Source organism: Balaenoptera acutorostrata, chromosome 10 (genome assembly GCF_949987535.1).
Source record: "Balaenoptera acutorostrata chromosome 10, mBalAcu1.1, whole genome shotgun sequence".
Classification (NCBI taxonomy): Eukaryota; Metazoa; Chordata; class Mammalia; order Artiodactyla; family Balaenopteridae; genus Balaenoptera; species Balaenoptera acutorostrata.
In genome coordinates, this window is record NC_080073.1 from 76,014,765 (window position 1) to 77,168,197 (window position 1,153,433).

The 1,153,433-nt window shown below is 41.5% G+C and overlaps 2 protein-coding genes and 2 long non-coding RNA genes across 22 annotated transcripts; 1 reads left to right on the forward strand and 3 right to left on the reverse strand.

Annotated features, from left to right (window-relative positions):
- Positions 1 to 191,089: 191,089 nt before the first annotated feature.
- LOC130709089 (uncharacterized) lies at positions 191,090 to 198,941 on the reverse strand. Its single transcript, XR_009009564.1, has 3 exons — positions 198,833 to 198,941; positions 198,519 to 198,742; positions 191,090 to 193,375 (listed from the first exon to the last, which is right to left on the reverse strand). It is a non-coding gene; the product is annotated as an uncharacterized LOC130709089 (long non-coding RNA).
- Positions 198,942 to 275,344: 76,403 nt separating this feature from the next.
- Positions 275,345 to 702,803, reverse strand: SUPT3H (SPT3 homolog, SAGA and STAGA complex component). Of its 13 annotated transcripts, XM_057554399.1 has the most exons (14): positions 702,596 to 702,800; positions 692,849 to 692,949; positions 486,970 to 487,054; positions 429,373 to 429,459; positions 426,273 to 426,363; positions 420,900 to 421,039; positions 387,618 to 387,693; positions 382,179 to 382,291; positions 380,570 to 380,677; positions 376,855 to 377,022; positions 367,303 to 367,413; positions 355,493 to 355,591; positions 283,206 to 283,291; positions 275,345 to 276,023 (listed from the first exon to the last, which is right to left on the reverse strand). In XM_057554399.1, the coding sequence occupies exons 2-13, from the start codon at positions 692,947 to 692,949 to the stop codon at positions 283,250 to 283,252; spliced, it is 1,221 nt and encodes a 406-aa protein (XP_057410382.1). In that variant the 5' UTR covers positions 702,596 to 702,800; the 3' UTR covers positions 275,345 to 276,023; positions 283,206 to 283,249. The 13 variants fall into 13 exon arrangements, with proteins under 13 accessions (XP_057410382.1, XP_057410384.1, XP_057410386.1 ...); XM_057554401.1 differs by lacking the exon at positions 355,493 to 355,591 and having other exon boundaries at positions 275,346 to 276,023; positions 283,206 to 283,310; XM_057554403.1 differs by lacking the exon at positions 355,493 to 355,591 and having other exon boundaries at positions 275,351 to 276,023; positions 702,596 to 702,798.
- RUNX2 (RUNX family transcription factor 2) lies at positions 653,372 to 967,834 on the forward strand. 7 transcript variants are annotated; one of them, XM_057554385.1, is made up of 9 exons: positions 653,378 to 653,509; positions 653,710 to 653,833; positions 741,376 to 741,737; positions 750,398 to 750,554; positions 756,323 to 756,427; positions 810,471 to 810,644; positions 830,131 to 830,292; positions 859,750 to 859,815; positions 861,428 to 865,744. In XM_057554385.1, exons 2-9 carry the CDS (start codon positions 653,776 to 653,778, stop codon positions 861,904 to 861,906), a joined length of 1,563 nt encoding a protein of 520 aa, XP_057410368.1. In that variant the 5' UTR covers positions 653,378 to 653,509; positions 653,710 to 653,775; the 3' UTR covers positions 861,907 to 865,744. The 7 variants fall into 7 exon arrangements, with proteins under 7 accessions (XP_057410370.1, XP_057410367.1, XP_057410368.1 ...); XM_057554384.1 differs by lacking the exons at positions 859,750 to 859,815; positions 861,428 to 865,744 and adding an exon at positions 966,564 to 967,834 and having other exon boundaries at positions 653,374 to 653,509; XM_057554386.1 differs by lacking the exon at positions 859,750 to 859,815 and having other exon boundaries at positions 653,379 to 653,509.
- LOC130709022 (uncharacterized) lies at positions 924,749 to 934,628 on the reverse strand. The gene is made up of 4 exons (XR_009009436.1): positions 934,425 to 934,628; positions 932,677 to 932,772; positions 929,046 to 929,134; positions 924,749 to 924,847 (listed from the first exon to the last, which is right to left on the reverse strand). It is a non-coding gene; the product is annotated as an uncharacterized LOC130709022 (long non-coding RNA).
- Positions 967,835 to 1,153,433: the final 185,599 nt, after the last annotated feature.

A 1,153,433-nucleotide genomic window follows, 5' to 3' on the forward strand; every position in this document is an offset into this window, starting at 1 on the left:
CTGCCACCTGCAAAAAGGCACAGCAGCTCCCGCCCAGCTAGTGGCCAGGGCATAAACTGCCCGGATGTCCTGATTACTTGTTCTTTTTCCTGGTGGGTGGCAGCATTTCAGGGGCCAGCTCCCGCCTCTTGCCCACGTGTGCATGTGTGCCAGAGTGTGGACCAAGTTTGATTTTACATAGCCAAGAAATTTAGCTATTTTCTTTTCCTCTTCAGTTCTGGTTTCACTTTTTGGAAGACTCGGGGAGGAGACTGGAAAGGACTCACTTGACTGATGCTGATCTGGAAAGGCTGAAATTGTGCGGACAATGGCTAGGGGGCCAGGCTGGCCGTGTCCCAGGGGCCGAGCCCCATGCTGGGCTGTTCTAACAAGAACTTGAACTGAACCGAACCATGACCCCCAAATTGGAAAAACACTGCCCTGATTCACCGAACCCAAAACCGAATCCAAATATTATTATTTTTCGACTGAACTCTGAATTGAGCTAATGTTTTTTTCTTAAATACCAACCAAGCCAGTTGGAACGAGACACAAACACATGTGTTTTCTGAAACTATTGAACCTGAACTTCAAAATAATCTCCTATCCGAGGGCGAAGTGAGACTTTATTTGCTTGAGATTGTCCTATTCACAGCAGGCCAATAGAGCTTCCTTTATGGTAGCTTTCGTGTGTTCAATTTTACTTCTCATCTTCAAAAATTGGGGTATAATTTACATGTAGTGGGATGCACAGATCTTAAATGTACACTTTGACCAATTTTAACAAATGCATGTACTCAAGGAATGCCCCCCCCACCCGTTAAGATACAGCACATTTGTCTCAGCCCCTCGAGTTCCCTCTGTCCCACCCCAGCCCATCCCCTCCTCCCCCGCCCCGCCCCCAGACAACCACTGTTCTCATTTCTATCCCCTTTTGCTTCTTGTTTGAGGCTGTAAACAACCCTCCTCCCCGACCCTGGAAGAAGGAGGACAAATATGATAATACCCATCTTATGGATGAGAAAACTGAGGATCAGAGAAACGCAAATGACTTCCTTGAACTCATAGAGCTAAGCAGTCGCAGGGTTAGAACGACCCAGCTTTCTGGTCTTCCAGATGAGTGCTCCCTCTTTCCATCTCCAGCCATCTGTTCAACAATGGATTTAATGCCTCCACGGGCTTTCATAGGGAATGTACCCACCTCTCGTTCCCAGGGCCCGATGGGATTTGCTCACCCCACAAGCAGGGTGGTTGCACCTATTTTTAAAGACCTCTTGGCAAAGAGGGTGTGTCTGGGTCTCGGGCTGGGCCGCCCCTGCAGGGGGGACCCTCCCCTGGGGCCTCTGTGCACCCCGTGGTGGCAGCCTGCACTGGGGCGCCTGTCCGCCGTCTCCAGCCCGCCTGTGTGTGGCTGTGTGTCGGTGTCTCTGGCCGCCTACGTGTAGACAAACTGCGTCTGACCCCCGAGGAGCAGTGTCTGTCTCCCCAAGCAGCCCAGCTAGAGAACATTGACCAGGTTCCCAAGCTGGTTTTCCTGGGGAAACATTTTCCAGAGCCTACAACAATGTTGCATTTGATTTGATTTTTCCCCCCTTTGCAGGCGATTGTGTGGTTTGGGGTGTTTTGCTCCTAGTTATAATCCAATAAAGAGCAGCTGCTGAGATTTTTCCAAGAGTGCCGCTTTCAACCGCCCTCGTTGAAAACGCTCTAATTTATTTCAGTCGCTTGTGGGAAAACCAGCCTCAGCTCAAAACAAAGGCGTCCTGTGCTGATGTAATTGCCCCATGAGTCTCTCCTCAGGGCTCCAGGTCTGCTGATGCTCACAGAGGCGGCCAGGGAAGAAGCATCCTTTCTAGATGGCGGAAGTTATCCTGAAGAACCTTGCTCTCTTCCCAACCTCTCGGGGGGACACAGGCGTCCCCGAGGGTCGGGAGCCAAGCCTCTCTCCGTGGCTCGTCCATTTCCTGTGGCTCACAGGGGTCAGTCCATGTCACCTTCAAGTGAATTGATCTGATCATTTTCTTTCTGTTCAGTAGGTAGTTGAGTCCTGCCTATTGAGGGGCTGGAAGTTTGGATGACAAGATTGATTAAGGAAGAGGGAATTTGGGGATCTAGTGGTTAGGACTCTGTGTTTTCACTGCCGAGGGCCTGGGTTCAGTCCCTTGTCAGGGAACTAAGATCCTGCAAGCCTCGCAGCATGGCCAAAAAGGGAAAAATAAAAAAAAAAAAAAGAGGGAATTTTGGCTAAACAGACCTTCAATGGGGCCCAGGTGTGGTGGAACTGGCAGGAGGGGGTTCTGGGCACTTTGGGGCGGGGGAGGGGGAAGAGATGCCAAGGTGGGAGGAGACCTCTGAGGTCAACCTGCTCTCAGCCATCCAAGCTGGCATGTTCCGCTTCCCCTTCTGTCCAGGTGCCGCTAGACCCCTGGCTCAAGTGATTCCAGACCATCTAATCATTGACTCAGTTTGAAGGTGTGCAAATGCCTTTCCTCTTTTGAAGCACAAGGGCCTCCTGGACTGAAAATCCAGAATGGCGGCCCCGTGGCAGAGCGATGTGTGAATCGTAGAGAAGACTCTGAGTTACACGGGGTGATGCCACCTGTTTGGCTCTAACTGTGTTTCCAAACGAGGGACTCTAGGGGTGTGCTGTGCGGCCGGCAGTCTCCAAGGCCCTGTTTTCCATTTCATTTGCAGAGTGATTTCCATAGGGTCAAAGAGCTCTGTTTTCTTTCAAGTCAGAGGAAGTCACCTGCTGGTGAGCATTTGCTTGGGAGGTGACCTTCCCCGCCCAAGGGCTCCCCTCTCCACCCAGCTATTCCTTCCTTAGAACCACCTGGAGGGGCAGAATGAGTCGGGTGGCCTGAATCTTGCACAGGCAGGAGCTGGACCTCTTCCGGCCTTTGATTGTTAGTGATGAGTTAAAGCACTGGCGTGGTGGAGGCATGGAGGACACCCAAATGCTTTAAAAGTCCAGATTTCTAGGATTCACAGCCTTCAGCGATTCTGGTTTAGTCTCTCTGAGGTGGGACTCAAGTATCTTTATTTTTATTTCAAAATATCTTGAAGGCTCTATGTTCATTCAGAACATTTAGAGAATTAAGAAAATATCACCGTAACAGTTCCTCCCTCCAAAAATCACATTGAACATTTCTGCAAACTTCCAGTCTTTAGCATTATACATACATTTCTATCTGGAGTACCACGCACTCACTTCGGTGTCCTTTTCCTTTTGAACATCATGAGTATTTTCCCGTGACATTCAATATTTTTTGAAAGCGTGGTTTGTACAGGCTGCGCATAAAGGAATCTTTGTCTGCATGTCTGATTGCTTCCTTGAGCTGAGTTCCCGGGTGTGTGAGAAAGCTCCAGAGGAGACTTTGAAATACTTAGCTCATTCCCTTGTGCTGGGTTCCATTCCCCCAACGCACCCACCTCCTGCCCCTGACCAATATGGAGCGCATTTGCCCGTTTTTTTCCTTCGTTTTAAGAATCACAAAAGCAGCGCATGCCCAAGGAGAACCAATCTCCTATGAAGGTGTGTGAGACAAAAGCACAGCCTTCCTGTTTCCCTTCAAGGACCCACCATCAGTTTGGGTGCATCCCTTTCTCTTCCGTCTCATTCTTACTTTTAGTAAGTTCTGTGCAGGGGCAGATGGGGAGCTATCGGCGTGGGGAAAGGACAGGCTGGAATCTGAAACCTGAGGTCCCATCCCAGCCCCACCACTCAGCAGCTGTGGGAGTGTGAGCACAGTGGCCAGTCCTGCACCTCTCTTTCCTCTCGGCGGTGTAGGGATAATGACATATTCACTACCTGCTCATCCAAAGATTGTTCTGGGATTAGATTAGCCTGATTTAGCAAGGAGACAAACAAAACAACAAAATAACATGAAACCAAGCAGGATGCCTAGTTAAATTTGTATTTCTTTGGTTTTTTTTGGACGTGCCACACGGCATGTGGGATGTCAGTTCCCTGACCAGGGACTGAACCCGCGTCCCCTTCAGTGGAAGCGCGGAGTCTTAACCGCTGGGCACCAGGGAAGCCCCTAAATTTGTATTTCAAATAAACGTCCTCGTGGCCACCTCCTCCCGGGCTCAGAGAGCCTTAGAGCCCCGCTTCTCTGTGTGCGTGCATGCCGCGGGGATTGTGTTAAAATGGGGAGTCCGATCCAGTTGGTCTGGGGTGGGGGCCTGAGAGTCTGCATTTCTAACGAGCTCCCAGGTGGTGCCCATGCTGTGGTCTGGACCACACCTGAGCAGCAAGGCTTTGTTTAGTTAGCATCACAAGTGTCCAGAGGCTTTTGAAGGGGGAAAGGGGGAGTCGAGGGGACACAGTTGTGCTGTGTGGGCCGTCATCGACCTCCAGGGTGGTGAGCACTTTGACCGTAATCACCGTAAGCGCCAAAGAGCAGACACACCCCACCCGTGGCACACCCAGCGTCAGAGCTAGGAGGGACCCAAGAGGCCAGCAAGCTCAGAACACTGAGGCTCAGAGTGGGGAACCAGGGCTGAGCCAGATGCCACAACTCTGCATCCCACTCGGGCCTCTCCACGTGGGTGGGCCCAGGGGGCCGGTGGCTGCTGGACCCCGGTCCCCATCCCCTGTCCGAGTTCCTTCTTCCTATGTCTTCCTGTGTCTCACCGTTGTGCCTGCAGAGCTTGATTTGAAGAGCTGAACCAGGGAAGATGGCCAGGGCCTCAGACAGCAAAGGTGCCCCTTACTGTACAAAGAGGCCTTGTAAAAAAAGATTGATATGGATTTAATGGCAAGTATTCCATATTGGTTTCTGAACAGAATGCTGTTCAAAGCTTTTAACTGGGCCCAACTGCCAGGTCTTGTCCTCAGGGGGGCTGACCACTCACTGGGTTTGGCAGCCAATGCTTCTTTGTCTTCTGCCTGCCAGCCTGCCTGCTGCAGCCTCCCAGCCATGGGACCACACATCCATCCATCCACCCACTTACCCACCCACCCATCCATCCATCCCTCCATCCACCCACCCATCCATCCATCCAGCCAGCCAGCCAGCAAATGTCTTTTGCTCTCCTATCATGTGCCAGGAATGGTCCTAGAAGCTGTAGGGGGATGCAAAGATGAAGGAATCAGGGTCCTTGACCTGAAGAAGGGGAGGTAACTCAGGATGCCAGTCACGCTCACATCGTCCACTTCATCTAGTCTTCAAAATCAGAGATTGGACCCTTGGGACAGATGGTGGTTGAACCAAGCCACCCACGTCCAGGTGACACCATCACTTCCTGGGAGCGGTGTGTGAGGGGAGATGCTGAAGGCACTGAGTGGATGGGGACCTCAGAGGGAGGAGGGACAAAGGGACCTTGGAAGCCACATCAGAGCTCCCGTGGGGGGTTCACCGTGGGGGGAAGCTCACAGCCCAGCTGATTCAGGATGCGAGGAGTGAGGGGCTGGTGGGGGAGTGGCCTCTCAGTGACCTGCTAGTCCCTCCCCGGGGCAAGGAAAGAAGCCCTAGGCTCACACTGGGGAGGGATTTGCTCACAGTCATGCCGCCAGTGGGGGCAGGGCTGGGGCTGGGGCCCACTCCTCCCTGAGGGCTGTTTCCCTGCCCTGTTCAGAGCCTGAGTAGCGACCTCCAGCTGCGGACTTGACGTCCCTGATGGACCCTGCCTGCTCCGCCCGCCTTTCCCGCTGGCCTCCCACTGCACCTGCTCTCGATTTAGGGCTGAACTGCTCTTTTAAGTTGTGACTTCGGGGTAATAAATGAGGCAGGTAAAAGGTCAGTCCCTCACTAAGCTGGGGGTTACTCTAGTCGCTGAGGATTTTTGAGGGCTACTGAGCACCCTGTGAAGTGCAGGTGGGCATCTGGGCAACTGGGGGGCCTGGAGGCTCTGGATGGGGATGTTGAGGGAAGGGCAGCTGCAGATAGAGTGTGAGGTGTTGGCAGTGGGTGGTATCTGCCCAGAAGATGTGGACGTGAAGGGAGTGGGAGCACCGGAGCCAACCTCACTCACCTCATGGGTGCTCCCCATGACCTTTGCACCTTGAACTTGGGGCTTGAACTTGGGGCCTTGTCCAGCGGCTTTGGTGGGAGCCAGTTGGCAGGAGCAGTTTCACTGGTGTTGATGCCCCACCTCCCACCCCAACCTGCAGGAGCTGGGGTGGCGCTGATAGTTCCCGTGTGCCCCTGACTCTTGCGAGGTGAGGCTCCAGGGTCCTGGCGTAACCCAGTTGGCTCCTGCTCCCTGCGGGGGGGCCTGGCGGACCTTTGAGGCCTCATGCATTATTTAACGAAAATCAACACTCAGCAGACCCCAGCGTTTACCCGCACCGCTGGGCCTGGTGCCTTGGGGTCCTGGAGCTGTAGAGGGGCTCTGAAGTATTTCCGCTTTGCCAACAACCCCTTGGGAGCACCTCCTGGGGTCCATGCACACACGCACGTGCTACGGCCTTCACCCACCCTTTGATGCTCCTGTTTCACAGATGAGGCTGGTGAGGCCAGGGGAGGCCAAGGAACACACGCGGTTCCATGTTCAAGAGGCCGACGGGGATCCAGCAGGTCTGCCTGACCCCAGAGCTCGGCTTCCTCCGCTTTGAATTTGCAGGATTTAGGTTAGACGTTGGGCCTGGCTCTGTGCTGGTCTTGGCAGCTGTTTGGTATAAATTGAGATTCCATCACCTGTCAATCATTTGGGCCAAGGAGGGGAGAAGGGGAAAAGCCAAGATGGGGTGGCTGGGCTCCGTCTCTGCTGCTGTCTCACCAGTGCTTCGGCAAACCTCCTACTCCTGGGAGGAAGAAAAGAGGACGCTATCGTGAGTGACTCCCTCCTGCTGTCTTTTTACACTGGGAAAACTGGGGCTGGAAGGAGGCAATTTGCCCCAAAGCAACTTCCAGATTTTGAGAAGTTCTAGCTTCATGGAAGTCTTGCGTGACTAACTGTGTATCTGCCCCAGGAATTCCATTCTGGCTCTATTTGATTTATTTGACGTGTGTGTGTGTGTGTAAATGGGCTTAATTATGCACACAAGTGTGTGTGACACCTGGGGAATCCCCCACCTGACTTGAGGCATTGGTGTACCTTGGGGCAGGTGATAGGCCTTGGGAATGAACATTTCTTCGGGGCAAGAACCAAGCTCTGAGTTTTTCTATGGGTCTCTGTCATGGCCTAAAAATGGGTGCATTTGCTGTACCCCATAGGTGCATCAAAACATGTGTGCATTATTTGGTTTTCTGAATGCCCAGAACTTAGTGCTTTTGGAGAACAGGGATGTTTGCAGAGTGTAAATATTTTAGAGACTCTCCCCAACTCCAGACCTCCGAGGTGCCCCTGCAAAGTGAGGGACCCTTTTGTATTAGGGGGTAAACCTTCTCTCTGAAGGAGACACTTGAAAACTGGTCATCTTAAAATGAGAGGCACCTCGACAATAACAGAGCTTCTTATTTTGTGGCGGTGGAGGCGTGGACTACAGTGAATCAGGCGTCCTGGGTTTGGGGCTGTGACAGTCTTTAACTCCAGTGAGCTGTGTCACTCTGGACCTCAGGCGTCTCCTGTGAAGTGAGGCAGTGAGGCTGGCACGCCTCAGATTTACTGTGTACACGAATTCCCCGGGGGGTCTTGACAAAATGCCCGTTCTGATTCACTAGATCCGAGGAGGGGTTCCAGCATCTGCTTTTCTGACCAGCAACAGGTGATACCAATGCTGCTGGTTCACAGACCACACCTGGGGGAGCAAAGCTCTAGAAAATCCCCAAGAGCTCTTTTAATGAGAATGTCCTGGGCTGCAGTTTTGAAGTGAGAGCACAGAAGCTGGGCTTCCTCAAACCAACAGCCCTGGGCCCAGAGGTCACACGTGCGTGTGCACGCACACACACACACACACACACACACTCCACCAGGGTAGGCAGAGACAGAAAGAAAGACTGGAAAACAGACAGTGGGCACCATGTGGCCAGGAGTAGACATTGCAAGGGGTGCTGTGGATAGGAAAAAGACAGGAGGAGAGGCCTGGGAACAGTGAGGGAGGCAGGGAGACGGCCGGGGAGAGCGTGGGCAGGGGAGAGGAAGAGCGGGGGCAAAGGGAGAAGGGGAGGGTCCCAGCTCTGCTTCCATCGGGGCGGAGTTTGCAGATGGCAGCCCTGCCCCGGCATCCTGGTCCCCCAGGGGTGACGCTGCTTCCAGCTTTAATCAGGTCTGCTTCAAGCCCTGAGAGGTCCCATTATTTTATTTCTCATGTTTATATTTGAAAAAAGATCTCCCCTTCCCTCCCCTCTCGACTCCCCATCACTGGACTCTAGCCACCATCCCAGCCCCGAAGAGGAAAGACAGACACCCCTCCCCCATTAATCAGAGCCGACCGCGTAATGGCAGTGAGCGAGGGGGCTGGAAGCTACTGTCTGATTGAACATTAGTCATGCTGCACGTTATATTCTCTAATGAGAAAATTATTCCAAATTGCCCCGAGGGATGGTCATGATTAAACTATTTGCCTTGACTTCCTCTGCTAAATTGAATGTGTGTGCATGGGCGCATGGACACACACACACACACACACACACACACACACATACACATGCACGTTCACAGTCACCCCCACCAAGTCTGCTCACCCAAGGCCTTGGAACATACTCTGTTCCAAGGGTTTGGTTCAGCCTCAGAATTCCAGACGGTTTATCCCCAACCTGTGCACAGCTTGCCTTTTCCTGCTACGTTTTGAAGCCATCTAGGCTCTGAGGAGGGAGAGGGGAACTGTCAGCCAGGCCATGGGAAGCCCTGTCAACCAACCCTCCCATCCCCCCATGGTCCTAATTGCCCACATTCTGAAGGGGGCTCAGCTTCTATAGATGAGTGTCTTGTGGGTGTCAGATGTCTGTTTTTTTAAAAGGAGAATAGTTTTTCAGGCAACAATCTGGAGCTCTTTTCAGATCCCTCTTTATGTTTTCTGCTCTGAAACTTCACTTTTACTTGGACCTCCTTTTCCTGAGTGGCTGGGCCAAGCCATTCTTACGCAGCCCCTGTTTGCTGTGACAGGTTTTTGAAGCGTATTTCAAGAGAGAACCAAAGCATGCTATAAAACAAGGAATCGTAGGAACTAGAAAATTTTTCTGCATGAGTTACAACATTAAAAAAACAACAACCAGGCATCCGTAGTCTTGATTATTAGGACATTATCACACCACATCCCCCGTGCCTCTTCTTTAAATTCTGGCCAGACCTCAAGGTTTGGAACAAATGTTCCCTTCTCTGGGGTCCCTCTCTGATCATCACCTCAGTTCTACTTAAGTACCCCCAGTTCTGGGCTCTCATCAATTTGTCTTGAGTTGACAGGATTCCATGAACATTTACTGAGTATCGTATCAGTCAGCTTTTGCTGGGTTATACTCTGTTAACAAACACTCCCGCCATCTTGGTGGTTTACAGTAATAACCTCTATGTCAGGCTGGTTGTGACACTGCCTGTTCCTTCTGGGATCCAGGCTGAAGGAGCAGCCTCCATCTGGGACCTGCTGTTCTCAAGGTGGGGGGAAAAAGAGCAATGGGGGCACCCCATGTGGTTCTTCACACTTCTGCATAGATGTGGCACACATGACTCTTTACATCCTATTGGCCAAAGCTGGTCACAAGCCTGATGTCAATGGGGTGAAGAAGAAGAATCCTATTACCAGAAGATTCTAGCTCAGCATCTCCACTTACGGGTGTGATGTGTCCTGGTTACTTATACAAAGAACAGTTCGGCGCCTTCAGACTCACCAGCCAGAGCAGTTTCGTGTCTGTTCTTCACACTCTGCCCAAAGTCTCTCAGCATGATCATTAGGGTCTTTGCAATCACCATGTCTAATAATTCTTTTTTCTTTTTTTAAAGGCAAACTGCATGCAACTTAATGTCTTGGTAGCATATGATTCTGTCAACAACTCTCTCCTCTCAGCTTCTAGGGCAGAGCTTTCCCATGGTTCTTTCTACTCCTCTGGCCATCTCGTCGCATCTCCTTGGGTCCATCTTTTCCATCTATCTTTTAAATTCCTTTAAGTGTTATGGTTCCCTTTGGGTTGGGAAATCTCTTCCTTTGAGTTAATTTTAACTTTCTCTTCTATCCCTATGACCATAAACTTATTTTCTTTGCTAAACTTGGTCCTCCTCTTATATGGCAGATTAAATATGGCCACACCTTCTTTGCAGCTTCTCTTATCCAAAAGTGGAACCTAGCTCCCTTCCGCCTGAATCTGAGCTGGCTTTGTGACTTGCTTTGATGGATAGAATGTGATAGAAGTGGCACGTGAGAATTCTGAAGCCTAGGCTTTAAGAGAATCCAGCTGCCATGCAAGGAAGCCAGTCTAGCCTGTTGGAGGATGAGAGGGGGATGAGAACTGAGGTGCCCTAACTGACAGCCAGTGCCAACTGCCAGGCTCACGAGTGAGGCCAGCTTGGACCTGCCGGTCTAGCTGACCCTCCAGCTGAATGCAGCCCAGTGAGTGAGCCCAGAACAAGCCAGCAAAGGAAGCATCCAGCTAACCCTCCAAATCCTGAGCAATAATAAATCCTTGTTGTTTTAAGTCACTGAGTTTTGGGGTGGTTTATGAGCAATAGGTAACTGAAGTATCCTGTATCCCCGGAAGTGGTTAATGGCACCACCACTTCACCAGTCTTCTGACCCCCATATCTGGGAGTCACCCCTCGCTCCTCCCTCCTCCTTATCCCCACATCCGGTAAGTCAACAAGTCCTATCAAAGTGCTCTGAGGGAGGAATGGGGAGTTGTTGTTCCATGGGTATAGAGTTTTGGTTTTGCAAGATGAAAAGGTTCTAAAGATGGGTTGTACAACAATGTGAATATACCTAATACTACTGAACTGCACACTTGATAGTAGATTTTATATGCCTATGTTATCACAATTTAAACAAAGTGATTTAAGCATCTCCTGATCCTGCCCCTTCCTCTCAATCTTCACCCACCACCCTGCTTTCTTTCTGAGGTGCAACTCCAACGCTGACACTTATTTTAAAACCCAGAGTCTCTCCCACTGCCTTCAGGGGAAATCCAATTCTGTACCAGGAAAGGTAGGGTTACCTGTCTACCCTCGTGCCCATCAACTGATGCTCTGACTAATGTTCTCCCTCTGTCTGTGTGTGTTCCAGGCCCTTCCTTGCCTCCTTATCTCCAAGCCTTTGTACAAGGAATTCTTTCCACTAGAATATCCTCACTGCTTCTTATTCAACATTAGCAACACCCACTGGGTTTTCAATGGTTCCTGTTTTTTTTAATACAATTTAAGTAGCCAATATATTCAAACCCTTAATTTTTCTTCATTCCTATTAATTGGCCTACTAATTTTAACTCTGAAAATCTAACCCTGAAAATAATACCAATGCTACAAATGCAAACAACCAACAGACACCTTGGGGTTAATGGTTGGGAGTGGATGAGAGGGTAGGGCAGTGGACGCCATGGTTTATTGTGACAATCCTGTCCTATCACGGGAGATCAACACCTGAACACCTTTTGTCACCTGTAGCTTCACCAGGCACTGAGTGTCTACTATGTGATGGTATTGTGCTGGACACTTTCCATCTCTAATCCTTGCCACACCCCCATGAGGCAAGAGGTGTTTATGACTATCTCTAGTTTACAGATGAGGAAATTGAGGAGCAGGTAGAAAAGGTAATTGAAAAAAATAAACTTTTAATGGAAGTATACACATAGAGAACACATTCTATGGAGAAAGCTCTGTCCCAGAAGCTGGGAGAAGAGATTGGTTGACAGACTCACCTGCTGTCAAGATGTCAAGTAGCATGCGACTTGCCTAAAAAAACGATTAAAAGAGTCACTAGGTTTGATTGAAAATCTTGATGGATTAGCACAAAGTGAACACATCTGATGACCACCACCCAGAACAAGACGTAGAACATCACCAGTGCCCCAGGAACGCCCCCTTGTGTCCCTCCTGGGCACTACCCTCCTTCCCCAAGGTAACCATCATCCTGGCTTCTAACAAATAGGTGAGGCAGTTTGCCTGAAGTTACGCCCTGGGTAAAGGGACTGGTGCCTTCTCTACCAGCTGGAATAGGAGCCCCCAGAGTGGGCAGTGTTCCTGTGAGGGCAGCGACAGGAAAGGTGGGGCTGACTTCATAATCTGGCTCTGTCCCAGCCCTGACTTTACGAGGGGTAGGCTGGACATCTGCGTGTCTGGGGCGAAGGTCATGCATTCTCAGCAAATGGAGAAAGGCCTTTCAGGGGACTAATTCTCTTTTTATCTACCTCAGCCAGGCCTTAGTCTTTAAGGTGTGTGGATACTTATACACACACTCACATGCCTCTCCCCATGATCCATCTACCGCTTCAAGTCTGGTTTTAACTGCAAACTTCCTAATAAATCTCCGATCTCTCCCAGAAAGGTGTTGTGAACTCGGTGGAAGGAAAGCTTTTAAAAGTGACCCTCCATTTAAGCCCTGTGTCAAAGCCTTGTGTGTTTTCTTTCCTTTTCTCAACTGGAAGGTTATGTGTTTCTTAGCTACTGGTCAGACTGGATGAGACTGCCAAAAAGCTTTCAGGGAATTTCCTCACCGTGTAACAAGTTTATGAGTCATATGAGAAACTGGGAAATGCTTCAGCCAGCTGCCTCTCATTGACTCAGAGCCTTTTTTTTTTTACAACACCTTGGTGCTGGGGCCTTGGATGGAGCCAGCAGAAGGGTCTATTATAACTATAATACAAAGCGCCTGACATTGCCTGGGAGGAAGCAGTCTTGGTCTCCCTCCTCATCTCTGTCTCCTGTCCTCCCCAACAGAAAGCTATGAAAGTTCTGTGAAACTGCTCAGCCACTTAAAGGCCAACTATGGAGTCCTGGTTGTTCCCTAAAGGACTTGCAGATGGATGGGCCAGTGGATGGATAAAGGCAGGTTTGGGGAGGGCAGCAGGGGCTCCATCCATCCGTGCTGCCCTCCCCGTCTTAGAAAATGCTAATGCCATCCGTGCCAGATCGTATTTTCCAAAGATGGTCATAATAATATCTACCATCCCATGCGCTCTTCTGCAACGTGACCTTCATCAAGAAGTAGAGTTAATTTTTCACCCCCTTGAAATGGACCAGGCCCTGTGACCACTTTGAGTAATAGAATAGTGTGGGAGTGACACTGTGTCAGTTTGGGGCATACCCCTTTACTAGCCTAGTCTAGTTCACAGCTCTTGGAAGGCAGCTGCCATGTAGGAAGTGTGCCTCCCCAGGGACTAGCATGCTCTCTGTGTGTGTGTGTGTGTGTGTGTGTGTGTGTGTGTGTGTGAAAGAGAGACAGACAGACAGACAAACAGACCAGACAGCGGTCAGCATGAGTGAGGAAGCCATCTGAGTGGTGGACCCGCTTCCCCAGCCTCCCAGTGGACCTCATGGAGCAGAGACAAACTACCCAGCCAGGTTTTTCCTAACTCCTGACTCACAAAATCATGAGCAACACAAATGGTTGTTTCATGCCACTAAGATTTGGGGTAGTTTGTTACATAGCAGTGGGTAGCTGAGGCATCACCCTCTTCCCAATTGCCATACCAAAACCGCCTGAGAGTCATTCTTGAGTTTTCTCTTTCTCTCACAGTTACATCCAGTCTGTATGCAAATCTTTTTTTTTCTTTTTAAAAAAAATTTATTTATTTATTTATTTATTTTTGGCTGTGTTGGGTCTTTGTTTCTGTGCGTGGGCTTTCTCTAGTTGCGGCGTATTTATTTATTTTTGGCTGTGTTGGGTCTTTGTTTCTGTGCGAGGGCTTTCTCTAGTTGCGGCAAGCTGGGGCCACTCTTCATCGCGGTGCGCGGGCCTCTCACTATCGCGGCCTCTCTTGTTGTGGAGCACAGGCTCCAGACACGCAGGCTCAGTAGTTGTGGCTCACGGGCCCAGTTGCTCCGCGGCATGTGGGATCTTCCCAGACCAGGGCTTGAACCCACGTCCCCTGCATTGGCAGGCAGATTCTCAACCACTGCGCCACCAGGGAAGCCCTGTATGCAAGTCTTGTTGCATCTGTCTTCAAACTGCATCCAGCATCTGACCGCTTTTCATTACTTCCGCTGCCGTCACTCTAGCCCAAGCCAGCACCTTCATTTCTCCCCTGGGTTATTGCAGCAGCCTCCTAACTGCCCCCTTCAGTCTACTGTCTACACAGCCACCCCAGGGATCCTGCAAAACCCAACCTAGACCTTGTTAGACCTTGTCGCTCCTCTGCTAGGGATCCTCCAATGGCACCCACTTCCCGCTGGCCCCTGTACCTCTGACATCGTTTCCTAGTTCCCTCCCTCGCTCGCTCTGGCCCAGATGCACTGGCCTCCCTGTTGCTCCTCCACTGGCCTCAGGCCCTGCATTTACAGCTCCTTTTTGCTGGGACACTCTTACCCAGAGGACTGTGTGTCTCACACGCTCACCTCCGTACAATCCGGATTCATTTGGCGCCGCTGAAGCCCTTCTCTTGCTGCGCCCGCCCCCCCATCACAGACACCCCACGCCCCTTCTCTGCCACTCCAAGTGCTTTCTCATGACACGTGTCAGCTGAGGGGCCACACGGTCCAGGTATTTAGCTCTTGTCCCTCTTTCACTGCAATGTGGGCTCCATGGGGGTGGGACTTGGTCAGCTTTGTTCACAGACACATGGACCTGTGCTGGGCACATAGTAGGAGCTCAAAAACCATTTGCCCAGGGCCTGAGCCTCAGTCTCTGAACTCCAGAATGAGGGAGATTATTGTCACTTTCAGGGGGGTTCTGAGGACTAAATAATAACATTTATGTACAGCACATGGCATTGAACCTGGTGCAGAACAGTGCTCGGTAAACCTGAGGGCCTGTTCCCACACTCCCATTCACTTCCAACAACCGGCTGCTTGAAGAATCTATTCTGGAAAGGCTGAGGAGAAATTATATAGATTATATATGTAGTTATATACATTAATAGAATTATATTAATATACAAAATAATATTAAAATATTATATGTATATTTTTATTGTGTATATAAAAGGACATGGGTGAAATCCAAATCTGTTTCTAGTAAATGGTCCTGGATATATCTAACGTTTTGTCTTGCATTATGTTTTTCGTCTTTTTTTTTTTAAAGTTGTTTATTTATTTATATTTTTAGTTTTAAAAATTTATTTTATTGAAGTATAGTTGATTTACAATGTTGTGTTAATTTTTGCTGTACAGCAAAGTGATTCAGTTATACATATATATACATTCTTTTTCATATCATTTTCCATTATGGTTTACCACAGGATATTGAATATAGTTCCCTGTGCTAAACAGTAGGACCTTGTTGTTTATCCATTCTCTATATAATAGTTTGCATCTGCTCATCCCAAACTCTAAATCCATCCCTTCCTCTATGGTTTTGGTCTTTATCACCTTCTAGAGTGATCACTTTTATAAGTTTACAAGCCAGGTGATAGAGTGTATCCTATCAGACCTGTCGGTTACTGCCTGGCTCAGTGGCTGCGTCTGTAATTCCTAGTTTGAGATGGAGTAAATATGATTGGCCCCCTTGTGCCAGTTGCCCGTGCCTGGTCCAGGGGTGGCCGTGAGGTTGGGAGGGCTGGGTTGTACGGCCAGACATGCCCCCTTAGACCATATGTAGCCGATGTTATGGGGAGGGGCAACTCTGAGGGAAGGGGGCTATCTGCATGATACCTTCTCATATTTGCCACAGGACTGTGTGCTGATGGGAGCCTTCCCCCTGATCTCATGGTCCAGGGTCTGGGGAGCAAGTCTGTGAGCCCCAGGATCAGCCCCTTCTAGCTCGGCAGACCCTCATGCTGTCTCCTCACCCCTTCCCCCTCCAGGCTGGCAGGCCCACTCTTTAGTACACCTGCATCATCAGTGACCTTTCCCTACATTCCCACAGGAAACCGGTGGCACGCTAAAAATAGGACATTGGAGGAGGGTTTCTGTGCAAAGGTGTGGGTGTAGAGGAGCCATAGGGATTGTGTTAGTACAGGCCAGCTGTTACCACTCTGAGGCCCAAGGGGGAGGGGGAGGAGCAGTTACTGGTACCGGGAAGGAGAGTTGTCCGGAGAAGCAGCGTGACATCACCAGCCCAGGGCAATGGCCCAGGGAGGGAAACTGAACAGGGACCAAGCCTCACTCTCTCTTGTCCTCTGAGCTCCTGCTGGGGCCTTGCACGGGCTGAACCCAACCAGAGGCCAGAGGACACGTGGGCATGGACGTAGCCCACGGGTGGCTCCCTGGGTCCTGGAGCAGGGGGAAGGGCAGAGAGTGCCCTTTGTTCAGCAGTAAATGAAGGCACGGTGCCCTCCCCTGCACTCTCTCCAGCTCTCTCCATGCACAGTAGGCATTCCAGACCCGACTGCCCTGGGGCCTTGGGCCAGGAGGGGCTCCAATTTCTGGCACCCCTTCAAATAACCTCCGCCTTTCGGGGCAAAGAATATATTGGCCATTATCATTAGGAATTCTTGAATCATAACTGATGATTAATACAGAATCCGCAATACACGGAGTTTGGGCCATTTCCCCCCAAGGCAGATCCTTGTACTTGCTCCTCTAAAAAACCCAACTGCACACTCACCTGGCAGGAGTCCGCCCCGCGGCTTCTTCCTGGTCATGGATGGCTGTGGACCTTCAGAGCGTTAGGGCTTGTTTTCTGATGGTCCGGCTGTGTCAGTCTACTGGTAAGAAAATGGAAGCCCCGGGAAGGGAAGTGACCTATTGTAAAGAAAAAGGCTTCTTCCTTTACTCTCTGCTGCGGCCGTACCCACACTTCTGCTCACCATATGTGTGGATGTTCCCACCCTCCAGTTCTCTGACACCAGCTGGGTGTCCCACCGGTCAGTTCAGCTCTGATACCGTCTACCTGAAGTTAGCATCCAATCCCACAAGCAAGGGCTCAGTCCCACAGGACTGCCCTCACTTCAGATGCCAGTCAGGAGTGCAGGTTGTCACCTGTGCTTCTGACCAATCCACTGTAAATCAGGGTTCCTACGGCCCCTCCTTGGGTTCAGTCATTTATTTGCTAGAACAGCTCCCAGAACTCAGGGAAACACTTAGTTATGTTTCTCAGTTTATCATATGATAGAGGATATGATAAAGGCTCCAGATGAAGAGATACGTAGGGCGAGGTAGGGGAGGGGGCTCGGAACTTCCGTGCCCTCTCCAGGCAGGTGTACCACCCTCCCGCACCTTCCTGCGTTCAGCAACCCGGAAGCTCTCTGAATCCTGTACTTTTGGGATTTTAATGGAGGCTTTATCACACTGGCATGATTGATTATTAACTCAATTTCCAGCCCCTCTCCCCACTCCAGACGATGAGGAGTGGGGCTGAAATTTCCAAGCTTCAAACAGCTTGGTCTTTCTGGTTCAGCCTGCATCCAGGAGAGCACTGAGAGTCACCTCATGAGAACAAAAGATGCTCCTATCACTCAGAAAATTACCAGGGTTTTAGGAGCTCTGTGCCAGGAACCAGGAGCAGAGACCAATATATATATATTTTTTATTATTTCCTACCTGTCCAAAGCCACACAGCCAGGCTGATGGCAGAGCTGGGACATCTCTGCAGCCCTCCTGACCCTGTGCCCAAAGCTCTCTCTACTCCTCCCTGCTGCCAAGGGTCTAAATGAGAGGCAGAGGAGAGTCAGGCCCATCCTTCCCTTGTCCTCTCAATCCCTTTCTTATTTTGTCTCATTTGTTCATTCATTCACACATTCCAGCAGTGAGTGAGTGATTTCTGGTTCAGTTAATAGGACTCAATAGGGTCTGGTTCTTCTCTCCTTCTGGGCTGATGAAACACCCACTTCCCACTGGGGAGGGATGGCGAAGGGAGGGACAAGCTTGTATGTATGAGTGAAGGCCCTGAGATTCTGGGGCTACTTGGTACCACAGAATAAGCCCATGCTGACTAATACATAGTTTATAGCTCATGTTTCAGAAGAAAAGATGTTGACAACAATGCAACACAAGTGAGATAAGAGAAAAAATAATAAAAAGACCCAGAAGAGGAGTGCTAAACCCCGTCTGGTCCATGGAGATAGCCACGGGCAGCAGTGCCAGGTCGGATGTGTCTCTCACTGCAGGACAGAGCTTGGTCCAGACTCCAGCCCGAGTTCAGTCACCAATCTGCTGTGTGACCCTGAGCTAGTCACTTTCCCTCTCTGTGTATAAAATGAGGGGGTTAGACAGGGTCGTCGCTAAGGTTCCTTCCAGCTCCGTGCTTCCCTCCCCCGGGGCCTCAGTGGAGTCCCCATGGCCTTGTGGAGATGAGGACTGATTGAGTAGGAAGCAAAGGGAAGGGAAACAGTTGTTGTGCAGGCGTTCGACGTCCGAAACAATAGTTGTAAAAGCCATAAGGTGAGATTATAACGTGGCAGGGTTTTGTGGAGAGAAGGAAAGGCTCTTGAAAACCATCAGGAGAAAGACCTGGAGTTTTTGCCTTAATGACAGCCTGGGAGGCTCCCTCTTTCCTTCCTGCACCTCCTCTCTGCCCGGCACAGGCACTCTCTCTCTGCTCCTTCCCCACAGCCGTCACCCGGGGGCAGTGGGCAGGGATGATGGAGAACTGGCAATGCCACTCACCTCTGGATGAGTTTAGGTGAATGACGGGCCTCTGAGGGCCTTGGGTTCCTCCTTGGCTAAGTGGGGCGATGGTTTGCTGTCCTCCCCACTGGGCATCCAGTGGGAGAACGGGCGAAGTGCCTGGCCTGGGTAGGCTACCCCGTGGATGCTCACAGGTGATGAGTCTTTGCCCTGCTGGGTCCCTGACCTTCTCCAGGTGGCCTCCCTGCTCCCGGCCTCACCAGCCGTCCCTATGTAGTAACCTTCCCACTCAGCCTCCCCACTTCTCCGGGCTGTGAGCAGTCTGGTTCCAGAGATCACCACCTCTCCCGGGCTCCAAATGCCCCCACTCAGCTCCGGCGACCATCCCTACAAGCTCTGGCCATCCATATACCGTCGCCACCCAGAGCTGGGATGATGACACGCTCGCTATCAGGGCCTTAAAAAGGAGCTCCTCCTGGCCTCATGCTGATTTCAGTTACACAGGAAAACCTCTGAAGCGCTGCTTCTCAAACTCGCTTGGGCGTCAGAGTCACCTGGAGGGCTGGTTAAGGGGGCTTGTTAAACATACATTGCCATTCTGAGCCCCAGAGTCACTGATGCAGGAGGCCTGGGAATGTGCATTTGTAGCTGCTGGTCCAGGGACCACACTTTGAGAATCACTCTCCTGGAGAATTTTGAAGTGGCACCAAATCCTCTTGAGGGAGGCTCGGAAATTCAGGGTGGGCAACTCTCCTACCCCGAGGCCAGGCTGACGTTGCTTTTATTCTTCCTGTTCCTTGGATTTGCTGCTCTGGCTGCTGGTAAGTCTCCTTCTGTGGCTCCTGAGCTCGGAGACGTTTGCCTAATTTATGGGACTTGGCGGACACTCAGAGGCTGAGGGCAGACAGAAAACTCCTAACACACAGCACATCTGACTCTTGTGTTTGGACGTTTTTTATTGCTCATCAGGGAGAGCTACACGTGGAAGGCCTGCTCCCTGGCCTGTTGTAAAACTCGGTAATGGAGTGCAATGGAGTGCTACGATCTCCCGGGGGGATGAACCCTTGCCCACCCTGGAGCAAGCGGGAGGTCTTTCTGAAAAGTGCTGGAGCTGGCACTCGATGGCCTTGGTGGGGATTTGTGTGCCCTGGGACTGCCCATCCTCTGTGCCATTCAGGCTGGCCTCTGCAGGAAATGGCCTTTGAGGCTGTCTCTGGTCAGGCCGACTCGTGGGTTGGGGGGCTGGTTCCCCGTGGACAGGTGACCAGGACCACCATCTCAGAAGAAGAAGATGTGTCCAGCTACAGCTCCCTTTTTCTGAGTAATGGGACAATCACCTTGCTGGGTGCTGAATGCGAAACAGCTTCCCTTCCCTGATTACCTGCTGGCTGCATCATCCCATTCTGTCCCTAACGAGAACCCATGAGGCCCTGAAGCACAGCGCCCGCTCATTGCATGGGCTCAGTCAATATTTGTGCATTAGGGAGGTGGGATTCAGAGCCGGCTCTTTTCTGCACCGGGAAGCGGGGAGGGCACTGCCCTCCGCCACGCCCACCTCAGAGCTGCCAGTTTGTCCGGTTTGTCTCTCTCCCTGCAAAGGTACCAAAAGCCAGGGCTCCCAGCCTTTCAGGTTTGGTCAAGTGTGAGCAGGAAAATCAAGCAGACAAGTGAAGAGACACCCACTGTTCGTCCTTGTGGAGTCTTCCTCACGTTGTACAAATAGCAGCAGAACCCTCCAGAATTCCTCTTGCTGGGTGTTGGGGCCACACTCTGTTTGGGCCGATATTCTTTCTTTCATAAAATAGGCACAAGCAGCTTGAGGTGGTGAGGAAAGCCCCCTCCAAGAAGTCACCCAGCTCTCCGGGGACAAAGGAGGAGACTCTCCCCACTCCCCTCCTTTTGGGTTTCTCCAAATGTCCTCTCTCTGAGTCATACTGTTGACCACCCTCTTTAATGCTCTGGACATAAGCATGAGGAAAAAGTCTCTTTTCTGTTTTCTTCCCAGTTCAGCCAAAAGCTCTGAGACTCGCCTAAAGGAATTTACTAAGAAACTGAGGATGAAGCAAATCGCTTTGTAGGGCGGTAATAAAAGCCCCCAGCAGCTGCAGACATTCTCCTAAGCTTTCCACCAGTATTAACTCATTGAATCTTCATGAAAGCCTAGGATGAAGGATTATTATTTATTTCCATTTTGTAGACGAGGAAACAGGCTCAGAGAGGTTATGTCAACACGGCCAAGATCACACAGCTAGTAAATGGGGAGCCGGGATTTGAACCCAGGCAGCCCGGCACCTGAATGTGGCCTCTGTCAAGTTTGGGCCCACCTACTTTTTCAGCCTCATCTCCTGTTCCCCTAAGCTCCCTAGAATCTAAACCCAGAATTTCTTTCTCTTTTCTGAAGACCCCAGGCTTTTCTAGACTTCTTGACATTTGCCTCTTTTGGCCTCTCCCCTGTGGGGTTCTTGCTTGCTTGGCTCCCTCCCCTACAAATTTCCACTCATCCGTTTGGGACCAGTAGAAACGTCTTTTTTGGGAACAGCCTTCCCAACCCCCAGTGTAAGTCAGTCTACTGTCCTCTGTGCTTCCAGAGGCCTTTCAGTTCATTTATGGTACACTCAGTAGTTTCACTGTTTGCTTGTCTGTCACCCCGATGGCCTCTGAGGCCCGAGGGCAGAGGCTTAAGGCTGGACGGGCAGTCTGACTCCTAGGCCTGTAATTGTGCACCTGCCTTCGCTTGGCTTCCCTCTAGCAGCCACATGGCTTCTGTGGCAGAGAAGGCTAATTGCTCCCTAATCTCCACTCCCGCCTTCTGCTGTTAGAGAAGTTTTGGCTGGGCTTGTGGTGCCCAGAACAGAGATGATATTTCCCTGCCAGGTGCATCCATATACCAGGTTTTGGCCAATGCAATAAGGGAAAAGCAATTTCTGGATCATGTCCTTAGATGAAAGGGGGGACATACCCCTCCGCCTTTCCGACGGACACGGTGGGCATGGTGGAGGGCTTTCTTGACCTTTGAGTGGTAGCCACACTCTATAGATGGCAGAACAACAAGATGGGAGGAGGCTGGTCCCTGATGAGTACGGCCGCCATCCTAGCTCAGCCTTCTCCTTCAGAGAGAAATGGTGTCATCATCGACCATGATGTTTAGCGCTGCTAGGCGAGACCTCTGTCCATCATAGCCAAGTCTGTATCCTAAATAACATGCCCTCTTGCCCATGAGGAGCACTTTTTCCTGGGAGCTGGTCATCTTCAATCTCCCCCAGCCGTTGGAGGTCCGATGGAGGCTGTCTCCTTTCCACTGTGTGGATGCTCTGAGTTCCTTTCTGATCGGCACGTCCAGATCCTGACCAGAGCCAGAGCAGCGACTCTCAGACCTGGTCACACATTAACACACAGAGGTTTGGTCCCTACCCCATGCCTGAAGCTGACAGGTTAGAGCCTTTGGGCATGGGACCCAGGAACTGTGCTTTTTTTTAAAAAATTTATTTTATTTATGGCTGTGTTGGGTCTTCGTTTCTGTGCAAGGGCTTTCTCTAGTTGTGGCAAGTGGGGACCACTCTTCATCGCAGTGCGCGGGCCTCTCACTATCGCGGCCTCTCTTGTTGTGGAGCACAGGTTCCAGACGCGCAGGCTCAGTAATTGTGGCTCACAGGCCCAGTTGCTCTGCGGCATGTGGGATCCTCCCAGACCAGGGCTCGAACCCCTGTCCCCTGCATTGGCAGGCAGACTCTCAAACACTGCGCCACCAGGGAAGCCCAGGAACTGTGCTTTTAATAAGTACAGTGTCCCAAGGTGACATGGCCCCAAGATTTGGAAACCAACTGGTTAAGTTTATTTATGCTTCAGGACCTCCCAGCTTAGGTTCCCAACGTGGCCCACTGTATTTATTCAACAGATATTTACTGAGCAAGCACCTGTTCTGTGCTGGGCCCTGTGGGGATACAGGCAGAGTCTCTGCCTTCAGGGAGCTTACCTTCTAGTAGAGCAGACAGACAATGAACAGCTAAACACATACATGTGTAATTTCAGGTAGGGGTACATGCTGTTTAGCAAAAGAAAACCGGGTAATGTGATAGAGGCTGGAGAGGGGCCAGTTTATTTTATTTTCTATTTTTTAAAATTTTAATTTTTTATTGGGGTGTAGTTCATTAGCAATGTTGTGTTAGTTTCACGTGTACAGCAAAGTGACTCAGTTGGACATATATATGTATCTATTCTCTTTCAAATTCTTTTCCATTTAGGTTATTACCGAATATTGAGCAGTGTTCCCTGTGCTATACAGTAGGTCCTTGTTAGTTATCTATTTTATATATAGTAGTGTGCATATGTCGATCCCAAACTCCCAGTTTATCCCTCCCCCCACCTTTCCCTTTTGGTAACCATAAGTTTGTTTTCCAAGTCTGTGAGTCTGTTTCTATTTTGTAAATAAGTTCATTTGTATCATTTTTTTTTAGATTCCACATATAGCGATAACATATGTTATTTGTCTTTCTCTGTCTGACTTACTTCACTTAGTATGATAATCTCTAGGTTCATCCATGTTGCTACAAATGACATTATTTCACTCTTTTAAATGGCTGAGTAATATTCCATTGTATCTATGTACCACATCTCCTTTATCTGTTCATCTGTCAATGGACATTTAGGTTGCTTCCATGTCTTGGCTATTTTAAACAGTGCTGCAATGAACATTGGGGTGCATGTGTCCTTTCAAACCATGGTTTTCCCTGGATATATGCCCAGGAGTGGGATTGCTGGATCATAGGGTAGCTCTATTTTTAGGTTTAGAGAGGGGCCAATTTAGATGGGTTGAGAGGGAAGGCTTCCTGAGCAAGTGCATTTGAGCAGGTCTGAATGATGTCAATGAATGAGCAATGTGGATAGTTATAATGTTAGTTACATAATATTGTAATAATAACTATATAATTATAATCGTATAATGTAATTTATAGGCTGAGCTGATATAACAAATAGACCCTCAAAGTCAAACAGTTTAAAGAATAAGTTTCTTTATTTCTCACATAACTCTGCAGGATGAGTGTTCAGGCTGGTGGGATGGCTTTCCTCTATAGAGTCATTCAGGGACCCAGACTGCTCTATCAGCTACAAATTTTGACTTATAAGGCATCACCATCCTGATTGGCTGGAAGGTCAAAGAGCTTGGAGGAGCATCTTGGGATATCTCTATGGGCCAGTCTGACCATGACAGACATCACATCTGCTCATGTTCCACCACAGCGAGTTTGGTCACATGATCACCCCAACCGCAAGGGATCCTAGGAAATGTAGTCATGTGCCCTGGAATGAGGGGATGGTGGATTTTGGTGGACAGCTAGTGGTCTCTGCCAGAGGCAGCGGGAACAGTCAGTGCAAAGATCGGGGAGTGAGTTTGGTGTGTTCAAGGAATAGTGAGGAAGCCAGTGCAGCTGGAGAAGAGTGAGACTGGAGCAGAGAGGGGAGAAGATGAAGATGGGGAGGCAGGCAAGGCCTACCGCCAGGGGCTTCTCCCTCTCCCACTCACTTTAGTAAAGGTTTAACAATCTTTCTGAGCGTAGCATTCTTTCATTGTATGCAAAAGTAAAGAGAGTAACATAATGAACCCTGAGGTACCCATCAGCTTATCGATGTTTGATCAAACCTACTACAATTTAAAAGCAATATACATATTTCTCAGGTAGCAAGAAGGAGGGTACCTACTGCCTCACACAATCTCTCAGGGAAAATTGTGACAGACATTTGTAAACATTTCAGACCTTTAGAAGAAAAAAAATACCATAACCATCCAATCATTATTGTTACCTTTATCAGAATTTCTTATTTTCACATAAAATGAATCAGATATAAATTTTTAGAGATGAAATTACTTTGGCTGGGCAACAAATTACCCCAAAGCTAAGTGGCTTAAACTGACAATAAACACTTATTATCTCCTATCATTTCTGTGGGTCAAGAAAGTGAGAGTGGTTGAGCTGGCTGGTTCTAACTTGGAGTCTCTCATGAGGTTGCCCTCAGGGTGTTGATCGGGCTGCAGCCACCTGAAGAATCTGTTTATAGGGTGGCTCACTCACACAGTTGACAGTTTGGTGCTGGCTGTTGGCAAGAGGTCTCAGTTCTCCACAGAAGCCTTTCCACAGGGCTGCTTGAACACCCTCACAAAATGGCGGCAGACTTTCTTCAGCATGAGCAATCCAAGAGGCCAACGATGAAACCACAATGCCTTGGATAACCTAGCTTCAGAAGTCACACCCCATCCCCTCCACAATATGCCATAGTCATACACATCACAGTGATTCAGTGAGGGAGGAAACCACACAGGGCATGAATAGTAGGAGGCAAAGATCACTGTGGGCCATCTTGGAGGCTGGTGACCACAAAGAACTAACCTAAGATCATTATATTTTGAGACATAACCCATTCAATGAGCTCTAGAAGGACCACTTTTGGAATCAGTGCCTAAATATGAATAAACAGATTTATGATGACTGGTTTAATACAACTGGGGGATTTTGTAGTTATGAGGGAACTTAGAAGTAATTGATTTCTACACTCCCATTTTACAGAGGAGGAACTTTTTCCCAGAGAGACAAAATGGCTTGTTTCTGGCTAGAGAGTGAGTTTGTGATGGAATAAAGATCAAAGATCCAGTCTCCTAACTCGGGGGTCTGCAGTGCTTGGGACAGGGACAGAACCCTGGATTTGGAGTCCAGACATTTGGCCTGAGGTCTCTGAATAGATGACCCATTCCCCAGTGTCTGCCTCCTAAGCTTAATCATTGTCTAGACAAAAATGTCATCCATTTGGGACCATGTTTATGTACAGTGTTAAATATTCTCAATAAAACCCAACATATTCTTTAAAACATTGGGTTGGTGATGCTTTGTAGCCTTATTCATTTAATTAATTAATTTTGCCCCAGTAAATAGCTCTGGGGGATTTAAAGCCATGTGACTCTATTTAGTTCAGCTTCATGGAACTCTCAAGACATGCTGTCCATGGAGCTGCAAACTGGGACACCTGTGGGACACCAGGCTTGTCGTTCTGTTAGTTAAGCTTTTTTTTCCTCTTGTTTTGTTTTCTGTTTTGGTTGCATGCCACAGAAATCCCCTCTGACTAGCTTAAGCAAAGAAAAACAATAATTTGTTAGAGGGACTATGGGATACCTCACAAATCAAAGGAAGATTTGAACAACTAAGATCTGGAACGAAATGCGGCTGCCCCCAGTGGCTCAGCAGCTGGAGTTCCTGGATCCTGTTGGTGGGCTCCCATTAACACCACTCAGTCCCAAAGATCGCCAGCCCATGTGTGCTGATACAGATGTCAAATTCTTGGGAAGCAGAATGTCTCTGATCCACTATGGGTCATGCATCCTCCCATGGGCAGTCAGCTGTGGTCAGATCATGTAACACAGCATGACCTTTGGGCACCACCTTGAAATGTCTGGCTGTGTCCACTACTGAAGGGGGCATTCCAGGGAGCCACCCAAGAGGTGTCTATGGTGCTCTGGGAAGTTCCACCACAACAGCCAGGCTTGACCTTGGGTAGTGTACAAAGTCATTCCTACCACTTTATTACACAGGAAACCAGCATCCTTAACACCACTATTAACTCACTTGTTTTCACTTATTTTAAGCATGGGGCTTTGGGATGCTGGCCAAGACTTTTTCCTTCTTGGGATTTAGCTTCTCAGCTGTATAGTGAGGGGTTCAGCTTCTCATCTGTATAGTGAAGGGTTGTTCCTTTAAGTTGTAATATAACCTGCTGGCAGCTCAACAGCCCCCTTCTCCTGCCTGGCTTTGAAGATTCCCACACTATGCATGTGAATACACACAAATATACGTGAGTGAATATGGTCTCTAAGAAGATATCCTCGACACCTTCTAAACTGCCATGGCGTATATTCTTTTTTTTTTTTAAAGTTTTTTTCTTTTTTAAAAATAATTAATTAATTAATTAATTAATGGCTGTGTTGGGTCTTTGTTTCTGTGCGAGGGCTTTCTCTAGTTGCGGCAAGTGGGGGCCACTCTTCATCGCGGTGCGCGGGCCTCTCACTATCGCGGCCTCTCTTGTTGCGGAGCACAGGCTCCAGACGCGCAGGCTCAGTAATTGTGGCTCACGGGCCTAGTTGCTCCGCGGCACGTGGGATCTTCCCAGACCAGGGCTCGAACCCGTGTCCCCTGCATTGGCAGGCAGAGTCTGAACCACTGCGCCACCAGGGAAGCCCCACATATATTCTTTTAATGTGAATGAACCAGCTCTGGGCTGAGCTGGTCATGTGATGAGGGGGAATCATCTGGATGGACTGTTAAATTTTCCAGGCAGGAAATTCAAGGGTTGGTGTATCTCTCTTCATGATGTGTAATTGTTGGTGTAATTTACGCTAGGAATGGAATTGGGGGTTCTTCCAGGGTTTGACGGACAGGAACTGCAGCAATAAGTAGGGGATAGGAAGGGGTAGTTGGGTTTCAGGGGGAGAGGGCATGAGTGAATGAGAGTCAGATTTCAGTAAATCTCAGAGGCTCCTTAAGGGTCAAAAGGTACGTGGGCTTAGATGAATAAAATCCGTGAGAGGCTTGTAGGAACCCTCTAATCATAAACAATTGGGAAAATGCAAATCTACCTTATGATTCTTCTAGGGTTGTGAGGGTGATGATGGAAATGGGGGTGAGGAATATGTCAGTGGAAAGGACCCATCCCAAGCTGGGAAACACCTATCACTAGACTCTCAAACATGACCTTGGTCCCCACCCACGATGTGAAGTCCAACCCAAAGATGAATCTTGAACCATTCTAACCTTTCCTTGGGATCCCAAGTCAAAATCTTGGATTTAGACAATGATAACCAGACAAATCCTCAAAGACAGCATGACTTGATCCCAACACTTTTCCCCCAAGTTCTCCAAACTCCCAAAGTCATGTCTTCGGGAGGTCCACACAAGTAGGAAACTTTCCTCTCTGTGGTCACTAGTTTTTCACTATATTGGCTGCTACAGAGACAAGCATCTCACCCTCATACACCCAACCACATTCAGGGTTCATCATTTTTCTCATGGAGGAGAATCTTTCCCAGAAACCTCCAAAAGACCTTTCCTTTTGTCAGAAGAAGTTGATCAAATGTCACCTTAAAACCAACCACTGTCAAAGAGCACTGGATTGCCACTCCCAGCTCAGAGTAACCCTGCTTCATCCCCTGGGGCTGGGGGCAGGCATTCCTCTCCTGAGCCCATGGCTGCCCACTAGGTGTGTATGCAGCAATATGGTGGTAGATGTGTGCAAGGTGGGGACATGAGTAGGGAGGGCCACTGGCTGACACGACTGTGATGGCACCCAGCTTGGCTATCTCATTCAGCCCTCAGCTCTGGAGTGGCCTGCTTGTGACTGAAATAAACAGGCCATATAGGGTTTTAAAAAACATTTATTTGTGTGTGTGTGTGTGTGTGTGTGTGTGTGTGTAGCAGACGTGTGCACGTGTGACAGAAAGAGAGTTATGACCCAAGGCCTTATAATGTTCCTTCCTTAATTAGACTTTCGGAAATGCACCATTTTTGCTTTAAAAGAAGTGTAATGAAGATGGATTATAGTTCAGGGTCTGATTGGAAAGAGCCAGGAACTAAGATTAATTAGCAGCAGCATGTGGTTTATTTTCAAGGTCGTTTTCACTTGGCTTCCAGAAATCCTGGCGTAATACCATCAAACTCTCACTGAACTTTTCATACGTAATGGGGTGGAGGACTTGGTGCTCTTGTTTGCTGGGGAGAGGCAGTCTCTTTCCTGTGCTACTCTCTGGGCACCCAGCCCCTGTCACTTGCCTTGTCCGGGTGTCTGTGAATGGCTATGCAAGCTCAACTGACCCCCCTCTTCTTACCTGGGTGTGGCTTCAGTATGAATTGCTTTGCAGCTGACATTTATCAGGAGGCGTGTGGGTGTTGGATTTGAGGGTGGTTTTTAATTGTGAAAGCTGTTTAAAGTCTCCTAAAATTCCTCAGTATCTTTTCTTTTTATTAGTGCTTAAAATTTCCAAGGATTTTGTGGAACAGACACACACACACACACACACACACACACACACACACACACACACACACACACACAGAGCTTTAAAATAGCCCACATGACAGTTCCTGTGTCCTTGGGAGAGTTTAAGCACGTTGTGAATAATTCCTTGGTTAACATTCAGACACCATCCCACGTAGACTTTCAGCCTTTGTTTTCTCCCTTGGCACCTTTGCCTTCTGAAAGGCAACCTCTTCTCCTTTCTACCCAAGGACTGGCTGTTACCACCCTCGTAAGCCCACTAGTAGATTCTTACTGCTCCTGTGAGAAAAGCTAAACTCCTCACCATGGCCCACAGGGCCTGCCTGCTCTGGCCCTCAGCTTTCTCCCTTCTTCCCTATGCTCCAGGCACACTGGCTTTCTCTGGATTCTTTAAATAATTGAATCTTTTTTCCTGCTTCAGAACCTTTACACAAACGGTCCCTTGTGCCTGCAATATTCTCCCCACTTGGTCATCGGCTAATTCCTTCTCACCTTCCAGGTCTCAGTTTAAATGTGACCTCCTCATGGTGATCTTCCTTGACTCTTCCAAACGGGATCCCTTCTTAAAGTATCTACCACACCATCCTGTGTGGGTCCTCCATAGCACTCAGTGTGATTTGCTATTATTTTGCCATTTTTCCCATGCTGTGCCAGTCCTCGTGGGATCTACCCACCATCCATCCCCATTTCCTCCAGAAGACAGAGCCCAATTTTATTCAGGTGACAGCATGTTTAGTCCTAAGAGACAAAAATGGTTGAGTTGAAACCAGCTATACACGGCTGCCCCATTTCCCTTTGCCAGGGTTGGTGTGGCACTGCCGTGAGACCCCGTTCTGGTTAATGAGATGTAAGAGGAACTCTCTGGGTGATTTGGGAAGAGATTTTTCTTCTTGGAAAAAGGTGAGGGTAGTGTGAGGAAAAGTCTTGTGTCCTCCACCCCAAGCTTTCTGCTCTTGAAGCTGTCGTGTAGTGGGGGGAGGCACGGAGCTATGGTAGCCTTGAGGGGAAGGCCAAGGGAATCACAGAGACACTGACTCAGCACCCTGACGTCACCGAGCTCCTGTCTAACCAAGAACCCATACCTCAAGCCCTGCCATGACAAAGCAGCAGGAGACAGTAGACCCCGAGGCCACACCACCTTGGAACCAGTCAAGTCCTGGCTCTACCACTCACTTGACCTTGGGCAAGGCGCTTAACTTTTCTGAGGCTCAATTTCCTCATCTGTAATATGGAGACCATACAGCACTTCCCTTGAAGAAAACATAGAACAAAGGCTGGCAGGCAGTAAGTACTGCATAAAGGTTTGCTATTATGATGTGAGATCATTAAAATTTTTATTATTTAAACCACCAACAGTTAGGACTTCTATTACTTGCAGCCAAATGCATCCTAATTGATACACATGCCTAACAGCTATTACATTTTATGTCATTTCGTAGTGGTCTGTCTTTAACACCATCGTCAGCATCAGCATCAACATCACTATCTTTGTCATCACCAACATCATCATTATCCAAATCATCATAATCACTGACATCATCTTACCATTTCCCCTCCTCCTCCTCCTTCATCATCATCATTATCGTCATCATCATCACCAACATTATCATCACTGACACCAGCTTCTTTGTCTCCTCCTCCTTCTTTTCTTCTTCCTCTTACTTCTCCTTTTCTTCCTTTCCCTTCTCCTCCTTCTCCATCATCATCATCATCATCATCATCATCATCATCATCATCATCATCATCATCATCATCTGAGGACCTTTTATTCAGGTGATTTTGAAAACCACAGTCCAGATGATCACTAAGGTTTACCCAACACTGAGATTTAAGGCATCTCTGATCATTCTCTCTTCTCCCTACCAAGGAGTCTGTAGGAAAGGCTCTCAAGGACACCTTAGCAGGAAGTGAGGGGATCTGAAAAGGTTCAATGTAAGCCAGCCCTGGGGCAAGCCAGGCTGTAAACCAGGAAGGCTGGAGCCAAGAAAGCCTACTGAGAGCATGGGACTTGGGTCTTGAGGACCATCACCATTTCCCTCAACTTTATGGCCATCTCTGCTGATTGTGGGGCATCTTAGAGATAAAAATAATATTCCTCATTGTCCCTTCCTTTAAAGCGAAGGCAGTTGTTGTCCTAGGAATGAATTTAGAAAGAATAGTATCATTCCATTCTGAAACACATACAACCTTAAAGCTCATTTTGTCCAAGATTCTTATTTTATAGTGAGGAAACTGAGACCCAGAGAGGGACAGTGGCACAGCCAAGGCCATGTGGCCAACTTACTCATCATCCATTGGAAGGGCTTACTTGCTGTCATGGAGAATAAAGCCCACCAGCCTTCTTGCTATGAAGGCTTTATAAAAAACCAAATCGGTATACTTACTATCATTTTTATTCATCTCTTTGAAAGACCCAATGTGCCAGCAAAGTCCACTGTCAATATTTTTATGAACTCTATGGAAAATATGATGTTAAAGGCTTTTGTTAACCACTTCATTAAGCTTGGCTTTTTCTAGGCCACCACAAAAGGTAAATAAACCCTAATGAGTAATATACCCAGACTGAGATCCTGTAAGTTATACAAAGAGTCAGTGCCTCAAAACACGTTTATCCCCCCACCCCAAGCCCCAGGGGAGTCTGAGAAAGGTGATCCTAGCCCTGCACTGTGCACCAAGACCTTCAGACAAAGACTTATTAACCCGCAAATTAGATACTAACTAAATAAAGCCAGAATTTCCATAGACTGAAAAGAATTACATAATTACATAATGCTATAAATTTACCACTCGGCCAATTGGCCTCCCATCAAAGCAGAATTCCCTGGTAACTAGTACACAGAGATTAATGTGGGCTGCTGGGCCTAACAATGACCCCAGCTTATTCTTCAGCTCCTCCCACAAATTCTATGCTAGATGTTGGGGATTCAACAGTGGTTAAGACAGAGTCCCAGCCCTCAAGGAACTCATCTTTCAGGGAGAAATTGCAATACAAGGAAACAGACTATAATCCTGGGGTACAGTGGGAACTGGTAGGAGGAGTAACTACTCTATATTGGGGGAGCAGAGCCAAGAATACATCCTTGGACGGACTACAGAGTTGAAGGAAAGAGCTCCTTTTTAAAATAGGAAGAAGTTGAGAGTGTTTACAAGATGGTGGGAAGGAGCCACTGGAAAAGAGAAAGGATTGAGAGCAGTTATTGGTCTGAGGTTCCTTAGAAGGTGGAAGGGGATGGAGCCAGGTGGAAGGAAGAGCCTTAGGAGGAAGGAGAATCTTGCCTGTGAAGCAGATGAGAAAGAGACAAGGGTGGACACAGATGCAGATGAGCTGGCAGACAAGAAACCAGAGGTGGAGGAATGGGAAGATGTGACTGCTTTGGGTGAACCAGGAGGTGTGAGCATCTTCTGAGAGTGTGGGGGGTGAGGAGAAGGTGAAGGGCTTTCTGAGAGGGGAAAGTTTAACAAAGCTGCTGGGCATGGTGGCCGATTGTGTCATAGAGGGTGTCTACTGGGTGGTGATGGGGGCCCAGCTGTTGTCAGGGACCAGGAGAGAAGAGTAGCACCAAAATGAGTGGTTGGGTGGGTTTCCCCAGAAGTATTCAGCAGCATGAGTATAAACGCAGAGAAGCTTGCCTCAATCTGGGATTAGTTTTTTCCAGGTAGATCTAAAGGAAGGAAAATGGGGCAAAGGGATTAACAGTTTTTGTAAGACAGAGGCTGAAGTGATGAATCATGGTATAAAGAAGGGAATGGAGACAGAGGGTCTGATATATTAGAAGAAATGAAGTAGCCAAAGGTGTAGAGGTCTCAATGAAGTTAAAAACAGATGCTACGAAATTAGTGGAGGAAAAGTACTAGAAGAAATAGGTGATTGTTGATAGAGAATGGCTATTAGAACTTTGGTTCCAGGTAACAGTGAGTTAGGTTTTTTGGACTATCCTGCCTGCTGAAAACAACCAAGAATGCTGGATAAAATATAAAAACATCTTCTTAAAAGTAACAAGGAAAGACAAGATTGTAAGGAATTACCAGGCCAACATTGAAGGAAAATAAGAAGCCAAAGAGGTGAGCACAGAATCTGCTCAAATTCCTGAGGGAATTTGACATTTTAGCAAATCTGAACCTTTGTTTTATCGGACAAAATTGAAGTCAAAAGCAGCACAAAGTGCAGAGTCTAGTAGGAATCATTCTCCATTATGAGCTGGGCCTCCTAAGAAGCCTTAAAGCAGGTGAACTGAATTAAACCAACTCTTACATGGTCTTGCAGCTCAGATTTGTACTACACGGGTGGTCCAGGGAAACTCAAACCTTGACTTTGGATTAAATGTTGGTTCTAGACTAAGGTTACCAGATATATATTCTCTATAAATAATTTTTCAAATATAATGACTAGCACACAGTCAAAGATAACTAAATAACATAAAAATAAGATACCATGAGCAACCCATAGCTGTAACAGACCCACAGATTTCAGATATTATCACTATCAGACACAGATGATTAAAAGTACGCTTATTTTGTTTAAAGAAATAAAAAAAATTAGCTGAAAAATATCTGCAGGGAACAGGAAACCATAAAAATGACACAGATTTGAAAATCAAATAGAATTCTTAGAATTAAAAAATACAGTAATCAAATTAGAGAATGATCTGTTTGATCAAAATAGAGAATAATCAAACTAGAGAATGATCTACCTTCTGAGGCAGAGCAGTTACTAGTGTTGACATTGTCCAGAGTGTGGCCAGTGGGAGCATGTGGCTCAGGTGGAGTGCAGGAGTCATTCAAAGGAGCTGAGGTGATGAAGGAACTGAGAGGCCTGGAGGTTGGGTAGGTTGTTCATGTGACCTGTGAACTCATCCAGAATTATGGCAGGACTTGGGGTGGGGAGACCACTGCATGAGAGGAAGGTTATTAGATGACAAGAGGTGAAGAGAGTTAGAGTAGTCTTGCCAAATGAGATTGATACATAATGGAGCAAGGAATTCTAACAGGAGCGGAGAAGAAGTGATCTGCAATTGACATTGGGGAGTGAGGAGATGGATTTCACCTCTGTGTCAAGAACTATGTAGGGTCTGGGATTTTACACCCCTACAAGCTAAGTTGGACTGACACAGCTTCATGGATGCTGGCAGAAGACTTGAAACTCCTGGGTCAGAGCCAAAGGACAGTTTATTACTCACAGCAATATCAGTAGCCAGAGGATTATCACTTGTATTGATTCTTTGAGCCCCAATTCCTACAGGGTGATGCAAAGAGGGTCAAGTGATACATGCACATGAAGTGGGTTATGGGAACCCTGAGCTTAAAGAATGACTCTTTTATAAAGAGCACTAAGTTGGCCTGCCCTCTGCTCTGGAGGGAGACACTATCTATATCTTCTAAGCTTGGTCGCTATACAAACATCATGAAAAGAAAGTCCAGAATAAAGGGAGTCAATGCCTCTGCTGGCAAGACATGCTATAAGATGAAGGACCCATGGAGAACTGTCAACACTTACAAGCCTCCGGTCCACCAGGTATGAGGATGAATGGTTTTTACTTGACAGGGCTCAAAGGAAGTGATGTTTTCAGAGGCCAGCAGGATTTCAGGTAAGGCCAGGAGGTGAAGAATGTTATGAACTTCTACGAGAAATTTAGGAATTTATGGGATTTGTTCCACCATTAAAAACGGAAGTGCTTATTGGATCATTAAAAATAAAATTTTGTACCAAAATTATGTTACAAAATTATAATACAATACAACATTGTGTTGTAGTGTGCTCCAAAAAAGACAGAGTGGGAGAGGGGCTGGGCACTGGACCAGGAACGAGGAGACCTGGGTGGCAGTCCAGCTCTCCACCAACTAGCTGTGGGAACATTGTTTTCCCTCACTGGTCATCATTCCTTCATCTGTAAAATGAGAAGGAAGGAGATATTCAATAGTTTTGAGATCTCTTCTTATCACTAGCAATCTATGATGTCCATACTTAGAAAACTGGGAACCTAAATATAATACCTAAAGAAATTCTCTATTAGCCAGAAACCCGCACTTTCCAGCCAGGCTGAGGACAGAGTTGAGTAAAAAAGATGATAAAAAAAAGTGATCAAAAAGGTGGTGATAACAATGACTATGAAATAGAAGATGGACGATATGGCTCCCAGTCTAGTGCCATCCTTCTTCTGACTTTGGATGCCAGAAGTATCCATGGCTATTATTGCCTAGTTGGTAAATTTGTTTTACCTTCCTTGAGAGGCTGACTGACCAACTCTGATTTCCTAATACAGGAGTAGACATTTAGAGTCTCAGAGAGGCAGCATGTGTCAGAGAATGAACGTAGGCTTTGGAGCCCAACAAACCTGGGCATAAATCCAGATTCTTCCACTTACTGGCAATGAAACTAGAATGCGCTACTATTTTGTGGCCCGCCCCACGCCCCTGTCCTTTGGGAGCTGCACACTCCCTTTCTGGAGGCTGACCAGGTGGTTCTGGGGAAGCGGCACATCTCACATGACCACACCCTGCCTGGCCACAGCTGATTGGTTAAGGGGCGGGAATCTAGCCCAAGCTGAGCCAATCAGAGTCTTTCCCTGGGATTTCTGAAACTGGAACTGAGGAATGGAGTCAGTCCTCTGCTGGCCAAGGCTGTGGTTGACAGCCATGAGGGAATGTAGGCAGACACACTTCCTGCCACGTGCAGTGAGAGCAAAGACCAGAGGTGGGGAGAGAAGCCTGGGGTATCTGAGCCACTGCTTCTGGTTGCTCTCAGGCTGCTGCCCCTTGCCACTCCATGTGTGGTTCGCTTCTTAAACACTTGATTGTATAGGTATCCCTTGCTTTTTGAAAGTTCACTTTACACGACTTTGCTTTTATGAAAGCAAAGCATTAGTACCTGTTTTTGCTAACCGAGAGAAATCTGAAGAGGATTTTTGCTATTATGAAAAAAGGGAAAAGCAGAAATAGCGTACAGTGTTTGTTTTGCCGCCAGCATTGTAGAGGCAGCGTGCACCCCAAGCAGTGGTAGTGGCACTACCAAGCTCCTGCCCCAGGAACTACACTCAGCACCTAAGCATCAAGCCGCCATAACTTTGAACTGTGTCTGTGAGCATCTGTGTTTTATCTTGATTTATTTTGTGCATCCCTTAGCAAGATGAGTCCTAAGGTAATTGCCTCTTTGCTTTAGCACTACTTTCAGACAGTGGGGGGAAGCTGTATTTTCGGAAACATTGAGTCCATTTGTGTGTAAGTTTGGCCAAGTTGGCTTTAATCATTTGCAACCCAAAGAAGTCTGACTCATTTAGAAATTCTGAGCAAGAAACCTCACAGTTCTTCAGTTTCCTGGTTTATGAAATGGTAAAAATTGGGATAAAAATGTTAGTAGGGGTAGCTGAGCAGATGAACTGACATAACTTATGAGAACACCTGCCACCATGCCTTGCCAGTAGGGAAGCTCAAGAAACATTAATATTCTTTCCTTTTTGGTCTTACAGGCATCCAGAGTGCTGTTTCTTTAAGCTAACATTTATTGAGCACTCGCCCTGAGCCAGGCATTGTGCTTGGTGCTTAGAATGCCTACTCTCATTTAGACCCACAATCATCCTAAGAGGTAGCTACTATTTATCTCCATTTTACAGATGTGGAAACAATCATGAAGGGAATGGATAAGGGGCTATGAACTTGTTCACTGGAGTTAAGGACCTTCAACTACACCCAGACCCTGCATTGCCTAAACCTCAGAGAAGGTGGGTTTGGACAATTAAAAAATTTTTTTTCTTTATTTTTAGATTTTTATTGGAGTATAGTTGATTTAAAATGTTGTGTTAGTTTCTGCTGTACAGCAAAGTGAATCAGTTATACATATACATATGTCCACTCTTTTTTAGATTCTTTTCCCATATAGGTCATTACAGAGAATTGAGAAGGGATCCCTGTGCTATACAGTAAGTCCTTATGAGTTATATATTTTATATATAGTAGTATGTAGATGTCAATCCCAATCTTCCAATTTATTCCTCCACCCCCTTTCCCCCCTGGTAACCATAAGTTTGTTTTCTACATCTGTGACTCTATTTCTGTTTTGTAAATAAGTTCATTTGTACCATTTTTTTTAGATTCCACATATAAGCGATATCATATGATATTTGTCTTAGTCTGACTTACTTCACTCAGTATGACAATGTCTAGGTCCATCCATGTTGCTGCAAATGACATTATTTCATTCTTTTTTTATGGCTGAGTAATATTCCATTGTATAAATATGCCACATCTTCTTTATCCATTCCTCTGTCAGTGGACATTTAGGTTGCTTCTGTGTCCTGGTTATTGTTAACAGTGCTGCAGTGAACATTGGGGTGCATGAATCTTTTCAAATTATTGTTTTCTTTGGATGTATGCCCAGGAGTGGGATTGCAGGATCATATGGTATCTCTATTTTTAGTTTTTTAAGGAACCTCCATACTGTTCTCCATAATGGTTGTACCAATTTACATTCCCACCAACAGTGCAAGAGGGTTCCCTTTTCTCCACACCCTCTCCAGCGTTTATTGTTTGTAGATTTTTTGATGATGGCCATTCTGACTGGTGTGAAGTGATACCTCATTGTAGTTTTGATTTGCATTTCTCTAATAATTAGTGATGTTGAGCATCTTTCCATGTGCTTTTTGGCCATTTGTATGTCTTCTTTGGAGATACGTCTATTTAGATCTTCTGCCCATTTTTTTGATTGGGTTGTTTTTTTTTTTTTTTGATATTGAGCTGCATGAGCTGTTTGTATATTTTGGAGATTAATCTCTTGTTGGTTGCTTTGTTCGCAAAACATTCTGTGGGTTTTCTTTTCTTTTTGTTTATGGTTTCTGGACAATTTTAACACAGATGTGAGAGTAAATGTTGAGAACTTACTACCTTGACAAGACATTTAGGCTGGAAGCAGGAGATAGTTCCAAGAAGGCTTGGTTGAGATAACCATGAATGGGCTATAAAGGGGTATCAAGGGGAGCTCTGGGCAGGAGGTGCCAACACCTTTTGGATTTAACATCCTGGAGGAGACCCTACCTCACCTAGTGGAGTCCCTCCCCAGCTCCCCCTGCAGAGCACAGCCTCGTCCTAGGAGTGCCGAGAGCCGCCCAGAGTTCGAGGGAGGGCGGGAGGCATAAGTTCCTGTTGGTACTTAGACACTGCTGTATGCCTCAAGGGACAGCCACCAATCTTGGGCACAGGACAGGCAGGGTGAGGAGCCACGGAGGAGGCTGGAGTGAGTTCCTAGGGGACATGAGGCGCTGAGCCGGGGCAGCAACCAGGATGGCGGTAGGGGATGGGGGGAAAGCTGTTTTTAAAGATCTGTCTGAATTTGGTGACCAGCTGGACACAGGAGGTGAAAGACAGTGAGAATCACTGAAGTGACATCAGTTTTGAGATAAGGTGGTTTCCTGGAAAGACTGAGGAAGGTTCATGAATTTTACTACTGTTAAAAATAATAATAATAGTAAAGAAAAAGCAAAACATCAAACCACAGTGATCAATCAGTGGTGTGGTTAAGAAATGATTGCCATTGCTGATTCTGGAGGCACGGTGTGTGTACATTTCTGTACCTGCCATTTGTCACATCCGTTGCGTTTACAGCTGGTTCTTTCTGGATGCTCTGTAGTCCCTCAGACCCCAAGGAAGAAAGCAGCGTGATGTGACTTTTCAGTGGCCCGGTTTGGAGGTTGGGTAGGGCTGGGTGGTAGAAACAAGAAAGTTTGGCACTAGGAGCACAGAGTCCTGGGTCTGAGTTCTCATGCTGCTGTTAACCGGCTATGCGATCACAACCAACTCACTCTTCTCTCTGAGCCATGCGGGGAATTGTGTCACAGAGTCTCCTTAGTGGTTGCCTCTGGGCCTGCTGAGTGGGCGTGGAGCCTACGTCTGCCCCTGCTGAAGCGGGCCTCCCCTTCTGTCTTATACCTGGGGTCTGGAAATAATATTAATTTTTTTTTTTTTTAAAACAAGACTCTTTAAACCAGTGGATGACACTATATACCTTAGAGGTAGTTTTTTCCAGAGGTCACATTTGTGGATCCTCTGGCCACATCAGGGCCTTGAAGGATTATAGCAACAGCTAAACATGACTTCATCATGTACTAAACTGGGTGCTCCTTAGGCCCCAGCTTTCCTCATGTGAATTAAGCGCCTCTAGGTATGTGCAGGTGGACATCAGTGCAGATGGGGTCTGGGGGCTGCTGACCTAGGTAGGTGGAGGGTTTGTTCCTGCATCTGGTAACCATTACCTTGCTCGCCGGCCTATGCGCTCCCTGGGAAGCATCCGCCTGCTGCTAGAAAGGACTGGATTTCGCTTTCAGCATAATAATGTAGACATCTTAAGGTTTAGGGTTACCTGAAGGAGTAAATGGGGAGGAATGTCATGTGAAATCCAGATTCTAATCATCTTTGGTGGGTTTTTGATGTGCTGGTCGGAGCCTGGCTGTTGGCCCAGCCAGAGCCCCTGGGGCAGGCCTTGCCCAGAGGTGCGTGATGGGGAGGGCTGGAGGGAGCTGGTATTCAGGCTGACAGCTGGATTTAGAGAAATAGTTCCCTCCAGGGAGCGGGAGGTGTCACTCACACATCTCTCCCGGGCTGGTTCAGTCCGTCCTTCCTGCCCGGTCTGGTGTCCTTGCTCCTGAAACCCTTCGCTAGGTCTTGCACACTTTGACTTCCTTACACTGTGGGCCTGATGAGCTCTCCCTGGAGGCCGCTCCTCGGACTCTCCCCAGCACGCCACGCCCCCCCACCCCACCCCCTGCCCTCATTCTCTGCTACCATGGTGTCTCTTCCCACCTGGACTTTCCAGGGGGGCAAAGACCTTCCCCTGTAGGTCAACCCTCCCTGGCGTGTGGCCCCAGAGCGTGGCCATCTCCATCTCTGCTCATGCCCTCCTCCCTGCCCTGGCCTGGCTTCCACTGGAGATAAATCCCTACTTACCCACATTGACCAGATGAGTGGGAGGTGAAGCCATTTGCGGTCTAGAACTCCCTAAGCAATTCCCTATGTCTCTAGCTGAGCCTGTCTCTTCTCTGTTTTAACAAAAGCCCCCAAAATTGCCCTTCAACTTCTTCCTGTTTTCTGATGAATTAAATGCACGATGCTCGGTCTGGAATTCCAGACTCTTTGCAAGCTGGTCCCACCTACTCCACCAACCTCTCTCTCCTCCACCCTTCCATGTGGCCTCTGCTCCTGCCACAGCTTCGAGACCCCTTGCTGATTCCTGAATGTGCCCTGAGCCCTGCTCCTACCACCACGCCCACTGCTCCCATGTCTGAGCTGCATGTGCTGGGTGTGGACCACCCTCCGAGCTCATCGGTGGGGTCAAGCTCCAGGAAGCTTCATGGTCCCTCACATGAGTCCTCTCTGGTTTGGTGGCAGCTTGTCTTCTCCCCCTTCCTGCTCTGCATCCTGGGACTGCACCTCTGTATTCATTATGGCGCCTGGTACATAGAAGGGGGAACCTCAGTTTATCCACTGAGTAGAAACGGGAGGGGTGAACCTCGGCTCTTTGAACCGAGCACAAATTGTCTTTTCCATGACAATCTTGCACATTCCACCATTGGTTCAGGCCTTTTAAAAAATGACTGTCACTCTTGTTTAGGAATTTCCTCTCTTCCTTCCCATATCTCTGGAGTCTGCCTTTCTCCATTCAGCTCAGATTCCCGGCCCCCACCCCCCAGACCTCTCACAGGACCGTGTGGGTATCATGGGCCGTAAGGAGAGCTGAATTTCCCTCTGGTTGCATCTGTAGGGACACAGTTGGTGCCCTGCCCACAGCACCTGGCACTTACCATTCCCACGTGCTGGTGGTGGCCGGCTGCAGCACTCACTCGTGACTTGCTGCTTGAGGGTTGGGCTGGAAACGCTGGGGTATTTGTACTCCAGGGAGCAGCCCTCCATTGATGCCAGTGGTGTATAAATACCCCAGCTCCCTTGCCCCTCAGGTGGGACAACTCTGAGACATGTCCTACTCAGCATCTCAGAGGTCCCAGTGGCACTGAGCCCCAGATACCCTCCGCGGCCACCTGCTCATTACTATACCTCTTCCCTTCCCTGTCTTACTTCCCTACTCCCTTACCGATGCTTCCTGGGATCACTTCCCAAGTAAACCACTTGCACCAAAATCCTCATCTCAAGCTCTGCTTCTAGAAGAGCCCAGCCCAAGACAATATCTTATTCTTGTTGCCCATAAGATCGAGACCCAAATGCTTTGCATAGCACAGCTCCATTTCCAGCCTGGTGGTTTGGCTCCTTTTGCAAGGGTGAACTGGCTAAAGATCTCTTTGCTCTGGCCTCCCCTCTGACCACCAGCCTGTAATTAGTGCCGGCTCCCACTTGCCCCCATCAACATGCAATCTTATTCCCTGGCCTCTTTACGAGAGCTGCTCAGTCCTCCTAGAACAACATTACCCCCGCCCTCTCCTCCATTGGCCAGCACATCCCACAGCACCTAGAACGGCCAGCAGCTCTTCCAGGATGGTGTCCATTGCTGCAGTCAGAGTTGAGGATGCCCTTTTGCCCCTCAGAATGCATTGAGCCCTCACCGCATGGCTGGTTACGGAGATGTATTCACTCTCCGTACCTGGTGTGCGTGTGAGAGACTGTCTCACCTTGACACCAGCTCTGGAGAGACAGGGCCCAGATCCGTAATTCTCTGTGCTCCCCGGAGGCACCTGCTCAATCAGAACAGATTGAGGTCCAGAAAATTCCCATTGATGACTCAGCATCCCCTTGACAAAGAGGAGACGGGGTAAAGCTGGTTTCCAGGGAAGGTAGACTCCGGAGAAGGAAGAACAGAGCAGGAAGGTGGGGGTGGGAGGAGAGAAGAAAGAGAAAAATGTGGGAGTCATAAAGTAGCAGGGAGCCCTGCAAACCATTAGGTAATTAACCAAAGTGAAAAATCAGAGTGCCCGGCTTTGGCTGCCGTTACAGGGTTGCAGCTGCTTTTGGAGTTTGATTGAATAAAGTATTTTTATTAACTTCACATTTTGCCTCTAATTTCTCCCCTTTTTCTTTCTCATTGTGGGGCCTTCCTGTCCCTTAACTCCCAGACTTGGTGATAGACAGTGGCAGGAGCTGCCCTCCCCTACTTCCCCCTCCACCCTCTGAATACCTGCGCCCATAAACCCTCCCATCTTTGCACCCTCTGGGGCTACAGACCAGACCAGAAGGCAAGTCCTGGGGTGTGACTGTTTCCTAACTGAACTGAGTGTGTTCTGGAGCCTGCTGGACCCTAACCTCTGGCCTGGGCAGTGAGGATGGGGGCCCAGTGGGCAGAGTGGGACATGGCAGGGGTGGGCAGGCCAGGAGCCTGGTTACTCGGTCTCTAGATTATAAACTCATCTCAGTTTCCTCATCAGTAGCCTGGGATGAAAAAAAATCCTGCTTGGAAAGTAAAGAAATAGAAAATGAAAGGCACTGAGGATTTCCTGCAAGCCGTGTATTATCGCATATATTATTATTGCATATATTATTGAGTTTGCTTCTTACTGCAGTGCTGCGAGGTGGGTATTCACTGAGGAGGGAAAGAACGTAGAAATCAATGTGGTCATAAGATGTCAAAGTTCACAGGACTAGTAAAAAGGGGCAGGGCTCCTACCCAGGCTTCCCGTTTCTAAACTCTGCCAATCAGCAGTCACTCCGAAACCCCACACCCCTCCCCCACTGCTGAGTTCGGCCACCTTGGTTCTCCCTCAAGTCCTCTGATGATTGGGTTCTCACCTTCCAGGTGTCTCTGCCACCTTCGTTATTCTCCCCGAGGACAAACCTGATGTTGATGTTCCGCTGCTTGAAACTTCTAAAAGCCTCCCTAGTGTCCAGAAGCTCAAGTCTGAATAAGACCCTCATGGTCAGGTCTCTGCCTGCCTTTCTGGAAGCATCTCCCTGATCATCTCACAATTTCCCGAACAGGCCTCCTTTCTCTATGTATCTGTGATGATGCAAATATTTGGGGTGGGAGACCCCACCCTGTGCCTCCCTCTCTGCTCTGCCTGTGGATTCTTCTCCTCCGTCAAGGTCGAGTTCGACGTCAGCTCCTATGGAAGCCACCCCTCACCCCTTTGGGCACCCCTTGGTGCTCCCCAGAACAGGCCTACTGTTGCCCTTTAAACACTGGCTGCCCACTAAACACAGCTTTGAGAAAGTGGGGACCACTTCTCGTTCAGCATGGGGATGCTAGCTGCTAATGGAAGCAGCCACCAAGGTGTATATTTCCTGCCTTGGTCGCTGCACGCCATGCAGATTGCTGCCACCTCTTTGGGGAAAGATGCTGCAGGCTGTGTTCCCTGGGAAGCAGACTCTGAGAAGAAGTTTGTGTGCAGGATGTTGAGTAAGGAGGACCCTGGGTGCCTGGGATCGGGCAGAAGGGGGAAGCAGGCATGGGCAGAGGGAGAAAGCAAGTGACCCCTCGGGGGGCTCTGCAGCCGGCATGTCCTGGTTGCAGTAGACCTGCTTTTGGCTGAAGTCGCTCTTCCCAGGACCCCAGATGGATCAGTCATGGATGTGGGCTGCCTGGAAAGGGCACAACCTTGAGGAGACAGCTCCCAGCAGCTGAGGATGCAAGTCTTTCCTCAAAGGCGGATCTGGATGGTACATGACAGTGTCCCAGCTCCCCCAGAAGCGTGAACTACTCTCTGCTCCTCCATCCTTTTCACGGGCTTGGATGAAAGCATGCGTGGCATGGGGTTAGGGGCCTGCAGCCATTGCTGGGACAGAGATGGTGATGACACAGTGATGTGAGTACCTCTAGCATGGAGCACAGAAGAGGGTCGGTAGATGCAGCATGGTCTATCCAGGTGCCCGCAGCCCTCGTGAACCCCCGGGGCTGCCCCATCACACCCACGGACTCCAGCTTCCTCCTCAGGTTCCTGCCCAGGGCCACTCTCCACTGGGCACTCACATTTTGTCTGCCTTCGTTTGGGCCTCTGACTCTGCAATTTCAAGATCATTTTCCTTTCTGGGCCGCTTTGCTGGGTCTTGGATCCCAGGGAACCCCTCCGGGCTCTGGAAGTGATCTGGAGAAGGGGGATGGGGCTGGGTGGCACCGGGCCACAGGGGGCTGGAGTCGTGGTGACAAGGTGGGGGGCTCAGCCTTCATCAGTGTTCCCCTCTGCAGGGAAGCGTGCTGTGGACAGAGATGCATTGTTCTGGGGGAGTCAGACGTGAGGCAAAGGGTCCCTTCGCAGCCCCGTGGCCTCTGCCAGGGGAAAGCGCAAACTGGCTGCCACGTGGGATGCACTTGGTCCTGAAGAGCGACAGTGAGAGCCGTGGCGGGTGCAGGCGGTTCAGGGCGGGCACCTGGAGAGGCACTGGGTCCTCGTGGGCAGCGGTGGAAGCACCGGGTGGTGACCTGAGTACCCTAAGTCAGGGGGAGCCCAGATTGACCTGCTCCCCACTTGCTGGCAGAGCCCTGGGATGGGGTCCCCCAGGCTCTGAGTTTCAAAGCCTCTCTGGCCTCCCGTTTCCTCTGCCTCCCCTGCCCACCGGCTGCCGTAGGATGTTGGCCATACACCTGAGGGGTTCCTGGGTTCTGTGGCCCTGGCGTCTAAGCCCAGGTCTGGGACCCAGGGCCTGACAAAGACAAATATGGGCCGTGCTGAAAAATCAGGGGATGAAGCTGACATACCCACGTGGTGTTAATTGAAATAAAATAAGAAAGTTCTCCATTCTTTCCTGAGCGCCTTACGGGCATTAGGGCAGCCCTCTCCCCCATACGTTAACCCTCTAGGTACCTTGATGGGCCGTTAGCTGAGGAATGGTGGAGTTGTGCAAAGAGCCCATTTTTTAGGTCAGGTTTCTCTTTGATTGTTTGGTGAAGCAAGGATCCTATGGATGCTTCTCTGAACACTATTTTCAAAAGCGTAAGATAAAGCAAAGGATTACAAAGGAAACCAATTGTATTGAAATAGCTATAAACATGGTGCGGAAACAGTCTGTGCTTCGTCATCATCAAATGGCCAGATGCAGTGGCAGGTCGTAAGGACTGAGTTTTGAAGACGTGAGGGGCATGAACACTGTCTGAGAGTCTGTGAGGACTGTTGTGTGGTGTGCAAACAGGAAGACGGCTACGGCGACGAAGTCCAGGTGCCGTTCAGTGTCTGTGGTCACATCTGTAGTGGAAGGAAATGCTAAACTTCGGGTGGAAATTAGAAGAAAGGCATACTTTTCCACATGCATGGATCCCAGGTTCAGAGCCCCTGTTCTAGGGCCTCGTGTATGTTACTGGCTGGTGAACCCAACAGGTAAATCCCCCCTTCTGAGTCTCATTTTCTCACCTGGGACGTGGGGAATCACAATACCGACCAACTCAGAGTCATGTGAAGGTTAGGTGAGGTGCTGTGTGAAGAGACCCTGGCTTCTGGATGCTCAGGTAGGAAACCTGGGTGTCACCCTGACGTGAAGCCTTGCCTCACCCGCCATCCAATTGCCCCTCAAGCCCTGGCGCTCTTACCTCGGCAATATCTCCGAGAGCTCCTTTCCCTTCCATGCCCATCTCAGCAGCTTAGTGCAGCCCTGGGCCCCCAGCCTTTCACTCCCCGGCCTCTCAGTGTGGCCAGCGTGTGATGTTCACACAGGCACGACTGGGCCACTCTTGCTTCAGACCTTCTAGGGCTCCCAGGAGGCTTCAGGGTTGGGCCCAGGTGCCACAGGAAGATCTCTGGCCTCTGGCCTCCACCCACCTCCCTGCCTCCCTGGGACCATGCCCCACCTGGCATGTTGGGCGCCATGGCTGCTCAGCTCTAGGCTGTCCACTTGCTGCTCCTTGGCCCGACACAGAGACTCCCTGTCTTCTCCTTGTTGACGTCTTCTCTGGCAGCTTGGTCTCAGGTGTTGCCTCCTCCAAGAAGCCCTCAGCCCTGGGTGGTCACCCTGCCAAGCACTCTCGTGGCAATTGTGAATGTTTCTATCAGGGTCATCACCACATTGTCTGTGCCTTCATCTGCTCAGCTCCACACCACAGGGGGTTGACCTCTGCAAACCACGTTTCCCAGGCTCCCTCCCTAGTTATGGCTTCTGTCAGGTCTCATCGATGGGAGGCAATGGCAGGAGGTTGGAGGACGAGGAGGGAGGAAGCCGGGGTATTTCTTACTCTCTTCTGGTGGAGACTTTGGCAGGGTCTGCCTTTCCTCCATGGCCTCGGCCCCCGCTGGCTGACTCTGGTTCCTGGATGTTGCTAATCCAGGTTACCTCTCTGTCCTCTGCGGGTCTCTGTTTCCCTGACTGGACCTTGATTCACCTAGGAGGTTCACTTCTCTTGCCCCTCCAGACTTGTATCACTTGCCTTTGAATCCTCAGAGCCAGTGAGAAGATGCTGCATCTGTGGTTCCCCAGGATCTTCTCTGTCTCACAAGATTCTCACACCCATTCCTGCCTTTATGGTTTCATCTGAATATTTTATGCCCCCTGCTTCCTCTCTGTTTCCCAGGTCCATCCAAAGCCTGCCCTTCAAGGTCCCACTCAAATGCCACCTCCTTCATGAAGTCCACCTAGACTGCTGCAGCCTGGCCTGTACTGGTTTTGGCAGAGCACACTATTTGCCCTTGTTTCCAGCCATGTTCATCCTTTTGCCCAGAGATTGTAACTCTTGATGCAAGAATACCATGATAATAAAGACAATAATAGCTAGCTGAGGCCCAGAGAGGTTAAATAACTTGCTTAAGGTCACACAGCTACAAAGTGGCAGAGCCGAGGCTGGATTGGGGCTGCCTGGCTCTGAAGACTGTGCTCATATCAGCTGTGCCTTCTGCCTGGGTCACTCATACTCCTTTGGGTCTCTGATAGAAACCACCCTACACATTGTTCAGGTTGGAGAGTTGATGTGAGGGCAGACAAAGGGAATCTTAAAAGTGGGGCAGAAGGGCTTGTTACCAATCAGATCTCAGCTTCTCATGCCAAGGAGACTCGGGCACCAGGCACATCAGGTCAGATCCACATGCCCCTCCTTTTTTTCCTCTCTTTCCTTTAGTTCTGCAGCCCCAAGAACTTGCTTCATACCTTGTTCTCAGCTCAGATGTTCCTCCAACTGTTTCTAACAACTTGCTGCTTCATGTGAAACCCCATCCAGTTAATTTTCCATTTCACACTGCAAAGAATAATAGCCAGGGGGCTCTTTTTATAGGAAAAACTCCTCAAAGTGGAACAGCCCTCCACTCCCGGGCAGACAGCAGAAGTCTTCAGGGCAGCAGTGTCTGCAGGAGCTGGAAAACATTAACTCCGCGTATAGATTTCCACTTCTCCCTGGCTACTCCTTGTGGTGGTGAGTTTCGATATTTCCTGGCCATCTGAATCCACTTCTGTCTCTTTAATCACAGGGCCCTGCATGTCTTTGGGCCCTGCCTGCCCAGCCTCCCCGGGAACTTGGCATGTGGTGTTCTTGAGGCTCTCCTATTCCGCTAGAGAGATTCAACTCAAACTGCCTCCGGAGAGCCTTCTGTTTCTTCTTCACTGGTGGGGGTGGGGACTGGGGGGATGGGGGGTGGGCAAGGAGGGGAGTGATGTTTCTGAGCACCAACTATGTGTCAGGCATGGTGATGGGTGCTTTTGGATTATAAATTGTAGTTCACAAACTCTGTAACAGGTTGGTTTCTCAGAAGCGGATGTAGAGATGGAGTTTGGGGAACAAGATGTTTGTGAGGGATTAGGATTAAGGGGCAGGGAAGCAGGATGTGCAGAAGAAGTAAGTGAATTATGACACAGGCCTGGTGGGAGCACAGAGCAAGATTTGCCCCCTAAGAGTGTCCAGCGCTGGACCGAAGTAGCTGGGCCTGTATCTCCCCATCTGACTTTGTAATCGGATGCCGGCTGTCCTGGGAAGGGTGTGACCTTGGGGAAGGGGGAGAGCTCTCTAGGGAGCCAGCTTCTGAGGTGCCAACAGCTCAGGGCTGTCTGCTAATTGCACTCCCAGAACCAGGGGCAGTAACGTGTCCTTGACGGGGGAGCTGAGAGTTGCATCTTTGTGTCTGCAATGTACAAGGCAGTCTTCATACCCTTATTTTACAAATAAGGCTCACAGAGGGCATGACATTCACCAAGATCACACAGCTAGTCAGAAGCAGAGGCTGGATTTGAGCTCAAGGCCGTTTGAAGCCACGCCTCCTGCTTTTTCCCATGATATTGTGCCCCAGGGCCTGGGGGAGGAGTAAGGAGAATATAGTGGTGTTTGACATTTGTTTCTTTTTTTAAATTTATTATTTTTTTTGAAGTATAGTTGATTTACAATGTTGTGTTAATTTCTGCTGTACAGCAAAGTGACTCAGTTATACAGATATACACATTCTTTTTTATATTCTTTTCCATTATGGTTTATCTCCAGATATTGAATATAGTTGTGCTATACAGTAAGACCTTGTTGTTTATCCATCCTATATGTAATAGTTTGCATCTGCTAACTCCAAACTCCCAGTGCATCCCTCCCCCACCTCCCCTCCCCCTTGGCAACCAAAAGTCTGATCTCTATGTCTGTGACTCTGTTTCTGTTTTGTAGATAAGTTCATTTGTGCCATATTTTAGATTCCACATATAAGTGATGTCATATGGTATTTGTCTTTCTCTTACTGACTTACTTCACTTAGTATGATAATCTCTAGCTGCATCCATGATGCTGCTAACATTTGTTTCTAGAGTTGTCCATCGGCGTGTTTCCTATGCGAAGGGGAGAGATCCTTTGTTCTGATAAGCAGATAGCTGCCAGCACAAGCCAAGGACTGGACCCAAAAGCCTGGGATGGAGCTTCTCGACTCTGGAGGCTGGCAGGGTTGTGGAGGAGGTATAGGCATTACACTGATCTTTTCAGCTGTGCCTGGAATTTGCCCAAACAGAGGAGGGGAAAAGGTTCTAAGCACCAGGTACAATGAGCGAAGTGATGGGAGTTGGAGCTGAGGAGGCCTCACAGGGAAAGTGGGCAGAGCGGCTCGGTGTGAGGGAGCAGGAGGCCCTCTCAAATAAATGAAATGCAAATGGGGAAAATGAAATTCAGCTCCATTCCGTTCAATTCCACAAGGTTTTCTTGAGCACCTACAATATGCCAGGCAGCTGTCAGCCCAGCGAGGCCCAGAGTGGACGAGAGGGCTCTCACCCTCACCTGGCCGAAAAGGCCTCAAGCATCAACCTACCCTCTATGCTTTGGAGCCAGGAGGCCCAGGCCAGTTGTGGCACGTGACCCTGCCTGCAGGGGGTCCCTGCAGGAAGCCTGGTGAGGTCAGCTTGCCTGAGTCCAAGTAGAGCCTCCTTCTCCTTCAGGAAAGGGGCCTTGGCAGGGATGCCGAGGACGGCCATTCCATACTCAGTGCCAACCCTCTTCATCTGCCAGGGGAGGGTGAGGGGCCGCTTGTGCCCTTTGGGTTCCCGGGGAGAACAGGCTGAGGCTGAAATCAGCCCTCGCTCCTATGAGGAGCCCTCAGAGTGAGGCCTGGGCGGGAGCCCAGCCAAGGTGGGGTGAGGAGGTGGGAGAGTGGATACTGAGGACAATGTCCCCTCCTATATCTTCCAGGTGGTGGGATTTCACTCACCTGTAAGACAAGGAAAATAAACAGAAAGCAAACAAACATCTTGATTCAGTTTAAGGACTGCCAACGTTTTCTTTTGCCCAGTAAGGACACTAGGAAAAAACCCCACTGTTATGGATTGAATTGTGACCCCCCCCCTCCACCCCGCCCCCAATATGTTGAAGTCTTAACTCTTGGTACCTGCAAATATGACCTTTTTTGGAGATAGGGTCATTGCAGATGTAAGTGGTTTAAGTGTAAGATGAGGTCATGCTGGAATGGGCCCCTAATCCAATATGACTGGTGTCCTTCTAAAAAGGGGAAATTTGGACTCAGAGGAAAGGAAAGGCTATGTGAAGACAGAGACACAGAGGAGAAGGACATGTGAGGACAGAGCAGAGACTGGCCTGATGCAGTTGCAAGTTAAGATCGCCAAGGATTGCCGGCCTCCAGCAGAGGCTGGGAAGAGGCAAGGAAGGGTTCTCCCCAGAGCCTCAGAGGGAGCCTGGCCCTACCGGCACCTTGATTTTGGACTCCTGGCCTCCAGAACGGTGAGACGATAAGTTTCTGTAGTTTAAGCCGCCCAGTTTGTGGTACTTTGTTATGGCAGCCCTGGGAAACTAGTATACCCATCATCTAATATCTCCCTTATTTACGGATGTTTTAACCCTCAAAGTAGGACGGACAATCTCAAGACACCCTTTGCGTTGAATGCATGTAACTTTATGCCAGATCTACTAAAGGGGCATTTTTCTCTCCTTTTCATCCTGGGCCAATGGAAAACCATCCCAGACTAGCCCCTACTCTGGACTGGGGCTGGGGGGCCACTGCTCTGCCAGAAGGACATGGGGGAGGGTGGCAGCCACTGTGACCCCTGGGGGTCCTCACCCCTCTTTGGGCCTCTAGGTGCTTGAGGGTTGGACTGTGAACTCTCCTCGGTCCCTCCTGACTTGGAGGCTGGGGGGATCTGCACTTGGGGATGGCTGTGTGGAGGTTCAGCTGTCAGTGAAATGTTCCTTAGTTACTTCTTGCCCCAGAAAATGCACATACAGAGGTATGGGATGTCCTAAATCTGGGAGGGGAAATTGGATGTATTGAGGACAGATGAATAACGCTTGTACCCATAAGAGACTCAGAGGACACAGTGAATATTGTGGAGGCCGAGATGACAACGACCCCCATCTCCCAGGGTCTAAGGGAAGGTTACCCTTTTGGAATAGGATGGAAGAGTAGGTTTTGTGATTGGGTGCTAGAATGTGCACCTGAGAAGGATTCACACCGGTGACCCATGAGTACATCCGTGTCCGTGTCACCACTGCCTGCACAGTTTTAAGCTTTTTTTAAAGTTATTTATTTATTTATTTATGCTGCATTGGGTCTTTGTTGCTGCGTGTGGGCTTTCTCTAGTTGCGGTGAGCGGGGGCTACTCTTTGTTGCGGTGCGTGGGCTTCTCATTGCGGTGGCTTCTCTTGCTGCAGAGCATGGGCTCTAGAGTGCAGGCTCCGTAGTTGTGGCACACGGGCTTAGTTGCTCCGCGGCATGTGGGATCTTCCCGGACCAGGGATTGAACCCATGTCCCCACTGCGCTACCAGGGAAGTCCCCAGTTTTAAGCTTTTAGAGCTGCACTTCTCAAAGTGTGTTTGGTGGAGCAAAGGTTCCTTGTGACGTTAATAGACATTAGGTGGAAAACATGATTTAGTGGTAAAATATACTTGAGAAATATTGGGTCAAACAGCCTTAAATAGATATCTGTCTTGAAGGACTTTTCAGAGCCTTTAATATGCAAAAGTCCATTGTCAATATGCAGTGTTTCCCAAATTCAATTGGTACTGGAATTTTTTTCTGTCTTAGATATGGCCTGTCTCCTGGGATTATTTTCTGAAGACTACTCTTTGGGGACCACTCTTCTAGAAACTAGGATTCTCAAGTTTTCCATGAAGTACCTACCTAGCAGAGTGCCTTGTGCAGCTTCAAACTTAACTTTCCTGCTGATGCTCTTGGTCCGGGTGATATCAGTGTTGATGGTGACGGTGGTGAAGATGAGGATACCAGTCATGGATATAGTGGGAAGGACATTGGTAATGAGGGTGGGTAGTTAGGTATAACTTTAGTAAATCCCTAGGGAGAAAGGGCTCCCAACTCAGAGAGGTCTTCTGTATATGAATGACACCATTAGACTTTGCAGAGTTAATGACCTGGGCTAGCAGAAGGAGATGGTACCGGAAAAGGTCAGGACTCCATCTCTACAACCCAGGGAGGTCGATGGGCCCAGAGCCAATAGAAGGCCTTAGCAACATGAGAGACCCACGGAGGGTGTATAGTCTTGTTTCCTGGAGCCTCTATCAACATGAATGTAATAAAAAGAGTATCATTTCCACAACCATACGATTCCTGCTATGGTGAGTTGTAGCATAGTAGGGAATGCTATGAAGGCTTGTGAACCCATTAAGAAATGAAGTGGAAACACATGTATTTGCTTCTGCTGGGCTGCGTTCTTTGGAATGGCCTGTTCTCAGCTCAGTCATACTGGAGAAAGTCAGATGATTTACGACCCTCCAAAGGGACTGAGGGAATTGTGAAGGTGGCGGTGAAGCTGTGGTGGAGGTTTTGAAAAGACAGTGGTCATGGGAGGTGGACAGTAAGGATGATGGCGGTGGCAGGGTCATGGTGAAGGTGAGGGCAATGCTGGTGGTCATCAGAGTGGTGACAGGAGTGCCAGAGGCAATGATGGCAGTGGGTGATGGTGACAGCGATGGGAATGTCCCCAGTGGGGATATTAGCACCGGTTCTGGGGGAATCATGGCGAGCGCTGTGCACCAGTAAGAGTCTAAAGAGATTCTGTGGTCACCTGCCTCCTTCCTTTACAGGTAGGACAGGCTCTGGGAGATGCAAGCTGGCCTGATAAGAGCAAGACCTTGCCTTGGAAGCACTTGGTTGTTTTCTGTGTAGAAAGGTGGTCCTTCACTTTCTCCATAAATCAGCCCCTGAACTTTCTGCTTTGCAATTTGCAGGTTGTCAGCCCCACAAGCCATTCCCGCCTGGAATAGGGAACTTGAACAAATAAATCACACTTATTATTCACGTCAGCAGCAATGTCATCATTGCACGGGAGTCCAGACCTGGGCTGACCTACCCAGGGGACTTGGGCGGCCCCCCTCAATACTGTTCAAGCCAAGCCCGCCATGATTCAACACTGAATTTCTAGACAGAGACCCTTATATCAAAGTGACATAATTTAATAGCACTCTCCCCCCTCATCAGAGTGGGGCCTCACTGGGGGTGGTAGACATACAGCTTCCCTGGGAGAGGGGGAACGACTCTCAGAGGTAGGTTCATGCCCTTCCCCTGTGAGAAGACCACTGTCAGGTCCCCAGCCTGTAATTCATCCGGCCCAGCCACTGACATGTTACTACGTGTAGCAGAACGGCTCTGCTCCCCTCTTTTTGCACATGTCAGCTCTGCCTGATTTTAAGGAGAAAATTCAAGCTCAGTCTGGGCCTGTGTCTGATGGCGAGACGGCTGCCTCTAGGTAGATTTTTAGCATCTTGTGTAACACATTCTGGCAAGGGCTGCCCATTTACTTACCGCAGGCTTGTTATTTGTGGGTCCTTGTTCTTCCTTGAGGGGAATGAATGCTTGGTCATGGCCTCACTGACCATTTATGGACAGAATATTCACAGTCATCCAATCCACAGCCTCCTTGGCATGAATCTGAAATCAGGGCAGCAGTGTAATTAAAGCCATTGCCCCATGTTTCTTCGTGTTTTTATGCAGGGGGGCAAAGTGATAGTGGGCTTGCCCTTTTTGCTCTTTTCTGGAAAGAATTATTAGTTTTATTTTATTTTTTGTTTGTTTCTTTCCTTTTTTGCTCTGTATAATGAGATAACATTCCAGCAACTTCTGGAAAACATCTGAGCTAGTTAGCAGAATGTTAAAGCAGGCTGAACATTTCATTCATAGATGTATCAGGTATATTCCTTTGACCTTAAATGGTTGTCAGGGTCCTTTGGAATCCCAGTTAGCTGCAGGGTTGGGGTGTGGAAAAGGCTCCTGTTTCAATGTTCTAGAAATGAAAGTCTTGGGGGGAAATCTCTGTGGCTTAGTAAATTAAAAGTTCTAGAATATATTGGCATTAGGTGTTTTTGGTTTGAAATATAAATGTGTAATATGTGGCGAGTATATGTTTTGGGGTCATCTTAGGTGAAATTCCAGAAGGCAGAGCCTGTGTGTGTCGGGGAATCCCAGGACTAAGTGAATGTTCACAACAGTTTTTTTTTTTTAAATTAATTAATTAATTAATTTTTGGCTGTGTTAGGTCTTCGTTTCTGTGCGAGGGCTTTCTCTAGTTGCTGCGAGCGGGGGCCACTCTTCATCGCGGTGCGCGCGCGGGCCTCTCACTATCGCGGCCTCTCTTGTTGCGGAGCACAAGCTCCAGACGCGCAGGCTCAGTAGTTGTGGCTCACGGGCCTAGTTGCTCCGCGGCATGTGGGATCTTCCCAGACTAGGGCTTGAACCCGTGTCCCCTGCATTGGCAGGCAGATTCTCAACCACTGCACCACCAGGGAAGCCCACACAACAGTTGTAATGATGCCATGAGGAACAGGTGACACACAAAATACACCACCATTTTAGTGATTAAATTCCAATCTGGCTTTGGTTTTGAAATATTTCAAAACATTGTATACTGGGACGTGAAGATGTGACAAGACGATTTTTGTCGTTTCAGTCGTAGGAACCCTGTGGTTGACTCCCCAACATCCACTGCACCCAGATGATTAGGCAGCCTAAGTCAGTCATGCTAATTCCACTCCACTTGGCAGGTGTGAGTGAATTTGGGTCAGTGAGACTCCAGGGGAGAAGCTCTGGGCTTCTGGGAAATAGCAGCCTGTCCCACCGGCCCTCTCCTTCCACCTTACTGGATGTGAACAGGGAAGCATGTTGCTCCAGGTGCTGTTGGCAACCATTTTGAGACCATGAGGGGAAATAGTATTGGGAGGCAGCCAGCACTGCTGCTGAAAGAGCAGAGAAATGAAAAGAACTTGGGTTGAGGGGCTGAATCTGTCACCACTGACCTCTTCCCTCCCTCTGACTTCTTGTTCTGTGAAACAATAAATACCATGATTATTATTATTTTTTTTAACATCTTTATTGGAGTATAATTGCTTTACTGTCATACAGAGTGAAGTAAGTCAGAAAGAGAAAAACAAATACTGTATGCTAACACATATATATGGAATCTAAAAAAAAAATGGTTCTGAAGTACCATGATTATTTAAGTGAGTCTGAGAGAGTGTTTCTATGACCTGAAGGGGAAAGCATTCTGACACAGCTATTTAATAATTGCGTATTTTTTATTACCATCCCTATGCCAAGCTCTTAGGATAGAGAAACAACGGAGCACATGGTATATGTCATCCCTGCTTTTCAGAGCTCTTAAGTGTTTATTGGAGACATGAGATAACTACACAGAAAACCACAAAGTATTCAGTGTTAAATTGTGATGGAAGATACTCCCAGGCAGGGCTTGGACAACTCTTCCCGTAAAGGTCAGACAGAAAATATTTTGATCTTTGTGGGCCATATAGGCTCTGCTGTGACTACTCAGCTCTGCCACTGTTGCACAAAAGCAGCCACAGGCAATGGCTATGAATGAGTGTAGCTGTGTTACAATAAAACTTTATTTAAAAGAACAGATGGCAGGCCATGTTTGGCCTGTGGGCTACGGTTTGCCTACCCCTGCTCTAGGGGTTCGTAGACAGGAGACATCTGTAGGGATTGGGGTCATGGGATGATTCGTGGAGGATGTGGGTGCTGGATAGACAGAGTGGACATGGGTCAGCAGTAGACCATGCTCTTCTACAGTCTGATGGGATTTCAGAAAGGAAAAACCAGAGTGTATAACATAACCACACCTGACCATCTCCCTGGAGATCAAGCCAATTCTGTAGTCCCTCTTCTCCCACTCCCCAGTGATCAGCCAAGAAAAGATGAAATATCCGGGGGCCACACACAGAAAGACTCCCTCCCAGGTCTGCCTCCTACCTGGAGGGCCAAAGGTGGGTCTAGCACAGAGCAGGCAGCCCCAGCAGTACAGACGTGAGACTCTTCAATTCAGAGTGTTGATGCCACAGTGTCGAGTTACACATGGATCTTGCATGAGGTGAGCTCTGGACTTTCCCAGAGTTAGAAGCTTCTGGAACTCACCTTCGGGGGATAGTGTCTTGGGGAGACTAAGCTTCGATGGCTGGCTCAGAGAGCTACCTCCTAAGGGGGACCTTGAGGATGGGTAGGATTTGAATAAGAGGAAGGTAAGCATGGGCAGGTGGGAATAATGCTATGAGTAGAGACTTGGAGGGGACCCCCCACGGTGTGTGAGGACATCCCCCTAGGATGACACCCTATAGGATGCTCATGGATGACACCCTCATATGCTACACTGGGTAGCTCTTCCCCCCGACACCTTGAGACAAGAGCCTGAAGTTTCCCATGAGGAAGTATCTAGACAATAACACCCATCAGTATTGACCTACAGGCAGAGACTGGGAGCAATTAAATCTGAAGAACATCAGTGGGGGGGACTTCCCTGGTGGCACAGTGGTTAAGAATCTGCCTGCCAATGCAGAGGACACGGGTTTGATCCCTGGTCTGGGAAGATCCCACATGCCGTGGAACAACTAAGCCCCTGCACCACAACTACTGAGCCCGCGAGCCACAAACACTGAAGCCCACGTGCCCTAGAGCCTGCACAGTGCAACTACTGAGCCCGCATGCTGCAAGTACTGAAGCCCACGCCTAGAGCCTGTGCTCCGCAACTAGAGAAGCCACTGCAATGAGAAGCTCATGCACCGCAACAAAGAGTAGCCCCCGCTCACCACAACTAGAGAAAGCCCCCGTGCAGCAAATGAAGACCCAATGCAGCCAAAAAAAAAAAAAAAAAGAAGAACATGAGTGGGGTTTACAGGACTTGCGGATGAGTTGGTAGGGGCAAAAATCTACCGTTTCTAAATGCGGACCAAGAAGGGTGATGAGAACATCACAGAAGGAGGACGGGGAATGGGAGGGAAGAGAATGGCCCAGGGTGAGAGGGAAGGCGGCTGGTTCTTTAGGACTGAGTGCAGGGCCATCCAGAGAGCCCGGGTCACACTTCACGGGGTCAGGGAGGGTGTGGGTCATGCAGTGGGAAGGGGCGCTTTGAGGAGGCTGGAGTCTGTGGGGGAAGCATAGCCTTTCTGTGATGGACAGCACTGTTCTGAACGGTGAGACCTGGCATGCTCCCCACCCTCAAAGGCTACAACTTAAGGATGTAAAAATATTCCACCCGTGTTTTCTTACTTCGATGTGTAAACACGGGGCAATCTAGTCAGAGAGAGGAGAAAAACAAACCACACTGCGGAGTAATATCCTTTTGCAAAGAAATATGTATTTTGGAAAAGGACTGAAACTCGTGGAAGCTTTAGAAGGGTGTTTTCTTTTCTTATTTTTAAAAACTCAAGGGTTATGGTGAAATCAGCATTGTTTTCTCAGGCCTCCAAACAGATGAACATATGTGGAGCTTTGGCTGGTGGCTCTGAGAGACAAAGAAAAACACAAAAATAACTTTCTAATAATTGTCCCCTGTCCCCAAACACAGCTGTTGAGGGTTGGGTGGTGTCAGCTCCCCTTTCCTAATCTGCAGCCCTTCCTCCTGCCCCCAGCTGATGTTCCCGGCTCTGCCACCGCTGCTGGGGTTTCAGGCAAACCTTTCATCTGGTTGCTTTTTTCTTCTTTCTCTTTTTGTCTTTGTTTACTTTCACGAGGAGACGGTTGCTTTTATTAACCCTCCTCTGCTTTCTTTAGGTCTGCATGGTTTTCATCTCCTGTTCAGCTGTCTCCGTCCGTTCACTTACCTTCATTCTGCGAGGCTATCAGTGACCTACCTGGTTCCAATAAGGCAGCTGGGTTTTGTCCAGCTGTTTCTTCAAGCTTGATGGAGGCCCTCAGAGTCGTGTGGCTTTTGTTTCTCTCTGTGACGGTTTTTTAATTTGTTTTGTTATTCCTCTCTTCTATTTGTGTTTCTCCATGCAGGGATATTGGGTGTTTATAAACTTTTCAGGAGTGCTTACTTTTGAGGTGAGAGAATTGCTTCTGAATTTCTCGGGCTGCATGCTGAGTTACATTATCTGTGAAATTCCCGCTCTAATGACCGGCAGATTTCTGAGCAGTAGCGCTGCATTTCCAAACCTGGCCGGCCCCACCAGCTGTTGTGTCACCCTCTGCTTGTGCCTCTTTCTAGACCAGAATGTTAATGAAACAAAAAACACTTCATCTGTGCAATACCTTGCACTGTCAAACCTCCATTTTTAAAATTAATCAAGAAATAACACAGGGGCTTCCCTGGTGGCACAGTGGGTGAGAATCTGCCTGCCAGTGCAGGGGACGCAGGTTCGAGCCCTGGTCTGGGAAGATCCCACATGCTGCGGAGCAGCTGGACCCGTGAGCCACAACTACTGAGTCTGCGCGTCTGGAGCCTGTGCCCTGCAACAAGAGAGGCCGCAACAGTGAGAGGCCCGCGCACCGCGATGAAGAGTGGCCCCCGCTTGCCACAACTGGAGAAAGCCCTCGCATAGAAACGAAGACCCAACACAGCCAATAAATAAATAATAAAAAAGAAAAAAAAAAGAAATAACACAAAAGATCAAAACCTGGAAGAAATAAAATTCTCGACCACACCACAAACAATTCTTCATTAAGTTATTAAAATATAGCAGTTGTGTGATACAGCTTTAAACGCGTACTCCTTGTCATCCTTATTACTAACCCTCTAAAAGTCTTCACTATTCAAAATGTGGTCCTTGGACCAACATCATCAGCATTCTCTGGAAGCTGGTCAGAAATGCATATTCTGCTCCACTTCAGACCTACTGAATCAGAATCTGCATCTTAAAAGGATCCCTGGGTGATTCCTGTGCATGTTAAAGTTTGAGAAGTCCTGCTTTCATAACCATTAAAAACATTAAATGGAGCAAGATGCCAAACAAAAATCAACCAAGTACTTAAATAATCACATGCATCAAGACTGTGGTCAAAATATTTAGTTTTAGCCTCTACTCACAGTAAGTCATTGAGTTCACCTGGCCTCGGTGTTGATGTACCAAACGGGAGGACCAGCACGCCCGCCCTCTGCACCTGTCAGGGTCGACGCAAGGATTTTGGGGGATAAAGATTAAGTGAACCAAATAGATGAATGCACTTTGTAAAGCACCATAAAATGTTAGCCATTACAGTTTACACACTGCCTCATTTTAATTTTGGGGCATCTTACTTCTTCCTTTGCCTGATGCAGATACAGATGTGAGGAATCACACAGTCATGATGCATCGACAGGAAATGTCAGGACACCTCATCTGTAAATGGGGATAACAATAACTCCTACTTTGGGGGACCCTTGCCAGTTTTTTGCCTTTGCCCAGCATCTGAACATCCTTCCTACAATTGGGGAATTTCTCCCCATGTGGGTCTGGGTGGGAAGCAGGGGGCTTCAAAGAAAGAAAGCTTAAAAGGCAGCCCCTTGCCTCTCCCTGCTGGCTGCCAGCCTCCGCCTCCACCTGCTGGCTCAGGACATCGGCACATACCCCAGGCTCAGCTAAGCCCACCCTTCCCCCCAGAACTCTGAATCTGGGACATGTGAGGCAGAGGCGGGGATGGTGGAGGATGATTTAGCAGCATCAGCTGCAGAGACAGTGGCAGCGGCCACATTTACTATTCCGGATGGGGGTAGGGCTGCAGCACCAGGCACACCCATCCAGCAATGGCATTAGCTGCTCATGATTTGAACTCAGCTCCTGGCTTCTGCTGGCTCCTTCCTGTTTTCTGAACATTCCCTGAAATTGTCTGAGATGCCCAATATCCTCTCGGTAAACTGCTTTTTCTGCTGAAACCACTGGAGCTGGTTTCTGTCACTTGCTACCTAGAAGCCTGAGTGATAACTCCACTTACCTTACTGGCTTGCCCTGAGAAATGAGGAAACAGTGCACAGTGGATGACACTTAGAAATGCCCCATTAGTAGCAGCAACAGTGAACAATATATCTACTTGTTTCATCTTGATAGAGTCCCATTTCTTGATCATTGCATTACAAGCTATGGCTCCTACTAATTCACAGGCAGCTGATCATCTTTCCTTTCCCATGGAAAGCTCTCTGGAAGCTCTTCCTCTGCCCTTGGTCAGAGGCCAACTCTGTGTCCTGGTCTTCTAAGGTTAGTGCTAAGACCCAGCCCATCTTCTTTCTTGTCAGCAAAACCAAGGGTGACAGATTCCCAGACTTCTGCTAACATTCATCCAATTTGCCCATCGGCCATCTACTCCAAAGCTGTTTAGGACTACTCTCAATTTCTTTCTTGACTTGTCAAGAGGTGGGTTGCCAGATTCTTCCTGCTACCCACCAAAATTGAACATAAAACAAATTTCATCAAGGGCATAGTCTCTCGCCAACATGAGGGATCCTACTAGGAACCTGGTAGGATAATTTATGTGATTAACGTTGTTCCTTAGCCCATGTCAAAATCAGTCACCAATAGCCTTATTTCCCCTGCTTCATTTATTTCTTTCCAGGGCCATATGCTGGTGATTACCAATCTTTGGGGAGCTGAAATACCTTGTCATTATTTCTTTGATTCCAAGACATGCCTCCCTCCAGTAAAAAAAAGGAAAAAAAAATCACAGTATGGCATTTATTTTCAAAATGGAAGCAAATGAAAATTAACTTCATGTTGAAATCTTCTGAGAACTCAGGTTGTCTCTTGAAATGGTGACATCCTGACATTGAGAAACACTGCCTTAAAAATTGCAAATTGTGTGAAAGAAAGCTGCGTGGGTTCATCATTTATTTCTTCTTTGTAAATTGCAGTTTTATGCAGACATGTATTTAATCTCTGACTTACTCTTCCTCAGTCCAACCTGTGTGCCTTGTTAAAGAGGAGCATAAAAAGCTGTGATCTTTCTGCACCCTGGCATTTGCCTGCCTTTCCTTTTTTTTTTCTTTTAAATAATGCTGTGTTGCAACCTCCCTTTGCAAAATGGAAAAATGCCAATGCAACATGTCCCACCTTTTGCTTCTTTGTTTTCTTTTCCTTCATGTTAAAAAATTTAGCTGTAAAAAACCCAAAAACCTGTGCCCCAGAGAAACTCCTGAGCATGATGAGCACCAGAAACCCTGTCCCTGACAGTACTGTTGTAATAGCAAAAGACTGGAAACTCCAGTGTTCCTATAGGAGGATGGACAAAACATTGAGATATAGTATTCACACCATGGAATATTATACACCAATGAAAATGAATGACAATATAGCTACCAGCAATAACATGGAGAAATCTTAGAGACATGGTAGTGAATGAGAAAAGCAGATTGCAGAGCACTGTATACCATATATATATAAATATATATAATTTATTATATATAAATATAAATGTAAATATATATATTTTTTTCTTTTTTTCTTTTTTTGAGGGGTAAAGCTCAAAACTAAGAGAACCCAAGCAAAAAGTAAACCATATGTTGCTTGGGGGTACTATGGAGATTTCTAGAGCTGACCCCTGTCCTGTTATCCTCTCCTCCCAGGCACATGGGAACATCCCCTTGCATTGGACTCAGCCCATGTGACTAGTTCTGTCAATAGGCTGTGAGTCAAAGAGGCACATGCCCTCCTGGGCTGAAGCATTTTACTTGCTGCTGAGGTGATCCTGGGGGAGCCTCCTATTTAGATGGTGGCACTGAAAATTAAAGCATCCTGGACTGTGAAGGATGCGGGACAGTTGTCCTGGAGAGCCAGCTGTACCTGCAGTGGATTCTGCTTGAGCCAGAAACAAACCTTGGCTGACGAGTTAAGCAGTTGAGATGTTAGCCTGCTTTGTTACTGCAGCGTGACCTGGCCTGCCCTGGCCAGCGCAGATGCACGCAACAGCTGTGAGAAAGGCAAGGATAATGATCAACCCACAGTTGAGGATATGTCTGCTCCTGGGGGAAGGCAAATGGATTGGGAACAGGAAAGAGCACACGGGGAGATGCAAAACAGAAGGTGATGTTTTGGTTCCTAAGCCGGGTGATGGGTTCATAGGTGTTAATTTTATAATTAGGCTTTATAATTTACACATGTTAATGTAAGTGCCAAATATCACACAATGGAAAACAATTTAAAACAATTTAAGTAGTTTAAAAACTAAGCAGCATTAAAGGCAGAATCTCTGTGGCAGGTAAATGGGGAGTCACTGTAAAATTCTCTCAACTTCGCTGTAAGCTTGAAATTTTTCATAAAGTGTTGGCTAAAACCCCTGAATGGCTAACAGTTACATTAAGAACTTAAAAAAAAATCTTACCTATTATTCAACTACTCCCAAACAGCAACTATTTTGACTTTTTTGAGAGCTTTTCTCTATAAATATAATGTTTCCATAGTTGTGATCATAGTATACATAGAATTTTATGACTTGCTTTCTTCATTTAACATTTTATTATCAACATTTCTCTAGCTCATGTTTTTTTGGAGAGTGCATTCATGTTTGGGGAATTCCTCTATCCCATGCAAATGTGGGTATCCCCATAAACCTGAGTCATACTCCAGAAGCTAAAGACAATTTTTAACTCGATGGTAAGAATAGTCAGAGGCCTTGGGACTTCCCTGGTGGAGCAGTGGATAAGACTCCATGCTCCCAATGCAGGGGGCCCGGGTTTGATCCCTGGTTAGGGAACTAGATCCCACACGCATGCCGTAACTGAGAGTTCGCATGCCGCTACTAAGAGTTCCCATGCCACAACTAAGGAGCCCACGTGCCACAACTAAGGAGCCTGCCTGCCACAACTAAGACCCCATGGAACTAAATAAATAAATAAATAAATAAAAAGAATAGTCAGAGGCCTTCTAACACACATCGCTCCTTCTAAAGCTTCCTCAGGAGATGCTGTGTCTGTCTGCCAACTACAATTTTCTTGAGATAAAGGGAAGCTTTTTGAGTTTAAGACATACTGGGCAAGTAATAGCTTCCTGCAAATCATTGTTGTGTGCCCACTATGTGCTTGCTGGGGAATTTGCTACCTTTCCTTCGGGACTTTTCTCCTTTAGCTTCTCTGCTACTTCTGTCTCACCACCACCTCAAAAACAGCCCTGAATTAAAATCTCAGCAGGTATAAACTAACGGCCTGCTCAAAAAACCCACATGTGTTTGGAAGAATACATCATTTCTCTTTTCCAGGTTGTAAAAATTATTCACGCTCAGTGGTAGATAATTTAGAAAATACGTAGAAATGAAATCCACCTACCTTTCCACCACCCCAAACTAGGCTGCTTCTAATATTTTAGTCTTTTCAAGAAATGCACATTTTTTTTCAACAGTCTCTCTGCCTGAAGACAAAGTGTTAAAAACCAAACGATTTTACTTGTTCAATTTCTGCCATGTGCCCGCATGTCCACAGCCCAGATGAAATTAACATCAGTGCTGGACGGCCCATCACGTTTTATCCATGCGGTAGCTGTAACAAGAAGTCTTCCCAGTCATCATTAAGATATGATTTAATATGTCGTCAAGTATATAAAAGGCTTCTCCACTCAGAATAGCAAACAGCTGTTCACCATCTCTAGTGAGCCTGGAGCCAGAGGAGGGAGACTAAGCAAAGGGTCCTCTGAGCAACTTGTGGCCCTTCATGGGGAGGGCAGGCAGCTCCGGGAGGGTCCTGGCTGAAACCCTGAGCTGTCCATTTACCTGAGGCTTGGATATTTTAGCTTGAAACTATAGACCAATTACTTTTTTTTTCCTCTCTCTGTCTCTGACTTTTCAGGACTGCATGGTTGGTAATTTACAGTGACAGGGTCAGGGGTTGTCTAGTTTTTGTAGGTCTTTAAAAGTAGCCTGTGTTCTCTGAAGGGCATAATGCGGTCTTAAGTGGGATGGATTTTGTGATCTCTGGGGGTTCTATCCACACAGATCTGGCTTTGCCATTTCTGCCCTCAGCTTCCTTCCCCCGAGTTCCGTTCTCTGCTGTTAAGCTTCTGCTGGCTGCCACCTTGCCCTCTAGTCCTCGGCTGCTCTCTGGGAGGACAGCTGGGTCTCTTGTTCCACCAGACAGAGGAGTGGATACAGCTTCTGGCTTGGGGCAGTGCATGTCTGTTTAGTCCATCAACCTCTGGGAATGCCTGCCAGGGGCTCGGGATGGTAGCAGACAGCATAAAAATCATGGAGCGGGAACTCTGAGGCCATCATTGCAACTCTCTTGATATTATAGTTGAAGAAACCAAAAGGTGCCCTTGTCGAGGGGCAAGAGTGGGTGGGTTAGGGAACGTTTACCGAGCACCCACTCTATGCGAGACTGAGTTAGGCAGCCACCTGCCCAAGCCTTGTGAAGCAGATACTCGTTGTTAACCCCATTTTACAGGTGGGAAAAGTGAGGCTAAGCAACTTGCTGGACACTGCCAGTAAGTGGTAAAGCTCACGTTTGAATCTAGTGCCGCCTGACTCTAAATCTGGTGCTTTTCTATGCTCTCGTGCTGCAGCCCAGGGCTTACAAATATGCCCATCCATCATGACCCTGGACCTGGGGTGCCCTGCTGTGGCAATGGCATTCTTAACCATATCATCAACCCATAAACACGGCTCCCCTCCCCCTTCCAAAACACGACCCCACAGCAGTGACCCTGCTCTCCCCCATCCACACGCGTGTGCCATTTTGGGGCTCATTTCCCTCTTTGCTTCACTTAAACCTCATGGATCATCTGTGCAAATATTCTAGAGCAGGAAATGAGGGTGGTGGTGGTGAAGGGGCCCAAGCTCTCCTCGTTGGGGGGGATCCTGGTCAGCCTTTGGTTGCCTCCACACCTGCCTGTGGTGTGACTGTGCATGAGCGATGGATAGAGTCAGTGGTGCTGGTCAGGGGGTGGGTCTGTGGCTGGACCTTGGCTGACCCAGCTCTCCACGTCTCCCCTGCACTCACATCTGCCTTGTTGCCTGAGTCTCATTTCCTGTCAGATTCCTGGAGGGCAGAGACTGCGTCTGCTTCACTTTTGCACCACCAAAGAATCAGGAACAGGACTTCCTGGCCGTGCAGTAGTTAAGACTCCATGCTTCCACTGCAAGGTGCGTGGGTTCAATCCCCGGTTGGGGAACTAAGATCCTGCAGGCCGTGCAGTGCAGCAAAAAAAAAAAAAAAAAAAAAGAAAAGAAAAAAGAAAGAAATAAAAAAAATCAGGAACATTCATCCCACTAACAACAATAGACATCTACTGAATGAATGAGGTAGCTATTTTCTAGAACCAGGCTTCATGGGCATGTGCTTTTTTAGGAATAAGCTTTAGATTGCTCTTAATTATTTTTGACTATTTTTAGGAAAATGTTCAAACTAACAGAAAAGTAAAATGAATCCTTTTGAATATAATGAATAGTGTAATGAACGCTCCTATACCCATTGCCTAGATTTAACAAATATCAATAGCATTTGCTCTGTTTGATGTAGCTCCCAGAACCCAGGTCTCCTATCTGCTCCAATGGCAGCAATGATCCGTCTTGCCCAGCACTTCGGAGAGACCGTGTACACACGTGAGATAAGCCTCAGCACCTTCGAGTGTGACTATTCACCCAATTCCGCAAGACTTACTGAGGGCCCATTGTATGCCAGGCCACGTGGAGGCCACCCATACTTTTTAGGTGAGGAAGTCTTGGTCTCCATCCTTGAAGCATTCATCTCCAGCCTAGAGAGGGAAGAGACATGTAAGGAGACAATTGCATTATGATGTGCTAAGTCTAACACTCCATTTTATAGATGGACAAACTGAGGATCTTGGGAGCCTGTAGTCTCATCTCTGGTGAACTTTACTAGCTCAAAGTTGGGAAACTATGGCTGGACCAGGGCCCCGAGTTCCAGCTTTACTGGTTACTTAAATGTGTGATCCTTAGCAAGTCCCTGCCCAACTCTGGACACAGTTTTCTCCTCTATAGGTTAAGGGGTCAGGCTGGAATATTTCAAAGGCTCCCTTCAGCTCCAAGTTTCTAGAACTTTTCACAGTAAAGTTTTGAACCAGCCTCCCTTCCGCTCTCTTATTTGCCTATAACTTCCTCTCCAAGCCAGGGCCTGTAGGAATTTCCAGCTCTGCCCGGATTCCATGATGGGTTCTAATTCCACCCGCTGGTAACCCATGCCAGGGACAATCCTCCCAGTCAGGAATTCCTCTTGTGGAGCAAACCCATGTCCCCACTCCTGCAGTTTCCATTAATTTCCTTTGACCTGTCCTTGGGGGAAGCTCATGATTACTGGTAATTCTAGTTAATCCTTTAACTAGAAAAAGGAAACTAACCATCTAATAGGCAGAATAAGGGAATGACTTGGCACACTATCTGCAAAATATAAACCTAACATATTCCAGAATGTTCTCTGGGAGGCCGCAGCCATTAACGCCCGGGAGCTGGCTACTGCAAAGCCTTGTCTCCTAGCGGTGGGCACGCTTTTGAGCCGAGCCAGGAGCGGGCACAGGCGTCAGCAGACCCCGCTGTGTTCCCCTCTCTGCATGTTTGTGGCATAATCGTTTTACTTGCTAAGGCAGAACAGCTCCAGGCCCGTAAAGGGCTTTTTGACATTCTCTGAGCAGCTGGCCTTCCCCCATTTCAGGAGATGTCATGGTTTATTAATTCCTTGCAGAAGCAATAAGAACTGGGTATTGGCTTAATTTGGGGCCAATTTACTGTTATGGTAGAAAAATTGGCTCTGTCTCCTTTTATTCAACACAGGGCCTCCCTTCACCTCTCCTGTGCAGGGCTCTCCTCCGACCCACTTCTTTTTTTTTTTTTTTTAATTTATTGATTGATTTTTGGATGTGTTGGGTCTTCGTTTCTGTGCGAGGGCTTTCTTTAGTTGCGGCGAGCGGGGGCCACTCTTCATCGCGGTGCACGGGCCTCTCACTATCGCGGCCTCTCTTGTTGCGGAGCACAGGCTCCAGAGGCGCAGGCTCAGTAGTTGTGGCTCACGGGCCCAGTTGCTCCGTGGCATGTGGAATCTTCCCGGACCAGGGCTTGAACCAGTGTCCCCTGCATTGGCAGGCAGACTCTCAACCGCTGCGCCACCAGGGAAGCCCCCCCCGACCCACTTCTAACTGTGTGACCTCGGGCCAGTGAGTTAACCTTTCTGTGCCTCAGTTTCCTCAATATAAAATTGGGATAATCACAGCACATATTTCATAGGATTGTTTCGAGTGACTATTAAGTTACTGAGTTATTTTAGGATCTCTCTCGACCAGAGGCTTTAAATTGACACGTTGTTTTTTTAAAAAAAATCTGGAAATTTCATATAAAAATGCAGATTTTCAGTTTCCTATGAATAAGAGGAAGCCATGACAACCTCTGTCCACGTTCCCATCTGGAACAACTATCTCGAGCTGATTAGAGGTGGTTCCCCTTAAAAAGGATGCCCTGGGGCTTCCCTGGTGGCGCAGTGGTTGAGAGTCTGCCTGCTGGTGCGGGGGACACGGGTTCGAGCCCTGGTCTGGGAGGATCCCACATGCCACGGAGCAGCTGGGCCCGTGAGCCACAGCTGCTGAGCCTGCGCGTCTGGAGCCTGTGCCCCGCAACGGGAGGGGCCGCGATAGTGAAGGGCCCGCGCACCGCGATGAAGAGCGGTCCCCGCACCGCGATGAAGAGTGGCCCCCGCTTGCCGCAACTGGAGAAAGCCCTCGCACGAACCGAAGACCCAACACAGCCAAAAATAAATAAATAAATAAATAAATAAATAAATAAATAAATAAATAAATAAAAAAAAAAAAGGATGCCCGGTGCCTGCCCAGGTCCCCAGGCCCTCCCATCCCATCCTTCCTTCATGTCCTGTCTGGCCCTGAGGCCTCGAGTCTATGGTCTGGGTTCTTCTGTTCCCTCAAGCTGGGCCGGGCATAGATCCACATAACTAAGTTCTCTTCATCCCCCAAAGCTGCTGAGAAGTGTCCTTCCAGCTTTATCTGTCAATGGTGGCAGGCAGCTACGATTGCTGTGGAAGAAAATCCAAACAAAACAAACAGAAGCTCTCCTGGGGCAAATCTACCTTTGTGGATTGAAGACAAAATTGTAATTTGGATGCAGAAAGAAAGACTGACTCCCATTTCTCGTCTATAATACCATCGTTGAGTCCAGGCAGACAGGTGCTCTGTGTACATCCCATTTAAGCCATATCATAGTACCAACTAGGTAGAGAGGATTGTTCCTATTTTGCAGATGAGAAAAGTGGGCCTCTGAGAGGCTGGGGAACTTGTACAAGGTTGCATTAGTAGGAAGTGGTGATGACAGGAGAATGCAGCCCTCTGCTGTGAATGGACCGGATGAACGTTCTTGCCTGGGTAGGGCTGGCGTGGAAGCAGCACTGGTAGGGCTCCCAAGGCATTTAGCATCCCTGCCGACACCTGTAAGCTGAGCCAGCACTGTGGGAGATTCCTGCGCTGGGAGAGGATGGGGGGAAATCTGGGGAGCAGAGTAGGAGCGCTCGCAGCCCAGAGAGCCTATGGGGCAGTGATTCTCATCCGAGAGTGACTGCCCCCGCACCACATCCCCCAACCGGGGCACATGCGGCAATGCCTGAAGACAGCTTCAGCTGTCACAGCTTGGGGGTGCTACTGGCATCTAGTGGGTGGAGGCCAGGGATGCTTCGAAATATCCTACTGTGCACAGGATGGTCCCTCAACAATTATCGGTGCAAAATTTCCAGTAGCGCCAAGGTTGAGGGTCTGCCCTTGAGCCTCTTTCAAGTTTCTGAAATCCATCTGATTCTAAGATGGATTTGAGGGTCACCAGAAGCCCCTCTGCCTTGAAATATTATCTGGAATCATCTCATCACAGCCTGAGCCCTGAGGCTCCCATGAAGTGTGGACATCATCTGGAGGAGGATGTATGAACAAAGAAAGAATGTCACACCTAGAAGGGACCTTAAAGATCATCTGAGCAAATCCCTCAGTTGTTTTGATGAGGAATCTGAGGCCCAGAGGAGAAAGGATCCTGCTAGGGTGACAGCCCCACTGACCAACCTGACACCTTATTCCTGCGGGACTGAAACACAGGTGGTCGGATGCAAGCCAGGTGAGGTGTAGGGAGCATTGTGTGGGAATTCAGGCTGCAGCGTTGCTTCCACTGCTCCCAGCATCTCCATCTGTAACGGGAAGCGGAGGGAGCACAGGCCTGGGGAATTTCGAGGTCAGTTCTCACGTTGTCTAGGGCAGCAGTTCTCATTCTCCTATAGGTGTCTGCATCCCCTGGAGGGTCTGTTGAAACAGATTGCTGGGCCCCACCCCCTGAGTTCCTCATCTGATAGATCTGGGGACCCTGAATTTCTAGCAAGTTCCCAGGTGATGCTGATGATGCTGGTCCGGGAACCCTACTTTGAGAACCGGTTCTAGGAGAATGCGTAAATCTGAGATACCGATGACTGGGAAGGGTATGAAACAATGCCTCAGACTGCAAATTAGGTGGGGGACACGAGAAGACCCTAACCCCTATAGTGCTCCTCACATTTTGGCCTAGGGTGGGTCTGTACCCCCATATGTGGTGAGGTGAGATCCAGACTCTTGTTTCTGGGAAGGCCGCTCTACCTCAAGGGCAGGGTCACCAGATATTTATCTTCCAAAGTGGATCACACTTCAGTGTGAGCTGAGGCAGTGCTAATAGTTGCGTGGAAACAGAAGGCATACCCTGGGCTCGTCTATGGCAAATGGAGCTGTGGGAGGTCAGCGGGGCCTCTGGGATACTGGCTGGGCCCGCGTGGAGCCTTAAATCTCTCTCAAAGGCCTTTCGATGTGGCCAAGTTGTTTCCACAGGGATCAGAGGAAGGTATGGGGCGATGCTGGCTACCCCAAAGATCTTCGGGGAGGCCTCCAAAATACGCAGAACAGAAGACAGCAGAGCCCTGAATCATGTCACCATGCCACCCAGCGGTGACTGGTCACTACCTCGGAGGCTAGCTGGGGCCATTGCTCCATGCCCTGGGGCTGTGGTGCCACCAGAGCCAGGCTCACCTGCAGCCCTGTACATCCCAGCAGTCAGGGCTGGAAGGGCCTTGGAGATCCACGTAAGGAGGATGTAGTGGGGCTCTTCCAGTGTGTAGAGGAGAATCTGAGGCCCTGAGAGTGGTGGTGATGGGCTCAAAGTCACCAGTTGGTCAGTAGAGGGACCTGAAGCAGGTTTTCTAGGTCAGAGAACTTTCCACTGGCGTCGATATGCAGATACAGTGAATTTGGGCAGGTGTGTACATTCAGAGGGACACACTGCTAAATGTGAGGGGGCAAATATCAGCTCGGAGCAGGCATCTCTTATTTCTCATGCAGGTATGGAAAACGGGGGCCTATGTCTAGTTGAAACTTTGGCCCGTAATTCAGCAAAGTGTGTTGTAGTTGGGCACCCGTCTTCCTCTGCCTCTGATGCATATTTCCTTCACATGTGTGTGTTTTGGGTCTTCTTTGTACTGCTTTTCACCTCCGTCGTTCTGCACGAAGGGCTGGAGACAGCAAGGAGGCCAGGGGAGGAGGCCAGGCCATCCCTCACCTTCTGGAAAGGCTGTGTGCTCTGGACGCAGAGCAGCAGGAAAGCCAGCCACACCTGGGTCCCCGGCGCGGACAAGCGGTGGGTGGCGGGTACATTGAGGCGAGCCCTAGGCCCAGACAGCACACGACAGGGGATGGGGGACTCCAGGACAGACCTGGGCCAGAAGGGGTTCAGATCCCAGGACCACACAGCTGGAGGGAAGCTTGGGAATCCTATAGGCCAACCTGTTGTGGTGCAGATGGGGAAACTGCAGCCCAGAGTGGGGAAGGGATTTGCCCAGAGTCACACAGAGAGTTACGCAGCCAGGACTGTAGTCCTCCTCTCTGACTCCTGGTCCAGGCCTATATCCAGCACATTTCACTGGCCAGGCAGAAGTCTGGGGTGGGTCTTTAGGTCTCCCACACGTTCTAGAGGTAGAAGGTGTAAAGAACATGCAGGGCTTTGTTTTAAGTGGTGTGGTGTTGATCAGGGAGGGTGAGTTATTCACCTCCGTGTCACCACGAGATGGTGCAGTGCTCAACGCAGGCGAGATGGTCAGTATACGTTCATCAATTAAACCGTGTAATGCTTCCAAAAGGTCTGTCTAAACAAAGTTTTCATAACTTTAACCTACTTTATAAGGCACCTGAGTGCAAGGAAAGGAAAAGAACTAGGGGTCTTATGTGCTCTATATGTGAGTTTTCTTTTAAAAACATTTTATTGTTTCATGCATTATACATATTTGTATGCATATAAATATGATGCATATTTATTGTAGAAAAAACCAAATAAGAAAAAAAAAATCAACAATAATGTGATGGGACTGTGGACCTAAGGAGAGCACGCTTCGGGCTGGAATGTTTTGGAAACCTCAACTCTCTTCCTGTGGCACCAGACCTCACTTCAGTGTTCGGACCCCCATTCTCTGTCTCCTTGGCATTATTTTCTTTGAAGGAAGGAGCCCCATGAACAAACCAAGTGCCAGCATTCTTACCTTGTTTCCTCAACAAGTAAGGCTTAGGGTAGGGCTGCAGCATGCCAGCTGTTTGGCTCAGATCTGTGTTCCCATTTTCTGGAAGAGTGAAACCAGTGTGTCTTGGGAGACCAACCCCACCTGGCATGCTCACAGACATGCCTAATTTGATCCTCACCAGTGCTCCCCATTAAATGGAATCTAGGGCTTAAAGGAACGAAGCAGGTCGGCTGGGAGTCCAGGGGGCACCCAAACCATCCCAGACACTGGGAATCACTGCCAGGGATCCGCCCTACGTCAAGGGCATCGGAGCCACGAAGTCAGCAGCTTCCATGCATTTGTCGCATCCTGTCTTACAGTGCCATTCATGAGCGGTCCGGAAACAAAGCATCACCCCAGCCCTTGCAAGCTGACACTGTGCTGACACTGGCTGATCCAACGTGTGACAAGGGCCTGGCGGAAGTGGGTCAGGGGACTGGATTTACCAACTTGTCAGCGTGATCTACAACAGGCTGCTACTTGCCGTTTCCTCAGCTCAGCTGTCCCTCTGCAACGTGGGACAATACTCTGGCCTTCCGTGTCCCGTCCTCTGCGACGCTGTGGGATCCAAGGTAATGAGAGTTGAAGTGCGCTATGGAGGGAACATGCCACATAAGAGGATTTTCTTTCCATGCCAGCACAAGCTTGACTCAGCTTGAGTTGTTCAAGGAGAGATGGCTTTTCTGCCCTTCCTTGGCCTCCTGTATCTCGCGTGCATTGCCCCTACCACGGGTGGCATCACTGGGTCCTCAGGATCCCACCTCGCAGCTCCCCAACTGTTAACCTTCACTTTGGAAAATGACAGGTGACAAGCTGCTCCCTGAGATTCCCACCATCAGATAAGCCAAGGGGGGAAGCAAGTTCTTCTGGAAAAGAAGCGGACTGTACTTGGGAAATTAACCTTAGAGGAGAGCAGGAAACCTAAGAATCCAGCCACGGGTTTCCGGGGAAGGCTCACCCGAGAGCCGGCGGCATCCCTGGGATCAGGGCTGGGGAGGAGGGAAGCCTTGCTCCCTGTCATCTGAAACTGTCATCTGGGGCCTGGGGCCAGGCTCGGGGTCCACCCCACCCAACACAGGCAGTGGGGTCAAACCCTCCTTCCCTTCTCTCCCTGTGGGCGCCCGGCCCCCTCCCGTCCATTCACTCCGCAATCAGAGCGCCAGGAGATTTCCAGCCTAGTACCTTGATGCTTACTGAGAGCTGGGGTGTGAGACGCAGCATGTGACTTTCGTTCCCCACGTGGGGAAACTGAGGCACCAAAGGGCGAGCAGTGGTGTGCCTGCCATTCCGAACAGAGCTCCAAACGTGCTCTTCTTTGCCTACCCTGCGTACACGCGAGCATACACACACACACACACACACACTCTGAGTTTTACAGCTGTCTAAAATTTACGAGGAAGTCGAGTACCCGGAGATCTCTTAATTAAGCAGCCTTCCCCTAGGAGAAAGGAAATGGGCTTCCATATTCTTAGCTCCAGCGTCGGATCGCATGATTTACTACCCAAGGCTTGCATTTCTCCCCAAATCAGCTTTTCTATAGTACAAACATCTATCACTTTGAAGGCGGTTCAAACACCACTTTCCCCTCCTCCTCTCTCTTTCCCGGTGCCCTCTGGGCCTCAGCACTTCCTCTGATCTGTCCCCTTATCCCAGAGGTTCAGGGTCAGGCTGGAGCCCTGAACAGACACCCTACTGTAGCCGCCCGGGAGAAAGGGGAAGCCCCGAGCCCAGGGCTGGCACCGAGGGGCTGCCCTCGCCCGTGGGGGAACGGGGGTGCTGGTGCCCGGTCCTTCCTCACAGCCCCCGACGGCTGCCGATGGCTGCCATGAAGATATATGGGTTTAATCAGCCCCTGACAGGTAAAGACCTTAACAACGAGGACAGTTTGTTCTCCCAAACTGTTGAGTATCTAAGCCCAATGTTTACTTTGGAATTGAATGAATAACATTGTTCTGGGAAAGGAAATTTAAAAAAGCAGGCTTGTAATTTACAGTAGAGAAGAGAACCGATCTGGAGGTCCTGTCACCCCCCGCCCCCCCCCCAGTCCAGACCCACCTCCCGCAAACCCGTGCTCTTTTTGCTTCTAAACTTCTAAACACACCACAACCAACCAGCTCATCTTCTTAGCGCTGCCAGGAAAGGTCTCAACATTGCCAGGCTCCGTGGAGCTGCCAAGAGAACGCATTGCTTCAAGGCAAACTGTTTTTTTTTTTTTTTCCCCCTCCTGTTAAAAATCAAAACCAAATGCCATTGAGATTCCAAATGCTGTGAGATCCATTCAAAATGTGGAGTGAAGGGAGATGACCGGGGTGGGCCAGAGGTTCACCTGCCCCACGCCCATCAGGTCAGGAGAGAGTGACTACTTATAAAGAATTAAGGTGGGGACGACCACCAAAAAGCCAGACCTAGCAAAACGCACCCCTCTCTTGGGGTCGAGGAATCTCTTCACTGAAGAAGGTCGATTTACTTTTAAATACTTGGGGTGGGGGTGAGGGAGAACTCCTTGGTACCCAGCATCTAGAAAACTCCCAGGGACTTTGAGGAGAGACCAGTGCTGGCACCTCTTGCCTGTGCTAAGGTGTGGGATGGTGGTTTGCCACAGTGGACATCCCGGGCAGCCAGGGGGCGCTCGAGACCAGCCTGTTTCCTTCAAACAGACGTTTCCTTTCCAAACGAAGCACTTCTCTGATAGAGACCAGCTCAGAGCCCTGAGAATTCCCTCCCTCTCTGGAGTTGCCCCCTAATGTAAGACAGGAGGAAGGGGTCTGTGCACGCAGGCTGCTGAGCTGGGGGAGGGGGCCTGGCCACAGGCTAGAGTGGGACCCTCAAACTCCTGGCCCGGCCTCTGGCAGGGACACCTACCAGAAACCGGGGTCTCACTGTGCTGCCCGCCTGCCCTGCCTGCCTGCCCACTTCGGGTGGCTTGGATTAGCTAATTGATGGGGGGAGACCACTTTGAACATGTCAAGGCCTGGTCAGGGGCCAAGTCTCATTACTTAGCTTCAAAGTCAGAAACTCCATAAAAAGTTCATTGGTGGAGCTGACCATCCCAGATTGTCGCAACGGAACTGAACCCACCACGGCACCCCGGGCCTCACGTTTTAATGTGGGGTGAGAACACGTGTGTGGTACTGAGCCATGGGGGGAGCGGGGAGCAGGGGCCCCAGACCCGAATTGCATTTTCTTTTCTCTTTTCAAACACTTACAAATTACAGAAGAAGTATAACCACATTACACAAAATTTGGAAAACAGAGAAGAGAAAAAGAAAACATTTCAGAAGCCCACAGCTTAATACAACAGTAATATTTTTTCTAGGCATTTTTCTTATGTACAATTTTTATATACTACTCATCAGCACATGCATACACAAATGGCCTGTGTTTTGCCTTTTTTTCCCCTCTAAGCATTAAATCATAAGCATTTCCTCACTTCTTCAAAACCAGTATTTTAAGTGGCTGTGTGATGTTCTGTCCTGGTAATGTGAAATAATAGTTACACATGTAGGTTGTTTATAATTTTACCTTATTTTTTGGTAAATAACATGAACATACTCATATTTCCCCATGATTTGTTCTTAAATTTACTTTTTAAAAAAGTAACATTTTTCTGATCATGAAAGTCGCACATATTTATTTTTTTTAAATGTGGAAAATCCGGGAAAGTATAAAGAAGTTAATAAAAATCACCCACAATTGTTCTGTCCAGAGAGAATCACTGTTAACCTTCGGGTGTATTTCCTTCATATATGTATATATTAGAAACAGGATCAAGCTGCACAGAAGTTTTGTAGGTCCCTAGGGCCGGGGGAATAAAATTGGCAGAGGAAATATTATTTCCAGGAGAGATTCAACGTGTGATATGTGTGGATTTGAAACTGGACGACGTTTTCATTCAGACCATGCAAGCTGGCACAGACCTGTGTCCGGCCCTGAGGCCGGGAGGATGCCCTTGAGGGCGGCCAGTGGCGGGGCTGTACCCAATGCCGCGGCCTTGCTCAGGGCCGGGGTCAACGACAAGGCCACGGTGAGCGTGAGCAAACGCACTTTCCTCATTTCTTCTGACAAACGCCGCGGAGCCCCTGATTTATGGGCACACTTCACGGGACACTAGTAAACGTCCCATAGTATATTTTGTAAGAGTAATGAAGTCTCAGTAACCCCAGCCCTCCCTGCAGCCTCGGCTAATAAATTTCCTTCTGCGAGAGGGCTGAGCCTGCCAGGTGCTTGGCGAGAGTGGTCCGGCGGTGGATCGGCAGAGGGGCACTCGGGCCCCCAGGGCTGCCGCTCTGGCGCCCCATCTTTGCAGGAGGAGGTGGATGGAGGGCCTTGCCGTGTCCCCACCTCCAGCCACCCCTAGAATGCAGCCCCTTCGAGCTCAATGCTGAGCTCTCCAGAGGCAGAAGAAAGATGAAAAGTTGAGTCAAGCAGCTGGAAAAGGAGGGGGAGAAATCCCAAACCATAATTGCCCCTTTCCTTCTGCAGCTCAGATTACTGGCCGGGGGCTGAGGGGCGGAGGGCTGTTTCTTTTTTGACTACTGTTTCCCTTGAGTTTGAAGATGAACTATGTATGGGATGAAAGGAGACGGAGGGGCAACTGAGGTGGGCTGAGTTGGGGGGGCGGGCTTGTGCGGTGGCCACCACAGACCGGGAGTGAGGGGCCAGGCTTTCCTGGGGCTCCAGAAGTGGGGAGGGGCTGGGGACATTACATTCCACCCCCAACCATGTGGACACAGACACTTCAAAGGGACAGGGGCAGGGAATCTGTTTGCTGCTCCACAGAACAGCTGCCCCCCGCCCCCCTTGAACCTCCCCTCCCCTTTCATATATTTGGTTTCTTCTCTCATTCAGTGCTCCTTTCACCAGGTGCTGAGGGCACAAAGATGAGTTAGACACAACCCTTGTCAAAGTCACCAAAGTACAAGCTAATCCTTAGTGCCTCTTGTGTGCCAAGCACTGTTCTAAGCACTTTGCATGGATTAATTCACTTACTCCTCTCAACCCCCAAAGAAGCAGGCATTTTATTATCACCATTTCAGTGTTACCCAGACACTGAGAGGTTAAGTGGCTCGCCCAAGATGTCCCTGGTTCCTGAGTCCTGGCTCTCGGGGACCCTGGAGTCTTACAAACTCGGAGCAGACAGGCCCCCCAGACTTCACCTCCAACAAGCAGGTTAGGCTATAAACTAGGGAACTGAAGCCCAGAGAGGAGAAGTAACTTGCCCAAGGCCACACAGCAAAGTGGCAAGGCTGGGATTAGAGCCCAACGGCCAGACCCCATGGCCAGTACCCTCCCGGCTGTACTGCCCAGCTGCGCTATGGCCATCTGGATCCCCCTCACCCATATTCTAAGAAGACAGTGAAGTGAGAACAATTTTTTGACGTCTGGAAACTTCCTGTTTGTGATGAACTGCACCAAGTTCCCACCCAGCAGATCTAGAAGGAAGCGTAAAGAGGGTGGTTTAAGGAAAGAATACGAACTCCAAACCAGCAAGCCGGGGAACATTCTTGTATCAGTGGGGTGGGGAATGAGGTGCACAAGTGAGAAATGGCCCCAGAGCTGGTATCAGAGCCTGAACTGCTGTGCCCGCAGGATGCTTGCTCCTGTTATTCTGGGGCCTCAGCAGAAATCCCAAACCCTAAAAGCAGTCGCAAGCGCCTGAGACAGACCTCGACGATGGAGAAAGAAGCAAACCTCACAAATCTGATGTTGAAAATAAAATGCCTGGCCTAATTGGACAGTGGTTGCTTTCCAAGTTGGCTTGTGTGGGGACGGTGGGGCTCTGTTTCTTGTTAGAATTCCCCTGTGCTCTCACACAGGGAAAACCCGGCTCACTGCAGTCTGGTCCCCCAGCAGCTCGGGGCGAGGGCCCTCCGCTGGGAGTCAGGGACCTTGATGTCACCACCAGCAGTGGCACGCCCCATCTCTGTAATTCGGATGCAAGATAAGGGCAAGGAGACATCTTGCAGCCCACAAGGGGAGGGTGGGTGTTTAAGACCTGAGGTCACTGATCCTCGCTACAACCCTGGGCAGCACGTGGGGTTATGGCCATTTACAGATGAAGAGCCAGGACATCCTGGGGTTCCGAGACTCACAGTGCTTAGGAGGTGGGGTGAAATGACTCACAGACAGGGAAGTTCCGAGTCAGTACAGAAGTGCAAAGAATGGGGTTAGACACCGTCTCCAGTAAATGGCAGATCCAGTGCTCAGTCCGTGTTAGTTTCCTCCTTTGTTCCTCCTCTCTCTTCCCCTCTAGGGCAGGGGACCCCCGGAGGGGCCGTGTGATGTGGTGACAGAACACTGGATTGTGAAGCTTTGGGGGACCTGGGTTCTGGTCTCAGCTTCAGCATCAACTGGGTGACAGAGGACAAACTGTTTCCCTGTCTGGGCCTCATTTCTTCATCTGGGAAGGGAGTGGCCTCAGTAACACCTTTCAGACTCAGAGTTAGGACTGTTAAACTCTTAGGGCCCAGTTTTCTTGTCTGTTGAGCGCCATGCCTCTCATGGTCACCCTCAAGGAGTATTTGTAGAATTAAGTTGGGCTCCTGCCTGGCTCACAGAGATCTTACAAGGATCAAATAAAATGAGGAAGATGAAAGTGATTTTCTCACACAGCTGGAGGACTATTTGTTACCCTCGCAAGGAGAACGGTGAGGAAAGGAAACCCCAGCTCACCCCTTCTGCATTCTTTTCGGGGACACGAGGGAGTGGGGAGCGTGCCCCCAGCAGAAGCAGACACATTTGTGGGATGTCTCAGCCTTTCCAACTTGGACCCCCTCCTGATGAGCGTTAAAAGAGTCTTGTGCCCTCTCTTGAAATTTCAGAATAAATGAAATAGGGACTTCAAAAAAAAAAAAATCAGTGGTAATTTTAGATCCTGCTTTTTCCAAGCTTCTCACGTCCCGTGGAGAGTCTGATGAACACGAAGCAGGCACTGAAAAATGCTATTTTTCATTCAAGGCAGGTGTGGAAATTGAGTTTGTTGGGCATTGCCTGCAACTTGCCCCGGCCGGCAGTCCTTGGTCGTGATGGAGAGGCTCTGTGACTAAACTGTGTGTGTACATTTCTTGATATTATTAATAATGTGACTATCATTCTTTATGATTCTGTGTTTTTCCACTAAACCATGCTGCTTTTTAAAACAATTTTTTAAAAATTGTTTTTAAAAAATTGTATTGAAGTATACTTGATGTACAATATCATATATGTTACACGTGTACAATATAGTGATTCACAATTTTTACAGGTTATATTCCATTTATAGTTATTGTAAAATATTGGCTATATTCCCCGTGTTGTACAATATGTCCTTGTAGCTTATTTTATACCTAAGAGTTTGTACCTCTTAATCCCCTACCCCTATATGACCCCCTCCCTGCTTCTCTCTCCCCACTGGTAACCACTAGTTTGTTCTATCTGTAAACCACACTGCTTTTTTATTTTGCTTTGACTTCTCAGCAGGAGTGAGCTGCAGGCACCTTAGGAGGTGTCTCTTTGCTCATCATTTATTCTGTTCATTGGTTGGGCTTCCTCTTCTGTTCTTTTTTCCCTCTGTTCACCTGTGTGAGCCAGTGCTTCCTGGGTGTCTGTGACACAAGAGGTTCTTGGAAACAGCCTGCCCTTAAGGCACTTAGACTTGCTTAGAGGAAACCAGACGGAGACCGATCATAGGTAAATGATTAGGTGTCATTATATGGTTGAGTGCCTTAAAACGCAGGCTTTCTGTCCAAGGTAACTATTTTTTCAACTTTCTCTTCCATTCTCTAAGGCCAGAACAAATCTGACTTAATTACCAACACGGACAATTTGTTTAACCTCTTTGAACATCAGTTGACTCAAAACCAAGGTTGGGTGAGGTGGTGTTTAAAGCCCCTTCTGGGTCTGGCCTGGGGGTTCTGGGGGGTTCCTGTCAGCACAGGTGGGGCTGAAGGTCCCTTGTCCCTGAAGCCTTCTGCTTCCACCCTGTCTGGTTCCTCCCGATGGTGCCTCCCTGCTTACTTCCTGACCCTTGGCTTTTCCAACTTCTTGTCTTTTTTCTTCTGTCTTAAGGGAAAAAGTGAAAATAGAAGAGCTGGCATTTCTAGGACATCGTGGGTGGCCTGTAAGGGAGATGATGAGGTGGAAGACTGGGGGGTGGGGAGGGGCACACTGGTGGCTCACAGGTTGCTCCGTGGAGCTCTTTTACATCACCACGGCCCTGCCCACTGCCAAGAGACTGTCGCCATACTTGCTGCGGCCTGGCTGCCAGCTGGCTGGGTCCAGCATCCTGCAGGAGGCCTCCCGAGAGCTCAGTGCGATGCTGGCTGTGAGTGGATGGAGACGGGCTGTGAAGACCCTTCATCTAGCAGATGATGAAGAGCTCCACAGGGGCTGTGGTTCTCACCAGCTCCAGGCAGCTAGCCCAGAAAACCCTCCTTTCTCCAGGCCCACTGCCCTACCACCTCAGCCCTGCAGACTGAGAAGCCCCACCCTGAGCCCCACGGGTCATGCCCGGGCACATCCTGAGCACGCACAGTGAGTAGCTGCTGCCTAGCACGGCACCTGACCGCATGGTTTGTAGGTGGCCAGTGAAGGTCCACTTAATGAATGACTGCTTCAAACCCACAACATAATAAGTTGAAGTAGTTATAAATGAATAGCAATCGACAAAGCACTGTGTACATGTCATTTCTTATTAAGATTTATTTACTTTTTCCTGTCCAGTGCTCATTGTTTTAAACACCCAAGGATGATGAGTGCACTTGAACTGGGAACAAGAAAGCCTTGGAGGAGTCACTTCACCTTCCTGTGCCTCTGTCGCCCGACCGCACAGCCACACCTGCAGCCTGGTCTGTGGATCAGGCCCATCGGCCAAGGGAAGGGTCTGAGGCAGTTAGAACAGAGGGGCTCCTGCTGAGACGTCCCACACGGGCAATGACCTCCCATTCTCTCTGGTCATCAGGCCCCCAGCCCCACAGTCCTGGTGTCATCCAGGAAAGCTTTTGCTCCATCTAACACTACTAATCCTGCCACAGGCGACATGATTCAAAAGCAATGAGGCTAACTTCCCGAAGCCATCCAAGATGGCAGGTTCCATGGTTTTTCTTTAGGATCTCAGTGTTAATCCCTTCTCATCAGGAAGCCTTTTCTGAAGAGACTGAAGGAGAGAGTGGAGCAAACAGAGCAACTGCAGGAAGAGAATTCCAGACAGAGAGGCTAGCGAGGGACTGTCTGGCTGGGGCTGAGTGAGTGGGAGAATGAGGAGATATCTTAGTGAGTGGCCGCAGGCTGGGCCGCATAGGGGCTCTGGACCGTGGGGAGGACTTTGGGTTTTATTCTAAGCGCAGTTAGGAGTCATCGGTGGCTTTTGAGTGGGAATGTGGCATGATCTGGCTGCCATGGGGAGCGCAGTCCTGGGAGAGGAAGGGAAAGGTGAAGATGGAATTTACTGGTGGTTGAGCATGGGCTGTGAGGAAAGGAGCAATCAATGACGGCTTTGGGTCTTTCAGTCTGAGTAACCAGATGAATGGGCAGTGTGGCCTCCTGGAACCAAACCCTACCTCACCAGATCTCTCCTTCGTCTCTCTCTGTTCCTTCTGCCATATCACTCCTCTCTGGGGCTCCTGTAGAGGCCCCTCACTGCCAGTCAACCCAATGGTTAAAGACCAGGTTTGATTAGTTCACCTTCTTGCTTGAAATGTCCGAGACCCACCTGTATGAGTTATCTCCTGCTGTGTAAAAAATGTCCCCCAAACCTAGCAGCTTAGAACAACAATTGGTTATTGTCTCCCTGTGTCCATGGAGCAGGAATCTGGGTGCAGCTCAGTTGGGTCTCCATCTTAGGGTAACATAAGTCTGCCATCAAGGTGGCAACCAGGCTGCGGTCTCATCTGAAGGCTCAAATGGAGGAGGACCAATCTCACTCATGTGGTCATTGGCAGGATTCAGCTCCTTGCTGACTGTTGGCCAGAGACATCCATTCTTTGCTACGTGGGTCTCTCCATAGGGCAGCCCTCAGAGCGAGCCAGCTAGAGAGCAAGATATAGCACCCACAAAGGAAGCCATAGTCTCTTTGCAGCCTGTCTTGGAATTGACATCTCATCATGTTTGCCATGTGCTACTTGTTAGATGTGAGTCACTAGATCCAGTCCACACTCCAGGGGAGGGGATTATACAAAGACATGAACACCAGGAGGCAGGGATCAGCAGGTGCTGTCTTTCAGGCTGTGTACCCCTCTCAGCCACTCCCCTGCATCTTCCACACACACTCCTTACTCTTGTCGTGTCACCTGACTTGCTGGTCCTAAAAGGGCTGTTTTCGCTGTTTCCTATCTCATTGCGTTTGTTTGGCCACTGTGCACTTTCTGCCTTGGACTCTGGGAGATTTCTTCTGCTCATTACTTCATGCCCAGAAGTAAAGATTTTGAACATAATCCTCCCTCCCACTTGCTTATATCAGCATTCTTTGCCCATGTGTTTGCTCTTTCCAGTTCAATTTTTTGCTCTGCAGCAGTCAGATTATGTCTTATTCATTTGTGAGTTATTGCCAAATACGGTGTGTGACACATAGTCGATTCTTATTTAACTCTTTGTTCAGTATGAATGAGTTTTAGATAAAGCAAAAGAAAAAGTTCAGGAAGGTCAACCTACTCATAGGATGGATTCCAAGGTCAAATAAGGCTTTAAGGTGATCTATTTTAAATCATCTGTGCCTAGCTTCCCCTCCATTGGGAAACTGTCCAGCTGTTCTTGCAAGTATTTCCGTTGCCTCTCAGAAATCCTGTGAGACAGGAAGGTCAGGAATCATTGTACCCATTTTATAGATGCAGACTGAGGCCCAGGGAGGTTAAGTGTCATGGCCACAGCCAGATGGCTAGTGGAACCGGGCTTAGTTCAGTTCAGAGCATTTGAACCATGATTTATCATGGTTCAGGGCCTGAGTTTTCACACAGAGAAGTAAGAAGTCTTTGCCCTCAGGGGCTCACAGTCTCATAGTGGAGACTGATGCTTGAACAGATCATTCCCTCTCAGTGGGGGAATCCCCTGATACCCTTTTCTTATCCCATGAGCTGCCTCTGACAGGATTCAGGCAGTGAAAACAGACAGTGTCAGGCCAGAGTAGTGGACCTCAAACCTGATGGATCTTTGGAATGATCTGGAGAGCTTTTAAAAAACTCAGATTCTGGACTTCCCTGGTGGCACAGTGGTTAAGAATCTGCCTGCCAATGCAGGGAACACGGGTTCGATCCCTGGCCCGGGAAGATCCCACATGCCGTGGAGCAACTAAGCCCATGCGCCACAACTACTGAGCCTGTGCTCTAGAGCCCATGAGCCACAACCACTGAGCCTGCGCGCCTCAACTACTGAAGCCCAAGCTCCCTAGAGCCCGTGCTCTGCAACAAGAAAAGCCACCACAATGAGAAGCCCGAACACCACAACGAAGAGTAGCCCCCGCTCGCTGCCACTAGAGAAAGCCTGTGTGCAGCAATGAAGACCCAAAGCAGCCAAAAAAATTAAAAAATTTAAAAACTCAGATTCTGATTTATGGGTCCAAAATGGAGCCCAGGAACCTGTATTATTAAAAACCAGGTAATACCGACAGGTAGGCAGGTTTGAGGCCCTCTGGTGTAGTGGGTTTGGTTTTAGGAGAACAATAATCAGATTGTTCTGAGTGGGAAAAAGGCACATGTCCCACGGGCTCAGCTTGCTAAACCTGCCTGGCTATTTCTCTTCCCTGGACTGCCTCAGCCTTGGGATGGGCCTCTGGCCCTGCCGTTTCCCTTGGACATCCTCTACTCTGCTCTCTTGTGCTCCACTCACATCCTTTCCTCATATTTCTGGTCACACCCGCCAGTCTTAGGCATCTCACCCAAGTTTCAAGCAATGAAGTGCTTTTAGGGAGCAGTTCCAAGGGTGGAGTCACTCTCCTCCTTGGGTGACAGTGGGTTATAATCATTTCCTCCTCTGAATGCCCACCACCCCTCTGTCTGGTGCTTCACGAGGCTTCTGCTGTATGGCGTTTATGAAATAGTCTGCTCTCCCGCAGAGCTGGTAAACTCCTGGAAGGCAGATCAGTTGGGGGTTTAATTTTTAACCCTTTACCTCCTTCAAGTCTTGGTTCAAATGTCACCTTCTCAGTGAGGCTTTCCCTAGCCACACATTTAACCTCACGCCTGCATCCTACACACCCAATCTCACTGACTCTGCTCAAATTCCCGCATAGCACTTACTACCTTCCGGGTTACTAAATCACACATTTATTCTGTGCCTCCTCTCTTTCCTGACAATCGTGTATAAGCTCCCAGGAGGGTGGGGCTTTCCACCTCCTCTGTGCTTGGATGTAACCCCAGGACCTGGCACCATACCTCACACAAAGTAGGTGCCGCAGGAAGACGTGTTGGATGAATGAACCTTGAGTGGTCCCTTGCACGCAGCGGTGCTCTCTAAATGCTGTGCATTTGGTTGGGTGGTGGGTTGATTGATAAAGCCAGCCAAGTCGGAGCAAATCCATCTCCTCTTCTAGAAGAGGCCCTGGACAGATAGCCGAGGCTGGCAGATGCTCATTTCTCAAGGCTGATACAGGGAGCCTTGTTGAGAGTGTCACAGCCTTCCCAGCTGGGCTGGAAAATGCCTTTGGAATCAGATGTCGGGGAGCAAGACTCCAGCTCCAAGACTTCCCAAGGAGCGAGTCGGGGTTGGCTCCCCATCCCGTTCATCAGCCCCAGCTACACAGAGGAGAGGGCTTCAACTGCCAAGGACTTTGTTTTATTGCCCCTGCAGTTGGCTCCCCTCTGGGTGGGAGCTGCCAGGGCAGCAGCCATCAAACCCTGGACACCGGGCTGGGGTAATAATAGCAATTCCATAATTCTCACTCAAGCCACAGCTGAAAGGAGGGACTGCTGGCGGTGACTGGGGAAAACAGGAGCCCGGCAACAGCAGGCGGAGGAGCTGGTACTGGTTGTTCCCTCTCCCTCGCAGACCTGGCCTTGGGACGTGGCTCACGGACCTCCTTGCAGCCCACTCTCAGTTCACTTTTTCCAAAGCTTGTCACAGAGAGAGGGCTACGATGTTATTCTTTTTTAAAATTAAATTAAATTTATTTTTTATTTATTTAATTTATTTATTTTTGGCTGCGCTGCGTCTTCATTGCTGCGCGCGGGCTTTCTCTAGTTGCAGCGAGCGGGGCTACTCTTCGTTGCAGTGTGCGAGCTTCTCACTGCGGTGGCTTCTCTTGTTGCGGAGCACGGGCTCTAGGCGCACGGGCTTCAGTACTTGTGGCGCTCGGGCTCAGTAGTTGTGGTGCACGGGCTTTGTTGCTCCGCGGCATGTGGGATCTTCCTGGACCAAGGCTCGAACCCATGTTCCCTGCATTGGCAGGCGGGTTCTCAATGACTGCACCACCAGGGAAGTCCCTGGGATGTTATTCTTAAGTCTTGGGGGACACAGCGGAGGAGTCTCAGGAAATTCTGATATCATCTTGCAGACACTGCCACAGACAGCCTGCCTCACAGGCAAGAGGGTTTGCTGGTGGGGATGCATCTGTAATGCTACTTCTCTTATATGTGCCTTTTGGCCTCTGGAAAGTGATGCCATTGGATTGAGAAATTACCCCAGAACAATTCTTGCCACTCCTGGGTTGTACAGCTCCCACATGTGTCTGAGATACCTCTGGGGTCTAACCTTGGAGTGGGCGGGCCTATTACACTGCCTGGCTGTCTGGGAATCACTGGGCCATTGCAGTACACTCGAGTTCCTCGTTTAGGAAGAGGAAATAACTGTTGTCCTAAAACCTGTCTTGTCAAAGAACCTCCCTGTGGCACCTGGAGGAAAGCCGGAATTGAGAGCCCAGAAGATGCTCCAACTAAAGTATCCATTCAAGGTGCTGGGCAAGAAGGTGAAGGTGAGTGGACACAAGTCCCCAGAGAACAAAGGAGGTGGCTCGTGTGAATGTCAGTTATGTCACTGCATGAGATCCAGCCCTGCAAGCCCATATTTAAGGTTGAATAACATTCCAGCCCCCAACTCTGGCATCTGTCTGGACCAGCCTTTCCTGAAAATCACTCTCTGGAACATAAAGCCTATAAGATACTTCATTAAAAAGGGCTCTTAGGTCCCCCCAAGTTGAGGAATGCTGCCTACTTTCTTGGAGACTGACAACACATTTAAAACTATTCAAGGCTCTGAGATGTTCTGCAATGAAGGAATATATTTCATTCTATTTAATCTAGTGTTTCTCAGACTTCAACCCTTTCCCTTTATCACTGTTAAATATCCTTTAGTATTAGGGTTCCCCATATAGCCTACTGGACATACAGGTCTTGAGGATGAGCTTCTAGAAAGGCTAATGGTTGGTTGGACCTACTTGGCACCATTTGGCCCAGGGCCCCATGTGATTTTGACTCATGCCAGTGAAGCCCACTAGCCCAGGGGGATAGCACCGAAGGTTCGAGCTCACTGTAAGGGCTGGTAGCACAGCCTTGTCCCCTGCATTTGCAGGTGGATTCTTAACCACTGCGCCACCAGGGAAGTCCCCCCTCCCCCTTTTTTTAATCAAAATGTCTCCTTTACCTGAAAGGCAACAGGTTGACAAAACACCCAGTCTTAATAATATGACATTTTCCCTCTAGTGTCCTAATCCTACAGTTTAGTGAAGGTAACAAATAACTATAATAATTTACATTTGTAACTACACTTAAATCATTACAGAGACTTTTCTTCATCTGATTCATTCACCAGACTTTATTGACTTTGTCTACAACAGACTTTATCTGCTGTGTCCAAGTTCCTTGCTGGGTGCTGACCACACTGCTGCTGTAATGGCAGAGTGATGAGCTGATGGCTGCAGGAAGGGAGGGTTTGCATCTCTTGGATCAGGTGGGGTTGAATGCAGACGTTGAAGGGTGATCGGCTCACTGGGGGACAAGGAGTAGGTGGGCGGCACAGGATCACTTTGTTCTCAGGACAGTCCTGGAAGTTTGGCAGAATTGGAATAGGTGACCTCATTTTTGTTATTGAAGAAAAGGAGCTTTAGAGAAAGACAGATAACCAGAAATAGGACAGGGAACTGAACCCGATTCTCTCGAGCTCAGGTCACTTCCTTAGCTACTATGGGACACAGAGACTGTCCTCCTACGTGAAGGTGGCAGGCTTTTGTGGTAAACACTTTTTTATAGTTTATCACACAAGCATGCATCCCTAAGCACTAAGGCTTAGTTTTACCTACATCTTTGATATATCTTTTTAAATCTCTTTTAATTTAAACATTCCTCCATGATCCCCTTTTTGTTCCTCATCATATATTTGTTGAGGAACCAGAGTCATTTGCTCTGTAGGGCTTCCCACAGCCTGGATCTTTTTTTTTTTTAATTAACTTTTATTGGAGTATAGTTGATTTATTATGTTGTGTTAGTTTCTGCTGTACAGCAAAGTGAATCAGTTATACGTATACATATATCCATTCTTTTTTCAGATTCTTTTCCCATATAGGTCATTACAGAGTACTGAGTAGAGTTCCCTGTGCTATACAGTAGGTTCTTATTAGTTATCTATTTTATATATAGTAGTGTGTATCTGCTAATCCCAATCTCCCAATTTATCCCTCCCTACCTTTCCCCCTTGGTAACCATACGTTTGTTTTCTACATCTGTGACTCTATTTCTGTTTTGAAAATAAGTTCATTTGTACCATTTTTTAAGATTCCACATATAAGTGATATCGTACGATATTTGTCTTTGACTTCACTCAGTATGACAATCTCTAGGTCCACCCATGTCACTGCAAATGGCATTATCTTGTTCTTTTTTATGCACAGCCTGGATCTTGTTGGTTGCATGCTCATGGTGTCATTTAGCATGTTCTTCCACCCTGTGTATTTCTGGCAAATTAGTAATTGGACTTAGAGGCTTGATCACATTCTGGTTTGATTTTCTCCCTAGATGACAGGTGGTCGTGTGCTCTTTCATCGGGAGCCTCAAAATGCCTGGTCGTCTCTCTTTTTGTGATGTTAGTAGCTGTGGATTCTCAATGCCTAGACTGATTCGTTCATTCATGCTTTGTTCTGATGTCCAGGCTCTGCTCCATGGCCTTGCATCTGGCTTTGCCTCTGTGCTCAGCCCTCTGGAGTGACATGGCTTTTCCTGATCTCCCTAAGCCATGCCCTTTCAGCCTACATGTCCAGCCTTAGTCTCCTGTCCAGGAGACACAGTCCAGGTCAGGAAAAGTCTGAGAAATGAAACTTCCCCAAGGAAGAAGGAAGGAAGACAACTCTATGAGGAGAAGATGCTGTCTAAACTGGCAGACATCCTCTGGTCATTCTTAGATGGAATCTAAGCTCAGGCTTTTAGAAGCTCTTTTTGACTTTTGACCATTTTTAGGTATTTGTAAAATTCTTGTTTGATAGCCTTGAACTATTAAGGAAAGGAAGGCTTCTGACCAGACTCATCTCACTGTCTGGCTTGCAGATTTGCCTGTGAGCCTTCTTCACATGGATCTGGTCACACTTAATGAAGGCAGGTGGCCAGGGAGACCTTTCTGAGCTCAGAGGAAGGAACACACTAGGACAGCCAGGATGCCTCATAAAGATTTTGTCATCGTGGCAGCTGATTTCTGCGTCTTCATAGTTGCCAACAGAGACTACCAGGTGTTCACCAAAAACATTTCCTTTGTCTCCTGGCCACAGGAGATCTTGTTCCTCCAGCCGCTTTTGAGTTAGGTGTGTCCCTGTGACTGAGTTCTGGCCAATGGAATGTGGCTAAAGCATGTCACTCAGGCCTAGCCCATAAACACCATTGAGTGATTCCATATCCTCTGTTTCCCATCTGCTGGCTGGATGGAAAGGGTCCAGCAGAGGACTTAGAGTGTGGCAGAGACATAAGATGAAAGGACCCTGGAGTACTGGGTAGCTGCATAGAAGGCTTCCCACCGGCTTGGAACATTTGCATTGGACTTTGTGGGAGAGAGAAATGATATTTTATTGAGTCAAACCACTTTACTTTGGGGGATTATTTGTTACAGTAACTAGTGTTATTTACCCTGACTTATATAACACTTCAGGGAGTGAGGAAGTGGCTCATGATGAAAGTGGAGGAAAGGAAAGCAAACCCTACAAAAGTTCTTCAAGGCAAAATGATTGGGCCTTGACCACTTCTAAGTCCCATGTAGTATGATGTCTTTCTCAATATAGTATCACCCCTACCCCAAAGGAATCACTTCTGAAAGTCATGGCTTTCTGAGTTATCTGAACGCCCCTTATGTATGAGGTGCTGTCTTTAGAGAAGAGGTAATGAATCACTAACTGGATAATGTCAGGGCTCCTTCTGAGGCTGAAGAGATGTTTGTAAAAGGGGCAGGGTAATAAAATCATAACCTCTCCACTCTAGGAGTGGCTAAGAGTTGGGGACCCTAAGTCACTGATGAGGCAGAATTTGGCCCGAATGATGGGCAGGAAGTTACTATACATATTTTTTCCATCTTTTTTTAATTGAAGTGTAGTTGATTTACAATGTTGTGCCAATCTCTGCTATACAGCAGAGTGACTCAGTTAGGAAGTTATTATATTAAGAATTGTGACAAAGAAGGGAATAATGCTAAGATCTCAGAAGAAGGACTGATAGAAATCATCACAGATCTGAAACTCCAGTCTCATCATCTGACTCTATATGCTCATTCAGCTGTGTTGGGCAGAGAACACTAGAGTCCACTTAAGAGGTGAGAGGATGTCTGCTAGTTTAGGCAGCATCTTCTCATGGAGTTGTCTTCCTTCTTCCTTCCTTGGGGGAGTTTCATTTTTCAGACTTTTACTAAGACCCTATCTCCTTTCCGATGATGTTTCAGCTTTTGGAGGACAGATGGATACTCTGGTCTTGGTCTTATTTCATCATCTTTACCCTTCAGACTTTCAGCCATTAGATGATTTATGTTCAGGATAGGCTAGCATTTTAGGTTACTGCTTTAGTTAGTTCCAGCTGCTTTTTGTTACACACATACACACGGGTGTTCATCCTCCAAAAGCTTTCAAGACAGTTGAGTGTAGTAGTCAAGAGAGCCCTCTGGGATGCTATAACCATTCAATGGGAGAAGAAATAGTCTTTTAAAGAAATGATGCTGGGACAACTGGATATCCACGTGCAAAGAATAAAGTTGGACCTCTACCTCACACCATATCAAGACCTAAATATAAAACCTAAAACTTTAAAACTCTTGAACAAAAAGGTAAAAGCAAATCTTTATGAACTTGGGTTGGGCAAAGCCTTCTTAGATACTCTGTAATGTACACAAGCAACAAAAGAAAACAATAGATAAATTGGACCTTGTGAAAACTAAAACTTCAAAGCACACCATCAAGAAAGTAAAAAGAAAACCCACAGAATGGGAGAAAATATTTTCAAATCATTTACCTGATAAGGGACTTGTATCCAGAATGTACAGGGAACTCTTACAACAATGAGACACATAACCATTTTTTAGTGGGCAAAGAATTTGAATAGACATTTCTCCAAAGGAAAAAAATATATATAAATGACCAATAAGCACAGGAAAAGATGCTCAACATCATTAGTCATTAGGGAAATTCAAATCAAAACCACAATGATACACCATTTCACATCCACTATGAGGGCTATAATCAAAACAATGGAAAACAATAAGTGTTGGTGAGGATATGGAGAAATTGTACTCTTGATACATTGCTAGTAAAAATGTAAAATGGTGTAGATACTTTGGAAAACAGTTTTGCAGTTCCTCAAAAAAAAACACCAAAAAACCTAACACAGAGTTAACATGTGACTCTGATTCCATTCCTAGGTATACCCAAGAGAAAAGAAAACATAGGTCCACACAAAAACCTGTACACAAATATTTATAGCAACATTATTCATAACAGCCCCCAAATGGAAACAATCCAAAAGTCCATCAACTGGTGAATTGATAAACAAAAATGGTATATCTATACAAGGGGATATTATTTGGTCATAAAAAAGGAACAAAGTACTGATACATGCTAAAACATGGATGAATCTTGAAAACATGCTAAGTGAAAAAAGCCAGTCATAAAAGGTCATATTTCATGCTTCCATTTAAATAAAATGTCCAGAATAGGCAAATCCATTGAGACACAAAGTAGATTAATGATTGCAAGGGGTGGAAGATGAAAGAAATTGGGAAATGTCTGCTAATGAGTCTAGGGTTTCTTTTGGGGTGATAAAAATGTTCTAGAAATAGATATTGATGATAATTAGACAACTCTGTGAATATACTAAAAAACACTGAATTATACACTGTAAGAGGGTTAATTTTATGGTATGTAAATTGTATTTCAGTAAAGCTGTTTAGGAAAGAGAGAGGGGAGAGGTGTCTGTAGCCAGACTGCTTGAGTTCAAACCCTAGCTCCTCTGATTACCATATGTATGACCATTTACCCATTCTGTGCCTCACTTTCCTCATGTGTAAAATGAAGATAATAGTAATACCTGCCTGATAGGGTTGTGAGGGTTACATGAATTAATGCAATGACTCCTGGCTCAGAGCAAGCACTCCGTAAGGGTTAGCTGTTATTTTTATTATTAATGACCTATGTCCTTATGTACAATGATGCTGGTCATCTGTACATAAATCAAGAGCCAAAGAAGACTTGTCAGCAGGAAGGGCTCAGTCCAGGGTGATGTCCACAAGCAGGACCAAGGCTTGGAGATCTGGGTATCTCCCATGTTGAAAGAGCCACTCATGAAACTTGTAGAGCACTCAGTACATCCAAACATACATAAATACAGAGTCTGGCTCCAGATTTTTGGCTGGAATCCATTGAGAGTTATGAATCCCTCTTTGAACAATGGCAGCTATTATTAAAATCTAGAGGCTTTGAGTTGGATGCTTTCTTCAGCCCAGACACTGATTCAGAGCTGCAAAATTCTAAATAGCAGGGCTAGAAATTGATGCCGTTTTTGAGCTGATTTATTGAGAGGTTTCTTGATCTGGGTCAGGTTCCTGCAACATTTGGAAAGTGACGACTATAGCATCATTATTTCCCCCAAATGACCAAAATTATAGCTGGTAACTTGAGGCCAGTAAATTTCCCTGCAGCAGATGTTAAACTCTTTTAAAAGATGATTAACAATGGGAGACTTGGGCTGTATGGCAGAGCAACCAATCGGGTGGTGTTGCTGAAGTCAACGTGTGAGGTCAGAGGCATATCCAGACCCCCATGGCATGGTGGGGAGTCCCAGCTAGAGACTGTAAGAGCTCACAGGTTGCGGTGTAAATCAAGCCTGTGGTCCTGGGTGGCTGGACATGTGGTGCTGTGACAAGAGACCTAGATTGGGTGTTGGGAGACCTGGGCTTGAGGCTTGCTTCTGCCAGCAGTGTGACTCAGGGCAGACCATTTCCCTTCTCTGGGATATAGTTTCCCCATGCTTTAAAATTAGGAGGGACCACATTCAGTGGTCTCCAAGGTATTTTGTGAGTTTTAGGCTGATTTGTTCTATTACTTAAGAAGAAAGCAAATAAATCATTTGTTAACTTCCAAAGAATCTGTGATTTTTTAGATGCAGTGGCCACAAAAGAACCAAGATGGGTTATATGATTATGATGATGCTTGTTTCACATCACCACTGCCAGGAAGTATGGGAGTGAAAAGGCATAAGGATGGATCCAGAGAGACCAGCCTGGGATACCCAAACCAGGTCTCTGGGACCAGACACAAATGTTTGCTGGTTGGGGACAAGGCTCCATCGAAGTTTCCTTGAGAAATGTTATGTAACTTTTACTCATCTTTCCAGTAGATAGTTCTCTACCTGTTCATCTCTTCTTTCCTTTCCTGACGGTGTGTCATCTACCCAGATTTGTGGATCAACTACGCAAGTTGTATATTCACATGCACACATGTGTATACATAGTTGTTGGGTAGAGTTGAATGTTCTTCTAATAAATTTCTCCAGTGAGGGTGTCTTGAGACCCCCTTCTCCAGCAATTCCAAGCTCCCCAACCATGCCCCCAGCTCGAGTCCACTGGAGAGTGGAAAGGAATGAACCCAATGGATAGGATCATTGAGATCCTTTAGAAAAATCCCAGAGGGTCTTTGTTTTTTTGCATTCCTCTGTCTCTTTCCCCAAAACTAAGGGGAAATGGCCCAGATCTTATACCTCATAGCACTTCAGTCATGGGGCTCTGGGGAGTAGAACTTGAGCTCTTCCAAACCCCTTCTGCCATATGGTAAGACTCAACATAGCAACCCCCTTACAGGAATCATCCATTCATTCAGTCAATAAATATTTATTGAACATTTACTTACTAAGTGCCAAGTTTGGTGCTATCCCTGGAGATACAATGTTGAACCAATGGCCAGGGAGGGTCTTAGAATATTCTAGGAGATGAAAGAAGGCCAGTGTGAGGATTATATTAGTCCATTTGTTTGGGCTTCTACAACAAAATACCACAGACTAGGTGGCTTGTAAACAACAAGCTTTTATTTCTCAGAGGTCTAGAGGCTCAAAGTATGATATCAGGGTGCCAGCATGGTCAAGGAAGGGCCCTCTTCGGGGTCACAGACTTCACATTGTGTCCTCACATGATGGAAGGACTAGGGAGCTCTGTGGGGTCTTTTTCATAAGAGCACTAATCCCGTTCATGAGAGTTTCACCTTCCAAAGGCCCCACCTCCTAATACTATCACATTGGGCATTAGGATTTCAACACATGAATTTTGGGAGACAGTGACATTCAGACCACGGTAAAAACAATGTGAGGAGGGAGATTGGCACAGGACAAGACTGGAAAGGTAGGCAGGGTTCAGGTCATGCATGGTCTAGGTAGCCCAAGAGGTCAATTTGCCAACCCACTGCCCTAAAAAAAAGTGGAACACAGAGAGACATGGCTGAGGGAGGCCATGTGAGGTTGGGGTATCCCATGGTTGTTTTTTGAATCTATCAGATGGAATTCTTAAGTCAGTTTTAAATATAATGAAAATTGGCTTTTTAATGAAGTGAATTATTGGACATATATGAGAAATATTTGGAGCAGAAGAAAGAGCACAGGCTTTAGATTCAGTCTTGAATTTCAATCTGGACTCTGCTAATTGCTGGGTAACTTTGGGCAGCCTACCTAACTTCTCTGATTGGAGTTTCTCTCACTCGTACAATGAAGGCAGCAGTACCTATCTCATGGGCTTCTTAGGAGATGATACACACGGTCATGTTTGTGCTATCTACAATTCCCAGCATATGGTTGGTACTCCCTTCCTCACCAGGCTCCATTCTACCATACAGATACCTGCATATTATGGTTCTCAGTTGCAAGCAACAGAATCTACTCTGGCTAGTTTAACCAGAAAAGGATTGGATTAAGAGATATTGACTGACTCTGAGACTCGTTGGGAGAACTGGAGAAACACACTCAAGAGTAAGCTTCCAGGAACACTCCCGAGAACTGTGCTGTAGAACTGGCCCTATCTGGAAGCTTCTTCCCTCACAGGTGACCTGGAATTACTTCACTTCTGCCATCACTCACACCAGTAACAGTGGAAATCCCTGAGCCACAGAAGTTTCTGCACTTGGCTGGGGACCCATTTATTCTAGGCAACATTTTGTTCACCAAGTTATAAAGACCTAAGAGCCCCCTGCTATTTCTGCCACACCAACTTGAGCTACCAATGTTGGCTCTTCTTAAGCTAGGTCGTTGGATTCTCCACAAGCTCTGTTTGGGGTGGTACATCCTCTAACGAAAAAAAATCAATTTTTCTATACAACTGATTGATGTAGCTTGTCTTGGAGCACCTAGTAATCCTCTCACTTCTCCACGCTCTAATAGGGATCAAGGATTGATTGCGCCTTTTTTTGTTTTTTTTTCCAAGCAGCTGCTTTCTTTCTCTCTTTCTCTCTCTCTCTCTCCAGACACACACACACACACACACAGGTCTACTATCTCTTACTCTTTTTCTTTCTCCTTCTTCAATGCTTTAAAACCAAAAAAAACCCACAAAATTTTATTTCTTGAGAAACCTTTGAGATCATGGAGTTGAACCCCGTATCCAGCCCAGAGTGGGGCTATGTTTTGTCTGAGGTCACTCAGCCAGCTGAAGCCCCTTGTGACCTGATGAGGTGGAATCAGGAGCTCTGGATTCTTATTTCAGCCCAGCCACCAACAAGCTGAGGACCCTCGACAGGGCACTTCCTGCACTAGTTAGGACTCCAGGCTATAAGTGACAGAAACCCAACTAACTAACCTTGGCAAAAAGGGACTTCAATCACTCATGCAATCTGGAAAGGAAGGGGTGGGGCTGGGGGAGGTGGCAACCAGGAACTTGGAGTTGCTAGAAGTCTCTCTGTGGCTTTCCTCTACTTTCACCTGCCTCACATGGAATTTCTCTACACAGTGGAGCCATAACTGCTGCCTGCTCTTGACTCACTTTCCCCAGATTTATCACTGAAAAGGGAAGGGCTTCGCTCTTTAGCTCTAGCTTTAAAAGCACCAGGAAAGGTCTTTGGTCATGTGATCCACCCTTTGGGCCAATCACTGAAGCCAGTCAACTGTGATTGTCTGAGGTTGATAAACTACCATGTCCGGGGGCTTTGGAGTCTTGAAGGTGTGAAGGGTGAGAAAGGAGGGGCAGGGCCTTTGAAGAAGCTGGTAAGGAGCATAGACATAACCACGGCCAGTCACTGTGGGCCAGGCAGCAAATGATTTGTGTGGCCTCCACTCTCTCTCTCCAGGTTTTATCTTCTTATCCCTCCTGTGTGCTAATATGGAAGGAAAATAGGTCCGAAGTGGAACAAACAGGATTTGCTTGAAGACAGACCCCCCTACATGTGTTTCCTAGGAGGAAGAACACTTTAATACCCACTGTCCCATGGAGAGAGGCCAATTCATACTTGTCACCTGGAAGAGAGCAGAAACCCAAGTCTACTTCCTGGTCCTTGAAACTCAAGCTCATTAAATCTAAAGTTCTAGCTTGATGACAGGCTCTTTTAGAAAATAACAGCATTGTTGTCTAAACTGTGAGCCTCAGACTTTGGCCCACGCTTGTTGTTGTTACTGTTGTTATTATTACTGTTAGTATTTAAAGCTTGCTAGTGAAAACATAGCTTCAGGACCTGAAAGTGATTTTTTTGCACTCATGTAGACCTAATTGTTGAGTCCCTTCCAGGCTTAAGGAAAGGACTTTTTTTTTTTTTTTAAATATATAGTTGAGCTTCTTTTTTTTTTTTTTTACAGTAGACTTTAAAAAAATATTTATTTATTTTTGGCTGGGTTGGGTCTTCATTGCTGTGCGCGGGCTTTCTCTAGTTGCAGCGAGTGGGGGCCAGTCTTCATTGCGGCACACGGGCTTCTCTTTGTAGTGGCTTCTCTTGTTGCGGAGCACAGACTCTATGCGTGTGGGCTTCAGTAGTTGCAGCATGCGGGCTCAGTAGTTGCGGCTCACGGGCCCAAGAGCACGCGGGCTTCAGTAGTTGTGGCATGTGGGCTCAGTAGTGTGGCACACGGGCTCTAGAGTGCAGGCTCAGTAGTTGTGGCTCACGGGCTTAGTTGCTCCGCAGCATGTGGGATCTTCCCGGAACAGGGATCGAACCCCTGTCCCCAATGGCAGGCGGATTCTTAACCCCTGTACCACCAGGGAAGTCCAGGAAATGGCTTTGTTTGACTGAATCTTCTGAATAGCTGATTGACTAACAAGCAATCTTTTTTTTTTTTTTAAATCTTAGGGCTGAAAATCCCAGCAGAATTTATCAGCCCCTTTCCCCATCTCGTAAGAGGACTTCGACAGAGAGACAGCTCTGGAAGCAGCAAGGTCTTAGGCAGAAATCAGGTATAAAGCTGTTGGCTCTTTCTGAAATTCATCTTTTGTCTATTTTCTACACAACCTGGTCCAACAAGGTCCACCTTTGTCATCTTCTCTACTACTTCTTGACATTTTTGTGAAAGGTAAAACTTTATTATCATCAGTTACTAGACGCAAGGAGTTCGCTTTTTCAGTGGATTCATGATGCTTCTAAAGGGCTACGTCTGCTCTTGCTCTAGCTTTGCTCTGGGTTTATTTTCATGGCTGACTAATGAGGAGTGGCTCTGTGGGGAGGAGTGAAGTGAAGAGCGAGAGGACCAGGCTCTGCTGAATTCTGATTGGCTGAAATCTGGCTGTGACCTGATGGGGCAAACGTCTGTCAGCCTCACACATTCAAGGCAGCGCATTGTTGGGCAACAGCTCCAGAAGGGAATTAAAGCTGCATTTAATTTATCTTTTACATAGTGTAGAGAAGCTTTTAAAATTGTTCTAAGCACATAGCCAAAAACGTCTGGTTCAATAGATTCTGCACTTGGACATTCCCCAAGACACAATGTCTCTCCTTGAAAGAAGACAAAAATATAAAGGATACCTAGATTGTGTAGTCCGTGCAAACTGCCCTTTGTGAATGACATGGAGGTTGATGCATGTGATGGCGGGGCAGTCCCCATCCCTGTGCTGGGAGAGCTGGGACCTGGTTTACCGAGGCCTGAGGTCCGCGGTTGCCTTGTCACCTTGCAGAGGGTGTAGCCTCTCATAGTGAATACAATCGAGTCTTTGTTTAATGACAGAGTTACTCAGAGATAGAATTATGAGCATAAATAATCACTTAAAGGAATTGTTGAATTTGGGCTGAATGTGAACTGATCCCAGGGTTTATTCTGGAAGCTGAGCTTTCAAAGAAAATGCAGACCATTTCTCTTAAGAGTGTAGTTGTCGTATCATCTTGATTTTTGGCTACTCGAGGTTTTATTATATTGAAGAGTTGGAATGGTGGAGGTGGAGAGAATTTAGAGTGGGTTGCCGGAGAACTAAGAAGGCAAAAGCCAGGTGTAGACATGACCAAGACCAGCTTTAAAGCTGTACTGATAAACTCAGCCTCCTCTGGCATGGCCTTCTCCCTGACACCCTATGCTTGGTTGCATTAGAGGATGTGGCATTCAGGAGAATTTACCAGCTGAATATACTGCAGTGGCCACCTGAACCCCAAATACCCACCGAAAAGACCTTCCTTTAGAGAAACTAAATAGAAAAGGGTCCTGACATCCCATTCAGGGCCATATATCTCTTTGACAATTTCCTCTTCTCCAGCTTCCTTTTTCTTTCCTTCTGGAACTCTGATTAGAAATGTTAGCCCTCTTCATTCTATCCTCCAGGTCTCTTAATGGCCTCTGGTCCCCATAGGTCTTCCTCTGCTCTAGATTCCTACTCAACTTCTAGTTTATGCTATGAAACTGAATGCCGACATCATTTCTTCTGCCACTGCATGTTTTAGTCTTGCCTGCCTAACTAGACCAGAAGTCCCTTGAGGACGGTGAACCTGTCTTATCTGCCATTTGTGTTCCCATGACACTTGGCTCAGTGCTTGATATAGTAAGTGCTCAATAAATACCCCATTGGTACAGGCCCATTAATTTATGCTCTTAAGTCGTACCCTAGCCTGAATCTTACATATGTGACCTCTTAGGAGCCAGATGAGAGCATCGGACCAGGGCACACTTATTTTTTCTCTGTCAGCCCTTGGAGGATACAGTACTCTGCTCCATTTGCCTCAGTTGGCTTCCTTTGGATTGCACCTTCACCTTCATGATCTTTCCAGCCCAGGGGGCTTACCTGTGTCATGGGAACTCAACCTCTTGGCTCCTCTATCTGGTCTTTTCAAGCCAGCCCTGTTTGGCTGCATTCCAGGTTCCAGAAATACAATCCAAGGGCACGCCTTGGAACTCTGAGGGACTGAGAGCTACCTCTGAACAGCAACTTAGAGTTTGACATGTGACTCTACTGGCTGTGAAGCCCTGGGCTCTGAGCCTTAGTTTCCTTATTTGTAAAATGGGAATGATGTGGTAGTGAAAAATAATTGAGTAAGGAAGGTGAAAGTCCTTACCAAATGTTGGGTACAATTATTGTTAGCAAAACAACATTAAATGATGGCTGTAACCATTAGACACAGGAAACACAGAAAATAATTTGTACATCAGTTTTGGAAAAATAAAGTTAAACTATATTATTCCGCCTGTCTTTTATAGCTTTATTTTTTAAATTAGTTAATTAATTAATTTTTGGCTGCGTTGGGTCTTTGTTGCTGCGTGCGGGCTTTCTCTAGTTGTGGCGAGCGGGGGCCGCTCTTGGTTATGGTGAGCGGGCTTCTCATTGCGGTGGCTTCTCTTGTTGCAGAGCACGGGCTCTAGGCGTGAGGGCTTCAGTAGTTGTGGCATGCGGGCTCAGTAGTCATGGCTTGCAGGCTCTAGAGCACAGGCTCAGTAGTTGTGGCTCACGGGCTTAGTTGCTCCACGGCATGTGGGATCTTCCTGGACCAGGGCTCGAACCCTTGTCCCCTGCATTGGCAGGCGGATTCTTAACCACTGTGCCACCAGGGAAGTCCATTCAGCCTGTCTTTTAAAAGATTACTTTAAAAAACTCTATCAATCTGACTTTGATCAAAAAGTGCTGAAAGGAAAAAAAAAACAGATTTTTTTCTGAGCTGCAAAATAAAAGTTTAAAAAAAGGAGAGAGAATTGAGTGGTTTATTTAAAACTCTGAGCACCTTGAAACTATTTGAAACCCCGTGTCGTCTTTAAATCACGTTGCTCCCAAGTTAATAGGTAAGATTACAGCCAGGAAGAAAAGAGTAACAGGAAATAAGGGAGAGGGTTTAAAACATAAAAAGTGTCAGGCTTCAGAACTTCAGGAATGCTGAATTCCATCTCGAGTCCCAGCATCCTGCCCCTTAAGCCTTTCGTAAGGCCACTGCCTTTGCAAGGATCATCTTCTCGGCTGCAAACTTCTTGAAATCAAAGCCACATGCAAACCTCGCTGCTCCACCCTGGTCCCTCCTCCAGCTCCTGGAGCCAGTTCCTGCTCTCCCTGGGGGCTGGGACACCTGAATCTTGAAGCCTTTGTAAGAAGCAAATTCATCCTTGGACACTCTTATGGCAGCAGAGGTAGAAAGAGTGATGTCATTACAATAGATGCCCTTTGTCTTTTTTTTTTTTTTTTTAAATCGTTGTTCAAACAACGAGCTTAATGAGTCATAGTAACAGACATGGGCTCATTCCTACCCAACCACACAATACTCTATGAAGTGAATAGGAAAGGTTAAATTCCCATTTTAGAGATGAGAAAACTGAGACTTGCTCAGAGTCCCAGTGCTCATTCCCTGTGGAATGAAAGCTCAGGTTTCTGTCTCTCTTATTCTCCTGGGACTATGCAGGGTTGAGGCAGTTACAGCACCACCACCCATGAAAAAACCGATCCCAGGAGCATTACAAATTGCCTGTAAGAGAACCAGCTGTAAATCCACACTTGTCATTGGATTTAGGGTCTACTCGGGTAATTCGGGATGATCTTGTTTCGAGATCCTTAACTTAATTTCATCTGCAAAGACCCATTTTCTAAATAAATCCGTGTTTACAGATTCTGGGGATTAGTATGTAGGCACATTTTTGGGGGGCCACCATTCAAACCATTGCAGTGGTTTACATGCATTACACCATTCAATCCTCAAACGGTGGTTACCCTGTCGGGTAAGTAATAGCATTGTCCTGGTTTTACAGATGAGGAGGCTGAGAGAGGTCTGTAACTGTCAGAGTTCTACGGCCAGCTGGTGGCGGAGCTGGCCTATGAAACCCAGAGGGTGGCCCAGGCTTTTCCTGCTCCTCACCACCCCATGATTCTGCCTCCTTGTGATGTTTGCAAGAGAAAACACTCCAGAAACTACGAATTTGCAACCTGTCCTTGGCAGGTGGGGGAGGTGTGTTAGGGGTCCTAGAAAGGAGAGAAGATTTGGCCACAGAGACAGGGCTCTGACAAGAGGGAGGACAGATGGGGCCAGGCCTGAGGAGGAAGACGGCTCCCAAGAGTCTGCTTTGAGTGTGCGTGAGTGTGTGAGTGTGAGTATGTGAGTGTGTCTGTGTCGGTGGCTGGCTGGGCACCGGGCCCTCCAGAGCAATGAGGTCTCACCCTGGCTGTTCTGTGGGTTCCTGGCCTGATCTTTTCCACAAGAGCAGGTGTGGATTTGTGGTACCCTGAGGAAGGGAGGACGAGCCGTGGGGGTCATGTCGGGGCACAGAAGGAGGACAGCAGCCACGGGAGGGGCGACCCTGGGGATGGACACCTCCCAGGAGTGTCTGGATCAGGGGGCAGAGCTGCTCTCCGACATTCACACGGGATGAGACTGGAGCCCTCTGTTTGGCTGTTAGGGGAGGGCCCGGGCGGTCCAGGCCCCAGGAAGTTGGGGAGGGCCACCTGGCATGTGGAGGGGGCTCCTCCCCGGCGTGGCTGACTGAAAGTACCACCCTCCCGGGAAGCATGGCGAGGACGTGCCCACAAGAGAGGAAGCAGCCCTCGCAGCTGGCTGGGCAGGGGGCGGCCGGCAGCTGCAGGGAGCCCCGGGGAGGACGCCCTTCTCTGCCCATGTGTTGCCTCCTCCGCAAGGCTCTTCTGGGAAGGAAGGGATGTGAGGACTGGAGCTGGGGGTGGGGACGGAATTTGCTTTGGTTTTCTCTGCTTCATCTCCCTGATGTGCTGTCTTCCTGCTTTTCACCCTCACTGCCATGTTGGCCTCAAAATGGAAAAGTGACCTTCCCAGAGAAAGGCAGGGACACTCCAAAGAAAGAAAGACTCCCTGACCCCCAGACCTCTCCTGGCTCCTCTGGCTGGGTTCTCACTAAAGGCTGCAGGAGGCCACCTACAATGGGAGTTTTGAGGCAAAGAGAATGAGATGTGTGACAGCCCCTCGTGGACCCCACGGTCCTACACAAATGCCAAGTGGCACGGTATCTCCAACAGCTGGACGCCTGGTGCAGTCACCCGGGGAGCTGGGCTTGATGGCAGCCGAGGAGTCAGGGGCAAAAGGCAAAGAGACCCAATGGCTCCATTTCACTCTGGTCCCTACAGCATTGTCCCTGCTGATCTGGTTCTTGGTGCCACGCACCTGTCCGCTTTGCTGTCCTCCCCGGCAGTGCCTTACCCCAGGTAGAGCCAATTAAGGGGCTCACCTAGCGCCACGCTAAGGTGGGAATCTCGGCTGCTGCCCCCTCCCTCCTCGCCCAGCAAGGCTGCCCGGCTCCTGTGTGGGAGGGGGTGGAGGGAAAACAGATGATGTGTTGACATCCTGCAGATTATCGAATAGGACAAAGATGAGATTTCTTTGGGCTTCTCCAAAGGCTACGGCAACCCTGGAGACCACGTGGTCCAGGTGGGCTAACCGCGAGATGGAGAAAGGCTGCCCAACTGGCACTGGAATTTTCCTGAGTGAGACATAAGCCTTTATTGTGCTAAGTCACCGAGATTTGGAGGCTTACTAGTTGGTTGCTAGCATTAATTGCTTTGTTGAATGTAACCCTTTACATCAAAATAGCCCCTTCAGTTATATACTATCACTTGCTTTTCATAACAACCCTAGGAAGTGGTTTGGTTTCCATTCTTCGCATTTTACAGATAAGCAAACTGTAGTAGTGAACTGCCCAAGGCCATGCCGCTAGAAAATAAGCAGCAGGACGTTTGAAAGTTAAGGGGAAGCACAGAGAGGGCGATAAGAGCTAAATGAAGAGACTGCCCACCTGGTTTAGAGACCCAGGTAGGGGGCCAGGCTGACAGTGGGGTAGAAAGAAGGAAAGAAGGGAGAGTCTCAAGGAGAATCTTGGCTCCTTCTTCCATATCCTTAGCCTCATGGCCAACTTTGGACCCTTGGAAGGCAAGGGGGGGCCCTGGGTAAGACACCCAGCACCAGGGAGGTAGGACCATGGAAATGTGTCTCTGGGGACTCATGCGCCTGATTCTAGGTGTGCTCTGGATAGGAAGGTGCGTGGCGATAAAACCACTGAGACTTTGCAAAAAATTAAACATGGCGGAATGAGGTGTCCAATGAACCCTCTGCCCCAAAGCTGCCCCTCGTTCTAACCAGACTGTCATTGCTCAACCTGCTTTGGGGGCCCTCTTTGGGGTGTGCCTGTTTGCTGGCCACATCCTTTATAGCTAAGCCACGTAAGTGCTGGTTCTGTTTTTCTCTTTCTGTACTGTTTTAAGTTTATTTTTTGAATAGATAACATATATAGGGTTCAAATATTAAAAAATATTTAAAAGTATAGCATAAAAAGGCACTCGCCCACCCATGTCCCCACCCTTCCATCTGACAGGTAACTGTTGTTGTTAGTTCATTATTCCCATGCAGATTTTATTTTGTAAATTTATGAGACAATTGAAATACGCATTATTTTTATCCTTGCTTTTCTTGTGAATAGTGTGACACTATACTGCATCCTGCTTTTTTCACTTACCACATCTTGGAAGTATTTCCATACAATAATAAAGAGCGTAAAGATCGCTCTCTCTCTTTTCAACAGATGTATAGGTTGTAAGAATGCCACGATTTGTTTAACTAGTTCCCCACTGATATACATTTAGGTTTTTTCTAACCTTTTGCTATTAAATATCATCATGCAGTGAATATCTTCCACATATGCCATTTTGTAGGTATTCAATATACCTGAAGGGTAAATCCCTAAAAGAGGAATTGCTGTGTCAAAGGATATATGTATTTTATATTTTGATAGATACGAAATTGCCCTCTATAGGGGTTTATTGTGACAATTTTTATTCCTATCAGCAGTATGTGAGAGTGCCATTTTCTGCACAGTTCCACCAACAGAATGTGTGTTCAAACTTTCAGACTTTTGTCATTCTGACAGGAAAAAAGTGAAATAGTGTTAATTTACATTTCTCTTATTATGGGTGAGGTTATAATGTATTTTCAAATGCTTAAGAGAGATTTGTAGTTCTTTTTTTAAAAAAAATTATGTTTCTCTACTTGTTTTTGTGCTGTGTTGTTGGTCTTTTTCTTTTGAATTTTATTTTATTTATTTATAGAGCAGGTTCTTATTAGTTATCCATGTTATACATATTAGTGTATGTATATCAATCCCAATCTCCCAATTAATCACACCACCACCCCCCCCCATTGGTCTTTTTCTTATTAATTTGCAGGAGCTCTTTATTTATTATGGACATTAGCTGTTTGTCAATGAGATAAGTTGTGAATGTTTCTTCCTGGTTTGACTTAAAAAAAAATTTTTTTTTTTTGCTTAGGATTAGTTTTTTTTTTTTTTTTGCCATGCAGAAGCTTTGATTTTCACATAATCAAATCAAACTTTCTCTTTATAATATGGATATTCTGATAGAGTTAGAAAGGCTTTCTCTACTCCAAGGTTTTTAAAGAATTCTCCCATGTCTTTTTCTTGCACTTTTATAGTTTTATTATCTTTTAAGTCCTCGATCAATGTTGAATTTTCTAATTGAGTGAGTCCAAGTTTATTTTTACCTAGCTTGCTAGCAAGATATTCCAATGCCATTTATTGAATAATCTAGTTTCTTTACCAATGATTTGAAATGCCACCTTTATCATAACAAATCTTACGTTATTTGGACCCATTTCTGGTCTTTCTATTCTGTTCCATCAGTGTATCTATTTATGCGCCAGTATCTCAGTTCTTTAAAACACTGAACATGTTTTAATATCTGGTAGAGTAAGACCTTCTCATTTCTCTTCCTTTTCAGTGTTGTCTGTTATTCTTACTTGTTTTTTTCTCCACATGAAATTTAGAACCATATAATTTGGTTCGAAAGATACATGCTAGCATTTTTTTTGGAATTCATTTAATTAAAACAGTAACTGAGGAGAGATTGACATTTTATTTTGACATTGAATCTTCCTCTCCAAGATTGTGCTGTGACTTTCATTTGTTTGAGTCTTCCTTTTGCCTCTCTATCAGTTCTAGGCTTGTTTACAGAGGTACAGCTTTTGGGAGATGGAAACATTTTCAAGTCCATGAGTAGGTTTGATCTGTTCATCATGACAGCAATAGGTAAGGGCCCGGCTTGGTCTCCACTCATCTCCCTCTGGACCAAAGCTTACTTGCTTCTCCCTTATGTGGTGTTGGTTTGGGGTTTGGGAGGAGAGGGGAGGGTGTGTCACCAACAGATAGAAAAAGAGATGAGAGAGGGGGCCATGGAGGTGGGGAGAGAGACACCATCTGGGTACCCAGAACTGAAAGTCAGCAATCTCAGACAAAGATAGAAGGAAAGGGCAGGCGTGGAGGACTGTGGGCTACCAGTGATGTCTGCAGGAAGGTGGGGAGGAAGAGAAACCAGAAGGGCAGGCAACAGCAAAGGATGGGTGAGGAGGAGGAGGAGGAGGAGAGGAGGAGAGGGCGTCTGGTCAGGAGCACATGCCAGTGAGGCCCTAAGGAGACCACAGCCCTTCAAGGACCAGGTGATGTCTTCATGTCAACATCTTTTTTATATGTAATAAATATAATTATATAAAAGTATAAAACATATATGCTCTGTTTACTGAATGGTTATGAAGTCAACTTCCTTTCAACCACCACAAGGTCAAGAAACAGAATGTCCACCGGCACCCCCGAACCTCCCTATTGTGTGTCTCCCAGAGGTGACCACTGTCCTGATGTTTTATGACCAGAAGACGACAGTTATTATAATAAAGGAAAAAAACGTTGAAAAATTCAAGACCAGGACTGAAATGTGCCAGAGAGGGGATTGGAACCTAGGCTAAGAAGGGACGCTGTTTCTGTTCCAGGACTTTTTCGAGCTCCTGATCCCTTAGGCACTCCATGCCTTGGCTCCCTTCCCCAAAGGGAGAAATCTGAGAGCTCCCCCTACATGGGTCCCACCCCGGGCTACTGAGAGGTGCCCCTGGGCCCAGAGAGCCCACCTGACTCATGAGGAGGGGACCACGAGTAGCGCTTTTGGCAAATTATCCGACACGAAGGGCATAACGCAAGAGGCTGGCCCCTGGTGTTTGTGGACAGAGCATCGGTAGTTCCGGAGTTTGATTGGTCCCAGGAGGTAACTGGGAAATTTACTGAGGCTCAGTTTGAATCGCTGCTGCCGTGGGGAGCATGTGGGAGGGGGTCACATGACAGCCAGCACCCCTGTTCTCCTCTCATGGGTGCACCTCGGGACTTTGTTTCTTGGTGGAGGAAGACCTTTCAAAGAGAAAGTATTACTGGTAATCTACAAGATGGTGACCTGGGAGTGGAAAATAGGTGCAGAAAACTCATGATTCTCAATGCCTGGGGCCTGTAAAGACATCTTTGCTTTTTGGAGTTGGAGTATTTGCATCTGCCCTTGACCAGTCAAGAGCAAAAAGGGGTGTGGCCCACATTAGACTTAGAGCAGTGGGAAGCTGGGAAGTGGTGCCAGGCTGGTCAAGGTCAAGGCAATGCAGACAGACTGAGGATGCTGAGAATGGAGTGGGGGATGGGCAGGTGGTTCTGGAACAAGAGTGTGCTGGGGTAGGTGGCCTGCCTGTGTGTGGCTGGCCCCATGGTGAGGGGTCTGGCCTCTTGGCCTAAAGGAACCACAAGGAATAAGGTTGGGGCCTATGCTCTCCTCCACAAGGGTATTTAGGAAGGAGCTCTGTTGTTTTCTTTCACGTAATGGAAAGACCAAAGTCATTCAGTCCCTTCATGTTCTGTGAGGCCAGGCACTGAGGACAGACTATGCCTATGTGGTGGTCTGTGAGGAATCTTTGTGGGGTTCTAAAAGCCCCCACTGGGCCCCTTAACATCTCCCTAGCACCCTTTTGATATCTGGAAATGCCTACCCAAAGTGAAGTCTTTGGCTTGACCTTGTTGCTGGAAAGCCCGTAATCAATCAGTCCCATACTCAAAGCCACATCTCAATGAGGTCCACCTGACTGCCACGTTCAAAACTGCAGTCCTGCCACCCTAAACTTCCAATTCCCCTTATCCTGCCCTATTTTGTTTTTATGCACTTTTACCTAACATACAATACCCTTTGCCTGTTTATTATTTTCTATCTCCTCCTACCAGAATGTATGCTCCACGAAGGCAGAGGTTTTTGTCTACCATGTTCATGGATACCACCCCAGCACCTAGAAAGGTATTTGGCATACAGTGGGCACCCAGCAAACCTCTGCTGAATGAACTGAAGGTCGATAAACTGAGGATGCTGAGGTTGGGATGAAGCTTGTGTAATATTTTAATCCACGACTCCTAACCTTTTTCAGTAGGTTTTTAAGCTCAAAACATTTCACAGATACATGTATAATAGTAGCTATACTTGGAAAGTACAAAGTGCTTTTAAATGAATTTGTGCTTTATTAATCTATGTACATTTGAGAAGTAGTATGTTATATTCTCTGTTTATATCCATTTATGTGACATACCAACACTGCTGGACATATATATGGATTCACAAACTGTTTGCAATAAGTCTGAGGGCACCAAGGGCCCGTAACCCACAGGTCAGACTGCTCTTTACAGAGGGAAGGCCTTTGGGAGATGGAAACATCCCTGAATCCACAGTATGTTTGATCTGTTCATCATGACAGCAATAGCTAAGGGCCCTGCTTGGTCTCCACTCATCTCACTCTGGACCGAAGTTCACTGGCTTCTCCCTCATGTGGTGTTGGGTTTGGGTTTTGGGGAAGAGGAGAGGGTCTGTCACCAACAGATAGAGAGACAAGGGAGGGGGCGATGGAGGTGGGGAGAGAGGCACCACCTCGGTATCCAGAACTGAAAGTCAGCAATCTTGGACAAAGCTAGGAAGAAAGGGGCAGGTGTTTAAACCATTTGAAACCATTAGCAGCTACGAACAATTGAGCACTTACTGCCTTTTATTTATCAGAAAGCTAGATGCCAAGGGTTTAGAGAGGCTGACAGTTAAGTTTTGAGTGGCGGGGGGAGTAGGACATAGGGATTTAAGATGAACATGGGCTTTGGAGCTATCAAGATTATTTCAGATTTTCACTCCCACAAGGACATCTGGGTGATCAGAAAGATACTTCTGTCTTTTTGCGTCTGGGTCATGGAGAGGAAATGTGATGGTGAGTGTTAGGTGCTGAGTGCAGTACCTGCTACTCAACAAATGTTCCTTCTCCCTAAAAGGTCTGAGGGAGGGACAGTGTCCAGGGAGGCCCTGGGGGAGGGCACTGAGGCAGGGATGAGGAGGCGCTGAAAGATGGGCTGAGGGTGTCTTGTGCCGGGGGCGACGGGGCGGTCTTCAACAGTTCAGGGAATCGGGGCTCTCGGGGGGTGCAGGGGACAGTTATTTCCTGGTCCCCGGAAGCATCAACTTGGGGCAGATAGGCGGAGTCCCTGGACGCATTTGCAACGGGTGAGGGGCGCTGCAGTTCCCACAAGTGGGGACCATGTGTTCCTTGCTGAGTAGCTGATGAGATGCAGTCCCCTAATTAGAGAGAGAGAGTCCTGTTTGAAGCCTCAAACTGAGACTCTAATTCTAATCAGCATTTTAATTTCAGTACATTTGGCAAAATAAAAACAGATGTGAGGAGAGCCAGGAAAAAAAGACAAGAGAGCTCTCTTCCTTGCCTTTCAACCCTCCGGCTTTTGGAGACACTTGGCCATTTGGGCTTCTTGCCCTCTCCTCACTTCTCTTCTAGACTTGCCAGGGAACATAATACCTGCCAACAGACCTGTGCTCTCATCCCCTGACCCCCAAGAAGCCCTCTGTGTTCCCAATTGGGGCTGATCCCCTGCATTGCTCTGTACGAGTGTCTGTCATTTCAGATGGGCTTTGTGGCCGGACCAGTCACACAGACGTGAGCCACAGAGATGGCAGCGGGTCTGTTTTCAAGAGATTGGGCTGTGAGCAAGTCACAAACAAAACCAGAGAACAGGGCCCATCGCCCCAGAGCACCACTTTCCAGCTACTGATGGGTTTGGCCTCGGTCCTCCGTGTTTTTGTGGGTCGGGCGAGAAGTGTCCACTTACATAGGATGTAATTTTAAAGAGCTCAAAGATGTCCAACTACCCTTTGGCCTGAAATAGAAATTCTCCTCCTGGGAGACATGCCTTCAGGTCAAGAAGGCTCCCATCAAAAAGAAACAGCTAACCAGAGAGGGGCAGCCTGCTTTACCGTAAGCAGGCATCAACATCCGAGCAGGCTTTTATATTTTGAAGGGGGAGGGTCCACAGTAAAGGGCATTAACGTACGTAGGACAGGCGCCTTTTGATACGGGGACGAGTGCAGGAAAAACCCTGCGGCCAGTGGAGGAAGTTTCTAGTGGGAGGAGCCGCTTGGGGACCTGGCAACTAGCAAAATTGTATTGAGAAGTACAGAGAGGTAATAAGTCCCGATTTCACGGGCTTCACTGTCTTGGTCGACGACTGTGGATTCAGGGCCACGCGTTGGTCCAAAAGTTCACGGAACTAGAAATTAATTGGCGACTCTGCCAATGCTCTCCTGTTATTCTACTATGTTCTGCAAGGGAAGTGGAACTCCCCCTCCCGTCTCCCCCAGTTCGACCTAAACATCAGGAACTAATCCCCTCTCAAGGCTCCATGTTGGAGGGCGGGGCTGTGACTTTGCCCCTTGACCACCCCTGGGGGGTGGGGCGAGTTGGATGTGTGCCCTTTCGTCGTGCTCTCTGGGTGTGGAAGCAACCTGCAACCTGGTTTTGCTCTGTCTACCAGGGAAGTTAATTCAACGCAGAGACCCTGAGCAGGCTACTGCTTCTTTGGTGCTATAAAGCAGGACAGTCTCAAAACGAAGATTGTACTTGGGTCAGCTACTAAGAGGGAAGTAAATCCATCAAGCAAGGAATATTCAATATTCTCAATATTTCCTATATGCAGAGTTCTCTGCCAGCCCCGAGGGGGATACAGGAGGAATAGAAGTTGTGAGTGGGAGGGGGGTTGGAGGGGCTCACTTTCCATTGCTTGGAGCGGTCCTAGCTTATGCCTGTTGTTCTGATGTAATTTTTTTTTTTCTGTTTTAAGCCTCTGTGTTTTGGGATAATCTGTCATATAGCAGTAGATAACTAATACAGGAAGTGAACAGGAAAAGGAGAAAAACATGTAATAGAATCTGATGTAATTCTTATATGCATATAATTCTTACATTATATGCACCATACATTACATGTTCATCTTCAGTATAAAAATGCTGCCAGGAGCTCACAGTGTAGTGAGCTCATGTTTCTGGAATGAGTGAAGTGAGATAAAGCTGGACTGCAGGTGGCGAGTGCCTTACTGGGATCCATGTGTGTCCAAAGAGGGAACCAGCATTCTGCCTTCATTAGCTACTCAGGTTCCTGCGGGAGCTCAAGGTAGCACAGCTGCCGGGCATCATAAACATCCATTCCATGTTGGGAGCACCCTCTGGAGACATCTCTAATGTCTATGGTGTGAAGGGTGCCCCCTAGAGTTGTGCATCACAGCGCCCTGGATCTTGGGTTTAGAAGATGCTTAGAGTTCGTTGTCTTGTTCCAGCTGTTCACTCTCAGCTGGGAGCCTGCCTTGTGCATCTTCATAGGTCCTGGCACAAGTTCATGCAACAGAGCAGTTCTCCAAGAAATGAGGGTTGAATGGAGCCATATTTAACCATCAACCCCTAACATGAGCCCTTCAAAGACCTTCACTGAAGGTGGTCTGACCCAATGGTTCTCAACCATGACTGGGGAGACATTAAGATGACTCATGTGCCTTTTATTTTTATATTGAGTTATATGAGCTGTTTATATATTTTGGATATTAACCCCTTATTGGTCATATCATTTGCAGATGTGATATCTATCTATCTATATCTATCTATCTATCTATCTATCTATCATCTACAATGGAATACTACTCAGCCATAAAAAAGAATGAAATCTTGCCATTTGCAACAACATGGATGGACCTAGAGAATATTATGCTTAGTGAAATAAGTCAAACAGAGAAAGACAAATACTGTATGTTGCCACTTATATGTGGAATCTAAAAAATACAACAAACAAATGAATATAACAAAACAGAAACAGACTTAGAGATAGAACAAACTAGTGATTACCAGTGGGAAGAGGGAAATGGGGAGGGGCAAGATAGGGGTAGGGGAGTAAGAGGCACAAACTACTGCGTGTAAAATAAATAAGCTATGAGGACATACTGTACAGCACAGGGAATATAGCCTATATTTTATAATAACCTTAAACAGAGTATAATCTATAAAAATATGAGAAAAACAAATACTGTATGCTAACACATATATATGGAAACTAAAAAAAAAAATGGTTCTGAAGAACCTAGGGGCAGGACAGGAATAAAGACACAGATGTAGAGAATGGACTTGAGGACACGGAGAGGGGGAAGGGTAAGCTGGGACGATGTGAGAGAGTAGCATTGACATATATACACTACCAAAGGTAAATAGATAGCTAGTGGGAAGCAGCCGCATAGCACAGGGAGATCAGCTCAGTGCTTTGTGACCACCTAGAGGGGTGAGATAGGGAGGGTGGGAGGGAGACGCAAGAGGGAGGGGATATGGGGATATATGTATACGTATAGCTGATTCACTTTGTCATACAGCAGAAACTAACACACCATTGTAAAGCCATTATACTCCAATAAAGATGTTAAAAAAAAAGAAAAAAAATATTGAATCACTATGTTGTACATCTGAAACTGATATAATATTATAAATTAGCTATACTTCAATTAAAAAAAGATGCGTGTGTCTGAGCCCCTCACAGGTGTATCGTATCAGCAACTGGGTGGTGAGGGCTGGCATGTGCGGGGTCCTGATGTAGGGTGGTCACGGGAGGTCAGAACCTCCTGAGGGCCAGCTCCCCACTGGTGGCTCTCACAGCCTATTTGCTGGTTCTCTTCTGAGGTGCTGACTCTGGTACAGAGAATAAATCCAGGCTGTAGGGCTTCTGTTGGGGCAGGTTGTGATGCCAGGAGTTGCTGATGAGGGGCGCAGGGCCTCTGCTCTGGAGAAGGGATGGGTGGGATGTGTGTGTATTGCTCTCTTCAAGTGGTAGTGTGGCAGAGCTGGGATTTGAATGCAGGCCGGCAGGCTCCATGGTCCACGCTTTGCCTCTGTCTGAAGATACAGTTTATATCAAGGCTAGAAAAGAACCTTGTCCCCCCTTGTCCTAGGACAACTTGTGACATTGACACAGTTTGCTGTGGAGTCCCCGTCCTCTCCCCCTGGGCTGTCCCTTTCCTTTTGTGATGGTCCAGATACCCAGAACCCTTCACTTCTCCATGTTTCTGCCCTTGGCTCCACTATGGCTGGTGTGGTTCAAGGTACTCTGATTACATCCTCTTATCAGATCTTCCTGGTTGGTAGCTCATGACGGTGACCCTCCTCTCTCAATTTACAGATGGGAGATAGTGCTTTTGGTTTTTCTTTTCTTTTACCTTTTTATTTTATATTGGAGTACAGCCGATGGACAATATTGTGATAGTTTCAGGTGCACAGCAGAGTGACTCAGCCATACATATACACGTATCCATTCTCCCCCAGACTCCCCTCCCATCCAGGCTGCCACATAACATTGAGCAGAGCTCCCCGCGCTCTACAGTAGTGTTTTTTGGATCACACAACGCGGCCTCCCTTCCTCAAGGGTCCTGTTTTCTGGCAGGGCGTTCGCGGGGGAGAATAGTCCAGGTCAGAGAGCAGTGTGGATAGAAGCTCTGAGGCATCCTGGCCCTTTGGGGAATCTGCAAGTGTCGTGTGGTTGGCGCATGTTCAGAGGAGGTCTAGGGGAGACACTCGGCCTGGCCGGGGCTCTTTGCTCAGCTCAAGCCCGGAGGGTTGTGGTGACCCCTGTCAGTCCTCACACCAGCTTCCCACGCACCTGCCCTGCTTACAAAGTCTTCCCATTCACCTCTGGGTCTGCATTCAGGGTGGGTTAGAGAGACCAGCAAGCCCATGAATCGGGATGGGGGTTTCTAGGCCTTATCTTCCAGCCCCTCTTCTGGACTACAGTGAGATGTCGCTCAATCTCTAGTGACACTGTGTCCTCAGCTATAACATAGGTGAGGGCGTGAAGGTAGATGTACCTGTTTGGTGAGCAGGCAGCTGAGATAGGGGAAGGGCTTCTTGGGAGGGGGTGTTATATCCAGGTACTTTCCAGGAGGAGGCTGGGCTGCCTGGGGGGCAGCATGGAGGTGCCTGGAGACATGCAGAGGCAGAAGAGGGCTTGTCTCTGAAGGGGAGGAGGATGCTGGTAGACAAATGCAGATGGTCACGGGTCCCTCTTCACTCCTGCTCTGAGAGTCCATAAGTTGAGTGAGTCCATCTGGCTAGCTCCTGTCTGAACCCACCTCTGTGGTTTCCTTCCTGGCTCTCCAGGGAGAACCCGCATGGTCATTATGATGCCCTTACCTTCCGATTCTCTGAGAATATTTGCCTCAGTGAAGCAGAATCTCATACTCCAGAGACCCAAAATTTCCAGCAGATTTCTGATCGCCTGATCTCTGCTCTGAGGCAAAAAAAACCTTTGGGTTCCATCATTTTCCAAATGTCCACAGCCACCCTCCATCTTTCCTAAATGAAAATGAAAGTCACAGGTGGTGGCCCTGGTCCTTGTGTCTTGGCTGGATGAAGCCTTCATCCCCGATTCAGAGGGACCCCGGGGCAGCCACTCTGTGTCCCAGAATTTCCAAGAAGTCTTGATTTCAAACAGTCTGCCGTGTTGGGAGGCCACGTGTCAGGCCGGGGCCAGATGAATGTGTCCTGATTTTTGTTTCAGAAAATATGGTCAGCATAACTGGGGAGAGAGAAATTGGAAAGAGCAGTAATTGGAGCCTGGTCCTGGGCATGAGGTGGAAACCACAGAGAGTCTCTGTTTCAGTTTGCTTAAGCAACGGTAGCTATCACAGCCTATCAGGGTGGAGGGGCTGTCAACATCAAGGTCGTCTGGTTCAGCCTCAGTCTTTCCATAAACATGTCCTGGTGGCTTTGAGCGCTGGCTCAAAGTCAGGCAGAGGCAGGGTTGCATCCTGGCTGTGCTACTTCCTAACTGTGACCTTGGGCAGGATGCTTAACTTCCAGCTCCGCAGTATGTAAACCTGAAAGAATAATGACACCTATGCTGCAGGGTTGGTTTTAGGGCTAAACAAACAAATGAGTGGAAATGGGTTAGCCCAGCACCTGATTCTATAGCGGTTACCATCCTCTTCCTCCTCGCCGCCGTGTGCCCGGCGCTGTGCGGAAGGTGGAGGCACCAGGGTGAACAGGACGTGCGGAAAACACTGCTCAGTGCCTACTCTTTATCCAATCTTTCTCCCTTTCTCTCTTCTCTCCTTCTCTGCCCTCTGCCTTCCTCCCTCCCTCCCCTCTCCCTTCCTCCCTCCCTTTCTTCCTTCCGTGATGGACCCTGGTTTATTCAGGGTGGAAAGTGTCCCTCTAAAAACCACTATGTTTCAATTTTTTATCGGCTGCTAGAGGTGGTCATGTGAGATGTAGGTGGGAGTCACTGGGTGGGATCTAGCAAGATTCTTTAAAAGGAGATGATGCTAGAGGTAGAGTAGCCACCTGTGACAATGATGGGACAAGCATGATGACAAAAGCCACATGCTAAAGCAGAGCAGGAAGAGAGAGAAGGAACTGGGTCCTTAAGAGCAGAGTTGGCCAAGTAGGACCCATAGGTCAAACCTGACCTGCCATCTGTTTTTGTCAATAAAGCTTTATTGAAACACTGCCATGCCCATTCCTTTGTGTATTATCTATGGCTGCTTTCACATTATGGTGGCAGAATGGAGTAGTGGTGACAGAGTCTGTGTGGCCAGCAAAGCCTAAACTATTTATGGTCTGACTTCTTCAGAAAAAGTTTGCCGACCCCTGTTTAATGGCCAACAGGGGATTAAACTTGTGCCAACTCTGGATTGCTTATCCCTGAGTGTCTTACTGATGGCAATATAAATCCCTGCATGAATCATTTAATTTAGTGGGTATTTTGCTTTCTGACTCTCTGATGCAATAGGAGAAAGTGCACTGCCCTCCCACAGGATTGCTTCCGGATCTGCCAAGATGTTGCAAGCTTCTGTTGGAAGACCCAGGAACGGGTGTTATCTGTGAGAAGTCGTAGGTGGCAAGCAACAGAAACCCCCTCTAACTGATCAAAGCTGGAAGGATATTTTTTGGACAGGCAAGGAAAGGTTTGAGATCTGGTCTGAGTTAGGGCAGGTACTAGGCAGTTCGGGGCAGGAGTACCAGGAATCAGTCTCTCCCTGAGGCTGGAGGTAGAGTGAGTGATGGAGTTCTTGGCTATGGCAGGGAAGCACCTCTGTTAATAGTCCCTTCACACAGTTCCATGGGAGAGAAGTTCATTTCCAAAAAGGGAATCAGGATGCTACTGGAGTGCCAAACCAGTGAGGGGCCATATCACAGGGAGGATAATAATAATAATAATCCAAAATAACCCTGTCATCATTGTGCAGAGCTAGCTGGTTCCCCTTCCCCCAATATCAGTTCTCCCCTCTTCTCCCATGGTCATAGAATCTCCAATTTTTCAGCAGGTTGCATGGCCACCCGGAATAAGGATGAGTTTCCTAGTTTCCTTTGCAGCCAGGGGAGGGCATATGAGTACGTTGTTGACATTGGAATGAGAGTAAAAGCGAGGTATGCAACTTCTGGGATGTGAACTTAAAGGCTGTGGTCTTCCACCTTCCTGCTGCTGGGAATGTGGATGGGCTTCTCCATCTTGGACCTTGTGGGTGAGAGCATCACCCTTGGGGAAGCAGTGCATCAGGGAGCCTGGATCCATGACGTCATGGAACCATCAAACCAGTCCTGGACCACTCACCTCCAGAAGGCATTTAGCATAACAGAAAGACACTTCTCTTTTGTTTAAGCCATTGTTAGTTCTGGTCTCTGTAACTACTGATCATTGACTTCCAGGAAGCAATTACTCAGACTGAGCTGAGTGCTGAGTTCTGGTAGCTTCCATCCGGTAGATCTCCCCTTGGGAATGTACATGACATTTCTAAGTTCTCTTCCAAAAGACAGTTCATCAGATCTTTCCCAGCAACCCCATCCAATCCCCACATCACTGCTGTCTTTTCAGCCCTAGTTTCTTCACTGTTATCTCTGGGACATATCAGTCTCCTTTGGAAGCGCTTTGCTGGTTTCATGCCCCATATGCTGCACAACACATACACTCAGGCTAAGCAAGGTGGACCCAGGGAGACTGTCACCTACCCCACTTTAGGTTCTCCATTTCACAGTTTCCCAACCAGCTTTTATAAATGGTCAGCGAATCAATATGCACTCTGAAAGCTATCATTTTAATCTTTTTCTTTAGCCCCAATAAAATATATAACATTGTATTAGTTTTCTATGGATGCTGTAACAAATTACTATAAATGTGGCTTAAAACAACACAAATTTATGCTCTTACAGGTCTGGAGGTTTGAAGTCTGACATGGGTCTCACTGGGCTAAGATCAAGGTGACAGCAGGACTGTGTTCTGGAGGTTCCAGGGGAAAATCTATTCCTTGCCCCTTCCAGCTTTGGCCACATCCCTTGCCGCCGACATTCCTTGGCTTGTGGTCTTCTTCCATCTTCAAAGCCGCAACGTTGGGCCAAGTCTTTTCATGCTGCCATCTCTCTGGTTCTGACTCTTCTGCCTCTCTCTCTGCCTGGAAGGACCCTTGTGATAACATAAGGAGCTAATCCAGGATAATCTTCCCATTTTAAGGTCAGCTGATTAGCAACCTTGATTCTGTCTGCAACCTTCATTCTTTTTACCATGTAGCATAATATATTCACAGTTTCCAAGGACATCTTTTGCGGTGGGGGGGGGGTCATTATTTTGCCTACTATACATATTGATGGTGGTGACTACAGCTACCACTTGGGGAAGCTTTCTGTGGGCCAGGTGCAGAGCTAAGCACTTTACATAAAGTGTCTTATTTAAACCCACAACACTTTGGTAGGTAGAATTCTAAGATGGCCCCAGAGATCTGCCTCCTGGTGTACGCATCCTGCTTAATTCCCTCTTCTTAGGTGTGGGCAGAACTGTGAACATGACAGAATGTCACTCCTGATGGGATTGTTGATGCTATGATTAGGTTATATAAGACTTTATTTTAACAGGCAGGGAGAGAGACTCTCTTGCTTGCCTTGAAGCAGTGAGCTGCCATGTTGTGAAGGGCCAGTGGGGGAGGCCACATGGCCAGGAGCTGAGGGCACCTTCCAGGAGCCAAGAGAGGTCAGGCCCAAGAGCCAGCAAGAACACGGGGACCTCAAGTACAGAGCTGCTAGGAGCTGGGTCTGCCAACTCCTGAATGAGCTTGGAAGAACATTCTCCCTCAGAGCCTCCAGAGGAGAGCGCAAACTGGCCAACACCTTGATTCCAGTCTTGAGACTCCCTAGCAGAGCACTTCCCCTGGATTCTGACCTGCAGAAACTGTGAGATAAGGAGTGTTTGTTTAAGGCCACTGTTTGTGGTAATTCGTTATGCACCGATATAGAACGAACACATCTCAATTTGCGAGAACCAAAGCTCAGAGACTCTAAGAAACTTGCCAAGGTCAGAGTGCTAATAAGAGGCAGGGGAGGTATTCCAACTAAGGTCTATCTCCAAATCTGAATGTTTAACTGCTCCTGCTTCCCAACTGACACACATGAATAATAGATTTGGTGTTTTTTTTTTTTAATTTTTATTGTTAGTACTTAATTTGTGCCTGATGGAAGCAATTTCTTTTCTAGCTTTTGGAAATGAAATGATGACTTTTCTCTTTTGTCTCTGCAATGAGATAGCCCACCTGTTCTGTACCATTTGGGCATTTCTGAGCTTCTGCTGGGCTTCCCATTGTAAAGCGACGCTCTTGTTTTAAACACATGGCACCAAACTTTAAATTCTAAAACACGCTGGATGTGTGGCCAGATTAGGGTAGAAACTTTCATTCTTTCAACCAAACTTCAAATTGACAAAAGCTATAAAGCTGTGCCAGTGAGTTCACCAAATAAGTCCATGCAGTAAGCAAGCCAATGTCTTGATCTAGTCTTAGAGAATCATTGACATTGCACATAAGTACATTACAGATGTGGGTCCTTTGAAAGGAGCCAGACGCAAATCAGTTGAAAAATGTTACTGAATTTTAGTAGTTTTTCATCGGTAGGAATTTTCTCTACCACAGATGGAAAAAACATAACTACTTTCAACTTCTACACTAGAAAGAGGCCCTCCTACTTGAAAGTTGGGAGCCCCTACTTCTTGGGGGGTCATGGAAGCCCACCGCTGCCTCAACAGCCAGTAGCTGATCAGAAAAATACAGATGTTCTCTTATCTTGGGTTCTTTGCTCTGTGGCCTGTGCCTTTCCTCTTTGCAGGATGCTCCCATCAGCCCTTCTCATACCAGTAGCATTTCACAGTTTTCTAGGACGAGGTTCGAATGAAGTCTTTGGTCCTCTCAAGTGATTTGTGGCTTACCTGTTGGGGTGATTGGGAAGCCTGTGGAAGAACAAAGCTCCTCAGCTGATGGCTGGTAAGCCCTGTTAGGCACACAGTAAGTGCTCAATAACCCCCAGCCCAGGGGAGTGATAGCAGGTCGAAAACCCATCTGAAACACAATAGGCCTGGTCTTTCCCCTACAATGGGTGAAGGACTTGTTCCTTTGGGGCTCGGGGACACTAATGATACTTAAGGGACCCACCCCAGCTGACTCCCTTTAACTTTTAGTTCCTCTGTTTAGAAATGCCACGTCTGTGGCTTCAAATATATCAAGAGAACCTGAAAGATAGGCAATCTGGCCAGGTTTCAAACCCACTGAAAACTCTGGCTCTAAATTTAGATGTGATCTGGAAACTTGAGTTTCAAGTTCCCCTTGCATTGGGCAAAGCCTGAATTTCAAGCTATTGCACATTTTAATTTATCTGTTCTCATTTTCTTGATGTCCCTAAACTTCTTGCTCCCTTTTCCAAACTCATCACCTTGGTTATTGCATCTTCCATTTGGCTGTTGCTGTGACTTCTCTCGAATTATTGCCTGTTGTCATGACTCAGACCTTGTGCTGTGTGTCACCCTTCAGTCTTGTCCCCTTGGCTGGGCTGCAGACCCCTGTGGGCAGGGGCTGTCCTCAGGCCTCTTTCCTTCCCCCTCGGTGAAACATGCCCAGGGTCCAGCACATTGGGGTCCCAATTAAGGCTGGAGGGTTTTCCCATCGTAAAGCTAGACACCAGGAGAAGGTATGCTCCAACCAGATTTCCAGAACCTTGGTTAGTTAATTCATTGAAGGCGTACAAGTACATAAGCAATGCCAACCTCTGGAGAACAGTGTTTTGAATGAAGAAGAAGTTTACACAATCTAACACAAGTTTGATGAAAACCAAGCTAAAATGCAATCCATTCAGAAAAGCTTTCCCTCAGTCCTGCCACGCTGGTGCTGGCTGACTTGTTTGTCTCCATTTTGTGGGGGGTAGAGGACTCAAAGGTTAGAATTTGGCATGTGGGGCAGAACTAGAGTTCAGCGCACATGGACCTTTTCACACCTTCACTCTGCTTTTGAAGAAGGAGAGGGTATGTGTTTCCTAGGGCTGCCATCACAAAGCAGCACAAAGTGGGGGTGGGGGAGGGGGCGGGGCTTCAGCAACAGAAACCTATTGTCTTACAGTCCTGGAGGCTTGGAGTCGGATCCAGGTGTCCGCAGGGCGGGGTACTTCTGAGGGCTGGGAGGGAACATCCGTCCCCTGCCTCTCCTCTCGCTTCTGGAGGTTTTTTGGTGATCTTTGGTGTTTCTTGGCTTGCAGGGCACATTCACCTTCATGTGATGTCCTCCTTGTTTGTGTCCACATTTTCCCTTTTTATAAGGACACCAGTCATATTGGATTAGAGGCCTACCTTAGCCTACTATGAGCTCATCTTAACTGATCATGTCCATGGCAAGCGTATTTCCAAATAAAGTCACATTCTGAGGTATGGGGGTTAGGACTTCACACATGAATTTTTTTGGTGGGGAGGGTACAGTTCAACCCATAACAGAGACTACTGTATTCTTGTTTGACTTTATTGTTCTCCAAATCAAGGTGTGTCAATTTGATTGAGTCTGTGCCACACCTATGAATTTGGATGATAAACATCTAGAAGAAGCTAAAGGTGGGTTCCTTTCTCTCTCCAGTCCATCCATCCAACCATCCATCCATCCATCCATCCTTCTATCCATCCATCCATCCATCCATCCTTCCATCCATCCAGTGATCTATCCATCCATCCATCCATCCATCCATCCTTCCATCCATCCAGTGATCTATCCATCCATCCATCCATCCAGTCATCCATCCATCCATCCATCCATCCATCCACACATCCATCCATCTATCCATCTCTTGTTACACAGAACACACACACACACACACTTTATATAGCTGGGACTTTGGGAGTTGCTAATTGGAGTCCCCTGCCATCCCAGGAGCACTATTTGGAGTCCTGTTTGCATGTGTCCTCTTAGCAACCTCACAGGAGTAAGGTTCGGGTTCAGAACACAGCCCTGCACTCACCAGCTGTGACCCTCAGTGACCTCTTCCTCTTTGAGCCTTGGTTTCTTCATTTGTGATGCAGCAAGCACTAGAGCAGAGCCTGGCACCCAATAGGCCCTTGAAAAATGGTGGTGGTTATTAACGTTATTACTGTTGAGTGAGGTGTGGAGAGAGGGAGAGAGCGGAGGCTTGGCCTGTCTGCCGACTTCCAGGAGCTCAACACAAGACATTCCCCAGGTGGAATTCCAAGCTCTCTCACAGGCACCATGTCATTTGGTCTGTCCTCACAGCAATCCCGGAGCTATGATTCTTACCTTTTTGGAAACTGGATACCCCTGAGAATCTGATGAAAGCTCTGGACTCTCTTCCCCAAACAGCACATATGCATGGACTGTCTGCATAAATTTGCATATGATTTCAGAGGGTTTATGACTCCTCTTTAGCCCATCTTTGGAGGCTAAGAATCCACACTCAAGAGGTAGCAACCTTAAAAATCCATTTGTTCATTCGGTAAACATTCCCTGTGTGGCTGTCACACGCTGGGTGCTGTGTGAGGGGAGAAAGGGCAGGCAGGGGACCTCTCCCCAAGCTGCTCACAGGCATCTAGAACCAGAGTGAGAAGTAGAAGCGATTCACCCTTGTAGGAGAAGTATAGCTATACTTATGTCAGTGTTCAGAGGAGAGGATTTGTTTCCACCATAGGGGTGTGTGGAATAATCAAGTGCATTCAGTGGAGGGAAGAACACTGATTTGGAAAGTGAAAGAAGAATGAGAGTTTGAGCCTCAAATGATACGTTGGCATTCCCGAGGTACATGCTCCAGCGGTTCACAGAAGTGCACATGCGTTGTTTGCTTTCACCTCAATGTAACGAGTTGGTAGATTCCTAAAAAGCTGCCCCTCTGATGGGAAGCCAGATACAATTCATGTTGGGTTCTTTGAATACGGTCTTCTAACTCAGTATCACCTCTATAAGCAAGAGCACAGGTCAACCACTTGCACAAAACACACACAACATTGATGTTCCTTCTGTCTTCAGGCTTCACCTCTGTCAGGAGGGAGTGTCTGGTGTCTGACCCCCCAGGATCAATGCCACAGAGCTCAGCTTTCTGTTCCTCCCCATAAACAGGAGTCTCAGATGCCCTAAGAGGGCTTGGACCTGGGAAGAGCATGTCGGTGGATAGCTGACCACTACCTTCCGTTTCTCTCTACCGGGAGAGAATTTTCTTCCTACCCCTGCCTCCTCTCTTCTTTATCCACATCCCACTAATGGCCCAGAGCTGGAACTTCTCAGTGTCAGAGAACATTTTGACATGCCAGGTTCTGTTCTGCTTTAGCTGCGTTGAAAGCATATCCATTTGGTTCTGGTTCATAACACTTCCCTAGGAGTTTCTCTGAAAGACTTTAGTTCCTTTTGTGGTTCAGCAAAAAGCTTGGTATTTGGGTTGGGTGCAGGTTAGGGTTAGGCCAGGGTGGAGGCCCCTTCTGGTTTGGGTTTTACAGGGTGGTCATTTGCAAGACCCTTATCTCAAGCCATCCCAGATGGAAAGAGCAGGAGGATGTGGCCAGGGAACCCACTTCACAGAGAATTTGAAAGAACAGAGTAGCAGCAAGCTGGCCTTGAAGAGAAACTACAGTTTCAGGTTCCCACCGTCAAAATGAGTTTGGTGTAGCAAGAAGTTAGGAAAGTGATTTCTGCTTCAGGCTTGGCCAGAGATTCGCAGTGTGCCCCTGGGTAGATCAAGTCCCCTCTCTGGGACTCAGTTTCCTTATGTGTAAAAGAAGGAAATTGGACTAGAAACCAGATGATGGCTAAGGTATCTTTCAGAGCTAAAATTTATGGTGCTATGAAAACAACTTTATTTTAAGTTAACTATGACTCTAAGGAAAAGACTCAAAATCTCCCTTCCCCAGGCACACCGAGTTCTTTTTTTTTTTTTAATTAATTAATTTATTTTTATTTATGGCTGTGTTGGGTCTTCGTTTCTGTGCGAGGGCTTTCTCTAGTTGCGGCGAGTGGGGGCCACTCTTCATCGCGGTGCGCGGGCCTCTCACTGTCGCGGCCTCTCTTGTTGCGGAGCACAGGCTCCAGACGCGCAGGCTCAGTAGTTGTGGCTCACGGGCCTAGTTGCTCTGCGGCATGTGGGATCTTCCCAGACCAGGGCTCGAACCCGTGTCCCCTGCATTGGCAGGCAGATTCTCAACCACTGCGCCACCAGGGAAGCCCCCACCAAGTTCTTCCTTCATCAAAATTGATCCCTCTCATGCTCTGCTCCCTAACACGATGCTCATTAGAGAGCTGACCTAATGGCTTAAGCAGCCTTCCTGGATCCCATTTCTATTTTAACGGATTACTTGGATGTCATTACCCGAGGCTCCCTGAGTAGCTGGGGCTGTGCAATAGAGTTGCAGGCAGGCCCCCGGGTCACAGAACCTTTCTCTCTCCTCTCTCCCCTCTTCCCTCCCTCCCTTGCCCCTTCTTTCCTTTCAGTGGCCCTTGTGTTGAGAGCTTCCTTTGCATGAAGCCCAGTGTTAGGGCAGTATTAGGTATAACCCTCACAGAAGGGAATGCACCCCTTCAAGGTGCTAGAAGGCAGGACCCATTTCCAGCAGGACGAGGAGGAGCCCTCCTCGTCCTGCTGTGATCCCGCAGGGTGTAGGGGCTGGAGGGTTTCTAGAGAACTTCACCTGGAATCCCCAGGTATCCACGACCTAGCACCACAAGGTGTGCTAGGTAAGTGGTTCTCACACTTGAAACTCACCCTTTAACGAATAAAAGGCTCTCATTCATTTTTGATATTTTAAATGAGAATCTGTCTACTTTTGGTTTCTTGCTTCTAGGCCTTCTTAGCTGGATCTCATGAACAGAATCAAACCTTCACTCTAATGGATATTAACTGTCATGCCTCAGGTTTTCAGGGATAAATTGAGGAAAGGCATAGCTCCCTCACAAGGCCTATTTGAGGCCCAGTGGTTTTGTAAGTAAAGCGCTTGCATGGAAAGAGGTAAGTGCTTAGCCAACAGTAATTATTATTCTAATTGCCAGTTGATTATATCGTGATATTTTCAAGGTGATCGATTTATGGAGAGCAATTTGCCCTTCCAGGAAGTGGCGCCTAGACCGTCAGGCATTCTGATTTCTTGGACGTGAATTCAGTAGTTTCTCTTCCTCTGGTTTATCACCCGTGGTAGGACCTGCACCTGACTGGGGTGGCCTTCTCCCCTCCATCCTCCCCCCCAACCTCCCTTGACTTTCTCTCTTCCTCTTTCCTTATTTCTCTTTCTTAAAGTTTATTGGGAGTTTCTGCATTCTTAAAAGACTACACACACACTACACAGAATTTGAAACAAAAACATCCAAAAAAGTAGAAATTAAAAAAAAAAATCACCCATGGGATCCAGAGAAAAATGCATTTTGGTATATTCCTACTTTCTCTTTTTTCATCGTTTTGAGTTTTGTTTGCTTGTTTTACATGTTGAAGTCATACTGTAGATGTAATTTTGCCTCCAGCTTATTTTTAGATATAATTATAGTATAAGCATTTCCCTGTATTAATTTAAAATTCATCACAAACGCCATCTATATTGGCTATAAATACAGCCAATTGACTGGGCACCATGCTATGGTTTAACATGCTTCCCTTTAAGGTTGATTTTACCTTCTTTCTCATTCGTTGTTTCTAACAGGCTGCGGCTGGGCAAACACCCTCCAGGCCTGTTAGGACTGTATGTAAGGTAAGAGTTGTCATCTGGAGATCCTGTGCGAAGGCCTGAGCGGCTCTCCTCAGGAAACTTTGGATTTGAATTTTGTGACACATTCTTTAGTTTCTCAAAGGTCTCCTTTACTTATGTTTGCAGTTCTTGATCGAGGCCTGTATGGTTGAGATTATCAAGTAATTGACCAATTTACAAATGGAATATCACTGTACTAGTAAGAAGGCTAAAATCAGCCTTTCTCCCTTTAGAGAAAATTTCTCCTTAGAGAGATAGAATAATGCAATTGTTAAGAGCTGCCTGTGTCCAAAGCCCGGCCCTCCCGCATCCTGGCTGGGCGACCTCAAGCAAGTTTTGGTTTCTCTGTTCCTCGGCCCCCCTCATATGGGATGATAACGGCATCTGGGTGATAAATGAACTAATCCATGTAAGGTGCTTAAGAGAATGCCTGGAGCTCGGTAAACTCTAGTGAGTGTTTGCTATTATTATGGTCTCTGCCTGTAGAGAGCATTTTAAAGTTTCTTGTAAACATTTCTGGTCTTACATTTAGGTCTTTAACCCCAATGTTCATTGCAGCACTGTTTACAATAGCCAAGGCATGGAAGCAACCTAAATGTCCATCAACAGATGAGTGGACGCAAAAGATGTGGTACATATGTACAATGGGATATTACTCAGCCATTAAAAAGAATGAAATAATGCCATTTGCAGCAACATGGATGGACCTGGAGATTATTGTGCTAAATGAAGTAAGTCAGACAGAGAAAGACAGATATATGATATGGCTTATATGCAGAATCTAAAAAAAAAAGAAAGATACAAATGAACTTATTTACAACACAGAAACAGACTCACAGACTTAGGCAACAAACTTAGGGTTACCAGTGGGGAAGGGTGGAGGGGCAGGATAAACTGGGAGTTTGGGATTGACATGTACACACTGCTATATTTAAAATAGATAACAAACAAAATTAAGAAAAACAAACCTAAAGTCATAAAACAAGAATCATTTCTTCCTAGCATATTGTGACATATGCCAGCATTTTCTGTACTTAAAAATTGGGATAGACTAATTTACAGAAAAGATATTTTGAAGGTAGTTGTTCTTTGTGTGTATTCATATATTAAAAGAATATATATTTAAAAAAATTTTTCCACTGGCTCTTTAGGCATCTTGTTTTTTTAAAGAGACCCAGGAGTGGAAGAAGGACCATTCAAGGGCAAGGGCTGCAAAGACGAGGAGCAAGGTGGGGAGAGCAGGGCAGCTGGGGGACAAGGCTGACATGGGGGCACCTCGACCCCCAAGGCCAGGGAGTGAGTGATGCTCTCAGGGCCCCCTGGACGCCATCCAAGCTGGGCCAGGAAGTGAGAGTTAAGGCCCAGCAAGGGAGGGGGGGCCAGAGCTGAAAATCAGAACCTGAAGGAGGAAGGGGCTGGGATCCGCCCAGCCCCCAGGGTTACAGCCTATGAGGATGAACAGCACGGAGTCTCAGGGGGTGGGTGGGGAAATCTAACTATAGAATTTGCAGTTTTCCTTACCAGAGGTCCAGCACAGTTGCATTCTGGTAATGGAAGCAAAATTTTAAATATGAGCAGGAAATAGAATTAATTTTAAAATATCTGAAAACATGTATTCTGTGCCTCGTCCAACTGGCCCAGCTTGGCTGGCTTGTTTTTCCTCAGACTGACTGATTAATAGGACAGAAATGAGGGGGTGTGAATTTATTTCGGACCCGGGTGGGGAGTCGGGGTAGGTGGCTGGCATCACCCCACTTAGGCTAAATCTGCATTTTCAAGTCCAGGAAGGGTGCCCTGGATATCCTGGGGGATGGAGGAGTTGGAAGGGAAGAATTTCGGACTGAGCTCCTTCTCAGCAAGCTTCTAGAAGCAGTTTGCTTTCTCCCCCTCTTTTGAAAGTAGAGTCGTGCAGGCCCAGAGGCAGCCGTGTGACCAGTGGACCCTGGGGACCTTTCCCCTGGCCAGGCCCAGGCCGAGGAGCTGCCCTAGGAGGGGAGGGGGTGTGTGCAGACTGTCGAGCCTAAAATGCTCCCTGGGATGAAGTGGGAGGACAGGCCGGCACTCAGGGAAATAAAATAAAATCCCGCTGGGCTGTTTTCTTCACTGAGCATGGAGAAACATTTAGCAGCATGAAAGGTGGTAGAGAAGCAATAAATAATCTTCAAATGGGGAAAGGCCGCCGTCTGGGAGGTGGAGAGTAAGACTGCAGCACAGAGCATTTGATCTGAGTTGAAACTCTGGAGAGAGGCTGATTGCGCCGTAGCCCAGGACACGGATAATTAAAAACAAAGACGTCTTTAAGACACATCTGAGTCGGCCTCCCTGTCCTCCTTCTTCACCCTACAAGTCCCCCATGTCCACCCCCCACCATCTTCTTTTCCTGGAAAAGGCTGGGAACACCCTCCAAAGTAAAATCATCCTAACGAGAGAAGACATGTTCTTGAAGAAATCTCGGCTTAGAGTTTACAGCGCTATAAGCATTTCCGCAGAAAGACGTCCCACACTCAGGCACTAAGTCAAGGACACATAGTTGCAGTGCTAGCTCGGTCTTCTGCATGATTATTTTTACAACATTTGCAATTAAATGCAGATTTTCTGCTGCCTGATTCTGACTGGACGAGGGGCTCTGGTGCTTCTGGATCTTTCGGCACACACGCTCAGGCGCGTGGAGTTGCACGAGGGGTCACGATCAAACAGGACAACACCCTACCCGCAGCACGTGCACCAACGGAAGGCACTTGGGACACACGCGTGCCTGCAGCAGAGCTGCCTCTCCCCAAACCTTCTTCATGAGAAACAGACCTGCTCTGCTTCTCTGTACTTCACTTTGATGATTGAATTTTTCCTCAACCAAAAGTGTAGGGATAATGGTCTTTTTTTTTTTTTGATACTCCAGAAATCTTGAAGAAAATATGATTATATAGCTCATTTATTTTGGTCTCAAGAGAAATTGATCGTTGTGTGTGTATGTCTGTGTGTGCATCTCTGTGTGTGTCTGTGTGTGCAGGCGTGTGTATGTGTGTGTATGTGTGTGCGTTGGGACGGTGGGGATCCTGAGAACTTCCAGGAAGTTCCATATTGCCCTTTCCCCTGGGTGGGGAGTCAGGGGAAAGGCCTGTGATGGCCAGGGGTGCCCAGCGTTGATCAGGAGCAACTTGCAGGAAGAGGAAAGGGTTGGTTTTTAGGTCTGTAACTACCAGCCCCTGCCCCATTCTGCATACTGTGGGCTCCAATGAAGGGAGTTGTTATTTGCTTCCCCAGGTCAGTTTAAGAGGCAGTTAGGAAAGTCAGAGCTCACCTCACCTAAGCAGGCAAGCAGGGTAGGTAGTACAACAAGCCAGGCCTCAAGGGGCAGGAAGACGTAGACTTGAATCTCACCGGCCACTTTACTTGCTAGTGTGATCCTGGGAAAGTTCCTTGACCTCTCTCAGCCTCAGTTTTCTCATCTGTAAATTGGCCCGGTGATCTCCATGATATGCAATTCTTGTCAGCACAGTGTCGGGTACGGAGTGGGTGCTCAGGGGATTAGAGGCCCCACATTCTCCTCTCCCACCAAGTCCTCCAGGCTGCTGCTGGAAATGGATTTGGCAGAAGGAAGGCTTAATTCCCTTCTGGGAAGCCACCCTCCTATATCCTGGCTGCCTCCCTGGCCTTTCGCTCAGCCCTGGGAGCTGGAGTCTGTCACTCAGGTCCAGGAAGGAACTGGAGTAGGTGTTCAGTAACAGGAAGAGGAATGTGAAAGCTCCACCTGGCGGGGCCCTGCGGCCCAGAGTGATGGGCCGGCTCGGAGACAGGCTCCCGCCCACTTCCCAGTGCTGCTCAGAGCCGGCCCTGGGTAAATGGAGTTCACCCACCTCCCAAAACAGGCGTCCTCAGCCCTCCACACCCCCGGGCAGACTCCCTCTTCCTCTGGAGAGCTTCCTTTGTTTCACTCTGATGCTGTGACTGCCCTGAGCGGCCCCTACGGGGACAGTCCTGACGCTGTCCCTTACCAGTGGGCATTTTTGGGTACCGTCACTATTTGCTGCTGGGGCTGCCTCTTTGCGTCTTGCCTGACTTCTCCTGGAGCCCCTGGGGCATCCGCACCCATGCAGGGCTGTGCTAGCCTGGGAGGAGGAAGCCAAAAGAAGGAGTCCCCACCTACTCCTACTTTTGTAGGAGGAAATGAGGGTGGAAAGTCGCCCACAGGCGCTCAGGCGAGGTCTGTGGGGTTGATGTTGATGATTAGGAAGTCAAAAGCTGGACTTGTGGACGTTGAAACTTAGTCCCTTGTCAAGTATTTTCAACCCATATTTCTTCACAGAAAAGTAATTGGATGTAAACCATCCCTCTCACCCCTCACCCAGACTTCTCTGAAGTTGGGCATTTGACATTGATTTTCCCAGTTCAGTATCAAGTATAGCATCACTGAAGATCACCAAACTGCTATTTAGACATTTTAAAGATGCAATTTGAGTTCCAGGGCAGGGGAAAGGGGTGGATAAAAGAGATTATATGATAATGATATGGCTGTGGAAGCCTGTCAAATAAAGTGCATTTTCTCTGGTGGGCAGGCTATTTCTGGAGCTGGGCATGGGTCGCTCTGCTGAGGGATGTGTTTATCCTAATGGGAAGCAGGACCGAGCTAGGCCGCAGCTCCCTGCACAGTTTTTAAAGTCTTAAGATACCACAAAGACATTTGTGGTGTCCAGGAGACGCATTTAGTCCGCCCTGGCCCTTTCAATGTGTGCTGACTTGGCTCTGACAGGAGCCAGAGGAAAGCAAGGAGAAGTCTGACAGCAGAAGTGGGAGAAAGTGTGTCCGTCCAGACCTGCCCATTAAGGTGGTTTTGGATACAAGGAAGAGAAAAGTCAATGCAAACTGACTTAAGCAATAAGGAGTTTACTATAGGATCTAACAAGTAGCCCAGAGCTAGGGCCTCAGGTAGGGTTTTATCAGGGTGCTAATTCTGTTTTCCTGTAATCCTGTTTACTCTGCCCTCTTCTAATTCTTTTCCTTAGGCTGACTCGCCTCATGGCTGCAAGATGGCTGCCAGCAGCAGCTCTGGCACTTGCTTCTTTGGTCACATCCAGAGAGAAGGAGAGGAAACCTTTTCCTTTCAGTTTGAACTGGTCAGTTTAAGCCACTACCTGGATAATAGCAGCCACTAGGCTGATATCCTGGGTTGACTGGCCTAACCCAGGCTTCTGAACTCAACACAAGCAAAGAGACTTGAGTCACCCTAACTGCTGGGATCAGATTCCCCTGGGACCCAGGCAGGACATGAGGGCGGGGGTGGGGGACAAGGGGAGGCTTTAACTGGACTCTGTAAGGAAAGCAGGGGGACGGTGAGTTGGAAATGAAAGCAGTTAAGCAATCAACTGTGTTCCCAACCAGAAATGCAGGGGACCTGTTCTAGCAGAGCTCTGTCATGGGCTGAGAGACTGTCAGTCTGACCTTTCTGTCTCACAGAGCTGTCGGGATCAAGAATGATGATGGGAAAGTAAAAATGTGAAATAGAGGTAAAAAGTGTGCGTGTGTGTGTGTATATATAGATAGATATAATATAGTAAAGTATAAAACATATGTATATAAATAGTATTACTACTGAAACCATGAACCTCATGGATGAATGGACTCACACCTCAGTTTTCTCTCCTGTAAAATGGACACAGTAATACTGACTTATCGTCTTTTGCAAAGGGTATAGAAGTTTCATGTATTAATTCCAGTGCTCCTAGGGACCTGTGAGACTCCCCAGACCCGGGCTTGTTTTCCCTCACAGTGGAATGGTGACCACTCCAGCCCCTTGGTACTCTCTCCCTGTCTCCCCATTCCACCCGACCCGGGCGGGGTTCAGCAACATTCCCTCTGGAACGTATGAAAACCAAACTTCCCAGAGTTTCCAGTCACCGCTCTTGGATTCACAGGGAGGACCCACCTCTTCCCAGGAATTCTGGCAGGGCTGCTCAGGGACCGTGACAGAGGTGGAGCCTGGCTGTGAGCCCGAGATGGCGTGGACGGGACGGGAGTGGAGCCCGCCGGCTGGGTCCCAGGACGGAGCAGCGCAGGTGACAGACAGAGGGACGGAGGAGGGGCGTTCTAGAGCGTGAGGCGCGGGATCTGCTGGGGGGACCGGGAAGACGCCGGTTGGGGTCCCTGCCCTGCAGTAGGACACTCTGCTACTGTTGTCACAAGCAGTACAAGTCTCACCCGCAGCTGAAACAATGGCCACAAAGGCTGCAGTTTCCAGTCCTGAGGGCCACCCCTGGGAACTGGAACTGTTTGCTTCCCCAGGCACAGCCTTGATTTTCATGGGAGAAAAGCCAGCAGGCTTTTTTCGATTCCCCAGATGCCAGCAGGCCAGCTCCTCTGTAACCTCCCTCTTCCTCCAGGTCTGGTCTCTTCTCATAGGGGAACAGGCACCGGAACACACACACACACAGAAACACACACACACAGAAACACACACACACACACACACACACCCCTGCACGCCCTGTCCCAGGTCTTAACTGCTCTGTCCCTCTGGCCACCACATGTGGAGAGAGTGCATTCCACTTTGGGCATGGAGTGCAGACACAAAAGAGACACGTTCACCTTCCCTACTTACAGAGAGACACTGACTGTGGAAATTCTCAAAGGAAGAGCAGTAAGGCCCTTACGCCTCAGGCTGGTTCAGGGCACAGTCTCTGGGCAACCCCAGCCCGAGGCTGAGTGCTTCGAGGGGCAGCTCCTAGAGCTTCCGGGTTCTCACTCTACAAACTAGAAGGGATCCTGGGGGCTCGTGATGCCAGGACAACTTGCAGCTTCACAGAGGAGGGGCCCAGAGAGGAGTCACCTCTGGCCACGTGGCTCATCCCCTGGAGCCTGGTCCAGGGCACAGTCTGGGGGGTGGGATGTAGGGTAGCCGAAGCCCTAGGGAGGGATGCGTTTCCAGGAATGTGTGTCAACCTCCGGAGTTTGTTACCTGAGAGGAACCTGCAGGAGAAGTCAGCAAGCTCCGAGGCCCACCTCTGCTCACCACAAGGTGGCAACAGCGCTTTGTAGGAGCCCCAGCTTCAGGGGTGGTGTCCAGCGCTAAGGACCTCCGGACCTCACCTCCCGAGCCCTGATGGTCTAGTATTCCTTCAATGTCTTCAGGTCAGGCCGAGACTTCGTTTCATGTGGGCCCGGGTGTGCCTCTCTTTCCTGTCTGACTGCCTTAACTCGGTCTGACTTGCACCTGCTGACCAGTTCTGATTTTCCCCCCCTCCCTTCAGCTCTTCCATAAGCTCTGTGGGAGTGTGGAGGACAGAAGGACACAGTTCTACTCACGGGACTCTAAAAAGGCCAGTGGGAAGGCAAGCCAGAGATCAAAACCCCATTAGACAATAGATGAATACATGTAAGTTAGTGCCCTGTGCAGTGCTGAAGTTACATTTTTCATTTTAGGAGAAGAGTTGAAAGTAGCTTTTCCACCTGAAAACAATATTACTTGACTCGTGCACCTTCTCTACAGCAGCACCCTTTTGCCCATGCGATCTTCTTTTTTTGTTTGTTTTTACTAGTTATTAGTTTATTTTTTTAATTTTTATGTTATATTGGAGTATAGTTGATTAACAATGTTGTGTTAGTTTCAGGTGTACAGCAAAGTGATTCAGTTATACATACACATATATCTATTCTTTTTCAAATTCTTTTCCCATTTAAGTTATTGCAGAGTATTGAGCAGAGTTCCCTGTGCTGTACAGTAGGTCCTTGTTGGTTATCTGTTTTAAATATAGCAGTGTGTACATGTCAATCCCAAACTCCCAATCTATCCCTCCCTCTCACTCTTCCTTCTGGTAACCATAAGTCTGTTTTCTAAGCCTGTGAGTCTGTTTCTGTTTTGTAAATAAGTTCATTTGTATCATTTTTGAAAGATTCTGCATATAAGGGATGTCATATGATACTTTGTCTTTCATGAATGTGTTGACTGCATGAATGAATGGTGTGAGTATATGAATGAATGAAGAAATGGAAGTTGGGTGAGGAGAGGCAAACCCCTCACTGCACGCCTCTGGCTGGCCCAACCGTGTGTGTCCAGGACACAGCTGTTCACAGATACCCAAGAAGTCAACACTGCAACTTGGGAAACAGCCATGCGGAAGCCTTAATACATCCTCTGCTTTGTGCTGTCTGTGCCCTGTTGGGGGTCCTGGTGAAAGGTGGGCTGTCTTAATGTAAAAATGAACGTCTCTACCCATCAGAGGCATGGCTCGGGACCCTCTGCTTGCTGCCCAAAAGAAAGACTTTGCAGACAACTCTGGTCAAGGGCAAATAGTAAACATATTTTTTGTTGATTAACTACAAAAGCAATGCATATGTATTTGTATATATATATATATATATATCCAGTCTTCCTTACTCACCAGTTCCATTATGTGGGTTTTTCTACTCACTAAAATTTGTATGTGACCCACAAATCAATAGACACGGTGCTTTCGCAACCATTTGTGGACATGGGCAGAGGGACAAAAGATTTGAGTCACCCATGAGCGTAGCCCCAGCTGAGGTCAAACAAAGTGATGCTGTTTCAGCTCTCATACTGTCAACAAAGATCCTTTCCCCCATCTCACGAGTGCCACGTTGTTTGCATTTTTGTGCTTTTTGTTGTTTAAAATGGCCCCCAAGCGTAGTGCTGAAAAATCTGTCTAGTGTTGCTAAATCACAGAAGGCTGTGGTGTGCCTTACAGAACAAATACGTGTGTTACGTAAGCTTCACTCAGGTCTGAGTTACAGAGCTGCTGGCTGTGAGTTCAGTGTTCATGGATCAACAAAATACATTAAATCAGGTGTCTTTATACAGAATCACACATAAAACAAAGTTATGGATTGATTGGCTGATGAAAGTATTGTGACCAGAGACTCCCAGGAACCTGACCCCATATTTCCCCTAGAAGCAACGGCTCAGTGTTCTGTATTTCAGTGCTTTCATTGACTTTATAGAACGTAACTACTGCAAATAACAAGAATTGACTGGAGAGATATATATACTTTTTCAGCATAAATTTGAAAGACTATAAATACATATATAAATATGAAGTACTAAAACACGTAATCTCCCTTTATCCATTTTCCTTCTCTAATCCTGCTCCTCTTTCATAAGGAACCATTGTTAACCATTTAGGGTGGGTCTTCCCATACCTTCTTCTATTAATTTACATACTTAAATACATATATGTATATATATAATTTTTATGAGCATATTTTATGAAGGGAATTTTATACATATACAATATGTGATTTGCCCTTTATCACTTAGATTAGGGTCAGCAATTTTTTTTTCTGTAAAAGGCCAGATAATAAATATTTTTGGCTTTGTGAACCATATGGTCCCTGTCACCTCTACTCAATTCTGCCGCCGCATCAAGAAATCAGCCATAGGGACTTCCCTGGTGGCGCAGTGGTTAAGAATCCGCCTGCCAATGCAGGGGTCACAGGTTCGATCCCTGGTCCGGGAAGATCCCATGTGCCGCGGAGCAACTAAGCCCGTGCACCACAACTACTGAGCCTGCACTCTAAAGCCCACGAGCCACAACTACCGAGCCCACGTGCCACAACTACTGGAGCCCACACGCCTAGAGCCCGTGCCCTGCATCAAGAGAAGCCACGGCAATGAGAAGCCCGCGCACCGCAACGAAGAGTAGCCCCCGCTTGCCACAACTAGAGAAAGCCAGCGTGCAGCAACAAAGACCCAACGCAGCCAAAAATAAATAAATATATAAATTTATTAAAAAAAAATCAGCCATAGACAATATGTAAATGAACGGTCGTGGCTATGTTCCAATAAAACTTTACTTATGGAAACTGAAGTTTGAATTTCATATAATTTTCAGTATTGCAAAATACTACTCTTCTTTTGATTGCATTTCAACCATTTAAAACTGTAAAAACGATTCTTAGCTCGTGGGCAGTACATTCACAGACAGGGGTTGGATTTGGCTTATGGCACTTAGTTTACTGACCCCTGACGTAGATTATATGTTGGAGATCTCTTCCTGTTAATACATGGAGATCTACCTCATTGTTTTAATGGCTACTCAGTATTCCATTGTATGAATTTACCTCAATTTATATAGCTATTTCCTTATCGATGGACATGCAGATTATTCCCAATATGTCACTATAGCAGAATATCCTTGTGCATACATCTTGAGGCATATGTATTTCTATGGAGTAGGATTCTAGAATTGGAACTCCCAGTCCATCCCTCCTCCACGCCCCTCCCCCTTGGCAACCACAAGTCTCTTCTCTATGTCTGTGAGTCTGTTTCTGTTTCGTAGATAAGCTTATTGGTCACCCTAATTTTAAGCAGGAGAGTGATATGGTCAGATTTGCTTTTTTGGTATAACTTTTTGTTGTAAGACTAATTTTAGATTCAGAGGAAAGTTGCAAAGATAGTACAGAGAGTTCAGTTTACCCATCCCCCCAGTTTCTCCCATTACTAATGTCTTAGATACATTTGTCAACACTAGGAGATTCACATCGATACATTACTATTAACTAAATTTCAGGCTCTGTTCAGATTTCCCCAGTTTTTCTACTGATGCTCTTCTTCTGTTCCAGGGTCCCATCCAGGATCCCACATTTAGCAGTTGTTTTTAGGAAGATAAACAGTAGCCGTGGTCTGCAGAGTGGACTGGAAAGGCTAGGGTCTGGAGGCCAGGGGACCCGGGACAAAGTGGGGCAGGAGCCTGGTGGGAGGGGTTGAGGTCAGGCATTCCAGCTGTTGCAGAAGGGGAGCGGCGAGGGGCGATACAGACCTAGAAGGTTAGGAGGTAGACCTGATGGGACTCAGTCGGTCTAATAAAGTGAAGCTGAAATGTCACCATGTGTTGCTTGCTGCTACACCTCATCCAGTCATCCAAGCGGCAGATGATTATTGAGCCCCTACCAGGTGGCGGGCACTGATGTTCTCCGGACCCAGGGCTCTGGGTTCCACCTGCCACCCTCACACATCTCCATCTTTAGCCTGGTTTTCCCATTTCACTGCCTGGGAGTATGCTAAAACCAAACTCTACTCCTTAAAAGAAGTCCAACAGTAAAAGAATTTTCACAGCCAGTCCTTACTGCTGCCAAGAATATATATTACCAATTTCCAGTGGAAGCTCAAATGTCCCTTTGTAATAACCTGGCCTCCAGGCACTAAGTTTGAGAGGTCACCACAAGTTGGGACTACGCCTGGGGGACCGAGGGTCATGGTGCCCAGCGACAGCTGGGGAGGGGAGGCAGGTACCAGGCGGTGATGGACCCTGAGACCCAGGGGGTCCTGGATGCTCACTCCCTTGGGTTGCAGCCTGGGATTAAGAAAAAAATCCAGAGAAATCCTGGTTGGCATGTTTCTAGCCCAGATGGAAGAGAAATAGGACAAACTGCTAAAAAGGTTCCAAAACCAACACATGAGAAGTGCCTGCTGCCAGCAAATTCGAGGTATGTTGGCATGTGCGGCAGAAGAGAAATGTATTCACCCCGATGGAAAGGGGAAGACAAGAAGGCGGACGGCTGCTGAGAGAAGGTGGGGTGCTTCTTGCCAACTGCCAAACGCCAGCTCTGGGAAGAACGGCTGCTTCCAAACGACCGGGCGGGACTGGGGCGAGCCAGGAGGAAGGGGCGCAGACAGCCAGGCGACAGGCATCTCGAGATGTGGGGCTCGTGGCTTGTCAGCCCCACTCCCTTCGGCTGTGCCCTCAGCCACTCGGCCTGCCTTTCCACACCAGCTCAGGAGGTGTCCTGTCCCCGCATTATTTCTGGCCCGGCCCCTCCCTCAAAAGGGCTCCCTCTCTTCCATCCTCTCCTGACTCACACTCTACCCATCTTTGCGGGCGTTTGTCGCCTGGGGCACATCTCTGCACACCCTCCCTACATTTGGGATATCTCCCACATTACAAATCCTGCGTTATCAAGCGAGAAGCTAGAAAACATCTCTAGACCTCTGTGCCTTGAATTGTACCTGACGCGTCCACATGAGAATTGGGTTTGAGGTGGTGCCCCCATCAGGGGAACCACAAGGGGGCAGCAGAGACCCTTGATTCTGGAGGGTGTAGGGTTGAGCTCCTGGTTTCCAGGGCAGAGGGTCCTAGGTCCAGAGTGGCTGTGGGGTCTTCTCTAAGAAACTCCTTTTTGTGGTTGGGTACTTTATGGCTGATGGCTTCAGAGTCAGGCCCTCCTGGACATTTTGCCAGCTCTCTAATCGTCTTGATTAAACTCCTTTTTTCCCTTAAATGAACAAGAATGGATTCTGTTGTTTGCAACTAAGGATTGTGGCTATTACTCCATCTGCCTTAGTCATTTGGGGCGGCTATAACATGATACCACAGACTGGGTGGTGTAAACAACAGACATTTATTTCTCACAGTTCTGGAGGCTGGGAAGTCCAAGATCAGGGTGCCAGCAGATCTGGTGTTGGGGAGGGCCCTCTTCCTGGCTTGCAGATGGACATCTTCTCCTTGTATCCTTTTCCATGGCTGGACCCCCAAATAATATTCCTTTACGTGCTAAGGGGTATCTAGAGAGTGTGATAGGTTTAATAACTACCCTCACCCTAACGTGTACCCTAACCCTAACCCCTACACTAACCCTAACGCGTACCCTAATCCTAACCCGTACCCCAAACCGAGCCCTAAACCTAACACTAGCCCTAACCCTAACCCTAACCCATACCCTACGCCCTACCCGAACCCCTCCCCGAACCCGTACCCTAAGCCATACCCTAACCCTCACCCTAACCCTAACCCTAACCCTAAGCTACCCTTGACTGCTTCTGCCTCCAATAGATTTCCTAAGCACTAGTGATTTAAGGAACAGGTTAAAAAGAGAATCCTAATGTGATTTCTTGATAATGGGTGTGTTCCTTATCTTCTCCTCGTGTCTAAACTCTTTTCCATGGCTGGACCCCCAAATAATATTCCTTTACGTGCTAAGGTAATGGAAACCTCACATGGTGGAGAGGGGTATCATCTCTCTTCTCGTAAGGGCACTAATGCCATTCATGAGGTCCCCACCCTCTAACCTAATCACTGGCCAAAGGCCCGCCGTCTAATGCCATCACATTGAGGAATAGACTGCAACCTATTAATTTTGGGGGGGGGGACACAAACATTCCATCCATAGCACCGTCCTTCAAGAGCAGCTGAAGAAACTTCTACAACCCTGTCCGGAGCCTTGGATTCTGCAGATGTGCCTGTCTTCAATGCCACCCCATCTCATATTAAATTGCCTATCGTTTCCTGGTGTTTGCAATAGTTGGGCTGCCTCTTCACTGGTTGGAAACATCTAGAAGCAGTGAGCCTATCTTTTCAAATGTCTCGTTTGCAGCATCTCATAGCCAGAAAGGGATTGAGAGGATGTTGGCCAATCCACCCATCTTACAGGCAAGATGGGGCTCAGAGCAGTGACCAGTGGAGTGACTTGCTAAGGGCTGGAAAGAGCAGGAACAGGAGAACTAGAGCCAGGCCTTTTCTCCTGTTGCCTCCTGGAAGGATGCTGAGCCCGCGTAGGGAATTTGTGGGGAAGATGCGTCATGACAGTACTTGAATTTAAACAGGACCTTCGGAGGAGTTCAAAATGCTTCGTGGACCTGTGAGTTCCAGATTGTATAATTTATACTCCTGGGAAGTACAAAGAAGAGAAAGCCTCTTCTGTTTACAGCAGGGAAAACTGAGGTCTGAAGGAACTGATTTGCCCAAGATCAGTATCAGAGTTAGGAGTCTCCAGCTCCTTGGATTCCCAGGTCTGTTTCAGGAAAACCATAGGATGTGGGTTCTGGTAATGGAAACCCAAGATGCGTTTGAGACTGCCACCTGAGACCCACCCCCTGAATAATGCTGAGTCCTTAGGCGTTCCTTGGAGAGGGGAGGATAGAAAGTCCCTGTAGTAGGTACCCATTGCTGCTAACACATCTCTCCAAAGCTTGTGTTTTAAAACAACCCTGGGCATTTATTATCTCACCGTTTCTGTGGGTCAGGAATTTGGGGGCAGTCACAGGATGCCAGTGGCTTGAAGCCTCCTTTATGAATATGCCTGGTTCTCAACTGGGAAACTGGAATGGCTGGGGGCACAGACATCTCTCTCTATCTCTGTCTCTTTGCAATTTTTCCAGCAAGGTGGCTTTAGGGCGGCTCAGGGGTCTAAAGGTGTGTGTTCTGTGAGAGCGCGCCAGTCCTAGCCTTAGAGTCACGTAACGTCACCTCCACCGCACTTTGTACTTTAGTGAGTTAGAAGTGAGTTACTGAGCTGGCTGTATTCAAACGGAGGTGAGTGAGGCATCATATCTTTATGGGAAGGGAGTAAAGAATTTGAGGATATGTTTTAGAACCACCGCAGACTCCAAGTTCCAGAAAGTGAAGTGATTTCCCCTAGTTACATGACTAATGGGTCAGTGAGTGGGACCTGGATAGGAACAGGACAACCAGTGGCCCATTGTCTTCTTAACAACCATCATTAAAGTACTGAGAGAGAGCCACATAAGGGGGTCTGATTTGGATTTTCTTTAGGGTGTTACCTCATTTTTAAGCTGCTTAAACAAACAAATAAAACAGCAGACAAACATACCCTTAATGAATCACTGCTAGTAATAATTGTGATCATGCCCCTTTATATTTGTGTAACACTTAATCTAGACCTACACTGACTGGCTTGTTTAAGATTGGATAGCAAGTCAGGTCAAAAACAGAATTAGACCTGGGGGTCCTTATTCTTTTTTTTTTTTTTTTTAATTTTATTGTTGATTTCTCTTTGCTTTGCTGTGTTGGCAACCCCCCAGGGTAACCTGTCTACTACTTTATGAGAATATTCTCATTGCGTCTTTCCTCGAAATAGCAGCTGTGGTACCCGTCGCTGACTCCTGGGCAGCTGCAGACTGGATAACGACCGGCAGCGTGGCTCTGGCTGTTGCCAGGCAGGGCAAAGCGTCGCAAGGTTAGGGGAACAGCAGAAAGCACGGGAACTAGCTCCCTGATCTCATAGATTCAGAAACCGAGACAGGGTGGGCTGGTGGGCTATTGCTTAAGTCCTTTGATGAATCATGAAAAGGCTGGCATTCAAATCCAGGTCTCAATGTAAAATCTAGATCCCACCCCCCATTTGGATTCCTGTGTATTTCTGAAATGAAAAGCAAACTGGTTTTGAAAAAGCTAGTTATCATTGATTTGCTTGCTACAGAGACCCTGGAGGAAATATTACTTTGGGCAACTTACCAAATCAATCAATCAATCAACATGTAATTATTGACCGCTGTCTGTTGACTCAGCTTGGTGCTAGGTATGGATGATATTGGATGTAAAATCTTGGTTTATACCATATTTACAGTGATGGTTCCTGGCTTCAAATAACTTTATGAACCCAACCCCACAGAACATGCTATTCTGTATTGATCACACGGATCACCCAAAATGGTCTAATTTCAGAGAAATCACACCTCCACCAGTACTTTCTAGGAAAAACAAATAGTTAATACGTAGTGTGCTTTTCTAAAAAACACACATACACATGACAGCAGTGAACTTAAGCACTATTGGAAAATCCGAAATGTATGGCAGCTTTCTAATTAAAAAGATTATTTCCTGCAAACTCAGATGGAATATCCTTCCCCTGCTTCTATTTTTTTTTTTTCTGTGAAACAAACTCTCTGCAAGAAATGTGAAATTTATTATGAGAGGGAACGTGCTAACTCTCCAAACATCCTAGTCAGCCTGAGGAAACGAGGCAATGATGACTTGGAACACACTTCCCTTTACACACACAGCCATTCACACGCGTCCAGGCTCAGCCCATCCTCCTGGCCCAGCTCAGCCTCTCAGCAGACTCTGTCGGCAGGGGGCATGTCTGCTGAATCAGAGCAATGCGGATGCAAATCACCTATTGGGTCTCTTGCTCTCACCACCAGACTAATCCAAACTCCAGCTTTGTCTATTGTACATCCTCCATGACTTTTCCCAGCCAAGGTTTCAATGACTCAAGTTCCACCATGTTCCCTGGAGGGGTTATACTGTAGCCAAATAGAACGAACTTACCATTTGGAATTTTTTTTTCCCCTTTGATTGAATCTAATTTTCCTTTCCTTCTTTTCCTACTGTCATGTGCTTGCTGGATCCCTTAGGACCACCCACTATGCCTGCTCTTCAAACGCGTAGACTGGAATTTCCCAACATTATTTGGTCTCTGACACATTTTTTGAATTGTCAGCAGTTATGTCTGTGGCACTGGGGTCCGTCCCATCCCTTAGACTCAGACATGCTCCAGGTACAGCCATCTGTCTGACCACACTGTTGATTCTCTAATATGTACACATACAAACATTACCTCTTTGTGCCAGGGTCCCACAGCCCTACTCTCAATCTCTGAGCCAAATTTAGCATGGTGGAGTAAGAAAATGCAGAATGTGGCAAAACAGGAAGAATGTCTTTGAGACCCAGAAAAAGGTTAGGCTGTCCCAGCTAAGAATCACTGTCAAATATGAACCTAAAGAAAGTGAAACTCTAGCTCACTTAATTTTCCCCCTTAGGCATTTTTATTCTTTCTTTTGACATTCTTGCTACTTCATTTTGAAATTCAATGACAATTTTCTAAGTCTTCCTTCTAAACTTTAACCCAAAACTAACCATGTCTAATTACAGGCGAATTGAATCCTTTGGCTGTTTAACTTAATCATAATATGGGAAATAAGCCTGATATTATTTATTGATAAATGTACCAAAATGTATGTAGTCTGGCTTAATTCCAAGACATAGTACAGAGCCCATCGTACAGGTGAGAAAACTGAGGCTTAAAGGTGTTAAGTAACTTGTGACAGTCATAGGCTTGGAATTAGAGTTCAGATGAACTGGAGAACGTAACCACTAGCAACACAAACAAAATCATCTTGGAATGACCAAGGAGAAAGTTAAGATAGAGGTGGAGGAGGAACCAGACACACCCACGCAATTCGGCACTGCTGAGTTTCTGTCTGCTGTTCCACCACGTTGCATGTAGAACCATATGTGTCAGACCCATTTTCAGATCCCAGTGACAGCTGTTAGGTCCAGATGTACTCATGTGCACGTCACTCACATAGATGTCAACACTACATCACAATCGGCCGGGTCCAAGTCATCAGGTGTAGGTAGTCATGGGTAATTAGGACTTTGTCTGTAGGGAAAGCATCCAGACCTGGGTCCTGGAGTGCTTTTTGCTTTACTTTTGCTTTTGAAAGTCTCATCAAGGCTGAAAAGGATGCCAGTAGCTCCATCCAACTCTGCAGCTGATCTACCAAACACATAGTGAATCAGAGTGTCTGGGTGAATTACCCAGAGGTGCCTGCCCCAGGGATGAACAGAAAGAGCTCTGATCCCGGGGCTGCCACTTACCTTATTTAGAACTCTGTTTTCAGAATCTCTGTTTTCTGTGCTTCAGTTCCCTAATCCATACAATGGATCAGGATCAATACTGTCTCTTCTCTCCCTTTCTCAGAAGGATATTGACCCCCAAGGACAAAACAGAGCTACCCCTGCTGTTTTTGCTATGTCATCTGGGAGCAGGGCATATTTCCCATTGATTCTCCATCGGGAGGAATGGGGAGGTTCCGTGCTTCAACACCTCGCCGAGGCTCCGAACCTTCTGTCGGTCCCAGGAGGCTAGTGACCAGGGTGCTGGCCCCATCGGCACACTCTGAGGTCCTGCTGCTTTTCACGTGCTTCATCTCCAAGCATCCAAATTCCACCCTTTCTATCTTTGTAGCTCAGCTCAAATCCTGAATCTGTGGCTTGGGGTCAGTCCTAAGTTCTGGGACACTCTCAGCTATTATGCCTCTGCCCTATTTCTTCCTTAACTTTTGAAACTCTGATTAGACATATCTTGGACCTTTTCTCTCTGTCTTCTATGGCCTTTAATTTCTTTTACATTTTCCACCTCTTTATCTCATAGGGCTGCCTTCTGTATAATTTCTCCAGTACTATCTTCCAGGTCACAAAGTCTCTCTTTGTGTGCTGGTTTGCTGTTTAATTGTCTCCATTGAGTTTTTAATTTCTATTTTATTTTATTTCCAGACTTTTATTTTACAGAAGTTCTTTTTTATTCATTTATAAATCTGAGGACCTTTCACTCATATTTAAAAGATTCCCTGCCATTTATTGAAATTAGGTTATATTCCATTTGATAATTCCCAAACCAGAAGTCTTTGCAGGCTGATTCGGCTGTCATTTATTGAAATTAGGTTATATTCCATTTGATAATTCCCAAACCAGAAGTCTTTGCAGGCTGATTCTGCTGTCATTTCTGCTGGCTCTTGATCTTGGTGCCTTGTTTCCTTATATTTGTAGTGATTTTTAGCTGCAAGCTTCTCATCTTCCTTAGAAATTGCTGGGAATTCTTGGAGGCCTAGGGAAAAGGTGAACACCTTCAAATAAAATTTCTGTTTGCTTTTTCCTTAGTTGTCTAGTCTGGGATCACTTTAAACATTCTGCCTGTTTTTTTTTGTTTTTTTGTTTGTTTGTTTGTTTTCAGATGACCCATGTATAGTGAATTCAGGCTACAAATACACAAGACTTCTGGCTTGTAGTTCTCAGGACAGATATTTCCCCCTTTGCTCCAGTGCCACGATTCAAGATAAGCAATTTTCCTTGCAGGTATTACCTGCTCCCCAAATCTGGGAAGGAGATTGGGTTTATTTCCAGTCCTTCCTTACACTAAATGTATGGCCCTTGGAAGTTCTAATTCTATGGGACATCTCCTATTAGACCATCTACCTTGGGCAGACCTGGGTTTGGTCTCCTGTCCACCAAACCTCATAAGGCTCCAAACATCAATTTTCAAGTTCACTAGATCCAGAAAATTCCTTCAAGGCAGATGCCGGCTTCAGTCCCCTTCTCAACTTCTGAGTTCTGCCTTCATTTATTTACTTATTTTTTTAGCCAGAGTATTCCATACTCTCTTGCTAACTCATGGAGGCGTTTGAAAATAGTGAAAAAACCCCAATATTTTCCCCTGCATCTTTAGTATTTTGAGCAGGAAGTCTAGCCTGGACACCTGGTCTACCTTATTGCTAGAAGCAGAGGTCTCAGTTTAAATCCTACCTTTTCTAGGAAGCATTCCACAACCTCTTCAGCCTATAGGGTTTCTTCCTCCTCAGAGCCTCAGCTGGATTTAACCAAGTTAGTCATTTGGCATTGGAGACAGCTAAGTCTTAATCAGTGGGTGATGGATGGTCCCAGGTGGGAGACCGTCTGAGCCTGGGTTTGTTTTTTTTTTTCATTTTCTAGCCTATCCAAGACCCAGAGCTGACCCATTTACATAGGATGGTAAGCTTCTTGCTCTCCCTTTTTCCTCATGTGCCATATTTTACATTCCCCCCATTACTTTGGTTCCTCCCTGTTTTCTCTCCTCCTAAGTAAGTGAACAACATTATGACTATCACTGGGCAAACGTCACTCCCTCTACTTTATTTGAATGTCAACAAAATACTTTCTCATGAGCCAGGGGAGAAGAAAAGCTCATTTTTCTTAACTGAATAAAAACACTTGGTCTGGGTAGTATATTTATTTATTTTTACTTTTTATTTTGAAATTCTTAATACAATTTTTAAAGGTTACACTCCATTTGCAGTTATTACAAAATAATAGCTATATTTCCCATGTTGTACAATACATTCTTGTCACCAAACATTGAAAGAAGAGTTAACACTTATCCTTCTGAAATTATTCCAAAATGTTGCAGAGGAAGGAACACTTCCAAACTCATTCTATGAGGCCAACATCACCCTGGTACCAAAACCAGACAGAGATATCACACACACAAAAATTACAGGCCAATATCACTGATGAACATAGATGCAAAAATTCTCAACAAAATACTAGCAAACTGAATCCAACAGTACATTAAAAGGATCATACAACATGATCAAGTGGAATTTATCCCAGGGATGCAAGGATGGTTCAATATCTGCAAGTCAATCAATGTGGGTAGTATATTTAGATACACACGTGATGAGAATTGTGATCAGTATGTAGACATCTGTGTTAAAGTACAAACTGATGTTTCAAATTCTAAATGTGGAGAAAGAAAAGTTAACGGAATGAATCTTAGCCCTCTATGTGACATGAACTACTGTGTTATGTAAAAAGTTGCCATTCAATTAGAAACATGGAAGACCCTTGCCTGAAATCTCTTCAAGATCTTCAACATTTATTCATTAAAAAAGAATCCATTGTGCACCTACTACATGCCAGACACTATGTTAGTCACGGGGCCCAGTGTTGAACAAAAGAGAAATGGTCTTCGCTCTTGTAGGGCACGCAGTGTATGTGCATGTGTACGTGAAGGGAGTTGGAACATGAGACTGGACAAGGGTAGGGGCTGGGTGGGGGAGTGTGGCTGAGTCATCAGCAAGAACAGCACAGAGCCAATGCCTTCTCAAAAATACCTAAACCAGGCCCCACTTCCAGAGAGTATGGGTGGCCCAGGCTTAGGCAATTTTTAAAGCTCCCCAGGTGATTCTAGTGACTAGCCAAAGATGGAAACTACTACTTGAATCAATAACTTAGGACAGAATTTCCAAGAACGGGTCTTGGGAATGGGTCACAGAGTGCACATTCCTCGTCCACTCACCCTCACTGCAGAGCCAGGTGTGCGACCGCCAGAGCCCCCAAGTGTGTCACCGCCTCAACAAGCAGCCTCACCTGTTTTCTGCCCTGTGCCATACAAATGTTGTGCTTCCTATGTGTGCCATCACGTGACAAAGATTGGGAGGTCCTGAGTTGGAGTATCTGTACCGTAGGATTTGGTCGAGATTGGCAGAATGATCTAGTGAAAAAAATAAGAATTCTGTGTCATATAGAGTTAGGTTCCGTCCCTGCTCAGCCACCGATGTACTGTGTGAGCTTGAGCAAGTTATTTAGCTTTTCTTGGCCTCAATTTCCACATCTGTAAAATGGGACTATCACCTATTTTGCATGTTTCTTATAAGGATTAGAAATAATACCTGTAGGGACTCCCCTGCTGATCCAGTGGTTAAGACTCCACGCTTCCACTGCATGGGGCATGGGTTCGATCCCTGGTCAGGGAACTAAGATCCCGCATGCTGCGTGGAGGGGCCAAAAAAAAAAAAAAAAGAAGAGAAATAATACTTATAAAACACTTAGCCCAGGAGTTGGTTCATACAGGCCAGTGTTTAGTGCAGTAGCCATCATCATTGATGTGGTTACTATTGCTGGAGAATTCTACCCAAACTTCCACCAGGGCCAGAGTCAAAAAAATTAAGCATGAAAGAGAAAAAGATGGAGTTGCGCAGAAACATGGGACACGGTTTCCCTGAATCTCTCAGTTACGGATTGTCCCAGGGCTTCCAAGATTGGTGTAGCAATGTCAGATCAAACCCCCTGGGAAGTATTTGTGGAGACATTTCTGCCCAAGCCTGCTGCTCCTGGGGCCTCCGGGGTTTCCAGCATGTTCCTGTTTCAGAGACACTAGAGGAACCCTGAAGGTCACTCTCCTCCCTGGGCTGAGTCTGGGGGCAGTGGGAGTCACCTAGGGTCTTCCAAGCCAGGCTTCCTGGTGTCAGGAGAGGTTGGATGAGAAGCTGGGCAGGAGCTGCAGGTCCTGAAGAGGGCCTGTTTCTCCTCCCTGGGACAGGAGAGAAGGAAGGCGATGTGGGCCTGGGGCTGAAGCTACAGGCACCATGACAGATCCAGCCTCAGGGCACTTTCCAGAGGAATGGTGGCAGTGAGACTGTAGGTTTCCTGGGTAATCAAGTCTCCCACCCAGACACTGACTGCAGGTGTCCTAGGGCAATGATGGCCTGAAAAGCAGAGGTGAGCGGGAATGCCAGGACACCTGCCCTCAGGCTGAAGGGACTACCAGGGCGTGTCACCAAGGAGGCGATAACTGCTTGCTTTGCAGAAGGAATCTGTGACCTCACAACCAGATTTGTGTCCATGGCGAGCTGGCCCTCTGCAGTCCATCTAGAAAGTTATTCATGGGCTTGTCTTTGTCCTCTTTCCATCCCTCATGTCCCGCCCACCTCCAAGACCCTCAGTTGATTCTCTTGACATGTAATGTGCATCGCTCTTGGTCTGTTTCTTAATCTGTAACATGAGGAAGATAATCATGACACCATCTATGCAGGTGCTAACCCCCAGGGCCTCACTGAGGCTCCAATTCACACTTGGACCCCCAGGCTGTGCTATTTCCCAGGCCAGACTTGTCTCTTCAAGAAGCCAGTCAGTTCCTCGAGGGCAGGGACTGTGTCTCCCATGTCCCGTGCAGCCCCGTTACCACCTCCTGTTGGAAACAGAATCAGCCACGTGTGTTTCCTGTGCTCCTGCCAGAGAGGATGGCCAGCAGCCTCTCCACCGTCACAGAAACCTGCTCCTTCTAGAAATAAGGCTGCTGGGCAGTGGGAGCCCCTCCAGCTGGGGGCGGCCAGGCTGGGTTCCTTCCTGGAGGGCAGTGGTCAGGAGAGGTGGCCACGCCTGGCTGAGCCACGCTAAGCCCCCTCCTGCACTCAGGGGCGTCCTCCCGTTTCCATGGCCCCTCCTTGGTGGTTTCTGGGAGCCCATCTGTGGACCGTGCAATTGCATCCCATCCTCTTCGAGAGCTTTCTCATCCCTCCTCCTCTTCCTCTTCGATGGTCCCAGGACCCACATATGGTTCACTTTGGTATTGAAAAAAAACATTTCCTGGCCAGAGGATTCCGGCTTCCAGGAAGGCTCTCCCATGATGTGTGGGAGTCGTAAAGCTGCCTGGGGGGCCTGTCTGTGGTCAGTCTGCTCTCCCCTCTCCTGGGAGCCGTCCTCTTTGACTCACCTCTCCTTCCAGCGTGACTTATATTTGCTTTGACCAGCCAGACCCCATGGGACGAAGTCTTGAAGAAGCCCACGGCTTCCAGTCAGCTGAAAAGACCCCTCAAGGGGACCCCTCAAGACTCCCTCCATCCCAGGCCTGTCCACTCACCTGCCCAAACCCGGGGCTGGGGCTAGGCCTGAGCTTCCACACTTGATCTGTGACCCATTTCTCCTTCTGATAAATGTTAAAACCCCACGACTTCTCCCCCTACCACCAAAGGATAGTGTGATGGCTCCAGTTAAGAATGGTGATTATTTTACATACAGTGCTTCCTTTGACCCTGCAGGTGGGCTCCCTCTAGGCACAGGCCAACCAGCCAAGAAGATGCTGTAGAGCTGCCCTTTCTGTCTCTTCCTTTGTGAAAACAATAGAGTCTCTGACTCTTCCCATAGGATGTCTGACAAGAATTTGAGAGAGAACGGGTGGTCCTCTCTCCCTCCTGGAGAAATGCACGGAGGAGTTGGGGGGGAGAGAGTCCTGGGAGAGGGGACTCCAGGCAGGGAGGAGCCCCAGAACCTTAGGCCCCCAGGGCTGCGCTGGGAGAGGCCAGCTTGGCTCTGAAAGGCCGAGCTCTGGCACGAGGTCAGCTCGCAGGATCCGAGCGCTGCTCCCTCCTCCCCCCTCCTTTGCCTTGCTCTCAGACCAGTGGGGCCAGAATGACCAGAGAGGGCCTGAGAGCCCACATGGGAGGCCAGGAGAAGGGAGAGGCGGGACCCTGGGGGAGGGAGCAAAAGGTCCAGACACTGGGAAGCCGCAGGGGGAGGAAAGAGGGCCTCCCACATCTCTGTGGACTCTTGATGGGGCAGGAGATAAGACTCAACCTTGGAGTCAAGACTGTTGGGTCCAATGGGGCTCCCTGTTCAAGCTTGACTAACGGCAGCAAGGCTGATACACCCCCTTGAACGTCAGAGCCCGTGATTCCGTGTTTGTCACACCACATTGTGTTCCCCACTCCCACCCTGGGGATTCCAGCAGGCCTGCGTCTCCTTCCTCCACAGAACACAGAGCCTACAGCTCTGACAGACTTTGTTCTTTGATCCTTGAGAAAGTCCTGCGTTTCCACAGTGTCTCTTTCTCAACCGCACCATGGCCTTGGCTCCCCCCCAGGATTTTACAGATGGGACATGCCTTGAAATGGCACATTTAGGTCCCCTGGTCTACACCGCTCACCCTTGAAGCTCCCCCCATCCCCCAACCACACTGGCAGCAGCTTTGCCACAGGCCATATGGACTTGGTCCTTTCTGCTTCCCCGCTGGCCGTGGCCTTCACGGAGACCAACCCAAACCAAAGACCCCGCTCTGTGTCTATAACTCGTGATCCATCTCCCTGTTGGAGACCCTGATCTACAAATCAGCTGCCCCCATCCCAAACCCCAACCCAATTCAGGGCTTCTCCACTGATGAAAATGAAGTGGGTATTTGAACAACAAAATAAATATCACTGTATTGGATTATAAACCCAAGTCTAAAATAAATATCCATGAGTCCATACTTGTATAAATAAATGACTGAGTAAGTAAATAAATGGGGGAGGAGAGACAAATCTTCCTACAGAAGAACTCCAAATAAAACCTAGACACTCCCTCCTCAGCTTAAGCTGTCCCCTCCTGGAGTGTAGACTGCACAGTGACTGGATTCCAGAGAGTAGAGTGTGGGAAGGGGGAGGGGGCAACTTTATGGTGGAGGAACCTGGCAGACACCACGGTGGTCAAGGTGAGGTCAAGGTCCACCTCACCAGTGACAGTCGTGGGGGCAGCCTGTGGCCGCAGCATCATGGGACGAGGAGGCCACCTCACCTCTGTGGTTTTCTCCCAAACCCATAGCCCCAGTCTAGCCGTGAGAAAACAACAGACAAACCTAAATTGGGGGGCGTTCTACAAAATGCTCGGCCAGCGCTCTTCAAAAGTGTGAAGGTCATGAAACACACAGAAAAGATAAAGCAACCGGCACAGCCCAGATGAGTCTAAGGAGACAGGATGACTAAATGCACTGTGGTGTCTTGGATGGGCGCCTGGAACAGAAGGAGGACATTCGTAAAATATCTGGTGAAATCCAAGTGAAGTCTGGAATTTGGTTAATAGTGATGTACCAGTATTTCTCAGTTTTGACAATTGTGCCATGGAAATGTAAGATGATAACATGAGGGGAAACCGACACCGGGTGAGAAGCGTGAGGGAACACTCTGTGCTATTTTGCAACTTTTTGGGTAAATCTAAAAAAATTCCAAAATAAAAAGTTTATTTAAAAAGACGAGGTGGGCTGAACAAGAACATTTCTTTCTTTTGTGTGTGTGCTTTATTACACAATTAGTATAGAGATCTCATTAGACAGGATTCAAACAGACAGAAGTTTACAGAGCAAAACTTGAAAGTCTCCCTGTGTCCTCTGTCCCTGTCTTTCCCTCGTGTCTTCAGAGATGATGCTGTCAGTCAGGGCTCAAACCTGGGAACTGCTTTACCGCGTACTTTATCTCCACGGACCGATTGAACTTAATCTTTATAACAAATCCATTGAGGCAGGCACTGCTAGTCCCATTTTAAAGATGGAGAAACTGAGGCACATGGAAATTAAGGACATTGATCAGGGTAGGTAATAGGTGATAGAGCTGGGATTGGAGCCCTGGTAATTGAGTGCCAGCATCCATGCTTTAACCACTTAGAGAGGAGATACCACTTCCACTGTTTGCACCCAACCCTTGGACATACACACAAGCGTGCACACACACACACAAACACACGCCTTGTTATTGGGACTAACATCCATATTGTGGGCAACTTACTTTTTATTCTTAACAACACATCCCAGCGCACCTTCCGAGTCAGTGTCTGGACCTACCACCATCTTCCCTGATTGCTCTACGGGAGTGCTTTTCAGCCAGGGACAATTTTGCCCCCAGGGCTCACCTGGCAAAGTCTGGAGAGATTTTGGGGCATGGACGCTCCTGGCATGTAGAGGCCAGGGATGCTGTTGAACATCCTGTAATGCACAGGACCATCCCCACATTGTTATTTTGGTCCAGAATTATCGGGCCCCAAATGTTGATGGTGCTGAGGTTGAAAGCCCCTGCTCTATGGTATTCTGTGGCAAAACCGGAAGATTCCTAAGGTCCTCCCAGCTCTCACGTGCCGTGTGAATGCATCTCCTCTGAGATCTAGCACTCCAGCTCTTTCTGCTCCGTCCTGTTCCATCCTCTCCTGCCATAAACTCACCCCCTCAACCCTCCTCACAGAACATTGGCGCTTCTCAAAACCACGAACCTCTTGCTATGCATCTCACTTTATCCTCAACTGAACTGCAAGCTCTTGGAGAGCAGTCACGGTATCCATTTCTGTATCATGCATGGGGTCCAGCGTGCTATGAATGTTGGGAGAATCAGAAAATTACATCACTCCCCTTCCTAAAGAAGTCTCACTATGCAAGGTGATATTTTATCCCAGGACCTCCCAGCCCTGACTCCACAGTAGAATCTCCTGGAGCTCTAAGTAAATACAGATGTCCAAGCCCCTTCCCAGCCACCAGTTGAATCACCATCTCTTGGGTTGGGTCTGCACATCCCCCATTTTAAATTTATTTATTTATTTATATTTATTTTTGGCTGTGTTGGGTCTTCGTCTCTGTGCGAGGGCTTTCCCTAGTTGTGGCAAGCGGGGGCCACTCTTCATCACGGTGCACGGGCCTCTCACTATCGCGGCCCCTCTTGTTGTGGAGCACAGGCTCCAGACGCGCAGGCTCGGCAGTCGTGGCGCATGGGTCCAGCTGCTCCACGGCATGTGGGATCCCCCCAGACCAGGGCTCGAACCCGCGTCCCCTGCATTGGCAGGCAGATTCTCAACCACTGCACCACCAGGGAAGCCCCCTGCACATCCCCATTTTTAAAGAGTTCCCTTGGTGATTCTAAGGTACAGCCACTGAAGAGAGCCACTGGGCTGGTGAGTCACCACTGCAGAGTTATCACAAACATCTGAACCGGATTCTTGCAGTGCTTAAGATAATGCCTGGTGATAAATTCGTGTCAAAGAAGGGGTCATGCCCAGTTTCTGTTCTCTAATCCAGGACTTCTCAAATTGTAATCTGCCCATGAATCACTTGGTATTGTGTTAAAATGCAGACTTGGATTTAGTAGGTCTGGGGTGGGGCCTGAGACCCTGCCTTTCTTCTTTTTCTTTTAATATTCATTTATTTATTTAGGCTGTACCGGGTCTTAGTTGCGGCACATGGGATCTTTAGCCGAGGCATGCGGGATCCTTTAGTTGCAGCATGCAGGCTTCTTATTTGCGGCATGTGGACTTCTTAGTTGTGGCATGCATGGGGGATCTAGTTCCCCGACCAGGGATCGAACCTGGCCCCCTGCATTGGGAGCCCGCAGTCTTACCCACTGGACCACCAGGGAAGTCCCGAGACCCTGCATTTCTAACAAGTCCCCAGGGGATGCTGATGTTGCTGGTCCGGGGCCCACACTTTGAGTAGCAAGACTTTACATGTAGTTTCAGTGGCTGGGGGCCTTCAGACTTCTCCCCAAACTTAGGCTCTGAAACGTTTGCTTGTTCCTTGGCCGAGCACCTGGCCACCCTCTTGGAAAACTGCACTCAAGCACAGCTGAACTGGAACAAAACCGAGGAGAAATGGCAAATGTTTACCGAGAGTTGGAAAATAAAACCGAGGAATAAAGCAGGAATGTGACAACTCCTAAAGATTAAAAAAAAACAAAAACAAAAACAAAAACCAAGCAACCCAACCAGGAACTTCAGGGCCCCTTCCAGTTTTAAGAGCCTCAGCTCCAAGTCCATGAGAATGTCAGCTAAGATCCATCCAGAGCGCAATTTCCTCCCACAGACCAGGGACCTCGCTTTTGCTGCGCCAGCCACACTCTGTTCTCCATCAGTGGGATTTACGCATATGGAACCGAGTGTGGAATTGGGCCCATTACATTTAACTTCCTATCTCTGACATATTTAATACCTACTTTTCAAATAAATGAAATCCCTGTTTAGCACTGGCCTGGAAAGGTACAGTTGGTTAAGGGATTTTTCATGGGCAGTTCTGGCCGTACGAGATGGTTCTCCCAGACCCAGTGGCCTCTTGAAAAGTGACCAGAGTCTCCTGGAAATTGGGGGACAAGGTTATAGAATAATGAAACAACTTTTATGGGCAAATGCATTTTTTAAAAGTCTCACTATAAGAAGAGCTGCTGGGCTTCCCTGGTGGCGCAGTGGTTGGGAATCTGCCTGCTAATGCAGGGGGCACGGGTTCGAGCCCTGGTCTGGGAAGATCCCACATGCTGCAGAGCAACTAGGCCCGTGAGCCACAATTACTGAGCCTGTGCGTCTGGAGCCTGTGCTCTGCAACAAGAGAGGCCGCGATAGTGAGAGGCCTGCGCACCGCGATGAAGAGTGGCCCCTGCTTGCCACAACTAGAGAAAGCCCTTGCACAGAAACGAAGACCCAACACAGCCAAAAATAAATTAAAAAAAAAAAAAAGAGTAACTTAAAAAAAAAAAAAGAAGAGCTGCTTTGTGTCAGAAATATCATCGCTAAATAGAAATGTATGTGTTTCAGAATTGCTGTGGGAGAAGTTTCTAGAAGGCACTGGATCTATGCACCTCCTTTCATTATCACTTACCTTCAAGATCCACAGAGACAAGATCTTGAGTTTGTGGAGTATAATAGTAAAGTCATATTGGCTCAGCTTGGATTGATCCTTTAGGTCTTCATGACTGTTCTGAGCTGATCATCAATGACTTAGCTCAGGGGACCAGGGCTTGGAAGTGGGCAGCCGAAGCTAGAGGTCAACACCCACACGCATTCCACCTTTACCAACCGGCTACCTGGCTAGCAGGTGTCAAGGTAGACGTACCACAGGGTGTTTGGGCTGGGCCAGTGCTGGAGCTCTAGAAACTGGAGCTTTTGGGGAGAAGAGGGAGGTAACCCCACTCTCTGTTCTCCACCCCCAGGACGCATTGGCAAGAGCTCATTTGCATAGGGTCTTGGTTTGGGGCTGATGGGGAAGTGGATTGTGGTCACGTCAAAGGAGGAGAGAAAAATAAAGATGGTGGAGGGAATATTGTGTGTTTCCTAGTCTTGATGGAGAGAAGCCAAGAAGCTCTTTTTAAGACCTGGTCCGTGAACTCCCAGGGCCCAAGCACTGCTGCTTCTCAGCACGGCGACAGAATGGGAGGAGGCGGGGGTCACCGTTCCCCCCTTTCATTTAAAAAACCAGGAATTTCTAGCCAGAACCTCTCCTGCGGTGGCAGAGGGTATGTCCCGGCCAAGCCTGTCTTTAAACCCAGTCTCTGGGTTTTGGGTCCTGGAATGAGCCGAGTGAAGGTGAGGTGGGATGCCACTAAGGTGCGCAGGGGGAACTCCGTGTGAAGAATCTGGTTCTCTGCTTTGGAGTGTTCCCTTTTGGCCATGCACCTCAGCTCAGGACACACCAGAGCTTCTAAGAGCAGAAGACTTAGAAAAATCAAAAGGAGAACCGGGAGAAAAATTCATCTTTGTGATGTTGTTGCTATAAATGTCCTCAAAACCTCAGTTCAAGTTCAGGGCTCAGCTCACGCATCATCCAGGCTGGTTCTCCCACCTTCCGGCAAGCTTCCGTCGTGCCGAGATCACCTGGCCGTGCTGGCCCGGTTCTTATTGCTTCTGCTGCTGGAGGTGCGGGAGCCACCCGAGCGGCTCCCGACTGGAAAACAGATGGATGGACGGCCCCGCCCCAGCCCAGCCCCGCCACAATAACAAACAGCCCTGTAAAAAGCACTTACATTTATGAACTGTTTATAAATTTACCGACATTGATTTATGACCCTTGGCTGGACCTGACATTAGACTCTTTAGGGGTATTTCTTTCTTTCTGCCTTTCTCTTTGGGATTTTTTTAAAGTGTTAATGTTACGGTTCACATTCTTAATATAGCCGCACGCCTGGAACTAGGCGGAAGACAGCTGGGAGCCCAACCAATGACCCATGGGCAGGAACCAAGACGTGATTTATGCCAGGGGCTGGGGCAGAAAGCTGCTGCTGGTTGGTTCAGAGACAGGCGGCTGCTCCAGAAGACCCCTGGACTCCGAGGGACATTGGGAGAAGCAGGAAGGGGACAAACTGGATCTAGAGCTGTGTGGACCTCCCTGCTTCCTAGATGTGTGAACTTTGGCAAGTGACTTGATCACCCCAAGCCCCAATTTCCTCATCTATGTAATGGGGACAGTAATACTGACCTGCGAATGGTTGTTACAAGAGTACAGCAGCAATGCTTGTCACAAGAGTACACGAGCAATGCTTGTCACATTCTTAACTGTGCCCCCCCTATATAGGGGCTCAGTAAATAGCGATGAGCATTATGGGGTGAAAGCTGATCTGAGCTGGGCACACTAGTCTCTGGAGAACTTTCCAAACAAAGTTTAGTCCTCAATGACTTGCCTTATTACTTATTAACCAGTCGGTGTAAAGTTTGGAGTGACGTGTGCCTTTAATCTCTCCAATGGAGGTGTGATCAGAGTCACCGCACACAGTCCAGACTCCTGTTCCCAGACCTGCAAAGACTGAGAAGCTTGGAGGAAGTGAGAATGAAGATATTCCCTCCATTACCCACCCCACCCCCCATTGCTCTGCCCATCCCCCTCACACACACCAAGAAAAACAAATCCTACTTTCACTGGGTCACTAAACTTTAATTATTACCTGGGTCATTATCTCCAGCTCCCTACGTCTGCTGAGGAAAGAAGGAATGAACAATTATTGAACACCCTCAGTGGTCAAGAACTTGGCAGGACTTCTCATTTTAAATCTCATGGACCCTCTGAAGTGGGTATGGTTCCTTTTTCTCAGAGAAAGAAACTGAGGTTCAGAGTGATGAAAGTAACTTGCCCACGATCACGTAGCTCATAAGTGGCTGAGATAAGACATAAACCCAGCCTGGCTCCTAACTGATCCTTTAGCCCCAAATTTCCTCTCTCTCTCTCTCTCTCTCTCTCTCTCTCTCTGTATATATATATATATATATATATATATATATATATATATATATATATATATATGTGTGTGTGTGTGTGTATATATATATATGTGTGTGTGTGTATATATATATATATATATATATATATATATGTCTGTTCAATAAAAACAAAACAAAATAAAACACTGACTGGGGGCCTCTGAAAGCTCCTTGTGCCGTGTGAGAACCAACCCAGAGCACAGCGTGTCCTTTGGGGCAGGGAATGTCCCAAGTTAGCTGTGCCTGCTTCCCGACTGTAATCCAGACCAGCCCCACCTTTCACCACAGAGCCTAAAAGAAGAGCAGGAAAAACAAAGACAAAAGCGAAAACCTCCTGTTCTTTCCACTTGGCCGGAACCCACCGGCAGTGACACTCTTGGACACCAGGTGGCGGCCAAGTAAGGCCAAATGGGGAGCTTCAGGAGAGGCTCCTTCTGATGGGAAAGAGCAACCTACACACTGTCAGATGGAGTGGATTAAGGTGACCGACAGCCAAAGAGAGGTGTCCCAGCTCCGGTCGGGTGACACTTCGGTGAGCAACTACATGAGGGTGCCCTATCTCAGGCTTAAGCCCCCGAGGCCACTCTGCGGCTGCCCCAGGCAGAGTGACCAGGCAGGGGTTGTGGCCGCAGGGTCCCGCCAGGCAGGTGAGGGGGACAGGACGCGCAAGGTGTGTGTGAGGGGGAGGGCTCCTTCGGTTTATCTGGGACGCCCCGTTGCCAGCCCTTCCTTGGCTCCGGGTGGCCCTCCACGGTGCCCTTGTTGGATACCAGCAGATGCATGCAATTACATCCGAGAGGTCCTCCTTAGACCCCAAGCTTCTAATCTCAGCCCAGGGAGGGCAGGAGAGGACTCTGACATGGGGGCTGCCCCTCAGAAGCGAGGCTTTTCCATCCATGGCCCCCTCCCCTCTCCCACTGTCCACGGAGCCTTGATTCTTGAGTTCAGTGTGGTACCACGTTTGGGTGCAAACATGGACATCTCGGGTCCAGGGAACATGACAGCCCCCATAACGTAGCAATGTAGCTCAAGTGGAGAAAGGATAACTTGATGTGTCAATATCCCCCCTCCCTCCCCTATCATCCCATTACTGGCACTACCTCAGCCCTTCCAGGACATGTTAATTTCAGACGTCCCAGCTTTTCTCATAAATCACTGAAAATAGTCTAGAAAGCCCAATATTCAACATGATAGTTCCCAAACAACTTCTCTCAGCCAGAAGTAGAATAGAACTCCTCCATCAGCCTAAATGTTCTGGGGTTTGGTTTAGATGATAAGGTCACCCAAGGTGCATCTTATCTTCCTAAGGGCTGGGAGCTGTGGGGCAGGGGAGGTGGCACTCTTTCACCCATGGCGTGCCCAGAAGGACAGGCCCCCTGCCACCTAAGCTTTCAGCCTGGAGACCCTTACGTTCCTCTCCATCTTCATGTTGTGGTTTCCAGAGCCAAAAATCTTCTAGTCTCATAGACAGAGACTGAGTTCATTCAGAGACTCATTAATTACATGGCCAAGGGAAGGAAGGGGAAGGAAAAAAACTCACGAAAATGTTCATTTAACGCTAATTGCTGCCCATACTCTTACTAATTGAAGTAGCTCTGTTGGTTCTCACTTACCTACCTGTGTGTATTTAAGATGGGATGTTGCACAGTATAAACTAAGCCACATCACAACCTAACGATCTGGAAAATCTCGGTTTAATAAACAAAGCTGGCTTTGAGTTAGGAGAAACACCCGCGCCTGCTCGCTCTCTCTCTCTCTCTCTCTCTCTCTCACATACACACACACACACACATACGCCCAAAGCACGAGAATCTCAGACCTTCTGTTCATGTCTTTTCCTCCATCGTTCAAATTAAACACGGTCTCCATCCCTTGCTTGCTCTCTTCCTCTCTCTTTCTCTTATTAAATTTATTTTTAACAGCACCTTAAAAAAAGAAACACACCCCTCTGTGCCACTCCTATGCCAGGTGTAGCCAGGGGCAAATTTTTACAGCTGAATTACATGACCTGAAATACGGAGCACATAATGAGGACATTGAGAGACACCCATCCATAGCACCGGGGCCAACGGCTGGTGTAATAACATTCCTGGATAGAGCAGTAGCCGGGGCAGCGGTGGAGTCAGGGCTGGAGCCCTTACTCAGCACGAGGAATTATATATATCTTGGAACTCTTTCCCGAACCTAAACATTATTGCTAAGAAAGGGATAATAGTGTGAGCGGCCATCGCTCTCGAGCCGGGGCTCGCTCACTGCTGCATTTGTGAGTTTCCATGAGAGGCTGAAGTGAACCCACCAGACCCAGCTCGGCTCAGGACGGGGGCGAGGACACCACTGACCACCTGGGAAGTCCTTGGCCTTGGAGTGGCGTTGACACGACAGTAGGATGACGCTTGGCCCTCTGCGAGCCCAGGCTCTGTCACCCAAGGGCCCCCTGAAGGTGTGATGGGCTTTTGAAGTCTTGTGAGCCTGTTCACTGTAACGCCCAGGCATCACCCTGGAACCCCCAGCTATTTGGAGCTCAGATCAGAGCCCCGTTGAGCTCAGCCATCTGTGATCACAGCAAGAGCTGGGAGAGATGGAGAAACTGTCAAGCTGCAGGAATTACAGCAACAAAGATGGCTTTTATCAGGTGGCCCATCCTAGATAGAGATTATTTTTTTGAGCTAAAATTCACATAGCATAAAATTAATCATTAACCATTTTAAAGTGAACAATTCAGTGGCATTTAGTACATTCAAAATGTTGTGCAGCCATCACCTCTGTCTAGTTCCAAGACATTTTCATCACGCCAAAAGGAAACCTCTTACCCATTAAGCAGTTACTCCCTCCCACCACCCTGCCCCAGCCCCTGACAACTTCTGGTCTGCTTTCTGTCTTTTTGGATTGACCTATTCTGGATGTTTCATACAAATGGAATCATACACTGTGTAACTTCTTATGTAAGATACAGATTTTAAAAACTTTTATTGATGTATAAGATGCATACAGTCACGGATCCTAACTGTATAGCTTGACAAATTTTCATATATAGACCACCCCCAACTAACCCGCACACAGATCAAGAAACAGAACATTACCACCCGCCAGAAGCCCTTCATTCTACCTCTCAGCCCTGCTCCTCATAAAGAACCACCCTCCTGACTTCTGTGTCCTGGATTACTCTTACCTGTTTTCGCACTGTTGTGTGTGGTTGTAGCTTGTCCATCTTCATGGCTGTGTAGTATTCCACTGTGTGCCTACACCAGGATTTATAGATCCATTCAACTGCTGATGAACATTTGGGTACTTTCCAGCTTCCAAGCTATGTATTTTTAATTGACATTCAAGTCCAAAAACGTGTTGAGTGGATTTCTCAGACAATAGCAGATGAAAAGCGTCGAAATAGAGGGGGTGGGGACATGTTGGTGGAGGAGGCTGGACTAAATGATCCCTGAAATTTCCATGGCTCAGACACACTATGATCTGACGCACAGTAAGAGAAGCAAGGCACCTTTGAGCATCCTCTTCCTAAATGAACTGGAGACCTTTACAGGTAAAGGGTCACGGAGTTAGAAAAGCCCAGACCAGCTCCCAAGTTTCAGTCACCTGTTCTCCCGGCCATTTTGGACCCCAAACAGACAGCTGCTTCCTCTGCCCACAAGGGCACACCTCCAGGCCCACGCGGCCGTCCTGTCCTCTGTAATCTAAGTCATGCTAAGGGACGGAGAGCTCAGCGCACAGTGGGGAGGAGGTCTGACCAAGTGGATAATTGGTGGTCTGGGGGCTGCTCAAGGCAGTGTGTTATGAATCCTGGTTTGCCCAGGGCTCACAGTCCTAGGATGTGGTAAGCTTCAGCTCTCACCCAAACCTGGACACCGTGCAGAGAAGACATGCTGTGAGTCTGTTGTCCATTTGGCCTTGGCCAGACCCAGGGAGACACAGAAGGCAACCTCCATACGTCCCTTTACAGTTTGGCTGAGGTGTGTTCTCAAATTATCCCACTTTAGAAATCAGTAGTATATCAAAATATATTTCTCTTTACACATATTAAATTGTGCCTTTTCCTGTTACACAATCTGTCCCGTTAGCTGCACAGCTAAAGCAGACTTTTCATCTGCAGATTCTGCCTTGGCCAGTCCTATTTCCGGAATGAAGGTTTGGGGCAGCTGCTTTGAAAACAAACAAAAGATCCAGGTGAAAGAATTCCAGCCTGCAGACACCCAGACTCCTCACCTCCTGTGTCTATGCAGTTAAGATCAGGGACTCCCCAGCCCTTTCACTTCCATCTTCTGTGCTAAACACAGTCTACATGGGGAAGTAGATTAAATGCCCACCGACCAGAAAACTTCTTCCAGGTATTATTCCCTTTGTGGGGAGCGAAGATGACTTTGAGTGTAGATTTCTCAACCTTAATTTCCTTTCCCATTATGGATGCTGTAGGATGACCTCACCACCTAACATCCCTGTGGACATTACATCTTATCACTCCTGAGAGAAGAGGGAGAGCCCAGAGCAGGGCCCGATTTCTTGGTGACCTTGGCTCTGCTCGCTGTTTTGTCTACTCTGCTCATCCTTCAAGGTTTAAATCGTCTCTGTTTCCTAGGAAACCTGCTCCAACTGGCCCCTCCCTCTGTGTCACCTCCACCTCCTGCAGCCTGGCTATCCACAGTCACTCACTGGGCCCTTGGAGTTGCACTGTGGTTTGTCTTTCCTCTGTATTTCCTTTCTCCCTACCCAAATCATAATCCCCTTAAGTAGGAGGAGGAGGGGGGTGAGTGGGCCACATCTTTTGCCAGTATCTCAGCTCCTATCACAGCCCTCAGCAAGCCACAGAATTGTTGATAACGACAGTGTGAAATAATGGTGTGCTTGGGTTTTCTCCAGTGATATATTTTTGATCAGGGCTTTTAAATTCAGCATTCCAGGAAATTGAAGGCCAGAGATAGTAAGGAGGTTTGAGTTCCCTCTGATGGATTGTGGGGGCCTGGAACCCTCTGTTGAGTACACCCAGTGTGGCTGGGCTTGGTGGGGGAGGATGCTGAGATCAATTAGCAATGTCTGCTGTGGGCGCAGAGCGGTAGGGAGTAGCAAGTATGCCACAAATTTGCCATGCTTGATCTCATCCAACTGCTTCATCTTACAGTGGAAGAGACGGAGGTGCAGAGGGGGGAAGTGACTTTATCCAAGGAAAATCAATTTCCTAAAAGGACTTTGCGTTCCGGGCGATGAGCTAACACATTGGCACCATTCACATGCGGCTGTCTTGAGCGCGGTCTCCATAAGACTGTCTTCCGCTCCCCTTTGAGGTGGTGGATTTTGACACGGGAAGACATATTAGGAAAAGGCATGACTCAGATCTTCTGAAGCCGCTAAAGAGCATATTAAGCCATCGACAGCTTTTTCTGATTTTTGGTTTTCTTACAGTAGTTGAACTGATATTTTTTTCTTTTTAGTGTAAACAGACTTTCCCCTCTGCAGCCAGCCAAGTGCCCTCAGTGAATCTCTATTCGAGTATGGCGGCTTTTATGACTTCACAACTCAAAGACGTGAAAAAAAAGCAACTAGATGTCATAAGAATTTGTGATGCTTTTACTGAGATCAGACCCCAAGGTTTTAGCTGGGACTTTGCTCTCTTCATTCCTCGAAATCAGCCATTGCCTAGAGTCTACTTAGCATTGACTTCATTCTGAACTATTTTCACAACAGTTGTCTAAACATCTCTGGCCACAAGTGGACGGTGAACTTCTCAAGGGCAGGGACCTTGACTTATTACCATGTCTCTCCCACAGCCCAGCAGACTACCTTGAACTCTGCCCATTCACGAGTTCATTCATTCACGGATACCTGCATGCAAAAACCATCTGTGGAGTGTCTACCTTACACTGCCAGGACTCATTATGGAAAGAACTGCTGGGATGAGATGGGCCATGCAGATACCGTTGACTGTTAAAATTCTCATGAGGCAAGGACTCAGCGGAATGTGATTTTTCTTTGCGCAGCTTGATGCCTTTCAGGGTGGTGAGCGCTTCAACACAGGAGCCCAGAGGGATCTGATTAAAGGGCAGATTTGGAAAAGCTGGGGAGAAGTGACAGCAGTTCTTTGAGGAGAAAAAGGTATCTCCAGCTTCAGAATCCCAGCTACTATTTCCCTTCTTTTATTCTTTTTCTTTCTTTGACATATTTTTGTGTGAAAAATTTTGCACACACACACAAGAGTAGAGAGAAGGGTGTAATGAACCCCATGATCCCACCAGACATGAATGATCTTTAACTCTTGACCAATCCTATTTCATCTTTGTCTCACTCTCCGTCCCCCGCTCTGGATTGTTTTGAAGCAAGGCCTAGACACCATAGCATTTCATTCATATGTTTCAATGTGTATTGATAAAAGAAAAGGACTATTAAAGATACCCATAATGCCATTACATGTAAAAATTAATGACAATTCCTTAATAAACTCAAATATATAGTTCTGTATAGTCTCATGAATGTTTCCTTTTTATTTTTAAACAGTTGAATTTTTACTTGCTTGACTCAGTATCCAAATCAGATCCATGCATTGTGACAAGTCAGTATGTTTTTTAAGTCTCTTTTAGTTTATAGCAGTAGTTCTTAACTAAGGACAATTTCGCTTCCAAGGGGCACTTGGCAATGTCTGGAGACATTTTTGGTTGTTGCCATTGGTTTGGTGGGGGGGATGCTAATGGCATCTCGTGGATGGGGGCCAGGGATGCAGCTTACATCCTACAATGCTCAGGACAGCCCTCACGACAAAGAATTATCCTACCCCCACGTCAAGAGTGCTGACATTGAGAAACCCTGACCTGGAGGTTCCACCTCTCTCTCTTTTTTTCTTGCAGTTTCTTGGTTGAGGAAACCAGTTTGTGGAGGGCCTCCAGGGTCCCCCCTGCTCTGGATGTGCTCCTTGTACCTCTGTGATGTAGTTCAACACATCCTTCTGAACTCTGAATGTTCTGCCACTTGGTGATTCAATCGCCCCACGTTTCCTCAAGGTGGATCCTGTGCCTGGGCCCCTCACACACACGGGCATGGTCCTCAGTGGTTGCACCCCCTGCTCGCCTTCAGCTGGGTCCCTGTGCTGTTGGCCGACCCGCCTCGCAGTCGGGGCCCACCTGCGGGAACCGCCGCGGGAGCCCTCCGGTCACAGGAGAGGCACTGGCGGGGGGCACGGACTCTCCCGGTGGCCCCATTTGGCCTCCCTGTGCATCCTTCTCCCAAGAGGGCGAGTCATCCTCCAACTTAAGCAAAACATCTGTCCTTCTGTGGTTTTGAATTTGACACTAAGAAACTTGACATTTACACAGATGCAGGCTTTCAAAGCGGGTTCCAGGAATTAAAGTTATTCTTAATCAAATTAGCCCTTAGAACAACCTGGAAGCTCTGGTTTCTGCAGTGGGCACGCTGTCTGTCCCCAGATCTACAGGAGGTATTTCACACACACCCCCACCCAGCGTCCCCCACCAGTTGTCCAAAAGCCAGATTCCTGCCACTCCAAAGATTGAGGACAAAGCCACAGAGACAAAGGTAGAGAACAAGGCTCCTGCATTGGGAGGAAAACAGCTCAGGGCTCTGCAATTTAGTTTTTAAGACAGGAGAGGCTCTCGTCCAATAATTGGGTGTGAAATAAGACACACGGTCAACAGCGAGAGGTGAGAATTGACAGCAGAAGAACAAACAGGACTATTTTAAAACCCCAGTGATCTGAGCCTATTTAGGGTGGTGATAAATAGCCTTACTCATGTAGCCCAGGGCTGTAATTACCACTGCAGTCATCAGAACTGAGGGCGCTGTCTAAGGCGTAAGAGGAAGAAAGGAAGGAAGATGGCGCTGAGAGGATAGAGGGCTGACTGGTTGGTCCTCACTGCTCTGAGCGCTGAGGAGCACAGGGAAAGGACAGCCCCGGCCCTTGAGAGGTTCAAGTGGGCACACAGGCAGGATTTTAGTGGGGTGAGATGAATTCCCTGAGGAAGCCCCCAAACCAGGTGGACAAAATGCAATCTTGGAAAGCTTCCTGGAGGAGGCTGAAGAGGAGTAGCCAAGTAGAAGGGGGACAAAAAGACCCAGCCACTCTGACCAGCAAGGAGTGTGGTCTGGAGTCCTGCACACAGGCTGGAGGGGTGGGGTGGAGGGAGGGGGGGGGGCGAGCTAGGATGCTCTGTGCAACACACCAAGCATTCAAAACTTGTTCTCAGAGCTAGCGGGAATTCTGAAGATTTTAAGCAGGGGAGGGACATAGCGTGATTTACATTTTGGAAAGGTTATTTTGGATGAAAGCATCAGGGAGAGGAGAGGGACGAAAGCAGAGGTTAACTTAGCTGTTGGCGGTAATCCAGGCAAGCAAGGGAGAGTGTGTGTGCAGGCAGAGGAGACACAGAGGAGGGAAAGGGGATGACAGGATTATGTCATTTAATCCTCCCCACACCCTTGCGGGTCAAAACCTTCTCTTTGTGAGGAGACAGACTCCTGGAACTGTCAAGGTCATAGATAGTAAGTGATGCCGTCTGGATCTGAACCCAGCTCTGACTCCCAGCCCTAAGCCTGCTCCAGACCACCAGGGCCATCCTTCATTTTACGTCTTCAGTTAAATTATGCTCAACACAATCAATATGCAGGCAATAAGGCAGAAAGGCACAATATGTTTTAGAAAGATTTCCATAAAGCAAAGTATCCAAGGGCATTGTCTGGGGAAAACCTGGTCACTCAGGAGCTGGTGTTCCCAGGCTCAGTGGGGACTGTAAAAGCTGTATTCCAGCCACTGGGAGTACGGGCTCCCGGAGAGGCCCTGTCATTCCTGGCAGGAGGAGGGGAGTTGCCAGGGCGGTGAGCTGATTCCCCTGGAAGGCCTGTGTCTGACCTAGAGACTCATGGAAAGAAGAAAAGTCTTTGGGAGAGAAGGCCTGTGTGGGTGGCCTTTGTGGAGAGCACAGACCCGGTGCTACTGCGGCAGCAAGGGGCTTCCCGGCCGAACCTGCCGCCATCAGACCCACCACCCAAGGGGCGCTTACTGGAAAGCACGGTGGTACCGTGGGCAGAGAAGAATGGTATATTTCAGCCTCACACACACACACACACACACACACACACACACACACAATCTTTGAAAATGTAAAGAGCAAAGGGAAAATGTCTCTTTGCACCATCTGGCTTGTTCTTTAAATAGCTCATTCCAAGAAAGAAATATGCTCTCCTTGCCTTAATTTATGTTTCTACCTTTTCCTTCCAATAGGCCTGCAGAAGGAAAGGGGGACGAGGGGGGCCGGTCTGATGCCTTGCAAGGATTCGGCAATGGCTTTGGTATGCTGCTGCCTACACAGCAGTATTTAACCCAATTACAGGATAATAAGGGCTCAGACAAATTATCTGCAAATAGATATGTCTACATGTAAACCCTCACATTTGGAACACGCGTCTGGGGCCAAAGAAAAGTTAAGCGCCTAGCCCGAGAGGGACTGAGCTGAGCTCACGGATTTTTTTTTTTTTTCCCCCAGCCCTGTACATGGAGATATTTGAGTTAGATAAATAAGAAATCCCAGGTACAGTCTAGATGCTCTGGCCTTGAAGCTGTCCACATGAACAGTTTGGCTCTGAGAATGTTGCCTGCGCCTGCCCAGTGGCCCAGGGGACTGAGGGGCTCTGGCGCTTGGCCCGGCGTGGTCCTCACACAGCGCCCCTGAGGCTGCCTAGCCACCCCTCTCCCGCTCGCTTCCAGAGCCACCAGGACAGACCTCCCCAGAGAAATGCTCACAGCCTGTCCCAAATGGAATGGCTTCAAGCCTAGTAAGCAAAGGCAGTGGGCTGGGCTGGAAGGGCATGGGGGCAAAAGTGTAAATTGCAAAGGAGCTGAAGCTTGCATTTTATGGTTTTAAACCACCACCCAATGCTGAAAGAGCTTTAACATTTCACTTTATAGCAGAGCAGGAAACTGAGGTCCAGAGACAATGGACTTTCTCAGGCCACCCAGCTGGCTGGTGGGGAAGCTGAGACAGAACCCGGGCGCCGGGGGCCCCAGTGCTGGTGCCTCTGCAGGACCACGGTTCTCGGCAACATGACTCTGTTCTGGGAACACACTTCAAATGAGAAACTGGAATTCATGCTCTTTTTCTCCCCTAATCATTTACACCCAGAAGAAAAAGGTTTTAAATATGAGGTATATAATGGGTACAATAAAAGTACAGATCGCACGATGCAAAATTCCTTTGTTGTCATGGCAGGGGAATGTTTGCATGTGCACGCGTGCATGTTGTGTGTGTGCGTGTGTGTTTGTGTGTCTGCAAGTGGGTCCCCCTTCTGCCCAGCACTACGACGTGTGAACCCTCCTGTTGGTTTGACAGTTCACACCTCTAGCACATGTCTCCACCTGCCCCTCCCTGGCTTGCCTGTCCAGAATTTTCTCCGTTATGGTGTGTTCTGCTGAACCTTAAAAACTGTTTTCTTCAGATGGGCTGTTTGCTATTTTATATAGGGCAGTCGACACCAGCCCACATCCAGGCCTTGGAAAATAGTTTTGGTTCCCAGGGAGAGGGAGGTGGAGGTGCTGTAACAGCCCTCCCAGCGGTCAGGGGGGAGCGGGGCTTCTCTGGTGAGGCCTGCTAAAGACACCTTGATAATTTCCCCTGTCATTTCCAGGAATGTCTTAAATCAGTCTGAACATCTGCCAGGCTTTGAGGATGGTTGTGGCAGGGTCTGGGGGGGGGGGGCTGGACCCCGGGGAGGGGGGGGGGTGGGGAGGAGGAGGAGGGGGAGGGGAGGGAACAAACCCAGTGGCCCAGCCTCAAACGTCCCCTGTCTGACCCCTTGCAAGATGCCCCCCACCCCTGCCAACCCCCAAATCTGCCCAGGCCTCCTCTGGCTGGCTTCTACCACCTGTTTTTGTTTTCAATTCATTTCAGTTTCCAGAGAGCAGGGCTTCAGCTGAGCATGGAGCGGGCCGGGACGGTGGAAAGACCAGGGTGCTGTGTTTGTAGACAGGAGGCCTGGTTTTCGCTGGGCGTGAGGAGGTACCCAGGTGTTTTCATGCAGCCCCCGGTGCAGGCCTGGCCGGCTGGAGTGGATTTCTATTCTCCTTTGCCAAACTGCACTTTCAAGAGGTGTCAGATATCGAAAACCTTTTCCCCAAGCCAAAGCAAGCATTTGGGGGAGGAGAGGTCCAGAAGGAGCTAGGGACGGTAAGAGAAGATGCTGGTTAAAAAAAAAAAAGAAAAAAAAAAAAAGGAAAAAGCAAAAGCAGAAAGAAAAGTCCCTTCACATAGTGTTCCAAGTTGGCTGTTTCTTTTTAAAATAATTGGTTAAGCCGTGCATAAAGCCAGGTAAGTCTGTTCTGCATTGCAAACGAGCCTGGGCAGACCGTTCTTCTTGGCATGGCTGGGGTTTTGGGAACCAGAGCTTTGTAGGACAAGGGAAGGGGCTGTATCCGGTGACCCAAGGTGACCCGTCCCTTAAGGGACATCCAGAGGGAGAGAAATGGCAAGAGAGAGTGTAAGGGAAGTACTGGGAGGGAGGGAAGGAGGGAGGGAGGGAAGAGAAGGAGAGGGGAAGGTAAAGGAGGAAGGGGCAAGGGTGAGAGTGGGCGCAGGTCTCAGGCCCCCTGCCTGAAGGATAGGCCCACAGGCTGAGCCTCTTTCATGCAAGCCTCCAAGCCTCAGTCCTTAAATATCACTAACTGCTGACTGCTGCCCCTTCTATAGGGTTCAAAATTCTTCTCTCTAATGACTCATGAAAGCATAAAATTAAGACATTCTGGGAAGCCAAAGGAATCTGGTTGAAAATGTGTGTTTGGGGAATGGAAGGCATTAAAAGAATGCTTGTGTCTGGACTATTCTGTTGTTTTCTTCTCTTGTTTTCTCTTCAAATTAATGAATGAGTCACGGTCATCTTTAGGCCTTTAAAATGCTCCAGAAAGGAGAGTTGGGGAGGGCTAGAGAGCTGACGATCTCATTTTCTCTGGCTTCTCTGACTCTTCAGACTCACTGCTGTTTCTCTCTTCCTCTTTGTCTCTGTCTCCTGAGAAGGGCTCTTTCCCATTAATAAGCAACACGGCTTGAGTACCTTTCTCCTCCCTCCTCCCGGCCCCAGGACAAGACCGCCCACCTTGGATAACATCCAGCCAAGTTACAGGGATGTGTAGCCAGATTCTCCCAGAACCTGGGAGGCCAGGCCAACCCCATACCTCACTGCGGAGGGTCTTGCTGGAGTGCGGCTTCTCACCACCACCTCTGATTTATCCCCTAGCGTCTGCCTTCTATCAGCTCCCCAAACCAAGGGCACCCCCTCCGGGGGAGGAGGACTGGTCCTACTCAATCAGAGGGTTAAAGAACAATCCCTTAGCTTCTAGAAAGTGCAGAAGACCTCCGTCTTGCTTCTGGAGCCTTCCCCCAGTCTCCCTCCTATACCTTAAAGACCACTCTCCCACCGCCCCATCCGAGCCCACTCTCCAGGCCCCTTCTCCCTGCTACCAGGCCTGCCCCCCTGCCCCCAGGCATCACTCAGCCATTGGGCACTTCAGAAGTACTCCACATTCCATAATTATTTCTTGAGGGAGCCTCTTCTTTCTTCTTCCCCCATAAAAACGCCTCTTCCCTTACTGCTGGTGTTAGGAATTACTCTGATAAATAACGGGAGGGGAAGAGGCAGGTCTCACATCTGAACACCCCCATAGAGGACTCCTCAGCAGAGCTTCCCCAAAGCCCTGTGTAGTTTCTGCTGATGACATCCTGGGCCTGCCTCCCGTCCGGTGCCCCTGACCTTGCTGATGGGCTTCTGTGGCCTCTTAGCTTCTCTGGGGAGAGAAGGGAGAGGGGACGACAGACTTGTTCTATGGAGCACCTACTGTGCGCCCAGATTTATATCTTTATGCCCCACAGATCCTGAGATTGCATCACGGGGGCCCCTGAGCCCTGTGGAGGTTGCTAGGGTGCTCGAGGTCACGTGCCTGGTCCACACCTGGCCTCGTCAGCCTACAGGGCAGGAACCGCCTGTCTCCTGAGGCCTCAGAACCATCTTCCCAAGCTCTGACTCATTTTTCTTCTTCAGAAGACAGAACTGGGCATCCAGGGCCCACTGTCCTTGGAGGCCCGGCCCACAGACTCGGTACCAGAAGCACATCTTGGAGCCGAAATTCGGCCTCCATACACCGGTACCGAATCCAATGTCAGAGACAGAGTTTTGGGTGAAGTAGAAGAGATCCCCGCAGGGTCCTGCTCAGTTTCAATCTTAGCTTAAGGCGAGGCAGCCTCCCGTGCCAGGATCAGACCCGCTGGGGAGGGATGTCAGGAGAGAGGGCTCTGGGAGGCCCCAAACCCTCCCCCCACCCCCGGCCCCCGCCCTATCCCAGCCGATGTCCAAAACGCTTCAAGTTGTTATGCCCAATATTTACGAAGAACATTTATGCCTTATTACCAAGCCGCCTAGCAACAACTATGTAAATGATTAAATATGTATCAGATTCACTGCACTGTAAGTTTGATTTCGTTACAACTCTGCAATTCTACATACATCTATTCTGTTTTTATAGGTTCTTGCTTGTTGAGTATGGTCATTTGCTCAAAATAAATTGAGGGAACACTGTTTATATATGCCAGTTTCAGAGCCAGGAGAGAAAAGCTGATGTTTATGCAAGCTGTGATTATAAAATAATGACTGTGTTTTTTCAGCAAACAGACTAGGACTCCAAAGACATTCCACTGGAAAGCTCCATCCTATTCCAGGGAGGTTGCCATTGCTCAAGTACCGTGTGGCATCTCTTTTGGAATTGCCTTCAGAGTCCATTTGTGTGGGCCACGTGGAAAAAAAATAAACCACTCTGCCTCACCTCGTTATTGACCGAAAAATTCTATTACCCAGTTTGATTACTCACCTAATTCCCCGGGATTGGACTCAAATGGCTTTCAATTGCTTCTAAATATCAGATCAACCCTCAAATAATGAGAACTAGCAATCTTTGGAGGACATTTCCAAGAATGCTGAGCAGGCTCTGGGAGCCATTCCAGAAGAATTGAGATCCCGGTGGGGTTGGAGGGCGAGGCCAGCACTGAGCTGAGCCTTGAAGGGCAGGAAAGCTCTGAATGATGATACAAGCCCTCTACAATTTACCAAGTGCTTTTCCCACCTATTCTTTCTTTGGAGTCTCACAACCAGGGCAGGTGTCATGATGATCACCCGATTATAGATGAGGAATTTAAATCCCAGAGGAAATCATGTGTCCTAGTTACACAGCTAGCAAATAAATAACAGAGTCGGGACTTGAATCAAGGCTTTGTGTGCCTGCATGCACAGCACCCACCGTTCCCCTATCTCCCACAGCATCTCAGGAGGCAGAAGCTAGTCGGCTCGGCTGCCTGGAGGAGAGGATTCCTACAGAGAAGAGGTAGAAGGCCAGGCCGAGGGAGCAGGTTGGGCTGGCTTCTGGGAGGCCTTTGGAGCAGATCAATGAGCATGGCGGACACTGACACTGTAGCTACTGGCTATAGACCAGCGCTGGGGACCACGCAGGTCCTGTAGCCTAACCTCTTTCATCTGGACCTGGATGCCAACCCCACAGGCTGGCTCACTAAACATCTGCCCCACCAGCCTTCCTGAATCCTAGAATCTGACCTGTTGTAGCCAGAGTTCTAATGATGGCCCAGGTATGCCAAATGGTGGTCCCACATAAGGCATGGAAGGCAGCAGTGAGCAAGATGAGGTGACTGCTGGGTGTGGGGACATCAGATTCCCTGGAGGAGGCATTTGCTTTTTCTGCAACCGTCCTGACTGGTCCCCAACATCACAGATGTGGAGTTTCTACTAAAACTGTCCTGCGGTGTGGTTGGGTGTTTCCTCAGTCTGAATTGTTCCTAGCTTGATTCCTTGGCCTTGCAAGACATTTTACAGACTCCCCAATACTCTCTAATAAATCCTTTCTCTGTGAACCAGTTAAAGTGGACTCTGTTGTCTGCAACTAAGACCAACTCAGGTCAATCCATCCATTGACTCAGGTCAATGTATCTGTTCATGGCCCAGATAGACTCTTTTCTTCAAACAATTTATTCAGCATCTACTGGTGTCAGAATTTGTGCTTTGATGCACATTTTTCTTATTTAATATGACAAGTGCCTTGTGACATAATTACTCCCACTTAGAGAGAAACAAACTGAAGCTCAGAGAGGTTAAGAAACATAACTCAGGTCACACAGCTAGATGTGGACAAGATTTTTAATTTGTCTACCACTCCATGACCTAAAACTTGCAGGGTAGTTTTGAAAGAAGGGTGGACTGGTGAAGGGATGGAGGTATATGTGTCTTTTAGAGAGAGGAGGTCCAGTATGCCAGTCTGGGGGCATACTGGTGGCATTTGAGGGACCCTGGCTGCACAACTTTTAGAAGGATTAGAGGCTGAGCTGCTGAGGGAGGGACTGGAGAGGAGGCTATTTGAGGCCATTCTCCTGGGGATGTCATTAGATGTGCTCTATCTTTGGGTGTGCCTTGCTTTCTAATCAGCGATCGATTTTGTCAAAAAGGGGACCAGATTCCTGTAAACTGAGACCTATTTTAAAGACCCTTGGATAGCTCATTATTCACAGGACAACTATACAACCTGTCTTTGTCACAGAAAGCCTTCTGTAATCATGCTGGTCCCTCAGTTCTCCTTTGTAATTCCAGACTTTCACAGCCAACGCCTATGTACATGGGGCCCCTTTCGTCCTCTGGAGTCTCACTCAAGCTCTTCCCTTCGCTCTCTGGACAAAAGGCTGAGGCAGGAGGTGTGGGAGCATTTTCATTCCAAAACTTGCCTTCTCCCTGAAGCAGGTGAATTCTTACGTTTCTGGAACAAGGGTCTTGAAAACCCAGGGCTTGCTTCCTCTGATTAAGCAAAGAGGAACTGAAAATATGGAAGGCAAAGATTTACGTCAAAGGCTCCGTGTTCTCACTCCCGGTCCACCCCCCACCCCCCCACAAGAGCTCCTGCCCAGCAGGTGTGGGGTTGGCCAGCAGCCAGAGGGGCACTTCCCGCAGCCGGCTGGCCTGGGGCAGCCCTTGGGAGGCCACCTCCCCCAATTCCTCACCTTCTTCAATTCCTCACCCCCTTCACTCCCTTGCCCCCTCACCTCCTTCGTGGGCTTTACCTCCCTCACCCCCTTATTCTCTCACCCCTCACTTTCTGCAACTCTTTATCTCCACCCTCTTGTCCTTCCCTCCCAAATGCTCTCACCCCATCACATCCCTTACTCTTCTCATGGCTCCTACCCCCTTACTTCTCACCCCTCACCCCCTCAGCCTCCTCAACCTTCACTGCCTTCTTTCTTTCCTCACCCATCGCCTCCCTCACCCCTCACCTGCTCACACCAGCTCCCTTTCTCTCCCTGTACCTTGGGTCCTCCATAGGACTCCTTCTCCGCTCCATCTGCAATCTTCTGTTAGAAGCGACAAACCCAGCCAACTTCTTGGAGATTCTGGGTGTGATAATTTCTACCGCAATTATTAGAAAACCCAGCTCAAAAATGACCTGAACAGTGAAGAAATAGTACATTAAGGAATGGAAGTCCAGGAGTGGTTCAACCTTCAGGCGTGGCTTTATCAGGGCTATGTCTCCTTTTCTCTGTGATCCTCTTGACTCTGCCCTTTTGGATGGCTTGGATTCATTGAAGCCTGATTTTCCAGATGGTGGCAAAACAGCTGCAACAGTTCCAGGCTTCACATCCTCATACCACACCACAGAGAGCAAGAGAGAGAGCTCTCCTGCCCCACCTCACCCCCAGATATTCAACAAGAGTCCCATACTTCACTCTGATCAGGCCAGCCTGAGCCAGTCACTGTGGCCTGGAGAACGTTGAGGTCTCATTGGCTTAGGCCTGGGTTCCTTCCCATCCCTGAACAAATCACTGTGGCGAGAAGGATGAGAGTGTGCTGATTGGTTTATGGATCTGGGAGAGGGATTAGTTTCCCCAAACAAACATGGCTGCCCCGTGTGAGAGAGGGCTGCAGTGGGGGCTGGAAGGCCACCACACTGTCCACCTCCCCAGGGAGCTGGTCTTTGGTCTTAGATATAATCTGAGCTGGAGGGCATGGGCTATAGGTCCTGACAGACCCGATTTGGAGCTCAAATCATTGGCGCTTGAAACAGTTGGTCAGTTACTCTCAGGTTAAGGAAGCTTTAAAAAGTCACTTAAACTCAATGAGCCTCAGTTTTTTCAGCTGTAAAATGGGCATAATTCTATCTGCCTTCCAGAGAAGTAATACTTGCAGATCTGTGTGATGCCTGGACACCAAGGGCACCTGATAGGTGGTAGCAGTAATTGTGATATGAGAAGTTTTAAACTCCTGAGCTCAGTGGCAGGCTCTGTCTGTCCCTTGCCCACCCCACCACTGCCCCCTTCCTTTACTGGAAGGAAAAAGCCCTTTGGGTTGCATCTGAGCCAGAGGCCAGTTCAAAAGCCTCAGGTGACCTGCTGAGCCTTTTCCAGCCCTTCTGGCATTTGGTGAGTCAGGGACCATGGAGATACAGCTGATCCCCACATCCGCTACCCCAGGGCATCCTGGGAGAGGTTGTTCCAGGTGACACACTCAGAACTGGCAGGCACGAGGCTTTGAAAACCTTGTTTCCTTCCAAAGTACCAAGCGAGATTCTGGGAAGAAATAAAGGAGCAGTGCTGATCCTGGACATGGATATCGTGCTTCAGGGGATGAGATGGGCTTTGGGGTCAGACAGCCCTGGTTCCAATTCCTGTGCTGCCATTTAAGAGCTGCGTGGTTTTGCCCAAGGAATAATTTCTTCATTCGCAATAAGGAAATAATAATGCGGCTCACTTCATGGGTTTGTTGTGAAGACTGAGTACAATAAAGCATGCAATCAACCTAGGACTGTGTCAAGGAGTAAAGGATTATAGATAAATATTATTTTTATTATGGTCAAATGCCAACAAAATATTTTGTATTTGAAGGACCTCTCTTCATTACAGCTATAATATTCTAAGATCTTTTTTTTTTTATTATATATGGGGTTCACTAAGATTTATAGGATGCTCATACCATCCCCTCAGGTTGTTGAAGTTGCATCAACATGTATTCATTCAACCAATATTTTCTGAGCACCTAGCAAGTGCCAGGTACTTTGGCAGGAGCTGAAAACACCATGAGCTGCCATGTATGGTTGTACAGGTTGTGCACTGCACCATTCCAGGTGTCCAGTCACATCCTAATCTAAGTAAATGACCCCCTAGCACAACTTGTACAGCCACACAAAGTGGTCTACACACCCTCTACTCAAAACACCCACCATTATATAATTGAAAACTCAGATTCATGCAATGAAGAAACAGTAAGGAGTACGATGAGATTTTTATCAAAGGAGGGCTTGGAGTGAGGGCCAAACCATGCAGGACCTTATCGGCAGGGTTAAAGATTTGAGTTTTTATTCCTGAAGCAATGAGAAACCACTGGAGGATTTTTAAAGGGAAGCAACGCGATCAGATTTGCATTTTAAAAATACCCACTGGCTGCCATGGAAAGAATGGATTATAGGGGAAAGTGCAGAAATAGAATCCTTCATGAGGTTTTTATGGGAGAGAAATGGTCATGGCTCAGACTAGGGTGGCAGGAAAAACAGAAAGGAGGGACAAATTCAAGAGTTAAGTGCTGGGGTGGAGAGAGAGAGGACTCGATGGAGGCTGGTGAGTTTTTCTGAGAGAAGGAACCTGGGAGGAAGCCCATGAATGCTCCAGGCTTCCTAATACGCATCTGTGAAGGCCTTTATGGTGATCCTTATATTTCCGTGCAGCTGTAAGAGCTGAGCTCTAACGGGGGAGCAGACTGGACAGGGTAGGGAAGGAGGCTCGGGGGCAGAACCCCAGCCCAACAGCCCTGCTTGGAAAGACGCTATGATCTCAATGAGGTCAAGGTCATGCCTCTGTCATGAGCTGTGCTGACAGCCTCAAACTGAGCAGTGATCCTCACCCACAGGTGATAGCAAACCCAGCATCTGAATTCCCCAAAGGAAGGCGCCTTTATAGAAACCTGCCCAGTGCACTGGAAAGATGAGTCAATCCCAGGCACCAGAGTCTGGGAGGATTGAACCAGCCTCAGGAGTTTACCTGTTGGAAAGCCTATTATTAGACTCCTAAATTGGCCTTAATCCAGCCCACAGAGGCGCACCCTACCTGTATGCAAGTCTCCACCCTTCACCTTGGGGCCATTAGTCACCCGTGTCTCCTGGCTTCCAAATGTAGCTCTGCTCCACACAAATGACCCAGGGTGGAGCTGGCACCTCCGAGGACAAAGGTCCCACACAGATCAACCGCTCTGCTTCTCCACCACAAGTTTTGATGGAGAACCACTGCCTGGGACCCAGGCAAGCAGGCCACCTTCTCCTGGACGATGGCTGGACCTCTGAGCACCTCTCTCTCCAAAGCTCGGCTGTGGAGATGCAGACTCAAGCCTAAAAGCTGGGCTCAGGGGTGAGGGGCCTTCTGGATACGAGATAACCCAATGGATGATATTTCCAAAATGGCCTGCACTCTGCCATATCTGGGGAAAAAAAGCTCCAATTGTCAGAGCCACGCTTTACCAACAAGTTCAATCTCTCGAAAAGAATGACAGTAAGATGTAGGCTTTCCATTGAAAGAGTCCAAAACACTTGCCTTTTATTGTGTGGTATTTCTCAGTTCATTTATTTGCTCATTCATTCACTCAGTCATTCAGAAGACATCAATCGAGCACCAAACATCTGCTGGGCAGCATGCTGGAGACAATGGGAAAATGAAGAGAGCAGGATTGCCACCCCCACGGATTTGCATCCTAGTACGTTGAAACCAAGCAGCCTCTCTGCCCAAGGTCTGAAAACTTCCGCGTGCTGGTCAGATGTGTCCCTGTCACTGTTCCCAGCCTTGAGGAAAGGTGCCTTTTTATGTTTAAAATGAGCAGTACTGTCCTTGAGTATAACGATAGCCACCCAGCAGGAATAAGGGACACTCTTGGAATATGCAGACAAAGAAGATATCAACCTTGAACTCAAGACCCTGTGGCCAGGTTTCTAGAATGCACTATTAAGGGAGAGCTTTGCCTATACCTAGAGAAGCAAGTAGTAAAAATAATCACTAATACTTGGGCTTTCTACGCTCCTTCAATCCTCACAGCCACTCTATGAAATGGGTACCATGATTACTTCGACTCTGCAGATGAGGGTAGTGAGGCAGAGGGTGGTTAAATAGCTTGCCCGGTGAACAGTTAGAACACACAGCCCGACTCACATCGAGGGGGCCCAGCGGCAGGGCCTGGGCCCTAACCACTGCACCACACCTTCTTCCCCGTGAGTGCCTCTTGGAGAGGAGCTTGACCCTCTAGGAGCAAGTATGTCAGTCCATCTACATTGCCTTCCTCGACTGGGTTTCAGGACGAGTACATCAGTAAGAATAGAAATCTCTATGTTTCTGGCCAAGACTGAGAACTCTGCCCATGTGCTGCAGTTGTGGGGGAGGGTAACGGGTTGAACAGCTGTATTCATGGGGATGCAGAGACTGGATGGGTGTCAACCTGGAGGGCCCTTTCTAGAGGAAAACCACGTTCTAGAACGTTGGAACCAAGCATTCCGGCAAAGCTGTCCTCGACTCTGTCCCAATGAGCATTTTCGTTAGTGGCTTGGATGAAGTGGCGTGGCTGTGCGGATGAGCCAGCAGAGGCCAGATGGAGAGCCAGTGGGCCGTGTAGATCTTTGTCTTTCAAGTTGGTTGTCTCCCTGGAGGAGGGGATGATTAGAAGCTTTGATGAGAAAACTTCCGGGAAACAAAGGCAGTCACCACTTAGCATAAGGAGGCATTTACTGGCAGGTCAGCCCTGGCTGGATCCGGTGGGGATGCTGTCTTTGTGGTCTCCTGTCCCAGTCCTAAACACCCCGGAGCCTGGGGTTCAAATCCCGTAAGACCCAGCTGAGTCAGCGGAAAGGGTGCCTCACTCAGCCTGCAGGCGATTTCCGGTGACTGGATCTCTCAGAAGTGATGCCGATGTGAGATCTATAAGCAGAGGCGGGGTTGGGACAAGGGTCAGCTCGGATGGCTTGGCTTGCACCACCGCCCTGATTCCTGCAAATGCCAGCAAGTCTCCTACTCAATCTGCTCTAAAGCCTCAGCCAGAAGACACCTGTGTCACTGCCATTTGCAGAATACTAGGCATTAGTTTACGACTCCCAGGCCATAGGAGCACAGAATGGAGAGCAGGTAGTGTATTTCTCCTATACGGTTATGGAACTAGCCAAGGCATTAGCTGCCATCAGGGCCCTGCACAGCCAGCTGGGAGGAGGTATCAGTCCCCACTGCTGCTGTGACAAATCACCACCAACTCTGTGGCTTGAAGCAACACCATTTGTTACCTCCAGTTCCCCAGGGCAGAGGTCTGGCATGGTGTGGCTCAGCCGAGGGTCTCACAAGGCTAAAGTCAAGGTGTCCATTGGTCTAGGCTCTTATCTGGATGCTCTGGGGCAGGTTCACCTCTGGGATCATTCAGGTTGTTGGCAGAATCCGGTTCCTCGTCGGATGCCAGCTGGGAGCCTCTCTCAGCTTCTTAAAGCCACCACATTCCCCATCATCGTGTTCCCTCCACCTGCAAGTGGCAAAAGTGGGTCAAGTTCTCTTTATGCTTTGAATCTCTGCCTTCCTCTTCTGCTTCATTTCTCTGACTCCAGCCAGAGAAAGTCCTCTGCTTTTGAGGACTCGTGACTAGAATAGGTCCACCCTGATAATCCAGACTCATCTCTCTGTTTTAAGATCCCTGACCGTTAATTCCATCTGCAAGGTTCCTTTTGCCACGTAACATAACATATTCACATGTGTTAACATCAAGAGTGACGGTCATAAGGGCCAAAGTCCTGTTCCCCTGCTCCCCAGACCCTTCCTACTTTTGTGATTAGTTCACACCTTCTCAGAACGCAGGCTTCTCGCTTCTTTAACAATTAGGTATATTGTATCTGCTAAAATGCCCTTTTAAAACCCACCTCCTCCAGGAAGCCTTCCCTATTGCCCCAGCTCTACCCTGATGCCCTATTATTTGGTGTCCATTAGCAGAGGGGCTTTTTGTTTTCCACTTGTGGTGTTGGTTGCTCTGTAAGCAGCCTCAGGCTAATTCAGAGGTGTGCAATCAGACTTGCCAGTACAGTATAAGCTCCTCAAGGTCAGAGAGTACATCTCAATATTACCATTATTATTATCATTATTATTTGTAGCTCCTAAAAAGGCTAAAATGAGGCTGGGCACTTGGTGACCAGACCCAAATCCTTAGTCAATTATTGTAAAGATGTGACAGTGAGTTCTAGAAAGGAGGTGAGAAGACAGAAGAGGGGTGGTGTGAAGCTGGTTTTTTTACTTCCCTATCCAAAGTGAGGACGCTGGGAATGGAGTTATTAAACTCAGGTCAAGCACTGGCTTCCCAGGTCTTCCACTGACCTGCTGCTGTGTGGCCTTGGGAATTTTATCCTAATCTGCCTCTCTCTTTCTCTGAGCCTCTCTTTTCTCATCCCCAGATGAGGACACTGAGCCCACCTCAATTAAATGAGAGCACACAGGGGTGACACACGAGAGGCACACGGCAGCTCTGTGGCTGTGCCTGTGGCCGTGTCTCCTCGCCTCCACACGATGTTGCATTGTTTGTTCTTGGACTTTGTTTTGCTCATGGTTGTTTCCCCAACATCGAGACCAAGCTCTGTATACAGTAGGTGCTTAATATTTGTTGAATGGAGAGACCCGCGGTATATCCAGCTGTCAGAGAGCAGTTACTTCCTTTCACACAAGCAGAGAGCTTTCTGGGGGCCTGTTCCACTCCCTCCCTGCACCTGCGGCCGCGCATCCTGCCGGGGCCCCTCATTCATTCTCCAGTGTGGGCTCTGACCCCCATGCCCCAGGAGCGCCTGGGCATCCCTGGCCACGATTTAAGCGCCCCCTGCCTGCCCCCACCCCGCTCCACCGGGCAGGCTGCTCTTTTAAGTCCATGCACATTCTCTGACCCAGCTTGCCCCTGTGCTCTGATCCCAGCCCTGTGGTCGCTGGGTCACCCTGTGGTTTGCTGAAGGTCAACCCTGGAGGAGTCTACATTTTCTTAAGCAGAATCCAAATGCTACCAGCTGAGAGTCCTGGCGAAGGACACCGGTGCTGGGTCCCGCCCAGAGCGCTGGTTCCTTCCTCCAACTGGGGCCCACCCCACCCCACCCACATACCCAAGAGGCACCCAGTGTGGAAGGGGTCCCTCTCCTCTTATTTCTTATGCTTCAGCTCAACTGTGTACCAGCCGATATCGTGACTCAGGAAAGGGTGTCTGGGCCAGCAGACCTGGATCCACTGGGGGTCCCACGTCTTTCCGGAAAGAGTCATAGGGAGCACCTTCTGGTTCCCCAGAAGGGAAAGGGGAGCCATCGGCGGAGGTAGGTCCTTTCCTCACAAACTCCACGGCAGCCTCCTTGGCGGCGACCGCCAGCTCTGTCCATCCTAGGGAGATGACCGCCAGAGCTCCTCGGCCAGAAGTCAGCAAGCTCCCCCGACCCACAGTCTTCGGACTCACTGAGGATCTGGGCTTTCCTCTCCATGGGACGGTCGTCACCCCTCTAAGCCCCCCAGTAGTGGCTCCAGGGATGGAAGCCCAGACGTCAGTCCCAAGCTCTATCCAGGCTCCTGTGTGTCACTTCCTTCCCCTCTGCTTTCTTGTCGCTCCTTCCCTCCCTCCCTCCCACCCTCTGGCTTGCAAAGCCGAGGCTGGATTCCAGCCATAACTCAGACTTGTGACTGGAGGGCCAAGCAACTGAGGTGAACTCCAGTCAGTTGTGACATCACCCTTGTTCTAGAAACCTCCGCTTTGGCTCCACTGACGAGTTCACATCCACTTTAGGGTTTGGCTCCAAAGCCGCTGGTCTTACTTATTCCATATTACCTAAAAAGAGCTACTTAAGTTCTGCAAACCTCCCCAGCCGCTGAGGTCAACTGCAGCTCATGTAACGACCATTCCAACGTTCTGAGGGAAAGGACAGAGGCCCGTGATGCTTTTGGCTCCTTGGAGCCCTTTTGCGGAAATCCCTGCAACCACCAACCAAGGATTTCTCAAATCCCCTTTAAATATGTTCGTATTTTCAAAACATAGAAAGCAACAGAGGAGCTTGGCTGCTCGCAGGCCACACCAGGAGGAGAGAGGCAGAACTCACGCCTCACCGCTTTCATCCCTCCTATTGCAGGATCTAGTTTTCTGCCCGGAGCCGCTCACTGCAGGTCGTGTAATAAACTTCATAAGACCGGGTACTTGGATGGTGAAGTTTGATCCTTATCTTTGGGGAGGGGGCCAGTAAGGCCACAGTAACAGTAATAAAACAGTATTTCTGTGGCTCAGAACTGTGACAACCCTGTCTCAGGTCCTCCCCCAGCTCCACAATCACAGTCATCCTGGCCATTCTGTGACATCTTCCTGTGTCTTAGCCCTGTGGGTCTCTGGCTCCAAGGCTGCTGCTCTACATAGAGACTTGGGTGACTCAGTGGCTCTTTCACTCAGGGTTCTTCTCCCCCTGACACTGGCCGGGAGCTCCCAGATTGCTACCTCTGTTCCAGCCCTGTCTCTGTTCTGAGTGCCGATGGACTACAGTGAACAAACGTGCTTCAACCCCTTGACAGCCCCAAGGTGATCAGCAGTGACCCTGTGATACAATCCTTTTTCTCTCCCAACCTCCTTTCTGTGGAACTCTGGCCCAGGTCCAGGTAACTCATGTTGGAAGGCTTTGGGTAAAGGAGCATGAAAAAGAGAGGATGATCTGAGTTACACACGTTCGAATTATTTTAAGAATTTCCCTGCTCCTCTGGACATAACCCATTGTCCTTGCACCAAGCATATGCATTTGTACCTCACTTCCGTTGGAGAAGTGATTCGCAAAAGTGATCCTGTAGTAGGAGCACCAGGGGGGATTTCCAACCCTTCCACGCTTGCACAGAGTCTGACGCCTGCACTCTGTATGGGTGTAGGAAACACTGCTATTGCCTCCGTGCCAAATGGACTCTTGGTACCCAGCATCATTTGGGCCCCCATCTCCTCTGGAAGGCAGGGGCTGGGAGCCTGGGAACTACATTTCCCAGAATCCATTACCAGCAGGCTTCCCGTTTAGATTCCCCAGTGAAGGACACTCATCTGAGAACTGGAAGGCAGAGGGGAGACACTGACCACATTTTTCTTCCAGAAGTGGTGGGCAGACAAATTGGTTTGGGCAGATGTGGGGTTTTGCAGCCACCTCTGGTTTTTCCCCTGTGAATCACCTGCCTCAGTGCTATGGGTAGTTCTAGTAGCTGGAGCTCTAGAATTAGTAGTGGTTTCCTGTGGTAGTAACTTCCTGATGTCCTGAGAGCTAGCAGTGGATGTAAGAGCCAGCACCAGCCTTCCTTTCCCTCCTTTAGTCCTTTCAACAGTCTTGTAAACACTCAATTCCCTGTATCAATTCTCTTTCTCCTTGAACTACATAAACTGGGTTCTGGTTTTCTGACAGATACACATATTCAATACCCTTCATACCTTCTTCCTTATGAATAGAATCCTGATTGTAACAGGGCAGCCATGGCCAAGTACTATTCTGACCGATAAACCACAGCAAAAGTCTACTGGAGATTTTGGGGAAACATTTTGCTTTTCTGATACCAGTATTGCCCCCTTTTCCTTGTTCTTTATTCCTATTTTCTACTTTCTGGTTAGAATTTGGACTTAGTGGCTGGAGGTTCAGCAGCCATGTTGTGACCAGGAGGGAAAGGCCAACGAAATTGCTGAGACCTCAACCTTGGAATCCTTAACCCCTGAACTAATACTAGGAACTTCCTCTTCCTGACTTCTTGCTTTGGGAGGGATAAAACCTCTATGAACAGAGGACGTAGTAGAAGCTTTGTGAAAAGAGAATTTTATTTGCCTTGAATTATAATACCTACAAATAATGTTTCAAAAAAGACAATGAAATGTAAAATGTACAATTTTACCAAAGCTGGCTAAGGTTTTATGGGTTTATTCATAAGATTTAAAAAAAACCCCAGAAACCTGTTATGCATATACTGCCAGATATTAATGCAAAAATCAGAATTTTGTTTTCTTTCTACTACGGTGACAAATTGGTCTTGGAGTACCCAGTCTGCTCTTAACAAGTGGTAGTAAAAGGTTTTTCTTTCCCTAGATGGCAGAGATTCCATATTTCAGAATGACTTTCTGTACTTAGTGCTATTGTTTTCATGCTTTTGATTGTTTTTAACATAGCAAACTACAAGACTTTCTTATTTTCAAAAAGAGCTAAGTTCTCAAGACTATCTTCAAGTTTGCTGGTTTGCTAGAACTCATAAAACTAATAGCAAGTTATAATCACAGCTAAGGTTTCTTACAGAAAAAAACTGCTATGAACAGAGGAAGTAGTAGAAGGTTTGTGAAAAGAGAATTTTATTTGCCTTGAATTATAATACCTACAAATAATGTCTCAAAAAAGGCAATGAAATGTAAAATTTTGCCAAAGCTGGCTAAGGTTTTATGGGAAATAGAGCAAGGCAATAGGAAAAAGACTGCTTACTTTAGATTTAGGATATTTTATAGATCCATAAAGATAAGTGTTAACCCTTAGAAAACTAAGAGTGACACAAATGACTTTTGTCCAATAACAATGTAAACGAATCTGGTTCAGAGGAGATACAACTACTTCTGTCTGGTAGAAAAGATAACTCCAAAGATTACAGTGTTTTTGCTCTGTGGGATATTAACCAGTTATGTTTCTAAATTAGTCGGTATAAATAGTTGGCTCACTCCCGTTTTCTTTGAATCAGTCTTACCATCTTGCTGGTTCCACTAATGATACGCGTTCACTTAAAAGCAAACAACACCCTGAACACTCAGAATGAAAACACATCAAATTTGCGATAAGTTTCTTAACGTTCCTTTGAAAATATCATACATGCGAATCTTCTGACTCTGCAGGAAATCAAAGATAGGATATTAATCATCAACTGTAGCCTGGAACATCTCCCAACACCATGCCACAAACCCAAACAGAATGTCTTGTGAATATTGTCAAAGTATTGGTACAAAATAAACCAGATCATTTATATTGCTGGAATGAAAAACAATTTACAACTTATTTCAACAAAAATGTGACTAGCTTATTTTGCTGGTAGTGGAAATGTGGGATGCAAACAGTACTCAAAAACTGCACCATTAAAAGTTGAAAGTGCTAAACGCTTTGTAATCAGAATGGTAATTCTCTTCCAGTGAAGCTCACGGTCCCAATAAAGAAAGTTTGCAATCATCAGGGAGGAAGGAAGTAAAAGATTACCAGGAGTCAATTTTATACAAAACAGCATTTGAAATCATCAAAATTTGTGAAAAAAAGTTTATCAGTGACTGTCAATAAAGAAATAAAAAATTTGGAAATTACGATTAATTAGGCTTTGTAACAATATCAAGTGGTTAGTTAAAAAAAAGTATTTTCGGATATAAAATATCTAATAGACTTTGAACAGTAATTTCAATATGGGCATATTATTATAGTCTAGATTTATGGTCCTGATTGTTATAAAACATTTACCTACTAAAACATGAAATTGCTTTTTGGAAAACATATATCAAAGCAATAAAATGTCAGTCATCGTTGACAAAGCTTCAGCTATTTCACATTGAAGTGTTGTTAAAAATTTACTGATATGTGAAATTTAAGACTTTGAAATTAGTTTAATAGATTTTGTTTATCTTATGGAACTGGAAGTAGTATCATTTGAAATAATATATCTAAACATCATCAGTGCTTAAGAAGAATAATTTTTCACTGAGCAATAATTATATGAAAATCTCATTGGATTTTGTACAGAGTACCAGTATAATGCTATGGAGAATATCTGAGATTTCAACCAAGATTTTAGAAAAATTTCCAGTCTGTTTTAACTTGGTAAGTCACTGTGTTCAGATATCTTTGAAAGATGCAATGGAAGATGTAAATAAAGTAAATCACCTTAAACGTTTCTTCCATAAACTTTTATTCTACAAGTAAAACATGATTAGGGGTTGAATAATACGAAGAGCTCAGAATTTAAACAATAAAAGCTGAAAGAATATTAAGACCTTGAGAGGCCTCTTACAGTGTAAGAGCTACAAAAGCAGGTTGAAAATTGTGTCAACATTTGGATATTTTTAAAGAGAAATCATGGATAGCAATAGTTGAACATTTTGAAAATAATTTTTTAGAGATTCAGCTTTAATAAATGGTATCCTAACAAAGATACCAATTCTTTCCTGAGCTTTATAAGAAAAAAAAAGTTTCTGTGATGGTTAATTTGGGGACAGTATATACAAGTAAATACGGGAAACTAGGAAAGAGAAGCAGAAGATGTCACAGAGACAAAGCAGGTGACCCTCTTATTTGTCCCCAAAGATCCTCTCTCCTTTCTTCTCTGCTCTGCTCTCTGTCCTGGCAAAGCTGACCTGATGGGGCTCATCGGGCTCCCAGGCACTCAGCCTGCCCATGGGATTTGGCAAATTGGAGGATCAGCAAAAGGTCTGAGAAAGGAAGAGGTCTGAAGTCAGAGTGATCATAGCCGGTTCCCTCCCTAGGGGAGTCTGACTAAGGGCCAGCGGCTGCCCTTCCCACCCAGCTCACTCTCCCTCAGGCCTGGGCTGAGTGAGGTCTCCCCGCTGCTACCAGCTGTTGGGTGCCACACGCTTCCTGGCCACCCTTCTGAGTCCCTTTGCTAAATGCTACTCCAATCACCCAGTTCGAGTGTGCGGTCTGTTTCCTGCTGAGACCCTGACTGATTTATATCCATTTGAAACAAACAAAAAAATAGTATCTATTCCAAGGGGGGAAGAAAAACTATTAGATTTTTAAAAATTATTTATTTATTAAAATTTTTATTTTTTATACCATTTGAAAGGTTACTTTCCTTTTATAGTTATTACCAAGTATTGGCTCTATTCTCCATATTGTACAATACATCCTTGAGCCTATCTTATACCCCATACTTTGTACCTCCTACTCCCCTACTCCTATATTGCTCCCCACCACCACTGATAACCACTAGTTTGTTCTCTGTGAGTCTGCTTCTTTTTAGTTATATTCTCTAGTTTGTTGTATTTTTTAGTTTGCTGTATTTTTTAGATTCCACATATAAATGACAGCATACTGTATTTGTCTTTCTCTGTCTGACTTATTTCACTTAGCAAAATGCCCTCTGAATCCATCCATGTTGCTGCAAATGGCAAGATTTCATTCTTTTTCATGTCCGAGTAGTATTCCATTGTGTGTGTGTGTGTGTGTGCGTGTGTGTGTGTGTGTGTGTGTGTATATATACACCACATCTTTATCCATTCATCTGTTGACGGACACTTAGGCTGTTTCCATATCTTGGCAGTTGTAAATAATGCTGCTATGAACAACAGGGTACATGTATCTTTTCGAATTAGTGTTTTTGTTTCTTTCAGATACATACCCAGGAGTGAAATTGCTGGGTCATTTGGTAGGTCTATTTTTAGTTTTTTGAGAAGCCTGCATACTGTTTTCCACAGTGGCTGTACCAATTTACATTCCCACTGGTAGAGTACAGGGGTTCCCTTTTCTCCACATCCTTGCCAACATTTGTTATTTGTGTTAGATTTTTTTTTTTAAGAAAAACTATTAGACTTTTTTTCTTAAGGAAGAAAAATATCTATTGTTTGACAACAAAAAAATGAAAAATATAACGAATGTTTATGTTCTTTGGATTTATTGAATTCTGAAGTATGACTAAATAAAATTTGGGTTAAAAGTGAACAAAGTTAATAAAGTGAGGCTGATTAATTAAATATGACATTCCAATAAATGATTTTGTATGACTCCTTCAATAATGGAGATGTAGAGTGTATAACAGTATTAAATGTATAATATATAATGAGTGGTTGTATATTTTTATTAGTGCCCATGCATCTACCATAACAGAGGGTACTCCTAATATAATAATAAATGATAGATGGTAGAAACCAATTTAAGTACAGGAGAACTTAAAATAACACAACCCACACTTTATTTTTTTTCAACAAAGCAATATTCTGATTTCTTTTGGTCATTGTCTGGGGTTGAATCATAACCACAGTTTTTCATAAAACTTAGGAAATAGTCGAGGGAACAGAATCCGTGATCGTTTCCAGGCATAGGTCTCAGGGGATAGAAAGGGACTCCCCATCTTCGCTGGGAACGGAGACCCCTGACTTCAAGCCCAGGATGCTGTGCACAGTTGTAGGGACAGCAGGCCTCCTGGGATGGCAGAGACAGGACCCCCAGAGAGAGCCTCTCCCTAGGTCTCCGCAAAAGAAAACTGCTCCAGATCGGCGATAATCTGCTTCACCACCTTGCTGCTCCTGGGAGACCTGAGCTCCAAGTCTGGAAGGTGCAGGCTCTTCTCCAGCGACGTGGGGTGTCACCCGTCGTGGGGATGCTGCCTGCTTCATTCAGACAGGAGTCTCCCTCCAGCTTCTTGTTGGCTCCGAGCCCCGTCAGCTCACGGGGGACATCCCACAATCCTGGAGCGAGACCAACACGGACACAGGCCTGTTCTGGCCTCGCCGGGGACGGCGCACACCAGAGTCTCGTCTGCAGCAACTGCATGAGGTTCAACCAGACCTGCTAGGTCTGATGAAGTTCCTGAGTGGGGGGGGGGGGGCTCCCATGGAAACTTCTGACACACATCCAGTGCAGGAGGTGTGGGCTGGGGAGGGGGCTCAAGGGCAGGGAGGGCGGCGTGCTGGGGTGCAGAGCAGGAGGGGAGGCCGGCGTGCTGCTGTGCTGTGCCTGTGAGGCTGGTCTCCAGATGTGCCTTTCCAGAGGGCCCCTCCCTGACCATGGATTCCCTTCATGCTGGAGGACTGGGGACAGGGGGTCTTGAGAGAGGAAAAGCTCATCACAGTCAGGACCAAGACCTGGACAGGACCCTAAGGACAGTTCATGTACTGCTTCAACCCTTTCTCTTACCCCGGGAGGCCAGAGGGATGTATTTCAAATATTCATGGCTTAGAGTGGTGCACGCACACACACACACACACACACACACACACACACACATCAGTCACGCTCCCGTTTTGAGAATGTCACTTACAAATGGTTTTAATGTGGCTGCGATGGTGACATCCTTACACACTGGAAAGGGATTCTTCAGGGGCCCAGGCAGCTGGAGGGGGTAATAGGATGGGGCAGACAGTCACAATCTTCCTGTGACTCTCAGAGCGCACAGAAGAATCTGTCAGCTCTTTAGGAACCACAGTGTCAGGCCACGATGCCCCACGAGGAGGCTCAGAGACAGTTCACGCAGGGCGGGCCACGCCCGCGGTTTGGAGATGTGTCTCTGCTGAGCCGGCTGTCGGCACCCAGCCCTGAGCATCAAACTATCTCGGAGGTGGGCCTGGGCCCTGGGGCTCCTCTTCTCAGGCTGCTAATTCTTACATCACCTCTGGAAAGAAAGGCGTGGGCAGAGAGGCAGTGAGCTCCTGGGCATGACTCGGCCGGGCACGCGTGACTCCTCTCTCTCAGGGGAGGGAAGGTAGCGGGGACAAGGCGGGCACCACCTCCACTCCTGGGGGACAACCGTGCACATGAACGTGGCCGCCTGGCCCAGTGGGCATGGAGGACGGGAGCAGAGAAAAGCAGCCGCCTTCCTCAGCTGTGTCCTCTGTTCGGGAAGGCTGGCCCCCCTAGCAGTGGCTGTGCTGTCACCACCCCCATCTTCCCTGGGACCACAGTATCCTTTTCCTGGTAGTGAGGACCACAGCCTCCATCCACTGCACCAGGAACCACCAATTCACGTCTCCCTCCTCGGCCTGGCCTGCTCTCACTCCACCCACTCATTTATTCGACACACTTATTGAGCACCTACTGCATACCAGACCCAGCGCTAAGCCTGGAAAGCTCATGAATTCAGGTGGATTTAGGTCCAGATTCCAGTTTGGCCACTTACTAGTTGTATGACCCTCAGGCGTTGCCTAACTTCCCTGAGCCTCTGATTTCGTAAAAGGGGGACAATCACACATGCCTTAGGATGCAGTTGGGAGAATTAAGTGAAGTGATACTCGTGGGGTTCTTAGCACAGTTGGCAACTACTCTAACTTTTCTTCCTCAGTTCTCTTTCCCTTCCTTGAAGGTAGAGGCCTTGCTGTGCGTCCCTAAGTACTGGCAGCACCTAGCACACAGAGAGCACCCCGCAGAGATTGGGTGAGATCCAGACGTTGCCTGGTAATGAGTTGGGACAGAGGAATCATCCGTGTGCCTTGTGCTGGGGGATCTCGCTGCACCTTGCAGCCCTGGTTATGAGCCTTAGGACGGTAGATGTCTTTAGACACTGTCACTGTTTCTTTGTTTTCTTCTTCTCCCTTTTGTTAGCAGACGAGCCAATCAGGACCCAAGGAGGTGGCAACTTGCCAAGCAGTGGAGCAGGGAGCATGCTGGACGGGGTGGGAGATCTGGTGCAAATCACAGATACTACATGGATCGCAAGTGTACTGGTGCTCAGGCTTTTACACTCTCAACATCCACCCCTGCCTCCTCTGAAGCTGTGCATAATCCCTGCCCCGTCTACTCTGTAAGGCTGCCGGCAGGGAACAGAGCATCGTATACGCACGATTAAAATGACACAGAGGGCTCACAGAGCTTTGTCAGTGGGGGCTGTCACTGTGATAGTTATTGTTCCTTATTAAACCACTTGCACGTTTGTGCTGACCAAGATGGCTGACATGTTGGAGAGAACAGGGGACGGGATGTTGACACAGCTACTAACTCGCCATGTGACCTTGGGCATCTCCTCTCCTGCTCTTGGAACCCAGAGGCTGTGCCAGGTCATCGTCATGTCCCTCTGGGATTTGGAGGTTGACGATGTTGAAACCCTCCAAATCGACTTCAGCTCTAGACGCTTTGGAGAGTGACAATCTGTTGGTATCACACTCGTTGGTTGCTTTAGGCCAGCCTTTCTTGGCGGTCGCCCTGGGGGTGTCTGGGGAGGGCTGCCTAGGCGCTTGCTGCAGCCCACATGCAAGGTACCAGTGGAGGTTGCAAGCACATATTTGAGAGGAACATAATTGTCCTTCAGCACAAAGTCTGGCAGCTGCAGGAGATGTAGGTCCCTGGCCCAGGGGTTTTCCAAGCCTGGTCAGACTTCTGACTCCTACCCAGTGTGTTTCTGCACCAGAGGTACAGTGAGGGCAACCTTCTGATTCACCCACTCGCAGTTCTCGACTGGGGCTCTTGACAAACCACCAAGTTACCCATCTTTCCGACCTCTCCCTGCTGTTTCATGCTGTTTTGCCTCTCAGTAGTCCCACATCGCATCCCAACCCCACTGGAAATCACAGAGAATCAGGGGGCCACAGAGCCTCTGCACAGGAAGAATCTAGAAGCTTGATTCCACTGGTCTTTAAATCTTTCCAGTAGTTTTGTCAAAAGAAAGTGAAATCACCAAAAGTGATACTTTTTAAAGTTCAATCTTATAACATTGGTGTATTATAGAGCCCGTAAATGAGCACAGGGGTGCCGTTCTGATAGACCGCAAAATGGAAAATTCGGGATTAGGGCTGACGGTTATAATCCCATGGACATCAGCATTCAATTTAATCTGCAACTGCTGTCGTTGCAGGTCATTAAGAAGGTAAGCAGCTGCAAATGGTAATTGTTTTTAATTAGCTTCAATCTTAGGTTACCCTTCAATTAAACAGAGATAGCTAAGAAGCATCATTTGAGGTCTGTTTAAAAACAAATTCGCCTGTCCCTTTGGGAGTTTGGGTGGACTGGCAAGTTTAGAAACCACAGACGAGGTTACTCAGAGTCATGAACATGCTTTCCACATCTGTATCTCTCAGTGCCCAGCACAGCACCTGGAACCTGATAAATGTTTGTTGAATGAATGAACAGATGGTCAGTTTACTTGATGTTTTAAACTTGAGTCTATCTTTCTGTCCAACTTTCCACCATATTCTCAGTGAAGATGATGATATAGATAGATGGTAGACAGATAGATAGATAGATAATTGATTGATAGATAAACAGATGATAGGTAGATTGATAGATGATAGGTAGATAGATAGATGAGAGATGATTGATTGATGATAGATAGATAGATGAATGATGATAGATAGATAGGGATCTAGGAGTGTCTCAGAGTCATCCGTGGAAGAATGAACTCTCATTGTCTAGTGCTGTCAGTGAAGAGCTCACATCCACATTTTTATACAAAACCTTAACTCCTGCAGGGACAGACCGTCACCTTACTAGAACCACATTGTTCAGCCTCCCTTGCAGCTAGGTGTGGCCACGTAACTAAGTTCTCTGGTGGAATATGAGCAGAACTGAGGTGTGTAAATTCTGCATCACTTGTACATGAAAATAAATTACTCTCCACTTCTACTATGAAAATAAATTGCCTTTGTTGTGGTCATCCATGTACAATGCTTGGTGTCAGTCTATTTATCTCTTGTAAAAATAAAATACAGTGTGTGTGTGTGTGTGTGTGTGTGTGTGTGTGTGTGTGTGAAATAAATAAATAAATAAATAAATAAAAATTGCCTTGTTTCCCATGAGCAAAAGCTCTGCCAGTATGGATGAAGACTACTTTCTGGAGGATGGCAGAACAACGAGACAGAAGGAGCCAGGGGGCCGAGTGACCATGTGGAGCAGAGCTTCCCAGCTGGCCTGGGCCCCTCACCTCCAGGCTGTCATGAGACAGAGAAATAGTCTTCAGTCTAATTGGGCTCTTGGTTTCAGCAGCTTACACAGCCTCCCTTGTAACTACTACCCCAGTCTGGGAGGTACTCCTCAATTACTTTTTGCAGAGGGTGTATTTTGCTAAAACTATAAAAGGTCAAGGTCAGGGTGTGGTATGTGGAATCCAAGAGGAAAAGTTAGATCCCTCTCTCCAGGATCCAACCTTTCAGGGACGTGTAGAAAGGACCAAGGTGATGAGACACCAGCAGAAGAAGGGGTGGTTCTCAGGGATTTGGAGGAACGATACTGCGGGGGTCTCACGGGCCTTCCATAACCCATAGCTCTGACCACTCCCCTCAGTCCCAACCAAGTTCTAACCTCAGAAGGGTGGGGGCAGCCTTTCAAAGAAGCAGTGTCTGTAAGACCTTGTTGTCCCAGGACTCCCCTCTGAAAGCATTTCCAAACATTCCCTCTTGATGCAGAGAGAGAGAGTGTGTGTGTGCGCGTGGGTGGTGCTGTGAGGGCTAGCGAGAGAGGGCTGAGGTGCAGGATCTAAGCAGGGCCCCCCATGGAAGCCATGCTCTAACTTTCATTCCCTGTGTCCATTGCCCAGCTGTGATGGATTGTGGCTCTCACACCAGACTTGGCTTTTTCCCCAGACCTCAGGAGACAGCATCACTGGGTTATGCCCCTCAGGGTGCAGGTCCCCTGTGCCTAGCAGGCAGCCCCTTCTTGGCTTGGACCTTCCACCTCCAACACCAACATACAAGGCCACGGAACTTGTAGCCCAGCTTGCTCACAGGTCCTCCCACCTGTTCCCTTCCAAGGGCCTATTCTTCCCTTTGTGATCTTTCTGAAGTTGACACAAAACCCCAGGACTGTGATGGGACTTCGATCTGAGTAATAGAATCAGGCAGAGGGAGACAGTAACATATGCTGAAAAGCCTTTTCGGTTGGCTTTGGGTCTGGATGTTTAATGAGAGCAAATTCTGGAAAAGCCGGGAAATAAAAACTGAAAGATGTAAATAGACAGAGATTATCGCTGAATTCTTGTAATTGTCTTACAAGTCCCTCTGGAGGGGCAGACAGTGACTAAGAAGGGACTCTGACATGGGATGACGATTAGGGCTTGGCAGGCAGAGGTGCGGTTAGAGTTGGTCCCGAACGAAGGAAGCTAAATGTTCCAATCCGGGTTTTTTCTATCACTGGTTTTGTCAGTTTTCCTCCTCCCGCCCCCGCCCCGCAGGCGTGTAAGGCGTGAGTCAGGAAGGGGATGCCGAGGATCTACGGAAATGGGCTGGGTCGCTCCCGCTTAGCTGATCCCCACACGGAAGGGCTGGGTTGGTCCTCGCTCTGCCCTAACCAGTCACAGGAAGGGACAAAGTTTTCCTTTCACTTCTGCAGGCCTCTGCCTCCTCATGGAAAGGGCGGTTCCATTCACCTCTTACCATCCCTGTTGGCTTGTTTTTCCTTTTACCTGTGTGCCTGCCCTGAGCTGGACCCCAGCTACGGGGCCCACAGAAGGGACGATCTCAAGAGGTCAGGGGTGCTGCTGAGGCTGTGAGACCAAAAGCTGCATGAGCAACACCTGGCTCTTATCTGGAGCTAACCTGACCTCATCTGGCTGGGTGAACTTGGACATGTTACTGAGCTTCTCTGAGCTTTAGTTGTTTAATCTGTAAAATGGGAGTTGTGAGTATTAACATTTAGAGCAACGTGGATGGACCTTGAGGGTATCATGCTAAGTGAAATAAGTCAGGCAGAGAAAGACAAATACTGCAAGGGGTCACTTAACATGTGGAATTAAAAAAAAAAAATCAAACTCATAGAAACAGAAAATAGAAAAGTGATTGCCAGGGGATGGGGGTGAGGGAAATAGGGAGAGGCTGGTAAAAGGGTACAAACTTTCAGCTATACGATGAATAAGGCCTGAGTATTTAGTGTGTAACATGGTGACTATAGTTGATAACACTGATTACATAATCGAAATTTGCTAAGAAAGTAGAACTTAAATGTTCTCATCCCACTAAATTAACACACAGAAAAAAGGTAGTGATGAATGTGTTAATTAACTAGATGGGAGGAATCCTTTCAAAATGTATACATATATCAAATCATCATGATGCACACTTTAAATATTTCACGATTTTATTAGTCAATTATACCTCAGTAAAGCTGAAAAAATGGGAGTTGTGAGAATTAAATAGCATGTTCCGCATAATATGCATAGCGTAGTGCTTGGTTGAGCACTACCGCTGCTATTTTTTCTGACTTCTTCATGGGCCAAGACTGCTTCCTGCCAACCAGACCTGGCCTCTGGATTCTTCAGCATCTCCTTGGCCTCTGACTCTGAAGCTCAGTGTTGACCTTGGTAAAGATGGTGTCACACATCTTTAAAAGATTTCCCTCCCATCAACAGCTACCCAGCACTGCAATAGCCACTTTGCATCCTTATTTCCAATTCTTTCAGCATTCTCACAGGTAAGGCATTAGTTTCTTCGTTTTACAGAAAAGGAGACTGAGACTCAGTGAGAATAATTGAACTGACCAAGGCCACACACAGAGAAAGTGTGGGAGCCAAGATTTGTACCAGTTGGGTCTGGTGCCAAAGCCCACAGAACACCATCCCCCACCCCCATGGGTACCAGATGGGCCCTTCCAACTTCACTCCATCCTCTGAGACCAAGTGTACAGTGGCCGACTTGGGCCAAGGGCACAGGATGGGGCCTATGGGTTTGAGCGGACACAGCAGGCCAAACACCTGATTCTGGCCACATGGGCCTCACGCTCCAGGCAACGGAGCCAGACTGCAGGCTGGAGTCTTCCCAGGAACACTTGGAGAAGAAATAAAGACCTGACTGGCGACATCCAGCCACAGACCCGCAGAAAGATGATGGCGCTTCACTGAGGTGGAATTTTAAATTTGGACAGAGGCTGGTAATGAATTGTGTCTTGCTGCTATCTAGAAAGAAAGAACTTGCCAAGCAAATTAATAATGTAAACAGGGTTTCCCAGAAGAACCTTTAATCCATGTAATCCTTCACAAGTCAATAAACATTTCATAAGTGCGTTGGAGACACAGAACGGAATGAATCTTTCCCTTTCAAAGGGAGCTCACAATCCAGCCCAGAGACAAGCATCTAAGTGTACACACACACACACACACACACACACACAACGTTTAAATTTTTTAATTAAAAAAATCAAGTTCTGCATGAGCACAGTGACCAGAGGAATGAATTGGGTTTGGCAAGGTCCAAAAAAGCTTAGGCCGCAATCACCAATTTTAGAAACACATTTCCTTCAGAAACACTTTTAATTTGAGAGATTAACTTAGTGATTAGAATTATTCCCATCAAGTTGGATATCAAAGCAAGAGATCAAAAGGCTGATACCATCTCAACTTTAGTAAGCCTAGTTGAAATTATTATGTGAGCTTTTAAATAGTAAGACTTGCCCCCTCCTCGGGATGTTCTAGAATTCAGATGCACATTCAGTTCAAATGCACATTCCCCTCAGTCCAAGTTAGTCCAGCTTCTCTGTGGGCCATGAGTAGAAAGCTTCTGTTTTCTATTTCTCAGGGGGTCCCAGAGCGGTGTTTTGCAATGAACATTTCCCAGAAAAACATGGAGAATATGGTACAGAGGGGTTCAGGGTTAAGACCAAATGCAGAGCACGTGTGATGGTACCAAAGGGATGGGAACAGGACCATGAACTTGGCATTTAACCAGATTTCCTGGGGCAACAGAAGAGGAAGAACCTGGGTGAGGATGTTAGTCAATAGATGTCAATGTCTGGAGGCAGAGTTGGCCAAGAGGCAAGAACAACGGAGCAGGAAGAGGCTTTGGGTCTGAGGCATCTACTTCGGAGGGTGGTTGGGAGGCCACGAACCCTCGGTGACAGACGCTGGAGGCACAGGAGGTCCACACGACCAGTGGGCGCCCTCAGCGCTTACCTCCCCAGGCTCAGCCCCGGTTGGCCACCCCGTTCGCCCCCTCTCTCAAAACCCAACATCCCTCCTTGAAAGTCCACCCGAGCTCGACTCCACTGACTCAGCAGGCCGTGGAGCACTGAGAAACCCTTTGGGGGAAATCCAAAGCCCAGATCTTATTCTGAGAACCTCCCACCACCGGAAGGAAGCAAAGATCATGACACTCAGCACTTTCCAGACACCATTCCTCTCTCCAGTGGTGGCACTGGCCGGGGGCTGGCGGCTCTGCAGTTATTTTTACCCTCCGATTTCCGGAATTGCCGACTAATCTTGGTTACAGGACACCACAGTCAACGCCACTCCGTCCACAGCAATCACAAGAAGCCTCAGCCACAATGCGCAGCTGTGCACGGCCGCACTCATCCTTACCCCGGCCGTACTGCCCCGGCCATGGAGCCAAGTGCCAAGGTCCCCGCTGGATGGAGAGCGGGCAAGGAGGAGGGGGGCAGCTCCCTTGTGCCCATCAAGCGTCAGATGTGACGTGACACGCGTCTAGCCAACAGCCTCTGCCGGTCGGAGGACGACACCAAAGTCCAGGGCTGGTGTTTTCATCCTTCAAAGCTGAGTGTTCCAATGGTTTGTGGCAGAGCCAGTCCAATAGCCACAAAGAGCTACTTTCTTGCTCCCATCCTGTGTTAATAATCACAGACTCCACAGTGGTTCCTTGCCCCCTGACCTCTCACCTATGAACCTCCAGGCACATTACCTTTTGTTTTCCATCTTCGTCTTTCTGTCTACAGACTCTCTGAGGTTCCAGAGGCTAGTGTATTTTAAGAAAGAACTACTTCCTCAGTGTAGATGGAAAAATAATGTTAAAGCTGGAGAAAAGTTTGAAACCAAGATAGGATTTTCCTTCTGCCTGGAATATAGGGGAAAGAATCCTATGAACCGTAAACTCCCACTCAAGGCAGTTTCAGGCTGGCAGCAAGGAGGTGTTGAAGGGTAATGAGAACCACCACCATGATCTCTCCTCCAATGGCAGCCGAGGGTTGATGGCTAGAAAACAGGCGAAGAATAATTGCTTATAATTGTTAATAACGGCAATTATTACCGTAATAAGGAGAATCCTGCCTGAGGCCAAAGGCTGGCCCTGCTGTGCTCTCAGCCTTCTCCCGGGAGGAGGGCCTCACACTGAAAATTCCCCTAACTCCTCGTGATCAAAATATTGTCAACCAAAAGCCATTGAATATCCAAACCACCATTTTCTCCTTCTGTTATTGACCAGTGTTGCTTAAGTCTCAAAACACCACTAAATTAGAAAGCCTTTTCCCGTTGGATTTCCCATAGAAAATTAACTTGGATCAAGAAGGATTAGGTGTGGGTCGGACTTGAAATCTGCCCGGCTCAGGGAGCTCAGATGTTGGCCCACGGCCTCCTCTTCATAGGTCCACTTCCGGTGACCGTTCATCACGGGATTTGCAGGGCAGATGTTCTCCATTTCAGTTACCCGAGCTGGGACTCACTGGCTGCAGAGTTACCAGTCCCCCGGCAAGGGCATCGCAGGGCTAAGAAGGCCGGGCTGAGGGTGGGAGGAAGAGAGAAAAGAAAGTCACAAAAATAACAGACTTGATAGGTCCACTGTTTCATCATGCAATATTCAACTATTAGACGCTGGCCCAAAATAGCTGCTCACTTACTGCCTTTTCCTTTTGCGTTGGCTCCAAGAAACACGAAACGAGAGGTAGCCGAACAAAATGCCTCATTCATGAGAGTCTGGCGGATGCAAGCGAGTTCATGACTTGATAATCCCCGACAGCCCTCATTAAATCAGGGAGCCGCAGGTGTGAAGGCCGCTGGAGGCGAGGGCTGTAATCTGGGCCAGAGCACTGGGGCGCTGTCAGTTGAGGGACCTTGTCAGGATGGGGCAGCTTTCCAAGTTGATAAGGGAACAGTGCCAATTCAGAATGAATGCTTAAGGCAGAAGTCTCTTTTCACGGCAAGAACTCAGAGGCTGTTCTCTTAATCTGATGTGTGTGCATAAATGCTTGGTTTCTTCAGCAAAATTGAACTCCCGATACCCCAAAACTGGCAGAAAGGGGGAAAAAACCCTCCTGGTGGGTAGGAGTTCATACTTCTCCCAGGCCTGACGTTCATCCTTCAAAACTTAACCTTCCTCGTAGGGATCAATCCCAACTGCCGTTTCCTGCACACCCACTTCAGGAGACAGCCTTCTTGTTCGGCCAAGGGAGAGAGCATCTCCACTTGGGAAGCAGGGCCTCCCTCTGGGGACCCTCCCTCCTCATCCATCTCAGACAGAATTTTATTAGGGAAGTGAGTGCACCTCAGGGCATGTTTGTCTAACAAAGAAACAGGTTTCTGGGATGGGTTGCGGGGGGCGGGGGGGGGGGCAGGATTAGCTGCCACCATTGTAGTGTGATTTTAGGAATGCCTTTAGGAAAGTTTAAGGTCAAAAAAATTTCTCCCATACTGCCTTTTTTCCCGGATCCCTGCAATCCCTCAGCCTAAGATTTTGTTAACTTTGGTAAATTGCAAGTACTAGTGAAAATCGTAACACGCAATGCTGTTTCTAATAGTACAAGGTACCAAGAGGGGACACCGAGGAGTGAAAGAAACCAGGTCCTGGCCCCCCACCAGCAAGCTTTTGATTGGCAAGGCACAGTCACAAAAGAGAACTGACATCTAAGGCAGCTTTGACAACCTCTTTGATCCTTAGTTTCTTTATCTATAGAATGGGGATGATGATTAAAAAAAACAGGACCTAACTCCAGAGGATTGTCAAGAAAATGTAATGAAGTCTGGAAATCTGCATGAGCACCTCAACGTTATATTAGTCAAGTGGAAACTTCCTGTGGCACTGTTTTCCAGAAAATGGGATCCAGGGAAGCACAACCTTCCAGGTGGTTTTGGTTACTGACCTATATTGATCTAGCAGAGGATGTACCCCCCAGGGATGGAGGCCACAGCCCCGGAGCCCCAAAGATTTGTCTTTGTGAGGTCTCAGAGTCAATGGGTCCGGAGAGGAAATACTGGCCTCTGTCTGGGCCTCTTGGTACACAAATTGTCTCATCTACGGGAACATCAGATTTTCAACTTACAAAATACACGTATAAACCTATACTTAGTGAAAATGCCTATTACTAATTAACTCATTCACCTGGTCACCTAGATAGCAACCAGTATTTGAGGAACTGGGAACAAAAACACAGAAGTCATTCAAAACAATCCAAACCATTGAAATTCAACCACCGTGGCAACGCACTTTGCAAGCAGACAAGAAAAATGTAAAACTGAAGCTATTTCTAATGGCTTTAGCTAAACAAAATAAACCTAGAGGGGAAAATAAAATGATTTCTTCCAACTGGAGTTTTTACAAGGGAAGAAAAATCAAATGCTTTCCTTAAACTCCACAAAGCAAACACGACCCTTCAAAAGTCCATGAGAAATGGCAGGTATTTCGGTGATTAAGTTTGAGTGGATATGTAAGAAATGTTTCTGGAAAACTGTGGGGAAGCGGGCCGGGACAGCCCTCGTCAGAATCATCAGGGTTTGACAGTATTAGAAATGCAAGCCTGGAGCTACAAACTTGAAACCCAGGACTTGGAAACTGAATCCATTCTTAACTACCCCCTATCCTCACCTCCCAACAGAATAAAATCCCAATGTCCTCAGAAAGCTATAATTGTTGAGAAATAACAGGCAAAATATTTGAAATCATTAACATTTACTGGGGCTTTCCCTCTCTGTTTTTCTAATTGGCCTTTCTCTGTGTCCTTTGCCAGGTTTGCCATCACAAAATACCACAGATTGGGGCGGCTTAAACAACAGAAATTTATTTATTTTCTCACAGTTCTGGAGGCCGGAAGTCCAAGATCAAGGCGTTGGCAGGTCTGGTTTCTCCTGAGGCCTCTCTCCTTGGCTTGCAGACAGCTGCCTTCTTCCTGTGTTCACACCTGGTCATCTTTCTGTGTACCCTCATCCCTGGAGTTTCTTTGTGTGTCCAAATTTCCTCTTCTTATAACGACACCAGTCAGATTGGACTAAGGCCCATCCTAACAGCCTCATTTTAACTTAATTACTTCTTTAAAGGTCCCATCTTCAAATATAGTCACAGTCTGAGGCACTGGGGGTTAGGACTTCAGCACGTGAACTCGGGGGGACACGATTCAGCCGGTAATACTCTGTTCTTTTTTTTCTAAGATTTTTTTTTTTGATGTGGACCATTTTTAAAGTCTTTATTGAATTTGTTAAAATATTGCTTCTGGGGCTTCCCTGGTGGCGCAGTGGTTGAGAATCTGCCTGCTAATGCAGGAGACACGGGTTCGAGCCCTGGTCTGGGAAGATCCCACATGCCACGGAGCAGCTGGGCCCGTGAGCCACAGCTGCTGAGCCTGCGCGTCTGGAGCCTGTGCCCCGCAACGGGAGGGGCCGCGATAGTGAAAGGCCCGCGCACCGCGATGAAGAGCGGTCCCCGCACCGCGATGAAGAGTGGCCCCCACTTGCCGCAACTAGAGAAAGCCCTCGCACGAACCGAAGACCCAGCACAGCCATAAATAAATAAATAAATAAATAAATAAATAAAATTAAAAACAAAAACAAAAAAAAACAAAAAAAAAACTGCATTGTCTCTAAGGTGTAATCAAAAAAACCTCAAGAATGCAATAATATAAAAAAAAAAAAAATATTGCTTCTGTTTTATGTTTTGGGGTTTTTTTGGCCATGAGGCATGTGGGATCTTAGCTCCCCGACCAGGGATCGAACCTGCATTGTAAGGTGAAGTCTTAACCACTGGACCACCAGGGAAGTCCCAATACTCTGTTCTTAATCTCTCTATACCTTTGCACTGGGAAGATTCTGCTGGGGGCTCTCTAGGCTGTTTTCAAAAATCTGATAAGTAATTTCTATGTGCTTATTATGAGTGATGGCAACAGAAAAATACTGTTCTCGCCCTCAAGGAATTTTTATTCTAGAAGTTGAGAGGAAATGTGACCTCAAATAAGCATAATATAAAGGCAGCCTGTGATGAACACCATAAAAGACTAGGGCAGAGATCAGCAAACTTCATCCTGAAGGCCAAATTTGGTCTGCCACCTGTGTTTATAAATTTTCACTGAAACACAGCCATGCCCATTTATGCATATATTCTTTTTTTTTTAAAGTATTTGTTTATTTATTTATTTATGGCTGTGTTGGGTCTTTGTTTCTGTGCGAGGGCTTTCTCTAGTTGCGGCAAGTGGGGGCCCCTCTTCATCGCGGTGTGTGGGCCTCTCACTGTCGCGGCCTCTCTTGTTGCGGAGCACAGGCTCCAGACGCGCAGGCTCAGCAATTGTGGATCACAGGCCCAGCTGCTCCGCAGCATGTGGGATCTTCCCAGATCAGGGTTCGAACCCATGTCCCCTGCATTGGCAGGCAGATTCTCAACCACTGCGCCACCAGGGAAGCCCCTATGCCTATATTCTTTATGGCTGCTATTGCAAACTGTAACACACACAGCCAAAGATATTTATTATCTGGCCCTTTACAGAAGCAATTTGCTGACCCTTGGACTAGCGTCAAATTTTATCTGAGATGAGAGGCAGAAGGAAGCCCATCTGACCTTTGTCCTGAGAGTGTGTGATTTAATCTGGGCTTTGAGGGATGAATAAGAGTTCAAGAAGTAGAGGTGGGAAGGGGGTTCTAAGCAACATGAACAGCATGAGCAAATGTGTGAGGGGGTAGGAATTCAAGGCATGGTTGGAGCTCTAAGTGAAGACCCTCAGACATCAAGATAGGAGCCTGGACCTCTCTCAGACAGCTCTGGAGCACCTTGGAGGGTTTTGGAGCCAGGGCTAACTTATAACTAGCCTGCTGTGTGAGAAGCCCGGCACAGAATGCACAGATGAATTAGACCCAATTCCTGCCAGCCAGGAGCTTATGACTCTAATGAAGTGAATAAGACAAGTACCCAAACAATGACCAGACAGGGCAGAATACTGCCCCCCTGGGGGCAACTTAAGTTAGGAAAGTAGTCAAAGGGGGGTTCAAGCAAAGTCAAAGTTGATGATTGGGTGGAGGATGGATTATTGATGACAATAATGATAGTTCAGGTTCACTCAGCCTATCGTGTGAGTCAGGTCCTCTGCCACCTGCTTTGCACACACAACAATCCTGTGAGCAGATACTCATATTATCTCCAATTAACTGATGAGGAAACGGAGGCTCAGACTGAGAGAGATTCAAACCCAAGGTAGAGGTAGATTCAAACTACTATGGTGAGAGGGAAGGCAGGGAGGTCCTATTGAAGGACTTTTGCAGAAGTCCATCATTTGGAGACAAGCAAACAGGAGGATTTAAGATTCATAGTTTACAGTTAGTATTCGAGCAGCCTCCAGTTTTTGAAAAAAACATTTCAAAGTGTAGAAGGATGACTGATATACCTCAGTGTGTATACTTGGCTCTGACATGTGGTTTGTGAAGGAGCGGATTCCCTGCTGCTCCTGTGGGTGTGATGTGCGTCTCCATTGTACACATGGGCCCCAGGGCTCCCTGGAGAGACGGGCAGAAGGAAAAGCTGGTCCTTCCAGGGGGAGCTCTAGAGAGGTATAGTCCTCTATACCAGGCCGATAGTGTGTGCTCAGACCATAATGTCTTGTGCTTGCATTTAAATGGACCGTAAAAATACTCAAAGAAGTCCCTCCAACCCCTCCCGCCATCCACAGGGCTACCTTGGATGCTGCAACAGCTCCCGGAGGTGCCTGCAGAGGCTTGTGCTTCTAAGAACCAGGACAGAGCAGGGGGCCGGCGCATCGACGTGGAGATATCCTCTGGGCAGCGATTCCAGTTGGCGGTAAAATAGATGCCGTGCCATCCTGACAACAGCAGGAAGACAGCAGGGCTGCTTGGCTCCACCAGGGTCCTGATGGGGAAGGTCAGGAGCTACCTCCAGGGTCTGAGGGGACACAGAGAGGATTAAACGTGGGAACTCAGTAGCTCTTGGCTCCCCCCACCGACCCCCTCGCCTCCTGGGTTCCTCACATACCACCAGGTCCTAAATGACAAGCTACAATTACAGGAAAGTGCTAAAGTTACAAGTTGATCTAAACACTATTCGACAAAGAATATTCAGGGAAAAGGAACCCCAGGCGGTTATAAACCCTTTTAGCTGTGTTGAAACCATAAGGTTTGCATCCAAGAATGTGTTGTCTGTTTGAGGCCGGCCTTTATTCTTTCCGTCGGGTGCCAGTGGCATGCATTTCAAATGAGCAGTTGTCTGTGGCCCCAGAGTCTGTGGCCGAGGCATATCTAATCGGGTTGAACAGCCGTTCATCGCAGCTGTCAGCTCGCTGGAAATCAGAACATTATCTGCAACCACACACGACTCCAATAGAAGGTTGGCTCTCGGAGCCCTGAGCCTCCAACTCCCCCTGACCTGACCGTGGTGGCCCCTGGTTTTTCCTTTTCTTATGTGACTATGTGCAACAGTAGCAAAGCTATTTTAGGCATTAAAACAGCTAATTGCAGATTTCCATCAGGGCCAGCCGCTCAGAACACAGGTTTGGAAAGCACGTTGGTGGTCTCTGCCTGTGGGATGGTTTTGGCTTGTTTGCTTGAGAGGTCGCTCGTCCACACCCCAGACCCACAAAGCTGTTAATTGGAGGCTCTTCCATGTGAGCCGCTTGGTTCTGGGCGTGAGGAATTTAGTGGAATTTAGTGTGAAATAGCGTGTGATGTTTTCTTGGCCCTAAAAGCGTGGCTGGAAGGGCCTTTAAAAGTCATCTCCTCAGGCTGCTTACTGGATAGATGAAGAAACAGCGGTTCAGAGAGGCCCACAGCTGGTAGGGGGCAGAGGTGGGAGGAGACTGGGTTTCTGGACTTCCTTTATCGTGCTCTCTCTTCTGAGATGTCTGCACAGTTCTGTCATGTCACTTAAAAGCTTCAGGGAGGCAGTAAAACAGGCTGGTTTACATCAGGCCCTTCCATGCACAGCAAGCAGTACGACCCTCAGTGAGTTATTTAACCTCGATGAACCGTGCTTGCACCATCTATAAAATGGGGATCATAGGCCGGCCTATCAGGTTGGTCAGTTAATTACATGAGCTCATGACACTTAGTGGCCCCCGACAGTGCTCAGTGGACCTATTACAAGTGTCACTATATGTGGCTGCTTTTGCTGAGGGAGACTCTGCAGATTCTCCACATGGGAGGGGATGCACTGCAAGTTGGTTTTCATGCCGTGACCCCCTCCAGCTTCCGAAGTGCTTCCCATCATTTCTGAGAAGTGGTCTCCACAGGGTCAAGGAACCCAGCCCTGGGAAAGCTGGGGACATGGGGGGATCAAAGAAATTCAGGAGAAAAAATATGTTATCTTCCACCAAGAGGTTATGAAGGTCTCATTTATTTTTTTTAATTTATTATTTTTTTGGCCATGCCATGTAGCTTGGGGGATCTTAGTTCCCTGCCCAGGGATTGAGCCTGGGCCCAAGGCAGTGAAAGCACCTGAGTCCTAACCACTGGACCACCAGGGAACTCCTGAAGGTCTCATTTATATTCCAATGAAAACAAGACCTTAGACTTAGGGGCCTCCCTTTTCTTTATAGTAGCGTAGATGTGCAGGATAATGTGCTCACCTCCTGTTCAAGGTCCTTGGCCTCTCAGAGGAAGCAGTTTGCGTCTCTCCCCCACCGGCTCGAGGATATACTGTGTAGAGCAGCAGGCAGTGGCCAGGGAGGTCTTCCCTCCTCCAGGGAAAAGCCTTGCTTTCACGAGAAAGGAAAGCTTCCTGCTGTGCTCTCTTCATCTTCTCCAACTGACCAGGGACCAGAGAGGGTTCAACAGGTCCGAGGGGCATGGAAGATCAGGGTGGGTACAGGACATGGTGGAGACCACCTGCCCCTTCCACCATTTGAGGACAAAGTCTGCAACCCAGAAGAAGGCCTTCACCGGAACCGATCACGTGTGCCTCCTGATGCTGAACTTCCAGCCTCCAGAACCGTGAGAAATACATTTCTGTTGTTTACAAGCCACCCAGTCTATGCTCTTTGGTTATAGCAGCCTGAAAGGATGAAGACAACCTCTTTATAAACTAGAAATAGATGGGTACTCCCTCAACCTGGTAAAGGTCATATACGTCAAAAAGCTATAGTAAACAACATATTTAATGGAGAAACTTTAGACATCCCCTTTTAATATTGGAACAAAACAGGGATTTCACTATTGTTGCTGTGACTTAGCAAAGTACTAGTCCTGGAAACAAAACTGTAAGTACCCTCCCTTCCCCTTCCCCCGCCAGTATCCACAATGGAACAAGTCAACAATAAGAAAAGGCATAAAGATTAGCAGAAGAGAAATAGCTATCCTTACTTGCAAAAAAGAAAAAAAAAAATCAGCAAACTCAAAACTGATAAGTATGATTAGCAAGGTTGCTAGATAAGTTTAACTTACAAAAAAAAAAAAAAAATCAACTAATAGGGTTTTCTTTTTCCTGCCAATAGACAAGTAAAATGTAAGAGAAGATTAAATATGATTGTTAATAACAGAAAAACTGATGTATCCAGTACTTAATTTAAAGAACACACTATGGAATAAAGTTAAAGTTCTTTTAAGGAATACCAAAGAAAATCTAAATAACTGGGAAAGATACTCCATACACTTAGTTGGGATGGCATAACCTTATAATGTTGAAATATCTCTCCCAAATGATCTACAAATTCAATATGACCTTAACGTATAAAAATCTGTTGTATTTTTTGAGAAACTCAATATATTTATTCTAAAATTTTTATGGAGACAGAGAAGTCCACAGATAATTATATCAACAAAAGATGAGCAAAAAGGAGAGACTTACCTTACCTGACATTAATATGTATTACAAAGGAAACCCAAATAGAAAAAACAATAGGCAAAGGATGTGAACAGGCAATTTACAGAAAAGGGAGACCCAAATGGCTAAAGAAGCATGGCAGGTGGGGAGTGCTCAAACACATTAGAAATCAGAGAAATTCAAATTGAATCAGCAATAGTGTAACACTTTACACATCCTGGGATGTCAAAATTGAAAAGCTGGATAATGCCAAAGTTGCATGGATCTGGGGAAATAGGAAATTTGTGGACTCCTGGTAGAAGTGCAGATAGGTGCACTCATGCTGGAAAACAACCGGAAACAGTCAGTGAGGTGTGTTTACGTGCTATGTCTCAGCAGCCCCACTCCTGCACAGGTCGCCCAGTGAATTCATCCTCCAGGTCCATAAGGGAATGTGTACGAGCAGGTTCACGTCAGATCGTTGTGGAAGCAGGAGGTGGAGGTAACCTTGATGTAAACGAGTAAAATTGGTGAACGCACGCTACGGAGTACGGCATAGCAGGGATGCGTGGCCTGACGTGAGTATGTCTTAACAACATGACGTTTAGTGGGGGTGAAAGCTGAGAAACAGAATGAGGTTCATGGGACCATATCATTTATACAAAGTAAATATTTGCATGTTTAAATACAACATTGCACATTTAAAAGTGTGTATACAAATTCAAGGATGCCTATGAAACACACTAGAGGGTTGCCTATGGGGACAGCGGGCTGGGAGCACGCCATGGGGACTCAGTGGACCAAGGGCTAGACCTTGCAGATTGGCCGGTGACAGGTGCTGTGAACTGGGCATGATGCTCTGCACTTGGGGTCTCTAATAAATTCCAGAAATATTTTTGTTCTTTTGATCTTTGAGTGAGGGTCTGTGAGTTATAAATTCTCTTAATCTCTGTATTACTGGAAAAAATCTCTATTTTACTTCCTTGAATGATAGTTTTTCTACACATAGAATTTTAGATGGAGTTATTGCCCATCAACACGTTTAGGATATTATTGCATGTTTACTGGCCTTTATTTATTTATTTGGCCACCACGCGGCTTGTGGGATCTTAGTTCCCTGACCAGGGATTGAACCCAGGCCCTCGGCAGTGAGAACATGCAGTTGTAACCACTGGACCGCCAGGGAACTCCCGCCTTTATTATTGCTTAAGGAAGTCTACCATCAGTCTGTTATTCTTTTAAAGATATTTCCTTTCTAGTTGCTTTTGTTATATTTTCATTGTCTTTGGTGTTCTGGGTGGTGAATTTATTTTTATCTAGCTTGCTTGGAACTCTGGTCAATTTTAGGGACATGATCGAGACACCCTAGTAAAACCTGGGACCTAAGCAAGATCTACCCCTGGGCTTGACAGCGGGGGGTCATGGTGTGCATGGTACCATGGTGTGGGTACCAAGAATGGAGTTTCCACGCAGGAGTTAAGAACTGGGGTCACGTAAGTACCTCGTTTAAACTGCCCTCTGCAGGAGAGCCTTTTACAGGGCCCTTTGGTGCCTGCAGAATTGGACCCTTGGGTGCTGCTCAGGCTTGACCATCCTTGTTTTTCAAATAACAATCCAAGTGACACATTTTCCATCCGTCCCTCCCTGTGCTGTGGTTGGTGTGTTCATCCTGGACTCACCGCTCACATTTGGGTCCAGGCCCCATCCCCTCCTGGTGGTCTATCTCAAAAGGCTTGGTGAGGGCTAACGGACTTAAGCCACAGAAGACACATAGAATGGGGTACATGCCCAAGAACTATTCACTTTTATTATCAGAAGGTAGGCAGAAGAAAACAGTGATGGTTATGAGCATTTGCTTTAGAATCAGGCCATCTGGGTTTGAGTCCCAGGTTTTAATCCTCAAAAAACAATCTAATCTCTCAGACCCTCCGTTTTTCCTCATCTGTAAAATGGGGATTAAAAACGCCTACCCCTTGGGGTTGTTATGAGGATGAAGGCAGTCAAGGTGAGTAAAGAGCTCAGCTCTGAGTTGGCACAGGACGGCCTGCATGCACAGAAGGTATAGTAATAACAACAATAACGATGACGATCCTTAAGGAAACTGAAGCTTTGGGAGGTAAAGTGACCCGTCCAAGGTCACTCAGTCAGGAAATGGTAGAACTGGGTCTGGAACCAGGTTTTCTGAATCTCCCTCGGGAGCTCTTGCCCCAATCCTGGCACTTGCCTTGGAGGCCACTGCGTCCTTTGATGCCCAGTGTCTGGGACTTTCATCTTTGTGATGGAGTAAGATGCAGGACCTGTTTTGAATCCTGAAGACCTTTTACCTTGGGCTTATAGCAGCCATCCCAGCTCAGGAGGCAGCATCTTGAGCTAAATTCAGAAGAGTGAATTTCCAGTCTGGGGACACCTTGCAGGAGAAGTGGGTCTTTAACAGGGTAAATTCTTTTGGAAAGAGAAGGGAGCCGTGAGAGCGGGAGAAACACAGCAGGCCTTTGGGTAAGAGGCTGGACCGGGAGGACCTGCGGGTTGAGCTGGGCAAAGGTCTCGGGGAGACCGTCTCCTCGCCCTGGGAAGCCAGCCGAAAGCTCTACCTGGTTTGTGCTCCTCGGATTTTTTCCAATTGCCATGGGGGACTGCCAACGTTTTCCACATTAAGAACAAATCAAAAGAGATTTTTCACTAAGCGTGAGTTAGGGGAAGGGAATGAGAGCAAATCAAATTCATGCAGAAATAGAGGAAATTAATTTTTAAAAAGTCCAACCAAACACCCTGTAATTTTCAGTGATTTCCTTTCAGGGAAACTGACCACTGTCACTATAAACAAAACAGAGAATAAATAAATAAAAAAGGAAAGAAGCTTGTGTTTGTTTTTTTTTTTCTCCTGGCCTCCCTGATGGATGGTTTATAGAGGCCTCGGGATAAAAGTCAGATTCTAATTGTTCCCAGATGGCGTCTGCCTCTGCCGGGGCTTCGGTGTTTCCCCGAGCCTCAGCCCCAGCGTGGCAGACATGCTGGTGGTGACAGGAGCCGGACCCTCGTCCCCTTGGCTGTGGCCGCAGCCAGATGCACAGGGGCAGCAGAAGGTCGAGGCCATTGGCAAGAGGGGCGGATGGCCGCAAAAACCCCACTACCATCATGGAAATGGCCAGCCACCGAGCCAGTGCCCTTAAGAGCGGCTGGGCTCCTGTGTCTGGCCCTCCGAGGGGCTATGTGCCTCCTCCCTCTGAGGGTCACCTTCCTCACTTGCTCATGGCCATGCTCTTGGGTCCCACCAAGTCCGGCCACCGAGGAGGGGCCTGGCCGTGCAGAGGTCCTCTCCTGACTCGGGAGGACTCTGCCCTTCCAGCGTACTGCCTGTATTGTGGCCTCTGGACCCGTTATTATAAGCAGCCTCCAACCCTTTCTGAAATAAGGCAGGGTGTTTGTCATAATTAGAGGAACCATCCCATATCATCTTTGGTCCTGTGGGGTCGGAGCTGGGGGTCCCCACGGATTGCCCTCAGCTGGCACCGCTGCCCCATCCACTAGGAGCCCCTCACCCCACGCTGCCACCCCCTGCACCACTGCTGGCTTTAGCATGTGACTCCAGGGTGATCACTTGGGACGTGTCTGCTCCCTCCTCCCTGAACCTGCGTCCCAGGAATGAAGCCTGGAACCCCACGTGAGCTGGTCCCCTTCTGATTCGTCCACAACTGGGACTTGGCAAAAATGGGGGTCAGGCATGCAGTCAGATTCTGGATGTCTGTTCTTACCATCTCAGCTCCTCTGCTGACTCTGCTTTAGGGATTCGGGTACTTTGACAAGATCAGACACCCTTCTTTGCCTATGAAGAATCTGAAAGTAACTTTTTAGTTGTTGAATATCTCTTGCAAAACAAATATCATGATGAGTTGGGGTAAACGAATCAGAAACAGATGGATAAAATTTATCTGAAATACACAGAATTTCAACCCAGAGGGAGGGGGTGGGGAGGGGGAGTGTTTGGGGTTTCCATGAGCCCAAATACAGGACAAGGGGCTTGAGCCACTTGACTGATGAGACCAGCTCATCTGGGAGTCTCCAGCCCAGCGTCCGCAGGGGACATGTGCGCGGCCCTCCAGAAGCGTGTTTATCAAGAACCAGAGCTGCTATCAAGTTTCTAAAACGTGGCTTCTGAAAATAAGCTGTTCTAATTTACAGTATACCTTCTCTTAATGACGCCCCTGCAGTACATGGCCCCATGGGAGATGGAAAGCATTTTGGAGATAGCCAGTTGCTGGGTTTGGCATCCGATCTGCAACCGTTACATGTGTGGAAAGAGGCCCTGATTGGTGGGGTTGGGAGTGCGCTGGGGGAGCGGGGGCGGGGGTGGACACATCAGTGGTTTCAACAAGAATGCGAAAATACTATATTTTGTGACAAAGTTGCTCCAGGGTAGGCAGATTGCTCACAAATCGGTTACAGATTTCCCTGAAATATGTAGGGACTTCTGTGCAGAAGAAAGGGCGTTTGGGGCCCAAATGCATATGGGGTTCTGTTGAGCTCAAAAGTGGGAGTGGAGTTGGACACCATGACTTGCCCCAGCAGTGGCCCCTGGGCTCGTCTTTGCTCTTCCTACACACGTGGCCGCACTTGTTCCATATCTGCAGGGTTCTCAAGAGAAGCTACTGCCCGCCTGGTTCTCCAGTCTGCTCTGCGGGGTGACTCTCTCTAAAACTGAACCAAGTCTGTGATTACCACCTCCACACAGCTTTCTTCATACATCAAAGGACAAGCCTGCCTTCCAGTTTGGGACATGATATTTTGCAAAGGACAGCAGAATGAAAAGTGCTTGGGGATCACTCAGAGTCTGTCCTGAATTTACCCTTCTACTGAAAATTTTAGACACTCCACTGCAGGCCTAACTGTGGTCCTTCCGTGAAAGTCAAAAACATTCATTAATTGATTAGTTCCCACTGAACACATCTAAACTGGGACTCTTTGTTTCTGTTACTGTCTTACATTCTATCGCAGATTCCTCCTTGATTGTTCTCTCTTGCTCATTCCTCAGATCCAGTCTATCAGGAAGTCCTGGAAGTGTAACTCCCAGGCCCCCAATATTCTTGAATCCTCCAGGCCACCAGAGTCTTCTGCCTGGACAACCTCAGTCCCCTCCAAGATGGCCTCCACCGTCTCCACCTGCTGTTCTGCCTGCCTTTCTGCCAATTCATTCTCCACAAAACTGCCCCAGGGGCCGTCTTTCTTCTCAAAACATAATTCAGATCATGATGCATTTTATGCATTTCTCTGAATAAAACTGCTTAGTGGCTTCCCACTGTAGTTAGAATTAAATCCAAACTTCTCACTGTGACGGTTAAACCTTGCACCACCCAACCCCTGCTTCCCTGTCTTCCTCTGCACTCCATCCCGGCTTCCCTGGGATCACCTACGCCCCGTCCTTCCATCTCAAGCCCTTCACAGACACACATCACTGGTTCCTCCTCCTGCTTCCTTCAAGTCTCAGCTTAAAAGCCTTCTCCTATTTGTTCATAGTTAATAATAATGACCCAAAGCCCCAAGACCTCTTATGGAAGTCAGCTATTGATAAGAGTTGAAAATAGGAAAGTTTTCTGGCACCAATCTTAATTTCTGTTTAGCCTTTGATACTTGTTAGCACACAGATGTACGTTTGCCTGCATGTACACATACACAAACACACAACATCAACACATGACACGTACATTAACTCCTGACCCCGGTGAGGACTGCACTGGTGAAGAGGGGCTGACGGGAACAATGTTGGGGTCCATGAACAAATACTCACAATGAAAACACCAACTGTAACCCTGGACCCTCCCAGCTCAGGAACCCCTGGCCATGGTGGTCCTGTGAGCAAGGGTCTCTCTCCTCTTTCCTGACAGTGGAAGATGGGACGCTGGGACACCGGCTGTCACTGGTAAATGAATTGGGAAGCATGAACATTCCATTGCACAGGGGGAAACAGGACAGTGTTGTCTAATCCAGATCAACACTCTGGAGCATGAAGGGGAGAAAGAGAGGGCGGGAGGAAGGCTGACCTGGGACAGACGAGGGGCGGGAGTGCCTCTCAGGGCATTTGACTTTTTCTTCTATACCCTCTCCCCGTTACAAAACAATGCATGCTCTCTTGGAAACTTGTAAACATTACAGAAAATTAAGATCTGTGGGGAATAAATCTCCTAGAGCCCTTATCCAAAGACAACAATTGCTATTATTTTGATGCATTTATTCCAGCCTTTTCTCTGTGCAGGTTTTTGAAAGTGTTACACAGCAGACATCATATTGTATATATAACTTTCTGTCCTGCTTTTTTCACTTAAACCTAAACATTTTTTAGGTTATTACTTTGTCACCAAGAATATCAGTATTGGGACTTCCCTGGTGGTCCAGTGGTTAAGACTCCGAGCTTCCAATGCAGGGGGTACAGGTTCCATCCCTGGTCGGGGAACTAAGATCCCACATGCCCAGCGCGCAGCCAAAAAAAAAAAAATATATATATATATATATATATATATATATATATATATATATATATATATCTCATTATTAAAGGGATGGATATACCCAAGATTCAGTTTATCTTTCCCCTGTGAATGGGAATTTACTTTATGTCTCATAGTCAATTATTACACATAAAACAGTAAAACAGAGATTAACATATTTTGCATAAAAGATTTAGAATGACATTCTCAGGATAGCTGGATTCTTTAGGTTGGGCTAGTTATTTTAACCTGTAACTTCGCATTTATTTAGTTCATTGTAGTCAGTAATCATTTTTATGTCTCTTTCTCTCTTGATTTCCTTTCTTTTCCCTTAAATTCTTTATAAAGTGACTTCCAAATGGTTTTAGGAGGTCTCAGGGATCTGTAGCTGCTCAGCAAAATCCTTTCTCTCCTTCTTCCTGGGACATGACCAGCCCCATTTCCCAGCTTCCCTCGCTGGGAAGACGTGTCACGTGGTTGAGTTTTAGCCAAGGGAATTCAGAGGAAGTGAGGCGCCCCACTTCCAGGCCTGATCATAAAGTCTCCCATGTATGATCCACCATGTATGATAGTTTTCTCCTTCCATGAGACAGAAGGAGGCTGGGTCCCTGAATGACATGGAAGAGAACCACCCTACCTTTCTGAACAGCTGTCCAGAACTGTCTATGTGAGCAAGAAATAAGCTTGTATTGTGCTGAGACAGGATGGTTTGGGTCTATTTGTCACAACACTTTAGCCCACACTCACAAATACAGGGTGCAAGTGAAGCTGCGCCAACATCAATATCCAACATTCGATGGCTCCACGTCCCTATTAGCACGAGTGGAGGACCTTATCCCCCTCACCCAGGTATTTCTGGAGGTCCTGGGCTCAGGCACAGGAACGGCTCTGCTCATCCTCATCCAAGAAATCCTCTCTCCTTCTGCAAGGTGGATAAAGCACGGCTGTTATCGACCACCCAGGGGTGTGTGTGGCCTTGGAGTCGAGAGAGTTAGGGACATGCTTTGAGTTCCTCAGGGATGAATACTGTTGGAGGCTCCACTTGGCCAAAGGTTTAGGCCCCCTCCCCTGAGCTGTCCCCTGGGAGGAGCTCCATGGGCCCAGGAAGGACCCATAGGCTGCTGGATGGAGCCAGGGAAGTTCTGAATGGCGTTGCCCAAAGCAAAGGCAAGGATGACCAAACGCTAGGCCGCCTTGAGCCTCCGTACTGAGAGGTGGGTGGGGGGAGGCAGCGAGCAGCCCGAGACCGCAGCAGAGGGAACAGGATGAACGGAGGAAGGAGGAAAGGCAGCATCCTCGAGATTCCCAGGAGCTCCAGAGCGGGGCCTGGGGCCTTGCCCATGGGAGCTGAGGGGTCTTCCAAGGTGTCAAATCCGTTTAAACATGTGCCACAAAATTATAAGCTGCTATTTCCTGAGCTGTCTCATTTAAAAACCCACATCAATGACTGGGTAATAAAAATATCACTTCATATTCCACATATGATGAAAGCTTCCTCAGCGCCAATGTTTCCCCTAAGGAGCCTCTTGCTCTGTCCCACTTGCATAGTTTCACGGGCCGCCTCTGTCACCCGGGAGGTACAGCAAAGCCGTCAAATGCAGCTCTGGTGGCTCAGCTAGTCAAGGGCGACTTCCTCACCTCCTTGTGTCTTAGTTTCCTCTTCTGAAAGATGGGGACAAAAATGGAAACTGTCTCATAGATATTAGGGAAATTGAATGAATAAAATCATGAGAAGTCACCTAACTCCCGGAAGACAACTCTTACTTATTATAAGAAACAGGCTTTATCTGACTGAATTCTACAGCTTAACACAGACTATGACCTTATACTTACCAGACACCTGAACCAAGTAAAATAACTGTCTGATTTGGAGAGCACTTTTAGGCTTTGTTTTTGTTCCAGTTCAGGTTTTTATTTTCATTTTTTAAAATGTAGACAGGTCCAATTGTGTTTTTCAAAGTAGGTCTGCTGGGCTGTTGGAAAATCTTTGGTTTGGTGAGTGGCAAACTTTGCAAAGTAGCCTTTGGGTTTGGTTTGGCTTTTAGCTGAAGGGAGAAGCTTGGGCTGATTTGGGGGGGCGCACAGCTTGGCTCGGCTTAAAGCCCGATGGGGATTTTGATGCTGCTCACCAGAGCATGCCCACGAGGAGAGCCAAGTGAGGCTCTAGCGAGAGGTCAGCGCACCTGCGAGCCTGCAGGTTCCAGGGTCCCAGGCTTTTCATCAGAAAGTTCCTTGAAGGGCTTCCCTGGTGGCGCAGTGGTTAAGAATCTGCCTGCCAATGCAGGGGACACGGGTTCGAGCCCTGGTCTGGGAAGATCCCACGTGCCGCGGAGCAACTGGGCCCGTGAGCCACAACTACTGAGCCTGCGCATCTGGAGCCTGTGCTCCGCAACAAGAGAGGCCGCGATAGTGAGAGGCCCGCGCACCGCGATGAAGAGTGGTCCCCACTTGCCGCAACTAGAGAAAGCCCTCGCACAGAAACGAAGACCCAACACAGCCATAAATAAATAAATAAATAAACAAATAAAAGAACGTGAATTTCTTTAAAAAAGTTCCTTGCAAAGCATGGCTCCTGTGCATCTCGAAACACGACAGCCTTAGAGGCCTCAGAACCATGTGTCTCCCACATGGAAGGACCGCAGCAGAGACAGTTTTGGTTTTGTCTTTTTTTTTTGTTTTTTGTAATAAGCAGCGTAAGAGCTTTACCTCCAAACCCACAGGCACCTGGAAGAGTCTGCGGCAGAACCAGGTCTTGACCTGAAAGTTCAGCAGATATTTGCTCTAAATTCATGCCCATTGATGTATTTTAATTTCCAGCCTCACCCTATGTGAAAACTGCTGAATTTATAGAAAATGTGGGCACCATCCACTAAAAAATTGCATTTAGACATATTTTCCCAACTACTTTGAACCAGAGAGGTTAAGTGAATTTCCAAGTCACCCCACGTCACGTGAGGGCACGAGAAATACCAACGGGACGCCTGCTGTCTGGTGTCCTGCTCCAACCTCCACCATTTCCTTGTCTTCAGGAGGGTGGATACAAGTCTTAATAGGATCCCTTAGTTCCCTGGTAAGTCCCTGGTGATCCATCACCCAGGAGTGTGTTTTCGAACTTTCCTTTAGCGTATCTCAAAAACTGAACAGAGATTTAGGTCCCTAACAGAACAACCATTAGTAATTGAACATCTTGTGATTTTATTTACATCACTCTTCCAGGGCTAATTCTTTCCCCCAGGGATCCCCGTGTCCCCAGGCTACAAGCACGGAGGGAGGGAGGCCCATAAATGGTAAGAACCCACATCTCTCTCACTGGCTGTCACCTCTGTTTGCTCAGGAAGGTCCCTCTGCCCTGCCCCCCGCCCCGAGTATTTCTGGGAGTTGTCCCCATAGACACAGCCTGTGGTCTGTGGGGCAGTGGCCCCCTCTTACTTGGGATTGTCGAAGCCTCCCCCCGCTGTTCTGCTTCCAGATTTTGTTAGTGAAACATCTTTTGTTTGCCCTCAGCCTTCTATCTTCTTAGGTCCCCAAAACGAATCGATGTGTGTTTCAGAGGTGACAAACAAGAGTCACAGATTTTAAGCACAAACTCTTCAGAACCCTGGCTTCCCTCTGACTCCGGTGGGTGTTTTCTTAACTGGGTCAAGTTGGTTCCATGTAGCTGCCTTGTTTCTTGGGCTGTGTTCTTTCAGGTGTTGCCTATTCCTCTGGTCACATCTGCTTCTCGTGACCCTGCCCATGAGCTTCCCAGATGACTCCAAGTTGCATCTGAGGCCTCTTCTGTGTGTCCTGATGAAGATAAACAGTAGTTGTGGGTAAATAAAAATATCATGAACTTAGAGCCTGAGCTGTCAGCTTCTGAGATGGATTTCAATTAGCCATATTAAATAAGTAATGGCCAAGCACATGGTAAACTTCAAGTGCTCTGCCAATAAAAGACTGATAGGCCAAAAATCAGTTGCCGCGTACTCTGCTTGCCGGTGTTTCCCATCTCCCTGCAGTCCTCATTTGGAAGGTGTGGGAGGATCTGTGGCCCCCTCCTGCCTTTGATCAGGCTGAATTCCCTACTAACCAAAATTGTGTTTCTATTAACTACTTATTATGTTGTCAGTAATGAACATTGCGTGAAATTGTTTCCGCAGGCTTTGAGGGTTTTTTCTTGCTTTCACTTCTAGTTTTGCTAAGGTTTTCTGAGCTGGCCTATGGGAGAGGGGTTGCAGAGATCCCGCCTTTCAGGACAGCAGGGGTGTCCTCCCCTGCCGCACCTTGCCCCACGACTGCGCCTGTGTCTCGCCCTCACACACACCTGGGTGCAGCCTTCAAAGTCTCCCACGCCGTCACGGATCCTGCCAGTTTGGAGTGCACTAGTCATTTCCGGAAAATTGTCCAGGGGTAAGGCTTTTTTTTTTTTTTTCTTTTTTCAGCTGTTTAATTGCATAAGAAAATACTAATACCGATATATTTTTTTAATTTTTATTTATTTATTTATTTTTATTTTTGACTGTGTTGGGTCTTCGTTTCTGTGCGAGGGTTTTCTCTAGTTGTGGCAAGCGGGGGCCACTCTTCATCGCGGTGCGCGGACCTCTCACTGTCGCGGCCTCTCTTGTTGCGGAGCACAGGCTCCAGACGCGCAGGCTCAGTAGTTGTGGCTCACGGGCCTAGTTGCTCCGCGGCATGTGGGATCTTCCCAGACCAGGGCTCGAACCCGTGTCCCCTGTATTGGCAGGCAGATTCTCAACCACTGCGCCACCAGGGAAGCCCCTAATACAGATATTTAAATACGTATTTGTTTTACAAGAACTTCGAAATTTTCAATTGAAAATGATTACAAAGCATGTCTATGTGTCAGTCTGAGTTACGAATGAATCTGGTCCTGGGGCACACGTGGTCTTGTAAGACTATAATCATCAGAAGTGGTCCTGAAGCAGATTAGTATGAGGATATGAAAGCTAATGCGTATGGGATCTGCAAGTATTTGAATATTAGATTTCTTTTCCCTCTGTATTTCTTTTTTTAAAAAAGACTTATTCTTATTGGGGTAGATTGTCTGCAAATACAATCAATAACAACTCTTCCCATCCCTATGGGCATTGAGAGGGAGGGTCTATTCCTTCTCCCTTGAATCTGGGCTGACCTTGTGGAAGTGACATTCTGGGACTTCTGAGCCGAGGCTTTAAGAAGCCTGGCGGCTTCTGCTGTCTGAAACTCTGAGCCACCCCATGTAAGTCAGACTGCCCTCCAGAGAGAAAGGTTCCATCAGCCCTGGGCTGTTCCAGCCGCAGCAACTGAAGGGCCAGGCATGCGAGTGAGGCTTTCTTGATTTATCCAGCCTCAGTGCAGCCTCCAGACTGTAGAATCATGAGCAAATAAGTGGTTCTTGTTTTAAGCCACTAAGTTATGGGGTGGCTTGTTACGTAGCAAAAGATAACTGATACACCGTCTATAGCAGGCTGATTGCCCTGGCAGCTTGCCTATGACTTAACTTGAAACTTACTGGGAAGATGTGACTAAATTTGCATAAGGAACTCAAGACCCTGCTGGGAGAAACCAGAATGTAACCTCAGTCCCACTTCCCAGAGAGGTCAAGTTGTGGACATTAGTCAGGATGGAGCTAAACCCCAGGCTATGATCCCGGGATGCGGGAGTGCATAACCTCCTGAAATAAAACCAGTGAGGAAGCTGTGATCAGGGCTCAGGACCCTCATTAATGGCCACAGTGCTTCCTACACTAAGGCAGTGGCCGTAAGCAGAGAGGGAGTCTCTCATTCACTACATAGCTAGGATCCACTGGGCACAGCCAGACTGACATTTTGGAGTTTCCTTGACATACAGGGAAAGAGGGTGAAGAGAGGGACGGGCTTGAGAGAGGGACTTAACACACCACAGTTTCAAGCACTGCCTTTGAGGCAATCCTGGGGGGTTATATTTTGACTCCCAAACTGTGAAATTAGACAACCCAAGTGTATTCCTATGACAATTTTCAGGTTAATTTTCCATCTTCAGATATTTCATCTTGAGGAGGAAAAAGCTGTTGGGAAAAAGAAAATAAACACCAGTAACAGAAGTTATAAAGAAATATCCTCCCGTTCACGAGCAATGTGACTCTTTCTTCCCAAATACATAGTGTGTGGAGCAGAACACAAAGAAATAATTTTTAGCATATGAGGAAAATTGTTCATAATAGTCCCATGACCTAATGTTTGAAAATAAGCTCTTGCCCTCAATGGATACATGAATGGTTAAAATATTCAATTTTTTAAAAACAAAGACTCCAATAAGATGAGTGATTTTTCTCTTCTTTCCCCACCCCCCAAAATCAACAAATCAGAGCACACCTCCACCTTGCTGAACTTGAACTCCAAATGTATGCTTAAGGGAGACAGGGCTGACAGCCCAGTGGCTTGAGGGTCCCATTAGCAGTCACCCACACCCATTACCCTGTCTCTCTGGATTTCCTTTCATGCCACGGTTCCCACACTCTTTGAGAAGGGAACCGGCAGACAGGTTCTGAAATTTGCATGCAGATCCTTCTTGATAGTAAAAATGCTTCAAGATGTGGCCGGGAGGACTGAGTCGTTGACTTCTGGGGCTTCGAAAGGCCCTTCCTGGTCTCAGCCTCATTTCTCACCGTGGCATGGTACCCACGGTTGGGCCTCCAGAAGAGCAATCCCTCGCCTCCTCTGCAGTGAGGGGTTCCCAGAAAGGACCATGTGACCTGGGGGGTGATGTTCTCCAGAGCACTTGGAGGTCAAAGCTCAGCGAGGTGGGATAGGCAGCAAGGGACTGCAGAGGGCAGAGTGCGTGAACGTTCTGCAAATCCTGGCCAGTGTCTTTCATCATGACTTGAGTTCATCCAATGACCAAGGATGGACTTGGGGTAACGGGGAGGACATTTACCTGCCGGGTCACTCTGCCTTGTCACCAGCATGGTTGGAAGGTGGACTCACACATCTGTCAGACCTTTTCCTTTAGCTTCAACCTGTCAAATTTCTAAGATTCTCCCCCAGGGATGTCTCTCCAGCACAGGTCTTCCTAATCAGGGGTTGAGATTTCAAGGGGCCCCCAATTTGGATAAGAAGAAAAGTACATTTTTATTTTTCTCTCCTCAAATTGAAATTTAGCACTCCTTTTTTAAAAAATTGAGATATAATTGACACTTAACGTTATATTAGTTTCAGGAGTACAACACGATAATTCCATATTTGTACATACAATGAAATGATCGCCACAATAAGACTAGTTAACAACCGTCACCACACACAGATGCAAAGTTGTTTTCCTTGTGAATGAGAACTTTTAAGATCTGCTCTCTTAGCAACTTTCAAATACGCAATATAGTATTATTAACTATAGTCACTAGGCTGTATATTACACCCCTGAGGACTGTCTGGTCTAAAAGTGAGGGTGTCCAGTTTCTTCTGAAAGCATCCCATATAAGAGAAGGCCACTCGTAGGATCAGCCTGGTTTATAAATGGGTCTAAAGCTACATGAGACCTGAGATGTTGCGGTGCTGGGGTAGAGGCGGAGGACCACCTGAGAGACAAAGCAGGGGGCAGGCGCGTGATTGGGTACCGCCATGTCTGCTTCAGCAAATCAGAGTGATGTCCTGGCACGTCCTGCAGGTCCTTAACCCTGTGCTGCCCCGCGTCCCCACCTCCTGCCTCTCAATTCAAGGGCACAGAGGAGACTCCACTTCGGCCGTTCTGAACAGGATGGTACCACCAGCCAGCGGGCCAGGACTGGAGCTGGTAGTTGTTGAATCCCAGGCTGATCCACCTGCATCGCTGTGCATCAGTGGTGTAGCTGGTTCAGTGGGGGGGTGGGGAGGGGAAATCAGTCCCAGGTGCCACCAAGCTTCATTGGGGCTTCCAGAAGAGTCATGCTCGGGCATTTGCATGTAGCAATGCATATTAATTTATCATAAATTGCTTTCTTTTTTTAAGAGTCAAGATGTTGTCCTTTTGAAATTTTGTATGTAGAGGCATATTACCTTTTCCTTTCCTTTCTGGGAAGTAAAGGAGCATTATGAACTATTCATAATAGAGGAGAGGCATTGCATTTCAGAAGGCTGAGAATCCCTCCTCTGAGTAAATGGCAGTTTCCTTGTTTTCCTAAGAATCATAGGATTTCAGGGTTGGAAGAGACCTTGAAGGGCACCCGGTCCTGCCCCTGCCTCCATCCAGGGCTCAAATCCGTGCTGTAGGAGTGAGGACTGGGGGTCTTCACACCCCCATCTGCTTCCTTTCTCCTGTGATGTGACCCCTGTGATGCAGCCAGGATGCGGCAGAGCCCGAGATGAGCCTGGAGGACCAAGGACTCAAACTCCACGAGTCTTACGGGTCTCGGCAGGAGGTGTTATAGATGTTGGGATCCAAGAGCCAATTAAGATGTCCACTGAAAGCTCCAGGCACCAGCTCAGTGGCAAAACCCAGGCCTGCCTGCCAAGTGGAAATACTCTACTTTCAAAGGCTCAGTCCATATCAGGGATCCCAGAAATCCAAGCTGGTGGATAAAAACACTGTGTCTCAGTGCAGGTCCTGGTGCCTGAGTTCCGAGTGACACCGGGCGTCTGATTCTCAGGAAGCACTGGGCTGGGTGGAGATGAGTAAACAGACGGGCTGAGGTCAGTGCCAACTGGAGAGCAACTGAGCGAAGGTGTCTACTCTTGGTGGTTTATTCCAGAGTCAAGCATCTCCGACTCCATATTCTAGGATAAAGGGACTATGTCAGAAGGTGAGCTTCCGCCAGGGCCAGCCCAGTGTTCTGCTGACTCAGTGTCCCCAAAGCTGCCTGGACAGGAGAAAGACACTGGGAGAAAGCACGCCTTCTGCATTCTGACTGCGTCAGCTCGCGGCACGCTGGTCCACACTCCATCCTCTCCCCTCCTCCCTCCCTACCGCCCCCTCCACCCCAAGAGTTTGCAACTCCCTTGTCCAGCCCCACGCCCTGTGCGTTTTCCACAGGGGGTGGACAGCCTTCCTCCAGCCCTTCCCACTGCCCCCGGGGCTGACACAGAGCCCTCTGTCTTCCTGTGGAATGCAGTAGCGATTCTGAGCCTGGTGTCAGACAAGGAGTCCAGCTCCCCCTATAAACGTTTTATAGCTTAGGAAAATAAACATGCGGTTTAAGGTCTTTGCATAGGCAGCGCTCACCGAGTTTGAGCTTGCTTTACAGAACTACAAAAGAAAATATCGGTAGAGCTAATAAATGTCTGAGCCAGCCAAGGGACAGTAGTCCAGAAATCTTGGGGAGGGTTGATGGTTTAGGAGATGAAAGGAGTTATCTCCGCAGCTGTCATCTTGTCCACTCCTGCTCAGAATCTGCCTGCCTGAGTGATGGGACCAGGTTCCCGAGTTCCCTGGGGCCGGAGACCTGGGGGATAACCTTACAAACGAGGAAGCAGTGTCCAGAGAGAGACGTGGAGCAAGTGATCTGCCGAGTCACACGGTTCATTAGAGCTGGGACCAGAGGACTTCCCTCAAGCAGCTTTCCAGGCATCTGCTGTGTACTGGCAGGGAGCCCTCTGAACGCACGTGCACGGAGCAGGGCAGCAGGGCTACTTCTTTTTTTAATAAATTTATTTATTTTATTGATTAATTTTGGTTGTGTTGGGTCTTCATTGCTGTGCACGGGCTTTCTCTGATTGCAGCGAGTGGGGCTACTCTTTGTTGCGGTGCGCTGGCTGCTCATTGCGGTGGCTTCTCTTGTTTCAGAGCACGGGCTCTAGGCGCACGGGTTCAGTAGTTGTGGCACGCGGGCTCAGTAGTTGTGGTGCACGGGCTTAGTTGTTCTGCAGCATGTGGGATCTTCCCGGACCCGGGCTCGAACCCATGTCCCCTGCATTGGCAGGTGGATTCTTAACCACTGCGCCACCAGGGAAGTCCCCAGCAGGACTATTTCTGAGTTTACTTCCGAGGTTTGTGGAGGAGCAGAGACCTTGGGAGGAGGGAGAGTGACCAGGAGGTTTCCAACTGGAGCAGTGGGTAGTAGTGACAAGAATAATAATAAGCCTTGCTCCTGTTACCACGTGTTAAGCATTGACTCTGCATTAGGATCTGAAGTCACCTCACTGAATCCTCACAGCCCTGAGGGGCCGGGATTACAATCCCTATTCTGTAGCTGGGAAAAACTGGAAGTCACCTTGCCACAGTCACCTAGCTGGAAAATGGCAGAGCCAGGAGTCACACCCAGGCGGCCTGACCCCCACGCCTGGGCCTCGGCTCACGCAGCCCGCAGGAGCAGGGCATGGGAAAGGTGAGGAGGTCAGGTTAGACCGGTGAGTGCGAGGCCCCTGTGGGACGGTCTGGCAGAGATACAGGTCCAGGCGGGAGGTGGGCATCAGAGCGAGGTGTGTGGGTTTGGGGTTACCTGCTGGAGAGTGGCTATCAAAGCCGGGGAAATCCGGTGTGTAGAGCGGGCTGCTGGAGGGTCAGGTGGGAACCTGGGGCACACGAGTGGTCACGGGCAGGCAGAAGGCTCCTGGGGCTTTGAAGGTGGCTTTGGCCTTGCTCGCTTCCGGGGGGAGAGGAGGAGGCCACACCCTGAGGATGGCCCTGCTCAGGGTGTCACGGCTCTCAAGGCTGACACGATTGCTCTGCAGTAAGGAAAAGGCGATTCCCATGGCCCACAAAGACATGGGAGGACGTGCACCTGCCCCTCTGCTGCTGTGCCTTCGAGGGCTGCTCATTCTTTCCAGGCCAGTCCAGCAATACCTGAACCAAACAACCCTAAAGCTGGGCCTGCCTGCTGAACCTGGCATTTCCACTTCTAGGAGTTCGTTCAGAGGACATAACCAGGGACACGTGGTGAGGATATTCAACACAACAGAATACGTGCATGAAAAATCCCAAATCTTATAAATGTCTCACAATAAGGGATCCGTCAAACACATACATGTAGCCAGTAAGATCAAATTGTAGAATATTTATGACCAACATTTTCGACATATCATTGAGTTTTATTTGACAGGCTGCGAACAGTATGAATAGCTTGAGACAATTTTTTGTAAAGAAGAGAATGGACACGTGTGGTATTTCAGCGCCCTTGCCAGGTTACTGGGCTTCTCTTTGGATGCTGGGATAGTGAGGGTGCCTTTTTTCTTTTTCTCTTTTTCAGATATTGCAAGGTTGGTTTGTTTCTTTTTTACATCTAGTCTATATTTTTTTTTGTATTTTTTTTATATTTGGTTTGTTTCTTTTTTACATCTAGTCTATATTATTTTGTAATTCAGACGGGGGACATGAGACTCAGGAAGGTCGGGCAGGTGGCCCAAGTTCACAGAGCTGGTGTGTGGCAGAGCTGGAGAGTGAAGCCAAGCCATCAGACAGCGGGGTTCATGCTCTTAACCTCTGCATGACACTCTTGTTCCCCATGGACCACAGGGCGTGGGAGGACCAGCGTGGGCTGCTAGTGGTAGCAGGCGTGGCCTTGTGACACCTTGATCCCCTGAGTGCCCTGTGACAGCAGTGCTCACGCACTGTATTCAGTGAATGAATGAAATAACTAAAGAATGGAGGCATGCACGCAAGTGACAGGCCCCGCTTATTCTCCAGGATCCGAAAAGAAATCCCGGCACGCTTTTTGCAGGATTCGAGCATGACCGTGATAAAGACCGGAAGAACCTTCCCCCACCTCGAGAGTGGGTGACTCTAGGGACTGTCTCTGTCTGCTGAGAAACCTGCCCTGTGCTCTGCCTCCTTGGGAAGAGGGGAGGATGGGGCAGGGTATCATGACTCTGTCCCCACCTGGGGGGACTCACCAGCTGTGGTGGATGATTGCATTGGTGGCCTCCAATGGACCACGTCTCCCAGAATTCACACTTTTGTGTGGTCTCTCCCAGGTAGACCCTGGGGTTGGCCATCTGGCTTGCTTTGGCCGAAGGGACATGAGCGAATGTGAAGCAAGCAGGGGCTTAATAAGGGCTTGTACGTGGGACTTGTCTTCTCAGGATGATCCCTCTGGGAACCGCGCCACCATGTTGTTAGGAAGTCCAGATGAGACCACAGAGACCCAATCCAGCTCCTAGGTGAATGCAGCTGCTGAGGGAGCCCAGCCAACCCACAGATTCATGAGAAAGAATAAATCCTAGTTGTTTCAAGCCACTAAGTTGTGGGTGGTTTGTTTAGCAGCCACAGGTAACTGAAATACTATCTTCCTTTCCGGGACAGCTCTTGGAAACAAATCCACACGCATTTATTAAGCACCCGCTATGTGCCCAGCACTAGGGGCTGATAATGAAAGGACCCCGATGAGGAAGGATGAATCCGGGGAGCCGAGACGGCTGCACGCAGTAAGACTGAAGAAGCATCACAGTAAACTCACCGCACGGGGAGGAAAGACAGCTGATTTCCCCCAACATGTCACCGCACAGCAAAGCTGTTCTAGCTGATATGTTTGGTAAACAAGGATGGAGCGGTTGGACACATTGACCTGTTACTTCATTTAGCCATACACCCGCTTTGCTAAATGATATTCAGGTGGCAGGACACTTGATTCCCCGTGAGCTTAAAAGGGAACCATTTACATGGGCCTTCAGAACAAAGAGAGCAGATGAGATGGGGGACTGAGCAGTCTGCTGAGCTCACCGCCCTCATTCTTTAGGGGGCGGGAGGGGGACTTGCTGGTGCTTCTTGGCTCTGGCTGGGACTGGCCTGCCCAGAGTTTCATGAATACTCAGCGGCTCCTTGAAGACCCACAGCCTAGAACGTGGAACAGAGATTCCTGGGGCTGATGTCCTCACTATAGAGGGAAGGACTCTGAGGCCCAGAGCCGAGAAGGGCTCACTGGAGGGCACGTGGGTTTCCAAACGCCTCCATCACTCAGCTCAGCTGTGGTCCGAGGGCCTCTCGGCCCCAGCTCCCACCTTGCTCTCTTCCTGTCCCCGGCTCCAGCTCGGGGTTGCTTTGGTGGCCAAGCCAAGCTGGATGGAACGGGAGAGCTCCGAGCAGGACTGGAAAAGTGCACCCAGTTGAAGCAATGCTTTATACACGAATCTCTGCTTCAGACGATGCACAGGATGCTGCGTGAGTGTGGACATACGATCCCACTTGCAGCAAACCATGGAAAGCGAGGGGAGTCCTTTCAGAAGGCAGGCAGCCCGTCCTTTACTCTCCTTCTTAGTTGATTTTTAATCTGGGTGTGGCTTCCAGGGAGCCATGCCTTCAGCAGACATTTGAGGAAACGTGCACTGTGCTTGGACTCCTACGTGTTCCCGGGCGGCCCCATTTCCCACCTGGCCCAGCCAAGCACAGCAGGGGTGGCGGACACCTGGCCTCGGGGACCTCACTGCAGACACTGGCCCCACACGTCCTCCCTGAACCGGTCACTTCTTTTCTCTGTTTCCCAATTTCCTCCCTGGGACCAAGTAAGGAGAGCCAGGATTGCGGGAAATCCTGTGAACCCAAGACACATCTGGAATATGCTGGAGGGCCTGGGAGGCTGTCAAGCCAAGCGTCACCATGTCACAAGCCGGGGAAGTACAGGCGTGGAAGGGCAGGGTTTTCTCGAGGCTTGGGGCTGGCGGCCTTCCTGCCGGGAGGAGCCTGGGGGGTGATGGTCCCGGCTGGGGGGTGGGATGAGTCAGGCCCCGAGGTGTTTTCCTCACATGGTTTCAGTTCTCAGGTCAGGATCTTGGCGGCCGAGGGGAGAGCCTGGTCCAGGCGGCTAGGAAACCCTCAGCGGCCGCAGCATCACCCTCGGATCGGGCGTAGCCGGGAGGAGAGCGGGCTGCCAATAAGTGATTTACAGCCTGTTCCCTCATGTTTTACATTTTCATCATTTCATGTTGCAGCCCGATCTCCAGTAATGGGATCTGCAGAGGCGTCCAGTTCCCCAGACCACTGCCTGCGGGAGGAGCCCAAGTGGGGAAGTCTGCCCGGTCTCGGGCACTTGGCCTTGACGTTCAGTGTGGCTCTGTCATGTCTCAAAACTCTGTGTCCCAGAACCTCTATCATGACTGCCTCCCTAGAGCCCCCCTCCCGCCTCCCCTTCCTTCTCATTTCGGACTCTGAGGGCCTCTGAGCCCACACTGTTCTGGGCACCGAAGGCAGGGAACTTGGGGGCCCCGGGAACACCAGGTAGGGGCCCCATCTCAATCTCCCCCGCATCACACAAAACCCCCAGAGGAACCCTCCACCACTTGCTACCTGTCTGAGGATTCTCAGAACATTTCCACAGTGGGAACATACATGACTCAGCCCCTGTGGAAAACGTTTCAGCACTTGCTCAAAAAGTTAAACATAGAATTATTATATCACCCAGCAATTCCTCTCCTAGGTATATAAGAATTGAAAGCAGAGACTCAGACAAATACTTGTATGCGCATACTCATCGCAGCATAATTCACAGCAGCCGAAGGTGGAAAAAAAATGTCCAACAGACGAATGGATAAACAAAAGGTGGTATCTACATACAATGGAATATGATTCAGCCATAAAAAGGAATGAAGTACTGACACGTGCTACCACATGGACGAACCTCAAAAACATTACGCTAAGTGAAAGAAGCCAGACACTAAAGGCCACATATTGTAGGATTACATTTATATGAAACGTCCAGAATATGTAAATCCATAGAGACAGAAAGCAGATCAGTGATTGCCAGGGGCTGGGGGGAGGGGGATACACGGTGACTGCTTAACGGGTGTGCGGGGTTTCCTTTCTGGTGACGAAAACGTTTTGGAACGAGATAGAAGTAGTAGATGCAGAACATTGTGAATGTACTAAGTGCCACTGAACTGTACATTTTAAAATGGTTAATTTTATGTTATGTGAATTTCACCTTAAGAAATTTTTAATCAAAAAACTTTTCCCACTGCCTACAAATCTCACGCACCTTGGCATACACATACATCCTTCATACCTCCAACTACTCACCCAGAACTCCAGATGCGTGACAGGAGGTGGTTGGGAGGTTGTCAAGGCAGGAGTTTGGGACCGGCCTGTAACAGGGCTAGCAGGAGGCAGGGGGAGGGCCCACAAGGGCTGCTCTTAGCCAATGAGGGCACAGAAGCCGGCCCAGGGCAGGCCCCGCCCCTCCCAGCTTCTCTTCTCTCCTTGTCCCCAGGCACATTGGCACTGCGTTTTGAGGGGGGAAGTTAGCATACGTAATAGTGTGGCTGAGAACTGGGGGAACAGAGAAGTCCAAGTCCTGAGGCACATACGCTGTGGCTCAATGGGAAATATTTGAGGCCAAATCTTCGGCTTGGGCTTCCAAGCTCAACTGCTGTGTCCCATAACTCCCTAATATCACCCACCTCCTTCAGGAGGGCACACTGTGCCTCCCCCAAACTTCCTAGGGTCGTTACTACTGCCACACCTAGGCTCCCACGGGCGCCCCCAGCAGGTCCGTTCCCTGTTTTACATAGCACCACCTCTTCCAGGAAGACCTCCCTCCAGCCTGTGAGGTAACTGTCTGGACCTCCTCCTTGGTATTTACTCTACCCAGGTGTGGATGGAGGTTGGTCATCTGGTTAAAAAAACTCCAGCATCGGGGCTTCCCTGGTGGCGCAGTGGTTGAGAATCTGCCTGCTAATGCAGGGGACACGGGTTCGAGCCCTGGTCTGGGAAGATCCCACATGCCGCGGAGTGGCTGGGCCCGTGAGCCACAACTACTGAGCCTGCGCGTCTGGAGCCTGTGCTCTGCAACGGGAGAGGCCACGACAGTGAGAGGCCCGCGCACCGCGATGAAGAGGGGCCCCCGCTCGCCGCAACTAGAGAAAGCCCTCGCACAGAAACGAAGACCCAACACAACTAAAAATAAATAAATAAATTAATTAAAAAACAAAAAAACCCAAAAAACTCCAGCATCAAACACGCTTTGCATTTGGTCTTTGAGAAAGTGAACTGCATGTTATGCATTTATTATTTCTTTGGCGCTTGGTCGGTATTCAGTACCAATAGTTGCTGTTTAAATGCAGACCTGCAGCTTGTGCCTCCCTCATCTGACACCAGGGTTTCAGGTTGGGCTTCTCAAATGGTGATGTGACCTGGGCCCGTCCCTGGACTGGTGGAGGCAACATCTTTAGGAGGAAAGCATTTCCCTGCAGGGCCATGATGGCAAGAGAGATGGAGCAGGGAGGCTCCGTGGGGCTGGGGATGTGGACAGTGGGGGATGCCAGAGGCACCCCAATCCCACCCAAGAGTGAGCCCCTCTTGGCAGGGCTCCCAGTCTCCCCAGAAGAAACCCCAAAAGAAAAGTACTGTTTCCCAGGAGGGCTGAGGGCAGAGGGTGGTGTCCTAGCTCCTCCTGAACTGCTGTGGAAGGTCCCCATATTTCCCTCATTAGATTCCTAGTTATCCTTTCTATGATATCAGACTTTGGATTTGGAAAAAGAAGGCCTCAGCGTGAAAATGAACAAGGAGGCAGATGGGGCCTGGCAGAAGGTGGCACACCCAGAGCTTTAGAAAGAGCCAGCCCCTTGGCTATCTTCTCTCTTGTAGTGGTTTTGAAATTGGTTTTCCATTTAGAAGGGAAAAGTCCTTTGACTCCATTTGAAAATAATGCAGAGGATTCATCTCGTGGGGAGTTTCATTAGGTCCCATTTATTTATTTTTGTTTTTATTTTCATTTCTCTAGGAGGTGGGTCAAAAAAGGATCTTGCTGTGATTTATGTCATAGAGTGTTCTGCCTATGTTTTCCTCTAAGAGTTTTATAGTGTCCGGTCTTACATTTAGGTCCTTAATCCATTTTGAGTTTATTTTTGTGTATGGTGTTAGGAAGTGTTCTGATTTCATTCTTTTACATGTAGCTGTCCAGTTTTCCCAACACCACTTATTGAAGAGGTTGTCTTTTCTCCATTGTATATTCTTGCCTCCTTTGTCAAAGATAAGGTGACCATATGTGCGTGGGTTTATCTCTGGGCTTTCTATCTTGTTCCATTGATCTATATTTCTGTATTTGTGCCAGTAGCATACTGTCTTGATTACTGTAGCTTTGTAGTATTGTCTGAAGTCAGGGAGCCTGATTCCTCCAGCTCTGTTTTTCTTTCTCCAGGTTGCTTTGGCTATTTGGGGTCTTTTGTGTTTCCACACAAATTGCAAAATTTTTTGTTCTAGTTCTGTGAAAAATGCCATTGGTAATTTAACAGGGATGGCATTGAATCTGTAGATTGCTTTGGGTAGTATAGTCATTTTCACAATGTTGATTCTCCCAATCCAAGAACATGGTATATCTCTCCATTTGTTTGTATCATCTTTGATTTCTTTCATCAGTGTCTTATAGTTTTCTGAGTACAGGTCTTTTGCCTCCTTAGGTAGGTTTATTCCTAGGTATTTTATTCTTTTTGTTGCAATGGTAAATGGGATTGTTTCCTTAATTTCTCTTTCCGATTTTTCGTTGTTAGTGTATAGGAATGCAACAGATTTCTGCACATTAATTTTGTATCCTGTGACTTTACTAAATTCGTTGATTAGCTCTGGTAGTTTTCTGGTGGCATCTTTAGGATTTTCTGTGTATAGTATCATGTCATCTGCAAACAGTGCCAGTTTAGGTTAAGACATCCAACTCTGTCCTTCTTTGGCTCTGATGTTGAGGGGAAGGGGTTTGGAGTCGGGGAGGAGAGAGCCGGCAGGCAGAGGGGACAGAGAAGGTGGACCCGGGGAATGGGGCTGTCACTGGGACAGGGGGTTATGGCCTGGGGGAGAAGACCATGGAGGGTGCAGGACACAGGGAGAGAAAAAGGAAGAGAATGGGGGGGAGGGGCGAGAACCCAGAAGGAGGCTTAACCCTCCCCCGCCCCTTCCTCTGCTCCTCCAGACACGGACGTTTGGGCTTCCCTCTCACATATGGGCCTAATTCAGGTAGAGCGAAGCCTTGCATTGCTCTGGTTAAAAATTATTGCTTCGGATAATGAAATCTTTGTCATTGGAAACTCCGAAAGAAAAAAAAAAAAAGCCTTTGGAGCTGTGACTTATGGGCAGCGTGGTGATGGAAATGAATTCATCATCCCATTTTCCCGCATCGGAACGGGAGGACAAGCTTGATTCATAACGGGGCGTTGTGCGTGGGTCCCAGCGGGCAGGGTGGCGACTGTGTGGGCGGGGCGCCGGCAGGGGCGGCTCCCGGGACCACGCTGGGACCACGCTGGGGCGGCGGAGAGCGCGTGATAAGCATCTGCTTGGCATGCTCTGGCCTCGGGTTTCCCTGAGGATTTGCCTGAGCTGTCAAAACATTTCAGGGCTGCGCAGAGACCGTCTGCTCCTACAGAGAAAATCCCATAATAGCTCTATGAAATGGGCTGCGTTTTCCCTTCAAACCCTAAACCTCACACCCACATAGAAATCGCCCAAAGCAATGTGACCTGCAGGGGACAGCAATGCGGCTGTGACTGTCTCTCTGACCGTGGCGCCTTTCATCTGAGATGCACAAGTGCTTCCAATTTTGTATTTTCATCGGTCCCCCGCCTCCCTGCAGGGCAGGTAAAGGAGCCCAGGGGATGGGTAGCTTGTGTAGAGCTAAGGGCTCCCCCCAACCCTCCCAGGCCTGCCTGCTTTCCTCCTCCCTGACTCCCTCCACCCTGAAACCTGTTGCCTGGGGGCCATGGCCTTGCCTTCTGCCAGCCTCTCCCCCCAGGGCCCTGGCCTGGTGGTCTTGGCCCAGCGCCTACAATGGGCTCTCTAGATCTGAGGATTGCCTGTTCCCTCGGGACTCCAGGCACCTCTGCTTCCTGCTTGGGCCGTGCAGACCCCCTCTCGGAACCACCGGCTCCTCCTGCTGCCACCCCCTCCTACAGGTCAAGGCCTCAGCCAGGCCCAGGGTCAGCCCAGGAGGAAACGCAACTTTGTGTGAAGACAGATCCCAGTGGGATCCCAGCTCTGCTCCTTACCTGCAGTGTGACCTTGACTAAGTTACTTAGCCTGTCTGAGCCCAGATGTGCTTATCCCTAAAGAATGGTACTCTGAGAGGAAGAAAATGACCATTTCACCACAACCTGCATCAATTTCACTTAGGAAAGGAACAATCTTAGTTTAGGAAGATGCACAGACAGGACATTTAGGGGTGGGAGGGGGCTCCCCAAGGGAGGCTGGAGGAAGAGGAAGACTAGAGAACATTCCAGTCTATATAAGAAAGGACCAGGAGGTGATCATGGGCGTAGGGGAGAGAGGGCTGGAGCAGTGTGGACCTGAAGCTGAGGGGAAGGAAAGAATTCCAGGGACTTCTTAAGAACTTCAAATTCCACTGTTTATTTTCTCTGCAGCTTGGAGTGAGGCGGATGCTTCTTGCTGTTGCCCCTGAATCTTCAGAAAAATCTCTACACCCAACTTCCATGCCTGATTGTATGCAGAGGCTTGGGGTTCGGGGAAAAGTGTCCTCCCATTTCTGGGTCAGTGCTGGGGAGGCCTCACAGGAAGAGCGACAAAACCCAGAGAGGGGGACATTGCAGCAGAAGCCTGGAATCAGAGCCAGAGGAGGCCAGAATAAATGTGAATCTCCAAGAACTCCCAAAGGCTTGGGGTGGGGGGTGGGGCGGCCCTGGACAAGCCTGTCAGGTCTGTATCATAAGGGGCAGGTGGCCCTAGGTGACAGCAGGGTTATGTCACCTTGCAAGTCTTGGGGGGGGGGGATTCGATGGCTTCTATGGGAATTTGTATTTAACTGCACAGCCATTGTCCCAGCTGGGATTCTGGGGCTGGAGGCCCATCGTGGTCTCCCTCACCTGGCCTCTGCCGGCTGGTGGGGTTCTGGCGATTTCTGTGAGCGAGAGCTGTGTCGGCAGCTTCCCCGGAGCGTGCTGATGCTGGCTGGCGCCTTAATGCCTCCTGACAGCTCAGGGCCCCCGCTGCAGCCTGGGAGCGTCAGGCCGAGCCTCGGAGAACAAATGACACACACTGAAGTGATTTCTGCTCATTTCTGCTGAGGGCTGGCACGCTCCGGGACCTGCCGGTTATCTGAGCAGCAACAGCTGCCAAGGAATTCCCTCCTGTCCGAGCGTTTGTGAGGCAGGGCCCCTCAGAGGGGGTGATGCAGCCAGCTTCTGAGAGCGAGCTGAGTCCTCCACCCCCAGCTGCTGTGTGGGGCTCCCCCTTGCCCTCGAGGATGGGCTGGGGAGGTTGGGGGGCAGCATCTCTTTGACACAAAACTCTTGGTTCTAGGCTTGGGGCTAAGAGGGAAGCCAGATGCTCAGGCCCATGCTTGGTCACCCTGGTGGTCCTGAACCAACGGGAGAGCTCATTTGGTCTAACGTGGGGACAGGAGAGAGGGGAGGAAGGCTTGACATAGAGACAGAGAGATAAGCAGACAGCTCTTGGCATAGAAGGAAGGTCAAACTTCATTATTTGCTGTAAATCAAATTAAGTCTGACCTTGAGTCCCCATTGCCACTTGGGGAGCTCCTCTATTGGGCTGACACAGGAATCAGGGAGTCTGTGGGGCAGAAAACTGAGGCAGGGTCACTTTTAGCTCCTCTTGGTTGTGGCTCAGAGTTGGAGGCCTTTACATTAGGGTAAGCGGGGACACTTGCCCCACCCAGGGTGACCAACTGGTCCTGGTTTGCCCAAGACTCTCCCAGTTTTAGAGATGAAAGTCCTTTGTCCGGGGAACCCCTTCAGTTCTGGGCAAACTGGAATGGTGGGTCACCCTCTGCCCCCCTCCGTCACCCAGGTGCCCTGGGTGGCCATTTCTCTGGGATGTCCTGTCACCTCCTTGGAGTGGGAGGTGGGAGGTGGGAGGCTGCAGGTCCTACTGACTAGGGGGAGTGCACAGGCCACCTCGCCTCCCTGCTTCTTGCCCTCCCTCCCACTGCCTGATCCCCTTAAGCTTCTCCGGTTTCTGGAAGGCAAAGGCCTGGAAGATGGATTGTCCCCAAGCAGCCTTTACCCCCCAGCCTGCACTGCCAGCCTCTCCAGAGGGGCAGGAGCACAGAGGTTGCCTATGTGCCACAGAGAGGGACAAACACAGCACACGTGAATGTCTCAGTGGCTTCTCCCCCAGTAAATCGCTTCAAATGGCTCAGACGTAGGAGGGCGGCTGCAAGTTTGTGTTGCCACAAGAAGGGTTTTCCTGGGACCTCTGGGAGCACAGCTCCTTGAACCCAGGGCTTAGAGAAGGCCCTTAGCTGCAAAAATGTAACCTCAGGGGACCCCAGCCTCCTCCCTGAGCACCTCCACCTGCAAATGGTGTTTGCTCACTCCCTGCACCCTTCCTGACCGGAAGGGTTTCCTCCACATGGACACGGTGCTAAAGTTACTCAAAATCAAGACCAGGAAACTCAGACACCTGTGTTTGCTACTGATTAGAGAAATAGTCTACGATTTAAAACAGTTCTGGGCAAGATGCAGAAGCCAGCCTAGAGAAAATGATGTTTGTTAGCAGGGTAACGTCACAGCTGGTGAGAACCCAGGGGTGGCAGGGAAGGGGCGAGATTGGGCCAGGGCTGCCTGTTTCACTGACTGCAGAAAGACGTAAGGGGGAAAAAAGAAGGATGGAGGAGAGCCGTTTAACGCCCTTAAGAGAACAAACAGCTTTTAAGTACTTGAGACACGTTGTCTATACGCGTGACCAATTGAGGTGCTAATTCCACTTCATTCTTCACTGTTGCACCAAAGGCGGCACCACGGCTCTCTCCTGGCCAACAGCCTGTGTCAGGCTACTTTCTGTCCTTAGAAGGAATAAGCTGTATTTCTTTAGACACTGTTTGATTGCCTTAAGAACAGTCTGTAATTGAGAGTTTTTATGAAGTCCATTTATTTCCAGCAAGTTCACAGGCAGTAGGCCTATAATGATTGCCATCCAGCTGTCCCCAGGTCCCCTCTGATTTCCAGTGCCAGAGGCAGGGTGAGGGGGATGTGGCTGGAAGATGTGGTGACACCACCTTCAAGAGGTGAGGGACATTTCCGAGCATATATAGCTTCCTGACTCTCGGGCCCCCATGCATCACCTAAGAGATGATGAGGGTCTTCCGTGAATCCCCAGCTGGGAGAACACGGTCCCCACTTCCCCATGGAGGACATGACCTTCCTTTGATTTTCTGGAACTCAACTCCACGGCCCCCACAGCAGAACCTTTCATATTAGACTGACGGGGTCGGGGTGGGGCAGATGCGGGTGCCTGTCCGCTCTCCTTGGACCGCACCCCTCTCAGCTTCAGGTCCTGAGGGAACAGGCCCCAGGCTCAGGCTTCCTTTCCTCTCCTCTCACTTCTTTATGGTCAAAGCTGCCCTTCTCTGCACCTTCTCTAAATTAACCACAGGCCAGTTCTTGGAGGGCTGGCCTGACCTCCGGAACCAGATGAAAGTTACTCAGCACAAAGGTTACTCACTCGCCGGGATTCCCAATTCTCCTTCCAGGCACCTGGGAGGATTACATTTGTCACCCCCTTGGAGCCAGGCTTGGCCAGGTGACATGCTCTGACCAGAAATATGTGAACCCAAGAAGCACATGTCACTTCGTGGTGGAAGCGTTAAGAGCCAGCATGTGACTTCCATGCCCAAGCGTCCCCTCTGCCATGAGAGTGGAGGCTCGGGAAAGCTCTCAGCCCCCCAGGGGGACATAGTCTCCAAAGCTCACTCCTGACTTGGTCAAAGAGGATAATGAGACAAAGAATCTTCCAGAGAGCTGATCCAGAGGTCTCAGAAAGCAACAGGAGCTTCTCCAGAGAGTGAAATCAGGGCCCAAAGAGGAAACAATTCATCGGAGGATGGGCGTCCTTAAGCTAGGACCTCAGCATCTGCACAGGTCTCCCTTTGCTCCCGGTCAGGGTTGCAGAGTCATTCTGCCCCAGGCCCCCTGGTACCTTGGGGGTGTGGGGCAGATAACTGACATCAAGTTACCAGGAAGAGCCACGCATAGACCTGGTAAGGAGCTACTGTGCATCACCCAGAGCCGCTGGACCTCCACCAGACATCTGAGGGGACTTTCCAACTGTCTCCCCAGGGAGGAGGGGACTTGATTTCTCATGAGATGAGGAGGGTGAGTCAAATATTCTGTGAACAGAAGGGCAGATGATCCCATGATGAGTATTTCCTGACCTCCCTCTGAGCACACAGGGGATTGTTCTCTCCTGGTAGTGCAGCCTGGTGACTTGCTTTCGTCAATGACGTGTGAACAGAGGTAAGGAGGGGCACTTCTGGGCAATGGACAGCTCACCATTCTCCAGCTCTCCCTCGGCCATGATGGCAGGCACTGGTCCAGATGATGGCTGCTCTATCCACCCGAGTCCAGGGTGATGGCAGTTTAGAGCTCCTGGTCCATTGAAGGACATGTTTCATGAGCAAGAAGTCAACCTTTTGTGTTTGTTCTAAGCCACTGGGATTTTGGTTTTATTGGTTACCACAGGATGACCTAATTCATTCTGACTAATACTAACACGTACATGCATTGTTTTATTGAACAAGTGTTGACTTACTATGTGCCATCCTGAACCCAGAGGAGACAGAAATTAATAAAGCTCAGTCTACTGCCTTTCAGGAGCTCACCATTTGGTAAAGAAGACAGACAGGGCAATAGACAAACAACATTTTCCATTATCCTTCTACCTCATACATATCTGCATTAGATATTAGCACTCTTCGGCACTTTTCTGACTGTATTCTAGTGATATCTGCACATCTCCCCTCCACCCAGACTCGAAGCTCCTGGAGGACCAGGATTGGTTAGAGGATGTATAGATAGATGATGGATGGATACATGGATGGATGGATGGCTATATGGGTGGATGCAATCAGCTGGAGCTGGTCTGATTGAAGAGGCATCTTCCCAGGGCCCATCCTGCATCCTTTCTCTACACTATTATCAAGCTCCACGGCAATAGGAACAATGGTGTGGTCCTTCTCGGGCTCTCAGATATTAGCAAGCCTGATATTATTGATTCTAGAAATTTACCCGAGTGATATAGCAATACTTACTTCTCTCACTTATTCATTCGACAGACCTTTATTAGGCACATTCTATAGCCACTGTGCCTTTGAAGGGCCCGGAATGATTCTTGAACAGATGGACCTCATTCTTGGCCTCTGAACATCTTCCTACAAGAATTCCCACCCCCCAAACCCCTATATCCCACATTTATCTTTTCCATTTCATGCCACCACTGACTTTTAGGAATTTGGGGCAATTCCAGGAAGCCTTGAATCTGTCTTCTCTCCATAGTTGCTTATGACAGGATGGGTGAGTCTTTTAGGTCGGACTAGCACATCAGCATGCAACTTTTAAATGTTTTGTTTGCTTCTGAACACAGTTCGAGGCCATTCACTATAAGAGCATGTTCTGCAGTAGATGTTACAGTAAGAACAAAATGTTGAGAGCTTTTTGAGAGGCTGGTAGGATAATTTCAGGTGGGACTGGTTCTGGGCTAAATTGTGAAGTCATAATCATGGTCTTCATCTCTATTTTCCACATCCTTATCTCACTTATATCTGATGGTCTCCCCGATCCAGCCTGGATGCTAGAAAGGACACTGGATGGGAGGTCAAGGAGTCTGGGTTCCTCCAGGATCTGCCAGCAACGAGCTGGGTGTCACGTCATGACCCTTGACCTTGCCCTCCTCCTCTGTGGGAGTCCAGGGTCGTAACTGATGCCCTCTCATGGGCAGGTCCAGAAGTCTAAAGTTTTGTGACTCATATAACAGTAGTGTTTTTAGTTCAAATTAAATGTTACTTACGATTGAGCAGGTAATACAATCATATGGTTCAAAACAGAATAATATGAAAAGATATACCTTAAGAAGTCTCATCCGACTCCATCCCCAAATATCACATTCCCCTCTTGCCCATCTAGAACTGTGGAGGGTCTTAGATTTTACCCTACTTGTGAGCTAACAAGTAACACTGCCACTTTTTCATGGCAGGAGACATGTGACAATTAGGGAGAGACAGGAATTTCATTACCCATGGTCCAGCAGGCAGCAAACCTCCTGCTCACATTGGTCCTCTACACCCCCCAGGTTCCATGGGGGCCACACGGAGAGGCCCAGGTAGATGCTGCAGACGCAGCGGTTTTGCCTCACAGCTGAGGAACCCCGAGCTTAGGAACCCCCAATCTCTGACGTTGGGCTGAGAACAACAAACCTGCCCAATCTTTGCCCTGCAGGGAGATATTAACTTAATTTTATCAGATAGCAAACAAACTTGTTTTCTGCTCGGGAGGGAGACACTATATCTTCTAAGGCTGTTTCTACACAAACGTCTTTGAAAAGATAATTCACAACAAAACAGTGTCGGGCCTCTGATCAGAAGATGTGCAGAGATTTGTCTCCCAACACCCCGACTCCAATCATCCGGGTAACGGCTTTTCCTAGTTTCTTGAGTATCTGCCCAGGGTTTCTATAGGCAACTGTAAGCAAATATAAATATGTTTTCGAATCTTAACCTGTTGTTGCATAAAAGCAGAACCTGCACTCATCATTATGCATTTTGCTTTTTTTAGTTAGTAATCTAAGTTTTTCTCATTCTTTTTTACTGCTGTAGAGTAGCCATTGTGTGAATATTATTTAGCCAGTCCCCTATAAATGGACATTTTTTTGCTATTTCAAAACATGCTGCAATTGATTATCTTGAACATGTACCATTTAGAATGAAGAAGGGTTGATTACTGGGCCAGACGGTCACTGGATTGTAATTTAGATATTGTTAAATTGCTCTACATAAGGGTTGTACCATTTTGTGCTTTCACCAGCTTTACCAATTTTATCAGTCAAGGGCCAGGGTGATCCTCTCAAGAACAGTAAACAAGCAGGAAGCAGGCAGGAAGCAAAGTAGGTAGGAAGGAGCAAGTTCCTCCTCCCTCCTCCGACCTTGCAGGCCCCTTCTAGCGCCCCCTAATGGCAGAGCTTGAGAGAGAGCTGCCGGCAAAGCCGAGGTGTGGTTTGCAGAGTCTCAGCCTCAGCGTCACAAAGCCGAAGAGAGAGGGGGCGTTTGGACCTGAGCGAATAACTTTATAACTGGCACACCTCAATGTATGTTGTCAAAAGTTTGCATTTTTGCCAACCTGATAGGTGAGAACTGGTACCTCAATGGACATTTCTCTTAACGCTGAGTGACACTGACTACTTCTTTATATATGTAGGGGTCCTTTATATTCTCTTTTCTGTGAATTCACTGTTCATACCCTTTGGCCATGTTTCAGCTGAGTTTTTGGTCCTTCTTGGCAACATCTCAGTGCAGGTAAGCATGGGTAGCTGAGTGATTCCTCACCCAGGCTATGTTCATGGCAAAGAGAGAGAGGAACCCAGGGGAATGAAGCTTTTCTGGGGGAATTTCAGACATGGTGAAACCCAGCTTGGGAGACCATTAGGCCTCCAAGTGGACCCCATTGCATACTCTCTTAGCTCAGCCTATGTTCCTTGTTTCACCAGGCCCCGACCTTGGAAGCCACCTGTGACTGCCCTCTCCTCCCGCTGGAGTGGTAGGTACCCTGCCACCCCTCGGACTGTGGCTTGGATGGTGGTTTGCATGCCTGTGGTCTCCTAGGTGAATCCTTCCAAGACACACGCCAGCTCCTTATTTATGTCTGAAATACAGGTGGTCTCAGCCAATGCTGCTTCCTCAACTGACTCACCAGGGTGGGAAATTCTGTCACAGAGCAGTTTTTTCAAAACCTGGAAAGTCCTGGAGAGTTTTACTCAAATTCAGGGCATGTGGCATTGGAGGTGAAACACACCTTCCAAAGGGGAACAGAAACCTTTACAAAATGGTTAAATCACGCAACAAGCTGGGAACCCCCTCAACTACTCTCAGCTGAGACCTGGGAAGGAGGCAGAAAACCCAAGCCGCCAAGAGGTCCGTGCGCCTCCCTCCCGCGGTTGAGCCCCTCAGGCCTCCAGCCACAGCCTGCTCACCCTTCTGTAGACGGGAGAGCAAATGCCACCAGGAGAGGAACCTTGGGCTTCGAGTCGCAATAGCTACCCTTCACCGAGTGACTGCACCCAGCGGTACTGCTTTGCAGGTTCTGATTCTCATGCCTGACGCACTGGTGAGGTGGCGGGATTATCCCCGTTTTACAGATGAGAAATGGAGCCCCGGCGGGATCAGGTGACCTGTTGCGGGCACACGTGTAGGACGCCGGCAGCCAGCTCCGTTTCTGGGGATGAAGGCTGAGGGGTGGAAGAGCGTGCTAAGGGAGCGGGTGGGGTTGTGTTCAGTGGAGGACACACTGGGGCCTAAGGCGGCCCCAGGAGACTTCCTGAAGGCGGTGAGGCTGGAGCGTGGCCTGGAAGGCTGGGGAGGGTCAGGGCGGGGGGTGGGGGAGAAGAGGAAGGGGAGTGATGCTCAGGGCAGAGGAGCCCAGCGGGTGAAGGTGGTGGTCCTGGCTCAGTGCGAAACTTCCGGTTCCGGTGGGCACTTACCACCTCTGCGGTGACAGCCCGGCACTGCCCGTGGGTGCTCTAGCACTGCCTGAATTAACGGTGTGCATGGAGGGGACCGGACCCGGCACTGTACAGTTAGAACGGGAACCGAGGGGACGTGATCTCCCGACCCACTGCTGACCGGAGCTATGGCCAGGGGTGGGCGGCCTGAAGCCCTCTGAGCTCGGGCATGAGGAAGGGCCTTTGATCCCCATTTCAAAGGTGGGGAAGCTGAGGCTTGGAGAGAGTCAGTTAGACTGCCCAGGTTACGTGACTATGGACTTTGAGTCCTTAGTCATTTTGATAGGCTGTTGTTGGTCAGATATGATGTAGATCTATGAGCAGTATATGACTGTATCTTATGTGTCCCCCTTTTTGTATCTTGCTTTCTCATTTGACAATACAAGATGTCTATTTTCCTGTATCAGTAAATATTCTTCGACCACACAAGTTTTAATGTCAGCATTTGGATGCATGATTTATTAACCAATTTCCTGTAATTGTTTCCAACTATTTTCTCATGTAAGTGAAGCTGCTGCAGACACTCCTTTAGCCAAAGCCTTGGGCACATCCAGGACAATTTGTTTACAGCACACCTGTAGCTTAGGAATTAAGGGTTCAAGGGGCAGGTGTGTTTTAAAGACTTTTGATACAAACTGCCAAACTGCCTACCGAGAGTTGTGACAATTAAGCCTCAGGAACAGCTGTCTTACAACATCCTCGCTGATTTGATGGGTGAAAAGTGGTTAATTGTTTTTAACTGTGCCTCTTCCACTCCCAGTCAGGCTGGACAGGGTCCCAGAGACCTGTGGTCCTCACTGCTGGTCTCCCTCTGAGTCTCTGTGTTTTCTACTGGAAATGAAAAAGTGGTGACATCAGACCCCTTCCCAGGTCAACAGGAGACTCCGAGGCCCCTGCACTCTAGATGCCCCCAGGAAACTCTCCTAATTAGGCCCCAGGTGGAACCACTGAAATGTTCTTTGCTTGGCCCCTTGAGGTTTTTTTTTTTTTTTCTTTAATACAGGATGAAACAAATCCACTGTTTGTTTTGGGGCTTATCCACAAATTTCATCAGGTATATAAAGCATCCATTACATACTCTCCTGTAGGGAAGGATGAGGAGAAGAAAGAAAAGGGAAAACATTTCACTCCTAAAACTGTAAGGGATTCTCAAGCACGAACAAAGTGAACGGGGAACCTTCAGAAACAAGATCCCTTACTCCCTAGGGAGCCCACTCGGAATTTTCCTCCTCCCCCTCCTCCTCAGGAACTGGACTGTGGCTAAGGAGGTGAGGGTGGAAACTGAGTTTGAGCAGGAAATGCTAGACTCCGCCTCCCCTGGCAGTGCCACTGTGGGCAGCTGCAGAAGTGACAGTCTCAGGGGCCCTGGCTGAATGGTTCAGGCTCCTGCCCTCCGTGTCTTCTAGGGCAGAGCTGGCCCTGGTGGTGGATTCCTAAAGTGGTGCTAACATCCTCCAGCTGGAAAGCAGGCAGCCTGGTGGCACGAGGGGGACAGGTCTCCCTTGACCTTGGCCTTCTCTCTGGGCCATGCGGTGCCTCTTTGGAAGCTTCCCCGTCAGTATGACTCACATGCAGCACCGGACCCTGCAGGGTCCCAGGATAGCAGGGGCACAGGCGTGTTAATGGAGCAATGACTCTCCCTCTCTGCCCCCGCCTGACGGCTCAGCCGGCCACCTGGAAGCCACACAGGCACCTGCCAGCTGCTTTTACTGAAGGATGTTGACAAGTGATTCCATCTAGTAATATTCCTGGCTCAGTGGACAATAGTGTACACTAGTTAAGAATCAGCTACATCACTTACTACCTGGGAGCCTTTCAGCAAGGGACTTAAACTTTCAAAATCTCACTTTGCTCACTCGTAAAATATGGATAATAAAGATTCTCAAATTATATGCAGGGTGGCCATATTGGTCAGTGGGTAATTTCATTCCTCCAGTTTGCTTAGATCAAAACCTTATTGATCTTCTTGACCCTTCTCTCAGATTCCTTGTCCAATTTATCGGCACGTCTGATCAGCTCTGCCTGCAAAATATCCAAATATAGCCAGGATCTGAGCATTCTCCAACGTGTCCACTGCTTCCTTTCCGGTCCAAGCCACTATCATCGCTTGCTTGCATCATTTTATTAGTTTCTTAATAAGTCTCCCATTTCTGCCCTTGGCTCCCCACACAACAGCGAGAATGATCCCTCTTAAAATGTAAAGTTAGACTCTCTCTTGTATCACTTGCTCTGGGGGAAGCCAGCTGCCATGTCGTGATGACACTAAGCAGCCTTAGGCAAGGGCCATGCAGTGAGGAATGGAGGCTGCCTGCCAACACCCATGTGGGTGAGTCATCTTGGAAACAGGTCCTCCAGTCCCAGGCAAACCTTCTAATGACTTTGACTTCTGCTAATATCCTGACAATAACTCTGTGAGAGGTCCTGAGCCAGAACCTCTCAGCTAAACTGCTCCTGAATTCCCGAACCCCAGAAAATGTGTGGTAATAAGTGTTGCACAGTAATCCATAACTAATACAGATTTTTGGTACCTGGAAGGGGTGGGGGGTCTGCCATAACAAATACCTACAAATCTGGGAGTGGCTCTGGAACCAGGAAGTGAGTAGAAGCTAGAAGGACATTGATGAGAGTGTAAATGAAAGCCTCAAGTGCCTTGAACAGTCTGGGTGTTGAGGAGGCTCCTGGTGGGCTTAACAGGAAATGAGGAGTATACTATTAGAAACGGGGTAAAGGAGGATCCCTGATATGTAGTGGCAGAAAGTTTAGCAACAGTGTCACCTGTAGTTATGCGGAAATAGAAGATGCACCCAATGAGCTGGGTGAGCTAGCTAAGGTATTTCTAGCCAAAGTGATAAAAGTTTCCCTGATTCTTGCTCCTTGTACTAAAATGCAACAGGAGGCAGATGCACTAAAGGAAAGATTAACTAAACAAAAGGGAACAAAGACTTGCTGATTTCGAAATTTCCAAGAAACTCCAGCAGCCAAATGGTTGTAAGATTAAGAAATATCTTTCAACCAAAGAGCAAATTATGCCAGAAAAACATGGTCGAAAAATAAAGCTGTGGATGTGGCTATTAAATCCTTTGTTAAGACCTCAGAAAGACTGAAGAGAGTGCCTTAGAGTACCATTCAGCTAGACAAAAGGTGCTCTGATGTTTGATTCAGATCCTCTCAATCAAACATAGGGCTTCTAAGAAGCTTACAGGTAAGCTTAGTCATTGAAGTAGAAGCCCAAGGTAGAGAAGAGCTTATCTCAAAGAGATTTGTGTGTGTGGCTTTTGTCTAATGGAGAAAACCCCAAGATCATTCATAGGAAAACCACACATTTTTAAAGATAATTATATTCACAAAAATATCTTCAGGTTGGACTGAAAGGGACAGAGACAATACAAAATAGAGGTTTGAACCTCTAAAGTTCTACCGGCAAGAAAGAAAAAAAAAAGGTAAAGGATGACTCAGAGGATGAAGCCGAGAGCTCCAGAGAGTAGAACTAAGAGCCCAGAAGGTAGAGTCAAGAGGCATGGAGAATTATTTCCTGGCAGAAATAGGACTGAGTCCTTATCAAGGAACTTTCAACATTTTCTCTAATGGATTTCAGAACTGCTATGGGCCAGTGACTCCTTTGTACCTCCCATTCCCCCCCCTTATTGAACTGGAACACCTATAGTTATCCTACCATGTTCCCACATGATCTGTTGGGGGAATAAGTTGTCTGTCTTGTTTGGAGGTCTTAAAATAGAAAGGTACTGTATTCAAGGCGCTTACCCAAGGAACTATGTTTATACCTAGACCTCACTTAGATGATGAGATTCTGGACTTTGAGCTGATGCTGTACTGGGATGAGACATTTGGGAATCTTGGGAGGGGGTGAGAGTGTTTTGCATGTGGAGGGGATATGGATCTAGGGGAGGGCAAAGGGAAGACTGTGGTAGCCGGTCTCATAGATGACCCCCATTAGGAGTCACCTTGTCTGGAAATACCTGGGATGTTACACCTGCCCCTGGTGTGACTCGCAGTACACCTGGCTGATACTGGGATACAGAAAGATGATCTCTTTGCCTGTAAGAGGCATAAATAAACTTTTGGTATCACCCATACTCCAGAGCACCCCCACGGGATCAGAGGAAGGCTAGACTTCAGCTGAACCTATCTTTTTTTTTTTTTTTTAATTAATTTATTTATTTATGGCTGTGTTGGGTCTTCGTTTCTTGTGCAACGGCTTTCTCTAGTTGCGGCGAGCGGGGGCCACTCTTCATCACGGTGCACGGGCCTCTCACTATCACGGCCTCTCTTGTTGCGGAGCACAGGCTCCAGACACGCAGGCTCAGTAATTGTGGCTCACGGGCCCAGTTGCTCCGCGGCATGTGGGATCTTCCCAGACCAGGGCTCGAACCCGTGTCCCCTGCATTGGCAGGCAGATTCTCAACCACTGCGCCACCAGGGAAGGCCTGAACCTATCTTTTGCCGAATTTCATCCCCTGTCCTATCCTGTATTCTTCACTCCCTCAAGAAAACACTTACACATAGAATCCTTGTCTCAGGTTTCGCTTCTAGGAAATCCAACCTAAAATACCTAATTATTATAAAATGGTGCTCATCCAAGATATGTTCACTCTATAATGGGATTTTGGGACATTTCGCAAAATCATCATGGATACCAAGAATAAGAAGAATGAAACAGCCTTGAATGTCAAGTTCAGGGATTTCTCATTGAGGTAACAGTGGCAGCTTTTGTTTGTTTGTTTTGTTTTCCCTGTTAGACTTCAGGAGCGGGATAGAGATAATCGTGTGCCCTACTTCACGGTGCACCATCTTCACCAGCCCCAGCAAGACCCTTCTCTCATTCTATTTTATTCCATGTCCACATTTTCTTTGACTCACATTCTCATTTATTTCCAATTGGTACTCACTCTAATGAGTTGGATGAATATCCTTAAATTTGTTTGTCCTTCTGACCTGAAAGGGAGGGCTTCTGGAATTTCAAAGGGCACCTGGGATTTCTGCAAATTCTTTGTAGATGTTCTTTGTCAGACTTAAGAGTTCTATTCTTAGTTCTATTCTTTTTTTTTTTTTAATGAAATAACACTTTATTTTTATTTATTTATTTTTTTTAAACATCTTTATTGAAGTATAATTGCCTTACAATGGTGTGTTAGCTTCTGCTTTATAACAAAGTGAATCAGTTATACATATACAATATGTTCCCATATCTCTTCCCTCTTGCATCTCCCTCCCTCCCACCCTCCCCATCCCACCCCTCTAGGTGGTCACAAAGCACCGAGCTGATCTCCCTGTGCTATGCGGCTGCTTCCCACTAGCTATCTATTTTACATTTGGTAGTGTATATATGTCCATGACACTCTCTCACCCTGTCACATCTCACCCCACCCCCTCCCCATATCCTCAAGTCCATTCTCTAGTAGGTCTGTGTCTTTATTCCCATCTTGCCACTAGGTTCTTCATGGCTTTTTTTTTTTTTTTCCTTAGATTCCGTATATATGTGTTAGCATACTGTATTTGTTTTTCTCTTTCTGACTTACTTCACTCTGTATGACAGACTCTAACTCCATCCACCTCATTACAAATACCTCCATTTCATTTCTTTTTATGGCTGAGTAATATTCCATTGTATATATGTGCCACATCTTCTTTATCCATTCATCTGTCGATGGACATTTAGGTTGCTTCCATGTCCTGGCTATTGTAAATAGAGCTGCAATGAACATTTTGGTACATGACTCTTTTTGACCTATGGTTTTCTCAGGGTATATGCCCAGTAGTGGGATTGCTGGGTCGTATGGTAGTTCTATTTGTAGTTTTTTAAGGAACCTCCATACCGTTCTCCATAGTGGCTGTATCAATTTACATTCCCACCAACAGTGCAAGAGTGTTCCCTTTCCTCCACACCCTCTCCAGCATTTATTGTTTCTAGATTTTTTGATGATGGCCATTCTGACCGGTGTGAGATGATATCTCATTGTAGTTTTGATTTGCATTTCTCTAATGATTAATGATGTTGAGCATTCTTTCATGTGTCTGTAGGCCATCTGTATATCTTCTTTGGAGAAATGTCTATTTAGGTCTTCTGCCCATTTTTGGATTGGGTTGTTCGTTTTTTGTTATTGAGCTGCATGAGCTGCTTGTAAATCTTGGAGATTAATCCTTTGTCCGTTGCTTCATTTGCAAATATTTTCTCCCATTCTGATGGTTGTCTTTTGGTCTTGTTTATGGTTTCCTTTGCTGTGCAAAATCTTTTAAGTTTCATTAGGTCCCATTTGTTTATTTGTGTTCTTATTTCCATTTCTCTGGGAGCTGGGTCAAAAAGAATCTTGCTGTGATGTATGTCATAGAGTGTTCTGCCTATGTTTTCCTCTAAGAGTTTGATAGTGTCTGGCCTTACACTTAGGTCTTTAATCCATTTTGAGTTTATTTTTGTGCATGGTGTCAGGGAGTGTTCTAATTTCATACTTTAACATGTATCTGTCCAATTTTCCCAGCACCACTTATTGAAGAGGCTGTCTTTTCTCCACTGTATATGCTTGCCTCCTTTATCAAAGATAAGGTGACCATATGTGCGTGGGTTTATCTCTGGGCTTTCTATCCTGTTCCATTGATCTATATTTCTGTTTTTGTGCCAGTACCAAACTGTCTTCATTACTGTAGCTTTGTAATATAGTCTGAAGTCAGGGAGCCTGATTCCCCCAGCTCCATTTTTCGTTCTCAAGATTGCTTTGGCTATTCGTAGAGAATCCTAAAGATGCTACCAGAAAACTCCTAGAGCTAATCAATGAATTTGGTAAAGTAGCAGGATACAAAATTAATGCACAGAAATCTCTTGCATTTCTATACACTAATGATGAAAAATCTGAAAGTGAAATTAAGAAAACACTCCCGTTTACCACTGCAACAAAAAGAATAAAATATCTAGGAATAAACCTACCTAAGTTCTATTCTTAAGAACCGTTGTTTTCGCATGAATTTTTGAATTTTACCTAATGCTTTGTAAGGAATTCATCCTCTTAGCCTCCTCAATAAATTGGAGAGGAGGGGATAATTTTCTCTTACTTTATTCCTTGGTTTGTATTGGAATGATTGATTCTTTAAATGACTTATTGAACTCACCATAAAGCCTTCTGGACTGATGTTTCCTTTTTGAAAATTAAACTAGCGATTCCATTTCTTTAATAGTTGTAGGTTTACCCAGATTCTTTATTTGTGCTTCAAAGTCACTTTTGGTAAGTTGCATTTTTCTAAAACTTATCTATTTCATCTGAATTTTTAAATTTACTGACATAAAGTTGTTCCTGATATCCTCTTATCTGTTTAATCTCTACAGTATCTGCAGGCATGTTCTATTTTTCCTTCTTACACAAGACCAGTGAGCCTTCAGGGGGCATCAGAATGCCTTCACACTCTTTCCACTACACAAGTGGTTGCCTCTCAGCGGAGACAGGCTGATCCTGGGACTTGCCCCACAGTTGACGGCTGGCCCACGTCCAAGGCTGTGATGGGGGAAGGGATGAGCAGCTTGAGCAGAGCCAGTTTCAAAATGGTGAATCCAGGTGTGTGGGCACATGTGAGTCTCTGCAGATGCCTGCAGCCTTGCTCGTGGGTGGGGAGGGCTTGTCAGGAGCGGAGAGGGAGCTCAGGGCCCACCTTCCTCTTGTCTGGCGCCACCCAGGGTTTTGTGAAGGGCCACATCCCCCCCAACCACCGACCCCCTTATGCATCACTGACCTAGACTGACCCATCTCACCCCCACCCCACTCAGGCCCCCTCCAACTTCCCAACATCGCTGATGACTCAGCACATGCCCAGATACCCACTGTAGGACCACTAGAGGCCTGGCATGAGCGGAGGGACAGGCAGGATGACAGGGCCGCCCCAGGGGCAGCTTCCTGGAAGATGTTTTAAAGACAGAGCCCAACTCCCAAGCCCAGTCTCTGTGATCTTAATTTGTGGCTTTGTCTGATGGGATTTGCTTCCCTCTGCATCTTCGTCTGGCTGTTTATTTGGGTAAAGGATATTCTCCGCCCTTTCATGTCTGAGTGGTTTCCTCCTGCTTGTGTTCCTTGTGAGGTCTTCTGTACTCCTGGCCCCGCAGGGAGGGCTGGATGGGTGCTTCTCCGGAGAAGGGAGCCCTCGAGGGCGAGGAGGTCAGACAGACCCTCCCTGGGGCTGCCTCCTGGGGGGCCACCCCTGCCCTGCGGACCAGCCCTGCACATCTGAGTGAAACTCTCGCAGATTTCCTTGGACTTGGGCTAATAAGATTTTTCCTTTGAAAGGAACTTTCCATTGTTTGTTTTAAAAGTGAAATGAGCATTTTTTCCAACCACAGAGGCAATGCTGAAAGAGCCTGTAATTTCTAGGATCCAAGACTGGAACTTAAAAACAAGAAGAAGAAAAGGAAAATGAGAAAGAGCTTTCCAATTAAAAGGGGTCTCTCCCTCCCTCCCCTCAGGCTCTCTCTCATCTTCGGTCTCGGGCAGGGCATCATCAGGGCTCATATTTCTTTCCTTCTACCCCAAACTCTAATGAACGCAGTCTTCCGTTCTCTTTCCACCAGTAAAGAGGTACCTGTGCCTAATTAGACACGGGGGAACGGGGTCGAATATGAAACTGACACGTCAACGCCGCCCAGTTCAATGCACACCTACTAAGTGCCATTTGGTCCCCACTTGACACTTACCCACAGCAAGGCCCCTGCTCTCCAGTGATGCACAGCCTAGTAGAGAAACTCGACTGGCCTTTTTTATTTGCTACAAAAAAGTGTAGCAGATAATCGCAACGTGGAGTGATTAGAGCGACAGTGCAGGATGGAAAGGAACAGAGGGAGCGGGAAGAGGGCCCGTTAACTGTTGTTTGGTGGTTTTGTTTGTCTTTCTTTTCCTTTTTCCCTCCCACAGCAAACCCGTGGGTGCTCACCAGGCAGGGTACCAGGGTGAGGAAGACGCAATCCCTGCCTTCAGGGCACCACAGACTTTGGGGACCACAGATCCACTCACAAGTCTGGATCAAGGCAGTCGACGAAGCTCTAACCACCGTGACAGAGATGAGCACGGGGGTGGCGGGGGGAGGGTGAGAAGGATTCGAAGGAGACCAAGAGCCCAGGGGTTTCCTTTAGGGGGAGAGGGTGCTGGCCTGGGGCAGACACACAGCTGGAGTCAGGGAGGTTGGCGGGGCATTAGGGTGGCATGGTTCGGGGGGAGAAGTGAGGACCCTTGCCCAGAGCTGCCCTGGGCTGAGCGCTCAAGTTCATTACCAGTCTCAGTTCTACCTTCCAGAGTCTGCCATTTGGCTGGAAAGTTTATGAGAACTGGCTTATTCTCTGGTGTCTTGGCACTTTCCCTTCATGTCCTGATTGGAACCAGGGAGGCTGTAAGTGCAAACGTTTTTGTACCTTAGAGTAAATTCTATCTGCGTTCCTGGAGGAGGCCACGGTGAAAGTATCTCTTGTTTCCAGTGGCCCCGCTCTCCCCCCTCAGGAGACCTGAATTCCAAGCCGGCGCTACTATAAAGTTGATGAATGCGTGCCAGGCCCTCATCCAACAAGCAATTCCCCATCTCTCCTCCTCTCCTTTCTGCAGGGAAAGGAAGCTGGATTTTTTAATAAGGTAATAGCACCTCTTTTATATTTTCCTTTCATAAATTAGAAAGAATTGAAAGCAGAATAAGGCAGCAGCTTAGCATAATGGAAAGACTGCTGAGCGGAGTGTAAAGTGGTACAACCACTTTTGGGGAGCAAACTGGCAATAGCTAGTAGAGCTGAAGCCACGCCTGTCCCAGAGCCCGGCGATTCCTCTCAGAAGTCCCGGGAGAATCTTGGGGTCACATGTCCAGGAGATACTACAGCACTGGTGGGGGTAGCAACACATTGGGAAAAAAGCATCCATGGACAGGAGAATGGAAAAATTTTGTCCCCCGAATGCTTATTGCAACATTATTTGTAACGGTGAAGAAATAGCGCTTAGATGTCCATCAACGGGAAGATAAATAAATCATGGTGTCTGAATAGTTAAAATGATTGAACCAGCCCTGCATTTCTCACCATGGTTCAACCTCAAGACCATACTAGCAAGTTGCAGAAGAACCTGTGCAGTGTAATGCTGTTTATATCAAGTTTAAAAGCATACAGAATGATTCTACATACTGTTTAGAGATCTATACATGTGTTGCAAAAGTATAAAAACATGTGGGAATGAGAACCACCAAATTCAGGATGGTGGTAACCTCTGGCAAGAGGAGAGAGGAATGGAATTGGGGAGGGCACCCAGGGACCTTCTACTGTGTCACAGTGTTTTATTTAAAAACAGAAACTGGAGCCAATTTTTGCAAAATGTAAGAATTCAACAGAGCTGGGACGCAGGTATATTATTCACTATACTTTTCTGTCTGCAGGTCACCTGGGTGTCCTCCAGCTCTGTGACTAATTCCCCATGTGATCTGGGGCAAGTCACGCCCCTCTTTGGGTCTTGGGTGCCTCATTTGTGGAATGAGAGGTTTGGACCAAATCATCTAATGTCCCTTTTGCAGCTCAAAGGCCTGATGGAAGCTTGGGGGTAATTATGTGATGAGATCCCGAGCAGGTGTCCAGTGGGACCGAGGAAGGGGGTCTGTGCAGAGGGCCATCTGCAGCAAAGAAGCATCTGGCGCCTTTCTGTCCTGCCCAGGTCATCAAACTGGGGAGCTTCCCAGGGGATGGAGGACAGAACTCACAGCACTCAGGTGGTTTATTGCTCAGCCTTCCCAGAGGCCCACGAGTAGGACACGTGTTGTATGTGGTCATGACGGAGCACTGAACTGGGAGTCTGAAGATCTGGGCTCCAGACCCCCATCCTATCAACTGGCTGTGTGACCTTAGGAATCACTTCACCCCTCCTGATCCCCTCATTAGTGAAAAAAAAAGAAGAAAATGAGGGATGACCCTTGTTCTCCCTTGGGAGGCGGTTTGTGACAGCCAAATAAGATGACACCTGGGAAAGTGCTACGAAATGGAAGGCACTGTTGCTTCTGTCATCTCTCCCAGATCCTCACAGCCAGTTTTCCTTCTGTGTATACCCAGCCTGGACTAGGTTCCCTCTGACCTTCACCCATTCTTGTCTTGTACTCGTAAACCAGACTTTCATTGAGAAAAGAAAGACTGACTCCAGCTACATGTGAGTTTGTGGATTCCTTCATTCCATAAATATTTGTTGAATGCCTGGTGTTGGGGACACAAGGTCCCTGCTTTCATAAAAGTTGTTTTTGGTGAGAGGAGACTATAAAATAGTCAATTAACAAGATAGTAGTTGAATGATATAAAGAAAGTAAAATAGTGTGACGTGGCAGAGGCTGAGTGGAGGGGAGCTTCGGGCAGTCAGGGAGGGACGCCGAGGAGGGGACACTGAACTGAGATATGAAGACGGGAGGGAGCAACCACGTGCTGTCTGTAGGCAGGTAGGCGTGGCAGCAGGAAGTTACTGAGAGGATTCCAGAAGCTCAGTTCAGAAGTAATGGGGTCTTGGATTAGGGATGTTGCTGTGGAGATGGAGAGAAGTAGATGAATAAGGGGACATTTTTTGGCTTGATGTATTGGCTATGAGGTTTGGGGATAGAGGATGATTGAGGATGACGCCTTACATTTTGAATTCAAGCACCTGGGTGGACGTTGGGGCCCATCGCTGAAACTGGGAAGAACAAGTTTCTGGCATAAATTTGGTAAAGAGTTATCACGGACCACGTGGAGTTTGAATCGGATATCCAAATGAAGATGTCATGTAGGCAGTGGATATATCAGTTTGATGCTCATAGGAGAAGCCAGGGCTGGGGATATCAATGTGGGAGTTGCTGGCAAAGAGGTGGTGTTCAAAGCCATAAGACCACAGATGGTCCTCGACTTACGATGGCCCAACTTATGATGGCTTGACTTTAGGATGGTGCGAAAGCAATACGCATCCAGTAGAAACTGTACTTTGAACCTTGATCTTTTCCCAGGCCAGGGGTATGCCATACGATCCTCTCTGGTGATGCTGGGCTGCGGCTTCGAGCCACAGCTCCCAGTCAGCCTCGCAGTCACACGGGTAAACAACCGATACAACCACTCTATACCCAGACAACCATTCTGTTTTTCACTTTCAGTACTGTATTCAACACATTACATGAGATATTCGACCCTTTATTTTTTATTTTTTTTAAATTAATTAATTAATTTATTTATGGCTGTGTTGTGTCTTCATTTCTGTGCGAGGGCTTTCTCTAGTTGTGGCAAGTGGGGGCCACTCTTCATCACGGTGCGCGGGCCTCTCACTATCGCGGGCTCTCTTGTTGCAGAGCACAGGCTCCAGACACGCAGGCTCAGTAATTGTGGCTCACAGGCCCAGTTGCCCCGCGGCATGTGGGATCCTCCCAGACCAGGGCTCGAACCCGTGCCCCCCGCATCGGCAGGCGGACTCCCAACCACTGCGCCACCAGGGAAGCCCTCGACCCTTTATTATAACACTGGCTTTGTGTTAGATGAGTCTGCTCAACTGTGGGCTAACATAAGCATTCTGAGCACGTTTAAGGTACGTTAGGCTAAGCTATGGTGTTTGGTAGGTTAGGTGTATTAAATGCATTTTCGACTTACGGTATTTTCAACTTAATAATGGGTTTATTGGGATGTAACCCCGTCGTAAGTCTAGCAAGATCTGTAGGTGTGATCTCTAGGGAGACACTGTGGATGGAAAAGATCAAGGACCAAGTTTTGGGCTTGCCAACAGTAAATGTGTGATCGGAGGAGGAGAAACCAGCCAGGAGACTGAGAAGGAATAGCTCCCGGGGGGTCGGGGGAAAGCCAGGCAAGGATGGCATCACTGACGTCAAGAGAAGAGAGTATGGAAAACGGGGGAGTGGTCAGCTGGGCCGCAAGCTGCTGAGAGGTTAAGGAGAGGAGTGGCACTGAACTTGGCAGTGTGGGGTCACTGATGACCACAACGGCAAGGGGTGAGACTTGGAGAACAGGTTTTGACATGGGGGGAACCAGAGCGCATGCCGTTGGGGAGGAAGCTGTAGGCCAACCACAGATGGGAGGTACAGGAGGCTCTTGACCCAAGTTGAGTCAGTTGGATTGTCCATCCAGAGCCTGAGGACTCAGTGCAGTGACTCCAGCTGATGGGTCGGTGCCTCCGGGTCTGGAGTGGCTGGTTTTCTCTAAGAGGGCAGTGTTTCACCATTCTCTTCGCTTAGGGAAGGATCCTGGGCCGTTCAGTCCCATGTAAAGGAAGGTGCTGGGAGCCTTCACTTCCATACTCTTACCCCCTTCTGTGTGTCACGTCCGTTTGGGGAGCTCATGTGTGTCCTGCACCATTACAGTAGATGCAATTAGGATGGGCTGAGCAGTGTCTTGGGGCATTACTCGGGCTGGAAGGCTGCTACCAATGGAGATACTTGACTTATAATGAGACTCCCCACTGGGATTCCAGGCAGGCGATAGGACCCAGGAGTCTTCAGGCGCTGGATTGGCCGCGTCTAGGTAATGAGCCCACTTCCATCCTCTCACCCTGGACCCTGCCGATTTCTCTTTGTCCCGTCTGTTTCCCAGCCTGTAGGTCAGTTAATCTCTGGGACCTGGTGGTCTCTTTCCTCTCCTAATCATCGAGGCCATCAGTCTAGCCCATGGCACAAGAGCTCTTCAGGATTTTGCCTTTTGTGTTTCCTAAATCTGGTTTTTAGAGTGCAACAGACTCTTTTGCTCCCACAATAGCTTGGCTCTTGCCAATCAAAAACCCTGGCTTTCAGCACTAATGTTTTTGCTATTAATGTCAGAAATCTGTTTTCCAAAAACGGGCATTGATGGTTTCTGTCTGTTTCCCTTCCTTTTAGCTTAACTTAACAGCCCCAATACTCCGAGACAATGGATGCCACTGACTGAATAGGATCTGGTCCAAGGAAAGCAAATTGTTCAGCATGTTATCCCACCGTACAAGGGAGAGAGCACTGGTGGGCAGAGCTGGCAGAGAGAAGTTGTTGTGTTTCTACAGCCAACTCGGTCCCAGTGGCCGTCCCCCGTAAGGTCTGCCCTAGCTACTGCCCTGACTCCTCATTACCAAACCCCCTTTTCCTTCAGCCAGTTTGAGAGAATGTTTACTTTTTTCCCACCTGAGGTAGTGTGAAGGGTCCAGGAGCTCATTTGGCTGGAAGGGGTGCCAGCCAGGCTGGTGAGCACACAAATACTTTTCATGGGGTGGGGTGTGGCCAGGGCTGGATGGACACAAATTATTCTCCCTCTCAGAGACAAATGAGACCTCACTCCTACCTCTTCCGCCAAAGGCATGTGTGATTTCAATGAGCAGGCCTTGAATTCCGCCATCTTTCTGGTTTACATTTCTGTTTCTTTCATGAGGTCAAGATCTTAGAGCACAAGGGCTACGTCTAGTGATCAATGCCACAGTAGATGCTCAAGAAACGTTCAGTAAATGAGTGATTTATTGTCCTTTCTGGAGAGAGTCCTTTACTCCGGGTTTGGTCCATACAGAGAGCATTCAGCATCACACTGGTGACCAGGAGCCAGCTCTCTAATCCACGTAACGTGTCACTCTTGGTGGTCTTTGGTCTGAGACCTCTAATCTCATGCTGTACCATGAAAGCATCCTGTCCTTCAAACCCTCTCCTTCTCTCCTCAACTACTCCCCACCCTCCAGTCAAACCCTTTTCAAAACCCTTTTATCGTGGAAATTTTCAAATGTAGAAGTAGACAGAATAGTATAATGAATCTCAAAGTACCCATCTTCCAATTTCAACAGTTATTGATATTTTTCTAATCTTTCATCTATTTTTCACTTTTTTTTTTCTAAAGCATTTTAAAACAGATCCCATATGCATTGTTTTCATTTACTGCTGTAACAAATTACCAAAACCTTAGTGGCTTAAAACAATACAAATTGATTATTTTATAGGTGTTGGCAGGGCTGTGTTTCTTTCTGGAGGCTCTCGGGGGAAATCTGTTTCCTTGCCTTTTCCAGCTCCTAGAAGCTTCCCATATTCTTGAGTTCTGGCCTCCTTCCTCCAACACTTATGTGATTAGACTGGACCCATTCAGGCTATCCTTCCGTCTAAAGATCCTTAACTCAGTCATATCTGCAAAATCCCCTTCGCCTTGTAAAGTAACATATTCACAGGCTCCAGGGATTAGAATGTGGACATTTTGGGGGGCTACTATTCTGCCTGTCACACAGGGACATCATTTAATTTCACCCTGAATAATTCAGTGTCCATCTCTAACGCTTAAGGTATATCTCTGTGACATCATATTTTAAAAGTTTAAAATTGTATCTTTAAAATCAGTAATAGCCAGTCCATGTTCAAAGCTTCCTGATTTGTTACAGTTGGTTTGTTGAAATCCAACCAAGATCGACACATAGCACTTGGTTTTTATATCTCCCAAGGTTTTTTTTTCCCATTCTTTAAAACCTCCCCTACCTACCATCCCCCCACCTTTTAATTTTATTTTTTATAATTATTAATACAATTATGGGTGGGACTTCACCCATAATCATGTGAGCCAATTCTCATAATAAATTTCCTCTTACATAGCTACATATACTGGGTTGGCCAAAAAGTTCGTTCAGATTTTTCCGTAAGATCCTATGGCACGAACATTTCGGCCAATCCAATGTATCCTATTGATTTTGTTTCTCTGGACGACCCTGACTAATAATACACACATGACATACTTGGTGTAGAATTTTTGGTATTTACCTTGAACTGTATTCTCTGGGCTTCCTGGAGCTGTGGTTTTGTGTTGTCATTGATTTTTCAAAAACTTTGGCTGTTATTACTTCAAACATATTTCTGTTCTGTTCTTGCTTTATTCTCCTTCTTGTATTCCAATTATGCATATGTTACACCTCTTGAAGTTGTCCCCCAGTCCATGGATATTCTATTCACCTCTTCATTTTCTTTCTTTCTATTTTGATTCAATTTATTTAAACTGAAAAACGAAAACAAAAACAGTTCCCCTCTTTCTCCCAGCCCCCCACCCCACCTCTGGCAACCACAAATTTGTCATCTGTATCTTTGATATCTGTAAACTTTTTTTTTTTTGGCCATGCCACACTGCACGTGGCATCTTAGTTCCCTAACCAGGGATTGAACTCGTGCTCCCTGCAGTGGAAGCACAGAGTCTTAACCACTGGACCACCAGGGAAGTCCCTCTATAAGCTTTTTTATTTTAAAGATTCCATATAGATAGAAGAGAGATCATACGGTATTTTTATTATTTGTCTTTCTCTGTCTGACTTATTTTTATGCTTATTTCACTTAGTATAAATGCCCTTGAGGTCCATCCATGTTGTTGCAAATGGCAAGATTTTGTATTTTTTATGGCTAATATTCCGTTCTTTCTCTACACACCACGGTTTCTTTATCCATTCGTTCATCGATGGACACTTAGGTTGTTTCCTTCCCTACCTTTTTTTTTTTTTTTTTTTTAATGAGTTTGTTTATTTTTTTTGGCTGTGTTGGGTCTTCATTTCTGTGCGAGGGCCTTCTCTAGTTGTGGCGAGCGGGGGCCACTCTTCATTGCGGTGCGCGGGCCTCTTACTATCGCGGCCTCTCTTGTTGCGGAGCACAGGCTCCAGACGCGCAGGCTCAGTAGTTGTGGCTCACGGGCCTAGTTGCTCCGCAGCATGTGGGATCTTCCCAGACCAGGGCTCGAACCCGTGTCCCCTGCATTGGCAGGCAGATTCTCAACCACTACGCCACCGGGGAAGCCCCCCTTCCCTACCTTTTTAACGTCATCTATTTGGTGGAGAAATCAGGTTATTTGACCTGAAGGAGGTCCCACATTTTCATTTTGGTTGATTGTTTTCCCTGATTTTTTCCTCTGTCTGTTGGACTTCCTGTACACCGGTAGTTAGATCTACAGACTCAGACTCAAGTTTGTTTGGTGATACTTCATAGGGGTACATCACATCATGAAACGCACCATGTTCAGCTGTCCCACCTTCAGTGATGCTAAGATTGACTGGGGGGTTGAGGTGGTGCCAGCCTGACTCTTCCATCATAAAGCTCCCCATCAACCTTTACCCAATGATTTTGGCAGCCTTCAATGATTGTTGCTAGATACCTGATTTCACTGAGTTTCAAAATGGTGATTTTTATACTTCAATAAGTCTTTCTTGCATTTATTACCTGGAATTCTTCTACAAAGAAAAACTTTCCCCTAACAACAATTTGGTTATACCAAAATGCAGCAAAGATGGGATAAATGGTTAATTCCTCCCAATTTTTTTTTTTTTTTGGTAGTGTATATATGTCCATACCACTCTCTCACCCTGTCACATCTTACCCCTCCCCCTCCCCATATCCTCAAGTCCATTCTCTAGTAGGTCTGTGTCTTTATTCCCGTCTTGCCACTAGGTTCTTCATGACCTTTTTTTTTTTTTCCCTTAGATTCCATATATATGTGTTAGCATACTGTATTTGTTTTTCTCTTTCTGACTTACTTCACTCTGTATGACAGACTCTAACTCCATCCACCTCACTACAAATACCTCTATTTTGTTTCTTTTTATGGCTGAGTAATATTCCATTGTATATATGTGCCACATCTTCTTTATCCATTCATCCGATGATGGACACTTAGGTTGCTTCCATGTCCTGGCTATTGTAAATAGAGCTGCAATGAACATTTTGGTACATGACTCTTTTTGAATTATGGTTTTCTCAGGGTATATGCCCAGTAGTGGGATTGCTGGGTCATATAGTTCTATTTTTAGTTTTTTAAGGAACCTCCATACTGTTCTCCATAGTGGCTGTATCAATTTACATTCCCACCAACAGTGCAAGAGTGTTCCCTTTTCTCCACACCCTCTCCAGCATTTATTGTTTCTAGATTTTTTGATGATGGCCATTCTGACCGGTATGAGATTGTAGTTTTGATTTGCATTTCTCTAATGATTAATGGTGTTGAGCATTCTTTCATGTGTCTGTTGGCAATCTGTATATCTTCTTTGGAGAAATGTCTATTTAGGTCTTCTGCCCATTTTTGGATTGGGTTGTTCGTTTTTTTGTTATTGAGCTGCATGAGCTGCTTGTAAATCTTGGAGATTAATCCTTTGTCCGTTGCTTCATTTGCAAATATTTTCTCCCATTCTGAGGGTTGTCTTTTGGTCTTGTTTATGGTTTCCTTTGCTGTGCAAAAGCTTTTAAGTTTCATTAGGTCCCAATTTTTAAAAGCAAATTTAAAAGCAAATTTCAGAGTTGGTGGCTCAGTAACCTGCAGAGAGGTAACATGTGACTTTTTGTTTTAGAACTGTTTTAAGCTTGTGGCTAAAATGTATATATATATTTGATGTGTTTTGATCTTTTCGATGTTCAAATTATCCTTAGGCCAAGAGAAGCCCCTTCAAGAAGACTCTTTTATGTCCTCTGTTCTATTGAATAGATGCATTAAAATTAGTCTTTGGTTGTTTCCTTGCTATCTTGTGCAAGATATCCAAGGCTCATCTTGTATATCTCTTGCCTTAGACCTGGAATCAACCATTTCACCATGAATCTTTGGCTTCTTTATTGTGCTCACTAAATCAGATTTAGAGACCACAAAACTAGGAACTTATTGCTACTGGGTTGTCAGCTTCTAGGCCTTTTCAATGGTTAGAGAGAGCTAGGAAATACGTTATTTTTTAAGAGAAAAAAGAATTATGAACTCATATTAATTTTCCAATGTAACTTTAAATTATAAGAAGGCTACTGAATAAACATTAAGATTTCTTTATGGTTCTTTTTGTTCTGGGACTATATCTTACTAGGGATGTATAATCAGAATACTGTATTTAAAAAATGACCTGAAATATTGTTTTCTGTGTGTGGCTCTTTCACCATACAATATTCAATTAAGATTATTTCTTTCAGTTTGAGTACTTTTAAATGTTCATTTGTATGTTCAATCATACATCTCCTCAGCAGTTATTACTCTTTGGGACTGATCTTGTTCATTGTTAGTCAGGTTATTATTGACCTTCCCCCTTTAGCAGGTAAGCTGCACAAGAGGAAGGTCCCTTTCTATCTTGTTCACTGTTTACCTGCAGTACCTAGAATAATTCCTGGCACATAACACACCCACATAAGATGCCTACAATATGGTAATTGTTGACATATGAGAATACGTCATCCCAACCATGAGAAGTAGGTATTATTATCCCCAATTAAAAGATGAGGAAATGAAGGCTCAAAGAGAATAATTACTCATGCAAGCCCTCACATGAAGTAACAAGTGGAGACTTGGGTGAGGTTGGGCTGGTGGATGAGATCCTGGACTTATAGTGATTCCAGATTTGGATTAATTCCACCACTTACAGAAACAGAGGCCCTAATTCTCTGTGTTCCTGGAAAAGGAAGCTATAGCAAGAGTCTTCCAGCAGATGCAGGAGGCAAGGCAGGCCTGGGTCACCTTGCCGCCCCACTCTCATAACCTAGGCCATAGTCAAAAACTTTCCCTCTTGGATTTGCAACCAGAAAAAGGACTTCTCCCCGAAGAGGTTCTTTGTGGTGGAAGGAGCACTGATGTGGAGTCGGAGACCTGCTTTAGAGATCTGGCTTCACGTGTCAGCTGTGTGCCCCAGACAAGCCACGCAATCTCTGCAAACCTCGGTTTCCTCATTTGTAAGATGGGCTGATGGTCTCAGCTCTGACCACTTCCCAGGGCTGCTGTGGGATGAGCTGAGGCTGCAGGTGAGGAAGTACCGCGTCTGTAAAAGGCTCTCTAGGTAGAAGGGGGGTATTGTCCCTCCCTCCATTCTCTTCCCCGGTGGCATTTAGTAGAAGCGTGTTCCCCTCTGTCAAAGGCTTTCAAAGAAGTTGGCAAGGGATACGTTCACCCAGGAGACAGGCAAAACACTTTTCTGAAGGAAATCATCAAACGAAAAACAAAAAACAAACAAAAAACAGGGAGTGGATGGAACACTGGGCTTTTGGTGATTACTTAAAAGAATCTTCAGAATAAACCAGAAAGTTAGAGAGATGCTGATGAAAGCTGGAGGTGGGGTCACGGTGGCACCACCTCAACTCCTGTGAGGTAGGAATTATCTCCTCCCTTTTATGGATGAGGAAACTGAAGCTCCAAGAGGTCAGGAGACATGCCCAAGGGTGGAGAGCTGACCAGGACCAGAGCCAGAACTCAAAGCCTGGAGGGAAGCTCTCACTACTTCACCTCGTCTCCATGTCCAGGAAAGTCCAGCAAACTCTGGTAGGCAGTAGGGCTGAGAGAATCACATAGTGAATAGTCTACACTGAGACGAGCTTCACTTTACTTGGCTGAGCAAACACTGCAGAAGCTGCGTCCTTCCTGTGCCACGTGGCACAGTGCTTGACACATTGAGGGCTCGTGGAATAAAAGAGAAAAGGCTGTTTCAGAGGGTCCTGGATGATCTGCAGGAAGACGGAGTGATAGCCATGCTTGCAGACACTGGTAACAGCCATAGGAGCTCGTCCGGGGCCAGCAGTCATATTTGGCTTCATGGCCTTGAGGTCAAAGAGGATTCATGGTTTCAGAGGAAAAGGAGAGAAGCCCAGAGGGAGTCAGTGAAAGGCCACGTGGATCCACTCTGGGAGGTGCGGTAACAAAGGCCACCCTTTTAGCTTCTCCATCCCAGGATCAGGTAAAAATGCTGATGATCCTCCTCCTGGTTCCATCACATCTGATCTCATGAGAGCTGGACCAACAGGAGAGGGGAGACCTGCTCCACCAGGTTTGGTTTCAGCACGGATTTATGACAATGCCCTCAGGCAAACCTACAATGCAACTCAACTATAACTGGACAAGAGGCAAGATCACCTCTGAGCACTTTCTAAGCTCCTCAGGAAAAGGTCGAGCACTGAGGCCAGGTTCTATTATTTATTGTTTATTTGCTTGTTAGTCTCCTGACAGTAGGGGGATTTGCTGTTGTTACTGTTTTTAACCTCTAGCTTTGCCTCCCTGACTCCTCAGAGCCCGCTTTTCTGTCTAGAACCACATGGAGATCTCCAGTTCATTCCATGGTTGAATCTGTGTGGTCTTAAACCCCTCTGCACCCCAGACTTCCATCTGTAAAATAAGAATAACAGTATCAATCTCAGAGCGTTGTTGTAAAGCTTAACTGAGAGGGCTTCCCTGGTGGGGCAGTGGTTACGAATCCACCTGCCAACGCAGGACACGGGTTCGAGCCCTGGTCTGGGAAGATCCCACGTGCCGTGGAGCAACTAAGCCCGTGCGCCACAACTACAGGGCCTGCGAGGCACTACTGAGCCCACACGTTGCAACTACTGACGCCTGTGCCTAGAGCCCATGCTCTGCAACAAGAGAAGCCACCGCAATGAGAAGCCCGTGCACCGCAACGAAGAGTAGCCCCCGCTCGCTGCAACTAGAGAAAGCCCACGAGGAGCAACAAAGACCCAATGCAGACAAAAATAAAATAAATAAAATAAATTTATTAAAAAAAAGATGAAATGAGTTACAAATACATACACTTGCGTGTGTGTATATTTTAGATAACTTTATGTGGAACAGATGAGTACTTTTAGACAGCCTTCCCTCTCTGTTCACTGGAGAAAATTCTGTCCCATTCTCTGATTCCCTTTCCCATACTGTCATCAGAACACAAGATGACAAGGAGTCAGGTGGTACCTGGAACTTCTGATTCAGAAGTCTACACCTGAAACCACAATAAGGAGAAATGTTTTCCTGTGGTTTGAGAGAAAGGGAAAAAGAATGATGACTGCAAGTGGCTGGAGTTTAATTATTATGTATAATTATATATTTATTATATACAAATACTTTTGTAACTTTAATTTTGCCCTAGAGGGGAATAAATGACTTAATTCTCTTTCCATTCTTTTCCTGATTGGAAGTTTTGCTCGTTGGCCTCCCTGCCTATTTATCTTATACAACATATCTCAGGTGATGAAACCTGGGAGAGGAGTGAGCAGCCTGGGGAAACTTGGGGCTTCTATGGAGAGCAGCGAGCCATTGCTAGGGAGGCTGGAGGGAGTGTATTTGTTTAACATCCTTCCTCCTGCCTTGTCAAGTCCAATGGCATGTTATTTCCACTGGGTGGGAGCCAACGCTGAGTTCCTCCCTGTTGCGTCCAACCTTGAACATTGCTCTGCGATTATGTTTCATCCAGGGATTAGCAAAACGCAGAGGGGAAAAAAACCTGAGAAGGTGTTTGGCCCGGGGCTCAGTGCTGCGTTAGCACAATCCACAAGCATCCTCGGCTAACTGCAGAACAGCAACAAACAGACAGGCTCAGAAGCTCGCAGGAGCGCTTCGTCTTAGGTTACTGTCAATGGTTTATTTACTGTGTCGAGCTTTTGTGTGTGTGTTTCTGTTGTTTGTTTTTTATAACCCCCCCAAGGAGACGCCAAATAAACAAGCAGTTCGCACCCCCTCACCCTGGCTGTACCATTTCTCAGTGATCCGAACATCTGGGAGCAGAGACTGGGCAGCGAAGTATTCTTCTTTTTGGACTTGCCAAGTGTCATCATTCTGTCTTCAGCAAATCTTGAAGCGGCATTTTTCCTTTTATAAGGGGATACTGCTTCACTTAGCTGTTAAAAGCAGAAGACCCAGCGATTCCCAAAGAGACTCCTGAAAGATCAAGTTCTGCTACTGAAGTTCTGCTACGGGCAAAAGAGGCACAAAGGGGACATTTCTGAGTCAGCCTCACTCTGCCCGTGGCCGCCCCTCCAGGGCTTCAGGGGAGCTGGGCTGCGGGCAGCGGATGACGTGTGAGGGGAAGGACAGCGTCCTTCTGAGGATGCCTCGGCATCTCTTTTCTTCACCCCAGGCCTGGCCCCTCTTGCAGTGGCTGCTGGTCTGGAGCACATGGCCCTTAGCGAAGGGGGCGTCAGAACGAACATGTGCCAGGGAGGAGGAGGAAGGAGGCCTTCCTCTGTGGGCCCAGGAGCGTGTGTGCCACAGCCTCTGCCCGCCTCTCAGAACCCTAACCTTTTACAGCCCTTTTGGGGGGCCGGGGGTGGGGGAAGCAATACCTTAGCAGGTACTGAGCTGCCCCCAAGTTGCTACAGACCCAGGAGCTCCAGGTCAAGTTATCAAAACTCCGAGGCAAGGGGTTGTGTTGAAATGGTCTGCAGCACAGTTGGGGAGTGTGTGAGGTCACCAGCTGGTCCCATAAACGACTGCATAAGGGTTACAGTCTTGAGAAAACGCCAACGACCCTGAGATGTTGAGACGACATCAGGAGAAGGGGGAAAACATTCGCGGTGCCAGCGACAGGTCTGGGATTGGAATGTGTAGCCGGAGACTGAAGTGTGACTGTGGAAAGGTTCTGTAGTTTTGCCTTTGCAAGAAGGATGACAGTCTGGCAGGTTAATTTGGTCAATCCATAAATCAAGTATGGGATTTTGACTTTGAACCATTATATTTACCGTATATTAGTTTAACAGATTCCACAGAAAGAATTCACGTGTTACAATAATGGTTTTATAAACGTCAAGGGAACGTTGGCTTTCCTTTCAGATACCGCCTCGCATTCACTAATATTATATTATTCTTTTAATATTACAAACCCACCTGAGACCTGACCAGGACACCACCTCATGTGCCGTTGTGTCCTCTGCCCAAGAGTGTGGCCCAGGATTCAAATTAGGTGACAGGGAGGCCGGAGCACATTCTCCTGTCCTGACAGACTTCTCTGAACTTCTTGCCACTTGCTAATTAAGCGACCGAGGGGACTCAGGTGAGCTGGAGGAAAGCCCTGTCTTTCTCCAACAGCTAGAACAAGGTGGCTGTTTTCTAAGACAAATGTGGGTAATGAACAGAAGAAAGGCCAGTGGGCCGATCAAGTTCTATAAGAAACACATGCAAGCAGCGCACCCTTCCATGACACAGGCTCATGGGGATGACAAACCGAGTGTGTGAGACATGTCCCAAGCAGGGGCCTGTGTGACCCCCGGAGCAGTGGTGGGAAGCACAGCTCAGCACAAACCACACGCGAGATGAGTTTCATTTCCCCTCTGGTGCATCTTGAGAGCGCGCTGGCAAACGAGCGAGACTACCGTTTCTTGCTTCTCACCACCTGTGACATCACCGCCGAATAAGTCAGGGAATCACAACCACATTTCAAAGAATCATTCAGTTTTCTCATTAAGAATTCTATAGGAATTTTTCTTTTTTTCCCACAGCAACAGCCTTGCCAAAACAATGTTAAAAATAGACCTGGTAATACCTTTCACGTTGGTAGGCAGCCAAGAATGTTTTACAGCGTATATGTCCGGCAGATGTACATAACTTTAGAATTAGGCACTGAATTTTACACAGTAACATAGAGGACATATATTTGCCAAAAGGACTTTTTAAAAAATGAAGCAAAAAGCAAACCTTGGGCTTGGTTTACCTAAGGGAAGCAAAACCTGTTAGCTGCTTCATTTTCTTGTAGGAAAGTGCTTGTTCAATGCAGAGAGTATTTAGGGGTAAATGTATGTGTAAAAAAATTCAAAAGTGGTTAAAACTGGATATTTTGACTCATCAGCTCATATGGTAAGTTCCCCAAATTCAAGGGTCTGAATCCTGGCTCTCAAAGTATAGAATTTATTTTTGAGACAAGAGGCATCATATGCTTGTCTGGGCCTGCACTGCTTGGGAAAGGGACACGGTTTGGGTTAAGTTGCAAAGTGGTTAGGGTCAAAGGGCCCCCTGCTGAGAAAATATACTGAGTCTGACAGCTTGGAATCTTTCAGCAAGATCAGGTCTAATGAGAAACTACCTAAAAAGAGGTAATGAAGTAAAATATAATGATTAGAAAATGTAACTTACATTAGTAAGTATTTGAGGAGTGTCCTTTGTGAGTTCCAAATAAACCACTGGCTTCCAGAGAAAGGGCTGAAAAATGGGCCAAGCTGGCCTCTAAAGAATCTTCCTGCTTGACATTTTGGAAGTATGGGAAATATGCCTCCACACATTTGGAGGATGGAGACATGGATGTTTCCTGAGTTCTCTACTTTTTGCCAGTAGTTGGAACTGATCAATAGATGATAAAGAATTGATGGCTTTATAAACAGAGCTCTTAAATGTAACTATCAGAACTTTCTGATCAGCCCTGGCTGGAACTTTTTAATCTCTAGAAGTATATCCACCAGTGAAAGTTTTCTTGCTTTTTGGGCAACACTATAGATGGAGATTAACGCTCTTCTTCCCCCCAGGCTCTAAAAATTATTTTGGCCAAAATGTTTAGGTCAGGGGTTTCCGGTAGCTTAAATGAGCTTAAATGAGTCATTAAGAATTTTGCTGCTTCAAGTAGGCATATTTTTTCCTAGTAGACATAATGACATAACAGTAATAAAAATGTAAGTATTCAAGTAATTGCTGTAATGTAATTATAGTTTGGTCATCAAGTAAGATTAGAGGTCTGGGATGGCTGTTTGGTGGGTGTGTTTTTCGGTGTCTGAATGTAGTCTTCGAGGTGCCTGTCCTGTCTCCCTGGAATGCTGGTGCAGTTCATCACATAACCAGGTAGCCAGGAGCCCAGCTGGGCCAGCAATATCTAGGGGTTCTGTTTACCCCACCTGCCCTCTCTGGACACCAGCATCCTGCCTGCCACAGATACCTAACCATCACAGTAACTGGAAACAGTGTTTCTGGTCTTATACAGACAACAAAAGGAGAAGTAAAGAAGGTCAGAACCCTCCCTAGGGGAGGGACCAGGTGTAGCTCAGTGGCCAGCCTGGAACAGCCACCTCTCTGCCCACCCAGTGCTGTAGCTCTCGGGCTCCCTCTAATGCAAGCGCGGGGGATGAGGGGGCGTGGGTTCTGCTCCTTTATGTCTCTGCTGTGCTGCAGGGTTAGCCTGATCTGGCTTTCGGAGGGGAGAACAATTTCAATAGGTCTGAACAAAGAGAGCGGGATTAGGCATTTACCCAAAGTGTATCTTATCAAAGGATCTGTCATCATTGGAGGTATTCTTTGAACTGCTATACATGAATTTCTGTCTGCATTTCTTATTTAATGGCGTGACCTCAAGAAAGACAAAATTCAAGCAAAAGAAATGCTTAACATTTGTGAACCAAAACAATAAAAAAAATTAATTAACAATATTTACAAGGAACAACGGAAAGAACACCAGATTTGTTGTTGTTGTAGTTACTAGTTTTCCTTTGTAACTAACAGGTAATTTGTGGGGAGATAATTGGAGACTATGTAAATTTCTACTCCTTATCAGTCTTTCTCCCCCACTGATGATCTTTTACTGCCATAACTCCAGCTATATTTATTAGTTGGCCTTCTATGGCAAAGAAGAGCTTTCACTTTCTCCCTTATGTATTTACTTGTTTATATTGTATGAACTCAAAATTATTTATCTTATTCTATGCATGATAACCCATTACTATAATCAAATTTTCCCAGATTTAGCCAGTGGGAGCCTCTTCAAGCTCCCATTTTTGATATTTCCCTGTGGTTCTTTGAGCAACTCTTTATTTTCTGGTGAATGAGGATGTTCCAGGCTAATTTTTCAAGGCCTCTTTCCCTGACCCAGTCCTGGAATCAGCTGTTTTTCCAAGGATCCTGAATATCAGTGGAGAATACTTAGAAACTAAGATCTGGGTACTAGATGCGAAAGAGTATCACTTTTTAAGTGCGTAAAATTTATTTCCAGTGTGATTGGTCAGTTTGGAAGAATTCAGGGTGTCTATAAAGAGCTGAGTATCCAGAGGTGAAGGCTGCCTTTGGATCCTGAAAGATCCTGGAAATCTAAAAGGAAATCAGCCCCCTCACCCCCAGTATTACAGATCTGTCACACAGGGTGCCAATTCCAGTCTCAGCAAACTGATAAGATCCTTAGGCTTTTCTCCCTCTGAGCAAGTACTGTTCTCTAAGCCTCTGATAGCTCTAGATGTCTCTTAACCCATGGTTCAGTCACAAATCAGCAATGTAGAATACTTCACAAACTCAACTTCTTGCCAATATCTGTCACTTTAAATATCTGTGGTCTCTAAATGCCCTCTTATGGACATGAATCTCACACCTACAAAGGCCGGCCATGAATACAGGTAGCTACCTGTGCACAAGTGCCTCATCATTCCTGCTTGCGTGTCACCTCAGTAAACAATGTGTAGAGTCTCATTCTGCACCTTGAGTCTGCAGTCCTGTTTTCCACAATGGTGACTGCTGAGCAGTGGCTTCAGGGAAGGTGGGAGGGCCAGAGGGTGGCAACAGTGGCCAGAGCAACGGTGGGCGTACAGGATTTCCTCTTTTCTTCAACTCCATTGAGCGAAGTTGAAGGAGGGCAAAGCGTGGGATTTGACTGATCCTGGAGAACTGCTGGCTTTTACTTGGCATCTACACTCTTAGGGCTTGAAAAATGTCATTTTTACCCTAAACTTCTATTTCATTAATCTTGTGTTAAGAGTGGTCTAACCCTGTTAGCTGGGTAGGCTGCTTCTGTTCCAATTAGCATATATTTCCATAAGTGTTGAGTGGAGAAGGGGATGGAAGAGGCAGAATTTCTAAACTATTGACCTTGGAGGGACTTGTACGAAGGTGTGTCTGACATGAGTGTAATACAACTGAAAAGCGTAATACAACCGAAAAATCTCCAGTAAATGGTAAGTTATGGTTGGCGCTGATGATTTATGCTAAGCAGAATAAACTATGATGGGAACATAAAATATTTCTAAGCTTACACTCTATTCACTCAATACACATAACATTCAATCTTCCTCCTTAAAAAACAGATATTTAGAGCACTGAGAACCTCCAGAGGAAATCAGGTTATCTACTATCTTTGTGTTTGCCCATGTCACACATTCCAAGTTTAAGAGTTGGAAATGCTTTGATATTCTCAAATGAAAGGTACTGTGTGATGCCCCCATTTAAATGTAAATCCTACTATTATATTATCCCTGCCATTACATTAAGTGACTTTCCTTTCCACTGACAATTTGAAGGGGGAATGTCAGAACAAGTCTTCAGTAGCCAAATTGTTTCATTGTTCAAGTATTGACAGGCCAGTTGCCTAACCAGAAAATGCAGAATTAAACCAAGGAAGCTTATTTTGAGAGCAGGTCTGTGGCAATCTACCATATGTAAGACCAGGAGGTAAACAGGAAGTACTGAGTTGGCCTGGTCTACTCCTACAGGCAACAGATAGAAATAAAATCAGTGTTTACCAAATGGGAAAGCACAAAGCTGGTACAGAGAGAAATGCTATTTTCATGCTTCTAAAAAGGTATTACAAATAACACAAAGTTTCAAACCTATAATTAAAAACTATTTTTAAAAAGCTTTGATTAGGTTACCTTCAAAAATAGACATTGTAGGCCGAAATAAATTTCTTAAAGGTCAACTTCCACCTATGCTGGTTTCCCCTAATCCATTCTCTCTAATGCCCTCTTAAACAACAGACTTCAAGAGTAAAAAGTATGTCTCAGAATCACTGAGTAGAAGTTCAGTGCTCCCACTTAACAGATGGGTAATCCAAGGCCCCAAAGTTAAAGCAATTTATAAAATGTCACACAGCCAAGTAGGGGCAGGGGGAATTTAGGACCTGAGTTATTCATGAGGCAAAAGTTATGGATAGACTGAACTTCTTAGTGCCAGACACAAGGACACAACCCTTTTGGTAAAGGGGCTAAATGCATTGTTGGTGTAGTTTTGACCAGAAGCCAAAAGAGAGGTTCCATGCATTCAAATTGAATAGACTCCCCACCTTTAGAAAGGACAAGACCCTTTCCTCTTTTGTTGTCAAAAGCCTCAACTGAAAAATGAGGTGATTCTGCAGTTCTAATATTGTGAATCTGAGAAAAGAAAGAACTGAAAAAGGTGATATGATCTAGGGAAGTAGAGAATAAACAAATGGAAATGGAGATAGATTTTTTTTGGGTAAGAGTAATTCATAATATTTAAAAACCTAGTTGGGTTGTCTGTGGTCAATTAAACTTTAGTAACCCAGTTTTCGGACCAACATCAGCACTCAACCCAGGAATAGCCCAAGAGAGGAATGGACAAAGTACAAGATTAGGCAATGCAAAAAAAGAATGGCAACACATGGCCATAAGCACATTCAAAATGTTCAACCTCAATGGTATGCAAAAATGCAAATAAATGCAGTGGTCAGACCTTCCCCTTCTTTAAACTGGAAAAGATTAAAAAAGGTAATGATATCTAGTGTTGGTGAAGGCACAGGGAAACTGACTTTCAAACACTGTTAATGAGAATGAAAACTGGAAAAACCCAATTGGAGGGCCATTTGGATAAGTCTCAAGCTTTTAAAATGAGGAATACCTTCCATGGAGCAATTCCAATTCTGAGAATTTGCCTTAAAGGAGATAAACAGAGATTTCCACAACCAGTTTAGTGGATTATAACCGGGCACAAATTCTTTGCTGCCCCTCTTACCAAGAGATAGAGCCTATTGCCCTTCCCCTCTAACCTGGACTGGGTTTGTGACCAGCTTTGACTGCAAAATATAGAAGTGTTGCTCTGGAACTTCAGAGCCACACCTGAAGAAGAATCACAGTTTTCATTTCATCCCTCTTGGAAGACGACTGCCTTTTTTTTTTTTTTTTTTTCTTTAATTGAAGTATAGTTGATTAACAATATTGTGTTAGTTTCAGGTGTTCAGCAAAGTGATTCAGTTATATATATATTTATTAATATATTTCAGATTATTTTCCATTATAGGTTATTATAAGATATTGAATATAGTTCCCTGTGCTATACAGAAAATCCTTGTTGCTTATCTATTTTATGTATAGTAGTTTGTATCTGTTAATCCCAAACTCCGAATTTATCCATCCCCTCCCTCTCTTTCATTTTGGTAACCATAAGTTTGTTTTCTATGTCTTTGAGTCTGTTTCTGTTTTGTAAGTAAGTTCATGTGTATTACTTTTTAGATTCCACATATAAGTGATATCATATGATATTTGTCTTTCTCTGTCTGACTTACTTCGCTTAGTGTGTTAATCTCTAGGTCCATCCATGTCGCTTGGAAGGACTCAGTTTTAAAAAATGTACATTTCTGGTCTCTCCCAACTACTGGATGTGAATCTCTGAGGGATGAGCCTAGAGACACACACACACACGCTTTCCCATGTGCTTTATAAATGATCGTGGTTATAAAAGTGTGAGAGCCGTGGTGCAGAGGGAACACCACCAGCATCACACCTGACCAGCTGGGCATTTGGACAAATGCCCAGAACATTCTTGCCCTGAAGTTACTGCTTCCTGGGCCACAGATGGAGTGCCTCTAGGGGCACTGAGGACCCCTCCTCACACGGGAGGACGCTGGGAGTAGGAGAAGCCATGCCTACACCCCCTTAGTATGATATTCTTTAGGTCCATTCATGTTGCTGCAAATGGCAATATTTCATTCTTTTTTATGGATGATTAATGTTCCATTGTATGTATATACCACATCTTCTTAAACCAATCATCTGTTGATAGGCTCTTGGGTTGCTTCCATGTCTTGGAATATTGTGAATAGTGCTGCTATGAATACTGGAGTGCACATTATCTTTTCAAATTAGTGCTTTCGTTTTTTCCAGATATATACCCAGGGGTGGAATTGCTGGATCAGATGGCAACTCTATTTTTAGTTTTTTAAGGAACCTCCATACTGTTCTCCATAGTGGCTGCACCAATTTACATCCCCACCAGCAGTGCAGGAGGGCTCCCTTTCCCCACATCCTCTCCAGCATTGATTATTTGTAGACTTTTTGATGATGGCCGTTCTGACCAGTATGAGGTAATACCTCATTGTGGTTTTGATTTGTATCTCTCTGATAATTAGCGATGTTGAACATCTTTTCACGTGCCTGTTGGCCATCTGTGTGAAGCCAGTTGTCTTTTAAATGCAACTACTCTGAAACTATCATGTGTGAGGAAGCCAAAGGTTGTCAGAAGCAAAAGGACAGATCATGTGGAGCTCTGAGGCTCCAAATCTCCAAATTGATGAGCAAAGCCTTTTTGGATCCTTCTGGTCCAGCTCAGCTGCCCGCTGAATGCAGCTGATAAGTACCAGATGATGCCACATGGAGCAGAACTACCTAGTCAAGACTTGCCTGAATCTCTGACTCCCCAGAATCGTGAGAAATGATAAATCATTGTTGTTTTAAGCCACTAAGTTTTGGGGGGATTTGTTATACAGCAAAATATAACTGAAACAGAAAGAGGCAGGCTCATGCCATCAAGCAAGGAACTATACCAGCTGAGGTGTTTATTGAGGGCTAAGGGAGTATGAACTGGCTAGTGGAAGAAGGAAGTTATAAGCACTAGCTATGACCACTGGACCTGTTACAGAAATGATGACAGGAGTGGTTACGAGTGTCTCTTCCTTACTTTAATGTGAATACAGTGTATTTGTTTAGGTATTAAACAATTCTTTATTATTTCCCCCTCTCCCTTTCCCCTATTATCAGGTATTAATAGTGGTTAGCCATATATCTCAGTATTTAAGTTGCAGGATATCAAAGGGGTATATCCTAACTCATAGAAAAGAACAAACATCACCCCAAATGGATGCGTCATATGGGACTATATTCTTTTTTAAAAAAATAAACTTTTAATTTTAGAATAGTTTTATATTTATTAAAAGAATTACACAGATAATACAAAGTTCCTATATACCCCACACCCAGTTTCTCCTGTTATTAATATTTTACATTAGTATGGTATATTTGTTACAATTAATGAACCAATTTTGATATGTTATCATTCACTAAAGCCCATACTTATATTCAGATTTCCATAGTTTTTACCTAATGTCCTTTTTCTGTTCCAGAATCACACCTAGGACACCACATTACATTTACTTATGACATGTCTCCTTAGGTTCCTCTTGGCTGTGATAGTTTCTCAGACTTTCCTTGTTTTTGATGACTTTGACGGTTTTGAGTACAGTCAGCTGTTTTGTAGAATAACCCTCAACTGAGATTTGTTTGATGATTTTCTCATGATTAGATTGAGGTTATAGATTTTCAGGAGGAAGACCACAAAGGTATTGATATCCTCTTTGGAAGAGAGGGTTAGCATGCGTCATGCTAGGGGGAAGCATTTTGCTATTGCCTTTATTTGGAGGATTTAATACTACAGTCAAAAGTGTATGGTGTATGGATACCAAGTTGACAAAGGGTAGACTATTTGGTACTGTGTCAACTTGGTGAAACTGAAACTACATTTCCAGATTTCCCTTCCCTATATGGTTCTGAGTAGAGTTGGCCAAAAGAGAAATTTATGCAAGATTTGGAAGATGGCAGTGAAGCAGTTATTAACCTTTGAAGTTCACTGTGGTTAGATGCAGTTACTGCCACAGAAGTGCTGGTGGTTCTAGCTTACCCTCCCTTTCCTCCACTCTCCATCCAGCTCTTCTTCCTGACTGAGGATCCTATTTCCCAACAGAGGCTCCAAGCTCACTACCAGACACTTGGTGGCAGACTCACAGAGGTAGCAGTTCTACAGAAGCATGGCTTCCTACAGACCTTCCTGTGAGCTGTCACTTTGCAGCTACTTTGTCAGGTGGTTGTGCTTTGCTTCCCAAATTGATGGGTTGCGGACTTTTTCTCTGATCCTCCAACTTCCTTCCTAGGGTTTCACTTTCCCAAATCCTCCCACAGCTCTGGAAGATCTGATTCCTATAATAAAACCTTTATCCCATAAGCACAGTGGTTCTGACTCTGACTGTACTCTGACTGATACATCGAGACTAATCGTTGACCTGAGAACAATTAGAAAAGCTGGACAAAATGCAAAACAATTGTGTAATAGTTTTCTATGCTGCTGTTACAAATTACCACACATTTAGCGGCTTAAGCACAAATGCATTACCTTACAGTTCTACAGGTCAGAAGTCTGCTATGGGTCTCGTGGACTAAAATCAAGGTGTTGGTAGGTATGTTACTTTCTGGAGGTTGTAGGAGAGAACCACTTCCTGCTCAGATTGTCGGGAGTTTTCAGTTCTTGGCTGTAGGACCAAAGTCCCGGTTTTCTTACTGGCTACAAGAGCCATTTTAGAGCCCACCACATTCATTGGCTCATGACACCCTTACTCCATCTTCAAAGCCAGCACTGTCAAGTCCTTCTGATGTCACACTATCTTCCCCACTTTTCTGCCTCCCTCTTCTGTTTTTAAGAGCTCATGTGATTAGATTGGGCCTACCTGGATCACCTAGGATAATCTCCCTTGAATATCAGTTGATCAGCAACCTTAATTCCAGTCCTGCAACTTTAATTCCCTTTTGTTATGTGACATCTTCACAGGTTCTAGGGATGTGAATGTGGACATCTTTGGGAAGCACACTTTATTTGAGGCATCAGTAAAAAGCCAAGGCAGTCAGGGTTTGAGGGACTAGAAATTGAAGAAGAGGAAAGTTCATTTTTTCCTTCAGGGAATTTGCCAATTAAATGTGAGAGTAAGAGAAGCTGCATGGGAAGCAGTGGTCTAGGGCTTGTGGTAGTCTCACTGGGCTGGAGAGGCAGAGGTTGGAGCTTGGGGCTGAGGTACAGAGGTAATGAGGGACCACAATCTCAGACAGGAGGTAACTGCAGAGAAGTGAGCCTATAATTCTACATGAAATTTCTCCTTGAAATATATGTCAACTCCAAAGCTGCACATGTGTGGGGTGAGAGTAGAAGCTGGGAGGTGAATGAGGTGAGCAGAAATTTCATCCATCTTGTGGGTCCAGGGAGTCAGGGGCTGGGTTTCAGTGCTCACCAAGGTTGAAGGGTCTGGTAAACACCACAGGCTCTCAGCTGAGACCCTAGGTATACCTTCTATGAATAAGGGCAAAGTAGAAAAAGATCAACCTTGATCTGACTACATCCCTGTCTGCTTGCCAGAAAATTAAATCCTCTCTGGAAGAAATCATCATCCAGAGCTTTTACATTTTTTCACATACAAGGTCTGGTATTCAGCAAAAAAATCCTAGGCATAGTGGGATACAGAACAAAGTGATTGAAAACTAAGAGGAAAAAGTCCCAGAGTACAGAAGCAGATCTATAAGCAACCCAGACACTGGGGTAATCAGAAAGGGACTTTAAAATAAAAATTTAAAAAAAGAATCAAATGGGGACTTCCCTGGTGGTGCAGTGGTTAAGAATCTGCCTGCCAATGCAGGGGACACAGGTTCAATCCCTGGTCTGGGGAGATCCTACATGCCACGGAGCAACTAAGCCCGTGCACCACAACTACTGAGCCTGCGCTCCAGAGCCTGGGAGCCACAACTACTGAAGCCCATGCTCCACAACTACTGAAGCCTGTGCGCCTAGAGCCTGTGCTCCACAGGAGAAGCCACCTCAATGAGAAGCCCATGCGCCGCAACGAGAAGAGTAGCCCCCGCTTCCCGCAACTAGAGAAAGCCCGCGCGCAGCAATGAAGACCCAACGTAGCCAAAATAAATAAATAAATTAAAAAAAAAAAAGAATCAAATGGTGATTGCATAACTGAAAAAAAAAAACCCTGAAATTAAGAGTTCACTAGATGGGCTTAATAGAATTTTGGATGCAGCAAAAGAGAAGATTAATAAAGATGGGTCAGTCAGTAGAAAATATCCAGATTAATAAAGAAGAGAGAAAAAGAGATGGGAAATTCCAAAAAGAGCATAGGAGACATCTTGCACATGATGAAAAGTCTGACATACATGTAATTAAAATCCTAGAGGAATATTTGAAGACTAGTGGCTGAGAATGTTAAAAAAAAAATGATGAAAGACATCGAGCCTCAGATTCAAGAAATTCTATAAACTCCAAGAAAGATAAATCAGATATTATCTGAAGGAAACAAAAATGCTAATTCAAAAAGATACATGCATCCCAATGATCATTTTGTAATGTAAATAAATATCAAATAACTATGTTGTACACCTGAAACTAATATAATGTTGTAAGTCATTTATACTTAAATAAAAAAATCAATCAATGCAATGTACCACCAAAAAAAGAGAAACTTATCATCTCTAAGGATGCAGAAAAACCATTTGATAAAATTCAACATCCATTCATTATAAAAACACTCAGCAAACTAAGAATAGAAAGGAACTTCCCTGGGACTTCCCTGGTGGCACAGTGGTTAAGAATCTGCCCGCCAATGCAGGGGACACGGGTTTGAGCCCTGGTCTGGGAAGATCCCACATGCCGCGGAGCAACTAAGCCTGTGCACCACAACTACTGAGCCTGCGCTCTACAGCCTGTGAGCCACCACTACTGAAGCTCACGTGCCACAACTACTGAAGCCTGCATGCCTAGAGCCCATGTCCCGCAACGAGAAGCCAGTGCAATAAGAAGCCCACGCACCACAACAAAGAGTAGCCCCCGCTTGCTGCAACTAGAAAAAGCCTGCATGCAGCAATGAAGACCCAACACAGCCAAAAATAAATAAATAAATAAACTTATTTAAAAAAAAAAGAAAGGAACTTCCCTCAATATGATAAAGAGCATCTAAGAAAATCTTGCAGCTAATTTAATGATGAAAGACTGAATGTTTTCCCCATAAATTCAGGAAAAAGGCAAAGATGTCTCTTTTCACCATGACTATTCAATAGTGTACTGGAGATGCTAGTCACTGCAATAAGGCAAGAAGAAGAAATAAGAAGTAAAGAGATTAGACAGAAAGAAAAAAAACTGTCTTTATTTGCAAATAACAATCATCTATGTAGAAAATTCAAAAGAATACACAAAAATAAAACAAAACAAAAAACCCTGAGAACTATTATAGCTAATAAGTGAGATCAGCAAGGTTACAGGAAAAAAGGTTCATATACAAATATTGATTTTATTTCTATATATTAGCAATGAACCAGAAATTGAAATGTCTATGGATAAATCTAATAAAATATGTACTGGATTTACATTCTGAAAACTATAAAACATTGATGAAGGAAATCAGAAAAGACCTAAGTAAATGAAAAGCTATTCCATATTCATTGATTAGAAGGCCTAATACAGTTAAGGCATCAATTCTCCCTAAATTGAGCTATAGATTCAAAGCAATTCCAGTCAAAATCCCAGCAAGTGTTTTGTAGAAATATGGAAAATCAAAGAACCTAGAATAAAAAGAGATTTTGAAAAGGAAAAGCTGAAGGATTCATAAGACCTGATTTCCTGACTTAGTAATCAAGACAGTGAGGCGCTGTCTAAGGATAAGCATATAGATCAATGGAACAAAACAGAATCCAAAGTGGACCCACACATATATGGTCAATTGGTTTTAGACAAAGGTGTCAAGGTAATTCAATGAGGAAAGAATAATCTTCAAACAAATGGTGTTGGAGCAGACATCCATGTGCAAGGGAAGAAAAAAAAAGGGATCTTAAATCTTACTTTGCACCATATGCAAAAGGAAACTCAAAATGAATCAAATACCTAAAAGTAAAAGTTGAAATTTAAAATATCAAGAAGAAAACATTGGAGAAGACCTTTGTGAGCTTGGGTTAGAGCAAGATTTCTCAGATAAGACACAAAAAAGTATGATCCATAAAAGGATAAAAATTGATAAATCAAACTTCTTCAAAATTAAAACCTTCAGCTCTTCCAAAGACTCTTTAAGAAAAGTCAAGCCCCAGACTCAGAGAAAATATGTGAAAAACACATTTCTGTATCTAGAATATATGAAGAACTCTTATATTGTAATAAGAAGACAAACAACTGATTTTTAAAAATAGACAAAAGATTTGAACCAACAAAGAAAATATATGGATGGTAAACCAATACATGCAAGTGCTTAGTATCATTAGTCACCAGAGAAAAGCAAAGTAAAACCCCAGTGAGATACCACAATTTGCCTATCAGGATGGCTAAAATTAAAACAAGACAAAACAAACAACAGAATAGATCATACCAAATGCTAGCAAAGATATGGAGCAACTAGAAATCTCATATTTCTGATGGTAGTGCCAAATGGTACAGCACTTTGGGAAAACACTGTCTGTTTCTTATAAAATTAAATATTCACTTACCATATGACTCAGTGATCCCAATCCTAAGTGTTTACCCATTACAAATGAACACATAAATCTACACAAAGCTCTGTCCATCCATGTTCATAGAAGCTTTATTCTTAATAGTCAGAAACAATCGAAAGGTACACTTAATAATGAATAGATAAACAAACTGTGGTGCATCCACACAAAGGAATATTACTCAACAGGAAAAGGAAATGAACTACAGATACACACAACCACATGGATGAATCTCAAAAGCATTACACTCAGTGAAAGAAGACACAAAAACTTTAAATCTAAATTTATATAGAATTATTCCATTTTATGTGATATTCTGGAAAAGATAAAATTACAGAGACAGAAATCAGATCAGTGGTTGCCAGGGGTTAGTGATGAGTGGCAGATCAATTACAAAGGAACATGAGAGAACTTCCTGGCATTCATGTATCTTGATTATGGTGGCAGTTACACAACTGTGCTTATTTGTCAGAAGTCACTGAATTGAACCATACATCTAAAAAGGGGTTATTACTATATGTAAACTATACCACATTAAGCTAATTTTTTAAAAAGAAATAAATATATGTGCTGTGTCTAAAAAAAACTACTGCAACATAAGAGGTAATAAATAAATGCACTTAAAAAACTGCTAACCCAGGAATTCCCTGGTGGTCCAGTGGTTAGGACTCGGCTCATTCACGGTTGGGGCCTAGGTTTGATCTCTGGTCGGGGAACTAAGATCCTGCAAGCCGCGCGGTGCGGCCAAAAAAAAATTGCTAACTTGGAGTTGTGAAAAAAATTCAATAAGTAGTGAAATATATCAAAAACTTTGAAATAATGTTAATGAAAAACTAAGTATATCATAATAACTCTTGCTTGTGGTGGCCAAATTTCTTATTCTGTTGAAGATGTATTGTGAATTTGGAAGCACTAAAATGTAAAAAAAGAGTTATGTTGAAGAACACAGTTGAAGAAATTCAGAGGACTTTGGAAAGTCAAGGGAAAGCAAATAGCTGAGGCATGGAGTCAGACAACAAGCCAGGACAGAAGTGAGAAGAAACAGTTAAAGGCTGGAGAAGAACCAGAGGACAATGACATGGGTATAGTGTTGCAAGAATTTGCAGAATTAAGGACTGATCAATCATTCATTTATGTTGGAAAATACTGACGGAACATGCACTAGTGTCAGGCCCTGCTCTAAGTGCTGGGGACACAACAGTGGACAAAACAGACCATAATCCTGAATCTCAGTCTACATTCTAGAGGGAGGAGATAATAAACAAAATAAATAAGTCTAAGAAATGGTACGGAAGTGTTAGTGAAAAAAAAGAAAACAAGGAAGTGGGATATCGTATGTAAGGCAGAGGCTGGGGCTTCAATATTTAAAAGGGGGGTTAGAGAAGGCCTTATTGAAGAACAGGTACTTGAGAAAAGAACTGATGCAGGTGAGGGAGCCATGAGGAGAGCTTTTAAAGGTGGGTGCTTTTAACACTGAGTTCTCATGGTGTATTCAGCTCACGTCCGTCCACTTTGTTGAGACCCATTTAGCTTCCATAATAACGATATAAAAAGATACCACTTAATGTGATACCTGGTTATGTCAATTTATAAAAATGATTTACAGAATAAATATAATCTTCATTTCAACCAAAAAAGAAATATTAGAAATCCAACGGAAAGAAAACCACACACTTCAATTTATTTTCAACTACTACTACCTCTCCTCTCTCAAACCCGCCCCTCTTTCAATTTTCATTATACATGATTCTGAAAAAGCTGAATGGCACAGTTTAATATTAATAAATTTTTGAGTATTAGCTAGGAAAGGGGGTTAGAAAAAACAGGAGGAAATAGCCTATCCATATGAAAATAATAATCACATAATATTTATTGTCTGGGATTGAAATGTTTCAAATATGCAAAGCAATAAAATGTCAGGAAAAGCAAAACTTCCTAATGTTAAAAAGACCATAAATTTTCCCCAAAATAAGACATATGAAAAAAGTTCGGGTGATACTTAACGTCAAAAGAAAAAAATACCTTTAAATTTAAGCTAAAGAAGCTTAAAACCTTCAGAGGGCACAACTTACTCACCACTGAAGGGCTGCGGAGACAATGGCAGTTACTGTAAAAGCACAGAAGGCAATAGGTACCTTTTTTTTTTTTGAGCTTGAGAATCACTTTTTAACCGTAACAAATTCCCCGACTCATGCATTCTATAACTTGTACTTTTGCTACCTCTTGAATGAAAAAAAAAATGTAATGTCAAAAAGCTACAAGGATTTCAGTGTCATTTTTAAATAAATTTATGTTTGTATTTCATAAATCACAATGGCACGTATGTAAATATTTAGAGCAGCACCCATATGGGCAAAACATGTAACATATTTAATCTATAGATAATTTAATGTACGTGGCTTCTTGAGCCCTTTTCTGGAACTCTACGGTTCCCCCTAGGTCCTTGCTTCACTGTTTGGGAATTGTCGATACCATGTTGTTTGGCTTTCATAGGTGCTATGAAAATTTTTTTTGAATGAATGAATGAATGAACAGAGATAAAGAAAGCAGACGTTTTAACTGCAAGCTGTTGGGTGAAAAACTGTTGCTTCCTGTTCACAAAATCTCATTATTTTCAGTCTAAATAGATCTTCATATTTGCTCTAAGTTCAGAGAACATGTTATTTCCATTACCTTTAGGGAAATCGCATCCTAAAATAGCTTGTTGTCTTTAAAGTAAACTAGTGGGAGGCCTAGCAGGTTTTCAAAGATGCTGCTATAAACAAAAATGGAGTACGTCTGTAAGTCTTTTTCAAGTGTGTATAGATTCAAGTAGGACACAAAGGTTCTTAGGTCTTTAGTAGTATACAAATGTGACTAAGGTTACCTCCCTCTCTGAGGTCATTAACCCCTTCAAATAAGACTGTAGTCAGAGTGACCTACTCATAAAGGCCACAAGAAACCTGACTCATGGCCTGCTCTGAATTGCTTTCTCTGAGACACTGTATTATTGTCTTTAAGAAAAAGGCTGTGATCATCTATAGTTCTTGAGATTTGCAGCCAAATAAGTCAAACAAGCATCAATAAGAGATTAAACAAAGACTTAGCCAAAAAAAAAAAGAAAGAAAAAGAAAGAATTTTGTGCTCATGTTTGTTAAACAACCAAAAAATATTTATTGAATACCTAATATGTGCATGTGGCGATTACAAAGAGGTATAGATTTAAGACTTGCCCTCAAGAAATTCTTAATTTCTTGAGGCAGACTACAAAGCACACGGAGAGATGATTAGGGACAGAAAATAGGAAGTATAGAGACCAACAGGGGCATAAAAATTCAGAGGATGCAGAAGGCACTGTGCCCTGAGGCAGGCAGGAAGCTTTATGGGAAAGAGCTAGAGAAGGAGAGCACCTTGAAAACCTAGGGAGGAGGAGGCAGATGGATTTTTCATATGGTTCCCAGAGACACATGACTCTATATTGCAGGGGAAAGGCACCCTGAGTGACCTTGAACGTCTCCATCTGGATCACGTAGGCAAGGTTCCACTTCACTCTGTGATCATCCCAGGGATGCAGCAAGACAGCCAGTCTTGGGAGGAGCTGCCACAAGGAATCATCTGCCTCCCTGGTTCTGGAGAGACATGGGATTTGCCACCTCGCCCTCCTTTTAGGTATGGATGAAAGCTGGAAAACTGCTTGGCTGTGGTTTAGAGTTGGTGTCTCCATGACACAGTGACCCATCACTCTGGTCTTCTGTCATCTGGACCCTAGATTTGGTATATTCCTGTGGGATTAGGACCATGGAAAGTTGACACCATGCTGATCTTGCTTAGGCTGCCCTGTAAGTCACAAACTTCCTGCACCATTTGGGCTCATTGTCTCCTCCCAGGCCAAACCTATGGAAGTGTGGCCGGCCAACCTGCAGGAGTCACTGCTGCTTAGAGACTGCTCGATGGATTGGCACATACAGGTCTGGAAGGAGTGATTAACTTTTCCCAAGTAAAGTGGTTGGAAGAAGTAAATCAACGCCATTCAGAGAAGAAAGCTGCAGGTACGTAGTACCACAGGCTGCTGTACTGCTAGTTGGCATCTTAACAAACAAAAATCAGAAAGCGACTTGTTCTGAGGAAGAACAGACCTAGGATTGAATGAAAGAAGCTGCTAATCACTGGTGAGGGAGGAAAACCATCATTTCTTTCTTTCTTTTTTTTTTATTGGGGTATAGTTGTTTTACAATGTTGTGTTAGTTTCTACTGTACAGCAAAGTGAAGTAGAGTTCCCTGTGCTATACAGCAGGTTCTCATTAGTTATCTATTTCATACATATTAGTGTATATATGTCAATCCCCATCTCCCAATTTATCCCACCTCCCCTCCCCCCTTGGTGTCCATACGTTTGTTCTCTACATCTGAGTCTCTATTTCTGCCTTGCAAACCGGTTCATCTGTACCATTTTTCTACATTCCACATATATGCGTTAATACACGATATCTGTTTTTCTCTTTCTTACTTCACTCTGTATGACAGTCTCTAGGTCCATCCACGTCTCTACAAATGACCCAGTTTCATTCCTTTTTATGGCTGAGTAACATTCCATCGTATATATGTACCACATCTTCTTTATCCATTTGTCTGTCGATGGGCATTTAGGTTGCTTTCATGACCTGGCTATTGTAAAGAGTGCTGCAATGAACACTGGGGTGCATGTGTCTTTTTGAATTATGAAAACCATCATTTCTAATTCAAATTGTTTTCAGCAACTTTCTTTCCACTTTCTTCCTTTCTCTGTCCACCACTCCCCCCAAGCACACACACATCCTGGGTTAGGAGAAACAATGACTATGTCACAACTAACAAGCAAACATCTAAAAGGGATATTTGTATAAAGTTGCAAGGGGTTGCCATACGTACTTCTGTATCTGCCACTGCAAACACATGTACACAAGATGGGGATTACTTTATAACATGAGATAAATACCTTGTTTGAAAGCATAAAATAGTAGCCTATGTAATAAGAGCCTTCTGGAGAAATCTGGTCTCCACAAAGGAGAGGCTTTGTACACATGGATTTTTGAGGAAGTTTTTCTCATAAGTCGTACAGGGATTCTCAGTATGTGCATTGATCATATGTATTTATCTTAAGGTTTAAGACATTACAGAGGACTTGGCATCATTCTATATAATTATAGTCTATTATACATTACATGATATTCTATTATATACATAATACTTGGCCTTAGGGAAGGAATGTTAAGTTAAAATGAAATTTTCTTGTAATCAAGTTTTTTTAGTAGAGAAGTGCTTCTCGGTTCAGGGCAGCAATTCTCTTTACTACGTTATCAGAACTCTTTCGTACAATCCGTGCTGTACAACAGTGGTGAAGAGCATGAACTCTGGGGTCAAAGTGCTGGGTACAAATGCTAGCGCCATCTTGGGCACTTCTGCATAAGGCAGTGAAGCTTCTGTTCTTAAATTTGCGTTCTATCACCTCTGGGCAACAGGGAGAATGACAATGATTGTCTCATAGTGGGGTTGTGAGGATTTAAAGAGCTAGCCACACAAAGTGCTTAGTATACAGGGTGGCACACGGTGTCCTACAATTATTATGTAAAACTTATTATTAAAATACTGATACGATAAATCATCATTTTTGATAGCAAGTAAATTGTTATTTAAACAGTTATATAAGTAATCCTCTTGCTTCTTTATTTTTCCTATATATTTTTCTATTTTTATCTTCCTTTGAATAAAAGGGAGTAGTGAATGAGTGGTGGTGATGAGCAGAAAAGGGAACATGAATATAATACTGTATACAGAGTTACAGCGGTTTCCAACAATGAAATACTGTATCTGGGTTTCTCATGACTTTGTAGGAATTGATTGTTTTAAAATATGCTTCAATTGCCAAAATCCCCATGACTTATGACAGGCTGAATATTTGATATTTTCCTCCAGAAGACAAATGTAAGTCTCTTTCTTTGTTTCTTCTTCTTCTTCTTTTTTTAAAGTGCTATAGTATCACTATCCTAGTCACGACACTAGAAACTTACTTTAGGAGATATGACTTTTTAATATTTGAGTTTTTAAAGGCATCTGGCCCTTATTTAACCATCACATTTACATCCAATTTCTGTAGGCATGGTTCTGTTGTTTAAGCTTGGCTTGATGCCCTCTGCAGAAAGCCTTTGCTTTAATGAACACAACCCCACTGAAACTGCTAGAGTCCCCTGGTCTGCCCTCCTTCCCCGCCCCCAACCAACTGTACAAGAAGAGCACAGAAAGTTTCACCTTGCATTTCAAATAAGAAGATCAAAATAAGAAAATAAATTGAGGCAGAATCAGCTTTATGTGGCTACCACTGCTATGACATATTCAACTTGATGCCCTTATATTATTTGCAGAAGTGTTTATGTACTACGAAATGTTCAGCCAGAGCATACAGGAAACTATAAAATATTTTATGAGATGTATACATGGTTGATGGTAGAATTTTAAATGCAACTTGGGAAGGTTCTATCTAAATTCCAGGAGGGCAGATGAGGAAATACTTTCTCTGTAGTGACTCAGTTTTACATAAGGGGTTATATGAACTGGAAAGAAATACCTGATTTGGGAACTATACAAAATTTTTTTTCATAAAATTAAATTATATAGTTTACAGACAAGTAAAATTGTTTTCTTTCAGACCAAGAATCACCAGTTATGTTTGTCTTCTACATGGTAAAAGCATTAAACGTGGATTGTTTATTATTTTACAGGAACAAAGAACATGCAGTAATAAATGAAGAATCCGCCCCAGATACAGGAAGTATATACACCATTAAAAAATATTTGTGCTTCTGATGGTTTTTAAATAACAACTCTTGGTTCTAAAACTGGAACATTATTTGTGAATCTCAACTATTGCAATACGTGAAGGCAGAAGGTTAATGACATAGCCTCAAAATGGCATGTTTAGAAAGTTGCATTTCCAAATTCAGGTGAAGGGAGAAATATATTTCTGTTTCCTTTATCCTCAAGTCTATAAGGCAGTGCCAATTTCCCATAAGAGAAGTTATTTATTTATTTACTTATTTATTTATTTTCAAATTCCATCTCCCAAACACAGGCCTACAGAAATAGAAACTATTTTGTGCATTCACATTTGATTTATAATTAAGCCTGACTTTTGGTTTATTTTTGTTTTGTTTATTTATTTAAAATTTTAATTTTCTATTGGAGTATAGTTGATTTACAATGTTGTGTTGGTTTCAGGTGTACGGCAAAGTGATTTAGTTATAACTACACATATACCTATTCTCTTTCAGATTCTTTTCCCATATAGGTTATCACAGAGTATTGGGTAGAGTTCCCTGTGCTATGCAGTAGGTCCTTGTTGATTTTATATACAGTAATGTGTGTATGTTAATCCCATCCTCCTAATTTACCACTCCTCCCCCACCTTTCCCCTTTGGTAACCATAAGTTTGTTTTCTAAGCCTGTGAGTCTGTTCTGCTTTGTAAATAAGTTCATTTGTATCATTTTTTAGATTCCACATATAAGTGATATCATATGATATTTGTCTTTGACTTCACTTTGTGATAATCTCTAGGTCCATCCATGTTGCTGCAAATGGCATTATTTCATTGTTTTTTATGGCTGAGTAATATTCCATATATTTTTATGTGGTATATAAGTACCACATCTTCTTTATCCATTCATGTATCGATGGATATTTAGGATGCTTCCATGTCTTGGCTATTGTAAATAGTGCTGCAATGAACACTGGGGTTGCATGTATCTTTTCGAAGTATGGTTTTCTCCAGATATATGCCCTGGAGTGGGATTGCTGGATCATATGATAGCTCTATTTTTAATTTTTAAAAATTTTTTGATTTTTTTTCAATTTTTGGCTGCGCTGTGCAGCTTGTGGGATCTTAGCTCCCCGATCAAGCATCAAAACTGTGCCCCCTGCATTGGCAGTGTGGGGTCTTAACCACTGGACCTCCAGGGAGGTCCCTACTTTTAGTTTTTTAAGGAACCTCCATACTGTTCTCCAGAGTGGTTGTACCAATTTACATTCCCACCAACAGTGTAGGAGGGTTCCCTTTTCTCCATACCCCCTCTAGCATTTATTGTTCATAGACTTTTTGATGATGGCCATTCTGACCGGTGTGAGGTGATTGTAGTTTTGATTTGCACTTCTCTAATAATTATTGATGTTGAGCATCTTTTCACGTGCTTTTTGGCCATCTGTATGTCTTCTTTGGAGAAATGTCTATTTAGATCTTCTGTCCATTTTTTGATTAGGTTATTTGGGGTTTTTTTTAATATTGAGCTGCATGAGCTGTTTGTATATTTTGGAGATTAATTCCTTGTCGGTTGCTTCGTTTGCAAACATTTTCTCCCATTCTGTGGGTTGCATTTCCGTTTTGTTTATGATTTCCTTTGCTGTGCAAAAGCTTTTAAGTTTAATTAGGTCCCATTTGTTTATTTTTGTTTTTATTTTCATTATTCTAGCATCAACATCATGAAGTCATTGGGAAGATCAGTGAACTACCAAAGGTAAGGTTCCTGACACAAAGTAGGTGCTCAAAGTATGTTAATTCCCCTCTCCCCTGCTTACAGACCTCTTGTTTAAAATTGATGTATAACTGGCATATAACACATTATTTAATTAATATCACAGTCCCTCTGAAGAAGATTTTAATATAACGCTTATGCTTTAGGATGTGTCCATAATTAGAATCATTTAAAAAATAAATCTAGGTTATTGTCTAAGATAAACATGCCATAAAACCCTGACGTGTCTTGGTAATATCTAATGCAAACCCAGTATGGTGGAGTATAAGACTAGATAGACTGATAATTAGGGACCATGTTCTGGTCTCTGGTCTGTCATGGCATTGCTGAGTGACGTTGGTAAAGTCAGTTTCCCTCTCCAGGCCATCATTTTCCATCTGTAAAATGAGTGGTTGTTTTCAATGATCTTTAAGACCATCTTCCACTCTGACAGTTTATGATTCTACCTAACAATTCAATCTTTAAAGAAATTTATTTAAGTCACATTTTCTGAAACTTTCCCTTTATAAGTTTTTTTTCCCCCCTATACTCACTGCTTAAGGAAATTTTATTTCACTTCAAATTTAGTGTTGTGGAAAGAGTCAGAAAAAGAATCTAAAAGTGTAGAAAAGAAAAAAATAGAATTACAAATATTAATATTGAGCCATTACGGGGACATCTAGGCTGGTTCGGGACAGACATAAATGACCTTGTTTTATTCTAAATTCAGCTCACTGGCTTATGATGAAAAGTGAAAGGTTATTATATGGACTTACTGGGCAAAACCAGATTTTATAAATAATTACCTGTCAGACTGTTCAAGATAGACAAACATACGCCAGACCAACAAAAACACAGACCTGTCATATTTCTGAGAGAAATGTACGTTGAGTCTTCCTTCTCTGGGACTATAAGGAGATCAGGTAGAATAAAATGAAGGGAAAAAAATCTAAACCCTATATTTTCTGCCTTGTGCATACTTTAAAATGTATAATGTGGGAGAGGAGGAATTTTGATGTGAAAAATCGGCTCCTGAAAATTTTATACATCTATAAGCCTGGCATAGAAACCAAATACAATAAATGCTGTCGTTTTAAAAGTTAGGATGTTTACTGCAAGCTTATAATTTTCCATGATTAGGGACGCCAAGAAAAATAAGAATGATGATAAAAAGAAAAGTTTAATCATACATTTCACCAAGCACAGATGGAACATCAAAACCCTTTGGCAATTTTTTGATATTATATATCTGCATTTTTTTGTTCTTGACATGAAGATTTTTTCCAGAAGGACTAACATAGAACAGGTAAGTGATAGTTAACAAATGTGAATAACATGGCACAATCACATTAACCGAGCCTCACTATGATTTGGTCACAGGAGGAAAATCTTTCATGCTTCTCATTTCTGTTTTTATTAATTCTTTACAAAGGCTATCTCAGTGTGTGTAGAAACCACGATAAAAGTAAAATTATACAAAACTCATAAAGAATTAAAGAAACAACTTCCTTCTTTGCAATTCGAGTTCAATCAAGAACTGTATATAACTGCTATATTTTGGTTTGCTTCATTACAGTTCCTCGTTTACTGGAGAAAGTATAGATGCCCGAAGGATAACTCAGCTGCTAGCAGCAAGAAACTGCCCAGCCCACATTGCAGTCTAGGTGTTAGTGCTTTGGAGGGAGAAAGCAGATCACCTGGCTCCCCATCCACTGATTCTAACCGCTTTGCATCTAAATGGGTGCAGCGTGTGTGTGAGGGCTGGGCCTGGGGATCGGAGGGACAGGGGAAGGAGAAAAATGAAGATGGGGAAGAGGGTCTACGAGGGGAAAAACACACGATAGGCAGATACTCAGAAAGTTGGGAAGAAGCCATGAAAATGACACATATACTACACGTGGGGTGAAGGGAAGAGAAGATGGGAACAGACAGTTCATCAGGCCAATTAGGTCTTTGATTAGTGTGAGTTTATAAGATGGACATTTGTCTGTAAAATACATGTAGATCCTGACATCAAATGTCAGAAGGTAGAGTTGGTGGGACAGTGCAAGGGGAAGACTGACTGTTCTTTTGTTTCCTTTGTCCAAAACCTGGATTACAAAATGCATCAAATAAAACACAGACTAAACACTGAGAAAAAAAAAAAGTCACTGCTTTTAAGTTATGTGAGCTGAGAGCAGTAAATCTATTCCAAATTAAAATTTCAAAATTGTGTGAAGTGCATCCTTGTCCACCTACACACCATCCCAAACATCCTGCCAGTAACTGGCTAAATGGCCCATCCAGTAAACAAGACTAAGTGTTGAGGGGGCTGGAAAAGGGCTGGAGTCAGCCAGTTGATAGTCCCAACAAACCAACCCACTCCCAAGGATGCGGAGAAGGTAACCTTGTATTTTATTTTGCCCAAGGAGGGGAACAGAAATCACCTTAATATAACATTGCCTTTCCTGTTGTCGCACTCACAGTCACATCAGCAGGCCAGAAAAGCCATCCCATTCCTGCGGTAGGCACTCTGTCAAAGCAAAAGAAATCTGCAGTGAATTATCACATCAAGTCAAACCAGGAAAGGAAGCAAAAGAGCAAACAGAACTTTCTTCCTGTTTTGTAGACTCTGCTGGCTACAATCTAATAGGGTGCTTAATCTGAACATTTCTGGTGGCAAAGCTTTAGCAGCCACTCTGTTAGAAAGTCAGTGTGGTTAACAAGTGGTTAGTGATTCTATTTTGGGGGAGTGGGAGATACCTAAAATAAGACATCCCGTTCTGTTAATTGATTGGGCTTGGTTAGGCCAAAGACATGTTGTGTTGAATCTGTTTGTCCTTTATAAACATGTGCTCTCTATTGGACATGCCCAAGAATCACTTCTAACTAAGTCTCTTAATAGTCTGTAAATTACTGACTCATTATATCCTTCCCAGGCCTAATTTACAGTCTCAGCGAAAAGCTATGGGAACAGATACTAACAGAGCGCCCCACCCCCACCACAAATATGGTGATCTCTAAGGAGTTCTGTACATTACAGAAAACTTGAATCCTACATAATTTTATATACATTCATGTACATATAGATGTATAAATGGATATTCATGATGGGATAAAAATACTCCTATAAAAGAAAAATGGGAAAAGCTACTAATTGCAATAATGCAATATATTCCAGTAAAGAAAGTAAAATGGTGTGATTTCTCACCCTAAGAGATATATTCTGCATTTCAGAGTTGGAAGAGTTGGGCCATACAGGGCCTCTGTGACTCGTCCTGATTCTCACAATGAGACCCAGAGTGAAGCAGAATTAAAATCCGGGATTTAGGAATAAAATACCCCTTTTCACCACCATAGTTTTCATTATTTAAACTAGGAACAGCAACGTTCAGAGAATTCATAACCCTCAATTAAATGGAGTTTTTCTATAGTCTGTTTTCAGAAAAATGGAAAAAATGACAAAATCTCATATCAGGGATTTTTTTTTTTTCCTTTAAGCTAGTAACTCTGGGCTGTTCTGGAGTCTGTAAACTTTCGGTCCAATAAATTTACCTTCAGTAGCCATATTATAGGAAATATAGAATAAGCTTTTATGGTTAAGATAATGTTATGAAGGTGCTGAGAGTTTAATTCTAAAAACATGATTATTTTTAATTACACACACACACAAAAAAAAGGAAAGTGGACCCAAGCTTTTTAGAAAGACTTCTACCAATATGAGGTGAAACAAAAATGGTTTTCCAGATAACTTTCTGTTAATCATAAAATTTAATTAACTTCAAAACCTTCCCTCCAAATCTCCTGCTTACACAGGATTTACTATGGTTGTCAGGCTTTGGCGCCCTGGCTGAAATTTCATCGGTGGGTTATGCTGTTACACAGTTCACTCCAGATCAGCATATCAAGGATGAGAAAACAGTGGCAGATTCTAAGTTTCCTTTGTCAGGGATCTCTGGGAGCTCCATCCTACCATTGGACTTTTTGTGCCACAGGGCACTTTCAGATTGAAGCAAACATTCTAACAAAGGCTAGAAAATTCCAGCTCTAGCTCCTAAGATTGTGCACCGGAGAACAGTGGTTAAGTGAGCTCCTTGGAGAGCCACAAATAAGCTGCAGGAACGGATAAGGTGTCTTCCCACAACTACAGGCAGGGGAGCCTCAGGCCTTGAAACAGCCCCTTCCGCCACAGCCGCCTTCGAGAGGCTCACGCCAAAGTAATACTTTCAGCTTCTTAACCTTGATATTTTACAGTTTACAACCACAGTGACAACCTTTAACATAACATAATATTGAAAGCACAGGGATGGTTTACATGGAGATAAATGGACCTGGGAATAAAGCTGGGTTCCTCTTAAAGGTAAACGGTTGAGGTGAGCCTTCCTTGAAAAAGCAGTCTTGGCTCGGGAGAAGACTAAGTCTTGGCTGAGCTCACCTGAGAAATTACCACATTAAATCTTTCCAGGGTGGGCGATATGAAATGGTTCGCTCCAGTACTGAAAAGGTCACTTTTCAAAAATCAAGTCACCTTCACAGATAATTGATTACTATTGTTTGCAAACAAGTAAAAGATGACAGGCTTATTTAATAACATAGACACTCAAGTAGCCAAGTTGAATGAGAAAACTAAAGTTTAGAGCTGACCCAGATTTCTGGAATAAGTTCTTCCTGTTCTAATTCTAAAATAAAGAAGAAACAAACGAGCATGTGTAATTAGTGAAGAGCAATTTCAGCAAACCAATCCCCTAGGGTCCTCCACCCTGAGTCACTGCTTTTTCCTTTTGATGTATAAAGGATGTATGTTGTCTGTCTGTGTAGGGTAATTATGGGAATGTCCCAAATTTGGCAACCCTTCCAGAGTGAGCAACTTGAAAGGAAGATGGATGAAGACAAGTCATCTTTGTGTCAACTGTGAATTTCTATTTGTGTTGGGAATGCTGAAACTAAATTTAAACATTGCTTGGTGTGAGGGCCTTCCAGAGGCCACATTCTCATGAAACACTCTGTATCCCACTCACTCTCTACTGTCAGATGCTATGAACGATTCACAGACATCCTTAGTTAGTAAAACCCAGACCTTGACCAGAAAAAGCCAGGACCTCCCCAACTACTGAAAAGTATAAATTAATCAATAACACAGACCTCGCCCCCCGCAAACCAGCTCTTACTGCTATATACCACTTAAGCTTTACTTCTTACTTAATAGAGCTCTGTTCTCAACTACTGTTGGCTCCTGTGTAAACGCACTGAACAGCTCAGATATTTTAGCATCTCCCAAAGTCACCAGCAAAGATGATATATATATATTTTAAAGGACCAATTGTAGTTCTTAGGCTTTTTTTTTTAAATTGAGTATCAAGCTAGCTCCCCATTTTTGACATTCTTTTATTCATTCAGCTCCAAATTATGACCTTTTACTGGAATCTCAATCTACTTGGATAAACAGACATAGATTCTACTTGCTGCACTGGGCACTGGTGGGGAAATGAACTAATTAAGGGTGTACTTAAAAAATATGGCTTAAAAAAAATCGTACGGACAATGAACAAGCTAGAGAAAACATTTAAATCCCAAACTGGTTTACTTCTGCTTTTTTATGGTTCATCATAAATTACACATTTTAAGGAATGCCAATTAATATTAAAAAGCAAAAGGTTAATATTTATCTTAAGCAAAAGAAGATAAATATGCTCTAAAACATATCCTGCAGTTTGAATCTGATTGTATGTGTGTGTTATTTATGCCATTAGCCTAATTAGTAAGGCTTTAATTATAGATAAAACCACGCCCCTCAGTTCAGACCTGTATTTTATTCTTACTACTACATTTCCTGATCAGTTTTGGCATCACTGAGGCGGAGCTGTTGCTGCTCCGCACCCTGTCCCATGGGGCCAGAGTTACGACTCTGACCCACCATCCTCAGGATGTGCTGTTGCTGCACCCTGAGCCCAAGCCACTACTGTACCCTGTCACCCCACAGCTGGTGCCACTGCTATATCTCCCCACCCTGGGGCCCAAATCACTGTGGTGAGCCCCAAGGACTCAGACCCTGGGTCCTTGGAAGACATACACATGCCTGCACCTCAGACACTGGCACTGCCATCACTGCAAGTGCACCTGTGCCCCAGGACCAAGGTAGATCCACGTGTGCCTGATCCTAGAACACCGGCTCCACTGCCACTGAGTGCCAGCTCACTAAACCTTGTACCAAAATGGATCCCCTTGGCTAGAACTTCCTTTCACAGGCAAAAAAGAAAGACCCCAGCAGCAGCCTCTGCCATCGAGGACCCCAACAGCCCTAGATATCACTGCCACTTGCAGGACCTCTGCAGTCTGGGCCCCTGCAGTCTTTGCCCAAGTTGACCTCAGCTGATGGAGCTGCACAGAGATTATGCCACTGTGCTTTCCCCAGAATCAGAGCTGCTGAACCCCATCCTGCCAGAGCCCTCACAGACACCTTCAGGTGAAAGTCTTTCCCCTCCAGAGTCAGTCTGAAAAGGCTGGAAGAGTTGACTGCTCCCTCAAATGTGCAAACATCGATGCAAAGCTACTAGAAACGTGGAAAAGCAAGGACACATATCACCACCAAAGGAACTCAATAATTTTCCAGCAACTGACCATAAAGAAATGGTATCTGTGAGTTACCTGAAAAAGAATTCAAAATAATTATTTTAAGAAAGCACAGTGAGATTAAGAGAACTGATAGACAACTCAATGAACTCAAGAAAACAATGCATGAACAAAATGAGAAATTCAACAAAGAGATAGAAATCATAAAAAAGAACTAAACAAAAATTTTGGAACTAAAATGCAAGAGAGAGCTTCAAAAACAGAATCAAGCAGAAGAAAGAATGTGCAAACTTGAAGACAGATTTCTTGATATTATCCATTAAGAGGAGAAAAGCAATAAGAATGAAAAAAGGGTGAAAAAAGTCTGTGTAAATTAGGGGACACCATTAAGTGAAATAATGCAGTCAGTCCTCTGTATCTATGGATTCCACATCTGCAGATTCAACCAACCAAAAATCTCTGGAAAAAAAATTCCAGAAAGTTCCAAAAAGCAAAACTTGAATTTGCTATGAGCCGGCAACTATTTACATAGCATTTACATTGTATTTACAACTATTTACATAGCATTTACATTGAATTAGTCATTATAAGTAAACTAGAGATGATTTAAAGTATATATGGGAGGATTTACAGAGGTCACATGCAAAAACTATGTCATTTTATATAAGAGACTTGAACATCTGCAAATTTTGGTATCCATGGCGGGTCCTGGAACTAATCCCCCACAGATACTGAGGGATGACTGTATTTGATTTATGGGAGTCCTAGAAGGAGAAGAGAGAGAAAGGGTCAGAAAACTCACGTAAAGAAATAAGTTCTGATATCTGGGGAGAGATATGACCATCCAGAAACATGAAGCTCAGGAATTCCCATATAGATTTAGCCCAAAGAGCTATTCACTGAGACATATTATAGTCAAACTCTTAAAAATCACTGACAAAAAGAGAATTTTGAAAGCAGCAAGAGTTTAAAAAGAGTCATCACATACAAGCAAACCCAGATAAGGTTATCAGCAGATTTCTCAGAAGAAACCTTGCAGGCCAGGAGAGAAAGGGATGATATATTCAAAGTGCTCAAAGAAAAAAACCTGCCAATCAAGAACACTTTACCCAGGAAAGTAGTACCCGGGTAGAGATAAAGACTTTTCCAGACAAACAGAAGCTGAGGGAATTTATCACCACTAGACCTGCCTTAGAAGAAATGCTAACGGGAGTTCTTCAAGATGAAACAAAAGGATGCAGCAAAAGCAGTTCTAAGAGGCAAGTTTATAGTGATAAATGCCTACGTTAAGAAAAAACGAAGATTTTACGCACCCATGGTCACCTAACCTATGACAAAGGAGGCAAGAATATACAATGGTGAAAAGACAGTCTCTTCAATAAGTGGTGCTGGGAAAACTGGACAGCTACCTGTAAAAGAATGAAATTAGAACACTCCCTAACACCATACACAAAAATAAATTAAAAACGGATTAAAGACCTAATTGTAAGGCTGGACACTATAAAACTCTTAGAGGAAAACATAGGCAGAACACTCTTTGACATAAATCGCAGCAAGATCTTTTTTGATCCACCACTTAGAGTAATGAAAATAAAAACAAAAATAAACAAATGGGACCTAATTAAACTTAAAAGCTTTTGCACAGCAAAGGAAACCATGAACAAAACAAAAAGACAACCCTCAGTATGGGAGAAAATATTTGCAAACGAAGCAACTGACAAGGGATTAATCTCCATAATATACAAAACAGCTCATGCAGCTCAATATAAAAAAAAACCCAAACAACCCAATCAAAAAATGGGCGGAAGATCTAAATAGACATTTCTCCAAAGAAGACATGCACATAGCCAAAAAGCACATGAAAAGATGCTCAATATCAATAATTATTAGAGAAATGCAAAATAAAACTACAATGTGGTATCATCTCACACTGGTCAGAATGACCATCACCAAAAAAATCTATAAACAATAAATGCTGGAGAGGGTGTGGAGAAAAGGGAACCCTCCTACACTGTTGGTGGGAATGTAAATTGATACAGCCACTATGGAGAACAGTATGGAGGCTCCTTAAAAAACTAAAAATAGAACTACAATATGACCCAGCAATCCTGCTCCTGGGCATACACCTGGAGAAAACCATAATTCAAAAAGATACATACACCCCAGTGTTCATTGCAGCACTATTTACAATAGCCAGGACATGGAAGCAGCCTAAATGTCCATCAACAGAGGAATGGATAAAGAAGATGTGGTACATACATGCAATGGAAGATTGCTCAGCCATAAAAAAGAAGAAAATAATGCCATTTGCAGCAACATGGATGGACCTAGTGATTGTATACTGAGTGAAGTAAGTCAGACACAGAAAGACAAATATCATATGATATCACTTATATGTGGAATCTAAAAAAAAAGGGTACAAATGAACTTATTTACAAAACAGTAATAGAGTCATGGATGTAGAAAACAAACTTATGGTTACCAGGGGATAAGTGGAGGGAGGGATAAATTGGGAGACTGGGACTGGCATATACACACATATATACACACTACTACTAAAATAGATAACTAATAAGAACGTGCTGTATAGCACAGGTAACTCTACTCAATACTACACTGTAATGGCCTATATGGGAAAAGAATCTTAAAAAAAAAAAGAGTGGATATATGTATATGTGTAACTGAACCACTTTGCTGTACACCTGAAACTAACACAAAATTGTAAATCAACTATACGCCAATAAAAATTTTTTTAAAAAGGGAAGATTTAAAATAAACCAAACCTTATATATTGTATAACCTTATATATTTCAATTATCCCTCAATAAAGCCGGAAAAAAAGGGGTAAAATTTCATTACAGCAGGCCTCAAATTCACTTACAAATACTTCATTCCTCAAAGGCCTAAGACAAAAGATTTTGGTTCTATTATCTGAATTCCTATAAATTTGCAGAATTGGATTTTAGCAACTCTTTATTTAGAGTTCCAGCTTGGTGCTTGGTGGTGCTTGCTCGCACCGCCACTTGTGCTTGGAGGTGCAAAGGACACAAGGATAAGTAACACAGTCCCTGCAGTCACTGAAGCTTCCAACTTAATGCTAATGGTTTAACCACCACCAGTAAAATGCATTGAGAGGTCATTTTCAAGGGTGGGAAAGAGAAAAGACAAGGCAGCCTTTTTGTTTTCTCTTTTACTTTTAATCATAATATTTAATTTCAAATAACACTTAAAAGGGCATGAGATTGTATATTTCTTAAAGCAGGGGGGCAAATATTAAAAAATACTACACTTTAAAAAAAATGGCTTATGAAGTACAATACTTTCATGTCCATATCTAATTTAGCCTTACCACAACTAGCAAAAAACAAAGGTCTTGTTATTCTCCTTTTTAAAGTGACATGTCTAGTGGGTGATGAGTAGATTTAGGATTCAAAACCCAGGGCCGGTATTCTTTTCATTACACCAAACCGTCTTACATTAAACAAAAGAAAACAAAAAAACCCCTGAAATCTGGCCTAATTTATTCCATCCAGATTACTATAGATATACATATTCTCCTAGTCCTAATAAACTCAATTCTTGCTAAAGATCACTTAAAGTAAATTAAAATTAACTAGATTAGTCTGGCACAATCCCTCAGAGTGCAAAGATGGGACCTGAATCTAAATCATCTTCAGTTTGGAGGCACTCTCAACTGGTGCTTATTTTCCAGACTAATTTAAAGAATAGTATATAATAAAAAACATTGTGCATCCAAATAACTTGGGGAGCTTTACACAAATAACAGATACTCTGGCTTCACTTCTTTAAAGTCAATTGGTCTGAATGGAGCTCGAGTTTGGAATGTTTGAGAAGCAATCCCAGTGACCTGGATGCAGGTGAGGGCTGAGAATGGTGGTGGAATAGGTGAGTACACCATTAACAGGACCCCAAAATGGTTTGGTCAATAAATGGAACCCTCTCAGAGTCTGTCATGATTCTACAGTAAACAATATTTCATAATGGAAATCCTAATCTTAGCATTTAATTTAATACAGAAGAAACAGAAATTAGGTTTTTGGACCATGCCTTTCACGCAGACAGCAGACGGGTTACCTGTTATCTCTCGCACTTCGTACTTGTGGGTCATCTGTACACTAGTCATTGTTTTTCTCCTTCCCAGATGCTGGGATGCCGCTGTCAGGCAGCACGGCCCTTCAGACCGCCACACCACGTTTAATTCCACAATGGCAAAGGGATTTGGAAATTAAGCCTACTAAACCAAGTTGAACAAATCTTTTGCTTACATCTAAAATCAAGGAACAATAAAATTTTGGAACTGGAAAGTATCTTTGTGAACTCCTCTAGCCCAATTCCTAATTTAACAGATGAAAAAACCATTGCCCAGAGAGAAAGAGAGACACATCCATGGGCATGTGGGGAGAACCCAGGATGGTTCTCATTCTGCCCAAAGCTGTGTGTTCAGCTTCTCTGACCTTAATGGGGAAAACAGATGTAGGGGAAAAATTCATTTTTCCAGATAAAGTACCCTTGGGAGCAGAACAAAAGTGAAGAGACTGGGCGAAGGGAGGGACTTCATGACGTCCAAAACAGGACAGCTGAGTAGTTAGAACAAGGCAGCCATCATGAGCTTTTAGTTCTACTTCTGCCTCTCCTGCTATATGATTAGCTCTCCGTTAGAGAATCACCTAATATCCCTGAGTGCCCCAAATTATAATTTTGATAAATGGATGAAATAGCAAAATAATTAAGATAAACTTGGCTGAAAGGTTCTGTGGCAAAAGTATGCACCTTTAGAACCTTCAAGGGAAAGACGTACCATTTGTTCATGCTGAAGTCTTACTAAGGCTGTGCTCAGTGTCTGATTTAGGGCCAAGCAAATAATGTGGCCTGCCTAGGTCTGTCTGGAGTTGGCGAATTTGGGTTAAATCCAGTAGAAGAAGGACAAGGAAAAGATTTGGAGCATACATTCACCCTGTCCCAAACTACCGTTAACTCCCAATTAACTAAGTGTAGGGTAGACTCTCTGCATTTTGGATGATTTGTGGGCCACAGGAGCCGCCCTGGTTATCAAGGGCCTGGTGGTTTCCCAAAAGCTCTTTTCCACTCCACAAGGATGAAGAGGGCACAGAGGGCAGAGGTTCTACAGCTACTGGCTTGGCTTTGCTGGAAGGAAAAGGTGAGGGAGGTTAGAGAGTAACCGAAAGCAACAGTCTTTCCCTAGTCCTAACTAATTAAGTTAGCCTACGTGTTCCATTTATTGGAACACTCGGTTGGCTGGGGTTGGGAAGGTATGTACATCTCTGCATTTCACGTATAAACGATGTTCCACAAGACAGCTGAATTAGCCCTCCTCTCTGCCCCAACTCACTCCCAAGTTACTGTGAAACCAGTTGTGCTTTTATCTGGCCTTTTTCTACCTCTCTTCCGGTAGCAACATCAGAGACTATGCCAAGTTGCCTCAAATTCCACTGCTCCCGTTAAGCACAAATTCAGCCCTGCCCTCCGTGGGTCACTGGATTCAGAGTCCAAGCCCTCTATTGGCTCCTCCATTTGCTGAAGGAGGTGACAGTGCCCTGAGAGACGTACTGTTTTGCTTTAATACTATAAATCTTTGGACCTCTGGAGCTTCATATCAAAGCCACGTAATAGCTTTTGAAAAGATAAAATATGCCCCCCTTTTCTTGCTGCCCTTGTGTCTGCGTGTGGGCAAGAGATTTAATTACAATGAATAAAACCGAATGGTGGTCTGAGACTCTTAAAATCAAAGTGGGGATCATGGCTGAAATTCATTAGCAAACATAAATACAAATAGGCACATCTTGTTTGTACCAATGCCATGTGACTTTCCCCTTTTTGATAATTTCATTCTAACTCTGATATTTCAGAGAATCTAAATTGAACCATATGATGTATAGCATTGTAACATGCAAAGCTCTTCATTAAACATTTTCCTTTTTTGTGTACTTCCCCATGTTATAAATATCCAGTGAAAATCATGGAGGGCAGTTTGTCAGACAGCAGAGCCTTGATTTAAGACAGTGGAAGGAGCCCTGCCCTCTAAATAAGAGGTCTTCTCTGGCTGGCAGAATAGGAAAAAGACATAGCATTAACTCCCATTCTATTCCAAGTAACTGGAGCCTATAAATCTTGAGGAACGTGTCATTTTATGCATGTTTTTTTCTAAGTCTATATCATATTCTTCTTATAAGTTATTTCAGGATTCTGAATATAAACATCTCTAAATTAAAATTTAATTATTAAAAATTACCATTTCTAGTTGCCCAAGTCATTGCAATCAAATTATATGAGAGATGTGTTAATTTCTTGTTGTTGCTGAGAAAAATAATTATGTGGTTGATACAAATAGCATTGTATTTTAGAGAAAAGTTTTTTGTGAATGTCATTTTTAGCAACTTTACATAAGTCTAACTAAAAGTGTGCCATTTCTATGTTTAAACTATTCTTTCCATGATATTGTAAGCACTTAAATACATCTATGGTAATAATAATTTAATGGCAATAATATTAAACTTTTCTTCAGCTACCTATACTGTAAACAAAACACAGATGTCCGAATTGTTCCAAGCTGCAAACACATATATGTATAAACAGTGCCAAACTGGCAGGAGTTAGTAATCAAAATCTCCATTTTTGGGGGGGGCAGTTTAGTATAACAACAGTTAATTCTCATTTTTCTTGTTTGACCCAAAGCTCTCCAGAAGGCAGGAAGTTGCTATTTTATTTATCTCTGTATGTCCAGGGTGCAACCCAATGCACGGCACATAAGTAGGTGCTCAATAAACAATCATCGAATGAATGAATGCATTTGACTTGCAAGTACCTTAGTTTCCTCCGGACAACGAGAAATGCTAACATGTGTTCACCATGACAGCAGGAGCTGGGGTATTCTCAGCTCTGAAAAATTAGGTTTAGACCACACACTTATCATTTCACCAGATAACCGTCAGCAGCAATCGTTAAGAAAAATAAATTAGTGACCTTAATAATTCAATCATAAGCAATGCAACAAAGCAAAGGGTTACTCTGATGTTAGTTCACAGCTCCCAATGGGAGCATTTCTGGGCTTCTCATTACCGTTTTCTGCCAGGAGTAAAAACTTCTGTATCTATGGAGCCAACTGCATTGTTTGCCAGAAAAAAAAAATCCAAGTCATCTAAAACAACACTGTTAAATTGTTTTGTGGCATCTAAACATTTTAAGTTCCAATATTCTGTTACTGAAAAGTTTAGAGTAGTATAAAATAATTTTTTAACAATCGTGGTTGGGTGGCAATGTTGCTCAATTGTATTTCCTGTTTTCAAAGTTGTCAACAATGATACAATAAAAATTAAAAGAAAATACTGCCTCAATGACCTTTGCCACGTCAAAAAATACAACATGAGGAATAAGAACACGAATAGCAACAGCTGTTTACCCATGGTCAAGACACCAATTTAGAAGAGTAAATAAATTATAATTAAGATATTCAAGAATTTTTGGAAGACAGTGAATAATAAAATTATGACACAGAACTATCAGGACACAGTAGTTAATATCAATCACTGAGGTAGCCATCTGAGAAGGTATATTTCTGTATGAAGCTACTGTCATTCATTCATTCATTCATTTATTTAATAATATAGGCTGTGAGGTGCAGTGGTGATCACAGCAGTGATCACAGAAGTGGTTCCTACCCTTCATATGTTGAACAGTCTAGTGGGGGGAGACATATTGAATGAGAAATGACAAAAGTAATGGGAATTACAAAGTGAGAATACAGTGTAATAGGACCATATAAGAGGATAGTAGAGGTGGGTGGTGGTGATCAAGGAGGCTTCTTGAAGGAAAAGACACTCAGCTGAGGCCTGAGTTGGGGATGGGAGGGGAATGCGTAGCAGGACAGAAAAATGTTCTAGGTAAGACCCAGAGGAGAGAGAGCCTGACTTATCTTATTCCCAAATGCCAGTCTACAGGCTATGCTTGTCACAATAAATATTAAATCCAAGACACCAACCCACACCACCTACCACTGAAGGGTTTATCAAAATTCAGGCAAGAAATGCTCATGTTATATAAACATTCAACCAATTCTTTTGAATCATTACTTTAGAGCCTGATATAAACTCCTTATATTAAATTAGAATAACTGGAGGACTTCTCGTTTCTGAGGTAGCATGTAAGAGGCTTGCAAGGTGCCACTCTGTCCTAACAACAAGTAAAAGTTGAACAAACAGAAAAATCAACAATTCTTCTTACATCCAAAGGAGAAGTGAAGTGACAGGGAAAGCCAATGCCCTTAAAATCAGAGAGACAGACAGGCAAATACAGAGAGTCACAACTTAATGGAGCACAAATCCATAAGCAAAAACCTTATAGATTTTTTTTTTGTGGGGACCAGTGCTGGGGTAGAGAAAATTGAACTGTAACTGACAAACTGCTAGGTGTGTAGTGTGGACAAACCCGGGAGATAAAACTCCAGGGGGACTCAATCATGGGGGATGGGGAAGGGGACCACACTCTTCTGAGTTTTACCTCCTGGAGCTCTACCAGGTTCTCAAAGTGAGTATCACAGAAAACTCTCCTCATGCTTCAGGCAGGGAGAGGGGTCAAAGGCATTTTGAAATACACAAAAGCATACTGTTCTTCTTAACAAGGTCTACCTACAGGAGGAACTATTTAACCAGAGCTTAACCTGCAGAGGTTTTATAAGAGCCTAACTGACCTGGGAAAAGGCAAATATCCAACTTCAGTCCACTGTAACCACCTTGACTAATAGGTTGGTGGGTGGGACACTAAGAAGCACTTGTGAAGGTCACAGTTCAGAGGCACAGGCTCACTAAAAGACTAAGACCTAATCATAGTTGTATAGAATGCGCCCCCTCCTCCCACATCTTACCACCATATTAATAAAGACCTATTTATAGTTGTTCCTTTTACTCAGTATATCATGTCTGGGTATTAAGACAAAATTACAAGGTATATTATAAGGCAAAAAACAGTTTGAAAAGACACAGCAAGCATCAGAACCAAACCCATTTATGACAGGTATGTTGGAATTAACAGACTGGGAATTTATAACAACTATGATTAGGATGCTAAAGGCTCTAATGGATACGGTAGACAGCATGCAAGAACAGACGGGCAATGTAAGCAAAGAGATGGAAATTTTAAGAAAAAATCAAAAAGAAATGCTAGAGATAAAAAACCACACTAACAGAAGTAAAGAATGCCTCTGATGGGTTTGTTAGTAGACTGGATATGACTGAGGAAATAAACTCTGAGCTTGAGGATACTGCACTAGAAACCTCCAAAACTGAAGAGCAAAGAGTAAAAAGACTGGAAAAAAAGAACAGAATATCCAAGAACTGTTCTCTAGGAACCTCCAAAACTGAAAAGCAAAGAGTGAAAAAACCAGAAAAGATGGAATAAAATATCCAAAAACTGTGAGAGAGCTACAAATGGTATAACATATGTATAATGGGAATATCAGAAGAAGAAAAAGAGAAAGGAACAGAAGAAATATTTTAAAAAACGATGACTGAGAATTTTCCCAAATTAATGTCAGACACCAAACCACAGATCCAGGGAGCTCCGAGAACACCAAGCAGAATAAAAACAAAAACCAAACTACACCTAGGCATATCAAACTACAGAAAAATGAAAAAAATTAAAAGATGCCAGAGAAAAATAACACCTTACCTATAAAGGAGCAAAGACAAGAATCACACCTAACTTCTCCGAAACCATGTAAGCAAGAAAAAAGTGGAGTGAAATATTTAAAGTGTTGAGAGAAAAAATCCACCAACCCAGAATTCTGTGCTCTGTGATGTAATCCTTTAAAGGTGAAGGAGAAACAAAGATTTTCTCAGACAAACGAAAATTGAGGGAAGTTTTTTTTTTGCTAGTACCCCTGCTTGCAGGAAAATGTTAAAGGAAGTTCTTTAGATATAGTTCAGAAACCTGGATATACATAAAAAAAGGAAGAACACTGGAGAAGGAATAAGTGAAGGTAAAATAAAAACTTTTATTCTTAATTGATCTAATAGATAATGGTTTGTTCAAAATAATAGCAATAATGTATTAAATTACATTGCATATATACCCATGTTTCTGTATATTTATGTATAAGTGAAATGAATTGCAGTAACAATACAAGGGACAGGAGGAAGGAATCAATATTATTTTGTTCTTATAAGGTACTAATAGTACCTGTTAAGTGGTAAAGTGTTATTGGAAAGTGGACTTTGATTAGATGTCAATGTGTTATTACAAACACTAGGGCAGCCATTAAAAAAAGTAAAATTAAAAAAAAAGGAGTATAACTGACATGCTAAGAAAGGAAAGAAGATGGAATCATATAAAATGCTCAGTTAATACCACAAAAGATGGAAAAAGAGTGGAAGACAAAAATGGGGACAAAGAACAAGGGCAGCACATAGAAAACAGTAACGAATATGGTAGATATTAATCCAACTGTATCAATAATCACTTTGAATGTCAGTGGTCTTAACACACCAATCAAAAGACAGGGATTATCAGAGTGGATCAAAAAATAAGACCCCACTATATGTTGTCTATAAGAAACCCACTTCAGAGGGCAGACAGCAGAAGCAAGAAGAACTACAATCCTGCAGCCTGTGGGAAAAAAACACATTCACAGAAAGATAGACAAGATGAAAAGGCAGACGGCTATGTACCAGATGAAGGAACAAGATAAAACCCCAGAAAAATTACTAAATGAACTGGAGGTAGGCAACCTTCCAGAAAAAGAATTCAGAATAATGATAGCGAAGATGATCCAGGACCTTGGAAAAAGAATGGCGGCAAGGATCGAGAAGATGCAAGAAATGTTTAACAAAGACCTAGAAGAATTAAGAACAAACAGAGATGAACAATACAATAACTGAAATAAAAAATACACTAGAAGGAATCAATAGCAGAATAACTGAGGCAGAAGAACGGATAAGTGGCCTGGAAGACAGAATGGTGGAATTCACTGCCACGGAACAGAATAAAGAAAAAAGAATGAAAAGAAATGAAGACAGCCTAAGAGACCTCTGGGACAACATTAAACATAACAACGTTCGCATTATAGGGGTCCCAGAAAGAGAAGAGAGAGAGAAAGGACCCGAGAAAATATTTGAAGAGATTATAGTCGAAAACTTCCCTAACATGGGAAATGAAATAGCCACCCAATTCCATGAAGCACAGAGAGTCCCATACAGGATAAACCCAAGGAGAAACACACCAAGACACATAGTAATCAAATTGGCAAAAATTAAGGACAAAGAAAAATTACTGAAAGCAGCAAGGGAAAAATGACAAATAACATACAAGGGAACTCCCATAAGGTTAACAGTTGATTTCTCAGCAGAAACTCTACAAGCCAGAAGAAGTGGCATGACATATTTAAAGTGATGAAAGGGAAGAACCTACAACCAAGATTACTCTACCCAGCAAGGATCTCATTCAGATTCGATGGAGAAATCAAAAGCTTTACACACAAGCAAAAGCTAAGAGAATTCAGCACCACCAACCAGCTCTGCAACAAATGCTAACGGAACTTCTCTAAGTGGGAAACACAAGAGAAGAAAAGGACCTACAAAAAGAAACCCAAAACAATTAAGAAAATGGTAATAGGAACATATATATTGATAATTACCTTAAATGTGAATGGATTAAATGCTCCAACCAAAAGACACAGGCTTGCTGAATGGATACAAAAACAAGACTCATATATATGCTGCCTACAAGAGACCCACTTCAGACCTAGGGACACATACAGACTGAAAGTGATGGGATGGAAAAAGATATTCCATGCAAACGGAAATTAGAAGAAAGCTGGAGTAGCAATACTCATATCAGATAAAATGACTTTAAAATAAAGAATGTTACAAGAGATAAGGAAGGACACTACATAATGATCAAGGGATCAATCCAAGAAGAAGATATAACAATTATAAATATATATGCTCCCAACATAGGAGCACCTCAATACATAAGGCAACTGCTAACAGCTATAAAAGAGGAAATTGACAGTAACACAATAATAGTGGGGGACTTTAACACCTCACTTACACCAATGGACAGATCATTCAAACAGACAATTACTAAGGAAACACAAGCTTTAAATGATACAATAGACCAGATAGATTTAATTGATATTTATAGGACATTCCATCCAAAAACAGCAGAGTACGCTTTCTTCTCAAGTGCACATGGAACATTCCTCAGGATAGATCACATCTTGGGTCAAAAATCAAGCCTCAGTAAATTTAAGAAAATTGAAATCATATCAAGCAACTTTTCTGACCACAACGCTATGAGATTAGAAATCAATTACAGGGAAAAAAATGTAAAAAACACAAACACATGGAGGCTAAACAATATGTTACTAAATAACCAAGAGATCACTAAAGAAATCAAAGAGGAAATCAAAAAATACCTAGAGACAAATGACAATGAAAACACGATGATCCAAAACCTATGGGATGCAGCAGAAGCAGTTTTAAGAGGGAAGTTTATAGCAACACAAGCCTACCTCAAGAAACAAGAAAAATCTCAAATAAACAATCTAATCTTACACCTAAAGGAACTAGAGAAAGAAGAACAAACAAAACCCAAAGTTAGTAGAAGGAAAGAAATCATAAAGATCAGAGCAGAAGTAAATGAAATAGAAACAAAGACAACAACAGCAAAGATCAATAAAACTAAAAGCTGGTTCTTTGAGAAGATAAACAAAACTGATTATCCATTAGTCAGACTCATCAAGAAAAAGAGGGAGAGAACTCAAATCAATAAAATTAGAAATGAAGAAGGAGAAGTTACAACAGACACTGCAGAAATACAAAGCATCCTAAGAGACTACTACAAGCAACTTTATGCCAATAAAATGGACAACCTGGAAGAAATGGACAAATTCTTAGAAAGGTATAACCTTCCAAGACTGAACCAGGAAGAAACAGAAAATATAAACAGACCAATCACAAGCACTGAAATTGAAACTGTGATTAAAAATCTTCCAACAAACAAAAGTCCAGGACCAGATGGCTTCACAGGTGAATTCTATCAAACATTTAGAGAAGAGCTAACATCCATCCTTCTCAAACTCATCCAAAAAAACTGCAGAGGAAGGAACACTCCCAAACTCATTCTATGAGACCACCATCATCCTGATACCAAAACCAGACTAAGATACTACAGAAAAAGAAAATTACAGACCAATATCACTGATGAATATAGATGCAAAAATCCTCAACAAAATACTAGCAAACAGAATCCAACAACACATTAAAAGGATCATACATCATGATCAAGTGGGATTTACCCCAGGGATGCAAGGATTCTTCAATAGACACAAATCAATCAATGTGATACACCATATTAACAAATTGAAGAATAAAAACCATCTGATCATCTCAATAGATGAAGAAAAAGCTTTTGACAGAATTCAACACCCATTTATGATAAAAACTCTCCAGAAAGTGGGCATAGAGGGAACCTACCTCAACATAATAAAGGCCATATATGACAAACCCACAGCCAACATCGTTCTCAAAGGTGAAAAACTGAAAGCATTTCCTCTAAGATCAGGAACAAGACAAGGATACCCACTCTCGCCACTATTATTCAACATAGTTTTGGAAGTCTTAGCCATGGCAATCAGAGAAGAATAAGAAATAAAAGGAATACAAACTGGAAAAGAAGAAGTAAAACTGTCACTGTTTGCAGGTGACATGACACTATACATAGAGAATCCTAAAGATGCCACCAGAAAACTACTAGAGCCAATCAATGAATTTGGTAAAGTTGCAGGATACAAAATTAATGCACAGAAATCTCTTGCATTCCTATACACTAATGATGAAAAATCTGAAAGAGAAATTAAGGAAACACTCCCATTTACCACTGCAACAAAAAGAATAAATTCCTAGGAATAAATCTACCTAGGGAGACGAAAGACCTGTATGCAGAAAACTATAAGACACTGATGAAAGAAATTAAAGATACCAACAGATGGAGAGATATACCATGTTCTTGGATTGGAAGAATCAATATTGTGAAAATGACTATGCTACCCAAAGCAATCTACAGATTCAATGCAATCCCTATCAAACTACCAATGGCATTTTTTTACAGAACTAGAACAAAAAATCTTAAAATTTGTATGGAGACACAAAAGACCCAGAATAGGCAAAGCAGTCTTGAGGGAAAAAAACGGAGCTGGAGGAATCAGAGTCCCTGACTTCAGACTATACTACAAAGCTACAGTAATCCAGACAATATGGTACTGGCACAAAAACAGAAATATAGATCAGTGGAACAGGATAGAAAGCCCAGAGATAAACCCACACACCTACGGTCAACTAATCTATGACAAAGGAGCCAAGGATATACAGTGGAGAAAAGACAGTCTCTTCAATAAGTGGCGCTGGGAAAACTAGACAGCTTCATGTAAAAGAATGAAATTAGAACACTCCCTAACACCATACACAAAAATAAACTCAAAATGGATTAGAGACCTAAATGTAAGACTGGACACTATAAAACTCTTAGAGGAAAACATAGGAAGAACACCTCTGACATAAATCACAGCAAGATCTTTCTTGATCCACCTCCTAGAGTACTGGAAATAAAAACAAAAATAAACAAATGGGACCTAATGAAACTTAAAAGCTTTTGCAAGCAAAGGAAACTACAAACAAGACGAAAAGACAACCCTCAGAATGGGAGAAAGTATTTGCAAATGAATCAATGGACAAAGGATTAATCTCCAAAATACAGTAACAGCTCATGCAGCTCAATATTAAAAAAACAAACAACCCAATCCAAAAATGGGCAGAAGACCTAAATAGACATTTCTCCAAAGAAGACATACAGATGGCCAAGAAGCACATGAAAAGCTGCTCAACATCACTAATTATTAGAGAAATGCAAATCAAAACTACAGTGAGGTATCACCTCACACCAGCTAGAATGGGCTAGAAAATCTACAAACAACAAATGCTGGAGAGGTTGTGGAGAAAAGGGAACCCTCTTGCACTGTTGGTGGGAATGTAAACTGATCCAGCCACTATGGAGAACAGTATGGAGGTTCCTTAAAAAACTAAAAATAGGGGCTTCCGTGGTGGCTCAGTGGTTAAGAATCCGCCTGCCAATGCAGGGGACACGGGTTCGAGCCCTGGTCTGGGAAGATCCCACATGCCGCGGAGCAACTAAGCCCGTGCACCACAACTACTGAGCCTGCACTCTAGAGCCTGCGAGCTACAACTGCTGAAGCCCATGCGCCTAGAGGCCATGCTCTGCAACAAGAGAAGCCACCTCAGGGAGAAGCCTGCGCACCAAAACGAAGAGTAGCCCCTGCTCGCTGCAACTAGAGAAAGCCTGCGCACAGCAACGAAGACCCAACGCAGCCAAAAATAAATAAATAAATGAATAAATTAAAAAAAAAAAAAAGACCAAACTCATTTAAAAAAATAAAACAAAACTAAAAATAGCATTACCGGATGACCCAGCAATCCCTCTACTGGGCATATACCCAGAGAAAACTATAATTCAAAAAGACAGATGCACCCCAATGTTCATTGCAGCACTATTTACAATAGACAGGTCATGGAAGCAACTTAAGTGTCCAATGACAGATGAATTGATAAAGAAGATGTGGTACATATATACAATGGAATATTACTCAGCCACAAAAAGGAACGAAATTGGGTCATTTGTAGAGACGTGGATGAATCCAGAGACTGTCATACAGAGTGAAGTAAGTCAGAAAGAGAAAAACAAATATCATATATTAACGCATGTATGTGGAACCTAAAAAATGGTACAGATGCACCAGTTTGAAGGACAGAAACTGAGACACAGATACAGAGAACAAATGTATGGACACCAAGGGGGGAAAGCGGGGGGTGGTGGTGGTGGTGGTGGTGCTGTGATGAATTGGGAGATTGGGATATATACACTAATATGTATAAAATGGATAACTAATAAGAACCTGCTGTATATAAAAAAAGAAACCCTCTTTAAATATAAAGACACATATAGATTAAAAGCAAATGAAGAAAGATGTGCCATGCTAACACTAATCAAAAGAAAGCAGGAGCAGCTATATTAATCTCAGACAGAGCCAACTTTACAGCAAGAAAGTTATCAGAGGCAGAAGGCCATCACATAATGATAAGAGGTCAACTTCCCAAGATGATGTAACAATTCTCAACAGATACACGGCTAACAATACAGCATCAAAATACATGAAGCAAGAACTGACAGAACTTCAAGGAGAAATAGATGAACCCATTATTGTAGCTGGAGACTTCAACACCCCTCTGAGAAACAAACAGATCCAGCAGGCGCAAAATCACTAAAGACATGGAACTCTACAAAATCACCAATTAAGTGGACATAATGGACATCTTTAGACTATTCATCCAACAATCATAGATTATAAGTTCTTCTCAAGCTCACATGGGACATTCATCAAAATAGACCACATTTGAGGGCATAAGACATATCCTAACAAATTTAAAAGAGTGAAAATCATACAATGTCAGACCATAATGGAATTAAACCAGAAATCAATAATGGAAAGATAGCTGGAAAATCCCAAGATATTTGTAAGTTAAACAACACACTTCTAAACAACATATGGGTCAAAGAAGCAATATTAAGAGAAATTTTAAAATATTTTGAACTAAATAAAACTGAAAACATAACATCTCATAACATTGTGGGAGGCAGCAAAAGCAATTTCTAAAAGGAAATTTAAAGCAGTGAATGCACATATTAGAAAATAAGAAAGATCTAAAGTCATTCATTTAAGCTTCCACATTAGGAAACAAGAAAAAAAGGAGCAAATTAAGAATAGAAATAGTAAGATGCAGAAAACCTCAATAAAATACTAGCAAACTGAATCCAACAATACATTAAAATACATCATTACACCATGATGAAGTGGGATTTATCCCAGGGATAGAAGGATTTTTCAGTATCTGCATATCAATCAGTGTGATTCATCACATTAACAAATTGAAGAATAAAAACCATATCATCATCTCAATAGATGCAGGAAAAGCTTTTGATAAAATTCCACATCCATTTATGATAAAAACTCTCCAGAAAATGGGCATACAGGGAACATACCTCAACATAATAAAGACCATATGTGACAAACCCACAGGTAACATCATACTCAACAGTGAAAAGCTGAAAGCATTCCCTCTAAGATCAGGAACAAGACAAGGATACCCACTCTCGCCACTTTTATTCAACATAGTTTTGGAAGTCTTAGCCACAGCAATCAGAGAAGAAAAAGAAATAAAAGGAATCCAAATTGGAAAGGAAGCAGTAAAACTGTCACTGTTTGCAGATGACATGATACTATACAGAGAAACTCCTAAAGACTCCAACAGAAAACTGGTAGAGCTCACCAATGAATTTGGTAAAGTTGCAGGATACAAAATTAATATACAGAAATCTGTTGCATTTCTATACACTAACAACAAAATATCAGAAAGAGAAATTAAGGAAACAATCCCATTTACTATCACATCAAAAAGGATAAAATACCTAGGAATAACCCTACCTAAGGAGTCAAAAGACTTGTACTCCGAAAACTACAAGACACTGATGAAAGAAACCGGAGACCACCAAAACAGATGGAAAGATATCCTGTGTTCTTGGATTGGAAGACTAAATATTGTTAAAATGACCATACCACCCAAGGCAATCTACAGATTCAATGCAATCCCTATCAAATTACCAATGGCATTTTTCACAGAACAGGAACTAAAAAATTTAAAATTTGTACGGAAACACAAAAGACCCTGAATAGCCAAAACAATCTTGAGAAAGAACGGAGCTGGAGGAATCATGCTCCCTGACTTCACACTATACTACAAAGCTACCATAATCAAAACAGTATGGTACTGGCACAAAAACAGACACAGATCAATGGAACAGGATAGAAAGCCCAGAAATAAATCCACGCATTTATGGTCAATTAAGCTATGCCAAAGGAGGCAAGAATATGCAATGGAGAAAAGACAGTCTCTTCAGTGAGTGGTGCTGGGAAAACTGGACAGCTACATGTAAAAGAATGAAATTAGAACATTCTCTAACACCATGTACAGAAACAAACTCAAAATGGATTAAAGACCTAAATGTAAGACTGGATACTCCTAGAAGAAAACAAAGGCAAAACACTCTGACATAAATTGCAGCAACATTTTTTTTTGGATTCATCTCCTAGAGTAATGGAAACAAAGGCAAAAATAAACAAATGGGACCTAATTAAACTTAAAAGCTTTTGCACAGCAAAGGAAACCATACACAAAATGAAAAGACAACCTATGGAATGAGAGAAAATATTTGCGAATGATGTGACCAACAAGGGATTAATTTCCAAAATATACAAACAGCTTATACAGCTCAATATCAAAAAAACAAACAACCCAGTCAAAAAATGGGCAGATGTAAATAGATATTTTTCCAAAGAAGATATACAGATGGCCAACAGTCACATGAAAAGATGCTCAACACTGCTAATTACTAGAGAAATGCAAATCAAAACTACAATCAAAACTTACACCAGTCAGAATGGCCATCATCAAAAAGTCTACAAATGATAAATGCTGGAAGGGGTGTGGAGAAAAGGAAATCCTCCTACACTGTTGGCGGGAATGTAAATTGGTGCAGCCACCATGGAGAACAGTATAGAGGTTCCTTAAAAAACTAAAAATAGAGTTGCCATATGATCCAGAAATCCCATTCCTGGGTATACATCTGGAAAAGGAGAAAACTCTAATTGGAAAAGATACATGCACCCCAATGTTCACAGCAGCACTATTTACAGTAGCCAAGACATGGAAGCAACCTAAAGGTCCACTGACAGATGAATGGATAAAGAAGATGTGGCACATATATACAGTGGAATACTACTCAGCCATAAAAAAAGAATGAAATAATGTCATTTGCAGCAACATGGATGGACCTAGAGATTATCATACTAAGTGAAGTCAGTCAGACAGAGAAAGACAACTGTCATATGATACCACTTATATGTGGAACCTAAAAAAAAAAGATACAAATGAACTTATTTACAAAACAGAACTAGACTCACAGACATAGAAAACAAACTTATGGTTACCAAAGGGGAAAGAGGGGAGAGTTAAATTAGGAATCTGAGATTAACAGATACACACCACTATATATAAAATAGATAAACAACAAGGATTTACTGTATAGTACAGGGAACTATATTCAATATCTTGCAATAACCTATAATGAAAAAGAATCTGAAAAAGAATATAACTGGATCACTTTGCTCTGTACCTGAAAAACACTGTAAATCAACTATACGTCAATTAAAAACATATAAAAAAACTAAACTGCTGTGTACTGACTGACAATGACAGGCACACCTCCTCCATGCCTTTGTGTCTCTTTCCCTAATTAAGTGTTCTTGAGGCACTATGAACATATTTTTGTACATATTATACACCTCTATTTCTATAACAGAGTTGTGTTAATGGAATTTGCCACAGACATTTACAATCTGCCTTAGCCATTTAAAATATTTACCTGCAAGTATCATAAATAACCAAAGTGTGTTCTCCAGTGTGAAAGATTAATTTGAACAGAGCTATCATATTAAATGACTAAATCTCCTGAAGTATGAAATCATTCCACGTCAGATATATTATTTCTACAGCAGTGACAGTGCTCATGTTATTGGGCATTATGCTAATTAACCCTAAAAGGTGGGCTATTCGGGTCATGGTAACTAGGATACTGCACTGGCTCAGATCACCCCTATTCCACTGTTGTTTGAGTCTACTGTTTACTGGTTATTCTGTCTCTCAAAAACATTGAGAAGGTTTAGACTTAGCACGTTAAAAAGCAATGTCCTTAATTTCACTTTTAACAGTTATTACTATTAAAAATACTTTCTTTTGAAATATTTTATTAGCCACCAGAAAAATTAAAAAATAGATCTTCAAAAGGCCTATGAAAAATTCAGCACCAATCATGGACCAGGGAACTAAGAAATCAGTTGAGATTCTTCTTGGTGAAAGTTGAGATCAGAGACATCCTTCCGAAAGAATGTGGCTGTTATATTTCAAGAACTCTTACCCTGATTTCTTTAGGAAGGGCTGCGTGAATTCTACCTTTATGTATTCTATTCATGGAGAACTCAAATGGAATGTAAGCAGGCATTCTATAAAGCATAGCCTCAGGGTGTGTAATCTTTACTTTGAAATTAATTCAATGAATCATTTCAACCAGGTTTTAGGAAAGGGAAGGGAAAGCTCTTTTGTACACGAGTCTCTCTCTGTCTGTCTAGTCCATGTGGTGGTAGGAGCGATTGAATGGGCAGGTCCCGTCATTTCCAGGGTCCACTGGCCCCCTGTGCATGCAGCCCGCCTCTTCTTGTACACCACAGCCGTGGGAGGTGAGGGGAGGTAAGCTAATGCATGAATAGCTGCCAGGAGAAAAGATGGAAGGGAAAAAAAAGCTAAAGAAATATAGTATTTCAATCAAAGTCTGAAATTTGTAGAAGTGGTTTTGGTCTCAATATAGTAAAAATATTTATCCAAGAAACTCCTACTCGGGTGTGAACATCCTACTTCTAGTGGGATTTTGTTTGGCAAAGGGCTGTGAAAGAGTGGAAGCTAATACAGAACATGTCTATAAACAAATTTATTTAGTTAGTACAGATTGACACATTCACTAGAGGATTTGAGCAATTACATGTGTAAAACTATTTCCTACAGTGGTTTCCTTTTGTGATTTTGCTAATTTATTCAATCTAGACCATTTTCATGCATTGACTGTTATAAGCCATTTAGCCACCCAGGCTGAAATGAACATATGGAGACTCTATGCCTTCTTTCCAATTCTTCATGTAAACATAATTATATGGTGATATTAAAGAGTCAAACTTATAATGAAAAAAAGTCAAGTAAGGTTGTAATGCCTTAAAATATGATGTTTCAATCTAACTTTGGAGAAGAGAGATTTGGAAGTTTTGGCTATGATAATGCACATGAAAGTATTCGGTAAAATGCGAAGCCCTGTATAAGGGTAGGGTGTTTGGATTTGTATACAGTATGTATTATTATCCCAGTTATAATGATATATAATCAAATCATATGCTTGGAGAATTTTTTAAACAAATGCATATTCACTGAAATGCATATTCTCAACTCTGGAAGCACTTTGATTATAATTCTCTAATAACACATATTTCTACTTGAAAATGTTAATATAATTCAATATATTAATTAATTAATAACTTCTACCTTTCAAGCTCTATTTTGGCCATTATTATAGATCCCATAATGCCTTACATTTGGATGCTCAATAAATATTTGGTAAATAAGAAAAAGCCTATTTAAACTTGGGTAGTCCTCATGTAAAGAAAACCAATATAGGTGGACACTTGTATTTGCAAAATGATTTATTTCATAAATTGAGAATTTTAACTTCTCAAACATATACTACTTTATATTTGTGATTAATAAAACAAAAGGCAGAGTAAATTCTCCTAAATAAAGGGTTGTACAACTGCTATTATGGGGAAGGAGGTAGGTATCCATAAAATATATTTATGTGAAGTCCTAATACTACGACTAGTTGGGAATCAGTGGCCTTGCCCCAGAGCATGGATGGGCCATCCAGGCAGGGTATGGCAAGAAATGGCAGGGTCCTGGCATTCAAGGGCAGAGGGAACTTGGGAGAGCTGGTTCCTTGAGTAGGCTGAGTGACCAGCTCCTAAAACCTCCAATCTGGACTCAGATCCTAAGGCCACCTGAGCGCGCTCTGTGCTGAGGCAGAAAGGTGTGATGAGAGGATATCAATATCAAAGACCATTCTCGACTATAAATGAGCAGGTAGAGGGAAGGTATTCCATGATTGCATTGTTCTAGAGTTAGGTTGTACTGATATTTTTTCAGTCATTTTGAAAATTCTTATTAACAATGGAGAGGTAATGATGGTAAATTTGTTTACCCCTCATTTTAATGTTCCATGTTAAATTTCTTCTCCTTCTCCTTCTCATTATTTGTTTCACCATAATAAAATCAGCAAAGCCATTTCTATGGCTTTTATGCTGAGACTAATTCTGTTTACAATTACCATCTTGATATAATGGTAAGGGGAAGGTGTTACTGGTTAGATTGCGTCCTCCAAAAAAAAAGTTGAAGTCCTAACTCCCAGCAGCAGTGACTGTGACCTTACTTGAAATAGGGTCTTTGCAGATGTAATCAGGTTAAGATGAGATCATTAAGGTGTTCCTTAATCCAACATGGTGACCTTTAAAGAAGAGATAGACACACAGAGAGGACACCATGTGAAGACAGAAGCAGAGATTGGAGAGGTGCATCTACAAACCAAAAAACACCAAGAATTACTGGTCATCACCAAAAGCTATGAGAGGCCCGGAACAGATTCTCCCTCAGAGTCCTCAGAAGGAACCAGCCCTGCTGACACCTTGATTTCGGACTTCTAGCCTCTAGAGCTCTGAGATGATAAATTTCTGCTGTTTCAAGCCACCCAGTTTGTAGTACTTTGTTATACAGCAGTCTTAAAAAACTAACGTAACTCACGTACATTCACTATTTTCTTTTATAGATCAGTATGGTTTTAAACAAATAGTCTGGAAACTAAGGCCATTGCTGAAATCCTTTCAGTCTAAGAAGTAGAAACAGCTGCTTTTGCAAGAAAAAAAACACAACAAAACCACTACTTTTCTGGGCTGAGAGGGTCAAATGAGATCAGCTCTGCTTCCACCTGGCCAGACTTTTACCTTTGGCTTTCACAGCAGGTAAAGGGGTGCCACGGCCACTTGAAACAAAATGTATTTTTAAGCAAGTCTTCCCTAAATGATAAATCTAGGGGGGAAAGAACTTAAAGTGGTATCTTCAAAACTGTGGCATTTTCATCTCAAACACTGTGTAAAAGTATAAGAAAAGAGAATATCAAGGTATTGGCCTTTAAAGGAAGAAGTCTGAGATATTTTTAAAGCTAAGTTCCTGATAATGGCCATAGCACCATAGTCCTCTGCTTTAAGGCTAACCTAATAACTAAGATCAAGTTACTTTATTTTTGACCTAGTGAAGCCTAGGATCAGTAATTCCCATCTTTATAACGTATAAGAGAATATTAAAAACATATATTATGGTGAAAAAATTTGTGTATGGGGAAATATTTTTAAAAATTTAAAACACACATGGGAGTTGTATTTCCGGTAGCCACTGACTGAGAAAATAGGTAAATGATCAAAATCCTGCAATGATGGGTTTAGATGAATGTTATTAATCACAACAGTACCTACACACGGTTGAAAACACATCAAGACATATCAGTTATCCTCTTTATAGACAGCACTTATGTGTCTTTGGGTCTGGGGATGTCCCATTCTAACTATAAGGCTCTTGCGGAACTCAGGTTACAGGTTTGAAAATGGCCCCCCGGCTTACATTTGTTTATTTATTCATTTACAAGTATTTACTGAGTGCCTATGACATGTCATGTAGTGTTCTAAGTGCTGGGGGGCACGTCATGAATACACTAAATCTGACTTTCTAGTAGGTAAGACAGTCAATAAATAAATACATACATACATACATACATACTATGACAGTGGTGATAAGTGCTATGAAAACAAATAAGGTAGGGGGAGGGGACAGACAGAGATGGGGTGGGAGTGTTGCCTCTTTGATAAGGTGACATTCAGAGGCCCGAATGAAGTCAGGGAGGGAAGCCGTGCAGACTCCAAAGTGCAGATGGCCTATGAATCATAGCAGCAGTGTGTGTGGGGCATAAGAGAAATCATATTTGAAAGGGAAACCTTGGTATGACAATGGTAATGCTGAAAATATCTTCCTTTCAGCATTTTCTTGTGTATATCCTGCGTGAAAGGCACCTGGTAGGCTCTGAGGATTTGAAGCAGTGATCCAATCATGGCTCTTCTTACTAGGCTCCTGCTCTGGGTCAGGGGGAAAGGAGAGGGGGGAAGTCACTTAGATGTATACGTGTATGCCTGTGTGTGTATGCACATGCACTCACGCGCAAATAAACTATGAAACACAACCTTTTCTAGAAGGTTGGTTACAGCCTGGCTCAGTCCCATGTGAGTGACAGAGTCATAGGTTCAAATAAAAAAAAACAAAAACAAAAAAAAAACCTGGCTGTTTTTCAGGAGTTTGTTCTAATGCTCATTGGCAAGGGCTGAGTGTGAGCTCTCTAGTAACATATTTGCAAATGAGAAAGAAACCACCTTCCAAATAATTTTTAATGAAAAAAATCTCTCGATACAATTCAAGCAGTTAACATATCTTTCCCCAGAGAAGGTTAGATTTTTAGTGATATCTTTCCCTCACAAAGTCCTTTAAACCAACCAGTGTCACACAGCATGGGAACATCAACATGCCAAGAAGGAAAATGTGCCCTGATCTCATCTCCTCTGTCAAGTCATCTGGGAGAAAGAGATGGTGTGTATCTGGGGCACTTATTTGCAACTCTGACTCAGATAGACCAGCCTACAAATATCACTTTTACGAGGAACTCAAAGTACATCATACATTATGCATGACCTGCCACTTCTTTAATTTTGAGGTCTCATGGAGAGCTCATTGATCCACAGCAACTAATATAAACTCTTTCAATAGGAGACACTGGGGGTTTTAGTAACTGTTGAGAATGCTAGGGCATGGATAGTTGAAGTCCTATCTAAAGTACCTTGGGTTTAGAAATAAATGTGAAAGTTCTGCTTCCTATAGAAAAATGGGTAACTGGAATCAGTTTAATAAGAAATCTGTGGGAAGCAGCCGCATAGCACAGGGAGATCAGCTCGTTGCTTTGTGACCACCTAGAGGGGTGGGATAGGGAGGGTGGGAGGGAGGGAGATGCAAGAGGGACGAGATATGGGTATATATGTATATGTATAGCTGATTCACTTTGTTATAAAGCAGAAACTAACACACCATTGTAAAGCAATTATACTCCAATAAAGATGTTAAAAAAAAAAAAAAAGGAAATCTGTGAGAACACGAGATCATGAGGCTGCTCAATGCTGCCCAATTGGGATTATTTCAATATTAGGAAATGACTAGAAAGAGAGAGAGATATTACCAGCCATAAATCATTCAAAGGCTTCCCATGCTTTCATATACCTATTTAAAAATCATACATATATATCTATATATTAAAAAAATATATAAGAAGATATACAAAGATAAGAAAAAATTTTTTTAAATGATAGTGATATAATAAGAGCAGTTTGATGGTCAGTGCTTTCACACAAGGAGATATGATTACTGTGTGGTAACAGACAGGCTTGCTTATCCAGTTTCCTGTAAGATACGAGGGGACCATGTATCATATTACCATATAGCAGCAAAGGTTATGGTAGTGGCTGTGAATAAATGCTGACATCAGAATGAATCATTTCAAATGTTCAATGATGTCACTTGCTTTTGGTGGGAACATGGAGACATTGCTCAATGAAAAAGACTCAAGTCCACTGACTTTTGAAAAGAAACATATTGCTATGTGGAAGGATATTGTTACCTGGGCACACTGTGGCCACCTAGATAACAAGATGGATTAGATAAGAAAGTATCCAATACTGACAGATGTTTTAGAAATATTAACAACTAAAAGTCTAGTTTCAGGACAGATACACTTTGGCATGATAACAAAAGACTCCTTGGTGGTAGAATTACAAGCTGTTTTGTATTAGTACCCTAATGACATACATAAAAAAGACTTAGAAATTCCAAATGAGGCATACGCACATACACAGAAAAAGACAGACTAAAAACAACAGTGTTTCTTAATCTGATAAAGAACATCTATGAAAAATCCACAGCTAACATCAATTTTAATTGTGAAAATTTGAACACATTACCCATAAGATCAGAAATAAAGCAAGATATCTACTCTCACCATTCCTATTCACCATCAATACCAGTGAAATAAGTCAAGAAAACAGAAATAAACAAATTAGAAACACTGCAATAAAACTGCCTCTATTTACAGACAACACAATTGTCTACACAGAAAACAACAAAGAACCTAAAAAATAGATAGTAGAACTAATGAGTTTAGCAAGGTTTCAGAATATGAGGTCAATGTAAAAATCAATTTTATTTACGTATTCTAGCTATGAACAAGTAGAAAATGAAATTAAGAAATTACAAAAGCATGAAAAAACATGATATACTTAGGGAAAATTTTAACAAAATACATCCAAGACCTGTACAATGAAAATTACCAAATGTTAATAAGAAAAATTTAAAAAGATCTAAATAAATGAAGAGCTATACCATGTTCGTGGATCACAAAGCAGTATTGCTAAGATATTCTCCACAAACTTATCTACAGATTCAGTGCAATTCCTTTCTAAATCCCACCAGGCTTTTCTGTAGAAAGTGACAAGCTGATTCTAAATGAAAAGGCAAAGGACTTTAAACAGTCAAAAAACCCTGAAAAAGAATGAAGTTGGAGGACATACACTACCTGATCTCAAAACTTAGTAGAAAGCTAAAGTAATTAAGTCAGTGTGGTAACAGCATACACATAAAGATGTAGATGGAACAGATGCAAGAGTGTCAGAGCCACATGTATATGGTGCACTTATTTTCAACAAAGGTGCCAAGATAATTCAGTGGAGGCAAGAATAATCTTTTCAAAAGATAAAACTCAAACAACTGAACATCCATATGCAGCCCCCCCCACAAACCCTTGATCCTTACCTCACACCCTATACAAATAGTCATTCCTTGGTATCTGTTGGGGATTGTACCAGGAGCCCCTGAGTATACCAAAATCCAAGGACACTCAAGTTCCATAGTTGACCCTTTGTATCCACGGGTTCCACATCAGTGGATTCAACCAACCTCAGATGGAAATTTTGATCTTTGGTGTGTTGAGTCCTCAGATGCGAAACTGGAAAATACAGAGGGCCAACTGTATATTTATTGAAAAAACTGCATATAAATGGACCCACACAGTTCAAAACCCTATTGTTCAAAGGTCAACTGTATTAACTAGAAATGAATCACAGACCCAAACATTAGAAACTATAAAACTTCTAGAAGAACAAAGGGGAAAATCTTAGTGACCTTACGATAAGCAAAGGTTTCTCAGCTAATACTTATACACAAAGAGAAAAATTGACAACTTGGACTTCTTCAAAACTTACAGATTCAAGAGAAATGAAAACATGCCCACATAAAGACTTATATGTGAATGTTTACATATTTTAATGTAAACTTTATTCATAATTGCCCCAAACTGGAAATAACTCAAAATGTCTATTAATATATAGGTAAAGAATGGATGGGTTTTGAATGCATTATGCTAAATGAAAGAAGTCAGACTCAAATGGGTACAAATGTATGATTCCATATTTATACGACATTCTAAAGGCAAAACTATAGGGTCAGAAAACAGATCAGTAGTTGACAAGGCTAGGGATGGGAGGGGAGAAGACTGATTTTAAAGGGGCATGAAGATTTTTTTTTTTTTCCAGCGTCAAAACACATCAAACTATATACTTTTAAAGAGTGACTTTTATTGTATGTAAATTACACTTCAGTAAAACAATAACAACAAAAAACAAATAAATATGCTTTTCTGGGGATGGTCAGGATATCTACATCACAGGCAGGAAGAATATTCAGACTTGAACAGTGTTAGGAAATGAAAGACAACACTTAGTAAATTTCCAAGGCAGCATTCTATGTTTTCATTAGAAAGGTCTAGTTGAATAGAAAAAATATGTGGCTACAATTACTTTGTTAAATGCCTACTACCTATCAGGCACTGGCTGAGGCACCACGTGGGAGGAAAACAGATGAGGCATAAAAAGCATCTCCAGGGACTCACATGTAGCAGATCTAAGCCATCCATTCACACCCTATCTGTGGAAATTATTAGCAATCAGTAAAAAGCCCTGAAATGGTACTGCTTGGTGGAGTGCCTGAAATCTAATTCTGGAGGACTGTCCTTTGATAGAAAGTGTATGAAGCAGCAGGCTTTGAAAAATTGTTTTGGACCATCTCTGACCCTTGGTGCTTTTCACCAATTTGCTCTCCAACTTTGCTCCTTTCTGCACTATAATTTTTGACTTGACAATCATGAGCTTTTCCTCAACTTAATGCAAAAGGCTAGTTAAAAATACAAGCAGTTGGGTTCTCTGATCTCTTCCAGAGCTAGACTTCCAAATATCCCAACAACTGAACCACAGATGACAGTGACAAGAGGCTCCAGAGTAGTACAGACACCAAAAAGCCTTGGGGAGGAACTTCAGAGCCCAACAATAAACCACGTGGAGCAGACAGCAAAAGAAACAAAGAGAGCTTTTAGAATTCGGGAAAACTGGGGAAAGGAGGTAAGATGGAGACAGGCGTGTATATACTACAGGGAAACTGAGAAGGGTCTTCGCAGAGAACATGGGAAGCCTGGCCCTTCCGAATATTTGTCTTTTCCCAATTGAAAATATTTTTTAAAGGAATGGAGTTTTAAGCATTACAATTTGACTTTATTGGCTTTTTCTGTGTTTAAAAACAGAACTTGAAAACACATAAATGTAACTTTTTCCCGGTAACTGACCTTAAGGATCAGATTGAACCCTTGGGCATAAATCAGGACAATGCTCTGGGAACTGGACTGCGTGCACCACAATGAAAGGCTAATGCTTTGTTTCTTGCATTTTATTTTGGGACTGTGCTAACTACTATATACTTTTCCAAATGCTGATACAGTTATTTTGCTAAGCATAAAATGCCACTGTCTTTCTTGCGGAAAGATTTTTTTTTTTTGGCATTTCTGTAAATGACCTGAGACTACAAGTCTGGTCACAATCAAAGTGTCTGCGCATTAAAGGGAACCGGCCATGATTAGTTATAACAACTCAGATTAGCCGTTACATAAATATTTACTAGAGGAAACAAGAATTGTGAAAAGAACACTTAATGCTCATGTTTACGTATACCTATTGCCACTTGACTTACTCTATAGCTATCATATTACTGGCTGGAAACTCATTTTTCAAATGGAAACTTGAACAATTCTGAGAAGATTTTTATAACCCCCTCTGTCTTTTCTTCTCCTGCCCTTATTTCCAGCTGGTGAGATGTCAGCTAAGCTCCTGTAAGACTACTGTTGGAGGCCTATGGGTCCCAGCAATTTTCTCTACAGTCATTAGACACATATATTCTTCTACTGCTGACAGTTATCTCTTAGTGTCCATAAATTTCATCTTTATAACTAGACTTTTAGAGATTTTTTTTTTTAATCTCTCCAGCACAGTGATTTTTCTCACTACCAGCTGACTCTACATTAGAACCACCTTGGAATCTTATAAAATCCTAAGGCCCAGACGGCACCCCCAGATCATGGATTTCTGGAAGTGGGGCCAGGGCATCAATTCCAACATTCAGTCAGGGTAGAGAACCACTGACAGAGGGGAAAAACAATTAAACCCTCTTTTGTCTTTCAGGCTCATTCTGAGTTTTAATTCCCTGCTGCCTGAATACCTTGTGATTAAACACAAATAATATTACAGTTGTATTCCGTGTACACTGTTGTGTGAATATCTGCAACTGGCCTCTTCTCATCAGGGTTTTCCTGTCGGTTAGCTTATAAGAGAACTTTTTCCATTAGGTATTAAAGAAGTCCAAACTGCTTGCTTTTGAGACATTTTCCTTGATTTATCTTCATCATTTAGTCTTAGCTGGCACCGAAGTTTTATGTGCATGTTTGCACAATGGTTTATGGTTGACAAGGTCCTTCTATAAGCATTAGCTCATGTGCACCTCACCATAATTCTGGAAAGCAGGCGGGATTATTCTGCCCATTTTACATCAGAAAACTGGCTCAGGGAAATTAAATGACTTGTCTAAATCTCAGAGTTCAGGAAGGACTAGGGCACACATACAGGCAGGACTTGAAGGCAGGACATTTAACTCCCAACCCAGCACAAATTCCGTGATTTCATTCCACCCGACCTTCCTCTGAAGGAGAATAGAGGTGAGTGAGAGGTGACTTTGTTATCTTGTGCCTCATTTCATTTCAAATGGGATATTAGAGGATAGGTGACAGCTGAAGCACTGGGTGCCGTATATGGAATCAGTTTAATGTAATTTAATGAGGTTCCTGGAATATAGTATGTGGTCAACAAATATTTGTTGAGTGAATAAATGTGCAAAATCCTACTTACTTCTGGCAATGGATATGACCTTTCTATAGAGAACAGCTGTAGAGATAAGCACTCCAAATGAATCCCAATTTTCATCTTGGTTTGATCTGCCTATAACCCTAATGATCTGGAGAAAGGGTCAGAAAAAGTAATTCAGCACTGAGGCTGGATTAGTCTTGCAGGAAGACAGAGGCAGACTAATGGACAATAAGACACACAGACATGGTTCTCTACAGGAAGTAACTAAATGTGTGCAGAAGAAAATATTAACTGACAACAGCTTATAAAAAGCTACATATTAAATGAAAATCACTGTGCAGGAAGAATAAAGGATAGCTATTCCAGCCGGTCAACCAGATCTATGACCTGAAGTACAACTATAGCGGCTGCGTATTCATACATTCATAAAAGCTAATTCATAGTGTTGGTGATGTATTTCGCTGGGGAGAGGATAGTTATTATGTATTTGTGATAAAGCTCCCAACATACCTGGCCAGAGGACCACAACTGGCTGAGATTTGGAGCCAGGCACAGATGCCACTTCCTCTTCAGGCATTTCAATCTGAGAAGTTGCAAAGTGGATATAAGGCCAAGAATTGGCCAGAGATGATCTGAGAATCAAAATGCTAGTTTATGATAGGACAACTTCTAAGAAAATGAATCAACTGTTTTTAAAAATTACTAAAATAAGATGTATGAATGTTTAGATTAGATTTTAACAGAACAAAAAAAGATTTAAAGAGGCCTAAGGGTCGATCTCATTCTTGAAAAATAAAATAAACAGAAAATTGTTTGACTCACAGTCTCCCCACTTCTCCCTGCTCATTTTTCTTGCTTCTTTTCAGCTTCTTTAGTCTCTCAGAGAGTTCCTGGTGGGGCTTTGGTGGGACACACACTTCTTGACATATATTAGGCAGGTCAAATCCAGATGTATGTTTTTTGAATTAAGATGGCTTATTTAAAGCAATAAGAAGCTACCACAGAGTAGCCAAAATTATAGATATTAGGGGTGGAAATGACCTATTAGATCATCAAATCTGTCCCGCCAGGGTCAGTGCTGGAGAAGCAATCGAAAGAAAATGACCCACTTGCTCCAACTGTTCTCTGTGGTTAGCAAGACAAAAACATTCTCAAATAGAACTGAGTCTTGGAAATTTATGACTGAAATACTGAACTCTCTTTTTTCAATTATCTTGTTCTTTGTCAGTCTGGGGAAGCTGGGCTTATTTTGTTATTGGTTTAATATACTATCCATCTATCTACCTAAATGCATCTGTATTTGTGTGTATATACAACACATGTACAGCTGCTGTGGAGTCACCACTTATCATGGTTTTCAGTTACCTCTTGAATAATCACATATTCATAATTAGCTACTGACTCATCTAGAGGTACAGATTCAGATTATGTTCAAGATTTGCTAATGAAGGGATCACACCCATAGAATAAGTCTTCCCCTTTTCGGGAGATCAATATTTAATGAGGAGTCTGTGACCACTGGCAGGTGATATAAAATGAACCCCGAATGTTGTTTATGGGATGGAATTCTAGATATGAGCATCAAGACGTGAAGACTTGTCCACGTGCAGAGACCATAGGAAGGGAATAGCTGTTAGCGCTCCTCATTGGAATGGTTCCAATCATTCTGAATGACCTCTTTCCATGAGGCTTTTTATCAATAGATATATTTTTTGAAGAATTTATATATAAAATTTACCTACATACAAGAGTAGGATAAAGCCACACTAATATCTAAGGAATAAAGAGAGTTTCCCAAACTGGCTGGGATGAGTGGAACGTGGGGATACAAGAGATTCTCTTTCATTGGTAAACAGGAAGTCTTGAAGGGACACAGATGTGACTCAGGGCAATGAGCAGGCCTGTGTTAGTATCCGCAGCAGTTACGGCTGGCAGTACAGATAGACTTATAAGGCAATTATGAGGAAATGAATCGGACCTCAAATTCCTCTACCGAAGCACTCGTTTTCTAAAACTTGTGCTGGTTATAATGGAATTAGCAATGAGAAGAGTGTGATTTCTTTATCAAAGAGCCATCATCGAGTGGCCCTACATCTCCTTGAAGAAACTTGTCAAAATATTGTCTAAACAGCCTTTTAAATTTCCATACTAAGGTAGACATATTATCGCCTTCTAGTTCCTTAAAATAAAAATGTGATAGAAATAATTTTTTAAAAGATTCCATATGGTCTACTATGACCTTATAGTAAAAATACATAAAAGTCTTAAGTTCTGAAATACCAGAGCCCCTTCTTTAATTGATTTAGTTGATGAAATCTTGGTGTCTGGAGCTATTTCTATAAAAAGCTGGGCATCAAGCCCTTGGTGAAGAGTATAAACTCCTACTGAACATTTTCTATGGGAAAATTTAAGATTGACTCATACCATTTTGACTTGTCAGGTCTTTTCCAGGAACTTAACCTGCCAAAGGGATGAAGATTGACTCCTTGTTTAAAGAAGAGGGGCCCACAGGCATTTCCTATAAATTTGGATGCCAAAGGAAATGGAAAATCCATCATCCTCTGACATCTGAAGACCAATTCATGGTAATGATACCATATCTCCTATTTTCCAGCCTAGGGAAACTCAAAAGACCTTTGCTTCTAATTTTTATTGTATTCTAGTGAGGAAGGAAGAGGCTCAGGATCAACTATTTAGAAGTCGTTAATCCAGAATAGGAAAATGGGCACTTGAGGAAAAGTAATTATTGGTGACACTAGACAAACTCCCCACTACAGTCACTTTTTCCATTTTGCTTTCTTTCACCTTTCAACTAATTCCACTCTTCTATTTTCCCCCTAATTATGCACTATGCTTGGCTGTGACATGCTTAGGCTTTGGTCAGCTTCATTAACTACCCTGAAAGCTACACCATGGAGCTGTGAGCCTATAATACGGCACCCACCTTAAAACAGCTTTAGAGGTCGAGTTTTAGCAAGGCTTCAATGTTGCATTTTTACTTAAACTTCTGATTGTAAGGCTATTGAAGGACTGAATCTTTTGAAAAACTGAGTGGAGAAGGAACCCTCTCTTCTCTTATGCCTCTTCCTCTCACTATGCCCCCTTCCAACCACTCCACAATAAACAGTATTCATGAACATCAGAACAGAATGAAAACATTTTAAAAGTTATGCTATGTTTACCTATTCTTCTAATTTGGAGATTATTTTCATAGAAGAACGGTTATGATAAATTCTCTATATTTTTTTACCTTTTAGTGTTTTATTAAACAAAAAGACTATCAGCACACAAATAGTCCTGTTCCCCCACAAAACTCGTAGTTAATTTGCGTAAAGTGAACGCTGTGTCGTAAGTATTTTTCTTTGCGAGCTGACCTTAGGAGAGGCAGAGGGAAGGTCTGCTGGAGCATCATCTCACTGCCCAACAATGGACTTTCACCCTTTGTCTTAGGGAGCTTCCATTCCACGACCCAGTTCAAAACTATTCTAAACAGAAAGGTTTAAATTGATATCTTCAACATTTCTAAACAATGTCCTAGTGGCTGTAGAAGTATTTCACCTAGTGGCTGCCTTGCTCTTCTGGAGATAAAAGAGAAATAAGCTTTTGTTTCCTTATGATAATTATAAAGGCTAACATACTGTGTCTCCTTTGTACCAGGCACTGTCCTAAGTACTTTAGTCATATTAACACACGTAATTCTGACAACAACTCTATGAGGTGGGTGCTATTAGGAAGGCTATATAACGTGCCCAAGGTCCCATAGCCACTAAGTGGTGGAGCCATGATGTGAACCTAGGCGGTTGCTCCAGAGCCCATGTTCTCAAGCTGTATTTCATACTGGCCTTGAATCACTGACACCCTCAGGAAGCTCTAAAATCATCACAGCAACACGCACTCACTGAATGCATGCATGTAATAAACGCATGCTGAGTGTTGAATCTATCCCTAACCTTGGGCTGTGCACTAGAGACAGAAGAATGAACGAGGCACAGACATCACTGGCATGGCATGTGGTCATTTCAACAAATGAATAGTTACACAATGCCTGGGGCTGGGAAATGCACGCAGGGCAAATTACAAAAGTAAAGACAGAGGTGGCCCCAAGTAGGGGAATAAAAGTGAATGCAGAAATGGCAGTAACAGGCAAAAAAAGAACTGGCTGAAATCAACTTTCCCAAAGCAAAATACACTGTACCAACAACTCTCTGTGGACTCTTACAATAACCTCTGAACTCGTCTCCCTGCTTTTCTTCTGGCCTATGGGACACTCTCTTCACAGCAGTCAGTGACCCTGTATCATCTACTTTGAAAAGAAGCAGTCAATCAGGAAAAACGAATACCAAACAGTAGATACTGTGAGCCATTCTGCTCCTTGGTTGAACCTAGTTCCTACGTGGTGGGACTGCGTAGTGGGGTCAACACCACTGAACAGCTTCCCTCTGCAGAGGTTCCTCCCCGTCCCCATATGCTACGCCCCCCCAGCCAGAGTCCCCCTTTCTTCTCTTTATGCCTCTGTAGACCCGGCTCCAACCTGCTTTTGCCAGCCTCTCTCTGCACCCCGTTCCTGTCTCTGCTCATGACCAAAAACACACTAAAGCAAAAGTGCAAGCATTTAAAATATATCTAAAGGGTGATTTAAAAATATTATTCATAGAAAAGATAAAAAGAAACTCATTTACCATTTAGATAATTCTTTTATCTTAAGATTTTCGAACAGAATCTGGGAACAGGATAGCTGTCTTCAAATACCTGAAGATCTAGCTTATGAAACAGGATTAGCTGTATTCCTTAAGTTTCAAGAAACCCCCCAGAGATAAAAACAGTATTTCCTTATCTGAAAGATAAAAATGAAAAGGAGGAAACACAAAATGTATTCCCGATGAGGTACATGTTAGAATGAAAACAACCATAGAGTTCGTTCTTTTCCACCCTGTTCTGCAACTTGCAGTTCTTGGGTTATCACAGAACAGTCAGGCCTGAAGGAGGAACTCATGTTTTCTGATTTCAAAGCTTAGGCTCTTTCCATCACATGGAATTGCATCTAAACATGTTGTGCTTTCTTGAGAGGGTCATAGGACACTGCACGCTGAACTCTGCCCGCCTCCACCTGGATCCCTCTACCGTGGAGGAGGGGGCTGCTGATGGGCTTGAGCCCCATCTCTTGGGTTGGCCAGTTTTGACTGGCGCATGCTTCTACTGAGACAGCAGTTTTTCATCTCCCGGGCTTGATGGCCCACACTGTAACAGATAAGGGGTAGCAGACATCCTGTCTCTAGGGCGCTCAGAAACAAATGCAAACTAATGCAAAACAGAATCAGGAGGCACAGTTTTTCTTATTTTGCTCTCCTAATGAAACTGTCACTTTTAGTCATAGAATGGTTTCTTCACATCTTGCCATTCCTCCTACTGTGCAGCCACAGGTATTGACCTGAAATGTGCTGTATTTGACCCTTGGACATTTCCAGTTTCTCAAATACTGCAGGGAATCAAAAATTAATATACAGCAATGGTCACTATGACAGAGATGGTGTGTGTATAATTTTGTGAGCATGTGTATATAAGGCAGATAGATGTCAAATATATTCATACATTATATACACCCCTTATATAAGTGTTCGCATTTTTTTTTCTATTTAGGTTCAAGAACAGCCTTTAGGTTTCCCCCTCCTTCCTCTGAGCAGGGACATTTCTGACTGTCTAAAAGGCAGTCAAACATTTATATGACCGTTACACTTATTTAATAACAAGACTGAAAAGCTTCCTACTGTCTGCCACTAGACCTACTCAAGCTGATTGCCTTTTAATAGTTTCAATGAAAGTTGTGCAAGGAAATAATATTCTACAATCGTGGGTCCCCAGGGAAGAATATGGTCATTCCCTTAAGACAGTGAGACTTCGCTGAATCTGCTACTTTAGGAGTAAAACAGGAAGTTCAGTCCTCTTTTATTGTACCTTTTTCATTTTTGAAAAGCTGCCCAAATAGTTCCAAGTAGAGTTGAAGCAAAGTTATTAATGTCAAGAAGCCAAGATCTTTCTCCATGGTTTGCTGAATGAGGAAGGAAGAAAACGGTTTGTACTCAGCTGTCCTTTGCTTCTTCGGCTTGAGCCAAAGAAGCAGGAAGGAGAAGGAATGAATAAGCGAAAAGAGACGGTGTTTATCTTTTAACAAAATCATGATGTTCTGCACTCAGCTCCGGCAGTCAGATGTGGCCATGGCATCTTTAAGACAGAGAGTCTCTCCTCGGAGAGACGACACCCTAATTATAGTGCTGCTGCCAGAGGGAACTCACACATGCAAACCATTATGTAAAATATAATTTCTTTTTCTTTAAGAACACTCAAGATCATTAGACATGGTTTCTTCAATGCTAGAAAATCAGGCCAAAAATGAAAACAAACAGTTTCAAGTATTTGCAACATAATTCCCGCATGCATTTATGGAAACAGAGTAAAAGTGCCCTAAAATGTGGTTTAACATTTCATGCTGCACTGTTTTTCTATTTTTCCAATTCTCTAACATGTGTCCTCTTATCCTATATCACTTGAGTTTTCACTATATTTCAAATATTCACGTAGCAATAGCCACAGTTATTACCGAATAGCTGCACTTGGAGGGAGCTAGCGAACAACAGGAAGCAGCCCAGAAGCTTGTTGTAAATTAAGCAAACTCCTTGTAAATTAAACACGGTAACCTATGAACACAAATGCAGGGCATGACAACATGATTTAACTTTTAAAAACAGCAATTAAATGTATAGCATTGCTTTCCCTAATGATGTGCTATGCTAATTTAAGGCTAAGGTGATGATTCCGTTAATTTAACAGTTTAACATGGAACTCATGAATGAGAACAAAATCTGTAATAAAGAAATCTTGGGGACTGTAGCATTTATGAGTATAGAGTTAGGTATGTTATTATATGGGAGAAAGATATACATTTCAATTCAATCAATTTTCTATATCATAAACTAACCTAAAACATTTAGGCTGAACAGTAAGCAGTCTTTTTAGATTGAAAGAAATACATCCCCTTCTTAAATATTCAGGTGCTCAATGGAATACTGATGGGTAAATTACCTTTTTCATTTTTATTGTCTATGTTTTGCTTCTTCCACACTACTTACTTTTTTAATCTTTCTAAAATAGATATTCTGAAAATACAATAGAAAAGTAAGACATCACTTATAATATCAGTATCAAACATAAAGTACCATAATGCACATGCAAGTTCTACCTCAGTAAGAGGACAAAAGCAGAAAGAAAAACATATCCTCTGAACACAGATGGGTTTGGTGAAGAAAAGGGATGTTCTGTTTGGGGGAACAGCCTCGCTGGAAGGGACCTGACTACAGCAATCTTTTGCATTCACTGGTTTACTCTGTTCAAGAGAAGAAAAAATCCAGATCAGCCAGGTTGATGTGCATGTTTTTAAAGGCCACTTTTAGCTCAATGTTAACTGGCTTTGTTTTTAAAAAAATGTGCCTGTTGATTATTCAGATAAATGGGTGATCCAGCGTCTACAATCATACTACTATTGTTATTATGATGTGGCATTCTGAACAGGTTTTCTTTCAAAGTCCTTTTTTTATTCCAGAGGTCAGTTTTTTTTAGTCTATTTTTCCTACCTAGGACCTTTGCTATATAAAAACACCTTTATATACGTAGCCCCTTCTGTACAGGACAAAACCATTATAGTTAGAATCCCTTGGTAAGAGCTCTCAAGCTATCCGAATTGGCAACTGGCAATAAGCTCTTGATCAGATGGGTAGAAATCATATACGTTTCTGTTGCGGTGGCAACAGATGAAACCTGCTGATGGATGGGGTAATGAGAGCAAAGCAGGAGGGAATTAGTGACTTCACCTTTTGTTCCCTGCTTGGGCCACATTTAACGACTTGCAGGTCTCGGAACACATGATGCTTCCTCTTCCTCAGGCCTCTATACTTTTCACTCATGCTGATGAGACTGATCTTTCTGGTTTTCCTTGACTAATTTCCACTAGTCCTTTGGGTTTCAGAATCTTCCCTGACCGTTACGACAGAGATAGGATTCACCTACGTGTGTCCCCAGCACCTGCTGACCCTACAGTAGGCATTTACCACACTCCATTATAATTGCCACAGACATGCTTGTAAGCTCCTTAGGGTAGGGAATACAGCCTCTTCAGAAATTCGGTCCCAGCTCCAGACACTCAGCCTCCCATGTAGTCAAATACCAATAAATATTTGTCGAACAGATAAATTAGTAAGATGCTGATAATGACGACAATGCTTTATAAAGGCTAAATTTATTGAGTGCTTATCATGTGCCAAGCACTATTCTCCTAAGCCCTTTACACTTAATGTTCACAGTAATCCTACAAGGCAGGCACCATGACCATCCCCATTTTATAGATGAAGAAACAGAGAACCTTCTGCATCTTTCTGAGTTGCTTTGTTTTCAAAATCCTTGTTAATTTAGGTGAATTTAGCTAATATGCTGGGAACAAAGTTGAATTGAAACAGATCAAAATAATTATTAGGTTGAACCATATAAAAATGTTGACATTCAATTGGTTTTGACTTACAAATATGGCAATTTCATATGCTCTGACCTCACGTATGGAGTTCAGCTATAGCTTAGTCTTCATCCGTGTGCGCCACCCCATGCACCCACAGCTGGGAAAAACACCACAGTCCTACATACTGTCGTGCTGGAGAGTGACAGGTACATGATAGGGACCACAGAGAGCATTTATGCATAGGATTCTTTTAAACTGTGTCAACAGAGCCTTGTTTCTGCGGTTGTCTGAGACTTAATGATCTCTTTGCCATATATAACCCTCTGCGAACAATGACATTGGTCGTAATACATTCTGCCTATGTAGACCAAGCTAAGGGCCCAAAAAGGTGTAAAATCAGTAACAACATGTTTTTCCGTAGTTTTAACTCATATACGATGACATAAAGCCAAAGGTAAAAGAACAAAAAGAATTTGGAGTTGAAAATGATTTAAATTTGTTAGTTTCCAGCACTTCTGGAATATTGCCAGGGTTAATTTGGATTGGGCCTTGTGGAGCCTGCATTGCTCCAACCTGGTATGGCCTAAAAAATAGACTTGATATAAAGAGGTTAAAAAAAAAAAAAAAAAAAGTCTACCTTTTTTTGAGTTCTGTGTAACTCAGCACAACTGACAGTCTGTTCTCAAGTTGCCCCGCCCTGAATCGGAATGTTTTATTTGTTTCACTCCAGAAGAGGGTGATACTGTGTCTCTTAGTGAAAGGTATTTGTGATGAAAATAATTTATAGGCTAATCCCAAACTCTGTAAGGCAAATGCCCACAGGAGGGAATAGAATTTGTTTTCAAGGTGGAAACATTTTTAAAGTTCGCTGGAGATTTTTATTTCGAAATCTCCAAATTCAACAATTCTTCAGCCTCTGTAAACTTTCAAATGGAAAGCTCCGATATTTAGAGTAAATAATGTCTAAGCTTCCCCTTCATAGCAAGTTTTCTTTTTCTCCCCTGTCATAAGAGTGTTATATCCTGGCAACTGAAATACAGAACCCCTTTGTAGTAAAGCTATCACACTATACCACTCAGAATGTGTTGCTAATGAGGTTATTGCTTAATAGAACCATAGAAGGACATTGAAAAAAAATACCCTGACAAATATGTTGACCAAAGGATGCCAACAACTCTCCCAGGGTCCTGTCCGAAATTCAGGGATTTAAAAAAAGAAAGTAAAAATGAACTTTAGTGTATGTGAAAAATCATAACATTGAAACATAAGTCCATTTATCTTTTAACTATTTTTCTAGTTCTCTTCCAAAATTTTACTGGTTATTAAAACACTGCTGTGTAAATAAAAATGTTCTGCTTTATAACTCACCCCCTATTTCTTGTCCTTACACTATAATAATGTCATTGTTTGTTACATCACACTTATTCTTAAAGTAGTAGGGCTTGATGTGAAAGGATTTTAAATAGCACACTGAGGAAGGGCTCGTGGAGAAAAATGAGATTGGGGAATCAAAAACAGAAGGGGGAGTTCAGAGAAGGACTCTGAAGGACTTCCACAATTCTGAGCCTTGAAAGAGTTTATATACCATGATTTTCACAGAGATAAGCAGAGCTTTTCATAAACATCCTCCTATCTGCTATGTGGGCTGTCCAAGGTTGAGTTGTCCATTGATAAGGTCATGGGGAATGTATTACTAGAATTTCAGTGAAGCCACTCAAATTCCCAGATTGGGAATATAGTTGCAAAAAAAATTAACTCATTTCATTAGCGTATATCCTTTGCCTGATGAGTAAATGAGTAGATGCCCACTTCTTTTTCAAGATATTCATAATCAGCTGCTTCATGTACCCAACTATCTTGAGCCTTTAGGACCACCAAAAATGACAGCTTATGGCAGTCTATAAAACGTCAGCACTCTCAAAGATAAAACACAACATGTGCTGTAATTAGAATCACAGACTGTAGGAGCTGCAATGGGCCTTTGAGGTAATTTAGTTCAATCTTCCCATTGTACAGTTGAGCTTGAGTGACTTTTCCAAATGTTATTCAGCCAGTTAATGGCTGGACTGGGAGTAGAACCAGGTCTCCTGACTCTTATTCCACTGCTTTTGCCATTAGAACAGGCTTCAGCCATGATATACTATTTAGACAATGTCGGTAAACCCAGGCACTATCAACACTTAATGGAAAGGGATTCCAATAACAAGAGGCCCTAACAGTAAACTCCCTGTATCTAATTCCTACAAATTCAAGTTGAGGCATAACTTGGTACTTTCTCAGCATGAAAAGGCAAAGGGAACTGTATAAACTGGATCCAGTTCTAAAACAATCTAAAATGTTTAAAAAAACCGGCATAAAATTAATAAGCATGTACTAAATGTAGAAAATTAACTCTAACTTGGACAATTATTTATATTTTTCTTTGTCTCATATATTGCATCTGCATAACAGGAGCGAGGAATTTCTGTTATATGAAATAGTAAATTTTTCTCCAATGATAGTATGTTATACTGAAAAATCCCCCACTAAATTTGGAATCAAGAGACATGGTTCTATTCTGGGCTCTTACATGAATTATCAATAGTTTAGATACTCTAACATCCTGAGTCCCAGTTTTCTAGTCTATAAACTGAAAGGTTTTTTTTTTTTTTTTTTTTTAAAGTGTGCTCAGAAAAGCCATGGAGGTTCTATGACTGTGCTCTAGGAGCTGACAAAGGGGCCAGGGGAAGAGTGAGGGGGGACCAAGCTAGGAAGTTCTGAGTTTTCCACCCCAACCTCAACTGGGCAGCTCTGCTTTGATCTGATTTTGATATTAAGTTAATACGTAAGATTTTGTTTGAAAAACAAGTTATGTGGTAAAGTTTCAAAACCACCAAAAAGTTAAAGCACTACAGTATTCCTTCTAACTTTGATATTCACTCCCCAGCTTAAAGGTCCTGCAACTACACCCCGTCAAGGATTTAGTCCAAGCTCCTAAATACAGCATTCTCCATGCCTCAGCCCCCATCTCCCCTCTTTTCCTCATCTCCAGCCATTCCCACCATGTGTTCCATGCGCTAATATTTTCAAACTGTTGGTCATTTCCTGACCATGCAATGCTGTTTCACACCTCCTTGGATCTCTACTTTTGCTCATGTTCCCTCTGCATCTCGTCCCTCTGCTTGGCTAAACTCCTCTTACCCTTCAAACTTCAGCTCAGGCAATCCTTCCTCTATGAAGCCTTCTCTGAACCCCCAAAGTTGCTCCCATTTGGTCCCGTGACGGATTATCACAGTAACTAAACATTATAATGAAATCATGTAATTCTACACTGTCTCTTTCAACTGGGCTATAAACATCTTCTGAGCAAAGCCTTTCTCTTCTACATTTGTTAAAATATTAGTGCCTAAAACTTCAATAAAGACATTGAAAGGGAATAAAAAAATAAGTCTTGAACTTGACCAAAACATTTTAATTTCAAAAATGCTGGGGCTTCCCTGGTGGCGCAGTGGTTGAGAATCCGCCTACCAATGCAGAGGACATGGGTTCGAACTCTGGTCTGGGAAGATCCCACATGCCACAGAGCAACTAAGCCCACGCACCAAAACTACTGAGCCTGTGCTCTAGAGCCCTCAAGCCACAACTACTGAAGCCCATGCACCACAACTACTGAAGCCCACGTGCCTAGAGCCCATGCTCCGCAACAAGAGAAGCCACCGCAATGAGGAGCCTGCGCACCGCAACAAAGAGTAGCCCCTGCTCGAGCAGAAGCAAGAAGAACTACAATCCTGCAGGCTGTGGAACAAAAACCACATTCACATAAAGATAGACAAGATGAAAAGGCAGAGGGCTATGTACCAGATGAAGGAACAAGATAAAACCCCAGAAAAATTACTAAATGAAACAGAGATATGCAATCTTCCAGAAAAAGAATTCAGAATGATAGTGAAGATGATCCAGGACCTCGGAAAAAGAATGGAGGCAAAGATTGAGAAGATGCAAGAAACGTTTAACAAAGATCTAGGAGAATTAAAGAACAAACAAACAGAGATGAACAACACAGTAACTAAAATGAAAAATACACTAGATGGAATCAATAGCAGAATAACTGAGGCAGAAGAACGGATAAGTGACCTGGAAGACAGAACGGTGGAATTCACTGCCACGGAACAGAATAAAGAAAAAAGAATGAAAAGAAATGAAGACAGCCTAAGAGACCTCTGGGACAACATTAACCATAACAACATTCGCGTAATAGAGGTCCCAGAAGGAGAAGAGAGAGAGAAAGGACCTGAGAAAATATTTGAAGAGATTATAGTCGAAAACTTCCCTAACATGGGAAAGGAAATAGCCACCCAAGTCCAGGAAGCACAGAGAGTCCCATACAGGACAAACCCAAGGAGAAACACGCCGAGACACATAGTAATCAAATTGGCAAAAATTAAAGACAAAGAAAAATTATTGAAAGCAGCAAGGGAAAAACGACAAATAACATACAAGGGAACTCCCATAAGGTTAACAGCTGATTTCTCAGCAGAAACTCTACAAGCCAGAAGGGAGTGGCATGATATACTTAAAGTGATGAAAGGGAAGAACCTACAACCAAGATTACTCTACCCAGCAAGGATCTCATTCAGATTCGATGGAGAAATCAAAAGCTTTACAGACAATTCTCAAGCAAAAGCTAAGAGAATTCAGCACCACCAAACCAGCTCTACAACCAATGCTAAAGGAACTTCTCTAAGTGGGAAACACAAGAGAAGAAAAGGACCTACAAAAACAAACCCAAAACAATTAAGAAAATGGTAATAGGAACATACATATCAATAATTACCTTAAATGTGAATGGATTAAATGCTCCAACCAAAAGACACAGGCTTACTGAATGGATACAAAAACAAGACTCATATATATGCTGCCTACAAGAGACCCACTTCAGACCTAGGGACACATACAGACTGAAAGTGATGGGATGGAAAAAGATATTCCATGCAAACGGAAATTAGAAGAAAGCTGGAGTAGCAATACTCATATCAGATAAAATAGACTTTAAAATAAAGAATGTTACAAGAGACAAGGAAGGACACTACATAATGATCAAGGGATCAATCCAAGGAGAAGATATAACAATTATAAATATATATGCACCCAACATAGGAGCACCTCAATACCTAAGGCAACTGCTAACAGCTTTAAAAGAGGAAATCGACAGTAACACAATAGTAGTGGGGGACTTTAACAACTCACTTACACCAATGGACAGATGGTCCAAACAGAAAATTAATAAGGAAACACAAGCTTTAAATGACACAATAGACCAGATAGATTTAATTGATATTTATAGGACATTCCATACAAAAACAGCAGATCACGTTTTCTTCTCATGTGCGCATGGAACATTCTGCAGGATAGATCATATCTTGGGTCACAAATCAAGCCTCAGTGAATTTAAGAAAATTGAAATCATGTCAAGCATCTTTTCTGACCACAACGCTATGAGATTAGAAATCAATTACAGGGAAAAAAACGTAAAAAACACAAACACATAGAAGCTAAACAATATGTTACTAAATAACCAAGAGATCCCTAAAGAAATAAAAGAGGAAATCAAAAAATACCTAGAGACAAATGACAATGAAAACACAATGATCCAAAACCTATGGGATGCAGCAAAAGCAGTTCTAAGAAAGAAGTTTATAGCTATACAAGCCTACCTCAAGAAACAAGAAAAATCTCAAACAAAAAATCTAACGTTACACCTAAAGGAACTACAGAAAGAAGAACAAACAAAACCCAAAATTAGCAGAAGGAAAGAAATCAAGATCAGAGCAGAAATAAATGAAATAGACACAAAGAAAACAATAGCAAAGATCAATAAAACTAAAAGCTGGTTCTTTGAGAAGATAAACAAAATTGATAAACCATTAGCCAGAGGGATCAAGAAAAAGAGGGTGAGAACTCAAATCAATAAAACCAGAAATGAAAAAGGAGAAGTTACAACAGACACCACAGAAATACAAAGCATCCTAAGAGACTACTACAAGCAACTCTATGCCAATAAAACGGACAACCTGGAAGAAATGGACAAATTCTTAGAAAGGTATAACCTTCCAAGACTGAACCAGGAAGAAATAGAAATTATAAACAGACCAATCACAAGTAATGAAATTGAAACTGTGATAAAAATCTTCCAACAAACAAAAATCCAGGACCAGATGGCTTCACAGGTGAATTCTACCAAACATTTAGAGAAGAGCTAACACCCATCCTTCTCAAACTCATCCAAAAAACTGCAGAGGAAGGAACACTCCCAAACTCATTCTATGAGGCCACCATCATCCTGATACCAAAATCAGACAAAGATACTAGAAAAAAAGAAAATTACAGACCAATATCACTGATGAATATAGAGGCAAAAATCCTCAACAAAATACTAGCAAACAGAATCCAACAACACATTAAAAGGATCATACACCATGATCAAGTGGGATTTATCCCAGGGATGCAAGGATTCTTCAATAGACACAAATCAATCAATGTGATACACCATATTAACAAATTGAAGAATAAAAACCACATGATCATCTCCATAGATGCAGAAAAAGCTTTGGACAAAATTCAACACCCATTTATGATAAAAACTCTCCAGAAAGTGGGCATAGAGGGAACCTACCTCAACATAATAAAGGCCATATATGACAAACCCACAGCCAACATTGTTCTCAATGGTGAAAAACTGAAAGCATTTCCTCTAAGATCAGGAACAAGACAAGGATGTCCACTCTCGCCACTATTATTCAACATAGTTTTGGAAGGCCTAGCCATGGCAATCAGAGAAGAAAAAGAAATAAAAGGAATACAAATTGGAAAAGAAGAAGTAAAACTGTCACTGTTTGCAGATGACACGATACTATACATAGAGAATCCTAAAGATGCCACCAGAAAACTACTAGAGCCAATCAATGAATTTGGTAAAGTTGCAGGATACAAAATTAATGCACAGAATTCTCCTGCATTCTTATACACTAATGATGAAAAATGTGAAAGAGGAATTAAGGAAACACTCCCATTTACCATTGCAACAAAAAGAATAAAATACCTAGGAATAAACCTACCTAGGGAGACAAAAGACCTGTATGCAGAAAACTATAAGACACTGATGAAAGAAATTAAAGATGATACCAACAGATGGAGAGATATACCATGTTCTTGGATTGGAAGAATCAATATTGTGAAAATGACTATGCTACCCAAAGCAATCTACAGATTCAATGCAATCCCTATCAAACTACCAATGGCATTTTTTACAGAACTAGAACAAAACATCTTAAAATTTGTATGGAGACACAAAAGACCCCGAATAGCCAAAGCAGTCTTGAGGGAAAAAAACGGAGCTGGAGGAATCAGAGTCCCTGACGTCAGATGATACTACAAAGCTACAGTAATCAAGACAATACAGTACTGGCACAAAAACAGAAATCTAGATCAATGGAACAGGATAGAAAGCCCAGAGATAAACCCATGCACCTATGGTCAACTAATCTATGACAAAGGAGACAAGGATATACAATGGAGAAAAGACAGTCTCTTCAATAAGTGGTGCTGGGAAAACTAGACAGCTTCATGTAAAAGAATGAAGTTAGAACACTCCCTAACACCATACACAAAAATAAACTCAAAATGGATTAGAGACCTAAATGTAAGACTGGACACTATAAAACTCTTAGAGGAAAACATAGGAAGAATACTCTTTGACATAAATCACAGCAAGATATTTTTTGATCCATCTCCTAGAGTAATGGAAATAAAAACAAAAATAAACAAATGGGACCTAATGAAACTTAAAAGCTTTTGCACAGCAAAGAAAAACATAAACAAGACGAAAAGACAACCCTCAGAATGGGAGAAAATATTTGCAAACGAATCAACGGACAAAGGATTAATCTCCATAATATATAAACAGCTCATGCAGCTCAATATTAAGAAAACAAACAACCCACTCCAAAAATGGGCAGAAGACCTAAATAGACATTTCTCCAAAGAAGACATACAGATGGCCAAGAGGCACATGAAAAGCTGCTCAACATCACTGTTAGAGAAATGGAAATCAAAACTACAATGAGGTATCACCTCACACTGGTTAGAATGGGTATCATCAGAAAATGTACAAACAACAAATGCGGGAGAGGGTGTGGAGAAAAGGGAACCCTCGTGCACTGTTGGTGGGAATGTAAATCGATACAACCACTATGGAGAACAGTATGGAGGTTCCTTAAAAAACTAAAAATAGAATTATCATATGACTCAGCAATCCCACTACTGGGCATATACCCCGAGAAAACCAGGATTCAAAAAGATACATGCACCCCAATGTTCACTGCAGCACTATTTACAATAGCCAGGTCATGGAAGCAACCTAAGTGCCCATCGACAGACAAATGGATAAAGAAGTTGTGGTACATATATACAATGGAATATTACTCAGCCATAAAAAGGAACGAAATTGGGTCATTTGTAGAGACGTGGATGCATCTAGAGACTGTCATACAGAGTGAAGTAATTCAGAAAGAGAAAAACAAATAACATATATTAACGCATATATGTGGAACCTAGAAAAATGGTACAGATGAACCAGTTTGCAGGGCAGAAATTGAGACACAGATGTAGAGAACAAATGTATGGACACCAAGGGGAGGAAAGCCGCGGTGGGTGGGAGATGGTGGTGTGATGAATTGGGCGATTGGGATTAACATGTATACACTGATGTGTATAAAATGGATGACTAATAAGAACCTGCTGTATAAAAAAATAAATAAAATTAAAATAAAAAAAGAGTAGCCCCTGCTCCCCGCAACTAAAAAAAGAAAGCTCCCGTGCAGCAAAGAAGACCCAACGCAGCCAAAAAAAAAAAAAAATTCTGAAAAAGCCCTTGAAAATGTACAGCTTATTCTCTTGTTGTGAAAATCCTATTTCCAAGCTAATGAAGAAATGAGTCTCGGCAAGGATTTGACTGATATTTTATCTGTTTGTTATGAAGCAGTAGGAAGGTTCAGTCAGAGAGAACAGCACTCTACTTAAAAACTGTTTTAAAAATCTTTCCTCAAAGAAAAAAACTGGAAAAAAAATCATTAATTCAAAACCAAAACCAAAATAACAAAGTTAACCAGAGAAAGGGTCAGTATGTATTTGTAGACTATTTATAATGTATCTGTATTATATCTTTTAGCCAATATGTATTTGTAGAGTATTTATAATGTATCTATATTATATCTTTTAGCCAACCATTCGTTAATTATTTATCAAGTACCCACTTGTCATCAGCACTCTTCTGGGTGTTGGGAATGCATCCGTGAGTAATATAGGCAAAGTCCATGCCCTTACGCAACATATTACAGTGGGAGAAATACACAACACACAAAGAATACACACATGGTATGATAGGGTGATAAGTGCTATGGGAAAATGTTAAGCTGGGAAAAGGTAATGGGAACCCTGAAGAGGGGATGGAGTTACTCTTACATGTGAGGAAGGGAAGGCCTGTCAGCTCAGCTAACATTTGATCGGAGACCAAAAGGAAATGAGGGAGTAAGCCATGCACATATAGGACAAAAGAGCAATCTAGGTAGAGAGAATTACAGGTGAAAAGACCCTGAGGTAAGAGACAAAGTGGAGCATCTGAGGCACAGGAGACAGGCCGGAGTGGCTGCAGCAGAATAAGCAGGAGGGTGGGGATGGGAGATGAGTGAGGAGAGGTTGTCAGGGGCAAGATCATGTAGGGCATTAGACGGAAAGACCTGGAGCACATCACACACACCAAGTAGAATGTTCTCCAACCTTCTAAGCAGTTCTGTTGGAAAAGGACAGTAACAGTAAACTGAAATGTCAAAAACAGAACTCAAGACAGGGGGAGGGGAGTTCAGGCTTCCTGCTTGACAAAGCAATGAGTACTTCTTCCTCAGAAACAGGTCCAAGAAAGAAAAAAGGAATTAAAGTACAGAAATTTTGAGGTGGAGAAGAAAGTAATTTAGAAAGCCTACATTTGGCCTTGGGTTTCCTTTTTTTGTTGTTAAAGCAAAGCAGATCACCTGCCTGAGAGTCATGGGGGCAAACCTGGGGGCTTGGGAAGAGCTGTCAGTTTGGTATAGTTCCTACTGGGGATGCTAATGACATACAAACCCTTCACGTGTCCACACGTCCCCGCCCCTGACTTAAGGGGAGATGGCACAAAAGGTCTGCATGAATCGTGTTTTATTGTTGAACTGGGTAGCTGGGAAGAAGGAACAGATTAAAAATGATGAAAGCAGAAGGTTTTAGTGTGAGTCAAGTGAGGTTCAGTCTTTTTCTGTACCAGCTGGGGTGACAACTCCTTTTCTGGTCCAGGGGAAGCACGAGAAGACTTGAAACTATTTGCTCGACTTAGGTCCTAAAGAAAGCTCTGGCTACATGTATTTATTATTCCCCACAGCCTTCCATGGCTGCTTGAGTGGAAGTTCTAAATTATTCTTCAGCTGGTAAAACATTAGCTCCCAGTCAGGCAAGTAGGAAGGAGCGATTGAAATCAGTACAAACACAAATCATTACCTGGGCTGCTCTTAAGGCAGAGGAATAGAACATTTAGTTAAGAGAAATTCCTCAGTTGCAAAGAATATCCAAACCCTAGACATTCTTAGATATTATGCAGAGGAAAGTCAAAGGAAGCATCACTGTCCTTTAACTGTAATTGTTAAATAGTAACAACTGGAGGAAAGTATTCTATTTCTCAAATGAAATGAATTAAAAAGTCACTATAATTACTGAAATTCAAGCCACAGATAATTAAATCTTCAAAGAACTTTTTAGATAGTTGCTTATAAAGGAAGACACAACTTTTATCTTTAGTGAAATAAAAACATATCAAGATAAACGTCTACTAAACAGTAAATCTTCAACTCAGAAAAATTTAAATTAAATATCTTCCACTACAAGTATGGTTCACTAACATCTAAGGAAGATTCAGCTAGTCAGAATTCCAACCACCCTTGCTATCTCTTTTGGCAACTTCTCGGTGTTTAGTTTTGTTTTGTTTTGCTTTTAAGTGGTGATAAGCAATCCCACCCCAATGCCGATTTACAATCACAGCTTGTCTGTGCAAGCCCGCGTCACACACGTGTGTGACACGTGGAAGAATCTCATTGGTTCACACCCCTGCAAAAACCACAACCCCCCAACTTGTCAGAAGGCAGAAGCCTCTTAAGCTAAGTGCACGTTAACTGCTGGCTCAGGCAGCCAAGATGACACGTCTGCCCCCGCAGCTGGCAGGCCCGCCACAGCCAGGCCCTCATTAAGCTAGTGAGTTTCATTCCAGGAACTGTTCAAATACATTCTTCATTGTACCAGACAGTGTGTTTGTTTGATGCTGCAACTTTGACTCTCCCCCTCCCACGCTTGCTCCATACCCCCTCATCCCCGCACCCCTGTTTTGGTATTTGTTCCCATGCTAACGTACAAAAAATCAGTAATTCTCAATGGGTCTCCTGGTCATTAGTGCAAATTAGTGAGGTTTCACTGAATATGGTCAGGTTTGACTTGCCAAGTTCTTTTCCCGTTAAGGTTTTAAACCCATGTGTATTTCAAGGGAAATCTAATTTGTAGGTTTCGGATTCATTTACACTCAACTCACAAACGTGGTTCTGTGAGCGCCTCTATAGCTGGTGTACAAGAAGCCACAGGAGCTGGTTTCCCTTCCTTTTAACAAGTTCTTGTTAGAATGCTTGCTTTGAAGTAGGTATTTGGATCATGCTGGAAGCAAATAGAACTAAACCCCAAGAAAATGTAAAGTAAAATTTAAAAACCAAGTTCAAAACGTTTTTTTCTTGCCCCAGTAATTATACTTTTTAAAGAAAAGACTCTTAAGCATGGAACCATCCATTTCAGCCTTTTAAGGATGACGTCACCACCTGCCTGCCTAGATGAGGCTGCATCTCACAATGCTTCTGTCTTGCAGGATGACACGAAAATCATTTGTGAGTAGGTGACTTCCTCTGCTCGGCCCCTGCCCTGTGCACTTCGCCACTCCACTGACTGTGCAGCTGCTGGACCACCCACCCTGCTCCACCATTCCCACTGGGACTCTGCTGCTGGCATCCTGCCAGCTGTCCTTTCTGCCCACGGGCATTCCCATACCTGCTGACTCCTGCCTGTCTCCCTATCTTTTGGAGCTCCCTAGTTCTCGCACTTCACCCCAGCCACAGCTTCCTGTGCCCCAACCTCCTGATAAGATAGATTCCTTGTCACCCAGTCATAGATCCCCAGTGCTGCTTTTTGTCTGAGGTCCACAACTGCAGACCAATTGGTGCCATCCTTGATCCCCGTGCTTTGGCCTCAAGGCAGGGCTTCTGTGATGACGACGTCCTTGGTAACTGTCTATACCACCCCAGATGGTGGACCTACTTGCTGACTCTGGCTCCTCTCTGTCACTCTGGATTGCTCTGAATAAAAGGACCAAATCTCACCGACGTTTCCATTACCCACTTGCACAATGTGAAGCCATCAGCAGTAGGATGAGAGTGCTGATGAGACTTCGTGCCCTTGTGGATGGCGTGAGCAGTGCTTGAAAAGGCAGACCCTCTCTAGCAGTGCCAGCTCTTGTCCAAACATCAGACATAAACAATTCTCCAGGGCTTCCCTCGCGGCGCAGTGGTTGGGAGTCTGCCTGCTAATGCAGGGGACACGGGTTCGAGCCCTGGTCTGGGAGGATCCCACGTGCCGCGGAGCGGCTGGGCCCGTGGGCCACGGCTGCTGAGCCTGCGCGTCTGGGGCCTGTGCTCCACAACGGGAGAGGCCGCGATGGTGAAGGGGCCCGCGCACCGCGATGATGAGTGGTCCCCGCTTGCCGCAGCTGGAGAAAGCCCTCGCACAGAGGCGAAGACCTGACACAGTCAAAAATAAAGATATAAAAATAAATAAATAAATAAGACCCAGTGCAACCAAATTAATAAATAAAAATATTTAAAAAAAAATGCAAAAAAACAAAAAAACAAAAAAACAATTCTCCACATTGAGAATAGGTTGGTTTGTCTTTTTTCCCCCCCTCTAAGAGCGCCTGCTTGGAATAGCATATCACACCCCAAGGACTGTGGCAATTCCAAGAAAGTGCTTTACCAACTGTCGCCTGTACAAACAACTCCTTCCAGTGCTTGGGAGTTCACTTCAAGTGACTTGGCAAAAAAATAGCCCTGGATACTGCTAAATGCTGGGATGACTCATTAAGACAGTGGTGAGCTCTGAGTGGTGAACAAAGAGCTGAGATATAAACCGCTAAGAGCAACTAAGACTCCGGCAGATTCAGACAGACTTTACATTGCAACTGTTCTGAGGAATCTACAACTAATTCAGGGACTAGCAAAAGAGGCCCGTTGATGACTACTCCTCGTATGCTCAGACAACGTGTGTCTGTATATAACTACAAGTCTATATATGTTACATACAGCTGTATTATTTAATTATGTTATATGTATTACTGTATATAAAAGCAACAAAACTAAGCCAATTATGCATGCCTATGAATGATAAAGCCCTTTTCTAACCTGCCTGGAATCCCTTACTCTCACAGTTTTAGAGAGGGCAGTGAATGATCCATCAGAAGATAATCATAATTATCTCATAGCCATCAGTTAAGGAGTCCCTAGAAAGGACTCTCTGACTGCTAACGACAGTCACTCATTCATTTTCACTCATTCACTCATTCATCTATCCATGTTTACAAGGTGACAACCACGTGTTAGGAAACATTTGAGATTCTCTCTTGGTTGAGAAAGAATTTCTAGGGATAAGAGTACAAGGAGAAACAACATCTTTTTTCCATTTCCCTATCCTCACATTTACAAATCAAAGCAAAGGTAGAAAGCATATTATTTATATATGTATGTAAAAAGTACTCAAATGCCTGTAAACTGTTTTTTCCTAATCATCTGCCAAATTTGCCTTTTTTTAAAAAAATAATTTTGACATTTTTCATTCTCCTACTTCCCAGCTCGGTCCTTTTTGGTGATTGAAATAATGATGCTTTCAAAAACTAGTATAAGTTATAAATAGCTTCTACTAATGGAGCAGTGTCTCTTTTCTCATAACATAACTCTTTCAGTTAAAATGTATATACAACATAGCGCGATTTAAAATGGTGATCTAAAAGAAAAAAAATTGAACGTTAGCAAATAATATGCGTGCTTAAGTACTGATGTCTGGAACTTACTTTGAAATGCTTAAAATAAAAAGAGATGGTTGATGAATGAATGGAGGATGGACAGATTTGCAACAAAACAAGAAGAGCAAAATATTAACTGTGGATACAGGTGGTGGGTATATGGGTGCTCACCATAAAATTCTATCAACTTTTCTGTTAGCCTGTGTGTTTTATGTTACAAAGTTTCCATAGCAATGTTGGGGAAAAGGTTCATCAAAAAGTCATTTCCACTTCTATTTCTTTTACACATTTGTTGATGGTATATTTATTATTTCTCTGATTTTGGAAGCTCATGAAATTTTATGTTTTTTCTTCTTAACCTAAAAAGGAGGACGGTGAGTACAAACCACCAGGAATGCAGAGAAGGTCTAGAGGGAAATATCTTGAGGAACTGCTATCGATTAAACTGTTTCCCCCTCAAAATTCCTATGTTGAAGCCCTAAGCCCAGTGTGACTCTACTTAGAGGCAGAACTTTTAGGATGTAATTAAGGTTAAATGAAGTCAGAAGGGTGGGGTCCTAACCTCATAGGATTGGTGGCTTTATAAGAGGAAGAGGGGGATTTCTCCCAATGAGGAAAGACCATGTGAGGTGATAACAAGAAACTGGCCATTTGCAAGCCAGAAAGAGAGCTCTCACCAGGGACCAAATTGGCCAGCACCTGGATCTTGGACTCCAGAACTGTAAGAAAATAAACATCTGTTGTTTAAGCCACTCAGTCTACGGTATTCTGTAATGGCAGCCTGAGCTGACTAATACAAAGCCTGGAAGTTAACCATCTGTGGATATTTTAGTAGTCTGCATGCAATTAACACAGAGGGAGAAGATCTGAATCAGTACATTCAGAATTAGAATGATGGAATGTTGTAGCTGGAAGAGGTTTCAGCAACCATGTCGTCAAAACTCTCATTTTACAGACGAGGAAACAGAAGCTCAAAGAGGTCAAGTGATTCATCTGAGATCCTTCTGAAAGATTAGTGGCAGAGCCAAGGATTTTAAGCCCAAGCCTCTTGACTTCTGCTCTTTTCACCACACCACACAGCTTCAGTAAATCAAACCCCTTGAGCCAAGTGTTAGCAGCCAAAAATCTAATTTCTTTCCTTTTACTGAAATCTATTTCAAGAATTTAGCTCCATTTTTCTGACTTTGTACTTTTCTCTCTACTCTTATTTTTTTTATTACAAATCAATTTACTCACACAGAATAAAAACTAGAGCAAAGTCTTCTGAACAAATAAAAAACGTGTGTGAGTACACAAAAGATAAGTATACACGCAAAAACATTTAAATTTGGACAAATGGTGACTCAATTATTCATTTACAGCAGAGGTCTGTGTGCCCAAAGATAGTATACGTGTACATTGGAAGGCATCTTACTTCCCAATAGTCGCCTATTATAACATATAAAGGCATTCTAGAAAAATAATAACAATGTATTTGTTTTCCAAATTAATCATTTATAGTCTAATTTAGCACAGTATTACATCTTTACAACATTTAAAATATCCATTTGATAAAACACTCTCATAAACAGACCAAGAAAACCAGGTTAATGAGCTGTGTGTTTTATAGAGCAATAAAATAATACATTTTTATAACATTTAAAAATAATATAAAATATAAAAATTGAACAGTATAATAATTGAACATTATTTTTTTTAAAAAAGTTCTTACAGAACATTTTATTTAGCTTTTCCACTAGGTAAACTGAAGTGTGTGAAGATAAATACTCTTAATGATGTGGATACAGTGGAAATATGCCAGTGACGTCCAGAAATGGTAATAATCTATTATTACCAGTCGATGTTTAAAATTTTTTCTTTAACATTTCTTTAATTTTCTGCATCAACTTAGTTTCGCTATACACAGCTACTGAATTGAGCCACAAGACAATCCATTCTATAATTTTTCTTTTCATATTTATGTCAGCAGTAGTTCGAATCTACAACTATATGGTGTGCTAAAATAATTGATTCGTCACCACTGAATCTTTTCAAAAGAATGTGTTGCACACTCTGAAGATAATTACCAAAGAGTAATTTCAAAACTATTTTGAGTAAAGGCAGCACTGTTTGGAACTGAGAGCTATTCAAGGACATTTAGTTTTGAAAGACACAGCCTGGAGCAATAATGCTCTGGTTACATTTGAAAACAAAACAAACAAGAATAATAAAACTAGTCAGATTGCTTCTAGCTTCCCCTGTCTTTTTAACGTGGCTAAAATGATGTTTGCATTGTCTGGGGCTGTGGTCCACTCCTAATGCAATAACTGCATTGAAGACAATGAGATCTTGCTTTTCGAGCATTCACCCAAAGCAGAATCATGGTTAGTGGAAAAGACTGGAAAATTGGAGAACAAAGAATCTATTTTAAAACCAAACCATTATTTACTGCTTTAATAGGCTGTACAGTCTAAAATGAAATTCATCCTCCTTATCCAAATAAGTGAGAAATGTGAAGATGTAACCGAGGTAGGGTAAAATGAGTGATTACCTCACAGGCAGTGTTAGCGCAACTGAGGCAGCTCAAATAGTCCTTGGGAACTAAGTAGGATTCTCTTCCACCTTCCTAGGTGGCGATGCCCTGGGGGGACTTAGTTTTGAAGGCAGCATGGCCATATGTCCCACAGACTCAGAATCCTAGGGACAAAAAACACCCCATCTTCTCATTCCTTACCTTCTTCTGTAAGACAATCTGGGCGGAGCTGTTTAGATGCTGTGAGAATCAATTCTATATTTAAAAAATAGACAACAAGGTCTGAAAGATACACGCACAAGTAATGTGGTTTAAAAGAAGACCTGAATTCAAGTTCCAGCTCTACTATTGTGTGAGCTCAGAGAAAATTATTAACTTTCATGAATCTCAGCTTCCTCATCTGCAAAATCATCATCATAACATCATCATCAGCACCATTGCTAAGACTTATGGAGTTCTTACTACATTCCAGGCACTGTTCTAAGGGCTTTACACATTTTAACTCACTTAATCCTTAACAAGCCCATGAGAAGGTACTATTATTAGTCACATTTTCTACATGAGGAAACTGAGTCATGGAGTAATCTGCCCAAAGATAACTCTTATTCCATAGGGTTGCTGTGAGATCAAATACAAAATCAATCAGATGATGAGGGATGAAAGGGATCTTTATGATCATCTAGTCTTAAACTCTGACTGTAAATATGAGGCATCTAAGGTTCACAAAGAGCTTGTTAACTGAAACCACTGAACCTTCCTAGATCTTATTCTAGTGGCCTTTTAAAAGCACCTCTTTCCTATTTTGCTTTTCTCTAAGTAATTTTCATAATAGTCTTTCACTTACATTTCTCTAGGGTAGAAAAGTCCGAAGAGTTGTCTTCTACTTTTTAAAAAACAGGTTAGAAAACTCAGGATACCTCGAAGTCAGCATGTAGTACAGCTGGACAGAAGGTCAAGGTCAAGTGTATGATAGTGATAATGACAACACAATTAGGATGACTCTGATACCACCTCATTTATCGCAACCTGATTCTCTTTAAGGTCACTGTGCCAGAGCATCTTATGTACACTATCTCATTTAATGCTAAATCTACCTTAGAATATAGAACTTAAAATGTTATTAGCTTTAAAATCAGAGAATGGCTGAGCCTGAGGTTTAAAAAAATGCAGACTTTCTGGCGTCAAGATTCCAAATCCCAGTTGTGTTGACTCAGCCCAAGGTCCTATGAAACAGGAGAAACTGAAGGCCAGGCAGATTAGGTAGTGTGGGGTTTGGGCTAGTCATGGAGAACGGAGCCTTTTCTCTGTGGAGAAGACACACAGGCCCTTCAGTACTTTTCAAAGAGTGGGGGTCAGCCTCAACTCTTTCAGCAGAATGTCAGCTTTCTTTGCCAAGATGGATTTTTAAAAACAATGGCTGAATTACCCTACAGTCCATTAGTCATCCTACAGAAATCTAATGATAGAAAAATGTTCACTTAAGATTTAGTGGGGGGAAAACTGAACCCATTCAGCAATTCTTGGCTGTGATCCTTTACTCAATAGAAATGTCCTCCTTTAAAATCACCAGTTATTGGATGTAATATGGCCTAATCTTCAGCACTTGTACTTCTGGAGATGAGATGAAGCTTCTGACTTTGTGTCGCATTTTATGTTGTTGTTGTTGTTTTTTAAACTGAGCCCAAATTGCTCTTTTCCTAAAGACTATATCCTGCTTGGGTTGCTGTGGTAGCCAGCTTCCAAGACAGCCCTGGGTAATTCTTGCCCCCTGGCATTCCTGCCCTTGTGTAGCTCCCTCCCACACTGAATCAGGGTTGGTGAAAGTAACAGTATGTGACCTTTGGACTAGGTCGCAGAAGGCCCTGTGATTCCCACCATGCTCCCTTGGGTTGCCAGCTCTTGAATAAGCCAGCTGCTATGCAATGGGGACACTTAATTAGTCTCATGGAGAACCGAGGTCTCAGCCAATGGGCAGCACTAACCATGTTAGCCATGTAAGTGAGTCACCTTAGAAGTGGATGGTCTGGCCTCAGCGAGCACCTGACTGACACCTGACTGCAATCTCACAGGAAACCACAAGCCAGAACTGCTCAACCACGCTGCTCCCAAATTCCTAGCCCACAATAATTATGCGATATTAAATGATTACTGTCGTTTCAAGACACTAAGTTCTGGGGTTGTTACAGATATTACAGATATGATACGGTAGATAATGAATACCATTGCCAACCTTGAGAGCATGCAACAGCTTACTGTGATTCTCTTATCGCCCATAAACCACCATCATTCCTTCAGTTATTACAGACCCTACTACTATTAATGATCACAGTTGGCCAAGAAGTCAGCAGTTACATCATTACATCCTGATTTATATTTGGTTGTTATAGGCATTATTATTTTGGGAAGTGATATTTTTCAAGATGATCATATATACAACATGGCTGTCTCCATTTTCTGAGATGCTGACTTCATGGGCTTGCAAAATTCCCGATTTGATACAATTACTGGTAATATATGTTTATCTGTATTTTCTCCAATGTTAAGTTTTAAAAAAGAGAAAATGCTGAGTTTACTTTTTGAAGATAAGTTGTGATGTCGTGGCTCTGACTGTAGGGGAGTGAGGAAGGACCAAAAACAACAAGGAGAATTTGAAAGAGCAGCAAGAAACAACTCTCTCCGCAGAAATCCAGTCAGAAGTGACTTCCCAAAGGAAGAAATTTTAACAACTTCCCATGTGTTCAAAGGGCTTCATTTCAACCAGTGCAAAAATGTAGCAAGGTTTTCAGAAAGATAATTTAAAAACTAAGCACTGGGCACTGGATCTCAATTCTAAACAGAAAAGAAATGCTACACATGAATTCATGGAACTCGCCTGGCTGCCAAAAGTTTGATATTTCACACTGGTACTATGGGGAAAGTATTTAAGAGGACTGCCAACTCTGCAACCCTGCTTCTTAAATTAGACCCATTCCATAGTAAAGGAAAGTTACCTTCACACTCCAGAAACTCTTCACTACAAGCCAACTCTGTGCCCGGGACTATGCAAAGATTGCAGAAAGGTCGGTTTATACAACTCCTGATACATTTAATACCAGTACACTAAAATACCTGAGGAAAAGTTAAAAAATCATCAAGATATTTCCTTTGTAAAATTTCCCACTGGCTCTACCTTACTCTGAGCTACTATTTTCTTTAAAATATTTAAAAATAGGTAATACTTGAAATCGGATCAAAAACTTCAAACTATAGCAAAGGGTAACATTAAATAGTACGCTTCCCTCTCATCTCTGAACTCACTCATCCACAACCACATTTACCTTCCAGATAATTCTTTGCATATACAAGCATATGTGCATAGACAAAGACATATTCGTATAGACAGATATTCTCCTCAATTACCCCTCTTAATATAAATAATAACAGAATATACCTTTCTGTTGCTTTATATCTTAGGTTTTTTTGGTGGTTGTTTTGGTTCAGTTACAAACATATTTTTGGAGATAATTTTTCTATCTTTATCATGTGTTAAATTCACCATCCATATCTGGGTATATTTTTGGTCTTTCCAGGCTTCTCAATTAATCTATATATGCACCAACATCAACCTTTGAATTACTATAGCTTTGTACTATGTTTTAATATTTGGCCTGGCTAATTAATACTCCCTCCCCCCATTGTATTTTTTGAGAATTTTCCCGGCTATTCTTACATACTTGATTTTCTATATGAACTTTAGGATTGCCTATTTAGTCCATCCCCCACTTCAAACTTGGATTTTAAAAATGGGGGTCAGAAGTGATGTATCTTTATTTATGTCTCACACAATCCTATAAAGTAGGTACTCAGGTTAAGTTTTACCATATGCTATGCTAATATAATATATACCAATTATCTTAAAATTTACATTTATCTAGCATTTTACTATTTACGAATATTCACTTTTATCATGTCCTTTAATCTTCTTAACCACTCTGGGACTCAGCAGGACCTATATTATGACTCACATTACAGATGGAGAGAGAGGCTCGTGGACTTGTCCTCATGGCTGGGGGGCGAGGGTTCTTCCCCCCATACCAAAGGCAGTGTGCACTGTGATTCTCCAAGGAACATTTTACAAACAGGGATGGTTTTAGTTTTAGTGTCACGCTACATTTTAGAAATGTTGGCAGACTATCAAATTATTAAACTTTTAATGAAGTTTAAAACTTATAATAATACTGGCATGAACACAGCGAAATTTGAACTCTCACAAATTGCTGGTGGGAGAGTAAACTGGCATAGCCCTTTTAGAATGCATTTGGGCGATACATACCAGAGGTCTTAAAATGTTTTAGAGGAAAAAGAAAACTGCTACTGGGATTTCTGGGCCACAGGCTATACTTCCTCCACTGTGACCTGAGATCCTTTGCTGCAGTTGGGGCTGTTTCCTCCCTGTCTTCTGAGTGCCTGTAGCCATGGCTCATCTCTCCCCCATGTGCAGAATCTCCCTGCCTTTTCCTTCTCCTTCCTGCCTCTTTTCCCTCAGACTCTGAATCCTAGGGCTGTGAAGGCCTCACGGAATTCTCACCTCCCCTGTTTCCCAACCTTTCGCATTAGCTTCTTATTCTTACGTGCCTCTCCCCCTTTCCCAATCTGGTTATCTTCCAAAGCTTCTCCACCACATATTCTGCTGGAGACAACTGTTTATTTCATATAGTTTATACTTCAAAATTAATATTGTTCTCCAAATTAAAATTAAATGATAAACTTTTTCAAACGATGCCTATCCCCTTACTCACCCCATAGAATTTAAGTAACTTTTCCAGAAATAACAACAAAACAAATAAAGTGATAAGAGATTCATTGAAATGATTTTCTTAGAATAATATACCTTGATCTATAATTAACAGAAAATATTTTCTACAGAAATTAGTTTTAAGATTTTGTGAAAATTCTCCTTCATAATTAGGCAAATATTTTCATTTCCTTGTCTGAATTTACCTTTGATTTAGAAAACTATTTTCTTTTAAATTAAAAAAAAAGTTAACTTCTTTTATAAGTGAATTAGCCAAACTTAGATATAATTTTTTGGTAAGCTTTTGCTACCATTATTCACAATAATCAATAGTTCATACCAAGTAACTTGTGGATAGCACAATTTAAAATTGATTTCTTTTTCCTCCAAAGACCTTGGTTTATTCTTGATTTGAAAAACTTCTGTCATTCTCTTTTTGGTTCATCTTGTATCTTCTCATTATCATTCGATCATTAAATAGAATCACTTTAACTGTTTTTAGTCAGCATTCCCACCATGTGTTTGACGGTGATTGCAAGGTCAAATTTGATATCTATTTCATCAAGATGTTCTTTCTTTGGGTAGATCCAGAAAATATCATAAGTAACCTTCAAATTGTTCCAAAGAATGTCACTGTTATTTGCAGAGTCGTGACCACAACTTCCAGTAACAAATTCAAAAGACTATGCATTGCGTAAAGCATAAAAAAATACTATGGGCATTTTTCCAAAATTCTGTCATGTATACCTTTTTCCTTTACTAGCTGTGTTAATACCATTATGATGGCCTTGCCCTTGATATGTTTTTAAATTATTTAAATAAAATTAAAATTTCTATTTTAATTTTTTGAAAATTTAATGGAATCATTATATATTGTTATTAAGATATATTTGCAATTTGAATGTTTAATGCCCATCTAGTTGCCAATATAAAGAATGACTACTAAACTTCATGCACTTATTATCTAGACCTACAAATATAACAACAAATTTAAGAGTAATATGAGTCATACTGTTTTTCAGCCAACACACGCAACCATTGTGGATACTGTTTTATGAGTATATACTGAATCTTGAACTACAACATGAAGAGGAGAAGGATTTGATGAGTTAATTTGCCTTTTCTCTTATTAAAAGCTTCTGCAGCTCAAATCCTCCTCTTACTCTGACTTAAGCAATATCCCCCCAAGACTCTGGCAGCAGCACAATCCACAGACCTTCATGGCATTCGGCAGCAGCTGCCGATTTTGGGGGTGGGGAGAGTGAAATATATATATAGCAAAAAAACTTGCCTTTTTAACCAGTTTTAAGTTCATAATTCAGTGGCATTAATTATATTTACAACGTTGTACAACTATCACCACTATTTCCCCAAATTTTTCATCACTCCAAACAAAAGCTCTGTACCCATTAAACAATAATTCTCCCTCTCCTCCACCCCTGGAAACTTCTAATCTACTTTCTGTCTCTATGAATTTGCCTTTTCTAGATATCTCACATAAATGAAACCATATAATATATGTCCTTTTGTGTCTGGTTTATTTCACTTAGCATGTTTCCAAGGTTCATCCATCCATGTGGTAGCATGGATCAGCACTTCATTCCTTTACACGGCTGAATGATAGTCCACTGTATGCATAGACCACATTTGTTTACTCATCCATTAGTGCTTGCCTGTTGATTAAGGGCATGGTATGGAGAAGGGGGCCTGAGCAGTGTTTGTGATAGGAGGTTCTCCACACAATGTGAGCTCTAAGGCAGGAGGCCTTCCCACCAGGGTTTAGGAGGGTACTGCTATGCCACAAAAATCACTGATGGAGATTCTTGATTAATCCAGCTGTATATTTCCCTCTGAATTCCTAAAGCACCTGCAATCAATGAAGTAAAGTGTAATATTTACCTACAGAGTTACTGTTGCCCCTCCCCACCCCCAACTGAACTTCAAGCTCTCTTTCTATTCCCAGGCGTTGGTGCTGGTAGTTAACAGAGAAGGAAATGAAGACTGGCTCTCAGCCTGCCCGTTCCCGCACTAGGTGACGGCACTCAGGAGATGTTCATTTTTTTCCTTCCTCTCTTCACCAGTGTCTAACATGGCACTAACCACATTACCAGGAATTCAAAACTATAGCTGATTAATCAATTAAATGGAAAATGATTTCTTCCTAACAAAATATGTGAATTACTCATGACCTTTATTCTTCCCTGCCCATCAGGGGAACTGATTTCCCTGCCTGGTGAGAAGAGTCGAACAAACATACCCGCCAGGAAAAAGACAGAGGGCGCAGAGAACTGGGTGTCCTAATTATATGCGGGAGGGGTGATTTCTTTTCCTTCCCAAGTCTTATCTCCATCTGCCTTTGGAACAGAATCACCATCCTGCCAGCTGAGAGTGTACATCAGGACACACTCCTTTGCACTATTCTTCCTTTGTTACAATTCTGAGAATTCTATTTCTCCCAAAGCAGAATCGCAGCATCCCTGTGGATGTCTGCTTTTCTTTGGCATAAAAAGAAAGATGAATTCTCCTCCAGTGAGGAAACGTGAAGCTTCATCTTCAAACTGTAGCTGTCCAGTGATTTTCTTTAGTTTTCTAGCACAAAATATTATCTGCTGGGAATGTATTTCTTAATGGGGCGAGAGAAAAGCTGCTCACTAAGAATGCAGACAACTACGGTCTGTGTGGGAACCTGACATATTTCATGGTAGCATGCGAAGCTGTTATCCAATGAGAAAACTGTTCTTCCAAATTTGAAAACAAGATGTCTAGACTCTTTTCCTAATTGATGGCCATGCATAAAAATGTATCATAAAAATGTGTCTGAAACTGTACAGGAGCATACCACTAACAAAGGCACTTTTATCAAAAACGTTAGGTTGTGTCTATGGGAATTCATAATCATCTAACAAATAGACGTATCTTAATATCCAAATAATTCTGTTATTTTGGGTTCTTCACATCTTATTTTCTGAGTGGTTATTTCTGGTACCTATAATTTTTCAGCCACAAGCTTCCTGAATGGATAGCGATGTTTCAGTGCCACCTCTACCAGTGTATAGTTTCATATTTATAATTGTTGTCATTAAAAAAAACCAACCTATTAACTATCAGTTTTAGTCCTCCTTAAATGTTATCAGTTTAATAGCTCATAAAATAGCCATACCAGTAAAATGTGACTTCATCTACAAAGAAGAATTTTCTATAACAAGGCCACTTCTAGAGCCCAATAATTGGGCATTGCTTTCCTGGATATATATATATATTGCTTTCCTGGATATATTATATATATATATATATATAAATCTTGCCATCAAGAACAGTTATGTAGGGTTTCCCTGGTGGCGCAGTGCTTAAGAATCCCCCTGCCAATGCAGGGGACACGGGTTTGAGCCCTGGTCCGGGAGGATCCCACATGCCACGGAGCGACTGGGCCTGTGCACCACGGCTGCTGAGCCTGTGCTCTAGAGCCCTTGCTCCGCAACAAAGAGAAGCCACCGCAATGAGAAGCCCGCGCACCGCACCAAAGAGCAGCCCCTGCTCTCCACAACTAGAGAAAGCCCGCACGCAGCAATGAAGACCCAACACAGCCAAAAATGATAAATAAATTAATTTAAAAAAATAACAATTATGTAAACAAGATTAGTTTCTGTGATAAAAAATAACAACTGTGAGGATTGGATGCTTTATATATATTATCTAATTTCCTAAAACCACTCTGCAAAATGATTGAAGAGTGATGTTAAAAGATAATCCTTGCAACCTTACAACCGATAGCAAAATTCCTTCTTATTGGTTGAGTATGTGGAGCTTTGTTCCTCATCGCTGATCGGGGTGCAGAGTGCAAAGGTCAATCAATTCAACAGGTATATGTTAGCTCATTATGGCTCCAACATGATGCTAGGAGCTGAGCTTCATACTTTCCCAATACCTAAGAATTCTTCAATATGATTGGTACATAACTACCCATTGAACAAATTAATTTTAAAATAGATATTGCTGATGAGATAACTTGGGCATTATTTTGCCTTAGATTCCAGAGGAATCAATGATTAATGCTGGATAATAATAATGAAGCAACCATATCATTCTTTTTACTGCCCTGCAGTGATCTATAAACTGTTTAATCAAAGGTAGTGGAGTATCCACATTTATAGGGTATACCAAGTTCAGGGGGCCTAAAACTGATCAGGGAGATTAAGACTGGACTTTGTCCATTGGAAGGTTGTTCTCTCTTCAGACCATCATTTCGTCCATCTGTCCATCCATTCATCCTTCTTTTATGTTCAGCTCCAATTAAGCAAAAAGCATTGTACTTTACTGAGGGAGATACAAGATGGTTAAAACATGGTCCCTTGGTCTAGTGGGGATAGGTCCTCAGTAGGTTTTGATCAGACTGGGAAATACAAAGTATCTTGGAGGAAAGTGGGTCAAAGTTTAGAATTTGGCTCTAAAGGAGAAAACATTTCAGAGAGAATCAAGGAAGTAAGAAAGAGATGGGACTTGACTCTTTCTACCATGCCCTGAATCACCAGGAGCTCCCTGGGCTTAGATCTTTCCAAGTCTGGAAAGGTTTCCTCCTCTAGACCCCAACCCCTAAAAGTATGGATGTACAGAAGCTGTCTCGAGATTAAAGTGGAGACAGTGACAAAATTCTTCCAAGCAAGTGTGAGAAATACTGCTACCAAAATTAGAAAGGGCTTCAGAGAGTTTGTTCATATAATATTATAGTATCTCTCTTTCCACGAAGGAGAAATAAAGAAAAATTTTCAACTTAAGTTGGAAGAAAAGTGTGTAAGGATTAGATACTGGAATAACCTGGGAATAGAGATTTCACAGCTAAATATTTAGGAGGTTTTTGGAAACAGTATAAATTCTCATTTATCTTGAATAACTTAAGTAAGATCCTACTGAAATGGACTGAGAGAACGCACCAAGACCATACTAGTTACTGAAGTATCATCACCAAACAATTTTGTTGAATTATGAATCCTTTTACCTAGATATCTGAAGTTAAATCTTCACATGGGTACAAAATATATTTTTAAGAGAAGTCAATGACTCTCCTAGTAGAAGTTTAGGAAATCAGTGAAAGCAGGAGCAGTAAGGGTCCTTCCCTGATCCTCAAGTTGGAAACTTATAATTAAAGTCAGTTTGCAATGTACTATATCTTTGATTCTTTCCTTTCAATCTAAATCTTCCAACCTCTCTAAGCTCTCATTCCTGGAAAAGCTTTTGGCAGTCACTTTGTGCAACCCACAATTTCTGTAGCTTTTCATCTTTTTACCATACTCTTTCTGCATCTAAGCCTCACTTCCCATATGTGGTCAGTAATGCCACCACCACCGGAAGTAAAATGGTCCTCAGCATGGGCCTGTTTGCCCACACAAGGGCAGAAATACGGGGCAGGAAAGGAGTCCAGCAGTCATGAATCTCAAGGTACTCTGAAACTATAAAGAACACGCTCTTACCCATTTTATACATGTGAAAATGGACACAAAAACAGTAGGAATTCTCTGAAGGCTACAAAGAAAGCCAATCAGTGGGTGTGGGTCTCCACCCCACACTCACATATCAGACTGGGCCTCCCTCTGCAGTTCTCAGAAGGGCACTGTTGGGAAACTAGCCTTGTCATCTCTACTCAAGTTTTATTCAGATGATAATCATTTTAAAAGAAAACACTGTGTTTGCATTTGTGGATCATGTTCTGTATTTTAGGCACAGTGCTAGGAGCTTTCAAGTGTTATTACTAAATATTGATATTTGCTAAAAATCGCTTATTTTTTACAAATGATTAAACTGAGGCTCAGGCAAGTCATCTGACTCAAACCATCAAAGACAGTAGAATGTTAAACAGTGATTTACATGAAACAGTATCAGTGAAATTTTCGGTTCATTTAAAACAATCTTTTAATATTTATTTATTTAGGATACTAATAATCATACTATCTTCTAGGTTGTTGTAATGATTAAATGATATCATACATTTAAAACCCTTAGAAGACAATCTTTTTATTTATTTATTTATATTTTTAAAATAAACTTATTTATTTACTTTTGGCTGCATTGGGTCTTCGTTGCTGCATGGGCTTTCTCTAGTTGCGGCGAGCGGGGGCTACTCTCCGTTGCGGTGCGGCGGGCTTCTAATTGCGGTGGCTTCTCTTGTTGCAGAGCACAGGCTCTAGGCGCGTGGGCTTCAGTAGTTGTGGCTCGCGGGCTCTAGAGCGCAGGCTCAGTAGTTGTGGTGCACAGGCTTAAGTTGCTCTGCGGCATGTGGGATCTTCCCGGACTAGGGCTCGAACCCGTGTCCCCTGCACTGGCAGGGTGAATCTTAACCACTGCACCACCAGGGAAGTCCCAAAACAATCTTTTTAAATGAGACTATATATATGTGTATGTGTATACATACACATACATATATAAATATATAAATATATATGTGTATGTGTATACATACACATACATATATAAATTACACCTATCTAAAACACTATATACACACATATGTATTTTTTAATCAAAGTGACATGTTAATGGAAATACATTGCTCACATATCTGGTGCTGATTTCCTAACAACCGCAGTCCCCCACGTCTCTGAAAAGCACATCAGGAGGATGACTGACTGAGCTGTGCAAATGTGACTGACACACTCCTGAGACATCTTTCACCTTGGCAGAACACAGGGAGCCCTGCACAAAGTTTTAGAAGTATAAATGAAGCCTCCTGAGTGTTTAGGAATAAATACCTCCAGGCTTGGTGGGACCACAGCAAAGTAGCCTAGAAGCTCTATCCTTTGCTTCCAGTAGTTTGTGAACTATGACACTGAGATCTGTGTAATCCAAGTATTTGAAATGCTTCCACATCATTTCAAGTACAATCATGAAATTTAAAAATACTCCCCTATCACCACATAGAACAGAAAAAGAGCAGTTCTTTGCAAAGCTTTTTTAAGTGAGATATTTGCATGTCTAAAAGCTATTTTTAAAATTCTATCAGTATTGCTTTGCTCTGTCAGCACAGTACTGGCTTCCTAGTCAGCAAATTCACCCTAAGTATTAAGGTTACTCCCTGTGGTGATAGCTGGTAACCTGCAAGATCAAGTTAAACGGCATGTTCAGTGACCAAAGAACTCCTGGAAAATTAGTTCAAAATGATGCATCATTTTGTCAAACACTCTTAAGAATTAGCTTTTCAGGATGTCTCTTCAGAAACATGAAACCCCTCGAAACCACTACCACAAATAGCCAACATTTAAAATAACTGCCAAGCCACCTGTTTTTCTCCAGAAAACATCATAAAACTCACAAGTTAACAAAAGACTTCACAAAGTCTCAGTCTTTCTGATGAAGTTTACTTATTTTGTTTGAGAGACTTTATTTCCCCTTTTCTGAGCAATGAAAAGTCCTCACATCAGATTCAGTTCAAGGCACAGACTTATGTGTAAAAGAAGGTCTCAGAACAGAAGGGGATGCTAAAGAACACTTCTTTGTCACTTTGGTCTTGGAACAGTGTTTCAGATGGTATTCATTCGGAATAAAGAGATCGATGACATAACATGCCCAATCCTCCTCTGTAAGTGGCTTTACTAGAAGTGGGTAAGGGCAGAAAAACATAAATTCATCTGTCTGTAGGCAACCCAAAACATACCAACTCGTCTTGGAGTAATTTAACCAATAAGATGATTTAGAGGACAGTTCAGTGGCACCATTTTTGGAAAGTAAAAGCTTAGCAGAAGGAACATAAATCAAAGGTGACTGGCAGGTAAAGGATATACGCAGCAATCAGCCAAACCATGTGCACACTGGCACAAATTCAATAAGATCATTTATAAAATTTTTAAGGCAGGAGTACACAAAAGGGGGTCTGGTGCTAACTAAATCCACAGATAGCTTACATGCCACTGAAATAAACACTTCCAGATGCGGGTGTACAAAAACCTTTCACAGAAAGAAATGTTTTCTTTCATAAATCTGAAGGAGGGAGTCATAGCAGGGAAGGGCAGAAAGCCTGAAATCGAGACTGAGCTTCTTACAGATGGACGTGTTGTTGAGGCGGGAGTGTAGGGTGAGGATGAACTGCGCGTAGCGCGTCTCCACTTAGAAGCATCGCTACCATCAGTAAAACTGGATGTCTGTTAAAACAAGGGAAAAATGCTAACGACATATCATTCCATCAGTCCTCCAAAATCTGGTGACTGAGTCAGTGTTGCTCCCATTACTTCCCTTAGAGTTTCTTTTTTGGGGGGTGGGGTGGGGAAGGGATACTGGGTTCACACAGAGATGAAAGCCACTAATCAAAGTTTGGAAAAACCATGCTTTGGAACTTACACCAGCACAAAGCTATTGGAGGCATGGCTTTAATGATGAAAATATTTTCAAAATCTGGCTAGATTATAGTCATCTTTCAGGAATGCGTGACCAAATTCATTAATGGATTAGAAAGTCAATTTGCTCATCCCAACAGCATAATAATTTGTGGGACTTTCTGGTCATATATCTAAACACTCCCAGAAGTTCAAACAGAAAGGTAGAATGTCTGTGTTTGTTTCCTTTTCTAGGTTCAGGTGAACTATGCATTGAACTTTCCCCCCTTCCCCCAAGGAAATCCCCTTGAAATCAGTTTTCTTGTTGAATCTTTAAACTTCATGCAAATTCTCTGTAAGCATCTGGGTAATGAATTTATTCTTGAGACTACTTTTAATTATCTGTTTTATGCATTGACCCAAATTACCAACTTGTCATCTATTATTCGTCTTTCGTTCAGGATCTTGTTCTACTTATTCTTTATGCCAAATATCTCTTGAATACATTCCATCTTCTCTGGTCTCAACGTCACTGCCTCAGCAGAGGCTTTTCTGCCCTCTCGCCTGCAATACTGCATCAGCCACCCGATTGATCGCTCTTCCAATTACATCTCCTAACTCCAGTCCCTCCTCCATCCCACCAGCTGAGTTATTTTTTTAGAATACAAATTTGTTCATATCAATCCCTTGCTCAAAAACTCTCAAATCGCTCCTTGATGACTGTATCCGTTGTTTAAAAAGAAATTTTCCAAACTAAATCTTACTGAAAACTCAATATTTATCAGAGATAAAAATTGATCTGTATTGATTAGGGAAAACACTTTATTATTTTGCAGAATACCTGTAAAATAAGTCAGGGTTCCTGCAGAGCACGGTTAGGTAACTGCTGGCCTGCGTCATGAAGGCCATGTGACTCAAAGTCCCTCTCAAGTTGTCAATCAGCCTCCCTTTGATGCTTCACCTCCTCTCGATGGACTCCTCAGTTCCTCACCTTGGCCCAGACAGCCATTCTGCTTGCCCCCCCGATTTTATTCCTGCTCTTCTTTCTGCCTGAATTATTTTTTCGCAATTCTCACTCATTTCCCTCACCTCTGTCTCATAAACTCAGTTCGAATGTTAGTGATCTGAGGAAGCTTCCTTGACCTCCTCAGGCAGATCTCAGTCTCCTCTGCGCCAGAGGCACTGCGTCCCGCCCCCCGCAGTTACGGTGCCAACCACACAGCAGGGCTTACGCACGCATCTCCTTCACTATACTGGAGCACCCAGCTACTCATCTCCATATCCCATAGCCCCCTTTCAACAGATTTCTAAAACAGCGTTTGGCAATTGTTCATTGAATTAATAAACGGAGATACCAGAGCTATAAGGATCTTAGGCCACGTAGGGATGTCACCACTGGTTCTTCCACTTCTAAATCATGTCTACTTCAATCTTACCAATGAGGATTCTGCCAAATGGACTGTCATTACCTAGTCCAAACTGAGAAAGCAAGTGCTATCCTTTGTATGTGAAGGGTGCCTCCACCCTCTCAGGAAGGCACGTACTTTGACTTGTCTTTCGGCAGTTGCAGGTGACAGACTGACTTGGAGCAGTATAGTCTTGCCTTGCCTCCTTATTCATTTTTTCTCTTCATCATTTGTGAGCTGGTTGTGTGGGTGAAAGATACTGTTGCCACCAAAAACGGAAGTGTAGTTAGTTTACCCACATGAGGATCAATCCCTAATGCTGTCTTCTCTAGACAGTGGCTTCGGAGAAAAGCACAGTGTGGAGCCTAGGCTGGTTTTCTTCCTCCTCTCCTCTCCTCTCTTTTTTCTCCTCTTCTCCCCCACCTTCCCCCCCCCCCACCCCGCCTTTTTTTTTAAACACCAAAAGTTTGCTTCAATGAGCAATGTTGTCAAGTATAACTTATTTACTTATTAGGCTCTTACCTAATTAGTCCAGAATACGGGAGTGGGTGTTTTAGGTTAGATCAGGAATGTAGAATTAAATCAGAGCCAGAAATATAGTCTCTAACTTCTCTCCTGGAAACTATAAAATCTGCACAAGTGTTTGAATTGGAATTGACAGGAACCTGTAGGCCAGGCTGTGAGCTTCTGGAGCCAGAGAGGCAACTCAAATACTCCTTCCCTGGTATTTCCAGCAGGGGCACAGCTGCCCAACTGTCACCTTGAATGCACCTGGGCAAATTCAGAGACCGACACTGGGCTCTGCCCTCGTGACCTCTGCCAACTAATCAGCCAAAATATTTCCAGATCTGGAGAGCCTACTCCACATTTTGGGTATATGCCCAGAACTGCAAATGCACTCCAATCAGGTGGGAGAGCCTATCCAGGTGCCAGGGCAAGAATTAACATCTGACTGACATATGGGCTATGAATTTTCTCTTCTCACAGCTTGGGGTCATGCAGAGGTGGTGTGTGGGAGTGGAATATTTGATCTGCACATACATAGCCTAGGGGATTTGGTTTAAATCAAATCATAATTAAAACACCAGTCAGGAAAACAAGGCATAATTATTTTTTTCCTGCGTTTTTTTTCCTACCTTGGATACAGCCTTAAATATATGTTGGGCACAATAACAGCTAGGTATCAGTTTCGTTTTTGGAAGGTGTAAACTTTCCACTTAGAACAATCCACTTATTATGTTGTAGGATTAACTCTGCAACTACATCAGTAAATTAAATGACAGTTCAATGATTATATTTGTGTGACTAAAGTGTATAACACTATTTAAGAAATCATCAAAAAGTAAATCATCTCCAGTTCAACAGGCTCTCATCATGGCTGTTTGGAGGGAATTTTTGTCACACTATCAATAAAACAGTACGCAAATGTTTCACTTAAACAAAACATGCTTTTAACTGTTAGATGTTTCTGGCAAGGGTTTAATAAAGAATCTATCCCAATAGATCTATAAAGAATCTATCCCAATATTAGAAAGAACCATTGTATTCTTTTCTAATATTCATCTAGTTTAGATATAAAATGTTAACTGAAAAATTTAAATGGTATTTTTGCTAGGTGAACCTGACCAATGTAATGTATTGAGTTTATGTCTAACTCAGTGTTTACAATCTTATTTATAGACTTAAAAGGAAAATTTCTTGCCATTTGCAGAGCATAATTTTTAAGTTTAGAAATATCTCAGCTTAGTTTAGTTCCTCCCAACTAATCTTCTTGCTGCTTTCATGAATTTGTGAGTTAAAAGAGTCCTGTGATTTTTTTTTTTTTTTAAAGAAAAAACAATTTCCTTTCGGGAGTCACTCAAAATATTTTTCTATTCTATCTTCATTCCCTCAGAAGACTGCAAAAACCTAGAAACCATAATAACACATTCAAATCTCAAGATGTGGTCCTTTTAGAATATTCTGCTCAAAAAGTTTCTCTTAGTTGTCAACTACTCCTTTCCTTGTACTCATGTTCAAATTCCTCTATTCTCCACGATACAGCCTTCCGTTTACAATGAACAGAGATATGTTACCTTCCTGAACGACTTCAAATCCATGTCCGACATTAGAGAACACTGATTGTCTCCTTTTCAAATTATATTCCTGAAAATTTTAGGATTCTCTGCAGGACTTTCAGGGGCCTCATAGATGTTTGACGAGAATGTCCATTTCCAATTTTTTGTGCTACTCGAAATAAAGGTTCTGTCATCTTGTGTTTTATATTGAACTTCCTGTAAATGTTTTGTTGTTCAGGAAATTATGTCTTGGAATTCTGGCCTGTTAGTTTTGTTTTTTGGTATTTAAAGCAGCCCAAATAAATCCTCTATGTAAAACTGTGCAAGTGAGTACGTCACCTTAGAGTGTATAGCCCATGCTGAACTGAATGTGAGGTCTTTACTGCTGATATAAAAGTGAAGGCAGAAAAAAGCAAAATGTGTTTGAATAGTCACTGTTTACTGAAGAGACAAACCAGCTGTTAATAACATCATAATTTTTAAAAATGAAACTGGATAACTCTTTGTAAACAAATTCACTGTCTGTCCCAATTTAAGGTGTTGCTGCAGAAAGTTCAAATGACATAAGATCTCTCTTCCCTTCTCCCTGCATTCTGCCTGATGATTAAAAAACATTAACTAAACAGTTTTACAATGTAACATGATTATGCCAACCCAGAATTATGATGCTGTGCTTACAACAGCAGAAAAAGTATCAGTAATGAATTCAGCAAATTTGGATTCCACAGGCAAAGCAAAATAAATATGACCCTGAAACTTTAAACAAGTATTTTTCAGGGAAGGATTTTCAGGTGACTGAGATTTTCTTTATGACATCTTTGAATAGCTTATAGTGTTTTTAAGATACCTTAAAAATATTTCCAGAAAACCATGAAGAGTTACATACTGGATAAGAAATCCATATATTGATTCCCTTTAAACATTATCAGTTTAAAAATGTGAGCACTTGTTAGATACTGTTAGTGAAACAACTGTTGAGCAAAAAATTCTTACTATTTCTCTTTTGAGCCAAGACTATCGGAGGTCTGTGTAGATCGTTATTAAAAACTGCTATATCTGTGAATGAAAACTTCTCAAATAAAGAGAAGTGTGTAAATAAAATAAAATATGGAAATAAAGTGGATACTGTGATGAATATAACGTTACATCATAACTTTGATTTTCAAACACCTTCACTATTCTTATTGAATGAGATTTTAAGCGTGGATCTTCTACGTACAGAGTTGCTGGAATATTTGATAGAGAAACCCTTCTCTTATGGAGGTTTAATGCCTCTTGCAACACTTGTCTTCTACGCAATGTAGTTTAGGAAATGCTATCTCACATTTTCAGGATAAGACTGCTTAAACAGTTAAGAATAGAGGCCAGTCTGCAAAGACGGAGTTTAATGAGGAGGATTCGTGAGAATTCATTGGAGCCTGTGGTCCCAGTGAACCACAGGGTACTTAGCTCCTGTCCACAGATAGAGCTCTGGTACTTACAATGTAACCTTAAGTTGGTTACTTGATTTTTCTCTAAATATCCGTTTTCTCATCTACAAAGTGGGGATAACAACACTCATCCTGCTGTGTTATAAGAATAACACAATGCAGGTGAAAAGTTTCTTTAAAAATATTATATAAGTTATTATTTGATCACCCAACACTTTTCTCGGATTCTAATGATTTTCTCTCCCAAATTCTTCTAACGTTTTTATTACCACATTTCAAACATTCTCTCCCTAACTAATTCTAAATTGAACACTGTGTTAGTTGAACCATATAAAATTTCTGATACTCAACTGTTTATGGCCTAGGGAAACTGTTATTTTATATAATTTGACAGAATAAGTTTTGTAACTGTAATTTCCGCCCCACCTTATTTTAAAATTAAAAACTAAATTAAAATATTTACATTTTTTTCTAGAGAAGGCCCACTTTTAGGTTGTTCTTATATGATAAATATACAACATGTTAATTTTTTTTCTGAGAACCAGTGGCCCATAACTATGAAAAAGTACTCGGTTCCAACCTATAACGATAGACTTAGTACTTCCAAAAAAGTTATTGAGAAATTCTTACTTCCGGTAAAAAACAAAATTCTTAAAAAATATTTAAGAATTTGTACCCAGTTTCTACTTGGTATTTACATTTGAAAATTACTCTAATATTTTGTGACATTTAATTTTCCAGGTTGAACACATAAAATGCAGACAAAATCTAATGCACTCAAGACATAAGAATTATTCATGAATGTGAAATTCTAGATCAAAATAGTCAAAGCAATCTGCTATGCCACTTTTGTTTTTAAAAGTTTAATGTGAGGGATTCTTAAAGGAAATTTTTAATTTTGATCCTTATCTGTCTATTGTGAACATTTCTGAAGGACCAATGATCTGAGAGCATCCCTAGCACCCCTAATAGACATATATACATCAAGCTAAACGGCCACAGTGGAAGAGCAGTCAGCTGAGAGTCAGGAGGCTGGATTCCAGGGTCAGCCCCGGCATTCACTTACAAGGTGCCACTGGGTACAAGGCGAAGCATCTCTCAGACTGAGTTTAACTGATTTTCTCAAGTCTTAGCCAGTTTTAAAATACTTAGCCAGTTCTCTCACAATTTAATACAGTTGAGTGGATTTTGAAGCAACTCACTTTTAGGGATGCATTTAAGGTACCATTTAGATGAATGACCATGCTTAAATGAGAAATTTTATTGTTTTGCTATTCTACTTCAATAGAAAGACACCTGATAATATATGTAAGCTTAGGGGGGGTGAGATATTTTTCTACTGTGAATCTCACTCAGGAGAAACTAAAATATATTTAGGCATTACACACGGGATTATGTCATCCCATTTGGTGTACATAGTTTGCTTTCTCTGGCTTTCAAAATTATAGACCTGGTTTTCTATCAGCCATTTCCAGCACTTCTCGCTGAGTGCTGGGATTGGGCTTCGGAGTAGGTAACCATGGGCACCACCCACTGCTTGTACACAGCAAGGATCCAGATAAAACACATGTCTGACCATCTTTTTCATGATAGACAGCACAGTCCACTGGCTTACTCTTTGGGAGTATTTTCTCTGAGAGAAAAAACAAAATGCTCTAACTATAAAAGTCTACTTCATTCTCAAAATTTTTAAATGCTTTTTCCTTCTAGACCCACATAATTATAAGAATTTTTTTAAAAAACCATTACCAAAAGCATTTGAATTTTTAGGCTGCAAGAAAATACTCTTCAGTTAAATAATTAAATTCAATTAAAACAATTAAATACCAGTTAACTGTCTGATAGGACAATTCATTTAAAGCTTTCGCTAAACTTTTTTTTTAGGCCCTGAAGCTCTTTTTAATGTAAGTTTTATTTTATCCTTTATTTTTCTATATTTTCTTAATTTTCTAACATACTAGCATTACTTTCAGAATCAGTAAAATGAGGAAATTTTAAAAACTGAGAAAAATGAGGCTATTAATAATTAATGTTTAAAAAATTACCACCAACTTTGATATACACATCAGTCTCTGAAAACCTTTTTTAGTAACTTACACAAATATATAAACTCATATAAACTGAATTTGATGCAGCTTTATAAATCTGAGGCTGTGCTGTTTGTTCCTTAGGTTTCTGTTTCACAGGAGCTAGTATGCAAAAATCGAGTGGAAACTATGTACACTCAGTTACTGAGACCTTATTTTTTAATGTGACAGTGGTGATAAAAAAAATCCATTAAAGTTCCTCAACCACGATTAATTCAAAAAGTGAAAATGAACATTAATTTATTCTCAGGAACAATAATCTTTAAATAGTATTTAAGTTTTAATGGTATAAATTGTAAGTCTGTAAAGAAATCACATTATAATTCCAGTTTTAGTTTCTTCCAGCATTACAAAGTGAGGTCTCTGTGTTTGTTTGTATGTCTGTGTGGTTGGTGGTGGGGGAACGGTTTCTACTTTAGTCCGTTTGTATCCTTATCTGAAACCTTTTAGAAAATATACTATAGCTACTAGTGCTATGATGACTATTATTAATATAATACATTAAGAGCTTACCACTCAAGTTCATAGTACTCGTTGGATTCTATCATGAGGTATGTTCTATTCTACCAGAGAGAGCTTAAGAAACTTCCTTACGCTACTTTGCTAATAGGTGCAGAGCTGGGATCTGAATCTGGGCAATTTGGTTCTAGAATCAACAGTCTTAACCACCACACAATATAACTTCACATAATGCCAACTACGATGAGTAAAAGGATAAGATAAGATGAACAAGCATCAAAATGACTTAGGACACCCCCAGTTTGCATAAGTACTCTAAAGTAATGACTGCACATCACAGACTGAAGCGATTTTCAGAATTATTTAGGAAAAAATAAATAATAAGCAAAAGGTAAACTAGTCTCTTTAAATGTTCTTTAGCATGTGTATATGGAAGATCAGGTACACAGGGGTGGGAACAGTTGCAAAAAAATCTAATGAATAGCTTAATGTCAGGACAATTATTTTAATCTTCTAGGTATGATACTCTCTTCTGATCTTCTGCATAGGATTAAGAATAAATAAGAACACAGAAAAGAAAGAAGTCATCGATTAAAACCAACATGCCAAAGACAGCATAGTTATAATTCATTGAGTGGGGATGGGTAGTTTATAAGTGTCTCCATAGCCCTCATATGAGTGGCAGGAAACTGATGTTTCCGCCATGAGGCCCCTTCTCTCTCCACTCCAGCAGCTACTCAGTGCAAAGCATTGTTTTACTCTTTTCTCCCCTCCACCTAATGTGGCTTTAATTATTCCTTTCTTCTATCATTTCAACTAATTCCCAAGGGGAAGAATTCACTTACAATTCTTTATACAATGAATTGTATTCCTGAAATTGATCATCAGAAGTCATACAGTAGAAGACAGAATGACGCCTCACCAAAAACAAATTTTTCTTGGTTTATTGATTGATGTTGGAATTCAGTTTCCATGTAACCTACTGGTTCGGTCATTTTAATTCTCCAAATCAATTTCAAGTTATTGGGAATTAGCTATATATCAATCAAGTTACGGATATTCTAAATTAGATATCTCATTTATATATATACATTAGACAAGCACTTGAGATTTAGAATGAAATGCTGCAAAGACAAAACCTCTATGTTTCAAAAATGTAAACTAGTTGTTCATGGCCATTTTAGTTTACAAAGGAAATTTTATACTGGAGGTAAGTTAGCTCAGCCTTTCTGTATAAAAATTCAGTCTCAGTCTATGATTGCTATAGACACAGCCCACATGCCTCCTCTCAGGAGCCGGAGCTCAAAGCCTAGGAAGCGAAGTGTCCCCAGTGCAGCATAAAGTAGCATCTCTGGGAGTGGGCACCAGGGAACTCAGCATCAGCTTCTCCCCCGCATCAGGAGCACCTCCTTTTAGTACTGAAGGTACGAGGGAGCCAGGACAGGTGTTCACACTCTTAACATACACAGTCTGCAAATCTATTCTACTTTAAAGAGAATTTTTAACTTTAAAAGGCAGATTTAAGTATTGTAATATATACCAAGAAACTGTGTCTGCCTGATCCTACTACTCATGACATAAAATGGAGTAGGTATATTCAGTCCTGTAGGCTGGGCAAATTCTTATAACTCCAGGTAATGGAGTAGACCTTTCAAGGTGGGTCCTTTCCGAGGAGTGATGAAAACTCAGGGTCCTTCTGTGGTGGAGTTCTTTCTCATCTGCTGTTGATTTTGCTCGTCTGCTCTGGTAGCAGCTAAGTGAACCTTCAAGACCATGGCTTATTTGTTCTATTTTCCAGATCTATTTAAACTAAGCATTTTAAAATTGCATTATTAGTTTTAAAAACCATACTGGTTATATGTTTGTTAGACAAAAATTAGCTTAAACTATATCTGAATATATATATTCTGAATATTTCAAGTATATTTCCTGACCACATACTACAATCTTAGATTATAAAAGCAATAATACATGAGTAATAGAGCATCAGGTTAGACATGGAAGAATGAATACACATGTACACACACACACACACACACACACACAACTGTCATCAACCAAGATGATTCTCAAGTGATCTGTCCAGTCTTTTTAAAAATAAAAAAACTTGAAGAATTAAGCAGTTACCACTGCCACCACTTCCTTTTGAGGAAACATCACAGACTTCATGATTAGGAGATTTTCCCCTTACATTAGATATATTTTCCTTTATCTAATTTTATCCATTACTTTTAGTTACCATTTTAGGTTATTTCTCAAAAATCCTGTTTCCCCTTGCTACCCTTTAATTACTTCTAGATATTATCGACTCTGCCTTTTTCTTCTCTCTCTGCTCCACTGCCTCAGCCTATTAGTCATTATTTGGCTCGTATCTATGGATTTGATATCTTTAATCCTGTTATAAATTGGTTCTTTCAACTTCAGTTGGTTCTTAAATTCTTCCAATCATCTCATATTTTTCTAAATTTCATCTCTTTTGGCTTATTGCTTTAAATAGCCTCACCTGTCATGTAGGAAAAAATGAAACAAGAGATATTGATTTCATTGTTTTCAATTGTAATAATCTAAAACCACTCATGCAAAAGGATATATTGCTTAATCAGCAACATATGATTAATATAAATATGATAAATCACGTTCTTACAATATATGACAAATTTAAGATATTAATCAGAAGCAAAAATAATTGTCACCATTACAAAAAGCTTCTAGAGACATATATAAAAAGCTCTGACACATTCTTGCTGTCACACGGAGAATGCATACAATTAACAATAACAATGAAAACAAAGAATGGTAAGAAAGCATTCTCTTTAACTGAAACAGAAGAAAAAAGGAGATGATATAATTTATAAGAAATCACGACTTCTATCAACAGATAATAGTAAAATCCACTCTTAGGAAAAAACATATTAATTTATGTACATATGTATGTGTAATGTTATACATATATATTCTGCTTTAGTATGTTAAAGCAGATGTGAATCCAAAAAAAAACCAAACAGGGCTTCCCTGGTGGCGCAGTGGTTGAGAATCCGTCTGCCAACGCAGGGGACATGGGTTCGAGCCCTGGTCCGGGAAGATCCCACATGCCACGGAGCAACTAAGCCCGTGCGCCACAACTACTGAGCCTGCGCTCTAGAGCCTGTGAGCCACAACTACTGAAGCCCGTGCGCCTAGAGCCCATGCTCTGCAACAAGAGAAGCCACCGCAATGAGAAGCCCGCGCACCACAACGAAGAGTAGCCCCCGCTCGCTGCAACTAGAGAAAGGCCGCACGCAGCAACTGAGACCCAATGTAGCCAAAAATAAATAAATTAATTAAAAAACAAAAACAACAACAAACAAGTGGTAAATTCTACTGTTCCTTAGTCATAAATCAAACCTAACTTTCTGAAAATCAAACCAATTCCTTATAAACAGAGAAGGACTTGGAGAAAGTTACACTGACATGAATAAAGATTTTTTCAAAAAGGGCCACAAGATGAGCATGTAATTAAAACACACACACACAGACACACACACACGGACACACACACTTTCTTTAGGCTGTTGAAATATAAAGTCTTTAATTCTCCATTAAAAAAAAACAAAACAAACCTTGATTATAAGCTTTAAAACCATTTGAAGATGTGGAAGACTGTCTGCCTTTCAGCCTACTTCAAAGCCAGTAAAGAAATCATTTCTTCTTCTTCCAACTCAAAGTATGTTTAGGAGCAGAACATCTGATAGAAGTGGTATTGCCAATCTAACCAATTTTAAAATATAAAGTGCTTCTAGCAATATTTGGATACATATAATTTGACAAAAAAAAGTTTTATAAACCTAAGCTTTAAAAAATAGAAAATATAAGCCCCAACAAAAAAAGCATAATTTGTAATTGAAAGAAAATAATATTTTGTAGAAAAAAAGTTGTCCTTCCAAAAAGAGACAAAAATGACTAACTTTTATTTCCCAAGAGAATTATGCCACTTTTATACAACAAAATTACAGTCACCACAAATTGCTTTCAACAATTCCACTGCTGCTTCATTTGACCACTTGAAAATCAAAATTCTTTCAGATTATAAATATAACTTTTTATAACTCTGTTATTACGTACTGTGAATGGGGAAAGGGGGCCAATCTTGTGGCCGTAGCGTCGAACGGCCTCTCTGATGTGGCAGGGCTGGATGGCATCGCTGTGAGCCTCAACACCACAGGCCGCAGTGCTCTGCGACAGAAAAACACATAAATTGTTACTAAATCAAAAACACACAACAGAACTACAGTGTATAAAATATGAAAATAAACTTTCATAAAATGGACGGTTTTTTCCCTTAGGATGCACATCATTGCTGCCATATACTACATCTAAAAAAAATTCCATTAACAAATCAAAGATGACTTTTACATGACCCCTTCCTAGCAGACCAACCAAATGCAATTTTTATGCCCCCAATATTTCACCTAGGCCTACATGTCAAGGTACAGAAGAATACAGCCACTTGCGTGCAGATGAAAAGTGTCATAGGGGCTTGCTGAAAGAACCACAGGAAACTATTTTTTTTAAAAACATTTATTATTATAAATGTTTCTTGGGAGCCTGTTGGACGTATTTCTGAAATAACTTGAGGGTCATCAATTTTAAAATAAAAAATGTAAAATTGCTATATATTTATAATACTGTGGACTGTCATAAAAGACCATTTCAACTTGGTTCCTAGTTTTCAAGGTATCCTCCATGCAAAAACAAAATAAAACAAAAACTTTCTATTTTAATCTGCCTCATCTGTAAAAGGCAGGTTTGAAAGTACAAAGAAACACAAGAAACAGAAAGATTATTTGCCATAAGACTATGGATATCAACTCAAGAAATGTATGGAACATGATTTTAAAAAAGTAAAATAGGGGCATTATAGTCTCATGATTCAGTTGTAGGCTCTGGCTTCCCAAATACCTGGGTCCAGATCCCAGCCATATCAGTTACCAGTTCTGTCAAGTTATGTAGTATCTCTGCACTTTAGTTTCCTCATCTGTAAACTGGATAATAATTATAATTGCTCTATAGGGTTGCTGTGAAAATTAAATGAGTTGATATGTGTAAACCACTTAGAACGGTGCCTGACACATGTTAGCTATTAACAGCATTAGGCTATTATTTACATTAAAAATGGAACCTCCATGTTCTTGAAATGATAAGCTAATTTACTTAAAAGTGCAGTGGATACCAGATGCCAGGTCATCAACATTAAAGAATCAAGAGAAAGAAATAGTAGCCTGTGTGTTACTATAACTCTGGTCTAGAGGTACCACTCTCAGAATTCCTTATAGGAGTATATCTAGTACAACCTCTATGGACAGCAATTTGGCAAATCTTATTAAAATGAAAAAACACAGCCCTTTTTGACCCAATAATTTCACCTCTAAGAATTTATCCTACAGACACATTACGTGGTACAAAATAATATAGATAGACAGATAGATAGGTAGATATTCACCGCTGTACTATCTGAATTCATGAAGCAAATGTTCATCAACGAGAGAACATGAAATCAATTATGATACATTCATTCAATGCAACAGAAACCACAGCAACACCAAAAAGAATGAAGCAGTTCCATACATATTCTTATGGAGCTATCTCTAAGATACATTGTTTGAAAAAATACTAGGTGACCAACTGGAAAACTATGTTAACCAGCTGTTTTAAAAAAAAAAGCTGAACATTATATGCTCATTTAAGCTTAGAATATTTCCACAAAGGTATCCCAAAAATCAGTAACAGTGTTTATCTCTTATAGTATAGGTGGGTGTCTGGAGGACATGGGTTAGAGGAAATATTTTTCACTGTATATCCTTCTGTACCTTTTAAATATACTTTTTGTGCTTCTTCTATTATAAACTAGTAAAATAATTATAAAAATTCCTATGAAGAGCATCAGCTAATTATACAAGCTGAACCTGAAATCAGACTTAAAATAAAACAAAACAGATCTTGATTATTTTTATTATTTTAACAAGATTTGAAATAAGCCAGATAGGAATTTACTCTAGGGTATCTTTCTCAATTTCATTCCAACAATACCCTAAATAACACATCAGCTATGCCCACAATAACAAGGATTAAGTTATCTTAACCCCTCACTTTGGCACTCATATAGAAGTGCACACACAGAGTTTTTTCTTTTTCTTTCTTTTTTTTAAATTGTGTTTTCTTGATTCTCATTCCAAATACTTTGTTTCAGTTGGAATATATTAAAATAAATGCAATTATCAGGTACCCAGTAAGGCTAAAGACTCTTCTGTTAAGTCCACTTGGCTCCAAGATGTGAATATGACTAATACAGACTCATTATCTGCCAGGGATAACAAATACTTGTGAAGTAAGTTGAGGCATTCTACTCATTTGTGGAAATGAATGCAAATAATTAGCTGGATTTGGAATCTAAAGTTAAGTTTTCCAGTGGAAACTCAAGTGGAAACACAAAAGGGGGACATCAAGAGGGTCAATACCCTGTAGACAAAGTGGGTGGGGAGTCCTTCCAGTGCATTCCTCTGTGGAAGCTCCTTTCTCCCTGAAAACTGGATTTATTTTTCATTTCTTTTCTCCATGGCCAATGGAGAGTCTACTTTTCCTCTACTTTCCCAAATAAATTTGGTTCTGGTATAGAACATTTTGGTCAAAACCTCTCAGAACCTCTGGCATGGCGATCCAATGGGACTTGAGAACACTGAGGTAGGAAGCATAAGTTAGAAACTACTTGTGGTTGCTATTTGTAAGATGTGGTAACACGTAAGCCAGGCCTGTTTGAATCATGTTATCGCTGCTAACTTACATAAAAATAAAAATATTCATTTTTGTGAAAAATGTCATTAAAATTTCTATCTTGCCAGTTTCAGGTTTACCTGCTATAATTAAGCAACTGCAAACATCAGCATAAGTTACTATGTGCACTTCTACACTTTCCTGATTTGCCCATTGAGTTCTTTGGAAGGAAACCTTTAAATCTAAAATGTTGTATTTGCAGTATTGTTTCTACCGCAATAAGTATCTTCTCATTTCTGTAAATATCTAGTCCCTCACCAAGGTACTCGAAATCTGTTTAAATTCAAAATTCATATTAACTTTAGAATTTTTACTTCAGCAGTGACTTCATAAATCTTGTAATAGTCTTCAAAATTGTTACAGGATTAGCATAAATTTGTGGATTTGCTACCTAATATAAAAATATTATATGTTATAAATACATATAAAGAATGTTACATTTATGTACCAATTCAGCTTTCTCATTCTGCTTGTGCCCACATTACAGAATATTCTTTAAATTTTCAAAAATGAAACCCACATGTTTGATAAAATACTGAGTGCTGTTGTCTATAGTGTGTTTGTCAAAATCTCTGTGGGGACTAAACTCTTTATTTCCTAAAGTAAAGTACAAGGTGCTTCGTAAAGTTCTTCATATGTCAGGTACTCTTCCTCTTGCCTGCATTCATACTCCATTCTTGTATTCTTCCATTTCATTTTTATTTATGTCTTTTTATTCAGAAACTGCTGCTGGGTATTGGAAGCTGAAGTATCATATAGAGCCCTCCATGCTTCCCACATTTGAGTATTGTCCCTCTGCTTGTACTTGCTGGCTTGGATTGAATAAAATTCCCCAACGGCTTGAACTCTCAACTGTGGTACAAGAAGTTACATTGAAACTTCGGTTGCCCCAGGATCTCTTACAAAAGTCTGTACCTCTCCTGACTCTTTTCTTCTGAACTTAAGAGTTGTTGGGAAGAAACAGCTTTTAAAGAAATTTTATCCTTTCTCAGCCTTCCCCTTGCTGGGTAATCTAATATTTAAGAAGGACCTGGAATCTCAGATAATTGCCTCTTATTCTTTTCACATCCATAATGGTGGACTAGATCTTTCGTTAAACTTGAAACATTAGATTTTACAGAGGAGTAATACATATCTCAGGTTAGAGCAAGTGAAAGGTTAGTAGCACTATTACTGACTTCTGTCACTCACCGACCACATGGGTTGATGTATGACCTGAGTGGGCAGGCAAGTGTCTTCTTTCTCCTCACTCTTGTACATAGAGCTCTCTCAGTGCTTTGTGTGTATAGAGGATTTCTTTTCAGATGAAGTTGGGCCATTCTTTGGCCAAAGGCTATAGTATATTACAGTTAATTTTCTCATTTCAAAATTTAATTGAGATGTTAAATTTGTCATTCTATATAACTAGGAAGAGATTTTTTTTTAACTAAGGAAATTAAAACTAAAAAAGGTATTGAAGAGAAGACAAGAAAGAATCACCAAATTCAAGGATTCATAATTATAAAATTTAGAAAAAACACACAATATTATCTATTCTAAACTTCCCCAACTCCTTCCTTACGTTATAGATGAGAGAGTGAAGATAAGGGACACTCCCAAGATTAAAATGATAGTATTAAGATATGGTTATACATCAAATCCCTTGGCTTCTAGTACACATAGCTAGTATATAATAGAGGTTTTATTATTTTATGTAGAATGAACTGTACCATGTTACCAACATAGCTGAGGTTTCCAGTGAGTAAAAATCAAAATATAGCAAGAGCTTGAATGTAGAAAGATGTGGATGAGTAAATAGAGAAAAAATTAATTATTTTATGTATGCATAATAACCAGGTTAATTACAACTTCCTACATACTTTGTAAAGCAAATCCACTGAAGAGGCCTTTTAGGTAACATTTTATTAGCCTAGTTTTATTTATTGAATGAGTTGGAGAGCACTACAGCTGAAAATCTTTAAAACTACTTTATAATATAGAAGTTCCTTATAGTTCAGAGCTTCCCTTTATAAATAATCAGTGAGCTCTGTCATTTTGAAAACAAAAGGGGGAGTTCAGATGTGAGGATGAAATTTAAATCTGCTTATTACCAGTTATAAAATTATATCTTGGCATAGCTCCACTACTAGTAATGGCAAATGGTTCCTATTGTGCCAACGAACTTGTAGATAAAAGTATAAACTTTGGACAAATTATAAAAAACAAGTACCTGAAAGCAAAAGAGACTGATCTAACCCAGGCAGAAACTGAAAGGGGGCGTGCCTATATTTAGAAGAAGGGAATGGCTGTGGGTTGAGTTTTCTGTTTTTACTGTTTTAGCCCAAGGGTAGGCTCCAGTCAGTATAGGGAGGACATGACCTTAGAGGCGTGAAGAACTATAGGCCAGAGTTCAGGGCAACCATAGTATGTGTAAAGTGAAAAAGAAAATCCCAAAAAGGACAGAATCAAAGAAGGGAAGTTCCAAATTCAGTGTATAAATTTTACCCAGTCTTTGACTAACTTCTTAACTATTCCTTTGTGGTACCAAATCCAAAAAACCCTGGTAATCAGGTAAAGTTAACTGAAGCGAAGAGAATCTAGCTGCTGAAGAGGAATTTGAGTTTGGCCTTTAGAGTTCAATCTAGAAAAGTAAACTGCCTGCTTAAAACACATATGAACACACCACCACCACCACCACCACCAACTCTCTTCATAGGAATATAACAGAATCTGAAATCTCTATAATATATTACTCACAATGTCCAGGACATAATTTAAAATTACTAGACATGCAACAATACAAGAAACTGTGACTTATACTCAATGGAGACAAAAATAATCCAGGTATTTAATGTATCATACAAGGATTTTAAAGCAGCTATTATGAAATAAAATAAACTTGTAATAAATGATAAAAAATAATAGTAGGAAAATATAAACTACAAAAAGAAACCAAAAGGAAATTATACAACTATAAAATAAAATATCAGAACTAAGACATTACTGGAAGAATGTTAAGATTGAAGCTGACAGTAGATAGAGTTTGGAACATAAAGGAAGATCAATAGAAGTTATCCAGTCTGAAGAACAGAGAGAAAAGATTGAAAGAGAAATTAAACAAAGCTTCAGGGATATGTGGGACAATATCCGAGTAACTAATGAATATGTACTTGGAGTCTCAGAAGGGGAGAAGAGGGAGCATGAGGCAGACAAAATATCTTAAGAAATAATTGCTGATAATTCCCCCCAAATTTAAAAATATTTCATTTTCAAGAAGCTCAGTGAACCCTAAGCAGAATAAATATAAAAGAAAACCATTTCTATGGATATCATGGTCAAACTGCTGAAAACCAAAAATAAAGATACAATTTTGAAAGCAACCAGAGAAAAATAACACATTACATACACAGAAACAAAACTACAAAATCTACTGACGTGATTAAAAGAAAAAGGATGCTAGAAAACAGTGGAATTATATAATTAAAGTATTCAAAATGAAACTGCCAATCCAGAATTCTATAGCCAGAGAAAGTATCTTCCAGAAATGAAGGAAAAGTAAAGATATTTTCAGAAAAATGAAAATTAAGAGAAATCATCACCAGCCAGCAAGTGCTATAACAAGTGCTAAATAAAATTTAGTAGAACAAAAAAGGAAAATGATACCAGAAGGAAAGTCTGATCATCAAAAATAGAGGGACAGTAGAAATGGTAAATGTTAAAGTCATTTGATTATTTAAGGCAAAAATAGTGTTATGGTTTATAACATGTCAATGTAAGATGTATATCAACTATAGCATAAAGAACAAGACTAAAGTAGATAAACCTATATAAATATAAAAGTCTTACATTTCATGTGAGTAAAACAGTACAATAACAACTCTAAGTACATTGAAAATTTAAGGATCTATATTGTAGTCCTTAGCATAACCACTAAAAAATGATGCAAAGAGATATCACTAAGAAATCAGTAGATACATTAAAATGGATTTCTAAAGGAGTGTATAATTAAACCCAAAAGAAGATAGGAAAGAAAAACAGAAAAAAAAATAGAGAAAACAAGCAGCAAAATAGCTGACCTATATCCAAACCATGTCAATACATACATTAAGCATCACATTTAAAGACTAAAATTAAAAGATACAGAAAGAAAGGAAAAAGAAGAGCCAACAATTTTTTGTTTACAAGAGATGTACTTTAAATATTAAAGATACAGATATACTGAAAGGAAATGGAGAGAAAAACATATATCATTTAAATAGCATAAGAAGGCTGGAATAGCTATATTAATCAGATAAAACAGTTCAAGATGGACAGTATTGCCAGTGATGAAAAGAGAGATTTCATAAAGATAAGTAAATGGAGAGATATGCCATGTTCATGGATTATAAGACTTGGTATTGTGAAGACATTTATATCCTCAAATTGATGTAAGATTTCAATCCAATCCCCTTCAAAATCCCACTAGGCTTTTCCTTTTTCTTTCTCTCTTTCTATATCTCCCTCTCTTTCTTTTTTTGGGTAGAAACTAAATTTTAATTCTAAAATTTACATAGAAATGCAAGAATACAACATATCCATATTAAACCTGAAAAATAAAAGTTTGAGGACCTGCACTACCTGACTTTGAGACCTCCTATAAGCTACAGTAATCAAGGCAGATGACAATGACAAAAGAACTGACAAGTCAATAAAACAAAATTGAAATCCCAGAAATAAATCGACACAGATATATGGTCATTTGATTTTCACAAAGCCAGCAAAGCAATCCAATGGGAGAAAAGAGTCTTCAACAAATGGTTCTGCAATAACTAGATATATGTAAAAAAGTGAACATGGCCTCAACTCATAAAAGACACAAAACTTAATCTGACTTGGTTAATGGAACTTAACATAAAAGGTAAAGCTAAAAAGCTTCCAGAAGAAAACACAGGAGAACATCCTCATGAATTGGGAGTAGCCAAAGCTTTCTTAGACAGAACACAGAAAACAATAAACAAAAGAAAAAATTGGATAATTTAGACTTCATTAGAAGTTCAAGACTTCTGCTCATCAAAATACACCATTAAGACAATGAACGGGTGAACTACAAACAGAGAGAAAATATGTGAAAAACATATATTTGACATAGGATTGTTATACAGAATATATAAAGAACTCCTACAAATTGTAACAAGAGACAACCCTACCTCAAAAATATTGTGTAAAATATTTGAAGAGACTCCTCCTTGAGGAAGATATATGAATGGCCAATCAGCACATGAAAAAATGCTCAGCATTATCCATCACCAGGAAAATACAAACTCAAACTATAGTGAATTATTATTAAATATCCATCAGAATGGTTAAAAGTAAAAACAATGACAACATCAAATGTTGATGAGCATGTGGAGCAACTGAAATTCTCATATATTGCTAAGAAAGTATAAAATGATACAACCATTTGGGAAAAAAAATTCTTGCAGTTTCTTTAAAAACTGAACACACAGCTACTCTATGACCCAGTAATTTAATTCCTAGCTATCTACCTAAGAGAAATGAAAGCATTTGCCCATAAAGACTTGTACAATAATGCTCATAACAGGTTTATTCATAATACCTCAAAAACTGGAAATAGCCTAGGTGTCCACCAAAAATGAGAATGAGTAAACAGATATATACAAGCAACTTACTCATCAATAAAGAAGAATAAATTATACTTATACTGAAAAACATAAACTTCAAAAATGTCCTGAAAGAAATTTCACACAAAAGAGTATACATACTATATTCTCTTTATATGAGGTTCTAGAATGGAAAAAACTAATGTATGATGAAAAAAACAGAACAGTGTTTGCCTTTCTGAGGATGGTGACAGGATTGTCTGGAGGAGGTATGAAGGAACTTTCTGAACTGATGGTAATGTTTTTTATCTTGAGAAGGGATTAGAAAACAACAAATTTATACATTTGTCAAAATTCATCAAATGGTATACTTAAGAATTGAGTGGTATACTGAATATAAATGTTACCTTTAAAAAAAAAGGAACCATAAACAAATTATACATAATGAAGTGTTTAGGAATGAAAAGTAAGCTGATGTATGCAGCTTACTTTTCAATGTATTAAAAAAAATGAACAGATGGATGGATTAAAGAACAACTGGATGCATATATATAGTAAATGTAAATATAGTAAATATATAGTTAATATATTAAATATAGTAAAATGTTAATTGTAGGCTTCCCTGGTGGCACAGGGATTAAGAATCTGCCTGCCAATGCAGGGGACACGGGTTTGAGCCATGGTCTGGGAAAATCCCACATGCCACGGAGCAACTAAGCCCGTGCGCCACAACTACTGAGCCTGTGCTCTAGAGCCCGCGAGCCACAACTACTGAGCCCGTGTGCCACAACTACTGAAGCCCGCACGCCTAGAGCCCGTGCTCCACAATAAGAGAAGACACCACAATGAGAAGCCCGCGTGCCGCAACAAAGAGTAGCCCCCCATTCGCCGCAACTAGCGGAAGCCCGAGTGCAGCAGCGAAGACCCAATGCAGCCAAAAATAAATAAAAAAACAAACAAAACAAAACAAAAAAACCACATTGGGATACCACTACTCTAAAAAAAAAAATCTTTAAAAAAAATGTTAACTGTAGAATCTAGATGGCAGATATATGGTATTCGCTCTACAATTCTTTTAACTTTTTTGTGTTTGAAAATTTTTATATTAGAAAAAATCAATTATCTTGCTGTAAACTGGCTGCTTCTAAAAATCAGATTTATGAGAAAAATAGAACACATTTTCCATACTCAACAAGACCTCTCCACCCTGCACCAAAAAGAAAAAAGAAAGGGGAAAAAAAAAAGAAAAAGAAAAAATATCACTGACCTTTTTTCTTTTCCTTTGTTTGGTTTTAGCTGAGTCTTGTCCAGCACTCCCATTCCCTAGGGATCCTGATGTGGTTCTCCCTGAGAGCTGTGATCCAGATGATGGAGCGCTCGGTGTAGGAGGAGGTGTGTTCTCAGGAGACTCTGGGTAGGACCTTAGGCAAGACCCCTGTCCAAAGAGATGTGGCTTTGAAATCAAGCAACCAGAACTTCTACTAACATTTGAGTTTGTTTAACATCTCATGAATTCGGTAATATTTGAAAGTTATAAAAACAGTTTATTATTATCCAGTCCACAGAAATGACGTCACCATCTTACCCCTAAGGGTCTAAATACATTAATTTTTAATCTGTCTGATCATTTAGATAAAAATCAGGATTCCTCAGATACAGCTTCCAAAATTTCTGCTGATTTTGTCAAATAGAGATATTTTTACTGAGAAGTTTTCTCAGTGTTTCAAACTTACTCAAAAGGAAGTTCTAAACTTTCCCCCCAAACAGGATGCCTTCCAGACATTCTTTGTAACATGGTGACCAGCCTTCGCCTAGTAACTCAAACTCAGTGCTTTAGGGTCACTGTAGATATATCTCTAGCTCCTCCAACACCTAGTTCCTTCCTTCATTCAGAATATGCCTCATATCTATCTGCTTTCTTTGGTTATGACTGTAAGTCTGTTCTCTCTTCCATGTGGAAGCACTTCAAAAATTTGAAGACTGTTTATTTCACAGCCTCTTCTCTTCTATAGGTCAAACACCTCAAGTTCCTTCCACCACTTATTATGAGACATGCTTTCAGGTTCCTCCTCCCGCCCATTACTCTCCTTTAGACATCCTTCACTTTGTCAATGTTCATCCTACAGGATGGTGCCTAAACACTGAAACAAAACAAAAAACATTTTCTTTTCAGTAACATCACAATATTGGCTCCTAAGAAATGTACAGGCAAATAAAAGTTTCTAAGTCTTTTTCATGTATGGTATTGTTAATTCTACATTATCCTCATACTATCTACTGGCCTACAACTCTCTGTAATGTATTTTAAAACTTATGCTAGGCTTTGTAAAATGTTTTGCTGAAATTCAGATATTGTTTTCAATAGTATTTCTTTGATCTGCTTGCCTAGAAACATCAAACAAGAAGGAATAAACCTAATGTGGCATGAGTTGTTCTTAGAAAAAACAAGGTAACTCCTAGAGATCATTGCTTCCAGTATATAAACCATATATTAGAAAACAAAATCTAGAAAATTAACTCAAATTGAAATTAACCTTGGTAATTTGAGAAACCCAAGCTTAACTAGCTCAGTTCCTTATATAGTTAGTGTTCAAGAACGATAATTATTAAGATAGAATGCACTGTGTTAACTCCATGCCTTGAGTTTCCAATGCCAAGCGACTGTACATAGCACCTCCATCTGGATCTTCTTAAAATACCCTTTTGAACTCATCAACCTATAGCCAAGAAACTTTCAATTCTTCCTTAATAACTCTAAGCGTCTAAGGTCTTTATTTTCTAATCTAACTCCCCACTACCCCTTCTCGATGAATTCTTGGCTTGAATATTTTAATCACAGTTTTTCTCCCCCCAGTACAATTACACTTATGCTGCCTCTGAGGCCTAGAGTATTTTCCCCACTTTTACCATCTCATAAAAGTCTTATTTTTCCTTCAACACCCAACTTCCTCTCTGAAGTCTTCTTTCATGGTAATTAGGGAGTTGTTTTTAATCTCTGAAATTTCTGTCTATGCCACTCATTTGGAAATTAGTACACACAATCTTGAATTGTTTGTTTGCCTGTTAATTTACTTCCTTGGTTGTTTTACAGAATGTTCTATCTCCCTAAATACAGATCATACTAGTCTCCAGAGCCCCCATTTGTACCTAATTTGGTAAAGTCCTTAAAGCAGGCCCTTGATAGTGGTTGCTGCTTTGCAATGTTGATGTGTAAGATTCCTACTCTAGAGTGGCCATTCTTTTTGTGTCGTGTCAGGTAATAAAGGGCAGAAAGACTTCCAGTCTCTCCGAATGTTCATTCTGACCACCAGTCACGTTGGAGGAGGCGTGTCTGGCGAGTCAGGGAAAAGCTTGAGGCTTGTACTAACATATTTAGCCAGGATACTTCCTGACGTTCATGCTCCCACCTCCCAGAGAGCCCAGGAAATTCAGCACACATAAGCCATCTTTCTTAACGGCTGGGTAGCTGGGAATAGCAGCTGTGGTTGTTGAGCAGTTGCCCAGGGCAGCTTGGCCACCCTGGAGAACTGAGAAAGTGGGAGGGACATAAAGAGTTTTCCTAGCCACGTAAGCAATCCCTTGAATGTTAAGGGAAAACTAGGCTTGTTATGTTCACCGTAAATTTCTTCAATTAGAAATGTTACAACGAATTTGTCTGATGTTAATGAAAAGCATACTTATACACATATTCATAAAGTGAACATGTATCAAAGACAGTTTAAAGGGTGTTCTTTGACATCATAATTTGGGTTTGTAACATAAAGAAAACAAATAGTGTTTAATCAACTGGGTAAGCTTTAGGGACTTTTAAAGTATATTCGCTGATAATAATGTATGACCTTTTCCAAGACAAAAATGGATTTTTAATGAGCATAAACATTTTAATTCCTACTTTAGTTCTAAGCCAATCTGGTTCTACAAGGGGCATAAAAAGATGTCAAACTTTTGGCATGTAATAAGATACAGGCAGATATCTTTATATATTTTATAAGTATCCTAGAGCAGAGATATACCTAAATTTGGAGTTCACTGGGTTCACAGATTCCTTATATCTGCAGAATGGTTTCAGACGGTCTCTCAACACCCTGAAATTGTGTACAAAATTTGCAAATGTCTTTATGGAGAAAGGATTTACAGTTTTCTTCAGATTCTTTGAACGGCTTAACCATTTTCAGTTTATATGTTTCACCCAACTTGATCCAAAGTTCACTTCACAATTATACATGCAGATGTTAACCTAAGCTCCTTGCTGCCTTCTCTATGGTTATTAGGTTGAATTATATGAAACTGATGTTTATGTTAGTAAAAAAAAGTCAAATTATTGGCAAATTCATTAAATAGATATTATATTTCTGGTTTTTAGGCACATGCTGCTTACAGAGAATATTTTTTTTATGCCAAAAATGATACACAGTTATTACACAAAGTCTTAAAGTCGGCAAGCTGACTTTATAGTCTCCACAGGTGGGGATCCCAGCAACATAAATGGAATCAGAAAGGATGTGATTATCATGATAGGGCCAATTGAAACACAAAGGATAAATGGAGCCATGCTTCTTTAAATCATGTTTAGAGATAAATCAATAACTGGAAAGTAAAACTATCAATAAATGCCAGGAATTATTATTACACGAATAATAATAATTCTCTCATCTTTGAAGCAAAAAGAAATAACTTTTCTCAATGTTATTCAATTACCTAAACCAGGTGTTTATCTCCCATGGAAATGAGAGGTGTGCTTTCACCGAAGGGCCAGGAAAGCTAAATAAGGCCGGGAGAAGGTGAAAAAAAATCATTGTATTAAGTGGATTGTTAGGGCCTGGTACATAGTAGGTATTTGTTGGAATGTTGAATGTATTAAGATTCTTTGACTGAAGGCTATATATTCCTACACAACCTTTTTCTTAGAACTACATGTAAATACCAGACATGAGAAAAAAATCCACAGATGGGTCAAAGACAGATTTTTTTTTAATACTTACCTCAGCAGAGCTGTGATACTGAATGAAGGTGGCAGAAATGGCATGGCTGAAGGGGTCTCCTGCCTTGGTTACCATGTCCTGCCTCACAAGAAGAGCCAGATCCACTAACTAGAAGATCAGAGCAATGAAACTAAAGTCACACAAATGGAAATAATCATCAGTGTCACTGAAATGGTAAAGCTAAAAGCAATATATCCCAAATGTTATTGATAATATTGTCTGCCTAAAAATCTGCATTGTGGACATGAGCATATGCTTTCATTGGCTGGTAAATGGACCTACCCATGAATATAAATGATATAGTCTGACCTCCTAGTGGAGTGGTTCTCAAAGTTTGTAATCACTAGGGAAACATTTTATTTAATTTTTTAAATTAATTAATTTATTTTTGGCTTAGTCAGGTCTTAGTTTAGCCCGCGGGATGTTTCACTGCGGCAGGGGCTTCTCTCTAGTTGTGGTGCATGGGCTCCAGAGTGCACAGGCTCAGTAGTTGTGGCATGCAGGCTCTCTAGTTGTGGCGTGTGGGCTCCAGAGTGCACAGGCTCAGTAGTTGCAGCATGCAGGCTCTCTAGTTGTGGCGCTAGGGCTCTCTAGTTGTGGTGTGTGGGCTCCAGAGTGCATGGGCTCTGTAGTTGTGGCACAGGGGCTTAGTTGTCCCGTGGCATGTGGTATCTTAGTTCCCCAACCAGGGATCGAACCTGTGTCCCCTGCGCTGGAAGGCAGATTCTTAACCACTGGACCACCAGGGAAAACCTGGGAAACATTTTAATTATTTATTTATTTATTTATTTATTTATTTTTTGGGCTGTGTTGGGTCTTCGTTTCTCTGCGAGGGCTTCCTCTAGTTGCGGCAAGCAGGGGCCACTCTTCATCGCGGTACACAGGCCTCTCACTATCGTGGCCTCTCTTGTTGTGGAGCACAGGCTCCAGACGCGCAGGCTCAGTAATTGTGGCTCACGGGCCTAGTCCCTCCGCGGCATGTGGGATCTTCCCAGACCAGGGCTCGAACCCGTGTCCCCTGCATTAGCAGGCAGATTCTCAACCACTGCGCCACCAGGGAAGCCCCTGGGAAACATTTTAAAATACATATTTCTGGGTTCCAAGCTCCGAGATTCTAATTCAGTAGGTCTGCTCTGGGGTGTAGCTGAGAAATTTACATTTTAAACAAGAACCAAGGAGATGCTGATGCTTGTAGTCTAAGAACCATGCTCTGAGAAACTAGAGGGCAGTGATTCCAGACTCAGATTTTGGTAAGCGCTCAGTAGATTGTACATTTCTAGAAAGCTGTTTTTCAAAGCTCAAAAATAATCTCTAAACAAGAGAGATGTGTACTTAGAATTCAGTGTTGAGGAAAAGTATGCAAGTATTCCATTTCTGGTTTGGCTAAAGTTGCAAGAAACAGTCACTTTTAGCCTAACACCCACCGGGGCTGAGGATACAAAGAAACATAACTGAACTAAATTTTAGAAAATGATGAGATCATCATAGGAGAGAACTCATGGCTGTTCTCATTCCTGGTAGAGCAGCAGGTGGAAGAAGAATTGATGATGGACAGGGATAGGGAGAAAGCAGCTATGTATGGCCTGATATGACACATTACAATTCTTACCTGTGCCACAGTTTCGTACGCTAAATATGCTAAAATTTCCATAGCGATGACATTGGGCTTTATCTCCAAACTGCTGCAGTCCAACCAGTCTCGAAATTTGGAGGCTTTTTTGGCTAGCCATTAAAAAAAAAAAGTATAGAAAATTTAGCTTTGGAAGTGTTTTAATACTGCATATTACTATCACAAAATGAAAAACATTTCTATTGAAAATTGCATATGAAAAACAATGCATATAATATGCAACGTTTTGGAATTTATATTCTAGCCCCAAGAAATCCCTTACACATTTGCGTCTTTAGTATCTCTGTTACGTAACACTGTATACTAAACCACTTAATGTTTAGCACTTCTTACAGTGTGTCAGAATAAGTTATCATTGGCCATAGCTTATGTTATAACAGTAGTCAGAGAATTACTTGCTTGATGTAACTTTAATTTATTCTTGTGGAAAGAAAATCCTGCAAGAAAGAACCAGTGATAAAAAAGGAACATATAGAAATTGTATTTTTAATACCTTTCAAAATGTGTCTATTACTTGAATAGGCTCAAAGTTGTGAATTTAGAATTAAATAGAATAAACTGATATCTGGCCTGATCTAAATCTGTGGTTACATTTTCCTGATTGCAAAGATGTCCAAATTCTTAAGCCTGACTCTCAAAACCACCCAGGCTGATTCCAACCTGCCTTTATATTATTCCCTATTAAAATGTCACTGGCCTTGAGTATAATCCTCTGTGTTCACCCCTGCATGGGATACTCTATCACTCTGTTTCATTCATATGAATCCTGCCCATGCAAGCCAAAGGTATACATCCTCAACTCTAGTCATTTACTGAACACTTATATCATCAGAGATCCTTTTGTGTCTGCTTATAATTTCTCAAGCCACATTACAAGTTTTTTGTGGACCAACACCACGCGTCATGTCTCTCTGCATACCTACCAGTACTAAGCACATGTGGAACCTTCTGTTAAATATCTCTAAACCACCACAGTGCTAAGCAGAATCTAACTTGACATAGATCCTTCATTAGATATTACTAATTTAACTAGTAACCCAGAGGGAAAAGATTGATAGTGAAGATTTTATCATATCTATAACATAATCATCTTTTAAAAAATCCAATGATTATTCTTTTGATTAATCTGGTCTCACAGGTCTATAAAACACTTAACAGTAACTCTAAGCATGATGTTTTGATCCTTATAGATAAAGTCTTCATGGATTCCACATACAGAAGAGTTTTCTGTGAAATAAATCACAGGAGACATTAAGTCCTGCTATCGAAGCACATATCCAAAGCTGTCAACTGTGGCAGAATTATGATAATCCTGCTTAAAGCTATCTCCCTAAAGTAACCAATCTTCCCAATGCTCTCTGACATGCAACATTCCATCTAACTAGTAAGCTGCAATAGCTCACAAACACTTGGTTAACATCTGTGGAATACTTCTGAAGTTCAAGTCAACAGGCAGCAATTTGGCAAGATCAATAAAATGTACCCTATTCATTTCTCCCTTTGACAGACAGTAACATGGAAACAGGTATTTTGTGACTGTGCTCTAAACACTTTATTTTAAAAGTAAGGGAAAGAAGAGTTCTTGGTATTCTGTCAGATCTGCCTACCTAAGCAACAGAATCGTCAGCTTTCCCACTAGATCTTACGTACTGAGAATGCAGAGGTGAGGACCATGGGTCCACCGTGGTATCCCAGCACCCAGAATAGTGCCTGACATTAGCACACTCACCATAAATATTTCTAGAAGGAAGAAATGAATGAATGAATGAATGAACAAATGAAAGATATTCCTTTAATAAAAGGGTAGGGTCCAAACTTTTCCATACATCAAAAAAGATGCATAAGACCACTTGGGTTACTACTATGCCAGCAATCTTCCAGGTGAAGGTTCTCTGAGCTAATTCCCTCCCTGTCACCTGGAGGACTCTTTCAGAGATGGACCTTTCCAGGGTGATGCTGGTTCCAAAAAAAAGAGGCACAGATACTCTTAGTCATGATAGTTTGTTTTCACCAAAAGTAAGAGGGCATGAAACTGAATGAGTTCCTTTTCCTTCACCCCTCTTCTCAATATATCAGGAGAAAGGGTAATCCTGGAAATTGATCAACAGTCTAAATAGAACCTTGACCAAAGGTCAAAAATTGCTGGGATTATCCTCTTTCTGACACAACCTGAGTTTTCAGCCTGTGCTGGAAATAAAACTACTTTACTTAATAATTTCATATGGAAATTTAAGGTTATCAAATCTCATACACTTTATCTTTCTCATCAGTGATCAATGGCAAAATTCAAGTTCCTCTCAATATTCCATTCTCTCACCCCTGCACACTATTTCATTATTTCTACCACATCCCTTCTCACCAGCCTTTCCATTCCTGATCCTTCCCGCAGAGCCCTCTGTAATGCTCATTCCACTCTGAAGAAAACCTTCTGCAACTTCTATCTCTTCAAAATCACTGTTCTTTGAATAAATTGAAAATAACCTTCCTCAGAGGGCATGGTTTTCCCTGGAAACTTCTATAGTAGGGGTTCCTTCTTTCTTTCCTTTTATACATATTTATTGATCGGCTACTGATTGCCAGACTGTTCATTTCCCCATATACCCAAGGGTATATCTTCATTCTCTTTCTTTCTCCCACAGGGAAAACATAAAACAAGTAGACATCAGATTTCTAACCAACGACAGAGGCTAAAAGACAATGGAATCATGTTTTAACCAATAACTATTAGTCTACAATTTCCTACTTAACTAAACTATCATTTAAGTATGAGGGCAAAATAAAGCCATTTTTAAGACAAAAATGAGTGCTTTAAGAACTTACGGATGCTTGGGAAAAACAAAATTAGGCTGAGAAGGGAAGTTTAGATACAGGCATACCTCAGAGATATTGTGGGTTTGGTTCCAGACCACCACAATAAATCAAATATTGCAATAAAGTGAGTTACACATATTTTTTGGTTTTCCAGTGTATATAAAAGCTATATATACACTATACTGTAGTCTACTAAGTGTAAAATAACAATATGTCTAAAAAAATAGCTTAATTAAAAATAATCCTGTTTGAAAAAAAAAAAAATCCTGTTTGAAAAATGGCACCAATAGACTTGCTTGATGCAGGGTTGCCACAAACCTTCAATTCCTAAAAAAACACACCATCTGTGAAGCACAATAAAGCAAAGAGCAATAAAACGAGGTATGCCTGTAGTTACCAACTTAAAAAATTTTAAGTCAGGGGTGTACTTTAGAAAAATTAAGGATAGCAACTAAAATAACAGCCAACAGAATATATAATATACAAACTGGTTGATGAAAAATGGAATGAAGAAAACCCAATCAATCCAAAGAAAAGGAGGAAAACCAAATAAAAAAGCACAGTAAATTGAAAACACAAAATAAGACAGCATATATAAACCCAAGTGTATAAGTAATTAAATACATATAAATTAAGCTCATCAATTAAAATACAAAGAGACTCTCAGATTAACTAAAAAGAAAATTTAGGTATTTGTTTACAAAATCCACACATAAAACAACAGGTTGAAGGGACTGGAAACAGGTTTATCAAATTATAACTAAATTAAAGCTTTGTGAATTAATATCAGATTTTAAAAGACTTTAAGGGAAATGACTATCTGACTTACATAAATGTAACAACAAAACACTGGTGAACAATGATCAGTGTCCTGGTTTTACAACTTACCCTCAGCCTATAAAGTTATAGACATGTTATTTTAAAACGCACCAGTAGTCTCAACTAGTGAGTGCTATGATCAGATATTTAAAAAGACACAAATGGCTGGATCACAATTCCTATATCTTGGTAATCTATCAGGCACGGAATGTAAAGAGTCTGGTTCTGGAATTGCTGACCCCCTTGGACTGAGCATTCCCAAAGACAGTATTGTGGCATATAATAAAACAGATTCTCCCAAGAAGGTTTCATGATGAAGCACTTATGGGTACCATATCAAGAAATATTTTTAAATGCCCAAATCCCTCTTCTTTAAAGAAAAAACAACTAAGCATAAGATACTCTTTATACTACAATTATTTTATACAGAAATGGAATGTATTAATTTTTAATCTACTAAGTTTACTACTAAGTTACGAATCAAAAAATTGTTATGAAAAATCAGATTTTTAAACAAAAGATGTATTAGGACGCGTCAATGACTACATGTTTTAGTGTGAAATAGCACTTCTGTTCCTTTAAATAAATTAAATTTAAAATATGATTTAAAAAAATAGTTCAATAGCACTAAATGTTACTTTATAAAATGGAGATTTATACTTATAAAAGACTTGAATGCCATTTTTAAACCTAAAATTTACAATACAAAAACCTCTCATTTGCTGAAATTGCCATGATCTGAAGTGTCATTTACTTAATGCTTCACAGATGTATGATGCCAAATTGTTAGTCAGGCTGCAAAGTATATTTAGTTAGGAAAAAAAAAAATCTTCCCAAACATGTTTTCCTATATTTTACTGACATTTACATGAGGCACTATTTGAAATGTGTCATTTATTTGCACTTTATGATCTATAAATGAAGCTCTCATTTTCTTTTTCTAAATCAAATACATTGTTATTGTGACCACATAATAGCTTTTCGTTTAAAGACACCATTGTGTCCATGATCCCTCAGATTAGGGTCATGTGCTTCTTTGTCATATTTTTAACTGGACTTTTCATCACACTTACTCTTCGACCTTCACCCCGAGAGTCTTAGTCATCACTGAACTGTTGCTGTAAGGATGTTTTGTACACAATCCAGCCCACTATTTATCAAGAGCCTTTATCTATTCTTAGTAAGCTGTGTGCAGGGGTGGGACAGCACTAATTTTGCCATAGGTACAAGAGCGTGGACTAATGAATTTGCTAACGTGGAATGCACGCCACAGTGGGAGCTTACAGACAAAGATGCAAGAGACTGTTTATGTTGATATGTTCTATTGTGGTAATATGAGAATGCACACATGAAGGGAAAGTTTGGTATTTATTACTATTAGGGGCTTTTAAATGTCATGACTGTACTACTACAGTCCATTATGGGTCAAGTACAATCAGCAATGCTAGTGTAAAAATGACTAAGAAACCAAAAAAGAAATTTAAATGGGAATATTACAAAAAATGGAATTTTTCTGACTAAAAGTAATGTGAATAATTAACATGGCTCTCTGTGTATTACCAGTACCCTTAAAAACCTCTTAATACTATTAACTGCAAAACAGCAGAGTGGGGTAAAACCTTGTATAGGCTCCCCTACAATGCAGAGGCTGTTTCCAGAATAGTTATAACTATGCATATATGTATTAAACTCACCAATTTCTAAGGAACACAGATGGTGCTGTACTTTAGTGTATCTGTAACACATAATCTCAAACGTATAATGAAGCAAAGTTAAATGCTTACTTACAGAAACTTAATTGTCGACTTTCACAGAATTCTGCATATTGAGCTGAATCCATAATTCGAGTCTGTCTTTCTGCTCTCTAGTAGATAAAAATAAAAAGACACACAATTTTTAAAGCAAGTAGACTTTTATGTTTTCACAGCTAAAACCCAGAACTGAAGTTCCATTTCCTTTTCTTACTCTAGGTGAATAGTTTAGTACCACCATAAATACCATGATACATAAAATTATGATAACAGTAGTTTTGAAGCTTGTTTCTCTTGGAAATAAAGTTTAAAAACCATTTTCCAGTCCTCTGTTATTTTTATTACAGTGGAAGAAAAAACTAAAGGACCTCACTTCTTAAGACTCTGCACTTCTAAATTTTCTTTAACTGTACCACACTCTTGAAGAAAAAGAAAACTGTGAGGTGATAACAAATCAAACAGAAAATTTTTTTGAACTCTTATTGCCTATCTGCCTTAAAGCTTGGATTTTTCAATGTTAAAATAGGAGTCAACGAATGGAATCCATATATTTCCTCTCAGTTAGAACATACAGCCAGAGCTAACAAATCCATATTTTAAATTGCAAAGAAAATAAAGAAAAAGGTAAACACAACACAAATCCTTTAATCTGAGTCCAGGTATGATTCACAGTTTGGTATAGTTTCATTCGTGGGTTTTTGGATTCAGTATAGCAGATGTTTGCTGCTTCATTGTCCCACAAGAGGTAGGATAATTATAATTCACCCATAGTTCGGTGGGAAAGAATATGACCGCTTCCGCTTCCTTGGCAAGGGAAGCATTTTGAAATGAGACAGGCTGGTACTTCTTGGAATGAATTTCTGGCCAGTAAAGGAAAAAAAATTCCCTGAGATTTAAAATTTTTTTCTGCTTTGGAAGGACTTTCAGCAAGTTTTCTTTATCACAGTTGGTGGAATACATAAGTACCACTTCTAACGTCTGTGGATATTTTTACATTTTTTTAAAACTGAAATTATTCTTTTTCATCTTGTTTGATTTGGGTGAGTAGACAATTTAATTCCAATGATCTATCAGTTGATGGAATGAATAATGGCACACTAGCTGCAGTTTCATAGACAAAAGATAGATGGGGGGTGGGAATTAAGGCAAAATTTACTAACTACTGTGGTTCCTTCTAAGACCACTGATTACTTTTTCCCTTCCTTCTCTCCCCTCCACCTTTTCCTTCCTAACCTCCTCCACACATATTCACAAACACATATATGTGTTGACACAAACCCAGACTTCTCTTGTTTATTTATTCTCTAGGTTCAAGTATCCTTTTTGAACACGTACAAGTAAATATTACTCCCACACACGTGCAGGTATATGTATGTGTTGTATGTGTACATGTATCCTGTTGTGTGTGTATCTGAAACATTATGTTTCCTTAAGGGTATATTACTGGATAAATTTTTATGTACTCAGAAGTATTTTTTGATATATGAAAGCATGATTTAGTTTTGTCCTTTTTAATGTATCTGATACATGACTCAATAAATGTTTGCTAATGGAAAACAGGAAGGAAGGAAGGGATAATTTATGTGTTTTGAACATGACAAATCTAATGTGTTTATTAAAACAAAAAACCTCTGAGACTGATATCTTTAATGTATGTACATATTACGTATGCATGTCTGTATGTGCATCTGACTGTCTGTGTCTGACTATGAATTCTAGCTCCTAAAAAATATCTGACACATGGTAAATGAGCAATAAAACATTTGTGGAATAAACAAATGCTACCATCTTGGTCTCTGATGCAGGCAAATGGCTATAATGCAGCCAATCCTTCATTATCCATGCGTTCCTCCAGGTCTTCTCTGCTACTCTCCAGCTAGGCAGCCTCACCCACCAAACACATGCTAGACAGAAGGGAATCAGATGACTACGGAAAAAGAAAGTTCCTAAGGAGATTCTTAATACTAACTTTCCTCCAAAAATTGGACATTCAAGATTTGGCTTCTGTATACATTCTTAGATAGCTTAGATGGTGATGTATTTTATTTTATTTATTTTTTCATATTTAAAGATTTAATTTTTAGAGTAGTTTTAGGTTCACAGTAAAATTAAGAAGGAGGTACAGACAGCTCCCAAATACCCCGTGCTCCCCCACGCGCACAGCCTCCCCACCATCAACACCCCCAGCAGAGTGGTGCGCTTGTTACAACTGATGAACCTACACTGCCACATCATTATCACCCCAAATCCACAGGTTACATTATGGTTCACCCTTGGTGTTGTACATTCTACGAGTTTGGACAAATATATGACATGTATCCATCGTTATGGTAAGTTGATGTATTTAAAGTCCTCTAGCATCTATGCAGTAACCTTTGATCTCGGGAGCCCCGTGAAGCTACTAGGGTATGCGTAGAAATTATTCACCAAGCGCCTAGCATACAGCAAACACAATGTGAAGCACTTGACTCACACTTGACTCAACAGCAAAGATTTATAGGCAGTACAAAATCATGGCTAGAGAGCAGCATAAAGTTCATCTTGTTCAATCTCTCTCTTTTAAAGATAAGGAAATTAAGGTTCGGAGGGAAATGGTTTGTGAAAGGTGACCAAGTTAGAACTGAAGCCCAGGACTCTCAATTCCTTGAGGAAGCCTATTTTCATTATAAAGAGCTGTCTGCAACATACAGTAATTTTTTACTCCAATATTTTTCTTTGGGATCCTCTAAACTCTATACATTATCTTACTAAAAGGTATTATGCAGCCACTGTAATTAACATGTACAAACTGTTCACGAGAAAATGAAATTAGTGAGGCCCTGGGTCAGCAAAGAAGGCAGATCTGGGGATAGCCTAGTACAGAGTGTACAAACTGTAATGTACCTGACAGTACACGGGGGTACTGCAAACACGTCACAGGTGTGGAGGGATACTGTTTCCCCTCAACCTTCTGGATGCCTCACAAGGCTGAGGCAGCAGAAACCCCGGGCTGGTATCTGGCTACCAGCTGCCTTGTGCATTTACCTTGACATAAAAATGTTATCATTTTCTATGTGTGCCATGACATAAAAGAGGTTGGGAAGCACTCCTACTAATGTCCTCAGAATATACACTGCATGTCACTGGGCATGCATGCTATTCACAGCACGGTCAAGTGCGCTCAACAGGAAATCAGAGACACTAACTGGGACTTGATGCTGATGAGGATGGTTCAGATCCGCTCCTCATGCTAATTTGTTTACTCCTCTCTCTTCCCCAGGACTTGTTTCAAATAACCAAAAAAATGGGACAAATTTGGTCTCATAAAAGCATCCAAATCATTCAGCATCTGATTACATTATCTCCTGATCTTACACTATCACCTTAAATACTGGGAAAGTCAGAAAATACCTTATCTTCATGGACTATGTATTCTTCAAAGATAGTAACTATACTTTGCTTCTGTATCTCAGTGTTGGCTGAGATTTCTTGGCTTGGATTTACCTGGGCCTCGGTAAACATTTGCTGGCTGGCTGAATGACTGGGCAGATGGATGGGTAGATTGAGGCAAAAGAAATGCATATAAATCCTTGATGGCTGATCTCAAAACAGGAACTGTAATATCTGTAATCAAATTGTACAAATTCCAGAGAGGGAAGACAGTTTTTTAAGCCAAAGACCCATAAAAAACAAGACACTGGCCAACAATTAACTAAGGCTGGCTCTTATTTTCTGTGTTGTCCTAAATCCACCTCCCTTCTGCCTCTCTTCAGATCACCCTCGGTAATTCACACTAAAGTACACAGTGGCCGCCCTTTTCTATTCCTGGAACTTCAAGAAATCTCTGGAAAAAGATTCAAGCAGGAAAAAAATCATAAGCCTAATAAAATAGTATGACCAGAATAACAATGCCTACTCTTTACATACAGCAGGACAATAACCTTTAAGATAAACAGTTTTCATAGCTCTATTTTACAAGATGAGCTTGAGCACACTCAGATGTAGAGAAGTAAAAAAAAGAAAAAAGAAATTTAAAGTATATAGTTAATAAAGAGGCAAAGTGAGAAGTAGAACTTGGGTTGGTCTTGAATGACCTATTCTGAGGTATATCACTAAATAATCATATCAAGGTTAATCACAGCTTTTATTCTTCCTGAACATCCTCACATGAGGATGATCTCAGACTGCCACATAAATGTCAGGTCATCTCTGGATTACTCATGCTTTTGCATCTACAAGTCCCGTTCGTCTTCTGCTTAATCTGGCGCTTCTACCCACTCGTTGCTTTCTTTAGGTATCAGCAGTGCTTCTGAACGCTCATAAAAATATGCTAATAACTCAGAGGCTTCTCTGAAATTGAACCTTACTAGTACTACAACATAGCAAAGTAGTACCATGTAGGGGCATGTATGGATGCATTACCTTTGAGAGAATTATTCCTAACATTTTCCAAATACCCAACAATATTTCAAAATTTAATTGAAATAGCTTCAAAAAAAAAGGTAAAAGAGAATAGTTATGCTATAGTCATTCATCTCATTATCAAGGTTACAGGTCTTTCTGGTTATTGCAAAACAGAAGGCACAATTCCATGTCAGATAAACTTACTTTCTGGGTCTTACCTAAATGAAAACAGGGGAGCAAATATCCCTACAAATGCAGTATGTAGTATAATTTGCTTGTTCAATACCTGAACACAACAGTCTGTCAGTATATAATTGTTAATTTAAATTTTTAGTGAAAAGTTTTTATGTCAGTGGATGTGAGATTGCTGTGTCTTTGAAAAATACTTTCAAGGACAGCAATGACAATCACCATTTGCCCCTGCCTATGTCAGTTTGAGGTATGAGGCTGGATTACTTCTGCAGCATGCAGTTTCATTTAAATTCTCTGCATGCTTTCACTGAAGCATACGTAAAGGTTATAGAAACTATGTGCTGGCGTATCTCTTGGCAGCTTCTCAAGACACATGACTTTCTTCAGCAACACAGAATCACAGAACATAACTTTTAAACCAAGATGAAAGTTTTCATCTGCTTTCACTTCCACCTTGAATTTAAAAAAAAATCTTATTTTGATTACACTTAGAAGCCTTACAATTGAAATGCAAAGTCCTTTCTGCATGGAAAGGGCCAAATGTCAATGGTAATCTACCAAATACCTCATGTTAGGCAGGAACTGGTTGCTGAACTTGAAAACTTCATACAGAGTGGTTGCAGCAGCATCCAGCAATGTGACAACATGTGAACTGTGGAATGTTTATGCATGTTCATGTATGCTGTGGTACACAGCAGAAGGATATTCACAGATCAGTAAACGCGGTAGAATGCTGAAGCACCTTGGAAACCTCATACACCCCCCAACGCACTGTAGATAAGGAAGCTGAGGTCCAGAAAGGTTTTAGGGTTTATCTGGATCATTGCAGAGGCAACCCGGTACGCAGGTGAGTGCTGGCTCTGCTTGCTGGGTCAGTTTGTAATTTACTAGATTCCCCTACCCAAGAGTTAGGTGAGTCTCCCTCAAAACATCTGGTAGATTCCCCTGCTTTTAATGCCCACTGCACTGCTCATCATTTTGGGTCTGGAGTACTGCAACAGGTTTCTGCTGGTTCCTTCCAAATATTTTAACTCTCCCAACCCATCTGGGTACAATTACTTTAAGTAAAAACAAAGAGAAAAGACCTTGGCACAAAGGTTACTCTTTGTCACATCTGCCATGTTTTGCTGTCCCTTGCCCCTCCCTCATGATTGTGCTGGACACCCCCTCTTCCATCTCCATGGTAATTTAACTCCTTCCCTTTCAGCATAAGTACCACTTCCTCTAGCAACTTTTCCCTCAAGATTCCAGGTCACATTGATTCCTCGCTTCCGAATCATACATGTTCTTCTAGATAATATTATACCCCTGCACTTTTCTGTGTGTCCTCCTTCTGTCTCCCCTCAGATTATAGCTGCGAGAATGTATTATTAACTGAAAAAAGCAAGTTGAGAATCAGAATGTATGTACCTTGATCCCATTTACGTTTAAACACACAAGTGTGCACGTGAGACATACATACACGTATGCAGACATCTGGAAGTATATACATTATGCTTTTAATAGTATTAATCTCAGGGGTAACATTATAGGGAACTTCTACTTTTTCAGGTACACATTGCAGTAATTAAAATTTTTTTTCTTAACTGAATTACAATCAGGAAAGAAAAGATTTTTGAAAGTAAAGAAATCTTGTTTGACTTACAGAAGGTCATTAAATAAATGTCCATATGCAGTAAAATAATCAAAGTGGTTACTCAAGAGGCAGAAAATCACAGAGAGATAGCAGAGGCTTGGATATATGTTCTCAGTGAGATAGAGTGAAAGGGAGAAAAAGGAGAATGTTACTGCAATGTTAAGGGAGCCAACTCGGAATTCTGACTGATGTAATCCTGAAATCAAAAGTTCATTTAAGTTTGACCCAGAATTTTCTAACTGAATAAAAATACAATATATTTCCTAGCCTAAAAAGAAAGGTTTCTGTTGGTGTTGATTTGCTCCCCCAGAGTGATTTTTATAATCCACCAGTTTTATGTGTCCAAGGTATTAAGAATGTATTGTAATAGCTATATGAAGTTTCCCAAGGAAATAACTGTAGACTCTAGGAGAACATTCAAGGGATTTAAAAGGAATTTTGTGCTAAAAATAAGTGAGTAATTCTCAGCAAGTACAAAGCATCAGTGATTGAGAAATACACAAAAGGATATTTGTGACATTAGTTCATAATAGAGTTGTTTCAAAATATTGGATTTTTTTGGGTCTATACTCTTTGGGTCTAAATATATTAATGTTAATATAGGAGTTTTTTTCTTTTCTATATATTTTAAACTATGAAGAATGAGCATGATTGGTTATATAAGGAAAATACAGTTGTTATTAAAAATCAAGATACTACACTTTAAATTGGGGTAATGCCTGCTTCAAAGTTTTTAATCTGAATTTATTAAGCTAGTAGTGGGGAGAATTGTTCCCAATAAAATATTTCCTGTCTTGGGATAAAATGTGTGCTAAGAAAAGTATCACTTTTTTTCAATAACTTAGTACCAAACAACCTAATCCCATGTTTAGTTGTAAACCCTCATGTAGTATTAGTACTAATTTTTACTGATGTTTTCCTGAAATTGTAAACATGCTCTGTAATAACTAAGTTGGCAAATAATATAAAAAGCTATGTGAATTTCTGCCCAAACTAGTTCTTTAAAGTGATAGAAGACTGACTTCTTTTTTATGTTCCTGATTGAGGGTGCTATAACCCTTTTTTGTGGTTTCTATTTGGCTGTATATCCAAAAGTGAACATATCAGGTTAATATATGTAGGCTCTTTAGGTATTCTGAATAATATTCCTAAAAATTCTCATAGGTTGATGTAATATCCAGATGAGTCGACATAACTTTAGAGTCTAGCAAATGTACAAGGATACAGTTAAATATTTTGGTCATTTAGGGTCAAACTTTACAACTGGAAAATATGTATATAAAGCAACTATTGCACAAAATTTAATTCATACTTTCTCTTTAACCTTGAGTGAGAGCTGCAGACCTTTCCATTTTGATTTAGTCAAGAGCAAATTCTCAAGCAGTCCAACACGCATACTGAATGCAGGCCGGCTTCACTTATACAGTGGGAAAGTCTGGCACCTTTAAAATAAAATCCTGTGAAGCAGGGAGCCTGTCAGTACAGCATGGCCCTCACCATCCTCTTCAAGGATCCATGGAACTCTGCACAGAACAAGGGAGAGTCCCTCTTGAAATTTCCCTTTGTTGCTACTATGTGATACATCTGAGTGTTTTCACCAAGGATTTTTTTTTTATATGTGAAAATAACATTTTTTATCTTAGTTCACTTCATTGATTAATTCCCTCTAAGCAAGTTCCATGAGCTCTACCTTTATTTTTATTTATTTATAGTATTATTTTTTAACATCTTTATTGGAGTATAATTGCTTTACAATGGTTAGTTTCTGCTTTATAACAAAGTGAATCAGCCATACGTATACATATATCCTCATATCTCCTCCCTCTTGCATCTCCTTTCTCCCACCCTCCCTATCCCACCCCTCTAGGTGGACACAAAGCACGGAGCTGATCTCCCTGTGCTATGCAGCTGCTTCCCACCAGTTATTTATTTTACATTTGGTAGTGTATATATGTCCATGCCATTCTCTCACTTCGTCCCAGCTTACCCTTCCCCCTCCCCGAGTCCTCAAGTCCATCCTCTACATCTGCGTCTTTATTCCTGTCCTACCCCTACGTTCTTCATAATCATTTTTTTTTTTTTTTAGATTCCATATATATGTGTTAGCATGTGGTATTTGTTTTTCTCCTTCTGACTTACTTCACTCTGTGTGACAGACTCTAGGTCCATCCACCTCACTACAAATAACTCAATTTCGTTTCTTTTTATGGCTGAGTAGTATTCCATTGTATATATGTGCCACATCTTCTTTAGCCATTCATCTGTCGATGGACACTTTGGTTGCTTCCATGTGTTGGCCATTGTAAATAGTGCTGCAATGAACATTGTAGTACATGACTCTTTTTGAATTATGGTTTTCCATGAGCTCTACCTTTAAAAATGTATCTGGAATAAACTATTTTTCATGCCCTTCCACTGTCACTGCTACTCCTCTGGTCCAAGCCATCATCATCATCATCTCTCCCTTGGATTACTGCGATAATCTCCTAATGGGTCTTCCTGCTTCCACTCTTCCTCCTCTCCTCTCCCCACCCCTGACCATCTATTCACCAAGCAATGGCCAGAGTGATCTTTTAAAAAAATGAAAATCAGATCATGCTATTTATGATCAAAACTTCCATGTATCTATTCCTTCCAACATAAAATAAAAATTAAAACAAACAAACAAAAACTTCCAACAGCTTCTCATCACACATAGAAGAAAAGCCCAAATCCTCAGAATGGCCTATAAATCCCAACGTCATCTGGTTCCCTATTACTCTCAGATCTCACCTCCTACCACTCCCCTTCTCACTCCACTCTAGCCACACTGGCCTATCCTGAACTTCCTAGAAAATGCCAAATACATTCCCACACCAAGGCCTCTGCATTTATCATACTCTGTCCAGAATATCTTACCCCCACATCACTGTCTGGCTTGCTCCCTCACTTCCATCAGGTCTCTGTTCAAAAGTCACCTTACCAGAGAAGCAGTTTATGGCCACTTAATATAAAATAGCAGCTCCCCCAGGTCACTCTCTATCCATTACTTTGCTTCATTTTTCTTCATAGCTCTTACTACCATCTGCCACAATAACATTATATACTTATTTGTTTATTGTCTATTTCTCCTCAACTAGAATGTAAGTTCCCTGACAGCACAGACTATGTCTATATTATTCAGTGCTAAATCCTCACAGCCTCTACAGAGCTTGACACATAGTAGTGTTTCATAAATATTGGTGGAACAAACGCATAAATACTTTTTTCTGTATTTTTTATATATAAAAATTAATACCTCTAAGGCAGGGTTTCTCAATCTTGGCACTACTGACATTCTGCGCTGAATAATTCTTTGTTGTGGGGCTGTCCTATGCCCTGTAGGATGTTTAAGCAGCATCCCTGACCTCTACCCACTAGATGCCAATAGCATCTGCCCACCACTTCGTGGGCTGTGAAAAACAAAATGTCTCTAAACATCGCCAAATGTCCCACTGGGGGCAAAATCACACCCAGTTAAGAACCGCTAGTCTAGCGGGAAGGGGACTAACACCGGCTGACTCACTACTATGTGTGGGTGCCACACTTCGTCCTTTCATTATCTCTTTCAATTCTTCCAATAATCTCAATGGGCAGATACAATCCCTGTTTTTAAAATGAAGCATCTATGGTTCAGATACGTTCGGTAACTTAGATCTATGTTTGCTAAGCAGGTAAGGCACGTGCATTCTGAAACCAGGTCTGTCTCACTCGAAAGTCTATGCTTTTTTTTTACTATGAATCCTCATTAATGAAACTGTTAAAGCAGAGGTGATAGAAGGGAGGGAAGGAGTCTTAGAGCCCTCCAATTTTCCCTCTCCTCTGCAAGGTATTTCTCAGTGAAACTCCAAAAATTGCAGGGCAGAACCTGAAAAGCACTCTGCTATCCTATGCTGCCTGCCCTTCAAGGAACAAGCACTGTGCCTCTACATCTGGTTTCAAAACAGAGGCCACTTCACCTGTGAGACTCACGGGATGACCACGATGCTGAAGGAACAACTGATCCCCACGGGCCAGTCAGAGTGACCTTTCAAAAGTGCAGTCATGTGTCATTTCTATCAAATCCCTCCTTGGTTCTGACATCATGGTCTGTTGCAAAAACGACAGGCTTATCTGTGGAGCACGGACGAAAGATAGCTCCTAAAACAGGGACCAGAACAAACGCTGCTCCTTTCAACCCTCCTGAACCAATACACCAGGACCTGCCCTCGCCTCTCATCAGAATCCTACTCCCTATCTCAAAGCTACACTACTGCTGCCAGAAAAGTGGAGAAGTAGCAGAGATAACTGGCTCAGTGATGGATTAGAGTAACCAGTTCACAGTCTCTGCTTCCTATAATTTATGTTGATAGTTTAATCTCTTAGTTTATAAAACAATTAAAAAATTGGCACTTCAGGACTTCCCTGGTGGCATAGTGGTTAAGAATGCGCCTGCCAATGCAGGGCACATGGGTTCGAGCCCTGGTCCAGGAAGATCCCACATGCTGCAGAGCAACCAAGCCCGTGCGCCACAACTACTGAGCCTGCGCTCTAGAGCCCGCAAGCCACAACTACCGAAGCCCACACGCCTAGAGCCCGTGCTCCGCAACAAGAGAAGCCACCGCAATGAGAAGCCCGCGCAACGCAACGAAGAGTAGCCCCCGCTCGCAGCAACGAAGACCCAATGCAGCCAGAAAAGAAAATTGGCACTTCATATAGTAAACCTTAAGTACTCTCGGTGAGAAGGTATTCTAGTAAGATGGTTAAATTTTTCATTTAGGAATTTTCAACTGAAGGAAAATACTGCTGTAAACAAACTGTGAGATAAACAGGGATACAAAAAACCATGTTTAACAATAAATTTGAATCACACATGCTTTAAAAATTAAAAAAGAAGAAAGAAGAAATTATGAAAAGAGGAATAATGAAGTCTATTACATTATGCACCAGTGAAGAGACAAAGTCACCAATCTAGGAAAAATTCTCAAGGAAATATGTTATAGAGGAAAAATATGCTTTTATAACTGGACACCATCTGAGTTAGAATTAGAAACAAAACCAGATTAAATTGTTTATTCCCCTGAAGAGAATGCTCTTAATCATTTTAAAGCTGACGTTTCTTTTCTCATAACTGGCTGAGCTGTTTTCATGAGTCAGAAATGATCAAGTTCATCAACAGAAACCTGCCACAGAGACTGATGTAGCTGCAAGCATGAGTTAGCCCCAAACAGAAAGAAAAGGATTTCCTGACTATGCCAAGATGTGATCACTGAAAAAAAAAACCCAGAAACAGACTTGACCAAATATGACTATAATGAGAATACAAGACAAATCATAGCTATCCAAACTGCTTTTGTTTCAAATGTAATAAATGAAAATTCCTAAATTATTGACAGGAAAAAGCAGAAATGTCAACACATTAAAAAAATTAATGTCTATTTTCACTTCTTACCTTAAAAAACTGTACCTAATTAAAAAGAAAACAAAACCAGAAATCATCTTTAAGATAATTGTGGGTTCAAAACCTTGGAAAGATGAAATCCTGTAGGGCCTTATCTCCTGAAGAAGCCCTGGATGTACTTAGATTCAGTATTTCAAGCAGCCTGAATGCTATGACAGCCTCTTGGGCTTCAAAGAATGCAGAACAGCAAAATCCCCTAGAATCATAAATGTAAAACCTATAATTATGGTTATTTAACAAAATGGTTTCTATTAAGATATTTGATGATGAAATTCCCATCCTCAGATGTCGGTGCCCAAATTTAAATCAGCCTTTACTCATGAGTAAATGTATCATAACTGTTATTTGATTAAATGTCAGTGGCCATTAGGCTGGGTTTTTCAGTAAGAAGCCTTAAAGAAGGCATGCCACAGAGGGTGTGGAATGGATTACAAAGAGAGGAAGAAAGGAGAATTGTTTTAGTAACTGGTGATGTTAGGCAGTGCTTCACCTTACATAAAGTAACTACAAAAGTTTTAAAGAAACAAAGACAACTTTGGCAGCAAGAAAAATGGAAGATCAGAGGTGGTAAAACGGGTGAGGTCAAGTGAGGAAGACTCAGCACAGAAGAGCAGCATTGTTGAGTTTTATGTATTGCTTTACTTGTTGATTCTTTCAACTGTGTGAGGTAAGGTCAGCTATTACTATCATCTCCATTTTACAGATGAAGACGCTGATGTCACTGACCCTCTGTGGCTTTTAAAAAACAACTTCTAATTTTGAAATAATTTCAATTTACAGAAAATTTACAAAAACAGTACAGAGAGTTCCTGTGTACTCTTCCCCCAGCCTCACCACCAGCCCAAAGATTCCTTGTCCCTTCTGATCTCAGAAGCCAAGCAGGGTCAGGTGTGTTCAGTTCTTGGATGAGTTTCTGTGGCTTTTCCTTAAGGTAAGGCACATTGCTAGAAAGAGTTAAGGCTCCTTCTTCAAAACCAGTGCTCTTTCCACTACATCTCTGACTTCTAGAACAAAATTCCTTGCTCAGATATAAAATTTTCTGCCTGAATATAGATAGAATTATCCAAGTAAATTTTGCCCAAGTAAAATTATCCAAAGAATTCAACTGGAGGTTGCTACTACATGTTATAACTCTAGACACCTATAAGATGTGCAATAATCTAAAAAATTCTACCTGAAAAGCACTTTAGTGGCTCCGAAAACCCTGAAACTTGAGCTATGTGTGGCTTTGATAAGATTTAGAAATGCATTCTAACATGAATAAGATATTTAACAAGATATAAGTGGACAAATGTTACGGAATTATCTTACATAGTGCCTTCTGAAGATACACTGTACATTTTCTGAGTCATTTTACTGAGAGATAGCAGTCAAAGTTAGAAAGATAGCCCAGTAACCTGATCTTTCATATATGTTGTAAATTCTTTGACTGGTTCTGATTGTAGTCACTATGAAAGGAAGACGGTACCTAAACTATATTCCATTTGTATGTATATCCACGGGAATGCAGCCTTATTGTACATTTTTTTTAAAATTATTTATTTATTTATTTATGGCTGTGTTGGGTCTTCGTTTCTGTGCGAGGGCGCTCTCTAGTTGCGGCAAGCGGGGGCCACTCTTCATCGCGGTGCGCGGGCCTCTCATTATCGTGGCCTCTCTTGTTGCGGGGCACAGGCTCCAGACGCGCAGGCTCAGTAATTGTGGCTCACGGGCCCAGCCGCTCCGCGGCATGTGGGATCTTCCCAGACCAGGGCTCGAACCCATGTCTCCTGCATTGGCAGGCAGATTCTCAACCACTGCACCACCAGGGAAGCCCTGTACATTTTTATAAAGAAGATTTTGTCGAAGACAGATACTGTTTCTTAAACTCACATGTGCCGGGCCCTGAACTAGGTACATTACATACGTTTTCACACATCCTTCCCAACAGTTCTAAGATGTGGCCCCAGTTAAGGAATCTGAGAGTCAGAAACATTAAGTAACTTGTCTAGGGTACTAACAAGGACGCCCTGGACAAGATAAGGGAAGGAACCATGATTTGTGTACCTAGGTCTGGCTGACCCCAAAGCTGATGCTCTGATCATAATACCATGCTTGGTAATAGCTTGGTAGAAGATTTAAAAAAACTGTCATTCTATAATAAAGACTTTGTACTCTTTTGTGATGACTGACATCCTTAAGAAAGTGATGCCAAGGAAACAAATACATTGGCTAAATACTTTGAGAACGTGTGTGTGTGTGTGTGTGTGTGTGTGTGTGTGTGTGTTGTTTGTTTGTAGGGGTTTTTTTTGTTTTAATAAATTTATTTATTTACTTATTGAATTTTTGGCTGCGTTGGGTCTTCATTGCTGCACACAGGCTTTTCTCTACTTGCGGCGAGCGGGGGGCTACTCTTCATTGCAGTGTGCAGGCTTCTCACTGTGGTGGCTTCTCTCGTTGCAGAGCACGGGCTCTAGGTGCGTGGGCTTCAGTAGTTGTGGCACGTGGCACGCGGGCTCAGCAGTTGTGGCTCATGGGCTCTAGAGCGCAGGCTCAGTAGTTGTGACGCATGGGCTTAGTTGCTCTGTGGCATGTGGGATCTTCCCAGACCAGGGTTCGAACCCATGTCCCCTGCATTGGCAGGCGGATTCCTAACCACTGCGCCACCAAAGAAGTCCAGTTTGTAGGTTTTAAGTGGGGAATGCACTGTAGTAACATAAGCATGTTCTCATCTGTCTTGGATGATTCTCTTCCAAAGAGTAAGAAGCAACAAGAAGGCTCCACGTGGGAGGATCAGGGTGAAAGTGAGGTGGGGAGAGCAGAATTTAATTAGCCAGTTAGAGAAGTCCAATAACACTGATGATTACTGGGGTTTCATATTACAGGTTTCATAACCAGATTGCCCAAATGTTAGAGGTGAATTTAAAAAAAAAACAACCACAGACAACATTGAAATGAATGATGACATTTGTTAATGATGACCTTAACAAAATAACACATTAAGATTCTTCATAGCACAAAAGCAATCCTCTAGAGTTGTTTTATATTGGTGCTTTCCTGGTACATTTACAATATGATGAAATAAACAACAATTTGATTTATATACAACTTTTTTCTTTTTTAATTTTATTGAAGTATAGTTGATTTACAATGTTGTATTAATTCCTTCTGTACAGCAAAATGACTCAAACATATATATACACACACACACACATATATACACACACACACACACACACACACACACACATATATATATATTCTTTTACATACTCTTTTCCATTATGGTTTGTCACAGGATACTGAATATAGTTCCTGGTGCTATACAACAGAACCTTGCTATTTATAAATTTATATACAATTTTTAAGTAATACTCCTATTTACCACATCAGGTATCCCATAAGTATAGTTAAATGAAGCATGCCTTGTTACGATGCACACCCTCCTTTGCATAGTGTTCTTTAGAGGAGGTAGAAAAACACACAGGCCAGATGGTACTTATTTTCTACAGCCAGGTACTTTAATTTCTTAAGTAGCAGGATGAATATTTTGAATAACAAACAAAAAATCTAAAATCAAATCTTTTCCTGTATTTTCCTCTGGAATTTAAGCAGGAAACATATTAATAAATGGTGAGTGATTTCTTCAACCTTTTGATGTTGGTAAGTTTTGATAAACAAAACTCTTTTAATTAATACGAGACTTAGGCTGAAACACATTAAGATATTAACGCTTGTCCTGTGGCTATGACAGTTCTTTGAAAATCACAGGCCACATGACAGAATATTCCTTCAATATGAAAAATAGACTTAATTTGTCAATTATCTTGGAATTACCAAAGGGGAAAAAAATCAATGCCCTAAGTAAAAGACCCAGACCAGGCCTACCCTAAGAAACTAATTACTTTCTAGAAGTATATTCTCAATTTTATCAACCTAGGGGTCTCATTCACAGGTTTTACTAGTTAAATATTTTTGGCTGAATACAATATGATTACAAATTATAGTTTCTTAAGCAAGACAGACGTTTATTTTTCCTCATATATATGAATTCTGGAGGCAAGTAGTTCAGGCTTAACATAACTGCTTGCTGACACCGTGAGAACCTCAGTCACTTCTAGCGTCTGTTCTGTCATTTCTAAGCTGTGGCTTTTTTTTCACCTTTTATTTATTTAGGTATTTATGCATTCATTCATTCATTCCCCGTCACCCCCTCCCCTGCTTTACTGAGATACATTTGATGTATAAAGTTGTGTAGGCTGTAGCTTTCTTTTCATTATGCAGAATGGCTTCTAAAGCTCCAGGTATCACATCTGTATAAAGTAATCAAATGTAGAAAGATAAGAAAAAAGGTGTACCCCTTCCCTTTTAAGAAAACTAACAGAAGTCCAATAGAATATTTATGCTTACATTTCACTGGCCACAACTCAGTGGTACGATTAAACCTAGCTGCAAGGTAAGAAGAGTGGTGTGATACTTTGGATAGCAATATATCCAGCTACAAATCAGAGATTTGTTACAAAGAAAGATGGAGAGGATGGATATTGGGTGACAAGCAGCTGTCTCCATCATGTTGGTGTAAGACTGAAGTATAAAAGTCATTACACATTTATGTGATCTATTATATTGATTTCTAGACCTGATTTTTAGTAGTCAGAGGGATGGTGAATGAGCTTAAGAGTGATTTGCAGTGATTCTTATATAGAAGAAATATCACTGGGAGAAGCCATCAGGTTCCTAACTTCTGGGAAACAGCTACATATTTCAAAACTGAAAACGTGTGTGAACCACTTCACCTGTAGCAATGAGACAGCTATTTAACTACTGCATCAACTTTTGTTATGCTTTCCTTCTCTCACACAGAAGGGCACTGGATTTAGGAAATCAGGAGGCCTTGTAATACTGATAATTGAAGAGAGACTGTGGCATTCATAAGAATCTGTACTTTCATTATAGATGGAGAAAGGAAAAGGAACTCTAGGTACACTTTTTCCGGCAAGTTAAAGGTTAGGGAGATCACTACCACTATGGCTTCAAATACTTCCCCCTCAAGATGCTCTTACTGTAGTGAGTTAGGTCCAATATAAGAAACCTAAGATGTACTAATAAGCTTTGCAAAAAGTACAAACCACTATGCAATTCATATGAAGGCTAAATAGTAAATCTATCTTTTTAAAATAAATAAGATATACGTTGAAAGTTATTAGTTCTTTTTAGAGAAGTATTATCTAAGAGACTACAATATTCAAAGGTATACAAATGTTCTTTGAAAATAAGAACAAAATTTTCAAATGGATGTTTGATCACATAAACATAGATTAGCAGAAGGAAAGGGAAACCTCGTAATCAAATAAATTACTGTAGCCTAATACTTTTTCATTGTACTAGTCTATACAGAGTCACTTGTTAGATAAAACTAGACACTCTACAATACGAGAAAAGTCTTTGGTATTTTGATTGTAAGGAAATAACAGTGAGGCTTCAAAAATGTAGGCAAACGCAATGGACACGTTTTAAACTTCCTTTAAGAAAGCTAATGTCTATTTTCCAACAGCTAACGTAGCAGACACCCTCTGTAGGTAGGAAATGTGAATATACCTTTGCATATTCCTTAAGAGAAGCATATCCTTTACCATTAACTGAAGAAAGAAAAAAATCCCTACCAAGTCCCCATTAAAAAGAAATCAGATTTGGTATGCCTGTGACACTTTAAAGAACATATTATGTGGGAAAACAAAATAAACATTTAACCTGGCAAATGAAAATGGATTTGGAGTTTCAACATATTTGGCAGACAGGTAGAATTAAATTCAAGTATTCAGAGAAACTAATATAGTATTTAAATATTTGCTTAAGTAATATAGTATTTAAAATAACATATTTGAAGAAATGTTTTTGTTGAAATGTTTTACAGTTTTAAGTGAGGGTATTTTTTATGAGAAAAGGCTTGACTGAAGAATATTTTACTTTCTTTGTCGTTCCGTGAACTTCAGCGGGATTTTTATATTTACTCTTTCATTAGCCATTTTCTTTTAAGTCTAAGATAACTGGATAGTATCCCCTGTAGCTTTTAAAATGAAATTAGATTTAGATTAAGATAATCATTTTTGAAGTAAGACACTCACAGTCTCAAGGTCAACTCTACCATATGTGTGGGCACGCTATAAATGATGAGCGGATGAATGGAGGGATGGCTGGGTGCAGTAAGCACCTAACGTACTGGCTGCCAAGTGTTGCTGCCTCCATCACTATAAGGCTGCCCTACAAACCTCCACAGCAGAGTGGTTACAGCATGGCCCTGGCTTCCAGCCACGCTGCCAGGCCCCAGCCTGGACACCCAACACAAACCGGGTCAATCAGATGTCATTTGCTGAGATTTGAGATTGTTATCCCAGAGAGCTGTGTCTGCCTCTCTCTAGGTGAGGAAGCTAAGTTGGGAGCACCTGCTGGTGGAATATTATCCAAGCAGTAAGTTGACAGGAAGAGAAAAATTAAGCCTATGCAGAGAGAGAGAGAGGCAAGAGATCAGAAACAGTGAACAAAACATTGACTTCACTGGTGTCTGAGTTGCAGTTCGTGAGGCTCATCTGTATTTCCGTTTTTGGGTTGCTTAGAAGATAATAGATCCTTACACAATAAATTTGTCTATGTGCAGAGCTCAATATTTTTCTAAACAACATATCAAATGGGTTATAAGTGAATGAACAAATTTAGCTTGTCATCCCTAGCCTCCAAATGAATCCATGGTGTTTGTACAGTCTGTACACCAATCACAGAAAGAATAGTGGTAACTCTCGTTGAAGTGTAACTCCCATGACAACTTTGCATCATCACCCTGAAAAACACTGACCTCTTTCCTATATGTAACCAACACTTTTTAAATTTAATAGCACACTGAATTAATACACCTCTTTAATTTACCAACAGGACATTGCCAGTAGCTTGGACATAAATTATATAAAGTCCTAAATGGAATCATGAAGTCCTTCACTCAGTAGGAAATATGATCATCCTAAGTAACATTACAAAATATCAGGTGGAGGTGCCAAATTTTTTTTACTGGTCTCTAATACCAGTAGTTTTCTGCTTCCAGAGAAGACAAGCCGGAAAACGCAGTTTCTAGAGATGATAAGCAGTCCTGTTGCACTGAAAATTTGGAACATGTAAAAATTCACTTTTAAAACTAAAATACAAAATCCTCCAACTTATATCCTGAAAGTTTGTTTTAAATTCGGACTGTATCTTCTCATAGAAATATTATCTTAAATGGTGGGTAGATTCCCACGTAATCTTACAAAAACCTCTTTAACACCCACATGCATCTGGACTATATCCAGTTTATGTAAGGATCAGAAGAGGCATAATTAATTGAGAATTTTGTCCATGTCCAGTATCATGCAAAATTATAAAAACACAAAGTTGGTGTTTGACGTCTTCTCACTTTATTTCTGAAATCTCAACTTCCTAGCATACCTCTCTTGAATTTTCTCTTTCCTGCAAACATACAATATAGCACATTGCTTAATGTTTTCTACCCTTTAAATTTCTCTAAAGTTCAAAACTACTTTACCTATTCTCTTTGCTGACCTTTAAAAGTCTTTAAAGAAAGACCCTTTCAGCTAATGATTAAGAGGTAAGCAATCTGATTCACATCAGTATGTAAATAACCGAGTGTCCTTGGCCCTGCATGTGTTTTTAAAAATTTTGAAAGAAGAAACAGTAATCTCTTATCAACTATGGCTTTGAAAATTGTGGATTTAAGATAATGAGGTTTCACATTTTTAAAACAAATATGAAAAAATCTGTTATCTTTTAAAATGTGTGATTCTGTTCAGACATTACCTGAAATGGCCAAAGAAAAGCAAAAGTAAAACAAAATAACTTTCTTTGCCTTGAAGCTAGGGAGGCTAGTAATTATATACAATATAACTCAATGTCTTCCAGATACATTTTTCCAGGTTGGAAGAAACAGGACACTTTCCTGCTATTTTCCTTTTCCAGATAGTGCTGGTACCCATGAGTTTTCCTTCCCAGCACTTCTGCTTTGTAACTGTGATCTTCGGCAAGTGCTTTAGGGTCCTCATTGCAAAAGGGGCATAATAACAGAATCGACCTCATGAGTAGACTGTGACGTGAGCTGATGTCTATGTTAGGATTTAGAACAGTGTCTGGCACTGTGTGGCATGTACCGCATAGGACTCTGTTATTATTATTACTATGTCTACTTCTCTGGTATATTACAAGTTCTGTCAAGAAAACAACTGTATTGTGAACACTACTTTATGTCCCCACGATCTAGTACAGTAGCTGGCATAAAAAAATAAAATAGGGACTTCCCTGGCGGTCCAGTGGCTAAGACGCCACACTCCCACTGCAGGGGGCATGGGTTTGATTGCTGGTCAGGGAACTAAGATCCCACATGCAGCGCAGTATGGCCAAACTAAATAAAACAAAACAAAAACTGAATTCATTTTTAAGGTTCATAAACTAAGACATATAGATTTATGATTCCTCAGAATTTAAAAATAACCATTGAAAGATTTAACTGCAAGTTAATTCTGAAACTACAGTTTAAAAAAAATTAAAGGAAACGGGCAAGGAAGCAAAAAAAGCAGAGGAATACAGTAAGATAAAAACATAAACTAAAAATAGAACTAAAAACAAAACTAAAAATAGAATTACCATATGATCCAGCAATCCCACTACTAGGCATATACCCAGAGAAAACCATAATTCAAAAAGACACGTGCACCCCAATGTTCATTGCAGCACTATTTACAATAGCCAGGTCATGGAAGCAACCTAAATGCCCATCGACAGATGAATGGATAAAGAAGTTGTGGTACATATATACAATGGAATATTACTCAGCCATAAAAAGGAACGAAATTGAGTCATTTGTTGAGATGTGGATGGATCTAGAGACTGTCATACAGAGTGAAGTAAGTCAGAAAGAGAAAAACAAATATCGTATATTAACGCATGTATGTGGAACCTAGAAAAATGGTACAGATGAACCTGTTTGCAGGGCAGAAGTTGAGACACAGATGTAGAGAACAAACGTATGGACACCAAGGGGGGAAAACCGCGGTGGGGTGGGGATGGTGGTGTGCTGAATTGGGCGATTGGGATTGACATGTATACACTCATGTGTATAAAATTGATGACTGAAAAGAACCTGCAATACAAACAAACAAACAAACAAAACAACTAATACTGAACTTTCTTTGGGTTATTTGTATGGAAATATGTTAATACAAATGTTTCAGACATTACATGAAATTTCTAAAAATCTTATATGTTTTGGTATAATGTTATAAGTCATAATTCTAGTTATTACTTTAAAATGTATATCTCAGAAATAACTAAATTTCCTTGTCAATTGCATTATTATGAACTTTCATCACATCTTTAACCGTGGTCATTTTTAACTCTTTTGTCATTTACAGACAGTTCTGGGTGTACTCTGATGCTTTCGCAAAAATGTTCCTATAAAAGGGTTTCATTTTCAAGGAATTCATGGAAAAGACTCTGACAAGTACAGGTTTCTGGTAACTGACTATACTGCTGAACTGAATGAATAAGCATTTTCAGAACTCTAATGGAAAACATGAATTCATAAAAGTGCTAACAAAAGATCAAGATGAAAAAGAAATTAATTACATGGGACTGAGTGAACTGATGAGGATGATTATAATTTTTGTGACTTTCTGTTTGAATAAAAAAAAAATCCCACAAGGACTCAGAGGCAAAAAATATACAAATCAATTTTCACTGCAAAGTAAAGGAGCTGTTACAGTGGAGGATTACTGGACTGAATGTCAATATTATGACATAGTATGAGTGTGTTTCGTGTTTGGTAATTGCAATCATTGTTGCTTTTGTTGTGGTCATCCATTTACAATGCTTGGTGTCAGTTTATTTATCTCTTGTAAAAATAAAATACAGTGTGTGTGTGTGAAAAAAAAATTATAGGGAAAAGAAAAAGAAGTAAAAAGAAAGAATCTGAAAAAGAATGGTTATATGTATAACTGAATCACTTTGCTGTACACCTGAAACTAACACAACGTTGTAAATCAACTATACTCCAATATAAAATAAAATTTAAATTAAAACAATAATAAAAAGAAAAAAAACCATATGTGCTATGTAAATAAAGGTAAATAGGGTAATGTCAGCAATTGAAAGAAATTAAAGGAAATAATCTTAATATACTATTAATGACAGTTACACCCAAACTAATTGGTTCAGAAAGATTAACAGTAAAGACAGGCAAAGATATAACAAGCCTGGTATTCACTGGACCAAGAGAACCAGTTTCTACTGATGAAGAGTCTATCAACAATGAAGAAAAACTCTTGAACTTCTCCCTCCTAATGTAGGAGAACTGGACTATATACAAGAAAAATGGTGGGACATTAAAGGAGATATTTACAAATACATCACAGCAATAAAAGGCTTACTTTTAAGAAAGAAGATGAAAAGCAAGTGAATACTATTAATAATAATGATATAATAGATACATAAACATCTCCCTACCCTGTCCATGAGTCATTTATAAAAAGTCGCAACATATTAGGATACCTACTAAGTTCTAATGAATTCCTAACACTAAAAATAATATAGCTAACAATCTGACTACTATGCAATAAAGCTACTAAAACACCCAACAGAGGCTGAAACAGACAAAACATCCAGCCTGGAAAATATATACCCATATATGTCAAATATTCTCCTACATAAATTAGGCTAAAGGGCAATTCTAGAGAATATTTAGAAAACAGTATTTAAATCATAGAAGTATTATATATTGTTAAAATCTATGGGCTATAGCAAAAGCTATGCTAAGAAGAAACTTTACAACTTTAATATTTCCATTGTTAAACAAAAATTTTGCTATAAAAAGACAATGAATACATTTGATTTTTCAAAAAAGTCTCTGTTCAATTATATCCTTAATATAGTACCTAGAAAGGCAATTTCTGGATCAAAGGCATATAGGTTTTTTTTTATTAATGTGTTTGATAGATATTGCTACACTTTTCTCCAGAAAGCTATATATCAACTTATGTTCCCACTAATATAGTCTATTTCTCCACACCCAAGTGAACATTAAATAATCCTAGGTACAATTTAAACAAAAACATTTTCTAGCTTAAATAAAATGAGATTCCCACCCCCGCACCCCAGCTTTGGTTTGGTTTCTGGGAAGGAAGGGGGTAGATTGAGAGATGAGGTTCATTATTATTAAAGTGTATTAAAATGAGTTATAAATTTTCTTGCCTCAGAGAATCCACAATTCTTTGAATAACTCCTGAATATAACCAGCTGGCCTATAGTCATTATATATGAAAGTACCCAAGTCCCACACAAGTGGATGGAAGGATTTAAAATAATACCAAGGGGTACTAGTAGAAGAATTTTTTAGAAGAGTTGATGAGTTTGAGATGACCGATAGCCCAAAGAAATAATATCCAGGCCATCAAGATACCTCATCACTCTTTGATTACAATAAATTAAATGATGAGTTTCTATGAGTCACAGGAAAAGTTTAAACAATATTTAATTATACAAATGATGTACTACAGTGTCTACTTCAAAACCATATGATGGGGCTTCCCTGGTGGCGCAGTGGTTAAGAGTCTGCCTGCTAATGCAGGGGACACGGGTTTGAGACCTGGTCCGGGAAGATCCCACATGCCACAGAGCAACTAAGCCCGTGAGTCACAACTACTGATCCCACATGCCACAGAGCAACTAAGCCCGTGAGTCACAACTACTCAGCCTGTCCTCTGGAGCCCGCGCGCCACAACTTACTGAAGCCTGCGTGCCCTAGAGCCCGTGCTCCACAACAAAAGAAGCCACCGCAATGAGAAGCCTGCACACCGCAACGAAGAGTAGCCCCTGCTCGCTGCAACTAGAGAAAGCCAGCACACAGCAACGAAGACCCAATGCAGCCAAAATAAATAAATAAATAAAAAACAAACAAACAAACAAAAAACATATGATGGATTATCAATAAGAACTGCTTAAGGGAGTTCCCTGGCAGTCCAGTGGTTAAGACTCTGCGCTCTCAATGCAGGGGGCATGGGTTCAATCCCTGGTCGGAGAACTAAGAACCCACATTCACAGCCAAAAAAAAAAAAAAAGAAGAACTGCTTAAGAGGATGGGGGAAATTCCCAAAAATTTCACTTGAAGCCTTTTTTTTTTTTTAAACAAAGAGTGATAACTGTCTTACATTAGGCTATTTTATTTTATTGATTGTAATGAACTTATTGTAGGGCTACAAGGAACAAGTCTTCCAAGATTCAAATATCTTCCCTGCTAAACCCAGATGGATAATAGAACTTTACACAGAGCTACTGTCTAGGGAAAATGGTTTCAATTCTTTCTTTCTTCCTCTTTCCTTCTCTCTCTCTCACTCTCTCTCTCTCTTTCTGTCTCCATCTCCATCTCCCTCTTTCCCTCCTTCCCTCCCTCTCTTCTTAGTCCTCTTTCAATCTCTCCCTCACTTGGATAATTTCCACAGATATAACAAAGGAATACAGCAGTATTTTGAGATATTTGTGTACTTACTGAATTTTGGTAAATAAAGTCTAATTTTAAATTATTTAAAAGCTCTGATAGAGCTTTTATATAATAAGATATTTTTTCAAAATTAAAACAATTACCTCAGTGATTTTGGATTTTTCCACAGTGTCTCTTCCCAAAGGTGGTCACTTCTGTACGTACAGCTTCTCCATATTTGAGAGGTCAATAAACCCACTATTAATGGCTGTCTTCTATTTAAGGTGCAGAATTACTACAAGAAATAGATGTCTTTTCTTCAAGGACTTTTAAAAGGGCTTTTAAAATTTAAATTCTTTTCCCATATAGGCCATTACAAAGTATTGCAAAGAGTTCCCTGTGCTATACAGTAGGTCCTTATTAGTTATCTATTTTATATACAGTAGTGTGTATATGTCAATCCCAAAAGAGTGGATATATGTATATGTATAACATATCTACTTTGCTGTACACCTGAAACTAACACAACATTGTAAATCAACTACACTCCAATTAAAAAAAAAAACAAAACTCTCCATGTGATTGGGAACCACTGATCTAAGCAAATGATATTAGACTCATCTGAGAGACGCAGCAGCTAACCATACTCAACATGAGAAATGATAAAGACCTATTCTGGTTGAGATTTTTTACAAAATTTTAATAGAATTAACATAATCTGTTGATTGATTTGTACAATGATGAGTGTCTACGATATATTAAAATTTTCAAAAGAATGGAAACCAAAAGAATAAAAAAGTAAGGGCGTTTAAAATAAGATTTAATAAATATTTTTAAAGAGTAGGATAAAATGCCCAAATTGTCAATACTTATTACTTGGTCACTTTAAAATTAAATACCACACTTTAAAAAGTTCATTACATGGCTATGTTATTAACTGCGGGAGTATGGCAAAACACTTCCCTTTGTAACTGAATATAATAGCCAAAGTAGTGATGGTAAAAATTAATGATGAATGTAATATTAATTTGAACTGAATATTAAATTCAAGCCCACAGTCTTATCAATATAGTAGATGAGGCAGATAAATGCAAAAGTAACTTTTGTGAATCTGGTGATTTGTTGGTCAATTGTTCCTTAGTGTTAGAAGGACTGAGTGAAACAACAGTTTCCTATTGTATGAAGTAGAATGAATGGAAATGCAAAATTTCCATGCCACAAAAAATTCAACAGTAACCTAAGGCATATGCAAATTCAAACTATTGATATTTTCTAAGTAGAAATCAACCAATAACTAAAAGAATTGTCCAGAGGAGATATTTAATGGATCAGAGAAGTGAATAAGCATATGTTATTATTTGAAGATGCTAAATCATAAAATCTTATAATAGCAAATACACAAGGAAAAGTGTATAACATTTACTGCCAAATGTTCTGAATTGGTAACTAGAGAGAATGAACCAATAGTCACATATGGTATTGGTCCATTTGAAAAAAAAGTCTGTTAATTGAAATTAGAACTGATGCTCAGTATCAGCCAGTAGACAGATCTGGAACACTGCAGGTCAATACTGAAGCAGTGTGGTTAGGAGAACTTCTACAGCTAGAACTGTGGAAAAGCCACTAGTCTAATTTGAACAGGAAGTTATCCAAGCAATGAAAACCATTAGCAACTGGAAAGCACCTGTAAAAGATGTGTTGAAGAGCTCCTGACACAAAAATTTCATAAAGATCTATAGCTTTCTTTGTACTCCTACGTGAATCAGAAGAAAAGACTAACTTTATACACCCAGAAACTGCATTCTTTAAGCAAAAGAGAAAAAAAATTCAGATCATCTAAAGGATAGATTAATAATATTTGCATATATCACCTATTTTATTCACCATATTTGGACAAATATTTAATGAAAGTTTATAATGTTCAAGGCACTGTGCTGGGTACAGAAGATATGAAAGTAAATAAAATAAGTCCATGCTTTCAAGGACCTTATTCAGTAAGTCAAACTAAGAAAAAACTACTAGTTACAATCTATCACATACTAAAATATCAGAACTGAGATGTTGCCAGATGGAGAAAGCTCAGGGGAAGGGAAGAAAAGCTGAATGCCTATTTAGGGAACTATAAGTCTGAGGGGGTTCCTTAAATCGTGTGTGGTGGTGGTGGTTGTGTGTGTGTGTGTGTGTATACATGTGTGTTTGGGGAGGTAATATGGGAAAAGGGGGGGGGGAGCAGGAATGGTGGGAGATGAAGATGAAAAGGTCTGTTGGGGCCAGAACATGAAAGATGCATGAATAACATGCTAAGGACTTAAGTTTCTACTGTAGAAAATGGAGAGTCATGAAAAGCAGAAGCCTGGCAGCACCTGATCTGTCCTTCGGACCAATGCTTATGAAAAGGAGAGTTCCCAACAGACATCCACATGCAACAGATTACACGGATCACTAAATATTTACAGCTTACTCCAGAATTCTAAATGAGGAATACAATGAGCTAAGAATAAGTCTAATTGCATTAAGCAGCTTGATTTGCATGATTTACCATAAAGTGGTGAATAATAAGAGCTGATCTTAAGGCAGCGAATAAATTAAGGGATAGAGGGAAATTATCTATACCAAACAATTAATGATCTGTTAATGCCACTAAAGAAGTGATAGCATTAAAAAGACAAAACTCTTTCCACAGAATACATTTATTTTCATATTTAGAAGGACTAACTTGTTGAGATTAAACCAATAAGATAAAAAAAGGCCAGACTATGTAACAACAATCTGCCCGCCTACTGTGGGGAATGTGGGTGAAGGAGAAAGAATCGGGAAACATAATCTACAAAATATTCAGGGAAAAAACATTTTGGTTATTACAACAGCCACAACTTGAGAACTACAAACATTAAATGTAAATTAGTGGTAAATCCTGTGGCGTTCTGAAATTCGATGATATTTTAAAACTCTTCCCTGCCAAGGTGTTTTATAAACAAGCTGGTGGAGTGATCTCTGAGAAAACCCTTGAAATGTATCTTTTAAAAGAGAAGGGTTTCATTTTCAAAAGGACAAATTGAAATTATTTGAGAAAGAAAATATTGATTGATTCTATTAAAAACTTAACTGGACAGTATATTCAGATGTGTTAGTCGAATATCCACTTAGCAAGACTGAACAGTGCAGCGCAGTAAGGCCCGCACCGGCACAACATCAGCGCTGGGAGACACGGATGATCAGTTTGCAGTACTGGTGCATATCTTCACCCTAGAAATGATTCTCTACTTTACTGAAGCTGAAACTCCTCGGTGGGGAAGGTGGAAGTGAATGGCAATCACTGTTCCTATATTTTACTACCAAGGCCTGATTTAAAATATGCTGTCTCCATAACAAAAGATACTTGTGGACATCAGATCATAAGCCCTGATTTGCATTAAAGGAAATATGACTACTATGAGTACTGCTTCAATGCTGTTACCATGTATTTTACTCCTCAATAGACTAGGGAAAGGGCAGGGAGAAGAATCTTTTAAATTTCACCCACACTAAATAGTAAAAATTCTAAATGGGTCTGAGGGTGGAAGACATAAATGAAGTGATACTAAATTTTTTATCATAAAGATGGCAGTTATTTGACTGATCTTGCTCTAAAATTTTTCTATAGCAAAGCATAACCCAACAGATTAAACATCTTGAATGTAAGAGAATGATTAAACTACTACCACCACCACCCAACCACTTCTAGCTTCACACCTGGTATGTGGGGCACTCTGAGCAAAGCAGAAGTCTGACTCTACCCTCAGTTCACATGGTTAAGAAAAGCCTAAAAGAATCCCTTGAGAACCATCTGTCAAATCTGATGTGTTAAGCTACAGAAGGATAAGTACCTGGGTAAGAGTTAGGGAATGTTCTATTTTTATAAGATCTGTAACTTACTTTTCATGTCATTAATTGAAAAATGTCTTCTCCAGATGTTTTATGGCAATGAATAGACAGATCTCTACCATTACATAATCAGAAGGTGTGGATAAAAAGTAGTTTGATAGAGTTGGAAATCAGTTTCAGAGCTACACATTACACCAAACTTTGGGTTCTCCTAAAGCCACGTAATACTCCCTGTTCTGCAGTTTCTAGGCCAGAAAAACATATACTAAATTACATTAATTCTGCTCTGTGTAGCTAGAATTACCAAAGGTTTTGGGTGGTATTTCTATTAATATTCCGTGAAGAATGATTTCATAGAGTATTTTTAAATGATCTGAACAGAAGTTACTTTCAAAAGAATAAAAAAGACATACTGATGTGTTCTCTTGAATCTCTTTCAGAAACTAATCCTGACATATTACACTATTTCATGTTTTAAAATGGAGTCTACTTCTAATTTTTCTGTTCTGTGTCCTCTTCAGCAAACCACACTGAAGTTAATTCTATGGACCTGTCTGAAGTTAATAATAAAAAATTTCTTGAAGATGTAATGTGCTTTACTTCAGGATAAACAACGTTTCAAATAAAATAGCAACTGAAATAGAATATACATGGCTCCATCACACAACCAATAATCCACCTAGAGGGTTCAAAATTCAAGATCAAATATGGTAATAATAATAAAAATGGCGACCATTTATGGGGCTTGTATTCCCCTCACCAGAGTACTTAGTTACCTTTTGATTTGCCAGTTACTACTAAAGGATTGTGAGGGCAGAAACCATATTTTGTCTTTTTCATAGTCATAAGCTCAGGACCTAGAAATAGCGACTGATTGACAAAAGAAGCTCAAATAAATGCTGAATGAATTAAAGAGTGAAAGGATGGATGGATGGTTTGCCTGAATCCAAAGAAAATGATTTCCACTCATTCTAACACGCTGTCTCTTGGGAAAACTTCCCAGAGATCTGAGCAGAGAGTCAAGATTGTGATGCACCACTCTCAATTCTTACACATAACGTAGAGGGCCTTTACACTTAAGAACCTTCGTGGCTGCCTTTCCAGCATCCATTCCTTCTTCCTAAAGCTTCAGGGATCCATGCTTTTATAGAGGTTAACTGCACCCTCTTTGGAGATGGAGCATATGACTTAGGCTAAGCCAATCAGGGCATGTAATCCTATCAGCTGCTGTGGGTGGGAGGGGTTTTGGAAGATACATACATACACACATGTAGGCATAGTATATGCATGTGTGTAAATATATATGCATATTTATATATATCATGAATGTATATATGTATATAAACTATATCTCTTTAGTATATAAATTCTGCATTTCTTAATCCCATATATATGTATATTTTAAACTTTGTTCTGGGTTTCAGTTTTTTAACTCAATCTTTTCAATTTTTTTGGTATTTGTAAACATTTATCTTATTGGGATTAGCCTTTTTAGGATAAATCTTATCTAAGATATTATATTTGAACTCAGTCTTGAAGGCATTTTATTTTACTTTCCTTTATAACTAAAAAATCCATGACAGATAGAAAAGGGGAAGGGTTGAACTATCACATTTCATAAACAGGAGAAGATGGAGAACTTCTATAGTCATCCACCTCTCTCACCGAGGTTTCCAGTCTACTTAGCTCCAAAAACTATAACACTGGGACTCAAAACCCCCAGGGATCATAAGCGTATTACACTTGGAGCATAACTGAATGGTATACCTGATTTCTGTGATCATTCAACCTTCATGAGAAACTTTGTATTTAAAAAATCTATGACTAGGGCTTCCCTGGTGGCGCAGTGGTTGAGAGTCTGCCTGCCAATGCGGGGGACACGGGTTTGAGCCCTGGTCTGGGAGGATCCCACATGCCACGGAGCAGCTGGGCCCGTGAGCCACAACTACTGAGCCTGCGCGTCTGGAGCCTGTGCTCCGCAACAAGAGAGGCCGCGATAGTGGGAGGCCCGCACACCGCGATGAGGGGTGGCCCCCGCTCGCTGCAACTAGAGAAAGCCCTCGCACAAAAACGAAGACCCAAACAGCCAAAATAATTAATTAATTAATTAATTAATTAATTAATTAATTAATTAAAAAGGGGTATATTAAAAAAAAATCTATGACTAGTCACTTCAGGTTAAATTCAGATGACCACCTGGGATCTTACTCAACTTTCAGTCAATTAAACAATTTTTAAACTGCCTTACATTTTATGTATTCCATTCTGCTTTTTCTCCAGATTCCAGGATTAGGCCTCTAACTTAAAAACACAAGATAAACAGTCACTTGGGATTTTCAGCCCCTAAGCTGTTTAAAGGCTGCTCTTTGGTGAGCTCTAATCTTTGTTCTCCTGTTTATTTTACCAGTTTGAGGGTTAGTCAGAAGGTAGAGAGTTCACCCAATTTTTTAGGCATTCCTTATTTACATCTTCTTCACAAAACCTAGCAGGTTCAGTAGACCAGATATTTTACTTGATTAATGACAAACTTGAGCTTCTCCAAGTTCCTTCACAGTAGAGCAGTGGGGTTTTAGGCAAGCTCTTCTGTGAGTGACCACAGGTCTTCTGGTAAGAAAACACAAAGCTATCTGCAGGCTTTAGTGACCCTTCCTTGGCCTTTGGTTGACACAGTCACATTTAGTTGATTAAATCTCAAAAACTTAGAATGTAAGAAACAGGATCAACAGCCAAACACATGTGGGTCATTCTGGGGTGGGTTTAGGGGGTCTGAGGGGTGGTTGGAGGGGAGTTGTGAGTATTTGTATGTATTATGCTTAACATTTCCCTGCTTCTCTTTCCCAGTCCCTCAAATACACTGAAGCAATTCTGAACATTATTTAATCTTTATTTGATAATTTAGAAGGGTCTTCAGAGGTCATGGATCACAGATCTCTACTACACACACACCAAAGTGTTAAAAATTTGGTGCTGGAGAAAAATAAATGGGGCAAGCATTAGTTAATATGATAATGGACTAGCAAGTAGAAATGGATATAAAAATTCAGACATTTTTTATATTTCAAATCACATAATACTTAATGAAGTAAATTATGAGTAAAACACAAAGCCAGGCACACAAAGAAATCAGCTGAAAACAATGGGAAAGAACTCAGTTTTTCATATGCCTGCTCAATATTTTGAGAAAAATCTAGGGTCCCAAGTGAGCTTGTGTCTATAAATTTTTTTTGTCTTCTGAACTACATTTAAATGAAAAAAAAAGAAAAAAAAACCAATAACAAGCTTTGTTGGTAGGTCCATACCACTTTCATACATTCTAGGGGAGAAGGTAGTAAACAAAGTTTCTACAACTGTAAGTGATGCTTAGAGGAAAATTAAATCACTGAGTGATGCCAGGACTGATTATTCTACTGCACTTTAAAAGCAAGGGATTGCAGTCTGTGAGTCCAAAGTGGTTTCATATGGACTGCCACAGTTGTGGTTTACGCTTGAAACTATAACCTGTCAAATTAGAAGCAGGCAAGGCCTATGCTCTTAACGGTTCCACTTTTTACTGTCTATAGTTATGTCTACAAGTTCAGCATTTTTTTATCCAGTTTAAACTCTATTATTTGGATGAACAGAATCTCAAAACTACTCTTTGTTATCTTGGTTAGAGATCTTAGTTATGATACAAAGCTTAGAGAAACTGCCAATCTAATTTTTATTGTATAGGTGAAGCTGACTTTCTTGTAACTATTTTTATCAACTACTGATATTTTATTATCCTGGTTACCACTATGTAATATACAATATAACTACAGGGGAGAGAAATATAAACCACATAAGCTCCCAAGCTTTTTCTATCCTGCACTTCCAAATATTTTATTCACTTGAACTTGTACCTTACTGGCTCATCACTCCTCCAGGCCTACAGTAGCTTGCTATTATGAGCTCAGTGTTACAACACGCTCCATTTCTTCTCTTCTCCTTGACTGTGAAATGCCCTTCCGGGCAACAGGCTTGGTTGACAGAGATCTTCCCTTCAAAACTGAAAAGCTACTTGTTCAATTTTACTAATGTTTTCTGTAGAGTCCTTCCTTAATAAATTTTTCTTAATGCCCATTTGTATAATATAAAAATGTTTAAAAAATAAAGCATAAACAATATTTGCTCTCTGTGTAATGCATCATAAGTGAAACCATGCCACGAAACAATCATATCCTGTTTAGGCCATAATGACATCAGAAATACATGTTTATCATCTGCGTTGGACAACTTAGCATGTTTTTGGCCCAAGGCGAACTAAAATCATTTGCAGTTGCCTCAAACCAAGATAACCACACATTTCTAAGGTAATTGATACCTAAGAAGAACATTGCCTTTAGATCACAGTTCATGATCTAAGCATACTAATTCTTTAAAGAAGGTGGTTAAGTTTTATAAAGCATATATGTCTATTGGACTTCCTCCAAAATTTAACATGAAATAATTATATTTTTAGCATGCACAGAGACTATGATAAAGTCAGCACTTAGCACGATCTTTCGGAGCTCTGGAATTACCTCTCTTGACCAATTTAAAGAGAAGGGGAAAAATGGAGATTTGTTTTTTTACATGTAAAAGTATTATAAGAATAAGAATGATAAGAATAATGCCTTATATTTTGGAAGGCACTCAGATGAAATCAATCATTACTTTTATTTTTCCACAAGTATTTAAGGAAACCATTTTATGAATAGAAAGCTAGGGTAAATAGAAGGCATACAATTTTCATATTCATTGTTAAAACACACCCAGGGAATCCAAACACATGTCACTAACTGTGTTTTACAGTGATATAAAGCATGGAATTGCCCTGGATCCTACCTTATCTGGTGAGTCCAACCAGAGGCTGCAACTACAGCTGGAAAAATAGCTCTTCACACTATATGCCAACACAAAAGCAGTAAGGATTACCTTTGTCCACAAAGATAACTGGATGGTTTGGTACAAAAACTAAGTAAATATTTAATTATAAACTAGCTTTTACGGAATAAAATAATATCAGTAAAAGTAAGATCCAGAAGGAAGTTTAGGGAAACCTACTCATATTCAAAGGAGGAAACAAAGAAACAGAAAACTGAAGTTGTTTCCCAAAGTCAGCTATGAAGGCAGAGTTTGACATCCTTTCCAGGGTTACTCCACTGTACAATGCTGCCTTCAGACATGAAACCACTGATTTGGACATTTCAGACCACATTTAAAGAACATAAGAATAGAACCAAATAGTATATGCACTGCAGTTATTCTATTACCCTAAAAAGGGAAGCATGTACTATACCTCCATTCTTTCTTGTTTAACTTCATCAATTTCATCATCTTCAAACATTGCCAAGAGTTCTCCTGTTTGGTCTATAGAGTTGAGAAAGTCTTGAGCGATTTTTTGTCTTTTGTTCGCATTATTACTGCCACTCAATTTGTCTTCATGAAGATACGGGAAGGAAAAAAGAAATGTTCTTAAATAGGTTTACATCAGCCCCAATCATCATATGTATTGAATACTGCATATAAAATTCAGAACTGGAATTCTCTCAAAATAATCTTCGTAAGGAGAATCCTTGCATCCAAAACAAAAGCATATGTCATGCAGAATTAAATCATCTATTTATGTCATGAATAAGATTGAGAGAATAAAACCAAATGATCAATTAGCACAATAAGTGTGAATGGATTGAATAAAGTTCCTTACAAAAAAAAGAAAAAGGAAAGGCTCTCAGATTTGGAAAAAGAATCCTGCTACAGCAAGCCTAATTAAGAAAATAAATAAAAACAAAGACATAAATAAAAAAACATCAGGATTGAGACATGAAATTAAAAGAAGAAAATACTAGGTACACTACTGTGGCAATATATTTGAAACCTATGGGATGAGATCTTACTCTTTTTCTCATAAGAGATAAAACTACCGTACTTATTTAAAAGCAAAACATAACTGAGAAAGTTACTGCAAAAAGTCAGGAAGGAATGTAATATTGCAAAAGGTAATTAATACAGTTTAATACACAAAAGTATCAGTGTGAATTAGTGAGGAAGAGCTAGATTATTTTTTAATGTGACAAATTACGTGCTCCTATACCAAATAAAGACAACCCAAACATCTCAGGGTGAAAAAAAAAAAACCTGTCACTCCCTACTCCAATACAGCTTTGTTACCACCCACCTCACTCATGTTGCTACTATCAAATATATTATACATCTATATATTATAGACCCAATATTACAATTATATATCTTGTTTTATACAATTGCTTTTAAATCTATTAAGAGAAGAAAGGAAAATAAATAACACAATTATATTCTCTTATATTTACCTACATAATTATCTTTATAGACACTCTTTGTTGTGTGTGTGTGTGTGTGTGTGTGTGTGTGTGTGTGTGTGGTGTGTGTAGGTGTGGATTCAAATTGTTGTCTGGTACAACTTGCTTTCAGCCAGAATAACTTCCTTTAGTATTTTTTATATGGGTCTGCTAGCAAAAAAATTCTCCAGTTTTTGTGTATCTGAGAATATCTTTATTTTGCCTTCATTTTTGAAACACAGTTTTGCTGAACATGTTTCTTGACATATTTGTTGTTGACAGTTTTTCTTTTCAGCACTTGGAATATGTCATCCCACTGCTATCTGACCTGCATTGTTAATGAGAGGTCGGCTGTTAATATTGTTGAGGTTCCACTCTATTTGATGAGGTGATTTTCTCATCTTTCACGATTTTCTTTTTGCCTTTGTCTTTCAGCATTTCTACTAGAATGTGTCTGAGTGTGGATCGTTATATGTTTATCCTACTTGGAGCTTGCTGAGCTGTTTGGATGTGATTAATAATTTTCACCAAAGTTGAGAAGTTTTCCATCGTTATTTCTTTGAATATTTTTTCTGCTCCTTTTTTTCTTTCCTTCCCTTTTGTAGTCCCATTGCATATGCTGGCTCACTTAATGGTGTCTCATATTTTTCTGAAGCACTATTAATTTTTCTTCATTCTTTTTTCTATTTGTTCTTTAGACTGTATAATCTTTAACAATCTGTCTTCAAGTTCACTGATTCTTCCTTCTGTTAGTTCAAAGTTACTATTGAGTCCCTCTACTGAATTTTTCATGTCAGTCATTGTACTTTTCAACCCCAGAATTTCCACTTGTTTCTATAATTTCTATCTCTTAATTGATATTCTCTATTTTGTGAGACACAGTAACCATACCTTCCTTTTGTTATTTACACATGGTTTCTTTTAGTTCTCTGAACACCATTTATAATAGCTATTTAAAGTTTTTGTCTGCTAAGCCTAACATCTGGACCCCCTCAAAGGCAGTTTGTGTTGTCTGCTTATTCTTCCTGTTTTCATGGATCATACATATCTGTTTCTTTGAACGTCTAGTATTTTGTTGTTGTTGTTGAAAATGGACATTTTAGGTAATATATTGGAGCAACTCTAGATAATTATTCCCTCTCCTTCCTGGGGCTTGTTGTTATTGTTTGCTTGTTTGGTTGTTTATTTGCTTAGTGACTTGGCTGGGCTAATTCAGTAAAGTCTCTTTCCCTCTCGGTGTGCAGCCTTGGATGTTGCTCCTCAGAGGGTACAGCCTTGAGCATGTGAACAGTCTCCTCAATCACCAGGGATGACTGTGGTTTTAGTCAAGTTCTCTTTACCTGTCACTTTTCCTGATCTCTCCACTAAGTTTCTGGCTGATGTGACTCTATTGGTATCATACACAGCTGTTATTTTCCACTAACTGCTGGCTGACAGTTCTATTGTTTTGATAATACTCTTGGGCATAAATTGCTCCACAGATTAATCTAAATAATTTCAGGTCACTCTGCAGAGTCAAGGTTGGCCAGCCTTTAAGTTTTGCTCTGACCCCAGGAAGACTCTTTTTAGCTATCTCTTTCCTTTGTTAAACTTTTAGCCGGTGCACTGTTTTGTTTGTTGTTACTAGTATCACAGAGTGACCAGCTTCCCCTTAATTGTTCACCACCAGGATCTCCATTGTTTTAAAACACCCTTAGCCATGAACTTCAAATGTTCTTTTCCAAATAGTCACTCCCTACAGGGAGAGCTGCAGAGCTCTCTGTTATTAAGGGCTGGCTCTCTCTTACAGGCTGAATCTTTGTACTTCAGTACTAGAGCTGGGGTTGGGAATAGCAAGCAGCTTCTCCCTGAAAGACTCTCCTGGATCTAAGAGTGAGGATCTGGACAGAGATGGTAGCCCCTTGTCTTCAAGGCTTGTCTCTTCTGGTGTGAAGCTTATTCCCTGTGAGCAAGCCAGGATGCGGCAAGCAGGGTCCATCTGGGGTAGAGCTTCCCTATGACTAGAAGATGAGAGGAAGGTCCAGTCCTTTTAGCTGTGCTTGCCTAGCACAGAGGTTCTGCAACACAGAGATGAAGGAGATGAGAGATGCTGATCTCCTGCCTCTCTTGGGCTGAACCTGTCACCCTAGATTGGGAGGTAGAGAAGCAGGTGCCCATGGTTCTTGGACACATTTGCCCAGAGTAAAGCTTCTATCATTTTGATCTGGGGCAGCAGGGTAGGAGGGGAGGAGAGAAATGAGGGGAGTATTTTGTGGCTCAAACACAACAGACTTTCACTGTTCCTAATTAGATTTAGTAGATTTTTTGAATATGTTTCTCCATTTGCTGTCTGCCCTTAGGACAATTTCTAAAGATTTTAAACTATTATTTTTTAAAATGTTCACCAGTTAAATGTGTTTCACTGGGAAAAGAGTCTACCATGTTCCTCACAAGGCCACTCTAGAACTCCCATCTCAGTATTAAGATGTATTTTACCTGAGTATTTTATCTTACAAATTATATCAACTACAGTGAACCCTTGAAGAACACAGGTTTGAACCGTGTGTATCCACTTACACATGAATTTTTTCATTAAATACGTACAGTACTACGTGACTCTATGAGGTTGGTTGAATCTGGGGACATGGAACCGCATACATGGAGGGCCAACTGTAAAGTTATAGGCAGATCTGGGGGCTTCCCTGGTGGCGCAGTGGTTGAGAATCTGCCTGCCAATGCAGGGGACACGGGTTCGAGCCCTGGTCTGGGAAGATCCCACATGCCGCGGAGCAACTAGGCCCGTGAGCCACAATTACTGAGCCTGCGCGTCTGGAGCTTGTGCTCCGCAACAAGAGAGGCCACGATAGTGAGAGGCCCGCGCACCGCGATGAAGAGTGGCCCCCACTTGCCGCAACTAGAGAAAGCCCTCGCACAGAGACGAAGACCCAACACAGCCATAAATAAAATAAATAAATAAATAAATATTTTTAAAAAGTTATAGGCAGATCTGACTGTACAGACAGTTGGCACCCTTAACCTCTGCGTTGTTCAAGGGTCAACTGTATTTTAAAACTTTATATGAGACACACAAGATTAGAAAATTTAAATGATAAAGAGGAGAGGCTGGAAATAATAAGGAGGAGAGGGCATCAAACTGATATGACAGTGTTAGTAAAACTGAATACTAGTCTCACTACTCTGAGCTTCTTGGTATTCGAAGCATAGTATTAACAGCTATCACTTATTCATTCAGTGGCGGGAATGTATCAGGTGCTTTTCATACATTATGTTGAACTCTCATGGTCAGTAGTATAATTTATGACTTACAAATGAGAAAACTGACCCTCAAGGACACATAGAAAGAAAGCAGAGAACTGGGATTAATAGGAATTTAGGTCTGTTTTGCTCCAAGTCTGTATTCTTTATGCTCTCCATAAAGGGAAGCATTTAAATTCATTTGGAGTTAAATTCTATGAGAACTGCAGGAATATTAAATAGACAACACTGATTAGACATTTGATCAGAATTTTTTTTGGCATCGTCATTACACTTGCTGACTTACTGAGGATCAATGAAAGTAACTGGTTCTCTTTCAAATTTAGTTAACTCTTCAGTTGGTTTTGAGCAATTTTCTGGAATTCTTCTGAATACAGTAGAGTTTGTTTAGCTACTTTATCAGTGTGTCTACTAGCAAAGGATACTACTATGCAGTGACTATATTCAATACAAAATAGATGAATTACTTTAAAAATACAACATATTTATTTTGATTAATAAGTATTATTTAATAATTACACATTTTCAGCTTATCACTGTTTGATTTTGCAACATAAATATTTTCTTTAAATATCCTAAAATGGGGAATTGAGTTGGAAAATCAGCTAAGGAAAATTTCCCACTCTGTGTCAGACTTTTTGTTAGATTTCAAACAGCACAGAAATAACACATTAAAATGAGGTGACTTTACATTATAAAACATATCAGATACTTTCTATAATAAATTAACGAAAAACCATACATGCCAATTTCAAAGATATAATAGTTCTAGCTCCCTCCATTCAGGACAGAAAAATTATGCTTGCTAAAATCAATTATGTTTTAAATCAACACAATTTTCTTAGTTTCATGATATTCTGGTGTAAAGCAGGTCATTTTATTAAAAAAAGAATTAAAATACCAGATTACTCTGAAGTCACATAATTGGAAAATACAAGATTTAACTGCCAACTATATAAATATTTGGACAGTTTCTAAACTACATTATTTAACAGAAGTACATATATTCTACTGTGATGGGAATATCTACATTGACATTGTATAAATGTGTCATCAGCATACATGTGTTATATTGGTTTTCGTTTAGTGCTTTAAGTTACCTTCCAGAAGATCATCCTCATCGATGCCTTTGACAATCTTTGATTTGTAGTCTCGGAAAAACATGTATTTTAGCAGTCTTCTAAGTTTTTTCTATTAAAAATATGAAATAAGTAAATAAAAAACCTTACACATACATTCGCTTTACTGATTAAAGACTATTATGATAACTAAATTTAATAACGTGTACCCCAGGATCACTGCAGGGGGGGTATAGCAATTCTCAGCATAGTACTGTGAATACAAAATTTAGTCATCAAATTAAACATAAAAGCTACAACACTAGCATTTTTAAAAGCACTTTTCATTTGCAAGTATCCAGATACTCCAGAATCACAATGATTTTTGTTTTTTTTGGTTTTTTTGGTTAAATTCCTTCTGAAGATTGTGATAAACTCTCCACACTATGCTGAAAATACTGACTTTATGGAATTCTGTACACATTCAGAACCAAATTTTATTTTTTAAAATGATTTACAAACAGCTAGACAAGGAGTTTGTAACAACTGCTTTAAAAAGCCAAGCACTCTCCTTTTTATTGTTTTTTTATTCTCTGAGAAGCTTTTATTTAGAAGAGTTGGTTTACGTTTTATATTTCTGGAAAACATTCTGTAATCTGAGAAACATATTTTTATGAAACTCAAAGCTGATGAATGATAGTTGAGTCTTAATGATGGCTTTCTTTAGGTTTATTAGAAGACTATAATACTGTTTAACTTTAAAAGTAACTGATAATACTTTGTCATCTGTTGTATACTTAAACTTAGAATGGATTATTACTGGTTCCTGGTCTTCATGTTTAAGATTCCTAATGACAGCTGAAATAAATTGTATTTTACAAAGCTCTTTTACATGCATTCTATTTGAAATTTTCAATAGCCCTGAGATACAGACAAATATAATCATCTCCTTTATATATATAGGGAAACCGAGGTTAAAGATAGTCTCACAACTGGAGCTTACAGCAGGACCAGAAGTAGAACATGACTTCTGAACCCCAGTTTCCTTATTTACAAAGTAAGTAAAGTACTTACCTTAGAGGATTATTGTGAGGAATAAATGAGAAAATAAGTGAAGCTGCCTAGTGCAGTATGTAAAACATAGTAGGCAGTCAATGACTTCTGCTTGAATATAAACCAGAATTATTAAGAGAAAAAACATATACCTGTATATAGGTTTTTGCTATCCTTTTGTTCTCTTTCCTCTGATTCCTGAAAATTCAGTTCTTTAGATTTTATTTTGTCTTATATTACAGTCATGTAAACTACTTTAAATTCTGTTTGGAACATACCAGCATATAAATAAAATTATTATTTTGAGCAGAAAGATGAGAATACTGGCAACTATCATATTACAGCTAGGCTCTTGGTTGCTAAAAAGGTTCTGATTAACAGTCCTTCTAGACAATAGAAGGGTTTTGACAATCAGTGTGTATTCCTGAAGTTTCCATAGGATTTAAAACTCTGACTTCCCTGAAAGGCAGGAAAAAGTGTCAATGTGGACTATTTTTTGTGCTGGCTTGTTTACCTCTGTCGATGAAAAAGAAAAACTGACTGGACATATTCTGTAAAGTACTGATGCGAACTCCACTGCCCTCCGGCTGCCTTCGTAAAGGATCTTGGCTCAAGGTCCCTGCTCCTGCCAACGGCACCTTCAGGCTCTTTCCTCACAGCACCACAGCTATATGGTGCCTACTTCTCCGTCTTCCTAATGAAATCACTAAATCCTCAACATTCTTACTCTTCACCATCTCTCTGAATTCTTCCTTCCCATCCGCTTTCAGAGCCATCATACTAATCACAGTTTGCCTTGATTACTGAGCCTGCATCCTGGTTAGTTCCATTCTACATATAGCTGCATATAGCTGCATGCGTCTCACCCTAGGCAGAAACCTCCACTTCAACAAATCCTACAGCCTCTCCAATCTAATCACACAACCTTAAAATGCTGTGAGTCTCAAAATGCTTCTCCAACTAAATCATACAGATTTCCTAAACCAGATTATAGCTTCTTGATAGTGAAGACATTTCTTTTCTCTTTATAGTCCTCATACCGTATAAGAGTTAATGAACTAAAAATTTATAAAATTTAATGGTAGACTGGTCAAGGTGCAGTTTGTAGATCTCTGAATCCCACTGCAGAAGGAAGAGAAGTTTAGTCATCCAAGTTTAGTCAATCTTCAGTCAGTCAGAAGGAAAGGTTTCACAGATATAAAGTAACTGGGTATCACAGAAAGGATGTTAACCAGGATATCCAGAAGGTCAGATGGGATGCCTTCTGATAAAAACCAGAGCCACAAACATACAAAAATGGGTAAATGTAATTAAAATGCCAGGGGAAAACAATGGAGAAATGAAAGATGGAACATTAGGAACTAAGCACTGCGTGCTCACTTGGGTTAGAGTCTACCATAACATGCTGTGGTTATTCAGTTCGTTTTTCCACATGTAACTTTTAGATGAAAATTTTATTAAAAACATGCAAAATGTCACAAAATATTTTCAAACTAGCTACTCTTGGAAGATAGTTATGACAAAATTATACATGTAAATACCAGCATAAATATTTTAATGCCAGAGTTCAAAGAGTAAGAAAGATAGATCTTTAACTATTAAAAAACCTAGTATTATGGTATATATTTATCTTATACAATATTCATCTTGATTGATTTGCTTTTTTCCTTTTAACCAGTGTCACAGAAAAAAGTTTGTATTCCAAGTGAAAAAACTATTCTATGAAAGCCTGTATAAAATTAGAAGAAAAATAAATATGCCACTTAGTTATATCCCAGTTACCAGAACAAAGCACCTGGTCAATATCTAGTGAACATTATGTAGCAATGAAAATGTCTAAATATATATTCAAGGATAAGTGAGAATTAGTTGTCAGCATACTTTTACATAAGTGCCCTTGTCCATGTAAAAATAAAAAATAAATTCTTTTGTAGTAAACCATTTAGTTGTGCAAACTATGAGGACTCAAATATCAGTTCAACGGTTATGATTCCAATGTGAAAGCTAGAAAACAAGGGTAGCTTCCTTACATAAGTGTAATTAATCACCAAGCTTGGCATTTCAATACGATGAAATTATTTTATATTACCTTATCTTTGCGTATCAAGAACAGAAGATCTTCAGCAGAGATTACCCTTGCTCCCCGAAGCTGAGAAACTTCAGCAGCTTGCTGTAACTAACAACAAAGGACATTTTTCTCAATAATCTAAATTAAATATACTACAGTCATGATGTCTCAAGAGAGATAAACATTCTAAGAGTTAAAAACCTTTGGGAATAATCCAGCAATCACAGTACTGCTTTTAAAAGCAAAATGTCTTATGTTTTAAGGTATACAAAAATGCAATTAAATTAACTTATACGCCCACCTGTAACTGATACAATAAAGAGAAATCCTTGACTTCTTTCATGCAAAAGAAAAATCATATGCAGCTTCCAGAAATGCATTAATGCACCTGAAAATAATTTTATGAAATTTTATCCTCATATCCATGTGAGCAATGGTTTCGCTCAGTATCACTAGTTGAATAAGTATATTATTAATCTGAGCTCCCATGCTGGTATGATTTGAAATAGGCCCATTCAGAACTTTAAAAGATCAACAAAAACAGTAGCTGTTTCTAATATCCAAAGGAAAAAAAATAGTTTTAGTTTTGGCAAGTCTTCAGTGGGCAAAGGATTCAGTCCATAAATCATAATACTGGACTGCATTAATTTCTTTCCACACTAATCATATACACACAAAAAGTTAACTGTATCTGGAATGCACAACACAAAACATACTGCATGAAAAGTTAGATTCCCCCTGAAATGTTCATCTGGGCGCTTATATCTACAAAGTTGAGAGTTTTCTGGGATTCAGAAGTCCTAGAAACACAATCTTACTTGAAAATGACCTGGAAAATAAAAGAATGTGAAAAATGATAGTTCTATTTTTTGGCACAGGCAAAATCAGTTTCTTATTTTGATTAGTTAGAAGGAACATAAAATACATCCAGCTGAAAAAAATAAAGATGCTGGAGAAAACACTACAAAAATGTGCCTGTAACTTCTTCCAAATTTGATCAAACCATGGTGATTGCACCAAACCAACTCTATCCAATATTATAAAAATATTTACATATAAAAGCTGTTCCTGAATGCATCTTTCTTTGAAAGGAATAAATCTAACACATATTCCTAAGAACTAATCTTTAAAAAATGACACACTGTTATCTTAACAAGTATAAGAAATCAAATAGAGCATTTGTACTAAAGAAATTCTGAATGGTCAAGAGATTTTGCTAAGTAAGCTTCAAACCTTGTCTAAATACACAGACTACAAAATAGACTATAAACTCCCTATGTGTCAGCCTTACCACTGAATTTCCTGGATACTGGTGGTTGGTATATAAACATAATTCTACCTAAATATAGAAATTTAAATTTAACTGTGAACCATTTAAAAAGAAATCTTGGGGGAAAGGTTTTTAAAAAGATGATATATCTACCCAGAAAGAAACTAAGTTTTCAGTGGGAAAAATGTGAACATATTTTTCTAAAAACTGGAAGAATGTCAGGGAAGTATGTGTACATGTGTTTTTTCAAACAAAAACATTTCTATGACAGAATAAAATACACATAATCAATGTGGAGAAGAATATGGGCTCAGTATCCATTTGTCTGGACACAGAGAACCAGGAGGCTGCACTGTCAAGTAACTTTTTATTTTCTTAAATGCAGGATGGTGATGATTTGAAAAGTCTAAAATACTATACAGATATAAGTAATTTTACTCATGTTAAGAAAGGACCAGGATAAGTATACCTCCCTAAATTGTCTTCCCAATAAATCAACTGTTTATCCACAATACATGTAAATAATCTGTATTTATAACACTCTCCAAAATGTCAGTGTATAAACACATTCAGTAGGAAAAAAAAGAAGAAAATGGAAAATAAACACATAGAAGAGTTAGCCATTTTAAAACACCTTTTCGAAACCAGTACACAACTATTGTAGAGATCTGGAATTTATGTCACAGTTATGTTGTCATAATTAGCAGGAAAACTTTATCTTTAGCTTTCATCTACCTTATTTACTAATTTCCCTCACCCAACCTAGTACCCTCACTAGCACTGGCACTGCTGGCACTCTCCAGTATGCCTTGGACTCCCATGCAGTGAGTCCTCAGGGCTGAAAGTTATCATTGTGTTACTGCACCGCAAGCCCATCTGGCCCCGACGTGTCCCACACTCCAAAATCACCTCCTCCATACTCTCACCTCCTCTTCTCTACAAAGTGAGGAGGGCAAGCTTCTTAACTAATTACAGTGATCACACTAAAGTGTGTATTGCCCACTCGCTAATTTCTAGAACTTTTGTCTACAATTACCAAAAAGACTAAAGAAACTTCTCTTTAACAACGTAAGCTTAAAAAGCAAGTTAGCAGCTTGGCAGTCCAGTTCCACAGGAGGCTGAGCTCAGGACCGGTGGGTGCACTCAGCGTGAAAACAATACTAGAACCAGGAAACCAAAATCAAGAAATATTTCTAATACCTTCAGTGTTCAAAAAAAAAAAAAGTTGATTCTATCAATATATTGTAAGAAACCCCTCAATTTTTTTAATCCCTGAAAATAAATGGAAGTTGTACTTCATTATTCACTGCAGCAAGTCAAGTATTTCTGGCAGTAACTAAAATGACATGAAATGATAGTATATTTTATGATTTTTTTATTACAATGAAAGTAGTATACATTTAATTGCATTTATAAAATATGCAAGAATTGACAGAGCAGAGGAATCCTTTAAGACCAATTACTGGTTGAATGGGTATACAAATTTTTTTAACTATATGGATAAAGGTATGGTGATAGTAACTTTATAGATTTATTTGTAACTTAGTAAAATATTTTGCTAAAAGCATTATTCTACAACAGGAACTCTTTCACAGCATTTATTTATTTCTGATAAATATTATTTCTATTTTCAAAGTAAATTAAAAATAATATTATACTTGTAACAACTGTTTCAAAGAAAATAATTTCCCCTAGCATATTAATACTCATCATGTTTGCATTTTAAATACTTTATGATACTTTATTTGCAGGTTGAGCATAAAAGGTACACTTTAAACTTTACATCTTTGAGACCACAAATAAATCTCTTCTCAATTTCTCATTTCTATCAATGACACTAACAATCGAACAATTTTTTTTTCTCTATTTTATTTTCACCAACTTCTGTTGATTTTGTTGTTTTAATTGGCTCAGGGTCTTGAATTTGCTCTCTACTTCCACAGTATTCATCTGAATGTAGGCCTCTGGGGCGTTTTGCTTACTGCTTTCTAAATTTCAATGTCTCCAATGTCTCCTATATTAAGTGTTAACATGATCTTCTTCAAATATAATGTCCACAATTCTTGTTCCAGGATCTATGATAATTCAGTGTTACTGACTTCAGTGTGGTCTTTAAAGACTGACTGACTGACAGATTTTTTTCCATATACCTTCATTCTCTTCATTATAGTTCTTGTTTTTCTGTCATTATTCTACATTTAATCTCCAATAATTTCAGTTCTATCTTAAGCCTTTGTGTACTTGTGACAGTTAATTTTATATGTCAACTTGACTGGGTTACAGGGTGCCCAAACATTTGGTCAAATGTTAATTCTGAGTGTGATTGTGAAGGTATTTCTGGATGAGATTAAGATTTGAATCCCTAGGCTGAATAAAGCAGATTGCCACTCCCCACCACCAGCCCCTGCTAATGTTAGTGGGCCTCAACCAATCAGTTGAAGAGGTGAATGGAACAAAAAGTCTGAATAAGAGGGAAGTCCTTCTGCCTGACTGCCTTGAACTGGGACATAGACCTTTCCAGCCTTTTGACTTGGACTAAACCGTCTCTTGCTTCTCAGGTTTTTGGACTTGGGCTCGAACTACATTCTGTCTCTCCTGAGTCTCTGGCATGCCAACTACAGAACTTGGGATTCTCAGCCTCCAAAGCCATGCGAGCCAATTCCTTATAATAAATCTATCTATCTGTGTACACACACACACACACACACACACACACACACACACACATACACACACACGTATCCTATTGGTTCTGTTTCTCTGGAGAATCCTAATATAGTACTATACTCGAATTATGAGAAATTCTTGATTCTTTATGGGATGCAGCACTTTCTCCTTTAAAACACAGACTTCAAAATAATTTTCCAAAAAATAAAAGATCTATGATTATCATCATACAATAGTGTTTATTACCTAACCTAGGCATGGAACTTACAATGCTCAGTTTACAGTATCTTAATTGTACTTGTGAACAAGTTTCTTCTTTATCTTCCTCAACCAGTTAGTTACCTAATGCTCTCACCTCCCAACTTCCTTCTGAATAATATCTCTAGGTCCAGGACCACCATTCCCCCAACAGGCAGTTTATAAATGTTGGGTAAATGTTGGCAATCCATTTCCCCTTGACTGTTTTCAGTTTTCCCATCTATAGTATAAATAAATTGAGCTAGATGAAGTCAATAACCCCTGCAATTGGCTGGGGCCCATGTAAATTCAGCAGAAAGATTTCTCTAAAGTTCTAAAAGGTTTCAAAAGTACAGCAAAATCAATTCAATGATTTCACAATCATTAGCATCCTGAAGGTGTTTCATTTTAACTACACTTCTATTGCACCTCTTTCCTTTGGATTCTGGCTAAATCTCTGGATCCTTCCTTTCTGAGAATAAATAGTAAACAAATACATAGTACATATAGGAATTGTTAAAAGCTCTGTGATGAAGAGGTAAAATCTTAGGGTAGGTTATCACTTGGCCTAAGGTTTATTTGTCTTTCTATCCATTTGTCTATCACACACTAGTTATCGGGCCAGATACGAGGTTAGGCTAGGAAAGAACAGCTCTGCTTGCAACCATATTTGTCAGCCACGGATAACCTCAAAGATCCTCTCTGAATCCTCCACGTTGTGACTGAAAGAACTAAGAGATAGGAAATCTGGACTCCAGTTCTGGCCACTAAGTAACTACACAACTTCAGATACTTCAGATAACTTCCCTAGATTTGTAGGCTTATGTATTCTTTTTCATTTGAAATGGATAAGCCATGATTTTAATGACTAGAAGGAGAGTTAATAAAAAACCTTAGTAGTAATAATTTATTAAGTACCTAATTTGTTCTTAGGCAGTACAGGAACTGTGCTATGTGCATTATAAATACTTAATTCTAATTTTAAAATTATTATCTAAGTTAAAATGTATATAACATTAAAAGTCAAATAATACTCTAAGTTTTATAATGACAAATACCTAGCCATACTTCTTTCCAATCTGTAATTCTACTTCGGAAGGAAAACACTTTCAACTTTTGTAGCTTGTTCTTCTGTTATTTACCTCCACATTTGAAATATGCTTACAAGGCTGTTTTATTTTTCAGCTTTAAATACTATCGATTGACTTTTTACTATGGAAGATGAAGATTTAGTGTTCACAGATGTCTCATATTTACCATCTTCCTCCCCTCTTGATATTATTTTAAAAATGTAATTTTTTGTTAAATTAATATCTAGTGTCTATATTATTATGACTGCATAAACACTGTTACAGCTTGGCCATCATGATCAAATTTCTTTTTATAAATTAAAAAAAAATTTTTTGTAGTTCCGAATTTCCTTTTCTATTTTTGCTTAATTTATTGTGAATCTAACACTATTTCATCTACGTTATTTAAAAGATTTGAAACATGTAAGGATTTCTTTCAATTTCATTATTTTTTGTTTTTCCTCAGAGACTTATCCGGAGTCTGCCAGACTCTCTTCAACAATTACATTTTGGATTTTTGTTTTCTTGATCCCATTTTGTTCTTAATTTACTTCCTTTATTTTGGTAGAGCACATTCCCTGGAGGTTTCTCTTTTTTGTTTTCGAGCACAGCTATAATAGCTGCTTTGTAAAATCCCTGTCTGCTATTTCAATACCTGGGTCATCTTAGAGTCAGTCACTATTTTGTCTTTTCTCTTGGCTATGAGTCATGCTTCCCTGTTACTTCATATTTTAAGGATAATCTGTGATTTTATCTGAGATATTATAAATGATACATTGTAAGGACTCTGGATTCTGCTATGCTCCTCTGAAGAATATTGATCAATTTTTTTTAAACAGGCAGATAAGTAAAATGAATTCAAACTGCAGTATCTATCTCCTTCCTCCAGTGGTGGGCTGCAGCTGAAAAATACCTCTGATAGGTTCCTGAGAAAGGGTGCATGGAAAATAAAGTTTTAAAAATCCTGTATGTCTGAAAATTCATTTATGCCACCCTTATATTCAATTTATAATCTACCTAGATATAGGATTTGAGATTAAAAATCATTTTCCTTCAGAAATTTAAACACATTGCTCCATTGTCTTCTAGCTTAAAATGTTGCTGTTGAGAAGTCAGGTGTCTTTTTTTTTTTTGATTCCTAAGCCTTTAGGTGACTTCCCCCGCACCGCCTCCCCCCCACCCCCACCAATGAGAAACTTTTACTACTGTTCTCTTTATACCTGAAATTTTAAAATTTCATAGTGCTATGTCTTGGTGAGGCTCTTTCTTCATACATTTTCCTGGTCCTCACACGGATACTGTAACCTATATATTCTTGTCCTGCAAGTCTGGGAAATTTTCTGGGATTACTCTGAAAATTTCCTTCCTTCTTTTTTCTGGATTTTTTTCAGAATATCTATTAATCAAATGCCAGTGGTCTTTGTGCCTGGGATCTCTAATACCGGAGTTCTTTCTATTCAACCTCTCCAGAGGTAAACCTACATTGTTTTGTCAGAATGGCAAAGAGGCAGTTGACTGCCTGTGTGGTTGTGATAGGGCACTGGAATAAAACTGCTCCTTTACTTTCTACCAGTGCTCCTGTTTCTTCAGAGGTATCTTGAATGCTGATTTTTTTCTAGGTTCCAAGGTTTCATTTTTCTCAAATCTGTTAAACCTTTAAGCATTTCTATCCACTTTTAAACGTCCATGATTATTTGATATGTCTCATCTGCTATTTAATCTCCCACTTTCTTGATCTTCATAGATTTATGCTTTTAAAAATTATTTTGCTGTCATTTAGTAGGGTTTTGAGAAGGTTTGGAGATACGCAATGTATCACCTATGTTTAAACAGAAGCTGTTGCTCCTTTTTGCGTGCTGACATTTACTGAATGTACTATCCTATGCTTCCTGCCTTCTATATATCATCTCATTTAACCCTCACAACAAACCTATGAGAGATGTCCAGGTACACAAAACTGGTACTAATTAATAAATGCTTAACATCAAGCCATTCAACTTTCTCTCCAAGATTAATTTCTTATTCGGAATACAGGAAGGTATGTAAGGCTTAATGAAGTTTTACATTGCATAGAAACTCTACCCACAAAAACATTTATTTGCCTTTCAAAACATTTTCATTGCTGGCAAATAAATGGTTGCCAAAAAAGAAGGTTTGGATCAAAACATTCAAGTCAGTTGCTTCATGCAGACACAGCTTAAGGATTGAGAACTCAGCAAATGTTTGAAAGGAAAGGGATTTGTAACTAAATACAGTCAACATTCAGAATACTATAAATGTAAGATATTTGACTTAGTCTTTTCCTATCATATGATCTCCTTATTCTTTTTGGTGACTAGTCTTCCACTGTCTTAGACATTTGAAACATAAACAAGTATATAAATTGATAAAAGATGTGCCTAACTTTTTAGAATTCCATTTTAACTCTTCTTTTTAGAATAGTAAGTCAAACACAGTCAAGTTTTTTAAAATATGATAAGGCTATAATTATCAATATCTCATGACTCAAATAATTCATATTTATTTATATATGCATTTTAAAGAATGACCAAGACACAATCAATAGAAGCCTGCAATGCTTAAAAAATGTCCAATGAGAACAGCAACCCTGACAAGAAACTAATTCTTTGGTTATTCTTATTTAAATGTGAAAGTGGGAGAACAACAACCATTTGAAAGTTTTCTTTTAAACTATTTTGCATATAAGTTATTCATAAGCAATTTTCAAGTCTAAACACATCAGGTTTTGAAAGCAAAAGGATATTTTGAAAAATTTTTAAGGTTGAAATTAAAATAATAAACTAGACTATAATTTAAATATTATACTATACCTTAAATACTATACTATACTATAGTTTAAATACTATGCTATTAACTACAGTTAATACTATTTAAAATTTATTTACTATTTAACTATTAAAACTAAACTACTACTTAACTATTTAAACTAAAATACAATTAAAACTGTACACAGATGGTAGCAGATCTTCAATTTGTTCAATGTTATATACAGCTATCTTTTCGTTAGTCAATAACTGAAAAACGATAGCGTTTACATGTACAAATATGTACATTTCATTTGTATTTCTTAAAATTTTAGAAGCATAATTTCTGGTAGCCTACAAAATGTATACTTTCTTTATCTACAACTAATAATGTCTCTTTTTTTTCTCTGCTTATTTCTTGGCATCTTTGTGCCTCCCTCCATGTTCCCTTCTGTTCACACTTTTAAAAAGGCATCTACCAAAAGAACTGTAGCCGTTACTTATTTCTCCAAAGGACAAAAAAATAACAAAGATTCAGTTAATTACTTTTCTTCAGAATGCTACCTAATTTTTCACATCATAACCTGGTTTCATTTCACCCTAGAGTGTTTAGGAATAAACACAGGTCTTGTCCTAAATCTTCATGTTTAGATCAGGATATTAAAAGCACTGAATTACACCAGACCACACACAGACCAATGTAATGACTGGTAAAATTACCAAATGGAAAGAATAATGTTAAAGAATATCATGAGGAATGAGGAAAACTGATTTATCTCTGTTACTATCACCCTTATTTTGACAAAAGCAATTTTATAATTTTGTCTTTTTGTTGAGAAAATACATGGATAAAGTGGCAACTTTAGAATTTTAGCACTGCACCCATGCTGGGTCTCAGAACCTCTTACATGCACAAGGAGGGCAAGGGTCTGCTATGAAACTCAGTTAAAGTTTGGTTTTCTCTGTCAGTACTGTGTATCCTGAAGAGAGTTCCAGAGAATTTAGATTATTGCCTCCATTTTAAGATCTAACTAACTCAACAGATTATCTCCATGTAAGGCACTATACAAATTGATTTCACAAGTAGTTTAATAAAGAAGCTTTAAAAAATCATTACTTTAAAAGTTTCCAAAACCATCTTAACTTCTTTCCTCTCATAAAATTTTTAAAAATGCCTATGGTTTGATGTTTAAGGGAGATTATATCATGCGGCATATAGTAAGCCCTGAATAAAGGCTATCTACATTTATTTAGAAATGAGAAATTAAATTTCAGGGTCATCATAAAAAAGTTTATAACTTCTAGGCTACTATTGGACTATTACTTAGCACTTATGATTTTACCATAAACAAATTTAGAATGTAAATAATTTGTGTGGATAAGTTATATGTATGTGTATATATATATATACACATACACACACATATATTATTTGTATGTATATACACACTCATGTACACATGTGTATATATCACTAGAACCACTTTCTTACAAGTTTTAAGAAAGTAACTCTACCTAAATTTAATGGGGAAAACTATATGGACTTCTTTTGATAGAGAACTACTAGCTTCTCTAATAAATTCTCTTGTGGAATCAACTCACCATGAAGTACAATGCATGTGTTAGTGTGCATACATTTTTGAAGCTATACTTTTGAACAGAACAGCTGATCTTTCTCATCCTCAAGTTCTTCAAGTGGGAACTGAACAGATGTGAACGATGAAAAGCCTTTTGGCTTTCCCTTTCTGATTCTAGTATTTAAACCTAGGTGTACTTTACTTTTGGCTCCATAATTAAGCACTTGCATCAATGAGAGAAGAAATAAAAAAGAAGAATGCAAGGAGAAATAGTACAACTTGGTGAGAGGCAGATGGGAGTCAATTTTCAAAGGAAAATCCTCTTAGTTATACCAGTGGAAATGGCAACCAATCCAACTATCTGTATGAGTGTGGCACAGGTGATATAGTTAACTATTCCAGTATCCTAGCCAATAGTTCCAGATATATTTGAAAGCCAAAGACAGTTGCAAAATGGGATTAAAGCAATGCAGTTACTAATGCATAGAAGAGACTGATCTCTATCCATTTCCACTGTGCCCTATGCTTTTATCATATGATGAGCAGAGGTAATTTGTATATACTTCCCCCTTAGTCTGTCAGAGAAAGTAGCCCTTATTCAAATTTTGTATCTAAACACTGCTTACATAGGCAAACCAATCAATGTTGTACATAGTATTTATCAAATTAGCTGCAGTATATGTAAAACTAAATGAGAATCAGGTTTCCGAGGCTCAGACGTCAGTCCCATATTCCACTCAAGAATTAAAAAGGTTATTTATTAAAATGGGCTCAAGAAGGTGATACAGTACAGATCTTGTTACACTCATAGGTCACTGTGAAGATGAGATGAAATGATGTGGGGCAGGCACTTGGAGAGCTACCAAGCACTCTGCCAGCATAAGATACTGCGTGGGGATGAATAAGGTGGAATAGCAGTTGACGTAAGAAAAGAAACAAAATTTACCGATAATTTGGTAGGCAGAGAAAACTTTAGATTTGCTATTAAAACCCAAACCAGGATATTCTTAACAGATTCATTCACATCAGACATAAAAGGGTACAACTTTCCAACAATATTCATACAGTCACATCCTAAGAAAGCAGACAGCATAGAGAAGATAGAACCCTATGTCCTTCAAAAATGCAAGGTAGATACGACCCAGCAATCCCACTACTGGGCATATACCCTGAGAAAACCATAATTCAAAAAGAGTCATGTACCACAATGTTCACTGCAGCTCAATTTACAGTAGCCAGGACATGGAAGCAACCTAAGTGTCCATTGACAGATGAATGGATAAAGAAGATGTGGCACATATATACAATGGAATATTACTCAGCCATAAAAAGAAACGAAATTGAGTTATTCATAGTGAGGTGGATGGACCTAGAGTCTGTCATACATAGTGAAGTAAGTCAGAAAGGGAAAAACAAATACTGTATGCTAACACATATATATGGAATCTAAAAAAAAAAAAAAAAGGTTATGAAGAACCTAGGGGCAGGACAGGAATAAAGACGCAGATGTAGAGAATGGACTTGAGGACACGGGGAGGGGGAAGGGTAAGCTGGGATGAAGTGAGAGAGTGGCATGGACATATATACACTACCAAACGTAAAATAGATAGCTAGTGGGAAGCAGCAGCAGGTGCTTTGTGACCACCTAGAGGGGTGGGATAGGGTGGGAGGGAGGGAGACACAAGAGGAAGGAGATATGGGGATATGTGTATATGTATAGCTGATTCACTTCGTTATAAAGCAGAAACTAACACACCACCGTAAAGCAATTATACTCCAATAAAGATGTTAAAAAAAAAATGCAAGGTAGGTGCCACAGCCTCTGAGATCTCCTCTAACTCAAGCACAGACCTAATCATCCCCTTTCCATTGTGCTTCCTGGGGACCTTGTATGACTTCAGTCAGCTTACTATTATCACCCTATTTTGTAAAGATCTTTTTATGAGATAAAGGCTTCCCTTCCAGAATGCAAACTCTCCATTAAAACGTGTTAGAAAAAAGTGAAACGGTAGTTAAGCAATTTGGCAAAAGCCACGTAAAACAAGAAGCGGCATGACTGGCGCGTGGAAACTGGCGCAGAGACTAGAGGGAGAAGGCTGAGGGCTGCTGGTCCTCGTGTGAGCTCTGTGTGAACGCGGCCAGTAAGTAAACATAACTGAGACTGTGTTAGCCGAAACAAACAAACAAATCCAGGAATAATAACAGTTATCTTTTAACATGCTGTAAGAGGAATGTTAAAAAGAACAAGTGAGGAAGAAAAAATGAACACAGAAAAGATAATGCCTAAAACATAATTATCTGCCCCCCAAATATTAGTCTTTTATTTCCTTCTGTGGATTTGCAAGGCAGTGATATTACAAAAAGAGAAGCCATGGAAGGGCAGCCTTTCAAACTGTAGTCTTGTAGATGAGGCGAAAATGAAGTAAGTAAGCATGGAGGTTAAAAATCTATCACTTTTAATTGAACACTGGCCCTTGGTTTGTTCAATATATATTTATTGAGCACCTAGTATAGGCCAACCACTGGGCTTGGAACTGGTCAGAAGCAAAGCAAGCAAGCAAACAACAAGAAAAAAAAATCAAAACATGGTTCCTAATCTCATAGATTGTATAGACTGTGCTTATTTTTTAGTAAAGATGCATAATAAGTAATAGCATACATTACAAAATTTTTATTTAAAACAAGTTAAACAAGTTAATGCTGAAATTCAAAGAACTGGGAAATAAGTACCATAACTTGTATACTGTGTTGAAGAGTACAATCAGCTAACACCTTTCCAAATGTTCCACAAGGAAGCCACACACTACATTAAGGTTATTAATCTGAAAAGAGACCCAAAACATTGCTTCAAATTATCTAAAATGCCTAAAAAAAATATCCTGACTCCACTGGAGTTAGTTCAGTTAAGATATCAGCCATGATTAATTTCCAGCCTAAAGGCAAATCAAATTGTGCCTCCTAGTCTCTAATCAGGATTTAGAGAAAACCTCAATTTTTAGAATTTATCTGGCTGAGTCTCAGCTAACGTATGTGTGTCTGGGGCATCTTTGGGGATGACCCACATGGGATCCTTGATAGTTATTTGATGTTTATCAGTCAGGGGGTTGGAAGGAAAAAGCATAGTTAAACCCAGTAGCTGGAGGAAGAGCTGAAACAGAAACTATTTACAAAGATGAGGGGAGGGTTTTGGGAAATTCCAAGGGATAGTGTGGTATCCTCCTGGATCTAACAACAACAGGAAACCACTGTTAAATTAGGCTTAGAGGGTTAAGGGAAAGGCAGTTGTCCTATGAACCTAGAAGCTGGAAAAGTCACCTGACAGGGACACAAGCAACCTTGGCCTTACATTCATACCACTCTCAGGTCTCCTGCTGGCATCTCCCACTGGCCACACTGAACCAGAAGTGAGAGGGCAAGCAGATTAAAAGAGATGAGCCTCCCAGGTTACAGAAAAGGAGGAAGGGTGAATAGTGGATCTGGAGGGACAAACATGAGATATCCACTATCACGTGAGTCTTCATATTTATCAAGGATAACCTTACTAGGGCCACTTTTCCCCCAAACACCTAAAGCAGAATGTTTTTCATCCCATGCCAAAAATATTTCTGTTCAGACAATTTAAATATAGAAATGGGTGGGAGGTGTTCTCCTCCAAATAAACTATGTGATCCAGCGATAGAAATTGTAACTACAGATTTCAATACTTAATTTTAGAAAGGATAGCACCAATACTAAGAGTAACAAGAACATAAACTAGCATTTATTGAATACACTACAAGATGTCTGACATTTTTTACATATTTTAAAAATTGTTAGTTTTTCTAATCTTCACAAAAATCTTACAGGTTAAGCGATATTAGTTTTTTATAGATTTGTTATAGATAAGGAATCAGCAGCTCAGAGCATTTAAATGACTAAGATGGGATTAGACCAAGTCTGTCAGACAATATCTCTCTGTTTCCCCTGTATCCCACAGCTAGTTGACAGCTAACTTTTCCATTTTCCTCATGTAAACTATACTTAATAGTATCCTTATATAAAATAATATTTAAATACATAAAATTCAGTAACTCGACCAGTCAACATGTAGCACTTTCCAGGACTTAGAATTAGCAGTTCAGTATAGATTTAATGGAGTTTTTAAAGTCTCTGGTAAGTTTCTGTAAATATTTTTGTGTAAGCGTGTTTTGTTTTTTGGAGTAGGAAAAGAATTTTTCATATGGCCCATACAGATCTACTCTTAGACACATAGCAATTATTTTAGAAGTCTTAACATGCTATTTAGACAATTATAACAAAACAGAAACAGACTCACAAATACAGAGGTCAAACTAGTGGTTACCAGAGGGGAGAGTGTTAGGGGGAGGGACAAAATAGGTGAAGGGGATTAAGTGATACAAACTACTAGATATAAAATTCAAAGTTACAAGAATGTAATGTACAGCACAGGGAATATAGTCAATATTTTATAATAACTTTGTATGGCATATAATCTATAAAAATATCAAATTACTATGTTGTATACCTAAAACTAATAATATAATATTGTAAGTCAACTATACTTCAATAAAATAAAAAACTTTAAACTCAAAAGTTACCAGTTGATGTTTCAGATCTGATACTGATTGTGTGACCTCGTGCTAAGTCATTAATGTGTCTTACCTGCAATTTCCCATTTTTAATATGGATGTGATGACATTTGTGTTTCAGGATTGTGTAAGGACCATATTAAATTATATATGCAAAGTGGCTGGTACCATTTCTCATATCAAATTCTCAAGAAATATTCATTCCTACTGTACCTTAGTCATTTTCTTCCCGAAAGGATGTATGTAGGAGTTAATGTGAAAACTACTAGCACAGAACCTGACTAGAAGCTCTTCTCTCTGCCCCCTTATAGGTAAGGGTGGAGGTTGGAAGGGGAATTTTCACCAACTAATTGGATTCAGGTGTCATATACTTATAGATTCTGGTGTTTCCCCTGCCCCTATCAATATTTATGACATGTATTTGTTTAAATAATTTTTTTAACATATGTATTGCCACAGTCATAGCTATGAATTAGAAACGAAAAACCACCCCAAACGATTTACTTCTGTGATAATGCCAGCTGGTAAATAAATATAAGTAATTACTATAGATTAAAAAATAATCGTAAGTAGAAAACTCACTTTGCATTTTTACTTCTCCAACACACTTAACCTAGTATATAGTATAAGTAATTAACTAAGACAAGAAATGAAAAATTAGAGGATTAATCCAGGTCTACCATCCTGAAACAGAAGTCTAGAAGAGAAAAAGGAGGTGAAGAAATAATTCAAGAGAACTTCCCAGAACTGAAGAACATAAGAGTCCAAACTGAATCTACTAATTGCTCAACACGATGGATGTAAAAGGGCACACCAAGTCACATTCACTTATTCGTTCACAAATTTCTACTGAGAACCAGGCACGATTCTAAGCAATACAACATTGAACAAAATAGACAAAGTCCACACTGTCATGGAGCTTATATTTTAGTGGTCAGGAGACGAATAACAAACAAATTAAGATGTCATAATAATCCCTTTGCCAAAATAAAAAGTGAGTAGGATAAGGTGTACTGGAGAGGTGCCTGTGGGTTGTTATTTTATCAGGGTGATCAGAGAAGGACTCATTATTAGTGTAACATTTGAGCAGAAATAAGGGGGTGAGCCACACGGATATCTGGGAGAACTTTCCATGCAGGGGGAACCGGAAGCGCAGAGGCTCTGAGACAAGACCATGCATGATCATGCTGGAGGAAGAGAAAGGAGGCTAGTCTGGCTGTGGAGAGGAGAACAGTCAGGGTTAAAATCAGAGAAGCGGCCAAGGGGGAGTGGTGCATGTCATGTAAAACATTCTAGATGTATCATTATGAAATTTCAGAATTCTGAGGACAAACAGTAGATATTAAAAACTTACAGAAGAAAGGAAAAAACGAGGTTACATGTAAAGGTTAAATAATTAGACTGTCATTACAACAACAACTTTTAACACCAGAAAGTAATGGAGAAATGCCTTCAAAATCCTGAGGTAAAATAATTTCTAACCTATAAGTTTTCACACATAGGCAAACCGTCAAAAATCTGTGAAGGTAGAATAAAGTAATTTAAGACACGCAAACTATATAAACATTCACCTTCCGTGGACTCTTTCTTAGGAAGCTAACGGACAATGTGTTCCAACAAAACACAGGAATAAACCAAGAAACAAGAAGAATGTTCCTTGATTTACTGCCTTGTAGGAAGTAATGTAAGACATAAGTGATCCCACAGAGAATGAAGGAAGTTCCCATGATGTGAAGGTAGATCTACCCAGGATGGCAGATGTATAACGAGCCGAAAGAGCAACCTCTCCAGACTGGAGGGGGCTGGGAGAGGTGTGCCTTAAAAAAGATGGAATTACGGGACATACCTTTTTTATTTATACTGAAAGGAGATACACACTTGAGGACATCTGGGTATGAATTACTGGTAGATAAATATAAAACTAAAAAGAAGTTAAGACGATTGTTTCAAGAAAACTAAAACAAAAATTACAAGTAAGAAAATGCAAATATGGTCTACTACACAACTCAGCTAAGAAGTCAGGTGATCTGAGAGTCAAAACAATGTAAACAATGACTAAAAAACTTACTGAACTTATAACTGTAATCTGTAATTACAATTTCTATCGCTGGATCACAGTTTATTTGGAGGAGAACACCTCCCACTTGGAGTCAAAGTGGCTGCAGTGAAAGGGGGTGATGGATGGAGGGAGAAAAGGAAAGGCAAAGGAATAGAAAGGAAGGAAGAGGTTATGTGTGAAAGTAGAACAGAATGAGAAATAGATGAGGATTTAAGACAGAAGGAAAGGGACAGTTTATTTTAGTGAGAAAACAATTTTTCATCAATGGTTTGAAAAACAGCTAACTATCTGAAGAGAAAAAAGAGTTCATCTTTTTTTTTTTTTAAGAAATTCACGTTCTTTTTTATTTATTTATTTATTTATTTATTTATTTATTTATGACTGTATTGAGTCCTCGCCTCTGCGCGAGGGCTTTCTCCAGCTGCGGCAAGTGGAGACCACTCTTCATCGCGGTGCGCAGGCCTCTCACCATCGCGGCCTCTCTTGTTGCGGAGCACAGGCTCCAGACGCACAGGCTCAGTAGTTGTGGCTCACGGGCCCAGCCGCTCCGCGGCACGCGGGATCCTCCCAGACCAGGGCTCGAACCCGTGTCCCCTGCATTGGCAGGCAGACTCTCAACCACTGCGCCACCAGGGAAGCCCCATCTTTTTCAATATATAAAAATAAATTTCAGATGAATTAAAAACTTAAAATGGCAGGAAATGGAAGCAAAGGTTCTCAACTGTGAATGAAATTGAGAAAGGTAGTAACTATTCCTCAGCAGTTTGGTTAGTTAGATGTGTTAATATTGAATACTTTTGGAACAAAAGAGTAGCAGTACTCTTCATGTCCTAACACATACGACATGCACTGATAGAAAAGCACAAAAGACATATCGGCAGAGTTTCTTTGTGCATTTCATTACTGTCCCAGGGCACTGCTGTCTCTAGTGGTCATTTTCGGTTTGTGTTTGGATCTTGTACAAGTACCTTTTAATTTCAAATGTGAGAGCCCAAAGAACTGATTCTTTAATTTTACATTTTTGCTAATTTCATTCCAAAGTTAGGACAGGAGACAGCTAACCTGACTTCCATTTTATAAATATTATAAACTGTTTTTCTTCAGTAATAAATAGGGAAGGAAAATAAAACCATGAACTATTTTGCATAGACATATATTTGTGTATATATATACACACAATATACATATTTTTTCTAATTGTTTTTGAAGTTTGCTTATTAGCTTAATGCTTCATAAAAAATTTGCCTTTGCTAACTATTGATTCATACAACTCAGATTTTTAATTTTACCTAATGAAAATTTAAAAGTCTTATTTCAGACTAAAATGATTAATCAAATGGAATCATGGTTCATGTATTAACTAACTTAAGTGACCATCAAAATAAGGACATACAGGGCTTCCCTGGTGGCGCAGTGGTTGAGTCTGCTTGCCAATGCAGGGGACACGGGTTCAGGCCCCGGTCTGGGAGGATCCCACATGCCGCGGAGCAACTAGGCCCGTGAGCCACAACTACTGAGCCTGCGCGTCTGGAGCCTGTGCTCCGCAACAAAAGAGGCCGCGACAGTGAGAGGCCCGCGCACCGCGATGAAGAGTGGCCCCCGCTTGCTGCAACTAGAGAAAGCCCTCGCACAGAAACGAAGACCCAACACAGCCAAAAATAAATAAATAAATAAATTTTAAAAAGAAAAAAAAAAAAAAGAAAAAATACAGGCATTTGCTTAAAAAAAAAAAAAAAAATAAGGGCATACAGTTTAGTCTGGATGGGAAAGGGAATAAGAATTGATTTCCTTATGTTTCCCGCCTATTTCCAAAACAAGATTTGAAGTGTCTTTGATGCTGTGGAGACTAGGTGATGTTCATGGAACATACGTAGTCTTAAAACAGTTTTCTTGGGAGTAGGTTTTAGTCTGAAAAAGGTGAAGATATTTATGCTGAGTCATGTTAAACAAGTAATTTGGGACCTACAAAATCTGGTAGAAAAAAATTAATGAAATGGTTTCGCTAAACATGATATGCCACTTGAGAAAACTGAACTTTAGAGTAAATGTGATAACTAAATAGGTTTGTAAACTTTATTCAGTAATAATTTTTGTCTCGTGTAAAATGATTTAACATTTAATTTTTACCTTAATTATAGCAGTGTTTTATTACTTTACCTTCTAGGGCATTTTAATGTTTAGAGAAAGACGGTGTAAGTAAACCATTGGAGGATTCTGTCTATGGTAGTAATGAAGTTTTTGGTGCTTGTTTTGATTGTCAAACATCTAGGAAAAGCAGAAAAGGAACCCCAAAACCAACCTTGCTGGTGCACCTTATAGTTAAATGAATTGATAATCTTTAGAGTGGTATTACTTATTGTGTTTCAGGGTTTATTACATTCTGACTGAATAGTTTTCTCTTTTCCCCTCAGTGTTAATGAAAGGATAAGGATTTTACTTACATTGATTTTCACTTATATTGAGTGTGTCTATCATAAGTAAAGGATTTCCAGTGACTCATGTTTATGAATCAGGAGCTCAAATATTTGCAGGATTACTGAACTTCCAAAGTCGACTAGAAATGCCAGCTGTACTCTCCACTGAGAAAATGAACAAAGTCCTGTGTCTTAACAGTTGTGCTCTTTTTGAAAGCTTTTGATGTAAGTAACACCAGTTGAGAAATGAGAAACCTTTTACCTTAAATACGGTTTGAATGATGGAAGGTTTCCTTTGTATTTTAAAACATTTTTACAGTTGATTGTTCAAATATTGGCTTTCTGTAAAAACATTATCATGTTAAATTTACTCTTGGTAGTGCAATACCAATAAATTTTGCTGCTTGGGCAGTTTTAATTACTACCTTAAAAAAAAAAGACAAACTTAAAATGTAAAAGACAAAATGATAAAAATCATGAAAGATTATCTAGGGAACTATATGTACAATCCAAGAGTACGGAAGACATTTGTAGGCGTGGCTAGAAGCTCACATAGAAAATGTAGATATTGTGGTGGCTGGTCTCCAAAGAAGTCCCTCATGCCCACATGCCCTCATGTACTTCTCTCCAGCACTGAATCTGGGCTGCCTGCAACTCGTACTAATGGACAGAGTGTAGAGGCAGCGATGCTCCAGGACTTACCTGCCTAGGTAAGCAGGTAGCTGCGGAAGCTTCTACTTTCAAACTTTTGGGAGTTTGGTGATACCATGTAAGACTCTTTTGACAGACCATATGAAGAGACCAGACCAGACCAGACCAGATGGAGAGGAGAGGCTGTGAGTCTACACAGTGAAGCAGAGAGGTCCAGCCTTCCTAAGGATCCTGGCCAGGACTCCAGATGGCTTAGCTCCAGGTGCCACCAGAGCACAACCATGTGAGAGACCACAAGCAAGATGAGTGGAACACCCAGTTAAGGCAAGTCATTGAACCATGAGAAACAATAAAATAAGTTCTGATTTTAATCCCACCATGTTTTGAGGTGGTTTGTTACACAGCAAGAAACAAAACAATAAAAATCTTACAAGATGGTCTAGGACACAATGTATACAATCTAAGTTTTAGAGAGACATCCTTACTGAAAGCTGGAAGTTCAAAAAGGAAAATATAAACACAATCGATTATATAAAAATTTAAAACATTTTCATGGAATATTTGAAAAAAATTTGCAGTGTAAATTAAAGAGATGTAATATATCTAATAAAAGTTTTTAGAAATTTATAAGAAAATAATCCAATAGATAAATGGACAAAGAATAGAAACAGGCAATTTAAAGAGGATCAAATCCAAATGTCAACCAACACAAAGACGCTCAGAGTTACCAGTAATCAGACTGCAAATTCAAGTAAAACGAGCTATTTCTTCCAGTCAGTATTCAGGCAAAAATGAAAAGGAGTTACAACTTCTATTGCTAACAGGAATATGAGGAAAAGAATCTGACTATATATTAAGATTAATCAAATAAACTAATGATGAAAAAAGAATGCTTATCAACAGAGGAAAGGTAAATAAATTATGGTGTCCCTATGTCATGGTACATCCTGCAGTCATTAAAAAACAATGAAATAGAGTTTCACTAGTTGACTGAAAGGAATTGCCATGAAGAATTTTTTAGCAAGAAAAACAAGATGCAGAAAAGTGTATATAATATAGTCCCATTTTTATATAAAAAAGTAACAATGGGGGAAAAACCTTATATATGTGGATGTTTCTGTATATTTTTACATACATAACCTAAGTATATTATGTTATATTATACATATATAACACAAATAAGTGAATGTAGCATATTAAATAAAAAATACAATTTGAAGAGAAGGCATGATTTTTAGAAGGTTTAAGTACTGCTTCTCTTGGTATTAAAACTAAGACTTACTTGATAAGGATTAAGTTGGCAACTAGTTAAATTACACCTCACTGTGTGCATATTATGGCACTGATTTTTAAATGTTATTAAAAATCTTAGCATTATTTTCAGTGTAGCATTTAACTTAGATTTAACCATTAGATATTTCCAGAAAAAAATTACGTTTCTGTTCTTAAAGTGTATTTTAATTAACATTCATTTTCCAAGAACACTGATTTGAAAGGGCTATTTTACTTCCCTTTAGTGTAGAGAGAAAGGATCCCATTTAAACTTTAGAAGGGCCCAGAAAAAAATAAACAAGTCTGCTGAACATAATTTCCCCTTTATTCCTTCTGAAAAGTTATGAAATAAAATCTATTATTTAATTACATTGGATCAAGAAACAGGAAGAAAAAGATGCATTTTAGTCACAACATCCCTAAAAGAATAAATTACTATACCTCCTCTGGGAAGAAAAGTGTTTTACTATGTGGATAGGCATTGCCTAAACATTTCAAATCTACTTTCCTAAGGTGTGAAAGGCTTTCAACAAAAATCAACCATAAAATAGCAATGTCAAAACTGAAGGAAGAAATAAAAAACTGCTTGTTAGGATTGATTTATGAGTATTTCTGTAGTATTAAAGAATTTAGGTTTTGCTCTGAAATGTTTCCATCAGTTTACTTAAAAAACAAAAAACAAACAAACAAAAAAACTCTGACATAACACAGCTAAGAAAATTTTATTAGACAAGTAGGATTTATCTTTGCCATGCTTGGATAAAATTTACAAGATGTACCAAGTTCAGGACAATGGTTATGGAAATAAGAATAAAGGCTTTCAGCTTTTTTAACCTGCAAGAGGATTTTGGAGTTGGCCAGACTCTAGCAGGGCACTAAGCAGATGAGCAGTGATGGACAGATCAGACGCGGTCACAGCCTTCATATGATCTGCAGCAGAGGCCAGCAAGCTCTTTGTGTAAAGGGCCAAATAGTAAATATTTTCAGCTTTGCAGGCCATACTCTCTGTCACATCTACTCAACTCTGCCACTGTAGCACACATCTAGCCATGCACAATATATAAATGAATGAGCATGGCTGTGTTCCAGTAAAACTCTATTTACAAAAATAGGCAAAGGGCCAGATTTGGCCCACGGGCCATAGTTTGCTGGCCCCTCGTCTAAAGTATCATGGGGAAAATATAAAAATCTATTGTGTTAGAAAAACAATGCTATTCTGTAAAGTAAAACAAAATTTAAAAAAAGCACTCAAAACCCAACACAAACATAAGAGTTTAAATATGTAATCCACGTATGTACATGCAGATGCAGAATAGTCGGAAAAACACATGATTAGTTATATTAGCTGTTCAGAAGTTTTGATATGATCTTATAAACTATTTTATTAAAATAGCATTCAGAACTTCTGAACTTTATTTGAAAAGTGTACACTTGCCAAGTCCTATCTTCTCTGAATGCTTTTACTCTTACACAGACTATAGCACCAAAAACAGAAACAAAAACCTTTTTCAAATAGAAATTTGTACTCTTGAGCAACACACTAAATATTGTATTTCTACTATATTCTCCTGATACTGATTATCAATAATTCTGCTGAATGATAGAGAATCACCACAATGTTAAGATGTATAATTGATTAAATATATTGCCAGTGATAAGGAATCCAGAATACAAACCCCCAATGAGCCAATAGCTTTGGGTTTGTTACATTTAAATTAATTATCCCCCCTCTCTCTATATTTTTTCTTTAAAGATTTTTAAATTTTTTTGATGTGGACCATTTTTTAAGTCTTCACTGAATTTGTTACAATATTGCCTCTGTTTTATGTTTTGGTTTTTTGGCCGCGAGGCATGTGGGATCTTAGCTCCCCGACCAGGGATCGAGCTCGCACCCCCTGCATTGGAAGGCGAAGACTTAACCACTGGACCTTCAGGGAAGTCCCAATCTCCTCTCTCTTGAGAGATTTTTTTCCTCCTTTGTATGTGCGGTCAAAAAGTTGGATGTCAAGATCTTGATGTGTCATTTATTTCTTCCATTTCAAAAGTGAGTTAGTATTGATTTTAGCCAAGAAATTTCAACTGAGAACAGGTGGCAATTTTGTGTCATGTCTTATAGAAGCAAGACTAAAGCAAGCTTTGGCTTTCAATTTGTCTTCATTCATTCATTTAAACAAGTATTTATTGAGTGCCTACTATACACTACACACTGTGCTAGGAGCTAGGTTACCATATTGAAAAAAATAGCCATGGTCTCTGCCTTCAAGGAGTAGATATGTAAAGCTAAACTCAGATTTCTGGATATCTACTTCCTTAGTTTACAAAGACCAATATAATCAATAACAGATAAGGTTTTCATAGATTTGCAATATTTCATTAATTTACAAGTCTACAAGTTCAAAGTTTCACTCAGATGCATTTCTTTATAAACCTTCAAAATTAATAAATTGTAAATGGCAAACTTTCCAAATCAGAAAATTGCTTATGAAACGGAAATTTCAAGGAACACAAAATGAAAAGAGAGAATGTGCCCTTATTCTTATCCTGCATTGATTGATAAAATAGAAGTCTAAACATCTCCTCCTCACTACTAGTCACAAGTCCTGAAACCAGGTAAAACTGTCTTGTGCCAATAGGACATTACAAAGGTATTTGTATATTCTTAGGACCCAGTGACTTTGTCTTTCTGGGCCTCAGTTTCCTCATTTGAAACGTGAGATAATAATAATTACTTCTCCTTAGGTTATTATAAGATGATTATGGGCTTCTCCTATAAGGGTACAAAGATACTCCAGAGACCTATGCAATAAGGTAAAAAAAGCTAAAGATTAAGAAACATGCAGCACATCTTCCAGAAGTGTCAACTGTATTAGATAGTAAGTATAGAATACATTACATTATGGTACAGAATTAAATTTCATTATTAAAAGACGTTTAAAGAGTCAAACTTACTTAAAAACCCATTTAGTCTAATTCCCCCTTATAGTGGTAAATGTATGCAAAATGCCTAGAACATGGTTTAAGACTGCTTACTATCTGCCTAGAACAGGGAGGACACACCAGGTAAGGTATTATTAGGGAAAACTACCTTAGTGCTTAAGAAACTACTAGTACTAAGTTATATACATGGAATTATTTTTATTAAAGAAGTATCCCTTTCTTAACATTTTGTCCTAAAAAGGACTTTACAAAATGGCATTACCTTCCTTTTCTAAATATTTAAAACAGTGTAGTATCTGGCCTACATATATAAAAAGGATCTTTTCTGTCTCCTTGGTTATTTGGACTACCACGTAAAATGCATTCTGTTCTGGGAGACATATCTAAAAAACAAACAAACAAAAAACCAAGACTGACTATAAAGAGAATTTAAAATCCTTAATTAATCCCCATTTAATTGCCTTTTATTCTCCATCCATTAAAATAAGATAAACAACAACACCCATACACATAAGCACACACACACACAAGTGGAAATAAGTATTTTAATGTTGTTAGTTCTTTTAAAAAAGCCCCTCTCCTCCTTAGGCAAAATTCCCACAGGGAGCAATAATCAGACTTATACGTTAAGTTAAAAAAGCCTTTCTGACAAAATTCTGAACATTTGCTTTATTCTCCTTGCACAGCACTATGTCACACATGCTATTTAGAGTTAAGAATAAAACAAGAATAAAAGAGAGTGGAAAACTGTAAAGCCCCAGCCTGCCTTTAGGGAACCTATCCCAGTGTGGGAGCCCATACATACATCTCAGAAGCTGAAAATAAACATACAGAAATTCATAAATAAATATGACCTGATTATAGCTCTGCATAACTATTATTTGATAAAATCACATTAATTTAGCTTTCACTAATTTCAAATTTGTAACTGTTGGGACACGCTGGTCATGGAAATTCAGCTTTTACTCACTGAAGAGAACTGACTACTAAATGTATTGAAGTTACAAACAAGTCAGCCTTCCAAGGTGGAAGGGCTTTCAGGAACCACTCATTCATTGCCTTTCTAAAAAATGAGAAACTCAGAAATATGTAACTTAGGAAAAGAATCTAACGATTATCAGGTATATGTGTCAAGGAAAAGACATTTTTTCCTCTACTTGTAATTGCAACAAAGTGAGCTAAATGATTTCATCCAAGTGGAGCTGCTACAGTTCCCTCTCATTCATCTAGCCATCTGAAATGATAATAGTAAAATAGTAGTGGCAGTGTAGTATCTAGTTATTGATTTCTGAAGCCCCTGTCCAAATCCAATCTCTATCTTCATCACCTACCCCTCTCCCCAGCCGTTGTTCACAGCTACCAAGCCAAAAGCTCTCCACGTTAAGTCCTGCGGCTATGCCTTTGAATCTCTTGTTCCATCAGGCTTGAATAACCTTTCCAATTGTGTCTAGCTGACTCCTACTCAATCTTCAAAACTCAGCTCAGACTTCATGTCCTCTAGGAAACCCCTCCTAATCCCCTGTTCTCAGAATGCCTGGAGCACTGCTGAATAAATGATGGCTCTGAACCAGAAGGGTAGATTTCCTTTTCTATCTGTACCACTTATCTGCAAAATTCCTTGAGGTCAGGAATCACATCTTATCCAGCATCTAGCATTAGAATACACATTCAATATATTTTTGTTGAATGAATGAATGTGTCAGGCACTATTCTAGGAATTTCAATTTGGCATAATAAATACTTCAACATTTTATGAGTAATTTCAGAGACGGAAAATAACTTGATTAAGGTCTCATAGTTACTAGGTGATGGAATCAGGAATAAATCTAGGCCTGCTGGGTTTCAGGCCAGGTGACCCTATGCTGCCAACTGAAAGTATGATCTTAGATTCTTAGACATGATTTCTTCCAGTATGAAAATAGAGCCACCACCCTCTAGCCAGATGAAGAGTCATTTTAAATCATGCAAACTGGCATTTCACTTAGAAAAAAATTATTTTAGTGTTTCAAATTGCCAGTGAAGGACTTCTCAAAGCTTTAATAATCATATAAACAGTTTGCTATCTCTAAGGTAGCTGTTCTCAATTTCACCCTGTGGATTATTTCATGAGACGAAAAAAGAATGAATGGACCACCAACCCCATCTATACTCACTTGCTACTGAAAAGAAACCTCATCATTACTCATGGGAAGAATGGCATCTGAGAAAATACTTCAGAAATGTCATTAAATTATTAATCCAGGCCATAAAACAGACTACAGACAACTGTCATATTATAAACCTTAGAAGAAACCAGCTGGGAGACCACCCAGAGACTCCGAGGAGCCCATCAGTGGTCTGTGGGGACCACACTTTGAGAACCACTGTTACAAGAAATGAAACTGCTTCCTCCTCAGTAATTCAGGAACTCAATTCCCCACCCCCTTGGGGGAACACACTGTCCTCTTAAGCCAAAAATACCAAAGTATTAAAGACCTCTAAATTCTTCTAAAATACTGTCATAACCCCAAACTACCTTGTTTATGGGATGTAGTTATACAGTTGTAATTAATAAGGCACTGAACTTCTAATATGTGTGAACATGGATATCTGTACAGAACATGTACACAAAAACACAGCTCTTATTTAGCTTTTTAAATTTCTTTCTTTTTTAGCAGTGGAACCACCAGTCATTCTGGAAAAACAGGACTTAATAAATGAATTTTATCAGATATTCCTAATGTCAGTATCCAAACAAAATAAAACCAAACCAGTGTGTCACTTAAAGCAGCCTGTCTAGCTGGTTATATTCTTAGTCTATAAGGCTATCATCACTGAGAGCACTGCCTTCTCTAAAGGTTTATGAGCCACAGAAAAGTAGTCTTGATACTCTGCTGTAAGAACCCAAATATTTATCAGTCACTGGTTATGTGTCAGGAATATTTAAGGAGCCGAGGATACAACAGTCGGAAGAGAAAAGAAAACAGTCTAAAATCATTTTGTCACCTTAGAACTTATTATATTCTAGTAAGGAGAAAGAGGTAAATAAATAAGGAAAAGACAGAAGTATGACAGGTGATCATAAGAAGTGCCACTGGGAAGGAAGAGGGATACTGTTACTGGTAACAGAGTAGTCAGAAGAATTCACTGAGAAGGTGATTTGTAGGAAGTGAGGGAACAAGACAGGCAGGTACCTAGGGAAAGAATGTTCTAGGCAAGGAGGGTAGCAAATACAAAGGTCCAAAGGCAAGGAACAGCAAGGAGGCCCACGAGGCAGGAATGCACAGAGTAAAAGTCGTAAAGGATGAGGAAACGTGGCGGGAAACTAGATCTTGTAGGGCCTCACAGGTGACTGTGAGATTCTGGTTTTTATACTGAGTGAGATGAGAAAACAGTGGAGGGTTTTGAGCAGAAGAGTGACCCTATCTGATGTACATCTCAAAACGATCATTCTGTCTGCTCTGTTGAGAGTAAACTCTAGGGAGGACACATGAGAAGCAGAGAGACTAGTTGTAAAGCCTACTGTAAACTGGATATACAAGTCTGGAGACCAGTTAAGAGGTCTGGGCTAGAGATACAAATTTGGGACTTACCAGCATATATCTGGTATTTAAAGCAGTATCCTAGAAAAGAACAGCCAGGAGGGAGAGTAAAGACAAAGCAAAAAAGTGCTAAGACCGATATCTGGGAAACTCCAGACTGAGAAGAACAGCCAGCAAAGGAGCCTGAGGAAAGTGAGGCAAAGGAAAATAAAAGAGTGTAGTGCCCAGAAGCAAATTTAAAAACTGTTTCACAGAGGAGAGAATGTATAACTGTATCAAATATGACTGATGAGTAAGATGAGGACTGAGAATCACCACCAGCCTCAGCAGCATGGAGGTCTCTTGTCTCAATAAGAGCAGTTTCAGAGGAGGTGGGGAAGGGTGAAATCCGACTGAGAGAGTCTAATAAAAATTGGATTCAAAAAACAAAATGATTCAATAAGGCAACACAGATATATAACACTAAAATACAAAAATCAATAGCTCTGTGATGCACAAACAATAACTATAAAGAGATAATGGAAGAAAACACCCTTTTTCGGTGAAAAAAAAAACTTTAGGACTAAACATCATAAAAAATGTGCAAAACTTATAGGAGGAAAACATTTTTAAAACTCCTAGAAACTATTATAGACTTGAACATATGAAAAAAACATTCCTTATTTATAGATAGGATGACTCAACAGTATAAAGATAAGGGGAGGTGGTGACTGGAGAGCAGAACACTTTAAAGTGAAATTGTAGAGGGAGTGCAGTTATTGTTGACAAGGTCCCAGGTATGACCATGGGTATTCTGGCTGAAGCAGGCTGGATGACCATATCACTGGAGAAGAGGAAATGAAAGTGAAAGACCGGGGTATTGGAAAGATCATGTATGTAACTACTGAACTGACCAAGAGGAGTATGATGGACAGGAAAATGAACCAGATCTTTTAAGAAATCAGAAGGAATGATCTAGGTATTATTGATGGAATAATATTTTTAGTTATAATAGGGAGGTGAACAAAAAGGTTTTTTGAGATGAGTCAGTGATAGAAGACTTAAAACACATTTTCTGAAATGGGATAATTAATGGGGTGGAAGAATTATGCCATTATGGAGTTGTAAGTTTGAAAAAGCATATTTAAAATAAGATTGTTACGGTTTGTTTTGCCGTATTTGATTCATTCAGAAATTTAAATTAACATTACAGAAGGGCATAAGATTTTGTTTCTCAGAGGTGTTAAGAGCTCAGAAAGATTGTTAAACAGATACACATTCATACCAAATTTCACTCAAAGGTTCTCTAGGAATGTGCTGAATATAATTTCCAAATTATGGCATAAGTATATTTCAATAGCTTTGCAAAAATTCAATCATACCAATGGTAGAATTTTGTACAGACTGCATTTCTCAGTAGATGATGATTGTCAATTAAACACCTTTGATGCAGACACTCTTATTAAACCAAGTTTAAAGCCATAGCAAAACAAAACCTCTACATAAATACAGCTCTGAGAAAATGCCCCATTATTACTAACAGACATTACCTTAGTCCTACTGTCAGGAGAAACAAATCCACAGACTGACTGTACCTTACCTCATGCTCCTGAGAGGATCTCCAGTGTACTGGACGCTACACAAGAGGCTGGGAATGCAAAGATGACTAAAATGTGGTCCTCATCCTCAGGGAGGTCATACTTTGATGGGCAAGACAGACCAGAAAAGGAGGGATGGGAGAAGAGTATGAAAAAGAAAAAGAGTGCTCTAGGCATTAGAAAGTATCAGCAAGGCAGAAGGCAAGAAAAAGGTATATGTGTGTGTGTGTGTATGAGTGAGTGAGTGAGTGAGGCGCAGGCAGAGAGAGTGGGGAGTAGGAGGGAGAGAGGGGAGAGAGTGAGGAGAGAGAAGGAGAGAAAATAAGAAGTCAAGGATGACTTTATGGTTTTTAGTTTTATTAACTCGGTAAAAGGCAGTATCCCCACATGAGAAATTAAATATTTGCTGGCAAAGAGGAATCTGAAGGTAAGCTAAGGAATTTTGTTTCAGATGAATATGTGAAGGGCTCATAAGTGTCTAAGACTAGGGAGACAGGCTCAGGCCCATCGTAATACAGATGGTATTAACAACGTGAGCAAAGTACTTAGAGTAGTGTCTGACATGAAGCGTTAGAGTCTACAGAGTGATTTTCAATTTTAGGGAGCACACATACCTGAAAGGCCATATTAGATGTACCTGTGGGGCTCTTTAAAACCTCACATACACATTGATTTTCTTTTATCCTAAGGTTCTAACCCTTCCCACTAAAAGGAGGGCATAACTGTCACTGAGAAACATTGAGAAGTCTATAGTATGACTCCAGGTACTCTCCAGTTTCATTACCCTTTTCCCCTCATCGTTCTTAGCTCTAGCCAAACTCATTATTCACTATTTACTAATTAGTGAAGTTGTTCAAATGCACATGTTCACACTTATCTATTCCTCTTGGCCTTGAATGTCTGCCCTCTTCATTTATCCATCTTTCCACTTGAAATCCGATTCAAAACTCACCCCAAAATTCCCTATGCATTATAAAGATGTTTCTGATCTTTTAAGTAGATCTGATCTCTCCCTTGGTTGAATATCTAAGCGCCTTGTATTCTTCTATGGTACTTATAATGTTTCATAGAAATGAGACAGGAAGCATCAGGAGGGTAGGATCTGTGTTTTGCTCATCTGTGCTTTGCTTTCCTTCAACATTTAGCACAATTTTTGGTAGACTGCATTGGAACATATCCTATTCAGAAATTATCAATTGTTGATACTTTTAAAACTAGAACTTATTACAATGTATATCCATAATTTTTATTATTTTAAACTTTTGCAATGTTATATGTGTATAATAGCTTAAAAATCCATTATATATGAGTATATAAATCAACATTAGACTAATATATTTTAAATAACATTCATGTCTAAAAGAATTCTAGCCATGCTATCCACTGTTGAAAGAGGCACACACTGTTCTGAGCTGTTAAATTCAGAGTTCTGTTCCAAAACCAATTGTGGTACAGTAAGCTTTTTATCCTTGAGGTGCTTTTTTGGCAAGAGCCCAAATTCTAACTGAAGGGGATTCAACTGAGTGATAATGTGTTGTATGAACATCTACACACTTAAAATGAACGAGTTATTCCATACCAAATTTTCTTAAACAATTTAAGCAGTACCCAGAGTCAATCTACTTCCCAATATAGAGTACACAAATATTCATATGAATATACACCTTACCTAGTGTTTACACTGGAGTCTGATAGGGTAAAGGATACAGATGCGTCTTTTAAGCTAATCATTCAATCCAGCCCATGATAAACACAAGGCTATTGTAGCACTTTTTTCAAAAGTTGAACCATGTATCTTACAAAGTAATTTATAAAGTACTTATGAAATAAAGTAACACATACAACACTGCAAAAATTAAAATAATAAAAATTAGTATACTGTAATAAATTCAATTTTTAAAAGCATAAAGCAGAGCATGCTGGTAAATATTATAAAATTATTATTCTTAGACAAATTCCTTAGCATTATGAGATACTCACCAACATTACAGCCAACAAACATTATACGGAGCATCAAAGTAGTTCAGGCTTCTTAGGAGTGTATTTTACAGCTTTCGTCTGTGATTCCTCAATGTACTTTACAGTGCCCAGAGCACAGCAGAGGGTCAATAAATATAGAATATGTGACTATAAAATGCTGAATTAGAAGTTGGGGAGATAAAGAGAATTATGGATCCTGTCACCAAAAACATTACAAAGATAGTAAAACAAGGCAGCAAATTGTGAATACCACAATGATGGTATCAATACAAACAAAGGTATTAAATGAACACAAGCAGAAGGTGTTAAACAACAGTATAGCGTTCTGAGTGGGAGGTGGGGGGCTCGAGTGGGGGGCGGTGACATGATAAAAGTTGTGTTTACGGACTAACAGCATGTGTCAGAAGGGAAGCTAGAACTGAAATCCAGAGATCACCACATGGACTAATTTTACAGTTGTAGGAAGAGCGAGAAAAAAGGATGGATCTGCGGTCCTAATACTGCTTAGATTTATAGGCCCTTATAAATTGGCACAGCATATTTGGCCTGGTTTAGGAAGTTTGGGAGGGAAAAAATGTACGTATGATTCATATAAGTATATGTAAACTAATGGAAGGAAACAGTATACTCATAGCCGCCTCCATATTTCCTAGAAAGTTCCTGTTAAGAGATTTTTTTTAAGAGAGTAACTGCTTCAGCACTATACCAAAAGAATCTGAGATATATGAGTAGAGTGGGAGGAAACCACCAAAAAATCCACAGTTTAACAAAATTATATTTTGTAGAGAACCCTTAAAGTAACTGAATTGGTTTTATTTTTTGAAAAATATTTGGTAATATTGAGCTACCTTCTCCTCTGCAGGTCTTAGGTAACTACTCTGACACAAAGGAAAAACACAGTAACTCCATTCCACCTCTTCAATTATGCCTAGAGAGGAGACCACCAGTAGCTACTGGTAGCAGCATTTGTTAACTGCTGGGAGAGGGAAATGGCTGGGCTCACTTCAGCAAAGTTATGCAACAAAGTGGCCACATGTAGAAGAGACCTCAGATCAATGCCATGTATCAAAACACTACATTTGGCCAGTTGTTTCCAAGAAAGGACTCCTAACAGAGCCTGCTCTGAAGTTACCGAATGCACTGAAGAAAATCTGCTCATTTTCATTGGCTATGAATCTAGTAAATAGCATATCATTATTTATTTCATATATAATCTGGAAATTTAAGGGGAAAAAGATCATTGCTTATCCAACAAACCCATGTTATCCAAGGAACAGTCACTATCTAGACGGGAGTTAAAACATGTTGAAATTTATGAGAATTTATAGAGCTTTTAGATCAAAAGGTAGATTTCTGATTTTTTCAGACCACCCCAAAGCCGGTCTGTAAACTGTAGGATCAATCTATTCTTATTCAGTGTTCAGAGACCTAAGTTTCTGCTGAAGGGGTTGCATGCATGGACAACAGCTGGGAAAACGAAATCCTTTCATCTCAAAATGGAAGCAATTTCTTTTTACAAACCGGAGTGATGACATGGAAGCAACTGTCACTACCAGTATACAGCAAGATGCCCACGAGTTCAAAACCACCAATGAAATCACAGGAAATGAAGCAGATGAATAAACAACAAACATCTGAGCCACAAAACAAACTTCCTATTCCTTTATGTCTTCTCTTGCCATTTATTCTTAACATAATCAGTATGTTCACTATACTTAAATTAAAATAAATATGATAAAGAGTAATAAACCCTTGATTGAAAAAGAAGTTTTTCAGTATTTTATTTCTGCCCATGCTTCTGGAAAATGTAAGATGAAGAAAAATGGATAAAGTAATAGAAAGATATGTATCTTCTTTTCAGGCAGGTTCCTATTTGGCAAGAGTCTCAAGTTTATTGAGTGATAGGAATAACGAAGCCATGGTTAAAAGACATCTGGGAAATCCACATTTTTATTCATTCCGTAGGACAGTGAACTGAGGATTCCTTAAGGTCAACATCAAGAAGCTCCAATCTACATTTTAAAATTATTGTTCAGAAAACATTTAGAAAAAGCTGCAAAAGTCACAGGTGAGGAACCTACCTAACCAAATAACTCTTCATTATTTGCCTATCTTTGCCTTGCCCCATTATATCTATTAAAGACCATTAACCTGCAAACTCACATCTTCCTAGGTATGGAGCCAATGAGAATGAGTCATCAGCCAAAAAAAGGCAAAAGAGAGTCTCTTGTTTTAGCTTGCTATCCAGTGTGCACAATAAGTTCTTATATGTTCACATGTCAACCAAGACACAGCTTTCCCAGAACTCTGTCATGTATACCATACCACCTGACCAGGTACCTCTTTTGGTTATTAGCATGCACTCCAATTTTATTCTAGGGCTAGAGTCTTGTCATGAACATCAGTCTCTTGAAACTGAGTCCTGGTGACCCATCTTAGCTTTTATTGGATCCCTTCCCCTGGAAAGGCAGATCTTGACTTCGTATTAATTGCTTCCTAAAGACCTGCTTCAGCCCGTATAGATATCCCTCCTTAAATCTGACACAGATACCTGATGCCCAGACCTACCAGAAGAAACTCACAGGCTGTTGGTATTCCCTGAATTAAACCTGAGTTTATTGGTGCTTGATAGCCAGCTCTACAAAGAGAGGTAATCTCCTGTGACTTTTCCCAACGGGACCTAGCATGCTAATCACTTCTCTAAAGTGGTCTGTCATTGAGTTCCTAGGATAAAAAGTCTGGGTGAGAGTGACAATATGGCTTAATATATATAACACTCCTACTATGTCATGCCAAGCAACCGCCATGACTTTTCTTATTTAATCATCAAAACAATGCAATGAGGTTAGGAATGATAATATCCCCACTTTACAACAAGGAGATTGAGGATACAGGACTTGCCCCCAAATTAATGAGGCAGTCTGACCCCAGAAACTCTGGTTTCAGAGAAATTAAGCCATATATACCAAATATTTCATCAAACCTCTAATACCATCAAGTGTTAAGATCACCATTATTTTAGCACTAAGAAAAAAAATACACTGCCAATTAAACTGATACAATGCTTTCTTATCAGCACCACTCAAAATACAGGCCCTGACTAGCACCACACCACAAACTGTTGTCAGTCTTAAGCAAGACAAGAACAGAAAATGAATGTTTAGAAACTTTTATAATATTTTGACATCACTATGATTTTTTATTATATTTTATAAATGTGGTAAAGGTAAAAAATACCAACAATAACAATAAAAACTGGACTTTTACTTCAAGTAGTTTAAGAAGCACTGACTTAGAATTTTGACTCTTCTGAATCTGTTTCTGATGCAGAGTCATCTGTACTCATGTTCCTCTGTTACCAAGGCTGTTCCACAGTCAGCTCCTGGGTTTTAATCCCAGACAGGGACAAGCACTCTTCAAACTTGGATCCCCTCTTTATCTTACAAGAAGGACTCAGGCAATGAGAGCTGTGTCACTACACATTCAAACATCAGAAAGTTCCAGGGTAAAAAAGAAATCAGCTCAGAGTTCATAAAACAATGGTATCATTTGTTCCCCTGTCATTTCTAAAATTTCTTCATGCTCTCAACTGTTTATTTACCCAAATAAAAGTCTGAAAAAAACCACCTTTCCCCCTGTAGTCTGTTTTTCGTCCCTCATAAACAACATTTTGGCTGATACTTCAGCAGACAGTCTTCATTATCTACACAGAAGATGGATGGGTAGTCCACAAGCAGTATTATTTAAATATACAGATCTATATAGCCCAAACAATATAATTAAACACACCAACTCAAAGCATTCTAGAAGCCCAATTTTCTCCATCTCCTATCTATATTAGTTTGAAAATTCATTAGCCAAAATACTCTGATATCTAAATATGTCCTGTTAGTTAATTAGGCATTGCCAGAAGTTTAGAGAACATACTGCACTCTTGGACATTGTTAATGGCTACTCTTTCTTTCCTGGTTATAAAAGCAATATATATTTATCAAGGAAAGCTTGGAAACTATAGAGAAGAATAATAAAGATAAAAATCAGCCTTAATCCAAAGATCAAATTAATTATAATCAGTTTATAAATTAAGTCTAGGGTGAAAACAGACTACTCAATTAAATAAGATTATTTAATTTGAAAAACTGCAAATCAGTGTTTTGATAACTTCACTTATGGGAGTCATCAAAATGTTTCTAAAATGAACACAGAAACTTAAGAAATCTTATATAGATGAGCAACTGGGCTTCAACCGTTACATTACACTACCACACCTAAAACACATTAGGGACATCATGTTCTAAAAATTCAGCTGAATAGTTTTAGAAAATACTTAAGATCTTATGGCTTGTGGGGTTCGTCTTTACACTTAGCTTTGAGAAGAGCAGGAAAAACAGATTAACTGAGATTCTGAGGAGAACTTTAAGATAGAAGTTAGATACAAATTCACCAAAAGTCACTCCATACTGACAAATAGAAGTAATTGGTCTATGAGTATACAAATGGAAGAGAACAGAGAACTAGAATGCATGATGACACCAACTCGTTGAAATGTTGTGGGCAGGTATTGTTTAGTGAATTCACTAGTGGACAAACTGTAATTAAATTAAAAGGAGCTAAGAGAATTGAAATGTTGATGAATTGTACAAATAATTTAAAAGTCATATGGTCTTTTATCCAAAATGTTGCTGAAACATGGGTAACAAATGTGGCTGTAAGTACTGGATGGGAAAAATAAGCTCCAATATTTATCTTATTCCACAAGTAAAAATTAATTCAATGTAGATCACAGACTTAAGCATAAAATCGATAACGATAAAAATACCAGAAAAAAACCTGAGAGAGAATTTTCATGATCTTGGTGTACACAAAGATTCATTGGGCAAAGCATGGGAAGTACAAATAACATGAAAAAAACAGGCAAAAAAACTGAACAGATATATCACAAGGTGAGATGTATGAATGGCCAATAAACATATTAAAAGGTACTGAATATAATTCATCATTAAGGAAATAGAAATAAAGGTACTGAATGGCATTCATCATTAAGGAAATATCACACTGAGATAACACTACATACCCACTAGAATGTATGAAATAAAAAGACTAACAAACCCAAGGAAGCTAGATACAAGAAAGTACATTCTATACAATTTCATTTACATGAAATCTAAGAGCAGACAAGCTAATCTATGGTGAGAGCAATCACCTGGGGGCAGCAGGCAGGTTGTGACTGGAAAGGAGAATTTCCTTAAGGAATGGAAATGTTAGTCCTAGCTTGGGGTGATGATTACACGGTAATATAGAATTGTAAAAGCTCCCTGAACTGAGCAACTAAAATGTGCATTTTCTTGTGCTAATTTTAAATGTACAAATTTGTATATTTACTTATATTACATACATGTACATATTTATATATATTCTTTCTCTATATATAAAACATATATATATATATATATATATATATATATATGTAGTCTAAGAAAAAGTACTGAGTTTAGCTAAGCCTTCTTTACACAATGAGTAACTTAATAGACATACATATACTGAGTTCCTAGCATGTGCTAAATTACTTGTTTTTGTGTTAGAAATGAACATATCTTAAATTGACTTAAATGTTCCAATACAGGGCTTCCCTGGTGGCGCAGTGGTTGAGAATCTGCCTGCCAATGCAGGGGACACGGGTTCGAGCCCTGGTCTGGGAAGATCCCACATGCTGCGGAGCAACTAGGCCCATGAGCCACAACTACTGAGCCTGCGCGTCTGGAGCCTGTGCCCCGCAACAAGAGAGGCCACGATAGTGAGAGGCCCGCGCACCATGATGAAGAGTGGCCCCCGCTCGCCGCAACTAGAGAAAGCCCTCACACAGAAACAAAGACCCAACACACCCAAAAATAAATAAAAATAAATAAATTAAAAAAAAAATGTTCCAATACAAATACTATGATTAAAGTAAAACACTCTTTAAATCTCCCTCCTAAGGAATGGTAACTTGTCAATTCTCTGATGGTAACATTGTTCAGTACTTTTTCTGCACACAAGATATCCCATATCTTTTAAAAACAGAATACGCCCCTATTTGCAGAAATGAAAACTACAATTACATTCTTTTAATAATTATTAATGTTTGCTGTCAATTACTTTCTATTTATGTGCTTATACATTTTAGAATACCTTTCTAAAGCTAGATAGTTAACCAAGGCCTGAGAAGAGCACCTACACAACAGATTGTCAAATCTTGGTCACACTTGATATGGCACTATACTTGGATGGTCAGAACTGTCCTTGGCTTCTCTGCCTAAATGGTATTTGTGAGCAATACTTAGGTTGCTACAGACTAGAACATTTCCAACAAAACAGTGCTAATCACTTGCAAAAGAACCACTGAATTTCAAAATATTTCTTTGGTAGAGAAATGCTTACTGTCTTCTGCCTAGATTGTTATGCCTGAGTCATTACATTATCTGCTGCATTTTCTTGATAGGAAATTCCATTTCATGATAGCAAATCCTCAATACTGTTGTTACAGATATTTCAAAAGTATGTGCTATTACAAATTCATGTGCTTCTTTGTGATTTCAAAATTTCTATATATATAACAACTGCAAGTTCCAGGCAGAAGAAACTATTATTAAACATACACAATGTACCAACAGTAGGCAAAACACGGCCCAGAATGTTCTGATTTTTCCAAATTCTTTAGTTCTTCTAAATTCAATTAAAGAAAAAAAAGTCATCTTGATTTAAAATTCTCTGAGTCATTTCTTATCATAACCAATAATGATCTAAAATTACTGTGTTTGCATGTATCTAGAATTATAATAAATGCCATGTGTCAAAGGAGGTATTACTAGAGTAATTTTCATTATCTATAGAATTAGTTCACATAATACATTTAATGGCCTGTTACGTGTTTAGCTGGCGAGTTTCTACATTTACTAACCCCATAATTTTATATTAGAAAATTCTATTTCAACCTACCGTTTTTATTTTGACTACATCCAAAATATATTAATTGTGGCACATATAGTTAATAAATGAGCCATTATTTCTCCAAGGTGTGTAAAATACATACATAATGATGCCAAATGCATTAAATTTTCCTGCCAAACAGGAAAACAATTAAAGTTGTGTCAACTATAAAATCAGGATTACATTTATTTTAATAAAAGGAAAAGATTTACCTTATTATTTTTTTTAAACTTCAGACATGCAGTTATGTGAATGGTAACCTAATGCTGACTGTATAAAATATGAACTATGTAAAGGTTTTACAGCTGGTTTTGATCAGCTTCCTTTGTTTAACATTAAAAGTTAACTTCCAGAAGACACATACAAGCTACAGGTAATGATTACCAGATGGAGATGTTCTTCCTGTTACTATGTCTGACATCATAGAGCATACGCTATAAGAAGGGAAAAAAACAACTTGGGCAGAGATTCCGATGTTTTCTGTGGTACAAATAGGCTCTTCCCATCTAACACTGGCCAGCAAAGTCAAAGATTCTTTAGCATCAGAATGCTTCTGTACTAATAATAGAGCGAAATAAGGTTACAATCAGCATACATGGCCAAACGTTTAAAAAATTTACATGAACACGTTTAATTATTAGCTCTTCTTACCTGTCAAAATGATTAAGTTGCGGCCTATTGAGTAACATTGTTTTCTTACAATCAGCTCAGAACAAAAGGTTCGCTCTCCACTGCATACGCCACGCTCGCACACCATATCTTATAACCATCTAACTTAAGGTCAAGCCCTGGGGAGTCTAAATGCCCAGTATCCTAGCAGGGCCCCCAACAAGAGTCTCTCTGTCCCAAATTATTCCATGTACTGATACTAGGTTGTCATCTAAAAACAGCAACTGAAAAATAAGGTCAAAACTTCAAGAGACTCTCAATTTCTATTAAATATGGTCTCAGAGTTTTAAAATTTCTGTTTCCTTTCGTTTCTCTTCATGGATGCTATACTCCCCTCAAAATGAACTACTCCTTTTTCTCGAACTATTCTCCTATCTATACCTTCCACTATCTAACTCCAAGATTATTTCTAGTCTCTACGAGATCAGACAACATTAATTCCTAAGCCCAGCACAAAAATTATTTCCTTCATAAGGTTTTTCCTGATTCTTAGAGGAAGAACTAATTTCTCTCTCACTGAACCACTGTAACACCTCATATATTACATCTTCATTAGTAGTATATTCATTTAACAATTTATCATATCCTCTGCTGGACTATATATAACCTCTCTGGTAAGGTATCCATAGAAGTCATCCTATATGGTACTTTTTGAAGGTTTTAGCCCTCATTGTACCCCTAAAGTACAATATAAGACATTCAGAAGACCTCAATACAGTTGAGCCAAAGGAATGACTTAAAATCAGGTCTTGCTTTGTTTTTTGAGAATTTCTAAATTATAAAATAAAATAATACCTTAATCATTTTGTAGAATACCAACCTACCTTACATTATATGAGTATTAGAAAAGCAAATCCTACTATATTAAAATTCTTCCCCTAAGTATAACCAACAAAAATGTGTTCATCAAAATACCTGTACAATAATATTCACGGGAGCACTTTTAATAATAGCTCTAAATTGGATTAACCCAAGTATTTATCAAAAGTAAAACTGATAAATAAATTGTGTCAAATTTATACAATGGAATGCCACCTTGCACGAGAATAACAACATGATCAATCTCACGAACATGATGTTGAGTAAAAGAAGCTAGATTCAGAAGAATATACACTGTAAGATTTCATTTATATTATTAGATCCATTAGAATAATAATCAGGTTCACTAAAATCCTCCCTTGATACCACATTCCCTCACAGTCTTTGACAGTAAACGGAGTGCTGATAATAATTATGCTAGGATGATGGGCACCAAGCAGGACTCCCTGAGCAAGCCAGGATGCGTTTATACTACTTTTAGAGCAAAAATCCCTTCAAGATTGACTATTACTTCTGCCTTCACTTTCTCGTCTCCAGTGCTCTTGGTAATTAATTCTAAAAAGACTTTTTGTTCCCACCGCTGAATTGGAACTATTCTTGCCACAACTTATCAAATGCAATCATCGACTCGTTGTCCTCATTTTAGTCAACTTCTCAACAGGATCTGAAACACTCTCTTCATTTGGCTACCAGGATACCATACAGTTGGTGCCACTCATCTCCCAGCCTGGGTCTTCATTTCTTCAACCTGTGTGTGTTGGGATACCTCCTGGGGCTGCTCTCCAGTCTTCTCTCTGTCTTCTCTCTTCTCTTCCTAAGAGACCTCATACTACCTTATATGACTTTAAATCCCATTAATATGCCAATGACTACAAAATTTTTATCTTTAGCACCAACCTCTCTCATGAATTCACGTCATATATTAAACTGCCTACTCTACTCCTCCACTTAGCTGTCTTACAGGCTTCTCAACTTTAATATGATAAATGCATTTAACACATAAATGCTAAATTTTGGCCCCAAACCGCTATTCAAATAGCTGCTCAGATAAACATTCTAGAGGTCATCCTTGATTTCTTCCGTATCTTCACATCTAATATCCACTCTGTTATTAGCAAGTCCTGTTGATACCACCTTCAAAATAAAGCCAGATTGGACCACTTCTCACCACTACAGTGAGTGAGCTACCAGAAACCACTACTGAAGTCTCTTAACTAGTTAGTCTCCCTGCTTCCACTCCGAAACACCTACAGCCAGCTGGAGTGATCTTTTAAAAATCTTAAATCATCCAGAGGGTTCTGGGGATCTGTTGCACAACAATGTACATGTTGAAAATACTGTACTGCACATTTAGAAATTGCTGGAATGGTGAAAAAAGAATTAGTGAATTTACTTCACTTGGACAAAAATATTTTTGAAACTCAAGTGCTTTTGTTTCAAAGTCAAATAAATTCTAAAAAACGATAAATAAAATACCCTTAAATGAGAGCACAAATCACTCCCCTACTTATAAACTTTAGTAGTTTCCTATCAGACTTTGAACAAAATGCAACTCCTTAGCAAGATTTATCAATGTAAATCAAACCTTTTAAAAACTTCTGTCCGGTCAAAGTCAAACAGTGAAAGTGACACAGAGAAACACAATGCATGCATAATCTGGCCCCTGCCTCCCTTTTACACATCATCTCCTACCATTTGACCCCACTCACTTCACTCCAAATACCCTGATATTTCTGTTTTTGAAGCACATTCCAGTCTCAGGACCTTTATACCTCCTGTCACTCAGTCTGGAATGCTCTTCCCCTAGACCTTTGTATGGTATTCTATTCAACACTATTTAATTTTTTACTCAAATACCATCTCTTCTGAAGTAATCTAACTTTACCTCTCCCTTTCCTTACCCTGCATTATTTTCTTCATAGCAGTTAACATTATCTGATATTATTTATTCATTTATTTATTATCTTTCTTGCACACCAAAAGATAAGCTCTATGGGGGCAGGGGCTTTATGTACCATGACATCCCCAATGCCTGAAACAACGCTTTGGCACATTCATCAGTAACTCTTTGATGAACCAATGAATGCTGGAACCCATGTGAGGCTAACAATCCCACCCAGTCTAACTCTACCTCTTGTATACACAGTATATTGAGGAGACAGGATTTTACTTATATCAGAATCCACATGATCATACACTATTTTTAACAGAGTTCTGCCTTAAGAGTAGCAATATAAAATTGCCGTAGTTGCAGAATATTTTACTACTGGGCCTGATAAAACATTAAACCAGAAACTATTCTAAAATAACTGCCTGTCCCAGCAGTTTCGACCAATTTTTGCAGCTGGAACAGAAAGGGGAAAAAGCCAGGTGAACTTTTACTCACTTATATGTGAGTGTGATGCCTTTCTTTAATTTTATTTGGGCTTCTAAATGAAATAAGCAATTTGAATAAAATGGGAGCCAATGAACTTATAAATTTAAAAAGTGCCACATTATGCATTTTAATTAAGTGCCTGGGAAAAATGTGATTTGTAATCCTACTGCCCTGACTTACAACAGAAAGACTTAAATATTTGACTAAATATTCTGAAGTATCTATACACAGAGAATCACTGTATTTATGTACATTATCTACTACTGCTCCAATCTTCATTCAACATTAATGGATGCTGATATTCCAAATTAAAAACTTCAACACATTTATGCCAAGGAAAAACTATGTACTCCACAACTGCTACCTACTTCATTACTCATTTTTGTTATATCTGACAAGGTCCTTTCATGTCACATGGTTAAAGGGACCGGGCACCTCTTTTCCAAGAACTTGGCTGATTTGGGGGTGAACTTGATAATCCTGAAAACACTAATTCAGAAATGTATTGAAATCCAACCCCCCAAATAATGTGAGAAATATATTGGAAATTATTAAAAATGAAGAAATGGTAATCAAAATTATTTTGTAATTTCTTTCTACATTTCTTTATTCTTATCATTTCTGTTAACCAAAACAATATGAATGAAGACCTCATTAGACACTTATCTCAAGCATCAAAAACAGTGTCTATCAAATAGCAGATGATAAATATAAATTATAAATATTAATTACATAAATATAAATTATAAATTATATATAAAACAACAGCTTATGTGACAGAGTTCCCCTCTCAAGGGTCTTAGATTACCTAGAAACATCATAACTATTACTAACAATAAATCTAATTCAATTATGATTATCTCCTATATTTAAAATGTTTGATTTTTACTTATGAGAAAACTATACTCCATTGAAAGATACATTTCTATATTCAAATACTCTGAAGTTTGTAGCAAATTAAATTAGAAATGACTTGAAATTTACTCCATCACTGACTTTGTAAATACTTAAGCAAATTTAATGTTCAAGCTTCTTTAAAATTTTCATCTTACCAATAATATCATTCCCTACTTTAACAAAAAATATAAAAAATGAAGTGAACAAATTTCACTATGTGCACTGGCCACCTGGATTTCTGGTTTAACAACTGCTTACTGCATAAATAAATTTTCTCCAACTTATATATACATTTTCACTTAATTGCAGATAATCTGATACTAACCTTCTAGATCTTTAAAGTGTATTACCAGAAAGGCTGGAGTACTTAAATCATCCTTAGGAAGTCACAGGAAATAGTAAACACATAACATCACAAGGTCACCCATTACAAAAATTAGAAACTGTACAGCATGGTGACCATAGTTAATAATACTGTATTGCAAATTGGAAAGTTGCTAAGAGAGTAGATCTTAAAAGTCCTCATCACAAGAAAAAAAATTTTTTTTAACTATGTATGGTGACGAATGTTAGCTAGACTTACTGTGGTGATCATTTTGCTATGTATACAAATATTGAATCATTATGTTGTACACCTGAAACTAATATAATGTTCTATGTCAATTATACCTCAATAAAAAAAAATCAGAAACAACTCAGTCTTACTTCCTGGCCAACTACTAATATCAAATCTTAAATGCTTACATGATTAAATGTGATTTGTTACCTCTATCGTCCAGGAACCAAACTCACGTAAACAAAACCATCCACTTGGACTTGAAGGAATTGTGTACATAACAAAGCACTGGGGTCTTAAGAATCTTGGTTTTAAAAACATCCTCAAGTTCCTTTCACCTCTAAAACTCTATGCTTCTTTGAGTTTTGCTGTGTTCAAAATAGCCTCAGCAATTGATTCATAACAGTGTCATACACATAACTAGGAAAAATTCTGTCTCACTGATGTTGAAAATAGGAGTTATTGGTCTGTGAACAGGTGCACTGCTAAAAAAAAAAAAGTTTTAATGTAATTCTAGTTCCAGAGTTATTAATAACTAAATTTTGATACTCAAGATATCAGGAATAGTGAACACTAGGTGTCAGTGTAAGAAATGGAAAAATATTTTTAAAAACTTGTTTCCAATCAGGTGTATAACAAAGAAATCAAAAACAGCTGTGACCACATTTACTTATAATTGCATAATTCATTTAACAAGCTCTTTCAAACAAAAATTCCTGTTCCAAAACCATCAAGAGTTTAAGATCAGATTAAGCTGATTATTAGAAGTTACAAGTCTTTTGTAACTTCAGTTACATAAAGCACAGCAAGTACTTTTACTTTTAAGAATACATATTTTGAAGAATGGTGTTAAATACAGGTATAAGTATGGAAGTATTATGTTGCATGACTTTAGTTGGTAGAAAACAATTATTTAAAAAAATAATGCTGGATGACTAATTTGAAAATACTGAATTTTAACTCTTTCTCCGAAGTCTCCTACATAAATACCAAGGTATTAGAAGTTAAGATGCTTAAAGGGTCAATTCACAGAGAAAAGAACACATGAACACAGGAAGGATGATTGACTCTCCCCAAATTTTGGTACCTAGAGGTTGTAACTTAACTATGAATGCTAATACTGATAATAAAAACTGCATCTATTAACTATAACAATATTTCAGATAAAAAGCTTTCTCTATAGACTCTTCAGGGTAAAGATTTTCAAAATAGGTTTTGAAAATATTATTATTAGCAATAATAATAAAATATAGTGCCTCATATTTTATAAAGTATATTCATAAATACCTGATTTAGGCCCCAAAATAATTATACAATAAATCTATACTCATTAGCACAGTGGTCATTTTGGGGGCTTGAACTTTCTGTCCTCTGAACCCTCTCTCACCTACCCATTTATCCATTTCTCTGTTTTATCTCTCAAACTCCACATTACTATCAACTTAGTAAATCTTTCCATGTGTTTTTCAAGCATGTTGGGAAACTTTTTCATACAATATTCTGAAAGTCATTCATTTGGGGGAAAGGAAAAAAGTAAACATAGTAGTCATCACTAAAATACAAAATGTTGGGACTCAAAAAATCATTTAGGAGAACATTCAAATATTCAATGGAGAAACTCTTGTTTCACTGACAGTTAAGTTCTATTTGAACTGCAGTCATAAGAGGAGAAAGCATGAAGCTTATGGAAAAGCCTTCCAAGTCCCAGGATTCAAACAAAGGCAATTTAAACCACTCTGTATCTGACGGTTTCTTCTCAGGGACATAAAGTTAGATGGGAACAGACAAGGAAGAACAGGGAAATTCACATATAACAAATTATTTAAACTGATATCTAAGAATTTTAAGATATCTAAAGCATACCAGGAGTGAGAAGTAGAAGCAGGAGAAATCAAGACAGAACTGTATATAGTGTGACATTCAAAGCCAGGAAAGTGGCCCCAGAAATACATACAGCATATGATTCTTCAAGCTCTCTTCTGGCTCTTTAGTGTCTTTGCCCTTAACACTGTGTTACTCCAATTGTATAGTTTTTGATTAAAATTTTTGGCTGGCATTAATGAAATCATGTTTTCATCAACAGTGTCGATGAGTGCTAAGCCATTTATGTACATCATCTTATATAATGCCTATGAGGTAGGTAAATTCCTACAGATGAGTAAACCAGGACTCAAAGGGATTAAGAAATAACGCTCAATAATGCGTAACTAGCAAGTTATGAAGGAAGCCAAAATTCAAACCCAGGTATGTCTGTCTCCAAAAGCCTTCCACTCTACCAGCATTTCCCAGCTGAAGGTTCAAAAGCTCTTGTGGGTTTTGCAAAAGTAACCAGGAGAGTCACATTTAGAACAATGACTAGTGAGAATATGCCAAATTGGTACATCTAAATGTACTTAGAACTCAGAACTTCTACCTGTTTTTTACTCAGATAAACACTGATGTCCGTCATAATGGATTTGATTGATATATTGTTTTGAATTTGTTTATTCTTACAGATACAGGATTTAATTTACCGCCATAGTGGATTACTGTTTACAGATGGCAAATATAGTTCAGAAACCTGTCACCATCCAACTCAGAGGTAGTAATATCTCTCACCTAAATAGTTCAACATCCTTCTTCAAACAGACCTCTCTGGAAGTGGCATCTTGAGTCTTTCACTACCTTATATAAAACAGCCAGGTTATTTTATCCACTTTCCTGACTATGCCACTTTCTAAAATTTTCAATATCCCCAGCAATTACATAAAAATTCCTCAGTTTGAAATTCAATGACCTTGAATATCTAGTCCCAACCTTCTTTTTCATCCCTTTCTACAGAATGCATTTAAGAAACAATTATATTCCAGTGGGAAATCCACATGGCTTGATCAAGGTGATTTCATATAAACCAATGGCTAAATTTGATTTCTTGGCATAAAATGCAAGCTCTGGGCAATTTATGTGACATTTAAAAATAGGAATTCTACTCCTGACAACATCTAAAACTTTTCTTCTTGAAGCCAATGACCAACGCAAGCAGCAAATGGTAAATTTCCAGAAAAGCTCACAATATCTTAAATATCTTTTTTGAGTATGTTTTAATCTCTTCTTTCTTAACATTTAATTACCTTTGTCCAGAGATCTATCAAATGATGCCTACTTTAATGTTATAAAGTTATTCATTATACCCAAAATGTTTTGCTGGCTATTATGACCATTTCTCACGTTGAAGAATGTTACTTTTTCTCTTTACAGACTTAAAATACAGGATATCTTTAACAGATACTTGATATTGAATTTGTATTTTCCACACCAAAAGAAGGTTCTACTTACTTTTCTTGGGGCTTCTCTTTTCTAACCATTTCTTTTTGTTCACTATTCTCCAAAAACCCTCTGCAAAATATGAATCTATTCTGAAATCAATACTTTTCACTACAGAGAACCACAGAATATTCAAAAGTAGAAGTGACCTTAGAGATACATAGTAAATTCAGTCAGTAAGTACCAGAATAAAAGAATCAGAATTTTTCATCCTAAAGACTCCTCAAACTCTCTGAAAAAGAAATTACTTGAATTTCACATCTCCTACTTTATAAACTGTGCGACTTTTGCCAAGTTGCTTAATCTTTCTGTTCTTCAGTTTCCACACCTACAAAATATTTTCTAACTCTCCAGGTTTATCGCAAATATTAAGTAGAATGTTTATTACAAGAGATGTCATTCTCAAAGTATGCACAATTGAAAGTTTAAAAAGAAAATATACTTTTAAAATTTTCTTAAGGACATTACTAAATCAAGGAATCTTTATACAAAGTTTTAGGGAAAAAAGTTTTTTGATCTTTTAAGAAATATATGCTATATTATATATGATTAAATTTCCAGATTAAAAAAAATAAACTTTATTATTGAGAGACATCTTTCTAAGTGTATCACACACTATCTTTACTATCAAAGAGTATCCTGAATGTATCAATTTTTTCTAATTGTTTCAAGCCTTCAATATGAATATCAATCAATATACTTGTTGTATATAAGAGTGATGGTCTCTACAACCAAAGAAATGTATTAGGAGACGTTAGTTATTTCAATGCATACTTTATGGAACATAGTTTATAAGTTGTACTCCTAGACCAATTAGATACCTATAATTTTGTGTAGTTCTGTTTTTTAGCCATCATTTCCCTCTTAGCTCCTACACTCTCCCAACTTCTTGCTGCTTCTTATCAGCACTTGCCTCCTCACCATTCTGCTGCATCTACTCTACTGTGAAAAAGAAAAATATATAAACTTTTAGATTAAACCCACTCTGAGTAATGAGCATGATTACGGTAGTGTCTATTGCCTTTCTGTTGCTTACTGTCAGATCCTTAGCTGGATTAGAAGCGCAAAGTCAGTAAGATTCTACTGATAATAAAACATGACTTTCAAATTTAGTCTCAAAACATTCTTAACATGTTCTCTTAAGTCTTTTCTAATTGACACATTTATTTGATGGACCTTATTTCTCTTTCTATTCACTTTAAAAATCTGAAGTCAATTTTATATCAGTCTTCAAACATAAATAATATCTTTTGAATTTCAGATTATCTACATCACTTAGAATTTCAGAACCACTTACTCTAGAGAAGTATCTAAGGATAGTGCATTCTTAGGAAACAGAATGTGATTTATAAATTCATCGAGAGATATAAAAATGACTAGAAACGTTTGAAATTATAAGCATAAACAAATTGCTCCCTATCACAATCAGTAAAATAAAACCCCTATTAAAACATCAGGATGAATGTGAATATCTGAAGGGATAAAAAACATATTTAAAAAAAGAACTGTTACATATTCTTCAAGTGTAGACTAATATATAATACTTGGATCTGGGAAATAAATAAAGCTGTCTAATGATATCTATATAACACATAAGGCAATGTCAAATTGGGTTAAACTATGTTAGAAAGCTACATAGAAATAATAGTTGTTATTTTTTTAAACCTGGAAAATGGCCTATGTATCCACAATAAAATAATATATAAAAAATGTTCAGGAGACTGGTTGGCACAAAGTAGATATGAACTAACTTTTATTTCCTTCATCTCTGCATAATCTCCACACTAATCAAGAGAAACAGCAACTCTGGGAAAAGAAGATATAGGGTTATGAATAAATGAAAGACTTTCAAAGACCTTGGAAAAGGTACTGAAGAACAGGAGTCTGAAAACAAGTCTCTTGGTTCAGATACAGAACAGAACACAAAATGTGATGAAGGAGAATACAGTAGTTGGGAGATACTTGCCAAAGTAAAAGGCATTAGAAGAACAAACAGATAGGGGAGGAGAAACTCAGTGCCTGCTAATCCAGATGGGAGGTTAGTTACTCCTCACACATGTTAAGTTTATTCTTTACTAGTTTTCATAAAGATTATTAGAATAACTTTGAAAACCAATTCATATATGAACACAGAATTTAACAGATTGCATGGTTTACTACTTGGCTGATAAATTCATATAGTGAAAACCCAGTATGACTTTTAAGTAGAATGGTAGATAATTATATTCTGTGTATAAAACAAAGTGATTTTTCTGATATTTAATTGTGAGTAAATAGAGAAATAAAAGTAGCTATACAGCCATCAAAAATTATGGTATTTTTTGAACTGCAAAAATGGGTATTATCAAAAGCATATTATTGACAGCATATAATATCAATTCAGTCACACAATTTCCAGTTGGCAGAAATCTGTACCTATTTTAATTAACTGATGCAACTCAGTCTGGAGAGAGGGTATTTTATGAATGGTCTGCATGTCTTTGGTAAATCTGAAATTCTTGGAAACTACACATTAGGCATTTAATAGGAGCTGCAGCCAGAACTGAGTTTCAGCACAGGTCAGAAATCCAAACTTGGCATAGGATCCAAGTAGCTAGCAGAGCTTAGCTTAAGTTAGGTAACAGGATCCTAGCTGACCAGCAGGAATAAATGAAGAACACTAAAGGAAAAGCCTTGACACACATGGAAAGGAGGGAAGACACAGTTTTATACCTCTGCTAAGAAAACCATGTATAATAATATGAAACAGTGCTTTTAACTTACTTGGTACTACGAACAATTTGTACTCTGAGATTCTCTTACCTTGAAGAGTTGAACAATTGACTATTAGTAGAATATACTACAGGAAGAAAAAGAAGACATGCTGAGAGTTGGGAAAGGACTGGAAATTCTTTCCTGGTTGGTCCTCTAGGTTATGCCTGTAGCAAATTACCCAGGGGAATTGGCGGGGAAAACGTAGCTAAAGAGGCAATCTACTTAGAATATGCCCATTTTGTGTCACAGACTAAAAACTAAATATCTGTCATCTGCAATACAAACATTATTTCTTAAAAAAGAGAAGATACAATACTATTTCTTGAGGTATGAGGTAGTAATATGAGAGAAAATCCAGCTAACTAATAGAAAATATTAAGAGCAATCGATCAGAAACAAGTGCCATTCAAAACAATTAGTACATTTTCTACAATACATTATTTAAAAAGAAGCAAAAAAGAAGGAAAGGAAACACTTTTCATGACATACAATGTTCTATATTTTGAATAATGCTGTGTGTGTATGTGTGCACATGTGTGTGTATATTCCGCAAAGCAGGTGTGCTTTCAGTCTGTTTATGCTAAATATGTGGTACTTCATTTACTCTACAGTAGAAACAGACAAATAAGCCAAGAATTTTTTTCCCAGATGGTATTTGTGAATTTCTCTATCCCATCCATGTAAACACAGAGTGGTGTGTTCCGGTTTGCTGAGTTACATATCCACGCTCTGACTTAGTACAAAGTCTGAATGTTTAGTCAGCTAAAAGACTGTTTCCATTCTGTGATTCATTAGGTCCCCATGGTACCTCTACTTCCTTTATTTTATGCAATCACCAATTATATTAGTTTGTCCTATTTTTATAACCCTTATAACTGAAGTTCTGCACAGGAAATTCTATAGCTATTTTAAAACATACTCATAAACCATTACGGAGGTGACATAAGTGACAGCCCCACAGAAGTGGTGATGAGGACTGAACATTGCCTTGCAGGAGCTCCTTCTACCAGGAAGATAAACTGTCAAATTAAAAAGCATTACAAGTAAGAGGGGTGGAGGAAGCGATGACTCAGTGTATGCTAATCCAGATGGGAGACTTGAGCAATCACTTTTGACACATATAAATTTGCTATTAATTTTCATAACTAAAGACTATTAGAATAACCCTGAGAAAGTGGTTCTGATGTGAAAACAGTACAACAAATTGAGGAGCTTACTAGTTGCCTGGTAGATTATATAGTGAAAATCCAATATGTTTTGAAATGGAATGGTAGATAGTTATACTTTGTGCATACAATGAAGAGGGTCCTCTGATATTTAACTTTGAATGAATAAAAAAATGAAAGCAGCTATATAGCCATCAGATGTCATGACAGTTTTGGAACTTGAAAGGATATTATTATTGACAGCATCATAATAGCAACTCTATCACACAATTTCAAGTTGGCATAAATCTTTACCTACTTCAAACAGATGTAGCTCCCCCTGTGGAGTGGGAGAAGAGGGAAGCCTAGGATATGAAAATGTTTGCATCTTTCTGGAAAATTTGAAAGAGCATTTCAATGGATTTTTCAATCCAATTCTAATCTAAATCATGCCTTTAAATAGCCCTGTTATCTTAGAATTAATCACGATAGTAACCATTTACTACTACTAACTTAGAGAAAGGATACTATGCCCCAGAAACTTCACTAAGTCCTTTAATATACAATATATCTAATTTTTATGACCCTCTATAACCACTGTAAAAAGTAAATATTAGTATTGTTATTTTACAAAATAAGAAAATTAAAAGTTTTGAAAACTCTCTCTAGTGACAACTAATTAGTATTGCACTGAATCATAAAATTGCTGATATTTAACCATTCATGACATAAAAAAGGCAATTTCATTTGGTTCAAACTATTATATAACAAATAATTTCTGAAGTATAATTCAACTTTAAAGTCCTATGACTTTAATATTCTAACTTGCTCTTGAATAAAGTGAAAAGCTTTATATAGATTTTAAACTATATGTTTTCATGATTTAACATATTCTATAATCTTCACGCAGAACTCCAGTGAAGAACAGTTAACTGGGGCCTGAGCTGGTCACAACCTAGCAAGTGGAACAGAGTAGAGTTAGGTGGAATCACTCAGACTGGAGGGCAGGCCTGGCTGAAGAACTGAGAAAGAATCAGGGGTAGGATGAGAGGGCACAGGTCTCAAATGGGAATCATAGGCCCAAGAAACAAGAGACAAAAGAAAAGATTTAAAGAAAACCTCTTCCCAAATGAAACAACACGCAACCGCTGCCAAAATGATCCAAGAGACTGAAGAATGGATTTTCTTCCCCTTTAAAGTTTTAGATTAAGGTATTAAGGGCCGGCAGTTGAGGAAAGAACGACTCAACTGAAGTTCTAGCTCACTACCCCGGTACTTAAAGGTGCTTTTTTTTTTTTTTTTTAAAGATTTCTTTATTGATTGATTGATTGATTGATTGCTATGTTGGGTCTTCGTTTCTGTGCTAGGGCTTTCTCCAGTTGTGGCAAGCGGGGGCCACTCTTCATCGCGGTGCGCGGGCCTCTCACCATTGCGGCCTCTCCCGTTGCGGAGCACAGGCTCCAGGCGCGCAGGCTCAGCAGCTGTGGCTCACAGGCCCAGTCGCTCCACGGCATGTGGGACCTTCCCAGACCAGGGCTCGAACCCGCGTCTCCTGCATTAGCAGGCAGACTCTCAACCACTGCGCCACCAGGGAAGCCCTAAAGGTGCTTTTGGAACAGGAGACACAGCACCACAGAGCTTGTAAGAGTGGAAGCACATTCTTCTCTTCTAAATAGGCTGTAGCAGGAATCTAAATGCTTCTTATTTCTTCTATAAGTTATGTATTCCCTTTGATAGTACACTATCAAAGCACTTTGACAGATCACTCTAGCATTAACAGAGCAAAGTCATAGGGGGGAAAAGTATATCACAAAAAACAACTTCCTTATTATATTTGTCTATGAACTTCTGTGACATACGTAACACTGTTTCCACAGCTTTTGAGGAAAACTAAAATTCCTTTAAAAAACATCATTTCCTTCCAAAATTAAAAAGTATGTTTTCTTGAAAAATTGAAATTGAAGACGGATATGGGAAATATGGCAACAATGTGCTATATAAATCCATTAACACTGAATACCTTCCTGGTTAAGCAAATGAAGTCAGCCTGGTAAAAACCAGGTAGAAGTGGCTCCTGAGCTCAGATTTCCATTTTAAAAGTCATACCTATGCTGTCAAACATTCCAATTTTAATCTTTCAAGAACAGCCAGAAATCCTAAGTTTTTATGTAAAAGTGATCTAATTTTAAAATGTTGGCAACTAAATTTGTATCTTAATATAGTACAAGTAAAACCAGATTCTATGCTACATCTATGCATAGGTCAAGAGTTTTTTACCTCTATTCTGATGCTTACTTTCCTCAATTAAATTTAATAAATATATGTTGAATCCTATGAAAGATTTAACATATATTTTTATATAGACATGTATATACAAAAACAAGAAGAATTCCAGGCTAGATACCTCTTGTCAAAACCCCCATCTCTCCCTGTGAATATCAGCATTACCAGTTATCATAATGTTTAAAAATTAATTTATTTTAAAAAAATTTTTAATTCAATTTATTTAAACTAAAAAACAGTTCATCCCACTCCACCCCCTGCCTCTGGCAACCACCAATCTGTTTCTACGAAGTTGATTTGTTTTTCTTTTAGATTCCACACATAAAAGGGCTCATACGGTATTTGTCTTTCTATGTCTGTCTTACTTCACTTGGCATAATATCCTTGAGGTCCATTCATGGTATTGCAAATGGCAAGGTTTCATTATTTCTTATGGCTCAATAATATTCCATTCCATAGTTATACCACAATTTCTTTACCCATTCATCCATAGATGGACACTTAGGTTGTTTCCATATCTTGGCTACTACAAATAATGCTGCCACGAACATGGGCATGCACACATCTTTTTGAGTTAGTATTTTCATTTCTTTGGATAAATACCCAGAATTGGAACTGCTGGATGATATGGCAGTTCTGTTTTTAATTTTCTGAGAAACCTCCATACTGCTTTCCACAGTGGCTGCACAAATGCACAATCCAACAACGCACAAGGGCTCCCTTACTCCACATCCTCACCAACACTTGTTATTCTGTCTTTTTGATAAGTCATTCTGACAAGTGTGAGGTGATATCTCATTTGGTTTTGATTTGCATTTCCCTGATGGTTAATGATGGTGAGTATCTTTTCAGGTACATGTTGGCCAGCTGTCTGTCTTCTTTGGAAAAGTGTCTATTCAGATCATCTGCCCATTTATTAATTGTTTATTTTTTGCTATTGAGTTGTATGACTTCTTCATATATTTTGAATATTAGCCCCTTATCAGATATATGATTTGCAAACATTTTCCTCCATTCAGTAGGTTACCTTTTCATTTTGTTGATGGTTTCCTTTGCTGTGCACAAGCTTTTTAGTTTGATGTAGTCTCACTTGTTTATTTTTGCTTTTGTTTTTGGGGTCAGATTCAAAAAATCATCGCCAAGACCTATGTCAAGGAGCTTAGTGCTTATGTTTTCTTCTAGGCATTTCATGGTTGTAGGTCTTTAATCTACTTTGAGTTAATTTTTGTGTACAGCGTAAAAGAGCATCTAGTTTCATTCTGTTGCATGTGGCTCTCCAATTTTGACTGCTTTCTCGTAAATTAATTGACCATATATGTGGGTTATTTCAGGGCTCTTATTCTGTTCCACTGATCTACGTGTATGTCTTAGGCCAACACTTGTTAGAATGGCTATTATGAAAAAGACATGAGATAACAAGTGCTGGTGAGGATGTGGAGAAAAGGGAATCCAGTACTTTAAAACTGTTGTGCTATTTCCTTCTAATCTCCATATTTTCATGAAAATTCTGCTGTCTTTCAAATCATTGTTCCCCTATGGTAATAAATCTGGGTGCTTTTAAAATTTATATTATGCTGTTCATAGTCAGCAGTTTGAACATGCATTTCTTTGGGCTTATCCTTTTTGGAGTTTGCTCAGCTTCTTATATCTATAGATTTACGTATTTTAGTAAATTCCAGACGTTTTCAGCCATTATGTAATTTTTTTTTTAAACATCTTTATTGAAGTATAATTGCCTTACAATGGTGTGTTAGCTTCTGCTTTATAACAAAGTGAATCAGTTATACATATACAATACGTTCCCATTTCTCTTCCCTCTTGCATCTCCCTCCCTCCCACCCTCCCCATCCCACCCCTCTAGGTGGTCACAAAGCACCGAGCTGATCTCCCTGTGCTATGCGGCTGCTTCCCACTAGCTATCTATTTTACATTTGGTAGTGTATATATGTCCATGACACTCTCTTACCCTGTCACATCTCACCCCACCCCCTCCCCATATCCTCAAGTCCATTCTCTAGTAGGTCTGTGTCTTTATTCCCGTCTTGCCACTAGGTTCTTCATGGCCTTTTTTTTTTTTTTCCCTTAGATTCCGTATATATGTGTTAGCATACTGTATTTGTTTTTCTCTTTCTGACTTACTTCACTCTGTATGACAGACTCTAACTCCATCCACCTCATTACAAATACCTCCATTTCATTTCTTTTTATGGCTGAGTAATATTCCATTGTATATATGTGCCACATCTTCTTTATACATTCATCTGTCGATGGACATTTAGGTTGCTTGCATGTCCTGGCTATTGTAAATAGAGCTGCAATGAACATTTTGGTACATGACTCTTTTTGACCTATGGTTTTCTCAGGGTATATGCCCAGTATTGGGATTGCTGGGTCGTATGGTAGTTCTATTTGTAGTTTTTTAAGGAACCTCCATACTGTTCTCCATAGTGGCTGTATCAATTTACATTCCCACCAACAGTGCAAGAGTGTTCCCTTTCCTCCACACCCTCTCCAGCATTTATTGTTTCTAGATTTTTTGATGATGGCCATTCTGACCGGTGTGAGATGATATCTCATTGTAGTTTTGATTTGCATTTCTCTAATGATTAATGATGTTGAGCATTCTTTCATGTGTCTGTAGGCCATCTGTATATCTTCTTTGGAGAAATGTCTATTTAGGTCTTCTGCCCATTTTTGGATTGGGTTGTTCGTTTTTTTGTTATTGAGCTGCATGAGCTGCTTGTAAATCTTGGAGATTAATCCTTTGTCAGTTGCTTCATTTGCAAATATTTTCTCCCATTCTGATGGTTGTCTTTTGGTCTTGTTTATGGTTTCCTTTGCTGTGCAAAGCCATTATGTAATTATACAGAAAGCCTATTTGCAATAGCAAATAAGAAGGTTAAATACTTAGGAATATATCTAACAAGAAATACGTGAAGCTTATAAAAAGAAATGTTAAAACACTCATGAAAGACACAAAAATAGTCGTGAAAAAATGTAGACATTCCCTTTTCTTAGACTGACTCAACATTAAGATGCAGTTCTCTTTAAATTGATTTATAAATTCACACAATCCCCATAAAAATACCAGCAAGTTATTTTATGGAGCTAGAAAATTCAATACTAATGTTCACATGGAAAAATAAACATATAAGAATAATCAGGAACACACTGAGAAAAATTAGAAGGGGTGTCTAGCTGTAACAATCTTTAAGATATACCATAAAACCTATATAATTAAAAATGTTGTATTAGCACATGTGTAGACAAATAAACCACTGGTATAGAATATAAAATCAGAAATAGACCCCAATACATATGCTAATTTAGTAATGATAAAGGAGGTATCTCAAATCATTAGGGAAAGTAGATACTTTTTAATAAATGATGATGGCATAATTGGGTAGTCATTTGGAAAAATCTATAGTTAGATCCATATCTCACACAATAACAAGAATAAACCACAAATGGTTAGGAATCTAAATGTTAAAAATGAAGCCATACAGATACTAGAAGACAATATGGATGAATTTCTCTTTAAACTCAGTATAAGAAAAGTGTTCCTAACTATAACTCAAAATCCAAAGGAAATAAAAGATTGATGCATTCGACTACATTAAAATAAAAATACTTGTATGCCTCCCAAAAGCTCATAAAAACAAAGTCAAAAGATAACTGTAACTGACACAGAAGAATAATATATTTGTATCATATGCCACAAACAAAGGACTGATATACCTAATATTTATGAGACACAGGACCAAAAACTTGAGAGAAAAATGAGGAAAGGACATGAAAGCGTTCCTAGTGGCCAACACTGAAACAACTTGAGAAATAAAAATAAATAATAATATTACTGCATAATGAACCAAAGAATAAAATTTAAATACACATTAGTCCGTACATATGTACATTAAAAATTTAATAAATAAATGGTGATAAAGAATAACTATTCCTTTCAGAATAACTGCAATTAAAAAAGATAAAAGGAAAGAAGAAAATAGAAAATCATTACTATGCAAATACCACAGTAATAACTGTCTCAGACTACACCCACTGATGAATGTTAAAATCAATAGGCAAAATTTTGCAGAGAAACAGTATTTGCATAGTCACAAAATATCTCCCACAAGACATTTATTAACAACAAAATGAAAAAAAAAACCACTTCATTATAGTGGAAAAATTCAGCATATACCACTTTACCCAAGTTATCAAGGTTAATTTAAGATCACAAACAACACATCAACAACATGAACCCACTGATATGATACAGTGAGAAAAGCCCATCACTTCTCTGGTATTCTTGCCAAAAAGGCATAGCCACATTCTAACCATAAGAAAACATTAGACCAATTGACAAAGAAGAGCATTTTACAGAATATGTCTAGTACTTTTCAAAAATGTCAAGGTCATGAAAGACTTGAAAGCAAGACTGAGGCGCTATCACAGATAGAAGACCACAAAGACATGACAGCTCACTACAGTGTGTTATCCTGGATTAGCTCCTGGAACAGAAAAGGGACATTAATGGGAAAACTGATGAAATACATATAAGGTTGGTAATTTTATTAACAGTATTGTACCAATGTTATTCCTGGTTTTGATAATTGTACTATGGTTATGCAAGATGTTAACAGAGGAATGTGAATTGTATAAGAGAATTCTCTGTGATATTTGTGCAATTCTCTTTCCAGACATCTAAAATTCAGAATAAAAGTTTTTTTTAAACGTTCTGAAAAAACTATACTGATATAATGATAAAAAACAGATCAGTGTTAACCAAGGTCAGGAGCTGGAGAAAAGACTGATTACACAGGGTACAAAGGGATGTTTTTGGATGATGGAAATATTTCTATATAATGATTGTGTTGCTAGTCACATGACAATATTCATCTGTCAAAAGTCATGCACTGGTGAAATTTTGTTACATGAAAATTATACTTCAATAGAGCTGACAAAAAAAGAATTCCAAATGTAAAAAAATGTAAAAAAAAAAAATTCTTAAAAATATCTTGGGTTGTGATGCCAATATAAGCAGAATGCAGAGGAGAGATACCAAATAAGATTATATGCTCTTACCAGGTTAATTAACTGAGTGAAATTTTGTTACATGAAAATTATACTTCAATAGAGCTGACAAAAAAAGAATTCCAAATGTAAAAAAATGTAAAAATAAAAATTCTTAAAATTATCTTGGGTTGTGATGCCAATATAAGCGGAATGCAGAGGAGAGATACCAAATAAGATTATATGCTCTTACCAGGTTAATTAACTGAGTGTGTACTACATCTTCTACCAAAACTGCTGTTTCATGAAGAGGCCTCCTAGAATCACCTAGAGAAAACCTGCAAAGAAAATCAGACATACCAATATTAAGGACTGTAAAACTAAGAAAGGCAAAAGTGAAAAATATTTATCATAATACTGTTTAATAAAGTACAAATTGTCCTCTCAAATGACAGAGTATGTATACAATTTTCTATGGACAAAGAATTGCATCTTTCCTACATAAGGTGAAACTTCCAGAGAAAAGTGCAGTGTCATCAATGTTATTTCTTGATTTGTGTAGGCATTTTTGAGGGCATTTACTATTTCAAAATGCAAATTTTTAAAGACAACCACTTCATAATATTGGCAACCAGAAAACTGTTACCATATCCAAATAACCAATACAGCTGGCCCTTCATATCTTCAGGTTCTGCAGGTTCCTCTGATTCAACCAACCACCAATTGAAAATATTCGAAATTTAAAAAAAGGCCAGAAAGTTCTGAATAGCAAAACTTGATTTTGCCATGTGGTAGCAACAATTCACATATCATTTACATTGTATTTATAATTATTTACATGGCATTTACTTTGTATGAGGTATTATAAGTAATCTAGGGACAATTTAAAGTATATGGAAATTTCCCCAAAGAAGATGTACAGATTGACAATAAACACATGAAAGGATGCTCAACATCACTAATCATTAGAGAAATGCAAATCAAAACTACAATTAGGTATCACCTCACACCGGTCAGAATGGCCATCATCAAAAAATCTACAAACAATAAATGCTGGAGAGGGTGTGGAGAAAAGGGAACCCTCTTGCATTGTTTGTGGGAACGTAAATTGATACAGCCACTATGGAGAACAGTATGGAGGTTCCTTAAAAAACTAAAAATAGAACTACCATATGACCCAGCAATCCCACTGCTGGGCATATACTCTGAGAAAACCATAATTCAAAAAGACACATGCACCCCAATGTTCATTGCAGCCCTATTTACAATAGCCAGGACATGGAAGCAACCTAAGTGTCCATCAACAAATGAATGGATAAAGAAGATGTGGCACATATATACAATGGAATATTACTCAGCCATAAAAAGAAACGAAACTGAGTTATTTGTAGTGAAGTGGATGGACCTAGAAACTGTCATACAGAGTGAAGTAAGTCAGAAAGAGAAAAACAAATACCGCATGCTGACACATATATATGGAATCTAAAAAAAAAATAAAATGGTTCTGAAGAACCTAGGGGCAGGACAGGAATAAAGACGCAGACGTAGAGAATGGACTTGAGGACATGGGGAAGGGGAAGGGTAAGCTGGGATGAAGTGAGAGAGTGGCATGGACATATATACACTACCAAATGTAAAATAGATAGCTAGTGGGAAGCAGCCACATAGCACAGGGAGATCAGCTCAGTGCTTTGTGTCCACCTACAGGAGTGGGATAGGGAGGGTGGGAGGGAGACACAAGAGGGAGGAGATATGGGGTATATGTACACATAAAGCTGATTCACTTTGTCATACAGCAGAAACTAACACACCATTGTAAAGCATTATACTCCAATAAACGTGTTAAAAAAAAAAAAGAAAAAAGAAGAGACATGGGACACAGTCATGAGTAGATCACTTTCACTGAATTTCCTTGTCCAAGATTCACTTAGGAAGGCAAAGTGTGTTATTTTCAGAGGCATTTGAAGAAAATGGTAACTTTAACATTACCGTGGAAGACTATGTGTGTAAATACTACAAATAATAATTCTGTTTTTTAAATTTAAAAAAAAGTATATGGAAAGATGTGCATAGGTTATATAGTAAATGCTATGTCATTTTATATAAGGGGCTTGAGCATGTGACAATTTGGGTATCTGCAGGGGGTTCTTAGAACCAATCCCCCTCAGACACTGAGGGACAACTGTACAGTAACACAATAATAGCCACGTAGAAAACTAAAAAAGCATGTGATGTAATTAAAATGAAAACTGCTAAGAAAAATGCATGAAAATGGTATAAACTATTATTTCAAATTATATACAAGCAGATTATCAAGAATGGATGACAAAGCTGATCTTAAAAGTCCTCTTCTCAATTTTCATATTGTGGACTAGATGGTCCTGGTAAAGAACATTTGAAAATATACAGTAATATATTAAAGATTTATATTTAAAGCATGCTTTAACCAGCAGGAGAGAAAACAAAAAAGAAGTCAGAGAAAATGAGAAAACAGTTTCACAGGATAAGAGAGCCCTGGAGCCAAAATTTATTCTGAAAGCATCTACTTCTTTATAGTAGCCTATAGCCTGGATTTCAACCAGCACAGTTTTCAAGGTATAGGAAAGAGGGCTGGGACCTCAAGAGAGGTATGAGGTCAGTTTGAAGAAACTACTCTGAAGTTGAGAAAAGCAACACCCAGATGGTGATACTTTCAGTGTGTGAACTAGGAAAATACCACTCCAAGGAAGGCACTTTGCCTGTCTTACCCCAGGCTGAGTGAAAGAGAAAAAAATGTGGTACTGGCACAAACAGACTATAGGAAAAGAACAGAGAGTCTAGTAATTTTCAATAAGGGTGGCAAGAGCACCCAATCTGGAAAGGACAGTCTTTTCAACAATTGGTGCAGGGAAACAAGATGTCCACATGCAAAAGAATGAAGTTGGACTCTTACCTTGTACCATATATTAAAATAAACTCAAAATAGATCAAGGACCTAAAACTATAAAACTCTTAGAATAAAACAGAAGGGGAGATCTTCATGACCTTGGATTTGGCAAAGGTTTCTTAAGTGTGACACCAAAAGCACAGGCAACAAAAGAAAAAAATAAATTGGACTTCATCAAAATTAAAACCTTTTATAAATCAAAGAACACTATTGAGAGAAAAGATAACCCACAGAATGGGAAAAAAAATGTTTGAAACTCATATATCAGATAAATAACCAGCATATACGAAGAACGCCCACAACACACACACACACAAAAACCCAACTTAAAAATGGGCTATAGACTTGAATAGATATTTCTCCAATGAAAATAAACAAATGGCAAATTTCAAATGAAAAGATGCTCAAAATCATTAGCCATTAGGGAAATGCAAATGAAAAAAAACATGGAGATACCACTTCAAACCCATAAGGATGGCTATTATCAACAAAATGGAAAATAGTAAGTGTTGGCTAGGATATGGAGAAATTGAAAATGCTGTACATTGCTGGTGGGAATGCAAAATGGTGCAGCCACTGTGGAAATGTGCATGATATGTAGACACCACCCGAAACTGAACAGCTGTAGTGCTATAGTCCCCTTCTGGAACATCCCTGAAAGACAGTGGTAAAGGGAAATCCTCCTCCCAGCGCACAGAACTTACAGCAGTGCACTTAGTTGTTCACTTGAAAGAAGAAATAGTTAGATGTGTAATTTTATACTGATTCATGGGCTATGAGCAATGAGTGGCTAATGGAAAGGGACATGGAAGGAGTATGTTTGGGAAATTGGTAAATTTGGGGAAGAGGTAGACAGATGTCTCTAAATAGGAAAAACAACAACTTGAAGACGTCAACTATATTTCAATTTAAAAAAAACTAAAAAAAAAATGAAGATATCTGTGTCTTGTGTGAATGCTCATAGGTGACCTCAGCAAAGGAAGATTTTAACAATCAAGTGGATACCATCAGCATTTCCCGAATCACCCCATCATTGCCCAATGGGCTTATGAACAAGGTGGCCGTGGTGGGAAGGATGGACTTCCACTCACCAAGGCCACTGCTGAGTGTCCATCTGTCAGCAGCAGAGATCAACACTGAGTTCCCTATATGGTACCATTCCCCAGGGTGATCAGTCAGCTACCTGGTAACAGGTTGATGCCATTAGACCACTTCCATCATGGCAGTGGAAGTGTATTATTCTTACTGGAATAGACACTCTGGATATGGAACTGGCATCCCTGCATGCAGTGCTTCTGCAAAAATTACCATCTGTGGACTTAGAGAACGCCTATCCACTGTCATAATATTCTATACAGCATTGATTCTGATCAAGAAACTCACTTAACAGCAAGAGAAGGGCTACACTGGGCCCACACTTATGGAATTCACTATTCTTAACATGTTCCCCACCATCATGAAGCAGCTGGTTTGACGGAATGATGAAATGGCCTTTTGAAGACTGAGTTACAGTGCCAACAAGTTGGTAATACCTTGTAGATCTGGGGCAAGGTTTTCCAGAAGACTATACAGTCTAGAACCAGCATCCAATATATGGTGCTGCTTCTCCCACACATAGAATTCACAGGTCTAGGAATCAAGGGATAGAATGGGAGAGGCACCACTCATTATTACTCCTAGAGACCCACTAGCAAAATTGTTGCTTTCTGTTCCCATGGCCTTATGATTTGCTGGCCTAGAGGTCTTAATTCCAGAGGGAGGAATGCTTTCACATTTATGCCATTGACACAATTATTCCATTGAAATGAAACTTAAGACTGCAGCTGAGTCACTGTGGATTCCACATGCTTCTGAATCAACAAGCAAAGAAGGAGTTACTGTGTTGGCTGGGGTGAGTGATACTGACTACCCAGTGGAAAATAGACTGGTACTCCACAGTGGAGGTAAGAAAGAGTATTTCTGGAATATAGGAGATCCCTTAGGACGTCTCATAGTATTACCATGCCCTGTGATTAAGGTCAATGGAAAACTACAACCCAATCCAGGAAGGACTACTAATAGCTCAGATCCTTCAAGAATGAAAGTTTGGGTCACTCCACCAGTTAAAGAAACATAACCAGCTGAGGTGCTTGCTGAAGGCAGGGGAATACAGATTAGGTAGTGGAAGAAGGTAGTTATTAATACCAGCTACAACCACATGACCAGTTATAGAAAGAGGACTGTAACGGTCATGAGTATTCCCTTATTTTGTTATGAATACGTTTGTGTGTGTGTGTGTGAATGTGAGTGTTGGGGAAATATCTGTTTCCTTCCCTCTCTTATTCCCTCATCATGTAACATAAAATGTATTGGCCTTACAGTATTTAATTGTTATTCATTTTATATCATAGTATTTAAGCTAGGAACACCAAGGAGAAGTATAAACGTCACTCAAGGACTTAAACTCATCTTCTGGGGAAGGGGTTAGCGCATTTTCAGTTGTGTGCTGGATAACTGTATCACGTTAGGCAGAACTATGACCTTGTTATTGTCTTTATTTGGAGACTAAGTATAGTTTAAGGAGATATGGGTGCCCAAGTTGATATGGGTGATGGTTAATTTTATGGCTCAGTTTGACTGGGCCATGGGGTGGTTAACATTAGTTTGATATGTATTTGAAGGTATTTATGCGTGAGATTAACATTTGAATCCGTAAACTGGGTAAGGCAGATTACCCTCTCCAATGTGGGTGTGCCTCATCCAATCTATTGAAGGCCTGAACAGAACAAGAGGAGGAGTAAGGGAGAATTCACCCTCTGCCTATCTTCAAGCTGGGACATTGGTCTTTGACTGCCTTTGAACTCATTTTGGGACACCGTCAGCTCTACTGCTTCTCAGATTTCCATACTGTAGTTTTACCCTCCCTCATCACATTTTATGTTGTTGATTTCACAATGTACATCTTTTACCTTGTGTATCATTAACAAATTATTGTAGTTGTGATTATTTTTACTACTTTGGTCTTATAACCTTCATACTAGATGTATAACTGATTTACCCACCATTAAAACATTTGTGTATTCTGAATTTAAGCAGTGGAATTTGTACTTTTATACATTTTACTATTACTGACTAGCATCCTTTCATTTCAGTTCAAAGAAGTCCCTTTAACATTTCTTATAGGCTAGTCTAGTGGTTATGAACTCCTTCAACTTTCACTTGTCTGGAAAATTCTTTATCTCTCTCTCAATTCTGAAGGATAACTTTGCTGGGTATACTTTTTTTGGCTGCCAGGAAAGCAAGAGTAAAACATAAATCTATTAATATAATTAACTACATAAAATATTAAAATAGAAAAACTATATGATCATATCCACAGACGTAGGAAAATCATTAAACAACCATTCACGACAAAAATTTTAGCAAAGTACGACTAAAAAGATTTTCTTTAATCTGATGAAGAGAATCTACCAAAAACCATATAGGGAACAACATACTCAGAAGCATTCAAACCTTTTGAAATTCAGACCAATATAAGGATTCCCACTATCACCACTTATAGTCAATACAATACTTAAGATTACAGCGACAACATAAGGCAAGAAAAGGTTTAAACTATATAAGTATTGAAAAGAAAAAACTAAACTGTTCTTATTCACATATAATCTGAGTATCTACACAGAAAACTCAAAATAATGGGGAGACAAATTATTTCAATTAATAAAGGAAGCCAGCAAGTTTTTCAACTATAAGAGCAATCTAAATATCATCAACACAAAGGCAGAACTCATTGAAACAGACAGCAGAGTAGTGGTTACCAGGGGCTGGGAGTGGGGGAAACAGGGAGATGATGCTTAAAGGGTACAAACTTCCAGTTAGAAGATGAATAAGTTCTGCGAATGTTATATACAGCACAGTGATCATAGTTAACAGTACTATATTATACACTTAAAAGTTGATAAGAGAGTAAGTCATAAATGTTCTCACCACAAAAACGAAATGGTAACTGTGTGACGTGATGAAGGTGTGAGCTAAAGCTATGGTGGCAATCATTTTGTAATAAACAAGTAAATCAAATCAACATGTGTACTCCTTAAACTTATACAATATCAATCATATCTCAATAAAGTTGGGGAAAACAGCACACAAAGATAGAAAATGCAATTAAAAATATATAAATTGGCTCTAAATTTTATGTGAGAGAGTCAAGAGCCAAGAATAGTCAAGACACTTTTGAAGTACAAAGTAGAAGGAGATTTCCTACAAGACTTATTATAAAGCCATAGTAATTAAGGTAGTGTGCTACTGGTGCAAGGACAAACAAATAAACCAACAGAACAGAAAGAGAATAAAAAGTCCCCATTAGAGAGTAAACTCCACAATGACAAAAACTCTTCTGTTATGTTCACTGACATATTCAATATTTAATTCTTTGGACTGCTGGAACAAAGTTTCTCTTCCATTATTTTAAGTTAATTTAAATCACACCAAAGAAAAAGTACAAAGTTATCAAAGGGAAATAACTGACTCAAAGATAAAATAATGAATGCAATTCACATCTCTAGTAAAAAGAATATTTTAAAATACTTCTTATATTAATAAAATGTACATATAATTACCAAGTTTTACCTCAAGCTTTTATATACTTTTCTACTAAAAATAATCATCATTAACATAAACATGTAGAGTACTTAAAACCAGCTAAAGATATAAATAGGGATGGGATTGTGATGAGTATATTATTTTAATTTTCAGGGTTGTTAGTTCTTCAGCTTTAATTTGCATTTTTTCTCATATTACTTCTGCTAAGTTTTTTTTCCCACATGCAGAAAGCTAGATACTGTCTTAATGGTTTCTGGAAAATAGAAATGAAAGCCACTGTACCTAGCCATAGTCACCTCTTTTTGCTCTGCAATGTTTATAATATTTTTAAGTCACTTAAAGACAAAATCCAAGTAATTGGTACTTATACATATCTTTTGATTCCCCCCCCCCACCATTAAACACCTATCTTACTACTCACTGATGCCTTGACTGACTTGTCTTGGGTCTATTCCCAACCAAAAAGGTCTGATGCTCAATTCCTTCACATACTGCCTAGATGCCTATAACAACATCAGTACTGCTGGACCAGCTTCCACTAAAGGTCTTTTAGGAAACGTTCCTGAAAAAGTTGTCCCTCCCCTGGTCTTCTGCAGTAGCTTCGTTGCTATAACTCACAAGACTATTTTAGTTATCATGTAACTTTGATAACCATGGTCACAACAAGTAAGTCCAGAGCATTCTTGCTGGACTCCACTTAATCAAGACAGTGGCACAGCCACTTATACCCTATCCTCTCACCCAAACAGGATTGGTTTTATTCAATTCCAGGATCAAATGTTTCACTGATCACTAGGGCAGCTGACTCTGCAATTCCCTTGTCAAGTGCATAATGAAAGTATGAAATAAGCAAGACTATTCATGAGGTGAAGTTATACTTCTTATTCTGTACACTTAGAAGAGGATGTATGCTGAACGAAACCATGGGATACTGTTCCAAAAATTCTGCAGAACTTACCACTAAGCCTTTCAGTATTTTTGTATGCTATGTGGAAGCCTAACACAGTCTAAAATTGGGAGATAGCCTTTACATAGACATCTATTAAAGTAAAAAGAAAAATCTGTTAATAGAAAGTACAGAGTAAAACAGAGTAAGAACTAGTTACAGAAACATTTCCAAAACACAGAAAACAAATTTTTAAAACTACACACTGAATATTACTACAGTCACTATGTGTTTCCAAAAAACAAAACTTCATTTCAATAGTTTCTAACCTCAGTTAAAAAAAAAAAAAAAGTTTAAAAAAAAAGGAAGGAAGATGCTAGATATCTGCTATCTTGCTCTCTGTTGAACCCCTATTTGACATCTTTAGCCAGTAATTTATGCCTAGATGCTTCCTGAGTATGGTGATACACTTTCAATGTCTCTGGAAATTCTGACACATTATTCTTTATCAGAATCTTTTGCTAACCTCCAGATCCTATGTAAATGTATATATCTGATGATGTACCTACCCACAGACCCATTCTTCTTACATCCACTTATCACCAACTGTTGAAAAGAAATCAACCCCAAATTCTATTTTTTAAAATAATTATAATAGACTTCATTTTTTAAAGCAGTTGTAGAAAAAGTGAGTGGAAAGTACAGAGAGTTTTCATATATCCCCTCATCTCCCTCCATGCCCAGTTTCCTCTATTATTAACATTTTGTATTAGCGAGCCAGTATTGATTGATACGTTATTATTAACTAAAGTCCAGAGTTTACATTAAGGGTAACTCTGCATGAGTTTCTCTATTGGTTTTGACAGATGTATAATGATATGTATACACTATTATAGTATCATACAAATGGTTTCACTACAAATCCTCTGTGCTCTGCCTATTCATCCCTTCCTCCTTTGCAATCCCTGGCAATAACTGATCTCTTTACTGTCTCCATAGTTTTGTCTTTTCCAAAATGTCATAGAGTTGCAAACATATGGTATGTAGCCTCTTCAGATTGGCTTCTTTCACTTAGCATTATGCATTCAAGATTCCTTCGTGTCTTCATGGCCTGATAACTCTTTTTTATTACTAAATAATATTTCATTGTATGGATATACCATGGTTTGTTTATCCATTTGCCTACTGAAGGACATACTAGTTGCTTCCCAGTTTTAGCAATTCTGAATAGAGTGACTATAAACATTCATGCAAGTTTTGTGTGGACATAACTTTTCAAGTCATGTGGGTAACTACCAAAGAGTGTGCTTATTGGATCATATAATAAGAGTGTGTTTAGTTTTGTAAGAAACTGCCAAGCTGCCTTCCAAAGTGTCTGTGCCATTCTGCATTCCCATCAGCAATGAAGGAGAGTTGCTGTTGCTCCACATCCTCTCCAACACTGGGTGTTTGGGATTTTAGTCATTCTAATGGCTGTGTAGTGGTATCTCACTGTTGTTTTAAGTTGCAATTAACTCCTTAATGATGTATGATGTTGAGCGTCAACCCCAAATTCTTTTAATGGCTGTAACTGTAAGAAAAACAAACTTTTCCAGTAAGCATATACAATACGTGTATATTTATCTCTTTTTAAGCCATACAGACATACATGTGATATTAGTACAAAAACACGGTATAAAACAAAAGAGAAATTTCAAAGGAGGTAAAAATGTATCAAACAATATTTTTAAATAAGCATTATTTTCTTTATTGAAATGAGAAAACTTTTTTGCTCTGATTAATTACATATATATCAATTATTAGCATTACCAACACTCCCAGTTTGCCTGAGACAGGGATTTTCCAAATTATTTTCTACCAAAGAAATCAGCCTAATTAATACTAAAAGGTCATGACATATTTTTTATCAAAAAAAAAAAAAGCCAGAAAATTTTCTTTTTTTAAGGGAATGAATGAATAATACATAAAATGTGTATACTATTTACTTTCAAACAATTACCCTATTATTTTTGTTCTAGAGTCCCAAAAAAGCACCTGGGGAATTTGTCCCTTCGTTTGGAAATAATGCCTTTCCACGCTGTTCAGCTGAGGACTAAGGCAGGGTACTCCGTGCAGGAGGAGTAGCAACCCAGCTGAGTCTCGTTGTAGTCACTGCCGCCACTCAAAGAAGAAACAGCACCAGCTGAATAAGGGATGTGAGCTGAGAATAAACAGATACAATTCATATGGCCAGTATCCAATTAGGAAGATTACAATAATGCAGCTCAAAGTCTCACTGCATCCTGGCCATCAGCTACAAAGAAGAGGCAATCAGTTATGATGAAAAGAAATTAGACTGAAAGTTAGATGACCTGGTTCTGGTTCCTACTCTGTGACTAAGTAGTACTGTAACCTCGGGCAAGTAGCATTTCTGGGTACCTCAGTTCCTCCACAATGAAAGGAGGGGACTGGATTCAATGATTTTAAAGATGTGCTTTCAGATATTTATTCTGGGTACGCAAGCAGCTATAATCCTTAAATCCCAAAAACTTTTGTCTTCAAGAATTATAAGAAAATTATATTTTAAGAAAATCACTTTTATAACTCTTGTAAGAAAATTAAATCTTACTAAACTGAGTAAATTGGGCAACAATCATGAAATTAAGAAAAAAAAAATTTAACAGGTAACACAGAATGAAATAAACAAATAAAAACAATTAGAGGAAGAGCAATAAAGCTAAATTTATTCCTGTCCTATATGTGGAAATAATTTCCAAGAAACATTCCATTGCCCCCTAAAAGACATTAAAAACAAAACAAAACAAAACAAGATAGTGCCTGTACTTGGGGAAAGTATCACAGAATTCTATATTATTCTTCTTTAGTATATCTGACAGGGTCAGATTTTGAGTCTAAAATACTTGTTTTCAAATTTTCAAGCCCTGATTAAGAACAGAGTGGAAGGACTGAATAAGTTTTAATTAAAGGGATTCTTCAATTAAAGAGATCCTTTCACAGTGTATATGTATATCAAGGCATCACATTGTACACTTCAAATAACTTACAATTTGTCAATAATACTTCACTAAAGCTGGGGTATGGGGAGAGAGTCTGAAAAAGAAGCCAAGGAAGTAAGTTTAGTAAAAATCCATAACAGAGAGCCTGCTAGAACAGTCCTGAAGAACACAAGGCCCACAAGCAGATCTGCTCATAAAGATCCAGGAACTAAACATAAAAGGACAAAGAGACATTTCTTTACTACCTTGTGTGCGTCTTCTTGGATGCTGAGTTGCTTTCAGTACTTACCACTGGCTATAAACTCTAATGTGGTTAAATTATTCTGGATACTGTGGTTAAGTAATTGCTGTGGTCTTGGGAGCTAGTAACTGCCTTTTTTTTTTTTTTTTCTTTTTACTTCTGGTTTTTTGAACATTTTCTACCTCAGGTAATTGATATTACTTTGGAATGGACACTGTGACTACTGCTTGATGTAAGAAGGCCCTGGGTGACTTTCTGTCCCCCAAAAAAAGTTTCCTTTTTCTCTTAAAACCACTTATTTGATTATACTTTTATAGGCTAGGTATTACTATAATACCCAGGAATTTCTCCTAACTGGAATTAGAGTGAATAGCAGGCTGGAGCCCTAGCATACACTCCAGTCAGCTAACCTGGTACTAGACAGCACACGCAAACACAGACATCATACTGTTTATGTCACTCTTACCCAATATTTGTTGAGACTGATTTACCCTCTGTCCAAAGGGGAAAAAAAGTACAGAAGTTTGACCATGAGCAGTCATTTAAGGCAATCAGACAGTCATAAACACATGCAAATTCTCCTTACTCTTCAATTTTTAATACCAGTAACCTTTGTAACTCTATGATTTTATCTACCTGTTTTCCAAAGGAAGAAATGAATTCAATTAGCAATGGCTCTGAGAAAGCCAAAGTGACAAGTAACTTAAAATAATTAAATAAATACCTAAGACAATAGCCAGGACATGGAAACAACCTAAGTGTCCATCGACAGATGAATGGATAAAGAAGATGTGGCACATATATACAATTGAATATTGCTCAGCCATTAAAAAAAAAACCGAAATTGAGTTATTTATAGTGAGGTGGATGGACCTAGAGTCTGTCATACAGAGTGAAGTAAGTCAAAAAGAGAAAAACAAATACCATATGCTAACATATATATGGTATCTAAAAAAAAATGGTTCTGATGAACCTAGGGGCAGGACAGGAATAAAGACACAGACGTAGAGAATGGACTTGAGGACATAGGGAAGGGGAAGAGTAAGCTGGGACGAAGTGAGAGAGTAGCACTGACATATATACACTACCAAATGTAAAATAGATAGCAAGTGGGAAGCAGCTGCATAGCACAGGGAGATCAGCTTGCTGCTTTGTGACCACCTAGAGGGGTGGGATAGGGAGGGTGGGAGGGAGATGAAAGAGGGAGGGGATATGGGGATATACGTATGCATATAGCTGATTCACTTTGTTATACAGCAGAAACTAACACAACATTGTAAAGCAATTATACTCCAATAAAGATGTTTAAAAAATACCAAAGCAACAGTTTTTCTAGATATGATCATTTATCTCATTGCTTGCTTGATTTGTCAACATCCATCCCCCATCCTTTACTTTAGTATATATTCATATCTTATTAAAATGAAATTTGACAATATTTTTAGAATTTTATAACCCTTCATGAAATAAGTATAAATATCTTAAGACATAAGAAAAGCAAGATTATGATTCCTATACACTAATGAGGAAAAATCTGAAAGTGAAATTAAGAAAACACTCCCATTTACCATTGCAACAAAAAGAATAAAATACCTAGGAATAAACCTACCTAAGGAGACAAAAGACCTGTATGCAGAAAATTATAAGACACTGATGAAAGAAATTAAAGATGATACAAATCGATGGAGAGATATACCATGTTCTTGGATTGGAAGAATCAACATTGTGAAAATGACTCTACTACCCAAAGCAGTCTACAGATTCAATGCAATCCCTATCAAACTACCACTGGCATTTTTCACAGAAATAGAACAAAAAAATTCACAATTTGTATGGAAACACAGAAGATCCCGCATATCCAAAGCAATCTTGAGAAAGAAAAACAGAGCTGGAGGAATCAGGCTCCTGGACTTCAGACTATACTGCAAAGCTACAGTAATCAAGACAGTATGGTACTGGCACAAAAACAGAAATATAGGTCAATGGAACAGGACAGAAAGCCCAGAGATAAACCCATGCACATTTGGTCACCTTATCTTTGATAAAGGAGGCAAGAATATACAGTGGAGAAAAGACAGCCTCTTCAATAAGTGATGCTGTGTCTATTTACAATAGCCAGGAGAAGCAACCTAAGTGTCCATCATCGGATGAATGGATAAAGAAGATGTGGCACATATATACAACGGTATATTACTCAGCCATAAAAAGAAACAAAATTGAGTTATTTGTAGTGAGGTGGATGGAGTTAGAGTCTGTCATACAGAGTGAAGTAAGTCAGAAAGAGAAAAACAAATACAGTATGCTAACACATATATATGGAATCTAAGGGGGAAAAAAAAAAAGGTCATGAAGAACCTAGTGGTAAGACAGGAATAAAGACACAGACCTACTAGAGAATGAACTTGAGGATATGGGGAGGGGGAAGGGTAAGCTGTGACAAAGTGAGAGAGTGGCATGGACATATATACACTACCAAACGTAAAATAGATAGCTAGTGGGAAGCAGCCGCATAGCACAGGGAGATCAGCTCGGTGCTTTGTGACCACCTAGAGAGGTGGGGTAGGGAGGATGGGAGGGAGGGAGATGCAAGAGGGAAGAGATATGGGAACATATGTATATGTATAACTGATTCACTTTGTTATAAAGCAGAAACTAACACACCATTGTAAAACAATTATACTCCAACAAAGATGTTAAAAAAAAAAAAAAAAAGTGGTGCTGGGAAAACTGGCCAGCTACATGTAAAAGAATGAAATTAGAACACTTCCTAACACCATACACAAAAATAAACTCAAAATGGATTAAGGACCTAAATGTAAGACCGGACACTCTAAAACTCTTAGAGGAAAACATAGGCAGAACTTTCTATGACATGAATCACAGCAAGATCCTTTTTGACACACCTCCTAGAGAAATGGAAATAAAAACAAAAATAAACAAATGGGGCCTAATGAAACTTAAAGGCTTTTGCACAGCAAAGGAAACCAGAAACAAGACGAAAAGACAACCCTCAGAATGGGAGAAAATATTTGCAAACGAAGCAACTGACAAGGGATTAATCTCCAAAACATACAAGCAACTCATGAAGCTCAATATCAAAAAAACAAACAGCCCAATCCAAAAATGGGCAGAAGACCTAAATAGACATTTCTCCAAAGAAGATATACAGATTGCCAACAGACACATGAAAGAATGCTCAATATCGTTAATCATTAGAGAAATGCAAATCAAAACTACAATGAGATATCATCTCACACAGGTCAGAATGGCCATCATCAAAAAATCTAGAAACAGTAAATGCTGGAGAGGGTGTGGAGAAAAGGGAACTCTCTTGCACTGTTGGTGGGAATGTAAATTGATACAGCCACTATGGAGAACAGTATGGAGGTTCCTTAAAAAACTAAAAATAGGACTACCATACGACCCAGCAATCCCACTACTGGGCATATACCCTGAGAAAACCATAATTCAAAAAGAGTCATGTACCAAAATGTTCACTGCAGCTCTTTCTACAATAGCCAGGACATGGAAGCAACCTAAGTGTCCATCAACAGATGAATGGATAAAGAAGATGTGGCACAGATATACAATGGAATATTACTCAGCAATAAAAAGGAACGAAACTGAGTTATTTGTAGTGAAGTGGATGGACCTAGAGACTGTCATACAGAGTGAAGTAAGTCAGAAAGAGAAAAACAAATACAGTATGCTAACACATATATATGGAATCTAAAAAAAAAAAAAGAAAAAGAAAAAGAAATGATCGGACGAACCTAGGGGCAAGACAGGAATAAAGATGCAGACCTACTAGAGAATGGACCTGAGGATACGGGGAGGGGAAAGGGTAAGCTGGGACAAAGTGAGACAGTGGCATGGACATATATACACTACGAAACGTAAAATAGATAGCTAGTGGGAAGCAGCCACATAGCACAGGGAGATCAGCTCGGTGCTTTGTGACCACCTAGAGGGGTGGGATAGGGAGGGTGGGAGGGAGGGACATGCAAGAGGGAAGAGATATGGGGACATATGTATAACTGATTCACTTTGTTATAAAGCAGAAACTAACACATCATTGTAAAGCAATTATACTCCAAAGAGATGTTAAAAAAAAAAGGTTAAAAAAAAAGAAAAGCAAGATTATGAAATTATCATCACAATGCAAAATTTACAATACTGATGGGGAAAAAAGAGATATATTAATAAATACATTTGTTTAAAGTAAAACAAAAGTTAACACAGGGTAAAACTTTGAAAAAGTAAGCATTTATATAACCTATAAGTATTCATTACTATGGGTATTAATACTCAGTCAACAAATATTTACTGAGTACCTTGTATGCAACAGGTGCTGCTCTAGTTGCTTAGGATACATCAATGAACAAAACAGGTTAAAAAAAATGAGTGGAGTTTGCATTCCAATGAGGAAAGGATAAAACAAACAATATACATGATAAATTACTAAATAAATGATTTATATGATAAAAAGATGACAGAGGAAAAAAGAAAACATAGAACAGGATCAGGAAATGGGAAGTGTGGGATAGGGGAAGGGAGGCAGTGTGAATATTAAAATGGACATTTATTAATTTTTATGTGTGAAAGAAATGGCGTTTAAGAAATAGGAAAGAGAAAAAAATCAGAAAACTTGGTAAAAACCAAATACTCACCTAGGAAAGCTCATTGAGAATTAACAGAGCACAAGGCATGGAAATATGCATCTGAGGAAGTTTACAAAATTAGTCTAATATGTATATGAATTTCTTCTAACAATTCCAGGGCAATTTTTCTCACATATCCTACATTCCTCAGAATATGGGGCTATTCCTAAGAAGCAAATAGCCCCATATTCAAACACTAATGAACAGCAGCATAAAGCAAATGGTTATAAGCACTCCTTATTTGAGGACAGAAAAAAGAATGAATGAGAAGTATACCAATCACTGCTTGTTAGGTCAGGGAAGGACCTAAAAGATTTAGTCCATCTTGCTTTAAAGAGAATGAAAATAAAGGTCGGAGAGGTTAAATAACCATCTCAGGGTCACAAATCAGAAGTTATTTCGTCCAGAATTCTTTTTCTGCAATACCATGTTAAATGTGCAAAAACTGTAACAAATTAGACAAATTAACCTTAAATGCTCATTTATCTACGATTACGATTAACAAAATAATATAAAGGAAACTTGGTTCAATTTGTATAACTAAATAATCTTTTAAAGCTTGTAGAGAGATACATAATAACTTCAAGAAAGTTATTTTTAGTCCCTTAGGCCCTCAAAACATTAAATAACACAAGGACTTAACTATCTTATTATTGCTGAAATTTAACAGTCAAAAATTAACTTTCTATAACATTGGATATAGACACAGTATAATCACAAATTTAACCCAAATTTTCAAGCACATTTCATGGACTGGGAATCAGAGATTCAAGAAAGTTAAAGAGATTTGCCCATGGCGTTAGCCATAGTAAACTTCAGAATTACATGCTGTGAGATGGTCACTTAGAGATAGGAGAATTTTGCACTATACAGATATTTAGAAAATTAGCAAAATGGATAACTGTGAGCATACTATACCAGCACTTCCCAAACTGTTACCCAGAAAAATACTACTCCGTAGTTAAATAAATTTAGGAAATATATTTTATTCTCTAGATTTGCAATGCATGTTACTATTTTAGACACTCTGAAAAGTTCTAGAGGAAAGAAACTTTTGATTTTCAAGGTATTTACTGTGTATATAATCATTTTTCTAAGCCCACTTAGTTATGAAGCACTGAAAATCAATTTAGGCAACACCGACATAAGCATAAAGAGTCCAATATGACTTAAAAACTTTAGTAATAGGATTCCAAATACACTGCAGCCTAAGGTGCTAGAAGGTCAAGGTTCTTCAGTTTTTTGTTTTTGATTTATTTTGGCCACACCACGTGGCATGTGGGATCTTAATTCCCTGACCAGGGATCAAACCTATGCCCCCTGCAGTGGAAGTACGGAGTCTTAACCACTGGACTGCCAGAGAAGTCCCAAGGTTCTTCAGTTTTTTTTTGTTTGTTTCTTTTTAAATTTTATTTATTTATTTTATTTATGGCTGTGTTGGGTCTTCGTTTCTGTGCGAGGGCTTTCTCTAGTTGCGGCAAGCGGGGGCCACTCTTCATCACGGTGCGCGGGCCTCTCACTGTCGCGGCCTCTCTTGTTGCGGAGCACAAGCTCCAGACGCGCAGGCTCAGTAGTTGTGGCGCACGGGCTTAGTTGCTCCGCGGCATGTGGGATCCTCCCAGACCAGTGCTCAAACCTGCGTCCCCTGCATTGGCAGGCAGATTCTCAACCACTGCGCCACCAGGGAAGCCCCCCCAAAGTTCTTCAGTTTTAAACAATGAGATGATGGTGGTGATAATAACAAGCAGTTGGTTTGCCTGATTTCTCCCTTACTCATTCTATAGATACTCATTGTGGTTCTATACATTAGGCACTGAAATGTACACCAGCTGGGGCTTCCCTGGTGGCGCAGTGGTTGAGAATCCGCCTGACAATGCAGGGGACACGGATTTGAGCCCTGCTCTGGAAGATCCCACATGCCGCAGAGCAACTAAGCCCGTGTGCCACAACTACTGAGCCCGCGTGCCACAACTACTGAAGCCCACGCGCCTAGAGCCCGTGCTCTGCAACAAGAGAAGCCACTGCAATGAGAAGACTGCGCACCGCAACGGAGAGTAGCCCCTGCTTGATGCAACTAGAGAAAGCCCCCGCGCAGCAACGAAGACAGAACACAGCCAAGAATAAATAAATAAAATAAATAAATTTATTTAAAAGAAATTTACACCAGCTGAGAATTTTTAATGTTATTACAAACTAAGGATTTTTCTGTAGCTCCGGTCAGCAGCCGCCAGAACCTGCCTAAAGCTCATCTGGATCACCTAACAGTGGCAGCTCCTCACTTCTGAAAGCCAATTAGGAACGGACTCAACTTGCCTCTGAGTATCAACCAATGCACGTCAGTCTCATCTGAGTAACCTCTCGTCTACAGATGACGTCAGCCTCCAGAAAACACCAATCAATCCCTGAACTCCATGCTTCCCGAAAACTCTATGTAAGATCAGCAGTCTTCCCTGCTGCGAGATCATGCTTGACCAGCATATACCTTTCCTTTATGGTAATAAAAAATAAACCTAGTTTTCTCTATTTCAGATATTGAATGTTGAATGATGGTCTTATTACACTTTCACACAGTGTTTGAGAAAGACCGCTTTCACAACCCTGTCAGCCTAACCCCTCCTCCTCTCTTTTCTCCCACTTTTTATTTTGAAAGATTTCAAATCAACAGAAAAATTGAAATTATGGCACAATGAACACCTATATATCCTTCAGCTAATATCACCAACTGTTAACATTTTAGCACGTTTGCTTTCTCACACATATTTATATAAATGCATACAAAAACATATTACACACTACATACACATATACTTGGATCTTCATCTCTATTTTTCTTTGAACAGTAAATGTCTATTGAGTTCTTTACATGTGCCTGACATGAATTATGTCATTTAAACCTCTTAAAGACCCCATAACCCATTATCACTATGCCTATCCCTCCCCCTCTTGGAGAGACATTCCTTACAGTAAGTGAAGTTCTGTTTGCTAACTTCCATACACTGGGCTTAGTTTTGCCGCCTAGAACTAGATAAAATATCAAATCTTTCACATGATGGGTCTTCAAAAATATGAAAAAAGTTTTCTTAAATTTTTTTTCGGGTAAATAGGATCTTTTTTAAACAGTTTGAGATATTTATATACCATAAAATTCATGTTTAAAGTGTACAATGCAATGATTTTTAGTAAATTTAAAGAATTGTACCACCATCACCATAATCCAGTTTTAGAAACACTTCCATCGTTCCAAAAAGATGCCTCATGCCCATTTACAGTTAATTCCCATTCTCACCCCTATCCCCAGGCAACCATTAATCTACTTGAAGAAACCATGCACCCTCTCTCTAAAGGGGCGTATCCTTTTCCAATTACCACCACTTCCAATCCTCGCTTGAATCAGAGCAGTTCGGCATTTACTTGGCCTAGATATTGGGGTCCTGCCCAAGATTTCATTTGATAAAAAAAAGTTCCAAAATTTTTAAATAAACAAAAGAAATGAAAACCTATAATTTAAGTGTTTAACAAGTCATAAGCCAAATATAAAATCCTGTAAGCTAAGAGATATCCTTTAGACAAAAGATTCACTAATCAATGCTTTGTGGGCCGGGAAGAGTTGAACCAACTATCAAGCTGCCTTTGTCTGGACTATAATTCTCCATCTCATCCATAAGAAGATCTTGTTGAAATTTTGTACTCTACTGCCATACTCTTATCAGGAAGGGAAATTATTTTACTCAAGTATGAACTGTGAATGCATGTAGGTTCCTACTCATTCATTACAGATCCCAGAATTTTTATTGAGATTGATGTCAAATTCACAAGGGTGTAATGACTAGAAACCTCCTCTCCCCTGTCATTTTTTTAACTGAAGCAAACTTGTGCCAAAATTATAACTTAATTACACTTCCTTAAATAGCATTCTAGAAAAACCACCTGGTAATAATTAATACCACTGTTGTAAATAATCTCTCTCCTAATGTACTTTTATTTCCAGGATTTAATTTATCACCCAAAACAATGGTTTCAGTCTCATATACTATAATACTGACTAAATAAATCTGTAAATTAAAATATATGGAAAACAGTACAAAACTGTTATATTACCAATTAAGCAACTCAGAAATTAATTGTACAAATATTCATGACTGCCAACAGGAAAATACATAATATATTCCAGTTGCAGTACATAATACATCCCATTTGCTCCTTCACAAAGGGCTTCAGTTTCAATCAGGAGGTGTACAAGACAATTATCTTTCTAGAATATGTAAACTGGACAATTATCGGTCACTTCCGTCTGAGAAAACTATGAAAAAGTTTATCTCTAGTTTCCACAATTTTCCTCAAATCAAAATAAAATTTAGTATGCCCAGAAAAAATGCATTTTAAGTCTTTCTCAAGAACATGGATAAAAAAGTGATAAAAGAGAAAGAAGTTTGGACAATTATATACAACAATTCTACTGAGAATAAACATATAGGATATAATAAATGATCTCTTGGTTTTACTTTAAAATTTTGGCATGTATAAATAAGACTCTTTCATAGATATTTACACACATTATCAGTGAAAGTCATGAGTTAATCTTTAAATTAATAACATTATGAAATTCTCAGTCTGTATTTCTAGTTGCTTACAACGAATAACGTGCAGTCTTCTAAACGTGTTAAAAATATTAAAACATATGTCATGTACCAACTACCAGTCTATATATTATCTTCATAAGGACTAGCTCCATAGTAGCAAATAAAAATAGTAATAATAATTAATATCAATAAAATAGAAGTTAACACCTAGGCTTAGAACCATCATAGAATCCTACAACTTTCAAACTCCTTTGCTCTGTATATAAAAACCTTTGAAATCTGGCTTCTGCCTTCAGTTCTGGCCTTATTTCCAGCCATGCATCCTTTGTTCCCATTTGACATATCAAAAACTACCTGAAGATAGCTGACGATACAATGAGCTTCACATCTTCTGGCCTTTGTATGTGATGTTCTCTCTGGCCTTTGTTTCTTCTTTCATTCAACTAATTCCTCCAAAATTTAGTTCAAGGGGTACCACCCTTGGAAAGTTTTCCCTAATCCCCAGTTTAATTTAGATGCTTCTCTGTGGTATATTGCATTGATAGCCCTAACTCTTTACCACACACTATATCCATTCCCATTGCTAAGTAACTTCAAGTGTCTTCAAGCTATAACTCTGAACTCAATCATGTTGCATGCTTTGGCCAATAGGATGTTAGCAAGCAGAGGAGAGGCTAAGAAGCACTGAAGCATTTCAAGTTATGATCCTGCACTCTGCCACTGCCATGAAAATGTGCCCAGGCTAGTATACTGGCCGACTAAAGACACACGAAGTAGAGATGAGACTCCAGTTCTCTCAGTCGAGACACCCTAGATCAGTCAGATGACAGAACCCAGTCAAGACTGGTAGAGCTGCCTAATCTACTATCCCAGACACATAAACACAAATGCTGAGGTTTTACCACTGACGTTTTATGGCTTTTTGTTATGCAGCACTATTGTGGCAGTAAATAACAGATCCACCCTCCTAGATGCTTCCACAGCACTTATAGCACATATTACATCACACGTTTATAGTGACTCATTTATCTCTTCTCCCCTAGACTGTAGAGGAGAGAGCATGTCTTATTTAAATTTGTATTCTCAGCATCTAACACAATGCCAGTTGCATGTAGGCATGAAATATATGTTTGTGAAAATAAGGGGGGAAAGGAGGAGGGAGGGAAGGAAGTAAAGAAGGAAAGAGGGAGGGAAAGAGGTGAGAACGAGAAAGAAAGAATCAAAAGGACTGTCGTGTTGAAGAAGAAAACATTCTTACGGAAAAACATACAGGCAATGAAGGACAGCTGTTTCGATGGGATTTACCTCCCATCTGATTTCACTGGGATCTCAGGTTCCAAGGAGTCTTCTGCCCTATGGGGCACACACACTAAATACTGGTAGAGTAGATCAAAACCTTAAAGCACATAGATAGCTGCCTCTTAGATTAGAAAAAATACCTACAATTCATGTGACTTGTGAATACGGTGTTAGCAGGAAAGAGCCAGTAACTGTAGTACTCTGGCCAACAGCATGGGATGGCATTACATTATGCAGTAGAAGATACCAGGGCAGAGAATCAAAGGGTGTATGTTCGAAATCTTAACATTTTCACATGTAGAGGTAGCAAGCAGAACTGCAAAGATGCCAAAGGAAAAGAGCCCCCATTTTTTTTCTCCTGTAAACCCATACACATATACCACTGTTTCTACAACTTTGCCTCTACCTAGAAGGCCTTACCGTACTCCCTCAACATGCCACCACCTTTTATCACCTGTTTAATACCATTATATCTTTTAAGGTCTTGATCAAATGTTTCCCCTTCTATGAAATCATCTCTAACACCTATCCAAAGAAGAACTAATTATACCCTTTGAAATCTGTACACACATATTTATGGCATAAGAATACTACATTAGTGGTAATTGCATGTGGTAGAGACTTGATCTTTTTCATCATGAAATGAAAAAGCACATAGTGGAAACTCAATAAATGTTTACTGAATAAAACAACAGCACAAGGAAAAAAATGTTAAAAATTTTATTATAGTTGGTATGCTTTGGGGAACAGGTAAAAATTATTCAAAAAAGTGTCAGATTATGATATAATTTTTTCACAGCAGCGTATATAAAAAAAGAAAAGAAAAAAATCAATGAATCTGAAAGGACATAAGATTTATAGTCACCATAATAACAGCAATGAGGAAAGTAACAGCAAATGATATTTAGAATACATATTGAGAATTTACTATTTGCTAGACACTATTGAACTGATTTAAATGTCAAAACAGTCCATAAGGTAGGTACTATTATTTCCATTTCTAGGCTTGAAGAATTTAACTAGATTATCCAAGGTCACACATTTAATGAGTGGCAGAAATAGGATTCCAACTCTCACCAGTCTAACCGAAAACTTTAAAAATCAACCCCCTGACTACTCTGTAATACTGTCTTTCATAGGAACCGAAGGGACCTCATACGTCATTTATTTCAGCTTCTGAAACAATAAAAAATAAAATAAAAAATTTAAAACGATGTAAGCATATATCCAATTAGGGTGCTTGCACTAGGTTGTTGGATGACACTTAGATAAATTATGAATGACTTTTTGACAATTAAGTGTGGAACACATGGAAAAATAAACAAATGTATAACAGGCTACAATAGTTAAGTTTATAGGATTAAGAGGAAAAAAAAAGGAGAATTGGAACATCAAATGCTTTTCATATCAAGACCCAGAAAAAGAAATCTACTGGAAGGTTAAACAAAAAAATCTTCCAAGTCAAATGCAAATCAATGGCTTCCTCTCTATTTATTCAAATCGCTTATGACATGAAATTCATCTTTTAAGTCTCAAGAATTATTGTAAATATTAAAAATGCATAACTGGGAAAATCCATGGCACCCTTATGCATAAATCACAGATGCATATGCATAAATCACTGGGGTTCTGGAACAAAGTTCAGAAATCACCCTACTAATTAATATAAAATTTTCCCAAACTAAAACTTGGTAAAAATTATGATTTAATGCAGAAATACTAAAACAGTAAGTGTAGGGTTAATGTCATCATACTAGATGTGTTATAATAAAGATTACACAGAGATTAAAATTGATACTTAGAGACAGGTTGATTAATTAGGTATGTGATTATTATTATACTCATAGTGAAATTTTCCTTGTAGCTTAAAGATACCAATACCATTCATATAACAAACACAGAGTGTTTGATAAACAGAGAAAAATCCCAGAAAAATCTCAGCCCGTAAGAATTTGGCTTCCCCAAATAACTCCACGTTCCCACAGAAGAATTCGACCTTCTTTTGTCGTGAATAAATTTCATATCTCAAACCCCTTCGCGAATTTCTGCTTGGCCTTTATAGACAGAATCCTTAGGCCACTCTGAGAGGGAAAAGGGGAAAAGTGTAATGCTCCACGCCCTGGAGCCCAGAGGTTCCCAAGAGTCAAACAAGTGTAACAATTTTGTCTCCCTCAGTATTAATGAGGAAGCAGAATATGAGATAACACAATCTGAGTTCTCTCAGCTTCAGGGAGCTCCTCCTCATTTGAAAGATTCACAAGGCTAAGAGATTATGTTCAGGTGATTGTCAAAATATATCTTTCACATGTGGATGAATCGAAATAACATTTAACATTTCAAATTATATTGTTCATATTGTACTATTCAATTCCTCATTAAGTTCAGAGAGCTTGTTTCTACTATAGATGTGTTCTTAAAACCCTAAGTGAAAAAAGTTAAGTGAAAGAGATGTTTCATTTTTTAAAAACGAAAGAGGAAAATAAAGAGTGCCAGAGTGAGGAAACACGAATTTTCTATATACATAAGCTTTAACTTTAAAAAAGAAAGTGCCAAATTAATCTGTTTACCCTTATTATATTTTCACATAGGTATATTCGCTATATTTCACAGCTTTATTATGCTGTTAAAATGCAATAGTCTACAACAATCTATTCCAGATTGGGGTGAGAGAAGGGGATTGGTGAGGAAGTAGAAAGCTAACAAGGTTGTCTGTAGCACTTTTAGTAAATGTTATAGGAATAACACATAACAGAAAAACCATGGTTCAATTTAGTATAACTACCTCAATTTTCTTAAACTCACATACGCTTTATAGTTAAAGCCCTTATACATTTTCTCTCTAAAAAACTTAATTTAAGAACAATTTGGCGGCACCTCTGGAATGAAAATAATATTTATATTTATAAAAATATTTATATTTTTAAATGTATAAAATATCGATATTTAAAATGTCTCTTTTTAATCTATTTGCTAAGAAAACAAAACAGTAGATTTTGAGAGGGTACTAAACCAACCATCATTAATTTTATTCTGGCAACTAACTTCATCCTAATGTCTTAAGGCTAAATCACCACACAGATAATTAAAAGAGCAAAGACAGAAGAGAGGGTTGCTCTTATCCCCATAAAAGAGTTTTGTTTTTAATTTTTGTGAAAAGGAAACAAAATGGGAGTACTGCTGGAGAGGAGTCACATCAGAAGGAGGTGTTTTTCAAATTAAACAAGGAGGCCCGCTTTGTGTGTATTTTCTTTCTAAGATTAAATCACATTGAATACTAAACTCCCAGATCCAGTTAACAAGAATAATCATCACCTGCAACTCACTAAATTCTTTCATTTTGGATTGTATATTATAGATGAAAGGTGGAAATTTAAGAGTCTATATGTGCTCTACTTTCAGCTTTATCATCAATACGTTGGAGGACCTGGGGTAAATTTCTTTACATCAGCTAAATATTCTAGGTATGCTACTTAGTTGTCCAACACACATATGCATCTTAATTTACACATAAATGTAATTGTTTAACAATATCCATTGAACCATAACCAGTTCTCCACTGAAGGCTGAGAAACACAAACATGAATAACACCAAGTCCTTGTGAACTCTAAAAACAATATGTAGCAACTGGTAAACAAGCATACAAATAAACCAGTATAACTGTCCTTTTTATAGTCGAACATAAAATTATATTGATTACCTACTTTTTTTTTCATATGTGAGGTAGACTAACAGATTGGGAATAAATTATTGGTAAATCCAGGGCCAGCAAACTTTTTCTATAGAAGGCCAGACTGTAAATACTTTCACCTTTGTGAGCCATGAGGTCTGTCTCGCAATTACACAACTGCCACTGTAGCAACAAAGCAGCCACTGACAATCCATTAATGAATGAAGGAGCATGGCTATATTCCAGGAAAACTTTATTAATGATCGGTAAAATTTGAATTTCACTTAATTGTTACATGTCACAAAATATTATTATTCCTCTGATTTTTTTCCAACCATTTAAAAAGGTAGAAAGCATTCTTAGTTACACATGATGTACAAAAACAAGCAGCTGTCAAGATTTGGCCCTTGGGCCACAGTTTGCCAACTCTTGGTGTGATCAAGCACCAATACCAAATAATACATGAATTTACAGTGATTCTAGAAGGTACTGACCATAACTGCTACTGGTGTTCAGAGAGGAGAAAGGAATAAGATCAAACAATCAAGAAATACTTCTTTGAGTAAGAAGAACTTGAGCTAGAGCCTGAGTTGATCTAAGGACAATGAGAACTCATTTATTGCAGCTTCTATCTAGTTAGTCCACGCGAGAAAGTTGTTCCACTCTGTGGAAAAAAATCATTATTTTGTCAAAACATGTAGTAAACAACAAGCGATTAAGCATCATTCTGTTGTTTAAGCTATATGTACAGCTTACCAATTTTTGAAATATTGTATAGTCACATTTAAAATAATAAAAAACAAACGGTCATGGATTATCAAAAAAGATACGTGGAAAAAAAGAAAATAAACAAAAATAAAAAATAAAAAAGATATGTATAAGTCCTGAATCCCAGTACCTCAGAATATGACCTTATCTGGAAATAGGGTCTTTACAGAGGTAATGAAGTTAAAGCAAGTTCAACAGGGTGGGCCCTAATTCAATATCCTTATAAAAAAGAGGTGTTTGGACACAGAGACAGATACACAGAGGGAGGACCAGGTGCAGACACAAAGGGAAAAGACAGCAATGTGACCGGAGTGATGCACCTACATCCTAAGGAGTGTCAAGGACTGCTGGCAAACAGCAGAAGCTAGAAGGGACAAGGAAGGATTCTCCCTTAGAACCTTCAGAGAGAGAGCATGGTCCGGTTGACACCTTGATTTTGGAATTTTAGCCTCCAGAACCGTGAAACAATGAGTTTCTGTGGTTTTCAGCCACCCAGTTTTTGATACTTTGTTATAGAAGCTCTAGGAAACTAATACACAAACATAACAAAGTATTAAGGCCATTTTTCACTTTGTAAGACTATCATTACAGTACTCAAATAACACGTCATCATTTAATGAACAAATAAAATATTAAGTCTGAAATAAAATAAACTGTGCATTAAAATTGTCGTGTTAAAATTAAATGGACTTTCTTTGCATGATACGGCTACCAAACAAGTCATTTCCTTGTTTTTTTGTTTTTGTTTTTTTTCCTCAATACCTCAAACCAGATGTTCTTTGGCTAAGCTGGACATCTAACAAGCAGACAGAAAATCAGAGTCATACTTATTTATCTTGTTGCCTCTTGATGTCAGGTGAAAGCTTCCTGAAGGAAGCAGCTGAGCAATTAAGTTGCTGCAATTAGGGGCCCAGGTGTCCTCAATGTCCAAATGGCACATTCCTGCTCATCAGGCACGGTGTGCTCCTGAGTAATCCAAGAAATGACCACCAAGACCACCTTCTTTCCCAATGCGGGTAACATGAGCAACCAGGAAATTCATTTGGATCCACGTCAATACTTTTTTTTCAAGATGGAGCTTCACATTAAAGAATAAAAGAAACCTTTTCCTCAAGCAAATAAAAGCATAGCTACCTTGCCCAGGAGCTCTTTCTTGCAGTAGTTATGCTATAACATTTTCTTTAAATGGTCTGTTAATGCTTTAAATCTGAGCACAAGCCATACTTCTTTAGGAAAAAAAATAATAATCAGGACATTGTTTTGGATTGAGGCCACTCAGTAAAAATAAAGTCAGTCAGCAACATCAAGGCTACCACAGAGTTGTCAGATTGCCTTTTTGTTATTTTAAGAGTATACATCAATCATTTAACTTTGGCTTGTACAATGTAGAATATTTTAAGAGTTAAGAAGAACTCAAATTATAAGATACCACTTGTTATCTTCGTCCTATGTTTTAACAGAACATCTCTGAAAATGTGAGTTTACTAGGAATGTTAAAGAGAAAGCTGATGGATCTAGGCCAGATTTAGCTGTTATAACTCCTCATTTTGTTTTTCCTTCTCCGGTTTCCACTTTATACAAACACTTTATCTGGAATTTTTTCTAATCTGTTTTCCCAATGTACTATTTTCTATAATGTGTAGAATTAAAACAAGGTGGTAGGTTCCATCCAAGCCATTAACCATGGTCCCAAGATGATAATGACCTATAATGTACTAAGATAAGAAAAACTTCTTTGGGCAAATATTAGAGTCGGGGAAATATACAGAAAGACCCTTGTGGTAGTAAATTAGTAGAGGCATACAAATTTGGAGACACAGATTCTATTTATATTTAAAGTAAAAGTTAAGCTTTCTGCAATCAATCAATAAAACTCATACTTGAGTTTAACAGTATTACCTTAAGATGTGATAAGCGAGAACTCTACCTGAGACTAAATGTCACAAACACAACTACATCAATACTCATCACTGGCACATAACCAAAATCATCCATTCTCATGAATGACACCGTTCAGCCCCTAGGGAAAAATTTCTCCACATTTCTCAAAACAAAAGGCTACTGCATCAGAATGCCACGAAAGTTTGTGGGTTGTGTTACTACTGACATGGGAAATGCACACTGCTCTGGGGAGTTGGGAGGATTAAGTGGTAGAAATGCTGAAGTTCTCAAATCTTTCTCTGCGATAGCATGAATGCAAAAGATTCTTGCATTACAAAGCACCATTTTCAAATAGTGCCAATGATTCATTTTCTTGCCTCTCTTCCTGTTCTGATTTGTGATTTCAGGTATATTTATGATGACACATGGTACGTGTGCCTTCATTTAAATTCTTACTCTTTGCCCTACACATTCTGGGGAGCAGGTTTGAGCAAAACCCGAATCAGATACATTATGGTTCAAATAAGGTATTATTTCTATCTCATTTCTAGCACAGATTTAACTTTTCGTAAGTAAAAAGAATAGAGTATGTTGAGAAATTCTGGATTAAAAATATTAAGAACTACTGACCCTAACCTATTCCAAAAAAAGTGGACATCTTTCCTGTTTTTAAAGATTTCCAGTAAAAGAAAGTCCAAAGCTGTATTACTGTTTATGTTAAAGTTTCCATTTTCAGTTTATTTGTGTTTCATCCATTTAAAAAAATGTTTTGAAAAAGGAGATTCGCATAGAATGTTGGCCAAATTTTCAAAGAGATCCAAACATGATCTCTCAAAACATGAATTTACAAGTTTCTTAATGTCTCTGAACTCAGATTTGTGCATTTCAATGTCACTTAGGTGCCCAAATTTAAATTTCAGGGATGCTTATCAAGCAGAGTAACTGAAAACTCGAACTGAACTCACAAGTGTGCAAAGAAGTAAATATCCATTGGAAAAAAAATCCTGATTTACAGGGTGGCCCATTTAAAACAGTTCCTATTTAATAATGTGGCTGTGTACAGGGGCCTCTTTTAAATGGGCCACCCTGTATGAAGCTTAAGTCCAAGATAAAAAATGTCCTCCCTTGAGAATTTTTAAAAACCAAAAACACTGTAGGTTTAGTGGTTATTTTTAAGGTTTTAGATGGTTTCTTTGGACTCCTTTAGAACTGAAAAAAGATGGATACACATTTTAAAAATGAAATGTTACAACCACACATCTGTAATGAGAACCAGTGCCAGTGGATATTTTTAAAGCAAATTAAAACGGTCAACTTTTTTTTAACTTAGGCAAACAGCTGCTACACATACAGCGCACAGTAACTACTTTTCAGCAAAAGTTCAGAAGGAATTTCCTAATGAAGATTTATAGGATGTTCTAGGGTTGATAATTAAAGGTTCCCCGAAAAAGATATGAATGACAGCATCAGAGATGTGAGGGTTAAGGCACTGAGCATGCCTGTCCTCTAAGGGAGGGGCCTGGAATTTAGAATAAAAAAATACACAGTAGTTGCCACAAAGGGAAATTAGGATGAAATAGACATGGAGCAAAGCTTTATTGTGTATCTTTTCTCTACTGACTTCAAAGTGTTTTTCTAAGATTCCACAGTGATTTCTAATGTTTAAATACCTCTGTAATTTAACTTCTTCTCTTAAAAGGGGGAGTGAGAGGAGAAAAAGAGAAAAGGCTTGCCTGAAAAAAAATTACATTGATAAAAGAAGTTGTGGGCTCTGAAGACTCTGACTTACATTCTGTACCTGTTTTTAGTCATGCTTTTCCCCTTCAAATCAATAATAATAATAATAATGGTAATAATAATAACTATGAACCCTCCCATCATACTAAGTGCCAAGTACTCTTCCTAGGCACCTGATATCATTAAATTATTTGACCCCTACAACAATACATGCTATGAGGTTGATACTGTTATCTCCATTGACACGTAAGGGAAGTGAAACACGAAGAGATTAAGTAATTTGCTCAAAGTCACAAACATAGTAAAACTGCCTGTTATGATTCAAACTGAGACTCGGGTTCCAGGGTCAGTGCTCCTAAGTATTAGGCTATTCCAGATCTTCAAAAAGAACAAGAAGTTGCATAGTTCCTTGAAAGTACCATTTTGGAAGAATTATATTCTGAACATGACATATCATGTCCCCTTACAAGGGAAGAAGCCACATTCAACCTCATCCTCAGAGGTAGCTCATTCATTCAACAAATTATTTATTGAACATCCTATTAGGGACAACTATTGGTCTGGGCACTGGGCATAAAGCAAGGAATGAAATAGGCACTTACACTGATACTCTCAAGAGTACTCAGGTTGTACCTAATTGGGACGAATGCTTAACCTTAAAGGCACGTATCTATCGACGAGCCAGCGGATAATGAGGTGGACAAACATATTAGTTCTGCCATACAATAAAGTATTACCCGATTATATTTATTCTCTTGGAAAACTGACAAGTCAACAGGAAGTAGAATAGGCAAACTAAGGAAACACAAGAAGGAAAGCAGCCCAAGTAATCAAAAACTGCAAGACAGAAAAGTGGACAGTAAAGAGAGGAATACAGCAAAAGAGAAAGAAGCCACAACAAGTACATAGAGAACCAGAGAGATAAGAATCTCAAGAATAGTAAACTGCTACAGGGTGTATGTAATGGTATCACATTATAGTTTTAATTTACATTTTCCTGAAGACTAATGATGTTCAGTAGTTTTCATGTGCTAATTTGCATTTCGTATGCCTTCCATTGTAAAATGCCAAGTCTTTCTCCAATTTTTTTATTGGTTTGCTTAACTTTTTACTGAAGTGTGAGTTACATAGATTCTCTGGATACAATCTGTCAGACACAGGTACTGCAAACACTTTCTCCCAGTCTGTGGCCTACCTATTCATTTTCTTCAATATGAGTTTTCAGTAGATCCAGCACAATTTGTTAAAAGGGTATCCTTTCACGGTTGAATTACCCTGGTATCTTTGTAGAAAATCAATTGGCCATCTATGTGCCTCTATCTCTGGACTCTCCATTCTGTTCCACTGATATATATGTCTATCTTTCTGCCACTACACAATGTCTGGATTACTGTAGCATTTTACTTTTTAATGAGTCTTGAAATTGGATAGTGTAAAGCCTCCAACATTACTCTTTTTAAAAATTATTCTGGCTATTTTCTGCATACATATAAATTTTAGAATAGCCATGTCAATGTCCATTTTTAACAAAGCCTACTGTGATTTTGATTGGGATAACATTCAACTGTAAATCAATTTGGAGAGAACTGACATAAATTCAAGTGGTATAAGTCTCCATTTACTTTTGTTTTTTCTCAGAAATATTCTGTAATTTTAACTGCATAGATCTGTCATATTTTAAGTTTATTCCTACTGTATGATTTTTAATGCTATTATAAATGGGCTTTATTTTAAATTATACTTGTTTTTATTTTAATTATACTTATTATTTATTATACTTGTTATCATTTAATTATAATTGTTATTATTTTTTTAATAAATTTATTTATCTTATTTATTTTATTTTTGGCTGCGTTAGGTCTTCGTTGCTGCGCACGGGCTTTCTCTAGTTGTGGTGAGTGGGGGCTACTCTTCGTTGTGGTGTGCGGGCTTCTCATTGCGGTGGCTTCTCTTGTTGCGGAGCACGGGCTCTAGGCACGCGGGCTTCAGTAGTTGTGGCACATGGGCTTAGTTGCTCCTCGGCATGTGGGATCTTCCCAGACCAGGGCTCGAACCCGTGTCCCCTGCATTGGCAGGCAGATTCTTAACCACAGCGCCACCAGGGAAGCCCCTTGTTATTATTTTATTACGCTTGTTTTTTAAACCCATAGTGGCTAGATCTTATTTTAAGTGTTCCTATCACACACAAAAGAAGTAAATAAAGAGGACAGGAGGAAACTTTTGAAGATGATGTATATGTTTATGGCATAGATTGTGGGGATGGTTTCACTGAAATGGATATATACTCATCTCCAAATTCATCAAGTTGTATGCATTAAATATATATAGATTTTTTTATATCAGTCATACCTCAATAAAGTGGTTTAAAAAACAAATATAATTTAAAATAAAGCCCACTTAAATTACATTTAATGATTTGCGGATCTGACTTGCAGATTTACTTTAGGAACCATGAATAAGGAAGCCTCAGATCTATTAACTTTAACTAAAGTGCAGACAAAATTCCCAAATGAGCATCATAATGGATCTCATGTATGTTTATTTTAAATGATTGGGCTATTTTATCCTTATCCATACCAGCCAATTTTGTGATATTTAGAAGGCACCAACTGTAAAAGACCAATATCAAAGCAAACAGGCACTTGCAGCTGGCCTAAGAAAAAAGCCACAAAATGTGCAGCAAGAACTTGTTCAGTTGACTGAGTCAAAGGTACTAAATACAGAGCTCTAGGCCACGGGTTAAGTCCCAAATTTTAATATTGAACAATCCAAGCAGATGCTTGAATTTGGTAGTTTTTGAAAGAATTTTTCATTTTCATATGACCATCTAGTACAATCAAAAATGTACAAATGCATGTATAGAGAAATAATTATGAGGTATTTTTATTAGAAACATACATATATATGCATGTGTATATGTATTTACAGTGGCACTAAGATCACTAGAAACTATTGAGATGAAATCAGAGAAAGACAATTTCAAACTTCTGTTAAAAGCATCTGAATATAAACGAGAAGGAAATAAAATCATACTCCCTAAAAAACATTTTAAAAAAACTACCCTCTTAGAAAAATTTAAAGTATACAATGCAGTATTATTAACCATAGGTGCTATGCTATATACATCTCTAGAAATGATTTATAACTGAAATTTTGTACCCTCTGATAATACCTCCCTGTTTTTCCCTCCTGCCAGTCCCTGGCAATCACCATTCTACTTTCTACGTCTATGAGTTTGACTGTTTTAGATTCTTCATGTAAGTAGTATCATGTAGTATTTGTCCTTCTGTGCCTGAATTATTTCACTTAGCATAATGTCCTCCAGGTTCATCCTTATTGTCGCAAATGGCAGGATTTCCTTTATTTTAAGACTGAATAATAGTATCACCGTATGTATGTACCTCATTTTCTTTATCCATTCACCCATCGATGGTCATTCAGGTTGCTTCCATGTTTTGCCTACTGTGAATAATAAATTTCATTTACTAATTCTTCACTGCTTAGTTATAGAAATACATGAATTTTTATTAACTTTATATCCTGTGATCTTAATACATTCTTTTATTAGGTCCGGTAGTCTTTATTTTTCTTGGCCGCACCATGCAGCATGTGGGATCTTAGTTCCCTGACCAGGGATCAAATACGTGCCCCCTGCAATGGAAACGTGGAGCCTTAACCACTGGACTGCCAGGGAAGTCCCAGGTCCGGTAGTCTTTAAACTATTATTGTTTCAGTCATTTTTTAGCATTTTCTGAATACAAGATTATGTAATTTGTGAATAAAGACAATTCTACTTCCTTCTCAATTAGAATGTTTCTTTTCTCTTCAGTTGCCTTCCTGCACTAAGACTTTCAGTATTATATCAAATAGAAGTGGTAAGAGCAAACATCACGCCTTGTTCTTGATCTTACAGGGAAAATGTTCTATCTAATATATTAATTATGATATTATACACAGGTTTTCATACATGATCCTAATCAGTTTAAGCATATTTCCATTTATAGTATCTTTTGTATATCTATTAAGGTGATTATGGTTTTTACCCTAGATACTGTTAAAGTGGAGAAACATACTGATGGATTTTCTTAATGTTGCAACAAATCTGCGTTGCTGGGATAAATTCTTCATAGTCTTTATATATATTGCTGGATTAGATCTGCTGAGATTTACCTAAGAATTTTTGCATATTATGTTCATGAGAGACAATGATTTGTTGTTTTCCTAAAATATTTTGGAAATATTTTAGTATCAGGATAATGGGGTATGCAACAAAAACAATACTGAGAGGGTAACTTATAGCTATAAATGCTTATACTAAAAATAAGAAAGATCTCAAATCAACAACCTCCCTTTACAACTTAAGTAACTAGAAAAAGAAGACCAAACTAAACCTAAAACTACCAGAAAGAGGGAAACCATAAAAATTAAAGCAGAGATAAACAAAAAAGACAATACAAAAGCAATTTTAAAAAGTCAATGAAACCAAAAGTTGTTTCTTAAAATAAAATCAAGAAAATTCAAAGCCCTGTAGCTACACAGACTCAGAAAAGAGAGAGAGAGAGAAGACTGAAATTACTACCATCAGAAAGAAAAGGGGGGACATTGCTACAAATTCAAAGGAAGTAAAAAGGATTACAAGAAAGTACTAGAAGAATAGTATGCCAATAAATTAGATAACGTAGATGAAATGGAAAAATTTCTAAAAACATAAAACATATCAAGAGTAAATCATAATGAAAAAGAAAATATGAATAGACCTATAACTAGTAAGGACATTGAATAACTAATCAAAAATCTCCCAACAAAGAAAAGCCCTGATGAATTCTACTAAACATACAAAGAAGAACTAATACCAAACCTTAGTAAACTTTTCCAAAACTTTAAAGAGAAAGAAATACTTCCTAACTTGTTTTATGAGGCCAGCATTACCCTGATACCAAAGCCATACAAAGATACTATAAAAAAAGGAAACTACAGACCAATATTCCTTATGAACATTGCTACAAAAATCCTCAAAAAAAAAAAATAGTAGCAAACAGATTTCAGCAGCATATAAAGGATTATGCATCATGACCAAGTGGGATTTATTCCTGGAATGCCAGAAAGTTCAACAAAGAAAAATCAATCAGTGTATATGCCAAATCAACAGCATGAAAGAAAAAAAAAAATCAAACCACATCACCATCTCAATTGATGCAAACAAGAAAAAACGCATTTGACAAATTCAACATGCTTACATGATAAAAACACTTAACAGGAATAGAAAAAAAACACCTCAACATAATAAAATCCAATACAAAAAACAGACAGCGAGCATCATACTCAATGGTGAAAGACTGAAAACATTTAATCAAAGATCAAGAACAAGGCAAGGATGCCCACTTTCATCATTTTTATTCAACATAGTACTAGAAGTTCTAGCCAGAGCTACTATGCAAGAAAAAGACACAAAAGGCATCCAAACTGGAAAAGAAGTAAAATTATCTTTTTTGCAAATGATACGATCAAATGTGTAGAAAACACTAAAGATTCCAAAAAGAACCTGTTAGAACTAATACATGAATTCAGTGAAGTAGCAAGACATGAAGTCAATGTACAAAAATCAGGTGCATTTCTATACACAAAGAAAAATAATCTGAAAAGGAAATTATAAAATCATTTCCATTTATAAAAGCATCAAAAAGAATAAAATACTTAGGAATTATCTCAACCAAACAAGTTAAAGACTTACACAATGAGAACTACAAAATGTTACTGAAAGAAATTTTAAAAGATACAAATAAACGGACTCATATCCCATGTTCATGGATAGGAAAACTTAACATTATTAAAATGTCAATACTACCTAAAGTGATCTACTTCAAATGCAATCCCTATCAAAATTCTAATATTGTTTCATGTAGAAACAGAAAAAACCCATTCTAAAAATCATATGGAATCTCAAGGGACCCTGAACAGCCAAAACAATCTTGAAAAAGAACAAAAGTGGAGGACTCCTGATTTCAAAACTTATTACAAAGCTACAGTAATCAAAACTGTGTGGTATGGGCATGAGAAAAAAACACATTAGACCAATGGAATAGACTACAGAGCCCAGAAATAAACCCTTACATATACGGTCAATTCAGCAAGGGTACCAAGGCCACTCCACGGGAGAAAAGCAGTCTTTTCAACAAATGATACTGGAAAAGCTAGATAGTCACATGCAAAAGCATGAAGGTGGATCATTACCTGAAACCATATACAAAAATTAAGTCAAAAATGGATTAAGAACCTAAATATAAGATCTAAAACAATTATACACTTACAAGAAGAAACAGGCCATAAGATTCACAAAATTGGATTTGGCAATGATTTCTTGGATATAACAGGAAACGTGCAAATAACAAAAAGGAAACACAGAAAAATAGGATTTCATAAAAATTTTTAAATGCTGTGCATTCAAGGACACTACCAACAGAATAAAAAAGCAACCCACAGTATAAGACCAAATATTTGTAAGTCATATATCTGATAAAAGATTAACATCCAGAATATACAGAAAACTCCTAACACTTAACAACAAAAAGGAAATGAACCAATTAAGAAATGTGCAAAAGACTTAAATTGACATTTCTCCAAAAAAGCCATACAAATGAGTAGTAAGCACATGAAAAGATGCTCAATATCACTAATTATTAGGAAAATGCAAATCAAAAGTATGAAAAGACACTACTTCATACCAATTAGGATGGCTACTATCCAAAAATCAAACATACACACACACACACACACACACCAAGTGCTGGTGAAGACGTAGAAAAACTGAACCCTGTGTTCCACTGGTGGAAATGTAAAATGGTACAGCCACTACGGAAAACAGTATCATGTTCCTCAAAAAATTAAACATAAAATTACTATATGATCAATGGCTAAGCGAAATATGGTATATAGATACAAAGGAATGTTATTCAACTTTAAAGAGACAGGAAATTCTACAAGATGCTAACATGAATGAACTTTGAGGATATTACGCTAAATGAAATAAGCCAGTTATAAAAAGACAAATACTGTATGATTCCACTTATATGAGGAACTTAGAGTAGTCAAAATCATCATAAAGACACAAAGTATAATGGTGGATGGTAGGGCTAGGGGAGGGGAGAATGGAGACATCACTTCATGGGTACAGAATTTCAGTTTTACAAGATGAAGAGTTATGCGGGTAGATGGTGGAGACAGTTACACAATAATGTGAATGTATTTAATACCACTGAACTGTATACTTAAAAATGGTTAAGATGGTAAACTTTATGTTATACGTATTTTACCACAGTAAAAAATTATTTTAAAGATACATATATAGGAAAATAGAAGAAATGGAAAACATATACTTTTGGATATAAAGGCTCACTATTATAAAGATGTTGGTATTCACAAAGTTAGTCCATAAATTCAATACAATTTCAAAAGGAATTAATATAAACTTTAAAACTAATCAAAGTAAAATACATAAAACTACCTAAGAGACTTAGAAATAGATTAATGAGGAAGGTACTATCTTATATCAAAATACAGTATACTTAAAACAGTGTAACATTCAGAAATAGATAAATGTTTTGTAGTAAGCTCTCATAGCATTAAACACCTTTCTCCTTTGTGGCACTTATTAGCGATTTTACATTATATATAAAACATTTACTGAATGGCTATCTCAACTACTAATGTATTCCTACTCTGTAACATATCACCTGATGATACACAGTAGGTACTCAAGAACTATTTGCTTAATGAATGAATAAATAAATGAAACAAAACAGAATGCAGTAATATCACCATTTATATGTAAGAACAATATATGTATTCTCAAGTCAATGAGGAAAGAATGGATTATTCAGTTAGTGTTACTAATAAACTAGCAATCTGGGAGAAAAAAAACTTAGCCTATAACCTTACATCATTTATAAAAATATTATCAGATTGCTGGAAGATCTAAATATCAATGTAAAAATATGGGCAAAGAACAAAATCAAATACCATTCTTAACTCATTACTTTTTAACAATTGTAATTTAGCTAAGCATACAGAATAAATATTATTCCCAAGAAGCAATGTGAAATAGAGAAGAACAAGTAAATTACAGCTTTAGTTAAGTATTATTTCAGTGTAATTATAGTGACCAGACATTTCAGGCTGGTTGGACCAATGTTGGATTTATTTTCCAGTCCTAGGTACTGGCAATTCCAAATCTCCTCTAAAATTGGATCACTGTATTCTGTGGAAGCAGTCCAAACTGAGAGGTAGGAAGTTTTGCCTCTTCACACTATTTGCAAACCTCTCATTAACTTTGATATACAAACAGGCTGTCAGATAATAGTAAGGCCTTTTTCAATTCTATTTTCCCATTCAAAATTGCTGCAAAAGATGACTTCAAACGGCTCCATGTCTGTCTCCATATTAAACCAATAACAAAAGCAGAAAATAAAGCCACGGATTTCACCTACTTTAAACGTATACCTGATAGCCTACTCCAAAGTCCAGCCAAGGAAATAAAGGACAGAACAGAATAGAAAAAGAAGAATCCTCCTTTTTTTTTTTCACTTTCTTACATTTCTCTTTGACTTTTGGACCTCTCCTGAAACCAATGCATTTTACATATTAAGTTATCTGAAATAAAGTGTGTTAAACATTGACTGAATTGTTATAATTCTACAAAAGATTTATCAGATTAGCATTTCATTTTTCATTGGTGATTGTTCATAGGGGAAAAAAAAACAAATCCAAATATACTAGCACACTATGCTTTGGAACAACCTAATGGAGAACGACCCATCTGAATTCACAAAAATAAATTTTCAGATAGAATGTAAAACAATGCACCTGAATTGATAAAAGTAAATTTAGGAAGTAATTATTTTCTTACAGAAATTTTCTTTGCTTTTCAAAATGATTCAACACTTTGCCTAGAGAAGTGTCAGCCTAGAAATTAATAAAACTATAACAATATTAGAAACAATGTACTTCAATCCTCAGAGAATATGAAAATGATATTACTATTATCATCCCTTTACAAAAAAGAAAAGTGAGACTTAAAAGTCTCATGGATAATAAAGGGGTGAGGGAGAGTAGTCTCTTAAAAGTAAATACACAGGGGATTCTGCCAGCAGCCTTCGTTTGGGCTGCAACTCTTCCCAGAGTCTCCGGCCTGCTGGTCTACTACATCAGATTTTGGATTCACCAAGCCTCCACAATCATAGTCCTGGTGCTCCAGCCGTGTGTCAGGCCTGAGCCTCTGAGGTCGGAGAGCCGAGTTCAGGACACTGGTCCACCAGAGACCTCCTGGCCCCACGTAATATCAAATGGCAAAAGCTCTCTCAGAGATCTACATGTCAACGCTAAGACCCAGCTTCACTCAACAACCAGCAAGCTACAGTGTTGGACACCCTATGCCAAACAACTAGCAAGACAGGAACACAGCCCCATCCATTAGCAGAGAGGCTGCCTAAAATCATAATAAGTTCACAGACACCCCAAAACACAACACCGGACGTGGTCCTGCCCACCAGAATGACAAGATCCAGCCTCACCCACCAGAACACAGGAACCAGTCCCCTCCACCAGGAAGCCCACACAACCCACTGAACCAACCTTACTCACTGGGGACAGACACCAAAAACAATGGGAACTATGAACGTGCCGCCTGCAGAAAGGAGACCACAAACACAGTAAGTTAAGCAAAATGAGAAGACAGAAAAAAACACAGCAGATGAAGGAGCAAGGTAAAAACCCACCAGACCAAACAAATGAAGAGGAAATAGGCAGTCTACCTGAAACAGAACTCAGAGTAATGATAGTAAGATGATACAAAATATTGGAAATACAATGGAGAAAATACAAGAAACATTTAACAAGGACCTAGAAGAACTAAAGAGCAAACAAACAATGATGAACAACACAATAAATGAAATTAAAAATTCTCTAGAAGGAATTAACAGCAGAATAACTGAGGCAGAAGAATGGATAAGTGACCTGGAAGATAAAATACTGGAAATAACTACTGCAGAACAGAATAAAGAAAAAAGAATGAAAAGAACTGACGACAGTCTCAGAGACCTCTGGGAAAACATTAAACGCACCAACATTCGAATTAGGGGTCCCAGAAGAAGAAGAGAAACAGAAAGGGACTGAAAAATATTTGAAGAGATTATAGTTGAAAACTCCCCTAATATGGGAAAGGAAAGAGTCAATCAAGTCCAGAAAGCATAGAGAGTCCCATACAGGATAAATCCAAGGAGAAACACGCTGAGACACATAGTAATCAAACTATAAAAAATTAAATAAAAAGAAAAAATATTAAAAGCAGCAAGGGGAAAGCAACGAATAATGTACAAGGGAATCCCCATAAGGTTAACAGCTGATCTTTCAGCAGAAACTCTGCAAGCCAGAAGGGAGTGGCAGGACATACTTAAAGTGATGAAAGAGAAACCCCTACAACCAAGATTACTCTACCCAGCAAGGATCTCATTCAGATTCGACAGAGAAATTAAAAGCTAAGAGAATTCAGCACCACCAAACCAGCTTTACAACAAATCCTAAAAGAATTTCTCTAGGCAGGAAACACAATAGAAGGAAAAAACCTACAATAACAAACCCAAAACAATTAAGAAAATGGTAATAGGAATACGTATATCGATAACTACCATAAATGTAAATGGATTAAATGCTCCAACCAAAAGACATAGACTGGCGGAATGGATAAAAAAACAAGACGTGTATACAGGCTGTCTACGAGAGACCCATTTCAGACCTAGGGACACATAGGGACTGAAAGTGAGGGGATGAAAAAAGATATTCCATGCAAATGGAAATCAAAAGAAAGCTGGAGTAGTAATTCTCATGTCAGACAAAATAGACTTTAAAATAAAGACTATTACAAGAGACAAAGAAGGACACTACATAATGATCAAGGGATCAATCCAAGAAGAAGATATAACACTTGTAAATATTTATGCACCCAACACAGGAGCACCTCAATACATAAGGCAAATACTAACAGCCATTAAAGGGGAAATTGACAGTAACACAATCATAGTAGGGTGCCTTAACACCCCACTTTCACCAATGGACAGATCATCCAAAATGAAAATAAATAAGGAAACACAAGCTTTAAATGATACATTAAACAAGATGGACTTAATTGATATTTATAGGACATTCCACCCAAAAACAACAGAATACACATTTTTCTCAAGTGCTCATGGAACATTCTCCAGGATAGATCATATCTTGGGTCACAAATCAAGCCTTGGTAAATTTAAGAAAATTGAAATCATATCAAGTATCTTTTCCGACCACACCGCTATGAGACTAGATATCAATTACAGGAAAAGATCTGTAAAAAATACAAACACATGGAGGCTACACAATACACTACTTAATAACGAAGTGATCACTGAAGAAATCAAACGGGAAATCAAAAAATACCTAGAAACAAATGACAATGGAGACACGACGACCGAAAACCTATGGGATGCAGCAAAAGCAGTTCTAAGAGGGAAGTTTATAGCAATACAAGCCTACATCAAGAAACAGGAAACATCTCGAATAAACAACCTAACCTTGCACCTAAAGCAATTAGAGAAAGAAGAACAAAAAAACCCCAAAGCTAGCAGAAGGAAAGAAATCATAAAGATCAGATCAGAAATAAATGAAAAAGAAATGAAGGAGACAATAGCAAAGATCAATAAAACTAAAAGCTGGTTCTTTGAGAAGATAAACAAAATTGATAAACCGTTAGCCAGACTCATCAAGAGAAAAAGGGAGAAGACTCAAATCAATAGAATTAGAAATGAAAAAGAAGTAACAACTGACACTGCAGAAATACAAATGATCATGAGAGATTACAAGCAACTCTATGCCAATAAAATGGACAACCTGGAAGAAATGGACAAATTCTTAGAAATGCACAACCTGCCGAGGCTGAAGCACGAAGAAATAGAAAATATGAACAGACCAATCACAAGCCCTGAAATTGAAACTGTGATTTAAAATCTTCCAACAAACAAAAGCCCAGGACCAGATGGCTTCACAGGCGAATTCTATCAAACATTTAGAGAAGAGCTAACACCTATCCTTCTCAAACTCTTCCAAAATATAGCAGAGGGAGGAACACTCCCCAACTCATTCTACGAGGCCACCATCACCCTGATACCAAAACCAGACAAAGATGTCACAAAGAAAGAAAATTACAGGCCAATATCACTGATGAACATAGATGCAAAAATCCTCAACAAAATACTAGCAAACAGAATCCAACAGCACACTAAAAGGATCATACACCATGATCAAGTGGGGTTTATTCCAGGAATGCAAGGATTCTTCAATATACGCAAATCAATCAACATGATACATCATATTAACAAATTGAAGGAGAAAAACCATATGATCATCTCAATAGATGCAGAGAAAGCTTTCGACAAAATTCAACACCCATTTATGATAAAAGCCCTGCAGAAAGTAGGCACAGAGGGAACTTTCCTCAACATAATAAAGGCCATATATGACAAACCCACAGCCAACATTGTCCTCAATGGTGAAAACCTGAAACCATTTCCACTAAGATCAGGAACAAGACAAGGTTGCCCACTCTCACCACTATTATTCAACATAGTTTTGGAAGTGTTAGCCACAGCAATCAGAGAAGAAAAAGAAATAAAAGGAATCCAAATCGGAAAAGAAGAAGTAAAGCTGTCACTGTTTGCAGATGACATGATACTATACATAGAGAATCCTAAAGATGCTACCAGAAAACTACTAGAACTCATCAATGAATTTGGTAAAGTAGCAGGATACAAAATTAATGCACAGAAATCTCTTGCATTCCTATACACTAATGATGAAAAATCTGAAAGTGAAATTAAGAAAACACTCCCGTTTACCATTGCAACAAAAAGAATAAAATATCTAGGAATAAACCTACCTAAGGAGACAAAAGACCTGTATGCAGAAAATTATAAGACACTGATGAAAGAAATTAAAGATGATACCAACAGATGGAGAGATATACCATGTTCTTGGATTGGAAGAATCAACATTGTGAAAATGACTCTACTACCCAAAGCAATCTATAGATTCAATGCAATCCCTATCAAACTACCACTGGCATTTTTCAAAGAACTAGAACAAAAAATTTCACAATTTGTATGGAAACACAAAAGATCCCAAATAGCCAAAGCAATCTTGAGAATGAAAAATGGAGCTGGAGGAATCAGGCTCCCTGACTTAAGACTATATTACAAAGCTACAGTAATCAAGACAGTTTGGTACTGGCACAAAAACAGAAACATAGATCAATGGAACAGGATAGAAAGCCCAGAGATAAACCCACGCACCTATGGTCACCTTATCTTTGATAAAGGAGGCAAGCATATACAGTGGAGAAAAGACAGCCTCTTCAATAAGTGGTGCTGGGAAAACTGGACAGGTACATGTAAAAGTATGAAATTAGAACACTCCCTAACACCATACACAAAAATAAACTCAAAATGGATTAAAGACCTAAATGTAAGGCCAGACACTATCAAACTCTTAGAGGAAAGCATAGGCAGAACACTCTATGACATAAATCACAGCAAGATCCTTTTTGACCCAACTCCTAGAGAAATGGAAATAAAAACACAAATAAACAAATGGGACCTAATGAAACTTAAAAGCTTTTGCACAGCAAATGAAACTATAAACAAAACCAAAAGACAACCCTCAGAATGGGAGAAAATATTTGCAAATGAAGCAACTGACAAAGGATTAATCTCCAAGATTTACAAGCAGCTCAATAACAAAAAAACAAACAACCCAATCCAAAAATGGGCAGAAGACCTAAATAGACATTTCTCCAAAGAAGATATACAGATTGCCAACAGACACATGAAAGAATGCTCAACATCATTAATCATTAGAGAAATGCAAATCAAAACTACAATGAGATATCATCTCACACCAGTCAGAATGGCCATCATCAAAAAATCTAGAAACAATAAATGCTGGAGAGGGTGTGGAGGAAAGAGAACACTCTTGCACTGTTGGTGGGAATGTAAATTGATACAGCCACTATGCAGAACAGTATGGAGGTTCCTTAAAAAACTAAAAATAGAACTACCATACGACCCAGCAATCCCACTACTGGGCATATACCCTGAGAAAACCATAATTCAGAACGAGTCATGTACGAAAATGTTCACTGCAGCTCTATTTACAATAGCCAGGACATGGAAGCGATCTAAGTGTCCATCAACAAATGAATGGATAAAGAAGATGTGGCACATATATACAATGGAATATTACTCAGCCATAAAAAGAAACGAAATTGAGTTATTTGTACTGAAGTGGATGGACCTAGAAACTGTCATACAGAGTGAAGTAAGTCAGAAAGAGAAAAACAAATACTGCAGGCTAACACATATATATGGAATCTAAAAAAAAAAAAAGAAAGGTTCTGAAGAACCTAGGGGCAGGACAGGAATAAAGACACAGACGTAGAGAATGGACTTGAGGACATGGGGAGGGGGAAGGGTAAGCTGGGATGAAGTGAGAGAGTGGCATGGATATATATACACTACCAAATGTAAAATAGCTAGCTAGTGGGAAGCAGCCGCATAGCACAGGGAGATCAGCTCAGTGCTTTGTGACCACCTCGAGGGGTGGGATAGAGAGGGTGGGAGGGAGATGAAAGAGGGAGAGGAAATGGGGATATATGTTTATGTATAGCTTATTCACTTTGTTATATACTAGAAACTAACACACCATTGTAAAGCAATTATACTCCAATAAAGATGTTAAAATAGAAAGTAAACACACATACCCAATTAGTAGTTATAATCTTCATCTGTTTACTTTCAGCCCAAGTGTACTTAACTGCTCAGCCTACAGGACTCACTTATGTTGAGGAGGCAGTATAAACGTTCTAAATTTGAGGAACAAATGATTTGACACAAACATCTTTTCTTCTTGCTAATACTTCATACAACTTGCTCAGATCTTCAACCCAGATATTTAGTCTCTTGCAGTCCTAACTTCAAAAAGTGTTTTGAAATGTGAATTAATAGACTCTTTTCTTCCCTAGTGGAAATTTTCTTTCCAATATAGAATATTCAGAGAGCAGGAGAGGACAGACACACAAACCTGAATTTCTGATTATCTATCATATTTGAATCATTTTAGGTCTGAAAATAAATTGCACCACATACTTGGTTAAAAAGCTAATGCAGATTCACTCCTGCATGATGGGAGGACAAGTCTTCTGCCATTCCCAAAAAACCATACAGCTTAACAGAAGTGTCAAAAACAACCATTTCAGCACTCAGAACGTTGACCGTAGGCTTACAACAAACTGAGAAGTGGTTGTTCATAAAAATCACTGAACTATGAGTAAGAAAAGCACAAGCCTGTGGTGATTTTCCTGAGGGTTCTGACAAGCTCTCAGCTCTGTATACGCAATAGTTCAATTAGGGCAAGACAAGATGAATAACTGGAAGTTCACCTGCTGCTGTTGAAGTGGAGCTCACTTGATTTAAAATGTTGTCAGTGAAAATGGTGATTTTAGTGGTACATGAAGAGGGAAGGCCACTGCCTCCACTAGTTTTAAGTATTGTTCTTTTTCAGGCAAGCAACAGACTGTCAGGCAAACAAGGAATTTAATAGGTAACTCTGGAAGGTGAGACAGCCATGGGGCTAGATGAGATCAACAAGTATGTTACACTGAATGAGGGTGATATATGCACGGCAGAAAATGGAGTGGTGGAAGCCACTCATACATCCTTAGAAGACAGAACCTGAGCTAACACACAGAGGAGACACAAGAGAGCCCAACAGAAAGTAAGAGCCAGGAGAAACTTTAAAACAGCATGAAATTTGTACCCCCCAAACCACAAAGAGATCAATAACTAGACAGAGGAAGCCTTACTGGCTCAAACTATTTGATCACAATCTCTGACCCATAGCTGACTGAAGATGATGAAGCTAAGTAGAAACAGAGGAAAACACCTAGGGAGCCAGGCTTAAAAATAAAGAGAATTAAAAAAAAAAAAAAAGTTAAACAGAGAGATCATGGCCACACAGTTTGGGTGAAGATTTAGTCTAGATAATTACCAAACACACAAACAAAGAGAACAACAATAACAACAAACCTCAGGGGAAAAAACTCAGAATCTAAAATTGCTATGAAATATTATCTAAAATGTCCAGTATTCAACAAAAAGAAATTATGAGACATACAAAGAAACAAGGAAGTGTAACCTACTGACTCAGGAAAAAAGTAATCAATTGAAACTACCTCTGAATGTTGGATTTAACAGATAAAGACGTCAAGACACCTATTATAAATACATTCAAAGAACTAACCATGCTTCACCATGTTTAAAGAACTAAAGAAAAGTATGACAACAATGATCTACTAAATAGAATATTATAAGGCAATATTACTTAATAAACAGTGGAGATTCTGGTGTTGGTAAGTACAATAATTGAAATGAATAATTCACCAGAGGGATTCAACAGCAGATCTGAGCTCTCAAAAGAAAGATTCAGTGAATTTGAATTAGACCTACAGAAACTATCTATTCTGAAAAACACAGGAACAAATGATTGAAAAAAAAAATTAACAGAACCTCAGAGAACATTAAATATACCAATATAACTATAAAAAGAGTACCATAAGTTGTTAGAGAAAACGCAGAAGACAAAAACATTTAAAATAATAATGCCTGAAAACTAAATTTGATAAAAAACATTAACCAATACATCCAATCTCAACAAACTCCACACAGAATAAACTCAAAGAGATTCATAGCTATACATTTTATATGCCAAAGACAGAGAAAATCTTAGAAGCACCAAAAGAGAAATGAGTAGTTCCATACAATATTAACAGCTGACTTCTCATAAAAAAACAATGAAGCCAAGAAGCAATGGAATGCCATGTTCAAAGTGCTAAAAGAAAAAAAATCATCAACCATGAATTCTATAGCCAGTAAAACTATTTTTCATAAAGACGTCTCCAGATAAACAAAGACTGAGAGAATGTGTTGCTAGCAGATCTGCCTTATAAGAAATACTGAAAGCAAGAAAATGAAAAGGCAACCTACAGAATGGGAGAAAATATTTACAAATCACATATCAGATAAGGGGTTAATATCCAAATATACAAAGAATGTGTACAATCCAGTAACAAAAACAATCTGATTTTTAAAAGAACAAAGAAACTTAATAAACATTTAGTCCCAAAGAAGACATGCAAATGGCCAACAGGTACATGCAAAGATGCTCCACATTAGTAATCATCATAGAAATGCAAATCAAAACCACAATGAGATAGCACCTCACACCTGTTAGAATGGCATCATCGAGAAGACATAAAAAGTGTTGGCAAGGGTGTAGAGTAAAGGGAATCCTAGTACACTGCTGGGTGAGAATGTAAACTGGTGCAGCCACTATGGAATATAGTATAGAGGTTCCTCCAAAAATTAAAAATAGAACCATATGATCCAGTAATCCCATTTTTAGATATGTCTCTAAAGAAAACAAAAACAGAATCTTGAAGAGGTATCTGCTCTCCTGTGTTTACTGCAGTATTATTCACAATAGCCAAGATATGGAAACAAACCAAGTGTCTTTCAATGGATGAATGAATAAAGAAGATGTGGTGCATATATTACAGTGGAATATTATCCAGCTGTGAGAAAGAAAGAATTCCTGTCGTTGGTGGTTCTGGATGGACCTTGAGGGTATTAGGCTAAGTGAAGTAAGTCTGACACAGAGACAAATATTACATAATATTATCAATATGTGGAATATAAAAAAGCTATACTCGTAAAAATAGAAGGTGATTCCCAGGGGCTTCGGGTGGGGGAACTGGGGAGATGTACTTTGAGTATAGGGTAGGGGAACTGGGGAGATATTGTTTAAGGGTACAAACTTGCCAATTAGTAGATAGCATCAAATGCACAGCATAGTGATTACAGGCAACAATACTGTATTACAGACCTCAAACTTGCTAAGAAATTAGACCTTAACTGTTCTCACCACACACACAAAATAATAATAATTATTCAAGGAGACAGAGGTGTTAGCCAACACTACAGTGATGATCAAATTCCAACATATAAATGTATCAAATGAAAAGAAGGGCAGGAGGAAAGATGCTCTCCAGTGAAAGAAGGGAAAAAGTCCTTGAATCTTAACAGCAAATTATACCATCCGGAACCCTTGGCTGAGACAAGAGCTGGTGAAAAGCCTGCCAGAGCTTGCCTTGAAGCCTTGGAAAAGCCAGAAAATCACATGTCTTGAGGAACCTAGTACCTAAAGAGGAAAGGCAAAGGGGCATCTGTTCTCAGGACAGTTCATAATAACTGAGAACAGTAGGAATGACTTACATTCTAAACAGCTACAATTCTAAACGCTTTTCAACTCGCAGTTCATTTAACCATCACAATAAGCTATGAGGTAAATGCTATTATTATTCTCATTTTACAGATCAAGAAACTATGGCACTGAGAAGTTTGGTAAATTGCCTAAGGTCATCAAGCTAATAAGTGGCTGAGCTAGGAATCTACCCAAGGCAGTCTGGCCAGAGACTGTGTTCTTAACCACGACATTATACTGCTAAGATATTTAAAATACTTTGCCGTGGTTGTAGAAAATAAAGGAAACTGAAGTTAAGTTAGACAATGAACAATAGAAGCTGAAGTGAATAACTTACTAACATTGAACCCAAGTGTTCAAGTTTTAAAATCTTAATTTACATTTGGCTACATGTTTGTTCCTTCTTTCCTTCACTTAATTCCCTAATATTTATCAAACATCTACTATGTGTTAGACCCAAGAAATAACAAGAAATCAAAATCTCTGAAAACAAAAGGCTTAGACTTCTATGAGGCCATAAATTGGAAAAGAATTATTATATAGTGTAATTGTTGTATGAGGGATGTACATAAGGGTGGATGGGACTGGAACAGACAGATACACTCCAGACATCTCCAGCAACACAGGCCAAGAACTAGATCATCCAGGATGGCTGCAGTGTACGGTGTCATAGGAAGAGATGGCTTGAAGGTGAGGAGAGAATTCTGAGCAAGGCAGTGGCCTTATCATTTTGTCACTTTGTCAGCAGTATGGAGGATGGATGAATTGGGGCAATGGAGGAAGAAAGTACATCTTAGTACCAGGGACAGGGAAAGAGGCAGAAGACAGAAGAATCCAATTCCATTATGGTAACACTAAAGATGAAAGATTAAGGCCTCAACTGAGACACTGGAAGTAAAGGGAAAAAGAAAAGAAGATGAAAGAAATCGTGTCAATTAGTTAGCAGTTAAACAAATACGCTATTTTAATGAAGAAATTTATCAGTATAGAGAAAATTAAGCAATGATCACACACTAACTTTCTACCATGTAGTCCCATAGTAAAGCATGGCATTATTACTGATAGCAACTGAATTACCGGCAGAGGCTTAAACCACCTATGAATAGCTAAATCTATACTCCTACATCTATGCCTAACTAGAGAAATAAAAATCACAAAAACATCTTTTTACATTTTTAGTTTCCTCAGATAGTGCAATTTCTACACAGAGGTTATAGGAAAGTGCTTCATTTTTAACAAATATGTACCATATTCTATTCTAAACTTACATGTTTACGTTCATTTAACCCTCTCCCAAACCCTACAAAAGTTCAATACTATTATCCCTGTTTTACATATGAGGAAATCAAGGCTCTGAGAGGTTATGCAAAGTGCCAAAGGTCACTAGATGGTACAGTTAGTTCTGCTGTTAACACTTAATTTTGAAAATGTAAATTGATTCCAATGCAATTGATACAGTAGGGAACAGTGTGAATATAACTCACATTTCGTGTTTGCTTATGAGCAAGTTCATCCACAAGAAACATAAGGTAAATGCAGAAAACTGCACCCCATTACACAAGGCCACCTAGGAATATGCCAAAAGCACATGCCTCAAACATTTATCTACCAGCTACCAGTTCACCATGTGAGGTGTGAATCACATCCGTTCACATCGGGTGTCACAACTTCCCTTTAGATTTCAGTAAGCTTCCTTCCATCACTCCAAGAAACTCACCATCTTGCAACCTTTTCCACAGCCACTCCCACGAGGGAATAACATATTTTGCAATGTAAAGTGTCAAATGTATTGCACTAGTTAGTTGTTAACCATTTAACATTTAAAATTTTTAAAATATACTACAAGGTTTTGCATATCGTGCCATAATCTCATTTTCTCATAAGTCCTGTGGCTTTCGCTGTGTGATTTTGCATAGCATGATGATTTTTTTAGCAACATATATGTTATGTTCCATTGTAGCAGAACTAACTCTTTTGGAGTGATATCTGAGTTTGCCCATATCAGAGTCAATGCTCTTAAGTTAAAGGGATCTCCCACCTTTATTTATGTACTCACCCCAAACTGTTAGCACACGATGTGCTTTCTGAACATCTTAAACTTCCAATTCTCTTTCACAGGTACTACTGTGACTATAGATATTCATTCACCCAATTCTTCAGCCTTAGAATCAACTCTTTTTTTTCTTACGTCCCACATCTGATCTATTAGTATATCTTGCCAACTACCTTCAAAATATTTCTAGAAATTGACCACTTTTCACATCTCCAAATGCTACTGCCCTATTCCAAGCTACCATCATCTCCAGCCTGGGCTACTACAATAGCCTCCTACCTGGCTTTTCTGTTTACACCTTTGTCCCACCTAATGTCCTTCCTCCACAGCTAGAGTGAGACTTTTAAAAACAAACACATCCCTCCCCTAATCAAAGTCCTCCAATTAAAAAACATATATTTAAATAAAATCATTACTCCTGGCCATGGCCTGCAAGGTCTGGCTTCTTTGCCCTTATCCACCAAATTCCTTCTTCCCTTACCAAACAGCCCTCTCACTGTTCCCTGAAGAGTCAAAATATGTTCCCACTTAAAAGCTTTTCCCTTCACTATTCCCTAAGATGGGAATTGCTCCTTCCCCAAATATTGGCATAACTCCATTCATATATATCTCTGCTCAAATATCATCTTTTAGATTGGCCTTTCTTGGCCATCATATTGAAAATATTCACTTCTATTATATTGTATTCCCTTAGCCTGCTTTAATTATTCTTCCTAGGAGTTATCAGTATCAGATATATCATATATCTACTTGCTGTCTATCTCTGCAACTAGAATGTGAGCTTCGTGAAAACAGAAACTTCACCTTGTTCACAACTGCAGCCCCAGTGGCTAGAACACTGCCTCAGGCATGGTAGGTATACAATAAAATTTGTTGAATGAATTACCTCTTAATAAGGACATTAATCGGGACAAAAGAATTAGTCACTTTAATAAGGACAAGAGATAGACATTAGACTATATTTCTCATTAAAGTTGTTCATTAAACAACTTTAGATAATAAAGTATAATAAGTAATGGAATAAAGAGAAAACTGATGACTAAACCTTCGTAGGAACTATAATACATTATTCAATATTAAATGGAAAACGACTGTGTATATTTGTGTTACCAGAGACAGGTCAAAAATTATTGCTAAACATTCACGAAGTACTATATTGTTTGACTTGCCAAGTCCATAGTTCCATAATTAAAATAGGTTTTAAAAGTTCACTCACTCCATTAGGTTTAGTTTTTTCGTACTAACATGAGATGGGGATTTTTCTATAACCCCACCCTGTCTAACCATGTATTTCCATGAATCATCCTTCACCATACAAAATGTACTCAGACAATGACTCATAAACATAAAAATCCTTTATATAATTCATCTACTTGTTGTTAACACGATATGGAAGAGTGTATCCATCACATAATTTAAATTTCTAGAAAATTCAATTTGATTTCGTCCTCATATTTAGAATAACCTTAGAAAAACAGACTTATTTTGAGGAAATAGTGAAGAAGGGAGGAAAAGAAAAGACCAAGCCCAGTGACTTAAAACTACTTTTCTTTTTTAAGCAGCTGGAATCTTGTCCTTAACTGAAATCTTACATCAAAGCCCAATAGGTAAAATTTAAATGGATATATTTTAGGCACGGGGATGGAGGGAAAAGGATGAGTCTGGAAAGAAGAGGGACTTTGAAAGCTTGACTGTTTATTCCCCTCGGATTCAATATCCATCTCACTTACTCCAAAGGGGAAAATGCCTCTTTCAGTCCACATGCTAGTTTATAGTAAGATAAGGAAATGGAGGTTCAAAGATGACTGCAGGAGTTAATATATAGGTTGAACCATAAATTTCTCATAAATAGTAAGGAGATTTTGCATTACAAATGAGTGATTGAGAATGTTGTTTTTCAATGAATAAAAGCAAATTAAAAAAAAAGAAAGACTAAGGGACAAGACTGAGATCCTAGGGTCACTATGAATTGGGGCAATGAAGTCAGCTAGAGGCCAGTATGAGGTATTCTGCTGAAGAGCTTCAAAAAAAGTTGCCTTAAACATCAGAGGCCATTCTACCCTCAACTGGGCAATTTTCATTTTCAAAATATACATTACAGCAAATAATTCATCTGACTCTCAAATACAATAAGAATAAAGCCAAACTCAGTTCTTCTATCTTAAACAATATATTCGTAATTCCTCAGCATGACCCTATCTACACTGTAGCCAAAAAAGCAAAATAGAACATAGCTTGTCACGAAATGGTCAATAAAACAGATCCCATGGCCAATAATTATATTACCAAGCTACATGGACCATAAAAAAACAGCTCCTTTTGCATATGTAACTTGTTTCCCTCAGTGTCTGAGACTAGCACAGCCAAAGAAACCCACATCCTAAGCCACAGAATAGAGCCACCTGGTCTTGTTCTTATCACAGGATGACAAAATGATTTCAATCCCCTAATGTCATGCAGACATCCTCAACATTTGTATAGTGTTTTTTAACTAACAAAACTGTTGCATCCTTCCTGAGTTCAAGAATGGTCAAAAGGCTCAATGCAAACACTTCTCTGGACAACCTTTATTACATTTAAAGGCACAGGCTCAATGACTGACACACGTTTCAAAACGCTATCTCCCTTTCTTTTCTCTTTTCTGTTCTGCTATTCACATGATAAAGATTGATTTCAAAAAGTTTCTGGGGGCTTCCCTGGCGGTGCAGTGGTTAGGAATCCGCCTGCCAATGCAGGGGACACGGGTTCGAGCCCTGGTCCGGGAAGATCCCACATGCCACGGAGCAACTAAGCCCGTGCGCCACAACTACTGAGCCTGCGCTCTAGAGCCCGTGAGCCACAACTACTGAAGCCCGCGAGCCACAACTACTGAGCCTGTGTGCCTAGAGCCTGTGCTCCTCAACGAGAAGCCACTGCAATGAGAAGCCCGCACACCACAACGAACAGCAGCCCCCGCTCACCACAACTAGAGAAAGCCCGCGTGTAGCAACGAAGACCCAACGCAGCCAAAAATAAAGTAAATAAAATAAATAAATTTATTTAAAAAAAAAAAGTTTCTGGGATCTCTGCTTTTAAAAATGTTTAAATCAATGCAGCTTTGCAGTATCCATTCATCAATCCAAATAAAATATTAACAATTTTGTGAGCATGACAAGAAGCCAGTTTTTTTTTTTTAGTGCTCCAATTCCATGACAGGATTACAAACAAGTGTGAGGAAAAAAAAAATACATATCATAAAAAAGTTTCTAGGACTTCTCTACTATATATATTAGATTAATGAATTTTTTGACTTTTGATCAGAAAGATTTTTGGAATAACTAACTTGAAAGAACAATTTGTAATTTTTTTGATTAAAAAATGTAATAAGTAATTCTGTGACTTTGTTTTGACCGCTCCACACGGCTTGCAAGATGTCAGGGACTGAACCCTGGCCCACGGTAGTGAAAGCACCGAGTCCTAACCACTGGACTGCCAGGGAACGCCCCTCTGTGACTTTTTAATACCATAATTTCTACAGTACTAGTGAAAAAAGAACACAGGATTCTGAAAAATATGTTAAAATCAAGATACAAGTGCAAAGAATTTAACAGCCATCACCATATATCCTTGATCTCTGCTGATTTCATCAGAGAACACTAATAAGTAAATGGAATTCCACTTCTAATAATTTTCAATGAAAATGCAATTAGCTGGCAAAAGTAAAAATTTTTTTCTGTTATAAACAATGATGAAACCTTCATTTTTCCTTCTTTCACCTTCAAAGGATTATTATTCAATTCTATTTTGTTTATATATAACATTGTTTTCAGAAAGGAGTTTTAGTCATGTAATAATTTAAAAGGCTTAACAACATATGACTCAGAAAAAGTAATGTCAATTTTTATATTTTAAAATGTCATATTATTTTAAAATGCAGTAATTAAAATCAGTTTCCAAAAATAAATATACAATTTAACATTTTACTTATAATGTATTATAAGTGAAATTCCCTCATTCCAGATTAGTCATTCTCAAACCTGGCTGCACATTAGAATCACCTAAAGATCTGAAAAACATACCAATACCAGAACTCTACCCCCCAGGATGTTCTGATTCAGTTGGTCTGGGTAGAGCTCAGGCATCGATATTTTTAAAAAGCTTTCTGGGTGAATCTAATATTTAGCCAAGGATGAGAATCACTGTTCTAGGTCAAGACCAGCATTCTACAACTTAGATATCTAAAATTATAACTTTTGAAAACTATTTAATATAATTATTTTATAATTTCAAGCCCTAACACAGTCACTTTTCCGAAACTCTGATCTACATTCATTTTCTAACCTCTGCATTCTTCTTTATCAAATAAAATAAAATGGATTATTTAATAAGGAATCCTCCAAACATCCTTTCTTGATTACTTTATACAGTGTACACATTTATGTATCTAAAGTGGTTCCACAACTGTCATGCAAAATTCTTTCAAAAACTGTCAAGTCATAATACCACTAAAACTTTCTTCATTACTAATTCTTCCTTTTAAAATTGAAGTATAGTTTACTTAGTCTCAGGTGTACAGCAAAGCGATTCAGTTATAAATTTATTTATTTTCAGATTATTTTCCATTATAGGTAATTATAAGATGTTGAATATATTTCCCTGTGCTATACAGTAAATCCTCGTTGCTTATCTATTTTATGTATAGTAGTTTGTTAATCCCATACTCCTAATTTAGCTCTCCCCCCTCCCTTCCCCTTTGGTAACAATAAGTGTGTTTTCTGTATCTGTGAGACTATTTCTGTTTTGTATGTAAATTCATTTGTATTATTTTTTAGATTCCACCTGTAAGAACTATAACATTTGTATTTCTCTGTCTGACTTACTTAGTATGATATTTTCTTACTTAGTATGATATTTTCTAAGTCCATCCATGTTCCTGCAAATGGCAATATTTCATTCTTTTTTATGGCTGAATAAGAGTCCATAGTGTGTGTGTGTGTGTGTGTGTGTGTGTGTGTGTGTGTATATATCTCACAACTTCTTAAACCAACTGTCTGTTGTTGGACTTCCATTGTTTCCATGTCTTGGCTATCATAAATAGTGGCAAAAGACCTAAATAGATATTTTTCCAAAGGAGACACACAGATGGCCAACAGGCACATGAAAAGATGCTCAGCATCACTAATTATTAGAGAAATGCAAATCAAGACCACAATGAGGTATCACTTCACACCAGTAAGAATGGCCATCATTAAAAAGTCTACAAACAATAAATGCTGGAGAGGGTGTGGAGAAAAGGGAACCCTCCTGCACTGTTGGTGGGAATGTAAATTGGTGCAGCCACTATGGAGAAGAGTATGGAGGTTCCTTAAAAAACTAAAAATAGAACTACCATATTATCCAGCAATCCCACTCCTAGGCATACATCCAGAAAAGATGAAAACTAATTCAAAAAGATACATGCACCCCAATGTTCCTCATTAATAATTCTAATCCTAACCTACAAGGAACACTTTGAAAAGGGCTTTATGTAGAAGTTAGCTTTTCGATAACTACGGATCAATGTTTAAAGCTAAAGCCTCGATAAAATAAAAGGTGCTTAATATTTCCTTGGAAAAATCAAGTAGTATCATTTTTTAAAAATTTATTTATTTATTTATTTATTTTTGGCTGTGTTGGATGTTTGTTGCTGCGCACGGGCTTTCTCTAGTTGTGGCGAGCTGGGGCTACTCCTCGTTGTGGTGCCGGTTTCTCACTGTGGTGGCTTCTCTGGTTGCGGAGCACAGACTCTAGGCGTGCAGGCTTCAGTAGTTGCAGCACGCAGGCTCGGTAGTTGTGGCTTGCAGGCTCTAGAGCGCAGGCTCAGTAGATGTGGCACGCGGGCTTAGCTGCTCCACGGCATGTGGGATCTTTCCGGACCAGGGCTGGAACCCGTGTCTCCTGCATTGGCAGGTGGATTCTTAACCACTGCGCCACCAGGGAAGCCCTCAAGTAGTATCACTTTTAAAGTATCATCTCACTTGATTCTCAAAGGCACACTGTAAGTCAGATACAACAGGGTTTTATCCCTGTACAGCAAGAGGTTAAAGGTTCACTTAAAGTAATGTGGCTTCTGTGGCCAAATTCAGAATTGTTTTAATTTTCTATCGACAGAATTTCAAACAGGGAAATGAGATTTTTCGAACAAAAATAATCTGTCCAGGTATATTGCATTGTGCAAAGATAAGCTGAAGTCCTAATCCCCTATACCGTGTAATGTGACCTTATTTGGAAATAGGGTCATTATCCATGTTATTAGTGAAGATGAGGTCATACTGCAGTAGGGTGGGCCCCAAATCCAATATGACTATTGTCCTAATAAAACAATGACCACGTGAAGACACAGAGACATGGAGAGAACACCATGTGAAGATGGAGGCAGAGATGATGTGATTCATCTAAAACCTACCAGTCCCAACGGTCGCCAGCTAGAATCACCAGAATCCAGAAGAGAAGCATGGGACAGATTCTCCCTCAGAGCTTTCAGAAAAAAAACAAGCCTACTGACACCTTGATTTAAGACTTCTAGCCTCCAGAACTATGACACAATAAATGTATCTTCATTTAAACCACCCAGTTTGTGATACTTTGTTGCCAGCAGCCCTAGGAAAGAACACAGTACAATTATACTTTATGAAACAGAGTACTATAAGATGTGTTTCATTATTTACAAAAAGAGGGAAAAGATTTTTTTTTAATTAAGAAAAAAAGACAAAGAGGCAAATAATATGGATCCTGATCCTAGCTCCAAGATTTACTTGTTGATTCTGTTTCTGCAGCTATAATACAACTTTCTTTTCTCAGGGTAGCTCAGAGAGTTGTGAGGATAACATGAGTCTCATAAACAACACACACAGTTATTAGGTATAATTATCATAATGTTGTAAATTACTCTTAAATTATTCCACATGAGTATATTAGTCCAATAGGACTTATAAACTCCCTAAAGACAAGAATTATATTTGTAATCCCACAGAACCCCAACATAAGGCTGAGTAAAGACTAGACCTAAAATAAATACTTGATTTAAATTAAAAAATCAAGTCAGAGGTCTTAACATAGCTTATTCAGCAAACTATATATATATATATATATATATATATATATATATATATATATATATGTAAATAGTGAAAAAAAGCTCTTACTACTTCACAATACCATATTAATAAACTCATATTGTTTTGTCTATCTGCGTTGTATCTTCTTGATCCCGTAATAATTACACACACACTTAACAAACATACATGAGTAGATTTACCATGAAGTTAACAAAATTAAGCTTCAGGTCTCCTCGTTTGTATCAACTCTTTCCCTGGGCCTGGTGAGATCTAAGATACATGGTCATATGATTTTATTTAAAAAATCAACTAAAATAAAGTATTTTCACTACAGTCAGTTAAGAAAGCTCTTTCCATACTAACTTCCATCTATCACAGTTTCCTCTTGCTAGGTGACTGTGAAGTGGTCACGGGCAGTTTTAGAATCCAGCTAAGGGAAGGATGAAATGGGGATACCTTTTGTTTGGGGTTAGTGTGATATATTTAGTGGTTAACAGTCCTTGTATGGTTATTGCCAGTTGTCAGCATATAGGAATGGCTTCCAGAAATAGTCCTATTTCCCACTGTATTGACTCATCTATTTTATGCTATGAAGGGGCAAAGCCAGAAGTCATACTGTGATAGAAACACATGGTAGAGCTCCTGGCACCCAGAATATGTAGACAGTGGGAAAACAACAACACACACCCCACCACTACCAGTCACCCTGAGGCACATGGTCCCTGCTAGGCACTGGGGGTCTCTCACTGGGGAAAGTGGTTGCAATATCAAAGAAATAACAGACAGCAAAGGGGTTCAAATCCAAGTGGTAACGAATATGGCTCTCGATTTGACTGAGTATCCATCTCATTGCTGCATTCCACAAACCATAATGGAGTACATCAAAAAATCTATGCAACTGTGTTGAAGTCCTGCCTCACATCCCTACCCTCCCACTCCCACTGAAGGGCATGACCAAGCTATCCAGTTCTCCAGTCATCTTTGCAGGTGGCCAAGCCTCTACAATTCATGGTCAGTTTGCCATCAAATATGACAGTATGCCAGATTTGCTCAAGCTTTTTGGCAATGCAACAGGCCCATTTTCCTATGATGCATGGCAATACTGAATTTGGTAAAGCCACCTTTCCTTCTGGTGAAAGATTACTGGGCATGTTTGAATGTACCTGCTCAGATTACTTCTCATGAGATCACAACCCAAATACTTAACTGGCTGCCAGCGGGGCATCTGAAGGTTCACAGTCAATGAGACCTTTCAGATTATCTGAGGTGCAGATCAAAATTGGCATCCCAGGGAAAGGATCTACTGATAGGCAGTTACCATCATTGGATCTACTGTCATCTACAGCCTCATCCAATACCTAAACATCAACCTTTCTTCAGAGACAGTTGTCATGGAGACTAGCTAGAACCATGCAGATTCTCCCATAACCCACAATTCAACTTCACTGTTTCTGAACAGTCAGCAATTCCATGTTAGTTTAAATAGATTACAAATTTTTAGTTTCTACACAACTCTTTCATAAAGTTATGATCTTTAAATTAAAGTATTTTAATAATTTTCTTTGTTTAGCTATTAACACTGAGATCCATATTTAGTTAGCTTCTCCCTATTACTTTTGTTGGTTGGTGGGTCTTGCTCTTGAACTATTTTATTTTCTGTTGGTTTCAGAAATGTAAGATTGAAATATTAATACACTTCAGCTCAGTTCAGTAATGTCAGGAATTTTTCAAAAACAATTATTAGTCTAAGCCTGTTTCCTGAAGTAGAAACAGAAGCCACAATTTAAAAACACAAAAGTAACAACAAGATGGTCCCAACATCCCCCAAATTAGTTATAGGTTATAAATAACAAAAGAAATTTGGGTCCTTTATGGTCTAGTCATCAGAGAAATGAAATAGAACTTGAAAATATCATTTGAAATGTAGGGACCATAACGGCTATTATAAATCATGGCATGTACTTCTCAAATGGTTAAAACCAAGATCATTAACAAAGATACCAATGTGTTTCTCTTAAACAGCCATTTGGCAGGCAGAGATGTAAGTCATTTATGGTCTTCTCAATTAAGATACAAACTCACTAATTGTTTATTTTGAAAAATTGTTAGTATGAGGGAGGTCTCCAAACAAGGCAGTTAAAACTTTCTGGAATGTTAAAAGGGCCTTTACAAAAAGATCTATTGCAAGTATTTGGAGGAGTAGCACAAGAGTAGGGCTTTGCAGTAGAAGAGAAAACATTTTAAATGCATGACCAAATGTTTTCTTGAAAATTAGTCTAAAATTAGATGACCAAAAATATAAGTACTATGTCTACAGTCTAGAGATATAAAGATTTTCCATAAAAATGAATGAGCACAACACACAGATTCTGCAAGCATAGCAAAATCTGAAACTAAAAATATTGTTTTAGCTGGTAAAAACATTTTTTACATGTAAGTGAATTATGGTGAGTTTCCTAACTGCTTGAAATGAATACTGAATTGAAACAAAAAAAAATTCTGTAAAATTTGTATGTTTGAATGAGAAGAGTACAATAAGAAATTAAAGTAAGTACAAAGAAAAAAAAAAGAACACAGTAAGACTACTCATAGAAGCAAAGGAGGTGTACTTTGTAGGAGATACAATGCTTTTGTTATACAAGGAAAAATCTAGATACCCAAAGATTCTACTCTAGGTCTTGATAAGAAACTCCTTCTACAAAATCTTTTAACCAGTCCACAAATTTTCCTGCCTCTGAAACATTACCCTGTTTAACTGGTAAATGATGGTGTTTAGAAGGAAGCACTACCTGGGCCTGGTTATAAACATGACTCTTGGGCCACAGAATAAGGAACACTAGTTCAGAGCCACATTCTAAGTTTTGGGTTGACTCCACTCACCTCGGGAGACCTGACTCCTATTCAGGGCAATACTTTTCTATAAGAGAAGTTTCTAAGAGCACAGACACCAGTGAAATCTCTCCATTGTGAGAATGGGGTTAGCTGCTCACCAGATACAACCAAGGATCATGATCTTTCCACCTTACAACTCTGCTCTTCATCCTCATGCTTGTCCCCTAGATGTCAGAGGACTACTGCCACACTCTGCAACTTATATCAACAGTCATCTCAGAAGGAAAAGGGTGATGCAGTACCAGTCACTTTGCAACCATTATCAAAAAAAGCAAAAGCCCTACAGCAGTCTTTTACTTACTACTCATCAGCTTACCCACCTCTAACTATTAGGGTGACTGGAAAAGATACAATTAATCCTATTTCACGGATTCCATATTTGCAAATTCATCTACTCACTAAAATCTGTTTATAATCCCCAAATCAATACTTGCAGTGTTTCCACAATCATTCACGGACATGTGCAGAAAAATCTGAGTTGCTGATATACGAAATCCCAGCTGAGGTCTAACAAGGTGACAGTGTGCCTTCTCTTTTCAGCTCTCATACAGAGGTGACCAGAGGATGGGGACGGAGGAGGCAGAGGAATGTAGTGCAAGAAGCTCCTACTCCAGGATCAGCTGGATGGGGTTTGAATCTTAAGTCTGGGACCCGTCAGTGGGGAAGCCTCAGTGAGTGAGTTAACACTCTGAGCCTCGTTTTCTCTTTTATAAAATAAAGAAATTAGACTCTACTAAGATGAGCTGTTTTTAGGATTTACAGTCTGTGTGAGCGGGGGGGGTGTGTGTGTGTGCGCACGCGCACATAGTTCCCATAGGATTCCTGGCAACTTTACAGAACCTACCTTTTGCCAATAACAAGAATCAACCACATTTACCTTTTCCAGGCATCTCTCTATAGAGGTAGACATGGAAGGGGTTTGGAAATGAGTGGCCAACCTACAAGTGTCTACGTCACTGATGACTCACCAATGCTTTAAGGTGAATTTTTCTGCCTTTGTTTGCTTGGCCTAAGAGTCAGTGCTTCTCAAACTTTCCACAAAAGTCCCCCCAATGTCAGAGGAGAAGAACATGTGTGCCAGACAGTTTGCGGAACGTGCCACAAAACAGCGCACCATAAACAGGTTACTCCTTCACAGACGCATATTTTATCATAAAAACTCATCCCAATATGTAAAAATTATTTTGGAGTTCTGCTTCTGCTTTAGGATGTAGAAAACCACAAGAGAATGTTGCTCCAAACTGAAGAATGAGAAAACTCCAGATAACCTATAAAATCATAACTTTTCTTGAGCCCATCAGAGAGCTGGGGTTACAAGGCACCAAGTAAAGAAATTCCAGAGTAACAAAAGCCTCTCAGGAGAGACTGGATACACAAACCATCTCACCACTGATGGAGCAATGGAGAAAGAGGTGGCCCCTATAAAAGTGGGTAAGAAGAAAACAGGTAAAATTTTAATGAATTTTAAAGGATGAGCATGGGCCTCAGTGGCACATATATAAAACCCCATCCACCTCCTCAGAACATTATCTTATACTAAACAAAAGCTTATGCTACTAGGGGAGAAGCAGAAAACCCTCTTGCCCAGATTTGGTGTAAGTCTGCTAAAGCCCAAGACCCCACAGATACAAGGCAAAGTTTGCTTCCACAGGAGGATGAACCAGTACACAGAGAAGGCCACACTCCCAAGGCCCATGTGCACAGGGCCACTGAAGATTAAGGCTGCACAAGAAGAACTGAGAAACTTCCATCCTGTCCTCACCACAAGCCCCACATCCAGTAACAAGAAACAGCATTGTACTGCCGGGAGAAAAGCAAGAGCACAGAGAGAGATGCCCTCTCTGTGATGCAGGCATCTCTGTGCTGAAAGAAAAACCCACCAGCACCACAGACCCCACAATAAGCACGAGGTAACATCAGCTCCCACTGGAGAAAATCAAAGTCTGGTGCCCTAAAGGTGACTGCAGCAACAACAAAAATCCAAACTCTGCTCAACTGCTGGTTGACTCAATCACCCATGCTTATTAACAGTAGAAGAGGTGTGCTCATTTCCAGGAGTAAATACTATTTAGCAAAATACATACTGTTCTTCTACAAGCAATATACAGCATTCAATCACAGTTATGAAATACACAATAAAAGCAATTAAACAGCAACCAATTGTCAAAAGATAAAGCGGACAACAAATCCAGGATCAGAGATGATCCAGATGTGGGAAATACTATATAGGAAATTTAAAATAACTATCAGCAATATATTAAAGGTCTAGTGGAAAAAGGCACAACATGCATGAACAGATGGGGAATTGCAGCAGAGAGATGGAACCTACAAAAAATGTCAAATGGAAGAGCTAAAAATAAAAAATAGAATATCACAGATTAATTCCTTAGACGGGCTCATCAGCAGTAAGGACACAGCTAAGGGAAGAATCAGTAAACTTGAAAAGGTGAACAGAAATTATTCAAGCTGGAATACAAAGGGAAAAAAAACCAGAAAGAAAGAGAACAGAGGATCCAAGAGCAGTGGGATAATATTAAATGGTCTAACATACATAAAATTAGAATGTCAGAAGGAGAAGAAAGTCTGATACTGGGGGGAAATCGTTGTAAAACAGATACATGATAAAACACTTGTATCTGGAATATATAAAGAAATCTCGCAACTCAATAATAAAAAAGACCACCTCCCCAAACACACACACACACACAAATAAAAAGAAAACCAATAAAAACTGAGCAAAGGATTTGAATAGACACTTCATAAAAAAAGATATTCAAATGGCTAATAAGCACATGAAACAATGCACATCATCATTAGTCATTAGGGAAATGCAAATGAAAACCACACTTACATACCACTACATACCCACTAGAATGGCTAAAATTTAAAAGACACAATACCAAGCGTTGGCAAGGATGTGAAGTAACAAGAACTCTCATGCACTGCTGGTGGGGAAGTCAAATTGCACGACCCCTCTGGAAACTACGTTGGCAGATTTTTTAATATAGCTGAACACATGCTATATGACCAAGCCATTCCACTCCAAGGTTATTTACCCAATAGGGTAACCAAATGGTTAAAAAAAAAAAATAGCCTTAAATTTGAACTGTCAGGAGTATAGTAGGATCTCTGAGACGATACAACCCTGTCGCCTAAGACTGCTCCTGGGCAGGATTCCCCAAATGGGTTAAATGCTTTGAATGAATAGAAATTATAGGCACTCTGAAGCCTAGCCAAAGTCATTATTTTCCTTCCACCTTTAAACTAATGCTAATGGCTAGAAGGAAGAGGGAAAGAAGTGATGACAACAAAAAGTGTGTATTTCAGGTATATCAAAGTCTGATGCTCTCTTGGAATTTCCCTTGGACCTTTACATCTGGCCCCATTGCTCTCAAGGGGCTTGCTAAGTGATAACTAAGCATTTGCCTTTCCTGTAAAGCTGCTAGAATCCATAACTCTGAGTGACTGGGAAGCGGTCATGTTAAGAAACTTCTTAAGGGTAAGTTTTGTTAGCGTGACCAACAAAAGCGGGGGGTGGGGAGTGGGGGGTGGCTTGATGAATTCTGTTTTACTAATCTTTTCTACTTTTGCTCAAGCGCTAAATTAGCTGCTTTATATTTCTCAAGTCTTAATCATCTGCATCTTTTGGTTAGACTCAATATTTATTACTTTAAGGATTTTGGCATATAATTTAAAACCCTAGGAAGGAAGAGACTGGTGATTTTGGCTGATTTTTTTCCTTTCTGCCTGGAATAAGGAAAATTTAGAAGATGATGAAAACATTGAGAGAAATATTTACTGAACTTTTGATGAAACATGGCAATAGCCTGATTCAGGTCTTGATTCTGACACTGGCAATTAAAGCTCCCTTCTCAAATCATGTGAAACTGTATCCCTGATCATGCTGTTAACAATATCTTTTGGTCTTAGTTTGTGATTAGAGCATTGTTTACCTGCGTTCCTCAAGAAACTATTGCTTTCTGAGACTTCCACAATTTATGCTAAGAAGTACTTCATTACAGCGGAAATTGTTCATAAATTAGCTATCATAAGTAGCATGATTAACTATCTGTGAGAATTTTCTTAGCCCCATGCTTCCCAAACTGGAACCAGGTATATTTCCATCTCCAAGGACAATAGAAAGTCATAAAACACAAATGGCATGCCTTCAGTGGGCATCAGGTTTACTTCATATTATGTAATTTACAAATAATTTTTTAAAGGCAGATTTAGTGAGATATAATTTCCATGCAGTAAAATTCACCCTTTTTGAATGTATAGTTTAAGTTTTGACAAATGAATATAGATGTGTAACTGCCACCACAAGCAAGATAAAATATTTCCATCACTCCCAGAAGTCTTGTGTCTTTTATAGAAAATTCTTGCCCCCATCTCTGCCAACCACTGATCTGTTCTCTGTTCCTATAGTTTTGCCTTTTCAGGCATGTTGTAATAATAAAATCAGACAGTATGTATTCTTTTATGGCTTAATTTTTTCATGTAGTATAATACTTTTTGAGATCTATTCATGCTGTGGTTATCCATAATTTGTTGCTACTTATTGCTGGCTAGATTCCATTGTATAGAGGTACCATAAGTTGTTTATTCATTTACCAGTTGATGAACATTGAACTGTTTCCGGTTTTGACAAATTATGAATGAAGCTGTTACAAACATACACTTCCCTCTACCCCTAGGATATCCTTATGTCTCACTCCTTTACTTTTTCTCAAGACTCTGCTCTAATGTCATCTGTTCAGAAAGGTCTTCTCTGACTATCTATTTGAAATGGCACTTCCCATCACGCTCTGGTCCCCCATCTCCTGTGTTAGTCCTTCAAAGTGCTTAGGATTACCACCATTTACATTACACATTTTACAAAAAAGAAAGACAGAGATCACATTAGCCAGGGTTCTCCGGAGAAACAGAGACAGCAGGATATGTCTTTATATATAGAGAGAGAAACAGAGCCAACAAAATATATTTACATAATTTTAGACCTGAAATCTAGCCTAATTCATTCATTTACAGATAGGGAAAAATTAAGCCCAAGATAGTAATGTAATTTGATCTAACATTAAATCCATTACTCTTTTAACTACTCAAATGTGATCTTATTATCAGAAGCAACAACTATGCTACTGTTACACAAAAAGCAAAACAAAGCAATTATTCTGGGAAGATAAACATCATTCTAAATCATAAAAAGTATTCTAAATTATGCAGAAATTATGTGGAAAAGGACATTTATAGCTAATATTGTACAAGACTCCCTGAAGACTGATTTTTATTCAATAAATATTCTTGAACACCGGCCAAGAACCAAATGTGTATTGCACTAGATGTTACATTATTCCAAAGACTACTCATTTATAATTAATTAAAGGAATCACTACTCATTGAATAGGCACTTATCAAGTGCTTACAATATAAGAACTATGTAAAACATTGGTCAGAGGTCAAAAAAAAGAAGTTGCTACCTTCAGCCCTTATCTTGAAGTTACTTAAAGTTTGATATCAGAGTTAGAATCTTGGGACTTCCCTGGTGGTGCAGTGGTTAAGAATCGACCTGCCAATGCAGGGGACACGGGTTCAAGCCCTGGTCCAGGAAGATCCCACATGCCGCAGAGCAACTAAGCCTGTGTGCCACAGCTACTGGAGCCTGTGCTCTGGAGCCCGCGAGCCACAACTACTGAGCCCACATACCACAACTACTGAAGCCTGCGCACCTAGAGCCCGTGCTCCGCAACAAGAGAAGCCACTGCAATGAGAAGCCTGTGCACCGCAACGAAGAGTAACCCCTGCTCGTTGCAACTAGAGAAAGCCCACGTGCAGCAACGAAAACCCAACTCAACCAAAAATAAATAAATAAAAATAAATAAATGAACTTATATTTTAAAAAAAATGTGTTTCACATAACCACAATCTCACAAGTTTGAAACAAGTGAGAAAAGAAAAGAGGATTTTCCAGTATTAGTGTAAACATCCAAATTGGGAAGTGACTTTATAAAGTGGAAAAAAAAAAAAACAACACATGGGACCTGAGGCAGGACCAGAATCTGTTCTGGGCTCCGCCATCAGCAGTCTCCAGGCAAACCAGTTCACGTCTTTGGGCATCTCTTGAAACGGTAAAATGAAGTAGCTCTTCACTGTGAATGTTAATCGGAATCATCTCCTCGGAAGCTTTATAAAATGTGCCATGTACAGGAGCCACCTCCATTCAATCAAGTGACCTGGGGAAATCTGTGGAAAAGTCCTTCAGATTCTTCTTCCATGGCTCCCTGGTCAGTGATCTATGGTTCTTTCTAACCTCTAAAAGACTCAGTCTGTGAAATGTAGTTTTAGTATTTTCTAGCCAGAACAATAATATATTTAAAACCTCTCATCCTAGTATTTCAAGAACTGCAGTCAAAATATATGAAAAGTGACAAAAATCATTTAAGAAGGATAATCGCCCTGCAATGTAATATATTTTTAATTTATAAAGTTAAGCTGCAAGCCACTATATAAAGAAGATGCTAAATAAAATTATTTACTTTGAGTCTGGCAACTCAAAATAGATCCCTAGGGCACCGTGCCAGGAGGTGGGAATAGGAAACTGCCCCCTGCAGCTTGCTTTAATACTTCCCACTCCTATCTTTCAACACAGGAAGTATTATTACCAAGTTGCCTCACTTTGATTTAGGAAAGGCTATGATTTGGAAAACAACTCTTGGTAGACTTCTAGGGAAGAAATCTACCCTTTTAAAGGGCATACTGGCAATAACTTATATTTGCTACAGAGATGGAATTATTATTCGTGGGTTGGTGGAAAAAGAAAAAAATCATTTTTGAACAATTCTGTAAGAGTAGTGCTACACTGGGCACAGATGTGAGCCTTATGGAATAACAATGGAGGACTTCAGGTAGGACCTGTGTTTCCTTAAAGTTTTTTCTGACTAAAACAAAATCATAGCATATGAAATTTTCCTCAGTCTCCATATGTAGAGCATTTCTCCTCTCTCTCCTACAGAAAAACCTTTCTGACCTCTCCACCCAAATGAAATGTTTATGTTCACTGACTGTTGACTAAGTCCACAATTCCCTTGTAGGTGAAATGAGTTCAAGGAAATCCTGTTTAAGGGAATTAAAGTACATCTGTGCAGTTTATCATCATCTTTAAAAGATGTATTAGTACGTCATCACTACCTTTAAAAGGCATATTAGTACAGCATCACTACATGGAAAACTGGTGTTTTGGTTAGTTTTCTTTTTGTTTTTATTTTATTTTCCTTTAAAATACTGAATTTGAAATTCTCGCTTGGTTCTGTGTTGAGAATGTAAAAATAATTTTCTTTTACTTAACTTGGATCCTACAATTACTTAGATTTCCATAGGGCCTAACACTTCCCCAGCACCTCTATAGTTGTCACTTCTGACTAGTAACAGAAGAATGCTGGGGTACCTTTTGTTAATTTTTTTTTCCAAAATGCAATGGAAGATCAAACAAAATCATTCTGAGATATCATGAGTCCAATATTCAGTAAGATTAATTTTAAAATCAAGACATATTCTTGGAGAATGTAGGAAAGAACATGGAATTTCTAGCCTAACATCTTGGTGGTGTCACTTACTAGGTGTTATGATCATGGGCAAATCAATTTAACTGAGATAATAATACCCCTTCATCAAATTGATGGTAGGATCAAGAGGACATCCTGTACATACAAGGCTCTATAAATAGTAAACTATTACATACATGTTAGCTGCTGGTGTTTCTTAATTTGCATTTTGAAGTGAATCTATAAAAGTCTCTGTCTCTGGCCAATGAAGACTATCAACAAAAGGTTCTTACAGACTTGCTTCAAATCACAAAGACACCCAGATAAGCCCACTTCTGTCACATCTGATTTCACTGATTATGAATCCTGAGTATTGTGCTCTCCAGCAGAACAGTTCATGTGCATAATAACTAAATTTCTAAAAAATAGTCAGTTTTTGTGCCTATACTAGTTTTAAGCATCAGCTTTAAAATCATCAAAACTGCAACAGATTTTAATTAATCTCAGGGCTCTATTAATCAAAAGTACAAAAAGAGGCAAAAAAAAAAAAGGGGCAACTTCTCTGATGTTATCTGCAAAAACAAATACCTTATTTAACATGTTACAAAATGTGTATGAATTTACACCTTTAGTTTTGCTTTTTCTGTTTTTAACACAAACAAGACAAAAATACACTTCAGAAATATTTGCTAGAAATAAAAGCAATACCAACACGGAATAAATGTAAACAAATATGGCAAGCACGCCTACACAGAAATCAGTACACTCTATTTTTAATCAAAACCCCAAACCACCATGGCATTTTTACGGCTTATAACTGAAGAGGACCTTTCAAACCAGTGCCCCCAACTCGAACAGTGAGTCACTTCAAGATTGATAAAAGTAAGATCACAATCTAGGGTAAGACCAACACATTGCTCTTTTAAAGTGTAGACAGCTCTTTGAAATTATCCTTTTCTAGTAAGGCATTCACAAAAATTCCACTTGCTTTTTTTTAAAGTGATGGGATGGGATTCCAGTAGAATATGGTCATTTATTTATTTTCTTATTCGTATTATTTGTAAAATATTATCCTTAAGTTACTCTGTGTATATTTGTATCAATCTTCTTCATCTCAGATTTCAAACTCTTTTAAGCCGGGAATCAAAACTTTCTTATGATTAACAATGGACCCAATATACTCAAAAAAAAAAAAAAGAAAAACAAGTCTGAAGACATTAAGAAATTTAGTTGTTGAGCAATTGTACTGGGAATCCTTCAACCCTGATAAAAGAAGAAATGAAAGAAGAAGTTTCTTTATCAAAAACTTCTGGGTCCAAAGATGTGATGAAATAAAAATGTACACAAAGCATATAGACTTCCAACTATTGGAGAGGGCACACGTAAACAATCACGTGTTAAACATCCTGATGCCACACACTGAAGAACTCTATGGGTAAATTCTTTGTGGTTTTCTTAGAAAAACACTGTATAATATCTATTTACCAAAATAGGACTGCTCTTAATTCTCATTTCTTCACACGTGTTTATATTTACGGTTACTACTGGAAATATTATTATAAGTCTACATAAACTTAAATGAAACGTTTTCCCAACTATTTTAAGCACAAATTTAGCACCGAAGTAACATGTACTAATATTATATTTTTATAATTACAAACACAGTTAGGTAAGGCTCATTTATTAATAAAAGCAGCTAACGCAGTACTCAGTATACGCCAGCACTGTGCTAAGAGCTTTATAAGCATAATCTCATTTAATCTACAAAACAGTAGTGCCCCTGTTTTACAAAGGTTATCCACTTTATCCATGGTCACATAATTGCAGGACCCAGATTCGATCAGATCAGCTCTACTTAACTCCAGAGCTGAACTCTTACTACCACAAAACAAGCTATTTTTCATTAAATGGCACTGTCACAAACATCTTTCCCCTGTAGTGTATGATTCTTTTTAATGGTTCTAAACCAACAACTGCAAACCCTGCTTTCTCAATTGGGGCTTAGAATCTTAGCAGGTTGGGGAGGACTGTTGTCAGCACAGAGCCAGAAAGGACCACAAATACATTTCAAAAGTCCTACAGATAGATGCTTCAGAGACAGTAACATGTCTTTAACGATGCCAAGAGCAAAATTCAGCTTGGCTGTCTCTTTTTTAGGGGACGATATCCCTGATGTCCTACCTTGTATACCCAAAAAGTAATTCTATCACAGCGCTAATCGCATTGTACTGTCACTATCTACTTTATTGTTCTACTCAACCTACTGCCTTCTGCCTTTTTATCTTTGTGCCTCCCATACCCTCACAATTTACTAGAAAATAGAACATCTGTATCAGACCTTCCTGGCTGAATTATCAGACAGTCGTTGAGAGCCCACAGTTTTAATTGCTCATGAATTCCCTGCACCATCGTGGGCAAGATTACCCAGTTTTCTAACACTCAGGTTTGTCAATACACGAAATACATGAAAACATATTACAGTCACAAAATAAGTGTCTAATATATGTTAGGTTTTGCTTTTCCCTAAATGAATAAAATAAAAAATTGACCTTTTACATCTTTGGAATTTGGTTCCTCCTTTATAACATAAGGATATTTTAATCATATTATCTCAGAGTCTGACCCCTTTCTTGCTAATCTATAACACATGCTCCAAACCTAAGAAGATACAGACCATGAGGCATTTTAAGAATCACCAGGCATAAACAGTGAGGTGAGTAAGTGGAAAACTGAGCAAACATTAACATCGACTGCCATAATGGTGCATAATGCTAACTGCTTAAATGGGCCTTCACTTTTATGAGCTATCAATCAAAATATCACCTTTGCAAAACACTAACAGAACAACACATGAATAGTTCGGAGTAGCAGACTCTGTTTAAAATGAACATTTATAAGAATGGTTTTTACATTATATTTCACCTTCTTAATGTTCTGAAACTGAATTATATTCTCCAAATGTTTTGATGAACTAACGTTAAAAATATGTATGGATATTTTAGGGTACTGAATTAGGTACAGTGAAAAGATAAGTGGCTCCTAGGAAATGTGGGACAGGGAAGGAGGAAGGATGAATAAGTAGTGCCCAGGGCATATTTAGGACAGTGAAACTATTCTGTATGACACTGTAAAGGTGGACACATGTTATTATACATTTGTCAAAACCCAGAGAACGTGTATGTCACATCATTAGCTGTAACAGATGTAGCACACTAACGCAAGAAGCTAGTAATAGAGGAAAGGTCGGCGAGAGGGCAGAAGGAAGAGGGTACTTGAGAACTTTCTGTACTTTCCATTCATGTTCCTATAAACCTAAAACAGTTTTTTTTTAAAGTCTATTAATTAACAAAAAACAGTTTTGGAAATAGATAATGGTGATGGTTGTGCGACACTGTGAATATAATTAATGCCATCAAATTGTACACTTAAAAATGGCTAAAATGGCAAATTTTATGTTAAATATATTTTACCACAATAAAAAGGATCTGAGACACTCCTTGTTTGATAAGAAAATAATTCTGTGATTCTAGGGAAAAAAATGCTAATAATGAATCACAATCCAATGTAGAAATCAGTGAAAATCTTCATGGAAAAAATTTTCATGAGATACTATTCCACTATAGTAAGAATATTTAATTTTACTTTTAAGTGCTCCATGTTGACAAAAGCAGTTTCTTTAGGGACTTCTGGTTCTGTCATGATGGAAAGCCCCATACCTCCCAAGTCTTTCTGCTCACAACTAAAAAACCCTAGATGTAACACAACAAAGAAGCATAGGAAGTTTCTGAAAGGCAGAAAAAGAAGGCTGGCTGCCTAGAGACCTCACCTCTGGAGGACTAACATGGCAGTGCGTGCCCTGGGTTTCCTACTGCCCCCCATGTGTCCCAGGCAGGGTACTCTGCAGAAGACTGATTGCAGGACCTCCAAGAAAAGCCTCCCCCCGCCCCCCAGCCAAGGACCAGGAAAAGGGTAGACGAACAACAGAAAATATTTTTGGCAATACTTATCTCCCTCCAGCCGATCACTAATGGAAAAACCATGCTCCACTTTCAGCAGGCCAAATGAGAAGTTAAAGTTCCAGCCTCAACCCCCTCCCCACCCTATCCTTCACACACAGAAGCAGTCAGCCTCATTCACACACCAGCAATCAATCAGGAAGTTGGGCGGGCAGGCTGATCTTCCATCCTCCACCAGGGAAAATCAAGGGATGCACTAACTCCCTTGCTGGGAAACTGTCAGTGGGCTGAGGGGAAGCTGATCTTAGATTCCCCTCTGTTGCTCATTCTCCTCAGTCGCTAGAATGCCCCCAGTGAAGCAGCATCTGTAAGGCAGAGCAAAAAGCTGAGCCTCCTCCCCTACCCAGCAGCAATGAGATGTACTAAGAAGGCAGTCCAAGGCAGAGCAAGTCACCATGATTCCTACTGTCAGTGCAGTCCACGAAGGAGCTGAGCCTCAACTCCCTCACAGTCAATGAGACTGACCAAGACTGCACAAGGGGAGACTAGCCCCTGCTTCACTTTCCCTCTTCCCTTAGTGTCACTGAGGCCCAGTGGGGAGCTGACTCTCCATACCCACCCTGCAGTGCCAAGCAGGGCTGGTCAACACTCCTATTCCCCACTCCCCTGGTGTCAGCAGTGCTCAGCGGGAAGCAGAGTCCCAACTCTGAATTCACAAGGCCAAAGGAGGCAGTGGGATGCAGAGCTAGTTGGCACTCCACTCCTTCCATCCCGACCCTGATGGTGGCAGGCTCAGCAGGAAACTGACACTGTAACCCAAAACCCCAAGAGGGGAAGGTGAATATCCAACCTACCATCTGCAACAAGGCAGTGGGAGTCAGTGTCCTACTTTTGCTACAGGGGTCCTGGAGTATGGGTTGGGGAGGAACCTAGTGGGACTCTGAACATACACAAACACCCAACCCTCGTGCTACACTTCAACTGGAGGCCTAGCTGATTTAAAAAAATATATATATATATATAATTCAATGGGATCAAGAGTCTCGTAATATCAGGATATAATTGAAAAAATCACTGCCATACCAAGAACCAGGAAAGCACAACATGAATGAGAAAAAAACCAACAAATGTCAAGCCAAGGTGAATCAGATGAATCAGATGACAAGGATTTTAAAGCAGCTGCAACACATGCTTCAACAAGCCATTAAAGTTCTGTTAACACAAATTAATAACTTTTTTAAAATAATCAAACAGAAAGCATAGAACTGAAAAAATATTATAAAAGAAATAAACTCACTGGATGAACTCAATGCTATAGTTAAGATGACAGAGAAAATCTTCAAGCCCAGATGGTTTCACAGGAGAATTCTATCAAACATTGATAGCAGAATTAATATAGATTTTACACAATCTGTTCCAGAAAATCAAAAAGCAGGAAAAATGTGCCCACTTATTTCAGGACTATTACTCTGATACCAAAACAAAAGGAGTCCAAAGCACAACAAAACCACAGCACAGTATAACAAAGGGGGGAGGAACTATAGACCAGTACCTCTCATAAATTTAGATGTAAAAATTCTCAACAAAATGTTAGCAAATCAAATCCAGCAGTATATCAATATAAAAAGAATTATATACAATAACCACTGGAATTTATTCCAGGTACACAAGGCTGGTTCAATATTTATAAATCAATCAATGTAATCTACCATATCAACAGACTAAATAAGAGAAATCATAAGATCATGTAAATTGATGTAGACAAATCACCTGACATAATCCAACATCATTTCATGATAAAAATTCTCATCAAATGCTTTCCTCCTAAGATGTGAACAAGGCAAGGCTGTCTGCTCTTACTACTCTTATTCAACATAGCACTGAAAGTTCTAGCCACTGCAATAGGACAGTAAAAAGAAATAAAAGTATCTCTATTTGGAGATGAATGCTTCTCTACATGGAAAATTCCAGCAGATTTTCCAAAAAAACTCTTAAAACTGTTCAGTTAGTTTAGCAAAGTCACAGGATACAAGACTAACACACAAAATTAAATTTCTATATGCCAAAAAGGAACATGTGGAAACCAAAATTAAAATATTATGTATAATCACACAAAGAAAATGAACTATTTAGCTATAAAGTTAACAAAACAAGTACAGCATCTATATGCAGAAAATTAGAAAATGCTGAGGAAAGAAATCAAAGAATACTTAAATGAAATGGAGAAACACCTCATTTTCATGTATTGTAAGGCACAATGCAGTAAAGACGTCAATTCCCAAATCAATCTTTAAGTTCAATGCAATTTCCTTCAAAATCCCAGCAATGTTATCTGTAGACATATAAGCTAATTCTAAAATCTATATAGAAAGGAACAGGCCCTAGAATAAACAATCTTAAAAAAATAATAAAGTGGAAAAAATCAATCTCTCTACTCTTAGGCCTACTACATGAACAAAACAGTTTGGAATTGGCAAAGAAATACACACATTGGGCAATGGAACAGAATCTAAACCCAGAAGTATACACACAAAAAAATGCCCAACGAATTTTTGAAAATGTTGCAAATACAATCTAATGGAGGAAGGACAAACAGCACTGTCAACAAATGGTACAGGAGCAATAGAGAATCCATTGGCAAAAAACAAAAAAAAAGAATTTCAAACTAAACCTCATACCCTACACAAAACTTAACTCAAAATGGTCCATGGACCTTAGTGTAAAACCTAAAACTATGAAACTTTTAGAAAAATAAATATAGGAGAAAATCTTCAGAATAAAGGGCTAGTCAAAGAGTTCTTAAACTTCACACCAAAAGTACAATCCATAAAGGGAAATTTTGATAAACTGGACTTCGTTCAAAATTTAAAACTTTTTTCTGCAAAAGACCCTAGTGAAAGGATGAAAAGACAAGTTACACTACTGTGACAAAAATATTTGTGACGCACATATCTAATAAAGGATGAGTATCTATAAAGAACTCTTAAAATTCAACAGTAAACAATAAATAATCTAATGATAAAATGGGCAAAGGCATGAACAATCATTTCACCAAAGAGGAAATACATGGAAAACAAGCACATGAAAAATGTTCTGCATCATCAGTCATTAGTGAAATGCAAATGGAAGTCATAAAGAGATGCCATTACACACCTATTAGAATGCCTCAAACAAACAAACAAAACGATAGCAGCACCAAATGCAGGAAAAGAGGCAGAGAAACTAGATCACTCATCAATGTCTGGATCACTCATATATTACTGATTGGAGTGTAGAATGGTACAACCACTCCGGAAAACAATTTGGCAGTACCTAATAAAACTAATCATTCAATTATCATATGACTCAGCAACTGCACTCTTAGGCATTTACCTCAGAGAAATGAAAACTTATGTTCACACACAAAAATCTGTACACAAATATTCATAGCAGCTTTATATAACAGCCCCAAACTGGAAGCAACCCAGATGTTTTTCATCAGAGGAGTGATTAAATTAACTGGTACAGTACAATGAAATACTACTCTGCAATTAAAATGAACAAATACTGATACATGCAACTACACTAGGAAATTACCATGAGAGAAAAAAAAAATCTCCAAAGGTCACATACTGTATGTTTCCCTTTATATAAAATTCTTGCATTGACAAAACTGTAGAAATGGAAGAGACTAGTGGTTGCTGGGTGTAAGAGCAGATGGGGGTTGGGGGCAGAGGCAGTGGGTATGCCTATGAAAGGGTAACTAGAGGGCTCTTTGTAGTAAACAAATTGTTCTGGACCTTGACTTTATTAACGTCAATATGCTGACTGTGATGCTGAAGTATAATTTTGTAAGATTTACTAATGGGGAAAATAAGCAAAGGGTGCCAAGGATCTCTCTGTATTATTTCTTAAAACTGCATGTGAATCTATTATCTCAAAAGTAAAAGTTTAATTTTAAAAATCCAGTATAAGTTTTAAAGCCATAAGATCTTAACATATAATGTTCCAATATTTTTTTCCTTAGCTTTGTTAGAAGATATTCATGAAAAGGGAAGTTCAGTGTTATTTCAGGTAGGAGAGTATTCTTATTCTTTTTTTTCTTTTTTCACTAAGAGAAGGAGGGAAAAAACAGAGAAAACTTTAGAGCTACAAACAGGGCCAAATCATGCATTTGTATAAGGCTTCAAAATTTTCAAAGGTCTTGAAAACATATAATCTTTGAAGAGCTTTATTACAACATTTGGGTCTTAAAATTAGAGGGCAGATAATTTAATTCTAATCAAAAAAATTAACAGAAAAGTTAAGCAACTTGGCCAACATAACAAAACAATTTGGTAGCAAAGCGAAAATTAGATTCAAAGTTTACAAACAAGCCTATTTCTAGTATTTTTTTCTACCACCTCAATTTCTTAGTCATAATTCAGGGATAGTATGGTTCCATAAAATACAGTTTCAAGTTTATATTCTGTTAATAGTTAATTCATAAAAAAAAGTGTATGATTTGTATTACCATCATGTTCTCTATGCAGAGACATTTATAAACATTACAGAAAATATATGTGCATGCAAAATGTGGAACTCTGCAACTAAATTTTAATCTGAGATTATTAAATGTTACTTTTAAATACACACCACTAAAATAGATAACTGGCATTTCTCCTTAAATCTGAGACACTGCTGATTATAAATATGAAACCATTGATTAATAAAAGCTACATATGTAAAATAAGAACAAATATCACTTTAAAGATACTTGTCAATTTAAGAGGCATACTACCTTCAGTAAGTTAAAACACATATCTTAGAATCAAGGACATATGATATTTCACAGAATCCTGTAATTGTGGGGCTTAAAAAAATTATAGTGTTCTTTATTCTAGTCAAATGTGAAACACAAGTCTCAAATAGGTTAGGCAATCTGCCCAGTCACAATCACAAATCAATTAGAAATTAGAACCCAAGGCTCTTAACTCCTAGAGTCCAATGGAAAAATTTTTTGTATGAAATAAATACTTTTAAAGGTACATCTTTAAAATGGTTGAACCAATGTCTTAAAGTATTTGCTAGAATATATTCTTAGTGTCTAAGTTCTATTAAATGCTCTAGAATATCTTCTCTTGTGAGTTCTTTTTAACAGACTGGCAAGAATGATGTCAAGGAGCTTACCACCTATTCTTATAGGAGTTTTATGGTTTCAGGTCTTATATTTAAGTCTTTAATCTGTAAGCAAAAACCTATGGTAGATACAAAAACGATTAAGAGATAAAGCAAAGAACAAAAGCGCTGACCCTGCACTCTTAGCTTACATTTTAACAGAAATAACAAAAAAAGTGAAAAACAAATAAATGTATAATATAATGACAGGAGTAAGAGCAATGAAGTAAAATAAAATAGAGTTAAAATGAGAATAAAAAGTGATGAGTATTATATTAAATAAGGTAGTGGCTCTTGTAGTAATCTCAGAAGGGGAAACATTAGGAGAAACCTGAGTAAAATACTGCAACCATTGGGAGGGGTCAACTAAGAAGAGAATTCCAGGAGAAGGAAGCAGCAAGTACAAAGGTCTTTGGGGGGCGTACGCTAGATGTATTTCAGGATCTAAAAACCAGTTTCCTTGCATTCTGGTTCATATCCCTTTTCCACTGTAGCACAGCATATACCTCAGAGCTTACCACCATTAAACCATGTTACTCATTCTTACAAGTAGTTTGAATTCACCTTACAGCAGTCTTTTTATTCTGTTTTATGGGTGGAAAAAAATCATTCATTGTATAATAAATCCTCTTTAAAGTGGCTAATAACGTTGGCACTTTCTTAGAAAGAACTTGAAAAAAAAAGGTCAAAGGTCATTTAATTTGCCTTATTTCCCAAACAAAATAAATTATATTAAGCAAAAGCAAAGTCTGTATGTTAAAAACACTGGGAAGAAGAATAAAATCCTTTAGATAATTACTGTATCACTCAGGGCTCTTACCTAGTTATTCTAATACCCATTATTTGATAAAAGGTTGAAATAAACAGTTTTCCCCATTTCCTCCTTTTTTTAAGAAATCATTTTTAAAAGCCAATCAGTTACAAACCATCCTCAACTATCTCCTACAACATGAAAATAATTAACCACATAATGTATGTACTGAAAAAATTTAACGATGCAGCAAAAGCAAAATATTCAAAGAAAGAGAATAAGCATACGAGGAAACACAAAGAACACTAGGTATAAATTTAATCTGTAAGTTTCAAAAGCATAAAACACTTTAAGGAATAATGAAAAACCAAAAGGATGATGTTCTATTTTTTCCATGCCATGTTCATAAATCATAACTTGGCATTAAAGGCTCAGAGTCTTCAATCAGAAAGAAAACCTTTGAAATATCAGTCTCTAAAGTGACAAATACAAATTTTAGTGCAATTATATTTCAGGTTCATTTCAGTTCAACTAATGAAAAATGTTAAGGTTCTCATCAATCCAAGACTTCAGAGAAACATGGTTACCTTTTTCAAAAGCAACCCTCAGAAAAGCACATCTGTCATTTCTACTCATTTCACCAGATCTATAGAGGAAACCATAAGATGGGGTTTAAATAAGAGAACTGCAGTAACTACTTATCAGAAAAGGTAAATTAATATTTTGTATCAACCCCCCAGCCTAAGACCACCCAAAGACATTTTCACTGGACAAATCTAATAAAATCAAAGAGGAAGTCCTCACCACCAAAGAAAACAATACTCCTTCAAGGAGAATTTATTTGTGAGACAAATCAAAACCCTTAAGTTTCAAACCCCTTTTTTACACAAGAAGAGCAAAATGATTTTATTTTGATTGGAAAGCCATTAAGTAGTAACTCCATGTTCCTTGATATCAAAAGCTATGTGTAACACAACTGGACACTATCAATAGGAACAGAATTTTTAAAATCCCTTTATTCTCATACTAAAAATTACATATTTTAACTTTTTATCTTCCCTTTGGCACTAGGCGAAGGGAATTTCCCAGTGGACGCAACTTCAGGGCATCATTTTCCTCACTACTTTTCTGCAGAACAGCATTGTGAAAGCTACAGTAAGTGTTCACCCCAAAAAGGTTCCATCATCAAAGACTTCTGGGACCATTGCATTAAACAAATAAAATACATTTCTTTACTATAAAGACTTGCTTTTTATTTTATTTATTATTTATTTTTGGCTGTGTTGGGTCTTCGGTTCGTGCGAGGGCTTTCTCCAGTTGCGGCAAGCGGGGGCCACTCTTCATTGCGGCGCGGGGACCGCTCTTCATCGCGGTGCGCGGGCCTTTCACTATCGCGGCCCCTCCCGTTGCGGGGCACAGGCTCCAGACGCGCAGGCTCAGCAGCTGTGGCTCACGGGCCCAGCCGCTCCGCGGCATGTGGGATCCTCCCAGACCAGGGCTCGAACCCGTGTCCCCTGCATTAGCAGGCAGATTCTCAACCACTGCGCCACCAGGGAAGCCCCTAAAGACTTGCTTTTAAAGATTTAACATGCATTGCAAATCTTCAACTGCTGAGATAAAGTATGAATATTTCCCAAAATATATGACTAAGGAATAAAAACTTAGTGTGTAAAAATCTATATACACCTTGAAAAATATTCAAATTCCATGGAATATAGTTTGAGAAACGCTATTAGAAGTGCAAACTAAGATGGATGAAAAATTCTAACTGGCCCACAGAAATCAGTGGGTTCAATGCACAGCTTCCCAAAGCAAGACACAACAAATGCCCTGTGCTTTCAAATCAGATGTTAAACTTTTATGAATGTTTTTACATATATAAACTCTGTAAACAGGCCAATTATTTGTGCTAAACTTTGTGAAAATATACTTCACTATTTAGTTAAGTAGTAGACTTTCTTGGGTCATTCTCAATAAATTAAGAGCAGATACTTTAGGTAAGAAAGAAAATAGAGATTTAAAAAATATGGAGAGTCTATGAGTGAAAATTTTTAAAATAAATGTTTAAAGACAACAAACAGACAAGCCACATTGTGGGAGAAAATCTTTGAAAAAACACATATGTGATAAAGGACTGGTAAACACACTATACAAAGAATTCTTAAAACTCAACAATAAGAAAACAAAGAATTCAATTTAAAAATGAACAAAAAGATCTAAACAGAGAACTCAACAAAAAAGACATCTAGATGTCAAATTAGCATATGTTATCAGGAAAATGCAAATTAAAACGAGATACCACTATACACCTACTAGAATGGCCCAAATCCCAACACATTAGTGTTGTCAAACACCACATGCTGTTGAGGATGAGGAGCAATGAGAACTCTCATTCGTTGCTGGTGGGAATGCAAAATGACACAGCCACATTGGATGACAATTTGACAGTTTCTCATGAAACTAAAATACTCCTACCATATGTTCTAGCAATCATGTTTCTTAGTATTTAACCAATGATTTGAATACTTATATCCACACAAAAACCCACACATGAATGCTTATAGAAGCTTTATTCGTAATTGTCAAAACTTCAAGGCAACTAAAGTGTTCTTCGTTAAGTGACTGGATAAACAAACTGTGGTACATCCAGAGAATGGGATATTAGTCAACAAAATAAAAAGGATGAGTTATGGAGCCACAAAAACACAAGGAAGAACCTTAAATGCATATTACTAAGTGAAGGAAGCCAACCAGAAAGGCTATATACTATATAATTCCAACTATATGATATCTTGGAAAAGGTTAAAACTATGTAAACAGCAAAAAGATCAGTGGTTTCCAGGGGTTCAGGAGAAGTGAAGGGATGAACAGTTAGAACACAGAAGATTTTTAGGGCAGTGAAACTACTCTGCATGATACTACAATGGTAGATACCTGTCATTATACATTTGTCAATACCCATAGAATATACAGCACCAAGAATGAGCGGCTAATGTAAGTCAAGGACTTTAGTTAAAAATAATGTATCGGGACTTCCCTGGTGGCACAGTGGTTAAGTATCCGCCTGCCAAGGCAGGGGACACAGGTTCCAGCCCTGGTCCGGGATGATCCCACATGCTGCAGAGCAACTAAGCCCGTGCGCCACAACTACTGAGCCTGTGCTCTAGAGCCCGTGAGCCACAACTACTGAGTCCGCGTGCCACAACTACTGAAGTCTGCGCGCCTAGAGCTCGTGATCCGCAACAAGAGAAGCCACCACAATGAGAAGCCTACACACCTCAACGAAGAGTAGCCCCTGCTCGCCACAACTAGGGAAAGCCCGCACGCAGAAACGAAGACCCAATGCAGCCAAAAATAAATAAATAAAATAAATACATCTATAAAAAAAAAATGTATCAATATTGGCTATTCAATTTTAATTGAAATGTGGGAGAGCAGTGGTGGCAGAAGCAGTATATGGGAACTGTACTTTCAGCTCAATTTTTCTCTAAAACTAAAACTGCTCTTAAAAAATAGACTAAAATTTTAAATAACACAATAAAGTAAAAGCAAGCATTTCAAGGAAGAAAAACGTTATCTACACTCAAATTTTATGAAATAATTATTTTTAATAAATCACAAATTTCACAATAAGGCTAATTTTTAAATATTTCTGTTATCTACTCTAGCAGAATAGGAAAGAATATTATCCCAGGACTCCCAGTGTCCAAGGCTTGAAACAACGCAGGTCATGAGAGTAAAAAAATATTTTAAAACCTAGTGTCTTAATTGATGTCATCAAATTTTACACCTGCTCTATGTGTCTGACACTTTTTATCGCAGTCACCTCATATTCACTTAATTTACGGAGTAGACTGATGTCAGAGAGACTACTGCATCCAAAAGGGTAACATTAGTTCACAGGAAAGCTACGACACAGTAATAACATCACCTATCTTAGTCCAGCACTCCCATTCTCTAAATGTCTTCTATTTAGATTTTTTAGAAATGTTATTCCCAGAACATTTCTAATAACTTTTGCAGCAGACATTTGAACTCTTACGCAATTTAAAGTAGTCAATTGAATTCTCTTAGTTTTCTGATAAAAGGAAAAGTCAATGTTCTAATTATGGCATAATAAATCCTGGTTCTAATATTAATTTTGTGAGAAAAAAAATCAGGGTTTTAGGGGGAAAAAACCCTCCTCATTTACATAGCATTTTTATTAATACAAAAGGGTTTGAAAAGCAAAAATCTGACTAAATGTAAGAAGTATGTGCTTTGAAATAAGAATGGGGAACTGAGATCATTTTAAAATTAAAACTGAGTCAGTTTTAATTACTTCAAAGAGTAAGTTTAAATTTATTTGATCTTTAATTTTAAAGGAGTATATTTATATCTCAAATAAGTCAGCCTAACAATGGTGAATAGGCAATATTTTTGTTTCTCATATAGATAGTTATTAATAAGTTAAAACTGCTTAAATAAGTGTTCTTAATCCTGGGTCTCAGGAAAGAAATATTTTACACATTTTATAAGATTGATCACATAAGAAAGCAAAATTCAAAATGTTTCTGAATTAATATTTCTAATCAGAGCAAAATGGTTATCTATCCCTGAGAATAAAAGGTACAATGCACTTAATAGCTTGTTCATTATGACTCACCACTTCACACTATGTTAGATATCTACTAGAGAAATTTTAGCTAAAATGTACATGTTAACTCTGAAATATAAAATTCCATAAAGTTTAAAACAGACAAAAAAATACAAACTCTAACTTCCAGTATTCTAGAATATAGGCAAACATGAGCAATGTAAAATTCTGAGAAAATGTATCCCACTCTTTTACTCTTTAAGCCATATAAAAAGACGTTGTGACCAGCTCAAATATTCTAGATTTGATGAGGGTATTTACCGTACAAATCAGGACAAAAACAGAAATAATACTGATAGGGTTCCAAAGAATACTCTTTGACAGTGTTTCTCAAACACTGCAGGTTATGAATCATTAGGGGATCATGATCATCAGTTTTTCAAAAGTGAAATATCAAGTTCAATGTATGTGTAGTTAAGAATAAGTGTTGCTCTTTGAAACTTTTGATTCAAATTCATAAACACACACACACACAAACACATCAGAAAGATACCTACACACATTTATGTATAAATATATGAACACTGGTCCCTAATAAACTAAATGGATTAAAAAACAAGACTCATCTCTATGCTGCCTACAAGAGAACTCATTTTAGATATAAGAACACACACAGACTGAAAGTATAGGGATGGAAAAAGATAGTCCATGCAAATGGAAACCAAAAGAAAGCTGGGACAGTGCTACTTATACCAGACAAATCAACTTTAAAAAAGAATGTATTAAGAGACAAAGAACAGTGTTATATAATGATAAAGGAATCAATCCACCAAGAGGATATAACATTTGTAAATATTATGCACCCAATATAGGAGCACCTAAATGTATAAAACAAATAGTAACAGACATAAAGGGAGAAACAGACAGCAATTCAGTAATAGGAGGGAGCTATAATATCCCACTTACATCAATGGATAGATCATCCAGAGAAGAAAATCAATAAGGAAACATTGGCCTTAAACAACATATTAGACCAGGTAGATTTAAAAGATACGTAAAGAACATTTAATCCAAAAGCAACAGAACACACATTCCTCTCAAGTGCACATGGAATATTCTTTAGGATAGATCATATATTAGGCCACAAAACAAATATTAATGAATTTAAGAGGACTGAAATCTTATCAAGCACCTTTTCTAACCAAAACAACATGCAACAAAAAATCAATTACACAAAGCACACTGGAAAATTTTAAAACGTGGAGATTAAAAACAACATAAAACTGTACAACCAATGGATCAAAACAAAAATCAAAAGAGAAATCAAAAATTAACCTTAAGACAAATGAAAATGGAAACATAAACTACCAGAATTAATGGGATGTAGCTAAAGCAGTTCAAAGAGGGAATTTGATTGTTAACAGATGTCTACTTCAAGAAACAAGAAACATCTCAAACAACATATCGTTACACATGAAGGAACTAGAAAAAGAAGAACAAACTAAGCCCAAAGTCAATAGAAGGAAGAAAACAACAAAGATTAGCGTAGAAGTGAAAGAGCGAATAAAAAGACAATAGAAAAGAAGAAGAAAAGTAAGACCTGGTTCTTTGAAAAGATAAATGAAGTTGACAAACCTTTAGCTTGACTCACCAAGAAAAAAAGAGAGAGGACTCTAATAAATAAAATCAGAAATAAAAGAGGAGATATTACAACTGATAACACAAAAATAAAAAGGATCATAAGAGACAACTATGTACAATTACTAAGAGACCACTATGTACAATTACAACACCCACAAATTGGATAACCTATGTGAAATGGATAAATACCTGGAAACATACAACCTACCAAGACTGAATCATGAAACAGAAAATCTGAATAGACTGATTATTATTAAGGAGATTGAACTAGTAATCAAAAACTTCACAATAAACAAAAGTCCAATACCAGATGGCTTCACTGGTGAATTCTACCAAACATTCAAAGAAGAATTAATACTAATCCTTCTCAAACTTTTGCAAAAAATACAAGAGGAGGGAACTCTTCCAAACTCAATTTATGAGGTCAGCATTACCATGATACCAAAAACAGTCAAGGATGCCACAAGAAAAAAAAAATTACAGGCAAATATCCCAGATGAACAGAGATGAAAAAAAAATCCTCAACAAAATATTAGCAAACTGAATTCAATAATATATTAGAAGAATCATACACCATGATCAACTGGAACTTATTACAGGAATGCACAGATGGTTCAACAGCCACAATTCAGCCAATGTGATATCACATGAACAAAATTTAGGATAAAAATAATATAGTCACCCCAACAGATGCAGAAAAATAATTTGAAATAATTCAAAATCGAAAAATTTAGCATCCATTTATGATAGAAACTCTCAACAAAGCATGTATAGAGGAAATGTATCTCAACGTAATAAAGGCCATATATGACAAGCCCACAGCTAACATACTTAAAGGTGAAAAGCTGAAAGCTTTTCATCTAAGATTAAAACAAGACAGTATAACCATTCTTATCACTTTTATTCAACATAGTATTAGAAATCCTAGCAAGAGCAATCTGGCAAGAGAAAGAAGTAAAAGGCATCCAAATTGGAATGGTAGAAGTAAAACTGTCATTATTTGCAGATGAAATGATATCATATATAGAAAACCTTAAAGAATCCAACAAAACACTGTTACAACTAATAAATTCAGTAATGTTGCAGGATAGAAAATCAATATTAAAAAAACAATTGCATTTTTTTAACATCTTTATTGGAGTATAATTGCTTTACAATGGTGTGTTAGTTTCTGCTTTATAACAAAGTGAATCAGCTAAACATATATATATCCCCATATCTCTTCCCTCTTGTGTCTCCCTCCCTCCCACCCTCCCTATCCCACCCCTCTAGGTGGTCACAAACCAGCAAGCTGATCTCCCTGTGCTATGCGGCTGCTTCCCACTAGCTATCTATTTTACATTTGGTAGTGTATATGTGTCCATGCCACTCTCTCACTTTGTCCCAGCTTACCCTTCCCCCTCCCCGTGTCCTCAAGTCCATTCTATAGTAGGTCTGCGTCTTTATTCCCGTCCTGCCCCTAGGTTCTTCATGACCTTTTTTTTTTTTTCTTAGATTCCATATATATGTGTTAGCATACGGCATTTGTTTTTCTCTTTCTTACTTCACTCTGTATGACAGATTCTAGGGCCATCCACCTCACTACAAATAACTCAATTTCGTTTCTTTTTATGGCTAATAGTCCATTGTATATATGTGCCACATCTTTTTTATCCATTCATCTGTCGATGGACACTTAGGTTGCTTCCATGTCCTGGCTTTTGTAAATAGAGCTGCAATGAACATTGTGGTACATGACTCTTTGTGAATTATGGCTTTCTCAGGGTATACGCCCAGTAGTGGGACTGCTGGGTCATATGGTAGTTCTATTTTTAATTTTTTAAGGAACCTCCATACTGTTCTCCATAGTGGCTGTATCAATTTACATTCCCACCAACAGTGCAAGAGGGTTCCCTTTTCTCCACACCCTCTCCAGCATTTACTGTTTGTAGATTTTTTGATGATGGCCATTCTGACTAGTGTGAGATGATATCTCACTGTAGTTTTGATTTGCATTTCTCTAATGATTAATGATGTGGAGCATTCTTTCACGTGTTTGTTGGCAATCTGTATATCTTCTTTGGAGAAATGTCTATTTAGGTCTTCTGCCCATCTTTGGATTGGGTTGGTTGTTTTTACCAATTGCATTTCTATACATTAATAACCAACGATCAGAACACAATCCCATTTACAATTGCATCACAACAAATAAAATATCTAAGAAAAAATTCAACAAGGGAGGTGAAAAAACTGTACACTAAAAACTACAAGACCTTAAGGAAAGAAACTGAAGAAGACACCAAAAAAAAAAAATGGAGAAAGAGTCTATGTTAATGGATTAGAATAATAAAATTAAAATGTCCATACAACCCAAAGAAATCTACAGATTCAATGCAATCCCTATCAAATTTCCAATGGCATTTTTCACAGAAATAGAAAAAATGATCCTAAACTTTGTATAGAACCACAAAAGACCCTGAGTAGCCAAAGCAATCTTGAGAAAGAACAAAGCTGGAGGCAACATGCTCTCTGATTTCAAACTATATTACAAGTCTGTAGTAATTTAATCAGTATGGTACTGGCATTAAAACAGACACACAGATCAATGTAACAGAATAGAGAGCCTAGAAACATACCCATGCTTATATGGTCAATTAATTTACAACAAAGGAGCCAAGAATGTACAATGGGAAAAGAACAGTCTATCTAATAAAAATTGTTGGGAAAACTGGATAGCCATATGCAAAAGAATGAAACTGGACCACTATCTTACACCATAAAAAAAAAAATTAACTCAAAATGGGTTAAAGACGTAAACATAAGACCTGAAACCATAAAACTCCTAGAAGAAAACAAAGGCAATAAGCTCTCTGACATAGGTTTTGAAGATATTTTTTGAATCTGATGCCAAATGTAAAAACAACACAAGCAAAAATAAAAAAGTGGGACTACATCAAACTATAAAGTTTTTGCACAACAAAGGAAACCATTAACAAAATGAAAAGGCAACCTACTGAATGGGAGAAAATATATGTAATCATATATCTGATAAGGGGTTAGTATCCAAAATATATAAAGAACTCATACAACTTAATAGCAAAACAAAACCAACAAAACCTGTGATTTAAAAATAGGCAGTAGACCTGAATAGACATTTTTCCAAAAAAGACATATAGATGGACAAAAGTACATGAAAAGATGTTCAATATCAATAATTACCAGGGGAATGAAAATCAAAACTGTAATATGGTATCACCTCATACCTGTTGGAATGACTATTATCAAAAAGACAAAAAACAACAAATGTTAGCAAGGATGTGAAGAAAAGGAAACTCTAGTGCAACTCTGGTGGGAATGTAAATTGGTGCAGCCACTACAGTACTCAGTACGGAGGTTCCTCCAAAAATCAAAAAGAGAACTAACTATATGATCCAACAATTCCACTTAGAGGTATTTATCCAAGGAAAATGAAAACACTGACTGGAAAAGACATCCACACCCCCACGTTCACTGCAGTACTATTTACAATAGCCAAGGTATGAAAACAACCTAAGCGTCCATTGATAGATGGATAAAGAAATTGTGGTACATATATACACAATGGAATATTATCCAGCCCTACAAAAAAATGAAATGTTGCCATTTGCAACAACATGGATGGACCTCAAGGGCATTATGCTAAATAAATTAAGTCTGACAGAGAAAGACAAAAACCGTATGATCTCTCTCACATGTGGAATCTTTAAAAAAAAAAAAAAAACACCACCACCTAAGCTCATAAATACAGAGAACAGATTGCTGGTTTCCAGAGGTGGGAAGAGGGAGTCAGAGGAATGGGTGAAAAGAGTCAAAGATAAATAAGTAAAATCCTAAGTAAAAAATTCAATAAAACGGTCTTTAGCTGAAAAATTGCAGGGCGGGGGGGGGGGGGTGGGGAGTCAAAATTCTTATTGCCCAATAAAAGTGTAATTTACTCTGTAGAGAGATCATTTATGTACATATGGTATAAAAAATAATGCAAGCAAAACTCAAGTGAATTTTTATAAGGTACTGATGACAATATTACAATGGGAAATTCTTATTTAAGAAAAAGCATTTTATGGAGCATTCCTAAAGCCAAATTAACAGGCACTGTTTAGAGTACAAATGAACTTCCAAGTATCTCTCGTACTTTATGAAGGTCAGAAGAAACCATGACAGCATGGTTTCGCAGATTCTTTTTCTCTTGCACCTATCTCTTCCTTGCTCTATTTACACACATGCACACACACAAAGTCTACTATTTACAAAGAATCTAAATTGTAAATTATAAGGTTTCCAAATGAGATAAAAATCTCATCATTTTGTAACAAACAGAAATCAAACTTTTTTAACTTGGCAAATAAATTCTTAGAATTCACGTGACCTGAAAAAAAAAATGCTCATTGGTCCTTAATATAAAAATGTAATGTCTGTAAATAGGCCATGATCAGAAATTGTGTGAAGTCCTAAATAAAATATGATGCTTTAACACACAGCTCCAAATTTTAAAATGGGTTGTTTTTATTAAGAATCTTGGGTATTTTTATCAAAGATATTTTAATATTTCAAGACTGTATCATAAAAAACAAGACCTGTAATATCAAGTTAAATATTAAGGGGCTTCCCTGGTGGCGCAGTGGTTGAGAGTCTGCCTGCCAATGCAGGGGACACGGGTTCGAGCCCTGGTCTGGGAAGATCCCACATGCCGCGGAGCGGCTAGGCCCGTGAGCCACAATTACTGAGCCTGCGCGTCTGGAGCCTGTGCTCCGCAACAAGAGAGGCCGCGATAGTGAGAGGCCCGCGCACCGCGATGAAGAGTGGCCCCCGCTTGCCACAACTAGAGAAAGCCCTCGCACAGAGACGAAGACCCAACAAAGCCAAAAATAAATAAATAAAGTAAACAATGCGTTTAAAAAAAAATACATTAAAAAAAAAAGTTAAATATTAAGACACTGTACCAAATTCATTTTCTTATATCCAGGGCCTAGCTAAGAGTATGAATTCAATAAATATTTGATTGCTGAACAAAACTGAATAAGATAATGTATTCCTATTAGCTTTCATAGAAAAGGTCTATGGCTACAGAAGGTCATAATCTATACCAGGAATTCAATCCAAAGATTATTATATAGAATTCTTAGAGAAAGTGAGCCCTCATACAGACTAAAAGACCTTGACAAACAACAAAGAAATTAACTTCAGTTCTATAAGAACTAATTATACATGGCTTTTGAAATTTTAATTATTTTGTCTTATATAAGATAGGTCTTTGTTTATACAGACATCGAGCAGATCATCTGTTTCACATCAGAAACTTAAAATACCAGGTCATGCATCAGGGTCTTCACCTTCCTTTACCAGTTCATTCATGCATTAGAAATTAAGAACAAATTCTTACTGATCATTTGTAGGTCTTTACATAGTCTGTGTTAGTGTTTCACAACTGATATGACTTAATGATCAAAAATATACTGTCAAACTTTATATTTTGTAGTTTGTATTACAAATATAATATATACAAGTTTTCCATCTCCCAAATAAACAAACCACCTTCTGATATTAACTATATTTTGCAAACTACATACACATATGCCCCTCTCTCCAGGAGAACAATGCTTTATGGTCTTGCTTAACAAGAAAAAAAATCAACACTCCGAATGGTATCTAAAAGTTTTGTCAGTGGTGCAGGGAGGAAAAAAACACACCTCTATTATGTATTCAACCATATATATAAATGTACTTATTTTACTTAACCAATTGTTTATTTAAAAATCATAAGTTTAAAGAAAATCATCCAAGTGCTTATTGTATTGGTGATGACTGTTTATCACCAAAAAAAGAATAAAATTTTTATTCAAATCTCTATAATTAAATTGTTACAGTAAAATTGGTTTATTTTCTAATGCCTTTATAGGTACATGCAGCAAAACATTTTAGTTAAATACACACATATATACACAATCAAAATCAGCTCTCCAAATTGGCATCAAAGCTACTATAAATACCTATTTGGTTCTAGAGAAAATATACTATGGCTGTATGCAACAAAACTAATGAGTTTTGCAGTAGAAAGCTAAGCTGAATCTGCTGTGATGTTTTTATTACAGTGACTTAAATCAATCCCATTTAAACCCAATCTCATCCCAAGTAGTATTCATGTAATCTCACACTGCTTAGTAATTTTTACTCCAAAAGAGGTTGACTACTCATTTAGCAAATTTATGTATCCATGATACCAAGTCACAAAAGATACACATTAAAATGTTTAAACTACTGTGAAAAGACCTGTAAATAGCAGAATAGTGTCTCTTAATTGAAGACTGTGGACCTAATTCTTGGGAATTTGCAAGTTTCCAGTAATTTTCCTGCATGATTAAATTTTTATGTCAATAAAAAATAATGAAGTGGCAGCCAAAGCCTCTTTAATTGTGGCACAACAATGGGGAGTCAGGGAAAAGAGAACATGGAATGATGCTACCTTAATATGCAAATAGTGGTGAAATAATGTGAGGATACACTACAGACAGATTTCATAATAACAAGAATAAAGTCACAGGAAATTGAGTTATCACAAGGGAAAAGACAACGATGATCAGAGCTTTCCAACCCAGGTCCTTTGCATCTCCTGTGCAACTGGGTATAGGTGCATAGATTTCAATCCCCTCAGCTTGTGGAATGGTTGGCTGGGGCCAGGGGTACTCAAGATTCCCCTGGCCTGCTGTCTCCTGTCAGGAGCAACCTTGTGCTTTTACATTCCATGGCCTTATGAACACTACTATCATTTTTACTTGTGCCATGATGTGCAAAAAACACTGTAAACTACTGAAAAAACATAACTCTTACTCCACAGCAGTCACACTGAGGAAGGGGATTTATCCAGAAGTGAAAAGTCTGTCACATTAAATTAGAACCATTAATTTGATTGTTATTGGTATTATGGATTTAGTTTTAATTTCTAAATTTCTTTTAAATTTATAGTTTCATTAGATTTAAATGCAATAAGAAGATGCTATCTATATTTGTATGTTTGTACATATTTTAGTAATGTTAGCACAAAAATATTTTATGTTAATACTGGGGTCGATGAGGATTTCTTTTCCCCTTTTAATGGGATCTGGACAAAACACAAGGTTGAAAAGCACTTGGATTAGTGCGTCTGGAATTGAAGAGTACTCGCTTGAAGCTCAGGTCTACCACTTACAAACTTTGTGATTCTGGGCAAGTTACTTACCTTCTCTTTAAGCCTCGGTTTCCCCATTTGTAAGAGAGGGATAATAATTCTTATCCACAGAAGGGTGTTTTGTGAGGATTCAAGTCTATAAAGTGATTAGCCTGGTATATTAACAAACATCTGCTGGTTAGCAAAGACAGTTGACTCTAGGATGCTAAAAGTATGTTTCACATATAACAAAAGCATACTTTTCATTTCATTTATCTATCCTAGATAAAATACAATGGAACCCTGACTTTATATATGTGACCGTATTCCATCTTTAAAGGGGGTGGGGGACAGTAATACTGCTTTAGAAGGACTCCTACCATTCTAAAAATACTGTCCCCACAGCTGTTTAAAATTTATTTTTTTAGACCATAGCACCACTGTTTGGTTGTTTCCAATTTCTAAAACCACAAATAGTAAAAGTGTACTCAGTCTACTGCAAACATAAATAGCAAATGCACGCTTCAGCACTTTTTAAAGGATATGGAAATTGGCAACAAAAATGCAGTTCATGTTGAAAATTTATGACAGCCCTGCCATATTTCTTCAGAAATACAATCAGGTAAAAATTAGGAAGATCTCTACCAGCTGGGTGGTATTTTTATGTTTTTTTACTTATATTTTCACTAACTGAAAGACTTTCATTATGCAACTTCTGGCACTTGATAAAATAGAGCAATAGTACCTTTGCTAAAACCACAGTTTCTTTGGTTATGTTTAGCATTACACAAACATCTTTCACCTTAGATATCCTTTTGCATTAGGGTGTTTAATTTTAAATTGACTAAAGGGGATTTCTTTTTTCAGAATATTATGCTTTCTGGATATCGTTAAGCAGAAGAATTGTATTTTCATAACTTCTTAGAAGATTACGTGTGTGTTACAATTATTAGGCATTTGGTCCCAGAAAAATATTGTGAAAACTACTGCTAAACGATGAGAATATGAAAGTGATTCAGGGAAACATAGAGAGGACTGATCTACTGTGATGTTATAAAGCACAAGAGAAAAAAGCCTGTTTTAGAAAATATGTAAAAAAAGAACAACATGGATTCAGTGTCTCTTCCCTGATACGGTTTATCTAACATAAAATATCCTCAGCCTCTGAGACAGAGAAAGAAAAGGAACACAAGCTGGTACCAAAATTGAAATAAATAATATTTACTGTTAAACTTAACAATGGAGAAAGAGTTTTGTTATTAGGAATAATTCTTCAATACTCTATTTCTCCTCACAGCATTAAAATTCCTGCCGCTACATATTTAAACTGGTTTTCAAATACCAGTGCTAGGAATATTGAAGGATTATTTGTTAATCTTTTGATAAAATTTTTAAAAAGCTGAATAAATACTGAGTGAACAAATGATTAAATGGGGGAGAAAATGGCACTTGGTTATTTCAGATAATTTTTGCTTTTAATGAGATTTTTTGAAATGAATAATTCAGAAGTTGATGAACAATTAGTCTACACTTCCTTCTAATTACTTAAAAGATTTGAAAGGAAAATAAAACTACCAAGGAATTTTTAAACGGCTCGTAATTTTCATGGTGGTTCCTCTTTATATGCGTTTTTACCAAGAATATTTACCTATGAAATATTTTCAAAGATTCACTAAGTACATGCTTATTAGATTCAATGAAAACTTTTATATCTCCCTTATATGTTTTATAAAGTAAAAAATATATATACGGAAAAATTCAGATTAAAATATGCAATGTAAGAAAATTACACACTGAATGAGAAAGACAAAAGTTCTGGGGTGCTTGCAGAAAAAGAAACTAGTTATAATTTTTAGTTTACTGAAAAAAAATAAAGTCAAGACTATAAAACTATTATGCTTTGTATTTTTAAGTCCCTATATGTTATGTAAACATTGCTCTTTCCCCATGTCTTGTAAGAGGCATCTGATTTTTGTGAGACAATTGCTTTTCTTTGAATTTACACACTGGAAAGTGAACATAACTGCTAACTAAAATCTAAAAAACACCCAAATTACATCACAAATTAAGAAACAATATATTTTTCTCATCTACAGTCAGCATCTATTGAGATTGTGAACTTTTAAAAGCATACAGACTTAATTTCTTACTTTGAATGCTGTTTAATACAAACTTGATAATCCTGCACCATTACATTTCTAGAAATTATCTAGAAACCTCTCAAAGTTCTCAACTTACCTTTTATCTTTTCTGCTGAACAAGATATCATTTGAAAGGTTAGCTGCTTTGAATTGCCCATTAATGATACTTAATCATATTTTCCTAAAGTAAGAGATGGTCGAATCAATATGAAAGCTACAAAGAAAATAATATTTTTAAAAATAGCTTTTCAAAATAGGAATATATATTCTAGTGATGCAGTTTTCTGATTTGAAATAGGATCACTTTCACAAAAATCGAATGTCATTTTTTATTCATCAACAGTAGAAAAAAGAGAGTAAAAGTATAAATGTCTACCTCATTTGCTATAATCACAAGTTCTGAGGTGGAAAGAAGTTAAGAATTAAACACTAGCAGCTTTTGGAACATACAAACCTTGCAATTTAAAAGTATAAAGTCTCCTAATATAACAGCTTTTGATTAAAATACACTTTAAAAAATTAACCATAAGTAAATGGAGAGAAAAAAAGAATCAGTCTTTAATACATAACAATAATTTGCTGAATATTCCATTTGTGAATCAAATCAAATTTCAGAACTTGGGAATAACCATACAATGAATCAATGTGTCATCTATAATAACAGTGATATACTGAAAAGAACTTTCATTCTTAAGTTATAAAATAACTTAGATTTTGAAGAAAATTCGTTTGATCCTAAGTTAATTACAATAGCCTACATGAATAGTTTTTGACCATGTAAAGAGATATAACTTGTTAATTCTATATACATAGTCCTTGAGTTACTCCAAGTTAAGTCACACTACCTGAAATTATAACATTTGGAACACTAATGTCTTAGTTATTGAAACAGTTACCTATTCTTTTTGAGTAGACACATTAATTTCTAATCATATCTTTTATTCTAAGCTCTGAAAAATATGGAATTCAATCATAGAAAAATGTGAGAAAAGCACAACAAACAGACTGATTATAACACTTTATTTCCTGTACTGTTACTTCTTTTACAAATATTTGTGCTATTTTATAACATGTTAAAATCATAAGAAAAGAAATATTAAGTGCTTATTAAGACTGCTGTCATCTTTAGGGATGGAGTCTCCTTAAGATTAGAAATACAAATAATTTTATATTTCAAAATTTATTTACCCAAGGATAATAAGATGGATCTACTTTAAAAAACTATTTTAAATGTTGTTATGTTGGAGTAAAGTATGTATATAGTTAATGAATACCTCTAATACAGAGTTAAGTCTATTTTTCCTTGCCAGAAAAAAAAATTCAGCTTAATTTTAAAATATTTTATCACACCATTACAAACTTAAATCATGTACAAATAATGTAACCTGAGACCTACTCTGATCATCTGAGAAATTACCAATTAAAGCATGAATCTTCACAGTTCAGCAGCACTTTAAATAATTTTACAAAAAAAAATATTATTTGCACATTTACTCTTTAACCACATGAAAAACATTTCATGGGCTTATAGTGAAAAAAGTCACTTGTTTTGGAACAAAGTATATACCCAAAATACTTGGTAATCCAATAGACTATTTTTCCTACATTATGGTCAGGCAACAAACCCCACCAAATATTGAAGATTGACATTTGTAGGTAATTCAATAGTTAGATGATGATTCTTCAGTAGTTTCACAGTAGCATAATTTTTCACATTACTTGAAACCACTGTTAAACCTATAACACATTTTCTGTTTCGCTATGGGTGCTTTTTTTCTATCTTAAACTCTAAAAGGAATATCTTTTATCTGTCTACAGTACAAAAAGCATTCATAATTCAGAAATGTTTTCCTTTTTTGCAATGCATGACTTTAAACTCAAGATTTCGCAAAGATCAGTTAAACATTAAAAAAAAAAAAAAATTATGTTTCTTTAAGACCAGAGCCTTATTTATGTGAGTCTGTGGCTTAACTGACAAAAATTTTTCTGTTCCAAGGAAAGTCAGTCAGTTTGCATCTTAAACACCATCTAGCTTCAATCCATATAGATATGTGCAAAGGAAGACAATCAAATGCTGCATCCCCCTTCAATGAAATCATAGATTGTAACAAACATTACTCTATGCAACAGATAAGAGAGAAAAGAAGAGCAAATTGATGGAGGAAATAAAATATTTATAATTTAAAAAATTAATTAGCAATAACACACCTATACATTTATATAATACATTTATGTAACATTTTCTATTTAACTCAGCAAATATTAATGAAACTCTAATATGTGAACATAATGAGTTCCATGTTTGATCAAATGCTATGGGTCTCCATAGTAAGCATCTTGAAATTTGTTCTCTAATTGGATTACTGTAGAAAATATTGTCCATATAATTGTCATGTATATTTTATTGTCTATTTCTAAAAAGTTACCAATATTAAATGACAGTTAAATTGCCCAATGTTAAATGAAAACAAGTATAAATTAATATATTAATGAAAAACGAGCCCACAATCAAAATGTCCAGTAAAATAGCTAAAGCAGATCTAATTTTGACTCACATTTTTTAAAATTAGCAGACTTTCAAGATTCCAAAATCACATATTTAAGTGCAGCTAGTATAATCTCACATATATTTTATGCTGATGGCACTTATTACATGCAAGGTACAGATGTTAAAGACTTTATATTTTTGAACTTAATAGTCAAAGCACCCCTTCACTTTATAGATGATGGAAAGTAACTTACTAGAAGTGAGTAACTTACTAAAAGTCACACAGTTATTAATCAGCAGACTGTTTGGTTCCTAAGTCCATGCTCTTGAGGTCTGTCCTTGTAAGTGAGCATCATAGTAAAACATGACTTTTTAAAATTTGAAGAAAAATGTGATATTCATTAACATAATGCCTGGATCAAATATGTAAAGGATTATTATATGAGCATACATACATATCTTAAGCCTTATATAAAATTATGGTACAGTACTTGTAACAAATGGCCATTCTATATATTATGTATCTTCTACATTCAAAGGAATAAAATCAAATGTTTACCTATTCTAAAGTTTGAATAGACTTGATATAAATTAAACAGTCATATGTGCACATATACACACAAGCACATGTATACAACTTCCTTATGGGAACAACATGAGGATTTCAATATAACTAAACTTATTAAAATCAAGCATAAAAATATTTTCTGATGATTAGTAACCTAAATAATAAAATAATTCAATATATATTAAACCACATTTTATTTACTGAAATTTTAATATGTAAGTTTAAATGAATAATAATATAGATAATATAGCAATCATTCACTTTACTTTTCTGTGAACTAAAAGTTACCCTGTTCAACTGACTCAATTATCCTGCATTTTAAAAAACTGAAGGCCATTTAATATAAGAATTTAATACAAGAATTGTTAAATGCAAATAATATTGTTTCTAGAATTTAATACAAGAATTGTCAAATGCAAATAATATTGTTCAGCAATTTCCCTGAATGTCTCATTCAGCAAGAATTCATTTCTAATTGCTGGGTTGTCGTTCACTCAGGTAAATCTCTTAATTCTTTTGCAGTGAACAATGTTTCATGTTTGGCTAAATATAGGAAGTTACACCACCAATGGAATGTGATTATCTATAATGAGAGTACATTATTCCATATTCCCATTTTGAAAAATAAATTAATATATCAACACACTCTATAACATTTATATAAACTTTAAAATACTACCTAGCTAAAAGTGAAAAGAACATACAATCAGGATAATTTCATACCGTGCATAATCATTCTTCACAAAATTTTTATTACACAGTATGGAATGGATTATAGTAAATGTATTTCACACATGCTATTTCTTATTCAAAAGGAAATACAGAATAGGATATAGAAAAGTTCTAGCCAAATCTTCATTCAAATCCAACATTCATGGACGCCACTGTAATTGAAAGACATTTCCAAACAGATAGCTGTGGACCTCATTTTCCTTTAAAATAATATGTCTTTCACATCTGTTCCAACTAAAACATTCATGTTCTTAAACTTTACCAAAGTGCCTTATGCTTAGTTTTTAAAATATTGTAGTTTTATTTTGTTTTAATTTACAACTAGTTAAGCTCATAAAATATACTTCAAATTTTCAAATTATGTTAACATGGTAAAAAAATAGTATCATCTGCATATACCTAATCAACATTTTACATCAGTTATTTCCAACGTTTCTGAAACTCCACTTGATTTTAACTGACCTTCAGGCAACTTCCTAAAATGGGATACATTATATTTTAGAATCAATGTGAATTCACTTTTAATTTCACTTTGAATATATCTTCTCCAATACAAAGTTTGCAAATTCAGATGCTAAAATGAATCTATCAATTTTCAAAATTTTACTTTTATTTTGATCTACTCAAGAATTATAAATTAAAAATAAATATGCAGTATTAAAATATGACCTAGGAATCTCTGAAGACAATGATACTTTCACTGGAATATCTACAAAATTATATTTCAGATAATTATGAATGAGTTCAAAGAAGTTTCAGATTGAGGGTGTATTAAAATCAAAGTAATTATTATAAGAGAAAGGATAAAGAGAGGACAAAGAGAAGAAAGGAAAAGAGTGAAGGCCTTATGCACTTCTTGATGAAACATATTTAAAAAGCAAAAATCTACAATAATGAAAATTTAAGGTTACTATTTATCTAACAGTAAATTCAAATGCATTTACAACGTTAATGGATTGGTTTTAACCAACAAGTCTCTTGCATAAAGCAGTCAAATGTCCAGTTTAGGAAGACTGCTTGAACAATTTTGTCCATAAGCCTTTCTTAATAGCTAACTTCATAAAGTCTTATACACTAGCAGCAGATACAACCTGCTCTCTGTACCTCTTTATCTCCAACAAGCCCAACTGTAACACTCACAAAGAAGTCCTCCTTGATCATCCCTCTCCTCAATCTCTCAGACTAAGCAAGGTGTTCTTAAAAGCTCAGATCAACTGCTACTTCACTGTCACAGCACTTTACAGATTATAGTTATTTGATGGCCTTTTATTATCTTTTAAGTGGTGGCTTTCTATAATAATAAACTGTAAGTTCTATTGGGGAGGGACTATATCTTTTTTGTATTCTACCATTCCCCAGGGCCTAGACAAGAGTCTGAAATAATAAATATTTGCTAAATGCTAAGGCAAGGAGACACAAAAAGATGTTGTCACCCAGAAAACTCAGAGGATATAACAGACTCTCAGGTCACCAAATATTCAATCTAGAGGAGCATTTACAGGTGATTTACTTCAGTAGTTTCTGACTATACTCATCAGAGCCCTCAGATTCAACAAGGTGCCTCAAAGGACAGGAGAAGGGCCAGCCAGCAAGATGTCGGTCCCATCTACACAAATTTCTGCCCTGGATCCAACCAAATCAGCTTCACTTTTAAGCATTTTTACATGTTGTGTCTTCACACAACATTTCATTTGGAAAAAAAAAAACCCTTGAAAACCTCTGTGCTAAATAATTTCCAAATTCTGACTTGTAGGCCATCCATTCATATTGGATCCCTTCCTCCAGCCATCACTTCTAACATCCTAACATACTAATAGAAACCACCCTGGTAACCCTGGCTAAAACCTCAAATCATCTTAATTCTCTGCTTCCTTTTTTCCTCCACATCTAATCAGTCACCAGATCCTGGTATTCCTCCCTCCCTTATCCCCATTTCCACTCCTGCCAGGCTAAAACAGATCTAGATCCTTTTTGTTCCTGGAATTACTACAGCAGCTACTGTAGTAATTACTACTACTACTGTAATTAATCCTATGCAGCTTACTTAACTCCAATCTCTCCTTCCTTAAAAACACCCACGTTGAACTCTCTTTCACGTAGTACTTTTGTTGTATCCGTAACAGAAATCTTTGATGGATTCCAGTTTAATATCAAAACAAAACCAAATTCCCCTCCCTGGTTTTTAAAATCCTCCTTCTACAACCTGCCCAAAACACCTATTCAACCTACTAGACTTCCTTCTTCTTTGATCAGTTTTCTCAAAAGTACATCATCATCTTTCAAGCAGGATGCTCTACACCTCTCCTCTCTGCCTATCTAAACCAGAGATCCAAAGCTGCATGGCCTCAGTTCCCGAGGCACATCAGACACAGTACAGTAGAACTTCGTGTTCTTAGTTTGACAAGTGTAAACTATAGGAGCCATCTTTATCTCTGACGCATTCTCTGTACTTCTTAGGTACATTAAATCTTGGCATAAAATCTCACAACCACACAACATAAAATTACTGAGGTTATGAAAGACATTAGATAACATATACCCTACAACCTGCATTTTACAGATGAGGAAATGAAACTCAAAAAAGTAAGCAACTTGTTCAAGGTCACATATCAAAGTTAATGGTAGGCCAGGAACTAGACCACTAGCAGCTCAGCATACCCCTTTTCCTTCTAGTCCAGCTCTATTCCAACTATCTTCAGAGGAGACCTTATAGTGTACAAGGGCGTATGACAGGGCTCTAGACTCAGACTGCAGGAGTTTGAATATAGGTCATAAAGCTTACTGGAAAAATAAAAACCTGGTTACAGTAATTTTTAGCTATTTGTCTTCCTACCTGTGCAGAATGGTAACATTCACTTAACAAATATTTACTGAGCGCCAGGGATAGAGCAGGGAACAAAACTGACTAAAATATCCACCTTCATGAAAAAAACACTTTAGTAGGGGAAAGTGATAAAATATGAAAGAATAAATGAATGAATGAATGAATAAGTTAAATATTTACAGTGTCAAACAGTGATAAATAAGACAAATTAGGCGAGAAATAAGGTAGGGAAGGGTACACCCCATTGTTCAGAGGACCAGGAGGAGATGAGAAGCAACCGACATCCAAGAGATGAGTAGAAGTGACTAAATAGGTAAATAGAAGAGTGAGATTCTCAAATGCAAATGAATAATGTCTTTCAACAAGAAAGGTGATCAACTGTGTCAAATGCTATTAATAGGTCAAGGAAGGTAAGCACTGAAAAATGACCACTAGATTTAGCAATACAGAGGTCACTGGTGACCCTGAGCAGTGCACTTTTGGTGGAGTGATGGAAGCAAAAATCTGAATGAAGTGGATTCAAGGGAAAGGGAAGGTAACTGGAGACCGCGAGAACAGACAACTCTTTTGAAGAGTTCTGTTAAAAAGGGAGCAGAGTAATGGGGATGGTAAGAGTGATGTACGATCAGTATGCTGTGGTTGTTGCTGCTGTTTACTGTTTAAGAGGAAACTTATGCAACTTCGTATGCTGTTGATCAGTAAAATAAGAAACAAAAAGAAATGCTGGTGTAATGTCTTTGAGGAGGTGAGAGAAAATAGAATCAAATGCATATGTGCAGGGGTTGGCCTTAGATAGGAGTACAGATAGTTCATCCACAGTAAGAGCTAGGAAGTGGGCATAGACAGATACAAATGGGTATGTATATTTGGTGCTGGGAACTTACTTAAATTTTCTAGTAAATAGTTTCATCCTCTCAATGAAACAGAGAGCAAAGTTAGCAACTGAGAGTAAGGATAAGGGAAGAGGTGTTGAAGGTTTAAGAAGAAAGGAGAATGTATGAAATGGTTATTTTAAAAAAATGGAATAGGGAATGGACTAGGTGAATGAAAGTTTGCAAAGAAGTACAAGTTGAGATTAGTGGTCATGATTTAAATCAGAACATCAGTATTGTGTGTTTTCTTCAGACACATTGACTTGCGCTATGTAAGCACAGAGAAGGCAGAAAGGTGAATTTAATCCAAGGAAGGAGGGAGAGAGGAGCAAAACAATTGAGGAGGGAGGAAGGAGAAAGAGCCAAAGAGACTGAAGAGTTGAGAGCATCTGCACTGTGATGATTATAATGACAAACTATAGTCTACAGATAGGTAAAGGAGGAAGGTAAGAATTCAAGAAGGACAAGAGAATAAAAAAGTGGCCAAATCAATGGGTTTGTTAAATTGGAATAGTAAAGAGGTATGCTATAAAGAGAAACAGAAGTGATCAAAGAGTAGAAGTCTTGAAACTGAATTGATAAAACTGAAACTGAAATTATAAAATCGTTGCCAATATTGATAATAACAAGATTAAAAATGGGACCAGGGAAATTAGTAACTAAAGTAAGGTGAAAGACAAGATGTATCCATTACTACACATATCCCTTTACATATTAATCAACTCTACAGAGATTTTAACCTCACAAGACTTTAAAACCCAAAAGGGAATAATTATTATCTTATGAGTAGAGAAGGTAAAGTTCAGGGAAGTTAGGTAATTTGATAAGGTCACAGATGTAAGAGGATAATATAATGATCTCATTCTCCCATTAAAATGCAATTAAATTTGAAACAAATAAAAATGTAACCCAAACTCTCAAATGTTGAGAAATTTAAAAATACGATGTCAAATAAATGTCTCAAAAAAGAAATTATAATAGGTATTAGAAAATATTTAGAATTGGCTGACAATGAAAGCTCATGTACCAAATGTGATACTGTGATTTATAATAAAAAATATGTATTTGATCTTCACCCCAGTTCCTGGCAGACCTCCTAAAACTCTGTAACATCCTAAGTGTTTAGAGTAACAAAGGTTTCTTTTGTTGTGTTAAAGAGGTGACTTGGAAAGCCCCTAGGTAACCTAAAGATGAGGCTGGTTGCCAAGGTCAGAACTTTCAGTCCATCACTCCTATCTCCCTACCTCCTCTGGGGAGGGGAGAGGCCTGGAAATTGAGTTCTATCACCAATGGCTAATGATTTAATCAATCATACCTATGTATTGATGCCTCCATAAAAACCCAAGAGGACTAGATTCAGAGAGCTTCAGGGCTCTGAACACATGGAGATTCCAGGTGAGTGGTGCGCTCAGAGAACATGGAGTTCTTGTGCCCCTTCCCACATACCGGGCCCTATGCATCTGGCTCTTCCTGAGTTATATCCTTTTATAATAAACTGGTGATCTAGTAAGTAAAATGTTTCTCTGAGTTCTGTGAGCCACTCAAGCAAATTAATCGAACTCAAGAGAGGGGACTAATGGCACGATGTGTAGCTGGTGAGTCAGAAGCACTGGTAACAACCTGGATTTGCGACTGACATGTGAAGTGGAGGGAGTGGGGAGTCTTGTAGGACCGAGCCATTAACTTGTGGGATATGGCTTGGTGGTGTGAAAAAAAAACACAAACATTGGAATTGATGTCAGAATCATACCAAAATGTGGGCTACAACTAAAACTATAGAAAAAAGGCAAAAAAGCATACTTTAGAAGATGAAATATCGATGTGCTCTGTGTTTTAACTCAAGATGCTGCAGAGGTAGAGAGTGAGTCCAAAGAAAGGCAAAGAAAAGAAACAGCTATGAGGGCAAAAACAATGAAAAAAATTAGTATCATCAAAACTAAAAGTTACTTCTTTGAAAATAGTTTACACAAGATTGATCAAGGAAAAGGAAGACACAATATTAGGAATGAAAAGGACAACACTACCATACACAGAGAAAATACTATATATACCTTTAGTAAGATATATCTGAAAACAAGATGAACTGGACAGTTTCCTAGAAAATGGTAATTTAATAAAATGAATAAAAAAGAAATAGTAAACCTAAATGACCCATGGCTGTTAAAGAAACTCAATCTGCAGGTAAAAAAGCAAACCAAACCCTTACCCCTCTACAAACACACAAACATACAGACACACACACAACAGGCCTAGACAGTTTCATAGCTGAGTTAAATAAAACCGTCTGCAAACACATAATCTTAACCTGATATCAATGGTTCTAAAGAGGCATTAAATGGGGAAACTTCTCCTCTCTGCTAGAATTGTTCATGGCTGTTTATAAGGAAGACTTAAACACATAAGGGTTTTGGTTGGTTTGTTTTCATATAATGAGAAGCCCAGAGGTAGGTGATTGCTGATATTAGCTTAATGGCTATATTATTTTCCTACTGCTGATGACACAAACTAGGAGGCTTAAAACAATACAAATGTACTATCTTATAGCTCTAGAGACCAGAAGTTGGAAATGGGTTTCAGTGGGCTAAAAACAAAGTGTCAATAGGCCTGCATTCCTTCTAGAGGCTTGAGGTGCCTTTTACAGATTCTAAAGCTTCCTGTGGTACAGTGCTGTGGAAAACAGTATGGCAGTTCCTAAAAATTTAAAATAGAATTATCATATGACCCAGCAATTCACTTCTGGGTATATAGGCAAAATGATTGAAAGCAGAGTCTCAAAGAGATATCTGTATACCCACGTTCATAGCTGCATTGTTCGTAATAGATAAATCATGGAAGCAACCCAAGTATCCATCTAAGGATGAATGGATAAGCAAAGTGTGGAATATAACAATGGAATATCATTCAAACTTAAAAAGGAAAGAAATTTTGACACATGCTACAAGAGATGAACTTGCAGTCCATTATGCTAAGTTAAATAATTCAGTCACAAAAAGACAAATGCTGTATGACTTCACTTATATAAAGTACTTAAAGAAGTCAAAATCATAGAGACAGAAAATAGAACGATGGCTGCCACATGCTGAAGGAGGGAGGGGATTGGGAATTATTGTTTAATGGTTATCGAGTTTCAGTTTTACAAGACAGAGTTAGGAAGATAGATTGTAGCGATAGTTGAGAAACATTATGAATGTATTTAATAACACTGAACTGTACACTTAAAGATGATTATGATGAAATTTTATGCTATGTGTATTTTGTCACAATAAAAAAATTGGAGAAAAATTTTTCAAAAAATACACACACACACACACACACACACACACACACAAGCACACACACAAACCAGTTTAGCCATACAAGTGCCATTCTCCTCAATACTGCAAAACAAGAGTCAGAAAGAGAAAACAATTGTTTGCCACACAATTCAACTATGTATATGCCCTGTCAGTGTATGTTCAGATTCAGTCCCCTCATGTCTCATTTAGCTTGACCACATCACCACACAATGTGTCTAGAGAGAATGAGTATGATTTTGAAACAACAGGACCCCTCAACACAAGCATTCTGGTGTTCAACTGAATCTAAAGCAAACTGCTGGATGAAGAATACAACAAATGCATATTACAAAGTGGATTACTATCTATAACACATAAAAAGCCATTTAAATTTAATATGAAAAAGATCAATGCCTCAAAAGAAGAATGAACTGTTTGTAACTCACAGAAGAGCAACTATAAATAGCAAAAACCTTTGAAAAAATGTTTATGTTTACTAAAAAAAATTGTAAATTAAATATGCTATAATTCTATATTGGTAATAATAAAACAGATAAACACTAGTGTTGGTAAAGCTGTTGGAGAAACAAGTTTTCATAGCCACTGTTTTAATAAGAGTATAAATCAATACATTCATAAAGCAATTTGGTAAAATTAATCACAACTTTAAATGACCAATCTTGTTGAAACAGTGGTTTCACTTCCAGGTATATATCCTGTAATAATAAGTTGAACAAATTATCAGGAACAAAGAAGTCCATTAAGTGTTGGCTAAAATGTTTAAAAGCTGGAAACAATCCAAATGTCCAATAGAGACTGCCAAGAATAGATAACTATGCAGATATAAAAATAACAAAGGAGACTTGTAAATTATGACAAGGAAAGATGTCTACAACCTATCACAAGGTTTAAAAAGGTTGTATGTCTTTGTTTCCAAAATTAAAAGTTTTATTCATCTTTCTGATTATAAAGATAATTTTGAAATCATATTGAATATGTGTGTAATACAGAAAAGATCAAAAGAAAAAAAAATCATCCTGAATTTGTTTAGCAAATAATCTTCTTGCGTCACTAGGAAGATTTTTAGTCTAAGTCATAAAAAATTACTCCAAATTGAGAATTAAGATAATAGTCTTTAGCACAAAAGCACTATCATTTTAACCTAAAGATCTCTTAAATTCTCATACAGGAATTACTATACTATGGAGAATCTTGAAAGTTGGTACTAAACAGGATTTATTTCGAAGTTTCTAAAATTTGTGTAAATTTACAAAATTTACCACTCAAAGATAAAAATCCACATCAATAATGTGAACAACTATGCCAACACAACAGCATTCAAAAGACTTTTGAGATTGGGAAACTTAAAAAAAAAAAAAGTCAATAGACTGAAAGCAATTAACTCCAGGAAGAGATTTTAAACAATAAAGCAATGTATAAATGAGCAAACACAGCTCACAGCTATGGTATCAAACGATTCAGTGACCACCCAAGTACATAACAGCTCAGAAGAAAGAAATGGGTTTTCTACAACACGTTATGAAAAAAAATTTAAATATCTGATCACACACATTCCCAATCCATGTAGTTACAGCGGAGCGAAAATAACAGGAAAAAAATAACAGGAAAAATGATATAAAAATGAAGAAAACTATAAATTATGCCAAATGCAAGAGTGAGTTGATGGACAGCAATCAAAAAACTGACAATAATAAAAAACTAATAAAAGGAAATCATCATTATCTGAAAGAAATACAGAAATTTTTGTCTAGAGATGAATTTATTAATTTAAAACACTAAAAATACATAAATTTTGATCATAAAGTATAGACTGTTTTAAAATAGAGAATAAATGTTATCCCATTCCAGACATTTGTGAAAATTCCGAAAAAACACATTTGTGAAAACATTAAGGACAGTCAATAGCATCTGTTTATACAACTGAACAGAAGTCAAATGCTTTCACATAAAACATAAGTATCAACAATTTTTATAATCATAACTTACTACAAGGTACCAAAATTCACATGTAACTATTTACAAAGTTAACAGCCATCACCTTATATAGATATACTGTCAAAGAAACAGAGCTCCACTTAATTTAAGAAACCCCAAAACAAGAAAGGCCTTTAAAAATCACACTATTTTTTGACATCTCAACTTGAAAATCTTACTCTCTTTCACTTACAATATGAATTGGTGGGGAACATTATAGACCAAGTACAAACTGTGTGTATTATTAATAGGACACTATTAGTAGAGTAGAAATCAGCACAGATGAACATACTAATCTGCAGCCTAATTACAATACTTTGATCATCCCTTAACATTAAAAAAAAAAAGTATGGAAAATAGCTCTTACTCATTCTTATCATCATTATTTCAAAGCTAGGACAGTGTAATCAGACATGTTCTTACAGCATTTTCTTACAGTCCAAAAATATTTTTATTCATTCTCACCAAGTACAAAATATCTCATTTGTATAAGAAAATGTTTTAATGTTCCTCATACCACTAAAACACACAATGTCTTTAGTATATAGTACATTTACATTTACTTTGAAAACATAATCTTGTATTTAAAAACAAAATGAAGGAGTTTGTTCTTGATAACTGGCTAAAAAAAGTCTGTCAAAAATAAAAGAAATGAAAAAGAAGGAACCTCAGAGCGCAAGCAAGGAAACAGCAGAACTATGGGTATGTACAGTAGACTATCACTCCCCCAAGTTTTATAAATCGTATTTGATGATTAGAACAAAATCTATAACACCATCTGATACTAAAGATGATATGTAAAAGGGAGGAAGGTAAAGGGATCTAAATAGAAATAAGGCTTCTACACGTCACTTGAAGTAAAAAAAAGTTGATACCAGTAAATTAAGATAGCTCATATATGTATAGTATAATACTCAAAGCAACCAACCACTATAAAAATTATACAGAATTATAGAAAATACACTCAAAAACACTACAAAAAAAACAAGATTTAATCCCAAAAAATATTCAAGTACACATAGGAAAGCCAGAAAAGAGAAACAGAGAAATGAGAAGAAGGAAAATAACAAACAACAAAAAATAAAATGAAAGACAAGCTAGCACATATTAATAAGTAACTTAAATGGAAATGGTAACAATTCACCAATTAAAATAGCACAGTTTGGCAGAGTGGCTAAAAACACATGAAAATAATTCTTTGAAAGCAAAAGCTTGAAGAAAGACATACCAAGTAGACATTAGTTAATAAAAAGCAGGAGTGACTATATTAATATCAGATAAACTAGATTCCAGAACAAAGAAAACTGCAAGAGGAAAAGGAAGATACTACATAATGATGAAAGGACCAATCCGCAAGGAAGACATAACAATCCTACAAAAGTTCACACATCAATAAACAAGAGTCTCCAAATACATAAGGGAAAAATAGAGCTGCAAAAAGAAAGAGACAAATTCACAATTATGACTGGGGGCTCAACAACCCCTTCTCAGCAAATGACAGAAGTATTCATCAGAAAATTATAAAGGATATAGAAAATTTGAACAGCACAACCAACAGGATCAAACTGAAACATATACAATACTCCACCCAACAATGGTGCCTGTGGAACATCCACCAAAACAGACTATACCTTAGGCTATAAAGCAAATCTCAATATATTTAAAGGTCATACAGATCATGTCATCTAAACATAATGGGATCAAACTGGTATTCAATAACAGAAAGATAATGAAAAAAAAATCTCTAAACACATAGAAATTAAATAGGACACTTCCAAATAATCCATGGGTCAAAGAGGAAGTCACAACAAAAATTTTAAAATACATAAAACTGAAACAACATAAAAACAGAACACATCTATTTTTGTTCGATGTGACTAAAGCAGTGTAGAGAAAGAAACTGAGCACATTACATGCTAATAGTATCAGAAAAAAGTATGGTATAAAGTGAATGATCTAAGTTCTTATCTCAAAAAACTAGAAAAAAGAAGAGGAAATAAACCCAAAGCAGGCAAAAGAAAGGAAAAAATAAAGACAAAAAATTGAAAGTAAGAAAATAGAGAAAATCAATAAAAGAGCTGGTTCTTAGGGGAAAAAAAATACATGAAATTGATAAACTTCTAGGAAGACTGACAAAATAGATAAAAGACAAATCACAAACATCTGGAATGAAAAGGAGGACATCACTACAGACAATGCAGCCATTAAAAGGATAATAAGGGAATACTACAGACAACTTTATGCTATAAATTTGACAATTTAGAAAGAAAATAATTCCTTAAAAATCAAACACTACCAAAACATAACCAAGATGAAATAGATAATATATGAATTGTCTTATAATAACTAAAAAAATTTAACTCATAATTTAAAAGCTACCCCCAAAATCACCAGGCCTAAATGTTTTCAGTAGAGAATTCAAGCAAACATGTGGAAAAGAAATAACATCAATCTTCACAATCTGTTCAAGAAAAAGAATAGAGAAAATGATTCTCATTTTATAAGACTAATATTATCCTGATACTAAAACCAGACAAAATATTAACAGAAAAAGATAACCGCAGTTCATTTTCTCTCATGAATGTAGATGTTAAAAAAAACAACACAACAGAATATTAGTAAATCAAACCTAACTACATATACGTCATGGTCAAGTGAGATTTATTCCAGGTATGCAAGGATGGTTCATCATTTTTTTTTTTTTTTTTTTTTCTGATTTACTTTTTTTTTTTTTTTTTTTAATGATATTCTTGTCTGCTTACATTCTTTTTTTTTTATGTATGTATGTATGTATGTATGTATGTATGTATGGCTGTGTTGGGTCTTCGTTTCTGTGCGAGGGCTTTCTCTAGTTGTGGCAAGCGGGGGCCACTCTTCATCGCGGTGCGCGGGCCTCTCACCATCGCGGCCTCCCGTTGCCGCGCACAGGCTCCAGACGCGCAGGCTCAGCAATCGCGGCTCACGGGCCGAGCCGCTCCGCGGCATGTGGGATCCTCCCAGACCAGGGCTCGAACCTGCGTTCTCTGCATTGGCAGGCAGATTCTCAACCACTGCGCCACCAGGGAAGCCCGGTTCATCATTTTAAGAAACTAATGTACTCCATCATACTAACAGGCTAAAAAAGAAAAATAATATGATCCTATCAATTGAGGCAGAAAAAGACATTTGACAAAATCCAACATCATTTCATGATTAAAAACTCTCAGCAAGTTAGGAATACAGGGAAGCTTCCTCAACATGATAGAGAGTATCTGCACAAAACATAGAGCTAACGTTGGACCTAACGATAAAAGACTAAATTCTTTCTCCCAAAGACTGGGAACAAGGCAAAGATGTCCATTTCATCACTCTTACTCAACATACTACTAGAACTTCTAGATATTGCAATAAGGCAAGAAAAAGAAACAAGCGGCATTGAATTGATTGAAAATCAATCAATTGACTGAAAAGGAAGAAATGTAACTGTTTTTAGAAAATATTATTTTCTACAAAGAAAATTCCACAGAGTCTACCAAAAAACCTCCTAGAACTAATAAATGAGTTCACTAAGGTTACAAAATACAAGATCAACACACAAATATCAAGTTTTTTCTAACCACTATAAATGAACATGTGAAAATAATTTTAAATACTCCAAATTATAATAATTCCAAAGAAAATGAAATACTTAGATATAAATTTAACAAAATATGAACAGGAGCTATACACTGAAAAGTATAAAATGTTGATGAATGGAACCAAGTAAGACCCAGATAAATGGAGAGACACTGTTTTCATGGACTGAAAGATAATAAACATAATAAAAAATGCCAGTTATCCCAAAATTTCAGGTTTAATGCAATACCTATTGAAATCAAAGCAAGGTTGTTTGTAGACATGAGGAATCTTATTCCACACTGTAGCACTAGAATAGATAAAATGCTCTTTAAAAAGAAGAAACAGGACTTCCCTGGTGGCGCAGTGGTTGGGAATCCGCCTGCCAATGCAGGGGACACAGGTTCATGCCCTGGCCCAGGAAGATCCCATATGCCGCGGAGCAACTAAGCCTGTGCGCCACAATTATTGAGCCTGCGCCCTAGAGCCCGCGAGCCACAACTACTGAGCCCACATGCCACAACTACTGAAGCCCACACGCCTAGAGCCTGTGCTCTGCAACAAGAGGAGCCACCACAGTGAGAAGCCCGTGCACTGCAACGAAGAGTAACCCCTGCTCGCCGCAACTAGGGAAAGCCCGCGCACAGCAACAAAGACCCAACACAGCCATAAATAAACAAATTTATTAAAGCAAAAAAGAAGAAGAAACAAATTGTAGGAAGACTCACTCTACATGATATCAAGGACTATATTTAGGTACAGTAATCAAGACACTGTGGTACTGCTGCATGGATAGAGACACAGAACAGTGGAATGGAATGAAACAGAGAACAAAGATATAGACACAAATATAGTCTACTGATTCACAAATACAAATCAAATGGAATGGAGAAATTATAGCCATTTCGACAAATGGTGAGGGAGCATTTGCACACGATACGCAAAGAAATATACCTCAACCTAAACTTCATGCCTTATACAAAAATTAACTCAAAATGGATCACAGTACTAAATGGAGAACATCAAAATTTTAGGAAAAAAAAACAGGAGAAAATCTTTGGGATGTAAAGGCTAGACTTGATACCAAAAGTATGATCCACAAAAGGAAACATTATAAATTGGACTTCATAAAAATTAGATCTTTTGCTCTATAAAAGACCCTGTTAACAGGATGAAAAGACAAGCAACAACAAAAAAAAAAAAATGGGAGGAAAATATTTGTGAACCACATATCTGACAAAGGACTAGTACGTACATCTAAAAGGAACTCTCAGAGCTCAACAGTAAAACCACAGAAGAGGATATACAGATGGCAAATCAGCACACGAAAAGATGTCCAACACATTAACCATTTGGAAAACACAAATGAAAACCCCCAAATTATCACTAAGTGCCTATCAGAATCACTAAAATAAAAAACAGTGGCAATACCAAAGGCTGGCAAGGATACAGAGAAAATAGGTCACTCACACACTGTTGATGGTAATGTAAAATAGTACAGATACTCTGGAAAATAGCTTAGCAGTTTCTTAAAAAGCTAAATATGCAGTTACCATATGATCTAGCAATCATGCTTTTGGGTATTTATTCCAGAGAAATTTAAAACTAATTTTCACACAAAATCCTATAATAAAAATGTTCACAGAAGCTTTATTTGTAATAGCCAAAAACTGCAAAAAAAAAAAAACAAAAAACAAACCAAAAAACCAGATATCCTTCAATGGGTGAATATTAAACTGTGGTACAGCCATACCATGGAATACTACTCAGCAATAAAGAGCTATGAATTATTGATACATGGGACAACTTGAATGAATGTCCATGGAATTATGCTGCATGAAAAACCTGATACCAAAGATAACATACTGTAGAAATCCACTTAACTTTCTTAAAATGGTAAAATTAAAGAAATAAAGAACAGATTTGTGGTTGCCAGGAGATAAGGATGGTGATGGCAGACATGGGAAGCAGCTATAGAAAGGTAATAAAAGGAAAAATGTGGTAAAGGAACTGTTCTGTATCTTGACTGTAGTATTAGATATACGGAACTATGCGTAATGAAAATGCATACACAAGTGAACTATATGCAATAAAAATACACACACACACAAATGAGTACAAGTAAAACTGCAGAAATCTGAATAAGATAAGTGGATTTTATCAATGTCAATATTCTGATTGTGACAGTGTACTACACTTTTGCAAGATGTAGCTACTGAGAGAAACTGGGTAAAGTATAAACAGCATCTCTCTGTACTATTTTTTACAACTAAATTTGAATCTACAATCATCTCAAGGTTAAAAGATAATTTAAAAAACAAACAAAAGAAAAAGAACCTTGTTATAACAAATAAACTAAAGCTAAGCTGTATGCTATAGAGCTGTATGCTATAGCAAATTCCAGGAAATTCTGAATCAGTGAAGTCTCAAAGTAGCAAATATTTTAAGTTTAACTTTAAGAATGCATTTACTATACTTACTGCACAAACATATTAATAAAATCAAATTTAGAATTCTATTTAAGAACTTACTGTGAAGCTCAAAATTCCAAGTTTATTTTAAATTTCTGAATCAAAAACATTACTGTAACTTTAATTTATATATATATACACACACACAAACATATATATATATATATATATATATATATTTTTTTTTTTTAGTTTTTTGGCCGCACTGTGCAGCTTGTCGGATCTTAGTTCCCTGACCAGGGATGGAACCTGCGCCCCCTGCATTGGAAGCACGGAGTCTTAACCACTGGACTGCCAGGGAAGTCCCCATAACTTTAGTTTAATGATGTTAAATTACAAGTTACAATCTTATAAATATGATATACTTACCAAGATTAAGTTACATGAAAAAATCATAATAAAATATGCCTAGGGCTTCCCTGGTGGCGCAGTGGTTGAGAGTCTGCCTGCCAATGCAGGGGACACGGGTTCGAGCCCTGGTCTGGGAAGATCCCACATGCCACGGAGCAGCTGGGCCCCTGAGCCGCAATTGCTGAGCCTGCGCGTCTGGAGCCTGTGCTCCGCAACAAGAGAGGCCGCGATAGTGAGAGGCCGCGATAGTGAGAGGCCCGCGCACCGCGATGAAGAGTGGCCACCGCTTGCCCCAACTAGAGAAAGCCCTCGCACAGAAATGAAGACCTAACACAGCCATAAATAAATAAATAAATAAATTTAAAATAAAATATGCCTAAATATCTGAGTTGAAAAATATATAATATGTATATACTAAGTTTAGGACATATAACTGATAATCCACCAAAAACACATTTCTTGAACCAAATTCCACAAAAAATCAAAGGTAGTATCTTTTCAGTTAAAATTCATTACAGGAGGGCTTCTCTGGTGGCGCAGTGGTTGAGAATCTGCCTGCCAATGCAGGGGACACGGGTTCGAGCCCTGGTCTGGGAAGATCCCACATGCCGCGGAGCGGCTGGGCCCGTGGGCCACAGTTACTGAGCCTGCGCGTCTGGAGCCTGTGTTCCGCAACAAGAGACGCTGCGATGGTGAGAGGCCCGCACACCGCGATGAAGAGTGGCCCCCGCATGCCACAAATGGAGAAAGCCCTCGCACAGAAACGAAGACCAAACAAAGCCATAAATAAAATAAATAAATAAAATTTAAAAAAAAAAAAGTAAAAAAAAACATATTAAAAAAATTCATTACAGGATTCAAAATCAAACATAGTAGTCATATAAAATGTAAATATGTCCTCTTAAAATTAATCAACATCATTCTTACCATCCACTATTTCTAAAGCTTTCCCGTTCCCATTGTATAGCCTAATTAAAAATGCTGTCATTACCCATATGTAAGTACTCCCCCTAAATAGCATGAAATTCTCTCAATGGGACTATTAAAGGATCTACAGTACCTCATGGTTTGAGCAGAACCAACTATGACACAGTGAAAAAAATGTTTCTCCCTGTGTGGTTCTGCCACCACCCACATACAGAGTTTACTATCAAAAAAAGAAAAAAGTACTGACACTTCACACTATATAGCATCTTGGCACCAATTAATCTCAAAAAAATTAAATCTCTATATGTTATCATCATTTCATGAAAGGACAAACAGGGATATAACAGTTAATTAAAACTATACCAAATTCTAGAGTATTAACACAGGCAACAAAATTTACTTATTATAATGTCTATCATTAACATTACAATAAATTTTGAATGAGGAAAGAGCAAAAAGTTATTCATAATTATGTATCTTTTTGAACATATACAACTTCCCAACTGTTTAGTTTATTTTTAAACACTTTTTAATAATCAACTGAAAAGGGATTTTTATGTTCTTTACTACAAAGCCAAAAGGACATTTAGGCAAAAATAGCAACCTGATTTAATCTACATATTATGGAATTTCTTATATGCCTTAATTTTCAAGGCTGAGGTTCAACACCAAAGCACACTAAGACCTATTCAATCATATTGTCAATACCAACCCCAGCTGCAGTCACTAAGTGTTTTACCGTTTATTAAAATTAAAACGTAAAAATGTTTGTATCCATTTCAAATATGAAGAGAGATTAGCTGGTTGGAATTTACCACTATCTTCTTTCCCCTACCATCCTCTTCCTCATCACTAAATAGGTGGTTAGCTAGTATATTTTTTTCCAACCCTGATAATATCTTGAAAGTTTGTCTCAGGTCATTCATTAAGAATGCATAATACAACTCCACTTTTTCACAGAAACTGCAACAATTTTAATATATTTGATCCTCATCATACTCTTAGATATGTATGAAAACCTTACTACACCACATATCAGACACATTCCCAAAAGACACACAGACATACAGCTCTCCCTCCCCCTTTCCACATGGCTATAGTGGTTTATTAGTGAAACTAAAATACACAACTAAAAAACTCCCTATTGTACATAATAGGTGACTAGCGTGAAGCAAACTGTTTAGCACAATTGGAGAGGGAGCATAAATCCATTACAGGAAAAAAAACTAACCTAAATACTATCATCCTCATAAGACTTCAATATATCAAAGTAATCTTCAGATACGTGAGAGTAAGTACTAGATTTACTGAGCAGTTAAAACTACCAAGAACCATGCCTTTTACACGTATTAACTAACCTTATCCTCTCAATAGTCCTACACACTACTGCTACAATTTCACAACAGACATATCAAATCCAGGAAATAATGACATTTTTGAGTTGAGTGTATTAAAACTGTAAATTTTGTTGCAGAAAATGTTCCTGTTTTAAGGCAGCTAAATTGTTTTAGTTTTCTGCCATCAAGGATACACTATGACATATATATATGTGAGTTTTATATATATATAAAACTTTGTTTACTCATATACAGGAAAAAAGAAGAAAGTGTGCATAATGATTCAATGTGCTGGTAAAAGAGGCTTAATACATTTTCAAATTTTTGATCTCTTTAATGATTTGTAGTCTATGAAATTAAAGAATACTAAAAATTCTCTCCACTTACACTATCATAAAGCCTATTTAATTAACTGAAAAAGGAATAGTGAAAGAAAATATCCATTCAACGTAAAGCAATCCAAGGACAGTTCCACAGTCTATATCCATACAGTTATTCCAAGAAGCCAAAATTCTTACATCATAAAAATAGGTTCATATTCTAGTCACATTTAAAAGGCAATTCAGTGATTGAAGGAGACTACAATGATGTCTTCATGGCAGAAGAATTTCTAGAAAATAGTTACAAAAAATTACTTGTATTAGATATCCTAGGAAAAAAATTCTCTTTCCTCTCAGAAGGTCAGTATTTGTAAGATGTTAATTTGATGAATTCCTTAACCCTATGAAGTTCATGTGCTTATCCCTTCAGAACTATGCTTAAGTTATTTAACTCAGTTCTAGATCTCAGCCTTTAAAATACACAAATGATTACCAGAAAACAAGATACTACTCATTAAAAAAATAAAATTTATGGAATTTCAGTTACTAGGTTTTTCTGCTGGTTTTAGACTGATTCCAAGAAAAAGAATATTTATATTTTGCTTTCAGTTTCCATTTTGTCTTTCAGATTTGAAACTTATATATTTAGGTAATGGAAAGATGGACCAGACACCTGTTGCATTCCCAGATCACAACTGGTTTTCTAGAGAGATAAGATACCAAGAGCCACCTGGTAGATTTATGCTACAAACAGTGAGAGACAAAGGTAAGAAATAAAAGAAAGACAAAGATACAGGTACTGGGTAAGTCACCAAGCAACTCAACAGTAACTATTCCTTAATTTACCATTTTGTCTGCCCGGACAAATTTTTTAAAAACACACAGAAGTTATAGAGCGCTTTAGAATGGCTAATGTTTTCAGACAGGATGGTGGAGACTTGGTGGGTGTAAAGAATATATTCCAAAAAATAAAAATAAAAGATCTTTTCTATTTTTTTTTTATCAAAATAAGATGGATGGGAAAGAAAAGCTACAGCAAAACAAAATATCTACACTCAAAGTGCATATTAAGCCTTTGACAATTTGAAAACACACAGTAAGAGCAATGCCATGGCAAAAGCACATATGAAGGAGTGACCTCTACAACTAAATCACCTTCCAGCTGTTCCTCAAGTAAAATCAGGAAGTCAAGTCAATGGAGTTCGCTTTTATTATTTTCTGCTTATCTTCTATGATGGTTAATTTTATGTGTCAATTTGAATGTACCGGGGGTGCCCAGATATTTAATTAAACATTATTCTGGGTGTTTCTATGAGGGTACTGTGATGAGATTAACATTTAAATCGGTAGACTATAAAAAGCAGAATGTCCTCCATAATGCGGGTGGGCTTCATGCAATCAGGCGAAGGTCTCAACAGAACAAATGGCTGACCCTCCTACAAATAACAAAAAATTCTCCCACCTGATGGCCTTCGACTGGGACATAGGCTCTTCCTGCCAGACAGCCTTCAAACTGAAACATCAGCTGTTCCTAGTTGTCCGGAAGCTTCCAGCCTTACTTGTCAGCCTCCATAATTGCATGAGCCAATTCCTTACAATGAATCTCTTCATACATACACACACACACACACAAAACCTATTGGTTCCATTTCTCTAGAGAACCCTGACTAATACATCTTCCAAAAATAAATTCTTTACAATCAATTTATCAACAGGATTATTGAAGCTTATGACACTGAAAGGAAATAATCCTGCACAAAAGTATTTTATTTGAATCAGTGAATTAACAAACACTCTAAAATGTATTAGGATGAATACTAACATTTTAAACAATATGTAAAATCAAAATTATAGCATCCTGTTGTATGAAAGTCATGAATTTTAAAAAGAGTAAGTTTTAAAAAATATTACTGATTTTGTTTATTTTTTTTAACTTTTATTTATTATTATTGTAATAAGTATTTTCACTGAAGTAACTACTTATTTAATGAACTTCTTGGGACTCTGTATGTATCAGAGGAGGGGCTAAAAGCCTTTAGAAATCATTATTTCTCCTTGGAGAAATATAAATCAACTTACACTGAAAGAGCAGTTTTCTGACTTAGGTGAATTTTTCATTCTGAGAGGTGATATGGCCTCCTAATCAGATAATACATAGAATGAGAAATATATAAACATGAGCCATGTATTTGGTTACAACAAAATAACAATATTTGACATGTACTGAGCACTTACTATGTTCCAGACACAGATCGTGTTCTAAATACTTCATCTGTATTATGTCATTTATTCTTCCTAAACGGCCTCCAACCTTGATAACATCATCAGCCACACTCTGAATATGAAAAAAACTGAAGCCAAACACCTCAACTATTCCAAAAATACACAACTAGTAACTGGCTAAAACGTCATTCAAATTCCAGATTGACTCTAAGCCCACATTCTTCACACTACACTATACCAACAGTTACCCTAGGGAGAAATGTGTTACTTTCCAGTAAATCTTTTAGAACAGTATGGCTGAAACCATAAGTTACATTCAAAATAGTTGCCCTTTATTCTGAGACTCAGAGACATCACTTAAAAAAAAAAAAAGACATAATCTCAAATATTGTTTAAAAAAATGGTAGGGCACTCCTTGAAAGATATTCACTACATATGTACCAAATTCTAAAAACGCTATGAAGTTATAGCAAGTATTCTCTTCGCGAACCAATAAAAACTCCAAACATTTTCTTTTAAAATGTTACCTATGTATACTCAACTCTTGCATAAAATACATTATTGAGTAAATGGTGATGTTTTGCTCAATTGTTTAAAATACTTTAATCTTTTGGTAAGCCACATCAAAGTTGTTGATGTTGTGCAGGTATATTACTTCAAGTTTCTTACTTTTTACTGGACTGAATACTTATTTTCAAATTAAACAATTACTGAGACTTTCTTAATCTTTGGTAGAAATACTATATATTTTGTTCTCTTTGTTTACCTAGCTTAATCACTACCCCTACAGCATAACAATTTAAAATTATTATACTTAAAGACTTTGAAAGTATAAACAAACTATAGCTAGATATCAAGTTACTACCTTTCTAGCCAATTTATAATATTCTTCATTTAAATGATAAGTTTTCCAAGGAGATCTCTGCTGATCAGAGGCTTCTCTAGGTTACAACAGATCTGTATAAAACTGAATAGTTTCATGTTCTTAAAACCCCTAAAAACAGTTCAATATAATACAAAGGCCTTCTCAATAAAATATAACAGCCAAATAAACCAGACATCTTGCAAAATTCTGCCCTAACCTCCCCAACAGGAAAATATCTCCCCTGGGAATTTTTTTCAGATTTAAAAAAAAGACACAGAAATTAGATTAGCAAGACAGAAAGGAAAGAAAGACCCTAGGAAAAAAACCATAACAGAGATCAACTAAATGGCTAAAAACTAAAAATTTCTCCTTATAAATACTTATCAACAGTAGTAATGTCTGAAAAGTTTAAATTACTGGTAAAGGACAAACTACATCACATCCTCTATATAAATATGTCTTTTCACCCAACATTACCAAAATCCAGAATAAACTCTTCTGAAACCTGCAAGGCTCAAGGAGCATCACTTCTGAGAAAAAAGTTTGTAGATACTAATCCAAATATTATTAGGGAAAAGAAGTAACTTCTTAGAAACAGTAATTTATTTTTAGTTTTTGAGGAACCACCATGCTGTTCTCCACAGCAACTGTACCATTTTACATTCCTACCAGCAGTGCACAAGCATTCCAAATGCTTCACAGCCTTGCCAAGGCTTCTTTTCTTTTCTCTCTCTCTTTCTGGTTGCTGTTGTTGTTGTTAATAGCCGTCCTAATGGCTGTGAGGTGGTATCTCATTGTGGTTTTGATTTACATTTCTCTGATGATTAGTGATGTTGAGCATTTTTTCATATTCTTGTTGGTCATCTGTATATCTTCTTGAGAGAAATGTCTATTCAAGTCCTTTGACCTTTTTTAATTGGGTTGTTTCTATGTTGTTGAGTTCTAGGAATTCTTGATATATTCTACATATTTACTTCTTATCAAATATATGACTTGCAAATATTTTCTTCCACTCTGTGGGTTGCCTTTTCACTCTCTTGATAGTGTCCCTTGGTGTACAAAAGGTTTTAATTTTGATGAAGTCCACCTTGCCTATTTTTTCTTTTGTTGCTTTTGGTGTCATATCCGAGAAATCACTGCCAAATTCAGTGTCATGAGGGTGCTCCCCTGTGTTTTCTTCTAACAGTCTTAACAGTTTTAGCTCTTACATTTAAGTCCTTGATCATTACAAGTGAACTTCTGAAATATAACTACTCAAAAGTAGAAAACTATCATTAAATTCCAAACTAATGAAGAGTTTTTACGTTAACCTTAACTATACAGTGATTTACACTGAACCCCATTATAATAGACTTTGTTATAGCATAAAGTATTTCATTGTGAGGCCAAGGCTAGAAAAAGGAGATATTAACCCTTCAGAAAACAATAAGGATAAGGATCAGGCAAGAATACAGGTCATGACAAAATCTAAATTTACGCTTCTCATCAACCGTCAATCTGTATAGTACAATGACTCCAAAGCACCATCCTATATGGGAGGTCCAAAAGCATGGTACTCGCATCGTGACTTCTCCTGATCATGAAGTATGACAACTAAGATAGGGTAAGACAGATTTTCAATATATAACATTCAGCAAAAATGTAAACTTTTCTGTTTGAGAAATTCAAAAATCTTTTCCAAAAAGATAACTATTTTATCACGAAGGAAAGGGCAATGTTTTACAGTGATTAAGTTGACATGAAAATATTATCTAAATAAGTTATATATATATATGATCAAAACAGAAAATAGAGCATAACTCTGCAACTAAGTTAAAGTTATCAGTTCCCTGGTTAATTTTCTCCAAATTATAAAAAGCATTTACTCTTTAGAATAAAGAAAAAATATTTACTTTAACTCCTACCAGGATGTAAAAATAAAAAGTAATGTGAATTTAAAATAGGAAAACATGGGAATCCCCTGGCGGTCCAGTGGTTAGGATTCCACACTCTCAGTGCCGAGGGCCCACGTTAGATCCCTGGTCGGGGAACTAAACTCCCACAAGCCGTGCGGTGTGGCCAAAAATAAAATAAAATAGGAAAACATGATGCTATTATGTTGTATGAAACCAAAACACTGTACTGGGATCTCAGCCTCCACCACCACCATCACCACATACTTCAGGAAAGAAATGTGTAATAGTGAAAAGAACAAACAGTCATAGATGTGAGTTCCTTTCTTAACTCTGCCTTCATTCATTCTCTTTAATTTTAAGAGAAAGTAATAAAATGTGAGAGTCTCACATTTCCCCTCCAATTATAAATATATTTAAGGAAACAATGAGTAAAAACTTCCCAGACTCCAAGCCTGTACTGTCTAGAGAATGACTGTACAGAATTTGTTTTATTTTGTTTCATTCACTGAATCAATCGTTCAAAAAATATTTAATTAATTTCACTTCTACTATGTGCCAACACTGTTGTAAGCACTAAGGATTACAGACAAAGACATACAAAGTCTCTGTTTTCAGAGAGATTACATCCTTGTGAATAAGATATGAAACAAACAAAAGGACAAACAAACAAACAAACAAAATATGTAATGTATTATAATGTAATATATAATGATACTAAATATCATACCAAATAATGATAACTGCTGTGAAGAAAAATAAAAGGGTATGAGAATAAAGAGTTGTGAGGAGAAGGGAAAATGTTTTAGATGGTGAGGGAGAAATGTGATTGTTATGTTTAAGAAACAGTAAGAAAGTGTGGCTAGAATGGTATATGCACAGGAGACAGATCTGAGAGATAACTAGAACTAATTCATATAGGATATTAAAAAATACTGTAAGAAGTTTGAGTTTTACACTGATTGGGATAGGAAAACACTAAAATGTTTTTGAGCATAGGAACAATAATGAATCATTTACATTTTTTAAGGAAAACATGGCTACTGGTTAGAAAAACAGATTGAGGGGGATAAGCATATACTTTAACTAACAAATATGTAGTGCTGTTCTAAGATTATAAATATTAATCCTTTAATTCTAATGGCAACTCTACGGGATAAGTACTGCATCTCTATTTTGAGGTGAGGAAACTGAGACACACAGAGGTTAAAAAAACATGCCAAAGATCACAACTAGGATATTGTAAAACTAGAACTGTAACCGCAGGTAGTCTGACTCCCTTGTCTATGATCTTAACCAATATCCTCTGCTGAATCTTAAAAGAAGTGGAAATATTTATATGTAGAAAGTTCTAGAGTTAGGGAATAGTAGCCTGATTTAAGCATATCTTGAAGATACAGGTGAGAGGACTTGTTTTTATTTTTAAGTAGATTTAGAGAATAAGGGAAAGAGAACAATCAAGAATTATGCTAAGGAGTTTGACATCAAACCGAGATGAAAAAAGTAGAAAAGAAAAATGTTTGGTAGAAAGAATCAAGGATGTTGTTTTAAACTATTAAACATCCAAATGAAGATATCAAGTAGGCAGTTAGATATAACAATCTGTAAATCAGGAAAGAAGTATAGAGCAAAGACATAAATTTGTCATGAGAATATCAATGGTATTAATTAAGTTGAAAAGACGAAATAATCTAGAGAAAGATTATGGATAATTTACTTTGTAGATACCCTTGATAAAGATTCTAGACAAAGTAAAGACCAGGGAAATTATTTCCCTATACTATTAGTATACAAGCACTGAGATTTGCATTTGAAAATCTAAAGTTCCATTTCCAAAAACACAGAGGAATATTTTATTATAACATATTTTTGTGATGTGTGTATATTCCCAGAAAAATTAATTCCACAAAGCTGTACAGAATATATGGGAGTGCAGATGAAAGAGAACAGATATAAAGGCAGACACAGGCTCTAAGCTGAACCTAATGTGATTATTTTAATGCTAATGTAAAAGAAATTACAGAGCACCAAGAGAGAGAGAAAAGGTTATGGATTTCCTGCAAACTTTATTTAACACCAAAACCATATGCCCAAAATATCTAGATATTACTCATAATGCTCTTAGCCTGCACTTCAAATTGTCAGTGAGAACTGACACTGCTTATTGTGCTTAGGGATCCTAGGGATGGAGAGTGCTAAAAAGCCTGTAACAAAGCCTCGGAATAGAAAACCTGGTAACTGCTCTTAGAAGGAACTTTCTCATTCTTTTTACTACTTTACTGGACTGTGGTCCAGTGGTGCAATCTAATTACAACCACATCCTACAATAAAAATCCAGTAATAACCTCAATTCCTGGTCAATCCCCAAACATCTCCTTTTACTTCATTTATGGGTACAAAAAGACAAGTTTCTTCCTAATCCATTAAACAGATAAAGGCATCAAAAAGAAAAAAGGAAGGCTTAACCCAGCTTGAGTAAAGTGACATGGATAGGTTAAAGTAAAAGGATGAAAAAAGACCTAAAATGTAAACACTAATCAAGAGAAATGAGTGACTGAATTAATATCATACAAAATAGACTTCAAAACAAGAAAAATTACAAGGAATAAATAAGAACAGTACTTCATCATAAAGACATAACAATCCTAAATATGTATGCACCTAATAACAGAGCATTAAAACACATAAAGCAAATACTGATTAAACTCACAGGAGAAATAGACAAATCCATTCATACAGATGAGCAATTCAACACACTCTTCTCAAGTGGCCAATAAAACAAGATGATAGAAAATTAGCAGGATATGTATGACCTGAAGACCACCACCAAACAACATGACCTAAAATACACATTTTTTTTTCAAATGCACATGGAAACTCACCCATACAGACCATATTCAAGGTCATAAAACAAATATTAACAGATATAAAAGAATTGAATCTTACAACATATATTCTCTGACCACAAGTAAACTAAACTAGAAATCAATAAAAGAAAGATAACTGGAAAACCTTCCCAAATAATCAGATATTATGAAACAAACTTCTAAACAATTCATGGGTCAAAAATGATGTCTTAAGGAAATTAATAAATTCTTTTACCTAAATGAAAATGTAAATAAAACAAAATTTGTGGGACACAACAAAGCACTACTAAGAGAGAAATGTATAGCATTAAATGCATATATTAGGGCTTTACTGGTGGCGCAGTGGTTAAGAATCCACCTGCCAATGGAGGGGACATGGGTTTGAGCCCTGGTCCGGGAAGATCTCACATGCCATAGTTTCAATGGGGAACTCTACCCAACACGTAAGGAAGACATAACATTGACTCCACACAATTTCTCCCAAATAACAAAAGAGGAGAAACATTTCCCAATTCATTTATGGAGCCAGCATTACCCTGATACCAAAACCAGAAAAGAGCAATACAAAAAAGAAAATTACAAATCAATATCCCTCATGAACATAGATCAAAAATCCTCAACAACATATTAGCAAATTGAATCCAGCAAGCAATATATAAAAACAACAGTACATCACAACCAAGTATGATTCATCCCAGGAATGCAAGGCTGGTTCAACATTTAAGTATCAGTAGGGGTTGGAAGATTCACTACAGTTAAGATAACAATTATCACCAAATTGATCTATAGCTTTAAGGCAAACTCAATCAAAATCTCAGCAGGAATTTTTATAGAAATAGACAAGCCACTTTTAAATGTCATAGAGAAAGGTAAGGAAACTAGAATAGCCAAAAAAAATTTGTAAAAGAAGAACACTGGAGAATTCATCTTAAGCGATCTTTGAACTTATTATAAAGCTGTGGTAATCAAGATGGTACAGTAATGGAGAAAGGCTAGGCTCAAATATCAATGAAACAGAAAAAAGGGTCCAGAAATAGACCCACACAAGTATGGTCAATTGATTACTCAGAAAGGTGTAAAGGCAATCCGATAGAGAAATGACAGACTTGTCAACAAATAGTGTTAGAACAACTGAATGTCCGTAAGCAGGAAAAGTCAATCTTAACCCATACTTCACAACTCATATAAAATTAATTCAAAATACACTTAAACGTAACACAAGAACTCTATCAAACTCTTAGAACAAAACAGGAAAAAATGTTTGTGATCTTCAGATAGGCAGAGTTCTTGGATACAATACCAAAGGCATAATACATAAAAGGAAAAATTGATAAATTGGACTTAATCGAAATAAGAAACTTTTGCTCTGTAGAACTTACTGTAGAAGGAATTAAAGACAAGCTCAAACTCAGAGAAAATATTTTCAAATCACATATTGGGCAAAAGACTTCTGAAGGACTGGTATCCAGAATATATAATTAACCCTCCAAACTCAAAAATAAGAAAAGCCTCTAACATAAAAGATGGTAACCAGAACAAAGAGAATAAAAAGGAAATCAAATGAAGCAGAGAAAATAAAAGCTCTAAAAGAAAACTTCATATAATCGTAAATATTCTTGAGATACAATATTACACTCATGAGAAGACAAAGGAGGACTTTTTTTTAAAATAAGTAAGTAAAAGAAACATTCAGAGAATCAAAAAAGAACTCTTGGAAATTAAAATTATGACTAGAAAAAATACTAATATAATAAAAAATTTAGAAGATGAAGTTAAGGATAATCTCCTAGAAAGTAGACCAAAAATGTAAATGGGATAGAAAAGGTAAGAAAGTTGAAGAACCAGTTTAAGAGATCTGACAGTTGAATAATAGCTTCAAGAGAGAAAGAGAGAGAGAAATAAAGACAGAAAGATGGACGGACAGATGGAGAGAAGGAAGGAAGGAATGAAGAAAGAGAAACGGATACAGAGACACAGAGAGACAGAGACAGAAATACACAGGGAGAGGGAGAGAGAGACAAATTAGCAAAATAATTCAAGAAAATTTCTAAAACCTGAAAGATAACAGTACTCAGCAAAGTGGATGAAAAAAGACCCATATCATACCAAAATTATCATAAAATATCAGAATACAAAAGATAAAGAAAAGATCCTAAAAGTGTCAAGAGTAAGGGGGAAAATGGTCACATATAAAGGCTCCTAGAGCAGAATGACATGAGACTTGTCAATAGCAACAATAATAGCTAGAAAATAGCGGGAGAAAGGCCTCAGACTTTTAAGAGAGAATGATTTGCAACTCAAAACCTATGTCAAATGATTTGAAAAGTATACACAAATGATCTGAAATGTATGGTATGTATTCCATTCTCACTTGGCTTTAGAATTCATGTTTATCTTTCAACAATAGTTAACATCTAAATTATGTTTTTCTAAAACGAATGCTGAAATTAGTCTCTTCTTTAAGTGGATACTAAATGACTATGAAGGAAAGCTGCCAAGAAAAGTGCTCAATGCCAGCAGAAAGCCAGAGTAAGATTAAAAATTTGCTGTGGGTAATCCCCATGTACAGTTCACTATACAGAAATTTATGCCTGTCAGTTTCCATCAGAACAGCAAGCCAGTGACAGAATTTTCAAGTCCCAAAAAATCCTCTTTATAATAGAGTACACTGAAATTGGGAAATATAAATGGATAGGTTTGATAGAAATGATGAACTTTTCAAGTAGAAAATGATATGTTTCAATAAAATATCACCATCTGATATTCATAAAACGTAATAATTATTTCTCTAAGAAGTTCAAAGTACTTCCACATACCTCACACAGGTATGTCAAGCCAGAAGGCTTCATTTTACCACTGACAAAAGCCAGGTTAACTGAATGAATTACCATGATGATAAACTATAGTGTTACTTCTACTAGGCTATATTGGTCTCCAAAGGGTTAGATATTAACTTTTCTTAAGTGTAAAAGACAGGGCTTTGAGATAATAAAGATTATCTAAAAGAGAACATAATCAGACCATTATCTCAAATATTCTATTTCAATAAATTATGTTTAAATAAAGAAATATCATATGGGGGAGGGGGGTAGGGAGTGGAAATGAAGAAAAAAAAAAAACGCCAACTGACTGGAAGATGAAGGGACATGCCCAAATTTAGCTCTAGGTCCAAAAGGAAACTGGATCACAACAACATGCAAATATTTACTTATTCTCAACTGTGTGCCGTATATTGTACTATAGAAATCTCGCTCAATCCTCATCAACAGGTGCTAGTTCTATTTTAGACAGGACATTATGATGAGACAGATTAATTAACTCGTCCAAGATCACAGTTAATACGGAGAAGAAGCTTCTGATTTAATTCTACAGTTGATGTTGTTCTGGTCCAAAACTCATTTACACACAATTTTAAAATGAAATTTTATACTTTCATCTGAATATGTGTTTATGATGCTGTGAAGCCCATAATACTTCTACTGAAATAATGAAATAACACAGATTCAAGGGAAAATGGTATTTGCCAGTTGTCTCTATGCTGTCTTTCTGCTCAATTTGCTTATCAGTTCAGTTCAATATTTGTCATTTTCTACTATATGGCAAGCACTGTTCTGGTGCTCAAAGTTCTCTCCAGTGGAATTTCAGATCTGGAAATGGCAGAGTAGACACTTAAACATATAAATTAGAAAGAATTAAAAGTTCTAAGGTATAATACAAATAGGCACCAAAAAAGGGAGGTGCTCTCAGAAAAGGTATACCAGAAGAGGTGACTCTTAAACCAGTTCAGGAAGTTTATTTCTCCATTCAAAAATATTTCCTACCATCCTATTATATGCCAGTCATATTTAGTGGCAAGTAACAAGATGGACATTAGTAAGTAACTAGGATTGGGGTTATGAAGAAGAGAAGAAAATCAGGGATAATGTATCAGAACACAGGAAAACAAGCCAAGAAACCAAATATTCTAAATCCTACAGATTACTCCCGGGAGAACTGGTTCAAGGTCTAATGAGCATTAAAAAAGACCAAAAATGCCAACATGTAAGCCTACCATCTTCAATGAGATATTCGTATCAGCTATGAGGTGACTTTGAATACTAATGCTATTGAGAGTATTCACCAACCATGAACCAAAGTCAGAAAACCACAGATAAGAATGTTATATGTGGGGATTCCCTGGTGGCACAGTGGTTAAGAATCCGCCTGCTAATTCAGGGGACACGGGTTCGAGCCCTGGTCCGGGAAGATCCCACATGCCGCGCAGCAACTAAGCCCGTGCGCCACAACTACTGAGCCTGCGCTCTAGAGCCCATGTGCCACAACTACTGAAGCCCGCACACCTAGAGCCTGTGCTCCACAACAAGAGAAGCCACTGCAGTGAGAAGCCCGCGTACCGCAACAAAGAGTGGTCCCCGCTCGCTTAAACTGGAGAAAGCCCGCACATGCAGCAACGAAGACACAATGCAGCCAAAAATAAATTAATTAATTAAAAAAAAAAGAATGTTATATTGACATATAGATTTTAAAACTTCTGAATGAAAATCATACGATAAACATGCAAATTTATTATTTCAAATAATAAACTAATAAAACTTTGAATTACAAACTATGAAGGTTTAAAGAACTTCCCTTAATACATGGAGTTCTTATAACTCAATAAGGGAATATAAACATCTCTATCTTTTTAAAATGAGTAAGAAATAACAAATAATTCACAAAGAAATTAGTCTGTTTGAAGCAAGTGTTGGGATCTAGAAGTCACAAACATTTTGTACTCAGGGATAATTTGCTGACTACCTAATTACCAAGCACTACTGACCAGTTTGAAGTAAACTCCTAGAAAAGAGCACAAATGAGAAGTCAAGTTTTAAATTTTAGTTAATCCACTTCTTCATCTGCCCCCATGCCATCCCCAACTCCCAATCAAAACTAAATGTAAGCACTGAAACTCTCTCTCCCTTTCTCTCTCTCTGTATATACACACACACACACACACACATACATGCACACACATTTATACTTATACCTATATCAATATTTGAGCAATATATACCAAACAACAGAAATTATTTTGAAATGCTGAGTTTACTAGTATTTTGTACCTTTAAAAAATACTTTACACCTGCATTTTTTCTGTAAATGAGTATGTACTACTTTTATAATCAGGAACCAACAACAACAACTTCCTCTCTATATAGCAACTGAGGTAAAGGGCTGGGGCAGGTAACTACTAGCATTTTAAACATTTTTCTACTTCAATCATAATCTAAATAGGAACTCAGGTTGTATTAAATCTGCAAAGAGAGGCTTCAATCATGAAGCGGTGACAAGAGCAAGACAGAAGCAGAGGAAATGAGCATCCAAAAATAAGTCAATTTTATGGCTGTTATTGTAGTTGCGTATTAACCATAAAATCATGACTACAAACAGATACATCCTAGAGAAGAATCATGATTTGGTGTCTATAAGCTGTTATATACAGTTTTTTGATGCTGATTTACTGCTTAGTTTAAATATGGGTCATTCTGTTGCAACTGAAACTGATTATTTTCCACTAATTAAAAAATATAATGAGAAAGATGGCTTTCATAATAAAGTATATTACTCTACAAAAATAAAAAGTCAGTTAAGATTATGCCAAGAAAACCCAGAAGTCACTTCCTTTTCTCTCTTACTAACAAATGATTAACCACAAACTATTAGCAACCATAGTCTTGTGCTCAGCAAAGGACATTAAAATTTAAAACATAGCCCATGCTATAAGCAAAGAATTTTTAATTCATTGATGACATACAAACTCAAAATAAAAATACAGATATTAGCATATACAAAGGCCAAAAGTGGTAAAGCCTCTAAGTATAACGAGAAGGGGACAGCTAACATGCACTGAGATAGAGTAAATGAAGGTGTTATATCAGTAAGATGCCTTCAGCTTCAAGAAACAGACCTGAATCATACAACTTATTTTATCACATAAGTAGCCCCAAAGCAAGGCAGCCTGAGTCCTTTCCAACTCTAGGACCTTCTCTCTTCTGTATACTGTTTCCTGACTAGCTCTTCTCGGGGCTTTAATTAATTTTTAGCATACTTATCATTATTTGAGTTATTGCTATGAGCCAAGCACTATTCAAAGAATTTTATGTTCATTAACTTATTTCTTACAACAGCCTATAAGGTAGCCCCATGTTTAACAGCTTTATTGAAATATAACTCACATATCACTTAATTCACTGATTTAATGTGTACAATTCAATGGCAACCATCATTATAGTCAATTTTAGAACATTTTTATCACCTGAAAAAGAAACCCTGTATCCTTTAGCTATCACTTCCCATCCCCTGTCCTACTGCCACCCACAACTCTAAGCAACCACTAATCTATTTCCCATCTCTGTAAATTTCCCTACTCCAGATCTTCATATGAGTGGAATAATGCAGTTATGTGGTCTTTGGTGACTAGCTTCTTTCACTTACCATAATGTTTTCAAGGTTCATCTATGTTGCAGCATGTATCAAAAGTACTTAGGTCCTTTTTGTGGCCAAATAATAAATTGTATTGATACACTGTGTTTCATTTATCCATTCATCCACTGACGGGACATTCAAGTTGTTTCTACCTTTTTGCCATTATGAATAATGCTACTATAAACATTTGTGTACAGGTTTCTATGTTGACATATGTTTTCAGTACTCTTGGGTATATACCTAGGAGTGGAATTGCTAGGTCATATGGTTAACTCTATGTTTAATCATGTAAGGAATTACCATACTGTTTCCCAAAGCATCTGACCCATTTTACATTCCCACCCGCAGTGTATGAGGGTTCTGGTTTCTCTACATCTTCACCAATACTTGCTGTTGTCTGACTTTCTGACTCCAGCCATCCTAGTGGGTAATGAAGTGGTATCTCACTGTGGTTTTGATTTCTCTAATTACTAGTGATAATGATTTTTCTCTAATGACTGATGTTCCAACTGTATTAGCCCCATTTTTACAATAAGAAAAACTGAGATACAGAGAGATGAAATAAACCTCCCACGGTCACAAAGCTAGTAAGGGAAAAGCTATGGTTCTAACACAGGCAGGGTGGTTTCACAGCACAATGTCTTACATTATAATGGTGCAGCAGTTCCAATGTTTTCCATCCAGGGGAAGAGGGGCAGCCTTTTCCAGGTAATTTGTTTTAACAGTGAGGGAACCTTCCCAAGGAGCCATTCAGACTTCTCATATCTCATAGACCATGTTTGGGTCACATGACTCTTCCTAAACCAATTACTGATAAGAATAGGGTCATCATTATTGGTTTAGATTATTCAGGATTTTTTTGTAAAATCAGGACTCTTCCAGAAAGAAAGAAGGTAAGAATGGCTCTTTATCAGTCAAATCAAAAATGTCTACTACAGGGCTTCCCTGGTGGCGCAGCGGTTGAGAGTCTGCCTGCCAATTCAGGGGATGCGGGTTCGAGCCCTGGTCTGGGAAGATCCCACATGCCGCGGAGCAACTAGGCCCGTGAGCCACAACTACTGAGCCTGCACATCTGGAGCCTGTGCTCTGCAACAAGAGAGGCCGCAATAGTGAGAGGCCTGCGCACCGCGATGAAGAGTGGCCCCCGCTTGCCACAACTAGAAGAAGCCCTCGCACAGAAACGAAGACCCAACACAGCCAAAAATAAATAAATAAATAAATAAATAAAATTTTAAAAAAAAGCTCTCCCAGGTGATTCTGAGGTGCAGCCAAGGTTGACCACCACAGAACCAGAGGAATTAAAAAAAAAAAAAAAAAAAAAAGTCTACTACAGATATATATGTAAAGAAACAAAACTTCTGATTTTCTTGTTTATACCATCTCAGAAATGAGTGAATTTAACGGGTTTAAAAAGAGTTACTACTGTGCTAGTGTTACTTGTATGAGTAAATGGATAATTATAATGTCAGTCAGTGAGTAAAAGACTTAGATAACAAAGAAAGCAACCATTTCAATAAAGCAAAGAAACCAAGACTTGCATTAGGCTGAAATCTGGCTATGGAAAATTAAGCCTTAACTATAGAACCAAAGCATTAAATATGAAACATTTATTTGTACATTTTCAAACAGCCAAAATACAAATTAACTGCAGTTTAAAGCTGGAAAATGACAAATAATCATTAATAAAAAAATAACATTTTAAATTATAAGGCTTCAAAGTCTCTCTTCCAATAAAATACCATTATAACAAAATTTTTCATTCACTTTAAGGTTCTGTGAGGCTTAGATAAGCTTTCCTTAAGAATGTACAGTTTAACTTAAAACAACTTTAAGTACTATTTTATATTTCTTTAGCAACTATATTAGCAAATAGATTTCATAAATCATATTTTAAATAAAGTACTAATTCATAATCAACAAATGGTTTTCATTTTGCATACATTTTATAGTATATTACTTGTAAATTAGCATATATGCTCCAGAAATGATATAATACATATAAGCATTTGCTTCTTGGGAAGAGATTAGAAAATAAGATGAGTTTACCAGATCATTCAAATATATATTGGAAATACTTTCGAAGCATCTATGTTGATCCCTCACAAAAAAAAAAAATTAAGGTTGGGGGAGAAATTGAATAAATAATTACAAGCCAGGCCTGCCTTTAGAAAGAGGGTTTATCATGTAATTATAATGCTGATCATTTAAAAGTATCCAAAATGTCTCCAGCATTTTAAAGAGCTAAGCAGAGTTATTTTTAAAATCAAACATATGTGCTTTTTCTGTTTATGTCTTTGGAAAGAACATTCTGTATAATGAAAAACACGACCAAATTTTTCACAGTACATCACTATAAAACCCTGTAATTGACTTTTGGGGTTGGTTTACTCTATATCTATTTTTGACCACATAGAAAACAGCAATGATGTGGTGAAAAGCCCAAAATGTAAGTCCCATTGCAGGATAAGACTCCATCCTGATTAGTATAGAAGTATCATATTTATGCTGGGAAATGTGCCCATTTTAAAAGAGAAGATTTCAGTGCATAGGAGCCTCCTCTTTTTTAATCAAGCCATGTAAAAACTAGTTACTCTGGTGCCTGGTCTGGGCCTTGGCTGGAACCTAGATGTTGTTATACACAATGATCCCCTCCATTGAAGGCAGCTTAATACTGATGCTCAAAACTGATATTGAAAATAACAGGTTCATTTCTACTGGTTAATCTAAAGGAAGGTAACACTGGATATAACCATTTGACACTGTAAATTAACTATTAAAAATATAAATTAACACTGGATAGTTACTTTTCTCCTGTTTTAATAGAGATTATATAAAGAACTTAATCCCCTCCTAAAAGCTCTGCACTTACTCAGTGACAAAACTAATTTGTCATGCCTAACAAAAGCACCGTTTTCCTTCACTGAAAAGAAGTCTAAAATATCTCTGAATGAGCCCTCCTGGCTTCGTTAATAAAATTTACATATTAGCAAGTAAAATAAACTAAAAGAGGGAGATGGTGTGTGGCTTAAAAATCAGCCTGTAACACCTACCACAGATCTATATCCTGTGAGTTGACTCAACCATTCCTTCTTCTCAATAAATAAACTACATTCTATGCAGTGTACTGCGGGAGAGTTTTTCAAGGGCCAAGTAAAGGAATACGTTTTAGATGGAATCTTCCAAATTGACAGCCTGCCCACTTCTGGTAGGTATTAAAGGGTCCACAGCCCTTTATGAATTAGTTGTGGTTTACCTAAAAAAATTATGGCCAGAGCCACCACAGTCACTGCACGTTCAATTTATTCCTATCAGAAATCAATGTGTCTTAAAAAAAAACTTAACCTAGGGACTTCCCTGGTGGCACAGTGATTAAGAATCCGCCTGCCAATGCAAGGGACACAGGTTCGATCCCTGGTCGGGGAAGATCCCACATGCCGCGGAGCAACTAAGCCCGTGGGCCACAAATACTGAGCCTGCGCTCTAGAGCCCGCAAGCCACAACTACGGAGCCCACGTGCCTAGAGCCTGTGCTCCACAAGAGAAGCCACCAGTGAGAAGCCCGCCCACCACAACAAAGGGTGGCCCCCACTCGCCGCAACTGGAGAAACCCCACACATAGAAACGAAGACCCACCACAGCCAAAAATAAAAATAAAATAAATAAACAAATGTATTAAAAAAAAAAAACTTAACCTATTTAGAAAAAAGTTAAGCTAAGTGACAGCATTCTAGTCGTACTGTTGACTGAATGGCAATATATCATTATAAAACCTATAAGTATATTGAACGATAAGTCGATTTTTATTATTATTTAGGTCTTTCATAATACAGATCATTTGTCTTTTATCCCTACATTTTAATTGAACCAATAAAACAATGAATTAACATTAACTGCATAAGAATATGTAATAGCTTTTGCCAACTTCTTGGGGAGCAGTGGTACAAAGATGTTCATAGAAACCTCACTATTTTATGAAGAACAGAAAACCCCTGAAAATCCTTACGTCGATTACCTATATAAAAGATCATCTGAACAACAGAAGAATTTCTTACCAAGCTGACTAAATAGCCAAACAAAACATCACAATCAGACACCTGCTCTCCCAGTAAGAAATACGTGAAAGGCTTAACTGGGCTACAAGGGAAGTCACCAAGATAAGAATTAGAGGGAAAGACTTGACCCAGCCATGTCAGTCCTAGTCCAATTCCTTGCAATAAATTCCTCATCTAAACAAATGAAACTATCCACCATTATATTACCTGCATCACTAAGTGAGCCGGCTTTTATTTAAAGTGTATTTATACACATTTTTAAACTGTTGTGGTGAAGGAAAAGGGGGAAAAGTTCATCAGCCAACATTTTTTCTTTCATTTGCTAACTTTCTCAAGAAAATTAAGCCTATGTTAAGGAAGGAAAAACAAATTACCTTCTCAATAAATGACATAAGAATAGTAATAAGTGGGACTAAACAGTTTCTTCAAAATCATTGCACGATCCTTTTACTGGAAAAGCTTCCCACTATATTAACATTATATTTGATAACTAAAATTTTATTATTAAGCTCAAATTATTAAGACATTATTAAGTCTAAACCAGGGGCCTAGAAATGTCTAAATTTCAGCGAAAATTCAATATAACTGCTGCAAACTTGTAATGATCCAAGACGTTTTTACTTTCTCCATGTATACCCTACTATGTATAAAATAGATAAACAACCAGGACCTACTGCATAACACAGGGAACTATATTTAATGTCTTGTAATAATCTATAATGAAAAAGAATCTGAAAAAGAATATATATATATATGTAACTGAATCACTTTGCTGTACACGTGAAGCTAACACAACATTGTAAATTAACTATACTTCAATTAAAAAAATGGCTTAAAAAATTCCTCTTACAATAGTGGACAGAACAATTAGAAAGAAGAAAATATAAGACTTTAACAACATTATAAACCAACTAGACCTACAGACATCTATAGACCAATCCAACCAACAAGAGAATGCACTTTGTTCTTCTCAAGACTGCATAGAACATTCTCCAAAAGAGACAATATCCTAGCAACCACACAAAACAAGTGTAAATAAATTTTAAACAGGTGACATCATACACAACCACAATGAAGTAAAATTAGAAGTCGATAAAATTAATAAAAGATGGAAATTTGGAAAATTTACAAATATGTCAAAACTAATCAACACACCCCTAAGCAGCCATTTGGTCAAAGAAGAAACTACAAGAGAAATTAGAAAATACCTCGATATGAATAAAAATGAAAACTCAATATTAAAACTTATGAGATAAAGCAAAAGCAATGCTCAGAGAGAAATTCACAGCTGTAAATACTTACATTAAAAAGGAAGAAAGATCTCAAATCATTAACCAGTATCACAACAGTGGATTACAGGTGAAACAGCTCCAAGAAACAGACATTGTATCAGGGGTAGCACTACGAGAGGCCCAAATTCAAGACGAGACAAAATCATGAACATCAGAAGAATTTGAAGTCTCTGGCACCTACTGATAAAGCAAACAAAGGCAAACTCTCAGCCAGACTGGTACAAGTCCATAAAGATGTATTTATCTCAGTAACTGTTACCAAATATGACGTCTTGACGTCAAGAAAAAATTACAAGGTATGCCGAAAGGTAAAAACAAACACAGAGGAAACAAAGCAATCATCAGAAACAAACTTGTATATGACATAGATAATGGAATTATCAAAAAGGGAATTTAAAATAACTATGACGAATGGAAAAAGTAGACAACTTGTAAGAACAGAAGGGTAATATAAGCAGACCTGTAAATTCTAAGAAAGAATCAAAATGAAATGATAAAGAAGGAAACTGAAATCACGGTAAAGGAAATGAAGAATCCTCTGATGGGCTCTCATCAGTAGACTCAACAGAGACAAAAAAGGAATCAGTGAAATTGAAGATTGGTCTATGGAAATTTCCTAAATTGATATGCAAGGAGCAAAAAAAAGCATGAAAACAAAACAAAAACAGACAGTTCATCCAAGAAATGTGAAATAAAATCAAAAGGTATAACACACACATTATTGGAACACCAGAAGGTGGAGAGAGAATAGAGAAATATTTCAAATAATAATGGCCAAAATCTTCCCAAACTAGTAACAGACAAGCTACAGATCCAGGAAGCTCAGAGGGTATCTAGAAGAATAAAATACACCTAGAGGGGTGTGTGTGTGTGTGTATCACACCAAAACAACACAAAAATCAAAACAACAAAAAACAAAGAGAAAATCTTGAAAAAAGCAAGAAGAAAAAAATACCATACCTATAGAGGTACAAGGATAGGAATTAACAGTTTTCTTATCAGAAACCATGCAAGCAAGAAGAGAAAGAAGTGAAATATTTAAAGTGTTGAAAGGAAAAAACCAACCAACCTAGAATTCTATATCCGGAGAAATTATCTTTTAACAGTAAAGAAGGAATACTAAAGACTTTCACAGACAAAGAAAAACTAAGAAATTTCATCACCAGCAGACAACCCTGCAAGAAATGTTCTCCAGGCAAAATTTAAAAAGGAAGAAAAGAAAAAAGGGGGGGAACTTAGAAAATACAGGAACCAGTTTTAAAAAAAGAAGAAGAAAAAGTATTTTTAAGTGAGAGAAGACCTGATACATTTATATCAGAACAATAAATGTAAATCGGGCAAACTTACCTACTGAAAGAAAAAAAATCATCTTAATTACATTAATTTGAATTGAAATTTCCCCTATGAAGTGTTTGGCTGAGAAGACAATAGCTATAATTAAAGTTTTCCTTGGCATACATACAATTATTTCAAGACCAGTATATTTCCTCAAGAGAATTTTTATTCTTTTGATTAATGCAGTATTTTTTAAAGTGAATTGAATACATACAGTACAAAAAAGCACACAATAGATACCTAACATTATCAGTTTATTGTAAATGATCATAAATTTTAATAAAACCATACTAAATGACTAATTATATTTAGAGATTTTCTTAAGACTTTATATCTGTTTCATTCCATATTAAATTTCAATTCCACTTTATAGTGTCACAAAAATAAACATGTGTATTCCATTGTTTATGTAGAGTTTTTTTAAATTGTTGATGGACAGAGAATGCTTAAACTGAACTTTGTCCTGTTGAATATAAGCAACTAACAATTGTTGTGGCTAATTTAGTAACATCTAGCATGACTTCAGTAGATGAGGTCTTAAAATATTTTTAATAATTTTTTAACCTTTATATCTCCTAGGATATAAGTCTTCTTAGCAATCACAGCTTTCAAGTAAGCAAGAAAGGACTGTACACATTGAGCAACACTGATAATACCTTTAAACATATTAAGGTTAAAGTCAAGTAATTTTTTAAAATCCTTAAATATGCAAAGCACACCAAATTAGGGTTTCTACTGCCTGTCTTTGGAAATAATTCTTCAAAAAAAGTACAAACGATGTCACGTGGCCATGAAAAACCACATAAAATTTGTGTGGTCCTTGCAGCAATCCAATGAAAATGACACCATTTCTTTTAGTGGAGGTTCTGAATATATTATGCATGCAAGAATATTACGTTTGATCAGTTAATCTCTTGAAAATAGTTAAAAACAAGACTACACTAAAGGAAAAAAACAATGCATATGTGAAGATAGAAATATCAATATGTTAAAATTTGTCTTCTTAAGGTGATCAAAAATGAACTTTTGTATGCCTTTTGCCCAAATATAAATCAAACTTCTTTTCTTCACAAAATTATCTTTCAGAAAAAGAGTTGTCTCATCTTAGAATCCTAACAAAGGTTCTCCTGTTACAGGGCACTCTACCACGATATTTTATTTAGAATCAAAAAGTATAATTTGGGAAACATACAGGAGCCTGAATCAACCTCACTCAATACTAGTTCTGGAAGCTTATAAAAGTCACCTAACAAAATTAAGATTTAAAAAATAGAGAGAGAAAGAGAGAGAGAGAGAGAGAAGCAACAAGGGAATTCAATACAAGTTTAATTGTTATTCCTGGGAGAATTACTTTAAAATTAGAAATGCTAGATGTTACTGTAAAAAAAATTTTTTAATGCTAAAAAAGAAATAGATCAAAGTACTTATCATGTAGATACCACAAAGAATAAATAGTTACTTAGAACTTGATAAAAATTTCTAATTATTACATTAAATTATGCTGTACCTCAATCAAGAATCTTAAACACAGCTCTAGCACAGATGAAGATATTAAAGTCAGGTGCATGTGAACAATTTGAAGATTCATAAAATTTAAATGGGAAAATCACATTTCTAAATTACTTTTATTTATATAATAATTTAAATGTGTACAATGAAATTATCACGCACAGAAATTTTAGGACATCTATATCCCTCATAGTTTTCACACTCAAGTTGGTAAAAACTCTTCAATCTTCTCATCCAGTATAAAGGAATTTGCCTTATATTCAGGGACACTATACTCAGGTATATATACCAACTTAAAAGCATAAGATGAAAACTATATTTTCAAACATTAACAGAGATAGCCATCATGGAAATTCTTCTTTACTAAAACTGTTGACAAAGTTAATACAATAGTATTAATGAAAAGGCTGACTAAGGCTTCCCTGGTGGCTCAGCGGTTAAGAATTCGCCTGCCAATGCAGGGGACACGGGTTCGAGACCTGGTCTGGGAAGATCCCACATGCCGCAGAGCAACTTAGCCCGTGTGCCACAACTACCGAGCCTGCGCTCTAGAGCCCGTGAGCCACAACTACTGAAGCCCGTGTGCCTAGAGCCCGTGCTTGGCAACAAGAGAAACCACAGCAATGAGAAGCCCGCGCACCACAACGAAGAGTAGCCCCGGCTCGCCACAACTAGAGAAAGCCCACGTGCAGCAACAAAGACCCAACGCAGCCAAAAATAAATAATTTTTTTTAAAAAGGCTGACTATGCCACACATATCTCAGATTCTAATTTATAAAATAGGTCTAGAGTGAAAACAAAATATTTAATTCTCTCTCTATCACATTCATACATAAATACATATATGCACACACTCTTGCACATGCATTAAGTGTACTGTTTTTATTTTAAGCTTTAAAATGATCCTAACATTAGAGTATGTCAGGGCAGTTAATTGATATTTATTCAATTTAAAAAATATAAATTAAAAAAAAGATATTAGGGGATGGTGATTAGGAGAATTTAGTTAATATTCAAATCACTTAAGTGTCTAATTAATTTATCTCCTTTGAGCTCTCAAACTGTGGTAGTTTACATAATGGGCTCCATGTCTCCAGCCACAACACTGCCATGGCCTCACTGTGGGTGGAATGTACTTCTCTGCCTCTTGACTTCAAATTGGCCATGTGAAATTTTTTTGCGAATGACAAATGGGCAGAAGTGACAAAATGTGCCAGTTACAAACCAAGGCCTGAAGAGGCCCTCCTGAGACTCTGCCATCACCAAAACAAGAACATTCCCTAGGTACCCCATAAAATAAAGAGGAAAGTCAAGGGGAGTAGAGCCACCCCCGCCTACCCAAACATGTGCAGTCAGAAGCAGAGCTGACTGAGTAGCCTGCGTGCAGCAACGCAGACCCAATGCAGCCAAAAATAAATAAGTGAAATAAATTTTTTAAAAAAAGAAAGAAAGAAAAAGAAAATAGTGAGAGAAGACATCCTTCTCTTTTTCCTGATCTTAAACAGAAAGCTTTCAGTTTTCCACCATCAAGTATGATGTAGGCTGTGGGTTTCTGTAGATGTTCTTTATCAAGTTGAGGAAGTTCTCTTCTATTCCTACTTTATTGTGTTTTTATTTGGAAAAATATGTCGAATTTTGTCAAATGCTATCTCCGTGTCTACTGAGATGATCATGTGGTTTTGTCCCTTATTGATATAGCATTATTACATTAATTGACTTTTTTGATGTTGAACCAACCTTACACTCCTAGGATAAATCCAACTTGGTCTTGGTTGTATTCTTTTTTATATGTTAGTTTGCTAGCAATTTGGAGGATTTTTGTGCTTACATTTGTAAGAGATAATATAGTCTATGGTTTCCTTGTGATTTCTGGTTTTGCTATCAAGAAAATACTAGCTTCATAAAATGAACTGGGAAGCAAGGTAGTGAAGGGCTTAGTGGTTGTAAGGGAGCATGAAGGGGGATACTTCTGAGACAAAGACAATCTTCTATTTCTTGATCTGCATGCTGGTTTCATGGGTGTGTTCAGTTTGCAAAAATTCACTGAGCTGTACTCTTATGATTTGTGTTCTTTTCTATGTGTGTTTTATGTCATCAATTTTTTAGAAAAAGGGAAAAATCACTGACATATCTTTAAATTTGTTCTTATAAAAAGTCCTTTTAAAAAGTTATCTCTTAGACAGTCTACGGAATGGTTGCTAGTACTCATCAAAAGTATCATGGTCATGAAAGACACAGAAAGATTAAGAACTGTCACTGACTGGGAGAAACTAAGACAAAAGGCAAGACAGAACGTCTAAATGCAATGCGGGATGCTAGACTGATTCCTGGAACAGAAAAAGGCGAGTAAGGGAAAACTGGTGAAATTTAAATAAAGTCTGTAATTTAGTTAATAGCTTTATAAAAATTCATTCCCTGGTTTTAATAATTGTACTATGGATAGATAAGTTGCTACATTAGGGGAAGATGGGTTAAGAGTATACATGAATTCATCGTACTATTTTTGAGACTTTTCTGAAAAGCTTAAATTAATTCAAAATAAAAGTTTAAAATTTTATTTTGGGATTAAATACATTTACATGACTCAATATTCAATGAGTTAAAAAATTAAAAGTTACACAGACTGAAAAATCTCCCTCCTACAATCATTTGCCATCTATCCAGTTCCCTAACTGAGGGGCAACCAATATTATCTGGTTTTTTGTATACCCTTCTAGAGGTTTTTTTAATGTATATGCAAGCAAATACATAAATGGATAGGTATGCATTTTATTTTCTCCCAGAAATAGCTTTTTCATACAGTAATTCCAGTCACAGAATTTATGCAAAGAGTGAGCTTAAAGATTTTGCTGCAGGAATATTTGCAGCATCACTGTTTACTATACAAAAAGTTCAAACAAACACACAAATAGAACAGACTAAAAGGTGAATAAAAACTGGACTAAACATCCATCAAAATGCTATCCAGACATATACACAGGGTGATAACGCAAAACTAAGTAAAGTTTATTCCAGAAACGCAAAAATCATTTAACATGCAAAAATCAGTATTTAAAAAATTCCAGCTTTTAAAAATTATAATATAGAGACATATTTACTACAACTGAAAACAAATTCGTAGTGTTTAAAAAAGAGAAAAAAAGGAACCCTAGCTATAAAACCACATATAAGAAGATCAAATGACATGTAAAGACAAGAAAGCTATGCACTGAAATAATCACTGTTCATTTGTTTTGGTCTTTTTATGTTTTAGGTTGGCTGCAATGGGCCCCAATTCTTCACTCTTCCCCATAGCTAGACCTTTTTCCACATGATTTTGCAGTTCCTCTCACTAAAGAGATGGTGTCTATTTCCTATCCCTGGAACATTAGCTGGCCTGGAGATTTACTTTGGCCAACAGATTAGAGTGGAAGTGATGGTACGCCCCCTACAACGTCAGGCTTCAAAACGCATGCATTTTTTGCTCTTTATTACACTTCTGCCATCATCATGAGAACATACGAGGACAGCCAGTTGAATGATGAAACAAAGTAAAACTGAACCAACCAGTTATTCCAGCCAAAGCCACGCTAGATCAGCAGAGCTGCCTAACTGACCATCCTAGGCACATGAGCAATAAAGACTGACGGTTGTTGTATGACAACAATCAGAGTTTGGAGTGGTTTGCAGTGGTTTGCAGTACAGCATTATGTGACAATAGATAACTTACACAAGATACCTATTTACTACTTTAACATTAGTACTTTGGTTGTCAGGAAATTACTTCTTCATTATAATACCTCTAAAGACAGAATGCATTTCTGTTTTCCACAAGTTTTTCTTATATTATCTTTATATTAAACTCTGTAATCCAATGTGACATTATTTAATAATTACTTATTCTTGTTTTATGGTTCTTACAGTAAATTTTTAATTGCAACTGAATCTAGTTTGGGGCTCTCCGTTTATCCCAGATTGCATATTAATTATTATTAAAGATAAATTCTAATACCTCAGAGTTTTCACTACAGAAGTATCTTTCTAAATTATATATAACTATTTTTATATTATTGAATAACAACCATATACTAATTATTCTTCTTTCACAAAGAAAAGGACACTTGGATCAGACAGTCATCAAGTATCTAGAATCAGCCCTTCTGATACATCTGGAATCATGAGGCTAAAATAAACATACAGGTTTATATGGGCTACAACCCTGAAGAAAAGATAATTCAGGCACCAGTAAAAAACAGATAGGAATAACTGGGATAGTTGCATCTTATCTCTACTACCTGTTAATTTTCCATCACAAGTGGATCTGGAGGGCCAGAGACCAGAAAAGAATTTAGAGTGACATATGGTGAAGCAATAGGAATTCAAGGGCTTCCCTGGGGGCGCAGTGGTTGAGAATCCGCCTACCAATGCAGGGGACGTGGGTTCGATCCCTGGTCCGTGAAGATCCCACATGCCACGGAGCAACTAAGCTGGTACGCCACAACTGCTGAGTCTGCGCTCTAGAGCTCACGAGCCACAACTACTGAGCCCACGTGCTGCAACTACTGAAGACTGCACGCCTAGAGCCCGTGCTCCACAACAGGAGAAGCCGCCACAAAGAGAAGCCGGCGCACCGCAATGAAGAGTAGCCCCCACTCACCACAACTAGAGAAAGCCCACGTGCAGCAAGGAAGACTCAACGCAGCCAAAAATAAAATTAATCAATCAATTAATTAATTAAAAAGTTTACCATTGCTAATTAAAAAAAAAAAAAACAGGAATTCAAGCAGGTAGAGATTACATGGATCTGATTAGATCATCAACTTACAGGGACTCGGGAGAACAAAATTCTTGGTAGAATTCAAATTCTGTGTGCTGAGATTTATGCACACAATACCGCACACTACTTGGCTCTCCCATTAGGAAATATAAATTAATAATATTTCAAGTCTATAGAGGTCTTTTTCTAACTCTGATATAAAACACAAATCACATACTGACCATGTTAAGTATAAACTGTTGCCTTTTAAAAGTTCCATCATTATCTTATTCCATGAAGGTATTAGTAACTATGAAAATAAGTGGGTGGGAGTGTGTAATTTGAAAATATTTGGTCAAAGAAAAAGCCCAGTATGACTAAAACAAGATGGCAAATGACTTCATCTTCTTTTGGAAAATGACCTCATTATGACAACTAGCTAACCAACTAGCTTCCAAAGCCACTAACAGTAGCTTACAAAGTCACAGCTGTTACTTTTTCTAACAACTAAAAGTTGATTTCATTTTAAATGTCATTTCAAAAGAACTGAACGATTTCTTCAAAGCACTACAATTTATGAGCAAGAATTACATTGAGGAGAGTACAATGATAAGCCTGTGACTTGTTCAATAAAGATGATTATAAAGAATGACAGAACAATCAGTTAAAAAACACTTGATTGTGGCATTCTTGGGCAAAAAGCAGACATATTGAGGAGAACTATAAATCATTCATGAATAAGACAGTAAACACAGAAAGTGCTTATTTTGACCTTTAAGCAATATAAAAATAATTTAACTGACAGAGGAGTTGTGATATAAATTTTTGATAACTAGCTTATTTCACAAGTAAAACAAGATGAATATTTGAATAATCTTTCTGGAAAAAAATATTCAAATAATTCATGAAATTTAAAACTTCCAGATCCCAAGTACAATGAGAAAACTATCACTAATTAAAATTCTGTGGAATCCTGTTCTTCACTTATATTATTCAAAAGCCCGTCATAATGGAGCCCCTAATATGTCTGTAATCTCATCTTCCACGACATGCCCTGCCCCACCTCTACTCCCTCCACTCAGAGAGATGTATTGATAAATGAAGGTAGACGTGGGGATAAATTTTGACTTAAACATAGACCGAGGGAACTAACATACAGAGTAACATCCTCAAAGCAGTGGAGGATTTCAGGATAATGTCAACATGGTATACAAAGTCCTTCATTATCTAAATCCATCTACTTCCCAGTCTCATTGCCCACCAACCCTTCACATATATCAGCCAAGGGCCAAGCATAGAACCTGCAGTTCCCTCAGAATGGTTGTGCTCTCTCAAGCCTCTATGACATTGCATATGATGTTCCATCTAGATAGTCCATCTCTTTGGAATTCCCAAACTTATCTCCCTTAAAGACCCCACAATGACCATCACTTGTGTCACAACCCTCTCTCTTATCCCAACCCTGGGACTCCACGAGTCCTGAGATACAGTGCAGCAAAATGTTTAAGAGCACAGATTTTGGGGCTAACTACCTGAATTTGAATCCTTATTCTAAATTGAACTAAATCCTGTATCATCTTGGCAAAGTCCTTATCTCTCTGTGTCACAGCTTCTTTATATGTAAACCTTGACAATAATGGTAGCTATCATATAAGGTTGAGATGTAAATGAGTTAATGTATATAAAGCCTTAACGAGTATGAGCCATGCAAGATACACTTCAAGTGTTAGCTATAATTACTCTCTTAAAATTCAGTTTAAGTATCACATCCAGCCCAACTGTTATCCCCTGAGGCTAAGTTATGTACCCCTCCTCTGTCATCCTTATAATGTTGTTTTGCTCATCCATTCACCACCTAATACACTCTAATGTCCTTTATCCATTCTATATCTCCAGCACTAAGCACACGTACTATATATACTTAACCAGAACAAGGAATGAATGGAAAAAAAAGTGAAGTAGTAAAGGATAAGGCACATGGTTTTAAAGATATGAAATACATAAACGAGCAGAACTATCAAGCATGGTTAGAGGATTTACACCCTGCACAAAAGCACCTGGCTGAGAGAGTAGGTACAAGCTGAACCATCCAGGGGTGCACCCTGGTGCAAGGCAAAGCACACCAGAAGAAGGGAGTGGTTGTTGGTTTTTGCTTTTTAATCCAAAGGTGTCATCTTCTCACCAGTCTGTATCGTCAAGGGTTTTTAGCCCAGAATGGAACTCTAATTGATTTGCCCAGAAAGGACACCTATCCTAATTCACAGAAAGGATGAATAGATAAACAAAATGTAGTATATACATACAATAGAATTCAGCTTTAAAAAAAAAAGAGAAATTCTGAAACACACTACAACATGAATGAATCTTGAAGACATTATGCTAAGGGAAATAGCCAGTCACAAACGGGCAAATATTGTATGATTATACTTATATAAAGTATCTAGAACAGTCAAATTCATAGAGAGAGAAAACAGAATGGTGGTTGCCAGGGCTGGGGAAGGGAAGAATGAGAGGTTATTGTTTAATGGGTACTGTGTTTCAATTTGAGAAGATGAAAAAGTTCTGGAGATAGATGGTAGTGATGGTTAGACAACCATTCCATATACTTAAGACCACTGTACTGTACATTTTTAAATGGTAAAAATGGCAAAATTTATGTATATACGTATAGATGTCTGTTACCACAATTTTTAAATGTGTATGAACATGAATAAATTTATATCAAATTTTTCTTATTTCCAAAAGTAAACTGCATCTTCCCAACTTTAACTGATTTACCCTATTACTTGTGGCAAACCACCACACTTAGTTATTACTTGTGTATCTTGTAACTTTTTAAAAATATTAAGCATTAATCTTGTATACTAAAATAATACATTATTCAGAGTTAGATATGCTGCACACTGCTTTCCTATAATTTCATCTTTTTACGGCTGAGAAAGGCTAATTGTTCTATTTGCCTTAAAAAGTTTCCAGGTTAACATTACTATGGTCACACTTTTATTATACGAAATTGTGGGGCCTCAAGTACTCACTTCCTACTAAAATTTACCTAATACTATTTTCTAAAGAAAACCCCAGTGCTGCCATCAGGTAATTCCTGAGCTCACCTCCCTTATCTGGCGCATCTAACTTCAGCTCCTCAACTTTCACAACATGATGTCAAATCTGTTCCACCTTAACCTCGAGGCATAAGTCACTACTTGATCAGCAGCCAAGAAGGGCTGCAGTCTATGTACCTTTCAAGAATCATCACTGAGAACTGAAAAGTAACAATATTTAAAAAGAGACTTAAGCATATGCAGTTTGGCAATTCAACAATAGTGATCTCCAACCATTTTAAGTCAGCATATTGCTTTTTTAACATTAAAAAAGTCACATGTTCAAACATAATAGCTATGTCACACTGATGAAGAATACGGATGACAAAAGCTACTACACATCCAGTAATGTTTTAAAACGTATTTGTACTTTACTAGTCACAAAAATTTTACATGTAACAGAGATACAGTAGCATGCGTATTTGGCATAACATATTAAAGTCTACATTCAATACTCTCTGAGTACTATTTATAAATCCAACTATTCCTTGCAATAATCGAGCTATGGGCTACTTTAAGATACTCTTAAAACCCATCCCTTGATAAAGACAAATCATTAGAAAGAACACAACTTTTTGCCCATTCGCTGTCCATCAACCCATCTTCCCACCTAACTAACATTCCTCTCCTCCACTTAACTGCACTTTGGAGTGATAACGTCAGTCAATAGCAAGGCACTGTAGGAGACGCGTACCTACGAGTGCGTCCTGCATTTATGATACAAGTCACACACATTAAATTATATACTGTCCTCCCTATAGGAGCCATAGGAAAATTTCTAGTCTCAGCATCAGGAAAGAATGAGTAACATACTTCTTTTAACCTTGTAAGAAACTGAATCTTAAAACTTGGTGTTTCCCAATGTGTTTTTCATATTCCATCTTCAACAATTCTGCATACCAACATACTATTACATTCTTATTTACTTAATAATTTCTTCAAGTATCAACCCTTTTTTTTTTACTTCAATTTTAACAGGAATCTTTTTACTCACTACCATAAATAAAAATCCAGAATCATTTACTATAAAGAAAACTGTAAAAATAAGAACATGTTATTAAATTCTAATGATACACTGCTACCTGCTTTTTGTTAAAACTTCTCATGCTAACATTTTTTAAATTATGCTTTAAAGATAGGACATTACTGAGAATATACTAAGAAGTCACCACCAGTTTTTTAAAATACATTGTTTGATATAACTGATATCCATTTTATACTATCTTCCCTCACTCTCTCTCCTTCCCTTCTCAGAAGTAACCACTATTCTATAGTTGGTATGTATCCTTCTCACCATGTTTTGGAATACTATTCTTATGCATAAAACATGGTATGGTGTTGTTTTAAAAATCTGCATCAGTAATGTCATTATTGTACATGTCCCTCTACAGTCTACTTTTTGCACTCCTTTGCTTTTAAAATGTATCCATTCATGTTAGTACCTATTGACTTAGTTCATTTAAACTGTCCAACAACAACCATGCTATGTATTTGTTTCTACTTACTAATCCATTCCCCTATTTGATATTTGGATTGGTTTTTATTTTTGATTTTACAAGCAATGCTGCAATGAATACTTTATACATATTTATTTGTGCTCAGTTTCCGGTCCTATGTGAGAGGTTCTCAGGTTTATTGCTGCTTCAAACTTTAAAAAGAGTTAAACTTTTATGTTCTGTATGCATTTCACATACAAACCTGACTCCTGAACACCATCTTATTTTCCGACTTTATATTCCTTTTGCCTCATTTTATAACTCATTCTTAATGTATTCTATCTTACAATGCTGTTCCCACTTTTAAAAGTCATTTTAAGTTCTTTTTGGAACAAGGAAGGTTATAAATAAATAATGACGTTTTCATGAAAATATCAACTAAAATCTGAGATCTGGTCCTGGCTCTGGGAATTACATACACAATGGGACTTGAGTCACTTAGTCAAAGGGGGTGAGCCTCAAGGGTCTCATCAAATGTAAAATTTTACTCTCACAATGACCATGTAAATTTTAAGAAAGTAATCTGTGAAATACTATCTAATCATTAGTGGTATTATATTCAAAAGATATCATAACAATTTATTGAGAAGTCAGATAATATATTAACTGATAGACTAATGTATAGACTTTTTAGAAAATATTTATGCATAATTACCTTTCTTATCCTCAGTTCCTAAAAAAGAGGTAACTATAAGAAATTATCCATCAGTAATACCTGCATTATGTCATGTGTGGTGAGTCTGACAGCTAAGGGTGAGATAATTACTAAATATGCTTGCTGAAAGACTTTAAAGAAAAATCATAATAGTCAGCTGTTAACACCAGTACAGAGAAGACTGAAGTATTAAATTTTTTTTAACAGTAACAACTTCTTATTTAAATATTAAAATACAATTATCTTTCTTTGGACAAACTCAGTCTAAATTTTAAAATTATTTGTGAAGTAAAAAGGTCTCTTGCTTTCACTTGGAGACAAAAAGGAAGACAACTACTAAGCTAATATGGCCTATAATTATCCCAGAAGACCTGAGACTGAGACTGTCTGCCAGGCACAGGCTGCACTACATCTGCAGTGCTGCAGTCAGTTCTGAACTGCGCTGTCCTAGGACCAAATGAATCCCTTCTGGAGAAGGACCAGGACGCTGAAGATTTCAAAAAAAGGCAGGAGTGGGGAGTAGAATGGGAGAAAAAGCTAACATTTATTTTGTATATACTCCTCTGGGCACTGTTTTAAATATGTTATCCTTTAAACATCAACAAAAATCCTGTACGGTAGGTCTCATTATCTCTTTTTAAAGATAAGAAAAAAATTAAGTTTCCAAACAATTAACTCACTCAAAGCTAAAAAGTGTGAAGAGTTATACCAGATTCCAGGTCTATCCAATTCCAAACTCTTTCCACACTATTGATTCTAATGTCAAATAATAACAGCAGCTAACACCAACTGAGGGTTTATCCTATATACTGAAGCATTCCACAGTATGACATCACAAATCCCATTGAGAGAGATACCTTGCTACTCCCAGTTGACAAATGAGGAACCAGAGGGTCAGGGAAGTGAAGTACCTCGCATCCAGTCACACAGCAAATAAATGGGAAAGCCAAGTTTCCCCAAGAAGTCTGCCTCAACCACTACACTGCAAGCAAAAGAGAGAAACTGCGAAGGCTGCCCTTGAGAAAATAAAATCTAACAGAGATCTCACAAACATTTTCCGGTCTAAACCCCACCTAAAACATAACTCTTCTATACAGAATTCTAGTTAGCAACAGGGGCAGACAGATCTAGGTTCCAATCTTAGATCCACTACCTATTGGCTGTGTGACCTTGGTCAATTCACACAGCCTTTCTCTAAGCTTCTGCTTCCTCATTTGCAAAACGGAGATAAAAAGAATCTTCACAGCTGACAAAGGAATGAAATAACTCATGAATGCCACATCTACTATGAGCTAAGCATTACGTCAGAGGGAGTTAAACTTTATCTCATTTTAGCCTTACAATAATCTTTCAAGATGCATTATCATCAGTTTTAATGATTTAGGATAGCATTTCAGAGGTTATGTGGTTTATCCAAAGTCACAGTTATTAAGTGATAGAAGAAAAATTTAAATTATACCCTTCAAAATTCAAAGATAACACAGCTTTCCTCTTATATCAATGGTATCACCAAGTAGAACAAAGAGTTCTCTTAGAAGTTAATCTGAACCACAATGAGATTATCAATCTTATGACCTTTCAGCAATCTAATAGTAATTCTGGACATACAGTATTTCTCCAGACTCTCTAGACTCTTGACCATCAGCAAATATCACTGATATGCATCTTCCTGTCAACCATAACTGCCAAGGAAAAGCCACTGTGATTCTCTCCCCTTGCCTATTCCCCTGTGTAACACAGATCTGCATTAAAAACAACATGGACAAAACTTTGGTGAGACCAGAAACTACAAACTCACAGAAGGCAGTGAGAGAGGTAGGTGGCAATGGCAGCTGCCTTTGCTGCCATTACTGTTAACTGCAAGACTGTGGATAAGTCACTTAGAATTCATGTACTTCCATTTCCTCATCTCTCATAGTGTTACTGTGAGGACTTACAACAGCACTGTAGCCCTGTGCTAATTTGTTTACATACATTATCTAATCACATCCTTACAGAAGTCCAAGGGTCAGGGGGAGCACACTCTTAACCCTATCTTATAGATGAAAACACTGAGGTTGAGGTTTACCCAAAACCACACCATCCTAAAGCTGCCCTGGTTCCAAAAGACCTAAAGATATGTTGATCAACATTCTGTACATAGTCTCTTAAGCTGCAGTAGGAGTAGGCCTTTCTGACATTCAATCATAGGGACTTTTGCTTTTGTTACTGAAAACATAAAAGACAATCTTACTTTCTCTCACCTTCATAATTCCCCTCCTCTAAATTACTAATGGTAGGTAAAATTTTAAAACTTCAACATCTACTTCCCTGTGCAGCTCATCACCTAGAGAAAACCCAGCACAGAGTAGACATCCCATATGTACTGAATGAATGATTCAACATAATTTGCTTATCAGCTCCTCGTATTAGGCACTTTACAAACATTATCTAATTTTCATAATATTCATAAAATGATTACGCCCACTTTAGAGATGAAGAAGCAGAAAATTCCAGAGGTTGAATCACAGAGTCGATCATTTGCAGAGCCAGGAATGGAACACAGTTTTGACAAACTCCGGAGCTGTTTCCTTTCTAGAACCTCATGTTGTTCTCACTCTGAAGTTCACTAAAAAGTTTTAAGGAAAGGCAGGGCTTGTGATAACTTGGAGGATGACCAGGACTTCAGAAAGTGGAGACAAGCAAGCCATTACAAACACAGGAATAAAGAGAAGTGAAGACAGCAAGAAACAAGTTGGGAAGATGACGTTTGGCACCATTATCTAGAACAAGCATTTAACCTACTTAACTGTACATAAGTATATAAGAGGTTTGTAGTAACAAAAGTAAAAACAAAAAAGTACTACAGTGGATCAATTTCGAGACAGAGAAATGAGGTCATAATTCATAAGGCAAGGGTCAGGAAGTTTAGAGTATAAACCAAGTTGGAAAAACAGAAGGGAAAGAAAGGCTATAAGGAAACAAGTGATAAGAATCAACTAAAATAAAGGAGTCAAAGAACAAAATAGCAAACCCAGGGACTGGAAGGATGATGGTGCCATTAAGAAATTTTGGGGCTTCCCTGGTGGCGCAGTGGTTGAGACTCTGCCTGCCAATGCAGGGGACACGGGTTCGAGCCCTGGTCTGGGAAGATCCCACATGCCAAGGAGCAACTGGGCCCGTGAGCCACAACTACTGAGCCTGCACATCTGGAGCTTGTGCTCCGCAACAAGAGAGGCCGCGATAGTGAGAGGCCCGCGCACCGCGATGAAGAGTGGCCTCCGCTTGCCGCAACTAGAGAAAGCCCTTGCACAGAAACGAAGACCCAACACAGCCATAAATAAAATAAATAAATAAATAAATAAATAATAAAAATAAAGGAATTCCTTAAAAAAAAAAAAAAAGAAATTTTGTTTTCTACATTTCAACAAAATACAGGTGTAAACTTCGTACCAGGAAAAACTACTGATAATATTCTTTTTCATTTAATTTTAATTCAATTGCTTAAATGAAGGAAAAAGAAGGGATTGTAGAAGAGAATTAAAGATATTTCACAGCTAATTCCCAGACATCTGTGTCTTGATCTACCTGAAACATATCAAAACAATCCTTTATAAAAACCAGGAACAAATCTTACAAGATATGTCTAACAAATGTAAAGAATATTTATTAAAATGTTACCTAATTCTTAATGACAAATAACTCAAAAGTCCATAACAGTACATTGTAAAACATACATAGCTACTAGGTCTGCTCAAATGAGAAAAATAAATGACTGATGATGAGCAACATAATCACTATTTCATGAACTAAGTGATAAAATTTGAAAATATCACATGTCGCAAATTAAACCAATTTATTTCTCAAAACTCTCCACCAAAATACTAGAATTTATCAAAATTTTTTGAAATCTCCAGTTTTATATTTAAATTTCCTGTTAACTTTACCTTGATCTCACAATACATCCATGTTTATAATTATATTTTAAAAATTACTTACCAGAAATTAAAATTGATGCTTTAAAAATATGGGTCATTTTAATCTTGTGGCTTTTGATTATCCCTGGCACAAAGCCGTAAAACCACAGAAGTTGAAAGTTTAAAAAGCATCAAAATAAGTAAAAATGTTTTGTATTGAATAGAATTAACATGAAGCAATGATGTTAAACTGATGACTATTTAAAAACAAAAGCAGTAACAGGCTCTAAAACAAGCAGCCTCTGAAACAAAAGAAATCTTAAAATAATTGAAGATCCCAAATACAAAAACAGGTTTTAAATATACACATGCACATTAGGGAAAAACAGAGAACTAAAAGTTCAACCATGTGAAAATGCTATAATACCCACAAGGAGGAATACTATTCAGTAACTAAAATGGTATTATAGAGATTCTTAATATATTTAGAAAACATACCATAATGTTAACTTAAAAATTAAGTTTAAAAAGTCACATATATATGTATAAATATAGATGTCTCAAATACATACAAAAAGGAAAAACACTGATTTAAAATTTTTATCTCTAGGAAAAAGAATTATGAGTGCTTTTTGTTCTTTATATTATGTAACATTTTGCCATTTTTCTAAATTGGTATATAAACATGATTTGCAACAAAGCCTAACAATGGCAAATTTTGATGAAAGCAGCCATTTCACGGGGGGTTGGGGGAGAGGGGCGGTGGGGGGGGGACCTTACCTAAAGAGGTCAAGGATAATACTGGATAATAATTATATTGGACTTCTCTTCAGAAACTATGCAAGTAAGAAGAGAGGTGAATGAAATATTTAAAATGCTGAAAGAAAGAAGCCACCAACTTAGAATTCTGTGTCCATCAAAATTATTCTTCAAAACTGAAAAAGAAATAAAGATTTTCTCACACACACAAAGAAAAACTTAAGGGAGTTCATTACCAGCAAACCTGCCTTGCAAGAAATGCTAAAAGACATCCTTCAAAGAGAAAGAAAATGATTAAGTCAGAAACATAGATCTATATAGAGAAAGAAACAGCATTATACAGGGAATAAAAAAGGTAAAATAAAACTTTTTAAAATTTTATTTATACTTAATTGATCTAACAAATATTAGTTTGCTCAAAATAATAATAGCAACAATGTATTCCGTGATTATAGCTTATAGAGAAGGGAAATGAATGACAACAATGCTATAAAGGAGGGAATACTCTTTTATAAGGTACTTGCACTGGATTTCCCTGGTGGCACAGTGGTTAAGAATCTGCCTGTCAATGCAGGGGACACGGGTTCGAGCCCTGGTCCAAGAAGATCCCACATGCCACGGAGCAACTAAGCCTGTGCACCATAACTACTGAGCCTAAGCTCTAGAGCCCGCATGCCACAATTACTGAAGCCTGCACGCCTACAGCTCGTGCTCTACAACAAGAGAAGCCACCACAATGAGAAGCCCGCTCACCACAACGAAGAGTAGCCCCCGCTCGCCACAACTAGAGAAAGCCCGCACGCAGCAACGAAAACCCAACGCAGCCAAAAACAGATAGATAGATAGATACGTAGATAGATAGATAAATAAATAAATTTATTTATTTAAAAAAAAAAAAAGGTACTTGCACTACCCACGAAGCCATATAGCGTTATTTCACGGTGGACTCAGAATAGTTTTAAGCATATATTTCAAACTGCAGAATAACCCCAAAAATCTTTTTAAAGAAAGGAAAGTATAATTGATATATTAAGAGAGGAAAGAAAATGGAATCATATAAAATGCTCAATTAACACCAACCAGGAAAGGCATAAAAAGAGTGGAAGCCAAGAAGAGAAAGAGAGAGAGAGAGAGAGAAACAAACAACAAGAACAGTGATAGACAAGAGTTACAAATATGTAGATATTAAACCAACTCTATCAATAAACACAAGGGTCAAAGAAAGAGTCCCAAGATGTTTGAAAATATTTCAAAATATTTCAAACTAAATGAAAAATAAAATATACAACACACCAAAACTTGTGGATTCAGAAAAAGAAGTGCTTAGAGAGAGATTTATAGCATTATATGCATATATCAATATTAGAAAAAAAGATCTAAAACCAGTAATTTAAGCTTCCACCTTAGGAAAACAGAAAAGAGACAAATTAAAACCAAGGTAGGCAAAAGAAATAATAAAATTTAGAGCTGAAATTAAAGATATTAAAAACAAAATCTATAGAGAAAACTGATGAAACCAAAAGCTGATTCTTTGAAAAAAAATGAAATTTATAAACCTCTAGCCAGTTTCAGAAAAAAAGACACAAATTACTAATATGAGAAAGAGGGAATATTACTACTTATCCCATGGACATTTAAAAGATAATAAAGGAATACTGTGAACAACTCTATGCCCACAAATTTGATAACTCAGATAAAATGGACCAATTCCTTGAAAGACACAGGCTACCAAAACTCACACAATGACAAATAGATCATCTGAATAGGCCTATATCTATTTTAAAAATTGAGTCAATAGATAATAATCTTCTAAAACAGAAAGCGCCAGGCCCAGATGGCTTCGTTGGTGAATCCTAGCAAATATAAGGAAGCAATTATCTGCAATTCTCTACAATCTGATCCAGAGGGAACACTTCCTAACTCATTCTATAAGGTTACCATTCCTCTATTACCAGACAAAGACACTGTAAGTAAGGAAAGATACAGAACAATATCTGCCATGAACACAGATGCAAAAAAATCCTCCACAAAATATTAGCAAATAAAATCCAATATTGTATAAAAAGAAGTGCTCACCACAACCAAGTGGGATTTATTTGAAAATCAACTGATCTAATCCATCATACCAACAGGCTAAAAAAGAAAGACCATATGCTCCTATCAATAGACGAAATTTGACAAGATCCAACACCCCTTCATAATAAAAAATTCTCAGCAAATTAAAATTCTTCAACTTGATAACGAACATATGCAAAAACCCTACAGCTAATGTCATACTTGATGGTGAGAAACTAGATGCTTTCCTCTCTAAGATCAGTTAACAAGGCAAGGATATTCCCTTTTCACCACTACTATTCAACATCATACTAGAAGTTCTAGCTAATGCAATAAGCTAAGGAAAGGACATAAAAGGTATAAAGATTGGAAATGAAGAAATAAAACTATCTTTGTTCACAGATGACGTGACTGTCTATGTATAAAATTACAAAGAATCAATAAAAAAACTCCTAGAAACAATAGGCAATTAATAATAGCAAGGTTGTAAAATATAAGGTAAATATATGAAAGCCAATGACTTGCCTACATACCAGGAATCAATCACTGGAACTTGAAATTTTAAAAATATGTACCATTTACCTTGACATTAAAAAAATGAATACTTATATATAATATTAATCTAATAAACTATGTAGATCTATATGAGGTAAACTACAAAACTCTAATTCAAGAGATCAATGAAGACTGAAATAAAATGGAAAGACATTCTGTGCTCACTGACACAGCTTTCCTGCTCAAAACTGTTAAGATATCAGTTTTTTCCAACTGGATCTATAGATTCAATGCAATCCCAAAGAAAATCCCAGCAAGTTACTTGGCGAATATCAACAAACTGATATGCCACTGCACCATAATAAAGCTACAGTAATCAAGACAGCAGAGTATTGGCAAAAGAAGAGACATCTAAATCAATGGAACAGAATAGGGAGCCCAGAAACAGATGCACACCAATGAGCAGGGCAATCCAACAGATACTCTTTTCAGCAAATGGTGCTGGAATAACTAAACATCCACATGTAAAAGAAATGAACCTAGACACTGACCCTACATCTTTAACAAAGATTAACTCAAAATGGTCCACAAACCAAATGTAAAATTCAAAACTATGTAATTTCTAGAAGAGAAGATAGGAGAAAATCTAGATGACTTGAATTTGGAAAGACTTTTTAGATACAAACATCAAAAGTATGATTCATGAGAGAAAAAACTGATAAGCTAGACTTCATTAAAATGAAAAACTTCCACTGTGTGAAAGATAACGTAAAGAGAATGAAAAGACAAGCCACAGATTGGGAGAAAATATTTGCAAAACACACATCTGATTTGGCAGCTCCTCAAAAAGCTAAACACAGAAGTACTGTATGACCCAGCAATTCCACTCCTAGGTATACACTCAAAAGAACTGAACACAGGAACTTGAACAGATACTTAAACATCAATGTTCAATTACAGCGTTATTCACAATAACCAAAAGGTGGAAATAATTCAAGTGTCCATCAACAAATGAATGTACAAACCAAATGTGGTATGTACAAAGAACTCTTAAAACTCAATTTAAAAAATTTTAATTTAAAACGGGGGATAGATCTGAACAGATACCTCCCTAAGATATACAGATGGCAAATAAGCATATGAAAAGTTGCTCAACACCATTTGCCATTAAGGAATTACAAATTAAAACAATGATGAGGTATCATTACACACCTATCAGAATAGCTAAAATCCAAAACACTGAGAACAGCAAAAGCTGACAAGGGTGGAGCAATGGGAGCTGTCATTCTTTACTGCTCTGAATACAAAATGGTAAAAGCTACTTTGGACGACAGTTTGGCAGTTTCTTACAAAGTTAAACACGGTCTTAACAAACAATCTAGAAATCGCACTCTTAAGTACTGATATTTACCCAAATGAGTTGAAAACTTATGTCCACACTAAAACCAGCACTCATATTTATAGCAGCTTTATTCATAATTGCCAGAAACTGGAAACAACCAAGATTTCCTTCAATAGGTGAATGGATAAACGAACTGTGGTACATCCATATAATGAAATATTTTTCAGCAGTAAAAAGAAATCAGCTTTTAAGCCACAAAAAAGACACACGAAGAACCTTAAATGAACACTGCTGAGTGAAAGAATTCAGTCTGAAAAGGCTACATTTTGTATGATTCCAACTATATGACATTCTAAAATAGACAGTACTATAGAGAGAGTAAAAACACCAGTTGCTAAAATGGTTAAGACGCTGAATTTTGTTATGCGTATTGAACCAAAATTTTATGGCGATTTCTAGAAAAAAATATTCTGTATGATACTATAATAATGGGGATATGATAACATTATGCATTTGATCAAGCCTACAGAACTGCACAACAAAGAATGATGCCTAATATAAACTACTGACTTTAGGAGATAACATACCAATACTGGTTCATCAATTGTAGCAAACACAGGCCCCAATGGAAGATGTTAATAGTAGGGGAAACTGAGGGCTGGGGGAATATATAGAAGTCGGTACTTCCTGCTCAAATTTCTGTAAAATTAAAATGGCTCTAAAAAATAAAACCTATTAAGTTTTTAAATGGTTCTTTTTGACGTTTCCAGTATTAAGCTTTATAAAGATTTCAGACAGTAAATAACTACAGAGCAGTGCTGTCATATATATCAATTATATGGAATAATCCATAAGCTCTTCCAGAAATATGCAAACTTTAGGATTCTTAATTTTTTAAAAACTGAACTGATAGCTAAAAGGACAAGAACCCTGGAAATTTAAAATTGTACAAAGAGAAGGCAAAACATAATAAATAAATCTGTATTTAACCATTAATTTTTAGGCCAGGTTTTATTCCTCAAAGGTTAATCTTCCTACTAAATGAACATTATAACTTTAAATGCCAAAACTCTTTTGAATTAATTTATAAAAATCTTGCCTACATATTAAATATTTCCTTAACTTTTTAAACAAATTATGTTTAATAAAATGTTCTTCCTGTTTGTTAAACTGCTTTCAGCACAGTGCCACCTTTTAAAAAAATCTATTAAGGTAGATAGGGTAGTCTGAATCCACATTAAATGACCTTGGAGGATGCTTTCTGAGGTTTTGTTTATTAGTACTTTTGTGTGTTTAGTCCCCAGACAGGCTATTCTCATTACTTGCAATGATTTATGTGTCTGTTTTATAATTAAATATTGGGGAAAGGGGTGTGGCGTAAAAACAATCATGTTAGAACTTTATCATAAATGAGGGCAGGCAGGCAATGACCAGAGCTTGCAGGAGAGAAAGAAGGGAGGAAGACTTTATGATGAAATTTTATGAGATTTATATAGTAGTAATAATACACTAAAGGTCTCAAATTCAGATCAAAATATGGGTTCATTTGCTCTTTACCAATTGAAAAAAATGTGTTCTTTTCCTGCTCAGTTGTTGTAATCATCATCATCACCCAATAAATAATAGTCAGTCTAGCTAATGTAGGTGAATCCTCAGAAAGCTAGTTTACTTTGGATAATATGTACAGTGATGGGTGCAATGAATGTTTTAGAGATTAAGTAATACCAAAAATAATTAATTCCTTTACTCAGATTTAAATTCAAATATAAATGAAAAAGAGAGAAAATAGCTCATAATCTCTGATAAGATTTCTGTTAAATATTTTATGCTTGGGCATTAAATCCCGTGAATTCTGAAAAGAAAACATTTCTGTGGATAAAAGGCATAGGAATCTTACCATCCTTCTTACTAGTAATAATGAACGACTAATATAAATACTGAGATTTACGATAATTTGGGGATACATTATAATCAAGATTATTTATTTGGATTCCAACTCTATTCCTAAAAGAATTTTAGGGTGCCTTATAAAACTATTCACAATATAATTATATGATCAAGATGAAATTACACTACTCAATTCAAAAGACAGTTATAAAGCCCCACAGATATGATCTTTCACATAACAATCAATTAAAACAAAAACCAAAAAAAAAAAACCCAGATTTTTAAAATACTTTAAGAAAAGATTTTCATTATAATAAGTAAATTAAAAGTTGGATCATGATTTCAAACTGTTCTTGCCTCTTCTATAAACGAGGCTATCCACCAGGCCACAAGTTCTATATATAAAAGTATAGAGGTAGCAGGAGTGGGCAAACTATGGTACACCAGCTGCCTACTCATGCATATATGGTTTTACTGAAACACTGCCATGCCCATTCATTCACCTATTGTCTAATTTACTTACGGTCTCTCTTTCAGACTACAATGGCAGAGGTGAGTAGTAAACAGGGACCTTACAGCACACAAAGCCAAAAATCTATACTATCTAGCCCTCTACAGAAAAAATGTAAACATCTCTAGTAGGGTGTTAACTAAAAAACACAAATTCAGAATAATTTAAATATAGAAATATAGGCTTCTGCTCATTAAAATACTTCTTCAAAGAGTATAATTTAATAGTATAAACAATTTAGTAGCAGTAGTACAATTCGGTAGTATTTATTTAATGTGAATGAACTTTTAAAGGCATTTTTACATATCTTAGAAGCATCCAATTAATAAACAAGGACATAGTAATAACAGATGCTTATTTTGATCCTCTAAAAACCTCTAGCTTATTGGTCTAGACTTGAGTTACTATAATAAAAAGGTAAAATTTTTATATTGCTATTTTCAAAAATATTTTACCATTTTCAATTTATATTTGCCACGTATAAATTTGTGAAAATTAGTTGTTTTAATGTGAATGGAATTTCAATGTAAAAAATAAAACTATAAACTAAAACCTAAAATTGCTATGTATAGCCCAGGCTATCCATATTCACTTCTTTAAAAAAAAAAAACTTACTATTTATAAAAATAAATGAATTTTCCCCATCTATCTGATTTCATTTTGAAATCAAATCCCCATACACCTTTTCCAAAACATGTTTCACCTTTAAGAAGTTATTGTTATATGTATATGTATAGCTGATTCACTTTGTTATAAAGCAGAAACTAACACACCATTGTAAAGCAATTATACTCCAATAAAGATGTTAAAAAAAAAAGTTATTGTTTAAGATGAAAAATAGCAGAATAAATGCCTAAAATAAATAGTAAAAAAAAAAAAAAAGTCCCTTCATCTGGACTCACCAATAGTTAACATTTTGCCACATCTGTTTTATGTATGAATTTAAGTATAGTACTTACTTCATGAAAATAATTCATCATGCACCTCCTTTAAGAGTAAGGATATTTTCCTATATATGTGCAACAGCATTATCACACTTAATAAATATTCCATAGTATCATCAATATCAAGTCCATATTCAAGTTTCCTCAAATATCCTAAAAATGACTTATGAAGCTTTTTAAAAAATCCAGCATCCAGTCAAGGTTCACATACATGACCAATTTCTGAGAGACAAGGGCCAAATTTTTCTTTAAACAGTCTTTTTGTGTATACTATCTTCTCTCTTCTTTCCGAAAACTTGTTCTCTGGAAAAGCTGTAGGAACACAATTTCCCCAGTACTTTCCTGCCAGAACCATTCAGCAATGGAAAGGTATTGGGATGATGGTGGGGAGGAAATTGAATTTCCAATTATCTCAGTAGATTCTGTTTTCGCTATGAAAATATCTAGAATGAAATTGCAATCTTATCACAGCTGATTTCATTTTTTATAAATATATACCTAGCCAACATTCATTGATCATCAAGTGAAAAGTCTCGTGACTAAGACATGCCAGGACTTAAGAAATTAAGCTTTAATACTGTTATCACTAATCACTTAATAAGAATCATGAATAACTATCCAAATACTATATCTTATAAAAAGAAACAATATTTTCTAAAAGTCTAAAGCGTGCTCTTTACTGGTCACTGAAAAAAGCCAGTTTTAGAAGACAAAACATACTTTTTTAAAAAATTGTAGTCAATTTTTATAGTTCACTAAGTTAAATAAAGTTTTAATCATCCCATAAAAAGACTGAATAGCTTGCATATTATGCCCATGCACTAAGAAACCGACATCTTTGGCAATTTGTTTCAAAATTTTCAGGCTTTTACTAAAGTGTAAAACTTATATTTTGAACAATGCTTTATTATACCATTATAAAAATATGTACTTCTGAATAACATGAACCACAAATTTTTTATTATTAATATAATTAAAGTATATAAATATTTTCAAATTCTTTCATAATTTATTTAATCTTAAAGTTCAAATTGGAGCAATTTTTGACTACTAAGCTGCCTGGGAAATTGAGATTTCCAATGGGAATACTGTCAAATTTATAAAAACAAAAAGATCAGTATTCTAGTGATTCATTTCCAATATATTCTCTATATTGTTAATTATGGCTGAACTCAGAGTATTTTCCAGTGTAAATTATACACAAGGCTTAACAAATAGTGACCTAAATCTGCAATTGCCTTCACAGAAACCAATGAAAAATCTATACACAGCAATGAAATTGGCATGCAAATAAAAGAACTGTCAAGACATGTATCCCTAAAAATAAGCCTACAATAACTATTTTAAAGGCTGTGTGTGGTCTCACCCATATATTTTGGCAAGATGCACTTTCTCCAACCACAGCTAGATTCATCCAAATGCAGTGGCACTGGAGAGCCTCTGTCTCACCTGTCAAAGTTGAAGAACGTTGTTCCAAAGACCACCATGAGTCCATGGAGAAAAGCCACAGTGCTACAGCTGTTATTGATAAGCAGTCTCTTAAGGAGAAAATACTTCAAACAATTAAGCAAATCATCCTTAATAGAGATATAGACAGATAGACAATATATTAATGTTTAAATGGTGAAATGACAAATGCCATGCCAGGTCGGAAACAGTGACAACTTATATATTGGAATACTAAGGAATCTTTCATAAGTAACACTAACTTAATAGTCTTTTCTATTCTTTATCTAATACAATTTCTATACATCATTTACCAATTCAAAAAACTATTGTTTCCCTTATTTAAATATTTAAAAACCTCCCTTATAAAACCTCAAAATTCATCTAAATTACTAAGGTACTAAATTCATCAAAATTACTAAAGTCTGACAGTTAAGAGCACAAAAGATTAAGACTTAAAAACAGAAACCTAAATATATTAAAACCTGATTTATTTTTTAGAAGATATCTTTGTATCTTTTTCAACCACATTATAAAAGCAGTTTTCTGCTTTAGATTAACCCCCCTTTTAGTAAAGCATATAAACTGGTCAGGTAAGCTATAGGTAGGTTAAGATAAATAAAAAGAAAGAGCAAGAAAAACAATTACTTTGAAAAGAAAAATGCTTCAGTGAACAATTCAAGCCCCATCTCAAACCTGGCAATAAAAAACAACTTAAAGCAAAATGTAAAGAAATATACCTGGCTGGGTGAAAAGTTTAAATAATCGTGATAAACATCCCATAATTTAACTTATTTTTCCTACTAGATGACAATGTCCTCGAACCCTATATAATACTGCAACAATTCAATCAAAAAAGAAAAAGGGTGCCCTTTTGTGCCTTTTCCAGGAAAGTGAATATCCAAAAAGTTCTCATTATAAGAGAGTTTCACCTACAAACAAGTCCCATAGCACAAAGGCTCCAATGTACTATGATGTCCCACACTTCCATTTACTATATACTCTAAGTACAAAGGTTCCAAAAAGATTAGTTTCACTTTTCCCTAGATATATTTAGTATGTTAACTAGTATAGCTGGGATATTATTTTCCTTTGGTTTTGTCAGTAGCATGTCTGATATAAATTTTATTAAGTGGTAGTATATGTAACATTGCATTGTGGGTAGTAGTTTCCTGCTTTACCCTAGCCACATCCTCAGCTGTCATATGAGCATGTTTCCCATATTTTCTGCAAGTTCTCGACTTTTTTTTCTTCTTAGAAAAATGACAGCAGTAGATGAATTGTTCTAATAATTATAAGAAACATGAATTATTTATACAGTTACATTAAACAAGTATGGATCACTGTGTACTTTGAAAAACAGTCAAAGGGAGAAAAAAGTAATCCTCATAATTAAAGGGCTAAATTCATGTGAAACAATGTTAAAGTAAATTAACACAGAGGAAGGAATTAAAAAATGTTAAAAGAAAAAATCTCTGTAATCAGATGCCAATACCATCTAACAAATGAGGTGTACTATAACAAGATATAACAATGATTTGCCTTGAATGTTAGAAGCTTCAAACCTGTTACGTATTCATTAGTGAAGATTAATGTCAATATCCCCTACTAGAACCTTAAGAATCTACTTTGAGATTTTATAGAAATGTCAAAACAGAGAAAGAGAAACCAAAAAAGCCTGGAGGAGAGAGGGAAGAAAGGGGGAGGAGTGGAAGGGGAGAGAGTAGGGGAGAGAGGGAGACACAAAAGTTAACTACTTTCTCTTTTGGCATCCAACTTCCACATTATCTCCCATTAGACAGACAGCTGCTAATAATAACCAAATGAAGTTGTTCAAACAATCATGGATATGGTAGTGCTTTGGGTTTTTACAAAATTTAAAGAAACTGAGGAGAAAAACAAAGAATACTCTGATTACAAAAAATACCACTTTTTTTAGTATATATATACATACACACACACATATATATGTAAATTTTTTAAAGTACCACAAACTAATACCTTGTACACACATACAACCACACATGTGTGCGCAGCTGTGAACATGGATATATACCTCATTAAAATAAGGAAGTGGAATTAAATCTCTCATAATCATCATAATTTAAAATAGCAATAAAATTATACATATTTTACTAATGTAAAAATTTTTCAAAGCATCAATACAAGGCCCAATAAATGCTATGTAAGTCTCAATAGCTATACATCAAATCCAAAAAAAATTGTCACATACCAAGTTGAAACAATAAATTAAGAAAATTCCTTGCTAAAACCTCATAATCAATGAGAACATTTTAAGCCAAAATAGGATTTCTACAATTTATAAAATTCCTACATCAAACCTATTTTGCTTCTATTGTTTTCAACTAAAAGAAAAATAGAACAGCAACAAATATAAGTTTAAAACAATCAAAAAAAAATAGAAATGGGCACAAGACTGATATTGATAAAACTACTGTATTATAATAGGATCATTAATTCAGAAAATTAAAAAATGATTCAAAAGGTAACAATGAAGATATATATGTAGCATTTAAAACATTATAGTCTTATACCATATAACAATATACAATATAAAAAATTCGACCAATGTTGACAAACTTATTAAATACAAGGCAATGGGAAAGCAAATAACTAACTTCTTTACTTTTTGTGAAATTGTTTGCAAGTTCAAAGCTATATTTCATTTCCATGGCATTATAATACATAATTTATACAGCAGACTTAATAAACTCGATACTTACTTCAACATAGCAAATACTAATATATCCCCTAAAAGAATGAAGTTTTGAGGGTCTTTAAAAAACCAAAAAAACCCTGTGGTTTGCATTTCTGATTTTAAGCATAATTAAGAGCTTCATCTGCAGTGACTTTTCTGAGTCAGTCTCTCTTCAACACATGTGGTAAGCTATTTCTAATGAAACAGACTGTCAATTATCAAATGTGTACCAGTTATCACTGTTGTTTTAAAATTTTTACCACAAAGTAATATTTGCTCCAAAGAGGATAGATTTTCAATTTTTAAAAAGAAAAAAAGTGTATGTATGTATGTACGTATGCATGTGTCTGTGTGTGTGTGGATAATGAATATACAAACTTTAAAGCGCATGACTTCACTACTTTCTCCTGCCAGAATTCGATGGGCCTCACACAGAACAGAAAGGGCATATTCAACAATATCTATTAAACTCTTAAGCAATAAGAGTGATTACCCTGACCCAAAAATTATGTGCAGGAGGGTTACCTGCAAAAACAGAACAAGCAGTTAAGAGACACATAGATGCTAAAACTTATTCAAATACATATACAGTTAATTTGGAGGGCCAAAGTACACTCAATAAAAACAAAAAATTTTAAGGGAGAAAATATTTAGCAAAAAGTTATAAGATGTCAGCAAATCCAAACGCAGAAACTGAAAACTCACTCTGAAAAAAGAAAAGCATTTACTTAGCAGACTACTAAATTTTTTCAATTGCCTGATTCTGCTGCTATTGTATGTGCATATGGAACTATGTTTGAAAATTCCACAAATTATATAGACAAAGCCCTCCTTTAACTTACTTTTAGATATTAATTAGAGCTACAGATCCCACTGTACGCCTTATTTATGAAAAAGAATCAATGAATAAATTTTCCCTTTTGCATGAATAACTGCATGTTAAATGAAAGCTTTTACTTTTCAATGTAAAACCTGTTTACATACACAATGAGGCACGATAAATCTGTATTTTAAATAAAACACTAAAACGTATTTCTGGTTTTTTATCACTAAAAATTTATTATGGAAAAGTTCTAGATATTTGAATAATAAAGGATTAAAGTCATTCCCATGTTCTCCCACTGTATTTTGGGCAAATTATTTTTTTGTAAGAAACTTATGAACACATTAGTACATTTATCTTTATCGAACGTAAACCAAAAGCAGATAATGAACTGTGCTAGGATGACCATACGAAGGGGTATTTTGGCTCTTACATCCTCCTCAGTATTTCCCAGTCCTTACCCCATTATACACCCCAAATAATGTTTTGTAATTCACTGTCTCCGCCCACCCTCCCACTCATTTACTTCATGCCACTCCTGGTTACTATCACACTAGGAAGAAGTCTAACATGCAAATTCAGAGTGGCGTGGATAAATGGCAAAAAAATGCCTAGAAAATTGGTCTGTTCAGCTTTATAATTTTTGCTGAAAAATACCCCATCGCTCTCAACTGATGAAAACAGGAAGCTCTATTCATAAATATGAAATTCTCTGCCTATGATATATAATCATCCTAATAAGAAAATGAGTTCTATACATACATGTCCAAAGGGGCAAAAAAGGAGATAGTTTCCCAAAGATGTTTCCAATTTTCTTCTGAATCAGAATTAGCAAATCGAGACGACTAACATACTCTGTGTGCATTATTCCTTACTACACACAGCATTTTGTAATTTATTTCAAAAGCTTCTATTATAAACAAAAAATACAGCTTCTGTTAACCCACTCCATTCTGAGCTTAGAAAAATCAATAACACTGAACAATCTAAGTTACAACATAAGAATTTTACTTTATATTTGTATAAGACTTGCTATCAAAGACTCTGTTAAAGTTAATATCCAAGTAAACTATACAAAGAGCATACAAAATGAGTATATTTCCTTGAAAAATAAAAATTATTACAAACATAAAGAAAACTAAGATTCATCCAATAAACTATGCTACAATTTTTGCTATTCATTTTTATAAGATACTCAAACTAGCCATGAGATAAAGGTAAACATAACACAAAAGATACTAATTATATTTAATCTTTATTGTAGGAGCCGGCACCTAATATTGATCATACATAAACTAGACAGACATGATTTAATATTTGTAAAGGAATCCCCAGACTAACACTTTCATGACAGCCAATTACAGTCAAGCCCAGCAAGCAGTTTGCAACCAGACCTTAAGAAAGGTAAACTTTTTTACAATGAGTTACAGATTCATGAGTTTAAGAAGACAAGAAAAAGAAAAACAGAAGGACTCCAATCACCCAGCAAATATGAAGCAGACCCCAGAATGTGATACAATCCAAAGATGTAAATTATTGTAAATCATCACTGTTGTTCAGGATTTCACACACAGCCTCTTGAGCCAATTTTGCTCACTTTTCCACAGACACAATAATGAACTAAATAAAAGGAGGAGGCACAAAAAGTAGGGGTGGGGGGATAGAAAGGAAAGCCCACAACAGCAGAGTTCTGCTCTACAAACGCTTAACCTTACAGGAGTTTGGGCTCCTTCAGCATTTGTATTCTATCCAAATCCTCATGAGTCACAAAAATTAAAAAGCTATATCCTTCTGGATGCCAGGAAGGGCCTTACCACAAGCCTTTTGTCAGAGAGAGAGAGAGAAAGAGAGCATGAGCAAGGGGGGAAAGCCACAGTGGTAGGCAGTCCCACTTGACTGTGAGTACTATGAGGTCACAAACCACATGATTCTGTCTCTCCAGTAATAGTGCTTGCAAAAAAAAGGAGTTTGAAAGCTTTTGCTTTTTTGGATTGTGTGAATGCTTCATTCGCCTCACAAACAACCACAGAACCACAAGTGCGGTGCAAACTTTCTCCAGGAGGACAGCAAGAAGTCTCTGGTTTTTAAATGGTTAATCTCCGCAGGTCACTACCAGCCACCGAGACCAACAGAGTCAGTGAGTGCTCTCTAACCACAGTCTATGCAGTAATAGTAGGTCCTTCCAATATTTGCTCATTCTCTTTTTGTTTTGTTTCCTTGCTTTTCACATGTTACCAGCTACATAATTTCTTGACAGAAAAAAATAAATATCAAGTCTATGTACTGCAGGCATACTGTAAAACTAAAACAAGGTTTGGGTATGGTTTGTGTTTTCAGTTTAAGGCTGCAAGCAGAATTTACAACAGAGGGTACAAGTTCTATCTGAAAATAAAAGGAGGGACTATGGCATCAAACAGCCTCTTCAGCACAGTGACACCATGTCAGCAAAACTTCTTTTGGGGTAAGTGTTATCATATTTTAAAATCCTATAAGAGATGAACCTGTTAAACATAAAGGTATGTTTCTCGGATAAACTTGCTAGCTTTGCCAGCTAACATTATATTAAAGATCATAATGATGCTATTTTGTTGCACTAAAAGTTGAAAAATGAAATTGCTGTACAAATTTGCTTTTGGCATCTGTAACTTATCTACTTCTCGGACTAATGACTTGAAATAGAAAAAATTAAATTATCTCACATTAGTCTAAATGTTTTCTAGAGCTATAGAAATGAGGTAGTTGAAACAGTAAAGGAAAGTTTAATATTCTCATTAACCTTCACTGCAATAAAATTAGAGACTAAATTAATCAAAGTATTGTGAAGTATTCACTCCGGCAGCTCCCAATATTTGAGCAAACTTTTAAAAGGAAGCAATTTTACAAAATAACAGACCACAGAATTATCTTGACATTATACTCTACTATGTAAAACAGAGAAATAAACCTGCAGTATAACTTACATTTTAACCAGCTCAACTACAAGAAATCTACTTATAATTTTAGACTGCATCGTAAGATATCTGCACAAGTTTGTTTCTAAACAACTTTACATAACTGGAGCATATATTCAACTGAAATAAAATTATGATAAGTATGTAATAGCCATTTTTAAAAGATCTTTATAGTTGCCCAGGATATCCAGGATATTATAAAGCTCACAGAAGTCGTCAAAAACTTACATGCAATCATAACTTTCTATACAATTTTAGTTTACATCTACACACTATTATCCATAAGTAGAAATTGTTATAAACATAGCAAACATTAAAACGTCTAGGATTCTTTTAATCATATTCTTTGACCTACCAAAATGAGTATCGTTTAGTCTCATAAAAAAGAAAACTCTGTAAGGATACTCTGCATGATTTAAAAGAGCCATACCAATTAAGTCATGCTGGACTTTAAAAGAAAACAGGCATAATATAGTATTAATATTTAATTTCAAGTTAGTGTTAATACACAAAAGTAAACTACTTCAACATTCATCAGCTAAGATGGTATTATAGTAAAATATCTTAACACTCACAAGATTTTCTTTATGCTGTCCAACATGTTCTACAAGGCAAGTTTATAAAATTTTCTTTTATCCTTTAAAATAAATCCTTTTGCTGTGTATACCTGTATTAACTTTGCTTTATAACTTACAACTAACGATTGGAGTTTCTTTTACTCCTCCTACTTCACACATTTTAACTGGCTACCAGAGGATCAGTCTTAGTTTCAGTCAAAGAGAAATAATTAAACCTGAAGGAGAAAAAAGGTTTCTCTTAAAAGGGTGAGGAAATATACTATGTATTTTACAAAAAAAATGTAAAATTGCTGTAGTGACTCCCTCAATAGTTCTAAGTGGGCCCCCTCAGTTATAACACATACAATACAGTAATCACAGATTATTTTTTTAATTTAATGGAAGGTAATAAGCATTACTGTAAAAATTTCTGCATTAAGGAAGCAGAACATACACAATTAGACTGCATTAACAACCCCTATTATAATTATAGCTCATACATGGAAACTTTTGCTGTTCCCACCCAAGAGAAGAGGGGAAAAAAATGCTTAAAACTATTGTTATATGGAGGGATAACTTGAAACAGCATCTCAAGCAGTTAAGTTACTCTTCACAATGTCACTCTATTTTTAAAAAAATAATAATTTTTCAAACCAGATTGGGAACACAAATTTCAAGGACTATTTCAGCATTAGATGTAAAGTTACTAATATAGTCACAAAGAATATGTTAAAATGTTCTTTATTCTGTCATATGAGGGAGTGTTACATTTCTGTGACATCCTTAGTAACTATTTCTACAGTAAAATTTTCAAAACTTGACCCAGTTTCAAAGAGGCATGATAATGAATTAAATAATCTTCTATCACATCACATATTTTTATACATCATAACTAAGTCTTCCTCTTCTGAAAAGTGGAATTTACCCTCTCCCACTCCCAAATAGTATTTGAGAGCCTGGATAGAGAACATAAGATGAACCCACTACATGGGACTAATTACAGGTGGGTGGTGGACATAATGTATAGGTTATCATCACACTACAAACATTTCCCCCTTCTGGAATCTATCTGAAGTCTGAAACCTCACTTCAGGCTTTAAATTCTTAAGTAATTGATTATCAAAACAACCTAATGAAATGTCAAAAGTATGTGCTCCAATTTTGTAAAATAGTTTTAAAAGTTCAGGCTCTTCTAGGTAAGGGACAAAAGCACACGCTGACCAACTGCCTCACCTCAAAATAATGAGTGAAAAGAGTGTGTGTGTGTGTGTGTGTGTGTGTGTGTGAATTTTCAATATGCACTACTCAAAATCTGTCCATTATTTATCATAAATGAAGTCTGTTAAAATGAATAGATGTAACTCATGGAGTATCTTACCATTAAGAACTTATTTACGAAAATATATCAGCTGACAGACTAAATTTCTACATAAAACCTTTGTAACTGACCGTAGTGCCCGACTGAACGTGATGTGTGAAGACTGATTTCCAAAACAATACTTGTGGTCCATATCAATGATAGTGATTTTATAGTTTCAAGATTTAACAGCGACAAAGTGTCACAACTTGCTTCTAAAATAAGAGAGCTAAATTCCAAAATCCAGGGAGATGATTTAAAAACAGCATACATAGAAGACCACTCCCATTAAAAGCTAACAATGTCGATGCAATTTCCAAAGACTCTTATTATGTATTATTTAACATTATAGTAAATAATCATAATTTTACATGAAAACTGGTAAAGATTTCACTTTTAAACATTAAAAATATTTTAGAATGTAGAAGATTTAAAACAAATCACAGAAAAATATCGTTAGTCTATATAAATCTCTTGATAGTCTCTAAATCACAAGAAAGCATGAAATATACATGGTTACATTATGATATACTTTAGTTATTTTAAAAGAAGAAAAAATTAATCTCTTCAATTACACCCTTCAAACTAATCACTGATAGTTTGACTTGTTTAAATCAGTCATGCTAAAGTTAAATTCAGTAAGATAGAAATGTTCCAGTTTGTTAAAAGAACACTGAAATATTTGACGGTTAAATAAACTGCAGAGGGGGGAAAAAACTAACTCATTGAAGGCACTAAGATTTTATCAAACACACAGAATTAATCTTTATTGAATAGAACCATTCACAAATCAAAACTCACTGTACTTCAGTACTTTTAAGCAGCGCTAATCAATTACAAACCTTTTCTAGTGCTTCAAAACTCATGTGCTTTCAATTTTATACACTGGTGGTCCTCAAGTACTGTATTGGGGCTGAGTTAAGACATTCTGTATCACAACTTTTTTTTTCAACAAATATTCATCTAGAGGGCTTTTTTTTTTCCTCTCAAGAGCTGCTCACATGAAAACTGTGGTAATATTTTTATACTGTACTTCTTTGTTGAAGCAAAAGGTTAGGGGTTACCTAAATACCTCAACTGTATATACGAAAAAGGGAAAAGGTAAGTATTCATATAAAAAAATCCAATGGGACTGGATTATTTATTTTTGCATTTCCTATGATTAATGATGCACCCATGCATACTCGAAAACTGATGGCAAAACAGGGTAACATCTCAAACTCCTCTCCAAAGCATACAAATACCAACCTTCCATGCTGTTCTAACCCCTGTTGCAAGATACTAAAATGTGACAACTCTAAGTCAATAGTGAGGTCATGCAAATCTCCTCAAAAGCATTCATTGCAAATGCAATTAATTACCTAACAAAAGTCTACAGAGATATTTTTACATAAGGGATTCACTGGAACAGTCTACCTCTACAGTGTGTCTCTGTAAAAATAATACACATATGGTCAAACAGACAAATACCCTCAATATGAAAGAATCCTTCCTACAAACAATAAACCTGTAAATGTGACAAAGCGTAACTATTTTTTCTAGTCATCTGCCATGCAAGATTTATTAGTAAATGGGTGCTAACAAAACCAATGCTAATTTAAGCAGTCTTCCCACTAGGTTACCCAAATGCACTACCTTTTTCTCCTATACCAATGAATTCCACTGAAGATAAAACTTCATCCAAAAAAAAAAACCTGTCATCAGCTTCCCATAATAAGGATAACAATAAACTCCATATTCAGTATTTTCTAAAGAGCAAAATATTCTAAGCTGTCTAAAGTATATGGAAATTCTTCATGAAATAGGAAATATTTAATGTTTTAAAACAAATCTTTAGGAAAGGAAGTCTCACATAATGAAAATATACACCTTGATACAATCTACTGCCATTTCAAAGTTTATGGAATTCAGTGGATATGTATTTTGATTAATGTATTACAATTCAAAAAAATAATGGGGAAATTCTATACCTTATTCAAAGGGAGTTTACTTACAATTTTAACCACAGTTGACCACAAGCTTTTGTCCATTTAACAGCAAGCACACATACATTCCCACATAATTTTTTAAAGATCTGTATAGCAACTGAGATTAAATGCTCTTTTATTACATTGTATACAAAATCTTCATCTCATGTTGAATTCTTAGGAATTTCTCCCCTTTGTATTATTTACTAAGGATGTAGGATTCAACTTTGGACAGTGCTGAATGTAAGCAATACCAAATCAATCATTTCGGGTGTGTATTGTTGTTGTTGAACAGGATGTTAACTCTAAAGCATATTTTTTCATAAATATGCTGTCTTATACGAATAAAAACCTCATCATTCACCATTATATGTTAAGATAATTCCCAAATAAAATGAGCTGTAGAATTGAGTCCAGATAAGCATTTAATACTTGCAGTGAAAAAAAAATTCATTATTGATACACCTCCTATAAGTACTCTTTATTCTTGTTAATACTCATAAATCCAACATCCAATATGTAGTCCAGGACTAAAAATCATACCGAGTGTGATTTTGCCTCTAATTAAGTGATTTTCAATTTTTAAATCAACTGCCCACAAAACAAGGAATTCTGCACCATATAGACATATATTAAGTGAATGCAATTTTAATGATGTTTAAGATATTTTAAAATTATTATATTGATGTCAGAAAATTTACCAAGTTACATTATTCTCAGACATGTATTTAAGATTATGGTGGCAATTAGTTTAAAGACTGTTATCTGCACTACTTCTACTGCCATCCCTTAAGAAATTATACATAAGAGTTACATTAGAGAAGTGAGACTCTAACAAGGTACACCCAAGTATCCTGTGCAAGGCCAATAATTTTTACCACAAAATCAAATAAATTAATTTTATTTTATACTTTTCAGTCTTTATATCAATGGTGTCTACTGAAATCATTATACCCTCAACTATAAAAATATATTTACATAAAAGACTTAGCTAAAAACTCAAACATTTAAATACACATTTTCAGGTTCACGAAAATCATATGAACCATGAATGTGCCAGACTTTGTTTATACATTCCTTATTGTTAGATATTCCTTGTAGTCAGGTATCTTACAACTAAATCCGTTTTGTGGTTCAGTTAAAAGCAAACCCCCCCCAAAAAAAGGGAAATACAGGAAAAATGCTAGCCAAATCACAATAACAATCAGTAAGGTTCTAAGGCATGTATATGCAGTCTTTCTTTGAAAAAATTCGAATAATGAAGTTGCGGTATTCCACAGAACTTTCTATGGACATGGACATATTTTTATACAGAAGCTAAATATTTGCCACGTAAATACAACTTCAATTTCTTTCAATTATGAAAATTTTAATATGCAGTATATGAATTTACCTGTGCATATGAATGCATACACACAAGTGACTAGAGAAACTTGGGATAATAACTGTAAACCAGGAAGAAAACAATTGTAAATTAGTTAACTGAGGCATCGTTTGCAGTTCTATTGGAAAGATAATCAATTACTTTTTGCATGTATACTAACAGAGAAATGTTAATCTGTAAAACCAACAACAGAGATTAGGCATCTGTTAGGGTATACAAGATTAAAATAATCAAAAACTGTACTTGTAAAACACAAGGACATTATTTTCCAGTTATAAACTTAAATTAAAAACTGGTATCAGTTAAACAAATTATTACAGTTCACAAGGGAAAATACAAATGTAATTAATCTGCTAACAGATACCTATTTACATACATTATCTCAAAGAACAACTCTGGCTTGAAGCTAAACAGGTATATTTTCTGTATATTTACTCATTGCCCATATAACCTAGGTAAACAAGTTAAATTAGGCATTGTGATTTTTAATTTGGTTATTTCATTTTGATAGTAATAATTATAATTAATTTTATTTTTAAATTTTTCTACTGAAGTTCCCAATTTAAACTTCAAATTTCCAGATAATCTTTAAGTGGAAAGGTATCATCATTTCTACCAAATGATTAAGAATTACTTAAATGGATCTAAACAAAGTGAATTCACTATGAACCTGAAAAGAAAAAAGTGCTGTATTTTACAATTAATATTTATCTCATTGGTTTTACAGTAGTAGTGTAATTTGATGCCAGAATTAGACACAAGAGTATGCAAAAGTTACAGGGTACGTGTTCCCTTTAATCAATAATAACTTTATTATAAGTTTTGTAAACACACCTTAAAGAAAACCTATTTTTTGAAGAAAAGTGAATTCTCACTTTGTTTTATAAACTTCTGTCAGATTACAGAAATCTGCAATATTATACTACCACAGAAAGAAAACTTCTTTATGCTAATAGTCTACATTATTATCAATCACTGTGTTTTCCATAAAATGTATAAATGTAAAAATATACAGGCATTTCATACTAAGGACCTTAGCACCCGATTCAAAAATATTAAGACACTATAAGAAGATATCTATGAGAAAACTTCCATCAAGACAGTACCATCCTAATATCAGGCAAGATAACTGGTTACAAAAGGTAATCTAGCAAGATTAATTTTTAACTTCTCATGAAACTTGTAAAGCTTTTAGGTAATTCGTCTTTTGACAAAATGCAGAAAAAACCGCTACTGCTCTTACAGAGTTCAAAACAAAAACTAAAATATTTAAGAAGATAATCCATAAAACAGATATACTTAGTTACAAAGACAATGTACTACAGTATGTTCGTAAAGCAATATAAACGTGAAAGTCAATGTAATCCAAACCTTTGATCATTAATCCAACCTTCTCTTCATAGTAGAAACTCCTCTTTTTCATATTATTAAAACTCCAGTGTTAAACAGAATTCTTTACATTCCCTCAGTTGTTAAAACTAAACACACATAATATATTCTATTTTAGGAGGAAAATATAACATTTTTAAAACTTTCTACCACAAGTATCCAATTTATTTTAAAAATACTATTATCTAAGCTAGATCAAGACAATCGGTATTGTCAGAACATCACTCTTGATTTAGTAATAAAGATTTAACAATATATTTCCCATATACTATGTATAAGCAAATTGCAGAATATTTTAGTGCACCAACAGGACCAAAGAAAACACATACGGAGATTTATTTTTAATCATCATTCACAAGTATCTAGAAAGAAAATTGAGACATATGCTGATTTTTAGCTTATTTTTATTTTTATAAATGTTCTCACTTTTCAATGTAATGATAAATCGGAATATATCAAGAGATACTATAACTATTTTTTAAGAGAGCAAAATATTTGGCTTAAATTGCTACATTATTTCATTATTAAATGGTTAAACCATTCTATATATGTTTATATGTGTAAAAGTCATTTTTACTCAGACATGTTCAAACTATTTTCTTGGCTATGAAATGAAATCATGTGCTCCAACAAATAACATAGTATTTTTGATAAAGTATTTATGTACAGAGTAAATATATATTACATGTACAAAGTGATAAGCGATTTTCTATAATGAAACTAATATATGTAACTCAAATTCTCCACTTTGATTTAAACCTTATTCAGCCAAATACATGGTCAATTCATTGTGTTTCCATGATCAAAAAACATCTAATACCCTGAATGCTGTTTTAAAGGAAACTTTAAGAAAAATTATCTTATTATTGTAAGCTGACAGAAAGGAATTTTTTGAAAAGTAGCTGTGAAAAGTGTGTGATCTGAAAACTTACATATGAACTTAAAACTTACATACTCAAACATATGAAATGAACAAGAAAACAGCAAACAAATGGCATAAAATAAAACTCTACCTAGCAACAATACCACACTAAGAAGTCAACCCTGAGCATAGGAGAAACACATACGCTTTTTTAAATAAACGTTCAAGTGCAAACTTGCATTTGAACATTTTGAACAGATAACATTCCAGTGATTACAGAATTTTCTTCTAAATTGGCAAGACTAAAAAGAATCACATCTAATTCCTAATTTTGCAATTATAATGTCTGATACTTTCTTTAATCATAAGACTACCATTTATTCTAAACTGGCTGGAAAGGCTTGCCCATTGCATTTTTCCTGTACGTACCTCTTCCTTATCAATTATGGTGTATCTTCAGCATTCGGAGAAGAGAAAAAAAAAGCTTCGAACTTTAACAAAGTTTAAAACATATCATTAAACCAATATTCACAGGCTACTGTAAAAATATTCATTTCTAGAAGGCCAGAAAATCTTGCTTTTTTTAAGCTGACGCATCTACACATAGAAAGCAACTTTTAGTAAGTTCTTTTGCTACGCCATAATGATCTGCTCCAAAAACTCAGGGGTACCTAAAACAACGGGCTACCTGTTCTAGCCATGCTTAGGAATGTGTCCAAATCATTTTTATTGATTTAACCTTTATAGGAATGCTACATATCCTCAGAGCAAAACATTTTGAATGTATTTATAATATGATACACTTCTGAGAAACCATGAAAAAGAAAGCTAAAAACAAATCTAGATACTCCTCCACTCTTGGTTGTTATGGGTTTACTTTTGTTTACTTTAAACACTATCAACAGACCTAAATATTAAATAATTTTATTTAGGAAAACTTACTTTGGCACCACTGGAAGTAGAAATTAAAAATTTATTTTGGAAAAATAAAAGTGCATTTAAATAAATTCTAACTTTAAGAAATAAAATGCCTGACTTGACAATGATGTCACATCTACAAATTTTAACAGATTCTAAATACTCCTTTTATACTCTAGTTACACATTAATCATGGAACCTACAAACATATCAAACTTAAAGAATTTAGTCCTTATTGAATAAACTAGGTTGTACTGTAGTTTACATTCTGAGAGTTTACAGAGAAAGTTCTGTGTTGCCTATCTCTCTAGCTTTCTGCAAGTGGTACTTTATTAATGGCTTCGGCAGCTAATGCCTGCATTAGTTATGTTTGCCAAATAATAATTCACAATATTATGCTTCCTCACATTATGGTTCATCATTCGTTAACTTGAACCTCACCTCTAAAGAAGTTATACTTTCACTGCAAACTGTTCTCTTAAAAAGGCAAACAAGTTTTGAGCATTTCCAGATGTGGCACTCAAAAAAAAAAGAAAAATCATAGGCAAATTCTCAAAGAATTCTAAAATTATTAATAAAAATATGGTAAAACTGGAGTTACCACTTATTGCTTCAATGATCATCCATAAGTTTAAGAGCTGAATGTACTATTTATCAAATTAAGAAACTTATGATAGAGCACTAATGATTTCATATAGCTGCCAGTAGATAAAACAAGCACATTTCAGTGTGAGACAAGATTCTACTGAACTGGAATTTCTGACACTCTGACAATTACTGAACATGCAAGAATAAAATCATAATATTACCTTTTTCAAATAGTTAACCTATTTTTTTCTGGGTAATATAAATTTGGGTTCGGCTACATTATTTTCATCGTCATTCTTTTTTATGAAACATACAAGCATGCATAAGATTATGCTAAACTAAAATTAAAATAATTTATATGCAGCCTACTTCTCTGGAGCAAGGCTGGAAGAAGAGTGAGGCAAGCAAGCAGGCGCCTATGGTTCAAAATGTAAGGAAATCCTCAGGCACAGCCCTGACAGTGAGTGCCTCCTTAAATGCTGTGCCCTGGACACTCTGCTTGCCTCACTCTAGGCCCAGGTTCTCCTCTGGAGGCACATTAGCGTAAAGCATTTCATGAGATATATTCTAAGCAAGGTATCATAAACAGAAATATGATAATTTAAAAGTAAGTTTCTATCTTTATATGATTTATATTTTTCTAAAAAAAGAAAAAAGGAACCACTCCAACTTAAATGTAAATATTTTTTAAATAATCATTGTATATTATAATGAGTAGTTAAGAGTTCTGAGACTGTACAAATTTTCTTTAAAGGAGACTTATATTTCCCATAAATATCTTTCAAAGTAAACTAAGTTGCCTTATTGTTTTTAAAAAAAAAGAATTGAGTATGTTCCATTATAGGGTTCACAGAGCTACACTTGAGTTGTTGTAGCCCAGTGACATCAAGATCTGACTGATCAACAGAATCACTTGAGGAATAGGTCTTGGGGAGGGGAAAGGAGAAGAGGCGGTCTTGGGAATTTTTTTAAGCAAAGCTCTCCAGGTAAATCAGCCAAGTTTGAGAGCCAATAGTCAACTTATAATAAGCTTATTAAGACAAGTTATACATATTAATTATATAAATTTCCAAACTGTCTCCTCCCTAAACATTTATAAAGCTTGTTCACAAAATAGAAACCATTAAAATTTCAGTTTGTTACTTTACTTCCCCTTCTTCAAGTAGAGGTTAGTCAATGGTGATGTGTCCAACAACTAATATTAATAAGGAAAATAAAATCAGAAGCATAGACAATTCAATGAGATGAATAGAGCCGCCCAAATTAATATTTTTATTTTATGTTTAAGTAGCTATTCTAAGTATATCATCTCAATCTATTCTACTAACCTAGTATTTTAAACTTTAAATTCACTTAATTAAGTTCACAGTAACATATCTTAAGAAAATATATGTGCCTAAAATACCTTGAAACTGTACTTTGTTTTTATGTTAGCTTTTCTTTCTTGACTGTTTATTGTGCCAGGCACTACACTAAACCCTTTATAAACATTATTTCCTTTAATTCTCACAACTCTCTTATATGAGATGGGAATTATAATTATTTACAGATGAGGAAACTGAAAATGAGGTAATAAAATCTGCCCAAGGTCACACAGTTAAAGAGCTGGGATTCAAACCCAAGCCTTCTCACTCTTAATTACTACCTTATAGTGTTAAACCTAACCTTAAAGAAGTTACTTCCTAATCCCCAATTTCATCTGTAAAGGTATTAGTTCTCAGAAACATAATTAGTTTTATTAAACTGACAAAATACAAAAAAAGAGAATCTTTGCATCTCCAAAGACTCCCAAAGTATGACTTTTAGTAATACTGATCAGTGAGAATCAAAAAGATTAAGAAAAAATGAAACAAGAAGATACCAAGGGATAAGATTTGGGTCAGGTTTAATCAGAAAATGAAAGTTCCAAGGAAATAAATAATTCTTAACCAATCATTATAATCAATAATCTTATTTAATGTCCACACCACACAGTATATACTTAACATGAGATGAAAATACCATTTTAGGAGTTAAAAATTAAGCTCTTAAATTGAACATAAGGAATTTATAATCCTCCTTATTTATAAAATTAAAACAATAATCATTTCAATCACAGGCTTTGGTGTCAGTCAGATCTGGAGTCAAATCCTAGTTCCTGTAATTATCCACAATATTCCCTTTACCACGGTCTCACTGTCCTACCTAAAATTTAAAGCCTATATGCACACACTTATGCTAAGTAACCGAGACAACTTTAATTTCTAAATATTAATTTCTAAATATACTTTCCTAAATTCTTATTCACTTAAATCTTTGATGTTCTCAAAGATCCATGGATAAGGGTACATTTTTCTTTACCTACCGAAGAGATTATATACATGATTTTAGGAAGTATATCTTTTGACATGCACTGTTCATCCTAATTTCATCCACAACCATTTCTCCATTATTATTCAAAACAAAAAAATCTTAGAAAAGCCACAAAAGAGCTCTAGATGCTTTTTTTTTTCTGGCAGAGGGTAGGATTAAAGCTGTGAGATTACATTTCTCAATCTACATGGATCCACTGAGAGAAGATGCACTGACCAGAAGCCATAGGTGATGATAAGTAGATGAGACATTTTTGCAAAGAATAAAGAACTGAGGAGAAGAGAAAACTGTTTGAGCATCTACAAACATCAACAGACTTCTCCAGTCATTCTGCACCCATACTTAATTTGGTACGTAAAGTTTTAATGATCAAACCAACAACCTGAGAAAGCCTAAACAAGGTAGAGTTATTTATTAAAATTAAATAAACACACATGCAAGTATAAAACCACAGATACTACATTTTAGAAAAGGAAACATGCAAACCGGTGCCCTATCTGGTAATGGAGGCAAGAAGTTAAAAAAAATTTTTGGTTAGAAATAAACGCTAATAGGGTCAGATACTTCACTGGCTTTAAACTCCATAAGTATTCACACTGATTTCATCAAAGTCACTAAAAAGATGTGAGAAAAGAAAGACTAAAGGTTTTGTGTGCAGCCAAAATAGTCAACCAATGAAGCAGAGAATGAATTTAAGAATTATATGGTGATTTAGTCATCATTAACTAGTAGAAAAAAAATCTAGCCTGAATGTGAAAAACACAAGCAAGTTACAAAGATAATACAAAGAAATAGCAGAATTTGGCAGCAATTACTGGGAGAGACGAAGAATAAGGAAAATTTGATTGCAGCCTAGCAGAGAATGGTGAGGTTGCCAATGATTAAGAGAAAAACAGGAAAGGGTAAAGTAGAGTTTTGTTATGTCATTATTAAAGTTGTGCTTAGTGGGAAAAAATAGGTGTACACAACACAATTTTAATTTTTAAAAAATTATACAGGGGTATGCATGTGTATCAGAAAAACTCAAAACAGTGGCAATCATTATGTTTAGATAATTCAGAAGAATTATGAAAAACTTTTTTTATACTTGCCAATATTTTTCCACTAAAGAATGAATAAATTCTATAATTTTTAAAATTTAGTTGACAGTATGCTTTCATGTTTAAAAAGCTTATTTTTCCTGAACCCATACAACAAATTTGGTACTGGAAACAATGTTGGGTTGTTTTTTTTCCCCCCATGCATGAAATAGAGTAAATTCCCACAATTAGAAACTATTTTTAAGTGTGAAAATCAGTTTCACAAAAACCACAGAATCTCATGGAAATATGACAGACCTAGGAAGGGTTTTGGTGTCTTTTAAGTTGAAATCCCAGTCACACCAATTACAAACCGTGAGCAAGCTACTTAAGCTCCCTGTGTCTCAATTTCTTCATCCATAAAAATATTACCACCTACCTTGAATGTTTTCTGTGAAAAGTAAGATAACACGTGTAAAGCACCCATACCCAGTCAGAAAAAAATCACTGCAGTTATTACACATAATCAACTTTCCAATTCTTAAATCCTCTTAAAAGACTAAATGTGACTACTCAGAATGTGGTCCACAGACCAGCAGCAACGGCATCACCTGAAAGTTTGTATAAAAATGTACAACCTCAGGCTCCACCCCAAACTTTCTGAATCAGAATCTGTATTTTCACAAGATCCCCGGGAAAAACAAAATTTGAGAAGCCCTGTTCCAAATAACACTCAATTAAGGAGTTACCAGCTCCCTGAACTTTTTCCACTCCATCTCTGTCCCCGAGTTCTTTCTGATGCTGAGTGAAGAGTACCTCGTGGTTTACTCTTAATTCCTAATTCTGAGAGACTTGCAGCAAACCGATGGAAAGTCTAATCTACTTCCACTTCCAAAACATACTTTTCAAACCTAAAGAGAACTCTCATGTTCACCCCTCAATTAATCCACCGAGCAGGTCCTGTGGTACATAACTCTCTCTTGTGAAACAATGTCTTTAAGAATTCAATAAATTCAAATTTTTAAAAAATTTGATAATTACACTTTAAAAATGATTAAGCTGCACAACTGTATTAACTAGGTACCAGGCTATATTTACCCATGTTGTCCACGAAGTCTCAACGCAAACTTCTCAATTCCTTACTGAAAGTTAAAAACACTCTATCTGGCCCATGTTCCTGAGATGGCTACCCAGTATCCCTGACAGCACAGAGCTTGTGAGGCATGGCTACTGCTGAGTACAACCTTTCGGCTTCTAGTACTCACCTTCTAGGTGGCTCACAAATCATGTCTTTAAGAACCTATTCTAGAATCTCAGAGGCCTCAAGCCAAGAGGTATTCAGACTTTGATTCTGAAAACTAATTCCTCTCTGATATTTTATACTATTTACTGTTAAGTATTTTACAATTGCAGGTGCCCAGTCTTGTCTTTTTTCCATTCCATGACAACTAACTGAATGAAACAGGAAACACAGAAGACAACTGTATATATGAAAAATTGTCAGACAAAACAGCAATTCAAATTTCCTAACTTAGAGTAATAAAAAGTGGCATGAAGTAGTATCACAAAGAAAAAGAACGTCTACTAGATTCAGCAGTACACTAATATGATTTAGACTATTACAGAGCTCCTAGAAGTTGATCTCCTCTGAAGGATTTCTTAGACTGCTTTGAACAGAACTTTCAACTTTCTTTTATTTCTTGTACAGTTGAGAACTCCCTCACTTACTCAGCCTAAATTTCCCCTTACCTATATACTTATTCTTGCTCTCTACCCTTATAAAGGACATACCCTTAGTTGCCCCTTCAGGTACTGCCTTCTTCTTTCCGTTCTCCTACCTGAACTTTCTTTTCATTCATGACCACATGAGCACGGCCTTAGATTCCAAACTTCCAGGGAAGGGTCCATATGTGTAGGTTTCCCTTTGAAAATTACCTAGAATAGTAAAATTTAGGATGGGCACACCTATAATGATTAAAAGCCCACAGAAAGGCTTACCACAAATTTAAAATTCATTAAAAATTAAGAACAGATAAAAGCATGTCAACTTTTTGGGTACGGAAGTTGTGTATGAATCAGCATTTTACTCTTGGCTAGGAAGACTTAGAGAAAAAGAAACCTGAATATGAAAGGTGAATTGGCCTTAAAGACAACAAAAGGAATATACTTAGTGGATGGAGAAAGGAAGCTCATTTAAGAAATAAAGAATGTGATGAGTTAGACAAGGGAGACAATAAAACAAGCGGAAGTTGAGAATTTTTAAATCTGATGTGTAAGGGACTATTTATAAGCAGCGTGGTTTAGTAGTTGCTATATACTATTCTCTAAAGCAGGCTTCACTCTTATGAGTCTAGAAATGTCTCCATTGAACCTAATTGAATCAAAATCAAACAAACTGATTTATGCTAACAAAAGGGCTGTATATTAAAATGTTCCTCATGACCAGTATCTGCTGGCTCAGCACATCTGAATATCTAATAGGTAGCCCTACAAAGGAAACAAACTTAAAAAGACAAAGTATGATAGCCAGCCAGGATATCAGAAAGTCAAAGTGAAAGATTAATTATAGTCACAGGACATAGTCTTAATAAATTATTCCTTTTGATTTCTTTACATGGTTTAGTTTTCTTGTTTTTTTCCAAGCTTCCCACCTCATCCCAACTTTTTTAGTATGATAGGATTTTTAAAGGACTAAGCTGCAAGTCAGAGAATTAAGGTCTAGTTACAGAGTTACAATGATATAAGACAAAACAGTTTTTCTGAGCTTCAGTTTCATCGCTTACCAGTATTGAACTATATAAAACTCTCTATGGCTTTCCAAATTCTCTGTCTCTGCCATACTTATTACATTCAGGATAGAAGATTATTTCTAATAGTACTTCCTGGCTAGCAGAAGGCCATCCATAGCAGATATCATGGTAGAAGGCATTTTTTTCCCACTGAGACCCTCCATAACCACAATCCTTCTCAATTCTGGTCTTCAGGGAGCCACTAATAAACAATAGGAATTTGCAGAAGTTTTTTACCATTACATGCCTGAGGGTTTATCCTTCCATTTAAAATTCAGTTTCTTCTTCCTGACTTTCATCTAACCATGCTCATTTCTACTGAATCCTGACATCAATCTTTTATTTTGAGTTTTTGCTTCTGCAGCCCTAGATGCATGTTTTAAGGAGGCATTAGCAGGGCAGTGATTAGAAGCAGAAAGGTAATGAAAAAGATAGATAGATGGAAGAACTTCATTCTAGAGCCCTTTTACTTTCCTGCATGGCTTTTAGAAAAATAACCACTTCCTCATGCCTTAGTTTCCCCATCTGTGAAATAGGAGGAAAAATCCACCTACCTGCCCTGCCTTGCATGGATGTTTTGAGATTTAAATGAGATAAAATACGTCAAAGCTCAAAAAAAATCTCATGTATATCATATGAAGTCATTACAATTTAGTACTGTTAAAAAAAAAAAAAAAGTTCAAACTTGAATATGCCAAAAAAAAAAAATGCTTGTGCCTTTAAATGGCAATAGAGGATATGGGCCGGCCAGTTTTTTACCAAAGAATAAAACTTTAAAATTTTCAGCAAACCAAGCAGTTTTGAAGACTAAACTTTGTGATACAATATTCATTAAAAATTATCTCAGAGTTACTTTGTCTATACATTCCTCTAGCTCAGTGGGTCTCCTCTTTTTTATAATGTAACCCATCAATAAACTATACATGTAATGACCACCACTGTACATTTGTTTATAAATTATATATATATATATGTTACCTTTCTAACACATTATTTACCTTATAAATTATTCATGAAAACAGAAAATTTAAGGCATGAAAAAATATATAAATAGAAGTATTAATATTTTTTCCCTGAACTCTACTTTGACACCACTGCTATAAGCCAGTGGTTTCAAACTTTTTTAAGCTATGGAACTCTCTGTTCCAACACCAAATTTTAAAATGCAAAGCAAATCTATAAAACAAATAAAGGCAGAGCTGCTCTGATTAAAGTGGGAAAAAGGGAACCAGAACCTGGAGGTCCGTGATGAAACACCTACGGTTCCAGAAAGCACAACTTGAAACAACTAATCTTGAGATCAGACTTTCCATTAACCTCTTTAAAAATAAATAAATGTGGAGACATGGATGGATCTAGAGACTGTCATACAGAGTGAAGTAAGTCAGAAAGAGAAAAACAAATATCGTATATTAACGCATATATGTGGAACCTAGAAAAATGGTACAGATGAACCGGTTTGCAGGGCAGAAATAGAGACACAGATGCAGAGAACAAACGTATGGACACCAAGGGGGGAAAGCGGCAGGGGTGGGGGGGTGGGGGGGTGATGAATTGGGAGACTGGGATTGACATGTATACACTGATGTGTATAAAATGGATGACTAATAAGAATCTGCTGTATAAAAAAATAAATAAAATAAAGTTCAAAAATTCAAAAAAAAAGTACAAAAAATAAATAAATAAATAAATAAATGTGCTTTTACTCAATAGTGCTGTTTCTTTAGCTGGAAGTCAAAGATGTTATAAGAATCAGCTGAATACTCAGGACAATATTTACTGCCGATACACAGTTAAGGATACTGTTGACTATATAATAAAGTGTCCTTCTGCAGGCTTCCAGGGAAGAAAATTTTCTCAGGCCTCAGTACCAATAAATGTTAAACTCCTAATAATTATGTGTTATATCATGGACTGTGAATCTAGTTTCTTTTGAGACAGTATTGTATACAATGTTATCTTTCCTATATTCTAGGAAGCTTAACAGTAAAACTTTTGTCCCAACTCAGCAATCAGAGAGGGACTTTATTATATGCATCTCAGTGCATTTTTACCACCTGTATTAATTTTGCACCTCCACTCCTTTTAGGTTTAATTTTGATTCTCATTTTTTCTGTCCTATTCTATTATAAACAATTATGACAAACTCCTCAAGTCTTTTTGGAATCAGTTAAGACACAAATGATAAAACTCAACACTCAAACTTGCCACTTGGCACCATCAGTTGCCCATTCCCTCCAGGAGGGAAACGTCGGAATTAGCTTTGGTAACTAATGCACTAATTCCATGAGGCCCCAATACCTAACAATCTAGCCTCTGCTTTATCACTTATAATCATTTCCTATTCTTCATTCCCACTGCCATTACCACTCACCTCGACTATTATAGTACAACAGGTCTTCCCACAGCCAATCCATTTTACATGCTGCTTACAATCAATCTTTCTTAATCAGTATCACCACATATCACACCTTTATCTTTTCAAACACCTATTAAAGGTTTCCCACTACCTACAGAAAAGACTACACTCCTTAGTCTGGCATTCAAAGCTTGCCACATTCTGATACCAATCAACAGTTTTGTCTGTTTTTTCCTACAATCAAGTTTCTCTCTGGACACATTAAACTTTCTGTCGCATATGCCTCATCTCTGCCTCTGGGTCTTGGATCATGCCGTTTCCCTTACTTGCAGTGTCCCCTACCTATCCTCACTGCCACACTACCTCCAGATTTCTACAATGCCAAATGTTAGCCATCCTTGAAGACAGAGCTCAAATGGCATTATTTTAACAAGCTTTCAAACTCCAAATTGAAAATCCCATTAACCTACCTCTGTATTCCAAAACCAGTATATCTAATTTTTCACATATTCATCTCCTATCATTCTCTTTCTGTTTCTGTGTATAAGACTATTTATCTCTCTACTTACACATATGTGTAAACATATACAATTCTCCTAGACCAGTGACTCTGAAGCCCTTTTTTTTTTTTTTTTAGTTGTAAAATCCATTTTTCACATAAGATGCTATGAGAAAGCCCAATAAGGAAAATGGACTTTTAAAGGAGCTTTTCTGGTTGCAAGGGAGAAGGGCTGAGAAGATAGCTAGAACTTCACGCTCTCTGCAGACATCTTCACAAAGCACAGACATACAGCACACCAAACCACACCCTCTGTGAAGACAAGCAGTATACTCACTTTATTCACCTATCTCCCATGTAGGAAGGCAACACTGTGTAAAATCAGATAGTCCTGCGGTCAAATCATAGCTCTGCTGTTTATAAACTATGTTCTCTATGCAAACCCTTAATCTCTCTGAACCTAAATCCTCATCTGTAAAATGGAAATGTTAAATCTATCTCATGTGATGACATGAGATAAGACACATAAAAGTCATACTTCATACCTAAGACATGCATCAGTACAAAAGAATTCCCATTCCCCTTTTCCTCCCCGTACTGTCTTTCCACATCATGTAGTCAAATGCCTAGCATATAATAGGAATTAAATAATCATTTCTTGAATGAATTAATAAGTGGATGAACAGCTGAATGAACAGTTGTCTAAACAAAACATAAAAAGACTTAGAAAAGGGATTTGATAACAAGTACAGAAAAAAGACATGCTAGAGAAATACTATATTAGAAAAAAGGAAAATACCTTACACATAACTTTTATGGTTAGAAAAGAAAAAAAGTGGTACTTTATATATTTAAAAACTGGAGACTTTTCAGTAAAAATTTACTACAAAAGAAAGAAGCTAACATGAAAGAATTATTTACACACATCATTTTAAGGCTTATGTGTGAATAATATGATTATCTGGCTAATATCTAAACTCAATTTACATCCAACAGCTTAAAAATAAGAGTTATACTAAATTAAACTATAGTGAACGATCAGCATGCTTTTTTAAATGAATTTTATTTCACTGATTTATGTATGACTGTTATGGAATGGTGTTCTGATTTTCTTTTTAAAATGAGTTTCCTTGTTTCTCAAGTTACAAATGTAAAGTTCTGCAACTGTATTTAAACTCTTTTGGAGGTAGATGTACACAAAAGAAATACCTCAACACAAATCACTATGACATATAATGAACCCAAAAGGAATAGGCATATATCACTAAAGGCAAGATGTTAAGTTTGATAAAACAAAATCTGACCTTTAATATTTTTGAAAATTGGTTAATAAACATAAAATGTGGCAAGGCTTACAGTCACAGATTTTTAAACTCTTCTGGCATCCTTGGGGGGGGTCTGTCTACAAAAGCAAAGGAGTATATACATGCTAGAGACAAAAAAAAAAGTCAAATAAACATAATCCCATTGGACTGTGGTTTAAATAGAAGGCTGAAATCTAAATGATTTTTCTGTACTCACAAAACAAACACACAAAACTTCATGCAATGGATAAAAATCAATAAAAGAAAAGTAACAGCATAAAAAAATTAGTGACACTATTAGCACAATACTCTTGAATGGTAAACTACAAGTCAAGATTATATCTTATTCTTAAAGTTATTTATACTCCTTTAAAAATGAGAAAAACAGCCCAGAAACTAGATTACAAATATCTCTTTTAAAAACTTCACTCCATCAGAGCAACAAGGTTAAAGAATGATTTACCAAATTTGACTCCTAAAGATGACTATAACAGAATGCTTTTAATCTGACTTCATGAAATATGTGAAACCCCTTCTCCTTCTCACTAACTACATGAAGGCTAAAGTCAATACATTATGAAATGAAACTATTACAAAATTACATTCCAAAACCAGATGTATATCTCATGTGAACATTGTAGGTCTATTTATCAATAAATAATTTTGTATACAAGATATGATTACAATTTTTTTAAAATAACGAATGCCTAAATACTGAAATAATCAAACATAAAAAAATGTCAAAATGATTATCTCTGAACGATGAAATTATTTCCTTCTTTTTTCTTCTAGAAATTTCAAAATCTCTCAAAAGTGTTACCTTTACAATGAGAAAAAGTTAACGTTACAGAAATATAAATATGTATGTATGTATAGATGTGTATATCTGAATATGTATGTTTGTAAATGGCCTACTCTAGTCTAATTTATAGAAACAGCAGGGCCCTGGTGTAAAAATGAGAAAAAGTAAAATATGAAGTTAGCTCATATAATTTGATAATTTAGAAAATATTCTCAAATCTCCCTAATGTAACATGGCAGTTAAAAGTTTGGCTGTAGAGTCAGGAAGACCTAATGAAATCCCAGCTCCACCACTTAATAGCTGGGTAACTTTGGAAAAGTTATTTAACTTCTTTAATCTTCAGTTTCGTCATCTAAAATTTGGGAATAATATTATCCAACTAACAGGGCTAGCAAATGAAATCATGGAAAGATGTTAGTGCATAATGCCTGTTTAGTGATGGTAGTAGCATTTTCTCTTCCTGTAACTCTCTGTGGAGCCAAAATTCCTACCTATCCTTCAGGCTGCAGCTTAAATGAACTTCCTTAGAGAAGCTTTCCCTAAATTAAGTTCCTATATTCCACTATTTCAGAGTGGCCTGTACATTTCCTTTAATAATCATCAGAATTTATAATTATTTATTTATACAAATGCATCCACAGTGCATAGCATACCATATATACTTAGTAAATTATAAATTAATTAATTTATGAATAAAGATGTTTAAATTTGTAATCTTCCCACTGATATCACTAAAATTTTGTCTCTATATAATCAGTGGGCTCTTGATTATAAATGTTATTGACTGTGATATGAATGGGCTATCTAAATTTGAGTTTAGTACTTCTGGGGGCAACTGCAAGAGGGAAAGAAAAGAACATCCCATCACTGGTACTTCAGTCTACCTCTACATACTTAGTCACAATGACAGAATCACAGTAACTACATTTTGTCCTTTGATCTTCCATTAATGAGTCTACTAAAAATAAAGGTTAAAAAAAATTTCAAGTTTCTTTGTTGGCTTTTAGTTTACCCACTGAGTTTTCTTTTAATCACCACCTGCTAGAACTGTGATTAAATCAGCTATTTACTGATAAGTCAGGGAGCGCTGGTAGATAACATCAGTGTGCTGGCTCTCAAAATGTGGTCCCTGGACCATCAATACCAGAATCATCTGAGAATTTACTAGAAATGCAAATTATTGGGCTCACCCTAGATTTACTGAATCAAAAGCCTGGAGGTGAAGTCCAGCAGTCTTAGGGTTTAGCAAGGCTCTGGGGTGATTCTAATGCACACTGAAGTTTGAGAACCATCACATTAGCGGATTTAGTCTTTATAAGCAATAGGCTGTTTCATCGGTTTTCATCAATTTGCCAGGCTTTATAGTTCATCATTAAACTTCTAATATTGGAGTATAATCTCTAAAATACTCTAAAATCAGAAACAGGACATGTGTCAGAAACATAAGACAGACAACCAAAGAATGACTGTTTAATACACTGTTCTATCCAGATATGCTGTGTAGTCAATTCATGATGTCACTGTTTCCTTTTATTATAAATTAACTCCCTCTACATCTCCTCCTAAAAAGGTCCTTGCTTCAGAACCACTAACTTCGAGTAAAGCTAGAAGGTGACAAAAATACAAATACTGTTTTCAAAGGTTTTATAAGTCACAGGAAAGAGAAAATGATCTAAGCCAAAAATGTAATTAAAAGTATTACCACTACATGTAAAGATATACACAATTAAGTCAAAGATTCAAGTGGGTTCCAGATTAATATTTAGAGACATAAAAGGGTTCTAGGTTAATCTCTATTTCAGAGATATAATTCATTAATAAATGATAGTAAACTTCCACAACAAGATTGCAAACGTGGATTAACGATAGGAAACTTATTAACATAATATAACACATCAGTAGGTCAAGTGTGAAAAAAGCAATCGTCTCAAAGATACCCTTTTTGGCATTTGATAAAACTCAACTCCCCTTCATTTTCTTTTTTAAATCCAGAAATATAAAACTACTTCCTCAAAGTGATTTAAACCATTTTAAACCAAAAGTCAACATCATGCTTACTAGTGAATATGAAAAACATTTCCATTAAAATCAGGAATAAAAAGATCCATTATCCTCACTCCTAGTTATTAATGTTCTGGAAGTTCTGACTTAAAAGAGAAGCATTATTTGTGGATAATAAAATTCTCTACCTAGAAAGCTCAGGAGAATCCACTAAAAAGTTAAACCGATTAAATTTTTAAAATTTAATTTTTTATAGTAGTATTACCACTATATGTAAACATATACAGAATTAAGTCACAGCTTCAAATGCATAAGACTGTAAACTGCAAAAATACAGTTTTAATACAAAAACAACAGAACTTCTGAGAAAAGAGAAATAATAATAGCATTTCTAACAGAACTAGAATGTAAACTTCATGAGATCTGGGGGGTTTGTGTTGTTTTATTCACTTCTATATCACCTAGCAAACAGTAGGCAATCAACAGGCATTTGTTGAATGAATAAATGAAAAGCACTAGCATTTAATAATCCTTTATGTCAAATGTGGTCTGCTGACAAGTGACAGTCTCGGACTGTCTATTACAAGTCCACAATGAGTTAAAGAGTTTGCACCAGAATGTGCATCACTGTGCACATCATTTAATTCCTCTTGTAACACAGGAAAACTATCTCAACGAAGGAAGCAGAGGACTTTTACAATCCGGCTCAAGCTACTTATTTCACAAAAGACAATGAGAAACAGTTCACATACTGGCTACACTGGGTGGCACCTCTTTAGACTAAATGTTGGGAGCTGAAATGAGAGGAAAAAAAAAAAACTAACTTCAAAACAAGGAATAATTTGTAAAAATAATGTCTGGCTGCTGAAATGTGGTCATAATTAGGTCACTGTGTCTTTTAAAGGAAGCTTATGAAACATGAAAGCAACAAAAAATTTAAGGATAAATTCTTTTTGTCAACCGAATGGCAGGTTCTAATCAGGAAATTCAGACATCCCAGTAGTGTCTAAATGAATGAAGTCTTTATACTTTCAGAGGAGTTTATAATAGATGATCACAGGAATTAAGGCACGTAAAGAAGTTATGCTCTAAATTAACATAAACACTTCAAGTGTATACTTCATTCTTTACTTTTAAGTGAGTCCAATACCGTAGTGTCATCAAATATAAAAGTAAAACAAAGAACTGAGCCAGTGCTGGCGGTTTAAAAAATGAGGAACAAGTGAGGAATAGTCAAATTAACACTAATTTATAGCAGACAGGCTCTGTGAAAGTAAACTGGGCTGATATTCAGAAGACCAGGTATATAGCCCTGAACCCAAAACTAACATTCTAGGGCAAATCACCTCATCTCACTGTTCTTCAGTTTCCTCAGGAGTTAATAAAAAGACTCTCAGATTTTCTATTCAGTCAAAGTAATTGATACTACCCGGATTCCTTTGTTTCTGAATAAAGGCAGATAGGTGGTCCTACAAAAATATGCTGAGGTTCAATTCTATCTAAAACCCTGTAAAGTCAAACTAATTAAAAGGTATAGACATTTATATAGAGATGTACAATGAACACCTTTCTATTTTCTATATAAATGATTTACACAATCTGATTCAATCCACATAAGAAATCTGAGAGATGTATATGTTTATCTGAATTTTACAAATAGAATCCCCAGCAATATAAAAAAGAGAACTAATGGCACTCACTCAGATTTGTATGACTCCACAAGACCATCCTTCTTTCTACAAACCAGACATGACATATAGCTACAATTTTCTAAGGAAGCAGTAGAGGTTTCAAGTAAATCAAAGACACTCAAAATATAGAATGTTAGGGACTTCCCTGGTGGCGCAGGGGTTAGGAATCCGCCTGCCAATGCAGGGGACACGGGTTCGAGCCCTGGTCCGGGAAGATCCCACATGCCACGGAGCAACTAAGCCCGTGTGCCACAACTACTGAGCCCGTATGCCACAACTACTGCAGCCCGCGATCCTAGAGCCCGTGCTCCACAACAAGAGAAGCCACTGCAATGAGAAGCCTGTGCACCGCAACGAAAGAATAGCCCTCACTCGTCGCAACTAGAGAAAGCCCGCAAGCAGCAACGAAGACCCAACGCAGCCATAAATAAATAAATAAATAAATATTTAAAAAGAAAGAAAGCAAAATAGACAGGTGATGAGTGACATAAAAATGTTCTAACCTCTTTTCAGCTTTAGCAACTCCCATGGAGATTATCCTCCTAAATTATACTATCCCACTCTGAACACAACTTCCTATTCATTCTATTAAATTCAACACCTACTAGGTACCTAACGGTACCATGTACTGTAAAACAGGAAAATTAAAACAAGCTCTATACTCATGAAGCTTACAGTGGGGAATAGAAATAGACAAGTAAATAGATCCCTGGAATACAGTAAAATAAGGACTTTTTTAAGAGTATACTACAAGGTGCCACGGCACACAGAAAGGAATTAACAAGATTGGACAGGCCAAGGACGTCTTCTTGGAAGATGAAACATCCAAGCTGATGTTTTCCATTTTGTTGTATTTTCTATACCTCCGGTTCTCGTAATTAATCTTCTATTTTACTTAATGTCATATTTCACTGAACTCTCCAAACCCTTCTCCTTCTCCCATTTTTCTACAAATTGATCAACTCCTTCATACCTTTCTATTCCATCCCTCCCCACCAGCCTAGGATCAGTGATCAGAGACTCAAACACCTCGAATTTCAGTATTCTTCTGTTACATCTGCCCTTCAAATCCCTAAATCAATCCAATCATCTTTGTTTTCCAGTCCTATGCCCAGTCATTGAGCACTGCTATAGAAAATGATACAGCCTTGCTATTAGAGCCCTTTTATAAGCTCTGCAGAGCCCTTGACAAAGTAGGTAACACTAAGCATATTCCTAATTAGCCTTCTCTCCCTAACTCCACTGTTGCCATTACAAACCTTCACCACTCTCAAGCTTCCCTCCCTCCCATCCTTGCCAACCCCAGCCAGTGGCCTTGCCTGCTTCTTCAAAATGGTATGAATGATAATTACGCATAGCTGAAAATATTACTTCAGACTATTTCTTATGGGTAAAAAAAAAATTTGTGTGTACTGAACTAACCCAGAAGCCTAACATGCTTAAGATGGTTTCACTGTGAAAACAGATTCAGTCCCAAACAAAGGACTTAAAAATAAACTCTGACCTGCTACCTGACAATTTCAGCTACTAAAAATACAGCCAAAAACCAAAAGTAATAAGTAAACTCAACTCTCAAAATTGATATTAAGTTTATGCACCAAAGATCAAGTAACTTTTCTCAGAAGAGAAAGTGTATCAGGCTTTCCTAGAGTATGACTTCTTATTTTAGATACAAATCTAATAAATTTAATTTCTAGTCTATAGTAGGCTGGAAGCAGCATGCAAAAGGTGGGGGAGGTGAAACACTGCCAGAGTATGGCACAAGAACAGCAACAAAATTAGCAGATGCAAACAAGAGAGAAAACATGGAACTCTACCCAAAAAAATTATAAATTCAAAGAGCATAGCAAAGTAGGACTATTTATCATAGGAGCAAACTACACTTTATGCCTCTATGGTACCCTAGGGCGTCACTATCGCACAAGTAGATTGCAACACCTGATATTTACAATGAAATGTCAGTTAAAAAAAAATTAAACTGTACCTGGTATTCCATTTATACATAATCATAAATGTGCTATAATAAACTTACTATAGAAATATTTTCATTAAAATGGTCAAAATAAGATCCATTTCATCACTTAGATTAACTCATGTATTTATAAAATAAATATATTAAATGTTTATTCTCTATGATACATATGGCATGGATGTCCTTGTATTTAATTCTATTAGTCAGAATACAGATTTATATCCCTATAAAAAAATTAAGCTGGTCTTTTGTTTCTAGTCATGCTCTCCATTCAAAAATAAGACAATAACTGCACGATTTAAAAACTGAGGAGATAGTTTGGCTGATTTTTACATACTGCAGGCACAGCACAATTCTACATTCAAGCAAGAAAAACAAATACTAAAGAAAACTGAGAAGTTCTTCAGCATCTCTAATCACATACTAGTTAACCAAGTCACTCATTAGTCAGTTTCTATCCAGTGTTGTTTCAAATAAACTTTCTAAAAGTAAAATTATTTTATTAATCAACTTTAAAAGTAAAATGAATCACATAGACCAATGTCTGAAATTTGAGTATACAGCAGAAAGCATAAAAAGAAAAGAAAAATGAAACTGCTTAAAATTTGCACTTAGAATTTGCTTTGGAACTTGATAAAATGATTCCTTAAAATTCATCTGGAAGAATAAAAATAGGAAAAGAGACAAGAAATATTTTAAAAAGAAAAGTTATGCAGGTGACCCTGAACTGTAATACCAAATATTAAAACATATTAAGAAGCTATAATAACTAAAGTAATGTAGTACTGGCAAAGGAATAGACAATTCAGTGGACAAAGCAGAAAACTCAAAAATAATAATTTATTATCTGATAAAGGTAGCATTTCAATTCTGAGAGAAAAGGGAGGTTTATATAATTTGTGGTGGTGAGACCACTGGCAAACCAACTTAAAGTAAAACTGTTTTAACTTAGAACCCTTCCTGTGCCAGAAATATAAGAAGCCTGAAAAGCCTAAAAGCCTGAAATATAAGAAGTACATGATAATTTGTACAAAAGTTGAGGTAGGACTTTGTCAAAGTGGAAGTAATAAAGTACAAGGCTGATTTAACTACATTAAAAATGAAAACAAACATATTAAAAAGAAATAAACCTTAAGGAAACCAAATGATGAAGGGTATGGGGGATTGTGGGGAGACTGCCATATATGATCAATAAAGTTTCAGTGTCTTTAATATATTAAAAGCCCTTAATAAACAATGGGAAAAAACAAGAACTCAGTAAAATTGTGCTAAGAATATGAACATACACCCACATATGAAGAAATACAAATGGCCAAAATATTTTCAAACTCATTAGTCAAAGGAAAGCTGTAATGTAAAATAGTTAGAGAAAAGCAGAATGTTTCTACTGTTAAAATGTCAGAGAGAGATGGAGGGGGGTACTCTCATAACTATTGATAGAAATGTAAAAAATCCAACTTTCTTGGAGGAAAAATTAGGAAGTTACTATCAAAAAAGCTTTTAGACTTTTAGACTTCAGTAAGTCACATACACACACACCCAAAATATAAGCATCTCTTGGTAAAAGATTACAGATAACTTTTATTTTCTTCTTTTTGCTTATCTGTGTGAGGACCTTATTACCTCTTCTGACTTAAGTAACTTATTTAGAAGTTGCCTCAGTTTCCTTGAAAAATAAAGGTCTCCCTTCTTTATTTAGGCTCCAGAGTTCATCAAACAGTAACTCATCTACAAAATGCTAGAAAAAGTTGATGCTAAAATGGCACTTGATAAAATATCTATTCCTGATAAAGGCTTTAAAAAACTAGTCATTCATATTCTTGGGTATAGAGAAATATGGTTTGATTCCACTTGTACGAGGTACCTAGAATAGTCAAATTCATAGTCAGAAAGTACACTGGTAGATGCCAGGGGCCGGGGGTCAGGGGAGTGGGGGGAATGTGGAGTTAGTGTTTAAAGGGGACAGAGTTTCAGTTTAGGAAGGTGAAAAATTTGGGAGATGGATGATGGTGAGTGTTGCACAACAATGCGAATGTACTTAGTGCCACCAAACTATACAGTTAAATATGCTTAAAATAGTACGTTTTATATTATGTGACTTTTACCAAAATAAAAAAAATTAAAAAAAAAAGGTGAACCCCCCCCCCCAAAAAAAAATTCTAGAAAAACTTTAAATTAAATACATCCTCCCTCCCTTCCTCCTTCCCTCCCCCGCCCCATGTTGCTATGCAGAGATCTCCTGGTGCATTTTTTTTTTACACCAAACATAAAAGAACGTCTACAGAATGGTACTCCATGTGTAAAAAGGAAAAAATAAGCGTATATTCATTATATGCTTATAATGTGGATAAAGAAAGTCAGAAAGAATACCCAAGAAAGAATAAAAGTTATTACTTAAAGGGAAGAAATCAGGCAACAGGAATAGGAAAACTTTTTACTGTATAACTATTCTTAAATTACTACCAATTAAAAACTGAACTAAAACAATTCTTTCATGATAATATATATTTTAAATATGTATAAATTAAAAGATTATATACAAATATAAATTTATTTATATATAAATAATACATATCATATACATGTCACATTACTCAATATTGGCAAGGCATACATACACTATTGGTGGGATTATAATTCATTAAAGCCTTTATGGAAGGTCACCAAAAACCTTAAAGGAGGGACTTCCCTGGTGGTCCAGTGGTTAAAAATCCGCCTTCCCATGCAGGGGACTTGGGTTCGATCCCTGGTCGGGGAACTAAGATCCCACATGCAGAGGGGCAACTAAGCCCGCGAGCAGCTGCGGAGGATCCCATGTGCCGCAACAAAGATCCCACGTGCCGGGACTAAGACCCAACGCAGCCAAAAATAAAATAAATAAATAAATATTTAAAAATAAAAAGAAACTTAAAGGAATTATTCCTAACGAAATATCCAGTCACATGCTCAAAGATATAGATACAGAGGAAGAGAAAGGGGGGGCGGGGAGGAGGGCAGGAAGGAAAGAGAAGGGGAAGGAAGGGAGGAGAGAGATCTATACCTGTTAAGTAAAGGAAGTTCATTACAATCCTATCTATAAAACTGAAAATTTAGAAATAACCTAATGTATCAATACTTAACAAGACTGTTTAAAGACATCATAATGGAATACAAACTATTGCAGCTACGAAGATAATGCCATATATTTATCAACATGGAAAGGGCCTATGATATTATATAATAAGTAAAAACCCAAGTTACACAACAGCAGCTATAATATGGGATTTTGGCATTTATTTTTTATGTGCATTAGAAAGGAAGTGGAAAGATCAATAGCAAAGCATTAACAGTGCTTTAATTCAGTGAGTTTTAAGTGTTCTTTATTATCTTTCTGTATTTTCTTTTCAGAAAATAACATGAACTGCTTCTAAAATATAAAAAAATACTTCATTTTGAAAAAAATATTTATATAATAATTCCCCTACCCATAACATTTGCATGGTTTGTGTGGTTTTTTTTTTGGCTGCATTGGGCCTTTGTTGCTGCACACGGGCTTTCTCTAGTTGCGGCGAGCGGGGGCTACTCTTCGTTGCAGTGCACAGGCTTCTCACTGTGGTGGCTTCTCTTGTTGCGGAGCACGGGCTCTAGGTGCAGGCTTCAGTAGTTGTGACACGCAGGCTCAGTAGTTGTGGCGCATGTGCTTAGTTGCTCTGTGGCATGTGGGATCTTCCCAGACCAGGGCTTGAACCCAGGTCCCCTGCATTGGCAGGTGGATTCTTAACCACTGTGCCACCAGGGAAGCCTGATATTTTGTTCTTAACATTATGAAATCCACCAATACAAAAGTGAACCAAATCTTCTGGCTCCAAATCTACAGTCCTTTCCATTGTACCATGTTACCTTAATCACTCACTTATATGTGGTATTACTGTCCTTAATGTTAATTTACCCTTTAAAACATTTATATTTTATTACAAATTCCAGATAAGTGAAGTTTTATTGTATATTTAAAACAAATGTTATCTCTGCTCACATCCTTCTAAAGGATTAGAGACATAAAGGATGCTGATAATCCCAAATTCTAGGTTGGAAGAGGCAAAATTTTAAAATACAAACAGTATTTGACTTAGATATGGGTTGTACTCCAAGTTCAACTGTTTGGAAGTAATTCCACACAAAAAGAATGTTATTTTTGTTGTAGAAATAAGTATTAATTGACTGCCAGGCCAGCCCAAAAAGTTTAACCCGCAATTGGCAGAAACATATTACTAGTATATTGTTATCCCTATTAAACACACATTACCAACCCACGTAATCTAGGAATAGGTAGACAGCCACAAAAGGTTACTAACACTCAAAAACTGGTCATAACCTGGTTCTTTCAAGACAGAGAAACAGGAAGAAAGCAGTTATTCAAAGATAACAGGTTAAGGATTAGTTCTCACTACTCTTCTCCAGAACCGGGGTTTGTAAACTCTATTTATTCTGTCCTGGGAAAAAATGTTATGCCAGTTAGAAAACCTAATTACTACAGTATTTTTAAAAAGGCATATGGTGTTTTACTTGAGATTGTTTAAATGTCTATGCAGAGATGTCAAACAAAAAAAAGAAAAATTTGCAAAAGGTGACATACTCATACGAATATATATACCAATATATACTTTTGTGATGTATTTTAAATATGCTAAAAATGTGCACACACATATTCATAGGTATGTTGACATATTAAAACACACCACAGAATAAGTCAATTCCCATTTCTTTGGAGGTAATATAAAACTGCACGTCTCACATCTAGCGAGAATCAGAACTGTGCCTCTGTGAACTTAAAAACAGCCATGGATCCTCTGACTCAACAGCGTCAAGATCAAAAAGATCCATTACTCTATATTAAGAATCTATTATTCTTTTATAAAATCACACCTTTTTAATTTTAAGAGTTTACATTCTGTATCAACAGAATTTATTGTAAGGAGGAAAGTACATAATCATAGATAACGAATTTTAATTTCCTACCCAAAATTACTAACCACTTTCTGATATATTTTCAGTACTGAAGAATCCATTTTTATCGAGTAACTTTTTCAAAGATTAATTCTGACCTATATACATTTAAAAATAAGTTTTCAAAATCTCAGCATATTAAAAATAAAAATAAAAACAATGAATTGACAAAATGCTACGTAACATACAGCTAACTTATAGCTACCAGTAAATTTTGCAAATCTAGCTACATGAAAACGAGTGCCCAAAACTTACAACGCTGTTACATATTCAGTTACACAACTGGCATGATAATCAAGTGCAATACAATATACCCAGAGCTATAGTCACAGGATTTTCAGGAGGACTAAGTATAAATATATTAAGTAAATTCACAAAAGAACATTTTTAAGAAACACACTTCAATATTATCCAGACTGCCTACAAAATGGAACACGAATGTAATATTAAACCTACCAATCAAATCTGACCTGCCAAAGTAACCAAAAATTATCAGCCCCAATCACTAAAGAACTGCGAGGCAATGACAATCCAAAATAAGAGGAAGAAGTAAAAAGTAAATGGATGACAGTGTTAAGAGTAAATACAGGGGGCTTCCCTGGTGGCGCAGTGGTTGAGAATCTGCCGGCCAATGCAGGGGACACAGGTTCGAGCCCTGGTCTGGGAAGATCCCACATGCCGCGGAGCAACTAGGCCCATGAGCCACAACTACTGAGCCTGCGCGTCTGGAGCCTGTGCTCCGCAACAAGAGAGGCCGCGACAGTGAGAGGCCCGCGCACCGCGATGAAGAGTGGTCCCCGCTTGCCACAACTAGAGAAAGCCCTCGCACAGAAACGAAGACCCAACACACTCAAAAATAAATAAATAAATTTATTTTTAAAAAAAAGAGTAAATACAAATTAAAATCATGTAACATGTAAAATGTATTTTCCCAATTTCAATAAAAATATAAGTGTACCAGAAAAGAAGTATTCTGTGTACTTTCCATATTTCTTCTGTGCTGTCCAATATGGTAGCCATTTGCTACATGTAGCTATTTAAATTGATTAAAATAAAATGCAAAATTCAGTTGCTCAGTTACCGAGCTCATTTAATGTACTCAAAAGGTACATGTGGTTCGTGGCTATCACACTGGAGAGCACAGAAATAGAAATTTCCATCACTATAGAAAGTTCTACTGGGCAGCATGCTGTAATAGACAAATCAATTTTTTCTCTATAATTATAAAAATTCTTCCCATAAAACTGCAAACATTTCCCCCTGCACCTGAAATATTTTTATAACTTCCTAAATCAGTATGTTGATGATTATAATTATTCTTTTAAATACAATGATAAATGCTAACAGGACAGTGTTTACTATGTGCCAGGAACAATACTATGTGCTTTGACTCAATACCTCACTTAATCTTCATATAAACCCTATGAGGTAGATACAAGTCCACAATGCCTTATCTGAAACATGTATTTCACAATTTGGAAGTTTTCAGATTTAGAAAGTTAATACTAGGAACTTCCCTGGTGGCGCAGTGGTTAAGAATCCGCCTGCCAATGCTGGGGACATGGGTTCGAGCCGTGGTCCGGGAAGATCCCACAGGCTGCGGAGCAACTAAGCCCGTGAGCCACAACTACTGAACCTGTGTGCCACAACTACTGTAGCCCATGTACCTAGAGCCTGTGCTCCACAGCAAGAGAAGCCACCCAATGAGAAGCCCACGCACTGCAGCAAAGAGTAGCCCCCATTCACCACAACTAGAGAAAGCCTGTGCACAGCAACGAAGACCCAATGCAGCCATAAATAAATAAATAAATTTATAAAAAAAAAAAAAAGAAAGTTAATACTACACAAAAACCATATGCTACATAACACCCTCAGCAGGGTCTAGGGAAGCACTCAGGAACACAGAAGAATGTATGAATATTAACACCAAAGATAAGTAAAGTCAATAAATAACCACATATCAGTTAGGTCCTGGTTCTGCCATCAAACTAGTTCAGAACAGATATTCCCATTGACCAGTGTAATAACTTGCATTTATACAATACCAAAATTTTAGAATGACAAATCCATGAATTTTTACCTATTTTTCCCCACATAACTAAGGATTTTCAACACAAAATTATTAAAACGACTCTCCCTGAATTTCAAGAATTCATTTCTAAGACTGAACAAAACGTTCTTCCGTCTTGTAATTATGTACCCTAAAATAAAAGGCCTAGGTATTTTCTTTTCATGAAACAACTGATACAGATATTTAATATAAATTCAAATTTGTATTTTGTCACATTTATAAAATGATACATTCTTTCAATGCAAGCACTTAATTCAGTTGGATCTAGCAACTTAAACATTACCTTGTTTCATTTCTGAAAGGAGAAAAAGTATAAACAACCTTCAGTTACACAGTGCTTTTATGTTCCCAATTAACTTTTGCACACTTTCTCCCTTTCAGGAAAGATTGTGACCAATTTTATAATTTGGAAATCTTCATTATTATTATACTTATAAACCAGCGCATATCTTAAAACATTCCAAATAGATACAGTTCACAAAAAGTACAAGGATAAGTTTATCCACATATTTTAATGAATTCAAATGTCAGGAATTAAGATAAATTATTATTTAATAGTGACAAAATATAAAAGTAGGATAGACATTTAAATATTCAACAATATGGCCATGTTTATATCCAAAATTATGAACCATCACAAATATAAGCATCCAATAAGGAGTATATTAGTATTCAATTTCTATGAAAAATTATACTTTCTCTTGGTTACTGATATGGCCTTGCTTAAAAAGATTTGGTGGTTAGGAATAGGAAATTGAAATAAATGCTATGATAATATGAAAATAGCAACTTAATCCAATATTTATTATAAAAATTAGACCTCATCACAAATAACAGTAATTAACTGAACAATTATTCATCTTTCCCATTATTACCTCATTACACCACACTAGTCATACATAAGTTGGTAAAAGTTCATTTGTAAACTAAATTTTATAAATCAAAATAAGTTTTATTGGTTGAAATGTAGTTTAGCGTAATTTGTCAAGAGCATGGACTCCGGAGTTAGGCTTCCTGGTTCAAATCAAGGTTTTACCACTTGCTGTAATGGCAATTTTTGGTGTTAGGAACCTCTGGGTCTCAGTTTCCCCATCTATAAAAGGGACTAACAGTATCCTCATAGGGCTGTGGGAGGAGTAAATGAAATGGTATGTGGAAGTACTCAGGAGAATGCCTGGTACACATAAGAGCATTCGCTATTATCACTGGCATTATTAAAACATCTCTGAAACTATAATATATTAATGTTAGCACTTTTTACCATTAAGAATTTCTTTCCTCCAGTTTCCTGAAAACCTTAAATGCACCAGGGAAACTCAATGTTTGAAGGAACCCTGTGGCAGTTTAATAAACATCTATTACTAATTGATTCATTTATATATTAGGTCCCTTTAAAGTCAGATTAAGGTAAGGATAGAACTGGGAATACATTCTTTCACAGCACATAACTTCATAATGTTAAATAACAGCCAAATGATACCATTTCACGTATACAACTATGTCCTACTCTAGTGTAGCAATGAATAAATGGTTGTTGCTATTTATCTCAAAAATTCCCAAGAGAAGCGAATCTTACTGAGAAAATTATTAGCTCAGTTTTGGATATACTAAGTTTGAGGTGCTAACAGAATACTTAATGGACGTTCAGGAAGCAGTCAAAAGTACAGACCTAAAGTTAGGAAGCTTACACTCAGAAGTTGATCATTCCCTCCTTTGTATTACCATGGATTTTTTCACATCCTATTACAAGACAATTTTTAGTCTCCACAACCCTTCTCTACTGCTAGACTATCTTGAAGGCATTTAGGTCCTGCTATATAGGGGCTTAATAATGTTGATTTTTTTTAAAAAAATGCAAAACTTGCAGAATAGTGTAACTAAGAGAGTGAATTTTATTGTTTATAATAAACTCTGATTTAGAAATTTTCTTTTCAATCTGTGGATTTTAAATAAGGATGAAATTTTCATTTGGAAGTATTCTTATAAAATGTAAGTAGCATACAAACAAAATCCTTTTTTTTTTTTTTTTAAATTTGGTCACATGAGAATTACTAAACGCTACCAAGCAGTGAAACCTGACATTATTACCAGGCCTACAAACCTGCAAAAGTACAATATAACAAGGCAAAGAAATTTATAAATGAGTAAAATAAGGAAAAGAAAGTCCAATGAAGATTCCTTCAAGTGAGTTTAAATTAATTTAAATTCTTAAGAAGTCTGTCAAAATACCTACAATGTAGATTGAAAAGATTTCACTTTCTAATTTACAGGCTACTTGAGTTCAATAACTTAAAAATGAAAAGCCTCTGGACCCTTCCAGCACATGTTATTCTAAGAGCTGTGATAAGGAGCATATAGCAAACGTGCTCAGTTACATGCACTAGGTAAGGGAAAGCTGCTGTCATCCACAACCCACCAGCAACTGTCTGACCACCAATCCTCTAGTTTAAAATCTGTAGAAGCATTTCCTAGAGAATGCTGCAGTCGTAGTATTTCTCACCCGAACTTAAAATGTGGTCAGTCCCATCAAGGCTCTAATAGGAGAACAAACCGGCTGCCAGTTCTATATTTAATAGCAGATCCTGACAATCACATTTGTGCCTGACAACTAGATGCCTTTCAGTGAAGCCATTCCCTGGAAATGACACTACAATCCTGTTACTTATTTAGAGGGCATGGAGCCAAGAAAAACCAGCTCATTAGCAGTGAATGGGCAGGGAAGACAGCAGCCAGAGGATTAAAAAACAGCAATATACAACACAAACAGGCTTAGAAGAACTGTGAAAATGCAGGGGGAAAAAAGTAGAGATCCACAGAATGAAATTCCTACAACACAAGATTAACACAGAGACTTAAGTCTGCACTTTCTCATTTAAAATCACATAAGCAAGGATCAAATGCATATTGATTCTAATTTTACATAATCAAAAGCCTGAAAACCTCATGCCAATAGAAAATATTGGTAAATAAAAAAAGGACTCCCCTAATCTTGGCCCTATTTTCCTGTTCTATGAAGCAATTCATAAGAAGAAAAAATAACTTCAGACTATAAATGATGAATGTATAACTATTAGGAGTGGCCTCTCTATGAGGTCTGAAATAGAAGGAAAATGTACATTTCTTCCAAAGCTGTGGCCAACAATAACTTTCGCATTCTGAATCTAGCTTAAGCACATTAGTTGGGAAGATGTTTGCAAAAGTATTTCATAAGAAAGTGCTGAATTTAGCTTTTATTTTATTTTTTTCTGTTTTCTTAAGTGGCCTGCAGTCTATCCAATGCGCTAAGTAGAACCTCTCCTAAGTATAAATGACAAAAGGAAATCCGGCTTTCTTCTTACAGAGAGCTGTTTCTATAGATCAGGGGTCATCAAACTTTCTGTAAAGGGCCATATAGTAAATATTTTCAGCTTTACAGGCCATATGGTGTCAGTCACAAATACTCAACTCTGCCATGTAGCATGAAAGCAGCAATAGATAACAGATAAATAATGAGTGTGACTGTGGTCCAATAAAATCTTATTTTCAGAAACAAGCAGCCAGTCTATGGCCACAGTTTGCTGACCTCTACTATAAAGCATGTTTTTTTACCTACTAATAAATACATTGTTTTAATAAATAACACCAAATTTGAAATATGATGTCTGGGATTTGCTTTAAAATATTTCATTAAAAAAAAAGTGAAGAGTAGAGAGAAAGGTTAAAGAAGACTGGCAAGGGGCTTCCCTGGTGGCACAGTCAATGCAGGGGACACAGGTTCGAGCCCTGGTACAGGAAGATCCCACATGCCGCGGAGCAACTAAGCCCATGCACCACAACTACTGAGCCTGCGCTCTAGAGCCCAAGGGCCACAACTACTGAAGCCCGCTCACCACAACTACTGAAGCCTGTGCACCTAGAGCCCGTGCTCCCAACAAGAGAAGCCACCGCAATGAGAAGCCCACACACTGCTACGAAGAGTAGCCCCTGCTCGACGCAACTAGAGAAAGCCTGCGAGCAGCAACGAAGACCCAACGCAGCCAAAAATAAAATAAAGTAAAATAAATTAATTAAAAAAAAAAAGAAGAAGACTGGCAAAACACAATTAGCGTTAGTCTGGTGATGGATGCATGGAGTTCATTATACTATTACAATAATTTTATGAGTTTGAAATTTTCAAAATTAAAAGTTTTTAAAAATACAAAGCAGATCAATGAATTGGCTCTACAGGAAAATTAATTTCCTCACTTTACTATAAACATTCTAAAACATGTCTAGTATTTTTAAACATAATCAACATAGTACAACATAAAAGTTTAACATAAAGCTACTAAACCATAGCTAAAAAATTTAAACATACAAAAGTATATACAAGCATAAACCCTTAACATTTTCCACAATTTAACAGACAGCCTCACCTCATACAACTCCTAAATTAACACATTTTATTAGTCTCATCTTAGCTAACAAAATGTGTTACCAATTCTTGGTTTTAGAATATAACTATTTTATAGGGCATATATCACTTAACATATCATAGGTTTATTATTTTTTCAAATAAATTAGTAAATAATTTTTATTTCTCAGTTTTAAACTCTAAGCAATAAATATGAATAGAAACAATTCACATAAACAAACCCTGTTTAAGGTCTTCAATAATTAAGAGTATAAAGGGATCCCGAGGCCAAAGTTTGAGAACCTGTGACCTGAACATTTTTGATGCTGTTTAAAGTATGTTTACCAAGCAACCATTAGATATATGCTCAAACTCATTTTTCCTTTGAACAATAATCATCACAAAGTGGAGTTAATCCACTATGAAGGCTATCAATATACACCCATTTAAACCTTCAACAGAAACATTCTTTTAAAATTGCTGGGTATGTCATGAATAATGTATCCATAGGAAAAGAAGAGCTCTAACGTGTTGTCCCCCTTATGCAGAAAATTGTCTCCTGGACCAATAAGGGCTCTAATGTGTTGTCCCCCTTATGCAGAAAATTGTCTCCTGGACCAATAATAAAGAAAAACTAATATGCACCAGCAGACATTTTTGATAAATACGCCACCTCTCATCAAATCAAGATATGCAGTCTCACTCAATGAAAGAAGCCAGAAATCAAGCTGAAAAGAGCTTTAGGAAAGAAATGTTAATGACTATGCAATTTCTCAAAAACTAAATAAATGTGTTTTTTAAATGTCCTAAGTTTTTTCTCAAGTTCTGAAACACAGTGATTTCAAATATTATCAAAACTGAAAACTAAATTAGGCTCACAGAATGATTATGACTGACACGTGAGAAAAACTGAGAACTCTGTGAAAACATTTCCAACTATCCAAGAATATAATCAATGTCAAAATTTTCTAAATCTAAAACTAAAATAGCAATAAGCAATCCATAACACAGATTTGGGCAGATAATAATCAGAGCACAAATGTCTACATGAGTATTCATTCTTTTATGAAGATGAACCAATACTTACTTTTTGAATACAGTATCACTGTAGCATTTTTAACCAATTTGTCCCTTCCGTATACGGCTACTTAAAATGTTATTAGACTATTTCATTTGTACTTAAGTACAAATTTCCAAGTTAATTTTTATAAATATCATTATTTCTATTGTCTTTTATCAACATGAATAAACTTAAAATAGTAATAACTGAGATACAGAGCCATACTTACATCATACTCTGCAATTCTGCTGCAAAGCTTATAGACTTCCCTGTACTTCTTCCACTACTTGAAGTGGCAGTAGACATTGGGCTGGCTGCCGTGTTATTCATCTAAATAAAGAAGAGAACTCAGCTTACAAAATGTATTTGGCTATAAGTAAATGCATGGAAAATGGAAGCAATTATAAGTTACTTCAAAAAGTATAGAAATTTTTTAAATTCTGATTTGTTTTACGTAAATCTGATTTGTCCATACTTGTTCTTTATTAAAATGAAATAGTAAGGTAGAAAACTGCTTAGTCAAATATGATGTAAAAAAATTACTCACTTGGGTGATAAACTTTTCATTACATATTTTGTAATAAGTATTGGAAGAAAAATACTCATTAAAATATTTTAATAAAGTTCAGTGGTTTTCAAACTCCATTCCATGGAGCCCAAAGATTCCCCAGCAATATTTCAGTGAGCTCCCAGTGGCCCCCAAGCAGTTCCACCCAGAACACAAGAATTCTGATTTTTCTATTTCATATATTGGGGTCCCAAGTAAGATTTCATTTAAAGAAAGAGTTGCACACCTGTAAGATACAAAATTAGAAAACCAAAACATAATCTAATTCCCGTTTGAACCACAGCCTAGAATACAAATAATACAAATAAAGCCAATCAGTAGATCACAAGTAAGCATTGTGATATTTTATAATCTTATGGTTAAATTACTCATCAATTTAAAATGTGACTTTTAAAAAAATAAAAAATAAAATAAAATAAAATGTGACTTTTTTCCCAATAAAATTAAGCTGATGCATAATGGGAAAACTAGATGCTAATCCTAATATACGTCATTTTATTTATTACATGTGGCAGTCCCACAAACAAGAATTAGTGAAAATAACATTAAGGTAATAGAAGTAGATAAAAGCCTCAGGCTTTTACCTCAAGGACACAGTAAGTGCTCAATAAATGTTAGTTATTATTTCATGTTTATATAAATTTTGCAATACTATGATTTTCTTTAAAAAATACTTTGCTGATTAAAGAAGAATTAACAGATTTAAAATATATAATAAAGTAAAGCAGTACTGAGAAATTTAAGTACAGTAAAATAATTAGGAGTCAGAAGTCAGACTGCCTAGGTTAGAATCCCAGCTCTACTACTTTACTAGGGCTCGGGGCAAGTTCCTTAACGTCTCTGCCTCAGTTTCCTCATCTGTAAAACAGGAATGATAATCGCACACTCTTAAGGTTGTTGTGAGGATTAAATGAACTAACATAAACAAAGCATTCAGAATAGTTCTTAGCACAGTCAGTACACAATGTTAACTATTATAAACAGAAAGAACTCAAGAATTTTCCCTTTCTTGATCTGCTAAAAGCTTCTTTGTGACAAATTTAGATTATCCTTATTTCATAATCACAAACTTTAAGAAACTTGAATATTTTCACTAAAAGACCTCAATACAATTCAACAAATATTAATTAAGTTTCCTTATAAAATAAGTTCTGTTTTCACACTGACATCACTACTGCTACTAGTCAGCCTGGCTTAAAATCTCAGTCATCATCTTTGACTCCTTCTCCTGCACCCTATAATTTGTAAGAAGCCAAATAAATTCTACTTTATGTTTTTACCTCCTCCCTTTCTTGTTGAGCTCTATTTATAGCTTCTCTCTTTGCAGCTCAGTTCATTCCCCACACTGCTATCAAATCTATCTTCTTAATACATCCTCTAATCTGACCACTTCTGTGGGCAATGGAGGCTTAAAATTGATAAAGGAAACTTGAACCAGGGTCATTCACTGATGGCTGAGATGGAAAGGCTGGGTCCCATGAATGAAAGCTGAAAAAATTAACTACTACAAACCACTGCCTGAGATGGGCCACATATGAAGCTTTTGAGAAGGCAAAAGGACAGAGACCTAAGACAAGCGGCACAGTAGCTGGGTGGCTAGATCCGGAATGTCCCAATATCATTCTGTGGCAGGACCAACTCTCTGCCAATATAAGCCCTGGTCTAACCTAAGGTCCCTAGGAACCAGGCGAAAACCACTAGACAGAGACTGCAAGAGCAGAGAAAGAGAAGGAAGAAAGTTTCACTCAAACTGAACCTGAAAACCAAAGTTCTAAAACACATAAAGAAGCTAGTGCTATGAAAGACCATCGGTCTTTTTAAGCGTAAATTTGTCCTATTTGTTCACAAAGACTTTTTTGGAATAAGTACTTTTTTCTACAAATAATAGAGGAAAAGAAGCAACACCATTTGGAACTCAGGTTAAAAAAAAAAAAATCGCATCATCAGTCCAAGATTTGGGAATAATAAGACAGGAAAGCAAGTTCAAAAAGGAACTTGACTTTCCAGTGACCTTAGAAAATGGTTCACTTGTCCCAAGAGAAGACTGACAGAGATATGACATCCTGGAGAAGATGTTAAACTCAAAGATTATGTATTAACCCGTCTATGATTTAAGTTGACTCATGTCAGATTTGAAGGCATGTCATTCTTGGGATTATCCTGAGACACTGCTGGAGTTATTGACCCCTTTCATTCTGCAAATCCAGTCACCTTGCTTTAACACTCTCTGAAGAAGAGACATTTCAGAAAGTAAATTCATACTAAAACCCCAGCTTTCTTAGGTTGTGCCCCTACTGCAAATGTTTCGTATCAAGAGTATTGGTAAGAGTGAAAAAATCCCAATCTTAGTTTATTATAACCACGATCATCCTTTCATAGTCAAGTTATTTACTTCTTAAATCAAACAGGTGAATAACATTTTTCTTGACATCATGAGCTGATAGTGCATTAGAATCTTTAAAATAATTATTTCCTGTGCACACATTTTGTTTGATGTTTTAGATAATTAACTTCTTTAGACATTAACTTCTTTACACATCAAAGTCCTATCATTCCAATGCTTTATTTCCCATCTCCCGGACATTTTAAAAAAAAATGTCGGTTAAAAGCAGAAGCACTCAAGTCAATTTTCTCTAATAAATACAGTTAACATGGAACTGAAAACCTACTGTAATCTTCTCAATGGGTTAATGTCCTGCAGTTGTTTTAGCTTTCAATTGAAATGCAGCTGTTTGCCATATTTTACAAAATGAATTCAGATGTGCAGATGGAGACCCAGATTATTTCAACATGCCACAGTTTAAATGTGAACTCAGGGAATAAGTTCATCTCTGATTAATACTTATATTTAAACCTGATTATTAAGCCAGTAGCCAATACTATGTCACACCTGTAAAATTCTGTTCCAGAGTAGAAAAACTGACATCTTTTAATAACAATAATGGAATTTAAGGATATGCCCCTTTTCTCAGAAAATGCCACGACAAAAAAATTTTAACTGTAGTAAAGTTATACATCACAAATGTGAATTAAACAAAAATGTAATGAACATGTTACTGCATTTCTAGTTATAGCTCATATTTTTAGTGACTAAATGACCAAAGAAGAAATACCATGAAACACCTTCAGCTTAAAATAACTCAGAGTTGAAAACGTTATTACTAGTTACAACACCCTCAAAACAGTGTCAAAAATCTGGATTGTGAAATCCATCAGTCTACCCATTTACTAAAAGACAGTGGAATTTTTACATTCACTCCTGAGAAATATTAATTCAGCAGACCTATGTACTGATTCTGAGCATCTACAGTCTCAATTTCAATCACTCATAATCTGAGCACCCCACATAATATAAATTAATAGAAAACTATTATAATCAGAACATTTTCATTTTCATAGAACTCCAAAGGCAGGCAGCGATTATGGTTAAGCCAACACTATTAGACACTATATTTTAGTTTTGTTGTCAAAAAAAAAACTCAAGTTACATCATGATCTAAATTTCTCCTGCTGTGCAAAAATAATACCAAACGATCATTCAATCACTGAGAATGCAAAAAATAAAAAAAACAAATTAAAATGTGCAAAATTTTAAAACTTCTATACCTAGTTTTGGAATAACACAATGATAATTCCAACATATTTATATATGCCCCAATTCAAGTTAATCAACACAGTAGAACCTGGTAATAACGATCAACTAATCTCTCAAGTTCAGTTTCTCCATCCGTCAAGAATAGTTTCTACCTGTCTCAGAGGAGTGTTGTAAAGAAGAGTGGCTGCAACATAATGGGCGCTCAAAAAATATACGTGAATTGAAAACATCAAAACACCTGTAAATTATGAAAATTCCCTATAGACAGACGGATTGTAAACTGAGTTTACTTATCTCAGTTGGCTACATGAGCGATAATTTTTTTAAACCTACAGACACAGAAGCCGTGACACACTGCTCAGAGACACGTGAAGTTCTATTATTATATTTTTCTTCTTTAGTCTGATATTAATGTAGGTTTCTACTCCATGTGCTTTCATATCCAGTACTCTCAAAGAAATACTGAGTTTCAAAATAAATTTTACTCTTTGCAAAAATGGTTCGTAAAGTGCACTGCCAACGGGCCTATCAGATCATCCTAAAATACGTGACATCCAAACCCTGAAAAAATGGCAAGCTTATTTTTCCAATATTGAAAACACTGTTGTTTTTACATAAAATATTATATAATTGAGTGACAATGGTTAACGTTCCAGATATATGCAAAAATTTGGAATCAATTATACTTCTAATAGTAAGAAGTAAGTGTATTTGACAAGGATGTCAAAAAAGGAGCTCTCTTAAACATCGATTCTCTTCCAGTCCAGATTCACATTTTAGAAATATTAAACCTTATGAGAAGTCCATATTAAATATAAACAATTCAACAAAAGATCTCATGTGGTTAAAAACACAGTTCATGTGACTAAAAAGGAGTGGGAGATTTACTGGAGGAGGCATGTAAAAAAGAAGTGAATTTGTATAAGCATTTCGGAGTTTATAAGGGGTCTTTCGCCTGTATTAGCTCACATATTTCACAACCACCCTCTTAGGCATGTATCTCCCCCCTATTCATGAAGAAGCTAAGAGTAAAAACACTGGGTGAAGGTAACAAATCTAACACAAAAAACAGGCTTTGATCCCAGGTAACCTGAAATATTCAGTCCATCTACATACATATTTTTTTTAAATTTACCAATCCCCTACCATTTTAGTGCCTTAGTTTTAACACACTAAAATAATATGGAATTACTGAGAAGTTGTACACATAGTAGCCAGGGGACTTGTCATTAAGTTTTCTTGGAGACTGATGACTTTAAAAGTTAAGTTCAGGAATTCTTTGCTTAAAAGTAAATCTTAGGCAGATGGATAAACAACTATAACAGACAAAGTATAACTATGGAAATTGGCGGGAGGGGGGGCCAAAGACAGCTGACGTTCAGAACTACAGTTTGAAAATCACTAATTTCATCCAAATCCCTCATTTTTCAGGTGAGGATACTGAAGTCCAGAGGGGTTTCTTGAACTGCCCAAGGACACATCACTATTTAGTGATACAGCTGGGACTAAAACTGAGGTCCCCTGACTCCTGGTCCAGAGTTCTTTCTACTATCCCACAAGGAACACACAAATAAAAGTTGATTATAATTAACTCACAAGACCTCCACAATGTGTCTGTCATAGTGAACTTTGTTGTGAAGTATCTGTCTATGCCGACTCACAGTTTAGCTGTAAAGAGCTGGGCTCTGGAATTCAAACACAGGCTCTAACACTTACCAGGTGACCTTGGGCAAGTCACATCACCTCCCTGCCTCAGTTCCCTCATCTTTAAAAAGGAGATTAAAAATACTCCTCTCATAGGTGACATCAAGTAATGCATACAAAGCACTTAGGACAGGGCCTGGTACCTAGAAAGCACTCAGTTCATGATGATGACGATGATGATGAAGAATCCAAGCAAAAGTATAGCTTCTTGAAAACATATCACAAAGTATTATTAAACACGTATATTCTCAGGGGAAGAATATTATGATTAGGAATAGTCTTTTAAAGATTCAGAAACAAATAATATGACTAAAGTAAAATATAAAGGATTCAGTCATAAAACTGCTATAGCATTTGAAATAGCAAAAGTACACTTCAAGATTTTTAAATAGTTTATATTTGTATAATATTTTATATTTACTGCCCTATGAATTCAATGAACACAGTTTTTCAGCAACTAGTATATACTATAAGCCAGTTAGCATGTTATTTTAATATTCATAACCTTATTTAACCTTCAGTATCCACTATCAGTCAGATTCTATCAGAGGCAGTAGTATAATGCAAAAAAAACTTACAGATCTGTTCCAGAAAGTAAGAGACTCATCAGTATCACCTATTAAGTGGGAATGACATGTTTGGATAAATAAATGAGATGGAGCATTAGTCTGGAACACATCAAGTGCCCATGAAAATGCTGGTTCTCCCTTAGCAGTAGTATGGAGTTGTTCTGTACAGGGAATATACTGTAACCAGATCAATATAGCACCATTACTGGGGCGTACAGTATTGTTTGTCAAAGAGAATGATCTTAGGTAACAGTGTCTATTACACTCTATGCTGTTTCACAAATTAAAATATGTGTAAACAGTTTTTGCAGATTTACTGGAGGTAGTCGGTAGACAAGTTGAGAGGAAACCAGTTAAATAGTTAAATGTCTGTAAAACAATACAACAATTTACGTAATTCTCATCTGAAGCCTCCAGCGATCCTGGGAGGAGGTGGGATAAGGTTAGGTACGAATTCCGTTTTACTGATGAGGAAATTGAGACTCAAAAAAGTTAAATACCTTAATTGAAATCACACAGAGAGAATGAGGGCAGAAAAGGGCTACATCTAGATTCTGGAATTAGTTTTAAGTGCTCTTTGCACCTATCCACAATGCATCTCAGAACATTACTCTCTCTCCCGATCCATTATTCAATAAACTTAAGGCTAGAGCAGCCAGCCAATATATACTGAGTATATACTTCTTATGTGCTTCGCTGCACCCAACACACATCACATGGGTTACTTCATTTAACCCTCAGCAGTAAGGAATCAAACCAAATGTGTTTGACTCTCAATAAAATATTTTATCCACTACAGTATAAATTCAATTAATACAATAAAACATTAAGTAGAATTATTTTTCTTTACTATTTAGGTGAGCCATCAGCAAAACCAGTCTTTAATATAATAAGTATATGTCTAACTAATTTCACTATTCAACCTCACCATAAAGTAAAACAGGTATTATTTTCAACAAGAATACTCAATGTTCTGATTTAACTGGCATGGCCTAACTTTCTCTGCAGATTCCTACACCAAAAACCAAGAGAGAACCAAAAATCAAGCTGCCCAAGTTTTCTATCCAATTATATGGAGAAAAGTAGAAAATTTTAATTACCTGTGGCTTAAATGGACAGGTCACTTGCTGGCCTTATTCCAGATAGCTCATCTGTTATTTAAGCACATAAGCAATAAAGTTGTCACTACTTTAAAGCAAGTACATTTCTGAGGTTGCAGTACGCTTAATCCTCCTAAAATCATATATTCCAAATTTCAACAAGCCTGAAAGGAGGGTGACCATATTATTAAGTAGACCCAACTGGAACATTTTTGAAAATGAAAGGAGTTCTATTAATAATTATCCTGAGACAAACAGACTCTAAACCATGACTGCCCCAGAAAAAGCAGGGTATACATAAGAGCAACCCATTTTGATTCGTGTGTTACGGACTACTCTTTGTATATGCTTAATTCGTGAGCTTTAAGTTTCTGTTGCAGATCCAAGGATTATCATCAGCCTTGAGACCAAGGGTACCACTTCACAAACATCAGGCCAGAGTTAAGGGTGTGTTATCTATAAACAAAGTGGGGGTTTTTTTTTATGTTTTTCTTTCAAACTTAACTTTATAAACATTTGCTTGAAAAAAACCACTCTATGTATTTCAAAGAAAGCAATCTTGCAAAATATTGCCAAATTTCAGACTTATCTCTTCAAAAGTTTTGAATACCAATAACCACAAAACTACTTCTGAAATGGCCCAACGCTCAGTTTACTACTATAATTTATCAAATTGTTTTTTATACAAAAAGTTAAGGAAAAAGCACCATCTTTCAAACTAAAAAAACTCAGGAGTAAAAGAGTTGAAAGGTTTTCACTGAAAACTAGTGATAAAAGATAGTGGAAACCCACAGTCACGAAACAGTACAATGATTAAAGGAAACTCCACTTAGTATTATTATGACTCTCCAAACAAATCTGCCGTTAGCCGTACAACCTAGGAGTCAAAAGAATGCTTTGCTTTAATTTTCAAGCTGTAAGTAAGTATTAACAGACCCAAGCTTTGAACTACAGTATTTGAATGAAAGGCATTATTTGAATATAATTATAATTCCCTAAAGCAACAAATGTTCTAAGAGTTGGCTTCTCTGACTTAAAACTCAACAAAATCAAGAACTGGAAAAGGTCTCAAAGGCTAGATTCTAGACCTATGCTGTCCAATAAGGCAGCCACTAGCCACATGTGGCTATTTATATTTAAGTTAATTAAAATAAAATTAAAAATTAAATACCTCAGTGCACTACTAGCCACACTTCAAGGGCTCAAGAGCCACTTGTGTCTAGTGGATACCATATTAGGACAGCACAGATTACAGAATATTTCCACAACGATAGAAAGTTCCATTGGACAGGGCTGCTCTAGACCTAGGCTGCTCTAGATCTTTTCTTGAATATTCCCAGAGATAAGAAACTTGCAATAACACAATGAAGTGCACTTTATTTTTGCAAAGTAGTAACTATCAGAAAATTATTCATAACATTCAGTGAAATCCAGCCTCTCTAAAACATCCACCAGAAATTCCACAAGTTCCATCCTCAATTTGGTCTTCAAGTAAATCTTTACAGAGGTAATTTAATTCTGTTTCCAAAGTTCTGTCCTCACATATACTAAAACCCTACGTCCTCTCCTCCCAGATAAATACATCCTCATTTCTCTGGAACGAAAGAGTTTAAAGTTTCTATAGCCTCACGGAGTTAAGCTCATTTATCCACGTGTACGTTAACAACACATTTCCAGGATCGCCTCTGAGTGTCAGATATTACATTCCACTGCCCCTATAAAAATCCACACCAGTTTCTTGATTTTTCCACTTAGAAAGCCAGGTCACAGTCATTCTGAATTCCTTAAACAGGGAGATAAAAATGACAGGTAATTGATCAGTGCCTGGAGCTTGTTATAAGCATTAACCTGTATTACCTCATTTAATGCTCACAATTCTGAGCTAGGTTATTACTATCCCCATTTTACAGACCAGAACACCCAGCCAAAGACACGCTAAATAATTTCCCCAGGGGTCACAGATGTGGGCTCACCCCAGAGAGAAAGGAGTCGATCTTTTCCTTTTCCTGGATGCTACACTTCTACTAACGCTACCTAACTCTTCTTCCACCTCGCCCATAAAGCTACAATTTCCTTGTTTAAGAATTCTTCCCCCCAAAACACGACCTAGATGACACGCGGAAGGTGCTTCTGAACACACCCAGCGACGCCCGCTCCCGCTCGCCCGCCCCGCTCCCCTGGCCCCACGCCCACCCGCCTACGGGGAGGAGTCAAGGCCAACTCCACACGCCGCGGGAGAACCCGGCCGACTCGCGGGGCCAGCGCCTCTGGAGACGCTGCTTCTGTGCGTCCCTCAGCCTCCCGCGCGAACGACCGGGACCCCCCGCGGCAGCTCCCGGGGGCAAGGGGGCGGGGCCCAGACACGCTGGGCTCGGCGCCTCTCCCGGCCCCCAGCCCTCTCCCCCGCCCGCCCCCGCGCCTCCCCCGGTACCCCTACAACCTCTGTTCTAAGAACACTTGTAGACCCGGCTGCGCGTCCCGCGTGGAGAATGTGGGGATAGAGATGGTGCGGTTTCTGCGGCGGCGGCCCGGGACACGCTTGGAAAGGGGCGGGGTAGGGGGCTGAGAGTGTCTAAAGGGAAAGGGTGGCTGGGCGCGGACTGGGTGGGGGGGGGGAGCAAGATGGCGTGAGCCCGACTCTCTCTGTGGGGCGGGGGTGGCGGAGGTGGAGGAGGGAGGGCTACAAACACCCCCTCCACTCTCAACGCGGGCGCTGGCGCATGCGCGCTCGGCCAGGTGGCGCGCGGTCTCCTTTCTCTAGGCAGCCACTTCCGCCACGCTCGCTGGGGGCGGGGCGCCGCGGAGCGCGCCGGCCGCCGCTTTCCATGCTGCGTTGGTGCGGGCGGTGCGGACTGCGCGGAGCCGGCTGCGCGGGGCCGGGGGCGGGCGACACTGAGCCACGCGGCGGCCCTTAGAGCGGGGGCTGCTGGGAGATGAGTGGAGATGAGCTGAGAATGTTCAAGGCCAGTCTTGGACTCCTTAAGAATGAGCTGAGAGGACTAGGGTTTTCGAGGGACTTAGTGACCGAGGCTGGAAGTTTGTTTTCAGCTTCAGGGCGGAGATTGGTCTCTGTAACAGTCTTGTGCGCAGTTGGGGTGAACCGGGATCTTACCGGGACGATGCAGGGAAACGGAGACATCAGAAAGACCCTCCTCCCCCAAAGGACCGCGGTGCCGGGGTGTGGATATGCGACCCTTTCTGGGACCGTGAAACACCCCCTCTTACGCCGGCCCTCGCACATCACCGCTCCCCATCCTTCCTTCCCCTGCGCAAAGTCATTCCAGAGGCAGTGGGAGATGATAGTCTGCAGCGAATTTTTCCCTCCTATTCATGTTACCAAGCTCAAGCATTTAATGATCACGTTTTTATTGAAAACTATTTGCTATTTCAAGGCTTCTGAATGGATGATCCTATATTTATTTTTCCTTAGAATTTTAGCCTGCTTCTCCTTATTTTAAAATCTTGCACTCCCGCTTTTGAGCTGTACATCCTGTCCTCTCAGAATTGGTTGATACAGATGTATTTCTTTAAATAATAGAGTCATAAGACAGTGATTTCAGTTGCTTTATTTTACGTGGTCTTGTTATTTATATTTTTAACATTCTTTTCAGCTGCTCCGGAAAGAAAACTATTACCCACTTAAGTCCATGCCTATGACGTCAAATATTATATTTCAGAGATTCAACTACTAACCCTCATCAAGTCTTTTTTAAGCACTACTACTTCAGTTATTTTCTTGCCTATGAATATTTGTGTACTGAAATAATCCCTTCCTCCTATTCGCTTACATTGTTTAAAATAGCAAATTATTTGGTTATTTCGTCTGTGGATTGTAGTTGAGTCTCTTGTTAATTTTGTTTTTAGCTCTCCTTTAATCTCCCCAACACATAAATACTTGCTAAATAAAGTTCCAAAAGAATAAATTTGTTTAAGATGTAAAAGCTCACCATAATGTGTAAATCAGGGCTCAATCCACTGATGGGCAAAGTGTATAGGGGAAGAAAGTAACAGTGAGAGAGAATCGTCATAATTTCTTACGAAGGAAGACTGGTTTATACAATAGTTGAAAAGCCCTTTCAAGTACATTAGCAAGAAAATAGAAGAAAATTAAGAAAAATATTAATAGTACATCTAAGGAAATATACCCGGAAGGAGATCCTTTCAAGTATAATTATGTTCAGTCAGTGTTGCCGTACTGATATTTTCATGGGAGTTTTACCTGCATCACATGGAGGCCAGATTTGACCTAGTTTTTCGGGACAGAACCCAGACCTTACTCTCAAGCCACTGGTGTCTAACCTACATATAATCACACACAACAGGAGTTCATGAAAGTGTGCCGTGGAGAAGGGAAACCGAGTTAAACAGGCCCTGGTAGAGGGAGCTCAAAATTTCACTCTTAGGAAATTGTGACTTTTGCTGTTGGCGGAGATCTTAGCTTTGCAGTCACATGAGTTACCCTAGTGTTCCTACCTCCTGGAATCTGTTAAAATCTATTTTAAGAATTGAATTTAGTCATAATTTTGTTTGTAGTTTGAGAGCACTCCTGCCCGCAATGGGTCAAAAAGATTCTCCATTCGATTAATAGCAAAGATCCTAAATTATCAATGCTACTAAGGTATCTTCATTATAACAAAGCTAAAACAATGGTGCTGAAATTAAGACATTGATGACTACCACCCCTCAGAAAAACACGTGATTTCCAAAGCATGTGGAAAAAACACATCAGGAGACCAAGTGAATTCATCACACCACAAAAATGTCTTCGTCCCTTGAACAAAGCCATTAAAGGAAAATGAAGCTTTGTCACTGTAGATTTTTACATTCCTCTGGTATAATAACCTTCATATAGACTGACTAATGAAAACAGAAAGGGTACATACCTAAGCAAAAATGCCTCCTGGCGTCCTAAAAGATGACTAGATTAGATAATAAAAGAAGGCTTAATCCTCCAAATAATAGCAGAAGCCATGCCTAGTATGGTGCTATCTCTGTAATAAAGTGGTTTCTTCTCTTGTGGATGCCGTGCGGACAGTTCACTCCAGGTGACCTGCAAATTCTTACTCTTTTGTGACCCATGACTCTCATGTATTAGGATGCTTGTGGAGGCTTTTTCTTTCCCTGTTTATCAATTATTTTACCCTTTGCTATATTTGCTATTCTAATGTTTATGTAGTCACCATGGAAATAAACCAGGTAGAACTGAATATTGTTTAGAATGGCATATTGAAATTGTTGCTATAGTCAGTTAATTTCCTGATATTAAGAACTCTTTTTCAATTGCAATCTCAAAGGTACCTTGTTTTATCTTTAGAACGAGGAGCTCTGACCAAAACAATTATTCAGCTCTGTGGTACCTGGGCAAGTCATTTGATATCATGGGTCCTCAGTGTTCATATCGGTAAGATGAGGTGATCTAACCAAATGCCATAAAACCTGTAGTCCTAAAACTCTATGCTTCTTTAAAGTAGGAATAACCAAAAGATGAATCTTAAAGGTGTACACAATAATTTCAGCATTTATATTTATGCTACCCAAAATTATGTGACTATGCAGGACTCTTGCTTTAGGCCAACTTGGATCAACTGATGTTATGTATTTCAAAAGAAAGCCCAACATGAAAAGATATATATTAATCAAATTTATTGACACACTGGAGGGAGGGTGCATCACATAACTGTTCAGAGTGTAATCAAATTGGCTTCCCATACCTTCCAATTATATTCATATGTTTTGAAGTAGGAAGAGCAACACAGTGATGCGAGAAGAAATGCTAAGAATTGCAGTACTGAGCAGCTTGTAGAACTATAATCATGAACCATCCTCTTAGGAATCTCTCATTGCAGGTTTAACACTCCAGGATCTTTTAAAATTAGTGCTTGGCTGCTAGAAAATGATCATTTTTGAGACTTAGATGGGAAAGGAATCATAGAACATCAGGGTTTCATGGGGCCCCTGAACTCTCTAGACATATGGAAACTTAGTTGCTCCCATTCCCATAGAATCCAATATATAATACCTCTTGTACTGGAAATGAACAACTTTTACATTTCTCCCCTTGAAAATAAGGTCTATTTGCTGAGTGTTAGTGATAGGTGCTAATTATTTCGTTCATTCAACAATTATTATGATGGGCCTACCTGACACTATTCTAGGAGCTGCAGATATAGCAGTGAACAAAACAAAACTCCATGCCATCATCAAACTCACATTCTAGAAGGAGGAGTTGGACAATAAAATAAATACCCAAATTGTGTGATATGTTAAAAGGCTATGAGTGTTAGAGGGGGACAATTTTATACAACAGGGAAGGGATTATGGAATGAGAAAAAGCACAGGAGAAATAGGAGAACTGTGATATTTGTATTGGGCAAGCAGGGTAGGGCTCACTGTGGAAGTGGCATTTGAATAATGACTTGAGGAAGAAGGTGAAGAAGGTAGTTGTAGATATCTAAAGAAAGAGCCTTCCAGACAGTGAGAACAACCCGAGCCAAAGCCCTGTAGTGGGAACGGGGCTGGTAAGTTGCAGGAGTAGCCAAGAGGCCATTTTAGCTGAAGAATAGTGACCCAGAAAGAAGATAGTGTAATATGAGGTCACAGAAGAACTAGGAGACCAGATGGTGGAAGGTCTGTGTGCCTGGGACTAGGAGGCTATTAGCAGAGAATTGACATGATGTGGTTAAGGGTTTAAAATGATTACTCTGGCTGCTGGGCTGGAAATAGTCTGTAGAGGCACAGACAGTAACCAGGCAAGAGATGACGGTAGCTTGGATTAGGGTTGTTACAGTAGATGCCATGAGACGTGGTTGGATTCTGGATATAGTTTGAAACTCATTGTGATTTACTGACAGATTGGATTTGGGATTCTAGAGAACAAGAGGAATTAAGGATGACTCTCAAGGGTTCTGAGAAAGTGGAAAAATGAATTTGCCATGAACTGAGATGGAAAGGCCTGGGGATGGAGTATGTTGGGTGGGTATAAGAGATCAAGAATCCAGAGACTTCCCTGGCAGTCCAGTGGTTAAGACTCTGCACTTCCAATGCAAGGAGCGCTGGTACCATCCCTGGTCAGGGAACTAAGATCCCGTATGACATGTGGCCGCGGCCAAAAAAAAAAAAAAAAATCCAAGTGTAAGAGATCAAGAATCCAGTTTTAGGCATAAATAAGTAATTAAGTACAGTGTTTGTATTATCTTTAATGTTTTTGCCATCATAAGTAAGTTCTTATGGAAATGAAGGAAAGTTTGTATTTGTAACTCTTTTAATAATAATTTAATTTCGAATCCTGCTCACATAATAGAGGTCCATCTAGACTTAACATATGTCAAGGAATATTTTTGCTTTAAGAAGAGGTGAGGAAAGCTAAACATTCCCTTGTTTAAAAAGAAAAAAGAAAAAAAGAAAGAAAAGAAAAGAAAACAATAACTGTTTTTGGGTTTTTTTTGGCGGGGGGTGTCTATCAATACCTGAAAATAAAGTAGAGAATTCAGTTGAGACAAATATACAGAAACATTCAGTTCCCAAAAGTACTTTCAATGAAAAATTTAGATGTAAAGCTGGATCTAATTCAGTGAATTGTTTGAATAACTGCCTCCATTTTATATTATGCATATACATTTATTTTTCTATGATACATGGAAACAGGGCCCAAAATGAATCAGTACCGTGAGTGAAATAAACCACAGTATAGCTAATGCAGCCTGCTATTCCTAGTTCATACTCTGAAGTTGGATGCAATAAACCTGTATTGACTAAGGAATGCTCAGATCAATTGCTAGTGATCAGGGATTTATACCAAAAATTTTGACCAAGTTACTTTATTTTTAGTATTTCATAGATGCAGCATAAGGTATATTTTCTCTTTCCAGAATATACTTCAAACAACTTCATTAACCCCAAAAATATGGGCTTTCATGCCACTTATTAGCATAATTTATGACAAGGATATTATAAACTTCAGAGTTTTGTTGTGAGGATTGCATGTAAAGTGAGGATGTATGTAAAGTGTCTGGTACATAACATGCACTTAATACATCTTGTTTTTTATTAGCATTATTACTATTGAGAAAATGACTCAAAACTCAGTCTTGAAAAGTGAGTAATAGTGGAACAAAATGAGGAAGGATTATTTAGGCAGAGGGAGTAACATGAGCAAAGCCACAGTGTGTTAGAGGGAATTGCAAGCTGTCCAGTATGATGGGATCACAGGGTGTAAGAAAGGAAGCCAGAAACTTGGGAAGGGCCAGATCATAGAAAGTCTTGTGCATTACTTTATGGAATTTGGACTTTATCTAATAAAAAATGGGGAAACTTGGAAATATGTTTTTTTAATGACATGATTAAATTTGCCTGTTAGTAAGTTGGCAATAATGTGCAAGAAATATTGGAAGGGTGAAAAACTGGAAGAAGTTAACAATTCAGGAAAGAGCTGATATGGGCTTGAGCTACATCAATGGACTAGGAAATGATAGAAGATGACAGATGGAAGAAATACTAAGGGAGTGGAATTTATAGGACCAGTAACTAACTGGTAAGATATCAGGGTGGACGTAAGGCAAAGAGGAAATAGGATGATTCCTAGTTTTCTCAACTTACTGAGAGGCAAGTTAGTCTTGGTAAGTTTAAGTTGACCATAACGAAATTGCACGTGGCTATAAACCAGTAGCCAACTGGACTATCCAGACAGAATGGTGGCGATAGAAGACAATAAAGTCTGGAGTTCAAGAGAGTAGATGGACATTTAGGTTTGGGAACCAGTAGCGTACAGCATTCCACACACATCACTTGGATGTAGAATTCAGCCCTGTTCCCAGCTTTGGCCAGAAAACATTCTCATGAGGATCTGTGGGCACAACTGAAGCCAAGAGAGACAATGAAATGGCCAAGAGAGACAATGAAATGGCCAAGAGAGCACGCATAGAACAAAGAGAAGTGAGTAAAAGATTGAATTCTAGATGCCCACATTCAGTAGGAGAGGGAGAGGAAGAGCCTATGAAGGACACTGAGGAAGCAGTGTTGTCATGGAAACCAGGAGAGCAAGGAGTTTCAAAGAGAAATTAAAGGTACTAAAATAAGAATCAGAGTTAATTGGATTTAGCCAGTTCAAAATGACCTTTTCCAAAGCAGCATAAAGTGGTAGGATTAGAAACTTGGTTGTAGTAACTTGAAAAAGGAAGAGTAGATAAGGAAGTTGAGAAATCAAGTGTGTTATTCTTTCCAAGAACTTGGTCTGTGAAGAAGAAAGAGAGTAGCTAGAGAAATATTCAAGGTCACAGGATAGATTTTTTAAGATCATGGCCTTGAGCTTGTCCACGAGCTTTGGAGAAGAAGCTGGTAAAGAGGTTGAACACTTGATATAGAGGAGGGCCAATGGCAAAATCTTTAGGACATAAAGATGGAATTAGATCCTGGAAGAAATGGGAAAGTTTTTGATCAAGAGCCCAGGAAGTGGGATGAACCTTAAAATGGAAAAGGACTAACTGGAAGAAAAGAATAAGAACTTGAGGCAGTTCATACCCAATGACCATAATTTCTCCCTGAAATGTAGGAAAGTAGGGATGCTGAAAAAGTGGGGATGATAGAGTAAAATGGGTGTGAGGTGATAAAGTTTGGTTAAACCACTGTGAGGAATGGGAGAAAGATAAACAAGAGCTTGTTAAATGGAGCAGGGTATATAGAGCAGTGGTCCTAAAATCTGGTACATCTTGTTGGAAATACAAATTTGGGGCCCACCCTACACCTACAGAATCAGGAACTCTGAGATAGAGCTCAACAATCTGCTTTCACAAGCCCTCCAAAGAATTTTGAGGTTCCCTAATGTTTGAAAATAACTTCTACAGAACTTGTGACTTCCCCCAACTAGCAAGCAAATAAAGCACAAACTAGGCTACTCGACCATATTCTAGTTATTTTTTAGTAACATTTCTCATATCATAGTAAAATATATTTATTCAGAACAATATCCTTAAGGATTTAAAAAACTCTGCTGGTTTCTCTCTGGAAATGGATGTCATATAAGATTAAAAATCTGAACCAAGAGAATCCTTTCTTCTAAGTTCTACCAAGCAAATACTGTAAAATATTTTTGCCTCTCTACTCAATTTCTACATTTATAATAGAAATAATAAAATTGTTATTTACTCCATCAAAAGTATTCAATAACTCACCATATAGTAGCAGTTCTCAAATTACGCTCCTGCATTAGTATCATCCCATTCTAATTAATAATAGAGATCACTTCTCAATTCATGGGGAGAAAGTTTATGAATTGAATTTTCTCAATTTTAAGTTATTCTCCCATAAATTTTTCTTAAACTTTAGGCCCTTGTAACTGCTTATCTTGCAAAACAAAATGCTAATAGATTACAAAATAAGTGAATGAATAGTAAATGAATGTTAATGAAACTTGAAGTTAGCCAGTCATACTTAGTTCAATATTTTCTCTATAATTGGACACATGTTTGTGACTGTGATTTTCATACTACATACCAAAAATATAGTCAGTTTCTACTACCATTGTTCCAACAATGTTGCCTTTGCTCAAATATTTGGAACCTAACTTAGAACTACTTTCAGGATCTGGGGGGGATGTTCTTTTGAATACCTTAAACAATGGAAAAGCCAACAGTCACAATCTAGAAGAATCTTAAAGACTTATTTTACAGCCAGTAGGCAGATGGGTGATCAGGCTGATTTATCCTGGTGTACCTTGCTTTAAGAAATATGACATAATATGCGGAAATCCATATTTACAATCTATAGGTGCAGATGACAGTGAGACATTTTTCTAATTACCAATAAAACCAACCTCTGAAAGTCAGTTTGTACAATAAACAAGAAATGGATCACAGAAGGGATATAGATCAACACAACAAGCCTTAATTATGACCTGATTAAAATAGTATGTAAATAAGAAGAGAGGTTAGTTAGTTACGAAGCACAGAAAAAGCAGAATTAGAACAAATTGGCATAGCACATTCCTGTATGGTGGAGACGAGTGGGAAATGATAAATGAGTCAGGCTATCAGAGTCCTAATATTCAAGAATTCAAATGAGGTAGCTAACTCTTCTTATCCTGATTCTGTTGTGACCAGCAATCTTTAGCTATTTTGGCTTCCATGAAGCTTTCCAAGAAATAGGATGACCAGGCTGATAGGACGGTTCATTCCACCCAACAGTTATATTTCTTCATTACCAATCAATAACTCAGCATTTTGGTTTTTATGCTGGGTCTCTTATGAGTCAGGGTGAGTCAGCTCTGAAACAGGGATAATATTGCCTGTTGAGGGCTGGGGAGCCAAAGCCCAAACGCCAGCTCCACTGGGAGCGACTAAGACAGCCCTCCTTGGCAACACCCCAACCTGGAAACCCGCCTTCCTTTCTGAACAACTCCAGGAAACAGATAAACGAGCATGTGATTATTCACTTCATAAAAGGATCATTTACTTTATGAAAGTATTTTGAAGCACAGGGAACTTAAAGTGGATGAGAAACTGAGAAACGACTTCTGGGTTCAGTCAGAAATCCTTTAACCTTAACATAACTAGTCTTGATGCTGTGGTGGGGTTGGAAATGTGAACGTCTTGAAGATCCCTCGTTTGACAGGTTTAGCCGTTAAAGAAAGGAAGGAAGCAAGGTGGGAGGTGGAAAGGGTAATGGTGCAAATGGAAAGAGGTTTGGTTCTTTTGTTGTTGGGTTCTCCCCCCCACTCCCATGAAAAGGATATTAGATCAGGAAAAGAGAGAGAAGGAGCCAATAGAAACAGATATGAAAGTCATTGGGTAGAAGAAGAGGGGCTGAGCGGAATCCAGGCTCCCTAAGAAGACTGGGTTTTTGGGGCAAAGGGGTCACATCGATTCTCTGGGAAAAACTCCTTCAAAATTCCTCTGAAATATAACACTTAGGTACTTCTTTTAAATGCATAGCTTTATTACTATAGAATGGCTTTAGACTCTCTTTCCTCTCATCAGTTATCTCTCAACTTTTTATTTACCAAATGTGAATTAAGTGCCTCTCACAATTAAAAGAGGAAAAAAATGTGACCCCATCCTAGAGGAGCTTACACTCTAAGAGGCTAAATGGACTTGTAAACAAATCATTGCAGGTCTTATAAAGGCACAGCATACTATGGGACCATAGAGAGAATGAGTTTTACTTTTTAAATATTTAAAGAATACTTCAAAACTATTTAATCCACTTGATTAGTGGCTTTCCTCTTCACCAGGCTCCAGTCCCAACCTGCAGATCCCAGTGTAGTTAGGCTTTTACAGTTACTTCCAACCAGTTAAAACAACAGGATGTCATTTGCTTCCACACTATAGATGGCACTACACACTCTAAGGGATTCAGAATTATGCAGTATATAATCCCTGCCTTCAAGAAATCTGCAGTTCATTTGGAGAGATAAAGCTAATAGAACATTCTATTTTTTGTTCTTTATATTTAAATAATTTCCTTATTAAAGAGGGAAATAATTAAGTTATACAGCCCCCGTAACAATTCTACCATATTCCCCAGACAGAGAGACTTTAGGTGGTGGGGGAAAGTCAGAAGAAAAAGAAGGGAGACCAAGTAGTTGTCATTTTTTTTAATATAAATTTATTTATTTATTTATTTTTGTCTGCGTTAGGTCTTCGTTGCTGTGCGTGGGCTTTCTCTAGTTGCGGTGAGTGGGGGCTACTCTTTGTTGTGGTGCGCGGGCTTCTCATTGCAGTGACTTCTCTTATTGCGGAGCACGGGCTCTAGGCGCGCGGGCTTCAGTAGTTGTAGCACGTGGGCTCAGTAGTTGTGGCTCACGGGCTTAGTTGCTCCGTGGCATGTGGGATCTTCCCGGGCCAGGGCTCGAACCCGTGTGCCTTGCATTGGCAGGCAGATTCTTAACCACTGCACCACCAGGGAAGCCCTAGTTGTCATATTAATTGGAAAAAACAATACAAAAAACCCTTTACACTTTGGATCCATGGTCCAATTTCCCTTTGATTTTCTGCAGTTTGAATACCACATGCCTAGGTGTAGATTTTTTTTTGGTATTTCTTCTGATTGGTGTCCTCTGGGATTCCCAGTCTGTGGTTTGGTGTTTGTCATTAATTTTGGAAAATGCTCAGTCATTATTCAAATATTTCTGTTGTCTCTTCCCTCTTTTTCTGGTATTCCCATTACAGTTATGTTACACCTTTTCTCATTGTCCCACAATTCTTTTTTTTTTTTTTTTTTAATTTTTTTTTTTTTTTAGCCTTCAGATGTAACTTTTTTTTTTTTTTATAGCTACTTTATTTATTTATTTATTTATTTTTGGCTGTGTTGGGTCTTCGGTTCGTGCGAGGGCTTTCTCTGGTTACGGCAAGTGGGGGCCACTCTTCATCGCGGTGCGGGGACCGCTCTTCATCGCGATGCGCGGGCCTTTCACTGTCGCGGCCCCTCCCGTTGCGGGGCACAGGCTCCAGACGCGCAGGCTCAGTAGTTGTGGCTCACGGGCCCAGCTGCTCCGTGGCATGTGGGATCTTCCCAGACCAGGGCTCGAACCCGTGTCCCCTGCATTAGCAGGCAGATTCTCAACCACTGCGCCACCAGGGAAGCCCTGTCCCACAATTCTTGAGTACTCTGTTCTGATTTTTTCCCTCTTTTTTTCTTTTTGTTTTTCAGTTTTGGAAGTTTCTATTGACATATTTTCAAGCTCACTGAAATCGTTCTTTGTCTGTATCATTTCTGCTGATGAGCCCATTAAAGGCATTTTTCATTTTGATTACAGTGTTTTTTTTAATCTCTAGCATTTCTTTTTGATTCTTTCTTAGCATTTCCATCTTCCTGCTTACATTACCCATCTGCTCTTGCACTGTAGTCCATGTTTTCCATTAGGGCCCTTTACATATTAATCATAGTTATTTTAAATTCCCAGTCTGATAATTCCAAAAACTCTGCCATATCTTAGTCTCGTTCTGATCCTTGCTTTTCCTCTTCAGGTTGAGTTTTTAGACTTTTAGCACTCCTTGGAATTTTTTGTTGAAAGCCGGACATGATGTATTGGGTAAAAGTAAGTGAGGGCATTCAATGTGAAGTTTTGTGTTTATCTGGCGAGGAGTTAGGTTGTGTTTACTGTTGCTGCAGCCATAGTGTCAGAGGCTAAAATTCCTCTAATGTCCTTATTTTTGTCTCCCTGAGAGAGTCCTTCTTTAGTAGGGTCTGAGACTTGCAGTTCTTTTAGCTGTAATCGTTTGTTTTTATACAGGAATCTGAGTGACATGGTGGTGAAGTATGGGACAGGAGGAGTGTTCTATAGCCTATGATTACGTTTCAGGTTTTCAGTCAGCCTGTGTCCCTGGGCTGTGACCTTCCTGAGAGCTCATCTTTTCCTCCCCAACTCCCTGCTATTAAGTAGGAGAGGAAGGCTAGAGGGGTTTGGAATTTGGTATTTCTCTTCCTCCAGGTATAAGGCTAGAGGGGGCTGGAATTAGGTATTTCCTTTCCCTCAGGTCAGTTAGACTCTGATAAAATAGTTTATCTTGAGGGCAAGCAAAGACATCTGTCTCTCCAGTGTTTGGGGCAGTGGTTTGCCCTGCAACCTCAATTCTCTGATAGATCTAAGAAGAATGGTTGATTTTCAATATGTTCAGCTTTTTTCTGTTGTTGTGAGGATGGGAGAGCGACAACTTCCAAGCTCTTTTTATGTCGGACTGGAGACCGGAAGTCCACCCTAATTTCATATATAGAAATAATCTGTGAATATTAGAATCCTAATTTCTATCAGTCGAAGCCACTCTAGTATCCAGCCGTTGAAGGACACACTGTTTTTTGCTCAGATATAATTGTTAACCCTCCTGGATGCTGAGTCACCCAACCCACTTGAGCCCATATTTACTCAACTGTAAAATGGGGGTAATATCCATTCTTCTTCCTAAATCATAGGCTTACTGGAGGGTAAACTAAGACTATATAAGAAAACATTTGGACAAGAAAGAAATGTCACAAAAATTCAATGAAAAAGGAGGCAATTTCTATAGTTCTTTACTTTATACTATAGCCTGTAAAAGTAAACATTTCAAAAGTCACGCACTATTTAATCCAAGACATTTTTAAACCACTATATTAATTATAAAAGATTATTTGCTTTATGAAACTATTTCTTAATTGAGTAATCGCTTTAAAATTGAGATAGAGTTTAAACCTGAATACACATGATCAAGTGACAGGCAATTATGAAGCTTTAGCACAGAAAACCCCCATATTCTATTCTATTATGTAATTATATATAATATATAATAATATTATATATTTTAATAGTATATAATTATTATATATATTATTGAATATATTTGTTAAAATAAATATTATATAAAACAAAAGTAGTTTCTATTAATAACTAAAATACTGCAGATTTTCGGTTCCATACTTGCTTAGGATTTTTTTTAATGTTTTTAAAAAAATTTTTGTTTTTTTGTTTTATTTTGTCTAAGATTTAAAAATAAGCTTTATTGAGGCATAATTTGCATATCATAAAATACACTTATGTTTATTGTATAATTCAGTAGTTTTAAGTAAGTTTACCAAGTTGTGCAACTATCACCATAATCCAATTTTAGAACATTTCATCACCCCAGTAAAATCCTTTACGTGCATTTACAGTTAATCCTTGCTTTCATTCCCAGCCCTAGACAACAGCTAATTTATTTTCTGTCTCTACAGATTTGCTTTTTCTGGACATTTCATAAAAATAGAATCATATAATATGTGACCATTGGTGTCTGGCTTCTTTCATTTAGCATAATGTTTTCAGGGTTCATCCATCTTGTAACATGTATCAGTATTTCATTCCTTTTTATTGCTGAATAACAGAAATCATTGAATAGATGTACCGTATTTTGTTTATCCATCTACCAGTTGATGGCCATTTGGGTCATTTCTATTTTTTGGCTATTACAAATAATGCTATGAATAATACTTATACGTACTTGAGTACAATTTTTTTGTGTAGATGTATATTTTCATTTCTCAATTCTACTCGTAGGGATAAACCTAGGATAAGAGTTGTTGCGTTTTATGGTAACTCTTATGTTTAACTTTTTAAGAGATAGTCAAACTATTTTCCAAAGTGGCTGCACCATTTAACATTTTCCTACCAGCAATGTTTGAGGGTTCTGATTTCTCCACATCCTTGCCACCATTTGTTACTGTCTTTCTGATTATAGGCATTCTAGTAGGTGTGAAATTGTATCTCATAGTAGATTTAATTTGCATCTCCCCAATGACTAATGGTGCCAGATTTGTGATACTTGTTAATAGTCCAAGAAAGGCATATTGGCCATTTGTATACCTTCTCTAGTGAAATGTATATCCAAATCTTTTGCTAGTTACATAATATTCTAAGGAACCCAAATTAAAGAATTACAGATACACCATTTAGATTCAATTTGATTTTTTTATTCAGGAATTACACATATACATAAATATAATTGTAGTACAATTCATTATCTTTAACCTTATAACATTAAATAAGAACAACACAACAGGATATCAATATTGACCTGCTGAAGTCCTCAAAGGCAGGAATCCTATCTCATCTTAGTATTTCCTGCATCTAACATTGAACCTAGCACTGTGCCTAAAACATTCTGTGGGTTCAGTGGATGGTTATTAAATAGTTTACACTTAGGTTTGGAAATTCAGAACGTGTGAAGTTATTTTTCTCCATGGAACTTTGTCAGGGGTTCCACTGAGCTGCCTCCTTGGCTCTTGGACACATGGCAGTATAATGCAGTAGTTAAGCGTGCAAGCTATAGAGTCAGATTGCCTGGCATTGCGACTTTCTGTGTACACTTGGGAAAGTGACTTAGTCTCTTTTGTCAGTCCCCAGGCTCGTCACCTATTAACTATACTTGCTGAATAGAGTTGTAGTGAGAAGGAGATGAGGCTACCCACATAAAGCTCTTAGCATGATGCCTGGTCAAAATAAGTGCTCAATAAAGACTAGCTGTTATTACTCTAACTGGCTGTTAGAGTCGGAACAGCCAGACTTCAGCTATAGGTTTGATTAACAGAGAGGTAGGTCAGCTGCTTTTCCCCCTCAATTTTCCCCTAAAATATACTTATATGTGTATCCTTTCTTTTGAAACCAAAACACATAACAACAGTCTCAATATTCAAAAGGTGACATGTGAACAGCAAAGTTTCAAAGAGATTGGCAACTAGATACAATATGGTAGCTTTATTACTAAACCTTAAATATTAGCAAATATTACTTTACCACAGTCTATCATCATTCCCCGGGTTTATATAAAACATTTTCTTTTCTAATTCACCTTAAATCTTTATTTTGAAATCAGGCAGTCCCTCAAAAGAGCTCCTCAAACCTGAACACCAGTTTGTCACCTAGAGTTCCAATTTAGGGCTTACTGCCTTTTAACAGTAACAGCTGTCTTTTATTGAGGGCTTGCTGTGTGGCATGTACTTTAATGCCCCTTTATCTCTAATTCTCACAACCACCTAGGAAAGGAGGTATTATTGGCCCTATTTTAGGTGCAAGGAAATTGAGACTCAAGGCAGTGATATAATTTTCTTCAGGCACATAACAAGTAAATAAAGAGCTTGTATTTAATCCAGTGTTTGTGTGACTCTCATGTGACTTGAGAAGAGGTGTTTGAAGTTTTGCTTACAAAAGCAAACTGTAAAGAAATTTCTAATTAGGGATAAAAAGTCACTGAGGTACCTGTGACCGTAAGACTGACTTTCTGGGACTGAGTTTGGGTTTATGTGGGTAGGAATAATGCTTAGAAGAATTAGTGATTTCTCTCACACAAGTTTTTCCTCTTCTCTCCCATTTTTCTGCTGGCTCCACACCTCATCCTCCCACCAGGAGTAGTCTGTTTCCTCCTCTCTTTGTCTTATCTGTGCTAATCAATGGTCTAAAGTAGGAGCAGAAATTGAGCCTGGTCAGATTGGAGGCAGAGAGAAGGGCCCAGATTCCAAAGTGACTTCCCTTTTTCTTTTCTTTTCTTTTTCCCTTTCTCTTCTTCCTAATTTTTTCTTTCTTCTATCTTCCCCTATTTCTCTCTTTCTTTCACCCTCCAGAGAAAGGAAGGAGTAAGAGAAGTAGAGAGGGAAGGCGAGAGAGAGACAAGGAGAGACAGGGAGAGAGGAAGGAAGGAAGGAGGAAAGGAAGGAAGAAAAATTAGGAGGTGTAGGGGGTGGGTAGGGAAAACAGGGGAGACCCAGGGCAGTGGCTGGGTCTTAGGGTTCAAGTCAAGGTTTTCTTTCGTCTCTGCCTTGCCCCTTCCTTCTAATCACAGGTGTTGTTGCCTCCAGTGATGGAACACCTCTAGTTCTAGTTAATGGTAACTGAGAAAGAGGTGGTAATCTACTTGTCAACTGATATTTGCTTGGTCTTTCAAGGATCTGTGTAAGACAGCCTCAGATCCCTAATTCCGCCTTGTGCAAAGTCGAATGCTCTCCCCAAGACTCCTCCACAGTACAGGGAGTTGATAATCTTGTGTTCACCTCTAGTTCTGACTTCCTGATTCCACTAAATTTGGCTTCTCCCCTTTGTCTCGTATATTCTTTTATCTCAAATTCTATATCTACTTACACTTGGAAGTCAGCCACTTTCCTTGACTTCTATTATTTAAAAACACCATTCTTACAAGGCCTCTTTGTGTAGAGTGAGCTTTACTGAAGGTTAGGAGACATGAAGAATTACAGTGCAGCAACACAGATAACTTTAAATGGAATACAATACATCCCTGTTTTTAAAATGCCTGCAGCTGTACTAATGTCCACGATTTACTTTGAAATCTTTTTTTTTTTTAGAAAGATGAATTGCTGGAGAGATAGAGGGATGATAGATGTACAGATGTGTGATAAAACACATGTAATAAAATATTAATGTAGAATATAGGTGGGTAAGAAAATGGGTGTTGGCTGTAAAAATTCTTTCAACTTTGCTGTTTGTTTAAATTTTTTTCATAATAAAAGATTGGAAAAAACAAAAAACAAAACCAAAAAAATCCCTTCGGTCTCTTTGCCAAGTCATTCAGCCATTCATCCTACTCTCTCTCTCTCTCCAATTCTGGATTGTCTCTATAGTGGGGAAACCCTGCCAAAATTTCTGTTTATTTCTAATGGAAAGCAGTTCAGCTTTCTTTGTTGCATTATCTCCTACTAATCGTACTTTTATTGTCTTTTCACCCAAGCTACTTAAGATCTTCTCCTCAACAATTCCTTAAGAATTCTTTAAGAGCAAGAACCATCTTAGATATTTATATAATCTTTAATGCATTTAATGGTGCCTTGTCCGGAAGAGATACTGAATATATTAAGTGAGGGCAAAGCCTAAAAAAGTCGGTTTAAGTCCTGGCTCTCTCACTAACTGTGTGACCTTGGACTCGCTGTATAACTTCTCTGAGTGCATTTCCAAGTTTCCTAATCTGAAAAAGAGGTATGATTTTTTTTTAAATGCCTACCTCACAGAATTGCCCTAAGAATTAAATTGGATAATGTGGGCTTTTAAAAACTAGAACCAGTAATTGAACTATTGGATAATGAAAAGAGGGCAGAACCTGTTTATGTGACTGACTGTTGGGTGTCCCTGCCTTTCTGGCTAATGAACAACAGGAATTCAAAAGCCAGTACATTTTCCTCATGTGGCAGCTCAGCCTCTTCCAGTGGCATTCCTTCTCCCTTTCCCGTTTCTAAGACTAGTGGCAGCCCTCTTCCATGAGCTACTGCCCAGATGGTTCTAGTACTGTTACTGTCTGCAGTGCCCACTTGGCACAAACAAATCTCATGCATCCATGTCAATCCAAACAGGTGGTAATGGGGATACCCAACTTCTCTTTGTTGTTAGCTTTAGGTCCTAGTGCCTTGGGTTCTAATAGTTATTTCTGCAGCATCAAAAAATGTCCGATTCAACCTTTTCAAACACTATGAGAAATAAATTAGATAATGCAAGGTGCTGGATAAAGTGAAAACAGTGTAAGCATCCCTTCCTCTTCTAACTTGTCTACTTCCTTAGCTGAAGATTGTATTAATGGGAATTTAAAAATAATTTTTCCCTCAGCAACTGGCAAATTTTGCAAATGGCCTCTTACAGATCTTGGAGTTGCCAAAATTATATATCACAAGCTGAATTATGAAAGACCAGTCTATATCAGGTTGTCTTCCCAGAGAAAGTCATCTGAAACCAACATTTAAAAAGAAGAAGAAAAAAAAAAAAAAAAAAAAGAATACAAAAGATTTTAAAGGGCCCTGAAATGGTTTCACCCAAGTTAGTTAAATACATATTAGTATTTTCTACATTTCTTAGTGAATATTTTAGGAATTATAAAGCTTCTTATAAAATGCCAAAAGATAATAATCAGTTATATAGAGCATGTTTCAAAAATCTTGGACCTAAAAATCAATACTTAAGTATCTATTCAAGAGGTTTTTTTGGAAAAGCAGAAACGTAGATTGTTTTTTTAAAGTACCTTTACCACAATGTCTGCAAAACATTTTGGCAGAACTATGTGATTTTAAAAAGTAACCCACACTCACAGGACATTTTTCTTCTTAGGATTATAAAACACTTACAAGGATATAATCACAACAACCTTATAGTAAGGATCCAAGTTCATCGTACTACCTGTGTAACACAAAAATAGGATTGAAGGATTTCTTTTGTTTTATCTTCAGCGGTTGGCAGTGGGCTCAAGCTGTCTTCTTCCATACTTAATCATTTTGATTTTCCTTATAATCGATATAGGTGTGTTTAATCTAGCTGACCAGTGTTAGAGATGTAGTCTATTTGAGGAACCAGAATATCTCTGGCTCATTTGATCACCCCATCTTCATTTACTTGTATTCACATGAGTATTTATTGGGTACGTATTGTGTATCGTGTGTCTTAAGGCACTGTAACAGATGCTGTGCATTCAGCTGTAAACAAAAACAGAGACACTGTCATGGAGCTGACGTTCTAATACATGTGTGAGTTGGCGGAAGAGGGAAGACAGATTATAAGGAAATAAACAGGTATACCAAATGGTGAACTATTAGAGACATGGATAAAAACAACACAGGGGAAGGGACATAAGGGAGCCAGCTGGTGAGATGTGGGGCGGGGCCAGAATCGCTATTTAACATATACAGTCTAGGGAGGCCTCTCAGAGAAGGTGACATTTAAAGGATGAGGGAGGGAATTCCCTGGCTGTCCAGTGGTTAGGACTCTGTACTTTCACTGCCAAGGGCGCAGGTTCAATCCCTGGTCAGGGAACAAAGATCCTGCAAGCTGCCTGGCAAGGCCAAAAAAAAACAAAGGATGAGGGAGTGAACTATATAGATATCCTGGAGAAAAGTGCTCCAGGCATAAGAAGTGCAAGTGCAAAGGACCCACCTTCTTGAGATGGTCTCTTACTCTGAGAGGTCTCCATCCTCAATCCCTGCCTCTCCACCCCCTCTGCTCCCTTCCGTGGTGTTTCTCCTTCTCCCTGCTTAGAAAAACAGCCTGTGTGGAAACCGGTTTCTGCTCCTCTCCCTATAAGCGCTCATTCATTCTTTTTGATAGTGTTGTTGTCAATTGACATTTATTAATTCATTCTTTAAAATATCCATGCAATTGAATAGAATTTCCAATTCTTAGGATATCTGTCAACAACCCACTAGGCATCAACATAACAGACCAACTTGATTGATTACTCACAGTTTAACCAAAAAAAGGATGTGAAATTCGTATTTTAGCCAGAGGAAGATTCTCAGCATTCCAGAACCAGAACATCGCATTTTGAAAGATTAGATTTAAATGCTCTCTACATTAACGTATTTTAAGATCAGAAAGGCTAAAGAGTTACAGCTATAAGAATTAGAAAACTTGGAAAAGATTTCAAAATGTCATCCGGTTCATCCCCCTGCCTCTTGGCAAATCAATGTTGAAGCTGATCTAGGTCACTGAAAAAAATTTCCATTAAGAGAGGTTCTACAATTTCCTTTTGTAGTCTGATTTAGTGAATTGAACTGATTTCAAAAAACATTAATTCACTTAAATAGTGCTTTTTGTTCATGTTCTTACCCCTGTTTAGAATGCTCTCCTCTTCACCCACGCAAATTCTGCAATGATTTAATAACATTAATTCTCCATAAAACCTTACTTGTCCATAGAGGCCACTGCTATTTTTTTCCACCTCTAAACTACAACATTTATTTGACAATTAAATGTGAACTCTCATTCCTCTTATAAAGTTACATATATATGTTTTATTCAATATTTCATTAATGTAAATATTGTCTCTCCATTCATCCTGTCACTACCAGAAGGGCAGGAATTGGAGCCTGAACAATTGTTTTGCTTTAGCATAGTACTTCTTGTATACAATAAGCACTGATAAATCATTGTTCTGTTTTTGCACTAGAGCTGGCTCATATCATTTTGCTAGAGCCAATTGTGCATATCCCTTTCCAACCCAGTGTTGGTGACATCATATTGGTAGCTTAAGGTCAATTGTGATGGAAGTATTTACACCATAGAAATTGGCAGATGCTACAAATCAATGGCCTGGGTTTGCATATGGCTTTACCATTTACTAGTTGTGTGACATCAGTTGAAATATCACTCTGCTTCTTAGTCATCTGATACTACTCTGCCTCTCAGTTTCTTCATCTGAAAATAAGGATATTGAATTATCTACATATTTCATAAAGTTGTTGTGAGGAGTATATGAGTTTGTGCATGTACACTACTTGGAAAAAATCCATGGTACATAGTAAATATTCAATAACTGATAGCTTAATTTTTATTAGATCATCCATCTACCTATCTCATAAATTCTCAGCTGCTCTGTGAAGCTTTCAAGGAAGTCCACAATATAACCATGCTTGATTTTTGCAACATCATCTCCCACAATGCCTCTGCTGTATAGAGTAGGACACATTCTCTGCTGCCTCAGTGAATTCTTCTTCACCTACCCCTACGATAAGGGAAGCTGACCATAGGATGAAAATCTCTCTCTCTAGATATTTACAGGAGAAGGATCACTGGCTGAGAGAGTGGGGCTATAGCAGTAGCTGGTATGTTCTAGCATCCTGACTTCACAGGCAAAAGTTAAGCCTCATTTTCCACAGAATCAATGGAAGAATATAAGACTTGGTATTATATTTAGTTATACTGCAGGTTAAATAGGCTTTCCTGGGCCAGATGGGAATTTGACCAATATTTATAATACTGTTTTATGGGAAAAAGTATTCCCAACTCCCCAAAATCCTTTTGCAAACAAAATTTAAGAATACAATTCTTCTGAATTGTATACTTGGAAATTAAGGAATAGGTTGACTATTCTGGGTTAACTGATTCACACAGGATTTGACTAAAAACTTTTTCTTCCCTAAGATCTTGAATCAACCAATAGAATAATTAGCAGTATGTAAAGATAGGAAAAATAATGACAGATTTTCCAAGCCAATCTCCAGCCCAACCCCAAACTGGGAAGCATATGTGCTTTAAGTTATAGACTTTGGCTCTCAGAACCATAGAGTTTTTAAAAACAGCTTTTATTAAATATTGAGTAGTATCAAGAGGATTTTATAAAATATTGTTGAGTGTAAGGAATAGCAATACAATGAAAAGTTGTGTACCCACCACCCCGCATATGAGATAAAATATTACTTATATCTGTGAAACCCTGATCTGGTCTCTGATCCACCTTGGAGGTAACCACAAGCTTGAATTTGGGGTTTATTATTTTCTTATCTTTATAATTTTACCAAATATCAGTTTCTCCAATATATTATTTAATTTTATATGTTTTTGAATTTCACATAAATGGTATCATATTTAACTAATAATTCTTTAGCAAGTGATTGTTGTTTTCTTTTTGAACTTTCATTTGATACATGACATACATACAGAAAAGTGTACACCTCATATGTGTGCTGCTTGATGAATTTCTGCAAGTGAATATACCCATTTAACCTTCACTGAGATAGAGAAACAGCATTATCAGCATCCCAGAAGCCCCTGTTGGCCCCCTGACAGTCACTACCCTCCTTTCTGCCTGGGGTATGCAGTATCCTGACTTTTAACCTTGTAGATTAGTTTTGCCTGGTTTTGAGTTTTTTATAAAGAGAAACATACAGTATGCACTCTGTCACTTCTGGTTTTCCCATTCAATATTATTTTTATGAGATTCATCCTTATTGTTACATGTAGATTGAACTTAATTCATTCTCATTGCTCATAGTATTCCATTGTGTCAATATATCGTAATTTATCCATTCTACTGTGGATGTTGGCTGGGTAGTTTCCTTTCTGGTTATTATGAAGAGCATGGCTATGATCATTCTCCTCTATGTCTTTATACTGAAGCAATTTGTTGTTTTAGTTCAATATTGGTTTCCTGAGATTCATCTATGATACTGTGTGTAGCTGTTGTCTATTCATTTTCACTGTAGATAGTTCTATGGCGTAAGTATTCCACTGTATGTTTATCCTTTACTGTTGATGTTTCTAGTGCTGCTATGAATATTCATATATTCTCCTAGAGCACATATGTACAGGTTTCTTTTGGGAATAATTTCCCAGCTGAAGTGCTGTGGCTCCTTTCCCCCAATATATTTCTAGTCCCAATCATTCATTTTTTTAAAAATTTAATTTAATTAAAAATTGAGATATCATTCCCATTATATAAAATTCACCCTTTGAAGCACACAATTCAGTAGTTTTTAAAATATATTTACCAGGTTGTGCCATGATCACTACTATCTAATTCCGGAATATTTTTATCACTCCATAAAGAAATGTCGTACTCATTAACAGTCACTTCCCTTTACTCCTTCCCACCAGCACCTGGCAGCCACTAATGTACTTTCTGTATTCTGGACATTTCCTATAAACAGAAGCACACAATATGTGGTCTTTTGTGTTTGGCTTCTTTCACTTAGCATAATGTTTTCAATGTTCATCCATGCTGGAGCATGGATCAGTACTTCATTCCTTTTTATGACTGAATAATATTCCATCGAATGGGTATACCATATTTATTTATTCATTCACCAGTCAATAGACATTTAAGTAGTTTCCACATTTTGGCTACTATGACCAATGCTGCTATGAATACCTGTGTACAAGTTTTTGTGTGAATGTATGTTTTCTTTTCCCTTGGGTATAATTGTTGTGTTTTATGGTAATTTTATGTTTAACTTTTTAAGAAACTGCCAAGCTATTTTCCACAGTGGCTACACTATTTTACACTCCCACCATTAATGTTCTAATCTCTCCACATCTTCTCCAACACTTATTGTTCATCTTTTTTGTTATAGCCATCCTAGTGGATATGAAGCAGTATCTCATTGTGGTTTGGATTTGCATTTCTCTAATGATTAATGATGTTAAGCATCTTTTCATGTGCTTATTGGCCATTTGCATTTCTTCTTTGGAGAAATGGCTATCAAGATGTTTTGCCTATTTTTAAATTGAGTTGTTTGGCCTTTTTTGTTGCTTTGTTGTGGAGTTATAAGAGTTCTCTGTATGTTCTAGATTCTAGGCCCTTATCAGATACATGATTTGCAAATATATGCTCTCATTATGTTAGTTGTCTTTGTACAGTATTTTCTTAATAGTGTTCTTTGAGGCACAAAAGTTTTTAATTTTGATCAAGTCCAATTTATCTAGTTTTTCTTTGGTTGTTTGTCTTTTGGGTGTCATATCTAACAAACCACTGCCTAAGAAACCACTGTAATCCATAGTCACAAAGATTTATACCTACATTTTTTTAAAATAAATTTATTTATTTATTTACTTATTTTTGGCTGCGTTGGGTCTTCGTTGCTGCGCGCGCGGGCTCTCTGTAGTTGCGGCAAGCGGGGGGTTACTCTTTGTTGCCGTTGTTACGGAGCTTGGGTTCTAGGTGTGCAGGCTCAGTAGTTGTGGTGCACGGGCTTAGTTGCTCCACGGCATGTGGGATCTTCCCGGACCAGGGCTCGAACCCGTGTCCCCTGCCTTGGCAGGCGGATTCTTAACCACTGTGCCACCAGGGAAGCCCTATACCTACATTTTATTCTAAGAAATTTACAGTTTTAGCTTTGACACTTAAGCCTTTGATCAATTTTGAGTTACTTTTTGTATACAATGTGAGGTAGGGATCTAACTTCATTCTTTTGCATACTGCTTACTCAGTTTTAGGTTCACACCTATGCTGGGAACTTGTCTTTCTTTCCCATGTTCTGCTATGTATTTCAGGGAATTAGTTTTCCCAGCCTCCCTTAGCAACTGGCTCCCAGGTAAGGTCAACCACTGGAGGTACTAGTAGAAGGGGGATAGGAGGGGGAAAGCCAGAGAATTTCTCTCCTTCTCATTCAGCCTCAGGTAGTATCTCTAGCAGTTGCTGTATTGCCTCTGTGACTCCGTAGTACACTAAATAACTCTTCCCTTTGTGGTTCCCATATCCTCAGTGTGGTCCCACCATGCTTCTGGCTCCTAGGTGGCCCTGCTTTGTGAGTTCTGGTAACAAAACCTACTCTCGTTGTTCCTCTAGTCCTGGGAGGAACTCCAACTGGTGCTAACTTCTGGACTGCTTCATATTCCCTGTCGACTTCTCAGCTCTTCCATAGCTTGTAAATACCTTTATTAAATACCCTCTATTAAAAAAAATACCTGGGAATGTTTCTGTTTTCTTCATTGGACTTGACTGATAAAACATCTAACATTTTTCATTATAGGCTTAAATATCTGCCAAGGATGCTATTTCCAGTGTATTGTAAATTTTTACTTTAAAAATAAAACCTATATATCATTCTTTCAGGAGTATTCAGTGCAAGATAAATATCATAGTGATGTGAGACCATTATGTAAAAATATATGAACAAGATCCTTGTCAGTCAAAAGTTTTACATTGTTTCCTTTCATCCTACTTCTATCATACATCCTGCACGAAAGTGTCTTAATGTAATATATTTTTATGCTTTAAAATCTTCAACCAGTAATGCTGGACTATTTTTCAGCAGCAAAAATAGGTACATAAATTAACAGGTACGTAAATTAGAAATTGTTAGCTTCCTAGGTCCATACGTTTCTAATTGTTAAAATATTTCTTCTGGTTTGAGTTATTGTATTATTAGTGTTCCCATAGTATACAATTGATGAAAACAACATAAATACATTATATTCTTTTATAAATAATTACTGAACATGAAAGTCAAACTTGTTTTGGAAATGCATCTCTTAAGGAGTAGAGTGAAATGGTGCTTTTGGTGTCTTGATTAATGGACGTTCTGTGTGGCAGCCAGGAGATTTTTAATTTGCCCTGGGGCAATGCTCAATAGGAAGGGAAGGTGGCCAGGAGGTATCCTTTCTTTTGTGAAGTGGGAAAAGGGAAATATAAAGAGAGAAAATGTGAAGCACAGGCAAGTTCCCAGGAAGATCACTTTTAAGTATATATGACTTTGAGGATTTTAAAATTAATTCTTAAAACAATTTGTGTTCCTGGAAAGTTCTCATGTCCTGTAGGGGTACATGTAACCCAGCATTATGTGGGAAATTATCTTGATGCAATCAATGGTAGCCTCTAAGAACACTAAGGCAACCTATTTGTCACTGAACTAAAGGCGTACAGACCATATTAAGAATCTTGAATCATGCAATTGATTGAATTAATTGAAATCAGAGGAAGAAGCAAGAGGATAGAGATGGTATAGATTGATACACTTAGGATAGGGTGCATATTTCCAAATTATGCAAAGTTTGTATATTTCATTTCTTTCTCTGATGCTTTAACATTCTCCTGATGGTGTGGTTACAAGCCAGAGTGGAGGTTTATGCAACAGTGTTCTGCAGAAGGAAGGTACCTAGAACCAGTACACACTTGCTTATGGTACACCTGGTCATAGTTGTAGCTTACCCATTAGATTGATGAGGAGCTATTGAGTTTATTGGGCAGAGGACACATGGGCCAGAATGGATGTCATCAATGGGATGCCCATTTAAGACCCTGGGAATATTGAGTGCCTCATATTTACTTAGTGTGTCGTGATTATTTGATGCTCTTGGTCCTTCTATCCCTTCCAATTGACGTTAAGTACACATACGCTCTATTTCCTTTATGTCTAATGTGTCTTACAAACGACTAGCTTCTGTATTTAGTTTCATTTATCCTCATTTGCTTCTCTGATTTTCTAAAGCAGAGTGAGTATTCTTAAATAATACAGCAAACCACATTACACCAGGTTTGAAGACCACTGATACAGCAAAAAGTATTGATCCCTGAGCACTCAGGACACAGGGTGGGCTGAAGTAGTGGAAGCCGCACTTCCTTGCCTGCAAGCACAAGCCTCTCATTTCTTTACTCCAGTAAAACGTGTAACCTATTGTCATTTTCTATGTGTTCCCCATCCAGGGTAGATACTTAGGTGTGGTATTGCAAAGTCACAGAGTATATGTGCAGCTTCACCTTTACTAGATATTACCAAGCTGTGATCCCAAGTCTTTCCCCGCAATTTACAGTCTCAACAAAATGTAAGAAACTTCCCATTGCTCCACATCCTCATCAGTATTTGATCATTTCAGACAGAACCATAGGATTCAATAACATGAAAAGTTCCTATTTTAAAGGACAGAAAATTCAGATCGAAACAGAATTTTAAGTGAGTTTATTTATACATTGACTCATTTAAACAAATATTTATAGGCACTTATTGTAGTAGTCTAGACATTACGCTAAGTGCTGAGGATGAAAAATTAATAAAACCAATCCCTGCCCTCAAGGAATTTATACTCTCTTTGAGAGACATGTATGTGAACAGAGAATTCAGGTGATGAGTGCAATAATGGAAGTAAATGCAAATTGCAATAGCATTGATGAAAGAGAGAGAGAAAATGTGGCTGATTTGGGGGCAAGGGATAGTAGGAGATGTGTAGGTTGGGGTTTTTCATAAGATACGTTTGTTTTCAAATTTGGGTTTCACCTTTTAACCCCTGTACTTGTGGTTCTGTGATGATAACTTGAGAAGGCCGGATCGTGAAGGGTTTATCCCCTGTCCCATGTGATAGATGATATAGAACCACTGAAGAGTTTCAAGCCATGCAATGACATGGCTGAAATTGTGTTATAAAAAGAGACCCCTGATGGTAACATGGAGGATGATTTGGGATTGAGGCAGGCAGATAAGGAATGGTGTCAGGGAGATAAGCTAGAAGTCTCTTGCAGTTGAGATTCAAGATGATAGAGGCTTGAACTAACGCAGTGGTAATGGAGATGGAAAGAAAATAGATATGAATGATATTCAGGAAGTAGCATTAATAGAATTAGGTGATAGACTAGAAGTGGAAAATGATGGAGAAGACTAGTTTATCTTAATACTCAAGTTTCTTAGTTTATCTTGATACCCAAGTTTCTGCCTAACAGGGAATATTCATTCATTCAGTCAACTAATATATATTGGTCACATACTATAAGCCAGGCCTTACGCTAGCTGCCAGGGCTATCTAGGGCTACCATGTTACACCACTCCAGGGAACATTATTCACATTGTGTACATGTGGAACATAGTAGGAATGGAATTCCCTGGACTCCTTCAGTGGTATGGTTCCAGATTATTTGTGAGCCAAACAAATATAGTCCCTACCATTACAGAGTTCACAATCCTGTGTTCAGTAGGAGTATTAATAAAGATGGGGGGAAATAAGGACTGTGTACAGTGGGCCTTTGCAGTATAAATGTTGTCCCTTGTTTCCCTTTTTTTTTTTTTTAACGTGATGATCCATTTATTTATTTATTTATTTATTTATTTATTTATGGCTGCATTGGGTCTTTTTTTCTGTGCGAGGGCTTTCTCTAGTTGCGGCGAGCAGGGGCTACTCTTCATCGCGGTGCGCGGGCCTCTCACTATCGCGGCCTCTCTTGTTGCGGAGCACAGGCTCCAGACGCGCAGGCTCAGTAATTGTGGCTCACGGGCCCAGCCGCTCCGCGGCATGTGGGATCTTCCCAGACCAGGGCTCGAACCCGTGTCCCCTGCATTGGCAGGCAGACTCTCAACCACTGCGCCACCAGGGAAGCCCCCTGGTTTCCCTTTCTGCTTGGAACAATGAGCTAGGTATATTGGACATATTGACCTTGATTGGTGTATGGAATGAATCTTCAGATGGAAATTTCTGTGAGGTCATAGGACATGTTGGTCTGGAGCCCTCGTTCCAGGTTTTACGGGGAGTTAGTTAAAGAGATGTGCCAGTACACTTCCCATTTGGCACCTCTACCCTCTCTTCTAAAATGTGCCGAGAAGAGCTGTAGCTCACATGTGGTCATGTTGCTGTGCTCCTGGAAGGGAGTTCAGAGGGAAGAGACCAAGTCTCCACTCCAATATAAACCTTCTGAAAGTTTTTTTTTTCTTTCAGTGGCTTCAAATTGCACGCCCTCTGACAGAGAAGAAAAGAAAGTTGAGCAACTTGTATTAAAATTATCAAGGCCACATAAGATTTTCACATAATACAATGATTTCAAGGGTGAAGTGAATGAATTAAAGCGAATTTCTTTTTCTTTTCATACATGTGTAATAAAAATCGCTGATGGACTGTTTAGACTTTAATTTATTTAGATATAAGTCACCCCCCCCCCTTTTTTCAATGACAAGCGCAAAGCAACTTTCCAACTATTTTTCTTCCAGTTTTTAAATTTGTAACACTGACAGTAGGAAATCTTCTATAGAAAGTTTAGTTCTGAATGGATATATTCTTGCCAGAGGGAAATTTTATTGTTGAGTTTATAAAAGTTTGTAAAACAAAGTTGAGAATTGAAAAACTTTCAAATTGCAAAGCTGACTCTAAGTTATGGCTCTATGTATCATATTTCTAGTAATTCTCTGCTTATTAATATATTTTCCATAGTTCAAGTTTTATCACAGATACCTTTGAAAAAAGATATTTATTTTTGTGTCAACAATACTGTCAGCATCAAAGAAGCCATGATTAAATCTTGAATGACAATATGTAATAAATTGTAACACCTCAACTAGTTTCCACGGTTACAGTTATGGGCACACCATAATAATACCCTTCAATAAGGATAAACAGTGAAGCAAGTTAAAAACAGGAAAAAACAGCTATGTTCAATGAAACTACTAGATGCAACCCACATTTTCAGCAATCTTAGAGAAGAATAAGCTTTAAACTAAGTAAATCAGAAGAAGATCTGGAACATTTCATCAGTTTCTTTTTTACTTGACAATAATGAGAATAGTGTCAAATAAGATTTTAGATTTGTTCATTAGCCATATACATATAAGTCTGACCTAAATGTTGAAGTCAAAATCCTAATTAAGACTTGCTAGGAAGAGTCAAGTAAAAAGTTTGATTTTAAGGCATGTGAAAAATCCGTATTTCAGAATGCCTAAGAATCAACACGTCACGGTTAAGCCTCAAACCTGGTCATCAAAAACTATAGAAAGTTAGAGATTTTACTTAGGAAAGAGAAATAAATATATTCTCTGGGCAAAGATGTGAATTAACAGAAAAAGAACTGTATTGACAGAGGAAAGAACAGTGGCCAAGTAAGCTTTTTTTTTTAATATCTTACTTTTTTTTCCCCATTCTGGTGAAAGTTTATTTCCACCACATTGACACCAGTAGGAATTGTCTCTTGTAAAACTCCTATAAAGATTTGATAATGGAATCCATTTAACTTATTAAAAGAATCTAATGAATTTAACACCAATACTGCACTTACAGAAATGAAAAATAACAGGCTCTAAGTGTATCGTGTTTGCAACGTATTTAATTTAAATAAAATTGAAGATAGTTCTTCTAAAACAGAGGTAAACTACAAAGAAGACACATTTTTGCCTTTTGTAAATTGCATAATAGAGAATTCCCTATCAGTCCAGTGGTTGAACTCTGCGCTTTCACTGCCGAGGCCCCAGGTTCAATCCCTGGTCGGGGAACTAAGATCCCACAACCAAGTGGCCAAAAAAATTGCATAATTAAAAGCAGATAATTTGTATTTTTGTTGCCAAAGAGTGATAACCAGGTAAACACACACACACAGAGTTACCCTTACATATTATTTTTTATATTATTGAAGGTCAAACTCTTCTGTTATATCTGCCATTGAAACCTCAGTTAGGTACTGAAAGTTATAAGGTATGTTCTTTTGTGGGAGAATATGGAATTATTGCAATTTGTATTTACATTTAGTAATATATTTAAAAAAGGAAAGATGGTGACAAAGCAAGGAGGTCAGGAATTGCTCTGTAAGTTCTGCATCCCCACAGAGCTGGGCCAGGATTAGGATGAAATGAACTGAGGCACTAGCCTTGAGTGCAAAATTTAAGGGCCTTCCAAGAAACCCATTATTCAAGATAATATTTTCATGCAGTATTCTTAAAAATCAAATTTAATACCAAAAGATCCACGATTAGCAAATTATCAAAACTTTAAATAAAGATAGGATGGGGACTTCCCTGGTGGTCCAGTGGTTAAGAGTCCATGCTCCCACTGCAGGGGGCACAGGTTCGATCCCTGGTCAGGGAACTAAGATCCCACGTGCCCTGTAGTGTGGCCAAAAAATAAAAAATAAAATAAAATAAGATAGGATTGGACCCCGCCCTTGCAGGCTCTTCTGCCTCACCCTCCTACTGGCCCTGCCCAGAAAAGCTTCCATTCAACTCCTCTGTTCAGCTCAAGAAGGGTGAATGGGCTGGGATAGTGGGATGAGGACCAAGAGCAAGGCTTCTAGAAGCAGCCTAAACATTGTCCCTCCTGTAAATGTGTACAAAGGTAGGAATCATGGTACCAGGGTCCCCCTGACCTAGCTATAAGTAGCTTAGCCAACTTTATTTCCCCACTACATTACAATATTCCCTTAGACAGGATAGTCCCTTTAATGTTCCAACAATTTTTTTCTACTTTGATTTAGCTATGGATTTTCTAAAAACACTTCAAAGAACTTTAAATCTGCTCAGGAGAAATAATTAAGTAAATTTGGGAAATGCTATATTCTAGTTTCTTCCGTGGTGGTTCAAGATACCTATAGCATATTAAAAGCTGGGAGAAAATTGACAGTACTAAGTCTATTTATTTTGTTTCATTCAGTGTTTCTCTGGTTTATTTTACTGTAGAAACATAGCATCGCCTAGTCTCTGACTTCAAGTACAATAAGGCAGCATCATTTAATCCGGCTCCCTGTCTTTCCTGGGCAGTAGCATTTTGCTCTCCAGATCCTGCAAGATATCTATCCACCTTCCCTGATTCTGGCTTTTTATTGGATCTAGGCATGGAGCAGCTCTGGAATTTTTGTGTGTGATTTTATTTATGTATATTTTAATTGAAGTGTGGACTATGGGATTTCATGACAGATGTCAAGAGACTCTGGGGGGGAGAATATTGACCCATTTTACCTCTACTCTCTGTCCTCTTTTTTTATTTTTTGGCTGTGCCATGCGGCTTGTGGGATCTTAGTTTCCCGACCAGGGATCGAACCCAAGCGCCGGCAATGAAAGCACCTTGAGTCCTAACCACTGGACCGCCAGGGGAATTCCCAGTGTCTTCTAAGTATATATTTATCACCCTTCTCAGGTAGAGATAAGTTAAATAGATGTGATGTAATGTTGGAAATGCTCATCTTATAATGACCCAAAAGGTGTGACTGCAAATGGAAAACACTGTGAACAAGTACATCATGGGGGCCAGAAAATTTTAAACCCTTGTAACATCAGTCTGGGAACAATGAGGAAAGAGAGACCACACAGTAATTTGAACAAGGAAAGTTTAATATAATTGTGGACTATAAAAATGGATTGGAGTAACAAAGAATTGGCTAGAAAGAAGTCAAGAGAACTCTAGACTATAGGAATAAGAGCATCCACTGTCCTCAGGACTGAAACAGAGGAACCAAGAAAGAGTCCTCTTCTTTCCTCCCCCTGGGCTGAGATACAGATCTTATTGGGAGAGCACAGCCTTGACTCCCTGGATGGCAGAGAAGTCGCACTGGTGGAACTTGCTGGCAATCTGCCCTCTAGGCTGCTAGGGAAAGCTGTTCCCAAGTAGATGACTTACCAGAGACACATTGCTACAAAACAGTCAAAGGTGGAGGGTGCTGGGGGAAAATGCTGGGTGCTGCTGGCGGCTGGCTGTGCACAGCAGGAGCCTGGCACTGGAGAAACCAACTTTGCTGCAGCAGCTGGGCCCTGGGGAAACTGCTGGAGTGTGTGCTAGAAAAGCTAGGAGCTAGAGAAGCTACACTTGAAGGGCTGTAGCAACCTGCCCTGTTGAGCACAAGGGAACCAGGAAGCAAACCCTTTTCCCTCTGTAACGTTTCTCCAATGCCCCCTACTGACAAAATGTCAATGCCAGCTGGTAAGGAGAAATATTTAAAGGGCCCAGATCCATTTTCACAGAGCAGGTAAAAAGATGAATTTGGACCTGAGAGGTAATAAGTTGATAACTGGCTCCTCTAGGGAAGAAAACTGATCTGGGGAAAAAATGTGACTTATAGGAGTGTGATTAACAGATCCCGCCCGACAAAAAAATAATTCAGATAATTCATCTGAAGTTAAAAAAGATAAAAAAGCATTGCGTATAGAACTTGATTATGGCTAGATGGGAAAAAGAAAGTGCTTTCTCTGAGAAAAGTCTAGTTCAGGAAATCCTGGGGGAAAACACTGGAGGAAGAGTTTCTGAATATGAAATACAGAGGAATAAAACACTTAGGATGGTGACCCAGAACTGGCCTCCCCTAGGATTGCAGCTAAGAGAACCAAGTTGGATTATTGCTATTCTTTTCTTTTTTTCCTCTTCTATTTTTCCTACCTTTCTAGTTGGTAATTCAAATTTCTCATACTGCGCAAATGCTGATTTTGTACTTTGTTATTTGGACTAAGACTACTACGATTTATGTTTCTCACCCTGAAGGCAAGTTGGAGAGAGGGGACAAATGGTTCAGGCCACCATCCCAAAGTCTAGAGTGAAACTGTAGAACCGTGGGCAGTGGGATTAGAATTGGATAGCAACCTGCCTTGGTGCCTTGAAAGTAAAATGCAAGCACATCAGTAAAGAATGGTTAAATTACTACGTTAAATTACTACGGAAGTTAAATTATTACTTCCTTTTAGGGTGTTCTTAGATGCTTCATCACAGACATTTGTCAACTTTTACATATAATATTCCACTACTTCTCGGAGATCACTGCCACCAACGTAGGACAATTACCACCACCAAAATACCAAAGGGCTGATTTAAGAAGATGAGCCTTATTTCTCTGACTCCTGGGTAATAAATGAGATTTTTAGAAATTATATTGGTCGCCTGAGGTAAAAATGGTGTCATTTAGTAAGTTGATATTATCGTCAAACACACGTGCCACTCTAGTCAGCGTTGTTCCTGAAGTACAATTAGACAGGTGCTCCATAAATGTGGTAATGATATGGCGAGCATCAGCCTTTTTATGACAATGCTGTACTCTCTTTTAAATACCTGAAAATGGTCCATGGGAATGCTAACTGGAACAACAAGGAAAGGTTTATGATGCTAAGCCCTTTAACTACAAACATTCATCTCTTGTTACAGCCATGCAAATTATTACAGGTCCATTGACAAAGGGAAAAATTGAGAGAGCATACAACAAGTCATACAGTATTGAACTGTATAAAAAATTAAAATGAAAAAAAATATGTCAGAAAGTTTTGGGATCACTTAAGTTATTAAGCTATCTTAAAAGTATATATAGGACTTGTGAAAATCTTGTATACCAGAAAATTCTTGGTAAGCTCATTTACGTTTCTTGTGTAATCATTTGTAGAACACATGGAATAAACCTGTACAAACCATACATATTTTTTTTCACGTTCAGACTACATGGAAGTTTCTTTACTCTTGTCTCTCTATGCAGTTAATGTGCTCTCACTGTGAAGGATAATGGAAGATGTTGACATATAGAGATGTGTAAGACAATGGTGCTTAAAGACCTCATGCAAACGCACTAACTTCTCATTCTCTGATTTTCATTTTGGCCCATCTAAAATGATTAAGTGAAAAATATTATTCTAACTGATTAACATTTTATACAGAAAAGAATAAGTTAAATGAAAAAACTTCCACTTTTCAAGAACCAATTTGGACCTTATACACACTCCATCCTTCCATCTTCTGAAATAGCTACTTCTTTCTGCTGTCCCATTCCACCAGAATCCTGCATCATTTTCTCTTCAGGGCAGGGATTGGCAAACTTTTTCTGTTTAAAAAAAACCCAGATATTAAATATTTTAGGCTTTGCAGACCATGCAGTCCTTTTCACAACTACACAATTCTGCTGTTTTAGGCAAAGGCAGCTACAGACAATACATAATTAAATGAATAAAGCAGTGTTCCAATAGAACTTTGTGGACACTGACATTTGAATTTACATCAGATTCATGTGTCATGAATATTATTCTTCTCTTAATTTTTTCCCAACTATTTGCTAATGCAAAAACCATCCTTAACTTGTGGGTTATACAAAAATAGGCATCAGGCGAGATTTGGCCTGTGGGCTGTAGTGTGACAACACCTGGTCTACTGGCAGTGCTACTTCTACAAGGGCTGGGTGACTTTCACTCAATTACGGTTCAAAGGAAAACTCTCTAAAGATGGTTCTATTTATAAAGTTTTCCCATACAACCATTCAAAACTTTAGCAATCATCGATATGTCCATTATTTTTTACTGCACGTCTGTAAGGTTGTCCCACTTTATTAGCTGGCCCATTGAAAACTGTTTCACAATTTCACAGTGACTTTTTCACTTTTCATCAAGAAAAAAGTATATATAAAATAATTTAGTGGTTAGAAGATGAAACCTGAATGAAAGAAGCATGGATTCTTGTCCTGGTTTTGGGAGTTCAGTTCTTTGACTAGATAAATAACTTGACCGTTTCACATCTCATTTTCTTTGTCTGGAAGTCAGAATTTCCAGGTGTTGTTACTAAACAGTTATATTAAACGTTAAAGGAGATGGAGGGAAAAATTATGCTTATATTTTCCAGAATAGGCACATGTTCAGAAAAACATGTGTGTGTGCGTGTGCATGTTTTTATGCCATAACATACAACAGAAAAGAGGCATGCTTCTGAAGAGAAACCTTTTGGGTGATTTGTTCTGAACATTTCAGGGTAGAAAAAAAAATCTAAGCCCAAGAGTGAGATCATACAAACTATAGCACAAAATACACACATGTAAAATTTCACAGTTTCCCTCTGTGCCTACTATTACCAGGAGAGGTTCAGTTTAGGGGTCTGTAAAAATGTTTTCTTCCTTTAAGTATAACACTCTGAGCCAAGACATCATCTGTTCCAGGCTCAGTCAGCTCCAGTTGAAAGTGTGAACGTTCAGCAAGAGGATATTTTTGAAAGGAGACTGAAAATCCGCTGTGCCAGATACCTGAAACGTTGTTAGGGTATTCAGTGGAAAATTTCATTTCCCCATTATAAATAACTGTAGGATATTTTAAGGGATCCAAGACTAGTAACTTCCAAGAGTTGCTTATATTAGCTCCACTGAAATGTGAAATGGAGGGAGGATGTCCAAGGACGGCTATAAAGCTGAATTACCGGATATGATTAATTAAAATAAATAATTCACCATTGATTAAATAGCCCTTAAAATCCCCAGTCAAAGCACCCAAACACTGAGGCCTGCATATTTTGCTATCCACCAAGTAAAACAAAGAACGGACAAAACAGCAATGGAGAAAGAAAGAGGAGGAAAAGTCCCCATGATGATTACTTAAGTTCAACTGCCCTAGAAGTTCTTACTCAAAAAAGCCCATCTGGTCGCCCATATTTGAAATATTGACTGTTACTGAGCACCACATTTTCTGGTAGTTCCCGGTCCTGTGGATTTCCAGGGAGAAGGACAACTCCAAAGAAGGCGGCATAACACCGACTACGGTAGTTACTGAATTTTTATCTCCCTTTGACCACAGAAATAATCAGCTTCCGGTAACTTCTTTCCTCCTTTGCAGCCCCTACACATTCAAAAACGCAACAAAAAAAGTCAGAGATCTTTGATAGACTGAGGTGCAACGCGCCCGAAATAAAACTGTCCCGCTAAAAGGCAAAAAAAAAAAAAAAAAAAAGTCTTGTGTGTGAGTTGTGTATGTGTATTTATGTGTCAGTGTGGGGATATGTGAGGCGTGTGTGCTCCGGTGCATGTGACTAAGTGGTGGGGCGGGGGTGTAAGGTAGGAAACTAACGCAGGCAGTCTGGTCTCTCTTTTTTTTTGGAAGGGTAAGCCTGGCTTCCCTTCGCTGGTCGGCCGCGTGAGGCTGGGAAGACCCGACCCTGGCGCGCGCCGGCAGCGCGGCAGTGCCCGGGGTTAGAGCTCTCCCCTGTGACCGAAAAGATAATTAAAAATCACAGGCGCAGGAGACAGCTCCGTTCCTCGCTGCGCATCAAGTCCGTCGGGATGAGTGGGTCCTCGCATGCCGGGGGCGCCCGGGCTCCGAGGCCAGTGGGCCGCGGCGAGGAGTAGGTTGGGCAGGGGGTGTCCCAGCGGGTGATGCAGAATGAGTCACCCAGGGTGGCAGGCGGCCGTGGGAAGGCCGAGGAGGCGGGAGGGGCGCGGCGAGGAGGCTCGCGTCTGCGGGGGGATTTTTAGGGAGAGGCAGGAACGTGGGGGAGAAAACTGGGGAAGGGAAAGCCGGACGAGGGACGCGTGGAGTTGTGGATGGGGAAAGGGAAGGTAAAACTAAAGCCCCAAAGAGGAAAGAGCAGTGTGCCCTGGACCGCATCCTTACCCCCGCGAGGGCGCTCGCCGAGCCACCCCCGCCCCACCTCCGCTCCCACGGCTGGAGGCCCCTCAGTCGAGAGAGCAATCCTGGTCCCCAAGCCACTCAACTACAGCTCTCCAAGTTCATCTTGCGCTTGAAATAGGCTCCAGAGACCTCGACAGACACCAGGTCCCTTCTGCCGCGCCCCCCACGCTCTCCAGGCCCCTTCAAAGGCGCAGACCCCCAAGCGCCCGCTGGGCTAGTGGAAGCGACGCTTTAAAAAGCGGGAGAGAGAGTCGTGGCAGGTCGCTACCAGGGTGAGAGAGGCGTTTGCGCTGAGCAATAAAAATGCCGATTAATGGGTACGTGGATTGATTTAAGTAAGATGGGGGGGGCCCGATGAGTGATGACTCAACTATGTTTCTTCCTGAATACTCCGAAGAGGAGGCACTATAACTTCATTTCTTTTATAAAATCACGTATTACTGTGTAGTGTCAGCTACGCTGTTAGGAATCTTTGAAACTCTGGCAACTGATGATTCTTTTTGCAGACAAGTTTTCAAGCTTTGCGAGGTTTAAAGGAGATTGACAGCAAGGAACGTAGCAGTACACTACGAGGAGGGGAAACAGCCCGGTGCCCCCTTCTTAGGGGTGCAATAGCCTCAAGCGGATTTCCCGGCTTCTGCGGGCGCCCCACATTGTTTTATTTGTTTTGAAGGCTCAGAGTTTGAGGCTGGTCGGAGACACCCACGTGCTTCTGACTCTCATCAGCGTAATGATCGCCTTAGCCAGAGTCGTGTCTATATAAACCACAAAAACCTAATCATTAGAAATCCCAGCCTCCAAAAACCACATTTTAGGTAAAACTGCCGGGGTTTTTTTCTGCGCTCCTTCATCCTCCCGACCACAACTTTTTGGGGGATCCAAAGTCGCTTTTTAAACCCACATTGGGAAATAAATACATAAATAAATAGCCATTGAAGCATTTTGAATATTTTATTTTGTAGTTTTATTTTTTTCCCCGGGAGTGGTGGGGGAGAAAGTTAAGACATTAGACCTAGTTTTAGATGCAAAATAGACAATAAGAGATTGAGATTCATGGAAAACTGCTGGGGTTTTCCCCCAGCGAGGGTTTTTGCAACTTATTTTAATCATCAAGCTGACAGTTTTCCAGTCCTTAAAAAACTCATCCTTGTTCTCTAGGAACGACTAGTTTGAATATAGAAGAAAAAAGTGTCCAGCCACCCACTTGAGTTTCTAAGAAGTATTTTGACAAGTGTCCCCTCCATCCCAAGTTTTTCTGTCACTTAAGTAAAAAACAAAACCAAAACAAAACAAAAAAACACACACCCAAACCCTGCAAAATCTTTTCTTCCCTCGGGAGCCGCTCCGGCAGAGGTGGAGGGGGGGGTAGGGTGGGGGAAGGGTGAAGAGAGCTGAGAAGTCAGCACAGACGCTCAAGAATTTTCCTTCCTCCTCTCCTGAAGTTACAACGAAAAATAACGACAGTCAGATCAGCCGGCGGCTCTCTGGCGTCTCAACTTCAACCTCCTCCGACCAAGAGGGGGTTCCTTGTCTTGGGGGGAGGAGGCGAGAAGCAAGAGGACGCGACCAGGCGAGATCCCCGTAGACCGGGGCCGCCTCTCTCGGCTTCCGAAGCTGCGCGCGGCGCCCCGGGGGCTCCTTCTCGCGGCCGGCGGGCGGCGGCAGCGGCTGCGATTCGCAGGCTCGAGATCCGTTGCCCCGAGATCCGCTGCCCGCGACTTACCTCCTGGCACCTCGAAGCACGAGGGTCAGGGGAGCTTTGCAAAGAGCAGGAGAGAGTGGATGCGAGGAGGTGGCGGTGAGAGGGCGAGAAGAGGAGAAGGGAAAGGAAGGAGCCGAGCCGGGGAGCCGGGCTGGCAGCCGCCACGGGAGGAATCTGAGTGTGCAGCCGGCGCGGGGGGAGCGGCGGCCGCCGCGGAGGAGGCGGCGGCGGCGGCGGCGGCAGCGGCGCGGGCGGGCGGGCGGCGGCGCGGACGCCTGCAGCTGGGCAGCAGCGCGCGGCGCGGAGCGGCGGTGGCGGGCAGCGCGCGGCGATGCTGGCCTCGGGGCTGGACTGCTGAACCCACTCGGCTCCACCGCCGGACTCGAACTGGGAGGGGGCGCCAGCGCACCCAGGACGCGGTGCCCCACGGGAACCCCACTACAAGCTGCTGCAAACTGAAGCCTCCCGCCTCCCCGGGCCAAACACATCCCGGTGCCCGTTCGCAGCTGCCATCCCGGGTGTTCCAAAGGCTCCGGCAAGATCTGCGCCTCCCGGGTCTCCCCACCCGCCAACCCGATTGCTCCGCACCGCCACCTCTGGCTCCCGTCAGACTCCGCCCGGCAGTCGGCTTCATCGAACTTGATTTCTCACCTCCTCAGCCCCATCACCTCCAGCCCCTTTCCCCCGTCTCGCCTCCACCCCCCCAATTTCCTCCTCCTCGCCCCTCATTTCCACCCTCCTCCCCCTCCCCCGGCCACTTCGCTAACTTGTGGCTGTTGTGATGCGTATTCCCGTAGATCCGAGCACCAGCCGGCGCTTCAGCCCCCCCTCCAGCAGCCTGCAGCCCGGCAAGATGAGCGACGTGAGCCCGGTGGTGGCTGCGCAACAGCAGCAGCAGCAGCAGCAACAGCAGCAGCAGCAACAGCAGCAGCAACAGCAGCAGCAGCAGCAGCAGGAGGCGGCGGCGGCGGCAGCGGCGGCGGCGGCGGCCGCGGCGGCCGCGGTGCCCCGGTTGCGGCCGCCGCACGACAACCGCACCATGGTGGAGATCATCGCTGACCACCCGGCTGAACTCGTCCGCACCGACAGCCCCAACTTCCTGTGCTCCGTGCTGCCTTCGCACTGGCGTTGCAACAAGACCCTGCCCGTGGCCTTCAAGGTAAGAAGCTGCGGCCGCCCCCCGCTCCCCGCCCCCGGCCGGGCGCCGCGGGACCTGCCCGCCGGCGTTTCCAAGCCCACGGGGGCCGGGCCCCTGACCCGGACGGCCTCCATGGCTCCTACCTCGGTGGCTCTGACCCGAGGGACCCCCGTCTGGCCCTCTTCCTCCGGATGCCACAGCGGGCTCGGGGCTTAGTGACCCCGCGCAGATCCTTCCCTCTCCCACCTGTGCCCGTAGCCACCACTTCAGCCCTTGTCCCCTTTATCCGTTCATCACCCCTGGAGCCTCCCGGCCAACGTCCCGACCCACTCCTCTGAGCGGTCTCCCCTCCCCCAGGAGCCCCCAGGTGCCCACTCTCGGCGGCGCCGCCGGGACGTGCTCCACCCCGCCCCCACTCCCCAGGAGCGAGGATCCCCGGCTTTCTCCCCCGAGACTCTCGCGTCCCCTTCCCCGGCATCCCGGCCGGGCCCGCACCGCGGGCCGCCGCGCCGCCTCTCCCCGGGATTCCGCGCTCTTCCCTTCCCAACCGAACGCCCTCCGCCCGTCTCGGCGCCCCCTTCTCTGACCCGCTTGCGCCTCGGCGGCTCCGGCCCCTCCCGGACTCGGGGGCCGGTGTTGGTGGGGTGCCGGCGCCGGGCGTTTGCGCCCGGGGCGGGGCGCCGCGTGCCGGCTGCTGGCTGCGGCGCGTGGGCCGCATTATCAGTATCCGAGAGGGTCCCGGGCGAACCTAGGGACTCAGGGAGCGAGTGAGGGGCAGACAGGACGGGGGCGTTTTCTCCGTCTGCAGACCCGCGCCCCTTCCCGCTACCGGGAGGAAGGCGGGGCTGCAGGGGTCGCCGCGCGCCCGGAGGCGGGGGAGTCCGGGAGTCCCCGGCGCCGGACCCTCAAGTGCAAGGCGGCGCGGGCCAGTGGAGGGGGCGGGGGCCCGGGCCGCCTCTTCCACCCGGACCCGCTCCCCGCCTCGCCGCGCCCGGGAGGGAGAAGGGAAACCTGTGAAATGCCTTCGGCTCGCTCGCCTTGAAAACTGAGGTGACATTGTGCGATTCTCCTTATTCTTACTTTTAAGGACTCAGACCCCAGGGGTCCCTCCTGCTTCTGAGAGGTCGTGGGAGGCTCGGGCCCGTGGCCTGGGCGCCGAGGGAGTGACTCCCGGGCTGGAGAGCGCCCTGCGCGCGCCCCGCGGCCTCCTCCGCCCTCCCGGCCCGTTAGCTTGAGGGCGGGTCTCAGCAGCCGGAGTCGCGGGCAGCGGCTCCGCAGGTTGAGGGTGTAGGGTCCGGAGTCTCTCCGTAAGGCTATCGGGATCCCTCGGGCAGCCCTCGTCCCCTCGCGGAGCCCGCAGGGCCGGGAGCGTCCCAGGTTGCTGGGGAGATGGGGTCCCGGGCCGAGCTCCCTCTCGGGACTAGGCGCCTGGGATGGAGGGGGCGGTGAGCCAGACAGGGACGAGAGCGCTCCCAGGAAGATGCTTCCGGCCCTGTTTAGCCTCTGAACCCGCGAAGGTGGGCCTGGGTCCCCTGGGTTCTGGGATTGTGGAGAGCAGGGTAAGCCAGGCCTTGGGGGGAGGGGGGGAAGAGAGGAATCCTGCCAGTTCCTCCCTTGTGGACCCTGGGGCCAAACTCCCACGGGCCACTGGCAGTTCCCGGTTGTTGACCAGCCCCTCCCCACGAGCACCAATTCAGATTCCGTGCGTGGGTGGCGTGGAAAGAAAGAGGAGTCCAGGTCAATTAGAGCTGGTTATCTCGCTATGTCTTGTATCCGAACAGAAATCGAATGTGAATTGTTATGGAAAGGGGATGTTGCACTCTGGGGCAAGTTTCATTTTGCAGTTGGCTCAAGAAATGTGTGTGTGTTTTAACCGTCCCATTTCTCCTTTTATAAACCACCCATTTTGTAGGTTAAGCTTTTCTTCCTTGAAATATGAAAAGCTCAGAGTATAGGCGAATCGTAGAAATTTGGATTTTCACGTAAGATATATCTTTTACAATTCATCCTCCAAGGGCCCAGAATTTTCTAATTGGCCTTATGTGAGAACGGAAATTTGTTTCCACGCCCCCCCACAAGCCCCTCAAGACACAAACAAAAAAACAACACTGGATGAAAACAGCAAATAATACAAATAAATAGATATTTTATATACAAAATGCCACAAGTTAGGGTATGAAAAAGTTAAAGATGGGCGCCTACATTTTTAAAAGATGTCATTTAGATGTCTGATGTTCTACATTCCGTTTGTCCTGCTAAACATGTTTAAGGTATAACTGTCTTGAACTATATTCTTACATATATGGTGCTGAATTGATACTGAGCATTAATATTTTGGATAGAAAGGATGTTTTTGGCATAAAGACAGAATACAATTTAGTTAAAGCTATTCTCAGATAATTTGGCTATCTTCAGGTTTTCTCACTACCACCCTTTTAAAATTATTTTAAAAATAAATTGCTTCCCTGCTATTCATCATACTTATTTTTAATTACAGATTAAGTTTACTTTTAACCAGTAAACAAAACCATAGATAACACATGGCCATATTAAATTGAATGTTTTAATTCATATTAATTAAAAGTTAAATTGAGTTAACCAAAAACTTGACTTTCATGTTTTCCCACCCCCCTACCTGTGTTTAACAAAATTCAAATAGCGGGCGACAGCTGAGATCCACTCAGTATAGAAGTTTTGTCTCTGTTGAAAACATGTGCAGATATTTGGAACATCCAGATTTTGACAATATTTTTTTTGTTTTCATCTGAATGTTAGTAAAAACAACCTCTTTTTACCTTACTTTCGAGTTAAAAGCCTGTGAGCTGTAGACTTTCTAGACTCTTGCAACATAATCAAATACATGTGCAAAGAAGAAGTAATATGAAGAAGTCTCAGTTTTAAAAGTGGTGACAGCAATTTGGCTGTCATATTTAGAGCTATGTACAAAGTAAATTATAGTGTTGTTGGGTAGATAGCAGACAGGTAAATATGTTTAATACAGAACTTAATTGTTGAGAAGTCTGGTATTCAAATCAATATAATATTTATTGAGCTCATATTTTATGTCCGTGACACTGAGCTCGGCAAGGTAGAGAATCAGAAATGAATTCAGTAGACTGTGTTGCGATACGTTAACTTAAAACAGCACTTCAGAATGATATTGGCAATGTATTGTATTAAGACATGTCACGTATTAGAGTTGTTCATCTGATCTTGTTTTAGGATTATACGAAAGTAGTTAATTCATTTACACTCTGACATGTAAAAGTGCAAAAACAACTTGTATACTTTAAAATACACCAAGCTGTTTATTAGCGTTATATTTTTAACAAAGTTTTGCAGTTTTGAAATGTTCAGTGCTCCCAGGTGTCAAGGAAATGGAAATAAATATTTTTAACCTTTCTCTCAGGTGTATCTCACTGAAAGCTTAAAATAGTTAAGGCATACTATTAGAAGATCCCAGGCCCTTTCTGTCCTAGGTAATTGTAGTGATGAAAAAGCAATACGCAAATTCAGCTCATTAGTTAATGGTCAGGTAGAAATAGTGGAGAGAACATGTTAGTCCTGTATCCAGTAGCACCCTTGTAAGTTAGGGGTCTGTCAGCATTTCCACCCTGAAGCCTGGTGTTCAGGGTTCATAACTCAGCTGCTTTAAATAGCTTCAAGCTGAAACACTATGCAGAAAATTTAAGTCCAGATGTATATTTTAAAGCTAAAAGTAGTGTAAGACTATTGCACTGTTTTAAGTTAGCAAACGCTGGACTATATATTTACCAATATCATATGTTTTTCTGGCAATGTTAAAGAAAAAAAACACAGTTTTAGATATATCATCTATTGCTCATAGTTAATTCTGCATGTTTAATGATACCTTTCAGTATTTGTCATAAGTAGGGTTTCAAAATGATGGAGCAATTTCTATTTGAAAATAATTTTTCAACATCATTGGCCATTTTTCTCTTCATAAGCAAGTATGCAGCTAATAACTATTTGACATGAGTTGTAGTTTCCTTACATATTTAATGATCAGATTTTATGTTTGTGTCTTTTTGAATGTAATTATACCTAAACAAAGAAAAACAGGTTATTAAACCTGTTAAAACTTTGCTAAAACCACTATGAGTTGCTGTGCAAAATTATGTAAATCGTAATAGATCTCAAGTTACGTAAAGACAGACACATTTTTGTGTTATGCCTTTAAATGCAATAAAAATTATTTAAAGTTAGAAATTTTAGGATTGAGTATATAAAACTTACTGGTAAGGTAATGGAAACAAATAATTTTAGATGGAAAATAAATACTCAAAAATTTTAGAAAACTTATATTTGAAAACAGGCATGGTAAAATATTGTTCATTATTTTCTCCCCATTGGCATTGCTGTTTGTATCCTTTCAAAATTCCAGAATATCCATCGTTAGATGATCTAAACCAGCTTGATACATGGCTCATAAATTTCTGGCTTAAATTGAAATAATTTCCATCAAATTTCTCTTTGACATGTATTTTAAAAATTATGAAATGATATTTTATGTTGTATTTACTCTTCTCTCTACAATTCAACCAGGTTTTTCTAAATTCTAAGTTAGATTCTAAGAAATAACTGTAGTATTTGTGAAACTTTTTGATAGTTAAAGTTATCTTTAAATAATTATCGTAGAAATAAAACTTTTCCTTTTTGCAATTACTCCCTTACCTCTCTGTGTATTCCAAAGAAAGATTTGATAAGATTCTATCTTGAAAAATAATTATATTTCAATTTTGCTGCAAGTGCAATGTGCCCAGTGATATTGGTCTGTAAGAGTAATTGATTAGCGAAGACTAGACTTCTGTACGTGAAAATGTCATAGGCAATTTAAATTTCCATATAATAAGACCACAAAAACAATTTTAAGGGCCTGAGTTAATTCTCCATTGTTCCTCTTTCAGAGTAACTCACAGATTTAGTCGTAGGGAGTCTCATAAAAATTTTCAATAGCGTTTCTAGAGTTAAATATTCTTTTACTTTATTTTGCACAAGCTCCGTATCATGTGATTTAAATGCTAGTTATAATGAGGTGCGCTAAATAAAGGAACTTCTTTCTCTATTCTAAAATGTCAGGACACAAAATTACTTCCCTCTTCCCCATGAAGTTTCTTGAATTATGTAGATTTTATATGTTAAAAGCACCTAGAAAAGTAACTGTTAAGTTTTCGTCACAAATTATTCTTTGCAGAACAACTTTTTGTATTGGGTAGTGTGGAAACAAATTTTAATGCGTGCTAACTCCTAACTAGTTAAAGGGCGATTTTTGACTGCTCTCTACCCCTTAAAGTGTTTTCCATTGCTTGGGTTTGGTACAGATGAAATGTGTAAAAATTTCTTGATTCTTTTGGTTTTCTTTTAGATAAACACAGTCGAGAATCTCCAAGGGAAACTTTTTAGCTTCAGAGATCTACTTTTTGTTTAAACCCTCAAACATATAATTACACTTCTGATTGATATAAAGGCACATACATTACTTCTTATCCCCCCCTTTTTCCTCAGAAAAACATTAGGCAGTCTGCTTTGGTAGAGTGAATAGCAGAAAGAACCAATATATTTAGCCATTAAAATAGAATTCAGCCATAACAGGAAAAGTTGTCACTATATCTTGTTAGTTAGCAATTTTTTTTTCCGGGCCAAGTTGTAAGCCTCATAGAAGACTCACACACTTTGTGGTGACCTATTTGTTTTGTTATTAAATGTAATGCATAAAACATACCAATATTTAATATTTAATTATACTGCTTAAGCAAAGAAAAATGGATTTATGTATTTCACGCTTAGGGATCTTTTCTTTTGTATTTTCCCATATTGAATCAATTTTCCTTTTCTTCTAACTAAAAAAAAATCCATTATGTTAAAAATATGCAGTAAAATAATAATGTCCCAGAGCTCTTAAAAATCTTTATATTGGGGCACATTTCTTCGCTTTTTTTTAATGAAATTTAGCCAGCCTGGAGTGAAACCCATCAGCAGTCCTCCTGTATCTCTCAACAACACCAAAAAATATCTCAGGACATGAAGTAAAAAATTACATACTCAATTGAACCCTTTAAGGAAGCTTATAAGTAAAAGCCTGTGTTTAGCACACAGCTGACTTGGAACAGAAGTTATCCTGCTCATCTTACAAAAAGTACATGATTATAATTGTACTCTATACTTATATAGTCTCTTCTACATTTTACAGACTTTAAAAAAACGATTTCCAATTTATATTGGAAAACGGTAGTTTCAGTAGATGAAGTTACTTGAGATCATAGCAGATGTGTAACAGAGGTGGGGGAGAAGTGGGGCCTCTTGATTTTTGGTGCATTAATTCTCTTCTAAACAGTACAACTTTTCTACCTTCATTAGTGCACTTACTGGTTCCATATTTACTTTGACATAGAAAGCCTCACAGCAGGTGTTAAAACACAATATTCTGAGTGTAAAAAATGTCAAGCATTCAGATGAATACTGGCAAACAGTCAGTTTTTTCAGTATTTCAGTATTTTTCAAATGTGCACATTTTTGGCATTGTGAACTCAAGAAGTTGAAAAGTACATTGCCCCCATCAGGGGTACAGCGTTACCTGTGTTCAGCAGCCGCTTGAGGCACTAGGTCAAGTATGCAGGAAGGAAGCCATGTTCTCAAGGGATTTACCCTTGACCTGGGAGACTTCTCAGATTGAATAGAGTAACCGTACATTCCGGGTAAAGGATAGTGGGCAGGATTCCCTCTCTTCTGGGATGGAAAAAGTTGTCAGAAAACTAGTTTGGAGCAAGGGCATATTGCCGCTAGCTGGGGATGCTGACTCAACCTTTAACTGGGTCTCTCATAGACTATTGGCAGTGGGAAGTGGTGCTCTTTGTGGAGCTCTTTCATTTATTTATTTCAAAAATATTTATCAAACACTTACTCTGTGCCAGGCACTGTTTTGGGAGCTGGGTGTATAGTGGTGAACAAGACAGATGAAGGCCCTTGCCTTGTGTAATTTCTAGTCTAATATAATCTGGGCTCCTAAGAGGGAGTCTCATAGCTTTGGGCTAGCATATCAAAAGGAGTAGATGGGTCATTCCTATATGTACATTGAAATGAGGATCGTTTGAGTCCAGTGGGATGCTCAGGAAGTGGTTTCTGTAATTTAAGGACAGCTTTAAGATTTTAAACTGAATAACAAAGTGCTGAAGCAGGAATGGAACAGCCTAAGAGAACAGGAAGGGTGAAAGAAATACTGACAAGTTTGTTTGTTTGGTTGTTTCCCTGGCTTGAGCAGAGGGTATAGTGGAGGGGTGTTAGGGGTACGGTTCAAGGGTGAGGGAAATGCAGCTCTCAAGTGTAGTGATAATGTCTGTTTCATCACATTGTAGGAAATCTGCTTTAATGAGAGTTACATACAAATTGTATTGGGAGCATGGAATTAAATGCTTTGGTTTGCCTTATGGACATCTTGACAAAAGAGGGAGTAGCAGAAGGATGAGGGTAATATTTGCCAGACAGGCAAGCACACATGGATATTGTCATTGGAGGGTAGTGGGGCTACTGTAGCCAGAGCTGTGGCTTAGTCACCACATGGGCATCTGGAAGCCGAATGAGCAAGAGATGGAACTCATCTGAATATTATAGGATCCTGGAAGTTAGTTGAGAGAAAGGATGTTATCAAGGGGCAAGGCCTTAATTCATGGATTAAGAATAGTGTGTTTTATATATGACAACAAAGACTCTGCACCGACATTCCCTTCCGGGCTCCATGTTAATCAGAGGCACCAATTTGCAAGTTAGCCAACCCTGGAGTGTGATCCTTGCCTTGCAGCAGTGAAAATGTTTATTAGACTCAAAGACTGATTATCCTGAATCCCGACTTGCCCGAGTTAATCGGCTGCAGGTTAATTGTTGAAGATTAAGGAGGCAAGTGTGTCATTCCAAGATGGCAGATGGGACAAGACAGAAGTTTGGCTAAGGGTGTATTTTCTGTCTATACCACTCATTTGTCGGTGGTCATTTTCAGCCTCTTATATATCTTTATCCTGTACCTAGACTTTAGGCTTCTTGATGGCTTTGTATATTCCATGGGTCCCACTGCAGAGTGGGCATTCAGTAGTTCTTTGCAGTGTGATTGAAAGCTGGATATCTAGCTCAAAGTAAGGAGATGAAATGTAGTTCTGGATACCACACTATATTTAGTCTTCCCTATAGTCAGGAACTGTAAGGTTTCCCCTAAATATCGTCTCCCATAGAGCTGACCAGACTTCCTTTTTTTTTTTTTTTTGGCCTGTGATCTGGATGAGACCACACCTCAGGGCGCTCCAGGCTGCAGACAGGCGGTGCCTTAATATGTACGATGCAATCTGCAGATGGGGCATCAGCTTTCCTTCTGTGGCATAATTCCTATGGACAACTTAACATGGGGATTTAATAAAAATGTACATGCATTCTGTGAAGAATCCAACAACAAATGAAGGAAACTTTTGCCTGCCTTTGGAATGGGTGGACCCTGAAACACTGGTCTCTTTGAAGTGGCATCCGAACCCACATGCAGATGCCTCATTCCTGTCTGCCATTGCTGGACTAGAGCACTAAGTCCTGATAAGATGCATCATTTACCATGAGACTATGTTCTCAGTGTTTAAGCTTTTCTGATGTACCATTATTGTTGCTGTGTTTCCTGTTTTATGTAGGTGGTAGCCCTCGGAGAGGTACCAGATGGGACTGTGGTTACCGTCATGGCGGGTAATGACGAAAATTATTCTGCTGAGCTCCGAAATGCCTCTGCTGTTATGAAAAACCAAGTAGCAAGGTTCAACGATCTGAGATTTGTGGGCCGGAGTGGACGAGGTAGGTCTCTGATTTTTAATATGGATAATGGAATAAACACATTAGGATCCTCTGATGAAATGTAGGCCTGTCTGTATTCAAATCAGTACCTTCTACCGAATAGAATTACTGAAGGTTTTCTTTAAATACGTCCAGATGAGGTTGAGTGTTTTAGTGAGTACTCAGGCCTTTTTCATTTGTTTTATGATGTTGAAAATTCAAACAGTGTTTTCCGAAGAACCAGTTCCTAATTTCACTGGGTGTGAGCATATAAGGTGGAGGGAAGAACAGTTGGAGGTTCAAGTTCTGAGTTACGAGGAGCCAAGTAACTGAGTGCATTCAGTGGCAAAGGGCAAAGAAAAGGGAATGCATTGGATCAATTTCCTGGTAAAATCAATTTTGCTCTAAGTTGTAGCAAGGACAGCAAGTATAACGCTCTTCACTTGTCACATATGTTACCCCTATAGGATTTAATTTACTTCTATAAGAACCTATTTAAAAATCATGGTTTTTTACAGAAGGCTTTTCATTCGCATAAGTGAATAAGATGTTACTTATGTTAGTATGACTATGTAGATGAATGATCAGAACTCTAAATATTTCTACATTATTTAAGAGTTTCCACCATCCACACCCCCATTCAAATATTAGGAATCCATCAAAAGATCATAAAACAGAAAATAATCCCCTTTAGGGTTTTTATAGCTGTTTCATAAATGGGTTTAATGTTTTTAAAAAAGTCTCAAAGAAAACCAATATTTGGCTTTTATTTACTTATTCTATAGAGAGACTTTTAATCATCATTCATTAGAAGTATTATGTTCATTTATTTATTGATTGAATCTAATATTTCCATGTTAAGTATTTCGATGAGAAGAGAGAAAATAGACCACTTTAGGACTGGGGTGAATTAAATTATAAAGACCTATGGGGTGACTTCAACCCAGGTTTGAATTAGGAAATAAGAAGCATCAATTTTTAAACCATGCCCAATAATTGCCCTTTAGTTTGGATCAGATGTCAAATTATTACCATTGTAAAAACTTGATAAGGGAAGTTCAGGCAAGGCTGTTTCCGATGAGTAGTTTTAGTGTACTTTCTAGGAACACAGCCAAGAAGTTGTACTTTTTAACTTAAAAAAAATTGATGCATGCTAATGAGATACTGTTACTGAAAGGTTTGAAATAAAATGAGGCTCAGAGCCTCTGGTAGAATCAAAACTCAAGGGGTTATCTCAGCATCAGGTTTAGTTCACTTTCATTAAAAGAAAAAAAAAAGACACATTCTGTCTCACTGTTGACTGATTAGGTGTGAAGTGTGTATGTGTGTGTATTCATTTTTTTTTTCTCAGTTACTGGTGCAGGTCCACAGTACGATTAAAATTTCTTTTTTCTAGTAAGAATCAAGAAAAATTTGAACACGATGATTTACCTGTATGCTCTGAGTTGCATCTTTCTCCTTATGTAATATTACTTTGTTTTGAACTAGAGTAATGAATTTTAGTATTTAAAAGACCGGGCGCTATACTTCATTTTACTTTACAGATACAAACTAGTGTTTTCATTTATCTTGCTTTTGTATTATATAGATGCTCCATAACTTTTCTCTGATCAATTTGAGTAGAAACTATGGCAAAGTGATAGTGTACTTTGTAAACCCTCAACATATTTATTTAAGAAACTTCAAAGAGAAACAAAGGGTGTGCACTGTTTTACTATATTGGCTTTCTGAGTTTTGGCTGGTTTCCCAAATAGCAATTTTTATATTTAAAAAAAAAAGACAGACTTAACTGCTTGCAGACTTTTCACGCATGGAAGATGAAGAAAGCTTCTTTTGATGAAGTGTAATTATGTCCAAACAGAGCTGACCCCCTCCCCCTATATTTCTTATGATCTTAACTGAAGAAAGTAGGATTTTTCCTTTGAAGCAGCCGGGACTTGGTGGAGGATCTGAAATGCTACAGTTTGCTGCCAGAGGCAGGATGGAGAAATTGGTCCAGACTTGTCTTCGAGACTTAGATTGGGGGTGGGGGGAGCGGGTAGAGAGAGAAAGAAAAATTGATTTATCACTAATAATAGATTTTTATATCATGACATTAACATTATATGAAAGGCAACAGTAATATCAAGCTGAAATGAAGAGGAAAAAAGGACAGAGAATACTGACAAGAGATACCACTCTTTGAAAAAAAAAAATGGGTCAGTTCTTCAGTGGCAGGAAACCCTTTAACCTGCCTGTGTACCTGACCTGCTTTCTAACAGACTCTTTCCAGCTTCCTCTTTGATTTTCACACTTCTACATTTCTCTCAGGTTTTTAAGTCTGGGTCAACATGCTGCTACCATTGTATTTTTTCCCCAGCTATTTAAATTTTCTATTTCAGTAGCATTAAAAAATAAAAAACACCAAGTTCCTCAAACGGTACCGTTTTTTTCACTGGTAGAAATATAAACTCTCAGAAATTGCAAAACAGTTTTTGATTTATAAGGGAGTCACATCACTATTTACTCTGGCATTATGGGTTATCCAGTGACCACAACTTTTATGAAGTACTTTGGAATAAAAGTAGAGCATCGGTGAAACTTGCATTAAGTGAGGAGTGGCTTATATTTTTAAATTGTCTTTTCCTTTTTTCTCCTTTATATTTGAAACAGGAGTATTTAAAGTGACTTTGGTTCTTAAGTGTTCTTGGTGTGTTTCCTCACTTTTGACATCAAGCGTGTTGCTTTTAATTTACAAGCACTTCTCAGCACCTGCAGTGTACAGAGCATGGTACTTTGTCAATTTAGGATACAATCCGTGCTTATAGTCTTAACTTTCCCGACAATTTCTGACAGCCCCTCGGGCTAGGTTGGAATTGTCTTTCAGTGACAGTTCCTATGTGTATCTCAGAAAATATATGACTTGAGGACACATTGCAGAACTAGTTCCTAGATGAAGCCAAGGATGCTACAATTAGTTGTCTAATGAGCGCTAGCTCCTTAAGAGCCTGCATTTTTATCGCTTATTATGGAAAGTAATAAACAATGGGATTTGGAAATTTTTTTTTAATTTAAGGAAGTCATGAATATGCATATAAACATTTGACTTAGGAAATGTGTCACTATTTATAGGGGGAAGAACAAATTACCTAGTTGGGTGGAAGTTTCTTGAACATTACGTTCATGTTCCTTCTGAAGGGGCAATGAGAAGTGGAAGGAACCTCCTTGGTTTTTGTTTTAGTTGTTAAAGTACATCTTGATCCTTAGGATTTGATTTTAGAAGACCGCCGTCGGACTCAAATACTTGTTTCCTTTCCCCCAAACCCACCTCTTTTTAAAAGAGGTCTTTGTAGAAAACTGGTTCTGTTTTGAACATTTAGATGCTTTATCTTGGAGGGTGAATTTTATATTTGGCTTTTGTTCCTACCTAAGGTGTTTCTCTGAATTTGGGAGAAGCATCGATGCCTTTTAATATCCTAAGTGCGTTGTAAAAGTCTCAAACAGCGATACTCTTAGAACCGGTTTATATAAACTCATGGGCAGTGTCTCTAGCAGGTTATTTAGAGTCATTAAGGACAACTGAGATGTGTACATCCTTGAGTTATGAAGATTTGTGCCACAGATGACAGCTGTCTTCCAAGCACTGCCCTCAAAGCCACTGTTAGAAATGCGATCCTGACTCACAGACCATTGATCCAACCCAGAATGGATCTTTTTACGGTTTAATGCAAATTAACTTTCAATCTAGGGGTTCAGCCCATTCACTCCTCCAGAACTTCCCATTGTTTTAAGGTCCTGATCTGGATCCAGTGGCTTCCTATTCAACTTTCTAATCTCCATTTCTGTAGACTTTCAGTTTTCTGTGACTAGTTTAGACTCCTGGCTGCCTTATTCTTCTGGTTAGTCTTAATGTTTATAATAAATCCTCTGTTCCCCAACCAGACAATTAAATTACTTAAATCCATGTAACATTCAATATATAATGGATGAAATACGATATATCAGTGACACTTTAAGAATAGATGATTTCATCATTCTGACTGACATACTACATTAGTAGATTTATATTTGCTTCTTGGTCTGATAGAGCTGTTTGGGACACAGTAGTAATAAATTACCTATTAATTTCTAAAAATGTTCTCTGATAAAGTTAAAAGGAAGAGCATTAATTTTAGGGTCTGGAAGACCTGGATTCAGGTCCTGATGTTTTCCACTTATTAGTTGTGTGGTTAAATTCCCAATACTCTCTGGGCTTCGGTTTCCTCATTTGTGACATGGGGGTGATAAACCTGACTGGGTAGTATTAAATGAGATAATGTGTATGAAGTGACTGGCACTTAATAGGTTTCTAATCAATATTCATTTTCCCTGTACCCCCTCCCCCTGCATCTCCCTCTTTCCTTTTTTTTTTTTTTTTCTTGGCCAAAGTATAGCCAAAGAGACTTAAAACTATATATACAGAGTAACAAATGATATGTGTCTTAAACATATTTTAGGAACTTACGTGGTCTGGGTTGAAAAGAAAACCCATTCACTAGACTTGACAGCCAAAGACCTGTTCCACATTAAGCCCTGTATGTAACCTGTTCCATATTAAGCTTTGAAAAGATTGCATTAAACTTTGCATTGCTACATATTGTTTAAGATTTGTGTTTTGATTTCATACCCTCTGCTTTCAGTAAAGGGAAAAACAGTCTCTGACCAAAAAACAAAGCAAAATGAAATGAGCTCTTTAAAGATCTGTCCCAGGAGCAGGCTAAATGAATGCTCTGGCCTGAGATTGCTGAATGTTTTATTGAGTCACTGCTTCACGCCCACCTCTTCCTGTCTTGTAACAGTTTGCAGTTTTGACTATCTGACATGACTAACCGTCGCAAATCTAACTGATTACAACTGTCAGTGAGTCTGGGTAACAGAGTCTGGTATCTTCTTCTGGAGAAAGCAAACGTCCAAATGTGCTCCTAAACTCCCCCCCCCCCCCCGCCGCCCCCCGTCTTCCCCCCCACCTCTGTTCATCACCTTTAGCTCATTAATTTGAAACATCAGATGTAATATTTCGATGAAGTACACCCTCTGCTAAAAGCAAGTATTCATGTTTACATTGGGAGATGTCATGTACATTTAGCCAAAAATAAGTCACTGTCAGGGAGTCATTTCAAGATTGCTGCTGAGCAAGGATGTATGTTAGGGAAGGGGTGGGCAGGGAGGAGAAAAACTTTGTTCCAGTAATGATGAAATCATCATACCACAGGCACATTAAGGCCAGGACGGGAGACACTGGCTCCTGTTAAAATGATTCCCATAAGAACCTTCCTCTTTCATCTTCTCACTGTAGTGCAGTTAAGCAAATGAAATGCTAAAGCCATGTGAAGTCAATAGCATAATCAACAGTGATTTACTATTGTTCTCTCACAGGGTCATGACCTAATCCTAAATAAAGACTTCTAAAATTTTCTGCTTGGATATGTTCCTGATGTTGGAGAAAACTGAAGGGAAAGAGAACCCTCTTCAAGAGGTCCAGTTTTTGTTTTCATTACGGCTCTTGCTACTGAGCAATTCTTTTTTGGAATTGGAGCCTCCTTGCACAGGACTGCCGTGAAGATGATGATCTTAGCACTCAGTGAGCTTAGCAACTCCCTAAGGTGGCCATCAGAGGGTTTCTCATTAGAATAAGGAGTCCTGACCCTTGCTGTTTTGTTCCCTCTTCAGCGATGCTTAAATGCAGTTTGGACATCTGTACTGCTATTTTTATCATCAATACTGTCTTTTTATATTCACTGTGGATTTTCTTTCCCCTTTTCTATCTGCAGGCAAGAGTTTCACCTTGACCATAACTGTCTTCACAAATCCTCCTCAAGTTGCCACCTATCACAGAGCTATTAAAGTTACAGTGGATGGACCCCGGGAACCCAGAAGTAAGTGCTTGCCTTCCTACTGGAAATGGGAATAGAGTTTGCAGAGACCCTGTGAGGAATTTATCCCAAATAAGTTAGTGCTACTTTCACATAGTTTCTTTGCCAAGTTTGCTATCTGCATATATTTTTATGAGGGACAATTAGGAGAACTTCACAGTTAGTAGAAAATCAAATTACACTTTTCACCTTTGCCGCAAAGTTGCTAAGCCCTACACAACTTTGTGACTTTCCGTTGCTGTAACTTTTTCCTAAAAATTCTGTTCATCCACTGGGCACAATAGACAAGGCAGAACAGACCCACGAGAGCTGAGGAAGAAAACAATAAATTGAAAAATCCTGAGCTTAGTCAAAAAGCATTTGTGTGTGTTTCCCATGGTCTAAGAATGTGTTTTAACTTTTTAACTCGCCCACTCAGTTCCCTTTATAAAGAGCACACTGCTTAATTACAAAGAATTTATTTGCAAACGATAACTTGCTTGATTGTTACAACACTGTTGTTTGGTCTTGTTCTAGTAATTGCCATAGATAGTTTCTTTAACAGAGTCAAGCCAGGTTTAAATCCACCTTGATTTATTTGTCTCCTGAGACATCTAGAAGGTTGAACCAGCATCATTTTAAGGCAGGGCACACAATCCATTTGGGCTAATATCATTTTCCTCCTAAACCTAAATTAAAACAGGTTTGCCTTCCCTGCCCCGCCCCCAAAACTAATTTCAACATACTCACCAGAGCAGTATTTAAATATATTTAAGGATTAAAGATTATTTGATATATACAACATTAAAAATTCTGTGCCAATGGAAACATCATACAGAACTCTGCCTTTGATGAGTGAATTCATTGGAGGCCTAGGCATTCATTGTGTTTGGAGAGTTTAATTTGGTTTGTGGTGGAGGGACAGCTGGCAGAAATATTTGTTATATAACAGTACACCTGCCTAGACAGTGAGAGTGGCATAGCTCTTCTTCCCCTAAAACCGAGAGCAAAGGGCTGGTGAAGTTTTGCCTCTACCCCTGGCAGCCTGTCCCTGAGCGGTGGGAACACGTGTTGCCTTCCGCTCCTCTGGCCGCTGTTTCTTCTCACGAAGGCTGACTGCTTGTCTGAACTAGGGAGGTTTCCTGCCTCAAAGGCCAGTCTTTGAGGTTTTTCTTTTCTCCGCCTTTCATGTGTATGGCGTTCTTCTAGGTTTTCCAGCGTTGGGAGTGCTGGACCTGTCTGCTCAGTTTGAGAATGTCCTATTAGGCTGTGGGCACACACACGTCTCTGGTCGCCCCAAGTCTCCGGTTGTCAGGGCTGGTGGTCACGCAGTGCAGGTGAATCGATCAGCACAGGGCCGTCTGGCCTGGTTTGGGGTTTTGTCTGACTTTTCTGGACTGCCGTCCATCTGGGACGATGCCTTAGGATGGAAGACATCTTCTAGCATTTAATCTAATTAGCCCCTGCGTTCCTGGAAAGGCAGGGACATCCCTCTTAGTAATGCATAAAGCAGGATGGTAGTCTTTTAACATTTAACACGACTAATACTTGTCTTGTAAAGATGTTTCCTGCTGATCTCAGCTGCTTTTCTCAGTTCTTGGAAAAACCATCATTGTGTGTGTGTATATGTTTCTGTGTGTGTGTGTGTCTCCAGATGTTCACGGGTTGATGCTCAGAGTTGATGGTTGGGAGAGGAAGCGGGGAAAGGTGGGTGCTGCTTCATTCTGAAAGTGGTGACAAAAGGGAGGAGGTACAGTAGCTTTGGGAAAGTCACTTCTCTTTCAAGCGAGGGTAGTATTACCTCATTCCCAAGAGGTTGTTGGCAGAATTAATAGTTGCTAGGTTCACTGCCCTGCAAAGGCAGAGAAGTGTTCTGAAAGCAATGAGGGTTAGGGGTAGAGGGGGCAGCTGGTACTTGTGTGACCTGAATTCAGGCTTTGGGTGCTGCTGACGGTGGGAGGGGGAAGCAGATACAGAAGTCGAGTGGCAGACCACCGCCCTAGATCAGCCTGAGTAACATTGCTCATGATCCAAAAATATCTGTGGAAATGTGATGTCATTTGTCTGACATCACGAGGTGACTGGTCAAACTCAGTGTCTGGATGTAACGAAGGGTCTGGTATCGGTAACATTTTAATCCTACAACCTGGGTTCTCTGTACTGGATTATTTCCTTCTGCCCTGCTCTTGGCCATCTGGGCACTGAATGTTTGTAAGTATAGCTCTCATCTCAATATTGTTCTTTAATTTTGAGACTCCCAGGTGTGGAAAATGCCCAGGATTTTCAACTTCCTTCAACTGTGAGTATGACAGGATTTTGACTGATTTTCGTGTATGTGATGGTAAATGGAGAATCCTCTAGAACATGGGTTGGCAAACTTTTTCTGTAAAGTGCCAGATAGTAAATGATTTCAACCCTTTGGGCCATACGATCTCTGTCACAGGTACTCAGCTCTGCCAATGTAACTCAAAAGCAGCCTTCACCAATACATAAATGGATGATTATGGCTGTGTTTCAATAAAACTTTATTTACAAAAGCAGGTGGTGGGTGAGATTTGACACACAAGTTGTGGTTTGCCAATCACTGCTCTAGACTTCAAAGTGGCTTATTTTCTCGACCGTTAACAGAGAAGGACTTCAGAAAAAGGCTTTCCTGAGGGTAGAAAAAAAGACAATGAATGCAATTGTTTTAGCATCTTCTCCCACAGAATTTTAATTCTTTAAGTAGTGGTTGTCATCGAAAGAATGTACGCTTGTTTATTGTTGCAGTGATTTGAAGGGGTTGAGTGTTTCGTGCTCTTGATTTCTGTTAATGGAATTTCAGTCCTTCTTTGGAAGACCATAGTATATATTGAACAGGCTACTTCTGGTAGATGAGCTATTTGAACAAGGACGAGTTCTGCGTTAACTGGTTGGGTCTTTACACAGCAATAACGTAGTGATTAAGGGTGTGGGCTTTTGTGTCAGGCTGTCTGGACTGAAAGCCCGGCTCCGCTGTTTACCAGTTGTGTGGTGGTAGGCAAGTTACCTAAGTTCTCTTTGCTTCAGTTTCCTCTGTTAAAGTGAGAATAATAATAATAGTTAGTGAGAAGAAGAATAATAGTATCTTTCTCATCAGTTGCTGCAAAGATGTTCAGTGATGTCATGTATGTAAAATGCACAACACAGTGACTATCGTGTAGTAAGTGCTAATTAAGCGTGAGCTATTATTACATCAATTTCAGTGTCAGAAGTTTGCTGTAGTTTTGCTTAGAGTACGCTTCCAGGAAATAGATACCATCTAGATTCTGTTCTCTAGGGTAATATTTTTCTTTCTTGCAGATGGCTTTACTAATTTCTGCTTATCAGTAAGTAACACTAATAAGTGCTATAAATTGTGCTTGAGCAGGTATTCATGCTGCCTGGGGACAGCTGTACAGAACTGATGATAAACAATTTATTTGCAGCAAAGTCCAAGAGAGGGTGCTTGGATGCACTAGTACCCCTCCTTGGAGGCCCTGCTTATCAGCACATCTGCCAAGACTTGCTTTTCACTCAAAAATCAGAAAGGTTTCATCCGTCTATGTTTTCTGTCTCTGGCAGCTGAACTGGTGCTGTCACATCACAAACAACTCCTTTTCTTAATATACACATCTGGCGTTGGCAGTTGGACTAACTTCATAAGAGCACATGATCATCACTCATTACAAGATTAAAAAGTACCCCATGGCATCATTGATGTTTTTTAACTTTGATCTTTTGCAGTTGTGATTCATCTCAGTTATAAAACTTCCCTTTAAAGGAACATAGCCGATGACTTATTAGAACCTTCATCTTAAGTAGCGTAAACATGAGAAGGTGCACATCTTTACAGAATGCCATTTATTTTCTTTGCCAGCTTATCATTTTAAGACATGACATCATACTTAAGATCCCAAATTTGTAAGTCTTGTGTTTAGGCAAGGCGTTTTGACCTCCTGTTGGCAAGTTAGCTCTGAAGAGGTACTGCCGTATGTTCGCCAGCAGAAGTCAGTGGGGCAGCAGCAACAGTAATGCGTTTGGATACCTCTTTTAAACATCAGTTTCTATTAGGATCCTTTGTTCCTTGTATGCACTTGGTTCCAGCTGCAGTCTGATTGAAAGAATTTCTCCAGGAAGGTGAAATCTTGCTCAGCAGTGTCATGTTCTATTGCAGTGGTTCTGAGTTAGGGAAGAGGACTGATGGGAAGGGTATTACTGGCTGTGCAGAGGATGGAAAAAGTAAATCACTTTACACAGTCAGAAGCCTTTTCATTCTCTTGCTGCTTTGTCAGTTATCTATTGCTAAATAACAAACCATCCCCAAACATAATGGCTCTTACGTTTTTTTTTGGCTGCACCGTACGGCTTGTGGGGTCTTAGTTCCCCGACCAGGGATCGAACCTGGGCCCTCAGCAGTGAAAGCACGGAGTCCTAACCACTGGACCGCCAGGGAAGTCCCCATAATGGCTTAAAACAGCAACCAGTTTATTATTTCTCACGACTCTATGGGTTGACTGGGGTTCATCTGGATGGGTTTTCTGTGGTCTTGCTTGGCGTCTTTCTTGTGTCTGCAGTAACATGGTGGCTAGAGCTGGAACATGCATGATGGCCTCATTGCTATGTCTGGTGCCTTGGTGGGATGGCTGGAAGGTTGGGCTCGGTGGAATAAGGGGACAGCTGGGCCTTTCTCTCTCTCCTGTAGTCCCAGAGCCTCCCCCTCTCCATGCGGCTTCTCCAGCAGAGTCTCACTTCCTATATGGCAGCTCAGGTCTCCCTCAGGTGCAAAAGTGCGAGCTTTCAGGTCTTTGTAAGGCTTCTTAAGGCTCAGAACTAGTATGGAGTTACTTCTTCCATACTCTGTTGGTTAAAGCAAGATACAGGTGCAGCCTAGCCTCAAGGGGGTGGGGGGAACCCCACAAAGATATTAATGATGGGGGCAGTGGTTCACTGGACCACCAATATCACCAACTTCCATCAGTGCTTAGATGGGAAATGTCATTGTTGCAACAGGAGAAATAATTTTTTGAGGTACCATCTCCTGAAAAGATCTCTTGACTTTTTAATCTGGGAGACATTTAAAGTTCTACAAGGTGACTCCCAGTTTCGGTGATAGCAGCTTCACTCTGAATTGGACCAATTTGGTAATTACCAGATGAATTAAGGGTGGGTGTTACCTTGTGGTGCTTGGTATTAACAGGTCAATAGCAAGCCAAGCCAGATCAATACTCTTATTTGAGAAGAACATTAGATCTTTTAACATAAAGAGGTTATTAGCCTTGCTTGGCAACATGGCAAGTCTGTAGCCAAAGTATCTTATGACTCTTCAAATGAGCAAGCCTGGAGGCTTTGTATTCTACATCACCCAGCACTGAAAAGTCTCACTCGCCAGCACACCTGCAAACTGATACCTAACACACATGGATGGGTTTCTAATAGCTTTTGTGTGTTGTGCCCCAGGGAAGTAAATCATAGTTAATAGTTACTCTCAGGGAGAGACCAGAGCCATCACCTGTGTCCTTACTGCTGGGACACTCCCGGTCACTGCCGGCCAGCTACCTGTCCTGACCTGGTGGGAGAAGGGGGAAGCCCCGCCTTTTCTTTCCCGCCATCCGGCTCCTTTCCTGTAGGCTTGGAGCGCATGGCTGCAGTAGTGCTCTTCTTGGCTCCGTTTGCGACTTCAGCAGGGCTGGTGCTTAGGTGAGTGACAGCTTCTCTGGACGTGCAGGGTACGTGTGTGTTTCTAGAGCTGCCTCAGCACCCTGCTTCACCCAGCTTGTCAGGCTTGTGTCCTGCAGCCAAACTGTTTTCTTTTCCCGCTTGCTCCTTCTCACCTGTGGTCCAGTTCATCAGCACATTTTTAATTCTTTAGAGAACATTTTGTTTTTCCATATTCTTGGGCACTTCCAGTTGCAGACGTTTTACCTTATAAACTGAAGGTGACAGATCTAATCAAAACAGAGTGGTCTGGGCACAGAATCGTCTCATTTTTCTCCTATGTGGTTCCACCCAGTTCTGAGACTGGGTCACCTGCAGTCCCGTGAAGGGTGGAGAGAATGAAGAGCTTGGCATTTTCTCTGCCTTATTGCAGATGGTGTCAGCAGCAGCTGGCTTTTATCCTTCACTGCTCTTCATCCTAGTTGGGTGAAGGAATAGGCTTTTGATGATGGCTGGCCCATGACCTTTCCTTATTTATCCATGGTGGATGCTGTTATAAAGCTTGGTCACCTGTGAAGGAAGATGGGGGACATGTAAAGTGTGTTGGATGGAGGGACAGCAGAATTGTTTTAAAGCTATTTGATACATCTGGACACAGTTCTTGGCGTTCACATTCTTGCTGTCTGTGAAGACAATTTGAGATACCCTTGCTATTGCTAAGCCTTGTACCATACTCCTGAGGCCACAGACCTGAATTTTAGTCTTTGGCGGAAAGTATTAGTAGAAAAGCCTTTAACTCTTTTTTAATGGGAAATTTTTTTTTTTAATGAAAGATTCTTTAAATTCTATAGTGCTTCACAGTTTTCAAAAGTTTCACACACATGATTTCATAGAATCCCATAATAACCCTTTTCTTTTTCCCCTACCCCTATATTGCCCCTCCCCACTTCCCTCTTCCCACCGGTAACCACTGGTTTGTTTTGTATATCTGTGAGTATGCTTCTTTTTTGTTTTATTCACTAGTTTGTTGTATTTTTTAGATTCCACATATAAGTGATATCATACAGTATTTGTCTTTCTCTGTCTGACTTACTTCACTTTGCATAATGCCCTCTGAGTTCATCCATGTTGCTGCAAAAAAGCCCTTCACTTCTTGACTTGCAGACTTCCCGTGGTTCTTCCCTGTCTCTGAAGTGCCCAAGGAATGGACGTGATGGGTACATGTCATGTTTTTTTTTTTTTTTTAAATGAGAGGGATGGGCTCCTGGACCATTCATCCATGCATCCAAATTTTTTTTTAAATTAATTAATTAATTAATTAATTTTTGGCTGTGTTGGGTCTTCGTTTCTGTGCGAGGGCTTTCTCTAATTGCGGTGAGTGGGGGCCACTCTTCATCGCGGTGCGCGGGCCTCTCACTGTCGCGGCCTCTCTTGTTGCGGAGCACAGGCTCCAGACGCACAGGCTCAGTAGTTGTGGCTCACGGGCCTAGTTGCTCCGCGGCATGTGGGATCTTCCCAGACCAGGGCTCGAACCCGTGTCCCCTGCATTGGCAGGCAGATTCTCAACCACTGCGCCACCAGGGAAGCCCACATGTCATGTTTTGATATTTACAAGTCAGCAAACACAAGCAGCAGTTTCATGGTCATAAATATTCATCCTTTAGTCACTAGTATACAAGACATTGCTGAACATTTTTTTTAAAATAAATTTATTTATTTATTTATTTATTTATTTATTTATTTATTTATTTTTGGCTGTGTTGGATCTTTGTTGCTGCACGCGGGCTTTCTCTGGTTGCATTGAGTGGGGGCTACTCTTCATTGGGGTGCGTGGGCTTCTTGCTGCAGTGGCTTCTCTTGTTGCGGGGCACGGGCTCTAGGTGCGTGGGCTTCAGTAGTTGTGGCACGTGGGTTCAGTAGTTGTGGCTTGCGGGCTCTAGAGCACAGGCTCAGTAGTTGTGGCGCACGGGCTTAGTTGCTCTGCGGCATGTGGGATCTTCCCGGATCAGGGCTCAAACCCGTGTCCTCTGCATTGGCAGGTGGATTCTTAACCACTGTGCCACCAGGGAGGTCTTGTTGAACATCTTTGACTTAAGAGAATAATCACAGTTTTAAAAAACTGTTCCCTTTCCCCCTTTCCTTAAGGAGGATGGTGAGGGAGAGTCAGAAACGCTGGTGGAGGTTAAGTCTGGTGGTTGGTGGAATGTACTCTTGACAAGAGCATTTTTAAATCCCTTTCAGTACTATTTTTTTCTGTTGACTGACTGTCAGGAGCTGGGAAGATGGCCAAGAAGGAAATGACACATCGAGAGGCATTTTGGGTTGTGCAACATTCTGTGGAACTGATGCAAGGCTATATGGCCTGTTTACACATTCCTTTGCTCGCAGACGGCATGGCAGTAATTGAATTCAGCAGCACATGGCATGCTGCAGCAAGGAGCCGGGCCTTCACATCCTTTCATGGCAAATTGTCGCAGCCGTTAAAACACGCTCGTGTCCCTCCTTTGCACTCTCCCCTGGCTTCCCAGTTCCAAATGTGCTTTCTCAGTGTATCGGACATGTGTTCACAAGGAGTGTGGCTTTCCCAGTAAGAACACCTTGTCCACAGACACAGTTCCAGTTGATGTATTTACTTCTAACTAAATATAGCGTGGCAGGTTTTCAAGTGATATATGCTCTCAAAACACACACAGACTGGATCCAAGTGTGTCACTGGTTTATATCTCACTGTAAGTCAGAAATCATTCATTCTTAAAACAGTGTTAGGGGGGCTTCCCTGGTGGCGCAGTGGTTGAGAATCTGCCTGCCAACGCAGGGGACACGGGTTCGAGCCCTGGTCTGGGAAGATCCCACATGCCACGGAGCAGCTGGGCCCGTGCGCCACAATTACTGAGCCTGCGCGTCTGGAGCCTGTGCTCCGCAACAAGAGAGGCCGCGATAGGGAGAGGCCCGCGCACCGCGATGAAGAGTGGCCCCCGCTCGCCGCAACTAGAGAAAGCCCTCGCACAGAAACGAAGACCCAACACAGCCATAAAAATAAATAAATTAAAAAAAAAAAAAACAAAAAAACAAACAGTGTTAGGGGCTTGAGAGAGAGGAAAAAATTTTTTGGCTTTATTTATTCTATAAAAAATAAATTTTCCTTCCCAAGAGAGAGAATTCCCAATAGATCACTGAACTACTTTACTTCTATTTTGTTTGTACTCTAGCGTTTGCTTCAGGAAGGGATGGACCAGAGGAGAATAGGAAATACTTAAAAATAACAGAGAAAAAAGATTCGTTATGTTGCTCTTCATATTCATACTTGTCCCTACCTCGCATGTTATAGCGTACCTTTATGATGTCAACTAAAGTCTATCTTTGGTCTTCACGTAAAATCTTGGAAGTTTTTATTTAGGCAGGCATTGAAAATAATTGCTCATGTTTTTCGAGAAACTCTTGGAAATTAAGGGAGTTCATAAAAAAGCACATAAATTGAAATTATTAATTCAAGGTCATATGCAGGAGACTGTATTCGGGATGTGGTACTTAAGTAGCAAAGGAAGGGCTCCCCGTTCCCCTCCAGATTTCCCTGCTGCTATGCACTGGCGGTGAGACTCTTTGCTAGCAGACAAAAGGACTTCATTAAAATTCAGGATTACGGCTTATATCCAGACACCTCTGAGAAAGGTAACTCAGACTTAAATTCATATTAAGATAAAAAACAAGTCATCTTGAATCCTTTATTGGGAGCGGTCTTGGGGAGATAAAGGGCGAATAATCAGCCAAGTCCTGGGTACTAGAAGTAAACAGAGAGTCAAGTGGGCAGGCAGGGCCTTGGCCAGCCTGGAAGGCAGTCATTGCCAAGTTCAAGTGTTGCAATTTTGCTGCAGGTCAGCTGTTGCAGTGTGGATTCCTGATGCTTTTCAGGTCTGGTGTATTACTAAGAGTGCAGGATTTTATAATTTCAAGCTGTGAGTTTGGGTTTTTATATTTCCATATTTCCCCCTTTTGCAAACATTTCCCTTTAATAAGAGTATTTCTCATCTAGTTTTGTTCTAGATATGTGCCGGCTTTTTTCCTCTCCTGGTTTGCAAATTATCATTCAATTTCTTTCTTTTCTTTTAGTAATTATCATTACTATTCTAAAGTGTATATCTGTCTTAATAAAACTCATCATAATCTCTGTCTACCTCTTGGATAATAGAAGAACCTTAGCATGCTTTTAACTGCAGTCACTCTCTCTCTCTTTTTTTTTTTTTTTTTTGGAGTTAGAGAGATCTTGTTTTATTTTTCTCCCTTTTTAATTGAAGTATAGTTGATTTACAGTGTTTCTGGTGTACAGCAAAGCGATTCAGTTATGTATATATATATCTTCTTTTTCAGATTCTTTTCCATTACAGGTTATTGCAAGATATTGAGTATAGTTCCCTGTGCTATACAGTGGGTCCTTGCTGTGCAATCTATTTTATATACAGTAGTGTGTATAAGTTAATCCCAAACTCCTAATTTATCCCCCCCTTTCCCCTTTGGTAACTGTAAGTTTGACTCTGTCTCTCCTAATGTCGCTGTCTGATTCTTTTTCCCTGTGGCCACGCGGCGTGGCATGTGGGATCCTAGTTCTCCAACCAAAGATCGAACCTGTGCCCCCTGCAGTGGAAGCGTGGAGTCTTAACCACTGGACCACCAGGGAAGTCCCTGTCTGATATTTTTGTCTTTGTTTTATGATCCCCGAATTAGTCATCATCAGGATTTAAATTGTTTATTTCATATTTACCTGTACGTTTATCGATTTATTTGCTCACCATTCCTTCTTGCACCTCAGTTCTTCCTTCTGGATTCAGTTTTCTTGATGTAGGTCCTTTGGTAGCTCCTTCAGCGAGAACCTGTTTGTCGTAAACTCCGTTTTTTTTCCTGAAAACGTTAGCAGTTGTGGCTGCTGGCTGCCAGCGTGACATGGTGTGAGAGGCGCCCTACGGGGAGTCCGGGAGCCTCACTCCTAGCCATTGTCTAGGCTGAGACTTTCAGGCCATTATGATCAGGTTAGTGGAGTAGTAGTTAAGGGAATGGAATCCAGGACAGCTATACTTTCATGAACGATGGATGAAGGGAAATAGGGGCTCTGAAAAGTCCAGAGCCAGTGGGTGGAGAGGTGGTGGGAGGGAATGTTCCCACAGACAGAGTCAAAGGAAGGGACATTTAGGGAGAGGAAATTCAACCCCCAACTTCACTGTTTTGCCTTGGGCAGGGCCCGTGGTGCTCTGGAACTTTCTATCCAAATTTATGGTAAAGAACTCCGTCACTGCACTTGACTCTCTGAGGTCATCTGGCTGCTGCTCATTGAACAACCAGAGCAGCACTTCTTAGATGTTGTGTCCACAGGTCTTCTGTCATTTTGGTGAGAGTACAGGATTCAGAGCCAAAAGATGCTTCATTTAGCAAAAGAAGGTAAATGAGTCCTTGAATGAAGCAGGGGGAAAAAACAGGTGTGTGGGCTAGAGGAGCATGGTTCAGGAGAACCAGAACCATGACCTTGGGTAGGACTGTCTGGAAGCAAAGTAGATGGGGTGACTCCAGTGTTGGCTCTGTGCACACCTCCTTGGAGTTATGCAGGAAGTGGCTGGTGGGAACAGGTCAGCTGACACTCAAGCAAGCTGGTACTTTCCACCTTTTCATGGCTCCTTGGACCGTATATGCACCCTGTGTGACGTGCATCTTCTCATTCTTTACCTTCTTGACACTAATTTTCATGAGCTACAACTTGGGTGAAAATGCCAGTACGTATTTTGCTGGGCAAAACTCAGGGTGATTTAACCTGGGCTCTATGCCTCCTTAGGGCTGGTCTTGGAAATTATTTGTAGAAAAATATGGGCCCTTCAGAGAGATTATGAAGGTACTGAAACACTGTTATACCGGAAGTGAGGAGAAATATAGATGTGTTAAAAAAAAAAAAAAGGCTGATTGTGAAGTCTGGGTTACTAATTCTAGAGCTTTGGTTTCTGTTTCACCTCCTTGCCATTCACTCTATTCTACAAAAACAAGTTACAATTTTTTTTGTACCATGAGGGCTATTTCAGAGCAGTTTAATGGGGATTTCATCTGTATTGGTAGTTTGTGTTGAAGATGTGGGTTCAGTATGGTTGAGGGAATTGGAGGACCTGGAAAGTCCTCTTCTGAGACCTCAGTGCCATCTTAGTGACCCTGAGCAAATTGCTACACTTCTCTCCAGTTCAATTTCTTCATCCTTTTAGAGGAAATAGACATGAAGACAACTTCAGAATAGCTGGGAGTAACTCCTAAGGAATGATCATAAAGTACTTGGCACACATGAAGGGCAACTTAAATACCAAATAGTAATTATGTAGCACCTTCCTGCCAAGGAGTTCCAAAGGCTTAGATGTTACCTCACTGATTCTGTTTACATCCCTTTGAGGGATGCATTGTGCATTTTATGGGCGGGTAAACTGAGGCACGGGCACTTGAAAACTCATCTGCTGCATGTTGGTCTGCAAGTCAGCAGATGATTTATGGAGGTAGGCAAGGAGCCCAGGTCTCTTTCTGTTCAGTTCTTCACTGCTCAGACTCCCTGATGCTTTGTCATTAAAGTTGTGGGAGCTCCTGGTATCGTGCCCGGGGTATTCTTGGTTGATGTTATGAAGTAGTATTACCTGAGAGGCAAGCTTGATGGTGTGGTAGCCTTGCTGTATAGTAAACAAGTCCCAAGGTATAAGGCCTCACACACAGAAGACATATATATATAGGTAAATATGTGTGTGTGTGTGTGAATATCTATATGTTTGTTGAATTGAAGTCTTGAATTCATTAAGATGAAAGTTGAACAGAGCTGAAAACACTGAATTTTGTGTGACGAACACAAGTTTTGTAAGTTAACCCTCAGTAGAATCTCACTTTGAATACCATTGAAATAAAGCTAGTTAACCTTAAAAAAAAAATCACTCAAGTAGAAAATGCAGACCAAGTACATGGTGGAAAAACTAGAGAATAAAAATTAATCAAAAGAAGAAAATTCTAAAAAGGTCCATAATCGCATCTCCAAAGATTTCCACTGCCAATGATACATCCTGGACATTAATAAATAATATTCATTACTCATTAAATTATCATAGAAATTAAATGCCGGCTCTCTGTGAAGGGCTCAGCCATGAGGACATAGCATCAGGAAGATGATGGGAATGCTACAAGAGGGGTGACTATGTTGAAGCTGAAAGGAGAGAGAATAACTGGACATGAGATTAATTGTTTTAAGGAGCAGAAGCAAGACGATGGGACTGACCACAGTTTCCAGTTAAAGCCTTGGAAGAGGCAGCAGCTGTCTCTGTGATGGGGGGTGGGTAGGGCGGGGCATGGCCCTGGCCATGTCTGAATGATTAAACCAGACGGATCTGAGTGGGGTCCCTCCCACCACCCTGTCCGATCGCACCCCCCTGTCCCACTGCTAAAAATACCACCCCCCCCAAAATACCACCCCCGTTTGTAACAGCTGACAGAGCCCTTTAAAAGACAGTTAGAGATGTTTCTTTCCTTCCAGTTTTATTGAGATATCATGGACTCGTAGCACTGAATGCGTTGAAGGTGTACAACATAATGGTTTGGCTTCCCTACATCATGAAATGATCACCGCAGGAAGTTTAGGCAACATCCATCATCTCCTATAGGTACAACATTAAAGAAATAGGAAAAATATTTTTTCCTTGTGATGAGAACTCTTAGGATTTACTCTTAACCGCTTTCATATGTCATAGACAGCAGTGTTAATTAGATCACTCATGTTGTATGTGACATCCCTAGTACTTATTTATCTTATAACCGGAAGTCTCTACCTTTTGATGGCCTTCATCCCATTCCCCCTCCCCCCCGGCCCCCGAGATATGTTTTAAAATGTAAATATTTCCAGCAGTGGAGACATTTATTCCTTCAAAAATTGAGTGTGTGCTGTTAGCCAGTGCCAGTCATACAAAGCAGAGCAGACATGACCCCACCTTTGAGGAGCCATTCGGTGGGCAAGACAGTCAAGAAGTGGGCAAACGAACCTTTATCTATAATTGCATCTAACTGCAAGTTGTGACAAGTGTTATAAAGGAAACTGATGTAGTAATAAAGAAGGATGGGGCATTGGGGGACAGCTAGGAACCTATTCTAGAGTGTGAAGGGAAGGAGATTCCATTAGAGCAGAGACCTGAGGGTGAGACAGAGCCAGCTCTAGGAAGAGTGGGGAAGAGGCTTCAAGGCGAAGGGCACGGTCAGTGTCAGCATCTAATATTTCATTCGATAGAAGAGAGGCCATAGGGAATGCCTAAGTGGTTGGAGAAGGTTGCAGAGAGAGTTGACTAGAATCAGTTCTACCCACGGCTGGTGTGGTGCAGTTTGAGCAGCACAGGAGGGGTCTCCACATCCATCCCGACTGGCCCCAACGCCCCTCCTGTGATTCTCACCAGAGAAGGTGCCGGAGATTCTTCTTTGAGTTAAGGCTTTGAGGGCAGGACCTTCATAGATGTTATCTGCAAGGCATAGCATATATATATATATTTTTTTAATTAATTTATTTATTTATGGCTGTGTTGGGTCTTCGTTTCTGTGCAAGGGCTTTCTCTAGCTGTGGCGAGCGGGGGCCACTCTTCATTGTGGTGCGCGGGCCTGTCACTATTGCGGGCTTTTTCTTGTTGCGGAGCACAGGCTCCAGACGCGCAGGCTCAGTAGTTGTGGCTCACGGGCCTAGTTGCTCCGCGGCATGTGGGATCGTCCCAGACCAGGGCTCGAACCCGTGTCCCCTGCATTGGCAGGCAGATTCTTAACCACTGCGCCACCAGGGAAGCCCAAGGCACAGCATATTTTAAGACTTTTTTTGGTTAACAACTTGGTTTAAATAAGTGGATCAGATTAGCTAGATACTCATTGTATAACAGGATCGTTTGGGGGAAGTGAGTTGAGAAAGGCCGTGAAGAGCTCTGGTGGGGAAGAACGCATGGGAGTGAGAACACTGGTTCCCAAAGAACATGTTTTCCTTAGAGAAGGAGCCGCCGGAGTAGGTTTGTACCAAAAAGAACCCAAACAAAGCAGGAGGTTTCCTATTCGAGTACATTCTGTGGGTTGTGTGTAATGCACTAAAGTCCTGGGTTTTTATAGACGACGAGAAGCAATTCCAAAGGTGAGCTGGGTTTCAAAACATAAGAGCAATGTGGAAAACTTAAGAATGTTTAGCAAAGAGCATTGATGATGATTAAAGGATTGTAAAATTGAACCTATAAGGATAAGTTGAAAGACTTGGGATTATTTAGCTTCAAGAAGAGGAGACTAAAAAATGACTTAATAACAGACTTCAAAATTATGAGGAGTTATTAAGCTGTGTATGGTGACCAGCTGTTTTGTTTCTGGCACAGACAGAGTAGGTTTTCACTGAAGCATGATAGATGTAGGTTAGATTTAAAGAAGAACTTCTTGACTCTAAGAATTGTTAAATAGAACGGGTGGCTGAAGGCTGAGGTTTCGACTGGAGGGCTTTTCATTCGAATCTCTTTCGTTTTCTCGATTCTCTGTGTGTTTATGAAGTGCAACAAAGTGCCACCTTTCTGCTTTTAAAATCAAAGGCACGATTTCTGTTTCCCATTATAATTCTGAAGCTCAGAGTCACAGAGGTTTGTAGGCATAAATGATGAGGGTAATTTGTCTTGCTTCAATGGCCATTAGAATCTTTAATTGAGAAAAAATATGACGAACAAGAGAAACGGATCTGCCACATGGTCAAAAAAAATTGTTCCTGATAATCAGAAGAGATGCATTATTAAGAATTGGGGGCCGAGTGAGGGCGAGACCGTTTTATCCTTAGAAAAACTCAGGTTTATTTGATTTGGGTATGCCATATTCAGAAGGTAAAGTTTTAGGAAGTCGATTCATTTTTCTCTGTTCCCTCCATACTGGGAGAAATTAAAAACATTTCCAGGTGACACCAAAGTTCATATAACCTGGAGCTTGAGAGACGCAATCCAAAAATCACCCTCAAGGAATTTATCGGCACGGAGAAGGAAGGAGAGGGGAAATAGGCAGGATTTATTTCTGAAAACAAACCTTCATGCATTTAAAAGCTGGCAGAGCAGGGGAGAAGTTGAGCAGAGTGAATCTGAGAAGGGCTGACGTTATACACTGTTCCTTTCCACCATGGAGCTGGCGCCGCAGGGAAGCAAAGAGCCCAGCTTCCTGGGTTAACCTTTCTCCTGAAGCCAAGTGTCAGAGTTTCTATTTTAAAATTTATGCCTTAATCCACTCGTTCACTGATTAAATACCTGTCTGAGCAACTTTTGTAATCATAAATTAGCACGCCTGCAGATGGTTTGCTTGAAGCACTGTGAAAAACAAAGCACACACATATGCAGTGTTCTCAGATGGGTTCTTTGTTTTGAACTAAGTGGATATAATTTTCTCTAAAGGAAAAGAAGTAATCAAAGAGACCAAAGAAACAGACTTTGAAACAGGTGACACGACTGGAAAGGCTAGGTGGGTGTGGTGCTAAGCTAGGGGAAAGGAAAAATACTCAGAAAACATATTTTTCTTTCCTCCCAAAATAACTTGGGCTCCTTGGTTCATTAAGCACATTTAGACCCTTGAGCCACTACACTTGACCTTTCCAAGGCATCGCTGACCATTGGAGAGCCACCCACAGCCCGCGGTTGGGTCAGAAGTCACAACCTGCTTCCTTTTACAGGCCTCCTTTCTTCCTTGACTGTGGTATTTTCTTAGTGGCCTTGGCACTTTGGGACTTTATTGAGTTATTTTTGTGATTTGTACATTTGGGTATCCCTCACCCCCAGATAATTTATTTTCAAAACCCCATCCTAAGGATTCTTAAAACCTACAGCTGCCTTTTCCACTGGAAAAGGTGACCTAAAGGGGATCAGTGGCCCTTCTTTTCTGCTCTTGAGGCCAAGCGATTGATAGTGGGAAGGAAGAACAACTGACAAGAGATGTGGTTTACTCCTATTATAAAAAGGAGCCCTCTTCTGAATCCTTCTTTGTTATGGGAAAAGTCTCTTCATTATACATATGTGGGCAGTGGAAGGGAATTTATTCCTTATTTTCTGTGATACTTTTGAAATACTCTGAACCGAGGCTGGCTATATTTCCCCGAGGAATGAGCCATGAAACTGATCATGTATTGGTTTATCTGAAGCAACAGAAAACCCACTGGTGTGTCCATAGAAACTGTCCGGTTGTCTGTTCTTCTCTGAGCTCCTTTCTTCCCTGAGGACTTAAGACTTGTGAACCAACCTCCCATTCCTTTAGGAAAACTGTGATAGAGACAGAGTGAGAGCTTTCAGTGGTCAGGACTTCACAGAAGGTTGGACACATGGCCGTGGTAATGTCTAAAGCACAATCACGAAGGACGAAGGTTTTTATAAAGGTCCAAAGGGAGCAAAGGTGGATGATTTGGATAGCGTGTTGGCGGAAGGTCCTGTGCTTTGATCACCTCTCGGGGGTTCCTGCGTGGGGTCTCCGTGGGTATTTTTAGAACTCTACATTGCTGGCACAGATCAGACATAGCAAGGAAATTTGCTGGGGCCAGGGATACAGGAGTTTTTGGAGTCTATAATTAGGAAAGCATAGATGGACCAAAATGTAGGATATATACCCATTTTATTATTTACAGAAATATTTTGGCCCCTTTTTAATCTGTTCTATGTTGGTTCTATATATTGTAAGCTCCGATTCCACCGCTCCTTGGTGGAGCCAAGTAGCTGGAATAACCCAAGCCGGACACGTGCCTTTTCCCTTTGCTTTCATCCAGGCTGTCTAGGAGTTGTACTGAGGATTCAGTTTGATTGTAGTTTGTCTGTCACATGCTGGCCCAGTGGTGGCATGCGAATTGAAGTTACTGATAGAACGGGACGAGATATAGTAGCACCGGCCACCTGTTCTTTCTGCGGGTCCACCTTCCACCATCGGCTCAGGAGAAGCCCTCATATGGTGTGGAGGCGACCACTTCTGCATTCTCCGTTGTTGGGGGAACTGAAATAAAAGTAAATAAAAATTTGCAACTGAATTGGAAGAAATCTGACAGTGAAGGATGAGTTGTAGCTTTTGCAGCGTGAGATTTGCGGCACACACTGACCAGAGGAAGGAAATCTGATGAACTAGATAGATGCGTCTGGTTGTTACCGCTTTTGTTGTGTGCCTCTAGGCTGGGCACTCAACAGGATGAGCCAAATTCAGCTGTAAATAAAGGCTTTTATGGGGGAATGGGGAGATCCTTGTGTTGGAAGGAGTAGGTGGCATTTCTGGCTCATTTATATATGTCTCCTTTCATTCTTTTCAAAATAGGAATAAATCGCACTAAAAAAATCTATTGGAAGACAACTTTAAAAAAAAAATTTTGCTACTACAAAGAGCTTCTGAAGGCGAACCATAGCTGAGCTCTGTTCCTAGTTCTATCCCTGGTACTATTTGGCCAGTTCCGGGAATGGATTTTGATAGTTTTCACCTCAGGAAAATGTAGTCATACTAGTCTCTTCCACATTTAGCCAGACTATTGGATGACTCATGGTTTGTAAATTATTAAAAATAACTGCTTTAAAAAATATTCTTATTTGTACATTAGGATCTGAAATCCCAAGACCTCTACACACTTACAAAGAACCTGTAGCAATGCAGTGAAATCCCAATGTTGATACTTCGACCCTTTAGGTCATGATGACTTTGGTAGTTAAAATAACCTTAGGAAGAAAAGTCAGCCTGTATCTATATTAATTGGGCAAACATTTCTAGCAAGACTGCTCTGTGTCAGAGCCTCTGAATGCTGGGTGCTGATGGAATAACTGAGAATCTAACTTGAAAGAGCCAAGGGTAGTGCACAGTATTATTCTGAACGCATCAGGATGTAAAGCGCTTAATTTGTAGGGAGAACAAGCTGGGTCCCAGCTTTTATTTTAGTAACTTAGAACTTTACGGTTTACCTGTCATACTTTATAGTCAGCTGTCCCCTCTCTGGCCACATCCACATTTCCTTACAGCCTTCAGTGCCCTCATTGAGAACTCAGTCCCACCACCTCCCACTTTATCTCAGTTTATCCTGTCGCTCCATTCTCTTCACTTCTTTGTCCCTCACCAGACCCGCTTCCTTCCTGGCACCTTTGAGCTTCACCACTCCCTTCCACGGGAGCGGGGTTACGCCTTACAAAACGGCCTTCCAAGTACATTTTGACTCTTAAGAAAGGGTTCCAAAGCTGAATGGAGTGTAACAAAATTTATCCAATTTAAAGTGTGTCTGTGCTGGGGGGTGGCTTGGGGAGGACAAAAATGAATGTTCATTCGTTCATGAGGCTCCGGGCTGGATGCCTTATGTCTATGAACTTCTCTTTTACAAATGAGGAAACTGAGACCTCATGGGGTTGCATCTCCTAGTTCTTCACACTAAGAAAGTCGACTCCGTTTTCTCACTTCAGGTCCGTACTTTTTCTGCTGCTTTGCTTTTTTTTTTTTTTTTTTGGCCAAGCCATGTGGCTTACTGGATCTTAGTTCCCTGACCAGGGACTGAACCCAGGCCCCAGCAGTGAAAGCACCGAGTCCCAACCACTGGACCGCCAGGGAATTCCCCTTTTCTGCTGTTTGATAACAAAGACTTTGAATATCTGTGAGTATTTTGAGGGGGAAACTTTATAGAGATTTCTATCAGGGGTTAAGACAAAGCTAACTTAGACTCACATATTTTTTTGTAGTCGTTTGATTTGTCCTTTGTTCAGTGTGAACTGTGAAGGACTAGGGTGGAAGGTGGGGGACCAGGGTAAAGAGTCTCGTGTGACAACCAGCGATACCACTTTGGACTCCTCTGAGCCTTGCTTAACTTTATGTAGCCATCTTTTCTTCTTAGCGAAATTAGAATTGTTATTAGTCACAGGAGATGAATAATCTCACCTACTAAACAGGATTTGTTTTTTCCTGTTAGTCTTTAATGCCATCGTGGATAAATGCTCTGCCATGGTAGAGAAGTAATAGTATTTTTATTTTTCGGTAGTTTAGATTATGTGGAAAATAAGTTGTTTTGGTGAAAATACAACATTTGTGGGAATAGTAACAAAAACATATATGATGTTCAGTGCTGCCCACTTGTTTCTTCTTACATTTTAAGTAGATTTTTTTTTTTTTTTTTTTTGGAGCAGAGAAAGGTTTATTGCAGGGCCAAGCAAGGAGAATAGGTGGCTTGTGCTCAAAAACCCCCAACTCAAATAATGTTTATTTTTAAGGTTTAATTTTTTAGAGCAGTTTTAGGTTCACAGCAAAATTGAGAGGAAGATACAGAGATTTCCTGTATACCCCCTGCCCCACACACGCACAGCTCCCCCATCATCAACACCCCCTGCCAGAGTGGTACTCGATACAATTGATGAACCTACATTGATTAACACATCGTTATCACCCAAAATCCTTATTTTACATTAGGGATCGCTCTTGGTATTGTTCATTCTGTAGGTTTTCACAAATGTATAATGACACGTGTCCACCATTATAGTATCATACCGAGTAGTTTCACTGCCCTAAAAATCATCTGTGCTCTGCCTATTCATCCCTCCCCACCCCACTTCAAACCCTGGAAAATCCCTAATCTTTTCACCATCTCCATAGTTTTGCCTTTTTCATAACGTCATATAGTTGGAATCATACAGTATGTAACCTTTTCAGATTGGCTTCTTTCACTTAGTAATATGCATTTAAGATTCCTCCCTGCATTTTCATGGCTTGATAGCTCATTTCTTATAACACTGAATTCCATTGTCTGGATATACCACAGCTTATTTATCCACTCACAATAACATTTGTTTTAATTTAATTACTGCATAAGAAAAACACTTGCTGTGAAATTTCAGAAAATGCAGGCAATATGAAGAAGAAAGTAGAAGTCACTTGAAATTCAACACTGAATACAACCCCAGTTAGTATTTTGATGTATTTACTTTTAATATTTTTCCTAATGCATATTTGTGTATATGCGTATATGTATATATTTCCTAAGTGCATATTTGTGTGTATGCATATATGTTCACACATTTTATTTGACAAAATTTTGCTCATATCTTCCAAGCTGATTTGATTTTTTACTTATTGGAAGGGATTGGGCTGCATCCTGATTCTTAATCTCAAAATGGGTAAATCTTCTGTTGGGTAAAGATAAACATTGTGAAAATTAGCTTATAAAAATTGGCATAAAAAATTTCCTATTTTGGTTCCTTTAAAAATATTATAGCTCCTGGGATTATTTAGTTCCTGATATAGTTGCCTGTCTCAGAATATAACTTACATTAATTGTACTTTCTCCTCCTTGCTTTTCTTGTCTCTTTTTCCTTTCACCTTTATTCTGTCTTATAGGTGCTCACGTGATGTCCGGTATGCTAAATGACCAAGAATATGCTATGCTGGGTGCCATAATCATGCTTTGAGGGTCTCTCCTCAAGCCTCTTAGAGGCTCCATCTCCATACGTCCTCTTTCGGAGTGGTCCTGTGTGCCTTCACTTAGGATATCATATGCTATATTTGTGTAGTTTCCAAAGTTTATGTTACCTCTTTTGATTTCACAATAACCCTGTGAAGTAGGCAGAGAAGATGTCGTTTTGCAGGTGAGGAAGAAGCCTTGAGAAGTGAAGGGACCTGCCCAGGGTCACACATCTTGATTGAACATTTAATGTTTAAAAACAGTTTAGTATGACTCAAAACAAATTCAAGAAAAGTTTCCTGCTGAGAATTTAAAGCAAAGTGCAGAAAACATTACTACAGTCAGAATGACTTTAGGTTATTCTAACCAGAAAAATTAATCCTTTTTGTATGCTGTTTTTTTTCAAAAGTAAGTAGGGATCAAATACAAGTGAAAAAAAACCAATTTAAATCAATTCATGGAGGAAAATAGATATAGGAAAAGAGATGGTCTCTTCAGTGTAGCAGCTCACACGTTATCAGGAATGGAAGGGAAAGATAGTGGTTCATCTTTCCCGACAGAAGGCTATAGGGAGAGTCAGTGGGTAGACCAGTTGTTCGTTCTCTCCTGGCCTATCTCCTTGGGAGTGAGGGTGTCTGGTGAAGGGCAAGTGAAAGGAAGATCCAATGTCAGACAGTGGCTTTACCTATTTCTGAAGTTCTAGAAGCGTGAAAGATGATACAACGAATATTCAAACTTCTTAGAAATCCCTAAAATCTAAAACTTGCTCAGTTCATAAAGATATCTGGAAAAGAAAGAAGCATCCTGTTTGGCAGATGCTTTGTGTTAAGCTACTTCATCTACCTGGAAATGTCATTTGAATTATTATTATTTTTTATTCAAAGCTTGTGAAAACGAAACCAGCCCTTCTAGTGTCAGACTTCTTACGTCGGGAGGCTGAGTTGGGGAGTCTGCCCCACAGAACCAGGCGGAAGAAGTAAGCCAGGACGATGATGACTTGGCTGAGGAGGGCCTGTGACTGAGGGGAAAAAAGGAGAGGCTCAGTCAACCTTCGTGGTCCAAAGCTCTGGGAAAAGTTTGCAGGGGTCGTTCTAAAGTCGTTTTTCCTGTTAATAAGACAAGGAAGCTTATGGGCCTGGACTAGGACGAATAAAGGTGCTCTGATCCTATGACAGAGGCAATGATGTGTTCTGGGATAGGAAATTAAAAATAATCCAAGGACTTCCCTGGAGGTCCAGTGGTTAAGACTCCGAACTTCCAAGGCACGGGGTGCGGGTTTGATCCCTGGTCAGGGAACTAAGGTCCCACATGCCGTGGGCAACCAAAAACAAAACAAAACAAAACAAAACAAAACAAACAAAAAACAATAAAAACAAGCCAGTGCTAACTCAGAGGCAATGCAGAGTATTTGTTAAGCACCTTAAATTCTTGATGGAACTACCTAGAGTTCTTATTTCACTTCTGTAACCTTGAAAAATCACAAAGAAATACTGGGTTACTAGGGAACCAGCTATGATAACCTCCACAAATTATACCTTTATTCAGTGCCAACAATGTGTTCAATGGCAAATACAGTATGCCCTTCTTCAGTTTCTAATCCTTTTTGCCGTGAAAATTAAGTCAACAAAAATAATTTCTTGATTATTTTTCCTCTCGGGTATAAAAAATTCTGTTAAAAGTATGTGAATAGCCGACTGCTAAAGGAATCATCTAGTAGTTAGCTCAACGAACCTGTCAAGTTTCACTTATTCATTTTGTAAATAAAACTGATTGGGAGTGATCTGTGGCAGGACAGAGGGACTGGTTTGAAGCATGATCTGGAAACATTACAGAACCTCCCAGCGCCCTGAAATTCCAGAGCTGCTGCTCTTTTATTAATGATTCTGATTCTCAAGTCAGTGGTGCCACTGATGCAAAACCTCACATTCCTTCCTCTCAGAACAAACTTGTCCACAGGGATGTGGGGCTGTGTTCTTTGGTCCTAAACCCTGACAGGCACCTGTAGCTTTGGACCGCTACCTTCTTCCTTCCTCTCTCTGGATTAATTCCCCTCTCCTCTTTGTATGGAACATTCTTCAGTTCTTATTTTTATCTAGATTTCTTGAGTTAAAATCCCATATTCCCCCTTTAGCCTTAACCCCTATTCTATCTTTTAGTTGAATTTCTTTCAGCTTGGGTTCTTGCCGTAAGTGTTTGACCTATTTTTAGTTATTTATATACTTTTTAAAATTCCACATACGTTATGATTTTCCATTTTCAATATCATACAACTATATTCCCACAGGGCAGGGACTCTTGTCAGTTCATTTTCTTTGTAAAAACCTGCACACATAGAATTACCTAAAAATAACGACTTGCTGAATATCCTTGAAATTCTGGTCCTGCTTTTCTCTGCATTGCTCAAATCAGTCAGGCAGCCATAGTCTTTATTGAACACCTACTGCGTGCCCACAACTATGCCAACTACATACACATTTGGAATGTAAGGCACAAGGTTCTCCCCTTAAGGAATTAAAACATGGTTCAAGTGATAGCATTTACAATTACTAAACAATTAGACGATACATACTTATTCATTTGTGTGATGTTATCATATGTTCATTCCTTCAACTAGTATTTATTGGGTCCTACAATATGTCAGACACTTTTCTAGGTGTTAGGGAGATAGTCTTTAACAAAAGAGACAAATTTCTTTCCCTCATGGAGCTTGCATTCTATTGGAAGAGGCATAAGCAAACACATACATATATAATATGCAAATATGCAGGGTGGTGATAAGTGGTTTAAAGGAAAAAGAGGCATGGTAAGGGGGTAGAGGTCACGGACGGGAGGTGGGTGCTCTTTCATGTAGGTCAGGCATGCCTTGCTGATGGGGTGGCATTTGAGCAGAGACCTGAATTAAATTACATATCTGGGGAAGGATCCAGGCAGTGGAATGTCAAGAGCAAAGGCGTTGAGGCTAAGCTCCTTGACATGTTCAAGGAGTGGCAAGGAGGCCTGTGTGCAGCAGAGTGAAGGGGGAAGTGGTAGGTGAGGAGGCCGCAGAGTGAGTCAGGGGCAGAGGCCGGTGCTGGAAGGCTAGATCATATACGGTTTGGCCAAAATGTTTGTTCATTCGTTTAACTACGGAAAAGCGCAAACGAACATTTTGGCCAACCCAATAGATTTAGACTGTGGGGCTGGAGTTCAGGCTACAGAACAGGTCTGGAGTGGTGTTTAGAACCATGGGACTGAAAAGTATTTTTATTTATTTTTTATTTACTTATTTTTAATATATGTATTTATTTATTTATTTTTGGCTGCGTTGGGTTGCTGTGTGCGGACTTTCTCTAGCTGTGGCGAGCGGGGACTACTCTTTGTTGCGGTGCACAGGCTTCTCATTGCGGTGGCTTCTCTTGTTGCGGAGCACGGGCTCTAGGCACATGGGCTTCAGTAGTTGTGGCACGTGGGCTCAGTAGTTGTGGCTCACGGGCTCCAGAGCGCAGGCTCAGTAGTTGTGGTACACAGGCGTTTAGTTGCTCCATGGCATGTGGGATCTTCCTAGACCAGGGCTCGAACCCATGTCCCCTGCATTGGCAGGTGGATCCTTAACCACTGTGCCACCAGGGAAGTCCCAAAATATTTTTAGATAGAGAAGGGAAGAGGGCCAAGGACAAAGCCCTGGGGTGGTTCCCAACATTTGAAAATTGGAATTGGGAGAAGGGACCAGTGAGGGAAACCGAGAGGGTACAGTCAGTGAGTAGGTGGGGCCCCAAGGAGTGTGGTGGCCAGAAAGCCAGGGACTCAGTTCCAGAATAAGGTCACCAACCGTGTCAGATTCTGCTGATTGGGTTTGGCCATACAAAAGCTATTGGTGATCTTGGCCAGGAAATGTCCATGGAAGGACAGGTTCAGAAGATGGTTTGGTAAAGTTTAAGAGGAGACGGAGGACAGGAAGTGGGAAAGGAATTTAGAAAGTTCACAGCCTTTGAGAGTGTTCACTGTAAGGGGATTACGGAAGCGGAGAGGACCTGGAGGAGGAGGTGGCACAACGGGAGGACCATTTGGACTTTGTTACACACCTGGAGCCCCAGGGCCGATCCTTCAGGAGGGAGTGTCCTTGACAAACCGCTCTGTCTGTCTCTTGGGGCCTTGGTATCGTCAATGGAAAAATGGGAATGTTGAAACCTACCTCTAATGGTGATCATAGGGGATCATGTATAATAAGTTTGTCAGTTGTAAACTGCAACATAAATGTCAAAGTCTTAGCATCTTTAACGTGTGGTAGAAATTCTAAAGAAAGATGTGATCATTTGGAGGAAGCTGAGTCCCGAAGAAAGTGGGTATGAATTACTGGGTGAACTGAAGACACTCATTAAAGGCACAGGGAAGGGAGGGACCGTGCGGTGTGAAGAGGGAGTCAGCAGCAAGGCCAGAGAGAGGCAGAGCATGCATGGAGGGGAGAAGAGGAAAATCCAGCTGATGGTAGAACTGGGCGAAGGATGCAGGGCTGCAAGGCTGTACCGAAGAGCCTGAGTTGATGGGGCAGCCGGAGGGCGGCTCAGTGGGTTTGCCAGCAGGAGAGGTGGGAGTGGAAGGCTTTGGATTTCTACATCATGTGGAATTGCAGGAACTGCAGCGAATTCGGCCTCCGTCTGTGGAAGAGCTCCAGTGGTGGGTTGTGACTGGAATGTTTTAATTTGGTGGGGGAAGCAGGAGGAACCAAAAACAAGGAGGAAACAGGAGGTAAGGAGTGTACAGGGGCAAGGAGGCCAGCTGGAAAGGTTCTTCCATGACCCAAGTGTGGTGAGAATCAGGGTTGATTGAACCTTATTGTTTGGGAGTTTCTGTGCCATTGAAGTCAGTGTTAACACCGTGGAGAGGACAGTGCAGAAGGAAGGTGCGTCTCCATACAGTCAACAGGTATTTATTGAGCACCTACTATGTGCCATTGCAGTTCTTGGCCCTCCTCTGGGCCCTCTTCCCAGCGCCGTCTGAGCATGGACTACATCCCCTTGATGGCAGGAAATGTGTGGGAGGAAGCCAAACTGTGACAAAAATGAGCTTAAGTTTCCTTTTCTTTTCGTCTTTTTGTTTTGTGAGGGATTACATCTTACCGGGATTCTGTATATTCTTCTGTGCCTATCACACAGTTTGCTACATGAATCTGTAATACCTGTTAAATGAATTAGCCATGTTAATCTGCTGCCGCAGTTTTTTAAAAAACATGATTTGTCAGTAGACATTAATTACTAGCCTTAAAAATGTTCCAGGGCAGCTGTGGTTAGGACGCATGACCACAGTTGGCTTGTCCAACTAGAATACTATCAAATTCAAGCCCCCCCCCCACCCCGTCACCATTCATTTGACACTCATACAAGTAAACACTAAAAATAGAAGATATTAACTAAGATTCAGAAAACATACAGAGAAACATTGATTCAGAATAAAGGGGAAAAAAAGCTTCCATTTCTGACAGTCTCTCTTAAGGAAATTGGTTTAAATACATGAAAGGTCTTAGGCACTGCAGAGTTATTTATATCAGTGAAGTAAGCTGTTTTCTCTTTCTAATCCAGTGGGAAGTGCTGGTTTGATCCTTACCAAGGGAATAGGAATGGGGGGTGGGGGCTGATCCACTGTCCCTCCTTCAGTGTTAAGCTGACGGGGTGTGGCAGTTCTGTCATTGTTCTTCCTTGATATTGGTGAGCTGATAGGTCTGTGTATATATGTAGAAGAAGACCACATGACAATGCACCTGGAGATTTAGGTGAGAATGGACATATACATGAATAAGAGAACTCTTTACTGGCTAAAAACTAGCTTCCAGCATGAGATAATGAGCACTCACTAATTTGTGAACTACAGTTTTGAGTAATTCATCAGGACTAAGGTGCTGGCTTTAATGGCTTGTGTGGTGACAATGCACAACTATTCACAGTAGAATTTTATAAACAGTATACTTGTAATTGATGTCATTAAAATGATGGATTTGGGTTTGGGTTTTACAGCAGATGTTCAGTGGTTCAGATTAATTGCTAGCAATGGTTTCAGAGGTTGAAACCAAAGTGTGTACAAGAGTAAACATTTCCCTTTCGGAGCAAAAGAATTTGAACTCAGACGAAGGAAACGTAAGCAAGTAGGCATCAACTACAAGTTAATTTTGACACTGATGTCTGGAAAGCATCACCAATTCGCATGCTTTTTATGAGCCATAGTGTAATATTGTCTCTCTGTACTCATGTCAGGAAAGACAAGTTACTTGCTTGAGCCCAGGCTTGTACAGACAGGCCAGAACCCGAGGCTGAAGTTATCCCCATCTGGACCTGCGTGAATGATGCACTGAAACAGGCAGCCTCTCAGAACCGCAGCCACTGTGTGTCTGAGCTGAAACAGGAGCGTGTCACAGCCAGTTTCTCTTTCCAGCAAATATTGATCAGTGATTTTTTAAAGGGGAGGAGTCTTTACCAATAGGTTTTGTTCCTGGTCACTTCTTTGTCTTCCCTTTTGGTTTTATGAGTACAGGAAACAAGACATTCTGATACCTTCTAATGGAAATAAAACGCATGCCATTGTTCTCCAATAGAAATAAAATCTTTCCATACAGAAGCAAGAGGAAAAGTCTATACAAGGAAGCATTTATATCATCCTCAGGCATATTAAAAATTGAATGAATTGACTAAGTAAATAGTAAACACTATAAGGTGGGTTATATGCTAAACAGATTGACATTAAGGCATTTTAAGTTCCCTTATTATTCCAAAAGGATGGAGATATTTCCTTTTTAGCTGGGGAGGAAAAAAATCTTTCCCACATTAGTCTTTATTTCATTTGGTACATGTTGGGTATTTTTTTTTCCTTTTGTCTTGCCAGTAGAGTTAAAACTGATGGATTCCTTCAGCATAAGTGTCATAGTCATAAACCAAAGAAATTGATACAATGATGCTCACATATATTTAAGTGCTTTTCATTAAAACATTAATTCTTCTCTTACTTTTGTTCCTTTTTTTTCTTTCAGTTTAGCTTTCCCTGGCAAGAAGAGGGTAGCTCAGTTTATTTGTTTTTCTTCTTTAACTAGAAGAATACAGTGAAATATTTGCATCCAGGTCTTTATTTTATCCTGGAAATAAATTAATTAATGGAAATGTTTTTACCTTTATTAATTTGTGGGATAAGACCAACTAGACAATGAGTTGGACTCATTGTAGATTGTGTTGAAAATTAGAAAAATGTCTCAACAACTGAGATAGTTGAGCTCCTAAACAAACATTTATAGGTTCTTTGTCAGGGACCATGTCTCTTTTTATCCTAATGTACAGGTACCCGGCTCAGTACATCAGGCACTAGTTAACTCTAGTGTTTAGAATGAGTAAATGAACTGTTAAGTGATGGCTAAACCCAAGAAAGCACCCTAAATATAAGCATGATTTTTTTTCTCTTTAGCGGACTAAGATGATGACATGAGAATAATGTAAAATGAAATGCAAACCCTTTATTTCATTTTGAGCAGTGTCAGCCTTCCGAAGCTGCATCTTCAGTGGTCCTTGGTTGGCATGAGTTGCCTCAAACCAGATTACTGTGTCCTTTTCTTTGCTCTTTACAGAGCTGGAAAAACCAGCTGAGACCCGTGTCACAGCATTATCCAATACTTGCTTTCTTACAGGAAATGGAGGGGTTTTCTCCTTTAGAATCTGTATAGGATTGAGCAGATCTATATAGCCTGTTCATTCACTTTGCTCATTTTACCCTAATGAATATCCTCTTATCATTAGTTTTAGCAGACGTTGTCATTTTGATAGCTATAGGCACCTGGCTGTGTCTCGGTTGGATTTACAGTTTTTAAGTTGTCTGGACAAGGCATCTGCTGGGTGTGGATCACAATCTCTCATTGCACAGTGAGACCATGGCAGCGTCTTATGTATCTGGGACATTTGTCTGTAATGTGGCTGCATCACTTCTTTCAAACACAAGGGGACTCTAAGGAGAGCTTCACTGATACCTGCGTGGACGTGATTTGCTATCTTTTATAGCAAATCGTGTTTATAAACCAAGGGAAATGTTCTAGAGTTTACGTGTGACCCTCTTTCTTTTGTCTCGACTGTAGTTTCTTGTAATTCACCCAGTGGCTTTGGGGCCTGTTTCTGAAATCAGGTCACCTGTGTTGTGACATATTTACAAGCCTTGGCCAGGCTGCTCTTTGTGGGCATTCCATAGATACTCTGAAAACTGCAGGTTCCTATAGTGATCCCAGGGGGGTCTTAGTCCTGAGAAGAACACACTAGCCAAACGTCCGGGACACCTTCAGGTGGGCGTAGTACCAGCCAGTTGGGCTCCCCTGGTCACCGGATCCCAGATGTCCTTCTCTCCCGTACCCTGCTCTGGCCTGTGGGTAAGGTGGGTCGGGCTTCCGAGATCAGAAGAGGGCGGTGGAATGGAAACATTACAGCTTTGGATCCATTCTTTTGAAATATTCATCTCTCATGGTTAATTATATAGCATTTGGGGGTTTTGCCTGATGCATTTAGAAAGAGGTAAACATCGCTGGTCACAAGAGTCTTATTCTTCAAGGACTCTAGTTTTGGTACCACGCTTACCTTGTGGATCACTATCAATACTTTGTTGATCTGAGCTGATACAAACTATTCAGTCAATTAAGAAGGAGCCTGGGCTAGCTGGTATGGTCACTGTGATGCTAGCTTAGAAATTTGCCTTCCGTTCTGCATCTGTGGCAACTTGGGAAAGCCACTTCATCTTTCCATGCCTCGGTTCCGTACCTGTTAAACTGCAGCAGTAACTCTAATCTTGAGATGTTAAGAATACCAATAATAATACCTTACATTATATAATATACATGACAGCCCTACGACTAGATGCTGGTAGGATCTCACTTTAAATGTGAAAGAAAAGGAAGGGGCTTGGAGAAGTTAAGGAACACGTCCAAGTCCTCAGACCCAGTGGGTTGCGAAGCCACGATTGGAATCCAGCACCGAAGTCAGGGCCTGAGCTCCTGCCAGGCTGGGACGTGGTTGCACAGTGGGCTCTCGGGTCCCCACGCAGGGAGGTGGTCTGGCTTTTGACACCTCTTCAATGGTGGGCGTGGTGAGCCCTTCAAGTATTATAATGCTTTGTAATCTATAGAAGGAGCCTCATAGGAGTGGGACATTTGTTTTTCCCTCTTTAAATCTCATGGAGAAATAAACCCTGTTTCCATGACCCAAGACTTTTGTTACGATGCTTTATTTCCTAACCAATGTGATTTATCCCGAGCCACTCATCAGAGAATCTTAGGGTTGTACCCAAGGCCCCTGGAGCTCAGTTCATTTACTTGACAGATAAAGAAACTGAAAACCAGTCCCTGCAACATTTTGTTGTTTATCTGGTCAGATTTACCATCCTAAGACGTCCCTTGTCTTTCCTCCTCTGAGCTAATATCTTATTTCTCTTCTTTCTAACCACCAAACTTCTTGAAAGAGTCACTTTGACTTGTCGCCTCCGCTTCCTCACGCCCACTCGCCCCTGGCCTCCTGCAGGCTGGCTTCCGCTCCCTGGGCTGCACTGAGACTGTCCGGACGGCTGCTAGGAAGGCCTGAGCCTCTGGCAGCCGTCCTCCTGGTCTCCAGCCTCGACCTCTCTGCGCACTAACCCTGCCGATTACGTCCTCCGCCTCTGTCCTTGGCTTCTGCTGGATCGGACTCCGCTTTCCTCCTGCCTGTCTGACTGCTCCTCTGTCTCTTTTTGCTATGACTTTTAAACTCCCACCTCCTCCTACAAGTGGACGTCACCCAGAGTTCTGAACTTGGCTCTCCTCTCTCTGTTTCCTTGCCTGCTCATTTAAGGCACTGTCACATGAGCAATCACCTTGATTTTTTTTTAATTAATTAATTAATTAATTTATTTTTGGCTGTGTTGGGTCTTCCTTTCCTGCGAGGGCTTTCTCTAGTTGCGGCAAGCGGGGGCCACTCTTCATCGCGGTGCGCGGGCCTCTCGCTATCGCGGCCTCTCGTTGCGGAGCACAGGCTCCAGACGCGCAGGCTCAGTAGTTGTGGCTCACGGGCTTAGTTGCTCCGCGGCATGTGGGATCCTCCCAGACCAGGGCTCGAACCCGTGTTCCCTGCATTGACAGGCAGATTCTCAACCGCTGCGCCACCAGGGAAGCCCAATCACCTTGATTTTATGAACACCCCTCCACATCTTTATCTTTCATCCTAACCATCTTCAATTGCCCCATTTCCCTTATCCCTAAAACGAATGCCACAAAATCCTTTTGATCTTTGATCTTTAAATCCTTTTGACCTATGATCTTTAAATAATATATCCCTGTAAAAACTATCCCTTCCTTACCTTAACATGGAGAACTGTAGGGACAAGCCAGGGTCACTAACTGTTCTTGTCGCCACCAGACTCTTTCCTCTTAAAGTTCTCTTTACCCAGAGTTGCAGCTCAGTCCTCCTAAGGCTCAGCTTTGAGCATGTCAACGTGAGGGCTTTCTATTGTGTCACCCTCGTGGGGCTCTAGTTGTTACCCAGTCACCTACAGGCTTCTCAAAGCCACAATCACCTGGCCCTGTCTTACCTTTACATCTCCCATCACTTTCCTACACACTTTCTAGTCCAGTAGTTCTCAAATGTATTAGAGCCAGCGCCCTCTTTCTGTAACAAAAACTCAATAGTCTCCCTTTACTTATCCTGAAAAGAAATCATAGGTTTTCTATATCTATCTAGATAGTAATTTCCAAAAGAGCAACATAATGCCAGGATTGCAGTATAAAGGAAAAATCAAGGAACTTAATTTAAACCAAAATTATATTTATATATTTTAGTATCTAAATACTTGGAGAAGAATAAGCTAGAAAACATAATGAACGAACCAGCTGCTTGAACGTGTGTAGAACCATCTCACATGGGACAGCTACGAACTGAGATTGATCCAGGTGTGTGTTAGGGGCTCAGACACCCAGAATGACATTACTGTTGGTGAAGATTTTCTGAAATGTTGTACAACTCTAGGTAAAATTCCTAACCAAAAAGTACGCTCTTCCTTTGACTTCTAGGTAGTTTTATTCCCAGAAAATCCAGTGTGTTAAAACTTCAGGGGAAAAAAAAAAACTTTATATTTAAGTAGAGTTAGGTTGTAGGGTCAGGTAATTATAACCAGATTTTTTCCACCTACTTGAATGCATGATGGGTTTTCCAAAAGTCCTGAGGGATGTGGGAAAACTACTTTGTGTAGGACTGTCCCGTGCGTTGCAGGACAACTAGCATCTTTGGCCTCTGCCCACCAAAGTCCAGTAGTGCATCTTCAGCCATGTGACAATCAAAACCACCTCCACGAATTTCTGAAGCTCCCCCAGGGGCTGGCACTCTCCGTGTTGAGAACCACGGCTGTAGTCAAACTGTTCTCACTGCTCCCTGAATGTGCCTTGCCCTTCCCCAGTCACAGGTTTCTTTTCATGCTGTGCCTTTTGCTTTGAATATGCTTCTTCCATTTCCATCTTTTGAAACCTCACCCACCTCTCTAGCTCAAATGGTACATAATCCATTAAGCTTTCCTTTAGGAGGAATGCCTGGCATCTAAAATCTTGGCAGCATTCTTGACTGCAACACTTTACCATTCTTAAAACATATTGCTTTGTGTTAGTTACTTATGTATAGGTATTATCTCACTTACCAGCTTATAAGATCCTTGAGGATATAGACCATCTATTATGGGAGGTTATTTCTTCAGTGTTTGTAGCAAAGGACCTTATACATAGTATATACCCAATTAATGTTTATTAGGTAAATGAATGGATAGTTTGTAAAGAATATTGTAGAGAAAAACAAAAGGAAAGATTGGTTCTGATTTTAGCATTTAAAACTTACTTTTTAAGTGATATTTACATTTTACCTTCACGTCACAAATTTCTTATAGTACAAATTAATATCGGAAAAGCATATAACAAGTCTATGGGTCTATAGGTTTGGTCTGTCTAAATATTTATGATATTTTATGATATGTGTTTGTTGGAATTATTATTAAAGATAAGACAGTTCTTTATCCAGAGCAAGAGTTTGGAGCAGAATTAAACCAGCATTCAAACATTGTAGGGAAAATGTGGATAAAGTGCTTCTTTTTCATTCAGTTCTGAAATGTACAGATAAAATCAACTTTTGAAGTCAATCAGGATGCCCGTGCAATTTCCCTTGTTTTCCCTCTTTACTCAGAAACCTCAAAACCACTATGGGTAATTCCCTCAAGATCTACTTCTAACACATAGGGTCTAAAGCATAAGCAAGATTTCCAAGAACTCAATGCTTTCAACTTTTCGACTTTGTACTCCATTTTTGAGCATCTCTCTCCAAGGACATGAGCCCAGGGCTCACTGCACACACACCTTTCATCTCTAACTAGAGGCGCATGAAGCATTTGTGCAGTCTCTCCTGCCACGGCTTCATTTTCTGTCATCTTAACTCCATCACCAATCCTCAGCTTCCTAACAATATCCGTATGAAAGAAATCAGACCCCTTCGACAATGAAAACCACATTTAAGCTACTGCACACCACCACTGCCACTGGAAAAGTAGATATTATTTTTTCTGTCAATCCAACTGCAGCACTCTGGCAAATTGTAGTTTTGATGGTTGTGTTTTCATGTATTAAATAATGAGTCAGGCCATAGGTGCTCATAAACAAAGGCATTGTTACTGTTGAGGATGACGAGAAAATTAACAGCTCTTTGTTTACATAATTTTTTTGAAGTAGGAAGTATTTGTCTTTGAATGCAAAGGCCATGTAAAGTGATCTAAGAAAGCGATACAGCCAAATGACATCATCAATTTTCATTATTTTCTTTCCTTCTCTTGACTCATATGCATTTGAGCCTTGTTCAGACCCCATCTCTTTAGAAAAAGCTCAGACTCTGGCCAAATGAGTCAATTAAAAACCAGCTCTTCATGTAGTTTGGGAGATATAATGGAGAATAAAGATGGGCTCTGTCTTCAGGGACCTCATGTAGAGCTGAGAAGTTGAGAAATACTCGCCAGGGGAGATTACAAAGAAAAGAAGTATATGATACATGTCAGGGGAGTGATACAGACCAGAGTTCTGCAGATTACTGGGACAAGATCATTGTGGACCCCGATACTCAGAAAAAGCATCGTGGCCTCTTTCTGAGTCGACAGTGTTTCTTTGATCAGATTGTCCTCCTTTGATACCTGGAATACTTCTCTTGGTGACTGTGAGCTTCCGTTGGGGCTCAGTCACTGTGTCTTCTGTAACACCGAGGTAGGGCATTAAAAATGGGTCACTCCCAGGCCTGTTCCTTTTCATAATACACCTCTTTGAAGACATGCCCCAAACTGTCTGTAGTTCTTACGTTTGTTAGCTCAGGACTCTGGCAGGAACTGTGGCTTCTGGGAAGGCAAAAAGTTTCCATAGGAATGAAATGGATTCATTTTAACTTTCGTCCCTCCACCACCCAGGGAAATTTTTGCAGGTTTTGTGGATTCAAGTCCCCAAATTTGAGATTTAACAAAAACTTACATAATGCATTGCGGTAATTAAAACGGTATAGCTGTTCAGTCTTGCCAGTTAGAACCATGGAAAATAGAAAACCAACCCAGGAGCTGTCTTAAGAAGGGGCGACGCTGGGGTGTCGGGAATGGAGGTGGCAGATTACTGTGTGTCTTCCTGTTCTTTTTAGCAAAAGTGCCTCAACTTTTAAATTGGGTAGAGTGGTTCCCAGTCATTGGCTTCACCAGATTTGTTATATCAAAAAGCAGGTCCAGACCAGAGGAATTGCTGACTATAAGGAGTATGTATGGCTTTCGTACAGAATGCTACTGTTTGGGTGATGCTTATGGATATAAATCAGAGAATTGTTCTATTTTACAATTTCTAAAAAGCAGGGTCTGTGTTCTGGGCACGTGTTTTTTTTCTCTGAGGAGCTCAAGCAATACCTGTATGCCTCACCCCAGGCATCTTCAAAGCTATTTAAATGGAATGGAATAAGCAAGAAGGTGGTGTCCTATTATTCCATTGAGATTGGAAGCTGGCTGCTACCCTCTATTAACAGTTAATTTTCCAGGCTTGCCTTCCTTTTCTCTATTGAGCTCTGACTTTTTACTCTGAAGGACACACAATAGAGGCTGACTTTTTTTATTTGTCAGGGCTGTGTTTTTGTTTTACTGTTTTAGCCAGTATACTGTCAAAGTAAAACTTTGGTACTGCTAAGTGTTTTGAGAAATCTGATCAAGGAAGGTAAGTCGCATTTTTTTTTAATTTAAGAAAATTCAACCGAAACCTGTTTGGCAGCATAGTTCTCAGGTATGGCTAGGCCGTTTCCAGTTGTTTCTGTTTTTAAGAAATTTCCAGATTTCCAGTTTGTTTTTTATTTAAACATTCTCATGGATTGTTCCAAACAAAAATGCCTTAGTGTTGGCTGGCACAATAACGAGATGTAAAAGTCTTACTGGAAATGAAAGGGAGCAGAGAGACTTCTCCGCCCGATCAGTCAGCAGACAGCAGACACAGGGTCACAAGTGAGAAACAAAGTTTAAGTCTGGGGTGTCGGCAACAGAGGCAAAGTTTCACTCTGATGTGTATGATGTTGGAATTTCATTCCCTCTCCCCCCAAAAAGAACATCCTTGGGTTTTCTCCTGTTGTGCTAAGAGCTCCCTCCCAAGCTTTTGAGACGTTCTACAGGCCACACACACAGGAGCAGGGCTGTCTGTCACAGAACCCAGATGCCCAGCTGTGGAAGATATTCTTTCAGCAGCATCCGTCTGTTTCTTGGCAAGACTTTGAGGCAGTCTAAAGAAAACAGTCCTGGCCTGCCTCGTAGTGAATACTGTACCGCTTGTATCTGGTTCCTGCTCCCTGGGCCTGGACACTGCTTGCCCTACAAGGCTGTCTGTCTCTCTGTCTCTCTCTCTCAGGGAATATTTGTGATTTTGGTTCGATTTTGTGAAATTCCTGTGGACATCTCCAGAAACTTTACTTTTTTTTTTTTGGTTGTTTCTCTGCTGATTCAAAGAGAGGTGGGTAGGTATTGGAAGGCAAAGATCTAATGCGGGGAAAAGAGACTCTTTCTGCAAGGTGCCAAGTACGCTAGCAAAATAAAAAATAGTTTTCCTGGGTTCATGTTCAAACTCGGTGATCTTTAATCGTCTGAAAGGGAGAAACTAGTTCATTTCCTAGCCAACTACTATAATAAAATTCAGATTCAGGGGCAACCTGGCGTGGCTCAGCGTATTCTGCTCTTAAGGGAATATTCTTAGGCTTAAAGGGTGGTCTTCTTTGAAAGCGCTATTTAATGGTTGTGTTCTTTGGTTGAAATCTTTATTTTTACAGCATTTGTGTTGTTCGGCTTTGGCACTGGAGGGATTTTATTTTCCTATTCTCTTTGATTTTTTTTTTTAAGGTTAGCAGTTGAATGTTGCTAAAATTTACATAAGGGAGTGGTTCTCCATTACCCTCCCCCATCCCCCCCACCCCCGCTGCCCTCCCCCAGCCCTCCTACCTGCCAATTGTGTCTGAAGTAATTTCGCAGCAGTGCTGTTGACTTTGGGAGATGCAGTATTTCAGGTTTTCAGCGTGTGTGTGTGTGTGTGTGTGTGTGTGTGTTTGCCCTACTATCTGACTGATAATTAGTTGTTACTTGCAAGCTCTGTTCATCTCCCTCCTCTTTCCTGACCTCACAGCGTTAACATGTTTGAGTCAAAGTGGGGGACCCTTATGCATGGCGACAGGTGCTAATCTAAAGGGAAATTTCCCTTGCATTCTACCCATTAAGGGTACGGTACATAAAAATGGCTTAATGTCTCTTTGAAGGTGTCAGCAGGCATGTGTGGACCACACAGAATGGGTTTCACTGAGAGTAATAGAGTGAAATTGTCTGCATAATTATTTTCCTTGGATTGAGAATCAGCAGCGCTCTTTGGGTTCAGGAAATAAACCTCTGTTAAAACCATATGGCACTATTCTCAGAAGAGATGTTATTACAGGGCCACTTCCCTCTAAAATTTTGAGTCAGGAGTTCTTGAAAGGAGTCACATATGTCTGAGAACATTTTCTGCCTCCTGCTTAGTTGTGAAAGTCAGATGTTCGTTCTCTTGCCTTTTTCACAAATGCCACCTCGGGCAACAGGTATAAAGTCTTGGGACGGGGCTGGCGGAGCTGCAGTGGTCCAGCCATCTCAGGTATACACACTTTGAATTATTATCTGGGCCAAGCGATTTTGTTCTTAAAAGCAAAGAAAAATTGCCCTTAATCCAGTGAAACATGTGATTTGTCAACACCGAAAGCACATCTTAAGGTCAGGATAATTATATTCTGCCTGCCCAAACCCTTAATGCAGATTCAGTTGCTTTGCTATTTTTTCCCCTTGTCCAGCATCAGTGGCTGTAATATTTTCCTCTGAACTACTTGTCACAGTACTGGTGTGCTCTAGATATAGCTATCTTAGAGGGAAGGGTGAAGTGAATAAGAGTACAGTTTGTATAATGGCTAAGGGAATATTTGAGGGAGAATTAGGTTTGGTAAATATATTAAAGGATACAGTATTTTCATATTATACGTGTATATGTATTTAAGTATTTAAGGACACAGTACAATGTGTACCTTGTGATGAATCATTGTGCATTTCATATTTTTTGGGGGGGGATAGTCTTCCTGTCTAGTGTTTGCTGTAGAAGGAATATAAGTTGATATTTGTTCATTTCTGTTAATAAGCCTGAAATATGATCAGAATCTGTAGAGCTTCGTCTGGCTGTTGAAAATACTAGGAAGCTAGAGTGTCTCCTTAAGTGTCACACTCCCAGGGAGCACTTCATAGATATTAAGTACAACTTTTCATTTCTTATCCTAGAAAAAGAAGGCAAGATAGGTATGGTTACGAGGCTTTCCTGTTGCCTTTGGTGTTTTTGTAATGAGAACTGTTTTTTACTAGAGAGAATGGTTGTTAGCATATAGATTCTGTCAGTCACTGGCCCATTTATTTATTCAACAGACACTTGTTGGGTACCTATATGTACTTTAAAGAGGGCTGTGGGGATGCAGAGATGACTTGGTTGTATAGATTGCCCGGAAGGCAGCTCAGATAAGGGGAGAAAGCACGGGTATTAATGCCCGTGCCTGTGTAACATAAAGTGATAGGAAAAGAGAAGGGGCATAAGATAGTGGCAGTGGAAGTGACAGGGAAGTTTGGGAGCAGCTTTACTTCAGTTTGGGGGGTGGAGGGAAGGTTTTATGGATGTGAAGGCCTGTGAGCTGGATCTCGAATATCAGCAGTTAAACTTACTGGCAGAAATTCTTGAATATGAAATTCTAGGTAGATAGATGGTGACTTTCAGAAGACTAACACTAAATCTCTTTTATTTTTATGATTAACGCCTACCACCCCCTGCCAAAAAGACCCCCTAAAAACCCAAAAAGCAGAAACCTCTCCATCTTGACTCTTTGCAGACCATTGATGGAAGTTATGACCTGGTGCTTTGGCTGGGGTGGTATTTTTCGGATTTAACTCTCTTCTGCGTTCCTCTCTATTCATCTGGGGCCTCCTAGACATTCAGGGCTAAGTTCAAATAGCATTTTGCCCCTTGTAGATACTCAGTTGAGGGTAATTCAGTGGAACAAAGTAGATCAGGTAATTGAATTAACTTTTAAAACACACACTGAAATTTGTTTTTTCAGATTAGTATTAAGGAATACAAATTTATGCTGTGACCTGGTACCTAAAATTATTGACCAGCGTAGGACCTCATTTTGAATTAACAGGAAAAAAAAAAAAAAAGCCCATTGCAGAATCAGTAGAGGTGATAATCATGTTTTTTCAAGGGAAATTGTAAATTGGTCTGGACTTTAGCAACCTCTGGACTTCAGCGTTCATGGAGGGGAAAGGAAAAGGTCTAAAGATCTTCAGGCCAACTTGGTGGCTCAGACTTTCTTTTCAAAGTCCTTTGATATGTGTTTATTAGTTAAGTTTGCAGTTCTCTAAATGCTATCACTCCTACTATTTGCATTGGACCCCTGCCACGTCTCCATCCATAGCAGATGGATTCTTTCCTTCCATCCCCATATACATTCTTCAGGGTTGGTTACTTTCTGATTGACACTGGGAGTGAGACTGCAGAAAGGGGGAGGGTGCAGAAGAGGGATTGGGTTTATTTGATTTTGTTTCTGTATTTCTCTTAAGCTTATTGGAGTGCAAATGGCAGGCTAAGAAGTGGTCAAATATACTGCTGCACAGGATTCTGGAGGATTTTTTTCCGAAGTGATACTGCGAAAGATGGTTAGTTTTAGAGATTTTTGCTGTCACCTCATGGTTTCTTTTGCTTCCCCTCCTCTTGGACACTGGTTTAGGTATTCCCAGTGTAATATTTAGAGCAGAACACATTTTGGTTACCCTCTGACCTGTGCCAGTGACAGGTACAGAGTCACAGTCTGACTTGTGACTTGGCCCAAAGAGGGCTGATAGCTTTGCAGTTGGGAGGCTTTAAAATATTCCTTTAAAATCACATGACCAAGATTGAACTCAGAAGACCCTATGCACACTTGCAGTCACTGGTGAAGGTATTCTTATTAAAAAGATGCCCAGAGGCAACTAGAAATGTGAGTCTCAAGTTCAGGAGAGGCTGGAGATGCATTTGAAGCCATAGATGTGTATGAGGTCACTTGGGGAATGGGTACAGAGGGAGTGGAGTTGAGTTATATTTTTTACCATTGTGGCTGAATTAACTTTGTGCCCTTGGTCCCGGAGTAGAAGGAGAGGATGCTTCCTCCCAGGCTTCCTCGGGCCCCTGAAGTAGCAGTGGGGCGGTGGTTCCTGGTTTGTGTCCTTTCAGGAGGAGAGCTTCCTGCTCCTTGGTTTCCATGGCACCACTGGCCCCTCCTCCTCCTCTTCCTCCATCTCTTTTCTGGCTCCTCTTGCTTGCCGACCCCTTAAGTGTTTGTGCTTTTTAGACTCCTTTTAAGATACTCTCCTCCACTCATTCTCTATATCCATTCCCCGAGGGACCGAGTCATTTACACCGATGGCTTCACGTTCCTGTGACCACTGAAAATGCATCTCCATCCTCTTCGGAATCTCAGACTCTTAATTCTGGTTTGCTTCCTGGGCATCTCCACCTGAGTATGTCCCATAGGTACTTCCAACTGATGTCCCCTACAGTATTCGGGATTCCCCCCACCTTCACTTTAACCAAACTTCTCCACACAAATAGGAACCCCCTCTAGTTTCACCAGTTTTGAACGCCCCACAGTCACCTATTTGACCAAACCAGAAACATCCTCTCCACCTTACCTCTTATATCTTCTTGTTCTACTGTCTTGTCTGTCTCTGTTCTGTGTCTGAAATGCTTTCCTGCATACCCATTAGCCTGGCTGTAGCTGAGTTCACACTCTCAGTGTTTGTCTCTTGGTCTATAATATAAAAAATAATCCCCTAACTGGTTTCATGCCTCAAACTGCACTGCTTTTTAGATCTGTTTTCCCCTTTAAGCAAAGTGGTCCTCTGGAACTATCAATCAGCCCATCGCCCACCCTTGCCTACAATATCTCAGTGATCCCCTGTTATTTACAAGGTGAAGTTCTGATGCTGTGACATTGTGGACAAGGCCTTTCAGCATCTGACCTGCCCGACCCCCTCCCTCCCACACCCCCAGCCGCGCCAAATTGTTCCCTCTATGCTCTTTTAACCTCTCTGTCTTTGCACCTGCTGTTCCTTCTGCTTGGAATGTCTTTTCCTTCTGCATTTGCTTGACTGAATTCTACTCATCCTTTAAGTTTACTCAAATGCCATCTCCTCTGTGAGCCCTTCCTGTCTGCTCTTGGAAGTTAAGCATTTATTCTTCGGTTCCCCTTTGCCTGTTCAGACCTCAGTTATGCTATTTGTCACATTGCTGTCATTATTTGTTTATACGATGCCTCCCCAAGTATATGCTGGGCCCCCTGGTGTCGCATAGTTCATGGTACATAATAAGTGCTTAGGAAATTTTAATTGAGAAATGAATATTGTATTTGCATCGTGGTTTCCCCCGTGTAGGACATTTTCACCTCTATTACATTTCATCTTGATGATGTCCCTGTGATGCAAATACTTTGATCCTCGTTTGATAGATGAGGAAGTTGAGTCATAGGAGGAAATTGAGTCATAGAGATGTTAGATTATTTGCCTATAGCTCCACAACCAAGTTGGTGGCAAAGCCAGGAACAGACTCCAGATTTTCTGATCCTTGTAAAATCAGGCCCAGATTTAGATATGGGATTCTGCTTTTAGTCAGACGGTGGTTTGGTCTTTTAACTATTCCATTAAGTTCACTAGTTGTGTGTGTGTGCATGTGCGTGTGCGTGTGTGTGTGTGTGTGTAAAACCCATGGTGACAGGTGAGGCATCCATGGCGTCACTGATTCTTAGAATTGTAAGTTAGGCAGTTTGTTATCTTACAGATGAGAAAATTCTGTACCCGAGAAGTTCACAAGCTACTATTAGTGGCAGAACCCAAATCTCCTGACGATTAGTCATGTGTTATCCTTCTTACTACATGTTGGGCAATCCTCAGTTCTATTGGACAGAGTTTTATGGTTGAATCTCATGGGTTGTTAGCAGGACTTGTTGAGCCATTAGGCCAGTGAATTCTTGGGAAGAGCCTACCTTTGGAGTAGAAAGGATATCATTTCTGTGACCATTAAGGTCCCTGAAAGTGATAGAACCCAGAAGGGAAAGAATCAAATGATGACGTTGTTTCACTGGTTACCCCACTTTCCAGACCATATTCCTTCTTTTCCAGTGGGCTTCCTGGATTCTTGAGCATGGGCCATTTTGAAATAAAACCAAGGCATCTAATTAGGCTGATGGTGTGTTCGGTAGTCAGAAGGGTTGTGGTGTCCTGGTGTAAGTAGAGTATATAGCATGTTGGGCCTCAAGAGGACAACATCCCAGTTACCTGGAAAGAGACATGGAACTGACATTGGTGGTATCTCTGTCTCTTCCGCTGGACTCTCCCTCTCTGTACATATATATGTATGCATGTAATAGAGATAATGTAAATTTATAACCATATACATGTGTATGTGGAAAAACCAATACTTCATACATTTTACGCAGACAAAAGAAAAATCTTCAACTGTCATTACTGATTAGATAATTCAGCACGAAGCCAGCAGACAAAAATCTTTAAAACTTTACATCTGCTTTTGGAAAAAAAGGTTTAATTTTAAACACCTGAAGGTTCTTTTTTTTTAATATTTAAAAAAATATTGAGCTGCTGTCTCTATCATGTTCTTTCATTGAGGGGGCGCTGATGGTGAGCTCTGAAAAAATGGCCACCAACCCACTTCCTTGGGTTTGACAAGAATGCACTTTTCTAGTCTGTTGTGCCTTGAAAAAAAAAAAAAGGTAAAACTTGCTATCTTCTAACTCCATTTAACACTACTTTAGATTCCCTTTTATATAACAATAACTTGATCCTACTCAAAATACTTGGCACCTTTAGTGACAGAGTGGAATGTAAGAACACTTTAGCAGATCTGAAAGTGAGTAAACGCTGGTTGTTTTGGAATGAAGAGGGTAGAGTTTTCAGTTCTTTATTCAGAGTTCGCAGAAGATAAGAGTACCGGGATTAACACAATAGACTCCCTTCATTACACATGGCTGAACAAAGCAATTATCTGTCTATCAAGACTATAGTACCTTGTGCAACAGCGTTTAGGAAGGGTGTATGGATGGGTGGATAAGCGCTATTCCATTGGAAAAGGCTGCTGATGCACGAGGGAATTTTTCTGAGTTTAACTTGTAAACTGTTTTACTTTGGAGTTTATATCATGTTACCCTTGCAGTTTAGAGAGAATGAGGTTGTTATTTTTTTAATGTTGTTGATGGCATTTTTCAGTTCCTTACCCATCTGACTTTTATTAGGGGGGGTTATTTCAAAGACATCTCCTGTTTAAGCACATTTAAACAATCTGTTTGAGACCTGTTGTGTAGATATAAACACAACAGTCCTTTAATGTAGTAGAACAGACTTCTGACAGACACAGCACATAACAGACATCCATCCATTATTGTTTAAGCCGCTGTTCCTTCCATGCCTGACCTGAGAGGGTAACCACAGAGCTCAGCTGACAGCATTGGCCGCTCGGAAGACACTGACATACCCCGTATTCCTGTCTAGCGAGCAGAGAATTGCAGAGCGGCAGACAATTGCAGAGGCCTTAGACCAGATTAAAACTAAGTACCTTAAATCTGTCTTAATGGCTGTGTTTACCTCTCCTTCTTCTTCATTCCTTTAAAAAAAGTAATCAGGTTTTGCAAGCGTTAAGAAAACCACCTCTTCTTGCCAGCTGGACTAGGTCCAGTTTAAGCAAGACATTCTCCCCCTCCCCCTCTTTTTTCTCCCCTGTCTTTTTCTTTTTTCTTCTTCTATGATCTTCACTGCCATTCAGCACAGCAAGACCAGGCTGCGGGAGCTGGCTGACTTTTTCCTTGGTTATTACTTTTTAACATTTTCTTCCTGTTAACAGAAAGGGGAAAATTGAAAATGATGTTCCTCGGCTGTAGCAGCAAATGTCAAGAGAGGAGCCCTTTGCACTTTTTAATTGCTTCGATGTAGTGCTTTTTTTGCTTTGCTCGAAACACACACACAGTCACACAGCACATGCCCCAAACTGTAATAATGAAAGAGAAACAGAGAAGATCGCATGCTAAGGAAACTCAGCCAGGATCCAGGAATTGCGTGACAGTCTGTAGGCTAGTTGTCACTAGACTCTTTGAAGAATAATGCCATCCATGTTTAGCTGGATTATTGGCAAATAAACAGTGATGCTTTTTGTTCAACTATGGAAACTACCATTTCCATTGCCTAAAACGTTACCGTTAAGAAAAAAAATCTTTACATCTCTCAGTGGGGTCTCTGTAAAGGCCAGTAACACAAAACTGTGGTGTGTAGGAATATATTATAGTCAAAGAAGGCAAAGGAAATGTTTTCAGAACTAACACACTCGAGTTTTACTAAGTTTTGTGAGTAAAGTGTAGACATAGAGAAAGAGATCTTTTGTTCACTTCCCAGAAACTGAAGGGAGAGATGCGGATTCTGATGGCCCAGGACAGTTGTGGATGTTGGGTTGTAATTAGTAGAACAAGATGTGTTGTGATAAAACGGAGTCAGTAAGACTGGGTATAATGTAACAAAATCTCTGAATTAAGCTTCTCTGCTTTTTCTTATTTTGTTCTTTTTAGGTCTCTTTTCCTTAGCCTTTTTTTCCTTCTTTCCTTGTATGGCAGCCTGGCATATGAAAAAGAGGATAGAGGCTGGTCAGGGGCTAGTGTCCAGTGTCACTGCCTACTTCCGTGACTTCAAGCAAGTCACAGGGGTTTTCTGGGCATCAATTCCTTTTCTAAAATAAAACATGGTCTGGTGAAATCCACATTCTCTTCCAGCTCTGAAAAATTCGAATTCATATAATCTTATTTTGAATGCGAGTAAAGATGGAAAGAAGCATCCCTTGGAAACAACAGGCAGGCAAAGTCAAGGGTAGCAGGATTGGAACTAGAAAGAAAGTGCCAGAGAATTTAGAGGTAAAGAGGCAGAGTAGATTAGAGACGTATTAGGACAGAGGAGAGGGGCTGAGCTGAAGTCAGCCGGGTTCCCGGTTTAGTTCTTTTTCCACCGCCTGCAAAAATATTACATCTCCTCCTGTATATTTCCATTACGCTTTCATCGGGTCTTTCTTTACATTTTTAAAATCCTTTTTTCTCCTTACCTCCCATGAATTTCTCTTTCTTTAGATATTTCAGGTTGCTTGACTCCATTATTTCAAGAAAAAGGATTGTACTCAAAGCATATGTTTTTCAGGGGTTATTCCCTGGTGAGCGACTGTCCTTTCTTCCAGATACTTATTCTTTGATTGTCGGGATCTGCCACAGCCTAAAATCTAAAAGTTATAGAGTAACTTGCATTTATATACATGCGAATTAATATCTCACAATTCTTTCATTTGTGTATTTCTCGAAAGATTTTGAATTCTTTAACCTTTACAAGCCTACATTTTGAAAGAGGCTGTCCTTCAATGATCTCTCTCATGCATCTAATTATATTTAAAAAATGACTCCATACGAGTTTGGGAGAGTGAACTTTTTACTCACTGATCTAAACTGGCGCCTCTTATTATTAAAAGAAAGCAAATTCAAGCTTTTAACATTTTTTTCTATGAACTGGAGTTCCTAGAATATTTCTATGGAGTCTATGGCTTAACTATGTAATTATGTCTCTTGAGTAGATTATGTTTTTCTTCCCATAATTATGTTTTTACCCAAGAGACTTGGAAGGCTTCAGACCTCTCTTGGGTGAAATTGTTCTTCTTCTCTTCTTTCCTGATAAACTCTGAATTCTACATGCCTGACTCTGTTCAAGGGCTCGAAAGAGAGCTCTTGAAGATATGTGGTAGTGATTATCATTTTTTTTTTTCCTTTAGAAATTGGTTTATATATTAAGAAGGCCCTTAGAGGGAAGATCTGTTAGTTCATTTTTGAAATGCCATCAGAGAAGAATCTCCTGGAAGGGGATTTGTTTATGATCTGTGGTCCTCTGTCTGAAGCCACACACTAACAGTGGTCTAGGGCTGTCTTGTCTCACGGGCCGTCCTGTGTGAGCTCTGGGGCCCCATGCACACATCATATTCCACGGCTGCTAATTTCCAGTGGCTCGGAGGGGCTCCAGGCCTTCCTTAAGCATGAAGGCAGTTTCTTAGTCCATTTCATTATTCTAGTCCCGAAATAGTTTTTGACCTGAACCAGACAGCATAATCTTAGGAAAAAGGATGACTCAGCAGCCTTTCCCAGCAAAGATTAGAGACTCATCAATTTAACTGTGGGAAATGTTGCCCAATAACCAGCCTTCCCCCCCACCCACCCCACCTCTGACTTTTACTGGACAAAAGGAGAGATAATTCTAAATGTAACAATGTTCTTATTTATTAATTTAACAAGTATTTGTTGTGTGCCTTCTCTGTACCTAGGCTCAAAGTTACGTGTTAGATGTAGGACGTGACACCCATCCTCAGGGAGTTCACAGTCAAGTCCAGGAGAAGCTAAGATATTAGGGTTTGAAATTTTATATAAATATTTTATATCAATTCACAGAAAGTTAATGCTTACTGAATGCCTACTACACTTAAGTACAACCACATGTAGTGGACAAAAAGCAGTTGTAGCTGCTCTCAGTTTGCTGTGATAGAAACCAGAGGCCCTACAGACAGAAAAGACCAGAAGAAGAAATGTGGTGACCAGGTTGAGACTGGGAAGGGATTCGGCCAAATGGAGGTACTGGGGAGAGGCAGTTCTAGTGGAGGAGGCAGCTTGGGCAAAGGCACAGGGACTCTGAAGAACTGTGGGGTGTCCAGTGTGAGTGAAGCCTAGGCTGGGAGCAGTATGGTTGGAGCCATTGGAAGAAAGCGTGATAAGGTACATTGAGACCATCTTTTCCAGGTCCTTGTTTACTGGGCTCAGGGGGCTCTGTTTAATTTGATAGACACTGTAAGACGACTGAAAGGGTTGGAGCAGGTACATAACGTTAATGTTAGGATTTAGGGACTGAAAGGACTTTGGAAATTATGGAAACGAACTCTTCGTTTTTGCTAGGTCTCAGAGAGTTCCATTAAACCCTTCCTGTGGTCATACAGCTGGTTGGTGCCCTTTCATATATGCCAGCCTGCTGCTCTGGTATCTTCACCACAAGTGAGAGGTTAGGAGTGGTCCTAGTGGGAATGGAAACCAGGGGCTCATCCCTGTAGATGGGCTAGACCTGCAGAAACTACAGGCATGGGCTTGACCAGATGCTGGGGTCTAGGAAAGGGAGGTGGAAAAGACCTAGGCTGGATTTTGAGCCTGGGAGACTCGAAAACAGTTATATTAATGGAAACAGGGAAATTAGAGGAGAAGCTGGTTGGGACTGTTTGTAGTGGCGTGGGGAGGTGTGTCAGGGAGAGGCGAAGAACTTATCTAAACATTGGGTGCATGACAAGGGAACAGGTCTTCGATTTTTAGACTTTCACAAACCACCAGTGAAATGTAGTCATCTGAATGTAAACAGATAAGAGTTTCACTTTTCTCAATAGTATTTTCATTTTCACGCGTATGTAGGAATGCAGAAAATCAAGGTTTTTAACCTAGAACCTCAATAAAGTATTTGGATCCAATCTTTGCATGGCTTCCCTAAGAACTCACTTGAGTCTGTGTCATCTTCCATTTTTGCGGGAATGTAGTAACGCTCATCCTTAGAGGTAAAATTCCAAGTAATTTCATTTGGAATTGAGTTATGACTTTAAAATTAGTCACCCTGTTCCCTAACCCCTCCCTGCAAACACTCTTTCATGTGCCACTTTCAAGGTAGAGAGATTAGAATTGAAGGCATCATTTTTGTCCCCCCAGAACTGCTGTGGAATAGCATCTCTGTTGCATATAACCAATTACTCTGAAAAATGGTAATTCTGGTTCAAGTCCTCTCCCCTGTTCCTTTTTACTCTCTAAGTCATTGTCACAACATTCTTAGATAGTTCTACCCTGTGGCTTGAACCCTGGGGTATTGGACCAGATCTCATTCTGTCACTTGACTTGCTGGCAGCAAAATTAGCTCATGTCTTCCCAGACGCCCCTCTCCTCCAGGGAGGCCTGATGGCATGACACAGGAGGCTCAGGGGCTGCCAAAGTGTTGTTTTATTGGTCAGGGGATGACAAGATCTGTCTTAAAAGACAGATTTCCATATATATTGCATCGTTGAAAAGAATTAATGTTGTCAAATGAGAAGTGTCAAGTGATTTGAAGATGGTTTGCCTCTGGTTAGGTTAATATCACATATATGTTCAGCACCATCTTGTCTCACAGGACGTCTGTTATCATGGTTCTGTCATTTGTCCTCCAACTAGCTTTTCTCCTTCCTTCTCTGGCTATCAGGATCCTCCTCCGCCTTCAAGGACGTAATGATCTCATCGGTGAGGGTTTCCTCTTCCCGTTTAGTCAGCATCAGTTGTTCCCCTGTTCTTCCAACGGCATTTTATTACTTTTTAAAGTTTTTTTTATTGTGAAAAATTTCAAACATACATTCAGAGAGATTATATTTCATAAAACCCCAGGTACCCATCGCCTTGTTTTATAATTAATAGCATTTTGCTGTATTTGCTTCATTTGTTATTTTGCTGAAATATTTTAGAGCAAATACCAGACATCAGGACATTTAACCTCTAGTTACCCGTTCTAAAACCTATGGGCATACTCTTACATAATCACCAAAAGCACCTCTTCCTTAATATTTTGAAATAGTCCATATTTATATTTTTTCAATTGATCCCCAAACTGTAGCATTTCAGTGATTGTCTCACACAGTCCTTTGCAGTTAGACCTAACTGCTTGCCTTTCGTCCCTACTAGACTGTGCACTGCTTGAGGGCAAGGACGTTATCTTATATATTTTCTCCTCACTCCTCCTTACAATGCCTAGTGAGACTCACATGGTAGATGCCCAGCACACACTAGCTAGACTAACTGACCTGAATATGGATGCTATACTGATTCCTGATTGATGTTTTATTGCAGAACTGCCTTTTAACTTTATTTTATTTAAACGTTGTATCTTCCTGATACCCAGGATACAAGTAGATAGATACCTAATAAAACAAGTGAGTGTTTAAAACTGATTTAAAATACTACTGTAAAGAGAAGAGCTGTCAAACGTCATGCCCTAGTGACCAGCAAAATGACCCTTCTGTGCCACGAGAGAGCGGAGGGGCTGTGACACGCCCTGCCTGTTGTGAAAGGCGTACTCTTCTGTAAGTGCACTTGGGCATCCTTCAAGAGGGCTCACTAATTGGCGTAGTGCATCACGCTGTGAATACGGGGCACAGAGCGTGAGGTTCTGGCTGAGCGCCCACCCGCCTCTCCAGAGTTGTGAAGCGGTGCTCAATCGACTTTTATAAAAATGGGCAAAATGGGTTACATCAGAGTGGCACGTTTGTTTTCGTAGTTCACATACCACGGTTTCAGAGTCTTCACGGACCAGTTTCAGAAGCGTGATTTTTTAAGCAGAAGTTCTAAAGGCAACATTACCAACTTTCACCGTGGGTGACTTGCCCTTGGACTGAAAGAGCTGGGTGGGGAAGAATGGGACCATTACACTATTGGTTGGTGACTTAACCGTTCCTCATGTGTCTTTGCTCTAGGGATGTGTGAATGCTGTGACCTTTTCCATCACACTTTCTTCTTGTGCCCCTGAATTTGTTGCAACAAAAGTCATATTCAGCCAAACACACTGAACTTTTTGAATGAAATTTGTTCTGAAAACTACTTCTTTTTCCACTTGAAATTCACTTTTGACTGTGATTTTTTCTGAATGACTGATGATGTGCTGTTTTAATCTAAAACAAGCCGGTTGCCAAATGGGAGGGAGAAGAGCCCCAGACCAGCAGTCAGAAGACCTGAGTTCTCGTCCTGCCACTAGCTATGTGACTTTGGGCAAGTCACTTCCCCTCTCAGGGACTCAGAGTCCTCTCCATTAAAGAAGTACCCTGCTCTAAAACTGAGAGTCAAAATGATTTCTCTTGTCCTTTTCAGCTCTATGATTCTAAATGGCTTGCAGCAATGCTTAAGAATTATAGTAAGAGCAAATGTGCCTTTTTCAGAAAGCAAGCAAGCAAACAAGCTTTCACTTAAATGAATGTTCTTCAGGGAAATTTCTTAGGAAACATCAATAAAGGCTGGTCTCTAAAAAAGGGGTTTCCCTGCTGGATTCACAAGACTGCCAAATAAGAAGGAAAGAGTTTTTCTGGGAAAGATAGCGCTATAATATGATATCCTGGGCCAGAAAAATTTCTCTCAACCAAGACATTTATCTAAAAGAGGAGAACATTCATTCATTTATTGTATAAACATTTATTGAGCACCTACTGTACGGCAGGGACTGAACTGGGTTGTGAGAATTACAGCTGTAAACATGCCAGAGCAGTTGTTCTTGTTGGACTCATAGTCTTGCAGGGGAGACAAATCAATGCCTGAGATAATTACAGATTGTGGTTACAGCCATCAAGGAAATAAACAGGGTGTGTGTGCTTGAGGGGAGGGCACCTACTCTGGGTCTAGTAGGCAGGCACCTCTCATAGGAGGTGGTGTTCACCCTGAGGTCTAAGGGATGAGAAGGAGTGGGCTGTACAAAGAATCCCGGGGAGAGCATTTCAGGAAAATGGAAAAGTCCTGGAATGGGACACTAAGGGAGACAATGGCAGAGGCCCAGAGAGACATGATGGGGTCCTGGGTGAGGGTTGTGCTGGTGGAACTGAACAGATTCGAGATAGACTTTCAAGATGGAAATGACAATATCTGTTAATGGATTGAATGTAAGGGGAAATCAAGGAAAGGGTTAAGGTTTTTGGCTTCAGGGATTGAGTGGCTGGGGCCATTTACTGAGATGGGGGACTCTTAGGGAGGAACGGGGTTTCTTGGAGAGAAGAAGCAAGAATTGTGTCTTAAATATGCTGAACTTAAGATACCTTTGAGATATCCCAGGGGAGAGTCAAAGTCAAGTAGGCAGAGGGACACACAAACCTGGAACTCAGGACAGAGGTCAGGGCTCACCCTAGCGATCGGGGAGGCATGGACGTGAGTCGGTGGCCTTGAGGGAGTGGGGTTGTGGGATCATCCTGGGCTGTGGCTCTCTACCTCAGCTGCACGTTGGACTATGTTGTGAGCTTTTAAAGAATAACTTTTCCCAGGACCCTCTTCCAGAGCTCCCGATTTAATTGAGCTGATGGACACCTATATTTTTCAAAGCCCCGTAGAGGATATTTTTATTCAGCTTGGATGGGAGAGCCACTGATCAAGGCAGGCAGTGCAACTAGAAAAAGAGATCCAGGACCGAGCTCTTGCATAGTCTAAGATATGCAAGACTGTGCAACATGGAGACAGCAGTTCTCCATTCTTTATAGCTTCCTCCTGCTTGGAAGATCCACTCTTTGGCCCTTTGGATGAGGTTTGGTTCTCCCTGTACCGTGGCAGAGTACCCTGTCCTTGATTTAAGTCGGTGTGCCCCTTGTCTTCCGAGTCCCCAGTTTCCGAAGGGACGGCTTGGGTGCTGAGGATTTAAGTACCTCTTCTTTCAGCCCGTCATTCCTGTGTCACCCTGATGTGGTTTAGCGGTAGCAGTTATTTGTCATGGTTGAAAGATGAAGAACCCGTTCGGCTTTTGCTCTTCATTCTCCTGTAAGAATTTTGTTGTGGTCGTGGTGGTGGCTGTGAAGGGGCAGACATTCTAGGAAGAAAAATGGGTATGTTTTTTGTATAGATGCAGCTGCAGATAGATGTTCCCCGAATTACTCTAGGGTGTGTGTAGATACTCGGTAGCTTGCCTTCGAAGATCATTTCCAAAAGGTGATGGAGGCTTTTCAAATTTCACCTGCTCTTAAATTTCTCACACACATCCGTGCTCCTCCAAGTCCTTTACTCTTGCCTACGACCTCCTATTACTGCCCCGAAGCACCGGACTCAGAGAAAATAAACGTGTCCTCGCACATTTGTGTACTGAGTTCACATCTTATACGGTCTCCATGAAAACCTAACGAAAGGGCTGTAGAAAGCAGAGGCAAAGCTTATTAAATTTTCTTGTGACCCATGGCCCACATAAAGCCCCAGTATATAAAGGAACCATGCAAGATCGTGTAGCTCTCCCCACCCCCAGCCCTCAGGGAATCTGCCATTCCAAAAATATGGCCTATTAAATAACTTCCAGGGACAATTCCATAAGCTTTCTTGTTAATGTTTACAGCTGTATCAACACCACAGCAATCCTTTTTTTTTTTGATATGTGTATGAGGAACAGAATCCATGGATCTAAGTGTGACAAGTACTGTATGATTCTCTAATCGTGAACCTTGTAAGACACAGCGAGGTGTACTGATGGAAGTTTGTTTAGGGTAATGGGTGAGCTATTAACTTTGTAACTGAATCCTTGCTGCTGCTTCTGCCTGCCTTGAAAACCAGCCTGACACCTCCCGGGGCTTAGTCCTCAGGTGCCTCACTCTGGCGAGCTGGATATTTTCAGTCCTTCGTAGCAGCTGGGAGAGGAAGGGAGAAGCTGGGATCCAGCATGGATGGTGACACATGATGTGTGGAAGGCTGAGTCCACTAGGACCCGGGCTGCATCCTGGTCCAGGCTGAGTTAGTCAATAGCTAAGACCCATGGGCTAGTTGTCTTATCTCTGCAGGCCTTGGTCACTTCATCTATGAACACCTCACTTCCTGGGGTCTGGGAGCTGTTTTGGGTAATCCCTAAAGGTCCTTTAGATTTCGAATATCTATGTGTAATCTGGATAAAAAGTCATAAATGGTGGGGAAAACAACTATCAGTAAGCAATGAGTTTCCCTAGTTTTTCCTGATCATTTTTCTCCCAATCTTAGCCCCTCAGTTGTAGCCCATGCCCCAGACTTACACTGGCAGGAAGTAGGGTGGTGGGTGCATTTCAGTTAATGGGCCTTAGTTGGAACATGTTTGGCTGGGGAGACAGCTACACTCCTATTACCAAGCCTTGGCTTCCTGTCTGTTTTCTTTGGGCTGGGTAGGCAATGAAAAAGGAGACAGGAAAATACATTTGGGGGCAAGTAAAATAAGGAATTTGTCTTAGGAAGACAGCTTATAGTTGGGAAATTCTAATGTTCAGCTTAACCCTGTCCTGATATATTCCTCTTGTCCTGTACTAAGTGGGAGACCAGGTGTTCTTGCTACTTGTAGAATCTACCGTCCCATTCTCGAAGGCTCTTAATAATCCTCCTTCAAGGTTTTCTTCTGTTATAGATACTACTCCTAATGTCCTTAATTTTTCCTGCAAATTCTTCTTCTAGCCATCATCTTAAGTGGCTCTTCTTTGAATCAGCTTCAGTTACTTAACATTTTACTAAACTGTTGGGGCAACATACCAGGGCTTCACTGGTACAGAATATGGAATATATTTCTGTTTAGGCAGTAGGCATTAGTGTACTTGTTCACCACAGTCCCACTCTACGGATTTACACTTAACTAATGTCGCATCAAGATTCAGGTGTTTTCCAGTTATACCTGCACCAAGGCAATACCATGCTCTTTGCTAAGAATGATTGGATGATTTTTAAAAAGTCTTAGTACCTTGGTTATACTTCAACTTACATAGTTCTTTAATATGTAGAATTTCTGTGGATTTTACACTTGAATAAACAAGAAGAGAGACAAAGTGAGGTTTTTGGTTTTTTTTTTTTTAAATAGTGGATTCTCACATTCACGTGGTAACCCAAAGGTTATTTTTCAGTTTCTCTTACAGAACCACAGTACTAGATTTAAAATAAAAAAAGCATTCTCTCTGATTTAACATAGTTTATTGTACGCTTTCAGGCTTTGGCGTATCACAAAATATCCACATTCCTCTCGAGGATTTGAGTTTCCTTGCCTGTATTTCTGTTTTCCTCTTAAAGGGGTTCTCGGTTTGAGTTTTAATTTTTCAGAAAGGAGTCTCCATAAGGTACAGCGGTAACATAAAAAAGAAAAAGTCACTTATGGTCATCATGGAAATGTCCCTTTAACAGATGTGTTTGTCTCTGTTTCTGCCCCAAGTATGGCCCACTGTGTGTCCCATGCACAGATTCTGAAGTTTCAGGGGAGGTTTCCTCCTTCATGAAATGAGCAAACACAGCCCAGGACACAGTCACCTTTCCCAGCCTCCCCGAGAGGCCCGAGGGGGGTGCCCAGAGAGTCCCTCTTGGGCTCTGGTGTCTGGGCCGCACCGCTGATGCTTGGCCCCGAGTCACCCTCTGGGCCCCTCCGCTCTCCATTCCTAGAACAGAACTAGGGATGCTTGCCACCGGACGATGCTTATTACAAAGCCCTTTGAAATGGAAGGCATTATATAGACGCATCATTATAAAGATCAGTATTGACAATTCCTTGGCTTAAACCCCTAGTATGTATGTTCACGTATCTATTTAGCATGGTCAATTGTTCAGCTAATTAATATGCTTTTATTTTATGATTTGCTGTTTCCAGGGCACAGACAGAAGCTTGATGACTCTAAACCTAGTTTGTTCTCTGACCGCCTCAGTGATTTAGGGCGCATTCCTCATCCCAGTATGAGAGTAGGTGTCCCGCCTCAGAACCCACGGCCCTCCCTGAACTCTGCACCAAGTCCTTTTAATCCACAAGGACAGAGTCAGATTACAGGTAAGACAGACTCATAGGTCTCACTTGCGCAGACTCCGGCAGGCTGGGGGTGAGGGGCTGCCTGACAGATGAGACGCGTTCACTTCAAAGCTTCTGGAGCTGGGAAATGGCTTATGATGAAAGAAATCAACACTTGAAGACACTGGCCTTCTTGTTTTTTTTTTTTTTCTTTTTAATAAAAACCAAATACCAGTATTCACTGACTTTGGGATAAATTCTGGAGGAGGTTTCTACTGATGCTGTCCTCTGTGGCGATGTCAGTCTGCACGCTGGTGGGACGGTAATACCATGCTGTCTGGGAGAATGTTTGTTGTCAGTTTCTATACTGTGTCCAGGTGGCGCAGGGGATAACATCACACCCTCACTATTAGAAAATTAGCATTACCGTCTCAGATCTGGGCTAATGTTTCTTACATGTATAACTGTTTCATTAAGTTGGCTGGAAAACTGCCCTGGGCTAACAGATAGCCTTAATTGGTGGTTATAAGGCAAGACCAAGGAGCGGCCCATCGGGCAGACAGAAGTCCCCTCTGATTCACATTGAGCTCCCGTTCTTCATGTGACGTTTCTCTTTATGCATTCCAGTGTGCTGCTTGCTTTACCTTTCTTCTTAAAAATGAATATCAGCATCGCATTACAGACTAATCATTCACATTTTGGTGCATTAAGACTCCCAACCCTTTTTTTTTTCCTGCCCCACTTGGGCAAAAGCAGATCTTCCTGTAGGACTAGTCTGCTTGCTTTTATGCCATGGTGACAAGAGAGTGTGCTAATCATCATAGGTCTTTAATTTGCAGATCACAGTACTGAGAGCAGCAAGGAACTCAACATGTCATCTAGTTACTGTTGTTGGCAGAGCGACTAGATGGGAAGGAAAATAACTCAAAATGTACAATAAACTCTCAACTTGGATCTTTTCTAATGGTTAGGTTTCTGTCTGTAGCCGTTAGGTTTTGAGTGTCTTTAACGGTTTATAAGCATAATTGTTTATAAACGAAATGACCTACCTCTCCTTCTGTCCTGCCCTTATTAGGTGTTATGTCTTTTTGGATATTTACTTAGGTTTCTGTGGGTCTATGTATATTAGTCTGAATATATGGATATGCCTGAGTATGTATTTTTAAAATAATATAGAATTATAAAAATAAAATATCTAAACACTGAAGAGAACCAGATATCTGCATGAGAGAAGAAACTTAGAACTCTGTGAAGAATAGCCATGTGTTAGGTTTAAATAAATCTCCAGTTATTGAAATGTAGGAGTCAGGTTAGTGTGTTCACTAGACATGGGTCCTCGATGAAAATGCCAGGGTGAAATGCACACCAACTTGTGAATTTGAAGCTTGTCGCTATGCGTGCTACTACATTTAAAGTAATGGACTTAATTTTTTTATTTTTTATTTTTTTATTGACATATAGTTTTTACAATATTATATTAGTTTCAGATGTACAACGTAGTGATTCAAAATTTTTATTGATTATACTCTGTTTATAGTTATTATAAAATATTGGCTGTATTCGCCATGCTATATAATACATCCTTATGGCTTATTTATTTTATATACAGTAGTTTGTTAAAGTGATGGATTTTAGATCATTGATTAAGGTTCATAATAGCTGTCCTTTTGTCTTTATAGTAATCTTTAGATTCTGTGTGTGTGTGTGTGTGTGTGTGTGTATGTGTGTAGAAGTATGTGTATACATATATAAAAGTGTTTATATATGATTTGTAAGGGACTTATGATGGCTAATAAGATATATATAAGAAAAATATATGTTCTATGATTTGGCAACCCCTGGGTTCTTTAAATGTGTGATTTCTATATTTTAATCCTTAACTGTTTACTAATTATATTTTGCTGATGGCTAAAGCCTTTAAAATGGCCTTCGGAACCTGTGTGCTGCTAGGTTCATTTAAGAAGATGCTTTTCTCAAGGCTTTGTCCTCAAACCTAAAGATGACACCAGAAAATAGGACCCAGAGGACGTTTTAGAATCCAGAGGCCCCCTTAGATATCATTAACCAAAAGCTAGGTAAACGTTGTGAAGAGGATCTACATTTTAGCAGCACCCCTGACCCCACATACGAGTGCAGAGAGGGAGGCTCCGAGGAGGCCCAGGGCACGTTGCTGCCAGGTGAGCGTGTGAGCCGAGCAAAAGCCTGGCCACCTGCACCGACCCTGCTCACCTCCAGGCATCAGCCTCCTCCCCGTCGGGAGGCTCACGGAGGTTAAGCTCCTTGTCTGCAGTTTTACAGCAAGTTAGTGACAGAGCAGAATTCGGTCTCTTGACTCCTAAGGCAGTATGTTTGGTCTTCTACAATATCATGCTGCAGTTCCATCATGATCATTTAAAAATAGTATTTCAATATTCACTGGATGTTTTCTTAAAAATGAAAATATCACTTTCTGGAATTATAGTACAAGACTATTAGCTCTGGATTTTGGGATGATGGCATCAGTAGAATTGATTCATAGATGAGTCTCCTCATTTTTTTAAGCATCCACAAGGTATTGGGCCCTAAAACTTCCTTGAACTTTCCAAATTTGCAGACTTACACACATATTCATGCCGCCCCTACCCACTGTTGGCCACATGCCCTTTCTTTAAACCCCCGCATGTCATTAGTGAGACAGGTATCTACCCATAACCAAGGATGTGCGGAGTTCTACAATGACCTGGATTATTAGGACAACACAGAAACATCCGTAGCAGCAGCAACTTCAAAGTGAATTGAATAGATCATTTTTTTCTCCCTGGATTAATTTTCTTACTTATTTAATAAGTGTGAGTTAGAGTGAACCACATGTAGAGAATTGGGTCTTAGGGAACACGGGGGAGAGCAGAAAAGTTCTGTCCTTGAGTTAAAATCTAAGTGAAGAGTTATCTTTCCCAGCCCTTGCACAGCCACATTCTATCCCAAGGCTATAATGTACACGTCTTCCCTCTGTACGCCCTGACTTACACTGTTCTATCTATGGTGGCGGTCTCTTTCTGTTGACAAGATCCACCCATCCTTCAAGGTCACTGTTATCTTCTTCATGAAAGTCTTGGAACCTTCATCTAGAGGCTGCCTCTCCATCCTCTAAGCTTCAGTTGAGATAGCCTTATTTTATGGCTTCTGTGTATCTCCCCTCTAGATTAGAAATTCTCTGAGGGATTTATTCCAGGCATTTGTTTTCTTTTGTGCCTAGCACAGTGGTAGCTAGCGTCTCATTAAATGTTGAATGAATGAAAGTTTAGATAAGAAGAAATCATTGCAAGAAGGGTTGGACTATCATGCCTGGTTCGTGTTGACCGTTCTTTCTGATTTCCCATCCCAGGGTGCCTTTGTTCCCTTCCGATGAACAATAACAGCAGAAATCACATTTCAGTAGAACACGTACATGGTTAAACCATTTGGTATCATTTCAGTTTAGGGTCTACATTTTCACATGATTAAATTTAAATTCTCCTTAAGAGACTGGATTTTGTAACTTCTTTGCAATATGCCACTCCTGCATTTTAGTTCATGTAATCCTTTGGATAAAGGTATTTGTAACGGAAAGGGCCCATTTATCTCTCATCCATCGGCTTGGCTCTCTTGATATCTCAAGCTCTTACCCCCAAACTACAGACAATGATCATGGTTGTATAGTCACTATGAGTTCTCCCACATGCCAGCATAAAAGGCAAGTCGAACTCCCAGAAGCGTGAAATGAAATTAGGAGTTGTAAAGTGAAGAAGTCCTAAACCTTTAGCGTTTCATATTAGTGTGTCTTGCAGTTCCTAGGGCTCAAGGTCCTGGCCATGTGGTGGGCTGGCTTCTTTGCAGTGCCGGTCTGACCTGTCACTCTGTTGAGGTCTTTAATGGCTGACGTTCTGCCTGAGGGCCCAGGGCCTCCCCACGGCTTCCTGAGGAAGTTGCTTCCTCTGCACCTCTTTTTTTTTTTTTTTTTTTCATCTTTCAGACATCGGTTGCCTGTCTCTGGGTGCTAGGAAACACCTAGCTTGTCACAAATGTCCACTTCTTTTGATTCAGAACATGGTGGTAGCAGTGGAGTAGGGAGACTATGTTAGGAGATGTTGCTCAAGATAAGCACTGTTTTGAACTCAGTACTCTCTGGATGGGTGAGCCGCATCTAGAGGAAAAAAAGCTGACTCAGGCCCTTGGCGGATTGGGAAATTCATGTAACCTTGGGGGTGGGCATTCTGTGATTCTGTTATTCATTCCTAAAAAAATATTTATTGAGTGCCTATTTTTTGCCAGGCATTAATGTAAGAGAACGAGATAGTACAGTTTCTCTTCACCAGGGGCTCATATTTTAGTGACATATAGTCAGCGATTGGATCAATAAGCATACATGCAAGATAATTTCAGATAATAATAGAAGCTTTGGGGAAATGAAATAGAGTAATGGGAGAGACAGCAGTGTGGGGAGGGAAGAAGCTAATTTTGATTGGAAAGTTTGAAGAGCTTTGAAGATGTCTGAGGAACAGCATTTCTGGCCGAGGGGAAACTCAGGCAAAGGCTCTCAGGGAGCGGTGATGCGGTGTGTGCAGGAGACAGGAAGGTCAGGGTAGGTAGAGCGGAGTGAAAAAGGGGAGCGGCCAGGGGCTCGATTAAGGAGAGTCTTCAAGGCCCTGGTAAGGAGTGTGGGTTTTGTCCAGACCGCAGTGGGGCTCTATTGAAGGATGTGAAGCAAGAGAATGACATTATCTAATTCACATGCTTTTAAGAACTCCTTTGGCTGCTGTGTGAAGCATGGGTCATAAGGGGGCAGTGGTAGGAGCAGGGTCTTCCTTTAGGAAGTGACTGCACTAGCCCCAGAGGGAATTAAGGATGGTCGCATTCAGAACTCAGGTCAAACGCTGGCACCTCTGTCAGGCCTCTTCCAATGCACCCAAGCTGAGTCTAAGGCTCCCACACCACTGTTGCACATGGTGACAATTATTTGTGTACACGTCTGTCTCCTCCGTCAGAGTTTGAACTTTCAAAGTCTAGGGCCATGTTTTACTGACCTCTGTGTCCCCGTTGTCTTCTATGGTGCCCACTGCTTGGTGACTTTCGGTTTGGTGATGAACGAATGAACAGGTGTTTGACTTCTTCAGGAAGTGTGACCCATTATTATCCTACCCTGAATATTTTTCTAGTACCTATTTGATTGGATTACTCTTAGCTGCCATTTATTGACTGTGTATCGTATAGCAGGCATTTCTCACAACGGTTCTATAAGATGGGTAACGTTGTTGTGAAAACTGAGGGTCCGAGAGGCTAGTAACTTGCTCAAGGTCCCACTTACACACCAGTGAGTCATAAATACAGGAATTAAGGCCAGATTTATGTAGCTGGAGGGTCCTGTGCACTCAACCACCAGGCACCCTCAGGAAGCTGAAGCGTACGTCTCTCTTGGCCTAGTTTCCTCCCATTTCAGACTTTCATTTGTGCAGCTCTTTACCATTTACAAACTAGTTTTACATAAAGTTCTTGTTAAAACCTTAAAACAATTCTGTAAAGTACATATTTTATAGGTGGAGGAAATGGACTCTTCGAGAAATGAGCTGCTAAAGGCCTCTTGAGCTACTGTAGTTGACTGTGAGTTCCAGACTCTTAGCGGGCAACCAGCCTCATGGCCATTGAGTCGGCCATGTTGCTGACTGTCTAAGTGGCACGTGTCCTCATGGACCAATGTCTTTTTCTTTCTCCATCAGATATTATTTAGGATCCTCAGAGACGAAATGTTCATAAAAGGGATGCATTAGGAGTATCTGAATTAAGCTTTAAAATGCAATATAATTGCTTTTGCTAATTAAAGGACAGTTATATATGAGCCTATATTCAAGGTAACCTTTTTAGGGATATCTTGAAAATCAACTTGCCAGGCATCATGTAGGATGATGGTGATCTTAACAGCAGTTACCTTGCCTGAAGCGAAGTCGTTTCCGCCCAACTTCAGTCCGCTGCTGTGTCCCCTTGGCAAACATGCTCCTTTAAGCATTAAGAGGATCCTGGCCAGCTGGGCTTCAGCTGTGTATGTGTTTGGCTGTTTTAGCCCTCAGGCCGCTGTGCTTGCACTGAAACATTTACTAGCAAAGCCTTTTAGAAATAGGAAAGCACAACTGAGCAGCCGTGTCCCAAACTACCGTCCTATTCAAGTGCCGAGTGACCCTGCGATTCTTTCCGGTGAAACAAGTTGGGAGGTGAAGCAGGCGAGGGTGGGTGGCAGTGGCTGTGAGTGTGAAGAGGATGAACCCACGAGGGGCACAGTGACTGTTACTGAGCAGGAAGGATGACTGCGGGTGCCTTCAGCGTGAGAAGAATTGTAGGATGTGGGGAGTGGGAGTCAAATGAGGCCCCCTGCCTTACGATCACTGTGGTCCTACTCACCTATAGGCATCTTGTGTCTTAAGGAACTGAAATCACCACACTCAAGGCAGGTGGTTGGAAGTCCTGTTCTTTCAGTCGGGTTGTGCTGTGTTTTCATTTCTGAAGTTACTGCAGAGTCTTGTCCTGCCTTCTTCCTTTGAGATCTTTTGGGCAGAATAGCCAGGAAAATGTGCTGCTGCCACGCACACGTGTGAGCGGGAAAGCTCTTCAGAGGAGGTTGCTGGTTCCAGTTCTTATGAAGAAATAGCACAGATCCTGTGTGTGAACACGATTTCGCATCTCTTCAACTCTGGCAGCCGCCTACTAAGGAAGAGTGGAGTTCAGGTCCGGCCTGGGCTGGCTTTGAAGGATAAAGCTCAGTACGACCCTGTGAAGGGCTGGCTGTCAATGTGCTGTGTGGTCACTGAAACTGTTGGCATCATTCGTAGATGAGCTCCTTAAAGTTCTCTGGACTTCTGTCGGTTGGAATTCCCTATTAACTGAAGATGCTCTGACTTTACTATGCTTTTAGAAAAACACAAGACAGGTAATGTTCCAAGAAAAATCAATTTCTTGAGTTCCAAAATCTTGTCATCATAATGTTCTCCTGTCTGGAATACAAGATGCTCAGTTAATATCGGATCATGATAAGGAGAATCGATCTCCTTCATGATGCCTTTCCTTGTCCTTCCCCAAGACTGTTCCATTTCTAGCCTGACTTCAGGACTCTGCCCAGAGGAAATCTGGGTTTCGTTCTCTCATTCTTTTCCAAAGCATCATCTTTCTCTTTTTAGTTTTATATTTAGTTTGAGCTTTACATATATGTATATGTGTACACACATGTATGCGTGTCTTTACTAGTTGCCTAGGGACCCTTCTTGCCCCTTTTTATCTTTTGCTATGGATTCTGGGAAGAATGATCAGAATAGGAGTCTAACTTTGAATGAAATATTCAACCTCCAGGGCTACTCCAGGAGAGGGGTGAGTCAGGCATGCGGTTTGATATAATGGATGCTCTAATGGTGTATTTTGATGTTGAATTGTGGATGGGCACCCAGGCCTTCAAACAGAGAGCTGGAGTTTATTGTACTATGTGGTATTAATAGCAGCAACATTATATTACAGATGTTATCAGTTTGAAAAGTATTTTCATTCCATTTTTTTTCATTTTAATATATGCAGAAGTATTCCAGGAATAAAATTGTATGGCACTATTCCCAGTTAAGACCATCAGATTCTTTCCAGGGCTTTGTTTATTTTGATAAGGACTTGCTTTTTAACTGTTTAAAAACAGTTGGTTGTAACAGATTTCACAGAAGAGTCAGTAAGAGGACAGATTTCACAGAAGAGTCAGTATTGTGAACCCTGTTTAGCGAATAAGAAAACTTAGGCACCAGGAGATTCTGGAACTCTCAGGGCTGAAATTAGAAATCAGTGTCCCGGGAAGGTGAAGTCTGACAAGGTGGTTTTAGGTGGGGAGGGTGTAGGGGAAAGGGTTAGAAGAACAGTACGCCTTTGGGGCTGTCAGCAAGGTGAGTGGGGGGACAGGAAAATGACTTTGAGCATCACTGAGGACCCAGGTAAGGACAGAGATGCTGGGAAGAGACAGTCAGCAGTGATTGTCTCCTGAAGTGGTTGCAGCTTGTGAACAGAAGTGGGCTCTGCAGTGGTTGATGGTCAGTGGGAATGACAGTTTCTCTAGGACTCAGTAGGACTCCGTGCAAGTCAGGGAAACGAAGATGTTGAGCCACTTACCAATGTGGAAGAACGTTCTGGAGGTTGGTAGGTTAGGGTAAAGACAGAAGAACTTCTGAAGAGGAGTTGGCTCATCTTGTGGCCTTGGAGAATGAGCAACAGCCAAGTGGAAAGGTTAGGAGGAAGGATCTGGGGAAATCCAAGCTTCAGTTCAGGTGGGAAGTAGGTGTCCCATGGAAAGGCTGAGGGTAGATGGGAGCTCTTGGCCATCCCTTAACCATTCCTCGTGTGAAAGATGGAGGTCCCATGCCTTGTTCTGTCTTCTGCAGGGCTCTGGGCTGACCCTACCTCGAGAAAACACAACCCTCCAGCACTGACCAGTGGGGTAGGGGTCCACTCGTGCTCTGTTAATCCATCTCAAGATTGTGCTGACTTTTTGTCATCCCATCACACTGTGGCTTGCAGTCCATGAAAAACTCTGCTCTTAGGGCAGGCTTCCCCCATCCTGTCTTGGAGTTGACCAAATGCAGCACTGTACTCTTGTTCTTTGTCGATTTCATTGTGTCACTTTCACCTCCTCCTTCCATCTTGTAGGGTTATTTTATAGTTCTGGCTCCTCATCCAGTATGTTGACTGTTTCTCCCAATTTTGTCTCATCTTGAAGCTTAGGAAGGTTGCTTTTCATTCTTAAAGACTTTGCTGAAGATGCAGGACGTAACTAGGATTATCATGCCCTTGAATATGCCACGGTGTTCCTCTCTCGAAGCTGACCGTGACCCGTATCAACAACCACTTTCTGGTGGGCCTTTTAACTACCTGTATATCCCTTTAGAGGTAAGGTGTGTATCTTGCTGAGGTCAAGATGCACAACAGACAGAGGAGCTTTCTTTTAACCTATTGCTCTCGTAATCCTAGGAAACAAGTTTTTAGTGAACCCATTCTGCTTTCTGATTGTCACTTTGGGCATCAAGTGTGAAGTGTTGATTATACACAGGCTTTCGAAAAGGACTCAAGTGTTTTTAGTGGTCTGCAAGCAATGGCTCCAAAAAACTAGTTGCAGTTTAAATTTTTACCCATGGCAATGCCATTCTCAGGAAAGGTAAATGGGGAAAGAGAATGTAAAAGTACTGTCTATCATGTAGTAAACTTTAAAGTCATTATCTTCAAATAATAACTGCCATGTGGACGAGGAATCCCAGGCGGCGAAGCTACAATGAGGAGTGAGTGGAGTTCCAGGGAGACACGTTTTCCTTAATACAAGGAAGGACTTTGCAGACCCTGCTCTGTCAAAGAGAAGCCCTTTGTCTGCCAGTCTCCATACATTCTTGCAATATTGTGGGGCGTAATTCAACTTGGAGCAGGAACTTGAATTCATTTAAAGCAGTAGGTTGCTCTCTCTTATCTCCTCACGTCTCTTGGACCTTAATTTCCTCTTAAGCATGTTTGTTCTGCTCATTCTGTTTGAAGATCATTCTTCCTGATAGGGAAGATTAATTCAGAGTACTGTTGGGTAATTTTCCTTTCTAACAAACATGAGTAAAAATGATGCCCATTGTTCTCAAACTTTGGTGTGTATTAGCATCATCTGGGGAGCTTGTTACACGTACAGATGCCCAGGCTTTACCCCTGAACCAGAATGTATGAGGTGGAGCCTGCCCAGATCACAGCTGCAGGCCCAAGGCCGTTGATCGCGGGCTCCCCTTGCCCACCCAGAGCCAATCTGATCCAGCTGAGGCATCTCATGACCTCATCCCCCTGGTTGGACCATGTGCAGAGGCAGCTGAGTGCCTCAGGCTGCTTCCTGGTTCCCTGAGTGCAGCTCCTGGACTCCACCCTTGCATCTGTTTCAGCTGCTGTTTTCCCTGCACACCCTTCCCTGTGTGTGTCCTGGGCTGGACTTCTGCCCTGTTTCTATTATGATGCTGTCAGAGGGAGATTTTAAAAATGTGAATCTGATGATGTCACCCCATACTTAAAAACACCCCCGTGACCTTCCATTGCACTTAGGATAAAGACCAAAACCTCCGTGTGGCCCAGCAGGTTCTGCATAGCCTGGGTCCTCCCTGCCTGTTTTCCAGTCTCTTCTCACACCGTCTTGAACCTTTTGTCAGTCGTCCAACCACACTGGCTTTCTCAACTCTTCAAAAAAGCTATACTGCCTCCGTCCCAGGAACTTGATATATGCTGTTCGCTTTACCTAAAGCCCTCTTAACCCCACCTACGTATCCACTGGACTTCTGCTTGCCCTTCTCTAACCATCACATCATTAGAGAAGCCTTCCCCAGGCTTGGCTGGAGTCCCCCACTGTACATTCTTATGATGCCAAGGACATCTCCTTTCTAGCACTTATCACAGTTATATGATTAGTTGATTAATGTCAGCCTCTCCCACCAAACTGTAAACTCTATGAGGGCAGGCAGACTCTTTATTCACCATTAATATCTCTAGAACCTAGCAGAGTACCAGAGGAGGTACTCAATAGATAGTTTTTGAATGAAGGAGTGGGAGCCAGTTCTTGGAACCGTGGACAATACCATCATCCATCCGACAACAGGATTCACCATGTCTGGGGACCTTCTGTAACACCCCGACTGCTATAATCTCACCCACTAGATGTTAATAGCCTGATTTGAACTTGAATTTCCTGCATCCACTTCAATACTGTGATTTGAACTAAGGTCACTTCCCCTGGCCAGCACTACATCCCAGTTATTTCTCAAATTCTGGTCCTACCTGTTTGTAGCTAGTTCCCTTCCCTCTGCTAACCTTTACATTGAGGTCCCGGATGTGCCGAGGCTGAGGCCAGGTTAGGTGTGACGTATGGTGTAGCCTCTTGTTTCTTCTATTAGGTTTTTCTAGGTAAATGGGGTAAGAGAATGTAAAAGTACTGTCTATCATGTAGTAAGCTTTAAAGGCATTATCTTCAAATAATGTAATAACTGTCATGTGCACGGGGAATCCCAGGCAGCAGTGATGAGGAGTGAGTGGAGTTCCAGGGAGACATGTTTTCCTTAATATAAGGAAGAACTCTGCAGACTCCGCTCTGTCAACGAGAAGCCCTAACTAAAAAGAAAATAAGAAAATTCCCTCATTTTCTGTAAGACAGTGATGAGTTCCATTCAGCCCCAAATTGGTGGTACTGAAAAAAGGCACTTCTCATTACCTTGTCTTAACTTCCTTCTGGTTTTTCTTTTGGCATTTTGTTAGGGGCTGTGACGTCTCAGGCTGTACCTGTCATTTCTCATTCTCTTCCCCACCATGCTCCCCTAGGATTCACTAAGTGCCCCTCCTCCCATTGTTTGTACTGACACATAACTCGTCATGCCTGGTGCACCCTGCGTGGCATCCAGTTCTATCCAAACAGGTTGCTGCTTTTTTCTCAGATTTCAGCCTTAAGGTCTGGAATCGGCTGGGCTGGTCTTCTGCCGAGCGATTCTGGTGGCCACCTTAGTCGTCTGGAGACAGCCTGGTTGGGGACAGGAGGGGAGTCAAAATTCCGCTCTCGGTGCCTTCTCTGCCGAGGTGGGCCACAACGCTCTGTGATGGGACACACCACGAGTGTCAGCCCCCATCAGCTTCCTCTCCCAGCCACCCCAGATCAGCTCAGGGCGGCTTCGGTCCTTGCTGTTGCAACTACCGACTCCAGAAAGGACTGAGGGTTGGGAGCCCAATTTTCCGAATAGTTAGAATCATAGCATTTCATTGCTGGAGAACATCTTAGAGATAACCCATCCATTCTCATCTTACACCTGACGACAGCGATACTCAGAGAAGGTGAATTATTGGTGCACAGCTGCACAGTTAGTGCCAGAGCCCCCCATCCAGCGCTCCTCCTGCACTTGGAAGTGCCTGTTTGTTTTCAGACGGTGTTCCCTCTTGGTCAGGAGAACGGGAAGTGAGTGGGAAAGCTCATTCTAAAACTCCAGTCTTAGGTAGCAGGGTTATTAGAGAAGACATAGAATTTAAGATTTAGCATTTAGCGTAAATGTTTGGAAATGGGAATTCGCGGAGGTAAGGATGTGAGTATATTTGTCTTATGAATGACAGTAATATGACAGAAATAGTCTAGGGTAGGAAATTGTAAAGCTGCCTGTCTCCATTGAGATGATTGACTTTGACCCTGGTTTCAACGGAGAGGCACAGTCTTCAACTAGGAGAACTATCTATGCAGTTCATTTTAAGGCCCCCAGTTTTCTCACGAAATATTGGAGGTTTGCGCAGCCCGAGTTGAGTGCTGGGGAGGAGGAAGTGGGTGGAGGAGAAGGGGTGGGAATGTGCTGCTCTCTGAATGGACTGGGCCCCCAGATATAGCAGGTGCTCACTGGGGCGCACACGGCAGAAACCACCGGCCACTGTCCTGCCACGTTACACAGCAGCCCACCGGCAGCGCCCACAGGAAGGAGCCGCTTGTGCGCTGGTTCAGGCTTGGCCCCTGTTGACTTGTTTCCTCCCGTCTCTGCGTGAAGTTCAGCACTGTGTCCAAGGTGTGCCCCGTTGCGAGCGGTTCTTAGGAAAGCAGCCCTTCATTCACACCCACAGGTGTCTAACCAGAGTGTTTACCAAAGGGGGCTCGTTAATAGCAACCGCTGAGTTTCCACGTGTACCTTTCCCTGGGCTTTTCTAAAGCTCTCTGCCCACTCTGCTCTCCCCACTCAAACTTCTTCGTTAAGAGACTTCTACCTGTTCTCCTGGAGTCAGTTCTTTTTCCTACGGTGCCTTTTTTTCTAACCATCTGTCTCTTCATTCCTCTCTTATTATGACCCCAAGTGTTCAGAGTTCAAGTAAGCAGACATGAAATTTAGCTTCTCAGTCATTTGAAAGCCTGGATACTCTTAGAGCCCATGACTCTTTACAAATCATTTTAGGAAATGCATGGCCCTGCTTCCTTTTCCCCATATCCGTTATTGAACTTCAGAAGCTGTGGTCCAACTCAAAGGAGAGGGCTTGCTTTCCTCATATCCACCGTTTAAATAAATGGTTGTCTCCATTTTTTGCCTGATGCAAAGGCCACTTGAGACGTGTGAACCACTTCTCCCCTCAAGTAACATCAATTTTTGAGCATCTCCTGGGAATGTTGCCTCCTGTACTTTTATGTTTTGGGGTCTATAGAATGGAAAGCAGATGGCCCAATCTCCAAGTAGCCTAAGCTGAAGGAACACTACCCTAGAAGGAGATCTTATAAAATTCACACTGATATTGGTGCCCTGTGGAGCTTTTTGAAAAACACAGGTACATGCTTTGAACATTTTTAAGTTACTTGTTGTTTTATGTCTGTTAGTCTTACTTTCCCCACCTGCATGTATAAGCTTTTGCATGGCAAGAAATGTCTTTTGTTGATTATCTATCCCTTAGACCATCGCACGGCCATGTAGGCGTACAGAAGCTGTTTGTCACAATAAAAATGGATAGTTATAAATAAATTAATTAATTAAAAAAAAAATGGATAGTTTGTTGACTCACCAGAATAGCATGTAAAAACTGCCCCCCCCCCAAAGCCCTGTTAAGGTGGCAGTAATGACGATTGGTACTTTGTAGGTGAAAAAGGGATAGCTAAATAAGAACCTTGCCCTCAACTTTAGTGAGTTGGGAGAGAAAGTGCAAAGTGTATGTGGGCCCCCGGACTTCTGGTGTCTTTTTTTTTCTTTTTTTAATTAAAAATAAATTTTTTTAAGCTTTTGTACAATATTTAAAGGTTACTTTCCATTTCCGGTTATTACAGAATATTGGCTATATTCCCCTCGTGGTACAAAACATCCTTGAGCCTGTCTTACACCCAATAGTTTGTGCCTCTCTGGTGTCTTTTTAAAATTTGTCCAACAGACATTGCCTCAGTTGGAACAAATGCTGAAGGGATTCTTTTTGTCAAGTGACTGGCTCCTCTTTATCCTGAGCTCTTAGTAGCTAGATTTGGTCTACCGTTTCTTGTGGAAGTGTACAGCTGTAGGTCTGAGGTGTCCAATCGCTAGCCTGACCTCCGAAGCCTGGTGGCGGTTCCTAGCATGCGTTCCCAGTTAGACTGGGGACTGTTTTCTCCTTGGTGTTGTCCCCAGCGCCTCCAGGAGCTCCGCCCTGCCCTAGGTCTTCTGCTTCTTTCTCTTCTCTCCCATTTAGTCATTGTGATTAGTCACATCCTGCTGTGAGCACAGCAGCCCATCGTATAGGGAAGACCTGATCTTCTCTCTCAAGTTTATGTTACAGGTCATACTTGATTACGACTTCCCTTTAAACTCCCCCCTCCCCTTTGTTAGGTGATAGGAGAGAAGTTTGGGGAGAAATAGGGGTGGAGTCCTATTAAAATGCTCCTGTGCTATTTAGTATTTCAGGTTTCCCAAGCACAATAGAGTATGTGCCCATAAAAAAGCCAACACCCCAGGGTCTTGTTTTTAAATTGTCATATCTATATAAAAACTTCTGTCAATGCTTTGAATTTCTAGAATATAGTAATAAAAATAATATTGATGCTGTTTCCGAAGATTGCCATAGGAAAATAATGAATTATCGTTTTTAAAGCACCCTAAAACTATTTAAAGTTCAACAGCAGTTTTCTTGTCTTTTGGGAACATCTGTGAAATAGAGTTCAGTTATTTTCTGAAAACTTGTGGGTGCTCATAGGTAATCTCAGGTCACCCAGGATGTAATATCAAGGCGATGATTGGCACCTCTAGCCTCTGAGACCCAAAAAATCAAGGATATTCTTATTTATGTTGGAATGGAAGGACAGGGTACTTCCCTCCACGTTTCTGCAGACTCAAAAGGAGGAAACATTCAGTACAACTCTGTATGGGGTATAGGAAAGGAATACGTTCTACTAGCCCTGTGGGGCCTGAGGTTGATGAAGACAGTTTCTTGTTTGTTAATTAGTAGGTTTGTCTCAGAGCTAGGCCCTGTACTCACTCTTCCCTATTAGTAACCTTAGGATTGACCGGCGGTGCCTAAAAACATCTGTCACCTGCTCTGACTCATCCAAGTTCAGAGTGAATCTCAGAAGTCTCAGGTTTCTTCAGGAAGTTGAGTTCAGAAATCGTTTATGAGATCAGGTTAAGGTGACTTTTCTCTATTGTAAGCATTAATAATTGTCCACAACAAAGCAAATATGATGTAATCATATATTTATGATAGGATTACATTTTCTTAGTGATTGGACATTTTATGGCTATTTTATAGCCTTTTTTTTGTTTGTTTTCCCCACTAAAAGTTTGAAAAAAGTTGAAGCATACAGTATTAGAAAACACACTAAACAGACTAGGATTTCTTGGTCTGGGAGAAGCTAAGGCTAAGAAGGAACACGATTCAGGTTAAATGATTGCAAAGTGTATCAAAGCGACCGGTGCAGATAAGGTCTCCAAATGGCAGACTTCAGAACTACAGGAAGCTTTCTAAAAATGGCCCTTTGCTAGAATAAGAGGTTATGGGCTGGAAACAGAAATACAGAATGAAGGCTCAGTAAAGTAGATGCTTTAACAGTGGTGAACATTTATTGGGTTCTTTCCACGTGCTAAGCTCTTTCCTACATTACCTCATTTAATCTCTAAAACAACTTTAAGAGGGAGCTCTTCTTATTTATTCCCATTATACACATTAAGCACCTTGAAGTTAGATAGGTTATGTAATTTGTCCAACATCACATAGGCCAGACGTTGGGGAGCTGGGATTGTTGAGGTCTCATTCACAGGGTATTCGAGAAGCCCTGGGGTGCTTGGAGACCATTATTATTATTATTTTTTAAAGATTACTGTTCCCTTTTTAAATTCCTTAGACTAGATCTAGTGAGCCCTATATGGCAGTTCTTGTGTTTTATTTTTCTTTAGTAACTCTCTCTCCTTAAGTAGGTCATTATCATAGAATCTTAGGACAGTGAACTTGGAAGAGAGATTGGCTGGCCTGCAGCCTGTCCTCTGAGAAAGAAAAAAAAAAAAAAGAGAGAGAGAGAGAGATCGAGATCTCCTCACTTGTTTAGGGCTAGTGAGAAGTTCTTTTTGCTAATCTTGGATATCTTCAGGAAGGACCTCCACTCAAAGGAAAGCTATCCTTTGATAGACTGTTCTAGTATATATTCCAGCAGTCAGGAAATTTATGTCAAAGCTAAAATGTCACCAGTAACAAGTTCTTTTGTAGCCTAAGGGGAAGTTAGAGAAGGACTAATTACTACTTCATTATAAAATTCTATTATTCACTCCAGCCACCCTGGGAGGCTCATGCAATGGTTATTTATTGAGCACCTAATATGTGCCAGGCATTATACTGAATTGTGCTGAGTCTGATCTTGGAAATCTTCAAGACTTAACACTAGACAACCCAACCACCCTGGATAGTTTAGAGTCAGATTTTTAATTTTTTTGAATAATGCTAATTAGCCACTGGCTGTATGTTAGTTAATCCTTACGACACGCTCTGAGATAGTATCCCATTTTACAGATGAGGAAATTAAAGCTCAGCAACATTAAGAAACACCCCATGAAACACAGTAGGGCCTTGGCCACGTGATATGAGCTCCTAGAGAGAAGAATAATCATTTTCATATAGTACTTTACAAAATTCTTTTACTTGTATTATTTCACCTAATTCTGTAAACAAAAATGATAGTAGTTATAATTATACTCGCTTTACCGATAGCAATAATCATATCTATTTATTATATACTTAGTATGTGCCAAGAGTGTCAGATAACTTAGAAGTTAGGCCTTAGAAGAACTAGGCCTTAAAGAAGGCCTAGTTCCTGTAATGCTCACAGGAGCCCTAATAAGTGTCATGATTCCCATTTTACAGATGAGCCATTGAGGCCCCCAAAGTTTAAGTGACTTGCTCAGCAAAGTGGGGAGCTGTGATTCAAGCCTAGGCTTGTCTGTCCAGCCAGCACACGTGAGCACTTTGCTATGTTCACTTTACCATGTTATGCTGCTTCATTTTCCAGATGAGGAAACTTGAGGTTCAGAGAGTTAGCTAATACAGCTGAGGTCATCCAGCTCACAGATAGCAGAGCTGGGACTCCAACTCAGATCTTCTCATCAGAAAACCCCTTTCTTTCCCCCTGTACTGGCCTGCCTCTCCGCTTAAGGAGAAATGAAAGGCTGTATCTTACATCCAAACTAAGTTCCCTAATTCCTTCGTGATATGTCTAAATGTCAATGATTTTAGTCATTCTTTAGATTTCTTTGTATTTTTCCCCCACTTGCAGGCAGAGAGCCCAATACTGCTGGTAACATGTTATAGTAGAGGGATGGAGATAGAGGTTAGACTGCTTGCTCAGGGAGTCATCTGGTGACGTTAGATTAGAACTCAAATCCAAATTTGAGTCTCATGTGCCCTGCTCATTTTGCTATGTGGTTCCTGTCCTTTTTGTCTATTGAAAATAGTGCTTGAGAGAAGGCCTTACCTTTGTGAGATTGCTTTCTGGTGCTGTAAGGAATGCATCTTTTTCCATCTGAAGATCATTTACCGTTTATCTGAATAGTGAATTACATTAATGGTTAAAGCAAGGAAGTATAGCTGTATCAGATATATAACAAGGACCACTCACTCAGATTTGAAATGTTGCCAATCTATACACTGTCAGCCTTGAACATTTTAAAGCACAAAAGTTCATTTCTTTAATGATCAAGTATCCTTTAGATTTCTGAAGGAAAATTTTCTGTTAACCATTTACAGTACTATACTTTTATTCAAATTGCAAACTCAGGTAAATATTCCTTAAAATTGAGTTGGATGAAATTTTCCTATACATCTGTTGATACAGTAACATTAGATAAATACCCAGATGTATTTAATTATTTTGACTCAAGAAAAGTATGTCCTATTTAGATAGTCTTTAAATAAAATATTTCTGAATGGAACAAATAAACAAGAAATAGCTGAAACTAAATGGCTTTGTACAGAAAAACTGAGAGGCTTTAAAAGAGGAATCATCTCAGGAAAACCCATGTTTTGTTACACTCACTTTTATTTGTAGCAATAAATGTGAATTGACTTAAATATATTTATAGTTTTTAAAAATTGAGCTTTTCGTTTTCAGAGGCTGATAGGTGACAGAGGAATAATTTAAAATTAGACCTATTCCAAATGTATTTACTCCAGTTCAGATGTGTTTTAACCATGGAACTATCCTCGTGTCACCAAGAGTTCTTCTAAAAGACAAGAATTAATACCTACTGAGTGCTTCCTATGCTAGCCCTCTCCACATAGTTTTCTCATGCAATTCCCACATCCCTGTGATTCATATATTATTACTCCCCCACCCCCTTTTACAGATTAGGAAACTGAGGTTCAGAGTCACTGAGTAATTAACCCAAGATCGCACAGCTCAAAAATAGAAGTCTCAGAACTTGAACCTCATTCTGCACATTCCAAAGTCCATGGCTATTCTAATATACAAAGCTGTCTTGAGAACAACCTGGTATGTTAGAGTGTTTAAAATTTTAAAAATGTGAAGTTAGAAAAAAAAATAAGAGAAATTTGCTTATGATTCTGTTTGTACCTCCAAGAAACTCCGTAGAGATAAATCAAAAGATATTGCTAATTCTCAGCAGTTCACTCTACCCAGTTGGTAGCCCATTATTTTTATCGTTATAGTGACTGTAGGTAACACTAGGCCGCATTCCAAACACGTGACATCTTTTAAACAGATTCCAATAGGACTGAAGACATTTCCCTGTTGTGTTTCGGATCATTTTCTTACTGTCAGAAACTCATGTGCTTAACATTGAAACTGGATGGTGATGAAGCTTTTCAGTTCTTAGTTGGCTTTGAAATTAAGTTTTGTTTTTTTCTTAAAGGTTATTTTCTGGCGTAGCTTTAGCATGAGAATAACATAACTGGCTCCCCTCTTTCCTCTTCTCCTTACATGCTGCCCCTTCTGTGCTCATCTCTACCCCAGCCTCCTAACCCCCAGGCTGGAAAGGGGCCACCCCATTGACCTGCCTGGAAAGAAAGCGAACCATGCTAAAATCATGGAATTATTTGCAAACCGAAAAGCACGGCTGAAAGACAGTGGCTGCATGTGTAGCAGTAAAAGGCACAGTCTGCCTGCTCTTTAAACAAATAAATTGTTCCCAAATTTTCTAACTTTTTAAAAAAGAAATAAGTAATACATATTCATTGGAGTAATATTAAAAAACATACAGGAAATACAGAAAATAAATAAAATGGAATTCAACTTTGTGACGATAACCAAAGCAGATTGTTTTCTTAAATGACAGTTAAGCTTTCCAAATAGAAATATTTACGTGTGAGAGAAACAAATAGTCCTTACACACGATCCATTTTGTTACTTTCGTAGAGACTCGAAGTCTAGGAAGCTCTGTGCCCTAGGGGGCCTGCAAGGGTGGAGTTGTGGGAAATAAACCGTCCTTGTATATTCTGATTTTCCCCTGCTTTCTCCTTTCTGAGTTTGGGGTTGTGTGTTCGATGGCCACAGCGGCTGGTGTGCTAAAGACGTTTCTTCTTTGCCCAGATCCCAGGCAGACGCAGTCTTCCCCACCGTGGTCCTACGACCAGTCCTACCCCTCGTACCTGAGCCAGATGACGCCCCCGTCCATTCACTCCACCACCCCGCTGTCCTCCACCCGGGGCACCGGGCTGCCTGCCATCACCGACGTGCCCAGGCGCATTTCAGGTAAAGACCACACTTGAACTCAAAACCCACTCCGGTGCAGGGGTGGGGTTGGGACTGCGGGATGAGCCCAGCTGTCTCAGCTACACTCACAGTAACTCTCCATCAGAGGCATGTGGACAAGGGTCTGACAGCTGCAAACCAGGTCTTCTGAATTATGGGGCTATTGAGTGCTTGAACTTAAATTGAAGTCAAGAGACGGAAAGTCCACCAGAGATGGCATCCTTGTCTAAGATGACACTCAGTGCCCTCCCAGTTTCAGTCCCACTGAATTGCACGCCCTTTGGTTGGCTCTGTCTCCTAACTGGGGCCTTCTCCTGAGGGTCTTGTACCAGGCCTTCCTCTGCTTGCGTTCCTTTCTGTGCCTAACATCTGCCTGAAAGCCAAATTACAGCCTGAGGGCACAGCCCTCCGTTTCTAGAGGCTCTTAAATCCCAGGAGTCCCAGGTAGCCAGTTCTGAGAGAGGGCGCCTGCAAACTTCAGATCCTTGCCAGACATGTGTCACTCCAAGTGCGGTGGGGCTGTAAGAGTCTTAAAAGGCCACATATGGCCTCTGAGCGGCCAGCTCAAGACCGAGGCAGCCACTCCACGAATCACACAGCTCACTGCTGTTGCTGTCAACGTGGCAGCCCCCGGGGCTCACACATCCCCTCTTCCAAAGGCACCACGAAATTCTGTGACTCATGGTGGCAGCGTATGTGATCAGCATCCTGCTGCCCTTCTCTCTCATGGAGAATTCATCCCAGGGAGCCAGAGAGTATCCACGAAGATGTCAGACTGACAAGTGGAGGAAAGTTAAAGGCTCTTGGCCAACCATATGAGTCCTGTGAATATGAAAAAAAAATCTGTCATCCACCCCTTGCCATCCAGACTGCAGCCCTGGCCCCATCAGTACAGAAGCAGCCCCCTAGAGGCACACACAGTTGGATCCTCTATTTGTCAGGCACTCTTCTCAGCGTTCGGGCTCCAAGCACCTGTTTGACTCCTGGCCAGGTTAATGCCTTTCTTTCTTTCTCTTTGTGTTTCTGTCTCTGTTTTCTCTCCCTCTCTCATTTTCTGCAAAGCTCGAAGCCGGTACTCACTCCGCTGAGTTGCGCCACTGGCAAGCTGACGGGCCGCCAGCAGGCTTGCAGGTTGTGACTAGCTCAGACTCCTTTATTTCTTTCAACTTGGGAGGAGGGAAGGCTTTGTTTCTCAAGCAAATAGCAGGAAAGGGCTCTCTGGTCCTAATGCCTTCACATTTTCTGCCACAGACGGACTCCCATAGGGGTGAGTAGGGAAAGAAGGGGTGGGGGAGGGAAACCTCAAGATTTTTTGGAAAACCACGTGACCACTTTTCATTCTGACCGCTGTTCTTATTGTCATGAATCACATGGTATTTGTTGGGGAAGTGTGCAGAGTATAGAATTTTAGTGATCATTTCCCTTGACCGGAATGACTCCCTCCTACTGGCAAACATCAGTTAACGACACAGGAAAGGATGAGGAAGGCACGGGGGATAACCAGGGCTGACGCGGGATCGGAGGTATAGTGTTGGGTGGTGTTGAGTTAGTTCTGGTCATTTCTTCTGTATTTTAGACTGAGTCCGTTTTGTCTTACATGGGGCCAAGGTGACACTTTGCCGGGACAGATTTGTGCAAACTTGTTTCTGTTTAGGGTCCTCTGGGGCTTCCATCTGCCCAACCCTCTGTGGCTGAAGCAGATTTTGCTGTTTGTCCTCTGGCAGTACCCGGAGGAAAAAAAAAAAAAAAAAACCTCAGGGAGTCATCGCAGCCTTAGAGACACTTATCTCCAGCATTTTCTCGCTGAGGTGTATTCGTATGTGAATTCAATGGGAAAACCATTGAAAATAACACTGAAAATGGCATTTTATCATTTACGTGTGTAATACGGAACAGCCAGATTATTTGGAGGCAATTTACTGATAATTACTTAAAACATTTCCATAAACGAACACAACACAGCTTTTCTCATTTCACAGAGGAGACAGAAACTGGTTAATTATCCAGCCGTATATTGATCTGAGGCCAGTGGTGGGAACGGGCCTCTGCTTTAAACTAGTTTGAGACTGAGTTTAGCCCAGTTGTTTTCCTCCCACCCCAAACATGTCTCTGAGTTGTTCCTGGCAAAGTAACGTGGTGCCAGGGCGGGAGGTTCTGTATAAACATTAAAGCGAAGAGAACAGAAAATCCCTCTTGTCAGCAGTAGGGAATCAGGAAGAAAGAACTAGAAGTGGACTGTAAGGGAACTGGAGGAGCCTTGCTTTCTCTGACCTTGCTCTTGGGTGTGGGGCTGTGTCTGCACCCCAGAGCGCTGCCTGGTGGACTAGGGGACCAAATCATCTGGAGTGAGCCCCGTTTTCAGTTCCCTGGGGACCGGTCCTAGGACACTTGTTGGAGAGGAGCCTATCTCATAAGTTCTCAGGTACCAAGTTGCATACTTTCTTCTTCTTATTCCCCTCAATATCTAAAGGTATCCCTAAGTTCCAGGATGCTATGTCTCTGCAACACGGACAGCTAAAATATTAACCTCTGTCTCCATCTCCAAGCAGTCCTGTGTTCACTTTTTGAGATGCTTTCCAGAACAGTTCCTGTTTTTCTGTGTAGAGAAATCAGTTCTCATCTCGCTATATGAAGGGATACAGAAAACATTCTCCTGTGATCTTGGGTGAGAAAGAATAAAATTCCTCACTTACACAGTGGGGTTGGAGGTTCAGACCCAGGTTTGAATTCTAACTCACACATATATCAGGCAAGTTTCTTACTTCTCAGAAACTTAGTTTTATTATTTGTCAAACAGGGATATAATATTTATCTCTTGGGGTTACTGTGAGGATTAAATGAGATGCTTAGTGTAAAGTGCTTAGGGCAGGCCTGACACACAATATGTGCTAAACAGATTGTAGCTGAGATTATGAAGCTAACATTGTTTTGTAAAAATTGTGTCTGTATATAATTTGCAGGCAAGCCCTGGTTTAAATGAATCAGTAGGTAAAAATCAAAACTTTTAAAGGGATTATTTGCTTTCTAAAATGGATGGCTACAGAGTATATTTAAAACAAAAAAACCCATGAAATATTTAAATATTTAAACAAGTTAATACTCATATGGCATTCATAAAGCACTTAACACAGTGCCTAACACATAGAAGTACTCAATAAATGTTTGTCATTATTATTATTATTCCATAGACTTATAAATTTTTATAGAGCTAAAAGCAGTTGGGAGCCATTCACAAAAACTCAGTAAAGCACTAAGAGAAAATAACTATTCAGTTATAGTGTCAGAAAATAGAAGATGTTAAATTACACTTACATGTAACTAGGCATGCTAAGGTTCTTTTCCAAGGGATCATAGGAATAAAGGGGGCCAGAAAGATCTTTCAGAAAGAAATATTCCTAAAGAAATTCCATTTCATCCTACAAGACCATTGCAAAGAAAGACCATGATTTAATCTGTTTAAAGACCTTCAGAGAATCCAATTTTACTACTTACTTTTTTTGTTATCCTTTCTTCTGCGTAATTTTTCAAGTGTGGCTACAAATGCTCGAACTTAATGAATTATGATAATGACAATGATCTTACACCACAAAGCTCCTGCAGTCTCCCTCAGATTCTTTATGGAAGCAAGGAGTAAATAAAATAAGATGATAAAGATATGTTACTAACATTCCCTACTTTATTGCAAAGAAAGATACAAACCCAGATATCTTGAAGTTCACAGGGGCAGTACAAAGATTCAGAAAATATTTCCTTAACCTTGAGAAGCCTTCCATATTATAACAAGAACAATAGCAGCAGTTATAAGTTATGGCTGAACAGTAAATTATTGTCGTGGAGTTGACTAATAGGGTCTACCTTATTGTATTGAGTTTAGTCCATATCCAGCCGAATTATAAAAATCAAGCAGAAACCAGTCTAGAGATACCTAGTGCAGAAGAAGCCCTGTTAGGGGTTGGTTCCCCTCCCCACCATACTTACTATGGTAAGTATGGCCTTATCACATAATAATCTGGGCACCCCCCAATCCCCAGAGATTTTATACATTATCTCATTTCATCTTATATGATCCTAAAAGAATATTCACCACACGGAGGTAGCCAAAGTTATTTCTCACTGATTCTCTTAAAGAGCAAGGTGTGTGGCAAGACAAGCAAGGAACCTTGACAACAAAGCAAACCATTGCATGGCTTCATCGTAATGTTATCACCCATGGCATTTTTGATGTTCAGAGCACTTGTGAGGCTTAACACAAAGATTATAATTACTTTTCTGGAGCTCATTAAAAAATAGTATGTAGATAAATAATTACTGACTTTCAAAATGTAGTTTATGTAATTATACTCTTAGGAAAAGAAGCACAACTGTTTATTGAGTCTTACTCTTTGACTGGTGGGTCAGAGTATGAGCTATTGTTAGCCTCCTAACGGAGACTATACCTTGGGTTATTCACTGCAAATAACTCCTCCCCGTCCCACCCATCTGAGTGAAGTATCTTAGATTAACCTAAGTCTGTACCACTCTTTGGCATATACAGGCATTTTTCTGCAGTCTTGGTCATTGTGCCCATGGACCTCTCTGATCCTTTCTCGAGGTCTCTTAGAGTGGTAGTATACATGAATTAGAGATGCAAGGTCATACACATTGTCTGCCTCAGGTACCCTGGGAGAGGCCAATACAGGTTGTGTGGATGATTTTTCTCTGCAATTGTAGGATTATTTTACATGAGACAGAGTTAAGAACTGTAATCTTTTTGAAGGTTTTTTTTTCCTGTTTAAGCAAATAGTCTTGAATTCCTTCTTTCAAGATATTTAAATATCGACAAATTCCACTTAATCAACTGTACAGGACTGTTAAAGATGTCTCCATTTTTATGACTCTTAGTCGCTAAACTATAATATTTCCAAAGGTCAGCAGAATAGAGATTAGTCTAATAAACAAAGTTCCTAAAAATTATTTTATTACTACCACAAAATCTAGAAACTGCAGTGGAAAAACTCCATTTGATCACTCCAAGTCTATCGGGAGGATTGTTTCATGTCATTTCAAAGCCGGCGGTGTTTGATGTAGTTCATTTTTTAAATGTCCCTTATAGCCGAGTTTCTGTCAGTTCCCCTGGTTGAGGGTTTGGAACCAGCAGCTTCAGTAATGTGTCAAGTATATGTGGACATTAATTTTAGCAGGGCCACTCAACTCACAGGAGGGAGTGGTGCCTTAAGAGAGGTAAAAAGGAAAACTCCAGCAATTAATACTAATAAACCAGAAAGTTAAAGCAACTATAATAAAACACTAGACCATCTACTTTTTTACTATAGAACCATTCCTTTCTTAAGACCCACCTATTTGGTAGACACACCTCTGCCGTCGCAGCCACGGGCAAGTAATTAAGTTTAATAGGAGCCACTCTTTATTTTGAAGAAGTTCTCTGTTTAAAGCCACAGAGGGGGAAGTTATTAAATTTAATGGACCCTAAACAAAGGCAAGCCCTGTGTTACCAATTGAACATTCAGTATTCTTCCCTATAATATTGACTGTGATTGGTTGGGTTACTTTTGCATTCCGTAAGTTGAAATTCATCTTGCTTTCTTTAGAAATGGGCTATTTTCTGACACGAGCAGAGGATATTTTTATCTTACTGCTGTAGGCCCAGTTTTCCAGGGCATCCCTGGGCCTCAGTTGAGCATAACTTTTGAGTTACTGGTGCTGAGGACGCAAGAAGTGGTTTCCGTTCCTACGAGATCAGTTGGGGATAGTTGGCCCAGCTCACAAAGTTGAGTAAACTTGGTTGTATGACTAGTTACTGCTACTTGTAGCTAGACTGAGCTACCAAAGCACAGAACGAAACCTGTGTACCCGGTTCGACTCTGACTTTATACGTGGTTCTTGTCAGTTGTTTCTGTGACGATTTATTTTTGATACATGTACAACCACCCACATATGGAGAAAAGACTCAGTAATGAAAGCAATCATGCTTATGCAGGGATGGCAAAGACATGGTTACACATTTTATTGAAAGATTTGCTCTAATCCTTTTCTTTTCATAGAAGAAAGCTTGGGAGCTTGAACCTAACTTCACCAGAAGTATTAAAGTTAATTTTTGAATGACACAGTGGCTTTCTGTAGTTCACTGTGATCTAAGAAGAGGGTGGAGACGGTTGAACTAAGGAAACCTGAGTTTTAGTTTCATTGTCACTAAAGACTCTTTGCACTGTTCTCAGATATGTCAGTTAATTTATTGTGCCTCAATGGTCCTGTGTAAGTGAATTACTCACAATTGCCCATCTACGTGTCTCAGAGGTTGTGCAGGGAGTACGATCATGTCTGTCCAGGGATTTGTTGTTCTTGGGACTTTTGGTAAAGAAAGCTTGCCTGACCTGATAAATGCTGGTGGAAGAACTAAGTTATGTCATCAGCTTCAAAAGAGTAGAAACATACTATCATATATATTTGTTTTTAAATTAATGCTCTATTTTTTAGAGCAGTTTTAGATTTACAGGAAAATTGAGCATAAGGTGCAGAGTTCCTATATCTCTCCCCCGCACCATCCCCACTGGCCACTTTTTCTTATTATTAACATCTTGCATTTGTGTGGTACAATTGATGAACCAATATTGATGTATTATTATTAACTACAGTCCATAGTTTACGTTAGGGTTCACTCTCAGTGTTGTGCACTCCTGTGGATTTTGCCAGATGCGTAGTGCCGTGTAGCCACCATTACAGAATCACAGAGAACAGTTTCATTGCCCGAAAAAATCTCCTGTGCTCCACCTACTTCTCCTTCCCCAACTGCCCCCCAACCCCAGGCAACCACTGATCTTTCTCCTGTCTCTATATTTTTGCCTTTTCCAGAATATCATATAATTGGCCTTTTCAGTGTGTAGCCTTTTCAGACTGGATTCTTTCACTTAGCAATGTGCATTTAAGATTCCTCTGTATCTTTTCATGGCTAGATAGCTCATTTCTTTTTACCACTGAATGATATTCCATTGTAAGGATGTTATTAAATTTTAAAAAAACATCCAGACTGTTCTCCCTGCACCTATGAATACTACCACCCCTTTTCCTTTTGTTACTGACTTAGTGATATTTCTTTTTAGAAAGCATTTCATGCATTCCTGCCTGGGGGAACAAGTCCTCTCTCTCAGCAACTGTCCCCAGATGGTCCAGACTATGGTTTTCCTTATCTTTCGCCCATTTTTTTAAAAAATACTTATTCATTTTATTTATTTATTTTTTTTGGCTGCATCGGGTCTTAGTTGCGGCATGTTTCTCAGGCTCTTCGTTGTGGCACGCGGGCTTCTCTCTAGTTGTGGCATGCGTATTTTCTCTCTCTAGTTGTGGCACACGGGCTCCAGGGCGCATGAGCTCTCTAGTTGAGGCACACGGGCTTAGTTGCCCCGTGGCATGTGGGATCTTAGTTCCCCGACCAGGGATCAAACCCACGTGCCCTGCATTGGAAGGTGGATTCTTTACCACTGGACCACCAGGAAAGTCCCTGGCCCATATTTTAATTAAAAATTTTTTCTTTGGTTTTGCCCATAGAAACATTTACCTTTAGGTGGTCGTTCCCATCAATTCAAGTACAGCACAGAACCAAGCTAAAAAATACCAATCCATTTATGTTATGGATTGATAGCTGCCTCCGCAAATACTCAACTCTCCTAGGTAAAGGATGCTCCTTTTCTCCTAAGAATGCCTGGCATTCCTCAAGTATGCTGTGCTGCTTCATACTTCCGGGCCAGCCCACTTCTCTGCATTAGCTGGACAGGGCCCGACTGATCCTACTCAGGCATCCTTTTCCCAACCACCACTTTCCTCCAAGTGAATCACTGTCTCCTCCATTTCTCGTCTCTGTACTTTGGACACACCTCTAATGTGTATGTATTTTCCTTTAGTAATAATTTCATTATATGCCTTTCCCCTTTCGTAGGAGATAGGCTTCTCCAAGGACAGGACTGTGTCTTACATATCCTTGCACAGGATATTGGTGCGTAGTAGGTGCTCAGTGAATGTTTAATGGAAAAACTATTAGAGAAAAAGACAATAGAAGAAAAAAAAAGGAAGATTGGCATGTAGGAAAAAATGGAAGAAGAAAGGGAAAAAGGAGAACGAAGATTTTATTCACCTGGGAAAACAAATAAAGGGCAAAACAAGAGAAACTTTTATGACTGATAAGGACAGGAAATAGCACAGTAAGAGTGTGCATGAGCAGTGTATATTTTTATTTCCAAGTCTCTTTGCAATGTGTTTCACATTTAGAACACATATCAAGACTGCATCTGTTTCCAGTACTTGCTGCTAACAGTTAGTAATCATGCCAAAACATACTTTAGATCCAGCTTGAAACCAAATGATCAAATAGAGTTTTTGATTTCTAATTTAGAGTCTGACATTAATTATAGCCGTCATGTAATAAAGTGTCAAAATCTTTTCTGAGAAAACGATAGAAATTATATTAACTAAGCCATAAAGTGAAGCAAAATTATTCCTCTGAAACAAAGCAAGAGTTCTGGTTTGGACAACTATCATTTCTCACAAAGTCTTCTGAATTTTTCCTGTTTTCACCTATTCTTCCCCCCCTTTTTAAACTCTTGCCGTATGATGGGGTTTTGTGACCCATCACCTCACGGTCCTGGTCAGTGGTCTCTGGGCAAACTACACTTTCTCAGTGGTCCTCTTAATGCCTGGCATCCAGAACCAAACTTCTTTATTCTTGGTCCCTGCTGGTGCCAGCTAAAGTGGTCTTGGTTCTTTGGTGACCACGTTACATTGTTTTCTCATATTTGCTGCTTTCTGTCAGGCTGCGATTCTCCCATTTCTAACTTCTGCAGTTTTTTGTTTTTGTTTTTTAGATCCAAGTATAGAAATTTATAGTTTTTCCTGTTAGGTTTTATCTTATTTAATTCAGATAATAGTTTCTACCTGTCAAGAACTTTGGATTTTTATTAATGTCACCCAATATATTAGTAGTCTCTTGCTTTCCTTTCCTACCTCAGGTGTCTTTCCTCAATTCATTTCAGCCATTTCAAGTCGGCTCAACAAATACTTGGTATGTGACTTAAAATGTGCTTAGGCAGGCAGTGAATAAAAGCAAAATAGAAGACATCATCTCTGGCTTCAGGAAGGTTTCAGTCTCATTCAGAAGACATGATGGGAATATGACATGGTTACATTATGATACCAGCCCGTATGGATGCCAGAATATGCAAAAAATGCTCAGGATTTTAGTGAAAGGAAATCTCTTTTGCCCCTGCATAAACTTAAAGTCTTCTCCTTTAGGAAATTAAAATTCAATTCCATTCTGCTCAGATTATATTTTTACTCTGAATTGCTTCAACAATTACATTTTCAGCTGAAAAAAAAATTACACTTATTGACATGTGTGGTTTCATAATGTTTCTTAAGATACGACAAGAATATATAAGATCTTGTCTTTTCCCAGCTAGATTGAAAGTTCCCCTTAGGCCAAGGACCTGGCCTTCTAATCCTTTGCTACCTCTGTTACTCTCTCTCTGCTCTGCATGTAGATGCTCATGGGAAGTCCGTGCCTGAAGAAGAAAAGTCTACCCAATAGTCCAGGCTGCATGCCTCAGGGTTAACTATGCTCTGACCATTAGGAATTGGCTAATAGATCTAGAAGTGGGGCTGTATAGGAGACTAAGGATAATTGTCATTTACCTTAATTTCATATTCCGTATACACAGATATGGTCCTAGCACATGGTTATGTTATAGAATTTTCCACTGTCTCTTTTAAAGTGAAGGAACACTGTTAGATACGTGCTCTAACATATACATGCATATGTGCATGTATTTACCTATTCACTACATTTAGAATGAATATACATGTGAATATTCTTGACAGATCTCTTACTTGGGATATTCCTAAATATCAACCAAGCTACTACTTACTTTTTTTCAGGAAAAATACATTATTAGTATTATTTTGTTACTTAACTGAGCACTGCTTTCTCAGGAAATATTAATTGATCAGTGCTGGTAGAAAAAGGGAAAGAGAAACTGCATGATTATATTAAGTTAGTTCTTAGGTTTGTTAATATGTAGAAATAGTTATAAGGGAGAACATAGAAAGATATGACTAAACAAGTAAAAAGCTTTTTAATATTTTAAATTCTATATGATAAAATGTAGATTACAGCACTTAAATTTGAATTGTTCAAAGTCATTTTTGAGTAGTATTTTATTTCGAACAGTTCATTTTCAGAAAACAAATAGGAAGGCATATGTTATTAAATTGGGTCGGAATATAAGTGACTTGGTCTGAGGTAAATCTAGGATCCCATTTGACTAAACTGTCTAAATTATTATTTTTTTGATATGACTCTCAAGAAATTCATGAATGTGAAGTCTATGAACATCATGTAAATTAAAATACTGCTCAGGCAACATTGTCCCTGAATATCTCAAAGGATTTCTTCAGCAGGAAGGTGTCATATCTTTTCCAGAGAGACTTTCACCTTAAGTGACCAGCTTAGAAACAGCCAAGCATGGTAGACCAATGCTTCTGTATCCAAACATTGGCTACAGCTGTCTCCAACCCCAATGGTCACCATTCCAGCTCCCTGTTGTAACTAATAATCATGTTATCATTAATGGAACAATAATAACAAGTATAAGGATGGTTATAAACACTCCACCCTATGCCAAAGAGAGCAGTGATTCATAATAAATCAATAATAAACCCATTGATGTGGATACAATAAATCCACATGTAATTAAGAAGAACCCTTTCTAAATAACAACTACAGAGGAAATAAAAACAGGCTTGGAAAAGAGGAAAAAGTCTGATAATACTGTTGTGGTACTCATCATTAAAAATAACACACCTGTAAGCTCCCAACCTACACCTTGGGAACACAGTGAGTCTCAGTATTGCTTAAAGGTGTGGTGGAGAATTGGCCTTAAAGATTCCAAAAAGGAAAGAGTTTGACTCCCTGGGCAGTTAATAGAACAAGTTCCATTTTTTCTGACCTTAGAAGTTTGTAGGTTGTCAAACTTTGAAGCATTAGCTGGGTCTTGGTTTTCGATCCACTCTCTCTTTTAACTGGCGCATTTAGACCATTGACATTTAAAGTGATTATTGATATAGTTGGATTAACATCTACCATATTTGTTACTCTTTTCTTTTTATTGCCCTTGTTCTTTATCTGATTTTTGCCTTCCACTCTTTTCTGCCTTTTGTGGTTTTAATTGAGTGTTTTATATGATCCTCTTTTCTCTCCTTTCTTAGCATATCAGTTCTACTTCTTTTTTAACCTTTTTTTAGTGGCTGCCCTAGAGTTTGCAATGTACATTTATGACTACTCCAAGTCTTTCAATAACACCATACCACTTCATGGGTATTGTGAGTACCTCACAATATATAAACATCTGTGTGTAGGTTTTGTGTGGACATAAGTTATCAACTCCTTTGGGTAAATGCCGAGGAGTTCAGTTGCCGCATCGCATGGTAAATGTGTGCTTAGTTTTGTAAGAAACGGCCACCCTGTCTCCCAAAGTGGCTGTACATTTTGCATTCCCACCAGCAATGAATGAGATTTCCCATTGCTCTACATAATCTCTGTGTGCCTTTATATTTAACGTGCCTTTCTTGTAGATAACATACAATTGGGTCTTTTTTTTTTTGATCCACTCTAACAGTCTCTGTCTTAATGGTGCATTTAGACCATTGACATTCAATGTGATTATTGACATAATTGGATTAGTATCTCTTTGAAGGGTTAGTAGAGTCTTATTTAAATCATCTTTTTAATCCAGCAAATGATTGAAGCATTTAAATTTGGGACACGCATCCCCAAAGAGAATAGAACCCAACAGTGATAAAATAGCAGTTGTTCAATAAAATTGTGTGGAATTGACTTGGTTTATCAGAAAAAACATTTCTTCTAAGGCCCGGGCATATGGCACAGTGATTAAACTCTCATAGCCTCATTGGACGTGTGTTGGAAACAGCACTTGGCTAGGAATTGAGGAACCTGGCATCTAATTTCGGATGTACCTCTGAGTTCTTGAGCAAGTCACTTAACTTCCATGGGTCTTCGTTTCCTCAGGTGTGAAGCGAGTTAGTTGGGCTAGATATTCGTAAAGCTTTGAATGTCTGTGATTCTAAATTAAGGCCTGAAAGCACATCAGAAAACTGGATACTGCCACCCATAATAAGAATAAAGCCTAGTATAGTATTTGATTTATGAACTAAATTTATAGGAATAACTACTACAGATGTCAAGGAAAGCTCTGTCTTGTGCTTCAGTTGATTCTGATGAGAAGCAACCTAAGATCAGGTTAAGTAATGCCAAAGAACTTGACACTTGACCACAGCTGAGCTTCTGTACATGGTGAAGCCTCATACATGTGCATGTGTGTCAGGGTCTGCAGACAGATTTTGAAACCCCAGCTTTAATTTAAAATTAAGGAACTTAATTTCATTGACATTTTACACACCCTTGCGTGGCTTTATGCAACTTATCTGTGTTACACACTCTTTACCAGAGGATGGTTACAATGAAGTGTACTTTATCTCACTGGAGAAATGAGAATCTTGTAAGCTAAAGGTTATTAAAACAAAAGGGCAGGTGAATTTTGTAAATAACAGAGTAAATGGGATCAGAGACCAGACTTTCTATATTAAAGAAATTAGATATATTTAGAGAAAATATGATTAGAATTATAAGAGATTTCCTTTTAGTGATGCATTGCTATCATAGTGTTTTACGTCCACGTGATAAAAATCTTTATTAATACGGTGATTAATAAAAGCTCAGGGAGCTTTTTCTAATGGCGTATGACGTGGTGATTAAACATTCAGTCTTTGGAGCCAGACTCCCTGGGTTTAAATACAGGCCTCTTCACTCACTAGCTGTGTGATCTTGGGGTTGTTACTTAGCTTGTCCATACCTCAATTTTTCTATCTGTAAAATGGGCTAATAATAATAATAATATCACCAATGTTGAAAGGTTGTTATGAGGACTCAAAGGTAGTTAATGTATGTAAAGCCCTTAGAATAATGCCTGGCACTCCATACATGTTAGCTATTCCTGGGGGAGGGTAGGCAATTGAAAATAAGAAAATATTATCTAGGGATATGTGCTGTGAAAAAAATAAAACAGGGTGATGTGATGAGGAAGAAGCATTTAAGCTGAGATCCAAATAGCCAGGAGGTGTAGCCCTGCCCCATCACCCCAGGCAGTGGGCAAGAAGAATGCCCAGTGGGTGGAGTGTGTAGAAGGTGAGATGCCATCGGAGGGATGGGCTCCAGGTCATGCAGGGCCTCGCTGGTCAGGATTAGAGGTCTGGATTTGCAGGTACCTGCAGTGATGAGCCACTGGCAGATTTTAACAAGGTCACGATAAAAACGGATTTCTATCTTCCAAAGGTCACTCTGGCTGTTTGGGGGAGAATTGTGTAGGAGGATGAGGGAGGAAGCAAGGGTGAGGCTGGGAGGCTGTGGCAGTCATGCTGGTGACAGGACGGTGGTTTGTGCTTACCTGGAAGGGATGGGGATGGAGAGACTGCGGATCGGAGGGGGTATTTGCAAATACCCCTGTACCATCCAAATGTTTCAGTAATGCTCCCTCCGCCCCAGTCATTAGTTTTACTTTAAAAGGAATAATACTGCATCTTATAAAACCGTAGTTAATGTTTAGACGCTGTTCATACACCCCAGAGTGAAGTGGTAATTCAGGAATTGCTTGATTTATTAGGTGAATACAGAACCACCCACCTGGAAAATTCAGGCCAGCAATCCATTTTGAGAGCTGAAATGTTTGATTTGGTTGTTTTCATTGACACATTCATCTGATTATTTCCAGTAGCTCCCCTTCCTTGGCACCGTGCAAACCCTGACTGCAGTGCAGTGAAGTGAAGTGCACTGATGAGATTAATTAGGGGGACTGACCCGCATTGTATGTCCTCCTCTGAAAATGTAGGTATTGTGTTTTTATGTCTTTCATGGCCTTTATATACTATATGCTATACACTGCTTTTAAGATGGAGTGAAATGCTGTGCCGGGGCTATTAGATGATCACGAGGGTAGCGTGTGTGGCAACAGCCCTGAAGGGAGGAGACCCCCGGGCGAGGGGCTGGGGGTTCCTTACATCAGGCTTGCTAGCTCATCTCCTGCATTTGAGACAAGGAAAGCTGGGTGAGACACCAGTACTTGTCTTCACTGGGAATGGAGTCGACAACCCCAGACAGCTGCCTCCCAGAGGACTGAGCAATGGGGACATGGCTTACATTGGGAAGAACTTGAGTTGATAAGGGACGAGGGACTTGTTCTAAGCAGAATCTCATAAGCACAAACTAGGGTTAAAGGAGGAATCTTCAAACAGCTGAGACTCTCGTATAGAGTCACTGTTGTAGTCAGTGATCACTCCCTTCTCACGTCCTTTAACCGGGCCCTCAAGAGGGAGTCTTCTCTCCCCCCACCCCCAAACCTTCCATCTGTGGTTCTGGTAATTAGCTTCCAGATCTTACGAAGATATGAGCACTTCTGACATTTCCTGTTTGAAAAGTAACAGAAGTCCTGCTCTCCATGGACACCAGCATCCTCTTCTTGCTGCAGTGCCAAGGTGCAGAGGGAGGTGTGTCCTGAAAACCATTACCACCATTTGTTAGCTTGTTTTAAAGGAAAGAAGGAGAGCAGTAAAATCAGAGTCTGGGGAGCATATTTCTCGGTGACCTGATCCGCTTAAATTTTATTTGATGGATTTATATTGAGCTTTGGAAGCCCAAAGGACCCAAAATAAGGTACGATTCAAAGGGCTTCAGCATCTCCTAGGATGGGACATGTGGAATAATTCCAGGGGCTCTGAAAACTTGATGGATTGGAATTCCGGATAACAGGTGGGACATTTCTGTAGCTGTGGAAGCTCGTTCTTAACCTTTCTCTCTGGCTTTGTCATTTAGAATAGAGCAGTCAAGGAAGATTGAAACCAAAAGACTCAGTGTAAGGAGGATGCAAAACCAGATTGAGAAACACCAAATAACAGGCCACTGGGGAAAAAAAATAGTCACTTTTTAAAAGGAATAAAACTTAAAGACAACAGGCTTGAGAAGGAGGGCTATTTTCTCCCCAGGAGCCAGGTCTGAATCCTGATGGTCAGGCTTGCTTCTTCCTCAAACGAGGGGTGGTCTTGATCAGACTCATGGTCCCCTCCAGTTTTAAGGCTTTGGTCCTGTTCTTTTTTGCTACAACTTTGCAATATTATAGTGAAAATCACTACAAAAGTGGGCAAGGAGATAAATAACCAGGCCTCTATTTAGGGACCTTGGAACTAGAAAACTGGCGACGTGGTTGTGTTTCAGCCCCTGTGCAGACCTTCCAAGCTAGTATTTGAAGTGTCAGCTTGAAGCCACAGCTTACGCCCTGGGTCCCTGCAGGTGTCTTCGTGGCATTGCCCTGCTCTTTGCCATGTTCCCTGGTGCCTAAATTAAGAGAAAAACTATTTCACCAAAGTGAACCCCACCCAAGGGTCTTCCTGCTAACATTTTAATACAAAGGTAACATTTCAAATGGTAAATAACAGAACTTCGGCTTGGAAGTTGGAAAAAAAATCTTTCTGAAAGTTTGTAAAAATCGAATAAGCAAGTACCACTTGAGATGATGTAGAAGGCAAATTGGAGCCATTCACACTGAGGTAAAACTCTGCAGTTACTGAAAAACGTGGCAAGTGAGCTCTAACAAATAGAACAAATAGGCAAGTTCGCCTTAAGGGAAACAGGGGACGAACAAAGAGATTTGTACAAATACAACCTGCAGCTCGGGACTGTGGATTCCGGTGGCATCACACTGGGTGTGACGAGGACCATGGCCCCGTGCAGTTTGAGGACGAGGGGCCTCCAGCAGCACGTCAGGCTCAGAGGATGCTGGTCTGAAGGCTGGGTCGGCCAGGAGACACGGAGATTCGGGCAGGCGCCCCTGAACGTGTGACGAAAAACTGAAGACACCACCAGGGAGGAGGAATCGTCCTCGTGGTGGGGAAGCTGGAGCTCTTCTGCTGCTCTAATTCAGCAACTCCCAAGAGGAAACTGGAAAGACCCAGGACGCTCACGTCATCGATAACAGTGGCTTTTCCGATGGCAGAAGTTACTTAAAGCCTACAGAAGAAGAACACCGTGTTACAACAGATTAGGTGCAGAGGAAAACGGGAAGGATTATACAATAGCAACTATATCCAAAGGTGATAGTAAAATTAAGTGCATAGCAAAACTCAGTATTAATAATGATGATAATATTTAGATAGTGTTTTAAATATGTAGAAAAGACTTGTACAGACATTCTCATTTAACCTCACAGAAGCTCATCGGTATAGATGTTATTATAGTCCCTGTTTTGCCAGTAGGAGTTTGGGCTCAGGGACATTCAGAGACTTGACCTCTAGGTCACATGGGGAGATGGGGGAGGGAAAGACTCAACCCCACATCTTTGGGCTCCAAGTGTGCTTTCCCCACCATGCGTTGTCATAGGGGTCTCCACATCAGAGCCAGATTTTGCTACAAAACCTGTTGGGTGTCATCCTAAGAGGGATTTTTATCGCATTGGTCTTTTCAGGCTATCTTTGGGGGACATAACACCAGTAATCCTTCCTAAGTAGCCATTGTTCATGCTTACAGGTCAGAGAACCCAAAATAAAGTAAAATTCACCAGATTCCTACCAGAAACAACAGTGGAAATAATCCACCTTCTGATTTTTGTAAACCTGAATTTTATTATTCTGAGATGAAAAATGTACATATTAATGAAATCTTACAACCTGAAAGTATATATTTTTATGTGTGGGGCAAGGAAACTTAAGCTACTTAAATTATGCATAACAATATATCCTATCCTGCAAGAGTTGGAAAGGTGGATATAAATATTTATTTTAATTTCAGATAGGTCAGATCAAAACAATTTGCTGGAAAAGTCTAGAACAAAGAAGAAAGAGAAATAGCTCACATCGTATCTCTCACCGAATGTGTGAGCCTAAAGCAAATTTTAACCCCCTTTACTGCTAAATTTAATGACGAAAAACTTTCTTGAAAAGCTATTAGTGTTCCCATTTTCTTTTGGCCTCCTTGCAAACTGTTGTTAACAATTATACTTTTTTTATTTTGTGGAAGAACTTAATTTTCTAATCGGCATTTTGTATATCGAGGGAAACCTGGTATTTTTCGCACAGTGGATTTATATACTTCGTTTAAAAAAAGACTGTAATACTGTTTTTTAATGAATGGGCACCTTTGTTTAGAGGAACAGCACTTCTAATAGAATTTTAAAGGTACTTTTGGAATTCTCAAGGTTTTGTAATACGTAGCTGAATTAGAATTTTAGAGTTGGAAACCCATAAAGATGATTGAGTCAAGTTCCATCATTTTACTGACGAAGAATGGGGGGGGGGCCCCACCATGATCACCCTTCCCATTAGGGACACTGCTGTGACTAGAACCCTCCCCCACCCCGACTGCTAGCCCAAGGCTCTAGAATCCTATTCTCCTGCTACATATCTAATAGACCACTGACATTTTTTTGCTATTGCTGCACACGGCCATTGTGATCTGAAGGAAAAAAAGAAGCTATCCCTGAATTATCTCCTTTGCCCCTTTCCTCTTTTCACCCTCGAATTAAATCCTTATGAAGAGACCGAGTAGACTCTGCTCCACATCTGTGACAGCACCATCTCTCCTGTCCCGGTCATCAGCTGTTTTGGGCCACATCTAGAGTGCACTCAGTGGACGGTATTCCCAGGCTGGGGAAAAATAGGGCTCAGGTTTTGGGCAGGCAAAGAACTTCCACTGTTGGAGGAGCTACTGTTGGACTATTTGTTGTGTTTTTGTGTGTTTCTCTCAAGGATATGGAGCTGACCAGGCCCTCTTTTTTTTTTTTTTGGTCATCGAAACAAGTAGCTCCTCTCAGACACCTTAATACATAATTAGGTGTGTCTGTTTACACTTGGGAGACAGCCGTCTTCATGTCCTAAAGGAGTACAAGGAGTCTGGGAGCAGCCACAAACAGATGTTGAAATTGTCCATTTGCGGCAGGTTTATTACTATAGCACCAGGAATAAACATTGAGGATGAAACCCCTCTGCAGGGGTGGGTGTGTGTGTTGAGAGGGCAACGTTATCGAGCAGAGTAGAAAGTGAAAGGAGGTCCTCTTTTTCTTTTTTTTTTCCGATTTGCCTTAGTATTTGTTTATCTCCTACAACAAGGAAAATTTCACTATTTGGCTTTGGCTGTTTGAAGGCTTTTGCCAAATGCTTTACAATCTGTAGGGTTTGATTTGTGTCAAAAAACCCACTTTGAGAACAAGGTTCTATGTAACTAAGATGTGTTTGTTTTTGTTTAAATCACTCAGAAGAGAAATCATCTCTTGTCCATTGTGAAAAGAGAGGTTTCAATCAAAGGAAAATTCTCCATATTCTAAAATATACAAACAGCTCTTTGAAATGGATGCCAAATCAAACTCTAAAAGGGACGTTTTTCTTGCAGAAGTTTTGAGTTAATTCCGTGTGCAGGGCCTGAGTGGACAAACTCAGAATGTCAGAGGAACGAGTTACTGCAACACTGTGTTTGGATTCGGAAGTTACATAAGGAGCATTGTCTCAGGACAGTATGAAGACTTGTACATGGTTTTAGGCTGAATCCTAGCAACAAAGAAAAAGAAATTCTTTTCAAAGTGAGTCAGTTTTTCAGTTAAATGAAAGGTAGTAGTTTGGTTTCTGATATTATTGGATATAAACCTTCAATGTGAGAAAGCATGCCGGTCATCACTTAAAAAAAAAAAATTCAATCGAGATGATCCCTGTTGTTAAAGAAATACCATCTTTCTCCCTGTCAGGACTCCTCTTAGGATGAAAAGTAGTAGACGCTAAAGGGACAAGTTGAGTGGGGAAAAGGGACAAATTAGGAAACTCAATTCCATCCTGGCTCTGCCACTAATTGGCTGCGTCCTTGAGTTGGTGCCTTCTTTCCTTGACTCAGCTTCCACGTCAGTTGGGCTTTTTGTGAAGGTAAAACCAGATGTATGTAAAAACAGTGACAACCTAAAAAGCAATGTACACATTTGCGACATGATGTTTTAATTGAACTATTATTTTTGGGAGTCAGTGTTGAGAGTCAGTATTGACGTGGGACAGGAGAGTTTGCTTGGGACTGAAAAAGCCAGAACAAATTTTTGCTCTTAGTGTAAGGGAGCAAACCCAGGGGACAGGTTAGAACGAGAGACGCACCCCAAAACCGGTGGGCAGAGCAGTGCCGTGGGTCTGGAACTAACCTGAGCCCTTTCGGTGCAAGTAAACCACAGGTGTAGTAGGTCAGGAAAAGCCGTTGGCTGCAGATAGACAGGCAGAAATCAGAAGGCACAGGCAAAATGCAGTTAGAGACAAGGCTTTAGGTCAAACCTGGCATCGCCATCTCTTTTTCCTCTCACACACATTTAAAAACTTTCCGAATGTCACTCTGAGAGGAGCTACGGTGCGTTTGAAGATATATAGGACAGAGTTGTCGTTCTCAAGGAATTTACAGGCTGGTAGAAGTGGTGAGGCGATTGTAGGTCCTCTGCATGTGCATGCCTGCCTAGAAGAGAAATATAAGTGAAGAACAAGGTGCAGAGGAAGGAGGGGTCGCTCTGGGCTAAAGCAAGAACACGAGAAGACTCTTGGAAGCGGAGGCGGATTGTGAGGTAGATTTTACAGGATGCTTAGAATTTCAAGGGATTGAGATAGAGTGGAGGTGCGGACACTGAGGGCTGAGGAGAATAACGTAAAACCGGCGCCTGAAGGAGGGAAAATGGAAGGTGGACAGGACAGAACACGGACAGGGGTCCAGTCTGAATGGACTGTAGAGCTCCCGAAGAAGGAGAGTGAGAAACGAGACTGGAAAGGTAAGTTGGGACAGGATTGTCACTCCAGCAAATGTTTGCTGTGTGCCTGATAGAGAGATCTAGAAACATACACACAAACCCGAGTAAAAAAAGCGTGACATGAAGTCACAGAACGGGTAGGAAAGCTTGAGGAACCAGCAAGTTGGATGAGACAAGGATTGCTAAGCCATCTGGGCAGCAGATACAACACACACACAAGTGGACCTTGGTTCTAAGGCACAACCAGGAAGCCTCTTACATGGTCTCCCTGGGACAGGAACCCATCCCAGGGCATGGGCAGAGGGAGCCGATAAGTGGATGCATCTGATTGGAGAGGGAAAGAGGGCATGGCTAAGGACAGGTCCCGGCAGCACACAGCTTGAGGCTGAAGCCTGCGGCTTTGATCCCAGATTAACGTGGGTCATATCAGGCCCGGGAGAGCTGTACCTTGCGGAGCTGACTTCGAGCCTGAACCAGAGCCCTTTGGTCATCTGGTTCACATTCTGGGTCTTGGGACATCGGGTGGTTCGAGACACAGGCGTTAAGGTTCAGGATGGCTTCAGGGCTGTGGGACCACACCAGGGTGCTAAGCCCTTGGAAGGGAATTTTATTTGAAAAAAACGGTGCCCCGAGCTTGTCACATTTTGAGCGATGCCACCTCCAAGGCAGCCGCTGCCTGGAGACTTCCTGGGTCAGCGCTAGAGTCAGTCACAGGGAGAGTCTGAAACTGCATTGGTGCTGGATTTAGTCTATCTGCACCTACTTTAAGACGGGGAGAATCGAGCTGGATCTGAAAACAGTCTGCGCATTTAGGGGATGGTGGAATGTGGTTGCTATGGTGATTATTTGCTCTCCTAGCCTCCTTTTCCCACTGCAAGAGGCTTTTTTTTTTAACAGAAGAGTTTGGTTGGGCCTGGAGCCGGGTGTGTGGAGTGAATCAGGAGTTTCAGGATTCTAATTCTCAGCTCACGTCTTTCCCAGCTTGGACCCAATTTTTAAATTTTCCTTCACCTCTGGCTCTACTAATTCAAATAGTACCGTATGAAGGAATACCCTTTTGAGATGGAGATGTTTACTGTTTGCTGTGTACTTTTGCCCGTTCTCACTTACAAGAGTCTTACCCAATGAGGGAACCTGGGGAATAATAAAATGTGACTTGCTTACGATCACTCAGAACATCAACGGTAAGGACCATATGAGAATTCTGGGGCTGAGTCGAGCACGGAAAATAGGTGGCAGGGATCAGCCTCCCCGCCCCCCCCCCCCCCGCCCCCAGTTCCACATCCCATCCCCACCTCCATCCCCAGGCCTGTCACTGACAATTGATCAGAACCCTTTCCATCATTGCCCTCCAGGTAGGCATGGCCACCAGTATGTTAGAACTCGCATGAAAGTGACACAGAATCCCTGAACCCTGGAGGGGACTGTGGCAGCTGAGCCCCTTAGGTCTGGGGCCAGGTCCCAGGCCACCATTTACTGGTCTGTAAACTTGAGGGAATCACTTTGCTTCTTTGGGCTTCAGTTTGTCATCCATAATGTAGGGTCAGTGATACTGTCTCCTTCCCAGGGCTGGGGTGAGGATTTAATGTGAGTAGACTCACCGTAATGTGAGTAGACATCTCCCACGGAGTACAGATCCTCTGCCGGTGGGAACCTTCGAATCTCTTTCCCCTTAGCAAAACCTGTGACACCATGGGATGCTGTGACTACAAAATCACTTGGAGGATTCCTATGCTTGGAGCAAAGACTGGTCTGTTAAACACCAGCCAGTGATGGTTCCCAGCCCATCCTCAGGGCATTCCTAAACAACATACCAAGCTTGAAAGACTTTCCCACTGAAGCACCCCAAAGGGCAGAGGGAACTCAGCTCCTTCCCCACTCTGTACCCCCCAATCTGCTGATGTAACCCAAAACAACCCCAACTCTTGCCTGGAGAGCATTTTCTTGTCTCCTGTTATACCTTAAAATTAATGTGAATTTTCCTCCATAGTATATCTGCTTTGGTTTTAATATAAAAATAACGTCTTAACTTACTAATATCAGTTCAATGTCCCTTTTTAAAGTCCCTCCCCCAGTTGTTCCCTTCTTGTATTTCATGCCTTCCTATCAGCTAAGCTTGATTGTCTAATATATAACATCTCAACCAGTTCATAAATTTCTGCTTTTAATATAGTCTGAGTTACCATTAGCACAGGCCACAGGAAAATACCAGGCTGTCCCTTCTGCATTCAGGCTTTTTGGAAAGATTTACTTAGGAACAATTTATCATTTAGTTGCAATTTTTAAAATAATCTTAATTGGCCACATATGTTATCGAATAAAAGCCGGTCTTCTAGCCTCTGCCTCTGTCCGCGTGGTCCCACCCCACACATGCGCATGCGCGCTGCATGTTGCCAGGATGTCAGAAAATTAATTATGCCACCCTAGGCAGATACCGTCACAGGAAAGCCTCCCCCTGATTTAAGACAAGATTACTGATATTGAAGCTGTTATTTTTAGGAGGGAAAGGCTATTGCTTCTAAACCTCTGTCCCTCTTTTTCCTAGTTCCTCCTGTCTTAATTGTGGCTCTATGTTTTGGTAGACATAAGTCATTAGTGGTTTTTAATTTCTCTGAAACTGAAATAAGGTCTGAAAGGGTGGATTTGTCCCTTTTTCCTCCTTTTCTTCCTTCTTTTTTTTTCTGGCTAATCGGAGGAACGCAACCACATCTGAAGCCACTTGGCTCATTATGAATTTCATGGAAACTGATTCTCTGAAAGTGTTTCCATATGTGTGTTCCCAATATATCCCATCCTCTCTAAATGGGAGCACAGACGTGTGCATGGGCTGGAAATGGCTTCAGGATGTGACAGAGCAGTCATATGACCACCGCGGCTCTGTGGGTGGCCCCTTCTGAAAGACACGGTGTCCTGGGTGCTGGCCTCCTTCCTGTGGCAGATCTGGTTTCAAAGACTATCCACCCTTCCTAGCCTTTTAAAAGTTCTTAATCAAGGCCCAGCAAGAAGATCTCTCTCGTTTTTCCTCCGTTTCTCTCCCCCCTTCACCCTTTGGTTTCTTCCTTCTCTCTTACCCTCCCTCCCCATGCACACACGAACACACACACACACACACACACACACACACACACACACACACGCACGCACTGCACATCTATGGCCTCCCTCCTTCTCACCAAGAGGAAATGTATTATTCCAACCATATCCTCAAAATTTGGGTGGGTTTAAGGGATGGTTGAAGTTTCTGAAAATTGCCAGGTTGTGCGTTTTTTGCTTTATTTTTATTCTTCCTTTTTCTCTCTCTTTCCTTCAGCATAGCATACTTTCTTAGCCTTGGGATCAGCTGGTCTTTCAGAATTTGTGAGCGTGCAGTGGAAAAGTACAATTCATTACAACACGGAAAATAAATATTTATACTGGATAGTCGAGGCACTTTTCCTCTCTTTTGCAAAACTATGGAGCTTGGTAGTCTGACCTCTCATTATCTTCAAAAAATCGATTTCAAATTCTCATTTTGCTGCTTTCTTCTCCATCAGTGTGATCCATTACATTTCTCCCACGTGGGGTATATTTTTCCACCTATTATCTAATGAAATTAAAAGTAAAACTAATTTAGTGATTGATACTTGATCATTTTAGTGTGAGGGGACAAATTCAGGGAAAGTAAGAAAACTGATGTAAAAATCTCTCCAAACCTCAATGTGGAAAATGCAAAGTAATGTTCTGTGTAGAGTCGAAAGTTGATTTTTAGGTAATGTTTACATAGCATTTCTGCTTCTGTCATGTTGCTTGCTTGGGTCTATGCTAGTAACTGATTCGTTTAGTAGATGTTTTGGAAGTACTCGTCTTTTTTCGGTACCATACTGTGAACCAGGTAGGGGTGGTGCTTTTTTTTTTTTTTGGCTGCACAGCGTGCGGGGTTCTTAGTTCCCTGACCAGGGATCGAACCCGCGCCCCCTGCAGTAAAAGCGAGGCGTCTTAACCACTGGACCGCCAGGGAAGCCCCTACTAGGTAGGATCTCAAAGAAGGGTACATGGTTCTTCTTCTTCATTTGCTTTCCCTTTAGCTGGAAAATGAAAATGCTTCTCTAAAACCAGTGATGATACTTTAAAATGCATGGCGTGGTAAAACTTACATCTGTAAACGTTCCAGATGTATAGGGTAAAGAAAAGGTGATAGGGATTTGTATACCTGGGAAGTCCTTGTGTAGTGGTGAGCTTTGAAGGCAGTGCTTACATACCCGGGTCTGGCAGAGAAAAGAGAGGTGGCCGTGAGTCTGGGGATGAGCAAAGCTGTAGTGAGGGTCCTGAGTACCTGTCCCGCCACAAAGAGGAAGGTTCATACCCAGCAGTAGTGGGACGTGACCGTGGAAGAGTAGAACAGAAGGCTCTGACTATGCCAAGAGCCTCACCCTTATTTTCCGCGCCCCCTTTGCAGAGCTGCTCAGTCACGCCTGGTGAAGGGTGGCTGTGACCTGTGCTGGGTCGGGATGACACCCTCTGGTTTCAAGGCTCTGCCCCTGTGTAGCCTGAAAAGGTGGAAGATTTTCCCCTTCTGTGTGTGTTTTCGTAGAACGCAGATCTAAGGAAGCTCAAGGCCGAAGCTCTCCGTTTCCCCACCGGCACGCACTGTCAGGGATGCAGACAGGGAGTAGCACACTCGGGCCTGAGACAGGAGGACCACGTTTTCATCTCGGGATGTCACGCAGATCCACGTGCCTCCAGGCTGACATCTCTTCATCTATAAAGGTCATCCGCAATTCTGGATGATGCTGACTTACTGGCTCTATGTACTATCTAGAAATTCAGACAGGAAGCAAGCTTTCCAACCCACTGCAAATCAACCCCGTGACCTTAGTGGCAGCAGTTACCTTGGGGTCCAGAGGGAGAGGAGCTTGCTGACTCGCCTTACCGCAGGCTGTACATTTCTGGCCTGGCCCTCTTTCTCCTTCCTCTCTTCTCCCCGTGGCTCCCCAGTGTAGACTTACACACAGATACGGGCTCTCAGGATATTGGGAACAGCACGGTGGCAAAACAGAGGAATCCTTTCACTAGTGGCAACTGCCATTTGCGGGCCCCTGTCTGAAACGTGAGGTCAACGGATGTAACAATGCTTGGGGAGAGCTTTGAACACCCTTTAAAGAGAGTTTTACGAGGTTTTATAGGTATGGAATCATATTTGAGTTACATTTTAGGTTTGATGTCAGCATTGCTTAATGTTTATTATAATATCTGTTTTCTTGATGCGTCAAAAATGTACCAGCTGTTGTGCAGAGTTCCTGATCCCCCAGCTAATTTACTTATTTGTTGATTTATCCATTCATTCATACACTTATATTTAAAAAAATTTAAGCTCTTATAATGTAGACGGTTCTGAGGGATATGAAAGGAAAATAAATCATCCTTACCATCCAAAGCTTACTTTGTAGTTGGAGAGCACAGGCTACGAAACAGCTAATAATTCAGTAAAGTAGTGGCTGAGGGCCCGAAAGAGTGACATGGAAAATGAATGCTATTTCGAACAGGAGTGAAATAGGAAATTATATAATAGAGCAGTTGGGAAGGTGGCAGCCAAAATGTAGAAGGGGAAGAAGATTGTTAGAGGAGAGCGGCTCTGTGGAGATCTCATGTATTATATGTTCCAATAGAAAGGATGCTGCAAGGGGGTTAATAAAAAGTACCCGGACGTTATTTGAGATTTGGTGTGGCAACAACTCCTACCATTTAAAAGGCCTCAATGAAGCTTTGAAGTTAATGCCTCATTGCCGAGAAGTATGATGGCTTTTCATTCTGTATATTTTTGCCCTTGCATTAAAAAAGGGCAGAGGACTCTGCATTTGCCCATCTGTGTTCCACCTGGATTCAAGGCCCCTTGTCCTTTTCTCCGCCCCGACCTGCCCTCCTTGGCTGGGGTGTGTAAATTCCACCGCTGAGAGGGGGTGATACATGGGTACGATGTTTCCTAGCTGACAGCCCTGAATGGCAAGTACCCCAGTCTGCTATTCTTTTCAAACTCCTATTTCCATTCTTTTGAGAGCTCTCCTGGCCCATTTTCAACCAACCATTATGTCTTGACGGTCTACTGAATAAGAAAATGCATGTGAAAGTACTTGGTAAAGGCCTAGAAACATCAAGTATCATTGTTATTAAGCCCCAAAGGGGAAGACGAACAAGGATTAGACTATCACTGCCCTCCGCAGCTCACTCTAGTTAGGAGTCAAGCATGACCCAAGATAACTCTCCTTAGCCATGGGAGTGTGGAAGGCGCTGAGTGGAGGCTTGCAGGCTGCAAGAATAAAAGATCAGAGCTTCTCTTTTATTCTCCCTTATCTTGGTTTCACTCCTTTCCCCTACACTTTCCACTTGCTTGGGAGACCCAAGAGACCTGGTTGGGTAAAGGGAGGCCATTTCCTTTTTCCCCATAGACTTTGGCGGAGAGGAGCAAGAAATTTTTACTTTTAACATCGATTTTATTTTTATTTGAGCTTCATGGGCATTTTATTAATATATTCTTCCCCAGGTACACTAGGTGGTGAAAAACTGCCGCTGCTGCCGTTTCAATGAGCAAGGTTCTTGCAGCTCTATTTATGATAACTACATAAATCTGCAGCTGTCTGACTGGCTAAGGGTGCAGCGAGCAGTGGTGGAATGAAATGCATCTGTAGGGAACCAGCAGGTCCTAAGGGAATCAAGCCCTTGACCTTGGTCTCCTTCACATTATGCCACGAACAACTGAATTAGTTGCTCACTGTTCAGCAGATTAGATCAACAAGTCCCGAAAGAGTTTTTTTTTTTCTTTTTTTTTTTTTCTCAAACATCTTTATTGAAGTATAATTGCCTTACAATAGTGTGTTAGCATCTGCTTTATAACAAAGTGAATCAGTTATACATATACAATATGTTCCCATTTCTCTTCCCTCTTGCATCTCCCTCCCTCCCACCCTCCCCATCCCACCCCTCTAGGTGGTCACAAAGCACCGAGCTGATCTCCCTGTGCTATGCGGCTGCTTCCCACTAGCTATCTATTTTACATTTGGTAGTGTATATATGTCCATGACACTCTCTTACCCTGTCACATCTCACCCCACCCCCTCCCCATATCCTCAAGTCCATTCTCTAGTAGGTCTGTGTCTTTATTCCTGTCTTGCCACTAGGTTCTTCATGGCCTTTTTTTTTTTTTTTTTTTTTTTCCCTTAGATTCCATATATATGTGTTCCGAAAGAGTTTTTAACTAGTGTCCCAAGGACAGTCGCTCTCATTGGGCAACACATGGGCACCAGAAGAACCTACTTAAATATTTCTAGGCAAATTTATTTCGGCAGATAGGCTTGTAAGACAGCAAATATATATCTGTGGTTGTGTCCACCGAATTCCTTAAGGGTGACTAAGACTGCAGAGTGGTTAGAGGTCGAAGAGGTCTTGTCTAGCTGTGGTTCTGCCTCTCTGGAGCTCTGTGATTTTTGCAGAGCACATTTTTGGTTCCCTTCTCCACTGAGCTTCCCTATTTGTCAGTGGGTTAGATTAGGATCATCTAAGCAGTAAACGAGGGGTTTGGATTTTTTTTTTCACCAGAGTACCCCAAACTAGCAGAGGAGGATAAATGGGTACCTTAGGGAATCTGGGGGCATAGTTTAAAGCTTCACAAGTGCAAAATTTTGTTGAAGTCATTTTTTTGTTTGTCTGAAAATTCACCCAAGTGTTGCATTCTACTCCATATCATGTACGTGTTTACTGTACAGCATACCCTTGTCTCCATGCTGGGTAAAAACAAGCCTATCAGGAAGATGCACCATGTTTATCTTGGGCTTCAAGTAACTCCTGGCAATGCTGGCTTTATTTAATCGGTAGGTTGTAATCTGGAGTTTCAAACTGGCTCTGAGGCTACAAGGCAGATCACTGGGGCCGTTCCTGAGCTTTGGCTTTACATTTCTAAAATTAGATTGGGGTAAGAGTACTTTTAGAACTCTCCAGGCTTTCATCCTGATCCTCTTAATAAGTAGATATTATATTTTCTTTACTTTAGTTGATATAATATCTAGGTCTATAGATAGTTGGTAGCTGGACGTAATGTGGCTGGTGACATGGGTATGAATAGTTTAGGACACAAGGTCGAAATAACCTGAGAAGATGGTCTAAAAGAAAAACTGAGTTCTTGTACAGAACGGAGGTTAGAAGTACAGGTACAACCCCATTCAATGAAAGAAAATTTAGTTATATCCTTTGCTTCTGTAATAACTATTATAAATAATCGAAGGTTAGGAAGGGGTTTAAGTTCTTTCTTTTTAAGTTTAGAATTCCTTCCATCTCCCCATCATTGATTATTATATAAGAGATCTCACATGATACTGCAGCAAGTTGTTAAAATTTCTTCCTACAGAACACATTGCAGTGTAACACGAAATAACTAAGTTCCAGAAAATTTTATTTTTTGTAACTTATAAAAATTACCATATAATCCCTTTAAAGTCCTCATGAGCTCTCTTTGCCCAGAAGGAGTTAATCCTCAAGACATGACAGTCTCAAATGACTAGAAGTCATTGGTCAAAATTCTGTAGAGCCAGCGGAAGTGTGTTGCATTGTTTCCTATAAACCACAGCCAGAGCTCATTAATTGAAAAATGAATGTCAATTTGCATTAGCTGGCATTTAGAAACCAAAAAGGTAGAGTGATCCTGGCATGTGATGGATAATAAAAACATCAGACAAGTGGATCAGGTAAAATCGAGAAGTTGGGGGTGGGAGGTGGAGAGAGAAATTCAAAACCACACTGGAGTTTACTGGCAGGGTCCCACATAAAGGGTTTTAATGAGGCTTCTGCATCAACATCAGGGAAACCACCTGGAATTTTAATTATGACGACAGTATATTTTAAGTATAAATATCCACGAGAAGCATTTTTTACATTGATGAGCCTACCTGTGTAAGCTCTGTGCTCCTGTGGGGGGCGAACGCTGATGCTTTAAGGGTGACATCTTTCCATTTGAAACTGCTCACATTATTCTCGTTTCTCTCACGGGCCGAGCGTTGAACTTAAAGCATACAGAGGTGGCCTGCCTATACCCTTTTAACTCTGCCAACTCAAGTTCACCTAGATGCCCTGCAGTGAAAAATCAGGCTGGCCGAGAACATCTGTGGTCTCCGTGCAGGGCCTGTATCATGTCAGGCACTACAGAAGCACAGGGCAGGGAGATGGCAAATCTCATCTGGCCCCGTTGGCGATTCTGTCCTAATCACTTCTTGTACCTTTTCACACCTGAGCTTGTCAGAATTTCATATTTGGGAGGGGTTAGGGAGAGGCCAGTGGAGGATGGAAGAATTTATAAAAAGCAGCGAGTAACTGCCCAGACTGTGCTAGTTTTGGTTTGTCATCTTGAAAGTGTTTGCTTCTGGTCTTAGAAGCTGCTCACCAGCTTTTTACTCTCTGCTTATGGGCCTGTGGATTCTGGGAAGGTACTGTGAGGGGTGGGACCTTCTCTGCCTCCCCCCCTCCCTCCCCCCCCCCCCAACCAAGGCAGTTGCTTCTCCTCCTGTCTTGGGATTCACGGTGATAGAACGTTAGAGCCGGAAGGGAACTTAGAGCTCATCCCCTCGTTTTACAGATGATGACACTGCCACCTCTGACTTCTGCCTCTGGCCTTCCACTCTCAGTAAGAAGAGCCAGGCAGGTGAGACTTTTCACAATTGCTGGGCTGGGCTGGGTGGGGCTGTCTGATTGGGACTGTCCGATGAGTGAGAAACACCTTGTTAACGATATATTGCTTTGAAGTAGTCACTTCTCGCTATCAGTGCACATCACGGCACTTGCCCCGAGCATTTTATAAAGAACACAGGCAGTGTGCATTTTAACAAAAATGAACAACTCTCCATCAGCACCTTGAAAGAAAAATATTGGGATGATTCGTTTAATAAGTATTGTAGTATCCAAGAACGTGGCTAAATAAAATTGAAGCTGAAGAAGTACCTGCTCACTAAGACCTTCAAGAATTACTGAGTGCTTTCCCTTACAGATAAAAGCGGTAGGAAAAGCAAATGTATGAGATCCAAAGGATTGGAAGATTTTAGGTGTGAACAAAATCTTAAGAACACTGGTATTATAAAACGGCTTGTCACAATTCTGTCAGTGTTAGAAATTCATAACCCTGTCTTTAAAGATCACAACTATAAGTTTTTGGCATTTTCGAAAACTAATTTCCACACGAAGTAGTTTCTAACTGTGGTTTCATAAGTTAAGTGCGAGAAATACCTATTAAGGAGGCATCCTATTAGCTTTAGAAGTTAAAGGACTTTACATTTTGGAGGAAAACTGTCTTTGCTTCAGGTTCCCAGTTCAAACTGGCCTGAAGCTAATTCTGTAGGATGTGGTACAGGGGTCCGGAAGGTGGATGGTGAGGTGCCCTCCTGTTTTATCTCCTCTACCAGCGAGCCTTTCCCCAAAGCTGCTGTTGGCACATGGCCTTAATCAGGTCCTACTTCTCCCATCAAGACTTGAAATGCAGTGATTCCCAGGTACCAAGCCTTCCCCCCACTCACTTTCAAAACCTGCTAGTTTATGACCCTTGGGAGAATTTCTGAGGGTCAGACACTCCCTATACACCCCCAGATAAGTAAGATAGTTCCAGAAAACATTGAAATCTAGTTTGATTTTTTTTGAAATCTGTTACCAAGATGAGGAATAAAACAGGATTTCACATTATTTTAAGAGTTGAAGTGATAGGCCCATGCTAGGGTATCTTTTTGACGTTCCCTCATTGACGAAAGGGCCCTGCTAAGAGTACCAGTAACAAAACGGATCACTTTGGAATTTTCTTTATATTGGGTTGAGAAAAAGAAACGTGTCCGACTTAGTAAAAAGGTCACTTTCAAATATCTGAGGTACAACAAGGAACAAAAAGAGAGGGGAAAAAAATCAATGAGGATTCAGTCTTACAGTCTGGTGAGTGAATCTGTCTGATTAGAGTGTTGGGTTGGTTTACACACACACGACCTAGCACACATTTGGGTTTTTAAAGCCCTTTGGGATTCTCTGGGGGTGAAGAACTTGAGGCTAAATGCCGCTCAGACTGTAAAGTGAAAAAACAAACAAACAGAAGAACCCCAGAAGTCTGTGTAGTGACCGGTGCATTTGAAAGTCTGTTTGTGGCTTGCTCTTCCTTTGGGGGAAAGCGAAAGTTTTCTTTTTTTTTTTTTTTTCTTGTAAAAAAATTAATTCTTTCATGATTTTAACTGCTATTTACAGATGTTTCCCCTCCCCCCCCCATCTTCTGTTGTAATTTTTAGGTGCTTCAGAACTGGGCCCTTTTTCAGACCCCAGGCAGTTCTCAAGCATTTCATCCCTCACTGAGAGCCGCTTCTCCAACCCACGAATGCACTATCCAGCCACCTTTACTTATACCCCGCCAGTCACCTCAGGCATGTCCCTCGGTATGTCCGCCACCACTCACTACCACACCTACCTGCCACCGCCCTACCCCGGCTCCTCCCAAAGCCAGAGCGGACCCTTCCAGACCAGCAGCACTCCATATCTCTACTATGGGACCTCGTCAGGATCCTATCAGTTCCCCGTGGTGCCCGGCGGGGACCGGTCTCCTTCCAGAATGCTACCGCCGTGCACCACCACCTCGAACGGCAGCGCGCTCTTAAACCCAAACCTGCCTAACCAGAGCGACGGCGTTGACGCCGACGGAAGCCACAGCAGTTCCCCCACCGTTTTGAATTCTAGTGGCAGAATGGATGAATCTGTTTGGCGGCCCTATTGAAACTTCCTCAGCAGTGGCCCAGCGGGGTCTCTGGGAGCCACGTCCCAAATGTATCGACATATACATATATAGAGAGAGTGCATATATATGTATATCAACTAGCCTATCTACAAAGTGCCTGTTTTTTTAGAAGGTTCTTTTTTTTTTTTTTTTTTTTTTTGGCATTCACTCACTCTGTCATGATCTTGCAACCCTCAGAGGGTAGCTCTTGAGAAGCAAGAGGCCCGAGAGAGACAATCCTAATCAGATTTCAGATCATTCTCTATTTAAACATGTGCCTTTGCGAGCAAACAAAGGAGAAAAGGTACTTCTGTTGCTGTGGTCATTTGGTCTGTTATCCTCAGTAACCTGTTCAGATGCCAGTTCAGAGAGGGGGGACTCCCAAGTTCAGGAGGAAGAGCAGAGACGCTTGTCCCCTGTGCTTTGACACCACACACCCCCGCGGTGCCGCTGTGTGTGGACCAGTGCCCTCGGCAGACCCGCTGACACAGCCGGGCCAGGTGCCCACGAAGGGAAGAGGGGCAGAAAGAACGCTTCCGTCCCCGTGCCATCCATTCAGAGTAACTGTTCCAAACGTTGGCTTTCACACTTGCTGCAAGTACTCATTTGAACTGTTTGGTTCAGTTGTTTTTTATTTTAATTTTTTTCCTACTTTAAGAAAGTGACTTCAGAAAGTACCGATCAGGATAGATTACTTTATTTTACCTTTTTATACTTTTCTTTTTTTTTCCTTTTCCCATTTAACCAAAAAGAAATCCGATCCCGGACTGCCCCCTTCCCACCTAACCCCTTCTTCTTTTATGCAAAACTGAAAATGGCAATACCTTATTATAGCCATAATGGTAGAGATAGTGTTTGCGTTTGGCTGTGTGTTATTTGTCTTCTTTTTTTTTTTAAATTATGAATATGTGTAAAATCTGAGGTAACTTGCTAACGTGAATGGTCATATAACTTTAAAGATATATTTATAATTATTTAATGACATTTGGACCCTTGAAACATTTCTTAGTGTATTGATATGTTGACTTCGGTCTCTAAAAGTGCTCTTTATTAAATAACAAATTTCTTCAGTGGGCTAGAGCCATATCTGAAATATTGCTAAGCAATTTCAGTTCATCCAGACACAATGTGATTTTTAAAAATACTTCCATCTCCAAATATTTTAGATGTAGCTTGTTTTTGTGATGTATGAAGGAAATGTTATGTTTAGTTCTTTTCAGATCTTTGATTGCCTCTAACACAGCTTTGCCTTTTAAAAAGCAATAATCAGAGATTTAAAAAAAAGCAACCCTTAGTCCTTTATCACTTACGTTGCGCTTTGTCGGCATGAAATGCTGGAGTGATGTGGTTTCCTAATTTCTTTGAAATAATGATGACTCTTGTCATATTAAAAAGACAAGCACAAGTGAATCCTTGAACTGCAGAACAATGTTCTGTGGTTTCATAGTTAAAGCAAAACTCGACATCACCAGTGAAGACGTAGTCAGCTTAAAGCCACACAAGTGGCTGAAGGATCAGTCGTGATACACACGGTACAGGAAAGCAAAACTGCCCCAGGGAGCGTTACCCAAAACGCCTTACCAAACAGTAAGTCAGGGAAACCCAAATCTGCCTTAGCCCGGGGCCCACTGGCAGCTTCCCACAGAATTTGCATTTAAAGGAGCAGAGTTAAGTCCTTGTCTTCCGGGAGCAGGGTCGTCTGAAGGAGCAGGCAGGTTCCAGCAGGCAGCTGATCTGAGAACATATAGGCAGTGGGGACCCAGAATAGAGCCTCTGATATTCATATTTCTCACCGTGGGGGGGCGAAGGGAAGGCAAAGCTAGGTGGAATTTGGTGTCTACTACTGCGTATGAATTTGAGCCGAAGCCCTCCTGTCGGATGCACTTTGACCACTCCTGGCGGCCACGTGGCAGATTCTCAAGTGTGGATCCTTGATCCAAGCCAGGACCACTTCACGACCCTACCAGGCAGATCCCCACCCACCTCCCCCACAGGTCAGGGCCCTTTCATTTAAAGCTTGTGCCCGCCGCCAGGCAGAACCTTATAGAGATTTGCCTCCAGCCCCAGAGGCCCCTTGCTCCCCGGTCATCCATCGTCCAGCCCACCTCATAGAGCACCAAGCATCTTGGGACGGCTCGTGGGGCATTGGACCTGTGCTCCTCGCCTGGGAATTCACCCTGACTCCTCCTAATAAAGATCGAGGGGAAAACCAAGCCCAACCAAAACAAAACACTTTGCCTTCTAAAGGTTGTATACCAAGTATGCTTAGATAAATAGGCCACTTTTCTATTACTGAAGATGGAAGTAGTAATTGATACTATTTATTATTTGTGTGTGGTAGCTTGAAGCAAGCCACTGTCCATTTATTTGTAAGTGTAAAATATGTGTGTTTGTTTCAGTAGCACTTAAAAAAGCCAGTGTCTGGTTACACATTTCAATCTTAATTAATTGACAGAAAAAAATGTTACTGCCAGTGCCAGCTGTACCCTATTTAATAAAAAAGGTACTATATCTGTACATTCTTTTTTAATGTTGAAAGGGCTTTTTTAAGTTTACAGTACACATACTAAGTGACTTGAGGGATGCTTTTGTGTTGAAATGTTAGTATAGTGGCTGCAGGCAGCAACCCAGAAACACTTTAAAAGTTTTCTTTTTTTTCCTTGGGAAAAATTCAAGCACTTCTTCCTTCTCCCCTCACTCAAACCATTCCAATGGGGTAATTTACATTTCTTAGATCAAATTCAGCCCTTTTTTAGCCCGGGGGTTAAATTTTTCTATCTTCTTTTTTTTTTTTTTAACCAAATCCTTAATTTGCACTGGGTCACGTGTATGATTTGTGATTTCAAGACCAAAGCAAAGCCTTACTGCTACTGTGGAACCATGAACTAGCCAGCACTCTACTTCCTTCAGATTAAAAAGGCATGGTTTACAGTGTGACCAATACAGCCACTTTTTTAACCTGTTCTAACCTATGTCAGAGTTCCAGAACAGGTACCGAAGCTTTAGTTTTTTTGTGTGTGAAATGACATCCAGGTTGGAACTGAAAGACTCAACAGTATCAGCTGTGGTTCGCTCTTCAGGCCGTCTTACCCCCACCAGGGCCTTTTAAAAGTGAGCAGAGAACTGTACACCATTGGGGCCCGTCCATTGCAGATTCAGAGGGGAAGAGATGTGTGTGCTGGCTGAAAGAGTTCCCTCCATTCCCAGGAAAGGGACTGACTCAGAGTCTAGGTGAATACATGGAAACACAAAGCATTAGCAAAAAGAATAATTATACCTATGACATTCGAAAGAACCATAATAAATAAAATAAATAAAAGACGACTCTTCCAAACCTTGAATTTGTTGTTCTTAAAAAGATAACACATTTGAAACATATTTTCTATGTGAGAATTTTTTAGATGTTTGTTTACTTCATGTTTACAAATAACTGTTTGCTTCTTTATGCAGTACTTTGAAGTATATCAGCCAAAACCATAACTTACAGTAATTTCTTAGGTATTTTGAATAAAATTCCATTTTTTTTGGATATGCTTTACCATTCTTAGATTTCTGTGGAACAAAAATATTTGTAGCATTTTGTGTAAATACAAGCTTTTCATTTTTATTTTTTTCCAGTCGCTGTTGCCCAAGATTTGCTTTCCGTGCACATATTGTACAAATTCTGCTTTGTGCCACAGGTCATGATTGTGGATGAGTTTACTCTTAACTTCAAAGGGACTATTTGTATTGTATGTTGCAACTGTAAATTGAATTATTTGGCATTTTTCTCATGATTGTAATATTAATTTGAAGTTTGAATTTAATTTTCAATAAAATGGCTTTTTTGGTTTTGTTATGTGTGTACACTGGGTCTTTTCTCATCCGCGGTTTCTTCTCTAGTCTGACGCCTACTCCTGCCTACACCTGGGCACTTATTGGTCGTAGGACTTGCCAGGGCTGGATGAGAGCAGAGATCCTATGTTACTGGTGAGAGGAAAACCGTCTTGGTAAGCGCTGGGTTCTTGTTTTGTCCTACCCCTAGAGAGGGGTGGGTGAAGAATCTAGCAGTGTGCTCACTTCCTTATCAGCCTGTTGTCTGAAGGAAGGAGTGCTCACCCCATCCTTGGGTAAAGCCCCTTATTCCAACCAGGGGACGAGTCAGGGTAGAAAGACAGCAGCCTCGATGGTTCCATGATGCGAATCTCTGGGCACATGAACGGGGCCGACAAGTGAACCCTTGACTGTAGTCACAAGAGCTCAAGCAGCCCAGCCGTAGAGGGTAGTCTGTTTTCCTTCTGACGTCTCTTTTGGGTTCTTAAACAGAAAGTCAACCAAAGACAAGGATGAGTGAAAACGGACCTTGGCCTGGAGAGCTCTAGCCTCAGAAAAATTCTACTACTAGTGAGGTTAACTCTAGTTTGGAGACGTTTTTTCTGGGCCACTGTTTATTTTTGGTAAGTCCCTCCCCTGCGAGAAGGTCGAGGGCCTGGGGTAGAGCGGTTGCTTTCTTTCCGTCCCGTCCCGTGCTGTCCGTATGCCTTGGCTTATCACAGTTCTAGAGAGGGACGGGGAAACCTCGGTGCCGACAAGCGCAGTCACTGGCGGGGGGGCCCACATCACGCTAGGAGTTAGAGGCTGCCTTTTAGATCTGCTCATTCTTACCCCTTTGGCACTGTTTTCTGAGAGATCTTGGAAACAGCTCATTTCTAAGCCTGGGAGACATCCTAAAAGCACTTGGGTGAACTTAGGCCAGGGAACTTGTTTGCAACTCTTTGAGGATGTATATTTATTTATCCTTTTAAATTAAACATCTGTGTGGCTTTAAAAGGCACTGCACGGGAGGTGGGCATGGTGGCCTTCTCGGCCTCTCCAGCTTTATCCCGCAGCAGCAAATCACTCTCCTCCTCGGGGTCTCAGTTTCTTGGTTTACGGAAAGGCACTGGGCTAGACCTTGGCGCTACTGACGTTTCAGGCTGGATAATTCTTCGGCGTGTGTGCAGGGAGGACTGTCCTGTGCATTGGAGGGTGTTTAGCAGCGTGCCTGGCTTCTACCTGCTGCGTGCCTGTAGCGTCTGCCCAGTCGCGACAATGAAAAATGTCTCCAGACGTTGCCAGGTGCTCCCTGGGGGGGGCAAAATCGCCCCGATTAAGAATGACTGGGCTAAAGGCTCTCACTTCGTAGGCTTTCTGGACAGAGCTGGTGCGAGAATACGTCGCTCACTGAAACAGGACGGCCAGATAGGAGACTGAGGGACTTCCCGGGGACGGATGCCATCTGCCTGCCCCGTCCCTCCACCTGATGGCACCCTGAGGGCTGTATGTGTTGGGACAGAGGCCCCTGACTCTCCAGTCTGCACTTCCTCCATCTTCCCCGCTTCACGGGCCCTGCAGCCCGCGAACAGCACGGCTGTGGGGCTTTGCTAGGCCTGGCCGGCTGGGCTGTATTTATCATGGCCACTTCTGTTTCTCACTGGAAACGACAGGCGGAAGAAGAAAGCAATTTCTCCAGTGTTTTTGACCCTTTGTGCCCCCTGCCCCACAAATATTTAATCATCAGACATTTCTTGGAGAGTGGGTGTTTCCTGTTAACTCGATCCCGGCCGAGACTGGCCCCATAAACACCTCAGCTCTCTGTCGCAGAGTTTATTTGGCTGGGAAATGGGTATTGCCGTGTAAACAGGAAGCCCCCTGAAGTTATTATCTACAGATGCGGTTGAAGAGCCACATGTTTATGTTTATGGGATTTGAGAACAGTCTGAAAAGGCCAGGGAGGAGGTAGAGGAAGCCCTTGTTCACAGGGAGGGCAGGGCCCACAGATCTGCACGTGTTGATTTCTCATCCCCTCTGGAAGCGGGTGGTTCATTGCACTGACCCAGCCAAGAGCCAGGGTGCAAATGCAGGTACCAGCTGGTCTGATGTAAGCAAACAACCCTACCTAGATGATCAGGTTAACAGTGGGCAATCCAGTTTCAATCTCTGACCCAATCACTTAAGGCCATTTTAGAGACCTGTCCTAGGAAACAGGGTTTTTTTGGTGGTGGGGGGGGGGGGGGGAGGGGAGGGGCGGGTGGTATGATGAGATTGCTATCTTACAGGCTCTAAGTTTTTCTGGGGACAACTGACTTCCTCCGTTTCAGTGAGCGAGGGCCAGCTCTCCTGTGAGACCCCAGGCAAACACACGTATTTGCGCCTCGAATCGGGTCCGAAGGGCTCAGGAAGGATCCTTCGAAGGATGCCTGAGCTGTCCGGGTGTTGGTGCCGAGGACATGTGGGTGACAGCTGGTTGCTCACTGGTGCTGGGGGCGCCGGGCTACTCCAATCCCTGCTCCACCACCTCTGCTCTTCCTTCCCGGGCTCTCTCCTGGGGTCTGCAGAAGATGCTTAAGTAAGGCCAGCTAGTAACCAATACATGGATGGCTCTCATTTAAATTATGAGCTCTGAGCAAAGGCGAGGGCGTCTCCCTCCTCCTCGAGCTTCTGTGTGGCTCCCCTGGGGCTTCACAGCATTCAGTCGGGAGGCCTTGGAAATGACATTTTTAAAAAAGTAATTCATCAAAATTTGGCAAAGGATCCACTGAAGATGTAAAGGGCAGTATACTAAGGGGCGTTTGTGTGTGTGTGTGTGTGTGTGTATGTATGTGTGTGTGTGTGATGGGTGCACGCACACCTGAAGGGAGGGAGGCGGGGAGGGAGGAGGGTGGAGGGATGGGAAGAGGTGCCAGAGCAACCTTCAGGGAAAGACGAAGCTCAGCACACACACAGATACCCCTTGACACAGCATTTATTTGCCTCAAGTTCTGCAAAAAACCACAGCATCCCACAAGCAATTACTCTTCTTCAAATAGGTTATTTAGAAGGGACAGGGGACACTGGACGCCTCCCTGAGATGTCAGGAGCACGGTGACATGAACATCTAAGAAGGGTTATTATTCATTTTTGTAACGCATTTATTCACAAGCGTTTTGTGATTCAACCGGCCCTGCTGTCCTGGACGGACATGCTCAACCAGTTGGAAAGCAGAAGGATCAAGTTTCTGGAAACTCACTGAACTTGTACTAAAATTTATTTTAATTTCATTTGCTTATTATCTTGTTGCAATGATGTCTGACCGCTCAGTGGGGTTTTCTGGAAAACCTGCTTTATGTTTTAGCATTGCAAAGGTAGCTCACGTCATGATTGCTGTCTTTTTGTCCCAGGTCTTTCTGTGCCACTCCACAGCCAATAGGATGGGAAGAATCCCACCCCTGCCCCCCACCCCCCAACCTGTCATCCTTATAGAGAAACCAAGACCATCTAGCAAAATGCTAAAAAAATAGGACTGGGGAGGGATGGGGACGAGCAAAAGTTCTTCCACACAAGCCCTTCAAGAACTAGTTTTGTCTTCACAACACTAAATGAGACCAGAACACAAAATTGCAACGAGGTCTCATGTGGCCCTGTACTCCTTCTGCCTTGGGACATTTCTACTGGAGAACCCAAAGTACCAGAGGTAGCCCGGATGCGGGGATGGAAGGAAGATAGAGTGGGATCAGTGGAGTTAGGAGATACAGGATACAGTGGCAGAGCTGAAGGGGGTCTTTGAGAGCTGAGGGTACCAGGAACTCCCAAAATGCAATCGGATGATGGATTGATGTAAATGTGCAAATGTCTTATTTAAAAACAGCAAAAGCAAACACATAAAACCGCATGACATGTGTAATCGCGGGAGCCTTAATACAACGGTTTTATGATTTAAATCTCCTTGGACATCCTTTCCTTCCTAAATTAGGTCATTTATTTTTTTTATAACTGCATCCATCTCTGACAGTGTAACAACTCTGGCCAGTTTCACTTTCTGTTTCTCTGTGAGTTTCTCTCTATTCTTCTGCCCTGAAAGGAGAGGAGCCTTTTGTGAGAATCATGACATATTCCAGCAATGTCTTAGCCCGATTCTGTTTTTCTCTAACAGTCATTTAGTATTGAAATCTTGAAAATCACGATGACCTTTCTCCTTTTAGCAGTGTGCTCAGGGAGTCTTTCTGGGTGTGGATTTGGGGGCATAGAAAATCTGACTCCTTATCAAGATCTTATTAGTGGTTTTACAGATGAGAAATGCAGAGATAATTACTGAATGTAATTCTCCACCACAACTTCTGGGACACACTGGGAACTCAGATTGTGCGGGGAGAGACCGATGGGCCAAATTTCTATTCTTCCCGGGCATCAGAGGGAGAGAAGGATCCAGGAGGGAAGAAAGGGCGGAACTTTAGCAAGGAGTTAAGTGGTTAATGGGAACTCAGTTTTTTTTTTTTATTGGCTAATAAAACCTCTCAGGGTTTTTCATATTATACGGTTCCTTCAGGCTCCTAGCCCAATGCTTAAAAAAAGCAAAAGACAAAAACAACAACAAAAAAGCTGGAGCCTGAATACCGATGCAGCCCCAGTCTTGTTTACTTTTTCATTTCCGCAGTTGTAAAAAAAAAAAAATTTCCTCTGGTAGTTCAACTTTATCACACAGCGGGAGCGGGTCAGTGTTTGAACAACTCCAGTGATTCCTGCCTCCCAGTGAAAGGAAAAAGTACACTCCATCTCTCTGTTTCAGAAAGAGGAGACCACGATGCAAATGACAGATGCATTGGGAAATTTTAAAATGAAAGCCTGGGTGGGGAGGGGGGGTGGGGAGGAGGGAGAGCAGATATTGAACCGAAACCCATCTTTGGAATCCTGAATGCAAATATCTCTGTCCTTTTCTTGCCAGTGGTGCTGTTCTCCCAACGGAGCAGGATGTTCTTGTTTTTAATAATAGCCAGACCAGATGCTAAATTCTCCTCGGCAACATGCTGGAGAAGTGAGAAGGCAAACAGCTGATTCCTGTTAAGATGAACACCAGGAGAATAAGCCAGAAAGTATGAGAATTCTCTGGAGGTTTTTGCTTTGTAAACCCCCGTTTGGCAGGAAGATCACAGAATCCTAGCTGAAAACACAGTCTGTCCTCCTGCACCCGTGCCTCCTTCATGCTGCTTGCTGGGGGCCTCTGAGTCTCCTGCCTGCTGTCCATCCAGCTCTTTTCTGAGTTATCCAGAGGACCGGCTCCCAGGTGCCCCAGGAGGGAATAGTCGGAAGCCCCGAGCCCTTTGGCTTTCACCGACTATAAAAAAATACTCATCAATAGGAGGGATTTTTTTACTTGCTCCTTGCCATAGAAAATAGTGAAATCCTGAACCCAAGCCAATAATTTTAAAATGGCATCTTTGTTCCATCTTTTTCACTCCCTTCTTCCCCCTGTCAGAGTCCATCAAATCTCGCAGTTCTTATTTTGTTTTAGAATACGCCACACATGTAAGACGCTGCTTTCTTCTTTCCCAGGGAGCTGCCAGAGCCGCTGTGGGGCTCTGTGGGGCAAGGCTGCACACTGCTGCCGGCTCATGCCACCCAGAAGTTGCTTCCCAGAGAGCAGGGGTGCCTGGTACTCCCTGACTGTCTCTCCTTGGGGCTTGCAGGAGTGAGAGAAGGAAGGGACGTTAGGAGCAGGTAGAGAGGCTCGTACCGGTAATCAGGTCCAAAAAGTCCCCCTTATGGCCTTTCTTCTTCCCATCATACTCCTAAACCCTGGTCCTTCCTTTTCCTGCTTGCCGCCCCCTCCCCTGCAATGCACAAAGGACACCCCAGCAACTATTTTCTCACAATTTTCATCCTCTGTAGCTGTCCTTGAAGTTTGCTTGGCCCTCATCTCACGAATACGAACATCCCGGGGAGAAAGGAGTGGAGACAGAAGATGATTTACCTCCTTCCCCTCTTGGGATGGCACTGATGGCCATTGTTTTAATTTCCTCTTGGGGAAAAGTTGTATTTGGTACTGGTAATGTGATCAAATAATAATAATAATAATACTTAACACCATTTAATTTTCATGGCACACTGGACTATGCCCTTGGCACTTGGCTGAATGTTTCACATGACTTATCTCAATCTTCTCAGCAACCTATGAAGAAGGTAGTATTGGTTTTATCCCCATTTTACTGATGAAGAAACTGAGGCTCAGACTTGCCCAAGTTACACAGCCATTAAGACTCAAGCCTAGATCTGCCTGATTCCAGAGACTATATTCCTAAGCTAAAACTTTAGACACAATCTCCTTTATCATCTGTATAATGGAGAAAGTAAATGAGTTAATGAGATATGAGGAAGCCTAGCAAAGTGTCCACAGCATAGTAAGTATAAAACTGATGGGACCTATTATCGTTACTCATAATAACTAAGATGATTCTCTTAAAATGAGTCAATAAGGTTTCCAAATAGTTTGAATCACAATAGAGCTGGAGCCCCAAGTGGAATGCTTTTTAAAAAATATTCTTTTAACATTTAAAAAAATGTTGCTCTTTGAAAGTAATATTTTTCTACATATTTTATAAACTAATTTTCTACCGAACGTCATGGCTAAGTTTGGCAATTGGTTTACCATGGGTTCTTCCCTGTAGGAACTCAGAGACATCACATCACATAAACTATAAATTTAAAACACACAGGCACATTCAGAACAGAAATGTTGACCCTACCCCAACCTCAGTCCCCAGTCTGTAATCTCTTCCAAGGTTTTCCATTTAGGTGTGTTGAGTTTCATGTTAATTTTGTTACTGCAAAAGGTATTAATGAACCTAATTTGGCAGCATTGACCTCATCTTAGAAGAGAAAGGCCCAAGCCAAGAAATTCCTGTCAACTTCAGCTCTCTCGTTTCCAGGAGTGGCTCTGGGATCCTTCTTACCACCTGATGAAGGGGCAGCACCCAGATCCCCCATTTCTGAAATGCATCACTAAGAGGCAGTGCTGTGTACTGGAGAGAGCTGATCCTGGAGGCCTCAGGCCTGAGATGGGATACCTGGTGTGTGCACGGCTTTGTGTACTTGTGCAGCGGCCTGGAGGAGCCTGGGAATGGGGCGCCGGTGTTCTCTGCCCTAAATCATTTAAATCTCTTTAACTGAATAAGTAGGCTTCTCTTCAACTGTTTTAAAGCATTTTATAGACTATTTCCTTACGTCTACTTTATATGGAATTAATATCCCATTTTCCTGAAATCCCAAGAGAACAGAAATGACCTCTCTCCCTCTCACTCTCTCTGCCTTCTTTTCTTTCTTCTTTCTGAAAATATTTATTGAACACCTACTCTAGGCAGGGCAGTATGGTGGAAGGCTTAAAACAGCACCATTACAAAGCACCTTGGAAAGCGTCTCTATTCAACTCAATCCATCCCAATAAGAGGTGTTTGTCATGCCATTCTTTATTTAAGCGAATTCATGAATGTTTCAGGTTGCCCAAAACAGAGATTAAAAAGTTAGTGATTAGTTTCTAGAGACAATTTGGATAGTTTTGATTTCTGCTTATAGCCAATTTCATTTTCCATTTTTCATTTCCTGAAACACTCAAGTATTTGTGAGATACTTGACATCTATATTTAGTCATACAAGCCTTTCATTTCTACCACAGTATATGGGAGGCTTGGTGTTGAAAAAGTGGATGATTTTCATATAATCAGAGGGGGAAAGCTGGTCTTCTATTTTCTCTTTCTTGTTGTCACAGTCATGCAGCCAACTCTTCATTAAGGGGTTGAGTGGTATATTGAAAGAGGGAAGCAGAGGGAATTCCCTGGCGGTCCAGTGGTTAGGACTCTGCGCTTCCACTGCAGGGGGCACGGGTTCAATCCCTGGTCGGGGAACTAAGATCCCATATGTCATGCGTCGTGGCCAAAAAATAAATTAATTAATTCAAAAAAAAAAAAAAAAAAAGAAAGAAAGGGGGAAAGCAGTTAGTGGCAAAATGATCTGGGTTCCAGATCCCTACCAACGAAATGTGTGACCTTGAACAAGCCACTTAACCTCTCTTGACCTTCTCCTTAAATGTGGGCAGTGATATATTACCTTCTAGATGGTATGCTAAGGTTCCATGCAGCAACTCTTACCTATAGATTTGGAGTAGCTTTTAGAATGGAGAAATTATGGGGAGTTTTAAGAGGCAGGTAGAGTCTGCCTAGCATTAAGAGAGAGAACGAGGTCCATTGTTTCTCACAGAATTGGCAAAAATGGCCAGTTTGTAGAGGATTAGTAAATGAAACCCCAGAGAGGTCAAATCACTTACGCAGGATCACCCTGTAGACAGATGAGGGGACGTGAAGGGTTGGAATCTATTTCCAAGCCGTTCTGATACTCATTCACTGGAAGAGACATTTCCTTCCTTTATAAGAGTGGCTTCTTCTGTGTTGTCTTTTCATTAAGCACTTATTTACTTTTGTACTTTTTATGAACCTATTTCCATTTTTTATAAACTCATACTGATTCTGTTAAAAATTTCTTATATTCATGTGAATTAATTTCCAACATACGAATTTCCAACATACCATATTCCAGCTCACCTTATTGAAAAAGACCTGCTATGTATGACTTCGTTAAAATCATAGATAAAGCTCCCAGGTCTGACTTAGTGAGAACGTCAGTCTAAGAGCATCAGTGTCATTCCTTCCTGGATAAAGATGATCTATCTGTTGGCAACATGGTTCAAGCCGATGTCCCTAGGCCCCCTTGTCCTCAATGCTAAGGGTAGATGTCATGACCTTGTGGTGGTCCGAGGTCTTTCTATTCGCTCTTTCATGCTCTGGCTATAGAGACGCGGCCACACTCTGGACTTCATTAACACGATATCCTAGCCATCTAAACAAATGGTACATGACAGCTCATCTTGAAAAAAGATTTTCCATCTCAGTTTTACCTTTTATCTACTTACTATCTGAGTTACCTATCACCAAGATCTCTTCAATTTTAAAGATGCAAGAAGAAAACCGTTCTAGTGGGGCAAGGATGGAAGACACAGGTACTAGGTGTAGTGCTATCACACAAAACTTAGAACGTAATTAATCATCTGATGCCTGTTTAATGATAGACACAGCCTTATTGTGCCCCTTGATTATCAGACACAAGTGCAAAGCCATTTACAGGGTGGAAGGAGGTGGAGGGCTAAGAAGAGGAAGAATGTGTAGCTTTACCCTATCCCTTGCTTGAGAGAATAGCTGTCATTGTTTGCTTCACAATCCCCAATTCTCATCTGACCTTGAGGGAAGGGCTGCATTTTTATTCATTCAGTAAACACTGATGTAAAAACACTTCTTAGAAATGATGGGAATGGCAGTGAATGAGACATACCCCATGCCCTCAAGAAACTCACCATCTGCTCAGAGAGACAGAAAAATAAAGCTGTACGTGACAACATGGCATAGCAGTGCCACAACAGTGATGTGAACCAAGGGTAGAGGAGCCCCATTCAGGCAGCAGCTCCTGGGCACAGCAGGAAGATGACACTTGAGCTGGATCTGGAAGGCTGAGTAATTCCTCGCCATTGTGGGTCTGCAGCTGAGCTCGTGTCAGCCCCACGTCCACCCTGCAGTGTGGTACCTGGCAACAGATCGATCCCACCATGGAGATCCCCCCACGGACAGCTCTCCAGAGAGAAAAAGAGGGTGAGACAGCTGCCCCCAGCTCGTGGCCTTCGGTAGCATTCCAAATCACACTTCCACCGATAGGATGGGCAAGAGGGATTCTCACAGGCGTCAGAGTGAGGGGGGTGGGATGAGCAGTATCAGAACCTCTGTGGGAGACGAGTCCCACTTCAGAAACCAGATTCAATATCAGATCATCAAAAACCAGAGGAAATACCTATGTTATCGAAATATACAACATGAAGAAAAAAAACGTGCGATCTTAATGTTTAACAAAAGAAAGTACCACTATAAAAATGTCGAGGGATGACAGCACAAAATATCAGATTTTCAGGACAAAGTATAGATATATTTTATCCGATTGCTTGTTCAACCTCTACTACCAAGTGGACCGGAGTCTTGATGAGAAAGGGAGGGATGATTTGGCACGTCGGACCCTTCAGCATTCAGTGGCGTGACAAGTATAAATGGTTGGGAGATGTTGACGCTCTGGATGAGACACAGTCAAAGAACTTCACGAGAGTTATGCTCATGACCGACCCTGCATAAAACTTTAAAACCGTATTTTGGGGTCTTCTCTACCTAGTCCTCTAGACCCCTCTTTTGGAGGCCTGCCATGCTCCTGAAGAACCTCCCATGGACCCCGCATCTCTCTCCGAGCCCACACCAGTTACCCCTGCGCTGTGGACATCCTCTTTTATAAAACAAAATTGTCCCGACCCTCACCTTTGAGGAGTCACTGTATTTGCATTTCAAGGAAGGTTTTTTGGAACCACTAAAACCTTCCTTCCAAAGCCACACACCCTGCTCAAAGAGCAGGAAATTTCCCTGGGATGATTTTTTTGACATCTCGTCCTGGGGCTGCTGCCTTCCTGCAGGCTAATCTCTTCCTTGTCCAGTTGAAAGCCAATCCTCATTCTCCTCTCTCTCTCTCTCTCTCTCTCTCTCGCCCAAGAAACCTGCCCTGCCCAGATTCCTTGAGGTGATAGGAGATCCGTGCTCTTAGCTGCTATGGGCTAGAGTGAAAATGAGGGAGAGGGTCCTGGTTCTACCTGAAGCTTACGTCAGGGGCCTTGCATTTTATTCCTGTCTCTGCAAGAGGCAGTTTATTGATTAATGGAAATCTATTACAGTTATTAGAGCAAATAAAACACATGCACACACACATAAATCCATCTCTATGCCTCCCAAACCACTGGCTGGCGAAGCGAGTTCTATTTCCAGCCCTGACATCTTGCCCGTTCGTCATTCTCCGTCCTGGCCACATCAAGTTCCATCAGGTTTGAGTTTATTGGCTACGCAATGAAGTTTATGTTGTCATAGAAATTAACCTTGATGGACAGGGATACGGCCAGGGGATCAGGAGAGCTGGGCAGCCTCGTGCTGTTGGCATGACTGAGATGTTAGGGTGCCTGGAACCCTCTCCAAGAAAAATCAAAGCTGGCTCTTTGCAGCAGCAAACGAGAGCAACAAGACACTCCCGAGGGATGGGGGCTGGGACGTGATTGTGAGCCATCCCATTCCCATTCCCCCCAACCCTCCCGGTGCCCCCCTGGTTCCAAAAATCCTTCCTCGAGCCATGGAGGCAGGGTGGGGAGGCCTGAGGTTAATCCGCCCTTCTACAGTTCGTGGTTAGCTTTCGTAGGCTCTTGGCTGTTTGACAAAGTTGGATAATAATTCAATATTTCTTACTGAAATACTTGACCTTATTGTTAGTATTTGTGACAAGGGGAATTTAAAGGAGCTGCAAAAAATGCAAGCAAGTGTGGCTGAGAAAGGCCAGGGTATGTCACTGACTAGCGCACAGTTTCTTTTCCTGACAACTATAAAATTTAGGTGAAAACAGGTCAACATTGATGTTGGCAAATGGGAAAGCCAGTTCTATTGTTAGCCAATGAGCTTCAGATATAAACGTAAGTCTGGTTCAATCAAAACCACGTTTGGTTTTAGACACTAGTGATGTGCTTTCTATTAAAAAAAAAAAAAAGCCTACTTATATAGACACACGAAGTAAAAATATTCTTCGGCCAAAAGGATTCTTTTCTAAGTATCACATCGACTTGTTGGAGTACAAGACCTCTTTCATTTTCTTTTTAAAATTTGTAGGGGACATGCTCCCAGCATCCTCTCTTCTCTTTATTTTGAACTGGCCAGGGCTGTTGAAGATGAAAATCATATATTAAGAAAAATTCTGCATCGCCTGACATGGGGACTTCCTGGAGACTGCTTGCTGGTAGCAGCGAAAGAAATGAAGTTATAGGAGCCAAATATATAGCCCCCCCCCCCCGATTTGGCCTGAGTTTATCATCACTTTTATGGGCCCCTCTTGGTAGTCTCATAAGACACGTTTGGGGTCACAGAGGAGGAACAAGAGAGAAGTTCAGTCCCTTGCCAAGTCCAGGTCATAGATAGGGTCAGTTAATTTTAGCCTATGGGGTAGCTTGCTGATTTCATTTTCTCTCTGTCCTGGGAGCCTCTGAAGCTCTTGTCCTGCCAGGACGTGAAACCATCGGATAATGTGGGTCCCGCTTCGTCCCCGCAGCCTCCCATGAGCACCTCAGGGGACTGAGATCCAGTCAAATGTGGGCTGGTTAATAGGATTCTAGAAGGATTTACTCTTTCTTGGAAGATCCTTTTTTTTAAAAGAAAAATTGAGGTGAAATTCACATGGCATGAAATTAACCATTTTTTAAAGTGAACAATCCTGTAGCGTTTAGTACACTCTCCACGTTGTATGACCACTGCGTTCTTGTCACTCCCAAACAGACACCTTGCACCCATTAAGCCCTGACTCCCTGTTCCCACCTCTAGATTCTTTTTTTTTTTTAAATTTTATTTATTTATTTATTTATTTTTGGCTGAGTTGGGTCTTTGCTGCTGCGCGCGGGCTTTCTCTAGTTTCCGCGAGCGGGGGCTACTCTTCGGTGCGGTGCGCGGGCTTCCCATTGCGGTGGCTTCTCTTGCTGCGGAGCACGGGCTCTAGGCGTGCAGACTTCAGTAGTTGTGGCTCACGGGCTCTAGAGCGCAGGCTCAGTAGTTGCGGCACACGGCCTTGGCTGGTCCGTGGCGTGTGGGATCTTCGCGGACCAGGGCTTGAAGCCGTGTCCCCTGCACTAGCAGGAGGATTCTTAACCACTGCGCCACCAGGGAAGTCCCTCTAGATTCATTTTTGAGTACAAGTTGGTTAACTGCCTTCCCACAGAGTGTCATTTTAGGGCTTCACGATTTTATTTTATTTTATTTTTTCTCCAACTTTATAGAGGTATGATTGACAAATAAAAGTTATACATATTTAGGTTGTACAATGTGATTTTTTTAAGATGTGCAATGTGATGATTTAATATACATGTACATTAGTTACTGCAGAAGGAGCTTTAGCAAAATGAGAGAAAATATGAAGATAAATGACAACATGGAACCCAGGGAAAAGAGGTCCAATTCTTGAAAGGAATCCTTTCTTCCTTCCTGCCTGCGTGCCTTACTTACTTCCTTTTCTTCTTTCCTTTCTCATTTTCCTTTAAAAAAAATTTTTTTTTAATTGGAGTATAGTTGCTTTACAATGTTGTGTTAGTTTCTGTTGACAACGAAGTGAATCAGCTATATGTACGCATATATACCCTCCCTCTTGGACCTCCCTCCCACCCCCGCATCCTACACATCTAGATCATCACAGAGCACCGAGCTGAGCTCCCTGTGCTATACAGCAGGTTCTTACTAGCTATCTATGGTAGTGTATATATGTCAATCCTAATCTCCCAATTCCTCCCACCCTCCCCTTCCCCCGCTGCGTCCAGATGTCTGTTCTCCACATCTGAGTCTCTGTTCCTGCCCTGCAAATAGGTTCATCTGTACCATTTTTCTAGGTTCCGCATATATGTGTTAATATACGATATTTGTCTTTCTCTTTCTGACTTATTTCACTCTGTATGACAGACTCTAGGTCCATCCACATCTCTACAAATGACCCAATTTCGTTCCTTTTTATGGCTGAGTCATAGTCCATTGTATATATGTACCACATCTTCTTTATGCATTCATCTGTTGATGGACGTTTAGGTTGTTTCCATGTCCTGGCTACTGTAAATAGTGCTGCAGTGAACAATGGGGTGCATGTGTCTTTTTGAATTATGGTTTTCTCAGGATATATGTCCAGCAGTGGGATTGCTGGGTCATATGGTAGTTCCATTTTTAGTTTTTTTAGGGAACCTCCATACTGTTCTCCATAGTGGCTGTAACAATTTACATTCCCACCAACAGTGCGAGGGCTTCACGATTTTAAATAAGGCACGGCTGTATTTCCAGAAAGGACTGAGAGGAGAGAGTAGTTGTTGTGGGGAGGGGTGGAGGCCCTGGGCTGGGATGGGGGGGGTGGGGTGCAAGAGAGACAGCATCTGGAATCACGCGGTAACCCAGAACCAAAGACTTTCTGAACTAGAGGTGACCATCTGTTGGGATAGCTGCTCTTTCTGAGGCTGATTTTTGGTCTCCTGCTGAGGTGATGATCCCTTTAAAATTCTCAGCATTCTCACTCTCCCGCGTCCCCGTCCTGTCTAGGAGGCAGTATATTCCTTTAATTTGTGTTGGTCGGCATCCAAGTCTGGCACCAAGTAGTCCCCAGTCGAGAAGCCGGGAGGTAGTGCAGGCTCACCCAGGTCTAGGAAGGGAGCTCTCCCTGGGACGCTAACTGCAGGCCGTCTCCTTCAATACACATCATCCTGCTAGATAATCATTTTCAAATGGCAAACAATAATAAAAGCTTTCCTCTCTTTTGCTTCCAAGTGTCAACGTATCTACACAGGCTATAGATGTGAGAGAGAGAGAGAGAGAGTGTGTGTGTGTGTGTGTGTGTGTGAGTGTGAGTGTGTGTGTGTGTGTGTGAGTGTGTGTGTGTGTGTGTGTGTGTGTGTGTGTGTGAACTAAGAAAAAGAAGTTTGGGGAGCATTCCAGTGTGTTGGAAAGGCTGAGAATCACCCTAGGTTGCTTTCCAAACACTCTACGGGTGGCTGACCTGGAGGGTGGATCGGAGATAGAAGAGCTAAAGCATCAGGTGACTTTAATTTTTAATCCACATCTGGAGGGAGTCCTCCGGGTGTCTCCTGATTTGGGCCCCTTGTGAACCTAGGGGTAGTTTAAAGCTGGGAATGAGACAGGAAGGGGGAAGCCAGAGGCTGGATTTGTCTACTGAAGATGTGTGATTATGACGCCTGCCTCGGGGTGCACGTGTGTTCTGGGGCTACACAGGCTCACGTCTCATTTTGACCCCTCTTCCTGGAGTATCTATTTTCCTTGAACTGGTTGGGCTAGGGTGAAGTTAAGTAATCTAACTGGTAAGTGATTTCAAACATTTTTTATATTAAGATATGGATGAATAAAGTATGGAATGCAATATAGAATTCATGGGAGTTGGAGAGATAAAACAGGACTCTGGAGAAATCTTCTACTTGTAATGGGTTACTTTGGGCCGAACTCAGGCTGATGGCCCAGAGTTAAGGGTTTGCTTTCTGCAGTCAGGTGGCTGCAGTAGAAATAAACAAGGAGTCCGGTGGGTGTTCAGGGCATTTTCCCAGAGGCCTGTGGAGGAGCTGGATCTTGTAGAACTTCCTCTCCCCACATCCTGTCCTTGCACTCATCCAACTCCATCCCCTCCTACAAACCTTCAGGTCCCCCTCCTCTATGAAGACTTCCTTACCATTCTGACCCAATTGCTCAATGACACCATTATGTCATCTGTACTGTGAGTTTGGTGCTCTAATCCTCTTATACTCTGTTTCAGTTAGCTGTGTTTCTGCTTAAGCAACTACACCATAATTTAGTGCTTTAGAACAACAGCTCTTTTATTGCTCATGATTCCGTGGGTCAGGAATGCAGGCAGGGCTCAGCCGGGCAGTTCTGTAGGGCTACCTTGGGCTTCCTCACAGCATGGCGGTCCCAGGGTAGTCAGAATTCTTCCACAGCCCAGGCTTCTAAGAGGCACAGAAGTGGAAGCTGCACATCTTTTAAGGTCCACCTTGGAAGAGGAGATGGGCAAGGCCACTTCCACTGTGTTCTGTTGGTCAAAAGCAGTCACAGAGGCCAGCCCAGAGTCAAGGGGAGGGGAAGTAGACCCACAAATCTTCACGGGAGGAGAGGCAAAGCCACTCTGCAGCAACACCCTCAGATATCACAGTTCTCAATGACCCCTCTCAGTGCCCATTGCAGTGGGACTTGGTCAGCACTGGGTGATTATTTCAGGATTCAGACATCAGTAACAGGTGTGTGAGAAGAGATCTCGGGCGTGAGGCAACCTGCACAGTTAGAACCCTCTTCAGCAAAACACAAGGATAAGTAACACCCTGGCAATGGAGGTGTGTGTTTGTCAGGGAAAGAGGAGTCCCCGGTATTTTGGAAAAACGGTCATTATATGCTTTGTTGAGTCTTGTGATGGACCGAGTATATGCCAAATAACCTAGGGTTGGGGGACTCTTGTTAAGGGGAAAATAGAAGCTCACGCCACTTAACAGTTCTGCAGGGAAGAGCTGGGTGGCAGGATTCCTCTAGACTTGCCCAGGGCACCTGGGGGGCAGTCAGGCTGGAACGGCTGCCCTGGTTGTCACTCAGAGACTCAGCAAGGGTCCAAGAGCCACCCTTCCAGGAAAGCAGAGAAAGAGTCTATTGTTTCTTGCCACTTTAAGTAGCTGATGATAGTACAAAGGAATGTAGTTAGAACCTTCCCTCTTAACTATGGAGGATTAGAACTGACTGAAGAGCCAGACTCTCAAAGGCTCTGGGCACAAGGTGTGGGAACCACTGTGGGGCAGAGAGGGGAGGGAGCGTCCCCTGAGGGTGGCCCTGTTGATTCTAGAATTCCATCCCTCCACCTCCCAGTGGCTGAAACCTCCATCCCACTGGGCCTTGGTTTCCTCACAGGCAAAATGGGGACACTGGTTCTTAGGCTTTTGTTTTTTTTCTTTTTGAGGAGTAAATAAAATAATCTAGATAGAGGGCCTAGCATGGTGCTTGCCACAGGGCAAGCACTTAATAAGTATTAACTGCTTTCTCTCCAACATGTTAGAAAACGGACCTCGGAAATCACTGAGTCCAATTTGTGAACAACCAAACTGAGGCCTGGGCTTGTTAACATGAGCTGCCCAAGGTTAAGCATCATATTGGTGACTTCCTCCTCTCAGCCCAGGGCTCTTCCTTCTGTGCCATAGATGCTTGAGTCCCTCTAAGGACACAAAGTATTTGAGTTGCAAGGACACATTGCAACTCAGAATGGCCACTTTTGGCCTTCATTCTCGAGTAGCGTGCTCTGTAGGACCCCGAAAAACACGGGGGTGACCAGAAGAGAAAATGCTAGCGAAACAAGATAAAAAACCATCTCCACCACCAGCAAATTTCAACATGAAAATCTTTGGGTAAAGCCATCCACCGAAATCACATTAGTCAGTCTTTGTTCTGCTATCGATTTCTCTATTTAAAAAAATTATTTGACAGATCAAAGGGTCCAGAATTATACTAAAGCAAAAAAGAAAATGTCTTCTTCTGCCTGCTTCCCCTCCCCAACCAATTCTACTCCAGACAACTCTTATGTAGGTCCGGCTTTGCCTCTTCTTCAATCAACAAGTCCCAGCGGGAACTGCATAGGTCCCCCATCCCACCCTACCCCTGACAGTCAGGGCATTCAGTCTGTGGAATTCAGTTTTCCAGACTCCTGGGTTCTATGAGACATGGTACTTGGGCCCCGTCATCTGTTACTGAACAATAAATCACCCCAAAATATAGTGGTGCAGGAGGACGACATTTAATTACTCTCACAGCTTCTGTGGGTCAGGAATTGGAACAGGCTTGTCTCCACTGTAAACAAGTGGCCTCAGCTGGGAAGACTTGAAAGGCTGGGGGCGTCTTCACGTGTGTGTTGGGTGCCTGGATTGGGCTGGACAAACGGTAGTCTGAGCCGGGACTGCCTCCTGGGGGCCCTCTGCATGGCCTGCCACGTGTGGTGCCTCAGGGTCGCTGGGTTTCTCCTGTACTTGCTTGAGCTCTGAGAACAAGTGTCCCAGCCGTCCTGGGGGGAGCTGCGTGGCCTTTAATGCCGGAGCCTCAGATTCACATGGTGTCACTTTCACCATATCTATTGGTCCAAGCGGTCACAAGCCCACCCAGATTCAAGGAGAAGGGACCCTGTCTCTCAAGGGAGGAGTGTCAGAGAGCTGGCACTCGTGGGGTTAAACCGTCACAGACATACGGTGATTATGCTTTCTGAACACTGAAAGCCCACCATCTAACAAAGATTTTGGTGCTGCTTCCAGGGGAGAAAGGCAATCTAAGAGATGAGACTTGGACATTTGAACTCTGGGCTATTTTGAAGGGTTACGGGACAATAATTGAAAATGGGACTACCTTGGGTAATCAGAGGAAAGTATGGTTCTTAAGCAGTTTGCTGGAAATATTCATTTGCCACACCTGTGAAAAGTGGGGTCACCACCACCACCTGCTTTTTAGGGAGTGAGACTGTCCCAGTGGACCCCCAGGCCCTCACGGGGATGAAGCGGACTTTGTGTTTTTTCCACCGACAGCAGAGGAAACGGCAGTGCAGGCAACAGAGGGAGTCGTGGCTTCATTTTGAGGGGTGATTGGACCTCACCCTCTAGCCTTCCCCCAACCTGTGTACATACCCAGAAGGAATATCGTTTGTATTGAATCCAAAGAGGAGTCTTTGAAGCCCTCAGAGATCTTCAGAGCAAAGTGCTGGGTGAGGTCAGGGCATTCAGGAGGCGTGAATGGAGGGAGGGTGGGAGGCTGGGTGTGTGCCAGCCGGGCTGCTTTGAGGCTGGATGCAGCTAGAGGGATGCCCACTCATGGCCAGGCTGCCCAGCAGCCGTGTGGTCCAGGGCAAGAGACTTGATGTGCTGCCCCGCATCTCCTGTGTTCCCGGAGTGAAGGGAGAATTAGAGAGCTCACAGTTTGCTTTGTACAGGGCACTGTGTTAGGCACTTTGTATCATTTATCTGTTTCACTTACTCCTGTGAAGCTTATTTATGCCTCTGAAGTAGGCATCATGATTCCTATTTTATAGTTAAAAGACTGAAGCTCAGAGAGGTTAAATATCTTTTCTAAGGTCACACAGCACATAAGAAGGGATGCTGGAATTCCAAAGGGGTAGATTCTGTTTGCTTTTTCAAAATCAGCAAGGCCACAGGGCAGAGAAGCCATCCTCTCCTTTCCTTCTCTTCCCGTCTTCACTTCATTCCACACTTTTTCCTTTACTCCAAACCACAAGATTTCCATCACCAGGCGTCTTGATGCTTGCAAAACCCAATCCCTTTATGGTTAGGGCCAAGTAGGAGTTTTCTGCAAAACATATTTGAAGCAATGATGCTTTAGAGCCGTGCTGTCTGATACAGGAGCCTCCAGCCACATGACTGTTTAAGTCTGAATAAAATTAATACAGTTAGTTTAAAATTTTACATGCAGTTCCCCAGTCACGCCAGCCACATTTCAAGTGCTCAGTAGCCACATGTGGCCAATAGCTACTGTATTAGATAGTGCAGGTATAGAATATTTGCATTATTGTAGAAAATTCTACTGGACAGTGCTTCTTTGGAGAATAAGTATAGAAAGATTCACATTTTTATAACTAGCACTATTGTTAGTTTTATTAATATGTTTAATGGTACTCAACGTGTTTATTTTCTCCAGATCTTTCTCAGAGATAAAATAATAGACTATGTTTTTACAGTGCTTTAAAGTTTACAAATAGCATGCGTATACTTGATCTTATTTAATGCAATAGATCTGCAAAGTATGGTAGGTAATGATTGTACAGGCAATGTAACAAAGGTTCAGAGAGGTTAAGCAACTTGGCCAAGTTTCTATAAACAGTAAATGGTCGAGCTAGGCCGTTAACAGAAGTTCTCTTACTGTGCACTTTCCACAGAGAGAATCTGGGTATATGATGCCTGAAATGATCCTTAGGCAAAATTATTAAATCAAAAGTAATTTACCAGTGTCCTTGTAGGGGGAATTGTGCTTGTACGTTTTTCTTATTTAGACCATCAGATTTTTCATGAGGTCTCGCCACTAACAAATACCTTTGTTTTCTTTCCAAAGTTGTCAGCAGCTTTTATAATTATTTTATTATAAGAACACAGTTTACACTGGTATATATTTATTAATTAGAAAATTACCTTTTCAAATTAGTTTATAATGAGAATGATTATGCTTACTGTCACTTAGACAAGTGGTAAATAAAAAAGAATCAATTAACAAAAAAAGTAGCTTTCCAGAACTAGGTGTGAGGGAAGATACATGGACAAGGTAACGAACAATACATAGTCAGGCATGATACGTATCCAATTAATATATAAAGAGCAGTTCAGTTTTTCACTCATTTATTTATATAATATAAAATACATGCCATCTGCTTTTCTAGACACTGCAGATTATAACAAGGACAGATGAACAGTAAACCTATAATAAAACAAATAACATAATGTCAAGTTGTGCTAAGTGCTTTGCATAAACAAAAAACAAAGAAAGGGGATAGAGAATAATGGAGTAGGCAGGGATTTTGTTTCACGTAGGGTTGCCAGGAATGATCTTTCTGAAGAGGTCATACTTGAATAGAAACCTGAATAAAGTGAGCCAGTAAGCTATAACCCCTGGGGAAACTGTTGCAAGCAACAGGAGCTATTAAGTGCAAAGGCCCTGAGGCAGGCATATGCTTTGTTTTTCTTCTTTCACTCACACATAATCGATCTTTATCAGATTATATATTATTGTCTGTTTCTCTAGTTATAATGCCCATGCTTGGTTCTAGACACAGCGGGGAGGCTCATGAGCTTGGGGGGTAGTGAGAGAGCTGGGAAGTGGTAGGAGATGGAGCCAGGACCAGTTCATGGACTGCCAAGTCGTAGGCTGTGATGGACTTTGGATTTTATTCTGAGATGACTGGGGAAGCTGGTGGTGATGGTGGATGGAGGGCATGAGCTACTTTAGGCTTTGTTATTTTATTTTTAATCCAACTTTTAATTTTGAGCATTTTCAGATCTTTAGAAAAGTTGAAAGCCTTTTTAAAATAAATACTCTTCACCTAGCTTGTTCACTAATTAATATTTCACCACATTTACTCCCTTTTTCTTTTTTTTCTCAACCGTTTTAAAGTCAGTTGCAGACACTTTACACCTAAATATTTCATCATATATTCCAAAATACGATGATCCCACCCAGGAAATGTTGATATATCATATTATGTATGAGTATTTAAATATTAAAATATATTATTTAAATATATTACTATGTCACAAATAGTAATATATTAAATTTCTCAAATTGTCCCAATGATATTCTTTACAGCTACTTAAAAAAAAATTCTAGGATTCAATCAAGGGTTTCATCTTGCATTAGCAGCCCTGCCTCTGCTTCTCTTCTAATTTAGAATTGTCCTCTGTAAACAGCTCAGTGGGAGGTGTGTTTGAGAAGGGAGATTGGGGCCAGATAAGGGAGACTTGAGGCGCAAAGCTAGTGATTTGGGGCCAAAGGGAGCCATTGAAAGTTTGTGGCAGTGACCTATTGAAAGCAGTATTTTAGGATGGTTCATCCAGCTGCTGGCTGCAGAATGGATTTGCACTGAGAAAGCCCTCATGGTAGAAACGAGCAAGATGTTGGCATTTGCTCTCGTCTTCGTCCTCTCTTAGCGCCACCCTCTCTCTCCTCCTTCCTTACTCTGGTTTCCAAAGCAAAGGTGCTGTCTCTGACTCTCCTCCTCTGCTTCTGGCTTTACCTCTATCCTCTGTTTCTCTTCCTCTTCCGTCCTCCTTTCTGACTCCCCTCTGCCACTCTTGCCTTCAGATGCTTCACCTAAATTGTGGAGCTGAGTGCAGGGGCACCTGGGGTCCTTGTCAGGAAGGAGGAGGCTTCACGGTACAATGGGGGAGGGGCACACCTGGCCTGGATTTCCTCAAATTAGAACAGTTCTTTCCCAGAACTTGGAGGGTGAAAAGGGAAATCCCAAACACAGGAGTTTGCAGTTTTAACCCAGCTTCCTGCCTCTGCAAAGTCCTTCCTTCCTTTCCCCAACTGTTCCTGTAGCTCCTTCCTACAACCAGGAATCTAGAGAGTAAGAAAGCTTCAGACTTAGATGCTGTCCTCCTCAGCATGGACCCGTGGTCCTCCTGGGTCCTTGCCAGCCATGCCTGTGCTTCCAAGTAGCAGTTTCCTCATGGGGTCAAGGGGTGCTGGCCACTGCATTTGAGGGCAGGGCAGGAGAGAAAGCCTGGCCTACAAGTGGGGTCCTAGGTAGGCACGGTGACCAGGACTTCCAGGAGAGCCCCTGCCTCTGTGGTCCGGTCCCGAGAAGTGATACAGGCTGGGAGTATAGCCCTCGTTGGTGGAGGGACAACATGGCTAATGGGTCTTGAGCAGGTGGGGCTTTGTGGGAGCCCCTCAAAGCCCCCCATGTAAACTGGCTACTCAGATGTTTCTCATTATGCCACCCGTCCTTCCAAAAGTTGGTAAATGTTTCATCACTCGCTCGCCAGAACAAAACCAAAACCAAAAGCCCTTATGTGTAGTTTGCCGATTTCTGTGGTGTAAATACTCCCTCCTTGGCCAAGTTCAAACTACCAATGCGACGTCACTTCAACCAGAATTGAGAAGTGATGGGCACAGCTGACTATCGCCAGCTGGTGTGAACTGGCCCAGCGCACCTTTTCGTTCTGCCTCTGCAAAGTACCTGGGAACCTTTTCTTTAGGGCATCTCTGGAGATCCTGGAGCCTCTTATCATGTTTGAGCACACATAGAAACCACAGATGAATCTTCTAGGCTACACCTGGGAATGGCTTGTGCTTTGGGACTACGTTGCTGAAGTTGGAGGGCTTCCTGTGTTCGATTTGGAGATCCCACCTCCAGCTGTATCTATTCATTGGAATGTGTGTGCTGATCGCCATCGTAAATGGTTACTGGGTCTGCGTTCCTGAAGGGAGAGCCCTGGTTGTCAGCTTCAGCAATACGATGAGAATTAGCTAAATACAAAGGTGAAGGAGAAAAGCTGGCTGATGGTCAAAGTTCTCCTTCTTGGTGAAGGGCCACTTGCACAAATCATTTCCCTGAAAAAACCTGGGGGAATATTGGAGCGTGCACAGGCTTTGAAATTAGGCAGTTTTGATTTAAATCTTTCCTGGACCTTAGGTAATCGTGACTCTCTTTGAGTTCAGTTCTCACATCTCCCATGTAAGATCATGGTGCAGATCATGTGAGATAAGGTACATAATGTATACAAGGTGCCTAGCACAGTGTCTCTGGCCCAGAATAGGTACTTCATTCTTGATACCCCCAATGTAAAGAACAATGGCCACGTATGTACGAGGAAGCAACCCCTAAGTTATCCTCAACCAGGAACCTGAGAGGAACCAGACTGGAAAAGGTGGATTGAGGAAGGCCCGGCCTGACAGATGCTGGGAGGACAGAGGACTAGATGGAACTGAGCAGAGAGACCATGACAGCCATGAAGCCAGGGCCTTATTAGTCACCACTGCTCCAGCTGGTGGCCTTGCCTTCCTCCTTAACTCAGTGGTGGTGGTAGTAGCATTAGATGGTTGATTTCTGAGGGGACATTGAGGAGGAAAATCCCCATAAGTTGCTCTGTTTGCCAAGCAAAATATAAATGAAGAGCCCTGCATATGGCACGGATAATTAGCTGCGGACGCAGTGGATGGAATTTCCTACGATCTTAGAGTCTAGAGAAGCTAATCGTGGTCTAGGCCCCCTCTTCGATGCTCTGGGACTGAAATGGAATTGCTATTGGAGCAGCTTGCTGGCTTAGAATGAAATATGACATTTCATAAGCCAAGCAAAACAGAAAGAGCAGACGAAGAACTAGAGAAAGCCAAAAGGGTAGGCAGGAAAACATCCCTTGAAACACGAGCCAGGGAGGGTTAGGTCTGAAAGGACAGAAAATCTGAGCCCCAGAAAGTCTGGATGTTCTGTTATGAGCCAATTAGTAACACAAGCAACAAGGCTGCCGACCTGGTGAGGGACACCCATGAATAATGGAAGCAGGTGCAGAAACAAAAGCACCTTTCCTCCCAGTGCGTTCCTGCGTGATCTAGTGTGTCTGGGACCAGATCTCAGGACACATCCCCGAGGTCACCCCTCCAGGCGTGGCAGCTGGATGCTACCCACGCACCCTGTTGAGTTCAGCATCCTGCTGGTTCACATCGCCTCCAAGTGCCTCTACTACAACCTGCTGCTCCGGGAGCTTTGCTCCCTTATAATGAAGGATGTGGACATGGTGTGGGATGGGCGGTGGAGCGTGGGGAAACCGAATGTGTAGAACAATACCCTCTTCTTAACTCAGATAGACTGGCGAGTTCCTGAGTCCCAGCTGCAGACCAGTAATAAGGGAAAGCCAACGGGTTAAGAAGGAAGAAGAAAAGCCAGGCAGGGTGATTTAGGGAATTCTCTGGTTCGATGTGGGAGGCTGAGTGAAGAGAGACACATCCTCCATCAGAGTGCTGGGTTCTTGGTACTGCTACGCCCTGGCTCGCCTTGCTAACTAGGGCAAGTCCCTCCACAGTCTTGAGGCTTTAGCTTCTATATTAATAAAATGGTGATGGTGGTAGCCCCATATGACTTCCAAGTTCCTATCTATCTAGTCCCCTAATTCCCCTGTTTTACCAAGGCCAGTGCTAAGGCTAGCTTCTGAGGAATGCAGAGGTGGGTTGGAGTCCAAACTGGACAATTGGCTAATGTGGATGGGCTACACTAGCATCACCACCTCCATCATCCAGTGCTTGCCATTCTCTTGTTAGTTCCAATGGAGAAGGGCTCTAGTCTGGGACAGTCAGTACATGGCATTCACATTCTGTTGGCCACACCCTATGCCAATGGCATATGTTGCTAATTAAACCTTGGTTTCCCACTGCATCTGGGTTACGTGTCAGGATGCTTAACTGCATCAGAGGCGGCATTGAGATGAATCCTGTGCTTGGACATGGCGGCCATCATTTTATATTTTGACCGGGCAAAAGGGACCTTGAGGAGAGTTTAGCTTGGGAAGGACTTCTGATCTTCAGAGACACCCAAAGATGGGTTTTCACACATGCTGAAAATTATCCTTCTCGTGGGACACTGACCCACTTATCAACTTACTCCTTGCTCATGAGGGCAGTCCATCCTGTTACAATGTTGCTTAACTTGTAACATGGAAATGATAATATTCCAGGGAAGTGCTTGGAAAAATACCAAGTGCTATGCAACTATGGGGTTATTAATACGGTTGCTATTATACATTTTGATGGATGAGATTTTGCTAAACGGAAAGGCTGCCCTCCTTGCCCCGCCCCCCGCCACAAGACCTGTTCCCAAAAGTACATCTCAGTCCGCACTCCAAAGACATTTCTGGGAACCACATCTTGGTGCGGTTCATCCAATAAAAAGCTCCTTTGGCTCCAAGTGGGCGTGAATGTTCATCACAACATTTGCCATCAATAAAAAACCAATTCCTTCCATATGAAAAGCATTACTGCTGTCGAATGGTTATTGAGTGATGATACCTGAATGATGGGAATACAGGAACGGGGAAATGTACAAAGGGAAACTTCACAGGGACGCCAAACTGTAAAGATAGAAACGCTGATATCAGAGGGAATTAGTTAAACTGAGCAGAGGACGTTTGCCTTCACCAAGTGGGAAGGATGAGGGGAGCAGGAGAGATGGGAGGTGGAGAGAAACACGTAGACACGAGAGAAGCAGTGCTGCCTGGCCGATGAGTCACAGAGGAGGGTGACACACAGAGAGTCACCGCAACAGCCCCCAGCTGTGTATGGCCGGCCCTCTCAGTCCAGGGAGTTTGCCAAAAAATTATCTCCTGGAAAATTCTGTCACGACAGCCATTGCCTTTATAATTAGAGCTCCCTTGGCCACACAGGAGCCCTGGAGCTGAGCCGCATGCATGCCTGGGGGGTGGCATCTGGGGCCAGAACACAAGAGTAGCCATTTCCGTGGCCCCTGAGGGAGGTCAACCTCTTTCAGAAACCCAGCCTGGCTGTCCACCTGCCTTCCTGGCTGGGACCTCCTGCCGGCTCCTTAATGTGGCTCTTCCTTCTGCCACCTTCCCATCCATCTTCCGGTTCTGCCACAGATGTTTACATGCTACCACTCAACCCTGTGGCCGTTCCTGGCTGACCAGAAGGAATGTGGGTCAGGGTGGTGGACGAAGAATATGGCTCTGAAGAAGAGCTGTGGTTGAGCGTGGTTTTATCCACTGCCTGGTGGGTCTGGGGCAAGCGGGTTATTAACTTTGCAGCCTCAGTTGCTTCATCTGTTAAATGGGAATGATCCCTCCCTCATGGGGAGGAGCAGATGAGATCAAATAGTGAATGTCCTGTGTAAAGAGCTATGCATTTGTGGGGTAGGGAGACCACAGTCCTGGCTTGCCTGGGACCGTTTAGGACTGCGGTCCTGTTCAAATCAGTAATGGGACCGCATTTCATTCTCAGAAGTGTCTTGGTTTGGGTGATAAGTCATTATCACCCTGGGCATTGTAATTACTGACAATGGAAATCTGGAGGGACTAAATGAGGCTGAGAACTCTCCCCAAAGACCCCCAGGTCCCTAGAATCCTTGTCCCTTCCTCCTCTTTTGCAGAGCTGAACTTCATGTCTGTCAGTCCTGATTCATTTTCAAAGTAAAAATTCTTCAGGTAGTCTGTTAAAAGAAATAACAACCCAGATTTAATTTCAGCAACGGCTTTGGAATGAAAAGACTACTAATTACTCCAATTAACCAAGCACATTAAGTGCGCACATTCAAACGAATATTAAAATACCATCAGTCTTGGTCCTCAAGTCCCCGAAATGCTGGAATGTGTAAACATTTAGTGGAAGAAATTGTGACTTCAGAGAAAATACAAACACAGCCGGCTGTTTGTTTGCGCGACTGCCTACTTGTGGAGAAACAACCAAGAGATGCGGAAGGACACGAGGGTGTCTCCCCCACTTTATGTTTCCAATTATTGCCCAGAGGAGACAGAACAAAGAAGCTCCTATTTATAGCCAAAGTCTAAAGAGGCGGGAGGAAAAGAAGCTTAATCATGAGAAATCACACTCCACTATTGGCATTAATAAAATAAAATCAAACTGTAGTTTATCAGAAGAACCAACTCTCTGCAGGGAAAAGAAGTAACTCCTTCCACGTCCTGACTCCATGCACAGGGTTGTCTGAAACCACTTTACTTACCAGTGATGAGAGCCAGGGCGGGCTTCAGCCTCTGGGGGACACTGGCTTTGGGGTGGGAGCCAGATCTGGGGCAGTGCGGGCACCAAAGCTTCAGCCTAGCTCGTGCCTCTGTACCTGTGACCAGCGAGGCCAATGATGGCCACGCTTCTCTGAGCGCATCGCTAGCCCTTGGGTCATTTCTTAGGGCTCAGACCTCTGGACATGCTATGAGGGAGCAGGGGACGAAGCTCAGGGACAGTGTTAGCCTCTCGGAAAGGATTCTGGTTAATGATGTCCAAATCGCCTCGAGGTTCAGCATCCCTTCTTGTTTTGGAATAGATAACATGGTGGCGCCCTCCTTGGCATGCGAGAGCTGCTACCCCAACCCTAGGAGAGGGCACCTGCCTTGTGTTAGAGTTTGTGCTCTTTCCTTCCCTCCTTCGACCCCCTTTCCCCTCTCATTCATTCACTCTTTCCCTTATTCATTATTTACTCAACAGATAACTTTGAGTTTTTTAGAACTAAAATAAGGTTTGACCTGTGCTCAATGCCGTGGTGAAGAATCACAGTTTCTTGCCTCAAACATCTTACGATCCCATTGCAGAGACAAGACTTCCCCTCCTGACATCATTATTTTGGTCACTGATAACACACTTTACGTAATAGCCCAGGCGTATATTTTCTGAATTCTCATGAAGATTCCGTTTCTTTCATTCCCGCTATTTCAGTCCTATTGATTCTACCCTTTATTTTTCCTGTCTCCTCTTCCCTTTATGTTTCTCCTGGCACTTCTCCAGAAATAGAAGGGCTCTCTTTATCATCTCTTTTTAAACCACTAATTAAAAAAATAAGTGTTAAGTTAATACCTTGCCCAAACCTCTGCCACCAGATTTCTAGATCATTGTCCCATTTAACCCTTATAACAAACCTTTAGAAGTCTGTTACTGCCATCCTCATTTACAGATGAGGAAACTCGGGCTCAGACACACTCAGTGACTTTCTCAGGTCACACAAGTGAAGTTCTAGAAGGCCTGGGGAATGGCCAGTTTGGATACCATTCTGGAGGCCCCAGAAATGATGATAAAGGTGCTTCCATTTTCAGGTAATTGGTTCCTTGCCTTTTGGGGCTTAGAGTCTCCTATCCAACCACGGGATAGCATGGCTCCAGGAAGAGCCTGGTCTAGGGCGTGGAGAGCGGACCTGCCCGTCCTATGCCAGGACCTGTGGCATGGTTGAGGTACTGTCCTCTCCTTTTCGACAATTTATCCGGAATTCCAAGATCCTTCCAGATCCTCCAGTGTTGTGGACTGGGATTAGGGGAGCTTCCAGAAGAATAGCAAATGAGCATTTTTTTTTTTTTTCCCATTCTCATCCAATTGGCTTGTGTTTTGGAGGCTCTGAAGGCTACAGTAGTGTTTGGTCCTCTGTTATGCCAAATTATTTCCAGGAAAGATACCAAGGAGGGGTTTACAGTACAGCTGGGGGTCACTGCAAACACTCCAGAATGTCCAATAAGTAAATCTTTTGCTCTCCAAATAGAGAGTCTGAAGCTGGCTTAGGGTAGGAGTGACTCCTGCAGGGGCAGACTAGAACAAGCATTGTCCTCATCATTCATTAAGTAATTTTTGCCTCTTCCTTCATCTTCAAGAACTCAGTTGCTCTCACTACCCCTGACCTGCAGGAACAAGAACAGTCAACAAAGACCATCACTTCTTTCCTTTTAGATTTTTCCTTTCTTTCCATGCCACATTGATCACATGGGTCCAGACAATCGTTTTAGTTGTTGCAACTTATTTCTCTGATTCTAGGTTTTGTCTCTTGATCTCTCAATCCATCTTCTAGTCTACTCCCCGAATAATAACCCATTCTCAAGTCCCCCTGACTCAAAATTCTACAGTACCCCATTGCCTATTTTTGAGTTTTTTTTAAATCACAAAAATAACACTTACTGTCCCAAATTCAAATAATACAAACAGAAGTGTATAAAGGAAAATATCTCTATCTATCTATCTATCTATCTATCTATCTATCTATCATCATCATCTATCTTTCTATCTATCATCAAACCAAAGGATTGGTCTTTTGAGATTCTTTCTTTTAGTCTTTTTTAATTTTAAAATATTTATCCATATAATTCATGCAAATGTTAAACAAAAATTTATTCAAATAATAATAGAAAAAGTCTTATAATGGAAAACAACAGTCTTCTGTCCCATGCTTCACACTAGCAGCCCTGTTAAATCAAAGTCAAATGCTAAGCTTTTATATCCCTGTGTGACATGGTACTGCTTGCATCACCTTCTCAAACTTATTTCTGCCCTTCCTCAACTTGGACAAACTACTCCTTCCAGGTCAGTCTCTAGTCTGATAGTCTTTGTCTTTCAACTAGAGAGTTTAGTCCATTTAAATCATTTGTAGTAACTGAACTCTTTGTATTCATTTCTATCATCTTATGTTGCACTTTCTAGTAATCTTTTTCCTGCTTTTTCTGTATTTTTTTCTTTTTCCTCCTTTGCTTCCTTGTTTTGAATTTATTCGTTTCATTCACCCCCCCAATTTCATTTTTCTCCATATTCCAGTTCTTTCAGAGGTTACCCTAGACATTTCAATATGGATACTTAACATAATAAAGTTGAAAATTAATATATTTAAGCTCTTTCCAGAAGATAAAAGAAGCAAAGAACCCTTGAATTCTAATTGCTCTCCTCCAGTTTTATACCCAGTTGTCCAGGATTTTAATTCTCTCTTAATTTTAAAAAACCCATAAATTAGACATTATTGTTGTTTTATACCATCAATGTTTATTAAGATTTAGCCACATTTCAACCTTTTACTTTGCTAACTGAATTGTGTGCATTTTAGACCTACACTCTAGGATCAATTTCCTTCTTTCTAAAATGCATTTCCTTTAGAAGTTCCTACAGTGAGAGTGTTCTGGTAGTAAATTCTTTCAGTTTGTGATGCTTTGAAAATTTTTGCTCCTCCCCCCACCTTTGGGAAATAGCTTTCCTTGTTTAGAATTCTAAATTGTTGGTTATTTGATACTAATTGGTTGATATTAATGCATCTAATTTTCCCTGCTGTTCTTAAGAATTCAGCTGTCAGCTTGTCATTCTTTTCCAGATTATCTGCTTCTTCTCTCTGATTGCTGTAAGAGCTTCTGTTTGTTTTTGTTGTTGTGTTCATTGTGATATGTGTAGGAATGGATTTCTTTTTATTTATCCTGCTTGGGATCCTCTGGGCTTTCTTAATCCATGCACTGGCACCTTTCCATTAATTCTGGAGAATTCTCAGTCGTTATCTCTTTTAATATTGCTTTTCCCCATTCTCTTTATTGTTTCCTATAGAATAGCCTCACACTATTCTCTAAGGTTCTTAAACATTTTCATATTTCCCATTGGTTTTTTCCCCTCTACTACTAGAGTATGCGTAATCTTTTCAGTATTTTAGTTCATCTAGTTTCTGTTTTAGCCCAGTCATTAAAATTCTAATTTTAGTGATCACATTTTTCATTTCTAGAATTTCTATCTGATCTTTTATCAAATCTGGCCAGTTATGATAGTCTCTTTTTTCCTTTGCTATACTTTCAATCTCCTTTCATATTTTTGAACATGTTAATCATACTAATTTTATGTTCTGTGTTTGATTAGTTCCAGTATCTGTGGTCTCTGAAGGTCTGATTCTAGAGTTTCTTTTTCCAGCTGACTCTCAGTGTGGCTTTTTTCCTTGTGTGTTTAGTGACAAAAAAAAAAAAAAAAAAGTCATTTTCCTTGTAACTTAACATGTAGGAATTCATTGAGGCCCCATTTAAGAGTATTTTCTTCCACAGAAAATTGGAATTTGCTTCTGTCAGGTGCCTGGGGGTATCACCAAGTTGAAACCAGTTTAAACTAACATTTCAACGTTTTCTTCCAGCCGCAGTGGTTGTGTATATTCAGGCCCCAAACTCATGAAAGTCCAGGTCTGTAATTAGAAATAAGGAGGGGGGTGATTTTTTTCTTTTTCTTTCTCTGCTCCACACAGAGCTGAGGACAAGTGGTCACAGATCTCCTCCTTCCTGTTCTGTGGGATCAGGGTTTCGCCGGTTCACTTACTGAGACGGTTCCCTTCAGTATTCTTGGTCTCTGCTCTGACCTTTCACTCAGCTTGGGCTTCAGGATTTGTCCCTCACGTGTGGGAAATGCTAAGTCCAGCACCTAATGACTCCTTTGGATTTGGGCTTTCTGGTCATTTCTGCAACACAAAGAATTACTTCACTTTCTTGCCAAATCTGTCATGCATTAAAAAAAAAAGATTTTATATTTTATGTAGTGCTCTTAGGAATTCCTTGAAAATCTAGTTGACCCTATTGTCAAAAATAGAAGACTTTACTTTTTTGTATCAGGCAATTAGTTCTCTGAGCTTTAGTTTGTTTCATTCGTAAGGCAGCATAATACCTATATCATTAAGATTTTTGTGAAGATTAAATAAGATACTGGATATAAATGTCTACAATGTCGAAGTTTAATAAATGGTGGTAATCACTATTACATTTAATAAATGATGGTTATCACTACTATTCTACTACAAGCGCTATAGCAAAAACTACTAAAAACACAAAAGGGCCTGTTATTCCATGGAGAATCAAAGAATTAGATAGAAGAAAAACAGTTAAAACTTTAGCTTTCTAAATATGTCTCTCATGTATATGATGTGTGAGAGCTGGGTTGTTTTTTTTTTTTTTTTTAACACCACCCTGAAGCAGCGAATCACAGAGCTCCCTGTAGGACTTGGGCCCTGTCCCGTGAGCTATACCTTTGATAGGGGTATGTGTGTGGGCTTGAGGCGAGGTTCAGTCAATAACCAGTGTCAGAGTCCACAGTGGAAACACTTCCGCTCCGTGCAGCATGGGTGGGCAAGCTGAAAGAACACCATTTATTGGAAGAAAGGTGCTACACATATACAACGAGGTGTTATATTTATTATTCCTATTTTAAATTATCCATTGAAGAAAGAAGACATGGCAAGAATTTTTAATGAGGCCCAGGGTCAAACTGGGTTCAGAGGCCCAAATGGAAACGTGGCAGTGTTCTGACTGGGATGCCTATGACCTTGGGCAGGTCGAGTAACCTCTCAGCCTCATTCCCCTTGTGTGTGAAGCAGAATCGTGGGGCTGTAGTTTTAGGGAATGTTGACATCTCAAATACTATGACTCTTATCTCTCCCAACACACGCCCTCTGGGGCCCTTAGTTCACTGACTTCTAAGACCCACCATCACAGCTTTGCCAAAGAACACTGTTTATCCAGCAATATCTACGCAGAGTTCCCCTTTCTCTAACGTGAGAGACAGAAATCAGAGCCACAATAGACACAGAATCCTTCATGGGGCTTTGGTCTGTCCCACTTTATGAGATGCTCGTTTATCTCAGACATGTGGTTGGAACGTGAGGAACTCCAGCCAGGGGCCCCCCTTGCCATCTAAGGAAGGAAGCAGTTGGACCCAATGGCCTGTGAGTGAGGTGAGCCACGTGCAAAAGTAGGCCACACCTAGAGACGGTTTGTAGTTGTGTTTCTAAGAAAACTTGAAAACCTGCTTGATCCTGCCAAGGGGATGGGGCCGTATCCCTCAGCCTGGGAGGCGACTCCAGGGAATGAAACCACAGTCATGGTGCATGACCTCTTAGAAGAAGGGGATGGCTGACGGGCAGTGGTCTCTTTGGGGTCTGAAAAATGGGTGGCTGGAAAGCAAAGACATAGGTCTGTTGCTAGCACATACTGGGAAAGGGCAGAGGTGCTAGAGAGAGGCACAACCCCTCCCTCCAAGCTTCATTTTGCTCCATTGCTCTTAAGCTTTTGCGGTCTCGTCTCTAACGAGATTGGAAGATTGGAAGGCGTGACATGGGGGCTGCCCTATCCTTGTTTGCCAAACTTCCATCATTCAAATGTCACAGTCAAGATGTTTGTCACATCCACCTGCTACCTGTCCTTTTATTTCCTCAATATTTGCATTTAAGTTGATTTCTTCTTTTAATTAAAAGATGTTTATTTTAAAAGGAAGCGTTCTGTTACTAGCAGAAATGAAAAACCAGTATCACTTACCACAATTAGAAGTTAATCTTTCTCTCTCCCTCCCTCTCTCTCGCTCTCTCTCTCTCTCTCTCTCTCACACACACACACACACACACACACACACACCCCACAATGAAGAAGAAAGTCAGCTTGTTAAGCCCTAGCTAGGTACTATTGTCTGTGGAACTCTGTGGGCCTGAGGCTTGCTTTCTTTTTGTTAGAGATCAGATTAACAAGTGTTAGACTTACCAGCACAGCCAACCGAGATTCTCTCCTTGGTGTAGTAAAGAAGATTGACAGAAGGCAACAGTAATGGATCAAGTTTGTTGAGCCCCTCTTTGCATGTACTCCACCATCATATGAAACAGCTACTCCTATTATTTCTATCCCTTTTCCAGCTAAAGGCACCAAGGCTGAGAGAGAATAAATCACTTGCTCAAAGCACACAGCTAGTTAGGGGTACAGACACAGAGAGAATCAAAGTGATTTGTCTCCAGAGCTGTTGTCACCATGGGTCTATTTCTTCTCGTGCACAGCGGGATCAATGTTATTTAATGCTCTGACTTCATGATGCCCAGAGCATGTCAGGTGCTGCCTAAAAGCATTTCCTGCATCATGAATTATAGGGAGACATTGCCCTGCATGAAAGCAAGGAGTTTTGCACCTGACACCCAGGAAGCACTCCGTAAGGCTTAGTTCCCTCTTTCCCCAATTCTCCTCCATGCAATAGGCCATCCTGAACCCTAGCTCCAAAGGTGTTTGAAGGGAAGGGGCCACTTCAAGTTGTCACAACTTAAAAGACACTTGCCGTCTTTCTCTGATGATCCACAAGTTGCAGGCAGCCTTCCGATGGCAACTTGCTTTGCAGAGTGGACTTTCCAACTGGGGAGAGCATGAACTGACCAATGACAGCACTGTTCTGTCTTTGCTTCACTGTGTACCTCAGTGACTGGTGCAGGACCCTCTGTAAATATTCACCGAACGAGTGAGAAAATGTTTGGTGGTTATTATATTTCTAACGATAATACCATTGATAATAAAATGGCTACATCATGGAGCTCTTACACTGTGCCTGATACTTTAGTAAACCTTTCCCCTGGATTATCTTATTTTATTTCTGCAGCAACTCTATGAAGTAAGTACTATTGTCCTAGTTTACAGATGAGGAAATTGAAGCTTGGCTAGTCAAGTAAGTGTTTGACTCCAAAGCCTGTGGGTGCTTTCAACTCTAGCTTATACTGTTACCCTCCAGAGCTGCCAAGTGGCTCTGAGTTCTGGTGAGTTTGGTGGAAGATAGTCGGGCTCTTTGAGCACCAGCTCTGACTTTACTGATGACCCCGATTTCTGGCCTACAAAGCTCTCGGCGTGGTGTGGTGGTTGCTTTGGCTTTGGTCTCAGATGGGCCTGAGTCCAAATCGTCCTCTGCCAGCTACTGGCCATGTGATGTGAGGCAAGCCGCCTAATTTTCCTGGGCCCCAATTTCTTCATCTAAGCGTGGAACGTTACAGAAGAGTGCACGCGGAAATCCCTCAGCGCGCTGCCACCAATGCTAGCTAACATGCAATCGAAGGTATTTATTATTACAGACAGGAAGCAAAGAGGACCTGGCTGGGAACGAGAGGTCGTTGGAGCAGGAAAACGGAGATGGAAGTAGAGTTCTTTCTGTTTCTTTGTAACTTTGGTGAAAGTATCAGAGGAGGCCTGGGAGAGCTATTTCCTCCTTTCTAGTAAACACCTCTGGTGAGCAAACCGTCCCGCCCCAAGGGCCCCCAGAATGAGTCTCTGGCACTTCTAGTTGGTGGAGACATGGCCTCCTGAGCCACGTGGCCAACCCTGCTGGCTGTTCCCTAACCCGCCCGCGAGGCTGCTGTGGCATTTTAGGAAGTGAATTCCCTCACGCGGCAGCCAGAGGCGGGTGGGACACCCAAGAAGTATATAGGCGGTGATGAAGTGAGTGTGAGCCAGGCAGGGGGCACGGAGGAGGAGCCGGAGGGTGGCCTGGGTCTGCAGGGAGGAAGGGGCAGGAACTCCTGGAGTTGGCCTGGGCTTAGCTGAGATTCGGCCCTCTCCAGCCTGGGCACTGGTGGCACCGTCCTTCCCCTGACCCTCAAAGATCACTTCCGCCGTGAAGTGTCCATTCTGACCTTGAAGAGGACTCCCTCCATCACACACGGCCTCTCTTCCTTATCCATCCTCCCCACCCCACCACGCCCCCTTCCTTCGAATCATGGCATCACCCTCATTTGCCTGTGTACTTGGTTTTGTGGTTTTTAACTTAGATGTGGTTAGAGAGAGGTGGGGTCAGAGGACAGGCCCTCCACCCCACTCCTCCATCTCTCCAGACAGACAGAAGTGTCCCGCTTGGGCTCAGAGACCCGACATGGTACCGTTGGCCCAGCAGATGGGGAAATTCTGATTCAGTTTCTCTGGGGTAGGGCCTAAGTATTGGTATTTGCTAAAAACTCCCAGGTGATTGAGAGCCTCTGGTCTAGTTATTGAAAGAACTGGGATGACTAACTGTACTTAGAGGGCAAATCACTGGGAAAAGTTGGGCCCGGCCCTAGTAAGAAGTAGCACTGCTTATTCCTGCATAAATATCAGCTAAGGATGGTCTGATAATCTAGAGCCCTTTGACAAGCCTTTCAAAAGCTTCTTCCCAACATTTCATGGATGTGGACAAAGAGTATCTGTTTGTCCAGCTCGTGTGACTCCTGCCAAAATGGTGCTTGTTCTCAGCAAACCCCTGAGAGAACTAGGACATTATGATACCCATGAAAAGATTCAGCCCAGGTAGTGGTGGTGGTAACAGGGACCGGCCAAGACCGGAAACCTCGGGTGCTCAGATCATTCCAGGGTTCTCCAGATCGTATTAAACCGGTAGGAGCGCCCTCAGAATCATGAGATCCATCCAGTGGGGTCTGCTGGATACTAGAGGCCATTCGATCTACCAGGATAGCTGGGAGGGTATAAAGAGAAAAAGGGCTCTGTCGGTGCTGCTTCTTGCCCACAGAGTTATAGCAGAGAGGACAGGCTTAGAGCCTCAGTGAGACTGCAGGGGATTTTTTTAAGGGAAGGATGGGTTTCTTGGTGGGCGTGTGTAGGTGGTGAGGTTGGATGGTCAGAGTGGTGGTGGTGTGGTGTCAAGAAATGCCAGGTGCAAGCAGCAGGCCTACAGGGGTCTCAGCTGTGAAGAGCCTGATGGGTGACACAGATAGAGACGGCTCCTCTGCCCCGCCCCACCCTACCCCAGGCTCTTAGACCTCAGGTGCAGACTCAACTCCGTAGTTTGTGGCCCGGTGATCTGTAGGAGGCTGCTCTGTGTTTTACTGACTTTTCCCCTTCCCCAGCAAGGTGGCCCATATTCAAGATTCATGGCCCACCGGCAATAACCGACTAGAAAAAATGAGAGAAAATGAGATCCCATTCACAGTAGCAGCTAAACCCACCACAAATCTGGGAATCAACCTAACAGAAGACTGCTCAAAACCTTTTTGGGAAATTTTAATAACTCTTTTAAAGAATGTAAAAATTAAAGCATGATATTATAGCAGAATATCTTTAATGTAAATGAAAACACATACACTCCATTTTAAAAAAGGGTAGAGACATACTCAAGGACTTCTGATAAATAAGTGAATGCCCCTGGGGGGAGCGGGGTGCAGCAGGGGGGAGGGGGGAGGGGGTGGGTGGATAAAATAGGGGATGACAGACGTAGACACATATACATTGTTTCATAACACTTAAACCTATTTCCTCAGCAAATGATAGTTGCTCTCTTGAATACTCAAACAAAATAGGCAAAGTCGGCATATTGTCAGCACCACTATGCATGTCCATTTTTTGTAAACTACCAGATTTTAGACTTCCTTGAGGGCATGGATTATTTCCATGACACTTAACGCAGTGCCTTGCATATAAAAGGTGCTCAGTATATATTTTCGTAAAAGTCCCATTAAAAGTCATATTTAAACATTATAGAATATACGTTCTTGAAAACTTAGAACATGTGCGTTACAGAGAAAACTTAGAAGATGCATATTATGAAAATTTAGAAAGTGCCAATAAGTCAAAAGTGTATTAAACTCATCCAGAATATCACTGTTTATGGATAACCAATATGAACATTTTGGGTGTGTGATTCCAGTTTTCAAGTAGGGTATTTTTTTTATGGTCGCTGGATGACTTTTACATTTTTTCATCTAGTAGTTTTGCCATTTTGTAGTTTGAATGACAAAGCATTTAGAAATGAATTCAATTTACAACATATTCGCTCTGCAAGGCTAAGTTCAGAGTGTACGCGAGGGGAACCACCAGCCTGAGGGCTAGTCTGCAGGCAGCTCTGAAGGAAGAGGAAGGGGCTGGCCAGACTCAGCGTGAGTGTGCATGGTTGACGAAGGGAAGTGGTGCAGAGGGCAGCAAGCTTGATCTGTAAAAAGCCAGGTGTAAATATCGGTGGGTCACGCAATCTCTGTCACAACGACCCAACTGCGCTGTTCTACCGTGAAAGCAGCCGTAGACAGTATGTGAGATGAACAGATGAACACGGCTGTGTCCCAATAAAACTTGGTTTATGGACATCCATGTCCATAAATCTGAATCCATTCTGAATTTCACACACTTTTCACAGTTTTCAGAGGGAAAATACTAGAGGCAGGTGAGAGCTCAGCAAATCGAAAGAACTAACAGAAGGTGGTCACAGACCACTGAGTGGGAGCCGGAGGTGAGGTCTGTGCCTGCAGAGGCTTCAGCCGCTGTAAGCTTGGCTCCAGGTGCCACCAAAGGGGTTGAAGGTGTGGAGCCAGATCAGCTGGAAGGAACGTAGAAGTGGGTTCATTCTGGGCTGGCCCTGAGGTTTGAACCATGGCTCAAAGTGCTTTGGTCCAGAAAGTCTGCTTTCAGATTCTTCTGTACTCTCTCAAGAAGACAAAGCACCCAGGGAAACAATGTCCCACCTTGGGAACACCCAAGATTTAATACAACTAATGACTTGGGGTTGGATGGGAGCCGTGTACTTCAATCACTGCACAAGCAGGTCGGATGGGCTGTGGGTCCCTGCAAAGTCAGCCCGGGGTATGTCTTCCCCGCTCTTCTCCTTATGACACTCTGCTACACACCTGCCATTTCCTCCTCCTGGGTCCATGGCTACTGTGTTTCCATCAGTCTCACTCACCTCATCCCCAGGTCCCTGATTCAAAAATCAAATCGCATCGTCCCCATGGCCTGTTACCTTCCTGATCGGTCTCATCCTGCTTTAAATGCTACATGGAAACCTCCAAGCTAGAGGCTCACTATTTCCTTAGTTATTTCTTCCTTGCCTTCCCTCACCTCCTTGCTACCCCAGGTGGCAAGTCTATACAATGACCTGGACGAAACCGGGGGCAGATTACGTTTATTCTCATTTCATCCTACTCCACTGAAATTCAACATGTACCTCGATGAAACATGACACATCACAAAATCTAAGCAGGGTTGTTTTTCTACCCCAAGTTCCTGTGATCTCAGCCCGGTTCCTTGCACCTTTTCCCAGATTTCCTGGACCTGCATGGTGTTTTGGTGCAAATGCCTGCCTATTTAACTCCATTGCCCTTCCCAGTGCAAGAAAGCTCTCGACATTCGACATTCGGAGTGTGAGATTTCATTCCTCACCCAGGGGAGATATGAAGAAGCGATCTCAGAGGCATGGTCTGCACCTTGCAAACTTGCTTAGAATTTTAAGCCAGCGTTTTCAAAGCGGACTTGGTTTGCTGGCCTCAATTATGAAACAATTAATACACAGCACATAAAACTGTCCAGTCTGTTTGTTCTTGCTGTCATATCATCAGTAATGATGGCAGGAACTGACCTAATGAAGCGGCCCAAGTGTCTGTGTACACAGAGAAAGAGAGGAAGAACGGGGGCAAGGGAGAGAAGCACGCCTCACTAATATAACTCACATTTCTCTGAGAACACGTCTCTTCCTAATGCTTTTCTCATGAATAGTTCAGGTCTTTCCAGAAAGAAAAAAAAAAAAAAATCTATATGAAATTTAAGCCCCGTTTCTCATTTCATTGAAAAACCTTTCAGAAAAGCCATTTTTCATACTTAAGACTTTTTCAAATCTTTCCTAACCAGTTACACTACGTATTGTATCTTTCAGAGCTGGCAGCCGTCCAGCGACAATCCTTAAAAATCCCTTTACAGTTTTCAAGGAAAATACAAGCTCTCATTTACCACTGGATGGAGTCAGAAAATAAAAGCTTAATGCCTTGACAGGCCTGGATATTTTTTTGAGGCCTAAGTCTGATTTATGTTGGTAGCCAGCAAACCAGGCTGGTGAAATATTTGCTGCTGCTCCCAAGGATATGGAAAAATGAAGTGTGAAGTTCTGGGGAGAGCAAGCCACAACCTTCTAGTCACTAAACACTCCCACCAAGTTGGCAGTGGAACAGAGCCCTGGGCTGCAAGATGAACCTCAAAGGAATAGAGGGGGAGTGAGGGACCGCGCATCGTGTCAAAATACTGCCAAGGCTTAACGCTCGCCATACATTTTGCGACATGGGGTGGGATGTTTATGAGGGGGGGCTAGGGAGGAAAGAGAAGAGGAACATTCCCTTCCTCCTTTCTTTCTTTTATTTTCTTTACAGTTTCCCTGTAGGGGTTTCACTCCAAGTCGAAGAAATTAAGAACAACAACGGGGCTGTAGGAAGTTGCTTAAGCCCCCATCATAAAACCGTTCAGATGGAAAAATATGATCTGGTTAGAGAGAAAGCACTGCCTTGCCCTAGGGCTCGTAGCTTCAGGGCAGGAAGACCGACCCACGTCCCCACATCCCCAGATCTGAGCGCGTGGGAGCCGGGATTTTCATTCCCATGAAAAGGGAATTTTCTAGAGGTAAAAGTGAAGTGGACTTTTCTCCCCTCACCGGATGTTCTTGAAGTGAGTCAGCACAAACACACATGCCAGGTAAAACACTGGGTGTTTTGGTTTTGTTTTATCTTTCCTTTATTTCAAAATAAAAAGACATAGAGATGGACATCCGCTGTTTAGAGGTGTTTTTTAACCTCAGGTTTCTGAGGTAGTCTTAGATACCCAGGCTTGTTCCAAAGGGCTTCATCTGCACTTGGTATTATTCACAGGGAAGGTGGAGGGGGAGGCCTGTGGAGAAGCAGGGGTTGATTTTTGTTGTGTTTTGAAGTGAAAAAGCTCTCTCCTAGGTGGTATTTTTTCAATAAAACAAGGCAAGGAAGGGCAAAGATGGAAAACATGCAACTCATTTTCTCCCCACGCGGACTTATCTTTGGAAGATCAATGTCAAAAATCTGATTCATTTGAGATCTAAAATGTGCCTCTTTATTATTATTATTATTATTTTTAGAATTTTAATAACAGCATCTCTATCTGCCGGCTGGAGATTTATGTTACTGTGGATTCAGTCTTTGGGTCAGTGAAAGCAGGCTCAGCAATTACAGAAATGTTTATACCCATGTGTGGCCACCCCTCCCCCATCCCTCTCTCAATCACAGATAAACACACCCACTCTCACTCAGACAGACTCTCCCAGACACACTTTAACACCCCCCCCAAAATCGGCCTCACTCATTCACTCCCTTATGGCAAAGTTAAACTTAGAGATACTTCAGGTCCACGAACGTGTATTGATGGATGCCCACCATGTATAAGGTACTGATGGGCAATGGAGGGGGCAGGGGAGCTTGGGGTAGAATATAAAAGCAGGATTCTGGTCTTAGATCTCAAGACATTTGCAATTTATTGGAGGGAGGAACTGCTTTTTGATCCATTTACCTTGCAGTAAAACTTCATTGTGGTAAAACCATAAAATGTGCTTTTCTTCCTCCCCACATTGGCAGGAGAAGAGAAACTAAGTGACTTGCCCGATGCCACCAACAGTAATGGCAAACATGACAGAGCTCGTGGTACGTGCTGGCATCAGGCTGAGCACTCCCATGCCGTATCTTCTTTAGTTCTCGACAACCCACTCAGAAGCTTCTCACTCTACAGATAAGGAAACCAAGGCAGAGAGTAGTTAAGTAACTTATCCGAGATCACTTGGCAAGGAAGTGTGGGGTGGAGATTCACCACCTCTGTCCAGAGCCTCCTTAGTCCCTGCACAGAGCTGAGACTAAACCTTCAGTCTCCTGCCTTCTGGTCCACTGCTTTTCCTCCCTGTCTCTAGTCCCCAAACCTGTGATGATGAGGTCGAATTTAAAAGGAAAAAAAAAAACAAAAAAAAACAACGTTTATTGTTTATTCTGAACGGGTTTGGGGTGAAGTAGCTAGGGAGTGCTTTGCAAACTCTTTTTGTTTATTTGGAAGCACCTAGATTTCAGCCTGAAGGAGGTTTGGAAGTACTTGAAGGAGTGTTGAGTACAGTCGTTTCTAAGCCATACTTCTTACGAAAACCTTGTCTTGGGAAACTGAGGAATCCAGGGCATGTACAAGGTGACTCTACCTCCAGCATGGCTGCCCTGGCTTTTGGTAAGCAACACGCCCTAAAGTGATCGTGGGACTCTGAATTTCCTCCACGGCGACTGCCGCACGCATACAGGCCTTAAAACACACACCCACAGTTCAGATATTTTAGCAAATGTCCTGGCTTTCCTCCACCACTAAAATGAAAGTGAAGGTGAAATCATTTGGGGGCCCCTGGGGCAGACTTCTCACCCTTGATAGCTGCCCCTAGATTTAAATGTCTCACAGGAGACCTAATTAAACGTGAGTGAGATCCCAATTCACCAAAGGATCATATTTTCTGGCCATTTTCATCACTCACACTTCCTAGCAATTTAACAATAAGTTTAGGATATGACTTTTTCCCCTCAGGCACGCCTCCCACCCCTTTTATTTTATATTTTATTTGGGATCTGGAATTCTAGATGGCTCAAGTGCCTGGAAATACCGAAAGCAGGTTTTTCTACCCAAGTAACCAGAGGCTGTCTCTACACACACCCTGGTTTTGTTACGATCTGAAGTTATCGCAAATGAGGGCTGATGGGAGTCTCCAGATTTTGTTGGCAACGATCATTCAAGAGGATCCCAGGGACACAATGTCAAGGGAGACTACAGAGCACTGTGGTTCATACAAAGCAGGTGTTTGTTGAATGAATTAATGAGCGAGTGAAGAGGGGACACCTCTTGATCGTGACGGATGGAATAACGGAGGCAGATGGTGGTACAGCAGGTGCTTCTTGCTGCTGGCCCCCAAATGACCCCCATCTTGTGTGCTTGATCAAGAACAGCATCTTCAGTGCAGTATGCATCCTTCTGGGGGTACCTGGATTCTCCAGGGGTTATGCAGATGCACATGGCTTTAAAGGCATGGGTTTTTGTTTTTGTTTTTAAATAAATTTATTTATTTATTTTTATTTTTGGCCGCGTTGGGTCTTTGTTGCGGTGCGCAGGCTTCTCATTGGGTGGCTTCTCTTGTTGCAGAGCACGGGCTCTAGGCGCGCGGGCTTCAGTAGTTGTGGCACTCGGGCTCAGTAGCTGTGGCTCGCGGGCTCTAGAGCGCAGGCTCAGTAGTTGCGGCGCGCAGGCTTAGTTGCTCCACGGCATGTGGGATTTTCCCGGACCGGGGCTCAAACTCGTGTCCCCTGCATTGGCAGGTGGATTCTTAACCACTGTGCCGCCAGGGAAGCCCAAGGCATGGGTTTTGAGATCCTTCACTCCCATCTTTTCTATAGCTCAACAGCCTGAGAACATCATTTCTTTACAATGATGTTACAATAAAAGGCATCCTCTCACCCACCCCAGTGTCACTGTAGAGCATTGCCCCAGGGTCTAAATATCCTCTGGGTCTCTAAATGAAGGGATAATTTGTGAAGACATTTCACCCCAGGAAAAGTCCCAGGAGAACAAAGCAAAGAGAACTTTGGGGAGAAATACTGAAAGGGGACAGAGCTTTATTCTACCCCATAACAAACTCATGGTAAGTCTCCATGTATGTATGTCTGTATCTGCCATCAGTATCTACCCACTCGTCTGTCTATTAGAATGACAATTCAGAAATGAGTTAGTTGCCATGGGGACACATATTAACACACTTATTTGAAATGAAAAATGAAGTTCGACTTTCTCTGTGAGAAAGTGAGTCTGATTTGGCTAATTGGATTGGCAGTGAGAACTGCTTAGTCATTTAAGTGCTATAGCAGACATTTCCCATAAATGGAATCACCTGAATCTGTCGCAATAAGGGTTTGATGGAATAGAGCTAAAGTACAAGTAAGTAGAGAACACCAATTGCCAGACGGTACATCCTTTATAACTACATGTACGATGATGAAATGTAGATGTTATCTGAAAAATGTAGTTTTAAAAATTTCTTTCGCGGGTACACACACACAAAATCTCCTGAAGACCCCTGGTTTAGAGAAAGTTGAGAGACACAGGCAAGGAGGAAAACTTATTAATAGACAGAAAGGAGCCCGGGATTCGAAAAATGCTCTCAAAATTGCAGAAATCTAAGCAGCGATGGAAAAAAGGTGAAAAAGATTAGGAGACCCTGGGGGAGAAATCCTGCTGCCTGTACCTAGGCATGAATTTGTCTGTCTTATGTGAGATCTTGGCGAGCTGTCCTATCTAGAATGAGAACACCCGTAGCACTCAGGTTTATTTATTTATCCCTCAGAACACTCTGGAATTTAACTTTCTTCTTAACCAATTTGACTTTCAGAGAATGAGGTCATCAGAACATTTGTACAAAAATCATGAGTTTGTTAGGGTGTTTTTTTCAGTTCATTAGGGAGAGTATTTCTGAGTCCTACTAAGAAGTCACTGTTGTCACGTATACATGTGACCATTCATCCAATAATAGGCCATAGTGATATATTAGATGTATTAAGTAGGTGATTCTGAAGTAGTTGGGGCAGTGGAATGGTGAACACCAGGAGGACAAACTCCCCATAAAAGTATTTATGCTGAGGTACCTTGAAAAGGAAACACCTCCTAAAACAGATACACTTTGAAGAAGCTTTGCAAAAGACATGCAACTTGGTGCCGATGTGATGCCAGAGTTTGCTGTGTTTAGCTGCCTAATTTACTGCCATCTGGCCTCTGCTACACCCCCATCAATCTGTCAGCCGAATGAGTTCTAATTATGCATCTTGTAACCCGGTGTGCTACAGCACACTGCATTCAAGTGGGGATAGATCTTCAGGATTTACTGCACATATGCTGATAAAATCCCTGGGTCTCCAAGCTGGGGAGGGTGAGGAGGGGGTGAAATCTACCTCCACCCACCACAGGCGAAGAGGAGCAGATGGGCATTGCAGAAGAAGCCAAAGGTTCAGCCAGTGATTCAGTGCACGCTTAGGCTGACAAAATGCAAAATACATTTGAGATGAGCTTTAATGGATACGGGCAATGTATAGCCCAGAATATACAGAATCTATAATCAGTTTGTTTGAGGGGTTGCTAGAAGCTTCACTCCTCCCGCTGCCAATCTGGCTGCCTCATATGTTCTGCCCCCTTCTGTGGCCCATTTCTAGAGGGATATGGCAGTGAGGAGGGAAAGGGAAGGGTTTAGGAGGGAATTGCCTTTTATTATGGATCAGTTATTTTTATTTTATTTATTTATTTTTTTACTTAGGTCATCTCCCTGAGTCTTCATCAAAATCCTGCAAGGTGTACATTGTAATCTTGAGTCCCAGGGAGGCCCAGATTGTGTGTGTGTGTGTGTGTGTGTGTGTGTGTGTGTGTGTGTGTGTGTGTGTGTGTGTAATCCTGCAGCCCCTGTCTCCTTGGGAAAGCTGATTGCCTCTGATTTCTTTTTCCACCAGCTTGCTTTTTCCTGGGCAAGTCACTGATACTTCTTAAAACAGGCTTTGTGGATTTCTGATTGGTGTTCCAATCTATACGGCTGGCTTCCTCTCTCCTCCCTCCATCTACCAGGAGGTTGCGAGGGATAAGTCAGATAATGCCCATAAAAGGCTTTTAAACCCCCAGGAGAAAGTTGTCCACGACAAACACTGCGTCCTATAAAAATTCCATGTGTGTTTGTAGCCCCGTCCATCCACAAGGAGCAGGAGACAGTCCCGGATGAGGAGGAATCCGGTGTGTCTGCTGCTGTGCCCATGCCTTCTAAGATAGACAGTTGTCCTGGATAGACTTTGCGCTGCCACATACCCCAAAATATATCTTTGTGAGGGTTGAGAAAAAAAACCTTTGTTTCACAAACACAATGACTGACCTTTTTTTTTCTTGCTGTTTATCCCTAACTTAACCAGGGTCCTAGCAGGGACTTTAGGCGGTGTGAGTTTGACCTTTAAAAAAGGCCATGGTGCAGGCTTATTTTCAATTTCAGTATTAAATCTCATTTGCTTTCAGTCTAATTTCTTTGAGGCTCATCTTCGCTCTGCTGGCTTAGAAAGCAAAAGATTTCACTTCTTTGCAATTCCATGGACAAAATAAAAAGTATTAAGACCCTGGTGTCTGGTTGAGACCCCAGGACAGGCCCCCAGACACTGGTGAAAGGAATCTTTAAATGACCCCAAATATATAAGACCTTGTGTTTCACGGGCTACCCTCAAACTCTCTGCCAGCAGCCCCCGAGCTCCTTTCGAGCACATCGGAAACCAAGTTCTCTAAACAGAAAGTGTAACCATGATAAGTTGTGTCACTTTGGTGATATATCTCTCAGAATATTATAAACTGGGTAGCTGAATTTTTCATTGCCTTAGAGACGTCCACAGCCAGAGATCTGAGAATAGAAAGTTCACGTCTCTCTCCATTAAGAAATTTAATTCACATTTTGCTCGGTCCTAGCCTTTGATTAATACTCTGGATGTGTCATGCTGCAGTCCTTAGGATTATGAAAAGTGATTTGTCTAATCTGTGTGTCAGTCTCCTCTGGGGTCTGCCTAGGGGGGAAAAAAAAAAACCCCAAGAAACCGACACTCTGTAGCTATTGATTTCATAGCATTTGCTCAGCGTTTGCCTTTACGTTCCGGCCAAGTTAAGTGGATACCGAGCAATTTGATCCATGGAGTGTGGCGAGAGTGTTGTCACCATCTACAGACCCAATTCATCTGGAGGATTTCATGTTGCACATATCAAGACTGGAAGTGGGTTTTAATGAAATCTCTAGCAAAATGAAGTTCATAGAAAAGTGAATGTAAGAACATATGCTTACGATTCCAGCTGGTTGGTTGAGGTGCAATCAAAGTTGCACGGCATTTAGGTCTTCGCTTCAGACTCTTGGCCCCAAGGCATAGATGTTGCGTGATCTGAGTCCATGCTGGGCTGAAGGACAATTGTGAAGGACAAGTATCACATCCCTGGTCTACAGTGGTGTTTTCTGAATGTCAACTAGCCCTCCTCTCTCATCGGTTTTTCCTTTCTCAGCCCCCATTGACTCATTTCTCCATCCAGGCAAAATCTCAGCCTCTCTATCTTCTTTTTTTGTCCACAAATTGAATTTCTCCTGATCTAAGCTGGTACTATCTGAGAATCACTCCTTCTTTCCAAGAGGTGGTTAGCCAGTTGGAGGTACACATGTACTTAAATAGATGTGCCCAAGGTGATGCACATTCCTTACCTCAAAGTATTAAATCAAATAGTGGATTTTCGGTCAGGGAGATTAGCTGGAGCAAGTGGGGCTTTTACATGTCTCTGTATTAGAACTCATATGGTGGCCTGTTTCTTCAAGAGAGGGTTGGCCCTGCCTGGAGGGGTGTTTCATACAGGAATCTTGCTTTAATTAGTTACGTGAACCAGAGAGCAATGTGGAGGACCAGAGGTGAGTGGCGTGTGGAGCTCAGACGCTGGTGGTCTTGGATGGGGAGCCTGTCATTCTAACTTGAGTAGTGCAGGCAGGGCTGAAAGAGTCTTGGGAAGCCACTTTTGCCTGCACCTAAGCTATATATGAAGGAGACATGAAAAGCAATGAGTTACTGCAGAATGCGATCACATAAACTTTCAGGCAACAAACTTTAACATCTCATGAATCCTTGAAAGGAGTAAAATTTTCCCGATGAAATATTCACTAGAAATGCACTTTCTATTGTTTTGTTTTGCTTTTTCCCCTTCAGTGAAAATAATTATCTAGTGCTTACCAGCAAACCTTGATATCACTTCAGATATTAAATATTGTTATTTCAGCTCCTTTCTAGACCAAATAATCCCCAATATTTAAGTTTTCTATTCCTAAATCTTGCATTATTCTTATCAATTTTCTCAAGGCTCGTCCCATGTTCCCCACTTTATTTCAGCTGGATGACATCCCAATTGAAGGAGAACATTGAACTATGTTCAACACTAAGCCGTAGAGTCTAAAGTCAGTGTTTAAATCCTATCTCTACCACTTAAAAACTGAGATGTTTCTAAGCCTCAGCTTCCACATCTTCAGAATGGGCATGACTAGGCTTCCCTCCCTGCCAGCATTGCTATGAAGATTCAATTTGAAATATGATAGCACATTGCTTGGCTCCTGGACCATGGGTTGAACATAATAAAAGCAATTTGTATCTGCATCTTGTATGATCAAGACCAAAATAGATGAGGTAACCTGAACTACCAAGACTGTAGTGACATCTAGACACATCATAGTACAACTATTGAAAGACAGAGACAAAGAGAAACCTTAAAAGTAGTAAGAGAAAATAATGCAATACATACTCAGGAACAACATGATTAAAGTTGAATTTCTATTAGAAACACTGAAAGTCAGAGAGCAATGGATGACGTATTCAAAGCACTGAAAGAAAAAAAATCAACCAAGAATACTATATCCAAAAAACTGTCCTTCAGAAGTGACGGTGATGAAACATTTTACCAGACAAACAAATACTGAGAATGTCCATTGCTAGCAGAACTACCTTACAAGAAATGACATCAAAGAGTAACTTGAATCCACATGAAGAAATAAAGACCATTGGAAAAGGTAATTACATAGGTAAATATAAAAGACTGTATTATATGTTTTTCTTTTTCCTTCTCATGTCAGGTTTAAAAGATCACTGCATAAAACAAAATTTCTAAAACTGTATTTTGGGGCTTACAGAAAGATGTAATAGATACGTGAAAAATAGCAAAAAGGAGTTACGTAACAGAGTTATATTGAAGTAAACTCAACATTGTACTGGAATTAAGTTAGTATTAATCCAAAGTGGGCTGTGATACATTAAGATATAAACTATAATCCCTAGACTAACCACTAAGAAAATAATTTAAAAATCCAACGAAGGAATTAAAATGGCACAGTAGAAAATATCTATTTGACACAAAATAAGGTAGTAAAGGAGGAACAAATAAACTAAAAAGAGCATGAGACATACAGAAAAGAAAAAGAACATGGCAGACATAAATCTAAGATTTCAATAATTGCATTAAAGGTAAATGAATTAAACACTCCAATCAAAAGGCCGTTTGTCAGATTCGATAAAAAACAAGATCCAACCATGTGCTATCTACAAAGAGATGCAGTTTAGATTCAGAGACACAGATAGGTTGAAAATAAAAGGATGGGAAAAAGATATACCATATAAAAAGTAAACATAAGAGAGCTATAATGTCGAACAAAATAGACTGTAAGACAAAAAATGTTATTAAGGGACATGGAGGGACATTTCATAGTGATAACTGGTCAATTTATCAAGAAGATATAAAAGTTATAAACTTATGCACACCTAAGAACAAGGTTCCAAATGTATGAATAAAAACTGACAAAATTGAAGGGAGAAATAGATAATTCAACAAAAATATTTGGCGGCTTTAATACCCCACTCTCAATAATTGATAGGTAACCAGACAGAAAACTGGCAATGGTATAAGAAGACTTGAACAACACTACCAACCAACTTGACCTGATCTATAGAACATTCCAGTCAACATCAGCAGAATGCATTCTTTTCAAGCATACATGGAACATTCTCCAGGACAGGTTATATGCCAGGTCATAAAGCAAACTGTCAATAAATTTAAAAGCATTTAAATGATACAAAGTATTTTTCTGGACACAATGGAGTTACATTAGAAGTTAACAACAGAAATAAATATGGGTAACCTCCAAATATTTGAAAATTAAATGACACATGTCTCGATAACCCATGGGTCAAATGAGAAATCACAAGGGAAATTAGAAAATATTTTTAACTGAATGAAAACCAAAATACATCATCAAAATTTATATGAAGCAGCTAATGTGCTTAGAAGGAAATTTGTTTAAATAACAGCTTTACTGAGATAAACTTCATATACCATAAAACTTGCCCCTTTAAGGTGTACAGTTCAGTGGTTTTCAGTATAACTCTGAGAGATTTGCAACCCTCACCACAAATTTCAGAACATTTCATCATCCCAGAGAGAAACCCCATACCCATTACCAATCGGTTTTATTCCCTTCCCCCATTCCCTGGCAAACACTAATGCAATTTCTATCTCTATGGACTGCCTATTTTGGACGTTTCTTATAAATAGAATTATATGCTATGTGATCTTTTGTGTTTGCCTTTTTTCACTTTGCATGTTTTTAAGATTCACCCATGTTGTAGCTTGTATCAGTATTTTATTCCTTTTTATGAATGAATAATGCATTGTATGGATATACCACATTTAGTTTATCCATTCATCGCTTAATGGACATTGGGATGTTTCCACTTTTTGGCTATGATGAATAACCCTGCTATGAAAATTCATGTACAGGTTTTTTAGTGTGGACATGTGTTTTCCATTATTTTGGGTATATACCAAAGTGGGAAGTTGGGTTATATAGTAGATCTATGTTTAAATTTTTTAGGAGCCATCAAACAGTATTCCAAAGCAGCTTTACCATTTTATATTCCCACCAGTGATAAAGGGCATCTATGGAAAACCCAGAGCTAAAATAAATCATATTGGTGAAAGACTGAAAGCTTTACCCCTAAAGTCAGGAAGGAGACGCGGATGTCTGCTCTCACCACTTCTAATCATTGTTGTACTGGAAGTTCTAGCCAGGACAATTAGGCAAGAAAAAGAAATAAAAGGCAACCAAGTTAGAAAGGAAGAAATAAAACTCTATTTGCAGATGACATGCTCTTATATATAAAAAATCCTAAGGAATCCACAGAAAACCTTTTAGAGCTAATAAACTAGTCCAACAAGGTTGCAGGAAAAATATCAATATGCAAAAATTAATTATATTTCTAAACACTAGCCATGAACAGTCCAAGAAGATAATTCCATTTATAATAGAATCTAAAAGAAGAAAGTACTTAGGAATAAATTTAACCAAGGAAATGCAAGACTTATCTATTGAAAACTACAAAACATTGTTGAAGGAAATTAAAGAAGACTCAAATAAATGGAAAGATATCCTGTGTTTGTGGACTGGAAAACTTAATATTGTTATGTCTGTAATATTTCCCAAATTGATCTACAGATTCAGTGCAATCCCTTTCAAAATCCCAATTGCCTTTCTTGCAGAAATGGAAAAGTTGATTTTAAAAGTCATAATGCTCCTTGGATTGTTATGAATTCCAAAAAAAAATTGCTTGTAACATTTTTGCCAATGTTCTTGTTGCTTTTATGGAGGAGTTGATTTTCAGAGGTTCTTACTCCATCATTCCGTAAATGTTTCTAGAGGGAATTTATACCTTTAAGTGTCTATATTTGAAAACAGGAAAGACCTCAAATTAATAACCTTAGCTTATACCTTAAGAAACTAGAAAATTAAGAGTAAACTAAGCTCAAAACAAACAGAGGGAAGAAAATAATAAAGAACAGAGTGGAAATGAATGAAAGAGAAAACAGAAAAGCAATAAAGAAATTCAATGAAACAAAAAGTTGGTTCTTGGGCTTCCCTGGTGGCGCAGTGGTTGAGAATCTGCCTGCCAATGCAGGGGACACGGGTTCGAGCCCTGGTCTGGGAGGATCCCACATGCCGCGGAGCAACTAGGCCCGTGAGCCACAATTACTGAGCCTGCGCGTCTGGAGCCTGTGCTCCGCAACAAGAGAGGCCGCGATAGTGAGAGGCCCGCGCACCGCGATGAAGAGTGGTCCCCACTTGCCGCAACTAGAGAAAGCCCTCGCACAGAAACGAAGACCCAACACAGCCATAAATAAATAAATAAATAAATAAAAATTAAAAAAAAAAAAAAAAAGTTGGTTCTTTGAAAAGATCAGTAAAATTGACAAACATGTAGCTAGACGGACCAAGAAATGAAGGGAGAGAAGACACAAATGACCACCTGAGTGAGAGTGGGCATTACAACTAGAAAACAGAAGAATCCTTACATTAATGAGCTAAGTGTCCAACTTAGGAAGTGAGGAGAAATGCAAGCATAAAGATGAGGTGGAAGGAAGGGAAAAATACTAGCATGAGCAGGGATTAAAGGAACAGAAACAAAGATTCAAGAGGGGACTGACAAAGCCAAAAGCTGGTCCTTTGAAAAGACAAGTCTGTGGCAAAATTAAGCAAGAAAGAACAGAAAGCATGAGCAAACCATGAAAAAAAGCGACATAACTGTACATACAAGGCTATCTTGAATAATTTTATGCCATAAATTTGAACATTTAAATGGGTAACTTCCTATTAAATTACCAAAACTGACTCAGAATAAATTTTAAAAAATGAATAGATCTGTAACCATTGAAGAAATTTAAAAAAAATTAGTGGCTGCGTCTGGCTTATTCTAAGGAGGTGTCTCCCAGCCCTGGTGGCCTGTGAGACTCTCCCTCCCTCTCTCTGCCTCTCTCTTTGCCTGAGTGTTTTGAATATGCAGAATAACGCTAGAATTCTTTCTACTTGGAGCGAAAACTCCTGCGGGGGCAAATTAGAAAATGTGTGTCCAGGTCTTCCCTGGTGGCTCAGTGGTTGAGAATCTGCCTGCCAATGCAGGGGACACGGGTTCGAGCCCTGGTCTGGGAGGATCCCACATGCCGCGGAGCAACTAGGCCCGTGAGCCACAATTACTGAGCCTGCGCATCTGGAGCCTGTGCTCCGCAACAAGAGAGGCCACGATAGTGAGAGGCCCGCACACCCCGATGAAGAGTGGCCCCCGCTCGCCGCAACTAGAGAAAGCCCTCGCACAGAAACGAAGACCCAACACAGCCATAAATAAATAAATAAATAAACAAACCCAAAGTTAAAAAAAAAAAAGAAAATGTGTGTCCAGTGGGAAGTTGGTTGTCTAATGCCCTCGAAAGGGTAGGCATGGGGGGGGGGGTGGGGGCGTCATTTCTATGTTAAAATTGGTGCTCTAGCAGCGTGTGGGTGTAGGGGTCATGGCCACACTTGGGTTTGCACGTGAGAGGGTAGGACTCCAGTTAGTTCCCAACTCCTGAGATGCAGTGGGGAGAGGAGTAGAGGGAAAGGCTGTGGGGACAGAGTTCTATGTGCGTCTCTCTATGGGGACCACACAGAAGGCTCCTGAACCCTACCGGGGACACCGAGGGGGTAGAGAGAGTCTGAAGCCCCCCAGCCTCTACCCCAGGGCTGCAGGCTCCGCAAGGATGAATACGTTCTACACCTGGCCTTATGCTGTGTGGCCTGCTGACTCTTCTCAGGTCTTTCTGCAGAAAGGCGTCTTTGGGGAGCTTTGTTCTGGGTAAGATGCTGCAGTGGGGTCAAGTGGCCATTGCGTAGGGCTAGTCCTCTGCCGACTTTCTGTTTGTGCAGGATTGAAGGGGGAGGTGGGAGAGACTCCCTCACGGTGATGAACCGCAGGTTCTTCCTCGAGGAGGTGGAGAGGATAGTGTATACATCCCCTTCGCCTTCCCTCGCCCCATCTCTAAGAGCTTACAGGAGCCCGAAAGGCTGAAATGAACATTTCTGAAGTTTTATTCCCTATGAAAAAAAGAGAGCTATTTTTCTGAGACCGCATTTTATAGGAAAGAAGAAAGTTTAGTTAACCAGGTGTTGGGCTCCTTGAGTGAGGCTGGGACCGATTTGGGGAGGACAGTCATGGAAGGGAACCTGGGTACAGGTGGCAGGGAACGCTTCTTCATTAGGCGGGGAGGGCTGGCCCCCAAAAAGTTGTTCTGCTCCCTGAAATGCTCCCAGAAAGGTGGCTCGCTGAAAGTGGATCACAGACAATGTTCTAATCCAACTGCCGTTTTTCAGGTTGGACAAGACAGATTTCATTTGATTGCTTTCGCATTTTCTTTTTATCTTAGGTAAAGGGTGTGCCCGGTTTCTCTGTACTGGACAATGGTCCGATTGTTAGAAACCTTGCTTACATGTATATATGTGTGTGTGTTTTGCCGTTACTCCTGTGTTTTGGAAGTCTTTGGGGACAGATGATATTTATGAATGATGTCCCAAGGGTATAATCAGGATGACTCATTCTTGGAACCAGTTTTATCCGTTAAGAGATGCCAGCTGCACCCAGTTCACAACTGAACATACTTGAGACAGCTTCTCGCACTAACCTGCTCCTGGTTTGGGGTCAGAAGGGCATATTTTCGAGGACTTTCTACTTTTCCAGAGATTTAATTTCCCATGATGGAGTCCCGGGGACCTTTTGTTAAGTGTTTTGACATTGTGAAGTCGGTTACATACTTGAGAAAAAGCTGTGTTTTGGGATTTCAGAAAACATACCCCCATAGGCAGTTTTATGAGTTTCGTGGTTAATCGCAGTAACAAAGTCTCCTATTTATTCTCTGTCATTCTTGAAGTAGTTCAGAAGAATTTCCTGACGTTATTGTCTCTGTATTTATAGGACATCAGTTAGGCAGGCAGAGTGGGGATTATTAATCATCTCTCTTATTCGGCCTCTTACCTTCCCAAGAGTCACCACCAAAGGGGGGAAATGGAGGTGCTCACTGGTTACGTAATGTTCAAAAGCCCCTCCAGTAAGGCAGGGTCAGAATTGGAGACTACAATCTTGGGGTCTAGGTTAGTAAGTTTTCATTTTAAGTTCCACCTGATCCAGTAAAGCTAAATTTCCTGATGGCATCTGAGACTTAATTCGAGACATTGAGGTGTGTCTCACATCTCAGACAAACCCTCCATGACCTTTGCAGAGGGCTGGCCTCCGAGTCACCTCATCTGCAAGGCATTTTCACTCATTGCTACTTGTACTTTCCTGACTTTTCCCATGGGTGATTGTCCTGGAGCACTTGGATCAGCCCAACTGAGGTTCCTCTGTCTCCCTTACCCTGTCTCCTGGGGTCTTCATGACCACGGATGCATTTATCTCAGGGAATTTTCCGGTTTTCACTTTTTCTACCCACTTTGCCAAATCGGATATTGTACCAGCATAAGGATTAGGTAGGCACCCCCTCCTGTTTTGGACTCATCCTCGAAATAGCTGTCTGATCCCATCTCTTGGAGAGGAGACAGGCGGAACATCGAAACACACTTCAACCTGCACATCTGGCAGGCGGGCGGGCAGATGAGAGTGGAATTCCTGGACCGGTTCCTTGGTCTGTGGTCTCTGGGGATTGCTTGTTGAATAACTCCACATCGCATCACTTCACAGATAAGGAAGATCTCATCCCCACGGCATCTCTGATTTCGGCACAAGCTTCAGAAAACCCCAAGCAGCTAATCTAGAACATGATGTTTTAAGCTGCTATAATCACCAGCCAACTATGAACATGTGCCACGCACATGCCGGCCTTCCCTTCTTAACTGCAACACTCAACCGGCGGGGCTACCTCGGTGCGCTCTTTCCTGGTTCCTGTCAGAGGCGGCCTATGTCATGCCTGTAGGATGGAGTCTTATGAAGACACCGGCCTGTGACAGCAGGGCTTCCTGGAAAGGGCACTGAATGGAGGTCAAGGTCCTTGATTCATTCCTCCCCACCGGCACCAACAATTTGTGAGATCTTAGGCAAGACCCCTCTCTGGGACTGAGTCTCCTTACCTGCCAAATGGAAACCTGTCTGTCTGGGAAGTATCTTGACTATTTCAGGAGCCAACTGAGGCAGGCTGGACCAATGGGTCAAACAGACTAACAAGAGAACGTTTAATGGGAAGAGATTTAACATCCTAGACACGGGCTCAGAAAACAACTCAGCCAGGCAGGAACAGAGAAGAGCTGAATAAGCAGAAGCACGTGGGAATAGTTGTTGGACATTTTAGTTAATTGCAATGGAAACATGAGGAGTCCAAAAAAGCAAGTGTAAACATAAGCTGCATTAGTAGAAATATAGTTCTCAAAACAAGAGAGTATCATATTGGCCAGACCAGTGTTGGAGACCTGGGTTCAAGTTTGGGACCTCACCCTTAAGAGGACAGTGATATCCTGGAGTGTATTTGGGGAAGACAGACCAGAATGGTGAAGGGTATGAAAGTCTAGGGCATCTAGGAATCAGCAGAAAGAACTGAGAATGTCCTTTTCCATTTCTGGGAAAGGGTCCATTTAGCAGGAGCTGGTAGTTGCCCAGAGAACCAACCCAGGACAAAAAAGCAAAAAGCTTCAGGTTTTTATTTTTGTTTTTCTCAGCTCAAGGAAGAACTTTCATTTCTTTTTTCTCTTTTTTCCTTTCTTTTCCAACTCCCCACCACCACCACCCAGCTTGTAACATTGCTTCCTCATAGCAACCAGAGAAAATTTTATTTAGTACGTGGTTAATATAGTCATGTGGTTAAAAAAGCTAACCAGCCAACCAACTAACCAACTAACCAAACAACCAAACTAACAAAAGTATAAAAACAAATACAGACACAGGGAAAAGCCTCCTTCTCACCCTTGTATTCTGGAAGGAACAGTTTGGCAGGGTCCTTAGAGCTGGATCTCTGAAGCTATGCTGCGTGGATTTGCATCCCATCCATGCTGCTTACTAGCTGTGTGACCTTAGGCAAGTTACTTAACCTCTCTGAGCCTCAGCGTCCTCATCTGAAAAATAGGAATAATGATGCGGGATTGTAGAGAAGATTAAATGGGTTCATACATGTGAAGCATTTAGAGTAGCTCCTGGCTCGCAGTAAATTGCACAATACATGTTAGCTCTCATTCCTCTCATTATCCTTGGCTTCATTCTCCCCATTCCCCCTTAAGTAACCTTTATTTTTCAAGTTTCTTGTATATTGTTTCAGAATTTCTTAATGCACATAATATAAGCAGATATGAATGTCATTTCTCGTTTTTCTCATTTTTAAAAATTCCAAAGTTAGTATGTGGTACACATTGTTCAACACCAGTTTTTTTGGGTTGTGTTTTTTTCTTTCCTTTCACTTGAGAGTATATCTTGGAGATTTTTCCACATCAGTACGAAGAGAACTTCCTCATTCTTTTTCACAGCTGCATATAAGGAAGAACTTTCTAACAATTAGGGCTTGTTTGAAAATAGAACTCTGTCACTGGGAGCATTCAGGCAAAGAACAGACAGGGATGATGGAGCTGAGATTATGTGTCAGCGAGGTAGTCAGGCTAGAATACTTCTACTGTTCCTCCAACTGAGATTGCCTGATCCTGTGTTAAGTTGTCCAAAGATTAAAGAGCAGTTTAAAAAACTCCAGAAACAACATTGTTGTTTTCTGTCTCGCTCTGATTTGGGGCTCAGCCAGCCCTGGGTGGTTCAGACTCCAGAGGGCTGGCTTGCAGGGCTGACCTGGGCCATGTCAAAACGCAGGAGGTTCTGAGTCAAGGTTCTGGCTCATCATCTAGCCCCATCGGGAACTAACCTGGCCCGTCATTATTACCTAGAGGGAAGAAGGATTCCCTTCCAGTAGATTCCAAGCCACTCTTTGGCAGGCATAGTCTCACCGGGGAGTGTCCTCCAGAGTGATACCTATCAGGGTTCTTGGCCTTCCCCAGTCAATAGAAACTGATAAGAGGCCAGATAAGAAATTCAGTCAAGGCTTTATTGGGGCCCCTGCTGCAGCAGGGTGGGAGCAAAAACAGGTAACAGTTCCCCCTGCTCGCTCCCCAGCAGGGGTGGTGAGCTGGTTTCTTACATGGGGTGAGGGCAGCAGTGTGTTCCGGGGTCAGGCTGGAAGGGTGACTTAGGTGGTCTGCCAGCCCCTTTGCTGCTGTTGTGTGCGGGGTGCATGCACAGCACCCTGCTTTGGCTCCTGACACCCTGTTTTTGCTCTCAGCTCTTCAGAAGTGGTAGTTGGTTTTTGTTTGTTTGTTCGTTTTTGTATCTTGTTGTCCATACTTCGCCCCAACTGCACATGCATGCAGTTATTTTTAGTCCCTTATAGTTTCTTTGTATTTTGTTGCTTGAGGAGACATTTGTCCAGGTGCAGGCGCTGCAGCAAAGGGTCCCAGGTCCCAGCCTGTCTCAATAGGACGTTGGGTTTGTTCCCCACTTCTCAGCCTGCAACTCACCGTCTCAGGTGGAACTTAGGTGGTGGCCAGCATGACTGCGTTCCCAACAGGCAGCCAAAGCCCCAGGGCTTCCCTTCCACCTGCTCTTTCCTGAGCGGTCAGTTCGAAAGGAAGCAAGAGATGAGCTCGACTTCCCTCTGCCAGCACCTCCCACAACTGGAGAGTAAGGGTCTCTCTTTTTTTTTTTTTTTAATTTATTTCTGGCTGTGTTGGGTCTTCATTGCTGTGCGGGCTTTCTCTAGCTGCGGCAAGTGGGGGCTACTCTTCCATGCGGTGCGCGGGCTTCTCATTGTGGTGGCTTCTCTTGTTGCGGAGCACGGGCTCTAGGCGTGCGGGCTTCAGTAGTTGTGGCACATGGGCTCAGTGGTTGTAGCTCATGGGCTCTAGAGTGCAGGCTCAGCAGTTGTGGCGCACGGACTTAGTTGCTCCACGGCACGTGGGATCTTCCCGGACCAGGGATAGAACCTGTGTCCCCTGCATTGGCAGGCGGATTCTTAATGACTGCGCCACCAGGGAAGTCCCGAGTAAGGGTCTCTTGACTTGTGATTGCAGAAGATGAGAGGAGATTGTGTGCCCATTGCCCAGGTGATGGAAAGGTCCCCCAAGTCCCAATAGAGTCTGAAATGTCCCCTCTAGAAATGAATGCTTTTGAGTCTTTTTGCTCCACAAATCTGTAAAAATGCATGTCCCATTGAGAGAAACAACACAAACATTTTTCAGGCACTAATTCCTCCGTGGGTGGGAGTGACTGAGAACCGTGCTCCCCACAGGGCGCTCAGAACAGCTGGCAGGAGGGAGTACAGGTGGGAGAGGGGAGAAGGTTCTAGAGAGAGGTGGGAGGGCTGCTGGCCGCTGGCCCTGGACCGGGGCCATATGGGTCCAGATCTTAAAAGGAATCGATCTGGTCTACTTGCTAGGATTCTTAGCAAAGAATTAACGGCAGCAACAGTTAACCTTGCCTAACTCAAGGTTACAAATATTCTCCCCCATGTTTTCTTCAGAAGTTTTATAGTTTTAGGCTTTAGGGCTAGGATCCATTTTGAGTTAGTTTTTGTACGGAGTGTGAAGTATGGCTCAAGGTTCATTTTTTGGGCATATGAATATCTATGTATTCCAGCAACATTTATTGAAGAGAATTTCCTTTCTCTCCTGAAATGCCTTTGCGCCTATGTCAGAAGTCAATTGGCCGTATACCTGTGGGTCTACTTCTTTTAATACTCCTGACCCCCACTCTGTCATAGCCCCTGCTCAGGGCTAGCACATGATAGGTGTTTAATAACTGCTGGGGGGGGGCTATAACTTGATTGCAGGTGTTTTCAGGGCTTTCTCATTAGATCCAGGTGAATGTCGCTGGGCTTGGGGAGAGGAGCGCAGTAAGGAAGTCAGGTGGTATGACAACAGCAGTGTGTTATTGGTGCTGGTTCCTGCTCACACCGTCCCTAAGAGTTGGCACTAAATAAGTCAGGGTCGGCCTGAGTTCCTGAAAGATGCTACGGATTAGGGTTGGGGTTTGCCTTCTCACCAAGCCAGCCGGTTTCAGAGACCATGCCCCCAGCTTGTGAAACTTAGGGCTGAATAGCCCAAAATAACCTTCAGGAAAGTTTATCCTTGATTCCTGGTAACTGTCTAGAGCAGTGGTGTCCAATAGAAAGATAAAGCAAGCCACAGATGTAACTTAACATTTTCTAGTGGATGTCTTTTAAAAAGTGAAAAGAAACAGGTAAAACCAATTTTATAACAATTTAACTCAACAGATACAAAGCATCATCCGACATACAATCAATATGAAATCATCAATGAGATATTTTATATTGTTTTGAACTAAGTCTTCAAAATCCAGTGCGTATTTTACAATTATAGCACAACTCAATTCAAACTATGCACATTTCAAATTCAGTAGCCACATGCAGCCGGTGGCTACCATGTTGGACAGCATGGCTTTTGAACTTGCCTTATGTTTCTGGCTTTAATGCTCTCCCTTTCTTCAAATCTTTGTTCCATAGAAAAAGCTCTTCCCTCTGGAGTCTAGCTTCCATTTCCCATCCCAATATCTCCTGTTGCTGAAAGACAAGATCAGAAGAGGAGGGGGAGGAGAAGAATATCTTGAGGATGGAAAATAGAGAAAGAAAACCTAAATCTAGGTCAAACAAAAGCTCATGAATCAGGTTTTATTTACACCTGATGAGTTGGTGAAGAAAGAGTTGGTGAGGAAGTCTCCATGGTGTGCAGGCTCACGAGAACCAATCTATTACTTTTCAGGAATTTTGCAAGCCAGTTGTTAAACACAGCCATTAATGAAAATTAAGCTATATAAACTTTCCATTGAATATATTAAAAACATAAGTAATAAATATACAACACACAACACTCACCACTTCCTAATTACGTGACTCTATTTTGCTATCATCTCTTATGACTATGACATCTGAGTGGCAGAAACACTATAGGATGCTGTGCTCCTCTTTCCAACTCTGAGTCATAACTTGAAATCCATAGGAGTATTTACGCCACAGAAAATGACAAATGTTACAAGTCAGGGCTCTACCCCCAAATTTGCCAGTTGTTAAAACTTTACCATCACGCCCCTGGGAAGGCTCTAGAAGATGTCAACTCAATGAGATGAAGGATGCTTGGCACATTATACATGTTCAGTAAGCTACATGTGGACTAGCTCTATTGATAATGATTGGAAATCTGAATAATTTCCAAGAGGGAGAGGATGTTTGGTTTGAAACAGCCTGTATCATTTCTGTAAGTTTTTTCCACACATGCCTACTGTTGGCTTTCCCAAGTGTCCAAGAGTGAGGTTGACCTAGAAGTTACAGCTGACTCTCAGTGGAGCGTTGGTAATAAAGTTATTCTCTAAGTACCCTCATTCCCATTGCTCTAAAGGACTAAGACAGAGAAAGAAGGCTTGAAAGCCTACCTACTAGATAATCATAGCAATTTTCTCCAAGAGGTGAGAGTTTTTCTTTTGTTTACCTGCATTTTCTAATTTTTCTACAATAACATTCCCAGTTTTAACTAAGTTAATTTTAAAAACAACACATAGGGTTTAAATGTCTTCAAAGGCCTATTTAGGTGCTAAGAGTGGGAAGAGAAGTATTAAACATGAGAGAGTTTCAGCTGAACTGGATGAGTCTCCCTGGCTGGCCAGTATTTGAGATAAATCAATTAAAAGGAGGCCAGGAACTCCCCTGGTGGCTCAGTGGTTGACTCCACGCTCCCAATGCAGGGGACCCAGGTTCAATCCCTGGTCGGGGAAGTGGATCCCATGTGCATGCCGCAACTAAGAGTTCTCATGCCACAACTAAGGAACCTGCAAGCTGCAAGTAAGGACCCCGCCTGCCACTACTAAGACCCTGCACAACTAACTAACTAACTAACTAACTAACTAACTAAATAAAATATATATATAAAAAAAGAAATTCTTAAAAAAAAAAAAGGAGGCCAAACAGGAAGACTCTAGCCAGGTGTCTGTGAGCCCCGGAGTGTTTCCGTTGAAGTACCCTTTCTCCCACACGAGAGCCCCCATTCATCTGCACAGATGACATATGGGATGTCGATAATGAATATGGATTTGATGTGACTTCATCTCTCTGCCAAACCAACTCACAGAACTAATTCCACTTTCGACTATGTTAAATGAGGTTTTAAAAAGTGTATCAGAGGATAACTTTTGAAGTCTCTCAGCTAGGTCAAGAGGTGCATTTGGGAGAAAACTTTGGGGACAACTCTTTCCCCCTATACCCACGGTTGGAGCCCTATTCTGATGTCTTTGATTTATAAGGGTGAGGGGCTAGAGGGATCTGTCTTGAGAGGGCTTTGACTTTTAAGGGATTCAACTAGTTGAAACCTTATGTGCAGTTGGAAATAAAGCTCTTTTATATCATAAAAGCTTGAAGGTGGGATAGCACCCCGGAGGTCAATACTCTAAACCTAGATTGGGTTCCTGAGTCCCCTCTTTATGTCTATGTCCAGTTCCCTTCTTTGCCTGACACACCTCCCACGACAGTGCAGTCCATTTTGGGTGGCATCCATAGAAAGCTCGGCTCACGTTGATCCTATAATGTAGGATTGTTGTTCCTAGGTCTACAAGATGGGGGCAGGGACACACATGGATGCAAGCTAGTGAGATCTGTATAAGAAAAACTATTTCTGTAGTAACTTAATGCAACATGACCAGCACTCACTAAGCCATCCTTTATGTGCAAGGCAGTGATTTAGGCACTCTGGGAGATATAAAAATAAATAAAATAGGGGCTCCACCCACAAGGAGTTCACAAGCCGCAGTCTAATGTGTGCATACAACCAACTCAAATACAAGGCACAAGATGAACTGATGAAGGAAATGGAACCAAGATTTGTTGAGTTCCTTTGATGTGCTGTCCTTGTCATGGGTCTCATGTTATCCTTGAGGCTTGTGCATTAAACTCCCTGAACCTCATTTTCCTTATTTGTGAAATGTGATGTTGGATGAGATGCCCTCCAAAGTCGTTTCCAGCCCTCACATCCCATGGTTCATCCCTCCTTTCCTGGTGGCCCCAGGCTTCCCTCTCCTGGGTTGGGCTGGCTAAGGGAATGGATAGGCAAGAGATATATTGTTGTTCTTTTTTCCCCTCCCTGTGGGATGTACTGTTGACTTCAAACCAGTTTGAACAAAGCACTCAGGAATAAACCACAGAGAACCATCTAGAATTGGCAGAGGATAACCCTATGACCCCAGAGGCCTTTCCCGACTCTAGTTTTTATGATTCACTAATTTGCTGCACCACACTCTGTCCGGGAACTTAGAGTTCAAAAAAGATGCAATGTAAATTGCTGGAGGTAATGAGAAGGCTGCCGGCACCGTGGGACCAGAAGCGTGGTTTTCAGTGAAATTAAATACAGAGAGATATTTAAAGAAGCCAGAGACATTTTTTTTTTTCCCCTGAGAGACTCCCATTTTAAGGCGGGTAGGGCACATTTCAGGTTTTCTTTTTTCAGTGGTGTGACTAGGTTTTTACTATGTTATGGCTCCAGTAGAGCTGCTTATCTGTGTTCTAACCTCCCAAAAAGCTATCGGATGCAGACATGGTTGTTTAGCAATAAGTTCTGCTGTAATTAAAAGAAATCATGTTTGAAGTGGGAGATGCTGTAGGAAGACCAATGTTCTATAAATATGTCTTCTTTGAGGGAATTGCTGAGGGCAAGGAGCAGTCACTTGGTGTTTGATGAGTTTCATGACTTTTTAGTGCTTTCTACATTTCCCCAACTTTGGGGAATCTTTATGCCTCTTTGCAACTTTGCATTGAAATTATGTGATGGAGATAAGAGACAAGCAGGATAATTGTTCCAGAATTACAGTGTGGCCAGAAGACCAGAAAGCTAATAGCCTTTGGTGCCTACAGGAGTTCAGTGAGGGATGGTTTACTTGGGGGATGGAAGGAGAGGGCCGGCCAGCCAAGTGCATATATGTGTGGGAGGTTATTAAGTAGTCAGTACAGCGGAATCACATCTTCCCTGGGTCCACGTTCTGAAGTCAGCCATAAGGTGTATACCATGCATGCTTAATAATGTTGGTTTAAATCCCATAGAAAGGCACACACTGGAGAGTGTCAGGCATCCCGGTGATTTTTCCTCTATGTTGGATCATGCTGCTGTTTTGGGGCTGGGCACCAGATGAAGAAGTGCACCTGTGTTCAGGGACCATGTTCTATAACAAAATATGTCTTTAAATGTTGGGTTTGTACTCAGAACATGCACTCAGCAGAATCACCTGAGGTTGGATGTCCCAGAAGGAAGAGTAGATACATATCCTTCATCTTATATGCTCTTTGTAGAAAATGACTATAGAGAAAAACACCAGGCTTAATTACTAACACAATTTAAATAGTTATTTTCTGCTATTATGATCTTTCTCTCATTTTCTTTTTCCCCCAAATGTGGAAAGTTGAAACAGCAAGATATAATAAATGGGTACATGATGCAAACAAACTGCATATATATTGATGTGTATTATCTCCCTTGCTTTTCACAAGAACCCTGCATAGCAAGTGGGGTTATCCCCATTTTGCAGATGTGAGAACTGAGGAAGGTTACATGACTAGCCTAAGCTCAGCTAATGAGTAGTGGTGGAATTTGAGCTAAGGTTCCAAAGCCTGTGTTCCTTTTTCTATGCCCTAGAGACTGGATATATTTTTTAAAAGGAGGATAAGAACATAGGAAGCACATGAAGGAAGGAAGGGATGGAGAAAGACTTGCAAATAAGAAACAAACCTTTATGGAGTGTCTTTTATGTACCATTTGTTGCACCAGGCATTTTCACATCTCTTCGTGTTCCAGACTGTGTTAGTTTCCTATGGCTGCTGCAAAGAATTATCACAAACTTAGCGGCTTAAACAACAGAAATGTATTCTGTCACAGTTCTGGAGGCCAGGAGTCTGTAATCAATATTGCCGGGCTGAAATTAAGGTGTGAGCAGGGCCATACTCTCTCTGGAGGCTCGAGGAGAGAACCTGTTTCTTGCCTCTTCAGCTGCTGCCGGCTGCCAACATTCCTTGGCTTTAACCACATCCCTCCAAACTCTGCTCTGTGGTCACATTGCCTTCTTCTCTTCACGTGTCAAATCTCTCTCAACCTCTCTCTTTATAAGGACACTTGTGATTAGATTTAGGACCCACTTGGGTAACTCAGGATAATTTCTTCATCTCAAGAATCTTTAACATTTGCAAAGGCAATTTTGCCATATAAGGTAACATTCCCAGGTCCTGGGAACTAGGACGTAGATATCTCTAGGAGGACCATTATTCGGCTGACCGCACAGCCTAACCATAAATGTTAGGAATGGCCTAGGTGAACAGCTTAGCCATTTATATATTTCGTTGTCGTAGTTTATTTTTCTAACTCCAGAGCCCCTTAATCATTAGTTCTATGCCTTACCTCTGAGGTCCCCTCAGGCTGAGGAGGGAGAGGAGTCATCCACTAGCTGAATTTGCTTCACACTGATGTTGGTGCAAGAATTTTTAAAACTGTGTTTGTTTTATGTTGTTGACCCCTGGTCCATATGTGAGCCTTAGTTTTTGCCTTTGGTGTGAGGTTGACTTTCAGTGAGCTTAGCATATGGTTGCCCTGGGTCATTGCTTTTTGCAGAAGGCTACAGCCTGTCTGGCCCACATCTTCTGAGAACAACCGTTCACATGGCAGCAAGGGAGACTGGGCGAGCTGTGCAGGACGGCTGATCACGGAGGCCAGGGAGAGGTTTGATGAATGCTTCTCCTTGCAATGCGGGATGGAGTTAGAGGAGGTCTGAGAGGCCCTCAGAGACTGAAGCTGCAGAACAGGAAGCGACTCTAGCATGTTCTATGACCTCTGAGTGGAGGACTGCAGTTTAGAGGGGGTGAGGAGGTGTGCTCCCAGGGAAAGGCCGATGGTTCCTCAGAATTTGAAGGTGTCAGTAGGATACTGGCGCCGTGATGAGGCCAGCACATAGTTCACAAGGGCCAGCCAGCCCTTCTAGGGTATAGGAGGTGCTCCTCTGCACGGAGGGGACAGGTGCTGGCTCTGACCCAGAGATGTGCAAACCCAAATCCCAGTGATCTCTCCCAAGGGCTTGAAGTTCTCTTTTGACTTGAAACTTAGACACTTGGATGTCCCTCCATCACTTTAAATTCATGCTTATCCCGTTCTCCTCCCAAACCAGTCGTCTCTGCTGACGTGTCCATATTGGACATTTGTACACGCATTCTCTTAGCCACTCAGGACTGAAGTCTTAGTGTCAATACTGACTCTGAATTTTCTTAGCTTTCTGCCTCCCTCAGTCCCCTTTGAGAAGAAGCAGATAGCCTAGTCGTAGGACCGTAGGATCTGGAGTAAACAGAGAAACCAAGAACACAAATTGTGTTCCAGGCAGGCTCTTCCACTTATTTGCTGTGTGACTTACTCTCTACTATTCTGTCTCTGAAAAATCAGGATAACACAATAAACCCTACCCAGCAGGGTTATTGTGAGGATTATATAAAATAATAATAATAGTTATTATTGTTTTTGTTATTCTTTCTCTCATAGCTTCCACTTCAATTCAAGTCTTAATCACCCCAAATCAGGACTGTAATAAATTCTTCTAAATCAGTACTTTTCAACCCTTTTAACGGTGACCCAGAGTGAAAAATTTATTTTAGATCGTGACACTACAAACACCTCCACAAAATGGAAGTACAAGTTTTATGAAATACTGATATTTTCTATCCTTTTCTCATTTATCGCATAAAAATTTTGTTTCAGTCTATTACATTGATTTCATGACCACTAATGAGTCAGAAAAGGGGCTGGGTCACGTAGAAGACTGAAGCCATTGTGAGGACTATGGATTTTATTTAATTAGTTCTTCAGAAAAGAACTCTATGGAATTTTTTTTTTTTTTTAAACCACATTGTTAGATAATTTTTCTTTTACACTCAGACTTCTTTAGGCCCTGGTATCTCAGTGTGTTGTCCTAGCTGTGAGTCTACAACATTATCATCGGTGATAAAAATCCCAAGTCGTACTTTGAGAAGAAAACACCCCCAGGATCCTATCCTCACTCCCTTGGAGCAGGGTGGTGGCCCCAGGCCTCAGCTGACCTGATCTCTAGATAACCTTTTAAGTTGTGAAGAGCTTTAGTCTATCTGTTCATTCTCAGCTAAAAATAACTCACTGGTCAAGAACCATCACATTTCACAAGGCAGTCTGGAGATCTCACCTCAATGCAGGGGTGAATCTCAAGGTCTGATCAGTCTGACCTGACCTTTAGAGGGGGATGCACTTAGCGCACCGGCTAACATGGCGCCTGTGGATTACTTGGGGTTTATCAATTGACCTCATGCATGTCCTTCAAGGAGCTCATCATGTACAGCTCATTTTCCCATTGCACAGGGTTCAACCCAAGAGGCCTTGCAATGCTCACCGCCCTTGTTCTCCTGTTTAAGGAATACGTCTTCCTCTAGACGCCTGGCTGGAGTTCAGGGCATCGTGTTCCTCCCAAATACTAACAAGAGCTTACAAATAGCGAGTCTTCAGTGAGGAAGGCTAAACATCCATTAGCAGGGCGGAGATTAACATGCATTACTCTCTTAGTCCTCCAAACGACCCATGGAGTTAGGTACTAATGTTGACCTCCTTTTGTAAAGGAGGAAGTCAGGACATAGAAAAGCTAAATACCTTTGTTTTTTTGTTTGTTTGTTTGTTTGTCTTTTTTAGTATGCTCCAGTATTTTAATAAGTAATATTGTCTGTGTCATGTAGAGATAGCTTATGTACTTCATATATATACAATTCATTTTTATGTTATGTTATATTACATATATAATTCACTCGTAGTGTCACAGATGGAGGATAGATTTTTTTTTTTTTAATAAATTTATTTATTTATTTATTTTGGCTGTGTTGGGTCTTCGTTTCTGTGCGAGGGCTTTCTCTAGTTGCGGCAAGTGGGGGCCACTCTTCATCGCAGTGTGCGGGCCTCTCACTATCGCGGCCTCTGTTGTTGCGGAGCACAGGCTCCAGACGCGCAGGCTCAGTAGTTGTGGCTCACGGGCCCAGTTGCTCCGTGGCATGTGGGATCTTCCCAGACCAGGGCTCGAACCCGTGTCCCCTGCATTGGCAGGCAGATTCTCAACCACTGCGCCACCAGGGAAGCCCGGAGGATAGATTTTTAATAACAAAAAAAAGCTATTGGCAAATTTGAGCCTCATGTATATCAGTAGTGTGTTTTTATTAAATTTATTAACTTTTATAAATGCAGCAATTTATTCAGTAAAACCTGATCATGTCTAAAATTTCCCAGTGTTCACATTTCATAAAATCTTATTTTCTAAAGAGCACAGCATAATATTCCCAGAATCTCTTCCTTGAAAGTAATCATGGTTAAATACCTTTTCTAAAAGGAGAGGCAGAGTCTAATTCCAATTCAGAACATTGTCTCGCAGCTTGATTAACTCCAGGGCCACATGCTGTGTGGTATATTTGAACTGGTGATGAGAAAGGGAAGCAGGGTTGAATGAAGTTATGAAGGAAGCTCATTTCTTCCTCAGTGCTGCTACCTTTGTTCTCCCTTTCTGCTTTCTTTCTCTTTTCTTGATGGCCTGTTTTATGTTCCAGCTCATTTTTTTCTCTGTCTCTCCCCCTTTCTTATATCTTCTCCCTCTCCCTCCCTCAACTAAAGAAAACCCAATATTGGGAAAGAATCTGATAAACATACAAGTATACGTAAGTGGTCATAAGGTCTTAACTCTCCTGCAGGCTAGTCTATGGTCGGTGCACATCTGTTCATCAAATATTTAGAGAACACCTGCTTACAGGCAATCCTCAGGGCTGTGTGACTTAATTGAACCACGAAATTGCCATTATTCCTGGGACCTTCCTGGACTTCATGTACATAAGGGACGAGAGAGATGAAGTGGGTGCCCAGGATCTCATAACTCGCTAATGGCAGAGCCGGGAGACAGAAGTCCCTGATTCCTAGCGGTGTCGTTCTCCCCACTATAGCATACGGCCTCTCCGATTTGCTTTTTCATATCCGTCATGGTGAACCTCTACGTGGTCTTGAATCAGAAGTGGAGAGTTCTTGGGATGAAGGAGGCAAACAACTGGTGTGGTTAAATTCCCATCATAAAGGAAATGTCCTTTTCCAGTTATTTTTAAGGTTACCCTTAAAAATACATTAACGGGGATTAATGATCATACCCTACTATCAGCGTAGGGACCCAGGTCAGGCAAGTTCTGGTAAACGTTTGGAAAGGTCAACATACTCCCCTATCAGCAAAGTGATTGCGCTGAGAATTCCCGGGCGCAGAGAGGGCCCAGAGAACCCGGTGGGAGAGGAAGGTCTTAGAACACAAGGTGGAGTAAGGCCCACTTGACAGCTGCCCACACCACATCAGTACTAACTGGCTCTTTCATTAATTGGGTCATCTTGAGAATCTTCTAGTAGCTAGTTCATCCCCAAGATCGCAGGTCAGGATGCTGCAGGGCTGAGCTAACTGACCCCTCAGATGCACATCCCTGCCCGGCCCCCAATTACCCAAGTGCTTTGAACTCTCCAGGCAAAATTCACTTTGCTTCTGGGCTGAAGCACACTGGGCACATTCTTGAACAGAGTTCAATCTAACAGGATTTCCCTAAAACAAGCAACTCCCTGGATGTCCTGGGAAGCACCGTGGCTACTGGGGGGATTAACATAGCCAGAGCAACGTGGCTGTGGATCAGAAAGAAAATGTATGTGCTTTTAAAAAAAACTGGCTCAGAGTCTTGGGAACCCCATAATCAGAAGCATACTCATTCTGACGGTTTCAAAAGACCCAACACCCACCTCAGTGCGACCTGGCGAGGGTTCAGAGAAATCCACCCCCTCTTTTGTCTTTTGGATGGAATGCAAGAGCCATATAAGACTTCCTGCCTAGAAGGCAGAGAGAGGGCAGGCCTTTGCCACCCTGTCTCAGCAAAGTGGGGGACGTTTGGAGGTGGCTTGTTTGGGGGCTGTGGTCTCATCTTACGGCACGAGGCGTTCCGTGTTAATTCTGCATGGCGCCCACGCCACTGCAAATCTGCCATCTAGTCTTTATCTAGGGTTTTTGCTGGTTTATGTCTTGTTTTGTTTGTCTCCTGAGGGAGAGGTACTCACAGTTTGAGGTGTGGGTGGTTCCTGTCAGGGCCGGACATGCAGAGATGGATCAGGAATCGAGACTAGGGGGCTGCAGGCCAAGAATGATGAACTTGATGTCTTCAGAGGTCAGGCCTGAGGCCCAACTAGTAGATCTGTCATGGCAGGACAGGGCAAACAAGTCTTGGAGGTCAAGGCAAGCAAGGTCAGGAACCCCGAGGGTTGGGTACCTCAGAACAATAGCGCTGGCTGGTAGAAAAGTCATCCTGGGTCTAAAGTAGACGCTGAGTCATCTCTGGCTTCCTGATTATTTCTAGTAGGCTGGGCACAAGTCTGGGCCCCATGGGAGTCTACCTTCTATCTTTAACAAGCTAGAGGCCAAAGTTTAAAGTCTGGGAAAAGGGAGAGTCTTACAGCTACTAACAGACACCTCCCTGGGGTCTAATTTATCCTCTGCAGAGAGAGGGCATTGTCTGTGGATGTTGGGTTTGCAGGCCACTTTGGCAAAGGAAAACGGAGGAGCCATCTATCTGCCTGTAGTCTGTTGTGATCTGTATTTTCTACAACTGGAACTGCCAGTGGAAGATTTTAAAATATTGGATCCACACCGAACCAGCTTCATGGGGGGACTCTGCGAAATGAATGCTTCAGACCTTTCCTTAGACATCTTGATTTTCTAGAATTGGCTGAATTTTAGGACGAAACTAGTTTTGCAGGTCTGGTCACAGTTTTGCAGGTCTGGTCACCTCTGCACACCCTGGTCCTGATCTGTGCCCAGGGATGGAGTTTCAGCGTTACTCCGCATTCCTCCTTGTAAGTCTCATTTCTGCCGTTCAGCTCTAATGGTGATCAAGGGTGGATGTGTTACCATATTTAAAGCAGGATTTCTAGACCAGTGCTTGCAGACAGTTCCTAGGGAATCCATCCGTGGTTGCTTCCCACTCCAAACTGATCATCCGTGCACCCATGCAATCATTCATTCAAAAAGCAAAGACTCATTAAAGGACTTCAGTGTGTCAGAGCCTACCAGGTGCTGAGGAAAGACACAGAGCTGATTGAGAAGGAAGAGATGGAGGCATGATCCTAAGGGACTTGAAGAGTGGCGGGGTCAGTATCTGGCTTAGGGAAGGAGAAAGAGGGAAGATAAGCTCGTTTGAACATGTAAGACAAGGCAAGCCTTGAAGGTTTAGTTGATTAGACTGATGCATGATCAGAGCACACAGGGCAGTGAAAGGAGGGGCCGGAATGTCCAATCCTGGAAGAGACTGGGCTCTGAACTTTGAGAGGAAGAATATGGTTTCCTCCCTGGGGGTGCATGTCGCTGTCCTTTCTATCTGAATGACCTTAGCGATGGGCATTGCTGTGAGGCTGAACTTGAAGAGTCCAGCTTTATGTTTATGAGCAGCCTTACCCAAGTGACTTCAAAGGTTTTAGTCTACAATGAACTGATCTGGTTGGCTTGATTGGAGCAGATCATTCTAAGCCACAACCACAGACTCCTTCTAGCGGGGCCAGTTGACTTCCCTTTGTTTTACTGGTAAGGGCTGATCCTAGAATCAGCACACACATGATCATGCTTGACTACATGACTGGACGTTTCTTGAGGTCAGTAGCATTGTTGTCTATCACAACTCTCCAGGGCCTAGCAGGTCATATGCTGGTGATTATATGAAAGCTGTGAACTTCAGGTAAGACAGTGTGGAAACCCATTACTTACCATGAGTAGAAACCCATTGCCATCCCTTGAGAAACTCCTCTAGTACATATCTGCTCTCGTTGGGTTAGATGGGAGACTTGAGTCAACTCTGCACACCCCCACCCAGAAAGGCTGGGTGCAGAGTTATCATTCAGTTTTCCTCTTTTGCAACACTTTGTGTGTTGTTATCTACAATAATTTTACAAAATGATACTCATCCAGGGAGCTTAGAAATCTTGGAAGGAAGTCAGCTTTGGCAAATTCTATTCCTCAGGGTTGAAAGCAAATGCATCAGCCTGGGTCTCTCAAGAAAAAACAAAACTCATGCAGAGTAATATCATAGAAGAAATTTAATATGGGAAATTAGTTACAAAGAATTTTTAGAAGAATTGCAAGAGCAAGCTTGGAAGGTAAGGCAACCCCAATATTAGCAATTACAGCTTACTCTGCCTTTCTAGGGCTGGAGGAGTAGAGGCATTACCTGAGCTCAAGAGCCTGGGCTATCTGTTGGAATCTGGTTCCATGGGAAGTTCAACAGTTGTGCTGAATGGGGAAGACTCAGCCCAAAGTACAGGATGGGGTGAAAGTGAACACCTGGCTTCTCTTTCCAATCCACCCTCCAATCTCTTGCCTGTGCTTCCCTTTGGCCAAACCAAGCAGGTGGCAGTGGATGAGGTAGCCTTGGTAGCTTCCTGGGGTCTCCCGCTTTGAATACAGAGAACAAGGAAATGGTGGGGACTGGATCTGAGGGCAAATAGGCAAGTGACCAGCATTCATCCATAGACGCCCCCAGTGCTCCTTACGGTGTGGATTTGAGGCAATGTGGCCGCACTCATCTTAGATAAATGGTGGCCCCTTGGGAGGATTGTACTGAACCTTTTCTCTCTTTCTTCCCGATTTGGCCTTTCTTGGAAAATATGTAAACTGCTTAGTGAATCCACTGCACCCCAAATTAGCTTCACCCTTGACACTGGAAATGTATGTGGGTGGAGTATCTTTTAGGCAGCACCTCATTAAATAAACACTTGACCTGTAAGAGTACAGGCTGGGGTCACTGTGTTGGGAGGGAGTATGAGGGAGAAGAGAGCAGTGGGAATGTGCCTTTGGGTTAGAATTCCGATTCACAGGTCTTCTGATCCTGGTTCACAGGGGAGGAGGCCAAGCAGACTACCTACGAGAGAGAAATGGAGGAAACTGGGAAGTCCATCCAGCCTGTGTAGCACATCGTACATGCCTTGTAGGCTCCCTGGGGATGAGATTCCTGGTGGGGGCCCCCACTTTGTCTGGAGGTTCTATGATCGCATAATTAGTCAAATGCTCTGTGTCAGTTAGGGTTTGATCAAGGAAGCCAAACCACTATGAGCGATGTGGTCAATAAGAGATTTTCTGTAAGGATTATAGCTTACCCATCTGCCACTGGTGAAGAAATCTATGGAAGGCTGTTGCCTCCGTCTGATGGTGGCCTGAAGTCACTGCAGGTCCGTGTCGACAGTTGGGAAGAAAAGCTTGGATTTGAAGCGGGGGAGAGCCAAGGACAAACTGGAACGCACCTTCAAGAAGCCCATGAAGACATCCTGGGACCCGTGTGCATCACTCGTCACCTCTAACCTTAACCATACGGATACTCTACAGAAGCAGGTGCCCGTCTCTCCGTGGAACTGCATGCATGTCTGGCCCAGGACCCAGAGAGGCTGAAGGAGGTGATCTTGCAGGCTCTCCTCCAACAGAGTGGGCTAGCGGACCAATGACAACAGGTGCAGGCCACCAAGGTGCTTGGTGCTCTATACCACTTTCCCCACGCGATGGAGGCTGCTTGCCTTCCACCCCCCGAATCCCACTCCAACTTCTTTGGTGGCCAACCCTAATCTGGAACCATAGAGGGAAGGGAATTCTGGGAATCCCAGTCACAGCTTAGCTGAGTTGACACTAGACAAAGCTGGCACGTGTTGCAAGAAGACTCTGAAAACTAATGGTTGGAGGAGGGGTCCCCATGTGGGTGCAGAAATGAGCTTTCCTCACCCCGAGAGAGAGGAACTGTGTCTGTCCTTGGGGACCAGCAGCTGTAAGCTGGTGGCCTCCTCTCTGGGTGGCTCCTACAACAGAGGTGTCACCTCTCTCTCAGGCCTCGGGAAGGTAGAGCCCTCTTTGGGCCACCTTACCTCTCTCTCCAAGACAGAAATAATCACACCTCCCCTCCCAGGGTGTTGGGAGGATTCATTAGTTAATGCTGGCGAAAGGGCTTTAAAGGTGAAGGGTGTGTCGGAAATGCTGTCCTAATTGCACCCAGATGCCTGAATCCAGATTTACAGGCACTCTGCTAACAGTAGAATTTGTCAGAGTTGGTGGTGACCTTTTCTCCCCGCGACATTTCTGAATATTTTGGTTGTCAATTGTAAACAAGCCCATCCCAAAACAAAAATCAGACTTTCTGTTGGTGCTTTTTAAATGGTCCTTATTCCATTGAGCATTTACGGCTCCCTTCTTTCTCCCGCGTTTTTCTTCTGTTAGGGGTGGCTAGATGAGGCTGGCTTCATTTCCGCCTCCGCCTGGAGAGAGCCAGCCTGGTGATAAGACTTGAACACACCCTTTTCAAGCAGGCTACCTTCATACCTAGGTGGCTAGGATGTCAAAGCTTCCAGTCCAGTTTGTCAGGATGGCAAACATATTAGTCAAACGTTTGGATTCTTCTTTTTTTAATGGTGAGAAAGAATTGGTCTTTTCTACTGAACGTTTGACATCGTGTAGGTAGTGCTGCTGCACTGTTCGTACTTCTGTCCTTTCTACCTTCATCCCTTTCTTTCTTGTCCTAGTTGCTCCTACGTTATCATCTTAAAGTCTGTAACAAGGACAGCAGTTTGTGATAATATTCATAGCCTCTCTCCCCATCCATCTCTCGGAGGAAGGCTTTTAATTTTCTGGGATCTTTGATACTGGACAGGATAAGATGGGTTAAGGCTAAGACGGCCGGGGTGACCTAGTTGATAATAGAGAGCTGAGCCCCAGAGGGGAGCAGGAAGGGAGAAGTGAAAGCAGGTGTGAAATGGGCATTTGGGAGAGTTTGAGGGCCATAGAGAGAGAGGAAGTGGATTTTTTTTTTGTGGGGGAAGCAATGACAGGTATGAGAGAGAATAAGCATGAAAGACATCTAAAGAGCCTTGTATTTGTTTGCCATGGTTGCCATAACAAAATTTACTTTCTCATAACTCTGGAGGCTGGACATCCAAGATCAAGGTGTTGGCAGGGTTGGTTTCTCTTGAGGCCTCTCTCCTTGGCTTGCATGTGGCCGTCTCCTTGCTGTGTCCTCACACGGCCTTTTCTTTGTGTGCGTGCATCCCTGGTGTCTCTTCCTCTTCTTATGAGGACACCAGTCATATCGGATTAGAGCCCACCCTTATTACCTCATTTAACCTTAATTACCTCTTTAAAAGCCCCATCCCCAAATACAGTCACATTGGGGGTTAGGGCGTCAACATATGATTTTTAGGGGGAACACAATTTAGTCCATACAAGGGTTTTAAAGTTGTTTTATTATATTAAACATGTGTCTCCCCCCACCATCCCCAATTTAGTTTTTCTAAAAAGAAGCAAAAGTGATTTAAATTGCTTTCAAGTATATTTGTTTTCTATTGAATTGCTTTTAATATAGCCCTGTACCAAGCCGGGGGTCACAGGGGCCCTGAGTTTATAGGGGTTGTATGTAGCTTTAGGCTACTCTCTGTTACCCAGTTTTCAAAGGATCAGAATATAATAAAACAAACTTGATAAGAAAATCAGAAGGAACATAACTGAATCTCTCATTTGTAATTTGAAAGGCCTCGTAGGAGTGAATTCACCCCCAAATATGAAAATTACATCTGAAAAATATCTGGATATAGTTATGTTGTTGAAAAAAACTAAGCCATAGAACACTTTCGGTTTTTGTAGGCATAAATAAGTATGGATAAGCACATGAGGTCTATATAGTTATAACGCAGGTTTTCTTTTGCTATTAAGAAAAGGAATTATAGCCTCAAACTTTACGAGTTTCATTTTTGATAATCATCTAAATGAAACCTGTCATTTAGTGACTGCCATTTGGAAGTATCAATAACTGTTTGAAAATAAGCAAACCACAATCTGGCTGGAAAAGAAAAAAAAAGCCTGTCCTCCAGTACCGTGTTGGGCTTCTCTGATTACTGCTGGGAGCTGCTGCAGAGTCACAGAAGGGCCCCTTTTTCAGTGCTTGCTATGGTGACTGTGAAATCTGGAGCGAATTTTGCCCAGGCTGCAGACACAGGTTACATGTCAAACACACGCTGCTTGTCAAGGTGCTGGTCTCAAGGATCGGTGGCCTCATGTCTTCAATGAGATGTGTGTTGAGAGCACAGAGAAATGCACAAGTCATTTTCCACGGGGAGTGAGAGCCTGTCTGTAGTGACCGGACACATCTGAGCTACTGCATCGCCTTGAGGCTGTTAATTGCAGGGTCTAACCTTAGATCATATCGCTGAGGAATGTCTCAGAGCAAATGTTAGTGGTGGGACGGGGAGGGAGGGGGGTGGGGGGGGGTGGGGGGGGTGGAGAGGTAGGGTGTGGTCAGGATAAGAGAGGGGGAGAGAGGGAGGGAGACAGAGAGAAATGGGAGTCCTGTGCCAGGTGTGCATGGGAGAAGATATGGATCTCTTATTTATTCAGGGGCAGTTTCTAGGCCAATCAAATCAGCACTGTCCTAAGGCTAATCTGGTGCCTACTTATGCAGTCGGATGGTAGTGAGACGTGGGTCCAATTTTATGAAGACCGTAAAAGTTTGTCTACGTTTCCCTGGTATAGGCCTAGTTGTTTTTTTTTTTTTTTTTTCAGTCATTATTATTTATATTCTCTTTATATATGGAAGACGACTGTTCTTTATGGTTCAAATGATTTAAATCTGGGCCTTTAGAGCCATGCGTGATTTATTTGCTCAAGGAAATCATGTTTTCTTTGGAGCTTTTCAATGGAGGCATAATTACAGTGTTGCAAATACAGTGCTCTATTTAAGGGTCTGTCAGCATTTCCATAATAAACCTCTATTTTCAGGAGTCCAGAATATTGCCAGACAGAGACAGACACACACGTGGAGGGATAGAGAGAGAAAGAAATCCTTCTAAAATATAAGCTTGGTGGGGTCCATCTGGGGACTTTATTTCATCCAAGTCTGTACAGGTATCTGCAAGCACACATTCTTCTTTGTTTGTGTGGTGGTACCATTATGGGCCAGGCATCTTTGGACCCTGCCCACGGGGCTTCGGTTTTAAAGCAGTATCTTCCCAGGAGGCAGCAGCACGCTGGGTGGCTGGCCCGCTCCCTTTCCAGACCCCAGCCGACTGCCAAGTTGCATCTCGGCTTTAGGAAAAAAAAAATTTTTTTTGGCCCTTACTTCTGGTTCGTTTGTGTGTCTGTTTGTTCGTTTTGGTTAACTCAGGCGTATGCTAACTTGAATCCTGAATAACAATATTAATAATGATAATGATATGAATAATAATAATGAACATATAATATGATTGAATATTAATACTAGCATTGAATATCAATATTGTTATGAATGATATCAATATTATGTCAATGATATCAATATTATTATTGAATCATATTGTTGAATTATTAGCTTGAATAATAATATTGATCATGATGATATTCGTATTAATACTAGCAATATTAAGTACAATTTAAGTGCCCAGTATGTGCCTGGCACTTTGCAAATATTATTTAATTTTTCTACCTTATACCAATCCTGCGAGTGAGCAATTATTACCCCTGATGTTCAGAGGATGCAAACAAGCTGAGGGGAGATAACTTGCCTGGCAGAGAACTGGAGAGCAAAATTCAGGGTGACTAAGGTATTCACCGAGATAGCCATTTCCAGGCTCCACAAAGGCTGTAAAAGGCATCTCTCAAGCTGGAGTAGCCCGTTTAGAGAGTGAGGCTAGGAGAGGCGGGTGCTCTCAGAGGCAACATAGGCAGGACCAGAGAGGGCTGGGGGAACTGGCCAATCGGGAAGAAAAATCTTGAAGGCCATTTAACAACTCCCGAAGCATGGTTTAATAGGTAAGTGTGGGTCTGGTTGAGCCTGGATAAAAATATCTGAAGTTTTTTCGAGGCTTGCTCTGTGGCAAGCTTGCACTTTTACATGGGTTATCTCATTTATTTCCCAATTTGAGCAATGCAGAGAGTGAGTTTTATGGAGATTGGATAAAACGCCAGGATTATATAACCAGGAAGTGGCAGAATTCCCAGGTCTGGAATCCTGGTTCTTGACTGTTATGCTTTATGGCCCCTCAGGACCCAGTCTCTCTCTCCGTTTGGAAGGTACATTATGAATGGAGACAGGAAGCTGGAACTCAGGATCCTCCTGCCTTATGTGGGGGATCCTGTCTTGGAATTGCTGATGGACCATTTCCAGGAGTTTGCGTGTTGGCATTTAACAGAGGGAAAGGTAATATATACCCCTGGCGCGCAGGGAGGACGCGGGGACCAGCGATGGAGGGAGAGACCACCCTCCAGACGGTGTTCGCAGCCAACCACGGGGAAACTATATTGTAAACTCCTGATCCCTTGTGGGTGGTGTGATTTAATTCTTTTTCCTTCTCTTTTCTGGGGCTGCTTTTGGGTTGCTAGTTCCAGCTGAGGCTAGAAGTGGTAACACAGCCCAGGGAGCTGCAAGAAAAGGAAGATTTTTCACCGAGAAAATATTCTTCCTTGTTCTTGAAGCAAAATCCAGAAACTGTATGGGCGGGTATTACTTATTTTCCTGTGTTTTCCTGCTCTCAAAGCTGGGGTTGAGGCTCAGACTTCTGAAGAAAGGATTCAAATCAACTTTAGAAAGCAGAATGCATTTGTTTATTGAAAACCACTCTGGGAGGCTGCAAATTCTGTTCAACAAGTATTTACTGAGGGTCCTCTAAGGGCTCGGTGTTGGGTGTTATCTTCCACAAGGGAGATGGCTTGACTGGCATAAAACTCTGACTCAAGTTAGTGTTGGAAGTAAAACGGTGGAGTGGCCTCTCCACGTCCCCAGAACCTAAACACTACGGGGAGTAAGAAGCAAAGTGACCAGCGTCCATTTAGAACCAGAGCTGTTCACTTAACCAACCAATATTTACTGAGCAACTACTATGTGTTGGACAGTGAGCGAGGATCTGAGGATTCAGCAGTGAACCAGACAGAGGTGGTTCCTGCCTTCACAGAACTTAAAGTCTAGATGGGAATAGAGACATTGAGCAGATAATTACACTAAGGATTGAATAATATATTAAGTGATTATAACTGTGATGATCAGTTCTACAGAGGAAAATACAAGGTCATATGAAAGTGGCTAACAGAGGGACTGATGCAAGGAACAGAAAGGAACAGAAAACTGACAGTGACTTATATAAGTAGAGTTTATTTCTTTTCACATAACAAGAAGTCCAAAAGCAGGCATTTATTGGCACTGGTTTGGTGATGTCTTCAAGGATCCAAGCCCTTTCTATGCCTCCTCCCTCCCCTCTTCAACATATGGACTTTTTACTCTTGGGCTTGTGATCTCATGATGACAGAATGGCTGCTGCAGCTCCACTAGTCTCATGATGACAGAATGGCTGCTGCAGCTCCACTAGTCTCATGATGACAGAATGGCTGCTGCAGCTCTGCTTTCAAAGTCAGGAAGCACAGGGAAGAGGGTATACCAGAGAGCTCTCTTCTCTAACCTCAGTATTTCATCAGCAGCAAAAATTCTTTCCCAGAAATCTTTCAGCAGACTTTCTGTTAATTCATTAGCCAGAACTGGGTTTCTTAGGGAAGACTATAGAAAAGACAAAATGGTCAGCAATTACGCAGGTATAACTGTAAGTAACCCTTGTGGAATGTCTTACAGACCACATTCATGTGTATTAAGTTGTTTGAGTCTCCCATCAAGCCTGTGAGAAACACAGAGCAATCTCTCAGATGAGGACATTGAGGCTTAAGTGGGGGACTTGCCCAAGAACACACAGTCAGTTCTCCTACAGCCAGGTGTCCTCGGCTCATTCCTGGGTGCACGCACTGCCTGATGCCTGGGTTTTGGGACAATCCTGAGAGCTAAATACATCCCGAAGGGACATGCAAGAGTGTGAGGGTTTGCAAAAGGGTGAGGTTTTGATTTCTGAGATGTTTGCTTGGGGACTCAAAATTTAGATGGTCTCTCTGACGTTTTCTTACGGCCGTCCCTAGGGTTGAAAGTCACACAGTGGGAAGAACAGTCCAGCAGGGAAGCAAGAAGCCTTCTTCTGATAGCAAAGTCAGAATCTCACAGTGGAGCCATTGGGGTTCTCACTTGCCAGAATATAAAAACATGTATAGCAAATAGCATCTGCTGATGGGACTGTGACCTCATTTCCAGACAACTTTGGAAATATTGATTTTAAATGTTTTTGAGTAACCCTCAACCCCTGGCATCCAACTCAGGCCAAAGGTGGTATGTTTAACGACTGGGATAAATGACTAAATATTAAAACCGCAGATTCTCATGGTATTTTAAAGCCACCCAGAGAAGTCATCCTGCCCCTCACATGCAGCACCCTGGTCTGTGCCCCCTCCCCCATCTCCCAGTGTGCCGTGTACGCCTGTCACAGCAGGAGTGATGTCCTTGGCTGATTCCACTCCCCCACCATCTCCCTTGCCTCTTGGATCTGGGTTCTGAGGTTTTCTGTTGTCTGTTGCTGGGCTGGTGGAAGGAGAGATGACCTGTTGGCTTGAGACCATCCCATGAAAATCAGGATGGGCAGGATGCCCGGAGACGCACCAGTATCCTTGAGTTACGCCAGTGGAAACAAGAGTCATGTACCCTGTGTTGGAGAATGTGTAAAATTGACACCGTTTACCAGATGTTCCAGGGTTTTATGAGCTTTACAAGGCCTTCTGTTAAGTAACACTTACTTGAAAAAAGTAAAGCTTGCCTGCTCTGAGTGGAAAGATTTTGTTTTGGGTTTTTTTTTTTTTCCGTTGAACTCTTTTGGATGAACTCTGCCGCACCTGTTTGCACAGCAGATTTCCAGCCTGTAAGGGGCCGCTTCTGGTGAGTGACAGGCAGAAGAGAGGTATGTGGCAGGCAACCTGGTCCTGATTTAAAAGGCCAGAGACCAGAGGCCCAAGCTTATGGATGCAGAAACACACACATACAGACAGGGACCCAGATGCGCTCCCGCCCCCGCCCCCATCTCTCTTTAATGCAACAAATATGCTCCTGAAATGTTGGGTGCAAATCATGTATTTTTGTAGCCCCAATTAGGATATCCCTGTCTTATGCAATAAATTGATTCTTAAACAAATAACCACCATCAAATTCATCTTTAGTGTACATCTGCATTTTCAAAAAATAGAGTTGATTAAAATGACATCCATCTTTACCACATGCTGTGGAAAGCAGCGCATTAGGAAGTGGCCATTGAGCATGGCTGATGTCTTGAGGATGTTATACAAGACGGTGAACGATCTTAAATAATTAGAAATGAGAGAAAGCAAGAAGCTGCTCTGTGGGAGCAGAGGGGAATTCTGTTTGGTAGGGTTGAGGAGTTCTTTTCAACTGTAGGGAGACGTGTGTGGGGCGTGGAGCCCCCAAGGAGGCTAGTAACACCCTGGTTTGGTACCATCCTGGCCAGATCCCTGCCACACACAGAGAACGGACTGGAAGTACCATCTAAAGGGGCTACAGGGTGTGTTGAAACCCACATAGGATGCCCTCTCCCGCCCCACCCTATCCAACTTTGTTTTGGGAGGAAGAGGAGGACATCTGGGGCTGCTCTGTTTGTCCTGCCAGTCGGTATATTTTGAGCAGAACTCGGTTATGGCCTAGCAACAGTCTTTAAAATGATAGCACCATATTCAGCATCTACGGGTTAGAGGTCTTCTGACTTCTTATCAGAGATTCCTTAATTGCAAGTGTGGATCTCTGTCTTTGTCTCTTTGTCCAGGGTCCATTGTCAAAATCTAGACCTTTCCCGGGAGCAGGGCTTTTATCATGCTCCACTGCCGTGTGGAGAAAGCAGCAGGCAGATCAGGGTGGGAGGAGGGCACATTAGGCAGCATTGGTGCCCTGCAGGGGAAGTGTTGAAGATGGGGAGGTGGGAGATAAGAAAAAAGACCATAAAAGAGAAAAAGGTGTGCACCATATAAGAACACCAGTACGTATTACCTCCCACTTATATAGAAAGCGTACGTATGTTCATGGACAGAGATATCAAGAGATGGATTACCAAAATGTTAGTGGTGATTAACAGACTAGTGGATTTCAGGTTAGTTTTAGTTTCTTATGTTTTTCTAGAGTTTGAATTTTTGGCACTGTTTATTATATTTGAATCAGAAAAAAAAGACTATTTTCAATGTAAAAATTAAAAATAGCAACAATAAGATAAATAACAAGGTCCTACTGTATAGCACAGGGAACTATATTCAATATCCTGTGATAAACCATAACGGAAAAGAATATGAAAAAGAATATATATGTATAACTGGGTCACTTTGCTGTACAGCAGAAATTAACACAACATTGTAAATCAACTATATTTCAATTAAAAAATATAGCAACAATAAGACAAAGTCAACACGTACATTTCAGAGCTCAGAGGGTATACCTCTGCTCTTTTTGCCTCTCAGAACCCTGGACCCAAACTGGAGAAGTGGCCTCCAGGAGAAATAGGAAGAAGATACAGAGCCATTGACCCCACGGTTGGGGCCTGTGACCTCCCTGTGGAAAACTAGGTGTTGATAATGAGGTGATATCTCAGCAGAGTATCAGTATCAACCTAGTGGAAGCTGGGTTTGCAGAGGCTGTGGTCAGACCCAAGGCTTAGCCTCAGTTACTCCCCCCCCCCCCACCCCCCACATTGCTCTTTCCAACAGATAAGAACCACCAAGAATGCAAGTCACCACATAAAGCCAGGTTCACTAACTTGCTGCAGCGAGGGGAACATGCCCCAAAGAGCCACAGGCTTCTCAGGAGGAAGGCCTGGGGAGGGGCTTACTGTAAGCTCTGGGCTCAGACTGAATGATGTCAGGGAGAGACCAGGGAATCGAGGTCTACGCTGGACTGCAGGCACACAAACACAAAGTGGGGCCCGTTTAGTAACTTAGTATCTCACCAATCTCCCAGGCAGGAGGAAGGAAACAAAGCAATCACTAAAAGAAGGGGGTTGGTAGTCACTTTGTAGCATGGTGTGGCCTGGGGAGAAACACTGAATTTTGTTGGCTTTGCCATGGGGCTTGTCTGAGACTTTTTTTCTGGGGGGGGTGGGGAATGTCTCTATGTGATGAGGAACAGGGCTGATTTTCATGTGTCCACTCTCTGGGATCCAGGGGCACTTAGGGCTGGGGTCTGATAGAAATTGTTCTGTTCATAGGCCTGGCTCAGCGGGGTAAGGATGGAATGCATGGTCCTTTAGCTGCTGTCCAGGACCTCATCCTCTCCACATGTTGGTGAGGCATTGAAGCTTATGGGCGTATGGAGCAAGTTATACATCAAGTTCATGGGTTAGGTTCACGGGTAACCCCTGACATTGAGGCTTTTGGAGACAGGTGCTTAGCAAGCAAGTACGGATTTCTCCAGGCTTCCTGAAAGATCTTCAGGGCCCCTCCTTATAGGCCAGTAAGCCTGCCTGGATTCCTCCTGATTCTGTACCTCTCTGTACCTGTTTTCTCACCTGTGAAGAGGGAAAATTATACCACCTTCTCTAAGTAGGACCAAAATGGCATTGAGTGAAACGCACATTGTATGCTCCAAGAACTTCTAGTTTCAAAGAGAAAGATGAGGCAGATGTGTCAGTGTCTTAACACAGGTGAAATCTTATTCTGTGGAAGAAGCCACCAGCAGCCACATGGATGATAGCACCTTCCTGCCTGGTGTTCCCTGGGCACCTTGAGGCATCACAGCTGCAGCAGCTCCTGCTTCGTTTCCCTTCCCTGCTCATCCTACACGGCCCCTCTTCAGGTGGGCCCTTCTGAGCCTTGACTTCGGCCCTGTCTCAGAAACGCCTGCTCTCCCCTCTGGCTTCCCAGCCTGAACTTGGCCTTGGCCTCCTTCTGCAGGCAGGAGGGTGAAGGGCCTGCAGCTGAAGGGCTAGAGGGGAAGGTCTGAGTCTTGGTCTCCTGACTCAGGCCACTAGGCTGCCCTGTGTGTGGAAAACAAGAGCGGCCAAGTCAACAGCAAAGGCAACAACCACACACAGCAAGTGGAGACCTTCCCTTCCCCCGCAGAGGGTGGGGAGCAGACATGGGAAGGAGGACATAGTTTCCTGCAATATTAGAATAAGATGAGCCGTGGTTATTTGGGGCTGGGCTCCAGCCAGCTCTTGGAGAGCACCTCAGAACTGCAGATGAAGCCCCAGGTTGATTTGATTGGGGCGATTTCAACACTGCCAAATATTTGTATTGTCAAGAAATCATAAAACGTACCGGTGGTCTGGGTGCTGGATGGGGTATACCCTGCACGTATTCGAGACGGCTTTGTGATCTGCTGACAGGTCTGTTTGATCCCCCTCACCCCGAAATCAGTTTAGATCTGCCAGAGAATGAAATTAAATGTAGATGGCCCTGAATCCATTTCTTCTGCTGCTGCCTTTCCCCCTTATCTGGAGAGAGCAAGGATTTTGTTCGTTTGTTTGCCCCGAGGCGCGATTTGTATTTAATTATCACAGTTCAGATTTTTCTCTACCCGCACTGGAAGCCTGAACGAGCTTCCTGTGCATCCCCGATTCTGGAATAACATCGCTCCCTGTTAGCGATTATCGCTGCCATTTGGGAAGTCTGCAGCATGCCCAGTGTAAGGCTGATCAGTTTGCTTTAATTAAGCTTCAAAGGAGAGCGGGAGCCTCCGTCTTATCTGCAGTTTGCTTCTTTAATTCCTTTTCCACGGTCCCTGCTGTAGGTGGGAAGTGCAGCCTGGTCTCCGATGGGCGGGATGGGGACCCTCGGGGGCGGCGGGGGGGAACCCTCTTGGTCTGGCCCAGCCTTGCCTGGTGAATGAATTTCTCTGAACCTTCTCCAAGGGCCTCCTTTCGATTTTCCCCCATTTCCACAGGGAACTAATTGCTAATTATCTTTAAAAAAATCCCCTTGGGCGTTTCTCACTGCTACCGGCTCAGAAGGAAGAAGAGGGGGCTAGCAGGAAGAAAGGGGGTGCAGGGCAGCCACTAACCCCACCACCCAAGAGCTTCCGGCAACAGGAGGCCTGTTTCCAGCCCCATGGAGAGCACATTGCCCTCAGCAACGGACGCCCGCTGCTGGGCCCCCCATCCTTTTGTAGAATTTTCCTTCGGAAACTAACACGGGGGGGCCCCGCCGCCCCCGCCCCCCTAGCGGCAGCTTTTTGTCCACCATTTGGGATTTTTAGTTTTTTTACATCCAGCCACTAGCTTCTGTGCTCCTGAGAAGGAACATTTGTAACCCTGCATTCTTGATGTGGTCTTTGATTAATAAACAGGAACCCACCTTGCGAGGCCGACTGGGAAACAATTTTTTTTCCTGTTTGCCGCTCCTGCGCGTAGGGTCCATGAATGGGGGCTTTGAGAAGTAGCCCTTCCTCGGCCAGATATGCTGCTTACACCTACACCCTGGCTTTTCTGAGGTGCGGCTGAGCCTCCGCCCCTGGGGCCGCCCTGCGGTTCCACGCCGGCCACCCCGTCGGGCCGCAAGGCCAGGGCTGGCATGGCCCAGGGTTCCTCCCTGGGATGAGCGCCGACCCACCAGGAAGAAGCTGGAGACCACCAGCGTCCATTCCCCACCAAGCCCTAAAATAACCGTATTTATATTTACTTGTCTGTGCTCCCTTTTGTGGCCTTCCTCCCCACTGCATCCCTCTGTTGGGGAAGAGAGTTCATTTTTAAAGGTTTTGTGGTGAAATGTTCCTCCCTTTCTCTTTTTCTTTTTTTTTCTTTTTCCTTTCCTTTCCTTTCCTATCTTTTCCCTTCCCTTCCCTTCTCTCCTACCCCCTCCTGTCTTTTCTCCTTTCCTTCCCTTTCCTGTGCCCCCCCCCACTTCTCTCACGTCTTGGTTAGTGGGTCCTCACCCTCCCACATTACAGCTTGGGGTTCTCCTGGTGTCTTCCCTGTGTCACCCCAAGGCTCTGAGCTCGGGCGGTTTTGCTGGGACTTCAGGGAAGGGAAGTACGAGGCCGAGAACAATGACCACCGTCAGGTCCCTGCAGACGGAGAGGGTGTGTGCAGGGCTGGGACTCCTTCTACAGAATCCTGCAGTCTGAGACGGGGCTGATGAAGGCTTTGTGAGTTACCATCAGGAGGGTAAAGGAGATGCAGCACAGCAACGGGAAGGGCTTATCCTGAGCTCTTCGTGGGTGCCCTGGAGGGCTCCTCTGTCTGGGGAAAGGCACCTTCTCTACTTGGGCGTCTTCCATTTGACTTATATTCTGGGAACCAGCTTCAGAGCGTCTGTAACTGGAAGCACTGATCTGGAGGCTGGCTTGGGGGAGTGGGGAAGGGGCAGAAATGAACCCATTCTGTTCTCTCTTCCCTGTGGTCCTGCCTTCTCCCTCCATACGGACCAGTTAGGGAGATGGAGGTAGGGTCGCCTTGGGTTCCGTCTTGTCAGGGTTAAAGTCACACGTGCTCAACCACAGCCCTGATAGCTTCCCAGGAAAGAGCTTGGCAGAGGAGACGAGACAGGCGTAGTCAGAGCGGGTAAGTGGGAAGGGGGCGGGGGCTGTCTTTTCTATGATATGAGTTGTAGTCCCAGGTAAGGCAGCTCAGGGGACTCTCACCATGTAATTCTGTGATTGGAATCTAACGAGGTGGGACCTTTGGTCTCCTGTGGCCTGATGTGTTGGCTGAGAGGGAGTCTGGATTTGATCTTCATGGGGGAGAGAGGCAGGAATGGAAAGCTTCGGGGAAATGGAGGGGAGGCTGGTCTTTAGTTCTCTCAGCCCCCTCTCCCCATCGTGCATCTCAGAGGCCCCTGAGTGACAAGCCAGGAGGGAACCACTGTGCTCACGTCCCAGATGGACACACTGAGGCTCCAAGCTGCAAAGCGGCCACACCGTCTCACAGAGCGTGGGCGGCTCCTGAGCTGTGCTTCCTCGCTGCCTCACTGGGTACTCACGCCCATGGAGGGGAAGAGGAAGAAACATGAGTTGGCCGGCAGCGGCTTGGTGTGATTCTTAGAAACCCTGACGGTGGTCCAGAGGATATCGTCTGCCTGATTCTCACCCAATTCCCATCCTTCTTTGTAGGGACAGTGTCAGGGGGGAAATGAGGAGGAAGTGATGGGAGTAAACACTCTGCCAGCAGCGATGGTGTCGTGGATGGCAGTGGCCACACAGATCCTTTGCCAAGTGAGCTCTGTTTACAAAGCTTCCAAGTCGGTGCCCTGTGGGAACTGGTCTGGCTTCTCCAAATGCCCTGATCCCGTCCCTTGGCTTGGCCCCGACAGTTCCCCCCTCCCTCCCTACCCCAACTCTCCGACATCGCCAACATTCCCAGGAAGCTAGCAGACCACTCCTCTCTTCCCCCGGATTTGAAGAAAACAAAATTGGCTCATGGATCTATGTCCAGGCTGTAGGGCAGTTCGAAGCATCCAGAAGAAGGACACAAGTCCCAGAACCTTGTCACATGGACCACCAAAGAGAGCCTCTGGGGTGCCAGGAGGTGAGAGTTGATTAACGAGGGGGCTCAAAAGAAGTTAGACCAAGTCCAAGAAGGCAGCCAGCAGGAGGGTAAGAGTTGTAATTAAAAGAGTCATCACAGCTCACTACCAGATCTGGACTTTTCTAGGCTTTGCAATGCTTTTGTTGCCCTGATGCTGGTACTGCTGGTGATGAACAACTGGGGGCTCTGGCTTTTTATGAGGGCCTCTGGTGGAAAGAATAGCTTTGGATAGTCCCTCATTATCCCAGGCTGAAACACAAAGACCGGAGCAAATCCCTCATCTGCCAAAGGGCTTCTTCCTCCTGTAATTGTCAAAAGTTCTGGAAGACGAGGCGTTTCTATTCTTCTGGCTTGAAGGAAGGCAGAGGCGTTGGTCTTTAATGAGCATTGGCCTGTGCACGATCCTTGCTGGGTGCTGTACCTCATTCACGAGAGGCGCTGATGTCTACTGAAGAGCATTGACCAAAGGGATGCCAGTTCCTTGAAATATTCCTCCAAAGACGGGGTTTTGAGGTTAAGCAGATTTGGAAAACCCTGAATTCTACATTTCTTGTGGATGATTGCCATGCCCTTTACTGTGTTAAGATGCCGCAAAGTCCTGTTTAACTTTGTTCAGCTCCGAATGTTCCAGCGTTTCTACTGAACTGAATTTTCATGGTACTCCACTTAACAGGCCTTGGGAAATGGAAAGTAAAACACAATAAAAGAGAGTAAAATACAGATAAGGAAGACACAAGTAAATACTATTTTTCCCAAAGCACACGGGATTGGGAGAGGAGATTTTATATACAGACACACACGGGATTTAACACGTAATGTTTTTCTGATTTGGTTTTTATTTCCATAGGGATGAATGAAACACTGTTGGTGTAATGGCCTAATTGGGAAAAGAATCTAAAAAAGAGTAGATACATGTATATGTATAACTGATTCACTTTGCTGTACACCTGAAACTAACATAACATTGTAAATCAACTATACTCCAACAACAAAAATAATAATAATAAACCCCCCAAAAACCCACTATTGGGGGGCTGCTGTATGACTGTAGATGGCACAGTCCCTACTCTTGTCTTGTTGAGGAGGCAACACACACACGTGCGCACACATGCGCACACACGCACACACACACACACACACACACACGCGCCCCACCAGGGTAACTAACTCTCCCTGAGAGGAGGGTGGGCTCTGGGAGGTGAGAAGCTGGGGCAGGTGAAGGAGAGAAAGGGAGGAGGGGTGACAGAGGGGACCCAGGGGCAGGTTCTGTCCTGTCCCCAAGCTGAGGAAGTGTGGGGTGGCCGCCTCTCTGGAGCCGTGATCAGAGCCAGCCAGTGAAGGGTCAGCCTTGCGCTTCTCTGGAAACGCCTCCTTTCCTGCAGCGAGGCCGGGAAGGTGCCTCTCATTGGAGGAGTTGCTTTCAATTGTCCAGTGAGCCTCACGCTGAGGGCGGAGGGTGGAGGGCGGAGGAAACGTGACTCTGGCTGCTTTTTGTCACCTGGGACTGTCTTGTGCCCAAAATCTCTGTGGCCTCAGGACTGGCGGGGTGAATGGAGAGAGGCCACGTCGGTGGCCCTGATCTGGGATGTTTCTGTGTGTCCAGAAGAGGGGGTGACACATGGAGGCGTGCCCGGCGGCCAGCCAGCACCTGTTGAGGACACAGCTGCGGCCAGGGCCGGGGGCATTCTTGGCCGCCGTCTCACGGCCGCCCTAGCAGCTGCCGCGGTGTTTTCCCACATTCCACGTGGGATGCTGAGGTCGGGGAGCCCTGAGTAGGGAGGAGCCTCCTCGGGGACAGCAGGGCCCCGCTCCGTCACCGCCCAGTGGCCCGCACCCCCGAGGAGGCACCAAGCTCCATTTCAGAAAGTACCAGTCCAGGAGGCCAAAGCAAATTCTACAGCCAAGAATCCAGAGTCAAATTTGTTTCAGTTTATCGAAACGTATGGCATGTTAAAAACAGGGGGTGCAATGGGAAGCACAGGCAAAGGAGAGGCAGGGGTGAGAGACAAAGAGGAAATAGCAAGATGAGAGGGGGCCCGTCTCCAACCAGCTGGCTCCTCGTCTGATAATCCACATTAGGAGAGAGAAGGTTTTGGCTGCGTGAAGAAGAAAAAAAGCAGGAGCAGAACTAGAATTTATTAAAAGGTAAAGAAGAGCAGGCCAAGAAATGACTTAAAGGCTTTCTGAACCCCTCGTAGCTCACGGGGTCCTGTTCCAAGTCATGTAAGACACGGGGGGTGGGGGGAGATTGGGTGGTGGGAGGGACAGAACACGTGACCGCCGAGTGGAATTCCACTCTGGAATCGTTATTTTCTTCTCTCAAGTAAATTCTTTAATCCAAGGACCTTAAAACACTTGACAAATTTGCAAGGATTCCACCTCATCTCCTGCCTGTGGGAGGGAAGAGTGCTGTTTTGCTCATTTTGTATAGAGGGGAACCGCAGCATGATGGGGTGGAGTTGGAAGGAAAATGTTTCCAGGGCCTGCCCGTAAGAGAGGCTGCCCCCGGCTCGGAGAAATACCGGCTCCCCCAGTGCCCGCCCCGGGGCCGCATCTCAGCAAGCAAACTACGAAAAAGATGGTAGATGGTCGGCTAGGAAAAGGAAAGGTTCTATTAGTTAAAAAAAATAAATGATAAATATATATATATATAAAGTTATAATAAAAATAATTGTAAATAAATCTACTAGTTCGCTTAAGATTTGATACCTTCTTACCCAATGGCCTCATTTAATTCTCTTGTTTTGCCTTCACAAGTCAGTGAAAAGACAGCAATTCAGAAAAACAGTTTTTTCCAGAACGAGAAGAAAACCAAAGAGTGGTCTCTTTGGATGGTGGTGAGAAGAAAGGAAGAGAAGGGAGGGGATTTTGGGGAAGGAGAAGAAACGGGGGGCGGGGAGAGGAAAGTTACCTACTTCACCTTGGTTGAAAGAGCCCCAGAAAATATTTATCTTCCGTTTACCTCAGAATAGCAGAAGGTGTAGGAGCTCTGAGAGCTTTTGCTTCAAACTGGGACTTTCTTTCCCAAGTTCGACTTTCTACAACCGAGGATGCCCTTCCTGGGGGGTCTAAGGAGGGAAAGGGGCTACGTAGGCAGAGGGGGTACGAGGTGCTCATTTTCCTCAATGTCTGGGTAACTCCCCTAGGGTCTGCCCTTTGTTTCCTGCATTTGAAAGAGAGGCACTAGGCCCTAAACACTCGCCCCTACACTCACTAGGATGGTTAGAAATTCTCTGCTGTATTTATAAAAGGCTTAATCTTCTTTGGTCCCAAGGTGGGGTCTTAATACACCCTAAGGATGGTGATTCCTTGCTGTTTGCGTAGCATATGACAGTTTGCAAAATGCTTCCACACACGTTCCCAAGAACCCCGAGTGAGGCCAGGCTCCACAAACATTTAGCAGTCTCGTTTTCACACTCCATTCGTATTAATTAATTGAAGTGTAGTTGATTTACAATATTATGTTAGTTTCAGGTGTACAGCATAGTCATTCAGTATTTTCATAGATTATACTCCATTAAAAGTTATTACAAGATAACAGCTGTAATTTCCTGTGATATACAATATATCCTTGTTGTTTATCTGCTTTATACATAGTAGTTTGTTATCCCTTATTCCCCTACTCCTAATTTGTCCTTCCCCCTTTTCTTTCCCTTTTGATAACCACTAGTTTGTTCACTATATCTGTGAGTCTGTTTCTATTTTGCATATACACTCATTTGTGTTATTGTTTAGATTCCACATAGAAGTGATATCACAGAGTATTTGTCTTTCTCTGTTGGACTTATTTCACTCAGCATAATACGCTCCAAGTCCATCCATGTTGCTGCAGATGGCAAAATTTCATTCTTTTTAATGGCCGAGTAGTATTCCCTTCATTTTAATTCCAGGCTCTTTTGAAAGATGTCATTGATCTGAGCACTTCCCCCCCAAACTCTGGGGGGGAATTATAAACCATCACTAGCAGATACTGGTTGTAGCTGGTCTCCACTGGCAAGTGATATACAGTCCTGGCAGTCAGATAATTCACATGCAAAATTATAATTAATCTGCTTTGTTTGGCTATTTCAGATTGGTTGTCAACATCAATAAAGTTGAGCCGATAAATCTACCTGCCTACCTAGTCCGGTTCACCTGGACCTTTCAGGGGATGTTCTAGGATCTTGCCAGGACTTTGTAAATCTGAGCGATGTCCTCCTGTCTCCTCCACGGCTGTTCTCATCCGCCCCCTGCCCCATTCTCTAAACACCCCAAACATAAAGACCAACAAACATCATACAAGAGAGCTTAATTCTGCAAAGGAAGTCAACTGCATCAATACAGATCTTTCCATGCTTCTAGAGAATATTAATATCCTGATAAAATATAGTTCCATATCTCCTCTAATTTGGAGACAATATAGAAGGAAAGTTGCGGGGAAGGGGGGGAGGACCTTATGGATTCTCGTCCTCAGTTACTCAGCTGGGAGATGCTCTTCACGGTGTTCCAGAAGGGAGGGGAGCCACTGCAAGTCACACCATGTGTCACAGTGCCTCACATTGACTCATGGCCAGATCTTGAGAAAAATTCACAGAAGTCAGGAAATTCCGAGAGAATGCTCTCATTTCACCCTCTGCTGACCCTGTAGTGAGAGCGTAGGTAGGGTCAGGCTGGAGGACGTTTTTAGAAAGGGAAAAATCAAAGCACTTCTGTTGCTCTCGCATGCCTGGGGCAGGGCAGGGTCCTAACAGGCCTGGCTGAAGATGCTGCGTCAGCCTCCAGCCCCAGTGCCCTGGGGGAGCCAGAGCTGGTCTGTTTCTTCTTCTTTTTTTTTTTTAATTAATTAATTAATTAATTAATTAATTTTTTGGCTGCATTCGGTTTTCCTTGCTGCGCATGGGCTTCCTCTAGCTGTGGTGAACGGGGGCTACTCTTCGTTGCGGTGTGCAGGTTTCTCATTGTGGTGGCTTCTCTTGTTGCGGAGCACGGGCTATAGGCATGGGGGCTTCAGTAGTTGCGGCACATGGGCTCAGTAGTTGTGGCTCACGGGCTCTAGAACGCAGGCTCTGTAGTTGTGGCGCACAGGCTTAGTTGCTTCACATTATGTGGGATCTTCCCGGACCAGGGCTCGAACCCATGTCCCCTGCATTGGCAGGCAGATTCTTAACCACTGCGCCACCAGGGAAGTCCCTGTTTCTTCATTCTTGACTTTTATTTTTGCAGGAGATTCCACCCGCCCCCCCCATCCTTGGCTTTGTTTCCCCTTGGGAAACAGCATCTTTCTTTCTGGGTAGAGCAAGATGCCCAAGACCTCCCCTTCCAATGGACAGGGCCAAGTTTAGAGTTGGGGCTGCTCATTTGAGCTTTGTGTGTAATTGAGCCTGGCACAAGGGGTTATCATTAGGAGGGATGGCATGGAATGAAGGAAAGGGAAAGCTCGGACTTAAATTAGAAAAGCTTTCCTAAGGAGAGACACAGTGGCACAGCTGGGTGATCTAATCTCCAGGGAATTCTCAAGAGAAAGGATCAAGTATTAAAAGTGTCCGGATGGGGCAGTGAGAGAACTCATAGGGCCATTTCTTGGGGTTATTTGCTTCTATGTGCAGGGGGGTGGGGTGGGGAAACTGTGGAAATAGGTGACAGACACCAGAGGCGTCAGATGTTAAGAGCGAGGCTTTGCTCCCAGGGCTGCATGGAATGCTGAGAAAAACAGGGTAATCCACTTAATAGATGTTTACCAAGCGTGTCCAGAGCTGGGCATTGCCACTTTGGTCCAGAGGACAGCGAAGGGTCCCTTTCCTCTGCTCTGCCACTGACTCAGGGAACACCCTTGTTGAGAACCTTGCTGCCTATGGCTTTGGGAAATGGGACCATCGCCCCTCCCTCCTCCTCAGGTGGGATACTCCACTGCTTCCTTACTTCCTGTGGGTCAACAGCGTGGCAAGGAGGCATCGTAACAAGCCAAGGAGGCTTCCTCCTTGAGGTGCTGTACCTGCTGAGCTGGTGAGTGGACACGCGTGTGTGTCCCCCCTGCCCTACCCCAGGGGTCCTGGAGCCTGGTCGTGTGAAGAGGGCCCAGGCGAGCCCCGTGCCGCGGGCACAGCGCTGCTCCCGCCCAGCTGTCCTGGCCTCTCTGTCCGCCTGTTGACTTGCATCAAGGAGCTGGCAGCGCGGGGCCCCAGTGATCCCCAGCGCCAACCCCCCCCGCCAGACCGTCTCTCCTCCCTGCATTCCTGGTGGCGTCCCAGCTCCGGGTGACCCCAGGTTCTTATATTCTTGGGTTGGTTCAGACTACCCAGCTGGCGGTGCTCCGGGCTCCTGGCCTTGTTAAAGCCAAAATGCCGTCTTTTACAGCCTGGCTCTTTCCATCAAGTTCATCAAGCAGCCCGCGGGGGTTTTTTTGTTTGTTTTTTTTTGTGAGCGAGATGACCCCTTTGGTTAGCTCTCTTGTTGGGGTGTGGGATAGGGGCGGGGAGCCTGGACTGCAGTAGGGTCTGGTCTGGGCTGTGCGATTGTTATTTTTTTTAATGATAGTTTTAAAAAATAAAGTTCAAAGGTGAGTGCCCTTCCAGGAGGAAGGATTAAATGGGTGGATTTGGAAATCTTTCAACCCTGGAGGCATTGCTAGGGAACATAATCTATTTTGCATTTTTCTTCGTGAGCCAAAGTCGGTTATGGTGTGGGAATCGCTTTTGCATTCTGTCTCTCCCTTTCTCCATGCTACAAACATATTCATGCCAAGGAATATACAGGTTGTATAAACATCTCTTCAAAAAATCACATAAAGATATTATATATAGTCACATATGTCTCCTTCCAAATGGGTGTGCTCATAAAGACACATAGAGATATCCCTCACACCCTATATGCAAAAAACGTCCAATTTAGACGTTGGCAGAGCAGTTCTGTCTGAGTGAGTAGAAAAGCTTGGCTCCGTGCATAACAAACAATCCCATAAAACCCACGCTCGCTTTTATTGAATATTGATGCATGAAAGGCCCAGGGTGGACAACTTGAACCAGGGCAGAAGGCAGCCTTCACTGTATTGTCCGTAAAGGGTGGCAGGAAAGTCTCTTTTTGCTGAAATTCAATCCATTCCTAGAAAAAAAAATTTGCTTCTCATACTGGTTGGCTGGACTTCACGCTTGTGTCTCTTTCTGCTGTAGTATCATTTTAGCTCCTTGAACAGCCAAGAGGTTCCTTTTGCATTTGGTCTTCCTGCCTCCAGCCTCACCCCCTGAGTTCAGCCTCTACAAGGCCGGCTGCCAGAGTAATCGCTTAAAAATGCAAATCAAATCTATCACTCTCCTGCCTAAAATCCTTCAGTGGCTCCCCTCTGCCTGCTCAAGCTCAAATTCCTTACCTTAGCAGACCAGCCGCTCAGCTCTCCGTCCTTGTTACCTAGTAAGTCATTTCATGCAAATATCCCAGCCCTGGGCACCCTACACTTCAGCTCTTTCATATTGTCTTTCAGGCCACAATCCCCAAGCCTCATATAACTCCCTCCACCTGGAATGAGCCCCAGGGTATGAGTGGGACAGTGACAGCATCTTTTGGGCAGGGCAAGGGGGACAGAAAACTGATGTGGGGGAATGAGGGTAGTCCTTTCAACTAGGGTGTCCAGAAAAGACCGCTGGAGAAGGTGACCTTGAGCAAAGGCTGAAGGTGGTGACAGACTGAGCCATGGGAATGTTCGAGGGGGGAAGCATGCCAGGCAGAACAGCAAGTGCAAAGGCCCTGAGGTCGAACTATGTCTGATACCTTCAAGAAATAGTTGGGGCAGAGTGAATGAGGAAGGGGTGGGGCGGCTAGGGGCCGGGCTGAGGACCTGAGGCTCTTGAACTGAAACAATCCCCACTTTTTCTCGGTGGCCAGTGGTGCTAGTGAGAAAGGGGGACCCTGAGGAGCCAGCAGCTTGGCTGCGAAATGCTTGGAGGGTTGACATCACTTTGCTTACAAAAGTAGAATGAGTCTAAAAGTGGATCTAAAAGTGTCAGACTCCAGACTTTCCTTTCTTCTAACCTATATCCACAGTCTCAACGAAACGATTTTAGAACTTTTCACCCTGCTGATTGAAAATGGAACGATCTTTAATGACGCAGTAATGTTTAGGTCCAGATCTGGGTAAAGGGTCCTCATTCTCAGGGGAGTCTTCGGGGTGTTTACATCTGCTCTATAATGTTCTCAACAGTAATTTATTTTACCAGTTTTTCTTATTCCTGTTTTACAAACCGTCCCAGAAAGTTCTTACATAGACCTTCCTTCAAGTGTATGGATAAAATTGTGAATTACTGTGTCACACCTCCCCCACCTGTTTTTTTTTTTTATTGTGGTAAAATATATACAGTGTACATTCACCATTTTACCCATTTTTAAGCGTACAGTTCTGTGGCATTAAGTACCTTCCCATTATTGGGTAACCCTCACCATCATCCATCTCCGGGAATGTCCTCATCTTCCCCAACTGGAAGTCTGCACTCATTAAACACTAACTTTCCACCCCCCCTCCCCTCAACCCTGGCAACCCCCATCCTCCTGTCTGCCTCTATGAATCTGACTGCCCCAGGAACCTCACCCAAGAGAAATCATATAATATTTTGTGTATCCGCTTCTGTGACTGGCTTATTTCACTTAGCATAATGTGAAGCATTATCCATGTAGCAAGTATCAAAATTTCCGTCCTTTTTAAGGTTGAGTAATGTTCCATTATATCAATATCACATTTTGTTTATCCATCCATCCATGGCCACATGTGCTGCATCCACCTTTTGGCCAATGTGAATAATCCTGCCATGAGCATGGGCGGATAGACCCCTGCTGTCAATTTTTTTTTTTCTCCCCTCCTTAAAAAGCACTCTTTGGGCAGGAGAATCTTTTGGCTGCTCAAATCAGTCTCTGGCTGCCCTTCTGCCTTCCCAGCTGCTTTTTTACTAAGTTGATTGATGATGAACACCCCTTCTCATTAGCGCAGCCCTCAGCCGCTAGGAAATTAGAGGCTTGGATAATTCACATGGAAGTAAAAGGGTGATGACTTTTCCCATGTCATCCTTGGGAAGTCACTAATGCTGCTGGAAGCAGAGACTAAGGATTTCCCCAGGGCTGGGCCTTCTGATCTTCAGAGGGTGGTTCCTCAGAGGCAGGGACTCCAGTGGATGGGTGGTGTTCTGGGAGAGTCCACAGGCACACCCTGGCCAGGGCTACTGGACATCTCTTCAGACGTCCTGGTCCATTGGCTGTAGCAGAGCCTGGATGAAGCCATAGCCATGGTTTCACAGGCCCCTGGGCCAGCCCATTCTACTCAGTAGCTATAGACTGCACTGCTACTCTCCAACAGCTGGCCTAAACAGTACTTGCACCTGAACAAAAAAGATGCAAATTGCAAAAGACATTTACATTAAGAAAGTTCACCCACTTTCAAAATGGAGGAGGCCCAGATATGAGAGAGAATGGAATCAACATGAATGGCATGGGAGTCAGCCAGATACAGATAAGGTCTCGGTGGCTGTGGGCTTTGTCTAAGCTATCCAAATTCTGTGAGCCTCAGTTTCTCCGTTTGAAAATGGGAAGAAGGCCACTGTTGGGATTAAATAAGAAAACGTATCAACGTTGCTTTTGTCGAATAACCCTAGCTGCGTATTAGTGTTATCTTATAAAATGGGTGCTTTTGAAATATAAGATGCCTGGGCACCATCCCCAGAGGTCGTGATTTAATTGACTGGGGCATCAGTAGTGTTTATAAAGTTCCCCAAGTGATTTTAATATGCAGTCAAGGTGACAAATCATCAGCCTAGAGTGTAGCAGACCCTCCACAAATGTTAGCTCTCCTTCTCAGCCCTTGTCTCATCCCTGCAAACTCCATAAAGCATGTGCCCTCCTTCACACACGATAGCCTTTGGCATTAGCTGCCTGGATTCATATCCTGGCTCTGTGACAGTGAGCAGGGTACTTAACATAACAGAGCCTCAGTTTCCTACACAAGAAAATGGGATTAAAAACAGAATCCACATCATGGTCTTCCATGAAGATTAGAAGAGAGAATTTAGCATGTGGCTTGGAGATAGCACTCGGTCAATGTTGGCTGTTATTGGGAGCAGTCAGTGTCAAGTCAGGAATCCCATGGTCTGTACTGCAGCCGGCCCTTTTCACCCCCTCCAGAGACACCAGCCCTTCTCTCCCCTGCCAGGCTGTCCTGCTCCAGCTCTCCTGCTGAGCCACGTTCCTGGGAGATGCCTGGTGAGAGCTTGGGATCACATTGAGTCAGAGGTATTTGTAGGCGTGACTCACCAGGTCTTAAAACCAGAAGATTGCCCTGTGGGTCTCATGACGTTTCTGGAAAATAAAAGGAGTGAATATTATTGGGTTTAGTTCATCAGACACTCACCCTCCCTTTTGTGTGCCGGGGGTTCTGAAAGAAGCAGGCAGTGGCCCAGCCAAGTCTGAACCTTCAAAGGCCAGGGCCTGGCTGCACTGCGGATAGATGTTGCTTCTCCCCCAGACAGGTTTCTTCCTTTTCCCACAGACTTCTGCTTCTCTGGTTCCCTGCCCAAAGCTACCCTGTTTCTCCTCCCTCCAGGCTCCTGGGAAAATGTTCCCACGGGCTGCCTCTGCTGAGGTGTGTCAGAGCTGAGCTATGCTGCATGGCTGGGTGTGGGCTGGGAAGGGGCCACCCAGGCTCCAGAGCACAAGAAAGGGAAAGTTCCCCTTCTGCAGACAGAATTTCTGGAACCTTGCACTGAAGCAGCAGCCAGGAGGGCACCCATTTCTCTGATGCCTTTTCCCCCACCTCCTGCATCCCTGCTGATAGTAAATCCTAATGTTTCTGGGTCACAGCTGTCTCTAGAAGCTGTCTACTTCTCTGCATCTCTAGCTACCACCCTAGTAAAAGCCACTGTCATTTTGTAATTTCTCACCTGCAACGGCAACCTCCTAACTTGTGTCCCCGGCTTCTATTCTGTCTACTTCTTGCCCAATGCAGCCAGGTGAACTTTTCAAAATACAAAACTGATCATATCACACACACACACATACAGACACACACACTTATGTTTAAAACTTTTTCAAAGCTTTCCATCGCTCATAGAATAATGACAAAACCCCTTAATAAATTCAGCAAAGCCATGTTTATCAGGATTTGGTTTGGCTGTGAGTGACAGAAAACCCAATTTAACAGGAGTTTGAATAGATAAGATTTCATTTTCTCGTACAAAAAGGCTACAGTTGAGCCAGCTAGAATTTGTATAGCAGTTCCTCAAAATTCTCAGGGACTCAGTTCTCTGCTCTATAATCCTTAGCATGTGGTTTCTACCTCATAGTCCAAAGGGGCTGCTTGAGCACCAGCCATTGCAACCAAAACCCAGGCACAGGAACAAAGAATTGTACATAGCACTTCTACTGACATTTTCCTGCCCCGAATTTAGTGACATGGCTAGAGCTAGTTGGAAGAGAGGCTAGAAAATGTAATCTTTATTCTAAGTGGTCATGGACCAGCTGAAAAGGAGGAAGAAAATGGATATTGAGCAATACTGGCAGTGTTTATCATACACTCCATCTCCTGACCCCTGCTCTCCATTTTGAGCTTCAACTCACCGCACACTTCCCTCCCCTGGCTCTCTCCACTCCCAGCAAACTGGCTTTCTCTGGAAGTCCCACATATTTGCAGCACTCCCTTCTGCCTCAGGCCCTTGCTCATGCATCAACATTCTCCCCTCTTCCTACTTAACTACTCATCCTTACTCCACTCCAACAGCATTTCCTCAGGGAATCTTCCTTGATTAGGTCAAACCCTCCCTTTTCTTTCAGATGCTTATAGCATGTAGATTGTATCACTGTTGCAATTACACATTTGTTTATGCAATTATTTATTTTCTGCCTCCACAGTGAGGTCAGGATTTAGGTCTGGCTTTGTACACTGTGGAGCGTTCTGCTGGGCATATTGTAGGTGCTCAATAAATATTTGTTGAACGACTTAATGAATAAATGTAGCTATTATCTTATATAAAAAAGAGGCTAAGACTCAGCAAACAGTTTTCCTGGGCAAATGGTGGAGGGTGGCCAGGAGGGCTGGGGAGACACAATAGAGCCAGGGGAGAGTTCTAAATGATTCATTCAAATCCAGTAAGCTTTTGGGTGTGGCAGAGGAAACACTGACCTGGAACTCAGGAGCCGTTTTCTGGTCTCAGCTCAGCCACCAGTAGCTGGACCACTGCCTGGAGCCAGTGAGAGCTGACCCGATGCTGGATATACTTTGAAGGCAGAGGCTATATAACCACTGCTGGCAGATTGGATGTGGGGAGTAAGGGAAAGAGATGGGTCAAGGGTTTGTCCTGGGTGTTTGGCTAAACAAAGGGAAGGTCACTTACTGAGAAGGGGAAGGTAGCAAGAGGAGCAGGTTTTAGGGGATGATCTGAAGGGTTTATTTGCAAATGAATCGCAGGTTCCTGTAGCCAGCTGCACACTTCACCTTTTCCCCAGGCCTCCTCCAGGGAAAGCCTAGGCCCAGGCAGGTGGGTTTAAGTGGTGGTGACAGGGAATGCCAAGTGGGTGTAAAAAAGATAGAAAAGGTCAGCCGTTCAAGGTACATAGTTACCAGCCAAGCAATGATTCAGCCTGACTCAGCAATAGGATTGAACAGAAAGTACTCAGAAGACCTTGACTTACAGGCTTGGGAGGAAGCAGTCACTTTCTGCTAAAGGTCAGTGACAAGGGAAGGCATGTTCATGCATGGTCACTGCAGAAATCTTTGAAGTTTTAGCTTAAACAGCAGTGAAGGGCTTTCCTCTTTAAGAAACCTTCACTCCTCCCTAAGCCAGTGCTCACTGGTTCAAGGCTTTGCTGGAAAACCATCAAACTAACAGCAGGATAGGCCACCTCTCTTATTCCTCTGATAGCTAGGCGAGGTCACCAGCATCATTACTATTACTATCTTCATGATCATATGGGGCTTCTAGGTTGCTCCTCTACCCCTGGTTACTCTAGTTTCTATGATTGTGAACCCTAAGCTTTATTGCCAACCTTGTATATTTGGTCTACACCTTTGCTCTGCAGGTTGTGGTCCCCAGACCAGCAGCACCCACATGACCTGGGAGCTGGCTAGAAATGCAGAGTCTCTGGCCCCAGTCCTGACCTGCCAAATCACAACCTGCCCTCTAACAATGTCCCAGGGGAATGGCCTGCGCATGAAAATTCAGGAAACACTGCGCTAGAACATTTTGTGTACTTGCCTCTATCTCATTTTCCTTGTTAGACTTCTATTCGATTAAATATAACAGCCTCTTGTCTGCTATGTGTGAAGCTTATTAACATCGTTTTCAAGCAAAAGCAGAGCCAACAGTTTGTAGGGTTTCTCTTTGATTCTTTTCAACTCATGAGGGTTATGTGCCCAGAAGTGTCTGCGATTCGTGGTTAACAAAAGAAGAGCCTCACAGAAACCGGAGGAACCTAAGTTCTGGTGGAAGAGAGGCAGTTCTGTGAAACCCAATAGCAGGAAGTGCCCATGCAATTTCCATCAGAGGAGTTTGCAGGCACACGGGTGGCTCTCCTCAACTGTGGTCCTCGAGGAGCCATCGCTTCTCTGCTCCCATCAGACCAAATTCACAACCACACCGACTGGACATTGGAACATCTGGGACTGTGAGAACGTGGTAGGATTGAAGTCAGGATGACAGAACAAGCTCTAGCCAGATGATGGCTCTGAGTCTCCGCAAGACTCAGCTCCCAAATGAAGGAATAGCTCACCCATGAGGGGCAGCGAGAGCACACATGTTCACAAGCAATGGGGAACGTGTTTACTTACTGGCTCTGTCATCATGTCATTCTCCCCCCCCCACCCCCCACCGCCACAATATAACAGGCTGAGGTAATAGAGCAAGTTCTGCCTTTGAAAGGCTTGGAACCCCTCAAGGGCAGGGCATAAAGGTGGGCACCCAAACTGCCAATGAGGCGAGCCAAGAGCAGACCCTCCAGCTGGAATTGGGAGCAAGCCTTCGGAGACTGGGCTCCAGTAAAACTCAGAACCGCTTCCAGGGTGAGCACGAGCCATCTACCCAAAGGCGGGAACAGGCTGGCCGGAACAGCTGAGGTCATTGGCATTGAGGTGGATCCTTTGATCTGAGGTTGGTGAACCTTGCTGCCATACCCAGTTGCAAAGAGCTGCTGCCCACTTTCTACGTGGGGACTCAGGGGATTAGGGGAGAACTCACAACAGGAGGCTTGTAGAGCCTTTGAGTGCGGCCCCCTGGGAACTTAGACCCGCGCTTCAAGCTGAAGACTTTTGAAGGCAGGTTGATCAGTCCTGGTTGGGACCCGGGGGTCACTGGGATAGGAAACCACGTCCTCAAGGGGGGGAAGGGTCTGGCCCAAGGTTCCATGGCATCTTCTGGCAGAGTGGGAAACAGCGCTGAGATCTGGCTCCTGGCCGCAAACTCTTTCAACTTCCCCCTGAGAGCTTGGCTTTGCTGGGACGGTGGAAGGAGCCCTCTGCTTAACACACTTCTGCTTCTGAGGAGGGTGGAGGGGTCTTCTTTTCACAGCCTTGACCTACTGTCCTTGGCAAGACTGCCTGCGAACAGGCTGCAACTTCCGCCCCTGCCTGGAGCTCCCTCGCTGCCTTCCCAGCAGTGCCCCTCTCTAGACCTCAGTAGAGAGCCTTACCCACCAGGACGCCTTCCTGGACTCCGTGGTCTCCCCTGCCTATGGATTCCCGCGCTCCTGAAACCCACTCTTCCTTATCGGATCACAAGGCTGGGGGTAGGAAATAAGTTTTCCACCTTCTAACTCAGTTCCTTTATACCTAGCATGGAGCCGGGCATACAGCTGGCACTCAATAAATGCCCGAGTGACCCTTTCTCGTTTCCTCCTTGACAGATTCAGAGCCCAGCACCTTGGACTCCCAGTCTTCGACCACCTTGTTCCTCTCCTCCGAGGAGCCAGGCCCCTCCACCACCGCGCTTCCTTCTCCCTCGTCGTCCTGCGAGCCCCAGGCGTTCTCCCCGGGGCCCTCGGTGCTGCCCGCGCTGCTGCCGCCGCTCCCCGCCGCCCCTGCGCCTCCCGCCTCGGGCTCGGGCGCCCCCCGGCGCGCCGGCCTCTACTCGGTGGTCGCCTCCTCCCCGGAGGGAGCCCCGCGCCTCGTCGACTGGCTGCCCGGCTGCCCCTCGACCACCCCTCCCGGCGTCCGCGGGGATGAGCGTGATCGGCCGGCTACCTGCGCCCCGCGCACGGGCGCAGCGGGCAGGGAGGAGGGCGCGGAGGACCCGGGCGCTTCCCCGCCGCCCTGCGCCCGGCCCGCCGCCGCCGCCGCGACCTTGGAAGCCAACGTCGGGGACATCCTGGTGGAGTTGCGGACGATGAATGGCCACCTGGACGTCATAGCGAGGGCCCTCACCAAACTGGCCTCGTCCCTGGGGCCGCAGCCGCCGCCGCAGCCGCCGCCAGATGCCCCAGATGGCAACTGATGGAGCTGCCCCCACACTGTGTATCCGAGCCGCGCAGTAAAGGGCTCCCGAATGCACCAGGCAACCCTGCCTGTGTCACCCCTGAGCCTGGCAAACCCAGCAGAGGACGGGATTACTCTGCTCAACCTACTTTATGGGAAGGAATGGACCTCCCCTCGCATTTCAATCTGAAATGACGGTGCTCCTCGCACTTTCTGCAGTGCCAGGCTCTTTCTCGGCTCTCTCCCGCCTGCCCCACTCCTGGGAGCTCTCCTGGCCCTTCAGATGTCCTTCTCTTGCTTTGGAGAAGGCCTTGAGCTCCTGGCAGGACAAGTGTCCGAAGATTGTGGTGGGACCCTGGGCAAGATGCTCAGAGAACCATCCTTTCCCGACCCACATTGGTGACTTCTGAGTCCTGTGGAGGGAAGGCAAGTGCGAAGCATGTTACAAAAGCAGTAGTTCAAGGGCAGCTCCAGTGTTCCTTTGAGTTGTTGATGTGGTATCTGATCTCTGGTGACTTTTACACATTTCTTTAAAAAATATTTTTGGGAAAAGAAGTTTATTTTTTCTCATTATAACCACATTTCAAGAGGTTTGGAAAATAGAGAAGTGAGAAAAATCTGATGTATTTGGAGAAGGGGGGTATTTAAGTCTTTCTTATAAATAAGAAAGTATTTTGTGTAATAAACAAGATTTTTATATGTACTTTCTGGGTGTTGGCCTTTCGGTGCCACATTTCTTCCTTCCCCTGCTCTTTCTGTTCTCAGTTACCTATCCCAGCCTTACTTTACTCCTTGAGTCTTATTTCAACTTTTCTCGTGCTTGTGAAGAATAAGCTTTTAAAGGTTGTCATCGTTCTTTTCTAAAGCTCCCAGACCTCCCTAAATTTGGTAAATCCACCCTTTTTCTCTGGATTGGAGCAGAAACCGATTCACTGGCCAACAAGGAGGAAGCCAGCATCCCTAGCCTTTCCTCCTAGATGCCAGTAACACCATCCTTCCCAGCTGTGACAAACAAACATGTCTCCAGACTTTGCCAGTGTCCCCTGGTGGAGACCTAGATGGAATTTCAGAAATCTGGAGGAACCTATGCCCTCCAGGATCTGACTTCCCATAAGGAAGAGGGCCCTTCTCGCCTTCCTGATTGAATTAGAATTTTAATTAAGTGTGCTCATTTGCCAGAAGCAAATCTACTGCTCTTGTTCCAGAAACAAACCAAGCATTGGAAACCACATTGCACAGAGTAAAACCCCACCCGGAGCATTTGCAGGGCGCACAGCTGGTGAGCTGCCAGGTTTCTGCAGTTTCTGGCACCCCCAGAGCTTCTCAGACTTTGGCGTGGAGAGCTTACGATGCAGGCTCTGCTTCGGCGGCTCTGGGGTGGGCCTGAGACTCTGCATTTCTAATCAGCGCCAGGGGATGCTGATACCACTTGCCCAAGACACACTTTGTGTAGTAGTGGGTAGGGGTTGTCTGCTCTGGGATTCCTGCTCGTTGCATTGCCACTGTTCCCCAGAAACTGCTGTTTGTCTTTGCCCCTGCAGGGGCCTGGATTCCACAACCTTTAAACTTTCAAAGCGTCTCTTTGGGGGACTTTTCTTTTTAAAGCCAGGGCGTATTAAGTCTAACCACCCACTTCTAAAAAAGCTTCCGTGGAGTTCAAACCAATGCCAACAAGCATTTATTGGATATCTACAATGCTGATGCCCTGGGGGACACAAAGATGAATAGAATAAAGGCCCTGCCCTCCAGGGGTTCCCAGCCCAGTGTCCCACAAGGAGAGGGATTATAGATCCCAGCATGTAAACAATTTGAAGCAGCAGGGAGTGGTGAGAATGGCAGTCACAGGAGGCCAGGCTTCTTGAGGTTTGACTTTGGGAGAGTTATTTAACCCCTCTGAGCTTCAGTCTCTTGATCTGTGTCAAATGGGGATGATGGCATCTGCCTATCAGAATCAGACATGGACGTGATGGCGGCTTTGCCCTCCCGAAAGTGCAGTCCAAATGCCTTTTTATGGTCAGCGGGCATTTTTACTTCCTCTTTCCTGGGTCCTAAGTCAGGAGGCCCCAGGTGGAGTGAGAATCACACACTCAGGTCTGAGTTGCCTTCCGGCTCTGAGGGACTTTTTCAGGAAGAGAATCTATGGCCCAAAGGGACCAGCCTTTCTTCTGCTCTTTAGTGGAAGAAACAGCTCAACTGGAATGCCAGTGCCACACCTGAGGGCATCAGCTTCTGGTTTTTACTAATCTGAACAGTCTTTTGTTTTAATTTTAACTGACTTCTTTTGTGTGAGATTAAAAACAGCAACAAAAAACCTAAATCTTTCAAGAACAAAGAGGGGCTGACATATAAATCCTAAATTTAGATATAGGGACTGAATCATTTGATCAGAATCCCCATATATATTTATATATTTATATTTCTATGTATGAGATTGAGATTGAGGATATCAGAGGAAGGAACCCACATAACACTGATTCCATCCGGGCAGACCAGAGAAAAGTCTGAGCTCCTGTCCTGGGTGAGTTGGGGCCTCAGAGACTGGGCCTGGTTTAGGGTTTTTGAAGATGGGGCTGAAGGAGGTTAGGAGGGCAGGATGGCCTTCATCTTGCAGAAGGTACAGCCAGGGGAAATTTGACAATTTCTAGGGTGGGGGCTGGGGGGGTGGGATGGAATTGAGTTCAAAGTATCAGTTTGAAGGTGCTGGACAGAAAAAAGGAAATCTAGTTTTGTAGATTCTATTTTTTATTTTTTATTTTTTGCCACGCGGCTTGCAGGATCTTAGTTCCCCAACCAGGGATTGAAACCAGGCCCTTGGCAGTGAAAGTGTGGAGTCCTAACCACTGGACCACCAGGGAATTCCCTAGTCTTGTAGATTCTAGATTGAAACTTCCCTCCAATACCTGTCTTGATACCTGCTTTTCCCAAGGCTTAGGGTGTCGTTCGGGTGGGCATAGCATGAGACAAACACACGATGGTTCAAGGTGGCAAGCTGAAGGCAAGCATAAGACCTATGGCGGAGGATAGCAGGCTTCAGCCAAGGAAGGATTTACCAGCAGTTACCAGACTCAACTGTGTGAGGTAGTGAGGGCCCTGTCTTGGGAGGGCACCAAGCAGAGACTGGATGGAGAGCAGCTGATGCTTCAGCAGAAAGGATTCTCCACTCGGTGGGGCACTGATTTAAGGACTCTTTCACTCTAACTTTGAAGTAATTCTTGGCTCTTCCCTATCTCTCATGCCTATATCCAATCCAAAAGCACATCACATTGGTTCTACCTTCTAGAGAGTTCCATGATCCAGCCACTTCTCACCACCTCCATTGTTACTACCTGGTCCAAACCACGCTATCCTTTCTCACCTGAGTTATTGCAGTTGGCTCCTAAATGGGCTCCCTGCTCCCTCTCCATTCCCACAGAGCAGCCAGGGGGGTCTTTTAAAAATATTTCTGACTAGGTTATTTTTCTGCACAAGACTCTCAGTGGCTTTCATCTCACTCAGAGTAAGAGCCAAAGTTTTACATAATCTGGTCTCCTGTTACCTGCCTGACCTCATCTCTTATGACTCTCCTCCGCTCGGGTCACCCACGCCTCCTTGCTGCTTCTCCCGTGTACCAGGCACATTCCTACCTCAGGGCCTTTGCACTGCCTATTTCTTCAGCCTGGACCACTCTTTCCCAGATATATCACATGGCTTGCTCCCTCACCTCCTTCAGGTCTTGGCTCAAGCATCACTATCCTTTTAAAAGTTGTAATCCGCTCCCTAACCATCAGCCTCCTCTCCCTAGATGCATTTCTTTTTCTCCTTTCTTGCTTTTTTTTTGCCTCGCACCAATATCCACCTTACCCAGTATACGTCTTACTTTATTTTTTGTTCTTAGAATGTCAGCTTCCCGTGAGGGAAGAAATTTTTGTCTGTTTTGTTCACTGCTGTCTTCCCAGCACACTGCCTTTTAAAAAACAAAGTGTTTTGTAAAAGGGACCTGTCAATTGTTGTAACAATTCAGACAACACAGAGGAGAACAAAGAAGAATATAAAACTCACCCCAAATTCCACCCCCAAGAGATAACTGCTGTCAGTATTCTGGCAACTACTATATGAAACATCTGTGTTTCAATAGAAACACATACATGTGTGTCCAATTCTACAGATGGACAGTATGTCTGCTGCTCTGTAGCCTGTTTTGTTTGTTAACTTGATAATAGATGATGAAAATCTTTCTATTTAAAAAATAGACGTTATATACGAAGCAAGATTTACTTAGTCCATCTTCTATTCGTGCTTCCAGATTTTTCACAATCATAAGCAGTCCTATAATGACCGTGTCTGGGGATACATGTTTTGTCTCTTCTGTGACTATGTTGTTCATGTAGATTCCTGGAGGTGTAATTGTGGGGTCCAAGGCATACGTTCCTACTTCTTGCTTTAGGCTGTTGCTATGGCTTCATCAAGGTTCCAAAAGGGGAAGTGAGTGGATGGCAGGAGGAACACGGGGACCTTGGGGTGGTTGCATCCAGGAAACTGGAAAAAGGGAGAAATAGAAACAAGGCTGCCTTCTGAAGGTTGAACTTTAAAGTCGGCGCGAGGGGGGCCAGACAGAGGTGTGCCACCGCCCTGAAGATGTGGATCTTGGATGGTCACTCGAACAGTGAGTTAGTCTGGGTCTGGTCAGGAAACAGAGGCCATCTGGGTTCTGCACACAGAGGGGTGTGCATTCATTCAGGAATCAGGAGCAAGGGTGTTGGAAGGCTGGAGGAGTGTGGAGGGGAAGGTGGGTACCCAAAGAGGAGTGACTGCAGGAAAGCGCTACCAGCCCTGGGCTGGAGATGCCGAGGGGACTCAGGACCAGTGTGACGCCAAGGCCCCGGCGGTAGAGCTGAGCTGCTTCAGCAGGAACCCAGGAGCGACCCTGCCAGGCTGCAGCCCCTGCCACCGTCATCCTCGGCTGTCACTAGTGCTGTCGCTACTGCCTGACACCCGCCACCGGGGGGCCACGGGGGAGGAAGGGAGACAGTTGCTTCTCCCCGCCTCCCGCCTTCCCTGTCAGCGCCTCCTCTTCCCAGAACCTAGGTGGGGGCCCATTGGAGGGCGTCTGGGAGATACAGTTTGTGGGGCTTCAGCCCTTAATGACACAGGACAGAGCAAAGAAGAGCAGGAATGCAGCTGACAACAAATAAGCAAGTGACAGTCCCAGCAGGAACTCGAGTCAAAGCAGTGGTGTATCTGAAGAAAGCAGCTCTCTATCCGAGAGCGGAACGGGTCGGCCACGGGAGCACCCAAGAGCAGGCACCAGGGAGACCCACGTGGGCAGTGCCGGTGCCAGCAGATGAGTGCTTGCTTGACCCTCTGCACCCAGCCAAGGCCTCACAGAAGGCAGCCTGGCTCTCTTATCTGATGCCACTCAACCGTCCAGAGTGTGGCAATGAGATACTGTCCCCAGGGGATGGCCTCGCTGCCAGGTGCAGACGGGCTGGGTTTCTGAGCCTTCTTGGTGGGCTGTTAGGCTCTGGACAACTGTAGGTTAACTGGTGTGTGCTGCCACTCTGGGAGCAGGAAGCCAACCCTGGACTTGCCCTTGGCCATCTTCCTTTATCTAAAGGACGTCCGCACTAACACTGATCAGGCTCGTATCAGGTGTTGGGCCCTGTGCTGTGTGCTATGTACAGGACTGGGTTTACTTCTCACAGCATCCCTGTAAGCAAAGTTGGGAGCTAGCGCCTATAAGGCCCATTTCATTGATCAGGAAACTGAGGCGAAAGGGGGTCATGTGACTTGCTCATGGTCGCATAGCTGGTAACCGACAGAGCCTGGATCTGTCTGTCTCCAAGGTCCTGGCTGTGCCACCACCCGGGGCTGACTCTTACACTGGACTTTCTCTTTTCAGAAGTAGGTCAAGGACCCAGGACTGTTGAACTGCCTTTGGCTGATGATTCTTCCCCAGGGTGACAGCAGAATTGCTCTCTGGAAGTAACAGGTCCCTGAAGAATCAGAAAATGTCAGCAAACTGGAACAATAAACAGGGGACCGCCCACCCCCGGGCCACAGTACCAATGATGTCATGTGTGCTGGGCGTGGAGAGGCAGAGGAGATACTGGAGGAGGAGACAAGGCCCAGGAAAGAGTGGATGAGGACAGGCCAGGAGGGTTGTGCCGCCTCGGTGGCTCTGAAATACTGATAACCTTCGGGTCCTTTAAGGTCGATGTCATTAGCCACATTACGCGTACAAGGGGACGTGGCCGTAACTGTATTTTGTTTCCTTCACTCCTTACCCCCTCGGGCCACCTGGCTTCCAACAACCAACTCTGTGTAGAGAGCCAGAAAATGCAAGGATTTCTGCAGGTCACTGTGGCACCTGCACCAGAATCCCAAGTCCCAGGGGGCATTTGCTAAGCCTCCTATAAAGCAAGGGCCCCAGCAAGCAGCAAGCAGGCTGACTCTAACCTTGGCTTTCATGGATGAGGCTGGCTGGGGGGTACCGGCAGCTCAAACCACTTCCATAAAACGAACTTGCAAAGCCTCTGATGAGGGGCCAGCAGGGGCATCACCCAAGGCTCTCTGCTCCAGCTGCTTCCTCCAAAATGCGCCAAGGGCTGTGTCTCTTGCCCTCGTGCTCTCCGGAGGGCACTGACTCTGGCCCAGCCATCTCTTCTGGAGCAGGCATTTCCCCCCCATTTGCCCCATCCTCACGGGGCCTGGCAGCCTTGAGGCACGGAGCTGGTGCTCAGAAATGTTGACGGCGGGAGCCGTCGCCGGGCATCCAGTCTGGCAGCGGTGGGTGCCACCTCCTGCATCCTGAGGGCTGCCTGGGCCGCCTGGATGGAGATGAAGACCTGTTGGCTGGCCAGTCTGGTGCTGGCCCGGGAGGGAAGGTCATGACGACCTGCCTCCGCTGCAGCTTCCAGGCCTCGCCCTTGCTTGTTTTCTGGGAGCCTCGGTGTCTGCCCACAATGGCATGGCTCATTCAGCTGCCTGGATGCTTGGCGTGGTGCGCGGGCCGCGTGGCTTGTTTCCGTGGTGAGCATGGCAGGGAAGGCTGGCACTCCCAGGCCAAGCATTCCTTCAGGGTCTCCCCAAGCAGGGCTCGTGCCAGGGGGCTCCGCTCCCAAAGCGGGGTGTTCCGATGGGGGATGGTCTCCTTAAGTCACCTCAAAGTTGGCTGGGCTCTGTGCTGGAGTGAACGGATCTAACAGATTTTATCCATTCCTTTCTCTTGCATCCCACTTGGTTCCCAGAAGTGTTTGAGATGGCCAAATGGAATATCGCACTTGGGAGGGAGCTCAGACGGCATCTGGCCTGTCACTGTGCAGATGGTACAGGAAGCGTCACAAAGGTCGGGTGACTTGCTCAGGGGCGGCAGGCAGAGCAGATGTCTCCTGAGTCCTGTGTTCTTTCAACTGCCACTCTTCCTGGCTCCCCGGAGTGCATCTTGCCATTGCCGGATGAGCTGTCAGTCCGCCTCCTCCAGCACAGAGTGGACGCACCTACACTCAGCACACACGTGTACACACATGGAGGACGCATTAGCATTTTTAAATGAAAACAACATTTTTTAGTTTTCTAAACCAGGGGTCAGGCAACCCTGGCCCATAACCTGTTCTTGTTTAGCTTGGGAACTGAGAATGATTTTTACATTTTCAAATCCTGCAAAAAGAAGAAGAATATGGGACAGAGACCGTATGTGACCTGCAAAGCCAAGAATATTTACTATCTGACTGTCTGCAGAAAAAAAAGTTTGCTGATTCCTGGTCTGGACAATCCATTGCACTGCTCATCCAGGGATGGTAAACGATCTTCCCAGGATGCTAAAAACTCCCTTTATAGGTCGATCTGGTCATCTTTGTAGGGCTTGGACTCTGAAATTCAGAATTTGCAGCTTCTCTCTTCATCCCTCAGAGGCTGGTGCCTTCTCTGAGTGGTGTCTTGCTGTTGCTAGATTTTTCTCTTCTAAGGGCAGACCATGCAGTGACCCCCCCTTGTCTGGAGACCCCCAGTGGTGAATTAGGGGGTCAAGGCTGGCAATGGACATTGACGACTGGTACCCACTGTGGGGTTGCTGCCGGAGGCATCCTCAGAATGACCCGGCTGGGAAGGACCCACGGGTGGTGGTTGAGAACAGAAAACTGCCCAGAGCGTGACAAGGAAAATGTCTTTCCCATCAAAGAGAAACACAGAAATGCATGCTCTCTGAATAGCTCTATTTCCTCTTCACCACGGCAGGCAGGCTTCTCCACAAGTTCCTGTCTCTCCAGGCCACTCATTTCTTTATAGTTACTGAACCAGAATAACCACAAGTCGAACCGGAAGCACACGATAACCCCGTTGAACTCTGCATGGCCTTGGCGGGGCGCACATTCAAATCCTGCCCTGGCCTGCGCAGCTGCGAGGTCTCCAGCCAGCAGCCAGTGGTGTCTGCAGCTCCAGGCTTGGGCAAGTCACTTCCACAATCAGAGAAGGACCTGGGGGGCGGGGTTGGCGCGGGGGAGGAGAGTGACAGGCAAACGGAACCAGGAACGTTCCCAACTGTCGGAGCCGTTCACGGTCATTAAAGATTTATGGGCAGGCAGTTTGGAGTTCAAATATGAGATGACACCAGAAGCCTTTAATGTACAGGGGAGCTTTAAGCATGATCTGGGAGCAGAAAATGGTCTGTGAACACCCCTCTCCGAGATCTTAGAAGTTCTGTTCTATTGACTCCAGGCTGGGCTGCAGCCCCGGTGCACTTCATGGGCTCATAAATATAACATTATTGGACCGAAAAACCAATCCTTCTCCAACAGATTAGGCCCAGATTGGTCAACCCATAAATCAATGCTGAATAAGAACTATAAAGTTGTGAATCAATGTGTCCCAGATCTCCAAACTGGAATGAAAAAGTTGGAATAAAATAGCTGGAGTTCTTCCAAGATCCTTCTTTTCATCCCCTCCTCCCACCAGCTCCATATCCTAGTACGTTCATTTTAAAAGGGTTTTTTTTTTTTTTTTTTTTTTTTTTTCTTTGGCTCCTTGGCCTGGCTGTCGGCAGCATTTCAGGGCAGGAAATTCAGTCTAGAAGGGAGGCTGGGGAAACAGAGGCCGTCCTGTTGTGTTTCCGGTCAAGACTGATCTGCAGCTCCATGCTGTCTCCCTGGCCGGGGTCTCCACCTGCGGCTGAGAGGTGGCGGCGTTTGTCATCCGTGGCATGGAGGCAGGAAGGGAACAAGATGCCCCATGTGTCACTGGCACGTAGTGGGTGATCAGGTCATGTTTGGTCAACGACTGGATGTTTAGATCTAATTCATTCAAGGGCTCTGAGCCCCGACATTGAATTACTAAATATAATAATCTGCTCTCCTCTTAGAACTGTACATCTGGTTCAGAAACGCCATCCGGCTATCCCTGTAGGATGTGGTCACCCTTTTGGATCTGGGAGCTGAGGCTGTCTGCTGTGAACGCTGCCCACACGTATGCAGAGAGAATTCCGTCTCGGTTCCTCTGGAGTTCTAAAGCAAAGTTTGTTTTCCGAACCTCCCCCTCTCTTTGAGGTCCCCACCTGGGGGATGCAACACACAGCCCCTTCTGCCCTCCTAAGGTCTTACTGTAAGGGGTCTGCTCTCCTGGGCTGGGGCCTCTTACTCTTCTCCAGTCATGCCAATGTCCAGCTTGCCTGCCATCTTCTCCCCTCCGGGGAGGACCCGTGCGTGGTACTATACACATCCCTTGAAGTGACGGCCTCCAGGTTTTCCCCAAACACAGACCCCAAGGGCTGGAAGGGACCTCAGTCCCACCTTGCTTCATCTGCTTGTTTGGGGAAACTGAGACCCAGAGAGGGGTACTCACTTATCTAAAGTAGAACTCAGGCCTCTTGCAACCCAATCCGCTTCATCCTAGTGCAAGCCTTATGCTGACTACGTTCTTGTCCTTCTCCCTGGGGGGAAAGAAGGTCCTTGTCACGTTCTCCTGAAAGCACCGTGTCTGTACAGTTGGCCGTTTCCTTTGGCCAGTTTCATTTCTCCCACGTTTTCCTCTCTCCTTGCTGTGACTTACAAGATCATGAGCAGACAAGCCCAAGGACTCAGCGGAGAAATTCTCTCCTCCAGTGTGTGCCCCTAGGAGCAACGGAGCCAAACGACAGCACTCTTTAACGAATGAGCTCCGTTTTGATGTTTTACCACCGGGGGCCACAGAAACCTTGCAGGATGTGTCCAGGGCAATGGATTTTGTAGGGTTAGCTAAATCTGTACCACCCACAATAGCAGCTCTGTGCAGAAAGGCGGCTCTGAAACAGGTTTAGTTTTCCATCAGTTCCAAGTTCAGGTGAAGGGCCATTTCTGCAGCTAAAGGATTTGTATTCCCCCTTCTCACCCTGATGCCGCTTTTGTCATCCTGGCTCTTCCACCCCTCATAAATTCTGACATTCTCTCTCTACTTCCTGGGAAAACATTTAACTCCCCAAATGAGCTATAGGAAATAAAGAGATTGTGCTGCTTGGATGTACTCTCCTATCAGCAGAGCTGTGAATGAGTGTGAATGTGCTGAACACTACTGCCTAGAGAATACTTTTTAGCCACTTAGCTCCACTTTTAACCCCTAGGGCTGAGGGCCCATGGCCCATGGAGGGGGATGGGGAAGACTGTAAAAATGATCCTAATTCTTCATCCTTCCTGTATCCATGCCTTTGCCATATAACTTTACATTGACCTCCAAGGCTACCTCTGGGCTTAGTCATGAACTTGTTTTGGCCAACAGGATAAAGTGGAAGTGATGTGCATTGGCTCCAAACCTAGATCCCAAGAGGCCTTGCATGTTTCCTCTTGCTCTCTTGTGCCTCTCATTGCCATGGAAACATGCTCAAGCTAACCTGTTGGAGGAGGAGACACTGAGGAGCAGAGCCAGATCACCCCAGGTGTCCCAGCTGAGGCCAGTCTAGATCAGCCAACAGTCAGCCAACTCCCAGACACATGAGTTAGCCCAGCCTAGATTAGCAGAGCCTCTTAGCTGACCCCCAGCTGACCCTAGATGTTTATTCTTGCGTGTCACTGCGGCTTAGTGATGGCAAGGCAGTGAGACAGGCTGGGACCTGGGACTCTTTACTGCAGTGCTTGAACCTAGATAAACATCTCCTCGAGCAACAGAATACAAATAAAGGACTAAAAATTAATGCAGGCATGCGCAGGTGGGGCAAATTATGAACAATAAGATACAAAAAGTCCAAAACCCAGCTGCCACTTCTGAGGTGCCGGGAGCAAAAGTAGGGTACTGAGCATGGTCCCTGCACACAGCACCACCAAAGGGGTGGGCAGACCACCTAAGCTACCCCTCTGGCCCGACCCACTGATCCACCCCTACCCTCACCCCATTTAAGGGACCAGCTCGCCCCCCCACAGGTAGCGAGCAAGGGTACTTGCTACTTGTTTTTGCTCCCTTGTGCTGCAGCACAAGCCCCAATAACACCTTGCCTGGGGCTTCCCTGGTGGCGCAGTGGTTAAGAATCCGCCTGCCAATGCAGGGGACACGGGTTCCAGCCCTGGTCCAGGAAGATCCCACATGGCACCATGACTACTGAGCCTGCGCTCTAGAACCTGCAAGCCACAGCTACTGAGCCCACATGCCACAGTTACTGAAACCTGTGTGCCTAGGGCCCATGCTCCGCAACAAGAGAAGCCACCGCAATGAGAAGCCCACGCACCACAACAAAGAGTAGCCCCCGCTCGCCGTAACTAGAGAAAGCCCGTGCGCAGCAATGGAGGTCCAACACAGCCAAAAACAAACAAACAAATAAATTTACAAATTTATAAACAAAACAAAACAAAATAAAAACCTTCCCTGAATTCCTCATCTGGCCTCTTATCAATTTCTATTGATTAAGGAGTCCAAGGACCCTGGTCAGTAACAGCAGCATTACGGTGGATGTAGATGATTGATGTGGGGATTTACCCCTTAGACTTTTTATCACTCCTTTATCCCTTGTGTCAATCAGCTGGTCACAGACACCATCTGGTCTACACTGCTAGGTGTCTACCCAATGTCCATTCCTCCTTTCTTCCTTACTATCAGAACCATGTGCCTAGCTAAAAACCTACATTTCTCAGCTTCCCTGCAGAAAGCAGTTGTCATGTGACACTCCTTTGGCTAATGAGAAACAAATGAAACATTGAGTGGCACTCCTTGGAGGGGGGGTGGGGACCCCCTTTGTCCTACTCCTTCTTCCTGCCTGGAGTGAGAATGTGATGCTGAGGTGACAGCACAATATAAGAATGGCTGAGGGAGAAGACAGAAAGGGCCTGGGTCTCTGAGAGTATGGCCACAGGACTAATGCTGAGAAAGCCTTCTTTGTGGACTTGTAGTTACATGAGGAAAAATGAGACTTCTAAGTTATTTATGTTCCTGTTTCTCAGGCTTCCCTTACTTGTAGCTTGCTATAATTTTTTTAAAAATTGAAGTATAGTTGATTTACAATATTGGGTTACTTTCAGGTGTACAGCAAAATGATTCAGTTTTGTATGTAGGTATATATATATGTATATATACATATATATATCAGATTATTTTCCATTGTAGGTTATTACAAGATATTGAATCTGTAATTCTCAGTAGCACACTCTAGCACCCACTTTGTCCTCATTTGAAGAAAGTGCTTAGAACAAATGAGTGAAAGTACATTCTAAAGACATATCACAGCAAGGACATACTGTATAGCACAGGGAACTATATTCAATATCTTGTTATAACATATAATGTAAAAAATCTGAAAAAGAATATATATGTATGTATCTGAATCACTTTGCTGATAAGGAAACTGAGGTTCTGAAAAGTTGAGCAAACTAGCTCATACAGCTAGTGAGCAACAAAGCTTAGATTTGGATCCAGCCTTGCCTGATTCTAAGGTCTTTGTACTTTGTCCTGCATTTTCCTTAACATGTGAATTCATTGTCATTAGTGCAGAAGTAGCAGAGATAGTGGTATTCACCAATTAGTTCGTGGGTTCCCCTAAATTTCTCACTCTCGCTTCCAGTTACATTGGGGCCACGTGATTGGTTTCTGACAATAAGATGTGGGCAGAAATGATGTACACCACCCCAAGCATGACCTTTGAGAACATCCTGGATGGGTCACCATCCATCTCTTCCTCTTCCACAATACAGGAAGCCAGATGTTGAGGTGTTAGCATCTCAAGATGGAGGCAGCCTGGATCCCTGAATCACTGCATGGAGGAAAGTTGCCCTCAAGAGCAACCCAATCCACATTTAAATTTAACTAAACAAGAAATGACTCCTTGTTGTAGTCTTGGAGCATAGTGTCACCTAACCTAACTAATATAGCAGAAATGAACAGAAAAATTTCATATATTTATTTTATGTAATTGTTTATACTGCACAAAATATTTTCTTGATCCTCCTAACCTTGCAAGATAAACAGGTATTCAAAGCCCCATATTATACGCCAGGAAACTGAGGCTTAGAGAAGTGAAATGATCTGCTCAGGACCATAGAGTTGGTAGGTGGTCAAAACAAGGTTAGGGGCTTGGTATTTCTTCCGCATTCTGCAATTTTACAACTTCCAAGCCTGATGTTACAAAAGCAAGCAGTAACCTCAGAGGCAATGAGGGTCCCCTGTATAGAGTTCTGCAGATTAAATTAAACACCTTGAAGGACTAAAAGACTAGGTAGCCAGTCCAGACAGGTGTAATACATTCCAATGGTTCATATTCTTAAGTCAACAAGCTGCAGGCGTCCTGTGGCTGCTCGGACTCCTGGGTGGTCCTGGAGGGAGATTCCAAGGCCAGCCCTCAAGGAACCCAGTGTGCAGATCCCTGATCTGAATCACAGGTCTTGAATGAAAGACAAAACTTTGCACTCTTTGAGTGAAAATCCTCACTGTCTCCAGGAGGATTGGGGGCCTGAATTTCCTTCCTCATTCCCACTCAACAATCACCATTTTATTCTTTAGAAAATTCTTCCCAGGATACAAAACGCTCCTTTACCTCACTGAATTCTCACAAAACATGGTCATGCTTTTTTGTGGGGAAACTCAGAAAGGTTGATCTGTTCTAGGTTAATGATGGGGTTCTGCCTCTGAGAATAAACTCTGACATTTATTGAGCACATACTATGTGTAGGATCTTACTCGACCCTATAGAAGTCCTCCAAGGTTGGTATTACTGTGACTGTTCCACCAGGAGGAATCTGAAGAATGAGAGATGGAAAGCTTGCTCAAGGACACTCGGCTAGGAAGGCTCCCAGTGGGAATCCATAAAGCCCATGGAGGAGTCCTCAACCAAGACAAAAAGAGAAGGGATGGAGGGTAAAAACACTCAACTCTCCCATCCTGTACAAATACCCAATAACTTCTGATAAGTCTATGAGGCATCATCAATTGAACACTTTAAAAAATCTATTGTAGTCTTTGATCTTTCCTCCTCTCAACAATTTTATGCGGTCCCTTTTACAGGAGCTAGAGTTTCCATTTAGTTGACCTCCAATAACCTCTTTATACTAACAAGAGGGGGGAACCACCTCTTGACTTTGTAAACATGGATCTTGTCCACGTTCAGTCCCTTTTGCTGACTAAATTCTCCAAATCCTTTCCTCTCTCTCTAGGTCAAGCTCCTGGGATTCTGCTCACATAGACCTGATAAGCTGTCAATAGCTTGAAAGTGACAAGGATCTAAGTCACCTCTACTTATGGTTATTTGGCTTCTTCCATTCCTTGCTGTAGCGAGTCCTCATTTAGCACTTTCCCCTGTGAAGCTCAGGCTATTGCGACAGGGGACCATCCTCAAGCCAAGGGTCTCCGGGCAGGGCCTCCAGCTGTCCAATTCCAGGGCACTATTCACTTTGCATTCTGTGTAGATGTCCCCTTGGAGTTGGACACTGAGGTAAGACTATTGCCCTATTCTTGACTGATGCATTCATTCATTCAGAAATAATTTTAAGCACTGGCTATGTCTCAGACATTCTATTGGCCTCTGAGGTTGGAGAGGTGAATAAGGTACAGATCTGTCCTGGTTGAAGGTGACAGACCATCCACACTCGAGCCACTTTAGAAACCTAAGAGTCTCCCTCTCCTTTGCCTCCACACTGCAATCAAACACGGAGTCTTATCAATTTTACCTTCAAAACATTCATCATACTCATCTCTACTTCTGCATCCCATCCAAGACTCCCCTAGTTTAGGTCCTTCATACCTCTTTCGTTGATTATTGCAATTTCCTCATAGCCAGTCTGTCTGACTTGGTCTCATCCTCCTTCATCGCTTTCCCACCCTGATGTATGAGTGATTTGCCTAAAATATACATCTAAGTCACTTAGCCAAGCTTTCAAGTGGCTCCCTGTGGCCCACTTACCATGGAGTACAAAGTCCTTGGTGCCCTGGCTGGTACCCGCCTCTCCAGCTTTGTCCCTTAGTAGGTGCTCCTGACCACCAGACTGACCATTCAGCCCTTTGCATTGGCCTCTGGTCCTCCTGGTGGGTAAGTGTTTTGACCCTTCCTTCTGCACCCAGCCCCCACCCCACCACCTCTCTGCCTTTGCTCCCTGCCCCCTGTCTCCTTTGTCATGCAGGATAACTGCTATTATGAGCTACTGAAGAGGATAACTCCTAGTCATTCTTTAAGGCTTATTTTAGGGCCCAGCTCCTCCAGAAAGCCTTTGTTATTTCCCTGCCCACCCCACGACAGGCGCCTTTCCTCAGTGGGCCCGTGGTACCCCTTGTACATTTCCATCATTGCTCCTAACATATGGGCAGGTAAGTTGTCTTCAGTGTCTTTTGGCTTCCCTAGACTCTGGACTCCACGTGGGGAAGGGCCAGGGTGCTTGGCACATGGGAGACTCCCAATAAACTCCTCGAATGAATAAACAAATATTTCAATAAAATGGAAAACAAGGGGGACAGAGGTAGTGACTGACTCCAGCTGGAGAGGTCAAAAGTGGCTTTAAAGAGACTACATGGGGCTGTATGTTGAAGGAAGCAGAGAAGCTTGTGGGAGGGGAGTGGGGAGAAGGCTACACTCCTAGTGACCCACCATCAAAGTTTTTGCTCTCCATTCCTGTGACTTTATGCTCTGCTGGCTTAGAGGTCTTAGTTCCAGAAGGAGGAAGGCTTCCAGTGGGAGACACAAGAATGATTCCACTGAACTGGAAGTTAAGACAGCCACCCAGCCACTCTGGCCTCCTCCTTCCTCTGAATCAACAGGTACAGAGTTATAGTGAGTTATAGTGTTGGTTGGGGTGATTGAACATGACTCCCAAGGGGAAATAGGACTGCTCCTCCACAGTGAAAGTAAGGAAGGGTGTGTCTGAAATATAGGAGATCCCTTAGGGCTTAGTATTCCGTGCCCTGGATTATTCCATGCCCATGAAATTAGTCTCTTAGTATTTCCATGTCCTGTGATTAAGGTCAATGGAAAACTACAACAACCCACTCCAGGCAGGACTACTAATGACTCAGACCCTTCAGGAATGAAGGTTTGGGTCATCCCACCAGGGAAAGAATCACAACCAGCTGAGGTGCTTGCGGATGGCAAAGGGAGTACAGAGCGGGTAGTGGGAGAAGGTAATTATAAACAGTAGCTACGACCACGTGATCAGTTACAGAAATGAAAACTGAAATTGTCATGAGCATTCCTCTTGCTTTTATTATGAACACGTTGGGGTGTGACCCATGAAATTCACCATCACAGCTACTCAAGGACACAGCCTTCCCGAATGTAGCAGCCCCCCCAGTTGGTCTGTCCTGCGGTCATCTGATTTCTGTCTCTGTGGTGCCGGGCAGGAGCTGAGCTATTTCAAAGAACATGTGGGCCACAGCGTTTGAGAAAGCGTATTGAGAATTTACCAGAGTGAGAGGCGGTGGAGAAAGATGAGTCAGCCATAGATTCTACCCTCCAGTGGTTTTACAGTCTAGTAGCAAAGCAAATACTGTTTGTTTGGTTGCTGTTTGTTTTTTTGCTATTTTATAGTTACATTGGTCTGTATCAATAGAATGTTCATGCATGGTTACAGGGAGAGCAGATGCACCCCCCCGACACTTGTTGGTGTGGTCTGTATTGACCCAGAGCCCTGCTCATGAATGCCCATTACTGCCAGCAATCAGAAGCTGATTTAGTGCAGGTTCCTGCCAGCAGTGCCGTATCCAGGAAACGGGTCCCTTCTGGGCTTGGAGGGCTGAGGTGTGAACCATCAGGACCCCAAGAACCCATGGTTGCCCTCCCCAGCCCTTCTGCTCCTGCATGTCTTCTTGACCATTTTTATTTGTTTCTGGTAATTTGTGTTGGAGGCCAGGCAGTTCAGGAGGCAGAATGGTGTTCTTGGGACAAGTGGCATTTCAATGCTAGCTTTTCAGGGGTGATCAACTCCAAATCACTGTACTGTTATGATGGAGGGCCTCAAGAAGATCCCCACAGACCATTTGGTGGTATGCATCAAGAATGTTAAAAGCGTGTGTGGAATACTACTCAGCAATAAAAAGGAAGAAGCTATTGATATGTGCAACGATGTGAATGAATCACAAAATAATTATGCTAATTAAAGAAGGGAGAGGGAAAAAAGGTCCATACTGTCTGATCCATTTGCATAAAATGCTAGAAAATGCTAACTATTTTGCAGTGACAGAAAACAGAACAGTGGTGCTGGGGGTGTGGAGGGGAGAGAGGGAGAGATGACAAAGGGGCACAGAGAAACTTACGAGGGTGATGGACATGTTCATTACCTTGCTTATGGCAATGGTTTCATGGGTGTGGACCTATGTCAAAAATTACAAAACTTCAAATACGTGCAACTTACTGTATGTCAGTTATACCTCAATATGTCTGTTTTAAAAATGTAAAGATGTGTGCACCTTTTGACCCAATAACTCCATTTCTAGTCACCCTCCTAAGGAAATAATTGAAGTGCCCAATTTAGGTTTAAGATCTTCAGCGCATTGTTTAGAAAGTGAAAATGTTCAATGAGAGGGCAGAGTTAAAAAAAATTAATGTCTCAATAAATTTCCATATGATGATGGATTACTCTATATGCTTTTAAGATAGCAAAATCTTACTTACTGTGATGAAGAAAATGTTTACCACGCAGTGCTTGGTGGAAAACCCGTTTACAAAACAGTCTGAACGTTATGAGATCAATATGTTACAAAATAAAGATACGTGTAGAAGAAGAAACTGGAGGATTTGTACAAAATGTTCACAAGCTAGGTCGTGGGTGGGGTTACAGGTGATTTCAGTTTTCTTCTTAGTGCTTTTATGTAGTAGTCGAATTTTCTACTTTTAAAAAAGCTTAATTTATTTATTTATTTTTGGCTGTGTTGGGTCTTCGTTGCTGCGCGCGGCCTTTCTCTAGTTGTGGCGAGCGGGGGCTACTCTTCGTTGTGGTGCACGGACTTCTCATTGTGGTGGCTTCTCTTGTTGCGGAGCACGGGCTCCAGGCGCACGGGCTTCAGTAGTTGTGGCACGCGGGCTCGGTAGTTGTGGCTCGTGGGCTCTAGAGGGCAGGCTCAGTAGTTGTGGTGCACAGGCTTAGCTGCCCCACGGCATGTGGGATCTTCCTGGACCGGGGATTGAACCCGTGTCGCCTGCATTGGCAGGTGGATTCTTAACCACTGCGCCACCAGGGAAGCCCAAATGTATCACTTTTAAAGTGATAAAGCAAGACATTTTTTTTTGGTGAAGGCATCACAGCCATTCTGTTGTCTGGGGAGGTTGCCGGGAAGGGCCCGATCCTCCTGTGTCTCTTCCCCCATCGCTAAGTAGGTACTGTCCCTTGACCTCCACGAGTACCAGAGAACTTGGCGACACACAGGCCCGGGCCTTCCAATCCCGCCTGGGGCCCTGGCGCTCCTTCTCTGATGCACGGTCAGCCCTCACAATGGCACACGTGCTCCCTGTGCTGTAAGTGGCAATAACTGAGCAGAGGATGGTTATGGCCAGCTCCTCAGGGGACCTGGGCACAGGGGAGGGAGGCCAACCTTGGACTTCCTAGCTCCTTCCCAGCTCTGTTTCTGTCTGATCAAGTGCAGCTCTTAGAAGCCCTCAGAAAGCAAGCCACCCTAGGCTCTATTACCTTCCAGCAAAAAACGGTAGCCACGGGTGGGGAGGCTGGGTGAGATTTGAGTGTGTAGGTCAGCCTGCCTTTCCCCGACCTCCTTCTTCACTTTTCTTTCCCCAGCAGCGGAAGCTGAGGAGTTCCTGAAAGAAGGGCTCTCAGCTTCATTCTCGCTGAAAGCAGGATGGCTTCCTGTGGTCGGCTTGCTGCTCTCTGCATTGCAAGCTGGTCCTGGTGGTATTAGTCCCTGGTCTGGACCAAGCTGAGATCAAGAGATTTCCTGCAAGAGGTTTAATGCACCTTGAAAACACACCTGCTTGTTCGGCCAAGGGTGACAGGGTTGGGAGGCCTGAGGTGCCTTGTCTCAGGTGGCTGCCAGTGAGAGATTGTTCCTGAATGAACATTGGGATGAGCTAGGACCAGGAGGGTCTGTGACCTGAAGACTGGGTTTGTCCAACTGGGTAGAGAGACTTGTGGGGGCAAAGCCAGGTGTATACCATTGGCAGCCCTGAATATTTGGAGAGAGGATCACATGATGGATGGGATGCCTACCCTTGAGAAGGCTCAGTTTCCTCATCTGTAAAATGGGGTGGGACTCATTCATTAATCCATTTATTCTCTAAATACTGTTTGAGCACATACTGGGTACCAGGCACTGTGCCGGGGGCTGGCGATACAACAAATTAATTAGACACGGCCCTTAATTCCTTTTGGTTCTTCCTAATTAGGTTGTTGGAAGGTCTGGGGGGATTATATGTATCTATGAGTGATACATAGTAGATGCTCAAGAAATGCTACTGTTATCACCAAGGCAAGGACTCCTGCAAGGGAACAATGCCTGGACCTGCGGCCACAAGGCAGAAGCCTGGATACTAGCTCTGGTGCATGGGCCAGTGAGGGTCAGCCAGAGAACCTTCAGGAGAGAGTCAAGGGTTGAGCTATAGGTACAGAAATGTGTGGGATCCAGGCAGTACTGGAGAAAGGTTTTGATTGGCTGGTGGATCTTCTGCATGTTTGTACACATGTGCTTATTCATGTGCAAGGATGCTCATGTGTTATATCATTCACTCATTTAAAAAGCATCTCTTCACTTCAACAGCATTTCTTCAGTGCTAGGCTCTGGGCTTCAAGCTGAGGAAGAGATAGGGGATCATGACATGATACTCCGGGACCTTGCAGGCTGGTGGGAAGACAAGTGGATGCACACAGACAAGGCAAGGGGTGGCCTTGGGGTCAGGATGAGTGAGACAGGTCGGTGGAGTGGGAGTTCAGAATGGTTCAGTGGGGCGAGAATGGTTTGGTAGGGAGAGGGCAGGAAGTTGGAAAATATCTGAGAGCAGGTGGATGGGTATCAAGCCCTAGCTAGGCCTTGTGGACTGTGCCACAGACATGTTCATAGGAGTGGAGGGTATGGCTGGGTGGCATTCATTCATTCATTCATTCAACAGATCTTTACCGACTGCCTACTAATACCAGGCACTTTTCTAACCTCTGGGGATAGTGAACAAGACAGAAAACAGCCCCTGCCTTAGTGTAGTTTCCATTCTAAAAGAGGAAGACAAAAAATAACTAAGAAGTTATATATAGCAGCAGTTCTCAAACTTTGTGGTCTCAAAACCCCCATCTATCCTTAAAAATTATTGAGGATCTCAAAGAACATTTTTTCTGTGTAGGTTATCGCTATTGAAATTTACAATACTAGAAATCAAAACTGAGCAACCAAAAATATTCACATATGAAAATTGAAAGGCAACAATATGCTCATGACATTTTAGGATAAATAACATATATCTAGTGAAAAATTGCTATTTTTTCGAAAACAGAAATTTAGAGGAAGAGTGGCATGTTTGGCATTTTGGCAGATCTCTTTCCTTTTTTAAAAAATTTTTTTGATGCAGACCATTCTTTTTCTTTAAGTCTTTATTGAATTTGTTACAATATTTCTTCTGTTTTATGCTTCGGTTTTTTGGCCCCAAGGCATGCGGGATCTTAGCTCCCTGACCAGGGATTGAACCCGTACCCCCCTCACTGGAAGGCGGAGTCTTAACCACTGGACCACCAGGGAAGTCCCAGATCTCTTTATTTTCTGGTTGAAGTGGGAGACGGCTGGATTCTCATATCTGCTTCTGCATTCAGTCTGTGCTGATGTGTTGCTTTGGCTGAAGTAGATGGAGAAAAATCTGACCTCACACAGACAGGTAGTTAGAAAAAGGAGGAGTATTTGAATAGTCTTTTAATTGTGGATATTCTTCTCTGATACTACACCAGAACTCAACAAGTAGTAGTCTCTTAAAGGTTGGTTGCAATGTCGAATCTGAAACCATATCAATACTCCATTTCATTAAAATCTGTTGGTCTACCTTGTACTTTGAATGGGTCTTTTACCCACGCCTTACGAATTGATCATTTGGAAAGAATGGGTTCGCCAAGTTATGCAGATTCTTCCCAGTGTTCATACTTTTCATGATCCAATACCAAAATCACATTTATGCATGTCATCTTCAATCTCACCAGAAAAGTCTTTAAGTTTTGGGAAGTGACAGATACAAGTCTTCCAAAAATTTTAATTTTTGCTTGAAAGCCAGTATTTTATCTTTGGCAGCAAATACCAATTGTTTTCCAGAAAATATCTGTCAAATGCCCAAGTCGGAATGATCATAATTTTTCTGTCAGTCATTCTTTCGAGTGAAATGTAGTCCATGAAAGAAGCAGCTGATTCAGCCTGTAACACAAACAATCACATGAATACTTTTCCTTGAGACAAAAAAATCATACCTTGGTAGGTAACAGAAGGGCTTTGTGCATATTCCTCAGAATATTAGAAAGACATGTGCTCAAGGGTCAGATTTAATAGAATTAATAATCTACACACTTTCCTCAGGGACATTCTTAGGTGAAACTAGCACCTTTTCTATTGTGAGTGTGGCAGTGAAGGACAAAGTGACCAATGATACAGTTTGGTGTGCCTAACCCAATTCACGCCAAGGTGCCAGCAGTTTTACCCCCACTGCCTTTGTACCATCGGTGCAAATGTCAACACAGGGAAAAGGGCAAATAGCATCTTCGTATTATCATGAAAATAGTTTGAACGTGTCTTGGAGACCTTCAGGATTGTTGCACCATGCTCTGAGAACTACTTAGATGGCGATATTTGCGAAGGAGCGAGTTATAGCAGGGAAGGGGTACCGGAGAGCAAAGGAGGAAGGTTCAATTCAAATGGGTGGTCAAAGCAGGCTTCAGTGAAGAGGTGACACTTGTGCAAAGACTTAAAGGAGGGGAGGGAGTGAGCCCTGTGGTATCTTGGGGAACAAGAGTCAAGGGAGAAAGAACAGCACGTGCAAAGGCCCTGAGGCAGGGGCACATTTGGCGTATTTCAGGAACAGCAAGGAAGCCAGGGTGGCAGCAGAAGTGGTTGATGGAGAGGTGGTAGAAAATGAGGTCACAGAGGAGACAAGAGCCAGACCCTGTGGGGCCCTCCAGGCCATCATAAAGGACTTGGGCTTTAATTTTAAATTGACTGGAGAACCATTGAAGGGCTCTGAGTAGGAATGACATAATTTGTTTCTGTAGCAGAAGGGGCTAACGCTGAATGGCAGGGGGTGGTCAGATGCTATATTTGTAAGGTTTGTACATTTATCCTTGAATAATGCCTTGCACAGAGTAGGTGTCTAAAGGAAGTATATTGGGTGAAAGAAAATCCTACATTCCTGTGTCTAACAAGGAGCAGAGCTGTGTGTGTCAAGCAGCTTTTGCTGCAGTAAAAAACACCCCCAACAGCTCAATGGTTTACAACAATAAACACTTCTTTCTTGTTTATGTCATATTACTTGGTTGCAGCCCTGATGGAATGAGGAGGGGAGGATAAGTATTTGGGAATGATAATATGATTGATAAGGTTCACCCTGAGGGGGAGGTGTGGCCCCAGTCAGCTAGCTGAATTAGTGCATTTGACTATCTCTTTCGCTTATGGGGCCCCCAAAGGCCATCTTACAAGAATGCCGCTGCCAGACTTGAGTCACTGGCTTGTACGCACGAAGAATAAAGGCAGAGTCCTCCTTCTGTGATTCATTCCAAAAGAAGGGCCGAGAAACCATGGCCTTTTCACCCTAGGAGCACGGAGCTTATCTGAGGGTTGCTCGCCTCTGAAAGTGTTATGTTGGGGCCACGAGTGGGGCCACGCCTGGTGCTCTGGGGAGTCCTGGTCACAAGGGGTCCTTCAACCACCGATATCGGAATCATGTGATGGGGAAGGGGGCTGGTGAACATCACAGACTCCTGGACCACCCTTGGGATTGTTGGCGATTGGACCTGGGATTTCCAGCCTTTCTTACCCACTCTAAAGAGAAGGGGCATCTTAATCATAGAAAGTTAGAAAATAAGCTTTATCACAAGCCCTTGCTTCCTGCTGTTCTGCCTCGACCTCTGTTCTCTTCATCTGCGAATACTAGAGAATGGACCCTGGGGTGGGTTCATCGTACCAGGCCACGCACCGGCCTGAGTATCATTGAAGACTTGCGTGAAGCAACTTCAAACTCTAGGGAACTGTTTTACTTTAAAGTGACACCCGTGTCCCGGCCAGGTCCCCATCTCAATGGCCAGCCTCTCAACTTCTCTCTCTGGATTTGGCTGATTGCTTGTCTAATATTAAAAGGAAGCCTCTCCCAGACAACTGAATATGGCCCTTCCCTGACCCGGGCCTTTTAACCCTGAACCACAGCCTTTGAGTCTCAACACATCTTAACTTTTGAGAAACGCTTCCTTAAAAAATCTCTCAACTACCAAAACACTGCACCTGCCAGGTTCACTTTTGTGGGGTGATTTTGTGGGACCAGAGCCATTGCCTGTTAACCACATCAGGTGATTAACACTGGCCTGTAGTCTGGCTCTCCTGACCCCTCCCGCGATGGACAGAAGTTCTTCTTTTCAGGCCTCACCAAGCTCAAGTCGCTCACGGATACCTCTGTGGAGGCCCTGTTTGTGATTTGCAGTGATTTACAGCTGCACTAAAACCTCTCACAACAGACAAATTAATACCCGGACACTTTTTCAGCGCCTCCTCTGAGAAAGCCGTCTTGACGCGGGGCCAGGATGCGGCAGGCAAGATGCTTCCCTCGAACTCCACTGGGTGGCAGCCTCTGGGATCACACCCAGCTCATCCTGAATTCCTGCGTGCTTCAAAATTGGTCTCTGCTTTTGACTTGGTTTCTGTCTCTGTCTCTATTTCTCAGTTTTGTTTTATGTGAATCCATCGTTCCTAATAAAAGAACACTGAAGGAGCAGGCTTGGGTTCAGGGAGATGGAAGAGTTTTGAGTGTTCTTTGCACATCTTGGGTTTGAGCCAGGTTCACTTTTCCTCCTTGGAGGATCCCATCAGCAATTCCCAAACACTTTTCCTTTGGTGGACGTGTAATGTTCTATGACTAACATTCCAGTTACCTCCTTGAGGTTCATGATTAAAACTGATGAGACCCTCTCCGTGTCTTCCAGTAAAAAGACTCCAGAGTCCTGGCAGTGGGAATTGTAGACGGGCTCAGCAAGGGAAATACTGAATAAAAGGAATAAAAGTCCACATGGCGAAGGGCTAACTTTCAAAGATCATGTAAGGTAAAGGCAGGACTTTTAATCAGTGGGCTCTCAATTTCCATATCTTTATGTGGGATGATTTAAAAAAAATTTAAGTGAATACTTCAAAAAAGGAACTAGGAAATGAACTGATTGCTCTTATGAGTTTTTCTCCCTGCCAAGAGGCAAGGGTTAAGAATAGGCCTATTTCTTTATTCCCGTCTTGCCACTAGGTTCTTCACGACCTTTTTTTTTTTTTTCTTAGATTCCATATATATGTGTTAGCATACTGTATTTGTTTTTCTCTTTCTGACTTACTTCACTCTGTATGACAGACTCTAACTCCATCCACCTCACTACAAATAACTCAATTTCGTTTCTTTTTATGGCTGAGTAATATTCCATTGTATATATGTGCCACATCTTCTTTATCCATTCATCCGATGATGGACACTTAGGTTGCTAGTGGCAAGACGGGAATAAAGACACAGACCTACTAGAGAATGGACTTGAGGATATGGGGAGGGGGAAGGGTAAGATGTGACAAAGTGAGAGATTGGCATGGACATATATACACTACCAAACATAAAATAGATCGCTAGTGGGAAGCAACCGCATAGCACAGGGAGATCAGCTCTGTGCTTTGTGACCACCTAGAGGGGTGGGATTGGGAGGGTGGGAGGGAGGGAGATGCAAGAGGGAAGAGATATGGAACATATGTATATGTATAACTGATTCACTTTGTTATAAAGCAGAAACTAACACACCATTGTAAAGCAATTATACTCCAATAAAGATGTTAAAAAAAAAAAGAATAGGCCTATTCTCTGCAGTTTTCTTTTTTTTTTTGGCCTTGCCATGCGTCATGTGGGATCTTAGTTCCCCGACCAGGGACCGAACCCGTGCCCCCTGCAGTGGAAGTGAGGAATCTTAACTGCTGGACTGCCAGGGAAGTCCCTGTTGTCTGCAGTTTTAATAGCAACAGATAAACAGAAAGCTCAGGAAGACGTTCTCCAAAATGTGTTCCTGCCTGGGGGTCCGGTCGATCAGAAGCAGTGATTATCAAGCAATCACCTAGGAACTGTCAGGAACCTGGGTTTTAAATAAATGCCCAGATAATCCTGTAGCAGTAGGTCTTGTGTTTGGGAGTTGGAATGCCAAGAAGGTCAAGATTATTGGTTCATAAACTTGGCTCTGGTCCACCCTGGACCTTGGCTCCCCATCTTCCTGACCCTGGACTCAGAAATTCCTCTTCTATGATTGCATACTAAGGAGAGTTTCCCAAAACTGGTGTGTGTCGGGGGCAAACCTTTGCACACAGAGTCATTTGCTGTCATAATTTAGAAATGGGCAATGCTAGAAAAAAATGTCTTTCAAGAGAGGAATGAGTAAGCGGATATGGTAGCTCTTCTTAACGGGGTGCTCTGCAGACATTACAAATGATGTTGGGTAAATCTGTATGATTACAAGAAAAGCTCATGATGGAACAAAAACCAAGATACTGATTATAAAATGCTTACAACTAGGTCAAGAGGGGAAACACTCTGTGCAAAGAGAAATGGCAGGCAAGAAACAAACAAATGGTAACTGAGGTTGCCTTTGGATGGGGGTCTTTGGATGTTTATGCTTATATTTTTTTTACATTTTCTTCAATGATCAGTTATTGCTTTTATATTCTATTAAATAGACACATGACTCTATATCTATGCATATCTTTATTTCAAAAAGAAAAGAACTGCACAGATTTGATGCTGAAATAGCACCTGGTGCCTAAGTATGGGAGGTTGAGGCCAAAGCTGTCCCTTTCATGAGGGAGTAGGTGGGCGAGCTAGTCAGTGGCACGTACCTGCAGGTCGCAGACCAGCACCGTTATCCTTGTCCAGGAAAGACGTATGTGTGTGTCAGTGTTCAGAACTGAGGCTCTATCTTCCTGCACAGATATGGACAGATGCCATTTCTGAACACAACAGACCCTGAATTTGGTGTGGGATCCTTGAGGTCTAACTTGCTGAGGTTGTGGTAGCTCCAGGGAATACCTGGGACAAAGCTGCGAAGGATGGATGGACTCCCTTCAGAAAGCAGGCCTGTTCCATCCTATTCAGAAAGCCACCAAGTATCCCCTACAGGACACAGATGCCCTGGAAGACCCGGTATCTAGTCAGGTCATAGACCCTGAACCTTCCCAACGACATTAGAATGATCCTTGACTCTTAGGGTAGGGATAGAGTGTTGATGCCAGTTCTGGTCGCTTGAAGCCTCGTGTTGGAAAAAAATTGTGAGCAAGTCTGGGGATTAAAAAAAAGCCCCAAACCCCACATCAACAGGCTGTCATTATCCAGGCTGGTCCCACGTGTGTGCTGTGCTCGAGGGGACACTCTGAGCTGGTCCTGGGGGTCTCGGGAGGTTCTGTCTGCCCTGTTCCCTACCCTGAGTGACCAGGATGGAAGGGCTCCTTGAAAAGAGCAGCTTTTGTCTCCAGGCTCTCCTGGCCTCAGGCGCACCCCTGACTGAGCTTCCCTGCTTCTCACCTTCAGCACCCTTGTCCTCCTTCCATGATCACGAAAGCTGAACTGTCCTTCTTGAGCCAAATCATTGTGCAGCTCCCCTCCCATGCCCGGGTTTGCTGGAGGGTCTTTCCACTGGCTTCATTATTCACTCATATCAGGGCAGAAGTAAATTAAAAAAAAAATAATGCTGCTGAGTTTTCAAAATATGTGTCCCTTGAGCTTCAGACGAGTCTTTATTGACTCTTAGTTAGCACCTTGTTCAAGACCTGTGTTATCCAGGACAGTAGCCCCTAGGCACACATGGCTATTTAAATTTAATTGAAATTAATTATAATTAGATAAAAATGTAAAATTCAATTCCTTAGCTGAACTACCCATACTTCAAGGACTCAATAGTGGTAAGTTGATAGTGCACAGAGAAATTTCCATCATTGTAGAAAGTTCAAAAGTTCTATTGAGTTATATCACAATTTCTTTTATCTATCCATGTATGTATGTATCTATCTATCTATCTATGTATCTATTTTAGTTTTCCAACCCACAGAAGATTAGGAATAGCAAATTAAGGGCCAAGGAAATGATGACAGCACACAGCTTGATATAAAACGAGGAGATGAAATAATTAGAAAGCAAAACACTCATCCACTGAAAAAAATCTGGATTGCCTACTCCTTTTTTTTTCTTTCTAAGTTGTGTAACTGTAATTTTATATGTAAAGGGTGATAGAAAGAAAGAAGGAAAGAAAGAAAGAAAGGAAGGAAGGAAGGAAGGAAGGAAGAAAGAAAAGAAAAAAAGAAACTCCTGTCATTTTAAAAGCTCCTTTTTGCAGATGAGTTTATACTGACCTTTCTTTCTATTCCTTTTCACGCTGATATAATTTGCTTTTCAGTTCTGTCCCTTGATACTATATGATTCTGGATAAGTCATCTGAACTTTTTAAATGCCTCAGTCAGAAGGTGAAAAAGATACATAACGAATACAGACAAAACCGTGGGTGGCATAAATTGTATCAACAAAGTGTCTGAGAACCAGTACAAAGGTTTTGGGAGCTTACTGAAGCAAGCAAGGACCAGGGGGGATTTGATGAATCCATATGATTTCTCTTTTTTCCCCATTCCCTTTCCTGTCTCCCACTCAAAACCCATAATGAATTCTCTTCTTACCCTTCATACCTGGTGAAAAACACAGAAGCCAAGCAGTATTAAGTTTAAATATTTCCTTAGAGAAATAATTCAATTCTGGTAGTAAAAAAAAAAATTGTGTCAGAACAGGTGAGGAAGAAATTAAGTTCTTTGTAGAACACTCCAGGGCTTGGCATTCATGATTCTTCCAGGTGATGGAAGGAGGTCTGTGAAGGAAAGGGGAGACATATATCTAAACTTCTTTTTAAGAGTGTAGGTCAGAAACCCCTGATATTTATTATTTATTTATTTATTTTTGACTGCGCTGGGTCTTTGTTGCTGCACGCGGGCTTTCTCTAGTTGCGGTGAGTGGGGGCTACTCTTCTTTGCGGTGCGGGGGCTTCTCATTGCGGTGGCTTCTCTTGTTGCAGAGCATGGGCTGTAGGCACGCAGGCTTCAGTAGTTGTGGCTTGCGGGCTCTAGAGCGCAGACTCAGTAGTTGTGGCGCATGGGCTTAGTTGCTCCACGGCATGTGGGATCTTCCCGGACCAGGGGTCAAACCTGTGTCCCCTGCGTTGGCAGGCAGATTCTTAATCACTGCGCCACCAGGGAAGCCCAGAAACCCCTAATTTAAAAATGATGTCAAAGACAGAGTCCAAGGTCATTGATGGATGGGAGACAGGACAAGGTAATGGGGAAAAACATGGCATTTGGAAACAGGCAAATCTTGGTCAAGTTCCAGCTCTAGCACTTATTAGCTCTGATACCCTGTCTAAGTAACTTAGCCCCTCTGTGTCTTAGTTCACTGATTTGAAAAATACAAAGAGGGTTGGTGAGAGTACCTACCATGCAGGGCCATTACAAGGGTTTAGTGAAATAATTAAGGTAACGCTAGCTCTTGTAACAGTTAAGTGCCAAATTCCAGTGGTTTCATATAATTAAAGTTTATTTCTTGCCCATGAAATAGACTCAACGGGGAAGCAGGAGGCCTTCCTCCACGTGGTGACTCAGGGATCCAGGCTTCCATCCTGTGACTCCCCCACCTCCTAGAAACTCCAAGTCCTCTGACTTCAGGTGGCAAAGGAGAAGGAGAGAGTGGAGAAGCCCTACTGTGCCTTAAAATCCTTACAAGTGAGATGCATCCACTTTCATCATGTTACATTGATGAGAACCGGTCCCATGGCCTTACCTGGGTACAAGGAGAGCTGAGAAATGTAGTCCCAGCTTAGCAGCCCCTCTGAGCAATAACTCCGCACTCTCTAAGGGGTGCCAAATGTTTCTGGCCAACAGCTGGCCATTTTGCCACAAGGCTCAATAAATGGTAGCCATGCTTATGTTATTTGGTATGAAACACACAGCCCGGTGAGCAGTGAGCGATTTTCTTGGAGAACACTGTGTGCTGTAAAATGCTAAAGGATAAGGGAGAAAATGCAAAACCCAGATGATAAAACTAGATGAGTGAACTAGTTTATAAGGTTCTATAGTATCTTGGACCATGTTTTATTTGATCCTATTGGAAACCAAAGAGGGTAATGTTTTCATAATCCATCAAACAAATATTTATTAGAGCGGTTATAGGCAAGACACTGGGCTAGGCTTTGGGTGTGGACTGAGAAAGGGGTACAAAGATGAGTAAAGCTTGGACTTGCCTTCAAAGAGTTGATATTAGGGGAGGGATGCGCATATTCAAAGAACCACAAAGACAGGCAGTGTGGGCAGTGCCCCAAGTAGTGCAAAGTGCTATGGGATTTGAGAAAGGGAGAGTTGGTCTCCATCCAGCATGATTCAGAGAACATTCCAGACACACAGAGTGTGAGTCTGTCCTTATCCATTTCCCCCTTGAGACCATCTCTACTGACTCCACAAAACCCCCAACTTTGTCCTCAGATGTCCCATCTGATCCATCACTGCTCTCATGGCTCAGAGTCCTTTTCTGCTCTGGGTCCTTGGCTCATCCCTCCTCCTGGTCAGGACCTGGGTTTCCAGACTCCGCAACCTGCACTGGGTCTCTCCTCATGGCAGCTCTCAAGAGCTCCATTCCAGGGGGTGGTACCTCCTAGGTATGGCCCGGTGTCCCAGATGCCACACAACCTCCTTGACTCTTTTCTGTCTTGGGGTTGCGGGGATGGGCCACTTCGTGGATAAAATTGCATTTGAATTAGGTCTGGAAGGATGCACCGAATTCTGTTAAGTAGAGGTGAGGCTTTTGTGTCTGTCATGCTTGACTCAACAAAAAGGTCCTTTGTTATTATTTTCTCAATGTAACTACCATCTTTTCAGTGTCATCTATGTTTTTGGAAAGGCTGTTATAGATCAGGCTTTGTATTGATGGCCAAGGACACTGAGATGAATAAGATACAGCAACTCCTGTAATGTAGGCAGGGCAGTTGGTATCGCACCCATTTTATGGATAAGGGAGATTGAGGCTGGGAGAGGTCATGTGACTTTCCCACGGTTAAGTAGGATAGATGGGATTCCTCTCCAGTTCTCCTTAACCCTAGCCCAGTGCTCTTTTACTACCTCGAAAAATACCATGGAGGTTCAAATGAAGGAACTGAATTTTATCAAATTCAATTGCATTCAGTAAGACATAATTTCTTGTGAGAAGATTTGCACTGTGATAGGGCATGCTTGAAAGTTAGATTGTAAAATGTTCAGCAATCCAATAACTAAACCTCTCAATCGCTATTGGCTACATAACTGAAGGATGACATTGACGAATTAATGGGTGCACGATGCCTTGCCAGTTCCTCTAATTGGAGGGTGTAAGCAAGTCCATACCCTGTCCGTTCCAAAGCAGGTACTGACTCTGACGTTCCAGGCTGTGATGTTGGGGACATAAAGTCCTCAGCTTTTGCTCTTTTGGATCCTCATGTGCCCCAAGAGCCAAGATCTGAAACACCTGGTGAAAGTGTGCCTGGCTCAGGTTAGCTGAAACTGACGTATTATTTCAGTTCTACTATTACTCCTTCCTCTCCAGCTTGCCGGGGAGGGGTGGCAGGAGGGAAGGGCCCTCCTTGTGAGACCCCAGGAGAAGGTTTCACTCAAGAGTGAAGAGGGATTTAAAGGGAGGGAGGGATTTGAAAGCAGGGTGGTTTGATGGAGCAGAAGAAACGGGTCGTCGTAAGTACAGGGGACAACTTTGAAAAGGACAGAGCTGTGAAACCAGTGGAAGGAACGGAGGCAGGAAGTGGGGAGCGAGGGGAGCACATTTGGGGTATTTATTGTGTGGTAACTACAAGGCTTTAAATACGAGCAACATATTTGGAGCTACTAATAGCCATGCTGAGCAGTCGTGGGTCGGGGAAAGAATTCAGAGATGTGGTGTCTGAGATGAAAAATGATCAAGTTCTCTGCTATCCCAGGGCTCAGAACCTGTCCTCTGTACGGAAACACAACCCTTCCCTGGTTAAAAAAAAAATGTTGTGTTTTCCTATTTGAGACCAAGCTGCAGCCCTTTCACCCCTGGAGGTTGGGACCGGGAGGTATGAAAGAAGTGCAGTCAGTTCTGGCCATGAGCACTTTTTGAAAAGACTGCTTTGCTTAAATGCCCCATATTTTGAAAGGTAACAAAAATCTATATCTGAGATTAGAAAAATAAATGAGAAGGAAAACACGTTCAACAGAATGGAGCTCACATGGCTGTTGGGAGGCGGCTTCTTAACTTTGAGTCCCCCAGGGGTGGGGCCTCCTCCATCTGAGTAAGTGATGGCTTCGGCTAAAACAATGGACAAATGCACGACTGATGGGGAAGGAAGCTCATCTTCTGGATTCACTGAAGAAATGGGAAGTTGAAACAGGGCGCCTGCCTCAGATCAGACTTTGGGGGCCGTGGTGCACCCCACATCTCTGGAGGCTGAGTTTCCTGGTCTCTTCCTCTAGAGGGTGCAGGGGCAGCGTTAGCCTCGGCAGAGACAGGTGGCCTGGAAGGTGTTGGGGTGGCGTGTGCATCCCTCAGGATGAGCATTGGGAGGAAAGGAGATGATTCACCGGTGGAGTCACCGTTTGCTGAGCTCCTGGTCTGTGCCAGGCAGGAGGGCACAGCCGCGAACCAAGCAGGCACTGCCCTCCCAACATGGTGCTTCCCTTCCAAGGGGGGGAGAGAGACAGTACATAAACAGACACATAATAACTAATATAACATCTAACATAACAGTATGTTAGATGGTGGTACCTGATGGAGGAAAATGTAGCAACAAAGGGGCCAAGGGAGTGCAGGACGGTGGTCAGGGGAGGCTGGGAGAGAAGGAGACATTTGAAGCAGATGCCAGGGCCGTGGCTCTCTGCGGTGGGGGAAGAGGGCTCCCTGCAGAGGGAAGAGCAGGTGCACAGGCCCTGGGGGTTTTCCCTGCCAGGAGTGTTCTAGAAGCTGCAAGGAGGCCGGTGTGGCTGGAGCTGAGTGAGGGGGCGGAGAGTCACAGGGATGAGGTCAGAGAGGAACCAAGCCTCTGGGCCTCGCAGGTCAGGCCTCGAATGGGGGCTTTTCCTGTGAGACGGAGTCTCTGGAAGGTGAACGGAGCCAGGCCAGGATCCGATGTAAGTGAAACGGCATCATGCCTCGTGGACTTAGGCTGAATGAAAATCTCGTAACGCACTGCTGAGAATGTAGCACTTAATAAATGTTGGCTAATGTAGCACTTAATAAATGTTGGCTGCTGTTGCTATTAAGCTTATTAAAACGTGGCAGGGAGAGAGGATCAGCAAGTGGTAAACGGTTTCCTGTGACATGGGTGCTACACGCTGTTTCCCCTGGCTCCTCACACACTGGTTCCGATAAAACTCAAGGAAATCAGATAGTAAGTATGACTGGGGATTCCTGAGCCTGATGCTAGATGGGCAAGTGCCCGATTTTGTGATGAACTGCCTCCTGGGTGGAAAAAGCATGTTTTGAGCATCTCCTATATGTCAGGTGCTGAAGCAGAGGCTGGGGATAGAGTGATGAACAAGACTGATGAGTTCCTGCCTCACGGGTGTCACTTAAGCCAAATCTCCCTCTGGGCGGGGTGTGAGATGACATTCAACACACGATCATGCAGGTAATTATCTCACTCTAACAGTGATAAATTAAAGATCAGGGCAAGGTGCCCTGGGATGCACTGCAGGGGGCCTAAGCTGATCATCGTCAAGAGTGGCTTCTCTGGGCTTCCCTGGTGGTGCAGTGGTTGAGAGTCTGCCTGCTAATGCGGGGGACGCGGGTTCGCGCCCTGGTCTGGGAGGATCCCACATGCCGCGGAGCAACTGGGCCCGTGAGCCACAACTGCTGAGCCTGCGCGTCTGGAGCCTGTGCTCCGCAACAAGAGAGGCCACGATAGTGAGAGGCCCGCGCACCGCAATGAAGAGTGGCCCCCGCTTGCCGCAACTAGAGAAAGCCCTAGCACAGAAACGAAGACCCAACATAGCAATCAATCAATCAATAAATAAATTAAAAAAAAAAAAAGTTTAAGAGTGGCTTCTCTGAGGGAGGGACATTTACACTGAGGCAGGAAAAGGGGGAGGAAGGTGGCCTGGTGGAGAGCAAGGTGGGATGGGGCTCTCAGGGAGGGGGATGCACGTGCAAAGGCCCTGTGGCAGGAAGGAGGAAGTGAATGACCGGTGCCTGGAGAGCAGAGAGCATGGGCAGAAGGGGGGGATGAGCCCAAAGAGGGGGGTGGGGCCGCTCAGGTGGGACCTCTGGCATGTGGGGATTGGGATCTTTATTCTGAGTGCAATGGGTGGTGCTAAAGGGCTTTCAACAAGGCAGTGACCGCCTCTGATTGACATTCAATCACTTTGGCTGAGCGTGGAAGGTGGCCTGGAGGGGGACCAGAGTGGGCTCCTGGCTGGTTAGGAGGCCCCTGCAGCATCCAACTGGCCAAATTGCTACACAGTGAGAATTGAGGTGCAACAGGAGGGTCTCCCCAAATATCAGCTCTACCCACTGGCCTAAAAGCCCTCCTGGTCAGCATCCCTGGTTTGGCTCCTAGCCCTGTTAAGGTGTTCATTTCCAACCACCACCATTTGAACTAATGTTGTTTGTCCTTGATATAAAGATAACGGGCATTGGACTCAGCCTGACTTGGAATCCCAATTCTGCCCCTTCCTATCTTTGTGGCTTGGATAAACCTCTCTGACCCCAATTTCTCATCTCCTAAAAATGGGCAAAATTACACGTGGGAGGATTAAATGAAATAAAGATTAAGTGTCTGTCCCAACGCCTGTAGAGGCAGGCAATTCACCAAATACTAGTTTCAGACTATTCAAATGAATCATCTTCTAAGGAGAACTAGTCTCTTAGTTAATAGAATAGTTTCTATTCCACAAAAGCCCCTGAGAGAGAGAGAGTGAAAAACGTGATGGTGTGAGATATTGGAGACCATGACCTTTACCCTGGGCCTGGACAGCCCATTGGTGCTCTGAAAATTGAAAATATGAACAATGTCAATGAGATCTGAGTGAAAGGTGTTGAACAAATGCAAGATATAAAGTAGTTTCTCTTTCTGTATAAACTCATTTCTAGGGTTAATGAACACATTTAAAAAGGAACAAATACCAGAAAAATCGTAAATAGGAAAATGGTCCCTAAGTATAGTAAGATTGGGCCCTGTATTTCAACTTGTAGAGACTGTATATTTGAGTGTTTGCATATATGTATTTATCATTCATTCATTCATTCAACAAATTATCGATTATGTCTTCTGTTGCTGACATGATGCTAGGTGCCATCTAACAGTGACAAGACTTGGTCCCCCATGTCTATTTCTTTCACAAGAGACTATAGACTTTCTGACTTGATTCCTCAGTTAGAAACCAAAGGGCAGAAATCTGGTTTTTTAATTGTTCCTTTAAAGTGTCAAGATTTAATTGTGCATATCATCAGCTCTTAAATTACATTATCCTGAAAGTTTATACTCAAACTCCTACCATTTAAACATTCAAATTTCAAATCCATTCAAAATTTTAATACTTTTAATGGTGGGCCCAAAGTAATTAATCTCATGAAGTTACAGAGGATGAAAATGTGGCTCAGAGCTGATTAAAAAGCAGACCAAAAAGACACACGTGGATACATCAAAACTTGTACCCCCAGGTCCACTGAGATTCATAATCCACATAAATCACTGGTATCTAATCTTGAACATAAGACACGAGGTGGGGGTTATGTGTGTCCCACCATCCCCACGATCACATAACTTCTTGTGCCAAATATTCTATCCTGATGTCTCATCACCCCTGAAAAACATGCAATGGTCAGAATCATGATACTACAGTAAATTTGCCAGGCAAATTGTGAAGTATGAGTCATGGTTCTATTTGTTCTGCGATTTTGAAAATTGCAAAATTTTTTATCAATATAGAAACTGAAAAACTCTGAGTGTCACCACACGGGGAGCCCTGACACTCTCACGTCAGACTGTTCTTCTCACCCACCCCCTACAACTCTAGTCACGCTATGCTTCTGCCAGGAGTTACCCCCCTTTTTTTGCGCTCAGCAACCAGAAGACGGCCTGCCCTAAGGCCCTTCCCAATGGGCCTCACAGGCACCTTGCTCTTAGCCTGATCTCCCGCTCGCCTGCCAGGCAGCGAGCTTGTGGTCTTGGAGGCGCCGTTTCTCCCATCACCCTCTCCTCCTACTATTCAGACTCTGGAGTCTAGCCCTCCCTGGACCCAGCTCTGCCCTTGCCAGCATCCCTGCCCTGAGGCTGGGATGTCCCCATCACTACTTCCCTGGACTTAGAACCAGGTTCTTGAAAACGGATTCATACTAATGCACTAACATGTCACTCCTTCCAAGAAGGAGGTGTTATCGTGAAGTGACCCTTGGTAGATAACACCTCAATCCAATGGCTTTAAAGTTGTGTTTCATGGAATCCTTCCATGGATGTGCCTGAGGGTGACCCCATCCCCATGGAGCCTGGAAACCCTGCCCTCCACCTGGGCTCCGACCAGGGCCATGCTGTCTTCTGCTTTGGGACCACCCAGAGGGGTCAGTATTGGGTGGGCTCTGGAGCCAGACCACCCTGATTCAAACCCCAGCTTCACCACCTACCAGCTGTGTGATGTTGGGCAGGTCATTTAACCTCTCTGTGCCGCGGTTTTGTCACCTGGGAAATCTTGACAGTAACAGTACACTGTATCTGTCTTACAGTGTTGTTGTTGGACTAAATAAGTTAAAACGTCTGGCACATAGTAAATACTATTTAAGAATCTGCTATTATGATTTTATATGGGGCACTCTGCAAGATTTCACATGAAGGAAGGTTTCCACTGCTTTATAAAAAAAAAAAAAAAGGAAAAACAAACAAACAAAACCCCCAATTCCCACTACCTTCACTCAAAATATGAATAACTTATTGGAATTCTGCCACTGAGGGTAGGTTTCTTGGTGCCTCTCAAATCCTACCTAAGTGCGGGGCTCAGCTGGCTTTGGATCTGCACGTAGACTGGCTCAACCAGCTCACGTCCAGAGTTCACACTCAGAGTTGCTGACTTAGGGAGGGGGTTAAGTGCAGTGCCTGGGGCATTTTATTCATTCTATCACTCTATGAGGTTTTAAAACAATTATATTAAATGAATGATATTACGCTCTATTCCTGATGCATGCTGACTAATAGCCAATTGGCTTACAATGTGACAAGAGGCCATGTGAAGAAATGTTTCCTGATTTTCAAGGAGAGAGTTCAGATATTATTATCAAAGAACGCTGAGGCATGTGCTTCGTTAGAGAGCTTTGAAACCTCATACGTGGCCTTCATTTCAGTGTTTGAGGGATAGGGTCATAAACTTCCTAGGAAACCTGAAGGTCTTTTCTGGTTCCAGAATAAGCATCTACATTGTGTTTTTTCAGATTCAGTGCTGATTGTGCTTTGACTGTGCATTTGGAATATAAGTGTAAATATCAGAGAAATCGTGAGTGTGGGAGAGGAATGTGGGCTTTGGAATTAGCGCCCCCCCACCTCCATACAGGCTGCGATGCCCATCATAGGCTCCCACCTCAGAGCCTTTGCACTTGATCCTTCTTGCCTGTGCTGGCCTCAGGTGCTCTTAGCTGAGCCTGTCCCCTCCTCCATGTCCCCAGGAGGCCTCCCCTGCACGCTGGCTCTCCCATCTCAGGACCTTGGCCTCCTGGCTCAAGGCAGAGTTGCTTACAACTAACAGTCTCTCCCTCCTGTGGGCTCCACAGTGCCCTGTGCTTACCCTGCACGGTGCTTGTCACCCTGCACGGCGCTTGTCACCCTGCACAGCACTCGTCACCCTGCATGGTCGGTCTCCCCTGTACCCTTGTGAGGTCTTTGAAGGCTGAGCCTGTGCCTAATTCATTCTTGATTCTCCAGGGTCTGGCATAGGGCATAGCACATAGTAGGTGCTTAATAAAAGTTTGTGAGATGAAGGAATAAACCAGCGCACTTTTCAGTTGTGAGTGGCAACATGCTATTGATCGCTCGGGACACGTGTCATAGCGAATTTCTTGTTAGAAAACCTTGAGGTCTTCAAACCTGGAAACCACACTCTTTCTTCCTTCCCTTTTCACTATTTGTGCAAACTCAAGGTTCTAATCCCACGATAATGTGACTCTCATTTGCAGGAGTTGGAGTTGGGCTGGGGTTAGAACCCTCGGGAATTGCGCTGCCACTGAACTGCGCCAAGAACATCTACTTGACCTTGACTGAGAAACAAGAATGGGAACGAGGCACATACTGTTTAACACCGTCAGGGCGGTGTCTGCCCACCTCGGGGCTGTCGGCACACACCCCACACAGATCCCATACTCCACTACGATCTTCGAAGTGGGGTCCAAAATATTCCATAGCATGAATGTAGGGTCATTTTATTATAGTCAGGGCTAGAACAAGGACGGACCCAATCTCTCGGTGTCTGATTTTGATTTAGAGGGCAAGGGCGTGGTGTTTTCACAGGGTTTTACTGGATCTGAGAAATATTTGTTTTTTGGTGAATATGCTGCCATTTATATTGACCACGTGGCTTCATCGATAGAACTCCAAACTCGTAAGGGCTGTTGGGTAGAACGGGAAGCAAATTTTAGGGAGCACGTATCAAGCTCCCCCGTGACTTTTCTTTGGGGGGTCAGTCTTAAATTCCACAAGTGTTAGGATGTTAATCCTAAAGAAATTCCCATAGCCTGTGGAAAGAGAGAATTTTCTCATACATCTCTATTTCTACTTAGAAGGGCGTTGTGGTATTATTTTATGTGCAAAGTAAGATAGTAGTTAACATCTGAGTGCTTACTACATGCCAGGCACAGTGCTGAGTGCCTTCACACAGATTATTTCATTGACTGTTGGCGATAATCAATCTATAAAAGATGAGAAAATGAAGATTCAGAGAGTCCAGGTGACTTACCTAAAGTTATCCAAGCAGAAGCTCATGGAGCTGGGATTTGAACCAACATTTGGCCCCAAAGCTTGACTATTTCTTCCCTTTACACACACAGGCTCTCCTAATGAACATGGGGCAAATATCTCTATACTGTGGCCGCAGTCCCCAAGCAGCTTGGAGCTTTGGAAAATATTTTGAGAATTCTCACTCAGATGGACCAGCAAATACTCCTTATTTTGCTTGAGAATTTCCCGCATTTCTTGCTCCTTTGTCTATTCAGCTTGGAGACCAACCTCAGGGAAGGAGATCTCCCTCCACCTACAGCACCTGTTCTCATCCATCGCTTTAAGCAGCCCCCGAGCTGCCATACGCAGCTTCACTTACCAGGACAGGTCCCTCTGGTGTCAACAGAAGAGGTCCCTGCCAGACTGTCGCCATCCTCTGCTGCCCTCCCCCCTCTCCTCCCAGCGCTGAAAAGCCTGGGGCCTGGTGATGCTAGTAAGGCTGGACCCAGGTACGCTCTTGAACTTTAAGCCTTAAATGGGCCATTTACAAGGAAAAGAGCCCTTCTGTGCAAGTCTCACTGTGAAGTTGCAAAGGATGTACACCCTTCTGCCCAAAACTCCCACGGTGGGCATGCACAGCCAGGGGCCTTCTTGACGTATTTTACTCTCATCTTTACCTCCGAAGGACTGAAGGGAGAAATCATAGGAGTTGGAAATTCCGACGAACCATTTGCTGTCAGTTGTGGTGCTGAGGCTGGGTGAGTCTTGTTCTCAGAAGATGGTGAGAGACTGTGGACCGAGGCTGCCAATCACCCTTCATCTGGGGAGGAGGATTTAGTCCCATCATCAACTTGGGAAGGAAAATGAGGCAGTTAGGAAAAAGTGAATGGCGGGGCTGCACTTTTATTTCCTTAAAAGCATTCTGTATCCAAAGAGGCACACGGCCAGGGTCTCAGGCAGCCTTGGTGGACTTTGAAAGTTTTCACTGGGGAAGGAGAGGGAGGGCAGAGCAGGGGAAAACCCACCTGGGACAGGAGTGAATTTTGAGCTGGTAAAAAGTTGTTGATCTTTGTCAGGTTCCAACTTTTGACAGCTGCTAAATAAGGCACCGGAGGAAATAGCTTCAGTTTTATAATTTGGAAGGGGAAAGGGAAAATTCATCAGGGCTAAAGGCACAGAAAGGGCACGAGGGGCTTTCCTGGGCCTGTACCGAGGCTTCTAGCGGTGACTCATTAAGTCTGGGTATATGGAGAGATTTGGGGTCCTGCAAGGACAAAAAAGACACATTTCCTGCCCTCTGAGCTTGGGCACCCACTATGACAAGCTTAAGGCAGAGCCTGTCAGGACATCGCCTCTGTGCCGCAGCCCCATCTACTGGATTCTTGCATGGAAAACAGTAGCCCAAAGGCCCTCTGCTGCCTTAGTCTCTTCAGAGGTTTTTCTCTACATTAAAACATATTCTGATGTTGGCCAAGGCAATCTCCCCTGCCCTCTCCACCATGCCCTTGATCAAGACGAACATTTCTCTAAATGCACACACACCCAAGAAAGATAAGACACAGACCCACGAGAGATGAATGAATTGAGGATGGGGCAGCATCGAATTTTCAGGCTTCGGAAGACAGAATGGTTTCCCTAGTGGGGGATTGAGGGCCAGAGAAGAGGAGTTATTTGCTGAAGACACACAGCTGGTAAAAGGCAGCCCTGGGGCTGAAACCCCCTCTCTGATGCCCATGTTAGTGCCTCTTCACCTGTGACAAAGTGACTTGCAAATATTCAGGGTGGCTGAATCTCAAGAGAGGCTCTGGTCGTAGAAACCACAGCACCAGTCGAGGTGCAGAGCCTGGGTGATGTGTGAAGTACCTCCAAGCCCTGCCCACCCACAGGGTCTGGACTCTTTCCTGTCAAAGTCACTGCTTCTAGACCAGTGTTGCCCAGCAGAAATTCCTGCAATGATAGAAACGGTCTATATCTGCACGGTCCAGTATGGTAGCCACAAGTGACTACCTAGCGCTTGGAATGTGGCTAGTATGAATGAGAAACTGAGTTGTAAAGTTTAATTTTAATTAATTAAATATCCACATGTATTTACCTAATGGACAACACAGTTTTAGAAGGGCCTGTTGACATGTGCCCATCGTTTGGCTAACAAGGTATAGTTTCCTTGTTTGGTATAACCTGGTAATTATCAGGTGTGTGTGGAGAGGACGGGGCCCAGGATGGGACAAAGCAGCTCGAGCAAACAGCGCTGGAAGCAAAACTCTGGGCTTGTAATATGGAATCTTGCTTCTACTCCAGAGAAGCTGCTCGGGTTTGGGAGAGGCCTAACTCCGGCGACTATTTCCTCACCTGTAAAATGGGACAGGTTGGTGGGTTTTGCCCCTTTTGCCACTAAGGAGCCTTTTCATCATTTTTCCCCCGTAGACTCCTTGTTTAGAAAAGAAAAGTTCGTCACTGCTTCAAACAGCATTCATTCAGTAGTAATTGCTGAATTTAAAAATGATACACTACTTATTAGAACTTTTATCAGCACCAGCTAACCAGAATGATCATATTGAATTGATGCAATTCCATCCAAAAGAGACGGGGACATAATTAGCCCGTCCAGTCTCACATGGGGCACATGTATGTTTTAGGAACAGCTTTTTAAAATAGAGTGTCTCTAGCACCCCCATTACTGCCTGCCAGGATGTTTAAGGGGCTCAGTGACCCAGGTTAGCATCTAGATAGGATGCTCTCTGAATCCCATCCGGGTCCCAGAGTTCCGAGTCTAAGGAGGCTTTGACAGGAGGCTCTGGAGGTCGGGTGAATGACCTGGTGCAGCACTTCTTGTGGAGCCCCAGGCCTTGCTGGGGGGGCGGGTGGTGAAATGCAGGTGGGAAAACCGTGCAGGAGGATTTCATCCAATTCCCCCTTCTGTTTAGGGCACTGCCTGGGGGCCGCGGGAGATGCTAGAGCCATCGGTCCAGAGCTGCCACCAGCCACCACATCAGGCCGTCTTCCCTCCCCTCCAGCCACCACCTCTACCAGCAGGGGACAGAGCGTGAGGCGAAGGGCCATTTGCTTCCCAGCATGCGACCCTCCAAGGCTTGTGTAAGTGCCACAGAGAGGGTGGGGGGAGGAGACCCAGGGCAATGAGGCAGAACTTGAGACAAATTTCCACAGGCAGCTGTAGGGAAGCTCCTCCTCCCCTCTGAGGGTCCCTGAGAGCAGAATGGTTTCTTTGAAGGACAAACTCGCAGGCTGAGCTAACATCTGTGCAGCACCTCTGTGCGCTGGCCTCCGTTCCCTCACTGGATCCTTACATCTGGCTGTTCTCTATGAGGGAGGAGATGTTAGTCCACCTTGTATGGAAGGAGGTGAAGGGCCCGGGAGGCCAAGGGGCCAGCTCAGGTTATGAAGTTATTTAGCTGGTAGATGACAGCTCTGGGATTCACATCCAGGACCGCCAGTGACCTGAACCTGGGTGATATGACAGATCCCTCAAAGGAAGAACACAACCCGTGATGATCTGAGCATCCTTACTCCTGTTACCTAGTACCATGTTGGCAAGGAGCTCCCTCTGGCTCTCTTTGGTACCCGCATCACCTGTCCTTCACCGGTGGTTGCCAATTTGTAAGTTTCCATTCTTGAAAAATCTTTCTCAGGCTGTCTAATTTTATTCTCCCAAGAATGCCAGCAGGGAGATGAAGCCAACCTCTTTGTTCCCATTTTATAGATGCAATAAACTGAGGCCCAGGGAACAACGTGACTTGGGCATTGGTTTCAGGGTTGGAGTGGCTAAGTGAAAGGGAAATTTCCTGGCTGGTACATTGGCCCTTTTGACCAAAGGGGCCAAAGTGTCCATCCTACAATGTCGGTACTCTTCTGACATACTTTTGGTGTTGATGTTGGTGGTAAAGAGGTTTTTGTTCCCTCTAGTTTTGATAAGGAATCAGAGCTCCGATCTCAGCAATTTCTGTAGTGCTGACAGAGATTCCAAAATCTTTAGATGCTTCCAAAATCTTGCGAGAACCAGATTTTCCCAGTGTTTGTGTGTGTCAGTGTGGGGTGTCTGCGTTAATCCTGTCTTTGAGGGACCTGGGAGAGACCCCCTTCTCTCAAGGCCAGGTGCAAGCTTCGATACGCTGCATTAATCAAAGCAGCTAGTAAGCATGAAGGTGCTTTTGAAAAATTACAGCATCCTGGGTCCAGGTGGGGACTGAAGTAACAGGAACCCATCTTGTCTGTTCAGTCTGGGGCTCGACAGAGCGTGGTCCATGGGACAGCTTGTATGGATGTTCTTAGTTATTTTTAGGTAAATATTAACTGAGCACCTACTATTTGCCAAACCTTGTCTCAGACACTTGCACGGCCATCATCCCTTTGAATAAGGCTCACGTTTAATTTGGGTTTTATTTGGGAGCGTACTTGAGCATCTGGAATAAGATTAAAATAATCATAGCCCTCTCTTTTTCCCTTCTTAACTTTTCAGATTTTATTTCCCAGGAGATGGTGTTCAGTTGTTTGATGATGAAGGACTTTTTTTTTTTTTTTTAACATTAAATGCTTGCCAAGGAGGTGTGTTCTATGGAGGGTGTACGTCAGACTGGAATGAGAGTCTGCGGTGAGGGCAGCTTAACCAGGGGGAGGGGACGGCAACATTAATAAACTGAGATCATAGGGGAACGGGGGTGGGGAGCTCAGGGCCTTTGTTGGAAAGATATTAATGGGGATCATGCTTACATTCTTAGCTGAAGAAACTATTTGATCTCCTGAGCATAGCTCTGATGTCTCTTATGATATGTATTAAATGTAAAACCCTCTTCCACTCAGAAAGTCATTTGTCAAATCAAGTGGTTGGAAGTTTCTATAAAGTCCTGGAGACTCAGAAAGAAAGATGGACATGGCTGGTCCATCAGCAGCCGTAGTGAGACTGTGATGTTATAAATGGGCTGGGGAAGGTTCTGGAGGATGGGGATCTTCACAGCCAGTTCAGAGCCTCTGAAGATTGTCTTTTGGGGTCTGAACTTCATGGTTTTGGTGGGCAAACATGGGGGATGGGAGAAACAATTATCCTGACATTAATGAAGGGCCTATTATGTGCCAGGAGCAGAGTGGGGAGTTTTACAAATCCATTTTCTCATCTAATGCGGACAATGATCTCATCAACCACGGGTCATGACTCCTCTTTAAGGGCCTGGCGGGGACAGGGGAGGAGGAGAAAGAGGGCAGGAGGGGTAGAGAGGGCCTCACGCTGACCTTAGGGCCACTCTAACTCATGGACAAACAGAGAAAATGAGCCATCATTCACTGTCATTTTGGGGTGCTTCTAAAGGATATTCTGGACAAAACTATCTCCCCCACTGGACTAAAATTCCAAACAACTGGGCCACTAGTGAATCAGATTTGAAACATGAACCACGCACGGATTCCAGAAGCCCCTGTTAAAATGCCCCCAAAATTCCCTGTGAGAGAAGAAAGGTACTCCTAGGTTCCACATACATGCGTTAATATACGATATTTGTTTTTCTCTTTCTGGAACCTAGAAAAATGGTACAGATGAACCGGTTTGCAGGGCAGAAGTTGAGACACAGATGTAGAGAACAAACGTGTGGACACCAAGGGGGGAAAACCGCGGTGGGGTGGGGATGGTGGTGTGCTGAATTGGGCGATTGGGATTGACATGTATGCACTGATGTGTACAAAATTGATGACTGATTAAAAAAAAAAAGAAAGAAAGGTACTCCTGGCATCGCCACGTAATTATTTCTCAGGTTAGTGGAAATCGTGGGTGTTGGTTTAAATGAAAGGAATGGAGACCCAAAGTTTTTCTTAGGTAGATCTCACCTCTCTCTCTGGGCATCCAGGTACCAGCAAAGACCAAGTTTCCTACCTGGAGCCTATGAAGTCTCTGTTGTGTTCTGCAGGTGAAGTCCAGGTAGTAGTTTATGTCTGTATTATGTCAATCGTGAAGGCAGCGGGCAGGGCTGATAATTTATAGGACGTTGGTTTGGCGGGGCCATTGCCTGTCTTTGGGATGGCCTGGCAGTCGTTGGAGAAAGGGGAAGGGTAGTGAAGGTAGGAAAAGAAGACCCCTGCTCACCCGCTTGATCGTCACAACCAACTGGACAGCTAAGGTACTCGAAGGGAATGTTGGGAAAACCAGGCAAGAATCAGAAGCAAGCAACACAATCAGTTGGAGCCTGAAAGGAGTAAGTTCTCCCAGGGAAAAGTAAAAGGTGAGCAGCGATCTGGTAAACGTGATCCTGCACATGGACCGAGGTTAATACAATTTCTCAAGAGTTTCTTAGGCATCATGTGAAGTGCTTTATATGGAATGTCTGATTTCCTCCTCAAAACTACCCTAAGAAGATACACTTGACACACACAGACACCTACACACTGTGTTTGTTGTTTTTTTTGTGTTTTTTTGTTTGTCTGTTATTGTCTGTTAGCACCCACTAGAAACTAAGGTTCCATATTTTACAAACGAGCAAACAGAAAATTTTCTAGTCTGTGGAATGAAGGAAGAAATACGACCAGTTACATCTTCACTAGGACCATACAATCTGAACAATCCAGTAGCTTATGAGAAACATGAATATGCCTGGTATGGAAACCAGAGAAAAAATGTCTCTTGTGAAATGTATGGATGATCCACTATCACCAAATTGCACAATTTTAAACCATATTATACCCAAACCTATACACCCAGATGAGGGCTGGGCTGTTAAGAAGACCACCTCTGCCCAATATTTATGGCATCATAACTGGAGCTTCTGGAGGGAAGTGGCTCTCACCTCCACTGGATGGGGTACTGGTCTGTAGAAGGAAATTTGTCCTCCCTGGAGATGGTAGCCGACTTTTCCAGTGGCATGGCCACAGCTAGAGATATGACTGTCCTCCGTGGTGGCCAATTATCATCCTGGGAACGCGGTTTTAATTCTTTGGAGGTTGAGTCAGGTCTGGTGAATAAAATCAATGTTCAAACTGAACTTCTGAGGGAGAAATGACAAGGCTGATGTTCTTTACAGCCCGTAAATCAATCCAGTTCCTAGAAAGAAGTTCCAAGGCTGTTTTGGCTGTTTGGCTGTTTGGGCAGCAGCCTTGGAATAAATGTATATGGCTTCCCGAGATGACAGCTTTGGGGATAGTGTTCACTTGTAAGTGTAAGTTCTGATGTATCAGAAGTAATCAGTTGTGTTATCTTGTGTGTCTTGATTTCCCAACTGAAATATAAAATCCTGAAAGCTGGGGGCCAGAGCAGAGGCATTAGCTTAACTCTTGTGGGTGGAAGTATTACCTGATTTCATCCCTCCCCACCCCTTGTTTCTTTCAGCGTCTTTCCCTCCGATGACAGGCAACTCCATTCTCTGAACAAAATCCTTGGAATTACACAACTCTTCTCTTCCTGCCACACTCCACGTCCAGTTGGTCAGGCAATCCTATTGCCTATACCTTTAAAATGTACCCGCAGAAAGAAGGACTCTTGAAACTTCCACGGCTCCTATCCACGTCCTCCTTCCCTGCCACCTCCCCTGCCCTGGGTACTTGCAGCAGCTTCCTAGCTGGTCCCCTTGCCCCTCACCCCCACCATCGCCTCCAGTGGTCTGTTCCCTGCCAAGCAGCCGTTTAGAAATCAGGTCACTCTTCTACCAAAATCCTCCAGTGGTTTTGGTGGTTGGCAGACTAATGGCCCCCAAATGTCCATAGCCTGATGCCTGGAGCCTGTGTGTTACCTCACGTGGTGAAAGGGATGCTGCAGATGTGATTAAGAGGATGGGCCTTGACATGGGGAAGGTACCCTGGGCGATCCGAGTGGGTTCAACCCTAATCCCACAAGTCCCTAAGAGTGAAGAACCCTGCCAGGCTGAGATCAGAGAGGTTGACTTGTGGGTATGGAAAGGTGGTCAGAGGAATTTCAGGTGAGAAGGACCTGACACCCTGCTGCTGGCTTTGAAGGTAGAGACAAGGGGGCCAGGAGCCAGGGAGCGATGTCAGCCTCTGGAAGCTAGAAAAGGAGGCAAGGGTTTCTCCCCTGGAGCCTCCAGGAAGGAACCCAGTCCCACTGACACCTTGATTTCAGCCCAGTGAGACCCATGTCCGACTGTGACCTCCAGAACTGCAAGATGATACATTTGAAATATTTGAAGCCACAAAGTTTGCCTACAGCAATTTATTATAGAGCAATGAATAGAGATAAACCCAAATGATCTATCTGGTCCTGCCATCTTTCTGACTTCATTTCCTTCTACCCTCCCACAGGCCTCATTACAAACAGCGCCCCCTGCTGGCCCTTGTTTTCTGTCTCTCTCTTACCTGGCTTTGCTGTTCTTCATAGTGGTCGCTACCACTTGACGCACACAGACACCTACACGCTGATATTTATGTGCTTGTTCGTTTTTTGTGTTTTTTTGTTTGTTTGTTTGTTATTGTCTGTTATCACCCACTAGAAAGTAAGATCCAAGAAGGCAGGGATTTTCGCCTGTTTCCCCTCCCTCCCCCGCTTTCCTGGTATAGTTCCTAGAATAAGGCACATGGCAGCTGTTCAAGAAATACTTTTTGAATGAATGATGGTATGAACAAGGTATTCATTGTCCTATGCTATAAACAAACCCCTTGCAATAACGTACTGATTATTGTCTGCTTTGGTTGGACATAAAATTAGCCCTCAAAAATCAGTTCCCCAAACAGGTGATTCATTTGGGACAACCTAAATTTTCTTCTTTAGACTATGATGAGACTCGCTGTTTGTATCCAAAAACCAGAATTAGAATAATGTCACCCCTGTCCCTACAAACTGCCGGGATGGTAACTTCTGCTCACAACACAGGACTTATTGTTCCAGCCCAGTGGCCCCTCACTGGCTTGGTGACCTTGGGCAAAACACTTTCCCCTCTGGGAGTTCATTTCCTCCTGTGTTAAAGGGGGAATAGACGACGATTGCTTGGACCTCTTCCACCTCTAAGATTTTCAGCGTCCACTGATTCTGTCACTGCTTGGCTTGTTCACGGTGGTTAACTGTAGGAGGGCTGGGGTACCATCTCTCCACGTGCCTTTGAGAGAGGAATGTTAGTTTCTTCTCTGCCCCTGGAAGCACACTGGATTCCTGGAGCACAGGTAGGGTGTGGGTGTGTGTCAGCCAGTGTCATCACCAGGAAGGTGGGGAAAAGTGATGGTGGGAGGAGACAAACAAGATAGGGTGGCCGGGCAAGGGGGCAGGGAAGAGAAACAGATCATGACACAGAGAAGATTCTTAAGCTCTTGGAGAGAGAACATTTTGAATCTGGGTGAAGAATGTTAATGGGAGGCATACTGAGGGAGGCAGGTGGCTCAGTTAGGAAGCAGGTCAGGAGCATGGAGTTTGAATTGACTTCTTCAGACAACAGTTTGGCAATATCTAATAAGGTTGAAGATAGGTGTGACCTATGACCCAGCAATTCCACTCTGCTTTGGACCGAATTGTGCTCCCCTCCTCAATTCACATGTTGAAGCCTTAACCCCCCCCCCCGCCGCCCCCGTGGGATGGTATTTGGAGATGGGGCCTTTGAGACATAGTTAGGTCTAGATGAGGCCATGAGGGTGGGCTCCTCATGATGGGGTTAGTGTCCTTATAAGAGAGCTTACTGTCTCTCTCTGTCATGTGAAGACACAGTGAGAAGGCGGCTGTCTACAAGCAGGAAGAGAATTCTCACCAGATAATGACCATGCTGACACACCTGTATTTTGGACTTTTAGCCTCCAGAACTGTGAGGAATAAATTTTTGCTGTTTAAGCCACCCAGTCTATGGTATTTTCTTATGGCAGCCCAAGCTAAGACACACTCCTAGTATTTACACTCTAGGGAAACTTTTGCATATGTACACCAAGGGATAAGCATATTTACAGCACTGTTGTTAAGCAAACAGTAGGAACAAACTATATATCCACCAGTAGTAGGAGAAATAAATAAATGGTGATATACATTCATACAGTGGAATTATATAGAAGTGAAAATGAATATATCCCTCTAGTCAAATTAATAAAGATGAATCTCCCAAGTTGCAGAAGAATATGTGTAGTATGAACCCACTTAACTAAAGTTCAGAGTTATGCACAACTCAATAATATATTATTACACACATCTATGTATAACATATACACACATAGTAAAACTACTGAGAAAAAAGCAAGGTGAAAAAAATACCCATAAAATTAAGGAGAGTGGATACCCCAGAGAAAAGGGTGGAGGGAATGAGAATGGGGTGGGCACACAGGTGGATTCAAAAGCATCTAGAATGTACTATGCTTAAGGCTGCGTGGTAGGGATTATTCTTTATACTTTCTATATAGTGTTATGTATATGATTCTGTATACATATGAAATATTTCATCATTAGAAAAACAATTTAAGCAATGAAACAAAACATAATAAAAGCATAGGTTTTGGAAGCAGGCCAACCTAGGCTGTGCTCCAGACTCTGCTGCTTTATGAACTTGGGATCTGAGCAAGGCTCTTCCCTCTGAGACTAATGACACCTCCTCATGGGCATTGGAGGGGAAACCCAAGAATGAAGTGAGCAGAGCCCACACACAGTAGGTGTTCACCCATGGAAGCAATGATGAGGAAGGTGGGAAGAAGGCCTAAAAGAACAATTAAAAAGCCTTTTAGGGAACTTCCCTGGTGGTGCAGTGGTTGGGAGTCCGCCTGCCAATGCAGGGGACATGGGTTCGAGCCCTGGTCCAGGAAGATCCCACATGCCACAGAGCAACTAAGCCTGTGCGCCACAACTACTGAGCCTGTGCTCTGGAGCCCGTGAGCCACAACTACTGAAGCCCGTGAGCCACAACTACTGAAGTCCATGAGCCACAACTACTGAAGCCCGTGAGCCACAACTACTGAAGCCTGCTCTCCTAGAGCCCGTGCTCCACAACAAGAGAAGCCACCGCGACGAGAGGCCCTCGCACCGCAACAAAGAATAGCCCCCACTCGCTGCAACTAGAGAAAGCCCATGTGCAGCAACGAAGACCCAACACAGCCAAAATAAATAAATTAATTAATTAATTTAAAAAAAAGGCTTTTATTCTTCTCAAGATGGTGAGAGGCGTTGCAAAAATTTTCAGCAGTAATAATTAACCTGCATGGGGCGCTTTGTAGTTCACAAACCCTCTCTTCCCTGGAGCTGACAACACTTTGAGGCAAGTGAGAGCAGATAATGTTTGTCGAGAAAGAGTGAATTAGGAGGAGAGGCTGTGAATCTCACCAACACAGGGGCAGATGTTAAACACAATGGACTTTAGACTAAGCAGACCATGAGTTAGTACAGCTGTCGAGGGTTTGAACAGCTCACAGAACCAGATCGATTTGGTAGACATACAGGGAGCCCTGTGCCCCACAGTTGGGGCTTACATAGTCTTTCCTGTGTAAATGTTTATAGAAATTGACCATATATTATGCAATAAAGGTTACTAAGTTTCCAAAAAATCAGGAACACACAGACCACATTTTCTGACTCTAACGCCATTAAATTAGAAACTGATGACAGAAAAATAACACACGTGTATTTGGAAATTTAAATTTGGGAGTCAAGATAAAATGACAGGGTTTCCCTGGTGGCACAGTGGTTAAGAATCCGCCTGCCAATGCAGGGGACAGACCCTGGTCCCCTGCAGGGTTCCAGCCCTGGTCCCCGAAGATCCCACATGCTGCGGAGCAACTAAGCCTGTGCGCCGCAACTACTGAGCCTGCGCTCTAGAGCCTGTGAGCCACAACTACTGAAGCCCACGTGCCACAACTACTGAAGCCAGCACGCCTAGAGCCTGTGCTCTGCAACAAGAGAAGCCACCGCAATGAGAAGCCCGCGCACCGCAACGAAGAGTAGCCTCAGCTCGCTGCAACTAGAGAAAGCCTGTGTGCAGCAATGAAGACTCAACGAAGCCAAAAAAAAAAAAAAAAGATAAAATGACATCAACTCTGGCAGAGAGTTTTTAGAAGCTGTAAGTGGCTAGCAGTCTTTGCTAAGGTTGGGCTGACCTGGAGGCCAGGACTTGGAAGGTGATGCCGGTCCTGAGTTCTTACCTTTTATGATTCTTCTCCCGGATCCAGGCTTCAAGTGACTGCTTGCTGTATTCAGACCAAAGTATGTTATTGCTTTTACCCCACTCTGCCCCGTCACTCCTTTTTTCCATATCAAAATCTCCTAGCTGACTGTCAGGGGTGGCAGAGAACACATATTTGTTGAAAGTTGGCTGTGTAGCCGGTGCTGGGATTTGGGGCAAACAGATGAATTAGACAAAGTCCTTGTCTGCAAAGAGCTTACAGTTGAAAGGGGGAAGGAATATTATCATGCATATTATATTTATATATATATATATGAAAGAATATAATATAATCTATTCTTTATATTATATTCAATAGACCCAAACATAATCATGGGGCCCTAGGATGAGTGTCTTTCTAGAGGGATCCAAAAAGAATCTTTGGGTGAAGAGAAAGGCAGGACAGCGGGTGCATAGAAGCATGGGGTGGGATGTGGAAACTCAGCCCAATCGGGATACAATTTCAGGTGCATCTCAATTCAGGAGGACGGGAAGAGGAAGGGCAAATGGAACACCCTGGGGAAGAGAGATGTGAAAGAGGCTTGTTTGTTCGGGAAACAAATGCTCAGGGTGTGGGTGACGGAAGTGAAGAGTCTCCGTCTCCATGCAGGGGCTAAAAAATGAGAGACCTTGAACCCTAAGGAGTTTGAGTTGGATTCCGTAGGAGAAGGGGAGGTTGTTAGGCAGGGAAGCGACAAGGACTGAGTTTTTTAAAAGTAATCGCTGGCAGAAGTGGAGAAGATGAGTGGGAGGGAGGAAAGAGCAGACCAGGGCAGCTGGCAAGGGGGCTGCTGCGATGGTCTGGGTGAGGGTGATGAAAGCATGATGAATGGATTCTAAGATGCTGGAGACCAATACTCAATGTGTTATCCTCCCAGGAATTTTTATACTTTGACAGGGAACACTACCTTAACCCAAAGGAATGAAACTGTAAAGAGGGCAATTCCTTGGATGGTGACAAGCCAGCTAGAGAGGGTTTCGGGGGTGAGGAGCCCTTAGGGGGTCCTTTAAGTAGATATCGTGTAGCGGGGGGGGGGGTGTCACTACATTGTCTTCTATGAGGTTCTGGTTTGTGGTCAACACGAATCTTTGTCCATGTTGCACTGTAAGTGTGATCATAATAGTTATAGCAGAAATGGTATAAAAACATAATCAATCAGATTTGAAAAGAAAAGCTCTTTCTCCACCTAGATCATCCAACCTTAGCCAGCTGATTCTGAGAGCATGCACTTCCGCAAGGCAGTCAGTGCGATGACGTGATGGGTGGAAACCTGGACCCCGACCAGCCCAGAGGTAGGAGGCTCTTCCAATCGGTCCTGTCACAGAAACTGCTGCAGGGCTGCCGCCTCCAGAGCTCAGGACCAGAGGAGAGCGGCCCTGGGGAGGAGAGCCTTGTGCCCAGGGAAATCCCTATGTTGCTTTCAGGTCTGGGATCAGGACTCTCCCTGAAACAGTTTCTCCAGCCCTGAACGATCATTTACCATCCTGGCCAGCACTTGAGTAGGTAGACAAGGTGTTTGCTACTCACAGTGATGGAGCTGCTGAGAAGAGTGGTCCTTTCCACACTTAAAGATGATGCTAGCCTATCTCTACCCCCCAGGGCTGCTTGGGTTCTTCTATGGTCATGGGGACGAGTTTCCCTGAGCCACCCACACTCTCACCTGGCTTGTTTGTTGTCTACACACAGGTATTATGAAGACAGCTGGCTGGAGTGGCAGGTGAGGGGAGGACGCATCCATGGCTCAAGGGTATGACCTGCTTGGGCTATCCAGTATTCCCACACTTGGCCTTGTAAGCATGGCTCTTGTATACACTTGACAGAGGCGCCTCCCCAGGCTGGCCTGGGGGCATCTCTTCTCCATTCCCACATGGTTCTCTCAGGGCACAAACGTGAATAAGACAGGTGCACCCAGAGTCAACACAGCTCCAAGGAGATGGAAGCTCAGATTTCCTTGGGACCTAATTTCACTGGAGGCCAGCTGATCAACATGGATGCCCAAACATGGTCTAGTCATTTCCAGGACCAGAGTGAGCTGATAGCCCAGGTGGGGATCCACAAGCAATTTGCTTCTTTCTGCAGCTGTCTTGGCTCTGACCTTAACCTACTTCTGCAAAAATGGGTCTGCAGTCCATCTGATTAAGCAGATGTGACAGGAGATGCATCCTCTGGGCAGGGGAAGGGAAGACTGGGGTCTGGCTGCTTCTCAATCTGTACAATTTACATCATATCCTAACCAAGCCTAAGATGCCCCTATGCAGTCCAGCCAGTGGAAGTGGTAGTGGCTGGTCCCTGGTTCTCCAGAAAGCTAGAACTTGGTGTGAGGGAAGCAGAAGCCACCCAGAATCCTCTGAGTGCTTGGCCCAAGTGGGAGGGGAGATGGAAGGTAGGTGGAAGATGGGTACAGAGATTTATAGCATGTACTCTGGAAGCAAAAGATGCCATTTTTTTTTTTTTTTTCCTTCTGAATGTTGAGAGAGTGCTTGACTAATGGCTTGAGAACTTCCAGGAAGACTCTGGAGAGTTCTGGAATACTGGTCATTTGGACTCCGGCATTTGTCCTCTGTTGTAAAGGGGCTCACAGAAAGCATTCCGCTTCTAAACCTACTATGGCCCCCACTCCTACACCCCACTGCAGGGAAGACAAGGAAGACAAGACCTGCGTGCGGCACTCATACCTCAATCCCCGATCCCATGCAGGCTCGGAGGATAAGATTCTCTCTTCTGCTCCTCCCAGCCTTCCCCAAGTCAGACTTAGACTCTTGTAGCCAGAGGGACCCTAAGGAGACACCCAAGTCCAAGATTTTCAATCTTAAAGACGCTTGCCCTCTACTGAGAGCATGACAATTTTATGCTGACTGAACCCTGACTCCTGCTGTGGACAGATCTGGACCTTTTTTCAATTTGCATCCCTACTGGCTAAGGTTTTGTTGAACTTTGTATCTTGTGGTGTGTATTATGACAACAATAAAAAAATCAATTTCTGAATATAAAATTAAATTACAATAATGGATATGTTTGTATGAGAGTTCGTAAGCATGGAGTGAGGGGTTTGCCCTTGATCCTGAGGGCAGTAGAGAATCATTTATGTAGCACAGGATATGGCCAGGCTCAGGGCTCAGTGATTTATGCACATCTAGCCACTAATCCTCTCATCAACTCTCTTGAGATAGATACTGACAGTCCCATTTTGCAGATAAGGAAACTGAGGCTTGGGAGGTTGAGAGACTTTCTCCAGGTGTCATAGGTCAGAAGGGCAAAGGCAGGATTAGAACTCATGACTATTTTACCTCAAAACCTACGTGTTTTCCAAGATTCCAAGTGGGCTGGGGAGCTGTCACACCTTTGGGGTCCCTGTCTCATCATTATCAGGCTGGTGCAATATCCCTCGGGTCCCTTTCCAGATTTAACAGTTGGTTCAGGATTTCTCAGCAGACCATCTCCTTTTTTTAAAAATTGAGAGGTAATTCACGTATACTATTATATTAGTTTCAAGTATATAACATAATCATTCGATATTTGTAGATATTGCAAAGTGATCTCCACAATTAGTCTAGTTAACATCTATCACTATACATAGTTACAATTTTTTTTTCTTGTCATGAGAACTTTTAGATCTACTCTCTTGGTAACTTTCAGATATGCACTACAGTATTATTAACTATAGTCACATGTTGTACATTACACCCCCAGGACATTTATTTTACAACTGGCCGTTTGTACCTTTTGACCCCCTTCACCCATTTTGCTCACCCCACCCGCTACCTCAGGCAACCACCAATCTATCTGTTCTCTGTATCTAGGAGCTTGGGGTTGGTTTTTTGTTTTGTTTTTTCAGATTCCACTTGTAAGTGAGAATATATGGAATTTGTCTTTCTCTGTCTGTTATTTCACTTAGCATAATGCCCTTAAGTTCCATCCATGTTGTCACAAGTGGCAATATTTCCTTGTTTTTTATGGTGGAGTAATATTCACACATATATATCTATATATCTATATCTATATATATATATCACATTTTTTTATTCATCCGTTGATGAACACTTAGGTTGCTTCCATATCTTGGCTGTTGCAAATAATGCTGCAGTGAACATGGGGGTGCAGATATCTTTTTGAGTTAGAGTTTTCATTTTCCTCTGATAAATACCCAGAAGTGGAATTGCTAGATCATATGGTAGCTCTGTTTTTAATTTTGTGAGGAACCTCCACACTGTTTTCCAGGGTGGCTATGCCAGTTTACCTCCTCACCCGCAGTGCACCAGGGTTCTCAGTAAGGCATCTCCTCCACACCCAGTTGGGCCTGTCCATATCCTACCTGTCTATTTGCCCCTCCACCACGAAACCTTCTCCAGATCACCTGTCCTTTCTGCGGATGCTCCGTCCTGTTTGTGCATCTCCCCTCATTGCCTGCTATTGTCATCCACTGTGCTGTTGTCTCAGTTGCCCTGGAACCATGTGGCCTTGGCTTGGGCTAGGCAACTTCCAACATAGGCCCCACCCTCAGGAAGTGCTCCAGCGTGGGGCTTGGCCAGAGAGGTGAGGAAAGGGGAGGCATGTGGTGAGGAGGAGAGCAACGCTCAGGGGTGGAACCAGCTTTGGCCAAGAAGAGGTGTCGGTCTGGGGCCAACAGTCTTAATCCCTGAGATTTAAGGGAGAAGGAGGAAATGCCACGTGCAAAAAAGGGTCCCGGTATGAGTGTTGTCAGATGGGAGTTGAGATGACTGTGGGAGGTGAGTCAGAGGTAGGAGACAGGAGCATCCTTCCTGCTGGTGGGTGATGGAGGGGGCCGTATATCGGAGACGGAAGCTGTGTGGACAATTGCACAGCGGGGGGCAATGCTTTCTTCCTAGTGGGGAAGCAGGCAGGCCCAGACCTCAGAGCCCCACAAAACTGCTGGCATCTGGTCTGTCAGTTTAAAAGCCTGAGGGGTTTTACATTCCAGAGCAGGCCAGAGGGACACAGAACTTGTCTGGTAAGTAGGGTTTTTAATAACTTCCCTCTTCCTCAGTTGCCATGGCCACGTCTCGGGCATCATCTCATCTCTTGCCTATAAGACACGGGTCATCTGGGAGGGACCTGCTGCCAGGCGAGGCAGGCAGAGCAACAAGGTGCCGGGTAATGGGACGGCAGATACAGTGATGAATAAGCCCCAAGTGGTCCCCTTCCTCAAGACACTCACTAGCCACCCGTGTGACGGCAGCGTCTTAGTGTGTCTGAGCCATGGTTGTTCATCTATCTGTAAAATCAGGAAATGTATATCTATCCCAAGATGTCTGGAAGATGTCAAGCTCTTGGTGGGTACTTGAAACAAGGTTAGATTTTTTTTTGAAATTTTTATTGGAGTCTAGTTGGTTTACAATGCTGTGTTAGTTTCAGGTGTACAGCAAAGTGAATCAGATATACATATATATATATATATAAATATAAAACTACTTCTGTGTCCCTCTGGCCTGCTCATGAGACCCCTCAGGCTTTTAAAAAGTTAGGCTAGATGCCACTGTTTTGTGGGGCTCTGAGATCTGGGCCTGCCTGCTTCCCCACTAGGAAGAAAGTGTTGCCGCCCACCGTGCAATGGATATACATCTCCATTCTTTTTCAGAAACAGGGTTAGATTACCATGCCTTTTTGCCCAGGGCCTATGCTTAAGGTATGCTGGGCACAGCTATTTCTCCTGAGCCCCCTCCCTTCTTCCTCCAGACTCTACCTGATAAGAATTAGCTATTATGCATTTTTTTTGTCTTTTACCAGTTTCTAAGTGCTTGCTGTCCTAAGTTCTTTACATCCATTATTTAATTGGATCTTTAAAACAACCACCAATATTATTATCCCTATTTCAGAGATTTGGAAACCAAGGCACAGCCAAGTCAAGTAACTTTCCCAAAGTCACACAGCTAATGAGTGAAAAGGTGGGACTTGAATTCAGGGCTCTTTGGTGTCGGTTAGGTTAATCTCAAAGACTAGGTTAATCTGCTCCAACTGGGTGCAGGACTGAGTGAGGAAGCAGCCTGACCACAGGCAGAACTTCAGTGGTTTTGGAGGGTCAAGGTTTCATTCTGAGGAACTACACCCAAACGTCAAAACAAGGACCTAGGTACAGGATATTGACTAAGAGAAACCACACACAAACACCACTTCGCTTAAATGGCTTTCACTTAATTTATTTCCATCAACAAGCTAGGCAGCAACTGTGGGCTAGCAAGAGGGTCTGGGGGGCACATGCTGTCTTGTCTAGGATGGACCAGTCTCCTCTCAAGGCCTTGGCCACCCCTCATTCTCAGCTCAGCCGGCGCATCTGCTGCTGCCTGTGTTTTGGAATTCTCGGTCCCGATCAGCACAAGGGGGCGGAGCCCCTGAATGGTCAGCGTGCAGTAGTGGCTACTAGTTCATTGCGTTCCACAGAGACCCAGGGAGCTGATGTCTCCCGTGACCTGGGGGGCCGGGCTTGGCACAATGAAAGGAAATGCTGATGTAAAATGTGATGGTTAAATGTATGGGGCAAAAGCAAAGCATTGTTACGGAGGGATTGAATGTCACCTCCCTTGCAAAGGACTAACCTGAAGATCAGGGGCTAATCCTTGCTCGAGGTCACAGATGAAGAAAGTAGCACCAACACTTGAATCTCAGTGTCCCCAACTCCTTGTCTCTCCCAGCTGGGGTTGGATTCTGAAATTCTTGACTCCAGAATGGGCTGAAGACATGAATGCTCTGAACTGCATGGCTTTCCCTGCAAAGAATGCAGCTTTAGTGAAACACAGAAGATAAGATGATTTTGTGTGTGTATGGGAGCTGTAGGTTTCATCCTCCAGAATGCAGGTCGGTGGAAGCAGGGGCTTTGTTCCTACACATAGGACTGTTGCCGGCACATGCCAGGTGCTGAGTGCCCGCAGGCCCACTGAAATGAGTCAGGCAACTTTGTCATTTCCAATCAATACATTGTCCACTTAACCCAGGATTTCCAAACTGGCATTGCCATAACCTGGGGCCTCGGGAAAAACTCTTGTTTCACAAAACACTTTCTTTTTTTTTAATTTTAATTTTAATTTTTATTTATTTTTTTAAACATCTTTATTGGAGTATAATTGCTTTACAATGGTGTGTTAGTTTCTGCTTTATAACAAAGTGAATCAGTTATACATATACATATGTTCCCATATCTCTTCCCTCTTGCATCTCCCTTCCTCCCACCCTCCCTATCCCACCCCTCTAGGTGGTCACAAAAGCACTTTCTTAACGAGGGGTATTGTGAACAGGAAACTTGGGAACAGAACCTGGTAGGAGGTAGAAAAGTCAAGACAGAAGTGAAACAAAATGTAGAGAGGAAGGGGAAACCGTCAAGAACTCAAGCTTTCAAAAGATCTGTTTGTATGTTCATTTATTTATATTACACACCTCCTTTTCTGGAAAGCATTTAAGAGGACTAAACTGTCCAGGAGATGCAGCAGAAATGTGTGCACTGTGGTAGGGGGGTATCCACAGATCCAAACCCTCTGCCTTTTATTAGGGCTGTGACTTTAGGCCAGTTACTTAACCAGCCTGATTCTCCATTTTCCCAGCCAGAACATAGGGGTTGTTAAAGATTAGACACAATGTATATAAAGTGCCCATCAGGGTGGCTTCCTGGCTCACAATAGACCTCAAGTGACTGGAATCTATTATTATTGTTATTTTACCAAAAAGGAGGAGAGAGAAGCCTCCTCGCTGTCATCACCATCATCACCTCCACCCTTATCATCATGACCACCCTTAGCATCATTGTCACTAATACCTATCGAGCGCTCACTGTGGGTCGGGTGCTAAATGCTTTACATGCATTAACTCATTTAATCCTCACAACCTCACATGTAGGGACATGAGGAGAGAGACACAGAGAGAGGTTAAGTGATCTAAGACCACATACCCGGGACGTGGCATCAGTTTAAGTAAGGTGATGGCTCTTGCTAGCATCAGGCTGTGTGCATAACCTGAGATGCCCCAGGATGTAACCAGACCAGTAGCCTTTCTGATGCCCAGTGACATACAGAACGCATGTGAAAAAATTCTAACTGCAAAGCAATATTCAAGCATTACATTGATGGCTTGGATAAAATAGAGCATCAGCAAGCACCCTAGACTTCAGATGAAAACTAGCCCCTTCCTCTCCCTGGTTGCTGAACAATGGGGCACAGAGGAACCCCACCGATTTCCAGTTCACTCCTTGTAGCCCATCATTCAATGTCCTCAGGCGGGCCAGTCATCTTGTCCCAAAAACCACAGATGAGAGGCAACAAACTTACCACCCTTTGGCACTTCTACTATTGGAAATAAACACACAGCGGAAATCTCTGGTTAAAATGCATGCAATGTTCCTTTAAAATACACAGGCGCTTTCTAAGACAGGCATTTCACTTGGCAGTTGGACGCTCAAGCCTCCAAATTAAACAGGAGTTTTAGTGAATTGAGCCAATTCATCTGCTTGGTCCCAGTGTAAACGTATACGCCAGTGTGGCCGTGGGTGTCCGTGTGCAGCCAGGGAGTGTTTACATGGTGAGAGTCAAGCCTGGACAGTTAGGATTTGATCCCTCCTTCCTGCTTTTCCTCTGTTGCTCAGCAGAGTCTACTCCTCCCTGTTCAGAGGTGGACATTCTCTGCACGGGGTGAGCTCTCAGCCTGGGGTTCTGGCCCCCAGCTGAGGAATCAATGTACCTCTTATGATGTCCTTTTCCTTTGAGGTTTTGGGCCATTGCAACAGGTGTGGACACCAGACCCTCATGAACAGAAGGAAGAGCAGACTTGAAAGCTCCTTCAAACCAAGCACAGGACTGTCCTTTAGAAAGACAGTGGAGAGATTTGAAAGTGAAACTTTCAGTACGTGAACAAAATATTGTAGAGAATCTTTAAACCTCCATCACACTTCTAACCTTATTCCGTCTCCATTTTACAGATGAGGAAGCCAAGGCACAGAGAGGTTAAGCCACTTTTCTAGAGTTGCACAGGATGCAGTGGCAGATCTGGGATTCACACCTAGGGAGCCTGGCTCCAGAGCTCATGCTGAAATCGCTAAGTGTCCTGTCTGCGGCTTCACCATCTGGAGACGGCACAGTCAGGATTTCAGCTTCAAGGTGTCTGCTCGAAGGGCTGACTCTTTTACGGAATGACTGTGAACTTGGCCAAGTTCATTCATGTTCCTGGGTCTCAGTTTCCTCCTCTGTAAAATAGGGTGACATTATTCATGTGACACATCCTGCTGGATGGTGATAAGGAATAAATGATATAGAAAATGTGTGTGAAAGAGGTTTATGAAGATTATAAAGAGCAGTTAAGAATTATACATGGTTTTAGTGCTTTTTGATCTACAGCGTGTTATAATCGTGCTACTTAATCTTCATGCCAACTCTTTCATCCAAGTCTTATCAATCCCAACTCAAATATGAGGAAATTGATACTCAAAGAGGAAAAGTGACTTCCTTAAGGTCCAGGACATAAGCCAAGTTCTTCTGAATTCAAGCCTAAGACTCTTTTACATGATTCTTTTATGCTAAGAGTTCACAGGGTTTGGGGGCACAGACAGTGTCATGTTCTTTTATTTTATTTTATTTTATATCTCTCTGATCAGGTAGCATAGTGACTTGAACATGGAAAGGATTTTGTTGGTTTGTTCGTGACTGAATGAATCATGGCTGGATGGAGATGAGGCTTGATTCATCAGAAACTTGGGAAAATGCAAGTTCTGACTGAGTTTCTGATGAATCTAGAATCATCCTGTAACAAAGGCATTGAAAATATATCTAAAAGGTTCCAGTTGACTCTCTTTCTCTCAGGAAGAGAGGTGTGATACACATCAGTGAATCTTCACTGGTGGCCTAAGGATCTTACAATGTCTCCTAGTCATGCAATTATGGAACTTTTAGAACCAGAATGCATCTTGGAAATCATCTGATTCAACTTTCTGCTCAGTGGATAGATTCCCCCCACCACTGTGAACCTCAGTTGGCAGCTGAAGACCCGGGCCAATCCATCCCTTTCTCTTACTTTTCAGAGTTGAAGTTAGATAATTTGGATTCAAGTATCAAACCATCTGTAAGAAATGTAACATCAAGTTATGCCTCAGTTTCCTGATTGGTAAAAGCACACTTTGATAGCTTGCCTTTTTCACTAGCTACACACCTGGGAGATTGTCCCATATCAATATAGAGAGAGCTGCATAACCCTTTCACACACACACACACACACAATTATTCAATCAGTCCCCCATCGGTATAGTTTATTTTCTATTTTTTTGCCATTGCAAACATTCTCATGATAAACATCCTTGAACAGAAAAAAAAAAAAAAAGCAGGACTGCTTCACAGGTTGTGGTGACAAATAAATTAATTCCTATACAGCACTTAGAACAGTGCCTGGCATACAATAAACACTCTACAAAGGCTAGCTCTGATTATTTTAACTTTGTTCACTGAATAATTGAAATTATTAGAAGGGGAGATTTTGGAATAACTGGAAGAGGAAATGAAGCGAGAAAACATGCAGCATGTTAAGGGAATGCATCAGTCGTGATTAAGTTTAGGTGCGAGCAGCAGTGTAAACCGGGTAGAAGTTTCTTTACACCTTTACATTCAATAAGTTTGGAGGCAGGCAGTCCAGAGCACCCCTGGACTCCGTGGCAACAGGGATTCAGGCATCTTTCATCTGAATACTCTGTGATGCGTGGCTTCTCTAGAATATGTCCTGGTCCCAGTTTGCTGCTGGGGCTCTAACCAGGATAGCCACATTCCAGCCAGTGGGACGGAAAAAGGCTGGGGAGAGAGGTGGGGACAAAGGGCGTGACTTTGCTTTTAAAACCACTCCCAGCAAGTTACACACAACGCTTTAACTTCATTGACCAGGAATGAGGTACCCAATCACGCAACTGCAAGGAAGGCTGGGAAGTGCAGTCTTTAATCTGGCAGCCAGTTGGCCCACAAAAAATCATGCATCTAAGGACTGCAGAAGAAAGACAGAATAGGTATTGGGGGACAGTCAGTGATCATTGCCACAGGGAGTTTGTGGACTCTGAGGAAACGCTGTTCAGCAACCTTTGCTTTGGTAACAGGGAGTCTTTGGGTTCAAGCTAAGAGTTTTGGATTCATGCCTCAAGGATTTTCATTAAAAGTACCTCCATACCCCCAAACCATTGCCTCTCTGAGTCACCGTCCAACAGGCCATTGCACGGGGTGGAGGTTCCCCACTTCCCAAAGTGGGTGTGTATGCTTCAGTCGTTGGCCCTTGGGTTGACTTTGCAAGGGTCTCAGATGTACACATGAGGAACTGAGTATCCTGGGTGGCTTGTGGAGTCAGCTCCTGTAACTTACATCGTCAAAGATGAGCTTGACTCAGTACTGAGCCCAGGTCAGACCTTGAACATTTGAGCTGCTTTTCTTCTAGAGAGAAAACCATCCCCAATAGAATCTCCTTGAGGCTCTTCTTCTAACCATGTAATGTAGACCTTCTGGTTACTGGAAACATTGAGCAAATCCCATTCTCACTGACTGGGGCCTGCCTGTGTTTATTAGAGTTCCTTCTCTTATTCTGTACCCGATCTTGCTTTCTCGTTCCAGTAAATGATCCCTGTCTACAGTGGTTCCCACGTGCGGCAGGAATTTTGTCAGGATGCACATTAATTAATTTCTGGAAATCAAAGCAACCTTGGGAGCAGTGATTTCCCCTACGTGGAGGATAATCTCTCTCTTTTTCTCTCTCTGTCTCCCTCCTTCCCTCCTTCTTTCTATTTAGAAATGCCATGGAACATGCGGCAGGGGTGTTGGCTGCCCTGTGACCCATTTCCTCAGCGGGATCCTCAGAGGGGACAGGATGTAATTTGGAAAGAAAGATGGCCTCAGTCAGACCCACGAGAGGGTCTCCTGCGGTCACAGTCTCCAGTGAGGGGCTGCTTGGTTTTCGGAGGAACTGAGTGCATTTGTATGAGTGTTAACTCCTCTCTGGGGCCAGATTGTGGAATAAGTGGAGTTGGCTTCAGCGCCCTCTAGCTCCACTTCATAAACCTCCAGCTCCCTCCTGGGCTCCCCGCGCTAAGAATACTCTGCCCATCTTCGTTCCTCTCTGTTGTCTAAGAGTTTCCCATTCTCCTAAATGTTTCTTTTTTTTTTTTTAAATTAATTAATTAATTTATTTATTTTTGGCTGTGTTGGGTCTTCGTTTCTGTGCGAGGGCTTTCTCCAGTTGCGGCAAGCGGGGGCCACTCTTCATCGCGGTGCGCGGGCCTCTCACTATCGCGGCCCCTCTTGTTGCGGAGCACAGGCTCCAGACGCACAGGCTCAGCAACTGTGGCTCACGGGCCCAGCTGCTCCGCGGCATGCGGGATCCCCCCAGACCAGGGCTCGAACCCGTGTCCCCTGCATTGGCAGGCAGATTCTCAACCACTGCGCCACCAGGGAAGCCCCCTAAATGTTTCTTAACTGCTCCGTTACTGACTTCTCCCCAAACCACTTAGCATCTAAAGGGTACTGGTCTAGAGATAGATGAAGGAGTCCTCACTAAACATGTTGAATAACTGAACCAAACTTGGAGCAAAAATGGGATTTTTGAGGTAGTCAGACAAATGTTAGGAATTTAAAGAAATCATCAACATTTGCATCAAGAGTTTGGCGATTGACAACTTCCCCTCCCCCACCCTGCCAAGGTCATACAGATAGTAAATTGTGGAGGTGAGTTTCCAACCCAGATTCTCTGCTGATCACCGTTCCAGGCCCCAAGGGGGATTTCAGAAAGGTCAACAGAGTGACATTTGGGGGCAGGTGGGTCTTTCAGGGTAGGTCTTGCCCCTCCCTCACAGACCGGCTCTGCTCCCTCCGGGGTGGGCTTGGGCTCAGGCAGTGGACCTCCAGGAGAAGCTAAATAAATAGGAATTTGGGTTCCCAATTCAACTCGAATCTAGCTGGGAGGACAGCTGACCAGGAATCACAGAATTGGGGAGGTGAACCAGCGGCAGATTTTTGTAGGAGAAATTGGAAGGAGTCTGGGGCAACCTTTCCACCTCTTTCTTCTCCTCGACTCAACCTGAAAGTACGTCAAATAATGTGGTTTCAGCTCCGTTTAGTTTCTTTCAACCTGAAAGTCAAAGTTTCTCTCCAAAGGAGGGAAACCTGCATGAATCGAAACTGAAAGAAGTTAACTCAAAGCCCTGTGAACTGAAACTGATGAATTTCACACAGCTCCGGTTCATTTTTCTCTTCTCCCATCCACCCCAACACCCCCGATCATATTCATTCAGGGAACGAGTCCGATGTAGATGTTTTTCCAACTGCCAGGCTCAAAACACCATCAGCACACCAAGCTTATATTCTATAGTTACGATGGCTCAAGATGGCAAGGAATTATGCTTGCTTTATCTACCACTGGCTTTGCCAGGCTGGACTCATCGGAAGGATGGTTCCTTTTAGGGTAGAAAGCCTTTTGCATAGAGGGCTGGGCAAATTCCCAGGATACCTGGGCTATTGGAAGGAATACCGCTTTCAGAGATGGCAAGAAAACGTCTGCTTTCCTTTCTGCCCTCTTTGAATGAATAGTCTCTTCCCTCCCATGAGAAGACGGAAGCATCAGATGCTACTCAGAGGGCCTGACCCTGATGCAATGAAAGGCAGTAGCTGAGACCACTCGGGCTCATCTAACGCTGGAATAAACAGTGGGTGACTGTGGAATGTGATTTGGAGGTTTCCATCCAGGGCTTGTTTCCAAAACATCTCTCCCCTAGCCCCCAATGCCCACCATCAGGGTCCCCAAGGGAGTCATCAACTCTAGGAAGCACGTTGAATGTTGAAGGCCTGCTGACAGCATGAGCAACTCCCTGTCTCCTTTGGGCTACCTGGAGAGAAAAGAGTAATTTACTGGACAAAAAAAATGTGCCAAAGTAGAAATTCCTTCATCATTTGGGTGGGTTCCTTAACCACTTCTTGTATTTTACTTGAGTCTTCTGTCAACTCAGGAAGGGGCCTGAGGGGAGGAAGGGAACCAAATGGAATGGAAATGAATATTTAATTGTGTCTTTCGCAAAGAGTCTTCATGCATGCCATCTCAATTCATTTTCCCAGGACGTGTTTACCAATGGCTGTTCTGAAACAGAGACAAGCCCAAGGTCTAGGAAGGGACCGAGCAGGATTCAAACTCCCATCTCTCTGACTCCTTCCATAATTTCCATGCTTTCTCTCTAAATGAAGGGATTTTCAAGATCGCCTAGTACAATCTGCCCATTTTATTGAGGAGCAAGCTGAGGCCACAAAGACCTCACCTAAAATCATACAGCTAGTTGATGTCAAAGGAGGGGAAGACCATGTTTCTGGGTTCCTAAACCACGAATTCTTTCAACTACTCCCCACGACGGCAACAGGAAGAGTCAAAAGGCCTTTTGCAAAGGCCAATGAAAAAATAATCAGGGTATGACTATGGGGTGGAGAGGGGAGTGATTTATATTTTAAATATTGTTGGAGGGAAATTATATATGAGCCTTCTTGCTGCAAGTTTTCATTATTATAAGCAGAATATTTCTTTCTGTTGCAAAAATGAACCTAGCATAGTGAACACTGGAATTTGCTGTAAACAGATTCTCTACAGGTATGGATTAAAAATACCAAGGTCCCGGTGATTCTAATGTGTACCCACAGATGAAAACCACTGTGAAAACTCAATAAGAGTAATTTTATTAACTTCTTTGCCTTTAAACTCACCTTAAATGAAAGTGTTTTGGAATTAATTATCATAATTCAGCCTGTGAATTAAGATCCTACCTTTGTTGGGTACCATCTGCAGAATTTCCGCAGACTGGCTAGATTGCAGAAGGGTAGATGTTCCTCCTTGGCTGTAACCCATGTTACACCTCATGCAGGCGTAACTCAAAACGCATTACGGCGAGAGGAGGGCTTCTGCTAGTCGTACCCTTCTGACCCCGAGATTTTATGATTTAATGTGTGTATATGTGGGTTATGTCAGACTCCCACATATTTTTAAACATACAATATAGATATCTGCATACTACCTAACTGAAATGATTATAGGTTTTTCTTTCTTTTTCAGAGTCAATGATTTTGAAGAAATGTGACAGTGTTTCTGGGGGGAGATTTCTCGTCTCTTCCACTGCCCCGGTGAAAATCTCACTCGGAACAATACATCTTCTGTGAAACACTCTGCACAGAAAGTTGTGGGAATAAATCTTCCCTCTCACCACTGGAGCTGAAGTCAAACCGAGTAGAGCACGGAGGCTTTGGAAGGATTGACACTCCAAGGCAGAGGGAAAAGTGTCCTGAAAATGGAAAAGGTTGGGGGAGGGCCCGGCAGAATTCCCTTCTGGCAACTGTACTGTGGCACTGTAAGGGTGTGAGTTCAGGCAGAAAAGACTATAAAGACCCCCTTAATCAATCTCAGGCTCTTACCTTTCATGCCCCTTTCGTGGAGAATCATAAAGGGGACGTTGGGCTCTACTTGCTTTACAGGGGGGAGAAAACCCACAGAAAACCCGCAGTCCCTTTGCTGTAGCCCGTGTTACCACCTTTGCACACACACATTTGTTTGCTTACTTATGATGTTTACCCCCTTTCCCCCCAAAAGTAAGGTCCGCGGGGCCAGGATCTTTGTTTTGTTCACAGATGTCCCCAAGCCTCTAGCACAGATGGCATGCCAATATTTCTGAACTCAAGAATGAATCAAAACCCTCATCTGTGACAGGCGCTGTGCTAAGTGCTTTCACAGCGATTCCATCAAATCCTGAAAATACCCTTCAAGGCAGGTTCTATTAATAACCCCACTTCATACGCGAAGAAACCGAGGCTTAACCAATTTAACTGATTGCCAGAAGCTCTCCAAGCAGCCTGACGGGTTAGTCCCCACAGAGGTCACCGGCAAAGACGCTCCAGGCAGGCAGCTGCCCCCTGGCTGCCCATTCCCGCCTGCTCTGCGGTGAAGGCCTGGGCTTCCAGAAATTTCTTTGAAGGAGAAGCCCTGTTCTCTGCGGTTCTTGAGGCACTGCTGGCCTTGCTGTGGGTTCCTGCCACCTGACGTTCCAAACAGAGGCATTTGCTAATTTCCTGGGGAAGGCTCCAGGAAGCCTTGTCCTCGGGTAAAAGCTGTTCCCAGTAGGTGAAAAAAAAGGGAAGTTTTCAGACCACGGCACACTTGGAGGTTTCACTTTCAGTGTTGTGTGGGGCTGACAAATAAACCTCTTCTGAGCTGGCGCTCCTTCCCCTCCAGCCCCACCCGCTGCCTCTCCGCTTTTCCAGGTTCACGTGAGTGTTTTGGTTAACTTTCTCCCCTCCTGTGTGACTGTTGTTCTACCACAGGTTAATGCAGGGCTTCTGGAGCGGATAGGACTAGGCTGAGTTACAGGAACAAGCTACAAGCCGAAGGGAAGCACTGCAGCTTGTGGCCGGTCCCGTCCCAGATATACACCCGTACATCTGGACGAGAGATCATGTGACAGCTTGAAAAGCCAGAAACATATCCTGGATACCATAAAAAAAATAGTTCCGTTAAATTAAAAAGGCTTTAAATACTGGCTCAGCTGGTTTGGGGGTCTTTATGTCTCTCTCTCTCTTTTTTCATTGTTCTGGAATTCGCTGTAGGATTTGTGATTGCGGAAGACTGTGAACCCATTGGATTGTGAATTTGTTTGCAAGTTTTTTGAAAGTTCAGCCAGCCCTCCTCTACTTTCGTAACTTTGGGCATGGCTTGTTGATTTGGGGATCGGGACTTGGTATCTTGGTAAAAAAACAAAACAAAACAAAAGAACACACTCAAATAAAAAAAGAAACTCTCCCCTTTCCCACTTGCCAACCCCTCCCTCAGATCCCCCCAAGAAAACCATCAAAACCCTTGGCCAAATCCTGTTTCCTTTGACAATATTTAAGAAAGATCCTGTAGGGTAGTAAGCTCTAAAATAGTATCGGTGAAGAGAAATGTCATAGTTCTCTTTGGCTAGAATCCAGAACAGATTGGAAATAAAGAGATGAATGGATGTGAAACACCAAAGTATGGTCAAGACTTGATTCCTGCAACTCGGAAAAAAAATCTCTATTTTCTCTTTCTTACGCAAATAAAACATTCTTGTGTTGCCCACTGGACATATCTTTCTCCCTGATTTACCAAGATTGCAGAAACCAGGATTAAACAAGGCACCCATTCCAAAACCAAAAATCTGTTTTCTCAAACTATCGAAGAGTGAATGACTTTGAGAAGCGAGCATGTGATTAAAAGACAAAAAAGGAAAATTGTGCCTCATTTCTTTTTCAAGAACAGACAGCCAGTCAGGCAGAATGATCTCTGTTGGCATTTGCCTTATCTGCTGGTGATAGTTCCTCTTTTAATTTAGGAAAAAGTAGCCAAAGCAATATTGGCAAAATACCACCAGCTTTGGGTTTTCTAAAATATGTGAAATCATGTTATTTTCACCTATTCATTAGTTCTGTCCTTCTCTTCCCACCACTGGACTGTCACCTTCAGCCAGGACCTTGTCTGCCTTGTTCTCTATTGAGTCCTCAGTGTCCAGAACAAGGTCTCACCAACGCTGCTGCCTGGCTTCGAGCTGAGTGTCTCTGTTTGCCCCTCCAGATGCACTCTGTACCTTTTATCACCTCATTCTGTGCCCCGGGGCTAATGCCTGTGAACCGTGTCCATGGGCTCTGTGATGGTTAAGTTTATGCTCCGACTTGACTGGGTCAAGGGATCCCCATATAGCTGGTAAAGTATTGTTTCTCGGGGGTGTTTCTGACCGTGTTTCTAGAAGAGATTAGCATTTGATTTGCTAGACCGAGTAACGTGGGTGGACATCATCCAATTCATTGGGGGCCCAACTGTAACAAAAAGGCCAAGGAAGAGTGAATTCTCTTTCTCTCTTCTTGAGCTGGTATGTCCACCTCTTCTTGCCTTCAGATATCAGAGATCCTGGTTCTTGGGCCTTTGGACTCCAGGATTTACACTGTGGCCCCCAGTTCTCTTATACCACTGACTTTCCTTGTTCTATAGCTGGCAGACAGCAGACTGTGGAACTTCTCAGCCTCCATAACCACATGAGCCAATGCCTATCATCAATCTCATACATGTCTGTATATATCCTATTGATTCTGTTTCTCTGGAGAACCCTGGTTGACACAGGCTCCCTGGCCCTCCAGCTTCCCTTTGGACGTCAATGAAAGCACCAGGGAATATCAGCATCGAGCTGGCTGAGTCTCTGGGCTGCAGTCACAGCCCCTGTCAAACCCAGGGATGGTAAAACCTCCCTTCTTCTACTCCCAGGATCCTGTACTACCCCTTGTAATAGTCTCTTCATTAAACTCAGAAAATGACTCCTTTTGAGTTTATCTGTTTCTACCATTATCTGTATTCTGCTGGGGTCCTGACTAAGGAAATTAAGATTTATTGAGTGAACAAATGAATGAAGCTTCACTGTAGTGAGCCATACTTCTGGATAATTGCAACACGTTGGTTCCAGAGCCATTTCCTCCCAGGTTCAATTCTTTAGAAATGTCGTTGTCACCATTAGTTCAAGACTCCAAGGATGCGCTGGAGTTGTTTTTCTCCAGTAAAAACCCACAATCTGCTCCAACCCCTCATTGATTTCTCTTGTGATCAATGATATGAACAGACAAAGCAGTTTGCAGCATTTAGAAAGGTCCATTATTGAATCACCTATTCATCCATTAATTAATTAATTAATTAATTCATCATTCAAGAGAAATTTAATAAGCCCCTACCATGCGCCATGCATCTGGGGATGGCAATTTTATTTCATCTTGCATGTCACCTGGTAGATTCATAGAGCACGGCATTGAAGTAAATTCTGAAGCAGTCTGAAATCAGTGGGAAAATATGCCAAGATCAATTAGTAATGTCTGCCATGGATAGAGGAATGGAAGCACATACGATCAATATTTACAGGACCAGTATTTGCCATCTGTGTGTTAATGAGTAAGCAAAAAAAAAAAAAAAAAAGCAATATAAACCCTAGTAACAAGCTTATTTTTGCCTCCAGTTTTGCTGCCTCATGTTAAAACTGCGTGCTTGCTCAAAGGCTTCTGATATACAATAACTACCTCTCCTCAGATGCACCCAAATGGTTATTTGATTGTACAAAGACATCATTGACCTGAAAGTGCCTATTTTCATTATTTACCTTCTGGATTGTATTTGCTGGGTTACAACACACAATTAAATGGAAAGTTTTTCCGTCTACTTTCCTGAAAGGGAAATTGTGGACTGCAATGACCAGCCAGCCCCCAACCTTAGTTAAGATGAAGATTTGCTAGCAGGTTCTCATCACTTTTGGGTAAATTGTCACAACCATCACTCAGGAGTCAAAGGCATCCTTTACAATAGCTTTTCTCTCCAGACCGGTCTTCCTGGATTTTTTTAATAAGGAAAAACACATGAGGAAACTTACTCTCCTTAGCTTTTCATTCTCGATTAATCAATTCTGGTTCTATAGCCAGCTCAACTCATAAGGCACTGGATTTGACATACAGATTCCTTGAATTGAACTTCCTGTGTCCTGGGTATGCATTCCTCTGGGGGCAAGTTTCCTGATTGCCCTGTTTGGCACCTAATTCTCTTTCTCGAACCCTGTTTCTTTAATACAAGCTAGCTCAGCAGCCCTGGGAAAACCACTTACCCTCTCTCTGGGCCTTCATCTGACAGGAGGGGGTTCTATAATAAAAGCTAATAATTATTGAGCACTTACTTTGTGCCAGGCTGTGTAATAAATATTTAAATGTGTGCACAGTTAGTACTAAATTATTACACTAAACATGTAATAGATGCTTCCTATCGAGGATCAGCAACTCTTCATAAAGGACCATACAGCAAGTATTTCCAGCTTTGCAGGTCATATGTTCTCTGCTGTGGTTACTTAACTCTGCCACTGCAGTGTGAAAACAGCCACAGACAATGTGTAAACAAATGAGTGTCATTGTAGTCCAATAAAACTTTATTTACAAAAACAGCCAGTGGGCTCAGGGTGGCTCAACTTTGCCACCCTGGTTTGATAAGAATTTTCCCATTTAATTTTTGTAACAAGCCCATAATGTAGGTACTAGTTAACTAGATAGATTAAGTCACTTTTCTGAGGTCACTAAGACAGGAAGAGCCAGGATGCAGACCCAGACTAGTGGCCCCATGTTTAAACCACCCTTCTGAGTTTCTAAAAGCACCAAACATTGACCCACGCCCTACACAGGCGCCTCCTGGGACCCTCGGCATCCCAGCCTGAGTCCTATCAACTCTCTTCTATCCCCCTTAACCTCTCTCAAAAAGGTCACCCTTCTCAGGCATTCATTTCTTCTTAACTCACTGTCTGTCCTCAGCACGGAGTTTGGCATCAACCCCAGAAAGTCCTAAATCCTCTTACATTCTGAATATTAAGTCCTCTGCCAGACTGGGGTTTCTCTCAGTCTACATACAATTGGAATGAAATCACCAGATGAAACCAAAGAGCTCACATTTGAACAATGACTGCTCATTGAATATGTTGACTATCTCGTGGTTTTGAGTTAGAACCTGTAGTTCCACTGTCAATTTGCCATGTGACTCCAGGTGTATCATAATCTCTTGGTTTCTTATCTATTGAGGGGTGATTTTAAAAAAACAACCCGTAAGTCTGTGGTGAACATTTGCCAACAGAAGCATTATGCAGCCATGGAGATATGGCATTCAGTGATGCCAAGCCGGAACTTATTTCTTTTTCCTTTCTTATTTCCCTGTTTTGAGGGATGGCTGTAGAAGTATTTTACTCACTGCCAGTTAGTGGTTTGTGCTTGTGTCCATTGGTGCTTCTGTCCCAGGTGGGTGAGCATGAGTGGTAGAAGCATCATTTTCAAGCTTTGGTTCCTGTCATCTATGTTGGGTTACACTCCAGCTGAGGGTGGACCCATGGGTCCACCCCACTCATTGGGTCAATATTTATTGTTTGCCAGCTCTGTGCCAGCCACAACACAGCCTGGGAATATGGTGGTGGACAACACAGACTAGATTCCTAGAGTCTAGTTAGACCCACAGACACTCAACCACTCCTTAACCAGGGTTGTAATGACATGCATGATAAGTGCTGTGAAGCAAGCTGGTACCATGAGCACTTAGGACAAAGAAGGACTCCAAACTGAGGTGAGGAGAGTCCAGGGAAATACTGCCTAGGTCATGGCTTCCTCCTCCTCCATCTGCTGACCCTGGTTGTGTAAAGGACCTGAGGACAGAAGAAGCTGGGTGTTCTGAGGAAGTGAGGCCAGGTGCTAGGGGTCTTGGGGGTATGAGTTGAGGCCAGAGAGGTAGGCAGAGGCCAGATCGGGCAGTGCCTTGTAGGTCATGGGAGGGAGTATTGACTTTATCCCAAAGATAATAGAAAACTATTAATAGTTTTAAAAGGTGAAGAATAGGGAGTAACATGATCGTGGAAGGGCTAAGAATGTATAAGCTCAAAAGGATATTGATTGATCTTAAAGCTTTTGTGGTAAAAATGTGACACCAACCAACTTTCTCAACCTTCTCTCCCTGTATTTCTTTCTATTCTCCTTCCCTTCTCTCAAACAGATGGGTCTTCTTTATGTTCCTTGAATCCCCACTACACTGCCACACCCTGCTCCTCACTGGAAGGTTCTCTCTACTTCTAGGTGCTCATCTAAGCCTTGCCATCCTTCAGAACCAGTTCACGTCTCACCTCCTCCATGAAGCTTTCTTGGGTGGCCCTTTAACAAATTACAAAATATAGTCAGCACTGTAAACAAATTAGAAGGGGAAAGACTAATCTCTCACTTCAGTCTTTCCCTCTAAAGTTCTTTCCAAAAGTCCCAGTTCCAGGCTTTCTCTCCAAACCAACTTGTATTTTCTCTCACCAGGAAATTGTCTGCTGGCCATGAAACACTACCTGGCTCATCCAAATCCTACCCATCCTTCAAGATGGACCTCAGAATCACTCCTCACAGGACCCCTCCCTGACCACTCCTGCGGGAAGAGACTTTGATCCACTCCTCCTCTCGAGTACTATCTACTTACTGATTAATGTCAGTTAAGAAGACAAAACGAAACAAAGCAAACAAATCCTTGTTTGCACATCTATCTTATTCCCTTGCTTGACATAAGAATCTTGAAGTGTGGGGACCATGCTCTGTGACTCTTCGTACAATTCTTTTCACTGACACAGCATCCTGTAGATGCTCAATAAATACATGTTTCTTGATATTTCTTGGTCTGAGGTCACATACTCATTTGTATGCCTGGTTTTGTGGAAGATGAGAGGCTTCTAACCTTGTCCCTTGAAGTCCCTTCTCCATCGCTGTTGTCAGAGTGACAATCCTAAAACTTACTTTTGTATCATCTCCCTCCCTTGAACCATCATCTTGGCTCCTCATTAACCATGTAATAAAATCTAGACTCCTTGAATAGTGCCTCCCCACACTTTTACTGTGTTTTAATTTTCTATTGATGTGTAACAAGTTACCATGAACTTAGCAACTTGAAACAACTCATATATATTATCTCACAGTTTCTGTGTGTTGGGAGCCTGGGCCTGACTTAGCTCGGTTCTCTGCTTCAGAGCCTCAACCAAGTTGCAATCAAGCTATCAGCTATAGCTGTGGTCTCATCAGAGGCTCAGATGGGGAAGAATTCACTTCTAAATTCACTCTGATTGTTAGCAGAATTTATTTCCTTATGGTTGCAGGAGTGAAGTCTCCTTTGGCTATTAGGAACCTCCTACAGTTTCTTGACATGTGAGCTTCCACTTACTTAAAGAGCACTTGCTTTCTCACAGCTGACAAGGGAAGGAAAAACTCCAGGGCAAGTGTTCCAGGAGTCTTATGTAATGGGCTAGAATCAATACCATCACTTTTGCCATATTTTATTGGTTAGAAGTAAGTCATAGGACCTTTCCATTCCCAAAGGGAGAGGATTATACAAGAGTGTGAACAATAGGAGGTGGGGATCTAGGGTCTGTCTGCCACAGACTGTAGCTCCCTCTACTGCTTCTGAAAAGTGGAATCCAGCAATGCCAGATGTTTCTACTTCTGAAAAACATACCACCTCCTTTTACATTTCTAGGAATTTATATAGGCATTTGTATCTGACTGAAATGTCCTCCCCTACTTCACCTCCTCCAGTGATTCTTCCGCAGTGTCTTCTATCTTAGAAAAATTGAATCATTCCTTTCTCTGTGATATTTCTGTTCTCTGGACCCATATCTATGGTCATGCTCATCAGGCAGTGGGTACCTTACTTGTATATCTCTGCTGTATTAGACTCTAATTTCTTTAAGATTGGGGAATATGTGTTCTTCATTTCTTTATTTCCAGTGCTCACATCTAACATAAACCTGGAGCAGAAGTGATGTATGCCACAGCTGCACAAAATGTGTAAAAGTGGTTTACTTAATGGGAAATGATCATTGATCTAAAATGGAGGTTGGCAAACTTTTCACTCTCATACTCCATAAATAAATTTTGAAAAGTTATTTGCCCTTCCCGTCAGATTTTTTTTTTTTTAAAGCTTCTTTCTTTCTTTCTTTCTTTTTGGCTGTGTTGGGTCTTCGTTTCTGTGCGAGGGCTTTCTCTAGTTGCGGCGAGCAGGGGCCACTCTTCATCGCGGTGCGCAGGCCTCTCACTGTCGCTTCCTCTCTTGTTGCGGAGCACAAGCTCCAGATGCACAGTCTCAGTAGTTGTGGCTCACGGGCCCAGTTGCTCCGCGGCATGTGGGATCTTCCCAGACCAGGGCTCGAACCCGTGTCCCCTGCATTGGCAGGCAGATTCTCAACCACTGCGCCACCAGGGAAACCCCGTCAGATGTTTTTGAGTTGTTATCTATAATTAGTCAGCTTCCTTTTTTATTTTATGTTTTTAAATTTTTATTTTATAATTGGAGTATAGTTGATTTACAATGTGTTAGTTTCAGGTGTACAGCAGAGTGATTTAATTATACATATACATATACCTATTCTTTTTCAGACTCTTTTCTGATATAGGTTATCCCAGAATATTGAGTAGAGTTCTCTGTGCTATAGAGTAGGTCCTTGTTGATTATCTATTTTATATATATATACAATTATATATATATATTTTATATATGGTAGTGTGCATATGTTAATCCCAACCTCCTAATTTATCCCTCCCCCCACCTTTCCCCTTTGATAACCACAAGTCTGTTCTCTAAGTCTGTGAGTCTGTTTCTGTTTTGTAAATAAGTTCATTTGTATAATTTTTTAGATTCCACATATAAGTGATATTATATGATATTTGTCTTTCTCTGTCTGACTTACTTCACTTAGTATGATAATCTCTAGGTCCATCCATATTCCTGTAAATGGCATTATTTCATTCTTTTTTATGGCTGACTAATATTCCATTGTATATATGTACCACATCTTCTTTATTCATTCATGTCGATGGACATTTAGGTTGCTTCCATGTCTTGGCTATTGTAAGTAGTGCTGCAAAGAACATAGGGCTGCATGTATCTTTTAGAATTATGTTTTTCTCTGGCTATATGCCCAAGAGTGGGATTGCTGGGTCATATTGTAGCTCTATTTAGTCAGCTTTTATTAGGTTATGATGCTATAACAAACGTACCCAAATCTTATTGGTTTATTGTAACAAGGTCTTATTTCTGGCTTACCTGATACGTTGGCTGCAGGTTGTTTATGGATCTGTTCCATATGCCTTCTCCTTCCAGGATCCAGGCTGAAGCAGCACCTGCTGTTTGGAACATGACATGCTTGTGGCAGAGGGAAAAAGAGCTCTGGCAGAGCCATGAGGTGACTTTTTTTTTTTTTTTAAGTTTTTTAATTTATTATTTATTTATTATTTTTTATTTTTGGCTGTGTTGGGTCTTCGTTTCTGTGCGAGGGCTTTCTCCAGTTGCGGCGAGTGGGGGTCACTCTTCATCGCGGTGCGCGGGCCTGTCACTATTGCGGCCTCTCTTGTTGCGGAGCAGAGGCTCCAGATGCTCAGGCTCAGTAGTTGTGGCTCACGGGCCCAGTTGCTCCGCGGCATGTGGGATCTTCCCAGACCAGGGCTCGAACCCGTGTCCCCTGCATTGGCAGGCAGATTCTCAACCACTGCGCCACCAGGGAAGCCCATGAGGTGACTTTTAAAGCTGCTGTGCAGCTATGGCATACATAATTTCTGTTCACATTCCATGGGCCAAAGCAGGTCATAGGGCAGAGCCTGACCCAAGTATATTCCTTTTATAAGAATGGGGCAGCAAACAATTGGAAATAAAAATACAATCTATTACACCATCTAAAATTTTTTAGTAAGTTTAATAGTTGCAAATGTTATAATTTCTGGCATATTACATATGTGCTTTACATATATTTTGTCATAACCTTAGAAACTCATTCAGTTTGAGAACATTTCCACTCACATAAAACCCCCTTGGCAAAGGTGGTTCGCATGTTCAAATAAATCAGTCGAATCAGCCTTGTCTGTTGTCAGGAAAAAAATCTAACTTAAAAATTCAATTCACATATACTTGTTGATATGTTCCTATGGCAATTATTTATTTCTAATTTGTAGATAGGTAGATAGTCCCACAGTTAAAGTCACAGTGTCCTGCCATTAATTGGTTTCCTGGAAGAAAAAATGTTCTGCCCTTTTAATAATTCTTACTAAAGTCCTCATTGCTTTGCTGTCAAGGAGTTCCTTTCGGAACAATGCATTATCAAATTGCTCCTTGTTTGGTGTCCCAGAGGTTTTTACTCACCAAAGTCATACCCCAAAGCAAGACTTGGATGGGCAAGAAATATACCATATTTTGTCAAGTAAGAAAATGGTGACCTTGAAAGGGGAAGTGAAAGCAGATGCCACAGACTGGTGGTGCTGATCTAAGAATTTATGGAAGTTTAGGGTCTGGAAAAGTATTCTCTTACATTATGCTTTTTTAAAAAAAATTATTTATTTTATTTATTTATTTTTGGCTGTGTTGGGTCTTCGTTGCAGCACGTGGGCTTTCTCTAGTTGCAGCGAGAGGGGGTTACTCTTCGTTGCAGTGCGCGGGCTTCTCATTGCGGTGGCTTCTCTCGTTGTGGAGCACAGACTCTAGGCGCGCGGACTTCTGTAGTTGCGGCACGCAGGCTCAGTAGTTGTGATGCACGGGCTTAATTGCTCCGCGGCATGTGGGATCTTCCCAGACCAGGGATCGAACCCGTGTCCCATGCATTGGCAGGCGGATTCTCAACCACTGTGCCACCAGGGAAGCCCCCTCTTACATTATTCTTGCCTGAAAGAAAGTCTTTGGACCTTGTAGGAGTACACACACCCAGTTTGAGGATTATTTCCATAAGATATAAGATGCTATAGGCGTAGGTGAAGGTAAAATGAATGGAAAGACCTCAATGAAAAAACGAACCAGAATCAAAAAAGTGGAGTAAAAGGCTCAAATCATATAGAAAATGTGTGAAAGTTGAGAAGCAAAAACTTTCCTTGGCTGAAGCTGGCTAGGGAGATGACACAAATCTTCCCCTTCCAGGAGAGAAGGAGAAATCAGTGATGGGGTTGGAGAAGGAGGGAGAGTTTGGGGGTGGATCCTGGAGTGAGGGGTAAGCCTAAGAGAAAAGGGTCCTGGACACCAGCCCATGAAGGATGACTACGTTGGTGCCAGTTTGAGGAAACATCACGTACGTGATCTCTTGAGTTGATTTCAGAGGAAGTTTCAGGAATCATTGATTTCATCTGCTCGTCACCAGCATGATTAATACATGTTTCAGGACACACATACACACACACACACACACACACACACACTCTTATTAATGAAGCCCGTATGCCTTATACAAGAAACAGATCACAAAGCTCTGGAAATACTTTCCAGGACATTTCCTGTCCCTGCCCACACCCCTCCATCACCCACAACCCACCACTACTTTTCCTTCCTTTCCTCACCTTCTCTTACTCTTTCTTCTCCTTTGCTTGTTTTCTTCCCATTTCCTATTGTTCCCTTTTGTCCTCATACTCATCCCCAAAGGCTTAACCCTGCCTCAGTTTTTTAGTCAGCAATTGACACTGATTTAGAAAAACAAATGAACATTCTCTGCGCCTCGTCTCAGCAGCGCTCAGGAATTTTTTAGTTTTGGAAGAGTCTCTTTGCTGGAAAAATGAATCAAGAAGGTGATAAGGTATTGTTGAAAGTCTCTAGCCAGGTACAATGTGGCACAGCACGCAAGGGCTTACTTAGGACCATATCTGTATTTATTACTAAAAAATACGAGTTTGTATAGAATTGTAAGATGTCAGGAAGTGACAGAAACTTAGAGACCATCTAGTTCAAAGTGTTCATTTTCCAAAAGAGGAAACTGAGGTCAGAGAGGGGAAAAGATTTGTCCAAAGTCACATAAGACTGGCAACTTTCCACCTTATAGACCATTGTCTGTGGGGAAAGCTGGGACCCAAGTGTCAAAAGTCCAGGGACATCCATCTATTAACATGCAGAGGTGAGCAAGTCCACAAACATGTATGTAGTAGTTATAGCAAATATAGTAGACATAGTGGGCACTCTCTGCTCTTTACCTCCTTTCTGATTGAATATATTCAGCTCTTATTTATCTAAGAGTGGGATACCTATGGTGCTTCAGTGAGCTATTTGCCTACTTGTAACCATGTGGTTATATTTTAGGTCCAGCTGGAAGGGAATTGGGGCTGCACACAGACAGGGGTATATATCTGGGGCATGTATCTCTGATTGAAGTCTTAAGCAAAAATATGCCTGATAGTGAGGTCGTCCAACATTATCTATTCTCCTAGGAAGCATTTGGCTGGGAATTAGGAGAACCAGGTTCTAATCCCACCCTGCCACTGGGTTTTCTCTGAATGGCCTTGGGAAAGTCCCTTCCCCTCTCTGGGACTCCATATCAGCATCTTTAAAGTGCAAATAACACCTCAGAGAGTAGCGAGAAGCTAATGAAGTGGTGAGTGTAAAGCACGTGATAGGTGATTAGGTGCTGCAATAACGTAGGAACTTTAATTTTTATTACCACCTTTCATTGCCATAGGGAATTCGGGATTTTTTTAATAGGTGAACAATGTCCTCGTGCAGGCTCTCTGATTGCACTTCAATCCCTGCCAAGTGTCTCCCCTTCAGAGGGGCTCCTCTGACCAGCCCCTTGCCATCTGCTGTGCTACCCAATTCCTTTAGTTCACTCTCAATCCTCTTAACCAAGTCTATTTTTACCTCTAGCCCCTATCACCCCCTGCCATGTTATGAAGTAGTTGTTTTCTTTTTCCACTATTTAACTGTAAGACCCAGGAGGGCAGGGACTTTGGCAGTGTTGCCTACCGCCTTATTCCCAGGGCCTAGAACAGGCAGTGCTGGCACGTAGTGCATGTTCAATAAACATTTACTGATGCATGAATGAGCTCGGGACCTCTTGAAGGAATTTGACGCGGGCATCTGTAGCTGGAGATGAAATAGGTACAGGAGGACAAGGGGGTGATTCCAGGCAGTGGTGACAGCTTGGGTGATGCACAAATTCAGATTTCATGGCCTCTGTGGATATTCTGAATGCCCAGAGATACTGGAGCACTTTTTTCAGAATTTTATCTCTACATCTCCAGTGATATAAAAGACCAGCAGAGTGAGGTGTGCTCCTGCTGCCATCCATCTAGAGACGTGGATGGAGCTGGGATGGTGGGGAGGAACAGTTCATCCTTAAAACACTATGGCAGGAGAGGTGAGGTGAGGAGCAGATCAGGAAAGGAGGCAGAAGCTTGTGGCACTTAGAGGAGACCCTTCCCCATCTTCACGTGTGAGCCAGCCTCTGCCAGATGCTACCAACTGTTTGCCCAACCTTGGAAGCTTGTTGATGTGACAGTCATGGAAGCTACTGGAAGCTTCTGGTTTTGTGAGCTGAATAAAAGAATCCACTCACAGAGAACCTTTGGAACGCTTAAGGGAAATACACCTGGTTCCTCCTGAAAACTGGTAGCACAGAGATCTCGAAGTGACCCTGCTCTGAGCTGATTTTCAAAGTGCTGGGCTGATAAAACCGGCCGTTGCCCGAAAGTCAGTCTCAAGGATCTTGACTTCTATGCTGATACACAAGGATCTATTGTATTTGTATTATACTGTTATATTTTATGTATTTTACAGTATTCTATATGTATATATGTATGCATACACACACATCTTCTGTGTGTAAGAAAAAGGCAGCAGAGAGAAAGAGGCAGGAGAGAGAAACGAGGGCATGTCCCGTTCATCACAATGAGTGGTGTTGACCACAGGCAAGGAACCTCGTGGCATCCTCTCCTCCTGAATTGTCAGCACACCGAGTGCCCCGGCGGTGCTCTGGAATCCTACGCGAGGCTCTGATCTCGAGATGGTCCGAGCAGCATTTGCAAGAAATGACAGAAAAAAGGCTAAATGCCGCTGATCCCTGCTGCCGTCCCGGTGGCCGTGCTGGTGGAATGCCAGCCACCCAGAACCCCACTCTGCTAGCTGCTCGGTTTGTGTTTGTACATTACCCCCACCTCTGCAGTCCACGGACGCGGGGTTGCCTGTCAGCAATCTGGAGTCATTTTCTTTTCCATTCTGGTTTCATGCCTGGGTCTCCCGGGGTCCCACCAGGCACATCCATTAGGGGTCTTCCCTGGGCTGGGGGCAGCTCTGGGATGGGATTCTGTGGGCTCAGCTGGGCTTTGCCTGTGCTGCTCTCTCCTGAGGAAACAGATGACTCTCCTGGGTGTGTCCGAGAGTGGCAGATGGAGGAGGAGGAGATGCGGACATGGTCCCTGGTGCTCCCTAGGGGCCTGGGAGAGCCACCCTCCACCCCTGGGCTCTCCCTCCACGTTTTCTCTCTCCTGTGGTCAACCACAGGGTTTGAAAAGGCTCCTTTGGTGTAGCTCTGGGGTCCCTGACCTCTCTCCAGTCCTCCTGCCTTAAAGCAGTGGGGCCCATCTTGGGATCTTTTCAGCTTTCTGTGAAGATCTGGGCAAGCTGCTTTTCTCCTCAGGAGGCTTTGTCCCCGCCAGCCAAGTCATGTTCCGCTGAGGTCATGGGAGATGGATTATTTTACACAGGCATCTGCAAATGACGGCTCAAACTTGAATCTACAAGTAGGTGTTGATGGCAGAAACTCCCAGGCATCTGTTTCCATCCCTTTGGCACCCCCATCCCCAGCATCTGCTCCACACCTTTCCTGCCTTGCAGAAAATTTCTGCTCTCCTTTGAGTTTCAGTCTTCCCTGAAGTGGTCAGTAGGAGCTATGACACGGGGAACCCAGGGCCGGGGGTGTCTGGGAGCCCCCGGGTGCCGTGGGGTTGTCTGCCCGGTGCAGTGGGGTAAAGACTCAAGCTGGATGGCATTTGAAGTAGCCCGTGATACAGAAACTCACCCATCAATTGCCAATGTGTGTGAGGAGGACCACACGCGGCTGTTTCCTTTTGTGATAGTCTCCCCTCCTTGCCCTCCACCTCACGTTAGGCTCAGTATTGTGCTACATCCAGGGGAGTCTTTCTTGGCACAATCCTGGATTTGTCTCTGTTTTTGACGGAAGTCACAGAACGATTGTTCTCAAAGACAGTGAAAGGGAAAATGGAAGAATCGTGACCGAGTCCCCGCATCCACCTGTTCCTTCATTTCCTGCCTCTGAGGAGGTTTAGATGGTACCATAGCTGTGTCTCCCTCTCCTCAGCCCCACAGCCTGGCCCTCCTCCTCTAAACTCTTTCAGACATTCTGCTATTAGAGAAGGAGAGTTTTACAACAGCCCACAATAAAGATCGGACAGCTGGAATATGTTCTATTCTGAGATTTTTCTCCCCAGTCAGCTTTGAAAAATTGTTAACTTGGACCAAGATTCCTTAAACTCCAAAGGTGCAGAGACTGTGAATCGTAAAGAGCCAGGGCTTTAAAGCACCATGACTTCCCTCCTTCTCCACACCCAAATTGGTAATTGGTGGTCAGTTATTCCATGGAATTGGTGATACCCACTTCTAAAACTCTTCCAAGTTGAGTGCAATGCCCTCAACAACATATATAAAAATCAGACCCTGATATCTTACTCGAAAATCTTCAGTGCCTCATGGCCACCTGCAAGATGAAGTCCAAAGATTTAACCAAGCTGCTAAGGACAGTTGTTTAGGTTGTACACTGCACAATGCTAAGGTGACTCATACTCGGCACAGTCATGCTAAGGCCCTGTGAGAAGCGAAGCATTCAAAGCTCTTCACAGTGCATGTTCAAGCAACTCTTCTAATCTTCTGTTCCCTAAGCCTGTAGGTGTACCTCTACCTTTAGCCAGGCTGGTTTCACTGCCTCTAAACACATCTTGAAATCCCTACATCTGGGACTTCACAGAGACTCTTCCTTTAGCGTAAGGAGCGCTGCTTCCTCATCTCCACCTAGCTGAGTCTTCCCAGTGCTTCAAAACCTACTTTATCTTATTTTTAATTTTTATACAATTTTTAAAAGTTACTTTCTATTTACAGTCACTACAAAATATTGGCTGTATTCCCCGTGTTATACAGTACATCCTTGAGCCTGTCTTACACCCAGTAGTTTGTGCCTCCCATTCCCCCACCCCTATGTTGCCCACCGCCCCCCCCCCCCCCGCTTCACTCTCCCACTGGTAACCATGAGTTTGTTCTCTATATCTGTGAGTCGGCTTCTTTTTTGTTATATTCACTAGTTTGCCGTATTTTTTAGATTCCACATATAAGCAATGTCATCAAGTCTGTCTGACTTGTTTCACTTAGCGTAATACCTTCCAAGTCCATCCATGTTGCTGCAAATGGCAAAATTTCAAAGCCTTCTTTAAGTTTCACCTTCTCTGTGACATTTTCCCTGCCCACACCACCTGGAAGGCATCCTGTTTCTTCTGTACTTCTGTAGTTTTTGTGATCAACAGACCCCTTGAGACAGACTACCCACAGCTGGAATTTTAGTTTTCTTCCCGTGAATTCTATGTGTCTAAGTAGACTGTGAGCGTTTGGAGACCAAGCCACGTCTAACATGGCCTGGATTTCCTGCAGCACCAGACACAGCGCCTGACACACACTGGGTGCTCATTCAAGTCGTGACCCCCGGGCTGGTTGGTTCCAGTTGCTTTGTGAGCCATCAGCTCACCCTCTCTCCCACCCCCTTGTTATTTTATTCCAGTTCCTGGAATTTCATAATAACAGAGATGGTTCCAAAAAGCCGATACAGACCATTTCCTCCAAATAAACCCATGTTTTCATATGACAAGCGCTGGAGGTTTCTCTAAAAGAAACCCCTCTGTTTGGGTTCCATCAAACATGCCAAATAATAATGACAATAAAACAATATCCATTTATTTAGTGCTTCCTAATGATAGGTGCATGGACTAAATACGTACATTACCTTCTTTAATCCTCAGCAAACCCTGTTTTCCCAGCTTTACACATGAATAAATGAAGCCTAAAATAGGTAAAGCAATTTGTCTTAAGTCACAGAACTAGTTGGTGATGGCCCCAGGATTTGAACCCAGTCTTTCTGAATCTCAAGGGTCTTTTTTTTTTTTAATAAACTTTTAAAAAAATTAATTAATTAAGTTATTTATTTATGTATTATTTCGGCTGGGTTGACTCTCAAGGGTCTTAACCACTGTGCTGATAGGCAAGGTCCCCCGGGTCTGGTCTGCAACACTTTTGAAGGGCATCCTTGTTGTCAGACATTCTGTGGGCTCAGGGCTGACCTGGCTGAGGACAGAGACCTCAGTCCTCAGAGCGTGTGTGCCAGAACTAGTTAATAGGCCTTATCTTTAAAATGAAGCAATTGGATCTGGTCCCTTCCTGTTCTAAGAATTTATGAAGCTACAAAAAAAGACATGGCCCTTGCTCTCAGGAATTTACAATCTTGTTGGGGGGGGGGGGTGGCGGGGCTGGGCAGGGAATAGAAACCTCAGGAGAGAAAGAGCCAGCTAAGGTAGACTATGTCCCAGCCAGGTGAGCACATGAGGTCCACTGGTTCAAGTACATCAGAGGATCAGAGAAGACGGTGCTATTGCTTTGCAAGCAGAGCAAGCTTGGATCTGCCATCAGAGGGATACCTTTTTCCCAAGGACAATGAACTTGACCTAGGGCCGGGTTGGGGGCGGTGGAGCTGCCGGAGGAGAGGCACATATCACAAACCCTAGGATGTTTATCAGCCAGACCAGTTTGACCCTTCAATAAGATGTTTCTTGAGCAAATTTTTTGGAATTTTGGTGGGCTCTGACCTGCAGTTTTCACTTCCAAAATAACTTGACTTTTCTAAAGTGGTAATTTCATTTTCATGATAATACTAAACTGAAGCCACATGATCCCTAATTGGAAGCAGGTCTTGGGCCGCAGAGTTGCCAAGAAGCAGTAAGAAACATGCTTATTCTACTACTTTGCTTGAGGCACTCAGCATTTTTGAATGCCTGGGCAGAAATATAGTTTTTTAAATAAAGCCAACCCCTGAGAGAGGAGGGGGCGAGGGGAGGGGAGAGGGAGACAGGAGAGGGGGTGGTTAGAAATGGGAGAAGGAGTTTTTTGTTAATCCAAAGAGAGGAAAATAACACTTTATTTTTGTGTTTAAATTTTCCCGTCTGTCTGTGCCATCTTTTGACATGAGTGAAATCGGGATGTGTCCTATGGGTCTTGGGGTGGGTGTGTAGCTAATGTTCTTTCAGCTCTCAAGTTTGCTGTTCTGATTTCCTTCAGCCCAGCAGAGTGCAGGGACGACTTCAAGAGGAACAGTGGGAATGACTCCTTTTTCTATTTTCTTTCCCACATCACTTCATTTGTTCTGTTAATTGTATCCTGATGAGAGACGCAGAAACTCCTCCTCCAGTGGCAGTCGGGAAATTGTCTGAATAAGTGTTTCTGGAGGGGGACAAGAAAGCAATCACAGCTTTTCTTTTACAGAGAAGCAGAAAGTCTCCCAAGGAAGGTGACTACAGAAAAGACGGACTCAAAGGAAATCTTTTTAAGGATGTTTTTTAAAAGAAACAAAACAGACCCCTTTCTGAAAACAAAAATTAACTCATGGATTCAAGGCATATCTGAACTTTCTGATGGAAGCCGAAGCTGTTTTCTAAATACAGTTGGGAGCTCAGTAATCACATGGTAGTTGATGAGACTCTTCCCTTCCTGCTGCCCTCAGTTTCCTGCGAGGCACCATTTTAGACACATCTGCTGGAGGGGACTCTGGGTTTTGTGGCTCTGTCCCACCCTGTCAGTTAATACCCGCCTGAGTGCTGCTGGAGCCTCTGCTGGCTGGCTGGCAGCCACGTGGGTCTCTTTTTTGTGGAGGGCAGCATCCCTCAGCATCCCGGCCCCTCTGTCCCCTCTGCTCGCCCTGCCAGCTCTGGCATTGGGCCTTTCTGCCAGGACTGCCCATGGCTGGGCTGTACCAGAAGAATCCCTGGCTTGATTCTGATTCTCCCTTTCCTACTTAGCACACCTCTGTAGGAAAGAAAAGATATAACAGGAACCATGAAGAAGGGAGCAAGGAAGGGGCAAAATTGATGTGGGGAAACAGAGAGCTGTAGATCTCAGCTTTAACGGTTGCCTGTGAAAAACCACTGCCCCCTGGGTTGGGTAAGGGTAGCCCAGAACTTGGGTTGAAAGAGAAAGTCTCAAGGGGAAGAATATTTAGATATGCAACCACAGGGCCTCAAGATAGACGTGACTCAGTGACTTCCCAAAACACGGATTTCAGATAAACATCACATTACGGCCTTTTTGTACTTTTTCCTTGATTTTTCTAAGGCAGTCGTTGACGTTTTTAATTGAAACCCCGCTGTTACACACCCACTTCAGTTTCCAAGGAAGGCATGCAGGTGGTGAAGCTCCAGAGGGAACATTTGCTTTCTCCTGATGTCCCCAAGGACCCCCTAGGCTCTGAAGCCCAAAGAAGCCGGAACATCTGGCCCATTTCAGCAGTTTATTCGCAAGTTCAGCCAGTCATCTGGATGTTTTGTCTATATAGTGCCAAACATCTGGGTTGACTTTTTTTTTTTTTTTTAACCAGACTTACTAGATGTTTTGGCATTGTGTAGACAAGAATTCAATTTTTTAATAGTTATTTCTCTACTCATCTGAGATTCTTAGTAACTGGTGCTCTGGTACAATGAAGGAAAGAGATGGAAGGCTTTCTTTTTTTTTTTTTTTTTGCTGATTGCTTTCCTTTTTGGAGGTATCTACAACATTCGAAATCAGTGGTTTGACTGCTTTGCTTTTTCACTACTGGATGAAATTGACCAAAATAATATGGTGTGTTGATTTAACAGAACACAACTTTAAGTGGCTCCAATTCATTTTAAAAGAATTAGAATTTTAATGTTTTTCGTAAGACCTTAAAGACATAGAGAATTGAGTGACTCTTGAACACAACTTGTGAGGATTAGGTTATGTCTGGATTTTCATACTTATCCTTTCAAATATAAGATCCTCTGTGTCAGGGTGGAGAGCTTCTTCCTATAGTTATTTATGGTCTGCCTGTGGGACTTTCATTTTTCCCTGGGGAAATCTTACCTTCACTGCTAACGTTATTGATATCATCCTGGCAACTGCCATGAAAAGAGCTGGGTTTTGCCCCCATGTTCAAGTTTCCTGTCCATCTTGATGGATAATGTACCCTCAGATTTTATTTTATGGCCATATTGAAGACAATTTTTGTGTCTTCTATAAAACTCAGGGTGAGGACATCCATTATATTTTCAAGGTCTCAAATAGAGGACTCTGTGTAATATTCCAAGTATATTTTAGCACAGGGGAAAGGCTTTGTCTCATTAGGATATATGTTTCCCTTTCTGCCAAGGCTGCAAGGGAGCTTCAAGCTTAACTTAGTTTTCAAATGTTTTTACTCTTACATTGCAGGCATTTAACAAAACAATATCCCCTCTCTAATTAAATTTTTTTAGAACCTCTCTTTTTAATTTTCTATTCTGAGTCATTTTATTGCATTATAATGTTGCAAGCTCAGTGCCTAAAGTTCTAAAGTACTGATATGTAATTATATATGTAAATACATAAAGTAAGTATGTAAAGGATATCTACCGCTAAGAAAAAAGAAGCATACAGGATATTATCCATATTGAAAATTTATTGAAATGTGTATAAATAATATAAATTAAACACTATATACGTAAGTGCTAAAGAAATCCTACTAGTAAAACACAATGTAGGTTATGAGCTATTAGTGAGCAGTATCCCCAGTTTATATTCTTTTGTATTTTTTTTCACAGAAACAATGATGGAGGCAATTAAGCTTCACAGAGAAGCTACGTTCTTCACAAAACTGGATTGCAGCAGGAGTCTGTAGGAATGAACTTCTACCTGGATGACAACTGATTATTCTCTAGGGCCACATGACAAATGGAGATGTAAGAAACAGAGCAGGTTCTCCTAGGATGACATTTTCCCAAGTCCAGTTGCATGGATTGAGTCCTGATGTTATAGCTTTCAATATCTTTTTTCATAAGTCTTAAGACATAGACAAAGCATTAGACGAGGGTTTTTTCCCCTCATGTCCATTTCTTACAATTCCTCAGGGGATGTCCTCTAAAAGTTCAAGTTTGGGACCAGTCTTGCTATGGTACTTCAGCCCTGAATTAGATCTCTCTGCCCCTTTCCCTAGTTTCTATTCAATACTTTATTGTAGTGTGAAATGAGCATTGTTACGTCTGTGAAATGAGGTTGAAACAAATCAAGAAAAGTAAATTGCAAACTCAGTACCACATTATCACTTTATACCCCCTTCACTGCCCAGCCAGCTGGTCCCTGGGGGCCCCAAGTTTGAGCAGGTATCTAGGGAAGATTCCAGCGATCTGCCTTGCCGTCGGCTCTGGGATTTGTCTTCTAACATGCTTCCCTTCCATACAATGTGAACATGACTGCTTCAGTCACTCAGGTCTCTCCCATCTTTGAAGATTCCTCTCCCCCAGTTTTTATAATACAAGTGATATAGCAGAGCCTCCATATTATTTTTTTCTGCATTAAAATTGCTCCTTTGCTATAGAAATAGTGGGCTATAAGCTAGTAGTGTGCTTTAGGTTAACTCTCTGGGGTCTGATCTTCACTCCCTTGTCCAAAGTCCTGCAGGATTTCCAATCAGCTGAGCTTTTCCATACACCTATATGTACACATCACAAATGCACATGGGTGCCCAAGAGGAACAGGAAGCAGAAGAGAGGAGAGCTAGGGAGTTCTCTAACTCAGGCAAGGGAGATAACTTCAGCTGGTCATCTGAATGAAGTAAGAAAGAAACTCATTAATTTCTGTTATCTCCCACAATATCTTCAGTCTAGGGTGCCTTAGACTGGTGAATTCCAGTCAGTGTGTTGAATTAAACACTTGCTATTACACTCCATTGAATTATTTAAAATGACGGCGAGGCTATGATGATTCACAGAGCCCCCAGGCTGAGAATGTGCTGTTTATGAGTTCCCAAGCCCAAGTATGAGTAGAATTAACTGCTTGCTCTACAGAAGTTAACAGAAGTCATAAGGGAATGACTTTTTTTTTTTTTTTTCAAAATATTGTGTCCAGCTAAAGTGAGAATTTCCAAATTAACTTAAGAAGTGATTAAGTCTTTTAGGAAAGAAGTTTGAATTCTCCCAGAGACAACTGGGTCACGAAATCTCAGAATTTAGGGAGATACAAGAGAACATCTAGCCCAATCCTCTCATCAGGCTCAGAGCAATGCAATGCAGTGATTTGTGCTGACACCCCAGAAACCTCTTGGTTCTGTCTTGTAGACCACAGGCCTTTGCCTGTCATTCTCCCTCCTCAAATAACTTAAACTCCTGGAAATTCAATTTTTCTGGAATAATTAGAGTGGCTAACGGAGCACTCTGAGCCTTTAGAATCCATTCCGTTCAGAGGCTGAGTAACAATTGGGCTAAAACAAGCTAAGAGAGAAACATGGGCTCCCCTGCACCTCCACCAGCCCCCCTCTGCAAAGCACACCTACCTGAGTTCAATAGTCAGAGCTGCATGAGCACCAGCTATAAAATGAAGTTAAAAATAAAATTAATTTTAGGGAACACTTTAGTAAGGAATTTCTCAAGCCTATGATTTGAGAAAGAGGGATCCAATTATCCTCATTAGGGATAACTAGCATCCGAGATTTCAGATCTGGCTCTTAGAAGCTCTGTCTTCTGCCAAAGGCAGCAGAATGGACCACCACCATCCAGTTCTGTCCTTGCACTGGTCGGGACAGAGGCTGTGTGACATCAGCTCTTTTTCATCCCATTCTGAAGCCCATTCCCTGTTCAGATATATTACAGACACCATGAACTTATAAAATGCCCCACTATTTTGAATCCTTTCATTTTAAGTCTTTTACCTTTTCAAGTTTCACAAGAAAATATACAAGTTCTGTCTTTTAATCAAAAGCCAGTTTACGATTTCAATCAGGCTGCTGTACACCTGAAACTAACACAACTTTGTTAATCAACTATACTTCAATATGAAATAAAAATTAAAAAAAAAACAAAGAGATTTTAAAGTTTATACTATTTAATGAGCAAGTATTAAAGTTTAATTTTCCTAAGATGTTTTTACTGGGAACATCACTTACTGTTTTTTAAGGGGAAAATATGTATCCAGCTCTTTTAGAACAAGTTCTAGATAAGATCATTTTATATATTTTAAAGTTGGATAGTGGTTTTGCTACATTTAGTAATGCTCAGTGTTACCCACTTCTTGGATCTTTTCAGTGGGAGGGTATACTTGCTCCCTGCATTTACTTGATTAAAATAAGCTAAGAATTACTTGGCAATTCAGTTTATGGAAATAAACTGCTATTTAAGATGTGAAAAAATTGTAAGGAGAAAAGCAAAGCCTTGAAACTTAAAAGTCAAATTATAGAAGACTGGTAAGATTTCATATTTTAGCCACTCAATGGAATAGTATGTAGCCATTTAAAGTCATTCATGTGTATACCTGTTGACATGAAAAGATTTTCACATTATGCAGTTAAGTGAAAAAAGATTACAAGACAGAAGACTTGTTCTTTTTAGTTTTTTATGATTGATTGAAAGATACAGACACCCAATGAAGAAGTTCTATTAAATAAGAGAATCATTCTAGTTCAGTGAGTTAAGGTGATTATTTTAGCTACAAAGGAATACTCATGAAATCTAAGGGTAGGAATTGCAGCACAGCCAAACATCCTGGGAACAGGCATACAGAAGCTATCAGACCCTGAAGACATGGGAAATACAAAACTCTAGGTGTTACTTAAAATTATTTCATTGCAAGGTTTTCAACCACGGAGTTTCTGTTTTGCAGAAAAATTTCAGGGTATAGATTACAATTTAAAAAAGAGTTAAAAAATTTAAATAAAGAATGGAAAAGAAAACTATGCTTAATGCAAGAAACCTAATTAATGCCTGAATATGGGGATGTTTTTAACATGCTTATAATTTGTACTTGTTTTTTAAAGTCCATTTTTGTGTCTTAAATTGAGAACTGTAACCACGTGATGATATTTTCTTATGGTTTCAATGATTACATAGCTTTAGAATTATAATAACATTATTTGTTTAGCAACGGTTCTGTGCCAGGCAGTGCATAGAACTTGTTCTCTCTTTTTTAAAAAACTATTCAGTCGGGCTTCCCTGGTGGTGCAGTGGTTGAGAATCTGCCTGCCAATGCAGGGGACACGGGTTTGAGCCCTGGTCTGGGAAGATCCCACATGCCGCGGAGCAACTAGGCCCGTGAGCCACAACTACTGAGCCTGCGCGTCTGGAGCCTGTGCTCCGCAACAAGAGAGGCCACGACAGTGAGAGGCCTGTGCACCGCGATGAAGAGTGGCCCCTGCTTGCCGCAACTGGAGAAAGCCCTCGCACAGAAACGAAGACCCAACACAGCCAAAAATAAATAAATTAAAAAAAAACAAAACTATTCAGTCAATAACTAATTACTAAGTACCCTCTGTGGGCTTCTTCTCTGGGTTCCAAATGTACAGTGTTGAACAATTCCATGTCTGCTTTGTAGGGCTTACAGTCTACCTTGGGAGATAAGACAAGACAGATGTAACGCCTTAGAAAGTCAAATCTCTTATGAAGTAAAAAAGTTAGCTGGTGATGGAGAGGGATGGGGGGGCGATGGGGACTGTTTTAGTAGCATGGTCAGAGAAGGCCTCTCTGAGGAGGTGACATTTGAGCTGAGGATGAAAGAAGGGAGTCAGCAATGCGGGGGAAGTGGATTCCAGGCAGAGTATATCAACCGCCAAGTCCCAGAGTCGGGAGTGGGTTTGGCGTGCGGAGGAAATGGCAAAATGTCCAGGGTGGCTGGAGTGGGACAATTGAAGGTGACAGTGGCAGGGGATGAGTTGGAAATGGTAGCCAAGCATCTAGGCTAGGCTCCAAGGGCTGCTATACCAAAGTACCACAACTTTGTTTGATGAGCTTAAACAGCAGATGTTTATTTTCTCACAATTCTGGAGGCTAGAAGTTTAAGATCAAGGTGTGGGCAGGATTGGTTTCTTCTGAGGCCTCTCTCCTTGGTGGATAGATGGCCATCGTCCCCTTGTGTCTTCTTAGGTCTTCCTTCTGGGTGTATCTGTATCCTAATCTCCTCTTATGAGGGCATCAATCGTATTGGATTAGTGCCCATTCTAATGCCCTCATTTTAACCTAATTACCTCTTTAAAGACTCTGTCTCCAAACACAGTCACATTCTGAGGTAGTGGGGGTTAAGATTTCAACAGATGAATTGTGGAGGGACACAATTCAACCCATAACATCTCATTTTTAAAAAAATAGTTTGGCAGTTTCTAATGAAATTAAATATTCCTCTACCTATGACTCAGTAATTCCACCCATAAGTATTTATCCAAGTGAAATCACATGCCCTCCCACCAAATGCCTTGTGCAAAAATGTTCATAGTGGTCTTCCCTGGTGGCGCAGTGGTTGAGAATCTGCCTGCCAATGCAGGGGACACGGGTTCGAGCCCTGGTCTGGGAAGATCCCACATACCGCGGAGCGGCTAAGCCCGTGTGCCACAACTACTGAGCTTGCGCGTCTGGAGCCTGTGCTCCGCAACAAGAGAGGCCGTGACAGTGAGAGGCCCGCGCACTGCGGTGAAGAGTGGCCCCCACTTGCCACAACTAGAGAAAGCCCTCGCACAGAAACGAAGACCCAACACAGCCAAAAATAAATAAATAAATAAATTAATTAATTAAAAAAAAATGGTCATAGTAATTGTGTGATAATAGCCTCAGAGTAAAAGCAACCCAAATGTCCATTAGCGGCTGAATGGGTCGATTCATATACATCCATGTAATGGAATGTTACTTAGCAATGATCTACTGATACACGTAACAACATGGACAATCTAACAAATATTATGTTACATAAAAGAATCCATGACGCCAAAGGGTAAGTACTGTATGATTCCATTTATATAAAGTTCTAATGTAGGCAAAGAGAATCTACTGCCAAGGGAATCAGAGCAGTGGCTATTTCTGGTGGTAGCGGGGGAGGGGTGTTGACTGGGAGGGAACTTTCTGGAGTCATGGAGTGTACCTTGATAGGGTTCCTGTTAAATGGATGCATGGATGCATGCGTTTATTAGTATCAATCACCTAAGATTCATAATATGTAAATTATACCTCTATTAAAAGCTTAAATAAATAAAATCTCAATAATAAAAAAAATTACCTAAGAACAGTCACAAAGTCCAAACAGTATAATTGTTTATGGGCCAGCTTTGTTTACAGAAGTATGAGCAGGTCTCTTGGGGCTGATCTGCTGGCTAGCCTCGCTGGCTCAGGGTGGCTTCCAGGCCTCCAGAACTCCTCACCCAGCTTCTTCAACTCCCGGGCCAGGCCTGAGTGCAGCTCCCCAGGGAAAGGCCTCACACCATCAAGACTGGAGGTGGTGATTGGTCAGAATGGCTGTCATCAAAAGAACACAAATGATAAATGCTGGCAAGGACGTGGAGAAAAGAGAACCTTTGCACACTGTTGGTGAGAATGTAAATTGGTGAAGCCATGGTGGAAAACAGTATGGGGGTTTCTCAAAAAACTAAAAATAGAGCTACCACATGACCCAGCAAGTCCACTCCTGAGTATATATCTGAAAAAAACAGAAACACTAATTCGAAAAGAGACACGCACCCCAATGCAGCATTATTTACAATTGTCAAGATACGGAAGCAACCTAAGTGTCCATCAACAGATGAATGGATAAAGAAGATGTGGTGTATATATATATATATATATATATATATATATATATATATATACATACACACACAATGGAATACTACTCAGACATAAAAAAGAATGAAATTTTGCCATTTGCAGCAACATGGATGGACTTGGAAGGCGGCTTCTAAAAAATACAACAAATTAGTGAATAAAACTAAAAAAGAAGCGGACTCATAGATATAGAGAACAAACTAGCCGTTAGCAGTCGGGGGGTGGATAATATAGGCGTAGGGGGAGAAAAGGGTTATTATAGGATTATATGAAATCATGTGTGTGAAATTTTGAAAATTGTAAAGCACTATGGAATTTAAAGAATCTTCCATTTAATTAAAAAAAAGAAAAGACTGGAGGTGGTAAGGGCTGCACACCGTTCCTGTTGGATTTGACCTTTCCCACTTCACCTTCATTCTCCCTTCCTGGTTGCCCACACTGACAGCAGGCAAAGGATTTAGAGAAGCTCGGTAAGCCAGTTCCATGACAGTTAAGACGTACCCGCAGAAGGTATCCCATCCTCCAGGACATTCACAGAGGCTGTGCTTCTCTGACTGAACCCACACTGATAAGGGATTTGGCTTATTGGTACAGATGTGGTGCTGGGTAAAAGGAACCACGAGGGAACTCACAAACAGTGGGGAGAGAAGAGCATACCATCGTGAGAGCATGTGCTCACGTTCCTGCATCCTCATCCTTTCTGTGTGACCTTGGCCAAGTCACCTAATCCAGCTGAGCCTGCAAAGGTGGGTCATCACACTGCCTCTCCTGACTTCCTGAGCTTCCAGGGGCCGTACCAAGTGTCAGTCATGACTGTGATTCCTTCCTTCTTCCCCTCCAGGAGCGTGAGTGGTCTTATGCAACCCCGGGCCAGGGAGTGGGTAGTTAGGCCTTTCCTGATCTGTATTTGGATCCTCTCAAGACCTTTTAGTGAGAGGGAGGAAAAGTGAAAATAGAGACTAAATGGAAAAAAGGAGGATCTCAAGGAAACAGGAAACCTGATGTGCTGTGGGATTTCATTTCTCATGTGCAAAGCACATTTTCTCCAACCTATCATTTCTGAAATAAACGATCCGCAATCATTTAATGTGAATGCATCCCAGACCTGGGTTGGGCCCGTGTAATTTGGAATCAGAAATGACTGACGGGTTGACAGGAAAGTTCTGCCAATAAATTACATACATCCTGTTAGTACAGTCTCATACCTAAAAATATCTTCAGAGACTAAAGAGAAACTGGCAGTGGCTATGGATTGACTGAAAACACACACACACACACACACACACACACACACAAAAACTAAGCAACATTATATCCATATCCCCTAAGCTGTAGTTAAAATTAATTTGCTTTTAGACCAAAGTCAACTATGCCGGAGCTATAGGTCCTTCATCGAATACATTGAGTAAAGTGTTCATTCAAATTAGATTTTTGGTGTTGTGTAAACTCAGCAGATAAGATCTGTGTTTTCTTCTTATCAGAACTTCAGGGTGTCACCCTCCTGTGGATGTGGGCTGCGTGTAACTCCATGAAGTGTTTCTGTTTCAGGAAGAAGAGCCGAGTCATAGCAATAAAGATAACAGGATTCTAGTTCTGGGCAATCAAATTTGCTTATATGCTTCACTTTTTCCATCCAAAAAGCAGGACCTTTCATTCCTGTAATACCAGATACTTGCTGCCTTGTAGCTGAGAGTCTTCTACCCAACTGGACAAGGTACAGTTGGCCCACAGGAAACAATTTGGGGCTTTAGACCTTCTAGGGTAGTGCCTAGGAATTGCTTTCTACCTCCCTGATGGAAGACCAGCCTCCGGTTGCAAAAGCACTCAAGGTGAGCATAATCTGGGCTGGAATTGGGGAGGTCATTCCTCAACTACCGTTCCCCATCCCTGTTGCCAGTTCAGGTCAGGAAAAGCTAAATAATTTGTTTAACCCGATCCCCTTTCCCTACCTTGAGGGAAAACTCCTATAAGCTCACTGTAAACACAATTATGCCATGTGGGGCTTTCATTAATCTAGTACAAACCACAGCCTGACATACACTGGGCAGGATTTACTTTATTTTTTTTTTTCTTAGCCTTTTTTTCAGCACCAGCTTATCCTTACACTTCCTACCCAGTGGTGGTTATTTGTACAGTGTGAATTTTGGGGGAAGAAAGATGTTACTGGAACCAAATTTTGCCATGGCAAAAGCATTTTCTAGGACCCAGAGATAGTCATGGATTCTTAGGGTAGGGTTTGAGGGGACTCAGAGTTTACCAAGAAGTGCTGAAAATTCATTTTATAAATGAGGGGACTGAGTCTCAGAGGTCACCGAGCCAGTGAGTGGTTTTCATTCATTTAGCAAATATTTATTAGACACCTACTTCATGGAGATACTGAGTGAGGACGCCTAGGTGAATAAGACGGATGTGGTGTCTACCTTCAGAATCCCTCTTTTTATTACAGAGCCCTTAACTAGGGACAGCCACAGCTTTGGGCTGGCAGAAAACTGTGTTTATCAAACTCTTTTTTTTCTTTTTAATTTATTTATTTTTATTTATTTATGGCTGTGTTGGGTCTTCGTTTCTGTGCGAGGGCTTTCTCTAGTTGTGGCAAGCGGGGGCCACTCTTCATCGCGGTGCGCGGGCCTCTCACCATCGCGGCCTCTCTTGTTGTGGAGCACAGGCTCCAGACGCGCAGGCTCAGTAATCATGGCTCATGGGCCCAGTTGCTCCGCGGCATGTGGGATCTTCCCAGACCAGGGCTCGAACCCGTGTCCCCTGCATTGGCAGGCGGATTCTCAACCACTGCGCCACCAGGGAAGCCCTATCAAACTCTTTTGACCAAAACCCACAACACAAAGACATTTACTATTTCAGTGCCTGAAGAATATGTATGTACTTATAGGACATATTTGTCCATAACTAAAAAATATTACTGTATATAAAAACCCAAACTTCCAGAAACCGTATTTATGTTTATTAAGTATGATGAGCTCAAGTGCTTTCTGTTTCGCTTTTTAGAAATGTTGACTACGATCCTCTGCTTAGAAGGTGGAAGGTTGGTTTGTAGCCGAACCTTCCCTGAAGCTTAAGGGTGTGGTGACACTGGTGGAATTGTGATTTAATGATGGCTTTCGAGGATTTGAAGGTTGATGGTGTGGAGGGTGAGGAATCAGCTGCTTTTGCTCGCTTGAGGCGCTGGGGACCAAGCTGGAGGAAGTGGGCTTAAATGGTAATGGCTGCGATTTAGGGTAGACAGGCTAGTGTGAAGACTGCCAGCGGGGCGCTGAGAAAGCTCCTTCCCGGGAAAACACCATCTGATGGAAATGGAAGCAGTGGGAAGATGACAGGTCACATAGATCCTCCTCCAGCATGGGAGTTTGGGAGCTTGCGGGGAGAAAGGATCAGGCTCACTGGAAAATGGCCAAGTGGCCTCAGCTGTAGCAGGGTCGGAACACACAGCCCAGGGAAACATGGCATGTATGTAAATGTTCAGGGACTCATTGATCTAGCCTCTGGGTGACACCTCCCCCTAGAATCTATAACCCAATCCCTTCTGCAACCCATCTTTCTCAGTGAATGAAGAGGGAGAAAAGGGAATCCAGCATTAGTCACAATATCAGGTTGGTTCCTTTGAGCTCTAGGAAGGAACTGGAGGTGTTTAGCTGGAGAGGAAAAGGCTAAGACCCAACAAATGTCTCCAAATAGTAAAAGAGCAGGGACATGGAAAAATGAGTAAATTTCTTATGTTTCTTTGGATGACAGAACTAGAGCCAATGGGTGGTAGAAATAGGAGGACAGAAATTAACTCAAAGGAAGAAAGAAATTTCTAAGAAATAAATGCTGTCCAATCTTGCAAGTGAGATCAGAATGACCAAGTTTAAGAAGTGGTTGAATTCATTTGCTTACTCACCAGCCTTTCCTGAGTTCCTCCTACTTTCAATGTATTCTACCAGCCTGGGGAATACGTTGCTCTTGAGGGTCTTGTAGAAAAAGTTTCTGCATTGATGAGAAATAGATTTGGCAACTTCTTAGACTTCTTCCAATTCGAGGATCCTCCTCACGTTTGCAAGGATGCCTGTAATTTAGGAAGAAAATCTGTTAAAACCACATGTGATGCGGGCAACTCCGAAGAGTGTTTCTGTGGTTAAAAGGAGCAAGGACTCAATAGAGCAAGGAACAATGATCAATATTTTAGACTCACTTTTGGATGACCAAGAGCCTAGCTTACATTGTTTATCATCAGAGGTTCCCTACTACTCACAGGATAAAGTCTGAGTTGCTTAGTCTGGCCAACTGACCTACCCAGTCACTGTAAGGTCATATCTTACTGCCACCAAATGGTGCTAGCCTGCTTGAACTGTTCATTCTTCCCTGATGTTGGTGCCTATCTCTACTCACTCTTCTACCTTTTTGGAAGTCTCTCCTTTCATCTCCACTATGCCTCTGATGCCCACAATTCAAAGCCCTTCTCCATGAAAATGTCCCTGACCTGCTTACATCCACATTCTTCTTACTTATCACACATACTGTCTGTACTAGTCTTTTGCTATTTCTTACGTTGTCTGATGGCATCTCTTGGGTAGGTGTTTAACTTTGGGCACGTGCTTAATTTACTTCACCCATTGGATTGTGATCTTCTTGTAGGTAGAGTCCTCATATTCTATTTTGTTATATCCTCTTTCGCCACAGGGCAAAGCATGTCTCCAGGTCCTATGAAATTGGCTGCAAGGGCACGAGACCTTTCATCCTCCATTCTTGTTAGGACACAGTCACATCTCAGGCCTATTGCTTATATGAATGGAGAAATTTTGTAGATAGCAATGCTGAAAGCGTTCCAAGATGTCTGTGGCAGGCTCTTATTTCATGTGGGTTTTGAACTACAAGGGTTTTTATTTCTATGTTATTTATTTACAAACACTCTCATAGCATTTTTTAGGAGCCAATCACTCGCCATGCTGGTCCGTGAGCCTTTGAAGAGCATGCTCTTTCTTGGCCTCATCTTCTTTGTCTTGGCCCATTGCTATAGTGCTGCATGGCACGTCCTTCATTGATGTCCATTCTATTTGCTGGTAAAGAACTGGAATTCTGGGGCTTCCCTGGTGGCGCAGTGGTTGAGAATCTGCCTGCTAATGCAGGAGACACGGGTTCGAGCCCTGGTCTGGGAAGATCCCACATGCCACGGAGCAGCTGGGCCCGTGAGCCACAGCTGCTGAGCCTGCGCGTCTGGAGCCTGTGCCCCGCAACGGGAGGGGCCGCGATAGTGAAAGGCCCGCGCACCGCGATGAAGAGTGGCCCCCACTTGCCGCAACTAGAGAAAGCCCTCGCACGAACCGAAGACCCAGCACAGCCAAAAATAAATAAATAAATAAATAAATAATAAATAAAAAAAAAAAAAAAAAAAAGAACTGGAATTCTGGAAGGACTGTAACATCTTCTGAGGCAGGCTTCTGTCTTCTCGTGGGTTTGCAGCTATCTAGAATGAGCCTCACCTCTCTGACTTCTCCAGCGAGACTTCTAGTATTTCTCCATGGCCAGCTTCTTTTTACAGCTCTCTCAGCCCCATTCTTTTCACGTAGGACTCTGCTTTTCCACTTCTTGAACCATTTCAGGACTGTGGCCTAAAAGTGTCTATTCTCCAGGAGTTTTTCATCCAGTAGTACAGTAGAGGATAGATCTTAAGAAGATTCTGAGAAGGAATATTTCTTCTTTAAGAGCTGTCTCATTGATAAATATGAACATGGAAATATATGAAGTGCGGTCACATCACAGAGAAGGTTGGTTTTCTTCTCAAATCAGGGGAGTTGAAGGGGAGGGTAGTATTAAACTCTTGCCTTATGCAACCCTCCCCACCTTCCCCCCCCCATCCCCCCACACAATCTTTTCTGGGCTTCCAAATATCTCATGGAGCTGTAATGAAATTAGAGTAAGTTAGAGAATCTATATTCTCAAATATAGAAATCAAAACCTCACTTACTGGAAACAGAAAAAAATCTAGTTTTCTTAACCAATAGATTTAAGAGGATCCAGTTCTGGGACTTGGGTGTTATGACCTGAGTCAGTAAACTCTACACTTTACAGATGAGGAAAATGAGGCCCAGGGAGGCTAAATCATTCACCTGAGGCCACAGGTGCCTACATGATAGAACTGGGCTTAGACTTTCCATCTCTCACATCGGGTTGGTAGCTCCTCAAAGAACATGATGACAAATCCTGAAAGCTCACAAATACTCCTTTTCTTTAGCAGGCTCAGCACCAATGGTCATGCTCTGGAGAAAATTGCTGGTTGACTGCCATTGTGTTTGGATGCACTAACTCTGGGATTTGTTTTGAAATTGATTGGCACTGGCTGTTTCCTAGTATCACAATAGGCCAAGGCTACATTTATTCTGTTGTTATTCAAATCACATACTTTTATAAAAGGCTTATTAGATGGAATGCTTGGGGAACCAAATAGGTTGGATCTTTTAAAGAAGTTAAAAAACTCAGAAAGAATGTCTTCCAGATGACAGGAAATGTAGTGATTATTAGGGACTGATCTTATGGATCCAAAGGGAAAATTGGCTGTACCAAGAAAGCTTGTATAGGGAATTTCCTGACTGCCCAGTAGTTAGGACTCTGTGCTTCCACTGCAGGGGGCATGGGCTCCATCCCTGGTCAGGGAACAAAGTTCCTGCAAGCCACGCAGTGTGGCCCACCCCCCCCCAAAAAAGAAAGAAAGCTTGTAGAGAGACCATACTTAACCAGCTCTTTCAATGAATCAATGCAATTAATTTTCTTTCAGCAAATATAAATGACTGCTGAATATGTATGAGGTACTGTGCTGGACAGGAGCTTTCGAAGGACATAAAGGAGAGTAAGAGCTGGTCCTTGCCTCTGGACATTGGCAAACTAATGCGAAAATGTGAAGACTTTTGAGTAGTATTCTCCAGAATCATGCTCCAGGTTGAAGATGACAACGTTCCCTATAAGAAATGGACTGTTCTTTGGCCAAAGATATATGAAGAGCTGCATTCTCCTTAAATCAAATTCTCAAATTTATCTACATTTTTTTTCTAACTTTTCTTGAATTATTTATAACATCTGTTGAATTCTCCTGGTGGAATAACCAGTTCCAAGCATTTCCTGTGGATAAATGTGAACACTATACCTATGAGATATCATTTAAATATATGTTGCTTTATTGGATAGAGTATGCTTTTGGTGAGTCCCCACACTCTTTTCTCTAAGGACTTATGAATGGGGTTAAAGACCGTGGCCAGCTTGTTTTCTCCTTTGTAATTCTGTCGATAGTTTGTGGATATTGGTAACATCCCTTCCAAGCGTTCTCTGTTGAAGAATCTTCTATCACTCTAATTATTTCAATACCCCTCTTTGAAATACTTCAGTCTGTCCTTCATTTCTCCCTCCCTCCCTCTCTTCCTCTTGCTCCTCTTGCCCTGTTTTCTCTCTTTGTTTTCTGCGTTGCCTTGCCCAGCTCATTACATCTTTCTGAGGTATAAGAATGAGAACGATGCAAATTACCTTAGTTGGGTTGCGCCATGTTTTTATTCAGGAGTTGGATAAAGCATCTATGTATTTTTTAAAAAGCAGTCATGCTGATGATGTGCCTGAAAGTTTATTGGTCATTTTGATGCTGAATACACATTGGGATCATGTCTTCAGAGAATAACTATGGAGTCTTCTGCATTCGTTTCTTGTAACCAGTTTCTTGTGGGGACACCAGTTGGGTTATGGATCTACTGGATGCCAAGTGTTTCTTTTTGTTGTTCTTAGGCTTCCAGCATTCATGCAGAAATGCTTATGTATTTTGGCTTATTTTCCATACACTTCCTACACCGGTTGGTTGTCTGATTAGGTGTGCAAATAAATTGTCCCAATTTCCTCTTAAGGATTCTCTCCAAATCTCTCTAATAAGAATCCTGGAGCCAGGGCTTACATTCTTCTGGTTGGAATCTCATTCTGTTAGAGTGGAAGGCACCTCAGCATCTAATCTAGTGGTATCAGTTGTTTCTTTCCAGCTTAGGAAGACTTTTTACAAACCAAATTTTAAATCTTAAAGGGAAGTTCATTGTAATAGCTTTAGTTCATGCATTTATGGAACCATATGTGTGTGTGTATGTGTGTGTGAGAGAGAGAGAGACAGAGAGACAGAGAGAAAGAGAGAGAAGTCAGCCTGGCCCTTGGCTCAATGATGGCATACCCTAGAGTCAGGATGAGACAGGAGAGGTGACTTTGCTTTTCTTCACTTGGTTTTGGTTCCTTGAACTTATCACAGTATACATTGGGGTGATTTAAGGGTTTTTTAAAGAGTGATTTTGGTTCTACGCAATTTTCCTTTATGAGCCCATTTAGGACCTTAGAAAGATAGCTACTTGGATTGAATTAGGAACAAGGACTTTATCCTATCCTCATCCCTCTCTCTTTCCTCTCTTCCTAATACAGGTTCTAAGGAACAGGGTTTTTAAGTCAGTGAACTAGACTGATTCCATTCTATGTGCAAGGAAACCTAGACTTAGAGACAGCTTTGAATTACTCAAGGTCACACAACTTGTTAGTAAGATCTAGATGTTGAATTTCTATTCTCTGAGACACTCAGGCCATTGCTTTGGAAAGAGCATATTGGCTTCCTCTGCCTTCTTTGGTTTAAAACATCCTCTGCTACCTTGTAAATATTTATTGTCCATGATCTGATACCATTTTAGTTCAAGCTGAGATTACATTTCCTATCTATCTGTTGCCGAAGATCTCCCCTCAAATCCTACCCACTTGGTCGCGTATGGAACGGCACTCCCCTTGCATGCTTTTTTCATGCATTGAAGCTTAGATTATTCTTTGTCAACCACTTATTTAGACCCATGCTCACGATATGAGCCATGATTCTATAACACCTTGCCCATTAAACTCTATCTAGTGTCACGGCATCCGTTAACTATCACCGAACCAACCACTAGATTTGGAGAGATATTTACAACATCCCTGGCTTGTGTTGGGCACATTCCAAAATTTATATCAGTCAACTCTTACAACAGCTTCTGACGTAGGGACTGTTTTCTCTTTTCCAGATGAGGAAATGGGGCTCAGAGAGACCACAAGGCAAATAGCAGAGCTGGAATAGGAGCCTGGGTTTGTCTGACTCTAGAGCCCAAGCTTTAGGCCTTCAGGCTCTCCTGACTCTCAGTCGTTGGAAGCCAGGACTTTCTTAACAGCATTAGCTTCCACATTTATTGCACAAGTAACTATAACGATTAGGGGAATGGCGTGGGGTGGGCTGTTGTTTATGAAGCAGCCTAAAATGATTTTAAATCCAGTTTATAAAGCAAAGACTATGGATGAACTTGTTCACCCAATTCTGAAATACCAGGGCAAGCAGGCAGTTTGGAAGCTTGAGGTAAGTTAGGGCAAACAAGGAAATAATACTCTCCTAGCACATAATAAAGTTATGGAACTCATTACCCTGAGAGGCGGTACAGACAGGAAATGTAAATGGATTAAAAAAGAGTTTGGACAAATTTATGAATGACAGAGTCATAAAAGGCTTCTAACAGGAGCTGGAATATACGAGGTGTGACTATAAAGCAATGAAAATCTTTTTTTTAAAACAAACACCAGAACTTGTATATCCAAATAAATATGTTTTTCCTGCAAAGTAGTTGCCTTAGGAGAATACTTGATTATTATGATATTGCTTGCTTGCTCAGAACATAGAAATTTAGAGGTTTAAGTCCACCCCCCTCCCCTTTTACAGATGAGGAAACTGAACCCCAGGGTAATTAAATAGGTTGCCCACGGCCACACAGAAGCAGTTCTGGGGTTAGAATCCAGTTGTCTGACTTCTGGTTTAATTGCCCCCTTCATTCTCACATGCTGTCTCCTGCTATAGTTTTTTTTTTAGAGTCTGTGACTAATTCTTTAGGCCATCCTAATGGGGGTAAATCTTTACCCTTTGTAAATGGACTTCTGCGACAGCCAAAACTGATTTAGATTTAAGGTTGATGATTAAGATGTGTGTTCAAGCTTTATATTAATATTATTTGTTCAAAGCCCAAGAAGAATTCTTTTAAGAAAGAGGCAACAAAGCCGTGTTTCTTTTGCTATAAACTGGCTTCCTGCTGGCCACCTTCAGCCCGCCCCAAGGAATGCATAACACATCTTCACTTTTAGGCCACTTTTCCCAAGCCACGTTTGAGCCGAGCTGCTGTGGCTCGTCTTTTTCCACGACAGCTAATGAAAGCACCACCAAGGGAAATTACTGTCTCGAGGGCAAAAGGAAATGAGCAGAGAAGCAGCCCGTCTGGGCAAAGGGAGATGGCTTTGGAGCTCTCAAAACTCCTGGAAGGAATGCTGCAGGTACCCTGGAGTCTGACTTCAAATAGATCAAAGATCCTTTGAATAATGACCAAAGAGAGAAGAGACTTGACAAAGCAGGGTTAAAACCTCAGCACAGATCGCTGTTGCCATTGAAAAGATAAAAAGAATCACAGAGCTCAGATGAAAAAGCAGAGAGATGGCTGCGGTCCCCCCAGAGGCAGCAAACGTGGGTACCAGGGATGGATCTCATCAAGATCCAACCAAAGACAGAGGTCACCGGGAGCTCATTGGTTTGTTTCATTCATGCCCTGCCAGTTGAATTCCCTTTGATCACCAAATATCCTTTTCACTTGGATTTCTAAGAAAAATAAGAGGGGAGGGAGAGCAATGGAAGGAGGGGGCAGGCATTGAGAAACCCCAAAGTCCATGAAGCAGATTAGAAGACTTTTACTTAGGCTTGGAAACGTCGATTCTCCAAATGGATTCACGGCCTTGAACCAAAGCTAACAAAGAAAAGACAAACATGTCACTGAAAGTAACATGTTGACATGTGTCAATGTCTCAGCCAAAATTTATAACACAACCCAGAAGGAGGACTTGAGATGCCTGGCCATGCAACCCGGTTGATGGCGTGTTTCTGGGGAATTCTACTGGGAGATATCCCAGCGAGGTCAAGGCCAGCAAGGAAGGGGAAACAGCAGTTCTAGGTCTTATGACTGAGGCTGTTAAAAAAAATTAACCTTTGTTTTGTGATGTTTGAAGCAGACATAACAGAAAACCTGGTTTGGATAGGAATGGAAAAGAATGGTTATCAGATTTGATGAAATCTTTGGAAGAGAATCAATAAGGAGAGAAAGGATATATATTTATATGTGTTTACACATATATACGCATACACAGAAATATGCACACATGCATACACACTGAAAACACTTATGTAGGCATCCAGAATGCATGTTTTCTTTGGGGCTTGGCCAATTCTGTAGTGCAGGGAAGGTATGGATATGGCCTTGCAGTTCTTGTGTATAGAGGTGCAAACATATATGTGGCCCACTACACACACATCCACACAACAAATTTATCTCACACAACAGAATTATTATATACACTTCTTGGCTAAGAAAGGGAGGGGGAAAAGTTGAGCCTTTGCTGTAGGTGCAAAGCTGCTAATAGTAGGAAACTGTTTATTCGGAAAACTTCTACAATTCCACTTAATCCCACCTTGGCTCCAACCCAACTCCATGGAGCCTTGCAGATTTAGCAGAGATACAGAGGTTTAAAAAGGACCCCAGAATGTTATTTGGAAAAAGCCCTCACTTTTGGGGGCCCCCAGTGGGTTCCTGCAGTGAGAATCCGTGCCCTGCAGCCTTATAGAGAGGTTGCTGAGGCGGTCTGCTACCCAGGGATGCTATTGGGAGATGGGGCATGAACATACCATTGTGGGGCTTGACTTGCTCTGCAGTGTGGGGAAGGTGTAGACATGGGTGTGGCATCCTTGCTGTCTTTACTTAGGAATAGGGCAGTTTTCTGGCTTAAAGCTATTTTTTGTGTGTCTTACCTGTTTTTGTTCATTTGTTTATTTTTTGTTTTTGTCTATCTCTATCTTGCTGATCACCAGGATGGATGAGAATTTTGTCTTCTTCCTGACTCTGGCAGATGTGTCTCTGCATCCAGGAGGCCAAAGCCCACAAGCTTGTGTCACAATCAGACCGCAGCGGACCCAAGATGCTCTGAGTCCAGAGAGCGGCCTCCAGCCAGCCCATTTTCCCCCGTCTCCATCCAAACTCTAGCTACTTGTGTCTTAGTCTGGGACACAATAGACCTTTTTAAACGGTGGCAAATATTATTTCTTTCCAAAAAACTCATTTGTTTGACAGACATTGAGAAATGAGGGACAATCAATGGTTGTCAGACTTGAAGGGGCAGAGAAAACACTAGAATCATTTTGTCCATGAGTAACCTCAGGGCTAGAACGAGGAGGTATCTACCTGCTCTGTTCAGTCTCTTGTGTGCTCACCAAATGGGAAGATGACTAACCATGGAAGCTTGTTGTCCCTTGACAAAGTAAGATAAAAATTCTTGCCACCCCTCCCCCATTTCTAAAAAGTTGAAAAGAGAGTCAGTTCTGGTTCATTATGGCCCTCCTCTTGAGATTGATCGGAAGGATCTGTTGCTTCATGCATTTAGGTTTCAAAGGAAAACTTCGTCAGTAAAGAGCAAGGAAAAGAAACAGGGCTTTAGCAAGAATCTGAGTTCAACAAGCCCTCATGAAAACTACAGCCCGAGGATGTCCTCAAAGTCCCGTTCAGGCCTTGGCAGACTCTCCTAGCGAGATCTCGCTGTCCCAAATTCCAGAGTTTCTCCCCTGCACAAACACCTGACCATGCCCACATTATGTAAACAATTTCAAAGCAAGTGGAAAATAGAAACTGGTACCATGGATCCATTTACCTGATCCTTGTGTTATATTAAAAGAAGCAGTATCTGGTCCACTTTAAAGCCATGTGAGTTTGAGAAAAATGGCACCTGTCAGAAAAGAAAGCTTTTTCTTGTAGCATCTTATCTGACTTCGTTTTTTTTTTTTCCATTTCACAAGAACAATTTTTTTTCCAGACAGTTCCACACAATAAGCTACTGGGACATCCACAGTTAAGGCTGCTAAGGGACTGATTCAAGCTGGTTCATGATTCTGGACACGAAAGAAGATCTGCATCCCGGCCCAGGCCGGGGGTGGGGAGATGGGTGGTGGTGGGGCTTCCGGGGTGCGGGGATGCAAGGCAGTGTGGTGGAGTGGAAAGCCACGCACTCCAACAAACCAACGCGCATGGCTTTGGAGCCCTGGCTCCATCACGGTCTAGCTTTGGAAACGTGGGCCAGTTATTGAATCTCTCTGGACCCTCATCTGTATAATAGGGATGATGGTGGGTAATATGGTAAGTTGACTCAGCACTTTGGTAGCCAAGGTAGAGATTTTGGCATTCACACTACAGTTTATGACACCAAAAGAAAATCCTCAAAGTGTTAGCTTTTAAAAATGATCGAATAACTTAGAAGGAAGACACTTCCCTCCCTCCCACCCATCTCTGAGCCTCTTCTTAGGCGTGAGATGGGGTTTGAGGATGGAATATGCTCGGGGATGGGGGTGAGGGTCCCAGATGAGCTGAGGGTTACAGATCAAATGGAACGTTTAATGATATGGCTTCTGAGCTTTAGAAAGAGGGTTCTCTTTAAAATTCCCTTCTTCTTCGGATGGTAAATTCCATAGGTTTGAGGGGAGGCTTCATTGAGATAATGTCTGTAAAGGGCACGGCACATGGCTCGTATGGAACTGGTATTAGCACTTCACCCCCCATTCCTTCCTTCCCTCCTTCCACCCTTCCATCCTTCTTCCTCCCTCCCTCTGGCTTGTTTCAGAGCTGATGCTTTTAACCCCAAGCTCTACCGCCTCTTAAAGGTAATATCTCAAAAACTGAGCCCTGTCACAGCACAGAGGGACTGGGACTGATTTTCTTGGTATCCACAGGGCATGCAGCCCTAGTCCTGGGTCAATTAAAAGATTGTGTTTGTTGGGTCCCTCCATCACCTCAAGCCCCCTCTTCTCAAGGATCCTTTAGGTCTATCGATTCTCCCCCATTCTGGGTCATTAGCTAATCATTTATCGTCCCCAGCTAGAGGAAAGGAGAGTGTAAGACACAGTCCAGCGTCCAGAAACCCACAGTGGAGATGAGCTGGGTTCACAAGGAAAAGTTGGCAAACAGTAGGGGCTTAAGAGCTGCACTGTATGGGAGGGACCAGGAAAACAGGGTGGGGGTGGGGTGTTGAGGGAGGAGGAAGCCAGGGTGACCGAGAATCCCATGTCCTGCCCCTCGGCTCAGAACCACACTGCTCTGGGTCCTTCCCTGAACCTAGAAAGAGGGTGTTGGGAGACGTTCGCATCCTGTGATTATTTCAATATTTTAATTTTTCAATTACCCAAGTACAGCAAGGATTTTCTTCTTCCCCATAGCCTTCTTTCATTCAAGTCCTCATCCCTGTTGGGGAAGAGATCTTTGAGAAAGACATCAAAAAGAGACATTTTTCTTTCTTCTTCTTCAAAAAAAAGCATATCAAAGTTACACTGCCCGAGGGGGGCCGACACGGGCAAGAGACAGCTGTGCTGGGTTTGTAGACGTCCCTTTCTGAGGATCCCAAGGACCTACAGCCCTCTCAGCCATGCAGGGGTCTCAGAGTTCTCCCTGCAGATGGGGCTGGGCTGGGGGCAGGCAGAGGGCTGGGACGGTCCCAGAGGTTGGATGCTGGGTTGTGGATGGAAGAACGAGGTGGCTATATCCATGCTGACATAGACCATCATGCAGCTGGTTTTTTCTATCAAGTAATTTCGATTACCTTCCTGCACTCAGAGATATACTTCTCCAGCATTATTCCTAATGGGATTCCATGGGATGAAGGCACCCTTTTTAATTTTACTTTTTAACTTCATAGCTTGTCTTTCTAGGATGCTTGCGGTAGAGTCCTCAGACCCTCCGTGCAAAGTCTACTGAGCTGGGAAACGTCCCCTGAGAAGGAAGCAGAGGCTGACTGGGCTGATGTGAGGTCTTGTTCCCAGGGGTCGATTTTGGCCCCAGACCTGGCTCCCCAGAGTGGGGTTTGTCCCAGGCCCCCAAGTGTACACCCACGGTACACACGCGGAGTTTCAGCCAACACACACAATTATACTGTCCCTTAATTAGAACCCTCTCTTTATACCAGGGAAAGCCTCAGCTGCTTGTCAATGAAAACATATTTGTACCATGGCCTTAAACACACACGCATAAATTGCCAATTATTCCCCATTCATAGACTCTGGCAAGACACAGGGGCGAGCTCTTTGCTTTCCCTTAGGCCAAATTAAGACATGCCTTTCATGGCAACTTATTTGCGGGAGTAATTTTCCACCTCTTTTAATTAGGCTAATTGATTCAGCTGTTCTGTGGAGGGGCAATGTAGCGCTGGGTGTTTGGGGCAAATTACTCCCGTGTTCTTTGGATTCCCTTGGAGCAATGACTTGATTAGCTTTCCTGTTTTTAAGCCGAGGTCAGCGCAGACCCCGTGCATCTGACTTTGTGGCACACGAGTGAGTACGCGTGGAGAGCCACTGATTTACTGAGCCCTTTGAAGAGAGCTGGGTGCTGAGCCCAGGGCTGAGTCTATTTAAGGAACAATGAGCCTACTGGGGCATGAGAGTGAGTTAGTAGCTGCATCCAGGGAGATACTGAATTGAGCAGATTCCAGTGCAAATAAGTATTATCATTCTTGTTCACTGTTAGTTTGGATTTTATAGGAGCTATTCTGCAGGCCGTATCCTAGAACATCCAGTTCATGGATGGTTATGAATGATTTTTAGAAAAAATAAATAAGAGGTAGGAACTTAGATCTTGCCAAATTGCCAATGGGTGACTACCTCTTTTCCGTGTTCTCCTGTTACCCCTTTTCTGAGAAATGCATGTCTCGTGGATGTTGGGTGTTGAGAGATGGCTCGGCAATGAAAAAGAACCACTCAACAGCCAATGTGCGTGGAGGTTGCATTATGGCCAGGCACTGTCCTTGACTCTTGACATGAATACAAAGGGTGTGTTCATTCACGTAATCTCATTACAACCTTATGAGCGAGGTGCAATCGCCATCCCATCTGCCATCTCATCCGCCATACACGGATGAGAAAACTGGGACTTGGGAGGTTAAGGGGCTGGCCCAAAGTTACACACCTGGTGAGCATGGAGGAGGGATGCTGCTCTTTACCTCCACTCTAGGACATGCTCGTGGATGCAGAAAAACAATGACGTGATCATAAGCTACAAGGGAGGGTCCTAGGTTCTACTTTTGCATTGATATATAAATGTTCTCCTGTTAAATTAGGAAGATGAGACTGTGCCTCCATGTTGGTCTAAAACGAGAGTCGGCAAACTTTTTCTGCAAAGGGCCAGATAGTAAATATTTTAGGCTTTGTGGCGCACATGGTCTCCGTCACAACTACTCAACTCAGCCTTGGAGCATAAGAGCAGCCACAGACAATGTGTAAACAAGTGGGTGTGGCTGTGTTCCAATAAAACTTTATTTATAAAAACAGATGGCTGGCCAGATCCGGCCCACAGGCCAGCGTTTGCGAACCTGTGGTCTAAAACATGATATCGTGTGGGCGTAAACCACCACAAAACATTTTGAAATCTTAAAAACCCACCCAAACCTGTAACCCTTCTATTTTCCTTATGCTATAAATGCATTCATGTTCTCCTTCCCAGATTAACTGATTTCTTGAGGCTCTCTCTCTCTCTCTGTTTTCTTCTCACAGGTGATAATTCAGTGCGTTCCATACACATGGTCCTGAGTCTGCCATTTTCCCAACCTAAAAGTGAGGGTGGTCATGCCACCCAGGGCAATGGTGAGTGGTGGGGGAGAAGCAGAGCCCCTCTCCAATAAACAATCTGGACTGTTTATTGGGTTTTTGAGGCAACTAGGCCTCAGGGAAATTCCGGGAGCCTGAGGTTGGCAGTGACACAGAGTGGGGTAAACCTTGTCGTCACTGGCCAATGGCAAATGTGCCTTCATTCTGGACGCCATCAAGAACACCTCTGTAATAATTTTCCTGTCCTCATTAAGTTCAAGTTTGCAAGGAGACTCTCAAAAGCCAAGTTAAATACTCTGAGGCTTTATGTCTGTGATTCAACCACCCAGAGAGGGGAAATGCTTGGCATTAGAGCTTCTCCCACAGAACAAGATCAGGAGGCGGAGGGGGGTTTTCCTCCCAGAGAAATCCACATTACTCAGCCCATATTTTAATTAAAATTATATAGTCTTAAGAGGAAAAAAGATAAAGCAACTTGAACATTCATAAGTACAAGAATCAACCACAGAAAGTATCTACGACAATTTAAATAAATTTAAAAATGTAGCTTCAAAACATGAAAGGAGAGTTGGGGGAGGAGGTGATGTATTTTTTTTTCCCCTTTATCTCCTCTTTCTCTTGTTACACAAATCACTTCTAATTTTTGTAGAAAGTCATTAAATATAAACCCATTTAAAACAAAATAATATATAATAAGATAATGGTCTCATGCTCCAAAATAAAGAAAGTTTCTTTTCACAGAGTTGACAGTTATTATTTTTGTTACGGAGTCAGAGATGCCTTCTCGAACAGAGCTAGAGGACCAAGGCCATATTAACAGCTATAAGGAGAGTGACACTCTGATTCTTGGGTGGAGGAGGGTCAGGGTGGTCAGCCCAGCCACATGTGGGTGCCTCTGCTGGTTCCAAAGATGTTGCTCTTGGAGATGGCTTTAGATGGGTGTATGGAAAGGGCTGCAGATACCTGAAGAAAGCCTACATGGAAGAGGAACTGGAAGTTCCTGAGAAGGAGGGTAGCCGGGAGTTGGTGAGCTTTCATAAGCACTGTGAGGTACCACCTACCTTGTACCCATCAGAGATGATGTTCAGAGCTTGTTCTCAATTCTTTCCTGGCTGTGGACTTACTCCTGTCTTTGGGTATCTTCTTGACTTTTACTCTCTTACTTCTCTCTTCTGTATCCCTTCATCTACCAACCCTGGCCATATTCCATTTTTTCTGCTCTGTTTTATTATCCTGCAGCAGAGGGTGTCCAACCACAAGGGAGGGAGACCACGCTTCTGCCTAAATTCCTGATATAGGATTGCCAATATAACCCTGTAGCTAAGGGCTGAAATTCCGTAGAAAGTTGAGAATGACAAATGTTGTAAATGAAAGAGTCTCATTAGAAATAAAAGATGCTGCTTTGGTGAAGGTTATGCTTTAGGCTAAATTCTAAGCAGGGTACTTTCCCAAGCTTCAAAATTCTCATTGCATTGTATGGGCAACTTGATCAGCAAGACTACAAAAGTATCTCTCAGAATAATATGAACCTTTTCCCTTTTACAGGAAAAAAGATTCCATGTTCACATGTTAAAATTAACTACATTTTTTTTCACCGAGATATTGGAGCTTGTTCTATTTTCATTTATGCAACAGATATTCATTAGGTGTCTTCTATCTGACAGACACCGTGAAAGACTCCAACATATAAAGGTGTACAAGACACACTTCCTTCCCTCAGGGAGCTTGTTGACTCATCTGTGGTTCACTATATCATAAATGTACCTGGTACACCTGTCTACCCACTCTTCCTTCTTTGGCAATTCCTCTGGGTTGGATGAATATATATATTAGTTTGTTCAGGACAGTCCCAAAGTATGCAATTGTCCCTGGAGAATTATTGGTAACTCTACCTCTTGCTCTCCGGAATGCCTCGATTTGGTTGATGTGATGATACCGTAATTCTAACTTGACCCTGGTGAATGAGTGGGACTACGAAGATGTGTTTTCACGTGGGGACCTGCTCTTTTGTTCACATTAGGTTGAAACTGTAGTGAACGTCTGTTCAGGGCGGAGCCAATCAGACTCCCTCTTGAAAATTTGCACTGAGACCCAGAGATTGAGGTAGTTGGAATTGAGCAATAGAGTTGAGGTCAGGTGGACTGGTGGCCGGATCTGTTAGCATAGCAACCCAAAGCCATATTTGCAAGCTCTCATTGTGGAAGAAAAAGAACCAAGAGACTTGGAAAGAAGCCATGTAGCGGGGCAGAGAGATCCTGTTTTCACATCATTAATGGATCAGACACTCCCATCGGGATTGCCAAGAGGCATGGCTTCTGCTACTCTCCATCCCTCTTCCCAGTAGATATCAGAGGGCCATGGGGGGTGGAATGAGACTTCCTACTTGAGGGAGTGCCATGAGCCTCTCAAACCATCCTCCCTTTCCCTTCCCAAGGAAGTTTTACTTTCTGAAGCCAAAGGATGGAGACCTCAAGAGAATCCCTCATAAGTTTTCATGTAATCCCTTGAAAGTAAGTCCAGCAAGTAGAAGAAGTTAGACGTTTAATTCCCTGGTTGTGACAGCAAGTCACCAGACTTGAGAGGCCATACCAGGGTGACCAGAAAGGCAGAAAGAACCCTGGGGGCAGATGGTACAGTGTGCTGCCGGCAGAGACAATGACTGCCTCTCTATAGTTCCTGAGAGTATGGGAAATAGATCCTATATGTGTCATGGACCCCACATTTGGGGTTGGGAAGGGTAATTGGGAGTTGGGGCCATAGTCTTTCCAGAGATCAAAGTATTGAGAGTTTTGGAATATCAGAGCAAGTAGGTGAATCCATTGGCTGGAGGACAAGTGAAAGAGGTGGCTTCATCTCTCAAGAGACCACCTATGCCTAGCAGAGCATCTCTAAATTGAGCCCCTTATCAGCAAGGCTGTTGGAACCACCACCTGACCATTTTGAGTTCATAGATAATGAGCCAAGTCAGCAGGTAGGACCAACCAAGATGAAGTTGGGAAAAGTCTGAAAGCTCACTGTGAGCAGTCACGTAAGAAGATATATATACTTTCTAACCCTCTGCTCTCCACCCCAAAATGAGAGTGGAGAAGGGGAAGGAGGAGATGTGTGAGAGCAGACCATGTCTCACTTTCCCTCCCCTGGTTAAGCCAGTTGAGCTCCCAGTGTAGCCTACCCTGAGGTCCGGAAAGTGGAAAGAGAAATGTTCCCCTTGAATATGGAATTGGAGATTTTACATTGACAGCACTGACTCTCACAGAGCTGAAATGAGACTGCTTTGATAATTGAAGGTGATGGGACACGTATGCTGCCATCTCAGCTATGGTTAGTAGTGTGGCGTCCAGGGGGAAGGGCAGGTCCACAGAGCCTGGTTGGTGGCAGATACTCAATAAAGCAGACTGTTTCAGGTTTATCTCCCAATGAGTTGAGACTCCTCATTAAACCAGTTTGTGGAGAGATTGTTAGAGGTGCCCTCAAACCCAGCAACTGTCTTCCCTGGCAAAGCTTGGTACCCGGGCATGCTGAGCTGCCACCACACAGCTTTAGATTTCCTGCTACCTGACATCATTGTTATGGCTGCTCAAGTCCAAAAGAAATGAATGAAAGAAATCTTTAATGTGGGTGAGTCAGATACCCAACTTCAATACCACATTGCAGTTAACCACCCTTGATAAATATGTCATGGTTCATGTACCAAAAATCTGTTGGACTCTGAGTCCAAGACATAACGCCAGGTTTTATATAATGTCTTAAGTAAAGCTTGTCCACTTAAACATCTCATCTGAGTCCAGCCATCAAATATTGCAATAAATGGTGCCATATAACTCACCCTCTATTACCCCTCATCCTTAACATAACAGTGAAGGAACATTGGAAGTTTGTGTGGACAAAGGATTTAGGCATTTGGATTTTGCAGGAGGCACACAGCACTGGGCAAAAGCAGGTGAGAGCCTTCACCTAGAACTTACTAGGTTAAGGAGAAGGTAGCTGCCTGATCGTGACTTTCCCAGTCTTTTAGGACTTTCTGAAACTGACTTCCTGAAGCTGACTTCCCTGACATTTCTTTGATTATAATAAATCTCTTTTTACTTGATTCTGGACTAAAGTATGTATACTTGAATCCAGATAAAGGAGAATAATTGCCATTGCAATTCTGAGGGCAGGATATGGGAGCAACCTTAAAAGTGGTTTTAGAATATTCCTTTCTTCTGCTTTTGTGAAGAATCTAAATACTCATTTATCTAAGATATGCATTCTTAACAAGGCAGTACTGCTCCCCAGGGGGAAAAATTGGTTGGGAGAGAATTAGATATTACAATAACTTTGGCCCCCCAAAACTCAACCTTACCCATCAAACTAAACAATATATCTGTGGTATCCAAATTTCATGGAAGGAGGGGGACAATTAGGAAAGAAATGTCCTAAAAGATGCCTTAGAGGGAGATATAATGAAACATGTTTGAGAAATACTGATCTAAGGAAGAAAAAATAGACAAAAAATGGAACCCTTTCCATCTAAAATGCTGGACAATTTTTTCCCACTTTCACTAGACATATATAAATTCCTCTCTAGATGACTCTTGTGAAAGAAGTAGATTTACAGATGGCCTCTGCTTCTAAATGGAGATTTGACTCTATTTTCTGGCTTCCCTTGGGGTCTTAGGTGCAGAGAGAGATCCTCCACACACAAAATATTGCCTATTTTCTCTAGGCAGCTTAACTGTTATACAGATATTGGGCTAAAAGGAATAGTTTCTAAATTTCATCTTTCACAGATGCATTACTCTAGCCTATGAGTAGTGTTCAAGGTCTATGGGTATTTATATGACTGAGCATTAGGTTAATGTGACAAAGCCTGGGATTTGTTGAGGACAATTTGTTCCACACAAATAAAAATGCAGAATATATTCTTAGAATGTAGCAAGGCAAAGTAAGCTGATGTGAGTGTCTCTGCCCAAGTACTGCATTCCATTGATAGCTGGATGCATAGTCCCTTCATGCTTTGCATGTTTATGGGCAAAGTTAGTCAGAATTAATCAGCCACATTGTTCTCAAGTAGGAATTGTTGGCCAGCTGAAGGCTGGTATCCCATTGGTATCTGCAGGCAGCAAACTTGTCATGGTGGGCATACCTCCTTACTCCTCCTCCCCGCAGCCTGGTGCATCCACAGCACTCTCTTCTTTAGCACGCTTGCTTCCCTGTGATACTTGCTGGCACCATGGCCTGGTGATCTTTGCCTGGATCGGTGTCCACTGCAGCCAGCCTTGACCACCTCTTCAGCAGGAGAGAAAGTGTGGTGGAGCTCAGAGAACGAACACTTTAGGTGAGGCTCAAAGATACCACAACCTATTTGCATTAATAATCCTTGTCATTTGTACCTCCCAGGGATACAAAGCTGCTTCAATACTCAGAATGTAATCAATGTAATTCACCACATTAACAGGCTAAAGAAGAAAATCACATGATCATATCAATTGATCCAGAAAGAGCATTTGACAAAATTGAACACTCATGCATGATAAAAACTCTCAGAAAAATAGGAATAGAGGGAACTTCCAACTTAATAAAGACCTCAACTACAGTTGACATTATATTTAATGGTGAAAGACTGAACGCTTTCCCCCTAAGAGTGACAACAAGACAAGAATGTCCATTCTTACCACTCTTATTTAACATGGTTCTGGAAGTGCTAGCCAGTGAAATAAGGCAAGAAAATGAAATTAAAGGCATGCAGATTGGAAGGGAAGTAATAAAACTGTTCTTATTTGGAGATGACATGATTGTCCATGTAGAAAATCCTAAGGAATCTACAAAAAAACCCAAATCTCCTAGAACTAATAAATGATTTCAGCAAGCCTGCGGGATACAAGATAAATATACAAACATCAGTTGTATTCCTATACACTAACAAGGAGTACATGGACAACAAAATGAAAAATACAATACCACTTAAATCACTCAAACTAAATGAAACACTTAGATGTAAACCTAACAAAACATGTTCAGAAATTGTATGCTGAAAACTACAAAATTCTAATGAAAGAAATCAAAGATTATCTAAATAAATGGAGAAAAAATATCATGTTATGTATAAGAAGACAACATAGTAAACATGTTGATTCTTCTCAAATTGATTGAGGTACAGGTTTAATTCAATCCCTATCAAAATCCTAGGAAGGCTTTTTGTAGATATAGAGAAGATTATTCTAAAATTCATATGGAATGACTTCTTGGCCTTTTGGCTAAGATCAAGTGTAAAATTTATATAGAAAGGCAAGGGAACTAGAATAGCTAAAACAATTTTGAAAAATAAACAGGGAGGGATCAGTCTACTTGATTTAAAGACTTATCCTATGGCTATAGTAATCCAGACTGTGTAGTACTGGTGGAGTGACAGACACGTACATCAATGAAAGCCATTAGGGAAATGGGCACAAATATGCCCAACTGATTTTTGACAAAGGTGCAAAAGCAATTAGAAGGAGGAAGGGTATCTTTTTAAACAAATGCTGCTGGAACAATTGGCCATCCATGGCCCCTCCAAAAAAAAAGAAACTTGACCTAAACCTCGTATCTTACACAAAAATATCTCAAATGAATAATGGACTTGAATATATAACATAAAATTATAAAACTTTTAGAAAAAAACATAGAAGTAAACCTTCAGGATTTCGGGCTAGGAGAAGAGTTCTTAGATTTGATACCAAAAGTATGATTTACAAAAGGAAAAATGATACATTGGATGTCATTAAAATTCAAAACTTTTGCTCAGCAAAAGACCCTGTTAAGAGAATAAAAAGAGAAGCTACAGACAGGGAGAAATTACTTACAAAGTACATATCTGGCAAAAGCCTAGTATCTGAAATATATAAAGAACTCTCAAAACTCAACAGTAAAAAATAAAATAAAATCCAATTAAAACATGTGCAAAAGACAGGAAGAGACATTTCACCAATGAGGATATACAAATGGCAAATAAGAACCTGAAAATCTGTTCAACAATCATTAGCCATTAGGAAAATGCAAGTTACAACCACAATGTGATATTACTAAACATACATCAGTTAAATTAAAATTAAAAATACCAACACCAAATGCTGGAGAGGATGTGGAGAAACTAGATCATTCTTCCACTGCTGGTAGGAATGTAAAATGATGCAGCCACAAATTTGGCAATTTCTTTAGAAAAACTGCAACTAGTATACCACCCATCAGCTACCCTTTTGGGCGTTTAGCCCAGAGTGAAAAAAACCACTGATGTTCACACAAAAACCTGTACGTGAAAGTTTATGGCAGCTTTATTCAAAATAGCCCTAAACTGGAAGCCAATCCTATATCCTTCCATGAGTGAAAGCTGTACCATGAAACTTATTCAGCCATAAAAAGAGCAAACTATTGATACACGCAGCAACCTGGATGAATCTCCAGAGAATTAAGCCAGCGAAAAAAGCCAATTCGAAGAGTTTACGTAATATATGATTCCATTTGTGTAACATTCTTGAAATGTCCACTAGTGGCTGCTAGGGGCTAAGGAGGGATTGTGGGTGAGAGGGAAGTTGATGTGGCTGTAAAGGGGCAACAGGAGGGATCCCGTGGCGATGAAAATGTTCTGTGTCTTGACTGTTTCACCATCGATATCCCAGTTGTGATAATGTACTAGAGTTTTGCAAATTGTTACCACTGGGGGACCCTAGGTAAAGGATACAAGGATCCTCTGTATTATTTCTTAAAGCTGCCTGTGAACCTACAATTACCTCAAAATACAACGTTTAATTTATAAAAGGAGGTATATGGTGAAAAATAAATGTTCCACCATCGTTGTCTCTTAGTCATTCACTTCCTCTTTCCGGGAACAATTTTCCTACTTATCTGTCCAGAATATTTTATGAATATACACGCATGAACAAGACTATATCTATATATCTGTATATCTATATCTACATGGTATTTCACCATAGTTTTAGTTTACATTAATCTTTTAATGAGTTGAACATCTTTTCATACAAGGGTGATAGTATTCTTTTGCCTGTGAACTGTCCTTATCTTTCGCCTATTTTTCTCTTTGAGTCAAGTCTTTCTTTCTGTACCAATTTGTATGGATTTCATTATATATTGAAGACATTATCTTTTTATGATAAGAATTGTAGCTATGTTTTTTTTTCACAGTTTGTCTTTAATTATTTGACTTTTTATGAGGTTCTTTTTCCCATACGGTAATTTTAAAGTTTTAATTTATCAAATATATTAATCTTTCTCTTTATGGCTTATGCATCTTGTGTCACACTTAGAATGGTCCTTTCTCCTCCAAGACTATTTTAAAAATTTTCCCCACATTTATTTTAATACTTTTATGATTTTATTTTTCCTGAAGGATCCAGGCTTTTTCCACCCTTCTCTATTAGCATCTTTATTATGTAAACTGTGGTCCTTTTGGTCACAAGATGGTTGTGAACCTCCAAGCATCAAGTCCATATTCTGAGAAGCAGGCAGGGGGAAGAGCAAAGGGACAAATGGACAAAGAATATCGGGCTATTGACTCTGTTCCTTTGAAAAAACTATCCAGGAAGTTCCAGTTATCAGCTTCTGCTTACACTCATTGGCCAGAACTGGGTCATGTGCTCACTCTTAGTGTCATGGGAGTCTGGTGATGTGAATAATTTTAGCTGAGTACATTGATATCCCCCTTCCTAAGAAAATGGTAAAGAAGGCAAGAAACTAGCAGTGTCAGCCCCCAGATTACTTTATGATACACAGGTGCATTTTCTGGGTCCCTTCTTGTCTCCAAACTCTGTGTTTGCACTGCTTTATTGATTTCTAGCATCTACTGTAACCGTAGTCTGATGTCACTCTGATTTAAATTCCCTTATAAAAACTGCTTTTGCTCTCAGAAGCTTTTAAGCCTTTCTCTTTATTTTTCAAAATCCTGAAATCTCTTGTACCTTTAGGTGGGATCTTTTTAGGCATTCTTCTGAGATTTTATGGGCCCCTTCCAAGCTGGAGATTCTTATCATTCCTCAGCTCAGGGAACGTTTATCCTTCCCTCCTGTCTTTGATTGTTTTCTCCTCTCCCTTGTCTCTGTTCTCTACTTCTAAAACTCTTAGTGGACATAGACTGGATTTAGTAGATTTTTCTTCCATGGTCTCTTAATTTTCCTATCACATTTTCCATCTCTTTGTTGTATTGCTCTATATTATGGAATGTTTGCCCAGTTATAGATTCCAGACAACTACCTTGGTTCTGTTATTGGTGTGACTGTTATATTTTGAAAATTATTATGTTTTAATTTCCAGGAACTCCTTCTTGTTCTTTGAATGCTTCTTTTTTGCAGCACCCTGTTCTCCATTTCTGAATGCATTATCTTCTTAAAACTCTCTGCAAATACTAATTATACTTTTTTTTAAAATGTCACTTCTGTTCTCTGAATAACAGTTGATCTCTTTATTCACCTGATCCTTCCCTTTTATGGAATCAGCTTTCCTTCCACATTGGATGATCCTTGGTTTAAGGTTCCCCTGCTTTTGTACAGGACTGTTTGCCTAACGGTCCCCTCTCATAAATAGGAGGACAGCCTCCCTACTCTGCCTACGTGGGCAGGGCACATGTTTCCATATGGGGTACCCTGCATGGGCAGGCTGGGCAACCCAAAAGGAGCAAAATAAAGAGGACTTCCATTTGGGGGTATTAACCTTCACTGTGTTTTACTCCTGGGTGGACCTGATTTTTTTGTTTCCCTAAGAATTGAATGGGAGTGATGGCTAGAGTTACCAAACTATTTATTTTAATACTATCTCAAACTCAACCTCACCTGTATCCTTCCCAAGCAAAACACCTATTGTCTTCAGAGATCAACCCTCAGGTTTTATTCTGAAGGCAAAATTTGCCATCAAATGCACGGCACTGAAGGAGGGGGAGAGATCTCACTGCCTCAGCTGTTCAGAATGCAGTTTAAAAATAATAAATAGCCTGAGGATTGCTAAAAAATCCTCAACAGAGTCTGAGGGCCCAGTAAAATGACTGATGTTCATAATTAGAACCATCATGACTCATTGTTTACAGTTTATATTATATTGAGAATTTTATGTTTAAGAAGTTTGAGTAGTGTGTATTTTCTTTTAGAAAGTTTTGTGATTCCAATTAAAATATATAACTTGCAGTGGGTGAGCTTTATTTATTTGGGAAATGTACTAACAATAATGTCAGATAAATGAGGCATTAATCTAACTACAGATGTGTCTCTGTGGTGTGTGTGTGTGTGTCTGTGTGTGTGTGTACACGAAAGAAATACAGATAAAGGCTTAACTTGGCTTAACTTAACTTGGTCAAGAGTCAGGCCTTTTTTCAATTACCTGTTAAGGTGCTTAGCTCTGAGCTATGTGCTGTGAGCAACTAATTCCTAAGGAATAGGACAGGTGAACAGAGGCTCTGGGCCATACACTAAATTTATAATCAGATTGCACATTCATTATTCAGAGGTCTGTTTATAGTTCTATTATGAATTTCTTAGCTTGAGTATGATTTTTTTGTCTTAATGCCATTTTTTTTTGTTTGTTTGTTTATTTATTTTTGACTGTGTTGGGTCTTCGTTTCTGTGAGAGGGCTTTCTCTAGTTGCGGCAAGCGGGGGCCACTCTTCATCGCGGTGCGCGGGCCTCTCACTGTCGCGGCCTCTCTTGTTGCAGAGCACAGGCTCCAGACGCGCAGGCTCAGTAGTTGTGGCTCACGGGCCCAGTTGCTCCGCGGCATGTGGGATCTTCCCAGACCAGGGCTCGAACCCGTGTCCCCTGCATTGGCAGGCAGACTCTCAACCACTGTGCCACCAGGGAAGCCCTATACATATATTTTTGACAGAGATTATATCAGTCACATTCCATAAAGAATTCACAAACATAAAAATTCATGAGAGTTTATTGATAGACTTTGATTCAAGTTTTGTCCCATTTCAAGAAGTGATATTTCTCCCACACTTTTATCACTAATTTTAGCTTTGTTTAATTTGCTCCATCTATATTTATCGATATCAGTAAAAGACAAAAACTTTTATCTCACATAAAATATATATATGTTTATACATACTGCTATGTATAAAATAGATAACCAGAAAGGACCTACTGTATAGCACAGGGAACTATCCTCAAAAAATATATATATATATATTTATATATATTTATATATATATAACTGAATCACTGTGCTATACACCTGAAACTAACACAACATTGTAAATCAACTCTACTTCAATAAAAGAAAATATATGTGTTTAAAATTTTGTAACTGCTGGCATTTATTTACTTATTTATTTATCTATCTTTCAGTTTTATTGAGATATAATTAACTTATGGCACTGTATGAGTTTACAGTGTACAGCATAATGTCTTGACTTACATATATTGCAGAATGATTACCACCATAAGTTAACATCTGTCACCTCATAAAGATACAAAAAAAAAAAAGAAGAAAGTTTTTTTCCTTGTGATGAGAACTTTTAGGATCTACTCTCTTAGTAACTTTCCAATATACTGTACAGCAGTGTTAATTATAGTAATCATGTTGTACATTACATCCCCAGGACTTATTTACCTTGTAACTGCTAGTTTGTACCTTTTGACCACCTTCATCCAGTTCTCCCGCCTGCTACCTCCCACCTCTGGTAACCACATATCTGATCCCTTTTTCTATGAGTTTGGTGGGGTTTGTTTTTTTGTTTTTTAGATTTCACATATAAATAAGATCACACAGTATTTGTCTTTCTCTGTCTGACTTATTTTACTTAGCATAATGCCCTCAAGGTCCATCCATGTTGTCATAAATCTCAGGATTTTCTTTTTTATGGTTGAGTAGTATTCCGGTGTGTGTGTGTGTGTGTGTGTGTGTGTGTGTGTACACATTTTATATACCATTATGATATCAGGAGAAAAGCCAATGGCTGGGGTTGCAGAATGACTTAACTGGGTACCTTCTCTCTGCATTTCTCCTCATTTCATTCCCTCCCTACATGGTCAATTTCTTCTTTTGCTGTGCAAAGTATGAATATGCTTCCTCTTCTCTATTCCACTAGGTCTGTAGACCCACTGAGTTTTGTTGATAGAGATTAATTCAACACATATTTTTTTGGACATTTATTGTGTCCTAGTTACTGCTGCCAGACTACACAGTTTGCTCCTTCACCAGAGAGAATTCATAAACTCATCTTACTAGTGTATCGTGTGTCCAATGGCCCATGTCTGGAAGCTGCCCAAAGAGAAACAAACATGGAGGAAGATCAGAGTTTCTATGCTTGTGAGGGCTGCTAAAGGTTTGTCTTAATTCCAAATGGCAGGAATCGAATCCATCTGGGCAGGGTGTCTTGAGAAGCTACAGTAAACCAGAAGTAGTGTATTCATGTAGATTTTATGGGATTCCAGAGCAAAACCATGAATGAGTGTTTATTTTTAGTCCTCCTTACAAGGGTCATTTCAATTAAAGTCAAGTTAAAGGGAGTTGGTGAGTTTATCAGCCTAAATTTGATCTAACGTATCTTCTGTTTCTTTGCAGGGCCATGAAATTCTTCATGCTCCAGGATTTTTGTTTTCTTGAAAGCTTTGACACAGAGCTTTCATTGAGAAGGGGAAACGAAGAAAGAAGCAGTGGTTCCAAGTACCATGAGTAGCCTGACCCTAGGGGGAGCACCCCAGGGTGAGTCAAGGAGCTGCCATTTATCTGACAAGAGGCTTACTGTAAATTATGGAGGTAAAGGGAATTTCAAGGGAGGAAAAATGAGCCAACAGAAAAACATCCTTTTTGAACACATCCTATTTTCTAGTTCAAATTCATCTCAAAGGCCATCCTGGACCAGCAACCCTGCCTAGTCCAAGCATTTTCACACTGAACCGAGAGTTGAAAAACCAACTGGGGCAGAAAGGTTCTTAAGAATAATGAGAAAGCATTAGACCAGATTTGGCCCAAACTTCACCATTTCTTAGTTTCAAGTCGAATTTAAACCTTTAGGGGCTCAGCCTTTTTTCTCTTTGCAAACCACAACATCCTATTTCTAAGAAAAGAGCTTTAAGAATGACTTCTTGGCCATCAAATAGCTGTTAGAAAACAACATTTTGATGAGTTAAGTGTAAATGAATCAGAAACATGTGGATTAGATTTACCTCAACGTCCATATGGGTTTGAAGGGAACTGAGGAAAAGTCTTAGGCAGAGTCACACTTGGGGTTTTGCTGATCATTATATGAGTGAGAAATAGGTTTGAGGGGTCACCAACCACCAACACTAGGAAGATGTGGTTGGTTGGTCCTACATGGCCTGTTGTCATTGTTGTTGTTATTATTATTATTGATGGTGTATGTGGGCATTTATATTTTGTAGTTTTTTGTTCTTTCTCATCCTTGTTGCTCAGACCATCCCTATGAAGTGAACTGCCTGGCATGATGAAGATTGGCAAGATTGGGCTTGGGACAGAGAACTTACTCTTGCTTTATCATCAAATGATGCTCAGTCTCTTCAAACATATGAGAAGAGAATGTGTTAAAATGTCCTTACATTATTTTAAAAGATATTTGTTTTAAATACGATGGAGGTGTTCCCATGTCAAAACTATCTACCACCTAAGGCTCCAGTGACTCCTCAAAGTAACACAGAAGTCAAAGGGAATTTCAAGGAAGGATATCTCAGCTTGAATATCACTCCTTCAAGAAGGATTCTATGACTCCCACAGTCTAAATTAGTCCCCCCTACACCCTGTGATCATCTCCCATAGTGCTTTGTACTTTTTCTTCATAACATGTCTCACAATTATACAGTTTTGTGCCATATCTCCTCCCCAATATTTTAAGGCTTCTGAACTGGGCTGCGTCTTACAGCTTACGTATACCTTTGGTGAAGTAGTGTTTCTTACAACTGATAATGTTCTAGAATCAAAGAAATACAACATTTGTCAGTGTTTGTTAATATCTATTTCCTTCACTTGGCTGTAGCTCCATCTGGGCAGGGGTTGTGTTCCCTTGGTTCTCCATCTTATGCCCCCAGCTGCCAGGACTGTGTCTGGCACACACAGAAGGTATTGTGTGAATATTTGTGGAAGAAATGGGTTGAATGAAAGAAGGAGGGAGGGTTGGCTATGGACACTGCAAAAGTGACCACTGCAGTATGCTGTTTTCTCCAAGCTTGTCTCCCAAACTTTGTGCTCACAGGCCCTGAACTCAAGCCAGATATACCTGCTCCACGCGCGACCCCTCTTGATTTTGCCTTTCCAATTCCAACACATATATGAAAATTGAACATGATTTCCAGATACTCTAAGAAGACTTCTCCTCTGCTCTAATCCCTGGGTCAGAACCCAATGAGATATAATTTGGAGGCAGATGCAACGGGACAGGCCAGTGGATTAGAGGTAAAGAGGGGTAAGATTCATTTCCTGAGATGGTGAATCCTCAAGAATTTAAATTTGGGCCGGATAAACTATGAATATGCTGGTCTGAAGTTCAGAAAAGAAGTCAGATGTTAGAGATGTACATTGTAGAGTCATCAGTGTATAGATAGCATTTAGAGCCATAGGGACAGATGAGAAATTCTAGGAAAGAAGGATAGAGAGAAATGAGAAGAGGGCCCAGGGAAAAAAACCTGACATTGAGAGGTAAGTAGAAGGAGTAGAACAAGAGAAGGGACATGGGAACGAACGGCCAGAGAGGTAGGAGGAAAACCAGGGGAGGGTGGGTTTCATGGGATCTAGGAGGGAGCAATGTTTCAAGATGTAGGGCCCAGTCCCCTGTATCAAATGCCGCTACCAAGGTGATGAAGATGAACCAAAAAAAGTGTCTATGGAACCTGACTCCATGAGGGTTGTTGGTCACTGGTAAGAGACGTTTGAGTGGGAGGGGAATGTAAGTTATACTTGTAAGAATTTTGTTTTTAAAGAATAGCAAAGATTCTGGGGCCAAGAGAGGCACCTTTTTATAGATGGGAGATAGTAGAGCCTGTGTGCTTGCTGATGGGAAAGGTCTAGAAGAGGTAGAGGCATAAATGAAGCAGGAGAGTAGGACCTGTGTCTAATCCTCCCCGAAAACCAGCGTTTTTTTAATTTTTATTTTTATTTTATTTATTTATTATTTTTGGCTGCATTGGGTCTTCATTGCTGCGAGAGGGCTTTTCTCTAGTTGTGGCATGAGAGGGCCACTGTTGTGGTGCACGGGCTTCTCGTTGCGGTGGCTTCTCGTGTTGTGGACAGGCTCTAGGCACGTGAGCTTCAGTAGTTGTGGCACGTGGGCTTAGTAGTTGTAGCACATGGGCTCTAGAGCGCAGGCTCAGTAGTTGTGGTGCATGGGCTTAGTTGTTCCGTGGCATGTGGGATCCTCCCAGACCAGGGCTCGAACCCATGTCCCCTGCATTGACAGGCAGATTCTTAACCACTGCACCACCAGGGAAGCCCAAGTGTTTTTAATATCTATTTGCAGAGTGACAATCCCCATGGTCACTGTCCACACCTCTTTCATCTTGAAATCAGCTTGGAGGGCGTGCATTGATTCCTTCAGGTCAAATAAGAGTCTTCTTGGGGTTACTCCTTGCCTGGACTTGTGTGTGACCTCTGCAGACAAGTGACTGTCAGAGTTACCCAGAACTGAGCAGGGACGTTTTGGTCTCATGAAACTTCCTCCACCGAGCTCAGAAACTGCAACTTTCCCTTTGAACACAATATGAATGCTACTGTGGACCTCAGAGGTTAATCCATTACAACGAAGCAATTAAATTTAGGGACCGTTTGGAAGATAAAAAGCAACGAGTAATAACCAGCTCAGAAAACTCAGCCATGATGGATTTCTATAATTTCCTCTGACTTCACACGGAGCCAAGTCTGGTGACCCAAGGCAGGATGGTGTGACTGCCCGGTGGTGTCAGAAATGCGAGGGGGAGATGATTTTTATTAAATAAGTTACTTCTGAAGCATTGGCCTCCCTTGCTTCCTCTTTCTCCTCCAGAAGGTCGTTTGCCAGCTGGTAATGCATTTAACCCTTAAGCATAGTCAACCTTGTGTTAGCCAGTGGGATCGTTTTACAAAGGGAAGTGATCTAAACTGCTTTTTCTCCTAGCCAGGATTCTCAGTTTTGAATTTGGACTGCTTCCCCTCTGTTGTTAAAGTGGTTTAATTGCTTTGCTTGCTTACCCACCTCTGGCAGATTTTGTATAGATTATTGAAAAATAAATGCTTAGCTTGTCCTATTCTTCACTAAAGCACTTTACTCGTGAGAAAGAAGAGTAAAATGCTCTTACAAGGCTGGAGCTGGGAAGAAAACCCTCAGACCTTAATTTATTATTCTTTGGCTCTGTTCTCTGCACCTCTTTCTAGCTCACAAATCATGTACCCATCCTGAATTGTTCATCTCATAGACATTCCTAGGCACCCACTCTGCCTGTGGCACTGTGCTTGGTACCAGGGAGCATATAAATGTGTAACCACGTGGCCCCTGCCCTCTGGGAACAGGTCCCTGCTCTGTTTCAGTGAGGAGTCCAATGAGGTTGCTGACACAGTCATTTTAGAAGATTGTTTTCTCTGTGCCAAATTGCCCTGTCTCATTAATGACAGGCTCAATTTCCATCAGGTTCTTTGATGGGTCTTGCAAGGCGTCCAAGAGGGAGCTTCCTTCCAGCCCAGAATTGTAATTCCCTGCAGATACACATTGGCATCCACCACTCAGGAACATAATGAAGTTAATTTTAAGAAAAAGCAAACACAAATATAATGGTGATCAGGAGAACAGCCACGACTGTCTGAGCCATTTCTTCAATGGAGGAATTAGCTCGTTCAGTAACCTGCACTGCTCCCCTTTTCCCTGAAGGATTTAAGGGGATGATTGTCCAGTTCAGAGGGCTGTGGTTTCAGATTTGCCATCAGGAGACTGAGTTGAGTCTCAGCTCTGATTATTTGTGCTCTGCCCCTTCTCAGCCTAGAGGACCCAGGTGTCATTAAACTCTCTGTCCTACCTACTTCATGGGGCTGGTGAGAGGATAAAGATATAATAACATGCATAAAGGACTTAGTTAAGAAATAAAGCATGACGCACATATTAGCTATTATTTCAGAAACCAAAGTTAAGAAGAGATACAAATCTTAATTTGGGAGGAATTTTCTTTTTTTTAAATTGAAGTATAGTTGATGTACAATATTATATGTTACAAATGTATAGTATAGTGATTCACAATTTTTAAAGATTATACTCCATTTATAGTTATTGTAAAATATTGGCTATATTCCCTGTGTCGTACAATATATCTTTGTAACTTATTTTATATGATAGTTTGTATCTCTTAATTCCCCACCCCATCTTGCCCCTCCCCCCTTCCTTCTCCCCACTGGTAAGCACTAATTTGTTCTCTATACCTGTGAGTCTGTTTCTTTTTTGTTATATTCACTAGCTTGTTGTATTTTCTAGGTTCCGCATATAAGTGATGTCATACAGTATCTGTCTTCCTCTGTCTGACTTATTTCACTTAATTGGAGGAATTTTTCCATAGAGCTAATTGGCAGATCATTTCTTTTTTTCTCATTTCTTTTTTGTTTGCATCTCAGAGAATTAGCAACCAGATAGGAAGGAAATGCCATTATTAGAATATAAGCTGTCTGGGTGGAGATGAGGTTCCAGCCCAGGCATTTTCAGTGGTGTGGTTTCCAGAACTCTGATTTGCATACCTGCAACTGTCTGGCCCGCTGATGACAAAAATACACCCAAGTGATAATATATTAAGCTTTGGTTGTCCAGGGTGTCTTCAGTTCTTACCTTGAAGTTCATTCCTTTGGGTGGAGGCATTGACTCCAAACAGATGGTTCTGAAGAGTGCTCAGCCCAAAGGCCTCTAGAGAGTCTGGACATCAGAGGACCAAGTGTGGCCTCTGCCAGTACCAGCTGCTTTGTCCTCCAGAGAGGCATCGCCTGCATCTGACAGGACCTGCAAGTGGCTCATTAAGCCGCTCATTAAGATGGATTTGTGAAATCCATCTTAGAAATTTCTTAATTGAAATTTAAACATGTATATGTGCCTACATGCACATATAGACATCCATATATTTCTTTTTTTGTTTTATCTCTAATCTTTTCTTTTTGTTTTTTTGTCCACCAATTGTTGGTGTTGACCAACTGTTTGCTCACCAATTGGTTGCTCACCAATGTTCTTTAAAAGAGTGTTTCTCAAAGAGTGGACATTAAAGGTCCACCTTTAGGGGAATGACTTGGTGTGTTTATTGAGGCTGCAGACCTCCAACTTTGAGACCCATCGAATAAGATTATCTGAAGGTGGGGCCCCAGAAGCTGCATCTTTAGCAAGCTTTCCAGGAGGACATCAAGCACACTCAAGTTTGAGAACTCTAAATACTGTCCACAGGATTTGGTAGTTTCTATTGCTGTTTCTTTCAGGTTCAAAGTTCCTGGGTTAGCACTCTTGATTTCATTTCAAACAGCTAGGTCAATTCTTATTAACTCTACATCCATCTTGAGCTTTGGTAGACCCTTAACCAGTTTTGCTTTTATTCTTCTTGGCCTGAAGATCATTCTTCTTTCCAGACAGAACAAAAGCAAAGCAGGAGTGTGAGCGCTCTACTTTCAGTATATCATCCTTCAAATATACAGCATGGAGATCAGCTCCTAGGCTTCTCTCTGACTGTGTAGTTAGTGCTGGCCACACAAAAAAATCTCTTCTGACTCTTGCATTGTCACTAACCTCACTCATCGTAGACCAGGGTGACCAACCGTTCTGGTTTAGTTAGAACTCTCCCAGTTTTAGCACTGAACACTCCATGTCCTGGGAATCCCCTCAGTCCTACGCAAACCAGAACAGCTGGTCACTCTGTCAGGACTATGACCTCCTTGATACTCTTCTTCTGTATGTATATTCACATGATATTCATGTTTGATTTACCATTTATCTTTTGTCTCTATTTCTAAAATACAATTCTGAGTTGTGTAAGAATGCTGATTTATTTCAATTGCATTACCTTTTTTTTTTTTTTTTTTTTAAATCAGGTGGAGACATCACTTGACTTCTATTGAATAAAGGGATACTTGGGACTTTCCACATAAGCATCCTGTGTGAGGCGTCAGAGCTGCTCAAGGAATTGGCTTGCCACTTGGGTTCTTTTCCTATTTGCAGATGAATTCTAAACCATACAGATCTTTCGTTTGACTAAGAGAATGACACAAAGGATCTGAGACACCAAGAGGATGACCCTACTTAATAAATAAGGAAAGCAAGCCAGCTGATCTGTCGCTCAGTACAGAAAGGCAGGAGGCTAAAGCACAGCCAATTCCTGGAGCTTAACAAGCCACCAAATGCTCACAAGGATGCCCAAATATCTCCAAGCTGATCCCATGCCTTCTGCTAATATCCCGCTTCTTGCACCTCTTGCTTCCACCCTCTGACGTGGGTGGTTCTAATGTCATTTGGGGAAGGAGCCGAAACCACAAGAAGGCTGTGTTGTATTGAGTTAAGAGAGGGGATTTCTTGAGATCTATATTAGTCTTAGTCAGAGTGCACACATTTGCAACAGACTTTATACTCTCTCCTCTGTGATTCTTTGGCTTTAAATGGATACTAAATTTCTTAAAAATGACTTCAAGCTAGGCCAACTTTTAATTTTTTTAAAGTTACATCAGGTCCCCTACTATTTAAAAGGGATATAGGAATCAGTACCAGGGGCTAAAATTAAATAACACCCGCAAATTAACCATTGGATCTACTTGAGGCATTTCCCTCTTTCCTTTCACTTGAGATCAAAAGATGATTTTCCATCACAGTGATAACTGCTTCCCCACTCCTTTTTAAGATCTTCCCAACACTTTCTCTTGGCACTCTGCTCTTGGCACCTCCCATTATCTGCATCTGGGTGGCACCGTCCATGCCCTCCAGTAGAACACAGCCTTCTCTGACCACAACACATCCTCCCTCCTGTCCTGGTCCCCTCACTCACTTGTTTTCCAGAAAACTTTCCATAGCAGATTTGTGAATTTTAACATAGCTGTCTATCTCCTTGACTTGTATTACTCCGCCTCCTTTTCCCAAAAATGTCCTCTTCTTTGGAATTCTAGTTTTAAAATCCATCCCACTAGGTTGTAGACCCCTCTCATTAAGACGTGGGGATGCCTGAGAGAACATAGTCCATGAGATCATCTGAACTTCTCTTCGTTTATGCATCAAATCAAAGGCTATCTAGATTTGCAGGTAAGGTCTCCTCTCTCTCTTCCAGATACAAGGATACCTTTAAACTCCACCTGGAAATGCTTAAGAAAACCTTAAGCACCCTAAAATCCCTCCACCATGGAATGATTGGCATAAATCCTCGGATTAAATTATCATGGTGGAACCAAAGAAAGAAAGGTGCTGCCTTTTAAAGTTATAGTCTTGCCACCTCCTAGAAGGAAGGCAGGCCTTCTACTAAGTGGGGAGCTGCTCTTTTTATAAGAAGACACTTTAATGAGCCTTTGATTATACATCCTGTTCTATTTATATGGATGCCTTTGAGTCAAAGAGAGGCCTAAAATGGTTTTGCATGATTTTTGTGAAAATTTCGGTGTCCTTTGAGTTAGCCTAAGGGCTCACCATTGGGGGAAGGGAGGTAATAGCAGGCAGAGGCTTGGGGAAGAAAGGTGATGAGAAAGAAGCCCTGATTTGTGACGGATCTGGAGTCGCCATCTTGGATAGTGGACATCCAAGCCCTCATGAAGAGCTAAGACAACCAACTTTATTAACATTCATATCAGATATCCAATTTTAAGTTGTTTCCTGTCTTCTGTTGTAATCCTTCAAAGTCTGTTCCACACAAGATTGTTGGGTTTGCCTTGGGGAATAAAAGGAGGCTGATCTGCCCTTGGGGGCAGTGTTACGGGTGAGAGGAGTATGGTCTGAAATCAGAGATGACTTGGGGGAAACCAGGAACAAGGGTTTAGGGCTGGCAGGTAGAGGCAAGCTCCTTGTCGAAATCCTGAGAAATACTGGAGAGGCATTGGATTCCCCATAGTTATGGAAGGTAAAGACTTGAATTATTTTATCTGACTATTAGACAGAAGATAATACCCAAAGCTTGTAGTTATATAACACTTGGGTTATATTATTTATGAGAATCCTTCTTTTTGAATAGCAGACAAGCTAAAACCTTCAGGGAAGATATCAAGTCTCTCAACAGACTTTCATAAACACTGTTGCTTGGACCCCCGTCCACTGAAAATTTAACTTGCATAGTAATTTTCTCATGTTTTGCTACTTTCCTCTGACACAACACAGATACATAGCGGTGTTCAGAGACAACAGCTCCACTTTTGGACATGCACCAAGTACTTCTATTATTATAGCTGCAGGGTGATCTGAAACGTCCGAGATAGGGCAACAGATAAGGGGAGTGTGTCAGAATGTATGAAACCGACTCAAGGTCCTGAAGGAGGATGGCTGAGTGTGTGTCACAGAATCAGTGCCTGAACTTGGGTTGCATGTGTGTTGATGAATACCTCTTAGGATGCCAATGTAGTGAGTGGGACTTAGCAGCAAGAGTGTTTAAGCAGGGGTGATATTTTTTGTCTGGAGGGTAAGGTGCCTTGTGCATCCAGGAACTTCTGTTTGTGAGAAGCAGGACTCCAGGCAATGAGGAAGAGTATGGTAAACATGCCCTGAACCTAGGGAAAGATGCCTGGCTAGAACCATGTGTTCATTGAAATGAATCTAAGATAATGAACCTCTAGTACCTGATCAGCTGCTTACCATTGCCACAGACTCCTGAGGCAGAGGGACAGAGGAAACGTACTTTATTTCTAACCTAGACTTTGGCCCCATGTCCTTGTCTGGTGTCATGCCTGAGGCACTGGAATGGGTCATATGTGAACTGTAAAGACATTTTTCTCCTGTAATTCAAGACCTAAAGTCATGGCTCTTTGGCCTCTTCCCACTGGTTTCTACTCTCACCTCTCTCTTAGTGAGGGTGCACCCAAAACGATGAACCCAAGAGAAAGAGAATATTGGCCAATTTCATGCCCACATCATCTCCTCCTGTCCAAAGCTCACTGTCCAGAGCAGAGATCCAACTGTCCTAAGACTCTGTGATTTCAGAACTCTTCCTCTTGGAAATGGCAGAGAGATGAGAGTTTTGGGGAAGCCACCTAGAGGGGAGTAGGAGGCTTTGAGCTACTTGTAGAGGTGAGAGGCCGTCACAAATATTATGTTAGGGTGGAGACTCACATCAGTGGGCTGTGCTTCAGAGCAGGGCACCCGTTCCCATGGAAATAACGGGATAAGGGGGGAACAATGACCGCGAGGATGAGGCTAAGTAAGGTTAGAGGTTTGGTGGACACAGAATGCTCACCTCGTTCCCATCAGATCCCAAGACTAATTCTAAACTAGCACCAAACATGCCCATTGGTTGGGATGGGGCTTCTGATTTGCTGTCTGGCTTGGTTAGGGCTGATTTGGGGCCAGAATGGGTCTGGGATGGTAATGAAAAGAGATCAAGTCTTGCAGGTCATGAGGCTGGGACAGGAGGGAGGGATAAAAGAATCATCCATAAGATACTATGGGCTCTGTCTTTCTTGACCATGGAGACCCACATTAGTCCTCTTTAAGCTTTCCTGTTCAGGCAGGATTGGGACAAGAAATTCATCTGTAGCAATTCTGCAATGACATCTCTGATATACCTGGGAGAGGGTCATATTTTCATAGAGCAGCAGGAAATTGTCAGATGAACTGCTCATTGCAGACTCAGCCATGTCTTTGGTTAGTTGTCACCTAGCTATTCTGATATATTGTTTGAACATATTGGTTTCTTGGCTAGATTTATTGCATTCAATACACTTAACAATATGTACAAATCAGTGCAGCACTGATTCAAACAATGAGAAGGGACGCCAGGACCAATTGGATAGATGCCACACCCAATCAGAAGGGATGCCATGACCCATCAAAACTGATAGCACCACACCTGTGTAGACCAGCCGAGGGGCAGCCCGGTTCCCAGGAGAGCTTGGAATAATTCATTCCAACAGGAGCCTTCTACGAGTGAGAATTTCAAGAAAGTATGAGAGGCTTGTCGAGTTTGTAGTTCTTTAAATTCTTGCAAGAGGTGCCTTGAGGCAAGGCTGGTCTTCTTAGCACATTGCAGGGCAAATGCAGTGAAACTTCGTGAGGGTAAAGTGGCAACCAGATCTTGGCCACTGGCCACCACTCTTCTGCTGAGAACTTTCAAGCAAATGTGCGTGGGGGGCGGAGGCAGAAAGATACACGCCAAGTTTAGCTTGAATTCCGTGGAGACCGATATGCACACTCAGGCACATGTGCTGATGTTCACGTGTGGGAGCTCACACGGCACTCCTTGCTGGCTCGGGCTGTTGTGGTTCAGGGGAGCTGGGCCCAGGCAGAGCCAGCGGCTGGCAAAAGCATTGTTCATTGTATTGTGAGTGACATGAAATCCACGTTTGCCAGCCAGCCCACATAGCTGTGGCGATGTGAGAGGCTCGCTTTAGATCACGCATTCCACTGCCGTGCATTGGATTAATATGGCTTTGAAAGGGCTTTTATTTCTTTCTTTCAAATTTAATATGAGAGTATATGAGGAAGAACATGGTAGCAATTAGCTGCTGCCATGAATTTTATGAGCAGTTTGCAAGAAACCACATTAATGACTCCACGGGTAGTGCTGAGATCAATTTTGCTATGTTATTTTTTCTCTTTTTCCCCCTTTCCCTCTTAAAAGGCCAGTCCAAAGCTCCAGGATGGTATCAGGTGGGTGGTCCTAATGGTGAAGTTTCTTTCTTTCAAGACAGGTAGCCTGGCTCATCCTGACCTTGGATCCGGCACAGAGCCTGTCAGGTGGGTCTAGCCTTGTTCTGGAACCTGGAGCAGCTATAAGGATGGGAAATAGTCTCGCCTTGGTTCTGACAGGTGGAGAAAAATCCTTGCAAGAAGTGTCCACAGTGAAGCTGCTACCAAAGAGAAATCAAATATCCTGCATGTTTCTCAATTTCAGCAAAGGGAATCAGAATAAAACATGGGTATTAGCTAGGAAAAAAAAAATGGAAGCGAACAGTCTTTATAAATTCTCAGGAAGCGTGGCAATGGTTTAAAAATATTTTACCTGAAGCCAAGGGAAAGGGTTGGTATTGGATAAAGGGACTGTATGCAGGAAGCCAGCCTCTGCATAGCTTTTTGGGACCATGTGATGAAGCCAACTGTGGTCTGTGTTCAAAAACGATCTGGATTCTTGAAAGAAATGAAAATAAGTGTGTTGCCAAGTTACAAACCTTGATCTAGTCATGAAAGGAAAACCTGTAAACATAAAACAAGTGAGATAGAGTCCCAGCCACGGTAGCGAAGCAGCTGGCAGGAGAGGTAAATAAAAAAACCAAACCCAACAACAACAAACATAACAAAAAGCAAGAAAGGCCTTAGGCTGCTTGAGGAGAAATCGATATGAAGGTGGTGAGAACAGAGCTTTGACTCCTGATCCTTTTCTAGGACAGGAAAAGTTAGCAATGGAGAGCTCTGGGAAAAGCAGAGCCGAGATGGAAAACTGAGGCTTCTTCTGAGATTAAGAAGAGACGGATATATGTCCAGGAGTGGAATTGCTGGATCATATGGTAATCCTATTTTTAGTTTTCTGAGGAACCTCTGTACTGTTTTCCACAGTGGCTGCACCAACTTACTTTCCCACCAACAGTGTAGGAGGGTTCCCTTTTCCACGTGGACAAAACTATAATTCAAAAAGACACATGCACCCCTATGTTCAGAGCAGCACCCTTCACAACAGTGAAGACGTGGAAACAACCGAAATGTCCATCGACAGATGAACGGATAAAGATATGGTACATATATACAATGGAATACCACTCAGCCATAAGAAAGAATGAAATAATGCCTTTTGCAGCTACATGGGTGGACCTAGAGATTATCATACTAAGTTAAGTAAGTCAGACAGAGAAAGACAAATACTATATGATATCATTTATATGTGGAATCTAAAGTATGACACAAATGAACCTATCTATGAAACAGAAACAGAATCACGGATATAGAGAATAGACTGGTGGTTACCAAGGGGGAGGGGGTTGGGGGAGGGATGGATTGGGAGTCTGGGGTTAGCAGATGCAAACTATTATATATAGGATGGATAAACAACAAGGTCCTACTGTATAGCACAGAGAACTATATTCAATATCCTATGATAAACCATAATGGAAAAGAATATAAAAAAGAATGTATGTGTATGTATAACTGAATCACTTTGCTGTACAGCAGTAATTAACACAATATTTTAAATCAAAACTAGACTTCAGTTTAAAAAAAGAAAAAGAAAAAAAGAAAAAGAAAAGATGGGCCACCTATGGGTGAGAGAGGGAATCACAGCTGCCTCTGGAGAACAAGCATATGCACCATACTTCACGTCAGCTGAACTGAGAATTGTGGTTTAATGTCCAGGAAGCCTTTGGGCTTTTGACTCAAGCAGAGATTCAGGATGACCATAAAGGAGGGTCTGATTAACACAGATCAGATCTGTGTACTTTCCCTTAAAATATACAAAATGATAGTGGTTTCTTCACTTTGCTTCATCTCAAATGTTTTCATGAAGCAGCATCTTTTTGACCAATAGCAAGTAGAAAAGTCATGATGCTACATCTACAGCGGCTTGAATCTCTGACTCACTTGAATGCTGGGCACATCTGATACTTGGCAGTTTGTTTGGATGATGGAAACAATACCATCAAATATCATCTGCTAGAAACATGATTAAATGGCCTGTTTCCTGACATTTCCTGATGAAAACATTGTATTTTAGCTCAGACATGAATATTTCAATAATACAGAACTAGACTGTTAGTAAACTTGGCTCAGTGAAAACATTCCCCATTTAAAGATTTTTTTGATTTGGGTTCAGCTTTTTTTAGAATGGGCCACCTTATAAAATTTCTGATGCCTTAGCTAAATATTGTCAGATTGGAAAGAGGCTATGACAAACATGTGTGAAGGAGTTTAAATAGCATCATTGGTTTAAAACATAGTGTGATTTAAATGTAAATGTAATTTAAACTACAAACAATGGTGAAATGACTCTCCATCTCCTCTCAAATAAAGCAAATCAAACACAAGGTCAGTGTTAATAGAAAAAAGAACTTGTGCTGGGTATGTGAGTTCTCACTGTATTTTGTTTTTTAAACCATGCATGTATGTTATATAAATTCTTTTTGCTATTTTTCACAATAAAAGAGTTTACAAAAGTAACTTGTTGGAACTGTGAGCTTAACCTCCCTCCTATACATGCATGTACACATGCACACATTTAGTTAGTGTACACATGCACACATTTAGTTAGTGTACACACACACACATTTAGTTAGTATGAGTCAAATCCTCATAAAATTTCTAGATTTGAGTGACACAGAGAGTCAGGAAAATAATGAGAGGAACCAGCACGATGACGGAACTCTGAAGGCTTTGGCATCCATTGTGTAACCTAGAGAAGACAAGGACCTGGTTGATTTAATAATGGTCTCCCAGCTTATGCAGGGTTTTTATGCGGAAGATGGTGTCCAGCTGTTTTTCATTTCTAGTGAAGACAGAAAAAAAAAAAAAAAAACTGGAGGAGCTGGAATTGCATCAGGGGAGATTAGGTTGGAGATGAAGGAGCAGGTCCTGGTTGAAGGGTTGTGAGACATTGGAACGAACAACCAAGGAAGATTATGAAATCCCCATCTCTGGAATTCTTAAATGAATGTGATCTGCGTGAATCAGCGCGGTGGATTGGTTTAGATATCTGCCTGGGATGGCTGAGCCGACCGTTTCCGTGGGCCAAGTCCCCCTGGGGCGCCCTGACTCTGCTGCACTGAGTGTATTGCACGTGGCAGGGAACCCAGTACGTGGAGCCAGAATCCTGCTGCCTCGTGGCGAAGCTGCTGGTCTGTGTGCTGGGTAAGCTGACACTTCACGATCCTGTAGACTCGAACGGCTCCAGGGGCATTTAGGATCGTTCTGACTGCCAACTGCCACCTTGAAATAGGAAAAGTATTTTAAACAAACCCTCCAGGACATGCAGGCTGAGGGTGTATTTGCAGTGCTCAGAATACACGGTCACCGGACACCTCGGAGAGGCAACTGAAAACTATTAGCGCAGCAGGAACCCCCGCGGAAAAGAGATGTGGGGAGCGGGAAGATCTGAACATTAAACTTATCTCCTCTCTTTCTCTTTCTAAAACATTTTTTTGACATAGAAGCTAAATGTTCTTGATGACCAGATTTCTCTCTCTCTCTTTCATTTTTCTTTCTTGAGTTCTTTCAAGCTTTTTTTTTAAACATAAAAACAAGATATTGAAAATATGACAATTAGGTCTCATGGATGCTGAGAGGCAAACGCAGAGAATTTGAAGCAGGCAATTCAATTTTTTTGTTAAAAAAATAAAAGCCCAGAGCTTTGCTTTCCTTATAAAAGGATACTTTTCCTTGTGTCTGTTTTAAATATATTTCTTAAGGTGATGAAACATCCCAGGGAACAGAGCTGTATGTGAAGAGATTTGTGTGGAAAGGAGGATTTTAAAAACTTTCTTTTTTTTTCATCTTCCCGAGGCAGCCCAGCCTCGTACTTCAAAAGAGCTGAGCAGAACTTCTACCTAAGGGACAGCTTACCTCCCCCAGCGGGCTTGGTTTCCATACCATGGTTTTTCTGGAAATGTCCTCTTTCCATACGCTACCTCTGAGTCACGCCTCATTAAGAGCGATGATTATGATCTCCTCTGGACGTTCTGATGGTGCTGAGAATCGGGAGGATATTTTGAGCCCTGGAATTCAGTCTCTGCCACATGTTTGGATTAACAACCAGTTAAACCTTGCTAAGGCAATATTTTTCTATGCAGTTAGTTTTTATACCAAACAAGGTTTGTAGTAACTGGATGCCCTACTTGAGCAAAACTGTTTACCAGAAAATAAATCACTCCTGGCATTAAGAAAACACAAGCCCAGGGATTCGCCAGCCCAGCCTCATCCCGTTCATTTCTCATAAACCTAGCCCCAGACATGTGCATTCTCATCTACGATGACTTATGCTTTGAATTGTGGTCTCTTTATTTCCATGCCCATTATAATGCTTACCTAAACATTTCCCTCTGTTTAGCTGCGGTGCTTCTGGTAATGACTTCTATTTGGCTGCTGGGAAGCAGTTGCCAGCCTTCAGCAAGCCCTATGGAAAAAAAGAGAGAGAGAGAGAGAGAGGGAAGGCAGGAAGAAGGGAGGAAGGAAGGAGGGAGCAGGGAGGCGGAGAAGGAGGGAGGGAGGGAGAGGGAGAGAGAGAGAAAGATTGATTGAGGAAGGAAGGGGAGAAAGGGAAGGAGGGAGAGCAGAAAAGAAGCATAGTTTTTTCCTAAGAGGCCATAGAATAATAGAGAATTAGAACTTGAAGCGATTTCAGGCTTATCTGATATCACCTCTGTGATTTGTAGATGAGATACATAGGAGCATGACTGGCTTTGGGTACCATAGGAGGCAGAAAGGTGGGATGTGAGCACAGGTCTGCCAACTCCTGTTGACCTTTGCCCTGCGCTGAAATTTCTTCTCTCCTCCGGTAGTTTTCTTTTCCACCAGAGATCCTGAATGCCTAAATAAGAGGTTAGAAAAACAAGATACCGTTGGCCAGGTGCTCTTGGGAAGAAATAATGGAACTAAGCTGAAGTTGGCAGTCTTTCCATTATGGTAACCAAGAGAGTCAGCGGGTTCCAGGGTGCGGCCGCACGCTGCCGATATGGGACAGGGCCTCCTACGAATGTTCCTGTCCAAATTCTGGCAGTCACTTAACACCAGTCAAAGCCATGTTGGAAGAAGCTGTTAGTTATGCAAATGTCAGGGAAAAACAGGAAAATGATCCAAACATATGAGTTGGTCAGATTTTGAGGATTTTGTTGAAATTCTTACAAAAAATGGAAGAACATCCATTCCTTGAGTAATGATTTGTTTATTCTATTGACCTCAAGTCAGAGCTAGTAGCTCTAATCACTTGGAGTAAATCTACTTGGCTTTCTACCCCTAGGAAGGCCCGATCCTAGTCAAGTCTGTTCATAAAGCATAAATGCCATACAAAGGAAAAGGCGCCCCCAAAATAATCCAAAAGATTTAGAATGAGCTCCCTCATCATTTCTTCAATCTGACTTTTGCATATTGGAATATTTTTGGAGAATTTGCTACTCGTGTATTTTCGACAATAGGTGCAAACTCATGGGTTTTGAGAATCCAAAAATGAGTTGTTGAGCATGTGAAGATTTAGCCATTAATGAAATAAAATTTTTTTTTCTTCCAAGTAGACTTTTTCCTTTGCTTTAACTGAGTACTGTCATTTGTCAGAGAGACTGGGGTCATGAATGTAACTTCAAGGGAGTTCCCCTGGTTCACTTGTTTCAATGAAAAAGCCATATACATGGACCCACACCGAACTCGGATTCTAGCGTTGAAACCACTTCTTTAGGCCTAATTTGCATAGGCTACAAATATCTTGAGAGCTGGGGCAAGATTTTTGAACCGACCACATTATCCAGCATCTTTCTTTGCAAATACAGTGGATGAAGGAACCTGTAAATGAATGAAGGCCAGGATGAATCATTTCATAGCACAATGTGATTTAGATATTCCTATGCACATAACCATACAGCAGTCATTACTGGGTCCTTGCTGTGTGTAACGCTCTGTGAGAGGCACAGAGTGAGACAAAGAGATGCATATAATAGCAGATGGTTTCTGCCCTCAGGGAGCTTACACACTGCACAGGGCAGAGCCCCAATTCTCAACCTGTCCTTCTTGGTGACATCGCAGGTCATGTCAGCTGTGGGGGTCACCATCATCCCCAGGGGTCCCCCATCACTCATAAGAGGTCTGGCTTCGTCTCTCTTCTCCCTGCAGGTTTTCCTCCATCCCCTCTCTCTCCCTTCCTATCCACTTCTGATGTCAAGGCACCTGGCTGGAGGACCAGTGCTGATGGGTGGGATTCTTCATGTATTTGACAGTTACTGAATATTATTAGGGGAAACCCATATAAAATTGCAGTTTTTGTAGGTCAGAAACAGTCAGTTATCAATAAGTTCATATGATTAAATCAAATATTTAGCACATTTGTATGAAGTGGATAATCCATGAGCTTTGGAGGTGCTTTAGATTTTTCCAAGAAGTCTGTTTTCTAGGACCCTCCCTCAGCCAGACAGGCCCAGTGTCAGTGGCGAAGGGTTTGGGGTGCACTGTCCTTCTAGGAGGGGAGAGTTGATGAGGTTATGTTCATTCCAGCTGAGGTACCCTGAGCTGGAGGGATGCCTTTGGTGTGAAGAGTATTTTGAAAACTCTTGTTTGGTTGCCAAAATAATCTGATTTGGATAATTACATCATCAAAATTTAAAAGTAAGTACAACTATATGAAAAGGTATGAGAGCTCAGAATGATGTGACTTAGTGAGCCCCTGTTTTTCCTGTAATTCCTCCTGTTTCATTCATAGTGCTGGCTTGAAAACCTACTGACTTCATTTGGATCTGAAAACATCCAATTTAAAAAATAACTCAGATATTACCATTCTTGCTTTAAAGATGAAGAAGCTGAGATGGTGACTATAGTTAATAATATTGTATTGCATAGTTGAAAGTTGCTTAGAGAGTAGATCTTAAAATCTCTTATCACCAGAGAAAATTTTTCGTTACTATGTATGGTGATGGATGTTAACGAGACATATTGTGAGGACCATTTTACAGCATATACGAGTATTGAATCATTATGTTGTATACCTGAAACTAATAGAATGTTATATGTCAATTATACCTCAGTAAAAACAAAAAATTACTTTGTCAAAAAAATGCATAAAAAAATAACTCAGGTAATACATGATCATGTAGATATTAAACGGAAGAAAAAAAAAAAGAAAAGGAGGAACAGGTGTAGGGGGAGAAGGAAAAGAAGAGGAAAAGAAAAAGCATTAAACCTCTATGAACACAGCCTAGAGAGAGCTGAGTTTCATGTTTCGGTGAAGCTGCTTCTAGACTTTTTCCCAAACAGGTTATGCTTTGAAAATGCAAATATTCTAGGGAGGTGGAGGGGAAACTATTAATCACTTATAACTTACTGCAGATTAATGATAGCAAATGCTTCCAGAACTGAAAGTGTCTTGAAAAATATTTCAGACCAATCCTCAACCAGGGGTGATTTTAGCCCCCAGAGGACGTTTGGTGTGTCTGAAAACATTTTTGGCTGTCCCAGCTCAGGGCTGCTCCTGGCATCTAGAGATCAGAGGCCAAGGATGTTTCTAACCATCCTATAATGCACAGGACAGACCTCAACAACAAAGAAGAATTAGCCCCAGATGTCAATAGTGTCAGTAGGTGAAAAAGCCTGTTTTTGACCAGTTCCCTTACTTTCAGAGTAAGGAATCCAGAGTTGGAAGATCATTTACACAAAGTCACTCGGCCAATAGCAGGAGAGGGATGAGAACCCTTGCCTCCTGATTCTGAGTCCAGGTCTCTTTTCACTGCACTGGAATGAAAGGCTTTTCTCCCAGTATCTTGTTGAGACCAGCAATGTGAGTTGAGGAAGTAGAAATCTTGATAGCTAATGGGGGACTCAGGACAATATGAGGGGATAATTCCAAAACAGAGGTCTGGGAGGAGAGGCAGATCCAGTTAGTGGGAGGTGAGAGCCTGCAAACAGCAGAAATGGAATAGCCACAGAGCACAGAGGGGGTGATGGAAACCAGTTCTAGAAAAGGCACAAAAAGAGCAGTGGGGATAGATCCCCCCCCAAATATTGCTTGGTTGGCAGTTTTGTATGGATATTTTTAGGGTGACTAACTTGTCCCTGTTTGCTTAGGACTGTCCTGGTTTAAAATCTAAAAATCCCGTGTTCTGGGAACCCCCTCCATTCTGGGCAAACCAGGAAGGTCAGTCACTCTATTTCCCATTCCCTCACATGAAAAGACCTGATAAAAGTGATTCTGCCACATTGCATATTAGTTTGGTGAATTGGAGAAATTTGGTGAAGGGTACCTGGGACCTCTCTGTACATTTTTGCAACTTCCTGTGACTATAGAAGTATTTCAAAATACAAATTTCAAAATAGATTATTAAATGTGATATGAATGAATAACTAACCCCTCAACTGAAACTTCAGGGCGATTTCATGGGGCCAGATGGGACACCCAGGGTTGAAAGTTCTTTCTAGGTGTCATAGGTACCACACCACCGCTGTGGGCAATGACTTCATGGGTATGTGGAAAGAGCAGTGAGGGTGACTTTTGGTCACAGTACAGATGGTGTGGTCAGCATTTAGGCATTATTGCTTTATCTTGAAGTAGTCCAGATCTCCTTGTGATGCAAATAGTGTCGTTTGGGGAATAAGCAAGGGACAATGATTTATAGGAGAGAAAAATCACAGAAGCTTCCACTGAGATAGTTTTTCGTTCATTCATTCATTCTGGTACCAAACCCTCTGCTAAGTGATAAAAGTTGAATTGGGAGCTCTTCTCATCCCTGCAAGGGGTTTTGGTTTGGGGGCCAAAAGAAAGGCCTTGAGCAAAAAGGGCCCAGGTTGACTTTAACAGTGTAAATTTTACTTTTTTCATAAGAAGAATGGAACATTAGTTGAATACCTTCTGTGTTCAAATCATTGCGGTTGTAAGTTAGACAGCCCAGCATCTGTGTCTTCAAGCAGATGAAACAACTGCACTTTACAGAGGCCCTGGGGTTTTCAGTTTATAGACATCTTTAAAAACATGTTTTAATTTAATGAAACTTCCATTTTTTAAAGGGGGACATCCACAAACTGAAAAATATCAAGTAAAAAATCTCCCTGATGGGCTTGAGAGCCTGAGCGTGGGGCAGAAATATTTGACTGGAAGATTTCCCAATCCACTCCAAATTTCTTAGCTTTTTGGGTTAAATCCTGGAGAAATTGTGTCTAACTTTCCACTGGAGGTGGAAGGCATACAACTCCTCCGCATAACCAGGGAATGTACTATTCCACAGGGTTTGATTTTAGCCTTGCTCCCGACTCTTAGAAGTGTCCTGTCCTATTTGCTTGAGGACTGTAATTGCATTCTCAGGGTTAGAGGGCCTTTCATCTTCCTGTTACGGGTCATCCTTCCTGAGAGCAGGAACTCTTTTTAGCTTCAAATGAATGCTACTGTATGCTTTACCAAAAGCAGAAGGAAAGTACAGCGGGCAGTAGGCCATAGCAAGTGGGTCAGGAGAGAAACGGAGTCAGGAAACAGATGGTAATGGGGGAAAGGAGGAAGGAAAGCATAAATATGCTAAAACAGGAAGTGGAAGGAGGGGAGGCAAGCCTTGCTCTCTTCTTTTTGTTGAGAATTGCCCATGGTCAGAAAGTCAGAGCTGCCATCTTGTTTTAAGATGAGCCCCCTCTAGCATTTTGTCTTTAGTCTTTAGCAAAGAAGATAGAGCTGGAAGAATCACTGGGGGAAGCTTTTAAAAAATACCTGCTCCCAAGTCCCACCTCCAGAGATTCTGAGACCACTGGTCCTAAATAGGATTCAAGCATTGGTACATCCTTGACGCTCCCCAGGTGAAAGCCATAGTTGAGAACCACTAGCAAAACCCCCCCTAATTATTATGGATGGAGAAATCAAGTCCCAGAGATGTTAGGCAACTGATAGAGGTCCACACAGCTAGACCCAGAGGTGGATCTAGCACTCAGGTCTCCTGCTCCCCGTGGAAAAATGTTCTAATAATACAAGTTGAATCCCTCACACATCAAGATCAAGGCCAGGCATGGTACAGATGTCAGAGAAGTACTTCTTTCCTTAATAGACTTCTTTTTTTAAAAAATACCTGACATGGGGCCTGTCACATAGCAGCACTTAATAAATATTTGCTGAATGAAGGCGCATGGCACGTGGGATTTTCCTCCCCACTTCCACCAGAAGCATTACAATAACACGTTCAAAGGTGCTAAAGCGAAATGGAAACGACTTTCACATTCAGTCCCTTTCCTCCTGACCACTGGTTACCTTTTTGTGACTCAACCTACAAGCCTGTGATTGAGTGGATGATGGAATTCAAGGGGATTTCCATTCAAGTAATGAAGGAGCTGTTGGGTTTTTAGCTTCAAATTCTTTCCCTTGTTAGAGAAAGTGAAACATTATCTTGAGTATTTAAATCCTGCTGAATGGTTTTTCAATAGAAGTGATTGAACAAAAAACCATTTTTTTAAAATAATTTTTGGAGGAATTTGTTCCATTCTGTCTTGTGTTTCACTCTAAACAATTTTTTTTTAGCAAAAATTATTCTCCGTGCCATAACTGTGTGGTGAGTGCCTCCCAGCCATGTTTCCACACAGAACACAGGTCTTTGCCAATTTTTTTGTGTGTGTGTAGAGCCCCACGGATGATGGCCCAGAACTGAAACCCTATCTAACGCTACTAAAGTCTTGGATTGAGAAAGGTCTTAAAATCACCTTTGGTGGTTTAGAAAGAAGTCTCTAAAATCAACCCAGGATCTCCGGTTTCTCTTCTTTACTAGGATTGTTGATGACGCGAGACAAAGCCTTCTTCGTATTGGACTGGAAACTTTTGAAGGCAAGGATCAGGTCTGTTTTCTACCTTCACATCCTTCACACGTGGTATGTCCTCTAAACCATGCATTCTCCACAGAGGTGATAATGCCCCCAAGGGGTGAAAGTGATTCTTGGGGGAAGGCAATGAAAATGTCTTAGAAATGGTTTATGGCCCTTCAATGGGCCACAGTACATAAAGAGATACACGGTATATCGGTGGTATTAAAGTTTCATGGGGAGATTGGGCGAAAATTTTCTAAAAAGGCTCCTTAAGGGGAGTCATCATGAGAAAGAGGTTGGGAAACCCTGCTGTAAACATATTTACTGACTGAATGAATGAATGGGATGTCGTGCTGGAGACAACGAATATTCCTGGAAAATTGCTAAGAGACAGTGTTTCGTGGGTCTGTTTTCTAAAGCTGGACGACTAACCTGGGCAAAGACTCCTGTGTGCAGAGATTTCGCCGAAGGCCATGACATTTCGACTTCCACTGGACCTGTTCTCTACGTTTCTCATCGTCATTTTGATTTGAGATTCGAAGTTAAACCACGGGCACCAGGGATGACTCCTTGGCCTTTTGCTTGTTTGAGTGTAAAAATAGGAGAGTTGGATCCGTGGGAATCACCTGAAGGTCATAAAGCTGGGTGGCATGAGAGTAGCAGTGGCAAGGAACAAAGCAAAGCAATTTAATAGGGTCGGATCCACCAACTTTCACTTACAGAGCATCTGTTCAGCTGTGTGTTACCTCCACTATGGCTCCACCACTTACCAGATTCTATTAAGACGTGAATCTCAGTTTCCTCATCTCTAAAATGGGGACAAGATGGGTACCATAGCCACATCATAGGGTTCTCGTTGGTATCAAATGGGACCATAGGTATGGACAAACATTCTAAACTGCAAATTATTAATTTTAGGGTGCTATTATTATCCTGACGATTGAAATATTATTAGGAATAGATTCTGTATGAAGAAGCAAGGGAATATTTGAAGGAATAAGATTTTCCCATGCCCAGGGCAGTTAGTGGGCCCTGGAAGACCCCACGTGGCCCTACTTGAATGCAAGGGGGGGGGCTGGGAAATGAGACCTCTGATAGAGCAGTGACCACCCAGAAATGATGGGGGCACAAGGAGGACAGATAACAGGCTCTGCCACAAGAGACAACAATGTACCTAAATATTAATCTTCCCTAGTGCAAGGGCATCCAGGAAGTTAAACCATTATAGGATGGTCCCCTTGAAAGCATTCCCAGGTCCGAATCTTGCCACCCCCTGACCCTCCCCATCTCTGTCCTTGGGTCTCTCTGCCTCTTTGCAAGAGCACCTCCTTCTTTTCCACTTTCACCATGTAAATTCCTAGGTTTGAGGAAGTGCCGTTCCACCTAATAGGAGTTTCTCTCACCAAAGAATCCAGCTCTTACCCTCCAGGAGTTTTCCCCTAAATTGGAGTTCTTCAGTCTGGAATAATCTGCCATCTTTGGTGGTTCCTGAGGGGAGACTAGGACAGTAAAACATTCCATGGTGGTCTTTGACATCCCGAGACCTTCAGACGTATCTATGGGGTGGGGGTATGGGCACAATCGATCTGGTCCCCACAGAGCTTTCCAGGTTCAAGATAAGGAGCAGTTACGCTTTCTTATTTTTCCAGGTTTCTAAAGTACATATTATTGGAAGAGGCACACACACACACACACACTGTACACACACACACAACTTCTGAGGATGAAGATGAATTTTCAGAGAAATTCTGATTTCAACCAATGATGAAGGGCAGAAACACTTTCTTAATCACCCCACATTTGGTGGACTGCTTCTCTCATAGTAGAATTAGTGATTCAAGTATTAACACAGAGAAGTGTTGGTTGGTTGGTTGATTTTTTCCACTCTTCTTTGACTTTTAAAAGTACTCTAAAACCTTCTGAGAAATGTGAAGCATTGGAATTACCATTTGCAATCATCTAGTTCAATTCCTAGACAAATGCCCTCCCCTTGCCCAATCCCTGTAGGGAGTGGGAATAGTTTCATTCTTCCACTTCAGACGTCCTTCCACTATGCTTCATCCTGTCATGCTTATTCGTGCCTCAGTACCTTTGCCTATCCCGTTCCCCTGACTAGGAATGCCCTTGAATAATTTTTTTTTTTCACTTTTCAATACACAACCTAAGTCTTACTCTCTCTGTAAAACTCTCCCTGGGTTCTCAGGCCCATGCCGTCTTGTTTCTCTGACCTTCCATTATATTCCACAAAGTTGAAAAAAATAATCATTCTATGTATTGTTTTCTCTGTTGCCAATGTTGTATTTGCAGATACACATAGTAAGTGCTTTAGGCACATTTATTGGCTGAAGGAATGTTAGTGAATGGCTAGAAGTAAGAATCCTGGGTGATTTTTTTTTAATTAATTAATTTATTTATTTTTGGCTGTGTTGGGTCTTCATTGTTGCCCACTGGCCTTCTCTAGTTGTGGCGAGTGGGGGCTACTCTTTGTTGTGGTGCGCAGGCTTCTCATTGCAGTGGCTTCTTTTGTTGTGGAGCACCGGCTCTAGGCGCGAGGGCTTCAGTAGTTGTGGCACACAGGCTCAGTAGTTATGGCTCGCAGGCTTAGTTGCTCCGCGGCATGTGGGATCTTCCCGGACTAGGGATCGAACCTGTGTCCCCTGCATTGGCAGGCAGATTCTTAACCACTGCGCCACCAGGGAAGTCCCAATCCTGGGTGATTGACGAGAGATGGTTTTCTTAAAACTCCTTGGGAGCAAGGAAATGATCACATGGTTTCATTATTCTCACTAGTTGGGCAACCTTAAGCAACTTACTTAACTTCTGAAAATTTCAGTTTATCGGTGTATAAAACAGGTAATGACGACCACTTTACCCATTTTTCAGAAGAATCAGAAATAAGATACGAAAAGCGGCAAGCTCAGTGCCTGGCACGTAGTAGGTGCTCAGTAAATAGTAAGTGCCATTGCTATTACTGTTGTTGTTGTTATTTTCCACAGTACCTGGTACAGTGGGGGGTATGTTGATTAGATCAGGGGGCAAGAAATCAACGGAGGGAAAAAATTTGGAGGAGAAACAAGAAGACCCAGTAAGAGTGCCACATCTTAGCACCATAGCCCAAGCCAGGCAGAAGTGAAAACTTTCTCACTGCATTTCTTGGACTGGTGTGCACTGCTGCACCCATACCTTAGCTCAGACTACGTGAGGAGTGTGATAAACCAGTACTCTGAATAGTGCCTTTCATGAGGTGGTTCAGATAAAAATCTTACCATTCAATTTTTTATTTACAACTTCGAAATTCTAGATCGGTTGACATTGGCTCAAACCTTGAAACCAACTGATGGGAAGGAAAATCTGTTATTGATTTACTGACTTTCTCTCTCTCTCTCTCTCTCTCTCTTTTTTTCCTCTGAGCACGGACTAAAATTCTCTCCAAAACAAGTATGGGGGCCTCACAGTCCTTGGGAACTGACAAGGGAGGCGTGGGATGGGAAGCATTTACATCTCATTGCTGGCTCCTAGAGGTATCCCCTCTTCAAACTTTCACTCTCTGGCAAACCAGGCTTCTTCCACATCCCCAGGGAAGCCCTTGCCCAGCAAAGAGTCCTATAAACAGGACTCAGCAAACTTGGATTCTGTTCTGGCCGGGATCTCTCTATAACCCCTTCCACCATGTATACACATTTTAGCAGATGCCTTCCCTGGACAGTCTCCTGCCTTTGCGATCACTTTCCAGAGGGGAGGGTCTAGAGGTGGAATATTCCAATCAAGTACGTAAAGTCACAAGGAGAAAGAAAGGTTTTTATCCAGCCCTATAGGGTTAAGCCTGATACAGGGCACAACAAAAGAATGATGGTAATTTTTTAAAATTAATTTTTATTGGAGTATAGTTGATTTACAATGTTGTGTTATTTTCAGGTGTACAGCAAAGTGAATCAGTTATACATATCCACATATCCACTCTTTTTTTAGATTCTTTTCCCATGCAGGTCATTACAGAGTATAGAGTAGAGTTCCCTGTGCTCTACAGTCGATCCTTATGAGTTATCTATTTTATATATAGTAGTGTATACATGTCAATCCCAATCTCCCAATTTACCCCTTCCCCTTCTTCCCTCTTGGTAACCATAAGTTTTTTTCCTACATCTGTGAGGAACGATGGTAATTGAATGAGTGCCAGATACCGAGCTAGGTACTCATGTATTCTCTTATTGATTGTTCATAGTGATCTTGGATAGTGGAACTTATTACCCTGAATAAATTAGTCTCGGGCAGCCCAAGAGACTTGTGCAATATCATAAGGCTGGTAAGTAGTGGGACCAAACAAAGCATTTCCCCCGGGATTCCCCATCCCTTATAGGAAGGTGTTTCAGGGGATCCCTGGACTCACTGGGGACTTACAGATCACAGTGGAGAATTGTGCTCAGTGAAGCTGATGATGGAACTCTGGCCCGAGTGGTGGAGCCCTGGGTCCTGCTCCTGCATTGCCTGTCCCTTAAAAAATACCCGGCATCAGTCCCACTGTATTTTATTTGGTAAGTCGTTGCAGGACCAACCAGATTGAAGGGGAGGAGAAAATGAACTCCCCTTCTCAACAGGGAAAGTGACAGTGATTGGGTGGTCATATCTAATCCACACTAGGTCTCCGGAACTACTGATGCCTGAGGGGTCTGGAGAGCTGAAGTTTTCCCTGGACTTCATCTCCCTGTTGTGCTTTGTGCTTTTCAAAACCCCTCGGCAAATATTCTTTCACTGGATTCTCTTTTCTAAACACGGCAGCTGGAGAGATTCTTTTCAGACTCAAGTCAGACTGTGTCACTCCTCTGCTCCAAACCTTCCAGCGACTCCTGTCTCAATCAGAGTTCAAGTCAAAGGCCTTACAAAGCCCTACCCTGTCTGGTCCCGCTTCCCTGGGACCTCAGAGTGACCGCTCAGCTCACGCCCTCCGCTCCAGCCACTCTGGCCACATCATCTTTGAACTGCAGACTCACACTTGCTCCAGGGCCTTTGCCCCTGCCATTCCCACCACCTGGAATGCTCTTCCCCCAAATATTCCCTGGACCCACTCCCTTACCTCCTTTGGGTCCAAGTCTCCCAATTGCAGCCTCTTTGAGATGCCCTCCCCAATTACTGCACAGCACTTCCCACCTCCCTTTTCTGCTTTACTTTTCACCAAAGCACTTAACACCATTAGAAATCCTGTATGTTTGGCTTATTCCCTTATTTCTCTGCTTCCCCCAGTGGAGCTTCAGGGGCAGAGAGACTTTTGCCCATTTTGTTTATGACTGCATCCTCCCCTCCCCAGGGACTACAATGTGCCTGGCCCCCTGGCCCTTAGCGACGATCCACAAAGACTTAGAATGAAATATTGGATAAAAGCATGAATTCTCATAGCAATGATATTTCTTGGTCAGTGTAACTATTGTGTTCTCAGCTTTGCAGGTGAAGAAACAGAAGCCCAGGAGTTTCCGTGCCTGGTCTGAAGTCACGCACATAGTGGCACAGCCAGCTTTAGAACCCAGCTGCCATGCCTTGGGTCTTTTGGGCAACAGCTTGCTCGGTTCCCATGTGGCTGTTTTCATGCAGAGATGTGAATGGTTCAGGACAGGTCCGATCCACAGTCATACAGGCTTTTGCCACAGTGAGAAGAGGTTACCACACTGCTGTCATTTCCTGGACAGAGAAATATGCATCTCTGCCAGCTGGGTTCAGAGCAGTAGTAATTACAAAAGTCTGGAGGGAAGTGAGAAAAAGCATCAGGGACGTTTAACAACCCTCACTGACCTGCAAATTATTATTTACAGTAACACAGAGCATTTCCTCTGCGGAGGCAAAGACATAGACCCTATTATACATGTGCTTTTTTTTTTTTTTTTAATAAGCCTGAATCCCCATAGGGCTCTCTGCAAGCAGACAGAGAACAGAAAGGGTGACTGGGCAGGTTAGAATGGACTTACCCTTAGGAGACAAAAAGAATGAATGCTTGCTGTTTTTATTAAATTCCTCCCAGAAAGTCTATGAAGATGGTATTAAATATTCATCAGGCATCTCCTGCTGGGTGGGCACACTGCTTGGATATGGCAGATCTGGAGAAGTATGTTGGGATTGACTGCCAGGGATTGGGGGCGAGGAGTAGGGGGCTTTGATTCTGGTCTCTTCCAACCTTGTCCCTGGGGTATAGACCTTCCCTGGCCTGTGACTGCTCAAGCTGTAACACTTCCACTCACGGGGAGCTCGTTACCTACCACAGCCCTTTTGTCTTATGACACAGCCTCTGTTGAGCCACTGTCTGCCTCCTGTACATCCCCCCTCTCAGTTTTAGTTCTGTGCTCTGGAGTGACAGAGAATAAATCTACTATGTTAGTATCAAATAAGCGCTCTTAACACACGACCAACAAGTTCTTATTGTCTCATTGGCTCTAAAAGGCAGAACGTGGCAACTAGCAGTTCTTGAAAGCAGGAGTTCCCTGACAATCCTCCAAGAGCGTGTGTGTGTGTGTGTGTGTGTGTGTGTGTGTGTGTGTGTGTGTGTGTTATGGGGTAAGGACCATATTTCTGGTGTGATGGCACAGAGCATGGCATTGGAGTCAAGCTGTCTGTGCTCCTGACTCTGTCACACAGCTGTGTAACTTGGGTGTAACACTTAGCCTCTCTGTGCCTCAGTTTCTCCATCTGTAAAATGGAAATAATAATAGTGACACTCTCACGGGGTTGTTGCGAGGATTAAATTAGCTAGTGCCTGTGAAGCATCAGCACAGTGCTTATGTAGCGCATAGTGTGCTTACCTGTGCACTTACCTGTGCGCTCTTATATGCTGTCCATCCAGCATCCTTCGGGAGGATGCTGTTTCTACCTGGTCATAAAGAAGAAGAAACCTGGGGGGCTGGTGGAATAGTCCTTGGTGCCTCCCCTTCAATGCTTCCCTGTTTCTCTCTCTCTTTTTGCTCCATTCATTCCTCGGTCCCTCCCCAGTGGTCTAGTCCCCAGAGACTGTACTCCCAGCTGGATAACTGCCCCTTCCAGTCATAGCCAGAGACCCTTGCACTGTCACAGGGGATTGGAGAAATCCAAAATTCTTCAAGGTCCAAAGGAGTGAATCTGAGGGTGACATCTCAGTGTCATGAGTGAGAAAGGGATATCTGGGGATAACTAAACGTCTCCCCAGTACCCCTTCCCATCACACACCCATAAACTCACCTACTTGGAGTGTTGGTTGGATGTGTCAGTGGAATCACAGCTTCCTGCCAAATGTGTTCAACTTGACATCCTCAACCTCCCTAAGGTCAGGACAAGCCCTTCGATACAGCCAGGCCTGCACATTAGAATGAACTGATACATCACGTAACATGATAAGAAGAAAACATGATTGACAGGTGGTATTAATGTTCCAAATGTTGGACGGGTTAAAAAGAAATATAATTAAGGAGTTATATTCAATGTCTTGTAATAACGTATAATGGAAAAGAATCTGAAAAAATATATATATTCTTTTCTAGTTCTTTATATGTATATAACTGAACTGTTTTTCTGTACACCTGAAACTAACAAAATATTGTAAATCAACTATATTTCAATTAAAAAATAAGCTACAAGGATATATGGTACAACACAGGAAATAAAGCCAATATTTTATAATAACTACAAATGGCAGAGGATGATTTTTTTTTTTTTTAATGTTAAGTACAGATCAAAAGAGTTTTGTTTTTTGTTGTTGTTTTTTTTAAATAAATTTATTTATTTATTTTTGGCTGTGTTGGGTCTTCGTTTCTGTGCGAGGGCTTCCTCTAGTTGCGGCGAGCGGGGGCCACTCTTCATCGCGGTGCGCGGGCCTCTCACCGTCGCGGCCTCTCTTGTTGCGGGGCACAGGCTCCAGACGCGCAGGCTCAGTAATTGTGGCTCACGGGCCTAGTTGCTCCGCGGCATGTGGGATCTTTCCAGACCAGGGCTCGAACCCGTGTCCCCTGCATTGGCAGGCGGATCCTCAACCACTGCACCAGCAGGGAAGCCCGAGAATGATTTTTAAAGCGCTTTGTTTTTGCTACAGCTCCATCTTCAGACACATTTAGTCAAATTGTTCTTCAGGGTCTTGGGGCCAGTGACAGCTCACAGGTCCACATGACCCCCAGGAAACCTGGCACGTCCCTAGGCCTCCAAAGTCCTAGGGTGGCCCTGTCTTGTGCCCACCAGCCTCTTGTCTCCAGATATGTTTTCCAGGGGTGAGACAGATGTCACCATCAGCTCCGCAAATTCCCTGAGGTCAAGCCCTCTCCCCCGCTGAGGGATTGGAAACTCCACCCTCCCTGGCTGTGTGACTTTGAGCAAGTTACCTAACCTCTCTGTACCTTAGTTCCCCCAGCTCCAAAACGGAGTTAACAATAGAACCTACCTCAGAGGGTTGGAATGGGAGTTCAGGGAGTTAGTTTACACACGAAAAGCCCTTAGGACAGTGGTTCTCAGCTTCAGTACACTTGGAATCTTGTTAAAACACAGATTGCTGGATCCCTACCCTCACCCCAGAGTGTCCCTTTAGTTTGCATTTCTAACAGGTTCCCGAGTGATGCTGATTCTGTCCAACAAAGCACGCTGTTTTGTTTTACTTCATTTATTTTTGATAGGTAAGAAGTGGATTTATTTAGAGAGACACACACTCCACAGACAGAGTGTGGGCCATCTCAGAAGGCGAGAGCCCCCGAAATATCAAGCACCATGTTTTAGAACAATGCCTGGCACGGGACCAGTGCTGTGTGATTTATTTGTTATTCATTATTTACATGAGAAATGAAAAAAAGAACACACAGTATCTTTGGAATACATGACATGATTAAATATCACATTTAGAAGATTTTGGATATCGAGTGGATTAGCAAGTCCTCCTACTGCAAGAGAAGGTCCGTAGGAGGATTTGAAGATGGTGGGACATGGAGAGCAGCCTGATATGTCTCAGAATCCAGGAGCCCCACTGACCCTCCCTCTGCTGCGGAATTTATGGGTAAAACCTGAGACAGGAGCTGGGGAGCCAGATAAGGCCTGCCTGGCCTCACTCCCCAAGTATTTAGGGCTCAGCCTGGTACCAAGTGCTATAGGGAAAAATGACACAAATGATTGGGCCCCTACCTTAAATGATCTCAGTTAAGGAGCTGCATTCAACACACACCAAACAATGAGAAAACATCGTAGGCACTGGAGGTCAGACACGGTGCCCCTACAGATGCTGTAGGAGGTGACCCGTGTGTCCAAAGCTGGAGAGCCATGCATCACACTGACCAGTGTCTAAAGCTTTATCCCCCGATTACCAGTTGTACAGCCTTGGAGAAGATGCTCCGGCTGGCTGAACTTCCATTAACCCATCTGTAAAGAACAGGACAGCCTATTTATTCCCAGGGTCCCTGGGATGCTATGAAGCGCTGCAGAGCCCAGCGAGGACAGGGCCCCAGCCTGTCCCGTGCATTGCCGAATCCCTGCTCCTGGCTGGTCCCCTGGCCTGTCATAGGCGCTCCTTACTTTTTTTTTTTTTTTAACATCTTTATTGGAGTATAATTGCTTTACAATGGTGTGTTAGTTTCTGCTTTATGACAAAGTGAATCAGTTATACATATACATATGTTCCCATATCTCTTCCCTCTTGCATCTCCCTCCCTCCCACCCTCCCTATCCCACACCTCTAGGTGGTCACAAAGCACAGAGCTGATCTCCCTGTGCTATGCGGCTGCTTCCCACTAGCTATCTATTTTACATTTGGTAGTGTATATATGTCCATGCCACTCTCTCACTTTGTCACACCTTACCCTTCCCCCTCCCCCTATCCTCAAGTCCATTCTCTAGTAGGTCTGTGTCTTTATTCTCGTCTTGCCACTAGGTTCTTCATGACCTTTTTTTTTTCCTTAGATTCCATATATATGTGTTAGCATACTGTATTTGTTTTTCTCTTTCTGACTTACTTCACTCTGTATGACAGACTCTAACTCCATCCACCTCACTACAAATAACTCCGTACATATGGTCACCTTATCTTTGATAAAGGAGGCAAGCATATACAGTGGAGAAAAGACAGCCTCTTCAATAAGTGGTGCTGGGAAAACTGGACAGGTACATGTAAAAGTATGAAATTAGAACACTCCCCAACACCATACACAAAAATAAACTCAAAATGGATTAAAGATCTAAATGTAAGGCCAGACACTATCAAACGCTCCTTACTTTTTATAGAATGAGTGAGTGCACGGCTGAGCCCAGGGCTCACAGTGTCTGGCCTGTGGGGCTCCGCACGGGTGACTGTCCTTACTGCTATTTTCACGTTGGGTGATGACTGGCTTGATTCGGGGAGGCCAGTGGAAGGTGAGAAGAGTGCTCTGGACCCGGAGGGATGGAAAGGATGAGGAGGATGAAGGCATTTCCCATGTCGCCGAGGGTGGAAGCCATGATGGGGAAGCGAGAAGGAGCAAGGTGTGTCTGGGGAAGCGAGGGGGCAGGAGGGCTGAGGAGGAAGACGCCTGGGGAGGGGCTGGGGGAGGGGAGCTCCAGGGACTATGCTTCCGACAAAAGACATTTCTCGTCCCCCACCTCCTCCTCAGGTCCATGTGGTTACACGCAAAAAAAGGAGGCAAAGAGCCGAGGTCAACGTTTCTTCTTGTTTCCATTCTAGTAAATCATTTTGGTAAAGGGGATCAACCTGGCAAGGAGGAGCATTTCTTAACGTTTTCAAATCATCTCTTAGTGTCTTAGGTCAGCCCATAAACACAACTTGAGTCCCAGGGGCCCCCATCTAGCTCACCCTGATATTTAAGATATTAGAAAGATAGCCTCAAAATAAATTGTTCTTTCATCTTATTTGGTTTGAATGCTCCTTTATTCTTCTAGACTTCTGCAAAGTCTAGACACCGATCTGGTCTCTTATGTACCCCCAGGATGAAGAACCAGAGGAGCGAGATGCTCCCTGCAGGAGGAAACCATAAGGAACTATTAGCATGTGGAGAAAGAAAGGAGATTAGAAAACCTGCAGAGAGAGAAAAAGTGCATCTTCACGGGCCAACTGGGTAGCCCTCGGTACATGAATATTGTTAACTTTGACCTTGTCGGATAACTGCCCACACCCAATCCTCCCCCTCCAGCACCCCCATCATCTACCCTCCACACTGCCACAGGGAACCTTTAATAAATGCGTGCCTGATTGTCCTACCTGCTTTTTACTTCTGGCTTATAAACCTCCCGTGGGCCTCCCAAACTGCGAGATTGGGTAGGTTTGGCATAGAAGGCTTTTCTCAATTTGCCTCCGATTTAACTTTCCAACTTCATTCTCATTTGCTTCTTTCCTCTTCCTAGACTTTGATGTCTCCTTTCACTGGTGTCTTACCTAGAAAACTCCTATTCACCCTTCAGGTGAATTCATCCCCGGCCAATGCCTCCTCCCTTCCCAGGCCTACCGAGAGGAGGATACTTCTGCTGTCGCCCGCAGTTCCCCAGCCTCCAGCCTGGAGGGAGAAATGCAATCCAGCAGAGTTCACTTCTCCATCTGTCACTATGGGAACCTCAGCCGTCCTTCAGTCTTTCAAAAGCTCCCTCCTCTAGTTTTCCTTCTAGTCTCCAGAAGATGTCGTCTGAGTGCTCGTGTGTGCAGCTCTCATCTCCCTCATGGCATTTGCCAGTTTCCTTCTCTGATGAGGTGGAGCGTTTTCCCAGGTCCCCGCAGCTGCTGTCAGCATGCTCTGGGGTAACTGTGGCCCCAGTGCTGTCTTCTGCTGCCTGTGGAAGCCTGTGCTTTCTTTCCTGTATCCTGTGTGTGCCGGTCTGGCTCACAGCTCTGTGCTGTTGAACCACTCCCAAACGGGGACAAGGAGAGAATAATCCTCATACGAATATACTGTGAAGAGCTCACACTCCCCTCGCCTTTCCTGTGCACCAGACATGATGCTAAACACTTCTGTGGAGTCTACATTTTAATCCTCAAAATTACCCTGGAAGCAAATACTATTATTCCCATTTTACAGGTAAGGACCACAACAGTGGAGGCTGGGGGAGACGAGGTACCTTGCTTGAGTTCTCACAGCTGGTAAAGGTTGGCTATGAGTTTAAGCCCAGGTCATTTGGCCCCAGAGTCCACAACCTTGACCTTTGGGTGGTGTGCCCTCCCACTTGGTTTGTACACCAGCTCCCGTGAGATGGAGAGATGCCTTAACTCAGAGATGGCCAGTTCCCTCGACAGTCTATCAGCTGGAACTCTCTATTTTACCCCCAAACAGTGCCTGCATATAGTAGAAGCTCAACAAGTATTAAATGGATGAACGAATAAATACATAAGTAGAATCTCATTCTCATCTGACCCTCTCACCCCTAACGGATGGGCCTGAGGTTGCCCTATCCTTCCTCAACCTTCAAAATCAGAGCAATAATGTTGCCTAGATGGGTTCCTTCTAAAAAGCAGGCTAAGATGCTAATGTCTGTGAAATGGAACTCCCATCTCCCCAGGTCTCAATGACAACAATGCGATCTGAGCTAGGTTTTGCCCTCACCTGCTCACAAGGGTCTCCGCGCTCTGCAGAGCCCCACCCAGTCACTTTGGGGATCCTGGGAGGATGTGTCACATGTGCCAGCGGTGGTCAGCACATGGTGTCCTCCACCTCCTCCCTCTCCCCATCAAGGCCCTCCCAATGGTGTGCCCTCTGTGCCCGGCCTCCTGAGCTGCCTCTCCCCCACTGCCTGCACCACCTCGGGAACACCACCGTCCACGTTCAGGGCCATCTCCTTGGAGAGTGGCGGGTCCTAAGCTGCCAGAGCCATGAGCGTTCTGTTTAGATGGGAAAGGGCTGCTACCCTACTCTTTGTCACACACCCAGTCACCTGGGGCTTGACCAGGTGATGATCGGAGTGTCCATGGCTTACCAAGTCCTTCAGCAATGCCCCCCTCCAGCTTCACGTGGCAGCCACTGGCTCCGCACATTTGGGCCTGGTGGGTGTGTACATATGTATGTGTGTGTCTCTGTGCCGTCCTCCTCCCCATCCCCCATCCCCTGCTTCCCACACTCCACGCCAGGCTGCTTGCTGGTCTCCTTCCCCCACGATGCTAATCAACCCCTGAATATAGATGTTTGCTGGTCTTGGTTCCTCACCCTCCTCCCCACTCATCCGACAAATCCAGCAACATATGGATTCATTTTAAGGATTATCCAGGACGCCCCCCGCCTCCATCCGCTAGCTACAGACCTAGAAGATCAGTTCCTCAACCCAGACATCAGATGAGCCAGCCTTCTGGGAGGAGGGGATTGCACTGAGCTTTATCAACAGGTCTGGCATGTCCAGATTTAAGGCCTGGATTTACTATGAAGCTGATGAGGCTTAAGTTTTAGGACCTCCCTCCCCCGCTTGCATGCGAGAGGCCCTAGTGCTCGTACGTCTTTGTAAAATTGGCAGAAGTAAGCTATTTTAAGGTAGTCAAGATTTCTGTCTTTTCTCCCCAACCTTCCCTCCAATACCTCCCTCCCTGTCAGGTGACATTGGAGTGGCCGTGGGCACTTGGGGGACCTGGATAAAGGGCAATTGCATTGGGGATACATAAGTTCAGGTTTCTTGGGTGTATATTAGTGTAGTTTGTCGATCATACCCATGTACGATCATGTTATTGCAAACCCTCCTCATGTAGGAACGTCAGGGAAAATCCTACTACCCGCTGGGTGGACTTGCCCCCCATCATGGCCTGAAGGTGTAGGGTCAAAATCATCTCATTTTGGGCTTCCCTGGTGGCGCAGTGGTTGAGAATCTGCCTGCTAATGCAGGGGACACGGGTTCGAACCCTGGTCTGGGAAGATCCCACATGCCACGGAGCAACTAGGCCCGTGAGCCACAACTACTGAGCCTGCACGTCTGGAGCCTGTGCTCCGCAACAAAAGAGGCCACAATAGTGAGAGGCCCACGCACCGCGATGAAGAGTGGCCCCCACTTGCCCTCGCACAGAAACGAAGACCCAACACAGCCAAAAATAAATAAATAAATAAATTAATTAATTTTAAAAAATCATCTCATTTTGACTGTGTCCTAAGGTGCCTGGCACCAGTAGGATGAGACTGGAGGAGAAGCCAGGTATAAACGTGTGGAGCCAGAAGCCAATCTGAGGAAAAGTCCTCCCAACATCACATATCTAAAAGTGTAAGTGGAAGACTTTGGCATCTCATCACTGGAGGACCATTCCAGACAGGGATGGGAAGGGAGAGAGCATGTCAGGTCCAGACTAGCTTCTGGTTTCTACATCAGCCTCCTATGTGTTTGATTATCAAACACCTGCCTGTAAGAAACTCATCTTTCGTATCTGGGTACGTGTGGGCTAAATGTAACTGCTGCACCCACCGGGCTGAGGACCAGTGTGTGGACGGCTGGAGCTTCATCGGCTACTGCTTCTCTGGGAGCTGGCCAGCCTGCCCCTGACGACACCTTCCCTCTCACCAGGCTTCCTCTTAAGTGTAATAGACCTCAGAACATTTTACAAAGAAGTAAGTGCCACCACTGTGTTTTGCAATATACTACTCAGCCAATACAAACAGGTTTTTGGGGTTTTTTTAACCAAATTTGGTAGTCTGGCTTATCGCTCCCTCCTGCCCTCTGGCAAGTTGCAGTGTGTGCTGCTGGTTTGCTGCAGAGCCCTGGCTCTTGGGGGTTGATGATTTGTCACTTGGGTCTATGTGGCAATAGAGGTGGATTCCAAGAAACACATGTTTAAGAAATTCAGGAAGGAGCACGGAAGTGGATACGATCATTGGCTAATTGGTCTGTTCGGCCAAAAATGCCCTTTTCAGCGCTCATCACAGCACCATCGCCAATTCCTAAGTAGTGGTGACCTCCCTTGAGGTCGTTGTGTCAATGACTGTGATAAATGGCTGGTTTGGGAAGGTTAGGGATTTTTCTCCCTTTGCTTGTTCTTTTTTCTTTTTCCTCCCCTCTTTGGTTGTTTGGGATCTTATTGAAAATCACAAACCAGAAAGAAAACGGCTGCCAAGATCAGTGGTGAACATTCCAAGAATCAGGTTACTGTGGCCTGTGGTTCTCAGCTCAACTTAAGTTCAGGTTGCTTTGGTGATCCCTCAGTACATTCTCCTTAAAATACACACTTACCCTTGGTTTACCAGTAAGCAGGGGGTGGAAATGGGCGGAAGGGTCAGGCTCGATAATGTGGCAGGATATATTTTTATCTATCTATCTCTATATAAATAGAGATAGATAGACAGATCTATCTCCTCTACCCTCCCCACCCCTACCTAAACATTGTGTCTCTATGGGCCTGCCACTGAGTCAGATGCCTTGGAACAAAAACAAACCTAGAGGCTAAGTACATGGTTTTCGGGGGAAATTGAACAACTCTGTAGGCAGGCCCTCAGTGTAACTTCAACAAGGGATTCTGTGGCTGCTTGGTGTGAAGGCAGCGGGTCAGCATAAGAGCATTTATGACAGAGCAAGATGGCTCCAGTGAGGTTTCCCCCTTTCAGCACATAAAGACTGGGTAGTGAAAAAGCCTGAACCCATAGTCAAGAGCCATACTTTCTACATATTGCTCCACTTCCTGCTAAACTGAGGAGGGAGCTGCATCAGTTTGCCTCTCTGGGCCTTACTTTGTTCATAATGAGATGACTGAGTCAATTCTTTGACAACATGCGTTCCTTCTGCGTTTACCCAAACTCAACTCAGATATTCTTCCCACCACAAATGCTTTCATCATTACCCTGGGGTGAGTCATAGAAAGCAAATTTCACACTGTGATCAAACATGTCACATTTTCCAACATGGTATATTCTGTAGCAGTGATATTATTAATTTTGTACTAAGTTGCGGCACCAGTACACCCAGAAAGGGAAAAGCTAGAATTGCAGAATGTATAAAAAAATGATTTCTACTAGAAACTGTGTCACAAATAATGGCCAAAAATATATTGTGCAAAGAGGGGCTACTGTGTCAGCTTTGGAAATTAACTTAGGATCATTTGTATGTAGCACCCTTTTTTGTTTTTTAAATGCAAGAGTTTGTGTTTTTTTTTTAATGTACTTAAAACTATGTCTTCTTAAGAACGTTAAAAATTTCTTAAATGTCATTTACACTACTGTTTGGCTTAGGTTTGCCTATGTGCCCCCAAGGTGCACAAAGTCTAAATTAGTGAGGTCTGAATTAATGAGATATTATCACATTTACTTTTGGAATGCGTTGAATCAATTGATAACTAACTCTTGAAATACCCTAAACTAGAGAAATAAATATGATATGACCTAGGAGACTACCTCTGAAGCAGAGAGTCCTTTATCTAACAAATGCTGGGATATATAGAGTTAAGTTCAAAACAATATGTGATTTGCTGAGGTCCTGAATGCTAATATGTACTGCATTAGCCTTGAGATGGGTAGGGTCCTTCATAACAAAATAGAACACTTGCCAAATCTGGTATCTTAAAACAGTAATGTAGACTCCAGCTTTCTGATTAAATTCTTTGGATATTAAAATTTGGTTTGACCTAGATTCGAAGTGACTAGATTTTTTTCTTCCCCTGTAAATTTCAGGGACCTCCATAGCGGGGCAGAGGGGCTGAATCTAAATCTCGCTTACACTCATAAAAACACACTCAGCATTAAAAATTTCCACCCGAAGCAAAGAGCAAAACAAGTTTGATTCAAACAGCAACAACAGCAGTAAAAAAAAAAAAAAGAAAATTAGAAAATTCTGTAATTAGACCTCAACATGGAAATATGTTCTAAATAATTTAAGTGATTGTGGTTAAATAAAGAACAGAAGTGGCAAAGCTGTTCCATTTTTGCAGGAGCTACTTTTCAGTTCCTTTCCCTGCACTCACCAGCATCATAAAACGTTAGTGTTGGAAGGGTCATTAATGACCATCTACTCCAGCCGCCCTTATAGAGAAGGAGGTCCAGAGAGGCAATAGAATTGGAATTGGCCAGTGTCGGGAATCAATTAGTGATGGAATGCCAACTAGAACCCAGCTCTTTCCGAGCTACCACATGGCATGGCTGTGTGTCTAATAGGCACTTACTAGATGCTTGTGGAATTGAATGAACATACCCTTCGAGTTTTTACTGGGAACCGAATCAGTCAAAAGTCACCCATTTTTTTTTCTCATATGTGTCTTTTCTCCAAGACAGTTTTTCCGAGTCTGATTTCCTGGATTCAAGGAATGATTTATGGAGAAGGGAGTTGAGTTGGAGCCATTGAAGGAGGAGGTTTTTCTTCACACTGAAGTTTGGGATGGGAGGGAAGGGAAAAAGATAAAGAGAAAAAGGCTATGAAAATCCAGTGATTTTCCGAAACAAATTCTTGTACTATTTTAATAGGATTGGTAGTTAGGTCTGCATTCTCATGTTTTTGAGGGGGTTAAAAGTCATCCCGGTGTAGAACAGAGTAGGCACTTACTAATTGTTGAATGAATGAATATGTGTTTTATATAGAGTATCTCCTTGAAGTGTCTCCAGCTTTCTGGAAGCATCTTTCATCCCATTTTCTGAAGGAGGAAACTGAGGCTCACAGAACATAATGGCGGGCCCAAGGTGTTAAATATCTTCTTTGAATACTTCATACTTTTCCTCTTGCCTCTTAGTGAAAGAGTTCCAGTCTTCCCATCAACTTCTTGTTCTACTATGAATTTTTTTTTTAATGTGGGCAAAAAGGAAAAATATAGGCCTCTGATGCATGGCTGAAACCACAGAAGAATAGGAAAAATCAAAATGGCTTTGGGTTGGCATATGCCAAATGCCATTGCACAAAGGAAATTGCGTGCTCATTTGGAAGGAGAGAAGGGTGAAAATAAATGACAGCTCAAGTGCTTTGTGATTTGCAACTGCCTTACTTAATCCTGTTTCCAGTTTAATAGCATGCTCTAGGTCAATAGTCCTACGTTCAAAGAGACTTTGTGGGGTCTATATAATGAGCCTGGTATTGAGTTCCTGGGTTCCCTTTTCTGAAGAACCCAGCGTAACTCCATTGGCATGGTCTCTTCCAATGGGAGGAGAAGAGCAACTTTGTTTATCCCTGTATGTCTAGCCTCTGTTTCAGGGAATGACATCACCTCTCAGCAAGTACTTCAGCTAATGGAAGAGGTCAGGAAAAATGACCGGCATCGCCCTTTTCTGAATCCCACCTCATCTGCAAAATGAGCTTTTTATGAAGGAAATGATTTGCTTATTGGGTAAAGTAAACAGAGACACAATATCAAGTTAAAAAGGAACAGGTTTAGATTCAGAGTGACACTGAGCAAATAGCCAGGCTGGACCTCTCAGGCCCCCATGGGATGTGGGGAGGCCAAGACAAGAATGACTCCAATTAACCTCAGTGAGGAAGGGCTTGCAATGTGGCATGTTCGCTCCACTGATGGCTAAACTGTTCAGCCCTGGAGAGTAGAAAGGCCTAGATGGGGAGACAGAAAGACATCTGATTGCAACATAACTTCAGTTTTTAAACTCTGAAAACCAGACTCTGATGAAGAACTGAGAGTCTCCAGGTGAATTCTGTCTTTCTAACCACAAGGAAACTGAGGCTCAGGGAGATTTAGATGCTTGGCCAAGGTCCCAGAATAATTAGCATCTGAGCCAAGTCTTATACCCAGGTTTCTTTGTTATCATAGTGGGGGGTGAAACTTGTACCTTCAAGCATTCCAAGCAAAACTCACCCATGCTTGCAGGAAACACATCTGTCTTGTTCACCAAAGTGCTGGGCACATAGCAGATGCTCACAAAATATTTGAAGGATGAAAGAAAGAATTCCAGATCTGAATATCGATTGGGACCAAAGAGTGAAGCAAACAAGAATTCCAGATTATAACCAGCTTGAGCCCTGAGCTGGTTCCCAGCATGCAGGTTGAAAATTCTATTCTGGTCCTGGACTAGACACACACCAAAGAGAACCTGGAATCAAAATGTTGTGGTGATCAAGTGTAAAGGTCAGCCACTTTCCTCTAGCTTATAGTATGATAAGGAATAAATGAGTCCATAGCAAGTACCTAGTGGGGAGAGTGAATGCTCAATAGTTAGTTAGTGGTGATAATAATGATGATGATGATGGTGATGATGATGGATGATGATGATGGTGGTGGTGGTGATGATGGTGATGATGATGGATGATGATAATGATGATGATGGTGATGATAGTGATGATGATGATGATGATGGTGATGGTGATGATGGATGATGATAATGAGGATGATGGTGATGATGATGGATGATGATAATGATGATGATGGTGATGATGATGATGATGGTGATGGTGATGATGGATGATGATAATGAGGATGATGGTGATGATGATGATGGTGATGATGATGGATGATGATGATGATGATGGCAATGATGGTGATTATGATGATGATGATGGTGATGGTGATGATGGATGATGATAATGAGGATGATGGTGATGATGATGATGGTGATGATGATGGATGATGATGATGATGATGGCAATGATGGTGATTATGATGATGATGATGGTGATGGTGATGATAGATGATGATAATGAGGATGATGGTGATGGTGATGATGATGGATGATGATAATGAGGATGATGGTGATGATGGTGATTATGATGATGATGATGGTGATGGTGATGTTGGATGATGATAATGAGGATGATGGTGAGGGTGATGATGATGGATGATGATAATGAGGATGATGGTGATGATGGTGATTATGATGATGATGATGGTGATGGTGATGTTGGATGATGATAATGAGGATGATGGTGAGGGTGATGATGGTGATGACGATGATGATGGTGATTAACATGACAACGACGAAATTTGTACTACACCAGATTCAGGTCCCTAACTTGAGGTTTCTTCCATTTTTTAGGAACTTGTGTGACTCGACCATAGCCATTGTTTTTCATAACTAGAACTAGTGTGGATATATTGTTCACAAAAAAAAGTTAAGAAAACAGCAAGAAAAAAGGACGTTGGAACTGCATCCCAGGCTTCCTTATAACTTGTGATGAGTGTAGGTGAATAAGAAGTGAGAAGATTCACAGAATAGTCAGGATTTCCAACTGTGAAGAAGTCAGAGCATATGGCGTGTACAATTTCCTTTTCCATAGAATGACCAGATTAACCTTCCTAAACGTTGTGTTCATCACATCACTCCCCTGCTCAGAAACCTTCAAGGGCTCACCATCACCCACCCAGAAGCATACAAAGAGTACCCATTCATTAGCCTGGTGCTCCAGGAGGCTTCAGTCTCACCTTGACTGGCCCCCATGATCTTCAAGGAATGTGTACTATAACCTCGATCCACTTGTCCTCATCTAAACTCACCTTGCGACTTCTGCCTTCAGGTAGTTGACTACCTGTGATACTGTATTAATAGTAAGTGTTCCAGCTGCAGTCTTCCCACTTGATTCTGGCAGGGGAAGACTGTCTTTCTGCCAAAGACTATATGAATTTGATATTTTCTACTGTATCAGATGCACTAAAGATGGTGGAAAGATCCGTGCCCCCAGGTGTAACACCAATGAGAGAACGAAACCAATGCAAGCCCCATGTCTGCTCAGCCTGGTTTTCCTGGATGATCTGCCCCAGCCCCTGGGGGCCCTCTAAGTATTTTCTTCAGCTGGAGTCTTCAGCTCACTGGCTTTAACATCTGCAATGCCCACGGTCCTCCCAGCAAGGTGCTCTTCTATTCACTGTCAAATGACTGAGCAGCCATTGCAACAGCTCTGAGTGAGTGTCTGTATGTGTCCATGTGAGAAGGGTCATGGAAGCTGAGATATTTTAGCTGGAACCTGGCTATGTGACAAGGACTGGGGAATGGCATGAACACGGAGGAAGGATTGTACAGACGTCTTTAGGCTCAGGGAGTAACTCAGTTTGACTGGAGCTTCAAGTGTTAGAAGAGTGGAAATTTGAAGTGAAAGAGTGAGGTCACATTAGAGATGGCTTGAAAGCCAGGTCTGAGGCTTCAAATTCCAGGGAAGGGAAGGCAGGGCCTGGTGGCAGGAGGATCTGAACTAGGATGGCAAACAAGAAGGTCACCTCTTGTTCTAGAATTTAACCTCCTGTGTGATGGTTTATTTATCAAGTGGGAATACGGTACTTTTCCTATAAAATTGTCATGCAGATTAAATTATATAGCATACGTAAAATGACTCTTTGTGAAATGAATGGTAAATGAATTTAGCAAATTATTGGTCCCATTTTCATAAAGGGTAAGAGGATAGATTCTACTAATTGCAGAACAATCAACACGGTGGTGTTCTTGGGTGAGATTCTAGATCAGACGATTGGGAATTTGGTTTGTGGTTTGCAAGCATGAAATAAAGAAGCTGTCATTGTCAGGAGGCAGCTTGTGTTTCATGAGAACTCTTCATGTGAGCACAGTATCATTCCCTTTGTTGTGAGGGTTGCCTGTCTCGCCCAGAAAAGGCAGCAGAAGTAGCATGTCTGGATTTCAGTGAGACAACTTGCAAGATTCTTCTTCATAACGGGCTGATGAACAACAGAGAAGAGGGCACCGCAGGACGGTGCGTTGGCTGGTTTGAAAACTTGTCCCCCAAAGTGGTGGAATCAGTCAAAGTGATGTCAAGCTGCAGATGGTTTCTAAGTGTCGTGCTACCCATCTAGTTCAACATTTTAAGAAAAGAACTTAGAGGAACTTACAGGTCTGCTTATCGAATATGCAAATGGCAAAGACTCTGGAAGGAAAAGAAAAGTTAAGTAGTAAGACCAGAATTTTTAAAATTCTATTATTTAGAGATTGCTACAGTATTTAGGTTTTGACAATAAACACTTTATTTCATGATGAGTTTTCAGAACAGTATTATCCATGCATCCAAATCACAGACACACTCTTCTCTCTCTCTCTCTCTCTCTCTGTCTCTCTCGGCTTCCTGAACTTCTACGAATATTCTGTTCCCCTGACACAGAACTAGCCCCATAGGAATGCAACAAAGACAGAACTCTCCTTCTAAAAGACCAAGCTGTAAAATTAGTAAAGGAATAAAAACCAGCTGGAGAAATATGATAGCTGTTATTCCGAGCCCATGAACCTGAAAAGATAGTTTATTTTAGAAGACAAACAAAATCTGCCTTCTGTTTGATCTGGGACAGCATCCACCGTCAGAAGCCATCCGTTTGCATTTAGTTACTCTGGAGGTTTGGGACAAGCCATACAGGCGCTGTAAACAAAGAACAGAAAGGATCGGTTTCCATCTTAATTTGACAGTAAACAGTACTAATTTGACTCTGCAGCTGTTTATCGATACCCAGGAAAAAAAGAAGTTGCAATTCAATAGAAAGAACAGTAGCCAGTGTGTTAGGGCAGAATGGTCCATAAGATGGCAAGAGCCAGGCTGTCTTGAATCTGTCCATGTTAGAAGAACACAATGTAAATTGCCACGTGATGTGGTTTTCATCTGGCAGCAGGGCCAGCAGTGGGAGCGTGTAGTTTTTAGCCTTCAGAGAAGGCTTTCTGTAGCGGCTTCATCTTGACTTGTCTTAGCAGCTACCAATGGGTCCCCTGTCAATCACTTAATATTTTACAGAAAATAGTTCTGACCCCAGGGAAAATTCTTTATTCACTCACTCACTTATTTGATAAATGTTTATTAAGTGCTTACTATATGCCGAATGCTGGGTTGTTGGAGATAAAAAGATGAATATAGCTATAGAGAAATTTGCAAACAAATAATGGTGACACAATAAGGTAAGCACAGTAATAGAAGCATACTCTGGTTAATCAGAGTCTGGTTAGTTGAGTTCCTGTTATGTGTCATCCATGAATTGGTCATACAGAACTAGGCTTTAGTATCATAGATTGGATTTGAAAGCTATCACAACATAGCTCATTTTTTCCTTCCTTCCTTCATTCATTCATTTGTTATATTTTGGGTGATTCTGACAAAGACACCTTGGAGAGTGCTTTTCATGCATTATCTCAGTTAATCCTCAAAACCACATTATAAGATAGGCACTACTGTCACCATCCATTTGGCCAATAAAGAAGCTATGGTGTGGTCTCTATGGAGAACAGTATGGAGGTTACTTAAAAAACTAAAATAGAGTTACCATATGGTCCTGCAATCCCACTCCTGGGCATATATTTGGAAGAGATGAAAACTCTAATTTGAAAAAAGTACATCCACTCCAATGTTCATAGCAGCACTATTTACTATAGCCAAGACATGGAAGCAACCTAAATGTCCATTGACAGATAAATGGATAAAGAAGATGTGATATATAGATATATATAATGGAATATATATATAATATATATATATATATAATATATATATATATATATATATATATATATATATAATGGAATATTACTCAGCCATAAAAAAGAATGAAATAATGCCATTTGCAGCCACATGGATGGACCTAGAGATTATCGTACCAAGTGAAGTAAGTCAGACAGAGAAAAAGTAAATATTATATGACATCACTTACATGTGGAATCTAAAAAAATGATACAAATGAACTTATTTACAAAACAGAAACAGACTCACAGACATAGAAAACAAATTTATGGTTACCAAAGGGGAAATGTGGGGAGGGATAAATTAGGAGTTTGGGATTAACAGATATACATTAATATACATAAAATAGATAAACAACAAGGTCCTACTGTATAGCACAGGGAATTATAGTCAATATCTTATAATAACTTATAATGGAAAAGAATCTGAAAAAGAATATATATATATATATATATTCACTTCGCTATACACCTGAAACTAATACAACATTGTAAATCAACTGTACTTCAATAAAAAGTTGTTTGTTTTGGGGAAAAAAAGAAGCTATGGGTGCAGATGTTGAATTTCTTGCCAGTGGTCATGCAACTACTACGTGGAGAAGCCAGGGACAGAATCCCAGTTCTGTGGACTCAAAATTCCATGCTCTTTATAATAATGCTTCCTTTTAAGGTATTTAGAGGTTGTGAATCCCTGTGGCTCATCAGGGACATCAATTATCACTGTCATATATTTTTGAAAAATCATAGGTTTTCCAATAAAGATAACATTTATCCTAAAAAAAAAATTTTATCCTAGTACTTTATTACAATTTACATCTCAGACCTGTTCACAGAACATTAAACTGCCACCTTGAGAGGACACTCAGGGTCTTCTGCTTAGAATAAACAGGATACTGTGCTTTAGTTCTTTCAAACATATTTGTTGAGCACTTACTAGGTGCCAGTAATGAATGCAGGCTTTGCCATTACTGAAAGTCACAACTCCGATCAAGACATTATCCCTGTGACATTTTCCCGATTCTTTACCAGGAACAGTTTCCTGCCTTCCCAATACAAAATTTAAAACAAACATAATCCCACAGGATTTTAAATAATTTTGAAGATATTGACTATTTGCTGTCAACCCAGGGAAAATAGTAAGAGTGAACAGCTATTAGAAGAAAAAAAAAAATCCTGTCATAGGTTCAGTTTAGCAAGAACATGCAATTTTACTACTTATATCTTAATTTATGTTCCTTTCAGATGTAATTTAATCTCTGTCATTAGGTCATATCTGGCCTGGCCAAATCAAGCATTCTATTTAGAAAACGGAACACTTGCTGCAGCCAGCATCTCTCTATTTCACTTTTTAAAAAGCTGAAGCAATGGACTTGTGACTTCCAGATGATTTCACGCAGTTGGTTTGCCTATGTTCTGATACACAGTAAATGTCAACTTTGGAAATCTGGATGGCAAGGGAGAGGGCATATGGATTTCATAAAGTGGCAGAATGTGCTCCTTTATCATATGTTATTTCTTTAGGACACTCTTTTGTTGAACATGAAAATATGGGGGAGCAGAGTTCTGAACATCATTACAGGGAAATGAACTGTGAAGCTCATTTAGGCTGGTTTTGTACCAAGATTCTATTCTGCATCACTGATCTACGCCTTGTCACCTGAGTGCTATGACCTGCTGGGGTTTTGCTGGGTAATTTGTTGCTATTCTCTCACTTATGCAGAGAATTTGGAGGATTCACTGCAAAAAATAGTTCCACAGATTCATAAAATAGTACTTTACAGTGATCTATCACCTGGGGTACACTGCGGCACTCTCAGACGTAAACAGCACAACACACTGACTCCACTGCCCTTAAACAAAGAATTTCAGAAATAGGACATCTTAGGATTGGCTAATTAAGTGGCTCAGAAACACTGTCCGAGACCCGGGTGCTTTCCATCCTCTTCTCTGCCATCTTCCAAGAGTTAGTATCATGCTCAGGCGTGTCACCCTATGGTAGCAAGACACCTGCAGCAGTAGGACCAGTATCACATCTAGATGCACCATGTCCAGGGGGAGGAGATACCATTTCTTCCTATGCATCTTTTTAAAATTAGGAAAATCTTTTCCCCAAGTTCAAAGAGGACCTGGCCTCACATCCCAGTGGTCAGAAGTGAGTTACATGCCTGACTTCCACCAGTCACTGGTAGGAGGAATGGAGCTGCCTTTATGAGCTTAGACCAGCCAGAGCACATCCCCTAAAGGAAATGACGATGGGGAAGAGCAGAACCCGAACAAAGTCAGGGTTCAGTTATCAAGAAGTTGGGGTAAGTGGCTCTTAGGTAGGCAACCAAGAGTGTCTGCTAGAAGGGTCATGCTTGGTCTGTCTAACCTTCTAACAGCCTCATGTAGAAAGTAAGGCATGACAACCCCCAACGAGCAGAAGAGAAAACTGAACAGTTCAGTTATTTGCTCAAGTCCACTTGGAATTAAATGGCAAAGTAAAGATTCCAACCAAAGCCTTCAGTCCTGAGTCTGTTGTTCCTTGCGTTACTGGTCTCCTTGGTCTTGGGATAGTCCATGACTTTTCGTTCCTCTGGTGCTTACTACTCCCTTTCCTGGTGCCCGAAGTCAGCTAAGATGTGTCTTCTCGCAATGATGGATGAGCAGCCAACATTCAGAGAGCACTTCCTATGCCAGGCACTGTGCTAAAAACTTTACACAGCTGGTCCCACAAAAGCCCAAATCATACAACTAGTGTGAGGACCTGGGGCTTGATCCTGAGCTATCGGTTCTAGAATCATGCTCTGAGCCATTACACTATTAGGGAGGGGATTGTCAGGGCTGCATTGGGCTAATGTGAAGTGAATTCAACATTGCACAAACCAGAGAGAACTTCTGAATGGAAATGGCTTTAGAAGGATAGATCACGTGCCCTTGGAGACCACTGTCACCTGGGATGGTGGAAGAGCCCTTGTAGCGAATCCACTTACTCCCAGTTACAGAGCCTGCCGTGAAGTCTCCACCCTTCCTGAACTTTGTCCGGGAAAAAACAATCCCAACTGATCCTCAGTTTTCTTATTTGCAAAATGGGAGTAAAATGTAATTCCTACTTCACAGCTTCGTTATTGCCAAGATTAAGGAAGAATCTACACAGAAATGTTCTGTAAATTGCAGAACATTCTAACGATCATTAGTTAGTAATCATTATGACTCTTGGCATCCCTTGCTTTCAGAGATCAGGGTGTTTCATGCATGTGACTCATCTTCTCTGCCCTCTGAGACGGGCAGAGGGTTAAGAAATAAGAAACTGTGAAGTGCTGCTGGCAGTCTTGCAGATGGCCAAGGACAGTCAGCTTCATGCCTCCCAAGGGCCCTCTATTCTCTATAGGAGTTCACCGTCCAGCACACCTCCCCTCCTCCTAGGATGTCTTCCTCACCTCTCCTGCTGTTCCCCACATGCCTCACCTCTTGCCCTCAAAGCTGTAGAATGCCCCTCTCTAGGTTTTTCTCTAGGTGGCAGAGACGGGTAAGATTGTACACTACACTAACAAATTACTGAATGCACATAAATCATAAGGTAGATAAACTCCTGTAGATGGCCTGGGTCCTGTATAAGCTGAGCATTTGCTTATTGGAGCTGACTTTACATGTGCTGCAGCAGACGTGAGCCAGACCAGAGTCAACCTCCTTGGAGCAGTACGATGTAGACCTACAAGGTACTATATTTGGAAAAGACCCTGGTGATCACCTAAACACTCCTGTTCCCAATGTTAATGGATGTGACTGAGAAAGAAGATCCATACTCAAACATGTTTCCCAAACACGGAGTTAAACACAGTTAAACAGGCTTCTTTATTCATGGTTGGATTTTTTGAAGTCTTTAATAGGCTAATACGTATTATGGATGTCTAAGGAACGGTTTTCCAGAATGATCTGGCTATTCATTTTTTTTTTTTTTCATGCAGCATTTGAGGAAACCAGTTTTCCCTAGGACACTGATTAAATCCCATCATACTATTGGATATTTGGGGAAACTGAAGTTCACAGAAGTGAATCAAGTTACTCAAGGTTTGAAACTAGCTGGAGGAAGACAAAGGTTCCCTGTTCATCATGCTCTATAGGTGGTTCTCAGCCTTGAAGTACATCAGCCTTCCCTGGAGGGCTTGTAGAAACAGAGATTCCTGGGTCCCACCCCCTGATTCTGATTTCTGATTCTGCATTTCTAATGAGATCCCAGGCGATGCCCGCCCGTGCTGCCGCTGCAGGGCTCGCAATTGGAGAACCGCTGCCTTACACCCCCTTGGCTCTCCTGTTAGGTGCTATGGCAGAAAACAGGGGTATCAGGTTTCTGATCCGAGGAGAGCTGTGACTTCCTGGATGCTGAAGCAACTTTCGACCTAGACAGAGCAAGCACCTGCCCTTGTGGTGTGACTTAGGGGCACTAGCAGACCAGCTGGGCCTTCCATGAAGGCTCCACCCTTCCTGAACTTTATCCCTTCCCTTTGCCTCCCTCCCAGGAGCGCTACCAAGGAGAGATTCATCTTCCTGGTTCTTTGTTTCTTTTGGTCATAAATTGCTTTTTTATAGTGTAGATGCTCCTGGAAGCACTGACGAAGATCGTCAGTCACTCATACGTAAGATTTAATTAGATCAGGCTCCCCTTTGACTTGGTGGAGAATACCTTCACGGGAGAAGGGGATTTTTGATTGGTTTGGAGAAATTGCAAGAGGAAGACCTATTTTTAAAGGATGGAGGGTTGCTGGGTGCCCAGTGGGTGAGCATGCCCAAGGAGGCCACGTGCCATTTTAAGCTGAGCTGCCCCTTCTTGCTGGGAGGGGCTACTGAATCTGGGTGGGGAGAGGGATGCAGATTTTCGTTTCGGATCACAAAGGCTTGTCCTCATTCAAATATGGGAATTTAAGTTCGGCGGGGGGGGGGGGGGGGTGGGGGGCAAACACGAATGACTCCCAGGGCCTCTGCAGACCGAGATACTCCTTCTGGTGACAACACCCCAGGATCTGGCGAAGGAGTCTGAGTGCTGGGTGGTCTGTGCCCTGTGTTCGTGGGAACGTCTGTTGGCTTCTTTGCTGAATTCTATTTACCGAAGAGCCTTGGGTTGATTCCCAAAGACTGTAACAAAGGCCACTCAGCCTCTGTCTCCAGTTTCCTCTCTCTGTGTCTCCCTCTGGGCCTCCTCTTTCTCTCTTTTTCCTCTTGTCAGCCCCTCCATTTCTCTCTGCTTCTAGTCTCTCACTCTCTCTCCCCATGAAGGGAGATGTGAAGAGACTTCTCTGGACGGAAGATCGAAATTGCCAGCAACTGAACAAGAACTTTGTGCATTTCTAGGAGGTGCCATTTGCAAAGAATTCCATCGAAATGCCACCCTCTCCGAGTCGAGGTACTTTGGCGACTGTGGCCAGCGCTTTCCGTAGTCCCTGCTCCTAACTAGTTAGGAAGAATGAGAATGGGGTGAGCGTAGAGGTGGGTTGAGGAAGAGCAGAGACCCCCTTCAACAGGCCCAATACCAGGGAAGATTCCAGTTCCCTTTCATCTCGTCCTCTGCTTCTCCAGGACAACAGGCAGCTGTCCTAAGTAGCAGATGGGATTTCAGACCCCTGGCATGCTGGTTGGGGAAATACTCTAGGTCAGAGATTTGGGGCTGTCCATAGCTTTCAGAGGACCCGTCTCACACCGTATCTAGGACAGTGATCTCCAGAGGGCAATTAACATCTGCTACTCCAGTCGCTGAGGCTTCTGGATCCCTTAAAGGAGAGTCTTAAAGCCGTCTTCTCTCTGCATTCCTGTCTTTTGTTCCTGAGACACAGGGCCATGCGCAGCAAGGACCAACAGCCATGGAGAAGTGTGGAAATCATTTACTATAAGTCTCCCAGAGGAATGCAGGATTTCGGATCAAAGTTTGAATGGACCCGTCAGGCAGTATTTATTCTCCCCTTTCTGAGTTCTGATGACTGACATTGTTCTGTTTTTATTACTGGCCCTTGGAAGCAATTGTTTTAGAAAAATATTGTCTAGACCTGAAATTGAGTGAATATGACATTAATTACAGAGGCTTTCCTCGGAGTGTCTCTTTGCCAGCTGTGTTTTCTGTGCGGGAGCCGCTGGGGGCTCCCAGAGAGATGCGGATGGTGAAGGGAAGGAAAACTCCAGGGTGGAAGGCCTGCCGTCCACCAGCTTTTGAGCTACGCCTTTAATGCTGGTTCCTTCATTTCCCCTTCACGAGGACTTTATGAAGTCGGCACCAGTTTCCCTGCTTGACAGATAAAGAAACTAAGTCTCAGGGAAGTTCGGAGGGCAAAAAAGGTGAAGTCAGGATTCAGATCCAGGTCAACCAAGCTCTGCAATTTATGTCTTTCTATCCCATCCAGACCATTGCAGCAAGGTAACTTGGGATGAGACATGAGATATCCATTTAGTAATAGATTCACTTAAAATGATAATTTGTTTGTATAGATTTTTAAGGAAGCTTTTTTCTACTGGGAATCCTAATGCATTACTAGATCACTGCATCAATGTAGTGGGTTATAATGGCCAGCATTAAAAAAAGAAAGAAAGAAAGAAAGAAAGAAAGAAAGAAAGAAAGAAAGAAAGAAAGAAAGAAAGAAAATCTGTGTTTTAATAACACACAAGTGTGTGTAAGTAGGTACATACATAGGCCAGGTTTTGTGGGCCTAAAGCTGACTTGATCTGGGGGCCCCTAGTTATGAAAAAGGATATACAATTTTTTTAGAATGAAGATAACATCACAAGACACGACTAATTTTAAAAAGGTGACCACAAACATCACAAAATCCAGAAAACAACATGATGTTTTTATTAATTAATTATTTGATGCACTCTATAATACTAGTTTTCCTATATGTGTGGGCTGCCTGCTCTTTGAGCATTTCTTTATATAATTGCAATGCTATAATATCATTTTCTACAGAAAGAAATAGGTATTTTCTTTCTTTCTTTCCCTTTCTCTCTTTCTTTCTTTCGAAGCTTTGAAGTATAATTTACAATGTTGTGTTAGTTTCAAGTGTACAGCAAAAGAAATATATATATATATTTTTTTCAGATTATTTTCCATTATAGGTTATTATAAGAAAAATAGATATTTTGACCTTTTTCAATGTGGTTGATTGAAAAAAAATTTTATTATTGATAGAAAAGTTTTTTTTAGCATCACAACTTGTAATGAACAGTGCCAGCTGACATTTTTAGACTGTTTGAAGATTTGGGGGGAAAAAATCTATCATGTTTTTTTCCGTTATGTACTGTAAGCCTGGGTAGAATTTCCCATAGACTAGCTTCTGGCTTCACACATTTCACAACATTTTCTCCCCTGCAACCACACACTTTCAGCGATGGATGTCACAGGACGTATCCGCTGTGCTAGGACAGCTAAGCCTGTACTTTTATGTCACAATGACAATGGTTTGGCGCAGTGAGCGGTCAGAAGAATCCGGAGAGTTATTCCTATCTTGGGAAGACTGGCAGAAACTTAACCTAAAGAGAAGTGCCTATGAGATAGCATCTCTCTGTCTCTCTCTGTCCATGTCTCATGAAACCCAGTTAGATGTATCCCCAACTCCCCATTTCAACTTCTATTTAATTGGATCCACAAAATTCCCACTTTCCATCCAGCACTACCCACGACGTGGAGAAGATTAGCGGAAGGGAAGCTGGAATGGAAAGACACAATAGTCTCTATCTCTTATGTTTTCAAATGTTATAAAAACATCTAACCATATGAACACATCCCTAGGGTCCCTCCCAAGACCTTCTGCAAGTGAGCGACACGAAGCTTAAATTGCACTAGCTTCATGGAAAATTCTTACTCCTTAGAGGAGGTAGATGGTATTACCGATGGATATATGTTTTTTCCCTAAGGTGTGCTAGGGTTACAGAAGGATTGAGAACCAGAGTTTGGGAGTTGATAAAATACCAATCTTGGTGCTCTGTAGCTGGTGCCCTTCTTGGTACAAGAGTTGGCTAACTTTTTCTGTAAAGGTAGTAAATATTTTACCCTTTGTGGGCCATGTGATCTCAGTGGCAACTACTCAACTCTGCCTTCCCAGTATAAAAGCAGCCCTAGACAATACATAAACAAATTGCATGACTGCGTTCCAATATACCTTTATTTAAAAATAAAACAGGAGTAGTTTGCTGACCCCTGTTTTAGCAGATCTCCCTTGAGTTCCTTTACTGAAGGCAGGGAAGCCCTCAAGGAGGGAGTGTGCCTTCCACTGCTGCTATGTGAGGGAGTCTTTACTGGCGTCTGCCATCTTTTGGTGACTTCAGGACAGGAGGAAGGAAGAGAGATGTCTTATGAGATGGACAAGATCAAGCACTTTTTAGGGACACAGACTTTATTTTCTGCTTCCTCCTGCCATTTTTAAGTCAAACATACTCTAACATGTAGAAGCAGATTTGTGGTTCTCCCGGCTAACCTGGGTCACCTCACCAGATGTAACTGAAATACTTGGTGAGTCGAGTTTGGTTTTGTCTATATTTTGAGGTTTTGAGGACCCCAGGAACCTTCTGGCACTGACCCTTATCACCCAGACTCGCCACTGTTGGTCCATGTCTATTTCTGCAGCATCTGTGTTAACATTAGCAACATCTAACTTTTCTTGGGTCAGGATATTAGAATGGTTAAGGTAAAGTTTCTGTAATTATCTTCTCGAAGAGAGGCCTTACAGGAAAAACACAGAACTCTTCTTTTTCTTTTTCTTTTTTTTTGGGAAACTTCAAACTATTTCACCAAATCACTATGATTTGTATACTTCAGAGTTAAAATTAGGAATAAATTTTAGTATTACTTTCCCTTTCTCTCTTCCCTCTCATTTTAACTGAGTTATAAGAAAGGACTTGATTAAATAAAGTGGGAGGCATCATGTTGTAATTTAAAGCATTTTGGAGTTCAGTTTTCCTCATATATACATTCTCTTTATTATATTATATTTCCACTCCCTCAATTAGATGTTTAGCATCGGTAACAGATGCCTATGTTACATCTAATGTACACTGATGGGATAATGTCCAATATTAGCCCAGGGACTTAGCTAATGCTCAGTGTAAATAGGATAAAAATATTTTATTTAACCCTTCAGATATGAGCAGTTCCATTTACCAGCCCTACTAAGAAAATGAATGACATTTCAATTACGTTTCAGTTATGGCAAAAACAGCAAGTCTTGGCTAATGGTAAGGTAGTTCATTAGAGAAAGTTAATAATTATGATTTTTACAATTGCAAAGTATTTTGATTTTGGTTTTGTTTTTTTATAATCACTTTCCTGGAAATTATTTGAGAAGATTTTATATTTCTTCTATGAATGGTACAGGATCTATCAAAAGAAATGGGTCCAAAGTTACACTTTTGATAAATGGTCAAGTTGGGACCATTTATCCAAGTTGGTACCCTGTCAAAAAAATTCCCCCATGGTGAGTGAATTAAGATTCACTGTTGGGCTTCCCTGGTGGCGCAGTGGTTGAGAATCTGCCTGCCAATGCAGGGGACACGGGTTCGAGCCCTGGTCTGGGAAGATCCCACGTGTTGCGGAGCAACTAAGCCGGTGCGCCACAACTACTGAGCCTGCGCGTCTGGAGCCTGTGCTCCGCAACAAGAGAGGCCGCGATAGTGAGAGGCCTGCGCACCGCGATGAAGAGTGGCCCCCGCTTGCCGCAACTAGAGAAAGCCCTCGCACAGAAATGAAGACCCAACACAGCCAAAAATAAATAAATAAATAAATTTATAAAAACAAAAACCCTTCTATTAAAAAAAAAAAAAGATTCAGTGTTGGCTCTCTGATAGCATGAGGTAGTGATGGGTAAAGGGCAGGGCTTCTGAATCACCCCGAAATATATTAGCATCCTGTCCCTGCCGCTCTGATGGTGTGAATTTGGGCAATAATTTAATCTCTAGAACCTCTGTTTTTCATGTGTGATTGGGAACAGTAAAACTCAATTTTTTAAGACTGAAATGAGATTATTATGTCAGAACATTTGATAAGCTGCAACTTAGCTAGTTAGGTTAGATAACTTTTCTCTACCCCGTTTCTGTAAACAGTGGTTATTGACCTTGGATGCACATTTGAATTACCCAGATAGCTCTTGATGCCCTGACAAACTCCAGATATTAAAATCTAACAAATAACTGAAAATTAGACTGCTTGTCTCTGAGATCATTTAATTGTCCCCACACCAAAAGTGGGCACAAGGGAGCCAGAAATCTTAGCTATAAACCCAACAATGTTTCATTTGTGTGTGGAAATTTGGTAGGAGGGAGGGAGAGGTCTTGTAACAATAGATTATATTTTCACAGCTCTTTTATGTTATGTTTTACAGAGCTCTTCATATATGTTACTGATTTTATTCTCTTGGCAACTGAAAGTTTTTTCAGCTTCAAAAATATTACACCACTTGCAAAAGTTCACACAGTTTTTAAGTGGAAGAACCAAGGCTCACTCCCAGGTATTCAAACTCTAACTCATTCCCAGTCTCCAAACCTTATGTTAAATCCGTGTAGAAGATGCTCTGTTATCTGTTTTGCCAAGTGTTTCTTCCCTCTAAGCAGACTGGTGAAGGCAGAAGCAGAGGGGCTGCCCACGTCAGGAAGAAAGTTACCTGCTCCCACACTGGCCAGCCCCGGGAATCAAAGGCTGTTTTTCCAGAAAGATGCAAGAAGGGACTCAGTTACTCAGGGGTATCCCAGCTATAGCCGGAGAGCCCAGCGTAAGTGATTCTTGGGTGTGTGGCTTTCCAGAGTAGAACAGTTTCCCCCAAAATTGGAGGACTAGCATGGGATTGCCAACTTTTTTATTTTACTGAAAAAGGACATAAAAAACAAAAGCAACACAACACAAAATCTGTCATCTTACTACCAACATCATCTCAATGAAGATATCTAACATGACCTCCAAAAAAGACAGAGAGAACATGCTCTCAGAATGGAGGACATCTCTTTCACAGAATAAATCTAGCTTTATAAACAATGCCCTCCCTCCCTCCCTTCCTTCCTCTCTCCCCTTTTCTTGCTCTCTCTCTCTCTCTCTCTCTCTCTCTCTCCTCATCACAGTGCAGTGCAGTCCAAGAGCAGGTCTTTGAGCTCCAGAATCGAAGCTTTCCATTCTCTCTGGGAACAGATACCTCTTCGATTTGGTAGAGGCCCAGGGGTAGGAGTGAACTAAACCAATTGTGTGTTTCTTGGAGTCTCTGACATCTGTGTGTTTCCAAGAAATGTGCAGGATTAAAAATATGAGTGCACCATGATGTAAGAGAGCATGTAGCAGAGCGGAGGCAGGCCACCAACGTACTGAAATGTGCCCACTGAAAACCAAAGGGACCCACCTCTCCTCTTCCCAAAGGAGGGGAAAAGAGCTCAACTGCCATGGAAAACACGAAGTCTGAGCACTGCCCATGCACTTGACAGCCCTGAGGGCTCCTTGGGGAAGAGTCTGGGTGGGTCCGTCAGGAGAGGGAGGAGGCTGTATTGCTTGGAGAGCAGCGCTCCAAGTTGGATATTGCCCTTTGCAATAGGGAGATTGGGTTTCCCTCAGATTGTATTTAATGCTCATGCAATCGCAGTTGAGCATGAATCACTTCATTTCCTTTTGGTTGCCCCACCCTCCTACCCACTCCCTTCTACACACACTTGAACCTCCCCCGAAAGTTTCCAGAAACTCCCCACCAAGCCCAGGTCTTTGGTAGTCAGGGCTGTCTCTTGGGTTAGTTCTGCTGTGCCTTTCGAAGGGCAGGGGGTGGGGGATGGAGGTGGGGGACACAGATTTACAGATCCATCCACTCTTTGGTGAAGACTATGTACATTCTACAGCCTCAGTGAAGTGTTGTCCATGGACCAGCATAACGGGCATCCCTGGGAGGCTTGTGAGAAGTGCCCCACTCCAGAACCACCAAATCAGAATCTGCATTTTAAAAGGTCCCCAGGTGATTCGTGTGTCCACTACAGTCTGAGAAGTGCTGTCCTACAGCACTCTGGGTCTTAAAATACCTCTGACATTGGTGTCTGCCCACAGCTGTGATGTAGCTGAGAGTTTTCAAAAAAAAGAACTCGTAATTCCCATACAACTGTAGAGTGAGATCATAGATTCATTGAACTCATTAATCGCGAAAACTGCAGGATGCTAAATCTACTTTACAAGAGAATGAAAGAGACTGCAGTATGTATAGTCAATGCAAGACAGACTGACGAAGTAAGATAGAAACTTTAAATACAAAATTAGGTAATGTCCTACAGAACCATACAACTCTATCCCTTGAAATTATCTTTTTTATTACACAGGCTTTGCTTACATCTCTACCAGATAAAAATTATATGTCATCTACCTATCAATCTTCTATAAATTAACGACTAACTTTACAAAGTCCGGGCTCTTAATCGGTATTAAATAAGAAGTCAAAAAAGGTTATATCCTCAGGACAAAATCAAGGCTTGTGAGGCAGTGCTCTAGTATGACTCCAAAAGGGAACTCAGTCATCTTTGGTGTTATTTCCAAATTTTGGATCATCTTTCTTCACATGGAGTATGGCTAGAGAGAGTGTGACCAGCTTCTTCCTGCCACAAAGCATCTTCTTCTCTGACCTTCCCCGGAGATACGTCCCATTCCACTAGGTTTCAGTTCCTCTCACTGGAGGAACTTCAGGACTAGAAAGTAAGATTGAGGTCTGGTTCCAGAAGGCAACCATGAAGATGCAATGTGTTTTCTGGGCACAGAAACAAGAGAAAGGAGAGGCTTTATTTCTCTTCCTTTAGCATGTTGACATGGATCCCTTTAACTATTACCTTAGATGCCAGAGAGAGTCCAGCCCTCAGGAGATAAGATGCAAGATGGGCCCAGAACAATAAGGAGATGGATTCAAGAAAAGGACAGGTTCTTGGATACCAGGATAGGAGCTGGAAGCACAATGGGCAGGTTCTGTGAGAGTCTTCCACACTGGCATCCGGATCAGTGGGGAACTTGAGTCTGTGGCCCCAGGAGGGCAGATGGATGGAAGTCCCGGGGGCCAAAATGTGTGGGGGAACACAGAATTCATTCCTATTCATTCAACCTTCAGGGACCAACTAGTGTGTTCTGCACATCAGGCTACCATGATAAATCAAAGTCAATCTCTGTCTCGGGGGTGGTTTAGTCCAGGCATTTTCACCTGGGTTTCATAAAGAAGCTTCTGGAAGCCCTTGAAATTACAATCCTCATTTTGTGTTCATGTGACTTCTTCTAGGGAAACAGTCCATAACTTTTGTCAGAATCCCAAAGTGTTTGTGTCCCCAGACAGACAGAATCCAATAACTAAGTAGATACTAGATTTTAAGAAGAAGGCTTGAACTCAAAAGATTTGCATTATTAACACCAGAGGCCAACGAAGTGGGCAAATCAGTTCATCTAGAATATACGTAATGCTTATTTAGAAAGTGTTCTTATGGAATGTCCCACCAGCCTTCCGGTGTTGAATTGACCCACAGGACAACCATGAGTGACATGCTTTTAAAGTTTACGGCTTCTTCTGTTCGAAAAGTTCTCCTAACTTCTCACTACTCTTCCTGGGCCCCATCCATCCTTCAGGGCCAGCTTTTCCATGGAGCCTTCCTAGAATCTTCCAGTCCTCAGAGGGCCCTTATTCCCTGAACGCCTATGGCCCTTGACCTGTCTGGCCTTATTAATGGTTCATGTTTTCCTTTTTTGCACATTGTAAACATTTTTAGAGCAAGGAGTGGAATGGAGGAGGGTATTATTCTTCATTGTCCCAACAGCATTTGACTCAGTGCTCTGAAATATTGCCTTTGAACGGTATTATGTTTTTATTTTTCTGTTTTTTGGCTCTTAGACGCCTTCCCGCTCCACCGGCTAGGAAATGGGGGCCTCTTGCTGGGATCCTGTAGACAGGAACAGAAAATCGAGAAAGGCACAGATACAAACCAAAGGAAATGAAGTGGTAACGACCCGAAATCCTACATTGTGGTTACAGCCTCCATCTTACTCCATTTCTAACTTGAACCATTTCCTTTGCAAATTGTTTGGCACCCAAACATCGTGATGCTGTTCCAGGGAGGTGGGAAAGAAGGTAAGTTCAGGAAAAGGGGAGCTCAAAGAGACAGAAGCTGTACAAAGGAATACGAAGGATGGATTCCAGAGAAAGACAGGAGGCTGTGCGAATAAACAAAGATGGGGAGAGACTTCTCCAGACAACACGGGCTCATCGCTGTGCATGCATCGCCCACAACTATGTTTGCACAAATATATCAGGGGTATCAAGAATGTTATAATGATACTCCATCATCCGTGGTGCTCGTTTTAACCACTGTAATAAGCAAAACATACAGAGCACATTGCTGGCTTTCAAGACTATAATTTTCTCTGAGGAGAAATATTGCAAAAAGGGAAAAAAGAGAGAAAGAGAAGAAAACATGATATTTTGTTCTGTTCCTAAAAAAAGCATTTTCCCCCTTTCTTTGCTGCTCTTTCCTTTCATTAAACTGTCCTTAAGTGCTTTTAGAGAAAACTAAGTAGGCCACAATTCTGGGCTGCTGACTGAATAATTATAAGTCTGGAAGGCTGTTGGGATGGCCAGAGAAAGAGGCCCGGGTCCCTTTTCCTGAAATCCAGAGACCCAGGGGGATTGTGCCAGTTGCGGCCGAACTCCTCACGTTGAAATGATTTCTCATTTTGAAGGAAAATCAGGGACATTCTTATCCTTATTAGTCCTCTGAGAACTTGGGCCAGGGCCAGATTTTATTGGAAAATTGCAACAAAAGAAATTAGAGATAGGGAGTTCTGCAAGGGTCTTATATTTTCGAAGGGTTACACGAGAGGCATATCGAAACCAGATTATTTCCAGATCAGCCCTGCTCTATGAGCTAAAATATATTCTTTGCTTTTTAAACATTCACGTTTACTTCGACTGAGATTCTTCTTGTTAACTATTGCTCGTTTCTGTGCGTATGTGTGTGTAAAGTTGTTATGAGATTAGCATAGGGAAATTTACAAAAGGGAGGCGGGTGGGGACTTGGCCACCATGGGGTTCAATTCAACTGGACAAGCCTCTTCTTGCCCGCTGGGGCCCAGGGAATGGCTGGACATAAGCGGGTGGGGGGAAACCAGGGAAGAGACACAACAGGAATTAGGACAAGCTACCCACTGTAGGACAGGACAGAGATTTATGTTCTCAAGTAGAAAGTGGCCTTTGCAAATGGCCTGAGGAGAAATGGGTCTGATGCTTGAATCCCTCTGTGGTGTCAGTGTCTGAGCGTCTCAGGGGTGGCTCAGCATGGAGAAAGAATCTAAGCTTGGGAGCCAGACACACCTCGCATTGTATCCTAGTTTTGCTCTTTGTTGTGACCTGGGTACATTCCCTATCCTTTCTTGGCTTCTGAGAACGGATTGTAGCAGAGGATCTCTAAGTGGCTCCTTTATTCTACAATTCAGAGATTCCTCATTTTCTAATAACTTTTCTGACAACCTGATAGATTTGCTCCTGCTCAGAAGTATAGTTTCAAGGGAGCAGGAGGGATTTGAAGTGGGTGAGTATCCCCTCTACATCCTAGCCCACCCTTCTCCCTCCCAGTACTCACGTATCAATCGCCCACCCTGGCGATTCTTTATTTTTTTTAAATTTATTTTATTGAAGTATAGTTGATTTACAATGTTGTGTTAATTTCTGCTGTACAGCAAAGTGATTCAATTATACATATATATACATTCTTTTTCATATTCTTTTCCATTATGGTTTAATCACAGGATATTGAATATAGTTCCCTGTACTATACAGTAGGACCTTGTTGCTTATCCATCCTATATATAACAGTTTGCATCTGCTAACCCCAAACTCCCAATCCTTCCCTCCCCTAATCCCCCTCCCCCTTGGCAACCACAAGTCTGTTCTCTATGTCTGTGACTCTGTTTCTGTTTCACAGATAGGTTCATTTGTGTCATATTTTAGGTTCCACATATAAGTGATATCATATCGTATTTGTCTTTCTCTTTCTGACTTACTTCACTTGGTATGATAATCTCTAGATCCATCCATGTTGCTGCAAATGGCATTATTTCATTCTTTTTATGGCTGAGTAGTATTCTATTACATATATATATATATGTATGCCACATCTTCCTTACCCATTCATCTGTTGATGGACATTTAGTTTGTTTCCATGTCTTGGCTATTGTGAATAGTGCTGCTATGAACATAGGGGTGCATGTATCTTTCTGAATTATAGTTTTGTCTGGATATATGCCACCCTGGTGATTCTTAATGTAGTGTCCTCATGCGTCAGAAAAAAAATGATTGGGGGGAAAGGGGTAAATGTTAGAAATGTGAAAGAAGACAAATCATAATATTACATAAACTGATCAGAGTAAATTGATGTCTGTTACGTATGTCTTTGTTCTCTGATAGTGTAAAGATCACAAATATTAAAATCAGGAGAGAAACTAAAATACAAAGGAAGACCATGAGCACAATCTCAGGAAAAGACCCTCCACCTATTTAGATTGTGTCTGTCCTCCCCAGCTGCCACGAATTTTTGTCACTCAGCATCTATGGAAGAAGGTAAGATTTAAGAGAGACAAGTTATTCTGGCGCTAATAGAGAAACACCTTCTTATCTCATTTGGTCCTGAGTTTTGCATTGTGATTAGAGTCTCAAGTTTTCAAATCTCTGTTGAAATTTCCAATTCTTCCCTCTAGAGCCCTTGGGGTTAGATGTCCATTCTAGATGCTAGAGCTTCTGAATGTCCATCTTTGAGGATCTCCGCCATGCCTGCTGCACAGAATGAGCTGAATGTCAAGAGCCCTTGAACCCCAAGACAATGGCCCGACGCTCATAAGGCTAGTCTAGGTCAGAGCCATTGTTTTGGGCACTCTTCATTTGCATAAGGGGTTTCCATGAGCTGTCATGAACTTGAAGGACCAATATAGGCAAAGTTAAAACATGGTTGGATGTGGGCTAGAGATCTTGTCGTGTTAATAAAGAAATTCAGCTGCTTAGAACAAGAATCGGGTAGCGCAGGGCAAACATTCTCTCCTCTCTTCTACCAACGTGATTTTTGGAGATCACAAAGCAGTTGACTCTGCTGAGGAACCTCAGCTAGAGATCTGTCCCTCCCACCTCCCTGGCCTGGAGTGAGCCTGGCACACCGTCCCTGGCCTGGTACTGGGAGGCATGCATCAGGCCTTCTTCCAATAGATGGTTCATTCATCTCTACGTCCCAGTTTCTCCCACACCAATTAGAGTTCAGTGCACATGTTTAAATCCCTCAAAAAAGCAGTCCCCTTACTATTGTTATCAAATGCGTTTCCAAACCTCTGGGCTCCTCTCTTCCTGCTGTCTTTCCAAGAAGCGGTTTTCACTTGAGGCTCCCACTTTAGAAATGTCAGGCTGGCTTCTCTCATTGTTCTCTCCAGGAGAGCTCTGTGAAAGAAGGACTGAGGCCATATTTTGCAGATTCCCACGGGAGCTATAGAATAACTCTCCCTGAGTATTACAAGGAAGCGTGGAGTTACCTTGCTTGTGGTCCCACAAAAAGTTGCACAGGAGCAGAGACAGGGCCCCCATGCTTTGCACAGAGAGAGCATTCAATAAAAGCTTGTTGCGTGAAAGTAATGAATGACCCTACTTTTATACTTCCTTTTGCATTAATAATGCTTGGAAGTGGAGGGTATTGGTTAAAGGATTTTATACTTTACCAAGCACCTTTCTTTGCTAACTTTTTGTTGGCTGAAACTTGAGTCCGCCCCAGACAGAATTGTTGGTGAAAAATGTCCCTTTGGTAGTGTGCTTGCCTATTCCCTTCCAGCACTTGCTGTCACAGCCCCTTCCCCAGTCAGAAAGAGGCCCTTCTATAGCCCCCCCAAGGCCTGGACCACATTGTCCCCATCAGTCTGTCACCATGTCTGAGTCGGTGTTTCTGCTTACACCTGTTCTGTGACTGTTAGCCAAATCTTGCTGAAATATAATGCATCACTTTTGTTCTCTGTCCAGGGATAATATATTTGCAGTTAATAGGAACCTTTAGGAGATCCTGTGCTCTTACTCCCAGAAGTGGCTTCAGAGTGAGGATTTTGGCAGGCAGAATTTAAAAGCAAGTATTATAATAATTTATCTCTCCTTCTGGATTAAAATCCTCTTGGCGGAAGTCGCCTGTTTTATACATCTAGTTTGCCTGGAAATACTTACTTCTATACCCTCATCAATAATGTTTCATGAATAAATATGAGATGTCTAGCTAACGTAGTAAAGTAATTTGAGAGGTGGTATATGTGGATTAATATAATCCTGCCCACATCGTGTATTTGCATTATCCACACTTCTCTCCAATGGTTTCACCCACTTTGGTTGAGAGAGAAAATTTTCAATATGGAGGTTCCCAATGATCCCCATGTACTGGTATTCAGAGCCTTGTATATTCCCCTTCCCTTGAGTAAACTGCTTCTAGCCAATAGAATACAGCAATGTTAATTAGGTTATGTGATCAGGTTATACTTCTATAATTAGGTTACAAAGGTTGTCACTTCCTTCTTGGTAGCAGACAACTTTGTGGGCTTTGATGAAGTAAGTTGCCCATATGATCAGAAACTCTCAGAAGTCTTCCACTAATAGCTGACAAGGAACCAAGGTCCTAATCCAACAACTTGTAAGGAACTAAATGCTGCCAACAACCACGTAAGCTTGGAAGCAGATTCTTCCCAGTCAAACCTTCAGGTTAGACCTCAGCCCCAGATGACATCTCATTTGCAGCCTTGTGAGAGATTCTGAAGCAGAGGAGCCAGCTGAGCTGTGCCCAGACTCCTGACCCACAGGAGCCATGAGATAATAAATGTGTGTGTTTTTTAAGCTGTGAAGTTTGTGGTAATCTGTTATGCACCAAAGAAAACAAATACAAGGGTCTTTTAGCCCATTTGTCCTCCAAGTGTCAGACTTCTCCAGTGACATTTTCCATGGAATTAGCCCTGGAAAAAAATGCCCAAGATTGAGAGCTGAGTCATAAACCAGGTCTCAGGAGAGTTGCCCCTTCCCATCTTGTCTCCTTCCCCAACATGATTCCTTTGAGAAAATTCACAGCATTGGACAAATTTCTCAGTCTCTAAAATCCCACAGGGCTCTGACTGACAGTGATTGAATAGACCCAAGAGATCCTTACCTTGTGCCTTCCTGGCTAAGTGTGATTTCCCATCTCCATGGAGGTCTGCCTAGGTCCTTAGCGATA

Excerpts from the sequence above, each read along its gene's own strand:
- RUNX2 (XM_057554387.1), top strand. The coding sequence starts at position 653,372 with ATGCTTCATTCGCCTCACAAACAACCACAGAACCACAAGTGCGGTGCA. Across the intron at positions 653,510-653,709 it reads CACCGAGACCAACAGAGTCA|TTTAAGGCTGCAAGCAGAAT; the intron begins GTGAGTGCTCTC and ends TTGTGTTTTCAG. Across the intron at positions 756,428-830,130 it reads TGGACCCCGGGAACCCAGAA|ATCCCAGGCAGACGCAGTCT; the intron begins GTAAGTGCTTGC and ends TTCTTTGCCCAG.
- SUPT3H (XM_057554391.1), bottom strand. The coding sequence starts at position 692,949 with ATGAATAACACGGCAGCCAGCCCAATGTCTACTGCCACTTCAAGTAGT. Across the intron at positions 367,414-376,854 it reads AACAAAGGAAAAGAAAAAAG|AGCACTGCGGCCTGTGGTGT; the intron begins GTCAGTGATATT and ends TTTCTGTCGCAG. Across the intron at positions 355,592-367,302 it reads GCCCCCTTTCCCCATTCACA|ACATCCAGTTTTACTGATGG; the intron begins GTACGTAATAAC and ends TTGTTTTAACAG.